The sequence below is a fragment of the Schistocerca serialis genome, chromosome 1 (assembly GCF_023864345.2).
Source record: "Schistocerca serialis cubense isolate TAMUIC-IGC-003099 chromosome 1, iqSchSeri2.2, whole genome shotgun sequence".
Classification (NCBI taxonomy): Eukaryota; Metazoa; Arthropoda; class Insecta; order Orthoptera; family Acrididae; genus Schistocerca; species Schistocerca serialis.
The window spans coordinates 1,045,403,009-1,046,556,441 of NC_064638.1; the positions used below are offsets into that span (position 1 = coordinate 1,045,403,009).

The 1,153,433-nt window shown below is 41.6% G+C and overlaps 4 protein-coding genes and 1 pseudogene across 6 annotated transcripts; 2 read left to right on the top strand and 3 right to left on the bottom strand.

Moving 5' to 3' along the window:
- Positions 1-2,140: 2,140 nt before the first annotated feature.
- On the bottom strand, positions 2,141-509,213 carry LOC126414704 (beta-arrestin-1). 2 transcript variants are annotated; one of them, XM_050083370.1, is made up of 13 exons: positions 509,041-509,213; positions 346,403-346,530; positions 123,003-123,033; positions 69,642-69,702; positions 58,942-59,135; positions 58,676-58,854; positions 42,244-42,379; positions 37,135-37,219; positions 32,633-32,705; positions 18,187-18,327; positions 5,247-5,333; positions 4,040-4,192; positions 2,141-3,179 (listed from the first exon to the last, which is right to left on the bottom strand). In XM_050083370.1, the coding sequence occupies exons 2-13, from the start codon at positions 346,435-346,437 to the stop codon at positions 3,092-3,094; spliced, it is 1,263 nt and encodes a 420-aa protein (XP_049939327.1). In that variant the 5' UTR covers positions 346,438-346,530; positions 509,041-509,213; the 3' UTR covers positions 2,141-3,091. The 2 variants fall into 2 exon arrangements, with proteins under 2 accessions (XP_049939327.1, XP_049939326.1); XM_050083369.1 differs by lacking the exon at positions 18,187-18,327 and adding an exon at positions 17,755-17,898 and having other exon boundaries at positions 2,143-3,179.
- Positions 509,214-564,319: 55,106 nt separating this feature from the next.
- On the bottom strand, positions 564,320-642,768 carry LOC126414730 (ras-related protein Rab6). Of its 2 annotated transcripts, none has more exons than XM_050083372.1 (7): positions 642,545-642,768; positions 640,130-640,188; positions 623,284-623,337; positions 620,378-620,483; positions 614,946-615,151; positions 586,128-586,194; positions 564,320-565,761 (listed from the first exon to the last, which is right to left on the bottom strand). In XM_050083372.1, exons 1-7 carry the CDS (start codon positions 642,612-642,614, stop codon positions 565,691-565,693), a joined length of 633 nt encoding a protein of 210 aa, XP_049939329.1. In that variant the 5' UTR covers positions 642,615-642,768; the 3' UTR covers positions 564,320-565,690. The 2 variants fall into 2 exon arrangements, with proteins under 2 accessions (XP_049939329.1, XP_049939328.1); XM_050083371.1 differs by lacking the exon at positions 564,320-565,761 and adding an exon at positions 568,269-569,504.
- A 13,924-nt stretch (positions 642,769-656,692) lies between these two features.
- Positions 656,693-657,449, top strand: LOC126458826 (RNA-binding protein squid-like; annotated as a pseudogene).
- A 173,805-nt stretch (positions 657,450-831,254) lies between these two features.
- Positions 831,255-915,908, top strand: LOC126458842 (E3 ubiquitin-protein ligase RMND5A). The gene is made up of 9 exons (XM_050095820.1): positions 831,255-831,480; positions 831,599-831,744; positions 858,363-858,500; positions 860,492-860,629; positions 871,461-871,593; positions 889,460-889,625; positions 896,150-896,252; positions 903,924-904,078; positions 914,908-915,908. Exons 1-9 carry the CDS (start codon positions 831,345-831,347, stop codon positions 914,969-914,971), a joined length of 1,179 nt encoding a protein of 392 aa, XP_049951777.1. The 5' UTR covers positions 831,255-831,344; the 3' UTR covers positions 914,972-915,908.
- A 43,296-nt stretch (positions 915,909-959,204) lies between these two features.
- On the bottom strand, positions 959,205-1,081,744 carry LOC126414756 (NEDD8 ultimate buster 1-like). Its single transcript, XM_050083375.1, has 11 exons — positions 1,081,367-1,081,744; positions 1,075,159-1,075,409; positions 1,056,526-1,056,646; positions 1,047,335-1,047,430; positions 1,020,625-1,020,782; positions 991,208-991,404; positions 990,595-990,756; positions 982,052-982,190; positions 979,055-979,259; positions 973,925-974,048; positions 959,205-959,977 (listed from the first exon to the last, which is right to left on the bottom strand). The coding sequence occupies exons 1-11, from the start codon at positions 1,081,520-1,081,522 to the stop codon at positions 959,751-959,753; spliced, it is 1,836 nt and encodes a 611-aa protein (XP_049939332.1). The 5' UTR covers positions 1,081,523-1,081,744; the 3' UTR covers positions 959,205-959,750.
- Positions 1,081,745-1,153,433: the final 71,689 nt, after the last annotated feature.

Genomic DNA, 1,153,433 nt, shown 5'->3' on the forward strand with positions numbered 1-1,153,433 from the left:
GCTTTCAGCAACCAAACAGAAAAGTCACCACACTTTCACAGCATTGTATTTGTGAACCTAGAGAAATCTTCAGCAGTGTAAGTTGAAGTATGATATTTGAAATCATAGGGATCACTTACACCACCTGACTAACAATCTTTAACAACCACAAAAACCCAGTGATGAATAAAAATGTGCAAATCCTGCAAAGAAAATTTGACGTTATAGAAGATAGGAAATGCAGGATTGCAACTATCCAATGAAAGAGATTCAAGAGAAACTGACTATTTGAATAGGCAGGGAGACATAGGAGAATTACTGCACAAATAGACAGTCAGCCACACGATAACCAGCAAAAAAGAAACAAAGCATTTGATATGTGATCATCTAAAATGAACATGTAGTAGACAGTGTGTGTGCGAAAAGAATATATCAAAAATTCCTACCAGAGTAAGAAATAGGCTAGTGGGACATCCAGGAACAACCGTCTTAAACAGTAGGAGTGGATGGGGAAGGCTTAGTGCCCTACATCTGGGGAAAACACACACACACACACACACACACACACACACACACACACACACCACAAGACAATTAGTCTAAAACAGTGGAACAAAGTACAGCCTACTTTTCTTTGATAGCCTCACAGTGTATCACTTTTTGGGTATTGTGCGAAACTACTTCTACATTCCATATATACGAAGTTTCCATGGTATTTGTGCTACAAATATTTCATAACACTGTGCTCATATTTCAGTGTATACAACTAGAACTAATTTCACCCTCTCACATACTGTAGTAGTAACCATTTTTTCCAAAACATTCTAAGTTGATCATGGAGTGTGAAGTCTCTCCTTGCATGTTTTACAAATATAACCCAGTCATGGTACAAACATTAACCACAATGGATTATATTAATTTTTTTCCTTCTTTGTTTCTTTAATTAAACCAAACCTCACTGAACAATTGGTTTTCCTTTGTTTGAAATCAGAAGCTATTTCACATGTTATCAACAGATATCCACAGGTCTCCAATAAAACCCTGTCCTGGCACAGAGGGGTGTTTATAATATATTAACTTGTGAGTTTAGTATTGCCTGTGATGACCCTGGAAGGTTTTATCTGCACTTAAAGGATTTTCTCAGTTGCAGCTGGCTTGCTCTTATCTCATTTATTTAGGTGTTACATTTACATGAACAATGTATAAATGGTTACATTTTTTTTCTGTTCAGCAAAAATGTTGCAGCTCTGTTATGGTGAAAGCAGTTCACAAGGATGACACTTCGGGAAAGACTGATGAGCACATTGTTTTCACAAGTCACAAATGTTTACATGTTAATGGATGACAAGTCATGTTCTGGAAATTTGTTAACTACCAAAAGAGACAAAAACATTGATTCAGTTTGTTAATTTTCTCGAGAACCAATGACTGACCACTGAAAATAAGACAGCATTAACTAGACTGTGTTGGGGCTCAGGTCAGTGAATTTTAAAAAAACTCTGGGAATGAGGATGATTGTTACCAAAATTGTCCATTGACTTTGAATGACCAGCCAAAAATGACAATTTTCTTGCCACACCTATCTGACCTAGTTTTGAGCACTTACTTGTTGTTTCCATGTATGAAAAAGCAACACTATGATGACGTAATTGAGTCAAAGTTCATCATCATCATCATCATCATCATCATCAGAGAACAAATAATATAATTCTTGTGAGATTATGGACTGCTATACATAGTTCCAGAAGAAATGCGCTAAAATGTATCGAACAGGAAAGTCATAAATATTGAAAGAAGAAAGTGATTAATTAAGATATTTACTGCGATATAAATTTAGGAAACATACGAATATGCCAACTGGGAGAGAGAATTTTTGTGCCTCAACGAAGAGAGCTGACCACGAAAAACCGCATTTTCCAGGTGAAAAATAAGCTTTTTTTTATATAGAAGTCACAAATATTCTTTAAAATAAACACTTCCTCACACCATGGTGGTACTACACTATTACAGTGTAACATAAGCTTACGCATGTAAGTGAGGGGGTTTTTTTCTTTAGTTTTTGGAAAAAAAGATAATGTCTCTAAATACTATATCAAATGGTTTTCTCATGATTCCAATATTTTGATCTAGTTATACTCTAGTAAAAAAAAAAAAAAGGAAAAACAACAACTACAACAACAACAAAAACAACAACAATGTCTCACCTAACAGATTTGATTTAAAAAGTTTAACGCAGGGTGTTTACATTTGGTGCATACCATGAATACTGGCAAAATTTAAGGAACCAATATTCAATAACAACTGATAAACATTTCTGCAGTTTCTTTTACACTCAAAAGTACATACAGCAACAAAAAGAAATTGATCTCTGGTGACTGGATTAAAGAGGAACACAATCTATAGCAATACACAATCACCTCTATAGACTATCATGTACTGGCCTATGTGCACAGGCAAACAAGGTGTTACATTATTGCAGGCTACAGCAACTGGATTATTATTCCAGTTTAAATTAAGTCATTACCTACAGGATAAGAAACAACAACAGAATCTTGTCTATGGTTAAAAACTTTACAAACGGCAAGTATCTTACAGTCCTTATCTCCTGACTAGGTCAACATATGAGAAAGAAAGAAAGAGAGAGAGAGAGAGAGCGAGAGCGAGAGCGAGAGAGTGTGTTCACTAAAAATACCAATTAAAATGCTCAGACTGATGACACGTAACTAAAATAATGTGTAGCAATGTAAGGTAACAGTAGAATATGGTGAAGGGACTGTTGTATTATTATGCAATACAAAAAATATCAAAATGAAAATGGCTATGTTGTTATTCAGTACTAATCACTTAACACCAGAAAATGCCACCCCACCTTCCACATATGCCATTATCACTTCCTCTATTGTCTGAAACCTCTGGTTACTTCAAGAAGCACATAAATTACAAGTTAAACCCCAGAGCTTCAAATGGAAGTTGCAACCTTCAAGTTAAAAGTATTCACTGCTGTGATTATTGCAGTGTCACTTATTACTCCACACAAAGTAATTTCTGTGCACAATGAAGAAGCGAAGTGTTTTTTTTTTTTGTTCCCCCCCCCCCCCAACGATGACCATTTTTAAGCATCTGTTTCTGCACCTTTCAATCGCAGTCTTGCAAAATCTTCGAAGATTATATCATCATCTTGATCAGGGCATATTCCTTCCCTGTGAAAATAATGAGCAAACAACAGTTCAAATCATAACTATTTAACAATACAAGCAGTCAATTATAAAGTAAAACTCAAGTTATGTAAGTTTTCGTTTAGATTTATGACAAAGCAGTTTGCTGCTACAAGGACCACATTATTATTTTTATCCATTCAGTAATTCATAATTTCTAATTTCATCTCATAATCTAATATAAAGAAGGAACTGAATTTGATATACAGTGTAAGACTCTCAGCAACATATTTAAGATAGTAATGGGAGAAAGGACAGAAAATGACAGGACAGATGCAGGAGAATTGAAGCTCTCTATTAAAAGCAAAAATATAACAGTGACACACAACTAGAATGTTACTGCTTAGTATCCCTATTCAAAATTAATACTAATACACATACAAGGTTTAATCAATACCCACCACATAAATAACGAATATTCTCACTGACACAGCAGCCAGGAGGCACAAGAGGTTTTGTGTGTGTGTGTGTGTGTGCGCGTGTGTGAGGGAGGGAGGGCACGCACACACGCACATGCATGCATCCATTTGGAAAGCATTTCCACTGATCAGCATAGCTACCATATGCCTCAATATTTCTCCCGTAGTTCAATAAACAATAACAATGTTCTCTTTCAGGTTGTTAAAAAATATGATGTTTATGAGGACTACAAAAAAGAAAGAAGGGGGTGCATTTTCGAGCTGACCAAGTCCGCATTTGCCTTAATAGATTCAAGCAAACCACAGAAAATCTAAATCTGTATAATGGGTGGACATAAGAATGATATAAAAGAAAAAAAAAAACTTCTTTTTCTGGCTCGTTGGTGTAATTGTGCAATAAAACAAAGACCATTAGGAAATACTTACGTATCAAGTTGGATAAGGTTTGTGTCAACAGGCACAACATCTTCACCATCTTCCTTTACTGCATGTGATGGAGATGGCCGGGCTGTAGATGGTGCTGGCTCTTCTTCAGGTTTAGGATGCATCAGAATAAACGGCAGCTCGGCAATCAAGTCTCTGAAATTGAAATTTACAAAGTATATCCCATAACTGTAATGCTGTCACCCTCCCACCTGACACACACACACACACACACACACACACACACACACACACACACACACACACACACACACACACACCAACAACAACAACAACAACAACGGCTGTTTAAAAATTGGTACTGCCTCAGTTTTGTGATTCACTGTAAGCATTAATCTCCATTTCATCATTGCCTCAGAGTGTCACCTGTTTATCTCTCCCACAACTAACAACTCCTCGTTGCCCAATCCCTCTTTTTGTCCCTCATCTGGCTGCAGCAGTGAGAGTGCACTTACAGAAAAGCAAATCCTCTTAACCTGCAGCAAAAATCTGTTACCAGTAATAAAATAAATTACTTATATTTCAGCAGCAAACTAAGTATACCATAAGAGGAAGAGCTATTACATGAAATTTATTTAAGCAGATATCAGACCAGGGTCTTTGGAGAATTATTTGAATTAAAATAAAACTCCAGACATAAAAAAAATCTTGCATTTTTTCATTAAGAAAATGTAAATCTAGTCTGAACAGCAATATCCACTCTTATTTTAATACACTGTAACAACAACCAAATGTTGACTATGTTAGTTTTAGATTACTATAATTTTCTGTAGATCTGAGGAATTTAAGGAACAAATGATCAGCACAAATAACAGTGATAAGAGGTTATTAACAATCTGTTTATTACATTAAAACAATACATCTGAAATTTATAAAATAAATCTGCATAGTAATGGAAAGTTTAAAAAAGATGCTTAAAAATTTTAAGAATTACAAAAAATGGAAAAGTGTAAAGAAAATCAAGAAAGGGAAAGCAGTTAATATCTTATTATAAACACTCGAAAATTCAGTACTTCAGTATTACAATGACAAATTACAGGTACAGGAAACAGCACAGACTTAAGACGCATTGCTACTAACAAAATGAATTTTGGATTATATACAAACAGCTAAGAACATAAGGGTGAGAATAAGAAGTGGAAGGAAGGAATAAATGAAATTTGGGACTGTAAATTAACATTCTACGTACCCTCCAAGTGCACCCAGACAGAGCTTCACTTTGACCTTGTACTGCACAATTATTCCAAGATTCTCTCTTTGGGAAGGATCTGCAACTCTGCAATTAATGAAGGATCTTCTATTAATGATACTACCGAAACAATCTTAGTGTAGTACATAACTGTAGTAAAATAACCCAGCACCCCATCTTTTACATTTTCTTTTAGTTCCACATCTAATCACTGAATAATATAGTGAGGAACACTGAAATTATGTGACCAGATATGAACTGGACAACAATTGAGGTTTATGAAAGATTAACATTTTTAAAAAAATAATCTCTGTCCTCAATCATTACCATGGATAATAGAGTCTTTCTAAAATATTTACAATGCTCACCACATCTTTAGCAATTTTCAGCATTAACTGTTAAAAAACCAAATTAATTTTTGCTACAAGGTCCATTGAGCAGACTAGCTTCATTCTTATTGCATTCAAAAACTCCATGCATCACAAAAACATGGAAAATTAGCAAAACAATTTTAATACCAAGCAGTGACATGCAAGAAAAGCAGCAGCAATCCAAAACAAAATGATTTCAAAAACAACAGTTGCAACTCAGTTTTAATGAGAACAACCTAATAAGAATTATACAGTCTATACAGGCAATGACATTCCTATATTACTGAGCCAACATGGTTGCAGATTCATTGGAAGACTGTGTCAAAAGTAATGACATTCCTGTAAATGTACATTACTTTGAAAATTTAACAGCAATGTCCATAATTAAATCTTTCTTAAAAATGTCCTGAAGTCCGTTGTAAATTGTTTCTTTTGATAGTACATCTTCAGTGATGGACACATTTGATTTTTACTAACTTTATCAAAGTGAATTTCAAACTGGCAACAATACTGGAAGATTTCTCACAGATTGGTGCGTTTTCACACAGTAACAATAAATGCTGACACTTAAAAAACACTCAAGCAACCAACACACCCATATGGACACATACCTAATCTGATAGTGAAAATGGAACTTCTTTTGTACAAGAACTGTTCTCCAATTCTTTTCTGTAGTCTAAATGAAAGTCTTACAGAGAAAATCCTTCACTTTTTTTTTAATGCAATCAGATGAACAATGTTCTTCAATCACATTCATTACTTTGTTTCATAGAATTATTTATGCCTAGTCAGCTTATGTGGAGTACAGCTCTGAACTACGCAGGTGCTGAATATAATACTGTCCAAAACAATAGGGTTAGTTCATTTTGTTTTAGGCACAAAAACAAATAAGGTCATAGATGCCAACGTTAGAACCTTAGACCTCTACAACAAAAAAGGAGTTAAAAGCGACTACATGTTGCGCCCAACTGACAGAAAGAAAGAGAGCTAAGAACAAGGACTTCCTCTTGGAGAAGAGTACACAAAAAACGCTGCATAGAAATGGATATCCCAAACTAAAGATTAAATGTCCTTTGCCATATTGCTACTCTACTGTACTCTTACTCTTCTGACCCCACAAACTGCAGTTTATTTTTGGCCTCGTCAAGGAGCCTCTTGCACAGTATTCCGCCTTCGGCATCATTCTTTCTTACTCCCAGTACCTAGAGATCCTTGGCGACCTAGTCTCCCGATCTAATTTTCAGCCTGCCTAAAGTTCTTCAGCCTTCCGTTTTATTCCACGAGTCATCTCTCAGTAAAGATCCCTGCTCTCTTCTATAGATGTGGCTGGTCCATCTTAGTCTTCTTCTTTTGGCTCCCACAACTAAATCCGGTTCACTGTACAGCTCCCTGTTCTTTCTATCTTCACCATTCTCCTCCCTCATACATTAGTCCAAATATCTTTCGCAGGACTTAATTTTCAAAAACTTATCTTTCTGTCCCTGTATTTATCTTTCTCTCCCTGCATTTATCTACTTTCCATATTTTACACCATATTGTAATACTAGTCTGACTACAGTTTTATATATTTTTACTTCGGTTCCTCCTTAAAAAATTTTAAATGACGGTAGTTTGTTGAGTATGTATGATGCAGAGTGTGAATGCAGCTTTTGATCCTCGCCTCGGTCTCTTGCTTCTCATTGTTTTCGTTGTTAACTACTACACCCAGATATTTAAACTCGCCAACTTCTTCAAACGTATGGTTATCCATCTACAGTGTTTCCCATCTGTTTGTTCTGTAATTTCATTCTAACCTCATGAATATTTTTCTCATCATTTACTTCTAATCCAGCTTCCTTTCCTTTTTGAAAGTCTTTTTGCTAGTATTTTAAGGTCACCAAGATACTCAGAGATTACCCGCTACGCAATATGAAAAGACCAGTAAATATATTTTTGTTCCCACTTTAATTTACTCTTCTGCTTCACTTGTTGCGTGTAACACTTCCTGTATTACAATGATGAATGAGAGGGGTGATATTCCATCTCCTTGCCTGATTCCTGTTTTTATGTCAAAGGCCTTGAAATATTCTCCATTTTCTCTCACAACTTATCTCTGCATATAGTATCACGGCTTTCTTAAAATCAACAACCTGTATTGCCATTGTTTTGTTGTACTTCCAATATTTGGATATGCCCTCTTTCAGTATTAATATATGGTCAGTGGTTGAATGATTCTTCATAAATCCCATTTGTTTCTCATTTATTATCTCTTTTAAATATGGATCTAATTTTGTCTCGAGCATATTTGAGAACACTTTATGGGTATTGCTAATTAATGAGACGCCTCTGTAGTTCCTGCACCGTTTTTTTGTCATCCTTTTTATGAACTGGTATTATTACTGCTTCTGTCCACTCCTCTGGCATTCTTTCTTCATTCCAGATGTTTGTAAGAACATTGTGTATTTGTTTTGCAATTTTTATTCCTCCTTTCCTAAACAATTCAGCTGTTATATGCCATCTCTTCCTGGAGCACTATTGTCTTTCAGTATTTTGATTGAGTCTACTGTCTCTTTCATTGTCGATCGTTCCACAAAGGGATCTACCCTCTGATGATCATGTTGTTGCTCCATTTCTTCACTTCCATATTCAAAATTTAGAAGCTCCTTAAAATATTCCCTCCAAATTTCTATACCTTGGATCTTTCCAGTTCTGTATTGCCACTTTTATCTCTGATGCCACACATCTGTGGTATATATCTTTTTCTGAAAAATGTAACTGATCTGTAAAAACCTCTTTTATTCCCAGCCCTTTTATTCTTCTTTGGTCTTTTGATTACACTACCCACATGTTCTCTCTTATTCCTTCTGAGAAGATTTTTAGTTTCTCTATTAACGTTTTCAGATGCTTCTTTACTTTCACTGGAATCCTCTTGTAGGTGTTCTCCTTTGCCGCTCTTCTTTCTTTCACTTTTTGCTCACATTCTTCTGAAAATCTCGGATTTTTCTTCCTTCGTTTTCTTTATCCACCTACTTCTAGTACCACTTCTTCCACATTAATTTTTCATCATTTCCCAGGGGGTCTTCAATGGAAGGTTGCCTTCCCTTGTTAGAACATCAAATTTGTTTATGTCAATGCTGTGGTCTTTTATGCTGTGTTGCCCAGTATACTGCATGGCCTGAAATGAGGTGAGAGCTCTGCTGTAAATACTGAGCAGATACCAAAAATGCCAATGATGAATGCATAGCTGACACCATGGCCAGGCTGAGAGACATGAGTGTACACAAAGGTACTATCACTAAGTTCTGTGTGAAGGTTGAGAAACTTGACCAATAGATCGAATATGGAGTAGTTTCCTCAGGAACAGTGAGTCCAAGGCAATCGAGTGCTTGGCATTGTTCCCACCATGATGTGTCTATGGTTAACAGGGGATATCATGTATATATACATGGCAAATAAGAACGAAGCCTTCACAAATCAGAAACCACAGCTCAACTGACACCAAGCAGAAAACTCCTATGGATGAGCTTATTCATGCTTTGGCTGCCAATGGTTGCATCACAGCAGTGTATAGACAGTTTGGAGCTTGACATCATCTGTCTCATAGTAAATGGGCCTTGGTGAACAAGTTCAGACTCACCACAAGTAGGTCACTTCTTGGAAAAATGAGACCCACTTTCAAGTCAAGACAATGGCATTTTCTCCTTATGTTTCTTCCTTTCTTTCCTTCCTTTATTCTTTTTCTCTCTTGAAAATGCAATAGCAATGGGGTGAATGTTTTGGGCAAAGCACATAGTATCCTAGTCCTGAAGGAGATACTGATTGCAGATGTGTATCCTAGTCCTGAAGGAGATACTGATTGCAGATGTGCAGAGTTCACCTGACTATTTAGGGGTCTAGTCTCTGTAGAGGCTTAATAGTCCTGCTGCGCAACTCTAAAGCGGAAGCCCTAGGAGTTGGGCTACACAATGGTAGTCATATTTATGTCTATCAGACAACCATGCCCAAATGGCCAGTTGATTCCACAATTCAAAAACAAGTGACAACTGAAACATGGGTTCTCAACATTATTAAACAGGTCAAAAAGAACAACAGACCACATAATTTATGAGCTGGCACTCCTTAACACTGATGATGCTGCCCTGGGCAAAACTATGTTACTGTATAAAGAAAATATTGTTGAGTGCAGTACAAATAATTGAAGGGGAAGGTAGAAGGAAGGTGGAGATGATGGTGTTGATTTTTCCTTTGAATAGCACTCACTTGCAGTTCATGAACATGTAACAGTCTTTCATGCACCTCTCTCAGAAAACAACTGCAAGACATTTCTTTTCTTGTATGCCCTCCTTACATGACGACGACTTAAGATTCGTAATTATAACATCATGATAGAGGACCTGAGGCCAGTTGGTGAAGAAAGGGGCATTTTTTGAGTGATGAGATAAATAAATGTAATGTAATCATGAAACAAGAAAACCAATCACAGAAGACAATTACACCAACGACACTGCTGTCCTACCAACAGACTCAGTCTTTTGCACAAATAAAAAGCATTCCACTAGACCTCTGTGATACCAAAGATAACTACCAGACAAAACAATACCAAAGAAGTTTTACATTATTAAATAATTTAGGCAGTAATTAAATGGTGCTTCATTCTGAATTGAGTCTGAACCCATTTGGAAATTCTTAAAGACTTTTCATCCTAAACAAGACTGTGAGACAGAATGCCCTCAGAACTGAAAGAGAGTAATTCAACTCACAACTAACATTTCTCACTGATATAAAAATGTGGCACAGAAAAATATTGCTATATAAACACACACACTAAAGCAAAAACAAAATGAGGAGGAAATATTACATCCATTGAAAACACAAGGAGAGAAGTGCATTTATTATTAAGATTGGCAGTAACATCAACGTAGCATTCCAAAATGATAATATTCATTACCAATTTTATGTACTGGTCGCACACTTACTTTGCCCCTCTATGGTCATTGGAAGTTGCCCAACTTTGTGCTGCTCGGGAATGTTCATGGTCATTGCCAACCACGGCAAAAATGTGCAAAAAGACTGTACCTGGACCTTCTAGCACCTCACTAACCATTCTCTGTCAATTCTGCGAAGTATTAATCCATTACATCTTCAATGCTTTTATAACCTATAAGCTGGCTATGCTGCGAGAAGTGGGTGGGGCCTGTCTCAGCAACCAGTGAGTTATGAACCAATCACAAGCTTCCACTCGCAGCATCTTTCACTCAGGTGCAAAGTAAAAGTGTGCCATCAGTATAACTACCTACTGAAAATTTGTCAGTAGAAGGTGGTGAGGAAGCCACAGATCAAAACAACAATAATGTAAAATCCTGGATGGAACAATACTAAAACAAGGCAAAGCTAACCACTAATGTAAGGTGCATAGACACACAACAGAAATAGAGCTCACAATAGCTTTCGAGTTCTTACCCTTTCTCTAGCAAAAGTACACACATTCAAATAACCAACTGCACGGGCACTCAAATAAACACTACCTTGGTTGCAGTGAGACTGACTACTAATTATCAATTATTGAGAGCAGATGCCTGGATGATGTACTTGGGGAAAGTGTTACAAGGAGAGTAGAGCAGGATATTGCGAGACATGTCTTCCAACAGACAATTCAGCAGTTGTGTACCAGGACGAAAACAGTTGAAAGGGTAGAACATGTGAGGGGAAATGGCAAGGTAGAGGAGGTGCGGCGGGAGGTGTATAGAGAGAGAGAGAGAGAGAGAGAGAGAGAGAGGGGTGTGGCGAGAGAGAGAGAGAGAGAGAGAGAGAGAGAGAGAGAGAGGGGTGTGGCGAGAGAGAGAGAGAGAGAGAGAGAGAGAGGGGTGTGGCGAGAGAGAGAGAGAGAGAGAGAGAGAGAGAGAGGGGTGTGGCGAGAGAGAGAGAGAGAGAGAGAGAGAGAGAGAGAGAGAGAGAGGGGTGTGGCGAGAGAGAGAGAGAGAGAGAGAGAGAGAGAGAGAGAGAGAGGGGTGTGGCGAGAGAGAGAGAGAGAGAGAGAGAGAGAGAGAGAGAGAGAGAGAGAGAGAGAGGGGGGGGTGGCGAGAGAGAGAGAGAGAGAGAGAGAGAGAGAGAGAGAGAGAGAGAGAGAGAGAGAGAGAGAGAGAGAGAGAGAGAGAGAGAGAGAGAGGGGGGGGGGGTGGCGAGAGAGAGAGAGGGGTGTGGCGAGAGAGAGAGAGAGAGAGAGAGAGAGAGAGAGGGGTGTGGCGAGAGAGAGAGAGAGAGAGAGAGAGAGAGAGAGAGAGAGAGGGGTGTGGCGAGAGAGAGAGAGAGAGAGAGAGAGAGAGAGAGAGAGAGAGAGAGAGAGAGAGGGGGGGGGGAGGGGTGTGGCGAGAGAGAGAGAGAGGGGGGGGGTGTGGCGAGAGAGAGAGAGAGAGGGGGGGGAGGGGTGTGGCGAGAGAGAGAGAGGGGGGGGGAGGGGTGTGGCGAGAGAGAGAGAGAGAGGGGGGGGGAGGGGTGTGGCGAGAGAGAGAGAGAGAGAGAGAGAGAGAGAGAGAGAGAGAGAGAGAGAGAGAGGTCGAGGGGGCGGGGCCAGAGGGCTGGGGCCAGAGGGCTGGGGCCAGAGGGCTGGGGCCAGAGGGCTGGGGCCAGAGGGCTGGGGCCAGAGGGCTGGGGCCAGAGGGCAGGGCCAGAGGGCAGGGTCAGGGGTGGGCGAGAGGGCGAGGGTGGGAGAGAGGGCGAGGGGTGGGAGAGAGGGCGAGGGGTGGGAGAGAGGGCGAGGGGTGGGAGAGAGGGCGAGGGGTGGGAGAGAGGGCGAGGGGTGGGAGAGAGGGCGAGGGGTGGGAGAGAGGGCGAGGGGTGGGAGAGAGGGCGAGGGGTGGGAGAGAGGGCGAGGGGTGGGAGAGAGGGCGAGGGGTGGGAGAGAGGGCGAGGGGTGGGAGAGAGGGCGAGGGGTGGGAGAGAGGGCGAGGGGTGGGAGAGAGGGCGAGGGGTGGGAGAGAGGGCGAGGGGTGGGAGAGAGGGCGAGGGGTGGGAGAGAGGGCGAGGGGTGGGTGAGAGGGCGAGGGGTGGGTGAGAGGGCGAGGGGTGGGTGAGAGGGCGAGGGGTGGGTGAGAGGGCGAGGGGTGGGAGAGAGGGCGAGGGGTGGGAGAGAGGGCGAGGGGTGGGAGAGAGGGCGAGGGGTGGGAGAGAGGGCGAGGGGTGGGAGAGAGGGCGAGGGGTGGGAGAGAGGGCGAGGGGTGGGAGAGAGGGCGAGGGGTGGGAGAGAGGGCGAGGGGGTGGGAGAGAGGGCGAGGGGTGGGAGAGAGGGCGAGGGGTGGGAGAGAGGGCGAGGGGTGGGAGAGAGGGCGAGGGGTGGGAGAGAGGGCGAGGGGTGGGAGAGAGGGCGAGGGGTGGGAGAGAGGGCGAGGGGTGGGAGAGAGGGCGAGGGGTGGGAGAGAGGGCGAGAGGGCGAGGGGTGGGAGAGAGGGCGAGAGGGCGAGGGGTGGGAGAGAGGGCGAGAGGGCGAGGGGTGGGAGAGAGGGCGAGGGGTGGGAGAGAGGGCGAGGGGTGGGAGAGAGGGCGAGGGGTGGGAGAGAGGGCGAGAGGGCGAGGGGTGGGAGAGAGGGCGCGGGGTGGGAGAGAGGGCGAGAGGGCGCGGGGTGGGAGAGAGGGCGAGAGGGCGCGGGGTGGGAGAGAGGGCGAGAGGGCGCGGGGTGGGAGAGAGGGCGAGAGGGCGCGGGGTGGGAGAGAGGGCGAGAGGGCGCGGGGTGGGAGAGAGGGCGAGAGGGCGCGGGGTGGGAGAGAGGGCGAGAGGGTGCGGGGTGGGAGAGGGTGCGGGGTGGGAGAGAGGGCGAGAGGGTGCGGGGTGGGAGAGAGGGCGAGAGGGTGCGGGGTGGGAGAGAGGGCGAGAGGGTGCGGGGTGGGAGAGAGGGCGAGAGGGTGCGGGGTGGGAGAGAGGGCGAGAGGGTGCGGGGTGGGAGAGAGGGCGAGAGGGTGCGGGGTGGGAGAGAGGGCGAGAGGGTGCGGGGTGGGAGAGAGGGCGAGAGGGTGCGGGGTGGGAGAGAGGGCGAGAGGGTGCGGGGTGGGAGAGAGGGCGAGAGGGTGCGGGGTGGGAGAGAGGGCGAGAGGGTGCGGGGTGGGAGAGAGGGCGAGAGGGTGCGGGGTGGGAGAGAGGGCGAGAGGGTGCGGGGTGGGAGAGAGGGCGAGAGGGTGCGGGGTGGGAGAGAGGGCGAGAGGGCGCGGGGTGGGAGAGAGGGCGAGGCGAGGAAGAGAGGGTGAGGGGGGAGAGAGGATGAGGGGTGGGAGAGAGGGCAGGAGTGGGGAAGGAGGTGGGAGAGAGGGCAGGAGTGGGGAAGGAGGTGGGAGAGAGGGCGGGAGTGGGGGAGGAGGTGGGAAAGATGGCGGGAGGTGGGGTGGGAAAGATGGCGGGAGGGGGGTGGGAAAGATGGCGGGAGGGAGGGTGGGAAAGATGGCGGGAGGGGGGGCGGGAAAGATGGCGGGAGGTGGGGGTGGGAAAAATGGTAGGAGGGGGAGGGAGAGATGATGGGAGGGGGGAAGAGTTGGCGGGAGGGTCCCACAGGCACTTTCACTAGAAAAACACCTTCACTAGAAGAAGACCAAGAGCTCGAAAGGTACTGTGAATAGCCTTTTCTTTTACGCATTAATATGCTTCACACACTAGTTCGCTACAGGCGAGTGGCTTCGTTTCCTTAATTTACTTACTGGTTAGTAACACAGTTGCTACTAGACAACGAACAAACAACAGCCATCTATAGCAAGGGAAACAGTCTCCTAAATGAGTTCTAAACTATTGTGAATGGCATAAAACTGAATTTATGGAACAATTAGTCAAAATTTTAGTAATATTTCTATGTCGTGGAAGGTCACTCAAACAGCTAGGAACCGAAAACTTGTGAACAAAGAAATAAAATCGTAGTTGTGAATATGGGACACCATCAGTCGTATAATGGAAAGACGACAATGAAAATTTGTGCTGGTTAAAACTCGTACTCTGATTTCTCACTTATTGTGATCAGTTACATTGCCATTAGGCTATTCAAGTTAAGTTTAAAGTTTGACATTTGAGAGCTTTTTGAAAGATGTAGTGACCTCCAGGACTTCACCAATAAAGGGGAAAGTTATACTGACCAAAGTTAATGTAGTCAACTTACACTCTCTCTCATTTTAGCGGGTAGATCATACATAACAACCTAATTCTGATACAGCTCTCATGCTTAATAGATTTTAATGTATCTTGTATTTTGGGACATAAAATTTTCATTAATATGTACATTTCCCGTATTACCAGATAAAAATTTCATGAATTTGAGGGCAGCAGTTTATTAATACTGCCATTACACTTTAAGCTAACTGACAGTCATTGCTTCTCATAATGTGCTACAAAATGTGTTTAGATGAGTAAACTTTAATATTAAGTATGCCTGCTGTTTTTCCATAGTATTTTCAATTTGCCAATGCGCACTTTCAATCACAGTATTCATCCTCTGGGCTTCAGTTATTACCAAAGTAGCATCATTTCAGTGTCAATGTGGCTTAAGCACTCACTTCAGGAGTTTTGGGACATTCATTATTGAAATCTTCAAATTTGTGGTGGAATACATTCTAAATATTTTCCATACAACTTCACGGGTTTCAGTTCAGAATACACTGCATATAACTTTCACAGATACTGTGTGCATTTCTGGCATTTTTATGAAGGTTCTTGACGATGTACCTTGGCAAACAGAAACGGAAAAGATAGCAGATGGACTTCATTATAAAATATTACAGTCCTTTCATTGTCTCACTTTTGCCATGAATAGTTGCTATGGTTAACGTGACAAAAGAATTTAACTTCCTTAGTATGTAATGTTAGGAAAGTCAATAATTTCAACTAAACTGTTCATATTGGAGAAAAACTTGTCAGTGTCATTATTTCAGAATCAAAATATTTCATTTTTAAATCATTTTGTAAGCTATGGAAGTCTGTTATCTTGCTTTAATACTAATCACAGTCCATACAAAGTGTCGTCAAGATTGCTTCAGGGTAGACACAATCAACACAGTGGAATCTCAGAATCAAACTATTCTTCCACACAGTTCAAATGCTGACATTTCAAATCACTGTTAATATAATGAAGCGTCAATGTGAAGTATTCTCAGAGAGGCACTGAAAATTGTTTGGCAGTCAATTAGTAGTCACATGACCCTTAGGCTCTGTCTCGAGTTTTCCTCAGCCATGCTAACACTACTGTTCAATCATATATATCACTTCCAGAATGAATTTTGACTCTGTAGCAGTGTGTGTGTGCTATATGGAACTTCCTAGAAGACAAACTGTTTGCCACACCAGAACTTGAAGCTGGGGCCATTGCCTATCACACACTGTGAGAGCTGGCCATTAGTAATGCTTGGATAGCTCAGCCAGTAGATCACTTTTACAAAAAAAGGCAAAGCTCAAACCCCAGTCCAGCACACAGTTTTAATCTGACAAGAAGTTTCAAATCAAAGTACACTCTGTTGCTTAGTGGAAATTCATTCTGGAAGCAATCGCACAGGCTGAGGCTTCACCATGTCTATGCAATATTCTTTCTTCCAGGATCACTAGTCCTACAACATATACACAAGAACTTCATGAAGTTTGAATGATAGGAGATAAGGTACTCAAAGAAAGTAAATCCATGAGGGTGGGTCATAAGCTGTGCCTGCGTAGCTCAATTGGTAGAGCACTTGCCCGTGAAAGTAAAATGTCCCAATTTCAAGTGTCAGACCAGCACATAGTTTTAATCTGGCAGACATTTTCATTTAAATCACTATCCTTCCACAATTTCTGCTGTATCACATACAACTGTTTTGCAACATTTTGTTAATATTATCTAGTCAATTTTTCTCAATAATTGCTTTGGCAAAAATACAGAATCGAAAAAGGTTGTCAGAAAAGGAAACAAACATGGAGATATAACACTGATATTTGTCTTAAAACGATTTCTCCATTTCTGTTCATATATATATATAATAGAGGGAAACATTCCACGCGGGAAAAATATATTTAAAAACCAAGAATGTGTGACTTACCATACGAAAGCGCTGGCAGGTCGATAGAAACACAGACAGACACATACATACACACAAAATTCAAGCTTTCGCAACAAACTGTTGCCTCATCAGTACGTGCGGATGGGTGTGTGTGTGTGTGTGTGTGTGTGTGCGTGTGCGTGTGCGTGTGCGTGTGCGTGTGCGTGTGCGTGTGCGTGTGCGTGTGCGTGTGCGTGTGCGTGTGCGTGTGCGTGTGCGTGTGCGCGCGCGAGTGTATACCCCTTTTTTCCCCCTAAGGTAAGTCTTTCCGCTCCCAGGATTGGAATGACTCCTTACCCTCTTCCTTAAAACCCACATCCTTTCGTCTTTCCCTCTCCTTCCCTCTTTTCTGATGAGGCAACAGTTTGTTGTGAAAGCTTCATGTGTATGTTTGTGTGTCTATCGACCCGCCAGCACTTTCGTTCAGTAAGTCATATCACACAGAGATATATGTTAGTGGTACCTTCAACATAACTAAATGAAGATTTACATGAAATCGATGTCAATTATTTTTGCGTACTGCATCTCTACCCGCTACACATTATCCTGCTGAGCAGAAGTGACAAAGTAAGCTTTATCATGCTCTAAAGTTTATATTATTTACTGACAAGACAATGACTCTAGGCACCTTTCCCTCAATTTTAAACATGCGAAGCATGCTCAAATAAGACTTGGGAGGATCACAAATGTAACAAAAGCAAACTAATATGTCTAAAACGCCACAGTAATGATGTAGTTCTTGCCTTTCAGATGCATTAGCCAGCATTACAATACAGTGTAGCAAAATGCAAGAAATGAAGCACATTAACATTAGAACCAAGCAGAGAAAACATCACAGAGGGTCTGAGGAGGCTTCAGTGTGTCTCTTATCATTCTGTTTCATTAAGAACTATTAAGGGATAGTTTCTCACTAGTTATATTCATATTCAACAGTGTGACAGTCTTTTCCAATCAATGAAGTCTACTTGAATCAACTCTTGCCATTTTTAAAGAGATTTCAGTTATGTGGAGAATCCATAGAAGCTTTCCCCGTGCAGGACGATAAACGTGATGACAAATAGCTAAGCAAAACAAAGAAAATTAAATATATGAAAGTCACATCAGACCCTGTTCAAATATTGACTTACAAAGTGCTGGAGGCAAGATTCGTGTCTTCATGTTTTAACTGTCCGTCAAGAGCTAAGCCCCACTTGTCCTTGTTATTGGCTAGGAGGGGCGTCAGCACAAACACTTTGCTCAAGGTGAACCCTGGTCCGATGGGACAGCCCTCTCTAGGCACACAGAATACAACCCATGATAAAACAATATATTTCAATCTCGGTGGGGCAGTCATGGGCATGTCAATGGGTGCAAAGAAAATAAATTTCCCCGCCTGTCATTTACAGCATAAACTGAAACAGCCAACGGACATATCTTGTGGCTTACAGTTTATATTTCAAAGTCTTCAAATACAACTCAGTATTTTCCCAGTCCACTAGAAACAAAAATAAACAACTAATGAATAAATTCAACTCAAGAGCACCCATAAGTCATGCCCTTTCCTGCCACATCAAACTCACATGGTGGATGAGGCGAGGTTCGTGCCCTCATGCTTCAACTGTCCATCCAGCGCCAGACCACGTTTATCTTTGTTGTTGGCCAGTAATGGCTTCACCAAGAACACTTTCGACAGGGTGAAGCCTGGCCCCACCACGCATGCTCTGTAACGTCAACAAGGTCAGACCACTGTCCCCATTGAACAGATTCCAGTAACAACCATTTAGAGCATAACAGAGGGGAAAAAAATACATGCTTACCAATATAAAAAAGTGTTTAATACAATTAATGTACAGCATATCCTTAAGTGAGGTGTTCAGAAAATAAGAACCACTTTTTATCAGTTACATTTCATTTCAACAATTTACTCAAAAGTGAGCAGAACTGCAGAAGCAAAGGAGAGTAACCTAAAAAGTAAATTTTATCACCAGATATTCAAATTTTATTTTCCAGCTTAACAAGATTATGAAATTTTGTGTATAATTTGTTTTCTCACTCCATCTGAGAAACAGCTGATGAATAAATCCTACAAATAAAGTAATAAATAGATCGAAGTTAGTGTTCACCATGGGGATTAGGTACAGTATTAATCGATGACAAACAACTTGTCTCTCCAGCAAGAAGACATCAGATTTCTTCCCTAAATAAGACTTTACCACCAGGAAGTAACTGTTTCAGAAGCAAGCAAATTTAGAAACTTTATACTTAAAAAAGAAAGAACCATCACACCCCCAGTATATATAAACACACACAGTCTAGTTCCTGCACACTCCACCAGAATCCATTATCTCTGTCCGCACCTGTACACTACTCTTCCTTCCCCTTCCCCTTCCCCTTCCCCTTCCCCTTCCCCTTCCCCTTCCCCTTCCCCTTCCCCTTCCACTCTTACCATTTTTAAAGAGATTTCAGTTATGTGGAGAATCCACAGAAGCTTTCCCCATGCAGAACGATAAATGTGATGACAAATACACTATGTGATCAAAAGTATCCGGACATCCCCAAAATATGTTTTTAATGTTAGGTGCATTGTGCTGTCACCTACTGCCAGGTACTCCATACCAGCAACCTCAGTAGTCATTAGACATCATGAGAGAACAGAATGGGGTGTTCCGCAGAGCTCAAGGACTTTGAACATGGTCAGGTGATTGCGTGTCACTTGTATCATATGTCTGTATGTGAAATTTCCACACTCCTAAACATTCCTAGGTCCACTGTTTCTGATGTGAAAGTGAAGTGGAAATGTGAAAGTGAAGTGGAAATGTGAAAGTGAAGTGGAAATGTGAAGGGGGATACACACAGCACAAAAGCATACAGGCTGACCTTATCTGTTGACTGACAGACTGCCGACAGTAGAAGAGGGTTGTAATGTGTAATAGGCAGACATCTATTCAGACCATCAGACAGGAATTAAAAACTGCATCATGATCCACTGCAAGTACTCTGACAGTTAGGCAGGAGATGTGAAAACTTGGATTTCATGGTCGAGCGGCTGCTCATAAGCCACACAGCACACCGGTAAATGCCAAACGATGCCTCGCTTGGTGTAAGGAGTGTAAACATTCGACAATTGAACAATGGAAAAACATTGTGTGGAGCAACGAATCACGCTACACGATGTGGCAATCCGATGGCAGTGTGCGGGTATGGTGAATGCATGGTGAACGTCATCTCCCAGCATGTGTAGTGCCAACAGTGAAATTCGGAGGGGTAGTGTTATGGCGTGGTCATGTTTATCATGGAGGAGGCTTGCACCCATTGTTATTTTACGTGCCACTATCAGAGAACAGGCCTACATTGATGTTTTAAGCATCTTCTTGCTTTCCACTGTCGAAGAGCAATTCGGGGATGGCGATTGCATCTTTCAACATGAATGAGCACCTGTTCATAATGCATGGCCTGTGGCGGAGCGGTTAAACGGCAATAACATCCTTGTAATGGACTGGCCTGCATAGAATCCTGACCTGAATCCTATAGATCACCTTTGGGATGTTTTGGAACGCCAACTTCGTGCCAGGCCCCACTGACAGACACCAATACCTCTCCTCAATGCAGCACTCCGTGAAGAATGGGCTGCCATTTCCCAAGAAATCTTCCAGCACCTGATTGAATGTATGTCTGCAAGAGTGGAAGCTGTCGTCAAGGCTAAGGATGGACCAACACGATATTTAATTCCAGCATTACCAAAGGAGGGCAGCACAAACTTAAACGTCATTTTTAGCTATGTATCTGGATACTTCCAATCACATAATGTAGCTAAGCAAAACAAAGAAAATTAAATATATGGAAGTCATAAATGAAAAACACCAGTTTGCTTTTGTTCTACAATATTACTTTTATTGCTAACCGGTTTTCGGCTTACAAGGCCATCTTCAGACATTCAGTAAATGTGTGAAGATTGCCCTGTAAGCCGAAAACCGGTTAGCAATAAAAGTAATATTGTAGACCAAAAGCAAACTGGTGTTTTTCATTTATTATTATAATGTTGTTCTACCAAGAACCGACAGAAGATTCTGTTAATATGATATGGAAGTCACATCAGCCCCTGTTCAAATATTGACTTAAAAAGTGCTGGAGGCAAGATTGCTGCTTACATCCCATGCGATGCATTCCTGGCCTGAGGTGCAGGAGTTGGCGGTCGTGTGTGCGTGCGGTGTGCTTGCTTGCTCTCTCTCTCTCTCTCTCTCTCTCTCTCTCTCTCTCGTGTCTCTGTCTGCAACTTGACATGTCTCATTCAATGTAAATAGCGATACGTCTTCTCCTACACTGTTGATATTCCTATCTGGTGTTTCCATTCTTTGATTTTTTTTCTGAACAGCATTCTTCCACCCTCCAACCCTGTGATTTTTTTTTCCTTTGTTGCTCTAGTCTATAGCAATCCTCTTCTCAGGGTCCAATTCTTTCTCTACTTTATTGTTGATGCTGCACCTAATGCCTCAGATTCTTTCCTCTGAAATTATAACCACATTTATTCCTATTGATCCCACTTAATCCCTCATCCTGGCGTACTTAAGACTTTTGTTTTCCACACCTGCCCATGCCACATGAACTTTTGATCCTTGACCTAACCCCCCCCCCCCCCCCCTCCTCTCTTGGATTACCGGTCATCGTTCCTTTTCACCCATGTTTCTGCACGTTTTTAACGTATTTGTGCACAGTTTTACATGGTTTCCCACAATTTCATGTATTTTTGCATATTTGTATGTATTTTTACATATCTGTGCATATTTTTGCGTATCTGTGTGTGTTTCTGAACGTCTTTATGTATTATTATGCACCTACATGCATCTTTTCACTTAGCCAGATCCTCTCACAATCAGAAACACCTATTTTGCCCATTTCTGCATCATTTCGATTTTTCTTTACACCATTCCTGCTACAATGGACCCTTGCTCCATCTTTCTGCACCAATTCAGAAAAGTATCCCTTTCCCTAGCTGAAACGCAGTCCCACATCCTGTTTCTCAAATGCTGCCTAAACCACGAACCCCCCCCCCCCCCCCCCCAAATAACCTAACTATAAAGATTCCTTTCTCTGGATCCCACCCCTACTTTCACAATGCAACTTTTCAGATGCCACCAATCCCTGGTCATCACAAACCTGGTACTGCAAAAAACACATCTCCATGGCACAGGCATCCCACAACCACCTCTGCTCCCTCCACAAGATACTACATTCTGCAATCCTCACTCCATATGTCGCATCTCCAAAATTGAATCCCTTGTTCTCCAGCAGCCTGAGGGGTATTCCAGACACCACCTCCATAAATTATCCAATTTGCTGACAGCCTACTACCATCTCAGGGCACACTATCTGACGTCTATTGTATCCACAGTGTTCCTCCTCGTCCACCCCTCATAGCAGCTAAACCCTACCTCACTGACCTTTTCAACTTGCCACATCCCCCAAACTCCCTACCAATTCCCCACCAAATCCAGACACAAAACATACCCATAACACTGTTGTTAACCTTCCCACCAACACCCTCAACTCCACAGATGTTTCAGTACTATCCAAAGGCCTCAACTTTAGTCCTACACCAAAATTTAACCATGATGGACTTGTCAAAAACCTACTCTCCTCCTCCCAGTTCCTGCAATGAAAGCACTTCTTTGCCACCAATCCCTCCAACCAAAATCACTGTAATTCCAACACTGAACCCTGCCTCTTCCTATTCGTACCACCATCCAACCGTGATAAACCCCCCCCCCCCCCCCCCCCTCATAACCACCTGCTGGACACCTTCCAGGAATTCCTTATCTCCAACTTAATCTCACCATCCTTCCCAAGGTCCCTTCCTCAAAACACCAACATTTCAGTAGAAGAAAAAACAGTCAAGTACAATCTCAAAACAAATCATGATCACCTCACCTCACCTGCAGACAAGGATTCCACCAATGTTGTTGTTAATCAATGTGATAACCTGGCAGAAGGCCTTCGCCAATTATCTGACTCTTCCAGCAACAAACTTTGCCAGAGTGATCTCATCCCAGAAGTCCAACACAAACTCCAATTTCTGTGTAAAACCATAGGCCCTCCCCTTAAACCATTTCCCCCCTCACTCCTATGACACCATGCACATCCACCTTCTACATGCTCCCCAAAAACCACAAACTCAACAATCATGGACTACCCATTGTGGCTCGCTATTGCGCCCACTGAAAGAATTTCGGCTCTCACTGACCAATACCTCCTCCCAATTGCCCGTAATCTAGCCTCCACATTAAAGGCCCAACCAATTCCTTCATAAACTCCCCACCAACCCCACCCATTTACTTCCTTGGCCTCTAATAGTCAGTGCTGATGCCACCGCCTCATACAACAACATCCCTCATGCCCATGGTATTACCGCTGTTGAACACTACCTTTCCCATCGTCCTTCAGAATCCAGCCCCACTACCTAATTCCCCACACACTTTACTAACTTTATCCTAACTCACAACTACTTCTTATTTGAAGGGAGGGAAGTATGGGCACCTGCATGGCACCCACCGTCGCCAAACTCTTTGTGCACTATCTCCAGGAGACCTTCCTAGCCAAACCCTTAGTTTCGTTCAGGTTCATTGATGATATCTTCATGATGTCACCCTATCTTTCTTCCTTCATAACCTGAAGACGTTCTCTCCCACCTGCTACACATTCTCCTCCTCAATCAAGTTTGCCACCTTCCTAGATGTTGACCACCTCCTCTCTGATGGCTCCACCCACATCTCTACCAACCTTAAACCTACCAACCACAAACAGTACCTGCATTTTAACAGGTATCATCCCTTCCACACCAAAAAATCCCTCCCATATAGCTTGGCTACTTGGGGACAGTGTACCTACAGCGACAACTACCTTGTTCAGTGTACTGAAGGCCTCACCAAGGCCTTCACTGACAGGCACTATCCCCCTAATGTAATTTGCAAAAAAATCTCCTGTGCCATTTCCCCTCACCCTCCACCCATCACATCCAAAAACTAGTGACAAATGAGTGCTCCTTCAACACCCAGTACCACACATACTAGAATAACTGAACCACATCCTTCACCAGGGCTTTGATTACCTATCATTGTGCCCTGAAATAAGGACATCCTACCCAAGATACTGTCCACCACTCCTAAAGTGTTGTTCTGTCACCCATCCACCCAACCTCCACAACATCCTAGTCCATCCCTATACCATTCCCAATCCCAACCCCTTGCCACATGGATCATATCCCTGTGGAAGACGCAGGTGCAAAACCTGTCCAATCCACTCACCAAGCACTTCCTATTCCAGTCCTGTCATAAGTTCATCCTACCCCATCAGGGGCCAGGCCACCTGTGAAAGTAGCCATGTCATTTACCAGCTCTGCTGCAATCACTGCACAGCTTTGTACACTGATATGACTACCAACCAGCTGTCCACCAGATGGATGGTCACCGCCAATCAGTGGCCAAGAGCAAAGTAGACCACTCTGTGGCACAATATGCAACTGAACGAACATCCTCCATTTAAATGGCTGCTTCACTACCCGAGCCATCTGGATCCTTCCTCCACCACCAGCTTTCGTGAAGTGAGCAGATGGGAGTTATGCTTGCAACACATTCTCCACTCCTGTATTATCCCCACCTCAACCTATGGTACATACTGTCCCCACATTCTCCACCCATTAGTTTCCACCCCCTCTGTCCTATGATCTCTTCCTCATTCTCATCTCCCACCCTGCTTATTTGTCACCCTCTGCCAATGCACCCACCTGGCTTTCCACACTCCTCTCCTTTTTTGCTCCTTTTTCCCCACCCCCCTGCCCCATAACCTCCTGATGCTGCACCTGTTGGCGGTCTAGTCTCTGCACAGTCCACCAGACAGTGTTTGTCTCTCTCTCTCCACCAATAAACTATTACCCCTTCACCCTCCCCCCCCCCCCCCCCTCCAGATTGCTATTTGCATCCCAAGTGATGCTGCATTCTGGCCCAAGGAGTTGGCAATCTTGTGTGCTTGAGTGGTGTGCATATGTGTGTGTCCCTTTTACTGATGAAGGTTGTGGTCAAAAGCTGTGAGTGAGTGTCTTAATTGTGTCTGTCTGCAACTTGACGTGTCTTCTTTACAGTAAGTAGCAATCTATCTTTTTCTACATTGCTGAACACACACAGTGTGTTTCACAGTTGATGTTATACACTTCTAGAGGTTGTGGAGGGGACTTAGTGGAACAAGTTTTACACAGAAACCTATGTGCGGAAATGTCATCCAATGACACTACGGAGCATCAGAGTTATAGGCGCCAGCACCATTAAATGTATGTACGTACAGGATTATTCCGTGATGTCACGAACTTTCTAGGACAATGGAGAGGGATAAATGTGTCAATCTGAGGTAAGAGTCCCTTTACAAGAAATGAACTACTCAAAAGTTATACACAAAAACTGTTCCAATACTTCTGACAGTGGAATACATGTAGTGGTAATGTTGCTAAGATTGTAGGATGGGCAACTTTCAGGTGTGGTAATATGGACCAACACAAGAAAAAAAATATCTAGTAAACATCGGGTCTAAAACGCATATCTTAAGAGTTATGAATACTTGTTCAACAGAGGAGATGTTTTCAAGCTAATGTTTACTGGATATTTTTACTTGTTTTGGTCCATATACTACAATCTTAGCAATAACAGTCCAAGTAATGTAATCCAATGTCAGAGGTATCTGAACAGTTTTTACAAGTAACTTTCTACTCTTTTGTTTCCAGTACAGGCACCCTTGCCTCAAACTGATACATTTATTCTTCTCAGTAATCCTAGAAAGTTTGTAACAATATCATCAAGGAATCAACACTCGCATATGTACATTTACAGGTCCTGGCTCCTATAACTTTGAAGCTCTTTAGTATTGTCATTAGATGACATTTTCGGACATGGTTTTTTTTTTAATGGGGTTAAAGGGCGCTCAACTACTGAGGTCACAAGCGCCCAGTCACCAGTCACAATTGTTAGAGCACATAGAATTTAGTAAAACTCAAGGGGGGGGGGGGCGGGGGGGGGGGGGCACCAGAAAGTTCTTACAAAGATGCAGATAAAATAAGTGAAAGAGTTAGATGTCTTTGGACAAGCCAGTCAAAGTAATGAAACGAAGAACACGAGCAGCTGCTCGAGCGTCATCAGCTAAAATATCCTGTAAAGTAGATGGCAGAGACAGGACAACACGAGATTGACTAAAACGGGGACACGACAATAAAACATGGTGCACTGTTAATGCATGACCACAAGGGCACTGCGGGGCTGGGTCACCGGAGAGCAGGTAGCGGTGGCTGAACCGGTATTGCCCAATCCGCAACCTGGTCAGAAGGACCTCTTCTCACTGAGATGGTCGGGAGGAGGTTGTCCAAGCAGTTGGGAACGGTTTTACTGCCCGGAGCTTGTTTCCTTGAAGTGATGAGCAAATATCCCACCACAACGACACAAGCCTCTTACAAACAACCCCACTAACATCAGATGACGGGACACAATGGGAGGCTGGCCGAGGCAGGAGGACTGCAGCCTTGGCTGCAGCATCAGCAGCCTCATTCCCAGGCACTCCTACATGGCCGGGAACCCACAGAAAGCTGACAGGAGAGCCATCATCAGCAAAAGAATGGAGGGACTGCTGGATCAGTTGCACCAAGGGATGGACCGGATATGGAGCTCCAAGGCTCTGAAGAGCACTGAGTCAATCAGAGCAGAGTACATACGATGAATGGCGGTGGCGCCGGGCATACTGAACAGCCTAATGGAGAGCATAAAGCTCGGCTGTAAATCTGGAACACTGGTCGAGGAGCCGGTATTTAAAGGTGATGGCCCCGACGACAAAGGCACAGCCGACACCATCGTCAGTTTTGGAGCCATCAGTGTAAATAAAGGTGTGACCGGCAAGTCGAGCACGAAGTTCAACAAACCGTGAGCAATACACTGCAGCCGGAGTACCCTCCTTCGGGAGCGAGCTGAGGTCGAGATAAATATGAACCGGAGCCTGGAGCCAAGGTGGTGTCGGGCTCTCACCCTCTCTGAAGGTGGTAGGGAGGACAAAATCCAATTGTCGAAGCAGGCAATGAAAGCGGACTCCAGGGGGCAGCAGGGCAGACACATACAACCCATACTGACGGTCGAGAGCATCGGAAAAGAAGGACTGATAAGAGGGGTGGTCGGGCATTGACAACAGCCGGCAGGCATACCAACAAAGCAGTACGTCGCACCAGTAGGTCGATGGTAATTCGGCAGCTTCAGCACAAAGACTCTCGACGGGACTAGTGTAGAATGCTCCGGTCGCAAGACGTAACCCCCTATGGTGGATGGAGTTGAGACGGCGTAAGAGGGATGGCCGAGCAGACGAGGCTCCCATAATACAGCTTTGACCGGACTATGGACCGATACAAGCGAAGCAGGACAGTGCGATCCGCTCCCCAAGATGAACCACTAAGAACTCTGAGGACATTAAGGGAACGCGTACAACGGGCAGCCAAATAAGAGACGTGCAGAGACCAACAAAGTTTCCTGTCCAGTGTGAGCCCTAGAAACTTAGTTGTTTCCACGAGAGGGAGAACAACGGCACCGAGATGTAAGGATGGCGGAAGGAACGCTTTATATCGCCAAAAGTTGATGCAAACCGTCTTCTCTTCAGAGAACCGGAAGCCATTTGCCACACTCCACGAGTATAGGCTGTCTAGACAACGCTGAAGGCAGCGCTCCAGGAGGTATGTTCTCTGGGTACTGCAGTAGATCGCAAAGTCATCGACAAAAAGAGAGCCTGAGACATTAGGTGGAATGCAATCCATAATTAGATTGATCGCTATGGCAAAAAGGGCTACGCTCAAGACGAAGCCCTGAGGCACTCCGTTCTCCTGGAGGAAAACGTCGGACAATACAGAACCCACACGTACCCTAAACTTTCGATCTGTTAAAAATGAATCAATAAAAAGGGGCAGGCGACCGCGTAGACCCCACCGGTGCGTAGTGCGGAGGATACCTCCTCTCCAACAGGTGTCACAAGCCTTCTCCAAATCGAAGAACACGGCTACCGTTTGGCGCTTTCGCAAAAAGTTGGTCATGATGAATGTCGACAAGGTCACAAGGTGGTCAACAGCGGAGCGGCGGCGACGAAAGCAGCATTGAACATTGGTAAGTAGCCGTCAAGATTCAAGAATTCAAACTAACCGAGCGTTAACCATGCGCTCCATCACCTTACAGACACAGCTTGTAAGAGAAATGGGGCGGTAACTAGAAGGAAGGTGTCTATCCTTCCCGGGTTTGGGTATAGGAACAACGACGGCGCCACGCCAACGCATGGAGACTTGACCTTCGGTCCAGACGCGATTGTAGGTACGAAGAAGGAAGCTTTTGCCTGCCGGAGAAAGGTGTGCCAGCATCTGAACGTGAATGGCATCTGGCCCCGAAGCAGAGGACCGGGACAGCACAAGTGCACGTTTGAGTTCCCGCATAGTAAAGGGGGCATTATAATTTTCCAGATTCAGCGAGTGGAAGGAAGGTCGCCGAGCCTCTTCTGTCTCTTTCCTGGGAAGGAAGGCAGGGTGGTAATGGGCGGAGCTTGAAACCTCCGCGAAAAAGCGGCCGAAGGCGTTGGAGACAGCCACAGGATCAACAAGGACCTCATTACCTGAAGTCAGGCCAGGTACCGAGGAGTGGGCCTTAATGCCCGACAGCCGGCGCAGGCCACCCCAGACGACAGAAGAGGGAGTAAAACTGTTAAAAGAGCTGGTGAAAGAGGCCCAACAAGCTTTTTTGCTGTCTTTGATGACTCTACGGCATTGCGCTTGGAGTCTTTTGTATCCAATACAATTTGCCAATGTAGGATGGCGGCGAAAGATGCGTAAAGCACGTCGTCAAGCACGGATAGTGTGTCTACAAGCCTCATTCCACCAGGGGACGGAAACGCGATGTGAAGAAGAGGTAGTATGAGGAATGGAACGTTCGGCAGCATTGATGATAACAGCCCTGAGGTATTCGACCTAACTGTCACAACTGAGAAAAATGTGGTCCGGAAAGATCGCCAGGAAGGAGTAAAGTCTCCAGTCCAGCTCGAAGGACGTGGGGATGGGGTGTGGTGCAGGAGACGAATGACACAGGGGAAGTGGTCGCTCGAATAGGTGTCAGAAAGGACATACCACTCGAACCGACGGGCAAGAGTGGTAGAACAGATCGAGAGGTCCAAGTGGGAGTAGGTATGAGTAGAGTCCGAGAGGAATGTCGGGGCGCCAGTATTGAGGCAGACAAGATTGAGATGGTTGAAGACATCCGCCAAGAGGGAGCCTCTCTGACAGGATGCAGGAGAGCCCCAAAGGGGATGATGGGCATTGAAGTCGCCAAACAATAAGAACAGCGGAGGAAGCTGAACAATCAGATGCATCAAGTCAGCCTGACTAACTGCGGATGACGATGGAGTGTAGACGGTACAAACAGAAAAAGTAAAGGCAGAAAGAGTAATACTGACAGCTATGGCTTGGAGTGGGGTGGTCAATGGGATGGGATGGTAATAGACATCGTCCCGAACGAGCAACATGACCCCACCACGAGCTGGAATACCATCCACAGGGGTGAGGTCAGACCGCTCCGAGATATAGTGGGTAAAAGCAATACGGTCAGTTGGGCACAACTTGGTTTCCTGGAGACCAAGGACGAGCGGACAGTGCAGGCGGAGGAGCAGTTGTAATTCCTCCCGATTAGATAGAATACCTCTTATGTTCCAATGTAACAAAGCAATCGCTAGTCAGAAAAAAGGGGGAATGAAACGGGGGAAGAGCTGGTCACCTCGACTGCCGCGGAGGGCCAGGTTTCGAGGGAACAATGCTACAACAGGCAGGAGGTGGATCCTGTTCCATCGAGTCGTCACCAGCTGCGGCCGCTTTCCTGGGTTGCGTAGGAGGGGCAGCATCATTCACAGACGAGAGGCCAGCTGAGTGCCTGGCAGCAGAGCGTCCCGGCGAAACTGAGGACGGCCGGGAGCAGCGACTCACGGATGGAGCGTCAGACGAAACGCACCAGGGTGGAGAGGGGGATAAAGACTACTTCTTGGAGGCCTTCTTGGAAGTCCGTTGAGGCACGGGGATGGTGGGCTGGACCCGAAGAAGGTCCTCACGCGCGGGGTCTGTTTTGGAACGCCGGACCTCGGAAGCCGGGATCCGGAACGTTTCCCCGATGGACGCCTGAGAAGAGGATCGCTTCTCAGGCGGCGGAGGGGAAGGAGGAGGAAGGGTGGCCCCTGGGGCAGAGGGGGCAGGGCCGCGAGGGAGGAGGATTTGGGAGGCGGAGGCATAGACCCCGGATGGGGTGAGGAAGTGGAGGGGGGACAGGATAGGGGTGAGGATACTGTGGAAGGAGTGGACACGACTGAGGCAAACGAAATTGTCAACGTCACGGGATGGAGGCGGTCATACTTCTTCCTGGCCTCAGAATAAGAGAGACGATCCAAAGTTTTTAATTCTTGAATCTTCTTCTCCATCTGATACGCGGGGCAGTCTAAAGATCTAGGCGAGTGGATGCCAGGACAATTGACGCACCGAGGTGGTGGGGTGCATGTACGTTCCTCACGAAGAGGACGTCCACGATCGCCACAAAGGGGCTCAGCCTCACACCGTGACGACATGTGCCCAAAGCGCAAACACCGAAAGGAGCGCATGGGAGGTCGCACCGGTAGCACATCACCTTTACCTTCTCCGGGAGGACGTCCGCCTCGAAGGTGAGGATAAAGGCCCCGGTGTCGATGCGACGGTCTTTGGGGCTGCGCTGGACTCGCCAGACGAAATGCACGCCTCGGCGCTCCAGGTTGGCCCCGAGCTCCTCATCAGATTGCAGCAGGAGGTCCCGATGAAAAATAACCCCCTGTGTCCTATTCAGGGCCAGATGCGGGACAATGGACACTGGGATGTCCCCTAGTCGGTCGCATGCCTGAAGCGCCGCCGACTGTGTGGCGGAGGTGGTCTTTATAAGAACGGACCCCGAACGCATTTTACTGAGAGCTTCGATTTCCCCGAAGATGTACTCGATGTGCTGGACAAAGAACATGGGCTTGGGGGTGGCGAACGTCCCCCCATCGGTCCGAGAACAGAATAAATAGCGGGGGAAGTACTTCGCCCCAAGCTGGCGGGCCTGTCCTTCCTCCCAGGGAGTGGCCAAGTGGGAAAGGGCAGGAGAACCACAACCAGAGACAGTACCTTTCTTTTTAAAAGACTCGGCCGCAGATCAACCTGATACATGTTGACGTTTCATCTGCGAAACGTCCGCACCGATACCACCCACTCCGACCAGGGGCTCTCCCCATGGGCGCCACCCAGCCTCAGCAAGGGCCACCTGGCAGGATGACCGTTGCCGGGAGTCCTGATGCCCCAAGGAGACGGGAATCTACTCCTTGGCCGATGTGGGGATGGTGCAGCTCAGGTATCAGCAGTACAATCCCTGTGATGTCAGGGGGCTACAACCTAGAGGGTACATGACGACCCCACCACAACGGGCTGGCTACCGTGCTGGATTTCGGGTGCCACGGAAAGTCCATCATGATCGTAGGCACAGATGGGGATGCACTATGGGCGTAACTTGTGCAACCCATCAGGCGTTTAGGCCCAATTTGAGGAATAGTGGGTGTGGTTACAATGCTGTTACAATGCTGAGTGCCAAGGTCTTAGTGCACTGCGGACCAGTGATACACCACGTAAGGCGTCCTTCCCCAAAAGGCTCGTACTTCTGTAGACTTTTGAAAAATGGAGGTCAAACCCCAGGGGGGACCTACTACTAGGAGGCCAAAACGGTTGAAACTCCTTTTAGTCGCCTCTTACGACAGGCAGGAATACCTCGGGCCTATTCTTACCCCGGACCCGCAGGGGGACATGTGTTCCTTGTAAAATTCAATCTATTAAATCCCTTCTAAGGCCTCAAAAAGTGCCTAATATTAATTCTGATAGGGTGTTTCACAACCTCCAGAAGACTGTAACGTGAATTTTGAAATACATTGAGTCTCCTATAAAAAACAAATTGGAGAGGAGTGTGTGTGTGTGTGTGTGTGTGTGTGTGTGTGTGTGTGTGTGTGTGTGTTTTCAATCTCGTTCATGAAGCTGTGAGGCACTCTGCATCTCTTCAGCTACACAGAGAGTGCTTATCTTCAATCCTTCCATTACAACTGAGACTTCCTTACGATAATCTAATATATAAAGGCTGTTGAAAACAAATTGAATTCCCCAGTATGTAAATGGGAGTTATTTTCTGAACACCTCTAGAGGAAGTAACTAATTATTTTCAATTTAGTTAATACTAAGTGCAATTTAACTTACGTAACTAACAGATGATACATAAAAAATGGGAACATTTACAGAGTCACTTTCGAAGTTGAGCTAACTATGGTGATTGTTTTGTCATCAAACCTGGAACTTAAACATGTCGGTCACTTATAAGAAGATGAAATCATGCTTAATGTTTAGCAGCATTGAGTCACTCATTTCTTTAAAGAGGTGATGTGTAAAACTATGATGCATTCTTTATGATAATGTAGACCTATAAATTTCAGGAGGAAAAATATTTAAAACTGGCATAAAAAATATGTAGATGCATGCAACACTATCATAATTTTCAAAACTGCTATTTCAAAGTGAGTGTGTGTGTGTGTGTGTGTGTGTGTGTGTGTGTGTGTGTGTGTTTACTGTTTCTCCTAGCTAACTGTTACACATATTTGAACTGTATTTCTTATTACAAAACACTTAAATGTTGAGTAAGGTGATAAATAATACTCAAAATTAACTGTAATTAAAGCATTATTTCCACCTTAAATGCCGGCACTTAGAATCAGATTCAGCATTCTGGAATTCTGAAAAAGAAATTATCTTTTATTTAAAAAAGTATTTTGTTTTAGCAAAAATAATTAGTCAATGTGTCCTCTGACTGCAGAGAAATGTCTCTCCATTGTAAATGCTAAATATTACATTCTACATCTTCACCTAACAGTACTGTTAAGCGTAAACAAACTGTAATCACTTACTCGCTTTCTGCTTCTGCTACAGTGCATTTGTACTGTGCCGTTGAAAATAGACAGATATCTGCAAACTGCCGCACTGCAAAACAGAGACATAACTCATTTTAAAATTATGTTACTAAAATTGAAGGCCTGTGCAGGAGTATTAAAGAGGAATTTAAAATACAAGGAATTAAGCATAAAAATAAGTTGTGCATTCCATTCAAAATATTCAGTTAGTAATTTCCAAACCAAAAATGACAACAAGCAGTAAATGTTGCCAGAAGTCTAACTTTTGACACCAGAGATTTATCCTCTCAAAACACTATGTAATTCATCGCAAAAATATTCAATTCTTGATGTTGTGAGTTAATGGGCGAGTTGTGACGCCCTGAAAATATTCCAAGTTCGGAGTTGGCGTGGCTGCACGGACCACTCGGCAAGCTGGGGCTCGTCAGCAACCACTTGGTACCAAAAATTTGCCGGAGCAAGAAGGGTAGGCCAGCATGTTGTCCAGGCCGACCGCGAGGCTGGGAATTCCATGTTGATGCTGTGTCGAGGTCTGTGCTTTGTGTCAATGAAGGGGATTTGTATGCCAGGAGTGCCAAAGATGGCAGACTTTGGAAAACCATAATGGCAGACATTTCATTTCACAGTTCATGTAAAAATTAATAATAGCAAGAGGAATAATGATATCTAAAAAAGAAACATGTATGTTACCATTATTAGCACGACGATTCTGATGGTATAATCAGATTTTCAATACCTTTATTAGTTTAAAGTTTACTATCTGACTGTAAATTAAAAAGTAACACCCAGACAGAAGTTCCCAAAATCTAAACAGTTCATCCGATTTTGTTGATCGGCATGTCTTTAGAAAGCTACTAGTGTAAACCTGAATTGCTATGAATTACAAGCATGTAACTTTAATAGTACACGAGTTATTGGTGGTCAAAGTGGCCGATTACTATTGATTGCGTCAGGCCATAAGTACTCTACAGTTACACAAAAAAACAGTAGCAGGATGCTTATAAATATGTTTATTCGTCTATGTCTTTGTTTATATCTGATATATACTATTCATGAAGAAATTGGTCAAATATTTACTGTGTTTTAGAAAGCACAGACACATTAGGCTACTGGCCTACTTTTGTTACTATTCCTTTCATATATGTTTATTTGTTTGTTTATGCATTTAATAATGTGTGTTAGAGCATGTTTATGGCCCAGCCATAGGAATATTTATTTAATTTCAAGCTATTTAAATGTAAATCCAGTATTTTGTATGTGTTTCAGTATGTTTAAGAGAGTGCATTGGCTTGGAGACATGGTGGGAGCACTCTGGCCAATCACAGTGCTCGTCACTATGGTAGGCGACTACTGAAGTCAATGGAAAGACTTTATGGAAGTGGGGGAGGAGCATCGGGTCACAGAGGACATGAGAGGGGTGCTGGACGGGAAGGTGCGATGGACGGTCACAGGAAATACTTGGAGAGTGTTGAGCAGTTTGCGCATACTCGCGGGAGATAGATATATTTCGTAGTGCCAACTTGTGCACTTTTGAGATTTCTGTGGCTTCTGCAGTGAAGACGTAGAATGCATTTAGGAGTGAATATCTTGCAAGCTATGTTGTTGCTCATAACTAATTACGTGAAGTAGGAATCTATTGTTTCCCTGTTACTCAACTTATATTTTATTTAATTGCTGGGCCATCAACACAATTGGTGTTTTGCAGTAATAAATGGCATTCTTAAAGGTACTGCTGCTATCATACTCATCATTTAAAGTTATTTCAACTCTGCGTCTGAGTGCATATAGTTGAGGACCACCACATTCTCCCCCCCCCCCCCCCCCCCCCCTCAAGCCTGCAAAGTATACCATGTTTCGTGTCAATTCACAAGCATACACCACTGAATATTCAGCACATACCATTGAATAATCCTGTTGTCTTTAAGAAAAGAAAAAAAATTGGAAGATCACTACATCCCACTGCAAGAAAAATTGTGGGCAACAATAAGTCTGCATGAGTCAGAAAGCTTTAAAATTGTGAATATGTATTACATGACATGACTGATGCAACATTCTGAACACTCTTATGATCTCTTCCTGCAACTTCTTTTTTATTTCAGATATTCCCCCTTAGCTTTCTACCCTTGTTTCTTAAATTACTCTCATTAGTAATATGTCTTCTATTTCTATCCATAAATTCCTCTGTGCAGTCCACAAAATGATCTTTGCACTGGTTGCCACTTCTTCATCTTAGGTCATATTTATTCTGTCACTTATCTGATGCAGTGAAACACTGTCATGAAGTAGGCTAGATGCTGTATATCAATCAGCATAATGTTGTTGAAAATCAATCTGACAAAGCATTTGCTGCATCAAGATTTGGATTAAATTGTGCCAATCCAGTTTAATTACTGACACGTTATTGCACATTATGAAAGCAGGCGGGATTTCTCTTGGCAACAGTAGCTGATACTTGCAAATCTGTAGCAAATATTCAACAAAAATTTATGCTTTTTTTCAAAACCAATTCAGATTAATTACATTGCCAAGAGAGGAAAGACAACAGCAGTAGTATCAACAGCAGCAGAAACAACCACAACGAAGTATCTGCATCTCATATCAATACCGACAGACAGTTTTAGATGTTAGAGAAACATGAAAAAGTCCTGTAAGCCCCACACTGGCTATTAACTGATCATCATAAGTTACCTAACACCCAAACCTCTTTTGACATACAATGTTTGGTACCAATCTGAGTGTCTGATATCTGGAGGTTTGTGTGTAACTAAAATGTGGGCAGACTTTAAAGAAGTGTAGCACACTGATAATGACTATCTGACACCCCACTCTGTCATCAGGTTCTACATATCAGATGTACCAGGCTCAAACTACCTCCAAATTCACTGGTTAACAATGTAAGTTAAGACAATAGCTCTTAACAATATTAGTAATAACCATTTCATTAGTGTAACCTTTACCTATCACAAAACACTTTGTTATCCAGCTGGATGTAATGTGTGATTAAGTGACAAAAGTCGTTGGATAGCTGGATGCAAATACACTGATAGAGGTAGTATCATGTACAAAAGGTATGAAAGGACAGAGCATTCACAGAGCTGTCCCTTCAACACAGGCAATTCATATGAAATGGTTTCCAATGTGATTATGGTTGCACGGTGGCAATTAACAGACTATGAACACAGAATGGTAGTTGGAGCTGGACACATAGGACATTCCATTTCGGAAATCATTAAGGAATTCAATATTCTGAGATTCATAATGTCAAGAGCATGCCAAGAATATCACATTTCAGGTATTGCCTCTCGCCACGGGCAATGTAGTGGCCATATCTGTTTCGAAAGTGCAGCAAAATTTGGTTTTAATGAGCTATGGCAGCAGACAGCCAACATGAGTGCTTTTGATAACAGCACAGTAATGACCTGCAGTGGCTCTCCCAGGGGCAGGGGCAGAGGCAGAGGCAGAGGCAGAGGGATGTTTTCCTCAGCCACTAATAAGAAAACCACGTGATTCCAGTGCTAGGTGTCTTGATTCTGACCTCCATTGCAGTGGTGTTAAAAGAAGGGGTGAACTGTGAGTAAGAGGGGGGTGGGTATGACAACCTTCTGGTCATGCAACATGTACACAATGACGTTGACAGAATTGTGGTGGAATGTGGTACCAACGTGACATCATCATTAACTTATTTACATCTCACATGAACTTCTGAGTTATAGCCTTTTTTTCGCATGTATCAACATCTTACTGCTTGAGGTGTCGCAAAGCAGGGTGTCATACTTTTGAACCATTACAGAGAATGTTGTAGGCATCTTCAAGCCAAATTTAGCAGTGTGTATTGTTTTAGTTTTCATGTGTCCTCACTGAGTCTCTCTTTAACTTACTTGCTACCTGAAGTAGAGATTTTCTGTTTTATTTTTCTCACACCTTATTTCTTATTCTTGATGTTGTTGTTGTTGTTGTTGTTTGGCAGCACTGTCTGATCTTTTCCTATCAAGAAAAATACTCATTTTGGCAAACGGAGGTATGCAATGACACCACTTCCTTCAACTGCTATTTGAAAACACTTTTGTGCATTAAGACAATAATAATAATAATAATAATAAACAATGAAAAGGTACTGTCTCACAAGATGATGTATGACTATGAGGAGATTATGGTTTAACGTCCCATCAATAACAAGGTCATTAGAACTGCTGCTTAATCTTAGATTGCACAAGGATGGGAAACGAAGTTGGGCATGTCCTTCTCAAAGCAAGCATCCTAACAGAATAATGAAGATGATCCAGACATGTTTCCTTATACTGCTGAATAAATAAGGAATAGTTCAGTTGTTCAATAGGCAACTGCAGTTCACAATTTTTATTTTTATACTTTGATTGAACTACAGAATATCTGATTTTGATAGTTTAAACCAATCTGATATTTCTGAACCAATACAACATAAGTGGTGCACTTAAAAATACAAGAGAAAAAACAACAACAACAAAAACCATGTACATTACCTGAAACCTTTATTTTCTTGACTGTTCTATTTGAGTTGTTGGCTATATGAACGTTCACGGCTATGTTTTCTCCATGATGATATAACTGAAAGAAAAGGCAAGACAACAAATAAATCAGTAATTATAGGCAGCAAAGAATAATTACACACACACTGTGCAAATATTAGCATAAATAACACAAAACATTAGATAAATAGCAAATTGCTGACTAATGATTTTGTATATTTTAAATCAACTTCTGTCAAACTTTTCCCTGTTGAGAACATGTTGCATCATACCTTCCCCAGAAGCTGTGGACATGTGTGACCATGCCAGCATGCCTTTCACAAAATGATTTAAGTGTGTTTACTTGTGCACTGCCTAGTTCCTGTGGAAACAAGTGATGTTTTAACAAGTACTGTCATATTTCTGATGCAATCTAACATTTTCCAGCTGTTCAGATAGAATATCGACAAGCATTTGCTTTTGCTGTCTTGTGTTGATGTTACAACTTCAATTTTTTCAATATTGACATGATGAGAAGGATCATTGTCCTCTTTTTCACAGGACAACACAATTTTGCTAAGAAAATGACATTTAGTTGTGGCTTGTCCCATTGGGTAAAACGGTGCACGCAAAAAGTTCCCCATTCAGATCTCCAGGTGGAAACTATTCAGAAGAATGTCATCAGGAAAAATAAAACTGGCATTTTATGGGTCAGGGATGGAACATTTGATCCCTTAATGAGGCAGGTAGATCAGAAAATTTAAAATGGGAAATGGATTGGTTGAAATTAAATGTAGTGGGAATTAGCGAAGTTCAGTGGCAGGAGGAAAAGGACTTCTGATCAGGTGAGTATATGTTTATAAATCAACATAAATATATTAAATCAAATTGGGTCAATGCAGGAGTAAGTCTAGGAAATAGGAACGCAGGCAAGCTACTATGAACAGCACAGAGAACACATTGTCACAGTCAAGACAGACATGAAGTCAACATCCACAACAACAGTACAAGTTTATATACCAACTAGCTCTACAGATGAAGAGATTAAAGAAATGTACGATAAGATAAAAGAAATTATTCAGATAGCTAACAGAGACAAAAATTTGATTGGGATAGAGGATTGGTATTTGATAGCAGCAAAAGGAAGAAAAGAAAAAAAATAGTAGGTGAATATGGACTGGAAAAAATGAACAAAAGAGTAAGCCGGCTGGTAGGATTTTGCACAGAGCAAATTTAATCATTGCTAACAACTATTTTAAGAATGATGAAACAAGGCTGTACATATGGAAGACACAGGGACACACCAGAAGTTTTCAGATCGATTATCTGATGATGAGGCAGATTTTGGAACCAGATTGCAAACTGTAAGCTATTCCCAGGAGCAGATGTGGGCTCTGAGCACAATTTTCTGGATGTGAACTGTAGATTAAAACTGAAGAAATTACAAAATTGTATAAATAAAGGAGATAGGGCCCAGGTAAGTTTAAAGGACTCAATATTGTGTGAGTTACAGAGGGAGCATTAGGCAACAGTTGACAAGAATAAGGGAAAGGAGTAGAGTATCAGATGAATGGGTAGCTTTGATAGATGAAAACAGTGAAGACAGCTGAGGATCAAATAGGTAAAAAGACAAGGTCTAGCAGAAATTCTCAAATATCGCATGATATACCAAATTAATTGATGAAAATAAATTATAAAAATCCAGCATACGAAGCAGGCTTAGGGAATGCAAAGGTCTAAAAAAACTTACACTGACAGGAAGTGCAAAATTGCTAAGCAGGAATGGCTAGAGCACAAATTTAAGGATATAGAGGCAGGGGAAGGTAGATACCATCCACAGGAAAATTTAAAGAGGTCTTTGGAAAAAGGAGAAGCTGTGGGAATATCATGGGCTCAAACGGAAAACCAATACTAAGCAAAGAACAGAAAGCGCAAAAGTGGAAGGCATATATAGAGGTGTCACACAAAGAAAATGCACTTTAAGGCAATAATAGTTAAAAGGAAGTGGACACACACACACACACACACACACACACACACACACACACACACACACACCAAATGACCTAATTCGAAAAAAGGCTCCAGGAGTAGACAACATTCCCTCACAGCTACTGATACTGCTGGGAGACCTAGCCATAACAAAACTATTCCACCAGGTATACAAGATGTATGAGATAGGCGAAATACACTCGGGCTTCAAGGAGGACGTAATAATTCCAATTCCAATTCACATGTGTGAATATTACAGATCTATCAGTTTAATATGTCATGGATGCAAAATACTGACATAAGAAGAATGGAAAAACTGGTACAAGCTGATCTTGGGGGAAGATCAGTTTAGATTTCAGAGAAACTTAGAAACATGTTAGGCAATACTGCCTTTACAACTTCTCTGAGAAGATAGGTTACGGAAGGTAAACCAACATTTATAGCAATTGTATACTTGGGGAAAGTTTTTGACATAGTTGATTGGGATACTCTCTCTGAAATTTTGAAGGTAACGGGGAAAAAATACAGGGCGTGGAATGTCATTTATAACTTGTACAGAAACCAGACTGCAGTTATAAGAGCCTAAGGACATGAAAGGTAAACAGTAATTGAGAAGGATGAGAGACAGGGTTGTAGAATATAGCTGATGTTATTCAATCTGTACATTCAGCAAGCTGTGGAAGACACGAAGTAGAAATTTGGAAAGAGAATTAAAGTTCTGGCAGAAGAGCTTTGTGGTCTTCCGATGACACTGTAATTCTGGTTGAAGCAGCAAAGGTGTTGGATGAGGAGATGAATGGACTAGATAGTGTCTGGAAAGGAGGATACAAGACGAACATCAACAAAATCAATACGATGTTAATGGAATGTAGTCCACCTAAATAAGGCAATGCTAAAAGAAGTGGGATTAGGATATGAGAACCTAGAAGTAGATGAATTTTGCTATTTTGGCAGTAAAGTAACTAATGATGACTGAAGTAGAGAGGATACAAAATGTAGACTGGCAATTGCAAGAGAAGTTGTTCTCACGAATGGATATTTGTTAACATTGGTTATACATTTAACTGTTTAGGTACCGGGTGATCAAAAAGTCAGTATAAATTTGAAAACTGAATAACTCATGGAATAAGGTAGATAGAGAGGTAAAAATTGACACACGTGCTTGGAATGAAATGGGGTTTTATTAGAACCAAAAAAATACAAAAGTTCAATAAATGTCCAACAGATGGCGCTTCATCTGATCAGAATAGCAATAATTGGTATAACAAAGTAAGAAAAAGCAAAGATGATGATCTTTACAGGAAATGCTCAATATGTCCACCATCATTCCTCAACAATAGCTGTAGTCGAGGAATAATGTTGTGAACAGCACTGTAAAGCATGTCCGGAGTTATGGTGAGGCATTGGCATCGGATGTTGTCTTTCAGCGTCCCTAGAGATGTCGGTCGATCATGATACACTTACGACTTCAGGTAACCCCAAAGCCAATAACTGCACAGACTGAGGTCTGGGGACATGGGAGGCCAAGCATGACAATTGTCATGCACAGTCACTGATGTTTTGTTGTCCTGTGCCATCTGTTGAACATTTTTTTGAACTTCTTTGTTGTTGTTGGTCCCCCCCCCCACCACCCAATAAAACCCCATGTCATTCCAAGCATGTGTCTCAATTTTTACCTCTCTACCTACATTATTCCATAATTTATTCAGTTTTCAAATTTATACCGACTTTTTGATTACCCGGTATTTGTCTGGGATGTAGTCTAGTAGGAAAGTGAAACAGGGACTATCAACAGTTTGTCCAAGAAGAAATAGAAGCTTTTAAAATGTGGTGCTATAGAAGAATGCTGACGACTGGTTGGTTAGCTAACATAACTAATACAGAGGTACTCATTAGAATTGAGTAGAAAAGAAATTTGTGGCACAATTTGACAAAAAGAGGGAATTGGTTTATAGGACACATTCTGAGACATCTAAGGATCACCAGTCTAGTAATAGAGGGTAGAGTGAGTGACTGTGTTTGTGTTTGTGTGTGTGTGTGTGTGTGTGTGTGTGTGTGTGTGTGTGTGTGTGTGGGAGAGGGGGGGGGGGGGGGGGTGAAAACTGTAGAGTGAGACCAAGATGCAAATGCGGTAAGCAGGTTGAAAAGAATGCAAGTTGTAGCAGTTATTCAGAGATGAAGAAGTTTGCAAGGGACAGAGCACCATAGAGAGCTGCATCAAAGAATTCTTTGGACTGAAAACTGCAACAACAAAGGAGAAACAAATTCCAAAGAGTAATTGATTTTCCAATATCAATAACTGTGACGACCCTTCTACATAAACTCGAAGTACCAACTTATACTGTCACTCACTCAATTTTAGTGTGGCAAATATACGAGTGAAGTCTTCAACCATAAGCATCTCATCCTATCATTCCACCAAAGGAAATCAATTACATGAGCAGCTTGTTTTAAAATTGTGTCTTGTTACTATATACAGTACAGCAATCATGACGATATAAAAGTGATCTCTCACAAATTTAGTAAACCTGGTTCTCCATTAGCTGGCCAGGAGAAAGGTAAGTGTGACTGTGGGCAAAACGTCCATTTTATGCATCTTTTGAAGGCTAATTTCAAGGATGTTGTGACTTTACACCCAAACAACTTTTATGTTAACTAAAGATAGTTGCAGAACGTTATGAATTTACATTGTTGACAATTCGCAGGCAATGTTTGTCAAACAACGCATAGGATCTTTCTGGGGAACATAGTAAGGAATGAGGTTTTCCGATGTACGTAATTTTTTAGTTGGTGGAAGCTGCTGGACTGGACGTCTGCATTGGGTTCCCAGTGGTAAAACTTGTAAGTTGAGGTACTGAGCCACATAGTGTGGAGTGTGGCTGCACTGATATGAGATCCTACCAGTGGGAAGAAGGCAATGTCAGTACAGTCTCCCGCAACTTCTCTAGTCTCGTCCTTTCTCCCATGTCCCTTCCCTTGTCCCAGAAGCTACAGACATCACATCACATCACATCACATCACATCACATCACATCACATCGACACTAATTTCATTGGCTGTAACAAAATTGTTTAACAATTTATAATAATAAAAGTGATTTTAAGTGCTTCAGTAATTAGGAGCAGCAATTACCTCTTTGTCCAATGATGCTTCTAAGTGCAGTTTATTTGGGCTCATCATAAATTCTTTACTAACTTCTACAGATGGTTGTTCACCCTGTTTGCTTGGTGCGTACATAATCTTCCGAATGGCGAGCCGTACTGAATTCCTGCCCAACAAAAAACACACACTTTGTTAACAGCAAATCTTAATGATTCACATACTCCTGTTACTACTTTCAGTAACTGGAGTTGTTGTTATTATTATTATTATTATTATTATTATTATTAATATTTCCTCTTTCTCTCTCCCAAACTTAACACCAAGTAATTTCAACTGGAACATACAGGATACTCACTTCTGGGTGGCATGCCTTGCATATGGGAGAGGGTAGTACTACTGATATTTGTCTGAATCACTAATTAACTAAACCACCACACACACACACACACACACACACACACACACACACACACACACACACACACACCACCACCACCACCACCACCACCACCAGTAATGACAAGTCTGTTTCATATTTTTACCTATACTAACATTTTGTTCAACACATGTCCGATACTGTGAAGCCAGTTTTTTTCCCCAAATGAACTGTATATAATGCTCACACCTAGATCGTCACACAGTTTTCTATAAATGTTTGTAATTTCTCAGTTTCCTTCAATTATTCTCGAGGAACAGGTAGTCGATGACCAAGCGTGTGGCCCATACCATGGAGTGTCAAAAACTTTCTACAATCTGCAGAGGAACAACAGTTCGTGATGATTCTTGTTTTTATTTTTTTCAGTATCTACAATTTCATTTTTTTCTGCAATATCACACACAAATGGAAAGAAATTCACCATCCTCTGATGCAACGGACCACAACAAGATGTGCCAAAGCCAGTCTCTGAACTTTGTGAACAAACTTTATCACTTCTGCTGTTTAATTCTGTATTGTCATTTTTTCCCCGAATCAAATAACACCTTACTTCAGACTGCATCTTTTACCACAACAGAAATCCACCCATGTAAGCTATAATTTGAAGCGCCCACACAGTGAGTTATCCAACTGACAATGACCACTTTTTAGCCAGTAGTCATGAAAAACTGAAGGAAACTTTATGACAAGTAACAAAAGGAATGGTGCAGTTGTTAAGTCAGAAAAATCATTCAGCAGTAGGAGGTTACAAATTCATATCCAAATGTAAAATTTCAATGTCTGGCTTAAACCATTCCAAGCAAAAGGAACAGCTCCTTGCACTCTTTCTTTCCCCAGTCCTTACCAAAGCTCAGCTAATTCACTGCTCTAATGACTTCATTGTCAATTAGTCACTACCATCTACCTACCTTCTCTTTTGACAACCTACATATGTGAAAATTGAAACTAATAAATAGATAATCTAGAACAGTTGAAAATAGGCATCTCTGAATGGTCGTCTCAACAGAAGCACTAAACACAAAACCTTCCATACAGGAAATTAATGTTAAGAGTCCTCAAGCAGCCCATACACTGAAATACTGACTACACAGATAAAAGCAATGACTCCCTGAAAGGAAGAAGTGCTGCATTGGCAATAGCTACACAATCAAAAGGTACAGAGCTTGGCTAGCTTTTGCAATGCACTTCCTTTATCAAGCTTGTTGGAAAAACGTGCTTGAAAAAGGAAGTGCATTCTGTAAGCTAGCCAAGCTCTGTATCTTTTGTCTGTGTACCTATCGACGACACAGCGCTTCTGCCTTTCTGTGAGTCGTCTCCTTTATTCCTACATAATTTGTAATTGTGACTACACAGGTATGTAGAAGTTGGCCAATTTGTTTTGGTTCTGATTCATCAATGTTCACAATACATTATAATTCTTTATGTCTCATCTTCTTTTTTTAAAATTTTGTCTTTCATCCAACAACACAGGTAATTTTAAAATAGCATCATAATCGGAGAACTTTAGCACCAGGAAATGACATCAGTATCATTAATCTATCAGTAATGAACAGTAATGTCTTTTCCTTTCAAGCCATATTTATGCCTTATGAACTGCATGAGACTACCTAGAATTAGGGTTTAACATCCTGTTGGCAAATCATCATTACATTACATTATCTAGGTACCAGTTAGTATATCCGACAGAAAGTTAAGATTTGTCTCTCCATCCACAGCCCACCTGATGGAGTGTGGCAGAGATTACTTTGGGTATTATTATTCGAAAATTCCTTCCCCATTCCGTACATGAATGGCATGCATAAATATGTCTGTCAGTAAGTCTCTTTGTGAGCTACAATGTATCTCTAATTTTACTACCATGGTCATTTCTTCTCAGGAGATGTATGTGAGAGGAAACAGCATGTATATTGTGTCATCTTTGAACAGAATACTCAAGTGGAGGATTTGTCATGAATTACACTTCCTTAGTAGTTTTCAACTGTATCTCTGGTTTCTGCTGTCCTAAGACAAATTCTATGTGGTCATGTCACTATAGATGTTGCATGTACCACACATGTAACACTTAACAATGGCACTTCCAGAAACCACCCATCATACAGTTAAACAATATTGGGTCTTCCCCATGTTTATGCACAAACCTTAATTCTTTTCTCTTCCATTGATGTTAACCTGGTAGTCCTTGCATCAAGTGCCAATCCTTTGAAGATGTTCCTACAATTTTTTGGCATTGCCACTACCCTGTATACAACTACAGCCAGCCTCATGCACAGGGCCCCTGTTAGTAGACACCCAAATCTGCAACTACAATGGATTTACTTATTTTAGTTCATGGAGTTTTGTCCAGGATCATAGGCCCATGGCTACATTTGTTTTTGGGGAGATACAGAGATTTTAAAGAATCAAAATTTTATAAAATGTTTGTTTAACAACAATAATCAGCAGCAACAAAAGCTTCTACAATCTGATGCCCTCCAGTACAGTTTCTATCTGAGTACCATTTCTCAAAAACGAAAATACAGTGACATCTGCAGAAATTCACAGTTGCAGCTGTCAGACTAATCACCACCATCACTCTGCTAATATTCTCTGGAACAGCTTTTTTATAATGTTGTCCCTTAATGACATTCTTATGACATCAACAAAGCCATAAGTCAGAACTACTAAATGTCTTCAATTATGTTTTACACAATTTCAAATTATGCTGAAGGCCAATTTAATGCAATATTTAGTGCATCAAAATAAAAATCAGAGCACTTCACAGATTGTCGGTTCTAGTTCATGCGAATCATGCACAATATATTGACTGAATGGTGTTGACAGAGAGATACAAGGGCTAAAAACATACAAAAACAAAAATCACTATAAAAATAACAAAATAAAAATTGAACAGAATGTTGCTGAAGATTGAGCACAAATGTGAAACTTTTTTTTTTTTTTTGTTTTTGTTAAGGCAACGTACACTGAAAGTTACTTTTATCAATACTTTAATATTAATTAAAAAGTGTCTTTAAATAAAGCTTGTTATCTGAATCTATGTATTTTGACTCTCTCTCTCTCTCTCTCTCTCTCTCTCTCTCTCTCTCTCTCTCTCTGCCTCCCACCTCCACTAAACAGAGCCAACTACTGTGTTAGTTGATAATGGAAACAAACTACTCACAATACCTATTATGTCACTGTGAATAAGGCTGGTTCTGATTTACAATAAATGTTAGTAATGATGGTTATAATTTCTAAAAAGGAAACCAAAAGCAAAAACTTGAATTAGAAGATGAAATCTGATGGAATAAATGTGGGTTAAAAGACTGATATGAAAACACACAGATGAAGTGTGAAATGTTAAGGTGGCAAGGCCTTCCCACCTGGTAAACTGGTCATCTCGTCCAAGTCTTTTTAGTTGATGCCAGTTTGACAACTTGCATCTTAATGATGATGGAACATTGAAGACAACACAACACCCAGTCCCCGAGTGGAGGAAATCTCTGAACCAGCCGCGAATTGAACCTGAGCCCCCCCACAAGGCATTCTGCCATTCTGACCAATCAGCTATGGAGACAGACAAGAGAGAGATAATTTCAAGCAATGTTATATTGCAGATGAACGCAACTGTTATGTTAGTTCTACCACATGAAAAGAGCACTCCAAACTGAAGCAAGTAATTAAACTGATCAAGTGCTTACAACCGATCTTAGGTTGACAAGAAGTGCGAAAAACTGAATAGAATTATACCTGTAGCTCCAGTTGCCTTTCCTCTGCCATGGGATATTACTTTTTTGTACTTATTTCAACAATTATATGCCACTTTGGCGTCTGTAAACCAGTTTAGAGAGAAGGAACCATAGTACAAGGGTGAGTCAACTATAAACAGGGAAAATTTTTTATAATTTTAAATTTAAGCTTCAGAAAAATTCGTACACATGGATTTATTTTTCTACATAATCTTCTAAATGAGAAATATTTTTTTCCCAGAGAATAGGCTGTTTCTTGATCCCGTTTTTGTAAAATGAACGTGGCTGCGACAGCAGCCAGTTGGGCATGAACACTCTGACAGCACCCGCGTTGTAAAATCTGTGTTGTCCTCTGACTGCTTCCTTTCATGGTTGAAACAAATGAAAATCTCAGGGCGATAAGTCCAGATTATGAAGCACGTGGTCTGGAACAGTCCCTGAATTTTTTGTCAAGTTTGGGCAGCTGTGTGGTATTGAGTGTTGGCATCCATCTTGCGGACACTTTCTGAAATCTGTTGTCAGTAATGATTATCTGAGCCCTACTATAGTTTATGTCAACCTCAGTAGCAATTTTTACAATTGTTATTCAATGATCATCTTCAATAAGCTGGCTAACAATGCAAATATACTTTGTCATGTTGATCCACAGGTGACGTGTTAGTTGTCAAATGTTTCTCATCCTTGTAAAAACTGTGTCTCGTGCACACACCCTAGTCTTGGACAGGGTGGTGTCCCTGAACCGTGCCAAGAGTCTATCCAAAATTTTGGAGAATTTTACACCCTATTTTTTTGAGAAACTTTATTACAATGTGCTGCACAACAGATGACAGTACCTCTTACTCTGACACTGTGATTCTGACTAAAGAAATGGTATGACAACATTCCAGTTGTGGAGTAAGTTATTGGAAACAAGGAGCAGAGATTGCACTGCTCTCCGTAAACAAAAATGGTGCTTAAAATAAAAATTCCATTTTATATTTTATTCGCCTTGTACATTCTTCTTCAGTGAAATAATTTTGGAAGATTTAATTATGGATTTTGGTCTTCCTTGTGGCATTCTCCATTCTGGTATAACTAATGAGTGAGTGTACAAACAATTTATCTCCATACTGACTTTGAGTAAGACCAAACCTTCTCTGGAGTTTTCTTCAGACTGGCAGATGTAATTTTACTTTCCAATTCAATTAACACGTCTCAAATTGTTCGCCTTACATACATGTGAGATCAGTTCTACTTTTATTTATCAACTAGGTTTTAGCTTTACTTAAATCTGTGAATAAGCTCTTCATTTCAGTACCAACTTTATAACATGTCTAACCCATCACTTACATCTGCCTTAAGCATATTTGTACAATAATAGTTAATTTTATCCATTGATATTCTACATTTCTCTGCTACACACAGGAAATCTGACGTTGAACCTGCAGGTAATATGTAATTCACTCCTTGTCACACTTGCTGATCAGAATTACCTTCCTCATTTCTTGATATTCTTTTTTGCACCTGTAGTTACCAATGTTACATAATAACATTCAGTGATTCCCTCTTCTGTGTCTGTTTGTCATCAGGATATCCAAGACATTACTGTTCCGAGTCCATTCTCCGTCTGCTGAAGGTAGTATTGAAGCAAGTACAAGATCACTTCATTCTCTGTCCCTGCCATTTGTTATAGTATTTTGCACTCAGTGATGGGAAGAAAATGATGCTAAAAAACAAAGTTCGTACAACGGAAAGACAGAAGCTCACTTGAATTCTTTTCACTCTTATTTAAATTCATCTTCACTTCACATTTAAATTCATAAAATTATTAATGCAGGAATTGTATAACAGATTCTGTTAAAACACTACTAATAGAATAGAATGAAGGTTTAATTATTAGAGACAAAATTGGAGCTGGCTGGTCACCAATACATGGATGAGCAAGCTATTCATAACACGTTAAAAACCCCTCTCCAACAATTTAACACCCATTAACAATAAGGCAATGAGTCACAGAGTGTAAGCTGGAGTGGACAAGGAGTAAGACATTACACTGAACATGTATTACACATGTCTACTGAATGCGAGTCTAGTGTATTACACAATTCACTGACTCACTTGGTTTAATAAAGGAGTCGGGGGGCGGGGGGGGGGGCATTGCTCTCCCCCCCCCCCCCTTCAAAGCACACACACACACACACACACACACACACACACACACACACACACACACACACACACACACCAGTAAGAGAATTTTTTCAACAGCTCTGATATCAGAGTGTAAAATGAGAAATACTTAAATTTAAATAACATGCACGTCTTACTGAGGAGATATACAACACACAATATATGATTTTCTATCAGGCATCAAATAGTAAATGGAGATTCACCAAACATGGACTGAAGAGCAACAATCTTTACATTTTCCTACTGCAAGGCTTATTTGCTTACATTGTACATTGGTATATCATAACCCCAATAAGTCCAAATCCAAAAGCATGGTCGTAAATGAAGAACAACACATAACACTGAAATTATGTTTATTACGAATGCCAAAGGATGGACAGAACTGATTTCCTATTTGGAGAGTGCTGCTATTTATACAAACACTGAACTTCCAGATTAAGCAAACATTACAAACATTGTAAATTTTGAGAACTAAACAACAAATAATTCATTATGGTCACGTTTGAATTGGTGTCCCACAGCAGTCTAGCCAGCAATGCTAATGGCTATGCCAAGCTGCATGCAGCCCATGTCATGGCACTGCTCCCTCTCCTGGAGAAATATCAAGATGCTGTTTCAGAAGCCCTCATTGGAGCCGACTACAGCACCCTTTATCCAGATCTTGTCAACGGTCCTCTGTACAGCAGTGTTGGCAGATCCTCTTCGCTATGGAGAAAAAGATACGGTAGCCTCTTCTGTTGTTTCGCAATCATCTTTAGTTTCCTTGAATGAGAAGCCCTCATCATCAGTCTGCATTTCACAATCTTAGTAGGAATTCCTCTGGAGGTCATGGATGATGTCTGTGTGATCTTGTCTTCTTGATGAAAGGTCATAATCTTTGACTTCATTTGTCACGACCGATAAACCACAAACAACAATATATGGTTCAAAGTTGCACAGTATTAAGTTTTCTGATAGTCTCACTTTCCAAACTGGCATACAAGTCCATACCAAGTCTCCCAGGTTTTATCTCACTGTCCTGTGATTCACATCACAGTGCTATCAGTCCTCCTCCTGGGCATCCAGGGTCCATATGTGAGCTAGCTTAGCTGTCTTGCTTCATCAGTCTTGGTGATGGGGTGCTTCAAGTAGTCAACCTGCTTACAATACAGTTGAAACGAGAACAGTGTATCCACTTTCATTTTGGCCTCACAGTCATGGAGAAGAAAAATGGAGTTACGTCTGTAGTGCCTCGCTCTTCTGCGCCATATGAGAATGTCATGATGGGCAGCACTGCATCCTAATCTCTCTTTTGACATCAACGTGCATCAAGAGCATATCCAACGATGTCTTATTAAAGCATTGTATGAGGACATTTGCCTGTTGGTTGTAGGCAATTGTTATCTTGCAGGTGATCTCACAATGTGAAATTACTTCTGTTACTAGTCTTGATAGGAAATTTGTTACAAGATCGGAGATGGTCAAACGTGGTTCTCCGTGCTTCAAAATAATGTCTTCTGCCATGACCCTTACAATTTCCAGAGCTTCAGCAGTGAGCACAGATTTGTTGACAATATGGAGAGTGAGGTAGTAATTGCTGACTATTATCCATTGATTACTGTTCTCGACTTCAAGAACATCCCCAAGAGATTGATTACAGTTCAGTGAAATGGTGCTGCTGCAAACTGGTACCCGAGGTCCTGGAGGTAAGAGTGGCACATGTTTCTGTCGCTTCCATCCTTTCAATGACTCTGTGTATAATGGTTTGGTAGAGCCCTGGCCAGTGATACCTGTGTCTGGCTCTATCTTGAGTTTTCATGAATTCCGTGTCGTCAGATGTTGTGGAAAAACTCCAGGATAGCTGGCTGTAAGTGAGCTGGGATGGCAAGCAACCATTTCTGCATCACTGGATCATAGTTCCTTTTATACAATCTTCCATTTATTAATTGGATGGGTTATCTTCCTGCAAATTTTCTACAGTTTTCAGCTACTAGATTTTCCCTGCATTCAGCAGCAATGCCATTTAATGCAGTGATGATAGATTTTGTCTATGTTGCTGTGGTCCACTGAAAAATTCCATGAAAGACAGTTTGTGTTCTTGTGTTTGCATCCATTTTTGTACATCACTGTGACATCATGCTCCTAAAGTCTTAGCGCCCATCTCACCAGTTGACCCAATGGATCCTTCAGGCTAGACATTCAGCACAGGGAACAGTGCTCCATTATAATGGTGAATTGTTTGCTTGTTGATGGTCCACACAACAGCAAGGCACACTTTCTCGGTTACAGAACAGTCCCTCTTGGATTTGGAGAGTATTCTGGAAGCATAAGTTATTGCCTTCTGAGCACTTTCCTGAATTTATACCATACTTGCCTCCTATCCCAAAACCACTAGTGTCAGTGTACAGTTTCGTCTTGGTATTCTTGTCCTGGAACCAAAGAATATTTTATAACTTACTTAAGGAGAAGGAACGGTCTCTCTATCACTTCAAGAGAAAATTTGTCATCACCCTGCAGTAATTTTTACAATTCCTTTATAAATCACCGTAGTATGAGCATCTTCCGACAAAACTTCTCACATCATGAATGTACTGAGGATGTCTGACAATCCATGACTGCTGTCAGTTTCTGTGGGATGTGATAGATTCCATCACCATTCATCCATTATGTGCCCCTAGCTTTTCATTTTATGGATGGCAAAGGGGTACTTTTTTGGATTCAGTCAGAGGCCTGTAGTCTTAAGACACATCAACACGATTGTCAGGTGGCTTAGATGTTCTTCAAGTATCTTTTAAAAAATGACAATATCACCCAGATAGCAAAGGCATGTCATCCATTTAATGTGTTGGAGCAGGTTGTCCATGCTATGCTTGGAGGTTGCTGGAGTAATACATAAGCCAAACCACATAAATTAAGTCCCACTGGCCGTCAGGATTTATGAAGCCAATCCTTTTCTGGCCAGCTTCAATTTGCCAGTAGCTTGTCTGCATGTCCATAGTTGAGAATACTTTGCTTCCTTCAAGCAGTCTAGGACGTCATCAATATGCAGCTACAGGCACGCATCATTTTTCACGATTTTGTTCAGCTGTCAGTAGTTGAGGAACAAATGCCATGTGCCATACTCCATCTCCATGGAGACCACAGAAGCAGACAGAGGACACTTTGAAGGTCCTCTGTCATCATCTTGCAGCATCTTCTCCACTTCCTCCCAAATTATCCATCTGCCTGCTAACGCCACCTCGTACGAGTGCTACTAATAAGTGGATGATCCCAGTGTTGATAAGGTGTTTTACCCTGGGCTGTTTGGCCCATCTTCACTCCATTCTGGATTCATAATCATCAGAAAACTGATGCATAATGGCTAGCAGTCACCAACGTTGCTCCTCTGTGATGCCAGATCCCACTGGCAGTTCAAAAGTACCTTCCTCTAATGCGTTGTTCACAGTGGTAGCAGAGCCCAATTCTTTGTCGATGGCACTAAACTGCCTTTCTTGCACCGATTCAGATGTTACCACACAAGTACCTTTAGAGATGAGTTGTGGCTGCTCATAATAATTAGTGATTGAATGTTGCCCTTGACCACTCTGCACTGCTGACAATAGTCACTGGCATGTAGATATCTTTTTTGAGTTCTGTAGATTTTTGCTATTGACAAAAGCTTTACAGTTTAACTGAACACTTCAAATGACAATTGGAACTCTTCTCATTTACAGTGGCTGGATAACAATGTCTCCAATGGCATAAAACTGCCCAAAGCAGTCATTGTTATGTGTGCTTGCTGGAACAGCTCCGTCAATCTGGAACCATTATTTTGCACACTCTATGACTGCTTGTGAAGCCTGAAGAAGTCTCATCAGAGAATAACATTATGACTACATTAGACTACAACAACAAATTCGAAAGGCTGTGTTCTGTTTTTGATAGTTATTCTTGAAATGCATGTTTGTGTTGGCTGGGCGTATTTACCATTACCAGCCATCAGTACAGTCACTTTCATATCACAAACATAAGCCGCTGTGTCAAGTAGCACCCGGACAGGTTGGCCATCATTAGTACATCAATTAGTTTTCTTGACATCTGCATGACTGTTGTCCATGCAGGATTTTCTTCTGGGGTGGTTTCACATCCATAGCTGGTTACCTTGTTTAGTTTTCTCAATTCAGCAGCTAAGCATTAGTGGTACCTCTGTACGTCAAAGGCGAACAGCTTCAGCATGTTGAAGAGTGACCTTGCCAGGGCACGGCAATGAGTGTTGTCTCATAGGTTAACTATAATCATCTGCAGTTGACTAGAGTGTAAAGAACAGTTGTGATGATTCAATGTCTAGTGATATAGCAGTCATCAAACATTCATTTTTCTCTGCAGTAGCATACAATGTGTCAACAGTGAGAACATATTGGCATATTGTGCTCCATCCTCAAAATGTTTCCTCCTGCATGGCATTATACTTGGTGGAGGAGATGGATGTATATGCACTCGTCAGATGCTGCATTGTGTGGATGCAGCACGTGCCCAAGTTGGCCAAGTTCATTCTTACTGGTGCATTTGATTGTTGGCAGAGATTGGTCCTAAAGACTGATATATTACTTCTTCAACATTCTCTATTGCCTCCTGACATATGAGATTGACATTCATGGCTGCTATCTCTCGTTTACCAGTTACTATAGTTCTGACTGCCATAAACTTCTCCATCTCTTCTCTTAGTGATCTCACACAATTACCACAAGGACCTCATTCCTGAGACAGTCATACTTTTTTTGTATGACTTTTTTTGTTGGATTTCCTTGACATGCTGGCAACACTTGATGAATTCTTCGGTTCTTGTGACAGCGTCTACCAGAAGAGCTTAGTAAACATCTTTGATGACTCCTTTCATCAAGAGAGATTATCGTCTTCTGTCATATTTAGATTCGCAATGTGGCTTACAGCCAAAACATTCTGTATATAAGACTATTGTTTTCCTGTGACATTAGGCCCTATTCTCCAATTGTTGTTCTGCTAAGCAGACTTGCTGCTGTTTGTTACCACATGTTTTCTTCAGATCAGCCTGAGATTTGTCCAAGCTATTGACTATCTCTTCATTATTCTCAGACCAATGCTGGGCTGTGTCATCCAGCTGAAAGCAAACATTTGCCAAACACTCAGGATCTCCAGTAAACTGTGCCACATTGTAAACACGCAAAGTTCAGTTCTGAAAGCAGGGTCCTCAACTGAGTGCAACAATTAGCACTGAGAGCACATTTATTACAAACACCAATGTACAACCAGAACTGAATTCATGGACACAGAATGTTGCTGTTTATACAAAATCTGAATATCCCAGAATATGCAAACATTACAATCTTAATAAATTTCAAGACACTTCCAAGAAATTATAAATAGTAAATAAACACTCCTATATTTCTGGAAGAATAAATCGACAGTAGCACAGATTACAGAAGTAAGGAAAGATCTAGAAAGAAACAACATCAAAGAATCAGAAATAGCAGAAAGAAACCATTTTTAAAATAAAATACTAAATTTGGAAGGCTTTCAAAGCAGAAGAAATAAAAAAAATCGGGAGCAACATGGACAGAAGAAAGGAAGCGACTTCATGGGGAGAAAATGAGGGAATACCAGAAAAATGAAACAACAACAACAAAGGAAGATGAGGAACTGAAGTTGTTAATGTGATCCCAGTTGGTCAATATGACTGTAAAAAAACTGGTGATGGTCAAGTTTGATGTGGAGACGGCAGCACAGCAGCCAGCGACACTAACTGTTACACAGCAATGCATGCAGCACAGCTTGTGGCAGTGTCGTCGTGATCCTTGAACTATGACCTTCCTGTGCATCCACAGATAATAGCGACCTCACGTACTGGCAGTCTGTGGTTGAGGAATTTTAAATTTTTCAAACACTTTCATCTTTTCCTTTTTTGCCTTCAGGTGTATGAAACATGTTAATTCAACTCTCAACTGAACAGGGCCCAAAAAGTGCATCAGAGTTTTGGAATTAAGTTTAGTCTATTTCATTAACAATGCAGATCAGCAGATCTCACATATGACTAGCATACTGCCAAATGGGGTGACGTTGACTGAAAAGTTCAAAAAAAATTTGTATTAAATGACAAGGAAACACTTATTTCTGTTATGATATTTACTGTTCAAAAGTTAATTTGTGGAATGGCTAAATGTGTAATACTCCTAAGCTCTATCTTCAAGGAGCATTTTTTTCTCCAATTTTATAATGAGGTAAAACATTTCCTTGTGTGACCAGAATAAAACAGCTTGTATGCACTGGTCCTTCACAATGACAGATAAATCAATAACAAAAGATAATCTATTATACTTACTATTTATAGAACCATAAATTAAAATTTGCAAATTCTTGGTGAAATCAGGATGAAGCAGACAGTCTTGTCTCGAGCAGTTTTTTTTATGAACTAATGTCCAAAACTCATCTCGGTTCTTAAGTTAAAGGTGTGTTGTAGTATGTAACCCCTAAAATTGGTGGAATTATAGCTCTGTATGCAGTGTGCAACATATGTCTCAAAGGGGGTTAAAAGACAGAGATAGCTGATTTATAATTCAATGGAAGTTTCCTGAACAACATGGAAACTAAACTGAGCTCATTACAAGTACAAATGGCATGCACTGTAATAGTGATTGCCTTAAATTGGTGGCTAAAGGAAGATTATGGTTCAACATCTCATCAACACTGAGGTCATTAGAGACAAACTCTGATTTTTATAGATCTTGATCATGCCTATTCAAAGGAACCATGCCAGCCAATAACTTAAGTGGACCGCCAGACTGACATCTGATGGCTGTCCCCCTGAATACAAGTGCAGGATCTCAACACTGCACAACCTTTCTTGGTCCTTAATTGGTGGCAAATAAGTGGGAGGTAGAATTTGTCACATACAAATACTGCCACTCACTGATCATTACCCCTGGCAACACTACAGCTGCCATTTCAATGATGGGCCCAACTTCTCAGCAGAGGTGGATGAAGTAGTTATGAAATAATTTCCTTGTGGAGATGGTCTAAGTGCAGAGAGATAGCTCTTGGCTAAGCCCAGATAAGAAATGAGTTAGAATGAGGCTGGGAGTACTTTCATATGGTGGTGAAAGTAATATCTTAGTGCTGGTTTATCCATAGGTGATGGAACAGTGCAGTGCCATTGTACTCCCAACAAATTTAATATATCATATTAGTTGTAAAAATCGTAACTTGTGCCACAAAAATTATAGGTATCATCAATACCGAACTAAGTGTACTGTTCAGATGAATACTCGTGCTACAAAAATTATAGGTATCATCAATACCGAACTAAGTGTACTGTTCAGATGAATAACATGAACGTATCGGACAACTGATAGGATACAGTCAATAAAAATTATAGCTGTTTAAGTAAGGCATTATTTCAACAACACACATTACTTTACTCAAACAATCAAATACATAAGGCTAAGAGGTTAAACAGAAGGTCCTTCACACATTATGCCCGGTGTATTTCTTGAGCTGATCGAAGAAGTAGCTTGATTATGGCAGTGGAAATTAATGAAAAATATGCAAATTACTCCAGTATGCTCAAAATATAATATGCACACTTATTGCGGGACCAGTACGATGTATCCATCAATGACTCTTATTACCCCACTTATCCAAAACTTAGATCTATAATTTTTTAGTTAGCAAATAGATAACAATAAATGATGACTGATGTCATTCTGAAGTGGTGCACCTTATGTAAATTTTCAGAGCAGTACAACAGAAAGCATAATGAGTTGACTCTAAATCACTGGCTTGAGTATGTATATATGTCCATAAATTATTTGGAACATCAATATTTGTCACAATTAAGTCCTTTGTCATTTTTAATTTTGGAGAGCCACAACTGATTTAGGACCAGTAGTGGGCAGAGCATGTGCTTGAAGTTCAACCGATAATGTCATGTGGGTAAATTTTTGCAGCTGAATTCTCAAGCAGTGCATGGTGTGACTACTTCACTTCTGCTCAAATTCTATGCTTGTTTCTGGGCACAAGTAAGCTAAGCCATTGTGGTAATTAGAAAATTTTGTAGACTGTGTTTTCATGAATCTTCAATACTTTTTGGGCTTGTATGGGGTATCAGCAATTAAAAAATTTGGCAGTACTTTAACATTCTTGTGGACTTTTGCATATGGAACATTCTGGTACAATGTTGCATATGAAATACGATCCGCAGGTTGTAAGGATGTGTGTGCCCCTCCCATATCTCATCATGGTGTGAAATTTCCTGGCAGATTAAAACTGTGCGACCGACCGAGACTCGAGCTCGGGACCTTTGCCTTTCGCGGGCAAGTGCTCTACCATCTGAGCTACCGAAGCACGACTCACGGCCGGTACTCACAGCTTTACTTCTGCCAGTATCTCGTCTCCTACCTTCCAAACTTTACAGAAGCTCTTCTGCGAAACTTGCAGAACTAGCACTCCTGAAAGAAAGGATACTGCGGAGACATGGCTTAGCCACAGCCTGGGGGATGTTTCCAGAATGAGATTCTCACTCTGCAGCAGAGTGTGCGCTGATATGAAACTTCCTGGCAGATTAAAACTGTGTGCCCGACCGAGACTCAAACTCGGGACCTTTGCCTTTCGCGGGCAAGTGCTCCTTTCTTTCAGGAGTGCTAGTTCTGCAAGTTTCGCAGAAGAGCTTCTGTAAAGTTTGGAAGGTAGGAGACGAGATACTGGCAGAAGTAAAGCTGTGAGTACCGGCCGTGAGTCGTGCTTCGGTAGCTCAGATGGTAGAGCACTTGCCCGCGAATGGCAAAGGTCCCGAGTTCGAGTCTCGGTCGGGCACACAGTTTTAATCTACCAGGAAGTTTCATATCAGCGCACACTCCGCTGCAGAGTGAGAATCTCATTCTCATCATGGTGAATTGTGAATGCAGATCCTAGAGTGGGAGGTCAACTTATTTTACCACAATTTCTACAATGTGATCGGTTGATTAGATAATTAATATGAAAACCCTGAACAGAGAGGGTCACAAATAATAACCTCAGTTTTTCCCCCACAAATACAAACCAATGTGGGCCAACTCAATTAGGTCAGAATGCAGTTCTAAACAAAGGTCCTACTGTCTATTACGATCAAGTTATAATTCATAACCAACCAGTAAGTCCTTTATATCTCCCAGCATATAATCATTTTCTTATTTAATTACATGTCCCATACATCACAATAGCATGAACTGAGATGCATATGGGAAAGGAGAATTAGAACCTAAGAAGTCGTCAAGAGTAGTGTTTTATGAGCATACAATTGAAGAAACTTTTCAAATTCGCAGGAATTTAATGTATGTTAACCTTTCAGTATCACATTTTATGGACATCAGAAAATGAATATACTTCAGAATCACAAACAGATGGAAAATATCAGTACAGCTGCATCAAAGCTAGTTTCATGGGATTTAGAAATTAAGAATTAAAAAAGGTTTTTATCCCAATAGTTGCTGCTGCGCAATTTTACTTCATGTACATATATTAACATTTCCCATACTTAATGCAAATAGTTTCACCATCATATTCAACCTTAATTCATCCTGCCACCCTGTTCCCCCACCCCTCTTTTGTTGTTTAAAAAATCAAAGATAGGTGATAATTTACTATTTACTTTCTTCTGCAGGATATCATCACACACAGCATTCCACCTGAAATCATGCAGCTATGAAATTTCAAATAGCTACTTACTGAGGGCTGAGACTGAGTATTACAACAAGAAGAAAAGGATAAGAAGCTTCCCAAATGAATTTGAAACAAATCACTGTAAAAGAGTCAACCCATCATTTACTACCAAGGAAAAAGTTCTTGTTTTTATACATTGCATTCATTTTATCACATTTGTTTCATAACATGCAGACAAAATAAAAATCCACATAAACAGTAATATTAATAAACAGGAACTTAACATCACAGGAAATACAAGGCAGAGTTTCTAAATGTTGGAGACTAGATAGGTTTAAAATACAGTTTTCCATCACTGCACTCACCACAGATGAAAATGACTGTACATCCCCTCAACAGTTGTCCGACTTCCAAGGAAACTTCAGTAAGAGCGAGAAAGTTCATTAAATGAAATACTACTAGAAAAAATTTAATACAGAATATAATTTCATTTTATACAACTTACCGCTTATGTGGCTTATCATCTTGAGACTCTCCGACAAAAGCTTTCAGTTCATAGTCCACACCACAAGGTTTTCCTGTATCACCTGGTGCTGGCTGGAGAGTTACTGAAGCAGGACAGTGGGGAGGTAGTTCAAAATAAAACGGATATGCATTTGGTCCTAGTTTCTTGATTAAACGCTCCTGTAAAAGTGTAATTCTGAAGTAAGATAAGTAGCTCTTTAAAAAAGTAATTCATATAAAATCCTAAATACAGATCCATAACAATACCTGCAGTCTTGTAAGTGGCCTCTTTGATGTGCTGCTATCCTGGGGATAAATCTGTTCTGATGCAAGGTACAAATCTTTCCTGAAAGTAAGTCCTAGGACATCCAGATCCTCACGACCATACCGAAAAGCAGCAAGAACATGACCAAACACCTTCCGGTCTTTAACGTAATCTGGGTCGATAAGTACCACTCCATCTAAAATTAAGATAGACATTACCAATATAAAGAGCATGAACATTGGGGACAAGAATCAGCATGTGAGAAACACAGTAAATGAAAATACACTAAAAACGCCAAACTGTTAAAAGTATATGTAAGAAAGTTTAGTCTTAATAACTAGTCACAAAACACAAAAAATACAGAACAAGCATTCTATCCCAGAAAAAATCCCACAATATTTGAAATCTTACACAGTGTCAATTACATACAATACTTTCAACGTACTATGTGATATTTACCTAAAATATTACAACATTTGAAAGCAAATAGTGTGAAAAGAACACCGCCACTGTAATGTGACAAAAGAATTCAACAAGTGGCGAACTGAAGCCCTCAGAATTTAGTAATAGAGACACACTAATTTTAATTTATTTTCCTTTAAAAATATAAAACCTAAGTACATAAGAGTTACACCTGCAATATATTCCACTAATGAGAATGCAAGAAATTTATTTTAATTTATGGATGTCCATCTTATTGCATGGATAAGGGACTTCAGCTGGTGATGTATATAAGAAAGAGTACCACCACAGCTACATCTTCAGCACGTCTTTATTCTACCACATGACTAGTTTCGGTGGCACATTACCACCATCCTCAGGGCTTGTTTACCAAAGGACAATAACAAAATGCCAATATTTGAAAACTAAACAACTATAAAACAACTAACATGCAATATTATGGTACGCTATTGTACTAGTTGAAGTAACCTTAAAGTAATATTCTACAAAGCACCAAAAGAGCACATATTTCAATACCTGCATTTTCTTTCTTACACTAGTCCAGAAGTGTATAAAACACAAGAACAGAATAAGCCTGAACCACAGTCACAAAATACAGGGCTGTTGTCATATGCAAAAACAATGGACATCTGAAAAGGCAACTTTCGCTCATTTCAAACCGAATCATTAAAACAACACAGTATAAATTTAACTGAGCATTCCGAATATCAGACATAATCCAATGAAAAATATCCACTGATGTTTAAAGACATATGCCAAAGATGTATACATGATGTAAGAACCTAACGGTAAAAGCTAACCACAGACCCGTAGCAGCTGCACATGAACCACACAATTTTGTGACAACCTGTCTCCACGAACTATAAAATTCCTCCTCTCAAAACTCTTGATAACTGTGTACCCTTAAATAACCAAATACACTGGGCCGCAAATATTATGTTCACTATTACAACCTTGTGTGATAAACACGAACACCTAACCCCATGAAACAAAACTAAAATATCCACTTGAAACAGTATATTCCTCCATAATAATGCCCTCCTGGAGATAAAACCTGGTGCAATTCCTCTCATCCCCCCCCCCCTCCTCCTCCTCCTCCTCCTCCTCCTCCTCCAACACCATACCCCTACCCTCTGCACTGTAATGTTGATGTATTTTTTGTTTGGTGTAGAGCAGATTTTTAATTATAGGGTATACTAAGCCTGACATCATATGATGATTGGTGTTTTGCTGGTAGTAGTCTAGATTTATGCAGAGATAAGATATGGAGTGCTCATAGCTAATCCTGGTGCTGGTATGGTTTGATTTTATTTCAATAGTGGTGTTTCTTCTATGGTTAGCATTATGGTTCTTATGATCACACAGGCCCAAGTGTTTACTGGTCATGGAACTAGTACTTTGGTACATTCCAGATATATACCTTTTCGGCTTGTGCTGTTATTTGGGTTAGCTTTTGTTTTATTACAACATGAAATTTTAACAGCGATGTCATTCTTCCACCAACCTCTTCAATATCTGTAGTTTTTGTCATTGGTTCGAGTATATAGTGTTATAAATATGGATCTTGGTTTTAGACTCCAGGATGTTTTGACATAACATATTGGTTCATTTGGTATTGCATCATTCTATCCCTCCACGTCTATTCCAACTTCCCTTCACTCCTGCCTTCTAACCCCTTAGTTCGTCAACATTACTTTCCCCCCTCAGGTCTGCCTAGTTTTTTGTGCATAGAATTTTGTTGATATTTGATGGTTAGGACATGGGTAGGATTGGCAGTTAAGGTGATAACCTACCATGATGCTGGCATGTGGTGAAGATGGAGGCCTGTTGATGGTGAGAGGCCGCCTACTTTATGTAAGGAATGTTTGATATCACTACACAAAGGTACAAGCCGGTCACTGTCAAATAGCTTCTGTGGTTTTAGTGTTTTTTCTTGTTTTTATGCCCTTTAGGTAGGGTCATCATGTGTTTTGATAATTGTATAAGTTAGTGTAATGTGGCATCACAACTTCTATACTAGTCCTTAGGCCTTTCTACCTATGGTTGTTGCATTCTTGTGATTAGTTTTGGAAATGAAATGATTGTTGTCATAGCAGTTCATTTTCATTATGACTATATTCGTATGGTCTTATTTCTTCTAAAGCGTTGTTTATTTGTACAACAATGTTCCTTAGTCTACTTACCGTACATAAAATTTTGGGTTCTTTATCATAATCCTAAGCTATGATTTTAGTATGCCTTTGGTGTAGTATTTACATGTTTACAGATATTTGATTTATTCTTTAATCATCTGTGGGCAATTATGCGTAAACCATGGGGTAATGCTTTGCTTTACTAGGTTTCTGTAAGTTTTTGACTGTATGGCGTTTCAACTGGTTATAGCCTGTTGGCTATTGTAGGGATATGTGCTTAGGCCGACCCTCCCACATACTCATTTTTGGATATATGTATTAGCTTGCCTAATTTATTCATACTGGTCTCTGTAGTTCATAGTGTTTGGCTGTAGTAATTAAACCTGTCACATTGATACACAGGTCCATGAGTTTTTAGCAACCATGATCAATGGTGGGTTACCCACTGTTATTCCTGCTAGTGCTAATATGTCCTGCTATGTGGTTTTTCTAGATGTGTTTTTCTTTTGAAGTTATGGTATCTTCATATATAAAACTTCCTTCTAGAAACATCTTCCTATACAGTTAGACATTTTAGTAACATTTGCAAGTACCAGCTGATAGGGATAATGGACTGTTTTGTCATATATTTTGGATTTATGTTTCTTACTGACAACCCTGATTGGTTCTGGCTAGTATTTGGTTCTTATTTATCTACAAAAAAATCCTGTTGGAGGAACATCTGCAACTAAGCATTATACCAGAGGTTGAAAAACAATGCTACAATTTTAAGGTTCTTTTATTTAGAACACGACCGATTTCAGGCTCAGGCATCACATCACGTGTTATACTGAAAATAGCAGGAGACCGGAGATGATGATAGCTTTTACATGCAGTAACACACATAAAAAAGCAAAAAAGTTCCATAAACATTTTAGAAGCCACAGGTCGGGCTAGATGCTTTAAAACCTAATTCAATGACAAAATGACACCAGGCAGTACTACAGACGGCTGCCTTGGTAAAGAAATATGCAATGAGTACCAGGATACTTACACTTAGTGCTGTGACCCCCAGCACCATGGTCAACGAGTACAGGACACTGTGTATGATCAGTGAACGCAGAGTAAGGAGAAAGCGTATGTGAAGAGGGAAGTAAACTGGTAAACCAGAGTGGCGAAATACAGCCGTCTGTTAATATTTTCCTTTAGTGCTGTTGCTGCTAGCTATTAATTGGCATAATAGTTTCTGACAGTGTGGACAGTAAGGTTTTGCTACCTTCCATTTTGTTCAGTACCGAGATGCCTTTAAATAGGAGCAGCACATGTGTATGTTCTTTTAACCGATGACTGTGGCGACATGGAGGGAAAACCACACCGACACACAAACCTACTAAATTATAAACTCGCATGCCCATTGTGGAAAGGGAAAATTTTGGCTGTGTTTTACAATTTATACATAAATTTGATGTCACCGACTTACACCCAGTTTTACTACAGTCCTGTGCCCTGTTCAATACGTTCCTTTACCACTAGCAATGCACTTTTAATGTTTTTCATGTAACTTTCTGTGTAATGGTCTTTTTTTGATTTTCAATGTGGATCACTAATTCAAATTGTGAACGGCTGGGCTAGTGGCTCCGCATTCTTCCCGTCAACAGATGGCAGTACTTTTGACACTCTGGTTTAACAGTTTGCTTCCCCCTTCGCGTACACTACTCCGTACTCTGCATTTGCTGGTAATACACCATGTCCTGTACTCATCTACTGCGGCACTTGCAGTCACAGCATGAAGTATAAGCATCCTGGTATTCATTGCATATTTCTTTACCCAAGCAGTCGTCCATAATACTGTCTAGTGTCACTTTGGCACTGACTTAGGTTTTACAGAACTTAGCCCAACCTGTGGTTTTTAAAAATTTTATGTATATTACAGCATGTAATAACTATTATCACCACTCACTTGCTGTTTGCAATATAACGCTTGATGACGGGCATATAAGAGCCCGAAACCGGTTGTGTTCTAAATAGAAGAAACTTACAACTGTAGCGGCATTTTCAACCTCGGAACCATGTTCTTGAGTATTTTATTGATGTGTCATGTCGCATTCTGCTGGTTCTTAGTCTTACTATCATGGTGTAATTTTGATAATGAGTTCAGCTGTGATTTCTATTTTACCAATCGTCGTATAATAATTACTAAGAATACTCATCCTGTGTTCCCGAGTTCGAAAAGGAAATTTTAGGGTTAGCAGTTCTTATCAGGACATGCTGCACATTTACTACAATAATGGGTTTGAACTCCCGTCGAGTTGTTTGTGTCTACTTAGGCCGTAGATTTTCATTATGGGTTAGTCTTCCCATATGTTACTTCTTACGGCGTGATACTTTGTTATTTGGTATTATGGAGGTAAAGGTCCAGTTTCCATTTCTTCTTTTTCCAGCACTGCACACATTATATCAATATGTCAAGGCATGTAACGTTGCACATATTGTACTCTACAGTTTTCATAATAAGTAATGGGTGTTTCAGAAGGGAATGTACCGAATTTTTTATTCTTGTTACGCCCAGCCCCAGATCTACAATATTTCCAAACTGGAAACTCCCTCACCCATTGAGCGCTTGAGATTTTTCAAACATATATTCATTTTGTTGCGCACATCATTCTGAAGAAATTGATATATAAAACATATATGTTCGAGGAAATGTAAGACATGTTATTACCAGTGGTCAAAAGTGTACCAAAATGCAATGCCACCCCTCTTCACACAGCATCCTTCTATCACACTGCACTGTAGAACTCAAATGTGTATATTTTGTAATGGAAGCCATCAAACCTATATCCAGGACAGTGGAAATTAAAAAGGTCCTGTGGTACCTCTCCGGCTAACAGTGGACCAGTTTTGACATGCTATCCCCCTAAATAAAAAAATTTAAAAAACCACAACTGATACTGGGTGGGATTATTTGTGACCAGGACAATAAGAACTCTTCAGAAAGTTTGTACTCTTTGGGCTGGCCAATGTGGCTGAGCGGTTCTAGGCGCTTCAGCCTGGAACCACGCAACCGCTATGGTCGCAGGTTCGAATCCAGGCATAGATGTGTGTGATGTCCTTAGGTTAGGTAGGTTTAAGTAGTTCTAGGGGACTGATGACCTCAGATGTTAAGTCCCATAGTGCTCAGAGCCATTTTTTTGCACTCTTTATTGCCTGAGAGCTAATAACTCTCTCTTGCGTATGAGTTAAAATTAAATATAGGAAACACTAAACTAGTAAAGACAAGATAAGCAAGACAGTAGACATTTCTTCACGGAAAGCGATAAATGTAACGTAATGCAAGGTAATCATTAAGTCCCAGCATTTTTTTTCTCTCTAATCTTGCCACAGCTTTACACTTGTGCTTTCCTTTACGTGAAAGAATCTATTATCTCATAAAAGTTCGTCAAACATTTTGCTACATGAAAAATTTAGATGACATTGTCTAATACTGATAAAACTGTTCTTATTAACAGTAACCAAGACTGGTGTGGCTTCTCGATTTGATTACATCTATTTTGTCACTGTCTGGTAGATAAAATGAAATAGGCCTTTCTAATATTTCAGCAATTTCAACACACGCCACATAAGCGAGACTGACTTGGAAAAAAATGGTCATTTTTATCTACCTCATTTACAAAAATAACACGACAGAACAGAATTCAGGAAGTACCATTATCAAATGCCTATTAGACCTACTAAAAGCAAAAAGTTTTTTTGTTATGAAACAGTTTCATATTTCATTCGTATGCCCCAGTTTCTCAAGCATGAGATCGAAAAGTAGGAGTAGGAGTAGGAGTAGTAGTAGTAGTAGTAGTAGTACTAAACTTTTATATAACTCTGGAATCATAATATCCTTCCATACAATTTGCGTGATGTACTCGTTTCTTCTTGTTACCCATTCTAACAAACAATCCTGTTATCACTAATTCTGCAAATATTCATGACGTGGTCAAAACTTAAAACTTATTCTCCGGTTAACTTCACTAACCCTGCCAGAATCACCGGTTCAGTTATCCCGCCTTTATTCTCAGGTTAGGTGTTATTATGTGTTCGTACAATCCATTTTCCGCGCTACTCCGAGAATAGATTTAAGCGGCTGCTGACCGGAAACTGTACAATTGGCCTTCAGTAGCGTAGCGATCTAGCAAAAATTCTGTCAAAATTTCCTTGCATACACCGAGAATATACGATGTAATCTTTCTTACCTGTTTTTCTTGTTAGTGTCATTTATTTCCACTCTGGTAGTCTGAATCTATGGATTTGGCTAATAACTATGCTTACAATTCCCACACACAATCAACCACGTGAAACAAACAACGAGTGGCATTCAGCCGTTCATGTTTATTCAGCTCAGGATTTAACAGCCCCGTCCCCTTTTGTCTGCGGGGAAGTTTTTTCATTTCTAGATGTGACGGGGATTCCCCCGGCAGAGACATCACGTACACTATGCTAGCATTCGCATGTCAACTCATGATTCGTTCAGAAAGCAACTTGGAATGTGTTCAAAAAGGTTCAAAAACCAACAGTGATCCATTTCAATATCATATGAACAACCGATACACCAACGTGTGCTGGATGCTACTTGATTTGTAAATCACCGTTTTTTCTTCAAGAATATGAATTTGGTGCCCCCTTAATTTGAAGCCCAAGGCAGATATCCTGGTTTGTCTCCCCTCCCCCGATCCGGTCCTGGTTACAGCTCATCTGATGGTCTACTGGCCTACATATTTATGTATTATGTACGATTAGAGATCAGAGAGTACCAGATTGTCTTAGGCACCCATGCCCAATCCTGAAACGATGAAGCTGTAGCAGTTAGGTTATAGGTATTTAAATCTATTTTCGGGTTCCTCGGTTTTATTTCTAGGAGGGCTTTGTTATAGAGGAATGTACTGTTTAAAGTGGGTATTTTAGTTTTGCTTCTTGCAATTAGGGATCAGTGTTTATCACAGAAGAGTGTAATAGTGAAAACAATACTTGAGGTCTGGTATATCTCGTTATTGAAGGGTACATAGTTATCAAGAGTTTTCAGAGGAGGGACTTTTCAGTTTTTGGAGCTAGGTTGCCACGAAATTGTGTGGTTCATATACAGTTGCAGTGGGTCTGTGGTTAGGCTGTACCATGTTGGTTTCACTTTCACCATTAGGTTCTTACAACACGTATACATCTTTGGCACACGTCTTAAACATTATTGGACTTTTTCGTTGGATCATGTCTGCCATTTGGGACCTTTTGTTAAATTTATACCATGATACATTGGGTTATTTTAATGATTTAGTTATAAAGGAGCGAAAGTTGCCATTTTAGATGTCCACTGTTTTTACGTATGATAGAGCCATGCGTTTTGTGACTTTATTCAGGTTTATTCTGTGTTTACGTTTTATACATTAATGCAGGAAAAAAATGGGGGTATTGACATGTGTGCTCTATTGGTACTTCATGGATTATTACCTTACGGTTACATCAACTAATACATTAGAGTACCACAATTTTTTGTGCTCATTGTTTCATAGTTGTTTAATTTTCAAATATTGGCATTGTGTTATTTTTTGTTTGTTGGTTGGTTGGTTGGTTGGTTGGTTGGTTGGTTCGGGGCAGGGGACCAACCAATGAGATCAGTCATTGTGTTATTGTTCTTTGGCAAACATGGCCTGAGGATGGCGGTAATGTGCTGCCAAAACTTGTTGTGTGATAGAATGAAGACATTTCAAGGTACAGCTGTGGTGGTACTTTTCCCATATGTAACATTATTCTAGATCGAGGAGACTATCTCTAACTTACAGTTATCTGACAAATACATGGGTTGGATAAAAAGTGGTGACAACACTGCTACAATTCATACCAGAAATTTATTGACAGATATCCCCTATATTACACGCCCTCAATATAATCGCTCAACATCTCTATCACCTTCTCCAACACAAATGGAAAGCATTTTACACTGTCAGCGTGTCCATATCTGTCAATGTGTAACGCCGGAAATGCATATCCTCCTATTTCCATCTATTGTACTATACATTTTTTTCCATATTTTGTTACCTGAAGACATGACATTTCTGTGTGTATATATATATATATATATATATATATATATATAAAAAATTGGTTTGTTTTGTAAATATTATTTGTATTTTTATGCTGGGTCTGGCCTAGAGAAAACTATGCTATCGAACGATTACATCGAAAGGTCGTGTGGAGAACCAAAGTGTTTAGGATCTCTGGCAGTGAACTCTGCCGCGTGGGGCATGGGCAGAGCAGAGTCTGGCTAGAGTAGTGCAGTGGAGCAGGTGTGTTGTGTGACGCTCCCGCGAGTTGCCGCGCTTTCGGGGTTTGGCAGCATGTAATTGCACTCTACTTGATATGATAGTTTCTGACACAGTGTCACGGACGGGAAGCGTTAGCTGGCACACATCACGAGCCCGTTTCGGCTGGAGACCGTGTCGAGAAGAAGTTGCGCCAACAACCAGTTTCTGCAACAGCGAAGGCCGACAATGAGAGACTGTCGCCACCTCCTCGATCGACGACTTCAAACCTTCAATCAACCAACAAGGAAGACTGGTAGCACGTAAAGTTTTAGAACTGTATGGCAGACCTCAGCTTTTCAAACTGTTAAATTTTTCTCACTAAATTACAGCAACGTAGCATGAACCTTTGTTGCTCATTGTCCCAATTGCATTACCAAGCAGGGTCCCTTCCTTTTCCGGAATGAACCCGAGTGTCGTTGAAATTCAAACGCCAGCATCATTCGATTTCACTGCGTTGATTTCAAAGTTCAGTTAAGGTATTCATAGCTGGCTACAATATTTAGATTACACAAGCACAAATTAAGAGTGCAAGTTTTGTTACTGTATTTTAGCTTACCTGTGACTGCAGCTCAGCTTGGTACGTACTAAATTTTACTATTGTTAATTGTTCACAATCATTTAATTCAAGTTCAAAGCTAAATCTCTTATTTCTAAATTGCGTAGATTCAAGTAGCTTTTGAAATGATTGTTGAGGTAGCCTCAGACTAACCGTATTTTACTGAATTTCGATGTGCTTCAGAAACAAAGCTCACTATTAATTTCAGTCACTAAATTAACTTTCAATTTTCCAGTTTTATTAATTCTTTTGCTAAATTAAGTCAGAGTGTAGCGAAATTTATTACTTCCGGCAAACTTTCAGTTTTCACACTACACGTGTCAACCTTCAGTTGCCATGCTTCTAGTGCTAATTATATGTGTAATAACCTTTTCTCTTTCAGTTACTATAGTAATTGTCCATAGGACTGGCGACCATAATTTCCCCCAAATCTCAAATATCTAATTACCGCTAGTTAATTGTTAACGTAACGGCCGCACATTTACTTTCTTTATTAACTTTACCCCTTTTCAAAATTAATTTCCACCAATTTCATTTGCATTTTTCCTTTCATTTAGATGTAACCCTTCCTCCCTCTTTACCGACAGATTAACTTCGGTGACGATTGCTTTTACCAAATTTCCATTAGGTACACGCGGTTTAATTTTTCACTGTCATTAAGGTCGATAAGTGAGAAGGAGGTTACAAATGCCTCACAAAGACTGTCCTGTGCCATGGATGATGTCTTCTCTTGTGTTGTAGCACATGTCACAAGGAGGTTCCTTCATTTTGACGAACAGCTCATAGTCTTAAGGAGTCACATTGGGTGAATATGGTGGATGTTCCAGTATTTCTCGCTCCCATGTATGCAGGCACAGGGTTTGTCATGTGGCATCATGTATTGGCATGAAGGATGATGGGATGCAGTGCCAGAAGGTGCAGTCACTTTCCTCTTAGTATGAGATGTGGGGCATGTCTCAACAAATTTCAGTAGTAGGCTTCCAAAATATAATGTTATGGTGCTTGAACTGGCCTCCATTACTATCAGACAGTATACACTGCAACTGACAAACACAGCCATCACACTCACTGCACTACTTCAAATGATCTGCTGCTATCAGCTACAGACAGCACGAATGTCATTTGACACACATCCTTTGTGTTACGGCAGTGTTGCCACCACTTTTCATCCAACCCTTGTATATTTAATATACACATATTTAATAATATTTAATATACAAATATTTTCTCACCTATGGGATCCACATGTGTTATATGATCAACAAAATCCCTTTTTCCCAAATATACAGTAATCTGAAAGACAAGAAAACATAACATTAGAAGAATCACATATACAATGTACACTGCAGCAACAAAATGAAATACCTATTACTAATAAATTAAAAATATAAAGCCTAAAAATGGTGCAAACCACAGCATTTACAATGACTACTTATAACTTTGGTTAAGCCTACTGTGACTATAAAAATATTGAGGACACAGTATCACTTTCACTTACAATATGGTTGCCATTTGTTTTCCTTTAATGGCCAGAGAGATATATATGAGAACATAACTGCATAAGTTGTCTTAATAAACTTTTGATTGTAATTACTATCATGTTGATACTGGTATATGTGGGTAAAGACATAGTGGTGTACCAGAGCTAAATGACAACCAACTATTAACTATTAATAAATCTGATATGAAAGCAAGGGCACATGAAAATGATTAAACCAATTGTATGGGAAAACAGAAGCCGAAACTAACACTGTTACAAATTACTTAAAGTATTAGCAGCCAATTTTTTCTTTAAATCCTTGTATCATTTTAAAAATCAGCTTTATTAGATGAGCAACTTTCCCAATGATTTTCTCAACTGTAATAATCTTATTCTGACTAGTACATCATCTTTAACCACTCACTTTTTTGTGATACTTGTATGTCAGTCATGGCAGTTTATTTCCTGTTCCCTCCAGTAAGCAATAAATAATATTTTTCTAAAATATGCATTTGTCTAGTTTTAAAACGACTAACCTTGTCAAATCATTATCAAAGGATGTCAACAAACATGCTAAAAATTACAGTGAATAAGCCATGGTAATGATTTCAGTTGCATTACTTTGTTATTTTTAATTGTATTGACATAATGCTATTTGCACACTGTTCCTAGACATCAATTTGTCATTTAGATTTCTTCCTTCAACAAAGAATTTACGTTGACAAATATCTATCTATTTGTTTGTTTATTTATTGAAGTCAGAAACAATACAAAACATGGCAATTGTCATTAAAACCAAACAAAAGAAACGTTTATCAAGATACACTACTGATGACCAAAATTTTGCAACTTCAATTGCTCTTGGAGCTGCATGCAAATATTCTGTGCAAGCTGCAGCACATATTTGACATTCCAGTAGGTGTTACATAGTGTGTGTTTCTATGCAGTAACAGTTTGCAGTATCCACAGGTAAGTGCCATTTCTGTAGAGTACTCTGGATCTTCCAATGCCAGAGCAAGCGAGTGACCTCCACATGATCAATTTCTACTCATGCCCAGGTTGGAGGGTTTCCAAAGGGAGAAGTCAAGTAGACTTACCCTCAAGTCAAAAGAATTACTATCATTTACTCACAACAGCTGCTGCTGTTTGCAGAACTGAAGTAGTGTTGAGGAAACTACTTCTGAACCTCAAGCACTGCTGGAATGTGTCCATGTAACTGACGATTCTCCTGATGATCCTGATTTGCTATCTCCGCACTAGCAGCTACTTGATGATAAACATATGGTGGCACTATGCCTGCTAGCTGGTTCCAAACAACTTGTCAGAAGTCTTCATGTTTCATTCAGTGCCTTGTCAACTACGTTTATGTGCATACATTTGTACTGGATTGGTGCACACACACACACACACACACACACACACACACACACACACACACACACACACACACACACACACACTGTAGCACTTTAAGATATCGCTTGTGACTTTTTTTCTCAGGGTTAGTGATTGAGAGCCCATTGTGCTACAACCAGTGATCTGGTGAAGGATATAATTTCTCGCTTCCACCTTCATTCTTGTATTCTCACAGTGCTACTTGTATGTCACATTACGACCCAGAGTGCTTCCACTTATTTTCGTTGATTGGTTGGTTGGATGTGAAGGGACTAAACAGCAAAGTCAACAGTCCTTTGATTCAGGGGTGGTTAATAAAGAATTTGTGATGTTCACAAAGCACAAAGCAAGGGGAATCCTCGAACTGAAACTGACCACAGCTGTGCAGACCATGGTGGCCCTGACAGAATGCACAATAACCATGGAGGATTGCGGAATGATCATTACCGAAGTGCATTCCTAGTAGAGTAATGCTGACTGCAGAAGAGAGGGAAATAAGGTGTCATAGTCCCAGCAGGTGGTAGAAATGTCCATTACAGTTGCACTGACTGATATTGTTAGTTGTTTCAAGGTTAGATGTAAAAGGCTAAGAGGAGCGTTCTTGCCCCAGGATCTCTGCATAGCACTGATGGTGATCAATCTAAATATTGGTTCAGAATCTGATGGCGTGGGGGGATCTGGTGTCTCAGGGGTGGCCAGAGTAGAGACGTCCTCTTCAGCCTCCTTCGCCTTTTGTGGCTGGGTTTCTTGCAAGGGTCTAACCTCAATGAGTGCAGGGGGACGGGAGGGGAGCTGGGGGGGGGGGGGGGGGGTTGGTGAATAGTGGGCAACCCTGGGACCCACACGTCGCAGTTCCTTCGGCCATCGGCTGGTGTTGGGCCCTTTATCTGTGGCTTTCCAAGCAAAAGCGTCCCAAGAGGGAGCCCTGTAACTAGTAGATGCCAGAGGAGGAAGCCACTCCTCCAGATGGGTGTGGGAAGTGGCTACCAAAGATGATGACACAATGGAAGCGTAGTATCAAAGAAATTGAAGTATTGGGATTGATGGCTGTGACTATTACATATCTGGACATCATATCAACAGGATGTATGTCTTTAAATTTTTTTTCTTATGCATCAGTATGACAGTCAGTCAACAGATTTACATTGTTGTATTTTCCTTTCTTACTTGAAGACAGGGCAAACTGGTGACAGAGGAGGATAGTGTTGCAACTGACATGCAAAGGTGGTCGTTTACAGTGACTAGCTTTGTGGAGTGATCATCTGCATTTACTACATTTTGGGTCCACCTGTGCAGTGGGATGAAGTATGACCACAGCAGAAGCACTGAAAGCAACTAATGAATGGTGGGATCTAGGGTTTCAAATCACACCTGTACATCATGACTAAATTTTTCCACATGGACATCCCCTTCAAAACCTACGATGAAGACTTATGTGTCTATCTAGCATAACTGGGACATTTTTGGACGTGTCAAGGAAATATATACCCTACCAATCAAGATTAGCCCTTAGTCCCTCTTCCGCCTGGAGCATAAGGTCTCAATAAAAGTTGATTCCTTGGACCATATTCAAAATCTTGTGTGGACCATGGTCACTGATATGTCACCAAGATTTCACATGCCTGAAGAGCTGTAGATTGTGCAAAAGTAGAGACTTTAATCAAAAGCTATCCACTGTGCATTTTTCCTCACATTCCCTACTAGACCTCTGGCTTGTCCCTCTTACCCATGGGTAGGCAGAGTAGGAAAACCAGTAGGGTTGAAACTTGCGAGTGCAGGCTTTCTCGGCGAATTTCATATATGAAGTCTTCACGGCTTGTCAGCCGAGTAGCATCGTCATCTCGTAGCAACGTTTCGATGGAATGCGTCTCCATCATCTTCAGGCGAAGATGATGGAGACGCATTCCATCGAAACGTTGCTACGAGACGACGATGCTACTCGGCTGACAACCCGTAAAGACTTCATATAGGATTGTAACTGTCTGTCGAACTGAAGCTTCTATTCCTGTCTGAAAAGACAGCCAGATCAGAACAGCCATTGCTCTGCTGTAATTTAATATGTTTCATGTGCAAAAGTCAGCTCTGATGCAAACTACTCCAAACAAGGGCTCTCCCCATGGGCGCCACACAGCTACAGCAACGGCCATCCGGCACAATGGCTGTTGCAGGGAATCCTGATGCCCAAGGAAAATAAGCACCTGCTCCTTGAAAAGTGTGGGGAGCTAGCAGCTCAGGCATCAGCAGTGTGATCCCTGTCTTGTTATGGGGCTGCACTGAAAGGCCACATAATGACCTCACCGTACTGGACTGGCTACCATCCTTGCTTTGAAGCAAAAGTAAGAACCAATGTAGGTACTATATGCAGATGATCAATACTGCATGCAGTAGGCATCATTTAAGATGTTTCCCCCAATTCAGTCCACACTACAGAAAAATGCGGAACATGAAGGTCAAACCCAGAAGGGGACCACAAATTATTTCAGCCAAAAGGTTGTGAATGAAAGAAAATCCAAAGAAAGGAAGGCAGAACCTATTGAATAGGCAGGCTGACATCAAAATCTGCCAACACGAGAAAGAGAGCAAGAAGAGGGAGGATAGTCAGAGATTGCAGCACAGGATAGGAAGTAGGTGCTGCAACAGCTTGGAGCCTGTGATAGTCACCACGTACCCACACACGTCGTAAGCTCTATGAGAGGCCCAGATATTTAGAGTGCGGTGTGTTTACTAACTGTATCCCTTGTCTGGTTGGTTGGTTTGTGGGATTGAAGGGACCAGATTACTAGGGCCATCGGTCCATTTTTCCATGAACTTTAAACCCCCACAAGGAATAAAAACAAACAATGGAGATGACAAGAGACGACCCAGGACAAGAAAGACACAGAGAGAGACCAGACAAAAGGAATTAAAATCACACCGAGTGTGACAGTGGTTGGCCGACCATAGAAACAAAAAAGGAAAAGCCAACCACCAAGGAATGCACTAAAACCCCAGTCTAAAATCATAGGCCAAAGGCCAGACTCAACACAAAAAAGGGACAAACACTTAGATCAAGTGATAAAAACCCCCTGCACGAATAAAACAAAACTAAATCCTCCATCCCAACGTCATCCGATAAAAGTGCAGGAAGCGTATCAGGCAGCACAAACGTCTGCCTGAGCAGAGTTAAAAGTGAGCAGTCCAACAAGATATGGACCACCGTCGAAGCTGACCTGCAGCCACATAAGGTGAGCCCTTGCGGCGCAATAAATAGCTGTGTGTTAGCCAGGTGTGACCAATGCATAGGCAGCAGAGGACAACAGAGTCCTTGCGAGAGACCCACGCACCAGTAGCCTCCTTGATGGCTCGAAGTTTGTTGGGTGAAGGAAGGGTGCACCATTCTTCACCCTAGGTGTGAAGTACCTTCTGCCGCAAAACTGAGCTGAGGTCAATCTCCAAGGCTGGTGCACCAACAGCCTGTTTGGCCAGTGTGTCAACACGTTCATTTCCCGGGATGCCAACATGACCAGGGGTCCACACAAAGACCACAGAGCGGCCGCAACGGGCAACAGTATGGAGGGATTCCTTGATAGCCATCACCAGACGAGAGCGAGGGAAACACTGGCCGATAGCTCATAAACCGCTCAGGGAGTCACTACAGATAACGAAGGAATCACCTGAGCAGGAGCGGATATACTCTAGGGCGCGAGAGATGGTGACCAGCTTGGCAGTGAAAACACTGCAACCAGCCGGCAACGAGTTGTTCATAATGATCGCCTAGAGTAAGAGCACATGTCTTCCTGCTGCACTTTCAACCTGACGTGTCGAGATTGTGGGCGCCCATCACATCCTAATACTCCATGTGCCCCGCCTGACACGACCAGCAACCATCGAACCATCAGTATAAACAACGTCAGAGACTTGAAACGCGCGAAGGATTAAAAGAAAGTGGCTGCAGAGGGCCTCAGGAGGGACTGAGTCCTTCGGGCCCTGTGCCAAATAGAGCCGAAGGCATGGGCGGGGCACACACCACAGGGGTATACGCACAGGGGCCCGCAAAAGAGGTGGAAGACAGAAAACCTCAAGCCCAGATAGAAGAGCTCTGTTGTGAACCGCAATCTTACACCCTGACCGGGGTCGCCATTCCAGAAGATGGACAACCGACTGAGGGAACAGGATACGATAATTGGGATGTCTGGGCAAGCTACAAACGTGTGTAGCATAAGCGGCCAGTAATTGTTGGCGCCAGAACCGCAATGGTGGGACACCTGTCTCCACAAGTATGCTGTTGACAGGGCTTGTCCGGAAAGCTCCAGTGGTGAGTTGGACCCCGCTGTGAAGAATGGGGTCCAGCAACCGCAATGTGGAAATGGATGCCAAACTGTAAGCTAGGCTCCCATAATCTAGACGGGACTGAATTAATGCCTGGTACAGCTGTAGAAGGTTAGACCAACTGGCACCCCAGCTGGTGTGCCTCAAGAAACAAAGAGCATTAAGATGCCGCCAGCACATTTGTTTAAGCTGCCGGATATGAGGCAGCCAAGTCAACCAAGTATCGAAAACCAATCCCAAAAATCGATGCGTCTCCACCACAGCAAGAGGTTCACCATTAAGATATAGCCGGCAGAAATGCATAACGCAGGTCTTGGCAGCCGAAAACTGGAAGCCATGTACTACAGCCCAAGACTGCGCCTTTCGGATAGCGCCATTCAGCAGCTGTAATGCCAGTGGAGCTATAGTATAGGAAGAAGTCGTCAACATACAAGGAAGATGAGGCAGATGGTCCCACCACCACAGCAAGCCCATTAATTGCAGTCAAAAAGAGGCAGACTCTTAAGACAGATAACTGCAGTACCCCTTTCTCCTGAACTATGGGAGGCCGCAACTTGCACATGGAAGGGATGAAGTGACAGAATATTTTGTATGAAAATCTGGAGTGGACCCCAAAGACCCCAACCATGAAGCGTAGAGAGGAAGTGATGTCGCTATGTCATAACATATGCCTTCCGCATGTCAAAAAAAGATGGCGACCAGATGCTGACGGCGGGCGAAGGCTGTACAGATGGCAGACTCCAAGCACACCAGATTATCAGTGGCAGAGCAGCCCTTACCGAACCCACCATGAGACGGGGCCAGAAGGCCCCGAGACAAGTAGCCAACTCAACCTCTGGCTCACCATGCGTGCGAGCAACTTGCAAAGAATGTTGGTGAGGCTAATGGGGCGGTAGCTGTCCACCTCCAGTGGGTTCTTGGCAGGTTCCAACATGGGGATAACGACGCTTTCTGCCATTGTGACGGGAACTCACCCTCAACCCAGATATGGTTGAAAAGATCTAGGAGGTGCCGCTGGCAGCCACCGAGAGGTGTTTGAGCATCTGACAGTGGATGCGATCTGGCCCGGGAGCCGTATCAGGGCAAGCAGCTAGGGCACTTTGGAATTCCCACTCACTGAACAGAGTATTGTAAGATTCAAGGTGGCTTGTGTGAAACGAAAGGCTACGACGTTCCAACTGCTCTTTTAGGGAGCGGAAGGCCAATGGGTAATTCGCAAAAGCGGAACTCTGAGCAAAATGCTCCGCTAAGCGGTTTGCAATTGTGTAGGAGTCGGCACAGACTGCTCCATACAGTGAAAGCGCAGGTACGCTGACGATGTTGTGACAGCCATAGAGTCGCCTAATCTTGGCCAAAACCTGCGATGGAGGTACAGAGGCCAATGGTTGGCAAATGAGGCGGCGGGCTCGGACACAGAGCCGTTTAAAGGCGATGAGGTGTGCCAATGAGGGATGCTGCTTGTGATGCTGGAGTGCCCGCCTGTGATTTTTAATAGCCTCAGCGATCTTGGGCGACCACCAAGGCACAGTCCTCCGCCGAGGGCACCAGAAGAACAGGGAGTGGCAGATTCAGCGGCAGTAACGATGCCAGTGGTGACCGAGTGAACCACCGCATCAATGGCGTCATTGGAAAGAGGCTCAATAGTGGCAGTGGAAGTGAGAAGAGTGACGCTGTGACAGTGACAGAAAGATCGGAAAGTGGTCACTACCGCACAAGTCGTCATGCACACTCCATTGGACAGATGGTAATAGGCTAGGGCTGCAGATCGCAAGGTCGATGGCTGAGTATGTGCCATACACCACACTGAAATGTGTGAAGGCACCATTATTTAAAAGAGAAAGGTCGAGCTGTGCCAATACTTGCTGAACGATGCTGCCTCAGCCTGTTGCCACTGATCCACCCCACAAAGGGTCATGGGCATCGAAGTCACCCAGTAACAGAAAAGGTGGCGGCAATTGGGCTATCAGTGCAGCCAGGGCATGCTGCGGGTAATCACCATCCGGTGGAAGATAGAGACTGATGCCAGTAACAGGCTGAGGCATCCACACCCGAAGAGAGAAAGCCTTTAAAGGCGTTTGTAGAGGGACAAACTCGCTGTTAATGGAGTGAAGGACGTAGATGCAGACACCACCAGATACCCTCTCATAAACTGCCCGGTACCTATAATAACCCTGATAGCCACGGAGGGCGGGGGTTCGCATCGCCGGAAACCAAGTTTCCTGAAGAGCAATGCAGAGGAAAGGGTGAAAGCTGAGAAGTTGTCGGAGCTCAGCAAGATGGTGGAAAAAACCACTGCAGTTCCACTGGAGGATGACATTGTCCATGGCCAAGAAAGGAGTGAAAGGACTGAGGAGGCAGATTTTGCTGCTGCGTCACCTGCTGCCACCGAATGAGTACCTGTGTGAGTGACATCCATTGTGTCTGAGAGTCCAGCGAAATCTAGGTCCTCAGTGTACGCCAGAATCTCTACCTCGCCCTCAGACATAGAGCTTGTAGGTTGCAGTGGGCTGGGTGCCACCGTAAGTTCCTTCGTCTTGGACACCATCTTCTTGGACTTTTCTCGCTGCTCCTTGGGTTTCACTGGCTGGGAGGGCTTCACCGATTCAGTCTCCAGGACAGAGGAAGATCGCAAAGCCCTACGACCAGCTGCTTGTGGGCTCTTATGCCACTGCCGGGCGTCATCCTTCCCACTTGTGGAAACCTGGGAAGGGAGGGACCCAAGGAACCCCTTGGGAGTGAGATGAGCCGAAGAAGTTGGATGCTTCTCCGACTTAGAACAAGGGACAGACGTCCCCAATGGGTGGGGGGTGTTGCCCCCCAGGTAGGTGGCGCAGGAGCAACAGGGTGGGTAGTGCCCCCCATGGGCAAGGGGGCATGTGGAGTTGCATGCCTCAGTAAGCCGACTGGAATTCGCTTAACTGATGGGGCTATCAAGGTGGTTGTAGCGCCGGCATATGAGGAAGTCATTCGCACAGGATGAAGTCGTTAATATTTCCTCTGAGCCTCAGTATAGGTCATTCGGTCCAGGGTCTTATATTCCATGATTTTCCGCTCTTTCTGTAAGATCCTACAGTCTAGCGAGCAAGGTGAATGATGCTCTCCGCAGTTGACACAGATGGGAGGCGGGGCACATGGAGTATTAGGATGTGATGGGCGCCCACAATCTCGACACGTCAGGTTGAAAGTGCAGCAGGAAGACATGTGGCCGAATTTCCAGCACTTAAAGCACTGCATCGGGGGAGGAATATAGGGCTTGACATCAGAGCAGTAGACCATCACCTTGACCTTCTCCAGTAATTTATCACCCTCGAAGGCCAAGATGAAGGCACCGGCAACAATCTGATTATCCTTTGAACCCCGATGAACAAACCGGACGAAATGAACACCTTGACGCTCTAAACTGGCGTGCAGCTCGTCATCAGACTGCAAAAAAAGGTCCCTATGGAAAATAATACCCTGGACCATATTTAAACTCTTATGGGGTGTGATGGTAACTGAAACATCCCCCAACTTGTCACAAGCAAGTAACCTTTGTGACTGGGCAGAGGATGCCGTTTTTATCAATACTGACCCAGAGCGCATTTTGGACAAGCCCTCCACCTCCCCAAACTTGTCCTCTAAATTCTCTATGAAGAATTGAGGCTTTGTTGACACGAAAGGCTCCCCATCAGCTCTCATACAAACTAGGAACTCGGATGAATAGGTGTCACTGCCATCCTGAGCCTTACGCTTCTCCCACTATGTGGCCAAGGAGGGGAACAATTTGGGATCTTATTTCTGAGCGTTGAATTGAGCCCGAGAACGCTTAGAGACTGCTGGCAGCTGGCCACCAGCAAGAGATGATGTACCACACTTCATTGTGGGTCATCCGCCCTGATGCCACCCACTCCAACTAAGGGCCCTCCCCACCTGGCAGGATGGCCATTTCCGGGAATCCAGATGCCCCAGGGAGATAGGCAACTACTCCTTGGGATATGTGACATCAGCAGAGCGATCCGTGTGTTGTCAGGGGGCTACAACCAATGGGGTACATGGCGGCCCCACCACAACGGACTGGCTACCATGCTGGATATTAGGTGCAAGGAAGTCCATGGTCGTCGTCTCCGCAAAAAGCAACACTGGACAGTGCATGGTGGAAATTGCACCCAGGAATGTATCCTCGCCCAAGAGATGGAGAACGAGTGGGACAGCAATGCGACAACGAGGAATGTGGCTAAAGGTCTCAATGCACGATGGACACAAAACACCATATAAGGCGCCCTTCCCCAATTGGCTTGATCTTCGGAAGAATTTGGAAATATGGAGGTCAAACCCAATAGGGGACCATCACCTATAAGCCAAAACGTTTGAGACTCCTTTTAGTCGCCTCTTACAGTGCACACAGGCAGGACTGCCGCGGGCCTATTCTAACCCCTGAAACCGCAGGGGGGGCCTTGTCTGGTAATGTTAAGTTTATGACATGTCTGAACACGCCTAAGATGAAAGACACACAGTCGAAGTGGACTTCAGCATCTCTAAATGATTTGACTCGCTTATGCCAGATCACTGTCATAAAGGCAACTCCTAGTGTTTGACGGATGTGGTTCGTCACTGGTATAGATGTTAAATAACATTGGGGGGGGGGGAACTTCCTTCTGGTACATCATTTCTGTGACATCTCTATCGACTATGCTGACTTGTAAATCGTGAGGGTTCATTTACATTTTACGTTACCCAATGGGAGGCCCTCGTCACACGCCATTATTATTATACCTTGTGATCTTCTTCAGCTCTAAGTCTGCAAAACCCCCAACTTGTTAAATATTCTTTTTATCTGTAGAATAAGTTATTTTTTACTAAAAACCAAGACTTAGCAATTCCGATATTTTAAGGCATTTATTGTGCCTTTAAATACAATACATATTAGATGGTAGGTATCTTTTTACAGGGCACCATCTTATGGAAGGTATCTTTTTACAGGACAGCTTCTGATCGTAGGTATCTTGTTACATACCTTCCGTGTAACAAAACAAAGAGTTTTTTTTTTAATACATACATATATACATTATTGATATAAACTTCCTTGATAGTGTGGCTGGCGCAGAAGACTCTTTGCCGTCTTTGACAACTGTGCCCATCAAAGTTCCAAAGAGGTGTTCAACTATCTTGTAACGGCACTGAGACAGGTGGAATACCTCATACAAATAATAAAATACACAAAACAGGATGTATCCCCTAATGAATCTTCTTATATAACAATTAAAACTTTAAAATCTAAACAATTATCCTGGATAACAAAAATGCATATAATTCTACTAATAAAGCTTGTCCATTTATATTCAAAATGAGTATGAGATTTCACTTCCACTCAACGAGATTATTTACTTCCAAACCTTGGCTACAAAATGTCTAGAAAATGTCTTACCCTCACACCTCCTGTCCCTTACAACTGAACAAGTGTTTGACTACTAAGAAGTTTTCACATTTTTTTAAGGTATGTATGTTACACATACAACTATATGCATCTCAGTCTAAGTCCATCTACCATCACATGTTGAGATTACACAGCAGGTAAGTAATTAATGAAACAGAGAAGAATGCTTGTTTTTCCCATGAAAAATTACAATCCATATACTGTTATGTTTGGTAAATACTGTTCAAATCATCACTGTGCACAATAAATGAAAATATGTCTTTCAAATCTTATTGCAGTACTGAATAATACACAATAGTTATCAACTAGCATTTGTACTACTATGGTTGGTAAACCTCTAGGGCTGCATTACCTTGGGCTAATCTTGTTATAAGAAGATTTATACACCACATGTAAAGAAGGGTTCACGTGATGGAACTACTGCATGTGGAAGACCTAAGACTGCAAGGACCAAGACAGACCCTCAATGATTGTTATCCTTCTCAAACAATAACTCATACAACCCATACCAATTGAGTAAGAAAAAATTATCTATATACGTTTCCCTAAAATAATCACTTACATCTACTTTCCTGTAAAAAAAGTAGAAATTCACCCCAGCATTCGAGAAAGAGTAAAACAATCTCTTATAAATCAAAGGATTTTACAACCCTCAAAATGACACTAAATTTTATCTTTTCTTTTGACCCAGTAATGGGTCTAGTTTAATATTCCATATTGTCTGGCCCTTTAGGATAAAACTTCTATGGATCAGAGACCAAAGAAAGGTTCAATTTTTATCCACCCACAAATCTTATAATCACTTTGGCATTCCGTGTAACCACGATCTATACTACATACATCCTTCGTACTCTTCCCAGAAGAGTGACAGATTCAAACATTTTCTACACCACAGACAGCCTCTTACTTACAAATTGCTGTCTCCATATACACTTTAACCTACACCCAAACAATACCTTTTGGATTCACCTACCCTTTTAAACCAGACTTTAAACTCAATTCGATTTGTTCACTCCCCAACGCAACACAACACAACAAAACATCTAGAAGTCGCATTGTCTCTTGATTAACAAACTTTTGATGTTATAAAGTCTGCTACTTACACTAGACAATTTTGAGACCATTCTTACTGTTATTATCCTTTTATTCACTGATGAATGGTTTTAAGTCTTGAACACTGTATATAACTTTATCCTTCCCTTTCAAGGGGTCAATTAAAATAGCTGTTTTTTGCGTGTGGCATCATAGTTATTAAGAACTGCCCCTGATATAAAGGGTGAAATTTGGTTATAATCTTCTCACATTTTTCAGGCTACTTGTGACTCCTAACAAAAAACCAAATCACCCACTTTGTACTGTATGGGTGTACCTTTCTCCCATTTCTTTTTTCTTCTCTCACCCTCTCATTAGCAATTGCTCCGCAATTCCTCTGCAACTTGTGTGTGACCCTTCCTGCTGGATTATTTTGTGGACGATATTTAGAAATTAATATACAGTTCACACTTCCCACACCAAATATTCTCTAATCTGCCTGGCTGGAAACTGTGTTCCATTATCTGACAGGAAGTTTTTTGGTTTACTCACATTTCTTAAATCATCTCTTAGTTTCATTATAATATGATGAGATGTTGCCTTCCTTAATAATTTTATTAGTTTAGCCCCGCATTCCAGCACCACACATATACACATCATTTCTCCCTACCTCTAAGCAGTGGATCGTAGAAGTCCACAGTCGAGAAGTCCCACAAATTATATGGAATGATGGGATACAGTGCAGTGTGGCTACTAATAGTTACTACCTTAACTTTCTGACATATCTCACATGATCAAGATTTTCCTAACCAGGTGATTCATATTCTTAAAGTTGCAAAATGTGTTCATATTAATTATAAACTTTTTTGGGCCAAAATGGGCATGTATCCCATGTGTGCATACCAAGGTATGTTATTTTGTGGGATGCATAGTAACCATCTATGTGAGTTGTGCTTCCTGTGAAACAGTATTCCTTTGAACAATTTCCAATTGTCCTTTGTATCAGTATGACTTTCGTGTAAGGCAATATATAACTGAGTGGCTGTCCTTGCACGGCTCACTTCCTAAGTTTTTACAAAAATGTTTTGTCTTTTTTGTATGTATTTACTTTTAGAAAATAAACTGCAAATTTAAACGTTTATGCACTATGATCTGCATGTATTGCTATCTCATATCCCATTAGCAGTTATTTAAATTGCTTGAATGCCCACACTACTTATAATGTTTCCTTTTCTGTACTGATATAATTTTGTTCATGTTGTGTGAGTACTCCACTGGCAAAAACTCTTGGTTTTTGCTCTGATGCCTGATCAGTCACATATTCTTGGAATACGTGACGCCCCAATCCATAATTTGGTGCATCCACTGCCATATGGAAATGGCAAAATTCAAGTGAACCAATAGTTGACATGTTGCCAAGCCTGCTTTTATTTTTGAAAGTTCTTATGACAAATTAGATCCCATCTTCACACTGTGTTGTATTTTAATAAACTTCTAAAATTTGGTGCATTAAGCACTGAACTGGCTATGAATTGTCTGTAGAATCCTGCCATACCTAAAAATGATTTGAGTTGTTTTTTATTAGTAGGTTCTGGGGACTTTGTAATCGCATCTCTGTGTAGACCTCGCTGAAAATCAATAGTATTTACAATGTGTCCCAGGAATTTCACCTCTTTTCTATCAAACTGCGATTTTGGCAATTAAGTAGTGACACCTTGGCAACCTAATCTGATAAAAAATTCATCCAATGTTTGCAGCTGTTATTCCCATGTTGTGTACATTACAACTATGTTGTCAACATATACAAACACTTTATTTTTTTAAGTAACTTCCCAATCCTTTATCCAAATCCCCTACGAAAACTGATACCTACATTTAGGCCAAATGGTATCACCTTGAATTGATATGACCTTCCTTCAAACACAAATGGCATTCACTTCCCTGACCCTTCATGCAGGGCAATCTGCTAGTAACCTACTGTGCTTATGTATTTTACTCCTTCAAACTTTGCAAGCAGTTCCTCTATTATAGGGGGTCTATCTCTCTCTGTCTCTATTATTCTATTTACAGTTCATGCTACCAACACTATATGTAGATTACCACTTGGCTTTTTAACAATAACTAATGGATTGTTATGACAGCCACTGGACATTTCTATAACATTCCATTCTAACATTCTATCAATTTCTTTTTGTACTATTGACTTTGTTGATACAGGTATGGAGTAGGGTTTGTCACAAAATGGATTGTGCTGTTTAATCTTCAAACTACAAAGTCTTTAATAAGACCTGGGCATGTTGAAAATGCTTTTATATGTCTACATGATAAAGAAATCATATCTCCCTTTTCCTTAATGCATTGATTCTTAGATTTTTTTAATGTTATCAATTATGTCTGCCTCATTCAATTGTACCATGTCTGCCACCCCTAACTGGTGCCTGTCTCACTGTTCTAATGTAGCTTCTGCAAATAAAGCGAGTCCTAATTTGCCTGCACTGGTTTGCTCAAAATAAATGACAGCCAAGTTATCTTGTTGTCTGCATGGGGATGGTGCAGTCCCCTGTTGGAAGTTCAACAATATGTTGTCCAACTACCAGTCTGTGGCTAAAATTATTGGTAAATTTAAACCCTCCATTGCAAACATCACTTGTTGAAATGTATGTGTGTTTAATGTACATTCAATAAACAACATATCTGTTACACTATCTAGCTGTAAAAAATAGTGATCTTCTACTGATATGTCAATACCAGAGTCTAAAATAACTTCCAGTTATTTTACTTACAATGCACGTCAGTTTTGGTTTCATATATTCTTTTGTTTGTTTGTTTGCTTCCTGTAGTACGACATCTGTTAAACTCTGCTCATAATTCTACCTAATTAATCTAGAAAAGACTTGTTGAGGCTTGTTTTCTACTGCTTCAGAGGACTGAACCTCTCCCTGGAAGAGTATTAGTTTATTGTCTCTGTATTGTTAAATGCATTATTGTAATAATTTCTATTATTGATCACATTTCTGTGTCTATTCCCTGAATGGTTATAATAATGTCCATTGTGTTCCTGGTTTCATCCATTCATAGTATTTCTAGTTGGGTGAGGTCCTCTGTTAACATCACTCTGTTGATTATTATTGTTGGTGTTGCTGCCTGTGTGTCAACTTTCTCACTGCCTTTCCAGAGTGCCCACTTGTTCTAGATATTCCCATAAGTTTTTCACTTTCTCTCATCTCTTGGCAGGTTCATGGTTAGTGTGCTGACACCCAAGTTTTCAGATAATCTGCATATCCAGTTATGCTGGCCACTCATGTGATGTGTATGTTTGGATTGATTATGTCAACCTCTTCTGCATCAACTTCAGCCTGACAATGGCGCATTGAAGCGCCAAAACTGGTTCCAACAAAACAAACAACACCTTAAAAACTATTGCAGGTATTTTATTTTATCATAAAAGTAAATGTCCGTCATCCCAGATACCTCCTGCCAAAAGGATGGACACACAAATAGATTTCAGAGTCCTTCCCTAACAATTTGTCCCCTATATGCCATGGTAATCAGCTAATGTCAACTTCTAATAAATGTTGCTCTGCTATCAGGTCATCTAGATATTTAGTTTTGTTAAGATCCCATTCTACACAATCTCGATACCCGCTCCATGAACTACTGTTGTATGGCTTCGATCCTAAAAGTTCCAATCTCAACTTCTTTTGGGCTCCCTCACTCAAATATTTAGACTTGAATGCTGTTTCGAAAGCGTTGTATACGTTGCGCAGGATATGGTGCCGATATACAGTGACCAGTTTTCATCCAAAGCGCTTGAGGAGTTCATTCATTTGTTCAGAAGAGGCGGTTTGCCACCTTTCGGCCGATCGGCGTGCACGCCCTGCAGTCCCTCTCAAATGATTTAACAGAAACTATTCGGCAAAAAATTTCACTTCTGCTATACTTGTAGCTTTATGTGTCAGGTTCATTACTGTGCGCCCATCATTTCATTAATGATCATAGCTATTTTGATATTTAGGTGGAAATAAGACACTACGCAAAATCTGAAAAAGTTTTCAATGAAAAATTGGGGTCGTTATGATTTTACGTATGGTGCACATTATATAATACTTCGCTGCTTATGAAACCTGGATAACGTATTTAATTTTTCTTTAGATTTGGATGATCTGTCATAAATCTCGAGAAAATTGATCTGACATAGTGCACTCATTTGCGATCGCACTGCACCAACGATAAAGCCAGAGTGAAATATCCATAACATTCCTTATACGAGGGCGGTTCAGAAAGTAACCTCCGATTGGTCACAGTGCGGGTTGTGGAGGGAGTAGCGACGCCATCTGTGCGTTCACGCACTCAACAGGTCAGTCGGCATCAAGCCGTGGTCGAGTGAACGTCGTACATGCGCTAGTTTAGTTTTTGTGGCAGTTTGAAATGTGTGCTGCAATAGAAAACCCCGCCAAATGTGAAGTACGTGCTGTCATAAGGTTTTTTACAGCCAAAGGATATTCTGCAGCAGCTATTCATCGTGAGCTTTGTGCCGTGTACGGACCAAGAGTTATGAGTGAAGGAGTTGTCCGTGAATGGGTACGTTTATTTAAAAGTGGACGAGAAAACGTTCATGATGAAGAGAGGATTGGTAGACCATCATTGGTGACTGACGAACTCGTTCAGACAGTTGATGCAAAAGTTCGTGAAAATCGACGTTTCCCAATGTCGGAGTTGTCTACTGGTTTTCCACAGATTTCTAAGACTCTCTTGTACGAGATAGTGACAGCAAGATTGGGTTACCATAAGTTCTGTGCACGATGGGTGCCCAAAATTCTTACCGACCACCACAAAACTCGAAGAATGGCCTCTGCATTAGACTTTCTGTCATGTTATGAGGACGAAGGAGAACCATTGTTAAACAGAATCGTGACCGGTGACGAAACCTGGATTAAGTACATGAACCCTGAGACAAAAGAACAATCAAAGATGTGGGCACATTCAAATTCGCCTACCAAACCAAGAAAAGCCTCGCAAGATTTTTCTGCCAGAAAACTGATGGCAACGGTGTTTTGGGATGCCAAAGGGGTGTTGTTGGTTGAATTCATGGAACGTGGTATGACCATTAATCAAGACGTGTACTGTGAAACAATAAAAAAGTTACAACGGGCTATACAGAACAAACGCCGTGGTATGCTGACTTCCAGTATCGTTTTTTTGCACAATAACGCCCGTCCTCACTCTGCTCGCAGAACAACGGCCCTTCTTGAGTCCTTCAAGTGGGACGTTATCAACCATCCACCTTACAGCCCAGACCTGGCGCCAAGTGATTATCACCTCTTCATGCATTTGAAGAAATGGCTCGGGTCACAGCGGTTTGATGACGACGAAGAGCTCAAAGATGCGGTCACAGGCTGGCTCCAGGCACAAGCGGGTGATTTTTATGCAGAAGGAATTTCAAAGCTTGTGAAGAGATACGATAAATGCCTCAATCGCTACGGAGACTATGTAGAAAAATAGTGCAAAGATGTAGTTGTAAGATGTATATATTAAAATATTTTTATTTAACTTGGTGTATTTTTTTAAATCAACCGGAGGTTACTTTCTGAACGGCCCTCGTATTTCATAAACAGTTTGAGATATCAAAATGAGATTTTGGCAAATGATAGCACACAAAAATGAATGTATTTTGCCGTATGGTTATTATGCAACAATTCATTATCTACCATGTTATTCCACTATCTATCTTTTTCGATGAAAGAACGTAATTTTTAAGGGCCATAGATAGCTCGTAGAAGACAAACCTACGGTTCTAGCACTTGTAGACTTAGCGACAGCTTTTGACAATGTTGACTGGAACACTCTCTTTCAAATTCTGAAGGTGGCAAAGGTAAAATACAGGGAGCGAAAGGCTACTTACAATTTGTGCAGAAACCAAATGGCAATTATAAGAGTCGAGGGGCATGAAAGGGAAGCAGTGGTTGGGAAGGGAGTGAGACAGGGTTGTAGCCTATCCACGAGTTATTCAATCTGTATATTAAGCAAGCAGTAAAGGAAACAAAAGAAAAATTCGGAGTAGGAATTAAAATCCATGGGAAAGAAATAAAAACTTCGAGGTTTGCCGATGACATTGTAACTCTGTCGGGGACAGCAAAGGACCTGGAAGAGCAGTTGAACAGAATGGACAGCGGTTCGCATGGAGTATATAAGATGAACATCAAAAAAGCAAAACGAGGATAATGGAACATAGTCGAATGAACTGAGGGACTGATGCTGAGGGAATTAGATTAAGAAATGAGACACTTGAAGTAGTAAATGAGTTTTGCTATTTGGGGAGCAAAATAACTGATGATGGTCGAAGTACAGAGGATATAAAATGTAGACTAGCAATGGCAAGGAAACCGTTTCTGAAGAAGAGAAATTTGTTAACATCGAGTATAGATTTAAGTGTCAGGAAGTCGTTTCTGAAAGTATTTGTATGGAGTGTAGCCATGTATGGAAGTGAAACGTGGACGATAAATAGTTTGGACAAGAAGAGAATAGAAGCTTTCGAAATGTGGTGCTACAGAACAAAGCTGAAGATTGGATGGGTAGATCACATAACTAATGAGGAGGTATTTAACAGAATTGGGGAGACGAGAAACTTGTGGCACAACTTGACTAGAATAAGGGATTGGTTGGTAGGATATGTTCTGAGACATCAAGGGATCACCATTTTAGTACTGGAGGGCAGTGTGGAGGATAAAAATCATAGAGGGAGACCACGAGGAGAATACACTAAGCAGATTCAGAAGGATGTAGGTTGCAGTAGGTACTGGGAGATGAAGAAGCTTGCACAGGATAGAGTAGCATGGAGAGCTGCATCAAACCTGTCTCAGGACTGAAGACCACCACCACCACTACCACCACCACCACCACCACCACCACCACCACCAACAACAACAACAACAGATAGCTAGTGACAAGATATGCTATAGGTTTTTGAAGAACAGAAGTGAAGTCGTTACATGTTTATTTTGTACCGAAGATGCGCTTTTTTGTAAGATGCAGACCTTACTTTACATCGCTTCCTCACTTAATAAAACACTGTTTCAGAAGTGTCTCGCAATTCCTTCTGCACAACATGTTAGCGGGGCCAAACTGTGTAAAATCCGCTGCGTTTTGATAAAGATGCAAATTTTAAAATGTCAACAAAAGAAATGTGTACGTTTTACTCAAAATTCCACACACGTGACATCTCTCTGACAGTTACAAATCGAATTCTCTGAGCATCACCTGATTTAATGCGATTACATTCAATGATCCTAGTTTTGCTTTTGTTGATGGTCTTCTTCTACCCTCCTTTCAACTGCTCTTCCAGGTCCTTTGCTGTCTCTTGACAGAATTACAATGTCGTCGGCAAACTTCAAAGCTTTTATTTCTTCTCCATGGATTTTAATTCCTACTCTCTCTCTTTTTTTACTGCCTGCTCAAAATAAAGACTGAATAACGTCAGGGATAGGCCTCACTCCTTTCTGAGCAACTGCTTCCCTTTTGTGCTAATTGGTTTCAGTACAAATTACAGCCTTTCGCTCCCTGTATTTTTCTCTTGACACCTTCATAATTTGAAGGAGTATTCAAGTCAACATTGTCAAAAGCTTTTTCTAAGTCTACAAATGCTAGAAATGTTGTTTTTCCTTTCCTTAACCGATCTTCTAAGATAAGTTGTAGGATCAGTATTGCCTCGCGTGTTCCAATATTTCTGCGGAATCCAAGCAGATCTTCCTCGAGGTCGGCTTCTACCAGTTTTTCCACTTGTGTGTACAGATTCTGTGTTAGTAATTTGCAACCGTGACTTATGAAACTGATAGTTCGGTAATTTTCACACCTGTCAACACCTGCTTTCTTTGGAATTGGAATTAGTGTATTATTCTTGAAGTCTAAGGGTATTTCGCCTGTCACATACATCTTGCTCAACAAATGGAAGAGATTTGTCATGGCTGGCTCACCCAAGGCTATCAGTAGTTCTAATTGAATGCTGTCTACTCCCGGAGCCTTGTTTCGACTTACGTCTTTCAGTATTCTTTCCCATTTCACTTTCATCTACGTCCTCTTCCATTTCCATAATACTGCTTGAGTACACTACCCTTGTGTAGACCCTATATATATACTCTGTCCACCTTTCTGCTTTCCCTTCTTTGCTTAGGAGTGTTTTCCATCTGAGCTCTTGATGTTCATAAAGATGGTTCTCTTTTCTCCAAAAGTCTCCCTAATTTTCCTGTAAGCAGTATCGATCTTACTCCTAGTGACATATGCTTCTCCATCCTTACATTTGTCTTCTAGCCATCCCTGCTTAGTCATTTTGCACTTTCTGTCGATCTTATTGTTTAGACCTTTATATTACTTTTCGACTGCTTCATTTACTGCATTTTTATAATTTCTCCTTTCATCAATTAAATTAAATATCTCTTTTGTTACCCTAGGATTTCTACTACCCTTGTCTTTTTACCTACTTGATCCTCTGCTGCCGTCACTATTTCATCTCTCAAAGCTACCCATTCTTCTTCTATTGTGTTTCTTTCCCCTGGTCTTGTCAATCGTTCCCTCTGAAAATCGCGCTCTTTGAAACTCTCTACAACCTATGGTTCTTTCAGTCCCATCTCCTTGAATTCCTACCTTTTTGCAGTTTCTTCAGTTTTAATCTACAGTTCATAACCAATAGATTGTGGTTCGTTGGTTATTTGAGGTTTAAGGGACCAAACAGCAAGGTCATCAGTCCCTTGTTTCAAATTTGGTCCATTCCGCTAATGTGACATCTCAAGAAAGTCAGAAAATTAAAAGGGAAAAGGCTAAAAATGTAAAGCGGCAGTCATGTTGTCAATGGTAAAAATAAAACGAGGGAAGTCAGCAAGAGAACGAACCCAACGCTATGCTGAAGCAGCATAGGCAAGACCACCTGTGACTTGAAAGGTACAACCGCTAGAATGTAGAAAGTACGTATGGGAATAAGATACTAACCAAGCCTTAAAAAAAGGGTAAAAACTGAGTAAAAGGGGAAGAAAAGAGGATTTCGGACAGGGAGGTGAATTGGAAATCTCCGAACACTGCTTACAGTGGGAGACACCCAAACACTCACCACCCTGCTTCAATACCAGAGAGAGATTAAAAACCTTAAAACTGAGAATAAAAACCACTTTCCCAGAGGAAACCGAGAACCAGATACCATCCGGGAATCGTCAGCCAACATCAAAGGTAAAGTGTGGGGGAGTCTGTACTTAACACGCAGAGAGCCAAAAGCAGGGGGCATTCTACCAAAATGTGGGCTACCGACTGGAAGGCTCCACCACCACAAAGTGGGGGTGGCTCATCACGCAAAAGAGAGCCATGGGTCAGCCTGCTATAGCCAATGCAGAGACGACACAGTGTGGTCGAGTTCTTTCGGGAGAGGCGAAAGAAAGAACGCCACAGGCCTGGTGTCACCTTAATCGCACGAAGTTTATTAGACTGGGGAGTAGCCTCCCAAGAATTGGCCCACGACTGTGCGAAGTGGGATTTGATGTGAAGCTGTAAATCCGCTGCAAGGGGGTTACAGAAAACGGGGGGGGGGGGGGGGGGGGGGGGGGTAAGTAACTGCTCCTGCTCCCCCAGTCAAACGATCAGCGAGCTCATTACCCGGGATACCCACATGGCCAGGGACCCAAAGGAAGTCAATGAAACAAGCAGCACGGTGAATATCAGCGAGATGGTCATGGATGGCAGAGATCAAGGGATGGCGCGAAAAACACCGGTCAATAGCAAGAAGGCCACTCATCGAGTCAATACATAACTAAATTCGGTTGTGTTGGGACTGTTTAATAATGGTAAGAGCCTGGGAAATTGCTATCAATTCCGCAGTAAACACCCCACATGTAGGTGGCAGCAGATGATTTTCCATTCCGACAGAGGACATGAAGGCATACCCCACATGATCATCAGATTTAGAGCCATCAGTGTTAAAAACAACAGCATCCCGAAACTCCCATAAAATTTGGCAGAAAAAGGAACGGAACACCACCGGGGGGATGGAATCTTTTGGACCTCGGCGAAGATCCATCCGAATTCGAGGCCTAGGAACTAACCAAGGGGGGGGGGGGGGGGTGGATGGGAGGGAGCGAGGAAAGCAGGACAAAGAAGGAAGCTGACAATCACGGGAAAGAGACGCAAGGCGGAGCCCAACCGGTAAACCCGCCCGAGGGCGGGAGTCGGGTGGGCGACGTCCATGGTCTGGGAACAGGATAGAATAGGAAGGATGAGTGGGAGGAACGGATAGTGAGTGCATAAGACACCAGAAGCTGGGACCACCGAACAGGAAGGGGGGGGGGATTCCAGCTCCAACCAGGAGACTATCAACAGAGCTAGTAGGGAAGGCACTGGTGGCCAAACGGATACCACAATGGTGGACTGGATCCAGCACGTGCAGTGTGGAAGGAGCAGCTGAACCATAAACTTGACAACCATAGTCCAAGCGAGACAGAATTAGAGCACGATGAAGACGGAGAAGGACGGAACGGTCCGCACCCCAAGAGGTGTGGGCAAGGAAGTGAAGGACATTGAGTTTACGGAAACATCCTACCTTCAGATGTCTGATAGGGGGCAGCCAAGTGAGCTTGTTGTCAAAAAGAAGACCCAGGAAACGAAACTGTGGGACCACAGGCAATCGGTGGGCATCGAGATAGAGCTCTGGATCAGGGTGGATCGTAGTACGGCGACAAGTGGACCACCCGCGATTTTCGAGGAGAGAATTGGAACCCATGTGAGAGGGTCCATGCAGAGGCACGCCATATAGCTCCCTGGAGCTGCCGCTCTGCAGATGCCATCGAAGAGGAACTAACCCAAATGCAGAAATCATCCACATACAGGGCAGGGGCAACCAAAGGACCGACAGAGGCCACAAGTCCATCGATAGCAATGAGGAAAAGAAGGACACTCAAGACAGAACCCTTTGGGATGCCCGTCTCCTGGGTCTGTGGAGAACTAAAAACAGTACCAACTTGAACTCTGAGTGACCGATGGAACAGGAACTGGCGGATAAAAATCGGGAGTGGGCCCTGAAGACCCCATTGATGAAGGGTAAGTAAGCCATGATGGCGCCAGGCCGTGTCATAAGCCTTGCGAAGGTCAAAAAACACTGCAACCAAATGGCGGCCCTGGGAAAAAGCCTGCCGAACTGTGGATTCCAAGCGAAGTAAATGATCGATTGGAGACCGTCCCTCTCGAAAGCCACACTGGTAAGGGGACAATAGATCCCGAGATTCGAGGACCCAATTGAGCCGACGGGCTACCATCCGTTCAAGTAACTTACAAACAACATTGGTCACACTAATGGGCCGATAGCTGTCAACAGATAGGGCTTTCTTACCAGGCTTAAGGACAGGAACCACGATTCTATCCCTCCACTGAGAACGAAGTCACCCTGGAGCCAGATATGGTTAAACACCTGAAGAATATGTTGCTGTTGTGGAGCACTGAGATGTTTAAGCAGTTGGTTATGAATGGAATCTGGGCCGGGGGCCGTATCATGAGAAGAAGAAAGTGCAGAAAGAAATTCCCATTCAGTAAAAGGTTCATTGTAAGATTCTGACTCACAAGGGGTAAAACATAAGGTGGAAGCTTCAGCCCGCTGTTTCAGGTGAAGGAAAGCAGCTGGATAGGAGGCTGATGCTGAGGCCACTGCAAAATGGGTCGCAAGATGTTCTGCAAGAACTAATGGGTCCATACAAAGGCCATCTGGAAGGTGAAGGCCTGGGAGGGTGGACAGCCGATGGCAACCTTGGAGAGAGCAAAGTGTAGCCCATACCCGTGATGGAGGGACAGTAGAACCAAGGGAAGAAACGAATCGTTCCCAACATATCTGCTTGCTCTGTTTGATTAAATAACGGGCTTTAGTGTGGAGGCGTTTAAAGGTAGTACGGCTGGCTACGGATGGGTGCCTCTCAAGGTGTTGCAGAGCTCAACGGCGATCACGGATGGCAATGGCAATGGCCGTACTCCACCATGGGACTTGCCGGCGACGAAATGGTCCAGATGACCGCGGGACGGCAAGGTTAGCAGCGCAAACAATCGCGTCAGACACTTCACGTAGGACTTCATCAATACAACCCGACAAAGAGGGAGAAAACACGACCTGTGTAGTGTATAGAGGCCAATCAGCGCATTGGAAAGACCAACGAGGTAACCTGTCCATCGGGGAGCGGGAAGGGAGCGAGATAATCAACGGGAAATGGTCACTATCACAAAGGTCGTTGTGTGGCGACCAGTGTAATGAAGGGAGGAGAGAGGGAGAAGAAAGAGAAAGATCAATGGCAGAAAAGGTACCATGACCGGCATTGAAATGAGTAGGGGAGCCATCATTAAGAAGGCACAAGTCGTGGTCTGTAATAAACTGGTCTATAAGAAGACCTCGTCTAGATGGAAAGGCACTGCCTTACAAGGGATGATGAGCATTAAAATCCCCAAGGAGGAGGAATGGAGGAGGAAGTTGCTGAAGAAGGGCAGTTAAGGCAGCAGGTGTAAGAGACCTGTCAGGAGGGAGATAAAGATTGCAAACTGTGACCGCAGAGTCTAGGTGGACCCTAACAGCAATCGCTTCCAATGTAGTTTGAAGAGGAATCCATGTGCTAGCAATGTCTGTACGGACCAATGTACAAACACCACCAGAAGCCTGCAGGGGTCCGACCCGATTTCGACAGAAAACTCAGAACCCACTGAGGGTCGGTGAGTGAGAATCAGTAAAATGAGATTCCTGGAGAACCACACAAGCTGCAGAGTAAGACGAAAGAAGGGATTTCAATTACGGAAGGTGACGATAGTATCCATTACAATTCCATTGCAGAACCCCAGAACGATGATTTAAATGGAGGCTGAACACGCTAAAGCCAGTCATACCGCCGGGTCCCCACCCGTCACCGCCAAGGAGGGGGCGACATCCATGAACGACAGGTCAGAATCCGGTTGTGAAGTCGGGGAAGGGACCTCTGGTGAAACCAGAGGCTCTTTGTCCCGGGACTTATGTTTCTTCTTCTTTTCAGGCTGAGATCGAGGAGGGCTGTGTGGCATAAAGGAGCCAGCTGCAGCAAGATCAGGAACAGAAAGAGACCGGGCGACCTGGGGGCCGACAGACCGCAGCTCTCGCGGTCGTCGTGCGGCAGCAGACCTTTGGCCTGGAAGGTGCCGGGAAGGGGCATCCCGGGAGAGGCGCCCTTGAGCGGCAGACGCTGAAGGAGTGGGACACTTCTCCGGCTGGGGAGGGGGAGCAGCGCCCAGAGGAGAAGGTGCGGGAGCTGCAGGGGAGGGGGGGGGGGGAGGAGAGGGGTCCGGGATGGGGGTAAGGAAGGGGCAGGAAGGGGTGAAGATGTAACCAAGGCGTAACTAGATGTCATGGACACAGGGTGAAGACGTGTATATTTCTTACGGGCCTCTGTGTAGGTTAAACGATTGAGGGACTTATACTCCTGCATCTTCTTTTCCTTCTTATATACTGGGCAATCTGGTGAACGTGGAGAATGACTACCATGACAATTTACACACACAGGAGGGGGAACACAGGGACTCCCATCATGGAGTGGACATCCACAGTCACCACAGAGAGGGGCCTGTGAACAGCGGGAAGACATGTGTCCAAAACGCAATCACTTAAAACACCTCATAGGAGGTGGGATGTACGGCTTCACATCACATTGATAAATCATAATCTTAACTTTCTCAGGGAGGGTATCCCCTTCAAAGGCCAGGCTAAAGGCACCAGTATCAATGCGATTGTCTTTAGGACCCTTCTGGACACGCCGAACAAAGTGAACACCCCGCCGTCCGAGATTGTCCCAAAGTTCCTCATCAGTTTGAAGGATGAGGTCCCTGTGAAAAATCACACCTTGTACCGTATTTAGAGACTGGTGGGGGGGGTAACGGACACAGGAATTGTGCCAAGATGGGTACAGTCACGAAGGGCCGCAGATTGGGCAGCTGAAGCAGTTATGATCAGCAACAAACCCGACCGCATCTTGCTCAGGGAGTCCACTTCGCCAAACTTGTCTTCAATGTGTTCCACAAAGAATAAAGGTTAGGTATTGGTGAAAGTGTCTCAATCAGTCATGGTGCAAACTAGAAAACGGGGGAAAGGTTTCGCCCCTAGCCGATGGGCCTGACCCTCTTCCCAGGGGGTAGCCATGGAAGGGAAGGCCGAAGGGGCAAGAGAAGAAGCACTTGAAGAATCAGTTCCACGCAGAGAGACGACGACACAAGAACGGCCAGAGTTCTGGACCTGTATGCGTTTCATTTGCATAGCGTCCGCCCTGATACCACCCACTCCGATCAGGGGCTCTCCTCACGGGCGCCACCCAGCCACAGCAAGGGCCATCTGGCACGGCGGCCATTGCCGGGAGTTCCGATGCTCCAGGATGACGAGCAACCACTCCAAGGCGTGCATGAGGAAGTCACAGCTCAGGTATCAGAAGTGTGATCCCTGTGTGTTCAGGTGGCTCAACCAAAAGGGTACATAACGACCCCACCACATGGGCTGGCTACCGTGCTGGCTATGCACCCTAGCATCAGACAATGACGTGGAAGAAAAAGTGGAATGTACTAGAAGGGCGCACGTCGGAGACACTAGGTAAGGTGCTCTTCCCCAAATGGCTCACACTACGGAGGAGAAATTTTGTAATGGAGGTCAAACCCCAGAGGGGGACCAAGGAATGCCAAAAGGAGGAGATGATTACGCAAGAAAGCCGGATTGTAAAACCAACAGAACCAGGAGGATAGCGGGGGCCAACATAAGCAAGGACACCAAGAGACGGAGAGGAGAGGGCGGCGGGAAAGGGAAAGGAGGGGAAGGGGAAGGAAATGCAGCCCTGGAGAGAAAAAAGGCTGCAATAGCTCGGGGCCCCGTGCTCGCCATGCACATATCCACAAAAGAGTTGTGGAACCCCTGGGGGGAATAGATTGGGGTCAGAGTCTCCACCTGGGCCTGGAAATGTCTTACAACTTAAATCCTGGTTCCTAAATCTCTGTCTTACCATTATATAATTTACTGAAACCTTTCCATGTCTCCAGGCCTCTTCCACGTATACAGCCTTCTTTCATGATTCTTATGTTGGTTGGTTGGTTGGTTGGTTTGTGGTATAAAGGGTCCGAACTACAGGGTCATCAGTCCCTTTTTCCTGGCGCAAGCAAGGCTCAAGGTACAAAAACACCCAAAGTACGTCTGAGAAAGAAGAAGGGAGAAAATGAATGGGAAATCACACCTAAAAAGAAAACTAATGGAAAGAACAAAAAACAGCGAAAACATACAACACAAGGAGAAGTAGAAGGATGTATTAAAACCATAGAGCAGATAGTCTGGGCTGGCTGAACACAATAATAAAAGAGGATGAGCCAGCCACTCTGCAACACATTAAAACGTCCACCTCAAAAAGACAAGGCGAGATGAACAAGTGTAGGGAAAAGACGACCACCATGACAAACAAATGCAAAGCAAGTGCGACGGAGTTAAAATGGAGGGAGGATGACGACCTCTGAGAGAAGGCTAAATGCCCACCCTTAGATGGTACGATAAAAAAAAACCTCACGAATAAAACGCAAAACTAAATCTGCTGTTGAGGCATTGTCGACCAACACCGAAGGTAGGGTGCTGGGAAGGTGATAAATCCGCTGCAGTGGGGCTAGAAAAGGGCAGTCCAGCAAGATGTGGACGGTAGTCATATGTGAGCCACAGTGACACGGAGGTGGATCCTCGCGACGGAGGAGGTCGCCATGTGCTAGCCATGTATGCCCAATGTGGAGCCGGTAGAGAACCACAGAGTCCCTGCGAGAGGCCTGCATGGAGAACTTCCACACATTCGTAGTCTCCTTAACGGCACGCAGTTTGTTGTGCACACTGAGATTATGCCATTCCGTTCTCACAAAGCTGAAAAACCTTGTGGCATAATAATGATCGCAGGTCAGTTACGGGGATGCCGATCTCCAGAAAAGGTTTCCGTTTAGTCTGTCGGCAAGTTCATTTCCTGGAATTCCGACGTGGCCTGGGGTCCACACAAACACCACGGAACGACTGGACCGTTCCAGGGCATAGATGGACTCCTGCATGGTCGCTACCAAAGGATGGCGGGGGTAGCACTGATTGATAGCTTATAGGCTGTTCAAGGAGTCAGTACACAGAAGAAAAGACTCCCCAGGGCATGAGTGGAGGCATTCAAGAGCACGAGAAATGGCTGCCAGCTCTGCAGCGAAATCAGGAGTGCTGTTCAATATGTCCTCCATGAACATACGCGAAGCCAACGTGACCATCAGCCATCGAGCCGTCGGTGTAAATCACTTCATGGTCCCGGTATATGTCAAGAATCGAGAGGAAGTGACAGCAGAGAACCGCAAGGTTAACTGAGTCATTATTACAATATGAAAGGTCCAGGCGAAGCTTCGGCCTAGGTGCACACCATGGAGGTGTACGTGAATGGGCCTCGAGTATAGACGGTAAAGGCAAGGAAGTGCTCTGACGCGAACCGCAATCGTAAGCCCTGACCTGGGCCGCCGATGCAGGAGACGGACAGCCATGGGTGGAAAAAAAAAAGGAGACAGTAATTTGAGATCTTCAGGACAACTACGAATGTGTGCAATGTAACTGGCCAGCAGTTGTGCATGCCTAACCTTCAATGGAGGGACTTCCGCCTTCACCAGGATGATGGTCACCGGACTCTTCAGAAAAGCTCCCGTTGCCAGTCGAATGCCACATTGGTAAACTGGGTCGAGTAAACACAAAGCTCAGGCCGCCGCCGAACCATAAACCAGACTGCCATAGTGAAGGCGGGATTGAACAAGGGCTCTGTAGCGCTGCAGCAGCATAGAGCGATCTGCAACCCAGTTGGTGTTGCTCAGGCAGTGGACAGCACAGAGGTGCTGCCAGCACTCCCGCTTCAGCTGACGAAGATGAGGAAGCGACGTCAATTAGGTGTCGAAAATCAGTCCTAAGAATCGATATGTCTCCACTGTAGTGAGTGGATAGCCATTAAGGTAAAGTTCTGGTTCCAGATGAACGGTACGACGACGACAGAAGTGCGTGACACACAACTTCGCGGCTGAAAACTGGAAGCTGTGAAGCAGTACGAAATGGAGAAGTCGTCTGCGTACAGAGAAGGTGAAACAGACGGCGCAACAGCTGCTGCAAGACTGTTTAATGGTCACTAAAAATAGAGATACACTCAGTACAGAGTCCTGCGGGACCCCGTTCTCCTGGATTTGGGGGAGAACTATGGGAGGCACCAACTTGGACACCGAAAGTACGGAGCGATGGGAAATTTTGGATAAAAATCGGGAGCAGGCCCTGGAGAACCCACTCATATAATGTGGCAAGGATACGATGTCGCCAGGTCGTGTCGTAAATTTTTCGCAAATCAAAAAAGACGGCAACCTGGTGTTGGCGTCCGGAATAGGTTGTTTGGATGCCAGACTCGAGGGACACAAGATTATCAGTGGTAGAGCGACCCTGTCGGAAAGCACCCTGGTATGGAGCCAGTAGGCCACGTGACCCCAGGACCTAACACAACCGCCGACTTACCATACGTTCGAATAGCTTACAAAGAATGTTGGTGAGGCTGATGGGCCGATAGCTATCCACATCAAGCAGGTATTTGCTGGGTAGCACTGGAATGATTGCGCTCTCTCGCCATTGCGATGGAAAGACGCCATCGCACCACATCCGGTTAAAGACGACGAGGAGATGCCGCTTGTAGTCGCATGAGAGAAGTTTGATCATCTGACTGTGAATCTGATCTGGCCCAGGAGCAATGATTGAGACGTACCTCTCCCAACATTCCTTCAATAAAATCCCGTACCGAGCAACTGAGCGTCTCTCTTGCAGAGTCTTCCACTGAAGTTTATCTGTCATCTCCGTAACGCTTCCGCGATTACTAAATGATCCTGTAACGAAGCACGCTGCTCTCCGCTGCATCTTCTCTATCTCGTTTATCAACACTATCTGGTACGGATACCACACCGGTGAGCAGTATTCAAGCAGTGGGCGAACAAGTGTATTGTAACCTACTTTCTTTGTTTTCGGATTGCATTTCCTTAGGATTCTTCCAATGAATCTCAGTCTGGCATCTGCTTTACCAACGATCACCTTTATTGATTGGCAACTCCATGGAGTGTCCTGTGCACCACGACCAGATAATGGATATACTTAGAAGGAGAGACAGCATTGGTCGTATTTTTTTGTTTTATTAACTGCAAAATCTATTTTAGTGCTAGAAGTTAAATTTTTCACATAACGATCAGAGAGTATAAAACAGAAAATCACAACTACATCTACATATGAACATAACAGTTGGTAGGAACATACCTGTAATATACAATTTAAATTGGTAGGCACTGGTGTCAACAAGCTTAGAGCGATCACACTGAGGCCGCAGTTTACATGCACTTGTTCAGCAGACCTCGGTGTGACAGGGTTTGGAACGCCCTCTATGTGACATGTGTCACGTGAAGACTTAATATTACTGGTTTTGCGAGATATTAACACTAAATAACTCTTGTGCATTTGTGAATCATGAAGTAATTCAAATTTAAAATGTACGTAAAACACACAGACGAAGGGGGAAGGAAACATCTAAAATACATTGGCGTATTGTTTTTAAAAACAAACTTACAAAACATAAAACAGATCGATAATAAGCTGTCAGAGTGCAGGACAGGCAAAAGAGAAAAAGACAATAAAAAAGAATAATATATGAATAACATGAAATGAGGTATAACACAGGTTTTTTAAAAAACATAATACCCACCATTTGGCGTGCGAAGTTAGAAGTATAACGTTCGTGATTTACGTAAAATGTTACGTTAAGACTAAGGAGTCAAATATATAAAAAAATAGTAATAGTACGAAACTGCCATTACGTAATAATTAAAATGCTGTGAAACACAATGTTCATTACAAAAAAGTTTACAGGTGTGGATAAACGCCGGCCGCGGTGGCCGTGCGGTTCCGCTGCTGCAGTCCGGAACCGCGGGACTGCTACAGTCGCAGGTTCGAATCCTGCCTCGGGCATGGGTGTGTGTGATGTCCTTAGGTTAGTTAGGTTTAAGTAGTTCTAAGTTCTAGGGGACTTATGACCTAAGATGTTGAGTCCCATAGCGCTCAGAGCCATTTGAACCATTTTTGTGGATAAACAATTTTGTTATCACATTTAACCGACATGCTGATGTAAGTCTCGTTTATCCCTTTGGACAAGCTAGCATTGTTGTAACAGTGGTTATAGGCTTCCGCATAAGCACTGGGTGAAAACCCATACATACATGACATCAAATATACACGGTTGCTTACTGTAAAACATAGCACCCACCATTTGGCGTGGGAAGTTAGAAGTATATCGTTCTTGATTTACGTAAATATAACATTAAAACTGAGAAGTCAAATATATAAAAAATATAAAAATAGTAATAGTACGAAAATGCCACTAAGTAACAATTCAAATGCCATTAAACAATATTCATTACAACAACAAAAAAGGTTTGAGGGTGTAGAGTAACAATTTTGTTATATTCAACGACGTGATAATGTACATATCATTTGTCCCATCACTGGTTGTACGCTTCCGCATAAGCACTGGGTCAGAACCTATACGTACATTCACAGGTTGATAGAACAGTAATAAAATTGCCAAGATTAGATTAGATTAGATTAGATTAATACTAGTTCCATGGATCATGAATACGATATTTCGTAATAATGTGGAACGAGGCGAATTTTCTAATACATGACATAATTAGGTTAATTTAACAACATACTTAAGTTAATATAACAACTTTATTTTTTTGTGTTTTTTGTTTTTCTTTATTTTTTATTTTTATTTTTTAAATATTTTTTTTCTTTTTTTTTCTTAATTTATATCTAAAAATTCCTCTATGCAGTAGAAGGAGTTGTCATTCAGAAATTCTTTTAATTTCTTCTTAAATACTTGTTGGTTATCTGTCAGACTTTTGATACTATTTGGTAAGTGACCAAAGACTTTAGTGCCAGTATAATTCACCCCTTTCTGAGCCAAAGTTAGATTTAATCTTGAATAGTGAAGATCATCCTTTCTCCTAGTATTGTAGTTATGCACACTATTACTTTTGAATTGGGTTTGGTTGTTAATAACAAATTTCATAAGAGAGTATATATACTGAGAAGCTACTGTGAATATCCCTAGATCCTTAAATAAATGTCTGCAGGATGATCTTGGGTGGACTCCAGCTATTATTCTGATTACACGCTTTTGTGCAATAAATACTTTATTCCTCAGTGATGAATTCCCCCAAAATATGATGCCATATGAAAGCAATGAGTGAAAATAGGCGTAGTAAGCTAATTTACTAAGATGTTTATCACCAAAATTTGCAATGACCCTTATTGCATAAGTAGCTGAACTCAAACGTTTCAGCAGATCATCAATGTGTTTCTTCCAATTTAATCTCTCATCAATGGACACACCTAAAAATTTGGAATATTCTACCTTAGCTATATGCTTCTGATTAAGGTCTATATTTATTAAAGGCGTCATACCATTCCCTGTATGGAACTGTATGTACTGTGTCTTATCAAAATTCAGTGAGAGTCCGTTTACAAGGAACCACTTAGTAATTTTCTGAAAGACACTATTGACAATTTCATCAGTTAATTCTTGTTTGTCAGGTGTGATTACTATACTTGTATCATCAGCAAAGAGAACTAACTTTGCCTCTTTATGAATATAGAATGGCAAGTCATTAATATATAATAAGAACAACAAAGGACCCAAGACTGACCCTTGTGGAACCCCATTCTTGATAGTTCCCCAGTTTGGGGAATGTGCTGATCTTTGCATGTTACGAGAACTACTTATTTCAACTTTCTGCACTCTTCCAGTTAGGTACGAATTAAACCATTCGTGCACTGTCCCACTCATGCCACAATACTTGAGCTTGTCTAGCAGAATTTCATGATTTACACAATCAAAAGCCTTTGAGAGATCACAAAAAATCCCAATGGGTGGTGTTCGGTTATTCAGATCATTCAAAATTTGACTGGTGAAAGCATATATGGCATTTTCTGTTGAAAAACCTTTCTGGAAACCAAACTGACATTTTGTTAGTACTTCACTTTTACAGATATGTGAAGCTACTCTTGAATACATTACTTTCTCAAAAATTTTGGATAAAGTTGTTAGAAGGGAGATTGGACGGTAATTGTTGACATCAGATCTATCCCCCTATGCAAAGGTATAACAACAGCATATTTCAGTCTATCAGGGAAAATGCCCTGTTCCAGAGAGCTATTACACAGGTGGCTGAGAATCTTACTTATCTGTTGAGAACAAGCTATTAGTATTTTGCTGGAAATGCCATCAATTCCATGTGAGTTTTTGCTTTTAAGCAAGTTTATTATTTTCCTAATTTCAGAGGGAGAAGTGGGTGAGATTTCAATTGTATCAAATTGCATAGGTATGGCCTCTTCCATTAACAGCCTAGCATCTTCTAATGAACACCTGGATCCTACTATATCCACAACATTTAGAAAATGATTATTAAAAATATTTTCAACTTCTGACTTTTTGTTCGTAAAGTTTTCATTCAATTTGATGGTAATACTGTCTTCCTCTGTTCTTGGTTGACCTGTTTCTCTTTTAATAATATTCCAAATTGTTTTAATTTTATTATCAGAATTGCTGATTTCAGACATGGTACACATACTCCTGGATTTAATAACTTTTCTTAATATAACACAGTAGTTTTTATAATTTTTGATAGTTTCTGGGTCACTACTCTTTCTTGCTGTCAGATACATTTCCCTTTTCCGGCTACAAGATATTTTTGTACCCTTAGTAAGCCATGGTTTGTTACAAGGTTTCTTACGAGTATATTTAACTATTTTCTTGGGGAAGCAGTTTTCAAATGCATTTACAAAAATGTCATGAAATAAATTATATTTTAAATTGGCATCAGGTTCACGGTACACCTCATCCCAGTCTAACTGCTATAGGCTTTCCCTGAAATTTGCAATTGTTAAATCGTTGACTGAACGTACTACTTTGGAGGACTGTTTAGTATTGCTGAATATTAATAAAATAATTTGATTTTACATTACTTATAGTAGCAGTGGGACCTATATGAAATAAAAGCAGACTTAAGAAGTACCTATAATTCTAATTGCGTTATTGAAATAAATTTAAAAATATAAGGTGCGAACAAGTAGTATGCATCAAACATCGAGAAGCCATCATGAGGATGGACAAGTAATAGTGCCACTTATATCAGAAATATACATCGTACTTTGGAGAAGTTAAACATAGGCTATGCACGATATCCAGCACTTATTCAAACACAAAAGGAATTGTTAACATACATTACAAATAATTACGTAAAGTGATAACCGGTTCATATTACTTTGTGTCAACACCTAAGAGATGTCGACTGTAGTAAAATTATGTTCAGTAGGCGTCCAAAAGTTCTGAAAATTACGGAACAAAAGGGAGCATACTTTTTAAAAACCGAAATTAGTGATGTTATTAGAACAAACCGAAACATGTATGTCTATGTGTTGAGATAGTTGGAATAGCGGCCATTGTAAGTGTTCTCGTGGCAACTATGGCTGAGGCGTTGTACAGGGCTATTATAAATGATTGAAGCGATTTCATAAATTCACTGTAGCTCCATTCATTGACATATGGTCATGAGACACTACAGATACGTAGAAAAACTCAAAGTTTTGTTCGGCTGAAGCCGCACTTCAGGTTTCTGCCGTCAGAGCGCTCGAGAGCGCAGTGAGACAAAATGGCGACAGGAGCCGAGAAAGCGTATGTCGTCCTTGAAATGCACTAACATCAGTCAGTCATAACAGTGCAACGACACTTCAGGACGAAGTTCAACAAAGATCCACCAACTGCTAACTCCATTCGGCGATGGTATGCGCAGTTTAAAGCTTCTGGATGCCTCTGTAAGGGGAAATCAACGGGTCGGCCTGCAGTGAGCGAAGAAACGGTTGAACGCGTGCGGGCAAGTTTCACGCGTAGCCCGCGGAAGTTGACGAATAAAGCAAGCAGGGAGCTAAACGTACCACAGCCGACGGTTTGGAAAATCTTACGTAAAAGGCTAAAGCACCGTTTACAATTGCTACAAGCCCTGACACCCGATGACAAAATCAAACGCTTTGAATTTTCGGCGCGGTTGCAACAGCTCATGGAAGAGGATGCGTTCAGTGCGAAACTTGTTTTCAGTGATGAAGCAACATTTTTTCTTAATGGTGAAGTGAACAGACACAATGTGCGAATCTGGGCGGTAGAGAATCCTCACGCATTCGTGCAGCAAATTCGCAATTCACCAAAAGTTAACGTGTTTTATGCAATCTCACGGTTTAAAGTTTACGGCCCCTTTTTCTTCTGCGAAAAAAAGGTGTATCTGTACATGCTGGAAAATTGGCTCATGCCACAACTGGAGACCGACAGCGCCGACTTCATCTTTCAACAGGATGGTGCTCCACCACACTTCCATCATGATGTTCGGCATTTCTTAAAATTGGAAAACCGATGGAAAACCGATGGATCGGTCGTGGTGGAGATCATGATCAGCAATTCATGTCATGGCCTCCACGCTCTCCCGACTTAACCCCATGCGATTTCTTTCTGTGGGGTTATGTGAAAGATTCAGTTTTTAAACCTCCTCTACCAAGAAACATGCCACAACTGCAAGCTCGCATCAACGATGCTTTCGAACTCATTGATGGGGACATGCTGCGCCGAGTGTGGGAGGATCTTGATTATCAGTTTGATGTCTGCTGAATCACTAAAGGGGCACATATCGAACATTTGTGAATGCCTAAAAAAACTTTTTGAGTTTTTGTATGTGTGTGCAAAGCATTGTGAAAATATCTCAAATAATAAAGTTATTGTAGAGCTATGAAATCGCTTCAATCATTTGTAATAACCCTGCATATAAGGGATAACAAGCAACTGACTACGAATTGCTAATTATGATAATTGGCAACAAGTTGTTGACTTTTTTCATAGGAAATCGGAGAAGCATTCCCAAAAATGTGTGCTTCTCGATAGCGTTTGCTCGTTAAGTAGCGCGATATCTGGAGATTTATGATGGCAAAAGGTCTCCATCTCCTCCATAAGGTCGAGAAAGCGTCCTTTTTAACCCTTGTGCAACAACTTCAATTGCGATTGTAATTATCACAATTAGCAATTCGTAGTTAGTTGCTTGTTATCCCTTATATACAACGCCTCAGTCATAGTTGCTGCGAGAACACTTACAATGGCCGCTATTCCAACTATCTCAACAACACAGACATACATGTTTCGGTTTGTTCTAAAACATCACTAATTTCGGTTTTTAAAAAGTATGCTCCCTTTTGTTCCGTAATTTTCAGAACTTATGGACGCCTACTGAACATAATTTTACTACAGTCGACATCTCTTAGGCGTTGACACAAAGTAATATGAACCGGTTATCACTTTACGTAATTATTTGTAATGTATGTTAACAATTCCTTTTCTGTTTCTTCTTCTCCAAAGTACGATGTATATTTCTGATATAAGTGGCACTATTACTTGTCCATCCTCATGATGGCTTCTCGATGTTTGATGCATACTACTTGTTCGCACCTTATATTTTTAAATTTATTTCAATAACGCAATTAGAATTATAGGTAATTCTTAAGTCTGCTTTTATTTCATATAGGTCCCACTGCTACTATAAGTAATGTAAAATCAAATTATTTTATTAATATTCAAAACCGGTTTCTTGGCAATTTTATTACTGTTCTATCAACCTGTGAATGTACGTATAGGTTCTGACCCAGTGCTTATGCGGAAGCGTACAACCAGTGATGGGACGAATGATATGTACATTATCACGTCGTTAAATATAACAAAATTGTTACTCTACACCCTCAAACCTTTTTGGTTGTTGTAATGAATATTGTTTAATGGCATTTGAATTGTTACTTAGTGGCATTTTCGTACTATTACTATTTTTATATTTTTTATATATTTGACTTCTCAGTTTTAACGTTATATTTACGTAAATCAAGAACGATATACTTCTAACTTCCCACGCCAAATGGTGGGTATTATGTTTTTTAAAAAACCTGTATTATACCTCATTTTATGTTATTCATATATTATTCTTTTTTATTGTCTTTTTCTCTTTTGCCTGTCCTGCACTCTGACAGCTTATTATCGATCTGTTTTATGTTTTGTAAGTTTGTTTTTAAAAACAATACGCCAATGTATTTTAGATGTTTCCTTCCCCCTTCGTCTGCTATGTGTGTTACGTACATTTTAAATTTGAATTACTTCATGATTCACAAATGCACAAGAGTTATTTAGTTTTAATATCTCGCAAAACCAGTAATATTAAGTCTTCACGTGACACATGTCACATAGAGGGCGTTCCAAACCCTATCACACCGAGGTCTGCTGAACAAGTGCATGTAAACAGCGGCCTCAGTTTGTGATCGCTCTAAGCTTGTTGACACCAGTGCCTACCAATTTAAATTGTATATTACAGGTATATACCTACCAAATGTTATGTTCATATGTAGATGTAGTTGTGATTTTCTGTTTTATACTCTCTGATCGTTATGTGAAAAAATTTTTAACTTCTAGCACTGAGGATGGTCACCAAGTGACCGAAAATAGATTTTGCGGTTAATAAAACAAAAAAATACGACCAATGCTGTCTCTCCTTCTAAGTAGATCACCTTTATATTATAATTCCATTTTAAATCACTCCTAATGCCTACTCCCAGATAATTTATGGAATTAAGTGCTTGCAGCTGCTGACCTGCTACATTGTAGCTAAATGATAAGGGATCTATCTTTCTATGTATTCGCAGCACATTACACTTATCTACATTGAGATTCAATTGTCATTCCCTGCACCATGCGTCAATTCGTTGCATACCTCCGGCATTTCTCCTCCTGCATTTTAGTACAATTTTCCATTGTTACAACCTTTCGATATACTACATCATCATCCGCAAAAAGCTTCAGTGAACTTCCGATGTTATCCACGAGGTCATTTATATATATTGTGAATAGCAACGGTCCTACGATACTCCCCTGCGGCACGCCTGAAATCACTCTTACTTCGGAAGACTTCTCTCCATTGAGAATGACATGCTGCGTTCTGTTATCTAGGAACTCTTCAATCCAATCACACAATTGGTCTGATAGTCCATATGCTCTTACTTTGTTCATTAAACGACTGTGGGGAACTGTATCGAACGCCTTGCGGAAGTCAAGAAACACGGCATCTATCTGGAAACCCGCGTCTATGGCCCTCCGAGTCTCGTGGACGAATAGCGCGAGCTGGGTTTCACACGATCGTCTTTTTCGAAACCCATGCTGATTCCTACAGAGTAGATTTCTAGTCTCCATAAAAGTCATTATACTCGAATGTAATATGTGTTCCAAAATTCTACAACTGATCCACGTTACAGATATAGGTCTATAGTTCTGCGCATCTGTTAGACGTCCCTTCTTGAAAACGGGGATGACCTGTGCCCTTTTCCAATCCTTTGGAACGCTACGCTCTTCTAGACTTGCGGTACACCGCTGCTAGAAGGGGGCAAGTTACTTCGCGTACTCTGTGTAAAATCGAACTGCTATCTCATCAGGTCCAGCTGCCTTTCCTCTTTTGAGCGATTTTAACCGTTTTTCTATCCCTCTGTCATCTGTTTCTATATCTACCATTTTTTCATCTGTGCGACAATCTAGAGAAGGAATTAGAATGCAGTCTTCATCTGTGAAACAGCTTTGGAGAAAGACATTTAGTATTTCGACCTTCACTCTGTATCCTCTTTTTCAGTACCATTTTGGCCACAGAGTGTCTGGACATTTTGTTTTGATCTACCTATCACTTTGACATAAGACCAAAATTTCTTAGGATGTTCTGCCAAGTCAGCACATAGAACATACTTCCGAATTCGTTGAACGCTTCTCGCATGGCCCTCCTCTCACTGCATTTCGCTTCGGGTAATTTTTGTTTGTCTACACGCCTCTGGCTATGTGTGTGTCTGCTGTGAAGTTCCCTTTGCTTCCGTAGCAGTTTTCTAACTCGGTTGTTGTACCATGGTGGCTCTTCTCCACTCTCACGACCTTGCTTGGCACATACTCATCGAATGCATATTGTACGATGATTTTGAACTTTGTCCACTGATCCTCAACACTATCTGTACTTGAGATAAAACTTTTGTGTTGAGCCGTGAAGCACTCTGAAATCAGCTTTTTGTCACTTTTGCTAAACAGAAAAATTTTCCTACCTTTTCTAATATTTCTATTTACGGCTTAAATCATCGATGCTGTAACCGCTTTATGATCGCTGATTCCCTGTTCTACGTTAACTGTTTCAAATAGATCGGGTCTGTTTGTCACCAGAAGGTGTAATATGTTATCGCCGCGAGCCGGTTCTCTGTTTAACTGCTCAAGGTAGTTTTCAGATAATGCACTTCAAAAATTTCACTCTACTCTTTGTCCCTGCCATCCTTTATAAACGTTTGAGTCTCTCAGTCTACATCCGGTAAATTAAAATCTCCACACAAAACTATAACATGGTCGGGAAATCTACTCGAAATATTTTCCAAATTTTCCTTCAGGTGTTCTGCCACAACAGCTGCTGAGCCAGGGGGCCTATAGAGACATTCAATTACCATGTTTGAGGCTGTTTTAATAATGACCTTCACCCAAATTATTTGTCATTTCATATCTCCAACAATTTCCTTCGGTACTATTGCACTTTTTATCGCTATAAACACCTTCACTGTCCAACCTGTCTCTGTGGTATACATTCCAATCTGAGTTTAGAATTTCATTACTGTTTACGTCTAGTTTCAGCCAACTTTCCGTCCCTAGTACTATGTGGGCATTGTGACCGTTTATTAATGAGAACAATTCTGGGACCTTTCTATAGACGCTCATGCAGTTTACTATTATCACATTAATTTTGTCATTCCCTGTTGCGTTTTGCCTACTGCTACCTTGTCGGGTCTCAGGAGGCGTCTTGTCGGGCCTAGGGAGGGAATTCTCTAACCTAAAAAACCCTTATGTGCACTCCACACTTACTCCACTACCTCCGTAGCCGCTTCCTGCGTGTAGTGCACGCCTGACCTAGTCAGGGGGACCCTACATTTCTCCACCCGATAGCGGAGGTTATTTCCTGTGTCGTCCTTATCCTAACAGCCACAGCTTCAAGAGGGATTTGAAGGGGCACAGGTTCACGGCATACTGAGTTCAGGACATAGACATGAACGCCACTTGACACTCTTATTATAGTCACTACGGTTCTTTTAATATCCCCTACAGCCGTGGAGGGCACGGGTCCGCATTGCCGGGAACCAGGTTTCCTGGAGGGCAACGCAGAAAGCAGGTGTAAAGCTTAACAGCTGCCGTAGCTCAGCCAGGTGGTGGAGAAAACCGCAGCGATTCCACTGGAGGATGTCGTTATCATGAGGCTAGGAAGGCATGAAGCACTTAAGGAGGCAGGTGACGCCTCAGGGGCACCTGTTGCCACCAATTGAGTATTTGTATCCATTCCTATTGTGGATGAGGCATTAGTGAGACCCAGGTCCTAAAGGGACGCTAAGATCTCCACCTCATCCTCAGGTGCCGAACTGGTGGGGAATGGTGGTGTTGGGGCCACCGCAGGGTCCTTTTTCTTAGCAGACGTCTTGTCCTCGCGCTTCTCTTTAGGGGCTTGCTGGGAAGACTTATCAAAAGGAGCTTCAGACACAGAGGATGACCGTGATGCTCTTCATCCAGCAGCTTTTGGCTCCTTTAGCCACTGGCGAGTGTCTGCCATGGCATTAGTGGAGAGCTTGGGAGGGAGGGTGCGAAAGGACCACTTCTGAACGAGAGGAGCCGGATGAGGCTGTTGTTTCTCGAGCTGGGGGGAGGGGACCTATGTCCCCTGCATTTGGAAGTATTGTCATGGGGGCGAAAGAGGACAGGAGGCAACAGAAGAAGATGACATACCCTGGAGAGTGTCCTTGCCCAGATAGTTTAATTGCAGGTGGAGATGCAAAGCCATGACAAGATGTTCAGAAGATGGGATCTAAGGGCACAATGGAGGACTCATGCACCATCTAAGGCGTTCTTCCCGATATGGCCTGCTCTTCTGTAGAATTTGCAAAATGGCAGGTCGAACCATAAAATCGTACCTGAACTTACAGGGCCGAAAAGTATGAGACTCCTTTTAGTCGCCTCTTACGACAGGCAGGGACACCTCGGGGCTATTCTAACCCCCGGACCCGCAGGGGGGTTCACGATTCTTAAACCACGTGTTAGCTATGATTAAGTTATTCTCTGTGCAAAATTCTACCAAGCGGCTCTCTCTTACATCCCTTACCGAAGTCCAGATTCACTTAATAGTTTCCCTTCTCTTCCTTTTTACTATCAAATTCCAATTCCCCACGACTATTAAATTTTCGTCTCCCGTAACTATCTCAATAATTTCTTTTATCGTATCATACATTTCTTCAATCTCTTCATCATCTGCGGAACTAGTTCGCATATCAACTTTTAATACTATGGTAGGTGTGGGCTTTGTGTCTATCTTGGCTACAATAATGCGTTTACTATGCTGTTCACAGTAGCTTATCGCGTTTTTTTTATTCATTATTAAATCTACTATATCTGATTTTGTATTTATAGCCCTGTATTCACCTGTCTTCTTCCTCTTGCCACCAAACTTCACTAATTCCCACTATAACTTTATCCTATGTATTTCCCTTTTTGAATTTTCTAACCTACATGTCCGATTAAGGGATCTGACATTCCACACTCCGATCCATACAACGCCAGCTATGTTTCTCCTGGTAACGACGTCGCCCTGAGTAGTCCCCGCCCGGAGATCCGAATTTTACTTCCGGAATATTTTACCCAAGAGGACGCCATCATCATTTAACCATACACTGAAGCTGCATGCCATCGCGAAAAATTACGCCTGCAGTTTCCCCTTGCTCTCAGCCGTTTGCAGTACCAATTTCTCGGTTTTATTGTGAGAATTTCTATGTCGTCTTTCATTAATACTGGCGTGGAGAGAAGCTGAATATTAGGCGTGACAAAGATGGCACTGCCATAGAGTAGGTGAGGATGTTCGATCACTAGGCTCATCCCTTTGAGAATGGAGTGGAAAAGGTAAAATAAAATATTATATATAATTCTGGACATGGCACATCTGACTTAGTAATTCTCCTTTTCTACGTGTACGACACTGAATAAAGATTGAGATGATGATGAGTTTGGGGTCTGAATATAGCAGTTTTCTTTTAACCAATTTCAATTACGTGCCATTCTATGTAACACGATGTGTGATACGTCGACTTGAAAACCAAATTATGGTTCTACTCAGCTGACGGTTTCTTTCAACTGCTGGTTTACAATTTTAATATTATGCAACAACGTAAAGACTTCTTTATTCCAGCCTCATAATTATTCCATGTTTTCTCGACTGTTTGCAGCTACTACTGCAACAAGTGAGATGTTTGAAATCAGATGTAGGGGCAGGTCTGTAGTACTCGTACGAACACTATTCTCAGTCATCCTCTGCTTCCTGACCAATTTTCTTATAACAAAATAACTACACGGGATGTAGTGAAGACAGACAGGTGGGGCCAAAAAGGAAGAGGAACAGATGGCTCTAAAATAAATGAGACTTTGGCAACAAATGCATGTAGTGTTGCAAGTCGCTTAAACAGGTACTTCATTTCTGTTACTGACAGCTTGGGGTTATCAGGTTTGGTGATCAGTGCAATGGAGTATCTGAGCCCAGTCTTTAAAATTAACTTCAGTAAAATGGAAATGACACGTCTCTCAAAGAAGTTGCATCCATCATAAAATCCTTGAAATCTAAGTATTCTAGTGGTTATGACAATATATCAACAGAGTTAATCAAAGAGTGCTCATGCGAGTTGAGTTCTGTCTTAAGTTATCTGTCATCAATCTCTTGTCAGCGGAAGATTTCCAGATGGGCTAAAATACGCTGAATTTAAAAGATAGGGGATAGAGATACCATCAAACAATGTATCAACTTCACTTTTGCCAGCTTTTTCAAAAATATCTGAAAAGGTTGTGTAAGTATCTCCTTATGCGTATAACTGCAAAAAATATACTGTCCACGTCACAGTTTGGGTTTCTTAAGGACTCTGATGTAGATATAGAGCTATTTACACGTTCAGTGAGAAAGCACTTAATTCATTAGATAGTAAATTAGAGGTTACTGCCATTTTGAGTGACCTGTCAAAAGGCTTCAACTATGTGAATCACAGCATTCTCTTAAGCAAATTAGAATATTATGGTGTCACCAGCAGTGCTGCATAATGGTTTGAGTCTTATCTAACAGGAAATAAAGGGTGTCATTGCAAAATACCTGTGCAGTAAACAGTCAGTCTTCATATGATTGGGAATTAATTATATGTGGTGTTCCTCAAGGTTCCATCTTGGGTCCATTCCTTTTTCTTGTGTACGTTAATGACCTCCCGTCTTGTTACATTGCCAGATGCTAAGATTGTTTTGTTTGCAGATCATACGGACAATGCAATAAGTAGCAAGTCAAGTACAGATTTAGAAATGGCTGCTAATCAAATTTTCACTGACATTAATTAATCTTTTAAAGCTAATTCACTGTCATTAAACTTTGAAAAGAGTCATTATATACACTTCACAACCTGTAAGAGATTTCCTTCCAGTATGTGCGTAACATATGAAAACACACAGAGCAAAGAGGCTGACTGCGTTAAATTTCTGGGATCACAACTCGATAATAAATTCAGAAGGAAGGGCATACTGTAAAATTGCTGAAGGGGCCTAAGTAAGTCTGTATTCGGGGAGAGAATGATGTCAGATGTAGGAAATATAAATATAAAAGAAACTTGCATATTTTGCTTACTTTCATTCTATTATGTCATATGGGATCATATTTTGGGTAACTCGCCAAACTGTGCAGAAGTTTTTAGCATGCAAAAGCGTATAATAAGACACATTTGTGGTTTAAATTTAAGAGCATCATGTAGAAACCTGTTGAAGGAACTTTGTATTCTAACCGCTGCTTCTCAGTATATTTATTTCAAAATGAAATTTGTTGCGAGTAATAGGTCTCTGCTTCCAACCAACAGCTCAATAAATAAAACCAATCGTTCGAATAAGAACTATCTTTGTAAAGACCTAAAAAATCACTTACCTTGGTCCAAAAAGGGGTCCAATATTCAGGAACACACGTTTTCAATAAATTGCCAGCAGTCATAAAAAAAACAGTATCAGATAAAGCACTGTTTAAACAGAGTTTGAAAGAGTTTTTGATATGTAACTTCTCTTACTCTACCGGTATATATAAATATCGTAACAGAAACTGTTAGACGAGCTTATGTAAAAACGTCTTTTAGATTTCAACTTTGACAGCATTTGGTCACAACAGTGAACACTAGGTATTCTGTGTACGATTAATTTATTAAAAGTGGAAAACTATCTTTCATTCTCACAGAGAATCCTGTAAATATTAGCAGTTCCATTTCATAGTAATGTACTAGCCTATTTTGACAATCTCTCGACAAATGATCACGGTAGTGGGTATTATATTCAGATGTTTTATGTTTTTTACGTTAAACTTTCTGAAGTTTTCCACACCCACGAGAATCCTCGCGTTTTTGGATCTATGGAACGAAAGCTGAATCTAATCTAATCGAATAACCAATGAGCAGGCACTCAATCGGAGTGGGGAAGAAAGAAATTTACATCACAACTTGACTAAAAGAAGGGATCGGTAGGTAAGACACATTCTGATACACTAAGGAAAAGTAAATTTAGTAATGGAAGGAAGTGGAAGGAAAGTGCAAAAATTGCAGTAGTTATTCATGGAAGGAAATGCGTGTACTGGATAAACTACACCTGAAAGCTGCATCGATCCGATCTTCGGACTGAAGTCAGAAACAACAATAATGCACTCTTAGACATCTTTACAACCTATTGCCCTAAGTAGTAAAAAATGCCAGGAAATCTGTCACAGATGTGCATAAATGGTTCACACATGACCCGAAAAGCTTAGAACTCTAGCGATGGTCTTTTTAATGTAAGTCGAGTAATTTTGAAGCTGAGAAAATCAATTATATTACACTGAAAAGAACACTCCACATGAACGAAGCCACAAATTTGATAACATCCTGAATTTAAGTTATACTAACAGCTTTCTGGAGCAACCTCTTTCAATGGAAGGAGGTTTAAATAAGTGATATCATCGCATCAGTAGCAAAGTCACGTCACTCAAAATCATAGTACCGCTACATTTATGGTCTCTCCGATTTTGTTATAATTTTTTTGGATATAAAAGCATATCAGTTACGTCCACTGATTTGTTGGATATTTAACAGTGGCTTTTCCCTTCATCTTCAAAAAGTTACTCGTCATATCCTAATAATTATCACCCAGTCTCCCTTGTACTCATCCCTACTAAACCAATACAGTACTGTGTGCAGCTAAAAATCTGTGAACTATCTATAAAAAACTTTCTGAGAGACTTACAGTATGGTTTCAGATATCGTTTGTTCGACAGAAAAGGAACTTATATTGTTTCATTTGTACTATCCTCATTTGAATCTCTGTTCTATGTTGATCCCACGGTTATTGATCTCGACAAAACATTTGACCGTCGGCCAAATGCTTCTGATTTAAAAGCATTTATTTATTTATTTATTTATTTATTTATTTATTTATTTGTAGTATAGCATTACATATGAACAGCGACTAGCAATCGTGGATTACATAGTTTTACAAAATTTTACAAAAATATATTAATTTCATAGTTTATAATTCGAAAAATAAGTCGATTTGAAAGAAGCTCTACAGCTATGGATTTAGAAGCTCAGAGCGCTCTCTGATCAGTTCGTAAGTAATAGAAAACAAACAGTGCGGCTCAACAAAAGGAGATTAAATATCTCTAATGTCACGCGAGGTGTGCCACACGATTCTGTGTTTGAAGCTTTACTATTCATAATCCACATTAATGACTTGCTTTTGTTAAATCCACATTATATGCAGATGACACTATACTTGATACAACTGACAAAGACTTACAGTTAGCACCACTAAAGCACCAAGGTAAGAATCACCTTACAGGGAGACCATATGGCAATCGGATTTCTACAATTTTTTTATGTCCACAGTGGACCACTTTAATCCATAATGGGAAATGACTAGGGATATAAATGAGCTACAGCAAAATGTTTTGGACGAAAGATGTAGGCGGCAATGAGGGTCAGCATCATTCTCAAGGTTATTTGGAGGCTAATTTACATATAAAAAGATACATTGATCAAGGTCATGGCAACGATCAATGAGAGTCAAATAAGCAAGTTTTTTTTTTTTTTTTTTTTAGTTCTAGTAGGGATTAACTCGAAATAGAGTAGGGACACAGCAAAATACAATCTATAATTGAGGAAACGCGTCTTATGACCTGTTGGGACTATTTTGATGTCTGGACCGTCCATTTGGTGTTACAGGCAAAGTTAAGCAACTGCCTTTTAGATGTCCGATGTGCTGTCATATTGACTTAAGTCCACACGTTTTGGTCACTTACAATTGTTTGCAGATCGCAGTCTTATTGTCCGCAGTGTCTCTCTACCTGCAAAAAGGGCATCTAAGAACATGATCAGTGGAACCTTCGTCTTCACATTCACGGACTGTTGTGTTACTACATCCCACTAGATGCAGATGTTTGGGATATGGACCGTGACTTGTTAACAGCTGCACCACACTTCGAGTAGGGGCAATGTCGCGCAGTTTTGAACCTGTCCCTCATGCTTGGGAATATACTGCAAATCCGCCTTGAAGTGCTTCTTGTGTCCCAGGCAGACTGCCATTCATCTAACTTCCAATCTCTTATATGTCTTACCAGTAACATGTGTTTCTGTGATGTCTTACACACGATCATATTGCTCACGCCCCAGCCGTATAATACAGCGCCGCCCTGCAGCGTGCCGCGATATTCACTGGACACATCCCGAGGATTATCGGTAAACCCTCTATAGGTGTATTGCGAAAGACACCGGTGATCGCTGAATTCGTCGCAGTATTCTTTTGTAGGTGCCTAGCCTATGGCGATGCATCCAGGAGCTGGCAACAAAGCCCACAATGGCGTTGAAGGTATCTTTGAAGTATGACCGCACCACATGCAACGGTAATTTATAGTCAGTAGTGCCAGTACGGGCAGTCTTGTACATAACTTCGGATGCTTTCTGAGCAACAGATTTTACGTGTTCTAGGAAGTTTCTTTTCTCGTCTAGAAGAATGCCTAAATCCATACGAACAGTGCTCCGTTTGACAGGCATTCCGTCAAGCTTCAGGAAATGCTTTCCGGTAAGAGAAGTTCTTCCTTTCAGAAGTATGTATGTGGTTTTACAAACAGCTAGAGTCAGTCAGTTGGTCTTGCACAACTGCTGAATATGAGGTAGCAAATTATTTGCCTTTTCCTCCAGTATCCCTGGAGTATACAGACGCAACTACTAGGGTGCCATCTCCGTATGCGACAACACCTTGAATAGCATACTCCCCGTGTAACAGATGTAATAGGGGGTCTCTACTAAGGTCCCAGAACAGTGGACCATTTATGGAGCCTTGAGGACAGCGCTTGGTGACCTTTTTGATTACCTTGCTCATCCCCGCTACCCACTGGACGCTATATCCACTACAATAATCTACAAAGCACTCATACAGACCTTTGGGGACCCTGACATATCGAAGGCGTGCGAACAATGCAGGCCACCAAAGATTGTCGAATGCGTCAGCGGTATCAATCATGAGCGCGACTGCGTACGTCGTTGTCGTATCTTCTACAATCTGAAGAGCTCTATTAACCTCATCATGTACAGAGTTCCCTTTCTGAATTCCTGTTGACACTGGTTTAGACCCAATATCTCCTTGTGTGTCTGCAACCGATCACAGAGCAGGCGTTAAACAACTTAGGCCAAGACGTTTAATATGCAAATAGGTCTGTAGCTCTTCAGTGATGTCTGGTCTTTATCTTTTCCCTTTTTAATTCCTATTGTTCTAGCTGTTTTCCATATCGGCGGATCCTACCTATTCCCAACGCCTCTTTTAGTAACGCTGTCAAATATTGCACTACCAGTGCATGACCTCTTGATAGAGGCCATCCAGACCAGCTGCCTTTCCAGTTTTGAGCTTGGAAATTGCGACAGGTACTACTCCTTGAACGACAGATATCACCAACGTCTGTCGATCTTTTGTATTCGTTATCTAGTTCATTTATAAGTTGTGGATATATTTCCGTAACTGTGTGTTTTATAACCAGGAAGTAGGACGGTTAGAAGATTTCTGCTGATTCACTCTATCCATCCTTCTTACAAATTGTGGACATAGTAGTAGGTCCCTTAACCTTTTCAGTCAATAATTTATAAGGTCTTCCCCAAATACCAAATTGCAGTTGCCTTTGTAGAAATTTCTCCCAGTGTGTTCTTTTAGTTTCCTGAAGCAACATTTTGGAGCACATCTTAACTGCCCTGCATTCATGGAGCCTAGAAATGCGCTCTGATTGTCCTAGAGCATATTGATAAGCTCTTCTTCTCTATCCTACCCTTCGTCTCAGCGTGGAAAGTTCTGGGCTCCAAAAGATTGTAGCCTGACTGTTTAACTTTTCTTAGGCGTGTAAATGTACGATACTGTTAGCGAGATTTCAGTTACTAGCTGCGCACCCAAGTCTACATAACTGGAAGCGATTCCTTTGGAAATCGTGCAAGGTAGCCAGCTAAGCCATCCCAAACTGCTTTCCTGATGTCCAACCCAATCCTGCTTTCCTCTGCTTGTCTCCCTGTATTATTTTCATTTCCCCCTACGACGAAAATTGCCTTACGGTCACTGGATGTTAGGTACTGCAGCACTTGCCAACTATTAATCATAGCTGCTGCCATGTTAGTGGCTACACCTGCTCGTCCCTCGAATGTACCACAGTGACAGAACAAAAGTTACAAATCTGTTACTTCAAGGACAGCTCCAAGCCACTGAACCCAAACCACCCACATTTGCGACTTCAGTGTTGTCAAGCCAGAGCTCACTGAAGGTGGTGGGGGCGGGGGGGGGGGGGGGGGGTGAGGTCTGTTTTGTTTCCTAATGAAGGCTGGTTCTGTCTCGGTGTCAGTAGAGGGCCTGCAACCAACCCGTCTGCGTAGTAGACACACTACTGGACCTAAATCTGGAGTTATGGTCTGAAGTGTGATTTCGCGTAACAGCAGGAACACAGTCGTTGTTATCCTATGCACCCTGACTGCAAATTTGCACATTAATCTGGTGATTATCTGTTATGCCGCCATTCAAGAACAGCATTCCAGGGGGTGTTTTCCAAGAGGATAACGCGCGCGCCCACGTAAAACTGTCGTAACCCAGCCTTCTATACTGTGTGTCGACATGTTGCCGTGGCGTGCTATATCACTAGATCTGACTCGAATTGAGCACATTTGGGACTTCATCGGACAACAATTCCAGCCCCTCCACAAACAGCATTAACCGTCCCTGTACTGGCCGACCGAGTGCAACAGGCATGGAACTCCATCCCACAAACTGACATCCGGCACCTGTACAGCACAATGCATGCTGCACATTTGCATGCTTGCATTCAAAATTCTGTGGGTCGCACTGGTTATTAATGCACCACCATTTCACATTTACAATGGTTTATCTCGCGCTTACATTAACCTGTCATCGTGCAATGTTAATCACTTAAATACCTTACCTGGACAAATGTGTTCCCGAAATTTCTTTACTCTACGTTAACTGTTTTTGGTGTTGCGATTTATTCCGCCACTGTATGTACTGCACACAAACTCCCGTTTTAATTTGCGAATATAAATTCTTTATTACCTATCTTCTGTAAAAGATTGGTAACAAAGAGGGTTACATTTTAAAAAATTACAAATTATTTTTATCTTTATGTATTTTTACTCTTCACGGAAATGCTAGTTAAGCATACACCTTTGTTTAAAAATCCACAGCTTTGGATCAAACACGGGTTGTCCACCTAGCAGGTCATGATAGAAGTGAAACTTCCTGGCAGATTAAAACTGTGTGCCGGACCGAGACTTGAACTCGGGACAACTTGCCCGCGAAAGGCAAAGGTCCCGAGTTCGAGTCTCGGTCCGGCACACAGTTCGTTAACAGTCTGCGATGCGGCACCATTTAAAATGATTTCCGGAAATCTAGAATACAGAATGTGCCTGTTGCCCTTCCTTCATTGTTCGAAGTATGTTAGATGAGAAAAAGGCAAGCTGAGTTGGCACAAGCGATGATTTCTGAAACTATGGTGATGCGTGGACTAAGCTTCTTGGTCTTGAGAAAATTTATTATCTTCGAACTGACAATACCTTTAAGGATTCTGCAGCAAACCGCTGTTAGGGATATTTCGGTCGCTCAGAAGTCTCGTTTTCAGAATTTCTGGGAAAAAGAGAGCTGTGGGAGCCGTTTTTTGAATAAACACCCACTCAGAAAAAATATGAACCGCCGACACTGACCTATAGTCAGGCCAGAAGCGTAGTCGCGGGCTTTGCGGAATATAACCTGAATAAAAGTATATCATGTGAGTCTTCATTGTGTCACTAATCAGTACCCTCGCTTTATTTCCACGATCAGTTACTTCTGAGATTATGGCGGCTGCCAGACTAGTGAGATTCTACTGTAATGTCTGAACACAAGTGAAGATAAAAATCTTGAATGCTTGGTCCTCCGTAGCTTTAACATATTTATTGTACGACATCATCTAGACACAATGAGCCGCACTTTAACTGTTTGTTTGTCAAACCGGTATTCGGAGTATAACTCTTCGTCAGAGGTGTAGTATGTATCCCTATAGCAATCACACGCTCGCGCCATTTAAAACAGTACGATGTGGTGTGAAATTCTTCCTACAACATAGTACAATGGTTGTCGAGTATGTTACTAGGCAGTGACAACTCTGGATCACATCTGACGTAATTGTTATATAGTGTTAACATTGAACTGACAGCTCAAAGAGTCGCTTCTCTCGCAAACGTCATTTTTCTGCAATGTGTCCAACATTCGGACCAATCGTTTTCAGAATTGTTCTTGTCTTGTCCCTGTCAGGTTCAACAATTTCTGCTTCTTTCGGCTTCATTTTTTTACTTAATCCGCGTAAAGAAACTACTAGTTTTACCCATTTTGAAGAATGACTGCACTTATTTCAACTAGATTGACTCAAAACTGACGCGAACAGCTCCTAAAGACCTGCTTGTAACAGTGGGAACTCCACCTGACAAGAAACATTGATTTAGCAAGTGAGCTTAGCGCAATTCCGATGACAACATGTTAAAGAATAGAGGTGCCAAGTTATACGGAATAAAACTGGAAATTTCATTCGCGAAGACAGCGCTACGTAACGGGATATTTATATTACATCTTGCTCTCAATAAATGGCACACTTTTTAAAACGTAAGAAAATTTTTGCCGGTACAGTGTACCGTTGCGTACCGCCAGCAGAAAGCACTTTTCTACACTCCAGATAAATATAGTCTAAGAAACTTCTACACACTTCATTGTACAGTTCATGTTGAAATTTCTCTTTTTCAGAAAAGATTTTCTTGCTATTTCTACTCTGTGCATGACATGCTCTATACATCAGGCATGGTCAGCTATTTTGCTACCGAAACAGCAGAACTCTTCTATTTTTAGTGTTTCATTTCCTAATCTAATTCTCTCAGCATCGCCTGATTAAATTTGACTACAGTCCAGGACCCTTGTTTTACTTTTGTTGGTATTCTTGTTATAATCTCTTTTCAAGGTACTACTCCGTTCCACTGATCTTCCAAGTCCTTCGTCATCTCTGATAGAATTATATCAGCGTCAAAAATTGAACTTTTTATTTCTTCCTCCTGAACATCACTTCCTTTTTACAACCTACTTGATCTAAGTACAGACTTAACAACACAGGGGTCAGGCTGCAATTCTGTCTCACTCCCTTATCGATTATCGCCTTCCTTTTGTTTCACAGGAGTAGTAACGGCAGTCTGGTTTCTCTTCAAATTGGAGATACCTTCGTTTCACTGAGTATTAACGGCAGTCTGATTTCTCTTCGAATTGGAGATACCTTTCGCTCTCTCTATGGCTTCCACGTGTGGCAGCATCACTGCAACATGTTCAGGACACTAAACGAAACAGGGGGGGGGGGGGGGGCGCCAAATATATTTTTACAAAACAATGATTCCATGTTCTACACCATTTTTTAAAGACAACGAAGCTCATATGACGGCCATTACTGATGTGCTTTTTGGGAGGAGGTCATCATGGAGCTCCTTTAAATCTCCACTAGTTCTGTGGAGATATTACATTTCAGATAGGTCAAGAGTGAAACGAAAACATGAACAGAATTGAATCAAATGAACTATCGAGCCATCATCACCACTTAATAGGAGCTGCCAATCAATGTAACATGTACCTATACAGTTACGCAGTTTAATGAAAAACTTTGGCATATCTAGTTTCATTAACCCTTTTAGTGCCTGAACCGTTAAGTAATGAACTTCACTTTCAGCCCGATGAAAATAGTTAGTGAAAAAGAAGCTAGCTTCCTTTTACCCTCTACTCTGGTTCTGAAAGAAATAAATTATGAGATCAATTTAATAAAAGAGGTATTAGAAATGTATTAATTATATAAGATTCTGAACTGTTTCCACAGAAAATAAATCAGCCATTAAAGACATTTTACAATTGTGACGAACTAAAGAACAATGCTGATTCCCCTCAGTTGCCAGAGGACACGGTTTCTTGTTTTAGAAAAGGAAACGTTCTATGGCTTTCGAATCTTTTGACTTGCCAAGAATCGTACCAGTAACACGACTTCTCCATGTAAGGCAATCTCACTTTACGAAATATAAATGGTTTTCATGGAACTAGTATTAAGGAGTGTTTGTTAATTACAGTTAATTCGGTGCTAATGGAAGTGAATTCTACTTACCTTCCCATTCGGCGAACTCTTCTTGAAAACTCTGAAACAGGAAAGAACTGCATTTCAGAACAATCTTTAAGATATGTAACTAGTTTTACACACACACACACACACACACACACACACACACACACACACACACACACTCACTCACTCACTCACTCACTCTTTTCAAACTTTTTTTTTTCTTGGGAGCTCGGGTCTCGAGTACTGAACCGGCTTGTCTACGGACTGGTATTTTGGATCCGCCTGAAGCCAACTTTGGAGCTCACACGTAACGTTTGCAATAGCGCTTTACCACTGTTGAATACAGTGTTCCATTTCGTTGCGCTTTATTCTGATTGACTGTTTAGAATGTGTGATGCAGCTGTTCCTGGTCCATCGCGAAAGCTATCTGTGATTTTTGGAAACTATAGCTCACTATCGACGTCATATAGCAGTACAATGTCCGCCCCGATAGCTGAATGGTCAGCGTAACGGACTGACGTCTGAGGGGGCCCTGGTTCGATTCACGGCTGGGTACACTCATGAGATGTTGTCAGTCACTCTTCTGCATAAGCAAGAGTTTTGTCGTCTACGGACGGTATCGTAAGTCGTGAAAAGACAACTCAATACAGAGAACGGTCGTGAGACAACCAAGTCTCGGCCTACATAATTTATGTCAGTAAAACAGAAGAATACTGAAGATTAGGTGGGTAGATCACGTAAATAATGAGGAGGTTCTGAACAGAACTGGGGAGAAGAGGAATTTGTGGCACAACTTGACTAGAAGAAGAGATCGATTGGTATGACACGTTCTGAGAAATCGGGGATCACAAGCTGAGTACTGGAGGAAGCGTGGAGGGTAAAAATCGCAGAGGGAGCCCGAGAGATGAATTTACTACGCAGATTCAGAAGTATGTAGGTTGCAGTAGTTATTCGGAGATGAAGAGGCTTGCACAGGATAGAATAGCATGGAGAGCTGCATCGAAGCAGTCTCTGGACTGAAAACAACTACAACAATGAGTTTTGTAACATTTCTTTTGCCGAATATAGTGATAGCTCTTAATTATAAAGCACAGATGTCTATAGATTTTAATTCGGTGCTGTACCAGGATTTAACTAACGAAATATGTTCTAAAGAAATTTCCGCCGAAATTAGTGAGCCTAGTACGACGGCGTCGACGAGAGAGAGAGAGAGGGGGGGGGGGGGGGGGGGGGGGGGGGGGAGGGGCGCTCCGTGGGATCAATATCTAAATCACTCATCTAAGCGTTTCCATCTGACTCTCGGTGGGCGGTAGGAAAACACTGCAAGCGTCGCACCGACTACACATCAGCGTTCATCGCAGGTTTTAGTTGTATGAAAGAAACAAGAAGCGTAGTTGCTTTTCAACACTTTCGGAACATGCAGAACATACAGCGTCGAAAATAACGATGATATGCCGTTGTCGTAGTTGAGTGGTTCTGAAAACAGTTTTTCATTTATTGCGTGAAGTAGTACCAATTACACCAGCAACAAAGAATATTCATTGAACTATAGACCGGGACAAGCTGCTCATAACTTAGCTCTACTTTCTTTTGTTAATTTGTTGTGTCTTTCCAATCATTTCATGTAATTTTCAGATATTTCTTCAGTAAAACCTAAAGCATTTCTTTTTACCATTCCTTTTCTGCGCTAACGTACTCTGGTCTTTTCAGATTGTTAAGTAAGGTTAAGCTGTGCCATTTTTGTTTGCTGCGTATTTGTCGGTCTAAAACGATTTTGAAATCTTTGACGGGTTTTCAAGTTAAATATTTCGTTGTTACACAAGACATACGAGACTTTTAAAATTATTCATTAGGTGTTTTCCGAAACAATGTTACGTTAACGGTGAACCAAGCGTTTGTAAATGCCAGTATGTCCCATTAACGCGCCTCATGACATAGCTTTGAGAATGTTCGACTGCGAGCACTCACGATACACGGTAGAACAGCCAAGGATTTTTACATGTCGGATGGACTGGAACACTATCCACCCAATAAAGGGTGACAATTTGTACTTATTCAAACTTAAAGTAATGGCCCCATTACTACAACTAATATTAACATTCTATCACCACCGTCAGCTTATGACCCGTTTAGGCGCACGATGCAGGTGTCTATCAAAAGGTGAAATGTTATACAGGACGATAGGGCCACCGTAATTAGCACTGTTTTACAATTTGTGGTCGCCTCCAGCTAGGAGTTAAATCGCGAAGACATAATTGTTTTCCTGAATATTTCACAACGTAAAATCATGCAAATCCGTTGTCGTCGTCGTCGTCCCCCCCCCCCCTCTCTCTCTCTCTCTCTCTCTCTCTCTCTCTCTCTCACACACACACACACACACACACACACACACACACACACAGTGGAACCCATCACCTCTACATCGTACCAATTATGCTCTGCCGTCACGACAGTCAGAACAAGTGAATCCTGTTGGAAAGCTCTAAAATCATTGTATATTTCGGCGAACGCATTTAAGTCTGAATAAGGAACGAGTATTCATGTCGCCGATAAAATCTTTAGCGGAGGAGCACAATCTGGAACGGGGAAAGGAATCGACCGTGTTGGTCTCGGTGGAACTACTCCAGCATTTGGATTTCAGCTATCGTATTTTACAAAGGGAGTCTTATTTACACGACACTGCGCTACCTCTTTCGGTTTTGTGGCGGCGTCTTTGGTCTCGACCCACGAACATACACTGATGAGCGGAAGACCTAAGCACACATGCGGAGCGGGGACAAATGATGAATTATTATAGCGACGATACGTACTGCAAAAAAGGTAAATCCACTGAAATACGCGACATGATGTCCGCGCTTCATCACAGAATCTAGAGGTAAGTCACAGCAGAAAAGACTGATGTGTTTGTATTTTGCGCCACGAAATCGTTGATTGCAGTGAAACAACACATACGGGAAACTACTACTACTACTACTACTACTACTACTACTACTACTACTACTACTACTTCTACTTCAATTTCCTTACGCTCTCAAGCGTCAGGGTAGCCGCAATCTAGCCATTTCTTCCATTCCGCTATATTCTGACACAATCTCTTCTTTTCCACGATTGTTTTTTTCCATACCTTTGTCCCAGTTTCTCGACCCCGCCGTCCCACGTGATACAGGGTCTTCCACGCCCAGCTCCTCCCTGCATACGCATTTCAAATATGGTACTTGTTTAGCTCTTCTTTCCTCTCCCATCTCTCTTAACGTGCCCATACTACCTCAACTGACGCTTCTTAACCACCCCACTCACTGCGTTTTCTGTCCAGCCTCTTCTCGTATTCTTCCATTTCTAACTCGCTCTCTCCTGGTCTTTCCTACTGCTCTCCTCATGAACTTCAGTAAAGCTACTTAGGTGTTTCTCTCGTAGTACCAAACTCTTCATACCAGACGCTATAATTGGTGCTATAATTGCATAGTAAATTTGCATTTTGCCATTCCTGCTGATCTCTTTCTACCCTACGACTGTGTTATTTATCTGACAGTATGCTGCGATTGTTTTCTTAGGTCTGTTTGGACCTCTTAGAATGTCTTGGCTACTGATGCAAGAATATGTAATCTGTCCACTCTTCCACGGGGCTTTTCATTAGAGTATACTGGGTTGTTGTTCGTGTGTGTTTTGAAACACATATTAATTTGCTTTTACCTGCATTCATATCATTCCTCTTTAGTTTTTCATGCCATTCCATTACAGCTTGCTGAAGTCTTTCTGGTGTGTCAGCCACCAATATAATATCTGCGTACAGCCATGTTTGCAGGTAAACTGGTCATAGTCTCCACATTCGAACATTTGTTCTTTGGGTTCGCGTCTTCTACGTTTGTTACTTCATCTAGAACGCTGTGAAGAGCTAGGGACTGAGGCTATCATCTTGCTCGAGTCCTTTCTCCAATGGGATTCTCTTAATTTTTCACGATCAGTAAGAACCACTTCCACTGATTGTTCATACGCATTCTTCACAGTATTTATCAGTTTCATCGGTATCTTCTTGGCTGTCAGAGTTTCCCGCCCATACTCCCTTGGCACGGAGTGAACTGTAGCTTTAAGATTGAGAAACGCGGGATAAAGATCCCTGTGCTTGGCTATGTTGTTCTCCATAAGCGTTTTTATAATTTTTAAATGTGGTCCCGCATCTGCCGCCCTGCCGTAAAACAGCCAGCTTCTCCTCCGCATCCTCTTCCACCGCCCTTCTCAGGCGCCTCTCCAGTACAGGAGTATAGACTTTATAAACTACTGACGATAGACAGATAGCCCCGTAGTAATCAAAGTCATGTATTTTCCCCTTTTTATGCAACTATATGATTAAATTGTTCTTCCATTCATTTGAGATGCTATTATCCTCCCACAGTTACTGGAACAACTTAGTAATTCCTTTAACACCTCTGCATCACCATACTTCATTATATCTGGAGCTACCCCACGGGTCCGCAGTCTCGCCTTTTCTAACTTGGTCAACCGCAGTTTCTGCCTCCTATTCTTATATCTCTCCTTCCATTTCTTTGTTTTGCATAGTTTCATATTGTCCGACAACAATTCCTTCTTCGTATACTATATTTCTTTTAACTGTTCTTCACAGTGTCTCCATCACAGCTCAAGCACTGCTGCAAACTGACATTTATTTTTCCTTGTTTGCTTCCCATCTTTCCCTCTCAGTTATTTAACGGTTTACCAGACGTTCTTTATCCTTTTCTCTCGTGTCCTACCCTCCATGTCCCCAAATTCCCTAAGATTTCCTTTTAGGTTTCTTCACTATTCTTTTACTTCATTCCTTCTTTCCCTACTCCATCCTGTCTTCTTCCGTATTATATGCCATGTATCTTTAACAGGTTTCCTTCCTATCCATCATCCGCTTTAGTTCCTCATTCCACAAACTACTCCTTGTCTTCCTTGTATCTGCTACTACATTCCAACAAACTATTTCTGCTCACTGCAGTGATAATGATTTCAATCTAATCCACATGACACAAATACCCTCATCGTCACTAGTTCTACCTTGCAACTTTTTTTCCTCTTTCTCCTGAAACTATTTCAGCTTGATGAATTTAATAGTTTGTTTTTAGGTTAACTGGTTTCCTGAACCTAGTGTCCGTCGCCAATTGTTCTGGTCCTTGTATAACCTTCAGATATATAGAAAACATGAATTACGTTTACAGACCAATATCGCAAGCTATTCTAAAGTGCCAGATATGTACTTATGTTGAAACATAGTACGAGGTGCATCCTCCATGAACGGCAATGATGGCATTTTGGCATGAAGTCGATACATGGCGAATACGAGGTCTGTTCAGATAATTCCGGAACTTTGCCACGCAAAATTTTTGTGCGCCCACCTTTTGCTTATTGTGCGTGGTCTCCGAAATACCGCTCCCAGCGCCGTTTCCACTTATGGAAGCAGTTTTGGTAGGCCTCTTGATGGATAGCGCGAAACGACGTCTGCGAATTTTCTTTTATCTCGTCTAAGTTTCATATCTTCGTCTTTTCAACGGGGTTTTCAACCTTGGAAATATAGAAGGTCCACAGGGGCCTGGTCTGGAGAGAACGGAGGATAAGACATCACAGTGGTTTCTTTTTTGTGCAGCAGTCGCGTACAAATAGGGATGAACGTGCGGGTGAGTTATCGTGATGCAAGAGCCATGAATTGCTTCGCCACGTTTCAGGCCGTTTCCTTCTCACATTTTCTCGCAGGCGTCGCAACACGTCGCACCCTCTAACATTTTGTCCCTGTGGCACGAATTCATGATGAACTTATACATCAAGTCAAAGAAAACTATCAGCATGTCTTTGAGATTTGACCTGACCTGACGTGCTTTCTTTGGTCTTTGAGAACCTCTCTCAACCTACTGTGGAGATTGTATCTTGGTCTCAACATCGTAACTGGAGCCGCACGTCTCATCAACAGTTGTGATTCTCTTAAGGAATATTTCATTCTCATTTGCCTGATCCAGAAGCTCTTCACAGATTGCGAGGCGAAAGTCTTTCTGGTTGCGATTCGTGAGCCGTGGGACGAACGTGGCGGCAACATGATGCATTCCAAGATGCTGTGTCAGTATTTCATGACATGATCCAACTGAAATGTTACATTCTTCTGCAATCTCTCTGACAGTCAGTCTTCGATTGACTCGCACAATTTCGTTGACGTTCCTAACATGAGCGCCGTCGGTGGACATCGAGGGCGTCTTGAATGAGGGTCATCTTTTACTTCTATCTAGCCATTTTTAATCAGTGTGAACCATTCGTAACACCGAATACGGATTAAGCACTCAACACCAAAGGCTTCCGGCATCATTTGGTGTCTCTCTGTAAAGGTTTCCTTGAGTTTCACACAACAGCATTTCGCTCCAACACACCATTGTTGTTGTTGTTGTTGTTGTTGTTGTTGTGGTCTTCAGTCCTGAGACTGGTTTGATGCAGCTCTCCATGCTACCCTATCCTGTGCGAGCTTCTTCATCTCCCAGTACTTACTGCAACCCACATCCTTCTGAATCTGCTTAGTGTATTCATCTCTTGGTCTCCCTCTACGATTTTTACCCTCCACGCTGCCCTCCAATGCTAAATTGGTGGTCCCTTGATGCCTCAGAACACGTCCTACCAACCGATCGCTTCTTCTAGTCAAGTTGTGCAACAAACGTCTCTTCTCCCCAATCCTATTCAATACCTCCTCATTAGTTATGTGATCTACCTATCTAATCTTCAGCATTTTTCTGTAGCACCACATTTCGAAAGCTTCTATTCTCTTCTTGTCCAAACTAGTTATCGTCCATGCTTCACTTCCATACATGGCTACACTCCATAGAAATACTTTCAGAAACGTCTTCTTGACACTTAAATCTATACTCGATGTTGCAACACACCATTGGCGCAAAATTACGAATGTTCTGGAATTTTTGGAACGGACTTCGTGCTCCATCACGTCATGTCACTCTACGTTTGTTCGACATGTTCCCGTCGTTCTGTAAGAGTTGTGGGCAGAAAGGCTGCACATGTCACTTGTCTCTAAACGAGCATACGAGTATGTAGGATTAAATGGGGCAACACACAATCGCCGGCCAAGAAGGTCGACGCACAACTTGCAAAGGATTTGGAGTTACACACACACACACACACACACACACACACACACACACACACACACACACACACACACACACAGAGAGAGAGAGAGAGAGAGAGAGAGAGAGAGAGAGAGAGAGAGAGAGAGAGAATTCTAAGCAGTGTACCGATTCACGAGTATGGCCGTTATGGTTCTTAATACACAGTCCATTTTAGCATAGATGAAGTTTGCACTAAGATGAGCGGCATTAGCCTTAGAAAGCGATAATCCTGTGCAGGTCTGACTTACCAAACAACTCTTTACCGAGTACAATCCGATTTAGGTCCATTCGTTGGATGCAATACGAGGTATCGACTAAGAGTCGACGCCACTTTGCTCTAATCTGCCTTTAACGATCGTGGCGGCAGTTACCTGTCAAACCGCATCTGCACGCACTTCCATGTCAATTCCCAAGGGCGTAGCTCTTAATAGACTGTAGGCAGACATGGCAATATAGCATCGAACGCTCCCGTGGCGGAAGGCAATCTGGCGATACCCGTCTGGGGCGTCTCAGTAAATGGACTTGTTAGCTTGGGCGGAAAATCAAAACACACACACACACACACACACACACACACACACACACACACGCACACACGGTTGACACATGGATACTATGTGGGGTAATTAACATGTGGCTTTGGCAATAGAACGCGTCACCTCACACTCTAAGCTATTAACTTCTGTAATACATTTGGTCGGGTAATAAGCGAACAAATAATCCATGCTGACACGAGTTCACGGAGTTCTGCAGCTCATAAGGTTTTTGAACTTGCATGTTTTACTCCCACTAAGCTATTTGTATATTGCGAATTTTTAGGACCTATGTGAGATGGAAAATCTGCGTAAGACTTCCGTTGCCTTCTACGACGTTTTAAATATTTTATTACAACTTCTTTTAGCCCTTTAAAGAGCAAGTGGAAACACTTGTTAGCTTTAGTCGTCTTCTTGCTCTATCTCCTGAGACCAAACAACAAGCTAAACAATGTTTTACCAAGGGAGAATCTACACCTACAAAGGTGAAGACCACTCCTTCGGCCGGAAAGGTTATGGCGCTGTCTTTTGCGATTCGCGAGGGATAATCCTCATCGACTATCTGGAAAAGGGTAAAACTATTACAGGTGCACGTTATTCATAGTTATTGGACCGTTTGAAAACCGAGCTTTAAGAAAAGCGCCGGCGATTGGACCGCAAGAAAGTCCTTTTCCATCAAGACAATGCACCAGCACACACCTCAGCAGTTTTAGTCACAAAATTAATGGAAATAAGATTCTAACTCTTTTCACATCCCCCCCTATTTTCCAGACTTGGCTCCCTCGGACTACTATTTGTTCCCCAATTTGAAGAAATGGCTGGTGGGCAAAGATTTTATTCAAACGAGGTGGTGATTGCAGCAACTAATAGCTATTTTGCATACTTTGATATTTCCTATTATTCGGAAGGGATCAACAAATTAGAACAGCGTTGGACGAAATGCATAAGTCTAAAAGGAGACAATGTCGAAAAAGAAAAGAGGTTTACCCCAAACACGGGTAGTTTTTATTTTTTCACGGACTTTTCAAACGCCCCTCGTACAACCGCCATCTGTGCATGCGCACATCGCTATCCCATGATTTGTGTCACCTCAATGGTTAATTAATATATTAAATTAATAATAGTGTCACAACAGAAACCGCGATAACTTCACACCCCTCAATCAGGCAGAAACACTGGTAGCAGTTGCGACCTCTAAAAACACAAATATCTGACGACAAGATTACAAGAGGAAATAGAAAATAACTCTACAAGCGTTAGAACATCCTCAGCCATTATCATACCGATCTGGAAGACTTTTAACACTGGTCGAACACACGTGTTTCCAGACTGAAACACACTAATTTGCGACAGCAATACATGATTAGGTCATTGCAACGAAGAGCTACCGGAATTATATGTTGGGAGAGCAAGAAATAGTTGATAAATGCAGAACGTGTGGGGATAAGAAAGAATTATCACACGTGGCATCTGGGTATAAAACCCTGGAACCCACACAATAGTTTGGAAGTCGTGAAGAAATCGCCACACCTCACACTAACGATTGTGGTTGTGGTGGTGGTGGACATTAGTTCCAAGTCGAACGAAAGTTGTCATTTAAAATCCGTTGTGTGGTGAATACCTCCACACAATTTGATAAACCTCGAACTGGTAATTCTTAGTTTAACATTTTTCATTTCCGTCAATGTAATATGCCAACCATCTGCATTGAAAAGACTGGCAAATACTGGATTCTGTCGTACTGAATCAGAAGTTGTGCTCATCGTCCCTGTTGTAATGTGACACACTGGAGTTAACCAAAGGCAAACTGAACGCCCCACATGGCATAAAATGCACCTTTAAGACTTTGGCAACTGCTGAATGCCTGGAGAAATGTTCGTCGGGTTCTCTGAGAGTAAAACATAAGCTCATCCGTCAAAAATTTCGTCGCTTTTTAAAGGAGCACAATAGTCAGTTTTCTGGTGCGACGTAGAATTAGCGCAAGTCGGTGGTGTCACCATTCACCAATGACGTAAATTATCGCAATCAATTGGTGAGTATGTTGTGAACCACAGACTTTTCCAATTGTTACACACACGTGAACAGGTCCCAAAGACCGTTTCATCCAGCCCTTAGTAAGAGGGAGTAACGAAATATTTCATTAATATAAAATCTAATCACAGATTGGAAATGTACAAGAGATTACGAACCAAATGACAGCGCGCGCGCACACACACACACACACACACACACACACACACACACGTAATTTTGCCCAACATTCCGAATCGATCGATCGAGGCGCGCCACCAAAAATGACCGCAAGATTAGATGGTTCAGATAATTTTGAGATTACTGGAAATCAATATATTACAGTAGTCCGAAGTTCGCACATTCGTTAAGAAGAAAGAAAGGGGCTGTTGCGTTCGAACTTGCTTCCTGACTACGTCATCACGGAATATTTTTTTTTTTCTTCTCCTTCCTCTGAGTATCGGGATTAGCGCTACTCTGACCTAGCCAACGTAAGAAACCGAAGTCCCCCTGCCGCTCAGCAGTAAAACGGCAGGTCAGGCCTGCCTCCCCGATGAGGTTGGCGAAACGGATAATATTTTGCAGAGGAGGCATACTGAATAAGGAAATAAAATAGACAGACACGTTCTCCAGCCCACGCTGTGGGTACAGTTCATAGTGCAGATGGAAGTGCAACTCTACCGCCATCTTAGTTGCAACAAATGCTGAACTTCGTTACTTGGGAGTCAGACACTCACTCTAAACTGGCGATGATAATCCGGTCGTATTTCGAGAAGACGCATGCGACTTCCGCAATCGCTGTAACACGCAATCATAGCCGGTTCTGCAAGCAGTATGACACCAACATGCTGATGCTTCCGTGATAAGCAACGCTCACATGCCCTCGCGACTTCTATCTGGTCTCTATTACTGCCAAGGCTCATTACCTTCTTACTTACTTACTTAAGGTTAGTTCTGTTTCAATATGTCAAGGAATTTTCCCTGAGAGATGGAACGACCTCCTGCCGTTATTTTTTGCGAACTTTTATGTATTCTTCTCCCGTTGTGGTGCCGCTACCCTGTCTTTGAGCAAACGTTGTGAAGTCTTTTGAAAAAGTAATAAGAAGAGTAAGAAAGCACACATGGATCGTTGGGTTAACAGTCACCAGTGAGACGGCAGGTAGGTCACAGTAACACACTGCGAGGCGAGAATATCCGTGTGCAGCAGTAAACTGCAGCGCAGAGCGGTAACTGCGTAGTGAGTGGGGCGATGTCACCACACCAGGGGAAGTGTTGTTGTGGGCGACTTTACTAGCTGCTGGGATTTAGTGGAACAAATGGGCGCCAGAGGTACGGAAGTACCGCACTGGACACCGCCAGCAGCAGCAATGGATTCGAGACCGGGCTGCGCCTGCCGCCAGCAGCAAGCCCTTCATGAGACTAGGTGCCACACCCCGGCCGACCTGTTATCCATGCTGCCGTAAGACTCCTGCCAGTAGTAGCAACCTGTAACCCACACACAGCCGTCTCAACGTGCTGCTGCTGTGACGCATGCGGAGCAAGGGCTGCCAGGGTTCACGCTACCCTGCCGTCGGCATAGCAGGGTGCAAGTTGTTGCCCTTACGTCAGCGTCGGCCAGGGACAATAGAAAAGTCTGTGTTTGCCTCATTGAGCTGTGACACACCATACATTATAGTTACAGCCAGTTAAGCCCATCATTCACCCCCACACAACCCATCAACGTGGATAGCGTGCTGGTACCAACATTAGCACAGAATTTTGGATTCTCGGTTTTTACCACACTGTGAAGGCTGCCTGGGTTCCCAGCAGAAGGCCCTACACGACACACAAATCTGCTCTTCTTCAATGGTCCAGATTTGGACAGTAAGAGATGAAGGCGTGTAATGCCATACGAGAAGTAGCGATGTTGCCTGTATTCAACAGTGCAAGGAGTCGAGTACACCGACGGATTAAAAGGGTATTTAGCCTGGAGTGTTTGGACAGTGTGGTTCAGGCCAGAGTTGACTCTGTGATGTTTTTCGTACCATGATTTGAACCCACTCATTCAGATTACTGGAAACGTAAACCAGGATATGCATTTTAAATTTGTCTGTGACCAAGCTTAACTTTTGTCCCACATTTTCATGGTGGGTAAGCTGTGGACAGTCCCGAATTCCAAGACGATAACGTCCATGTTTTAAAAGTGCTGCAGATGGATGGTTTTGGCATCTTGATATAATCAACAAATATAAAATATGTGGTTTTCTTCATAATGGATTACTGTATAATATACTTTTTTAAAAAAAAGCAACTAAAACCACAGGAGTTTCCATTAAAAAATTGATCTGAGTATTCATTTGGGTTTTTCAACTATAAACATAACAAAAATTAAAAATGAGATTAAAATAAAGATAAGTATGCATTCTAACTAGTACTGATTAAAATAACGTCGAAACTGCTAATCATAAGAAAGTGCCAACGCAATCAGTGACAAAATAATTATAATAATAATGCCCTTGTACTTAGCAGGTTATGTATCGCACCTCGACTGGCCCTCTAAAGCAACTGATCTTAATCCCATAGCAACTATCTAGGGCTGTTTGGGACAGGGGGTGAAAAGCAACAATCAACACCCCCGCAACTCTGTAGTTGTAGGAAATCTAATGGTCAGTAAGCGGCTTCAGCTGTATATGGCATAGCTTGATAAACTTATGGATTCTCTTCCTCGCCGAATTGAGGCCATTATCAAAGCTAGAGCTGGTGTTATACGGTGTTAGCGTGACGTTCCCAGTTGTGACAAAGTTTTTGTCCGATGTGCTTAGTTAACTTCGTGACAAAAAATTTGGGGGGGGGGGGGGGGGGTAAATCTGGACAGTCCCTTAGATTGGACTGAACACACAACTGCAGCCCGAGAGAAAGTGTCAGCATTACTTCATTCCCTGCATAGATATAAAATTATTTCGTTTAGAGCTTAAAAAGAAGCTCGGAGAGTCACTAATGCTCCCCATTACTTGACTATGGTGACGCTATTCTCTAAGGACTTTCGCACGAAACACTCTTACACCACCTTCTGAAAAGCATAGCAGAAATACTGTTTCTCAAAATAGTAAAATCCCCTGTACCATCACAAACACAGCCATGTTCTCTAAATCATTTTCCGTGTAGGGAACCCGACTGAAGACAACCTTCTTCAAAATCTCACACAAATTAAATTCCTTAAAAACTTCGAAAGACAGCAAATGGGCTTTGTATAACAACAGCCATCTCTCCCACGTAACAGCCTGCAGCTCACTCTCACCTATCCCTTCCCCATAGCTTTTTCCATCTTCTTGTCGGCAGACTTCTACATTTAAATTCTATTCTTTCCTAACAGCCAGTCACTGTCACTTAAATCATTTCCTCTTTCTATCCCTTCCGATTACGATAATACTAAACATGCTCTCAAATGTGCTAAAATAATGTGTACCACTCTTAATGCCTATTACTACAATGAAGAGCCAAACTGGTACACATGCCTAATATCGTGAAGGTCCCCGGCGAGCACGCAGAAGTGCCGCAACACGACGTAGGATGGACTCTACTAATGTCTGAAGTGGTGCTGGAGGGAACTGACACCATGATTCCTGCAGGGCTGTCCATAAATCCGTAGGAGTGCGAAGGGGTAGAGATCTCTTCTGAACAGCGCGTTGCAAGGCATCCCAAATATGCTCAATAATATTCATGTCTGGAGAGTTCGGTGGCAAGCAGAAGTGTTGAAGCTCAGAAGAGTGTTCCTGAAAGCACACTGTAGCAATTCTGAACGTGTGGGGTTAGGCACTGTCCTGCTGGAATTTCCCAAGTCTATCGGAATGCACAATGGACATGAATGGGTGCAGATAATCACAAGATGCTTACATTCCACATCACTCCAACTGCACACGCCCCACACCATTACAGAGCCTCCACCAGCTTGAACAGTCCCCAGCTGACATGCAAGGCCCATTGACTTATGAAGTTGTTTCTACACCCGTAAACGTCCATCCGCTCGATGCGATCTGCAACGAGACGTACTCGACCAGGCAACATGTTTCCAGTCGTCAACAGCCCTATGTCAGTGCTAACGGGCCCAGGCGAGACGTAAAGCCTTGTGTCGTGCAGTCATCAAGGGTACATCAGTGGGCCTTTGGCTCCGAAAGCCCATATCGATGATATTTCGTTGAATGGTTCGCGCGCTGACACTTGTTGATGGCCCAGCATTGAAATCTGCAGCAATTTGCGGAATGGTTGCATTTCTGTCACGTTGAACGATTATCTTCAGTCGTCGTTGATTCCGTTCTTGCAGGAACTTTTTCCGGCAGCAGCAATGTCTAAAATCTGATGTTTTATCGGATTCCTGATATTCACGGTACACTCGTGAAATGGTCATATGGGAAAATCCTCACTTCATTGCTACCTCGGAGACGCTGTGTCCCATTGCACGTGCGCCGACTATCACACCGCGTTCGAACACACTTAAATCTTGATAACCCGTCACTGTAGCATCAGTAACCGATCTAACAACTACACCAGACACTTTTTCTCCTATATAGGGGGAGGAGGACGACAGTTCAATCCCACGTCCGTGATTTCCCTAAATCGCTCGAAGCAAATGCCGGGATGGTTCTTTGAAAGGTCACGGCCGACTTCCTTCCCCGTCCTGCCCTAATCCGATGAGACTGATGACCTCGCTGTCTGGTCTTTCCCCAAACAACCCACCCACTCCTCTTATATAGGCTCCTAACCACACCGCCGTATTCTGCCTGCTTAAATATATCTGTATTTGAATCAACATGCCTATACCAGTTTCTTCGACGCTTCAGTGTATTGTGGTACTACTATTATTATTTTTTCCTCTTTGCATTTTGTCCATCGAGGGACCACATTAATTTGTGTCAGCTACATTTCTTCTGGTTATTCCAGGTGTCCAATATTCCTTCAAAATGGTTCAAATGGCTCTCAGCACTATGGGACTTAACATCTTAGGTCATCAGTCCCCTAGAACTTAGAACTACTTAAACCTAACTAACCTAAGGAAATCACACACATCCATGCCCGAGGCAGGATTCGAACCTGCGACCGTAGCAGTCCCGCGGTTCCGGACTGCAGCGCCAGAACCACACGGCCACCGCGGCCGGCAATATTCTTTCATTCTCATACTTCACAACCTTGTTCACTATTCTGTCGAGAAATATTTTGTTCTGGTCTAGTTCTGTGCTCGAAGACTGAACGCTTGATTTCTTAAATTAAAAAATCACCCTGTTGTATATATCTGATTCCTGTATTCCTATTATCATTATTTCTTTACTTTCTCAGACGTTAAGTCTGGTTAAAAATTGAAAGTGACGCGGACCTTGATCAAGCGTCACTTCCTTTTAACTGTACGGTATATGTTATATTGCATTTAGGAACTTTCGGGTAATTGAACATGTATCAATAATTACGGATTTCTGTAGTTGTATATATAAGTTTGGATGTAGCTGTATTGCATTCATGTACTGGTGGATATTGTGTGGTATGACTCCTGTAGTTGATAGTATAATTGGTATAATGTCAACTTTATCCTGATGCCACATGTCATTGACTTCCTCAGCCAGTTGGATGTATTTTTCAATTTTTTCTCCTGTTTTCTTTTGTATATTTGTTGTATTGGGTATGGATATTTCGATTAGTTGTGTTAATTTCTTCTTTTTATTGGTGAGTATGATGTCAGGTTTGTTACGTGGTGTTGTTTTATCTGTTATAATGGTTGTGTTCCAGTATAATTTGTATTCATCATTCTCCAGTACACTTTGTGGTGCATACTTGTATGTGGGAACGTGTTGTTTTATAAGTTTATGTTGTAAGGCAAGCTGTGATGTATTATTTTTGCTACATTGTCATGTCTTCTGGGGTATTCTGTATTTGCTAGTATTGTACACCCGCTTGTGATGTGATCTACTGTTTCTATTTGTTGTTTGCAAAATCTGCATTTATCTGTTATGGTATTGGGATCTTCAATAATATGCTTTCTGTAATATCTGGTGTTTATTGTTTGATCCCTTATCGCAATCATGAATCCTTCCGTCTCACTGTATATATTGCCTTTTCTTAGCCATGTGTTGGATGCGTCTTGATCGATGTGTGGCTGTGTTAGATGATATGGGTGCTTGAATGTAGTGTTTTCTTTTCCCAATTTACTTTCTTCGTATCTGTTGATGTTATGTGATCTAAAGGGTTGTAGAAGTGGTTATGAAATTGCAGTGGTGTAGCCGATGTATTTATATGAGCGATTGCTTTGTGTATTTTGCTAGTTTCTGCTCGTTCTAGAAAGAATTTTCTTAAATTGTCTACCTGTCCATAATGTAGGTTTTTTATGTCGATAAATCCCCTTCCTCCTTCCTCTCTGCTTAATGTGAATCTTTCAGTTGCTGAATGTATGTGATGTATTCTATATTTGTGGCATTGTGATCGTGTAAGTGTATTGAGTGCTTCTAGGTCTGTGTTACTCCATTTCACTACTCCAAATGAGTAGGTCAATATTGGTATAGCATAAGTATTTATAGCTTTTGTCTTGTTTCTTGCTGTCAATTCTGTTTTCAGTATTTTTGTTAGTCTTTGTCTATATTTTTCTTTTAGTTCTTCTTTAATATTTGTATTATCTATTCCTATCTTTTGTCTGTATCCTAGATATTTAAAGGCATCTGTTTTTTCCATCGCTTCTATGCAGTCGCTGTGGTTATCCAATATATGATCTTCCTGTTCAGTGTATTTTCCCTTGACTATGCTATTTTTCTTACATTTGTCTGTTCCAAAAGCCATACTTATATCATTGCTGAATACTTCTGTTATCTTTAGTAATTGGTTGAGTTGTTGATTTGTTGCTGCTAGTAGTTTCAGATCATCCATGTATAGGAAATGTGTGATTTGTGTGGGTATGTTCCAGTAATATTGTATCCATAATTTGTATTATTTAGCATGTTGGATAGTGGCTTCAGAGCAAGGCAGAACCAGAAAGGACTTAATGAGTCTCCTTGGTATATTCCACGCTTAATCTGTATTGGCTGTGATGTGACATCATTTGAATTTGTTTGGATATTAAGTGTGGTTTTCCAATTTTTCATTACTATGTTTAGGAACTGTATCAATTTAGGATCTACTTTGTATATTTCCAATATTTGTAGTAACCATGAGTGGGGTACACTATCAAAAGCTTTTTGGTAATCAATGTATGCATAGTGTAGCGACTTTTCTTTAGTTTTAGCTTGATATGTCACCTCTGCATCTATTATCAGTTGCTCTTTACATCCTCGTGCTCCTTTGCAACAGCCTTTTTGTTCTTCATTTATAATTTTGTTCTGTGATGTATGTGTTATTAATTTCTGTGTAATGACTGAAGTTAATATTTTGTATATTGTTGGTAGGCATGTTATGGCATATTTAGCTGGGTTTGCTGTGTCTGCTTGATCTTTAGGTTTCAGATAAGTTATTCCATGTGTAAGTGTATCAGGGAATGTGTATGGGTTTGCAATGTAACTGTTAAATAATTTAGTTAGATGTGAATGTGTTGAGGTGAACTTCTTTAGCCAGAAATTTGCTATTTTATCTTTTCCAGGGGCTTTCCAATTGTGAGTAGAATTAACTGCTTGGGTTACTTCATGTTGCAAAATTATCACTTCAGGCATCCGCGGTATCATCTTGTATGTGTCTGTATCCACCATGCATGCCTGTTATGTTGTACCGGGTTTGACCATATGTTGCTCCAGAAGTGTTCCAAGTCTGTTATGCTTGGTGGATTGTGTATTTTAATGTGTGTGTTATCTATTGTCTGGTAAAATTTCTTTTGGTTTGTGTTGAATGTTTGGTTTTGTTTCCTTCTATTTTCACTTGTTTTGTATCTTCTAAGTCGTTTGGCCAATGCTTGTAATTTCTGCTTCTTTTCATCTAATTGCTCTATCGCTTCTTGTTGTGAGATTTTATCTAACCTTTTTCGTTTTTTTTCTGACATTTCATTTCTTATAAATTGTGTTAGCTGTCCGATGTCTTTTCTCAGTTTTTCTATTCTGATCTGTAGCCTGTGTTGCCATGTTGGTTGTGTGGGTTTCTTCTTTGTGTTGGTTGGTTCTGATCTCTGCCTAGTGTCTATATTTAGTGTAGTGAGTGCTCCTATATAAACCAGTAGTTGGAACTCTTCCCTAGTTGTGTTTTCATTTATTTTGTTGTGTACGATTGTGCTGATTGTTTTTGTTGTTGTTTCGACTTGTGGGTTATTTGCCGGTCTATGCAAGAATGGTCTAATGTCTGTATTTGTGTCTTTGTATTCTATATATGTCAGCTGAAATTTTTCTTCTATATCTAACATGTGTGTCACTTCGTGTTCCATTTGTGCTTGTTCTGGTGGCTGTCTTAAGATTTCGTTTTCCTCTGACTGTTTAATTGATGCGTGTTGTTCTTTGTTTGTTTGCTCTGGGATGTTTGAGCCCATTACTGTATTTTCTTCTTCTTCTGATTGCACATTATTTTGTTCCAGTATTTGTTGTACTTGTTGTTTGATGTTTTCTAATTCTGACTGGGGCATCCTGTTATTTTTTATTATTACACGGATCTGATCAGCTAGTCGTTGTTCTGTTAAAAATTTTAATTCTGGGTATCTGGTAATAAATGTTGTGTATACTTGTGATCTGTATCCAGTTGTGTTGGTTCCTAGCTTTGTTGCTTGGTAATAACAGAACATTAGGTGTCGATTAACTTCATCTGACCATCTCATCCTCTGTCTTTGTTTTCCTTCTAAGGTGGTTGCAGGAAACATATCCTGCAAAACACCTCTATTTTGATTTAAATCATTTTCCAGTTGGCTAGCAGTGTCGTTACAATTGTGGGCGGGCATAGGGTTCAAGCGTCGTCCCCGACCATGACGGCGCTTGTCCGAGGCTTCTTTAGTTCTGTCCTGAACCACGTAATCACACTAAAAGGGGAGTTAGCCCTATTAGTGGTTTGTTCTTTTCGTCGCCTTTTACGAGTGGCAGAACATACCGGAGGCCTATTCTTTTCCCGAGCCTCCACGGGGTTTATTATTATTATTATTATTATTATTATTATTATTATTATTATTACCACCACCACCACCACCACCACCACCACCACCGTCGTCGTCATTACGATATATCTCTTGATTCTCTGACTGCGTTTATGTTTCCTTTACTCTGTCCACATTTTCTCGTTTTCTTCGTTTCTTCTACATCAAATTTCGTGCTCATAATTTTGTTTCTGAATTTGTCTCTTTCATTTATGATTTCTGTCTGATTCCTGCTTGTGTTAGGTCTTCTTCCATTTCTTGAAACCCTTCTTTCTTTTTATTAAGCGTTTACTACATCACAAATCCTCTTCGTGGCTATGTTGTTGTTATTCTATGTATTTGCCGATAAAGTGTTAGTCGGCGTTTACTGTTCACGTTTGAGTTCGTACAATTCTTTCTTTGGTCTGTTCATCCATATACCATCCCTGTGTACTGCTCCAAAAAATTTTCTTAGGATTTTACCTTCTGTTTTTTTTTTTCTGCGCCTGTGAAGCCTAATGCTTTGATTTATTATTATTATCATCATCATCATCGAAAATTCTTTGGCATGTGTTGTTCCTGGTCAGATGTAAGATAGGGCCGTAAGGCCTTAATGTGGTCTGGGGAGACTGTCTTAATGTGTTAACAGGAGACTGACTCACCCACTTGTTTTGCATGTAATCAGCTGGTCACATTTGCTTGAGCCGTTTTTTAGCTGCTCTGTCATTTATGTTTTAATGCCTGGTATGGTAGCCCTCACCCTTCCTCCGTTGTCTGAAGGCGCGTGAGATAGAGCGATTGTGTGAGTCAGTGCGAGTACGGTGGGACTGAGCACGTGAGGTAGTGTTGTATGTTTCTGCCCCTCACTGTGTGGACCACCACACACACACACACACACACACACACACACACACACACACCGATTTGGTAAGGTTAAATAAGCAATAAACAATCGTTATTTAAACGAATATTACTACATCACTATCACGTACGCGTGGCTAAGCTAATGCACAGCAATTAAAATGCACTTTGGGCGAGTCGCGCAACAGGCGTGACGCGTGCACCGGGCTGTGCCGGGCGGCGCGGTAGAGGGGTACAGGAGTGCGTGTACAGCGTCCGCTTATCGATCAGCGGCGCGGCGTCCGCGGCCGGGCGGACTGTCTGCGGCCGACGCGTAGACCAGTCAGCCGCACATCCGGCGCCCGCTACCGCTGCTACCGCCGCTGCCACTCCTACAGGGGGGCGGCTGCTGGCCTTCTGTTATTAGCCGCACAGACCGCCATGGAAGCCACAGCAGCTTTTGGGCACGTTACCTGGTTCCGACGCTACCGCCTGTACTACCAACACTGACCCACTTAACACTCTTAACAATGAGACTGTTGATGTCCGCCGCAAAGATTTAGCTGTTCGTCATGCTTATGGTTACAGGACACTCCCCTCTTAACTCGTTAACCTACAATTTCTGTTTCAATGGCCCGCGCCCAAACTGTAAACACGGTCGCCCAGCATTCAAGGCATTCCACGGTTCGGAATATCGGACCGACGTTGTACCGATCGAGCACGACTTAAGTTATGTAAGTACGTGAGTAAGATCCAGCTGGTTTAATTTTATAAAATACTTCGTAAATAATCACTAGCTGATGTAATAATTGTGTTAGATTTATCGTCAATCAACACAATTTAATACACTACTGGCCATTAAAATTGCTACACAAACAAGAAATGCAGATGATAAACGGGTATTCATTGGACAAATATATTATACTAGAACTGACATGTGATTACATTTTCACGCAATTTGGGTGCATAGACCCTAAGAAATCAGTACCCAGAACAACCACCTCTGGCCGTAATAACGGCACTGATACGCCTGGGCATTGAGTCAAACAGAGCTTGGATGGCGTGTACAGGTACAGCTGCCCATGCAGCTTCAACACGATACCACAGTTCATCAGGAGTAGTGACGCGTATTGTGACGAGCCAGTTGCTCGGTCACCATTGACCAGACGTTTTCTATTGGTGAGAGATCTGGAGAATGTGCTGGCCAGGGCAGTAGTCGAACATTTTCTGTATCCAGGAAGGCCCGTACAGGACCTGCAACATGCGGTTGTCTATTATCCTGCTGAAATGTAGGGTTTCACAGGGATGGAATGAAGGGTAGAGCCACGGGTCGTAACACATCTGAAATGTAACGTCCACTGTTCGAAGTGCCGTCAATGCGAACAAGAAGTGACCAGACGTGTAGCAAATCGCACCCCATACCATCACGCCGGCTGATACGCCAGTATGGCGATGACGAATACACGCTTCTAATGTGCGTTCACCGCAGTGTCGCCAAACACGGATGCGAGCATCATGATGCTGTAAACAGAACCTAGATTCATCCGAAAAAATGACGTTTTGCCATTCGTGCAACCAGGTTCGTCGTTGAGTACACCATCGCAGGTGCTCCTGTCTGTGATGCAGCGTCAAGGATAACCGCAGCCATGGTTTCCGAGCTGATAGTCCATGCTGCTGCAAACGTCGTCGAACTGTTCGTGCATATGGTTGTAGTCTTGCAAACGTCCCCATCTGTTGACTCAGGGATCGAGACGTGGCTGCACGATCCGTTACATCCATGTGGATAAGATGCCTGTCATCTCGACTGCTAGTGATACGAGGCCGTTGGGATCCGGCGTTCCGCATTACCCTCCGGCAACCACCGATTCCATATTCTGCTAACAGTCATTGGATCTCGACCAACGCGAGCAGCAATGTCGCGATACGATAAACCGCAATCGCGATAGGCTACAATTTGACCTTTATCAAAGTCGGAAACGTGATGGTACGCATTTCTCCTCGCCGGTCAACTGCTGTTTGTGTATGAGAAATCGGTTGGAAACTTTCCTCATGCCAGCACGTTGTAGGTGTCGTCACCGGCGCCAACCTTGTGTGAATGCTCTGAAAATCTAATCATTTGCATATCACAGCATCTACTTCCTGTCTGTTAAATTTCGGATCTGTAACACGTCATCTTCGTGGTGTAGCAATTTTAATGGCCTGTAGTGTATAAATCAATATCATTTATCCTGAATTTCTGGTACCACTGACAATTCACTTGATTAGCAATCTTACAATAGCAACAACACAAATCAGTAATCTTCAGGGGGTGTGTTATCGTTTGGAACGTACGGGTACACTACTTTTTTCCGTGCAAACTACACTCGACCGACGTTCCACCATCCAGGACCGTGACAATCACATTTGGGTCAAATACCGGACCACGAGGCTTACAAGTCAGTGTACGTTAAGAAAGGCCCTGGTAATGGTCTAACTTGTTTATCAAAGCCGCTGTTTCCTACCCACGGCTTTGTCAAACAAGCGCAAAGACGTATCAACAGATCTTGTCAAATTTAAGCTCACTTTTGAAGCAGCCGCCGCGAAATTACTTTGACACTAGAGGGAATGGCTATTAATGCAGAAAAGCGTTTGTTGCACTCGCTTTAACGATTCGTATAAAGCGAACAAAGAATACAAGACGCTGATGGTGGAAGTGGTTGACATCGGGAGATGAATATACCCATGAAAATCTAACGAAACGTCATGAAAATAACATAACGAGGGGAAAATTCACACGCGTCGACGAACCGGTCCGTTTTGCTGTTTTATTTTGTTGCGCTCCAGCTTGCATGTAGTGCCAAAATATTATCTTCCTCTGTCTTTCTGCATAATATATGGCTGGGAAAGAGAGAACACTTCTACCATTTTGGTCATTTCCAGTGTTCTTTCGCTTTTATCCATGTACTACACATGGTAGTTTCCAAAATTGTGGAAACACGTTGTACAATGTAAAAAAAAAAGTAAATGCTCAGTAATATTCATGCCTGGGGAGTTCGGTGGCCAGCCGATGTATTTAAACTCAGAAGAGTGTTCCTGAAGGCACTCTGTAGCAATTCTGGACTAGTGGGGTGTCGCATTGTCCTGCTGGAATTGGCCAAGTCTATCGCAATGCACAATGGACATGAATGGATGCAGCAGGTGATTAAGCAGGATGCTGAAGTACATGTCGCCTGTCAGAGTCGTATCTAGACCTATCACGGGTCCCATATCACTCCAACAGCGCGCGCCCCACACCATTACAGAGCCTCACAAGCTTTAACAGTACCCTCTGACGTGCAGGGTCCTTTGATTCATGAGGTTGTCTCCATTCCCGTATAAGTCCATCCGCACGATACAATTTAAAACGAGACACGTCCGACGAGGCAACATGCTTCCAGTGATCAGCAGTCCAATATCGGTGCTAACTGGTCCAGATGAGGCGCAAAGCTTCTTGTGGTGCAGTCATCAAGGGTACACGAGCTGGCCTCGGCTCCCAAAGCCTATATTGATCATGTTTCGTTGAATGGTTCGCACACTCACACTTGCTGATGGTACACCATTGAAATCTATAGCAATTTCCGGAAGGCTTGTACTTCTCTCACGTTGGGTGATTCTCTTGAGTCGTCGTTGGTCCCGGTCTTGCAGAATCATTTTCAGGCCGCAGCGATGTTTAAGACTTTATGTTTTCCCGCATTCCTGCTATTCAAGGTACATTCGTGAAATGTGAAATGGTCGTATGGGAAAAACCCACTTCATCACTACCTCGGAGATGCTGTGTCCCATCGGTCGTGCGCCGACTATATCATCATGTTCAAACTCCCCTATATCTTGATAACCTGCCATTGTAACAGTAGTAACCAACCTAAGAACAGCTGCAGGCACTTTTTGTCTTATGTAGGTGTTGCCGACCGCAGCGCCGTATTCTGCCTGTTTGCACATCTCTGATTACGAAAGCCTATACCAGTTTCTTTGGCGCTTCTGTGCATACAGAGTGCCGGGCGACGCGGAAAACAGTGCAGTCGATGTCATAATGAAGAAACGGAGCTATTTATCTGACGTCCAGAAGAGCACGATCATGGACTTTCGCGCCAATGGTGGAACCATTTGTGAAACTGTTCGTGTCCCGCAGTGGTTGAAATATATCGTGCGTGGCAAAATTGAGCTATCCAAAATCGCTGCCGAGGTAATGGTGGTGCACTACGGGCCATAGATGACAGTGGTTAACGACGGCTGCAGAGATGTATACGGGCTAATACACATTGAACTGTTCAGAAACTGACCACTCTGTTGAATCAAATGTCTACTAAAGTTGCTCCTCACGACCGTTCAGCGAACGTTGCTGCTCATGGGTCTCTGCAGCTAGCGCCTGGTTCATGGGCCCATGCTGATTGCTTTCCATCGCTGGTTTAACCAACTGTGCAGTCTAACGTACAGAGTGGACAAGGGAATTTCAGAGAAGGAAAATGGATAGTGCCTCATCAGCTGTGCGACAGATTACACACGAAACGAGATGACGCACTGTTTAATGATGAGAACTCGAAATCAGGAAGGTGACGGTTCAAGCCCCTGTTCAGCCATCCAGGCTTGGGCTTTTCGTAATTTCACCAATATCACTGAATGTCAATGGCGGGATGGGTATTTGACGCCGACAAGGTTCATTTTTGTCCCCATCCTTCTCCAATACCACCTTGTATTCCCATATCTAACTACCTCGCTGCCATGTATAAGTGCAGCCCATAACTAACTTTCTTACCGAGCGAGGTGGCACAGTGGTTAAACACTGGACTCGCATTCGGGAGGACGACGGTTCAATCCCGCGTCCGGCCGTCCTGATTTAGGTTTTCCGTGATTTCCCTAAATAGCTCCAGGCAAATGCCGGGATGATTCCTTTCAAAGGGCACGGCCGACCTCCTTCCCTAATCCGATGAGACCGATGACCTCGCTGTCTGGTCTCCTTCCCAAAACAACCCAACCCAACTAACTTTCTTATAAAGAACAAAACACGAACGCATAGAAGAAATTGAAAGATCTTACCGCTTCTTTTATCTCTCTTCGGACCCCACACACTTCTCATGTAACATTCCTAATGTCTGTCTCTCCATTTGAGACTATGTCACTTTTTAAAAATCCCTGCAAGAAAGCTGAAAATAACTCCAGATTACTTCAACAAACTGCAAGTATTTTACTAGTAGGATTAGCCATCATTAGCACATGACCGTATCTGACTCCATATGAATAGTAATCGCTGTAGTTTTCCTACATTTGTGACGTCCTATGACTGTTAATAAACGGCGTGCTGTTCGTCTTCTTCCAACGTAGGCGACGGTCCGAAGCGTCTGTTACGACAGGCGTCGCACAAACAAGCAATATGGTTAGATGATGTCTTACTGCAATGCTAATCAGATTTCAAGCTGGTATCGGAAGGGGTTGCGCAACGCTAGCAGTAGCAACACGTTCGCGATAAATTTCACATTAATTAAGCGACTGAAGAGGTACAAAGGGCATACCGATAAGGCTGCAGCCTATTTTCCTCCGCCTTCGCTATCGTTTGCCGGCGGAAATACTTGGATGCAGTAATTGCCAGCAGTGAAGTGGCTGTGTCACCTCGTGACAGGCCGCGAAGGACATTCACAGTAGCAGAGGCCGTTCTTTGTCTAATCCTACTACGAAAACAGTTGCAGTTTGTTGAAGTAATTTGTAGTTATTTGCCAGCTCTCTTGCAGAGATTTTTAAAAAGTGACATAGTCCCAAATGGAGAGAGACACTAGGTATGTGACGACATAACGTACAATTCACCGATATAATTTAGAAATCATGTTGTTCAGAAGGCATAAGCGAAATTGTTATTTATCATGACGAAACTGTTAGTGGATTAATCAAATCTGAAGATGGAAGTCAACTGACAAAACCAGAAACGTGAACACTAATTATTAAGTGATCTTGACATAATAAATTATCATTCCTGAAAGGGAGTTCACCTATTTATTATAACAAATTTTGGAAAAATTTATAGATTTCTCCAAGATTTACGACAACGCCCTACGGCAGAGCATGAACAACACTCATAGAGAAGGGTGGTGCCATGTAAGTTAATGGACATAGTGAAAAAGGAACAAAAGCAACAGCGTTATAGCAGGTAGATTCATGTAGCTTGAGTAACATATGCACAGGTTTGCACTACGGTAATTCGCCTATTACGCTCAACATAATTCTTGAGAAAGCAACGAATGGAAAAATGCCAATGTGAATAGGAACGCACTCTTCGAAGCTCATGCGGATGACATCAAGCTCCGCTTTAGTTGGACACCAAGATAGGGAAATAGGAAAAAGCCTAACCCTCAGTGCTGTCGAAGTAAATCTGAAAGTCAATGTTGATGAGACGGTAGTGTTGGCGCTCTCGAGAAGAAAGACACAGAGTGCCCCACAACAAGTTGGGATTTGACACTGGCTAGACAACTGGACACCTTTTTCGAGAACAGCGGCGGCGGCTGGTTACCGCGTGCTAATAGGCTACAGCACACTGCAAATATTGCATTAAAATTAAGCCATAGCTCTCAGAAAGCGAGTCGGTTAATCTCACTAAAATTATGTCATTTCTATTTGAATGTATGAATGTAAGCTAATATGCAAATAAAAAGGACGAAAACATTTTCTTTTCGCGCTCTCTCCGCGATAACTAGAAACCAGTGTTTGGAACTGAAATTAAGGTCAGACGCACTACGATGAACTCAAGAGGAGGGACGCAGTTGTCCTGTTTTCTACTGCGCATACACTAACGCGATTTCATCCCATCTGACGCTACGAGTACTACGTTGCTCATGCTACCAGGTCAATATTTTTCTTTGAAATTGAATGTAACATTGTGTAAGCGTTAAGAGTATGAAAGGTTTATAATAAGAGGTGGTTGTAACGACTCCGTGGGTGAGTGGTTAACAGCACTTACTCTTAACTGGTTCCCCAGGTTAGATTTTTCTTCATTTTATTCTATTCCTAGCAATGTTAAACAAATGATTACAAAGTTTAAATATATTTAAATAGATCAATTTATATATGTAAAATTATTATATTCAATGCAGTCACGATTACTAACCTTGCAAGTTAAAAGGCTGGCCAGCACAATGTAACACATTGGTGAAATGTTGCACGACCCGCCACTGTTCAACAATCAGCTTACAACTGGAGATAAAACCACACTTCATTCAAACGTGCAGAACATACGTCAACATGGGGTAGACTATGACCCCACACTCCATAGGTCTTCAAAGAGTCTTTAAAAGACGTAACAGCGGAATAGTGTTACACAGAATGGAGGAAGTGGAGGCGGCGAATGGTTGAGGCTGTGCAGAAAATATTGACTTTATTGCCCTTGAATGTAACGACGACGCCCAAGCGTACATATTTATCTGGTAACGTTTACCAAGTGTTTTTATATACGAATAGGACCGGATCACTAAAAAAGACTGTAACTAAAAGATCAACCCTTACAACGGACACCCGCACTGCATAAGATGCAGAGAGAAACTAATAAATCGTTACTGCCTTATCTTCAGGAACAACCCTTATTACTTTATAGGTTCCCATCGATAAAGAAGCGTACCCATGGGCGAGAATAACGCCATCCACAGACAACACATTTTCCTGTCACCACGTGCGAAATAGCACAATTTAACGACATGCGAGTCTTACTTCGCTTTTGTGTGGTTATGGTAGTGTCACAAAATGTGGACTAGGACATTCATTTTTTCCGATTCAGCAACACCCGGTAATGAGAACAAATGACATGTATTTTCTGTTTATTGATTTCTTTGAGCAGTAAGAACCGATGTTTCTCTTTGTTTCCTTATGTTTCAGTCCACAGATCGACACTGCGGTCGAGAGAAGTTCATCTTGCGCAACTGAAAGACAGTCTGCAAGTCTGTATTGTAATCTCTGAGTAAGGATAAAAAAGCGCATTGCACATTGTTTGTTATACTACTACTAATTATTACGAGGCTGATACAAGATCACTGCTACGACGGAGTGCTGAAATTAATACATTAAGTCTACAGCAAGGTAGTATACCAAGAGAGCTTAAGCACCGTAATATCCTTAACTCCCGTTAAGTGAATGTTGGGATGTTACTCTTTAGCTTCTCCCAGCGTACCTCATGTCTGAATAGTTCACAGGTGAACGGCCGCATGCCGGAGTCCAACGAGAACAATATTTCGGCCAGCGACTACTTCCCACCGTCAGTTTCTTTCATGAACTCATTGACAGAGCACCTGATGATCGCAGCGTGGTCGCGTGCCGAAATATTGCGCTCATCCGGCCGTTCATCCTTTAACTATTCCGACACTGTTGGGATGGTTTCATAAAAAAAGGTTCACTAAAATAGCTTTCATCCCCTCTTTCTGTAACGACGCCAGTCCTTTGTGTTTCCTCTCGTTTGTTTTCCGTTTGCAAATTCTGCACTCATCTAACGTTTAGTTCCAGATTTAGCTTTCGCCCGCAACGACAGGGTATCACAGCCGAACACTAGACAGAACATACTCAGGTCAGAAAGAATAGTCATTTTTTTTCGTTTTCCGTCGTTCCTTTGTTGCTTCAAAATTCATTGACGTATGTTCCTTCTTTGCAGATAAATGAATGCAATTTTTGATATTTCGATTACTTTATTTATGAAGCACCTTCAGTGGCGCATACACACACACACACACACACACACACACACACACACACACACACACACACAGACTACTGGCCATTGAAATTGCTACACCACGAAGATGACGTGCTACGGACGCGAAATTTAACCCACAGGAAGAAGATGCTGTGATATGCAAATGATTAGCTATTCAGAGCATTCACACAAGGTTGGCACCTACAACGTGCTGACATGAGGAAAGTTTCCAACCGATTTCTCATACACAAACAGCAGATGACCGGCATTGCCTGGTTAAACGTCGTTGTGATGCCTCGTGTAAGCAGGAGAAATGCGTACCGTCACGTTTCCGACTTTGATAAAGGTCAAATTGTAGCCTATCGCGATTGCGGTTTATCGTATTGCGACATTGCTGCTCGCGTTGGTCGAGATCCTCGTATCACTAGCAGTCGAGATGACAGGCATCTTATCCCATGGATGTAACGGATCGTGCAGCCACGTCTCGATCCCTGAGTCAACAGATGGGGACGTTTGCAAGACTACAACCATATGCACGAACAGTTCGACGACGTTTGCAGCAGCATGGACTATCAGCTCGGAGACCATGGCTGCGGTTATCCTTGACGCTGCATCACAGACAGGGGCACCTGCGATGGTGTACTCAACGATGAACCTGGGTGCACGAATGGCAAAACGTCATTTTTTCGGACGAATCTAGGTTCTGTTTACAGCATCATGATGCTCGCATCCGTGTTTGGCGACACTGCGGTGAACGCACATTAGAAGCGTGTATTCGTCATCGCCATACTGGCGTATCAGCCGGCGTGTTGGTATGGGGTGCGATTGGTTACACGTCTGGTCACCTCTTGTTCGCATTGACGGCACTTTGAACAGTGGACGTTACATTTCAGATGTGTTACGACCCGTGGCTCTACCCTTCATTCCATCCCTGTGAAACCATACATTTCAGCAGGATAATAGACGACCGCATGTTGCAGGTCCTGTACGGGCCTTCCTGGATACAGAAAATGTTCGACTACTGCCCTGGCCAGTACATTCTCCAGATCTCTCACCAATTGAAAACGTCTGGCCAATGGTGGCCGAGCAACTGGCTCGTCACAATACACCAGTCGCTACTCATGATGAACTGAGGTATTGTGTTGAAGCTGCATGGGTAGGTGTACCTGTACACGCCATCCAAGCTCTGTTTGACTCAATGCCCAGGCGTATCAAGGCCGTTATTACAGCCAGAGGTGGTTGTTCTGGACACTGATTTCTCAGGATCTATGATCCCATATTGCGTGAAAATGTAATCACATGTCAGTTCTAGTATAATACGTATATTTGTCCAATGAATACCCGTTTATCGTCTGCATTTCTTCTTGGTGTAGCAATTTTAATGGCCAGTAGTGTATATGTATGATGAATCTCGAGGCCAATCGTACCATCTGGATACCCCACTCTGCGTTCCTCAGATGCCTGGCGCAGGGTCTCGTGTGGCTTCGTGCTTCGTTCGATATTTTTCTCGAATATTGTGTTCTATTAAATGGAACACCAAACAAACAACGAGAGCGCTTAGGACTCAAAATTTGACGTTAACCGCACGCCTCGAAAAGAGGTAGCCCGCGGCCGTTCCTTTGATGCCGCACGGCAGTTTGGCAGCCGCCGACTTCATTTTGGGCTGACAACAGCCGCGCTAACACCGCCGACCTTTGAACGGCGCGCCGCCGCAGCCTCTCCACAGCATACGCTCCGGACACAGTGTTCTTTCTGGTTTTCATCTCCGCACCCAGGTCGTCCGTGCGGACAAACTTAATAGCACTACATGGAGAAAGTATATGCAACTGCATTGACGAAACGTGGCAAGCATCGCAACCTACTTTCCGGTCGAAAGTTAGTGAATGTATTCACCGAAAAAGTACTTTCAGAGAACTCCCAATTTTGCAACGTCTAGAATGAGACGGTTTTGTTATATGAGCATTGCAGAAATGAGCAACGATTTCGAGTTCAAACTATTTTGTGATAGCAGGCCCGGGAGCACATCGCTATTGCAGTAATTAGGAAACACACAGATGCACAGGGGGGAGAGGGAGAGGGAGAGACCCGTTGCCCTTGCCTCATTTTTAGAAACCTTGTGGATGGCCAAACGATGACTCTGAAGATAGTGAAGCTTTATATGAGCAATTATTGCAATGCTTTGCTACCAAGTAAGAAGAAAAAAATCATAGCTGCGTATTAAATTAAAGAGAATCCTCTCCATTTGACGAGCGCTGTTCAGTGCTATGGAATTCAAAACAGGGAATCTCACTTTCAATGTGGCTTACGCGATTTGCAAAAGCAGTCATCACAAATTGATAACAAGTACTTGGTGCACAGAAAATTCTGATCAAGTGAACTAAACACAATCAAACCTAATAGAGGGATTTTGCACAAAGAACATAATTTTGGAAATTAACTGTGTCATGTCGCTTATTCCAAATGTTAACGATGTAATGTGGCGTTAGGAAAAAATATGTATTAGTTTCTTATCACGTGATGCAGTGTCGCCTATCATCTGAGGATGACACGGCGGTCAATCGGTACCGTTGGGTCTTCCGAGGCCTATTCTGAAGGAGATGAGTTTAGTTTTTAGTAGTTTTCTTATAGCGGCTTTACTAACCAGTAGCCTGGTATTTGCAATAACTATCAGTTAACTAACGCTAATGACGGAGATTTCAGTATGATTAAGGGGTCCTAAGATCCAATTGGTTTTATGTCAATATACCGAGAACACGTGTGGACCGTGTCCCGCAAAACGCAGCTACTTTGCGTGACTGGCGCCTGCCATCCCAGCTTAGGTTAGCCAAATAACCCGGCTACAACGCAAGTAACTGCCGCATTGTCCATTCTAACAATTTTTGATGCAACAATTAGACCCTCCTTTTGCTATAAGAATCGACAGATGACGGCTCTGCTTCATTTAATAGCTCTCCAGTGGCCAGAGCAGGTAAATTATTACTTATTTCCTCCTACGCCGGCCGCTGTGGTCGAGCGGTTCTAGGCGCTTCAGTCCGGAACCACGCGGCTGCTACGGTCGCAGAATCGAATCCTGCCTCGGGCATGGATGTGTGTGATGTCCTTAGGTTAGTTAGGTTTAAGTACTTTTAAGTCTAGGGGACTGATGACCTCAGATGTTGAGTCCCATAGTGCTTAGAGCCATTTGAACCATTTTTTACTCCTACAGGGCATAATCTTCCGAGTCGTAAAAGTGTTACGGGAGGTAAAGTTTTAAACAAAACTCGGCCGTAATGATCGTCTCATGTTGCTTATAACGAACTTGCTCTTATTAAGAGACTTCTGTTCAACACAGGAGCAATGGTAAAATATGAAGGGGTATTGGGGCTGGACGGAATCTTTTCTTACCGATCGCGCATCTGCTACTGTTCTTTCGATACTGAGACAACCCTGAAATCGAACGCTGCCTTCAGAGAAGAGAGGTGTAACAAAAGCAAAGCGGAAAATCAATAAAAACATTACGTCAGTTGACAGTACACTCATTGGTGACCAAATTACACTGCTGCAAATTAAAATTGCAACACCAGTATGCATAGGAAATAACAAAATGTTTCTTACTGTGCGTATGAAGTGTGTGCAGCTCATGCAATAGCAACTTGGGTGATGCTGGAGCCGTTGCTAAAACGCCCGTAGAATGATTTTGATTTGTGATTCCATACATAGCCTACTCCTCTCGATTATCGCCCAAGCGGGCCGGTGAGCTTAACGTCCCCATCCGACGGAGGGATTAACATCAAGAGTGTCACACGACCTCGCTTCACGAGACACTGAGGAGAGGTTTAATACTGAAACCAGGACACTGGAGCAAAGTCTGATGATCAGGAACTTCACGCTTCCACCTCTCCATCCCTTTGTGTCCACTGTTGTTCGACATACCAATGTCGGTGCGCCTGTCTGCTGCAGCGTCTATGGAAGCCGCAACAGTAGTCGCCGTGCAGCCAGTTCTTGGTGCGCCACACGTCTCATTGTTCGTGTGGGTCCTTATCTTGCTGCAACCAAGTCCATTTCCAAATTCGATGTACGTGACTTGGCCGTACTACCTCACACGGCCAAGCGAATGTTGTGTGGGTAAGTTAAACGTGTACCTTAAATTTTTTAATTGAACGAAAGTGGAACATAAGTTTATCAGTTATCGACAATCTCACTGTCGTTCAACACACTTCCTTCAGCGCGTAGGCAGTGCACGACGTATTACTCTGGAAAAAAATTGATTTCTCGTGCGTGCAGCCACTGGTGTACCACCTGCTGCACCTCTTCATCTGAACGTTATTTCTTTCCTCCCATCACATCTTAGAGAGTGGTCCAAAACATGTGTTAATCATTCGGTGCGTGACCTGGCGAGTACGGAGGTTTCGACAGAGTAGTCCGGTGCGAGATCTGTTGAGTATGGAGGTTTCGACAGAGTATCAAAGTGCAAGTCTCTGATGGTTGAACGGGCAGTACGAAGCCAAACACTGTCATGTTGCAAATTACGCATGTAGGCAGAAGTCCACGTCACTTATCTTATTGCACGATGAAGTTGATTTTTTTAACATGTTGGAATATGACGCGCTGGTAATAGTGTTCCTCTAGTTGTGTAGAGTTGCAGGACAACGTCTCGTTAATCCCACAAGAGTCAGTAAGCCTTCCCTACAGATGGCTGCGTCCGAAACTACTTCAGTTTTGGTGATTAGGAATAGTGCTATTCCTTGATTGCTGTCTTTATTTTGTGTTTCAGTGTACTCAGTTTTCATCGTCCGTAACGATTTTTACAGAGAAGCCACCACCTTCTGCTTCAAAGTGCCGCAAATTTCTTCACAGACGTCCACGTGTGTCTCTTTCAGCTCTGGAGCGAGCGAGTTCTTACAGACACTACGCGAAACTTTAGGACTTCATGAATGAGGTAATGTGCTGAGCGTGCTGAGCCATGATCGATGTTCAGATTAACGGCTATTTCATTCACAGTCACACGACGATTTTCCACCACAATGGCTTTCACTCCAGCAGTAGACATTGGTGTCAGGACGCGGTATACTTGACCCGGGCGCTGATTGTCTGTTACAAAGCCACGCCATTTTCGAACTTCCTACTCCACTTATACACCTATTGTACTGATAGTCACGCATCAGCAAAGCATCACCATGTGTCACCAGTGCACCACCATCCTACCTCAGCCCATGTATTTCGACAGGTTTCGTACGTTCAATGCTCAGGAAACTCTTGACAGAACGCTGTTCTTCCTTGGTGCATGTCGCCAAGTGGAGCAGCCATTTTGAACTGGTAATGTGGGCGCGTTTCGCTTGCCTGTAGTACGCTGCCGCCTGGAAGGCACTGCTTACATTACTGGTAACAGTACTGCCAACTTACAGAACAATGGTGCAAATGTGTATTTTTAATTGCCATTTAAAGGTTTTCGTTTCGCTTCTCCCTTGTATTTGTCCTACCGGCGCTGGGGTCATATGGGACTGTTGAGGTCTTGAATGGGTGGTGTACGGGGATTTTTAACCCATCGATTCCATACTCTCATGACAGTCGGATGATGCCAACAAACGGAGTAGCAACATCGCGGCATGGTAAACCACGGTCTCGACAAGCGACAATTCTTTCGTGTCTAATTCCGACACGTGGTCTTCCTTAGACGAGGCATAACACTAACTTCTCGCGAACAATTCACATTCAAACGCGACTTCTGAATAAGAAACCCGGTGCGTAATTTTTCCTTAAATCCAGAATTTGGGTGGCATAACTCTTACACACTTTTTGCTGCTGCAGTGAAATGCTAATCCTTTGCTTATTAAACATGCTGTACACTTCACGTCAATTTGGCGTTTGTTGTACGCAGACTTCACGGTGTTCTAATTTTAATGGCTAGCAGTTTACAGAGATGGGGATGGTAATGAAGGGGCCACGCCTCTGTAAACAGAATCGTTCCAACCTCTAATCTGACAACATGACAACATAGCCGACATTTGGCCCCATTCTCGCCGAAAACCCCAAGATCCTTCGTTTCCGAAAGCATATTGGAACCTTGCATCAACTAACAACTGCGTTCCAACAAATATTTATATAAGCAAAACTATCATAATAATGCATGTATCTTAGGGCACCATACTATGGGTGGTGGAGAGTACTCAGAGTAACGATATCATAGTCCACCGGTCCAAAATCGCCCCCCCCCCCCCTTTTTGCAAGCACATGGTAAGAGGGAAGAGAGCCTCTTAATACCTGTCCGTTTAAGACAAAACTTGCCTAGTTTTCGAATCGTGCTCATCTCGCTTAATTTATCTAGGAGGAAATACCATGTTTCCCGACTCGTTCTGGGACATACAATGTCTGTTCAATTAGAAGCCATTAATATGGATGTGTCCTACCTTCGGCTTTTTGACGGCTTGAACTCTGCTGGGAAAATCTTCACAGAGGTGTATGTCTGTGGAGGAATGGCAGTCCAATCTTCCTCAAGAGCCGAAACCAGGGAAGGTAGTGTCTTGGCCGCGGGGGTCTGGAGCGAAGTCGACGTTCTAACGCTTTCCAAAGATGTTGTATTGGGTCAGGTCAAGAATCTGTAGAGATCAGCCCATTTTAGAAATGTTATTGCCGACAAAAATTGCCTCACAGATGCTGTTTTATGACAGGTGCATTTCCATGCTGATATGATGATCGTCTTCGAACTGAGCTTCAACTGTAAGCTGTACACAATGCTGTGAAATATGTTCCTTCCGCATTTAGCGTTTTCTTAAGCACAATACGGGACCACACCCCAGCCACGAAAAACATCCATATACCGTATCACGACCTCCTCCGAAAATCATCGTTATTACTCATGATGGCAAGTAGCGTTCTAGAGGCATCTGCAAAAACCAAACCCTCCCATCGGATTGCCACAGGGTATAGCGTCAGTCGTCACTCCAAATCACTCGCATCCCTTCATCCACCTTCTGGTGGCGGCGCTCTTTAGATCACCTCAAGCTCCGACCAAAGAAATATGTGCCTTATCACCACCTTCTCGACCACTGCATCCCGATATTTTCAACTCTTTAAGCATGGTCACTGTGCAAGCTGGACTGCCGGCAGCACTATGGAATCCATGAGGGGTTTCTTTCGACTTCACAATCACAACACCAACGGCCGACTTAAGCAGCTTTAGGAGAGTTGAAATGTCCCTTATTGATTCGTTACTTAGGTGACATTAATGACTAGTCCACGTTCCCCTAACCGACCAGTCCTGATGTTATGCTTTTCTAACGACAACAGAATACTCCCCTCCTTTCTTCTGTACTAGCGGGTTCGCCTCTCGGTGGTATGCAGGGGTCAATTCTGCGATATACAGGGGTATCTGGATACTTATGATCAGATAATGTATGTTCAACGAGTTTCAGAATAAGGTTCTCCGCGATGCAGAACATCTCTTTCAGAGCCGGCCGCGGTGGTCTCGCGGTTCTAGGCGCGCAGTCCGGAACCGTGCGACTGCTACGGTCGCAGGTTCGAATCCTGCCTCGGGCATGGATGTGTGTGTTGTCCTTAGGTTAGTTAGGTTTAAGTAGTTCTAAGTTCTAGGGGACTGATGACCACAGCAGTTGAGTCCCATAGTGCTCAGAGCCCTTTGAACCATCTCTTTCAGAGTTTCCCTCTGCAGTCCGCTGGACATTTCTGTTACAAAGAAGAACTGCGCGCTTTGTCACGGGTTCATTTCATCAGCGAGAGAATGTATGTCCTCCAACTCTTCCGTTAATTCATCCTGGTAAAGTTCCTATGCTGCCTAATGACACTAAATAATTACTACGCTATCATTACTCACACCGTGGAAAGTCCATTACTCCCTGGACCATTCGCAATTAAAGGCAGATTAAAATTTTGTCATTTTCCTGCTTGGCAGCTTTGCCTTACCGCCTGCTGTGAACCAAGTTATCTCTCACTGTATGGAGTCAAATGCAGCGCATGAAAAGAGAAGGGAGACTCGGGTGTAAAAATAAATATCAAAGGGTCGTCGCCGGGAGGCAAGGTAAACACCTTACAAAAGAGGGCGAGAGCTTTAACGCGACAAAAAAGTACTGTGTCACGTTGAGAACGCACTTACTTCGCAATGTCGGGATAGAAGATCTCTTTCTGCTGCACGTCTGAATAACGGAAAAAAGCCACGCTACCAATCTACAGTCAGTGTCTGGCAAGCTTATAACGTTAAATTAAAACCCTATTACCAGTGAATGATATACTCTTGTGACTCACCAATGCCTTCGATACAACGCTAGGGGAATCATTACACAGATTGCAGTACAGTACGCATCTACACTGCTTTGATGCGTGGAGGAAATACGGATATGGTACAAAGAATTTTCGCCCAGACGAATGCTATAAAATTTAGTAAAATACCGTTCAACTGCAGCGTAGACGCTTAGCATCTGGAGTGGGACATAAGTAATAAGGATCAGTGACTGTACATATTCTTCCCCCCACATTCGACAGCGATTAATAGCGCATCCTGCCAAAGCATGATAACGTGACATCACTTGACGTGGTTCCTATCCAACTCATCTGCTGTGCATTCAGAAAAAAAGGAGACATTTGTGAATAACGCCTGTAGCTTTATACATTTAAATTGGTCCCAGGTGGCATTGTCAGAGCTCACGTGACAGAAACTTCTCCATCTCCCTACGAAACATCTTTTGTAGGATCCCAACAACTCGGAGCACGTCGGCAAGGTAGCAAACGTTACGTCGAGGCCAACACAGAAAATGTTTATAAAAACACCATAGTGAGGTCAATTATGTATGTGCTGGTGCTCCTACGATCATTTGGAGTTCCGAATACGCATCGCGACAAGGTATGTGGTTCCTGTAAGAACACGACCGTTACGTGCGTCACTTCACTTCAGCGAGGGGCAATAACGCAAACGGCACCCTTTAAACACCCCTCACGTTGCTGGCAAGAAAAATGAAGATCTCCCGTCTGGATGCAAGAGCATAAACTACACACCCCACTAGTTGGTCATCTACAGTCAATTCCACCATAAAGGAAGAACTTTCCTCACATGTATCGGCAGTTTTTCGTCATCCAAAGAATGGTTTTCTGCACATCTCTTATTTAGCAAATATTTGCCATATAAGATCATCAGTAAAGCTAATAGTGACCTCCTTTAAAACATCACACTACTCGCTTTTGAGCGCCGTACACTGTGAAGAACCAGCACCTGGCAGTCGTGTGCCCTACCACCGTTGATCTTGCATGCAAGTCATGGAAGTGAAGTGGTGTGTTGACAACGCACGTGAATGAGGAGCTGGTGACGTCACAGGATGGAAATCCACGTTACACTATGTTGCGGAGCTTAATATAAAGAATTAGGATGTCAGACTTCCGCCTCGTGGAGAGGAACGTGGTCAATGAGATGCGACTTTGTTTAATTTTGGTGGATTTTCTCTCTCACAGAATACGTGGTATGAGTATACGCTGTTTCAAAGCATCAGCAAATTGGGCATCTCTCGAAAACGCGTTGTTTTAGCTGCGATTTTTTATTATAAAATGACAGGAAATTACATACTGGTAGGTAAAGGTTTCCGGTAGTTGATGTTTCAAGTGTTATAACTTGGGTGCTACGAAACGATACCGGTTCAACGCTGCATTATAACGATGATCTATCAAAAGCAAGTTTTTTAATACAATATGCATATTAAATAGCACCTAATGACATTTGTAGGTAAAGTCTTTAGACAGCGTATACCACATACGGAGAGCTGGTTGCTCTGTCGAAACTATAGCGCAGTTGATAGCGTCATGAGTTGTTGAGCCGTTAAGTGACAGGTAGCAGGTTCGTGGTCATCTCCTCCTTAGTTTCTATTTCACGTTTTGTTTTCTGAAAAATCCTGGTTCTTTCTTATTCATTTAATAGAAGTATTATCTTAAAATTCGAATAATTTATTATAAATAACATATTTGCTGCAACTCTTATTGCAGAGACCAGTGACTGGAGTGGCAGGTTTTTACAGTGACCAGGAATCTTAACGGGACTGCCGGTCTACATAAGAAAGAAAACACTGGATGAGTTCATTGACTGACTGATGTTTCTAACTTGTCCGTAAATATCTTTTTCAATGATGGTGTGCAGCTTCGATAAAAAGCTCTTCTTCCATCTGAATTAAGAAAGGAATCTTGATCTTTAAATCTATATGATGCAGTAAATGATTTCAGAATGATGGTAGTCATCATTGAGAATGTGGATACTATGCATGCGCAAACTGAAATTAACCGCTATACCTTAAACTTTTTTAGTTTCAAACCGAAAATGAGATTAAAATTCTTCGCTCTTCAAAGCCATCGACGAGTCCGGAATCTTCTTCGCGATTTTCTCCGCTCTTCTTCGACAGTCAAAGTTAATGCAGCTATTTTACGCGAATCCATTTTCGAAAAGAAATTGTGGTTTGCAAGTCAAATAAAGCGGTCACCGCTTGAGAGCGCTGAAAGCTCATATGACGTTAAGCAGCTTGTTCCGTGTGCCGACAGCGCTCGCGCTCTTAAGGTCGGGTGTATCGTCCGCGTTCACGTCAACGGTAGCTACCTCGTCTCGTGTGAGATCGGCTTAAAACAGAAGAGAGATATCGTATTTGGACATTTCCATAACCAAACCGTGAATAAAGTTATTCGGTTAGTTATTGCATCAACGCGGAAACGTGTCTACAAGGAATGATGCACCACTCGCAGCCATATAACACTGGTAAGACCAGTGGACGTAAAAAGATCATAACCGAAACGGACCGCAGACGATGATCACGCCTTGTTAAACACAAACTGTTGCACACCCGACAGTAATTCTGCTGTCCGTGAAGGCGGGTGCATCTCAGTCAATTTCTGAGCGAGCTTTGCGAAGGTACCTGCATGCAATGGACTCTTCCAGTCTACAGCGCAGAGGCACGAACATGGCGCATCTCAGTGGGCTTAAGAACACAGCAACTGGAAACAGCTGACGGGAGTTTTGTAGTGCGGTTGGATGAGTCGCGGTTTTGCCTCTTGTTCAAAAGCTGGGACGCGTCGAGTGCACCACTGCCTAATGTGGCGCTTAACCCGCTGCGTGTATATGCTGGAGTTCAGGCTGGAGGTGTTTTCTGAAATGTTTTCGAGGGTGTTTTTCCTACCATGAATTGGAACCACTCATTCAAGTTAACGTGATCAGGAGCCAGGATGTATATTTCAACATTCTCGGTGACAAATGGTTCTCTCTTCTGTATCTGAGGGAAATCCCGTATTCCTAGATTACAGTTGTGTTAAGAGGGCTGCACATGTAAGTTCTTAGTTTGAATTTTCAGTTCAATTCAGTTCGAATTTATTGCCACGAACTTTTGACCTGTTATCAGAAAAACGCTAAGCGGGTAGTATATACTCAACGATCATAGTGACGGACAATGATTTATTTTTGTATACCGTAAAAATTATGTAACCGTTAACATAAAAATAAAACAGAAAACTGTACATCAGATCAATCAATAGAAATAGAAGGAATTAATTCGAGCTCGAAATGAGTAACTCCCAGCTTATGATACGTTACTAGTGACCTCGGAATAAGTAGAGGTTTGCAGACCAACTGTAGGTATACCTGCTTCTAAAAAAAATTGTTGCTATATTATTCTATTAGATTGCCCACACTGGTATGTGCGTGCCTCGGTAATTCTGGACGCCACTTTACATATACATTGTGTGTGTGTGTGTGGGGGGGGGGGGGGGGGGGGGCGCCCGCCCGCGCGCGAGCGCTGATTGATATTCAGAGCATCCACTTGATCTTGGAGACTGAAAGCTAAGCGGCTGCTTATTACATTACATGTGCAATCATATTAACTGTACTTCACAAGTTTTCTTCTCTCACAATTGTTTGCATATTGCAGTCAAATTATGTGCAGTAGAGATACCTGAAAAGGGGGCATCTGACAAACCACATGATCAGCGGAAACTACTTCTCCACATTCACAGATTGGTATGTTACTACATCCCACTCGATGCACATGTTTGAGATATGGACTGTGATCTGCTAAAAGTGCACCATACCCCGAGTGGCAGCAAAGTCGCGCAGTTTGAGCCTGATCGTGATATTTGGGAATATATTGCAACTCCGCCTTGCAGTGCTTCTAGTGTCCCGGTCAGACTACCATTCAAACCCAGTCAAACTGCCATTCATCTAACTTCCAGACTCTTAATTGTCTAATCAGTGATATGAGTTCCTGTAATCTCGTACACACGGTCATATCATCCAAGCCCCACGCAATACAGCGCTGTCCTATAACGTACCACGATATCCATCGGACATATGCCAAGAATCTCCAGTAATCCCTCGACAGGTGTAGTGTGAGAGGCACCTGTGAACCCTAGAAGTACGCTTCGCTAAATTCATTGTAGTATTATTTCGTAGCTGCGTAGTAGAAGGCGATGCACCCAGACATTGAGAGCGGCGTTGAAGTAAGCTTCGCGATATGACCGCACCACATGCAACGGTAGTTTATAGTTTGACTAACTGGCGTGCTAAATCACACTACCTGAACCCCGAATAAAATGTCGGACAGTTTGCAACAGCGGGTGAAACGAGTAATTACCAGCCCCGTAATTTGCTAGCTCTGCGGAGTCCAATTACCGATGAATGAGGCGTCTGGATACTCCATACCTGAAGAAACTTGTTGAGCCTCTTCCACGCCCGTATTGAGGCCATTATCAGGCTGAGGCGGTGCTAAACGGAATTAGTGTCATGTCTCCTGGGGTGACTAATTTTATATCCGGTATTAGACACACTTCTACACGACAGTATTTCAGTAACGGAAGTGTAACAGTTATATGAATTGCTGTGGGCAGCGTGGATCTGCAGGTATTGTACGGAGTCGAGTCTTACAGAACCTTTGAGGAAACCCGCCACAACCAATAGTGCTTTGTTATTACCTGAACCCCCCCATGAACCATGGACCTTGCCGTTGGTGGGGAGGCTTGCGTGCCTCAGCGATACAGATAGCAACCACAACGGAGGGGTATCTGTTGAGAGGCCAGACAAACGCGTGGTTCCTGAAGAGGGGCAGCAGCCTTTTCAGTAGTTGCAGGGGCAACAGTCTGGATGATTGACTGATCTGGCCTTGCAACACTAACCAAAACGGCCTTGCTGTGCTGGTACTGCGAACGGCTGAAAGCAAGGGGAAACTATAGCCGTAATTTTTCCCGAGGGCATGCAGCTTTACTGTATCGTTAATGATGATGGCGTCCTCTTGGGTAAAATATTCCGGAGGTAAAATAGTCCCCCATTCGGATCTCCGGGCGGGGACTACTCAAGAGGACGTCGTTATCAGGAGAAAGAAAACTGGCGTTCTACGGATCGGAGAGTGGAATGTCAGGTCCCTCAATCGGGCAGGTAGGTTAGAAAATTTAAAAAGGGAAATGGATAGGTTAAAGTTAGATATAGTGGGAATTAGTGAAGTTCGGTGGCAGGAGGAACAAGAATTTTGGTCAGGCGAATACAGGGTTATAAATACAAAGTCAAATAGGGGTAATGCAGGAGTAGGTTTAATAATGAATAGGAAAATAGGAATGCGGGTAAGCTACTACAAACAGCATAGTGAACGCATTATTGTGGCCAAGATAGACACGAAGCCCACGCCTACTACAGTAGTACAAGTTTATATGCCAACTAGCTCTGCAGATGACGAAGAAATTGAAGAAATGTATGACGAAATAAAAGAAATTATTCCGATAGTGAAGGGAGACGAAAATTTAATAGTCATGGGTGACTGGAATTCGGTACTAGGAAAAGGGAGAGAAGGAAACTTAGTAGGTGAATATGGATTGGGGTTAAGAAATGAAAGAGGATGCCGCCTGGTAGAATTTTTCACAGAGCATAACTTAATCATAGCTAACACTTGGTTCAGGAATCATAAAAGAAGGTTGTATACATGGAAGAACCCTGGAGATACTAAAAGGTATCAGATAGATTATATAATGGTAAGACAGAGATTTAGGAACCAGGTTTTAAATTGTAAGACATTTCCAGGGGCAGATGTGGACACTGACCACAATCTATTGTTTATGAACTGTAGATTAAAACTGAAGAAACTGCAAAAAAGTGGGAATTTATGGAGATGGGACCTGCATAAACTGACTAAACCAGACGTTGTAGAGTGTGTCAGAGAGGGCATAAGGGAACAACTGACAGTAATGGAGGAAAGAAATACAGTAGAAGAAGAATGGGTAGCTTTGAGGGATGAAGTAATGAAGGCAGCAGAGGAGCAAGTAGGTAAAAAGACGAGGGCTAGTAGAAATCCTTGAGCAACAGAAGAAATATTGAATTTAATTGATGAAAGGAGAAAATATAAAAATGCAGTAAATGAAGCAGGCAAAAAGGAATACAAACGTCTCAAAAATGAGATCGACAGGAAGTGCAAAATGGCTAAGCAGGGATGGCTAGAGGACAAATGTAAAGATGTAGAGGCTTACCTCACTAGGGGTAAGATAGATACAGCCTACAGGAAAATTGAAGAGACCTTTGGAGATAAGAGAACCACTTGTATGAACATCAAGAGCTCAGATGGAAACCCAGTTCTAAGCAAAGAAGGGAAAGCAGAAAGGTGGAAGGAGTATATAGAGGGTCTATACAAGGGCGATGTACTTGAGGACAATATTATGGAAATGGAAGAAGATGTAGATGAAGATGAAATGGGAGATATGATACTGTGTGAAGAGTTTGACAGATCACAGAAAGACCTGAGTCGAAACAAGGCCCCGGGAGTAGACAACATTCCATTGGAACTACTGACGGCCGTGGGAGAGCCAGTCCTGACAAAACTCTACCATCTGGTGAGCAAGATGTATGAGACAGGTGAAATACCCTCAGACTTCAAGAAGAATATAGTAATTCCAATCCCAAAGAAAGCAGGTGTTGACAGATATTTAACTGATAGTTCGGTAATTTTCACAAGTCACGGCTGCAAAACACTAACGCGAATTCTTTGCAGACGAATGGAAAAACTAGTAGAAGCCGACCTAGGGGAAGATCAGTTTGGATTCCGTAGAAATATTGGAACACGTGAGGCAATACTCACCTTACGACTAATCTTAGAAGAAAGATTAAGGAAAGGAAAACCTACGTTTCTAGCATTTGTAGACTTAGAGAAAGCTTTTGACAATGTTGACTGGAATACTCTCTTTCAAATTCTAAAGGTGGCAGGGGTAAAATACAGGGAGCGAAAGGCTATTTACAATTTGTACAGAAATCAGATGGCAGTTATAAGAGTCGAGGGGCATGAAAGGGAAGCAGTGGTTGGGAAAGGAGTGAGACAGGGTTGTAGCCTCTCCTCGAAGTTATTCAATCTGTATATTGAGCAAGCAGTGAAGGAAACAAAAGAAAAATTCGGAGTAGGTATTAAACTCCATGGAGAAGTAATAAAAACTTTAGGGTTCACCGACGACATTGTAATTCTGTCACAGACAGCAAATGACTTGGAAGAGCAGTTGAACGGGATGGATAGTGTCTTGAAAGGAGGATATAAGATGAACATCAACAAAAGCAAAACGAGGATAATGGAATGTAGTAGAATTAAGTCAGGTGATGCTGAGGGAATTAGATTAGGAAATGAGACACTTAAAGTAGTAAAGGAGTTTTGCTATTTGGGGAGCAAAATAACTGATGATGGTCGAAGTAGATAGGATATAAAATGTAGACAGGCAATGGGAAGGAAAGCGTTTCTGAAGAAGAGAAATTTGTTAACATCGAGTATAGATTTAAGTGTCAGGTAGTCGTTTCTGAAAGTATTTGTATGGAGTGTAGCCATGTATGGAAGTGAAACATGGACGATAAATAGTTTGGACAAGAAGAGAATAGAAGCTTTCGAAATGTGGTACTACAGAAGAATGCTGAAGATTAGATGGGTAGATCACATAACTAATGAGGAGGTATTGAATAGGATTGGGGAGAAGAGATGTTTGTGGTACAAATCGACTAGAAGAAGGAATCAGTTTGTAGGACATGTTCTGAGGCATCAAGGGATCACCAATTTAGTATTGGAGGGCAGCGTGGAGGGAAAAAATTGTAGAGGGAGAACAAGAGATGAATACACCAAGCCGATTCAGAAGGATGTAGGTTGCAGTAGGTACTGGGAGATGAAGAAGCTTGCACAGGATAGAGTAGCATGGAGAGCTGCATCAAACCAGTCTCAGGACTGAAGACCACAACAAGAACAACAACAACAACAACAATTATTATTTGAAGAGTGATAACTCGAGAGGTGAGGGCAAGACAATGTTCTTTCCGAGTCAGTTAATTATCGAACATACAATTAGTATCTGCTCTTTCTCCATCTTTCACAACATGTATTATTTTAGCAGTTCTTCATAATACCGCAATATCAATTAATTCAGGATTGTTTTTGTTTTGGTAGGTATTTTGCTATGTAGCATATTCTGATAGTGCTGTCGGCATTGTAGTATTAGGTCACTGTAGTAGTTGTCCCCTGAAGAGCAGTGCAAGCAGTAGTCTTACCACTTTTTCTTTTTAACCAAGATATCAAACAAAAGATAATACATGGCGCGTATAATTCAGAAGGAATGGAATTATAGGGACTGCCACTCTAATTTTGATTGCTAAGTTCTACTGCGTTACGGCTAATCCAACTGATTCTGAGTAAGGGTGGTCTGGTGCACACAGGCGCCAGATTTCCAGCAACGAGGGGACAGTGTGGTAACTCCGACGATGACCAACTCCGTCGCCAGGACGGAACTTGGCCGCTTTGAGGCGGAACAAGTTCAGCTACGGGTGAGTATCGATCGTGGACTGAGCAGTTTTATTAAAGAAAAAGCCGCTGGGAACACACAGCCCTTGATGAGGCGTTCACAGGCGACCAACTGCCAGGCTAACTGGCCTTCTGGGGAAGCTCTAGGCGGGCGTACACACTCCGTCTGTGTCCTTCCCCCTTGGAATTACGGTAATTAGAGCACGTATCCTATAAATATCAATGACGTAAGCAGAACCATTTCGTACGTAATATGAGCACTAGTAACATGACAGACATCTGACTTCGTTTCTGCTCTAATGAAGATTTTTGCGTACTTTCGTTCTAGCGACTACATAATTTTCATTGTATGCCAATCCTGAGTGTTCCAAATTGTGTGGCTCCCGTATTACCGTCTTGAGCGAGAATGAAGTGTACGTTATTCTGTACGAATTTTGTTTGAACTGCTGGTGATGTGCTACCATTGAAGGGATGGCTAATGACTGACTGCATTATTACATTGGTAAGTAAGTCATGCTTGAATTGTTATGGTGAACAGCGAGGGGAGAAGGGAGGGACAAGGAACCCGTGGCAGAACCTAAGTCTCTGTACCAGCATATGTAACTAAGAAAAAAGCCTGACTTCGCATTTACAGTCTTTCACGTCTTGGAAAATTAACTGCTGGGAGTACACACGAAACTGATACTGTGAGTATACTGCGAATGTTTTCCACTAAGGTTTCCGGAATTACGTAGCGAAATCTATTTCTTTCTTTCAATGGCCTCTTGACAGCCTGTAAAAATGTACATAGCTCCACTAAAAAGCTCTGACTTGAAAATATCAGTAGATCGAGTTCAGATTATTAACAATGCAAAATAACCCTTTACACGTGCGATTTTCAATTTCTTAAGTGATTAGTGGACAGTTACCCATTTCCGCTCTATTTTGGACACTGATCTTTACTGATGGTTATCGTCACGACCGGAGAAGCCGTGGCAGGCCGGTGTTGATGAAGGCGCCCAAAAGACAGTAAGAAAGGCAGAAGCTGGTTGCGTCCTCCGAGTATGGCACACAATAAGACCAGGAAAAGCGAAAGGGCGAGAAAAGTCTGACCATCACATTAAGTGGTTTCTCTGCGCTGACCGAATGGTGGTGTCGGTCCTACCATACGAAGTCTAACTCAAGATTTAAGGTAGCATCCGCTGTGGTCTACGTCACATGTCTGCCTTTTCTCATACAATACTGTTTCTCCGTTATGTTCGCAGTCATTTGTTGGTGGAAGTTTGTCAGCCATATGCTGAAATATTGAAAACTCTTCCTCCGCCCAATTACACCTCCCTTAGTCGCCAAACGATTCTTTGCCCAGAGGTAATATTTATGTACTTAACCTGATCAGATTATAGCCTTCAGGCCCTCTTACGTCAGACTTGGGTATCACAAATACAGTACCTTTTTTTTTTTACATCGTAGTTACCTAAGAAATAAGATAACTTTAAAACGACAAACAGTGATAAAATTATTTGAGTGTCTGTAGAGACGATGTGAATACGAGGTGTGCTACAAAAGTAAGTTTTTATTTTTTTCGAACATCAATATTGTTTCCTTCAAATAGTTCCCTTTGGCAGCTATACACCGGCAGGTAGTCGTTCCGTCTTGGTAACAATGGTGAAAGGCTTCAACTGGAAGGGCTTTCACACGTCTGTCACATTCTTTTGAATGTTCTACCGGATACCTTTTAGGATATTTTTCAACTTCGAGAAAAGAAAAAAGAAACAAGGACTCAGATCAGGTGAACGGCTTGTTGAACAAAAGGAATGCTTCTTGAAGTAAAAAATTCTGTGATGGAAGTTGCGGTGTGGCATGTGGCGCTGTCGTGATGCAGCATCCACTTCTCTGCAATGTCCGGGCTTACTCGATTTACCATTTCCTGAGTCTTTCAAGGACATCTTTGTAAACAGCCTGGTTGACGGGTTGTTCTGGAGGAACAAATTCTTTATACACGGTGCTCCTACTTTCAAAAAAGCAATCAGCATTATTTTGATCTTTGATCTGCACATTCGAGCTTTTTCAAAAATGTGTGTGAAATCTTATGGGACTTTACTGCTAAGGTCATCAGTCCCTAAGCTTTCACACTACTTAACCTAAATTATCCTAAAGACAAACACACACACACCCATGCCCGAGGGAAGATTCGAACCGCCGCCGGGATCAGTCGCACAGTCCATGACTGCAGCGCCTGAGACCGCTCGACTAATCCCGCGCGGCCGAGCTTTGTCGGTCGAGGTAGTATCACAGTGCGACAGTCTCATTTGGCCACTTTGTCTCAACATTGTACTAAAAAATCCAGGATTCATTATCTGTGATCACACAACAGAACCATTCGTGGTAATTGGCAGTACTCTCAAGAAGATCAACGCATACGTTTCTTCGATTGTCTTTCTGCTCGATTGTGGGGTCTTTCGGCACCATTGTGACACAAACCTTTCGCATGTGCAAATTTTCAGTCAAAATTTGATGTACGATGGAAGTGTTTAACAGGTCACCCATCATTATTGTTAAATGTCGGTCAAATCTCACAAGAGCACGCCTAAGTCCGACGTTTTGGTCGGTTTTTGAAGTTGATGATCCCCTTGTGCGAGGTTCATGTTCAACGTCTTTTCAGCCTTCCAAAAATTATCTGTACCAGTAAAAAACTTGTGTTATTGATAATGAATGTTCGCCACAGGCCTATTTCAACTTTACAAATGTCACACTCACGGATTCACCAGATTTAACACAAAACTTGGTTGCATAACGTTGTTCTAAATTCCGCTGTTCCACTTTCGTAACACAGAACAAAATCAACCTTTAATTACGGGGCTCTCAAATCAGTGACGGATGTACGGGGCTGAAACTATGAGCATCTGGAAGGGATGAAAACACCAGTCTATGCAAGTAGAACAAATCAGCGTTGTCAGATCGCTCGCAGTGTTTGTCAGTTTCATTATTTTTCTCACACACCTCGTAGATAATATTGACTAAGATCTGATAAGTTAATACTAGCAGTACTTCTACTGCTTATTCCAATATAATAATAATGATAATAATAATAATAATAATAATATGTCAAATATAAAATAATTTCTAAAATCATCATAAAGACTTCCGAAGAGTATCTCTTAAATCACCAATTGGGAATTTGTAATATTCATTGACTGCCAAAATTCGAGTGCGATGAAAACGCAAATGACCAGCGCATATTTTCTATTTCCCTGTGCTATTACGAAGGATATGCATACCTAAGTGTCAGTCCCCCAAAGGCCAGAATAGTGGGCACTGCGTTGTGTAGCATTGAAGACTGAGCGACATCAAAGAGCAACCATTTCAGAAAAACCCCTTCACCTGCCGACGTGTTTTGAGTCAACATGAATCCAAACGCATCCAAAGAGACTAACGTCATCATCTGCACGATCATGTTCCAGACTACAACCGAGTGAGGTAACAGTTTCACTGTATCTATAGCATCTCCAAGCAACAGTTCTTGCGCAGTGCGTGGTAACACAGAGAAAAATTTGCTCAGTGAGCATATTAGTGCTGAATTTGGCCGTCGCTACGTCAGTCTGCTGAAGTGGAGATCAGAAAAAAATGTACTACTACTATTGCGTTTCCTTTGGCACGCGTGAACTGCTTCCCCGCAATGTAAAAGCAACTCAGCAGACCAACCACTTATAATGATCTATTAGGATGGACTCTAAAGAATATTAAGAATCTGATTGGAGTACAGTGTTTTAGGGATTACACACAGGCGTATATGTCCCCTTATCAGGTAGCCCTCGTCGGATTAAGTTTTTCCATCAAAGACCAAAGTGGTCCGCGTCATCAAGAAGTTTAGCACTACACACATGCAAATGTCGAACATATGTACCACATCTTATGAATGTTTGCTATATCACCATTGCACGAGTACACCACATTCAATTCTGCTGCTCACTCAGCTGTTGTGTCAGCTGTCTGTGATAACCGTCAGGACGTAAGCTCAGTCTGGTATTTAGTCAACAAACAGCAGCTTAGAACGGCAGTACTGGAGACTCAAACACAAATATACTCTCACCGAGCTATAAGGAGCAATCAAAACCGCTACCGAAACTACAGGTTGGCTACCTAATTTGTTAATGTTGGTGTTCATTCACGAGGGCGTTCGATAGCTCAGGATCAAGTAGAGTGCGCTGTTTTCAGAAACAATTTACGGGAAGACGACGGTTCAAACACGCGTCCGGCCATCCTCACTTAGGTTTTCAGTGATTACTTAAATCTCTTCAGGTGAATCCGAGATGGTTCCTTTGAAAGCGCATGGGGCCGACTTCCTTCCCCATCCTTCCCTAATCCGATGGGACCGATGACCTGGCTGTTTGGTCCCCAACACGAAATCAACCAACCAATAATTTATGTCCGACTTGTGCCACTTTCCGTGGGCATGGTGGCTAGCGAAGGAGACCCCTAGACTCTGGTCCTGGAGGTGCCGTGTTAAGTTCCATATAGGGACGGGGATTGTTCCTCGTCCCAGTCCCTCCAGGGTGACACAGGTCCACTCAGCCTGCTATTAATGAGTACCGACGATCTTTGCTTGGTGTAAAAGGCAGTCGGGACGATGGACACACCACCGTCCCCCAACCACTCCTAGTGCCTCAACGAGGAAAGGCTACATGTCTAAGAAAGGCTACACTCTACAACGGTTGTTTGTCAAGTCTGGAAAATTTCCATGAAGGGATGGAATGTGTTTGTTGTGCCTTCGTAGTTGTTGAGTTTGATTATTCCAAGGACCGCATAGAGAATTTCCACAACGTACGGTGCACAGTTCATTCTTGACAGTCGTCTGAATTGATCAGTGTGACGATTGCGACTGATAATCGAGGAAACCGAGTTTCATGCTCTTGTGAAACATTTTCATTTGAAGGGTTGGACTGCCGCACAAATCAAAACAGAATTGGATGCAGTTCAAGCGGACACTGTACTATCTCTGAAGACTGTTTACTTCTGGATTAATGAATTTAAACGTGGTCGAACAAGCACCGGAAGCGAAGCGCGTTCCGGACGCCCAGTTGAGGTCACCACAAAGGAAACCACTGACTGAATCCTTTATACGGTAATGCAAGACCGCAGAAAAAAAAAAGAATCATAAGATTGCTGAGACTCGAGGCAACTCAATAGAGAGAGTGCATAATATCCTGCACGGAGAACTAGCTACGAAACTGTGTGCGAGGTCACCTCTAGTCCTCACAGTCGACCAAAAGCGCATCCTGCACATATCGACACTATGGCGATGTTTAATCGCAATCCGCAAGACTTTTTGCGCTGATTTGTGGCTCTTGATGAAACCTGAATCTACCATTACACGCCGAGTCAACGCGACAGACGCAACAATAGACAAAGGCTGGTGAAAGTGCACCGAAGAAGGCGAAGACCATTTTTTTCGCTGGTGATAGCCACTGTTTTTTGGGATTCCCAAGGAATAATCCTCATAGATTAGTAGGAAAAAGCCAGAACCATAACTGGACCCTATTATGCTTCATTGCTGGATCGTTTGAAACTTGCTTTGGCTTAAAAATGACCAAGGTTCGCACGCAAAAAAGTTCTCTTCGCCAGGTTAATGCAGTATCTCTCACACCAGCGATAACAAGTTTCTTCATCTATCCTACACACCAGACTTAACCTAAGTGACTTCTACCTGTTCCCTAACTTGAAATTTTGGCTTCCTGGGAAGAAACTTTCATCAAATGTGAAACTGATAGCTGCAGTCAACGAGTATTTTGCAAAGTTTGACAGAACCTATTTTTCCGATGAGACGGAAAAGCTGGAGATTCGCTGGACCACGTGCATGTCCTTCAAAGGAAACTGTCGAGAAGTAAGGTGAACTATTTACGAACAAACTTTTTTTCCTTGCTTTTTTACCAGACTTATCAAACCACCCTCGTATCTGGAGTCAGGCTAGCAATCTGCTCACGTACTTGCACAAAAGATTTTACCTTTTTAGTGCCACGTTTCAGCCAGCAAAGTAATTCCGAAATGGCCAGGTTTCAAGTTATTCATTTTGCTTTGCGTGGCCACGGGTATCTTAGTCAAAGTGTGAAGGAATGTGAAGAGTGGGACGAAGTTAAAAACTACATATTCTGACACTTCAACAGGAGAAAAATCAGACTAAACATCGAGTGACAAATGTGCAGGGGACGAATATTCCGCTTGCCAATCTACGAAAAGAGAATACCGATACAACGGCTAGGCTTGTATCACGTGCAACAGAATGTTACAAACTGTCGATATCATCCCACTGATTCGAGGGAGTTCAGCTGTCATTTATTGAAATTTGTTGCCTCTCTCTCTTGTGGCTGTTTTCTGCCCATCCTCATAGCATTTAATTGGCTGTCCCAGAGATCACCTTGTTTCCCAACGAAGCTGTACGTCGGATTTAATGGAATTACGCCTAAATCCGCCCTCGGACAGCTGCTGATTAACAGACCAAGCGTGTTCTGCGAGTCTCCCGCTTTCGTTTTCGTCGAGACCGTACCGTACAGTACTTTCTATTGACAGGCCTGTCATCGAACGACGCCTCTGCCTGTATGGCACACAATGCACAGCAACTCTTCGATACGTTCTTCTAAAATGTATACACTGAGTGCAGCTGACAACACAATTGTTCGCCACGTTAGTCGATGGCAAGTATCTATTCAGAAGTAATGCAGCGAACTTTTGTTCATTGTGACTCTTGGAAGCGATAAACAGCATCCGTGGCAAAAGGTGTGATACTGTAGCATGAACTATTATTTCTGTGTGCAATAATTCATTAATATGCAGCCAGTTTTCTTAAAATTTTATTCCTCCTGACTTTCTCAAACAAGTCGTCTGCTTCCAGCAGGAATAGGTACTGGAAGTAAATAGCATTCTGTTTATCTCACACTACCCAAAATTTTATTTACTACGCCCTGAATATTTTTTAACTATGACTATCAGATGCCCGTAATTTAGGCACAGATAATCGTATCGGCAATACCAGCTAATTTAGATACACGCACTGCAGATTAGTACCTAACACGTACCCTCTTTCGTTTTTTAACCGAGAGCTATCACTCCGAAGTAGTAGACATACTAACAACGGAAGAAGCATCACCCTTTTTTCCACCCTTTTGCACAGCTCCGTGGACTCCAGAGCTAAGGTCGAGGGAATGAAACCATCAGGAATGCGCTTACTGTTTGCTAATAGATCAATACTTGATCTACACCCAATATACTTCATGTAGCATGGTAGTAGGTTAGCAAGACCTGACCAAACATGATCGCACCCATGCCTGACTCTCAGAAGGCTGTTTCAAAAACTTCATATCGAAATATGGAAAAACTTCTCCAAAATCCACTAATTTAGTAAGTCACCTAGGAATAACATTTAATTTTCTGCATTTCCTATGTGTGTCTTCCTTGGAGGTCGCAAAAAGTAGACCAGTTAAAGCTGACATGTTCCCCTCTTCCCACGCTCTGCTTGTTAACGATAGGATGGGAATAATTTTCTACCGCGTACTTGACAGCTTTAAATGTAGACGCAGGCTGTTAAGCGGGACGACACTGCATGAGAAACGTGACGGACATAGCAAAGATTATCGAACTTGCTCTCATCAGTGTTTTGAATTCAGAAAGATTTGAGTACATGTATGATAAGAAAGACTTCTGATGTGTTAACGTTTTCTGTCGTTCCTTAGTTGCTTCACCACCACCACCACCACCACCACGATCTTGGTACGCCAATACACTGGCCCCTTGGTATGTGTCTGGTTTATCTATTGCGGTGTGGAAATTTTGTGGGAATTTTACTGATGTCTCGAGTTTACACTAGTGATCTGACCTCACCAGCTCCCCTCGTTCCGGAGCCACTCTTCATTAACTGCTTCCCATGTTATCGCTGCTCAGCAAACTGTATAAAAATGATTGAAAGGTGTGTAAGTAGGCTGTTTATGTTTTCTTATTGGCAACGTTACGTAGCGCTCAATATGAAAATCACTGGCTGTGCTGCGTGCAGTCTGTGGCTAGTTTGCATTGTTGTCTGCCATTGTAGTGTTGGGCAGCGGCAGCTGGATGTGAACAGCGCGTAGCGTTGCGCAGTTGGAGGTGAGCCGCCAGCAGTGGTGGATGTGGGGAGAGAGATGGCGGAGATTTGTAATTTGTCATGAACTGCTATATTTATATATGATGATATCAAGGTAAATACATTGTTTGTTCTCTATTAATATCTTTCATTTGCTAACTATCCCTATCAGTAGTTAGTGCCTTCCATAGTTTGAATCTTTTATTTAGCTGGCAGTAGTGGCGTGTACTGTAAATGACGTAAAATTTACGGCAGTACTTGACTCTGGCAGTCCCATTTCAGTAATCAGTGAAACAGCCTTTAGCAAATGCAACAAATCGAACGATTGCCCCACACTTCCGTTACGTAAGATTAAATTACAAGGTGCAATATTTGGAAAAAGTGTAGATGTACGCCAACAAACCAATTTAGAATGCTTTTGTCAAAGCCACAGCTTCTCTATGAACTTTCTCATTGTTCCATTATTGTCGACGGAAATTATATTGGGAGTAGACTTTTTGAATGAATACAAAGCAATCTTAAACTTTCACGATGCTGAAATAAGTTTAGAGAAAGAAGGTAAGTCAATAGCTTTGAAATTTGAAGATTGGCTCTCAAACCATGACGAGGAAATTAATCGGCTTTACCTTCTGTTAGACAACAGTTCGGACTTTTCTACGGAACTAGACACTAACAATCACTCTGCAAGTACTGACAGGGATGATATCGACGGCGCATTTGACACTAATAAGTTAATTCAGAATAAAATTCAAACAATTGAGAATTGTAATGACACTGATAGGCAGGACCTTTTTGAGATTTTACAAGCACATTCCACAGTTTTTACTCACAAAACAGGAACAATCAAGGGATTTCAATACCAATTTCGTGTTCGTGAGCATACTAAATTTTGTGTTAGACCATACGTAATTCCGGCGCATTATAGGGACCGTGTTAGAACAGAAATACAATCTATGCTTGACGAGGGCATTATTGAGCCTGCAGTAAGCTCATACAACAATCCGTTACATGTTGTTGAGAAGAAAAATGGATCGATCAGGCTTGTCTTAGATTCGAGACAAATCAATACTATCATTATTCCTGAAACAGACAGGCCGCAGACGATGGAAGAACTACTTCAAAATTTTAATGGTGTAAAAGTGTTGTCTTCCATTGATCTCAGATCCAGCTTTTATCAGATCGAACTTCATCCAGAATGTAGAAAATACACAGCTTTCCTTTGTTTCGGCGTTTGTTATCAGTTTCGGAAACTTCCCTTTGGTTTGAACATTTCTTCAGCAGCATTCATTCGCGGGCTAAATTCGATATTACCTGAGTTCTTAAAACGTCACATCACCTTATATGTGGACGATATTCTAATAGCAGAAGCTTCGTGGGAACTACATAATCGCATTCTCAACAGTTTGTTACGTATTTTTGCAGAATCTGGAATTACAGTTAACTTGGAAAAGTCTGAATTCGGTAGGACAAAGGTGAAGTTTTTGGGACATATTATTTCTTCTGAAGGCATTCAGCCGGATCCTGAAAAGTTAGAAGCAATCAGAGCCATTCCAGTTCCATCCACAAAAAGACAAGTCCGCAGTTTTCTAGGTCTCGTAAATTTTTACCGTCGTTTTCTGAATATGCAAATTCTTGTTACACCAAAACTTTGTTCTCTCACTGGAAAAAATACTATTTGGAACTGGGACGAACAAGCACAGTTGGAATTCAATTCTTTGAAAGAAGCGTTACTTCACGCGCCAATCTTAGCTCATCCAGATCTGTCACAAGATTTCTGCCTTAGCACGGATTCTTCTAAAGTCGGTCTTGGTGCCCATTTATTTCAAGAAGCCATAGAAAATGACACTACCATTCAGAAAGCCATTGCTTTTGCTAGCCGAGTGCTAACAAAATCTGAAAAAAATTATTCCGTTACTGAATTAGAAGCTTTAGCTATCGTTTGGGCATTTAACAAATTCCGTTTCTTTCTTTCTGGTAAGCACGTAAAAGTATACAGTGATCATCGTGCATTACAATTTCTTATGTCTTCAAAATTAAATCATGACAGGTTAAAACGTTGGGCATTGTTTCTGCAAGAATTCCGCTTCACAATAGTCTACATTCCCGGCAAGGAGAACATTGTTGCGGACGCACTGTCACGCGCACCGGCTGGGCTTGAGAAAAGTACCACAGAAGGCAACCTCGAGAAAAATTTCAGTATTCTTTACATTCAGAAAGTCGCCTTTGAAAACTTCATCACCACATCCTTAAAGGACATTGCTCATGAACAAGATAAAGATCCGATTTGGAAAGACATCAAGAGCAAATGGCATGAAAAGACACACACACAGATTCGGCATTATTATCTGGTTAGAAACAACATACTGTTCAAACGCTGCACTGTTGATGACAAGCTATGGGTACTTTGCATTCCTGACGATTTTGTTAATAAGCTCATTTGATACATTCATTTCAGCTACGCACATTTTGGTCCACGAAAATGTTATCATATTCTTCGAACGACTTGTTATTTTAACAATATGGAAAAGAGAATTCGAAGAGTCTTGTCTATTTGTAAACTTTGTCAAAAGGCGAAACCATCTACTGTCTCACATCGTGCTCCGTTGTTTCCTATCATTCCTTCTAAATTAAAAGAATTTGCTGCTGTTGATCTCTTGGGACCGCTTGTCAGAACATCTAATGGATTTTCGTACGATCTAGTCGCTGTTGAACTTACTTCAAAATTTGTTTCTTTCACACCGTTACGTAAAGCCACTGGACGGTCTGTATCCAACGCCTTTGTTAAAAATTTCTTACGTGAAGTTGGCCACGTTGCTAAAGTCATTTCAGATAACGGACCGCAATTTAGATCTGCTGTTTGGTCACGCATGCTTCGCAACCATAAAATCAAACCTGTTTTTATTTCATTGTACTCACCACATTGTAACCCCTCCGAACGGATTATGAAAGAAATCAATAAGCTTTGCAGGCTTTATTGTCACAGAAAGCATCAGCATTGGGACAGATACAGTATTTACACTTATTTCAAAATGTGCTGAATGAAATGCCTCATGATTCCACTGCTTTACCACCTACTCTTGTACTAAAGAATGAAGAACCACCGAACAGAATCAGAGAGCTTGTACCTTTCCCAAATACACGTAAACTTCGACACAAAGACATAATTGATTTGGCTCTTAAAAATATAAAATCTGCAGCAGACAAAAGGAGAAAACTACACGGTAAAGCAAATGCAAAGAAATTGTATATTGGTCAGAAGGTTCTCATTAAAGCTCATTCATTGTCACATAAGAAGAAACACTTGAGTCACAAATTCTTTCTAGTTTACAATGGACCTTACAGAATCCGACGTATACCACATGATAATTGCGTTGAAGTTGAAACTCTGCGTACTAGGAAGAGTAAAGGTTTACACCACATTTCACATGTAAAACCGTTTATTGAAAGATAATCTGCTTTTTAACTTAGTCTTTGTCATAAAATTTTTCGCTTCACATTACTAATATGCTTTGTCAGATTTAGAATCTGTTAACATGTGACAATGTTTGAAGTGAAATATCCAGTCAAGAACCAAGAGAACTTATTTAAACAGAAATGACGAATGCATTGTTATAGTGAACAGACGTCACAGTGTTATTGTGTGTGTACATTCTTGCTTGTTTGTTGCACGATTACGTAACGACTATAAGGCTCACATACTTAGAACATTTACCAGTACTGCTAATGAGATTTTAATGCAACATTTTGGTTTATTTGAAAATACATTCTGAATTTAAAGTGCTTTCTGAGAGATACCAGATGACACAGAGGTTAGTTTATGTGACAGCTACACGATTTTTATCACGACGCTACTAATGAGTGACAATTTACAATGTTGCTTTTGCGGTGTATCTGTTTTATATCTGCACAGTTTTCTGAATTCTTCTGGAAAGAAAAACATGTTTTAGTAGTAACTTTTGTGGTATAGCAACAATGAGACAGCCTTTTTCGTGGCACAACATTACGTTACAGTACAGTACTTTCTTCATCACGGCAATAAGCGTAATAACTAAGACTATTATACGCAAAGCATTTCACTTTTGTGTATTATGAGGTAAGTACATTGACTTCTGCAGAACTTAGCTTTCGGAGGACGATAACTACGACACTTCCACAGAGATTATGTTGCAACAAGACGCACATTTAGCGCTACAGGACACGCATTTGAGTGATTAATTTTGTACTTTAAAAATTTATTTTTTAAGATATTTGAAGTACAATGATACGAAGTTTTTCCATGATACATTTCATTCCATTGCTGTAATCTGTAACACCTGAGGGTATAATTACATTAATCCTCAGGGGGGTACACGCTTACTTTGTGTACCATGTGTGTGGCAACCACAAGGAACCCTAGCTAATATGGTATTTGCTTATACAACTTTACACATCGGTACCATATTTCTCTAACACACAAATTACACAGCTATCTGATCATTTAACTGAGAGATAAACATTTTTTTACTACATCAGTGACACATGTTTACGCAATTACACAGTTGGATAACTTCACACTTATGAAATTGTATTTTGTCTGTACTTTGTAAACTGTTCATATTTTTTCGGAACCATTGTGATACTATGAGAGCTTTGAATGATGTATTTGGTATGGATTCATGATTTTTAAAGTACGTTTGAGGCAGATGACACTTTTGACATGAGCAGAGAACTTTTTTTAATTATTGGAGGAAGCTACGACGATTTTGAGATTTGACTGAGGTGTTATGATGTTATTTTTACGACGACGATGTGTATTATGCTGCTGAGGTATGTTTATGATTAATAGGCTGAGGCTATATGAGTTATTTGATTATGCTTCATATTTATAATGACGAAATATTGACGAGTGTCGATGGATACGTATATGTGTAATAAGGTAAGGAGTAATGAATAGTGGGTAGGGACTCTTGACTTGTGAAACAGGATGTTGGAAACCAAGAATCGTACTTTAAGAGTTATGAAATGTGTGTGTATATTCGTGAATCTATTACAATGCAGACGAAAATTTTTTTGGACACTGTTATATCAATAGCATTTTGTTTCTACAGATTTGTAACGCAAATTCTTGACCTTTGAAATATTTTTATGTGAGACTGTCACTGTAGCGGAAACTGCTGTCGTAAACATTTCCGTAAGAAAGTTAAGTGACCACCTGCACGTAATGCGTCGCGGGCACCCAGCTGGGCGACAGCCGCCCGAAAAAAAGCCATTAGCCTTACAGCGGCACAGGTTAAAAGAAAAAAAAAAAAAAAAAGAAAAAAAGAAAAGAAAAAAAAAGGGGGGGGCCATTATACTCTCTATTGACATTTCCTTGTCGAAAGCATACTGTGGAGCTCGTAATTTATGATATTTACTGAAATGCTTATAAACTGATGGGAAATATTCTTACATCTGCAAACCTGATTATGACAAGTGTCTTTCTACGAGAGTTGAGAGCTACTGACTTACGAAATGCCACATGACTATTGAATGATATTTTTATGCTTTGGTTTGCGTAATTGCTTATTTCATTTGACATCTGTTTTCCAGCTGTGTTGCAGCATTGGTTTCATAAAATAAAATTAAATGCATTTGCTAATGTGAACACTTTCTGTCAACAGATCTATTAAATAATTATTTTATGATCCACATTCTTTAAAAAAGGAGCACTTGGAAAGGAAAGAACAATAAGAAGGAACTAGTAACAGTAACACATAATTTTCTTTTCAAGTACATGGTAATATTTTTTTTACAATAAGTTGTTGTGGTGCACCACTTTAATTACTTAGACATTAAGATGTGATTATACATTTGCCTTATCTGCATTGTTATCTTTAGTGTACTATTTTTTCTGCTTGAGCTATGTCATGTTTCGATATAAGCTGCTGTTTGCCAGGCATAGTGCTACTGAACTTTAATTTGTGTTACTCTGCTAAGCCAGATTTATTTTTTTTTTTTTGCTGCACAGTGCCCTATATTAGTTGTAATATTGCAATTGCTTTGGCATTTGTATTTTTGTCATTGATGTTTGTGTTAATTGTTTTGTGCTGCTGCATTGCCTCGTCCCTTAGTTTAGCATCTGAGCTCAGTAGATTTAAGTTAGATTAAGAGGGGGTAGACTATAGAAGAGAATGAGTTGCGATGAATTGGAAGAAATGCATTGAAAAGTTATACAAAAAAAAGGTACAGAAAACAGGTTTAGGTAGGATTTTCTTGGAAATAAATGTTGAGGTAAGAAATGTGTGAACATACAAATACAGAAAGCATGCTTAGATAGAATTTTTTTGGTGGAAACAAAGGATGAAATAAGAGGAAAGATATATGAAGTTTTGGGTTGGACTGCAGTACCACATGTTACACTGAAAACGAACCCTGTCCTTTCCTATTGGTGTTATCCCACTATGTGTTTGTGTACCCTTGTGTATTTGTTTTCTTCCTGTCTCTGTGTACTGTTTCATAGAACTTTTTTCTCTTCTAATACTAAGTTACATTTACTATGATGAGGAATACTGTTATCCTCAAATATAATTGGCATTAATAATATGTTATTTACCTTGTAAATATGCTTAGACATTATTTATTCTGTTTTGTTTTAATGCTCATGTGTAAAGTTGATGTTTCGAAAGTTATTCTGATCTTTTATGTATGTACTCATGTCATAATTCCTGTAACACTGACGTATATGTCTATTTCTATTCTTTTGTAAAGCCTGTACTACAAATGTTATCTGTATTGTTATGTTTTTAATGATGTATTTTGTACCTTTGTAATTGTATTCTTATGTTATAAAATTGTAATTGTCACCAGTTCATGATATTATTAACTTGTAAGTTACATTTCACTGCACACGTTTCTGTTGGTCATAGTATATGGACAATATGTGAGAAGTAGGGACTGTTAGTGTTTGCACGTGTGTTAATAATTCAGCAAGGGACTGGATAACAGCATTGCTGGTTCTAAGGACAATTCCAAAAACTTTGTGAGTGCACAAGTGGTGGTTTCTGGACTTGCTATATTCTCCGCAAGACTCTTTGATGGTGAATGTGCACCTGCACAATCGCAATAGATGGCTGCTGGCCATCTCTACAAGGACTACAGTGGGTCTGCATCTTTGATGACCCACCATTACCATTATCTCTACAAGGACTACAGTGGGTCTGCACCTCTGGTGGCCCACCAATACCGTAATCTCTACCAGGACTACAGTGGGTCTGCTCTGTGATGACCTACCTACCAATATTCTTCCAAACTTCGAATGACTCTGCTGTGGGTTTGCTCTGTTGTGGCCCATTACCTGTATGCATGTCAAGAGTCAGCACTGTCTTTCCGTTGGAAGGACAACACTACTTCTTCAAGACAGTATGGAAATCCACTACTTCCGTGTGCATTTTCTTCTACTGCTCAGACTTTGAGAAAAACACTATATTTTACCGTAATGAATGATCAGGACTGTCTTTATGGACTGTGACAAAATTTTAGCTTTTGACCAACGTTGTATCAATAAGTGTGTGCATTTGATTTCTTTGTTATTGTAATTATGAAAAATTTTATCAAATCATTATTGGCCACTGCCCAAAAAAAAATTTGTAAAATTTTTTGTGGGGAGCATGGGGGCTATGTAAGTAGGCTGTTTATGTTTTCTTATTGGCAACGTTACGTAGCGCTCAATATGAAAATCACTGGCTGTGCTGTGTGCAGTCTGTGGCTAGTTTGCATTGTTGTCTGCCATTGTAGTGTTGGGCAGCGGCAGCTGGATGTGAACAGCGCGTAGCGTTGCGCAGTTGGAGGTGAGCTGCCAGCAGTGGTGGATGTGGGGAGAGAGATGGCGGAGATTTGTAATTTGTCATGAACTGCTATATTTATATATGATGATATCAAGGTAAATACATTGTTTGTTCTCTATTAATATCTTTCATTTGCTAACTATCCCTATCAGTAGTTAGTGCCTTCCATAGTTTGAATCTTTTATTTAGCTGGCAGTAGTGGCGCTCGCTGTATTGCAGTAGCTTGAGTAGCGAAGATTTTTGTGAGGTAAGTGATTTGTGAAAGGTATAGTTTAATGTTAGTCAGGGCCATTCTTTTGTAGGGAATTTTGAAAGTCAGATTGCGTTGCGCTAACAAAATATTGTGTGTCAGGTTAAGCACAGCCATATATAAATTGTTCAAAGGGGACGTTTCAGGTAATCTATATTTTAGTAATTAGAGGTTGCACGCATCCCTTCGCACATTAACACAACCCCCTTTTCATATTACAGTAAAGAAGATCTATTAGCCTCATATGATACATTAACACGCAGGAAGCACAGAGATTGCGAGATACGCGAAATTTTTACATAATTCAATAATTTATCATTGTGAATGACATCATGATCGAAGAGATACGAGATTGGTAGCTCAAACAGTGCACTGAACGAAAACTTATCTGTCGTAATCCAGAGGTTATGAGAAATAGGGCGACAGTGTTCGTTATTTTCCTTTTATGGATAAGCCTATAAAGTCTTATTCGAAGGAGGTAGTGTACAGTGGCTGCAAAATAGTGCACCGAATGGCTCTTTCTGGGTTATTAAAAGTTTGAAATAAACACTAATGTTGCCTGAATGAATGCTAGCGATTTTCTGAAAACATTCCTAAGGTGTGCCCAGCAGCGTTTATGAATTTTACGAACCTTACACTTAACAATGCAACGAGTTTCGGCTAAACGCTTTCTACTGTTTGACGTCAGCCATACTATTGTGTTTTGCTGCAGATTCAGTTATACACACAGATTGTTTTTGGACTGGATCCAGTCCAGCGTCTGGCAATGGTAGTACTGACTGCGAAGAAGCAAAGTGGCGCGATATTTAGACATCAAGCCATTCAGATCATCAGCTGATGTTTCCATTTGACGTCAAAATACCGTGCTATTTTGAAACATGTCCGACGTTGCGACTCTGGGAGTTTCACTTTTTTTTTTCAATCTATCTTGTGGAGGCACGCTATACCATCTTTGTTTTAATGATGACTGTTTTGAAACCATGTTGCCAATCAAAGCCTGCTTGAACTTTTTTAATCTATCTTGTGGAGGCACGCTATACCATCTTTGTTTTAATGATGACTGTTTTGAAACCATGTTGCCAATCAAAGCCTGCTTGAACTTGGTGCGGCCTCAGTACTTGAAAAGTAACCGAACAGGTATTGTGTTTCACATTTCTTCGAATGGCCTTTTGTGCAGGATTCTGCCTTGTCATTGACTTATATTACTAACTCTAAGACCACAGTGCTCCAATTCCAGATATGGAGGGGGGGGCGGTGGGGAGTCGTCTTCTGGCGACACACTATTATCTTTTCAAGATTTCTGGACAGCAGTCACTAGTAGCTTAACACGACTTATTCACAGCAATTGCGTCTCTTCTCTGACTTTGTGCAGTCCGCATTTGTTCTTTTCTTCCTCATCACGACTACTTTTTTTCGTTAATTCGTTATTACGATTATTAATATTGAGCAGAGTATCAAAATGGTTCAAATGGCTCTGAGCACTATGGGACTTAACAGCTATGGTTATCAGTCCACTAGAACTTAGAACTACTTAAACCTAACTAACGTAAGGACAGCGCACAACACCCAGTCATCACGAGGCAGAGAAAATCCCTGACGCCGCCGGGAATCGAACCCGGGAACCCGGGCGCGGGAAGCGAGAACGCTACCGCACGACCACGAGCTGCGGACGGCAGAGTATCAGCAGTGCCATTCATTTTCATGTCAACCGATTACTTCATACCCAAATTAATAACAATACTCATTAACATTCACATAACAGTTTATCACTAATAATTAGTTATTGGCATTAAAGTAAAATAAAACACAGCACGTTCTTCTTTAATACCGATGGCATATTCACTGTTCAACACCTTTACATTCATGTAGAATATTTTGTCAAGGGTACTTGCTAATTTCACAGTACAGACGTGAATAAGCAGGAAGTACACATTCAAACGATCACCTGAATGATGAACGGTGGATTGTGGGGCGGTGGGCGTGTTGCATTTCCCACCTGCGCCCCTTTCATTTAATTATATTCGTGCCACTGTGTTACACGCAGAAACTTAAGTTTGTTCACGGAAAAAGGTTACTACATCGTCATCTGTCTGTTTCGTTAGACATTGCGAATCCACGTCAGTCACTTTGAAGGTATCGTGATACAAGTGCGGAATCTGGCAAGAAAGCGCTTCGTTAAAATTGTGTGTTAGGCAACTGTTGATTTCGATTTGCTTCCCGCTATGAAAGCATCTATTCAGTCGCTACATGATCATTTTGGCACGGATTGGACGATGGCTGAGAGAAGGCCGAAATACTGAATTTCGTTTCTCCCAAATTCTTTCACTGCCAGAGGTTGCAATACGATTACCCATTTCAATAATCACACGAAAGATTAAATCGCAGATATTAGATAAGTGATAGCGGAACAGAAAATTGACTGAAGTTGCTGATCAATGGAAAAGCATCTGACCGGATGAGATACCTAAAAGATTGTACATGCTCCCATTCTAGCAATAGTCCATCGTAGGTCACTAGAAAAACGAAGGGTGCCAAACGACTGGAATGAAATGCACGTCATTCCCGTTTTCAAGAAGAGTCGTCTGACAAATGTACTTGACATGTCTACATCGCTGACATCAATGAGTAGAAGAATTATGGAACTTATTTTACGCTCACGTGTTATGACGCCTTCCAAAAACTAAAATCTCCTCTATAAAAATCAGCACGGGTTCAAGAAATGGAGATCCTATGGAACTCCGCTCACCCTCTTCGTCCATGAAATCCAGACCGCCGTGGACCAGGGCGCCGAGGTAGTTGCCTTGACCCTTGACTTCGGGAGGTAAGTTCATATGAGGAGGAGGAACTATTACTGTTATCGACGGACTACGTAGGAGATTTTTTCGAGCTCAAGAAAGATACGGCATACGGGAACTCTGATGACATTAGTAAGCAGCAAAAGAGCGCAAAGTATCACTTGTACCAACCGGAGAAGCACCTTGAAACAGTCAAAAAAAGAACTCTATAAACTGAACCACGTGATCTAATCTAGACACCAGTGTGATCGTTTATGTGCATGATTTACAATCAGCACCGAAAGAGGACGTCTCGGTTTTCTGTTAAATGCGTAAACAGTCTATTAAATCCGACAGTATTTAATTACAATACGAAACAAGGAACTTTTGAGAGTCACGAGGGAAACAGAAGTTAAGGCGGCGTCGAAATCGCCACCTGCATCTACACATGAAATCACAATATTATGGTTGTACACTGCAAAGACAACCATTACATAACTGTATGTAAAAAAATAGTTTTTATTCGTAACTTCATTGCTTAACAATTACTGAAAGCTACAACTGAAAACCAGGTTCCTGAAACCCACTTGAGCAACGGGATAACTCCATATCTTTTTGATGATTAATAAAAACCATACATAAGTAAATTCTGAAATGATTTTGTTTTCAGCAAATCCTTGGATACGTAGTTAAACCGCACATAGTAACGATGAAAATATTGGTATATTCATCTTATTAGAAAACTCAACTGCTATTCAAATTTTCAAGCACGATTTCCCCACAGATGAGGCTTTTTCCGCTAGAAACATTGTCGGACACAGACTCTGTTGTCTACAGGAAGATTGCAATGTCGTAAGAACGGCAATTTGCGCTTGGGCTGTCATTTGACCCTGAACGTAAATACTTGTAAATAAATATCCGAAGACGCCCATTATAGTTTTATTACGTTACTGGCTATTGAACACTAGAAATAACCCATTAACAGTCGTAAAATACGTAGGAGTAACCGGCTGGAGAGAAAGTGAGGAAATGAAATTACTCCACTAAACAAATTGTAGGAAAACACGTATCAGATTGAAACTTATACGAAGAATCGTAAGTAAACGTAACCATCCACGAGAGGAATCGTTTATATAACATTTGTGAAGCCGATTTTTGGGTACTGCTTATCCGTCTGCAACCCTCATCAGGATGGACTAATAACAAAGATACTTAAGATTGTTTTATTTATTTACTAATTTATTTATTTACTAATTTATTTATTCGTTATCGTGTGTAATGATAGCCGTCTGGTGATTATGATCAACCTGCCAACTACTACAGATAGAGAAGACTCAAAGGAAAGTGGCACGTTTCGTCTAGTGGATAACTGTTGGAAGTCCGAGGTCATACGCTCCAATAAAACTCGAGCAACACATTACTTCGTCGCACATTTGTCTAGCAAAATGACTACGAAGAGTAAATTAGAGAATTTAGAGCTCATATGAAGGTTTGTCGCCAGCCGTTCTTCTCTCACACCATTCGTGAATGCAACAGGGAAGGGAGAAGTGGTACCTGCACCAGAAGTACTCTTCGCCACACGCCGCATAGTGACTCGCGTAGTACGTTACATGTAAATACGCAGCATCTCAGCTTTAAGTAATGGTTTCGACATGCGTAACAAGTTACTAATTGTAAGGGACACTGTTTTACAAGCTGCAACAGGTAAACAGCACGGATTCAGAAAATACCTTTCTTGTAAAATAGAACTGGCTCTTCATTCACACAAATGAGTAGAGTGCTATTGATGGAGGTACCTCAAGTTGATTCCGTATTTTTACATTTCCAAAACGCTTTCGACACGGTTCTTCACAGGTGGCTTCTAATGAAATTACTCGCTTTTGTAATATCGATTCGGCTATGCTATTGCTATCGCGATTTCCTCTCATAAAGGTCATACTTTGCAGTAAATGATGAGTTGTCCTCTTGTGAAATCCATTTTACATCAGGGATTCCCCGGCGGACCTCTGCTATATAAGCGATTTAAGAGATAATCTGAGCATCCATATTCGATTATTTGTAAATGACGATGCCGTTTACTGTCTAGTACAGCCATCATAACACCAAAATGATTTGCAAAATGATTTCGACAAGGTATCTGCATGGTGTGAAAAGTAACAATTGATTGTAAGTTATAAAATGTGAGGTCCTCCACTCCAGTACTAAAAACTGCGTTAGATTTCGGTTCTACGATAAATTACATGAATTTAAAGGTTCCAGATTTAACTAAATACCAAGAGACTACAATTATGGACAACTTAAATCGAAACCACGTCATTGAAAATGATGTAGGGAAGGTGAACGTTTATTAGCAGAACACTTCGAAAGTGCACCTAAAGAGACTGCCTTCACAGTGTTTATTTGCCATCTTCTGGAGTACTGCTGTGCTGTACGGAATTCTTACCAGATAGAACTGACAGAGAGCATCGAAGAACGGCAGCTCGTTTGTTATCACGAAATATTGGAGACACGGCATGGTTATGAGACGCGAGCTGAGATGTCAATCATTAAAACAAAGGCGTTTTTCGTTGTTGGAAAATTTTTTTCATAATATTTCGAACAACAACATTCTTCTCCGAATGTGAAAATACACTGAAAAAAAAAAAAAAAAAAAATCCCAACACCAAGGAGGAGTTGTGCGGCAAGAACGAAAGTTGGTAGGCGTCTTATTACATCTGAAAGCCGTCTATTTGAATTTCGCGTTAGTCGCATTTAAGTGGCGCTAGTAGCGTTAGTTATCTGTGAGATTGGACGTGGTGGGTTGATGTTAAGCAAGAATGCCTTTAAAGCGATAAAGACGCTATTATCAAAACCACACCGAGTTTGAACAGCGTTGTGTAATAGGGCAACAAAAGGCTGTATGTTCTTTCTGTGAAATGGCAGAAAGAACTTGGCAAAAATGCAGTCACTGTATGTGACTGCTGGCAGCGGTGGTGACGAGAGTGCGGTCGCAAGAAGGCCGGGCTTCGGACGGCCACGTGGCACTGCCGAGAGGGGAGTTCGTGTTCGGCGTATGGCTCTGGCGTATCGTGCATCTGCAGCAGCAACTTTAGCAGCAGTTGGCACCCCAGTGACACAACGAATTGTTAAAAATCTGTTACTTCACGGATAGGTCCGGGGAAGACTCCCTCTAGCGTGCATTCCACTGACCCCAAACCACCGACATCTGCTTCTTCAGGGGTTTCATGCGAGAGCTCACTGAAAGGCAGGGAGGAAGTGTGTTGCTTTTTCTGATGTAAGTTTATTCTGCCTCGGTGCCAATGATGGTTATGTGTTTTTTAGGAGGAGGCCATTTGAGGATCTGCCACCAACCTGTCTGCATGCTAGACAGAGTGAGCCTACACCTGGAATTATGATCTGGGGTGCGATTTTGTATGAGAGCACGAATACACTCTTCGTTATTCCACATACCCTGACTGCAAATCTGTACGTCGATCCGATAGTCCGACCTGCTGTGCTGCCATTCATCAACAGCATTCGGGTGGGTGTTTTCCAATAGGATAACGCTCGCCCACATACGGCTGTTGTAATCCAACATGCTCTACAGGCTGTCGACATGTTGTCCTGGTCTGCTCGATCACCTGATCTGTCTTCAATCGAGCACGTTTTGGGACATCGTCGGTCAACTCCAGCGTCATCCAGAACCAGCACTAACCGTCCCTTTATTGAGCGACCAAGTGCAACAGGCACGGAACACCATCGCACAGACAGACATTTGACATGTGTTCAAATGGCTCTGAGCACTATGGGACTTAACTTCTGAGATCATTAGTCCCCTAGAACTTAAACCTAACTAACCTAAGGACATCAAACACATCCATGACCGAGGCAGGATTCGAACCTGCGACCGTGGGGGTCGCGCGGTTCCAGACTGTAGCGCCTAGAACCGCTCGGCTACTATGGCCGGGTCGACATGAGTAAACACAATTCATATACATTTGGATTTTTGCATTCAACATCCTGGCGGTTACCAAAGGCTTATCTCGCGCTTACATAAACCTGTGATCTTGCAATATTAATCACTTACATATGATACTTACACAAATGTATTTCAGACATTTCATTACTCTACATTAATTATTTTTTGGTGTTGCGATTTTTTTCCATCAGCGTATTTAGTTGACTGGCACCTGCATAGGGGGAATTATCGTGAAAAAGTAGAAGAAATCCGAGCTGGCAGCGAAAGGTTTAGGGCGCTAAATCGCACTTACGGAGTCTACGGCTCTGTCGTCGTGTGCTGCTGTTGGCAGTTTGTTATCATTGGTCGTAGCCAACGCGGGGTGATAGAACACGGCAGCCAACAAAAACACGCTATCTTATAATCTCTGTAGTCACGCATATAGAGCTTTTTTTCGAGTACGTTGCAATTCCCAAGGTGATGGTTACAATTCTACCTAACCGTTCACATTACATTGTTAGGAATGAAAAAACGAAGTATCAGATAGTTTGGTTTAGGAACCACAGGAAAATACGAATGAGCACTGTGATCGGCTATTCATCACATCCGATTCATGAATCATCGTGCTCACGCCCATCATTTATCACACGAATCGCTAGTAACAGCAAATCAGAAAATTCAAGCTTGACACCTGGAGTGCACTTTTACCGATTTAGGTGCTCATTTATAACCATGTGCTATTCGAGACTGGAACGATAGAAAAATAGTCTGAAAGTGGTTTTATGAACACTCCGCTGAGCACGTGAGTGCGAATTTGGTGGGTAATCATGTAGGCGTTAATCTCTAACGTATTTCCAGAATAAATTCTCACTCTTAAACGGAATATTCGCCGATTTGAAGTTTCCTGTCAGATTAAAATTGTGTGCCGGATTAGCTGATTAAACTGGGACCTTTGCCTCGAACATGTTGCCAAATTTCAAAACTAAGCGCAGCAACCAAGTTAACGCTGGACCAAGTAGTGCGACGACGAAGAAAATTCTGTCAAGGAAGAGGGCACCGGGCTAGAAAACGACGCAGTGGAGAGACGCGTGGGTGGCTATTGCGACACAGCGCTGCTGTGTGCGGCCGTTTCCGGGAACGAATGAGCGGCCTGGAAGATGGCCGACGACTCTGCGAGCTGGGGCGCCTTGACAGTCCGACATCCAGTACTGTTTATCCCGGAGCACGAAACGCCTCGTTTCCAACGGCAACCACGCATGCGCAAGTCCACGCGTGCGCGGCCGCCTTCCAACGACCGTAAAGAAGCCAGCCCACCACGAGATAAGCTCTCACTACCAACGAACAAGCGAACAAATTAAATACAGCGTATGGTATGACCAGAAGTCTCTCGTACGCATTAAAGAACGCACTCTTTGCGACATCACACACACGTGAGTAATTACATGCAGGAAGGTTGCCAACTAAAAATTTTATGACACAGGACAACTATTTTTAGTTTTTTTATGTGCCCGATTTTAGAATACAGTCGAAGTTTTACTCTTTCGTCAGAAAAGGTACCGTACATGTTGCTAGGATAGACATACATTTTGAATTGCGTATTAAGGATATTTCTGCTGTAACTTATCATAAAATTTACACTCCCATTTTCCTTCCTCACTAAGTCTCATGGAAAAAAGTGTCATTTAATTGGGTGTCAAGCGATTAATAACCAAATTACCAGAATTGATTTTCACTGCGGCCAAGGTTGTGCGCCGGTTTTAAACTTTTTAAGGGTGCCATTACCGACACCGTTACGGAAGATCGCCAGCAACACCTAACTGCCTGCGATATCGCTGATGTACTAGTTGATTCTGGGCGTCAATGTTTCACGCCAACGGTCGCGCAATCGTCTGTAGACTGCAAGCGCTTTTTAAGATTGAGTCAATGGGCGGCTAGTGGTCGAGTGTTACGGCCGAACTGCGGCCCGGAAGTGCGGACGAAAGATTAAAGAATAAGTTGCTTGAAAGTGATAGGAAATATCTGAACCGCTATACTGTAAGGTTGGTGCATAAATTCGTAGCTATTTTCTTTTGTGTGTTGGTATCCCGGTTGATATGAGTTAATTTACCGATTGTCTTTTTATTTGTAGATCACTGTTGCTATTTGATTTTACATATCATTTTGTCATCTGGAAATTGTGAGTGTGGCAGTGGGCGCTAGAAAATGGAGTGTCTAGTGGAAGAGATCTGAACATTTCCGTAATATTCTTCCGTTAGAGTCAAGTATAGGGACGACAGAAACGGAGACAGCCAGAAACATTTGCGCCGTGTATGAGGATAAGGACACTGGAGAAAGCATGGCAAGAAAATGGTTTTCTTGTTTTGAGGAGGTTCGTTTTGATATTAGTGACTCTCCACATTCAGGAAGACTTTCGGTGTTTGATGAAGATCAAATGTCCAAATGTGTGTGAATTCCTAAGGGACCAAGTGGCTGAGGTCATCGGTCCCTAGGCTTACACACTACGTAAACTAACTTATAATAAGAACAACACAAACACCAATGCCCGAGGGAGGACTCGAACCTCCGCCGGGAGAGGTCGCGCAATCCCTGACATCGTAACTCTAACCACACAGCCACTCCGCGCGGCTGTTTTAGATCGTTTAAACGCATTAATCCACAATTATCCACGTCATTGTAATCGATAACTGGCAAATGTGATGAACTGTGATCATTCCATCATCGTGCGACATTTGCGTGCAATGTGGAAGGTTCAAACATCGGGTGTGTGGGTAAAGCAATGTTTTAAGCCAAAATCACAAAAATCAAGCCAAAATCACAAAAATCAGCGGGTGGCCAAACGTTCATCTCTGTCTGCTCGTCTTCAATTGGCTCTTGAACAACACTGACCATTCTTTTACTGTATCGTTATTGGTGACGTGAAATGGTGTGTGCGTGGACGCGCGTGGACGTGCGCGCGCGCGCTAATATCAGGAAAAGAAAGGACTGGCTCTGTCCAAACAAAGCAACAACTTCCCATACAAAAAGCTGCGCGCATCCACAAAAGATAATATTATGCATCTGGTGGAACAGTGACGGCGTGGTGTAGTACGAATTGCTTCCCCCAGTTGTTAAAAGTCACTGCTGACATTCACTGTCAACAGCTGAGACGTTTTGTGGACGCAGTCCAAGAACAACGACCAAGGAGACTGCGTTGAAGTAATGCTACTTCACGATAACGCCCGCTCGCATTCTGCTGGACTGACAAAACGCTATGCAGCAGTTGGGTTGGAAAGTTATTCCGCACCCACCTTATTCACCTGATCTTCCGCCTTCAGATTTTCAACTTTTCCGCTCTATCAAAAAATCTTCAAGGAACTTCCTTTCCGGATAAAAATGCGGTCTGGACATGGCTCGACGAGTTCTTCGCGCCTCAAAACCACGTGATTTCTGCAGTCGCGGAATCGAAAAGTTACACCAGCGTTGGCAGACTGATGTAACAGTGATGGAGAAAATACTGTTGATGACTGCTTACATGTTTTGTTTATTAAACTTACTGAAACCTGCTAAGAACTTATGCAACAACCCAGTAACTGAACAATCATGGGAAATAATTTCATGAAGCTAATTGAAATGCTCAGCAGTCTGAAGATCGCTGAATGATACGTGTAGGGGCATATGGCAGCAATTAGTAGCATATGACGAACTAATATTTCTTTATAGCCACCCGTCTAGTGAAAGACGGATATCTGGAACCATTTCGGGTAAAATAACTAAATAAATGACATTATCTTAACGTCATCAAGAGGAAAGAAACCAAGCAGGATGAGTGCTGTTGGACCAGAAACTTGCTCTATGTGAAATAAAACTGTTAAAATTGAGTGACTCCTTTCAGAAAAGGATGCAGTGGACAGGTTGGTTTTAGACACACAGTTCAATGCGATAGCCACTTGCTTGTCTGAAACGAACGTGTTTTCAATCGCCTGACTGCCGCAAACCAGAGTGAACATTATCATTCTAGAAGACGTTGGGACGGGGAAGTTTACAAACTTTCTGGCAGATTAAACCTGAGCCAACCAGGACGGGAGCCCGTAAATATTGGCATTTGCCCGTAAAAGGAAGTTTCAATGATTAATTTAAATAAACAAGGTTTCTACGCTACTGCATTACTCGAAACTAAGTGCTATCTTGTTTCATCAAAACCACTAAAGGCTATGCCAATTTCCTTATCGAAAATACGTCGCAACTAATAACTACCGATTACAAACACAGAACCAAGTAGAACTTTTGCAAGTAAAATTAGTGACAATGAGACGTTCCTGGACATTTCTTGAAAAATATAAATTGCCATTCGCACTTACATTAAAATGCTGATCTTGTCACGAAAATTCCGGACGTATGGCACCCAGAAGTGTAGCGGCAGAGAGTCAGCGTGACAGAGATAAATAAAGCTAGTTGTATAGGATGATGATCGTTTGTGTCCAAGTTTGGACGTTGAGTCAAGGATTTCACGTTAATTGCATGATTACCGTATTCCTGAGAAGTGGACATTCTGGGCATGTATAAATTCAGTCGTTACACTCAGGTAGAAATAATAAACTTAATGTTTTTTCGTCCCTGTTGATCTTGTGAACTCCGCGGCCGTTAATGACAGTCGGTGAATGACGCAACCAGCCACAAATTTGTGGCTAGCTGCGTCACTCACCGACAATAGATATAATGATAGGTATTACCGACGTCGTACTCTACGGATCAAACCTCAGGTGACCTTGTCACCTACTGCAGAGGTCTTTCGCTGCAGTTCTGATGCAGAAACCAGTACGACTAAGTGAAATATCCGCCGAAAAGTGATGCGACTCTGACCGTGGTTGTGCCACTGATCACAAGAAAGAATGCTGTTAGAGCGGTGGAACAAGAAGTGTCCTTGATCTATGGAACACAGGACGAAGGTTCTCAGGCTATGGTAAACGCGATTAGCAAGTAGATGGGCACCATCCTGCCGGAAGAGCCCATGTCCATGACATCATCGACACTATAACACAATAGACTTGACTGGATGAGCTATGTGTATCCTGCGTTTTCTAACGTTCTATCATTTAAAACCGGAGCTGGAGGCATGCTTACTGTAGGCTGCGGCTTTTCACATAATAATTCCCAGTGTTGGGTCCGCAAGAATCACATTTGAACCATTTAATATTGGTACGCGTATTGATACAACACACAAAATTGTATCTCAAATTAAATCTGCCAAATTTTCCACTACAGTCCTCATGTATAAACGACGGAAGGATCTATTTCCCACAGTAACTTACTCCAAAGACTGCCAAGATATGAGCACACCGTTCATTTAATTTTTTGTGATTATATATGAAAAGCGTAATATTGTTCATGTTCTACAGTATGGTTTATTTTTGCTAACCGGTTTTCGTCTTACAAAATCAAAAATGAAGTTAGTACGAGACAACAGTACTGAAGACTATCTTGAAGAGGCACATCTGGAAGATGGTGTAGAAACAACGTAAAAGAATTAAAAATACAGACTATATGAAATACAGTCACAATAAAATAAATAAATACATGTAAAGTGGAACAGACGCTGTGAGAAGCAATGGAAAACTGTGAGAATTAAGTTAAGTTTAGAAGAGGGAAAGGGCTGAGCTGTATTTGGTCATTTAATATGTAAACAAGACTATGGGTTTAGTTTGTGATTTCCAGGTCTCCTAACAGGTTAAGGTTTTGGTCTTTGTTTGTTGGATGGAGTATACGGGACTGTAGACGCTGTGGCCCTCACTCAGTGTATACTCAACAAATGTGGAGTCATAATTCCGCAGCCTCCAGCTGTGTTCATGTTCAGTCACCCTAGTTGCTATGTCTGTACCTAACTGACCAGTATAAAACTTATCACAATCAGAAGAAGTAATTTTATATATACTACTGACAGCTAGTAAATGTGGTGGTCCTCACATGGAAATCCTATAGTTGTAAGATTTCAGTGTTTTGGCTACATTCTGTGATACATGCCATTTGTGTAGGATTGTACACCACAGGCATTGGAAGGAGTAGCAGAGAGAGCAGAGAGAGCAGAGAGAGCACAGAGAAAGTAGATAATTTTCAATTTTTGTTTCCTATGCAAGATGTGGTCAGTTAGGACACGGTTATAGTTACTGGCAGAGGGAATAAATTTTACTGTATTTTACTCTCCTATGAAATCTTCCTTGTCTATGGGAACAGATAATGACTGAGTGGAAAGTTGCATATTTGTCTATTACTGGGTGCCTGCACTTTCGGTTTTTTTCCCCTATAAGTACTGAAACAATGTGTTTGTATACTGATGTCAATGGTTAAATCTGAAAGGTTCAATGAGTTGTCACCAGTCATCGTCGTGAACATTGACTGTTTTTATGCTGATGTACGAAAAAGCTATAAAAAATGTGAAACGTTTATTATCACTCCCCCACCACCACCACCATTATTATTTTGTACCGATATTTTGCTCAGTCTCGTTCTGGTAAGTGTAATATGCAATATCGTAACTGAAAATATTTATTGTTTGTTAAGAGAATGGAAGCTTTTGAAATATGGTGCTACAGAAGAGTGCTGAAGATCAGGTGAGTAGATGGAATAAGTAATGAAGAGCTACTAAATCGAATTACAGTGAAAAGTTATTTATGATATAACTTGACTAAAAGAATGGGTAGTTTGATAGGACAAACATCCTGAGACATCAGAGAATAGTTGGTTTGATAATGGAGGGACGCATGTGTGTGAGCGAGGCGGGGGGGTGGGGGGGGGGGGGCGTCAGATTGTAGGGGGAGCCCAAATTACGAATAAAGTAAGCAGGTTTAAACTGGTGTAGGCTGCAGCATGTAGATAGAGGGTTTACAGACGTATAGGCAATACACCGACGGAAAGAAACCACATCACCACAAACCCAATTAATGTAGAGTAATGAAATTTCGGGAATACATTTGTGTAGGTAACACATTTAAGCGATTGACATTGCAAGATCACGGGTTAATGTAAGCTCAAGATAAGTCACTGCAAATGTGAAATGCTGGTACATTAATAACTGGTGCCACAATGTTGAATGCAAGCATGCAAACAAGTGTGCATTGTGTTGCACAGGTGCCGGATGACAGTTTGTGGGATGGAGTTCCACGTCTGTTGCACTTGGGCGGTCAATACAGGGACTGTTAAAGCTGTTTGTGGTTGACGCTAGAGTTATTGTCCAATGGCGTCCAATACACTTCAGATTAAAGACAAATCTGGTGATCAAGCGGCCCAAGGCAACGTGTCGACACGCTGTAGATCTTGTTGGTTGGAACAGCACTATGTGGGCGAATCCTGTTGGAAAACACCTCTAGAATGCTGTGCTTGAATGGCAGCACAACAGGTCGAATCAAATGACTGACATACAAAACTGCAATCAGGGTGCGTGGGACAACCACGGGAGTGTTCCTGCTGTCATACGAAATCTCCAACCAGACCAGAATACCAGGTGTAGGTCCACTATGTCTAGCATGCAGACAGGTTGCTTGCAGGCTCTCAACCAGCCGCCTCCTAACAACCGCACTGCCATCACTGGCACCGAAGCAGAATCAGCTTTAATCACAAACACAACAGTCCTCCACTCTGCCCCCCAATGAGCTCTCGCTCGACACCACTGAAGTCGCAAACGTCTGTGAGTTGGGGTTAGTGGAATGCACGCTACAGGGCATCTTGCTCGGAGTTGTCCTCCAAGTAACAGACTTTTAACAGTTTGTTACACCACTCTGGTGCCAAGTACTGATCAAGTTGCTGCAGCAAATGAAGTACGATAGGCCAGAGCCACATGCCGAACACGGTGATTTCCCTCTCGGCAGTGCCGCGTGGCCGTCTGGAGCCTGGACTTCTTGCGACCGTACATTCACGTGACCACCGTTGCCAGCAGTCATGTATAGCGGCTACATTCTTACCAAGTCTTTCTGCAGTATCTACATTTACATATATACTCCGCTAGCCACCAAGCGCTGTGTGGCGGAGGGCACAATTCGCGCCAGTCATATTTCCCTACCACTGTTCCACTCGCGGATCGCGCGAGGGAAAAACGACTGTCTGAACGCCTCAGTACGAGCTCTAATTTCCCTTATCTTTGAATGATGATCATTGCGCGATTTGAAAGTTGGTGGTAATAATATATGCTCTACATACTCGGTGAAGATTGGATTTCGGAGTTTAGTGAGCAGCCCCTTCTGTTTAGCGCGTCGTCTATCTGCAAGTGTGTGCCACTTCAAACTTTCTGTGACATTTGTAACGCTCTCACGATGGCTAAATGTACCAGTCACGAATCTTGCCGCTCTTCTTTGGACCTTCTCAATCTCTTGAATCAGACCCAACTGGTGTCCCATACAGATGAACAATACTCCAAGACTGGACGAACTAACGAATTGTAAGCTACTTCCTTTGTTGAAGGACTGCATCGCTTCAGGATTCTACCAATAAACCGCAGTCTAGAGTTTGACTTACCCGTTACCTGTGTAATCTGATCATTCCATTTGAGATCATTTCGAATAGTCACACTCAGACACTTGACGGATGTTACCGCTTCCAAAGACTGGGCATTTATTTTGTACTCTTACATTAATGGCGATTTTCGCCTTGTTATACGCAGTAGGTTACGCTTACTAATATTGAGAGATAGCCAGTCATCGCAGGAGTAACATAAAGCTACTCGTAAACCTATTACATTCGTTCAAACTCTGTGAGGTGTTAAAAACATCTTTGTCGCCTTAAAGGCATTCTTACTTAACATCAACTCACCATGTCCAGTCTCTCAGGTAACTAACGCTCACGATCGTTATAGCGTGTACTTTGCATCTTGATAGTGGCGCTAGTAGTGCCACTCTTAAGCGACTGGCACGGAATTTGGATGGACATCATCTTCCACATGTAGAAACACGTCTACCAACTTTCGTTTATGTAGCACAACTGCTCCTCGGGTGTTGAATTTTTTTTCGTCAGTGTATTTTAGCTCGTGAAATGGCTTTTACAGTCAAAACTAAACAAATTATAGTATAAAAAGATCGGCTGGCTACTGACGTGGAGGGGACAGTCATGGATCCCTGCAAGACACTCGGCTTCTGTGACGTACTCGGCGCCACGCCGCCTGGTCGTGTCCGCCGTTAGGAAAGGATGGGTGTGGAGGCGTCCTCTCGTCGGCACAGACCGCGTCTCTTCCCAATCTGGCTAAGAGCTGGCCGGCTATTTGTGTAGAGGCAGTAGGGAGCGAGGAGCTCGTTTCCGCTCTCGTAACGGGCCAACGGCGTGCGGAAATACGCCGCGAGGAGAACCGGAGGGCGTGGGCCGACCATCTACCAGGCGGCAGACGCCGCGCCTACAACGCGACAAGGCGCAGACCCACTACCAGGCCGTGCGTCTACCTTCTGACAACGCCAACGAGTGAAACTGAGCACCAGGACGTGTTCATTGTCCTCTGAAACGGGCTCTGCAGGTGTTTACATTTGTCAAAGACAGATCTCTTGTCAGGGTTGTAGGGTATGGAATGACGAGTTTCTCGTAATCAAGTGCACACGAGTACAATCCATTTCTGTACCATTCACATATTTCAATGTTCATTCGCTCCTTGTTATGCCTAGTTATGGACTGTACAGCTATCACTATCAATGTATCCGTTAAAGTCATGACGATATAAACACCATTACATGGTACAAAGTTGCATATGCTAGCCATGAAATACATATACACATTGCCCACATGTGACTTCATAATCGTTTAAAGACTGACATGGGCAATACCAATAAAAACGTATTAACACCGATATATTGCGATTTCTGTTTCTGTTTTCTATGTAAAAATATATTTTATAATGAAAATCGTAATAAAATCTTATCGTCAGCGACTTTTGCTAAAGAGGCCAAATGGAAACAAACTCTGTGTATCTTTTGCTGTAAGACGAATGATATACCATTTAATATCGTCTCGCCATTCTATGGCGTCTCTGCTCGTCTGGCTGTTGGAGAATAAGCACATGTTTCAATGAACCGTGTCTTTAGGTAAAATTATGTTTTTTTTCTTTTTTTTTTTTTTTTCAATGTGTAAGTGGAATTTAATTATACTGTCAAACCTGATACTACCCCACCATAATAACATTAACTTTGTGTAAAATTTAAGTGCTCTTTCGTTACCTATTCAATATCGCTAAGCAGAACCACCCTGAGATCCTGATGGCCCTCTTATGTTTCCATTCCTTACGTATATCTTTTTACGTAAGAATTATATTACATTAATCGGCCAATTACCTTCGACAATGACGTCGGCAGTCGCTTCAGTGGCTTTATGTATCGAGTGCCTCACAATATTAATAGACGGTAAACTCATAATTACGTGAATAAGTGATTGACATCTGTTGACAGTAATTTATAATTTCATTTATCTACGCTTTTTGCTCAGATTTGCCGTCTTTGAACGTTTCTCTCGCCCGTCATAGAACTACGTAATAGTTTTCATAATAGTAACATCTCACACCTTTCTCTTCACTCCAGAGAGAAACGCGTGTCGAAGCGAGGGCCATGGAAGAGTAAGCTGCTAGAGATAGACCCAAGGGGCCAATGACGTCACTTACAGACAGGAAGTCTAGGCATACGACAATGAGTTGGGGTTCGTTACATTCCAGCCACGGAAAATGTGAATGAACAATCAACGATGACAAATATTCAATAAATAAATAAATAAATAAAGTACTGGAGGTATCGTGTTGCGAAGAAAAAATTGAAAACTATTGTTGGGAAAGTCATTATTACAATTTTCCTTCATCTTCGCACCTTCACATACTAAACTGAGGACGCAAAACATTATGACCACTGCCAAACGCGAGCTTGAATACCGCCATGTGACGTTGCAGGCACTTGACGTGGCACGAGCAGTATACCGTATGAGCAGAGCAGAGATGAATGGGGAATCGTTCTGCCCACAATCTAGCACGAAAATGGGGAACTCCTGACTTAAGCGCAGATTGTTAGGGCCTGGAGCCTACGAACGAGCATTTCGGGAAGGAGAAAACTGATCGCCTGCTCGCTTGTTACTGTCGTGAGCATCTATGCTAAGCCGTTGAAGGACCGTGAAACTACGAGTAAGCGACGAAGTGTTTGACGTCCGACCCACATCGAAGAACGTGGATGTCAATGGTATCTCTCAGCAGGATAACAGACTCTACAACACAATTTGAGAAGCATGATGGTGAACTGACGACCATGTGCCCACGAAATTCGCCTGTGAACTCGATGGAACACACATATGACGCTGTCGGGCGCTAGCTCCGATCCCATAAACCATCCGGCACCAATTTACCGGAATTGTGTTATCTTGGCGCAGGCATTTGATACCAGACACCTACCAACACAACTTGACAAATTCATGTCACGCAAAATCGCTACTGCACTTCGTTCCAAAGGCGGATCAATACGCTATTAAGCATGTTATCACAATGTTTTGGCAAATCACTGTATACTGCAACCACCTCACTCGCCTGGAGTACGATTAAGCTAGTCGTTTGAAATGGGTGACTTAAATGTCTGACATCAGGTTTTTATCTACCGTTTGCTACATACAACTATTACCAACGGCGACAGTGCGAAAGTTGCAATCTCTGTAACAACTCTGGACTAGAAATCTTAACATCACGTCTCTCAAATCACTCCTGAGACGTCGCCTACAACAGATGGTATTTACAGCAAAATGAAGCTGTTTTAGAGAAGAAAATTAAGGTGGAGTGAGAGGGGTATTCCTGCGTCAGTGCTCTCATAGGAACACGCGGTTTCGCAAATATTAAAAGTAACAATCAGCTACTATTTCCGGGGTGCCGAGAGATTAACACTAACTCAGCGTCTACTCCCAATGAGTTCAAATATACGAACTTCAGTTCAAATTCACGATTCAAGAACTGTTTGTATACAAACTACGCAGAAACATATCTCACCATGGTGAAAGCAATAACGGCTAACGGTCTCGACCGTGAACTCTCAATCTTATGGGACTTGGTAGACAGGACTGACCTTTCTGAATGAGCACGCAACTAGCAAGAACTCAACCCGTAGAAAGCGAGGTTACTACAATGATAAGCCGACTACATTTTCCTGGAGATACTGTAAATGTCCTGGTTAGTGTACAGAATGTTAAGAGAAATACGATTCCGTGAAGTACCGTGTAAGTACAGGAATACGTTCAGGTTTTGTTGTTGTGTTAAAGTAATAGTCAAATGTCCAACAGTTGCTGAAATTTTAACCCACTTTTTTTTTTACATTACGCGTTGCCAGATCTGCTTCAATTGGCCTGTGCTTTTTTTTTTCCTCGTTTTTTAGGAAAGCACTGCAGGGCAAGAAATAACGAAAAAATATTTCTGTCGAGGTGGAGCCTACAGGAACTGATTGTTTTGAGACCAATTATCCGGCACAATCGCCATTTCTAATGATCTTATAGGTTGTGGCAGGCATTGTTCGTCCTCGGATCATACAATATACGCCGTATCCTGGAGCAAAATCGCGGTTTACAGTGACGGGAATGAACAACGACCTGCATTTTTATGATCTGAGTAATCGGTATTTTCATTAGAAATAACTGTGACTGTGAAGAATAACTGTTCCGAAACGCCGCGCGCAAAAATGCGATTTTTCAGGGGGTCATGTGTCGGGTTCCATTGAACACAGAGATAGGAGACCAAGTGTTTTGGATAGCCCTTGGCCTAGCAATCGCTAGCATACCTATCAGAAGATCGGTCATGCTGCAATATCCTACAATACAGGGTCAAAATTTTCAGCGTTACACACTTCATCCAGCCCAGCCAAATTCAAGTAAATTGATTGGTTCTTTCGCATTAGTTGTGGTCTAGTGTGGATCTTAGGCAGCTTATAAAAGAACTACTTGATAAGGCGTGCTTCCTGAGGAACCCCGAAAAAACCAAGATTTTCGGGTACGAAAAGTACTAATTGTCGGAATGACCACTTCCATAATTTTTATCCATGGCACATCTTCGAAACTTTTACTATATATTCTTGCGTTGATATCCTCGGGGAGCCTTCTTCGTTACCGTTAACTGTTAACTAGATCCAGAGGTTCAAAGTTATCGTACTTGGCCTCGTAAATGTAATTTTAAATGTAGTAGTGAACGCATGACAATGGTTTTAGGGTCATCGCAAGGGTTCTGATGTTACCAAACTATGTTTTAAGTAGCGTTTTTCACCAATACAACTAGATGATGCGTTGTCTCTCTGTAATGGGCCTGTAGAAATATTTATAAAGTGGTACTGCAGTGACAAAAAATGGGCTAGAGGGAGTCCCAACATGCCTGGAAAGAACTCTAAATAACTGCAAAAAATGTGAAACTGAGAAGACTACAAACTCACTAACATATTTCTAACAACATTTTTACCTCCTTAAGATACGAATCATACGCCGGGTGTTCGAAGACATGCGATCGATGAGCAAAGTATCCAGAAAAAATGAAAAGCAAACGATTGTGTGTTAACCTTATATTATGCGTACTTACTTTTTGTTTGTATATATCTAAGTATATATATAAATTATCGAAACACTACGATGTGAGAGTTTCCAGAAATTCGACGCTAAAGTCTGAATCTGATTTTATTTAATCGTCGCTCAAGCAGGTGTAATTCGACACACAAAATATATTGTGTTGAAATATTTCACAAAAGTAATTCTGTGTCTGCTTGCAATCATCCAGTAACGTGCCTAAGCAGTATTGGTTGTGTTCACTGTGCTTCCCCAAGCCCTGGGTAGTCACTACTGTTACACAAAAACCATAGTTTTGAACAGGCGATCCTTGCCTGCAGTAACTTAAGGGCACTGGCAACATGCTTTAACTTCACCGCCGGTCTTCACATTTGCACATCTCATCACTGTCTCACTGCCGAATTTCGGAGTCTCTGTTGGAAACTTTCAGGCATTTAAATACAGGGCCTGTCCGTTGCCTACGTGTCGCATTCATACACGAAATGCCTCAAAGAGTTTGAAAGTTATTTGGTAGGACGGGGCTGGGCAAACACACAAACACCAGTGTCATGAGAGACAGAGCACAAGCACTGGTTGGGTATCAGTGTTCTAGAGGATCACTAGCACAAATAGACTGTATTAACTTAACAACTTTACCTCCCATTCTGAAGAGTAATCATTTATAAAGGAGGTGTACTCTTAACTTAGCGTTCTGTTGTAAAGTACGCAAGAAGGAAGCATAGGGACGCCCTGAACCCTCAGATTCTTTTGCATTCACAGTTATATACGCATATCTGCTGGACAGTTAGTGAGTACCTGCAACGCTATTCGAATTCTGTAAAACCGTGTCAGCTAATAATCTTAAAATTTTATTTGTGTTGGGTCTACGGCCTCTCAATACTATACAACATTAACTGCTGCCATACCACACTTAACTAATGTATTGAACAGTATGTAACCAGTGGCAGAGGGCTAAGTACGGTAATATAAAACGTACTGAAATTTTATACAGTACAGTAATCCATAAAAGTATATAACTTCATCAAATATTTCAAGTTTGAAACACCCATGCATTATTATTCATGTCGGTATGATCCAACATACACTGAAGCGCCAAAGAAACTGGTATAAGCATGGGTATTCAAATACAGATTTATTTACACAGGTGGAATACGACGCTGCGATCGGCAACGCCTATATGAGACAAGTGTCTGGAGCAGTTGTTAAGACTGGATACTGCTGCTACAATGGCAGGTTATCAAGATTTAAGTGAGCTTGAACATGACGCTAAAGTCTGGGCCCGAGCGATGGGACACAGTATCTCCGAGGTACCGATGAAGTGGGGATTTTCCCGTACGACCAATTCTCGAGTGCACCGTGCGGCCAGAAAAAGATCCTACAAGAACGGGACCAACGATGACTGAAGAGAATCGTTCAACATGACAGAAGTGCAACCCTTCCGCAAATTCAAAGCTGGGCCACCAGTAAGTGCAACGTGCGATCCACTTAAAGAAAAATCATCGATATGGGCTTTCGGAGCAGAAGGCCTACTCATGTACCCTTGATGACTGCACGACACAAAGCTTTACGCCTCGCCTGGGCCCGTCAACACTGACATTGGACTGCTGATGACTGGAAACATGTTGGCTCGTCGGACGAGTCTCGTTTCAAATTGTATCGAGCGGATGGACGTATACAAATATGGTTATGGAAACAACCTCACGAATCCATGGACCCTGCATGTCAGCAGGGGACTGTTCAAGCTGGTGGAGGCTCTGTAATGGTGTGGTGCGCGTGCAGTTGAAGTGATATGGGACCACCCCTGATACGACTCTGACAGGTGACAGGTACGTAGGCTTACAAAACACTCGTTCGGCCTATACTTGAGTATTGCTGATCAGTGTGGGATCCGTACCAGGTCGGGTTGACAGAGGAGATAGAGAAGATCCAAAGAAGAGGGGCGCGTTTCCTCACAGGGTTATTTGGTAAGCGTGATAGCGTTACGGAGATGTTTAGCAAACTCAAGTGGCAGACTCTGGCTGCCCAGGTTTCGAGAGGGTGCGTTTCTGGATGAGGTATCTAATATATTGCTTCCCCCCACTTATACCTCCCGAGATGATCACGAATGTAAAATTAGAGAGATTCGAGCGCGCACGAAGGCTTTCCGGCAGTCGTTCTTCCTGCGAACCATACGCGAGTGGAACAGGAAAGGAAGGTAATGACAGTGGCACGTAACGCACCCTCCGCCACACACCATGGGTAGCTTGCGGAGTATAAATGTAGATGTAGATCCTGTCTGATCACCTGCATTCATTCAATGAAATGATAATCAAATCAAGACCCTAAGCTGTCGACAGGGGTTGATATACATCAACGGGGACAGTTGAATCTCCTGTTTACATGGCAGACGCTGTATCCATCTGAGCCACCGAGGGCACAGAGGATAGTGCGACTGCAGGGATTTATCCCTTGCACGCTCCCTGTGAGACCCACTTTCCCAACTTAATGTCCACACACTACAGTCTAAGTGCTCCTGCCCACTACACTCATTACTCGCGGCAGACAATCTTACTGAGTCCCGTAAGAGTTCAGGCAATGCGTGTGCATCCGCACAGAAGGTCAATGGCCGGTTAGCCTTAACTACAGAATATGGCATGTCCGAAAGAACAGATACCATCTTCACATATGCATCCATTCATGTCCATTGTGCATTCCGACGGACTTGCGCAGTTCCAGCAGGACAATGCGACGCCCCATACGTCCAGAATTTCTACAGAGTGGCTCCAGGAACACACTTTAGAGTTTAAACATTAAAGATTTCCACGCCCTCTTAATCTTACAAATTTATGGACAGCCCTGCAGGACTCAGTGTCACTCCGTCAAGCACTACTACTTATCGTGTTGCGGCGCATCTGCGTGCTAGGGCGGGGGGGGGGGGGGGGCTACACGATATTAGACAAGTGTGCCACTTTCTTTGGCTCTTCAGTGTATTTATTACATACTGTATTAGTTCCAGGTCTGAGTTATAACAAACATAAAAGTATATTACCCACGAAGAATATGCAGAATCTTACAGTTTTGGCGGAAAACAGACCCGTTTTTTAAACAAAACGTTGTAGGCATACTTTAACTAATAAATGATAAATACGTTTGAACATGCCGACATTAATTGTAATATATTTGCCTTTGATCACAAAATACGTTATGAAATTACGTATTTTTAACAATTATTGTACCGTATAAAATTTCAATAGGTTTCATTAATTTCCATATATAGTCCTCCGACACTGTTTACGTACTGTTGAATACACCAGTTAAGTAGGATACTGGAGTACACCTCGTAAATATTTTATGTACTGCATCAAAATTTTATGTGACTGACTATATCCTTCCGTCACCCATTGCTAAGTATACAATACATGAGCCAAATCTAGTACGCCAGCAAATTATCTAACTTATCTTCTTCTATGTCGCTATTGGTTTTTCTACGATGTTAGATGTAAGTGTGTCTTTGACAATTTCGCAACAGTTTTTTGTAGTTGGCAGGCTTCAGTACTCTTAGTTACATTACTATTACGTGACTTGTGATGGAGTACTGATGGAGTATGAAACGCGTACGTTTCATATGTTTTCATTACCAGCGATGGCGAGGCATGACAGAATCTCTGACCAGAGAGTTATTTATCGTGTCTAGTCTGCGCTTGACTGCGCGAGAGTTCAGTTACGAGTAGGAAGTTGTGTGTGAGGAGTCGGTGGGCGTCGACATGGGTCTCTGGTCAAGGTTCGGGACGAGGTATATTGTTAAATAAGGTAATGAAGCAGCATTGCGCACATATGATTATGTAATGTATCTTAATTGTAATTAATTTGTTCAAGGAATGCCTCAATAATAATTTTGTTTTCAAAGCAATCTTTTTTAAGAAAAGAATCATTCCAATTGAAACAATATTTCCTATGCTTTTCCTCCCAGAATCAATTTATCAGATTAATTATTGCACAGGGCCTAAGGTCAGCGATGCTGCCCTATTATTGTGGGTTTAATGATTAATGTTCATTTCTTAATTTTTGTGTCGAGTTTACATTGCGCCATTATTTTTCAATATTTTTGTAGCGAAGGTACAGTTGCTTTTATTTCAATTTAACGATGTTTTGTGGGAGCTCAACAACATTTGGCTCTATTTCGATTAACATTCAATTATAGTCATTTACATTATTTGCGGAGAAATTATTGTCATTTATAACATCTGCGGGGAGGTTACACTTGAGGTCCATATCGGATTCGCAGCATTCCTCACCCCAATGTTGTACACGACGAAACTTTGAGAACCAGAAAAACCACCATTGGTCAAACATCAAACCTTTTATTGAATGAAGACACTTTGTGATTTAACATGCTAAAATGCCATTTGCTAATTTTTATGATCACTTATGCAATTATATTCACATGACTAATTACTGATGATTATCGTATTTTTTCTTGGCAAGTGTCCGGCAAGGTAAGGTTAGCAGGTCGCTCTTCTTGTCGTTACATATCAGCCTGTGCACATTTTTTTCAGAGAAACTTACGTATCTTATGAATAATTATGCAATGTTATCTAGTGACATATTAATTTTATTAAATTTTCTCTCCATTAAAGTCTTTAATTCTCGCCTCTATTAACTACACAACATACAAGCTGAACACAAAGAAGGTCACATTTCTTGTCATTTTTTTTATGTTTGTACGATTGTTTTCATATTTTGTTTGTATGCACTATGAAATAGTTAAAATATAGCAAACACCAGTTGACTTTGACATTTTGCCTTATGATATCTCAACATCGTGACTACTTTACTGCTACATTGTGATACACTGGGTACATTTTTGCCTCTGAACACTATGTTTTTTCACATATTACGTTTTTTGTCATGTTATGCTGTATGCTTAATTATGTTACCATAAACCAGTCATTATTTAGTGAGTATATTATGTAAATGCAAGATATTAATCTTTGTTCATCAATTTCAGAAAGAAATGATGCGTGAAAGAAATAAACAGAAATGGGAATTTCACCTTCGGAATGATCGAAAGAAGATGCAAACCTCGTGAGGAAGAGTAAATGGATCAGAATTAACAAGCATTAACAAGAATATACTATACACATCGTAGAATAGCAGTCTTAACTAATTTTTTCTTTCAGAATACAAGGCGATTGATGCAGGCTGTCAGAACTACACATCTTAGTTTTAGTGATGGAATATGCTAGAGATAAGGAATAGTTATGTAATGAGTAATGAAGTGATTTTTTTGCAGATGATAATGAATGCTGATGAATAATGATGAAGAATATGCTACTATGGATAATGAAGTTTTTCTTTACAGGTGATGATAATAATGGAGTTATGATAATGTAGATAATGAAGTGATGGATAATGAAGTTTTTTCTTTACAGATGAGGATAATGTGGAAGTTATGTATTCATGCTATGTAGTTATTTAAGTATTTGTTGCAGTTCGCTTTGACAGCAGGTGTTATATTGCATAGTATAATGACTGAAGGTTTTGGAAAGGACAGCTATGGAACACATTTTTATACACATTTCACTACCTGTTAATTCGAAGTTCACTACTTTTCAGCATAAAATGCGTTTCTTCTTTCAGCTTAATAATCCATTTTTTAATATATTTTTGCAGGAGAAATTATTTATGAAATTAATATGCTATAAGCAGTTGTTCATTAAATCTATGTCATTTATGAATTTGATTACATATACTCTATTTGTTTCATAACCTTGCTACAGCTGACTCATGACGAATGACGTTACACATTTTCATTTACAGGAACAACCCAGAAGCAATTTTTTTTTCTTCTTGCTTTCCCCTATAATTACCCAAAGCAATGCATTGCTAACAAAAAAATGTATTACCAGTCCCAAATAATGATACCAGTTTAAGAGAGTTCTGAGTAATACTGATTAGCTCTGAATAGTATGTCACTTGAATAATGAATGCATAAATACTATGCGCATAATTTCATTACTGTATTGAGAGGACCAATGATTAATTAATAATGCTTTGTAACTGAGAAATGAATGCTAATGCTACTGATTACTGTATTGAGATGACCAATGATTAATTAATAATGCTTTGTAACTGGGAAATGAATGCCAATGTTCTCTGTAAAACGAGTGACTTCTGATGATTTGTAATTAGGCAATGAATTTCAATGTTCTCTGTAAAACGAGTGACTTCTGACGATTTGTAATTAGGCAATGAATTTCAATGTTCTCTGTAAAACGAGTGACTTCTGATGATTTGTAATTAGGCAACGAATTTCAATGTTCTCTGTAAAACGAATGACTTCTGATGATTTGTAATTAGAGAATGAGTGCCGATATTCTCTGTAAAACAATTAATGAACATTTTTCTGCAATACTACATACATGGTACAGAAATGTTCAATAACTGGGCTATGAATGCTGCAAACTACTGATGTAATTCCCAATGAAGACTAGTATGTGACTTAATGTCCTTCACCTTCTTACCTAACTACCCTGAATTACTGCAATATCCATTTGTCCTGTATATCCTCTTGATCATGGAGCACTATATTTGGTTTTTGCACTAATTCTACGTTGGTGTGCCTTGTAAGAGCGTGGTGTTGACACGACATGCTGTCCACCACCGTGAGAGATGGAGACGTTATTATGGTCCCACTGTTTGATGTACCTGATGTACTGCCAAAATGATAACATGGAATATTACTACGACATTTCAGTGTCTTGGCTAGGCTGATAAACACTTCTGGGAAAAGAACTTCAGATTGTCTCACTTGGTGGTGTACTTCTGTGGAAAGATATGGACTCTCAGTGCAGCTGCGTGCAACCTAAAGTGCTACAACCATGATGCAATCCTTCCCTTTCCTATCCTAATGCTTGTAACATAGTGAAAATCATTTTTTAACATCATTTATATTCATGGCCTATACATTTTTTTCGATTTGCTGAACTACAGTGCAAGTGCACTTTTATCATTTTTCTAACATGATTTCTACTTATTGATTTGCTGATATATTCTGAACTACAGTGCATGTGCACGTATGTCACTTGTCAACATGATTTTTTGCCATTACGTTTATTTGTTGTGAAAATGCTAAAGAGTTTTTCAGTGCGTGTGCACTTATGTCTTTTGTTAATATGTTTTGTACTCACATTTTGTTGTTGTCTAATATGTTTTGTACTCGGTGCACGTGCACCACATTTACTTTATGTTCTACATCTGTATATTCTGTGGTTGTAAAGTTAATTAGTCAAAAAAAATTTGTTGCTCATGGCAAGTCCAAATGACTCACCATCGCTGCCAAATTTTTGCCCCCCGCCCCAGTGGAGGGTTATGAAACGCGTACGTTTCATATGTTTTCATTACCAGCGATGGCGAAGCGTGACAGAATCTCTGACCAGAGAGTTATTTATCGTGTCTAGTCTGCGCTTGACTGCGCGAGAGTTCAGTTGCGAGTAGGAAGTTGTGTGTGAGGAGTCGGCGGACGTCGACATGGGTCTCTGGTCAAGGTTCGAGACGAGGTATATTGTTAAATAAGGTAATGAAGCAGCATTGCGCACATCTGATTATGTAATGTATCTTAATTGTAATTAATTTGTTCAAGGAATGCCTCAATAATAATTTTGTTTTCAAAGCAATCTTTTTTAAGAAAAGAATCATTCCAATTGAAACAATATTTCCTATGCTTTTCCTCCCAGAATCAAGTTATCAGATTAATTATTGCACAGGCCCTAAGGTCAGCAATGCTGCCCTATTATTGTGGGTTTAATGATTAATGTTCATTTCTTAATTTTTGTGTCGAGTTTACATTGCGCCATTATTTTTCAATATTTTTGTAGCGAAGGTACAGTTGCTTTTATTTCAATTTAACGATGTTTTGTGGGAGCTCAACAACATTTGGCTCTATTTCGATTAACATTCAATTATAGTCATTGACATTATTTGCGGAGAAATTATTGTCATTTATAACATCTGCGGGGAGGTTACAAGTACTATTATGATCTAGAATATAGCCATATTTATTTATGGATTAAGGGCTGTGACGATGCATGAGTAAAATGAATCCGATACTTACACGATGTAAAACGTGTTTTACGTAAGCTGTCACGCTTGTAAGTAGAGCTATCTCACTATAATGTGCGTATGTTACTCCGGTTTGTGTAATGTTTCATATCTACATAGCGATGTATGCAGACAATGTCATTCTCTTCTGCGTTGGTTTATGTCATTTTCAAGTGCTTGCAAATGACACAAAGTCAAAATTAGCTAATGGCACAAATTAAATAACTGTTACATAGAGCTTACAGCAGTCCATGTTTTCATTTGTATAATGATCTTTCCGTAATAGTTATCTGCGCAACATCTTCACTGAAACGTTGCGCAAACAATACGTAAAAAGAACGGAAGCAATTTACAAGAACTGCAACACTTCACCGACAGAGAGAAGCATTTTCAGATTAATGCTTAAGTAAGTGTATATTCCAAAGCCTCGGCCTCCTGCAAAATTAATTTTTTTTCCCCCTCGGTCGAGTACAGGGTATTAGAAAAGGAAGTTGGGGCAAGGTTAAGCCTCGGTACTTTTTCTAACTTTCGCCCCTAGCTTGCTCTGTAACACAAGTTAAATACAATTTCTTATTCCATTTTTAAATGATGACATTCATGTTTTATGTCCTACAGTGTTTTTCCAAAATTACAATAATTACTCCGGAAAAGTATAGTTTTTCAAAAGGTGGACACATGTTCCAAGGTACAACATGGTCATGTACCTAGAAACAAATATTCGATTGAAATTTAGAAGCTTTGCAGTCGAAAAAATGTTATCAACGCTGCCTTTAATGGTCTGTTACATTATTACTCCACTACAAAGCAAAAATCAGATAATAATAATTGAAAATACACTACAAAACACCACCTCATATCTAGCAACAACAAAAACTATAGAAAATGGTGGAAACTGCATATGATAGATCTCTAGGGTGCATTCCTTCATGTGATTGTAAATCTGTCACTTGGCTGAAGTACCGAATAAAAAACGCGTGTTCCAAAAAATGAGCGGGAAATATACAGTAAGCAAAATGAGAATAAGCAAACATTTGCAATGCAGTGATTATTACTTTAACAATTTACACCAAATACTGTAATGTCGTTAATACCCAGAAGTATGTGTTGATATCTCGTAGCTCTGGTGGCAATACAACTTTTTCTTTTAGAAAAAAACCGACAATAGTCATTCCGTCTTGCTTATACAAAAAAAAAAATGATTACATAAATATCAGAGATAACAATCAGACAGATTATTCAGGATTGCTGTATTGTTGGAGAACTAAACGAGTCCGCTTACGTGCAAAACTGCTGATCAGTCGAACTGGGGTCATTAAAGCCACGCAGCCATATCGCTTCCCTGTAAACAATTCTGCGTAGAGAAGCGGTGATGTAACGACTACAAGGGAAACAGGTCAGCCGGGCGAACGAATATAGCGGTCAATACGAAACAGCTCGAGATCTCAATCAACACGTGGGCACGTGTTACGGAAGTGTCTACGGCGTCAATCGCATTTAAAATCTACTTATAGGAAGCTATTAAGAGAGAAAGAAAAAAGTGATTACCCACAGAACATAAAACTTTGTACTTTCCTCTTACCTTATTGCAGCTGGAAATAAGGACGATCCAACACTCAACTTGCGAGAGGCGAATACCAAGAATGCGGACGACTGAATATTTAGCAATAGGAGAAAGAACTGTGCTAGGAAACATAATTAAAGCTTGGCCATTTTTGTTTCAAGAATTCGCAGAGGTCTAATATACTTATTCATGAAACTGCAGTTTAACTTTACATTCCAGTTACAACAGTTTGATTTAATTCATAACACAGGCGAATCTACTAGTACCACACCATGAGGGCCTAACAGAAATATGAACGACGTTGTGTAATCGAGTAATACTAGGAAGGTTTATAGTAATTCTCGAAACCTCTACATAAATGAGAAACGATGACTGGACGGATGTAGTAAAAACTGCTAAAAAAGTTATTTTAGGTGACCGTGACTCAATATTAAGATTTCGTATCTACACAGTCAGTTGAAAAATCTGGAACAACACGGAAAAAAGTCATTTAGGGAAGGGGCAAAGTGGCTGCAAATATAGTAGAGGGTAATATTGGGGTGGAGGTTATCCATCACCACTGAACTCTGACATCTATCTCTACCGGTTTCAGTTGCAGTTGTTGAGCACAACGAACTGTATACAATGAGAAGAACAGTAACAGAACAGAACGACGAAAAAAAAAGCGGTTTTATTACCTTTCATTTCTCCAAGCCCACATCCTTTCTTCAAATACTTTTAAAAGCTTGATCAGGGAAATGACGCCATGCCAGCACCAATGAACAAGATGACGACAATTCCTAGCAATGCAGTCTCTCATTCGAGTGTGATGAGAAACTTTGACGCATTGTCATACTTAGTACAGAATCATTTCAAGTTCAGTTAATTTTGATGCTTTGTAATAATTCCATAATAACTATCTAGAATTCCCGACTTTCAGTATCAAAATATGTGACTTACTTTTGCAAGCAAGTATCTCACAAATAAAACTGTAGTTCACAGACAATTCTTTTTCATTTTCTAAAAATTATACGTTTCTTCAAACTACGTTTTTGGACTTCAACTTCTCTGCACATCTCACCTGGTGTAGAGATACGCGACTTTATGCAAAGGAATAGAGGCTACTGGAACTAGATCTGGACTTTACGAGAAGTTTAGGAATTTTGTTAAAGGAGCAATTGAAGAATGACAAAGCAAGACTGTAATCGATACAACAGAAACAAAATTTTCACCGTGGTTCGCCCATCTGGAAAGGATGAATGACGGTAGGTGGACAAAATGAATTTGGAAATGGGCTCTGTAAGGCAAGAGGAAAGCAAGACACCCGCCACGAAGAGTGAAGGAAGACGTCTAAAAGACAATGACGGCCAGTGGCAGGCTGGAGATTACACACAGTATGTTGACTGCTACTCAATACTGAGAAACCGAGTTTCTTGCTCTTACTAAACATTTTAGTTTGAAGGGTTGGAGTGCCGCACTAATAAAAAAAGAACTGGACGAATTTCGCGCTACTTCTACGCCATCACTGAAGAGCATTTACTTTCGGCCACAACCAGCTTCCACAGTGTCTTGTTGACAACTTGAGTCCATAGCTCCGCCACACTCTCGCTATACCATCAGCCCTTACCAAATCAAATCGGGACTCAACTGATCAGCCACAGTTTTCCAATAGTCTAAGAGTTCTACCGATATGGTCACAAGCCCAATACAGGCGCTGCAGGCGATGTCGTCTTGTTAGCAAAGGCACTCGTGTCGGTCGTCTGCTGCCATGGCACAGTAACGTTAAATTTCGTCACCCTATCCTAATGGATACATTCGTCGTAAGTCCAACATTGATTTCTGCAGTTATTTCATTCAGTGTTGCTTGTCTGTTAGCAGTGACAAGTTGCGGAAACGACGCTGTTCTCGGTCGTTAAGTGAAGATCTTCGGCCACTCCGTTATCCGTGGCGAGAGGTAATTTCTGAAATTTAGTATTCTCGACATCCTCTTGGTACAGTGGATCTCGGAATATTGAATTCCCAAACGAGTTCCGAAATAGAATATCCCATGTGTCTAGCCGCAACTACCACTGCGCGTTCGAAGTCTTAATTATTCCTGTCGTGCGCCCAGAATCACGTCGGACACTTTTTCACATGCATCACCTGAGTACAAATAGAACTCCCCCAATGCACTGCCTTTTTATACCGTATTTACGCAACACTACCGCCATCTGTAAATGTGCACATCGCTATCACATGACTTGTCACCTCAGTGTACGTGTGTCTGATAGCAAAGGTGTTCTGTGACGTACCCGACACCAAATGCCCATGCCACGTGGTTCCCTACATAATGTGCGCTCGGTTGGAAAGAACTGCATTCAGTGATAGCTACAGTTCATCTCGGATTTCAAGCAGACTGCCACTGAAAGGGCTTGACACTAGCCTCTGGTCGCTGTCTCTTAGTTGTTACGCTGTCTTACATTGCTGTGAGTGACACTTCATTCCTCGTAGACATGTTGGACAGCCCGCGCTGATACACAGCCCGCGCTGATACACCAACAAAGCGGGAAACTTCATTCAAAACGTGTTCATGGGCAGGTCCTAATACGATGACTCCACGTCGACCCATCTTAATACGCTGATTCCACAGAAACTACTGGCACACACGCAACATTTGACTGCGATGACTTCGTCAAGAGTGGCGGATCACAAGACCACATCCTAACATTTCTAGGCCATATTCAACACTCCAAAGCGAAAGATGTGCTCTAATAACTGATCTTACACCCCCCAATGGCTAAACTATGAAACGGATCTGTGTATGTTACATATGTGAAACATATGCATAACAGAATTGTTGAGATGCTGAAATTCACCACCAAATATATTAAATATTCGTCCTGGAACACCATCACATGTACATTTAGCAATGTAGAACAGGTAAGAGAAAAATCCTATGACTGACTAAACTTCAAATTTTTAGGTCTGTAGTGCCAATTACTTATATCGCAACGGTATAATAATGGGAAATCCAGAATGGAATAATGACAATATTATGGAAAGAGCAGAGTGCTACTCATCACGGGTGGTAGACATGCACAAAAAAGCTGCTAAACAGGTAAGTCTTTGGCCAAAATGCCTCCTACTGGGTTAAAAAAAAACACACACACACACAAAATAATTCTGAAGGAGGCCTTTTGGCCGGAAGCTTACTTGTTTGGCAACCTTTTTGTAAGGTGTGTCCACTACTCAACATCTTCACTATGTCATGTTCGAGCGGTTTGTCACATGAAACAATCTTACCGATCCTCGCAGATCGACGCAGAAGTACATTTACGTTCGTCACGAACGCTTTAATACAAGCTTGTTCACTGAGAATAAGAAATTAGCATTACTTACGATTGCTTTTTAGCAACATCGTTCTCCGAAAGCTGCCTATGTGCCCACTAACACGACAAATTGATCGTTAAACGCACAGTACTGTAACTAAGACGTGCGTTTGAACGAATCTTTACTCACCAGTACTCTCACGGACTGTGGTTGCTGTAGTGGAAAGCCAACTGGATTCAAGCACGCCATGACTATTTAAAAACCAAACCGTGGAACGGGGTCACGTCAGACGTGGGGACTGAGTGCCCTGTCGCCATCACATTAATTACACAGAGCGCTGGGATGCTAACAGCTAACCCGCGATTTCAGTCGCATGGCAGTAGCTACAATTTTCCATGGACCGCTGAACTGCATATACGTTTTGTGTGTACTCACTGTTCTTCAATTTATCCACAGCATATTGACCGACGTGTAAATTTAACAGAACGGGGTGAGACTACTGCTGTGGGATAGCGACGACAACGTTTGAATATTAGGCTGATTAATAATTTAAGAACGGCCTTAACATCGTAACCGTCTGTTTTAAAATCTAATATCTACAGGTAACATCATTGCAATGGGGATAATTCTGACCTCTGTCACGAGCCTGTTTGTTAAATTCTGGAGTAGGCCGATAACATATGTATAGGGTCAAATATGGAAGCTGCAATAAGCTGCTACCATTCTTCTGCAACATTCCAGAGAGGAAAATTTCAATACGACTGTGACGTTGTGGATATTGTACAGAAATTATTTTCTCTGGTACTGTTTAGCAAGCCCATACCCCACATACACTCCTGGAAATTGAAATAAGAACACCGTGAATTCATTGTCCCAGGAAGGGGAAACTTTATTGACACATTCCTGGGGTCAGATACATCACATGATCACACTGACAGAACCACAGGCACATAGACACAGGCAACAGAGCATGCACAATGTCGGCACTAGTACAGTGTATATCCACCTTTCGCAGCAATGCAGGTTGCTATTCTCCCATGGAGACGATCGTAGAGATGCTGGATGTAGTCCTGTGGAACGGCTTGCCATGCCATTTCCACCTGGCGCCTCAGTTGAACCAGCGTTCGTGCTGGACGTGCAGACCGCGCGAGACGACGCTTCATCCAGTCCCAAACATGCTCAATGGGGGACAGATCCGGAGATCTTGCTGGCCAGGGTAGTTGACTTACACCTTCTAGAGCACGTTGGGTGGCACGGGATACATGCGGACGTGCATTGTCCTGTTGGAACAGCAAGTTCCCTTGCCGGTCTAGGAATGGTAGAACGATGGGTTCGATGACGGTTTGGATGTACCGTGCACTATTCAGTGTCCCCTCGACGATCACCAGTGGTGTACGGCCAGTGTAGGAGATCGCTCCCCACACCATGATGCCGGGTGTTGGCCCTGTGTGCCTCGGTCGTATGCAGTCCTGATTGTGGCGCTCACCTGCACGGCGCCAAACACGCATACGACCATTATTGGCACCAAGGCAGAAGCGACTCTCATCGCTGAAGACGACACGTCTCCATTCGTCCCTCCATTCACGCCTGTCGCGACACCACTGGAGGCGGGCTGCACGATGTTGGGGCGTGAGCGGAAGACGGCCTAACGGTGTGCGGGACCGTAGCCCAGCTTCATGGAGACGGTTGCGAATGGTCCTCGCCGATACCCGAGGAGCAACAGTGTCCCTAATTTGCTGGGAAGTGGCGGTGCGGTCTCCTACGGCACTGCGTAGGATCCTACGGTCTTGGCGTGCATCCGTGCGTCGCTGCGGTCCGGTCCCAGGTCGACGGGCACGTGCACCTTCCGCCGACCACTGGCGACAACATCGATGTACTGTGGAGACCTCACGCCCCACGTGTTGAGCAATTCGGCGGTACGTCCACCTGGCCTCCCGCATGCCCACTATACGCCCTCGCTCAAAGTCCGTCAACTGCACATACGGTTCACGTCCACGCTGTCGCGGCATGCTACCAGTGTTAAAGACTGCGATGGAGCTCCGTATGCCACGGCAAACTGGCTGACACTGACGGCGGCGGTGCACAAATGCTGCGCAGCTAGCGCCATTCGACGGCCAACACCGCGGTTCCTGGTGTGTCCGCTGTGCCGTGCGTGTGATCATTGCTTGTACAGCCCTCTCGCAGTGTCCGGAGCAAGTATGGTGGGTCTGACACACTGGTGTCAATGTGTTCTTTTTTCCATTTCCAGGAGTGTATAATGTGCGTGTGCGTGCGTGCGTGCGCGCGCGCGCGCGGTAAGGTCTTATGGGACCAAACTGCTGAGGTCATCGGTCCCTAAGTTTGCACACTACTTAATCTAACTTAATCTAACTTAAACTAACTTACGTTAAGGACAACACACACATACACACACACACGCCCGAGAGAGGATTCGAACATCCGACAGGGGGGGGGAGGGGGGGGGGAGGGGGGGGGGGGGGGGGGGAAGCCGCGCGGACCGTGACAAGACGCCTGAGACCGCGCGGCCCACATAATAAATGCCAAAGTTTGTATGATTGTTATCCCTTCACGTTGAAACGGCTGGACGGATTTGGAAGAAATATGGAATAGAATTTGCTCATAGCCTCAGTTAACAAGCAGGCTACTTTTAAAAGTGTGTAGTGGACGATGTTCATTGCTTTGAAAAACGTAATGCGAAATGTGGATGAATAATTACTCTAGGAAAAAATATTTGTTCTTCGACTTTTGAACTGTATCGTGTTTGTGAAAATGTTTTTACTGTTTAATACGTCCTACATAACGTTTCGACTTAATGAATATAATGCTTATACAATCGTCAAAGTGTGTAATCCATACTTCCAAACAAGTCCGTTGCATTTCAGCCGTTGATCAGCAGACGTATCTTATAGCTTCTGAGACGCTTGGAATGCTGTACGACGGAGAGACGTCATGCCTTTACCTGGTAGGTTTTGAATGATGGTGGATTTGATGATGATACGCGAGCATATCCAGTAGTAACAGGCGCACACGTGAGGGCAGATGATGTTGCAAGCACAAATATGATGAAATATGCGCTGCACCCAAATACAAATTTATTTTCTTTCTTCGTCGAGTTATTTTGTCATTCCTTCACGATGAAGCGGCTGGACGGATTTGAATGAACTTTGGAATGGAGACAACAGTCAATACACCGAATTAACACGTAGACTAGCTTTTATTCCGAAAAAACCGCTGTTCCCGTTGGATGGTCAACGTGACTACTGTTCCCGTGGGATGGGAACCGTGACCAAAAAGACATCCGTGAAAGTTAACTATGAAATGAATGCATGAAGTTTAGAGTAGAGATTAGTTTTTAACTGTTTTGACAAATGAAGTAAGGACATAAATATAAGACAACAGAAATATAAGATAACAGAAATATTCCTGTAGGATAAAATCATCACTTAACTCCGTAACAATGTAACGTATGCGCACTAGATTGAAGCCTGCAAGACAATCGCCGTAACCGAACGCTGATGGGTGGAGTGGTTGACCTGCTCCCGGGTGATTTCCGACAGATGGAGACACTGCGGCCGACTAGATCATCGCGTGGCTCAAGTCTTCGCCACTGTGGATAAAAGTAGGAAGATTACGCCTCACAACTACTATTAGAGTCCAACTCTACAACAACCTAGAGTCTACGCTCTTCGCACAGAACCACCTCAAGATCGGCGACGCCCTCATGGCAATTGATGCTTAACATATTTTGAAAGCCGCCTCTGCAATGTTGTAAACTCGAAACCTGATTAATGAGGTTTTTATGAAGTTACAGCAAAACTTGAGCAACGAGGCGTGATTATATGAAAGAACAACATTGGCGCCAGAGGATGGATCGGTGGGAAACAGCAATAAAGAAAATTATTTATCAAGTAACTTATGTGGTGACCACCTACAAGTCAATCGATACAGTGCTGTTCATTAGAGTTGTCGGGGAGGGAAGGGGAGGAGGAAGCTACCGTCCCACCCACTAGTTAGATTTGAAGCTGGGTGGTGCTGTCATACTGATACGTAAACCTGGATGTACTAAGACTCTGCAATGGCAGCAGCTTACCCATCACGTAGCTGAGAAAGCACATCGTGCGGGTCATCATCGTCATCACCGGAGGAGCCAAAGGAGAGGCGGTATTTCATACTATGAATTCCTGTCATCCCAACAAACTTGTCTTTTCAGTTCAAACGCTTGCAGTTCCCTTCGAAAAGTTACCTTGTCGATCACTATAAGTAAGAGTCAAGGGCAAATGGATACTTAAGCCAGTTCGCAACAAGGATTAATATGATTATTAAAAGTACCTTCTTCCCACACGAAACTATTAAACTGGGTACTTTGAAATTTGCAGTCAATAGATTAGTCAATCAGACTGACAATATTTTACTGACTGCAAGCCACTCCACGTCAATTATAGATGTTCGGAGGTGAAGAGGACCAAACTGTGATAAAATCAGTTTTGAGAGAGAAACTGTCATTAACAAATGGCAACATAGCAGAAAGAGAGATGAATTGGAATACTGAAACTATCCAGTGATGCTAGTGAGGCAAGGAAGTCAACACTGCAAGAGATTTGCCAGGCTGTGCACAAGACTAAAAAACAATAGAGCCTCCTGGGGAGACAGCACAATCTCTGAATTAATAAAAATTGTAATAAACTGCTCACATCAATATAAGATACATGGGAAACGGAAACTATGCTAGATAATTGGAAAACTGGAATAATGGTCACCACTTATAACAAAGGGGATAGAACAGCAGGTGAAAATTACAGAGGTGAAGACCTTACAAGCTGTTCTTAGGAGTGTTACACAAATATATTGACGAGAAGGATACAGAAGTGCGCGGAAGACATACCAGGGGAATATCAGCGTGGCTTTCGACCAGGCAAAGGAACAACTGATCAAGTATTTGTGATAAGACAAGTGATGGGAAAGTTCTATGAATATGATACACAACTGCATTTCCCATTCATCGACTTCAAACAAGCCTCTTACAGCGTAAACGGGCAAGAATTATACAGAGTACTGGAAGAAGATGGCATATATGCTAAACTAGTAAGACTAATCAGAATGACGACGACAGAGGCAAGAGCAAAAGTAAAAGTAAAGGTCTTTAGTAGAACAAGTGAAAGCTTTGACTTTAATAGAGACATAAAGCACAGTGATGGTCTCTACACTGTCGTATTCAATACAGCTCTGCATAGTATCGTAAATAAAATCAACAGAAGAGGCATGATATGTATGAAAAATATGCAGATATGTGTATACGCTGATGTTACTGCTATAGTAGGAAGAAATATCAATGCACTCCAAGAAAAATATCTGTCCGGGGATGGAAAAGAGCAGCAAACAACCGAGAAATGTGGAGGAAAACCGCTGAAGAAGCCAAGAATCACCAAGACAGTAGCGCTACCGATGATGAAGAAGAAAAACAATTTTTTTAACACAATGATTTCATCATCTTGATGTACGACGTGTTGAGGGAGAGATCTTACAACGTAATGTATGCACGTTAGTGACGTTAGGAGTCTGAGCACAGCACATAATTTTCTCTGCAACTACACTGAGGTGACAAGTATGGGATATCGATATATAGGGTGTTACAAAAAGGTACGGCCAAACTTTCAGGAAACATTCCTCACACACAAATAAAGAAAATATGTTATGTGGACATGTGTCCGGAAACGTTTAATTTCCATGTTAGAGCTCATTTTAGTTTCTTCCACCTACGCTCAATGGAGCACGTTATCATGATTTCATACGAGATACTCTACCTGTGCTGCTAGAACATGTGTCTTTACAAGTACGACACAACATGTGGTTCATGCACGATGGAGCTCCTGCACATTTCAGTCGAAGTGTTCGTACGCTTCTCAACAACAGATTCGGTGACCGATGGATTGGTAGAGGCGGTCCAATGCCATGGCCTCCAAGCTCTCCTGACCTCAACCCTCTTGACTTTCATTTATGGGAGCATTTGAGAGCTCTTGTCTACGCCACCCCGGTACCAAATGTGCTCGTATTGTGGACGGCTGTGATACACTACGCCATTCTTCAGGGCTGCATCAGCGGATCAGGGATTCCATGCGACGGAGGGTGGATGTATCCTCGCTAACGGAGGACATTTTGAACATTTCCTGTAACAAAGTGTTTGAAGTCACGCTGATACGTTCTGTTGCTGTGTGTTTCCATTCCATGATTAATGTGATTTGAAGAGAAGTAATAAAATGAGCTCCAACATGGAAAGTAAGCGTTTCCGGACACATGTCCACATAACATATTTTCTTTCTTTGTGCGTGAAGAATGTTTCCTGAAAGTCTGGCCGTACCTTTTTGTAACAACCTGTACACATGTACAGATGGCGGTAGTATCGCGTACACACGGTTTAAGGGGCAGTACATTGGCGTTGGCGCAGCTGTCATTTGCACTCAGGTGATTCACGGGAAAAGGTTTCCGACGTGCCTATGGCCGCACGAGAAATTAACAGACTTTGAACGCGGAATGGTAGTTTGAGCTGGATAGATGGGACACACTATTTCGTAAATCGTTGGCGAATTCAGTATTCCGATATCTACAGTGTCAGGAGAGTGCTGAGAATACCAATTTTCAAGCTTTACTTCCCCCCACGGACAACGCACTGGGGCAAACCGAGGTATCTTCCCCGGGTAGCAATTTCAGGGGGCGCCGAAGTCATATTCTTGAAGACAAAACCGCGTTTCACAAAGCGCCTAGCATCCAGCGCACGTTGGTCTATCGATTGTTCATATCATTTTGAAACGCATCACTCAGTTTTTGAACATTTTTGAACACATTCTACGCTTATTTCTGAACGAATCGTAAGTTGATTTTTGAATGCGTGCATAGTGTACGTGATGTGTGTGCCAGGGGAACCCTCGCCCCTCCTAGAAACAGAAAACTTTTCCGCAGACAAAAGGGGACGGGGTTATACGACCTGAGCTAAATAAACCCGAACGGGTGAATGCCAATCGCTGCTTGTTTATGTGGTTGACTGGCTGTGGGAATAATAAGCGTTGTTCTAATTATTAGCGAAATCCATAGATTGAGACTACCAGAATGGAAATAAGAGACACTAACAAGAATAACAGGTAAGAAAGATCATATAGTATCTTCTCGGTGTATCCAAGAAAATGAAACTGACATAAAATTTTTGCCAGATCGCTACACTACTAAGGGCCAGGTGTGCAGGCCCCGGTTAGCAGCCTTTTAGCCGGATTGCGGTCGGCATCCAACGATGGAGTTTTTATCTCGTGGTGACAGCTGCGTTGCTTCCGCCGCAAGCCTGTCACTGACAGGTCACGGGATCAGGAAAGAGCGTCCTGTCGTCGCCTGCTAACGATCATTGTCTTTTTCCTCTCTCTTTTTTTGCTTCGAAGCTTTGCATGAGAGAGAGAGAGAGAGAGAGAGAGAGAGAGAGAGAGAGAGAGAGGTAGGTAGGTAGGTATGTATTGGGAGGGACAGGCTGTCGGGACGCTATCGATTGCCGTCCGGATGGCCTCCGCGCGCCTCTCGCCGAACATCAGCTGCGCCGAACGACGGCTGGCGGGTCGACAAAGTGTCAAAGGTGGCTGGTCGGCGTGGCCAGCAATGTTAACACGCACGCCCACCGCAGGGTTACGGAATCCGAGAACGTGGCGATGCCAACGTGTTTTTGGTGCTCTGGATATCTGATGCTTCGGAAGTGGTATTTGAATGCTGGAGAAGTGTCCGCATTTCACGCTGTCGATAAGCTCGTGCCAGCAACACTCGAGACCAGAACTATGACGCTGGTTAGGGTTTATCGTCACGTTGACATCGAGGTCATTAGAGTAAACAACTGTTCTTTAAAACTGCAGCGTTAGAAAGGATTACAAATAACGAAATTCTACTTATTGTGAGTACACAGTGTAGTAGGACGGAGGACCGCACCGGGGCCAAGATGACGTAGGCCAGCACCAAGTGCACAGGCACGGATGATGCTCTAAGACTAGCCGCAGCAACACCAAGGAGGAGTTGTGCGACATAAACGAAAGATCGTAGGCGTGTTTCTACATCTGAAAGATGCTATCTATTCAGGTTTCGCGCCAGTCGCTAGTAGTGCCACTATGAGAATGCAAATCACGTTTGGTTTAAATGCACACTGTAACGGCCATAAACGTTTGTTACCTTTCAGGTCGGACGTGGTGAGTCGATGTTAGTCAAGAATGCCTTTAAAGCGGCGAAGACGCCATTATCAACACAATGAGTTTGGACGAGGCGTCGGCGTATGCCTCTGGTGCATCATCGTACTCCAACAACTGTGGTGGGCGTATGGCTCTGGCGCATCGAACTCCGTCTACAGCAGCAATCTGAGTAGCAGGTAGCAGCACAGTGACACAACGAACTGCTACAAATTTGTTATTTGAAGGGCAGATCCGTGTCGGACGCCCTGTAGCGTGCATTTCACCGACCCCAACCAACATGTCAGCGTGCTATACATATTGAACCTAAATCTGGAATTATGGTCTGGAGTGCAATTTCTTATGACAGCAGGAGCACTCTCACGTTCATCCCACGCATGCTGACTGCAAACTGGTACGTCAATCTGGTGACTCGAGGGTCTGTTTTCCATTCATGAACACTGTTCCAGGCGGTGTTTCCTTACAGAATAAAGCTCACGCACACACCGCAGTTGTAACCCAACACTCTCTATAGAGTGTCGACTTTTCGCCTGTTTGCAGGATTGCATGATTGCATTCAAAATTCTGGCGGTTACACCGGTTAGTAATGTAATAGCACTTCACATTAGCACTGGCTTATCTCGCACTTATATTACCCTGTGGTCTTGCAATTCACTTAGGCATGTTACTTAGACAAATGTATTCCCGAAATGTCATTACTCTACATTAATTATATTTTGGTGTTGCAATTTTTTCTAACCATTAAAAAAAGAGAAAGGCGATTTAAGAATTAACCGGTAGAAGCACGTGATTTCTCTTGCCCCACGTGTTCGTATCTTCTGTCTGCGAGAAGAAGCCTTTCTCTCGGCGCGAAACTGGAAACGCACGTTGTTCTCACAGTTGCATTTCGTCCGTGTAACATGATAAAGAACGATCTAAAGAAACCTAGCTAGACAACTAGACCATGTTGAAGTATGAACCATTTGCGTGATACAGTACAGAATTATACGTTGATGAAAAATGGTAACTGGGTAGAGGAGCAAATAATGAGCTGTGTAAACTGAGGCTTCCTGCTTTTACGGATTTTAGTCGACTGAAGACAGGAATGAAATTATTTAGGCTACATTGCTTCAAAATATGTGGTAATAAGTAAAATGGGAAACATTTCACATACGACATACCGTTTCACCTCACTTTCATTTCTTGTCAGGAATATGTTAAAAGCGAACTTTGCCGCAGATGTTGGTGCCAAATATAATAAAAATATCGATATGCACTGATCCACATTCGCATTGGGATGTTTTGAATTCTTCCCCGCATTATGGGTTACAAGATGTTTATGCAAACATCGAAATAGCTTTGAGGATATTTATGACAATTTTAATACATTACAGATGATAAACTACGTAAGGTCGACTATAGGTGAAGTAGACTGTAAAATTCAGCCATCTTGTCGACAGAATGCGACATGGCTGCTAAATTTGACTTCAACGACATGGTCAACGGATTTCCTACGCTCAAAGCAAAGATACGAAAAGTAAAATTATAATAAGAACCTAATTATTGGAAAGGAATGTGTTTTAGACAATGAATTAAAGCTTTTTTATTTCCTATTAATGATAAAATCAATATACAGTAGCTACCACGAAACAGTAACATACAGATTTTGTTTTACTTTCAATGATCTTAGAAAGTTTGTACAATTTGTACTTTATTTACTAAACTCATACAGTTATCTTGTGTGCAAACAATTTTCTTCTATGTAGCTTATTTAACCAATATTTTTCAACAGCATGAATTTTTATTAAATCTACCTTACAAATTACAAAATTTCCTATTGCCGTGAAGAAAAAACTGGTAGAAAAGTAGCTTTTCTAATTATACATTTCTCATTTATTTACCTCTTTATAACTTATACTCGTACTTCTCATTAAACTTCTCTTCAAATACAGGTGAATGCAATTATTATGGTCGAAAGTTAGAAATCACTAGCAGGGTGACAGTAAAATGTTGTCATGAGCGTTAAATCACATTTCTTTACTTTTGTGCTCGTATTTGGTCACCAATTATTAAGTTTTGTCAACAACGAGGTGATGTAAATACTACCGTCATAAACAATTCGTAACAAGTTTATGATGCTTAGGAAAAGAACATTAGAACCTGTCAGCGAGAAGCGTCGCCATTAGAGGGGTGGCTCCAGCCGCAACACCTGTTCAGAAAGAAAGGTGGCATTCCCGGAACTACAAATACTGCAACGACTATGCTTCTTCCAAATACTGTCGTTATTTGAAACTATGAAAGTGCAGGGGTCCACCGGCACCGGATTAAATTTTTAGGTGATTTGGGGATACGGATGATACAAAATGTAATGCAGAAGCAGAAGCAGCAGCAGGAGCGGTTCTAACTCGGCTGGAACTGGTGTGGTGGACGACAGATACACCCGTCATACGTAACAAGTTTATGATGCTTAGGAAAAGAACATTAGAACGTCGGTAGGTGGATCTAAACAAAATGTCCAGACACTCTGTGACCCAAATGGTACTGAAACAGAGGATGACAGACTAAAGGCCGAAAGACTAAATGTCTTTTTTCAAAGCTGTTTCACAGAGGAAGACTGCATTGTAGTTCCTTCTCTAGGTTGTCGCACAGATGACAAAATGGTAGATATCGAAATAGACGACAGAGGGATAGAGAAACAATTAAAATCGCTCAAAAGAGGAAAGGCCGCCGGACCTGATGGGATACCAGTACGATTTTACACAGAGTACGCGAAGGAATTTGCCCTTCTTGTTGCAGCGGTGTACCGTCTTTAAAAGAGCGTAGCGTTCCAAAGGATTGGAAAAGGGCACAGGTCATCCCCGTTTTCAAGAAGGGACGTCGAACTATAGACCTATATCTCTAACGTCGATCAGTTGTAGAATTTTTGAACACGTATTATGTTCGAGTATAATGACTTTTCTGGAGACTAGAAATCTACTCTGTAGAAATCAGCATGGGTTTCGAAAAAGACGGTCGTGTGAAACCCAGCTCGCGCTATTCGTCCGCGAGACTCGGAGGGCCATAGACGCGGGTTCACAGGTAGATGCCGTGTTTCTTGACTTCCGCAAGGCGTTCGATACAGTTCCCCACAGTCGTTTAATGAACAAAGTAAGAGCATATGGACTATCAGACCAATTGTGTGATTGGATTGAAGAGTTCCTAGATAAGAGAACTCACCATGTCATTCTCAATGGAGAGAAGTCTTCCGAAGTAAGAGTGACTTCAGGCGTGCCGCAGGGGAGTGTCGTAGGACCGTTGCTATTCACAATATACCTAAATGACCTTGTGGATAACATCGGAAGTTCACTAAGGATTTTTGCGGATGATGATGTGGTATATCGAAAGGTTGTAACAATGGAAAATTGAACTGAAATGCAGGAGGATCTGAAACGAATTGACGCATGATGCAGGGAATGGCAATTGAATGTCAATGTAGACAAGTGTTATGTGCTGCGAATACATAGAAAGAAAGATCCTTTATCATTTAGCTGCAATATAGCAGGTCAGCAACTGGAAGCAGTTAATTCTGTGAATTATCTGGGAGTAGGCATTAGGAGTGATTTAAAATGGAATGATCATATAAAGTTGATCGTCGGTAAAGCGGCTGCCAGACAGATTCATTGGAATAATCCTAAGGAAATGCAATCCGAAAACAAAGGAAGTACGTTACAGTACGCTTGTTCGCCCACTGCTTGAATATTGCTCACCAATGTGGGATCCGTACCAGATAGGGTTGATAGAAGAGACAGAGAAGATCCAACGGAGAGCGTTACGGAGATGATAGATAAACTCCAGTGGAAGACTCTGCAGGAGAGACGCCAGTAGCTCGGTATGGGCTTTTGTTGAAGTTTCGAGAAGATACCTTAACCGAAGAGTCAAGCAGTATATTGCTCCCTCCTACGTATATCTTGCGGAGAGACCATGAGGATAAAATCAGAGAGATTAGAGCCCACACAGAAGCATATTGACAATCCTTCTTTCCACTAGCAATACGAGACTGGAATAGATGGGAGAACCGATAGAGGTACTCAAGGTACCCTCCGCCACACACCGTCAGGTGGCTTGCGGAGTATGGATGAAGATTTCATGCTTATTTAACTATCAGAGTTCATCAATCGTAGTGACTGGCGACTGGTGCTGCGCCAGTCTCTCGGCAGCCCATGCCAGTTACTAGCAAAGGGGGGGGGGGGGGGGGGGCAGGATGTGGAGAACATGCTAACGTGCTCGCCAGGGTAAGGGTCCCAACCCTCTGTATGGAAGTAGGTCTTGCGATTCCCTATTCAAAAGCAACGTCACAGACACCTCGAAGATAAGACACATCCATCGACCATGACACGTCAGAAATTCAACGTCTGATGTCCAATAGCGACTCTGCAAACCACAGAGTTGCTCGTGTTGGTTGCCTAATGGCCCCTCATTCCATCTGCTTGATGTTGAGCCCATATGACAATGTTGAAAGCCATCTGGCAACTTTCGTTCACCTCAGATTTCCACTCACATATGCGTATATCTGGACGCTGTACGCAAAAGCGGTACTCGTCTGAGTCCGGTGCTGGGCGACCGCAGTTGACGCGCCTCTCCCTCTGCTGCGTCAGGGGAAGCCACAACGATGGTCACGTTGCTGACCCAACTTGTCGCTCCAAACGTTGTCGAAAAATGCGGTGCGAAAAGAAAAATTTGTATACCTGGAAAAACTACGTCAATTTTGATCCGAAGACGGATGGTTGGTTGTTTTGGGGGAAGAGACCAAACTGCGAGGTCATCGGTCTCACCGGATTAGGGAAGGACGGGGAAGGAAGTCGGCCGTGCCCTTTCCGAGGAACCATCCCGGCATTTGCCTGGAGTGATTTAGGGAAATCACGGAAAACCTAAATCAGGATGGCTGGACGCGGGATTGAACCGTCGTCCTCCCGAATGCGAGTCCAGTGTGCTAACCACTGCGCCACCTCGCTCGGTACGATCCGAAGACGGCATATGCCACCTGGGAGATAGCAGATGTACTGATAATCGTTTCATGTTTCAACGTTGTCCGCCAACACAGCGTCGTGGCATTGCTACCAGAGCGCCACCTGTGTCTCTCCTTTAATAGTGAATGCTCACTGCCAGAAGACTCAGTATGGTGTACACGTCTGAAGCAGGCAGGTAACCATGCCACGGACACACACTCGTGCTTCCCACAGCCAAGGGGTCAAATTATGGTCTTCCGAATGGCGGGATAGTCCTTTCGGAGGATTGCCACACAATCTGGACGTACTACTTCAGTTGTGCAACGATACTAGTATCAGTAGTCAAGTGAAAATTCTCACACCCGTAGAAGAGGTTCTGCACGTCCGCGCAGCACAGACGACCGGCTGGAACGTCGTATTGGAAGGGCAGCTGTGGCAGATCGCACAGTCACCACAGCACAGATTAGAGGACTTGTGAATCGAGACATGTCAACAAGAACTGTCGCGAACCTGTTATTAGCAATGTGAGTATGGGCACGCACACCTCTAGCCACAACATTTACGCGCATGGCTCGATTGGTGCTGTCAGAGGATCACTTTAAGAATGGAATGGCACGCCATGGTCTTCAGCGATAAAACAGATTCTGCCTGCACGCAGAAAGTATGGTCGTTTGCGTGTACGACGTAAGCCTGGTGAGCACTGTTTTGTAGAATGCATTCGTCCAAGACACACTGGCCTCATTCCAGGCCTTATGGTCTGGGGTGCGATAAGCTACAACTGTCGTTATCTTTGTCGATTCGGGACGTGATACTAACAAACAATAGATACGTGCAGAATGTAGTTAGACTCATTCTCTGCCGTTCTTGCAACAGGAAGGTGGTGTGTTCCAACAGGATAATGCTCGCCCACATACTGCCCGTGAAAGTCAACATCCTTTGCAAGACGTGCAGCAATTTCGCTGGCCAGCACGATCTCTGGACTTCTCTCCAATCGAGCACATGAGGGATATAATGGCACGAGAAGTGACTCGTGTGGTTCATCAATCAACAACTCATACACAACTACGTGAACAGGCCGAGCAGGTGTGACAACGTATCACACGACAGTATTCGCCATCGGAAAGATCGCCTGGATTCCAGAGTCAGTGCCTGCATTCCCTCCTGTGGAGGCTACACCACCCACTAATACGTGTGATTCAGCGTGGATCGATACTGCTTTTGCTATTGATCTGTAAATGTGATCACTTCACCTAATCACATGCACTGCTGCAACAATACATCTGGAGTGAATTGGAAACCTCTAAGAGGGTATACTAATTTTTTTCCGACAGTGTACTCACTTGTCTTGCTGCAAATAATTCCATTTCTGAGTCTATGTAAGTGACAGGGCAGTACGATCCAGCATGGGCATTTGAACAATACGCAGTGTGCCCCAGTTCCTTTAGGAGAGTGACGATGGAAAGTAAGTCATAAATTATGTTCAAAAAATCACTGGATTTGTTCCAAATAGACTTCCCGTGGACGTAGCTGAAGTGGTTTTAAAAGTGTTTTGATACACGCACTGTAGCCCTTTCTGGAACTTCATTTAGTACTGCAGTAAAGTTTTCTTGAATGTCCGGAATTATGTCGAGCGCCGGGTGATCCAGGACTGATCCGTTTGGTGGTCAAAATCTCGCCCACGATTTTCGCTTTGTGGGTTGGGGTGTTTTCGCGGAAGACGTATCAGGAGCTTGTCTCTCGGCATTAGAATTTGACGAATTCTCGCCCACAAGCATAAAACTCCATGTTGCTTCGCTGCTCCACCGCCATTTACAGACGAGTGTCAGAACATATTCCCGGACAGGGCGCCCCCTGCAGCGACCTTCTACACGGCTGCTGTTGCCACTTCAAGGAGCGTAATGCTGCAACTAGCCCTAAGATAGCATGGTAGTTTCGGAACTACACACCAGAAGCCCTAACGGAACTGTGACAACCGTGTATATCGGTCGTCAACGGCTCTAGTCGGGCAGGACCGCTGGTGTCCTGCAAGGCGTTGAGTATGTTCCCCCATGAAACCATTTGGTCAATACTCGCGTGACCAACACACTATTCACTGTGTCAGTTTGTGGGTTTGAATGCATACAGAGACCATAGAATCTCAACGCGAAGATACAAACGATTAATTTGAAACATTAAACACAAATTTCCAACTAACTGAGTGTAATTCCTTAATTATTTTCTTACTTTCGTATTTAACACCTGTACTACAGGTTCGTCATGCTTTCCACTTGAAGACGAAGACGAAGGCGACAACGAGGAGTAACGTTCGAGAACTCAGCTTTTGGGGTGCCTTCAAAAGCCGCAATTCAGCTATATTCGACGGCTCGTCGCAAAAAGGGCAGGATACTAACTGAATCGACAGGATATATTAACAGTAACGCGTTCAGCACTGAAACATATCTCACTCTGCTGTGCTACTAATTAATGACATCTCGAAATAGACAAGCTATTTCAGCATAACAAGTCTTGTCAACGAAGAACAAGACTGCTCGCCATAGGGTGGAACACTCACTAACTTTTACATTAGGACATCAAAGTTATGACGATTTTACTAAACGCTGCAAGAATTAATTTTCTGTGTGTGTATTTGCTACACGTCCTCATGTCAACTCGCTAAGCTTATGAGGCTATTTACTACATCAGGCAGATAAATACCAAATATCATTTACAAGTTAACTTGTCCGCACCTAAGACGGCGTTTATACTACATTAAAGACGTATTTTTCGTGATGTTTATTGATTAGTAAATTAGTAGCTAATGCGAAGGACGCTACACATGGACAAGAAACGTATTTCGAAATGGGGTTCCTTTTAGTCTCTCTACATATTGAGTAATAAATTTTATTACTCTTGAGAACATCTCAGATCCTTCGTAAGTATGTTGCAGAATTTTAAGAGCCTTTGCATATAGACCAGTTTCCCGAAAACAATACTTAGTACTTACTTTTCGCCATACAAATATATGTAAGTTTCGTTGATGTCTGCATCGTAATCACGGTTGCGTTGTTTATTCTTCGGCCTTCTCGTAAAGGCAGCTATTGTTTTAACTTTAAAATGTTGCAAATGTGACAACATTCTTCAGTAAATCAGCGTTCTTCCTGTAGCGGAAATTGCAGTCAGCGCGGGAGGGTCCTGGCATGCTGGAATGAAAGGCGCACACATTTTCAAAAACTGTCTGTAGAATTCCAGTCTGCGAATGTTATGTCTTTAGCAATTAGAATCCACCAGTTTATACCCAAGAAAACAAGTCTTACGAAACGACGTAGTTTTTTTGGGACCAAAAAACTCATCTCAGAAGCTTGTTCGTACCATCTTTCATGTCACCATTTGACGCTAATATACAGGAAAAATGAAAATCTGGTGGAAATGAAAAACATTATGAATGACAAGAAAACAATTACTTGGGGAAGTAATGACTGCCGGAAAGGTGGGAAAATTAAATAAGGAAATTGTTTTGTCTTAACCTGTGTGTCTGCGCACTCTGCAGTTACATAATTATGGGAAAGAGTAGTTGATTTGGCCGAAAGATAACCCGGCAAAAAATTGCATGATGTAAGAACGTTCTTACACGTTACGCCAACTGACAACATGAAATTCACTGCCGTATCACATCAATAGCATTTCTAACTGTCGCTTGGGGTCCACTTCAGCACACAAGATATCGTGGAACAATGATCACGCATGTTTACGACTTGGTATACAGTCGTTTCTCACACAAAGATTATACACAACACCGAATTTGTTGCTTTCTTAGATAATAAATAATTTTTGACTCACGCTTCAACGGTAACAATCGCAGTGGCGGCCTCAAACTAAGAAGGTTTTGGTGCGCCAAGATGACTATCGTTTATACAGACAAATATTTAATTATAGAAATACATACAATCTCCGATGTCAGAATAACTTTTACTGCGTCGCGGTGCTGTCTCCGGACAGATCCTTGTTGACACATTTCTCGCTTAACGACGAATATTTAACACATTAACTCATTTGTAAAGTAATCATATGTTTGAATCTGTTTTATACATGAAAGTTGGATTCTATATAGAATTGGAGGTTGACAGACTATGTTTGACATTCGCCGTCATTCCTCTAACATAGCGAGTAGCACGGCTTCAGTGGAAAACCAACCTCTCCAGACATTCCTAACTAATTCCACAAAAAAAATCAGTTTACTATAGTAAATTTTATTTAAAAACTAAAGATTCAATTTGCGATGTGTCACAATATGTTCGTATAAAAAGGCTTATTTAGCCGAAACTAAGTCTACCGCCTTCAGAAAGAAGGTAACCAGTAACCAAATCTTACGTTCTATGACATTGCGTCTGTTATCACAATTCTCTCACTACTATTCCAAAACAGTCTTAAGAGTGGCAATTTACTTGGTAATAAATATGCAACCAGTCGCTTTTTTACGATTTATTCAACTTTGAACATGTTTTCGAGCCACTGCAGGCTTATCATCAGATGGAGGTGTTACACGAACATTATGTTGTGGACCAACTGTAGCTGGACGCAGTGTTGGTGTTGAGTGCACTGCCTTGTGCACAACATGATGTTCTTTTAACACCTCCATCTGATGATGAGCCTGCACTGGCTCGAAAGCATGTTCATGGTCAAATAAATCGTATTAAAGAGAGAGAGAGAGAGAGAGAGAGAGAGAGAGAGAGAGAGAGAGAGAGAGGTTGTATATTTATTACCGGATAAATCGCCAGTTCAAATCGCAGTCCCAGTTCTTCATCCACAAAGGATATACTGATATTTCTTTAAGAGTTATCCAGACGACTTGGATTAAATAATTTGAAGCTTTATTTCGTTATTTCAGAACGATTTTGTACTTTTCCTGATTAAGCTGTTCTGATTAGGTTTATATACGTTCTTCTCCTTATTCCTATAGTTCGTCGCTGACAAACTGCACTGTGTGTCCAGAATGAGATTTTCACTCTGCAGCGGAGTGTGCGCTGATATGAAACTTCCTGGCAGATTAAAACTGTGTGCCCGACCGAGACTGGAACTCGGGACCTTTGCCTTTCGCGGGCAATTGCTCTACCAACTGAGCTACCGAAGCACGACTCACGCCCGGTACTCACAGCTTTCTTCTGCCAGTACTGTGAGTACCGGGCGTGAGTCGTGCTTCGGTAGCTCAGTTGGTAGAGCACTTGCCCGCGAAAGGCAAAGGTCCCGAGTTCGAGTCTCGGTCGGGCACACAGTTTTAATCTGCCAGGAAGTTGCACTGTGTGTGTTCCGCACTCTGTATTGCTATTTAAAACTACACTGAGAGAGGGTCAAACACTGAACTAACGCTGATATAAATACTCCGATTCTCTTTGGCGGTAGCATGGTGTTGTCGACAAAACTAAGGTAGCGCAAGGCCACATACAACGTTTTCTTAGTCACCGATAAGCCCGACATTGCATCCATGAGCGCGGTTTTACTAGTACAGGAAGTATCTGGGATCTTTAGCCTCAAAAGTATACAGATAATAATAAATTCTAACTATGTACTTTTGGACCAGCAACCAATGCTCGGAAAAGAACGTGTAGTTTTTATTAACACCTTATAGTGACATCTTACGCTGACAGTTGCCCAAAGTTGCCATATCTCTTTTTAATGCATTCTTTGAGTTTCTTTTAGGGTTTTATAAGCCTGAAGAATCCATTGAGACCCACAAGGAAAAAATCTTTTAAAAGTGTCATCCAGCGATCGTGCAGGTCACAGGGTAATACTCCGCAGCCAATGAAATGATGAGGGTATCTGTTGTTTAGTGGCGCATGCCCACGAACGTTAGTATCAAAGTTGGAGGGTGTGCCGTAGTGTTCAAGAGGTACTGTCTCCTGCAAGTGTCTCGGTATAACTCGATTGAGAACCAAAAAACTTACACCATTCAAACAATGTGGTAGCAAACAAGATCCTACATTATTTATCTCGCACAATTCGAGACCAGAAGTTCACAGAGAAACACTTCTGGTGATCTGAAACGAGCGACGCGTTCACATTTTTATCAGCCCAGAAATGCATGTTGCGGCAGCTGGAAACATAATCATGGTTCAAAGAAGCCTTATGTGTGAAACATACAAACTGTGTTACATTTCGGAGTATTCTGGATAACCCATTAAAAAAACTCAATTTGGGGCTAGAAATCATTTCGACCCTACCACTTGCACACTTTATGTTTTTTATTCGATTAGTACTCTCCAAGTTGTATTATTCTTAGTGCAATTGCTTGTCAAGAATCTTGGCCTGATCTATGTAATTTGAACGTCCCAACTTTCCTCGATTTTTTTATCCGTACCAATAACTTTCTTCGAATTAAGAAGACATCTCTTGTGAAACTTTTCTGTACATTCGTACCGCTTTCCGGGATTATATTCTGCAACGCCATACACTATCCAATTGGAAGTATCCTATACCTCTAGGTAATGCGGAAGTGACGATTAGATGTCATGAGAAGCTGACCCGCCAGTATAGGAGGAGGAGGAGGATGATGATGATGATTGGTTTGTGGGGCGCTCAACTGCGCGGTTATCAGCGCCCGTACAAATTCTCAATCTTTACTCCGTCCAGTCTCGCCACTTCCATGAATGATGATGACAACACAAACACCCAGTAACCGACCGGAGAAAATCCCCAAACCGGCCGGGAATCGAACCGGGACCCCGTGATCCAGCGGTAGCAACGCTAGCCACTAGACCACGTCTGCCGACAGTATAGAACGAGGCGGGGAGTACTGTGTTGTTAGTAGAGAAGCAGTAACAGCATGCATAATGCGTCTGCCACGAGACCTTCAGTGACTGCGAACATGGAGGAATTCTGGATGTCACTTGAGTAACAAATCCAACAGTGACATTACAATCCTCCTAAAGCTGCCCAAGCAGACTGTTGGTAATGTGATATGATTGTGAAGCGAAAACGGAAAAGCACGACCAAAGCTAAACCAAGGCCAGGCAGACCTCATGTAGTGACGGACAGGAGCCGTCGAGCACTGTGGACGGCGACTGTACAAAGCTGCATAAAATCAGTAGGAAAAAAAAATCGCTCTTTAGGTCCAAACTGCTAACAACTAGCACAATGACTTTGTGCATGAACTTAAAAATAATAGGGTACAGTGGTCGAGAAGCACCTTATAAGGCACACATTTCTGTAGTCCATACTAAGCGACGGTTGGAGTGATGTACACTGAAGTGACAGAAGTAATCATCCAAATATAGGTCGGAGCTCCTTTTGTAGTGCAGCAACTCTACGTGGCATGGAATCAACAAATTGTTGGATGTCCCCTGCAGAAATATTGAGCCGTCCTGTCGTTATAGCCATCCATAATTGCGAAAGTGTTGCTGGTGCGCGATTTTGTGCACGAACCGATCTCTCGATTACGTCTCATAAATGTTCGATGGCATTCGTGTCTGGCGATCCGGGTGGCCAAATCAACCATTTCCCATCAATGATCGCTTCAGTTAGACCATAGGACCCAGTTCATTCCATGTAAGTACAGCCCACACCATTATTGAGCGACCACCAGCTTCCACAGTGCCGTGTTGACAACTTGGGTCCGTGACTCCGTGGGGTCTCCGCCACACACTAACCTTACCATCAGCTCTTACCCACTGAAATCGGGACTCATCCGACCAGGCCACAGTTTCCCGATCGTGTAGGGTCTAACGCAGAAGCTCATGACCGCAGGAGAGTGGCGCTGCAGGTGATGTGCTGTCAGCAAAGGCTATCGCCTCGGTCGTCTACTGCCATAGCCCATTACCGCCAAATTTCGCCGCACTGCTCAAGCGAATAAGTTCGTCGTACGTGGCACATTGATTTCTGCAGTTATTTCACACAGTGTTGCTTGTCTGGTAGCAGTGACTACGCAAACGCTACCGTTCTCCGTCGTTAAGTGAAGAAAATGGCTCTGAGCACTATGGGACTTAACTGCTGTCGTCATCAGTCCCCTAGAACTTAGAACTACTTAAACCTAACTAACCTAAGGACATCACACACATCCATGCCACAGGCAGGATTCGAACCTGCGACCGTAGCGATCGCGCGGTTCCAGACTGTAGCGCCTAGAACCGCTCGGCCACTCTGGCCGGCCGTTAAGTGAAGATCGTCGGCCTGTGCGCTGTCCGTGGGGGGAGGTAACGCTCAAATTTTTATCTCCTCACACTCTTGACACTTGTAACACTGAATTCTCCAACGATTTCCGAAATGGAGTGTCCCGTCCATCCAGCAGTATATGTACATGTTGTTATTCCCTGGCTTTTGTTACCTCTGTGTTAAGAGTGATGCCACTGGACAGTGGAGAACTTGGAACGACTGATTTAGAGTGAAAAATCACGCCATACCATGTGCCAATCCGATGGAAGGGTTTGGGTTTGGCGAATACCTAGAGAACGTTACCGGCCATAATGTGTAAACAGTTATGCACGAAGGAGGTGCTATTTCGGTACGGGATTGTTTTCGGTGGCTAACGTTTTAAAGCACTTTGTACTGTGTGTAGTAGAGAAACCTTTCGAAGACTGATCTATTATATTAGCATGACAATGCCCCTGTGATAAGGCAGCATCTGTGAGGCAATGGTTTGTGGACAATAACATTCCTGAAATGGGCTGGCATGTCCACAGCCCTCTCCTGAATGCAATGGGATGCCTCTGGGATGAATTGGAATGTCGTTTCACTCCACTCCCCAGCTTCCAACATCACTAAGTTTTCTGGTTTCGGGTTTTAAGGAAGGATGGATAGTCATTCCTTCGCAGACATTCAGCCACTTAACTGAACGTGTCCCCAGCAGATTTCAAGCTGTCGAAGTCGAGAGGTGGACACAACCTGTATTAATTTTCAGTAATAGTCGCCCTGATATATTTGATCGGGTAATATATATATATTTATTAGTGTGTGTGTGTGTGTGTGTGTAGATTCCTGTATCGAGTAATGCTCCACCCTCGAGAGCTGATCATTAGGTGTGGACGTCTTAGATACTTTGATTAGCTTCATCAAGAGATACCACAGACCTTGCTGCGACTAGCAGTCGTTTGTTTTGAAACGTAAACAGTTTAAAAATAAACGCACTGCTCATCAATGATGATGTCCCGCAGTAAATACTCGTCCTCAATCTCCGCTTACATAGTTCTGACCCGGAAGGTTTGGAAACCGTGGGTCTTTATCCCGACGCTGTCGTAAGAGTTCTGGTGGCAACGCACCCTGGTTACCATGTTAATTTCAAGTGGATGATGTTATATGAAACACGTTCTCGCAGCAGCGCTCGCTACACGAGGATTTTCATTAGTGCCTGTTACTGACGCATTTCAGACATGGCTCTCGCTCTGATAAAAAAAAGGCAATAAAAAAGCCCATTCTGACCTTAATTATCCTACTAAAGCTGCTTTACAGTAAAAGTAACTGTATTCAAGGAGGAAATGTACTTACTCTGGACTGCCCATGGAAATCTCAATACACAATCCAATTCTAACTGAACGTCAAAATTAAGAACCAGCGTCGTCCTTGTTTTGGAAGCAATTATCTACAGACCGCATTAGAGGTCGTTGCTGATAAATTCAGGCCCCTCCAACCGTGTCATAAACTGTTACTCCGGAATGAGTGGCATATCAGTGCTAAAAACCAGCTAATGACGCAGATGTGTTTAAAAGGAAATATTTTACGATATCTGTGACTGCGCTACAGTTGCCAAATTGGGAGCTTCCTTATTATGCGTTGGCCAAGGCCTTGGAATCATCCCTGCAATGTTTTACTGCTGAATAACTGATCTACATGTTTCTTCTGGAGTCCTTAATTCGAAGAAAATGGGGCTCAGTACATGCTAGGCTCACTCATTACAATCCTTACTAACTGGCATTCGAAATTTTAAACTGACTATATGGCGCCAGCACCAAATGTTCCCCACCAAGCTATCGACGGAAGTGAGATGTTTTGAACTAACATAGTCCAAGATAACAATAGGGCACAATTCACCTGTTTGTTGGCTTACTATGATTGACTTATGGGCGCTCAATATCGCGGCTATTTGAACTCTTAAACAATCCCAGACAAACATGGTTCAAATATCTGAAACGCATCTATCTCCAGCTAAACATTCCCTCACATGGCCACTCGCCCCTTCTAGCAAATCATCCATAATTACACGAACATTCATCCTCAGCAACTGAAATTCCAAAATTTTTAAGTAGTTTGTAGCACATTCTAGCCATCGTCTTGTAAATTAGAGAAATGATCAGTCCGAACATTAACTGCAATAAAAATACCATCAGTTAAAATGTTGCGCGTAGATTTCTGTATCCCACCAAAATAAGGAAATTATAAAAATCAAGAAGACTATTAGCGACAACCTTTCTTTGAACAGGACAGAGTTAAAAACCTATTGGAAGGACGGAAGATTAGGGTTCAACGTGCTGTCAAAAGCAGTGTCATTAGAGACGGACGACAAGCCCAGATTGGGGAAGGAAATTGAGCACGCTCTTTTGAAACGAACCATCCCAGCACTTGGCTTAGTGATTTAATTAAATGAAAGCGAATATAAAGCTGTATGTCCGGTCGGAGATCTGAACTGCAACTCTCCAGAATACGAGTCGTATACGGTGTGCTACCACTGCGCCACTTCGCTCCGTTGTGTCCAACATAGCCAAAACATAACACCACTGGCAATCACCATAAAAAAGTTCCTTACGACCCGCGATGATTTTGGGAACTTAATAACCTTAATGAACTTGTTGATAATGAATTAACTACAACGTGAGATAACGCCCTGGAAGTGCGCGTTTGACCCCTCCGTTAGGGGGAGGGAGGGGGCGGGGGCGGCGGCGGAGGTACTTTTTTTTTTCCTGCGGTGTTGTCACCTTAATATCATGCCCAATCTGTCTGTGGCTAATGGATAATTCTGGAGTGCATTCCGTCTCCCTAAACCTGATGTTACTTTCCGGTAACGGACTGATTGTATCTGTTTGTGTTTCCTTTCAATATTGAGGCGTCCTATGTGTTTAGAAGTTCAAGCTGCCAGATGAAGGCAGTATGTAGAGTTAGGTGACATCTGCAACTGTAAGCAAAGCAATAACGATATTACATGAAAACCCTCCCCGCGGTGAACTACATCGATTCACCTGCAGCATGGTAATGGTACTCTGTACATTTTAGTTCTAATGCTAGCATAGATGTCTTCCCATATAAAATCGCACTAAGGGTTTGCAGCCACGTAATTTCTGGACAGGTCAGCGTGCGACACTTAACCCCATCAGTTGAGTTCTTTTTCAAATCTGCGAAGAGGTGAACGTCACTAATTGTCAAGATCGAAAAGAGAATAGCTCAGAACAGGAGGAAAATTTCGGTAACGCATTGATCCTCATTCCTTTCAACCTTTTAAGAATCACTTAGCTGGGTGGCATCGAACAGATGCAGTACGATTCCTTTACGATAGAGATTTTGTTAAGTTGTTGACTTCCTTGTAGGCACCAATGCCTTTGTGAAAAACTACAGCAATCGTTGGAACAAGCTTGATGAAGCCTCCTGAAATATTAAACCTGTGAGGCGGATCAGGACTAACGCAGAAACATACAAGGATCCGGGTCCGGGTCCCAGTCCGACGCACTGTTCCAATCCAACGACCAGTTCAGAAACAGCGGACACACTGCTGCACAAAGATTGATTATGGTTGACAATGTTTAGAAGTGCTGAGTACCCATGCCATATTTCAGTGTAACTGCTTAATTAACCCTGGAAGTGAGGGCTCTTGTTGCATTACCGTCTGTAGTAAACCTACATTCTTTACTGCAATGAATTTTTTACGACTTTACTCAGTACGAACCGCAGCGAACTTACTCTATCCGCAAAACTTGTCGCCATCTGATTCCGCGTGCAGTTGCATATTTTTTGATACAGGGCGGAGTGCTTCGTAATAATAGCACCTGCTGAAGTTGCAAAGGTGCTACTTCAGTCTCGAAGTTTTCACACTCGGGATCGTGTAGGAACAAACCGAATGATGCCTACTATTAACTGAAGTGCCTTTTAAGGAGGCGTCACGGTTTGACGTTTCACATATACGGTATATTTAGACATACCAAGAACTCCGTTAGAATTTAGGGATATTTTTCATCTACCTAGCAATCACCAGTCGCGCCCCCTTAACCCGCTGTGACGCGGGTTAACTACGTCAGCTAACGAGTTCCTTCTCTTTGACGAGTTTCTATTCCAGGCAACAGCTAATGTCTTGCCGCGAGTGTTGGAATAACGCGCTATGTCACAACAGAACGACGTCAACAGGAAGTACTTTCCTCCAGTGTTAGCTATGAAAAACTGTAAATCAATGCAGTGTTTTGGTGGCGACAACTTCTGGCTACAAGTCTATTTTTTATTTTTTTTCGAATTATTCAAAGGCCGTCTCAAAATCATGGCCGCCAGGACAGAAGAAATTATAAGGCATTACGGCAAAATGTATTATAAGATTCCTATAAATGCAGCTCCTGTTCATTAAAGTATAGTCACCATAAATTTCTATGCTTTTCTGCTACCGAGAAACACGCTTTTTTATGTTGCACTGCTTTCAACTGCCTTGGCTTTCATCTAGCCCTGAGCATACCATTTAACTGTTCTCAAAATATTGGGACGCAAGTTATTTCTTGAGCTACAGAATGCGGATTCCACTGTAAGACATTCATGTTCAGCATCAGTAAAGATACCGAAAAAAAGGAAAATTCGCGACAAGCCTCCAATTCTGGAAGTCACACGCGACATGATTGTTTATCTTCAGTCTGAATTTTGTCACAGGCAGCTGGAACAATATTACGAATTTTGCAAGAAAGGGATACCAGGGTTTGACGTAATTTGGAGGGCGATGTCATTAGAAAACTACCACCTCGGATCAGCCGCGGATGAGGAAGGAAGTCTGTCACGTCCTTTTTCACAGGACCCACCCCAGCATTTCCCTTCTGCGATTTTGGGGAAAAAGGCGGACTCAGAGTACAAATTTGATCGCGAACAGTAGTTCTTTCATCTAAAATGGCAACCGTATTTCTGCATTCGATCAAACAAATCGGCGCCCCCAACAGATAGCTTAGTAATTTACCATAAAGAATTAACCCTTTCGGTCACTGCGTCCTTACATAAGGATATACTAAATAAATGCTTAGAATATTAAAATTCGTTAAATATATCATTCGTGATTGTTGTCCTTATATTTTCATAAGCAGAGAGAGTATTTGAGAACAGTGTCGACCTATCCTGTCAATCTGTGGTACCACAAAACAAAACAGAATGTGCACAGCCACATGGACGTTTCCCAGTAATCTTTGTACGTCCCGTCAGCCGGTTAATATCTTCTGAGTTTAGGTAAAAATTTGTTCTTAAAAAGGTGCATTCTTAAAGGTGAAAACTGAAGGTGTCTTTCAGAACGAAAGGAAACCGACATGTTTATAACTTTATACATATCTCCAAATGATGACACTGTGATTGAAAGGCTGTAATAGCATAGAAATTTAGGACATCATATCGCTGTCTTTTCCACGTGCTTTGCATCCGGGCATGGAAGGGCGATAACCATGCCTATTGGGCCTTTAGCGGGCTTTGGACCCGAAGACAACATGCAGTTAGCTGCTATTGAAACCGAACACGATTTTCGAAAGCCATTTTCGCCGGTTTACAGCTGATTTTGCAACCTGAAACATACTCTATCTATTAGGTGCCGAAGAAAATCTGTACGGCCGTGTGATCACCTCAAAATCGACATAAAATTAATTTAGCGGCTTTTTCATCTGGGCTACTCAGATGTACGTCTTTTTAGGTGTTCTCTTTTCTAATAGCATTTTTTATTTAGGTTCTGGAGAGACCCTTATCATAGGAGCACAAAACATTGATGATAATGAACAAGACCATCCTAAAATAGGTACTGTGCCAGAAAGTGATGTGGTGGACTTGTCGATCTACAGTGGTATCATAATTTTGGATAATTAACACCTAAAAAAAATATACGGTGCAGGAAAAGAGGACTGACTTATATATCTCTCCTTTTATCGAATGGTACAAATGTTACTCTTGAGCCATTGGACAACCTTGAGGAGTCCCTACCAATTTTTTTAAAACTATTTCACTTACGTTCTTGTGCAGAAATGTGTGGAATGCAAAAATATTTCGCAGCTAGGTATCTCCCAAATAGCAGACATTACGTGAATTAACCGTTTCTTAAAACTGAGACAGAACTTCCACTGCGTTGACATAACAAGTGATCCTGACGAAAATGACAGAATTTGGAAAGTCAGACCAATATACAATTCCATAAGAGAACGGTTGCTGAGTTTACCAACAGAAGAACACTTTGGTGTCGATGAGCAAATGATGCCTTTCAAGCGATCATTGAATGTACAACAATATGTGAAGGGTAAACCGAAACCATGGGGAATAAAAATATTTGCAGTCTGTGGAACAAGCGGTCAAATGTTTGATTTTAAATGTATCAAGACTCGACGACAGAACTTGATCCAGCAATGTCAAAAATTTTTGGTCTTGGTGCATCTGTAGTGGCGAAACTAGCAGAAAGAATCAATGAAACAAATGTGCTTCTCATTTTCGATAACTATTTCTTAAATCATAGTCTCCCGGAGTACCTGAGAAATAAGAATGTGTACGCAATATGTACGGTGCGTCAACAACGTTTCAAGAACCCACTATTTTCGAGGGACAAAGACCTGGAGAAACGTGTAGAGGCTCTGCTGAGGGACGGATAAGTGAAGGTGGAGAAGTTATAGTAACAAAGTGGTATGACGATAAGCCAGTGGCAATGGCGTCGAATCTTGTGGGAATTGGAAATAAGGCTGTGTATGGAAGAAGGGATAAAACTGAAAAGAAATATGTTGATATCGACCGACCAGACGTTACTCAAGTTCACAATCAACATATGGGAGGGGTCGACAGGATGGATTTTCTGATCACAATTTATCGCACATGCATCAGATTGCGGAAGTGAACGATTCGCATGTTTGCTCATGCAGTTGATATTGCATGTGTAAATGGATGGATTGAGTACAAGAAAAAAAATATCAGAATTAGGAGTTCCTAAAAATAAGACCCTTGATTTGCTTCACTTTAGGGCAAGTGTGGTCAAAGTACTGACAAAAACAGATAAGTCATCTGCCAGGAAACGGGGAGGTCCCACTAGTGAGAGTCCAATGCTATCTCCAAATACTTCAAAACGAGCCAATGCGGAAGCTCGTCCAGAAGCTATGTTCGTTTGCACAACGTTGGGCATTTTCCACTGATTAGTAACAAAAAACTCATTTCACAAATACAAGAAACGGGGTTGCTAAGGAAAAACCAAATTTCATTGTGTAAAATGTAAATTCGCTTATGCCTAAATAGAAAATAAAAATTGTTTGTTTGATTATCATTCTTCACAAGTGTAAAACCATAGTAACGTACATAATCATATAAAATCATGGTCTTGTTGATGTTATTACTCTGCAAATATAGGGAACCAAACTGTATGTTACACTGGAGTGTTAATGCCGAGTGTTAAGCCTAATAATTATGACATGTGTCCTTTTCTAGGGTACCAACTATACTGCCATCATCGGTAAGTAGTTTACAGGAATCTCAGAAAACCTCAATCTCAATATCATGACGGGGATTTTGACCTCTGCGCATTATCATCCGCTTGCTGTTTTATGGAGCCAGTCGTTAGATGAAGACCATGTTCAACGTTTCTTTCACTCCCTTTCCACGTGAGGAACACTTCAGTCAAGAAAATAATATCGACAAAAATCTGAAGTTCCCAAGAGAAAAATGTACACACATGCAGTTTAAATAGACATTCTTCCAAGAAGATAAGCAATTATGTTGGTGGCAAGCTATTCAATCAAAATGAATGAATTCTACAACAAAACAAAATATTAACTAATGTAAAGCAAGAACTACAAGAACATCTACGCTTTCTTAGATTAATGTTTCGTTATTACTATCACTATTTCAATCGTTTTTGACATTTCTGTCGTGCAACAAAATGGAGGTTGGCGCGGGCGTGCGGGAACATGTTTGGCTAAATAATACGAGAAGAACGTCGTTTTCTTTTCTTTATTCCAAAAAGAGGCTGTGTGCATGCGTATCATTACTTCATCCACCGTCACTATAGAAAAAAAAAGCACTTGACAGGAGCTAGTAGTACAGATACTTGGCGCATGCTCGCTCTGTGTTTATACGCGACGTGACACGTCACCTAACATCCTGCTGCTCCTAACGGCAGGGGATAACAAATCACGTCGCTAATTCCCGCTCTTCAAGGCGCAAATATTTGCATATTCAAGCTGTGTCAACAAACTTCCCAACTGGTTTTCGGAAGCCTTTGAGCTGAGCTTCTGTTCACAGTTCTGACCAACAAGTCAAGCCACAAACCAAGCAGTCACAGCACCACGACATCTCTAAAGTCTTTCAGATCGCAAGAAGGAAGGAAGATTCGAGTTTAACGTCACGAAGGAGGCACCGCGGCATTCGCCAGAAATGATTTATGGAAATCAGGGAAAACCTAAATCTGGATGACCAGGCGGGGATTTCAACCGTCGTCCTCCCGAATGCGAGTCTAATGTCCTAACCACTGCGCCACCTCGCTCGGTAAGCTGAACAGGCCCGTAATACGAGAATCTCAGATAAATTTTAAGTACCAGTGCAGCATGTGACTGCTTCGTAAAATATCACAATACACTTAAGGGCGAATGAGCTTTGAAGTAATGTGTAGCATATAAAACATCTTAGTCTAACCAGTAAGTGTCTACACCACACAGCCGGTACCGGCTACGCAATCGAATAGTAGAGTCAGAGTTATTTGTTGTAACTGAGCGATTGATACTATATTTTGTCTTTAAAACCATGTGGGTAACCTTTACGTCCGAAGTATCCAAAGACCCTTCGAGAACGTCACCCACTACCACGAAGTAGCTGTAGCAGACGTAGTGCAACAGCTATATAGAACTGGATTAGGAGGAAACTTGCAATGACAAATCGAACTTCCAAGGAAACAAACATTAAGGATTTGCTACAACCAGGCAAGAAGCTACATCCAAACACCAGCTGATATTCCGTGCACTACATAACATTGAACGAAAGTCCAACACTGACTGGACTTCCTGACCATCTTAGGGATATGCATTAAAAACTTTATAACCATCCAAAAGACGTGGTTTCAGAATTATCTTTGTGATGTTTTATCTCGAGGAGAAGCATTAATTTCAAGATAGAATTTCGGTCTGCCACCGTAATTTATCTACCGCTACAGATCTCACGCCTTTCACGCCAGGCAAAAACCTTGACGTAGCTTTACTTCAGGAAACTGATCAGCTTTACGTCTTTGATTAGTAACAACAACTTCTGTTAATTTTTATCTTCCAATGTAAAAAAGTTTTAAATGAATTAGAGTAAGGCCGGCCGGGGTGGCCAAGCGGTTCTAGGCGCTACAGTCTGGAACCGCGCGACCGCTACGGTCGCTGGTTCGAATCATGCCTCGGGCATGGATGTGTGTGATGTCCTTACGTTAGTTAGGTTTAAATAGTTCTAAGTTCTAGGGGACTGATGACCTTAGAAGTTAAGTCCCACAGTGCTCAGAGCCATTTGAACCATTTGAATTAGAACAAAGAAAAAAAGGCCGAAATTCCCTATAGAAGAAAATGTTGCGTGGCTGCTCGTTCGGACGACCTATGACATTAAACAGTTCAAGCTATCAGGTTTTTGGTAGTATGGGTCTTTAAGTATCCATAAACGAATCTAGTTTCGTCCGCTTGCACTTCACAAAAGAGCATCAATACAACTTGGTGTTTGAACACTTCTACGCATACTTGATTCGCATTACTGTTTTAAAAATTTGGCAATTAACGCAGCCGATCTAAAAACCATTTCTTTATATTAGCAGTAGTAAAGTGGTGGCGAAACGTTCCAGATCATCAGTCTTTGCGTCAGTTCGATTAAAATCCGAAACTATAAGCAGTGTCTCATCAAGTGAGGACATTTGACAGTGTTGACAGTGACTCGTTCGCCTGTTGAGACGTTAATCTGGGGCACCCTCTTGGTGCTGTTCGGGGACGTAAGCAATGTGCCGGCCGGGAATTCCACCCTCTCCCATCATCATCATCATCATCATCATCATCATCATCATCGTCTAAAATACAAACATATATTTACACTATACACGCATCTATTACACCACCTACACTCTCCTATTACACATGCGACAAGTCTCACATATCCTCAAGGAAAGGGGGCCAATACCGAGCGAGATGGCCAGTAGTTAGCACCCTGGACTCGGAAGGACAACGGTTCAAACCCGCGTCCGGCCATCCTCCTTTAGGCTTTTCGTGATTTCCCTAAATCGTTTCGAATGCCGGGATGGTTCCTTTGAAAGGGCACGACCGACTTCTTTACCCATCCTTCCCTAACCTGATGACACTGATGACACCAATGACCTCGCTGCTCGGTACCCTCCCCAAACCAACCAACGAAAGAGGCCAGTGTCACAGAGGACGGGCAATGTTTCCGACAGGCGGCTGAATCCACCCCTTGGGACCAACAGCGCCATTCGACATTTACATTTATTTAAATTATAGTAGCAGCAAAAGCTATCAGCATGTCATGAAACATCGACATAAATATTCTCCATTCTATTTTCAAAAATCACGTTAATTGTCTATGTTTATATCTTTTAGGGATCCATAATCTCTGTTGCCCACTATTACTGTTTTTATGTATCTACTGTGAGCTAATTACACCCTTCTTCCTACAGCCAAATGAGTATTCGGGAAATAAAACATAAATGAAGTACCAATAGACGGTTTGTTCACTTTACTGGTACTACTTCGGGGTAAATATTTTTTTCCTCTTGCAGTGTCAAATTTGAGCAAGAACTTAACTTTTTGACGTCATCAGGAAGTATTCTAAGGCTCAAGTGCTTACTCAAATTAGACGCTGCCAAGTGACCGCAATTTTTTTTTTTTTTTTTTTTTTTTTAGTCGTGAGCAATACTACTTTCATTTTTTCATGTTTCTTTGTGACATGTTAAACTAAATTTTATGTGGGTACAAATTACATAAAACTTACAAGTCATCATACAACTACGTAATCTAAAATACGTGGAATTTTTTATGGGATGCGGCCGAGGAGTGTCCGGGAGAAGGGAGCGAAAGATGGACAGAGTACAAGTTGGTCACCACTTAGGACTGCGTGCTACCGCTATTCACTGTAACTAAGAAAAGATTAGTGTACAGCAAACGTTTCTATTTCGTACTTGTTAACTTATGTCACCTCCCCCCATGAACCATGGACCTTGCCGTTGGTGGGGAGGCTTGCGTGCCTCAGCGATACAGATGGCCGTACCGTAGGTGCAACAACGGTGGGGTATCTGTTGAGAGGCCAGACAAACGTGTGGTTCCTGAAGAGGGGCAGCAGCCTTTTCAGTAATTGCAGGAGCAACAGTCTGGATGATTGACTGATCTTGCCTTGTAACAATAACCAAAACGGCCTTGATGTGCTGGTACTGCGAACGGCTGAAAGCAAGGGGAAACTACAGCCGTAATTTTTCCAGAGGGCATGCAGCTTTACTGTATGATTAAATGATGATGGCGTCCTCTTGGGTAAAATTTTCCGGAGGTAAAATAGTCCCCCATTCGGATCTCCGGGCGGGGACTACTCAAGAGGATGTCGTTATCAGGAGAAAGAAAACTGGCGTTCTACGGATCGGAGCGTGGAATGTCAGATCACTTAATCGGGCAGGTAGGTTAGAAAATTTAAAAAGGGAAATGGATAGGTTAAGGTTTGATATAGTGGGAATTAGTGACGTTCGGTGGCAGGAGGAACAAGACTTTTGGTCAGGTGAATACAGGATTATAAATACAAAATCAAATAGGGGTAGTGCAGGAGTAGGTTTAATAATGAATAGGAAAATAGGAATGCGGGTAAGCTACTACAAACAGCATAGTGAACGCATTATTTTGGCCAAGATAGATACCAAGCCCACACCTACTACAGTAGTACAAGTTTATATGCCAACTAGCTCTGCAGATGACGAAGAAATTGAAGAAATGTATGATGAAATAAAAGAAATTATTCAGATAGTGAAGGGAGACGAAAATTTAATAGTCATGGGTGACTGGAATTCGGTACTAGGAAAAGGGAGAGAAGGAAACTCAGTAGGTGAATATGGATTGGGGCTAAGAAATGAAAGAGGAAGCCGCCTGGTAGAATTTTGCACAGAGCATAACGTAATCATAGCTAACACTTGGTTCAAGAATCATAAAAGAAGGCTGTATACATGGAAGAAGCCTAGAGATACTGACAGGTTTCAGATAGATTATATAATGGTAAGACAGAGATTTAGGAACCAGGTCTTAAATTGTAAGACATTTCCAGGGGCAGATGTGGACTGACCACAATCTATTGGTTATGAACTGTAGATTAAAACTGAAGAAACTGCAAAAAGGTGGGAATTTAAGGAGATGGGACCTGGATAAACTGAAAGAACCAGAGGTTGTACAGAGTTTCAGGGAGAGCATAAGGGAACAATTGACAGGAATGGGGGAAAGAAATACGGTAGAAGAAGAATGGGTAGCTTTGAGGGATGAAGTAGTGAAGGCAGCAGACGATCAAGTAGGTAAAAAGACGAGGGCTAGTAGAAATCCTTGGGTAACAGAAGAAATATTGAATTTAATTGATGAAAGGAGAAAATATAAAAATGCAGTAAATGAAGCAGGCAAAAAGGAATACAAACGTCTCAAAAATGAGATCGACAGGAAGTGCAAAATGGCTAAGCAGGGATGGCTACAGGGTAAATGTAAGGAAGTAGAGGCTTATCTCACTAGGGGTAAGATAGATACAGCCTACAGGAAAATTAAAGAGACCTTTGGAGATAAGAGAACCACTTGTATGAACATCAAGAGCTCAGATGGAAACCCAGTTCTAAGCAAAGAAGGGAAAGCAGAAAGGTGGAAGGAGTATATAGAGAGTCTATACAAGGGCGATGTACTTGAGGACAATATTATGGAAATGGAAGAGGATGTAGATGAAGATGAAATGGGAGATACGATACTGCGTGAAGAGTTTGACAGAGCACTGAAAGACCTGAGTCGAAACAAGGCCCCCGGGGTAGACAACATTCCATTGGAACTACTGACGACCTTGGGAGAGCCAGTCCTGACAAAACTCTACCATCTGGTGAGCAAGATGTATGAGGCAGGCGAAATACCCTCAGACTTCAAGAAGAATATAATAATTCCAATCCCAAAGAAAGCAGGTGTTGACAGATGTGAAAATTACCGAACTATCAGTTTAATAAGTCACAGCTGCAAAATACTAACGCAAATTCTTTACAGACGAATGGAAAAACTAGTAGAAGCCAACCTCGGGGAAGATCAGTTTGGATTCCGTAGAAATGTTGGAACACGTGAGGCAATACTGACCCTACGACTTATCTTAGAAGCTAGATTAAGGAAGGGCAAACCTACGTTTCTAGCATTTGTAGACTTAGAGAAAGCTTTTGACAATGTTAACTGGAATACTCTTTCAAATTCTGAAGGTGGCAGGGGTAAAATACAGGGAGTGAAAGGCTATATACAATTTGTATAGAAACCAAATGGCAGTTATAAGAGTTGAGGGGCATGAAAGGGAAGCAGTGGTTAGGAAGGGAGTGAGACAGGGTTGTAGCCTCTCCCCGATGTTATTCAATCTGTATATTGATCAAGCAGTAAAGGAAACAAAAGAAAAATTCGGAGCAGGTATTAAAATACAAAGAAATAAAAACTTTGAGGTTCGCCGATGACATCGTAATTCTGTCAGAGACAGCAAAGGACTTGGAAGAGCAGTTGAACGGAATGGATAGTGTCTTGAATGGAGGATATAAGATGAACATCAACAAAAGCAAAACGAGGATAATGGAATGTAGTCGAATTAAGTCAGGTGATGCTGAGGGAATTAGATTAGGAAATGAGACACTTAAAGTAGTAAAGGAGTTTTGCTATTTGGGGAGCAAAGTAACTGATGACGGTCGAAGTAGAGAGGATATAAAATGTAGACTGGCAATGGCAAGGAAAGTGTTTCTGAAGAAGAGAAATTTGTTAACATCGAGTATAGATTTAAGTGTCAGGAAGCCGTTTCTGAAAGTATTTGTATGGAGTGTAGCCATGTATGGAAGTGAAACATGGACGATAAATAGTTTGGACAGGAAGAGAATAGAAGCTTTCGAAATGTGGTGCTACAGAAGAATGCTGAAGATTAGATGGGTAAATCACATAACTAATGAGGAAGTATTGAATAGGATTGGGGAGAAGAGCAGTTTGTGGCACCACTTGATCAGAAGAAGGGATCGGGTGGTAGGACATGTTCTGAGGCATAAAGGGATCACCAATTTAGTATTGGATGGCAGCGTGGAGGGTAAAAATCGTAGAGGGAGGCCAAGAGATGAATACACTAAGCAGATTCAGAAGGATGTAGGTTGCAGTAGGTACTGGGAGATGAAGAAGCTTGCACAGGATAGAGTAGCATGGAGAGCTGCATCAAACCAGTCTCAGGACTGAAGACCACAACAACAATAACACAACTTATGTCATGTTGACAGCTGTTCACCGTTTGAGAAGGTATTTGCACCGTACATTAGCACTATGAAATATGACGACTTGGTTTCTCATTGGAGAAAGGATTTCGGTGTTCACATCTGTCTCATCAGTTATCTCCACCGTTTGCTCGCAATGTTCTTATGAAGTTCGTTACGTAAGATTTGGTAACTCTTAAGTTACAATGAATTCCGGCAGTTTGTAACAAACGTGTTTAAATGTTGTGTCCATGGTTATGAAAACGTGCTTAAATTGCAAGCTGCATTTATACGAATTTTCGTATCGATACGGCCAAAGGAGTGGCTAAATGGATAGTGTCTTGAAAACATTACAAGATATACGTCAGAAAAAATACATTTCATTAATGTACTCAAATCAGATATCCTGGGGGGCGGGGGTACATTAGGAGATGAGACACTAAATGTGAAGTAGCAGATAAGTTTGGGCAACAGAATAACTAATGATGATCGAAGTAGTGACGGCAAAACACGGACCGACTAAAGTAAGGAAATTATTTCTGAAAAAGGGGAATTTGGTGACAATTTAAGTCTTGGGAAGTCTCTTCTGAATTTATTCGCCTTGAGTCAACTCTCGCTGGGAAGTAGGCCTAAACCGTAGAGGATAAGCAGTTCAGACAAGAAAAGAAGCTATGCCATTTATGCCCCCACGTCGCCCACCATTTTTAAACTAGGTTTCATCGTACAGTATAGTAAGGTTCACGCCGCTGTAAGTCAGCAGTCAGTTACGAATGGTAGCACTCCCTGTCCCATAAAACGGTAGACGGTCAAGGAGCGTGAGAACGGAGGTGCGAGTTGAGTCTAGTCGTATTGGAGCTACAGAGAAAGTTGTGATTCACATTGTGAGGCTTGGAGGGAAACGCATAACTTTGTTTATTAATATTAATTGTTTAAATACGACTCACACTAGACTGTTGACATCATCTAAAATCGCAGCTACTTAAACGCGTTGTCAGTAATTTCAAAATCAAGTTCACGTATTAATTAGAGTTTTATATAATGTTGTCGGACAGTGGCTGAAGAAGCCGGCCAGTCGGAAACGCGCTCTGCGTATGCACGCGAGATACACTAAAGTTAACTCGCTACTCAGCTATAGACTAGTATTCAGGCCGACACTATGCATTTACTACGGCTGCATATTTTGTGTAATTAAACTTAAATGAAGATATTATTCTGCCTCAGAGTACGTTTCTGTGTGATCTCGTGCGATCGTTGAAGTCGTGTAGAGATTCTTTTACAAACTTGCAAGCTCCATTAAGCTAAGCGAAGATTTGGCTCCGCTAACCTCGATTCAAGTCTTTCCTTTACATTGGCTCTAAAGCCTGATTTTCCCCTTATTTTTAGTAAAATTAGGTGGTATCCTATTTCTAGACTATCATTCAGTTAGTGTTGAGACTTTCCCCACTTGCCACTCCATCATCGACAGCCGATTGCATGCATATTCGGGCCCACGACCGGCGGGGAAGAACAAAGGGGACATCGCGACAGCTTTGAACGACACGAGGTAAGCCAACCTCCTCTTAGGGAACTTGAAGGTGTGCTGGGCCTTCTCTTTACGAGTTGGTCAACGTAGCCTTCCACATGCAACAATTTGTGAGGAACAACTTGCGCAGTTAGTATGTCCGACCCAGCAATGTGTCAAGCCAGTAACACTCTATACCTCAATCTAGTTAATTAGTTAGGCATTGGGGAGTTCGAAAGGAACCACTACAAAGCTTTTGAAGTATGGTGCTATACAAGAAATGCTGAATATTATATGTGTAGGCCGCGTAAATAATGAGGTGGTACTGAATCTAATTCAGAAGAGGAAATTTATGGCAAATAAACTTGACTAAAAAGAAGGATCAGCCGACAGCGCACATTCTGGAGCGTAACAATTGCAGAGGGGGGACCAAGAGATGATCATTGTAACCAGGTTGAAATGGACGTAAGTTGTTGTAGTTATTCTCAGATGAACTGGCTTCCTCAGTATATGCTAGCGCGGAGGGCTACATCAAACCAGACTAACTGTAGATAACAATTACAGGTGATTTAAATATATAGAGGTTTTATAATAGTGAAACATACTCTTTAAATAAATTATGTTAAATGTGATACCGCTCTCCACAGAATGACTATTTTCACTGTGTAGCGGAGTGCGCGTTGCACTGAAACTTTATGAGAAATTAAAACTGTGTGTCGTGCCGGGACTCGAAGCTGGAGTTTTCTTTCATTGCCTTTACACGTAGGAGAAAAGTAAAGGCACAAGTGGAGCTGTGTAGGATGGTCATGTGTCACTGTGCATAGCTCAGTCGGTAAGGACACTGCTCGTTGAAACGATGGTTCCAGGTTCGAGACCTGGCCCGGCAAGTAGTTACAAATTTGCCAGAAAGTTTCTATTAAAACTTATTAAAAATATTTCCACTTTCAATCGTTCAAGTAATTTCCTCTTAATTTCCTTCTGTTGTGTACTCAACTTTCCATTTCTTCCAGGGTATCATTATGTGTCATACTTTGACTGTTGCCTGTTTTCTGGATTCAGTAACACACTCTAAAATAAAGTCTAACTACCCACCGCTAAGGAATTATCCGAATGGGACGAAAATCTGCAGATGCGATGTACTTGTACTGACGAATAAATGATTACGATTTCAGAAAAATCAGACGATTTTATTCAAGAGAATCACAAATTGAGTAACTCAATAACGCGATAATCCACCTCTGGCCCTTGACATCGATTGAGAGAGCTGTTGGATGTGCTCCTGAGGGATATCGTGCCAAATTCTAACCAACTGCCAATTGGCGTGTTAGGTCGTCAAAATCCCAAGCTGTTTGGACGACTATGAATCAATGCTGAGCCGAATATCTGCTAGCGTGAGGGCCACAGGTGGATCAAAGCGTTATTGACTTGCTCAACTTGTGAAGCTCTTTCGCTTGAATAATTCATCCAATTTTACTGAAATTTTATTGTTTGTCCATACACGTACATAACACCTAGTTACGATCATTTCATTTTTCGGCGGCCGAACACCCCGCATGGGGTCTCCCGGCCAACAATGCCGTACGATCATTTCATTTCACACCTAGCGATTTCCGTCCCACTCAAGCAATTCCATCGTGGTGTCAGAGTGTATACCCGCAATACTTTAAGTGATATTAACTGTATACATTGTAAAACAAAATAACCGTGAACAGGACGCAGCGCTGAATTTTCCGAGCTTCCTACTCGGATATTTTGCACGTAAGTTAGTACTCACGGGAAGTGAAAACAAATCTGTGGCAGAATGTGTAACGACTAAAAGAATATGATCTTATTATTAGTGTTGCGCCCCCCCCCCCCCCCCTCCCTCTCCCTCGTTTGCTTTTGTCTGTTGTTCAGTTCAAAAGCAGACATATACCAGAGTACCTCATCTTCTGTTTTTCGTGGCTCACAGGACGCTCCCCTGCCCTCTGCAACTCTCCTACACAAGTGCACTAAGCGCGGGGGATTTTCCAACCGAGTTGGACGGGCGCTCACGGACAGACGGCAATTACGTCTTCAGCTGAGGGTTGCCTTTGTTTGTATGAAGCGCACTGCAAAACGCCGCCATCTCATTTCCCTGGAGAGCAGCTGTTGCTGCTGCTGAAGTGCCCACTGCTCCGTCTCTGAATGGTCTTGTGTGATGTATCTTCAGTGTGCACAGAAGCACGAAGAGAAAACTTCAAAGTGAATTTCACAAAGGATTGCCTACGACCTTTAAAGCCACTTTAATAGTTGTTGTCGCTACATGAAAAGCCTAGTACGAGAGCAAGTCACTGGAAAGTCGCGTGTGCTGCGCCTTCATCCATGGAAGTAATTTCACTGCTAAGGTTTGACTGTAGGGTAATTGTGATCGTTTGTTGAAGGGGTCGATGGTTGTGGTGTCTAAGATCGGCCAGATGTTAACCAACAGCTGTAGTAGATTTCATTAGCAGCCAACAATTAACACCAAGCAAGTAAATTGCCGCTTCTTTTGCCTCTATTTGCTTTAAACTTCGTTAGAAGGTAAGTATAATGACTCCCTTCTACTATCCAACAGAACAAAAGTTATCGAAATGAGACGTGAAATATTCAAGTATGTGTGGACTAATGGTCCTAAAACTATGTCGCGCGCGGTAGCCGTGCGATTCCCCCGTTGGAGGGTCGACTCCTCCCTCGGGCATGAGAGGGTGTGTGTGTGTTGTCCTGGTTAAGTTAGATTAAGTAGTGTGTAAGCCTAGGGACCCATGACCTCAGCAGTTTGGTCTCATAGGAGCTTACCACAAATTAAATCCTAAAACTATCTCCTCGGTGGCGTATGCACCGTTGAGACAGGGTCCACTTGAACTAATCTAAACCAATGTCTGTCTCTGATTTCCTGGACGCCCTGTAGCTGAGTCGTGTTAAGCCTCTAAGGATGAGCAATCATACCGACGTGTTAACGTATTTATGATTTATTTGTTATAGAAAAGTGTTTGTGCCACGTGCCTAACTAGCTACACATACTTCTCTGGCAGATCAGCGTAGTATGAAGACATTATTGTTGTTTTGTGATTTTAGCGAAGGGGAGAAGAAAAATCCGTAGTTATAGTTGTGATACAAAATGGATTTTGTGCATACTTAAGGAAAACCGTGAAAGAATCCTATGTGGCAGGTACGCTCGGCATAGCTATAGTGTCTAGAACTTAAGCGCGAGCGTAGGCTTCCGCTGTCGTCTCAATAGAACATTTCTGGGTATGTGACTGCATCTTCCCGTTACCAACGTTTTGGTCACTGTTTGAAGTGACTTTCATCAGGGTGCTGTATGTACTATTGGATCAGTGCCACGTTCACGTCTAATATGGTGTACTTTAGTCCTACTTGTTGTAGCAGCTTTTCCGGATCTTCATTCAACTCCATTTTGGCTGGCTGGCAGAAGTGGGAAGCCAGGGACTAACAACGATTATTGACAGTTTCCACTGTAATTCCTATTAGGTAATATCGGACCTCTATTACAACACATCAAACCAGACAAGAGCCTAACATGTAAAGATCACGTCATGACATTAGCAATATAGGCTCAGACATAATTTTTAGACCATCTTCTAATAAATGAAAATAGGTTAAACATCAGCACACAAAAACGAGACTTTTCAAACCCATTCTACCAGTGATTACATACGGTTCCGAGATATGGTCGATGGCCTCTGACGTTATCACCACCAAGGTTCGGCGATTCCGAAACAGATTTATCAAAATTGCCACGGATGCTATTCAGTACCAACCAAACAGGAACTGTATGCAAATTTACACACTGCCAAAATCCCAAAATCCTCCGGACCATTCAGACCAAGCTACAAAAAATTGTTAACCCAACATCATTACTGCCCTACACCCTCATGCGAATCACAGAAACAAATCAACCTGATCCTAAAGTAACGAAAGCCAGAATCGTTCATATTCCGCAAATCACCCAACCAACTATAGAACAAGTAATACGACTGACCCTTTCATGACAAAGGCACATTCCCAGTTATTAGACAGAAGGCACGGATCTAAATAAAGTCGATCCTTCGAGACAAACGGAGGATCCAGGCCCACCAGACGAGCCGCCTTGTGCGAGGAGCTGGTCGAGTCTTGCGACGGCACGACGTGGAATTTAATGTTCCAGAGGATTCTGCAACTACACTCCTGGAAATGGAAAAAAGAACACATTGACACCGGTGTGTCAGAACCACCATACTTGCTCAGGACACTGCGAGAGGGCTGTACAAGCAATGATCACACGCACGGCGCAGCGGACACACCAGGAACCGCGGTGTTGGCCGTCGAATGGCGCTAGCTGCGCAGCATTTGTGCACCGCCGCCGTCAGTGTCAGCCAGTTTGCCGTGGCATACGGAGCTCCATCGCAGTCTTTAACACTGGTAGCATGCCGCGACAGCGTGGACGTGAACCGTATGTGCAGTTGACGGACTTTGAGCGAGGGCGTATAGTGGGCATGCGGGAGGCCGGGTGGACGTACCGCCGAATTGCTCAACACGTGGGGCGTGAGGTCTCCACAGTACATCGATATTGTCGCCAGTGGTCGGCGGAAGATGCACGTGCCCGTCGACCTGGGACCGGACCGCAGCGACGCACGGATGCACGCCAAGACCGTAGGATCTTACGCAGTGCCGTAGGGGACCGCACCGCCACTTCCCAGCAAATTAGGGACACTGTTGCTCCTGGGGTATCGGCGAGGACCATTCGCAACCGTCTCCATGAAGCTGGGCTACGGTCCCGAACACCGTTAGGCCGTCTTCCGCTCACGCCCCAACATCGTGCAGCCCGCCTCCAGTGGTGTCGCGACAGGCGTGAATGGAGGGACGAATGGAGACGTGTCGTCTTCAGCGATGAGAGTCGCTTCTGCCTTGGTGCCAATGATGGTCGTATGCGTGTTTGGCGCCGTGCAGGTGAGCGCCACAATCAGGACTGCATACGACCGAGGCACACAGGGCCAACACCCGGCATCATGGTGTGGGGAGCGATCTCCTACACTGGCCGTACACCACTGGTGATCGTCGAGGGGACACTGAATAGTGCACGGTACATCCAAACCGTCATCGAACCCATCGTTCTACCATTCCTAGACCGGCAAGGGAACTTGCTGTTCCAACAGGACAATGCACGTCCGTGTGTATCCCGTGCCACCCAACGTGCTCTAGAAGGTGTAAGTCAACTACCCTGGCCAGCAAGATCTCCGGATCTGTCCCCCATTGAGCATGTTTGGGACTGGATGAAGCGTCGTCTCGCGCGGTCTGCACGTCCAGCACGAACGCTGGTTCAACTGAGGCGCCAGGTGGAAATGGCATGGCAAGCCGTTCCACAGGACTACATCCAGCATCTCTACGATCGTCTCCATGGGAGAATAGCAGCCTGCATTGCTGCGAAAGGTGGATATACACTGTACTAGTGCTGACATTGTGCATGCTCTGTTGCCTGTGCCTATGTGCCTGTGGTTCTGTCAGTGTGATCATGTGATGTATCTGACCCCAGGAATGTGTCAATAAAGTTTCCCCTTCCTGGGACAATGAATTCACGGTGTTCTTATTTCAATTTCCAGGAGTGTAGAAACAACAAATGGACACATCCGATTTTTTGCTTCGTGGAAAGGAACGTCGTCATTGAGGTGTAAAATCGCGTTGTACATCAGAAGCACACTGCTTGGGAGACGCCATATTGGTTTTCATCGTGTTTAGTTGAAGCACATTTTCGGCGGGCTTTGTATTACAACGGTAGTCCTATGAACACATTCCGTTTCAGATCACTTGCGCTTCAGATCTCTCGAAAAAATTTCGTTTTCAGACGATTTGTTGTAATAAAACATTAGTGGTAATAAATTTCGTATTTAGTGGTTTTGGTATTATGACTTGCGTATAATGAAAGTATGCCGCTTCAAGGCAACGGTGCATATAACAAATATGAGTCTTTGTTGTCAGTTAATGACAACGACCGTTGAAGCCAACAGCTGTTGCGTAGCAGGTAGAGGCGCGGTGTTGCGAAGACAAATGTAGTTGGTTCGTTTTGTGATACAATTTTTTTTATTCGCCTTAGCGTTTTCTGAAAGGATTCTAGGAGTTTCTTGTTAATTTAGTGGAAGTATGCTCGTATTTGATTTTATGTATATAGAAGAGCGCTGTTTTATCTACAAGAGTGTCTGCACTACTTCTGTATTTTGCACCTTCTCGTTTCAAGTCTTCTTTCACATGTACTAAAATATATGCCTTTGAATAGAAGCAGTGATCCAGAAAGAGTGACCTTAGAGTTTCGCTAAAAACGAGAATGATGAAATAATTTTTACGTTATGCGGAAGGCTTAATATAAATTTGCATGGTGCTATTTGCAATGTAGGTTTTAAAACTTCTACTTTCTCGTTCCCTTTATTGTTCTCCCACTGGCGGTGTCTCCTTCACTCTTTCCTTAGCACTGTTCTGTCACTCACTGATTGGACGTGGAACTTCATTTTTTTTCCTTGTATCACGTTCCTGGACGTTTACGTTTTTATTTATATATACCATGGACAGAACAACAGGATTAGCATTATGTGGAAGGGAGGAAACGAGCGTTTCCATGGAGCTGCGGAAGCAACTTTGCTTGAGTCCATTTTCGTGGTTTGTGAGCCAGACACGTCGATACCTGATCTGTCTATTGGTTGGTACTTTTTGCAATATGACGCTGTTTATTTCTCTTTAACGATAGCCTGATCCTTGTTTGACCTCCACTTACCTGTGATTTAAGTCTATATCACACTTTTTAAGATGACAGACTCATCTTTTGAACGAAGTAAAGTTAAATAAATAACTTTTGTTCAGCTGGCGATTGATTTACTAGTTTTCATTTTGGAGAAAAGCTTACACAATGCCATTACGTATAAGTCTTTTTCCAGTGGACCCTTCACTGACTGAGTATGTTTGTTGACACGAATCACATTTTGACCTATTTTTTGGGTCTTTTGGAAGGAGAAAGCACGCCTCTGCTTCTTTTCTGCTACACGATAACTGCACTACGCAATGAGAAAATGTTCTAGACTACCCTTAACGTGAACTCCTGCGAGTAATATACCAAGTCGTCGTAAAACATATCTAATAACCAATCAGCTCATATCAGGAAAGTAGAAAAATGCTTCTATCGGAGCACAAAAAAGCAAATATACTCCAGTTTAAAAGACTGACTGCGAAATGGGGCACCAGTTGTCTCACTCTACCTTCCTTAGTACCTTTCAAAATTTTCCCCTAAAGTTTTCGCATGCGAACATATTCGTGCTCCTTTTAATATGCAGCTCACCTCTCACTCCCACGAGCTCCCGTAATTGCAGCTTATTCACACCCACTAGGCTATCCCTGTAAGGCGCTCACACCCATCCACTCCCATTTGGCCGTTCTCGCTTATTCATTCCAAGTCATTTTGTCATTACATCTTTGTCTCTCTGTCTCCTGTCTCACAGAGACAGTCTCCTTCGTTCTATTACTAATGTCTCCTCTCTTTGTCACTGTCTTCCCTCTTGCTCTCTCTTACTGCTGCTATATCATTCATTCCTGCTGTTGCTGACTTTTCTCACGGTCACTATCCCTCTGTCTTCCTTGTTGTCTCTTTTTATCGCTGGCTCTAAACCACTTCCACTTTCTCGTTCTCTTTATTGTTCTCCCACTGGCAGTGTCTCCTTCACTCTTTCCTTAGCACTGTTCTGTCACTGACGACTACGTACCACTGCCACTGTGTCCTCTTTCTCTCTCGCTGCCACTGTCTCTATCGCTCTTACTAAGAATCACTGTCTAATGTCGTCCCGTCCAGTATTTATCACTTTTCCGCCTCTTTCCCAGTCCCACTGTCTCCTTCGCTCTCAGCATAAAAAAGCGCAAATATGTTCGTACACCAAATTTTTTGGGATTTTTTTTATTAAAGGTGCTAATGAAGGTAGAATGAGGCAGCTGCTACTCAAATTTTCAGCCAGTCTTTTAAACAGGAGTGTATCTGCCTTTTTGTGCTCCGAGAGGAGCATTTTTCCGCTGTTCTTTTCGTTGCCACAGCAGGGCATGCCACTTACATGAAAAGAATTTTATATGTTAGTAGAATTTGATAGTTTACCTACCTGAAACTGAAATAATGCAAAACTAATTCTATACCTAACATCGGAATTCACGAACACAAAAGTAGTGTTGGAAGAGAGCAGGACCTTAGGAACACATAGTAATACTTTCAGCCATCTGCTGTGCATAGCTGTCGTGCAATCCGATGCTTGGCTTTGGTACGAAAAAATGGTAAAAAACGCGTTTGTCAGTTTTTCTAAGGAAACACCCATGAATTAACGATGCCTCCAAGAGCCCTTTAAACTCTGCCGTCGGCCGCATCAAATGCAACAAGAACAACCGATTTGTTCCATTCGCCTAAGCAGGAAGAAGTGGGTAATATTCTCACTTTGACCCTGTACTGTAGAACAGTGACATTAAAACGGTCCTCCTGTTGGGTATACAGAGGGTCCATAGCCCAAGGGCTATCCAAAACAATTGACCCTACCTTTCCATCACGAACAGAACACAAGATATGATCCCCAGGGAAAAATCAGGTTTGTAAGCGTACCGATTTAACTTTACCATTAAAACTGAGCACTTTAGAAGAAACATATGTAGGAGGAACTAATTTACCGACGACACGCAGTTACCGTACAAGTCACTCACGGCACCTATTGCTCGGGCGCATCCTTTGAATTTTCAGGACACTGACTCCTATTAGCCTAGTACTATACAGTTGCTGTGTTCCAACCACTTCCTGCAGCATGTGAAAACCGTGATTTAATGTCGTAAGTAACGAAAAGTCGAAGGTCTGTTGCACGGCGAAAGCCGTAGTGCATGATAGAACGAAGCATGTGAATCGTGTTTGGTAGAAAGGAAATGGAGGCTTACAAATTTTGCCGACTCGGCAGTCGGACACGAACTGCATGCGGGAAAGAAATATGGCGGCCGATATAATGTAGGCGGTATCTCTGTGACGCTACCAACTTGGCCTGCTTAGAATAAGGCACTGGAGGAATTAGATACCTACCGAGTCGGCACGAACTGTATTTGGGAAAGAAGACACGCCAGCAACTAAACGGTTCCGAGTCTACCGAGGGTACCCAATTGGAGCGACACCCAGTGAATGCTGCGAAGGAAGCTTGCGAGTACCGAAATTATACTTCGAGCCATGTAGGATATTCGTTGCTCAGTTAAACGCACGTACGATATTTTGGACTGTCTATATTAAATTACCGAATTATCTACACAGACGGAAGAGAGTCGTAGCACCAAGAAATAATTAATGTACAGGAATGAAATTTCGAGAAAATGATTGCCTACGTAACATATTTAAATGATAAATATTGCAAGATCTTAAGTTAACTGTTGAATGCAACCAAGCAAACGTGTATGCATTGTGTTGTACAGGTGCCGGATGTCAGTCTGTGGTTCAAATGGCTCTGAGCACTATGGGACTCGACTGCTGAGGTCATAAGTCCCCTAGAACTTAGAACTACTTAAACCTAACTAACCTAAGGACAACACACACATCCATGCCCGAGGCAGGATTCGAACCTGCGACCGTAGCGGTCGCGCGGTTCCAGACTGAAGCGTCAGAACCGCTCGGCCAGCGGCCGGCTGTCAGTCTGTGGGATGGAGCTCCATGCCTGTTGGACTTGGTCGGTCAATACAGCGGACGGTTATGCTAGTTGAGACGGACGTTGGAGTTATCGTTTGATGCGCTCGATTGGAGACAGACCTGGTCATCGAACAGGCCAAGGCAACATGTGTACACTCTGTAGAGTATGCTAGTTTACAGCAGCAATAAGTGGACGAGCGTTATCCTGTTAGAAAACACTTCCTGTAATTTTTTCATGAATGGCGGCATAACAGGTCGAATTACCACACTGACGTACAAATTTCCTGTCCTGGTGCTATGGATAACCACGGGCGTGTGCCTGCTGTCATACGAAATCGCACCCCAGATCAGCACTCGGAGTAGGTGTAGTACGTCTAGGACGCTGACAGGTTGGGTGCAGGCTCTCAATTAGCCTTCTCCTAAACAGCACACGGGCATCCATGACACAGAGAGAGACCCAGCTTCCATCTGAAAACAAAACAGACCTCCGCCTTGTCCTCTCATGAGTTCTCGCTTGACACCACTGAACTCGCAATCGGCCATTATTTGGGGTCAGTGCAATGCACGCTACAGGGCGTCTGGCTCGGAGCTGTTCTTGATGTATCCAATATGTAACAGTTCGATGTGTCACTGTTGTGCGAACTGCTGCTCAAATCGATCTTGCAGATGCAGTACGATGCGCCAGAGCCATACGCCGAACACGGTCTTTCCTCTCGTTAATGCCACGTGACAATCCAGAGCCCGGTCTTGCTAACGTACATATTCTTGAGTACAGTGGCTACACTCCTGTCAGGATTTTCTGCAGTAACGCAGAAGGAACATACGCCTTCTCGCAGCCCTACTACACGACCTCGTGCAAACTCAGTGAGGTGTGATAATGGTGTTTCTGTCCCCTTGAAAGCATTCTTGATGAATATCCACTCACCACGTCCAATCTCAAAGGTAACTAACGATCACGACCGTTACAGCGTGTATTTTAAGCAAACACTATTTGCATCCTCTTAGTGGCGCTACTAGTGCCACTCTTGCGAGTAGCAAGAAATTAAAAGACATCATCTTTCAAATGCAGAATCAAGCCTGCCAATTTTCGTTTATGTCGCACAACTCCTCCTTGCTCTTGCCATTTTTGCTTCAGTGTATTTGCATATCAATATTTATAATGCCAGAGCAACATTTTCAGTATATGAAAAACAATGCTTTAGAATCTTGCAAACGACAAGCGTTCGGAGTTGCACCAGAGAGCGAGTGAGCTGGGCCTCAAGAGATAAGGGAGCTTATACATTTAGCCGACGGCGGGACTCTCGCCAGTGTTTGTGCGGCGGCGCAGTAAATTAACGCAGCGCTGCGCTGCAGGCAGTAAACAGGTTTTGCGGCGCCCATCCTCCCGACTTTTAAAAGTCTACAGGCCCCAGGTGTCTGCTGGCTGTGGCCTCCAGCGGCCAACAGCTGCCGCCGCGCCAGCCGACGAGTTGTCGCGGCGTGTCGACAGCACACCAACTACGCCCGCCCCCGGCCTCCCAGCGAAACTTCGCGCTCGCTGCCCTTTAATGAAGCGACACCCAAGGCAACAAATATTCGTGGGTGTCAGCCGACGCCCAATGGACGGAGTAAGCACGTCAGGAACAAGAACAAAGCTTAGCTTTATTCATGTGTGGAATTCGTTGAGGTCAGCGACTGTATTACAAATTTATGAAATAATTTTTACTGCTTCAGTCACTTTTTACTAACATTTCTCACCACGACGCGTTTAGTCGGTATACAACCATCGTAACGTGCCTTACAGTTTTCAATAGAGAAATGTTCGAAATGGAAATGAAAATCAAATACGTAATCCAGCGAACGAAGGAAAATTTATAGACAAAATTCTTGTAGTCTGAGGGTATTTGCAATTTGGTAGAGGAGTGGGGCGGATAGGACGGGGAATGTAATGAATAACATACTAAAAACCCCGACCGGGGGGGAGGAGGGAGGGGGGTGCGTGTGAGCGGGCCTTTAAAGGTAACTTTTTTTTAGATTTTGTCTAACTATCTCGGAAACAGTGGTATCAAGCGAAAATATTTCTTACTACACGGCATTCCTGCAAGAAAGGTCCCGTTTACTTTTCCTATAAAGACCTGAAGTGTCCGATAAATCGTTCGTGGAGGTAAGGAAAGACATCAACACCATGGGACTGAATCAAGATGACGCCTCTAATCGTCAACAATGCTGAAACTTACTGACAGATTGAAACTGTGTGCTGGACCGAGACTCCACCTCGGGAACTTTGCCTTTCACGGGCAAGTGCCCTACCAACTGACCTACGCAAGTACGACTCACGACCCGACCTCACAGCTTTACTCACGCTATTACTTCGTCTCTTACATTCCAAACTTCACACAATCACTCTTGCAAAGCTTGCAAGACTACCGCTCCTCTTCGAGGAGCACTCTCTAATGGGCCTAAACGATAATAAATAAAGCGTCGTATCTTAAGTGCGCTGGTCAATAAGAATGAGAGGGTTACGAATGTGTGTTTTTTCTTATGGATTTCCCGAAATTTGATATAGAGAACGACACAATAAGAGTAGCACCTAGGCCATCACATTGTTTAAATATGTAGGTATAATACTAAGAAGCGATATGAAATGGGAAGTACACGTAAGAACTGTATAAGGAAGTCTAAAGCAGGACAGCTTTTTTTGGTAGAGTTCTGGTCAAGTGCAGTGCACCCGTAAAGGCAACTGCGTACAAAACGCTGCTACGGTCGTAGCAGATCGATGTAACCCCTACAGATATACTAAGGGAACTGAAAGGGGAATCCTGCGAAGCCGGGTCGAGTGAATTCTGAGAGCCTAAGAGCGACAGACTGTGCGACATTTTTGCTGTCACCAACGTTACAGTCTTAAGTAAGAGATTGGTCGCCATTACACACAGATGGTAAAAGATATCGCCTTAGTTCTTTCGCAACCCAACAGAGGGAACCTTTGTACTTCCTGCATTGTCCATAAGGCATTAGTTTACGTTAAATTTTTGACTGAGATATACAGGAAGAGACATGAATGCAGGCTGCGCGTTGCGTTTATCAAAGATGTTTGATGCCGACTGCTAAACGTTGGTTCATCGACAAAAATGCAGATTCGATACTGTTGGAGGACAATAATCCGGAGCACCGCAGTAGGCTTTGTAGTGACTGGAAAAAGGAGAAAGGTGTGCAGGTACTTGATTCGCCTTCATAGTCGCCTGATGCTAATCCTGTTGAAAAAGTATGGTCTTACGTCAAAAAAGTTGCAAAGAAAAAATATATTCACTTTGAAACAGCTATCAACGGAATTTCGACGCGTTTGGATGTGTCTTCCAAGTGAATAAGCGGAAACACGGTTTCAAGCATGCCTCTGAGACGCCAAGCAATTATCAGGGCTGCGCGCGACTGGACCCATAATTAACTGTAACAGTGTTTTTCTTTTGTTCATATATGGAGCACGCGTATGTTTTAGTTTGCTGTCATATAAATTTTTCTACTGATTAACTAGACCACGATCTTACTTAACAGACTATAAATCTAGCGTACTGACAGACACGAGATTATTGCGCGCACAGAGGTACACGCAAGGTCATTTCCTGAATTGAGACGAACTGCGGGAAATGATCCCTGAGAGGATCATGTGGACACACCTTACAGCAGGGTAGACAGTGTCACCCACAGGTAGTGCAGGTTTGCCTCGCCTGTGCGGCGTTGTGGAAGGATGCCTGGTCCCGCGAGGCGTCCGCCAATAATCCCCGCCCACACACTGAGGCTGAACCGGTACTGACGATTCGATTCAACCACGCCGTGGCGACTCATCGCAGCCATAGATGGGTGTTGTGAAGGTTGACGATGCTGTCCTTCGCTAAGGTGGCCCCACTTGTGAATAGGAAGGATGACAGTAATCCCAGCACTGTGGTGGCCTGTGCGACGAACCAACGATAACACCGTCGCCGCGGAGACACGTCCTTGGTAATAAGGCTTGCACGCGTTGTGACACGGATAAAGGCAGTCGTCGTGCAGAATGTTCCACACGATCGACTTACTTGCTTGCTTACTTCAGGCTGGTGAGCCACTTGGCTGGTACTGATACCCGAGTCACTGTCAAAGATCTTTCATTTCCACCATCAAGTGGGTCCCCCTCCTTTGTAAAGAATTTCCGCCCATACGTCCACACGGCTATTTTGTTCCTCATTCTCTGAAGGACCGTTTACTGAAATTTTTCCCCATTTAGCACAATCACCGTGTATACAGTTAAGTTTTTCCTCGCTCAATGCCAGTACGGAATACGATAGAAACACACTAATACTGGAACGAAGTACCTTCCGATATCCACTGTCCGGTGTACAAAAGAAGATCGAATTTTTCAGAATGAGATTTTCACTCTGCAGCGGAGTGTGCGCTGATATGAAACTTTCTGGCAGATTAAAACTGTGTGCCGGGCCGAGATTCGAAATCGGGACCTTTGCCTTCGGAAGGAAGTTTGGAAGGTAGGAGACGAGGTACTGGCAGAAGTAAAGCTGTGAGGACGGGGCGTGAGTCGTGCTTGGGTAGCTCAGTTGATAGAGCACTTGCCCGCGAAAGGCAAAGGTCCCGAGTTCGAGTCTCGGCCCGGCACACAGTTTTAATCTGCCAGAAAGTTTCAAGATCGGATTTGACAGCTCACTCAACGAAGTACTCTTTCCATCTCCTTTCAAAAACAGTAAGCTATTATCCGAGTACCGAAGATGATCATTGCTTGGAACTCATGAAATCTCGCTTCGCCATGACTCCTGCTGGAGTCTTTCACGACTGGCCCTTAACAGGTGAATATGGTGAGGCACTCTGACGAAATCGTGCATAGTTTCACCGATGACACTAATCGCAATGCACGAGATCGTCCAAAGAAAGTTATAAATCATTTTGACGTCGCACACTAGTGCGTAGAAATGGCGTTTCATTCTGTGTTACGATCGAACACATTTTTCGCTACTGATGAACGAATAAGGCTAGAGGCAATTGCTGATGGTACATGTCGCCGAGATTAGTCACAAAGACCTGTAATCCGGCAGAACGGAAGGACCGACACGAGCAAAAGCACAATAGCCCCAAGGGCTTTGGGGCTGCGCTGGTCAGCGTCATCGCCAGAAATGTCGGCGACAGGGCAACGTGCTGGAGGCAGCGCAGCGACCGTGTCGGCGCGGCGCGGCGCGGCCTCTGCACAGGAAGCGGCCGATACGCTGCGTGCGTGCGCTACGAGAGCGGCGCGGATGGCTGGCTGCACCAGCTGTGTAGCTACCTCGTGTACCTGCGGCGCACACCGCGGCCTCTACCTTGCGCTCTGATCGTCTCGGCCAACACTTTCACTACACACTGCTTTAAGGTCGGTTCACATTGGACGCCACGGGACGGAATATCTGCACCTACATACAGGCTTTGCAAACCACTCTGAAGGGCATAGGCGAGGGATACGAGTACTTGGTATAGTACACACGTCACGTTTACTTTCTATTCCAACAGCGTATGCGGCGCGGTAGGCGCGACTGCTAAAAACGCCTCTGTATGTTGCGATACAAGGCAAATTACTCTAAACAATAAAAACTGTGAGAACTTCCACATGAATAAATGAAGTTTCGGTTACACGATAATTCACACAAATTTCAAGGTAATCGATTTAACAAAATACATGAACATTACAATTCTATACAACTTTAATTGGAACCAACACGCAGAAAGGTTATTACAAAGGTGAAACAAGGACTTCGTTTTGATGGCAGAATATTTAGAAGATGCAACAAATCCATTAAAGAGGCTGCCTACACTACGCTTGTTCATCATCGTTTTTGGTGTTGCTCCGCCATATGCGACCTAAACCCAGATAGGACAAAATTCGAAGAAGGGTCGCTCGTTTTCTATTGCCGCGAAGGAGTGCTGATGCGATACGCGCGAATTCATGTGACAAGGAAACCAAAACGCTTTTCGTTGCGGCGAGATATTTTCACAAAATTTCTATCGTCAACTTTCTCCTCCGAATGCGAAAACATTGTCGACTCCCACGTGTATACTGAGAAATCAACATTGTAATAAAAATTTAAAAAATAGAAATGAGATCTTGCAACGAAATATTTGGGTGTTCATTTTTGCCCAGGTGCTATTTGGTAGTGAAACGGTCAAAAACTTGTCAAAGTGGTTCTATGAACCATCTGCCAAACAATTGTTAAATGCAGACTAGTCATGTAGATTGTAAGGTTAGGTGTTCCTTCCGTTCCAAGAGCGTATGGAGCACGGGCTGTTTAAAATGGCTCTATGCGTGCTTTTCTAGTCTTCATGATCTCTAAAGGGGCGATGCAGAGGAGGATGAGGAATATCTTTACATTCTTCACTTAATACTGGTCCCTGAAACTTCGTAAGTAACCTTTAATGGAAAAATTTGGGTCTATACTCAATAGCCCCACCTATTCAGGTTTTTACATAATTTTTTTGGTGCCCTCTCTGAATTCAAATCTGTGACCATTCGTTCCGCCCTTATTTGTATACGTTTAATATCCCCCGTTAGTCTTATTTGGCATAGGTCCCACACACTGAAGTAATATTCTAAGATGGAATACGCATGTGTTTCATAAGGAGTCCTTTGTGGACTGACTGTATTTTCCCAGCACCCTGCACGTGAACCGAAGTCTGAAATTTCTCTTACCTACGATTGTGCCTGTGTGATCGATCCATTTCATATCCTTACAATCGGAATTTGTACGAGTCAACTCACTTCAATTTTGACTCACTGATGTTTTTGTCACAGGGTATCACTTACCTGCGTTTTGGTAAGTGCGCACACACACACACACACACACACACACACACACACACACACACACACACACCAGAATTCTAGAATCCTCAGTATGCTGAAGAACGCGCAGGCGCAGTAACAGAGGAGGGTGTCGTCATCTGCTATCATCTAAATTTAATCCAAATCTCCGATTTCCTACTTCTGTTACAGCAGTGGATTTTGCGCTTTTGTATCTCTTTAAACTTTGTGTTGTTAAGTATTGTTTCAAATGCTTCGACGAAAGTTTTTCTTTCAATTTTCAGCAGTAAGGAGAATTTACCGTACAACCTATCGCAAGAACACCCATTACGAATTTTGCTTTTGTCACTAACACACATTTATTACTGATGTTTTATAATATTGTAACTATATGTTAACTACTGTAACAACGGCGATCCCACAGAACCACTTTCTCACCATTGAGGTGCATAAATGTGCAGAAGACAGTACTCGCAAAATACGCAATTTTGGCGCCAACGTACAAACGAAAACCAAGCGCTCGTGTCAGTAGAATCTCAGTGCAGAAATAACACGCCAGGAGCGCTGCAATAGATGCACTTGTCACGACCAGTCAACTGCGGTAAAACAGGTGCTCGTGTAAAATGTGTCTTACAAAGGAGACTGAAATTAATCCGTCCTCACCGCTATCACCTGTGTTATAGAAGTGGATTTTGTGCTTTTTGTCTCTTGAATCATTATTGCATCACTATCACTGCCTGTGAGACCCGTTACGTAGGATGCATTCGAACTTCGTTTTTGTAAGCGTTTTCCCACAAAGAAAAACCAAAAAAACTCAAGAAAGTGTGAACTGATTAAACTTTTAAAATGTCTGCCCAAATAAATAACCTGCTTGTATGTAATTAAGACCACAGATAGGAAAAAGATTTTTAACGAGAACTGTTTCAACAGCAAAAACGTCAAATTTTTAAGTCTACTAACGGGGGCAATTTACAATACTTTCGCAATTAAAATGGGAACAAGGTCTCGTAGGATGAAGTAAAAATGCTGAATAAAACTAAACTGCTAGATTTTCCGACAGAACCTGGCGGAAACATTCATGGATTTTTTGTTTTCTCCGCCTATGAAAGACGGTTGTAATAGCAATCTCAGAAAACTTACCAAGGTTACAGAGCGACTAGAGTTACCAAGGCAGGTCGCCGTGACGCAAATAAAAATCATGAACGAACATGACATGGCCATCGATGCACACCGTAACAGCTTTCTGGAATACGTGCCATATAGTGCAGATCTCTGTTGCCACTCCAAGTCCAAAGCAATAAACTTTAGATCTAAATGCTCCTTTGTGTTAAGATGGCTAATTCGTTCCTGGTATTACAGGTTCCTGGTACCCGCACTACGCAGCTCGACAGGTGTGCCAGGAATACGTGACAGCAGGATGTTCTGTGGGCAGGACTGATCGATGGCGGCCGCAGTTCCATCGAGCCACAACAACACATGAACAATTCTTGCTGTTCTCTATTCGTGAGTGTTGCAGAACCATTCGTCTCATAATAAAAGCCAAGGACGCATTCCGCAAAGATCAGGCGAAACTGCACAACCAACTCTTCAGTTAACGGTGGATGCATTTGTGTAGGTGTGTTCAAAGATCCGTTCTTCGTCTATTACATTCGAGTTCAGTGCCGGTTTTTAAGTATCCACTGCTATCTCCCTACCCTGTCAACATATGCAGATAGCTTGAAAAGCCTTATTTTCACAAGAGATGGCGACTCAAATACCAAGTTTCGTTTGGTCTTACACTTTCACCACTTTTGCTGGATCGATAGATTAGAAATTCGGAAGGACACATTCTTTCAACCCCGTGACGAAACGTGCCGCTCTTCGCTATATGATCTTTGTCTTTTCCATTAATCTAACGTTGTAAAAGTCCCAGACTGATGCGCAATACTCAACAATCGGTCGAACAAGTGTTTTGTAAGCCACTACTTTCGTGGATGAATTAAATTTCCTTACGGTTCTTCCAAGGAGTTTCAGTCTGTCATCCGCTTTTCCTACTACGTGTTTCATGTCGACACTCCACTTACAGTCGCTCCGGATGGTTACTTCTAGATATTTTGCTGTAAATACTGTTCCCAGCAATTTGTCATCAATAGTGTAACAGACAGTAATGGATTTCTTCTCCTTTCATTTATTTACGCTCAGCCTCAGCTGTCGGTCCTCGTATTAGTTATCACACCTCTGCAGGTCTTACTGCAGTTCGCCACTCTCTTCTGACGTTGCTACTCCCTTACCGACAACCGCATCATCTGCAAACAGCCTCGTGAGTTTCGACGTTTTCTACTCGATCATTTATACAAGTGAACACTAACGGCTTTACCATACTCTCTTGGGGTACTCCGGAAATTAACTTTAGACCTTTCGATTTTCTTTCGTAGAGAGCGGAGTGTTGGGTTCTATTTGCTAGGCAGTCTTGTCCCCAGTCGTAAATCTGGTTCAAAATGGCTCTGAGCACTATGGAACTTAACTTCTAAGGTCATCAGTACCCCTAGAACTTAGAACTACTTAAATCTAACTAATCTAAGGAGATCACACACATCCATGCCCGAGGCAGGATTCGAACCTGCGACCGTAGCGGTCGTGCGGTTACAGACTGTAGCGCCTAGAACCGCTCGGCCACCTCAGCCGGCCGTAAATCTGGTATGATATTCTGTAGGCTTCCTTTTTTCCACTACGCGGTACCGCAGGACTGCATCAAATGGCTTCCTGAAGTTCAGGGACACAGCATGAGCCTGAGCGCCGTTGTCTTCAGCGTTATGAATCCCATGGAGAAACAAAGCGAGCTGAGTTTCGCAAATCTGTTTCAGGAATCCATGAAGATTTTATAAAGGAGATTTTAGTTATCCAAAAAATATCACATGTGAGCATAAAACATATTCCATAATTCTAAAACCGTTTGGACGCAACGACATAAGCATGTAATTATGTGCATCTGCCCTACGACCCTTCTTGCAAACTGTAATGACGTGTGCTTTTTTCCAGATGCTGGGTACCGTCAATTGCTCCAGCGTCCTAAGATAAACTGATTCTAGAAAGGAGTCTTTCGCATAATCTCTGTAGGAACTTAGGATATCTCATTTGATACAGATGCCTTTCAGCTACTAAGTGACTAGTTGCTTTTCTATTTCGCGATCACTTATCTCAATGTATGTCACTTCGACGTTCGTCCGATGATTGAGAAGTCGTGTTACAATCTTCCATAGCAGAAGAATTTCGGAAGACCGAATTCACCATTTCGGTATGCTCTTTGTCACATCTGCTACGGTCCGACTGCAATGTATTTCCTGTCAGAAAGCTAACAGTTCGTAGTAACCGAGGGAATTCATCGAGTAAAACAGAAGCGATATCTGGTGCTTCCCAAGGAAGCGTTATACGGCCTTTACTGTACCTATTCTACGTAGGTTGGAACTTAAATAGTGGCAACTATTTATTCACAACCGATACAGAAGAGTTACATGTTTTCACCTTTTACTGTCCTTCAAAGTAGTCACGAGCGTTGTGTAGAACCCGTCGCCAGCGATGTGGAAGGCGTAGTATTCCGTTAGCAGAGCCTGTTCTGTTGATGGTGCGAATGGAGCGGTCTACTGCCTGCCGAATCTCTGGAACAGTTCTGAAGTCAATGTCACGAAGTGGTTCCTTCATCTTCGGAATCAAATCAAAGTCACAAGGGCGTAAATCTGGAAAGTATGATGGATAGTACAGTACTTCTTAGCCCCATCGACTGAACAGAGCAGCCACAGCTTGTGCTGTGTGCGCCCGCACATTGTTGTGCAAAATGATGGGTGGGTTGCGCAGAAACTGTCGCCGCTTCTTTCGCAAAGCTGGTCGCAGGTGATTCTCCAAAAACGAACAGTAATACTGTGCACTGACGGTCTTTGCGAAAGAAGCGGCGAAACTTTCTGCGCAACCCACCCATCATTTTGCACGACACTGCGCGGGCGCATACAGCGCAAGCTGTGGCTGTTCTGTTCTGTCGATGGGACGGGGAAGTACTGTCCCATCCACCATACTCCGCGGACTTACATCCTTGTCACTTTGATTTGATTCCCAAGATGAAGGAACCACTTCGTGGCATTCACTTCAGAACTGTTCCAGAGATTCGACAGGCAGTAGACCGCTCCATTCGCACCATCAACTGAACAGGCTCTGCTAACGATATACTACGCCTTCCATATCGCTGGCAACGGGTTCTACACAACGCTGGTGACTACTTTGAAGGACAGTAACAAGTGCAACACGCAAATCTTTTGTATCGGTTGTGAATAAATAGTTGCCACTATTTAAGTTCCAACCCTCGTATACAAACGACTTAGGAGACAATCTGAGCAGCCCTCTTCGTCATTTGCTGTCTCGCAAAGTCGTCGGATGATCAAAACCAACGGAAAAATTATTTAAGAGAGGTATCTGTATGGTGCAAAATGTGGCAATTGACTCTAAATAATGAAAAGTGACATGTCGGTCATATGGGTAGTGAAAGGAATATCCTACATTTCGAAGACGACAGAGTGCGCCGGCGGCCGAGGCAAACAGCAACGCAGAGGACGACTGAGTTCCGCCATTCCATCAGCGAGGGCGCTGCCGGCGGGCAGTGTGGTCCATCTATCAAGTTTACGACGAATGCGCAGAATAGTAACAGCGTGCTATATATTGCGGAACCGAGGACGTTTTCGCCAGTCTGCGACGGCTCACCTGAAGAGATAACTGGCAGTTGTCCAGTTGAAATATCGTGAGAGATATTGAACGACGACCGGCTGCAAGCCCGATATTTATTTGAACAGTCAATTCGCCGGGAAAATTTTACAATTCAGGGTTAGTTACCTTTGAGATTGGACGTGGTCAGTTGATGTTAGTCAAGAATGCCATTGAAGTGGCAAAGACGTAACATTATCAACACTTCAGTGAGTTTGAACGAGGTCGTGTAATAGGGACACAGGAAGCTGGATGTTCCTTCAGCGACACTGCAGAACGACTTGGCAGGAATGTATCCACTTTACATGACTGCTAGCGTAAGTGGTCACTAATATGTACGGTTGCAAGAAGGCCAGGATTTGGACGGCCACGTGGCACTACAGAGAGGAAAGACCATCATCTTCAGCGTATGGCTCTGGAGCATCTTACTGCAATAGTATCGAAGGAAATTGACGGAGATCCGAAATGTGAAATAACTTGGGTGAAGGTCACGGTTAAAGCAGGCTCAGACATGGTAACTGGATGTTTCTATAGGCCCCCTGGTTCAGCAGCTGTTGTGGCTGCGCACCTGAAGGATAATTTGGAAAATATTTCGAGTAGATTTCCCCACCATGTTGTAGTTCTGGGTGGAGATTTTAATTTGCCGGATATAGACTGGGAGACTCAGACTTTCATAACCCGTGGCAGGGACAAAGAATCCAGTAAAATTTTTTCAAGTGCTTTATCTGAAAACTACCTTGAGCAGTTAAACAGAGAACCGACTCGTGGCGATAACATATTAGACCTTCTGGTGACAAACAGACCCGAACTATTTGAAACAGTTGACGCAGAACAAGGAATCAGCGATCATAAAGCGGTTATTGCACCGATGATTTCAGCCGTAAATAGAAATATTAAAAAAGGTAGGAAGATTTTTCTGTTTAGCAAAAGTGACAAAAAGCAGATTACAGAGTACCTGACGGCTCAACACGAAAGTTTTGTCTCAAGTACAGATAGTGTTGAGGATCAGTGGACTAAGTTCAAAACCATCGTACAATATGTGTTAGATGAGTATGTGCCAAGCAAGATCGTAAGAGATGGAAAAGAGCGACCGTGGTACAACAACCGAGTTAGAAAACTGCTGCGGAGGCAAAGGGAACTTCACAGCAAACAAACATAGCCAAAGCCTTGCAGACAAACAAAAATTAAGCGAAGCGAAATGTAGTGTGAGGAGGGCTATGCGAGAGGCGTTCAATGAATTCGAAAGTGAAGTTATATGTACTGACTTGGCAGAAAATCCTAAGAAATTTTGGTCTTATGTCAAAGCGGTAGGTGGATCAAAAACAAAATGTCCAGACACTGTGTGACCAAAATGGTACTGAAACAGAAGATGACAGACTAAAAGTCAAAATACTAAATGTCTTTTTCCAAAGCTGTTTCACAGAGGAACTGTAGTTCCTTCTCTAGATTGTCGCACAGATGACAAAATGGTAGATATTGAAATAGACGACAGAGGGAGAGAGAAACAATTAAAATCGCTCAAAAGAGGGAAGGCCGCCGGACCTGATGGGATACCAGTTCGATTTTACACGGAGTACGCGAAGGAATTTGCCCCTCTTCTTGCAGCGGTGTACCGTAGGTCTCTAAAAGAGCGTAGCGTTCCAAAGGATTGGAAAAGGGCACAGGTCATAACCGTTTTCAAGAAGGGACGTCGAACTATAGACCTATATCTCTAACGTCGATCAGTTGTAAAATTTTGGAACACGTATTATGTTCGAGTATAATGACTTTTCTGGAGACTAGAAATCTACTCTGTAGGAAACAGCATGGGTTTCGAAAAAGACGGTCGTGTGAAATCCAGCTCGCGCTATTCGTCCGCGAGACTCGGAGGGCCATAGACGCGGGTTCACAGGTAGATGCCGTGTTTCTTGACTTCCGCAAGGCGTTCGATACAGTTCCCCACAGTCGTTTAATGAACAAAGTAAGAGCATATGGACTATCAGACCAATTGTGTGATTGGATTGAAGAGTTCTAGATAACAGAACGCAGCATGTCATTCTCAATGGAGAGAAGTCTTCCGAAGTAAGAGTGATTTCAGGCGTGCCGCAGGGGAGTGTCGTAGGACCGTTGCTATTCACAATATACATAAATGACCTTGTGGATGACATCGGAAGTTCACTGAGGCTTTTTGCGGATGATGTTGAGGTATATCGAGAGGTTGTAACAATGGAAAATTGTACTGAAATGCAGGAGGATCTGCAGCGAATGGCAATTGAATCTCAATGTAGACAAGTGTAATGTGCTGCGAATACATAGAAAGATAGATACCTTATCATTTAGCTACAACATAGCAGGTCAGCTACTGGAAGCAGTTAATTCCATAAATTATCTGGGAGTACGCATTAGGAGTGATTTAAAATGGAATGATCATATAAAGTTGATTGTCGGTAAAGCGGCTGCCAGACTGAGATTCATTGGAATAATCCTAAGGAAATGCAATCCGAAAACAAAGGAAGTACGTTACAGTACGCTTGTTCGCCCACTGCTTTAATACTGCTCACCAGTGTGGGATCCGTACCAGATAGGGTTGATAGAAGAGATAGAGAAGATCCAACGGAGAGCAGCGCGCTTCGTTACAGGATCATTTAGTAATCGCGAAAGCGTTACGGAGATGATAGGTAAACTCCAGTGGAAGACTCTGCAGGAGAGATGCTCAGTAGCTCGGTACGGGCTTTTGTTGAAGTTTCGAGAACATACCTTCACCGAGGAGTCAAGAAGTATATTGCTTCCTCCTACGTGTATCTCGCGAAGAGACCATGAGGATAAAATCAGAGATTAGAGCCCACACAGAGGCATACCGACAATCCTTCTTTCCACGAACAATACGAGACTGGAATAGAAGGGAGAACCGATAGAGGTACTCACGGTACCCTCCGCCACACACCGTCAGGTGGTTTGCAGAGTATGGATGTAGATGTAGATCTGCAGCAGTAGGCACGACAGTGAGACAACTGTTAGAAATCTATTACCTCAAGGGCATCTCCAAGCCAGAAGCCATGTAGCGTTCCTCCAGTGACCCCACCGCCATTTGCGACTTCAGTAGTGTCAAGCGAAAGCTCATTGGAAGGCAGAGTGGAGGTCAGTTGAGTTTTCTGGTGGCAGCTGGTTCTGCCTCGATGCCAGTGATGGCCGCGTGTTGGTTAGTAGGATGTCAATTGAGGGCCTGCAACCAACCTGTCTGCGTGCTAGACACACTGGACTTACACCTGGAGTTATGGCCTATGGTGCGATTTCGTGTGACGGCAGGAGCACTCTCGTAGTTACCCCACGCACCCTGACTGAAAATGTGCACATCAGTCTCATGATTCGACCTTTGTTCTGCCATTCATAAACAGCTCCGCTGCAGAGTGGAAATCTCATTCCAGCTCTGCATAGTGTGTTTTCCAACAGGATAACGCTCGCTCATATACCGCTGCTGTAAATCAACATGCTCTACAGAGTGTCGACATGTTACCCTGGTCTGCTAGATCATCAGATGTGTTTCCAATCAAGCATATATGGGACATAATCGGACGAATACTTTCACGTCATCCACAAGCATTACCCGTCCCGCATCGAACTCTATCCCACAAACCGACATCCGGCACCTGGCAACACAATGGACGCACTTTTGCATACTTGCAGTCAACATTCTTGCGGTTACATTGGTTGTTAATGTACGAGCATGTCACATTTACAGTGTCTTCTCACGCTTTGCACTTGACATATTGCAATGCTTTTTAAATATATTATTATGACGAATGTATTCCCGAAATTTCATTAATCAACAATAATTATTTTTTGGTGTTAAGATTTTTTCCCGTCATTGCATTTAATGCAGGACCAAAACTTTTCAGGGTTGGGAAAATTTTACTTTCAAAGTCAGTGAACGCAACTTTCATTGCTCACCTTACGTTCATTTTCGCGTCATTCAGCTTTTGTTCGTAGGCTATACCGTATTTTCTATCTCCACATTCGCAGTTCGTGAACAGAAAAGCGGCATGACTTGACCGTACAAATCACTTACGGTTGCAACCTTAAAGACGTGACGGCCTTAGCGTATCAGCAGGCGACCGTTAACAGTGCGTCACCTGCTAGGAGCGTAGGCGGGAGACGCACGCCCTCTGTCGTCACCACGAACGCTTCTAACGTACGACGAATGATTTCGTCGGGAAAACCTCGCTTCTTACTCAGCCCGTTCCCGAGGACTCAACGCGTCATTCGTTGCGTCAAGGCTCGGTGCGCCGCTCCGGGAATTTCTACGACCGAAGCTACACTGAGGAATTCGCGTGCAAACGGACCGACATGCAAAAACACTGGACAGTAAGATGCTCACTCCGTAAACCGCGATGCTACTGATTTTTCTCAGCATGACCGTGAAAAGAACTAAATTTGTATTAAAAGCTCAATTTTCCCTCTTCAGTGTGCCACGACAACTTCAAGCACGACTTCGTCGGTATTTCGCTAACTGTCTCTGCGAACGTCGGCTGCATTTTAAAGCAACCCATTTCAGTGTTTGGCCTAGGTTTCTACTCTAAATATAAGAAACTCAGATCTATCACAGCAAATGTATCAGCTGATATTGCCGTGAGCTGTGTGCTGTAGGTGTTAGCAATGGTGGCTGGCGTGCTGCGGACCACCAGTTCATACCAGAACACCAGCATATTTTTGTTATTTAGTATTTATCATTGCCGGAAGGTTCTAGACATCTCTTATGTTTAAATATTTTTATATTCTGGAATATTTAATTCTTGTATAAAAAGTCGTTCTCTCCTTCCAGGAGTTCAGTTCTGCCTGTATGCTGGTGTCTGTAACAAATGTGTTTTCGGTGCAAAGTGTTATACTTCACTGACGATCTTGCTTTAGGATTTGGACTTTAAGGCAGTTACGATGTGACACTGTTTAGCGTATATGCCGCGAACTTCAGAACATCTACATCACCGTTGCTCCAATTAGGTAACGTAAAAGCCGTCGCCGACACGGGCAGGAACGGAAATACAAGCAGAACGTAGATTCGAAGGTCCGTATATTCAGAGAACAATGGATTCCGGAACAGTAATTCAGCTGCCCATCAGGTATCCACCAATGTTTTCCGAAGGCGCTGGTCAGGATCGACGAAATGGCTGAAAGGATTCGACCGACTTGCGAAGTACAACAGGTGGGATAACATTATGTTTTTGTCAAATGTTTACTTTTACTTCGACGGCACACCTCAGCAGATATGCTGATAACGTTAGGTGACAATCAGCAGCACGCACTTTTAGCGGAAGAGTGACTGACGAACAGAGCTCAGCGTCACGGCGAAACGACACAGTCCAACATATATTATGTTTTGACCCTATGCCATATTGGGAATCGGAATGTGACCGAAGCAAACAAAATCGGTCACTTGATGAAAGAGGTCTCAGAAGAGGTGGACCAAATTCTTCTGGCAAAGGATGTCACAGTTACAGGGAAAATGATCAAGCGGCGTCATCGAATCAAGGGAATCAACACAAAACAGTCTTACGAAATAAATATGATAGAACACCAGATGTGCTTTCTGTGGCAGTCGTCGAAAACCACTATGACCTACCCTCTCTCATACGCCAGGTAGTACGAGAAGAGGGAGCATTTATGCCATTCAGAACTGTCGGACTAAGTAAGAGACAGCAGCCATGAATGTCCAACCCATACATCAGGAGGTAACAGATAATGCTAAAGAAGTATTGTATCGATACTTAGCTCCAGTCTCCGCCAACAGTCGATAGCACCACGAAGAATGGACTCTGTTATTTCGGGCTTATGCTGCGCCGTCTAACGACAACCCAGCATCCGACCAATGCAGGTACAACCAATCCCTCTCCCAAATGTAACGCCCCGCAGACGAACAGAAATTTTGAAGACAGAGGACAACACATAGGTGTCTTTCCATTGTGGACGTCCTGGGCACGTTGTACACTATTGCAGATATGTTTGGTTTGTGGGGCGCTCAACTGTGCAGTCATCAGCGGCCGTACCAAGTCCCAGTTTTTACACAGTCCAGTCTAGCCACTATCACGAATGATGATGATGAAATGATGAGGACAACTCAAACACTAAGTCCCCGGGCAGACTATTGCAGAGAGAAGACGAGTGTTCGACGATTATCATGCCACTGCAAGATATCAACCAGCTGAACAGTTCTCTTCACGTTGAATGGAACTTGAGGAAACGGTCGCACACGGGGGCTATAATCAGAACCACAACGTTTACGCGTAAATGATACTCTGGAACTTCCTCAAGAATATTGTATGCCTTGACGAAAAATTGGTGGGAGCATAAGCCAAGAAAAGCAGTCGACAATGATCAATAGAGATCGGATTACATGCATCATAAAAACCCTAAAATATGCATGAAAAGTGTCGAAATATGCAATATCAAATAATGAAAAACATGGTAGTTAGTGCGTGCATTATATGGACGCATACCGTGTTTCAAAAATTCTTCCTTCTTTGCTATTGTTGTCGGTAACACGCGGATAAGATGCGAGTGAGTCGCGGCGAAACAATGGACATATACAGGACCAACTTCGAGATATATTGCGCGCAGAGGGGCACGCTCAAAAACTCCGTAATATTTTATTTAAAAAACATACAATCACGGATTTTTTTGAACAGCATTAACTTTTAATTAATACTATTGCACCAAAGCATCATTTACAATTTATTTTACATTTTTCTACTATTGTAAATAAAAACGACCAAGTACTATTCCAAACGTTCGGTAGTGAGATTGTGTATTCCATCACTCAAAGCATTTTTATAAGCAGAAAAGGACCGTTCTACATGAACTGAGGGAACGGGGCAGTATTTGAATTTGGGTGCTATGTTGGCATACTTGCAGGTATATGGGAAATACTTGCAGCTATATGGGAAAAATGAATGCTAATCACAGCAATGTCTTTTTTAACACCGGAATCGTTAAATGCTTCCTTGCACTGGCACTGCACTGCACTGCACTGCACTGCACTGCACTATATAAGTCGTTTACTACTCCTCTAATGGCCTCGAAATGTTTATTGTAAAACAACACAGCTTCGACCCACGCACCACAACGAGTTACCACTGGTACGGGAGGTAAAGGAACATTTGGTAGTTCTTCTTTGTAGGTCTAGATGCGATCAGGAGCCTTTAGAAACACTTTGTGGGCGAAATCAGTTTATTTACATTCACAAACGTGGAACGTAGTTTTTCAGCAAGCCGACGTACTTCACGAGCAAAGCACGTCACATAAATCGAATTGGCATAAAATATTCGGAGCGCTTTTCCTGTTTTGATCATATAGGAAGCAGCATCTGAAATAAGCACAAACACCCTTTCACCTGCAAAAGATCCGGTAAATATTTTTCTAATACCCTCATTTACAAATCTGGCGATCGTAGCGTGATATACTTTAACAAGTTCTTTGAAGGCTGCTAAATAGGAAGAGGAAGGCTGCTCTTTTAAGGCACCAACAATTAAATTTGCAATTTAACGGCCACAAGTGTGTGTAGTTTCGCCAACTGAAATCCAGATAATGCTGCCCTTGAGTTCATTGCGTATTTCTTGCAGAACATTTACGTAAATTGTCGGTACGTAATTTTTACGCAAAATTGATTCATCTAGTATATATTTTGATTTAAGCAATATTTGCGCAGGAAGCCTTTGACGATAGGGTTTGTAAGTTTGTGAAGAGGAATACTGGCTTGCATGAATGCTTCACATAGATCCATGTTAAACTGATTTTTTTGGTTATCTTTGGACAAATCCCCGCTACTGCAACTTGCTGTTGTCACAGAAGTTGTTGTCGTGGTCCTTTCTTCTGCATTCCTGCGCTATGAAGACTTGTCTTGATCTGCTGGTCTATTTGAAACTTCCCCCCCCCCCCCCCAAACGTTTTTCTCGCAAACTCGACAATATACAACTCCGTCATATGTAAATGTTCAGGATGGTCAGCTATACACGAAATGAAGTTTCCTTTTTCCAGCGGCATGGCGCACAACACGTTACACACTACACGTCGTAAACACGTTCAACTGTGTATAAGTAAACACAAAGCTAAACTGAAACAATGGACATGCGACTAAAAGCTTGCGTAGTTTAACTGATGCCGACGCGTACGGTACGACATCGGAGGGAATTAACCGAGGCATTGACTCTGCCTGCCTGTTCCTCTTCCTCTTCTGTAATGATTTCGCCAGCCAGTGGCCTCTCGGTTAGCGACGGCACGCAGGTCTAGGTCGCGGTCAATCTGTGAGACATCAAAACTAGATCGAGCCAGAGACCGCCCGTTTAAATTTGTAAAATATTGTAAGGAGAGGGAAAATATGCATAGTCACTAGTTTTTAGTTAAAATATGGAATAATCGGTGAAATGGAGCCAAATACGCAAATGCATATAATCTGGTCTCTAGTCATTAGAACTACTGAGCAGTGTCTCTGGAACAAAGAACTCAGACATGACTTGTGAAGAAAAAGACATCGCTATTTGAGGCGAGAGAAGACTCTGAACAGCAGCTGGAAAAGTTTACATGAAACTAACTCCGCAGCTATGGTATAATGCAGTAAAAGGAGTTTCAATTGTTCCTGGCACAGTGGGTGCAGTGCGGAGAGACCTCAATGAGAGCTTTAAAATCATTTGCATCGCTAAAATGGTTATCTGCCAACCAGAGAAAGCTACGTTACTGAGATTTGCGCGGATTATCAGTCGATACTTCACGCAGTCCTAGGTTCTTCGGCAGTGTAACACTGGCGACGGGACACGAAATCCAGCAAAAATGATCTCAACTGCTGTCTGGTGTTCTCTTTAGTTCTTTAATGTAGATTAATAATAATACTGGTAGTATCAATCTCACTTTACTGCGTACGCACGCTGAAGCTACAGAGTTGTGTGTTCTCCAGTCGTCATTATCACATAGTGCCCGACGCCGGGCCTATCGCTGTCTGGACTGTCCCTCGATAACGGACAGCAACAACGTGTCAGAGTTAACGTCCCTGTTTTTTTTTTTTTTTTTGGTAGGGTTTAAGGGCGCTCAACTGCTGAGGTCATTAGCGCCCAGTCACTGGTGTCAGAGCACAAGGAACCTGCTAAAACTCAAGGGGATGGGGGGACATCAAAAGGACCGGACAAAGATGCAGATGAAATAAGTAAAAGGTTAAATGTCTTTGGTCAAGCCAGTTAAAGTTATAAAACGCAGAAGACGAGCAGCTGCTCGAGCGTCATCAGCTAAAACATCCGGTAAGGTAGATGGCAGGGACAGGACAACACGAAATTGACTAAAACGGGGACACGACAATAAAACATGGCGCACCGTTAATGCCTGACCACAAGGGCACTGTGGGGCTGGGTCACCAGAGAGCAGGTAGCGGTGGCTAAACCGGCAATGCCCAATCCGCAACCTGGTCAGAAGGACCTCCTCGCGCCGAGATGGTCGGGAGGAAGTTGACCAAGCAGTTGGGAGCGGTTTGACTGCCCGGAGCTTGTTTCCTTGGAGGGATGACCAAGCATCCCACCACAAGGACACAAGCCTCTTACAGACATCCCCACAAACGTCAGATGACAGGACACAATGGGAGGCTGGGCGAGGCTGGAGGACTGCAGCCTTGGCTGCAGCATCCGCAGCCTCATTCCCAGGCACTCCCACATGTCCGGGGACCCACAGAAGGCTGACAGAACCGCCATTATCAGCGAAACAATGGAGGGACTGCTGTATTCGGTGAATCAAGGGATGGACCGGATAGGGAGCCCCAAGGCTCTGAAGAGCACTGAGTGAGTCAGTGCAGAGGACATACGATGAATGGCGGTGGCGGCGGGCATACTGAATGGCCTGATGGAGAGCAAAAAGCTCGGCCGTAAAGCTGGAACATTGGTCAAGGAGCCGGTATTTAAAGGTGGCGGTCCCGACGACAAAGGCACAGCCGACACCATCGTCAGTTTTGGAGCCATCGGTGTAAATAAAGGTGTGACCAGCAAGTCGAGCACGAAGTTCGACAAACCGTGAGCAATACACAGCAGCCGGAGTACCCTCCTTCGGGAGTGAGCTGAGGTCGAGATAAATACGAACCGGAGCCTGGAGCCAAGGTGGTGTCGGGCTCTCACCCTCTCTGAAGGTGGTAGGGAGGGCAAAATCCAATTGTCGAAGCAGGCGACGGAAGCGGACTCCGGGGGGCAGCAGAGCAGACACATATAACCCGTACTGACGGTCGAGAGAATCAGCGAAGAAGGACTTGTAAGAGGGGTGGTCGGGCATAGACAACAGCCGGCAGGCATACCGACACAGCAGTATGTCGCGCCGGTAGGTCAACGGTAACTCGGCAGCTTCAGCGTAAAGACTCTCGACAGGACTAGTGTAGAAGGCTCCGGTCGCAAGACGTATCCCCCGATGGTGGATGGAGTTGAGCCGGCGTAAGAGGGATGGCCGAGCGGACGAGTAGACGAAGCTCCCATAATCCAGCTTCGATCGGACTATGGACCGATACAAGCGAAGCAGGACAGTGCGATCCGCTCCCCAAGATGAACCGCTAAGAACTCTGAGGACATTAAGGGAACGTGTACAACGGGCCGCCAAATAAGAGACATGTGGAGACCAACACAGTTTCCGGTCCAACGTGAGCCCTAGAAACTTAGTTGTGTCCACGAATGGGAGAACAACGGGACCAAGATGTAAGGATGGCGGAAGGAACGCTTTATATCGCCAAAAGTTGATACAAACCGTCTTCTCTTCAGAGAACCGGAAGCCATTTGCCACGCTCCATGAGTAGAGGCTGTCTAGACAATGCTGGAGGCAGCGCTCCAGGAGGCATGTTCTCTGGGCACTGCAGTAGATCGCGAAGTCATCGACAAAGAGAGAGCCTGAGACATTAGGTGGAATGCAATCCATAATTGGATTGATCGCGATGGCAAAAAGGGCTACGCTCAAGACGGAGCCCTGAGGCACTCCGTTCTCCTGGAGGAAGACGTCGGACAATACGGAACCCACACGTACCCTAAACTTTCGATCCGTTAAAAAGGAATCAATAAAAAGGGGCAGACGACCGCGTAGGCCCCACTTGTGCATAGTGCGGAGGATACCTCCTCTCCAACAGGTATCATAAGCCTTCTCCAAGTCGAAGAACACGGCGACCGTTTGGCGCCTTCGCAAAAAGTTGTTCATGATGAATGTCGACAAGGTCACAAGGTGGTCAACAGCGGAGCGGCGGCGACGAAAGCCGCATTGGACATTAGTAAGTAGTCGTCGAGATTCAAGAATCCAAACTAACCGAGCATTAACCATGCGCTCCATCACCTTACAGACACAGCTTGTAAGAGAAATGGGGCGGTAACTAGAAGGAAGGTGTCTATCCTTCCCGGGTTTGGGTATAGGAACAACAACGGCGTCACGCCAACGCATGGGGACCTGACCTTCGGTCCAGACGCGATTGTAGGTACGAAGAAGGAAGCTTTTGCCCGCCGGAGAAAGGTGTGCCAGCATCTGAACGTGAATGGCATCTGGCCCCGGAGCAGAGGACCGGGACAGTGCAAGCGCACGTTCGAGTTCCCGCATGGTAAAGGGGGCATTGTAAGTCTCCAGATTCAGCGAGTGGAAGGAAGGTCGCCGAGCCTCGTCTGCCTCTTTCCTGGGAAGGAAGGCAGGATGGTAATGGGCGGAGCTTGAAACCTCCGCGAAAAAGCGGCCAAAGGCGTTGGAGACAGCCACAGGATCAACAAGGACCTCATTACCTGAGGTCAGGCCAGGTACTGAGGAGTGGGCCTTAATGCCCGACAGCCGGCGCAGGCTACCCCAAACTACGGAAGAGGGAGTAAAACTGGTAAAGGAGCTCGTGAAAGAGGCCCAGCAAGCTTTTTTGCTGTCTTTGATGACTCTACGGCATTGCGCTCGGAGTCGTTTGTATTCAATACAATTCGCCAACGTAGGATGGCGGCGAAAGGTGCGTAAAGCACGTCGTCGAGCACGGATAGCGTCCCTACAAGCCTCGTTCCACCAGGGGACGGAAACGCGACGGGAAGAAGAAGTAGTACGAGGTATGGAACGTTCGGCAGCATTGATGATAACAGCCGTGAGGTATTCGACCTGACTGTCACAACTGGAAAAATCGCGGTCCGGAAAGGTCGCCAGGGAGGAGTAAAGTCCCCAGTCAGCTTTCAGTATGTTCCAGCGCGAAGGACGTGGGGATGGGGTGTGGTGCAGGAGACGAACGACACAGGGGAAGTGGTCGCTCGAATAGGTGTCAGAAAGGACATACCACTCGAACCGACGGGCAAGAGTGGTAGAACAGATCGAGAGGTCCAAGTGGGAGTAGGTATGAGTAGAGTCCGAGAGGAAAGTCGGGGCGCCGGTATTGAGGCAGACAAGATTGAGATGGTTGAGGACATCCGCCAAGAGTGAGCCTCTTTGACAGGATGCAGGAGAGCCCCAAAGGGGATGATGGGCATTGAAGTCGCCAAACAATAAGAACGGCGGGGGAAGCTGATCGATCAGGTGCATCAGGTCAGCCCGACTAACAGCAGATGACGGTGGAGTGTAGACGGTACAAACGGAAAAAGTAAAAGCAGAAAGAGTAATGCGGATAGCTATTGCTTGGAGTGGGGTGGTCAATGGGATGGGATGGTAATATACATCGTCCCGAACGAGCAACATGACCCCACCATGAGCTGGGATACCGTCCACAGGGGCGAGGTCATACCGCTCCGAGGTATAGTGGGAAAAGGCAATACGGTCAGTCGGGCGCAACTTGGTTTCCTGGAGACCAAGGACGAGCGGACAGTGCAGGCGGAGGAGCAGTTGTAATTCCTCCCGATTAGATCGAATACCCCTTATGTTCCAATGAAACAACGCCATTGCCAGTCAAAAAGTTGGGGGAACGAGACGGGGAAGAGCTGGTCACCTCGATGGCCGCGGAGGGCCAGGTTGCGAGGCAACAACGCTACAACTGACGGCAGGCGGATCCGGTTCCATCGACTCGTCGCCAGCTGCGGCCGCTGTCCCTGATTGTGTAGGAGGGGCCGCATCATTTGCCGACAAAAGGCCGGCGGAACGCCTGGCAGCAGAGCGTCCCGGCGAAACTGAGGACGGCCGGGAGCAGCGACTCACGGATGAAGCGTCAGATGAAACGCGCCAGGGTGGAGAGGGGGATAGAGATTTCTTCTTGGAGGCCTTCTTGGAAGGCCGAGGAGGTACAGGGATGGTGGGCTGGACCCGAAGAAGGTCCTCACGCGCGGGGTCCGTTTTGGAACGCCGGACCTCGGAAGCCGGGATCCGGAACGTTTCCCCGATGGACGCCTGAGAAGAGGATCGCTTCTCAGGTGGCGTGGGGGGAGGAGGAGGAGGAAGGGTGGCCCCTGGGGCAGGGGGGGTGGGGGCCGCGGGGGAGGAGGATTTGGAAGGGAGGGATTTGGGAGGCGGAGGCAGAGCCCCCTGACGGGCAGAGGAGGCGGAGGGGGGACAGGATAGAGGTGAGGATACAGCGGAAGGAGTGGACACAACGGAGGCAAACGAAGTGGCCAGTGACACGGGATGAAGGCGGTCATACTTCTTCCTGGCCTCAGAATAAGAGAGCCGATCCAAAGTTTTGAGTTCCTGTATCTTTTTCTCCTTCTGATAGGCGGGGCAGTCCGGGGACCTAGGCGAGTGGACGCCAGGACAATTAGGGCACCGAGGTGGTGGGGTGCAAGTATGTTCCTCACGAAGAGGACGTCCACAGTCGCCACAAAGGGGCTCAGCCTCACACCGGGACGACATGTGCCCAAAGCGCAAACACCTAAAACAGCGCATAGGAGGCGGGACGTAAGGTCGCACGTCGCACCGGTAGCACATCACCTTTACCTTCTCCGGGAGAACGTCCCCCTCGAAGGCGAGGATAAAGGCCCCGGTGTCGATGCGACGGTCCTTGGGGCCGCGCTGGACTCGCCGGACGAAATGCACGCCGCGGCGCTCCAGGTTGGCCCTGAGCTCCTCATCAGATTGTAGCAGGAGGTCACGATGAAAAATGACCCCCTGCGTCCTATTGAGTGCCAGATGTGGGACAATGGAGACTGGGATGTCCCCTAGGCGGTCGCACGCCTGGAGTGCCGCCGATTGTGTGGCAGAGGTGGTCTTGATAAGAACGGACCCCGATCTCATCTTGCTGAGAGCCTCGATTTCCCCGAAGACGTCCTCAATGTGTTGAACAAAGAACATGGGCTTGGAGGTGGCGAACGTCCCCCCATCTGTTCGAGAACAGACCAAATAGCGGGGGAAGTACTTCGCCCCAAGCCGGCGGGCCTGTCCCTCCTCCCATGGAGTGGCCAAGGGGGAAAGGGCAGGAGAACCAGAACTAGAAACCGTACCTTTTCTTTTGGAAGACTCGGCCGCAGAGCGACCTGATACATGCTGACGTTTCATGTGCGAAACGTCCGCCCCGATACCACCCACTCCGACCAGGGGCTCTCCCCACGGGCGCCACCCAGCCGCAGCAAGGGCCACCTGGCAGGATGACCATTGCCGGGAGTCCTGATGCCCCAAGGAGACGGGCATCTACTCCTTGGCCAACGTGGGGAGGGTGCAGCTCAGGTATCGGCAGTACGATCCCTGTGTTGTCAGGGGGCTACAACCTAGAGGGTACATGACGACCCCACCACAACGGGCTGGCTACCGTGCTGGATTTCTGGTGCCATGGAAAGTCCATCATGATCGCTGGTGCAGATGGAGAGGCACTATGGGCGTAACGTGGACAACCCATCAGGCGTTTAGGCCCAATTTGAGGAATAATGGGTATGGTGACAACGCCGGTGCAATGCTGAGTGCCAAGGTCTTAGTGCACTTAGGACCAGTGGTACACCATGTAAGGTGTCCTTCCCCAAAAGGCTCGTACTTCTGTAAAATTTTGAAAAATGGAGGTCAAACCCCAAGGGGGACCATCACATTAAGGCCAAAACATTTGAGACTCCTTTTAGTCGCCTCTTACGACAGGCAGGAATACCGCGGGCCTATTCTAATCCCCGGACCCGCAGGGGGGAACGTCCCTGTTGAAGCCTGCATCGTCCTGAGTCGATATTCTACTCCCTACCACTGTTTGCAAGAGTCTCGCGCCAGTTCAGTTCAGTTGCTTTCTGCTATTTGCTTTGACGGGATATGATTCGTTTCACCCTATTGTAGCTTGGGGATGAAATGCCATCATCTTCGGCTGTCTCTGTCTGAGAACAACTGCTCCGTCTTGAATTTATGGTCTTGTATACCCAGCGCAATTTGGTTTCTTCCGCTCACTGTGTCTATTCTGACCATCGACCGCAATCTTAATATCTCAGTTACACTGCGCTAACTGAAAAGCCTCCTATCCTATCAGCTACGTTTTACTAGAGCGCTGCTTAGAGGTTCTGAGTTTGCAGACAACAGGAAATCATCACATTTGTGAAGATCTCTATTGTGCTGGCAAGTTAAGAGACTTGGTGAACTAATGGCTTATAACATGTAACGCCATTCCTAACATTGCCGGGAGAAGAACTGGTCTTGTTCCCGCCATAAATTTAAGACGAGGAAAATGGCATTTGTACTTACGAGTGTTCACACAAATTCAGCACTAGACGAATGCCTTGAGGACGTAGATTAACGTCCCTTCACAAGTATTCTACTCATACGACAACTTATTTCCCGATTTGATATTTGTCGGGAAATCTGAACTATTCTGTCGTTTAACAAACATAAATTATGTAAACTGCCAAAGGGAGTATGAGCATCACTTATCATCACAAACTAGTAAAGGCAAAAATTATGGACAAACATAGCGGGGTATTTCTTCGACACCCTGGTTCTACACATCTAAGGCGAAAATCAAAAAATGAGTACTATTGGACTTAACATCTGAGGTCATCAGTCCCCTAGAACTTAGAACTACTTGAACCTAACTAACCTAAGGACATCACACACATCCATGCCCGAGGCAGGATTCGAACCTGCGACCGTAGCGGTCCCGCGGTTCCAGACAAGCGCCTAGAACCGCTCGGCCACACCGGCCGGCAGGCGAAAATCCAATAGACAGTGTGAGACCTGAGTTTCTCCTGGCGTATACAACTTTCAAATAACTGGCTGAATTCCCGGAAGTTATTTGAAATCCAATAGACATTTAATCACCGATCAACCAGAACCTATCTTCACAGATTAAATGTACGGAGTAGTCATACTGTGAATGTGAGGGATTAACAGTACGTGATACACATTACATGTTGTTCTCCTGTAGCTTGGATAAGCGGCAAATTTATTTCTACCAACAGTTAATGAGGTATCATTAACTACTACCCTCTTATGCGGCAATTCACCTTCAAGAAAATAAATTTTTAAAATTATGAAATTTTTCGCGTACATATAAGACCCAGGAAATTCCTAAACCACTTAAATGCGAATGTATTGCCTGCACGCAAAAAGCCTCTCCTGTGGATCAGCAATAACTTTTTGCGAAAAAGCCACTGAAGTGGCAGTTCCACATGCCCCAGACATATTTCTCAGAAGCTCTCGACCGCTGATAAGTACATCACATTCGATAGCTGGAAACAGCATTATATTCAACAACTTCATAGATACAATGGGAAATATTGATTATTATGAAAAATTCTTATCCTTTGCCTGCTATAGCGTACTGCAAAGGATAGCTCTAACCGCGTTTAGTATACCAGTGGTGCCTGTGGCACCTTCTTCCTGAAGTTTAAGAGATTTTACGTAGTTTTTATGGTTTCTTAGTTACGTATAAGTAATAATAGTTAACGTTCAATCACAGTGGCTTGGATTATGTACGAACAAGGAGAAATTAAATCGTAGAAATAAGTCATACCGTAATGCGAGTGTCTTTTTCCCCTCAAAGTTGACGTTAAGCGACGAAGCAATGTAGAATGTGGAGTTAGCATTCTCATCCACATTACATTCCTTTGCGGACTTTGTTCTGATTGCTGTTCATTGTTGAATTAATGCAAGTGAATATTGAAAATATAATCCGGGAGTAACTGTTGTCCAAATTCGTGTATATTAGTTACGGAATCCCAGCCACAACTTTATTTCAAAAATATAATGAGACAAGTGCCATATGTTAAAGACGGGGTTTTTGTAAGAGCTCTGAGTCGGCTTCACCGACATTTAACCACACGCTACATGTCAAAAAGCAATCCGCAGTTTTCGACATTACGTTAAAAAAGTTCGATGATCTCCGTGACAGGCGACATGGTGAAATATTTTCGGCGATCTTATTCAAATCCTACAAGCGGAAATCAAAGACAGCTTTGGCTCTCAGTGGACCTCTTAAGACAGACATTTATTATGAAGGCCATTTACTAACAAATTATGAAAAAATAGTGTTTTATCTCATTTGCATTTCATACGAAAGAAAAATTTCTCGAGAATTTATGAACCAAGTATACGAAGTCTGTTCAAAAAATTCGTAATTTCGTGCAAATGGTGTGCTGGGGCGAATTGCGTTTGGCATCCCTGCACACGTCTGTGTTTAATGTGTAACTGCTGATAATTTCACTGTTTTATGTCTGTTAGTTATTGCTCAGTGCTGTATTGAGTAGAACGTTGTGGCGCACGGTTTGCGAATTTCGAGAGGCAGAGTTAGCGGAGAAACATGTCTGCATTAAATTTTGCGTGAAACTCACGAAAACCTTTACAGAGACACACCAAATGATGCAGGAAGCCTACAGTGATGAGTGCTTAATCTGTACCCAGTGTTATGAATGGTTCACATGGTTTAAAAATGCAGGACGGAAGTTAAAAATGACCCTCTTTCAGGACGACCTTCGACGTTTACTGACGACACTCATGTCAGTAATATCAACGAAACTGTACGTGCCAATCTAAGAATGACTGTCCGAGAGTCTGCAAAAGAACATTTGAGTTGGATCATGTCAAGAAATCCTGACATCATCTTGGAATGCACCGTATTGCCGCCAAGTTCGTCCCATGGCTCATGATTCAAGATCACAAAGACCTACGCCTCGCAATCTGCTTTTGGATCGCGCAAATGAGAACGAGATGTTCCTTAACAGAATAGTAACTGGTGATGAGACGTGGGTCTTCGGTTATGATATTGAGACCAAGGTTCAATGTTAACAACGGGTCGGGAAAGGTTCTCCAAGGCCAAAAAAAGCTCGTTCCTTAGGTCAAGACAATGTCGAAGCCATGTTTATAGTTATCTTTGACTTTGAAGGATTAGTTCATCAGGAATTCGTGCCACAGGAACAAGGTGTTCATAGATGGTTCTATCGGGACATGTTGCGACGCCTACGAGAAAATATGAGAAGGAAACGGCCTGGAATGTGGAGAGAGAATTCATGGCTCTTGGATCACGATAACGCTCCTGTACATTCATCCCTGTTGGTGCGTGACTATTGCAGAAAAAAGAAATCACTGTGCTCTCTCATCCTCCGTACTCTCCAGACCTTTTTTACTTCCACAGTTGAAAACCCCATTGAAAGGACGAAGACATGAAATGACAGACGAGATGAAAGAAAACTCGCAACCGGCGCTACGCGCGATCCAGCAAGAGACTACGAAGACTGCTTCCGGAAGTGGAAATGGCGTTGGGAGCGGTGTATGAATTGTGGAGAAGAGTACAGGGTGTTTATAAATGAATATCGGGGTTTTAACGCTTTATAATATTTATTACATTAAACTTAGTTACAAATGGTATGTCAAATGAAAGAGCAACTGAAACAATTTTACCAAGAACTTTATAATGTTCATTGTGAGCACCATTTGTCACACGGCACACATCAAGTCTATAGCAGAGTTCTTCTCAAGTGCTGGATAGGCCGCATGGGGCCCAATGACAGGGTTTGTTTTGCAAGGTCTCCACGTTCACCCGACCTAACGCCATGCACTTTTTTCCTTTGGGGCTTCATCAACGATCGTGTTTACGTGCCTCCGCTACCGGCAGACCTCCCTGAATTAAGAAACCGGATTGAAGCAGCTGTTGCTACAATCACTGAAGACACACTTAACGTTTGGGAAGAACTCTGTTATAGACTTTATGTTTGCTGTGTGACAAATGGTGCTCACAATGAACATTTATAGAGTTCTTGGTAAAACTGAGTTGCTTTTTCATTTGACATATCATTTATAACTAAGTTTAATATAATAAATGTTATAAAGCGTTAAAACCAGGAAATTCCTTTATTAACACCCCGTATTTCGAAGGAGACCACGTACAATAAGTAAAAGGCAAGTGTAGATAAATTTTATGGGCAAAGTTCCGGAATTTTGTGAACAGACCTCGTATAACACAATCGCATTCCAGCTTCGTGTAGGATTTCATTGTTGTAGCTAATTAAAAGTAGTCACAATCTCCCGACACGTATAACATTTATGCGTGAATAACTTAAAAATATAACTTATGTTTTTTATTTAGTTGGAGGCCCATGTTACGGTGTATTATCGTGTATACCCTTATGGCTTGGTTCAGAGGGGTCCTCTCCGCTAAAGCGTGTGCCACTATTCAGCAATTCTAGTTATCCACGTGTCACACGGTACATTCAATGGTTAGTAGTTTCTTGAAAACCTACACTACTGGCTATTAAAATTGCTACACCAAGAAGAAATGCAGATGATAAACGGGTATTCATTGCACAACTATATTATACTAGAATTGACATGTGATTACATTTTCACGCAATTTGGGGTGCATAGAGCCTGAGAAATCAGTACCCAGAACAACCAACTCTGGCCGTAATAACGGCCTGGATACGCCTGGGCATTTAGTCAAACAGAGCTTGGATGGCGTGTACAGGTACAGCTGCCCATGCAGCTTCAACACGATACCACAATTCATCAAGAGTAGTGACGGCATATTGTGAGGAGCCAGTTGCTCGACCACCATTGACCAGACGTTTTCAATTGGTGAGAGATCTGGAGAATGTGCTGGCCAGGGCAGCAGTCGAACATTTTCTGTATCCAGAAAGGCCCGTACAGGACCTGCAACATGCGGTCGTGTATTATCCTGCTGAAATTTAGGGTTTCACAGGGATCGAATGAAGGATAGATATACAGGTCGTAACACATCTGAAATGTAGCGTCCACTGCTCAAAGTGCCGTCAATGCGAACAAGAGGTGACCGAGACATGTAACCAATGGCACCCCATACCATCACGCCGGGTGATACGCCAGTATGGCGATGACGAATACACGCTTCCAATGTGCGTTCATCGCGATGTCGTCAAACACGGATGCGACCATCATGATGCTGTAAAGAAAAACTGGATTCATCCGAAAAAGTGGCGTTTTGCCATTCGCGCACCCAGGTTCGTCGTCGAGTACACCATCGCAGGCGCTCCTGTCTGTGATGCAGCATCAACGGTAACCGCAGCCATGGTCTCCGAGCTGATAGTCCATGCTGCTGCAAACGACGTCGAACTGTTCGTGCAGATGCTTGTTGTCTTGCAAACGTCCCCATCTGTTGACTCAGAGATCGGGACGTGGCTGCACGATCCGTTACAGCCATGCGGATAAGATGCCTGTCGTCTCGACTGCTAGTAATACGAGGCCGTTGGGATCCAGCACGGCATTCCGTATCACCCTCCTGAACCCACCGATTCCATATTCTGCTAACAGTCATTGGATCTCGACCAACGCGAGCAGCAATGTCGCGATACGATAAACCGCAATCGCGATAGGCTACAATCCGACCTTTATCAAAGTCGGAAACGTGATGGTACGCATTTCTCCTCCTTACACGAGGCATCACAACAACGTTTCACCAGGCAACGCCGGTCAACTGCTGTTTGCGTATGAGAAATCGGTTGGAAACTTTGTAGGTGTCGCCACCGGCGCCAACCTTGTGTGAATGCTCCGAAAAGCTAATCTTGCATATCATAGCATCTTCTTCCTGTCGGTTAAATTTCGCGTCTGTAGCACGTCATCTTCGTGGTGTAGCAATTTTAATGGCCAGAAGTGTAGTTTTCATGAACAGTTCGAACGGAACCGATGATCAGGCGTCACGAAAGAATCAGAGGAATATGTTCCCTCGTTCTCAGCGTGAGAATCGACGCTCTGTCCCTCCCTCCACGTCAGCAAGCATGTCAATAAAGCTTTATCAGCTGGTGCGGCGATGCTATCAGCGCGGTTTTACGTAGCCTCAGTAGCTGGCTGCATGTGACACAGCGACAGCAGAACAAAGCGGAGAATTTGCGAGGTGCAACGCTGTACGAGCTCCGGGCGCCACTGTAACAAGATCCGAGCGAGCGTCGGTAATGGCTGCAGCAACGCGTGGGCAAGTGGTGGATGGCGTGGGGGGCAGCGCACGGCACGGCAGAGGGCAAATTAATCCGCTTATCGGCCGCGGCCAGGGGGCGGCCAATCACGGCTCCGGCGCTTCAAAACGAGCAGGCCCACTGCGGGCAGCTCGCCCTGAAAACTACCTGTGCCCACGCACGTCCTCTTGCATGCATTGCCTCAGCGCCACCCCCGGTACCAGGATCAAATGAGAACCCACAATATTATTTCTTTTTCTGTACATAACAACATCGAACGCTAAGTGTCAATAAAAGGCGTGAGGAAACGTAGATGGTAAATATAGACAATTTTATTTCATAAGAGCAGGAAACAGTGTCACAATTCCCTCAAAAGATACTATTGTTTCTCGTTCCTCTTTTGGTTCCAAGACTTTTTTGATGCAGCTCTCTACGCTGGTCTATCCTTTGTAATCCTCTCCACTCTACGTACCTATTGCAACCTACATTCACCCGATTCTGTTTGCTGTATTCATGCCTTTATCTCCTCCCCCCCCCCCCCCCCCTTACACGCACACGCGCACTTCCCTCCATTATGAAAGTTATGATTCCTGGATATCACACAACCGATCTCTTCTTTTTGCCCCAGTTCTATTCACTATCTCCTCAGTTATTCGATCCATCCGTCTAATCCTCAGAATTTCACTGTAGCACCATATTTCAAAAGCTTCTATTCTCTTCTTGTCTAAACTGGTTATTCTCCACGTGTCACTTCACGATTAGGCTATACTTCAGACAAATACCTTCTGAAAAGGTTTCCCAACATTTAAATTTATTAGGTTGGTTACACGTTCGTAGCTTTCGTCCAGAAGTTCTATAAACACAACAGATACACATAAGATAGACTTTAGTCATCAATGATATGTCTCCGTTCACTATTTACAACAGTCTGTCAACGTTATCAATTTTTCGATTCCGCGACTGTAGAAATCACGTGGTTTTGAGGCAAAGAATTCGCCGAGCCATGCTCGGAGCACATTTTCATCCGGAAAGAAAGTTCTTGAAGAGTGTTCGATGAAGAGCGGAAAAGGTGAAAAACTGAAGGCGCAAGATCAGGTAAGGTGGCTGTGGAACGACATCCCAACCCAAGTTCTGTATAGTGTTGTCAGTCTAGCAGAATGCGAGCGGGTGTTATCGTGGAGTAGCATCACTTCACTTGGTCGTCGTTCTTGGATTGTGTCTTCAAGACACCTCAGTTGTTGACAAATGTCAGCAGTGATGGTTACACCTCGAGGAAGCAATTCGTAGTACACCACGCGTCGCTGTTCCATCAGATGCGTATTATCTTTTTTGGAAGCGCGCAGGTCTTTGTACGCCGAGTTACGACTTTGTTTGGCCTCAAAAATTCCTTAATTTTCTTCATGTTAGCGTAAATACACCAGTAACGATATAGGGCAGGAATAGTCGCTGTTTTTCAAGAGCCAATTGATGACGAGCAAGCAAACAAGCACATATGGCCATCCTCCGACTTTTTTTTATTTTATTTTGTCACAGAGCACGCGGTACCCAAACAACCGATTTCTGAACCTTCCTCATTCCATGCAAATGTCGCACAATGGTGGAATGATCACATTTCATCCCATACTGATAATTCTTAAGTACACTGATGTGGATCATTGTGGATTAATGCGTTGAAACGCTCTTCAGCAAACCCCAAACGTCTTCCTGAATGTGGAAGTCACTAATGTTAAAACAACCCTCCTCAAAACAAGAGAACCATTTTTTTGACGTGCTCTGCCCAATAGCATTATCCCCATACACGGCGCTAATTTTTTCTGGGTGCCTCCGTTGCTGTCATCCCTCTACTGAACTCTAACAGAAGAATATATCCGAAATGTTCCGATTTCTCCAATTGGCACTCCATTCTCTAGTGTACACAGCTCCGCTCACTATCTCCCGATAACATAATGACAATAAGTAAACTAATAGCAACAGTGAACTACAAATAAAAAATAGAAAAAAACTCCGCCCGAACAGGGCATGAGGACCCAACGGTACTGACAGCCCGCCGTGTCATCCTCAGCCAAAAGGCGGCACTGGATGCGGATATGGATGGATAAATAAACCCATAGCTACTGGGATACCAACATGCGAAACAAAAACTCTATGACCTTACACACCAACTGAATATGTTCGATGTGAACACATTCATCTGTTTCACAGAGGCATTTATTGTCGTTGTCAAGCTGTTTTTTTTTATTTCCTCTCTACTTCGGCCATCATCAGTTATTGTTTTTTCCAAATAGCTAAACCAGCCTACTACCATTAGTGTCATTTCCTAATCTAACTCCCTCCCTCAGCATCACCTGATTTAATTCGACTACATTCCACTACCCTTGTTTTCTTTTTGTTTATTTTCGTCTTATAATCCCCCTCCTTCGAAGGCCCCAATTACTCACAAGTAGTCAAAGGGAGCGAAAGGTTATTTGCAATGTATACAGAAACCAGACTGCAGTTCTAAGAGGCGAAGGACATGACGTGGAAGCAGTGATTTAACTGGGACCAGTAAAGGAAACCGAGGTAATAGTTGAAACAACAATTAAAGTTCAGGGTGACGAAATAAAAATTTTGAAGTTTCGTGATGTCGGTTACTCCGTCAGAGACGGCACATGACTTGGAAGAGCATCTGCATGGGATGAATAGTGGAATGTATTGTGCCAAAGAGGCTACTGTACCAATGTCAACGAAAGCAAAACCAAGGTAACGGAGCGTAGTGGCATTTAATTAGGCGATGCTGACAGAATAAAATTAGGAAGTGAGACGAAAGTAGTATACGAGTTCTGGCATTTGGTCAGCAAAATAATTAACTATGGTCGAAGCTCGAGGCAGACTGAATATAAAATGCAGATTTGCCACAGCAATAAAAGCTTTTCTGAAAAAAGAGTAAGTACTCAAATGTTACCTGAGTGTGTGTGTGGAGAGATAGAGATAGAGAGAGAGAGAGAGAGAGAGAGAGAGAGAGAGGGGGGGGGGGCGTAGAATTGTAGAGGGGAAACCAAGGCTTGTCCACAGTGAGTAGGTTCAAAAAGATATACTCAGCTTGCAATAGTTACGCAGAGATGTAGGGGCTTGCACAAGGTAAGTGTAGCGTAGTGAGCTGCACCCAACCCATCTTAGGAGAATGTAGACCACAACAGTTTGCTAGCGTTAGCCTATCTTCAAACGGCGGCAAAATTTCGCGTGCAAATGAATTACTGTTTCTCGTGCACACGAAGTTACGTTTTGAGGAAGTGACACAGAACAAACAACGGCTGTTACGCGCCATATTACAGTAAGTACTGAACTGTTCAGTAAGCACCTTCACAGAAGGAAATAAAGCCACGCTACCGGATTATCTTACACACGGTATCTCTTCGATCTGATCGCTTAAGGCTTCTAGAGTCACAACAGTACACCGATCACCATCCTAAATCGGAACTGATTATCGTAACAGCATGGAATTCCAATGCCCAAAACATCACACAGAAAGAAGACTTCCTCCTTTCACGCAGAATACTTCGAATTTTTTCGACTTTACCCGAGTTACAACTTTCACTCTAGGAGTCCTTTAACTGCGGCTACGGCTGTAAAGATAAGGGAGATGCTGTTCGAAGACAGACACTACAACGAACAAATAAAGATTCTTATTTTCCACGGAAAGCTTTCGCCGTTATTCACCGTTCTAGTGAAGAAAAGACTTATAACCGTAAGTAAGAATCAGTGGGCCTGTATTACCCTTGCTGCAAACATCGTGTAAGTACCACATCAATAGCACTCAGTGAACATCAAAGGTCTGGTCGCACTACTAAACCTAAATATACTACTGATAATCGACTTTAATTCATAGCTACTTACGGTTGATGTATCTCTCTCTCCTAATAGATATTGAAATGAAAGTCATAAATTAAAAGCAGAATTATTCAGATAGAAGTGATCACACTGGAGGCAGAGTCATTTCTGACACAAATGGATTTTCGTAACAGAAAGCGACTTTGTGCTGTGCCTAATGACACCATTAAGGTGACGCATGTCCTATTTACGTGTGTCACAGAACGGAGGATACAACAGTTTCCCGGAAGAGCTAATAGGAGTCGGCAAAATTTTACCTAAACAAGAATTAAGAATCGTTTCTAAAAGCAAACAAGAATCCCTGAAAATACTGACAAACGAAAGAACTAGTGATGACTAAATACAGTATCCAATTTTAAAACTGTTGGGCCTGGATGAATGGTTTGTCAGTGTCAATGATTTAAAAGCTGTACTGTTTGCGGAGTCATACTGAAAATTTTAGACGCGGTGGACTCAATACCATCTTAAGCTTAACATCCAGATTTGATTTTATTCAATGAACACGGTGTTCATGTGCTGAAAGAAGCCGCTGCAATTCGATGCCATGAAAACAGTTTCAACGGAAATTTGGGAGAGCTTCCAAAAACAAGTGACTGAATTCAGTCTTAGCGTGACGCCTCGATAGCTACAGGAGGCGGATATGACGGAGACCGCACATACACCCGTTTTTATCTACTGTCAGTAAAATATAAAGAGAAAACTTGGGAAATTAGCATATTTCCTATTAAAAAATATATATGTGATGGAGAAATACCAATTAATATTCTCACAGATAACCACTTTATCGAAAAAATAACAAATCTGGACACCACTTAGAAATGGGGAACTACATATTCATCAATCGCTCATACATTACGAAGCCACTTCGACAACTACGACGACCTGAGTGAATAAAATACACTCCTGGAAACGGAAAAAAGAACACATTGACACCGGTGTGTCAGACCCACCATACTTGCTCCGGACACTGCGAGAGGGCTGTACAAGCAATGATCACACGCACGGCACAGCGGACACACCAGGAACCGCGGTGTTGGCCGTCGAATGGCGATAGCTGCGCAGCATTTGTGCACCGCCGCCGTCAGTGTCAGCCAGTTTGCCGTGGCATACGGAGCTCCATCGCAGTCTTTAACACTGGTAGCATGCCGCGACAGCGTGGACGTGAATCGTATGTGCAGTTGACGGACTTTGAGCGAGGGCGTATAGTGGGCATGCGGGAGGCCGGGTGGACGTACCGCCGAAATGCTCAACACGTGGGGCGTGAGGTCTCCACAGTACATCGATGTTGTCGCCAGTGGTCGGCGGAAGGTGCACGTGCCCGTCGACCTGGGACCGGACCGCAGCGACGCACGGATGCACGCCAAGACCGTAGGATCCTACGCAGTGCCGTAGGGGACCGAACCGCCACTTCCCAGCAAATTAGGGACACTGTTGCTCCTAGGGTATCGGCGAGGACCATTCGCAACCGTCTCCATGAAGCTGGGCTACAGTCCCGCACACCGTTAGGCCGTCTTCCGCTCACGCCCCAACATCGTGCAGCCCGCCTCCAGTGGTGTCGCGACAGGCGTGAATGGAGGGACGAATGGAGACGTGTCGTCTTCAGCGATGAGAGTCGCTTCTGCCTTGGTGCCAATGATGGTCGTATGCGTGTTTGGCGCCGTGCAGGTGAGCGCCACAATCAGGACTGCATACGACCGAGGCACACAGGGCCAACACCCGGCATCATGGTGTGGGGAGCGATCTCCTACACTGGCCGTACACCACTGGTGATCGTCGAGGGGACACTGAATAGTGCACGGTACATCCAAACCGTCATCGAACCCATCGTTCTACCATTCCTAGACCGGCAAGGGAACTTGCTGTTCCAACAGGACAATGCACGTCCGCATGTACCCCGTGCCACCCAACGTGCTGTAGAAGGTGTAAGTCAACTACCCTGGCCAGCAAGATCTCCGGATCTGTCCCCTATTGAGCATGTTTGGGACTGGATGAAGCGTCGTCTCACGCGGTCTGCACGTCCAGCACGAACGCTGGTCCAACTGAGGCGCCAGGTGGAAATGGCATGGCAAGCCGTTCCACAGGACTACATCCAGCATCTCTACGATCGTCTCCATGGGAGAATAGCAGCCTGCATTGCTGCGAAAGGTGGATATACACTGTACTAGTGCCAACATTGTGCATGCTCTGTTGCCTGTGTCTATGTGCCTGTGGTTCTGTCAGTGTGATCATGTGGTGTATCTGACCCCAGGAATGTGTCAATAAAGTTTCCCCTTCCTGGGACAATGAATTCACGGTGTTCTTATTTCAATTTCCAGGAGTGTATTTTGGAAAAATGCCGAGCTTTAAAATTTATGACGACAATGCTCCTATAGAAGTGATCAACAGTGATTAACTTTATTCAGATTTCTGTACGTCCATCTTTATACAATTTAGTTGCAGTACCTCGGCTGTTCAATATAAAATGTCGAATCAAGTTTGCAAGTGAAGATCGAAGGGATTGCTTTATTAAAAAGAAGTCTACGGATAGCAGTGACTGTATGCTGGCTCTTATTTCGATTGTACAAGAGGTAGGATCCTTCCTACACGTAGATCATCAGGGCCTGAAGATGGCGTAATGAAAAGCGGAAACTGGTAGCACAAATAAAATAAAACTTGGAATTAGGCGGCTGAATGTGTCTTGATTTGACATTTTACTAAGTTTTCTTCCTGTTATTTATTATGGCCAGAAAAAAATTACATACACTGCATAAACAGCTCCACCTGTCCGCCTGACTCGTCCACTGGCAAACACCTGATTTTTCTCTCTCTGCATTTGCAGCAACGAAATAGGATGGGCGCTTTATCCAGCCGACACCAAAAATCAGTCAACTTGTCAACATATTTTCTACTAGTAAAAGCACTTAATTTTTGTTTTCGTACCACCGCTGTTTGTGGTTAATCTTCTAGAACGCAGTATCCAAGGTGCTGCACAGATAATTTACACAGCAGCATGAAATCTTTGTTTTACCACTGTAGACCTCCTAGAAGTACACGAAAACTGTGGAAATTAATGAGAACACTACTTTTGTCATCTAATTTTACTGATGGAGTATTTTCGGGTAATCAGCTTTTTAACCGAGTCTTAATGGTTTTCTGCGTGAGTTTCAAACGTTTTCGCAAGATCATGCTGTTGCTCCGCTGATAATCAATGAAAATAGAGTGTCATCTTCTGTAATAACACCAACACTCACTTTGTTGTACTGGAGATACGTTGAGAATATTTAGTAGCTGCTGTACTTTTAACACTGACTTGCCGTGGAACAAGCTAATGTTACCCTGTGGGAGGACTTTTAAGATTGACCGCGCGTCTGGCTAATGGACAAAGGTATCCGACTATAATTTTGAATTTGGTGAAATTAACAGAAAAAACCGAACGGACTTTAACCTTGGGAGTTAATGGAAGTCATAAAATCATAAGCGAATGAAAAAAATGAACTGTCGCCATCCCAATTAGGCACATCAATTTGGAAATACACGTCTAAGAAAACTGAATATTTGTTACTGAAGTTACTTGCGTTTGGATTTCCCTTTGAATAGCAAACAGGATACAAACTGACACAGTGTACTCTGAACTGTGTGTAGCAGCAATTACCAATGACGCACACATCAGAAAATTGTAAGTAGTAATTTTGTACGAAGCTTATCCCAATAACAGCTACACTCAAGAGCATTACTTAATCAAATACTGAAATGTTGGTGCATGAAGTGCAGAACTAAATTTGGATATGAGGAGCTTTTATCTTAACTGGCATAAAAAATCAATGAAGATGAATAATCTCATAAATAACTTGTTTAAGCTGCTCTACATAAATCAGTTTTCCTCAGCAACAGTAATAGTTCATTTTTTTCCTAATAAGTGGAGAATATGATGGGGACCCATAAACTAATATAGTTTCTCTAGTCAACTCTGACTATTACAGTAAAAAAAAGGACTAATTCAAAAAGATAATCATTCACTTCACTTGGAGTAGTTCATAATTTACTTTGTAAGAGAATAAAACAAAACACTCGGCTTAATTACCTTCAAAAAAGGAACCATTCATGATAGAAATCAAAACGACACTATTTTTGAAAATGAGCTTAGACAGTAATATTTACAAAATCTAGCACTGTATTCCTACAAAACTATACTTTGTAATAAACTAAGGATACTTTAGCAAAATCCTATGTAATTTCACTTTTTTGGTTTTAACTTTTACTTCTCCTTTTACATTAGGCAAAGAATCACTTTAAAACATTTGAATGCATGAATTGTTCATTTAAATCAGGATGCTCGGTTTTAGTAGAACTTAGGTGAGGACCCTGTATGGAAAATATGGTTCTGGACACAAATTTGTTGTTGTGATTATTATTCAAACCACAAACAAATTAACTGGTCCATGCCCATATACATTACTGGATGTATGAAGTTAGTGATGCAGTTACGAAGATTGGTGGCAAGCGACATGACGGCTAACTGTAGTCACGGATCTTGATGTTCCAATGCTCTATAAAATCACTTCTTAGCGTCGGATTTTCACCATTTTCATCCCCATCGACGCCCAGTACGCCGAATAGGCGTCAAATTGAAAGACTTGCATCCGGCGGACGGTCTACCCGACGGGAGGCCCTAGTCACACGACATTTACATTTTTACCATTTTAGAGCCATTCCTTTTTGCCGAGAATACCAAATAATAGCCAGATCCACATCCGAGGCAAATCCATTGTAAAGTAGCTTCCAATTGCCTCTGTTAGCACCGTCGAAGTGTACCGTGCTACGGCTAGCCACATACTGCGTACCGTTCACACCAAGGAGCCGCCCAGTTCGACCGACAAAAACACCTTTTACATCGCGCCATGTCACTTCCGTTGCGGGGGGACTTCCCTACATCTTTTATGTATTACAAATACACGTGCCCTGAGCATGAACCAGCTTTCAATAAACATTTGCTTTTTATGAACACATATTACAATTTATCGTTTTAACAAATTATTTTGCTTTTTTCATATATACATTACAAAACTAATTTTCCTGTCACAAATCAAGGACTTCAAATAACAAAAGCACACTCCATAATTGCAGATAAACAGTTATACAATATAAACCTACTTCTAATCGATATAAGTGTTACATACTGCAAAGTTGGTGAATGTATATCACTAAACATTATGTTGTTCCATAATGTTAAAGGCTGACACTCTTGAACAAGTAAATCCACAACCAGGACCAAGATGAACTGCGTAACTGGTAACGGCACGAATTACTTTAGGCAAGTGGTTCTTATGTTTAGCTATTTATTCACACACTGAAGAGCGTCATGTAATATCAATTATTACACATATTACAAATTGGTACGTAGCAACAACGTAACGGCAGGAATTACTTTAAAAGTAATTTTACTAAGTAGATTCTTATTTTGGTACAATATTACGAAAGCGCTCATCGCAAAACTAATCCTGCATAATGGAAGTACCTTTCCCTGTCGATACGGATGCGACTTCCACCCGAGATTTCATTTGGCGTAGCAGACGTTACCTATGACCTTTTGAAGAGCAGCTGAACGAAAATTCAGTTCAGGATCGATGTCGCCCGCGGTCGTACGTTTCACTGTACAAGCCAACGATCTCGTACATAGAGTTAGTGCGAGAAGATGAAATTTACTTTATAAAATTATTAATCTACACTTTTTTTGCAGCCTTAAAGTTTTCAATTTGGAAAACATGATCGCACGTGATTTGTATTACTCGGAAAATCATTCCGTTATAATTTAATTCTATAACTGTAACTAACTTTGAGAACAGTCCCTGCGAAATCTGTAGAATCTGTCCCTGCCAAATACCTAGATAACCACTACTAAGCATTCGAACTGTAAATTTTGCTCTTTCCAAAGAATATAGGGAATATTTGAAGTATAGTGTCCCGTCGACAATGAGGTTACAGACCGAACATAATCTCGAATTTGAAAGCATGAGAAAGGAAATCGGTCGTTTCCTTTTGAAAAGGAATCATCCCGGCATTTACCTTAAAAGATTTAGGCAAATCACGGGAAAGCCCAAATCTGGATGGCCACATGGGTATTTGAATCACTGTCCTCTCGAATTCGAGTTCAGTCGCTCACTACTGCCACATTTTAATACGAGGTGCATTCAAGTTCTAAGGCCTCCGACTTTTTTCTCCGGACTGGAAAGAGATAGAAACATGCGCATTGTTTTAAAATGAGGCTGCGTTCATTGTCAATATGTCCCAGAGATGGCAGCACCGTATGGCAGATGGAATTTTACCGCCAGCGGCGAGAATGAGAACTGTTTTAAATACTTAAAATGGCGACGTTTTCCTTACTTGAACAGCGTCCAATCATTAGTTTTCTGAATTTGCCTGGTTTGAAACCAATTGAAATTCATCGACAGTTGAAGGAGACATGTGGTGATAGAGTTATGGATGTGTCGAAAGTGCGTTTGTGGGTGCGACAGTTTAATGAAGGCAGAACATTGTGTGACAACAAACCGAAATAACCTCGGGCTCGCACAAGCCGGTCTGACGACATGATCGAGAAAGTGGAGAGAATTGTTTTGGGGAATCGCCGAATGACTGTTGAACAGGTCGCCTCCAGAGTTGGCATTTCTGTGGGTTCTGTGCACACAATCCTGCATGACGACCTGAAAATGCGGAAAGTGTCATCCAGGTGGGTGCCACGAATGCTGACGGACGACCACATGGCTGCCCGTGTGGCATGATATCAAGCAATGTTGACGCGCATGAATGGGACTTTCTTTTCGTCGGTTGTGACAATGGATGAGACGTGGATGCCATTTTTCAATCCAGAAACAAAGCGCCAGTCAGCTCAATGGAAGCACACAGATTCACCGCCACCAAAAAAAATTTCGGGTAACAGCCAGTGCTGAAAAAATGATGGTATCCATGTTCTGGGACAGCGAGGGCGTAATCCTTACCCATTGCGTTCCAAAGGGCACTATGGTAACAGGTGCATCCTACGAAAATGTTTTGAAGAACAATTTCCTACCTGCACTGCAACAAAAACGTCCGGGAAGGGCTGCGCGCGTGCTGTTTCACCAAGACAACGCACCCGAACATCGAGCTAACGTTACGCAACAGTTTCTTCGTGATAACAACTTTGAAGTGATTCCTCATGCTCCCTACTCACCTGAACTGGCTCCTAGTGACTTTTGGCTTTTTCCAACAATGAAAGACACTCTCCGTGGCCGCACATTCACCAGCAGTGCTGCTATTGCCTAAGCGATTTTCCAGTGGTCAAAATAGACTCCTAAAGAAGCCTTCGCCGCTGCCATGGAATCATGGCGTCAGCGTTGTGAAAAATGTGTGCGTCTGCAGGGCCAGTTTCATCGATTTCGGGTGAGTAGTAAATTAGAAAAAAAAATCGGAGGCTTTAGAACTTGAATGCACCTCGTATATACAGTCACGACACTCGCTGTTACGGAAGTTGTTACCGTTTGACAGAGGGAGCGACACAAACGCTCCAAGCTCTGCGGAAGCAGACAGCCACATGTGTCGTAAGGATGTCTGTTTTTAATTATGTTCTACTTAATTAACGAAATAGTTATTGGCTCAGGCCCGAAACTAGTAATGGTAACATAAAATCATTTCTAGAAAACTTATGGCTCGTTGCAGTATTTCCTACAGAGTAATTACAGAATTAGAAGTATTTCGCGTAATGCTCACATCTCTTATCAAAATAGAGGAATGCTGCCTTCAGGCTGGAGATAAGGGTAACTTGAATGTTTCATTTTGTACAGTTTGTTTTGGCAATTGCACTTTCAGGTGCAGTTTTTTTTCTTGTTATCTAGAATGGCAGGTGATTGTTAGGGTTAGGACACAAATGGCTAGTAAATGTTTTCAAGTGACAAACCATGAAACGCGTTTTTCAGTGTGCAGGTCACATAATTTATCTTTCTTTATCTCCTTGTAAGTCCTAAATATGCAACTGCGGTCTGCGTATGTACAGCCGTACAGCGCTGTATTATCGATTAAAGTCAGGAAAATTAGCACACACGGACTACGAACTGTTCTGAATACATGAAAATAAACGTTATATATACATAAATACCTAATTTAACAACTCAGTTGTGCACATGTCAATATTCTGGTGCACCCATTCATATTTTTTAAGAAAGAAAGACATTTCTGTAGAAACCATTTAATCTATTATCTTTGAATCCAATGTGAACAAGCTTATCTGTAAGATACACAACATCTCTGACGTAACAGTGCAAACGTAATGTGCAGTGGCGAGGACGTATATCAGCACCAGCGCGCAGATTTTTTTACGACTCTGCCGTCCCTGTAAGTACAATTCAATGTCAAAGATGCATGTTTTTAACCTCAAAAGTGCCTCCTCTAAATAAACAGTTTTTATCATTAGCAAAAGGCGCAACAAAACTACACTGCCCTTGGTCAGCTACTGGAAAAAGACGTCTGTACTCTTCAACACCAGTTCTTGTCTTTCTTTCCGTGTCTGCAGTTAAATTATTGGATATAGGTCCGCCGTTTATGCAAACACACAATTTTTTCTCGTTACCCAAACAGGTTTCGGCACCATTCTAGTGGATTTTGTTTATTTAAATCTGTAAAAAGTGAAAATATTTTAGGTTATAACTGATCTATACCACAAACTGACAACAGAAGAGAACTTCCATATACAGAAAGCAACAGCAGAAGGCAAACAGGTTTTGGTGAAATGAAAACACTATACTCTGTAAGGGCATATTATTTAATACATTAAAGGAACTTTACAGGAAAGGAAACACACACACACACACACACACACACACACACACACACACACACACAAGACAAAAAGGAAACAAAATTCGACACCAAACTCTCTCGGCAACAAATGAATGCCGACGGGGTTAGGAAGAACAACATAGCGCTCACATCGTTTTACGAAGCGAAAAGGCGTTTGCAATAACGAAATTACCCATAGTACTTCAACATTTGTGTGCACTACCCTCAGAACGCAGAGCACTGGTAATGCAGCAATTACTTCCTCATAATACACTAAGTGCAAAGCAAATGGGACTAAATGGCTCTCAACCCCGAGTTTAATCGTGTCAATGTATGATGTTATAACGCACGCCCTGAAAATGGGAATCGTCGTTTCGAGCAGCCGCTATGAACTTGCATCTTTCACTATACGGTGTAGCTGTTTATGTCAATAAAAACCATAATATTCATTTCCCACCATCAGTTCCTTAAGTCGAAGTCTTTGATTTACTGTCATCTACAATCTATATGATTTAGAACGTAAAGGTTTGGGAGACGAATTAAAAAAATCATTAGAGACAGTCGTTTCCAAACTATCATGACACGTCGTGTGACTAGGGCCACGCGTCGGGTAGACCGTTCGCCTGGTGCAGGTCTTTCGATTTGACGCCACTTCGGCGACTTGTGCGTCGATGAGTATGAAATGATGATGATTAGGATAACACAACACCCAGTCCCTGAGCGGAGAAAATCTCCGATCCAGCCGGGAATCGAACCCGGGCCCTTAGGATTGACATTCTGTCCCGCTGACCACTTAGCTACCGAGGGCGGACGTTTCCAAATTAACTCCACTCCCATTACTAGAAAATTAATTCAAATGAAGATAAAAATCAGAAGGATAAACAGACTTGATGTCAAATCACGTCATTTCGGACGCAGCCAGAGAGATGAGAATCATGACTGCATATTTCAAGACGTCATTACTGTAAACTAACTAAAAAAAAGATGAAATAATGGGGGAAGGCATGTTGACATGAATCAAAATGAAGGGGAAAATTATGCGAAAAAGAGAAAGAAAGAAAGAGAGAGAGAGAGAGAACCTGAAAAGGCAGTCTCTGTGTCCCTTAAATCTCTACAGAGTATTGGTACACTGCTGGTCATTAAAATTTTAACACCAGAAATGACACAAAGTAATGAAAATTTACTTATTGTGCACAGGCAGTATAGCAGGAAGAATACACTGTTCAATTTGTAAGAGATTCTGGGGTATACAGTGTGTGATGTTTAATACACAGAGCTGTCACCTCAGGCAGCAGCAACGGCTCTAACGCGGCTGGCATCGAGTCTCAACTGAGGTTGGATGAGATACATGTACATCATTCCACGTTGCTTCAACTCTGTTTCAGACTTCACCAATCGTAATGGCTGTCGACGGTGCTGGGGCACTCTCAGCAACCAGTGACTAGACGTTTCCAATGGGTGAGAGATCTGGAGAACGTGATGGCCAGGGCTATAGTCCAACACACTCTAAAATGTGGTATGTCAGGACAGTACGGGCAACATGCGCTACATTGCTGAAACATAACGCAACGGAGTTCTTTAAGAAAATGCACAGCATCCGGCATTAAGATGTGAAAAACATAATGGCTGCTCTGCAAATGACCGGCTATGTAAACAACGGATGATCGTGTTGTATATCCATTGGCCCCCATTTATCATCTCGCCATATGCTTGGCCCATATGACGATGAAGACTGCAATATGCAGTGGATATAAGTAAGAAATAAAATTTCGTTTAATAGGGCTCTCCTGAACTGGCTGATTCTACATTTTCTCTAGACAGTCGGGGGATCCGAATCGTCTCTAGCAGCAATATTATGGAACTATAAACCCCAGCCTGTAAAGGCTACCGTCTTGCCGTCGTCAAATTCCTACAGGCGCTGGTGCACGCTTCATCTCCTTATTCGAGGCATAACAGCATTATCTCAGAAACAACCTACGTTGAAATGCGACTTCCGGGTTAGGTGGCGACACAGGTCATTCGGAACATCGAAAATTCGGAAAGTGAGAAAAAAATATAAAGACATGGCATATAGATTATAAAAACAGAAGTTATATTTATTTTCACGAATTACGCATTATTTTCTGGTAACTGTCCACCAGATACTGGAAAAACCGCGAATTTCTTATTTTAAGATAGCGACTAATTTTGTTTTGAGCCAAATTCGTACGTCGTTTGTGATCTGTAAGTAAATCTTTGTACAGGGGGATTACGGGACCACCTCTGTTCAATATAGAAAGTCAAATCAAAATCCATGCAGCCGTCTAAATTTACAGTTTCATTTTATTTTTGTTGTAAGTTTCAGCGATACACTACGCCATCTTCAGGGCCACTGGCCGACGTGCAGGATGAATACCACCTCTTACACAATCAAAACAGGGGCCACCATACGGTCACTGCAAGAGATGATCGAAAGGATCGCTTGGTTAAAAGGAAGTCTACGGATACCAGTGACTGCATGCTGGCCCCTATTTCAACTGTATAAGAGGTAGGATTCTTACTGCATGTCTGACAGTAGCCCTTAAGATGGCGTACTGTAACGCTGAAACTGGTAGCAAAAATAAAACTGGAAACTTATACGGCTGAAGGCGCTTTTGCTTTGGCATTTGATGTTTATATGTGTTGCGCTATCACGTAGACTTTTCACCAGCAATAGTTAGGCCGACGTTGTTTCCGCCTGGCATTCTATACAAACTATTAATTTGTCCGACTGCGTTTGTGACTGTGCAGGTGTCAACGTCTTCAAACTGAGCGCCAATTTTGTCAGCTACTCCAACACCACTAGCACAATTTTCTGCAGATGAACAAACGGCAAAAATATCATCAACAGAAAGCCAACAGCAGGCAGAGGCACTGTCGTTTCGTACACAATCATTTATGTCTATAATACCTATGTCTGAACATCCACGATTGTTTGACAATATTTGAACACCAAATTTGGGAGCACTGCTTTAAAAGAATCCTGCTTTATCCATCCAACGCATTCTTCTCCATGGAGACTGCGACCTCTTTTCTGTTTCATGTCATTTTACAATCGCAGCAAACGTGGGCAATGCAGCACTGTACACCGAGACGACGAAAGTCACCACCTCGTAACATATCGGGCCTTTTGCCCGGCGTAGTGCAGCAACTCCATGTGGCATGAACTCAAAAAGTCGGTGGAAGTTCCCTGCAAAAATTTTCAGCCATGTTGCCTCTGCAGCCACCCGTAATTGTGAAAGACTTGCCAGTGCAGGATTTGGTGCACGAACTGACTTCTCGATTATGTCCCATAAATGTTCGATGGGATTCATTTCGGGCGATCTGGGACGCCAAGTCATTTGCTCGCATTGTGCAAAATGTTCTTCAAACCAATCGCGGACAACTGTGGTCCCGTGACACGGCGCATTATCGTCCATAATAATTTCATAGTTGTTTGCCAACATGTAATCCATCAATGGCTGCAAATGGTCTCCAAGTGGCCGAACACACAATTTCCGGTCAATGATCGGTTCTGTCGGACCAGGGAATCCAGTCCATTCCATTCCATGTAAACACAGCCCACACCATTATGGAGCCGCCACCACCAGCTTGCAAAGCGTCTTGTTGACAACGTCGGTTCGTGGTTTCGTGGGGTCTGCGCCACACACTGACTCTACCGTCAGCTGTTACCAACTGAGATCGGAACCGATCTGACCAGGCCACGGTTTTCCAGTCGTCTGCGGTCCAACTGATATGACCAAAAGTCCAGGAGAGGCGATGGAGGCGAAGTCGTGTGTTAGAGAAGGCACTCGCGTCGGTCTCCTGCAGCGATAGCCCATCAACGCAAAATTTCGCCGCACTGTCCTAACGGAAACGTTCATCGTACGTGCCACATTTATTTCTGCAGTGCTGTTTGTCTTTTAGCACTAACTACTCTATGCAGACGTCGCTGTTCTCCGTCGTTAAGTCAAGGCAGTCGGCCATTGCGTTGTCCACGGGGTAGATGCCTGAAAATCGGTGTGCTCGGCGCACTCTCGACGCTGTGTATCTCTGAATATCGAATTCTCTAACGATTTCCGAAATGGAATGTTCCATGCGTCTGGCTCCAGCTCCCATTCCGCGTTCGAGATCTGTTAGTTTCCGTCGTGCGGCTATAATCATGTCGGAAACCTTTTCCCATGGATCATCCGAGTACAAATGACTGTTCTGTTAATACAGTGCCCTTTTATACCTTGTGTACGTGATACTATCTCCATCGGTATATGAGCATTTCGCTATCCCATTACTTTTGTGACCTCAGTATATCGCTCGATGACGAATTTTTAGGTGATATCTTGCCAAGATTTGTTTAAATTAAAATGTAATGATTTTCTTTTTCAACTGTTGCCAGTGTACGAATACGGAATCAAATAATGTGAAACTATACAGTACTAAAAAAATTCAAAAATTTTAAAGGATCCGGATTAATGAGGTCCGGCTAAACAAGGTTCCACTGTATAACACACAGCGAGATCATCTCAAGTACAATACCAGAGAGCAAAGACGCTTATTTTGGTTTTCTTATAAACCTGTAATTACTTTTCACAATGTGTCAGTTGTAGACAAACCGCTGGGGTATTAGCGGCTGTGAGTCGACGGTTTATTATTTTAAATTTAATGGTTTTTAGCATGAACCATTTCATTTAGCCACAGAAGTTAGTATCTACAGATCTGGTACACAGTATGACTTATGCAGCATAGACATTACAAATTACATTAATTCCAGTCAGATTTCATGGTTCACTTTCGCACACTCAATACAGTACATATGTCCCAACTTTTTAAGATGGAACCTTTGTGTCTGGCTTATACCTGGATATCTGCTTCTTGCAGAAACCGTGAGATAGTGACATTGTAGGTTGTGGTCAGCTGTTGAAACAGGTCCGCCACAGATGTAGGTTGCGGAATTCCTGTTCTGATCAAAGTCTTAAGAAACTTGCGGCGTTGTCTGTCACAGCATAAACATCCCAGTATCACATGGTTGAGGTCCGCAATCTCAGTTGGGTGGACTCCACAGTATGGAGATGTCTCAACTTCCGTCCTACAAATATGTGAAGGGTACGAGCCCTGAGCTAGTCTGATGCGCGTTATAGTGTGGAAGTGAAACATGGACGATAAATAGTTTGGACAAGAAGAGAATAGAAGCTTTCGAAATGTGGTGGTACAGAAAAATGCTGAAGATTAGATGGGTAGATCACATAACTAATGAGGAGGTATTGAATAGAATTGGGGAGGAGTTTGTGGCAGAACTTTACTAGAAAAAGCGATCGGTTGGCAGGACATGTTCTGAGGCATCAAGGGATCACCAATTTAGTATTAGAGGGCAGCGTGGAAGGTAAAAATCGTAGAGGGAGACCTAGAGATGAATACACTAAGCAGATTCAGAAGGATGTAGGCTGCAGTATGTACTGGGAGATGAAGAAGCTTGCACAGGATAGAGTAACATGGAGAGCTGCATCAAACCAGTCTCAGGACTGAAGACCACAACAACAGCTTGATTTGGGAGAACCAAATTTTCGGCCCGTCTTTTGCATAACTGCAGTGCCGGCTGCTGGTCTGTCGCTTGCAAGAGCCTGCAACTGCAGCGCGCCACTTGTGATCGGGTGACGGGCAAAGGGGGCACCGCCCGCAGCGGACACGCTGTGCGCCGCCAGCGCGAGGCGAGGCGAGACGATGCTCCGGCGAGGGCGGGGTCCCGCCGTCCTGCCCCGCCCCGGGTATCGATCTGCGGGCTGTTATTATTTGGTGCTGCGCTGCTCGGCGCTACCTGGTCCGGCCTCGCCAGGCCAGGCGGGCCCGGAACGGCGCGTGCCGCACCCTCCAGTGCGGGTCCAATTAGGAGACGGCCTGTTTAGCCTCGCTTAACGAGCATGCGGCGCACAGGCACCGCAACACGCGCCGCTGTCCCCTGAACGCCCACCATGCATCCGTGCTTCAAACGTCTGCAAAAGGCCTTACACTCTTATGTATGCGAAAACTTCAGGACTAAAGAGAATACAACGTAATGTGACTCCACAAACGCCAACGACTTCCGCCCAGGCTCACATCTACGTAGACACTCCGCAATCCACCGCAAGGTGCGTGGAGGAATGTACCACTACTAGCTATTTCCTTTCCTGTTCCACCCGCAAACAGAGAGGGGAAAAACGACTGTCTATATGCCTCCGTATGAGCCCTAATGTCTCGTATCTTATCTTCGTGGTCCTAATGAGTAATGTATGTTGGAGGCAGCAGAATCGTTCTGCAGTCAGCTTCAAATGCCGGTTCCCCAAATTTTATCAGTAGTGTTCCTCGAAAAGAATGTCATCTTCCTTCCAGAGATTCCCATCTGAGTTCCTCAAACATGTCCGTAACACTTGCGTTTTGTTCGAGGCTACCAATAACAAATCCAGCAGCCCGCGTCTGATTTGGTTCGATGTCTTCATTTAATCCGAGCTGGTACGGATCCCAGACATTAACAGTACTCGACAATAGGTCGCCTTAGCGTCTTATATGCGGTCTCTTACAGATTAATCACACTTTCCTCGAATTCTCCTAATAAACCAAAGTCTACCACCCGCCTTCTCTGCCACAAGCTTCACATGCCCGTTCCATTCTATATCGCTTTGCAACGTTGAGGCTAGATATTTAAACGACGCGACTGTGTCAAGCCGGGCAGAACTAATAGTGTATCCCAACATTACGGGTGTGTTTTACATACTCATCCATATTTACTTACATTTTTTCCACCTTTAGATCTACGGAAGAAAGCAGACCAAAGAGCTCCATGAACTGCACCAAATTTACAAAGGTACCGGTTCAGCTATACATATAGTTATATAAAACTCTTTACCTGTAACTATTGTACAATTCCTAGCAAAAATTAAACTTACTTTTTTTCTGTAAACTTATGAAAACATTAACACCATCCTGTTTCTTGCCACTTTATTTTACGGTGTTCCACGCGCGTGTTTCACTATGGAACAGAAAGCAGCGTCAGCCATTTTCACACTGCATATTAAAACCGCGACAATCTAATCACAACAGCACAGTGATTGCGGCTGTACACGATTTTTTAAATAAAAACTACAGAACTCAATCATATTAAGAAAAATGTTGAAGGCCATTAAATGCATTACAATATCTTAAAATTTCATGCCGTGACTTAATAACAGGATATCTGACACGTAAATAGGACCTTCTTTCAAGAATGTAACACCCCAGTAAACGTGTGCTACGGCGGCTGGCCAGTCACTGCGCTTGTGTTTGTTCACATCAGGTTTATTTTTGATGAATAAATTACAGCTGCTGCATATAAAGTGTCTCAACGAGAATCTGACTGGTCGTCCACTGGCACAGTATTGTTCCGTACAACTCATCTGCTGAAGATTGATCCATATAAAAGGAAATGCATTACCGCATTAGTAAGCACAACTCAGCCGATACGGCTGATTGATCTGATTGATCCGTAAATGGCACTGATAGCAGACGGCCCAAGAGATTGCCTATGCTGCATTTTCTGTAGTTCAAATCGAATTATGTGTTATGGATGCGAAGAGCCTTCCCGTAAAAAAGAAGTTTAAAAGCCACTCTCAATTTCGAATCAATATCTGTAAGATTGACTGATTTCACCCGTTTTCTTGAAATCTTATAAAATTATTTCAGCCTACAAAGACAATAAAAAAAAAACACGTTGCCAGTTACTTTCAGTGCATTCTTATCCATGAACAATGTCCTACCACACTGGTAGATTCTTCAACAAGTATTTCTTCATATTTTTCTTACTTCTCGCTAACCACCTATTTCTTACAGTTTTTATTATTGGTTGACTCAAATTTGGTTCAGGTATTGGGGGAAACATCTAATAGGAAAGACTTTCAAATCTTGCTTAAGTGATGTAAGATATAAAGTATCCGGACACCCCCAAAAACATATGTCCTTCATATTAGGTGCGTTGTGCTGCCACCTACTGTCAGGTACTCCATATCAGCGACCTCAGTAGTCATTAGCCATCGTGAGGGAGCAGACTGGGGCGCTCCGCAGAACTCACGTTGTCAAGTGATTGGGTATCACGTCTGTGCGTGAGATTTCCACACTCCTAAACATCCCTAGGTCCACTGTTTCCGATGTGATAGTGAAGTGTAAACGTGAAGGGACACGTACAGCACAAAAGTGTACAGGCCGACCTTGTCTGTCGACTGACAGAGACCGCCGACAACTGAAGAGGTTCGTAATGTGTAATAGGCAGACATCTATCCAGACCGTCACACAGGAATCCGATGGCAATGTGTGGGTATGGCGAATGCCATAAAATTCGGAGTCGGTGGTGTTACGGTGTGGTCGTGTTTTACATGGAGGGAGCTTGGACCCCTTGTTTTGTGTGGCACTGTCACAACACAGGCTTACATTGAATTTTAAGCACCTTTTTGCTTCCCACTACTGAAGAGCAATTCGGGCGTGGCGATTGCATCTTTCAACACGATCGAGCACCTGTTCATAATGCACGGCCTGTGGCGGAGTAGTTACACGACAGTAACATCCCTGTAGTGGACTGGCCTGCACAGAGTCCTGACGTGAATCCTATAGAACACCTTTTGGATGTTTTGGAACCCAGACTTCTTGCAAGGCCTCACCGACCGACATCAATACCTCTTCTCAGTGCAGCACTGCTTGAAAAACGGGCTGCCATTCCCCAAGAAACCTTCCAGCACCTGATTGAACGTATGCCTGCGAGAGTGGAAGCTGTCATGAAGGCTAAGGGTGGGCGAACACCGTATTGAATTCCAGCATTACCGATGGAGGGCGCCACGAACTTTTAAGTCATGTGTCCGGACACTTTTGATCACATAGTGTATGTATCGGCGCAATGAAACAGTTTCTAGCACAATCGGTGTGATGAAAGTAATTTACAAAGAAACAAGTGGAAGAGTGTGTAGTTATTTATGTGGTGTCACCGTCAGACACCACACTTGCTAGGTGGTAGCTTTAAATCGGCCGCGGTCCATTAGTACATGTCGGACCCGCGCCACTGTCAGTGATCGCAGACCGAGCGTCACCACACGGCAGGTCTCTAGAGACGGACTAGCACTCGCCTCAGTTGTACGGACGACTTTGCTAGCGACTACACTGACGAAGCCTCGCTCCTTTGCCAAGCAGATAGAATAGCCTTCAGCTAAGTCCATGGCTACGACCTAGCAAGGCGCCATTAGCCTTACATAGCAATTGATACTTATCGTATAAAGCATGTCTCATCAAGAACGACGTATACAACAAGGATGGATTAAAGTTAAGTATTCCAAAAGCTACGTACTTTTCTTTATAGCATTCATTACGTATCCTGTTTCAGACCTCACGCCATCCTTCGTGTGTTTATAGCGTGCATTGCGGTCCCCTCAAATCACACTGTGTCGGCACTTCTGTCGACACATCAATTTATACTGTAAATTTTGGTACAGCCTCGTAACTACGGGGGCAACGAAGAGTTCTGACGTGATTTTCTACAGAGCTGACATCTATGGGTCACAGGATTTCTTCCCTCCCACTCACACAAAAGGTCAATGGATAAAATAGCGAGAAATTCAAATTTTGGCGGGAAATTAAGAAAAAACAGCTCAACTGCGCTAGCGCGTTTCCTATGGAAAAATAAGAGTCACTTAACAACTGCAAATAAGTAGTCATTTAATAAACGGAAAATAACTCCACTATATAAACAGGAGTCCAGTAAAGTTACTTTGTCTACTTACATAAGGGAAATTGACAGGAAATGGGGGAGAGGTATAACCTATGAATCACAGAAAACATCAGATCAAACTTCGGACTGAAGACCACAATGACAAACTGAAACAGCGTTCGTGGTGGAGGAAGTCTCCTTTCCCGGAAGAAAGCTTACGTCTGCCATAGGAGAAGACTATCAATCAATGTCTCCTCTAGCAATGCCGAACAACAGTGTATAGATTTATGTACAATCTGTCCATAATAGTTTCTGGCATTAGTATAATTAGTAACTCATTTACATGGTGGTCAAAACAGTCCGGAAAGCTTGTAATGGTGTTGGAGGGGAGGTTATGCTGAGAAATAATTGTTACGAATAAAGTTCCGTACGTTGCACCGTTTCAGAGTAACGGATTTAGCATGCTAGTTCGGCAATCAGTTCCTTGCGTGGGCAAATTCAGGCACTTGGACGCGCTAAAACGCGGTAATGCAAAGACGTCTATGGGCCCATGAGTTACCACTTGTTGAAATGCTCATTACTAGTTAAAACGTGCCTTTTTCGGAAGTGATTCATTTAAGCTACGGAAGCAAAACCTACGTTTTATCGGTTTGAGGAAACCAAACGAGGAACACGTTTGGCGACACCGTCTCTGGCAGGCTTCTTGAATTCGCGGGCGCGATGACCTTATTGCCTAAATTCTTTGTTGAATAACATGGAAACGCCGTAACATATAGAATTTTTTTCTTTACTTATTTATCAGCACAACCCCCCTGCAGTAATTCCCTTACAAGGTTTTCAGACCGTTTATGACCACTCTATGTTCTGCTTGCATTGTTAATGCACTTTATGGAAAATAAACACAGTCCGGGCATTTCTGCGCACTGCATCGCCAGTGGTTCGTAGGGTGTGCAGCGGTTGGTCGGTATAAGTTTAGGAAACACCCTGTAGTTGCTTCTTACGATGTAGTGGGGTACAGAGGGGGTATCGCCCGCTCGTTTTTCAGTTTGCGGTCACACGAAGGACGACCCTTCCTCTCGCGTCTACGTCCTGCCCCTGCCCCCCCTCCCCCCTCTTGCACCTTTTACACTCTCAGAACAGAATTTATCAATGCATAAGGTTCTATTTCATTTAAACGTGGTAAACACATATCTGTTCTTAAGCTATTTCTTTTAACAACAGACATTAATTGTATACCATGAAATCCCTATGTTTTTCTTCCATTCTTTGCAATGCGGAAACTATTAGTCTAGAGGAAAATGGATGGATCCTTTTTTATAGGAAATTTGTAGTATGAGCATTTTCACTAGAAGCCTTTGTTCTTGAGTTTAAGAAAAACACGAAGTTATCTTCAAACGCGCCCCCACCCCCACGCTCATTGCCCACCAGCAGGATTTTTAGCATGTTGTTCATGGCACATTCTCTTACCACCGAACGAAAGTTTGGGACTACTGAATTTTTCCCTTAATCGATCATTCTTGGTCTTAGTTGAGGGGTATTACCTGCGATTCATTTTATGTGGTCGTCCCACTTGAAATAGCTCCGTGCGCGTACTCCTCGATGTTTTACGTATGTGACTGCTTCCAGCGATTGTTTAAATAATGATTTTTTTTCTGTCTTCTTATGCGCAGTACACTACCTATGCTTACACCGAGGCTCAACTGCCAATCTCTGTACGAAGTGTGTATTCTCTACAGATGTTCATGCATTTCGCAACAGTTTTCTATGTTTGCGACTTCTCTAGTTAAATCACGATCAATCCGCGAAAAACCTCATGGAATTTCAGACTTAATCCGCTACGTCATTTACACGAGCGGCGATCAATAAGTAATGCAACACGTTTTTTTCTGCAAACAGGTTGGTTCTACTCAGGATTTCAATACACCAAACTGTTCCCCCACTTTTGGCTACAAAACTATTTTTCAACATTATCTCCGTTCAATACGACGGTCTTTAACCACCTTGTTGGGAGGGCCTGAAAGTCCGCATGGAACCACTCTAGTGGTCGACGTCGGGGACAACGGCTTGCTGCACCAGTAACCTCCCCAAAACCCACGTGCTGCTGCCCGCTGAGTGCATCCTTTATTCGGCCAGAGACGGAAGTAGCAAGATGCGAGATCCGAGCTGCGGGGCAGTTGAAGAAGAGTCCAATTAAGACTTGTGTGAGGCGTTGCGTTATCGTGGAGGAGGAGAGGTTCGTTCGCATTTTCGTAACGACGAACACGCTGAAGTAGTTTCTTGAATTTTCTGTTGATAGCACAATACAATTCAGAGTTGATCGTTGCACCATCAGGGAGAACATCAAACAGAACAAACCCTTCCGAAAACCAGAGGACCGTCAGCATGACTTTACCGGCTGAGAATGCGGCTTTGAACTTTTTCCTCGGAGGACAGGTGCCGTGGCGCCACTTCACAGACTGCCGTTTTGTTTTCGGATCGAAGTGATGAACTCATGCGTCATCCGCCTGTGACGATGTTGGACAAAAGATTGTCGCCATCAGCTTCGTAACGCGCAAGCAATTCCGCACAGATGGTTCTTCGTTGGTCTTTATGCTCTTCTGTTCGGCAGCGAGAAACCCAGCGGGCACACACTTGAGTACCCCAACTGGTGGACGAGTGTGTCAGCACTACCAACAGAGACGTCAAGACGTGTAACGAGGTGTTTGTTCGTGATTCGTCGATCACCTAGAATGTGTGTGTTCGTTCGTTCCAACATTGCAGTCATAGCTGTGTGTGGCCGGCCGGCACGCACGAAATTGGACAGGTTGGTGCGACCTTGTTGCTGTGATGACAGATGTCTCGCCCAACGGCTCACAGTGATTTTGTTCACTGCCGAGTCTCCGTAGACCTTCTTCAAGCGCCTAGAATACCTGCGATGCTCAATTGGAACGGAACGCATCTCCGTTACAGACAACATTTTGAAGACTGCGTATAACGCCGCCATCTACAGGAAATTCAGGAAACTGTAAGGGCTGAATTGTGAATATTCCTTTATGTCTCACAACAAATTCCACATTTTTCAACCGAAATTGGCCAAGAAAAAATAATAATATTGCATTACTTACTGAACGCCCCTCTTACGTAGTCTGAAAAGTAACAGTCCTGTAACACTTCCTTGGGGTATACCCAAGGTTACTGGAACATCTGAAGATTCCTCTCCTTTAAGAATGACGTGCTGTGTTTCTTCTTTTTCTAGTAACTATTCAATCCAGTAAAACAGCTACTCTGATATTCAGTACATTCGTATTGTGTTCATTAGGTGGAAGTGCCGAACTGTCCGTTGGTCTACTTCAAGCTATCAGAAGATCAGGAAAGTCGCGCTCTGTAACTAGCTGAAAACTTTGCGCAATTAACACGACCAATTAACGTTGAGACGACCTACCTTAGTTAGAAAATTTATAACAACGGCCTCGACTACCGTAACACTGGAAATCCATTTCACCCTGACGCAGGTCACAGAAATTTACGATGTTCTTAGAGAGCGGCGATAGCGGAGACGCGTACTGAACAAGAATTACTGAGCTTTCGATTCGACACTCCGAAAGGCAGATGCTTCCTCGAAGCGCGAGCTGTTGCAGTAAGAAAGAAGGCGCTGCCTTGCATAGACGCCAACAGTAGGCCACGGAGCAGGCGCCTGCACCGCCGCTCTCGGGTTATAGGAATTTCCGCGAGTCGCCCGCCGCAAGCGCGTAACATGATCGGCGTGAGGAGCCCGGCTCTCCGCCTTCCGTGCGGTGCGTCCCGTTTCGCTCCGCCAAGTCCTGCCCTATACAGTGTCGCGCGGAATGCATTGTGTTTCACAGTTTCTCAGTACCCTTGACGCTCCTTATCAGATTACCGTTTCACGCTCCGTGAACAGGTTGCTCCGTTTCCTCTCCGGATGCACCTTGATCCTCTCTGTCCCGTGTTCACCTCCCCACTCACGTCTCTCCTGCGTTCACTGAAACACTACTCACACAAGTCGTCCTCCGCGTCCTTTGAGAAAATCATTCAAAAGCTATGTAGTTGTATGTGTCAATATCGTGTAGCCTGATGCCTCCAAACTGACACTATACAGAGTCGATCAGCCTCCAACCTGCAACCCTTTTATTTCGCGATCAGTTCAAGATAATGAAAAACAGTTTTCGGCATATGATAGTACGCAAAGGGCATTCTATTTTGTTATATGTTTAATCCTCTTAACTCTCGTATCATCAGAAATATTTGAGCAGGTATTTTTTAATGTAACGATACATTTTAACGGTGACTACAGTGATACCACTTGTTAAGCGATAAACAAGCTACAATTTAAAGGCACGACGGCCGGAATCTGCTACTGCGGTATGGCTCTCACGCCAGGCTGCGTTACATGCAGCAAAAGGGCAAGTCTACGCTGAAAACCTTAAATATAATTTCTTTTGTTTCTACTTTATGCATCAAGGAGACAAGATCAGATACGTTCTTGATGAAATATGACAATCACAGCGAAGTGCGCAGCGATCGATTGTTTAAAATGTGCTATTTAAAATCCTGACTTAATACATGGTTTCGATCTATAGGCCCGTCATCAGATAGATCTCGTGTTGCAGTCGCTGAAGATTAACGGTATCTCAGACCTCTTGCCGGCAGTTCTATAATTACTAGCTGCTATTGTGATTTTTATCAAATTTACTGAAGCTCGCTGCACTTGTCTCTGGTCATACACACAGATTCGTCTTCTCTGATAAACGCCTTTGTCGCTCTCTGATTGTCGATGCGTTGTCTGACAATGTTATTCGGCACCATGTATCTAGTAGGACCACTGCGCACAAACCGTCTCCACACAAATTTCACTCTCCTATGTAAGTTTCACAGCTAGTCTTTGAAACAAACGAATCAATTTCCCGACATATTTCGCGTATTTTGTTGTGTCGGTAGCTGGGCCGACACCGTGAAGTTTAGATGGCTGAAAATGCAAGCTACACTAACGCTGTTGCCGATAGGGCACGCACGGCTAAAGCAGACGGGCGTGAAGTCTGGAACATGAGAACTTATAAATGAATAAGAAGAAAAGTATGTAGATGCTTATTACTTATCTTTTTATTAGTCCTTGGAATACATCTCTCTTGAATACTCGTAAGCTATAGGCACTGATACAAATGGCGCCTTGCTAGTTCGTAGCCATTAACTTAGCTGATGGCTATTCTGTCTCTCGGCTAATGAGAGAGAAAGGCTTCGTACATCTGGTCGGTAGCTAGGTTCTCGTACAACTGGGGCGAGTCCACTCTCGTATCACGAGACCTGCCTTGGTGGTGGCGCTAGGTCTGCGATCACAGTGGCGACACGCGGGTCCGACATGTACTACATGGACCGCGGCCGATTTAAGCTACCACCTAGCAAGTGTGGTGTCTGGCGGTGACACCACATATTTCCTCTCAAATAATGTGTTATGTATTAATTTTCTGGGGTATCTCACCACTTGGAAGGAAAATAGCCTATAGGCTGCACAGAAGTACCTCTTCAAGAACTTAGAATTTAACTGCACCTTCACAATACATAAATGTTAGCTAAAGAAATTCGTCATACATAACCAATCACAATGTGAGAACAGTGACGTCAATACCTACAGGAAAAAAATGACCTTTATTATCCACTATTGAAGCTGTCAGTGGCTCAGAAAGGTGTTCAAAACCGAGCAACAAAAATTTTTGATAATTTGTCCAACAACATAAATTGTCTGACAGATAATAAATCAAGTTTTAGATCACCTAAAATCATTTTTTCTGGACAACTCCTATTACAGGGGCGATTTTTTTGTTTACAAATGGTATACTGTAAACATAACATAAACAACCCCTACTTTTTAAGTGTATTTGCATGAGTAGCACAGAAACGCAACGTGTTCATCAATGTTGTCATGTATACACAGCCTGTAAATTAACTCTATCATCATTTCGAGAAAAGAATGATCTACGAAAGATGCAACAAACTTACTTCTGCCTGTACACTTACATCACAAATTTTAAACTGCAAAACCACAGTTCCATGATAATTTCACAGCAGCTGATGACAACCACGCTTATTCCTCGCAACCAATAGTTTGTTTGCTACGAGGAACAAGCAATCCGTGTATCAACGAGAAGCTCAAAAATCTTAATACAAAGGAAAGTCAAATGAAAACGAGACAGAGGAAAAAATTATGTGAACTGTGTATTATTTCAAAAGTAATGGCCGTAATTGTCAATGCCTACAACGAAAAATGTTTGCAGTTGCGTACAGAACTAGGACTGTACCCAGGCGTGCACCTATTCGTTCGTAGCAAATAGAAAGCTCCTAATGTCTTTCTTCAGGGCACAAGAAATATGGAAACCGCATGGGGAGAGATCGGGACTGTTTGGAGGATGTGTAAGGGGTTCTCACTGAAACTTTTGCAGTGTAGTCGAAACCGGCACGCCAACTCCGAGAAAGTCATTATAACCTTTTTCACTCACTGCAAGAGCCCGCTGCTTATTGACTTTCTGGAACACGGCGCCACAATTAAGGCACAGCGTTAGGTGGACACTTTGCAGAAATATAAGTGCGCCTCAAGTCCGAAAGTCCAGGAATGTTGACGGACGGCACCACTGTGTTGCGGGATAATGCCCCCTCCCTGACATTACAACGGTGGACTTCTTTCTATGTATGTGCGTCAAGGACGGAGAGTATCAAACCATTTGCAGAACCGAAGCGTTGCTGCCATTGCCACATCTGACGCAGATATGTACGGCAGAGTCTGGATACAGCTTTAATACAGGCTGGATGTTGTGCGAGCCACCAAAGGAGCACATGCTGATACCGATTGAATGGCACAAAAACCTCGAGAGATAGTGTTCACATAAGCCAGGCGTGTGTAAATATCTTAATTAGTTTGGATGCTGCAACTAAGTTCAGCGAACCTTTTTGAGACATCCTGTACAGAAGAGGTGTGTTACGGTACAGTGTTGTTATTCATATTGAGGGCGTGGTTCCCTTATTGTGCTTAAGTAAACGCTAAATGCGAAAGGATATGAACACATTTTGCCGCTTTATGTACTGAGTACTATAAAGAAACAGTTTGGATTGTATCAGGATGATACTGCACCCTGTCAAAAGCAGAATCTGTGACGCAATAGTTTAGGCAAGCCAGCCCGTTTCCACATAAACTCGAGCTGAACCCAGCTGGACACCTTTGGCAGGAGTTAGAACGTCATTTCGCTACAGACCCCAGCATCCAACATCTCTACCCTCTCTGATTTCGGCTCTTGAGGGAGAAAGGACAGCCATTCTACCACAGACATTCAGACACCTCACTGAAACTGTCCCCGGAATAGTTCAAGCCGCCAAAACGGTGACAGGTGGACACACGCCATATTAACGTCGCGCGACTACAATTGATCAGTTGAATTATGTAGGAGGAGGCAATATGCTGCTCGATTCTTCCTACAACGTGAGCGCTCAGAATTTAAACAGTAAATCATTTCGTGCCACACACATTTCTTGCAGCGTCGGTCACTGGTATCTGAGGAACACCTTTGATTCCCAGTAAGCGAACACGCGACGAAATGCTCTGGTCTTTTTAGATCCCCCTTCTATATCCTCTATCAGTTCTACCAGATGAGGTCCCATGAATCACAGCCTGACATTTTCTTTTCCAACTATCAGTTTCATGTGATCGTTCCACTTTAAATCGCTCCGAACGCAGATTCCCAACTACCTAAGAGACTCTACTTTTTAGAATGATTGTGCAGCAATCGTTTAAACAAAAATAACGGCCCTTCCACCTACTTATCGCAATCCATTACATTTGTTTATGTTCAGGATCAACTGCCAATTCCTGCACCAAGCGTCGATCCTCTACAGGTCTTCCTGCATTTCGCTACAATTTTCTTACAGTGCGATTTATCGATACGCAGTATTTTCATCTCGGAATACCCTCATGGATTTTCGAACGTTATCCGCAAGATTAATTACCTATGACGCCAAGAGTAATGGTTATGTAGCGCTCCCAAAGAGGGAGTTGAACTTCTGCAATATTGGTCTGTTTCTATGAACCTATTGTTCCGCGACATAGATTTGTGGATGCAGAGTGGGCGGCTTGATATGCTTTCCGATAGTGGTGTTTCAGACTCCTTTGTAGGTGTCACAGTTACCGCGGGACTTCCCACCAAGCGCTTTTCTTCTAGGGTTTTCGACCAGAGCCTCCACCACTGCTGATTTAGCCAGTCGTTCACATGCAGCGGTTGTGTTGTCACCGTCAGTCAAGCAGTGCTCGCGCCGACATCCTTTGCTTCCGTATATTGTAGTTTCATAGGCCTAAACTGCTCGAGTTGTATACACTGTGAGTGATGAAAGTAATTGCAACAACGAAAGGGAAGCCGTATCTTCTAAAGGATAGTTATCGTAGCCGTGTGCATAGAAAATACGGTGAGTATAACAAATGGATGGGCCTGATTTCCGAACGGCATGGCAAAATTACTGGTGAACAGTAACGTTATTGTCCTCCTGACGAAGCAGGTGTGCAGGTTAAGAAACCAATGCTTAACTGCAGGAAAAATGTCCACGCAGGAAAGAGTGCTGTTTTACACATTTTTTAGAAGAGATTTCGAGATCTGAAAGATAAAGGTTCAGATTTCGGAAATGCCACATTATGAAAACTCCAAGATCGCACTGTGAAAAGTTAGTAGGAAAGGTTTTGGGACGACACCCATCCCCTGCACTAGTTCAAAGATTCAGCTGAACATAGACATTTTGAAATTAACTGAATGCAATAGCTTTCTAAAGACTGACGATGGTTCTCCTGACCAAAGAAACCTGTTGTCCGGTTATTAAGAAGCAGAGAAAACCCTGTGTGAAAATGAAACTTATTAAGGACGGGACATCTGACAGTTGTCGAAACAATTCTAAGACTGTACACCATTCACATTGACAACGAAAATAGAACAGAAGTGTATGCTTGCTGCCAGAGAAAAGTCAAAATATATTTTCTGTATCGAAAAATAAGATACCTGGGTGGTCACCACAAAATGCAGTGTTAAGACTTCAAAATGGCTGCAATTAAAGCTATGAAAACTGTGTTCCCCGAAACATCCTTTTCCGGTCGCAATTTTCACTTCAATTAATATCTGTGGAAGAAACTACAATTACTGGGAGCAACGGAGAAATACACCGTTAGAGAAGAAGAACGACTGTTTCGCCTCCTTTGCGCTGCATTGACACACTTCCACCAAAGTTCTGATGAAACTTTAATGGAAATAATGGTGGAAATATCCAGTGAAGAAAAGGTCAGGAAAATCGCAATTATATGGTCAATCAGTGGATGGAATGTCGTAGTATACCAACTGAAATGTGGAATGTTTTTAACCAGGAGAACCAGCCACGAATGCTGTCGAAGGTTGCCAAAGGAAATTACGTTCGTGGATGAATCAAAAACATCTGAACGTGTACTTTCTGATAAATAAGCTGAAGGAGGACGTAAAAAACTCTACACTTTAAATTAAAGAGGATTACCTTGGCCTCCATCTTCAAAAAAGAAGACAAAGACACACTGATCTTGACAGAAGTTTACTAGGCATTCAAAGACCACAATGATGAGCCGAAGCATTATGACCACCTGGTTGTCCGTCTTTGGAACGAAATATCAATTGTTCTGCGTATCAGTGATCCGACAGTTTGTTGGTAGGTTTTGTGGAGGTATGTGGCATTAGATGTCTACGCACAGATCATGTAATGCACGCAAATAACGGGGCCGCTGATTTGCGTACAAGGTGATAACGCGACCCAGATGGGTTCCACAGAATTCACATCACGCGAATTTGGTCGTCGAGACATCAAACTGACTTCATTATAATGCTCCTCAAAGCACTGTAGCACTGTTCAGGCTTCGAGACACGGACAGTTAAACTGCTCAAAAATGACATCGCCTTCGAGGAAGAAATTACGCATGAAGCGATGCACGTGGTTTGCAGCTGTCAGCGTGTCTTCGAATACTACCACAGGTCCCATGCACGCGCAGAAGAATGTCTGTCCTAGAATAATACTGCTCCTATCAGCCTGCATCGGTGGCGCGCTGCAAGTTTCGAGCCGCAGTTCACCCCGATAACGGCGTTTGTGCAAATGATCAGCGATCTAGTGCAGCAAGAATGCGATTCACCTGAGAGCTGACATTTCCATTGATCGACGATCGAATTCCGATGGTCCAGTGCCCACTGCAGTCATAACTGATGATGATGTTTGGTCAACAAGTGAACACGATGGGGTGGTTTATTGCGGACTCCATGTTCAACAATGTACGATGAAGGGTGTGGTCCGAAATCTTTGTACGTGTACCAGCACTGTGCTCTTTCCGCAGATATGCCACAAATCAGCCCGTAGCAGAGAACCCGCCTCCGAACCCCACGTTCTGTGAAGGGTCGCGAATGCCCAATAATTTAGCGCCCGGAGGTAGTTTCACCGTCCTACGCCTTGCCGTGGATCTTTGTCAAAGAAGCTGATCGTAATAGATATCTACATTTGCAGCCCATATCTTCGCTAAGGTCATCCCCCATCCACGTTTGCTCCGCTTACATACTTATGTACATACCAGGCGGCATCTAGCGTCGCGGTAGGCAGTAGTCATAATGTTTTGGCTTCTCGGTGTACACAAGGACACGGGAGATTAAAGATGTTTAAAATCTCTTACTTCCTTGCAAAAAATTGACTAAGAAACTAAATTCATAACGTAAGACAAGAAGTTACACCGTTTACTGCAGTAATGATGTAGAAAGTAAGAGGCGAAAATACTAACAAAAGAGACAAAAACGTAAAAATAAAAGAAACTTATAAACATGCCTATGTACTAGGTGCATAGCCAGTCCTAAGCCTGAATAAAAAGTGAAGCGGTATTCTTATTACAAAACTGTTGGCAGAGCCTCCCGAATGTTGCAGTTGCCTTTGACTGTCGGCAAACCTAGCGCTAAAATATTTGTGGTTGGAAACACAAAGTTTTTTGACGTCACGGGTCGGAAATTCAACGGTCGGAAACCCCATCACACCGAGTAGGTCCTGTGGAATAGGTCCAGCAGGGCGCTTGATATCTCTACACACTTCAGATGCGCGTAAGTAAACGTGCGCGGAGGACGAGAGGTCATAAAACGCGTTGATGGAAGGTTTCCGACCCAAACAGGCGTATTTTCGGCCTTGCTGTTCCTGATTTATGATGCTTACAGAGCTCGTGCTATTTCCAACGAAGCACAGCGCTATTTATAGGCTAGAAAGAAGAACGAATTAAGGTGGAGGTGTGTTATAGTTGCGACATTTCTGAAATTGAGTTAGAAGGCGTGATACAGAGAAACGGTCAGGCGGCTATGGAAGACTCATGACCGGGTACACACGCATCTTAGGCGCTTGAAAAAAAACACACACACACACACACACACACACACACACACACACACACACACACACACACACTTGCCAGACCTGGTAAAGATGATGAAAATACACCTCGAGGGTAACTGTAAGAAACGCAGCAAATAAATACAACTTCACCATGAAGGACGACAACATCGGCTGATCATACCTTCCTCACGCATCAGGAAAAAAAAGAAAAAAAAAAGCAGGGAAAAAAGAAGATTACCCCTATTATGTTCCGGTGTGAGAAATCAATAACAGAAATGTACATTATTCAAATCATGCTTCATGCAGGTAGAAGGATATGCCCAGTACGATGGCTGCAGTGGGGAAGAGCACCACCATCTACTTGTATTAATGTACATGTCACACGCTGATCTACCATACCGATTACTTCTGCCACATTTAAAGCTAACACCACTTTCTATATGAAAGTCTGAAATAACACCAATGAAAAAAACCTCCCTTTAGAACGGAATGTTTTTTGACACAGACTTTTCTCAATAACCAATACAGGGCGCCATAGCATAAGTTAACTGAACTGTCCTCTTCCATGTACACAAAGTTTTATGAAAATGTAAGTGTAAAGGTGCTCATCGAGTTCCAAGCTGTGCAAATCAGCGTAACAATGATTTACAGATTCTCAATTTTGACAAATCCCTCCATGTACTGCTATTAAAACGGCCAGAGTCTAGCGGATACGAAAACCCCGTAGTATCAAGGGTATCTCTGGCGAAGTTTAAACGTACATTGTCCCACAAAAGAGAAAAATAACACCAGTTTCAAAGCTCAGACAGCGAAGTTTGTCTATAGCTAATTTAGCAGACTTGACACCTTTAGGTACCCTCCTAGAACTTCCGTAGTCCACGAAAAGTTTTAATGTTCCCGGTAGACCGCTGGCTGCCTTGCCGTCCCGAAGTAACATGCAATAACTATACTGCGCAATAAAATTAAGCGATCACTTTTTCGAAACCCTGTAATTGTCTCCCATTGGAACGTGTAAGTTTGAAATTTGGCTCTAAGGTGCCTACAAGCTCCCTTTGTAATGAAGCGCAAGTGTGGCGTCCTACGACTTCTAAGGTGGGCTAATGATATTGGCACCACAGTGCACCACAATTCTGCGCAACTCGACCGTGGACGTGTCAGGCAATGAGAAGGTCATCACAGCCCCTCTTACCCACATTTCATCCCTTCTTTTGACGTCTCTGCGATGAAGTTCAGAACCGCGACGCTCAGCGTCGAATTCAGGCGGTTTTCTTACGGGTGGCTGAGGAATCGTCACGAAAAGGCCTCATGGCGTAGCACAATAGGCGTCATTGAAAACACCTCTTTCCCTGGAGCGTAAATTCCCACACACTTCGCGGTTGAAAACAACAGTTCGCAGGGCGATGAGCAACAGGAAGCAGTTGGTGACAACCTGTCACACTGCTGACGCCCTCTGACGTTTCAACAGTTCTCTAAGGACAATGTGTGGCTGCATCCACACTGGATGTCATGGCAACTCTTTGGAGTGCAGTGCAACCACAATTTTTACTCTCGTGTACAGGATAGAATCACTGAGTACCATTCAAAAACGTCAACGAAATTTGAACGTTATCCGAAGCAGCACATGGTACTAACGCTTTTTCAGCCCTCCTGTGGCGTGAGCTCATGGAAGTGCAGCAAGCGTGCGTGAACAAAACGGCAAAGGGTCCTTCTACAACCCACGTTCAGCAACACCCTCAGTGCCACCCACGCAACTTCAATACGCAAGTCACAAATGTACCCGTCAGAAACTGACACCAATTCAGTCTGGCGGATGTTCTGCCGGCTGAAGGAAGGCAAATCCCACCCAAGGGGTGTCTAAGGTGTTGCCTAAGCCCTAGACGCTGGAGCAGCCGGTGCGCACCAAAGTTGCGTGGGTGGCACCGAAAGTGTTTTGAACGGCCCCTAGTAGTTCGAACCTGTAGATGACAGCAAGAATTGCGGTCGTTCCGCACTCCAGATGGGTGCGACCACGTTGAGTCGGCATGCAGCCACACACTGTTCTTACAAAAAGGCTGAGACGTCCGAAGGTACGACCAATGTCAAAGGTTGAAATTACAATGAAATCAGACCTTTAGCTGCTTAGAGGCGTTGATAAATATTAACGGGGACAGATACTATCTTCATATACGTAAGGCTTACCGGCCAATGATCTTCAGTGCGGATGCACTCACATTGCCCAAACTCTTACAGGACTAGATAGATTGACTGCCGCGAGCAATGAGTATAGTTGACAGGGGCACTACAAATGTAGTGTGCGGAAACTAAGTTTGAAATGTGGGTCTTATGGGGAGCGTGCCAGAGATAAGTCCCTGCAGTCGCAGTATCCACTATGCCCTCGGTGGCTCAGACGGATAGAGCGTCTGCGATGTAAGCAAGAGATCCCTGGTTCGAGTCCCGGTCAGGGCACATGTTTTCATCTGTCCCCGTTGATATTTAGCAACGGCTGTAAGCAGCTAAAGGTCTGATTTTATTGTAATTTCATTCTTCGAGAGCTGCAAGATCACCAACGTTACCATCTTCATATATTCATAATGTCAAAGGATGTCAAGAGCATCTTCCTCTTGATAATAGTACTGCGAACTGTCTTTTTCAACCAAGAAACGTGTGGAAATTTACGCCCAAGGGAAAGGTGTGGTTCATTGACGCCCTTTATGCCACTCCCCCGAAGCCTGTGTGTCGATTCGAGCGGCGGTGTGTCGAAAATATTGTCCTCGGCCACCCATGAGAAAACTGCGTTTTTTTAACGCGAAGTGTCGCGGTTCGTGTGTCCATCGCAGAGATGTCGAAAAGAAGGGGTGAAATGCGGGTAAGAGGGTCTGTGACGAACTTCTCACCGTCTGACATGTCCACGGTGGCGTTGGGCTGAACTGTGTTGAAATTGGTGCCAATATGAACCCACCTTACAGCTCACATGAACTACCGAACTGTGGACTTTTCTCACATGTGTCGGCACCGAGCCCGAGGACGCCGTCGCAATGCACCACGCTTTTGCACCAAAACAGAAGAAGTAAGTAGGCACTTTTGTGTCCAATTTCAAACTTATGCGTCGCAATGGAGGGGGGGGGGGGGGGGGGGGAAGGCATTTTCGGGGTTTGGAAAATTTATCCTTTATCTTCCACAGTACACTTCTCGCAAAAATTTCAATTTCATGACATCGCGCGCGCAGCAATGACAGCGATCTCTTTCCAAGTACGCCAGCCAAAATACACGCGACTGAAATGCTCACACCAGAGTTAAAACGTTTTACCGTCTGATTCGATTTTGTTTGCGTGACAGCAATAAGAGAGAGAGAGAGAGAGAGAGAGAGAGAGAGAGAGAGAGAGAGAGAGTTCCCGAGAACATACCAAAATCATACGCTGGGAAAGCCAACAATCACACATGCCACATAAGTAATTTCACCAATGTGCTTATAAATTTAGACCCAGATGTAAACTAGGACCCATACTGAACTCACAACAATTTTAGAGTTAACTGAAATATGAAGAGGATTGGCTGCCTGCAGCAGAAACGCACTTTTAATAAGTAACCAGCGTACGGCTGAAGATGAGGTTGTTAGAAACAGGAAACAACGATTTTACTTGGTTTAGTGCATGATTGAATGTGCAGTAATGTACTATCTCAACGAACAGTTTTTATATCACTCATGACGAAGCCGTCATCGTTTAGGGCAGATACCTCTTTTACAAAAAATACTCATTTGTTTTTACGTGATGACCCGCTATTGAAGCTATTTTATAAGCTCTGGCAATGGTGCAACTGGGACAAAGGAGTATTAACTAACAGATGAGGTGACGCTAATACACAAATTAACACAATCATTGCCCGTGAAATGCGGGCGTCGACAGATCGGTCTGAATGATGGATCATACATTGTAGAAGAAAGTTTTTTAAGCAAAGGAATATTTTACAAATCACAGAAAACATAAAACGCAGACTATATTTCTCTTACCTTACATCCATCCAGGGCGATTTCTGCATCGACAACGGTCTACAACGGGCTGCCGTCAGACCTGTTGTTAAACCCGTCCCGTCAATGCCACTGAAGAGTAACTCTGCTGAAGATATTCTATGGCTCGAAGAATATAGATGCGGCATATTGTTCTGGCTGTCACAGGCTCACACCCATCTACAATTGCGTCGCTGTAAGTCAATATTAGGTCAGTCATTCAACCGCAAATGGTGAGCATGTAACTACCGGGCATCTCTCTCTCTCTCTCTCTCTCTCTCTCTCTCTCTCTCTCTCTCTCTCTCCCCCCCCCCCTCCCTCCACCTCTCCACGCCCCCCCCCCCCCTCCCCTACAAGCGCACGCCCCTTTTTCCAAGAGCAACAGGTAACACTACTGCTGAGTGTGCGCTGCTATGAATCACGCAGGAGAAGCTTTCTCAGTTCCGAGAAAGAGCGATGATGGGGGCGCTATGAGTCTACTTCATCGATACCACACATACCGAGTGTTACTGACGACGGACTCTCCCACTAAACTAGCGTAAGGCTGACCAACAGAAAGACTGATCTGGACTTTCAGCAGGTTTGGTGCCGACTTGATCATTTTCACTGCGAACATCAATTTATGGAGCATCGTGCTATCAGAATTTTACACAATTTGCCTGATGCATTTACGCGGAAAAGTAAAGTAAGGTGAACTGTACACACAGAACTTTATGATTACTCAAGATATACCATCTACTCATTTACAAATGAATTACTTTATTTTCAAATAAAAATATGTTTCCAAGTACACAATTAGTACGTTTCAACGTGTCACTAGCAACAACAATAACGTTCACTAATGCGTATCGCATGCGGACGTATCTTTCCGAATGTAATGCGTCAAAGCTCCGTAAATATGATGCGCAGATACAGCTGCAAATTATTTAGAAATTTTTTCATTAGACTACATTGCCGCGGAAAAGTACTGGTGTCACAATTTTAGAGCTCATAATGAAACAAGCACTTGCATGCAAGATAAAAACTAACGAGAGGAGTGACTTAATGAATCTCTTCCACCAGTGGGACGCAGTTTTAGCGAAGCTATTCTGGAATCTCCAAGAGACTTCCACGCAATCTGCGGGAAACTTTTTAAGTGATCACTCAGGAGACTAACGTAATTGATAATCCTGCTCTCTTCCCATTGTGAAGGATGTTGGAACTGCTTAGAAATTACACAAAGGCTTTGTAAAGATGATTAGCAATATTTGTTCAGATGGTGTATATGTTATGGGAAATAGCGTTTCAAACTTGGGAATAAATTGTAGGTACTGAAATAGTCACCAAGTAACATTCATTACGTATTACTATAACTGATGCAACCCCACTTACAACGCAGTAACGCTGTGGCCGAACATTTCCAATAGGTTATCCACAAATTCCATAAACAATAATATTTCATGACTGAATTTCGAATTTGTTTTCAGTTCTGTGCAAACATCTTGGGGATTACGAAGCTGCTTCTGTTCTATTTAATCTTTTTATTATACGATCATACTCTGTTTCGTAGCACTTGTAAAACCAATTCAGTCACGCCGTGACGAATATAGCTTACAGGCTGATGGAAAATGAGTGCCTGCCCGGCATTACTCCATAAAAGGCAACGAATAGGGGCTTCCTCTTACGCCTTGGCCTGGCGCCTTTTATTTCACGAAAGTTTTTGAACAGAAGAAATACAACTGTGACAAAGTGACAGGCTTCATAGCTGTCAACCTGTTTATATTAGGAAGTGAAATTTGTTGGTGGGAACGTGCCTTACGAGGCCGTATCATATCTAAACAACTTTGCCTGTGCCATGAACGAATACTTTGTTGCTCGCTTCTAAGGGCGAAGAGAGGGCAACAGAATTAACCGTGCAACCAATCATGGGCGAACTCCCCCCCCTTCCGACACACACACACACACACACACACACACACACACACACACACACACACACACACACACACACACACACACACACACCCCTAGTGGGGAACTGCAGGAACACTTTAAAGAGAAACGTATTAGATTCTGCAAACTTCAATTCTCAATAGCATCTCACACATGTTACATATAAATTCCCGCAACAACATAGGTGCAACTAAATTTTATTTCTTGATTTTGTTGTGGTTTCTGTACGACTTGTCAACGCCCACAAATACTCCAATAAATTTTAGCCGTTACTTGACCATATCAGAACGATTAAGTGGCCACATGTTCAGTTCCATCGTTAGAACTTGACTGCTGTACACGTACAGCAGTGAAAGAGAGAGAGAGAGAGAGAGAGAGAGAGAGAGAGAGAGAGAGAGAGAGAGAGAGAGAGGGGGGGGGGGGCAGCGTGCGCAACCAAACCTTGGTCTTTCTCTGACCTTTGAACGATCCGATCAGTTATAGGGTGATACGAGTACACAGAATAAAACAGCGCACTCGAACTCGTGTAAGTTAACTTCCCGACTGCATTAAACTAAATCGAAGAGTTAGTAGTAATTAGAAATCACATATTTTAATCTGATTTAGTTTGCCAGTCACCAATTTTTTGTTCTTTACAACAATATTTTCGTCCTTGTGCACATACAAAAAATTAAAGAAATCACAAATTAGAAGCAGACTGCGCGCTCTGAATCGCGTAACATCGGAACATGTTCTGCGGAACCGGGAAGTACCGCCGGAAGAGGAAAAGCAGGGTAACGACGTCAGAGATACGTGTTGACGACTGACGGTCGGAGGAGATACAGGACTCGAAGAAGTAACAGGAGTAGAGTTAAACCGAAGAGAGTTCACAAATAAGAATAAAGCGAGACTGAAGTATTAAGAAGAGCGGATTTCTTCCATTTTACTGGAACTGTCACATTCATCACGGTAAAACCAGAATTCTTAAAAAATTTCGTTCGTATTTTCTGCAAATCACACGAAATAGAATTCAATAAGACGCTTATCACGAATTAAAACAACCGCAAGACACAAACGGATTGTCTTGTTTGCGCTTTCATACAGCCCAGTTGCTTGATGTTCACAAATATACATTATAATTATGTAGTCACACATGCGTCGGCATTGCAACGGAATTTCTTTAAAATACTCTTGCGACATTATACGTAAGGCATTATACATAAGAGATGGGTGCAGCTAAAGACATCTGTACAAACTTGTGAAGTTTGACTGCCTCTAATTAGCTCACGACGACATTGTGATGGAAAAAATTACGTTCTCTCATCCGGACAAAATTATTAAGGAACAAAGTTACTCATCCACTGCCCACGATGCAATCGCTTTCAGATTAACATGATCTTCATACATTCCTAGAGTCGCAGAAACTCCTCGGGACATTGCACAACTAGACGTCTATCGACAAATAAGAGTAATACCGTTCCCAAAACTAACACCACGTTGAATATATTTACTTGATTCGTGCATACACTATCAATATTAATTAGAGGAATGGAAATGGCATTTCCGACATCAGTATTAAATACATAAAATGCATTCAACACCCGTGGTCGGCAGCTGGCCCCTGGGACTGGAATTCGAACCGAGCGGCGTTGCGCACTGCATCCTAAATGCGCACAGCTAACTGGCAACTTTAATATTTATGAAGTAGTTTTTTTTTTTTTTCGAGCTACGTAACCCTGGAACAATTCTGCGCACCGCATAAACTCAGCGCAAACGCATTTAAAGTATCATATGCGTACTGTTGAATCCTAACGACTATGGGCAGCTGACAGTAATATCCATACAGATGGCGTCTAATACTCTTGCTTTCCCAACAAAGAATATGAGACTAGCGTAACGACGGTACAAAGTCAGCATACTCTTATTACGAGACAGTGGTTTATAAACATATTATTTATTTGTAAATAAATGTTACGTTATAATGGGCTGCTGAAACGGAAAAAATAGTTGCAGAAAAAGCGAAGGCTTCACCGACTAAATGCATCTGTTTCCCAAACAGTTTAAACTTCTGTGTGAAAGTCTACTGCGATTTACAAACTTCTGTAGCTCATCTATTTCGGACTGGTAGTTGCCGTACCACGCACGTTCACGTTCTTTCCAGCTATTTGTAAGTAAGTGGAAACCTTTCACTCAACAAGTAAAATATTCGCTGTAACGAAACTCAAAGAGAGAAATTTATCCATTATTGTGGTGTGCATCGGTTTCCAGACCCGTATAACGCCGCCGAATGGTATCCATTACATACAATAAATTAATCTACAAGCTATGTCCAGTGCGAGGATAAACCCTCTTGTATTATGTAAGAAACAGCCGCCGCTGATTCCCAACTGCGTGTCGAGGAGTGCTCATAACCGGGTGTCGAGTGTTCCACAATGGCCGCAAAGGAACAGTAAGTATTCTACGTCTCTAACAAAGATCACAAAGTCGTTATTACAGGCAACTCACTGACGTATACAATGTTGTCTTCAGTCCTGAGACTGGTTTGATGCAGCTCTCCATGCTACTCTATCCTGTGCAAGCTTCTTCATCTCCCAGTACCTACTGCAACCTGCATCCTTCTGAATCGGCTTAGTGTATTCATCTCTTGGTCTCCCTATACGATTTTTACCCTTCACGCTGCCCTCCAGTACTAAATTTGTGATCCCTTGATGCCTCAAAACATGTCCTACCAACCGGTCCCTTCTTCTTGTCAAGTTGTGCCACAAACTCCTCTTCTCCCCAACCCTATACAATACTTCATCATTAGTTATGTGATCTACCCATCTAATCTTCAGCATTCTTCTGTAGCACCACATTTCGAAAGCTTCTATTCTCTTCTTGTCCAAACTATTTATCGTCCATGTTTCACTCCCATACATGGCTACACTCCATACAAATACTTTAAGAAACGACTTCCTGACACTTAAATCAATACTCGATGTTAACAAATTTCTGTTCTTCAGAAACGCTTTCCTTGCCATTGCCGTCTACATTTTATATCTTCTCTACTTCGACCATCATCAGTTATTTTGCTCCCCAAATAGCAAAACTCCTTTACTACTTTAAGTGTCTCATTTCCTAATCTAATTCCCTCAGCATCATCCGACTTAATTCGACTACATTCCATTGTCCTCGGTTTGCATTTGTTGATGCTCATCTTATATCCTCTTTTCAAGACACTGTCCATTCCGTCCAACTGCTCTTCTAAGTACTTTGCTGTTTCTGACAGAATTACAATGTCATCCGCGAACGTCAAAGTTTTTATTTCTTATCCCTGGATTGTAATACCCACTCCAAATTTTTCTTTTGTTTCCTTCACTGCTTGCTCAATATACAGATTGAATAACATCGGGGAGAGGCTACAGCCCTGTTTCACTCTCTTCCCAACCACTGCTTCCCTTTCATGCCCCTCGACTCTTGGAACTGCCATCTGGTTTCTATACAAATTGTAAATAGCCTTTCGCTCCCTGTATTTTACCCCTGCCACCTTTAGAATTTGAAAGAGAGTATTCCAGTTAACATTGCCAAAAGCTTTCTCTAAGTCTACAAATGCTAGAAACGTAGGTTTTCCTTTCCTTAATCTTTCTTCTAAGATAAGTCGTACAGTCAGTATTGCCTCACATGTTCCAATATTTCTACGGAATTCAAACTGATCTTACTCGAGGTCGGCTTCTACCAGTTTTTCCATTCGTCTGTAAAGAACTCGCGTTAGTATTTTGCAGCTGTGACTTATTAAACTGATAGTTCGGTAATTTTCACTTCTGTCAACACCTGCTTTCTTTGGAATTGGAATTATTATATTCTTCTTGAAGTCTGAGGGTATTTCGCCTGTCTCGTACATCTTGCTCACCAGATGGTAGAGTTTTGTCATGACTGGCTCTCCCAAGGCCATCAGTAGTTCTAATGGAATGTTGTCAACTCCGGGGGCCTTGTTTCGACTCAGGTCTTTCAGTGCTCTGTCAAACTCTTCACGCAGTATCTTATCTCCCATTTCATCTTCATCTACATCCTCTTCCATTTCCATAATATTGTCCTCAAGTACATCGCCCTTGTATAGACCCTCTATATACTCCTTCCACCTTTCTGCTTTTCCTTCTTTGATTAGAACTGGGTTTCCATCTGAGCTCTTGATATTCATGCAAGTGGTTCTCTTTTCTCCAAAGGTCTCTCTAATTTTCCTGTAGGCAGTATATCTTACCCCTAGTGAGATAAGCCTCTACATTCTTATATTTGTCCTGTAGCCATTCCTGCTTAGCCATTTTGCACTTCCTGTCGATCTCATTTTTGAGACGTTGTTATTCCTTTTTGCCTGCTTCATCTACTGCATTTTTATATTTTCTCCTTTCATCAATTAAATTCAATATTTCTTCTGTAACCCAAGGATTTCTACTAGCCCTCGTCTTTTCACCTACTTGATCCTCTGCTGCCTTCACTACTTCATCCCTCAGAGAAGACCATGAAAATCAGCGTTGACTTCATACACGAGTTCGGCGTTTCATTTGGCACTGCACACTATCCTGTACACCGTATCCTGAAGTACAGGAAAGTTTGATGTCAGCGGATATTCAGCTCTCTGACTAAACGCTGCTGTATACCTATGGGGTGCCCTTTAACAATCAGATTGAGTTTTGTTACTGTCTGATTTCCGTCCTTTGGGGTAACTGAAAAAATAAATGGGGAGAGGGAGGTGGGGGCGGGCTCAAGATTCCACTCAATCAAATATGAAACATTATGGATGAACACAGCAACCGGTTGAAGTAGCAACCAATAATCTCTTTCGTGGATGATACTTATATCTTCCATCGGACAGTGGAATGCCCGTTTCCACGCTGTACTGAAATCTGAAGGATAAGAGTAAGCTTTGTGAATTTCCTTTCTTTTTTTTTTTAATACATCTCTGAAACTTGTTTCATTTTAGGCTGCACATGGAGTAGGTTCCATAGCGTCCCCATTAATACTTCCTAGGAAACAGTTATCGTAACACAGCATTCACTCTCTCAAGAGTGGTACCTGCTATCACTGCACTTTCAAACTTAGAACAGAATGCTGTTCCACAGCGAAAACATCAGACGATCGGCATTCATTCGGAGGTAATATATTAATTCTGTGCAAAACACCACTACATAATGTGTGCAATGGTAACCATCAAGACCACTTCAAGCGAGTGTCCAGAAACTTTCTGTAACCTAGTACACAATGAAGTACACTCGTGTTCAAAGCTTATCACTTCTTACAAACTGGACGCTTGAAGCGTTATAGAACGAGGATACGATGAACCACAATACAGTTGGCATACAATGCAGTCCAAAATATGTACTTACACAAGTTCGGAAACCAAAAATACACATTTCAGAAAAAAAGCTTTAAAATCCCTCGTAAAACACAATAAAATATTAGGGGATATGTTTATTCGCAGCTGTCACACGTACTTGGCAATGACGTGATATGTTCCGTGATGCGAATTAAGAAAGTAGTTCAAATGGCTCTGAGCACTATGGGACTTCACATCTGTGGTCATCAGTCCCCTAGAACTTAGTGCTGAAACCTAACTAACCTAAGGACATCACACACATCCATGCCCGAGGCAGGATTCGAACCTGCGACCGTAGCAGTCGCGCGGTTCCGGACTGAGCGCCTAGAACCGCTAGACCACCGCGGCCGGCGCGAGTTAAGACCTCCCATTTCAGAGAAAAGCTATGTGGAGAGCTTTAAAATGTCTTTATGCTTTACGGCGACCGAAGGGCTGTAGTTTATTTTCCTGAAGCGTCCTAAGCAGGACACAGGATTCAGATAGGGAGACATCGATGGCCATTCCATGCGGTGGTTATCTTCATCTACGAAAGTCCATACACCAGTACACTCGATGCGGACGGGTGTTATCGTTGATGAATAGTACACCTCGACCAATTAAACCTCTTGAAAATCTTACGTGTGGTTGGAGTGCCACATCTATACGTGAACACTAATGAGAGTTTTACCTGTAAAAAGTTCATTCCTCCATTCATTCACGGTTCACTACTGAGGAGTCGACAACATCGATGTTTGTGTATTCAATGCCGTGCGTGTTTGACGTCTGGCAGATCCCAACTGCTCTGAGGCTTCGACACTTTTACTTAAAACTGCTACTTTTGAGGTAGCTGTATACTCTATGGACGTTTATCTTGCAGATATCGTTGAACTTCGTCACGCAGCAGTAGTCGATCTTTCACCTATCCACAATAAACACAACCACAAAACGTCACTTTGCAGCCAGAAGTGTGTGTATGATCTACAGAGCCCTAGGCTGAACCGGTGGAACGGGCTCTACCACAGGAAATTATGTGACAACTCTTAACAATAGCATTTTAGAGAAATTTCGAATCAAAATCCTTAATGCTGCATTTAAAATTTTATTTCACTGATTAAAAAGATTAGTTTGTCACTTTCGTTTTTAAATTCCCCTGCTTTACAGCGATTAGTTTGTATTTTAAGGTGGTCCATAATAAAAGATCACATGACCAAGTATATAAAAGCATCTAATTACAGTGTTAGCTTTAATTCGTTGTTATACTGCTGTTATTCACCTACCACGACGGATACAGCCGTTATAATGCTGCAGACCGGATATAGGAAAATTTGTTATTTCCAATTGAAGCTTAATTTCGCGCTGCAACGCTTATGGAAGCCGCGTTACCTTGCTATGACGTCATGTGTCTGTAATCTGTCAGCCGCTGTGGATCTGAAGACACCTTGTTCGAATCCTGCACTGTTTCGTTAACGAATATAGATATCTGAAAATGGTTTCTCGCAGCTTTAAGACTCAAGAATCGGCGTCTGGTGACAGCAGGGAAAATATTTGTATACCGGACTGGATAAAGCGAGGATTTTAATAAATCAGCATTCCGCGAAATATAACTCTCTTCGAACTGCCACAGTTTCGTTACCCTTCTGTTATACGTTTTAACGACTTTTCCCTTTGACCCAACGCTACTGGGAATTTGATGCGTGGGAGTGCTTGCTTTGAGAAGTGAATGCTGACTTCATTCGTGTTAGCTGTCAGCTGAATAATTCAGCCGAATAATCCCGCATAAAATAACGCCGCCTTCGTATTTTATGATTAGGGGGCACGCAAGATATTGTTGAAGCAAAGAACATTTTTTATTTCGAATTTTTGTGGTTCCGGCTCCTGGACTGGAGCCTGAACGGCCCGCAGGTGAATATGGCCCTGTTTGTAGCACATCCATCGCGGCTGAGGGTGCGACCCGAGCTGGCCCGCTTGAGCGCCCCCGACGATTCTTAATCAGCAAAATAGTTCCCAATAGCATTTTTGTGGCGATACGTTGCATCAACAACAGAAGACAACATTCCGGAGACAGTCAAACTATAGGGTCATTCCGAACTATTTCCACAGGTTTCAGAAGATGACTGCGCGAAAATTGTGTGACGTAGATGAAAATTACACATATCAGTGGATCTCTCTACGTTTCGATTCGTAACACACATTGTGGTTTACTTGCTCTGTGGGCAGGCTGTCATAAGATGTAGATAATCGTTCGTTACGTACTGTCATATCGAATTAGTTCGCGCCTAGATATAGGCAACCCAATGAACAGATATGCAAAGCGGGCTAGTGTCGCGTCATACCGGGCAATTAGTGTCAGCAATTCCAATGAATTTAAACACATATAGGTTTGGTGCATCATTAACGGTGCCCATACTGCGCACCTTTGAATTACAACTTGAAGCAATGATGTAATCACTGATACGTGTGTTTTAGTTTTCACGCAGTCTCCTCCTGACACTCTGGAGGTGGTGGTTATTGTGGTCTTCAGTCCAGAGACCGGTTTTATACAGCTGTGCATGCTACTCTATCCTGTGCAAGCTTCATCTCCCAGAACCTACTGCAACCTACATCCTTCTGAATCTGCTTAGTGTATTCATCTCTTGGTCTCTCTCTACGATTTTTACCCTCCACGCTGTCAACTGCTAAAATTTGTGATCCCTTGATGCCTCAGAACATGTCCTACCAACAGGTCCCTTCTTCTTGTCAAGTTGTGCCACAAACTCCTCCCCAATTCTATTCAATACCTTCTCATTAGTTATGTGATCTACCCATCTAATCTTCAGCATTCTTCTGTAGCACCACATTTCAAAAGCTTCTATTCTCTTCTTGTCCAAACTATTTATCGTCCATGTTTCACTTCCATACATGGCTACACTCCATACAAATACTTTCAGAAACGACTTCCTGACACTTAAATCTATACTCGATGTTAACAAATTTCTCTTCTTCAGAAACGCTTTCCTTGCCATTGCCAGTCTACATTTTATATCCTCTCTACTTCGACCATCATCAGTTATTTTGCCCCCCAAATAGCAAAACTCCTTTACTACTTTAAGTGTCTCATTTCCTAATCTAATTCCCTCAGCATCATCCGACTTAATTCGACTGCATTCCATTATCCTCGTTTTGCTTTTGTTGATGTTCATCTTATATCCTCCTTTCAGACACTGTCCATTCCGTTCAGCTGCTCTTCCAAGTCCTTTGCTGTCTCTAACAGAATTACGATGTCATCGGCGAACGTCAAAGTTTTAATTCCTTCTCCATGGCTTTTAATACCTACTCCGAATTTTTCTTTTGTTTACTTTACTGCTTGCTCAATATACAGATTGAATAACATCGGGGACAGGCTACAACCCTGTCTCACTCCCTTCCCAACCACTGCTTCCCCTTCATGCACCTCGACTCTTAAAACTGCCATCTGGTTTCTGTACAAATTGTAAATAGCCTTTCGCTCCCTGTATTTTACCCCTGCCACCTTCAGAATTTGAAAGAGAGTATTCCAGTCAACATTGTCAAAAGCTTTCTCGAAGTCTACAAATGCTAGAAACGTAGGTTTGCCTTTCCGTAATCTTTCTTCTAAGATAAGTCGCAGGGTCAGTATTGCCTCACGTGTTCCAACATTTCTACAGAATCCAAACTGATCTTCCCCGAGGTCAGCTTCTACCAGTTTTTCCATTCGTCTGTAAAGAATTCGTGTTAGTATTTTGCAGCCGTGGCTTACTAAACTGATAGTTCGGTAATTTTCATATCTGTCAACACCTGCTTTCTTTGGGATTGGAATTATTATATTCTTCTTGAAGTCTGAGGGTATTTATAGAGGTACTTGTGAATAATGCTCTACTATAATCACTGAAGTATGACGGGTATTATTTATGACCTTTCGCAATCACATACTTTTCACAATGAGGGGAATACCTTTTCACATATGAAACTTCCGGGCAGATTAAAACTGTGTGCCCGACCGAGACTCGAACTCGGAACCTTTGCCTTTCGCGGGCAAGTGCTCTACCAACTGAGCTACCGAAGCACGACTCACGCCCGGTACTCACAGCTTTACTTCTGCCAGTACCTCGTCTCCTACCTTCCAAACTTTACAGAAGCTCTCCTACGAACCTCAGCGCACACTCAGGTGCAGAGTGAAAATCTCATTCCGGAAACATCCCCCAGGCTGTGGCTAAGCCATGTCTCAGCAATATCCTTTCTTTCAGGAGCGCTAGTTCTGCAAGGTTCGCAGGAGAGCTTCTGTAAAGTTTGGAAGGTAGGAGACGAGGTACTGGCAGAAGTAAAGCTGTGAGTACCGGGCGTGAGTCGTGCTTCGGTAGCTCAGTTGGTAGAGCACTTGCCCGCGAAAGGCAAAGGTCCCGAATTCGAGTCTCGGTCGGGCACACAGTTTTAATCTGCCAGGAAGTTTCATATCAGTGCACACTGCGCTGCAGAGTGAAAATCTCAACCTTTTTACATAGTTTGCGCAAAGCTAGATTGCAGGGTAGGTCTTTATCGTTTAGAATGGCTGTTCTTTTGCTCCCCAAGGTCGTGAATTTTTGGACACTGCCGTGCCTCGGCACTTACCTGGTGGCCTGCCTTTTGCTGGAAGGGTCGTCCATGTCCGGACTGCCGGACGGCGCGTGCTGCGAGCGCGCGGGCGCCGTGGGAGACCGGGGGAGTCCCGGGGCTGTGGGCTGCCCCTCCACAACGACCTGCAACACGCAGCACATCGCCACCAAGTGTCAACCCGCGCTCCGCTCGGCTGTATCTATACTAGGTGGAAGGGGGATAGGTACAGATATTGTGGTAACTAGTACTTTACTATGTACCCATTCCAATGCGTCAGTTGCTTTTATCTGCGTCTAACAATCTTCCCACAAATACATCTCATAATTTGTTACCTGTCATAACTGCGCCACGAAATGGATTACGCAAGCCAGTTGAGGCATAGCGCCGTATACCGATCCTGCCTTGGAGGCGGTTAAGTGGGAGATGTGTCTCAGAGCTGGATAGTGACAGATAGTGAAGCGAGACTGCACGCGCACGTAGTTTATGTATCAGCCGATAGAGGACAATATTTGATAGGAGGACTGTGATTTTAGTTTCGATTGTGCCCACTAGAGTGCACTAAAGTAATAGAATGTTTTTCATAAACTGTTCCAGTATTTTCATAAAGTATTATTATGTATTTTTGTGTATGTAAAATGTTATAAATGTGTTTTAGCAGTATGAATGATGCGCGAGTGTGGATTAATGTTAATATGAAGATAATTGTTTAACGAGTTATGTAGTAGGATTTAGTGTGGGAACATTTCGAAGAAGTACGGATATGGACAAAGGGGATTTTTGTAGAATAAATTTGTAAAGCAAGTTTATGGCAAAGGGAAAGTTAATTCAGGTATAAATAACAATAGTAAATAACTTTATGCATAAACAAAACTTCATATTAGATAATTATGTCGGGAAAAAGTGCAGTCGTTAGGTTTACTATTTTGCGATTGGTTATTTATGAAAAGCGCGGATTGACGCGGGAGAGTGTTGTTTTGCTATTGGCTGCTGCGTAAACAGACCAATGATAGAGCAATATTCTTCGCGCGCCTCTCTTAGCTGGTAGAGAAGACAAGAGTATTATAGAGGAGAGTGGGAGCCTAGCCATGAAACAGTTCGGACGTGTGTAGTAGTAGTTCCGATGGAAACGATAAGTTGCCCGATCTAGCAGTGTTTCATACATCAGAAGTGTGGTAAAGTGACGGCATAATTATTCCTATGGGCGTGTAGAAATTTCGGAATTTTAAGTGAATTTTGTGACAAGAAAGATGTATATTCCGCGTGGCGTATTGAGCAGGGCGGTGGCTAAAAACTGTGACTGCATTAGGTACCGACAGACTTATTATTTGGCGAGCATTCTCAATCAAAAACAATCCGTATTTTTGTAGCTAATACGTTTTCGGGAAATGCAACACCATAAACTTGCTAACGTGAGTGAAAGGGATTGTGAGTGACTGTCAAGACTAGCACGGGCTTGGCAGTGATACTTGTTCAACTATGTTTCAGAATATATTAATTGAGGACAAAATTTCCAACCTTTCATTTCGTGTGAAAAATTTCTCCCGAAACGTAGATTAGTGACTTTAATTGCAGCCTGGTTCACGTCGAAGTACAGTACGTTTCGCACGGCTTCCCTACTGATGATATGCTGAGACAATGTTCACAAGTAAGTGCAGGTCCGTCGTAAAGGGACGGAAACAACCGCGCCGCCGCACAGTTTAGACTATTCGTTTTCCTTCCACGCGTCCACACTTCAGTACCTGACATACTGCTCAGAGGAAAATGAACATCAATGGCTTGTGCGAGTCACGCGTACTTGGAGGCACTACAAAGAAATACTATAAGTAATAGCTACAATTATTTGTCTACAAGTAAAATAAACACTGTTACAACCATGTTCAGTACACTGTCCTTAGTCTTCAACAAAAGTAACTAAACTTATATCCATAACACCCTGCATATGCGACACAACTTCCGGAAGTAGAAAAATCGAGTTACGGAAACCAAAAACCTGAACCGGTTTTCTTCTCAGACCATAGATTACATAGACTACGGCATAACATTAGATTGAAACTATCATGTCGATCAGCTGACTAACGGCGGCCATCGTTTGCGGTGACTTCTGGAATACTGTTCGATTTATCTTAATAGTATTTTCTTTATACGTTTATTACAATTGTGGAAATTTGTGCGGCGCTCGGCTGCATCGAAAGATATGTGAAAACAAGTAATATTTTGTTCCACGGGTAAATTTGCTTTAAAAACACAATGAACTTCTGAACATATTTTTCAAGAGTAAGTCAATGAATTTACAGTCCGAAGCTGAGGAAAGATATCGCTACTAAGCAGATGGGGGTACTCTTATTTGAGAAAATTTTATTTCTATCTCAATACTACGAAATGAATCATGATAATTAGATATATTACAGAAATACATTGCCCTTCAGATAGAAAACTGAATGACGAAGTTATAGAGGCGAAAGAATTTTAATAACCCGTGTTTTCTCTATAATCAACGTTTTATAGTATGTTATGCTTCTGATCTGTATGTGGTTTTGGTATCCATATTGGACTAAGCAAATGTCATAAAACAAACGCTTATTTTCTTATGGATAGAAACTAATGTTTCTTAAAAATATAACGAACTTTTCACATGTACTTTTGAGAAATTATCAGAAAACTTCCCTGCTAAATTGATGTCTTGTCTTCTACTCTTGTGGAAGCAGTGAAATGACTCTCAATGCAACCAATGTAGTAAGTCACTGAATAGCAACCATTCGCTTGTCGCTTGTAAAGAGAAAGAGCCGTCAATACGAAGTATCAAACTGTTTTGTTTCAACTGGGCAAATGTAAAAACTGCAGCCATCACTTTAGAAGAATCAAGAACTGCGAAGAAATTGTGTTAACTAAACTAGTACATGTTTAATAACAATACAAGTCCTTCAACTGTTAAAATCAGTGCTTGATTTCAGCTGTAAATGAGAAAAGCTCTCGGTCGCACTTCTCCTAGTGCATAATGACGAACTATTTTTTACCCTCCTTCATGTGACTTAGACGTTTGTTTCAAACCATAACACGGCAGAGAGAGAGAGAGAGAGAGAGAGAGAGAGAGAGAGAGAGAGAGAGGGGGGGGGGGCAGTTTACCTTCCATTAAATATAGGAGGCAGGCAACTTCTAATTCAGAGTAAAGTTTCTACTTTTGCGGTGCAAAAAAGTCATTCCGTTCTCAGTAACAGAAAACCAAGACGAAACCTGACAACCCATGCACGTTACAAACGCGGTTCAGCGTTTACAAGGCAGCGAAAATCTGCTATACAACAATAAATCCGGTAGTTGTAACCTGACTTCCAAAATCAGTATTGGTATGTCTCTGAGCAATCACAGTGGTATTGCGAAATTTGTTTCGAAAAGAGTATTTGGGAGCCCCATGCCAGTGTAGCGGTAGTGTACTCCACTAGCTAAGGGCCCTCAAAGAACATGGATATCCTGCTTACCAAGCAAAGCTGTCCTAAACCCAAAGGTTGATTTGAGCAACGCAATTCTCTGCTAGGTGCAGTCCAATTGGCAGCGGTGTGTTCCTTCCTTACTCCAAATAGGGAATTTGAAGTCCAGATAGTTATTGAGAACCAAACGTTACACTGAAGAGCCGAAGAAACTGGTACACCTGCCTAATATTGTGTAGGGCCCCCGTGAGCACGCAGAAGTTCTGCAACACAACATGGCGAGGACTCGACCAACGTCTGAAGTAGTGCTAGAGGGAAATGACATCATGTATCCTGCAGGGCTGTCCATAAATCCGTAGAATTACGAGGTGGTGGAGCTCTCTCCTGAACAGCACATTGCAAATCATCCCAGATACGTCACTAATGTTCATGTCTGTGTCGTTTGGTGGCTAGCGGAAGTGTTTAAACTTAGAAGAATGTTCCTTGAGCCACTCTGTAATAATTCTGGACGTGTGAGGTGTCGCATTGTCCTGCTGAAATTGCCCAAGACCGTCGGAATGCACAATGGACATGAAAGGATGCAGGTGATCAGACAAGATGCTGACGTACGTGTCACCTGTCAGAGTCGTATCTAGAGGTATCAGCGGTCCCATATCACTCCAACTACACACGCCCCACGCCATAACAGAGCCTTCACCAGCTTGAACAGTCCCCTGCTGACACGCAGAGCCCATGGATTCATGACGTTGTCTCCACACCCCACACGTCCATCCTCTCTATACAATTCGAAGCGAGACTCGTCCGATCGGGCATCATGTTTCCAGTCACCAACAGTCGAATGTCGCTGTTGACGGGCCCAGGCGAGGCGTAAAGCTGTGTGTGGTACAGTCATCAGGGGTACATTAGTGGGCCTTCGGCTCCGAAAGCCCATACAAATGGTGTCGTTGAATGATTCGCACGCTGACACTTGTTAATGGCCCAGCATCGAAATCTGCAGCTATTTGTGGAAGGATTGCACTTCTGCCATGTTGAACGATTCTCTCCAGTCGTCTTTGGTCCCGTTCTTGCAGAAGCTTTTTTCGGCCGCAGCGATGTTGGAGATTTGATGGCTTACCGAATTCCTGATGTTCACGGTACACTCGTGAAATGGTCGTACGGGGAAATCCCCACTTCATCGCTACCTCGGAGTTGCTGTGTCCCATCGCTGGTGCGCCGACTATAACACCACGTTCAAAGTCACTTAAATCTTGATAACCTGCCACTAAAGCAGCAGTAACTGATCTAACAAATGCGCCAGACACTCGTTATCTTATATAAGCGTTGCCGACCAGAGCGCCGCATTCTACCTGTTTACATATCTGTATTTGAATACGCATGCCTATACCAGTTCCTTTGGCACTTCATTGTGAAGGTACACTGATGGAAACAATCTAAATCCAAAAATGATGTCAACTGAAATTTCGCGCCAGTTGCCTAAGAGTGGCGCTAGTAGCGTCTGTATGAGGATGCAAATCAGGTTCGCTCTATGTACACGCTGGAACGTTCGTGAGCGTTAGTTACTTTTGAGCCTGGACTGGGTGAGTTTATGGCAAACAGAGTGCATTTAAGGCGACGAAGACGCCATTATCAACACCGCATTCAGTTTGAATTATTTCTGGCAGCAGCGGTCACGAGAAAGTACAGTCGCAAAAAAGACCGGGCTCCGGACGGCCAGGTGGCACTACCGAGAGTGACGACCGTCGTGTTCCGTGCATGGCTCTGGCGCATCGTATTGCATCTGCAGCAGCAATTGGCACCACAATAAAAACGAGCTGTTACAAATCCATTACTTGAGAGATAGCTCCAAGCCAGAGGCCCTGTAGCACGCATTTCACTGACCGCAAACCACCGTCGTTTTCGACTTCGGTCGTGTCATGCGAAGCTCCTTGGAGAGCAGGGTGGAGGTTTACTGTGTTTTTTGATGAAATCTTGTTCTGCCTCGGTGGCAGTGATGGCGGTGTGTTGATTAGGAGGAGGCCAGTTGAGGGCCTGTGAACAAACTGTCTACGTGCTAGACGTACTCGACCTATGCCTGGAGTTATGGCCTGGGGTGCGGTTTCGTATGACAGCAGGATCACATTCGTGGTTATCCCCCGCACTGACTCCAAATTTGTAAGTCAATTTGGTGATTCGACCTGTTACGCTGCCATTCATGAACATCATCCCACGGGCTGTTTTCCAACATGATAACGCTCGCCCGCATACTGTTGTTGCAACCCAAACTCCTCTACACAGTTTCGACATACTACCCTGGCCTGTTCGATCACCACATCTGTCTCCAGTCTTCATCTGACAACTCCAGAGTCATCCACAAACAGGATGAACTGTCCTTGTAGTGACCGACCAAGTGGAAGAGGCGTTCAACTCAATCCCACAAGCAGATACCTGGCATCTACACAAAAACACGGGCACGTTTGACTGCTTGCAGTGAACATTCTGGCGGTTTCACCGGTTATTAATGTACCAACATTTCACATTTGCAATGACTTATCTCGCGCTTACCTTGATCTGTGATCTTGCAGTGTTAATCACTTAGAAATGTTTCCCCGAAATTTCGTTATTCGACTTTTTGTGATGTTGCGATTTTTTCCGCCAGTGTTTTTTCGGTCCCATGGTGCACGTTATTTTCCACATATCGTCGTTGACGAGAGAATACCACCTGACGGACAGCCTCCATCTGCCACATAAACGCAGAAGCGCGCGTCCACAGCACATTGTCACTGCTTGTTACGCTTTTCCTCGTGTTCGGCAGTAGTATTTCATGTTTTACTTTCCACCATTATTCTCTAGTGGAAACGAAGGGAAGGATAATTAATCTGAACAATCAATGACCATTGGTAGATGCGAAGGTTGGAACTTTGATAGTGGCAACTATTCACTTACAGCTCGTTCAAAATAGATGCGTGTTTCAAAGTTTTACTGACCTTCAAAGTAGTCACCAGCATTGTGTATAACCCGTTGTCAGCGGTGTGGAAGTCGTAGGATACTCTTAGCAGTGCCAGTTGTGTTGACCATGTTGACAATGCTGAAGCATGTACAGTGCAAGCTGTTACTGATTTGTTTGACTGATGGAGCTGCTAAGTGCTATACCACCTACTGCACTCCTCTGACTTAAGCTCTCTTAAGTTCAACTCTACTTCTAAGCTGTAGGAAACCACTTCACGGCATTCGCTTTAGAACTACTACAAATTCATCGGGCAATAGACCGCGCCGTACGAACTGACAACACAATTGGCACTGCTAAGAGTATCCTACGACTTCCACATCGCTGGCACCAAGTTATACACAATGCTGGGGACTACGTTGAAGGTCAGTAAAACTTTGAAACAAGTATCTATTTTGTTCGAGCTCTAAATAAATAGTTGCCACTATTAAAGTTCCAACCCTCGTATTTTACTACCGTTTGTGCGAAGTTTCGTGACTGGTAAATGCCCTCCGATACGCACAATACGCATGTGATGCGCTTTACATTCTGTTGGTTTCCCTTCGGCAACAATCAGTTTTAGCAGGCAACGAAGTTTGAGGGAATGGATGTCGGTACTGGGGGTTGCGCCATTGAGGACGGCAAGCTAACCACGGCGGCTAGTAAACTCATCCCAAGGAGTTACGTTGCATCCGGGAATTTTATATATAGCGCGAAGGGGAACGACGATATTATCTGGTGAGCGGGGCTTTTAAGGATGCATGTGAGCCAGTTATTTTCGTAGATGGCGGAGAAAGCTCGTGCCGCGGCTTTGTCTACTGGTTATCTTAACATTCGGCAGCGCGGAACAGCTGGATTGCGATAAGCGTGTTGGCATCTCCAGAACGCCGGCTCCGCTCGCTTTTTATGTTCCCGAGGAACTGTTTCGACGATAAGTAAAAATGGAACCTCCTCCCTCGGCTCGTGCGAGCAAACCGTCTCGAAGTTGAGACGGAAAATAAACCCAGCCTCCACAGCGAACCAAGGTTATGAAGTACACGTTACGCACTTTAAATCTTCCTTGGGTACATCGGACTATTGTTAACGCCTTCGATAATTCTACAAAGGAAAGAACTTTGTTTCCTCCTAACAACAGACGCTGCCAAAGAATATTCATGTGCTCCATGTTCAATGGATGTAAACGGCAAACAGCATTAGTAGCTAAATCCGTATGACATTGGTACTTGACTCCTACTGTAAATGAGTTTAAATCCTTTTAGATAGGTGGCAGAATAAGTTTTCTGCCGCTGGAAAAAGAAATTTTTTTGCCTAAGTCAGGTTGAAAAAATTACTGCAGAACATACTGTAGGTCGGTTCACCTAATACTGGATGACTACCTGTGGAAGTGTAGCTACTTTATTATTGTATGCTGGCAGATCGGAAGTATTAATTTCGTATAATTGGCAGTAACAGCTATTCATTTCATACTGGAGCCAACGCATGCTGCTGCTGCTGCTGATGATACAGACCATCGCCTTTATTCCTCATAGGTATCGGGAAAACCTATTACAACAACGTTTTCAGCATTCGAGAGTTACGCAGTATTTCCCACTGTTTATTTAGAGTTCCACCATAAATTTCAGAAGGTATCGAATCGCACTCTGCCTACCACTGTCTTTGACAGCACCGCCTAACTGCAGCGTATTTCGAATAACACCGGAATAGAAATTCCGGAATGCGGAGAATTGTGCGCTCAGTTCAATATTACTGAACGACTGGAATTGCATGTCGGAATCTTAGCTTGTGGTGTGTGTGTGTGTGTGTGTGTGTGTGTGTGTGTGTGTGTGTGTTTGTTTGTTTTGACTGATGATTTACCATACGAGCAAGGAACGCAGTGAGATCGTTTCATCTGGAAGAGAAAAAAGCTGACGAGACCTACAGGCTGTTATCGAATGATTCTGGCGCCAGAAAAATCCACGCTGAAGATAATGACGGAGTTTCAAGTCCACGCGACGAGTACACAAACAGAAAGGTTTTGACTTACGGTGCATAGAGAGAAAAGTAATATTTGGATCGTTATAGCTTTGTAGCGTTGAGCAGCTATAACGATTTTAAGTAACACTGTAAAACGGATCATAACATTAAACCATTAAACACTGTTGTTTCCGCTTATTGCGGTCAAATGATTTATTTTTATTTATAGTAATTACTGCTTCGATTACTACAACTGAACATCAGGAAGAAGTCTCAGATACATATTTCTACACAGGCATAAATACGGCTCCTAATCCAAATATCAAGGTGTCCATGTCTTAACGTACACAAATAATCATAAGACCAGATAAAAAACTCGATAGTAATGTTTCGTATATTCGTATGGTCCCACTTGACGAATGGGTAACAAGTGACAGATGTGTAGGTTATGAGACACCATTCGTCCTCTATGTCTGGGCTAGCACCTATATTTCTAAGTGTGTGAATATTTGAATTTGAGACTTCTACCTGATAGTAAGTACTAATACTCGGAAACTGTAATCGCAGTAAATAATCAATACATTATTTGACAGCAATAAGAGGAAACAACCACGTTTCGTAATTACATTAAGGCTATGGACCCACCTAGCAACAGAATACTGTAGTTATTGAGTTTGTACAGATTTGAAATCTATTTTATCCCTTGGTTACTCTAATTTCAACACTAACAAACAACCAAAGGAATGGTATTGCTCCAGAAAAATACGTCTCTCTCTTTGCCGGCTCTCACCACATGGCAGACGTAAAATTCTACATTCGTTTGGCGTTCCATTAACACAGCAGTACAGAACGTGAGAGGAGACAGTAGCTACGACGACACGTGTCATCAAATTCGGTTAGTACACTTGGAAGAACCTCAACTTAGTTACTAATTGGAAACCTTAGCTGCACACACATGTAACGGGATTTCACCAAAGTGATGATACGCATACGTTCGCATCAATCTATTCCCAAAGAACCTGCGTATTTGGAAGGAGCAAATTTTCAATAGTGTCGCTACGTCGCTTTTTTTTAAGTGAGACCACGGCTAACCTTTCATAATACCATCCAGACCGAAATTTTGTACAGTCTGTAGTGACCTCGACATAAATGAGTTGCTGTTCCTTCCCCGAATGAATCACTCACTCTGAAGCCGAGTGAGCTATGTTTCGCAACCTTGCTGGCAGATTAAAACAGTGTGCTGGATTTGGTCTCTAGTCCGGAACTTTATTTTTCGCAGGCAATGGAACAGCGCTGACAGCGGGAGGCGAATTTCTAGGTCCGTGTCCTGGTCGGACACAGTTTTAATCTGTCACACTTTCTTATTTTCAATTATTTCCAACGATCTTGCAGGTTACGCGCGGCTGGAAGAAAGAAAAACGAGTCCTGGACAGACAGATACAACCTTGATTACGGGAAACCCGCCGGCCGGTGTGGCCGAGCTGTTCTAGGCGCTTCAGTTTGGAACCGCGCGACCGTAGCGGTCGTAGGTTCGAATCCTGCCTCGGGCATGGATGTGTGTGATGTCCTTAGGTTAGTTAGGTTTAAGTAGTTGTTAGTTCTAGGGGACTGATGATCTCAGATGTTAAGTCCCATAGTGCTCAGAGCCATTTGAACCATCTGAACGGGAAACCCCACGCTGAAGAACAATATCCAAATTAGTGAAAGAGGTTTGTAATGGCCTCTTTTCTTATCAGTGGTGTTGGTATAAGTATGTGCTAAAAATGACAAAATATGTACATATATTATGGGCTTAAAAATATAATATATATGGAAAACTATGGAGTCAAAAAATATTTCCAAACGAACCAAATTTTATTATGCCAAAAACAAAAAGTTTTATGCTTCTTCAGCCTCACTGGCATTATCTGTATTGTTACAATATACTATCACATGTCTCTTTTTAAATTTTCAAAAAAACTATTTCTACTTGAACGTCACAACGCTTTGTACTGACAAAGATCTTTCAACGTCGCAGGATGTGACTTGAGAAAACTTAGATTTGCAGAATTCTGGAAGTGAGTATGGGACGTCAAGTTTGTAATCTATCCTTCTGCACAGCAAACAATTTTTGTCAGCAGATTAAAACCTTTATTTTCCTCAAGTACATAGTCCAATTTTTGCTTTAACAACTCATTCTGCTTCGCTAGATTTCATTTTTGTGCCTTCGATAACCTTAACATTGTCTTTCACTTATGTTTAATGGTTTTTCAGTACCTTAATCTGATGCGACAAAAAACAGTAATTGCTTTTGATGTACACTAAATCACTCTGTAGAGCATCATTTTCAAAAAGTTGTTTTGCGTTCAAAATACAGACAGACTCATCTTCAAACTGAAATATAATTCTCTTAATATCAGTGAAACGATCAGCGTAATATTCAACTGCTTCTAGCCATGTAGCACAACGTGTCAGTACTGGTTCTGGTAATGTGTCGGGCTACGTCTCCTTAAATTTTGAGATTCTACTGGAAGCGTTCAAAAATATTTTTTTTCATTTTTGATATTAAACTATCAACGCTTTTGTAATTTATCCTTATGCATTCAGCTAATCTATTTATACAGTGCGGCAAGCACATTAAATGGATCAATTTAGGATACAAAACATTCAGGACATCCGCAGATTTAACCATATACGGAGCAGCGTCGCTAACTAACAAGAAAACTTGTTCGTGTTTTACGCCAATAGGCCATAAAACACTCACAACATCCTTAAAGAGCTTTGCTGATGTTTGGTGGTTACATTTAGAAAGTTCTTCACACGCCAACACAGAGGATTTGCTCGATTTATCTTCAAATAGCGGTCCAATTACTACACTGTCAATGCACCAGCTCTGGGTGTCCGTAGTCTCGTCCATTGCGACCCATATAGGACGATCCTGAATTACGTCTCGAATCGATGCCAAACAATCCTTGTAAATGCTGCTGACAGTTGTGAAGTGTAGGTTCGTTAGGAATATGTCTGACTGAATACTTCTCTTGGAAGCTTTTAAACACTGGGTTATTTAATTTCCATAATGGCATATTCGCAAAAACATGGCATACAACACATCTTTCGAAAAGGTAAAACTTTGGGAGCCACTGACTGTTACATCAGGAACAAATTGTTATTTGAATTTATTCTTCTTTTTAATATTTACCTTACGTTTCGTGGTACATTGTGCTATGATAATAGAATCCGATGCTCAGTAGACAACGATTTTTCACAAGCTTAACAGTACTTTTTCATCTGTACTCTAAGACTGGTTTGGGAAATCTTCAATATATTTTCGCTGTTTGAAGCAACGGTTGCTTATCTTTCGGCATATTTATGTATATATAAAAAAAACCACACCACAGACTGAGATACGCAACTTTTATACTTGGAAGAACGTAGATGCGTAAGTAGCACAATGACGCGTACAGGTAAATCTCGTCGTTATCAACAGTGACACGGACGCGAAGTTATACATACGGCTAGCAGATTGCTTGAGAAGGTTCGCGTCGGACGTTGCGCGTTGAACGAAACATTCGAGTGCAAGAATGAGGAAACGCTTAATGCTGCAGCCTTATTGTTCGCATCCTGGTATGAACTAGCCCGCTTGATTGTATGGCCTAATTGTTTTGCGTTCCATGCGAAAGACAACAAATGACGAAACAGAAAAACTGGAGGAACAGAAATCATGTAACTTGTCTACGACGAAGACTGGATATAAGGTACCGTCTGTAAACTTCTTAGTGAGCCCTTGCACCCTAGTTTCGACTGGTACATTTCACGGACGCCAACCGACAATCTTTGCCATCAAAAGAAATTGCGTTTTAGCTTTCTCAATCTAATATCAAGTTCATTACTACAAAAAAAGTACCACATTTGATAATGGCTTGTTTATAAATTTGCTTTCAAAGAAGCTTGTAACTTTAGTGCGACATTTCCACTACAGGAGATGAGTGACAGGGAAGGGTTTGTTGACAAAACTGGACGACATGTCGAAAACTGTTCCCCCTCCCCGCCACTCCGAAATCATCATTTCAATGGTTCACTCCCCGGAAGCGATTTTGTTACTCTCTCTCTCTTCCCATAACGCCTGGGAAGCAACACTAAAGGGCTTGCCGGCAGTCTGAAAGACTAGGCTGCTTCAGATGGTGCGATTTGTGTTTTCGGCTCGTCCATTCCGAAGCTAGAAATCGCGCTTTTAAGTGTCATTTAATGAAATTTTTTAATGCTGTTACGCTTTAGAAAGATCAGTTTCATATAACGTAGCGTTGAAAATATGGATTTAAGCGATTTTGATATACACTACTGGCCATTAAAATAGCTACACCAAGAAGAAATGCAGGTGATAAACGGGTATTCATTTGACAAATATATTATACTAGAACTGACATGTGATTACATTTTCACGCAATTTGGGTGCATAGATCCTGAGAAATCGGAACCCAGAACAACCAACTCTGGCCGTAATAACGGCACTGATACGCCTGGGCATTGAGTCAAACAGAGCTTGGATGGCGTGTACAGGTACAGCTGCCCATGCAACTTCAACACGAAACCACAGTTCATCAAGAGTAGTGACTGACGTATTGTGACGAGCCAGTTGCTCGGCCACCATTGACCAGACGTTTTCAATTGGTGCAGGCCAGGGCAGCAGTCTAACATTTTCTATATCCAGAAAGGCCCGTACATGACCTGCAATATGCGGTCGTGCATAATCCTGCTGAAATGTAGGGTTTCGCAGGGATCGAATGAACACATCTGAAATGTAACGTGCACTGTTCAAAGTGCCGTCAGTGCGAACAAGAGGTGACCGAGACGTGTAACCAATGGCACCCCATACCATCACACCGGGTGATACGCCAGTATGGCGATGACGAATACACGCTTCCAATGTGAGTTCACCGCGATGTCGCCAACACGGATGCGAGCATCATGATGCTGTAAACAGAACCTGGATTCATCCGAAAAAATGACGGTTTGCCATTCGCGCACCCAGGGTCGTCGTTGAGCACACCATCGCAGGCGCTCCTGTCTGTGATGCAGCGTCAAGGGTAACCGCAGCCATGGTCTCCGAGCTGACAATCCATGCTGCTGAAAACGTCATCGAACTGTTCGTGCAGATGGTTATTGTCTTGCAAATGTCCCCATCTGTTGACTCAGGGATCGAGATGTGGCTGCACAATCCGTTACAGCCATGCGGATAAGATGCCTGTCAGCTTGACTGCTAGTGATACGAGGTCGTTGGGATCCAGCACGGCGTTCCGTACTACCCTCCTGAACCCACCGATTCCATATTCTGCTAACAGTCATTGGATCTCGACCAACGCGATCAGCAATGTCGCCATACGATAAACCGCAAACGCGATAGGCTACAATCCGACCTTTATCAAAGTCGGGAACGTGATGGTACGCATTTCTCCTCCTTACACGAGGCATCGCAACAACGTTTCACCAGGCAACACCGGTCAACTGCTGTTTGTGTATGAGAAATCGGTTGAAAACTTTCCTCATGTCAGCACGTTGTAGGTGTCGCCACCGGCGCCAACCTTGTGTGAATGCTCTGAAAAGCTAATGATTTGCATATCACAGCATCTTCTTCCTGTCGGTTAAATTTCGTGTCTGTAGCCCGTTATCTTCGTGGTGTAGCAATTTTAATGGCCAGTAGTGTAAAAATATGGACAAATCCTTGAAATATGGAAATATATGGAAAATTAAAGTTACATTTTCAAACTCCAAATATGTTACATGTAGTAAACTAAAAAAATGAAAATCACTTAAAGCGAAGATATTATTTACATATTATCCCGGGCCCTATGTATCAAGTACCTGATAGCGCATGACGCCTATTGCAGAAACAATGTACAATAAATCTGTGAATCCGTTCTATCAACACGAGGAGGAATGGACAGAAGCTGCCTTAGTTACTGATGACCAGTAACATCATGTGGACAGTTTCCTAGTTTAGATCATCTTCACTGACGTAGCACGTTGTTTGTTTGTGAACCTCAAGTTGTTGTGCCTACTTTCAAAGCCAATGGAGTATGGTGGGGGTCGCGTTTCAGAAGTTCTATAATGACGGTTAATTGACGTCAACCACAAATTATTAAAAGGGTAGCCCGTTGCTTTTTGCTAGGATGACCCTTGAGGAACTTCCCTTATAAGGATAAACTCAAAGGAAACGTATCTGACGATGGAAATTTATGGATGTCCCTCTTGTTTTGTTAAAATTTATAGGATTTGGAGGTCAGTGCTCGGATATTAATGTCCTAAAGCAACTCTACACACTTCTCAAAAAAAATTGAAAAATCGTCTAAGATTTTGGAGTGCCGCAAAGTACAAACAATTTGGGGAATTTTTAATATTGCCTGCTTGTGTGTAGTGCTCTTGCCCTGTGATCAGATGCTTGCTGACTAGATTCTCACATGATGTTTTCTGTAATTTATTTTTATCTGAATTAAATATTTATTATCAAATCCCGATGTTAAGCGACATAATTTTTAAAAAATATGTTTACTTTCGATTACTAACCGAACTAAAATATTAGTATTCAGAATGAATTAAAATTTGATACGAAGAAGTGAAACGTCTTTGTTAAATGGAAAATGAAGATTTGCAGGATGTTTCAAAGTTTTTGCATAAAATGTCTAGGGGTGATGGATGACGTCACAGGTAACAACTTTTGTTAGAGGCAAAATGTTCGCCAACGCTATCCGGCCGCTGGAAGTCATTTTGTGTTCGTTATGCACCCGAGAAGCAGCAGAGCCACGGTGGAGCAGGTGTGCACTGCGCGCTGCCTATAATGCAGTCATACACCCTGCGTGAAAGAGGCTGGGCTTCGCAAAATTGATGTTTCTGATTCGCTTCCAAAACATATTTCTCTGCTTAAAAGCACTCGTTCCTATAGATTTCTTGATGAAAATCACTATCAGTTTACTAGAGTAGGTAGTACGCAGCCCACATGGTTAGCAGACCTTGCTAGTTAGGTGATAGATATCTCATTGTCCCACGACCGGCAAATACTGAAGGACGTCTAGCTTTGCCGAGAAACGTTAGCGAAAGTTTTATTTCTTAGATAACATCATGGAGAACAAACTTTTCTATCATCTATACGCGTTTGATGTAAAGATTTCAAATCATCCTGTGCGTATATCGCTATTGCTGTTACTGTTCAGTTTATAGAAGTAACTAACTTATTTATTTTCTATTTGAGTTGTCGCACTTTATAACGAATTTTAATTCACTGTGAATTTTCAAGCTAATAGTAATTGAAAACAGAAACATGCCATTGCTATTAAAAAATTATGACAAACTTTGTTAATTATTATTGCCATTTGATAAATATGTACTTTTATCTAAAACACAAAATCAAAGTTCTTACCAGCGAGAATGTAGCCGGTGATTTCACGATTAAAAGACATACTACACACACTCAATTAATGGCGGCTCTGTTAGATAAGCCCCCGTGACGACCTGTCTCCTTAAAGCTCTATCTTGGGCATGGTGACCCGCCCAGTCAAGTTCTTAAGCAGATCCATCCATCACAATGGTGTCCTCTAGCTCTTCGGCAGTCGACTTTTCCCTCTATCACTATTCTTTCAATCGCCTCTTTCCTTCCGACAATGCGACCAAAATATTTCAACTGATTTTGACTGGAAAGTGTCGACAGTCTTGTTCTGATGCCGAGATGCCTCAAGATCGATTCATTAGTCCGATGAGCTGTCCATGGTATTCAAAGTAATTTTCTGTATCAACACCTTTCCAGAGCATCAATCTTCCAGCGATCGTCCAAGTTTCTGCTGCATAGGTCGCGACAGGGAAGATTAGAGTATGGAATAGGGTGAGCTTTCTCTTGGCAGTGATGAACATGTCCTTCCAGATGCGATGAAGCTCTGATGCAGAATTGCCATTTGGGCCGTGAATACTTTGGTATTTGTATTGTCGATTTCAAGATCATATTCTGTGCCTCGTTCGGCCCACCTTCGCATGACAGTTTCCAGTTGACGTTTGTCTCTTGCGATTATCAGAGAGTCAACTGCTTTCCTGATATTGTTAATTTTTCTGCCACCTGCAATGATGCCGTCACGTAAGTCTTCAAGATCCTCCCTCACAATGTGTTCACCCTATGTACTGAACATATTATATTCCATTGCCTTCTCTATGCGTTGCCGCGTATTAGGATCTGCTCACGAGTTCCCTTGTGTGGAATAACAAAGTTTGTTCAGATTATATTTGAGGAAGTAAAAAGGTCCTCAGTCTCCCATTCAGTATAGTAAACATGCCTTTACTGGCATTATAAATAAGGACTATCATTCGATAGTTCACATAGTCAAATGAAGAGCCCTTCTTTACCAGTGGTATGAAACAAAGAGGCACAGTTGGTCTGGCCAGAAATGTCCATGTTTTTAAGACTTCAGTAATAATTCCATCCTGGCCTGGTATCTTCTGATTTCGCAGCGTTTTCAGTGGATGTTCCACCTCTTCTCTAAGGATCGCTGATTGGGTGCGTGTTGTGTTTTGGTGCCTTGACATTGGTCGAGAGTCCTCCGCGTACAGCTTGATGCAGTGATCTCTCCATACTTTAGCGATTCTTTTTGCGTCTGTGATTATATTCCCCTGGTCATCTGTAACAATCCGAGTCCTGGGTGAAAACTCCGTGCCAAGTATTTCACCTTGTCGTATAGTTCTGAGATGTGGTTCTCAGTCACATTTGCCTCTAGTTCTGTGCACGTTTTCGTCATATGGTCATTCTTGTCTTTCCTGCAAGCGTGTTTAATATCATAAGTTGTTCTAGTTGTTCTGAATCTCTGAGTCTGATAAGTTGTCTTTCAAACAAAGCCGAAGTTTCGGTAGACGTTCAGTGTGCTTCGTACTGCTTTAGAAAATTGGAAATTGATGGTCCAGCAAATATGAAGAAAATGCGAGAGGGCAGAGCAGTCCGTTAGACGTCTCCTTATCCGATCTTCCCGGTTCTCATTTACCAGCGCAGTAGTGGTATTCTACTGCGACAACTTACCTCTGGTCTTCAACTTCCGCAGGCTTTGCTCTATGTTTTAATTAAATGCGCAGGAAGAGCAGTGCAGAATACGGAAAAGTAGCAGAGCGCTCCTGGGACAATGAAGTCTAAGAGACGTGGGCCTGACAGCTTATTCGGATGAGTATAGTTACAATAAGATCTTGCATATATTTTAACACCAAGGTGGTTCCCTAACAATTTCCTCTCACATTTAACAACACATTACACTTTATAAGTAGTCATCAGGTCTCTTACACTAACAAATGATAATCGTGCCGCTCTAATGTCGTGAGACGCACGAAGAAAATAAATGTCATTGATCACTCAGCTGCAGATTGGGAAATCTTAGTGGATTGTGCTTTATTTAGTACGCGTCTGCCCAAGAAATCCCACTCACAATGCGACCCGACTTTATTTAAATATTGTTGTACTGCCTTTCACATGCGTGTTGCTCTGGCCGGGTCTGTCTGCGCCCTGAAGCCATTCAAGCTCAACACATGTAACGATTCACTAAATATCTCCTGTGCTTCCTCTAATCCAACAAAATAATATTTCGTCACAAAATTACATAGAAATAACCTATACAGTTGATCAGGATGGAATTTCCTTTGCAAAATGTAGCCAATGCAAATGACTTATCGTTAGGGACGACTATTTTCAGGTAAAAAAAAAAAGATCAAAGAGGAGGACAGAGGATTGACCGGAACTGTTCATCAGCATAAACTGTCAGGTACCGCTACCAGCCATATGCAAATAAAGCTCTTGTCTCTGAGAGAGGGCAATTTCCGCCTGTTATCCAGCATGAAATTCAAAATCTTAACGCGCGACCGTATTCAGTTACATTCGTGCAATACATTATGTATGGCCCTGATAGAAGGATGCATGCGATCTTTCATTTTCTGTACTACCGTTAACTCTTTGAACTATGACAGCCTTTAAAATTCAGCTGCTTAGATTAACAACAGAATATATCACGCTGCTTTCTACAAGACAACATCTTCGAATAAGGTCAAATTTACTTCTACTAATACTACCAATAATAATTAATTTCATGGACAGTAATAATAATTTATTGGTTCAGGTTTTTAACATGGTTTTGACATAATTGCAACAGTTTGAACAACAAGTTCACCAGGTTATTATTATTATTATTATTATTATTATTATTATTATTATTATGAACAAAAAAAGAAACAGTGCGAATCGCCAAAGTTAGTCACAATGTAATCTACTGAGCACCAAAATAGATACCTGAGGTACTTCCAAGTCCAGCAGTAACTCCTATATGATGAAAAAATTAGTATAACTTCTTGCAATTAAGAATCGTAAAGTCACGTTTATGCAACAAGATTCGTTTGAGGCACAACTTTTGTAGAATTTGGAATCTAGCTTAAGTGAACTTGCCCCGTAACAAGATAATGTTTCACTCTGAAATAATGGCCCTGGCGGAGAAAGAAGGGATCTGTTCATATGCGCACATTTAACATCATTATCCATCTCCTTTGGAGGATGAATTATTAATTCTGCACAAGTAACATAGTTGCACTTAATGAAACAATTCGTACGATGCACTCAGAAAGCGCAAAAAAGGGAAGAAGGGTAAAGTGACTGTTCACGTGTCAGATACTTAATATGATGACACATCAAGGAAAAAGTATTCTTTGTTTCTTTACAAATCACAGCTTTCGTTTTACTGCACGGAGTGGAGTTATACAATGGTTACTTCAGTCTATTCCCCTCGTAAGGAACCTGGTTCAAATCCCCAACCAGCCCACCTTGCAGAGGCGTTCTCTGTTTCCTCAAAATCTCTTCAGGTGAATACCGGGGCTGTTCTTTTGGCTAGGCCATGGCGAATTTTCTTCCTCGTTTTGGTTCGCGGCGGCTCGTGCTCCGTCTCTAACGACATAAATGTAGACGGGTGGTGCACTATGCAACCGTCCATGGAATTTGTTGTACTTAATGTTACATCCAACACTGCCTAATGATGCAACAGTTTTGAAAGCACCGACCCAACAACGAGATGTTACGGTTACATAGCATCGAACACATTCAAGATGTAACAGTTTAGAGCTACAAAAAGTTAAAATGGCTGCTTATCCACACTGAGGTTCCAATACCTTAGCACCGTTCCTACAGTCCTGAAACAATTGGAAGAGTGACTTCTTCGCTTGAAAGGACGCACTAAGTATTCCTGCGGGCGCAGACTGAATGTGCTCAGTTCCCATAGGACGAATACCAAAAATGAAAGAAGGCACACTGAGTGTAGTGGATATTACCTTAAAAAGTATACTGTCGTGTAAACATTTCGTAGAACGTTTTGTAAAATGCAGCCCGTTACTCGGAAGTATTTTACAACTCCGTGACGGAACTTCAAAGTCCAAAGAAACATACTTGTCTGTCATGGGGTATCCCCTAATATTGTGTCAGACCTCTTTTGCGTGGCATAGTGCAGCAACTCGACGTGGCATGAACTAAGGAAGTCGTTGAAGTCCACTGCATAAATACCGTGCTATGCTGCCTCTATAGCCGTCCATAATTGCGGAAGTGTTGCCTGTGGATGATATTGGACACGAACTGACCTCTCCATTATGTCGATAAATTTTCGATGGGATTCATGTCGGGCGACACGGGTGGTCAAATCATTCCCTCGAACTGTCCAGAATGTTCTTCAATCCAATAGCGAACAACTGTGGCTCTGTAACACGGCGTATTGTCATCCATAAAACTACTTCGTTGTTTGGAAACATGGCGTCCATGAATGGCTGCAAATGGCCTCCAAGTCCAGTCAATGATCGGTTCAGATGGACCAGAGGACCCAGACCATGGAAACACAGCCCACACCAATATGGAGCCACCATCAGCTTACACAGTGCTTTATTCACAACTTGGGTCCATGGCTTCTTTGCGTCTGCGTCACACTCGAATCCTACCATCCGCTGTTACCAAATGAAATCCAAATTCATCTGACCAGGTCATGGTTTTCCAGTTGTCCAGGATCCAACCGATATGGCAACGAACCTAGAAGAGGAGTTGCAGGCGCTGTCGTTCTGTTAGCAATGGAATTCGCGACGGTCGTCTGCTGCCACAGTCCATTAACGCCATATGTTCCGCACTGTCTTAAAGGATACGTTCGTCATACGTCTCACATTGATTTCTGTGTCACGTTACCCGGCCACAATTGTTCGCGACTGGTTTAAAGAACATTCTGGACAATTAGTACGAATGATTTGGCCATCCATCTAATATTTATGGGACATAATCGAGAGGTCAGTTCGTGCACAAAATCCTGCACCGACAGCACTTCCGCAATTATCGACAGCCGTAGAGGCAGCAAGGTTCTATATTTCTGCAGGGGACTTCCATCGACTTGATGAGCCCATGCTACGTCAAGCTGCAGCACTTGGCCAGGTAAAAGTAGGTCCGACACGATATTAGAACGTATCCCACGACTTCTGTCACTTTCGCGTAATGAAACAACTAAAAGCCCGTTTGGCGCCCACGACGCAATAACAAGTTTTCAGGTGGCGAATCAAGACGCTGCATACGACAGTGAAAAGAAAGCGCACTTGTCTTGCTGCAAATGAGCCCCCTTCCTAGCTGAATGTACGCGACGTGGTCATACTACCCGCATGCGTTGACTGGGTTCCTCTTCAACAATATGACAGTCTTGGTATCACGATGAATGCAACTACCTTCACTCTACAACACAGTTCTGTAAGTATATAATAGTCACTTTTTGGATCACTGAAGTCTATTCCTCTTTATGAAGATAATGATTTCCCGATTTCTCCGTTATAAACGACAAAAATAAATGTTGGAACTTTTGTATAGCAGACGCAATGGATATGTTAGGGATATGGATGAGCCAAATCATCATGACCACTTGCTTAATAGCGTGTTTCCTCATCTTTGGAAAGAAATACTTCACTGACTGTGTATCACGCATCCGAAAATTTGTTGGTAGGTTTGTGGCATTAGATGTCACAGGTCATGCAATTCGCATAAATAACGAGCCGCTGAATTATGTACGCTGTGATGGCGCCCGATAGCGATCCAAAATTGTTCCATGGGATCTGGTTGCTGAAACATCAACAGGACTTCATTATAATGCTCCTCAAACCACTATAGCACGGTTCTGGCTCGGAGACACGGACAATTATACTGTGAAGACATCAAGAATGAAGGGATGCACGTGGTTCGCAGCTGTCAGTGTATCTTCGATTATTACCACAGGTCCCATGCAAGCGCAGAAGAGTGTCTCCCATAGCGTAGTACTGCTCCTACCAGCCTGCGTCTGTGGGGCGCTGCACTTTACGAGGCGCCGTTCACCTCGATGACGGCGTTTGTATAGACGACCAGCGATCTAGTGTAGCAAAAATGTGATTTACCAGAAGAGCCGACACGTTTCCATTATCTATGGACCAATCCCGATGGTCCCGTGCCCGTTGCTATCATAATTGACGATATCGTTGTATCAACATGTGAACATGTAGGGGTATAGTCTGCCGCGGAGCTCCATGTTCATGAATGTACGTTGACCGGCGGGTTCAGAAACAACTGTGCGTGCACCAGCATTGTGCTCTTCCGACAGCGATGCCACCGATCGCTATCTATCCTACTTTATAGAGCAGACAAGCCTCCGAACCCCATTTTCTGTGAAGAGGCGTGGACCTCCAAACATTTAGCGGCTAGAGGTGGTTTCACTGCCCTACCTCTTTCCGTAGATGATCACGACAGTAACACGTGAATATTCGACAAGCTTCGCCGTCTTCAAGGTACTCGTTCACAGACTCAGCGTAATAATAATATTTTGTCGAAGTCGCTGATCTCGATGGATTTCCCCACTTGCAGCCAATATCTTCGCTGGGGTGATCCCCCGTCCGCGTCTGCTCCGCTTACATACTTTTTTATTACTGCGTCACGTGCCCGCAACGCCACCAGCGCCATCAAACGTCGCGGTGGGCAGTGGTTATAATGTTTTGGCTAATCAGTGTTGATTTGTATGAAGTCTATATCGTATGAATGATAAGAGAGACTCTTTGGAACACACGCGGAGAGTAGCGAGCAGTAGTAGACGTGATTTAGTTGCGACTGAAAGAGGACGCAATAGTGTGTGGTGCTGGCGTTGTGGCTACGCCAGCAGCAGTGCCTTGTGGCTGTGAGTCGCTATTCCCGTTGGCCGCACTACAATGACTGATGAGGAGGCTTCGAGAGGATTATAAAAGAGTAGTACTGCTTGACCTAGACAAATGGAAGATGAGAATTGCCGGCCGGAGTGGCCGAGCGGTTCTACGCGCTACAGTCTGGAACCGCGCGACCGCTACGGTCGCAGGTTCGAAACCTGCCTCGGGCACGGATGTGTGTGATGTCCTTAGGTTAGTTAGGTTTAAGTAGTTCTAGGGGACTGATGACCTCAGAAGTTACGTCCCATAGTGCCCAGAGCCATTTGAACCATTTTTGATGAGAATTACTGTTACTGTTGTCTAGCGCCAGCAGTTTCGCAGAAGGTAAGGCTAAACCATTTCAGACATCTAGCTCTGGAAAGCACTTGCCAGTGTCTTGGAATTTTCTTTGGACTATGCCTTGTTTGTGTGAACTGGAACAATAATTCTATGGTGGTCATTAACCCAAGTCAATGTGACCAATAATAGGGTCAATATCCTATTACCTGAAGTACCGTGAATCATAACACGAATGAAAAATATTAATGTAACAGATGGCAATTTTTCCCATTAGTAAAATTCTCTCTTTAGTCACTAGTTTATTTCTTGTTGATTAATCAAAGTCAGTACGAATTTTTTGTAGTACAACAGACGTAATTAACTTTTGTAAGTAATATGTTATAACTGTTTATATTACTGAACCTCGCAAACGACAGTTAATTTTAAGTTTTATTTACTGTACTAGTTACTTTCGTAAGTTTTGGTAAATTTGTGTATCCCTGTCTTGGCTACGTATAATGCGTTGTTTTGGTACTGTGTTGTGTTGTTCTAGCTGTTGTTGTTTGTAAGTCCTTCACATGTAATCGGTGTGAATGTGACAGCATGCGTACCTAATCCGTTATAAAACGCCGCGCGTAAGATCAGGATTTTTCAGTGACCATACTTCGGGCTCTACTGTTGATAATAAGGTAGGGGTCAAGAGTTTTGGATGGGCCTTGGACTAGGGACGATTTGTACACTCAACAGAAGGATCGTCTTAGTGTCAGTATCCTATAGTAAAGTGTCGAAGTATGAGTATTACACACATCCTCCTGGTTAGGCAAATAGGGCAAACCAGTTGCTTCTTTTTGCATTTGATGCGGTCTACAGGGGGTCTTATGGGGCATATGGAGGCAACATTAGTTCCTCGGAAAACCTCAGAAAAAGTTTTTTTACTATATTTTCGACATCAGCGGACCAAAACCCAGCATAAGATTTCAAGACCGCTTTGCACAGCAAATGGCTGAAATTTTTACGATATATTCATAAGATGCCTGATCTCTAACAACCTTGAAAATTTTACTCACATCTTTATCTGTTTCCGAGATACGGATGTGCAAGGTTAACCAACTTTTACAGTAAAATACGTACGTAAAATCATGTATGAGGCGGAAACGTAGTTTATAAAGTGATATAGCACAAAGAAATATGCTGTGTATGTCTCCGTTATCATTTGGAAACCTCGTGTTATAGAACTGAAGCATATGCAAAATTTTTCTGTACGTAAAATCCCGTCTGGGGTGTAAAATTAGCTTTGCGTTATTTCAATTTCACGTAAGTAAACTGCATTTTATTGACCAATACATTTCTTTCGAATCAGTTAGATGCCCTGCTGTAGCAAGGAAAAGAAGGGAACCAGCGGAAAAATGCTCCTACAGGAGCACAAGTAATACGAATTTGTTTCTATTTATTTATTGAATGACGAATTGAAACGTGGGGTACCAGTTGTCTCATTCTACCTTCTTCAGCACCCTTCAAAAAAATCTTGGCATGCGAACATATTCGTAATTTTTTAAGTGAGGGAGAAGTAAGTGGCACTGACATAGGGAGGAAAAACTAATAAATATTTGAAGATAGTTGAATGTGGTGGTATTATAGAAAGAGCTAAGGAGACGATAACAATGGAAGGTAAAGAGAATGACACAGTGGCAGAAAAATACAAGGAAAACAGTGAAGGAAACTCTCTCTCTCTCTCTGTGTGTGTGTGTGTGTGTGTGTGTGTGTGTGTGTGTGTGTGTGTGGTGACGGTAATAAGAGAGTATATGATAGAGATAGAGAGAGAGAGAGAGAGAGAGAGAGAGAGAGAGAGAGAGAGAGAGAGAGAGAGAGAGCAGCAGCAGCAGCAGCAGGACGGAAGGAAGGAGATATTAGCTGTAACAGAGGGCAAGAGGGAAACAAGTGACCGTAAGAGATGACTGTTTTAGTAGGATAGAACACAGGAGAAAATGACAGACACAAAGGGACAGCGACAATGAGTTGGGCTGGCAGAGTTATTGACAAAGGGCAACTGGGACTGCATGTGTAGTGAGTGATTTACAGCGATGGACTAGAGTGTGTGGGTGAGTTACATTTAGAGGAACTTGTGGGAGTTAGTGATGAGTTGAATGTTTAAAAAAGCGCGAATATGTTTGCATGCCAAAATGTTTGGGAAAATATTTGAAGGTGCTGAGAAAGGCAGAATGAGCCAGCTGGTACGCTACTTTTCAGTTAGAGACTTTAAGAAAGAAAAACATTAGCACTGTGCTCCGCCAGTCGCATTTTTCTGCTGGTTATTATATTCTTGAGAATAAATTATAATCATTTGGAGGGGTTGGTCAATCAAAATTACCTGCACCGAAGGATACCACGGGGATACGCTGCATATTTTTTACCGTGTCGCGTCATTCAATAATTTATTCAGTTTATATTCTCTCCGTAAGCTTTTTAGAAAGCTTTGATGTTTTTAATGTACACTTGGATTTGACGAATTTTGTCATCACCTGCCAATAAAGATTAGCTCCCGCATGAATGACGATCGCTGTCACTCATACGCGCATTACTAACCGCGACATAAGCTTAAACTCTATTCGTTCCAAATCGTTTCAAGATAAAATTGTCCACTTTAGGACTCGTGACCGACTTATTTCATTACACCATTAAAATTTCATTAATGTGCATTTTTGCATCGGTGATAAATTCGAGTAATCACTCAAAACCGACCTTTGTAATTACATATAAAGTACTACCATTCAGTCGTTATCAAGGCAGTGTATCGTGTAATATTAATGTTTAGTTGTACGCTTTTCCACATCATTTTCGTTTATTTTCTTCGAAATCGTTTCCTTTCCGATAACTTAGGTGCATATAATGACTGCTTAACAGTAGCAATATCGTAGAACGACAAACCGCAGCACCGGTAGGCCACGACCTTACCGCTGTCTAATTGCGACACATGCTAACAGACTGTTCTCCTTCTACCACGGAGCATAACACGATTTTCTCACAAAACGAACAACATTCAAATGCGATTTCTGAATGAGAGACGCGCTACACAATCTTTCCTTATTTATTTATTTAATTTGCTTTGATAAGGCCCTCTCTTACACAGGACCAGGGTTACGCACATACAGTGCCCTATATACGAGAGCTACTCGGAAAGTGTGGTCTGACTGGGCACGAAATGAAACCACAGAGAAAATCCAACACACACGTGTTGGACAGTGCGTCTAGTACGCCCGCCGATTGCGCCAGGTTGGCTTTTTTTGAGTTCTGAGCGCACAGTGAGCACCTAAAGACGCCTAGGTAAATAGTGTCTCCCACGAAGTATGAGGGCCTGGTGCGAGATGTCGCCATCTCATGCAGCCCACATAAATTAATTATCGTGCGTTTCCTTCTTCATGGGAACTCTCGGCCGCACTCTGCAAGGACAATGAAGACGCTCCAGCAGCGTTTTCAATGGGAAGTGTTTGACCATCCACAATACAGCCCCGAACTGGCTCCCCCTGAGCATATCTACTCACAAGAACCGCTGGCTGTAAAGGTAAGATTTTGGCATCGACCACGAGCTGCAGACCATCTCAGAGAATTGGCGAAAAGCACAGGCGGCTGCCTTCTAAGACGAGGGTATTGGAAGGATGTTGAAACGCTAAGACAAATGGTCTACAAGGAGCCCCTTGAGTGCGAGGTTGCAAGTGCAGTCTTTACTAAAGCTCATGTGAAAGTGTTTTGTTAATAATTACGACAGGATAAATATTAGCTGCTAATGACTCACCATGCGGATCAGGAGAACGGCAGATGATGGGTGTCCGGGAGGTCAACCTACTATGGGATGGATGGACAACGTCGGCATTCAAGGAATGTGCAAAATAAACCATTAACTTGCACCATGAACACCGAATGAAAAATGGCACGCCACAATGATCACAAAAGTTCGCACCATTACGATTGAAAACGGAGTCTCTGGTAGTTACAAACCGTGCAGGACGTTCAGCTACGTATCTCTCAATGAATGCATATACTGTAGAATCATATTGGTGTAACGGAGTGATGAGAACTGAAGGAATGTGACGGCATGCAACCGAAAGGGAAACAGCCTGTCCAGGAGGTTACTGTGAAACTGGCTATCTTTTAAGGCGTAGCTGCAAACAGTGCAATAATACGTTTTATAGGCCAGGAAAAAATGAACATTCGGAGGCTGAATATGTCCATCGGTTCCAGGTGGTATGAACTGCAATGTCATACACTTTTCAGGAGGGATAGTTTGCTCTAAAGGGGTATGATTTTTATAAACAAACTATGGATCAAGCACAAGCAAGTTCTTTTGACGAGCTACTGGCCAAAAGCAGTGCTCATACCATAGTTTTAGCTCTCTTATGCCCATTTTCCTACTCTTGCTTGCTGTGACGTAAATATTCCCTGCTGCCCTTGCACGACCACGCACATGAGAAAGAATCGTAGGGAGGCACAGAACCTCTAACTTCTAGCAGCACAATAAATAACTTTCCAGCCAATTCACCATCCAGACTAACAGGTAGCATAACTGTTTACGAATGCGTTACTTGGTCTTGATACATCTTTTGGTACCTCTAATTTCCAGGGATTCCTTTCATATGCATTCTCTCTTCAAAGCCCCATTGTTCGGAGCTGAAAAAAAATTCTTTATTGAACGATGGGATAAGTTTATCTCATCAACAAATTTTCGGGCCGCAGTTCGCAGAACATCAAGTTGACGCTTTGTTTGAAATTTGATGAGCTTACGTCATCCAATTCTATAGCACTATTTGAAGTTATGCTACCTGTTTCCCTTGAAATCACCGAAATCTACGTCGCGCGAAATTAGATGTGCATAACGTAGTAGGTCACTATCATTCACATCCTGTAAATTCTATCTAGTGTCCTTGAAACGCTCAACACCAGTTTCTGTAACATGTGCACCTCGTCTTCCCTTGAATAGCCGTAGTTTTTCTTACGCACTACACGGTTGTATTGCTGTGTACTTATTCAAAATCTGTTCGTAATTTTTATAACTATGCTGCGGATGATCTAGGTACGTAATTACGTTTAGTATCCGCTCCTTCGACAACGATTGTAATCCACTATATTTCACTGGAGACGGGATTTGTGGCTCCCTGTCAGACAAGGAGGATAAACTACACGGCTCGACACCTTTTTCAATATCACTTTCAGTTTTTAAGCACGTATCAACAATGTACGCCTCATGTACATTGTCAGGACAGTCGAGCTTGTACGACACGACACACACTGACTCATCTCGCAGAAACGCTAATATTTCATCTGCCACTTCTTTCTCACTCTGCGAAATTCCTTGGGTTCCTTTCTTACGAAGTGCCAACTTCGGCAACTACTGTTGTGGACATTATCCAATGTTTGGTTTGTTTATCGTTGTCACTGCTCTGCTTTGTATCAAATTACTAGCACTGTAGCACTTCTGAGTTATTCGTCGACTAAACAGTTCAATTACGCTCCGTAGCCTCATGCTATGTTCCCCATTTGATACCTCCGGTCCCGGCCCCTGTTGCCATTGGCAGCCAGTACTGTGGTTGCATGATGGACAATCCGGGGTATAGAATGGCGTGATCATAATTGGCGTTTCGCGACCTCGCGCTCACGGGGTTCCTCGTAAGTCGGGGTAGCGATTACGTAGAGAAGTAGCTGGAAGGTGTAGCTAGCTGTAGATAACAAAACACTTGATTTTCACAGTGGTTTCCATTTCGTGACCGATCGGACCTTAATTTCCGAACAGCCCTCGTATACAGAACGAAGATGACGTGATTCCTATGTTGTGCTGAAATGCTGAAAATTGCATATGCAGTAAATAGCACAAAAAAATGGTTCAAATGGCTCTGAGCACTATTGGACTTAACATCTGAGGTCATCGGTCCCCTAGAACTTAGAACTACTTAAACCTAACTAACCTAAGGACATCACACACATCCATGCCCCAGGCAGGATTCGAACCTGCGACCGTAGCAGTCACGCGGTTCCAGACTGAAGCGCCTAGAACCGCTCGGCCAGACCGGCCGGCCAATCTAGCACATCTCATGTCAAAATGACGTTTGTTGCACAGTCTTCTTGGCGCTGCAATCTTAATTGCCAGCAACGTATTATGCGTCCTTGGAGTAACTTCGTTCTGTTGACAAGAGAATCACACGAAGAAAATTCCAGGAGCGTGCTGGTTAGTGGCCAGTTTACCTGCGGTTTCACGCGCCACTGGAGTAGAACAACGGAAGAGGGCTCGCTTGGCCCCACGGCCCACTATCGAGAGAGAACTGTGACTGTTCCTGCGAACACCTTAAACCCGCTCCGGCCACCTGTCTGGCACGGAAGCGGCGTTGCACTTGCGCAGTAGCCGCTAGCCCTCAGAATTCCGTCCGAGCGCCGACTCTTGACTACTAGGGCGGGTAATTGCTGCGGCGCGACCGGGGTGAAGGAACGCGGAATGCAGCTGGCTGGCGCGAGCCGGCCGCGTGAGCTCACGAAACCAGCCGAGGCCGCGCGCGTGACGCCAGGCACGCAGCCAACTCTCAGCTCTCCTCTCTCTCTCTCTCTCTCTCTCTCTCTCTCAGTAGTACGAACACCTGCCTGGACCAAATGTTACCTCAGCGTCTGCCGCCACAAACGTCATACCGTATGAACCTGACCACCAAGGACAAGGTTCCGCAGGTTTTATACAGACATTTTCAGAACATTTTGATGTAAGAGGCTGGTAGCCACCGGTTGCTCGTTACAGAACAGTAATTTACAAGGGCTGTCCGGAAAGTAATAGATGTTTTGGTCCATCGCGGCGATGGGTGGGGCTACAGCCGCCATCTTGGTGCCACTCAGTACTCTGTGGTAGCATGTTGTCTGTATCTTTGCTACTTTGCTTTCTGTGACGTGCTAAAATGTGCGCTGCAACGGAAAATCCCGCCACTTTTGAGATTTTCCTAAATGCTTTCTCCGAAAATTATTTCGAGCAGTTAGTCCGCGAACCCACGCGAATTGTAAATGGTTGTGAAAACACACTTGACCTCTTAACCACAAATAATCCAGAGCTAACAGAGAGCATCATGACTGATACAGGGATTAGTGATCACAAGGTCGTTGCAGCTAGGCTCAATACCGTTTCTTCCAAATCCACCAGAAACAAACGCAAAATAATTTTATTTAAAAAAGCGGATAAAGTGTCACTAGAAGCCTTCCTAAGAGACAATCTCCATTTCTTCCGAACTGACTATGCAAATGTAGACGAGATGTGGCTCAAATTCAAAGATATAGTAGCAACAACAATTGAGAGCTTCATACCACATAAATTGGTAAGAGATGGAACTGATCCCCCATGGTACACAAAACAGGTCCGAACGCTATTGCAGAGGCAACGGAAAAAGCATGCGAAGTTCAGAAGAACGCGAAATCCCGAAGATGGGCTAAAATTTACAGACGCGCGAAATTTGGCACGGACTTCAATGCGAGACGCCTTTAATAGGTTCCACAACAAAACATTGTCTCGAAATTTGGAAGAAAATCCGAAGAAATTCTGGTCGTATGTGAAGTACACAAGCGGCAAGACGCAGTCAATACCTTCGCTGCGCAGTGCCGATGATACTGTTACCGACGACTGTGCCGTTAAAGTGGAGTTATTTAACGCAGTTTTCCGAAATTCCTTCACCAGGGAAGACGAATGGAATATTCCAGAATTTGAAACACGAACAGCTGCTAGCGTGAGTTTCTTAGAAGTAGATACCTTAGGGGTCGCGAAGCAACTCAAATCGCTTGATACGGGCAAGTCTTCAGGTCCAGATTGTTTACCGATTAGGTTCCTTTCAGATTACGCTGATACAATAGCTCCCTACCTGGCAATAACATACAACCGCTCGCTCACCGATAGATCTGTAGCTACAGATTGGAAAATTGCGCAGGCCGCACCAGTATTTAAGAAGGGTAGTAGGAGTAATCCATCGAACTACAGACCTATATCTTTGACGTCGGTTTGCAGTAGGGTTCTGGAGCATATACTGTATTCAAACATTATGAATCACCTCGAAGGGAACGATCTATTGATACGTAATCAGCATGGTTTCAGAAAACATCGTTATTGTGCAACGCGGCTAGCTCTTTATTCACACGAAGTAATGGCCGCTATCGACAGGGGATCTCAAGTTGATTCCGTATTTCTAGATTTCCGGACTGGATTCGTGATTTCCTGTCAGGAAGGTCGCAGTTCGTAGTAATACACGGCAAATCATCGAGTAATACTGAAGTGAGATCAGGTGTTCCCCAAGGAAACGTCCTGGGACCTCTGCTGTTCCTGATCTATATAAATGACCTGGGTAACAATCTGAGCAGTTCTCTTAGGTTGTTCGCAGATGATGCTGTAATTTACCGCCTAGTAAGGTCATCCGAAGACCAGTATCAGTTGCAAAGCGATTTAGAAAAGGTTGCTGTATGGTGTGGCAGTTGACGCTGAGTAACGAAAAGTGTGCGGTGATCCACATGAGTTCCAAAAGAAATCCGTTCGAATTCGATTACTCGATAAATAGTACAATTCTCAAGGCTGTCTATTCAATTAAATACCTGGGTGTTAAAATTACGAACAACTTCAGTTGGAAAGACCACAAAAATAATATTGTGGGGAAGGCGAGCCAAAGGTTGCGTTTCATTGGCAGGACACTTCGAAGATGCAACAAGTCCACTAAAGAGACGGCTTACACTACACTCGTTCGTCCTCTGTTAGAATGTTGCTGCGCGGTGTGGGATCCTTACCAGGTGGGACTGACGGAGGACATCGAAAGGGTGCAAAAAAAAAGGGCAGCTCGTTTTGTATTATCACGTAATAGGGGAAAGAGTGTGGCAGATATGATACGCGAGTTGGGATGGAAGTCATTAAAGACGTTTTTCCTCGAGGCGAGAGATCTATTTAGGAAATTTCAGTCACCAACTTTCTCTTCCGAATGCGAAAATATTTTGTTGAGCCCAACCTACATAGGTAGGAATGATCATCAAAATAAAATAAGATAAATCAGAGCTCGAACAGAAAGGTTTAGGTGTTCGTTTTTCCCGCGCGCTGTTCGGGAGTGGAATGGTAGAGATATAGTATGATTGTGGTTCGATGAACCCTCTGCCAAGCAATTAAATGTGAATTGCAGAGTAATCATGTAGATGTAGAGTTCTGTGACTGGATTTTTGTAGGCAAAGAACTGTAAACCAAATGAAATTTACCGCGATCTTTGTAATGTGTACGGCAAAGTGCTAAGGAGTGGAAACCGAGTGAGGCAATGGTGCACTGATTTCAGTAATGGCCGTACATTCACGATGAGGTAGGCCTAGCCTTGCGACTGACAAATGTTGGTAATAACCAACTTCAAAATTCGTGAAAATTGTCGTTCCACGATTACGGAACTTTCGCAACGTTTACCCCAAATTTCACGGAGTATGGTGCACAAAACTGCGGCGCAGAAGCTTAGTTAACACGAATTTTGTGCTAGGTGGGTTCCCAAATTCTAATTGAACACCACAAGAAACAGAAGATGGCTTCAGCACTGACCTTCCCCGAAGATTACGAGAAATGGTGAAAGTTATCGATCATAACGTAACTGTGAACAACACTTGGGTGAAAGAAGTCTACTGTGAAGCAAAAGTTCAGTCGATACAATTGGGACACACAAATTCCCCAAGGAAGTGAAACTTCCTGGCAGATTAAAAATGTGTGCCGGACAGACTCGAACTCGGGACCTTTGCCTTTCGCGGGCAAGTGCTCTACCAACTGAGCTACCCAAGCACGACTCACGCCCCGTCCACACAGCTTTACTTCTGCCAGTACCTCGTCTCCTACCTTCCAAACTTTACAGAAGCTCACAGGAGAGCTTCTGTAAAGGAGACTCATTAAGTCCTTTCTGGTTCTGCCTTGCTCTGAACCCACTATCCAACATGCTAAATAATACAAATTATGGATACAATATTACTGGAACATACCAACACAAAATCACACATTTGCTATACATGGATGATCTAAAACTACTGGCAGCAACAAATCAACAACTCAACCAATTACTAAAGATAACAGAAGTATTCAGCAATGATATAAATATGGCTTTTGGAACAGACAAATGTAAGAAAAATAGCATAGTCAAGGGAAAACACAGTAAACAAGAAGATTACATATTGGATAACCACAGCGACTGCATAGAAGCGATGGAAAAAACAGATGCCTATAAATATCTAGGATACAGACAAAAAATAGGAATAGATAATACAAATATTAAAGAAGAAGTAAAAGAAAAATATAGACAAAGAGTAACAAAAATACTGAAAACAGAATTGACAGCAAGAAACAAGACAAAAGCAATAAATACTTATGCTATACCAATATTGCCCTACTCATTTGGAGTAGTGAAATGGAGTAACAGACATAGAAGCACTCAATACACTTACACGATCACAATGAAAAAAAAAAAAAAAAAAAAAAAAAAAAAAAAAAAAAAAAAAAGGGAATACATCACATATATTCAGCAACAAAGATTCACATTAAGCAGAAAGGAAGGAGGAAAGGGATTTATCGACGTAAAAAACCTACATTATGGACAGGTAGACAATTTAAGAAAATTCTTTCTAGAACGAGCAGAAACTAGCAAAATACACAAAGCAATCACTCATATGAATACATCGGCTACACCACTGCAATTTCATAATCATCATCATTTCATCCCCATCGACGCGCAGGTCGCCGAAGTGGCGTCAAATCGAAAGACCTGCACCAGGCGAACGGTCTACCCGACGGGAGGCCCCAGCCACACGACATTTCCATTATAACCACTTCTACAACCCTTTAGATCACATAACATCAACAGATACGAAGAAAGTAAATTGGAAAAAGAAAACACTACATGGCAAGCACCCGTATCATCTAACACAGCCACACATTGATCAAGACGCATCCAACACATGGCTAAGAAAAGGCAATATATACAGTGAGACGGAAGTATTCATGATTGCAATACAGGATCAAACAATGAACACCAGATATTACAGCAAGCATATTGTTGAAGATCCCAATACCACAACAGATAAATGCAGACTATGTAAACAACAGATAGAAAGAGTAGATCACATCACAAGCGGATGTACAACACTAGCAAATACAGAATACCCCAGAAGATGCGACAATGTAGCAAAAATAATACATCAACAACTTGCCATACAACATAAACTAATAAAACAACACGTTCCAACATACAAGTATGCACCACAAAATGTACTGGAGAATGATGAATACAAATTATACTGGAACACAACCATTATAACAGATAAAACACCACCACATAACAAACCTGACATCATACTCACCAATAAAAAGAAGAAATTAACACAACTAATCGAAATATCCATACCCAATACAACAAATATACAGAAGAAAACAGGAGAAAAAATTGAAAAATACATCCAACTGGCTGAGGAAGTCAAGGACATGTGACATCAGGATAAAGTTGACATTGTACCAATTATAGTATCAACTACAGGAGTCATACCACACGATATCCACCAGTACATCAACGCAATTCAGCTACATCCAAACATATACATACAACTACAGAAATCTGTAATTATTGACACATGTTCAATTACCTCAAAGTTCCTAAATGCAATGTAGCATGTACCGCACAGTTAAAACGAAGTCATGCTTGATCAAGGTCCACGTCACTTTCCATTTTTGGCCAGACATTACGTCCGAGAAATGAAACAATAATGATAATAACGAAGTGCACACGGGCGCTGCACACGATTTAAACATTATGTTAATGAATATATCGCCCACGAACAGGACGAAACTTAATGTATTTACTATTCAATCTTCGTCGTTCCGTACACACACTGTGGTGAGCAAAGTTATAGGATACCTCCCATATCGTGTCGAACCATCTCCTGCACGGCGTAGTGTACCAACTGTACGTGGCATGAACTGAACAAGTCGTCGGAAGACCCCTGCAAAAATACTGAGCCATGCTGTTTCTACAGCCGTACATAATTGCAAGAGTCTTCCCGGCGCAGGATGTTTTACACCAACTGACCTCTCGACTAGGCCCCATACAAGTTCGATGGGATTCATGTAGGGCTATCTGGGAGGCCAAATCATTCGCTCGAATTTTCCAGAAAGATCTTTAAATAATTGCGGACCAGTGACATGGCGCATTGTCATTCAAAAAGATTCCATCGTTGTTTGGGAACACTAGGTCCATGAATGGCTGCAAATGGTCACTGATCTGTTCAGTTGCACCAAAGGATCCAGTCAGTCCCATGTAGAAACACCCATACCCTCATTAAGAAGCCACCAGCAGCTTTCACAGTGCCTTGTCGACAACTTGAGTTCATGGCTTCGTGGGGTCTGCGCCATACTCAAACCTGCCATCAGCACTTACCATCTAACATCGGGACTCATCCGACCAGGCCATGGTGGTTTTCCAGTCGTCTAGCGTCCAACCGATATGGTCACGAGCGCAGAAGAGTTGCTGCAAGCTATGTCGTGCTGTTAGCAAAGGCACTAGCGTCGGTCGTCTGCTGTCATAGCCCTTTGGCGTCAAAATTCGCCGCACTGACCTAACGTACACGTTAGTCGGACGACTGTCCGGCGAACGACTGTCAATTCCTGGCGTGCGGCCATAGTCACGTCGGATACCTTGTGAGTACAAATGATGGCTCTGTCAATGCACTGTCCTTTTATACTTCGTATACGCGGTACTACCGCCATCTGTTTATGTTCATATCGCTATCCCATGACTTGTCACATCAGTCTACACGGTGTATCATAATAGGGAAAACTGTCTCAGAGGAAATATACTATAACAGAGGCAAAATCGTTCCAGCAAGTATAGGCCCGCTGGGGAGCTGTTTATACGTAGGTTGGAACTTAAACAGTGCCAACACTGCTGTGGAGACACTATGCAATGAAATCTGCTACGGTCGCTGATAGCAAACGTTGTTGACAAACCTACCTTACCTCCGAGCAAATGGACTCGCCTGTCCCACGTGTCACCCACAGGCGCACAATCGAGGGAAACACAATCACTTGTGAGCGAGCGGTCTAACGTAACGCTGTCACTATGTTTTCGAAACAGGAACAACGGAGTTGGATCAAGATTGAATGTGCAGAGGTCGTACAGCACGACAGTGTCATCAAGGTCTTCAAGAGGCGCGCGGGGAATCAGCATTGCCGTACAGAACAGTGGCACGTTGGGTAAAAGCCTTCAACGAAGGTCGGCAAACTGTGGCAGACATGCAGCGGGCAGGTTGTCCTAGCGTCTCTGAAGAAGTGCATGCTGTTGCCACGTTAGTGGACAGTGATCGACGCCATACGATTCGTGAGCTCGCCCACGAAAACGGATTAGGGCATACAAATGTGCTTCGCATCCTGAAGGAACGCCTGGGCATGCGAAAAATTCGATCACGATGGGTTCCGCATGACTTGACGGAAATGCAGAAATGGATGCGTTACGACGCTGCTAAGACGCACTTGGAGCTCTGTGAGCACGGATGAGAGGCATTTTTACGCCATATCGTAACACTGGGTGAGACATGGGCCACGTCGTACGAGCTAAAACTGAAGCGCCACTCCAACGAATGGCGTCATTATGGGTCGCCGTGAAAGTCTAAAGTGCGTCAGAGTCCCTGTATGGTCAAAGTTATGGTGATTCTCGTCTACGACTGTGATGGTGTTATCCTAACGCATTACGTTCCTCCACGGCAGACCGTCAACGCACAGTATTACTGTTTTTTTTTTAGCATCACCTGCGACCAGCTTTGCGAAAGAAACGGCGACACTTTCTGCGCAACCCACCCACCATTTTGCAAGACAATGTGCGGGCGCATACAGCGCCAGCTGTGGTTGCTCCGTTCGGTCGATGGGACTGGGAAGTACTGTACTATCCACCATACTCCCCGGACCTAAATCCTTGTGACTGATCTGATTCCGATGATGAACGAACCACTTCGTGGCATTCGCTTCAGAACTGTTCCAGAGATTCGACAGGCAGTAGACCGCTCCATTCGCACCATCAACTGAACAGGCTCTGCTGACCTTATACTACGCCTTCCACATCGCTGGCAACGGGTTCTACACAACGCTGATGACTACTTTGAACGACAGTAACAGGTGGAACATGTAACTCTTTTGTATCGGTTGTGAATAAATAGTTGCCACTATTTAAGTTCCAACCCTCTTACTATAATCGAGAATGCGTGGTTGGAAGCCGCCGCTGATTTCAGTGTGTAATATTGTCCAAGTTACCAAGAAATGTATTTTAAATGTAAGCTTCTCCATGTAAATTGACTCAAATTTCGCCAACGGCCCGCATCACTACTATGGCACATAACATGTTGAAATTTATTGTGCACTCATATTTGTTAAAGGATGAGTTCCATGTGTCATCCTCTCATTTCAGTGGAATACTGGACTCGCCTCTGCACTGAATTAAGAATTCCTTCAAACTCGTCTCATATCGTAAATCTTGCGAAGGCTGTATAATTCGCAGCTCTAGCTCCGCAACCGTATCAAAGAGAGTGCTGTACACTTCACTTCTGAGATGACTCGTGTAAGGATAGGTATAGAGATATCGATACGTTTCCTACGTACCGAATCCTGCCCTTACTCTTGTACGATCAGGCTCGACTACAGCCCACCGATGGAGCGGCGATGAACCATCTGACGACCATAGGGAGTGGTTTTGGCGAATGCCGATTTGACACGTGACAGACTGGTGGTCTGCAGACAGTAGCAGACGAACAGTGTGTGCACAATCACAGAGAATGCGCAAAGTAGGTGCGATAAGTGACATTTGTTGATTCACTTCAGTTTTGTATGGAATGAGGCAACGTGAACTATTTTGTGGTGATCGGACTGAATCAGCATTGCAACGGCTAACTAGAGTGAAAGCTAATGTACTGTGAATGAACTTACGGACGTTTTGTAGTAAGTACAGATTCTAGTACAAACTCCCCCTCATCTTTTCTCTCTTACACCTTCAACGTTATTTCTGATCGAGCAAGGTGGCGCAGTGGTCAGCAGAATGGACTCGCATTCGGGAGGACGACGGTTCGAACGCGCATCCGGCCATCCTGAATTAGGTTTTCCGTGATTTCCCTAAATCGCTTCAGGCAAATGTCGGGATAGTTCCTTGCAAAGGGCACGGCCGACTTCTTTCCCCATCCTTCCCTAATCCGATGAGATCGATGACCCCTCTGTCTGGTCTCTTCCCCCATATCAACCAACCATGCCATTTTTTGCTACTAACTGTAACAAGCGCACACGACAAATCTCGCACTCGGGCGCTCCTGCCGCCCGCTCAGCTTGGCACCCCCAAGTGGTATTACTATTGTGATACGTCTTGTACAGAAATGATATGTGTGGCGCCTACCAGTGCCCCCTCTAAGTTTAACGTCCCAAGCGACAGCTTGGGGCACTTCGGCTTAAACCGGTCCTTAATTCTTTAACGCCGAAAGTCGCGAATTCGCATCAAAGCAATGGTCTGCTAAAAACTGGAAGGCTAACTGTTTTTGAGCGCCTGTGCCGGTAGGTCCTGCTTCTGCATGAATCTATCAACACTTCTGACAAGTGCTGCATTCTCTTGAGTGATTCTGGTCTGTAAAACACCGCGATTTTTTATTTCTATCTTTCATCGAGGAAGCCATTTAGGTATTAAGGGGTTGACAGCAGACTAAAGAATCCAGAAAGAACTTTTAATGGTTCCACGTTGTGTGACGTTTACATGTATTTACTTCATTTAATTTCGCACGACTGGCCAAATTGCAGGCTGTCCTTAAGTGTTCTAGGTTCCAACATGCCGTAATGTATCGTACTATTTAGCAACGGACCGGGCAGTTCTTAAAGAGAGCAAATATACGTCCAAGCGTCAAATTTATAACAATGTTTAATGAATACAGAATTAGTCGTTGTAGAAACTACTGTCACTACGAAAGCGAGCATATATGGTGACTAATAACGTGTCAACAGTTTCTAAGATGACTATTACTGCATTCAGTGAACATTCCATTTTGAATTTGACGCTTGCACGTGTATGTGCTCGCTTTCAGAACTACCATGTCCGGTGCTAAATGACGGGATATAATTCTATGGAATTGGAGAATGGCCTGAAGTCCGGAATAGGCCAATCGTGCGAAGGGAGTAAATACGCCTAAACAATAGCAGAGGTGTAACAATTACAATGTCAGCGAGGCTTCCGCAGCTGTTGTCACTGTCAATGCAATTCTTAAGGGTATGTAACCGCACCGTGTACGTAAGACCACCATCGCGCGCGGGAGACCCCAGCGGCCAAAGATAAAAGTACTGGCACGCCTCAGCCGACATTCATAACTGCCGTCCGTTTCCTGTTAGCCTGTTTACACGAATGGCAAGAAATACAGCGAACATCAATCAAGGACGTTTATTTCTAGCAATGACAATCCATTCAAATGGCTCTGAGCACTATGGGACTTAACATCTGAGGTCGTCAGTCCATAGACTTAGAACTACTTAAACCTAACTAACCTAGGGAGTGCCCGAGGCAGGATTCGAACCAGCGACCGTAGCAGTCACGCGATTCCGGACTGAGGCGCCTAGAACCGCTCGGTCACCGCGGCCTCCACCAATGACAAGAAACAAAACAAGTGCCAATAAAGGACGACTCACTCCCCTCCTCCTCATCCTCAATACCGTATCAGACTACGAAAACAATTTCTATTAGTATATAAGAACTTAAGTTTTTCCCATTCGGCACCCTGAGGAAGCCATGGCGTCACATCGGGTAAACCATGCAAAACAAGCTCTGTCATCCGGCCCCTTAGGGCAAAAATCAAAGTTTATGTAAATACTGCACTGTTGTCCGAACGACAATCTATGAGATGGTACAGACGCGCTCTGTGGAAATGCACATTTAATTACATGAGCAGTCTAGAATCTCTTAAATTTCATGATGATTCTGCAAAATTTGCATTTTCTGATGTGACAATATTGGGTGACATTGGTGCCTCAATTCACTTAGTCTCCTGCAGTAAGTGGCGTGATGGCTTCGATACTCTTCAAACAAAAGGAATAAGTTATCTAAAATCACGTAGTGAAGCTGTAGCACGAGCAGCAAGGTGAGTGTATGACGCCTATCCTGTTGAACTGGACGGGAAGTTGCGGTGACGATAGCGCATCCTTGTCACTGAAGTCAGACAGCGGCCACCGCAAGTCCACTCTGAATCACAGTGTTCTGTTAGGTGAAGGTTGTAGATTGCACTTCCGTCAGCCTAAATTTTATCGTTTTTGTTCCTATTCTTCTTTCTATGCATCATCTATTAGATATCGGCGCACGAAATATGCAGATGATGATAGTTTACAATTTTATGTGGCGTAGACTGTTGGAAGTTGATAAATTTCAATTAATATTGTGGGATATTGCCTACCACCACAACTGATATAAATGTAGTGAGCAGGCATTGCTCGCAGGGAAACAGCGACTGTTGAAGTTTTTCAGAACAGCAACAATTCGCACTCGATACGTTTTACTGACCGGTTTCTCTCTGTATTACGAATATTACAAGAGCGTCAGCAGAATCTCTGGAATTTACGCTGTGAAATATATAAAGTGTGGCAACATGCAATCTTACATTGACATTAATGAACTTTCCATTTACATACACTTAAGGATATCGCGCTGAATAAGAATACTACTGCTGTACAGCTGGCGCCGACAACGTAATCAGCCAACTACTGTACTTCAAGCATAAGTTACCACACTGTAAATGGAAAATGTTCATTGATGTCAATGGAAGACTTCGCTGTATATTTCGCACTGTAAATTCCAGAGATTCTGATGATGCACTTTTAATATTATACTGGGACACCAGTCAATAAAATATACTGAGTGCGACTTGTGGCTGTCTTGAAAAACTTTATGTAAATGAATTCACACGTTCCATCAGAAGGTCAGCCAAGATTATGACGTAAAACATGTTGGTTTACCGCATTCAAAAATATTCACCACGCAATACGTCGTATCAAAAACTAGCACAGGGAATCTCAAGGCGCAACGTTTGTCAAGTTCATTGCGTCTACAACACCGCAATCTGCAGAACAGCTAAATTGCAAGCAGTCATGAGAACCGCAGTTGTTAAACGCAGTCAGGACGAAACTGCACGACAATGCGTGATCCCACACATCATATCCACACCGTTACTGTAATACATGTAGAGCATTAAGCATTATCTAGATCTGACTGCATTTGATCTATTCAAGAATTTATCGCGAAGAAAAGGATTCGAAGTCTAAATTAGACTCGAAAAGCCCCGAAGTATCACCAATTTCTGAATGGAGGATGTGCCATAAATGAAGATCATACTTTTGATGGTGTGCACGTGAAAGTACTATAATTTCATGTACTATGAAAGAAACAGAGCACCTAAACCTCAGTCCAGCTTTTATATAAAAAGCCACTTTATGGAATGTGGTGGAATGTAATTTGTGTACCAATGTCACTCTGCCCTTCACCGCTTAGTTACTGTTCCTCAATTCTTGCCGATTGGTGCGCAGCGAGAATGATTTTTGGTCACCATTTGAGCACCAATTACCGTAGCCAGAAGCGGAAGAAGGTACTACCCATACGCGACTCAACTGCGCATGCACAAGAGCACGCCCGCAACTGCTCAAACGAATCTAACGACAGCAGCTGTCACGTCACGCTCATCGGAGGCAATTTGTCGTTATGAATCATTGCATAGTCTTTCCAAAGCCTTTGACACACTTTGCTGTTGGCAGACGCTTGTATGAGCACTATGTTTTGTTGTTGTATATGGCGGATTTCCATTGCGACTTAAGTTTTATTTTCGTTTTTTCTCCCTCTTGTTAATGTTTTGTTGCTGCAGTATTATCCTGCAGACGCGGGATACAGTAATATCCTTTGTTGGAGTATTGGCTCTTACCAATTAAAATCACAAAAATTTAACTGGAAACTAAAACAACGAAACATTCCTGGAATTCTAAAAAATTCCCGGATTTTTCCCGGTTTTCTCACGGATGAAAAATTCCCGGGTTTTTCCCGGATCTCCCGGTTGTCCCGGGTCGTATACACCCTGAGAAGGTACTAGAAGCATCAACACAAGGGATTATTTGGATTTTATTACGTTAATGCGTCGCTGTACGTTACTTGAGTCAGTTCTGACTCAGACTTCTACGAGTATGTTTGTAATTGGGACAGAAATGTCTTCTCATCCGAAAGGCGGTCATGAGTCTAAAGAACGCCGCAGTAGGTTGGGTTGGGTTATTTGGGGGGAAGAGACCAAACAGCGAGGTCATCGATCTCATCGGATTAGGGAAGGATGGGGAAGAAAGTCGGCCCTGCCCTTTCAAAGGAACCATCCCGGGATTTGCCTGGAGCCATTTAGGGAAATCACGGAAAACCTAAATCAGGATGGCCGGACGCGGGATTGAACCGTCGTCCTCCCGAATGCGAATCCAGTGTGCCGCAGTTCCACGGGAACCAGCACGACGATAAACAGAGTGATGATAACGAACCTGGAAGTGCTATGAGGAAGAAGGATTACTATATGCTGCTGGAATCGCAGATTAATCGGTGAGCATTTTCCATTATTGTTAACTTCATTGAATTTCTAGTTTCCGAGAACTTATTTTTCAAACGCATTTATCTCGAAATGACTTTCACATCTGAGTGCTGTCCAACTCGAAAAGTATAAAACCGATCATTACGAAAATTGATAGTACGATTCTTTATAAAATTACGAATTATATGAACCAACTCGTGAAATGGTATCATGATTTTTAACGGTATTTTCTTTGCACAATTAAGAGACAATATCATGAAAATCTAAATAAATTATTCCAATGCCTGCATTTTTTTATTTTCATTATTTTCACCTGCATTGAGGTTCATATTCTTAGAAAATAAGTTGTCAATGTAAAATCAAAACCTTTTTCATTTCAGATGAAAATTGGAGTGGCTACACCGCACACAATTGGTGAACTATACTCTCAACCTTCAGTGGACATTACACCGTAACTTTGTTATTTTTGGCTGAAATTATTCAAAAAAGTTCACAAAAAGTGTTCGAAATATGAATGAAATATCAAAATTTGTTTGAATTCTAATTAATTTTTCCCACCCAAAAAAATCCCAAAAAATCAGCCTCCTATCGCGGTTTCCTCCCTTGAGAAGTTCTGAGATTATGGTTATTTTACATGGGAATCTTTTATTACGTGATGAGAGTCCCTGTAATGTAAATAATGGTCACACTGTAACTAAATGTTATCGCACAGTTCGTTTTGTGAAAGCACATCCTTTTTAACTATGTATACGCTGTCACCAGATCAACCGCAGTTCCCAATATTCACAGCTAAAATGGAACACACTAAAGAACGATTTACGCCTCTTCTAGTGTTACATAAAGTACTTTAAACAGCTCTGACGTTATTCGTAAGAGTACGTTGCCGCAAGCGAAGTATCTGCTTACAAAACCTCCCACACTATTTCATTCCATGCAATCTCTCGCGTACAAAGTATCCCGAGGTTGGAAAAAAATGAAGCGAGAAAGGGTGCAGTAATAACGAGACAGAGCTGTAAAACCGTCTGACTAAAAGAAACACGCTGAAAAGCCAGAGTAACAGTATCTTTAAAAAAAACTTTATTCTTCTCTCCCTCCCCAATACTTTCTATTCACTGGTGTGGATTATAGAAAGCAGAATAACAAACTAAATCCTTTACTTATTCAGAAATTTTAATTCAACTTGCAGCCTTCTAAGCCGAAAGTATCGCTTCACAACGATGTGGCTACATGGATAAGAAGTCCATTTATTTCAGCGTACCAGTCCGGCTATTACGAACCCACTTAAAGGAGACATAAGCCATCATTAATGATCAGGATAGCGACGTGCTCAGCTCTCTCGACTTCTATAGGTATGCGCAATAATCCTAACGTAAAAGGTGAAGCAGCAGTCGTTCGCAGGCAATGGCCCAACAAACTACCACAAATAGGAAGTTTAATGTGTGACGTAAGTGACATGTTGTTGTTGCTGTTGTGGTCTTCAGTCCTGAGACCGGTTTGGTGCAGCTCTCCACGCCACTCTACACTGTTCAAGCTTCTTCATCTTCCAGTACCTACTGCAACCTACATCCTTCTGAATCTGCTTGGTGTATTCATCTCTTGGTCTCCCTCTACGATTTTTACCCTCCACGCTGCCCTCCAATACTAAATTGGTGATCCCTTGATGCCTCAGAACATGTCCTACTTACCGGTCCCTTCTTTTTGTCAAGTTGCGCCAGAAATTCCTCTTCTCCCCAATTTTATTCAACACTTCATCATTAGTTATGTGATCTACCCATCTAATCTTCAGCATTCTTCTGTAGCACCACATTTCGAAAGCTTCTATTCTCTTCTTGTCCAAACTATTCATCGTCCATGTTTCACTTCCATACAAAAGCTTTCTCTAAGTCTACAAATGCTAGAAACGTAGATTTGCCTTTCCTTAATCTTTCCTCTAAGATAAGTCGTAAGGTCAATATTGCCTCACGTGTTCCAATATTTCTACGGAATCCAAATTGATCTTCCATGAGGTCGGCTTCTACCCGTTTTTCCATTCGTCTGTAAAGAATTCGTGTTAGTATTTTGCAGCTGTGACTTATTAAACTGATAGTTCGGTAATTTTCACATCTGTCAACACATTCTTTCTTTGGGATTGGAATTATTATATTCTTCTTGAAGTCTGAGAGTATTTCGCCTGTCTCATACATTTTGCTCACCAGAAGGTAGAGTTTTGTCAGGACTGGCTCTCCCAAGGCTATCAGTAGTTCTTATGGAATGTTGTCTACTCCTGGGGCCTTGTTTCGACTTAGGTCTTTCAGTGCTTTGTGAAACTCTTCACGCAGTATCATATCTCCCATTTCATCTTCATCTCCATCCTCTTCTATTTCCATAATATTGTCCTCAAGTACATCGCCCTTGTATAGACCCTCTATATACTCCTTCCACCTTTCTGCTTTCCCTTCTTTGCTTAGAGCTGGGTTTCCATCTGAGCTCTTGATATTCATACAAGTGGTTCTCTTTTCTCCAAAGGTCTCTCTAATTTTCCTGTAGGCAGTATCCATCTTACCCCTAGTGAGATAAGCCTTACATCCTTACATTTGTCCTCTATCCATCCCTGCTTAGCCATTTTGCACTTCCTGTCGATCTCATTTTTGAGACGTTTGTATTCCTTTTTGCCTGCTCCATTTACTGCATTTTTATATTTTCTCCTTTCATCAATTAAATTCAATATTTCTTCTGTAACCCAAGGATTTCTACTAGCCCTCGTCTTTTTACCTATTTGATCCTCTGCTGCCATCGTTTGGCATTCTTTGTCTACGTTTTGTCTTTAGCGTTTTGAACGGAATATAGTAAGTAAAATTTGGCGTTACATAGAAACAAAACTGAAGCTTTGTTGAGAAATTGTAAGGCCTTTTCTAATTTAAATAGTGAATCAACGTTTCAATCTTTTACAGAAGCACAAAGATCCTGGGATCAAACACTCGCTCTCACTAACTGAAAATGCCACCCATAAGGAATACTGTCCTTTCTCCTACCCTGCTCTCTTCCCTCCCCCCCTCTCCTCCTTTTACATTGACAGTTAAAGTGGAGTTCATCTGAGTAGGAGGGTGGTGGGGAGATGCACAGTAGCAAGGGACAGTGTGAATCATGCGACACTCCAGCCAATAACGTTATTAGGCCGAATCTGTCTGTCGCGTGCATTTCGTGGTACACATATAATATTCGGCGCTTATTTTCATGTTAGTTTTGGTATAGTGTAGGTACTCAGCCCCTGTAGTGTGCACTAGGGTTGGAATAATGCAAACACGAGGAGTATTACGTTAAGAAGCGACAGCGACAGTTTTCCGGGTATGTAAACTTTTCCAGCGAGCGTCAGAAGCATGGGCAGTGGTCAGCGCTGCAAATTACTAGGCTAGGCACGACTGAGCGTGTGACGTGGGACGGAGACTGACCACACTGGCGTCGCCCAGTCCCTGTCTGCGCAGATCGCATCACCCGTCTTCTTACTCGCTCACCACTTGTAACTGAGAACTATGTGCGACGACAGCAGCCCTAATGTGGAAACACTCTTACGGTAACACTCACTCTGATTTGTGGAGGAGTTGTAACTGTGTGACAATATGAATAGACAAAGTTTTGAAGCTTGATCATCTAACTCGGTTTCTTCACGGAGCATTTCACGTCTGTCACGAACTTGGCGCTATCCTGCGGCCTGTAACTGAGATATTGCACCAGCAGCAGTAGACGCGTTAAACGCCAAAGGCAGCGCGAAGTAAGATTTGTTCCGTTTGGTAACTACTTGCACGCCACACCTCTGGGGAATATTTCAGGAGGCAATAAAGCTTCATTACAGTTTTCAGCGTTTCTCAAGAGACAATTTTTTGCTATGACATAAGACTAACCTCCGCTCGAGGAATAAATTTCCATTGTCTTACACAATGCTTCTCACGGGAATTAAGGTCTTAATTTTGTCAGATAAAAGTGATGCGAACTGTTGTGCAACACACATGTTCTACAAAGATAGTTAAGTTTAACCTTCAGGTACTAACAGTTTGACGTATACAATTTCACGTTGTTACACAAAGGTGCCGCTGACCTAAATTGTGACACAGACGGAAGACCGAGGACAGAGAGAGCCGAGCATTAGAAAAGTAGAGGAAATTGCTATGCAACCCACTGAATAAAAATCTGAGGAAGAGGTTGGCGAAACGTTTATATCGAGTATAGTTTAAGTGTTGAAGATGGGAACAGCACCCATAATCTACGTAGGAAGAAGCATAAATACCTGTCCAACTTCTTTCGCTATCGGACAATAAAAAGGATAATGAATTTTTAAGGACTCGCTGTCATCGGAGTACTCTTTCTAAATCATGAAATAGGGTGTGACAGAAAAAAAGAGCTAAGAACATCTGAGGTTAATTAAAAGTGAGTAAAACAAGAATGACCCCGGCAACTGGCAGAGGAGGCAAAATAGACGGTACCCAAACCTCAACCATTCTGTCCCTACCCCAATAGTAGTTTAATACGTTATAACCGAGAACAAAAACCACTTTCTCCGAGAGAACAAACAACCTGTTAAACAGTCCGTACGCTGACCGCCAATATTACAGGCAAATAATCTTGAAGAGCATGGTTAACATGGAGAGGCAGTAGGAGGGGATATTCCACTTGGGCATGAGGTACGGTCTGTGAGGCTCCGCAATCACAACGTGGTTCAAATGGCTCTGAGCACTATGGGACTTAACATCTCAGGTCATCAGTCCCCTAGAACTTAGACCTACTTAAACCTAACCTAACCTAAGGACGTCACACACATCCATGCCCGAGGCAGGATTCGAACCTGCGACCGTAGCGGTCGCGCGGTTCCAGACTGAAGCGCCTAGAACCGCTCGGCCACCTCGGCCAGCAATCACAACGTAGGTGCGGCTCATTACATAAAACTATGGATTAATCTGGTATAACCGACACGGGGGTGACACAGGAAGATGGATCTCTTCCGGGAGAAACGGAAGGAGCAACGTCATACACCAATACTGTACTCGATAACGAGGGTTTATCAGCGGAAGTTGGGGGGGGGGGGGGGGGGGGGGAGTGAGGGGAGGGAATGACAGTAGCCCATTAGACCTTCCATCTCCGAGTGAAGAGAGATATTTGACGTCGCAAATCCGCACCTGGGATGATCAAGGAGAATGTTGGGTGACTAATCGCTTCTCTAGTCTGCTAGTTCATATCCCGAGATATCCACATTACTTGGGACCCAGAGAACGATAACCGAGCAGGCATTACAAGAAAGATAAGAGAGAACATCGTGAACTACAGGTATCACAGGGTGATGTTTCACAGGAAACAGCCTAAAATTTGCATGTAGGATTTAGGGAAATCACGGAAAACATAAATCTTGATGGCTAGACGCGGATTTCAACCGTCGTCCTCTCGAATTAGAGTGCAATGTGTTAACCACTGCGTCGCTTCGCTCAGTACGTCCTCGCCTCCCTACTCAAGTGCTTGCATTGTTCGTCTGTCCGCAGCGTTAGGTTCTGGTTGAAAATTAAACCCTGCACTATGTTTAGGTTCTTGTGGGGTGTTGTGATAACAGGTACACCACCACGTTGTTTACGAGAGAGTAAAGTTCGGAGCTGGGCAGGACTTGTCGTAAGATGATACCACTTCATAGTTCACTAAGGGAAGAGTCTGCCAAATAGTTTTGTATTCTTCCCATGGCGTGGCCAAGATGGGAAGGTCTGAGGAGACGGCTGAGGACTCGCGACTGGTAACTAAGGTCAGATATCCGCCACGATGCCGCCTATTCTGAACGAGGGCTCTCCCCATGCTTGCCACACAGCCAGGGCATAGGCCACTTGGTGCGATAGTCAGTGTACGGAATCCCGATGTTCCCAACGGACAGGCGCCTAGTTCTCGGCATCCACGAGGGACTACAGCTCCGATGCCTGCATGGTCAGGCGGGCTATCACTGCACGGGATACCTGACGATCTTTGAGATTTTGCTGGCTAAAGCAGTACCTCAACTGCACGCAGACTGTTCAGAAAGACACATACCATGGAAGGACGAGCACTGTCTTGTTGAAAAAGTCACCACGATCCTGCCGCATGAGAGGTGATACAAGGACGCTGGATGTCCATGACCTACCGTTGTGGAGCCAGAGTTCCCTCAATCACTATCAGTTGTTACCTGAAGCCATACCTGATGGTTCCACACACCATGACGGCAGCAGATTTTCCGTGATTTCCCTAAATCCTACATGGGATCTCTCCCCAGATCGCCGCCATACTCCACGGCGATCGTCATTCGGAGTAAAGCAGAACCGTGATTCATCGCTTAACACAATAGGTTGCCATTGATGTGTAGTCCATGCTTCCCAGTCACGGCACCACTACAAACGCAGCCCTCGCGTTATGTTGTGTACACGGCAGCCTTCTCAGGGTAATTCCGTAGTCCAGCTGCTGCTAGTCTCCGGCGGATGGTGGGGATGACAATGTTGCAGGCATTGATTTTTCTAAGATGACAGACGATACGCTTGGTGCACAATTCGGCGAGCCTCCCTTGTGATGGTCAGCAGTGGATCGAACCTTGACTACGAGTATGTTCGCCGTCACCTCCCATGCAGTCCAACGTCGGGCCAGTGTCGAATACCCCACCAATCTGGACAATGCCGGACGAATGTAGACCCTCAAGATGTCTATTTCGAACTATGTGATGCGCTGATAAGTGTGTCTCTCACGAGCGCGCGATATCCCCATGTTCTTCACAGTTATCACTCAACTTCTGACGCTGTTCATGCCCCTTATATACCATACCAAGTCTAGTAACAACATTAAACACCAACAACATTAATGCACTCTGGTGGCCATTCTAATCGTTATTGAGAATTGCAGTTATTTACGTACCCACCACATGTGTGAACGGGTACAAAGCTACAGTGACATCTGACCGTGTTTTCCGAATGATTCAATTTTGTTGTTATGCAGTGGATATGTGGCAGAAAAAAAAAGAACTAGTCAAGATTTTAAATTAGTAATTCCAGTTTTCTCGGAATGCCTATTGCAACATATAGGCTACGATGACATTCTTCGCTAAATCGAGGAGCGTGATGTCTGCCTGATTCCGTAATCAGGAATGTGGTCTGTGGGTATGTGAGCTGACGTTGGCACGGTGGTGGTCTGCGCGACCGCTGGTTGTGGCATACCTGAATACAGACACCAGTGCCATGCTCGATGCTCAACCTGCTGCAGGTAATAATCTTCGTTTGTTCGACCGTAACCTACACTCTTAACATACCAATAAGCCCCCGATTCTGTAAATGAGTCCCATGTACGACGACACAATTTCAATTTTATGATTATTTTACAAATGAGTTGATATGTTAAATATCTGGAAAAAAATTAGGAAAGGCTTGAAATTACGTTAAAGCGTTTACAGGCCACTGCTGTCACTATCAAACTCTCGATGCATAGGAGTATGGGTAACCCGTGCTCCGTCTAAACCGAAAGCTAATTTTTCACTCGTCTCAAATCTTTATGACGTCATATCTCGTGAACTGTGTGTAGTACAATGATATAATTTTGCAGGTACAGTCAGTAGTATACATAAATACTGGAAAATTTATTGCGATTCAAGTTAGCTGTGAAGGTCTAACAAATTAAAACGTCATGTCGATGCTGAAGTTTTACAACATGAAAAGTGAAAATTTAGTAAGCCATAGACTTCTTTCCTTCCTATAGTTCGTGCGGAGTGCCGGAGAAGAAAAAAAAGTTTCCAAAAGGGTTGAAATTATCCGTAAAGTTTGCGCAAGTCGCCCAGTGCTCCCCCATTCTCTAATACTGGATGAATACAATCTGAGTAATTGCATCCCGTGAGTTACGCTGACTCCAGACAATTTCTAACTAATAGCTGGCTTCCTGTGTCAAACTTTTAACATAAGATTATATCTCTTAATGAGTACATTACGACAACATTTTAAATTTTTAAATTCAGTTAATAATCATGTAAAGTACTGAAACTTTTGCTCCTGGAAGCAGTGATAGATAGGCAACCTGCAAGTGGGAGTTTGTTCCATTTTTGCTGTTAGTACGACTGATTGCTTCAATATTTATTTTTTTATTACTGCCACCGTTTGCATTTTTCCCACAATACGATCAGTTTTGTACTGTCCTACAGCTTTGTCTTCTTTTATTACATGTAGGGGTCCGTGGATGATTGCACACCCACGTGACAAAAGTCTTAGGATAACGATATGCTCATTCAGATATGGCGCTAGTATCCCGTACACGAGGTATAATAGGGCACTTCAATGCCGGTGCTGTTATCTGTGCTCAAGTGGTTCACCTGAAAAGATTTCCGACATGATTATTGGCGCACGACGGGAATTAACAGATTTTGAACGTGGAATGCTAGTTGTTGCTAGATGTGTGAGACATTCCATTTCGGAAATCGTTAGGGAATTCAATCTTTGCGATCCGCAGTGTAAAGAGTGTGCCGAGAATACAAAATTTCAGGTGTTACCTCTCACCACGGACAAAACAGTTGCCGACGGACTTCACGTAACGACAGACGGCAGCGGCGTTTGCCTACAGTTGTCAGTGCTGACAGATAAGCAACACCTCATGAAATGCCCGCAGAGATCAATATGAGACGCACAACGAACGTACACGTTAGGACACTGCGTCGAAATCTGGCGTTAAAGGGCTATGGCAGCAGACGACAACGCGAGTGCCTTTGCTAACAGCACGACATCGCCTGCAGCGCCGCTCCTGGGCTCGTGATCACATCGGCTGGACCCTAGACGACTGGAAAACCGTGAAATCGTCAGATGAATCCCGGTTTCAGTTGGTAATAGCTGATGGTCTAGAGTGGCGCGGACTCTACGAAGCCATGGATCCAAGTTGCCGACAAAGCACTTTGCAAGCTGGTGGCGGCTCCATTAGGGTGTGGGCTGAGTTTACATGGAATGGACTGGGTCCTCTGTTCTATTCGACTACTTTGAGACCATTTTCAGCCATTCATCGACTTTCATGTTCCCAACGACGATGGAATTTTTATGGATGACAATGTGCCAAGTCATCGGGCCACAACTGTTCTGGGCAATTCGAAAGAATGATCTGGCCACCCAGATGACCCGACATTAATCCCATTCAACACTTATGGGACATAATTGAGATATCAGTTCGTCCACAAAATCCTGCACCGGCAACACTTTCGCGATTATGGGCGGGTATAGAGGCAACATGGCTCCATATTTCTGCAGGGGACTTCCAGCGACTTGGTGAGTCCATGCCACGTCGAGTAGCTGCACTATGCCAGGCAAAAGGAAGTCCGACACGATATGATGTAACCCATGCCTTGCCACCGCCGTATACCGAAGGCCGAAACCGGCAATACAAATAAATGATGCTAAGTAGCCCAGGCTATATCTTATAGCATTACACTGTAATAAATAAGTTGAAGTTGTGTGTTATGGTACGTAGCTAGTCACGAGCGTCATATTGTGTCAGCCATACTGCGCCAGCCTCGCTGAAGAAAAACACTGTCTCAGCTTTTCACTGCAAGCTACATTTGCTACAAATAACTGACGGACTGGCAGGAAGGAAGTCAGAAAGAGCTCTAAATGGCAGATGGTAAGGTGAACAACGTACAGAGATTCCCGAGGTAGAGTAGGCCCGGCAGCGATTGGGCGTACAGGTAATTGGTGAGGGACGGGAGAGCTGCGATGGGAGTCGAGCGGGGGGAGGGAGGGGGGTGCAGGGAAAGGGGGGGGGGGGGGTACCCGAGCTACAGCGCAGGCCCTGATTCCATTTCCTCGGCAGCCCCTCTCCGCGCGCCCCGTGTGATTGAATAAATGACCAGATGGAAAAGCTTCCTTCGCTGCCAATTACGAACTTGCGCTGCCTCTCGGCGTCCCGCCGCTGTGGCTCGCAATTTGGTGCTCACCTGCGCAGCTTCCGCAGACGAATATAAATAGATTCGCGTTTCATATCCACAGATATTTGTTTCTTTACTCTCGACCCGATTTCATTTCTGCATTTCACTGGAAGTACAGACAACACTGTATTTTAAATGATTAAAACATCGCATCTGCCGAGACTCTGCTAGCCTTCGAAATTTCAAAACCATGAAGACAGTGTGCAACAGATATCAAAACGGCACTGAGTACATTACATGCTTGGATACACAGACTATAAGCATTTCAGCGCAACTGCGCAAAGGAGACACGAGTACCCTATCTCCATCCTGTATATAAGGGAAGATCACGAAGTGGGTTTCTAATTCAGGAATCGCATGTGTATGTATATTTGTGAGAAGATCTTATGTCTTGCGTAAGAAGAAAGCAATTCGACGAGTATCAGGCGAATGCGAAATGGACTAGTTCAGGACGGCCACATTCAACGCCATGAAGGATTTCAGTGGCCCCGCGTGATATGCACCCAAGAGAACAGGCCATATAGGATCATTTCTGGCCAAGGAAAGTCTACCAGTATCAGGCACAGGTCTTAACTTGAAGTAATTTCTGAGAACTTACGTTCGGAGCACCGAATTTTTCCGCATGGCAGTGTGGAATGGACTATGGGAAAACTGGAATATAAGAGAACAGGAGTATTTGAGATGTGGTGCTACAGACGAATGTTGAAAATTAGGTGGACTGATAAGAAATAAGGAGGTTTTTCACAGATTCATCGAGAAAAGAACACTTGGAAAAGACAGACCAGTAAGTATAGTGCACATATTTTTACTTGGATGATTTTAAATGGGGTTGCAGCAGAGTGCAAGTTAAGCAAGTGCCACAATGGAGAGGAGTAATGCAGCCGAAGTAAATTTCTGTTAGGAAATTCTTATGTGAGAACGAATTGTGGGTAGCACTTCCGATGCACGACGAATTCCTTCGTCATTCATTCTCAAAACACACATACAAACTATACGTCGTTCATCTTTCATCATTTTAAAAATAAACGTGTTCCTAGAAAGGTCTTTCATTCTACAGTTAAGTTAGATATTAAAGTCTGTGATAATGTGGCGGACGGTGTGGGCAACAGACGACAGCGGGGGGTGGGAATGGGAGGTTGGATGGGGGAGTGAGGGCGGGGGTACTACCTAATATCTACTTGCATTCAGGGTACTGGTCTAACGAAGGTTGGCAACCACTGCCGTACAGGAAGACAGAGATTGGGATGCATCTAGCAAATTACTAAGGACGAAGGTTGCGAAAGTGCAATCTGAGATGGAAAGGTTAGCACGGGAGAGGAATTCGTGGAGGGCAGCATCAAACCAGTGAGAAGATGATAACTCAAAAAAAGGATGACGACACATCACGTACCTTGCCCCAGGAAACGTACTTGGACAATCCGCCGTCTGGATCACTAATAGATTATCAAGCAAGGCAACCATTTTGCGGCTTCCTTTGGCGTGGCTGGTACAGCGTACGACAGTAGTGGACACACAAATGGCACCACGTCGTTCAGACTAGCCATGGTTCTGCGCACAGCATCACCATGGACGCATCAATGTGGAGTCTCGAAGGAGGATGAACGTTACCATACTACACCACCCTACAAGAAGCAGCAAGTTCTCCATAACACTCAACCCACAGAAAATTAGTCATGGGTTACAGAGAGACTGGCACATTGTTTACCACCCACTACGAGTATCTCTGGCATGGGGTTCAAGCAGGAACGAAAGCTCAATAGCGTTAGAGCCGCTGTCGCCGCCAGAGGTGGCAGCTCTGTGTCCTGAAACTCGCACCCTCTACACTCCATATCAACGACAAATTTAACCCTGAACCCTTCCTACTATACTGTGTACGCACAGTACGTAAAATTTTCTAATTTGCTGTCGTTCTGGTGTTGCTATTTTAATGACCAGGAGTGTAGATTGTTTATCAAATTGGGATTTTCACTTTGTTGTGTCCCCCTTTCTTCTATAGCATTCTAATGATTAGACTGCTGTTCGAAAGGTAACGGGAGAAGAACACCCTGTCCAGTCAAGCACGCCAATTTTCATTCTGTTGGACGGCTTCGTTTTCTCCCCGCATACCAGCTATCCGGAGTCTCAACCGCTACATATAGCAGCCATTAGGGAGCTAACTAGAACGGTTCGGGGAGCGCCTTAGGCTCAAAAATGTCTTTTGTGCGATTGGTAAGAGACAAACAGGGAGCTCCGGCGCCTTAAAAGTCCGTACCGGTTCAAAAAAGTAGATTCATCAACTTCTGAATATGGAGCTGGAATTACGATTTACAATAATCTACATACGGTGGCTCTCGATGTTCGCGCGCTCAAATGACTCTGACCACTATGGGACTTAACATCTGAGGTCATCAGTCCCCTAGAACTTAGAACTATTAAACTAACCTAAGGACATCAAACCCATCTATGCCCGAGGCAGGATTCGAACCTGTGACCGTAGCAGTCGCGCGGTTCCAGACTGAAGAGCCTAGAACCGCTCGGCCACAGAGGACGGCTTTTCGCGCGCTCACCAGATCTTACACACACATTAAAAAAAGTTTTGCATCACTCCGGTTCCCAGAACTCGGGAAGGCAGACGTTGACTGTGGATACTGTATCACAGACACAGTCCCTTTGACTGCTCAGAGACGTCAGTAAACCCGCCCAAAGATGTAAACAACCATGCATGAGCAGCGCCTATTAGACGGAGGAGGTCCGACGGGCGATCAGTTCCAGTCATTGCACCAGGAAGGAGGTACACGGCACGTGTTGTCTGTAATTCAACCATGCCCAGACGGACAGTACCGCTGTTCCATCGCGTCCGCATTGTTACTTTGCGCCAGGAATGGCTCTCAACTACGGAACTGTCCAGGCGTCTCTGAGTGAACCAAAGCGATGTTTTTTTCTGGCAGAGGAGATACAGAGAGACAGGAACTGTTGATGACATGCCTCGCCCAGGCCGCCCAAGGGCTACTACTGCAGTGGATGATCGCTAGCCCGCAGCTCGTGGTCGTGCGGTAGCGTTCTCGCTTCCCGCGCCCGGGTTCCCGGGTTCGATTCCCGGCGGGGTCAGGGATTTTCTCTGCCTCGTGATGACTGGGTGTTGTGTGATGTCCTTAGGTTAGTTATGTTTAAGTTGTTCTAAGTTCTAGCGGACTGATGACCATAGATGTTGTCCCATAGTGCTCAGAGCCATTTGAACCATTTTTTGATGACCGCTACCTACTGATCATAGCTCAGAGAAACCCCGACAGCAACGCCACCTTGTTGAATAATGCTCTTCATACAGCCACAGGACGTCGTGTTACGACTCAAACTGTGCGCAATAGGCTGCACGATGCGCAACTTCACTCCCGACGTCCATCTTTGCAACCACGACACCATGCAGCGCGGTACAGATGGGCGCAAAAACATGCCGAATGGACCGCTCAGGATGGCATCACGTTCTCTTCACCGATGAGTGTAGCATGTGCCCATGTGCCTTCAACCAGCTAATCGTCGGAGACGTGTTTGGAGGCAACTCCGTTAGGCTGAACGCCTTAGACGCACTGTTCAGCGAGTGCAGCAAGGTGGAGGCTCCCTGCTGTTTTGGGGTGGCATTATGTGGGGCCGACGTACGCCGCTAGTGGTCATGGAAGGCACCGTAACGGCTGTACGATACGTGAATGCCACCCTCCGACCAATAGTGCAACCATAGCGGCAGCATATTGGCGAGGCATTCGTCTTCATGGACGACAATTCGCGCCCTCATCGTGCACATCTCGTAAATGACTTCCTTCAGGATAACGACATCGCTCGACAAGAGTGGCCAGCACGTCCTCCAGACATGAACACTATCAGACATGCCTGGGATAGACTGAAAAGAGCTGTTTATGGACGACGTGATCCACCAGCCACTCCGAGGGATCTACGCCGAATCGCCGTTGAGGAGTGGGACAATCTGAACTAATAGTGCCTTGATGAACTTGTAGAAAAAAAATCTCAAGGAGTGAAGTCTGGTGACAAGGGAGGCCAAATCTTCCAACGGAACGATGTGGGATCGTTGTATTAAGACAACGCCGCACCTCAAGGCAAAAGTGAGGCGCGGCGCCGTCATGCATAAAAGTGAAATGACTGGAATCTTCGTGAAGCTGAGAAAACACTAGTTTTTAAGCATGTCCAGGCACGACATTCCTTTCAGTTTCCTGAGCAAAAACGAAATGTTCATAAACTTTGTAAACGGAAACAACACAAAACACTTTCAGTTTCGTTGAGTCATGTTCGACGCCAAGATTTACGGCATTTCACTTTACCCGATAGATGAAACGTCGATTAGTCAGAAAACATGAGTCGTTTGGAAGAACTGTCCTCTACCATGTACTGGATAAATGAAATGCGAAGTTCGTACCTTCTGTTGTGGTCGCCGGTACGCAATTACTGCAATAACTGCAACTTTGCTTTTATATGCAGGCGCCGTTTCAGAACGCGTCACACCGTTGTTTGAGGAAGTTTAATTTCCTGGCCTGCCTGTCTTGTGAACTTCGAAGGGCTCCGTGTTAACGCATGTCGACATTTTCATCAGATGTGCGTGGCCGACCAGTCCTCTTCCGATGCAACCAGCTTCCAAGAATTTTGTATGACACTTATAAATCTCTTTGTACACAGGCGGCTTCTTGCTGAATCGACGGCGGAAAGCACGTAGCATTTGAATAATGGATTGACTTCGAGCAAACTGCAACACACACAATGATTTCTCTTTCTTTTAAAATCACCCGGTATATGCTCCTAAATAAGCTATTTGATTTGCAATTTATCTAAAAAAGTTTAACCGATTCGCCCGACGAACACTCCTATCATCGACAAACGAATTCTCAAGACCGATCCGTAGAGTCATTCACTACGACCACTTATGACGTACTCTCCTACGTGTCGTGGGGGCAGAACAAAGATTACGAAGTGTTTTCCCATTCAAGTGACAGTAAGTGGTCTATTTTTTGTGATGTCAGTATCTAACACCTTTTCACACTTCTTAGACGAGATACATACTTCCGAAGAGGTAGCTACGCACACAAAAGGCATCTTGCAAAGGGACATTGCGGAGAGGCCTCCTTCGATTTTCTTCCACTACGGGATTTAAGTGTCAGTGCACAGGAATCAATTTCTTAAAGCAATACAACACAGTTCTCTAAATTTGAAAAAATGGCTTTCGAATAATTATTAATCACAAAACATTTCGACTACATTAAAACAGCCTCTTTTAGCTGAGTGTGTCGCTTATATTTCATGTAATCGCGAGGTCTCGTGTTCTAACCTCGTTAGTAGTGCTGTTTTCATCATTATTCGAAATAGGTGTGTATTATAACTGCGCAGGCCTCCGCGGCCTGAGTCAGTTGACATGAAAGTCATTACGTTAAAACCATTCTTGAGAAATCAACCTTCCGGTCACGGTCACAGTGGTCTTTTTCTGGGCGTACTCAGAAAACTTGTTTGTTGATCATCACATGTAAATGTTAATTAACAAACACTGAATCTTTTTCGATTTGTGATTACTAATTTCAAGAACATGAAAGTACTCAGAATAAATAGAAAACAAAATATTTCTAGAGATTTGATGGTATTGTTCTTGTATCCAAATTTTCTTCACTTAATAAAGCATTTTCATGTTTATCAAATTTTAATTTAGTCTCATGTGACTGGAAATTAAAAACTAGAATGTTTTTTGTTTACAAATATGCTTCAATATTTGTTAATTAAGAACTGCATTTTACAACAAATACATAATTTTAATAAAACGACGAAATGTCTGTTACCAGTGCAAATCGAATCAACATGACTTTGTGATTACGGGACTTGTGAGATACACACTCAACCACCCGCGAATATTGTAAAATGGTGGAAATGCCTTCTACAAAACAGTACTCAAAATTCTAATAATCTTCTAAAGTGATTTTTTCCCTGCGTTAGGTCGCCTTGCCAGTACTACTGGCTTAAGCAGTCGTGAGTGACTACGAATTTAACGCGCTTAGCTGCCGAGTCAGAGTTATCTGTCAAAATTTTCCACAATACTGTCCGCGCCAGGTCTGCCGATTACAAATTACCGCTTCATGTTTCAGGGTCACATAATAAATCATCTTCAGTGTAATTGTGGGCTTTGCTATTGCGATCTGGACGCAACGCCTTTGTCAGGGTCGCTATAGCAAAATCATGTGACTTAGACCAAGGGGGGGGGGGGGGGGGGGTTCCACATCGCGCCTCTCGAGAGCTCACTGGCGACCCTCGGGACACATCCACTGGGTATCACGGTACGTTACACGGCAATTCCACACTGGTTGGGCCACGACTGGAGATCCGAGATCACGGGAACTCAAATAAGCTACTAAAAAAAGACTTCTCCAAATCTGACGGCTGCATCAATGGTAGTCAGGGATCACTGCGATGCGCGTGTAAAGCATTTTCCTTAGCATTAAAAGTAGACTTAGCACGAACAACATTCCTCTACTCGAGGCGTGACGAATCTGTTCAAAGCTCATGGACCATCTACCAAGAAAAATCTCAATGAAGGATGTTTACGAACACCAGTTTTTAAATGCGAAAATACGAAAGTGCTCATCACATGTTACCTCATTTTCAGGAATGTTGATAATTTGATTGTAATCTGGGAACTATCTTACATAAACCAGATACATGGACTGAAGTCAATATTACTGCTCCTCTTTCAGTTCTTAAGAACAAGTAAACGCACTGAACAGCCACCAAAAATGAGTCCTGTCACTTCAATTTTGATGAAGGATAACGCGAAGACTTACTTCCACAACAATAATATAAAACTGGTACCAGCAATACATAATCTAGGAGCGAAGTTTTAAAATGTGATATAGATTAGAACCTCCGGTTATGTGTACAAAATTTGCATTCCCATTGGAATACTTCTATTGGATATTCGCCTGGGCGTGCACCTACCAGCGGGGAAAATGTGGAACAGATATAACTCAATAGGTTAATGTTTAAGATACGTACAGTTACATTCTGTACGGGCTTGGGAAAACAGTGGCACTTCTGAGGTAGCCTACAGCCATTTATACCTGCAAATTTGAGGTTATGGCATGTGCAATGGTGTGCAAATCTTAAAGACGAAAATAATTTTCGAATGACGTGCCACCGCCGAGTAACATAGCTTGATGAAACTTTCACCTTACGCCTAACTACTACAGTTCAGTACAGTACAGAATGTAACTGAAATAAGAAAGTAATGAGAAACATAAGTGACACTTTTATTGAAAGATAAAAATTACACTGAAGTCCATGCGATTTACGATGGTCCCCTGAACATTACAAAAGGCAGGACGTGGTCCTTAATAGAGCGTGTGATCACCATGGACAGCAACGCATTCTGTGTTGTGTGCCCCCACCTTACCACAAGGCTGGTAAGGAGATCTTGTGGTAGGACGTTCTGTTCCTCCTCTAGCTTGGTTCATAAGTTCTGGACGGTCGTTGGTGTATGTGGACGTGTTGTAACACGACTCCCCGACGCATTCCACACGTGCTCGATGGGGTTTAAGCCCGGGGAACGGGCAAGTCTATCTATTCGCCGAATATCCTCTCGTTCCAAGAGCTCGTCCAGCTCCGCAGTTCTATCTGATCGTGCACTGTCATGCACAAAGATGAAGTAAGGGCCACTGTAAAGACGCACATGGGGATGGCGTACAATGTCATAATACTGTTGGCCACAAAGTGTACCGAGTTCAAAGATAGGGTGGTTGGTTGGTTTGTGGGGGTTGAAGGGACAAAACTGCAAAGGTCATCAGTCCCTTTTTTCCACGACCATGAAGCACCCACAAGAGATTTTTTTTTAAAGCAACACAGTGACATGGGGCGACACAGAACAAGAAAGACACAAAGACCCGACAAAAGGAATTAAAAGCATACAGAGTGCAACAGTGGTTGGCCGACCATGGAAACAAAAAAAGAAAACCCAACCACCAACAGACTCATTAAAAACCCCAATCTAAAACCGTAAGAGAAAGGCCAGACTCAACACAAAAAAGACAAACCCTTAGATCGAGCGATAAGAGCCCCCTGCACGAATAAAACTCAAAACTACGTCTGCTACTGCAGTGTCATCCGTTAAAAGTGCAGGGAGCGTATCAGGCAGCGCAAACGTCTGCCTGAGAGCAGTTAAAAGCGGACAGGCCAACAAGATGTGGACCACTGACAACAGTGATCCACAGCGACATAGAGGTGGGTCCTTAAGGCGTAAGAGATGACTCTGCATCAGCCAGGCGTGGCCAATGCGTAACCGGCAGAGAACAACTGAGTCCTTGCGGGAGGCTCGCAAGGAGCAGCGCCAAACACCTGTAGTCTCCTTGACGACCCGAAGTTTGTTGGGTGAAGGCAGAGTGCGTCATTCATCGCCCCAGGTGCCAAGGTGGTCAGTACGCCCATAATAGCTGGACCACAGAAATGATCGCCGATGTCCCTGGGTGCATTACGCGTTCCCGTCTCTCGCCATATGGGGGTATATAACGCACTGTCGAAGATGCCCGTTTTAGTGGTCCAAGTGTTATGACATGCGTACGCATACTGTTGCATAGGCGTACTAACGTCCAGATCTTTGAACACAGTACAATCACCGGTCAACGTTACTGAGACACTTGTTATTCTTCCCTATGTTCATCCTTTCAGGGGGTGCATTCGACCCTGACTTCATTTTTGTGGATGACAATGCACGACCACACCGAACAACGCAGGTGGAGAAGTCCTGAAGCAAGAGGATATTCGGCGAATGGCCCGACCTGTTTCCCCGAATTAATTCCCACCGACCACGTATAGGATGTGTTGGGGAGACGCACAGCAGCACGTCCACGTGCGCCAACGGCCATCCGAAGCAGTCCCGTCTTTTTAATGTCCAGAGGACCATCGGACACCGCGATCGCTTCAGTAACAAAAGCGTCAGTTCTGTTTGTCTCATTGCGTCTTTCTTTTAGTTACCTTTTGTACTTTACTGTAGCTGTTATTTCTATGATGGTCCAAGTTTCATGGAGCTGGCTTGGCTGTCACCAATCACGCAAAAGTTAAGTTTTGCACAGTATGACAGGGGTTTTCCCCAAATATTTCGTTTCCTTATTAGAAATTAATAATCTCTGCTACATACGTAAGTGAATTTAATTAATGTAATGCAGTGATCATCAAACAAAACGTTTTCATCGCCACGTTGCTTTGACGGGCATCGTCCTCCAGCAGCTCGCGCTTACTATACTGCATGCCTAGCTCACTGTGTGTATGGCTGGGACAAGACATGCCAGCGAAGAATCTAAACACGTTGAAATTCTGAAATTTTTACCTACACCATGCTTTCCGTAAAGTGTAAGTCGTGTTTAGATATCAGTCAAAATTATCTGACTGTCGACATTCTTAAGCCTGGATATCCACTGAGCGTACAAGGCACATTAAGAATACCACTATAGAGAAAGAATTAATCCACTTCTGAACGAAGCATGTCATGTACTGATTACGTATGATGGCAGTTTGGCGGACCGAGGCTACAACGTTTTAGTGGGAAGTAGTTACTACCGTGCCTCCCGCGCATCATTCGCAACTCAAACAGAAAAGGAGAGGACGACAGAATGGTACACAAAGTACTCATCGCTACATGCCATAAAATTGCTTGCAAATCACCGGTGAAGATAGCGTGTATGTCCAACGACACAGCACAATACCAGGTCGGCTCCAAAATTTATCACTCGTTTCATATGGCGACATGGGTATTTTTGTGGCCCAAAGTCAATTAGAAAGAGTGCTCTTGGGCACACTTAGGGTGCTATCGAAAGTGTGTTTTTTACTCTAATGAACATTATGGTGATAATCTGCAACAGCATCGCAATGACACGCTTGTCATGAACTTCTGCTAAAACCATACATTAACTGCCTCTTAGTCTGGCGATATGAAATGAACATTATCTTTCCTGACAGATTCAGTACTACGGGTAACAGATAATGCTACTTTAAACGGCCGGCAGGACGCTTCCAGGTGTAAGATGAGTAACCATCCCAGCAATTCGACTGTGATCGCTGTGACTGCGAGTCTTCTGTTTATCTACTTATTAATAAAACAATTTCATTCTGTCCTATCTTTCTGTTATGTACAAGCTCTATTTGGGAACCTGACAGTAATATACTTTATTACTTCATGCCGAAGTAGATTTACAAAGTGGCGTCGCCAAATGGTATTACACAAGACAAAAATGTCAAATCTATAACGTTATCTGAACACACACGTAAATCTACATGGATGGTAAGTTCCGCGTGGATTTAGCAGATGGAAGCTTGCCTGCCTCTCTAGCAGCTATGAGAATGGGACTCTGTGTGTTTACTAAAGTAGTCACAGAGCTCGTTGTTTCACTACGTCTTAAAAGTTAATAGTTGTTGCATCGAAAACTGACAGTCTTTTGACACGCAGCTGTCTTAACAACAGAAATCACAGTATATCTGTTACGATACGTCGGTCCCACTGACAGCGGATGCCGAGAATTTTTTAACCATGGTTCGAAGCACGGAGATTCACTTCAATCTGCATGTCCAATGAATTTTTTAAGCGCAGCTGCCAGTAAAGCTCCGCCTGTGTATAGGTGTCTAGTGTGTATCATATCAAATAAAACTAGGAAGTAAAAAGGCATCAGATGAATATTCTCCGACAGCTCAGTTGCCTCTATGGCTTGCGCGGCCATCTATTCTAGCTTCTCAGGAGTAACTTGAAATGGCCTCTGTTGAAAGGTATTATACGCAGTAAAGTACTGAGCGGGGTAGTCTCCGTAGCTTACTACGTCCGTTATTTGGCAGCTTTATATAGCTCTTTCGACATAAACTTCTCTGCCTCGAAAATTAATCTCAACTACGGATACATTTACAGTTGAAATTATTGCCTTCCTCGTAATAAATGTGCGCCCCTACTCATTACGTTGCGAAAAACTGAACTCATCTCTAAAACGGAAGAAAGGATACAAATCACGACTTTTTAATACCTTTTTCTCTTATGTTGGGCACAAGTGCGTTGTTTATAATGCTTCTAAGGCTGCGAAGAAGAAAGGGCACGAGTTCTCACCAGTAACGAATTTTCTGTATCAACGCGATATTGTGTAGACTACTATTAAACTTTAAATCCCCCCCCCCCCTTCTCTCTCTCTCTCTCTCTCTCTCTCTCTCTCTCTCTCTCTCTCTCTCTGCTAATACTGAAGTCTTACACCAGTTCTGGGTATGCGCAATATAACATTTAAGTTCCTCCTCCATACTGGACAGTCATTTTCTACCCGCCACGTTAGCCGAGAGCGCTAATGCGCTGCTTCGTGGACTCGGGTAGGCGCGCCGGCCCCGGATCGAATCCGCCCGGCGGATTAACGACGACGGTCGGAGTGCCGGCCAGCCTGGATGTGGTTTTTAGGCGGTTTCCCACATCCCCCTAGGTTAATTTCGGACTGGTCCCCACGTCCCGCCTCAGTTACATGGCTCGCAGACATCTGAACACTTTCGCGTTATTCCATGGATTACACTAGTCGCAGACAATTGGGGTGCACTAATTCCGTCTTGGGGGAGGGGGGGGGGGGGGTACAGGGTGGCGGCAGGAAGGGCATCCGGCAACCCCTTAATCTAACATTGCCAAATCCGATTAACCACGTTGACCCTGCATACCTGAGGGACAAAGGCACGAGCGAAACTGGACAGAGTCACTTTCTCAGGAGGGTGGGGGGGGGGGGGGGGGGTGTACAATGGTTTTATGGCAACTTTCCCAACCGTATCAATACATGCTTCCAGGAGGTGAAGAGACAATGGAATTAAAGACATTACCTGCCATTGAGCGCTGATTCATATCAATGGGGCAAGCTGAAAATTTGTGCCGGACTGGAATTCGAACCCGGGCCTCCTGCTTACTTGGCAGGTGCGCTGACAACTAAGCCACCCATACAGTGGTCACCACAACCGTACAGACTACCTTAACTACAGTCGTAATTCGAGGCCTGGGCAAATATGAGCAAATCAATTCGTATAGTTAAGGTTCTTTCACTCGGGTTGTCCCCGAAATATCTGAATAGATTCCCGAAGACTTAATGCTCGTTTTACGACTGCGAGACCAAGCAGAGCGATAATGTTAAAAGCCAAGTGTATTAGGAAACCGCTGAGTGCGGCTGCTGTTAGACGAGGCGATAAACAGCACAGGAAATACGCCAAGTTCCATATGGGGGTAAAGGCGCTGGCTCGTCGTCCTCCGGCAGCCATTCGGAGCGAACGAGCAACGGAGAACAGTCGGCGGGCAGTTAGTGCGCGCGCGCCCCAGAGGGTCGGTCCGCGAATGACGTCGCAGGGAGCGTCGTTACCGGCACGAGCAACGCGAGCCGCGTTTTATTGAGGCGGGGGCGCGCCGGCAGAGGAAGCAGCGCGCCGGATTTCCCGGTCACAGGCCAGTTGCGGCCGCCGCGCCGCGCTTCCCACTGCCCTGCCACGGCGCCATGCAGCCTGTCCGCTGCAGGATCACACATTCCCCAAAAGCGGAGACCTCGTCTTCGCCTTTGGTTTCAACTTTTCAGAACCGGTACAGAAACCAGACTGCAGTTATAGCAGGTCAAGAACATGAAAGGGGACCAGACCTATATCACTGACGTCGGTTTGCAGTAGGGTTCTAGAGCATATACTGTATTCAAACATTATGAATCACCTCGAAGGGAACGATACGTAATCAGGATAGGATACGTAATCAGGATAGGATACGTAATCAGGATAGGATACGTAATCAGGATAGGATACGTAATCAGGATAGGATACGTAATCAGGATAGGTTACGTAATCAGGATAGGTTACGTAATCAGGATAGGTTACGTAATCAGGATAGGTTACGTAATCAGGATAGGTTACGTAATCAGGATAGGTTACGTAATCAGGATAGGTTACGTAATCAGGATAGGTTACGTAATCAGGATAGGTTACGTAATCAGGATAGGATACGTAATCAGGATAGGATACGTAATCAGGATAGGATACGTAATCAGGATAGGATACGTAATCAGGATAGGATACGTAATCAGGATAGGATACGTAATCAGGATAGGATACGTAATCAGGATAGGATACGTAATCAGGATAGGATACGTAATCAGGATAGGATACGTAATCAGGATAGGATACGTAATCAGGATAGGATACGTAATCAGGATAGGATACGTAATCAGGATAGGATACGTAATCAGGATAGGATACGTAATCAGGATAGGATACGTAATCAGGATAGGATACGTAATCAGGATAGGATACGTAATCAGGATAGGATACGTAATCAGGATAGGATACGTAATCAGGATAGGATACGTAATCAGGATAGGATACGTAATCAGGATAGGATACGTAATCAGGATAGGATACGTAATCAGGATAGGATACGTAATCAGGATAGGATACGTAATCAGGATAGGATACGTAATCAGGATAGGATACGTAATCAGGATAGGATACGTAATCAGGATAGGATACGTAATCAGGATAGGATACGTAATCAGGATAGGATACGTAATCAGGATAGGATACGTAATCAGGAAGGATACGTAATCAGCATGGTTTCAGAAAACACCGTTCTTGTGCAACGCAGCTAGCTGTTTATTCGCACGAAGTAATGGCCGCTATCGATAGGGGATCTCAAGTTGATTCCGTATTTCTAGATTTCTGGAAAGCTTTTGACACCGTTCCTCACAAGCGACTTCTAATCAAGCTGCGGGCCTATGGGGTATCGTCTCAGTTGTGCGACTGGATTCGTGATTTCCTGTCAGGAAGGTCGCAGTTCGTAGTAATAGACGGCAAATCATCGAGTAAAACTGAAGTGATATCAGGTGTTCCCCAGGGAAGCGTCCTGGGACCTCTGCTGTTACTGATCTATATAAATGACCTGGGTGACAATCGGAGTAGTTCTCTTAGGTTGTTCGCAGATGATTCTGTAATTTACCGCCTAGTAAGGTCATCCGAAGACCAGTATCAGTTGCAAAGCGATTTAGAAAAGGTTGCTGTATGGTGTGGCAGTTGACGCTGAATAACGAAAAGTGTGAGGTGATCCACATGAGTTCCAAAAGAAATCCGTTGGAATTCGATTACTTGATAAATAGTACAATTCTCAAGGCTGTCTATTCAATTAAGTACCTGGGTGTTAAAATTACGAACAACTTCAGTTGGAAAGACCACATAGGTAATATTGTGGGGAAGGCGAGCCAAAGGTTGCGTTTCATTGGCAGGACACTTCGAAGAAGCAGCAAGTCCACTAAAGAGACGGCTTACACTACACTCGTTCGTCCTCTGTTAGAATATTGCTGCGCGGTGTGGGATCCTTACCAGGTGGGATTGACGGAGGACATCGAAAGGGTGCAAAAAAGGGCAGCTCGTTTTGTATTATCACGTAATAGGGGAGAGACTGTGGCAGATATGATACGCGAGTTGGGATGGAAGTCATTAAAGCAAAGACGTTTTTCGTCGCGGCGAGATCTATTTACGAAATTTCAGTCACCAACTTTCTCTTCCGAATGCGAAAATATTTTGTTGAGCCCAACCTACATAGGTAGGAATGATCATCAAAATAAAATAAGATAAATCAGAGCTCGAACAGAAAGGTTTAGGTGTTCGTTTTTCCCGCGCGCTGTTCGGGAGTGGGATGGTAGAGAGATAGTATGATTGTGGTTCGATGAACCCTCTGCCAAGCACTTAAATGTGAATTGCAGAGTAATCATGTAGATGTAGTCGAGGAGGGAGTGAGACAGGGTTTTAGTCCATCCCCCAAGTTATTCAAAACTGAAACCGAGTGTGCCGTGAATGAAACCGAAGGAATTTTGTTATACGCCAGTTGCAGCCTAAAATACCGTTGTCCCGTTGGCTTACTGAGTAACACGAGCAGATTATTCATAACAACGATTACGCGCCATCGGTTAAACCATGGGTTGTTTTGGGGGAGGAGACCAGACAGCGAGGTCATCGGTCTCATGGGATTAGGGGATTGGGGAAGGACGGGGAAGGAAGTCGGCCGTGCCCTTTCAAAGTAACCATCCCAGCATTTAGGGAAATCACGCAAAATCTGAATCAGGATGACGGGACACGGGATTGAACCGTCGTCCTCCCGAATGCCAGTCCAGTGTGCTAGCCACTGCGCCATCTCGCTCGGTGCATTGGTTAACACAAAGATTCCTCTTCTAACGTCAGCTCCAGTGACCTCGTCAACACAAATAGTGCATTACTTTTAAATGTCATGTTCAACCACTTACATATGTGTGACCATATTATCTAGACACACACATAATTTTGTGTCGATGTTTGTATATTGTTTTGTTTTTCATTATTGTGGTATAATCACTTGGGTAGTTTATAGCGATGATTTGCATCAATCATTTATTCATATCCTAATTAATTTTGTAAACAGCAAGTCGCAAAATGTATAGTAGAATAACCATTGAGAAGAATGCTTTGTAAATGTGGTGGATGGCTGTGCAGCGATGGCCAATCGCTAATAACAAAGAAAGCACACAAAAAAATGGAATGGGAATTTATGTTCTGCGAGAAGAAATAGAAACTGAGATTTGCTGAAGTCACTGTAATTGTCAGATGGCAAAGGACCTTTAAGAGCAGCTGAATGGAATGTAGAGACTCTTGATGAGAGATAGAAACAACAAGAAAATTAAAACGAGGGTAACTGAATATAGTCGAATCAAATTTAGCTATGCTTAGGGAATTAGATGAGGGGATGAGACAATAGACTAGTATATGAATTTTGCTTTATGGGGAGTTACGTAACCGACGATTGCCGAAGTATTGAGTATTTAAATGCAGACTGGAAATAGCAAGAAAATAGTTTCTGAAAAAAAAGAACAGTTTTTAATTTGAAAAAGCATACAGCTCCAAGTATGGGTCCAAAAAGATCATTTAAATTAAACTAACCGGTTCCGGATTTATTAAAAAGCCATCTCTAGATGCCTCCTACAAACTTTTTGCTTTCGTGCTGGAGCTCCGTTTTGTAGTCGTTATTGATTTTGTGCAGTACGATAAAAATGTTTCGTTCAAAATTCGGTTAACTTGCCCACAGATTTTTTTTTTCTTTTTGCCTTCTTAAAAACATACAGGACATTATTTTAAACTTAATAAAATATGAAATATGGCGAAAACGAACGTGGTATATACACTCCTGGAAATTGAAATAAGAACACCGTGAATTCATTGTCCCAGGAAGGGGAAACTTTATTGACACATTCCTGGGGTCAGATACATCACCTGATCACACTGACAGAACCACAGGCACATAGACACAGGCAACAGAGCATGCACAATGTCGGCACTAGTACAGTGTATATCCACCTTTCGCAGCAATGCAGGCTGCTATTCTCCCATGGAGACGATCGTAGAGATGCTGGATGTAGTCCTGTGGAACGGCTTGCCATGCCATTTCCACCTGGCGCCTCAGTTGGACCAGCGTTCGTGCTGGACGTGCAGACCGCGTGAGACGACGCTTCATCCAGTCCCAAACATGCTCAATGGGGGACAGATCCGGAAATCTTACTGGCCAGGGTAGTTGACTTACACCTTCTAGAGCACGTTGGGTGGCACGGGATACATGCGGACGTGCATTGTCCTGTTGGAACAGCAAGTTCCCTTGCCGGTCTAGGAATGGTAGAACGATGGGTTCGATGACGGTTTGGATGTACCGTGCACTATTCAGTGTCCCCTCGACGATCACCAGTGGTGTACGGCCAGTGTAGGAGATCGCTCCCCACACCATGATGCCGGGTGTTGGCCCTGTGTGCCTCGGTCGTATGCAGTCCTGATTGTGGCGCTCACTTGCACGGCGCCAAACACGAATACGACCATCATTGGCACCAAGGCAGAAGCGACTCTCATCGCTGAAGACGACACGTCTCCATTCGTCCCTCCATTCACGCCTGTCGCGACACCACTGGAGGCGGGCTGCACGATGTTGGGGCGTGAGCGGAAGACGGCCTAACGGTGTGCGGGACCGTAGCCCAGCTTCATGGAGACGGTTGCGAATGGTCCTCGCCGATACCCCAGGAGCAACAGCGTCCCTAATTTGCTGGGAAGTGGCGGTGCGGTCCCCTACGGCACTGCGTAGGATCCTACGGTCTTGGCGTGCATCCGTGCGTCGCTGCGGTCCGGTCCCAGGTCGACGGGCACGTGCACCTTCCGCCGACCACTGGCGACAACATCGATGTACTGTGGAGACCTCACGCCCCACGTGTTGAGCAATTCGGCGGTACGTCCACCCGGCCTCCCGCATGCCCACTATACGCCCTCGCTCAAAGTCCATCAACTGCACATACGGTTCACGTCCACGCTGTCGCGGCATGCTACCAGTGTTAAAGACTGCGATGCAGCTCCGTATGCCACGGCAAACTGGCTGACACTGACGGCGGCGGTGCACAAATGCTGCGCAGCTAGCGCCATTCGACGGCCAACACCGCGGTTCCTGGTGTGTCCGCTGTGCCGTGCGTGTGATCATTGCTTGTACAGCCCTCTCGCAGTGTCCGGAGCAAGTATGGTGGGTCTGACACACCGGTGTCAATGTGTTCTTTTTTCCATTTCCAGGAGTGTATTTTCGTGCGACGAATTCGTCATGCACTTGTGTTACCCATTTTAAAGTTTCCACATCGTGGCACGTACACTATCCGAGTGCTCTTAAATTCTCGGGAAACTCTTTGACCACACATCTTTCTACGTTTTATGGCAGGACACACACTCCACGTTTACAAAACGTGGACCAGCTTCACGTAAGTAACCAAACATCGCTTTCAAAGACGTTGTAATAGTAAATATATACAGCGTCTGTAACTTGTTTACTACTCTAACGTCTTTGAAAATAATATTTTCGTTACTCGTTTGAAGCTGGGCCACGTTTTGCATACCGAAGTACTTGTACTGCCATAAAACGTAGGATGAGTGATCAAGCAGTTTCCAGAGAATTTAACAACTGTCACATAGTACACGGGCCAAAATGTGGCAACTTTAAAATACGTAACACAAACACGCGACGAATTGGTCGCACAGAAACATACACCACGTACAATTTAGCCATATTTCATGTTTTTTAACTTCAAAATAGTTTCATTTATCTTTCTGTGAAGATCACAAGGGAATAAATGGCCACATGCGAAATGGACTCGCGCACCGAGAGTTCTGCACAAACTTAATTATTTATTAACAGACTGTTCACCCATTATGGGACTCTTATGATCTCTACGATTTTTGCCTGTTATCGACACTGGTACTGACAAGACATCGGTTCCAGAGATTGCAAGACTTCCAAGAATGTTTCAATTTCAACTCCGCAGCTGGATAACAAGTGACAAAAGAAATATTTTTCGTGTGATATAATTACAAATTAACGATTTTCTAATTTATTCCTTCACTTGTACTGTGAAACCCATCTTCTTGGCAACTTTCATGATTCTACGTCAAGGGGAAGTACCCTTTGGGTTTTAATGAGTGAGTTTGCAAGTATCAAAATATATGACATAAATGGTCGTATCTTTTGATTGCGTTGACTTAGAAGATTCACTTATTTACATCGCCGAAGGACCGTAGACCTCAATATGTAACAAATTTCAACTCTATACATTTACTCGTTCCTGGGAAATAGGGTTCTGAACAGACGGACAAGAAGACAAAGTGGTCCTATAAGGGTTCAGTTTTTACCGAATGAAAAATCTTTGATAAGTAAACTGAGTTTTCAACGAAACACTTTTTGTTTATCTTGGTGTACAAAATCAGCGAAGACTACAAAACGAGTCCCCAGCAGTAAATACTTACGCCTGGGTAATACTACACTACAGTCATGATTCTTCTAATGTCTACTTTACACAAGAAATTTGCTAACATCGAATATAAATTTAAGCTTTCTGAAATATTTTCTCAAGATGTCTTGAGATTAGCCTTTTGCTGAAGTGAAACGTGGACAACGAACAGTTCCGACTAGAGGAGAATCGAAGATTTTGGAATGTGCTACAGACGACTCCTGGGGATTAGAAGGATAGATCAGATGACTAATGATGAGGTACTGTTTCGAATTGTGGAGGAAAAATTTATTACACAAGGAACTGATGCAAAGGCTTTCAATGCAAACGCTTTCGCTAGTTTCCTTGTTACAGAAATAATGTTTACTGAATTAAGTCATTTATTAAAAAAAACATTGGATCGTTCAAACACTACTATACATTTAATGCCATTAACATAACCAAACAGCATTTACTTAAAAACTGTTCCATTAGTTTTCAAAAATTAAGAAAAAAGCGAAAATATTTTGCGAAGAAGTTCTAAAGGAAATACTAAAGATCTTCATTTTCAACTTAAGTCTAGACTGTTTTCAAACCGAGACCGATCACTTTAGGAATACAGCCGGCTGAATGGTCGAAGCATATGCCCCAGCTGTCAAGCTGTGCCCATGAAGGTTTCTAGTTTCCCCATCATTATTAGATTTCTTTTGTATGATTTTTTTTCTTCGCTTAGGCTGTTACTTATTTTCACTGCCGGTTTCGGCTTATGAAACCACCGTCTAATGAACATCTTTAAATTTTCCAAATGCCTGAACTGTCAGCGCCTTCACAATCTGTCTCTCAATTCGTATTGGTTTACACAAACTGTCCTCTAGGCGTTTTTATTTTGTGCATGTAAGGCACATTTCCCGCCTTAGCTGTGGTGCCCTCCATGGGGAAGATAAAGATTCTTATTGGTTATGTAGAACAGGGTACTCTAAAAGTTCTCGATTCTGTCCATTACTAAACTACATTCTGCATGCCAGACTACGATATTTGGCAGTGCGTACTTGTGGAACCACAATCATTTCGCACTGACTGTCCCAACTGGGAGCTCTTGAGACGATTTAAAAACTTGTTTGTAATTTTGTATTTTCTTTTCGATGTGTTGTCCATTATTTTAAGTGTAATTCATTTTCAGGCCTTCTTCCAAACTTTCTCTATTACGTTCTTTCATTCGTGGCTGAAGTTTATCTACAATATTGTCTAGGATGCGCCAGACAATTTCACAGCTTAAAATAATAAATTCGAATCCAATGCAACTTGTTAAACCTTACATTCTCACCAGGCTCTTTCTAATACTGAGAAAAATCCCAAAGAGCCCGCACAACGCAGTACATTTTGGCGTTACGCATTATACAGTCCAAGCTCAGGTAATACGGAACAGTACAATCGCAGCGCTTACGTACTGCACTGACGTTTACGCGAACTGTGAGAGAGTATTTTCAGTGGTGCATAACCGAAACACGTGGAACCAGCTACACACATCGAAACGTTGGGTTATACTGGCAGTGGAGTGCGACCACGTGTCGATGATGACTACCGCGTCCGCGTGGGTGGCTCTAAGAAACATTCGCGCCACATCAAAACAAGTGCGTGCGTCACTGGCTGACCTGAATCTGCCAGCACGGTTCGCAGGCGCCTCCGCGAAGGTGGTCTGTATGCCACGAGACCTTTGCCATCTGTTCTGCTTGCCCAGCTCCACAGGAGAGAGCAATTAGACCGAGCTAGAGCGCACGATACGGACCACTAGCAGTGGCTGGGTGTGCGCTCCAGTCTGTATAGGTTTTCTACACTTCGAGACTTCGGTAGTACTGAAGGTGATCGAATTACTGTTGAATGACTGAGTTGGAGAAATCAGAAGAAAACAATATTCCAGTGTTTCAGTGGTTTTGAAGTATCCTATAAGCAATCGCCCCCCTGTTACATATTCGTACAACCCATTTTGCAAACAAGACTGGAAACACTACAGCAAAAAGATTTCCAGCCAGGGTTTCGGGTTTAGTTTTCCTCGTTCCTCTAACAATCGTTTCATATGAATAATTTCTTTCGAGTCTTCTCTATAACAACCTTGTTGTCTAAGAAGTTCAAAAATGGTTCAAATGGCTCTGAGGACTATGGGACTTAACTTCTAAGGTCATCTGTCCCCTAGAACTTAGAACTACTTAAACGGCCGGCCGAAGTGGCCGCGCGGTTCTGGCGCTGCAGTCTGGAACCGCGAGACCGCTACGGTCGCAGGTTCGAATCCTGCCTCGGGCATGGATGTGTTTGATGTCCTTAGGTTAGTTAGGTTTAACTAGTTCTAAGTTCTAGGGGACTAATGACCTGAGCAGTTGCGTCCCATAGTGCTCAGAGCCATTTGAACTACTTAAACCTAACTAACCTAAGGACGTCACACACATCCATGCCCGAGGCAGGATTCGAACCTGCGACCGTAGCGGTCGCGCGGTTCCAGACTGTAGCGCCTAGAACCGTTCGGACACCCCGGCCGGCTGTCTACGAAGTATTCACTTATTTCGAAGAACACTGATCCTACTAATATGCAAGCCCTGCACAAGTATCCACACAACAGTGCTCTTTTTATAACAAATTTGATACCTCCGAAAAAAATACTGATGTTAAAAATTCATAAACACAAAAAGTTTAAAGAAGTGATGCCCTATTCAAACCCCACAATAGACCACGTTAAATACATTGCTTAAACACCCTCGAAAAATTTTAATCGTTCTTGCGTTCAGCGAAGAATTAACGGTAAGGCATGGTACATTCTGTACCTTCAGACACATTCCATGTAGGCTTTCTTTGTGAAAAATTATCTAGGATCAACGATAAAGCCGATGATCTGTCGAATATGAAAATTACGTGAAGGACAAAACTCGTAAGTCGAGATGACTATCTGTGAAAGCAATGAGTAGTTGTGAGCGCGTGACAAAAATGGTCCAGAGCATACGCCCTAAAATACGAGACCAATATGGATACATACTTTTGACATAAGATTATCAACGGAGGAAACAACAATTTCTTACAGACATTGTATTTCTGCGTAAGAAATATCACTCCATTACTGAAGCCGAAGACCGCAAAATAAGAGCAGCAAAGATATAAATTGTCTGTAGAACGGCATTTGATTGCTGGAACTATATTAATAATTTGTTTTCCTATCTATCACTAAACCAAGGGAAAGGCAAGTGGTGTTTGGTCTGAAATTCATATGTATATTCCATTCTGAGAAATAGTATGTGGCAACATTGAGAACGGCAATATTGAAGAGGAGCAAATACATGTTTTATTTTGGGCTGGAGGCAAATTATAATAAACCCTCGAACTTTATGGAAACGATCACGACCTAAGTATAACCGCTGAAGTTGTGGATTCCACAAGATACTGAATGAGGGCCCTAAATTATATATAGGCTAAATAGCAGACAGGATGATCTCAATATAAGAGTAGTGTAGAAGCGCCACGAAGCGCCCAACGTACCGAACTACGTGTGATTTGTCTACTGCCACCAGTTAGACGAAATGAAAGTGAGGTTCCTCGTAACAGCGCACTGGAGCAATGCATCAATAAGTTTCATTAGCAAAATTAAGATAGGGGCGCATGCGACGGTGTCAAGTGTGCATTACAGCATACGCCGACAGACAGTGTGTTTACAGTTTATTCAAACGCTTTCACAATACGGAATGTAAAGGGCTGTTGCGTTATTTTCAGATGACCAGTCAATAAGCGTAAGACAGAAAACAAAGAAAATGCTACAGGTCGCGGGTTCAGCAAGGACAGTTAACGTGACCACTGACATACCTGGATGAAAAGTACGTAGCTACAAGCCTATAAGGATGAAACAACTTCGGAGTTCGACACTTGCGATAGCGTTCTACCTTTTCTTGGAGGTTATCAGAGTAAGGGATGGGAACTTGATCGAAAGTAGGGTGGGTAACCATAATGATCGCTTCACGTTTCAACGGATTAAAATGATGTGTGAATTAAGTTTCGACTGCTAGTTTGTCGTCTCTAGACCCCAATGGAGATTAGTTTGTCGTCTAATACAAGTATTTTGTTTACGTCTTTTATTGTATCGGTAGCCAAATATTAATAGCGCAAATTTTATATACGAAACACGTTAATTTTACTAGCGCGCTGGAACAGCAACGCATTACGCCACAGGCTGTCACGTAATTTACATGCACAAGAAGCTGAGCAATTGTACAAAAGTAATTGTATCAGGGAAATTTATGAATGTGGCCACGATTCCGCGAACACGCAAAGTAAAACCTTACTGTTCCGAAACACCTAATACAGGAATCTTATTGTCGCACCGGCCATGCCTTAAATGCTTGATTATTCTGAAAACCTAATTTTACCATTATTCAGATTGTAATCGGACAACGCTAGCTAGTAAGAGGAAAATCTCTCTCTCTCTCTCTCTCTCTCTCTCTCTCTCTCTCTCTCTCTCTCTCTCTCTCTTGAGCCAAAGCACTCATGGCTGACGGGCAACGGGTAATTAGGGAGCTCGACTCAAATTGCAGATCGGCAGGCACCGACTATCTCCCTCATGCAACTTGATACGATCAGCAACAACGTGGTGAGAGGCAAAGCTAATGTCATAAAAACAGCAATTATACCAGGGCCTAAATAAGATTAAGCTTCAGGCCAATTACTCCTACAGTTATTCATATAAACTACCCTATCTTACATGTGCTGACTGCTATTTCGGACAGGATATTATGTTTTATTACTGTGGCTGGTACTATAAAGTTCGTTATAAATTTATCACCAGAGTATTTTGTCTTATTCTGGTTGAAAAGAAACGGAAAGTATGTAAAGTTAAGAGTTCAGCATCTGGCCGACAGAAGTCACTAGGGACTCAACACTTGCTAAAATTGAACCCAGATGGGGTTTGGTTTTGTTTTGCTTTGCTTTGCTTTGCTTTGGAGCGCAAAAAACAACTGGGGTCACACGCGCCCAAGTCAAAACTACAGAACACGAAGCCAGAGAGGAGTTAAAAAACGACTCTACATCACTCCCAATTGACATAATAGAAGACAGCTAAAAACAGGCACGTGGAAAAAGGGCTAAAAAAGACACCATACAGAAACGGAGGTCCAAAACTAAAAATTAAATGGCCTTCGCCATATTGCTTTGGCGGAGAAAAAGTAAAACGCGGTCGACAGCCCGCGCGTCATTTGCTAAAACGGCCGATAACTCAGACGGCAAATCCAAGCAGCAACGTAAACGGTTAAAAAATGAACACTCCATCAGGAGGTGGCGCCATGTGTACGAAGTGGTGGGGTGGCGCCACTTATCAAATGACGATGGCTAAAAAGGCACTGCCCAATACGCAGCCTAGATAAAATGACCACGTCGCGGCGGGAGGGCCGAGAGAAGATCGTCCAAGCCGCTGGCAGAGGCTTAATAATCCTGAGCTTGTTCCCATGAAGGGAGGACCAAGGGCGATGGCAAAGGGACACCACCTACTGACAGAGGGCAACACAGAGATCACTGGAGGGAATACGGGAACTAGTGGGCTGAGGTAAGAGGACTGCAGCCTTGGCAGCAGCCTCGTTTCCTGGCAGACCAACATGGCCAGTAACCCACAGAAACATCACATTGGCTCCAAAGAGTGAGCAAGTGACAGTTTTCCTGGATCCACTGCACTAAGGAATGGGCGGTGTACAGCGAACATAGACTTTGAAGGGCGCTGAGTGAGTCTGAGCAGAGGGCACAACTGAAAAGGCTGTGTCACCAGATGTACTCCGTGGCCTGATAAAGGCCGAAGAGCTAGGCTGTAAACACTGAGCAGTGTGCCGGAAGCAGATATCGAAAGACACGGGTGCCAATGATGAAGGCGCAACCGACCCCAGGGGCAGTCCGAGAGCCGTCAGTGCATACAAAGGTACTATCGCGAAGTTCCATGAGTTGCACCACCGTACCAAGTGCCGAAAACAGATTCCAGGAGGTAACAGAAGAGGAACGCGTCTCATACTGGCGATCAAGGGAATCATCAAAGGAGGAGGCATTGGATGGGTGGCCACGCATGGCAGACAAACGGCATGCATACCTGCTGAGGAGAGAGTCACGGCAGTAGACAGCAGCTTCAGCATACAGACTGTCAACCAGGCTAGTGTAAAAGGTGCCCGTGGCCAAACGGATGCCACGATGGTGGATAGTGTTTAGACGGCGCACAAGGGATGGACGTGCAGAAACATAAACAAAGTACCCATAGTCGAGTTTCGAATGGACAAGGGACCGGTACAAGAAGGGTGGTTCGATGGGCACCCCTGAAGTATCACTGAGGACAGTACGACATTGAAGGACCGCTTAGAGTGGGCTGCCAGGTAAGATACATGGGAGGACCATGAGAGTTTCCTATCGAACATGAGCCCCAGGAATTTCGTAGTTTCAACGAACGGAAGCGTAACAGGCCTAAGATTTGAAGATGGGAGAAACCAACTGCGTCGCCAGGAATTCATACAGACGGTTTTGTCTTGGAAAAGAGAAATCCATTGTCGATGCTCCAGGAGTAAAGACGATCAAGGCATAGCTGAAGACGCCGCACAGTGAGACAGGTCCGAGGAGAACTGCAACACGTGGCAAAATCGTCAACAAAAAGGAAGCTGGAGATGCCCAGCGGGAGACAGGCCATTATAGGGTTAATGGCGATAGCAAAGAGGACGACACGCAGGAAGTAATCCTGAGGCACACCGTTTTCCTCGATAATGGTGTCCAATAAGGCAGAACCCTTATACCCCTTGAAAACTTGGTCTTTTAAAAATCCCTGACGGAAACAAGGCAGGCAGCCACAGAAGCCTCACGTGTAAAAGAGTGAGGAGGATACTAGTTATCCGGCAGGTGTCATAGGCCTTCTCCAAATCGAAAAACACGGCCACAGTCTGGGGTTTCCGCAGAAAACCATTCATGACATGGGTGGACAAAGTAACGAGATGATCAACTGCAAGAACGCCCTGCTCGAAATCCACACTGTACATTCGTCTGCTCGAAATCTACACTTTACATTCGTCAGTAAATTGCGAGACTCGAGCCACCATACCAGCTGGGCATGAATCATACGTTTCATCACCTTGCAAAAGCAGCTGGTAAGAGATCTGGCGGTCGTTAGAAGGAAGGCTTTGTTCCTTACCGGGCTTAGGTACGGGTATGGCGGTGGCTTCACGCCACCGTCCTGGAAATGTGCCCTCTGCTCAGATGAGGTTGTACGTGTTAAGCAGAAAGTGCTTGCCCGCAAGAGAAAGGTGCCGCAACATCTGAATGTGAATGGCGTCTGGCCCTGGGGCGGAGGATCGGGATGAACTGAGAGCTCCCCATAGTAAAAGCGGCATTGTAGCACTCACGATTTGAAGAAGAGAAGGGTATCGCCCGAGCCGTCTCCGCTCGTTTCCGATGGAGGAAGGCCTGGTGATAGTGGGAAGAGCTCGAAATTTCCGCAAAATGGTGGCCCAAGGTGTTAGAGGGAGCAATAGGGTCCACGATGACATCGTCTTCTACTGACAGACCGGAAATTGGGGAATGGATCTTCGTCTCAGAGAGCCGTCGGAGGTTGGCCCACATGACGGAGGAAGGGGTGGAACTGTTGTAGAAGAACTAGTGAATGAAATCCAACTAGCTCTTTTGCTATCTCTAAGAAGGCGACGACACGTTGCGCACATCTGTTTATAATGAATGCAGTTTGTCATCGAATGATGACGGTTAAAAACAGAGAGAACACGTCTGTGCGCGAATTGCGTAGCGGCATGCCTCAGTCCATCAAGGGACTGGGACACGGCGTAGTAAGCAGGAAGTGCAAGGAATTTAATGTTCTGCAAAGTGTAACGTTTTTGAGATATTCCACCTGGTCATCACAACTGAGGAAATCTTGTTCTTTAAAGGTCGCCAGGGAGGAGTAAAGCTGCTAGTCAGCCTTGTAAGCTGTCATTTGGGCATGCAGGCGGATGGGGGAGGAATCAGCAAACGAATAGCACACGGGAAATGGTCGCTCAAGTAGGTGTCAGAAAGAACAGACCACTCAACATGATGGGCAAGCTGGGCAGTGAAGGACAGGTCCAAATGAGAATAGGTGTGTGAGGAGTCGGAAAGGAAAGTGGGTGCTCCAGTGCTAAGGCAAAAGAGGTTAAGTTGGTTAAATTCAGCCAAGAGGACACCAATCTGACAGGTACTGGCAGAACCTCAAAGGTGATGATGCACATTAAAGTCACCGAATAGCAAAAATGGAGAAGGTAGCTGCCCAATAAGCTGAATGAAGTCTGTCCTGGTGTCATCGAATGACGCCGGGACATAAATGGTACAGAGGGCAAGAGTCTGCGGGTGGGTGGGGGGTGGGGAGGGGGGGGGGGGGGGGGAAGGAAAAGCTGTACTTCAACAGCTTGAAGATGGGTAGTCAGGGAGAGGGGTTGACTATGAATGTCATCCCGTATGAGCAGCATGACGCCCCCATGAGATGAAATGCCGACAGGGGGAAGGTCAAAACCAATCGGTAAAAAATGTGAAATCTCAAAGCAGCCGTGAGGGCGCAATTTCGTTTCCTGAAGGCAGCGTACAAGGGGACGCTGCAATGCTAAAAGCAGCCATAAATCCTCTTTGTGGTACCAAAGGCCGCGAACCTTCCATTGGAGGAGAGTCATGATGAAGATATGTACGGGTGTCATCTCGGCAGCTGCCAATTGACAGCTGGTGAAGAGTCACTACTACAGGGCACAGAACCAGGAGGGTTCTGCTCCATGGGGTCCACAAAAGCACTGGCTTGCTTTTGCGGTCGGTCTGTGGAGTCCAATGCTGAAAAACGGTTGGTGGTGCACACCAGCGACATGGAGGCCGGCTGGGCTAAGGTATCATGTGGCGACACCATCGAAGATGATCTTCGAGTTGGTGGAGGAGAAGACCGCTTGCCTTTGGTGGAATTCTTCAAGCCTTTCCAGTTAGAAGAAAATTTGGGTGTTGTTTGGCTGGAGGGATGGAGGAAGTCTTCAGAGGAGTACTACTTCTGTCCTTTCCGGCCTATCAGTTGTGTAGCTGGTGGCTTCGCCCATTAAGGCGAGAGTTTGACGGCTTGTTGCACAGCTGGACGGGGTATAGGGATGCTACCTTGACACTGGGCGATTTCACAACCTCAGGACTTTTTGGAGGTCGCGTATCTGCGTGACCATGTCCTTCATGGAGCAAGGGGTAACACGAACAGAACTATAGGTGCCAGATGGGAGAATGCAGGGTGTGTGACTAGCCAGTAACTTGGAGCGACTGGGTAAGGCTCTTTTTCCTTTACCCGGATCTCTTGGACAGCCCGCTCGCTCATCAAGATACAAGGGCCAATCTCGAGAGGAGGCGGCATGGCCACCATTGCAGTTGATACAACAGAAAGAAGGACACAGACAATCGCCGTCGTGTGCATCCCTACCATAGGTTATATATTTGGCTGGGTGTCGGCAAGATGTTCTAGTGTGGTTGAAATGATGACACTGGTAGCAGTGCATCGGGTTCCGAATGTACGGTCGGACTGTGATAAATTCATAGCCTGCTTTTATCTTGGACAGAAGCATCACTCTATCAAATATGAGAGAAAGAGTGTGGGTGGGCACTAAAGAGGAATCAACCTTTTTCATTACACGATGGACGGCAATGACACCTTGATTAGAGAGGTAAGATTGGATTTCGGCCTCGGTTAGATGATCAAGCAGCCTGGTGTAAATTACACCACGGTAAGAATACAAAGTTCTATGGGCCTCGATACAAACAGGGTAGCCATGGAGAAGTGAGGCAGCAAGCAGTTTTTGTGCTTGAGAATCAGAAGTAGTCTCCAAGACCAAAGTGCCATTCCGTAAACGAGAGCAAGATTTCACAGCGCCAGTAATTGTGTAACACCTTTCTGAATAATAAACGGATTTACTGTGGCGAAGGACTGACAGTCTTCAGTACGTGATACCACGAGGAACTGTGGTGATGCGTGAAAGGGCCTTGAATCATTAGCCTCATTATGTTTACATTTTGTAGACGTTGATTGAGAAGATGATTGACTCATTGTGAGAAAATCCCCACTGATCGCCAGCGTCTCCGATGGCGCATTCCTTCCAACTGGGGGTCCACTTCACTTCATAAGGGGGCACACCTGCCTTAGGTGACTGTTCACACCTCAGGTCACATCTCCCGAACACCTGACAGAGGGACCAATTGGCAATTTGGAGAGGTTGCAGCTCAGCCAATCACACCTCCCTGGACCTGGTCTGTACCAGGTGCTGCGTGTGAACACTACCTTTCGACCTGGGACTGGGAATTACGCGTTACCCAGTCAACTGTTATGCGGCAGACGCGTGGGCTGGACTTCAGAAGCGCACAGGAGAAAGGAGAAAAAGAGAAACCTCAAACGCCAAAGCGGAGGATCGAGAGAAGAGGGGAAACACAGAAAGGGAAAAAAGCGAAAAACAAATGTGAGACTGTTCTTACATCAGCGACAGACAACGCAGAACATTCCCAATAACATCCCAGACATGTTTCCCAAGGGAGGGGAAAAAGAATAACAAGAGGATATACATGCAGAACAGAAGGGAAAAAATGCTGCAAAGGCTAGGGCACCGTGGTAGCCAGGCATGAACAGATGGGGGAAGGAGACAATCACCGTTTTGCCGATGTAAGAATCATTCCAGAATTCACCTGGAGTGAAACAGATAAATCAGAATAGCAAAACAGTGTTTTTCAATCCCCTTCCTAGGAAAATATTTACAGAATAGTCCTTTAGTCACTGAAAATATTAATTTGAAATAAATTAAATGGAGCAAAGTACATTGCAAACATTCATCAATAACTTCACAGCCGCATGTTTAAAAATGAACATTAATTTGTTATAGGAGTTTTACTCATTTAAAATCTACACCAATAAATGGAGTCAACAGCAACTCACTGATCTCAAAACTGATCATATAAAACATTTCTGCTCTGTGGGGAATCCGGAAGATGTTTGTACTTACTGAAGACGCATTCCAAACAGTCTTGAATAGTAAGATAAGCAAGGTCGCAACCATTCTTTTATCTGCAATGGGCACTATGATCATTTCCGTAATAACGTATTGGTCCACCTTTGGAACGCAATGGAACGGCGATTCTGAGTCGCACGGATACAAGTCCTTGGTAGGTTTTCGGAGATATTTGGCTCCAGATGTCAACACAGATGTCACTGAGTTCCGTAGCTCAAGGGCTGGTGGTTTATGGATATGGAGATGGCGAGCGATTACGTCCCTTGGGTGTTCCTTCGGTTTAAGCTCAGGTGAATTTAGCGGGCAACACATTAACGGAAGTTCACTTTCATGCTCCCCAAATCACTGTAGCACGATTCTGACCTTGTGACATGAACAGCTATTCAACTGGAAGACGTCGTTGTCGTTGGGGAAGAAATTAAGCATGAAGGGATGCAGACCAGCCTGCATCTATGATGCTGGGCATCTTCTTGAAAGTCGTTCTCCTGGATGACGGCGTATCCGCACACAATCATCGCTCTCGTACAGCAAGAAACCTGATTCATCCGATCAGGCGACACATTTCCATTGATCCACAGTTGGATCCGTATGATTCCATGCCCATTGCGATCTTAACTGATGAGGATTTCAAGCCACTGTGGTAACACGAGGAAGTCGCTGCTGCAGAGACCTATGTTAAACCACGTTTGCTGAGCGGTGCATTCCGAAAAAAACCTTGTGTCTGCACCAGTATTGTACTCTGTCGTCAGATCGTCAACTATCCCGCTTTACAGAATGGGCAAGCCTCCGACCTCTAGGTTCTGTGATGTGACATGGACCTCGAACACTTCGTTGGAAACCTACTCATGGTTTCACTGTCTTTCAACTAATTCCCGATGATATGACTGTAGTACGCGAGCAGCGGCCAGGTTCGACGTTTCCTTGATGAGCGTTCTCAGGCGCCGTGCCACAACAATAAAATCACAATACTGTGTATGTTGTATAGGATTAATTCACTTACAACAGTTTTCGGTTTACAAAGCCAGCATCAGAGTAACTGACTATCGTCGTCGAAGTAGTTATAATATTTGAAAAAAACATTGGAAAGATGTTGCTGATCTGTACTGAGACAAGAGCACCAAGTAAATGTCATCTTTCACACTGCTGTAGTAATGCAAAAAGCAACAACACTTCAAAGTTGAACAGTAAAAAAATATAAAGAGAGCGAACAGGAAAAATGTTAACACCGAACTCTAAAAACAGTGTCTTACAATAAATTAAATTAACAAACCCAATCAAATAAAATAATTATGTGGCAGCAGTACTAAAGAAAACTAAAGAAACACTTTAACAGGTGTTACAGATGGAAACCCATTAAATGCTGCCACTAACAATATTTTAACACTAGAATATATTGAGTACATAGGCTATCACAATAAAATAAACACACGAAAAATTGTGCAACGGAATGCAACAGACTGCGTGGAAGCGCTGGAAAACTGAGGATCAAGTTAAGATTAGAGGAGAGGAAGTATTGATCTGTGGTTCGTCATTTAAGATTACATTAAAACAGTAGGCAAGATTTTTGTTGATTTGATATGCTTTCAACAGGTTAAGTTTCTCGTTTATGTTTGTTAAGTGGACATGAGACCGTGGAAGGTAGCTGTGACACTCACTTAGTAAATGATCAACAAATGTTGGGTCATTATTCTGCAACCTCCGGCTGTGTTCATGTTCAGCCAACCTGGATGCTATGTCTGTGGCCGATTAACCAATATAAAAAAAACATATCAGAAGCTGGACAAATAATTTTGTTTACGCCACTGTAGGCTAAAAACTTGAGTCTTATTCCTTACTACTGAAAGTACACTGGGCTGTTCTTCATGCAGTAGGGAACTATACAGTTGAAGAATTTCAGTGTTTTGGCCGAACTCTGTCATACCTGTCCTACGTATGGGATTGTACGTCACTCGCTGCAGACATCTGAAGGAACAGCAGAGGGAGCATAGGGGAGGGGATAATTTTCAATTTTTGTGTCCTATACGCGATGTGATCAATCAGGACAGGCTTTTAGCCATTAGTTGCAGCAATAAATTTTATTGCGTCTAACTCTGCTTTGAACCTTCTTTGGACATGAGAGTAGATATGAGATGCCACACGCTTACCTGGGAGCAATAATTCAACAAAATTGATTCCCACGAAATATTTATTGGTTGCTGACCATCTGTTGCGCTGCAATACCCCAGCGTGCTCTTAGTTATCACACTGTTTAGGTGTTTATGTCCTACAGATAACGCACGCATTGCACTCACTGATTACGTTCTGTTCCACGGAAGACAAGAGTGTTGTGTAGGCACGTTACCATAGTTCGCACTTGCGAAGAGTCTTCGCCGCTATAATTGAAGTAGGCCATCTTTGCCCGGTATAAATCAGAGTTTTGCAACGAACGTGGCTGGAATACGACGTGGAGTCTGTACTATGTCTCCTCGGGATTAAGTTATGCCTGTAGTATTGGATAAGATCAAAAGACCATCTCTGCTACCCCACTGCCAGAGAGAAGCACAACTGTTAGTTTTTACCTATAGCTTTCCTATTTTACGTCAACACAGGACGTAATATACCGAGCGCTTTAAGGACACACTAGGATTACCAGAATGGTCTCAATCCGTTTACATTCCTTAAGAACATCCATGCGCCGTCGGCAAAGAGGCTTTTAAAAACGTAGTCGAAGTTTGGACTTTCCCAGGATTGGGGCGGAAAACCTGCCACCATATATTTCGAAAGAATCACCTGGACATTCAAGACAACTCATTTAGAGAAACCCTCGAAAACTTAAACCTGTCTGTGCGGACGGGGATCTGAGCGCCAATCTTTCAGAGTACGAGTCAAGAGGGTTAACCACAGCACCACGTCACTCCGTTTTTATATTTTAGGGAAAAACCCCTAATTTGATTTACTTTTTGTTCCACAGAACTCTAGTGAAGAAATTCTGAGGGTTGTAGAGCATAACATGACTATGTAACAGTGTTTCATAAAGAGATACGCTAATGTTTCGTCCACAGGCCGTAAGTGGAATGATCCTCATGGATGTGGAATACATCGAAAACTTAAAAAATCTTCATTTACGATGTAATGATAAATTTTTCACAATCAAAGTGAAAATTATGTTTATAACCCTTACATTTACTGGTCACATTTTTATAAATAAACTTTCCTTAAATCAGATTTTAACTAACACGTTATTTGATACTATTAGCAATATACAGACACTCATCTGTTCTAATACGTACATTTGTCTATTCTACTAAGAAATGCGCCAATCGAGTGAAAGGAAATGTTCAGCAAATCCTGTAGGTTCCTCTTAAATCGAACTTTAGTAGCAAATAAACTTTTTAAGGCAACCGTCAGGTTAGTGAGGACGTGTGTTACTGAATAAGCGACACGTTTGTGGACCAAATTGAGCGACTTTTGATCTTTATCAAGATTATTCTTATTTCTAGCATGCTTCCGTGAATTGAGCTGTTGATCTGGAATAGAAATATTATTTGTGACAAATTATATTAATGAACTAGCATATTGCGAAGCCGTAGTTAGTATCTCCCGTTTTTTCGACCTCTGGAAGACGTTCTTGAGGTAACAACAAATAATTTGTACTACACCTTTGTGGACACGCGAAGTTCAGTTTGGCTTGATGAGTACTAAAAAACCGGATATGTGGTAGTAGGACTCGTGCTCTAAAACCTCCGCACAAAATTACGTCCATACATAGTTCGTCTATAGGTTTTAATGGGTGAGTTTGCGCTTATCAAAATATGGGACATGAATGGCCTATCTTTTTATTGCATTGATTTACAAGCTTCAAATTTTTACACCGCAATAGAACAGAACTTAGTATTTGACAAATTTGAACTTTATATCTCTAACAATTCTCGAAGGAAAAAAAAAGAGGGTCTTAACATACGAACAGACAAGCAGATAGACACCAAAAAACGATTCCACATGAGTTTCATTTTTACAGAATGAGATGCGGAACCCTAAAAATGATCCCGTATGGCATATGGAATGGAAGTACCTGAAATATGCCAGCTTTTTAAATCGTTATATTTCTTATCGCGCCTCGATTCTTCACAACCGAAGTACTATTCGCATTCCTTTGAATGTGCCAGTTCTTTGAACCAGCTTGTGGAGTACAGGGGTGAAAAATTTACATCCTCGTGTGTGGCCATATGGCGCATATTGCTGGAGGACAGGCGAGCAACACGCTCGAGTGCTGATAACTCTGTGTAAACGCCGCCGCTGGCGCTATAGGTCGCTGACGGCCCCGTGAGCTGATAACATGCAAACGATAGCCGTCGCCTTGGATCACAGGAGAGGAAGCTTCAAAGACCTCCGTTAAGTTCTGGTATTTTTCCTTACAAGCGCCGAGTGTAACTTCGGGAATACACCATCAATCTCTGCTGGTATTCTGTGCGTTTACTTGCCCATCTTATCTCGTTCCCAGCGTACCTACCGGGAAAGAGAATCAAACGTACATATTACCCAGAGCAAGTCCGAATTAGAAACCTGGCGAAATTACTTTAAACCAATACGTGGAATGTAGAACGGTATAGCCTCTGAGATTTTATTGATACTGGAATGTAGGAAACTAACAAGGATATACTCACTGAGTGGACAAGACAAATGAAATGCAACACTAATTTATACGTCTGTGACTCAAATTATCACTCATGACCTATCCGATATAGTGCGGTGCTACACGCCCCGGAGATAGCTCGTTCACATTAAGGGGGTAAGAAATTTCATCACTAGTTTATCATCAACAAGGAAACCAGCGTTGGCGAACGTTACTAATTTGAAACATACGAGTTTTTCTTTAAATTACAAACCTATCCACAGTATTATCTGATGGATTGCCGCCGTGTGACACTGTCATCCGCCTCGCAAGCTGTGAGGACATTCCGAACACCTCTCCATCTTAGTCAACACTTGTGCACAAGGGACAGTGGGCTGAAAACGTTGAAATGTATCGCGATCAGCGTCACAGTCTGTGTGACTATGTACGAAGCTACAAACAGGCTTTATCAGCGGCGTCACGATAGGGACCGAGATTAGTGACCATGACCTAGCGACTATGGTTACTAAAGTTAATAGACCAATCAAAAAGGTTACGAGAGTATTTCTGCTAGAAAGAGCAGACAAGCAGTTGTTAGCATCCCACTTAGACAATGAATTGACATTTAGCTCTAGTATGATGGAATTACAAGAATTATGGGCAAAGTGTAAACTGATTGAAAATCGTGCTATGGCGAATTATGTACTGAGTAAATGGATTAAAGACGGTACAGACCCACCGTGGTTTAAAACTAAATTCACAAAATGCTGAGGAAGCAAAACCTGTTGCACTCTTGGTTCACAAGTAAACAAGCACCCGAGCGGGTCTAAGAGTTTTATCCAGTCTGTCGTCGACAGTCTGGCTAGTAAAATACAGAAAAACTGAGGATAAATTATTAAATCTCGTATTAACACATCGTTCACACAACCCAGGAGGATGGTGCAAACATACCGTCGTTTCGCAGAGACTCCCGTGTGGACATAGTAAAAAGGACCCCTTGCATAGGGAAGCAACCGGAAGAGTTTAAAGCAAATAAGTCACCAGGTCCACATGAAATTCCAGTTTCGTTTTATAAAGAGAATCCTACGGCTTCAGCCCCTTTCATAGCTTGGATTTATCGCGAATCTCTCGCCCAGTGCGAAGTCTCAAGCGACTGGAAAAAAGCGCAATTGGCGCATTTATATCACAAGGGTAAAATAAAGGAGCCGCAAAATCACAAATCATAGTCCTTGCCATCGGTTGGCTGCAGAATTCTTGAACATATTCTCAGTTCGAATGTAATAAATTCCTTGAGACGGAGAAGCTTCTGTCCACAAATCAATACGATTTTAGAAAGCATCACTGGTGCGAAAGTCAGCTCGCCATTTTTTCCACATGATATCTTGGGAAACCATAAATGAAGGACAACAGCCAGATTCCATCTTGATTTCCGAAGAGCACTGGACACGCTGTCCCACTGTAGACTATTAACGAAGGTACTAGCATATGGAATAGATTCCCATGTGTGTGAGTGGCTTAAAGACTTCGTAAATAACAAAAGCCAGTACTCTGTCCTCGATGGCGAGTGCTCATTAGAGAGAAGAGTATCATCAAGACCGTCCCAGGAAAGTTTGATAGAATCGCTCTTATTCTATATACACACAAATAATCTGGCAACCAGGATCAGCAGCAGTCTGCGGTTGTTTTCTGATGATGATGTGATGTACGGGAAGGTGTCGTCGTTGAGTGACGGTAAGAGGAGACAAGATGACAGAGAATTTCTAGCTAATATGATGAATGGCAGTTAGCTCCAAATGTAGAAAAATTAAGTTCTTGCGAATCAGTAGAAAAACAAACTTGCAACGTTCGAATATAGCATCAGTAGTGTGCTCCTTGACACAGTTACTTCGTTTAAATATATGGGCGTAGCGTTTTAAAGCGATATGAAATGGTAGGACATGTAAGTAGGGAAGCGATAGGTCGCCTTCGGTTCATCGGGAGAACTCTAAGGAAGTATGGTTCACCTGTAAAGGAGACTGCATATAGGACATTAGTACGATCCATTCTTGAGGACTGCTCCAGTTATGGGATCCACTTCAGGTCGGATTGAAAGAAGACATCGAAGCTACTCGGAGGCGGGCTGCTAAATTTGTTAGCGGTACTTTCGAACAACATGCAAGTAAAACGGAGGTACACTTCGGGAACTCAAACTGAAATACTGGAAGGGAGGCGACGTTCTTCTTGAGGAATACATCTGAGAAAATTTAGAGAACCGGCATTGAAACTGACGGTAGAACGATCTTACTGCTGCCAAGTACCTTTCCCGTACTGACCACGAAGATGAGAGAAACTGGGATTCGTATCACAGGCATTTCGTAAATTGTCTGCCACCAAGCGTTTACATACAAGCGTATGGTGATTACATCCTATGTTTAACAATGCCGATTACATTGCTTTGTTTGCTTCGGATCCAGAAGGAATTCCGCAATGGATGGAGGAACTGCACGTGACAAGAATGGCAGTATTCCTGAATATTCAATACAGCATGAACAAAATAACCTACGATCAGTGAGACGATAGAACACAGTTAAGATTGATGATGGAGTAATTATTAGGAAACGTGAAGAATTTTTTAAATTAGGGCAACTGCAAATAACCTGCAGGTGGGGAAGAAATGAACGTTCAAGTTTGGGAAAATCAATGCTGGACTTAGAGCATGGGAAAAAAGTCTACAACAATTGTATACTGCCAATAATAACTTACGAAAGTGATATATAATGACGTCAAATGTGCATACAAGAGAAAAGCTGAGCGTTGTCAAACTTGGAACGGAATGATACATGTTGGGCAACCGAGCGAGGCGGCACAGTGGTAAAATACCGGACTCTTGTGGGGTCTGGCAATCCAGATCAAGGTTTTCCGTGATTTCCCTAAATCACAGATGACGCATACCGAGATGGTTCCTTTCCCATTCTTGACAGTGACAATGAAAAGCGTGAGATCTTTAATATAAAAAAAATCCGTTTAATTTTGGTTGCACGATAAATCACACAAATTTTAGTACCTATTACGAACAACAAACTGGAACCATCACAAATAAAATGTTGTAGGGAATGTGCACGAAAGGCTGCATTTTATTGGCACACCACTTAGAAAGTGCAACAAAAGTGATGAAGAGACTGCCTCTGGAATACTGCTGTGAGGTATGGTATCCTTACTAGAGGATTCAAGGAGGGCATCGAAAAAGTTTAACGACGGGCAGTTCTGTTTGTATTGTCACGAAATAGGGGTGAGAGTGTCACGGATATGGAAAGCGAGTTGGAATAACAATCATTAAAAAAAGGCGGCTTTCGTTACGGCGGGATCTCTGCACGAAATTCGAATCCCCAACTTTCTCCTCCAAATGCAAATGCTTTTAGACTCTCATCCACAGAGAGAGAATTGACCATAATAATAATAATATAAGTAATCTGAGCTCGTGCGGAAAGATTTAGATGTTCATATTTCCCACGCACTACGTGAGAGGAACGGTAGAGAAATAATCTGTAAGTGGTTCTAAGAATCCTATGACAAACAAGTGCGAAATGTAGAGCAATCACGTAGATGTAGGCTCTTCCCCATTCAGAGTTTGTGCTCCTGTCTAATGACCTCGTCGTCGCGAGACGCTGAGAGAGTTTTCCTTCCATGTCGGGCGTAACAAGAATGGGAAGAGAAACCATCACATGGTTAATAGAAAGACAAAGAGTTGACAGCGTAATGATGACATTTAAGTAAAATATAATGGAGATGGGCCGGGTACATAGCGAGACGAAATGATGTGAGATAGACGAAGGAGATTCTGTGATCGTCACAAGAAAGAAAGCCAAGGACGACGTAACTGAAGCAACGGCGATACGACCTTTTATGTGAAAAACTGAAGACCGCAATGTATTGAGGTAAGTCTGGAAGGAGTATGTAACCAGCAGTCGTGACTTGTATTTACTTAAAACCGTCCGCAAATCCGATGCCGTATTTCATGACTGCTGCTGTCATTCGCAAGAAAAACTTTTACCAATGAGCTGATTTTTACACAATACCGATTGCAACAGTGGGGAAAAATTCATACTCGTCGGTGTTTTGCACCTGCACATGTAGAAACCACAGCTGTGGAGCGGAGTATGGGCAATAGAGTTTGGTACGCCAAGCTGCATATGAATTGGAACTGGCTACTGTTTTCCTCGAACAACTCCATCACAAATCTGGCCTTGTCACATGGCAAAAGCTAAGTTTATTTTCCGGGTTACACTTGAGAGAGGGGTCGTTAACACTGACAAAATACGTGAAAGTAAATTTTCTCTGCTCATCATTTCATATGTTCGCTACAGAAGGGACTTAAATATGCAGCGACCAAAACTTCTGCGTCGTTACGCAGAGTGGAATTAATAACCAAACGTTTGCGCCATCGACTGAAGCGACAGCATTCCAATGACAGAATCCTTGATAAGAAATCTTACAGCAATACGAAGTTCTGGAATCATTCTGACAACTGAATAGGATGTCTTAAAATCAACCAGTTACACTTCTCCAGCTATAGAAAGAAAAAACATCATAAAGACTAATACGCAACTAAGGATAATGGTTATGAAGATAACGGCGATGACAGTAAAAATAATACCACACACGGCCTGGAAAACTTACATTTTGACAAAGATCATACACACCTGTAACTTGTAAGAGTCAGACGCTCTAATAGTGCCTGCCCAAGATCAGGCCTCAAGGACGAAGAATAAGAAAAGTATGTAATGGAAACGTCTCAAGACGATAGAGGTTGACTTCTATGAGTATACTCTGCGACCGCTGTATCAGGCTGTTCCATCTTGGCGAAGAATTAATACCTCAACAGACAAAATACGTTGTGCTCCTGCCTTCCTTAGCAACTATACAAAGCTTTGGGACTACCAGATCTCTAACAAACTTTAGTACGCCAATGCACCTAACCTATCACGACAGTTCGGCGAAACAGTAATCTATGCGACCAAAAATACATATAGGTTGATTGGATGCAAGTAACAAGCATGATATAAATGTATGTCAGCCGGTAACAGATGGGTTCCTTTTCAAAACTTCATCCACTTGGTCCCCTCTTCATCCCTTGGATGCCCGTAACAAATAATTCCCTCAGCGCAATTCAGTTCCACTATATTCCATTACCTTAGTTCGAATACCCCATATTATTACCCATTTTTCAACATAATCTCCGTCCAATGCGACGGCCTACTGGGAGCGCCTGTATGCCCCATAGTGCCACTCTACTGGTCGACATCGAAGCCACGGTCTTGCAGCATAAATAACCTCCCATCATCAACGTACCGCTACTCGCAGCGTGCAACCTACACTGGGCCAAACAGATGGTAGTCGGAAGTTGCTGGATCCGGGCTGTAGGATGGATGAGAAAGAACAGTCTAATGGAGCTTGAGCTCCTCTCGGGTGCGCAGATTCTGTGACGCCTTGCGTTGTCATGGAGAAGGCGAAGTTGGTTGGCATTTTTGAGGCGATGAACACCCCGAAGTCGTTTCCTCAATTTCCTGAGAGTAGCACAACACACTTCTGAGTTGATCGTTGCACCATGAGGGAGGACATCAAACAGAATAACCCCTTCATTGTCCCCGAAGACCATCGCCATGAATTTACCGGCTGACGATGCGGTTTTGAACTTTTTCTTCGGAGGAGAGGTGATGTGGCGGCACTCGACGTATTACAGTTTTCTTTCCGGAGCGAAGGTGATGAATCAATGTTTCATCGCCTGTGACTAGGTTCGTCAAAAAGCTGTCACGATTAGCCTCGCAACGCGAAAGCAATTCCGTACAGATGGTCCTTCATTGCTATCTATAGTCTTCTGTTAGGCAGTGAGGAACTCAGCGGGCACATACCTTTGAGTAGGACCCCTAACTGTTGCGCTAGTGAGTCAGCCCTACTAACAGAGACGTCCACTTTAGCTGTGAAATGTTTGATTATGATGCATCGATCACCTCGAATGAGAGTGTCCGCACGTTCCAGCGTTGCAGGAGTCACAACCATGTGTGGCCGGCCAGCACGCGGAAAGTCTGACAGGTTTGCGCGACCCTGTTGCGATGAGAAACGACTCACCGTGCTTTTTTTTTTCACTGTCAAGTCTCCGTAGACAATCTTCAAGCGCCTATGAACATCTGCGACGTTCTGGTTTTCTGCAAAAAGCATCTCAATGACAGCTCCCAGCTTGGAACTCACCTCCGTAGACGCCATTTTGAAGGCTATGAATAGCGCAGCCACCTATCGGAACTACATGGGCTGAAACCGGAATATTCCACGACATCCCACAACAAATTCGGCATTTTATCAACCGAAATTGCTAGAGAAAAAAAATTTGTCGCATTACTTATTGAACGCCCCCCCCACACGTATATGCTTCAATTTGTTAGGGGTGGGGCTGATGGGTGCCTCCGAAGCACATTTTTCACTGGAAGAGGAGGTATCCGTGGAAGGGAGACGGTGCCCTAGTTCGCCGAGTACCAAAATAGCGAATGCGAAGGGAGGGACGCGACGTGGAGCGGCTGCCATTAGGGCGCCGTGTCCGGCCGCCCGCGGCATTTATATTTCAGACCGGCTCCTGCTGCCGCCGCCCACGGCACTGCGTGGTGCTCTGCTCTGCTCTCCACAGCGGAAGCCTGGCTGCCGGCCCGCATCTCCGGAACCCGCCGCTAGCTCGCGAATGGCACGACTTAACGTGTTCTTCACGTAGGGGGAAAGCCCTCCCCGTCGACTGCCACACTCCATCGTACCACAATGCAGTCATTCTCTCTGGAGACGCGCACTCAGCGTGGCACACGTAGAGGTAAATAGCACCTACGGAACTGTGCACTACAGCGGAGTTCGTGCACGATGAGATACCAGTATGTCCTCCACTTGTTCCAGCATCTTCTACAATATTTTGAGCGCAAAGATAATGAGGGATCTATATATATATATATATATATATATATATATATATATATAAACTGATTTCATCCGGAGTCCCGCAAACATCGGCCATGCGAAACCCAACGCGCGCTTTTGTCACGTGATATGAAATCCATGGTTTGAGGCAACCAGGAGGACGCTATATTTCTTTACTTCTAACAAGCTTCGATCCAGTACTGCACCAACGATAATTAACAAACGTTTGTTTAAAATTCATACATACTTACAGTTTTATTCCGATCTGGATGAAATTTTACACACTTTACCTTCAAGACACTGTATACATAAGATTTCGTAATACGACTTTAAACATATTTGTATCTAATATATAAAGGGGAACGGGTTGTTACCAACATTTGGCCGATTTGTTTAAAATTTCTACGCGATTCCCTAACGAACATTTGGACGGCCATAGGGTGTATATATAAAACACACACACACACACACACACACACACACACACACACACACACACACCTTTGACGGATTTACTTCAAACTTCTTTCTACAGTCATATCGTGATAAACTGACTACCGTCTATCGAGAGAAGTTATAGCGACAGTACCTATCTTGGAGATGTACCATCAGACATCACTAGATCGCGGGACAAGCGAAAGCTCGAGAATTGGCAGAAAAATGATTGCAAACACTTGTTAGATAGGACATATCCCTTTGAAGATAATTTAGTGCGTGTTTCATAGTTACTTTTATTATTAAAATCCACAGTGCCGTACAAACGTTACGGCGGGTCATGCATGTAGAACCAACAAAAGTCACTAGATAGCGGGCCGATCAAAAGATTGAACACAATCCGAGATTTCCGGAATTGTGACGGAAAGTGTTCGAACAGTTCGAGCGTGCTCAAACACACCCCTAATTTATGCAGTAAAAATTGAGCTGAAACAATATAAGACGAATTCGCCGGAAACACAACGAGGTACTTATCGCAGCCGGCCGGTGTGGCCGTGCGGTTCTAGGCGCTTCAGTCTGGAACCGCGTGACCGCTACGGTCGCAGGTTCGAATCCTGCCTCGGGCATGGATGTGTGTGATGTCGTTAGGTTAGTTAGGTTTAAGTAGCTCTAAGTTCTAGGGAACTGATGACCTCAGAAGTTAAGTCCCATAGTGCTCAGAGCCATTTGAACCATTCTGATACTTATCGCAAAATGTAACAGCATATTTTTAGAGTCAAAATATTTCTTGCACAAAATCAAGTGTACTGAAATGATAAAAATATGTATTTTACTGTTAGATTTTGAACACATGATGCACTACAGACATATTACTTTAATTTTTAATTTGTAGAGCAATCAAAACGTCATGTATGGTACAATTATTATTAACCTTTTGGTTTGAAATTTGTGTGTATTTGCAAAAATCATAACAGGAAGGCTAGAACTTTTTTTAATGAATATTGAAGGTGAAGACTTATTCATTCGTCGCGTTCTATTGACACCCAGTATTTCAAACATGTCCTTCGATTTAAAGCAACTCCTTTTGCCATGCGGCTTGCATTCGCTATGATTATCAACAAGGCACAGGGCCAATTACTTTGTACGGCAGGCATTAGACATCCCACGCAACGCCAGGCGCTACAGCTAGTAACGTATTAGGAAACGTGTGGCTGGGTGGAGGGCATCTTGATAGGAAGCGCACAGCATGCTTCTCTTGGATGGAAAGTCATCGACAGATCAAATGACTTCATGCGTGCCCCAGGGAAGCGTGTACGGCCCCTTGCAGTTCGTGTTCTATATTAATGACTCAGCAGATAATCAGTAAATCCTCTTCTCCTACCCGCAGTTTTTCCCGACCGAACTCCCATGTATAAAACAACAGTTTCACTCATCCCATTACACAATTATATAACTTTGGCGGTACATTGGATGGTAAATGTAAATGTCTGCAGATTTATTGCCATATATTTAGCAGTAAGATGTCCTGAATTAAAATGTCATGTCTGATGCTGAAGTTTCACAGTATGAACAGCTAAAACGAGGAAGTGATGAAGTTTTTTTTCATTATTTTTTGTGGAATGCCGGCGAGAAGAAATATGAGAAGGATTGAAATTATCCATGAAGTTTGTTGGAAGGCCCAGTGTTCTCATTCTCAAATACTGCATTAGTATAACCTGGGTAATTTGGGGGTCGTGAGCTACACTGCCCCAAGACACAATTTCTAAATGTAATAGTCTCACCGTGTTAAAATTTCAACATTATATGATACCTCTTAATGAGTTGATTATGAAAGCATTTTAAATTGTTAAATTCTGTGAATATCTCTATGAAATGCCAAAATAAAATTTTGCTGCCGCTGGGGCCGTCAGATAGGCAACCTTCAACAGGGATTCTGCCCAGGATTAGTCCTTTAGTGACGCAGGCATTAACTAAAACCCGAGATGTCAGCAGATAATGCCGTTATCTACATGAGATATCCGAAAAAAGCTGCATAAATATCCAGTCAAGTCTTGATAAATTTCAAAATGGTTCTGCGATTACCAACTTGCTTTAAATGCCGATAAATACCGACTTTATCAAAAGCAGTACAGTAGTATATTTTAACGACATATGAGCCACAGCTGATATCATTCAACTCATATGAATACCTGGGCGTAACAGTTTGTAGGGATACGCAACGGAAAGATTATACAGACTTAGTAACTGGTAAGAAAGTAGCGGACTACAGTTTATAGGACACTGGAAACATCAGTGAGTCTACGCATGAGATTCCATATATTCTAGAATATTGCTGATGTGTTTGGAGCCCACACTGGCGGAGGATATTGAACTTTTACAAGGTAGGAGACAACACAAATGGTGACCGGTTTCTTTTATCGATGCGAGAGTGGTATGTCATGAAGATGCTGAAAACTTCAAGCGGCAGACACAAGAAGGTGGATGCCAATATACCGCTGAAGCCGATTTACGAAATTTCAACAACCAGTACTCTGTAAAAATGTAGCAAAATACTTCACCCTCCTACGTTTCAGGGACCGCGAATACAAGGCACTGACGTAAACGACTTTGACGAAAGGCATTTCGTTATGGACCGCCGTCTGGAAACCAGTATCTCAAACGGAGAAGCTAGTCGGCTGTTAGTGTATTACTATCGTGAGTATCTGTAGAAACTGGTTGAAGGACGATGGAACCACGAGTAGGCGACAAAAGTGTTGCGCGTCCAGGCCTCATAACAAAACGTGAAGGTCGCAGTCTTGCCCGGACAGGAGGCGAGCTGTGGCAGAACGGACGACAGGGTACAATGCTGGTGTAGGCACAAGTGTTTCTGAGCACACCGTTCAGCGCACATTGTTATAAATATGGCGCTAAACAGCAGACGATCCCACGTGTCACCATGTAGACTCAACGACACCGTCAGTTAAAACTGCAGCGGGCTCGGGATAATAAAAACTGGACTGTGGATGAATAGATAGTTGTCGCCTACTCGGGTGAATTACGCGGGTCACTCCAAAAGAAATGCACACTATTTTCGTAAAAATACAGTTTTCATTCTGCATGTGTGAAAGTTTTACAGTGTGTAGATACATCCTTCCCGCTTGTTTTCAAACTTAGTTCAACCTGTTCCCGTGAGTGGCACCGTCACAGCATGTCTTCAAGATGGCTGCTACACTTGACGTTTGTCAGAAGCAACGTGCTGTCATGGAATTCCCGTGCTGTGAAAACGAGACAGTGGGAAACATCCTCAAGAAGTGTATGGAGATGCTGCTGTCGATCGCAGTACAGTTAGTCGGTGGGCAAGCAGGTTACGTGATGAAAGCGGGCACGGCAATATTGAGGACTGTCCTCGCAGCGGCCGGCCTCGTATTGCACACACTCCAGACAATGTGCAGAGAGTTAACGAATTGTCACGTTACCTTGGGATAGGGGAAGGAAGTGTCTGCAGAATAATGAAAGTGTTTGCGTTACAAAAAGTTTGAGCCAGATGGGTTCCCAGGATGTTGACAGTGGCTCACAAAGAAACAAGAAAAATTGTATGCAGCGAACTTTCGGAACAGTACGAGAATGGTGGAGATGAATTTCTTGGAAGAATTGTGACAGGTGATGAAACATGGCTCCATCATTTTTCACCAGAGACGAAAAGGCAATCAATGGAGTGGCATCATGCAAATTCACCCAAGGAAAAAAATTCAAAACCAGACCTTCTGCTGGAAAAGTTATGGCTACGATGTTTTCCGATTCCGAAGGACTCTTGCTTGTGGACATCACGCCAAGTGGAACCACCATAATTTCTGATGCATATGTGACGACACTGAAGAAACTTCAAGCTCGACTGAGTCGTGTTCGACCACATCGGCAAAAGCAGGATGTTTTGCTGTTGCCGACAATGCACGGCCATATGTCAGTCAAAAATCATGGAAGCGATCACAAAACTGGACAACACTGAAACACCCGCCTTACAGTCCTGACCTGGCTCGATGTGATTATGATCTCTCTGAAAAACTGAAAGACTCTCTTTGTGGAACAAGGTTTGAAGATGATGACTCCATTGTGCATGCTGCCAAACAGTGGCTCCAACAGGTTGGTCCGGAATTTTACCGTGCGGGTATACAGGCGCTGGTTCCAAGGTGGCGTAAGGCAGTTGAGTGGGATGGAAATTATGTGGAGAAATGAAATATTGTTCCTAAAGTATGTATCGAACACTGTAAAACTGTCAAACATGTAGAATAAAAGATGGATTTAAAAAAAATTGTGTGCATTTCTTTTGGAGTGACCCTCGTATGTTTTCTGTTACACCAGGTCGATGGTCGTGTGCGGATACGCCTTCTCCAGGAAAATGTGTGCTGGAAACATGCTCCACACCACGGTCGCAGGCCAGTGAGGGCAATGTTATCTATGGAGGACATTCACGTGGGCGTCCACGGGTTCTTATAGTAGTAATCGAAGGCGCCATGACAGCTGCGGAATGCAGGAGTATTATTGGAGACCACATACATCCGTTCATGCTTGATGTCTTCCCCGCAACTTCATCTTCCAGCAGAATAACTGTCCGCGTCAGTAGGCCCGTATCGTGGTACCGCGGTTTAAGGAACATGACAGTAACCACTCGTCGAAGCCTTGTCCACCAATTTCACATGATCTTGACACGTTGCAATATATGTGGGACGCCATCGGACGTCAGCTCTGCGCCCTCTGAACACCGGCCTGTAATTTTTCGGGAACTACTCGAGTTATGCGTTGTCTTCTGATGACATATTCGGAAACGTAACCAGTATTTTTCAAAACCATGCCACACAGAATACTGTATTGTGTTCCAAATGTGGACAAACATATTATGGAGTTATGTTCTGGCTGATCGATGTGTAAGGGCCGAATAATTCGGTCTGAATGCCCACTGAATGTGCCAGCTCGTTGACTGTATGGTGACACCCAAACCTCCAGATGTCAGAAACTCAGATTGGTATCAAACATTACGTGTCGATAGAGTCTCAACCAAAACACCTATTTAGTTTGTGCTGCGTGCTGTCGTCCAGAAGATGCATAAACGCTAATTAAAAGTGAGACCAGAACTACGGATTATAGGCAAACCGTATTTGTGAGCTCTCAATGTGAAGATCTCTGGTAAGGTGGTGGAGCGTCAGGTAGTCGTGCTAAAGGTCACGAGTTCGAAACCCACAGAAGGCGATTTTTTCAACAGATTACGCGTGAAATCGTTATATGGGAGAATATTTTTTTGCTATGTAAAAGGATGTTTCAGAGTTTGTAGCAATGTTCTTTTGGAGGTCTGCTTTCGCTTTGTTAGTTGAAAGTAGCATATCTATAGAGTACATTCGTATAGATAGGTGTAACGTTATCTATACCAATATGTGCTATAGGTTGCCTCCTTTCAACTAACGAAGTGAAAGCAGACCACCAAAAGAACATTGCTACATACTCCGAAACATGCGTTTACATCGCAGAAAAATGTTCTCCCATATAACAATGTCACGCATAGCCTGTTTATATATACATAAAGAAAACAGTGGGTTTCAAACTCTGGACCTTTCGTACGAACTCTACCAACTTACCAGAAATCTTCACATTGGGAACTCACAAACACGGGCCTAAAATTTTTTCTTTGACAAAAGTGGAACGGAAGTGAGTCATTTTTCGAGTCTCCCTGTCGTTCAACACACTTCTTCCAGCACGTAGGAAGTGCACGGATCCCTTTTTAAAAAAACATACATTGTTTTCGTCTTGTGCACAGCCACACGTGCACACTCTGCTGCACCTATTCATCTGAACGAAATTTCTTTCCCCCCATCGCCTCTCTGGGTGGTCCAAACACGTGGTAATCTCTCGGTGCGAGGTCTACTGAGTATTGCGGATGTGGTCAAGTATAAATGCTTCATTTATGGAGTGAACTGCTGTGGCACCCATTTTGCAGACACTTTGCGTAATTGAAGCACTTCAGAACAGATGTGATGCGCTGAGCCGTGACTAATGTTTAGATTTTCGGCTATTTCTCCCACCATCTTGGACTTTTTCCATCACAATGGTTTTAACTGCTGTAGCAGACTCTGGCGTCACAACGGGGTGCACCTGAGCCGGCCACTAAGCGTCTGTCATGGAAGTCAGGCCATTTACGAACTTCCTGCTCCGCTCATACACTTGCTGCAGTGAGAGACATGGATCACCATAACGGACCTACATTCGCCGACGGATTTCAACAAGTTTCGTACCTTCACTGCTCGAAAAACGTAAAACAGAACACTGTTCTTCCTTGGTGCACGTCGCAATCGGGGCAGCCATTTTGAACTGGTATGGCGTCCACGTTTCGCTTGTCTGTAATATCCTGCCGCCTTTAGAGTATTCTTTACATCATTAGTAACAGTACTGCCACCTTACAGAGCATTGACACGAAATGTCTATTTTTAATCACACTTTTAAGGTTTCCGTTTGACTCCTGGTATTTTTCGGTGCGATCCCAATTAACTGTTATACTTAAGTACCGATCCGAAGACCTCCCCCCCCCCCCCCCCCCTACCCCAGCACCTGGAGAAAAATTTGCAGCAGTAGACTAGGTGTCTAATATATACAATACAAACTATTCGGAAATTTAAGGGCAACGGAAAGCATAAAAGATAACTCGAGCACTCAAATTCGTGGGAATACCTGAAATACCTTTTCACATTATAAACCGTTTACACTCTAATGCACCACACACCTAATTCGTATGAGTGAAAATAGTCTGAAGTTCCAGTTACCACAAACAACCAATAATTCCAAGAAGTAGCGCCGGAATGCAGACACGCATACTTACGCGTGCGTCCTACACAATTAGCACTTTACACGCGTTAAAATTTTGTACTGTTACAGAAGTGTCTTTCAATGTGGAGAACGACTGTGCCGGTTTTAAGGCCTAAAAAATTTAAGTCAAAATAATTTTTCTCTGATCACCCTAATCAGTACGACGTTGCGAAAGCGCCTCCGTGTATCAGTCCACACGCGGAAGTCTTTTGCGAAATGTGCGCTCCCGTTACGCCACTGAATGTCCATTGTTAACCGGATGGCGTGGATCACGCCTCTGCACTGCCATATCAGTTTAACAGTTTTTGGCAAGTGTCACTAGACTCGCATTAACAGCTCCAACAACCTACCCCTACTTTATAGCAAACATTCTCCACTTGCTTTTCAAGATCCAACCACTGGACTGGAAACATACAAAGCTGACGTCTCAGCTTGATTTCCAATCGGCTGTTGTTGACTTGCTCGGGTAACTTAGCAAACAAAAATATCTCAGAATAAACAGTTCAAAAACAGGGAGATGGGAACGTGTCGCTAGAATCCAACTCCACAGTTTCCGCTAAAGCAATCCGATTTATTCGCTCTTTAATTATCTCTACGAAGTCAGTCATTCTGATGAGCTTGTCTTCCAGCTAATTATTAGGTTCCTAATCTAACAGAAAACTGCCGCTAAATAATGACACCAATTTGGGCTTAAAAGGCGGAGCTGTCCATCTGCTATCCCTACAGCACTGCTGGAACTTTGAAATCAAGCGGCCTGCGCTCAAATGATTACGCCTATACACAAATTCTGAAATGGAGGTAACATTCCGCGTCCAAGTGCCGCTGGTCCCGCTTGTTTCCGTTGATCAGAGTCCGTGACAGACATCCCATAGTCTAGAGTTCGGTACAAAAATATGTTAAACGTTTAAACGTTTCTGCGCTAAAGCTGTAGAATGCTTCGTTTGTATCTCGCTCACCGGCATTCTCCTTCGTACAGCCCTTTCTACGACAAGCAACAACAGACGTGAACAAATGTGGCACGCTAACGACCGGCGAAGTACCGGGACTAACACGGGCAACACTCAGTACCACGTCGTGAACAGAATGCATTCTCGAGTGCCATGCCATACGCGGTTTTGGATAATTCCCCCTCCCATGGCTCTCAGGCCACCAATAAAGAAGTACCCAATCTGCCCTGCCGTTTGGAGCGCCGTCCGAAACCACACTACAGCTCACACCCGGCTCAGTGACTCCGACCATGTGCTGCATCGCAATTTGAGGACGCAAAATTACTCAACGGATTTAAAATCCGGATCGAATAACAACTCGTCCGACAACCAATTCCCATCCAATGGAAAAAATATTACAATACTTCTGATCATGTCATTACGAAGCAGCGAAAATCGAACAAATAGTAGCGAATAATGTTTCCGGTTTCTCCAATTTTAAATTCGTACAAAAAAAAAAATTTAGAATGTATGGTAACAACTTGGTATTTACACTGCTAGATATACAACAACTTTATAATTCTGTCTGAGCACCCTGCTCTGAACGGTAGGGCAATTCTGATTTGACTACATTGTCTGACATTTGACTCTTAGGATTCGTAGGGAATACCGCGTGTGTGACAGAATCGCACAAACCAATGAAGCTCAACATATAACAACTGCAAACCTTGAAGATCGGACTCCCAACTTCGTAACTGTATTAGGTACCTGGCTTTATATGCCCTCCGCGTAACATATGTTTGTCAGTAACTGAAACCAGTGTTATAAATATGCAGAGCATAACTCGACACCTTTTATGCGTCTGTACAGCCCACATTTTTTGGAGACAAAGTATTTAAGGTGCAGTAGTTACTGTGATATACAAATTGGGCTGAAGTGGACCGACGGTGTCCGCGGCTCTCCCGTTGCGTACTGCTGTTGACAGTTCGTTATTGCTTTTCGAAGCCAATGACGCGATGACATACGGAAACCGACGACACTCGCTCAATCTTATCTTGGTTATTACAAGTGTTTGGCTAAGGTTGTGCTTAGGTTGGTATCTAATAGTACAGCTTAAGTTGTTGCGTGTCAAACACAGGAAGCTGTGAACGATCAATGTAATTGGCAAACCACATCTAACTCACGATTCGTCGTGTCTACTTCCCAGTGTTCAACAGGCGAATCGTTACCAACCGCAGCACGCAGCGCAAAAGCTGTGGACATCGTACATGCATTTCTACCAGAAGGGACAGAGACGAGCTCAAATCTTAACACGTTTTTGTGAAGTCAGCTGCTGGCTGAAAATGTGTAGGTATCCTAGGCAGTTTTATGAGAATTCGGGCGTGGGGGCGGCGGCTTGGGGGAAGGTCGGCGGAGAAGAACTGCTAACCCCCAGCTAAACACGGATTTCACTGTCCACTTTATCCGTTGTATTTTTGAATGCACTACAGCTGCTGCCAGGTAGTTTTACACGTAACGCTTGAATGCACTGCCGATTATATAAATTGTCTAACTGCCTCTATGTCCTTCTGTCTTTAAATTTTGCCAAACATAAATATAATATGCAGTATCTCAAAATATCCCACTGCGGATTAGCACTTTCTTCCGCTGACCTCATCGGTATGTTAGAAAGCCCGAGTGATTTAAAATTCGAGTCACCATTTTCTTGGGTTCGCTTTGAGTGACGTATCCAGGTTTAACAGGTTCCGCCAGAATTCGCAACACGTTGGAAACCGGTGCGACTTCGACAGCAGAAATGATGGATGGAGTACTAAAATTCAAGACTGTCAAGATACAGATAACCGTGCCAATACCTTCTTTTTTCTTTTTTTTCGTTTTTTGTGACACTGCCGAGCTTGGCATAGAATGCCCTCGTAGCACTGGGAACGACTGTTGCAACAAAAGTGTAGGTCATCAGTATTAAGCATTAATTATTATTATTTATTATTATTATTATTATTATTATTATTATTATTTATTTTATGGCCTTCATTGGACCACTGTAGTCAAATATACAAAGTTCTAAACAAGTTGTTACACATGGATACAATTTGGTTCGACAATAACTTAATATATTTAGGTAATATATAATTATTAGAGGCTATTCTTACAGGGTGTTTCAAAAATGACCGGTATATTTGAAACGGCAATAAAAACTAAATGAGCAGCGATAGAAATACACCGTTTGTTGCAATATGCTTGGGACAACAGTACATTTTCAGGCGGACAAACTTTCGAAATTATAGTAGTTACAATTTTCAACAACAGATGGCGCTGCAAGTGATGTGAAAGATATAGAAGACAACGCAGTCTGTGGGTGCGCCATTCTGTACGTCGTCTTTCTGTTGTAAGCGTGTGCTGTTCACAATGTGCAAGTGTGCTGTAGACAACATGGTTTATTCCTTAGAACAGAGGATTTTTCTGGTGTTGGAATTCCACCGCCTAGAACACAGTATTGTTGCGACAAGACGAAGTTTTCAACGGAGGTTTAATGTAACCAAAGGACCGAAAAGCGATACAATAAAGGATCTGTTTGAAAATTTCAACAGACTGGGAACGTGACGGATGAACGTGCTGGAAAGGTAGGGCGACCGCGTACGGCAACCACAGAGGGCAACGCGCAGCTAGTGCAGCAGGTGATCCAACAGCGACCTCGGGTTTCCGTTCGCCGTGTTGCAGCTGCGGTCCAAATGACGCCAACGTCCACGTATCGTCTCATGCGCCAGAGTTTACACCTCTATCCATACAAAATTCAAACGCGGCAACCCCTCTGCGCCACTACCATTGCTGCACGAGGGACATTCGCTAACGATATAGTGCACAGGATTGATGACGGCGATATGCATGTGGGCAGCATTTGGTTTACTGACGAAGCTTATTTTTACCTGGACGGCTTCGTCAATAAACAGAACTGGCGCATATGGGGAACCGAAAAGCCCCATGTTGCAGTCCCATCGTCCCTGCATCCTCAAAAAGTACTGGTCTGGGCCGCCATTTCTTCCAAAGGAATCATTGGCCCATATTTCAGATCCGAAACGATTACTGCATCACGCTATCTGGACATTCTTCGTGAATTTGTGGCGGTACAAACTGCCTTAGACGACACTGCGAACACCTCGTGGTTTATGCAAGATGGTGCCCGGCCACATCGCACGGCCAACGTCTTTAATTTCCTGAAGGAATATTTCGATGATCGTGTGATTGCTTTGAGCTTTCCGAAACATACAGGAGGCGGCGTGGATTGGCCTCCCTATTCGCAAGACATGAACCCCTGTGACTTCTTTCTGTGGGGACACTTGAAAGACCAGGTGTACCGCCAGAATCCAGAAACAATTGAACAGCTGAAGCAGTACATCTCATCTGCATGTGAAGCCATTCCGCCAGACACGTTGTCAAAGGTTTCGGGTAATTTCATTCAGAGACTACGCCCGCCATATTATTGCTACGCATGGTGGATATGTGGAAAATATCGTACTATAGGGTTTCCCAGACCGCAGCGCCATCTGTTGTTGAAAATTGTAACTACTGTAATTTCGAAAGTTTGTCTGCCTGAAAATTTACTGTTGTCCCAAGCATATTGCAACAAACGGTTTATTTCTACCGCTGCTCGTTTAGTTTTTATTGCCGTTTCAAATATACTGGTCATTTTTGAAAACCCTGTATATGAAAGGTGTTTTGCTCTTCTGTCTGCCCAATATTTCTTCATTCTTTCAGATATTTTCTTTCTTTCTTCATCTGAGACAACTCTTCCTGTACTCCTTTTATTGATTTTCATTTGTAGTCTGGTTTGCGGGTCTTGCAGTATTCTGGTTTTCTCTGTCTTGCTTTTTAGGTCATCTACTGTAATTTGAAGTTCTTTTATATCTTCCTTAATTTCTGTGATCCATTTAATGTCGCTCTTGCTATTCCACAATTTTTGTATTATTTTTTTACTAATTCTGTTTTCTGGAGTTCTCATCAGATGTCTAAAGAATGAGATGCGTTTCTTCCTGATTGTGCTCATGACTGGTTCTATTTTCTTATATACTGTTTCATTTGATGCTATTCTCCAATGTCCATTTATTTTATACTGTTTATTTATACATGTCCTAATTATTCTTCTTTCTATTTTTAGTATTCTGTCAATTTCTGCTGTATTAGTTGTTTTGAAGATAGTTTCAGCTGCATACGTTATTTCTGGTTGTGTAACTGTTTTACAGTGTTTTAATTTTGCATCTATAGATAGGCTTTTTTTGTTGTATGTAGTTTTGGTAATGTAATTTGCATAGTTCAGTTTTTTTATTCTATTTTGCCATGATGGCTTCTCATTTAGATTGTATGTTATTATTTCGCCTAAATATTTAAATTTATCAACAATTTTGATTTCCTGTTCCCCTATTGTAATTTTGTTTGCAAGTGGTGGATCAGTTAGCATAATCTCCGTTTTTTCAAATGATATTCTAAGGCCTACTTTCTCTGCTATTTCTTGTAGTGATTTCACTCGTTGTCTGGCTTCTTGAACGGTGTTGGCTAGGAGGGCAAAATCATCAGCGAATCCCAAGCAGTTTAAGCTAATATCATTTTTTCCACTTCCAATTCTTATCCTCTTTGGATTGTCCTTGTACCATTCTCTCATTATGTATTCCAGTGCACAGTTTAAAAGTAATGGTGATAGGCAGTCACCTTGTCTTAAGCCTGTTTTTATGAGGAATGGTTCCGAAATTTCTCCTCTAAACTTCACTTTTGATTTGGTGTTGGTTAGAGTGAGTTGTATTATTTTAATTAGTTTTGGATGGAGTCCTAGATTTCTTAAAATTTTTAATACTGAAGGTCTGTGGAGACAGTCATATGCCTTCTTAAAATCTACAAATGTTATTGCCAGAGGTTTGTTCCGTTTCTTGTAGTATGCCATAATCAATTTTAAACTAATTATCTGCTCTGTACAGCTTCTCCATGGTCTGAAACCTCCCTGATATTCCCCTAACTCCTGTTCTAATTGCTCCTTGATTCTTTCATATAGGATCTTGGATAGAATTTTATATGTGCAATCTAGGAGAGAGATTCCTCTGTAGTTGTCTGGGTTGCTCTTATCTACCTTTTTGTGTAGTGGGTGGATGATAGCTGTGGTTCAATGTTCGGGAAATTGCTCTGTTACCCAAATTTTTGTTAGAGCCATGTGTAAGGAGGTCTTGACTGTGTCACTTGCATATTTCCACATTTCAACAAAAACCTGATCTTCTCCACATGCCTTATAATTTTTTTGTTCTTTAAGAATTTCTTCTACTTCTTGGAAAGTTAAGCATTAATATTAACACTCTTAGCACATTATTACAAAAGCGCAGATCATCCCCGTTTTTAAGGAGAGACACCGAACCAGATGCACAAAACGATAGGCCTATTTCTAACCTCAGGATGTTGACTTTTGGAACATGTTTTATGCTCCCGTATTGTAACATCCCGGACACCGGAAATCTCCTCTGAATGAATCATCAAGGATTCTGCGAAAACCCCAGCTCGTAATGTTCGTCCACGAGACTCAGAAAGCACTAGATAACGACGACCGGGTTAGTGACGTACTCCTTTACTTCCGAAAAGCGTTCGATATTGTTCCGTATTGTTGCATAATGAACAAAATACGAGAGTACGAAATATCAGAACAGCTGTGTCACTGGACTGAAGATTGGTTAGTTGGTTGGTTGGCTTGTGGGACTGAAGGGATCAGACTACTAGGGCCATCGGTCCCTTTTTCCATGAAGTTGAAACCCCCACAAGGAATAAAAACAAACAATGGAGATGACAAGAGACGTCACAGGGCAAGAAAGACACAGACCAGACAAAAGGAATTAAAATCACATCGAGTGTGACAGTGGTTGGCCGACACTAGACTGAAGAATTTCAAACAAACAGAACATAGTATATCATAATTAACGAAGAAAAATATCCAGACGAAGGGCCTACATATAACTTCGCACATACCCTAAGGGAATGTTATAGGACTATTACTTATCAGAATACGTATAAATGATACAGCGGGCAAAGTCTCTAGTTCCACGAGTTTTTTCACGGATGACGATAATGTAAACAGAAAAGTCGCGAAGCTAGAAAACTAATGCATGAAGATCTGCAGAGAATCTACGCCTGTTCCAGGGAGTGGCAGTTGACCCACAGCGTAAACATAAATCGATACGAAGATCCTTTTACTGTACGATTACACGATTGTAGAACGATCACTGGAAACGGTCAACATCATTAAATATCTAGGAGTATGCGTATGGAGCGACTTTAAGTGGATCGACCACATGAAACTAATCTTAGTACGGCACATGCCAGACATTCATCGGAAGGATCCTCAGCAAGAGTAGTCCATCCCCGAAGGAAGCATCTTAGAAAACTTCAATATTGCTTGTCAGTCTGGGCTCCGTACTACATAGGACTGGTAAAGGAAATAGGAAAGATCCAAAGAGCAGCGCGTTTCTTTACAGGTTCATTTAGTAAGCGCGAAAGTGTCACGTAGATGTTCAGCCAGCTCCTCTTGTCCTGCACCACAGTGTGGTTTACTGTTAATATTCTGAGAGTGTTATCTTCCTAGAAGATTCAACCACCATATTGCTTCCTTTTACGTATATCTCGCGAAAAGAGCTTCGAGACCATACAGAGGCTTACCAGCAATCATTCTTCCCGTGAACCATTTGTGACTAACAGGAAAAGGGGAAAGTGGTTAGGTGTACACAAAGCAGCCACCGTCACAAACCATCGGGTGGTTTGCGGAGTATATATGTAGATTATGAATCTGAAACGTAAAATAATGACCAGATTGTTCATTGCACTTGCTCTATGGCCATTACATGCTGCATCTAAATACACAGGTTGATCCAAAACTTTAAGGGTAAAACTACACTGACGGTACAAGTTTTAAATAAGGAGCATACGGGCGGAAATGAGTATTTCAGTCGGTACGAGGTCACGACTGAGCGATGAGTGCTAGATACTTCTGTGTGACGTACATTAATCATGCTGCATGAAACCCCAGACGAAGCCTGCCTGTCTCATTCGACGAAAGATAGCAGTGGTTATAATGCATGCACTGATGCACTGGGACTGCCGGTCTTTACTATAAACAATTGCTATATGCTTCAGTTGTTGCTTAAAGTTTTTATATGAGTAAAGAAACTATACGCTCTTTTGCAGCCGTTAATTCCTTACCTAAAATTACTCAGCTTTGAACCCTCTTATTTGGAAGGTCTATCACCCCCTTTTAAAAGCACCATCCTCTTCATTCCCCCCCTCCCCGGTATGTGACTAACACTACCGCGAGCCATCCGACAATAGGTAGGAGGAACATTATTTATATCATAAGCACTGCCCACAAAATCAAAGATCCTCTTTTATAAGCAGGGAGAAAACAAAATAAACATTCTTCCACAAATAAAATGTCAGAGAGCGGGAGAAACGGAATACGAAGGATATCGCAGTGTTTTTGTATCCATACTCTTCCGGCGTCAGAAGGGCATACCATGGCTTCTGCATCAAATTATCTCCAGAGATTACTCTGAATACAGTTCTACTTTCCCACCCTAGTTTTTACCGCTTAATTATCGTGATATTTCCTACTTACATTTCCGATATTTGACGAGCTTAATTAAAAATATAAAAAAGACACAGGCAACAGAACAAACAGGCATTGCCAAAAGTACAGCTTCAACTCACACAATAAATGCAAATAAATATTTAAAGTTGCGATACCTGGCCGCAAACTTACGACATAAAACGTAAAGACTGTCAGCGGCAAACAGTCTGATACTTAGGCCCAGTTACAGAGCTGTTTAAGTCAAAATAACTGAAACAGCCTTGAGTTTTAATATGAATGGATGATGTATACATGTGGAGCAACTTTGTGAGTTACCGAAATTTAACTGTTCCTTTTCCAGTCATTTGGAGATATGCACGTAATTACGCGAAAATTGTAACACCAAGAAAGACACCTGTAACAAAAATAACTTTTTTTTACTTCAAATTAGTTACAATATAGGGCAAACGAGCATTGGCGAGTCGTGTATGTTCTGAAATAATTCAGTACAGAGCGAAACCCTCGTGTGCAGCAAACACTACCTCCAAATATAAAGGGTGATTTGGACAGTCACCTTCCTTGTAGTTTTACTGATACTCCACCAAGCAACTACAGCGGTGGCTGGTGAATTGTACTAAACAATTTGCCGAACAATCATATCCTGCACAGTTTCAATGAGCCGCAAGTCTGGCGAACGTGCTGGCCAAGTACCTTAGGGTAACGATCGCGTTTTGCATATAATGGCGCACCAAACAATCATCACAACTGGCGATTTTACGTTCCGCCGCTCAACAATATTGGCTGCCGGACTGGTCCCCACCTTAGCGTCCAACAAATGTGCTGCCATCACCGTAGGACATTAAGTGACACCGATACGAGAACACTAGTAGGAAACTTCGATAGTTTGCACATACGCGTTATAGTTAAGGTCGCTTGCGTTTACTGGAAAATGCCGACGCAAGGGTAAGTGCGCTGGGTCCAGCTTTTGACGAACACAGGCTGCACTTCTCCACTGTCGAGCCGACTTTATCAACGAAAGAGTGCGGCCCGTTTCTGCTATACAGACAGGATAGTGGACATATCAAGCTGTGTGGTCCAGCACATGTTCGACGCTGCGTACAACTTGCATATGTTTTGCATACATTCAATATCAGTCTACGAGCCCATTTCACGCAGACCAATCATTCTGCCCTGTTTCAACTAGCACATTCATATTGCACCCTAAGCTAGACACGTGCGATAGAAAAAGGGCGTTACTCTGTGACAGACTGGTTGAAAAGTCCAGTGTATCTCGCACTACACAATCCTGTGACCGACATCGTCGGATTTTAATAGCAATGAAAGGAGAACTGGCGTTGTACGACAAGCGTTAACAATTCCAGTTACCACGACTGCTGTTATTCAAACAGCATTCAGTGAGTGTCCTTACCTCAAGTGAACGGCCACGCAATGAAGGACCAGCTAGATACAGACTTAAAACGACTGCTACTGTAACAGTGGTATCATCGCACATTAATGGTGGACGTGAACGACTGTGATGGAGACTTGCAGAATGGCGGTGGGTGACCTTTAGTGATGAGTCACGATTTTGTCTGTGTGGCAACGGGTAACATGCCCTCTACGAAGGCAATATGGCCAATGCCGAAATGAGCGGCTTGTTGTCACATGTCCTAAATCCCGACAGCTTAGGGTCGCAGTAGAGGACGCAATATGCCCATCACCGCCGTTTACCACGGGCGCTAACAACTGAAAGCGCCCGATAGAGGAAAGGGAACAACCAGCCAGCTGTAGATGTCCGTTAAATTACATATCAAATTTGTAAAAGACCTGTCGCTATTCTGACAACAGCATATCCCAAATCGCTGGGATAAAGTACTATGTGAATGGAGAGACACGATCGTCGTTCAGTACTTTAAGCAGAATCGGAGGACAGATGCGCAGGAAACAGATTTCTTACAGGCGTCGATCTGGAAAATCTTTAGTGTTAACCTGTGATAAATTTTTCGATTCTAAAAAAAATAAATAACAGTTTCTAAAGGAATAACTGGATACATGAACACCATAGGTATGAAACAGATTGCTCTGCTCATTTGCGAAATTCAAAATACTGTGGGTTGCGAAATCCAACTGTTCGCCCCCTTGCCATTGTACAAAAAACTTCCTACTCTACAAAACTTGGTACACCGGAGACATCGTCAGAAGAGAAAATTACGTCTGGTGAAACTCAGCTAAGTATCAGAATCTTCACTACGTACCGGGTTACTCTCCAAATAGCCCTAAAACACATTTCCTCTGGTTTTTCGGCAAATATTTCCAACGCGGCTTTGCAGATGAGTAGATTGAGTCAGCCCAAATCAGCAGCGCGTACCATGTGTTTCAGGTGAAATTCAATTTCCACAAAAAACGTTGGTTCGTGTCTCGTTAATGACATCATGTGAGCAGCGGGTCTGCCATTAGATTAAATCCGCGCTACTGCTCTTATTTCGTATCCCGCCCCTCCAGATTTAGCACTGCAGCTGCGGATACACACTGTCAGAGCAACCCGCATCAACACCTAACCATCCCCCTCTCCCCCAAAAAAAATCGACTGTGTAGTGCTATTGTCTCTGGCGTGAGAAATGCAGCCCTGCTCGAATTTGTAGCAGCTAGGCGCGAAAATTCAAGCGGCGTGTCACGGAGTATTCCAGGGTAACATTCATAACGTCCTGGAGAACCACCACATCACTATTGAAGTATTCTGAAATCAAGAGAAATTTGCGGTACTGTCGGCTCTGACCAGTGACGTAATGGTAATCGCTACTTCGACGTCACATTTCGATTTGCAATTCTGTACAGCACTACACGTCATATTTTCTTTAGTTACGAAATAAATTATATTTTTAATCTTTGCTGCGTATAAAAAAAATACTGCCCCTTCTGTTTCGGAGGGAATAATATTTAGGCGATTTTCCAGTCTTCTTCTTTATGACAATTTTTAAAATTCGTACTGTTTATCGTTGTCCATACGACTGCTGAAGTGTTTTCTTACGATACTCGGTGCGTTTTCATTCCGATAAATGAAGTTTTACGTGATAACCGATTCGGTTTGCTACTCGTACATGCATGTTATTGTAGCTCCACATCTTAGTCTACACCTGAGGTGCAGAACTGAAACGTATTTTCGATACCAGCGTCGATTTATTTACGTTAAATTTTTTTTTTACTGTATATTGTAATTTTCGTTACAGCTATAAAGCTGTTTTGCAATATTCGATTCTTTTCTTCCCATTGTACAGATGAAAAATGGCTCTGAGCACTATGCGACTTAACTTCTGAGGTCATCAGTCACCTAGAACTTAGAACTACTTAAGCCAATAACTAACCTAAGGACAGCACACACATCCATGCCCGAGGCAGGATTCGAACCTGCGACCGTAGCAGCAGCGCGGTTCCAGACCGAAGCGCCTAGAACCGCTCGACCACAAGGCCGGCGTACTTTTTGTCACCAATGTTTCGAATTACTCCTCAAAAGTACATATATTCGTAACTACGCAACGCAATCGCATATACATAGATATATAGGTAAACTGCATTTTCCGGTATCAGCAACCACTTGTTGTTGTTGTTGTTGTTGTGGTCTTCAGTCCTGAGACTGGTTTGATGCAGCTCTCCATGCTACTCTATCCTGTGCAAGTTCTTCATCTCCCAGTACCTACTGCAACCTACATCCTTCTGAATCTGCTTCGTGTATTTATCTCTTGGTCTCCCTCTACGATTTTTACCCTCCACGCTGCCCTCCAATGCTAAATTTGTGATCCCTTGATGCCTCAAAACATGTCCTACCAACCGACCCCTTCTTCTAGTCAAGTTGTGCCACAAACTTCTCTTCTCCCCAATCCTATTCAATACCTCCTCATTAGTTACGTGATCTACCCACCTTATCTTCAGCATTCTTCTGTAGCACCACATTTCGAAAGCTTCTATTCTCTTCTTGTCCAAACTGGTTATCGTCCATGTTTCACTTCCATACATGGCTACACTCCATACAAATACTTTCAGAAACGACTTCCTGACACTTAAATCTATACTCGATGTAAACAAATTTCTCTTCTTCAGAAACGATTTCGTTGCCATTGCCAGTCTACATTTTATATCCTCTCTACTTCGACCGTATCAGTTATTTTACTCCCTAAATAACAAAACTCCTTTACTACTTTAAGTGTCTCATTTCCTAATCTAATCCCCTCAGCATCACCCGATTTAATTTGACTACATTCCATTACGAGAAATATTTCTTTTTAGTTCGTTCGTGGTTGGGTGATGTCCATTATAGCTGTAGACCTTGTTTTTGCGTTACTTGATTCGTTTCGTTTCTAAGAATGGTTTGTTGTCGTAACACGTAGTTCGCAGTATTTGTTTCGCGATGTAGTAAATTCTCGTAACGAAAACAGTGCATCTTATGTTTGAAAATAATCGCCGCTGGTTTGAGTTTATAGTCGCCATATTGTTTACAAGCTTTGTAGCATGTTTACGGTCACTGGTCAAAACCGACGTCCAGCATCGCAAATTCTCTTTATCCGTACAGTGTGCAGTCTAATGTCAAATCGTCGTCAACAATCAGAGCGCAAAAATATGCAGTTTCTGAGCTCCTCTCTGAGCCTGTTTAGTTGATTAGTTACTATGTAAGGCATTCAGCCATGTTCGTTAGTGCAGAGAAGTTAATTTGTGTTCCTCGTATTTTACTATCCCCTTTTCATTCTTTTCAAACATATCATTCGATGATGGCCAGGCAGTAAGTCGAAATCGACAGTGATTCGAGGCGCCAAGGGCCGTAAGGGCATGAAGCACATCATCGTCGATTGTGAGATTGCAGCATTTATTCAAGCTTCCGGAATCTCTTGATCTTATCGTGATTCAGGTTTACCTGTGCTGTAGGCCCGCACTGTATTTATGAACATTCATGAAAAGCTGTCTCACCGATTTCTGATATCGACTTCAATGCGGTCTCGACGGCGGTTTGCGCCTTTATCGTTCGGAACGACGCACATCATTTGTGTGATACGTGAGCGAAAATATATAATAAAAAATTTTTCCAAGATCGTCACTGTGTTACGAGAATTTTCTCGACTGTACTGAGAAGTCCGGCGTATTCGCTATAACCTGTCGTTAAATATGTGGTTTGAATGCTTAGTAGTGTGCCTGAAAATTTCTGGTGTTCTAGAAGATTCAGCTTTCGGCTACTGGTTTGTGTTTGCGTGATATATAGGGTAATTTAGCTGCCCCTAAAGCTGTCGATTTATGCAACGCGCCGTGTTACAGATGATGTTCATTAAGGCATGCGAGATATTATCGTATTCTCTCGCTCGCTACGTGCAAACTGTTTGTCCTGCAGAAAAATGAACAGGACCTTTTGTAGGAAATTTACTGCAATTAAATGTCTTACTCGGACTCATTTTCGATAGCGGCCGTAATTTTTCGAGTTATTCACGAAAAACTAACAAAAATGACCTTCAGACACACCCCCTCTGCCGCACTCAGGTCCCACCAGTCAGGATTTCTAGTGTGTTATTCATGGCACTCCTCCCTACCATTGTACAAATATGTGCGACTATATTCGACCCTTTTTTAGTCTTTAAGTGGCTGGCCTTACTATGCGCCCGGCTTAGTCGAGAACTTACAAACTGTAAAATTTACCTAAGTGTTTTGTAAATGTTTAGAGCACAAAATAAACAGTTTCATCGCTGTATTCGTCAGGCTTAAAATTAGCAATGTTAAATAAATAGCCGACTATACTCCGTGCACAATAGCCCAGTCAATAGAGACCGAAAACGGTAGACAATCGGGAGTAGTTCGTATAGTGCGAAATGTTAGTCAATTGATAGGAGGGAATGCCACGAACAACATACTACAAATCCTGACTGCTGAGGGATGAGTGTGAGGTGAAGATGAATCTGAAGACCAGTTTTGTAAGCTTTTCTTGAAGAACTCTGAAATCGTGGCCTCCAGTGAAAATGCATCCCTACAAAATTTTACTATATTACATTTCATACAAAAGGGCCACGCAGATTTTTTTTCTGTAGAACTAATAATTAGCGCGTAGCGAGCGAGAAAATATGAAGATCTTGCTCTTGGTTTATGAAGAACAGCTTTCAGGTTGCGGGCTGCATAAAACGACAGTGATGGGCTAAATGGTTCAAATGGCTCTGAGCACTATGGGACTTCACTTCTGAGGTCATCAGTTCCCTAGAACTTAGAACTATTTAAACCTAACTAACCTAAGGACATCACACACATCCATGCCCGAGGCAGGATTCAAACGTGCGACCGTAACGGTCGCACGGCTCTAGACTGTAGCGCCTAGAACCGCTCGGCCACTCCGGCCGGCGACAGCGGTGGGTATAGGTAGTTATCAATACTGTGAACTGCGTGTCCAGTTTCAAGTAAATGGGCAACTACTGTTGATTTACAAAGCTGCTGGAGGCTTATTTATGTTGAGTGCTGGTGCGAACACAGCTTGATGAAGTATTACTAAAACAATGCGCTGCCCGCTCCTGCTACCAATCGGGACGTTTCGGAAGCAGCAATACGCAGCGGCGCCAGCGCGCAGCGGAAGCTGCGGCGGACATTAAGCGAGGACTTGAGTAAGCGCCGCACGAGCCGCTCCATCTCTTAATTAGACGACGCGAGGAATGACTCCAGCAATTAGGAACTGAAGTGAGAAAGCGATTAAGCGCTGGCTAGCTCGGCGAAACCAATTTCGGACGCGCCTCTTCCCGCGGGGCCCACTTTTTCACGACCGCTATCGACCCTTTAAAAGCGACTTGACACACACACACACACACACACACACACACACACACACACACACACACACACCCACACCCACACACGTACGTGCGCCTGCCGACGACTGACCGCTCGCGCTCGTCTGTCGCACAATGCCGCCGTTCTGCCGTTTTTAATTGGCGAACACAGACTGCCGCCGCGCAGCCGAGCACAATGCCCGTCACGCAATATGACAGCAATCTATAGCGGCCGCTGCAAAACGGGGGTGGGCCCCGTGAAGGGGCGTTTGGTTTTAATCTGTGCACGCAGTCGAACGCGGAGGGGGCAGAACGAGCGAGGCCGTAAGCAGGGGTTTTGTGAGTCAAGGGGGAAAGCGCCGCTCGCACTCACGCTACGCCACGAGGGCGCGCTTTCGCAGACAACCCGACAGCCGCGCCTCGGCAAGGGCGCGCGATCGATAGCGCAAGGGCGGCGCCCGGCCGCGCTGGCTGGATGGCGTTCACTCAGCGCGCCGACGGCCGCTGCTCTGCCTCCCTGGCCCTACCCCGACCGGTCGCCCAATTGCGCCGGCCGGCTACTGTCTGCTGCGTCCAGCTGGCGACGGGCGCGCTCCGCACCGCCGGTTCCCCACAAAAGGCTCCGCTCATACAACTGCTACTACCTGCCTGGACAATCTGAGAGGAAATATTTAAATGTCGGCAAGCATTCTCTGACGCTTCCCCACAAATATCAAACTACTGCCCTACACCGCACTCAAAGCACACAACAGGTACGTTAAAAAATTCTTCGGGCCGTCTGGTGTATTACATCCGAATAAAATGAATATCCTCAGGAAACACATCAAATTCTACAATACACAATTTTGTTTTGGGATTACAGTCTTCTTTTTTATAATGACCACACTGCAGCTATAAGATTCGATGGAGATGAAAGGGAAGTCATAGTCGAGAAGGGAACGAGAAAGTAGTACTGTTAACCCTTTCGTGAGCCGTGCGAACATGCTTCCCACTACAATGAACTCGCTCCTAGTCCCGTGGGATTCACAGTTCCCACCTCTGTACGGTGCTACCACCTAGTGAACAATATAGGGTACTACTTGCAATCGGATGTTTCCGCCGTTTTTGCTGTACCTTCGCGCAGAGGCATTGTATAGCTAAGTGTTGCTCTGTACAGGAGCCTATCAGTGCCGTTTGCATGACATCTTGTGATTTTTTCCTCAAAGCTGTAGTATAAGGTAAATACTTTTGATTTACCCAAATTTATGAAGGAAAACGTAAAATTGGAACGAGGAGAATTCCAGTTTGAAACAAAAGGAGCCATTTCTGCAGTAAAATGGATGGATAACCGTTCAGTAACTTTCCTGTCCTCAATTCATGACCCATGAGAAACAGCCACAGTGAAAAGGAAAAACAAGGATGGTACTAGTACAGAGATTTATTGTCCTGAAGTTGTGGCAGAATAAAACAAAATAATGGGTGGTGTCGATAAGTTTGATCAATTACGAGAATGGTATGCTATTAGCAGACGTTCTGTAAAATGGTGGCACAGAATATTTTATTTCCTGGTGGACATTGCTGCAGTGAGCAGTTTTATCCCGTAGAAAATAAGTAAAAGAGAAAGTGGACAGCATGATCAGCTCACACGCGGGATCCATCTAGCCAGACAATTGAATCACTGTCTTGTCATCCCAAAAAAGGCGTGGACAAAAACCTGTCTTTCTGGCAGAAAGGGGTAAAGTACCTGAAGATTTTAGTCATGTGGCTGTAGGGGAGCATCAACCCATTTTAGGAGAAACCTACTGGACGTGCCGTCATTGTCGTACCAAAGCTGCGGAAAAGACTACTCGCTGTGTTTGTACATATTGTCAAATACCACTTTGCAAAGACCCATGTTTCAGAAAATTTCATGGCAAATAATTGTGAACAATCATTGTAACAAGAGAAGTAAATTTATCAAATAAATATGACATATATTGAAAAAGTTGTTTTTGTCATTTAACTCCAAGGAAGGGCAGTGGGAAGAATACTTCCCACCTTGTTGTGTGACCTCACTTTCACAGTTGGAGCAAATTTGATATTCTGTATAATAAATATACCTATCTGTTAACTACTATCTGCTCTTCATTCATTAAAAAAGCTGCTGAATAATTTTGCCCACGAAAGGGTTAAGGAAACCACGAAAATACGCGGAAACAGAATTAAAGTTCAGGCACAAGAAATAGAAACCTCATCGTCTGCCGATGACATTGAAATTCTGTCAGAGAAGGCGAAGGTTTAGCAAGAGCTGCTGAACGTAATGGACTATGCTTTCGAAACAGATAAGGTGACCATCAATAAACCCAAAACAAGATTAATGTAACGTAGTCTAAGAAAATCAGACAGTTCTTAGGGAACTTGATTGGAAAATGAGACTAAGTAGTACAGGGTGTTCAAATGGTTCAAATGACTTTGAGCACTATGGAACTTAACATCTGAGGTCATCAGTCCCCTAGAACTTAGAACTACTTAAACCTAACCAACCTAAGGACATCACACACATCCATGCCCGACGCAGGATTCGAACCTGCGACCGTAGCGGTCGCGCGGTTCCGGACTGAAGCGCCTAGAACCGCTCGGCCACAGCGACCGGCAGTACAGGGTGTTCAGACTGTCTGGGTACATAGGGAATTCTAACACTTTGTAATAAATACTCTATATCCTATAAATATTAATAAATAAATGGCAACAAGAATTCAACTAATTCTCAAATTTTGTTTTTTCCAGATTGAATTACGGCTCTGTCTAAAGACGAACGACTGGAGCTGGAATAATTAAGCGGTCGAGAAAGATGGTCGTATCGAAAAATTGCTCATCGTCAAACTATTTGTTTTACTGCTGTCGGGTAATTAATCAAATGTTCAAATGTGTGTGAAATCTTATGGCACTTAACTGCTAAGGTCATCAGCCCCTAAGCTTGTTGTTGTTGTGATCTTCAGTCCTGAGACTGGTCTGATGCAGCTCTCCATGCTACTTTATCCTGTGCAAGCTGCTTCATCAAATGGTTCAAATGGCTCTGAGCACTATGGGACTCAACTGCTTAGGTCATAAGTCCCCTAGAACTTAGAACTACTTAAATCGAACTAACCTAAGGACAACACACACATCCATGCCCGAGGCAGGATTCGAACCTGCGACCGTAGCGGTCGCGCGGTTCCAGACTGTAGCGCCAGAACCGCTCGGCCACCAGCGGCCGGCGCTGCTTCATCTCCCAGAACTTACTGCAACCTACATCCTTCTACTTAACGTAAATTATCCTAAGGACAAACACACACACCCACGCCCGAGGGAGGACTCAAATCTCCGCCGGGACGAGCCGCACAGTCCATGAGTGCAGCGCCTTAGACCGCTCGGCTAACTGTAATTAATCACCAAGTTTAAAGAAACAGGCGATGTGTTGGAAAAGTCCCACTCTGGGCGACCAAAGGCTTCTGACGAAACGAAAGAGGTTCTCTCGGCCGATATTCATACTAGTCCAAAGAAATCGCTTCGTCGGACATCCACGGAGTTGGGCGTTCCAAAAAATCCTGGCTGAGGAGAGGTTTCATCCGTACACGTCACAGATACTGCATCACTTAAATGAAGATGATCTTAATAGACGCATGCAGATGTGTGAATGATCTGCAGATAAACTGGATGAAAATATCAATTTTACTGAAGACTGTGTGTTCTTCACTGATTAAGCTGTGTTTTATGTCAATGGTGAAGTGAACAGATAAAATGATCAATACTGGTCTCAAGGCAGTCCACATTAGTTGAGTCCATCCAAAAGCAGGGATGCCATAAGGTGAAGGTGTGGTTTGTGGAAAGCTCATGTGCTAGAACCTTTCTTCTTTGATGAACATGTAATGGATGAAACTTATCTGACCATGTTGAGAGACAAATTGATGCCTCAAACTGAGCGTTTGGATGAGGGACTTCTAGACTGGTTTCAGCGGGATGGAGGGGGGGGGGCTGCCTATTTTGCTGCAGCTGCTAGAGATACGTTGAATGACAGTTTCTCTCACGGGATCGGGAGAAGAGTTCATGTGGAGTGATTCCTTCGTTCGCCAGACCTTCCTCCCACTACTCCTTTTCCTAGAGTATGCCGAAAGAGAAAGTTTAGCCGAAGATTATAGATCTAAACCAAATGACAGACGTATCACCAGTCAGCGTGCTACAATCGACGGCAATTCCGACCTGTTCCATCGAGTTCTAAATCTTGCAAAACGCTTTAAATTATGCATTGAAATTCACGGAGATCATGTTGAAAATATTATTCATTAACAATAAAGTGACTAAAATGTGCTTTGTATTATTGATTAGATTTCTCTACATACCCATACTTTATAGACACCCTTAGATGAGTTGTTATTTGGGCAACTAAGTAACTGATGACCGAAGTAGAGAGGATACACAGTGAAATGCGATATGCACATGTACAGATGGAGGTAGTATGGCGTACAAACGGTATAAAACGGCAGTGCATTGGCGGAGCTGTCATTTATACTCATATGATTCTTGTGACAAGGTCTCCGACGTTATTACGGCTGCACGACGGGAATTAACTGACGTAGAACACGGAATGACAGTTGGAGCTAGAAGCATGGGACATTCGATTTCGGAAATCGTTAGGGAATTCAGTATTCCGAAATCCACAGGGTCAAGAACGTGCCGAGAATACCAAATTCCATGCATTACCTCTCTCAACGGACAATGCAGTGGCCGTAGGCCTACACATAACGACCGATAGCTGTGGCGTTTGGGTAGAGTTGTCAGTGCTAACGGACAAGCAACATTGCGTGAAATAACAGCAGAAATCAATGTGGGACGTACAAAGAACACATCCGTTAAGACACTGCAGCGAAATTTGGCGTTAATGGGCTATGGAAGCACACAACCGACGTGACTGCCTTTGCTACCAGCACCTCATTGCCTGCAGCACCTCTCCTGGACCGTAGACGATTGAAAAAAGTGGCCTGGTCATATCAATCCCGATTTCAGCTGTTAAGAGCTGACAGTAGGATTCGAATGTGACGCAGACTCCACGAGGTCATAGACTCAATCTATCAACAAGGCATAGAGCAAGCTGGTGGTGGCTCCTTAACGGTGTGGGCAGTGTTTATGTGGAATGGACTGGGTTCTCTGGATGTTCGGCTACTTTGAGACCATTTTGAGCCATTCATGGTACTTTGTTTCGAAACGACGAAGCAACTTTTATGGATGACAACGTGCCATGTCACCGGACCACTACTATTCACAACTGGTTTGAAGAACACTCTGGACAATTTGAGCGAATGACTTGACCACCCAGATCGTCCGACATGAATCTCGTCTAATATGTATGGGGCATAATCGAGAGGTCAGTCAGTGCACAATCCTGCACCGAAAAAACTTTTGCAATTATGAACAGCCATACAGGCAGCATGGCTCAGTATTTCTGCAGGGGCCTCCAACAACTTGTTGAGTCCATGCTGCACCATGCAGGGCAAACGGAGACGCGACACGATTTTAGGAAGTATCCCATAACCTTCGTCACCTCAGTGTAAATGCAGACTATCAACAACAAGAAAAACATTTCTGAAAACGAGGATTCTGATTTCATCTAGCATCAATTTCAGTGTACGGGAGTCCTATCTGAAAGTACCCGCAGGATTGTAGCTTTGTACAGAAATGAAACTGTGGGGGTATCAGAGGTTGACGACAGTAAGCAGGTTCAAAGGGATGTAGGCTGCGGTAATTATTCACGGGTCAAGAAGAATGCACAGGATAGGGCTGAAGAAAACAACAACGTTCGCCATCGACAATACTATTTCTCATAATTCCCACAATCCAAATTTCGACTTGAAGCAGAGCTTCAGGCGCTGAAAACACATCAATTGACAATATCAATTAAATGAATAAAAAGGATGTGAGCCTGTAATACCTCAAGTCAGCATTCGCCACACACACTAACGGTTTGCAATAGATGGAAATAAAATTCACGAAACTGTACTCGTTGTTTCTACACATGTCTACATCGCATGCTACGTATCGCCGAATGAGTATGACGAATGGTGACACGAACCTTATAGGCCCACACGCATTTAATCATTTTATTAATGTTGACAACTGCCGTCTTTTCATCACGTTAACCACTTGGAAGTGATTTACGGTCGTAATTGCTATGGTGTACATCACAATAGTACACAGTCGATGGCGGACATGGCATTTAAAAGAATTTACAATAAAGCTATTGCTGGACTGCTCATATAGTGGATCCTCGTTTATCCGGCTCTCATTAATCCGGATCTGTGTTAATCCGCATCGCACATTTTTGTTTTTGTACTTAACACAATAACTATACAGTATTCCGGATGTAAAAGCGCAAATAATCGACGACTACGGCTAATTTTAAATTCGGCCAACCGCCATAAACAGATCCTGGCGCAGTGTCATAAGTTAACTTTAAGTAGTACAGTATTCTACTGTTCCTGTTTGTTGCGAGGGTTAAATTACAATGGAGGTGGGAAGGAGTGGGTGCGGCGGTAATGTCCATGAACAGAAAGTTAGATGCACTGCATAGAATTGTTGAAAAACATTCCTGCTGAATTTGATAATTTTCTTCTTTTTTACGGGTTTTCCATGATCAGTATGAACTGCAGTTCCACCTACCACGGACCGCCACTACTTCGACAAGAAACCATCAGTTATTTTTAAAGCACAAATAAAATGAGAGATCATGGAAGTTAGCATGCACCACGAACACTCGTTTCATTTGTACCTTGAGAATGATTGGATGCTAACCTGGCGAAATTCTCTGCGACTGTCGAGGATGTTATTCGGCTGCAATCCCGTACGAATTACTACAGTTTCACCAGCTGCGACATAGTCGCATATACGCATATATGAACAGTGATCCAATACTGTCAAATGTTTTTTTGTTCCAATCTTTGATCACAATACCAATTCTTTTGACGATGACCGGTTTCAGTCAGTAATGACCATTACGGCCTTATCACTTTAGGACATTGTGTATGTAAGATCTGAGGATGGTCATTACTGACTGAAACCGGTCATCGTCAACAGAATTAATATTGTGATCAAAGACTGGAATAAAAAACATTTAATCACTATAGTTTTTACAAAATCGAGATTATTAAACTGTTTTGACTTCACACCAAGTAGCATCGCAGAGATACGAGGGCAGTTCAATAAGTAATGCAACACTTTTTTTTTCTGAAACAGGGGTTGTTTTATTCAGTATTGAAATACACCAGGTTATTCCCCAATCTTTTAGCTACACAACACTATTTTTCAACGTAATCTCCATTCAATGCTACGGCCTTACGCCACCTTGAAATGAGGGCCTGTATGCCTGCACGGTACCATTCCACTGGTCGATGTCGGAGCCAACGTCGTACTGCATCAATAACTACTTCATCATAAAGTGCCTCCCACGGATTGCGTCCTTCATTGGGCCAAACATATGGAAATCCGACGGTGCGAGATCGGGGCTGTAGGGTGCATGAGGAAGAACAGTCCACTGAAGTTTTGTGAGCTCCTCTCGGGTGCGAAGACTTGTGTGAGGTCTTGCGTTGTCATGAAGAAGGAGAAGTTCGTTCAGATTTTTGTGCCTACGAACACACTGAAGTCGTTTCTTCAATTTCTGAAGAGTAGCACAATACACTTCAGAGTTGATCGTTTGACCATGGGGAAGGACATCGAACAGAATAACCCCTTCAGCGTCCCAGAAGACTGTAACCATGACTTTACCAGCTGAGGGTATGGCTTTAAACTTTTTCTTGGTAGGGGAGTGGGTGTGGCACCACTCCATTGATTGCCATTTTGTTTCAGGTTCGAAGTGATGAACCCATGTATCATCGCCTGTAACACTCTTTGACAAGAAATTGTCACCCTCAGCCACATGACGAGCAAGCAATTCCGCACAGATGGTTCTCCTTTGCTCTTTATGGTGTTCGGTTAGACAACGAGGGACCCAGCGGGAACAAACCTTTGAATATCCCAACTGGTGAACAATTGTGACAGCACTACCAACAGAGATGTCAAGTTGAGCACTGAGTTGTTTGATGGTGATCCGTCGATCATCTCGAACGAGTGTGTTCGCACGCTCCGCCATTGCAGGAGTCACAGCTGTGCACGGCCGGCCCGCACGCGGGAGATCAGACAGTCTTCTTGACCTTGTGGCGATGATGACACACGCTTTGCCCAACGACTCACCGTGCTTTTGTCCACTGCCAGATCACCGTAGACATTCTGCAAGCGCCTATGAATATCTGAGATGCCCTGGTTTTCCGCCAAAAGAAACTCGATCACTGCCCGTTGTTTGCAATGCACATCCGTTACAGACGCCATTTTAACAGCTCCGTACAGCGCTGCCACCTGTCGGAAGTCAATGAAACTATACGAGACGAAGCGGGAATGTTTGAAAATATTCCACAAGAAATTTCCGGTTTTTTCAACCAAAATTGGCCGAGAAAAAAAATGTGTTGCATTACTTATTGAACTGCCCTCGTATACACATATAAAATTTATAAAAAAGGCGACAGTGTTCGTAGTGCTCGGCCATAGTCTATTAAAACATCTGCCCAGCGTGGCTCGGCGTCTTGTTTCTTATTTCAGAAGTACAGAGCAGAGACGGGTAGAATTTTCTTTCACATTCTATTACAAATCGCCCTAAGCCATATGCCCCATGTCAGAAATTCCTGAATAACGCTGAATATGTAACTTTTTTGCTAAAAAAATTTTTACAGGGAAAATTATGTAGAACAATCTTTGACATTTACTTATAACACACAGTAGTGTAAATTAATGTAAACATTACGTACGCTAATATTCTACACCCCTTCCTTAATACCCTCCATCAAACAGAGCTGAAATAGGACACTCGAGAAGAAAGTGACACTTTCAATAACTGTGATATTTCGGAGCTGTTACACATCTTGAACGCTATGCCGAGAGGAGTAACTTTGAACTAACGTAGCATCTCGGGTGTCAAAGATATCCGGCTTTCCTTTCGCAGTTACACGCATCAATGCTTCCTCCGTGGCCTTCTCTACAAGATTCTTTAGTAGTCAACTTATTCTGTAACTATCTCTTTTTCGATTTTTGTTCACCTTTTTTGGGACAAAGACCACTAGGCGACGGAAGGATTCAATCCGGAACCAGCGCACCGCCCCCCCCCCCCCCCCCCCCCGTCCAGAATGCGACGCGTTAACACAAACGGCTATCAGGGTGGTTTCTTTATGTTGAGAGATTGCACAATAATACTGAGTTACCCATTTTTTCATGTAACAGTAAGGCATTTTGCATGTCTGCAAAGAATTTTAATTTATCTTCACACGATCGGTAATCAAAAACGTAATTTATTTTGATTAAACACGGTGATACATTATATGCTATTTAACATTTCTATTAGTTAAGAAGTATGAAAGTAAACAATGTTGCTACTAGCGAGATTCGAGCCAGTGACTTCACTACCCCAAGAACGCTATGCACTCCGCGACCGACAAGTGTTTTAATAAGTTCAAAATAAGTTATACTTACGTCGTACTGCTTTAGGAAATTCACATCCACTCATTGAGCGCGCTCGCTTCGGCGGATATTGGCAACAATTTTGTTTTTACAATGTGTCGATGGAGTCGCGCAAACAAATACCACTCTTGTGTTCCAAGCGGAGCCCAGTATCAATGGAAACATCTGTTTATAGTCACAAAAAATGCTTTTTAATTGAAATGTTATGCACCCATTCGAAATAGCGGTCCTAGACTGCTCTATTGCGATGTTCGTTTTGACGTGCGTATTGACAGAGCCAGCAACAGATGAAAAGTAACCAGTACCCTTGTTATTGTCCATTTGTGAATCACAACAACTGTTAATCATGAATTTCTAGGAGACTTAAGTAAGTTATAGAGGGACGTGTGCTGAGTAACTGGCTAGTGGCCTTTCATGCGACGGACCCCAGTTTCCGAGAAAATCGATGTTGATGTTTCGTATGTACCTCCTACACTTGTAACGTTAGACATGTTTCGATCAAGGGAGCGTAGTGCAACGCCTGCGGTTCACGGACACCAAGTGGCGGTACCGGTTTAAATCATGCCTTTGTCTTATTTTACACTGTTGATTTGTTTGGAGGACAGACTGATCAGATTATACGTAAATAATATATGCACCTACACAGTAAAAATTCTCTTACCCGAATGTACTCTGCCGTCCTTGTGACGTTTATTTGTACAGGCAGGTTAAAATTTTCACGGAAAAAAAAAAATCAATGCTCCCGACTTGGTGAAGGCTAACAGAGAAATAGCTTCGAGGAAAGATTCAATAAAAATACATTCCTTAATTCTGCATCCATTTAGTGCAACCGCTTCCACAGGAATGATCAAACACGCATGGTTCGCATCGAAGTTGATGGAATAAATAACAATCTTTTTGAATATAAAAGAATAATGTTTTTCAGTGTCGGTTCTGGAAACTCCATGTGTCTGCGAGACTTTCATTAAATGTTCGTAGTGTTCTATGAATTTGTGTTTCGGTTGCTTCTGCGACGAATACCACACGGAATTCTGTTCTAGGACAGAAAGCGATGCAAGCAATAGCGATTACGTCGATTCTGTAATCTCTGTAACAAATGAAGTACGCATTTGAAGAACGTTTGCTGTAACGATGGATTTATAAATGAAGTTACTAGGACGAAACTGACTACTTTATATAATTTTGCACGACATATACTATTAAATGACACACTGTAAATCAAATTGGAAGAGAATTACACGGTCAAGATTTCACGCCGTACCATTTGCTAGCTTGGTCGAAACATTAACAACGTTACGAGTACAGAAGATAGTCTAAAACTTCAACCTCGATATTCTCGGAAACTAGCGCCCTTCGCACGAAAAGCTGCCAGCCATGTACTCGACACAGTTCCACTACAACACGCCCGCGACTCTTCGAAATCCGTGATTAACAGATCTGATGGTCCCATTGTCCATAGTGTTACCGCATGGCCGCCGTATTCAGGACAGCGCAGCGCACAGGACGGGCCAAAGAGAGACGAGGCGAGCAATGCTTACCGATCCACAGGCATTTGTTTTGTTACAGTCAGCACTCGAGACGGATCGAGAGTTAAGTCATGTGGGCGCAGTATTAACACAGCCCGGTACAGTGTCACTATCAACAAATTTCAGCAAAACTAGCCTCTTGTTTCAGTTTCCGTTTATTCTTCGTGTTTCGCCGTTTCTCCTAATACACATCGTTAAATCGAATATTGGTACGGAGTAACTGAATTCACATACAAAATTCCACCAAAAAACATCTTGTCTGTAACGAGAAAAACTGACTTTTTCGGCGAGACTAGTCTTCGCATGGAAGACGTGATGAGCTATATTTGTTTGATAGCTCTTGGATGCCTGCAGAAATTTCAATCGAACACTGTACACACACGGCTTATTCTAAACGAAAAAATGCTGAGAAGGTGAGACACCCCTAGCACCACTAGGGGTGAGGATCAAGGGAAGAAGGAGACTTTTAAAAATTATCGAGAACGACAGATACTAGCGATAAATCCATGGTTTTCGGTGTTGTTATGTGGACAGGTGTGAGTCCCGACGGCGCTTTCACACCTGGGAGTATGAGGAGGAGAGGACATAACGACAATAATGAGACCAACAGAACGTGAAATTCACCACTTTGGGAGTAGCTAAGCAGACTGACGACAGTGTTACATTTCTGGCTTGAGTAACTTCGGGATTTAGTAACTTGGCAACGGCGGGAAATCCTAGAATTACAATGTGTGTACTGCTACAGTTACCATGTACGAGTATAACTGTTGAAAATGATCAGTACATTTTGAGGCACAATGTACTCAAGCATCATGTCAGCGGGTAACTTCATATCCTGAGTCTATCATTGGTAGTCTTTTTAGGGCCAGCTCCTTCATTTCTGCCTGAGTGCAGCCTTCATTTATTGAGTCTATAGAACAACAATTTTGGTTGCTCTTCCTTGGTTTTCCCTGATCTTTCCATCCATCAGATTCGTGCACCATACTGAATGTCTCGCCAACTGTTCCGTTACTCTACTTTTTATTTCCTCTACCACCGCTTTCAACTGATCTGTTTATTCTGCTCTTCATAGCACATCTTCACTGATTACTTTTTCAGTCCATAACATTCATAGCATGTTTCACAAGCATCACATTTTGAATGAGTTCATTTCATTTCTTCAGCTTTTGCGAGGGTCAGGCTACGAGACGCATGTGTTTCCGTATGCCGGAGTCATGTTTCAAACGTGCTTTTCCGCCTACTTCTAAATACTTTTTGACGTTAGAAACCATAACTTGTTTACGAATGATGCTTCCTCTAATATCTTACTAACTCGTTTCATTTGACTTACTGAGACTTCCTAGGTAGCAGACGACCAAAGAAATTAATATTACTTAACAGGGTGGTATACTCTGATACGCATTATGGTCTGAGAGTATCTTTTTGCTGGCTATTCTGTGATGTATTCGAGAGCTTATCTTTTTGCTCGTTATACTGTGGTGTATTCATTACTATTTTCTTAGTACTGCTATAAACAAAAGAATTTAAGTACTTAAATGTAGCAAAGACTCACTGCTTTCCTAAAATTCTGAACATGATATATATAACGTTCATGGCTTTCATAAATACAAACATACAACGTCGAAAAACGTTTTTCAAGTTTTTAATATTTCCTCTCATAAAAAGCTCACATAATTGTGTCACTGAGAAAAATGCCAGGAAAGCTCGTCGTCTTGGCGCCGATCTGTAAACAGCTACGTCTTGTGGGCTGGATGCGCCCTGGGAGAGAGATTGTCACCATCAATACTTCAGGGCTGCGGTACGAGGCGCTGCAGTTTTCAATTTCTCACACGATACTTTCATTATTTTGGGTGGTTTTCTCCTTACGCGAGGCGCTAGAAACTATTGAAAAGTTGATAATTCATAGAAACTTCTTATGAATTAAATACTATCAGCAAATTATACTCTCGTCACGTTCCTTTTTGTATTTAACCACAATCAGCTGTCATGCTACGTGCCGCACGATCTTATAATGTATGCCATCAGCGTAAAATTGTGTCTATTGTTGATATACAAATATTAAACTCCGAAAATTTTCGATGTAGTGTACGCGTTTCATGATCCGTCAGTGTTGGGCGAATAGCTCATTGTTATCTTAATATAGTGGATTTTTTTGGAATGAATGAAGAGTGAACTTCATTCCAAACTTCAAAGTTCAAATCAGCGACCACTCCGCTGCAGAGTGGAAATTCATTCTGAAAACTGTCCCTTAGGCTGTTGCTAAACTATTATCTGCGCAGTGTCTTAGAAGTGCCAATCCTGCGAGGTATGCAGAAAACTTCGATGAAGTCTGGAAGTTAGGAAAAATAGGTACTGGCGGAAGTGAAGCTGTGAAACGGGTCGTGAACCGTGTTTGAATAGCTCAGTCGACAGTACACTTGCTTGCGAAAGGCCAAGGTCCCAAGTTCGACTTTTGGTACAACACACAGTTTTATTCTGCAAGAACAACCTTTGTAGTACCTCAGTTGCGCTCAGGAACTTTATTTTCAGTTGTTTTTTTTTTTCTAGTTCACTGCAGCGGAAACTACGTAAGTAGTGTAACAGGTTAATCGCTTGCTTGTCAAACAGGGAGCTTAAAAGAAAAACTGTACGATTCATCAGTGATCGATAGTCACGAACGATGGCTATTCCACAGAAATTTAAAGCGGTTTTACATACGTCTTTGGGTGAAAGACGGCTTGGAACGCATTACCGCCATTGAAGAATTCAATGCAAATTCGAAGCAGCGGAGCCGCAAGTACATTTTCGATGACATATCCAGATCAAACTCAGTAGTTTCCAGCTGATATGATTGCGGATGAGTTGCTAACCCATCGCCGCAATGCGCATTCTGCACCTCAGTGACGTAATGTAAGACCCTCAGGTGGAGACACTGGATTGGTTCCTCCCAGTCTGTCACAGGAACATAATGTGTAGAAGTATTAGCTACGAGTTAACTTGAAGCGTTCCAATGTTATCGTTTAGGATAAAAGAAAAAGTCATCGGATGTAGATGGCGTAGTGCGAAAGTTCTTAAGTTTGTATACATTATCTAATATTATTAGATCTATGATGACATGTGACATCTCTTAATTCAAGAAAGTGGTAGAGGCGAGCCAGCTACTACATTGGCGATTACAGTCTATGTATCTCTGTTTCATCCTGAAAATGCCTGTTTTATGAAAAACTGAAGTCTCTGAAACGCCATTGCAAATGGCTGATACTGATGAGTAATGTAAAGTTCTCGGAGCTAGTAAAACTTTTTTTTCTTTTTGTAAGAGTCATCTGGTGCCTTTCACTAAGTTTTTGTCTTGTCATTGATGACCAGCTTCGTAAATACATTTCCGTAAAACTGTAACATCTGGTCTCCAGTGAGCCGTGGCTATAGCTTTTCTTCCCCACGCTCGGGTCGTTCCGTAAGCTTGTTCACAAACCGCATAAGATGGATGGTCCTGCCTTACAAAGGGTCAGTTTCCAGTGCACCTCCTACCATACGCTATGCCTAACGACGCAACAGATTATATTAAAAGACAGTTTAGAACACACTATCGAATGCACGTGGGCATTATCTTCACAATAAAAGCTGAAATAGACGATTTTCTAAGAAAAGATGCTCTCCATAAGATGGGACCACTACAGTCTGTAATGACAAATGGATAGTGTGAGCAAGTGTTAAGTAAATACATCTTATCGTAACTGTGTTACATGCTTTAACACCTCTGACAGCATCCAGAGATTTACGGACAATACACTTTACGAAAGTCGCAAATTTGGAACTCACGATCTTCTTATTGTGACGCTTGTAGTTCGTTTAGGAATGCTCAGACTATGTTGGGGTTATACGGGGACAGTCTACGAGGCAACTCGGTAATATGGAGACATATCCATGGTAGGCATATGTATTTTCTTATTTATACTTGTGTAAACAGTAACATGCTAATGATAAGCCATATGCGCTTCAGGCAGTACGAAAAAATGGAAGATTTCAGTACAGTAAAGGATGGCATACATTCTTAATGTTACTAAAGATCGTAGAAGACTGGCCAAGTACCTCAGATTTATGCGAAGAATGCTTTCGAAATAACGCGTATTCAGTTTTGATCGATGGTGATGTTTGAGAACCCCATTCGTGGTTAAGTGTAACCGTTCGTCAGATTCAGGCAAAGTAAGTTATCTGTAATCGGCAAATCTACGAAACCAAGAGCCTTCAAAAACAAACACTTTCCGTTCATTACAAAGTTAAAAGCAGTGCTTGGATGAATGGTACTTTGTTTAAACAATAGTGTTTTGATGCATTTGTTTTGACGGTTAAAAAGTACTTGAAATCAATAAACCTACAACTCCGTGAATTGTTATTGCTAGACAATGCCCCAAGCCACCCCTGAGTGTCTGAACTTCAATAAGATGACAGGAAAGCTGCTTTTGTGCCCCCACATGACTGCAATAAATCCAACCAATGTACCAAGGTCTTACTGACTGGTTAAAATCATGTTACAGGAGGAAATAGAAGAGGCCTGTGATCTCTATGAAACAACGAAAAGCCTCAACATAAAAGACGCAATTTACACAGTCAGTCCATCTTGGGAAAAACTTAAGAAAATCACTCTACAAAAATCATGGAATAAAGTTTATCGCTGCCTAAACTACGAGCAAGAACTTCCAGAATCTAATGAGTCAGACGCTGCAGCTTCAGTCGCTGATTTGCAAACTCTTCGGAGTGACATCTAGCATACTGATTTAGAGGAATAGGTAACAGAGGGCGTGTTGCTGCTGTTACCAATGAAGACCTTTAAGATGATCTTGCTGTGCAACAGTATAGTGTTGACCAAGAGGAGTCAGATGATTGTGATAAGGAAGAAGATGACTGCACTCTCATATTTGGAACAGCAGCAAACCGCTACAGCTACGGAATACTGTAGGCAAAGAACTGGTGTGATGTAGTGCCAAAGTAATGGTTTACGAAACTGAAACACAAAATTAAGCCTTTTAAAACGATTTTCAATTTATAAAACTGTCTTCCTTCCTCTTTATTTGAAACGTAACTGTTTTTAATTTTTTTTACTACGTCTTTTTGAGCTCTGTAGATGACTTGTTTTTTCATTCTCCTCTAACTGATCTTTTTAGCGTTCCGACCACAGCCTTGTCCCAAAATTGGACACAACCGGTATACCGGTACATATCCTCATGCGGCTGTGTGTGTGTGTGTGTGTGTGTGTGTGTGTGTGTGTGTGTGTGTGTGTGTGTTTCGCTTGGGGCTAAAACCAGCCTTAGTACGAGATTGCATATATACCTAGATCTCTTTTTTAGTAAATAGTCCGGTCAACAGCAGCGTTTTGACCTAGGGCTTGGACGCACTGTATATGTACTTAAGATTAGTACAGTGATTGGTTTCTTCAAGCAAAATAGATGTTCGTGGAATGCTATGGTGTTACTACTACAGAAAAAGTGATGCATCCTGTTAATTGCGACTGGAGCAGCCTGGCGGCTGGTGCCTCGCCAGTAGCCCATGCCCAGTAGCTGAAGCCGTACCGTGGGAAGCAGCTGGCAACCCCTGGGAACGGCCGCTGCATCCGGCGCCGGCCTTTTCTGACTACCTGCTCGCCGTTCTCTACTCTCAATCGCTGTGCCTCATATTCAGTACCCAGCGGCGTCACCGGTGATCTTACGTTACACAGGGTGTTACAGGAGGAAGAGTACATTTTAGGTGCTGCTGTTATGGGTTAATTCGAATAAAATATCCCATATAACAAGTGCCTTATTTATCTTAGGGACTGAAAACCCATGAAGCCAAGATAGCACAGGAAATCATCTTTTCTAGACTGATTAGTTTCAGCTAACAATCTAGCCATCTTCAGATCTAAGGTATAAATTTTTTTTTTTCATGTTAGCTACATACAACTGCTTACGGAACTTCGTATAATGCAGTGCAGTTATGTAACCTGTTGCGTGCAAATTTTCTGTCAACACAAAATGATTGCGATTTACTCCACAATTATTAAAATAACTGGCCAGGTGCGAGCAGGACTCGCGCAGATTAGTCTGCGAATGCTTACTTCATATACAACTTGAAACGCCATATGTAAGTGCAGTAATCGCTCCTGGATGTCTGATGTTGGACACATTCCGAAACGCGTCGTATGAGCAATAAAGTCATTCTTTGCGTGATGTTTGACTTTCACCACTACAACCAAATCAGCGAGAATGCAGAAATACTAATTGTTGTAATTTAGAATTTGACATCGGATGATAAATGACAAAAAAATTTGTGTGATATAATTACAAAGTAACCCCTTTCAGATTTTTTCCCTTTACTTGTAACATGAAACCTTGCTTCTTTCCAAATTTCACGATTCAATGTCTGCAGGAGGCACCTTATAAGTTTTCTATGAGTGAATAAGCGAGTATCAAATATGTGACTCAAATAGCCGCGTGTATTGGTTGCATTGAGTCACATTTATTACACTGCCGGGGGTCAATAGACCTTAGAATGCAACATAAATTTCAACATGAAACGTCTACCCGTCGCAGAGAAAAAGCATTTTTAACAGTCGGACAGACAGACAGACAAAGTGATTCTAATAAGTGTTTCGTTTTTAAAGGTTCAAATACAGAACCCTAAAAACATTCCATGGAAGTATTTGCAAAATCTTCAACAACATGTATGAAATAATTCTTTTTCATTACCGCATCATACACAAACCAAGCTTACGAAAATTAACTTTAATGCAGACTTCCCCAGAAAAGAAACTGACTGCCCTGGATCCAGGTAGGAACAGAATCTATTCAACTATTTTTCGTTGGTAAGAAACACCCACTATACTCAATTCTCATTTTGTTGATCATTTTTGGTCTCCATTGGAGTTAAACATCTATCGTATGGAACTTCAAGAAACGTCTGCGGAAACCACAGCAAAAACACTATCATCACTGCACAATAATTCCCATTCCTATTCCCCTCAATAAGTTATGCTCAAAAGATAGGCTACTTCTCCGTAGCACCAAATGTGCTCTTGAAGCAGCAATACAGAAGTCACCCATGGCGCAGAACGTTAACTGTTGCAACAAAGAATGCAAAATACTCAATGTTAACGTTCACAGTTTCAGGCGACTATCTTGTTCATTTTTTATTATTTAACAATAAATACTCTCTTAATAGCCGCTGCCAGTATCATTTTGTTTTTAACTTTCTGTCAAATCCTCACGCTTATGGGACATTCTCACTGGATGTCATGTCACACCGAAACATTAGACAATTTGTTTCAAAAGTCGGGACTTAAGATCACCAGTAAGCACTAAGACCATTTTTGTCACTAAGGATTCTGTGGATTAAGTTTTGACGCTGAGGGACGGTCGTATCACGACTGATCTCGCGCAGCTTCATCGTCTTGAGATCTTCAGTTAACCTGTTCTGGTTCACGTTCGTCAGTTTGTGCTTTTGTGGCTTCTTAAACTCTTACTGCTTGCCGCATTTTCGTGACAAATTCCGAAGGCTTCATGAGAACATGTTTCCTACGAGTATTCCTCACACGGAGGACACCGAATATCTGGAAGTGAAATTTAATTTAGATTTTCCAGCACACGGACACAAAATCCTACTCCGATAATTTATAAGAACGTAGATACGTTTAGAGAAGTCTCCACGAAAATTGCTTCAGCAGTGGAATAACTGCTATTTCGAGGGGAAAATATAGCTGTTTGACGTGATTCTCCAACTGGAAAGGAAACAAGATGCACAGGATAAAGCAAAGAGCGTACTATTAATCCGTTGCAGAGTAAACGTTCGAGCTATCAGATGAATGGAGCGACGTCTTTATAAGCAACGTCTTAACAAGGTGCCTAATTAGTCATCTTCAGGCAAAGCAACAGGTTCCAGTGTAATGCGATCTTTTATAATTACTGACTGCAGCCTCCTCTGCCGAGTAAGTATCGGGCGAAGCATTAAGACGACCCGCACCCCTTCCTAATCAATATCGAACATGTACACTACGTTGATGCTGTGTTCTACCCTACGAACTTTTCTGCCTGGCGAGACGATGGCCGTTTTCAACCAAGTACCGCAAACATGCTACGTTAGCGGAAATTCGACAAAAACAGTGTAGCCTGTGAGCGGCGCAGGCAACAGATAGAACGTATAGGCAGCACCAGCACTCTGCCGGAGCCCACCACCACCGGCGCGCGATCGCTATGGTCGCAGTTTCGAATCCTGCCTCGGGCATGGATGTGTGTGATGTCCTTAGGTTCGTTAGGTTTAAGTAGTTTTAAGTTCTAGGGGACTGATGACCTCAGAAGTTAAGTCCCATAGTGCTCACAGCCATTTGAACCATTTTTGAACCACCACCGGCCGGGACGCTCCCGGAGGTACGCAATGGGACCTTTCGGTGCATAGCCTGCTCCGTTACACTAGCTATCAAAGATCACATCCCACAACGACCCACACTTCACCCGAAGATGGGGAGTAAGAAACTCGTTGAAACGCTACTTCAAGTCGACGCTGCTACTCGGTTCAGCGCCCGACTAGATGTCATCCGTGAAATTCCCAACAAAATCTATATTCCCATCTATTAAAATGTTTGTACGACACTTCTTTTGCTTTCACTTCAGCCCAGTGTGAACAACTTACCATCTGACCTATGACATGGACACCGCTTAAGGGTTTCATTCTGGTTGCTCGTAAGCTCAATGCTACTCCATAAACACTTTCACCGCGGAGTACATTAACATCTACACATACAACGCAAGCCGCTGCACAGTGCGTGGCGTAGGATACCTTGTACCACAACTCGACATTTCCTTTCCTGTCCCATTCGCAAATACAGCAAGGGAAAAACTATTATTTATATGCTTCTGTAAGAGTCCTAATACCTCTCACCTTCGAGGTCCTTACGAGAAATGAACAATGACAATAGAATCGGTTAGCAATAAGCCTGAAATTCCGGTTACCTAAATTTCCTCAGTAGTAGTGCTCGCAAAGAACGTCTTCCCTCCAGGGATTCTCATTTGAGTCCTTGGAGGACCTCTGTAATACTCACGTGATGATCGAATCTAGCATCCCGCCTCTGAATTGCTTCGATGTCTTGCCTTAATCCAACACTGTGCGAATCTCAAACACACTAGCAGTACTCAAGGAGGATTTTTACTGGTATTCTATACGTCCTGTCCTTTATTGATGAGCTACACTTCCCTAAAGGTTTCCCAATACACAGAAGTCAACCATTCGCCTTTCCTACCACTACCCTTACGTGTTCACACAATTCCATATCGCTTTGCAACGTTACAAAATGGCTCTGAGCACTATGGGACATAAGTCCCCTAGAACTTAGAACTACTTAAACCTAACTAACCTAAAAACACCACACACATCTATGCCCGACGCAGGATTCGAACCTGCGACCGTAGCGGTCGCGCGGTTCCAGACTGAAGCGCCTAGAACCGCACGGCCACACCGGCGGGCTGCAACGTTACACCTAGATATTTAATCACCGTGACTGTGTTAGGCAGCACACTACTAATGTTGTATTCGAATATTATGGGACTGATTTTCCTACACACCTGCATGAACTTACATTTTTCTACATTTAGAGCTAGCTACCATTCATCTGACCAACTAGAACTTGTCCAAGTCACCCAGTATTCTCCTACAGTCAGAGACAACTTCGACACCTTACCATACGCCACAGCGTCATCAGCAAACTCCCGCAAATTGCTGCCTAGCCAGTCCGCCAAATCATTTATGTATATAGATAATAATAGCGGTGCTATTACACTTCCCTTGGGCACTCCTGACAATGTCCTTGTCTCTGGATTCTGTTACTTGCGAAGTTTCCGTGCTACTCACACATATAGGAGCCTCTTCTGTGTGCTCGTACTTCCGTTAACATGCTGCAACGAGGCACCGTGTCAAACGCTTTTCGGAACTCTAGAATTACGGCGTCTGCCCGTTCCCCTTCATCCACAGCTCACAGGTACCTTGTGAGAAAAAGAGGACGCTGAGTTTCGCAAGAGCGATGCTTTCTACATCAGTGTTAATTTGTGGATAGAAGGTTTTCTGTCTAAAACAAATTTATTACATTCGAAATGAGAATATGCTCAAGACTTCTGCAGCAAATCGATGGTAAGTATACTGGTCTGTAATTTTGCGGATCCTTTTTTTCCGTTCTTATATAAATAAGTTACCTGCGCTTTTTTCCAGTCGCTTGGGACTGCGCTGGGAGAGAGATTCGGGATGTATGCACGCTAAGGATGGGGTTAACGCAATGCAGCAGACTGTAAAACGGAATTGGGATTCCATCCTGACCGGGTGACTTATTTTTAACTCTTTCAGGTGCTTCTCTGCGCCCGGGGTGCCTATTATTACGCCTTCCATATGGGACAGTGTGGAGTAATGTGACGCTTGCACTATGTGTAGTGAGCCAACAAATGGTTCAAATGGCTCTGAGCACTATGGGACTCAACTGCTGAGGTCATTAGTCCCCTAGAACTTAGAACTAGTTAAACCTAACTAACCTAAGGACATCACAAACATCCATGCCCGAGGCAGGATTCGAACCTGCGACCGTAGCGGTCTTGCGGTTCCAGACTGCAGCGCCTTTAACCGCACGGCCACTTCGGCCGGCCAGTGAGCCAACATTGTTTAACGGAACGTTGCCTTGACGAGACGACACGTTGGCGGCGGTTTTAACGGACATTTATTACTCTCAAAAACAGTGATTTTCAGACCAGCATTAAGAATAATAAAAGGAGAAAGTATACTTTCTATTTTTACAGTGGATTACCCTGAAGCAATGTAAGGAAATTGAAGGTGTTATCATAATTACGCACCATACAAAAAATAGTGCGCCATATGGTGTTAATGACGCAGCTCCCGGCAGAAAACGCTCTGTATAGGAAAAATAAATGAAGTTTTAGGTAAGCGGCGGGCCGGAAGAGCGCTAAGGAGGTGCTACGCCCAGCCCAGCGTGCAACCCCGAAGTATCGATCACGTCGCACCTCCACCTCAGACTGCGAAGACAGGTCGCCCACCTACACACTTGGCACCCCGTGTTCTCTACACAGCCGATGACAATTGGTACCGAACGCGCCTTTTTTCCTGCCCCCAATGACCTGCAGATGAAAAGGCGCTGCCCCAGTAGTTTAACAATCTGAACCACTTTCATAAATAGCGCGGTGTAAGAAACTGTGCCCCTTAAAATTCTCTCTTGAATACGGCTCGTCTCCAACAGTCTTAGACAGCAGCGGGGATATACATAAAAAAATTTTGTTAGATTATTTGAACGACGCCAACACAATATAAAATGGAAGCCACGGCTTCGAAGTGCCGAAGGTTTCACAAAGTGGAGATACCAGACTACTCCTTTCTTAATTTTTTAGTGTTCTGCACTTCAATAGGTAGAAACGGAACACACACAGGATCACTTTGTTGTTCATCCATTCGTGTGTGTGTGTGTGTGTGTGTGTGTGTGTGTGTGTGTGTGTGTGTGTGTGTGAAGAATCCTTTTACTCAGGAACGGGTAGATGAATCAAGTTGAAGTTTATGTCACGTACTAAGGTATAAATACGTTAAGCTTCTAAAACAATGCAATCAACAGATACAGTCATTCATGTCACATTTTGATACAAACTCACCAATTGAAGCCTACAGGGTGCTTCCCGTTGGTCCAGAATCATGAAATTTGGCAAGAAGCAAAGGTTTCAAAGTAAAAGTGAAGGGGAAAAAAAATCATAAAATTGTTAATTTGTAATATCACACGAAAAAATATATTTCTCTTGCCATTTGTTACCCGTCTTAAAACATTCTCGAAAGTCTTGGAATTTCTGGGACCGATTATTTCACTCCCTTAGAGGGTAAAATGTCCAAAACCAAAGAAAAACTTTTTTTAAATTTTTAACAGAGAAGTCAAATACCAATTTTCACAGACGTAGCTTTAAAATGCTTCAATAGTTCCTTACTAATGATTTATTTAAAAAAATACTTTCAGCCACTATTCCCCTTAGTAGCTGAATTTCCAGTAATGCTGAAACTTTTTTTTTTTTTTTTGTTTTTACTTCTGACTGACTCCATATGAAATACTAATTTTCATATGGATTAGACATCAACCTCAGCAAATCCAAACTCATGATAATTGATCGAGAAGAACAGATCTAGCTCACAGGTCGACTGAAGGAACTGCAAGCCGTGCATTCCTTCATCTATCTTGGGTCAACCATTTGCAGCACGGGAAGTTGTGAAGATGAGATAAGAAGACGGATCACGCTAGGGCGAATGGCTATGAAGAAGCTCACCAAGATCCGGCAGAACAAAGCAATAACAAATAGCACGAAGGTCCGGCTAGTTGAAACACTCGTGTTTTCTGTTTTCTTTTACGGTTGCGAAACATGGACACTCAAGACCAGAGACAAAAGCGCATTGATGCGTTTGAGATTTGGTGCTGGCGTAGGATGGTACGCATAAATTGGACCAAAAGAAGAACAAATGTGTCCATTATTGAGCAACTCGATATCTCCAGACGCATTTCTTCTCGAGTCAACGAAAAAAAGATCAGTCCTTTGGCCATGAGAGAGAAAATTTAGAGAAAATAATCTTGCAAGGAAAGATCGAGGGCACGAGACCAAGAGGAAGAGCAGCGAGCAGATGGATAGATCAAATCAAGAAGAAACTTATGATGATGAGCTTCTAAATTGTCTTCAGAGCGACATATTTTCAAAAAGACTTTCATCCCCTATTTCATTCTCTGAGGAGTGGAATTTCGAACAATCCCTTCTTAAAAGATGTCTTCAATGTAAGATCAACACCCGCTGTAAATTTCAAGCTTGTATCTTTATTGTTTTGGGCTGGGAGGTGATGAGTCAGTCGGTCAGTCAGTCAGTCAGTCCGACACTGACTCCTATATAGACATTAACTTTGCACGGAGCCCTCAAATCGCGAGTCCTACTAGCAAGTGGTCAATTCCTTTTTTAGCACGTGGTTAATTCCTTTTTTAATCTAACTTCACAAAGTGATGTGCCCATACATTATGACCTCTGCCCACCGAGAGACTGAATGCTGCCTTGTTGCGTGGCAAGCACGTGACGCGGTAAGTGAAGTATGTAAGCGGAGCAGTAACGAAAGAACAAGCATTTTAATGACGATACGAACCGCTAATAAGGAAATCCACTGATCTAAGCATCTTGACATAAGGTAGAATGTCATGTCCCAACGCATGTGAACCAACATCTCGGAAACGCAAGGATGGTCGGCTGTTTTGAGTGCTGCTGTCGTGACCATCTATGGTCATCGTGGTTGACGAATGGTGAACCCACTAGTAGGCAACAGCTGCACTTCTGCGCTTCATTACAGATCGTGGAGGTCGGAGGCTTGCCCGCTCTGCAATAAAAGAAAGGAGCGATAGGCGGCGATCTGTACGAGATCTGACGACAGATTAAAATTCTGGGTGCATGCACACGTTCCGGAGGACGCTGTTCAGTGCACATTGATCTAGGACTCCGCAGAAAACAACCTCTACGTGGTGTCATGTTGACCCAACGATTTCGTCTGTTAGGATTGCAGTGAATACGGGATCACGATACTGGACCGTCGATCACTGGAAACGTGTCGCTTGGTTGGATCAGTCATGTGTCTAGATACACCAGGTCCACATCATGTCCGGATACGTCGACATCTTCCGAACGGCTACTCATGGCAGTATTATGCTTCGGAGGCACATTCACCTGGGCTTCTATGCCATCTGTGGTATAATCGAAGGCACCATGACCTCTGTGCACTACGTGAACATTACTGAGTACCACCTACGTCCCTTCATGATTCATGTCTTCCCCGACGGCGATGCCAGCAGTATAAGTGACTGTGTCGCGAATCGTGCTACCGTGTTTTGAGCAGCATCAGAGTATTGGTCACAGAATTATACTATTAGGTAGCTCGAGAACCGGCAGTGGCTATAAGAGGTTGATATGGTCATTTCCAATATACATGGTGATTCAAAAAGGAAGAACAGATTTCGATTGTTTATTACGAAATATGAAAGATAGGAACACATCGCGAATATCGCTGGATAGAGGAAGGTTCAAAGTTTTATGTTCTCGCAAACACTGTATCATACACACTTCATGAGCGCCATGCGTTGCTCGAGAAACATGGAAACAGCAGTCTCTTTCATTCCACGTACGAATCAACAGAACACTTTATTGAGTCGACAGCTTCAACAATTCGGTTTCTCAGATCTTTAAAAGTACCTGCCATAGGTAGGACAAGGACTCTTACGTGCCCCCTCACAAAAAGTTTCAAGGTGTGATTTCTGGTGACTTGGGAGGCTAAATGGAATGAACACGATCTTGTTGTCCAGTTGTGGTGTAGTTGCCTTCTTGCTACAAACAAAGAACAGCGCAGAAGTGCCAAAATTCTGAACATCTATCCAGTGACATGCGCAATGTGTTTCTATCTTTCATAATTTGTCTGTGATAAATATTGAAATCTATTCTTTCCCTTTGAATCTCCTGGTAGTTGGATATCCAAAGACTCGAGCCAGTTGATTGCTGCAGGTGTTATGTCTGCAAAACCTTTCCGGGTACCCATGAATTTTCTTTTTAGGCAGTCGTGTATAATGGTCGGATCTATTTTACTATCTTCTCCTGATCATGGGGACACACACACTGGTTTCTCCGTTCTCTTCTTAGATCACAGCTTTCTGGAGCTAGTTGCCCATTCTTTACCGAGATCTGTTCTCTAGATTTTAGCCTGTGGAGCGGTCAATTGTTCAGTGTTTCATGAACTGGAAATTCTAGAATTTTTGAGTTCCGCCTATTGAAGCGTTATTGCTTTTTGTAGTCGGAGGTTTGGTGGGTCAGTATTGGCGAGAACTGACAGCCATGATAATGGTGTGGATTGAACAGTTCTTTGCCCGATCCTCACTGCATAGTGTAGATGTATGTTTTGTTGATATGGCTACTTCTTTTCCAAAAAGATGTAACTCTCGACAGCTCCCTGACATCTGGGAAACACTGAGAACTAACATGTGCATGATAGTGGACACACACATCTTGTTCACCAACTGCATGTGATCTGAACCCGATTCAACGCATCTGAAATCCTATTGGTCCGCGATTTTGGGTAATTTCATGACCTGTGCAACGACATCTGGAGCCACATACCTATCATGACCTTGTCGAAGAATCGCTATTGTATGGCATTTCAATGATAGACCAACATGCTATCAACCCCTTAATGTCATGCGTCGCGAATACGCATCATGCCAGAGCCTCGTTAATAAAGGGAAGGTTGATTGTTTCTGAGTGCCAGTGAAGATAGATGCAGATTTTACACGAAGCTACCAATGCCTATGACAGGTGTTTCCGCCTCCCGAATGTTTAGGATACTTCTAGAGCGACTTGCTGTTCGCATTTTTGTTCATGGCACACGCACGACAAAAGAAATGGTTCAAATGGCTCTGAACACTATGGGACTTAACTTCTGAGGTCATCAGTCCCCTAGAACTTAGAACTACTTAAACCTAAGTAACCTAAGGACATCACACACATCCATGCTCGAGGCAGGATTCGAACCTGCGACCGTAGCGGTCGCGCGGTTCCACACTGTAGCGCCTAGAACCACGCACGAGAAGTTAGTGTCCTTGTTTGCACAATTACAGCTACATACAAAGGTGAGTACAGTTCTGAAAATGGTGTGTTTGCTCTATAGTACCAGTGACGTGACGTAAATCACATTTCGATGTAGCAAACTAGTTGCACGTGCAAGTGAAGTCAAAAATACTGTTCGTGAAAATACGCATCATTAGGCGTTTGAGTACCTTTATGGGTGCTTGTATGAAAATTAAGCGAACAGAGCAAATACCCCGTTGATTTATAGCACCAGAGTTCTTCACTGACCAACTGTGCTCACTGTTTACGTTTTATACTTCAATTTATTGCTAAATTACCAATAATTCACATGAACATCCGACCTGAACATCGTTTTGACTAATTACATTTCACTTTTATTATAATGTGGAATTTCTAATGGAACTGCCGGTTTTATTTTATAGGCAATTCATCCGTGGGGTTTTATGCTCCACGAAATGTAAATGAACATTTCGAAGATCGTGTAAGGAACTGTGACAGTTTCAAAAATCCCCGTAATTACCAAAATGCTCTCATTCAGATTCAGAATAGAAGACCCACTCCGCAAAAAGGGGAAGGACGTTACAAATAAAAAGAGAGGCCTTCAGCTATTATAGAGGCAGAACTACTGTGCAAGAAGCATCAGGGTCCAACAAAACAGGTTCAAGTTAAGCTTGCCCGAAACGATGTAGTAGGTCACTGGCCTCGCGTTTAAGACACAAGGCAAAGCTGTAAAAGACCAAATTGTAAAAACAAGAGAAAATGTTTCCAAGGATTTCATGAATAAGGGTAATTTTATTACATATAATTATTTAAAATTTATGCCGCCACGTGGTTCTTATTTTTAATCACGTAAACCTACTAACGTATCATTAAAATATTAAATAAAAATCTTTTACTAAATGAAATGTTGACAGTGTTCAATTTCTAAAATTGCCTGTTATCGCAAATATGCGACATAGACAATTATACCTGACAGCCGTAACAGATTTGTCTATTTACTCAAACGTTATTATTGTCACAAAATATAACTTTATTTTTATTTCTGGTAGAAATTTGTTCAGTTATTAAGGGGTTGAGCATGTGAACATAATGTTTTGGCTCATTAATGTATACGGAGTTCGCATCGTTACGAAATTGTTGAGAAACTGACAACGACCAGATGGTGACCACCGCTAAATGCTAAGACTGGCAGCTGATTCACACAGTAAGACTGTTAATGTAATGCAATTAAGTAGTCGGAAAAAACACATACTGCCTGTGCAAAAAACAGCTAGTTTTTCTATTTTCCTTGAGACGCAATATACTGCAAGGCATAGACGCAATTGAAGAAGGAAGTCCACTTTTCTAGATTTCTGTTCGGCGGTCGACACTATATCGTACTGTTGCGTGATATACAAGAAGTATCCTCACACATTGTAGAACCCTGAACGTTACAACAGATGGCGAATATTCAACAGAGGCTCTAGTACCGTTGGGTGCCCCATAAATACTCGTAAAAGTCGCAGAAATGCCAATATTTTCGACATACGTAAACGACTTAGCAACTAAAGACCGCAACACCTTTAGACTGTTCGGTTGTGATACTGCTTTCAACAGGAAATTATAGTCACTGGATGATCGTTAGAAAGTACAGGACGATCTGACATTTCTACTTTGTGAACAGAGTGCAAGTTCTGGTTAGATGTGGACCAAAGTGTGACAGCAGGTACCCAATTCATTCAAAAAACCATAGTCAGAATCTTAAAAGACAGAAGCCTAAACGAAAAATCTAGCGGAGATGTGTTTAGAGAGTTTGAGCACGCATATTTGAAAGAAAGGTGGCGTGGTGTAAAATGAGAAAAATCATTATTTCAGAAAAAATGGTGCAAGAGCAGATTGCATTGTATTAGAAGCGTCGATATCATGTAAATAAGATTAGAAATTAGGACGAGAACAGAGATACACAAAGACTTTTCTGCTCCCGCCATACGTGAATGGAATAACGACGGAGCCGTTAACGTTGATACGGAATAACCTCCGCCGTGCATTGTATAGCTATTTGCAGAATATAGAAGATTATTTAGCTACAAGGGTATGAAAGAGCCACAGTAGCAGCTTTTGTCTGTTGCGTCGTAACAGCGGCGGTAGCGAGATGATTTGTCTCTGTGGGATAATAAGGTAGGATAACGTTGATGGATCGAACGTATTCTTTTACTTGGTGAATGTATTCAGCTCACATAATTCGTCCTGTGCGCGATACGAACGTATTAACCATGCCCCTTTCCTGCTCGGGTGCGCAACAGCACCTCGCGCGGCACCTCGAAGGCGCACGGGGTACTCCAGCAGTTGCATAAGAAGAGTCACGAAGCTAACATCAAGGGTAGTCACAAGTCGAAAGAAGATATGTCGGGCATGGTCTTTCTACCACACATCCTCACAGTAACGGACAGATATTGTCGTATACTGCGAGAAGTCGGCGTAAAGAATGTTTCAAAACGGACCAAAGAAATCAGAGTGTCTCAGAACGGCAAAGGGCAAATAGAACACACACGCAATGTTGAGTGTATACCGTCTGTGTGTGGAAAAGTATGTTAGAATGACCGGAAGACCTGTCATCAGCATTATCGAACAGCCGGCCGGTGTGGCCGTGCGGTTCTAGGCGCTTCAGTCTGGAACCGCGTGACCGCTACGGTCGCAGGTTCGAATCCTGCCTCGGGCTTGGATGTGTGTGATGTCCTTAGGTTAGTTAGGTTTAAGTAGTTCTAAGTTCTAGGGGACTGATGACCACAGATGTTAAGTCCCATTGTGCTCACAGCCATTTGAACCATTATCGAACAAATGTTATTGCAGGTACGTGGAGCACAGACGAGTGGAAGAGACTCTGCCGACAGTTTTGTAATAACGTCCCTTCACATATTATGCAGGTTTAGTACGGGCTATGCTCATAGTACGTACTCAAGTTCCTTGTTTTTGCCTTTTCCTTTCTAGATCATTACTGCAGAAAATGATACTTCCTCAGAGTCATTATTCTTATGTCTTAACCTTTTGTCAAGGCCTACGTATCTCTTTCTTCTTTTCTAAAAAGACAACCCAATGGCGTCTTTTTTAGTTTCAAATATGGCATTTACTTCTTTCTCCTCCTGCTTATTTTTTAAAAATTATACGTCATTCAGGGTGCAGCGTGAATCATCACTTCAAAGCACTGGTTTCCTGTCATCCCCTGTCCTGTGGCGTCGCTCTTTGCCCCACATCAAGCGTCACTTACAAATGACTGCAAAAATGTGTGGCTTATTAGGATCTGTTTGACCAGCGCATCCCCTTAACTCCCTGCACACACGCATTGTGCTAGCTGAACTGCTGCTAGCAATTTGGAACTCGCGACTGATTTCTTCTATCGATTTCATGCGATTTTTTTTAACAACCGCCCTCCGCAATGCGCGACAATCCTTATCCGTCAGTACATCAGGATTGCCCGGTTTTATTTTAGCTGTGGTTGGTCCCTCGCGTTTCCACTTCTCAATCAAACCGACAGTCGACTCGGGCAGTTGTAGGAGGGTTGAAATGTCTCTGATGCATCCGTTACTGAGGTGATATCCAATAACTAGTCCACGTCATTGAGCTCTGCTGACCGATCCATTCTGATTTACTGCCTCTTTACTGACAAAACCGTATTCCCTGCCTCCTTTTAAATTGGTGGATCCGGCTCTCGTGACATGTAATGGTCAATTCCGCCTTACATAGGCGTGTCCAGATACTTTTGATCAGACATTCGATACCACCCATTTGTCTTCTCTACTAATGACAAGTGCATACTGAAGCATACAGACATTTTTCCTGGCTCCGTGGGACAATGACTGCCTAAAGCCGCTAATGTTGTTGTGAATTATCCGACACTGAACGTACAGTGGCTTCATTACAGAGTCTGTCTGCTAATATTTAACTGTCGTTTAACACTCCTCAACCATCTCTTACACCGGACGTACTTATTTAAAACAAAATCTAATAAAAAAGTAACGATACACGACTGACCAACTTCTTGTTCAAACCGCAGGTCGCTTGCATCAGTAATTCCAATTAGTTGTTAAATAACAACTGCGAATATGTATGCATTTGCGGACAGCGGGGATTTCACAACAATGAGTCCGGACGTAGATTTGCCCATGCTGGTCGCTCAGTAAAAACGAAAATACTAGGCAGCCACGACAGTACTCATATTCTCACCCACCAAATCTACATCTGTGCTCCGCAAGCCGCCTTGCGGTGTGTATCGGAGGGTACTTTGTGTACCACTGTCATTTCTCTTCTGTTCCAGTCGCGAATAGTTCACCGGAAAAACGATTGCCGGTAAGCCTCCGGGTGAGCTCGAGTCTCTCTAATTTTATCTTCATGATCTTTTCGCGGGATATACGTAAGAGGACTCAATATACTGGTTGACTCTTCTAGGAACATAACGCTCTCTGAAGACCATACTGTGATGCAGACCGCCTGCCACTGCAGTTAGCTGAGAATCTGTGACGCTTTCGCGCTTACTAATTGAACCTGTAACGAAAAACACTGCTCTTTGGATCTTCTCAAATTTCCTCTATCAATCATGTCTGGTACGGTTCCCAGACTGACGAGAAATATTCAAATATTGGTCGAACGAGGGTTTTGTACGCTTATTTCCTTTTCTGGTGGACAACGTTTTCTGAAGATTCTTCCAATGAGCATCTGGCTTTTCCCCGTTTCATTTTATGTAGTCGTTTCCCCCTCAAATCGCTCCGCACCCTTACTCCTAGTATTTTATAGAAGTAATTGCTTCTAGTGTTAGTTCTGAAATTTTATAAACATACAATAAAGAGCCTTGCCGTCTATGTATACGGGATACGCCAAATCTGTTAATGTCCAGAGTCAACTGCCAGTCCATGCACCAAGCGTTGATCCTCTATAGGTCGTCCTGCATTTCGCTACAATTTTCTAACGTCGCGACTTCCCTGTATATAACAGCAACTCCCGCGAAATGCCTTATGGAACTTCTGACGTTATCTACTAATTCACTTAGACACGTATTGTGAAAATTATTGGTCATCTAACACTGCGCTGGGGCACACCCGAAGTTAATTGTAGGTCTGAAGACTTCTCTCCGTCAGAATAACATGCGTTCTTTCTGCTAGAAACTCTTCAGTCCGATCGTACAGTTGCTCTGTTATTTTGCACTCTCGCATTTTGTTCACTAGGCGGCAGTGCAGAACTGTATCGAACGCCTTCCGGAAGTCACGGAACACGGCATCTACCTGGGCGCCTTTATCTACTGCTCTCTGGGTCTTGTGGATTAATAGAGCGAACTGGGTTTCACACGATCGTTGTATTCGGAAACCAAGCTGATTCTTATAAAGATCTTTGGTCTCCTGAAGTGTAACAGTAAGAGCTTAAAACATGTTCCAAAATTCAGTCAGACGTCAGAGATATACAATCATATTTTTGTGCGTATGTTCGACGACCCTTCTTAGAAACGGCACTAACCTGTGCATTTTCCCAACCATTAAGAACGCTTCGTTCCTCAACAGGCCTACAGTAAACTGCTGTTAGAAGAAGCGCAAGTTCTTTCGCATACTCTGTGCAGAATGTAACTGGTATCCCGTCAGGTCCAGTGGCCTTTCGTCTGTTGAACGATATCGGCTGCTTTTCTATCCCTTATTCACTTAGTATGTCATCGTTAGCGCGACGTTTTGGAGGAGGAACTACGGTACCATATTCCTCAGTGAAACACGTTTGGAAAAAGACTTACTATGCCATCGTGTTTCAATGCCATTATGGCTGCAGAGAGTGTGCCAAATAGCCTGAATTCGTTTACTGATTTAACGTAAGCCAAGAACTACCTTGGATAGGTAGTCGATAGAAAGAATTTTACTTTCGAATCCATTGAACGCTAACGGATTGAAGCTTTCTTTGCTTCTGTAGCGAATTTCTAACAAGGTTGTTAGTAAAGGTAGACTCAAATTACCACAGATGTTCAACAAAGTCTATTTTAGGATTCATTAAATGGCTTAAATCTTGGCAACAATCAGCAACTATCCTCCGAGTAATTGCAACGTGGCAGGGTAATATTTCTTGTCGCTGATTCGACAGTCACCTCAGTTCAAGAGGCAACTGGAGAAATTCACGACACCCTTGACATGTCCGCAAAAGAAAAAAGAGAGGAAGAAAGGGTCGACTGTCAGAGGGATGCCCCAGCTCCGCAACAGGTTCTCCTCCAGCCGTTCGCCTTACCGAAAGGTGGACACACAGGTGTGTTCGCCGTCAACAGTCTGAAATATATTGCGGTTATATTATGATAAACATTCAGGGATGTGGCCAGGGTTCGAATCCCTTCCTGCAAACCATATTTATCCGCCGTTTACCCCAAATTTCTGGAAGTAAATGCCGGGATAATTTGTCTGAAAAGAACACTGCTGATTCCCTCCCCCCTTTTTTTCATACCCTTTAGCGCGCGGAACTACTGCAGCGCTAATGGCCCACGGTCACCGATTTTGTGAAAGAGCTTTACCAGAAGTGCGCGATCCTTCTTGGAGACGGTCATGTTGGGCGTATCTGGCGCAAACCGAGAAACAGCCGCGAGCAGCGCGTCGGGCGGTGTGCATATTCTGACGCTTACAGCGCCATTTATTGGTCAAAATTTCGTTAATTTTCTTGTTTTTTCATTACTCCTCTCCTCCCTCCCTCCCCCATGTCATCATAATTGCCTAAATTTGACGTTTTCCTGAGCTGTGGTTGTTTCTACAGCGTTTTGAAACTGGAACTTTAATTATGGACACCCCGTATATTCCTTGTCCCTTCACTTAATACTGTTTCTTGGAACTTTGTAAGTAGTGTTTCGCGGAACCGCTGGCGTCTGTCTCCAAGTGTCTGCCAGTTCTCGCTCTCCAGCATTCCACTGGCTCTCTCTCATGGGGCAAACAAACCTGTCACCATTTGTGCTGTCCTTCTGGTTGGTTGGTTGGTTTTGGGATTTGATGGGGGCTAAGCATCGAGGTCATCAGTCCCCAGTTCCAAACACACAAACTTGTAAAAGGCCTATACAGTAATAGCGTAACCTCTGCACCCAGAGGGAGGGAACACCAAGGGGTAGAGAGTTAAAATGAACACCTCAGTAACACAAAATGGAGAACACTTAAAAGGAGCAGAGCAAATAGTTGACTAGAGTAAAACAGACTACAGTGGTTGATGGATCAGGTGAAAGGTCAACCACTCAACTACAAATGAAGAACCTCCAGCTGGAAAGCGTTGACAGAGGTACCAACACAACTTGTTACCATAGAAGACACTATTTTGGTCTCCACGTCACAATTAAAAGTCACTGGAGTGGGTGTAGCTGGAGAAATCATGCGAGATGTCCTCTTCTGGACTCTCTCAGTATCCATCGTCACAATTATTTCTTATAGGTCTCACACACTTCAGTAATATTCTAGGACGCGTCCCTCGAGTGTTTAGTACGCAGTCTCCTTTGCAGATTTAATTATTTCCAGTGTCCTGCCAATGAACCGAAGTCTATCTGCTTTACCTACGACTTCAACTTCACATCCGCACAAACTGCTACGCCCAGGTATTTGTATGGATTTGTTGTTGTTGTTGTCGTCTTCAGTCCTGAGACTGGTTTGATGCAGCTCTCCATGCTAATCTATCCTGTGCAAGCTCCATCTCCCAGTACCTACTGCAACCTACATCCTTCTGAATCTGCTTAATGTATTCATCTCTTGGTCTCCCTCTACGATTTTTACCCTCCACACTGCCCTCCAATGCTAACTTTGTGATCCCTTGATGCCTCAGGACATCTCCAACCAACCGATCCCTTCTTCTAGTCAAGTTGTGCCACAAACTTCTCTTCTCCCCAATCCTATTAACTACCTCATTAGTTACGTGATCTACCCACCTAATCTTCAACATTCTTCTGTAGCACCACATTTCGAAAGCTTCTATTCTCTTCTTGTCCAAACTATTTATTTTCCATGCTTCATTTCCATACATGGCTACACTCCATACAAATACTTGTCAGAGCGTACAATGTTTTTGCGTCTCGTAAGTTATACGAGAACCTTGTCTATCCGGTCTGGGTAGGACCGGATGCAATACGGTTTACAGAAAATTCGGAAATATTCTACTACATACAAAAACTCTAGTAAGTGCAACACTACATAAAATTCTTTTTGGGACAAACGAGAAACATTTTTGACACTTTATATTTACTGTAGTATATTCACTTTTATTCAGTGAAATAGCGTGTAAGTTTCTTTTGTTTCGATCCTGTGTGGCGTTCGAGAGCATCGCGATCGCTTAGACGTTTGACTAACATCAGTTCGGTTGGAGTTTCAACTTTTCCTGCAGGTTTGGACAGGATATCTTAACACCATCCTCTCTTCTCACTGATCCAAACGAATACTGCTTCGTCTAGCGTAATTTTTTGCTTTCTTTATTGTACTGCAGTTCTGCAAACTGTCTTTAGTCAGTGGTCTTCAGTGCCTTTCCGATTCTTCTACCAGTCTGCCACAGCCGATTAGTAGTTTTCTTGTCTATTCTGTATAGAGCTTCCAACTATTTTGTTAACAGAAACAGCCACTTTCTTTCACAGCGAAGCCATTTTCACTCACGGACACTCAACACACTGGAACAAAAGAATACCGGTACTGCTTCTTAACTCTGAACGGAACATCCACACTGAGGCAGCTGGAGGGTTGGGACCGAGAAACTGGAAACGGGATTACGACGTCCTGATAAACGAGGTTCTACGCAAATCTTTGCACCGCTTTGAAATTTTTTCTAGACAGGCTGAATATCTGTGCAGTTTCTTTTTCACAATACTTCATTACAGATAACAGCATCATCTGGAAAAAGATATGAGATTACTATTAACAGTGTATGCTAAGTGATTAACATGAAACATGTCCAAAATTGGCCTCAACACACTTCGCTGGGATACGCCTTCAGTTATGTACAACAAAAGATTATCTGTTTGTAGCTAATTTTATCGTACGTTAGCCTCGAGTTCCCGAGACAACATGTAGAAGAAAATCGACAAAAATCAAAACACAGCTGGCATATGTAAAATGATATTTGACGTAGTCTAAAGACTTAAATCATCTAAAAAAATCGCAAGTTGATGTCACATTACGTTAATTAATATGGCCAAATGTCTCTTCGAAAATAATTCGACAGAGGGGACGTAGTCGTTCAACAACAATAAAAAGAAAAAAAAACTATCTTGGGTTTTCGTATCGTCGAATCTAATCCCTAATCTGAGTCAAGTAATCAGTATAAGAGACGTAACTACCACAGAAAAATACTATGGTAGACCTAAAGGAAAGAACATTGACGGATTAACGTCCAGTAGACGAAGAAGTCATTGGTGACCGTTGTTACAACAGGAGTCCACTTTCGACTGAGACCTGGGAAGAGGCGCTCGTCTCCTATGCCTGGCAGGGTTGTGGGAGAGCGGAGGGGAAGGAACCAGGCTCGCTTCGCATTGAATGGCTCTTGTGTAAAGAAGCCGAACGTTGCCGGAACGGCTGAAAGGGCTCGTTCGCGGGAAACATACTGGCCCTATGGGAAGGGTCTGCCCTCGGCAGCCGATTCACACGGTGCGGGAACGAATGTTCAGCGCTACCACTCTTGTCTTTCGGAACCGCTGCATATTGCTCTTCATTCACCATTACTCTCTTATTCATGCTAGGGATAACAATGACAATACGCAAACACCTCGGCCGTCCACTTAACTTGCCAAATGGTGTCAAACTTTTATAGCTCTACTTACCACGCGGTCACCCAAAACGACGTGAAAAAATTCTATGGGGATATGGATGCGTGCAGTTTATACGTGGCAACAAATTTGATGAAGTTTTTCGCAGGAAAAGAATTCTTGGAACAAAAGCAACAGATCTCTTTGAAATACTTCTGGAAGAAAACGATGTTAACTGCGAAAACTGTGTAGGTGTACGCGGTACGGCTGGCTGTTACGCCGGATTGCAGGCTCTGATCCGTAAAAGGGCTCCCATGCTATTTCGACACACTCTTTTATTCACCGAGAAATATTAGCATCAAAAAGCATGACCCTTGTCCTTCATGATGGTGTACAAACTCCATTAAAAGTCGGCCTGTAACGTCGAGATGTTTTCAAAAAACGTGCGGTGATATGGGAATGAGTGTATTTCCCTATTTTATTTCAGTAACTCTCGCTGGCTTTCACGTGGGAGTGTCTTGAAAAAGACGCATGAAATCAGGAATGAACTTTACTCATTATCTTGTTCAGGAGAAACATTTGAGTTCAGAGAAGTACTTTGACAGCGTCTGTTTCGATGTCTGCGTATCTTTGTGGCGCCTTTGAAAAACTCTTTCATTGAAAATGTTCTTTCATGGTAACGAGGCCAACATCCTGCAATTGTTAGACAAAACTTCAGTCTTCAGATAGAACCTACCATTATGGAAGTAAACGTTGGATGTCAATATATGAACCTTATTACGTTTTACCTGCTCTTCATGGGGTTTTAGAAGACAATGACTTTCTCTTGAATGAAGACACCTATGGATTATTTAACTGTGCTTGGTGATTGCTTTCTGAAGTATTTACCAGACACGTTAATCAAGAAACAGATCAAAGATCCTTTCAGTATAGAACTTCCATCATGCTGCACTGGGAAATGGTTATACATTGGGAAGAAGGAAGTGTAGCTGAAAGGACAACATTTGGTCATCTCTAACATTGAAATAAACATCCTTGTTCATAGATTTTTGGACAACATGGTTGTGGAGAGAAGCAGCGATTAGTATGATTAATCAATCATTCAAGAACAATCTTAATCGCATTTATTATTGTTATAATACCGCCAACCGGCTTCAACCCGACGTAGGGGTCATCGTCTGGGCGTTTACACCATTGGTCGACTGCTGGTGATGTCACTACCATAGTTTCCTGCCGTTATGTAGACAGGAGTGACACCACCAGCAGTCGACCAATGGTGTAGATGCACAGAACATGACCCCTACGTCGGGTTGAAACCGGTTGGCGGTATTATAACAATAATAAATGCGATTAAGACTGTTCTTGAATTATTGATCCTTGTTCATGTCTACCGCAGTCTCATTGAGTGGACCAAAGTTATGCTTCGAGAAACCTACAAAACATCACAGAACCACCTCTGGCTTTAACGACACCCTCCACATACTATATGTTAATCACTTCATTAGTTCATCCGTGTGCTCAACACCTTGCGTCATTTGAAAAGCGGCAATGCCGCAACTCGTCGGAACACACTACACGTCCGTAGTCAGCTCTGTCAAGTTGCTGTACTGTTTGATCCGTTGAAGACGTGCAGCTTCATGAGATACGAGTGCAGCGAGCAGTAGCATTCTGCGAGGTGCTCGACTTCGATATTGTCCAGTTCATGCAGTTCTCTTCGTAAAGTTTGCTCGGAAACTGAATGATGTGGACCTGCTGTCACCGAATGCATGAGCTATCATGTTTGAAACTATCCTTACTGCTTAGTATCTTATGTCCACTGTCACTACGTGGTATTCCACTGCTGCGAGTTGTACATCACTCACTGTGGAGAGTCGACTGGTATGCGTTGACAAACAAATCAGGTAACTTCATTCGAAATGTGGTGATGGGATGTGCACACACTATAGCTACTTTCTGCACTCTGTCACTTCTTCACGACGACCCATCTTACTGAGTTAATTCCATGGAATCGACAGGCACCTACACACCACTGACATGACTTGGGTCAGCAGTTTACGATCACGTGACCACGTGGTACCACCTATACACCATCTATAGTGCTCCAGAGAGATCACTGTTTTCTTGTACGGAAATGACTAACAACTTAACAATGAGTTTTCAGACAAGACTGTGCCAAGGGCTTTTGCCACAGCCACTGGCACAATGTTCCCGACCGTCACAATAGCAGCCTCGTGAAACAAGTTGGCTTCCCATCAGCCCCTTTGTATAGTTTTGTTCCCTTATGATAGAATCTGGAATGTCATTTTTTCACAACGAAAGTCAGTATGTCTGCAGAACAGCGTGCATATCTGTTAGGATTAGCACGGTAATTCAGTGGTACATGTTGTAAGGTTATAAACTACCCAGACAGTAATGTGACCACCTGTCACAATGCCCGAATAATTACCTATAGCAGCACGGATACTGTCAGAAGTGCAGAAAGAGAGTCAATAAAGTCCTAGAACGTACTGCAGGGATGTCAAGCCATGCCATGGTCATCCACGCTAGGTTTCTCAGTTGAGGATCCATGGTGCGAACAGCCTCATCAAGGTGGCCCAACAGATTGTCGATTGGGTTTTAATCTCATGAGTTTGGAGGCCAGGGAAGAACGATAAACTCATCCTGGGGCTCTTCAAACCACGCACGTACGCTCTGAGCTGTGTGGCATTTTGCACTGTCCTGCTAGTAGATACCATTGTGGCGAGAAAAGAAACTACATTTAGGGGAGAAAATGGTCCCAACATAGATGTATACATGTGTTGATTTAGTGTACCTTTGAAAAAGATAAGATCACTCAGGGAATGCCACAAAAACATTCCCCAAACCATAACGAATGCATGATGTTTGGTTTCAGACGTTTCACGCTGCACACGCAGCATCTGATGGAGCATTAAACGTCGAACACAGGCGGTGGTCACATTGACTGGACCGTGCGAGAAGTGTGACTGAAAACGTCCAATTAGTAGTATCAGCATACTGTCTGTTTCAGTCGGCCGGCCGCGGTGGCCGTGCGGTTCTAGGCGCTGCAGTCCGGAACCGCGGGAATGGATGTGTGTGATGTCCTTAGGTTAGTTAGGTTTAAGTAGTTCTAAGTTCTAGGGGACTGATGACCTAAGATGTTAAGTCTCATAGTGCTCAGAGCCATTTGAACCATTTGAGCCTGTTTCAGTCGTGTCGCTCATGGCATGGACTGCAAGCTATTCCAATTGACACCACCTGAGCGGTTGCGTGTCTAGTGTCTCCATTGTAAATACTCTTATACGCAACTGATGAGTGCGTAGTATTTTTTTGTATTAATGTTGTTGAGAGGAGGAACACACCATTTGCTGGCACACACCCCATCTCCCTCGAAAAGCAACAAAGACCTGCTGAGCTTAATATACAGATCACCCGGACGGATCACTATCAGCATTTTCACATACTCTCGCCATTTTTTTTTTAATTTAACACGGAGCTTCGGCGTAAAATCTGACGGATCAAGCGGTTTCCACCTCCACCACTCCTCCGCTTGCCGTTAAGCAACATTTGACGAAAAATTTTCCACAGCCATGACTCGATTAGGCCACTGACATGAGTGCCATCGCGCAAGTGTGCGCAATAGCGACCTCTGTTACAGGGATATAATGCTGATATTTTTAAATTTATTCTTGCTGTTCATATGCCATCCATCCAACCAGTCTTTGATACAAGAACATAGGAAAAAAACACTGCATAACACAAATTATTATAGTTAATACAATTATTATATAATTTAATATGTAAGCCCCCTTCCTGCTCGCATGTCCCAACAACTCACTGCGTACCATTATTTGCCCAGAGGCGAAAAGTTGAATATACCATATAATAATAAATTATTAAGTTTTCACACTGATTACTGTCCAAGTTTCAATAGACAGCCGCAAACAAGTTCGTGACTGCAGAGGATAGCCAATCATATTGTTTAATGTCTTCTGTTACGTAATGGCACAGGGATGATCCAATCCACTGTAATCGACGAAGGTGCTGTCTACATCTTCAGTGGTTGAAGCAGAGGCAGAGTATTGTCATGAGAAACTTTTATGACACGCGTTAGGTACGCAACGATCGTGACGGAATATTCAGGTCTATTTTCGCATAGTGCTTTTCCTTGTGTTTGTATTAAACAGTTTGCTGTTCCAACATGATGGAGACAGTGTACGAGGTGTGATCAAAAAGGAACAGGAATTCAATTTTGCGGAGTTTATATATCCGATTTCTAATTTTTTTATTTTGTTGGTACACATTTTCCTGATCTATGTTTGCATTTTCAGCTGTTTTGAATACCTAGTTTATTGTTGAGAGTTACACGTGTTTTCGAGTGCTCGCCGAATTTTTTCCTTTCAAAGAAGATGGATATAAAGAATCTGCATTAAACTTTGCTTGAAAAATTGGAATGAAGTGCAGCACCGCATTCGAAATGTTGACTGTGGCTTTTAGCGAAGCTACTATGAGTAAGACAAGAGTTTACATGTGATATAAACGTTTCAAAGAGGGTCGAGAAGACGCTGAAAACGACTACCGCCCTGGATGCCCTAGCAAATCAATTACTGGCGACAATGTGGAAGACGTAAAGAAAATGGCTCTGGAAAATGACCGAATCACCATCAGCGAGGTTGCTGATTATGTCGGCATATCCTTTGGCTCACGCCAAGCAATTTTTTTCGGGTGTTTTGGGCATGAAACATGTAGCAGCAAGAATTGTTCCGAAATTGTTAAATTTCAACCAAAAGCGATGTCATGTAGATATCCCTCAGGAATTGACGAATGAAATCGACAACGATTCAGAACTTTTAAAGAATGTTATAACAGGTGAGGAAACATGGGTACACCGATATGACGTCGAAACCAATGACCAATCGTCCCAATGAAAACTGTCTGAAGAGCCAAGACCAAAAGAAAAATTCGTCGTGTTCGATCACATGTGAAGGTTTTTCACTGTTTTCTTCGATTACAATGGGACAGTGCATCATGAGTTCCTGCCTTAACGACGCACGATCAATAAGGAATACTATCTGGAATTTGTGTGTCGTCTGCGTGAAGTAATCCGAAGAAAACGATCAGAAATGTGGCAAAATCACCCGTGCAAATTGCATCACGATAATGCTCCAGCTCACACCTCAATGCTTGTTCGTGACTTTTTGGTAAAAAAGAAAACCCTTATGTTGCCTTAGCCACCGTATTCGCCGGACATAGCCCCCTACGAGTTCTTTCTATTCCGGAGGCTGAAGAGAACCATGAAAGGACCTCGTTTTGCCCCCACTGATGAGAAAAACAGAATCACTGAAGGAGCTGAACACTAACGAAAAGTAGTTTCCAGAATTGCTTGCAAAATTGGAAAAAGCGCTGGCGCTAGAATAAAATATACACGAGGATTACTTCTATGGGGACAAAGGTGGTGGTGAATAAATAGAAAGTCTTTAATAAAAAGAAAAATTTCCATTACTTTCTGCTCACACCTCGTACACATGGCATCTGATCCTATCCATTGTGCACTGCCTCCTTCACAAACGTCTTGACAACTATTTCCTCTTACGATGGGGTGCCTCTTCAGCCATACGAGGAAGTTATTTTTCTACAACGATGTAATTATGTCATTTCTTGCACTGTTTGACGTACCAGATAATTACTGATATTACTTTTTTTATCAACGCAGTCGTCAAGTCTGACGGAATTGTAATTACGTTCCCGTTCAAGTCTCCAGCGAATTTTAAGACTTAGCGTAATAGCGCCATAGCAACAGCTATAGTCGCAGAGGCTTTTGCCGCCAGTCTGTATCATCCACTCTGCTGTGTGTTATGCACGGGCCAGTTATATTAATGTGACCACCGCCTGTTTGACCTCAGCATGCAATAATCACTCACAGGCGGCAGCACTAGAAGTGGACGGTATATAAAGCGTCTCGTGGTACTGAACAGTGCAGTCGTTATCATAAAGCGGAAACGGAACGATTTATCTGACGTCCAAAAGGGCATGATCAGTGGCTTCCAGGCCACGGGTAGAAGCATTTCAGAAACGGCTATGTTTATAAATAGTTCGCGTGCCGCGGTGTTAAAGTACACAGTGCATGGCAAAACGGTGCTACCCAAAACCGCCAGCACCGAGGCAACTGTGGACAATGGACAATAGATAACAGGAGTAGTTGTGGAGATGCGTCTGGGCGAACATACGTGCAGCTTTTGAGAAAACTGACCGTCAAGATGAACGAAGGGGCTACCAACAATGCCTCCTCAACGTCCGTTCAATGAACGTTGCGGCATATGGAAATCTGTAGCAGGCGCCTGGTTCATGCACTCATGCTGACTGGTGATCACTGCCGACTAAGGCTGCAATTTGCAAGCTAATACCGCAACTGGACGTCCACCGAGGCCTTTTTAGATTAATCACGTTTAATGCTCCATCGTACATGTGGCCGTTTGCGTATACTGCGTCAAAACGTCTGAAAGCAAACAGGTTACATCAATCGGCGAAAGAGTACAGGCCGGGGAAGAGAGCGTTATTGTCTAGGAATGTTTTCGCGGCATTCCCCAGATGATTCCGTCATTTTCGAAGGCACAATGGATCAACTCAAGTACGCAACTATCCTTGACGACCACGTCCACCCGTACACGCAGTTTGTCTTTCCTCGGCAAGATGGCATCTACCAACAGGGCAATGAAACGTAACACACAGCTCCATTGTAAGTGTATGGTTCGAAGAGCACAAGGATAAGTTTGCCATACTCCCCTTGGCGCCAAACTCTCCGGATTTAAATCCCATCAACAATCTGCGGGGCCACTCGATCGGGCTGTCTGCGCCATGGGTCCTCAACCGAGAAACCTACCACAGGTAGCCACGGCACTGCAATCGGCAAGGCTGCACATTCTTGTCGGTACCTTCCAGAATCTCACACACACTCTTCCAGCACGTCTCGAAGCTGTCTGTGCTGTAAACGGTGGTTAATCTGGCTTCTGACAGGTGGCCACAATGTGACTGGACAGTGCAATATGCACTACCCACGCCTTCTGCCATACGCGAGCGACCTGCAGAGAGATGCCGAGCGTTTTTCCACCCTATAATTAATTGCTTGAACAGCACCTGTATTAGCTTCCCGCATACAGCGTTTCCCGAACGTAGCTACTTCATACGAGGCAAGACTACTCGTTATGTTTTCCAATGTTACCTTCTCCTGAGGAAAGGGTGTCCTCTGGTATCGCAAATGACCCTCTATGCGCTGTAGATTTTCATATTCGACAAAGGTGTTAATTATCCGGAAGCTGTCTTTATGCAATTGTGGAAAACAGTATGACCTAGCCTTGTGCTGCAGGCACTCTACATTCAGCAGCTTCTGACTGAGAACAAATGCCAATTAAAGATTCGGTTTGTACAGTTTACAATATGGAGGTGCCGAACTGGTATGTCGAATAATATAGAGAATTTGGTTTGCTTTTTCAGTGAACAGATCTGAAAGTGACTATTCAAACCTAATGTCAACAAAGGCTGACTTCGCTTCAATAAAAATGAGCCTGAGTTATGTATTTCATAAACGGTAACTAGCAAAAGCCACAGGTTCGAAGAGTTAGCTTTCAGTAAGTTTCTAAATCATCGAAACTAAATGCTGTGATAAGCAGTGTCAATGGGATCAGTATGCAGTAAACTGAACTTTATCTTAAACCATACCTTCTTGACTCTTGGGGGAGGTGGTTAGTTCAAATTTCAAACTCTGGAAAAGGTGTGCAGTGTTGAGATGGACAGGACCATCTAAGAAATAAAGACCGAAGGCCAGTGACGTGTGACAATGTAGAAAGCGCATACGTGTTTCACGTATACGCATCCGAGACTTAAGAACAATAGCAGAAACAAAAGGGAAGCGTGTTTCTTTGCACGAAAGACTATGAGTCTTCAAACACTACATACAGTGATGTTTGCAAACAAACAAACACAAACACACCACGGAAGTAATAAGAACGGCAATGAGAGCGAGGCTGATAACCAGCACCCTCCTGCCGTAGAACAATCGGAAGTTCACATTCAATGAAACCATAACAGACTAGTCGATGGAACACCCTAAACACTGGGCGTAGTGACTGGTTTCTTGGGGATTATAATTGCGGTCTGGGGCATGATAAACAGAATAATTTTATTTATTGCTTGATACGACACTTTTATGATTGTCACTTCAGAGATTAGGTCGTTTCATCGCCATTTCAATGGACGCATTACGGCCTTTGATTTTACATAAATTTGAAAACCATGAAAAAGTTAAATATGAATAGCCAGGCAGGATTTGAACTCCGCCCCTCCCGAATGAGAATCAACCTCGCCGGAAAGACAGCCATACACACAACGCAAAGAGAGCCATCAGCACTGTGATCGTTATTCTTGTTGAACCACTGATTACCTGGTAATGGCAGTGGCACAGAATATTCGTCTGCTCTTGAGTACTGCTTATTCACCTAAAATTAACACATTAACCTGCCAATACAGGGTGCAATTAACAGGCGTTTTAAGTGCAAATGAAATAGAAGTTCCACCGACATACTCTTTCGATTCACTTTAAGGCCAGTCTATCACTGTTACATAATGTTACTGGGCAAGGTACTAACCACACCAACACTAGATCTCTAGATCTTTACAGCATCAAGGGAGCGTGTATCCCGGCACGTGGTTCGGTGTGACATGACAGCTATGATAAGGCAATCACTGCAGTCTTCTTGGAGAGACACAAAATGCGTCAGAGTTGTAAAATTCATGTTGTGTCGGATGCAGATTTCTTCATATTTCATCAAGCAGTTAGTACAAGAATCTGATTACAGCATACGTGATATAAATCGTATGCTGTTTGGGTTGGGTAATATTCGTAATATAGATATTTCAAAATCGGGATTATATCTGTGTCATAAAATTTTAGAACCCCTCTGGGAAAAGCACTGATGCTTAGATGTGGAAATGTATGTCCATTGCCTACTTTTGACACTAGGTTTCGTGATAACTTCTATGTAAAAACAACACATATACTACCGGTATTTAGAAACAAGCATTTCGCAGGTTACAATGAAACAGTAAGAATGAAAAATCACGTCGTGTCGTCTTTAGTTCAAAGTAAACCTGACAGATACATTCTGAACACCTATGGACCACCAAATACCCTATCAAAAAGATTACCGCCGCCGCCGCCGCCGCCCCCCCCCCCCCCCCCCCCCCCCGCGGCTTTGCCTCATACCTGACAAAGTACTTACACAGCAGTGTCATAAATTCAGCTTCAGTATCCAAACAAGCCCCCTTCTTACTTCTCCCCAGAATTTTCAGCTCTCCTACCCATAAAGTACCGACATTATTAGGGCTAAGGAAGACTGTACCAAGCCTTACTGAGGGCTTGCGAATTGTGGAAAAAGCTAAGCATACTGCGAATTTTCAATTTTGTACGCAGTTAGTATCAAAGTAAATATAAAGATGCCACTAAACATTTAAGTTGGCTCAGATACACTTTAAGTAGAAGTAAACTAACACGGAAATCAACATGCTTGTTGAATATTATAGAGAGCTTAGATTAATAAACTTCACTGAAGTTCAGTGTCTGAAGCAAAATGTTCACGGAAAACACAGTGACTCCAAATTGAATAACCAAGTAATAGGAATAGCTCAAATCAAAACGTTGCCATACAATATTATTAGAGGTTTATTTTGAAATTAAATCACAGAGCAAGTTTACGTTTTATCTGTGCGCATATATTTATGAAGATGTTTAACGGTACACGTCTGTACATGGGAATAAATCACTGTCAATACCGGTGGGTAAAAAGCTGTCACTAAACGACAACTACCGTATGTACATGACGTTTTCCTTACGTAAACAATACACAAATTGAGCATACAAAATATGTAAACAAAACGACCACCTGCGGAAAAGTGCAGCGATTAATACTGTTGTGCGACGCCAAGCACCATTAATGTTACAATAAACAAACTACCATCGATAATAAACAAATAATTATGATATTTAAATATTATGAACATCTCCCATCTTATCTATTTTATGAGAGGTATTACTCACCTTTAAATTTAATGCACGGAGTTCACAAAGTTAAAAGCGCACAACGTAATTCGACAGTTTCATACTACGCTCCACGATACGTAATCACTGTGTACGCAATACGACACAGACGTCACACACCATAGCACCCACACAGCGTTGAACACTATCTGACATACACACCTCTCTGCTTCTTGGCCGATCTCCAAATGTAAGCACAAATTAGTTCTTTGACATCATTTCCTGTTCCTGCGTTCACAGCCTTCTCGATGTATCCTGAATTTGTTCAGCAATCTAAAAGTAATCCTGAGAATCTCGCGTCAGTCGATAACTGACAGTACAATCGTAGTAACAATGAAAAAACGAGAAGAATTTTAAAAATAAGGTCACTGCAGGAAAAAATAAGCCGTGCAAAACAGTTTTTCTCCGATTTAGTTACATTTGTAGACTTTGCAAGAAAATCATACTACATGTATAGGTTTTCAGAACGTAGAAATAGATATTCTTAAATAGGCGATACTGGTAAGGTATATTTCTGGCGTCAATAATTTCCATGATATTTGCTATGATTCGGTTGTATAGCTTGTATCCAAATGAACGCTTTGGAAATTAAATAATGCTGTTCTAATCTTAATTTTGGAGAAACACTAATAGAATACCAAAGAAAAACGTTAAAGTGAAGTACGTAACTACAAGAAGAGAACACCTTCGCCATTTCCCATGCTTTTCTCAGTTATTCTTTCATGAAGTACTGGTACGTTAAATCCACGTTATTATTTAATGATTTCATATTTGGCGCGAAGTACTAGAAAAAATGGCGAAAGATGACTTTCCTCAGTCAATACATTTATCGATATCGTACTTTGCTCCACATATGGACAGATTTTTCAAACCAAATCATATAATACATAGTAGTTTTGCAGAAAGATTTTTGAAACGATGTTATATAAGCAATGTATAGATAGCCTAGTGCTATAAACAGATACATCTGTGAAATTTAATTATGTTTTATAAACTGGTGCAAAGTAGCCCTTAGGAGAGGGTTGCCGGTATTTATATATTTATTTTCCATCAGTAAGCATAAAAATACAATATATATATATATATATATTTAGAAATTAAAGGGAGGAAATAATAAAAGTTGATCGTACAACTTTATTATTTTACATGAAAGAAAATAACAAATATGAAATAAATTTTGTATTGTTCTGTCAACAAAGAAAAGACCAGTTCATCAGTACACATGGTGGTGTGTCAAAATGGCAGTGGCTACACCAGAAAAATATTTTAACATGCTGGTAGTCAAACCCATCAAGCAATTCTGGGACTGAGAAAATGCCTCATTCCCTTATTACTTTTTTTTTTTCTTGGGGGGCATGGGGACAGGGGGTGAGGGTTTGTATTCCAATTATATCCTCAGACTTGGAAAATGTATAATTTTAGTTTATTTAGAACTCATTTCATGATATTTACTGCTTCACTTCAAATTGAGTAATGGTTGGGGTGATATTCATAATTTAGACTTGCTGCTCTTGTATTTTCCATCTTTGTAGTAAAAGTTATTGGATGTGGGATCTACATGTCAAGCAAAACTTTTTTTTTTATCCTAACACGTTTCAACACTTCTGTGCCCTCAACAGTTAGTTTTCTTTATTGAAATATGTGAAATGTGAACATATTTTAAGTGATAAGTGGCCTACAAAATAATGCCTAAAGCACAGTTTTTGTTTATCATTATCGTAATTTTACATTATACACTTGTACATTATCGTGTAGGTCTTGTTGTTGCTTTTTTCAGTGATTTTGGATTTGTCAGCTTAATACAAGGAAAAAGCGTAATCAATATAATGTGTTTAATTAGAACATGACAGGTAGCAAACCATGACATAGTTGAAAGAACCATCAGAGCATAATTACATGGAGAAAAGTAGGAACGTCAGTCCCCTCACATCTGAAGTCAGTGTCTTCACAGATTCACTAAGGCGCCATCGCATTTGCTTTATAAATAGTGTGCAATGCTCCTATGTTTACACATACTTGGAACAAGGTATCTTGATACACTGTTCACTGCTTCTCTCGACACTTATCGCTACGCAAACGCTTGAATACATACAAAAATAAACATGTGACAATAAACTTACACCACTATGAATTGTATTAAAATGATGACACACATAAACAAATATGTGTTTATTTTGATGGAAACAAAACACTGAAAGAAAATCAGTATGGTTTTGCTTACAGAGATCAGCATTAGAGGTAAGTGTAATCTTGATAAAAACATGTGTGGAATGAAAAGAAGGCTCATTCTATTTGTTTCATTAATAGATCTCAGTTAATTATATGCAGCACAATATGAGATTGTGATAAAGAAGCTGACAAATTATGAAAGTCTGCTACGTACTTTACCACTGACTGCACCAGTGTGGTTCTTTAATTTCATAGCCCACAAACTGTTATATCCAGGTATTTGTACAAGTCTGCTGATTTCAGTTGTAATTCATTGGTATTTTAGCAAGGGAACCCATACAATAGTTTGTTGGGGATATGGAATATTTTTAATATTTTGTAAGATGACTGGCAACTTGTTAGTAGCCATAAAAAAGTTACATTTCTGACCCTGTTAAAAACCTGCGTAAACTTTTAAATAATTTTCTTGAAAGAAAAACACCTGATTTCACTATATTTTTTGCTTTCCTTGAGGGGGTAGGGGTGGGGGAGAAGAGGCTGCAGTTGCCCTCTTGCCCCTGAGAATGGGTGCCCTTGCATTGTGGTACTAGAAACTACACTTCTGAACATTTAGAACAAGTTTCCAGTATTTGCAACGCTTTGAAATCTTATCAAGATGTGACTCGATATCGGTGCATCACTACAGAAAACTGCATCATCTTAAAAAAGTCTGATGTTACTATCAATATTCTGCCACATCATTAATATAAGAAACTATGTATATAGGATTTTAGAGTGTTTAGAAGAGACAAAAAAGAAATACTTTATGTAAAAAAAAAAAGTGTCATAGTGCACAGTTTCACTGCTAGGGGTCCACGAGGTTTTTGATGCTACTGATCTTCAGAGGTGGTGTTCAAGCTGCCATCTGATGAACATTGTTTTAGAGAGATTGCTAAAAATGTCTTCTGCATACATTAATGCACAATCGGCATCTACATGCTAATTATTGTCTAACACACTCAAAACAAAAAGTTGTTTCACAAATAATGGCAGCAGCTTCAGCTGAACAGGCAGTCATCTCTTCTGGTGTGTCCATCGATATTTTGTACATTATCAAAAGCTCCAGCGTCTCCCATAAAAAGAAATTCATAGGAGGTTAACCACCTCTCTAAATCAATATTTGTCGCACAGTAGTTTGAACACCATCTCTGGATATCACTAGCATCTAAACATCCATTGATCCCTATGGGGAAACAATGCATCCATGACATTAATGTATAAAAAAAAAGTGTTGCTTTCTATCTCCTCCAAACACTCTAAAGGTTTTGTGTGTGTAGCTCCGTTTCCACTCTATATAATATGAACAAGAAGAGTTCCAACACACTTTCCTACGCCACGCCTAAAATGATTTAGGAAAATCTTAATTGTTGATGACTTACCATTCAAGATGATATGCTCCATTCTCTCTCCCAGTAAATCCTGAATCCAATCAAATTTTGTTTCATACTACACATCATTGTTATTTTGTTAATAATTGTTGGTTTGGTATCAAGTCAAACACTTTTTGGAATTCAAAAAGTATTGCATCTACCTGATTGCTTTGATTCATGGCTTTCTGATGTTGCACAGAAAAATCCTATGACCAACTTAGCAGGAAATATCACAGCAGGCTGACACAAGAAACCACAGTACAGGAGCTGGTTAAGGTTTTTTGTGTAATAAATTGTAAGTGGATTATACTGAAATCACAGAAACTGCTTCCAAAAGTCAAGATTGCTACACTGACACACCACAGCCAGGGCTGTAAAACTGCCAACACAACATAAAGGCTAGGGCAGTGAAGTCATGGTTGCCCAACAGACACCTGGGTTCTGTTGTGACTTACGGGAGAGAAGTGCTACTGTTTAAGAAACAATAGCAGACCCATTTCAGATAAATATTATCCATTTTATACAGGGAGAATACGTTGCCACCAGCAGCCAGATATGAGGGAAGATTTATGCCAGTCTCCTTCAAGAAATGTATGAGCAGGCTGCCAAAACCAGCTGCTGTCTCCTCTAGCTGTGGGCAGCTGTTTGCACTAAAACCAAATGTCGCTGACTTGGTGCATTCCAATTAACAGGCTACGCGCTGGCTAACTTCCATCCATTGCTGACTACCTAACTTTGGGTCCCAGGTTCATGTGAGGCTAGCCACCCAGCTGCCATCACCTGTGCAAGAAGATTAAATTAGATTAGATTAGTTTTCTGTACCATAGATCCATGCTGAGGAGATCCTCGTGGATGTGGAACATGTATTTTTTTTTTTTTTTTAAACTGAAATAACAATACTAATAGTATGAGAATATTGGCCACTAGTAAGTCTTTCAGGCTCCTTTTAAACTGATCTTTATTTGTAACTAAATTTTTTATGTTTGCTGGCAAATTATTGAAGATGAGTGTTCCTGAGTATTGGACCCCTTTTTGAACTAAAGTAAGTGCTTTCAAGTCCTTGTGCAGATCATTTTTGTTCCTGGTATTGTATGTATGAATGGAGCTGTTTGTTGGAAAAAGAGATATATTATTTAGGACAAATTTCATTAAGGAGTAAATATACTGAGAGGCAGTAGTTAGTATACCCAGTTCTTTGAAGAGGTTTCTACAGGACATCCGTGAATTTACTCCACAAATAATACGTATTACAGGCTTTTGGACTTTTGTTTGACTTGAAGAGTTACCCCAAAATATTATACCATATGACATTATGGAATGAAAGTAGGCAAAGTATGCAAACTTTTTCATTTTTATGTCGCCTATGTCTGCTAACACTCAAATTGCAAATACAGATTTGTTAAGACGTTTCTGCAGTTCTGTGGTGTGCTCCTCCCAACTGAATTTATTATCAAGTTGTAATCCCAGGAATTTAAGACTGTCAACCTCTTCTATCTGCTCTTCTTCGTACTTTATTCATATGCTGGGTGGAAACCTCTTACAGGTTCTGAATTGCATATAGTGAGTCTTTTCAAAGTTTAATGTCAATGAGTTGGCTTTAAACCATTTATTAATATCCATGAATATATCATTAGCAGATCTTTCTAGAACTACATTTGACATACTATTTATTGCAATACTTGTGTCATCTGCAAACAAAATGAACTCTGCTTCTGGCAGTGTATCTGATTAGAGATCATTAATGTACACAAAAAAAGCAATGGCCTTAAGATAGATCCTTGTGGGACACCGCATGTAATTTCTTCTCATTCTGATGATGACTGATGACTTAATTCACTAGTCCCTTGCACTGACACCCTTTGTTTCCTGTTAGCGAGATATGACTTGAACCATTTTGCAGCACTGCCCGTGACACCATAGAATTCTAATTTATTTAAAAGGATGTTGTGGTTGATATAATCAAATGCCTTTGACAAATCACAGAAAATACATGCTGCTTGTAATTTGTTATTTAATGAATTAAGTACATTTTCACTGTAGGTGTAAATAGCCTTCTTGATATCAGAACCCTTCAGAAATCCAAACTGTGTTCTTGATAATATGTTATTTGTGGTCAGATGGTTGAGAAGGTGCCTGTACATTACTTTTTCTAAAATTTTTGAGAATGCTGCCAAAAGTGTAGTTTGATGGTAACTCTTTATCCCCTTTCTTTAATAGAAGCTTAACATCTGCATATTTTAGCCAGTCAGGAAATGTCCCAGTTATAATTGACTGGTTACTCAAGTAACTTAGAATTGTACTAAATTCACAAAAACATGTCTTAATTAACTTTGTTGATATTTCATTGTAACCACTATAATGCTTTGTTTTTAAAGATTTTATTATGGAAGTTATTTCTTTTGGTGAAGTGAGTGACATATTCATGTACCTGAAGCTATTTGTAAAGGCTAGCTTCAGATGTTCAGGGGCATTATGTACTGATTCTGACAATCCCATTCTATCAGTAACGGATATAAAGTACTTGTTCAATAGATTTGCCACACTATGCCCATCGGTTACTAATGTGTCATCTACCCTTAATGCTATTTGCTCCTGTTCCTTTCTGGTTCTACCAGTCTCCTCTTTCACTATATCCCATATTGTTTTTATTTTGTTCCCTGACATTGCTATCTTCTTCTCATAGTGCATTAGTTTAGATGTCTGAATTACTTTTTTTAATATTTTACAGTATTCCTTGTATTTAGCTAAATCATCAGCATTGGAGCTATTCTTGGTCGACAGATACATTTTCCTTTTTGTCTTACAGGTTATCTTTTTTCCTTGTGCAATCCATGGTTTTATTATAGACTTCTGTTTAATTTGAGTAACTTTTAGAGGAAAACAGTTAGCATGGTACTGACATTGTTCATGAATGTGTTATATTTTTCATTCATGTCATGAGCACTATAAACATCTTTCCAGTTCATGTCTTGATAATCTGCTTAGAATTTACGTCTAACACAAGGGGCTGCATGTCATGATCTGATAGTCCATTTATTACAGGTTTTATGATATGATTTTGTTCCTTTGATTTGTCTATAAAAATGTTATCAATGGCTGTCCTTGAGGATTTAGTGATCCTAGTTGGAAAGTTTACAGTGTGAGTTAGATTGAAAGACAACATTACTAACTGCAGTAAATGTTTACTGGAAGATTGCATTAGAAAATCTGTATTAAAGTCACCAGCAGTCAAAATTTCTTTGTTTCTTCCTGTTAAATAACCCAAAAGAGCTTCTAGATGATTTATGAATAGATTATAATTTACTGCAGGTGCTCCGTAAATAGTTACTATTATCTAGGGTATGTTGGCTGTTCATCGTCTGGTGCGAGCAAACTTTGTTGCTGTCCATCATCACTTGTGCGGACACAAGTCACTGCTGTGAACCACCTTCCATTTGCGCTGGGATCTATGGTTTGATTCTGGACACTCCAGTGCATCCTGCACTGAGCTGTGTGGCTGACTACTCCTGTTGCTGCATACCATTCTGCTTTGAGGTCTGAGTCATTGTCACACAGCTGGAGTGATGGCTGTGTCACCCAGCTCGGAGGCTACTTGCTATGCGATGCCAACTGCTGCTCACAGCTATGTTGCCCAGTGGCCATGACATGAGGCTGCTTGCTGATCCAAGCATGTTTCAGCCAACTAGTCTGGCCTGTGGCTTGAGGGCATTGAGTGCCACCTAGCACCACCACAACTGAAGCATTTTGGTGTGGGATAAAATATTACATGTAAATGCTGTTTTTATGATGGGATTTTGGACATCCACCTGGTATCTGCTCGCCATACTGCTGTAGCTACAGCCAGAGTGGTGAACTACAGGCTTTTATGACCACTAGTAGCTCCACTACCCACTGTAGAGGTTATTCACCTGTGGGCTTTGCAAGTGGTGTCAGAGTTGGTCTTGCCGTAGATAGCTGCATCGAGGGTGACATCGGCAGCCGCAGCAGGCTGCATCAAGAATGCAGTGGGCTGAGTGGACTGACTGCTTTCTCTCTCCCTCTCATGTTTCATGTGCAAGAGTTATGATTGGGAGATGGGACTGCCATAGGAACTTGAGGATGGAATTTATTAGGCTTGAGGAACCTGTTGACCTGTTCACAGTTTTTTTGGAAATGTAACTATCTGTCATCGTATTGTGTATGGTATAACCACTAGTGGAGAATGATGAATTGGATGTGTAGGTCTATCACAATGTTTTACATGTAGGAGTGTCATTTGCATACAGAAAGTGGATCATGAGTGAGTGGTTTTCATCAAGTGTGGATAATTTCAGTGCTGATATAGACAGTTCAAGTGTGGACTTCAGCCAAAAATAAACTGCCAGAATAACTACATTGAGAAGTGGCGCATTTGAAGAGAGCAGAGTGTGTAGGCATGGAAAAGCTATGTCACATGTGTATCGGAAACCATATAGGATACCCCACTGTTTATAACCAATGATGGAAGAATTTATTAACCAGCAACTGAACAACGGCATAACTGAGGAAAGTACAAGTTCCTGGTGACGATCAGTTGTTGCAGTACCAAAAAAATCATCATACAGTACAAAGAAATATAGATTCTGTTGTACCTACCACTACTTGAATAGTGGAATGAGTACAAATGTGTATCCATTAGCAGATATTATGGAGAGCATGGATAACTTTGGTCAATTTAAATTCTTTCCCACAACAGCCCTGAAAAGTTGATACTAGCAATTGGAAGTAGTGCCAAAGAACTGATCATAGACTACATTTACAATTCCGTGGTTTCATTATCAGTATCAATGAGTGCCATTAGGTTTAAAAAAATGCACCAGCAATGTTTCATCGGTTGATGAATAGACTCTTAAGGTGTATGTAGGTGAGACAATGTTCTTAAGCAACAAGAAGTGTCACTTTGCATTAAGAGAAGTAATCTATTTAGGGCAGGTAATTAGTCAAGATGCAGTAAAAATGAATCCAACATTGATACATGCAATGCAAAGTTTTCTGGCACAAGTAAGCTTTGTCCAATTATCATCTGTTTGCACCACTGGAACACGCTCTCACTTAACAGCGCTTCAATAGCATGAAAATGTATGAAAATGGCTCACTGACTGGTTAGCAAGTCATAAGAAGAAGTGTTTTTTTTTGGCATGGGATTCATAGCATATCAGAGAGGTGGGAGAAATGTATAAATAGCAATGGAGATTAGTTTGAATAAAATATTGTTTATCAGTTTCAAACAACACATGTGTAATTATTGCCGCCAAATTCTGGTTTCATACTTCTTCACCTAGTACCTTACCTGCAGTTAGTTTTATTTCGTCATTTCACTTTAAAATGCTCTATACACATACTCCTACATATTTTATGTAAGTAACTGCTCCAGTGATTGTTCTGCAATCATGTGATCGTACAATAAAGGCTTTTTATGTGTATTTGTAAGCAACTCATTACATTTGTTTATGTTCAGGATCAGTAGCCACTCCCTGCACCAAACGTCAATCCTAAGCAGGTTATCCTGTATTTTGCTACAATTTTCTGGTCTTGTCACTTCCCTGCATATAACAGCTTCATCCGCAAAAAGTCACCTAGAATTTCTGGCATTGTCTGCTAGGTCCTTTACGTATATAATGTGAAAAGTAATGATCCTGCAACTCTCCCTTGGGGCATGCCAAAGTTATTTTTATGTCTGAAGTCTTCTTTCCACCAAGAATGAGAAGCTGTGTTCTGTTTACTAGAAACTCATCAATACAGTCATGCAGTTGGTCTGACATTCTATATGCTCATAGTTTGTTCATTAGGTGGCAGTGCAGAACTCTAATGAACGCCTTCCAGAAATCAAGGGAGACAGAATTTAATATGGGTTATGGGTCACAGCCTTGTGGAATGGCAGAAGGCACAAGTTGCAAGCTATTAACAACACAGTTGCAGTTAGCAGTTCACAGTGGTATGCTCGGTAGGACAAGGAGGTTTGGGCCATGTGTGGTAGTGCCTGCTGCATTGCAGGAATAACTATTAAAGGAAGCACATGATCATGTTTTATCTGGTCATAGAAGGCATATGACAACAAAATGGAGAGCAGTTGAGCATTTTTGGTGGAGAACACAGAAACAAGATGTAAATCAGTATGAGTGCAACCTGTAGATTTAATTCATCAAGTGCTGCTACAGAGTTTGCCAGAGGTACCTAAATCCTTTGAGATGATTGGACCTTTTAACCAGACACCAGTAGGAGACCACTACATTCTGACTACTACAGATCAAATTTAAGTTTTTCAGGAAGCCATAAGTTGCACTCAGTATTTTTTATTGACCAGTTTTGCTCAGTTTAACAAGAGCGCCATCAGAAACTGTGGAATTTACTGTTCAGAGTAAACAGTCAACTACTTTGAACTGTAAATTCCATGGTTCAAGATGATGCTCATGTTAAATTGAGTGAAACAGGTCAGTAAAAAACGAGTGACACTTGTGGCTGTTCTGAAAAACTTAACTTTAACTGTTGCAATTTCCCATTGGACAAACCTGCTGTTGCTACATTATAGATCATTTCTCACAGTATGTTAGGATCCAAATCAACAGGCAGACACATATGCGTATGCAATGGTAAATAACTTCTTTTCCCCAGGTAGCATCACTACCAAGGATGATACTCTGGGACAGGTGAAAGAAATATTGGATGGTAATAAAGCTTTAACTGTGTGGTACACTACACAGTTGACTAACCTGTAACATGGCATACTGAACAAAAATGAAATGCTGTGAAAGCTAACAGATTCCACTGAGTATGTGAAAATGGCCATTGGTCTGGTGAATGGGGACCTGAATGTTGTATACACCCATTTAGATTTCTTGATGTTGGGAATAGCTGCAGCAAGACTACTGTGATAACTAGCTGACAATACAGGGCTGCTCAGCTAGAGGTAATGGGGTTGCAGGAGGCCATACTGGATGCAGTGCATAGGCAGTTGAGATATACACTGCTGCCTCCTCAATGATTCCTGGTCGCCTATGGAAGGTCCTGGAGGTACTGTCAGCTGAGCTAGAGCTCATTGCCACACTAACCAAACAAACCTTGTCATTATTTTACCATGTTGCAATGGCAAGAGCACTCTTGACTCAATGTACTGGTCCGATTTCTGGTAGAGAGAACCAGCACATGATATGAATGTTTCACAGTCCACCCCTGCCCAGTAAAATGTTTAGCATTAGGATAGTACATACAAATAAAAATGAAAGAGTTAATTCCAAGAAAAGGAAGAATTATGTGCTCATGCTAGCAGATAAACTCCATTGCTGTCAGAGAAAGTGGATTGTGATATGCCCATCCCAAGTTGCCCAGACCAACACAGAGGCATGCAAGGCGCAATTATTTATAATCAAAACAATAGCAGAAGGTTGCTCATCAGATATCCTGTCACCACAATCTTATTTTCAAAGGGGACGTGTACATTGAATATATTCTACGTGTGAATCTGAAGTGAATGTTGACAATTGCTTTGAGCTAGGCCAACCTAGGTGTGTGATATGAGTGGAGCAGCAAGGTAGACATTTGCTAAGTAACTGCATAATTTGTAACATATCAGGACTAACTTTTTATCTCCCAGCTACCATATCTGGTACTACCATTGTGAATGTGACACAGTGTTTGTTATACTGGCCAGATATACCACTGAAAATATTCCCAGCCTGGAACCTAACTTACCTCAATGAAGCCTTGGAATCCAACCCTCTCCATTCACTGCATGAGCAAATAACATCTCAAGAAGGCTGCATTACTGAAGAGCAGATGCTCTGGCAATAATAACTAATGAAGTAAGCAGTCAACGAACATTGTGTTTCATGCTGGATTAGTATAAGGAGAATCAAAATATATTGTACATACTTGCCAAGCTATGAGATGTGTTGTTGAGACCTTTTACAAAGTTATAGATGGTCTACAGTCTGGTGGAACAGATTTTCCGAAGAAGGGAGACATGTTGTGCCATTGTTCTGTCTCTCCCAGCAGAAAAATCCCATGGCCAACCTAGCAGGAGACGCTGTAGCAGGCTGATGTAAGAAACCACACTACAGGGACTGGGTAAGTCTTTCTGCATAAGATGCTGTAAGTAGATTATGCTGACACCACAGAAACCGCTCCTGAAAGACAAAGGAAAGGCTGACACTACAGAAAGGCTGGGACAATGATGTCATGGTTGCCCAATGGCCATGCCTTGCAGCATAGTTCTGTCGTGGCTTAGAGAGAGAAGCAGTACCATTTATTAAATAATAGTGAACTGGGTGTATAAATATTACCCATTCTAGACAGACAGTATCAATTGCCCCCAGTAGCCAGCTATGATGGGAGGTGAATGCTAGTCTGCATTCAGAAATGGGTCAGGAAGTTGTCACTGCCAGATGCTGTAACTACTAGCTGCAGGACTGCTATTCACACTAAGTCTGAACACCATTGATTTGGTGCCTTCCAACCGGTGGGCCACCTGCTGGCTAACTTCCATCCACTGCTGGCTGTCTACCCTGGAAGTTTACTGTTTGCGCCTGAGCCATCCTAGCCGCCCAGCTGGCATCACCTGTTTGGGCAAAATTTATTGATGTCCAACATTGCCCATGCAGGCACATGTTACTGCTGTGAGTCACTGCCATCTGCACTGGGGTCATAGTTTCATTCTTTATGCAACAGTGCATCCCACACTGACCTGTGTAGTCATACTATGTGGTGTGGCTGACTGTCCGCTCATCACTTTGGGGCCTGAGTCAGTGCAATGCTGCTGGAGTGCTTACCATGTCACCTGTGTGATGCTGCCCACTGCCCACAAGAAAAGGCTGCTTGCTGATCAAAGCACAATTCACAAACTGAGTGTGACCTGCACCACGAGAGCGTTGACCACTTTCTAACACAACTGTGAATGATATGTTTTGGCATGGAATAAAAGATCATATATAAATGCTGTTTTTATGATAGGACTTCAGACACCCAACTGGATCTACCCACCACACTGCTGCAGTCACATCTGGCCTGATGAACTGCAGGCCTCCCTGACCACTAGCACCTTGCTCCACCACCAAAAATGCAGCAAGTTCAAACCTAATCCATTTGTCATGTTTTCTGGTCCCAAGACTAAATTTTTTTGCTTTTCATTCTAAATCTAATACTGGCTGCTTTACTTTACCATGTCGATCATCTCTCTGATTTTCCTCTTAATGGTTAGTGGCTGTCTGGCTAATATGTGGTTTTGTGTAACACACTTGTCTTCATATGTGACCACCAGAGATTCAGTATGCTGACTAAGCTATATAAGCACAACAAAAAAAAGAAGAAAAGAAATAGTTGCCTCCAGGAGACATCATACTAACACTGTGTAACATTAGATCCCATACAGCTATACAATTACAGGGCTGTTGATCACTATGTTTTGCCTACTCTTTCAAATAGTCACACACAGTTCCCAGGCAATTAAGATTGGGTGATGAAATGGGCCATCCAAGACATAATTTAGTTTAGGTAGTTTTTGTCCATATATCATATTTTATAATGATATTACAGGTGTCACATTGCAAGTTTAATACTGAGTAAACAAAATTGCCTACAAATTTCTCACTGATTGTAACTAATAATATTGATAAAAGACGAGCAATAGTAACCAGATATTGAAGCTACAGCAGAAACGCAGACGTAACAAGTATGCACTGCAGGGAACAGAGGGCATGCTGTTGCATAGTGGTTATGCAGCATCTTAAATAATCCAGTGGAAGGAATACCAAGAGGTGTCACACGATGTGGGGACACACATCATGTGATATGTGGATGAAACATAGTGCCATACTCGCAGCACCACAATCAGACATGTGTGCTGCTGGCATGAGATGCTGGTGCCTCTTAAGGGACCCATTGGAGTCTGGCATGTACATAGAGTGACTTGTTGCTCTTGTCATATGACATGAATAAAGATCAGCAGGTTACTGTCATGGTCTGCCAACATTATTAAGCACATGGTATTTGGCTGCATGTGTCTGTCTTCGACAGTCAGTGCCTGGATTCTAGCAGCCAGTCAACTGTAGCTGTACTTGCAGTCAGCATTAGTGGCCAGCAACTGGCTTGGCTACTGTTAATTTAGAGGTAGTTGGGTACTGCAGCTCCTGTCAGGTAACCAGTCCCATGGGTTAAGTAGCATGATGGATTATTAATATTTTGGGCCAAATTTTGGGTGTCCATCAAAGGCTGTACAATGTCAGGATAGGATCCTGCAACTTATTTTAAGATGGTAATGCATGAGAAACCAGATTCACCCTTACAAAATAACTTTGCCTTAAGAAGCAGGCATTAACTCAATGGACCCGTGATGTTGTCAGACATCTCTGATTGCGCATGCTTGAGGCCAGTTGAAACTCACACACTGCATGGCCTCAGGAAGGCTGCTGCTGAAGGGAGAGACAGCCTTGAGAATTGTAACACTTTTTGCGTGGTATTTATGGGGACTCAAAGATTGACACTTGTAATTGGAATAATAACTTTCTTTATGCTATCCAGGATGCAAACACATACCTACTGACATAAAAGATGAATTAATCTCTCCCAGTTAGCGACACCTGATAACAAACTAAAATTCTAACATGTTTGAAACTATATTACAAAATGGTACTAATTAATAACAAAGAAATTTAATGTGCTTTGATTCTCAGCCTAGACCGTTACAAACCAAAAATCATAAACAGTCTTCAAAATTACCAAAATGTGGAAAAATGTAATTTACAAAATTTCACCTTACGAAACTGTTTTACCTTTTTTTAGGTTATATCTCACCAGAAAGCTCAGGTGAAGCATAATCCACAAACCTACTTTCCACCAAACTTGCTAGGTTGAGTATTATTTGAAATAAGTGGGAATTGTACCATGTTCCATCCCTCTATCTTTAACTAATTGTTCCCCTGGAGTCTGTCGTACTAGTCACAAAGTGACCTCGATTTCACATTTGGTTTTCCGAGGAGCTGTCGCAGTGATGTGTATGAAGTCATATCTATCTACTTCCATACTCTCCAAAGCACCATGAAGTGCCTCGCAAAGGATATTTCTGACTATATAACATATTATGGTTTTTGCTGTTCCATGCCTGTATGAAGTGTAGGAGTAGTGGCTGCTTCAGTGCCTCTGTGTATTGTATTTAGTCCAATTCATTTCTACAATCCCTACAGGAACAGTACACAGGAGGTTGTTGTGGTTATTGCGTATTCCTAAATCCCTCAGTTAATACTATTTCTTGAAACTCTTGTGAGTAGGCTTTCATGGATATCAAATGTAACAACAAGTTTACTGTTGCCACGCACAATTTCTTTACGTTTTAAATGAACACGTTGCCATTTGACCGCATTGTTGTTTATTAAATTACAACTCAGGTTTTGACCTTTTATGCCATTTTCAAGTGACTGAGTTTATGTCCTGCAATGTACCTGGTTAATGACATAAATTCAATCACTTGAAAATGGCATAAAAGGCCAAAACCTGGGTTGTAATTAAATAAAAAACAATTCAGTCAAATGGCACTGTGTGCAATAAAAATTATTGTATGACTGTTGCTCAGCAACATCAAAAACAATTTATTTATTTCTACAACACATTTCAGAAGTTTAAAACACCTTCATTGGGTGGATTTATGTGAATTAAAATGACTTATCTGTTTTGTTGTGGCTTTGGAATACCTGTTGCACTGTCTAATAGAGGACAAAAACAAAGCACTATTTCAATACATGGTTCAGAGTTTTGTGCAGGTCTGTGATTGAAAGGATGAATAGAAACGTATATGCAAAAGTAGAAATATCTCCATTGGTTGCCACCATTGAAGCTTTTTTTACTTTTACTTTTATATTTTTGTTCATCCTTTCAAAGGCCTCCAGCAAACTAGAACCATAAACTGACATATCGTTTTCAAACTATGGAAACTTCAGGTAGCAATGACCGAATGACAATAATGTAGGAAAAGACAGATTGCTACTTACCGTAAAGATGAAATGTTATGTTTCAGACAGGTTCAACTAAAAGATGTTATTTATAAGCTTTTGGCCACAGCATTCATCAGAAAAAGAGAAACATACACCATTTCATTCACACAAGCAAGCACATCTCACACACACATGACTGCCAACTCCAGCAGCTTGGGTCAGACTGCAACTATCAATTGGGATGGGAGCAGCAGTTTGGGGGGGGGGGGGGGGCAGGGAAGGGGAAGGGGAAGGGATAGCAGTGTAGGGTTGGGGAAAAAGAGGAGTGCTGTCTGGGGAAGTGTGCAGGGACTACAATGCCAACAGGTGCAGGGTCTGCAGGTTGTGGGCCAGGGGAATGAGGAAAATGGAGCAGAAAAGGAGAGGAGCAGGGAAAGATGGGTGAGTGCGTGGGTAGAGGCTGGTAAACAAAGAGGGTGGGAGACGAGAATGGGTAGGGGCTAACAGGAGAGACACGGTGGAAACTGTTGGATGGAGACTATGGGGACAGTATGTTACTGTAGGTTGAGATAGGGATTATTATGGGAGCATAGAATGTTTTGTAAGGAAAACTACCATTTGTGCAGTTCAGGTAGTTGGTGATCGAGTGGAGGATCCAGATGGCTCCTGCAGCGAAGCAGCCATTTAAATCAAGCACGTTATGCTCAGCTGCATGTTGTGCCGCAGGGTGGTCTACTTTGCTATTGGCCACAGTTTGGTGGTTTCTGTTCATCCTGGTGATCAGCTGGTTGGTAGTCATACCAATATAAAAAGCTGTGCAATGATTGCAGCAGTGCTGGTAAATGACATGGCTCCTGTCAAAGGTGGGCTAGCCACTAGTGGGGTAGGATAAACCTGTGACAGGACAGGAATAGGAACTGGTGGATGGGTGGATTGGGCAGATCTTGCACCTGGGTCTTTCACAGGAATATGGTCCTTGTGATAAGGGGTTGGGATTAGGAGTGGTATAGGGATCATCCAGGATGTTGTGGAGGTTAGGGGGCAATGGAACATCACTTTAGGAGGGATGGGAAAAATCTCAGGTGGGGTGTCCTTCATTTCAGGGCATGATGAAAGGTAATCAAAACCTTGGTGAAGATTGTGGTTCAGTGGTTCCAGGCTGCAGTGTATTGGGTGATGAAGGGGACACTCCTTTGTGGTTAGCTCTTAGGAGTGGTGTGAGAATTGAGGGTGTGAGGGAAAATGGCATGGGAGATCAGTTTGTGGACTAGGTAGGGGGGATAGTGTCTGACTGTGAAGGCCTTGGTGAGACCTTCAGCATACTGGGCAATGGCGGTCTTGTCAATGCAGATACATTATCCCATGGTTGTCTGGTCTGTATGCGAGAGACTTTTTGGTGTGAAATGGATGACAGCTGTCAAAATGCTGGTACTGTTGGTGGTTGGTAGGTTTAACCCTTTTAGTGCCAAATACGATCTGATCGTGATCCAGATTTTCGGCGAAAAATGCCAGTAACGATCTGATCGTGATGCCTTTCTCATTCATTTTTTCCGCGCTTGAAGGCAAAGTTGTTAGTATTTCATAGCGAATGAGAAAGGCATCACGATCAGATCGTTACTGGCATTTTTCGCCGAAACTCTGGATCACGATCAGATCGTATTTGGCACTAAAAGGGTTAATTTGGACAGAGGTGTGTATGGAGCCATTAGAGAGGACAAGGTTGATGTCTAGGAAGGTGTCACACTGGATGGAGGAGAACCAGGTGAAGTGGATGGGAGAGAAGGTGGTGAGGTTGAGAGGGAATGAAGATAGAGTGTCTTGGCTCTGAGTCTAGATCATGAAGAAATCATCAATGAACCAGAACCAGGCTAGGGGTTTGGTGTTTTGGGTGGCATGGAAGATCGTCTCCTCTAGATGGTCCATAAACAGTTTGACATAGAAGGGTGCCCATGGGGCAACCACGGCTGTGCTGTGGATTTGTTTGTGTACCTCACCTTCAAAGGAGAAGTAGTTGTGGGTTAGGACAAAGTTAGTTAAGAGCATGAGGAATGGGGTAGTTGGTTTGCAGTCTGAAGGATTTGGAAAAGAGAGAGTTCAACAGTAGTGGTGTATAGGGAGGTGGCAACAACAGTGACAATTAGGGATCCACAAAGTAAAGGGGTGAGAATAGTGGAGAGTCGGTGAAGGAACTGGTTGATGTTTTTGACCTGGGAGGCTCGATTACAGGCATTTGGTTGGAGGTGTCACTCAATGAGGTTCAAAATTCTTTCAGTGGGAGCGCAATAACTAGCCTCAGTGGGTTGGGTTTGTGGATTTTGGGGAGCATGTAGTGGTGTACATGGTGTCATAAGGGTGAGGTGGGAAATGGATTCAGGGGAGAGGTTCTGGGAAGGGCCTAAGGCTTTAAGTGGGGACATTGGAGGTTATGCTGGACTTCTGGGATGGGATGACAATGGCAGAGTTTATTGGCAGAGGAGTCAGATAATTGGCAGACGCCTTCCACCAGGTTGTCACTGCAATTCATAACAACAGTGATGTAACCTTTGTCTGCAGGTAGGATGGTCAGGTCAGGATTTGTTTTGAGGTTTTGTATGACTGCTCTTCCTTCTACTGAAAGGTTGGTGCTCTGAGGAAGGGGCCTGGGGAAGGAACATGAGGCTAAGTTGGAGGTAAGGAAGTCCTGGAAGGTGATCAACAGGTAGTTGGCTTTGAATTAGGTGGAGTTGTAATAGAGTTTTGGGGTATGTGACAAGTTCAAAAGTTCAACTACACAGGGTTTAGATGCTATAAGCAGAGGATGAGGAGGAACACTATGGGTAGGGTTTGGATTGGGTAGTGGTGCCCTGAGTTGGCAGTAGGATGTCAGCAGGTTGGATAACATATGGAGGTGGTGTCTTGAATGCTCCTCCAGGTGCTGGAGAGTGAGGAATTCAATTTCAGAGATGTGATGTATGAAGCAGGGATTGCATAGTATCAGTATCTTGCTTAGAGAACAGAGTGGTTCTGAAATGCTTGTGACATGGCGATGTGTTTTGGCAGTACTAGGTTTGTGAGGGCCAGGGACTGGCAGAATCTGAAAATGTGAAGGTCATTATAAAAGGCGGGGTGGTGCCCAGAAAAAGGAATTTTTATGGTTAGGCCATTTTGGAGGATTTCATGGTTTAGGTGACATTTGAGAAATAGGATATGGGTTTAGCCAGGGAAAGGGATACTCTTCTGAGCTGGTACAGAAAGATGGGGCATGGGTCCATTCTGGCAGGAATTATGTAAAGAAAATGGGAGTGATGGTTGTGAGAGGAGTTGGATAAGAGCAAAGACGAGTAAAAAATAATGTAAAAAGACGCAAAAACAAGCACAATTATCCAAAAATATGCACAGATACTTAAAAATACATGAAACAGAGTGAAACTACGTAAATAAATGCACAAATATGTTTAAAACATACATAAAGGTAGGAGAAAAGGAATAGATGAGGTATAGGAGTGTGTGCATATTGCAATAAGGGAAGAGAGGGAGAAGGGGAATGAGCTAGGTCGAGGATCCAAGTGTGTGTGGCATGGGCAGGTGTGGAAAGTAAAACACTGAAGTATGAGAGGATGAGGGATGAAGTGGGATCAGCAGGAATAAATACAGGTTTAACTATCAGAGGAAGTAATCTGAGGCATCAGATGCTGCATCAACAATCTGCATGGTCATGAAGCCCTTGTTGTGCATGGAAGTCGTTGGTACAGTGTGGCACATAAGTAGATGCCGTTTGGAGGGCAGTGACAGAGACACCAACAATACCTGGGTTTTGACAGCTGTCATTCCTTTCATGCCAAGCAATCCCTCCAACCAGGGATGGCATATTTGCAGTGACAAGAACTTTCTTGTCCAGTATGCTGAGGGTCTCACCAAGACCTTCACAGATAGGCACTATCCCCCAGACCTAGTCCGCAAACAGATCTTCTGTGCCATTTCCCTCTCACATCCCCAATCCTCCGATCACCCCAAAAAATCAGCCACAAAGGAGTGTCCCCTTCATCACCAAATACCACCCTGAACTGTAACAACAGAATCACATCCTTCACCAGGGTTTTGATTACCTACATCATGCCCTGAAGTGAAGGACATCCTACCTGAGATCCTTGCCACCCATCCTAAAGTGGTGTTCCATTGCCCAGTCAACCTCCAAAACATCCTAGTCCATCCATATACCATTCCCAATACCAACCCCTTGCTGCAAGGATCATATCACTGTGAAAGACCCAGGTGCAAGAGCTGCCGAATCCACCCACCCACGACTCACTATTCCAGTCCTGTCAGAGGTTTATCATACCCCATCAGGGACCAAGCCACCTATCAAAGCAACCATGTCATTTATCAGCTCTGCTGCTGTCATTGCACAGCTTTTATATTGGTATCCTGTCCACAAGGCTGGATGGCCACCATCAAACTGTAGCCAAGAGCAAAGTGGTACAACAATGCAGCTGAACATAATGTAGCGGCACTACTGTTTGGGTTAGGAAATGTCAGTTTTGGTGCAATATTTCTGAGTGTGCAAGTCTCAGCCAGGCACTGGCCTGTTTACAGTGAGTTACACTCACCAGCAGTTCCAAAGTAAAAAAGAGGCCACAGGAGTGTAGTAGTGCCAGAAAAAGAAACAGCGGTTTGCATGGCGCAAGTCACAGGCAGAAGGGGCCCATTGGCCAACCTAAGTGTTATGAGTACGTGACGTGGAGCAGCATGTTTAGCAAAAGAGACACACACAGCCGCCTATAAATAGGTGCCGGTTCACTAACAAAGCATTCAAGTGTGACAGCTCTCCTGGATGGCGGGGCATGTCACACCACCGGCTACTCACAGCAGCAGATGGGGCGCCAGCGTTCCAGTCCACGGTGGGTCACTGGTTCGACCCTCTGAGGCCAACATGGGATCCGTAGCCAGCCAGCAGTGGGCCACACCACGGCTCGCTACCGTGGGCAGTCAGCTTGTCTCCCAACACACACCAGAGGCATCCCGAGGCAAGAGCCACAGATTTGGACGTCGGAGCACAGGCACTTGTCACCCGCAATCTGAACCACGGCGGTGAAGAAGCTTGCAGCAGGCTGCCTGCGGCTCCTGGCGATTGGCACTGTGGCAGTAGGGGCAAAGACCACTGAGTCGACTGTCGGTGCATCCTGACGTTGTGGCCGTACAAGGCCGACACACAGCAGTGCGGGCACGGGTCGCTGAGGCAGCCATTCTGTGCCAAGCAGTTTCACAGTCAGTGAAGTGGTGTCCTCAGCATTGCGGGACCCGGTGACGCAGACTGAGGGGTATGCGGCACTGTAGTTGGAAACAATAAATCACTTGGAAAGCTTGGACGAGTCTCAATACAGTGCCTTCTACATCTTCTCGCTACATTTGGTGTTGCTGTTACATTCGGTGTCAGAAGTTGCCACTGCATTTGGTGTCAAAATAGTGGAAGTCATCTGTACAGTACGATGTTCGAGCCCACTGCCTGCATTACAGTCACAAGATGTGGTGAGTTTTGAAAAGTTTTCTTTTGAGTGTTGGATGTTTTCTTTCTTTTTTGTGTTTTTGAGTATGGCCCATGGCAGGCCATTTTAGATGTTTTGCATAGGCATATTGTTTTTGACAGAATAAATGTTATTGTGTTTGGGGCAGTAAGATCTATTATTTTTTTTCGTGGCATCTAATTACTTTTTTATTGGTTTCAGTATTATGTTACTGAGTATGAAGATACTGAGGTGTAGAGAGTTGGCTTATTTTTGAACTTGATTGTTTTGTTTTGGGATTAATGGGGAATGAAAGCAACACAATGACAGAGTTGTGGATAAAAGGTTTCAGTACCAGAAACGGTACAGATTTTATTGGAAAAGGTAGCACAATTGACAACAGACAGTATGCAGTTGAGAAGTGAATTGACATCTAGAAGTGAGTGGGAAACCACATCGGAACAGTTGTTTTTGCCTAGGGTGCCACAGCAGGAGATTGATCCAGCTGCCACAAGTTTGATTATTCTGTTTTCTGACAAGGCATCTGAGGATGTGTGTTTGTTTGTGGAGGACTTGGAAACTTCAGCTGTGATGAATGGTTGGTCGGATGAACAGTTGTTACATGTAGCCAAGATTAGATTAATGGGTGAAGCAAAGACATATGTAAGGTGTTCTGAGGCCTTAAGGAAGGCAGAGCAGTTTAAGCAACTGAAGGAGGGGCTTTTACAAAGGTACAAGAAACAGAATAGCGTTCGGTACTTTAGGGAGAGGTTGATTACAATGACAAAGAGACAGGAGGAGATAGTAGAGAAATTTGTGGACAGAATAAGAGACATTATTGAGTACACTTACAATTTGGGTCAGAGTGATAAGGCGAATGGTATTCTGTTACAGGAGACTGAGCAAAGGGCACTCGATGTATTATTGAGGGGGTTACCGGCACATATGTCGCGCAATGTGCGTGAAGGGACTCCAAAAGATTTGTATTCGGCCATTCAACTGGCAATCCAATGTGAGGAAACAGACGTAGCAACAGGGGTACGTGATGGACAAACAGTGTTTCAAGCAGGAATAAAATGTTACAAATGTGGTCATATGGGGCATGTGCAGAGGCAATGTACCCAGTCACCGAGGAATAAAGGAAGAGGTGGAAATCAGCAGTGTGGAGGATGAAGAAGTGGAGTTAGTAGAGGTGGACAATGGTTAAACGGCATAGGGGGCCTAAGACCCACCTAAGGGAGCTCCCGTTTAATTTAAATGCTACAAATACGTATGCAGAGGTGGAATGTTCAGTGGTAGGATCCATGGGAACTAAAACACTTAAAATTTTGTTGGACACAGGGTTGCAAGTGTCAGTAGCTACTAAGAGTTTAATGGGATGAAGGAAGTTAGATCCACCACGTTATAGGTTGCGTGGAATGGGGGATAGGGAGGTCACACCTTTTGGGTCAGTGACAGTTGACTTTTGCATAGGGAAAGTCCAATTTGATGCATGCATGGAGGTAGTACCATGGGCAAGTGAGGGCTATGACATGATCCTAGGAGTAGATTTCTTGCATCAACATCATGCCAAAATTGACCTTGGTCAATGAACTATGGAACTTCGTGGAATGTTATTTCAGCTAGGGGAAGCTGTTGTCAATGTAGAGTGTCACAAGTAGTGTTCAAAGTAATGAACAAACCAATTGAACTGCTTACATTAGCATTAAGGCTTAATTCACATGAGTGTGTGTCTGGTGGCACCGGGAAGTCAGTTTCGGTAAATGTGGAGTCGAATCTACCTGTGGGTACAGTATACATTATTGAACCATTGGAGGATAATAAAGTTTTGGGTCCATTGGGTTGTTTTGTGAAATGTAGTGTTGTACGCGTACAGGAGGGGAACAGCAGGTAGTAGTTCCCGTGAACATGGATAATTTTAGCGCTGTAGATGTGAATTTGAGAAAAGGGGTTTTAGTAGCAAATTTGGATGTACCAGATGATGAAAACTGATGTTCAAGAGGTAGGCGAAGTGATTAACCACTAACTGCTGATAGAACTGCATTGTGTAGCAAAATTAAGCATTTGAAAGGAGGAGAAAGAGAGCATATGGAAGAATTATTGTGGGAATTTAAGGATTTGTTTTTTCTGCAAGGGCCTTTGCCAGCAATTCCATTAGTTCAACATAGGATATGAACAGGGAGTGAAGCACCTGTTTACTGTAAACCATACAGAATATCGAGGTGTTTGCAGCTGATTGTGGAGGATTTCATTGATCAGCAGCTTGTAAACGGTATTATAGAGCATAGTAATAATTTATGGGGAGCGGGCATTGTCATTGTGCCTAAAATATCTACGGATGGAACTGAGAAATACCGGTTCTGTAGTGACTACTGATACCTCAGTAATAAGACAGTAATGATCGCATACCCCATTTCAGACATAATGGAGACTCTGGATCACTTAGGACAATGCCTGTAATTTTCTGTGATGGGTTTCACAAGTGATTATCATCAGTTAGAGGTGGCTCGAGAGGATCGTCCAAAAACTGCTTACTCTACTCCTGGAGGCCATTAACTGTACATCAGAATGCCATTCAGTTTGAAAAACGCTCTGGCAATGTTTCAGAGGTTGCTAGACAGTGTGTTGAGAGGTTTGAAACCACGTCAGTGTCTTGTCTATTTGAATGACGTTATAGTGTTTTCAAGTAGTATGGAGCAACATAGAAAGCAATTAAGGGAAGTCTTTATGAGGTTAAGAGTGGCTCATTTGACATTGAGCTTGGAAAAGTGTCATTTTGCATTAAAAGAAGTAATATATTTGGGTCATATTATCAGTGAGGATGGAGTGCGAACAGATCTGAGATTGGTACAGGCTGTAAGGGATTTTTGGAAGCCGAAAACAGTTAAGGAAGTGCAGTCATTCACTGGAATTTGCAATTTCTATCAAAAGTTCGTGAAGGGTTTTGCAAATTTAGCACAGCCATTGACATGATTGTTATGGAAGGGTGTGAAATGTGAGTGGACAGAAGACTGTCAGAAAGCATTTGACAAACTGAAAGAAGTGTTAACATGAAGTCCAGTTCTTGTGTTTCCAGATTTTGAAAAGGAGTTTATACTAGCATGTGATGCACCAAATCAAGCATTAGGGTGTGTTCTAAGTCAGGAAATTGATGGGAAAGAACATCCTGTAGTCTATGCGTCTAGGCAGTTGAGTGCAACAGAGAGGAATTACTCAACAACAGAGAGGAATTACTCAACAACAGAGAGGGAGATGCTTAGCAAAATCTATGGAATCACATAATTTAAACGTTATTTATATGGGAGAAGATTTTGGGTAGTGACAGATGCTGCATTGAAGTGGTTGTTGGGGATGAAGGATCTGTCCATTAGACCCACTAGATGGGCTGTGAGGCTTAGTGAATTCGACTATGAGGCGGTGCACAAGCCTGGGAAGAAGCATGGTAATGCAGATGCACTAAGTAGGAAAGTGTCAAAATTAGAAGTCATAGATTATGACATAGCGGTATGGCAAGAATTACAGGATGTGGACAACAATTGTAAATTGTATCAGACACAGCCACATTTTAATGTGTACGATGGTCTTCTGTGCAGGGAAATGAAGTTAGGACCAAGGGTAGTAGTGCCAGTGAAGCTGGGGATGAGGTTTTAAAGTAAGCACATGATCATGTGTTATCTGGTCATGGAGGGTGTAGAGCAACGAATAGAAGAGTGGTGGAGAGGTAGGAAAGTAGATGTGGATCAGTATGTCAAGAATTGTATCCCATGTGTGCAGAGAGCAGATTAGAGTCAGAAATAGATACAGGCACAATGATTGCCAAAAGTGACATGTCCATTTTCTTTGTTAGGGATTGATGTCTTAGGACCTGTCAGGTGAACACCATCAGGGAACAGATTCGTTCTGACAATAATAGACCATTTCTTGAGGTATGTGGAGATGGTGGCTATGCCAAATCAACAGGCAGCAATGGTCGCACAAGCGTTAGTAAACAACTGAATTTTGAAGTTTGGTGTACCGGAGACAATAATTACTGACCAAGGGACCAACTTCATGTCAGAATTAATGAAGGAACTGCGTAAATTGTTGAATGTAAAGAAGTTTAGGATGAGCGCATTGCATCCACAGGTGAACGGAAGCATGGAACGGCTACACAGAACAATCGCGAAGACGCTGAGGTTTTATGTGGATTCTCATCAGCGTCAGTGGGGCAAGTATTTGAAGCATATTGTATGCGCATACAATGCAAAAGTCCACACCAATACCGGTTTGTCTCCATATGAGGTAGTGTATGGGCAAAAAATGCCATACCATTTGATTTGGTGAGGCTACAGAAAGGAAGTATAGAGTGGTGCAATGGGCAATGCTGTCCAGTCCCTATGTAAATAGGGAAAATGAAGAAGTTCCTCATGAGGTATCAAGAGCCATACCAAGTAGTTGAAACCACATCCCCCGTTAAAGTTAAGCTTTAGCTGCCAAATAGAACAACAATAGTACACATTGGGCAGTTGCGGCCGTTTAAGGGTTGTCCCAATGTTGTTCCAGGCATGTTACAGGAAGGGAGGAGGAAGAGAGAGACAGTGAAGAGAAGTGTTCAGTGCAGAGAAAACCAGGAAGATAGAGTACAACATGAGGTACCATACGCTTTGCGATCCAGAAAGTAGTGAAGTCTTTGTAGTTTTTTTGTTTGTTTTCGTGTTATGTGTCATTGGGTTTGCATAGATTAATTAGGCGTTGTATTTTCATATGTTGTATGCGTTTTTGAGTATTGTGAGCCTACTGGGGACGCAGTCTTTTGGAAGAGGGAGGAAGGGTGATGGTGATCACTGTCCTCAGGTCACTGAAAAGGGGAGCATTGAGCAAACTGGTAGAAGTAAAAAACTGAGGAGGTATTGCTGATCTTGGCAGTTAACAGCCGGTACGCCGAGATGATAAGGGAGGAATTAGGGAGCTGCCATAGAGGGAAGGTAACAGTATGTCCAGCCAGGATGATAAGCACCAATCTGGACACATGCATGGTGGAGCTATTTTTAGCTAGGGGGAAAGGAATAAACTGTCCAAGAGACATTGTGGAGCCAAAATTGAGCTTGCAATGGGTCGGGATGCATTGGATCTTCTCCACCTACAGGAGTTTGGTAATAGTAGCAAGTTCTTTTGTGCAGGGAGTATTTGCCAAAGTGAAATGCATAGAGCTCGAGGGGAGCGGAATTTTAATCAATGGAACTGCGTGTAACATTATAGGACCACCCTTCCACCTGCCAGCATCAATTTCAGGTGTCTCACAATTGAATGTTACACAGCCACAGATGTATTGGCCAGAAGCCACTTTAGAGTTTCGCCAAGGCAGAATCTGACCTTGTTAAATCAAACTCTGGAGCCATGTCTGTTGACATCCATAAATCAGTCATTTTAGGGCAAGAGGGGTTCATATCAGTCAAACAGCTTGTGCAGCATGTCACTTAGTATAGGGAAAGGCAACAGCAAATAATGATCATTTTGAGCACCTCTGTGCCAAGTGTCTTCTCAGCCTTAACTTTGTTATGTGTTGTTTTCAATCTGATCAGGCAGAGAGCCAATTCCAAGAGGGAACCAAGGGTAGTCCAAGTCCTAGTGGATTGGATACCGAGGGCGTGAGATGAGTAGGCAAGGGGTTGATCGAGCAGTGGTTGTCTAGTAATGAATTTTTACGTTTTGTTTCATGTCATGTGTTTTAAGGGGCACTAGACCACATTTAAGTTTTCTAAAAGGAAGGAAATATGTCATAGGTGTCGACCCAAACAAGCTAAGAGTTAGTTAAAGGTTGACCTGGGGACTGGGTCTTTCCATATGGGGGAATAATGTAGCAGTACTACCGTTTGGGATAGGAAAAGTCAGTTTTGGTGCAATATGTCTGAGCGCACAAGTTACAGCCAGGTCTGTGCCTGTTTACAGTGAGTTACACTCACCAGCAGTTGCAAAGTAAAAAAGAGGCCACAGGGGCATAGAACCGCTGGAAAAAATACACGCAGAGGTTTGCACGGCACAAGTCACAGGCAGAAGGGGCCCACTGGCCAACCCAAGTGTTAGGAGTATGTGACACAGAGCGGCATGTTTAGCAAAACAGAGGCGCACAGCCACATATAAATAGGTGCTGGTTCAATAACAAAGCATTCAAGTGTGACAGCTCTCCTGGATGGCGGGGCATGTTGCACCACCAGCTACTCGCAGCAGCAGATGGGGCGCCAGTGTTCCAGTCCACGGTGTTGCGCTGGTTCGACCCTCTGAGGCCAACACAGGGCGTTCAAGTGTCACAGCTCTCCTTAATGGTGGTGCGTGTCACACCACCGGCTACACACAGCAGCAGATGGGGTGCCAGCATTCCAGTCCGCGGCAGGTTGCTGGTTAGACCCCCTGAGGCCAACATAGGGTCCGTAGCCAGCCAGCAGTGGGTCACTCCATGGCTCGCTACCATGGACAGTTGTCTTGGCTCCCAACACACACCACTACAATAACAAGCTTGATCTCAATGGCTGCTTCACTACAAGTGCCATGTGGATCCTTCACTCCACCAGCAGATGGGAGTGATCCTTATATGACATTCTCCACTCCCGAAAGTATCCCAGCGTCAACGTATGGTAACATTGTGTCCCCACACCCTCTGCTCAACAGTTTCCACCCCAACTGTTGTACCACTTCCTCCCCATTCTTGTCTCCCACTCTCTTTGTTTTCCACCCTTTGGCAGTGCACCCCATCCATGCTTTCCTGCTCCTCTCCTTTTTCGTTCCATTTTCCCCGTCTCGCTGTCCCACAACCTCCTCATTCTGCACCTGTTAGTACTCTAGTCCCTGCACACACTGCCAGATAGGGCTCTTTTCTTCCCCCCTCTCCCCCCCCCCCCCCCCCCAATCCAATGCACAGCTATCCCTTCCCCTTCCCCTTCCTTGCCTCCTCCAGGCTGCTGGATCCATACCACATGATGGTGATATTCTGGCCCAAGCTGTCGGATTTGGCGGTCATGTGTGCATGAGATGTGCTTGCTTGGATGTATGAATGGTGTGTGTTTCTCTTTTTCCGATGAAGGCTGTGGCCAAAAGGTTACGTGTAGTAGTAGTATCCGGATCCCACTCCAGCTACTTCCGGGTCTGGGTGCTGACGAGTCCTCTCCATTTGGCTCAGTACTCCCACCACTTTTCTTCCTCCACTTGCTGCCATGTCACACCTCTCCTTTCCACAGATATTCTCACTCCCATTTTCCACAGTGTTCTTGGGTGCCCTCTAGGTCTTTTTCCATCCGTCTTTAGTTCTTCCATAATTTTGGGAAGTCTCTGCCCACGCATCCTCTAAACATGCCCATACCATCTTTATCTCTTTTTTTTTTTTTAATTTCTTCTCTCATACTTTCTTGTTTTCGTTCCCTTCTAATATCTACATTCCTTACTCTGTCCATTCTTGTTTTTCCCCTAACTGCTCTGGGAAATTTCATTTCCCCTGCTTGCAGTCTGCTCCAGTCTCTTTCTGTCATTGTCCATGTTTCTCCTCCATAGGTGACAATAGGGAAGTAATAACTCTTATATAAAAGGACTTTTGCTTTTTCTGAAACTCCTTATTCCAAATCAGGTGTTCTATTGTTTGGTAGAAATTGCCTCCCTTCTGTAACCTCCTATTAATTTCATTGGTTATTCTTCCATCACTACATATTTCACTGCCTAAACAGGTGAAAATGTCTACCACTTTGAGGGGTTCTCCACTCAAAGTAATAGTCCTGTTGATCACTTTGTCTTTTCCAAATACCATTTCTTCACTCTTATCTTTATTTATTTTTAATCCATACCTTTTAATTATTTCCTTCCATGCATCAAGCTGTAACTTCACATCTACCTCTTTGTCATCCCATATTACCATATCATCTTCAAAAATAATCTTTTTGTCTTTTTCTTTTACTATATCTTTAACTGCCTTATTCATTCCCTCCACCACAACATTAAAAAGTGCAGGAAACAGAATACTTCCTTGTTTAAGTCTTAGTCTTATTTCGAAGTATTCAGAGTTCCCCAGTGGTTTTCTAATTCTACAATTGTGTCCTCTGTACATTGTCTTTATTACATTAATGTATCCATCTTCTATACCTACCTTCTTAATTTCTCCCCAGAGTCTTTCCCTGTTAACTGAGTCATATGCCTTTTCTACATCTATAAAAACCATTATCACCCGTTTGTTATACTTCTAACTTTTTTCCATCATTTGACAGATAGAAAATATCAGGTCAATTGAGCTTCTTCCTTTCTTAAAACCATGCTGTTCTTCACTCAGGTCCTTTTCTATCTTTTCACTTGTTTGATTTAGTAAAATTCTTTCAAACATTTTGGCTGTATGACTCATAAGATTTATTCCTCTGTAGTTTTTACAGAGTCTTTTATTGCCTTTTTTGAAGATGGGAACAGTGTCTCCTCTTCTCCGATCATCAGGTATTGTACTATTTCTCCACACACCTGACAGTACTCTATACAGCCACTGCATTCCCACTGGACTTGCTGCTCTTATCATGTCCACTGATACTTCATCGGGTCCTGGGGCTTTCCCCCCATTCACCTCCTTCACAGCTATTTCCATTTCTTCCCATGTAATTTGTCCTAACTTATGTAACAGCTCACAGACGTGGCAATATGGTTGAGGAAATAAAAGCCCTGAAAGTTTTTATGAGATATCACAGGGGATCAGATAGGTCATGCCCAGAATAGGCTAAAGTTTGATACAGAGGTTTGTGGAGAAGTCGTGGAGAGGAATCTGTGACAGTTGGTCTTGCTGTCATGCTTCCATGTACTAGACATAGTAGAAGTGGAATGACATGACATTGAAGCGTGAGAAGTTATCTGGCATGACATTTACTGTGCGCTTCATATCATAGCTGTTGATGGTGGACAATGCGACATAAGCTAAGTGCCGAAATGGTCAGTGGCAGATGTCCTTCGATGAATTTATAGAGTCTGCGTGTGGTTGATGGTCTGTATAAATAATCAGAGGCTGTCCTTAATGTCTTTCCAGAAGAAACATACTGCTTCATAAACCGTTAGTAGCTCTTGATCCGACACTGATCACTTGCACTGTGAATGCAAGATCTTGCGCAAGAAAAATGATGTGGTTATTGAACATCCCCACCTATTGTTGCATCACAGCACCAAAAGTAGAGCTGCATGTGTCTGCCATTATGATGAGTTGGATATCAGGGAGAGGGTACACCAAAGTAATGGGTCAGACAAGGCAGTCTTTAATACATTTGAAAGCGGATTGCATCTCTGAAGTCCATGTAAGTCTACCATTCTTCCTGATGAGGGCTTGAGTGAGTGATGCCTGAAGAGAAGCTGCCTGCGGAATGTGCCAGTGGTAAAAATTAACCATGCCTGAAAAGTGATACTGTTCACAGTAGTCCTGCAGTGGTAGCAGTTGTTGAATGATCTCTATCCACTGTGTTTTAGGGCAAATGCTGGAGGCATTTACTATGTTTGCTGAGGAAAACTTCTTTCTTTTTCAGAGTTGGCATTTTTCTTTCTTGATCACAACTCCACTGTCAGAGAATGTGTTGCAAACTTGTTTCACCTGTATGTTGTGGGAGACTTCATCTAGTGAGGAAATAAGAGTATCATCAGGGTAAGCATAACAGAATGGGAACTTGAATAGTACACTGCAAATAAACAGCTGCCATGTTTGAGGGGCATTCTTGAATCTGCAAGGCATAAACATAAACTCAAGCAAGCTCAAAGGTGCAATGCAGCCATTTTGTGGATATCTTTTGGGTGTCTAGGGCTTTGCAGGTATGATTTCTTGCAGTGAGTGACCCTAAACACAGAGGCGTCTGCCAGACAGTGATTGAAGTCCTGGATGTTTGGAATTGGATAGCAGTTCAATATATGGCAGCAATGAGATCTCTACAGGATGGTCCAAAAGTCCGTAAACACCCTCATAAAATTCAAATGGAGTAGCAAACAAGGAAACAGAGTCCCTACACACGAGGAACGGGAAGGGGGAAACTTTATAGGCTATGCCACCAACATGGCGGGCATCTTGAAAGCCGCCATCTTGGATTCAACTCCAAAATTTCAAATGGGAATGTGTTCATGCGCAATATCAAACAGATAGAGAATTCCACCAGAAAAAACAATGCCGTTGTTATTTTAAACATAGCTTCATTCATTCTCGGGCTATAGCCAGTTACATGTGGCAGTGGTGGGACGCTCAGCAGCATGTGTGTTATGTGCCGAAGAGACATTATGGCGATGTTACACAGTCCTGAGAGACCACCAACAGTCATAGGAATGGCTCGATATGTTGTCCGTTATGTTGGATTGTTAATGCTATCCTCCGAACCCAGTCCTGATGAACTTTGACCAACACATATTCCTGAATTTGACCACACAAATCAACAATACGCTGCTTTAGATGATGCAAATCCTGTATTTTCACAGAATAAACCAGTGCCTTGACATGACCCCAAAGATAAAAATCCAAAGGAGTCAAATCTGGTGAACGTGGTGGCCACTCCACAGCACCCCTATGACCAATCCACTTTTGAGGGAACTGCACTTCCATGTATGCTCACGCATTGTGCCCATAATGTGGTGAGGCTCCATCATGCTGGAAGAATTCCGGAAATGTCCTGTCCTCCATTAACAAAGAGGGAAACACTTCTTCATCCAATAACCTCAGATAACCGTTGGCTGTTAACGTACCATCAATAAAAAAAAGGTCCAATGACTTTGGTACCCCACACACCACACCGGACCATCACTTTTTGTGAGTCAACCGTTTTGGAAGCATCAATCCAGTGCGGATTTGTGTCGGGCCAGTATCTGTGATTCTGCTTGTTCACTTCACCATTGATAAAGAAATTGGCTTCATCACTGAACAGCACCTGATAGGCGAAACGTGGGTTTATCTGCAGCTGCTGTGTCACCCAATCTGCGAACTGTACCTGACGGTCTGGGTCATCCTCTTTCAGGTGTTGGAGAAGCTGAATTTTTTACAGGTGCCATTTGTGCTGCGATAAAATTCGCAGTATGGAGGTACGGCTAACCCCACATTCTTGTGACAGGCGATGAGTACTCCGTTGCAGACTCTTGCTAAATGATGCCAACACGCTTACTGTTGTTGCTTCATCAGTGGTGTATTTTGGTCTTCCAGCCTTAGGTTTATCTGCGACAGAACGTGTTGCTCGGAATTAGGCCAAAAGCGTGGCAACTGCGCTGCGAGTGATGGGCTGTCTGGTCGGGGGACAACTGTTGAAATCATCAGCAATGACCCGTGTGATTCTTTCTCCTGATATCAAGATGATTTCAATGCGTTCTTCATGTGTTAAGGACATTTTGAAACCTGAAAATAAGGAAACAATGATTAAAACGTTGGCATGAGTAAATGATACCTAACACTTAAAAACATGTAACATATCAGGCATGGGATAGTCACTTTGCACTATTTCAGACTCCATTTTATGACCTCTCAGTACGTAACACTCATGCTGCCGAGCGTCCCACTGCTGCCGCAAGTAATTGGCTATAGCCCGAGAATGAATAAAGCTATGTTTAGAATAACAACGGCATTGTTTTTCTGGTGAAATTCTCTATCTGTTTGATATGTCACATGACCACATTCCCATTTGAAATTTTGGAGTTGAATCCAAGCTGGCGGCTTTCAAGAAGCCCGCCATGTTGGTGGCATAGCCTATAAAGTTTCCCCCTTCCTGTTCCTCGCGTGTAGGGACTCTGTTTCCTTGTTTGCTACTCCATTTGGAATTTACCAGGGTGTTTCCGGACTTTTGGACCACCCTGTATAATCACCACACAGCCTAAGAGATCCATCTTTTTTGGGAACTAATTTGGTGGGTGAAGCCCAGAAACTGTCAGGGGGATCTCTATAATCATCACACAATCTAAGAGATCTATTTTTTTTGGGAACTAATTTGATGGGTGAAGCCCAGAAACTATCACGGGGTTGCACGATGGCAACCTATAGGAGTTTGTCAACTGGTACCTTAGCAACCCCGAGTAGCTCCAGCTGTAGTCTACAGGGTCTGTGATGTACTGAGGGGCCAGGCTTAGACCTAATTTTAAGAATCATTCTGTTTTTAATGCCACACTGCACAAACCAGTCTTGTGGGGAAGAGCACGGAAGCACATCAGCAGGAGGACAATTGAAAAGCACAGTATTGACCTTTGTGTCTGCAGGTGGTGACAATGCTGTAGGTAAATCCACAGATGGTGAAAGAGCTTCAAGGTCAGATCTGTGCAGGGAGACAGCGGGTATGTACGAATCAGGCAGAGGGGTTCGATGAAGCTGGTCGAGATGGTGCATTGCCACATGGAGTTACTCCTCAACTTCGTCAATTCTGTGCTGGATGGCATCATTTTCATGTTGCAAATGGATATTTATTGCATGTGAGTCAAAATAGAGCTACTGTAGTTTCTGAATCCTATCAGTGGTGTATAGGCAGTCTGAAGGTACCACTGGCTGTTGGGCATTCGGGTAAGGTGGTGGAAGCTGTTGCATATAGTGGATGACTCCATTGTTCTGGGCCGCTGTGGGAGCATGGCTGATGACAACTGTGACAGAGCACTTTGAGTCAAACCACCACTGCACAGACCAGGAACCAAATGAAATCTTCGAACGAAGTCTACACCGAGTACTGTCTTACTAATATCCCTAACAGTGAATGTCCAGTTGAAAATGTCATCAAAACTCAGTTCAAGCATCCATACCTGAGATCCACCATCTCAGGCTTTTGAATCATTTGCTGTGCAAAGCTGTAGGGCTAAAAAGCCAGGCATCAGGAGTTGGAGAAGAAGTCAGTTATGTACTAAGTTCTGAAGTGGAGTCAACAAGGAAGCATCCGCTCCTGATGCAGCCAAGAATGAAGAGCCTGTTGTCATGATGAGGGCGAGGTAGGTGAGAGCTGGCATCATTGTTGTGAGTGACTAGGTGATATAGATATCCTGCATGGTTTGGTGCACCTCCTGCAAGCCATGCATCGAATTTGGGTAGTCATGTGGGTGATGACAACGGCAAGCAGAGTCACAGAATCATGTATGGTGCCAGATGAAGCGGTTCTGTGCAGGTGCAGGTGCAACGTGACTGTTGAATAGATGGTTTTTTTTTATGGTACATAGGTCATCACTATGGCTATGAAATCTTCGAACGAAGTCTACACCGAGTACTGTCTTACTAATATCCCTAACAGTGAATGTCCAGTTGAAAATGTCATCAAAACTCAGTTCAAGCATCCATACCTGAGATCCATCATCTCAGGCTTTTGAATCATTTGCTGTGCAAAGCTGTAGGGCTAAAAAGCCAGGCATCAGGAGTTGGAGAAGAAGTCAGTTATGTACTAAGTTCCATCATCTCAGGCTTTTGAATCATTTGCTGTGCAAAGCTGTAGGGCTAAAAAGCCAGGCATCAGGAGTTGGAGAAGAAGTCAGTTATGTACTAAGTTCTGAAGTGGAGTCAACAAGGAAGCATCCGCTCCTGATGCAGCCAAGAATGAAGAGCCTGTTGTCATGATGAGGGCGAGGTAGGTGAGAGCTGGCATCATTGTTGTGAGTGACTAGGTGATATAGATATCCTGCATGGTTTGGTGCACCTCCTGCAAGCCATGCATCGAATTTGGGTAGTCATGTGGGTGATGACAACGGCAAGCAGAGTCACAGAATCATGTATGGTGCCAGATGAAGCGGTTCTGTGCAGGTGCAGGTGCAACGTGACTGTTGAATAGATGGTTTTTTTTTATGGTACATAGGTCATCACTATGGCTGGTGGTGGTGACATTAGATTTGGTAGAGGCCAAGTAAGATCAGCTCAGGTTGTGGTAGGTGAGAGGTGTGCTCTCACTGTGGTTGCGAGTCATATCCAGTGCCACTGTTGTCTGTGTCACGCAATTAATATAGTGTCAGTGGTGGATGATAGAAAATATTCTGTCCACAGTTTTGAAGCAGGCATGTAGAGGCTCTTGCTCATGGGCAGCCATGGTCAGTTGACCTTGCGGAGGAATTTTGATGACCCTTAATGTCGATAGTGTATGGTTGGGAATAATGTCCAAATCTATTTCAGTGCATAACTGATGCCCTAGTTGGGATGGTGTCCTGTTCTTTTAAATCTTCACCATAGATAGTGTGATGTAACGGCTCTTCTGGCGAATGGGAGAGGGAGCAGATTAGTTCTGTTTTAGCAGCCTCCTATTTATTTGCCGATGGGAGGTGAGGATGATATCGCTGATTGTATTTGCGTGCTTACCAAGTGTCTAAGCAGAGTGAGGAATTTTGTGCTGCCACTGATGATGCCACTCAAAGCAAAAATGCTCTCCATGATGGTGAAACACAGGCTTGGTTGATCGTCCAAAAAGGTGGCAACAGAAGATGAGTCCTCAGTCCAGTAGGTTGCTATGGTGACATCCATAGAGAAAAAAACAGCTGTCCAGTTTGACTCCATATGTGGCACAATTTGATGTGCAGTGGACAGGTCAGTAAACAGTGCAGCCGCTTGCATGAGACCCAGAACAAATGAATTCATGCATGGCATGGGTGACACATTGGCTAAAGCGAGTGAACACCAAGTTGGTTTAGTATGGCTCAAAAGTAGCCCAGTTTGTGAGTGGAGCAGAGTCCATTCCAAAACCACAGATTAGGTTATCTGACACACTCCATTGCTCAGCAACATTGTTCATTGTTGAAGCAGCGTTATGAAGAAATTCACTATCATTTTTAATAACCTGAGGTGTGTGAATGATGTTATCTGTAACCCTGGATATCATAGCAGGAGAAGTGCTGTCTCAATGCATGAAATGCTCAGCACAGTGGAGGCAAGATGGCAGTTCTGTAGCTGTAGAATAACCATAGATGTCCTGAAATGAACGCAAACACAGTTGTCGTAGGTCACTAATCTAGTACTATACTATAGGTTAGATGTAACACAACTCATATCTTAATAAGCACAAGTTTTATTATAATGGAGTTGATACAATCAAGTGATGTCTGCACTGTTTGAAGCCATTCATCACACTATTTCTCTGGTATCACTCACACATGGTCTCAATTGACTGCCACTAATATTGTTTATTGCCATGGAGTACACAAAGCCATAACACAGCGCTTAATATCATTCTAATCCACAAAAATTCATCTGATGAAGGAGGTTTAAACTTCCAAAATGCATTGTGAAAATAAATTCTGGTTGGTAACAGTAAATATGTTGTTTCATTTGACTTTAATCACAGTGATGGCAAAGCCTAACTAAAAATGTTCATATTTAAAGTTTCATGGGATAGTCAACATCTGTCTTCAAGCATATGCCAGGGCAGGTTTTTTGAGTTTCTGGTATGTGCTCTCAAGGGCAAACAAACCTGTGATCATTTGTTCTGCTCTTTTCTAAATGTATTCAGTATCCTCTGGGAAACCTATTTGGTTAGCGTTTCACAAACTAAAGCAATATTCTAGTATGAATCACAAGAGTTTCTGTAAGCAACCACCTTTGTAGACTCTACATTCCAGTGTCCTGCCAATGAATCAAAGTCTGTCACCTGCTTAGCCTATGACTGAGCTTATGTGACCATTCCATTTCACATCCTCACAAGTGTTACTCCCAGGTATTTGTATGAGCTGACTAGCTCTATTTGTGACTCATTGATATTATTCTCACATGATAGGTCTGATTACGTTTTTTCTTGTTTTGTCATGAGCACAAATTAACATGTACACTAAAGTAACAAAAGTCATGGAATAGCAGATGCAGATATACAGATGGCAGTAGTATCTGTACACAAGGTATAAAAGGCAGTACATTGCAGTGCAGTCAGTTGTACACAATGATTCATGGAGAAAGGTTTCCAACATGAGTATGACTCATGGTGGGATTTAACAGAGTTTGAAAGCAGAATGGTAGTTGGAGCTAAACACAAAGGACATTCCATTTCAGAAGTTGTTGTGTGATTCAATTTCCTGAGAGACACATTGTCAAGAGTGTGCCAAGAATACCAAATTTCAGGCATTATCTCTCACCATGGACAACACAGTGGCTGGCAGCCTTTACTCAATGACTGAGAGGAGTGGCTTTTGTGTAGAGTTATCATTGCTAACAGATAAGAAACACTGCGTGAAATAACCACTGAAATCAATGTGGGAGGTATGATGAATGTATCCGTTAGGACAGTGTGGTGAAATTTGGCATTAATGGTATATAGCAGCAAACAGTCAACACAAGTGCTTTTGGTAACAGTGTGACATTGCCTGCAGCACCACTCATGGACCTTAGAATGGCTGTAAAACTGTGACTTGGTCAGATGATCCTGATTTCAATTGGTAAGAGCTGATAGTAGTATTTGAGCATGGTGTAAACCCCACGAAGTTATGGATGCAAGTTGCCGACAACACACTATGCAAGCTGGTAGCGGCTCCATAAAGGTGTAGGCAGTGTTTACATTGAATTGACTGGGGCTTCAGTTATGTTCAGCTACTTGAAGACCATTTTCAGTCATTCATGGACTTCATGTTCCTAAACAACGGTGGATTTTTTATGGATAATGATGAGCCATGTCTCTGGTCTACAATTGTTTGAGGTTGGTTTGAAGAACGTTCTGGACAGTTCAAGCAAACGATATGGCCACCCAGACTGCTTGACATTAATCCCATTGTACATTTATGAGACACAATGGAAAGATCACTTTGGTCACAAAATCTTGCACCAGTAACACTTTTGCAATTATGGACAGCTATAAAGGCACCATGGTTCAATATTTCTGCAGGGGACTTCCAGTGACTGTGGCCCTCACGGCATGTTCAGGCAGAGTTCAGTTTAGTTTTAGTTGAGTCCATGCAACGTCAAGTTGCTGCACTACGGTAAGCAAAAGGAGGTCCAACATGATATCAGCAAGTATCCCATGACTTTTGTCATGCCAGTGTACATTTTTGAACTTTTAAAACAACGCTAGAAAAGAGAAAAACCCATACCAAACAAGATGATACCGCCACTCTGCAATTCTACCACACTGAGACCCATAACAGTAAAGAACAACATATTCTAATCAAACCTCGTCCTGCCTATAATTGACATATTGTCAAATAACTCATAAAATAAAGTTCAGATACAATTCTGCCAACACCTTTTTCAGAGAGGGCAAGAGAGCACTCTCTTGCCCTTAATGCGGGAAACGGGAAACTGTCCGTGCCGCATCGTGTGTTCTGTCTGCGGTCCGTGCCTGCCAGACGCGGCTACATTGGCCCCCTCCGGTTGCCATTGTTCCGACCGCTGTCCGCACCCAGCCTGGCCGTCTTCTGAAGTCGAGTTCATGATCTGGGGTGTGTCAATCTGGTCTCTAATGTCCGACACCTTGTCTCACGGCTGTTCTCTCAGTCTCCACTTCTATTTCTTGTAGAATCCCGGAGTGTCCTGCATTGAGTTTTCATAAGCTCAAGTGCTGGATTCCAGGCAGTGCTGATTTGGTACCCGAGTCACGGTTGATTAGATTATCTGTGACCTTAATCTCAATGGCTTCTTTAATGACACTGTCCCAAAATCTTGAGGTCTGTGTCACAATCTTGGTGTCATTGTAATCCATTGAATGACCAAGTTCCAGACAATGCTCTGCAATGGCTGATTTAGTTGCCTGTCTGAGTCTGGTGTGTCTCTGGTGTTCTTTACACCTGATGTCCACAGTTCTGGTGATCTGGCCAATGTATGACATCCCACACTAGCATGGTATGTTGTAAATACCTGGCTCGCTTAGCCCCAGGTCATCTTTTACATTTCCCAGCATAGCCCCAATTTTGGTGGGTGGGCAAAATATGCTCTTGATGTCATATTTCTGGAGAATCCTGATGATTTTGGCAGAGATAGGTGTGGCGTATGGCAGGTATGCCATCTTCTTTGTCTCTTCTGGTTCTTCTTCTGAATCCTTTGGCTGACTGGCAGGTTGAAGTGTCTTCTGGATATCTCTAGAGGAATATTCATTCATGCTGAACACTGATCGTAAGTGTTCTATTTCTGTGGCCCAACTATCAGGATCTGACAGAGTTTGTGCCCTGTGGACCAGTGTTTTGAGCACTCCATTCTGTGTTGGATGGTGGCAACTGCTGGCTTGTAGGTATAAGTCAGTGTGCGCAGGTTTGCGGTACACACTGTGTCCAAATGTCTAGTGAAGAGAGGCAAAATCAGCAAGATACTCCAGAAATATGACATCAAGAGCACATTTTGCCCACCCAGCAAAATTGGGGTTGCTGGTGCAGGGACAGTAGTTACTGTAGGTTGAGGCTGAGATAATTATAGGAGCAGAGAATGTGTCGCAAGTATAACTCCCATCTGCACAGTTCAGTAAAGATGGTGGTGTAGGGGAGGATCCAGGTGGCTCAGGTAATGAAGCAACCATAGAAATCAAGTGTGTTATGTTCAGCTGCATGTTGTGCCACAGGGTGGCCTATTTTGCTCTTTGCCACAGTTTGGTGGTGGCCGTTCATCCTCGTCAAAGGCTGGTTGGTAGTCATACCAATATACTCATAAAAAAACTGAGCAATGATTGCAGCAGAGCTGGTAGATAACATGGCTGCTTTCACATGTGGCCCGGTCCCTGATGGGGTAGGATAAACCTGTGGCAGGCCTGGAATAGGAAGTGGTAGGTGGGGCGGATTGAGCAGGGTTTGCACCTGGCTCTTCCACAGGGATATGATCCTTGCAGCAAATGGTTGGGATTGGGAGTGGGATAGGGATGGACTAGGATGTTGTGGACGTTGGATGGGTGGTGGAACACCACTTGAGGAGGGGTGGGAAGTATCTCAGGTAGGATGTCTCCTTTCATGGCATGGTGGTAGGTAATCAAATAATCAAACCCCTGGTGTAGGATGTGGTTCAATTGTTCTAGTCTAGGGTAGCACTGGGTGACAAAGGGGCCACTCCTTTGTGGCTGGTTCTTGGAGGTGGAGGGAGGATTGGTAATGTGAGGGGAAATGTCACAGGACATCTGTTTACAGACTTGGTTTGGGGGATAGTGCCTATCTGTGAAGGCCTTGGTGAGAACCTCAGCATACTGAGCATGGGAGCTTTTGTCACTGCAGATAAGCCATCCCTGTGTGGCCAGGCTATATGGGAGGATTTTTTGGTGTGAAAGGGATGACAGCTGTCAAAATACAGGTACTGTTGGTGGATTTAATGTGGATGGAGCCATCAGCGAGGAGGAGGTCAACATCTAGGAAGGTGGCACGTTGGGTTGAGGAGGACCACGTGAGGTGGATTTGAGAGGTGTTGAGGTTGTGAAGGAACAAAGACAGGGTGTCTTGGCCCAGATTATGAAGATATCATCAATGACCCTGAACCCGACTAGTGGTTTGGTGTTTCAGGAGGCTAGGAAGGTCTCCTTCTGTATGGTCCACAAAAACGTTGACATAAGAGAGTGCCGGCAGGTGCCCATGGCTGTGCTGCAGATTTGTTTATATACCTTCCCTTCAAAGCAGAGGTAGCTGTGGGTTAGGATGAAGTTAGGAATGTGCTAGTGGGTTTAGAGTCTGAGGGACGTTGGGAAAGGTAAGGTTCAACAGTAGTAAGACTAGGGCATGAGGGATGTTGGTATATAAGGAGGTGGCATCAACAGTGAGAAAAGGAATCCAAGAGGTAAAGGAGTGGGGATGATGGACAGTCATTGAAGGAAGTGGTTGGTGTCTTTTATGAGGCTAGATTACAGGCAATTGGTTGGAGGTGTTGATCAATGAGGGCTGAAATTCTTTCAGTAGAGGCACAATAACCAGCCAGAATAGGGTGTCCAGGATTGTTAGGTTTGGGGAGCATGTAGAAGATGAGTGTGCAGGGTTGCGGAGGGATATGGATTCAGGGAAGATGTTCTGGGAAGGACCTAAGGCGTAAGCAGGGATTGGAGGTTGTGTTGGACTTCTGACATGGGATTACTCTGGCAGAGTTAATTGGTAGAGTAGTCAGGTAACTGGCGGAGGCCTTATGCCAGATAGTCATTGTGATTCATAACAACAGTGATGGAACTTTTGTCTGCAGGTAGGATGGTTAGGTCATGGTTTGTTTTGAGGTTGTGTATGGCTGTTCTTTCTTCAACTGAAAGGTTGGTGTTCTGAGGAAGAGACCTGGGGAAGGAAAGTGAGGCTAAGTTGGAGGTAAGGAATTCCTAGGAGATGACCAGTGGGTGGTTAGGAGGTTGAAAGGGGGGGGGGGGGGGATCATGCTTGGAGGTGGGTGAACTGGAAGAGGCAGGTTCAGTGTTGAAATTAGGATGGTTTTGGTTGGAGGAATTGGCGGCAGGAGATTAGGTCTTTGACAAGTACAGCAAGTGTTACAGGAATGTTTTGGCTCCGGATTTGGTGCAGAGAGTTTTGGGGGATGTGGCAAGCTGAAGAGGCTCAGGTAGACAGAGCTTAGCTGTTATGAGGGGTGGATGAGGAAGAACACAGTGGGTACGATAAGGGATGGATAGTGGTGTCCTGAGGTAGCAGTAGGATGTCAGCAGATTGGATAACATATGGAAGTGGTGTCCGAAATGTTCCTCCAGGTGCTGAAGAGTGAGGGATTCAGTGCCAGAGATTTGATGTATGAAGCAGGGATTGCACAGTATCAGTACCTTGCATAGGGAGCAGAGTGCTGCCCTCTGCCAGTGCATCCGCCTGTCTTTCCCTGCCTCTCTCCTTTTTTGCTCCAGTTTTCCCCACCTCCCTGCCACACCTCCTCCTGACGGTGCACCTATTGGCATTCTAGTCCCTGCACACTCCAAAGGACAGCGTTCGTCTCTCTCCCCACCCATACACTACTAACCCTTTTCCTTCCCTGCCCCCTCCAGATTGCTGTTTGCATTCCACGAGATAGTTTCATTCTGGCCAAAGATGCTTGTGTATAAAGGCAGCGACTGAATGCTTTATGTAAGTGTCTTTTACCTGTGCTTGTCTGCAATGTAAAGTGTCTTCTTTACTGTAAGCAGCTTTCCCTACATTGTTTATTTTCCTACCTGGAGTTTTTGTTATTTGATGTCATACAATAGGGCACAAGAGTAGCTGCCTCCCACAAGATTAGAGTGAAATGAGAGATCATGAAACAAAAAGGGGAAACAAGGACCAGTCACAGTCACCCCCCCCCCCCCCCCCCCAGAACAATCCCAGACAAGCCCCACCAGGTTATGTATGCTTTCCATAAAAACAAGAATAACCATAAAGTTACTGTCCAGCAAAAGCAGACAGGAAATAAAATGGTGACAGTGCCTGTTCACAGCTGAGCTGCCAAACAGTAAAATACACTTTATTGAGGATACAGCCAATCCACCCTGTTCCTACTCATGGCATACAAATGGAAAATATAGTTCAATGAGGCAGCTGAGATCATTAGCATCAGTGAAAAAATGTTCTGACAAAGTGGAGTTCCACAAGATGACAAAATAATGAAAACTGTAGAGTCCAATGGTGACTTTATGAAATATGAAGCACAAGCTGAATCCTCCAGGCCAGGATTTGGATGTGGACACGATGATGGCATGGCGATTCCAAAAACGACACAACTGCTGTCCTTAGCAAGATCCCAACCTATGCCCCGTAATGCATTTGATATTATTCTTGTTAGAAGTACATAAATATTTCTTATGCAATATTACGTAAAAACAAAAAGAAGCAATATCCATAATTACCAGTGGGAGTAGGTTGGTACTAGTCGTAACTGGTTACCAATATAATTTACAGAAGTAGTCTGCAGTGGGTACTCCCATCAGTTAATGCATAACTTACCTCATTCCACATCCCTGAGGGCTCTCTTTCATGAGGGGATTTACAGAAAATCTGTGTGTGGGATAATGAAAATGATGCCTCCCTGTCTACGTCTGTACTATATAAGTCATTGTATGGTATGTGGCAAAAGGTACATGATATACCAGAACTATCCCACTCCTCCATCCTATTCCATGAAAGAATGATGCACAGGGGGGGAACAACTGTTGGTTTAATGAAGTGACTTTTCTATCATCTTCCCTGCATCATCCTTGAACAGCCTTAGTTGGCTTAAAAACATGTCTGCCAGGATTTTTAAATAAAATCACAAGGAGACTTAATGGTTGACCAGTACTTACCTTCAGGATACTGCTGACTTAGACACATATAAAAGTAAAAACAACTTTTTTAGCTATTGAAACTTGAAGTTCCTTCCTCTGGGAGAAAGAAGGGATAGCGTATAGTATAGTATGGCAAAGGTAGAAAAGGAGGGCAGGACATTCACATCTTAGGCTGAGATGCGAGGGCAAGGGGAGACAAAGATGAAGGGAGGGGCATCAGAGAGAGAGAGAAAGAGAGAGAGAGAGAGAGAGAGAGAGAGAGAGAGAGAGAGAGAGAGTAGGTCACAGAAAGTACATTGATATTGAGGGGTAAAGACGGGGTAAGAGAAAGAGGGAAAGGAGATGGGAATAAACCATAGAGGGAGTTGGGTTGGGTTGCTTGGGGAAGGAGACCAGACAGCAAGGTCATCGGTCTCATTGGATTAGGGAAGGACGGGGAAGGAAGTCAGCTGTGCCCTTTCAAAGGAACCATCCCGGCATTTGCCTGGAGCGATTTAGGGAAATCACAGAAGACCTAAATCAAGATGGCCGGATGCGAGATTGAACCATCGTCCTCCCAAATGCGAGTCCAGTGTGCTAGCCCATGCACCACCTCGCTCGGTCATAGAGGGAGAAAAGGTGTGGGGTGGAAGAGGAAACAAGAAGGTAAAAACGTAAAAAGTAGCAGACTTACTTATTGTGTAAATAAATAAACAAATACTACCAAGAAAAAGAAACAAAGGGGTATATTGATGAGGGTTAAGCCCAGGAGGATTGCAGGATACAAGGATATCCTGGAGAGAAACTTGTTACGAAAAGAACTTTATAAAAAGTGTGAAAGAGATAACATTGACAATTACTGGCCAATTTCCTTGCTAGCAGTTTTTTCAAAACTTTGTAAGAAAGCAATGTATAGAACAATATTGGCATATCCTTGAAGTCATAACTCTGGTTCAGGGAAGCTGATAGCACATAAGTGGATCCAATTGGTCTCTGTGGTATCACTGGCACTTATGGTCCTTTGAACCATCTTGAATCAGCAACTGAATATAAGATGTCCCCAAAGTGGACAGTTCTTCAATATCCAATTATGTCCTAAGCAAGTTTAGTGGCAGCCATTCCTGTATGAAAAGCAGTGCATTGAATACATGTCAGCTGGTGCTGAGGAATGTCATAAGGCTAAAACACTGTATTACACAGAGAGATTACAAAGTCTCTGAACAGAGCGAAAATTGCATGGCCAATTGTGAAAGAGGTATCAGGGCAGAATGTGGGTGCGCAACATATTACAACTCTCTTGCGTGAGAGTGAAACTGGGTGAATCATTTCTTCTCAATAACTGGCTACTTAAATCAAAATGTTATCAGTGTGTAGGTAAATATACATAATTCTTGAAAGTATGTTCTGAGACAACACATCACATGCAGCAATAGGGAACAACCAAAGATGAAACTCAATTAATTACTACATCATTAAAGAGCAATGACTCAGATGGGTATGTCAAAATGCCAGTTAGAATTATGATCAGTGGACCACGATTTAATTTTGCACTCACTCACCTGTGAAACATGTGGTTAATTTGCTAGCAGGTTGAAAATTTGTTGGTAAAACCACTTTATAAAAAATGTGAAAGAGATTAAACTGACAATTACTGGCCAATTTCTTTGCTACCAGTGTTTTCAAAGGTTTATAAGTAAGCAATTTATAGGAAATGGAAATGAGTATTTGGCATCATTGGCTGGGAGGCCCCTTCCAGGGCAGGTCCGGCCGTCTTGGCGCAGGTCTTATTACATTCGACACCACATTGGGCGACCTGCGCACTGGATGATGATGAAGACAGCACAACACCCAATTCCTGAGCGGAGAAAACCCCGACCTAGCTGGGAATCGAACCCGGGACCATAGGACGGCAATCCGTCACGCTGACCACTCAGCTATCGGGGCGGACAATTTATAGGAGAGTATTGGCTTGTCTCAGTTCACATAACTTCTGTCAACTCTCAATCTGGGGTAAGGAATGGAGTATCCACAAAATATGTCATTAATTCTTTTGTGTGTGAGGAACTTGCAGGTCTACACAATAAGCTGAGGCCAGCAGGTATTTTCTTTGATTTAACGGAGGCATTTGATTGTGTGAATCATACAATACTTTTGCATAAGTTGGAACACCGCGAGAGAAAAGAGCTCAACAATGTTTCACTTAATATCTGGAAAGTAGAGTGGTTGGTCGTTCTAGTGTCAACAAACAGGGAGGCGGCTTCAATCTGACAACAGTGATGAAAAGTGTTGGTTACCACATGATTCTGTTCTGGGTCGACACATAATGTTCGGACATATACGCGGCCTCCTATATTTTTTCTTATTCTTCCTTTCCTTTTTATTCGTTTGATTCCACTTGGTATAATCCTACATAATTGTATAGGACTTATACGTAGGGAGATAGACATTTTTTGATATACAGATATTGAGAATCTTCTTTGTAGCTATGCTACTGTCATTGCATTAATCCACTAAGCACAGTGTGAGGTGGTCTTACATAGGGGTTCTAATAAAGTGCCTACGATGACCAGGAGTTTGATGATTTTTATAGTATGATTGCCTTTGTTTAATTCGTGAATGCAATTGGGTTATAAGACAAACTCTTTTATGCTTTTTATCGTTAATATTGCGGCAGCTATTTGCTGTAGCACACACATTACGACCTAGGCTACACATACGTAACTTATATATTCTGACATGATTATGTCACATTTTCTTTTATTTTAATTTATTTTGTATATAATAGAGGGAAATATTCCACGTGGGAAAAATATGTATAAAAAACAAAGATGCTGTGACTTACCAAACGAGAAAGTGCTGGTAGATAGACACAATAAAAAACACACAAATTTCAAGCTTTTGCAACCCAAGGTTGCTTCCTCAGGAAAGAGGGAAGGAGAGGGAAAGACGAAAGGATGTGGGTTTTAAGGGGGAGGGTAAGGAGTCATTCCAATCTCAGGAGTGGAAAGACTTACCTTGCGGGGGAAAGGAGGACAGGTACACACTCGCGCGCACACACACACGTATCCATCTGCACATATACAGGCACAGGCAGACATTTGTAAATTCAAAGAGGTTGAGCAGAGATGTCAATCGAGGCGGAAGTACAGAGGCAAAGATGATGTTGAATGACAGGTGATGTACGAGGGGTGTGTGTGTGTGTGTGTGTGTGTGTGTGTGTGTGTGTGTGTGTGTGTGTGTGTGTGTGTACACCTGTCCTTTTTTCGCCCTAAGGTAAGTTTTTCCGCTCCCAGGATTGGAATGACTCCTTACCCTCTCCCTTAAAACCCACATCCTTTCGTCTTTCCCTCTTTCCTGATGAAGCAACCTTGGGTTGCGAAAGCTTGAAATTTGTGTGTGTGTTTGTGAGTTTTTTTATTGTGTCTATCTACCAGCACTTTCTCGTTTGGTAAGTCACAGCATCTTATGGAAGGAAACATTCCACGTGGGAAAAATTTATATATAAAAACAAAGATGAGGTGACTTACCGAACAAAAGCGCTGGCAGGTCGATAGACACACAAACAAACACAAACATACACACAAAATTCAAGCTTTCGCAACAAACTGTTGCCTCATCAGGAAAGAGGGAAGGAGAGGGGAAGACGAAAGGAAGTGGGTTTTAAGGGAGAGGGTAAGGAGTCATTCCAATCCCGGGAGCGGAAAGACTTACCTTAGGGGGAAAAAAGGACAGGTATACACTCGTACACACGCACATATCCATCCACACATACAGACACAAGCAGACATATTTAAAGACCTGGGCTTTAAATATGTCTGCTTGTGTCTGTATGTGTGGATGGATATGTGCGTGTGTACAAGTGTATACCTGTCCTTTTTTCCCCCTAAGGTAAGTCTTTCCGCTCCCGGGATTGGAATGACTCCTTACCCTCTCCCTTAAAACCCACTTCCTTTCGTCTTCCCCTCTCCTTCCCTCTTTCCTGATGAGGCAACAGTTTGTTGCGAAAGCTTGAATTTTGTGTGTATGTTTGTGTGTCTATCGACCTGCCAGCGCTTTTGTTCGGTAAGTCACCTCATCTTTGTTTTATATATATATATATATATATATATATATAGAGAGAGAGAGAGAGAGAGAGAGCGGGGGGGGGGGGGGGGGGGAGATATTCTTCCACTGGACATATGATTGTATGCAGTACATTTGATATGTTGCATGGCCTATTAGAACTGTGGCACTTCTGTTCATTTACCCTGCTTATGAACGATTACTTCCTTGCTGTTCTACTTTCAAATCCATGATTGTGCAGCAGTCTTTGTACTGTTGTGGGATGAACATTATTTCCACTAGTATTTGCAACATCTAATGTCAACTCTCTAGCTGTAATTCTGGGATCTGCATTCACTTTTCTAATGATGTGTCAGCACTCCCTGTTAGATAATTTTGGTGCTTGTCCACATCTGGCTTTGTTTTCTACACGTCCTTGATCCCTGTATTTTCTTATTATGGTTTGGACACTTGCATGGCTCCTAACAATTTCCACAATTTTCTGCAGTGAAAAGCCCTCTCCACTGAGCTCAATAATATTTTTCCTCACCTCCATTGGTATTTCAGTTCTTTTTGAATCCATGTCACATGATTGAATTATGTATTCCAATACACGTCTTTTATATCAACAATCCTCACCACTTGCACTGTGTTCACTGCAATATCTCTTGCAACTAACAACAGACTCAAAGTGTATGTTGACTTCTGTACCGCTGTAAGCAAACACTGTTGCATCTACCATGCTTTCAGTGCATGATACCGATCTGAAGACCGTGGTTTATGTTATTGTGGATATGGACACAGGCACAGAGTTGCACGTCTACCTCTGTGCATCCAGGCTGTATGCAGCATGCTACAAAATGGGGGTGTAAGTAGACTTCAGTGTCTGACTGTATAACACAATGAAATAACAAAAATCTTTTTATAGGGATGTGGAGCAAAATGAGAAGGTCCAACCTGATGAAATGAACGTAACACAGACAGAGAGAATTTTTTTCCCTTGATGCAATAATTTATAATTTACCAACAGCCGCATGTATTGTAGAAATTTATTTTATGAACTTGTATGTGCTACCAGTTTCGGCATTACATTGATGCCATATTCAGGCCCCTATACAGTAAGTAGAACAAATGTACTATTATAAAAAATATAGAACATACGTTAACTATTGACAGGTATCATGTTAACTCTGTGAGTGGCTCAAAAAGACATATTGTATATCATTAAAACTATACGTAACATTAGGGCAAATATGGTTCTGCCTATGTCATGCTGTTAATAGTTTATACTTGAATACAGCATGATAGCTGGACATATGTATACGCTATACGCTGGAATATGGAATACAGTATTTTTCACGGATGAGAGTAACTTTCACCTCTTCCAGTGTGACTGAGAACAAAAGGTGTGGAGAAAAAGGAATGAAAGAGAAATCTTGTCCCATCAGTGAAGTATGGTGGTGGAAATATTCTTGTTTGGGGTTGCATGGCATGGAGTTGGGAATTTAGCATTTATTGAAGGTATTATGAATAAATGGAAGTTATCACCATCTTAAAGGAGAATCTGAAGCTATTTGCGGAGAAACTGGGACTAAAAACAGACTGGGTGTTTTAGCAAGACAATGACCACAAGCATATGGCCATTGTTGTAAAAGAATGGCTACTTTACAATGCACCAAAACAGTTGCATTCACCTCCCCAGTCAACAGATATTAACCCAATTGAACAGCTTTGGGGAGAACTGAAGTGTAGGATAAAAGAATACAACATCAAAAGCAAAGATGATTCAAAAGCAGCCTTAGTGAAAGAGTGGAGTAACTTTACACCTGTGTACACTATGCCTTGACGTTTGGAAGCTGTGATTGAAGCAGAGTGGCAATACAAAATATTAAATTTGGCCTGAAAGTGAAGATCATCACAGTATATTTTTATTTTTGTATCCGACTGCTGTTCCATTTATATGCTCAAGATGTCAGTATATGGAATTATTATTAATTATGTGATGTATATGTTGTTTTTCAATTCCTAACATGTCTGTTTATGTCACAGAAAGTGAATACATAATATTTTCTTGATTGATTTTAACTTAAAGTGTTATTTTTAGGGTGTATGTAGACTTTAGTATCGAACTGTAGTTTGCTACTTTACCCCCCAGCCAGCCCATCTCCATTTTTTAAATTCTTTAGCGCCACTCGTAGCCAGTCATTTCTTCCAAATTTAGTTTCTATCTTTGTACTATTATCGCAAACCCATTATTATTACAACTCTGAAATGCAAATTTCAGTTGCCAGTTTATTGCTACTCCCATTAACGTACATTTATTATATTTAAAAGTGATGATACATTAATATGGCCAAAAATCTTACAAGTTTTTACGATGAGAGATCTCTGTCAAGAGTGAGAGGTGTTGCGGGAAGAAGAAATATGATTAATGAAAATATATAAAGCAATGATCTGTATCTGTACTTAGAAAGGAATTCATCTCTGCACAGTCAAAGGGAGACAATGGGCCCAATGAACTGAAATTTGAACATTTCCCAGATTTTTGTTTTTTTTTTTTTTTTTTTTTTTTTAGTCTTCAACTCATTTGTCTACGTTGTCGCCACTGCCAATCTGCATCTTGTGTTTCTACAATTGTCCTCACTTGCATTTTCCACAATTACATGGAAATTATTCTTACTATAAATCAGTGTATTTTCATCTTTAAGCTAGAATTACAGGATACAAAAACATTGTGTGGCTCACTAGTTACAAAATTAGCAGCTTTAAAAGGATTACTACTGACTGATAAGTATTGAAAAGTAACTAACAATATGAGTAAAATAATTAGATGAAGACTATATGTCCACAAAACTTAGGGTCGATAAAATAGTGTAGCAAAGCAATTTCATAGTGTGCGTGAAAAAACCTTAAAAATACAAGATTTTGAAATGTCTCAAAGAATAAAATATCTAGCTTCCAACTATGACTAAAAAGTAGTCTACATTTCCTTGTAGCTCAAATGACAGGCATCACACATTTTCCCTTTTGCATAATGGGTCATAAACTACCTTCTGAGCAACATCAAAACAGTACAATTCATACTAAAAAAATCATCCAGGCATTTTCACGAGAAATGCCCTGTGCAATTATAATTATTCACTATTTCAAATATGTCTTACATCTATCTAACAATGCAGTAGGAAAACTCCTTATATTCTTGTAACTATTCCACTGAAGAGTGATACAAAACATAATATCAAGTGATAAAACTTTAGTCTATTTATTTCTATTACTGTCACTTTCTGGAGGGTACATGGGAGTTATATTTCGTGAGTTTTAGGTGTCTATGGCTGGAAAAGATGACTACTTAGAACTGGGAGTGAATGCCATTAATTACATCTTGGTGAACCCAGCAGGGTGGACCCAAATGTCCAGTCCAGATAATCACACTGTGCAGTTGTTAGCACCAGTAAGGTGTTGCATCACTCTATGTAGAACAAATATAGATGAGCTATTCACCAATCAACCAACCCACAGTAGCTCACCAATATCTGCTACAATCTCAACTAAATGCATTATTTCTGACACAAAAACTAACTATTCATCCCTGTTTGCAAGCGATTTGCAAACATACTGGTATTCATGATATGCTTCAATATTTATAGGCACTTAGGCCCAATATGAGACTGCTCTGCCAAAATTTAATGTAATTTGCACATCATACTGAACTCTTCACTCCCTGGTATGCAGGTGTAACATTGGTAGGGTTGTTGGAGGCCCTACTACATATTCTAGTTTCAGGGTTGTTTGCATTCCAAGATAAATGGACTGAGGGAAGTTGGCATGGCTCCAGGCCATGAGGCATGCCTAGCTACTATTTTAACTGTACTTTGCTATAGGATGGTGGGCCAAATAGGTACAGCATTGGCCTTGGAACCACAACTGTAACAACTTTTTTTGTTCAGGGACAAAAACTTCAGAAGCCTTACATCTGAGGAGAGGTTTGTGATGTTGAAAGGAGTTATACAACATCAAACTGTATAAATCTTTGGATTAATGGTCTGCCACTTAACCAAATAGCCTCTGATGCACACAAATGATAATGTATCCCACTACAAGGTGATAACAGATTTTAATATGGACATAGAACAAGAACTAAAGACTAATTTCTCAGTGAGAAACTCTAGATACATTAACAGAAAGTATTTTCTTGCAGAAAAAAAAAAACAACAAAAAATGGACTTCACAAGTACCAAACAAAAGTAAACATTAACCTGACCACATTTTATCAAATAGTAGAGAGATGTACAGCATGCAACAGTCTTAAATCATTTCCACATTTCAAGTGGCCTTTGAATCATAAGCTAGAAAGAAACAGACTAGTCAAGCCCAAAGACAGAAACATCATCATGAGAACTGTTTCAAATAATATGGTGGTACATAAGGAAACAAAAGAAAAATTTGGAATAGGAATTAAAATCCATGGAGAAGAAACAAAAACTATGAGGTTTGCCAATGACATTGTAATTCTGTCAGACAGCAAAGGACCTGGAAGAATAGTTGAACAGAATGGAACAGGGCCTTAAAAGGAGGATATAAGATGAACATCAACAAAAGAAAAAAACTATAATGGAACATAGTTGAATTAAATCAGATGATGCTGAGGGAATTAGATTAGGAAATGAGACACTTAAAGTAGTAAATGACTTTTGTTATTTGTTGAGCAAAATCACTGATGGTGGTTGATGTAGAGGGGGTATGAAATGTAGACTGGCTTTGACAAGGAATGCATTTCTAAAGAAGAGAAATCTGTTAACATCGAGTATAGATTTAAGTGTCAGGAAGTCACTTCTGAAAGTATCTGTATGGAGTGTAGCCATGTATGGAAGTGAAACGTGGAAGATAAATAGTTTAGACAAGAAGAGAATAGAAGTTTTCGAAATGTGGTGCTACAGAAGAATGCTAAAGATTAGATGGGTAGATCATGTAACTAATGAGGGAGTACTGTATGGAGTGGGGGAGATGAGGAATCTGTGGCACAACTTCACAAGATGAAGGAATTGGTTGGTAGGACATGTTCTGTGGCATCAACGGATCGCCAGTTTAGTATTGGAGGGAAGCGTGGATGGTAAAAATTGTAGAGGGAGACCAAGAGATGAATACACTAAGTAGACTCAGAAGGATGTAGGTTGCAGTAGGTACTGGGAGATGAAGCTTGCACAGGATAGAGTAGTGTGGGGAGCTGCATCACACCAGTCTCTGGACTTCAGACCACCCAACAACAACAACAACAACAACAACAACGTTCAATTAAGCTACTTGTTTGGCATTTCAGAAAATGAAGATTATTCGAAGTTGAAGGCAATTACTGCAGGTGGGGAAAAAAACCGAAATAGAATGAGAACCTACATACAATTTTATGAGTTAAATGAAATTACTGCTAATTACACTTGAGGATGTCAGAGGAGTTACAATGTAAACATGGCAAAAGAAACAGTGGAAAACAACATGTATGAGGCATAAAACACAGGAATTAAAAAACAGGAAGATACTACATTTTGTTAGTTAAGATATCAGATGATAGAATACCAACAGACAGAAACTTCCTTAAATGTTTGTAGAGTTAAAGAGTGACTCATCGGGCATTTGATCTGCTGGACTACAATTAAAAAACTAAGTTTCAATCGCCCGCTGGTCCTTGGATTTTTTGTCACTTATTACTTCTTTCACCTATGGTGGTGTGAAAAATATGAAGTGCACTGTGGTTGGGAGTCTACAAATTGTAGGTCCCCCAATAAATGGCTAAGCCAGTTGAACGGTTGGAGAATGGCAACTGTATACCAGTGGCACTGTGATGTTCAGTTCAAACTATGCTGATAACAGCTTCAGGTAACAAACTTCGAGAGATGAATCGTAAGCACAGATACATAATAATAAAACAAGACATTCTGCAAGTAATTAGTAATACCAGATGGTGATTACTAAGCCATCAGGGTGAACGACAGTAAGGTGCCTAGAGACAATGGTGTTTCAATGCAAAAGGTTTAAAGCCAGAGGACAAGAATTGTTTACAGAACTGGAAGAATGTAGTAATTAATATCATTCTCAAGAACGTACAGAAGAAAACTACAGAATAGACAAGACATTCATTAAACTTATCACATAGGAGAAAAAATAAATTTTATTCAGGCAAAGGAACAGCATGTCTTTAGTAGTTGTTACAGCACAATGGACCTTTAGCATGTGTTGGGCAGAATTATAGAATGGAGCAATAATTATGGGTTACTGCTTGTCTGGGATTGGCAGATTTAAAGAGATCTTTTGACTAACTTTAAAACATCTGATCCAGTGCCACTTGAGAAAAGCTTTGTTCTGCATATGTTAGTATGCTTAAGAATATGTATGTCAGTACTACAGCTTCCATTAAACTGAAGGTGAAAAGTTAGGAATTGGAAGAAGAGTTGTGCAGGATGATTCTGTGTCACCAAAACTACTCTCGGCAGTACTACAGGTAAGTTTCCATGTCCTTAAATGGGGGGAATGAGAATGGAATACATATTAAAGGAATACAGCTGAATCATCATCTTTTGTTATGAACTATGAAATTCACAACCAAGCAGCATATAAAATTTTCTGTAGAATATGCATCCTTGTCTAAGGTTTACAATAGAGTTGCAGAAGTTTAACAGCTTATTGGTGACAACAGGCAGGAAACTGGAAAACCTGAATTAAAAAAAGTATACAAATACCTTTCCAGCCAATCTTCCTATAATTTATCACAATATTTCAACTGTGTGATGTAAATTCTGATCAGCAGTAATGTTTATATCACATAAGTACTGAACTTTTCTGGTATAGACAGCTTGAAGTTTTATCTACAATGGCTAACAATCTCCACGTACTCAACAGAAGTTGCCTGCAGTGGCTGCTAATGTATAACCTGACTCATTCCACATCCCTGGTGGCCTCCTCCTCAACCTGGAATTCGCAGAGCATTAAGCCTGTACGAGTTGCTAATAACATTGTACTGTTTGTTTTTAGTATAGATAAACTTCAACAACTAATAGAACTCAATAGAGTGAAACTGATGGATAAAATGAAAATCAATTCTAACACCACTTAACTGATGTACAATATAACAAATATTAAAAAGAAAATAGTGTACAAATTACCAAGCAAGTTGTAGAAGTTGACAAGCTTCTAAATTAGCGGCAGCTGAAAACACTAGACAGAGTATAAACAAAAGTGTTAAATGCCATGGGGTGCTTTTGAGAATCTAAACAGGGTTTATCAATCTTGACTTGTGGCAGGAAATACAGACTTTCAACATAAAAATTATTAAAAAACTGAGGGTTTAGTGTAATGGAAATACAAAAATGTTAAAACAAAACCTAAATAATTTGTTATAGCTGAATGTATGTTCTGCAACAAAGTTCAGAGTGAAACCTCAGCAACTACCATTTTCTTTTAATGTTCTTTACAGTATCAATAGAATCAACTCGGACAAAGCTGCTAGCCATCAGAACCAGGCGCTCTTATTGGTAGACGAGATGTAATAGTTGAAGAATAAGACTGGTGAAGCTTCAGGATATAGGAGACAATGGATTCTGGGTCAAGGGAGATTTTATGACTGGAAAGAAAGGGACATTGAATAAGCCCTCAATGACAAATTCTGGCACAAGGGGGCTGCTGGTTCTATAAGCACTTTACATCTTCCTCGTGTTTTCCACTTCAAATATTTAAAAAGTTACCAATTATAAATCGGTAACTTTTTAAATATTTGAAGTTAATGGGTGTTCGCAAATATCTTACAACCTTCTACTCTGGACACAGTCTTAAGTATTCAAAATGAGTTTCCAACAAAATCAAATACCAGCTTATTGTTGATAACTCCACAATCAAAATTTTGGGTGCAGGTTAACTGAAAAATTGCAAACTCAGTTACAAAATGTGGTAGTTCTCGGTTTTCATATTGACATCTAACAAATTATGTGACAATCTCAGAACTGGCAAAAATTACTAAATTCACAAACACCCCCAGTGAAATGAAGCTGCTACTACTATTATTCCTTCTTATTACATGGCATGATATGTAATACTTACTTGAAACTTACAGTATAAAATAAATTAGTAATTCTAGATTGTTATTTACAGAATCACAATTACAAAATTTGTTAATACTGTTTCAAATGTGCATTTCAAGCAACATGCTGCTACATATTTATAAAGACAAACCATTTAACATGTTCAATGATTTTTATTTTTAAATAAGCATTCCACTATGGAATTCATAATAAATTAATCTCACCAACTTTGAGCCAATAATGCACAGGGAAGCTGCACAAAAGCCAAACACAGTTTAACTGGTGCAAAAACATTCAACCAGTAAACATTAAAGCATCTCACTTAATACATCACTTTTCAACAGACAGATTTATTTATCTTATATAAACCAAACAATTACACAAATAAAAGTATCGAGATTCACAAAGTGCTCACAATTTAAAATAAAGAGCGACTTTGATACCACACGAGATAAGTTAGCCATCTGAGGTGACAGTGATTCCTTTTGCAAGACTTCAGTTTCTCTCCATAATGAATTGTTATGAACTGCATAAATAAATCCTGATGTCTGCTATAACTTAACACCTTAAATATTTATACGATTTGTAACGGATATAATTATTTTTTTGCAAGTTCCCACAGAAATTCATGAACAACATCTCCAAAATTCAACCCTATACTTTAATTTTCATATGTTAATAGAATTATATTGCAGCATCCCATCTTAAAAGTTATTTTCTGATTAAATTCTATCTTATATGCAGAATTGCTTTATAGAACTCTCACAAAATGATGCAACTAGAACTCTGGATGATAGTGCACTAACAGGTATTAGCTTTAACTTTTTACTGATGGGTACAAGCCTTTACTCTCTGAACAATGCTTGGGTTTTTTTTTTTTCAAGCTGAATTTAGGACTGTTGTAATGAAAGCAAAGGAACACAAGAAGTGAACATGAAAACAGGACACTTCTATGTACACATTCTGAAACACATGATGTCTATTACAAATTAGACAAAATTGAGCTAACTTTAAAAACTGAATTTTACAGAATTGTGTGGGCATTACAACACAGTACAATTCTTGCCTCACAATAACAAAATTAAAACAAGTTATCCAACGACTACTCAGAACTACTTATTTTATGGGATATTAACAGTTTGTGTTCAGTTTCTGTTTTTATGTTAACATTGTGCTTTTTATGTTAACATTGTGCTCTTTATGTAAATATCTTATACGTAAAGCATAAATATAAGTAACATGTGAATCCGAAGTCCTAGATCCAAGTTGATGAATGACAGTTTCAGTAACAGCATTTTTAAAAAGGTAAGTATGATTATGAAATACAATGAAGACCTTATCAACTGACGGTGTTCAATAAAAAAATTTAGGCATCTTACAGCAACTCAATATCCTACATTACTTCGTTTGAAATAAGCAAGAATTAACCTCAGTCTTTGCAACAATCACAATGACAACGAGCTTGTTCCCAGATTTGTTGCAAATATAACTGATTTTCTTCCATTTTTCATTCACTTTCAAGTTTTAACACATACAGCCACCTTCAGAATCCTGTTGGTCATTTTGCTGGGGTGTCTGTGTCTGAAGATCAACAGCTACAGAAAAGTGGTTAAGGGAAAATATGAGTAACTAGATTAAACAAATTACAGTAGAAAAATCCCATCAACAAATCAACTCATTTATATCAACCATAAGTAAAAGTTATTCAGAGAAACCTAACATTTTTGTGAACTGAAGAGCAATTAGAAAAAGTTATTTTTAAGACATGCATTACATTATTAATATGTAACCATATAAGCTTGCTGATTAGTCCACGAAGAATTAGATTCATATGTTTTAACGTCACAAACAGCTTACACACTACAATTTTCCTTTCATCATCCTCTTGGTCCATGTTTGATCATAGTTTAAGACACTTAATTCTGACAGAATAACCTTTTCCAATCTAAAGCACAAAATGCATGCATGCAGCACAAATTCTTTTCATTAGTCATTCACCAGCCATAAACTGTGATGCAGCATTGAATGACAGTTCCACAGATAAGTTATATCAGTATGGATTGCTATTTAATTTTTTAAAAGAATTTTCTCTTTATTGCTACACTATGTTCTGAAGGCAAGGCAACTGATGATTCCTGCAATTAAAATACATTTTTGAACCAATACAATTCTATGTTTATTCATTTACCACTGGCATCCTTACTCAGGAATCAACCAAAAATTAAAGGGCAGTTTTGCAATTTATTTCTTGTTAGGATTGAAGAAAATGTAGAAACTGTATGAATTCTGTTGCAACTGTGGGTGTAATAGGTCTTATAGCATTGGGGAAGGAACATACACGTTTTGAGTCCAGTACCTGGATTCCTTTAAAAGTTTGTAGCTATTTTTGATCAGTTAGAACAGGTACATGAAACTATTCAATCAGCAATCACACTTCTGTATGAATAATATGCTAGAGTTCCACGCAGCTGAATCAAATGGTACACCTGCTTCCGCGACGTTCACAAGACTTTCAGATTATGTGACAGGCCAAATTTTGCACATCGAACAGTGAATTTATGTGCCTCTATATTGTGTAATACAGGTAGTCTACAAAAATTTCATTATGCAAATTAAGCATTGCCTATACCACTAAGTATTTCCTGAGCAGGGTGAAAGTGAAAATTTGCAACAGAGGTACCAAAACCGAATACTGTGGCTTCCCATAATCCCGCCCCCTTTGGCACTCTTACCATTGACACTAATTGCTTATTTTTACTTACTAGTTTATCTTTCAGAAGGAATAATCAGGAACGTGAACAACTTAAGGGAAGTAGAAGCATACCGACTGATTTCATTTCAGAAAGTCTCCCAAAAATGACTCACATTTTACCTTCATTCTAGACAGTTAAATTTGTTGATAAGACTGATATTTTAACTTAAATCACTTTGAAGTTCATATCAATGCAGCAGAATACTGCACTGGGGGAGGGGGGGGGGGGGGAGGGGGGGAAGTACCAATAGATGAAATGCTGTATCAGGTTGATTTGCTTCATTCAAAGTCACATAATAGGCAGAGTTTACCAATTTGCTGTGACCACTGAATTTTTTTTGTTTCATTCTAGCTGGGACACTTAATATTTAAAAATGACAATGCTTAACTTGTGAATGGATAATAAATAATTTTCCAATTTATATTTTCAGAGATGATCACTCACCTGTCTCATGAAGCAGGAACCAATTGACAGAAAAACAACTAACAGATGCAAATTCATGGTCTCTTAATATATCATATCATAGTTCTTTGGATACAAAATCAGAAGAAAAATACATTACGATTGAGAAGTGACTGATCTAATTCTTTTGCATTGCAGTCATGGAGTTGCTGGGCACATACCTGGTGCAATTACTGCAATGGAATTTCTATATGAAATTAATGTGCTCTCCACTTTTCTTTAATGTACTCCAGAATGTAGCAGCAGAATTTGTGCAATAGGTTTGTAACTCAGTCATGAGGTCTCTTAGTACATTAGCATTTCAATATAAGAACTAATACTTACAGAAAAATAGTTGTAAACATAATAGATATTGAAAATGTTTTAATTATTCAATTCGCAGATGACATTTAAATGCTTTTAGCTTCTGCAGCAGACAATCTCAAAGTAACGAAACTTCCATTGGAGGAACAAAGCAAAGCCAAATATTACCCAGTAGGTATTATTGTCACTAACAGGAGTTAAATTACTGACTATGCAGTGTATGTGACACTTGACACATTTTGTACCACAAACATCTCAATGGCACGGACAGAGAGGGAGAGTAAGTACGAATAGAGTAGGGAAGAGGGAAAAAAGGATATATCTTGAGTTGACTTTCTCAATATTTTCATCTCTTACGTGGATGTATAACTAGCACGAAAATATGTAGTTTTCAAAGCCCAAAGGAACATTAGATATTTGTATAACATCAAATCTTCTGCAACTGATTTCATACAGCAGGTTCAAATTAATCATAGCCACATTTGGTATTGTAACGAAGTCTATTTGATGAGCCATGATATGATAAAAATTTCATTGTAAAATATTGAAATAAGGACACTGACACATGAACAAAAACACAAATATAAAAATAAATTAAGTCTCACATTTTTATTTCCATCTACCTTTACAATTTTTTTTAGTTTTCAATTCTGAAAAACTATATACAGACATCTCCAAACATCATTAATCTATCTACCTACTGTTTAAATTGTTTTAGACAGTCAGGTAAGATTGAAATGCTCAATGCATTAATAGAATTGCTTTGTAAAATTGGGTAAAAAGTAAAAATTACATTAATTGAACTACTATAAACAGTAGTCACAAAATTCATGCAGATTTCTACATATGAAGCATAAAATTTCCAGAAGTGAAATCAATTCTGCAATGAAGATTCATCTTAAAATGCACTTCACAAGACATTCTATGGCAACATACTGTTCTCTGCAGGTACTATATAAATAAAAATATCTCAGCTCTCAAATGAAGCCAAGTCAGATTAGGTAACACTGAGTTATTAAGCAAAACTTTTAGTTTATTATAATGGAATGATCTGTATACTACTGAAGGCTTCACAGATTTACTATTTTTATTTACACATGAAATAATTACTACAATTAGAGCTGAAGACTAAAAATAACTTATGTACAATGCGCATTCATATTAATAAATGGCAAGTCATATACAAAACAAATGATGAGAGCCATTGATAATGACAGGTTACTGTTTTTAATGAAGACACAATACAGTTTGATAAACTGACATCAACGTACAAGTTCTGCAACATACCCAAATGAAATGTGAGGCTTGTATATTGTCTGCATAGAATTTCTTTTCCTAAAGAAATTTTTCTACGCCATTTACGCACAAATTATGCGGATATGCACAGATGCCACTGCACACAATTTTATTTGTCTGCATCTTTCCAATATTTTTATGGAAGTACTTGCCGTTGATCACTAAAAAACCTGCATGACAATCAGCTTTAACCCTCAGTGGATAAGAAAACACAACCTTACTTAATTCCACAGTTCCTCAAGCTGCCAATGCCCACGAACAAATTAGTTCTGAAAGCATTTTTCTGCTGGCACACAGCAAAACAATTACACACAATTCATGTAAATCTCATTTGAGGAGCACTGACTTTAATACCTGATCACGTTGTGTTAATGTACTGCAACCATGTGTTTTTGCTCCCATGTAAATTATAACAAACCAGTCTTCCAGCAAAAGGAGACTTCAGTAACCTTTCCTTAAGCATGAGCACCCTCCCTCTTGGTTTTTCACTTCATTGGGTGTATCCTTTAACACAACCTCTTGCACTAAAAAAATATTAAGGAAAATAATACAAAACTACACAAAATAATTATGAAGTCACAAAAATTAACATAAAGAAATGAAACTGAACAATGAGAAGAATAAACTAAAGTTTTTCAACAGGCAGCGTGACATATGAAGCTTTCTTTTCAAAGTGCATTAAAACAAATCAATAAAAAATCAAAGTTTTACTGGCCAACTTCAGGGCCACTTTGAGATTGAAGCACAGATGTGTTTACAAACTGAGAATTTAACAAAGTATCTACTGCTATTATATTATTAAAAATGTTGCCATTGAAAACAAACACACACACACACGAGAGAGAGAGAGAGAGAGAGAGATCCCACACATGACAGTGACAGGCATCATCGTTGTTGGCAAGGCAAGAGAGTCTCTTTCAATATATGATACTGTAACTAAACTGCAACTTACATCTTTACAAGCCAATATGAAAATTAATGGCACTTGTAACCTGAACCAAGTATGTACTATTACAAAAACAACTGTTGTTCATTTCCTTCTTCACACAAACGGACGTTCACAAACCGCAAACAGATGGATTAGCCTGAATGTCATACAAGTATAGCAGAATGCTCAAAACTGCCATTTTCGTCTGGAATCTACATCAAATCTGTTATTTCTGCATTATTAACAGTTGTGTGAAACATACAGGTTTCTTACATTCTGCGTGATAGAATGGCCACCAGGCCATTCTGTATGCAGGCAGGGACATACGTACAAGAAGAAAATTATACTGCATATAATACTGTCTCAGTTGTTTTAAGAATACTGCTGTAGGAAAGAGGACATCCATAATCCGGAAATAAGGAATTTGTATATAGCATGCAAATAAATGAAACATTTGAACACATTCAAAATCAAGGAATTATTGCCACTTAAATATTTAAATGTTGACTAATATAATGCTGCAACTATTGGAATTATTATGATGAAAAATGAATTACAATTATACAGCCAAAACATATAACTTGTTACAGAAATTTGAATAGCACACAAAATTCTGAACTAAAACTACACATAACAAACAAACCAAATAAAGTTGAATATGTACTCGGGTAATAATACAGTTATCCTACAGTTGTAAGACCTCTGCTCATCTCATAACACCTACACAAACTTTGACTACAAGGAAAGGATTTTCTGAAAGTGAAGTATCATCTAAAACAAAGTCATTTACTTTTGAGTTTCAAATTTGTCAGGATGATATTAAGAAAGACAAGATTCATAACAATTAAGATGGGGGGAGGGGGGGGGGGAGAGAGAGAGAGAGAGAGAGAGAGAGAGAGAGAGAGAGAGAGAGAGAGAGAGAGAGAGATTCACAGTCTTCCACAGTGATCAGACACAGAAACTTCTCATGTTATGGCTCACCACTTTGATATTTCATTTCATCAGGGAAAAAAAGGATCTGTGAAGACAATGATGTTCTCTCCATATATAAGGGAGTAAACAGCTTTTGGATGTTGAAAAGGTGAGCTGGTAATTTTAATATTTGTGAAAAGAGCTGCTGAAAGACTGTGCCACACCTACCGTATGTTCTGTCAAACAAGAGCCAAATGATGTGGGCACTGACAACAGTGCCACTGCTGTTGCATTTGCTGCCACACGCTAGTCAATTCTATTTGTCTATCCATGCATATCACCACCTTGCATGCTTTGACTAGTAAGTTATCCTGTCTCTGATAAAACAGCTGTAGCAAAGTTTTAACACTTTTTCCTCTCGTATTTCTATTCAGACTTACCTGCTGTAAGTGACATTAGTTTATAACAACATAATGCATTTGAAAAGCTCTCAGCACTAGATCATGGAAACTTCTTGTGTTTACCTGCAAGCTCTTTAGTGTATTTTTCCAATGCAGAGAATATAAAAAGGGTACTTCCGTGTCTCTCTCTGCCTCCACAGTACATAAATTTTTATATGGCCACTGTATGATCTAGAAACTTTTATACTATTACTTCACCAAGGATACATATTACTGAAGTATTGGCCATGAACTGGTAGGAGTATGTCAGTTTGACGCCAACTGACTGCAGCCTTATTCAGGGTGTATACGTGGACAACAACAACAAAAATTCCCGGATATTTCGTTTAAAAAATATACTTTTTCCCGGGCGAAAATACACTTTTTCCGTGCTAAGTGACATTAGGTTTTCTGTAGAGTTTTCCTTTGGAACTGCAAAACTTATCACTCCTCTGAATGATTAACATTTTATACACTAGCGTAGAACTTCTCGGGAAAAAAACGGGGGAGAGAAGTTTTGGAAAGACTTTTGGTGTGTGTGTGTGTGTGTGTGTGTGTGTGTGTGTGTGTGTGTGTGTGTGTGTGTGTGTGTGTGTGTGTGTGTGTGTGTGTGTGGGGGGGGGGGGGGGGGGGAGGGGGGGGGGGAGAGACGTTTTGAAAAGACCTTTGACGTGCACCAATACATATTTTCGTATTACGAAAGTATAAATTCGAATTGCACCAAACACAGCACATTAGTTTCCGGAGCGTTGAAACAGTAATTGCGTTGTCCTTTTGTAAGCCAATCATATCTCATGCCACGTCTCATGCCACGTATTCTTGCCAGCTGCCGACAACAGATATTCAGAGCATAGGACATGTGATGTCGTCAGGCAATAGCAGCAAGATCACTGTTACGTAGCGCTAACACACAAGGAGGAAAAGTTAATGGTTTACATTAATATACATAGTATAGCTACAAGAAAAGCTAAGCTTTCACATATAATATTGACCTATTTTGCGAGTGTTATACTTTAAGATACATCACACAAATGTGCCAGTACATTTAAAATAATGACATAAATGTCTGGTCTTCTGGGCTCGAAATTCTTGTAAGTGGCTGGTCCACAAAGAGTTTAGTTTCAAACACTCTGTGATTCAAGAAATTCATCCCACTTTCTCATACATAACATAATTTATCTTGAGTAAAAAGAAATTTACTTTGAAAGTAACGCTTTTTGAATCACCGTTCGCAATACTATCCCGAGACTGATAGAATTATGTTCAATTTAGCAGTTGCCAGAGAGCACCAGAAAACAGGTATTATTGCGCGTGCGCAGCTGCAGTGGTGTAGGAAGTCTCCATGTATAAAGCACTACGAGAGCTTACATTATGCCATAAAAGATACAGGACATCAGGGGATACTCCAAATGCATCGGAATTTCGTGAACCATACTAAAATGCATAATTCGGCTTTAAGTGCACATGGTTGTTTTCCAGATTCACAATGAAGCAGGTCCCATTTGATATTAACTTTTCAGTGTGGTTTTTGGGATGTAAATTTTCTTGGAGTTCCAATACTGTATTATCTCATATTTGGTTCTTTATTATGGCATAATGCTTGCTGTATATGGCACAAGATGAAAACGTGCACCTGAAATTCAGTGAACAGTTGAACAATCCAATACTGTGGAACTAAACACTGTTTCAAATAAATTGATTGCCTCAGCAGAAAGATTGATATAGCCAAATTTCTTTGGCAAACTGACAAAAATAACTTCATTGTTCTGCAAGGCGATTAATGCGTGACTGCTAATAATTTCGAAATAAAATCAGAAAACTGAAATTAATAATATATTTTTGCCCTCCATAATTATGTGAATTTATTATAATTCACTTGATAGCTCCCGGCCACAGAAATCCGTTTTGTTTTCATTTGACCTGGGAGCTGTAAACGATGAGGAAATAACAATTACTTTATGCAAACAGGGGTCAGGTGGGGAAAACCCCCTCCCCACTAATTTTTCTCGTTAGCATCTTGCTGCTTGCTGCCAACACAACTAACAGCCACACTTCCAAGTAGCGGGAAGCGGGAGAAGGTACTGACTGATACCTGAGCCAACTGTGCATGTGCATGTGCATGAGGCCGCTGGCAACGGGTCAAACAAACCTAATGTAAACAGTTGTGATGTCACGCTCATAGAAAATAGTTTATTGGTACGAAGTATTACATAGTCTTCGCCCTAAGGCCTTTGACATATTTTTGCTGTTTGTAGACGCTTGTGCGTGCACGGTGGTTTTATTGTTGTAAATGGCGCATTCCCTTTGCCAGTAAAGTTTTATTTTTTCCCTCTTGTTTATATTTTATTGCTGCAGTATCATCCTCCAGTAGCAGGACACAGTAACATTCTTTGCTAGAGAATCAATTCTTACCAGTCAAAATTACAAAAATTTAACTGAAAGCTAGAACAATGAAAAATTCCCGGAATTCCGAAAAATTCCCGGAATTCCGAAAAATTCCCGGAATTCCGAAAAATTCCCGGAATTCCGAAAAATTCCCGGAATTCCGAAAAATTCCCGGAATTCCGAAAAATTCCCGGAATTCCGCAAAATTCCCGGAATTCCGCAAAATTCCCAGAATTCCGCAAAATTCCCAGAATTCCGCAAAATTCCCGGAATTCCGAAAAATTCCCGGAATTCCGAAAAATTCCCGGAATTCCGAAAAATTCCCGGAATTCCGAAAAATTCCCGGAATTCCGAAAAATTCCCGGAATTCCGAAAAATTCCCGGAATTCCGAAAAATTCCCGGAATTCCGAAAAATTCCCGGAATTCCGAAAAATTCCCGGAATTCCGAAAAATTCCCGGAATTCCGAAAAATTCCCGGAATTCCGAAAAATTCCCGGAATTCCGAAAAATTCCCGGAATTCCGAAAAATTCCCGGAATTCCGAAAAATTCCCGGAATTCCGAAAAATTCCCGGAATTCCGAAAAATTCTCAGGTTTTTACCCGTTTTCTCCCTGATGAAAAAATTCCCAGGTTTTTCCTGGATTTCCCGGTTGTCCCTGGTCGTACACACCCTGTTAGTCTTTAAAAATATTGCATACACAAATTTTTCCGTACTGGCAATAGTCAGTAATACATTGCTGTGCCACGTATCAGTTCATACGATTCACTGCCATATAGAGATTACACATTCTTAAGGCTCAGGTAAAACTGACTACTAGAAGTACAGAGTGTAAATTTTTCATGTAACAGAATTTCAGTCTTTCTTAATTCGTACCTCCATGAGTAGAGAGACAACTGAGTTACATAACAGTTATAAAATAAGTGTCTATGAAGTCCCTGAAGTAACAAGAGTCCCTCATATTGACTGGACATATAGCAAGGTGCAGATTATGACATTTGTTAATTAAAACTCAGTTAACTTACAAGACAATTACCATCACAGTCAAACAGCACCGACTACAAACGAACACACTGCGATTGCACCCGAGACAACCCATGTAATGGCATGAAATGTTCATATTTACTTATTGCAGAATCCGATACTTTTCAAAGTTCACCTGCAACAGTGACGGTGTTGTCACTTTGGTTGTTGTTGTTGTTATGGTTTTAGGACACAAAATTGCTACAGTCATTAGCACCCGGTCTGTGGCTTAGGAGAAGGTAAAAAAACCAACTGGAAATCAGCAGCAATGGGAGCGAAACTCAAAAAAGTGGGGGAAACTAAAAACAGAAGGAAAGCTTAAAAAACCACTATGGAAGGGGGGTGGTTTGTTCCCAAAAAGAGCTTCAAATGACTGACATCTCACTGGCACTAATAAATTCGAGAACGCGATCGGCTGAGCGTGTGTCATCTGCTAAAATGGAAGATATATCAGGCAACAGTTGTAGACAGGCACATAACGGAGTAAAATAGGGGCACTCAAGTAAAAGGTGTCTCATCGTCCACAGTTGAGAGCAGTGGGGACAAAGCGGGGGAGGATTGACACTTAAAAATGTCAATGACTAAAAAGACAGTGCCCTATCCGGAGTCTAGTTAAAATTAGCTCCTCCCAACGACAAGGTCGAGAGAAAGAGGTCCAAGCACAGGGAAGAGCTTTCACGTCCCGCAATTTATTATTGGGAAGTGTAGACCGATGTGCGTGTCATAAAAGAGCAACACAACGACATAAAACACACTGTAGATCGGCAAAGAGAACCACGTTAACAGCAGGCTGAAGAAGAGAGACTGCAGCCTTGGCAGCTATATCAGCTGCCTCATTTCCAAGGATACAAACATGTTCTGGGATCCAGAGGAACGCCACAGAGACGCCCCCCGCCCCCCCCCCCCCCCTCCCAAGTGGAGAAATTGGAGGCAGTCCTGACTCCGGTGGACCAGAGGGTGGGCAGAGTAGAGAGCTTGGAGACTGAGGAGAGAGCTGAGCGAATCTGAGCATATTATATACTGTATCCACTGATGGCGACAGATGAATTGGACAGCCTGGAGAACAGAGTAAAGCTCTGCAGTAAACACCGAACACTGGTCGGGAAGTCGAAATCTATTAGGTGTGTCACCAACAATACAGGCACTCCCCACTCCCTACATCCTTCATTTGTGCACGTAGAGCAGCAAATGCCTGATGATAAACGAGAGAAGGGGTACCATCCTTGGGAAACTGACAAAGTTCACGGAGCAGGTAGGTCTGGGGGCGGAGCCAAGGTGGTGCTGTATCCCAAGTTGCCAAGAAAGTTATAGGAAAGTGGAAGGAAAGAGAATGTAGCAATTGACGGAAGCGGACTCCTGGTCATAGGAGAGAGGAATGGCTGCCTGCGTATCCTAAATCCAAGGAGGTGTCGAAAAAAATGTCATGAGCTGGATTAGCAGGCATGCAAGACAGATGGCTAGCATAACGACTCAGGACAGCTCGCTGATTGGATGGTGGAGATTCAGCAGTCTCAGCATAAAGGCTTTCAACAGGGCTGGTGTAAAAAGCTCTAGATGCTAAACTATGCTTCCATAGTCCAATTTCAAGCGCACTAAAGTGCGATAGAGGCAGAGAAGCACCACTCAGTCCGCTCCCCAGGAGGTACCATTCAGGACACGAAGGTGGTTGAGGGAACACAGACAGCGAGCTGAAAGATAGGAGACGTGGGTGGAGCAGCACAGTTTTCTGTCAAACGTAAGTCCCAAGAATTTAGCGACATCTATGAATGGAAGGTTGACAGGGCCTAGATGTAGGGAAGGCAGAAGAAACTCCGTACGATGCCAAAAATTGACACAAACGGTCTTACTGGGAGAAAAGCGGAAGCCAGTTTCGATGAACCAAGGGCGGAGGCAATCAAGACATCCTTGAAGACATCGTTCAAGAAGGCTGGTCTGTTGAGAGCTGTAGTAGATCGCAAAATCATCCACAAAGAGGGAGCTCGAGACATCAGGAAGGACACAATCCATAATCGGATTTATGGCAATGGCAAATAGTACAACACTTAGCACGGAGCCCTGGGGTACCCTGTTTTCTTGGGAGAAAGTACGGGAGAGTAGTGTTCACCCGCACTTTAAATGTGCGCTCTGCCATAAATTCATGAATAAAAAGGAGCAGCCGACCTCGAAAGCCCCAAGAGAACAGTGTGCGGAGGACGCCTGTCCTCCAACAGGTATTGTATGCTCTCTCCAGATCAAAAAATATTGCTACTGTTTGGCGTTTCCTGAGAAAATTGTTCACGATACAAATGGAGACAGCAACAAGATGGTCAAATGCAGAATGATGCTTTCGGAAACCACATTGGGCAGGCGTTAAAAGGCTTCGGGACTCCACTCACCAGGCTAAACGGCAATTTACCATACGCTCCAAAACCTTACATACACTACTCTTGAGAGAAATGGGGCGATAGCTGGAGGGTTTCAGGACAGGAACAACTTCCCGCCATCTTCTGGGAAAAGTACTGTCGGTCCATATTCGATTATACAGGCAAAGGAGGTAGCGCAGACTATGGTATGATAAATGCAGCAACATTTGGATGTGGATACCATCTGATCCTGGGACAGAAGAGCGAAAAGAAGAGAGTGTGTGCTGGAGTTCCCACATGGAGAAAACAGTATTATAGCTTTCGCTATTTTGAGAGAAGGAAGCAAGAGGTTGCACTTCCACTGCACGTTTCTTCGGAAGAAAGGCTGGTGGGTAATTTGAAGAGCTCGAAATCTCAGCAAAATGTTGACCCAATGAGTTAATAATTGCGACAGGGTATCACGCGTGACAGTGAGCCCAGAGATCGGGGAGAAACTAGGCGCTCCAGATAACCATCTAATTCGACTCCAAACTTCTGAGGAGGGAGTGAAGGTGTTAAAAGAGCTAGTAAAGAAGTCCCAGCTTGCCTTCTTGCTATCGCGGATGATGCACCGGCATTGCGCACGTAACTGCTTATAGCGGATACAGTTGGCCAAAGTAGGATGGTGGCAGAAAACATGAAGAGCACGTCGCTGCTCACGTATTGCGTCATGGTATGCCTCGTTCCACCAAGGAATTGGGGGGCGCCGGGGTAAAATGGAGGTGCGAGGTATTGAACATTCCACAGCTGTAAGAATAACTTCTGTAATATGAGTGACATGATCATCGACGCTAGGAAAGTGACTGTCATCGAATGTCGCTAGAGACGAAAAAAGTGTCCAATCGGCTTGGGCAAACTTCCAGCATCTCGGGCGCATAGATGGCAGTTATGGCTGCAATCTAAGGACACATGGAAAATGGTCACGCATTTGTGTATCAGCAAGAGTGAACCATTCAAAGCGCCGAGCTAGTGGAACAGTACCGACCGAAAGGTCCAAATGAGAAAAATTTGTCGTAGAGGCAGACAAAAATGTAGGGTCCCCAGTGTTGAGGCAAACAAGATCCACTTGGTGGAAGACCTCAATCAATAGGGTGCCTCACGGACAGGGACACTGAGATCACCAAAGCAGGTGGTGGGCATTGAAGTCCCCAACCAGCAAGTAGGGGGAAACAGGGGGCAGGAGCTGACCAAGGAGATGAAGGAGATCAGCTCTTGCCATCGGTGTGGACAACGGAATGTATACAGTACAAAGAGAGAAGGTGTATCCAGAGAGGGAAAGATGGAAAGCAACTGCTTGGAAGGAACTGTTTAAGGGGATTGGGCGATAATGGACAGTATCACGAAGAAGAATCACGAGTCCTCCGTGTGCTGGAGTGCCATCAACAGAGGGGAGATCAAACTGGACTGACTGAAAATGAGGGAAAATGAAGCGGTCGTGGGGACGCAGCTTTGTTTCCTGAAGACAAAAGATGACTGGCGAGTAGGATCGTAAAAGGCTCAACAATTCATCCCGATTGGCTCTAATGCCACGGATATTCCAATGGATAATTGACATAGGGTGGACAGGAAAGGGAAGAATCTTACCATGGTTGCCCTCGACTCAACAACTGCTGAGAGCCAGCGGCCGACAGCATGGAACGGCATTCAGCCAAAGGCAGAAGATCCTGATCCATAGGCTGTTCGGGAGCAGCTCCTGCCACCAGCGATCTGCCGCCAGCAGTGCGCCTTGGCGACACAGAAGACGGTCGAGGGCGGTTACCGCCAGGTGGTGCTGTAGATGAGATACGCCATGGCAGAGGAGGAGAGGAATTGGGTTTCTTATGAGCCTTCTTGGAAACAGGTCGTTGAGATGAGGGAGAAATTGATGGTTGAGAAGTCAGGGTAGATAAAAAATCTTCGCGATTATGCTCTTTTTTGGAAGTCCAGGTGTCTGATTTTGGGGCTTGTGATTTAGCAGAAGCCGAAGAAGGGTGAGCCGTAGAGTGAGAAGGTGATAGTGGGGAGGTTGAATGGGTGGTCTTCGCACTGGCCGATCTGATGACCGTGGCACTAAAGGTGAGATCACAAGTCTGCTTGGCTGCCTGCTTAGTAGGCCGAGAAGATGCCAGGACAGTGCTATATTTACCTGCAGGAGGCACAGAGGGCTTTTGACTGGTGACTAACTTACGAGCAGCAAATGTCGACATCTTTTCCTTCACTCTTATTTGATTTCCTGAATAAGCCGTTCATCTTTGAAAATGGGGAAATCTCGAGAGGAAGCAGCGTGGTCACCAATACAGTTGATGCAACGAAGGGATGGAGGTGGACAAGCACCTTCATGGGCATCCTTGCCACACGTAACACATTTGGCCGGATTGGAACACGACTGGCTGGTGTGATTGAACCGCTGACACCGATAGCAATGTTTAGGATTGGGGATGTAAGGGTGAACTGAAATTATCTCATAGCCCACTTTTATGTTCGATGGAAGTTGAACTCTGAAATGTCAAGAAGACAGTACGGGTTTGAACCAAGTTCTTGTCAACCCTTTTCATGACTCAATGAACAGCCGTTACGTCCTGGTCAGACAGGTAATTTTGAATATCCTCATCGGGCAATCCCTCAAAGGAGTGTGTATAAATCACCCCGCATGATGAATTTAAAGTGCAGTGCACTTCCATCCAGACAGGGGAGGTGTGTAGTAGTGAAGTTCGCAGCAATTTTTGTGCCTGTAGGGCACTGACTGCTTCTAACAACAAGGTGCCATTTCGTAATCGGGAACAAGAATTTATAGGACCTTGAACTGTTTCAACACCTTTCTGAATAATTAAAGGGTTGACTGTGGAGAAGTTGTGACCTTCGTCCGACGGAGAAACATCAAGGAACTGTGGTACTGATGGAAAAATTGTCCGTCGCTGAGACTCATTTAACTTTCGCTTGTGAGCAGACATACTAGATCATGAGGAAACCATTGCAGAAGTATCACCCACAATTACTAGCGTCTCCGATGGTGCACTCCTTCCTTGTGTGGGCCCTCTGAGGGCATGCCTGCCTTAGGTGATTGTTCAAACCTCAAGTGACACCTTCCGAGAAACGGATGGAGGGACCAATCGGCACATTCAGAAGGTACCAGCTTGGGCAATCACCCCTGCCTGCCCTGCCTGGGCATAGCCACTACCAGGGGGTAGTATGTGACCTACCTGTCTACCCGGAGCAGGGAATTGTGTGTTACCCCGTCACCGTCTACACATGGGAATGCGTGGGTCGGCCTTCAGACACACACAGGAAGGAAAAAAAGACAGAGGGAGAAACAAAGAAAAGGAAAGAAGAGAGGTCTCAAATGCCACAGCGGAGAAGAGGATAAAGAGAAGAGGCAAGGAAAAGAGAAGGACAAAGGAAGGACAGAGACTTTCCAGCAGAGAAAGCGAAGATGAGAAACTGTCTTACAGTTACAGGCGTCCTTATCCAGATGTAGGCACAAAACATACTCCCAGAGGGGGAGAAGGGGAAGGGAAGAGGCGGAGGTGGGGGGTGGGGGATGGGAGGAGGATGGGGGATGGGGAAGGATGTGGAAAAGGAAGGTATGCAACCCGGAAAGGTAAGAGGGCCGCACTAGCTTGGGGTCCCGTGCTTGCCATGCAAGTATCCGCAAAAGATTTATGGACTCCCTGGGGGTTGTCACTTTGATGATGGCAACTAGCCATCTCTATGCCTGGATGCCACCTTCCACTGACTCATGGCAGTTTCTAGGCCTTAATGTTTCGTGCCTCTATCCTGTGACCTCATAAGTTTTCACATGGTTGTAGGAGACTGTCTGCAGCTCTACCCTACAGTGACAATATCCATCAAAATAGGATACATACCAGGAAAGCACGGGATGGAACTAGTTTCCTGGCTGTTATGAAGGTCACTCTTAACCAACAGCAAGCGAAACAGAATCTCTATCTCAACACACCTGGAGTGCAATAAATTTTGTGTGCTTTACCATCATTCAGGACAGATAGTTACATACTCCATAATTATGTCGAGAAATACGTACAATATTCTAGATTTGCTACCAGCACCATTTCACATGAAATACCAAGTTACGCTGTACGTCTAGCAGAAATGCTGGCATGGTGGACATGCCACTCTTCTGGTCAATCGAACCATCATTCCAAAACATTTTTGTGCGAGAAAATAAGCCAATGGGGTCAATAAGTATGTTCTCTTATGTTTGGTAAGTAAAGGAGTTCCACAGAGAAATGAACTGTCACACACAGACTGTAGCCCAGTGCACACACTCTACATTTGCAAGAATATGGCACATCTTTTGAGATTTGAGTGAGGGAATGCCTCTGCTGCCAGTCAATGAACACATTGTTTTATGTTGGCAGCAAGGTTGCCTTTTCTGGGTTTAGAAGTTACCTTCAGCTTGTTGACACCAGGCTCATGGGGTGAAGACTATCAGCATTGCATGCAGGCTGTAGGTGTGACTTCTTGTTTGTAGCCTTCTACCCAGAAGTGATCATGGCACTATGGTTGAAAAAAAAAAAAAAAAACCCTGTGTAGATGTCTAACAACAGTTCTTGATGTGAACTGCTAGTAAAGGGGATAGAGAGGGAAAAAAGGAGAGACAGCGTGTTAAATAATTCTGAAGTTCGTTTCCACTGAATGCTGTGTGTTTCTTTGCAAGTCAATTTGGTCATTATTAGCCAAGAGATGTACAACCAACTAAAACAGCACACACTATCTGAGAGGTACAGTATATCGCACAGATGTTTAATGTTAAAAATCATAGCATGCACATTACACGAGGAGTCAAACAACACATTACTTCACTTCATATGTTGTTCACAAAATGTCTGTGTAAGTTAAAATTTCTCTGATTTTACAACAAAGGCTAACAATTTGTAACTGGAGTGGAAGAGAAGGAGAAACGGGGAAAGATAATTAAAAAATGTACACACTACAATGTAATATATGGCCACACTCTGAAATGGGTCATCATCATCACCTTACAGAGAGCTCTCCCTTTGCTGAAATATGACTTAGTAGCCTGTATTGTTAAGTGCATGTTGTTGTTGTGGTCTTCAGTCCTGAGACTCGTTTGATGCAGCTCTCCAGGCTACTCTATCCTGTGCAAGCTTCTTCATCTCCCAGTACCTACTGCAACCTACGTCCTTCTGAATCTGCTTAATGTATTCATCTCTTGGTCTCCCTCTACGATTTTTACCCTCCACACTGCCCTCCAATGCTAACTTTGTGATCCCTTTATGCCTCAGAACGTGTCCAACCAACCGGTCCCTTCTTCTTGTCAGGTTGTGCCACAAACTCCTCTTCTCCTCAATTCTGTTCAATACTTCCTCATTAGTTATGTGGTCTACCCATATAATCTTCAGCTTTCTTCTGTAGCACCACATTTCGAAAGCTTCTATTCTCTTCTTGTCCAAACTATTTATCATCCACGTTTCACTTCCATACATGGCTACACTCCATACAAGTACTTTCAGAAACGACTTCCTGACACTTAAATCAATACTCGATGTTAACAAATTTCTCTTCTTCAGAAACACTTTCCTTGCCATTGCCAGTCTACATTTTATATCCTCTCTATTTCGACCACCATCAGTTATTTTGCTCCCCAAATAGCAAAACTCCTTTACTCCTTTAAGTGCCTCATTTCCTAATCTAATTCCCTCAGCATCACCCGACTTAATTCGACTACATTCCATTATCCTTGTTTTGCTTTTGTTGATGTTCATCTTATATCCTCCTTTCAAGACACTGTCCATTCCATTCAACTGCTCTTCCAAGTCCTTTGCTGTCTCTGACAGAATTACAATGTCATCGGCGAACCTCAAAGTTTTTATTTCTTCTCCATAGATTTTAATACCTACTCCAATTTTTTCCTTTGTTTCCTTTACTGCTTGCTCAATATACAGATTGAATAACATCGGGGAGAGGTCTCCCTTCCCAACCACTCCCTTCCCAACCACTGCTTCCCTTTCATGTCCCTCGACTCTCATAACTGCCATCTGGTTTCTGTACAAATTGTAAATAGCCTTTCGCTCCCTGTATTTTACCCCTGCCACCTTTAGAATTTGAAAGAGTATTCCAGTAAACATTGTCAAAAGCTTTCTCTAAGTCTACAAATGCCAGAAACGTAGGTTTGCCTTTCCTTAATCTTTCTTCTAAGGTAAGTCATAAGGTCAGTATTGCCTCAAGTGTTCCAATATTTCTACGGAATCCAAACTGATCTTCCCCGAGATCGGCTTCTACTAGTTTTTCCATTCGTCTGTAAAGAATTCATGTTAGTATTTTGCAGCTGTGGCTTATTAAACTGATAGTTCGGTAATTTTCTCATCTGTCAACACCTGCTTTCTTTGGGACTGGAATTATTATATTCTTCTTGAAGTCTGAGGGTATTTCGCCTGTCTCATACATCTTGCTCACCAGACAGTAGAGTTTTGTCAGGACTGGCTCTCCCAAGGCCATCAGTAGTTCTAATGGAATGTTGTCTACTCCCGGGGTCTTGTTTCGACTCAGGTCTTTCAGTGCTCTGTCAAACTCTTCACGCAGTATCATATCTCCCATTTCGTCTTCATCTACATCCTCTTCCATTTCCATAATATTGTCCTCGAGTACATCGCCCTTGTATAGACCCTATATATACTCCTTCCACCTTTCTGCTTTTCCTTCTTTGCTTAGAACTGGGTTTCCATCTGAGCTCTTGGATATTCATACAAGTGGCTCTTTTTTCTCCAAAGGTCTCTTTAATTTTCCTGTAGGCAGTATCTATATTACCTCTAGTGAGATAAGCCTCTACATCCTTACATTTGTCCTCTAGCCATCCCTGCTTACTTTCAATAACTGTTTTCAATGATTTTCCTTTCTTATCCACTAGTCACATTTCAGAAGTTCCCATATATATTCTGAGCTGCTTGTTTCCAGTATCCCATCCACAGCCAACTGTACTGATCACTGCACAGGTTTATGGGCACAATCTGTTTCTACCATTTCAATATTAATTTCCCTTTTGTGCTGCTCAGTTATTTTTCCATTGATCCAATATCCTCTGTGTATTTCCTAATTAATATACAAATACTAACAAAGAGATAGAGGGGCTGGCCAGTACTTACCTCAGCTCAGTATAGCCGATAGATACACAAAATCTATCGGCTGAACTGAGCTGAGGTAAGTACTGGCCAGCCCATCTATCTCTTTGTTAGTATTTGTTTCACATCTTTATATGAGATTTTCCATTAATCATTCTAATTAATATACAATTCAGTCTGTTTCCCATACCCCTTTTTTGCCAGATAATTAACCTTCAGCTACAGAAGCAAGCACACATTCTTGATTATAAGTAAACTAAGCTATCCTGTGCCCCCCCCCCCCCCCCCCAAGTAGAAATTTCTACCTATATTCATTTAAAATCTTGCTATTTTATCTTTGATTTCTGAAGAATCTTTTATTCCTTACCCTATTTACCTAACATTTCTGTTTTGCTTTAATGTAATTATTTTCACTTCAACTTTTAGTGATCTATTCTCAGCCCCACTGCTGGTATTTCCATGTTCATTTCAGTTGAAAACTTCGGGTTCACCAATCAATTCGGTACCCATTTTAAATACTTGCATCTTCAATTTACCCAGTGATGTGTAACAAACGAGTGTACCATATCTACTGTGGCTAACTTCTTTGACAGCCAGGTGGACATTCATTAGGTACCACTGTTTCTGACGTTGAGTTTTTCATTCAGGTGTACATGCATTTTTTGTAGGGAGCTGAGCTATCATTTGTGTTGGGTGGGGTCAGAGTTACAGTAGCAGCATTATGTGCGAGTGTAATCCACGATGTATGAGATTAATGGTTACATTCGTAAAGCAGGGAAAACATGGTGGAGAGAACATTCATTAGTAGTACAGGTGAAGAGATGTGAACTCTTAAAATAGCGTGATAGTGACTCGATGAGTTAATAATCATGCACAAATAAAATCATGGGCAAAGCTACTAATGATTGTGAAAGTGAAGAGTGGAAGTGTAAAATTTAACTATCCAGGATGAGGTGTTAGTGAAACTGATTTCTTCACATATTTTGCTTCTTTTGAACTATTGAATAAATGCTATTCTACTTTCAATGAATGGGAGGGGTACTAAGTCAATAGTCACATGTTTCAAAATTTACTTGTATGTGAGCTCTAACCTACAAAACAAATTCCAATTGCCTTAATTTGTAACTAATAATATCCCTGAAACAAGGAAAAAAGTGAGGGTTAGTAGCTAACACTCCTAAGCACCTCTCTCAACCCTTCACTTCAGGTTACTTTTCACTAATAGTCCTATGCATAAGTTACTATTTCTGCTGCAAATATACATAAAGAATAATATTAACATAAATAAGCAATGTTTAGATAATGCATATTTTTGAAAGCATGTACCTAAAATTTAGAAAAATTACATGTAATAAAGAAAACATGAATACGAAGGAGAGTGATTGTGGAATCATATCACTACTATATGCACACCGAAACTTGACATTTTACATATGGGAAATGCCAGGAGTGGAGTTACACATAGTGTCTTACATTCACCTACAGAAACTTTCGTATGAAAAGCCAAGTTACATTTAAATACAGTGCACTACTTCCATTATAAGACTGGATAATGCTTCATTCAATTATGTAATGGGAAAACCAGGAAATATTCACAACAAACTGAGATTTTTCTTAAAGTGCATTTACAAATACTGCAATATTCCACTGTCACTGTGGAAAACATATAAGCTACCATATTACCTATGCGGCTGTCTTAGTTATAATAATAATAACTCTCAGATAATTTAAAATACCTTAATGAACAAAAGCAAAAAACTCAGAACTGTCAAAATATGTCACATTAATCACTGAAAACTAGTGTCTTAAAAAGGAGGGTGGTGGGTAGTAAATGAAGTTAACTTTCCACTGACCTATTAGGAACTACTACAACCTTGACACACACACACACACACACACACACACACACACACACACACACACACACACACACACACACACAATTTAAAATATATAGAGAACCAAAATTATTTAAAAAATATATTTCTTGTATTTAAGGATACTGTCTTCTGGTGGTTTGTTTTCAGTAGAGTCCATGCCCGGAAGGGCTGCAGCGACACGTCGGAAAAGCTACAAAACATTGGAAATATTTTGCATTATTTTCAAAAATACAACATCCAGCATAAGTGATGCTTTTAATGTCTTTCCAATTTATATTTTTAAGCAAATCAGTGCAACAGTAAATGCCGCAATGGCTTACTGAGGAACTTAGAACTATAAATAAAATGTATGCTTCTCTTTATTGTGATCATGGTAAAGAGCTTCTACAAAATTCCTTACAGCAGTGAAAATGAGAAAGTACTTGAATCAATGATGCTACATGAATGAAGTACTGCACTGCATATAAGTACATCACGATGGTCCCAATGGTTACAGATTGTTCTGTATGACAATTTCAGTATCTTTCACCACATGATGCTCTGTAATCCTGCACTGACTCATCTTCAGAGGTGATATATGAAACCTTGGTTAGGTGCCTATACTATGTGACATTAAAACTGGTTGAAGTCAGAACATGGTAACTCAAACCAAATCTGACGATACATCCAGTCACACTTCTGTAAATAACATTGGCAACAGAAATTTGAGTGTGTACTGGAACCAGAGTGGTCATCAAACCTTAATTTTCAAATTCAAGGTTTTTTCCCTGGTTTTCCAGGATGTCACATAACTTATTTTTATCCACATGAGGTTAGCAAACACTATGTGCTGGAAATAACAAGTAACATTTTTAAAGTGTGTGTCATACAAACTAAACCAAGTCATGTTATGACGTGCAACACACAGTCTACAATATAATGGACCAAGAGCTACGTTCATTTATATAACACTGTCTGTTCATTTAAGCTACATGTCTTATAATCATTTGATGGGTTGAACAGCCAGTGCGTTACAGGAGCAACAAAGGGTAAACTCACTAAAATACAGAATTATTTCCCACAAACTAATGGCTGTAGAATGTTGCATTGCATTCTGAAAGAATACTTTAGTTTCTTCTAGAACTTTCTCGTTGAAGTTTATAGAGGCAACAATAACTTAAAATTGGTTTCTTTACCACAAAAATTTCTTGTATTAGAGGTGGCAAAAAATAATGTAACTGATATAAATAACAGGTTACTAAGAAGTAAAGGTTACTGTGATAACTGCTCATCTTATACTGGCAGTTATTTCAATAACTGCCAACAGTGCCTTGCGCCATGTGTTGACCGAAGATCGTATTACGCTTTTGCGTCAACTCATTGGAGATCTGGCTACGGAGGAGAGGAATAGACCATTTGGAGGGCATTCTATTGGTCGTGGAAATAAGAGACTGTGTGCCATCTGTTGATAGAACTGTGTACTATTTCATATGCCTTCGCTACTTTCAGCACAAACGATTAAATAAAATTAATATCAGAGTGGTGGCTGATAGGAGATGCAGTACAGGCATTGACATGTATTGTCATTCCCTTGAGCCACCGCCTTATTTGTCAATTTAGTTTATGCGGGTAGTACAAATAGAGTTATCACAAGAAAGTCGAGCGACTATGGAAGTACTGTCAGAGGTCAGTATTTTTCTCTGGCAGTTATCGTTATTTGCTCACAGTTCTTGTTCCCTGCCAGCTAATGGGCAACCACAACAGGTAACCTGGAAGTTGGTAACTGAGTAACTATGTTCCTGATTCCAGTTAAAGGTCGTAGACCCCAGTGATATTTCCAGAGTATAGTTACCGGAGTGAACAAATATTTTTCGTACTGCTACGGAAATAGCCTCTGGCCATCGGGGAGGAAGGGGTGGGGGGAGGAATGACAATGGGTCAGAAAGCATAACATAAAACGTTTGAATATAATACTTATTACCCTCATCATCTGTCAGGAGACTGTCAGAATATGTGAATATATTACAGTAAATTGGAGCTGCTAATACGAGGGTTGTTTTTTAAGTAAGGGCCGTTTTTATATTTATAAACAAATACAAATACTTTTGTAAAAAACTTTTTATTTTCTGATTCTACACTCTTTTACCTATTTTTCTACATAGTTGCCTTGTTTATTTAAGCACTTGTCATACCGTACAACTAAGTTTTTAATTCCCTCTTCAAAGAATTCGGCCGCCTGCTCCAACAGCCAAGAGTTCACGGCTGCTTTCACTTCATTGTCGTCGTTGAAGCGCTGCCCGCCAAGATGGTGTTTCAGGTACCGGGAAAGGTGAAAATCGCTAGGAGCAAGGTTGGGGCTGCATGGTGCATGGTCCAAAACTTCCCAGCCAAAAGAATAAATCAAATCCCGAGTCTTGAGAGGTGTGAGGCCAAGCGTTATCGTGCAGGAGCAAAACTCCTTTTGTCAGCATGCCGCGCCTTTTGTTTTGAATTGCTCTGCGGAGCTTCTTTAAAGCTGCACAGTAGGCATCTGAGTTGATTGTCATTCCTCGTGGCATAAAGTCCACTAGCAAAACACCGCGCTGGTCCCAGAACACAGTTGCCATAATCTTGTGCTTTGACAGCGTCTGTTTGGCTTTGACCTTGACGGGTGAGGTTGTGTGTCGCCATTCCATCGATTGTCGCTTGCATTCGGGAGTGATATGGGATACCAATGTTTCATCTCCAGTGACAATTTGACTCAACATGTCATCCCCTTCTTCCTCGCAACGAATCAAAAAGTCCAATGAAGTGGCAAATCTCTTCCCGTTGCGGTCCTCTGTGAGGAGTCTGGGTACCCACCGAGAACACAGTTTCTTAAAGTTTAGGTTTTCAGACACAATTTTGTACAAAACCGATCTTGAAACTTGTGGAAATTCCAAAGAAAGGGTGGAAATTGTGAATCTTCTGTCCTCATGAATCTGTTTCGACTGCAGCCACCAAATCATCAGTGGTCACAGAGGGCCGGCCTGAGCGTTCTTCATCATGGATGTTTTGACAGCCATTTTTAAACTCTCTAACCCATTGACGCTCTTTACCTTCACTCAGTGCATTCAAGCCATAAACTTCTGTTAACTGACGAATTTCTGCAGCTGATAGGCTTCTCGTGGTCAAAAAACGTATCACTGACCGTGTCTCACACACGGCGGGCGATTCAATAATCTTAAACATTATAAAGTAGCACAGCAATGTGTACACGTCAGCTACAGAGCTGCAACTTGCATCAGTGTGAACGGGAAGGATGCCGGCAAGTGGTGCGGTGGCTTGTTGCGGCATCCGTGCGAACTATGGGACTATACGCGCGAACAGCCCTTACTTAAAAAAAACAACCCTCGTATTTACAGGATTAATACACTGCCAGAATAAAACATAGTTATGCACTTTTAATAAATGTATCATACACAGAATATCTGATCTTGACTGTTGTGACCAAGTGCTCAAAACTGGAATATAGCAGAATTTTTACTTAAGCTGGTCTAACAGTCCCTGTTAAAATTTTCATCTACAGAGTAGAAGGAGTTGCCCATCAAAAGTCCCTGTAAACCGTCCTTTATCTGAAACTTAAGTTTTTAATGGCTGATGACTTGCTGGCAATTTATTGAAAATGTGTGTTCCTGAATATTGGACCCCTTCCTGGACCAAGGTAAGTGATTTTAGGTCTTTATGTAGATTATTGTTCTTATTCCTAGTATTTATATTATGTATTGAGCTACCGGTTGAAAATAATTGCAACAAATTTCATGAAGGAATAAAATATACTGGGAAGCAGTGGTTAGAATACAAGTTCTTTGAACAGGTTTCTACATGATGATCTTGAATTTATACCACAAATGATTTTTTATTACACACTTTTACATACTAAAAACTCTTGCTTGGTTGGATGAGTTACTCCAGAATATGATCCCTTATGATTTAATACAGTAAAAGTATGTAAGCTTTTTTATATTTACGTCTCCTACATCTGACATCATTCTCACTGCAAATACAGACTTGTTTAGGCGCTTCAGCAATTCTGTGGTATGCCCTTCCCAACTGGATTTATTATCAAGTTGTAATCCCACGAATGTCAATCTTTTCGATCTGCATGTCTTCATGTTATACACATGCTGTTTCTGGAGAAACCTAGCAGTTTTCCAAATCTCAAATAAAACTTGGATTGGCGTACTCACACTTTCCCCAATAGGAATATCTTGTACAAGAGTAAACAAATCTATCACATGATGTATATTTACAAGGCCATACACTTATTCTATTAAGTGAACAGCACAAGAAATTAAGCTTCGAATTTGACCTGCAGTTTTCAGCTTACATAGTACTTCATACTTAAAAACACATGTTGTTAACATTTTACTTAAACAATGCCATGGCGAAGTTCTGAGTACTTTCTGTTACAGCTGTGAGGATAATATTTCTCATAGCGACCGATAACCTATGTACATGTAATATGAAACACTAATAATCATTCGAACATCCACTGAAATGTACCCGCAGTTAATTAGCCAAGGTTATGGCACGATTCATATGACATACCTGCCATTTCACACTACTAGCAGTTATACTGGTAACTAAAATGATGAATTCCACCTACGTCGTTATTGAACTGTAAGCCCGTCAGAGTATTCAATATTCGGCACTGAAAAATAACTTGACTGTTATTTATAACTGTTAAAAGTAACAGTTATAAAAAAACTGGAACCACAATAACGATTCCTTCAGAATAACCATTTAGCCCATCTCTAACTTGTCTGATTCTCTAACAAATACTTTGCAATATGAAGTGACGGATCAGTGCAAGTCCTATTTCTGAGGAAACATTGTGGGGGGGCCTCAATTATCTATCTATCTATCTCACCCCCCCCCCCTCTCTCTCTCACACACACACACACACACACACACACACACACAGACAGACAGACAGACAGACGACTGACTATTTCCAAAATAATATTTGAAAACCTAATACATTTTGTATGACATACTCTTTCAGGAAATGAACAGCTATTTTTTCTGTTTCAGTTTTTCATTCATATTTTTCACAACAATGGTTTTAAAACATCTATGTAGTCAAACAAGTTTTGTTCTCCAAAACTAGCACCACATCAACGAATATTGATGCCTCAGTGTGTGTAATAACACACAGGCCTCATGCAGAATGTTGGAAGTTTAAGAGTTTTTTTAAAAAAAAAAAACAACAACAACAACACATTTCAGTAACAAAGGACATGTAGGATTCAGTCTCGCCGAGAGCCTAACAGTAACATAAGCATTACTGGTACATGCTCAATAATGCATTCTAAATGAAAATATTAGTTTGTTCTAACTAAGATGCTTCATTTTTTGTTCTTATGGTTCTAAAAAGACACTGACATACATACAGATGATCTGCAGACTACATAAACGCGAGTTTGCTATCCTTATGTAACATAATTTATATTGTTTTCTTATCAACTTTAATAATATTTTTTGAAATCACATGACGGATATACACATCCCCTATATTTCACAAACCTAAGCAAATTCTGGTTTTGATTTATAAATAGCAAGTCTGACATACAATTTGGAACATTTATACAGTATTATAATGTATACTATATTATGAACAATTGACTGGAAACAAACAAAAAAACTGTTTGATGAAAATGACAGGTTTCTCAAGGAAATTCAAGGTATTTTCCAAGTTTTTTCAAAATTCAAGGCTTTTTCCCAGTTTCAGGGTTTGGTGGCCACACTGTGGAATGCACAATATGTAAATCAGAACATATGTATGGGCATTGTACAGTTCAAAGAGCACCTCTCCCTGAAATTACAGAAATGCCACCACAATGGACTGGATGATCTTGAGGTATCATACGCTTTTACTACTTCCCCAGCAAACACCTAGCATAGGCAGTTGTCTTAAGTTTTGGCTCTACAACCCATTGCATGCTAACACCAGGTAGCGAGTCAGGAATTAAGAGTCCATCACAGAGGCTAGGTTAGGACTGTCCAGCAAACTGCGAACGAATGTCAAACAGGCACCACAATGACAGTGGGGCATATCCTTGCAATGGAGGAGATGACCATGAGTTAGCGAAGTATAGCTGATGTGGAGCTGGCCAAGGATAATGGAGTCCTTGCAAAAGGGCTGCACAGGACCTCCACAAACTTGTGGTCTCCTTTATCATGTGTAGTTTGTTCAGCAAAGTCAGTGTACGCTATTCCGTATTTCAAATCCTCGTAAGTTGACATCGTAATATCATCAAAGGTCTGATTACAGAATACTGATCTCAAGAGGTAGCTTATTGGTAGCCAATTCAGTCAGCTTGTCAGCAGGTTTATTCCTCTGGAGCACAATGTGTCCAGGGTCCAGATTAGAACCACGAAGACTCCATATTGTTCAAGAGCAAAAAGGGAATCCTGAACAGTTAGGTCCAAGAGAGGGTGATGGTAACATGGGTCAAGACCTGGTAAACTGCTCACAGAGTCTCTTCAGATGAGGGAGGACTCACAAATGAAGGAACAGATATGGTCAAGAGCACAAGAGATGGCTACCAATTCTGCAGCAAAAACATTGCAGCCTTCTGGCAAGGAGCCGATTTCATTACATCCTGCATGAACGTAAGCAAAGCCAACATGACTGACAACCATTGAGCCACCAGTATAGGCTACTTCTGAACACCAAAACATGCCGAGATTGGAGAAGAATTGGCAGCGGAGGGCCTCAGGATGAGCTGAGTCTTTCGGACCATGTGATAGCTCAAGACAGAGTTGTGGATAGGGGTTGCACTAGGCCAGGAGAAGAGGAGGTAGAGGGGTACAGAAAAAAAAGGGACCGAATGTGGATGGCAGGGACTGGATGTGGATGGCAATCATAGTCCCCAGGCCACCATTGCGAGAGGTGAATCTCTGTATCTGGAAAAAGGAAACAGAAGTTCGGGAGGTCCAGCGAGCAATGGATATGCAACGCATAAGCTGTCACTGTTGTTGGCGCAGAACCGACAGTGGTGTAATCCCTGCCTTGGCTAGGAGGCTTGCCATGGGCTAGTCCAAAAGGTGGCAGTTGCCAGCCTTATCCCACAATGGTGTATCTGGTCTAGAACCTGTATCACTGAAGGTGCTGCTGAGCTATATGCGAGACTCCTGAAATCTAGACAGGATTGGACCAATGCTGTGTAGTGCCATATCAGAGCAGAGAAGTCCACACCCCAATTGGTGTTGCTGAGGCATCTAAGACCAGCCCCAGAAAACAGAGTTAACGAAATTGAGTGACTGGCCATAAGGATACAGGTCTGGATGGGGATGGACTGTACGGGGCAACAGAAATGCTTAATGCAGGTCTTGGCAGCCAAAAAATGGAAGCCATGAGTAAGAGCCTAACGTGCTCCTGTCCAGCAGCTACCTGCAGCCTGCATTGATCAATGCCCATTGTGGATAAACAAAATGAAATGCAAAAATAATCAGCACACAAAGATGGGGACACCATCAGACTATTGATAGCCACTAAAAAAAAAAAGAGGGGCACTCGAAACAGAACCTGGAGAACCCCATTCTCTTGCAGATGGGAGGGGCTATAGGAGGCACCAACCTTTATCTGAAAAGTGGGATATAAAAAGTTCCAGATAAAAGTCGGGAGCAGACCACGGAGGCCTCATTTATGACATCTTTATAATGTTACGATTTATCATAGCATCTTTGACACTCTTATGTTTGTAAGCACTTTGTATGTATCAAAAGATGTGGTGCATGTTATAAATCTATTCTGTGACAAATCTCAAGTGTTTAGTGAGAAAAATTTACACACGCAACGATAAGAATACAGTGGGATGGTATTCACATCTGTTGGACGAAAACTATGAAAACAAATACTCCAAACCGACACTTCATGTAAGTCACATCCAATGCAAATCCATTCACTCAACTATCTGCGTGGCGTGCTTATAATAATGTATTATTTATATTTTAGGACAATTAATCTGTAAAAAACGCACCACATGTTCTAATGAAAGCACGAAAACCGTCTGAAGATGAATCATAATGAATCGAAACCAGTAACGATACCTTTTGAATATAGGAACTGAAAATAATTTGTGGCTGGTTGCTGTCTCACCACCATCACCATTTGTCTAGAGAGAGCAGTGCTGACAGTACAAGGGAAGCTGATCAAACAGGTAATTTAGACGTAGCAGGGCGCCAACACATTTCCAACACACACGCACGCACATGCGCGCACACACACACACACACACACACGCACGCACGCACACACACACACACACACACACACACACACACACACACAGGAAATGTGTTGGCACCCTGCAACGTCTAAATTACCTGTTTGATCAGCTTTGTGATGTGTGCCACTTTCCAACCCATCTGCCTTTCAATGTGTGTTACAATTACCTCTGTATGAGAAGAGAATGTCCTTTGTATCCCGTTTTAAGACACACTGCCCACTGGCACCTGAATGTGCATGTGCACGACACTGTGTTCATACAATGCATGGGGCTAGCTCGGACTGAGGTGACGTTTACCGGCCCAGCCCGGGCCTAGCTGGCTCAAACCGCCGTCCTGGGTGTTCACATTGCACGCCAGGCCGGAAGGAAGGAAAAGGGGAAAATCTACTGAGGTGACGTTTACCGGCCCAGCTGGCTCAAACCGCCATCCTGGGTGTTCACATTGCGCACCAGGCCAGAAGGAAGGAAAAGGGGAAAATCTACTTCCTGATTTTCATGTTGTAAAAACTTTTGGCAGTGTGTAAGACGGCACCACACTGTTTTATGAACTACTTTTTTCCTTAGAAGCTTTACTTTCCTTGTGGTAAAACACCTTTCACTTCATGTGGGTTTTTAGTTCAGTTACATTTCTCAATCGATTACGGAAAGTGCGTAGTTAAAAAATTTGGGTTTTACACATCTGGTAGGGCAGCATCTTAGTTTCTTAAGAAATCATTACCTTTTCATGATTTGTAACAGTCACTAAGAAATGACGCTATCTCTCAACCAAGTGTACTTGATTCACAAATCTGGCATGAAAAAGTTTCATAGCCGGTAGCTCACTGTTACACACATTTTAATCCATCCATTACTATAAGTGAAATATAGCTACCAATACAAAAAAGTTTTTGAATTGGTAGTGATTGTGATACCTGTCTTCATTCTCAAAGAAATGCCAGTTACTACGAGGCGTTAATGCTGCATCGCAATCCCATGTTCACGCAGGTGTAGCATAGTGTGTCACACTGCTGAAGGGAAGGGGGGGGGGGGGCCGGGGACCACATCATCTTTTTTTAATGATCCCTGTCTAGGGAAGCCAAAATATACAGAAATTTTTCCTTTGGTAACATCCGATTATACTGGACAACCATCTGCTATTGTTTTATAATGGACCACTCTTTACATTATGAAAGACAAAGAATTATTTGTTGTCCCCACACTAAAATTGGTATAATGTACATTTTGTATTTGGAAGTAGAGGGGAAGAAAAAAATCATCTGAGATGAGACTGACGTGGATGGGCTATAATAAAAGCTTGCAACACTCTACTTAATTCCTTCCTAGCTGGAGATGGAAAACAGCAGATGCTAAAAACCTATTTCTATGTCTAAGTATGACTCATAAACAAGATGTTCATTTTCAGTATTTTTGCTTTTTTAGTACTGGGAAAGTGTAGCACTGCAAAGCGTAAATAATTACATGCTTTACGGCAACCCTACCCCCATTTTCAAATAACTGTGCACAGCTCTTATGGATAATATTTATTTTAGGAAATTAATCTAATGAAATCATGACTAAGTGAAACTGCATTTCAATGAATCTTTCGATGACAAAATTAAGTTCTCTTTGTCTACAAGGTGCTTCCTTTTCGATTTTCCTACTTCAAGTGACAGAAAAATGCGCAACTTCAGTGTAGCCCCAAACACTGCAGAACAAGTAAATGAATTACTATTGATGGATGTGTTGAATACTCACCACATTTCAAACCAGTTTAAAGGATAGATGTGTTTCCTCTTACTTTTTCCTCCCTTTGTGGGTTTGTCCTCAGCAGCAAGGGATCCTCACTCTACTAGCTGAAGGTCAAAGACAACACGGGTGCAGCCAGAAGCGTTTCACTGCTATCTAATTAGAGCCACCTTACATAACAATTATTTCATTCTACCAGTGATTTTGTTTTCACATCATATCAACTCATCTAAATTTGAAGCACATAAGAAATGGATGGTTATCAACTCACCCTACGAATATTGACTGACATTTAGAAGAGTTTTCCTCACATGAAAATACAAATCATCCCTCAAAAACTTTTACTATTGTTGCAGAATGAGCAATAATACATTTCATTATCTGATGAACACTCAAAAAATTTGAAATAGAACTAATTTTGAATTAGTGCACAGCCCTTGTTTTGAAGATGAACTCTGTACTGAGCTCACTGCCTGCAACTCATTGTACACAGGGTCTTGCATTTTAAGTTTTACAAACATTTGTCTATGAAGAGGAAGGATGTTTATTGCACTGCTTACACTCATCCAGACGTGATAAGTAACAGCATTTTTAGTGCCTTCACCACAGACAATCTGTCACTATTGAGCTTTAAAAATTCTTAAATATTTTGCCCACCACTATTCTTTTTTCTTAGTGATGATGTACTTAAACACATTGCCATCTGGCGGGGATGCTTTACCCTCCCTCACGTATGCCATAATGCATAGCAGGCAAGAATGCTTTACAATGCGTGTGTGCATGCATGCGTGCGCGTGTGTGTGTGTGTGTGTGTGTGTGTGTGTGTGTGTGTGTGTGTGTGTGTGTAATTATTGGGGGGGGGGGGGGGAGTCAGTGGTGAGTAAACAGCACGTGTAGGAAGAGTAATTATGCAAGAACACTACACACAGCAGTTCATGTAACATGGCCTGCAGTAATAAATAAAATCAGTTCAAGATACCAGAGAAAGCTCTACTAAATGATAGCACACAAAGGAATTTGCTCCACCAATGGGACACGCACATGAATACGCGCACATGAACACACGCCCGCACACAAAAAGGGATTTCCATGCACAACAAGAGCTATCAACAAAAACAGTACAGTGACAGATGCTGATTAACATCTACTGTGACACTGCTGATAAAAACAGATGGGAGATATATGTTTACTGCAGAAGCTGAAATACAGCTCCACCAGTTTAAGCCAGCCACTGGCAATATTAAACATTTCTTATGTCGCCAATGCAGCATAGGCTGGTTGCCAATATGAATTCTGACCCAGCTCAGCACATCTCGATCTGGCACGCAGTGTGAACACACCCTTACTCTCTACCCTGGCCTGCCAGCACTCAATTTCCAGATTTGGAATAGTTAGCATTTTGTCTAGGCAAGCATGTGAAAAGATTTTACCCTTGTAACCACCACTCTCCCTGACTACTACCAGCAAGGACTTCAGCATCACTTGACCAGGCTCCAGGCACACAGCCAAGCATCTCTTCACCCTGTCCCTTGCTGCACGAGACTTCCCTTGGTGCCCCTTTTTGTTAACTCTCATACTAAAAAACAGAATCACAATGCTTTTGCTCTCTTGTGAAGTTTTTTGTGAATAACTGTGCACACTGTCGAAACAGCATCTTTCATAAACATAACACTAGGAACTAAAGTAGCCTCCACTAACTACAACTTACTGTTACTCTTGCACAGGATCAGCAGAGTATGCAGCCATAAAAATTATTTGACCAATTTCCTTGTTAATTAGAAGTGCTGGCACAAGGTATAAAAACAAATCATTTATGCTTCACAACTCTTACTTCATAGATGAATGTGAACTGATTGTATCAGTGTGTGTGGGACATTTATCAAATTATGTGGATTAAAAAAAAAGTTATGAGTTTCTAAGAACTTTCCCACACAAAATGTATCTTACTTGTAAATATACTGACATACTCCAAATCTTAGGGAGTCATCACAGATCTGATCTTCAGGACATTAAAAGAAGCTGTGCTTACTAGAAAGTTTCTAATGTGTAAGAGAGATGAAGTGTGGGCGCAACTTACTTAATCCTATTTTGTATGTATGAACAGTTTTTGGAAAGTAAATGATGCTCCCATATGCATTTACGTAAGAACTCTCAAATCCTCACATCTAATCGCTGGACTAATTTCGTTTGATATTTTTGAACTTCGGATATTCTGTTATCTCTTGAGAGTTTTGTCATTCACTGTCTCACTCTCTTAAGGTGCAGATGCCATTCCGCTGTGCTCATTCTAAAGATTATTATGTAAATGATATTTAGGTTTTCTTAATATAGTATGAAGTTAAAAGTTATTCTGCCTTTTATTTCTAATAAAACCACATCACTTTTACATTATTTTTAATTTGTACGATGTGTTTTCATAGGATCGTGACTGGAACAGAGGCGTCGACAGCACACTGTTAGTGGATGTTAATGACCAAACACTTTTCGTGTTCATTACTTTTCATTGCGTCTTACACTATACGTCCCCGAGATACTTGGACTGGTTACTTTATTTGTATCTTGCAGGATTTTCAAGCAAGCTATGTAAAGAATGATTCAGTCATTAATCTAACAATGACATCGTCATGCAGCCTACACCAGTTGGGCACAGGCCCCACGAACTTTTGCAAGTTTTTGATGTTGGTTAATTTCCCTTACATGTTGCATTCTCAGCTTCGCATCAAACTCAATATTAAGCATTGGCTGTATTTCACAGTGAGCCGTATGTATTATGGACGACTAAGTGGATCCACCATCCGGTGACACCTAACCCCTTTCTTAATTTATATTAATCACTGAAATTACTGTTTTTGAATCTATTTACGGCTAGATATGTGTCAATGATTATATGTTAATTGTGATTTATTGAAAAAAGTTTAACCTTTGATAAACCTTGGATATTTCTTATAAACAGACTGTGTCTAATGGTTTTGAATTGCAAACAGAAGATTACCACAGTAACTGTGAATCAATTCTGCCCATTTTCACTTCAGTGAAACTAAAATGGAGTCTCTGTGAAAGGAACAAACTATTGTGATAGCTTTTGATCAATACTGTCTACTTTCTTAAATAGTCGAAGCCACAAATAAGTAGATAGCAGATTATCACTCTTTTGGAGTGAAGTTTGTACACGATAGACAAGAACACCGTTTTTCATTATTGTAAGCTTTAATTTGGAAATAACTGCCAAATTAAAATTCTGCTAAGTGCATCTCTCAGAGTTAAGACCAACACACTTCTCTGCAGAAAACATAAAACCTGAACTGCCTGAACAACTGATACCCCAGAAGGAAGCTGAAGAGTATCTGTGTTCCGAATTGGGGGAAAAATGTGTGTGTGTGTGTGTGTGTGGGGGGGGGGGGGGGGGGGGGGGGGGGGGAGACAGTCAGTCAAGGGCTTCAAGCAGGGGCCAGGAGCAGGGGAAGTGAGGAGTGTAATGGCACAAATACAAAAACCTATCTGTTCACTAATCTTTTTACATGGAAGATGTAGCCCATCCACACTGTAAGGATTTCAGTGAATTTAGTGGAACTAAATACAGTGAAACCCCGCTTTTACACATTTCAAGGAACTTCAAAAAAATAGTGTAAAAGGCGGAAAATGTAAAATGTGGGAAATAACGTTTTACGCTGTAAAAGTTATGTATAGGATACCCCCTTGCACTTTATGTATGACGTACGTACATAGCAGGCATCAAAAGACTAGTCAGTAACTTTTTTATTATCTAATAAAGGTCTATTAGCTAATAAAAACTGCTGATTTAACTGGGATTGATAACTATCTGGGCAGTTTTACTCAATATCAAATGTCATAATCGATGTTTTTCAAAGCCTGCAGCTGTCATTCATTTTTTAAATAATGAAATACTGCACTAGTTACTTATTTTTCATGCTTAGCAAGACGCGCTTCAAGAATTTTTTCTCATTGTCAAGTGCAAATATGTAAGTATTTTGTATGGTGTTTGAACGTGTGTTATTCTGCGTCTTTTTGAGGTTATCAGGTACTATGCCTCATCAGTTATGCAGAACCCCCCCCTCCACACACACACACACACACACACACACACACACACACACACACACACACACACACACACACACAAAAAAAAAAAAAAAAATCACTGACTGTTTGTGTAACATCACAAAAAATACATACGTAAACACTGCACTTGACAATGAGAATAAATTCTCGGAACACATTGCTCAGCCTAAATACAATACATAACCAGCGCTGTGTTTGCACTAAAAATGTTTGAGTAACAAAAAAATGAATGATGGTGTCAACTAGCGCTCCATGTGGTCATACGCCGAAACACGCTAAATATGTTTCGACAAAGGTGTCACGATCACAACAATCACGAATCTGCATTTGCACAGTAGACACAGTTTGGAAATGCTTGTGATTGGTAATGATATCTTCATTCGAACGAACATAAGTTATATACTCTCATCAGCCACCATGCCACGTAGAGCTGAGCAGTGGCGGGAGATATGGCACGAATTGTTTCAATCTTTACTCGTTTACCCGTTCAAATCCACTGAATAGAGTGCCATGGTGTCAAGAAACTTAACCACTTAATATTTGTAAACACTAATGGATGGCCAACATTATGCCAGCATCACATTTTCTTCACAAACATTTTTTCATAATGCGTAAATCGCAGGAAAATTATAAATATATTGATGCAAAATGAGGTGCAAATTAATATTGTGGGCATAGGAAATATGATGGGACCAATAAAAAAAAAATGTCGTAAACAGAGCGAAAAAGTTAATTCCGCGAACGTATAAGCGGAGTTATACTGTAAAGAAAGGCTTGCCTTGAGGTATGCTTGTAAGTTCCTTCACATGTCTAAGCTGTCTTCTACTGCAGTGGGAATGTTATTCCAATAAGGATTTTTTTCTTTCTTGCCTTTTTCTATCCACTGCAGGAGAAGATGGAACAGGGTTTAGCCTCCTATCAATTACTAAGTGTTTTGAGACGGAACACTGGCTCAGGTGGGATGAGGGGACAGAAGAAAAACAGTGTCCTTTCCAAAAGGATGATCTCAGCATTTGGCTTCTGAAATTTAGGGAAACTATGGAACACCCACATCTGGAATGCTGAATGAAGATTTGAAACATTTCTTGCAAAAGCAAGTGCTATGTCAAACTGCTACAACACCTCACTTAATCAATATTGTGGAAGAAAACCTGCAACAGATGAGCCTATAATAGACAGTCAGTGGTAAACTGATCTGAGAGCACAGCAGCTAGATATTTAGTGTCCTTATAAACGATAGGCTGTTTGTTGAAGGTCTATGAAGAACTCCTGAGCATTCTCTAAGACCATACACTCTTCAAGTGTGTCAGCTGATCCTTAAAATGCGAGTCATAAAGCATAATTAGAACACTTCAATAATGTCTTTATTTATGTCAGTAGATTGCAACAATCCAAGGATGATAAACACTGTTCTAAATCTGATCTAGCAATGCTGAGTTTCTTTACCAATGTTTCTGATATTGTTTTTGTTCATAATTTCAAAATTTCTGGGTTTGTGTAGGGAGTTTGGTGTATTATCCCAAAACTGAACTATTACTATTTTTTTTATCATTTTTGAAGCTGTTGGGGATGTGTCATACTCAGAATGCAAGTGTACGAAAACTATGGAAAGCTAGTCATCCTGCTACTTCTATGGTTAAATTCAACAGAGTATAAAAAAATGTAAGTATAATAATTAACGTAAATTATGTGATTCTTCAGTTTCTCCTGGCATATTATTTGATTAAACAGTCTGTGGGTGTACTGCCAGTTCATAGTACCTGTTGGGCATTATGAACCAGCAGTACACTCATTGACAGTACATTAAACAAATTATATTTTACAATAATGAATCTCTCCATTGTGCACAATGCACATTACTATTAATATTTAAACCTATGTATCTTTTTTAACACTTAACCTTTGAGTATTATTATTCTTGGGGTTGAAACGGCACCAAGTGAGGTGATCAGTCTGTTCAGGAGTCATGACATAAGAACAGTTATGTATGCGGCTTGATGTAACTGCTGTGAAACTGAGTGAACTGAAGTGCAGTATATGTGAACTATTTTCACTTTCATCAAAAAACTGTTTTATCAATGTGTTAATACAAGAAATGATTATAATAAATCAACAAGAACAAATAATTCGTTTTCAGTTATTTCAAGAAACATATCTGGACTTGTACAGAGTGTCCCAGGAGGAATGATAAATATTTCAGGCTTTAACAATAACAATCATTCGAAGCAAGAAACTATAATAAACAGGGGCTGTAAAAAGCATACCTCAACAGCTATGAGCACTACATCTTCGATATTGTGAAACAAGTATCTTCTTCTGCAAGCTCTTTGCTTTCCCTATTTTGAGACGTGGTAGTACGGATCAAAACGAGAAAAAGTCCAGTTAACATGGGCTTTAATATGTGCACGTAAAGAGCCTATTTTACACTCCAAACTGTGTATACCAGCACTATTATTTTAGTTTTGTTGTTTTATAGTGAGTGGATTCAAAACTTGCTATTGTCATTGTTTTGACGTATTATTACTTCGATGTCTTTTTTTTAACAAACTCAATTTCTCTTTCATTTTCGTAGCTATGGTGTGTGTGTGTGTGTGTGTGTGTGTGTGTGTGTGTGTGTGTGTGTGTGTGTTTTGAGCACTATGGGACTTAACAGCTGTGGTCATCAGTCCCCTAGAACTTAGAACTACTTAAACCTAACTAACCTAAGGACATCACACACATCCATGCCCGAGGCAGGATTCGAACCTGCGACCATAGCAGTCGCGCGGTTCCGGATGCGCAGTGGTTATGTCAGGCAATTTTATGTATTTAAATGCTGTATGTGGTAAACTGCTTGGCCTGTGCATCTTCCACTACTTTCCGGGCTCTGACCAACAGCAATAAATGAAGTATTTCTCACTGGTGCAAGTTGCAGATACAGTGGACACTCCGAGTCTGCCAGCTGTACAACTAAAGGAACTATGATTTCATTCTGAAGATTTTCATATTACAGCATTCTCATAGCTAAGAGTTATCTTTCTTTCTTGTGTCGATACATGTGACACTGATCGTCTGACCCTTTTTCTTGTTTACAAGTTTTCATGACTTTTTTGTCATTTCTATTCTTCTAGGGTTTTGCTTTTTAATTTCTATGGTGGTAACTACAGCAACTTTAGTTGTAAATTGAATTCTGAATCTAGAATCGTTACATTTCACTTCCTTATGTTGCAGTTTACATATTTAGACAATTCACAATCAAAATTTGATATTTAAATCTTTTCAGAGATGGTTTCGTTATACAATCCCTGAGAACAATTTACCAGGGAATTTTCAAATTAAAACTAAATATCTCTCTCTCTCTCTCTCTCTCTCTCTCTCTCTCTCTCTCTCCCCCCGTCTTATAAAAGCCTGTATTCACTCAAATTTTAAAGCGGCAAATGTAATATGAGCTGAATACACAAAATCTGCCAATGATAGTAAAATCCACCAATACCACATGACACTTGAAAGTGTATAGGGCTTCGGAGAGACCATCTATATCCCTTGGCTTAGATTGGAACACAGAGCTCACAATTACCACAAACTTTTCAGAGTGCCCTTCTGGTTTAAGATAGTTAATAACAGATGCATAGTTAGACATGGGAAAGACATTCATTCATTGATTAGTCAGCCTTGCAATATAGGTGATTAAGCCTTAATGCTGAAGTGTACATACAGTCAGTATGTCTTTCTGGGGGAATGCGGTGGGATGCGTACCTCTAAACTTTTGTACCTGCAAAGTGGCATCTTTACAATGATGGAGAACTCAAAAGTTTACCGATGATGGATTTTTATGGACATAAATCCGATTCCTCATTTTTCATATCGGTAATTAAACAAAGCCAGTGCAGTAAGTGGTTGGAAAAAACATACATTCAACGGTTTAGAATATTCTGATGCAGCATGCAACTGTTCTCGACAATGGAGTTGCTGGAAGCCACTACTATTTTCTTCCATGAATGCACCAACACACAGGACACAGCGAACTTTGTTATTCACTTATTGCTCCCTTCTTGTTGGTTGTTTGCTCAATTGCATGGTGTGTCCTACCTTTTTTTGCAAGTTATCTTACAGGTTAAGGTAAGATGAGCAGTGAAACAGCAAACTATTTTATCTGGTATCATCCACTAAGACATGCCAGTAATTCTTGTGTGAATGGAGAGTCAAGAATTTTGACTCTGCCGGTGGGAGCTGCACCATATGAAAAATTGTTGATATACAGCACTGGGCTAACCAGAGGACCAACAAAGGTTACAAGCCCATTGACAGCTATGAGGAAGAGAGTGACACTTAACAGAGAACCCTCTGGAATTGTTCTCCTGGATCAGAGGGGTGTGGGGATCTATCCTGGAAGAGCTTGTGGGATAAAAACATGTGGATAAAAATTGGAAGGCCACCACGAAAGCCACAGTCATGTAAGGTAACTAACATTGACAGTGCCAAGCCATGTCGTATGCCTTATATAGGCCAAAGAAGACCAAACAAGGTGTCTGCATTCAGGAAAAGCCTGTCAGTCTTCTGTTTCCAATCTGAGTATATGATCAGTTGTAGACTGTCCTTCCCAGAAGCCACAGTGATACAGGGATGACAGGCCCCGAGATTCGAATACCCAACAATCTGAAGCTAAACATCCTCTCAAGTAATTTGCAAAGTATGTTGGTCCGGTTAAACAGTCAATAGCTATCGAGAGACGTTGGGTTCCTCCCGGGCCTAAGTATGGGGATAACAATGCTGTCTTTCCTTTGCGAGGGGAAGACACCTACGAGAAAAATGCATTTGAAGATCCAGAGTAGATGTTACCTCTGGGTAATGTCCAAATGTTGGATCATCTGGTTGTGAATGGAATCTAGGTCTGGGGCAGCATCATATGAAGAAGTAAGAGCATGCAAGAATTCAGTGAAAAGCATCATTACAGGCTTCAGCTTGGTGGGGGGTTGAAAAACAGGAGGGGGGGGGGGGGCAGGGGGTGGTTTGTTCAACTTATTGTTTCTGCCAGAGAAAGGGCGCCAGGATAGTAAGGTGATGCCTATGCTGTCACAAAGTGTGTTGTGAGGTTTTGCAAGGACCAATGGATCAGTACACAGAGCACCCTTTAGGATAATACCCTGGACAGTTGATTGTCACTGAGTGCCCAGAAGGCTCTGGAGCTTAGACCAACCCTGAGATCATGAGGCATAGGTACCCATGGAGGAAACATAGCACTCCCAGAATTCCTTTTTACTCTGCTTATTAAGATACTAAGCTTTAGCATGGAGATGCTTAAAAGCAGTAAGGCTGGTCTGTAAAGGGTGTTGTTTAAATTTTTGTAGTGCCCTGTTGTGCCCATCGGCAGTCCCGCACAGCGACTGCTACATCCGTGGTCCACCATGGTACTGGTTAATGTGACGGGGATCTGTGGATAGGGGGATAGCAGCATGAAGAATAGCATCAGTGATGTTTTGCAAAACTGCATCAATGCAATCCGAGAGGTGTCCAAGTGCAGAGCTAACGTATATAAAGGCCAACTGCGGGATGTCCCATGTGGGGGCTTGCCTGCATGGCAGCGGCTGGGGCACAATAAAATCTCCGGAAAGTGATCAGAAAGATCATAATGGGGTGGCCAATGTAATGAAGCTGTGAGAACAGGGGAGGGGATAAGGAGATCGATATCAGTAAAGGTGCCACGAGTGGCACTGAAGTGGTAAGAGGACCTTCATTGAGGAGACAAATCAAAGTCTCTTATAAACTGGTCAATTAGAAGACCCCCGTCACACTGAAGTGGCACTCCCCTACAGGGGTAGTGTGCATTGAAGTCCCTGAGGAGGAGATATGCGAGTGGGAGTTGCTGTATTAATGTAGGCAGTTCAACATAAGGAAGTGGCCTACCTGGTGGGAGGTAGACATAGCAAATGGTGACTGCTGGGGTCGTTCACATTTTTACTGCTACTGCTTCCACATTGGTATGGAGGAAGATCCAGTCACTAATGACAATGGTGGGCCCTCCAGATGCTACCTCAGGGCCAGCACGGTTCTGACAGAATGACCGATAACAACAAAATGTTGGAAAGTGGTCATCACAGAAATGCTTTTCTTGAAGAGCAAGAACACAGAATAAGAGGAAACAAGCTGTTGTGTTTCCGGTAGTTGGCTGTAACATCCATTGCAATTCCACTGGATTACTGTGTGACAAGAGTCCAACTTAAACATAAAGAAGCAGAGGGGAGGTCACGTCACGGGGTTAGTGGTCATTACCAAAGATGATGGGGGGTGACATCCATAAAAACTGAGGCTAATTTGGAGTGAGGAGAAGGGGTCGAAGCCCCCTCCCCCCCTTTTATATCGCATTAAGTGCCTTTGGACAGTTACAGCATGTGGTGAAGGGGGGGGGGGGGGGGGGTTGGAACAGGTCTTGCAGCAGGGCCAACTGCAAGGGAAAGATCCATGAAGTGCAGGATTGGAACTGGATGGACTAGGATATTCTGTAGGTGGGGGATGACGGTTTGGAGTGGAACACTACTTTGGGTGATGTGGGTAGAATTACTCGTAGGATATCCCTCATCTCAACTTGAGGCATGACAAGAGGTAATGAAAGACCTGGTGAATGACATGGTTGAGCTTTTCAAGGCCAGGCGTGATCAGAAGAATGTTGTCCAGAGGCTAGCTAAAGGGGTTTACTGGTGTTGGAGGAGATAGCTTGGGAGATCTGTTCACGGATGAGATGGCTAGCATACTGCCTGTGAATAATGTCTCAGGCAAGGTTATCAGTCCTTTCGACAATGTCCATGGATGGTGAGGCTGGAAAGAACATACTTTTTGACATGGAATGGATGACAGCTGTCAAAGTGGAGGTACTGTTGGTGCACTTGATGTGAACAGATGTATTTAAGGAGCCATCAGAGATGTCAAGATCAAGATCTCTGACTATGACATGTTGAGACGTTCCACGTTAATCATACTTTGGGTAAGTTTTGATAGTAGTAACAATGATGGATTACTCAGACCATGCTGGAAATGCTGTTCCAACTGTTTAAGGGTAACAATGTATACGGCAGTGATATCAAGTTGACTGCATCGGAAGGTTTCCTGCAGATGGCATATAAGTATGTTTTCACAAGATGGTGATATGCAAGTACCTATGACAGTACCACATTTGTTTATAGATCTGCCCTTCAGAAATGAAGTAACTGTGGATCAGGATAAGGTATAAGGTTGGCTAGGAGGACTAGGAAACAGTTGGTGGGTTTGGTATCAGTGTTTAATTGCTGCAAAGCCATGGGCATGGGGCACGACATTTGTATACAGGGTGGTCCATTGATAGTGACTGGGCCAAATATACCACAAAATAAGCATCAAACGAAAAAACCACAAAGAACGAAACTCGTCTAGCTTGAAGGGGGAAACCAGATGGTGCTCTGTTTGGCCCGCCAGATGACACTGCCACAGGTCAAACGGATATGAACTGTGTTTTCTTAAAAATGAACCCTCATTTTTTATAACATATTCATGTAGTATGTAAAGGAATATGAATGTTTTAGTTTGATCACTTTTTTCGCTTTGTGAAAGATGGTGCTGTAATAGTCACGAACGTATAAGTACATGGTATCACGTAACACACTGCCGGTGTGGACAGTATTTGCTATGTGATACATTACCCGTGTTAAAATGGACCACTTACCAATTGGGGAAAAGGCCGATATCATAGAATGATATTTTCACTCTGCAGCAGAGTGTGCACTGACATGAAACTTCCTGGCAGATTAAAACTGTGTGCTGGACCGAGACTCGAACTCAGAACCTTTGCCTTTTGCGGGCAAGTGCTCTACATTGAGCTACCCAAGCACGACTCACGCCCCGTCCTCACAACTTTACTTCTGCCAGTACCTCGTCTCCTACCTTCCAAACTTTACAGAAGCTCTCCTGCGAACCTTGCAGAACTAGCCCTCCTGAAAGAAAGGATAAGAGTACTTGCCCGCAAAAGGCAAAGGTCCCGAGTTCGAGTCTCGGTCCGGCACACAGTTTTAATCTGCCAGGAAGTTTCAAGGTCGATATCATGTTGTATGGCTATTGTGATCAAAACGCCCAACGGGTGTGTGCTATGTATGCTGCTCAGTATCCTGGACGACATCATCCAAGTGTCCGGACCGTCCGCCGGATAGTTACGTTATTTATGGAACGTCAACCACAACCTGCAACAAATGATGATGCCCAAGTAGGTGTTTTAGCTGCTATCGCGGCTAATCCACACATCAGTAGCAGACAAATTGCGTGAGAATCGGGAATCTCAAAAAGTCGGTGTTGAGAATGCTACATCAACATCGATTGCACCTGTACCATACTTTCTCTGCACCAGGAATTGCATGGCGACGACTTTGAACGTCGTGTACAGTTCTGCCACTGGGCATAAGGGAAATTACGGGACGATGACAGATTTTTTGCACGCATTCTATTTAGCGACAAAGCGTCATTCACCAACAGCGGTAATGTAAACCGGCATAATATGCACTATTGGGCAATGGAAAATCCACGATGACTGCGACAAGTGGAACATCAGCGACCTGGGTGGGTTAATGTATGATGTGGCATTACGGGAGGAAAGATAATTGGCCCCCATTTTATCGATGGCAATCTAAATGGTGCAATGTATACTGATTTCCTACATAATGTTCTGCCGATGTTACTACAAGATGTTTCACTGCATGACAGAATGGCGATGTACTTCCAACATGATGGATGTCCAGCACATAGCTCGCGTGCGGCTGAAGCGGTATTGAGTAGCATATTTCATGACAGGTGGATTGGTCGTCGAAGCACCATACCAAGGCCCGCACATTTACCGGATCTGACGTCCCCGGATTTCTTTCTATGGGAAAAGTTGAAGGATACTTGCTAATGTGATCCACCGAAAATGCCGGACAACATGCGTGTGCGAATATTACGGAAGGCGAACTACTCGCTGTTGAGAGGAATGTCGTTACACGTATTGCCAAATGCAATGAGGTTGACGGACATCATTTTGAGCATTTATTGCATTAATGTGGTATTTACAGGTAATCACACTGTAACACCAGACGTTCTCAGAAATGATAAGTTCACAAAGGTACATGTATCACACTGGAACAACCGAAATAAAATGTTCAAACGTACCTACGTTCTGTATTTTAATTTTAAAAACCGGTTACCAACTGTTCATCTAAAATTGTGACCAATATGTTTGTGACTATTACAGCAACATCTATCACAAAGCAAAAAAAAAAAAAAAAAAATGGTCCAACTAAAACATTCATATTTCTTTACATACTACATGAATATGCAATAAAAAATGGGGGTTCCTATTAAAAAAACGCAGTTGATATCCGTTTGACCTATGGCAGCACTATCTAGCGGGCCAACCATAGCACCATCTGGTTTCCCCCTTCAAGCTAGCAAGTTTCGTTCTTTGTAGTTTTTTCGTTTGACGCCTATTTCATGAGGCATTTGGCCCGGTCACGATCAATGGACCACCCTGTATATGGAAGTCGCATACACAGTGACCAGCAGGGCATCTAGGGTAATTGCACAGGAACTGTGGAATGGTGGTGAAGGAAGTGAGTGGTATCTTGAATGTACGATGGGAGGTTATAAATAGTAGTTTGGAGGTGTTGGCCAACAAAAGCAGAGGTTCGTTCAGTGGGAGCAATGTACCCAGCCACAAAGGACAATCAGCATGGAAATCTGTGAGTGTGGTTGTGAGATTAGGTAAAAGGTAGGAGTGTGTGGAGCGGCTAGTATGAGGAGGGAGATGTCAGATTCTGGGATGGACCGAAGGCCTTGAGGAGCTGCTGGACGTTATGTTGGACTTCTGGGACGTGATCATGGCTGTAAGGCTTGTACAGAGAGGTGTCAAACTTGGTGGACGACCTTCAGCAACATAGTCACTACGTTTCATGACCACTGTGGTGGAGCCTTTGTCTGCAGGAAGGATGATAAAGGCTGGATTGGTTTTCAGGTTACGGATAGCTGTCTATTCCATAAGAATGAAGTTGGACTCACTCAAGAGGAATTTAGGAGAGCAAGAAGAGGCCAGATTATAAGTGAGGCATTCCTGTAAAGTTTCCTGGAGATGAATACGGAAGTGGAGGAAGATCATAGTTGCAAGAATGCAACTGTTAAGCAAGATTCTACATGTGGTTTTGGTTGGCTGTTGTCAGTGGAGTGTGTGGCTGAGAAATGTTTCTACTGAAGAGAATGAGTAAAATAAAGAAGATCCTTTACCAATCCACTATGGATGAACTTGGGATTTGGTCTAAAGGTGAGGCCTTTAGAAAGTACTGATACTTCTGCAGGGACCGGAATTTTGGAAAACAGGTTGATGACAGTGTTACACGATGGGTGTTCAGGAGCACTGTGTGATGGAGGAGGGAGGAAATTTTTGGTATGTGGAAGGTAGAAAGTCAGCCAGGCATGGTTGGGGAGTTATGAAGGGTTCACAGAAGTTAGAACAGAATGACAGGCTCTCTCTTGGCTGTAGGTAATCCTGTGCAAGCATATAACAGGAGTAACAGGGATACGCTTCCTCAGATGGCACTGGAAATACTGTTGTAACTGTTTAAAGGCAAGAGTTTCTATAGCAGTGATAGCACCCATGAAGTTTTGGTCACAGAGCAAAAGGATATAGCAAAATTAGTAGAGGCTGTCAAGATTGGTTTGAGCTTGAATTTTATGATTATGATGGACCAGAATGATGAAGGTGAGGGACTGATGGAATTGGAGAAGGTTGACATTCTTGCGATAGGACGGGTGACAGGCTGAGATACCAATTCTAATGGTAAGCCCATGTCCTAAAGCCCACATCACCTAGGCCGGCACTTCTGCTAAAACGCGGAGCGAAAAGGAAGCATGGGAGGATGAGAACTGCGCATGCGCGCCAACAGAGTGGGCAAACAAAGACCACGTTGCCGAACTGCATCGCTGCGGATAACAGTCAAGCTCGTTTGCCTACGGTACATTGTATTATATGCTCAAATCTATGAGTGGAATAATAAATATTAAAACCAATTTCGATCAGTCGTCGTCGTCAGTCCTGAGACTGGTTTGATGCAGCTCTGCATGCCCTCGGGAAAAATTACGGCCGTAGTTTCCCCTTGCTTTCAGCCGTTCGCAGTACCAGCACAGCAAGGCCGTTTTGGTTAATGTTACAAGGCCAGATCAGTCAATCATCCAGCCTGTTGCCCCTGCAACTACTGAAAAGGCTGCTGCCCCTCTTCAGGAACCATATGTTTGTCTGACCTCTCAACAGATACCCCTTCTCATGAGAGAAATATTAATTCACGTCCACTGCTCCACAGATTTACTCTGCATGATGTCAGGTGGTGAGAACAGCTGATACACTTTGTGAAGTCGTGAAGAACAATTTTTCTCAAAAGATATTGAAACTGCTTGCAATAATTACTGTTTATTTGTATTTGAACTGCATTATAAGTAAAAATTTAATATACAACAAAATTAACTTCAAGCACAAACTGAAATAATTACATTTGCTTGACAACTGCTTCTGCTCAATATAATTTTTAAAAATGTGTGAGGTGTGGGTATGTGTGACCATAGTTAAGTGTAATCACTGTGTGTAAGAAAGAATTAGTGGTGGAGAAGACATGTAAAAGACTATCGTAAGAATGGTCAGTAAGTTGTCATTTTTCATTGTTAAAGGGCATTATGAGTGTAAACTAACATGTTCGATATTACAGTGAAAGACTGTATTTATAATCCATTGAACAAGCAAATAATTAACCATCATCTGTAAATAACTCCAGGGTATCTGACTGACAACATCGAAAACCACCAATATCTCGACAAGTAACAGTTACTGTCATTTTAGGGCCTTCTCCAGTTCGTGCCTTGAAAATAACAGAGGTTTACAACATAGTGGAAGAAGCTTAACTTCTCCTTGGGCAATATGTTGAACATTATAGTCACATCATCAAAAGGATACAAAGTCCTAATAAAAAACACTAGGAAGTTCTCATTATTATGCATGCAACTGATATGTTGACAAACATTTAAGCCACGAGTATTTAAAACTAAGAAATATTATTATTTTGTTCCGAAGTCTACATTGTAATACCACTGTCACTTCTATGAGTCTGTATCCAAACAATCTGATTTTAGATTTACGATGATAGGTTCGAGGCTTATATCCATCATCACTTCCCTGTCAAATTCTTCTTTCTGAAGCTTTTCAGCATGCCACACAGATTGTGCCCACAGTAGAGGTGGGATGTTGTCTGTTGCCTCATGCACAAGCGATTCACTGTATGTCATCTTGAATGTTTTGTTTCTTCTCCCACATAGCCTTAAAACTTTTTACCCAAATTAATTCCATGGGGCTACAATGACTGACACAGGGCTATGATGACAGCGACACAGGGGTAAATACAAACTGTGTGATCCCATTCACGTGCAAGGAAGTCAAGTTTATACGTTTTGTTACGTGACTTTTACAGTATAAATTAACGACCTGCAGCAGATCGGTACGAGTCAGGTTCATATGGTGTTTAATGTTTTTATTTTTAAGCCAGAGAAATATATCAGCTTTTCTGGTGTTTGTACTTGATATTTTCTCTATAACAGTTGAATTATAACTGGCGATGACCGACTTTGAAGCAAGGTATGACAAGAATTTTGAATCACGTCACGAAACTGACAGTGTTAATTGTCGAATGGTTATCACTGCTGTTTTTCTTGCACGTAAATACAAGTTTATTCTCAGAAATAAAACCGAAGAAGAGTCAGCAAGCAGAATAATTATCTGAGAACTTATCCCTATGAGAACATTAAAACCGCTAGTACCATCACTCATTTTCCAACAGATCATCTTGGAATGATTATAATTGACCCATGTTTAATGAACCTAATACACTGTTGAACTACCTCCTCCTCTTGAATCATGATTCTTTATACGGGATATAGTTCATACTGCACCTAGGTCACTTCTTTGAACTAAAAACTCTTAACATATCTGGAACCAACATCATTTAAAATTCTTTACCTTGATGAAGCGCTTACCACTGAAGCCTGCATAACTAACACGTTTTTGTTATGTTGGGCATTCATCATTCACGTGAAGCACTTTAAAACTTCAATCTTAAAACTATATATTTGTGTTACAGGTTCCTTGCGATTTCGACGCTTTCCAGGCAACATGAAACCAACTGTTTCTACGGTTCCTACAGCTCCAACACATTTACATATGAATATATGATACCATTAGTGATCTTGCAGCTCTCTAAGAATGAAATTACAATGAAATCCAGACCATTAGCTACTTACAGGTATTGATAAATATCAAGGGTGACAGTTGAAAATGTGTGCCCCCACTGGGACTTGAACCCGAGATCTCCTGCTTACATGGCAGACACACTGTTTGACAACCATCGAGGATACAGACGATAGTACGACTGTAGGGATTTATCTTTGGCACGCTCCCCGTGAGACCCACATTTCCAACTTACTGTCCACAAACTACATTTGGAGTGCCCCTGCCCACTGTACTCATTACTCGCGGCAGTCACTCTACTGATTCCCGTAAGAGTCTGAGCAATCTGAGTGCATCCGCACCGCAGATCATTGGCCGGTAAGGCTTGTACATATGAAGATGGTATCTGTTCTTTCATACAAATTCACAGCTATACTGCTGCAAGAAAATGCAGCAACAGTACAGCATGTAGGAGCGAGATTCTCAATTCTAGCTGTAACTCTCTGCTAGCTGCTCAGAAAGAGAACGAATATTATTGGCCACCAGTGACTAGCAGAGGGGGATGCGCAGAACAGCTGAAAATTTGGCTGCCTTCTTACATTATGCGAACAACAGTGTAAATACTGTTTTTTCTGTGTCCTATGTACCACAAACCAGTCAGCTACATATTAGTGAGTGCTTTTCCTTTATTTTACATATTATTCCATACAGGAATTTCCATTTCTCATATGAAATGGAATGTGACCATTTGTCTGTCCCTACTTCTTGAATTATGTTTGTGCTAACAATAACTAGACATCGAATGTGTTTACAGGAAAATTTAGTGCACTGCTTTGATAAACATAGTTATTGCAACACTTTTATCAAGGCTGCTTCTCACATACCGCCCAACTTCCATTGAAATAAACCAATGAAAACACAGAAGAATAACAAACAAGTGCCTTTTATGATTCAACAATGTCTTTTCAAGTATTATACTGTCATCTTCAGATGGAGTGAATTATTTTTAGAATAATAATTCAATTGAATTGACGGAGATTTAGTACAAACTGCATACACGAGTTCTAAAATAAAAATGTGTACATTTCTGTGTTTCAGGTGATATTCATAGATGATACATATATCAAACAAAAACGATTTACATTCTTAGTAAGTAGTGTGTAGTTGAAAAAGGGCTTAGCACTACCACTGTCTATTTCGAAGGAACACCTTGAAAGCTCATGAAGGCTTAAGTATGCACGAGAAACCATTTTACTTCCAATTTTCTTTCACATTTTGCGAAAATTTGTTGCTTTTTAATTGTAGTTACTTTGATATGGTGCTACATAACTTTAACATCATGATGAGCCTCGAGTTTCAATGCACTTTTAGCACAGATAAAAACATCAGCAGCCACCAAATCCAGCAGATGCTACAGTATATTACTTAGCAACAATGGACATTGCTTAAGTACGTTTCTGTAAATTACAAAGGTACTAAAGATGGAAGTAGCAATTTTACAGTTTATACAAATAACTGGTAACAGGTATTTTCAACAATACTCCTTCATTCATGCAAGACAAAATTTTAAGCTTGCTTCCAAGCGTAAATTAATTTAACAAAATGTTAATTTATATGCTACCTATTGCAAACTTACTATAAGCCATGTCAAGACAAAAATTAAGTTTACTCTACCTGCTTAACATTGTAGCCAGCTTTTGCACTAGTTTCTATAAACATGACGTTTAGTTCCTTGGCTTTCCGTTCTCCTTCTTCAGTGGAGACCTGTCGTTTATCTGAGAGATCAGTCTTGTTGCCAACAAGCATAATTATTACGTCACTACCACGTTCTGTCCGAACATCGTCAATCCATTTAGATGTCTGATGAAAGGAATTCGCATCTGCAAATAGAATCAATTAGATGTAATAGTGCTAATGACAACACACTAACAAATATGCCTAATGTGTGGTTTGGATTTTATTTAACTCTCAATACCAAAGAGAAAATTTTCTTCCATTAAAAAAGGCCTTTTCTTCTGCATAATCTTAAAAATTTAAAACATATTTTATACTTTTTCCAATGTTCATTTTTAATGCTTTTAAGTATCATTGGTCAGGTAAACTATACATTTACAAACAATTATTTGACAGGTAGTACTCAGCATCCAAATGAACAGTAACTAGAACTGAATAGGTTTCCTTATTAACTCTACACAAAAATGTTACATAAATGAAATTTTCACTCTGCAGCAGAGTGTGAGCTGATATGCAACTTCCTGGCAGATTAAAACTGTGTGCCGGACCAAGACTTGAATTTGGGACCTTTGCCTTTCGCAGGCAATTGCTCTACCAACTGAGCTACCCAAGCACATCACATGACCCGTTCATAGGAGAGCTTCTGTGGAGTTTGGAAGGTAGGAGACATTGTACTGGCAGAACTGAAGCTGTGAGGACTGGATAAATTGAAAAATCAGAGGTTGCTGAATGTTTCAAAGGTAACATTAGGCAATGGTTGACTGACACATGAAAAAGAAATACAATAAAAGAGGAATGGGTGGCTTTGATATATGAAAGAAGGCAGCAGAGGATCAAGTACGCAAAATAAAACAAGATACAGTAAAAATCTGAGTAACTTGTGAGGGACTGAATTTATTTGACAAAGGAGAAAGTACAACCACCCAGAAAATTAAGTAGGGAAAGGGAATACAGGCTTATAAAAATTAGTGAGGAAGTGTAAAACAGCAAAGCAGGAGTGATCCAAAGAAAAACTGGAAGTCTGTGAAAGCATGCTTGACTAGGGGAAAGATGCCATCCATAGGAATATCAAGGAGACCTGCTGAGTGTGGAGAAGTACATACTCCAACTTTAAGAGCTGAGCTCATAGTAAAGAAAGGAGAGATGAAAGGTAGAAGGAATACACAGAAGCTCTAAACAAGAGAAACATTTTACGACCTATTATAGAAAGAACAGAGGAAGAAGATGAGATGGGTGAGCACAGTGAGAACAATCCAACAGAGCACAAAGACTTACTCAAAATACAGCTCCTGCATTGAATGACATTTCCTCAAATCCTTGGGAGAACTGGCAATGACAGAACTATTCCACCTAGTGTGCAGAATTTATGAGACAGGAAATACCCTTAGACTTTAAGAAGAATGTATAAAACGAGCTAGATGTTGACAAGTATGAATGTTAGAGAACTATCACTTTACTAAGTCATAGTTGCAAAATCTAGACAAACTACTTACAGAAGAATAGAAAAAATAGTTGAAGCTGATCTCCGGGAGGATCAGTTTGAGTTCCACTGGAATGTAGGTGCAGATGATGCAATACTGACCCAACAATGTATCTTAGATGATGGACTGAAGAAAGGCAAACTTAAAACATCTGTAGATTTTGAGAGCGGTTTTGGCACTCTCGATTGGAATACACTCGCAAAAATTCTGAAGATAGCAGGGATAAGATACAGACAGCAAAAAGTTATCTGCAACTTTAACGGAAACGAGACTGACGTTATAGGAGTCAAAGGACATGAAGGGGAAGCAGAGTTGAGAAAGGAGTGAAATAGGATTGCAGCCTACCTCCGACATTATTCAATCTGTATATTGAACAAGCAGTAAATGAAACCCAGGAAAAATTAGTAGGGTGAAGTGGGGTAAGCGTAACCACGTTTTGGCATAGTTCAACTTTGACACCAAATTACCAACTTGTTATTGAAGATATGATTTTGAAATTTCTCATGCTTAAAGTTTAACTTACTGACGTTAAACAATCTACATTTCGTTTTTGAAAAAAGAAATTATATGGTCAATTAATTGTTTTCAAAATTTTGTTTGTGAGGTTACACTTGCCTCATGGTTCGGGGCAAGTGTAACCCCGCATTGTTGTACCCATACAGAGCACTGTAGAAGAGACTTGGGGTAAGTGACCTGATTACCCAATTTTTACTGAATTTGAGCATTTTTGAATTATTAAAATATCTTAAATTTTACTCAAGATATGAACTTTTTTGCACACGCCTCTTTGTATATTATGAAATACACAGAAAATGTTAGCTAAACTAAAAAATAAGTGTTAGCCTAAACCATAAAACACTGAAACAGAATGCTTCATAGATGATTGATTTTTGTTTTAGGCCAGTAATTTATTAGTTTAAATTCTACCAAAGTAATATTTTTTCTTTGGTAGGCAATTTAACAAAAATAATAAAATATCTAGTATCAAGAGAAAAGAAAAATTTACTTTATAAGTTCACTTTCTATTATTTTTCATGGTAATTGAACTAAAGTTGTTGGCAGTTTGTGCTTAACGCTAAACTGCCCTAATTCAACTTATTATATTCACACTTAGGCCCTAACTATTATTTAGTCACTGAATGTTGTATGAATCAAATGTAACACCAAATGTCAGGTCTCCCCTGCAACTCAAAGTAGGCTCAGGCAGCACTGAAATGACATCAGAGGATGGAACTTCCTTCTCATCTTTTCTATCAGGCCAGTAGAATGTGGTGCCATGCTTTGTCTTATTTTTGCATCTGAGGAAAATCACTTCTGGATCTCCTAAATCACTAATTTTGGTAACTTGGCCAATAAAATGAACTTTCTTACATTTTGTTGCAAAAGCTACCAGAACATAGTTTCCAACTGTAATTTTATCTTTGGCTTCAAAAAAGTTTGCCCCTCTTTCTTCTTCACAGTTTATCATTTCTTTCCCGAGATCGTCCAGTGTTATTATGGTCCCATTTTCTTCATCACCACTTATTAAAGATAGGCCTCCTTCAGTTTCACTTTCTTCACTTGTTGATTCAACTTCCAGTCTTTTTTTCTTGTTACCCATATGAGTAATCAGGGATTTTTCTCCACAACATTCCGAAATGCCATTTCGGATAAAGTAAGAGCACTTTGTTTGGAAGATTTACTTTTCATTACCAAGCCCTTTTTTATGTCGATAATGCTTTTTCATTTTGCTTTCGTCTTATTATTCTTGTTTCCTTTGAAATCTTTTTCTTTATAGATGGCATCTTGAAAAGTGATAACTTCAGCTCCTGGTGCAATCCTTTTCTTCTTTGTTTTACCAGTGGGACTACACTGTCGGACTGTGTCATATTTTATAAACGGAAACGTGGTTTAAAACTATAGTAGACTTAAATAAAAAATAAAATATATCTCACACAAACTCAGTAGGCCTACAAATCCAGCACATCAGTTATTCTGGTACCCATATGTACAGGAAGGCCAGTTTAGTTGATCTAGTGTGATAGCGCAAACAAGGTTACGGCTTAAATAAATAAATCTGTTCTGGTAAGTTTGTTTGGGGCAAGTTTCACTTCCATACATGGCTACACTCCATACAAATACTTTCAGAAACGACTTCCTGACACTTAAATCTATACTCGATGTTAACAAATTTCTCTTCTTCAGAAACGCTTTCCTTCCCATTGCCAGTCTACATTTTATATCCCCTCTACTTCGACCATCATCAGTTATTTTGCCCCCCAAATAGCAAAACTCCTTTACTACTTTAAGTGTCTCATTTCCTAATCTAATTCCCTCAGCATCATCCATCTTAATTCAACTACATTCCATTATCCTCGTTTTGCTTTTGTTGATGTTCATCTTATATCCTCCTTTCAAGACACTGCCCATTCCATTCAACTGCTCTTCCAAGTCCTTTACTGTCCCTGACAGAATTACAATGTCATCGGCGAACCTCAAAGTTTTTATTTTTTCTCCATGGATTTTAATACCTACTCCGAATTTTTCTTTTGTTTCCTTTACTGCTTGCTCAATATACAGATTGAATAACATTGGGGAGAGGCTACAACCCTGTCTCACTCCCTTCCCAACCACTGCTTCCCTTTCATGCCCCTCGACTCTTGTAACTGCCATCTGGTTTCTGTACAAATTGTAAAAACAACTATCACTCTTCAATTGTTCATTATGCCCCATTGGTGCGTCATTTAGTCCATGGCTCTGATTCAGGCACTTGCTGCACCATGGCAAAAATGACTCCCAGATGACCAGTGGTTGTAATATTTTTACTGGTACCCTTCTTGCTGACTCCACCACTGCTCCACATTCACTGCATGCAAGAAAGGAAAACACACAGTTTCCCTTTCCCACTACATTTATCCTTATTCAATTTACTTATGAGCACCTCTTGTCAACAGCTTTCCAACGGTGTGTTGGGATGTTCACAAATACCCCGAAACATTACATTGCTTAGCAAGCAAATATCTGAAAACATGATCAAGACTGTTTTTATTTGATTTTTGAAGAGATGAGTTGCAGAAGTTATCTAGACAGGAAGGAGCTTGCGCAGTGTAAAACTAGCATGGAGACCTGCATCAAACCATTCATTAGGCTGAAGAGAACAGCAACAGTTAAAGGAAATTTTTAAATATAAACTGCTTACGATAGGTGAGGAACATTTTTAAGTCACTTCTTTGCACAGATATACAGGTGACAAACTTAGCAGTACTTTATTTCGAGTTTTTTTACTCAACCCACATTTTTCATTATTCAGAACTGTGACATACGTCAAGCGGTGTATCAGAAGCCCAGAAAACAAATTTTATTCTTACAATTGTCTATTGGTAATACTAATGCAAAAATGTACCTAATTCGATATCACAGTGATAAAAATCAACTCCATAAAACACAAGACATCCATGGCGAGTGGAAAGAAAGTGCTGTCTCACAGTGCCACCACAAGAAATGCAATAGGTGCTTTGAGGTTTGTGCCACACACACATGTGGCAAAATGTAACACGCAGTGGTTAACTTTTGTACTGAAATCAATGCATAGGAGTTATTGATTGTACCCATGGTAAAGCAACACCAACCTCAGTCATTTCAACATCAAACACTTCAAGTCTGGAAAATAAATGCACTGAGCACCATTATGGCTGCTATGAGGTAGCAATAAACTTTTATAAAAGTTGTTTGTCAGCAAGCTACTAGTTCACAGTCTTATCAGTACTTCTTATTCAAACACAGAGTCCAGAAGAAAAAAAATAATTTAAAAAGCAATTTTTATTTTTTTTGTTAATATTAAGTTAATCAATGAATGATCAAAAACTCATGCAACATATTTAAAAGATAGTATAATTAAGTGATTGTACTTACTTGTGATATCGTAAACTACCACAGCAACTGTTGAGTCACGTATATATGAAGGAATCAGACTCCGGAACCTTTCCTGTCCTGCAGTATCCCAAAGTTGCAGGCGTACCTAAACATGCAAGTTCCATTAATTTCTAGACTGTAGAATGAAATTGTGGCCATGTGTGCTCAGAGAATGCAGCACTCTAATTTATGAGATTTCTGTAAGGAAGAGGAGTTTGTCCAAAGTTGAACAGATTCCAGTCCAAGATCTTTAGCTTTGTTACATTTTCAGCCTACCACACATAGCCCTAGTGAAGGTTCTGGCTGAGCTTTAAAATTATTTTTGTTTCATGGAAAGGCAAATATATGGTGGCAGCTTCTGGAGAATATGTAATTCAAGATAAGTTATCAGTAATTTCAAGATCCAATGGAAGCAATATATATCTAGCACACAATTGCCATGGCAAGAGAGATCAATTTTGTTTGCAGCATTGTTGACAACACAGCTTCTTCTAATGTCAGTAGTGTTATAGAGATGAATGAAGCCTGTGCAGTTTTGACTTGGACTACTCTTACCTAATGAGAATTAATTCTGAGAGTGTGTACTAGGGAAAGTAGCTTTGGAGCTCTGTAGTATCATTTATTGCCAAATCACAATTTTAGGAAATGCGTGGATTGCCATGGTGAGATGCATGTGAAACCTGGAAAAAACAGCAGCACTGTTGACTTCCCATTCCAATTATATTGCACAAAATATTGCAAAATAATTGCAATCTGGGAAAACGCTTCGTTCGAGCCATGTAAATTACCGATACAGCAGGGTACTATTTTAGTGCTTTGACAGGTTCAAGAATATATGTCAGAAACCACTGATTCAGAAATTGGGTTATCTAAAAACACTGTTTATGATTACTATTGTTTTTGTTGGAAGGTGTGTTATTTGATTGTGGCAAATGACAGTCTTGCTGTAGGTGGTGAAAACAAGGTTGTTGAAGTAGACATTATATGTCAACTCACAAGCACTTGTTGCTAAGATAACATTTAAGTAAATCATTACATCCATCTTTTGATGTCAGTAACACTGGAAAATAAAATAAAAAAATTATACAGCATGTACATAGAGTCCTGGAACACTTTCAATTATTTATTGCACAAGAACCAAACACTGTACAGATATAATACATATGTCATTTTGAAGAGAAAACCTGAGAGTTTTTTTCATGTATACTGCCACAGGGTAGTTTGGTAATCTGCTGATAATTGCACACATGGAGAGTTCAGGTGCAGAGCAAGCTTTCTGTGTGTTGGAGTTGGACAAAAACAAGTGTGCTACAGCTGTTCAATAGATGTTTAGAACCAAGTACAGTAAGAAGCCACTAATAAGGAATGCCATTTACCACTGGCACAACAAATTCATTACAGCAGATTGCTTGTGACCAGCAAAGAGAAGCGGACATCCCAATGTGAGTGAAATGAATGTGGAGTGCGTACGAGAAACATTCATAAGGAGTCCAAAGAAACCAAAACGTCATGCGTCCCATGAGCTCGAAATGGCTCCAATGACTATCTGGAAAGTCCTGCGACAGAAGCTGTCTATCAACCCATTAAAATTGGAGCTAGTGCAGAAGCTCAATGATGACAACAAAGACAAGCATTTTGAGTTTTGTTCACAGTTGCAACAATTAAATGAGGATGGGGATGGCATTTGTGATCACTTAATTTTTAGTGATGAAGCCAGTTTTCACACTAATGGGAAAGTGAACAGGCATAATTGTTGAATCTGGAGTACAAAGCATCCACATGAATGGATTGAATTTGAGCTCGATTCTCCAAAGCTGTTTCATGAAATGGCCTCCCTGATCACCAGATCTCACTCCATGTGACTTTTCTGTGGGGACACATTAGAGATCAGGTGTACATACAACCTCTACCACGTGATGTAGCAGAGCTCCGGAAGAATACGGGAAGTGACTGCCACAGTCGACAATGGCATCCTGGGACAGGTATGGCAAGAATTCAATTACCGTATTGACATCTGCCGGGTCACTCACGGTTCGCATATCAAATGTTCGTAAAAAAACTTTCAGATTTTCTCTTCAAAATGCAGTATGTATGACATCTGTACAATGTTTAGTTCTTAAGCAATAAATGAAAGTGTTCCCGAACTTTATGTACACCCTGTATATTGATTGCAACGCATCTTGGAAACTACCGAGTTATCTTTGAGGGGAACAAGAGAGTGGTAGGGAAAGGGGGGTGGGGGTGGGGGGGATGGGGAATTACAGAAAGAAATATGTTATAGAAAAATCAGGTAATACATCACTAGTTTCTGTTCCTAAGTTCAAGCACATCAGTACAGATGAGACTTTTTATCAATTATTTATGCGCTCTTTTTAAGACAGTGTCCCTGATGCAGTGTGCACAGAAATACAACTCGCAGCTCGAGGTTAAAACCATAGGTTGAAATTTTCTAATATAAAGAACAGTTGGTACAGAGGTTCTGGGAATCTATGACATTTTTGTGTGTGAAAACAGACCATTATGACTATTCCAGACTGGGACTTTACCCTGAAACCTTTACCTTTCACAGCCAAGTTATCTAATTTAGTTACCCAGGCATTACTCACAACCCATACTCATACACATTCACTTCCCCAGTACCATCTCTTCTACATTCTAAACTTCATAGAAATTACCCTGCATACCTTGTGACACTAGAGAAACAGCACGCATACTAGTGCCAAGTGAAAAGTCATTGTGGATAACTAAGTACATGGTGTGGCCAAGAGTATTGTTTTAAAGGGATCCAATGAGTCCTGTGCAATCCTCAGTTTCATTTTCCTATTTAAGAAGTAGCTCCTTAACTGCAGCTTTAAGTTTTAAATTAAACTTAAGGAAGGTAAACACAGATCTGTTGCTTTACTTACCGTTCTGTCTTCTAAATACATAGTCTTCGACAGGAAATCAATTCCAATCGTAGCCTATAAAGAAAGAAAAAACAAGTGTAATAAAATCAGGAAAATACTACATTTAAATTCTGTCCATTTTGTAACTGGCCTCCATGTGTACACATCTGCTAATGTTATAAAGAAATACTGTGTTAACTGAGTTTCTTATGTTTTTCCAACTCTATCAGCTCACCTTGCCTGTGTGTGTGTGTGTGTGTGTGTGTGTGTGTGTGTGTGTGTGTACTCCATGTAAAATACGTGTTGAAATATTTGCTCACTGTATTTTATAAATTTTATTCTTGGTTGAAGCTGCTGTTCTGATGACAACCATTGAAAGCTTGACAGTAGGGAAATTGTTATTGGTAAGATATTTTTAGTTTTTTATATCAGTACCTTTAATATCTGCTTCCCTTGTTCAAGAATATATACTGATCATCTCTGTCTTACTTTCAGTAATTCAATTATTTCTCAAATATGTTTGATAAACATTTATTCCCTTTTACTTTTTCAACCAAAGACATGGATTGGAAATGTATGTATTTTACAACAGTGTTAAACAGATAAGTCTCCCCACAACTTCAAATAATAAACATATTTTAAATTTCTCTCATCTCAACTGAGACTGATGAAACTGAAAATATCGAAATCAAACCCGATGTATTATCACTGTCCAATGTATCTGCACAATAATAAAAATGTTTGCTTTCCACAAAGTATGGTTCAAATACAAGTTCAATGTTGTAGATTTCAGTCAAGCTACAGATATTATTCACACACTAATGTGTACGCAAAATTATTAGAAATAAAATATTAAAATTAAACTGAATTATTAGTCTTGCAGACATTACAGTCACATCCATAAACTGAAACAGACAAAACTGATGTACACACGCTTCAGTAGCCCAACAAAGTTTATAGAGTAACCAGAAGGCATTTCAAGATGGGGAAAAAACACTGAAGTTCACACATATATTTTGTGAAAATTGCTGCCTAGCGGGCGAAGTATGTAATACTGCACTGAAGTTCAGCAGTCATCAATTCAATGATTTGAACACCACAGTGCTCGAGAACACATGGTTCTGTTGGACATGGTATGCTGTTGGCTTGCTACATCCTTTGAACTGACTTATCCAGCTATTGGGGGGAGGCCTAAAGTTTAACACTGATTCCGAACCACACGGAACTCAGCATTTTTTGTACCAACAATCATTTGCACAGATGAAGGAGGAGGTAAGTGGCAGATAAAAATCCTAAGATCGACTGGGGATTGAACCTAAGACCTCTCCTCTCATATTCTAGCACACTTTACTAACACTCCCCCCCCCCCCCCCCCCCCCCCACACACACACACACACACACACACACACACACACACACACACACACACACACACACACACACACACACACACCCCATTACCAACATGCACACACAAAAATGAAAACAACAAACTTAATAGATATTTTGAAACCTCAGGGAGGAGAGAGGGATTCACTGGGGAAGATTCAAAGGGAAGGAATTGCCACAAAGATCCCAGAATTAGAGGGTTCCCAGCCCTGGGATCCTCTCTTCCTGGGGCCTCAGTAACCAATGCCTTAATGCCTTACAGATCTTCCGTCTGTTGCAGAAAGCAAATCAATAAGAATATTCTGCAGTCAAACATTATGATATACCTCAAGGAATGGAAGCACCTTTCAAAGAACCAGCATGGGTTCGGAAAGAAACCACTCTTGTGAAAAGCAGCTTGCTTTACTGATACACAATATTTTGTGAAAAGTCAATGGGCATTGAATGGTAGTTTTATTCTTCAAGATTTATGAAAAGCATATGACAGCACCACACTGTCAACTAATAACCAAAATACAATCAGTCATTTGAGTATCTTTGCAGATATGCGATTTTCCAGCTGCATTTTGACTAACTGAAACCAGATGTGATACTGGGTAGTGGATGTTCAAAAGAAAAAAGTAGCATTGGGAGTGTTTCTAAGAAACAGAACAGGACCTCTGATGGTCTCTATACGAATAATCAGAACTACAAGACTGTTTGATAACAATGCAATGACCAGAAAATATTGTTGTTTGGCTATTTTAAGAAACTCCAACCAAACTTTGATGAATGTCCGTAACAAACAGAAAGAACCCAATAGTACATAATTATAAAATCAATAGCGAACATTTGGGTTGTATGTCGTCATTTAAATATTTACAGGTAATAGAAACAATTAGTACAAAAAGGGGATAAGCTTGATTTTACCATCAGGATTACAGAAGGTGAATGGAAGACATTTGCTGGAAAGGTTCCAGAGAAGTGCAAGGGACTCCAGCATCTGGAGTCCTTATCAGTGTGGCAATGGCAGCAGACATCAAATAAATTCAGAAACATGAAGCTAAGAATGAAAGATCGATATGCCCCATACAAAATATGACAGAGGTGCTCAGTGTAAGGTCACAAAAATGAAGTTCAGCACTCATTTCTCCCACTTCAGCAACACCCAGTAATGAGAATCTATTTATTGTATTTTGTTACGTGAAAGAGCAGTGTGATCATGAGAGTCAAATTCAACCAACTGTACCACCACTGGAAATTATTCAATAACTGAAAAATTAATAGAAATTGCTGATATGTTTACAATATTATGAAAAGAAAAGTTGCTACTCACTACATAGCAGAGATGCTGAGTCGCAGATAGTCACAACAAAAAGAACGTCACAAATAAGCTTTCGGCCAACTGTTGTCAAAAACAGACTGTGCGTGCACGCACACACGCATGACTGCAGTCTCTGGCAGCTGAAGACACACTGAACAGCAGCAGCAGCAGCAGCAGCAGCAGCAGCAGCAGCAGTTCAATTGGGTGGGGTAAGGGTAGCAGGGTGGCAGTGGGGGATAGTGACTTGCTGCTGGGGAGCACACAGGGACAAGGTGGAGAGGGGTAGAGCAACTAGGTGCAGTCGGGAGGTTAGATGGAGAGCAGGAAAGAGGTGGGGGTAGCGGATAAGTGGCAAAGTAAAAAGACTGGGTGCATTGGTGGAACAGAGGGCTTTGTAGTGCTGGAATGGGAATAGGGAAGGGGCTGGATGGGTGAGGACAATGACTAACAAAGGATGAGGCCAGGAGGGTTACAGGAACGTAGGATATATTGCAGGGAGAGTTCCCACATGCCCAATTCAGGAAAGCTGGTGTTAGTGGGAAGGATCCAAATGGCACAGGCTGTAACACAGTCATTGAAATGAAGGATGTCGTGTTGGGCAGCATGCTCAGCAACAGGGTGGTCCACTTGTTTCTTGGCCACAGTTTGTCAGTAGCCATTCGTGAGGACAGACAGCATGTCTGTTGTCATGCCACATACGATGCAGCACATTGGTTGCAGTTTAGCTTGTAGATCACATGACAGGTTTCATAGGCAGCCCTGCCTCTGATAGGATAGGTGATGTTTGTGACCGGACTGGAGTAGATGGTGGGAGGTTGTGTGGGACAGGTCTTGCATCTAGGTCTTTTACAGGGACATGAGCCACAAGTTAAGGGGGTGGGAGGAGCGTGAGTGGTTAGGCATGTACGAGTATATTGTGTAGGTTCGGTGGATGGCAGAATATCACTGTGGAAGGGGTGGGAAAGCACTCACTGCTTTATGTTTATATCATCCAAGCCATCACAAAGTTCATGTCACTTGACACAGATGCATCAACCTTTCCACAATGAATACTGTTGTTGGACATTTTTTCACTTGGCATTCCAATTTCAAGCATCCACAGCACCATTCACTACCTCCAAATGACAAAACGTAAACTCATGTGGAACAGTCAACTACAAGTAAGAAAATGACCCATTAATAAATCCTTAGCAATGGGAATATCAGCATGCAAAATGAAAAATGCTACAAACTTAGGTGCCAAACTAAAACACGGGAGTTCGATTCTTTAAAGAATCAGGGATGGAACTTTACTGATTACGAAAAAAATGTGATTACAGTAGGTCTACAATCTTTAACAGGGCCAAAATCAAATCATAATAAAATAGACATTTACTTTAGGCTAGTGTATCAGCATTACGTGTGTGGTTTATGGTCACTTTGTAAGAAGAAAACTGCGGTGCAACTTTTGCAGAAAAAGCAACTTCAATAATTTTAAAAGTACTTAGTATCTCTATTGATGCCACAATGTACTGAACAAGTAACAATTTTGGAGGAATTTGGTGAGGAAACATTGTTGAATACTGCAACTCTGTAATATTATTCAGCATTTTAACACCTGAATTAGGATGCAACAAAGGCATTGCTTATTGCTTGTTAATGACATCAAGTATTATGATGCTGACCCAGGACCAACTGTTTGACAAACTGCAGAAGTTAATACATTATACCAAAATAGTACATTCTGAGGAGGAGCATGTATCATCACATCTGGAATTTAAATGGGAAAGTTTGAAATAAAGATGGTGACATTAAAAATAAAGATGGTGACATTCTTGCAAAACCCTGTTGGTAAATGTAGGGAATCATTTTCATTACACTAAGTGACAATTCAGCCGCCACCCCTGATTATCTCACTTAAGGATCACGAGAATAGGGTAAGAAACAAGAATTTTGATGACAAGAATAATTTTAAGTGTGCTCTTTGGAATTGTTATAACTCCAAACTGAGTCATACTAACAGATTATATTAGATGTAATCTCAGTACATGATGTGGTTGTGTGTGATGCTTAAGAGAAAGAATATGTAGTCAGTCTTTAACAAGCATACCGTTTATATTGCCAACTGGTGTTAAAGAATTCGTGTACTTAACTAATATACTCAGTTGATTGGTTTCTCAGATTCAAATTCCTGTTGCTATTACTTGGGCAATACTTTGTGGAACAGGCTTCAGCCCACTGTTTATTGGGAATCCCCAGGAGACATTACTTACAAAATGCTTGTGGCTTCTAAACAAATGTGTGGTAGCAATATTCGGTTAGACTACATGAATACAACAATGTGCAAACAGCAACACAACTGGTCACAAATTTGACTTGTGTAATAAAAAAAGGCAGGAAGATTTTTAAATATGCCCAATTTCATGCAAATTCTATGAAGAAAAACTTAGGAAAGTCATTCTGATACCCACATAGAGCATGCATGGACACAGTAGTAACAACACCCAAGAAACAGCTCGTACAGAGATATTCCCCAACACACGATTCACAAAACAAATTTAGAAGTAATAGTACTAATCTACCTGTGAAACTGTTACAACAGGGAAAAAAGTTTTTAAAAATTTCATTTTTTGCTGGAACAATACAACCCTTATATTTGATAATTAAGGTACATTAAGTTTTAAGTATACAGCTGTTTATGTGTATATAAATTTACGAATGCCAGTATTTGATATGTCAGGGATTTATATCTGCTTCTTGCTGGTAAGGTGCTCTGATAATTTTGTGGCTGCTCTGACACACTGTTTTCATATTTTTTCCATCACATTGATGACAAAAACGGCAATTAACAAGAATGGTTTCGAGGGGACCGGAATGTTATTGTTTGATTCATGCAGCTGCCAAATTTTCTGACAATGTTAAATTTACTGATAATGCACAAATGGAGCCAAGTTCTAAGGTGTAGTACTTGGATCACAGAATGCATGCTTATTCCGGTCATTAAAAAATGTCAGAGCACTGCACTTCAATGCATTCAAGGCCTAGTTTCCCAGGCACCAAGAATGTGTTTGTAGCTGTTTAACCAGTTTACAGTCGGCTGTCAACAGTCACAAGGTTAGCTTTACAGTTCCAATTATGCACCTACGAATATTTGTTGATTTCTAAGCCACTACACGTTTGACAACAATGAAGCCCTTGTCTACTCTGTACCACAGATCTCAGATTGCCTCTTTTAAAAGAGCTTTAGTTTTCAACCTATTAAAAAGTTTGCCGAAAGTTCTCACATACAGAAGACACTTCTCTAAGGCTGGATTCACATTGGCACCAACCATTGTAGTCAGACACCATTGGCAGACGTCGCCCAATAACATCGGCTGATAGCATGGTCAGTCCAGGAGGTTAGGCTATGTTAGAATCTCTTATGTATGTAGTAGGTTAGATTTTAACCTACTAATGTGGGGTGGATACCACGATGCCTCTGCACTTTGATGCCAGTGCTGCATAGCCGCTTCTGCTAGTTAAAGAGACTGAATTCATGTGAATGAGCTTTCTTGTCTTGTAAACAAAATGGTGAGTACTATACACTGTTATCAGAATAAGCAGACAAATTTTACAAATGAGATGATGAGAGGAACGTTCTGTTATATACTTGAGATAATTTGTAGTGATCTGGAAAAGCAAGCTATAAACTTCGTTTTGATTTATTTATGTAAAATTGTGCAGACTTACGTCAATTAACATTCAATGACTGTCATTTAGCATTCGAGTGAAAGACAAGCATAAATTGTAGCATAAAATATTCTGAAAATCTAAAGCACTTAAAAGTGAAGATACATACTATACACAACATTTCCAAACCACTTCATACTAAATCAGTACCCTATTGGCATAAAACACCAGTAAGAAGTAATAAATTTGTGGACAACTAATGACAACCTATCACAAAAAAGATCCAGTACAGTAGCTATAAGCATGTAAGATACACCCTTTTCATTTGAACAAATTATTTTTGTGGTTATAATCTACGGCTAAAATCTCCAATAAAGATTTTGCCTATTTGAAGTTTCGACTAAACCTGCGATTTCAGTCCACAGATTCTGACCTATATCCTGATTATAATACTTTCATCCTCTGGATACCACAAGCTCAGTCTTTCTTGAACTAATCTTGTCAGTTTCTCACACTCCATATTTTGTGTGCGAGAACGTGGGTCGATTCGACCGAAGAAAAACTGATTTTAATTTCACTGATCGTCGTCCGAGGTCTGTACTTTCGGGCGATAAGATCGGCTGTAGTGCGACCGCGGACGTAGTGATTGGATAAGATCGGTCGTCCCCGCCCACGCGGGCCGTCGGCGAAATCCACTGATATCAGAGCCACTGTGGCCGCAGCCGAAGGCTTCATCCGCCGTCTTCGGCCGATGTCGGTCGTCGGCGGTATCCACGGATATCAGTGCCACTTCGACCGCGCTCATCGGCCAATGACAGCAGATCTTTTCGAATAATTACGCCACCACATGCGCGGTCTCAATGCAGCATATCTCATCGCCTGAACGTAAGGATTTCTGACGAAGATAGGTGAAATTCAAATCAGCTTATTTTTGGGTCATAATGCCCAATACGACACTAAAAATGGACTGTTGGAAACTTAAGTGCAGTCAGAGAAGTCTGTGGCGTCCCGGGGGATGAAAAATATAATAGGGATTCAGTGCGGGGTTAATGGACTGAAATCAAAATTTATTGGAAACAACAAGTTGGCAAAGTCTTTATTGGAAATTTAAGGAACAGATTATAACCTTTAAAAAAAATTAGTTAACGTGACAAGTATGGCGTATCTTATGCTTAAAGTTACTGCACGAGATCTTTTTGGGCAGTGATGGGTGGACGTCAGCTGCCTACAATTTATTATTACTGCTTACTGCCGTTTTTACTCCAGTAGAATTGTGATTCTGTCACATGAAGTGGTTTGCAAATTTTATGTACGTACATGTTTCCACTTTTCAGTACTTTAGGTGTTCAGAATATCTTATTCTAAACGTTGTCATTCACATGTAATCCGAATGACAGCCATTGAAGGTTAGTTGGCGTATGTCTGCCCATAATCAAATTCATCAAAGCAGATTTCGAGTACTTGTAGAGGTGTGATTCGAATTCTATTAAACAATCCGATACTCACATTAAAAGATTCAGTTCTGGCTCAAGTAAAACTAGAAGTGTCACTTTGTTATTGGACGTCCAACTATCACATCTTTCCAATCATTCGGCATACCAGTATACTAACTTCTGAAAAGTAAAGTTTCAAAGTTCTGTGTGATATGTTTGACGCTATTTACGATGCCCTAAATTGCTAATCTAAAGGATAATATTTTCGTTCTTGCATCCCAAATACTACGATTTTTTAAATTATTCCATACCGAATTTTGGAGCTTCGTGGAAGTCTATTAAAAAAAAACGCTGTAATATGGATGATTTTCTTTATTAAAAGCTATACTCAATCTGAAATAACACTGGCACCAGCAATCTTGTTACCTCCTTTCTCTAATCCACTTGGCAAGTTTTTACAGTGCAGTGAAGTTTACAGTACTCATGTTCTTTTCGTGACAGTCCTATAGCTCGTTTACATGCATTCGGCATCATCTTAACAGCAAACGCCGCGTTGCAGTACTCGTATCCAAGTATAGAAGTGTCATGTTATCCACCTTGAGGTTAAAATCTAAACTGCTTCATACACAGAATAGATTCTAACCTAACCACCACTACCCCACCAAAAACTGAGGAATCAGATGGGGAACACTGACCACGATGTCAGCTGATGTTACTGACTTCTGGTTACAGAGTTTGACGACCGTTGTCGGTGCCACTGTGAACGTAACCCAAAATTCTGAAAATCTTTTTTTTTTTAAACTCTGCTATCAGAAACTGAGATTAACTGTACTTCAGAGAGCAGCCTCACTTAGTCTCAGGCAATACGTCTCCTACAAAATTCCCACATTAACGCGTTCAGTACTTTCTTACGTCTGCAAGTCTGCCCAAAACTAGTACCTGTACTTGTCGCTCTGAATGCTATTTTACCACGCAAAATACTTTTCTTCTCAGTAAAATAGTTAACACGCAAGATGTGAAGCTACTCTGCAGAGTATGAGAATCAGCACCAACCACGATGTACTTGTCGCTCTGAATGCTATTTTACCACGCAAAATACTTTTCTTCTCAGTAAAATAGTTAACACGCAAGATGTGAAGCTACTCTGCAGAGTATGAGAATCAGCACCAACCACGATTTCATTTGTACCAATCGTTTTCGACTGGGTCAAACAGGCCTTTCTAACAAAGAGCCAAGAAAAATATCTAAACAATGTGTACTGACGCGCACACTGCAGCATGTCCCGCCGCTGAGGCGCTTGGTTCAACATAGCCAGCCCGGCGCCTGTTAACAGCGACACGGGGGAAAAAATCAATACTCCCTCCTAAGACGATCGTTCTCCTACCTTCCACTGTGGTACCGAGCAGGTCGGTGACACTGCTCTATGCCGACATTTACCTAGAAAAACAAATCGTAGCTGCGTCTACTTTTGAAAGAGGTTACTGTTCACACCTGTGACTAACGAAAAATGACGAACTCTAACTACGAATAACAGGAAGGCGAACAAAGAAGAGTAGGCCTAACAATAGAAATTAAATATGTAATCTGGGAATTTTCATTTATTTTACGTCAAAAATTTTAATGATACCTCTCCAGACCCAAAGTCAATCTTCTACCGATACTTGAGTTCATTTTCGACAAATGCAAAATATTTACATAATTAACAGATCTGTCTGTGGATGGTTATTTCTTTATGGTTAACGTAATAATAATAAATTATATCCGTAAATTAAACACATTCACGGAAACCTGGCGTGTTTCTAACGTAAAATGTACGTCTCCGTCCATATTCGACGCAAGTGTTTCTCTAAACCCTATAAAAAGACATCGAAATTTGAGTTTGGTAACAAAACGCACCAGACACAGAGAAACTAGTAAATACGCTATTTCAATGGGCTCTGTTACTAAATGCTTTATCAAAATATTAAATTCTTCATGGCTTCATACCAAACAACAATAACGCACTGAATGGTCCTAAACGTGCCAGATCAAATAATACTGTCATCGCGTAACAGCAGTTAAAAATAAGCTAGAGATCAGAGACTTATTATCTTCCTTTAACTTTTTTAAGACAATGTATATATTTTGGAAACCTTCTTTATTTTCTCAAAACCTACAAGTGCCGTCTTTTCGTGCATTATTAAAACGAATGCCTTTTACTTCTATAGTAACAACCATGACAGCACAGTACCTCAAATCAATGTGATGTCACATGAAACTTTAGAATAGTGACATAATGGGTTTCAATTATATTATCTCCCATTTTATCTACTACTGTTTCATATAAACGAACTCTTGTGATGCACCTACTTACAACTGTTGGGCAGCCAGACAGACACTAAATGATGTCATAACTACCAAATGGCTTCAGGTATAATACAGTTTATACAAACAAAAGTAAATATTAGAATTTGGTATGTTAAAAAACAAAAATTTAGGGCTTTATGTTGTGCACAGAAGAGGATTCTGCAGGGTTGAAGTCCAACATGTCTGGTTTCAAACAATTTGCAACTTTTGGGTAGTGGAACCAATTACTGGAAGTACACGTGGATAAACTGGTGACTTTATGTGGGAAACAAGCAATGAGCCTTGGCAGAATATGAGATTTTTATAAGCAACGGTGTAAAAACAATCTCCCATGTAGCAATTTAACAATAACTGAGAAGTACATGCCTTATGACAAAGTACAGAAAGCATGGAGATCAATATTCTTCATATGCATACCCCCTAATTTGTGTTCATTTTTTTTATTTTTTCAGATGAAAATATTATTAAACTAACTTCCTGGGCATGGTGCAAAAAATCTCTACTCTTCTATTCATTTCACATTTCCTACTTCTAAACTTTAACTCCTCTCAAACCACTTCTGTCCTGACCATTCCTAACCACTACCTGCCTAGTACCAGTTTGCTTCCTCCGCATCAAATCATTGTGCTTGCTGTCTATATTTTTCATTGCTATAACATGGCCATACCAGTTTCCAGCCGCTGATTTCTTATACAGCAGGTAGTTCACCATCAACTTGTTCCTGTTTTGAGTAATATTATAGTTGCTGCTCCACTGGTTAACAGTACTGCCTACTTTTATTCCTGGTACTTAGATTTTACTCCGTCTTTCTAGTTTGTAAATACCAACTGGCAAGACAGGTAATTATTTAAGCATTTCTTGGTATTATGTAATTCCATATGAATGATAAGCTTCACTGTTTTTGAGTTCTACTGAGCCTCTTCTGCCTCTTAAAGCTGTCTTCAATATGACAGTAATTATTCAAAGTGTGGGTCAATCTAGCTTAATTCCTTCCAGGAAGATATTCATATCTGTTCATAGTCATTCGATTTGCTAATTTATAGGAAACAGTTTTGAAGTTGTCACACACAAGTTTATGAACTTTTATTCCTCCTCTCCTATTAAATTTTTGTAGATGAATTGCTGTGTACTGCATAGTTATAGGTTATATCTTTCTTTTCTGGAACAATTCTAATCTGACATTTTTTTTGATTCTTGTTACTTCAAACTTTTTTTTAACTCCATTTGTTCCAAAGTTTTCTGCTTGAAATACTCTTAACAAGCTTTTTCAATGCCTCCTTCATTGTGAGGCACTTCCAAAGTCACTAATAGTATTTTGTCAGTAACACTGCAGTAAATTTGAGGTCTGTAGACCTTATGTGTTACTAAAAATATAATACTCAGGCTCAGTAACTTGTTTCTCTACCTTTACCATTTCTGGCACCTTAACCTTCACTTTATTGTTGCTCATGTAAAACTGTACCCTTCTGCTTATCCTCTTTATAATCCTTGAGCAGGCACACCAATTTTCATAACGGGAGTGGGTGCATGGCGTACTTTACATACATGTAGAGCATAACTATATTTGTTACCAAGGTAAACATGTATGAGTAGAATCACTGTTTAATCTCAGTTTAATTAAACAATGAAATGAACTTTCATCATATGACAGTTGCCACATTCAAGTGTTACTGCACAGTAATAATCCACTCGGAACATTGAACAGTACAGTTCCATCAGATCCCTGCCAAACACTTATTCGATTACTAATTATTTCGCGGGCAACTGCCTCATTATGGGGTCATTCTGCTAGCATGGAATGTAAATTTTTTTCTCACTTTGCTTGCTGTTTATTTTATATTACTGTTGCTTACTTGGGTGCATAGCAACACACCTTATCACTGTTAGCTGAAGCAATAATAAAGGAATAAAAGAGGGTTTGCAATTGAAAACAATGGAACAGTACAAAACAATGTTATTTGTGGCTGGCACAATTTATACATAGGCACACTTGCTCAAGGGTTGAGAGAGAGAGAGAGAGAGAGAGAGAGAGAGAGAGAGAGAGAGAGAGAGAGAGAGAGAGAGAGAGACTCCTTTTTAGGTACATGGAATATTGTTTTCACCATAAATAACAGTTTGTGCAACTGGTTCAGCCTTCATCCACAAACTTGCTTGTTATGTTATTGGTTTTTGTTCCATCTCTTCTACTCTTCAGTTCTCTTTCTACTTCCAGCCAAGTCTGACGCTGATGTTCTCCAGGTTTTTAAGACACGTTTTCCTTCAAAAATAGGCCCGAAAACTGGGTGTATCATACACTGGTAGCAGGTTAAGGTATGTACCTAAAAGCTCAAAATTTCTATGTTTGGGCTTGAAGCAATTCACTGTTAGCTTCCTTGGAAATTTTGAACATTGTTCAGAGTTTAGTAGATGCACATGCGCAGCTGTTAACAGTTTATATATTGTTCGTTCAAGCTTCAGTTACTGTGTCTCGTGCAGAGACCCACTTGAGCCATATCTTTATTGTGGTTTTGCTTGCAAGCTATGGTGGCTGGAAAATGGTATTGCTATACTATTGCATTTAAGGTGCAAGTGATTGCATATACTTAAGAACATGAAAACAGGGCTGTAGAAACCCATTTCGGGCCACCTCCAATTGAAAAAAATCTTAAGACATTGGCGGAATCAGGTAGACATTTTAAAGAAAGTACCTTACAGTAAACATAATATGAGAAGTGGAACTGTTAAATGGCCAAAACTTGAAGCAGAGCTCAATACTTGGATTTTAGAGAACAGACAAGCAGGAATTTCCGTTTTTACAAAGTTTATCCTCGAGCAAAAGCAACGCCAAGCTTCACAACATCAACATCATAGTGTTCAAGATTTGTATGCAGACCAAGGCAAAAATATCACAGATGATGAGTATGAAGAACAAATTGTTGAATTTCATTGATTTGTCATTAATGCAAGGAAAAGAGGAAAGTTTGAACTTCTGCAAATTTGATAGAGGGGCAAGACTCTGCTAACTTTCAATGTAACTTCAAAAAGAACTTAATTCCAAGGGCACAAAAGACATTACTGTTAGAATAGGGTGCATCCCAGGCAAACACTTACTGTTAAGACTTCACATCATGACAAGACCCATTGCACAGTCACCTGCCAATTACATTTGGAATAGTCAATGTGGAGACCAATTGAAGAAGTCTGCCCTTTTAGTAAGGGATCAGACTTGGTCTCTCACAACAAGACAATAAAAAAAGATGAATTTAATTTAAGACATGTTATCTGTAATTCCAGGTGGGCTACTAGTTTACATCAGTTGTTAGATGCATGTATCAACACACTAGTTAAGGGACGAATGTAGGAGGTTTGAAACTACACCATCAGAAAGAAGGAAGATACTGCATTTCTCATGTGAGTCAGAGCTTCATGAGACTCAGAAACCGAAACAGTGATTAACCCATCTTTGAAGTTTGGAATCAATATTGGAGTGGAATGTACAGAGGATAATTTATGGTATGAGGATCCACACACTGACATAACAGCTTCAAGTATTTCTTCCTTTGTTTCTGAGAATAAAAATTAAAAGGTGAGCAATCTTTCCTACTTACACTGCCTAGACATTTGACATACATTCAAATACATGTTATAGTTGTTTTACCGTAGATGTATTAGGTGAGAAATTTTTTTTCCCTAAGAAAGATCTTAAAAAGAAGAGCGAGTCTTTTACACTGATGCGTCTTTTACACCGACAAATATGAACAGAACAGGTGTTTGTGTGTCCTTAACATGTTGCAATATATGTCAAATAATATTGTGTGTGTGTGTGTGTGTGTGTGTGTGTGTGTGTGTGTGTGTGTGTGTGTGTGTGTGTGTGTGGTGTGTGTGAATCAGCTGGTTCTACATTTGTCACATAATTGTCTGCATGATGTAAGTAAATGCGTGAAAATGTACTTAAGATATTTGCAGATTTTCTGTTGTTAGTAATGGTTTGCTTAACAAATGATGAGAAGTGATCACGCTGAATTGTTTTGGATGTGGAGTCAGTCAAATTGTTCATCCATAATTTTCTTTCCCTCAAATCAAATTGGCTGTTATTCTGTTTCACTCTGAAACAGCCAAATATTTGTGATAATCCAGATTAGAAATGTTATTTCATTTGGAGCAATGTAAACTGTACTATTAGGTCTCAGCCTAACCACAACCTCAGAAATCTTGCAAAATCTTGTACAAAATAGCCACTTATACAGGTCGAAAAAGATTGCAAATTTCATTGCTGCTCATTTCATTAGCAGCAATTTAAGCTGCATTACTAGGAACCAACCTGGCCACAACACCATAAATTGGGACACGTTTGGAAATATCAGCCAAATATTTGTGATGACCAAGACTTGACAAGTGAGTGATTCTCATTGAAGGCTCAGAACTGGAAATGCAGAAAGTGTCAAAATTGGATACTTTCATTTGTTTCCTGTAAACCACTGAATGTGCCAAGGCTAATAACTTGAGATACGTTGAAAGTACCCAAATGACTTCCCTGGCACTTCAAAACATTACACTAGATTATGCAGTGTCTAAGTTCCTATGTCTGAGGCACAAGGAATACTGAATGCCCCAAATGTATGTGACCGTGGTGGTAAGCACGATATAACCTTTTTATCACTAATTTTGCTGCAAGCAACAAGCAACAGCGTATGTTACTTAATTTCAGTGTCCTGTGCTTTATGATGGAAAGGAACAACAAGATTAGAAATGAAGAAGAATACTCAGCAAAGTGTTCAAGGAAAGTGTCTGAAGCAAAGTGGCAGCTGTTGTCCAGTAAAAAGAACTACTGAGACGTAAGTTGAAATCACTAGAATTTAGCTGTGCATTGTACAGCATAATAAAACAAAACAAAACTCGCAGTAATTTTGGGGTTCAAAATGCATGATCTACTCGTCCAAGGAAATGTTCACTACCTCCCATTGATCAATATATTAAGTGCTGAAAACGAAAGAGACAGGGTCCACTGTCTTTAAGTGAAACACAGGGAATTTTATTTCCTGTAGTACCAGTGATTTCAGTTACTGTATTCTTTGTAACTGATCTGAAATAAGAGCTTTACATATTCAGTGACTCCTCAGAAGTCAACCATGGCACTTACATTTTTACCTAAATTTCGTTTTCATAAATTTTTTAATTCTGATCTTTTTACACTTCTGTAAAATTTTTTCTGTTAGGCACTGCAAATGATATGAAATTATAATTTGCATCCTTTCAAATAATATGATTTTTAATGTAAATATATCTTTGTTACTTTCTGTTTTCTTAGTTTGACATTTGGCACTATCAGCATTTCCCATATCAGTCTACAATTGGCTACGCTATATTACCACCAGGTTGGCTATGGCCAATGATAATGTCATGTCAACAGCAGCACAAAATGGAAGAACTGTGGACACTATGCTTACTTTAGCCAGTAAATTTTCAGAATTTGTTGAGCAATTTCTTTTACACAATGTTACATTGCTGGCTTGTACTACAACGAAGTAATGAGGTTTGAAAAAGGGCAGGTTAATTTCAATTTTAAGTGTTAACACTGCATTCTAGCAGAATCTTTCAGGTAAGAAGTCTGGGATTTGACCAATCTTCTGCTAGGCAGATGCACAACCCCTAAGCCACCCTTGCATAGTAGCTTTGCACAACTGCATAGAGTACACCAGCACACCACCTTTTACATTACCACAACATGCACCTGCAAACATTACAATGCTACAATAGCCATTGTAATTTATAGATCTATATTACCTACCTCAAACCTTTTAATTATAGTGTGATACTACTTCCCTTCATCCCAGGGTAAAAGAATAATGGATAATAATGTAAGAAGGAATGAATGTAACTATGTGTAAGGAATAATCATATTCATGACCTAATAAATATACAATGAAGTAAAGTCACAGAAATTACATGTTGAAAAATTGAGTGTTTATATTTGATAGTAAACAAATTCCAAAACATTGAGACTAGGGTGTATAATTTTCATTTACAAATACTGTTATAACTAATCAGTTTTTCACTTTAAGCACTGCACTAATACAACTGCCCTGCAATATTTTTGTGTTTATATTGGACGAGTAATAACAAAAACGAAAATAGATCAACAGTGACACATTGTTGATGTGCAACAATTCACTGACACAACAGTACACTGACAACCCTTATTCAGTGTGAGAGAACTTAAAAAAGAAAAACACTGATGGATCAGAAACTAGTTAAGTGTTTATGTCCCAAAACATCAATCCACAGTAAGTGACATTCATTTTCTCCATTTTATTTACTATTTTTATCGTGAAATTTTTGTCCCTGTAATGTGAGTAGGGCAATATATTTTTTTGACAAATGTGATTCATATGATATTTCAAACATAGGCAACTTCAATTTAACAAGCTGTCCACAGAATGCAGAAAATATATAGGGAAATTCATATTAATAACCAAACATACCCCCGTTTAACAATTAACCATGCTTAACACGCATTAACAACTGCAACGACTAATACCTTACAACTGCAGTAACCATTTTCAACCATCAAAGTGGAACTCAGTTTCTGGCACATAAAATGCTAGTCTGAATAGTTATTGTAACCAATGCAGAAATTCATCAAGTGTGAGCGAGCGAGCAAATTAATGTCATCTACGCCATGTGGATTTAGGCTACATCAGACATTATTGTAAAATGTCTGAAGTAGGTTGAAATATTTCACATACCAAAATAAGGATGAGGTCATTACCTGATATGTGTTGTCGAAGCTGTCATACATAAACCTTGTGATGAGAGACGTTTTCCCAACTGCAAAAAGAAAATTGTTAATTACAAGCATTTTTGATAAAATGATTTAACAATGCGTGTTATATTATGCCATCAAGTTCTTAAATTGTTTTAGGCAGCTTTCAAAATTCAGCACCAGAAAGCAACAAGCAAACTAGGTCTTACCAACATGTAAAAGAAACACTCCATAAATATTAACCAAGATTAGAGTGTGACACTGGATCCCCCCTCCCTCCAAAGTTTTTATTGTCTTAACACTGATCTGTAGCATAACCCAAAGTGTAGGTTACATTGGAAGGTAATAATTTGGTTGAGAGTTGGCAAAGCCAACAAATGTGAGTGCCAAACGAAGGTTGTGGTACTAAAGTTATCTGCTGCACACCCTACTGTTTATGCTCGTGCCCTATTTAATGCACTCCTCACCATGAAAGCTAAAACTCAAAGATGAATTTAGAAAACCTACATCAGATAATGGATGAGTATTTTGATTCACATTATGTACATAGATCATACATAAACTACAAAAATACAAGCACAGTCCACTATGCAACTTTTACCCTAGTCACCTGTATGTGCAATGTATGTCCTACTTAGTTGGCAACTGTAATTATTAATTCATTTGATATACTTGTTCTTTCTACTTGCTATCTTATTCTGATTTTCTGTTCCTATCACGTTCATAGATGAAACTGCAAGAACATCTGGCAGGAAAAAGGAGTTTAATATCCTGTGAAAACTGCTATGATCAGAGACCAAGCAAAAGCTCTGATTACGAAAGGATGGCAAAGGAAATTGGCCATACTCTTTTCAAAGAAACCATCTTGGCTTTTACCTGGAGTGATTTGAAAAAAACAAAAAAACAGAAAACCTAAATCTGGATGGCCAGATGAGAATTTGATCATCATTCCTCTGAATAAGAGTCCAGTGTTCTAACTACGGCATCACTTCACTTGGTATGAACTGATTGTATCAGTGCCAGATGTAAGGAAGAATTTAGGGTACAACATTCCACCAATGACAAGGCCATTACAGATGGAGCACAATCTCATGTAGGGCAACAATGGGGGACAAAACCAATGGAACTGTTTAAATATTTGCTTTAAACTACTTAGGAAAACCACAAGACAGACCTAAATCAGGATGTTTTGAAGGGAATGTGAAGCCCACTATTTCCTAATGGGATCAAATCAATAGGTGTCTAATGCAGGACATAGTAGTGACCATGTAATACTGTGCTGCTCGCAGTTGTCAATTTGACTTTCAAAGATGTACATATATGAGCCAGATTTACTCATGATATCAATGGAGCAGAAGGTTCTATACAGCAGCAGCACCACTGAAACATGTCACTGAAGATTTACATGCACCTACAACCATATGACTGACAACTGCCTACTTCTCCACTTCACGTACATTATAAGAGAAAGCAATTAATTTCCATCACTTCTAATTCTTAACCATTTGTGAGTGATGTTATTTACACATTATTAAGAAATAATTGAAAAGATCAATACCAATAGCAGTGAATGAGAAAAGTAATGAAGAAACAGCACGAGGATTGCAGTACAGTGACAAGACAGAGGGATGTTTTGCTATTATTACATACCGCTCAATATTCAGGCTGACAAACCGAAGTATTATTAAATATTACATTCTAAGTTTCAACTACCCACATTCTGAGCCTGACTGTCTCCTTAATCGTGAAAAACGTACGTTGCTGATACATAAAAACGACGTTGCTGATATATAAAAACGTCACGTACATTATGGAAATTGCTGAAAGTTCCTAACATAAAAAACAATGACATTTAATACAGGGCATGTACTATTTACAGAAAAACAACAAATTACATCTATCTTCAGTGAACTTTGCATCAACATATTACGAGAACAGAAGAATTTAAAAATAGTCATTCGGATTTTCGCACTTTTGTCTCATTTAGAAAATTGGTAATTTTTATGAGCAAACTTAGTATGTCGTTTCCGCAATATTTTATAATACAATTTATGAGTAAAATACGGAATTATATTTGCTGAATTTTATGGGTTAAATGGTAATACGCAAAAACATCGATGAAAGTTTGTTCTCTATTAAGTAAAGGAACCCGTCACTACCGCAGAAAGCAAATATGTTGTATGACGCCCGTTATTTACATCTAGGCAAAGCAACAGCAATGTAAAAATAGGTACACAATAGTACTAACAAACTTAAATTACGGTATGACAGTAGTTGACAGGCGGATATGAACAATGCACGTCATGTTTCGAAAGTACATAGTCTAGTTGCCAATAAAATAATCAGAGCATGATCACGATATATTGCTCGTAATATTTAAAGAGAATACTTTTATGCTGAAAACAGTAAAGCACAACTTACCGCTTTGCTCTCCTAAGAAAACTAATTTAAACTTGCGTAATGGGTTGCCGAAATCGCCCGAGGATGACATTTTTCGGCTCGTTTATATAAATTAGTACGTATATTAGATGTAACTTTTATGCAAACCGTTTCACAGAAACCATTAAACCACGAAAATTGACAGCCCCTCCTATTAATCACTAATCCGCCACGTTACGACGTTACAGGCCGTGACGTCACTACAATCCCACTTCTGTCATAGATAACAATAGGTGGACTATTCCAGAGACGTACAATATAGTTCGATAACTATGGTCCGATAAAACAGGCGATCAATGATTATTTTTGGAATGATCATATAAGAGGTAGTACACGGCTCTCAAATTAGTTATAATAATATATATAATCAGAGTTTTTAGGATATCAATAAAAGCGTTAATCCACTTCAAAGCTTTTCATGTGTTATATAATTACATCGTTATTGCCAATAAGTTGTACCTTTTTTCGTATAAATAGAAAAAGAGCTTAGCAAATTATCACAACAAAATCTTAAATGTTCGATCACACAAAATATCAGCAAGCATCTCCGCCTTTTATCAGACGCCGTCAGAAATTTCAGATAATATGTGAAGCTTTATCAAAGTGCTTGCATTTGTGCTTCTTTTTTCTACTTTTACTTTTCGTTCTTTCTACTCCCCAAAATTAATTCAATGTCTTCATCATATATGATGATATGATGGACAACACAGAGTTCAACAGTCACTTACAGTGTGCATAGCGTAAAGCCACGTATTCCTAACTAAGGTTGTAGTTGTGTTTACACTTCCCTGATAAAATAAAACGAGGTAGCTTAGTTTACGTTAAAATTTGCAGGAAATGAGAAAACAATGGTTCTCACGACAAATGTAATTTTCTTGCAGTCAGATTTCACTTGTAATATCAGACAGTGTCGGAATATTGGGAGAAGTTTTTAGTTTGATATGGATATTATCTGCCAACGCTGACAGCCCTTTTTAGTAACGCAGAGGACTCAGAGACATGTAATTTTGATACAGCACATTTCGGTTGCATATATCGAGGAAAAATTTGAAACAGATCACCAAGAAATCGAGTCTTAGAAATCCAGTCCGTCTGTACTGGTACTAGTGAGTGGCAATAACAGGTCCAAAAGAGAAACATTGTAGTGAACATTTCTTCGAAAAATTGTACAATATAGAACAGTTTTATTGAAAAATACATAAACCAAAATACTCTTCCTATGGAGAAAATTTAGTCACTACAATAGCTTGTAAAAATACGGGATTATCACTGAATTTACACAAATCCGAACTTTAGAATGAAGTCTGTAATGGAGAGACATTCATGCTTTAATATCCACTCAGATATAGAGCGAAATAACCTAGTGAAGGTCAGCGGCTGATAGCAAGCTCCTAATTGACTCCAATGAGTAGAGTTGAATATAGTTTTATTGGTCCTGGTAATCATATTGTACACAAATAGTACATTTTTATGTAGGACAAGTCGATGTATAACAAAATATAATGTTAAATTTGCATTAATTTCATTATTTCTACATTAAATGAGCTCTGAGTTACAATATACAGAGCAAATATTGTACAAAAATAAAGAGTAGATATTTTAAAGCAGAAAGAGCATATACTGTACTGACATATTAATATTTGTATTACAGGAACATTTACATGGTAAATCATTAAAGTTCTAGTAACATTTATATGATATGTCATTAAGGCAAAGAGACAAATTGTTACTGAGCTTCCTGAAGGATCTCGTGGAGGCGATAGAAGCAGTGATGAGTCATATATGCCTTAGCAGTTGACCTGAAATTTGCCTGCTCATTTATTGATTTAATTTGTGGGGGACGTTTATTATAAATAACTTTCCCATAATAAAGAGTTCCTTTTTTATTCAAGGTGGTATTGGAGTGGTCTAAATGAAAGTTTGCTTTTTGGCTGGTGCTATAGGAGTGGATATTTTCATTTTTCTGGAAGAGAGTGGGATTTTCCGTTGAATATTTTTTCACAAAAATGGTTGTCTTATACACATATATACATGGAAGTGGGAGGATTACTAGCTTTTTAATGAGTGGTCTACAGGTTTTGTTCCATTTTACACCTTCCATTATTCTTATAGTTCTTTTTTGTAGGCTAAAGAGCTTTTGGCTAGGAGAAGAGTTACCCCAGAAAATAATTAGATATTTCAATTATGCGTATATAAAGCCATAATACACAGGTTTCAGCGATCTTTGTTGCAACATCCTTCTAATATTCTCATTAAGTAGCATGTAGTGATTAGTTTCTTACAGACTTTTTCAATATGCATCCCTCATTTCAGATTATCTTGGAGCCATACTCCCAAGAACTTAATGTTGTCTACATACTGAAGGTCTTTGTCAAATAACTGAATCTGAAGAGTTTTCTCGCCTTTTTTCACATTATAGAAATTTAGTACCACTGTTTTTCTCGCATTTATTACAAATTTGTTGTGACTGAACCAGTTTTCAATATTGTTCAGTGTCAGTGTGGCCCTCCATATTTAATGGTTTCATAGTTTGAATAGTGTTGAGTGAGTTTGGTGAAATTTTGAAGTAGCAGTTCAACCACTTGTTTTCGATCACTTAGGTATGACTTTATCCAGTTGTTAGATGTTCCTCTAATCCCTATGTTGTCAAGCCTAGGCAATAGTTTTGTGTGATCTATGATACAAAAAGCCTTAGAGAGATCTGAACATATTCCAAGTCTACAAGACTTCTGAAGCATTTCCATTTCTTTCCCACTCACAACACACTTGTATCGTCAGCAAACTGGATGTTGTTCTCACAGATTTGGTTTAGGTCATTCACATATAACAGAAATAAAAGAGATCACAAAACTGAACCTTGTGGCCCTCCATATTTAATGGTTTCATAGTTTGAATAGTGTTGAGTGAGTTTGGTGAAATTTTGAAGTAGCAGTTCAACCACTTGTTTTCGATCACTTAGGTATGACTTTATCCAGTTGTTAGATGTTCCTCTAATCCCTATGTTGTCAAGCCTAGGCAAAGTTTTGTGTGATCTATGATACAAAAAGCCTTAGAGAGATCTGAACATATTCCAATGACATTTTCGCCATTATTTAGTTTCTGTAGTACTTCGCTTAATAGTTCAAGAACTTCTGTATCAGCTGATCAGCCGTTCCTGAAACCATGTTGTGCTGTGGATGGTATTTTGTGCTCTTCCAGAAAATCTACTACTCTTTTTTGAAAAATTTTTTCACTGATTTTTGAGAATCTGGATAGTAGAGCAATGGGGCTGTAGTTAGACACTTCATCCTTTTTATCTTTTCTGAATAGTGGTTTGAGCTTAGATGCTTTTAGGCATGGTGGGAAAATTCCGGTTTGAAAGGAGCTATTATAAAGGTGAGCTAATAGTTCAGTAATGAGATCTCCACATTTTTTAATATGGCTGTTTGGAATGCTATCTATTCCAGTGGAATGATTCACTTTTAAAGTTCTGATAACTGACAGGACTTCTTTCTGGGTTGCTGGAAACAGAAATGGTGAAGCAGAATTTATGTTGGTATTTACAGAGGATACTGGGTAGTTTATATTGCAAGATTTGATTTCAGCAGTTAATTGCTCACTTATATTGCTAAATAAGTATTGAACATATTTGCTATTTCTTTAGAATCATTAATTTCGTTGCCATTACAATTCAATTTAATATTGGAATTTTGTGGAGAAACAATGCCAGTTTGCTGTTGCATTATACTCCATACAGCTTTCATTTTGTTATTGGTGTTATTTATATAACACTCATTTGCCATTATGTTACCTTCTTTGATCACTTTTTTAAGTATCATTTTATGATTCTTGGAATATGCGAGGAATTCATTGGATACCATGGAAGACTTGGAGATCTCATATAATCTTCGTTTTTCAGCACATGATTGTTTTATACCTGTTGTCAACCAGCAATTTTTTCTTTTAAGTGTACTACACGTGATTTTCTGATTTTTAATTGGAAATGACATGGTAAAATAGTGTGTAAATATATCCATAAATATGCTGAACTTCTCATCTGTGTTTTCATATCTACATTTCAGTCCATGTTTCCTTCTTTAGTAAATTCCTAAAGTATTCAATGTTTTAGTAGCTGAAGGTTCTTCCTATTTTTTTTGTTTCTATTTTTTTATTAAGTTTGGCATTGAAGGTATTTCAAGAAGCTGTGCATAGTGGTCACTGAAACCTGTGCTGAAGTTTGTAGCTGCATTTTCATGGCTTTCCTTGTTTATCAGTATCATATCAATAGTGGTGCTGGATACACTTGTAACTCAGGTAGGGGAATTTATAATTGAGAGCAGGTTGTATGTTGGACAAATAACCATAAGATCATCTCTATTTTTTGAAACTTTGTTAAAGTCAGTGTTACAGTCTCCACATATTATAATTGTTTTGTTTAGGCCCCTGATACTGTCAAGACTACCTTCAAGGTGGTTAAAGAATATTTTTAATTTTGAGACCAGAGGCCATGTCCCAGTGATGGTGAAGGCAGACACTAGCAGCTCCCTTAGTCGTTGGTGCTGATGTGACATGGCATCGAACATTGTGAAGGTTCTGATTGAGACTCTTGTTGAACTGCAAATGCAGTCGGTATTTGGCCCAAAGCATTAATGGAAGATGTGATAGAGAGGTTTTGCTCTGCCCTCTGCTCTAAATACCTAGGCCAAGTAGAGATGCTGGCGGAACTACTTGTGATCATGTGGCCAGTGAATGGAAACAGCACCACATGGCCAGGGATCTCTAGTGATGCTTGATCTGTTACCTGCAGGCCGAGGCAGTGTGCATTATTCATGCACTGTCATCTGCTGATGTAGCTCCTTCGATGTTAGGCCGCCACCACACCACTGCTGTGAGAAGGGTTGCCTGTCTGTATGGCATACAGCTCATACACAGCATTTCTCCTCCACTCAAAGGACGAGAGGGTGCAGCACATCTCAATGTCCTAGGAACCTGGTGCCTCTTCATTAGCTGCCAATGGAACTGGTGACCCCACAGGTCTGAGGATGATGTCCATCAAAGCTGGTGTCCATATTTGGGGGGAGGGGGGGGGGGAATGTTCTCATCATAGGCTTAATCCACCTTAGTAGCTGTGGCGTTAGCATGACTGAATGCCAGCCAAAAGGGCACAGGTTCGATTCCCAGCTGGCTCAGAGATTTTCTCCACTTGGGAACTGGGTGTTGTATTGCCCTCATCGTCAATGACGTACAAGTCGCCTAAATGGCATCACATAAAAAGACTTGCACCTGGCAGCGAGCTGCCACATGACAAAGAGAGACAGAAAGAGACAAGTGGCCGAAGAATGTGGACCCTTTGGCTGCTGTGATTGTGCTGCTGTCCAAGATTCTGGGAGGAGAGATGTCCAACTCTGGGACGAAAGATTGTGTTAGTTCACAGCTAGGAGGCATCTCTGTTTGCCGAGAGTGCAAGTGGTTGACATGGCATCGAATCTTGTGAAGGTTCCGACTGAGACTCTTGTTGAACTGCAAATGCAGTCGGCATTTGGGTCAAAGCATTAATGGAAGATGCAACAGAGAGGTTTTGCTCCGCCCTCTGCTCTAAATACCTAGACCAAATAGAGATGCTGGCGGAACTATTTGTGATCATGTGGCCAGTGAAGGGAAACAGCACCACATGGCCAGGGATCTCTAGTGATGCTTGATCTGTCACATGCCGGCTGAGGCAGTGTGAAAAATGGAACCATCGTGCAGTCGTACTTGCACCATGATCTACTCCAGCTAATGGGTGATCACTGCTGGTGGCCACTGGCGACGAATTTCGGAGAAAATAATGCCTAGACATCATCTTTTTTCGTACTAACAGTGGCGTCGACACCTCAGTTGGGACAGAGTTCTCATAGTATAGTGGATGACATGTTTGAACTGGTACTGCCATCCAGGGAGATCTCCATCTGAGCTGACGCCATCCTGATGGGTGACGCGATAAGACGCCAAAACTAGAGTGAGGGCTTCATTTAAGTCATAACAACAGTGCAACTTTGCCTAGTGTGACTTGAAATGTGGACAAAACATTCCGATAATCCATTGGATAAGTGTTGGAAAGATGCTATGTATACCAGGGTGATTCTGTTGGTGATGTAAAGGTAATTTTGGAAAATGTGAACTGAGACCCATTGTTAGTTACCATGGTTTCCAGGAATTCTTCTACGGTGAAGATCCATACCAGTGTCTGGATAGTCTGTGCTGAGAAAGCTGAAGACATCCGAGAAACATGGGGAATTTGGTCCCTGGACCACCCATAATAACTCATGACTAGCCAATGAAGGGGCCTGCAAAATCTAAATGGCGTCATGAGCAGAGTGCTGAATCATATGCCCAAGGAAAGTATTTGTGAGCATGTGCTGCCTGTTTGCTTTGGTAGGTCTCACATGAAACCACTTTGTTGGAAATATTTGCATTGATCTCTCACCAATACACATGTTAACAGACCAGCCTGTTTGTGCACACAATTCCCAAGTGGCCCTGATGTAGGAGGGATAGGGTATGGTGTTATAAAGTGGAAGCCGGAAGGGATCATGATGCATTTTCTACTTGCAACAAGAGGACTCTGTGGAGGGTGGAAATGTGGGTGTTCGAGAATGCTTTGACTTATGGGTGATCCAGTTTCGAATCCGTGAGTCACCCTTGGTGAACCAGATAGAGTGTTTCCCAGATAACTGGGTCCACCAAGGAGTGGCATGTGATGACCCTTGCATTCAAGGATAGGGTTGCTACAGCTTCATCAGCTTCCATGTTGTAACAGACTTCTTGTTACAAATCAGAATGCATGTCCTGTCCTAATGGTAACTTAGAGAGAATGTTATGTAGAGCTGTTGAGCATATCTGACATCATATGGTTAGCTAGACAAAAACAGTAGCTAGACAAAAACAGTGGCCACCTCCAGAGACCATATGTTGATTTGATCAGAACACTGGATTCTGCCTATAATAATAGCAAAAGAGTTTTTCTAGCCAGTTAATAACATAAAACGTCGACTGTATATATAATCGCGGAATTTCTTTATTGCAAACACGATAGCCAGGGCCTCCTTTCCTGTTTGGCTGTAGTTGCGTTACATCTGTGTAAGAGTCGATATGAATGCAATAGGACGTTCCACACCATTTATCTCATGAGATAACACCAAAGTCAAATCATAATCAGAGGCATCAGCTGCTATGACTAAAGGTTTTAATGGTTCACAGGCCATAGGGCATGTCAGGCTGAGTAGGGCTCACTTGAGATCTTGGATGACTCTGTCACAGACACGATTGTAACTCTATATTTTTCCATGACAACTAATGGAGCAGTTGTGCTATGGCCACAGGATATGAGATGAACTTGCGGTAATAATTGAATTGGCAGACGACAAATTACAGTTGCTTAATGTCCTTTGCGACTGGGAGTTGATGAAGGGTTGAATATATTGTGGTGTGGGTCGTATTCCTGAAGCACTGAGAACACGTTCAAGACATTCCACCTGAGGGACAAATGAGCGGCATTTGTCTGTGTTAAACTTGAGATTGGCTTCTTCAAGAACAGCAAAAAGACTGTCAAGGTTGGCACCAACTCCTGGACGTTGTTACCAGTGGGCAGAATGTCATCCAGATAGTTTGTTGCACCAGGTACGTCCCACATCAATTGTTCCAAGTACCACTGAAAAAACAGGCAAATCACAGAGAGTATTTAAAGCAATCCTGTTGTAGCAGAATAGTCCAAACAGAGTGTTAATGGCCAGAATGCTCTGTGAAGCCTTGTCCAGAGGGAGCTGAACATAAACATCTCGCAAAGCATTTTTGGTAAAAACATTGCCTCTTGCAAGTCGTGATATAATGTAGGCCACTTTTGGAAATGGGTAGGCTTCAATGACGGACTGTGGGTTAGTTGTGACCTTGAAGTCATCATAGATTCGAAGTGACTCATTGAGCTTTTCCACAATAACGATGTGGTAGCCCACTGACTGCTGGTGGCTAAGTGAAAATGCCTTTCTCTTGCAGGTGCTGTAGTTCTGATTGTAGCTTGCCCCCAGAGTGAATAGAACATTCTATACTTTGATGAAGGGGGGGAGTGGCTGTCGGAAGGAGGATGACATGCCCCTCAAAACCAGTGACACCAGTTGTAGGATGAGAAAAAACTGACTTGTACCTGCAGCATAGGTCATATAAGTAGCAGCTAATCACTGACAGTTGAATGCTACTGGTGGAGTCATGTACATGTAAGCCCAAAGTATTAAAAAGCTTCAAACCAAGGATGTTTGTGGCTTCATCAGTATAAACTGCCAAGATGCATGCTATGAACATAGTAGAATGAAACCAAATGCAAGCCATGAAATGTCGTTTCACTTCGATAGTATCACTGCCATAGCTATGCAGACATCTGCAGAATCCCTGTAGCGGAGGTGAGCCCAAACGTTGATAAGTCTCCAAATCTCAGTAGCTATTGAAGAATCCATATCAGTCTTAACTCCAGTGGGGCTGTACTGACTTCCACCATTAGCTTTCAGAGTTTATCAGATACTGGGAGCACAGCATGGACATTTAAAACCTCTGGAACACAGGTGTTACCCACCTCTTCAACTCCAGTGGAAGAGGGGTCCATGTGGACACAGTCTACATTCATCTTGAGGGAAGATTGGCAGACTTCTGCCTTGCATCCTGTCTTGCCACATGAAAATAATATAGCCAGTGGTAATAACACTGTTGCTGTGGATGAGTGACAAAATAGATGCTGCATGAGGATAACTGCTGTGGGCGCTGCACATTGGCTGAGGGCTTGCCGGCCAGAGGTGAATCAGAGTGTTGTAAAGACCATGTCTGAGATTGGGGTCAGTGAGTCGGGCTGGCTGCAAACACTTGCAGAGTGTTACATAATGTTGCTGATGACAATAGAGACTGTTCAAAAGCCCTAAGGATGGGGAGGCAATTTTCTAACTTGGGTTCCTTGAGTTTGAGGGAGTCGTTACGAATTCCTTCCCCCGGTGAATGCACAAGAATCATGTCTCTGACAGAAGAAGTCACGTGGAACTATTTACATTGAGGCTTATACCAATGGCACCGACAATCACCAGTTAAATCAGTCAGGTCTATTCAATCTCTGTAAAACTGCCCAATATGCTTGTGGCAGTTAAAATTCCTATGGAAGGCCACTTCAAGCTCCACGAAAGTCGAAATACTCTAATAAACAAGTGGTAGTAGTACGTTTCTATGGGACCAAACTGCTGAGGTCATCAGTCTAATAAACAATTCTTCAAGGGATTGTATGGGAGGGCATTGGGTTCCACTTCAGGGTGAGTTGCTGCAGTAAATGATAAATTTCCAGGACTGCATAGGTCAAGAAGAAGATGTGCTGCTGGGTATCACTGACACTGTCTACCTGCAGTGCTGGATTAGCCACATAGAAAGAGTTAACAAGTGCTACAAACTCCATGCATTAAGGGGGCCGCGCATCTGGGTGTAAAAAAAGTCCACCAAGTTAAATATGAATGGTATTTTATCTACTGTCCAATGGGAAGACGACGGTGTCCAAATCTACAATGAGAAGTAACAATTTTAGCTCATTTCCAAAAGTGAATGCTGGTCACACTGCACATTGTCTGCAAAACTTATAGAGGAATTCCCTAGTGTTTTCCGAGAAACTCATAGTAACTCAATCAATTACCAATAAAAAGTAATTAATGGATACTGTATTAATTTTTGTAAGTCTGCTATTACATGCGATCATTCCTCATATAGTGAATTTACTTTTGTTACAGTACTTTTGATATGAGTCATCTAGAATGGTGGTTTCATCTAGCTAGTGGATTGTTGTACAATATCTGCAACTCGACCAAAGTTTACTAAATTTTTAAATGAGAATAGCATTGACATCAAAGACTGTCATGGGCAAAGCTATTACAATGCCAGAAACATGAGAGGAAAGTACAGTGGCTTATAAGAACGAATAAACAAGATAAATAAATATGCAGAATACAATCCCTGCCTTGCACATCCATTATATTTGGTTCGAAGTGCGCTGCAGAATGATGTGTGGAAACATCTCTTTTATTGAAAGAAACTAGTTGAAAAATTCCGGTTTTGAAAAGGTTGTGTCGACACTGGATGGTCGGCCTGAGCAGATACTATGAAGGCACTTGTATGTAGTTTTACCACTATCAAGCACATCTTGGATGACATATCTAATAACAAAAATCGAAAGATAATGTCATAATCAGGATTATGGACTAGCTTCGAAGATAGAAAAGCTAGAAATGGCAATAATGACTATCGGTTGTAACGAATTCCTGGAATGCATGCAAACGACTAGTGCTTCTCTGCAATCAGCCGATCAAGACCTTAATACAGGATAAATCGTTACACGAGTACGTCCAAGCAATGTGGTCCATATTTTCAAATATTGAAGCAAAAGCCAAAGTGCTGACCAGCTGTGAAAAATATAAGCGATACATTTCAAGACGACGCAAGTAAAATGCAAAGTGAGACAATTTCAGCGGCTCTGCTACACTCTATGAAGTTGAGAAAGTCAAACACCTGGACAACATTTCGAAATTCAGGAGTTTATTGTCCTACTTGATAATGTGCTCTATGCATTAGCTAAACACATTGAAAAGTACTATGAAGCGGCAAGTGTATTTGGAGTACATCGACAGTTAAAGTCTTTAAAAGCAAAATAGATCCTAAAAAAAAAATCCAGTTATTATCGTCGAAGTTTACCAGGACGCTTTGGAAGAAAGTCTAGGTGACGAACTGGTGCAGTTTGCAAAGCTGTTCAAAACAGATGTGGCTGCTGCTATTCACAGCAAAAAGCATGAACCCCTTGAACTGGAGTTTTACAAAATTTTAATGGAAAATTCATTAGAATCGTGTTTCCCAAATGTAGAAACAGTTATATTTGTTTACCAATGTTTTATGATCACTAGCTACAGTGGATAACATTCTTTTGCAACATTAAAGTGCATTAAAATGAGTTAAGGAACGCCATGAAACATCTAAACGACCTCGTCTTAATCAACATAAAATGTGATTTGCTTAGAGGCTGAGGGCTGGCTGGGCTGTTTTGAGGGAAGAGACCAAACTGCTAGGTCATCGGTCTCATCGGTTTTTAGGGAAGGACGGGGAAGGAAGTCGGCCGTGCCCTTTCAAAGGAACCATCCCAGCAATTGCCTGGAGCGATTTAGGGAAATCACGGAAAACCTAAATCAGGATGGCCAGACGCGGGATTGAACCGTCGTCCTCCCGAATGCGAGTCCAGTGTGCTAACTACTGCGCCACCTCGCTCGGTGCTTAGAGGCACTGATTTGTATAGTGTTGTCCTAAATTTTGAAGCCTAAAGCAAACAAGGACATCTTCTTAGAAATTGCTAATGTGGCAATATCTACCCAGGCGTAAAACACAAAGGACAATATTGGGTCAGAGAAAAATTCCTCATTGCCTCTTGCCAAGTCTTGCGTCGGTTGAGAACACTGCCCAGGTAGACAATGTAGAACACTTTAAGCGAAAAGTACACAAACCAGAAACTCCTTCTTTGGAGGAAAGTTAGTTACTACAATAGTTTGTGAAAATTATGGATTAGCACAGCATTTACGCAAGTCCAAACTTAGGCTGAAGGCCATAATGAAGAAACAGGCGAATTTAATATCCACTCAGAGGTACGAAACAATGTAGTGAAGATCATTGTCCGATACCAAGTTCCTGATCGTCTTGGACACAGAGTCCAAGTACTGGTGATGGTAAAGGCCGACACTGGCGGCTCCCTCAGTCTGAAGTGGCTGGTGCAGCATCGCGTCATACATAGCAAAGGTTCTGATCGAGACTCTGATTGAAGAATTGCAAGTGCAGTCGGCGGCTGGCCCAGAACTTGATCAAGATGACTTGGAGTGGCTCTGTTCCGCTCTGAATAACCACATCGCAAAGAGATACTAGAGGAACTGTTTGTAACCACGTGGCCCACGAAGGGAAACAGGGCCGCACGGCCAGCGACCTCTGGCGGCGCTCGCTGTGCCGCCTGATGGCCAAGGCAGCGTGCATGATTGAACCTCTGTCATCTGATGGTGGAACCCCTTCAAGGTTAGGCTACTGCTACACAACTGCTGTAGGAAGGGTAGCTAGTCTGTAGAGAGTACAGTACGTACACAGCAGAAACCTTTCATGAAATTATTATATCCTCCATGCTAATTATAAATTCTGCTGATAAGCACATTTTGTTGCCATGGTCCTCAGTCTGAAGACTTGTTTCATGCATCTCTCCAGGGTGGTCTAGCCTGTGCAAGCCTCTGCATAAATACTGTAACTGATATCCACTTGAAGTTGCTTACTGCAGTCAGGCCTTGATATCCCTCTAGAATTTTAGCCCACCCCTCCCTCCCTACCTCCAACCCACCACACACTTTCCTCCATTACCAATTTGAGCACCTGTGTTCTTCAATGCCTAAGCATCTCTTCTTATACTCAAGTTGTGCCCTTAAGTTATTTTCTCTCCATTTGATACAGTATCCCTTCATTGGTTGTGTTATCTACGTACCTAACCTTCAATATTTCTCTGAAACGTCACATTATGAAATCTTCTACTCTCTCTTTATCCTTAGTGTATATTCTCTACATTTCAATTCCATATGAGTCAACACTCCTAACGAATTCGTTAAGGAAAGACTTCCTGACACTTAACTTTATTCTCGGTTGTAACATATTTACCTTTTTGCTATTGTTAGTCTTCATTCGATATCATCCGCAATTTTATCATCAGGTATTTTCCTACAGAAATAGTAAAACTCATTTTTGTGTCTTATCTCCTGATCTAATTCCCTCAACATGGCACACACAACAAATTTTGTCTGTTCTTCAATGACTTTCTATTCATACAACTTTTTGGTCATTCTACAGGGTGTAGTTTTAGATCCTTTGTTAGTGGTGCCTAAGGGGGAAGAGTTTCCCACTTACATTGAGCTCTAATTGTGAAAGATGATGAACTTAAATTGGCAGTCTTTGTGAACACTTTCTCTTTTATGGATGAGTTTCAATGCACTACTAAATCCTTCCGCCAGACAGCACAATTATGCACGATTAATCCATAAAAGTGCTGTAACCTACTTCTGATATGTTAAAAATAACTTCGGGGAGGGGGGGAGGGAGACACTTACACTTTCATAGCTGTGGTTTCTGAGACATCTATTGTAACAAAAAAGAGTTAATTTCAGATGTCACATTTGTTGATTAATCTTCAAAAGTAAACAACAAAGTGTAGGGATGACTACTCGAATTTTCCCGTGAGGATAGTCATAAACTAAACATGCAAAAAAATTATAATATCAGATTATAATATCAGTTGACATGCACTATAATTACATAAGAAAAAGTCTACTTTCTGTGATGTCATTGACTGTGTAGATTATCTGTGTGATGTGTATCGAAAGAGGCGATGAGGTTGCAACTGGCGTATGCATAATTTCCTTTCTTGTGTCCAAATGAAGTTATAGTGGGTATAATTTAATTTTCTTTTGTCAGTAAATTTAGGTTTCGTAAGGAGGACTCATTGGCAAATTTACTCTGCAGTGAAGCAAGACAGGTTTCTGCTTAGTAAGTTGATGAACTAGAAGGATCACATGAATCGTCATTATTATCACAAACTGCAGGCGCATCAGTATATACACCAGCTGCCTTACCATGGCGCTTTTACAAATGTGTGGTGTCCAGGAAGAGTGGTATGTGCCAGGAAATGATTGAAATGTAATTAATTGCACCACCAGTCAGCTACATCTCAATAAACGAAAAAGAATTTATTGTATCTTGGTTTCAATTATTATAATTCAGTTACAGAACAGGATATACATTACAGTGTGATAGGAAAATTTTGGGCAAAGGAGGCTATGCAGCTTCTAGCCATGGGGTCAAAACTGACGTTTATCTCTTTACTCTAGGGCCACATTCTCTGTGTTTCAGTTACTATGTGTGGCTTGCTACCTTTTTGGGGCACGTTGGATGGGATATTGCATGCGAAAGGGAGATCTGGGAAGCTTCTGTATCAGATGTGCTGATAGTAATGGCAACTGAGAACAATACAGTCAAAGCTACCAACTCATCAACAGCAGTTAGAGTTAAGTCGTGTGAGAGAATAGGAGATAAATTATGGTTGAAAATCGCGACTATGAGGTTGGATACGGCGAGTATCAGCAGGACAGTAGTGAAAAGAAAAGCCAATCTGACGAACAGCAACAGCAGCAGCAACAGTAAGTTAATGCTGAAGGGAAAGAAACAAATGAAGCTGATGGTGGAGGTGATGGTGATGTGCCAACAGATTGCACTAGAGCAGAAGCATAAGGAGGGACAGTGACAGGAAACTGTTTGTTGGTGGCATCAGCTGAAAAACGACAGTCAAGGAAGGGAACACTTCCAAACATCTGGCGAGATGAATCCATTACTGTCAAGATTGACTTAAATACTGGCAGGTCAACGGGGTTTGCCTTGGTTTTTTCTCACAGTGAGACTCAATTGACAAGGTGATGAGTGCAGGGGACCACATAATAAACGACAGAAAGGTTGAGGCAAAGATAGAGAAGGCCAGGTATGGGAAGACTCTGGTTCAGGCCTGTCAGTTGATGACATAAAGAACTACTTTTCACAATGAGGAACAATACTGGAGGTAGAAATGACAGTTGTCAAGTCGAAGAATGAGTGGAAAAGTGTCTGATGTATCACATTTGAACCTGAACATGTAGTACAGGAGTTTCTGTGATCGGCAAAACGAAGCATCAATGGAAAAGCAATGCAAAAGCTAGAGGAATGGCTGGATCTATAATAGCAGAGGCAGGAGTGGAAGAGGAGGTTATGGTAGTCAAGACACGGGTAACGAGGGAGGTTATGGAGGTTATGGTGGTATGACTAAGGAGACTGTGGAGACAGTTCAGGCGATGGTCACGGTGGCAGAAAGCAGAGAGGTGAGAGCTGCCAGGCACATACGCCTTTGCCCCATTAAATTTCTTGCTCACACTCGCATTTTGTGTTTGTCTTGCTGCAGATTAGTCCTGTGTGTGATCTCATCTTCATTTTATGTTATTCCACGAGAAGTTCTGTAGCTGTGCATTGAAAGTATGTGTGAAGGTGAATGGACTCGTGAATGTAAGTGCAGTTTTTAAATAAAGGTACAGAAGATGTGTTAATGTATTTAATTTGAATTTTGGAAGACAAAAATCATAACCATGTCCTCATAATGTCACTGTCATCTGCATTTAAAATGGGACAAATTTTAATTCATTACGTGGTGTATTTGATATGTCAGCCTGTCCTTTGATGGGACTACTTTTTTTAGTGTGGACAGCAACTGTTTGGATAAAGCGTCACATACAAACTTATGAATAAAGAGTGCCCTGCTTCCTCAGCCTTCTCCTTATCGTCTTCTATTATGAGTTGGACAAGGATCACATACGGTGATATAATATATCAAGCTTTGACTCTACTTGACATATTACATTTTTAATCACTTCCTGCTGTGAGGAAAGAATGTGTATAGTGATCACCCGTATCACTACTGTTCTGCTCCCATTGACATGTATTCCCCCATGCAGTTAATCAACTGAATATTACTATCTATCATCCCAATGGTAATCATAATTATTTGTACTATATCCTGGTTTTCTCTACACAGCCAATACAAAGTGTAAGCTATCATCCCTCTAATTTTAAGCTTTCTGCCCTTGACTCCTAATGGTTAGCAGTCGAGTTATGAGAAGAAAGACTTACTTCAGCCACGATTGCATAAAAAAGATACTGCGTATGTACTGTGTATGTACTGTAAATGAGCTCGTGCCAGGAAGGGGGGGATATAATTGTTACAAACCCACTTCTGAAACCAATTGTAAAAAGAGTGTGTGGTTTGGGGATGGTGAGAGAAACTTCTGACACCAGTGTTAATGTATAAAATGGCAGGGAAGGGGGAAGAAGGTTGTTAAATATGCCTCGTGGCGGCAGTGTGCAGGAGGTCGAGCAGTCAGGATTTGATAATGAGCATCCAGGGCTGCCGTTAAATGACAAAACAGGGAATTAAGTACAATAAAGAGGATGTATTTCGATATACGGTGTACAAAAGGCGCGCGTAGGGTCGGAAGTTAGCAGGTTTAGGCCAGTCTAGGAGGTCGAACAATTAAATGAAATGGGCAACGGAAAGGGAAGCGGTCCATGTTGACTTATGTTGGTGGCCGGTCGCGAAGAGCAGAGCCAGAAGCTCTGCCTTCCAAAAAGACGTCTGTTCTGCTTGAGATCTGGATTACAAGGGGGAGAAGCAACTGTGTTCGACACCGCAGAAGACTCCAGCGTCCACACACGTCATCGGTATCCCGAGCACGCTATTGGCTACAACCAATGGCGTGAATTCGCTAGCAGTTTCAGCAGAGGGCTCAGGGCGTCTCCTGTCAGCAGCTTTAACTGGACAGAACCGCCTCGGTTTTGAAAGACAAGCGATTTGTGTCACGTAGACACGGCGTGAATTACTGTGGGAGAAAACTTGTAAAGATTCCACTGGGCCTTTGAAACAAATTTTTTAAACTATTTCCCGAAAATATTCCTTGACTGGCAGCCATCCTGTACAGTACATCACATCTACCGATTTCCGAAAATTGTAAACATTTGTTTGTCTGTAGATGTACATCACAACTACTTATTTCCATCCCATTCGGATAATTCCTTCGTGGTGCGTCTCTCTCTCTCTCTCTCTCTCTCTCTTTTTTTTTTTTTTTTTGGCTTAAAGTATAGTTCACTGGAAAGGATATGATTAGGGTATCGTTATAAAAGGAGCTGTATAGCCTATTAAAATGAGATGGTTAATCAAAACATCCGAAAGTGATTTCACTGGGGTTGCTTGGAAAGTATCAACGACTCACAGCAGTTCACCTGTTTGTTCTCTCTTCAGGATTCCCCTTAAATGGACAACAGAGAGCTGAAAACGTCGACGTGCTAGTTACGACGTTTATAATCCCCGTAAATGTGGCATTATAGTATTTCCTTAAGGCTGCATGTATTGGTGCCTGCCTGTGTAATTTCATGTATGAGTTGGGTTGCTTTCACTGCTGCAATGTCTAGGAAGACTCTTAGGTAGGCACAGACTGTACATCTGTTCATCGTTAAATTCCAAGTCTTACCACCGAGCTACTGCTGAACTGATGATTACTCTTCAGATATTGAGACAGAAGATGTAGCAGTAATCTGTGCCGCAAAGAACTTCCATACTTCTTCTTGGATCCAAATTTCATCTAATCGAAGACGAGAAACCATTGATTTCCGCATTTGGATTTGATTCCTAACTGTTCTGTAAAATGTCGCTACAATTACGGCACAAACAAACTGCAGCCCGTTCACAGTTACCCACGTAGCCCGCTCCAACATCGGCGACCAGATTGTTTCCACATCAGTGAGGACCGGGACCGTACCACACACTCTTTTCCTACTACGTCTCATCACATCGCAAAAGCATTCTATATAGATCCTACAGTAAAGAATGTAGGTTATGACAATAAACAGGGCTGACGTAATCTTGCGAACAGAATCCAATATTTTCACACAGATTTCTCTACTCCGTTGACTATCAGTGAGCCACAAAGGCTCTCCTAGAGGACACAAAACCGCAAACGCTGCGTTGTCATTCCTCTTACTTTGAGATTCCCTGTATTTCTTATTCTCTTCAAGGCCATTGAAGGATCAATCATATGAAGGCAATGACATATCAAAATGCATACTGCTCAAAGACTGACAATACTGAGCAATTGGTATGCAAATGCGACCATTGTGTCTCATGGAATCCATTACATTTCTTAGTGCCGAATTACCTTGTGACAATATTCAGCTCAATTTATTAATTATTCCTTACACATTATGATGCTAAAAGTAGTCAGTGTTGTGCTGTACATCAGTATTCATCATGGACCAAACTACAGTTAACGGTTAAGGTTCGCAGCAAGATATTAGCCATTCAGGGACTTCTTAAATCAGTGTAAGAAAATTATGCCTAATTTTCATGTAACTGTGTCATAGAATTTTGCTGAAAAACAGCAGCAAGCACCTACTCTCCTGGACGTTCGGTCTACAATCTGCAGGTGATGTCTGTATAATGATTCACAACTTTCAGAAACAGATATAAAAAGAAGTGGAAGAGCCGTTCACCAGTCCAACACTAACCCCCTTTCTCAACTACCTATTGGACTACGCCATTTAATCGGCATTGTTCACCCAAGGTAGGTGATACATGGCCGGCTGCCTTATGTGCTGCTGCAACACCTACATTCGGCACTGCAGGCTGTCTCCTTAAGAGGTCTTTGCAACATTATCTCGTCTGCACATTCATTCACCATGCATGCCAGACATGAGCAATAAACATTCTATCCCTCCCCCACCCCTAGGGTCTAGCATGATATAAGTACATAATGACCAGGAAACCCATCATCTGAACCAGCTATGTCTGTAATTGGTGAACCACTATCAATGGTTGCAAATTGGCGAACTCATTTCTATTCCTGTTCTCTGGTTCAAAATAAATGATGGTGTGCCCCACTATGCGCACTAAGTGGATACATTATAGCCCTCAGCTCTCAAGGAACGACCTCATTCCCACAACAGTGTTCTGACGCCATCCCCTCGGGCCTCTCACAAAGATGATTGGCAGCTGAACGCAGACTTCATATACAAATGGATGACGTCACTGCCACCATCTCACACAATGGAGCACAGGAAATGTATTCACAGTTTCAAAAATGGGCAACCTCTAACTGTAGAATGGAATGATACACTGAAAACCTGGCCAAGAATTGAACCTGGATTTCCCAAGCATCGCGAGTGGTCACCTTGACCACCGTCCACCCCGGTCAGCATGACGGAATGTCATGCCCAGGAGTCCGTGTTTGATTCCTGACTGGGTTGGAGATTTTCTCCGCTCAGAGACTGGGTATTGTGTTGTCTTCATCATCATCATCTCATCCCCATCGACACGCAAGTCACCGAAGTGGCGTCAACTCAAAAGACTTCCACCAGACGAATGGTCTACCGGACGGGAGGCCCTAGCCACACGACATTTCATTTTCACCTTGACCATTAAGGCTATCTGACCATGTCATGGCCAGATCCAAACTTCCATATGTCTTCATCCGTTGTCATTAACCTGCACCCGTATACTTCCCATCATTCTCATATGGGGGATACATTTAATCGAAAGTCGCTAGCCTGGTATCGGGAGGTAAATACGATATTGCAGTGCCTGTGTTTGTAAGAAGTACGATGCAATGTTCCTTCGCACTGACACTGTAATACCGTGTTACACAATGGAGATTAACATGCAGACTATCCTATGGGTGCCTCACAAGTTTCCAGAAGATTCAACTAATGTTTCCCTGATGTCGACCTCAAGAACACTACCTGCTTCTAATTGTATGTGCCAGTTTGAAGAATAGGAGCGCCGTGGTCTCGTGGTATCGTGAGCAGCTGCGAAACGAAAGGTTCTTGGTTCAAATCTTCCATCCAGTGAAAACTTTAATTTTTTATTTTCAGTTCATGTGACAAACTCTTATGTTTTCATCACTTTTTTGGGAGTGATTATCACATCCACAAGAAAACCTAAATCGGGCAAGGTACAAGAATCTTTTTATCCATTCGCCAAGTGTACAAGTTAGGTGGGTCGACAACATATTCCTGTCATATGACGCACATGCCGTCACCAGTGTCGTATAGAATATATCAGACGTGTTTTCCTGTGGAGGAATCGGTTGACCTATGACCTTGCGATCAAATGTTTTCGGTTCAGATTGGAGAGGCACGTCCTTTCGTCTACTAATCGCACGGTTTTGCGATGCGGTCGCAAAATACAGACACTAAACTTATTACAGTGAACAGAGACGTCAATGAACGAACGGACAGATAATAACTATGCAAAAATAAAGAAAGTAAAATTTTCTCCCTTGGGAAGACTTGAACCAAGGACCTCTCCTTCTGCAGCTGCTCACTCTACCACAGGACCACGGCGCTCCTGAGCACATTTTTTCCTTGATGTTGCCTATGTGGCCCATGAACTACTCAGTTTGTATATTTTGCTTATTTTTTCACAGTTCCACACAACTTCTTCCTGTTTTCTCAATTGATCTGTGTTCAGTTTATCAAGGCCTATCCACTGTGCCAAGTTATAACTAAATCTGAGGGGGGTGCGATGGGGAGGTTCCCTTGTAAGCAGCTGAGGCCTCAGCCAGCCATCGGTCATTTCTGTGTCTGTAACTTTAGACCGTTGGCTAAGCGTCGTGTAGCAACACCATTGTCAGAAAAAGAAACAGCGAACCAAGTCATCAGTGCATTCCCCCAACAAGCTCTTCTGTCGTGTCCATACTGCTTTTATGTCAGTGAATGGTACGATTGTCCTTTCTTCCATGTTCCTGTAGGATTTGTAACAAATGCGACCACATTGGGAACGTAGTGGTAGAGAGTCTAAAGCAGTGAACCAGGACTTTAGCCCATTCAACTCATATCATCTCCGAGGGACGTAAACGATTTAGAAATACAGTGTTTTCCGGGCTGAAGCAGACCGTGAAAAATATCCGTTAACACTGACCATAGATCAGCAACGTTTCTTCCATGCCACTTTTGTAATTTGGAAATCTTTCAGCAAATTGGTGTCGCGCCATTGTCTTACGCATTCCATCAATTAGTATCTGATAGCAAGCGGTATTTTCTCGCCAAAAGAACGTTCAGTGCTGAAGCAATGAACAAACAAGTCGCTTGTGAAATTCGCGTTGTAGCAGTGGTTATTGTAATACATTTAGCACTGAAATTCCGTTTATTGCGTACACCAATGTACGGCCTTAACAGAACTAAATACCTAGATAGAGAGTGCACCTGTTCATACAAACATAAAATATTCTAGAACATACAAACCTTACAAATACAAAAAGTTTCGAGAACCTCCGAGGCCGGCCGCAGTGGCCGAGCGGTTCTAGGGGCTTCAGTCTGGAACCGCTACGGTCGCAGGTTCGAATCTTGCCTCGGGCATGGATGTGTGTAATGTCCTTGGGTTTACCTAAGTTTAAGTAGTTCTAAGTTCTAGGGGACTGATGACCTCAGCTGTTAAGTCCCATAGTGCTCAGAGCCATTTGAACCTCCCAGCAACGATAAACACTGTGTGTCAAATATTTACTGCTGCCGGAGTTTGACGGACGACCAGCAACTCGCCAGCCAGCAACGCTAACCGTTACTCCACGAGGCACGTCGCACAGCCGGTGGCGTTGCTCCCTCTCTTGAAGAAACGTACACCTGCGGTTTCGGAGGTCCTCATTGGGACCGACTAAAGCACCTGGATCTACGTACATCTTGTCTGTATGGCAGCAGGGGAGGATCTTTGCGTTCTCGTCGCATTGTCCCATCCTCTTCACCATGGTGAGCATCGAATCCTTGCGACCACCGAGTGGGTCTACAGTTTCTTTGAACGAGAAGGCCCTACTGTTGATCTGCGACTCAGGACTGCTGTAGGGCTTTATATGGAGGACAAGGACGACGTCTTTGCGCTTTTGTCTTCGTGACGAAGGGTTATGATCCTCGACTTTGCATGTGACGTGCGACAAGCGACGAAGTGTACAGTAGGTCCCAAAGTATCACTTCAGTAACTTCTCCGATAGTCCCACATTCCGCAAAGGCATAAAAAACCATATATCCTCGGGCTGTATCTCACTATCCGGTTCTTGGCATTGTTCCACTCTCGGTCCATATGTGAGCCAGCTGTGTTGCTTCTTTGATCCTGGTGATGAGATGTTTCACGTACTCATCTGCAGTACCATCTGGCTGAAAAGAGAACGTTGTATCAATTATCTTTTCGACCTCACATCAATGGAACAGGAAAAACGGTGCGGAGGTTGTAGTCTTACTTGGTTGTGTTGCACACTAACAAAACAAAACGACGCACGCTGAAGAAATTATCCGAATGGGACGGAAATCGGTAGATGTGATGTAATGTACAGAGAAACAAATAATTACATACACATCTACATCTGCGTGGCTACTCTGGAAATCACACTTAAGTGCCTGGTAGAGGGTTCATCGAACGACTTTCACAATAATACTCGGTTATTCCACTCCCCAACAGCGCGCGGAGAAAACGAGCACCTATACCTTTCCGTGCGAGCTCTGATTTCCCTTATTTTATTATGATAATCGTTTCTCCCCATGTAGATTGGCGTCAACAAAATACTTTTCCCATGCGGAGGAGAAAGTTGGCGATTGGAATTTCGTGGGAAGATACCGCCGCAACGTGAAACGCCTTTGTTTCAATGATGTCAGTCTTTATATCTCGATAATACAGGACGTGTTCGCTTCTTTGAACTTTCTCGACGTACCCCGTTAATCCTATCTACTCTGTTAACCCTATCTGGTAAGGATCCCACACTTCGCAGCAGTACTCCAAAATAGGACAGACAAGTGTAGTGCAGGCAGTCTCTTTAGTAGATCTTCTAAGTATTCTACTAATAAAATGCAGTCATTCGTTCGCCTTCTCCACAACGTTTTCTATGTGTTCTTTCCAATCTAAGTTGTTCGTAATTGTAATTCCTAGGTATTTAGTTGAATTTGCGGACTTTAGATGTGATTGATTTTTCGTGTAACCGAAGTTTAACGGATTTCTTGTAGCACTAATGTAGATGATGTCACACTTTTCATTATTTAGGGTCAATTGTCAATTTTAGCACCATACAGATATCTTATCTAAATCATTTGCAATTGGTTTTGATCTTCTAATGACATTACTAGATGATAAACAACAGCATCATCTACAAACAACCTATGAATGGCTGCTCAGATTGTCTCCTAAACCGTGTATATAGATAAGGAGCAACAGAGGGCCTATAACTACCTTGTGGAACGCCAGAAATCACTCCTGTTTTTTCTCGATGACTTTCCGTCAGTTACTAAGAACTGTAACCTCTCTGACAAGAAAGCACGAATCTAGTAGCATAACTTGAGACCCTATTCCATAAACCCGCAATTTAGTTACAAGGCACTTGTGAGTTACGTGTCAAGAGCAGTCTGCAAATCTAGAAATACGGAGTTAGTCTGAAATCATTTGTCGATATAACTCAGTACTTCATGTGAGTAAAGAACTAGTTGTGTTTCACAAGAACGATGTTCCATAAATCCGTGTTGACTATATGTCAGTAGACTGTTCTCTTCGAGGTAATTCATAATGTTCGAACACAACATATGTTCCAAAATCCTGCTGCATATCGACGTTGATAAGGGCTTGTAATTTAGTGGATTAGTCCTGTTGCTTTTTTTCAGTATTAGTATTACCTTTGCAACTTTCCAGTCTTTGGGTATGGATCTTCGTCGAGCGAGCGGTTGTACATGATTGTTAAGTATGGAGCTATTGCACCAAAATACTCTAAAAGGAACCTAATTGGTATACAATCCAGACTGGAACACTTAAGTAATTTAAGTTGCTTCACTACAGCGAGGATAACTGCTTTGAAGTTAGCCACGTTGGCAGTTGTCCGTGATTCAAATTCTGGAATATCTGCTTCGTCTTCTTTGATGAAGAAATTTCGGAAGGCTGTGTTTAGTAACTGCTTTCCCAGCACTGTCATCGATAGTACTTCCATTGTTATCGCGCATAGAAGGCATTGTTTGTGCCTTTCCGCTAGCATAATTTACCTACGACCAGAATCTCTTTGGACTTTCTGCCAGGTTTTGAGACAAAGTTTTGATGTGGAAACTATTATAAACATCTCGCATTGAAGTCCGGGCTAAAGTTCGAGCTTGTGTAAAGATCATAAATCTTGGAGGTTGTGCTTTTGTTTAAGTTTGTCCTCCTTTTTTCGTTGTTGCTGCAACAGTGTTCTGACCTGTTTTGTATAATGTGGGGGATAGCTTCGTCGTTTGTTAACTTATTTGGTACAAATCTCTCACTTGCTAACGATACTATTTCTTTGAATTCAAGCAACATCTGGTCTACATTTACTTTGTTAGTTTGTAAGGATTGGAGATTCTCTCTCAGGAAGGCGTCAAGCAATTTTTTATCTGCTTTCTTGAATAGATATAATTTTTATTTATTTTAGGAGATTTTGGAGTTACGGTATTCAGTCTCGCTACGACAACCTTGAGTTCAATAATCCCTGTATCCACTTTGATGCTCGCTATTAGCTTAGGATTATTTGTTGCTAAGAGGTCAAGTGTGTTTTCACAATCATTTACTACTCGAGCACGCTCGTGAACTACTTGCTCGAAAAAATTTTCAGAGAATGCGTTTAGTACAACTTCGGAGGATTTTTCATGCGTACCTCCGGATTTAAACACGTATTTTCGCCAACATATCGAGGATAAATTGAAGGCATCGCCAATTACAATTGCATGAGTCGGATACGTGTTTAAAATTAGAATAGAGTTTTCTTTGAATCTCTCAGCGACTATATCATCTGAGTTGGGAGATAGGTAAAGGGATCCAATCGTTATTCCGGTTGCCAAGAATGACCTCTATCCTTAATAACCCACAGGAACTATCTACTTCAATTTCGGTAAAAGATAAATTACTTCTAACAGCATCAAACACTCCACCGCCGACTGTGTTTAGCCTATCCTTTCTGAACACCGTTAGGTCATTTGCAAACATTTTGACTGAACGTATCTTCGGCTTTAACCAATTTTCAGTACTCACAACGATTTGAACATCTGTTGCCGCTTGGAGTCCTGGTACTTTCGCAACACAGCTACGACGGTTTACAACTGTTATACTGATAGTTCCTAGATCTAGATTCTTCCTAGGTTCGACCTGCACTCTTTGAGACTGAAGCCCTTTTTGTGTTTGCCCAAGGCCCTCTAATCTAAAAAATCTCACGGTCCACGCTACACAGTCCCCGCTACCTGTGTAGCAGCCTCCTGTGTGTAATGGACTCCTGAACTATTTAGCGGAACCCGAAAACACACCACCCTATAGCGCAAGTCGAGGGATCTGCAACCTACACTGTTGCAGAACAATCGGAGCCTCTGGTTCACTGTTCTAGGTTCTGTACCAGAGGTCAGCAATCAGTCCTGTCAACTATACTGCAAATGGTGAGATCTTCTTCATCTCGCAAACAAGACTGGCAGCCTTTACCAATTCTGGTAGCCACTCGAAACCAGAGAGAATCTCTTCCGGTCCAAAGCGACAAACGTCATTGGTACGCAGCTGCTGCACCTGTGCTCTTCATGGCATCTGGAAAGACGCATTCCACGTCTGGAATGACTCCACCCAGTGTGCACACGGACTGCACATTGACTTTCTTCTTCCCCTCCTTGGCAGCCATGTCCCTAATGGGCCCCATAGCGCTCCTAGCATTGAAGCTCCCAACTACCAGTAATCCCACCCTCTGTGACTATTTGGATCTTGTAGGCTGAGAGGTTTCCTCTGAAACAGGACAAGTGATTGCACCTGGCTGAGCGACAATGTCAGCCACAGACAGCAGCTGGAACCTGTTTGTCAGACTAACTGGGGACGCCTTATGTTCGCCCTCCGCCCCCTGGGAGGTTTTTCGCAGTCTGCCACACCCTGAGACGACATCCCCCTCGACCACAGGTGAGAGGATGAACCCAATGCGAGCAGTAACTGGACTGACCACCGGCATAGGGCGATCGGCGAACTCGTGGGTCGTGTTGGACGTCCGTTGGATCCCCATCGCCGGTCCACAACAGTGGTGCCCATCCACTGCATCCTCAAGCTATGTGACCAAAACCAACACAGCCTGGATCTGAGAGCGAAGTGTCATCAACTCAGCTCGCGTCTGCACACAGCAATCACAATCTGTATCCATTCTAAAGATGGTGGAAAACTGCACTATACCGACAAACAAGCGACTGTAGACACACGCTACAAATCTCAACTGTTAGACACTCTGCAAGAGCTGTATCTAATGAATTTGGTTAACATACAGACGTTCAAAACTAAACTACCAAAGCACACAGGTGAGACAAAATAATTCGCTCCTGGTCAGGTTACAATTTCAGAAAAATTGGATCATTTATTCAAGAGAAAGAGCGTCAGAAGCTGTGTAAGTTAATAATATATTTGTCCACCTCTGGCCCTTAAGCAAGTAGGTACTCAGCTATGTCCTGACAAACAGTATTGTGTCCTAATTTCTCTATTCAACATCAACATACATTGGAATCATATCTGCCAGCTTATTGATGAAGAGTCCGTTTGTCTGTGGGTGATAGCAGTTGTCATCCTGTGAGTGTGGTTGCCCCTCCCAACTCGGATATCATGTCTGTGGCAGTCTTTCCCCTATTTCGCGATAATGCAAAACCAGCCACCCTTCTTTCAACTTTTTCGGTGTCCTGCGTCAGTTGTATTCGGTAAGGACCTCATTCCTCGCAACAGTACTTCAGAAGATGTTGGACAAGGTTGGCATTCTCTTTAGTAGACCTGTTGCATCATCCCAGTGACGTGTCAATATAACTCTGTCTTCAGTTAGTTTTTTCCGCAACATTATCTATGTAATCGTTCCAGTTTAAGTTGTTCGTAATTGTAATTCCTAAGTATTTAGTTGAACTGACAACCCTTAAATTTGTGTGATTTATCCTGTAAACGATATGTAACGGATTCTTTTTAGTACTCATGTGGATGACCTCACACTCTCCATTACTTAGTGGGAATTGTTAATTATCTCACCACAGAGATATCTTGTCTAAATCGTTTTGCAATTTCTGTTGATGTTATGATTACCTTACGAGACGATAAATGAAACGTCATCTGCAAACAGTCCAAAGGGACTGCTCGGATTATCTCCTAAATCATTTATATAGATTAGTAACAGCAGAGGTCCTATAATACTTTCTTGGCGAACGCCAGAAATCGCTTCTGTTTTACTCGATGGCTTTCCGTCAGTTACTACGAACTGTGATCTTCTTGAAGGCAAATCACGAATCCAGTTGCACAACTGAGCCGATACTCCATAGGCACGCAATTTGATTAGAAGTCGCTTGTGAGATACGGTGTCAAAAGCTAACTGGAACTATAGATATGTGGAATCAATCTGAGGACCCCTGTAGACAGTACTCAGCACTTCGTGTGAATAAAGAGCTAGTTGTCTTTCGCAAGAACGACTTTTTCTGAATTCGTGGTGACTGTGTGTCAATAGATCGTTTTCTTCGAGGTAAATCTTGATGTCCAGACAGTATATGTTCCAAAATCATACTACAGAGCGACGTCAGTGATAATTCAGCGGGTTACTATTATTTCCTGTGCAACTTTCCAGTCTTCAAGAATGGATCTTTCGTCGAGCGAGTGGTTGTATATGAGTGCTAAGTATGCAGCCATTGTATCAGCATACTCTGAAAGGAACCTAATTGGTACCAATCTTGACCGGAAGATCTGTCTTTCTTAAGTAATTTAAATTGTTTCGCTACACTGAGGACACTTACTTTTATGTTTCTCTTATTGCTGGTTCAGGTTCAGGTTCAGGTGGTTTGGGGAAGGAGACCAGACAGCGAGGTCATCGGTCTCATCGGATTAGGGAAGGATGGGGAAGGAAGTCGGCCGTGCCCTTTCAAAGGAACCATCCCGGCATTTGCCTGGGGCGATTTAGGGAAATCACGGAAAACGTAAATGAGGATGGCCGGAGGCGGGATTGAACCGTCGTCCTCCCGAATGCGAGTCCAGTGTCTAACCACTGTATTGCTAGTTGTTATTGATTCGAATTCTGAAATATTTTCTTCGCGTTCTTTGATGAAGGGATTTAGGAAATCCGTGTTTAGTACCGGTAATTCCGCTTGGTTGTCACCGTCATCGACAACGCTACGATTGCTATCGCACAGTGAAGGTATTGAGTGTGTCTTGTTGGTGGGCTACTGTGCATACGACTAGAATGTATTAGGATTTTCTGCCGTAATTTGAGACAGAATTTCTTTGTGGAAACTATTAAAAGCAACTCGCATTGACGTTCGCGCTAAGTTTTGAACTTCTGTGAAATATTGCCCTAGGCGCTAGAGTCTGGAACCGCACGACCACTATGGTCGCAGGTTGGAATCCTGCCTCGGGCATGGATGTGTGTGCTGTCCTTAGGTTAGTTAGGTTTAAGTCGTTCTAAGTTCTAGGGGACTGATGACCTTAGAAGTTAAGTCCCATAGTGCTCACAGCCATTTGAACCATTTTTTGAAACATTGCCACTCTTGGAAATTCTATGTTCCTTTAAATATGGCATGCTTTTTTCGTCGCTTCTGCAGCAGTGATCTGACATCCTTTGTGTATCATGGTGGATCAGTTCAATTTCTTATTAATTTATTTGGTACAAATATCTCAGTTGTCATTGATCCTATTCTTCAAATTTATGCTTCCTTAGATTTGAAGGAGTGGAGACTGACTCTTACGAAGGGACCAAGCGAATTTTTATCTGCTTTTTGAAATAGATATATTTCGTATTTATTCCCTACAGTGGTTCACATAGTGTCTAACGGATCGTTGGAGAGCTTACCAGTGATATCTGCGTTTGGTACTATTTCAAGACTTCACGAATCCGAGGAGACCAGATGTTGGAGCGTCGTGGAAGTACTTCATGACAGCTGGCTGTAGATGAGCTGCGATTAAGAGCAATCATTTCTGCCCCGTCGAATCACAGTTCATGTTATATAATGTACCGTTTATTAATTTGAGTTCTTTGGTCTGTTCCTCCTTCAACGCCTCTATGGCTTACAGCAATGCTGGATCTTCCATCTGTTCAGTAGCAACGTCATTTAATGCAGCGACAACTAAGATTTCGTCCATGCTGCTGCGTTCTGTCGAATGATTCCTTGAAAAACAGTCGCCGTCCTTGTGTCTCCGTCCATTTTTGTATACCACTGTGACTTGTACTATTGAAGCCTCAGCGCCTATCACATCAGTTGACCTGACGGATTGTTCAGGCTGGTCTGACAATACAGAGATTGGTGGTCTGTCACAGCGGTGAAAGGTTTGTCAAATAAAGACGTCTGGAACTTTTTAATGGCCCAAACAACTGCAAGGCACTCTTTCTCGGCTGTAGAGCATTCATCTCGGATTTCGAGAGTACTCTGGTAGCATGAGCTATCAAATTTTCTACACCTTCCTGAATTTGTACTAGAACTACACCTTGACATTCTCATCATATAATGCTAGGAGTGCGGAAGATGTTAGCGTCTCCTTACGGACAAGGAAAGATTTTTTTCGCCTCGTTCCAGGCAAATTTCGCGTTTCTCTGCAGTCGTTCTTGCGATGGACGGCGTAGGTACAGAAGGCATTTACATGAATCGTCAGTAGTACAACCGCATTCCGGCAAAACTTCTGCGTGCCAAGAAGTCGGAAAGCAGGTGACAGCTCTAATTTTCTCTGGATCGAGACTGACTCTATCATCATTAACTAGAAGTCCCGAGATTTTCATTTTTTGGGTGATAAAGAGGCCCTTTTTTGGATCAGGCGGAAACCTGCGGTGTGAACAAACTTCAGCACGTTTATCAGGAGACTTATATATTCTTCAAATGCATTCGGGAAAAAGGACAATGTCACCACAAATCCAAGGTACGTCATCCAATTAAGGCGTCAGAGAAGGTTGTCCATGATATACTCGAAGGTGGGTGGAGCATTAACTAGTCCAAACGCCGTAACTTTGGACTCATAGACGCCGTCAGGTATTATGAAGGCAATCTTTTCCCGATCAGCTTCATCAGCCTCGATTTCTCAGTAATCTGTCTGCATGTCCATAGCTGACAAACACTTTGCCCCTTTCAAACAGTCTAGGATGTCATCCTCGTGTGGCAAGTGGTATACATATTTTTTTCGTAATTTTGTTCAGTTGTCGGTAGTCGATGCAGTAATACCGGCTTTCTTGCTCACAAGCACTACTGAAAGGGAGTCTCTGAAGCTTAAATGATGTCGTTTTGCAGTATCTTCTACCATTCCTCCCGAAATATGCTTCGTTTAGACAGTGACACTCCAAACGAACACTGGCTGATTGGTGGATGGTCCAAGGGGGAATAGCGAGAGTGGAAGGTGAAGAACGAAGTGCATGGATTAAAAAGAATGTAAAACAAGGATGTAGTCTTTCTCTCCTACTATTCAATCTATACATTGAAGAAGCAGTTACGAAAATAAAAGAAACGTTCAAGAGTGGGATTAAAACATAAGGTGAAAGGATATCAACGAAAAGATTCGATTATGACATTCCTATACTGGATGAAAGTGGAGGAGAATTAAAGGATTTGCTGAATGGAATGAACATTCTAATGAGTACACAATATGGATTCAGAGTAGATCCAAGAAAGACAAAAGTAATTAGAAGGAGCAGAAATGAGAACAGCGAGAAACTTAACATCAGGATAGGTGATCACGAAATAGATGAAGTTAAGGAATTCTTCTACCTAGACAGCAAAACAACCCATGAGGGCATAAAAAGCAGAGTATTCATGACCCGAGATGTCTACTAATATCAGACATAAACCTTAATTTGAGGAAGAAATTTCTGAGCTGTACGTTCGGTGCGCAGCATTGTATGGTAGTGAAACGTGGACTGTGAAAAAACCGGAACATAAAAGAACAGAAGCATTTGAGATATGGTGCTACAAACGAATGTTGAAGATTAAGTGGACTGATGAGGTAAGGAATGAGAAGGTTCTGCGCAGAATCGGAGAGGAAAGGAATACATGGAAAACACTGACAAGAAGAAGGGCAGGATAATAAGATATCAGTTAAGACATCAGGGAATAAGGGTATTAGAGGGAGCTGTAGAGGGTAAAAACTGTAGAGGAAAACAGAGATTGGAATACATCCTGCAAGTAATTGAGGACGTACATTACAAGTGCTACTCTGAGATGAAAATATCGGCACGGTAGTGGAATTTGTGGCAGGCCGCATTAAACTAGTCATAAGAAAAATGGTTCAAATGGCTCTGAGCACTATGGGACTTAACATCTGTGGTCATCAGTCCCCTAGAACTTAGAACTACTTAAACCTAACTAACCTAAGGACATCACACACATCCATGCCCGAGGCAGGATTCGAACCTGCGACCGCAGCAGTCGCGCGGTTCCGGACTGCGCGTCTAGACCAGTCATAAGACTCATGGCTTAAAAAAAAGTTCTCCTCGACCTTCTGTTGCACATATGAGTATTGCTGGTATGTGAAGTATTTTTGTGAGTTTGGGTACCTTTTAGCTATCGACAAAAATTTTACAGTTCAACTGAGCGTCTAGATTGACTACTGGAATTCGTCTCGTTGCTAACAGCAGGATAACAATGTCTTCACCGGCAAATAACTGCCAAGAGCAAGCTTCCTTATATGTATCACGTAGTTTTTTTAGCTGGGAACGACAAGTATTCGAAATTACAGAAAAAGAAGCCCTCAAGGTATGCAGCACAGCCTGTAGCAATGTTGACAGATGCCTGTACCACATTCGGACTCACTGTCAAAGATTTTCCATATCTGATCAGGTATGATATTCTCTTTCAAATGTTGGAAGACATATGCCAAGAATTTTCGTCGTTGTTCACACTTGGCCTACGATGTGCCAGCGATTTTGGGGCGCATCAGATGTTGAGACTTTTGCAGTTACAAAATTTTGTGGAGCTAAACCATTACATACTCCACACTACAACCAAAGAAACTGAGTGAACTACATTCCGAAATGTTTACACCATAAAGGAGCCTGTTTACTTGGCTTGAAGGAGGCAAAAACGTCCTACAGACATTAACACGCAAACCGAATACTGTATGCTGCCGGGCTAGCTATACTTCAGTAGCGGATGCCTCCCATATTGGTTTAGGCGCACTGTCAGCCCAAAGAAACCCAGACGGTCGGGAAAAGGCAATGGCTCTTGTGTACACTGGTGTAGAAGGGAGCAAACGAGCATTCACAGAATGTTGTTGTCGTGGTCTTTAGTTCGAAGACTGCTTTGATGCAGCTGCCGATGCTACGTCTACATCTACATCGATACTCCGCAAGCCACAAAACCGTGCATTGTGGATGGTGCCCTGTACCCTATTGGTCATTTCCTTTCCTGTTCCACTCGCAAATAGAGCTCCGTATGAGCCCTAATTTCTCGTATTTTATCTTCTACTATATTCTCCCAGAACGTTATAAACAACTATAACGGTTTACATTGAAACTTCAGGTTCTCGTTTGATTTTTGTCTTCTTTATTGTCCTCTGACATTCCTCTTAAAAGCTATGAAAGTGAATTCTTTTATGTCCCCTTACATATAATCAATGCTTCGTTCTGAAAATATTCCTTCCTTTTCTCTCCGTCCTAAGATAACACGAACTATGCCACACGTCTAAGTAAGGAATACTTTGCAAGTTTTCACTCTTTTATTTTGCACATCTGCACTCCTATCCATTCCTAGGTACCTCCCTCATTCCTGCTTATCCTCCACTGACATCTGCAATTCGCAATGAAGTGCTTGGCAGGGGGTCTTTGAACCATTCTCACATTATTTCTCTACCGTTCCACTCTCAAAAAGCGCGTCGAAATAATGAACAACTAAACTTTAACGTGCAAGCAGTGATGTCTCTTATCAAAATGATCATGTCTGCTACGTATGTTGAGGCAAACAAAATATGGCAGCATTCAGGGGAGGTGGCTGGCGTTTGGAATTTACTGAAAACACCTCGCTGCAATGTAAAACGCCTACGCTTCAATGACATCCAACCTAACTCGTTTACTATATACGTGACACACTCTCCCCTGCTTCACGATATCCAAAACAACCTACCCTTCTTTGAACTTTTCCCACCTCGCAGAGAGCCCATACCACACAGGAACGCTCAGAAAGTGGAGGGATAAGTGCGTTGTAGGCGGTCGCATTAATTGATTTTATGCATGTTCTATGTATTCTACCAATGAAACGTGGTCTTTGGGTTTCTTTCCTCACAATATTTTCCATATGGCGGTACCAATTTAAGTTGCTCATGACTGTAGCTCCTAGATATTTAGTTCAATCGACATTCTTTAAATGGGACTGATTTATCGTGTAAGCGAACATTAACGAAACAGTTTTGGTGTTCATGCGGAGCACCTCATACATTTTATTGTTTAGAGTCAATTGTCACGTTTTCCACTATGAAGATATATTTTCAACATAATTTTGTAATTCACATTACTCTTCTGAGGAGTTTGCTTTACAGCAGCATTACCTGCCGCAAATCTAAGAGAAATGTTCTATAAGTTGGCTTAATAGTATATACATGTATTAGAAGTAGCAGAGGGCCTACATCACTTTACTTGTGGAATCACTTCCGTTTCACTAGATGACGTTCCGTCAGTTACTGCGAACTGTGATCTTTCAGACAGAAAATCACGAATCCAGTAGCACAACTAAGATGATAGTGCGTAGGAAAGCAATGTGGTTGTAAGTCGCTTATCAGAAATGATATCAAAAGCCTTTTAGGAGCTCTGTAAATACGAATCAATCTGCGAGCCTCTGTAGGCAGTACGTCGTGAGAATTAAGTGCCAGCTGTGTGTCACAAGAGTGATGCTTTCCAAATCCATGCTGGTTTGATGTCAATAGGTACAAAGTATTTGTCCACACGTCCTGCTACATGTCGATATCAATTAAATGGATCTGTAACTCAGTGGATTACGTTTATTTTCTTTCATATGTATTGCGGTGATCTATGCAACTTTCCATTTCTCTCCCTCACCATAAATACTAGAATACTCCTCATGACGTCGTAGGAAAGTAATTAATTTGCTGCGTCGTTGATGCACAAGAAGCGCTCCCAAACTGTTAGCCCAATCGAGAAAGACATTGCCTGTAAAAACATAATCGTCCTGCTACGACTATGATAGGACCATGACAACATTGTGGAACATGTCTGGTGACGCTGTGATAGTTTTGTTACTTACTAGTATGATAGAGAATTGTCTTGCAAGATTCGCTTGACATATTCGTGGTACGCCAATCAAAGATTCTAAATGAATTCAATTTTGTTGTGTCATCGACTTACCAAATATATGTTTACAGACCAGAGGAGACTACTTTCACGCAGCAGCTGCAACTAGTCTCGTTGTCTACATTGCGAATTATCTGTATCAGCCACCACAAGGGGAATGAGGAGGCGATGAACCCTGCAAGTGGTCGCTTGCTCCATATAAATCTCGACGCACTGTAACGAGTAAGAGGCAGTAGCTCTCAGTTCCAAACTGACGCGAGAGTAACACTTCACCTCCTCTATGACAGAGCTACAAACAACTATGTCGAATTCAGAACGACATCGTTAGAAACTTTATCATCATAAGACGTCTCGCCAAGTTCTGTAACCAGTAGATCTGGAGGTAAGAAACAAAATACTACGGAACTGCTACTTATAATATCCAAATCTGTTACTGAAATCATATCACTGAGTACTCTGTTAACTGTGTTTCATTCAGCAAGTGCTCTCACACCCACATTGTCGTATTTACGTCACAGTCTGGTGTAGCTTCTTGAGTGTGACTAAAGACTTCAGCTTTAATTAAGATAACCATTCGTTGTGTGATATTATGACGTGACACCAGCTGTGCCAGTGTACTGCATATTAACAGCGTTTCCCGTTAGGTTACTGAACAAAGCAGACATAAATTTCGGAGAAATTGTCAACAATATTTTCCACCTCGTTATCGAAAACCGTCCGATGATGCGCAGGTAATTGTTCGACCCCAAGCATGTAGCGACTTGCTGATTCTGAGTTAAGCCAGGTTTAAAGTGAAATCGCGAAAACAAAACAAACCAAAGAAAACAAAAACTAACTTCCTTGTTGGCTGGTATGGGGGCGAGAAAGGTAAACACATGAATGTGCCAGATAACAAGACGTGCAGTTGGCGTGTTTGCTAACCCAGAGCCTTGGTGCTGTCTTCCAGGTCGCATCTCATTTTTCTTAACAATGAATGTCAGTTGCTAAGGAGACATCCCTGTGGAGCAGTTAGTAACACAAAACACATTCTTGTGCCACCAGACATATATCAATAACATTACAGTTTGTGGACGTATACAGGCCGTCGTTTGCGATAATGTTTGTCATGGTTTACCCACTATTTTCTCCTTGTGAAGTTACCATACTGTACTTGAAATCGCCATCAGGCTGTGCTGATTTAGGTTTACGGGGACCTCCTTAAATCTGTTATGGAAAATGCCAGGATCAATCCTTTGAAACTGCGCAGACGGCTTCCTTCGTCATTCTTCCCAGTCTGAGATTCTGCCACGCATGTAATCTCGTTTTCGAAGAGATGTTGTACCATAATCCTCCTTCCTTCCTTTTAACCTCAATGTGACTACTGAAGGCAAGTGTGCCAAATTACCAGATACTCTCTCATTGACCGTAGTAGTAAATTGTAGAAACTTCCTTAACCAAAGACTGTTTGTCTTCCTGAATGTGGTGAGTAATTTATCTCAAGACAATCGTATCTGAAACGATACAACTTGACTTTATCGACAACACTCACTCCACACAGGACACAGGTGTTTCGAATCGTTTCCACTGCTTTCACTCTTCCATTAAACAAACAGAACACAATGCCACAAATGTTAGAATTTACTCCATTTTAAACTTCGTTTTCTAATGCACAAACTATGCTCCTCAAACTTTAAAAAGTGAAACATTTAAGTTGTCAAAGCATGAGCTATATTACAAATTTGAACAAAACAGGACCACAGTTAAGGATGCTTATAGCAACTAGTCAGACAGAATCGTCATGGAACATGATGCGTCGTGATCACTTGGGTGGCTGCCGGTCTATATCAAGCGGCTGCTGGCTGATGGACCCGAAATTGGTCTTACCGTGAGAGATGCCCATGAGCTCTTTCACAAACATGTTTCCGCAAGACTGGCTGGCTAGAAAATGAACGAAACTGTCTCCGCCCTTCTGTCAGACTGATAGAATACGGCTTCTAACAGAAAGGAAAAGAATGGGTTTGATATCACAGCTTTGTGTTAGCACTGCATGACGTTGACCACTAGACTGCGAACAGGTTACTCACAACAACTACACATGTGGAAGTCAACACTTCTGGTACTGTATATTGCGTATCCCCTTATGACAAAAAACATGATGCTAGTACATATAAAATTCGCTAGTTTGTTGGACTGAGGCTATCTTGTGACGCCTAAGATGTGCATTCGGTTCCCGCTGGGATTACCAGACTGCAAACATACCCTGTTCACCTCCAGTAACTCCAAGTGAAGAACGCAGGGCTGTGCCATGGTTCCAAATCAACACTGAACATGTCCATTCGCTACTGACTGGAACAGAGTTGGATTAGTTTTGGTTGTCAGGGATGGAAATCGCTGCTTGCAGAAACTCTGTAAGCTTTCTTACACTAGAAACGTTATTTTAGTTCACGAACCAATCGTCATCTATGATCATAGGATCTTCATTTCTTATTGTAAGTGACCTCGAGGTTCTTAAAATTTTGGCACTGGACTGGGATTCGAGGTACGATTCCAAATGTTCTTTGGATTGGAACCCTTCGAGATGATATTATCCCATCATTTCGTTCTTTCCCCACGATCCCAGACTCCTCCAGATCTCTACGACTGGCGCAATGCTAACTGCTAGAGAATTTGATAGTTGACACCTCTTTGTGGGGTCAACAACGACAATATGCGCAGGGTTGGAGTATCAGGCAGCATTAACTAGTTGCGTTACCTCTAGCCGAACGAGTGCACATCTCGCTAATGGTGAAGAAACAATAAATATGTCATGTCTGTTAGTAGACACAGGAGAATAGCGAAAATTGACGAGTTCTAATTCTTGCAAAAATCATTTGTATCGTCGTTTCACTTTCCAGTATCACGCTATTGGTAAACACATTTAATATCTATGCATCTGCTTAGTTAATTATTCGCATGGGTACTAGGTTCTACTGCCCATCCACCACTAAAACATTACTTCATGGGATTTCACACTTATGCATTGCAGTTTACTACATAAATTTCGTGGTTACCACAGAGGGGCAATACAATCTTCGTGGGGTTGCCGGTGCTGTACTAAACGTATCATCATTTATTTCCAGGTTCGGACATTTGGCCTTGTAAACTAATACTGGTGAACACTTCGATGTGGTGTGTCCTTTTATGCCTAGTCGAGTCTCGATCAGACATGTAAGCTTTCGCAGTGTCAGTGAGTGTTAAGGACTGTCTCATCTGTAATAATGTGTTTTATAAAATTGTTGTACGATGGTATTAGTTTACATCTGAATTGACTGCCACAATGAGCAATGTTCTCTAGTGATCACTTGTTGTATCCATTACTTATAGTCAAACGACAGTACTCCACAGGGCTTCATTGTTAAGAGGACCGTCGACACAGCTACATTATGTTGGTTGCATTTAGCAGTACCCCACTTTTTTTCCTGACAAGCGTACCGTTAACCGAATGAAATATTTTTTTCACACAAATGGAGTATTGTTTATGTCACCTGCACGTCTTATACATTATATGTATTCACAGTTCCGAATATGGGCAACCATCAGCTGTGTAGGGGATGATGACAATGAAAATTTGTGTCTGACCGGGACGTCATTCTTGTATAAAATACTCTCAGACTTATTGTCGCGTCAGTATAGGCTAAAATCTCGAGCTTTCGACCATTACCACCATCGCCTTCGGCAGTTTTGGGTTTGGTTTTGAAAGTGAAGCTCCTCCACGCCCGCACTTGCGCGGTGTCCAACACAAAAAGCTCTACTCTCACCTCTGATAAAAATAAGGGATTAGTATGCTAATCAAGGAGTCACACGATGCGGTTCTGAGATGTCGTCAGTACGTCTGGGTACGACTATCCCCCAATATGGCCCTACCGAGAAGATAGTAGACAGAAAGCGATTGAAGGGTAGAGGTTTTTAAGGGCCGTGGATATAGAAAGTGCTTAAGCAAACACCGAGGAGAAAAAAACAAACCTGCGGCAGTGGTGATGGGTAGTAGAACTGCTGGTCCAGAGACGATTCATGCTTGGGTGTAGAGAAATGAGGGGGCTACAACTGTAGCTGGGTACCGACGACATCTCCCAGACCGGCTGCAGCGCCAGCGTAGGCCTACCTATAAAAGGCCCAAAGTCGTCATCAGAGAGGTAAACTTGATTTAAAAATCGTCCGCTCGTTATGTTGAGTCGTGTGGAGTTTCTGTTTCGGTGTTCAGCTTCCTTGTTTTCTCTGGTTAGTAGGCTGTATGAGTGCAGCGGCCAGTGCCACTCAAATTTGCTGTAGTACAGGCACTCGCTGATATTTCGTTGTTGGTGTGCTCAATAAAGGTTTAACATAGCTCGTTAATTGTTCCAAACGAAAATGGGCATTCCTGGCCAATAGAAGTGTGCTAGTATCAAACATAGACCGTAATTTGAAGAAAAACCATCTGACAATGTACGTTTCGAGCACAGCATTGTATGGTAGTGAAACACGGACTGTGGGGAAAACTGGTAAAGAATAGAATATAGTCAGTTGAGATATGGCGCTAAAGGAGAAAACTGATATGGTAAGAAACGAGGAGGGTCTCCGGAGAATTGCCGAGCAAAGGAATATATGGAAAACACTGACAAGAAGAAGGGACAGAATGGCAGAACATCTGTTAAGATTTCACGGAATAACTACCATTGTTCTAGATGGAGCTGTAGAGGCTAAGAACTGTAGAGAAAAACAGAGATCGGAATATATGCAGCAAGTAATTGAGGACGTAGCTTGCAAGTGCTGCTCTGAGATGACGAGGTTGGCACTGGAAAGGAATTCGTGGCAGGCCACATTAAACCAGTCAGAAGACTGAGAACTCAAGAAAAAAAGAAGGAGAAGTGTTTTTGGATCACTAAGCTTGCACCTATGGTTGTGGTCTTAGTTCCCCAGACTTAGGTTGAAGGGGTTGTTTGAATGTCTTGAGTTCTTGTGCAGTCGTGTGGCGAGTTTTTTGAATACCTCCACGAGAGTCTCGAGGTGTGATTCATTGTATACGTCTGCGGTGCATATGTATCTTGACGCATTGCTTGTGATTCGTACGAGGGATATTCAGAAAGTAGGGAACGCTTCCGCCTGACGCCGCTAGGCGCGCTCCGATAACGTATGTTTTGGTATGTGCGTGCTCGGCAGGTCAGTCGGTATCCATCCGTGACAGCAGAAACATCTCTGCACGTCTAGTTTTTTCGATATTCGAATTTGTAATGTGCACTACAATCGAAAATCCCGCCAATTGTGAGGTGCGGTCTGTGATACGGTTTTCGTTGGCAAAAAACCTACAACCTATGCAAATTTATCGTGAACTACGCGAAGTGTACGGAACCAATGTAATGAGTGAATGTTCCGTCCGGAAATGGTGCATTAGGTTTAAAAATGACCGAACCAACGTTCATGATAAAGAGAAGAGTGGGCGCCCGAGCATTGTGACTGACGATCTTGTCTCTAAAATTGATGAAACGATTTGTGAAAACCGTCGCTTCACAATAACAGAGCTTTCGCTTTCTTTTGTCACAAGTTTCACGGAATTTGTAGTTTGAAATTGTCTCTCAAAAGCTAGGCTACCCCAAACTTTGTGCATGATGGGTGCACAGAATGCTTACAGAGCACCATAGATTACAGTGAATGGGGGCAACGTTGACATTTCTGGAGGCCTACCACACACATGGTGATTCATTACTGGATCGAATCGTAACCAGTGATGAGACTTGGGTCAAACACGTCAATTGCGAGACAAAATTACAGTCAATGGAGTGGGGGCACACAAGGTCCCACCAAAAACCAAGAAAATGTTTGCAAACCTTGTCAGCAAGGAAGTTTATGGCAACAGTGTTTTGGGATAGGCAAGGTGTGCTTCTTATTGATTTACTCTAACGTGGAGAAACCATAAATTCTGCCCGGTCCCGTCAAATTTTGCACAGCCTTAGAAGAGCATTTCAAAACAAACGCCGAGGAAAGCTGACGTCCAAAATTTTGTTTTTGCATGACAATGCTCGACCTCACATGGCAAACCGCACTAAAGAACTCCTTAACTCATTCAAATGGGAAATTTTCCCTCATCCGCCCTGCAGACCCGATCTTGCGCCAAGCGACTTGCACTTGTTTCCCAAGATGAAGAACTGGCTTGCAGTGCAGAGCCTTGGTGATGACGCGGAACTCCAGGCGGGCGTGACTCACTGGCTGAAGTCTCAGGCGGCAAAATTTTACGACGAAGGTCTTTCAAAGCTTGTCCACCGCTGTGATAAGAACCTCAATGTGTTTGGTGACTATGTGGGAAAGCAGTATGTCAGTCGCTCTTTCAGATGTATATAATAAAATGTATTTCTTGTACTTTAATTTTTTTAATGCCAAAACGTTCCTTACTTCGTGAATAGCCCTCATAATAACTTCGTATGTTCCGTCTGCAGGCCGTGCAGATATGGTGGAGCTGTGTAACCCCAGACTGGGGCTGTATATGACATCAGCTGGCCTAATAAATGTCATGTACATGGACAATGAAATTCTGCTACTCAGTGTGATTTACCCATTAAGCACAGCACAAATTTGTTGAAGCCTCACGTGTGCTTTATTGGTGATGTTTTGTATATGGTTCCCCCCACGAGAGTTTTCAATACAGCCACACACCAAGTATCCTACTTTCTCACAGAAATGTATTCATACCTCTCACCACATGGGGGTACGCACCCAGGAATTTTGTCGAACAAGACCATTTTGGTGGTCCAGCTGTTACAGTATGGGGAAGCATAATGTTGCGTGGATGTACTGACCTCCAAATCTTTGAACACTCTTCAGTCAATGTTATTGTTTTCCCCATATTCATCATTTCAAGTGTGCATTCGGTTCTGCTTTCATCTTTATGGATGACAATCCACGACCAATTGAACTGCACGGTTAGAGGAGCTCTTGGAATGGGGGATATTCAGCGAATGGACAGGCCTGCCCATTCCCCGACTTCAATCCCATCGAGCCCATATGTGATGCTTTGGGGAGACATATTGTAGAACGTCCATGTACACTAACGACAATCAAGCTGTTGCCATTTGCGATAGTGGGGGAATGGAACGCCCTACTATAAGAACTCCTTACCATCCTTCTGGCTAGCATGGGAACACGTTTCAGAGCAGGCCCTGCTGTCAGTGGGGATCACACACCCTATTAAGAACCATGTCCTGCCTTCAGGGGACCATCACAGATCGTTGTGACTTTAGTGTATTGGGAATAAAAGTGCCATTTTTGTGAGTCCTGTTGAGTATTTCTCTCAGTTACCTTCTCTACTGCATTGCAGCAGTTCTTCATATGTATGGTACAGGTTTTATCGAGCAGTATTACTTGGCAGTGATACACAATACGAAACTTACTTTCGTGTGTAAGTTATGCACACCAGTGTTTTATCATTTCTTGTTCTTACATTCTGTTATCATATTTCTATTATTGTGTAAAAAGAATAATTCCTCATAAGATCACTTTCACCGTTCAGGTGCCAAACTGTGCAGCTGACATTCTCACAACACACAAAGTTTAGGCGCTGACTTGTGTACAAAAACGACCGCTCGTGACAGATGAGATTCGGTACAGGAATAAAACGTCACAGGCGCTGCAGTAGACTTAATTGTCACTAGTAGTCAGTTGAGGTAAGAAAGTCAACGTTGTAAAATGGGTTTAAAGGAAACACAAGTGGCGATTCGAGCAAAATTTTACCAGTGTGCTACAATATGGTGGCTGTAGCCTTTTGGCTTACTACATTATATACAATTATGCCTAAAAAGAAAGAATTGATATTTTACACTGTACAGAATCATGTTCTTCCACATATCACTGTTGTGCAAATGATTTATATTTAACAGAAAAACCTACATTCTTCTTTTACAACCCTATATCCTGTTCCTTAATCTTTTTCTTTGGTTACATAGTATGGTGTGTTGTAATCAATGAACAATATTAATACAAACTTGTGACTGCAGAATGCACAAAAAAAACATAACTTAAAATTCATTCTTATGTAAAATATTCTATTCCAAATTTCGTTTGCATCTGTTTCAACCAAATTCAGTTCTTGCATATGTCAATATATCCAAACATACATTTCACTTGGAGAATAATCATTAAATATCACTTAACATTAAGATCCTCAGAAACAAATGGTGGATAACCACAATTTACTTCTGCCAGATTTAATCTTCTTCATTACCATAGCTGTTCTCATACTCCTCTTTTAATTTGTTAAGATAAGCATCTTTTTTTGAATCTCCAAGCAACGCTGATGTTGTTGGATTGTAGGAAATTGGGTTGTAAAAGCAGTATACGCCACACCAAGTGATCACTTCATGACAACAACCTGGTCAACTTTCCATGCTATCAAGACATGTGTGCAAACAATTATAGAATTTGGATCTTCTTCAACTGTGCTGTTTCTGGTATCATTGTCACCCATGAGAAGTACTAGATTAGCCTCCAGAAAATCCTAATTTATCTCCACCTGTGTATAAATAGTAAGATGGAGTTATCATAGCTGTCATGACCACTGGGTTACCCCGCCAATACGCAATCTGTTCTTCAAAAATCCCTCAAATTCTACGTGCAAATCCTTAGCATTTTACCTTTGCTTACGGTCCATATTCGGGGAACTTGAAGGGAGCATCTACCTTCTTCTGTTCATATAGTTTGAGCCAAACAATGAGCCTCATACATGGCCATCCTGTTGTTAGATTTTCAATTGGAGTAGACCTGCCTAGCAGGTACCAGGCTGAGATTCATTGGGAGAGTCCTTACAAAATGTAGTCCATCAACAAAGAAGGTGGCTTACAAAACACTCGTTCGACCTATACTTGAGTATTGCTCATCAGTGTGGGATCCGTACCAGATCGGGTTGATGGAGGAGATAGAGAAGATCCAAAGAAGAGAGGCGCGTTTCGTCACAGGGTTATTTGGTAAGCGTGATAGCGTTAGGGAGATGCTTAGCAAACTCAAGTGGCAGACTCTGCAAGAGAGGCGCTCTGCATCGCGGTGTAGCTTGCTGTCCACGTTTCGAGAGGGTGCGTTTCTGGATGAGGTATCGAATATATTGCTTCCCCCTACTTATACCTCCCGAGGAGATCACGAATGTAAAATTAGAGAGATTTGAGCGCGCACGGAGGCTTTCCGGCAGTCGTTCTTCCTGCTAGCCATACGCGACTGGAACAGAAAAGGGAGCTAATGACAGTGGCACGTAAAGTGCCCTCCACCTCACACCGTTTGGTGGCTTGCAGAGTATAAATGTAGATGTAGATGTAGAAATCTCAGTTTTTCCTCCATAGACCTAACAGAAAAGGGCCTGAAACTTCCTGGCAGATTAAAACTGTGTGCCGGACCGAGACTCGAACTCGGGACCTTTGCCTTTCACGGGCAAGCGCTACCCAAGCATGACTCACGCCCTGTCCTCACAGCTTTACTTCTGCCAGTACCTCGTCTCCTACCTTCCAAACTTTACAGAAACTCTCCTGCGAACCTTGCAGGACTAGCACTCCTGAAAGAAAGGATATTGTGGAGACATGGCTTAGCAACAGCCCTGGGGATGTTTCCAGAATGAGATTTTTACTCTGCAGTGGAGTGTGCGCTGATATGAAACTTAATGGCAGATTAAAACTGTGTGCCGGACCGAGACTCGAACTCGGGACCTTTGCCTTTTCGGGCAAGTGCTACCCAAGCACGACTCACGCCCCGTTCTCACAGCTTTACTTCTGCCACTACTAGTAATACAACCAATCTAAGCATACATACAGAAGAAATGGTAAACAAAGTTCTTAAAAGTATCATTGACTGGTTTTCTATGAATGGTCTCATTCTCAGTCATAAAAAGACCCAATATATTCAGTTCTGCACATCTAGAGGTACCACATCAATGATACATATAACACATGATGAGGAAATAATAAATAGGATGGAAACTTCAAAATTCTGAGGGGTCCATATTGATGAGAATTTAAATTGCAAAAAAACATATTTTTGAACTCCTGAAATAACTTAGTCCATCATTGCAAATCTTGGGGAGAGATAAATCAATAAGTTGACATATTTTGTATATTTTCAACCAATAATGTGGTGCAGAATAATGTTCTGGGTTAAGTTATCTCTAAGAAAGGAAGTCCTCATTGGGCGAAAATGTGCTACGACAATAATATGTGGCGCTCACCCACGATTATATTGTAGACATCCGTTTAAGGAGCTTGGAATTCTGACTACTGCTTCACAGTATATTTATTTACTCATGAAGTTTGCTGTAAATAATCTACTACAGTTCAAGAGGAGCACTGAGATACGTAATTATAATACCAGAAGGAAAAATTAACCCATAAATGGTGAACATCGCTCTTGACGGTACATTTTTACAGCATCAATAGTAACTGGTAATGGCGCTTTGCTAGGTCGTAGCAAATGACGTAGCTGAAGGCTATGCTAACTATCGTCTCGGCAAATGAGAGCGTAATTTGTCAGTGAACCATCGCTAGCAAAGTCAGCTGTACAACTGGGGCGAGTGCTAGGGAGTCTCTCTAGACCTGCTGTGTGGCGGCGCTCGGTCTGCAATCACTGATAGTGGCGACACGCAGGTCCGACGTATACTAACGGATCGCGGCCGATTTAAAGGCTACCACCTAGCAAGTGTGGTGTCTGGCGGTGACACCACAAAAATGACATTCATTAGTCCATATTTCTGATCATTTACCCAGTGATATAAAATGTCTGACAGGCAGCAAAGAAAAATTTGATAACGAACTGAGAAAGTTTCTCCTTGACAACTCCTTCTAGTCTGTAGAAGAATTTCGATTATTGTAATGTGAAAAAAGTGGTGGGTAGGAATTTCTATCCCACATCTGTTTATCTTTTCTTTCTTTTTGAAAAAAAAAAAAACAGAAGTTTTCAGAATGTAACCGTGTGAACAAATTAATTTGCGCTGTGAATGTGTAATCGCTCATTCTACATCATTATGATCTATTGTGCAAAATGATCAATGGAAAATGTTATTAACTAACTAACTAACGACAGTGCTTATGCTTTACTGTATATGTCAGTAAGACTTAAACTTCCATTGTCTGTTGACAATTTCAGTGTTTCATATTTCACTTTAAATATACGTCTGCAGCTAACATAGTGACCGATAGCAGATGAAATTCTTTTGACCACATCTTTCGGCAATGGCAGAACTTGTGCCAAATAATTTATTTTGGATGTTATGTTGATGTTTACCACATCCACGCTTTGTATGTATATAGACAAGAATTCTTTAGTTGTGTTGACATATAATGGCCCATACATTAGTAAATATTTTTCTATAGTTTACAGCAATTAAGTGCCTTATATTATAAATGAAATCTATCCCGAAACATTTCATATGGGTAATTTCTTTAATTTGTCCTTGGATGAGAGCTTCTAATCCACGACCAATATTCACCATTCCAGACTTATTTCTGTTACGTTCTGTGCCTGATGCAAGTTTGTAATTCCTCATTATTTGTAATGCTTCTTCCATTTCGTTGGCATCCATTACCAGAAACCCAACGTCATCGGCATATGCCTTGCGTACTACCTGCCGATCGTGTACTATTAACCACTGGGAGTTATTTAAGCTAAAAAGCAAAAGCTCGATTCCAATTGCAAAGAGTGTCATGAACATTGGGCATCCTTGCCTTACGAGCTACTGATTTCGACAGGACTGCTGAGTTGACCATTTACGATAATTCCTGATGTGGCTTTTTTGGGCTGTTTCTTTATGACATCAACAAAAGGTCTTGGAAACCTCATGGCTCGCAAAGTGTAAAAGAGGTAGGAGTGGTTTAGTGTATCGAAAGCTTTTTCGAAATCTAGTGATACCAGTTTACAAGCTGTGGTGGTTGATTTGGTATCCTGTTGTCACATAGTGTCTGGTAGATGGTTCTGTCTTTGCCCACGCTCGATTGATATGATGCTGTTATGTTGCCCATTACTAATTTTAGTCTTTCATTTATAGTCACAGTTTAGGAGTGTTGTAGGTCTTAAACTTGCTATTGTTTTGCTACCGGATGTTTCGACATTAAAATCATTGTTTCTTCGTGGAATTCATTTGATATGTTCTTTTCGGTGTTGACAATTCATAACAGACGCATATTAGCTTGGCTGTCATTTGATCTTCTAAATGTTTGCTATAGGTCTACCTGGATAACGTCAGGTCCTGGTGACTTATTTTTGGGGCTTTTTTGTATAGACCTACTTTTTCTTTCGATATCTGCATTAAGAGGCTGTTGGATTCTTCGGGATCAAGTCTTCCTGTCACTTCAGATGCGAAGAAATTTTGCTCTGTTAAATCAGTTATTTTATTCGCAAATAATTCTTTAAAGTGGTTATGCATTTCTTATTTGATGTCATGCTGCTCTGTCTGTGACCTGCAGTCGGTAGTTCTTATCTCGTTTATAGTTGTTCTATTCTTGCTCTTGCTTTCGTGTATCACATGGTATATTGCAGTTTGTTCTCTTGTCACTGCATTTTGAAATCCGGTTTTAATTTTCCAGTCTTCCAGCTGTTACCGCTTTAATGCCAAGATTTTGGCTTACATTCGTTTGATTTTCACGTAATTTTAATTACCGCCATGTTAAGTTTGTATAGATCTCTTAAGCATTGACAATAAAAGAGAGTTGTCCGTTTTTGACAAATATTTTTCTCATTTGAATAATTTATCATCGATCTTCTTATCGCTGGCTTGGCACATTTTAACCACCATGTGACTGCCAAATTGTATAAGGAGAAGTTTTTCCTGCACTCTTTCTGTATATTGTTAAAAGCTTCATGAGATCTGGGGTCCTTTAAATATTCTATGTGCAGCTTGTACTGTCATCTGCTTCTGTAAGTTTCTTACTTTTCAAAGTTTATGGTGCATGTATACACTGCGTGATCTGAAAATATGGTCAGCCATATTTCAGTTTGAAGGTCATGGTTTTTCAGGTTTGCTGTTGTGTATATTCGATCAGTACGAATCGCCGAGTGATGAGAGTACATCCAGGCAGTGCATCATTCTTGTTCTCCTACGAGTCAATCAAGTTTAGGTCTTTAACTGTGTACTCGAGTTCTGTACAATTACTAAAATGTGATGTTTGATCTTTAAGGGGGCACACACATCGCCAAAATTATTTCTTCGTAACTTGAGCCGAAAAGAGGGACTCTTTCGTCATTAAAGAATTCACCTCTTCGTCTCCTACTGTCCGCATCAGAAGGAGCGTGTGGCGTCTCTGGCGTGAAATGCCGTATCTTTGGACTCTAGCATCTTTGTGTTATCTTTGTTCTATGCTCTCTCGGGCACAACTATTGTGCTGCCACGTTGTTCTCGCTTACTTCATTGCTAAATAAATGTATAAACGACATCTAAAGTGTGTTATTACGGCCATATGATACGTGATAACCACAAGGGTATATATGAAGTGGGTACTGTGACTGGTGCCTCCTGTGTCATTGGCTGCCAATTTATCTACATCCTTTATAAGTATCTCATCTTTTGTAAGTATCGCCACTCCGAATCCATTGTTCATTGCCGTTTCCTGGATTTCTAATCGCATTGTTTCCTGTTATCATATCTAGTCTGTTCTAGTTCTAACCAAACTGCATGCCTATGGAGTATCGCCTCAATTATACGACTAATTCGTGATTTCCTGTCAGAAAGGTCACAGTTCGTAGTAACAGACGGAAAGTCATTGAGTAAAACAGAAGTAATATCCGGCGTTCCCCAAGGAAGTGTTATAGCCCCTCTGTTGTTCCAAATCTATGTTAACGACATAGGAGACAATCTGAGTAGGCGTCTTAGATTGTTTGCAGATGATGCTGTCATCAGATGATCAAAACAACTTGCAAAATGATTTAGATAAAATATCTGTATGGTGCGAAAAGTGGCAATTGACCCTGAACAAGGAAAAGTATGAAGTTATTCACATGAGTAGTAAAAGAAATCAGCTAAATTTCGATTACGCGATAAGTCAGACAAATCTGAAGGCTGTAAATTCAGCTAAATACTTAGGGATTACAATTACAAATAACCTAAATTAGAACGATCACATAGATCATATTGTGGGTAGAGCAAACCAAAGACTGCGATTCATTGGGAGAACACTTAGAAGGTGCAACAGGTCTGCTAAAGAGACTGCTTACACTACACTTGTCCGCCCTATTCTGGAATATTGCTGTGCGGTGTGCGATCCGCATCAGGTGGGACTGACAGATGACATCGAAAAAGTACAAAGAAGGGCAGCTCGTTTTGTATTATCGCGAAATAAAGGTGATAGTGTCACAGACATGATATGTGAATTGGAGTGGCAATCATTAAAACAAAGGCGTTTTTCGTTGCGACAGGATCTTCTCAAGAAATTTCAATCACCAGTTTTCTTCTATTGCGAAAACATTCTGTTGGCACCCACCTACATAGGGAGAAATGATCATCACGATAAAATAAGAGAAACCAGGGCTCGCACAGAAAAATTTAAGTGCTCGTTTTCCCCGCGTGTCGTTCGAGAGTGGAACAATAGAGAAACAGCTCGAAGGTGTTTCATTGAAACCTCTGCCAGGCACTTTATCGTGAATAGCAGAGTAATCACGTAGATGGAGATGGGGATGAACTTCTTGTAGCGGGTTTGCTGCCGGGTGACGTCGTCGAACACCGCCGATATTTCGTCAGGAGCACACCCTGCCATTCTCAAGGCACAAATGCAAGGAAGAAGAAATGTGCAAGCAAATTTGCTTGCAGCAAACCCGAAGTTATTTGAACATTCGATTCGCCGGGAAAAGTTAAGGTCTCACATTGTTTACCTCTACGGGGAGGAAATGTATCGTTGCCTGCGGAGGTTGGATAAACTTCGCAGCAGTAGAGTAAGGTTGGAATGTGCATTATCGTTTTTATTGAAGTGTCGAAATCATAGTGTGGTTCCAACGTTTGCTAAGGTTGTGCATCATATTAATTCTCCTGCCGCCAATGGCATCAATCAACGTGCGGGTTTAGCTCTTGTTCGTGAAAGAGTCCACTATACTCGCCGTCAATTAGATTTTGTTTCTAAGGAATTATTTCAGCTTCATTTAATGATGGCGTCTAACGTTTCTGAATTTTCTTGGGACTGGGTGGACAGTGCCTCTCGGTCGCAGTGTGACTGGAAATTTCAGTCTGTAACAGCTCGTCATTCGGCGAAGTTTGAACGTTTCCTTGGCTCAGTGTCTAATTCTAATTCTCGGCGTTTTGTGATCAATCTCACGGAGAAAACGTTTGATGACGCAGCTTTGTCTGTGCTGGGGAAAGGTTTGAACTTCGCACCGACGCCTAAGAGTTTGCCAGTCGTTGATTTTATTAGTTCTATCGAACAGGCTGTTTACAAACTACCTTCCGAGGCTGCGGAAGAGGTTAGGAGGGAAGCTTGTCGTGTGTTGACTGGGGCCCGTCCACCCAAGTGTAACATTACAGCAGCTGAGGCGGCTCCTTTACGTTCACTTAGAATGGATCCTGATATTGTTATTTTACCTGCGGACAAGGGAAACGCCACCGTTTTGTTGAACAAGCACGATTACATTCAAAAGATGCAGTGTCTACTTTCAGATTCGGCGTATCGCAAAATCGGTGCTAACCCTACTAAGAGTGTTGAGAGAAAGACAAATAACCTCCTGAAGAAACATTCTTTGTCACAGGAGACTATCAAGAGTCTTAATTCTTACTGTGCTGTACCACCTAGATTATATGGCCTCCCTAAAGTCCATAAAGAGGCTGTCCCAGTGATGCCTATTGTTTCTAATATTGGTGCTCCGACATATCATGTAGCTAAACATCTTGCTAGTTTGTTGAGCCCACTAGTAGGTAGGTGTGAACACCACATTAAGAACTCTGCAGATTTCTTGCGTCGATTGCAGGGATTGCGTTTGAATGACTCTGAATTTTAGTCAGTTTTGATGTGGTCTCTCTTTTCACTCGCGCTCCTCTCTCTGATTCGTTGCAGCTAATTGAGGTTAATTTGGTGTCGAGTTAACAAATTTGTTTCGACATTTGCTGACTTCCACTTACTTTTTATTCAATGGTCAGTACTACGAACAGACTGATGGAGTTGCAATGGGAAGCCCGTTGACACCTATTGTCGCCAATTTGTTTATGGAGGACTTTGAGGAACGTGCTCTGGAGTCAGCGACCTTGAAACCTGCGTGTTTTTTCAGATATGTAGACGATACTTTTGTTGTTTGGCCTCATGGTAGTGAGAATTTAAACCGGTTTTTGGAACATCTGAATTCAATCCACCCGAATATTCAGTTCACTATGGAGGTGGAAAAGAATGGATGCCTTCCCTTCCTTGATGTGCTGGCCAAAAGGAAGACTGATGGTACGTTGGGACATTCTGTTTATAGGAAGCTTACCCACACTGACTTGCATCTGCGAGCTGATAGTTGTCACCATCCAGCTCAGAGTGAAGGAGTACTTCGCACCTTGGTTCACAGGGCCCACGTTATCTCAGACCCTAAAAGTTTGGCAGCTGAGCTATCACATCTCAAAGTCACCTTTCGTCAGAATGGCTATAGTGAGAGGCAGATCAAATGTGCGTTGCGCCATCAGCCTTCTGTGCAACGGGTGAGTGACGATAGCAACGAAGTGGCACCTAAGTCTACGGCCTTTTTGCCTTACGCAGGAAGCATTTCCAACAGGATTGGCCGTATTTTGCGGAAATATGGTGTTAAATGTGTTTTTCGACCACCTTCTAAGATTAAGGCCCTGTTGGCGTCCGTAAAAGATGATCTTGGTTTGCGTAAGGCTGGGGTCTATCGTATTCCTTGCAGTTGTGGCATGTCATATATTGGTCAGACAATCAGGACTGTGGAAGACCGGTGTATTGAACGTAAGCGTCACACACGCTTACAACAGCCGAGCAAATCCGCTATTGCAGATCATTGCCTTGACACCGGTAATCCTATGGAATACAACACGGAGTTTCTGGCTTGCACGTCAGCTATTGGGACAGTGTTATTAAGGAAGCTGTTGAAATCAGACTATCAAGCAACCTTATTAACAGAGATGGGGATTTAGTTTAAATGCTGCTTGGATTCCGTCTCTGTCTCTCATCAAAAAACAGAGGGACAGAATTAGTGCTACCTCACCTGTTGATTAATAGTAACTATCGATATTTCTGATGTTGGTTATCTTTGTTTGTGTTGACAGTTGTTCTGTGTGTGGTGTCTTCCTTGTTTCTCCTCTGTGAACCGAGGTATCAAATTTGCTTGCACATTTCTTCTTCCTTGCATTTGTGCTTTGAGAACGGCAGGGTGTGCTCCTGTCGAAATATCGGCGGTGTTCGATGACGTCACCCGGCAGCAAACCCGTAAGTTATTCGAACATACATGTAGCATGTCTTGCATGTTTTTCAAGTATAGTTGACTGAGGATCTTGTTTATATTTAATGTAACGATTCTATAAGCTTGCAGTGAATCATGATCAGTTATGTATGTTCACTCTTTCAGTTGTTCTAGTACGTTCATTGTTACAGTTTGTTCACAATTTATTAGATGTGGACGACGTCTCACCTTCAATGTTTTCGTCCCTCGGAGCCAATGATAAGTCTTTTATAAGATTTGTAGTCTCCTTCATCTGGGCATCTGTTGGGGATTCGTTGAGATCATCTGCGTAGTTTCTTGGAGGACTGTGTTCGGACATCTCTTTGTCCTGTCTGTCTTGTCTTTTTTGGAAGTCTTTTTACTTTAATATTTCTGTTGGTTAATCATTTATGCATCAGACAAATTCCATACGATGCTCGCTCTATGACGGATCCTATGAATCAAGTCCTCTTTCTCAGGCACTTTGTAGCTTATTTTGCTTCACGCATTGTTTGCGTTTCACGTCGGCAGCCAAAGGAACTATCCTTTTTTATTGTGCTTTTTTAAAGACAGTCCGCCTTGTTTATATTCCTCATTTTCTGAAGCTGTACTTGAATCTTGTACAAAAGTTTCTTCCTCATCGCATCATATGGTATTTGCACTAGGTTGTTCATGTTCTGTGTCGCTGTTTATTTCTAGACTTTTTGGGGGGAGCTGGACTGATATTTCCCACATTGATGATTTCAGTTACTGTGCCATGATCACTACCATTTATCTCACTGTCTATGTTTATCGCAACACTTGATTCCATGACCATGTTCGTGGGAGTTACCGCTGCATGTGTCACTGGCACCATTGTCATCTGCATTGGAATGACTGCTTCTTCTACTGGTAGCTGTGTCACCCTTCGCTGTATACACTTTGAGCATACAAGTCTAGTTAACCAACAGCCTAAGCACATACACAGCTGTTTGTCATACATTACTATAGCCCTGTACCCCCCCTCCCCCCATATAACACCATTTAGGACAGGGTACTCTGCAATGTTACTTAATGCTTTCCCATGTCCTTTTGTAGCTGAATTAATTTCAGCGGCTGAAATTTCAAATGGTATTTCAAAAGTCCTGACGGTTCTAATCCCAAGACCTGTGCGAGTAACCTTAACCTCTCCTCTATTTCCGTCACAATGTTTAAACTTAAATGTTCCCCCACATGATTCGATGACTGTCTCACAACATTCTGAGTTCGTCATTTCTGTGTTCACCGTACTATTTTCAGTCGACAGATGGATTCGAACTGCATCTTCAGTATTTAGCTTTACTACTTCCTCTATGAAAGTTTCTACTTCGTATGGGTTAGGTTAGGGTGTGCAAAATTTCCATAAAATTCTAACTTTAAGGTATCTTTCGGGTTGGTTGTGTCATCTTTATAATCGATACATTTCGACGCAACAAAAACGAGTATTCTGAAGCGCTGCAGTGGCATCTAACTCACCATACACTGCTCAGTGTGGAACAATTCGCAGTGGCGGTGTAGACATGGCTGGTACACAGAAGGACTGGAACGCATCTCGGAAACAGCGTTATTTAGACGTACTGCAAGCCAGTAACACAATTTTCACTGATCTCTAACTAGATGTTTTGTATTTTTCAATATTACTGCAGAAAGATCAGAAGTTAGGTGATTATTTACCTTGCTATCCAGAGATATTTCACCACTTGGTCACAGTGCATTTACAACTCCCCCCCAAAAATCCCTCAGGCTCTGCACTTGTACAGTACGTTACACGCAGTTCCAAGGAAAATACTGACTTGATGCTTGAGCAACGTAGCATTTGTAGTGCCAGAAGCGATGACGTCACATCAAAGCAAGAGCAGTCGACAATTGCGTTCCTTCTCTGAGTCGACAGTAGCGCGTCCGACCTTCATTTCAGTGCCTGACCCTGACTTCTTGTCATCGCTGAGAGGGCGCAACAAAACATGTTTTCGTCCATTTTTTTTTCATTACAGCACGCATTTGAAGAGAACTGGCGTAATTTTAGTGCGGTTTCCAGGTCTCATTCAAAGAGAAGTGGTGTAATTTTAGTGAAATTTCTGTCTTGCATTCAAAGAGAAATGGCTTAATTTGAGTGCGATATTTACATTATCCTGTACCACGTTATCAGATAATAACCAGGCGCGTTCCACCTGAAATTCACGCCCGAGCTCTCTATTTCCTCTACTGCAAGAAATACCTCTGTTGACCGTGAAGGATCACGCCCTTCCAACTTCCAGAATTAAAAAAAACTCCACCCCTAACCCACGAGGGCCTCAAGTCGACTACTCGGTTTCGCGAGCTGCAGACTGGTCTAAGAAATTAATTAACTTTTAGGCCTTTCAGCCAATTCAAGAGTAGGATATAGGCATTTTCATTGGCCATTTTCCGCTGCCACATATAGCGCTTCTGTAAGGTGCTGCTTGCTGGCAGCATTTTTAGATATTTGTCTGCCACATATTTTGGAAAAGAATTGGATGTCATGGGGAAAATCTGTCTGTGATCTACCCCTACGCGAATGTGTAGTGGCATCACGTGGTTAAGCTCCTTGACGACCTGTCTCCACGAAGCATGATGACTTGCTTACTGCAAGCACATCCCAGTCACGTTCTTAATCTGGTATATCCACTGCAATGGCACTCGTCCTCTAGATCTTCGGCTGTCGACATTTTCCCCTCTATCATTATACTTTCCATTGCCTCTAGCCTTCTGGCATGTGACTAAAATATTTCAACTGATATTGATCGACATGTGTCGACAGTTTTGTTCCGATGCCGAGTAGCCTCTGGATCGATTTCTTAGCTTGATGTGCTGTCCATGGCATTCGAAGCTATCTTCTGTAGCACTATGTTTCCAGAGTATCAATCCTGCGACAACCAGCCATCTTCAGCGTCAAAGTTTCTATTGCATATGTCGTGATAGAGAAAGTTAGAGTTCGGACGACAGCGAGCTTTGTCTTGGCATTGATGGAGGTGTCCTTCCACATGCGAGCAAGTTTTTCTGTAGAATTTCTCGCAATAGAAATGCGCCTACGGATCTCAGGCTCGCAAATCCCAGTATCAGTGACAATAGAACCCAAATACTCGAAGAGGCTGACGTCCTCATAGACAGCAATAGTTGTAATGTCAGGTCCGGTCTCATAAGGACGATCTACAATCATCCCATTGATCTTTGTATTGTTGATTTCAAGACCATAGTCTCTGCTTCGTTCGGCCAACCTTTGCATGATGGCTTCCAGTTGCTGCTAGTCATTGTCGGCTGCATAGCTGAGATTGTTAATTTGTCTGCCACCTACAATATCAGTCTTCAGGAACACTATATGCATTGAACAATGCTGAAGAGAGAATGCAATCTTGTCTCATGCCGGCATTAGTAGAAAACATGTCTGAGAAGGTGTTATCGATTCTTACAGTAGTTGTGTTCGAAAAATACAGTAACTGGGTCAGATATACCAGCTATCTCTGCGTGCTCATCTCGATAAGGGCAGTCCACCTTGTCGAAAGCTTTCTTGTAATCCACGAAGCACATGAACATCTTGATATTGTATTCTCTTGCCTTCTCTGTGAGCTACAGGATGTTTAGGATCTGGTCAAGCATTTCCTTTCTTGGAATAACCCAGTTTGCTCATCTGATTTTTGTTGAAATAATGTCTTCAGCCTCTCAGTCACTACAGTGAGCATGATTTTCCTGGGATGGGAGATAAGGGCTGTCGTTTGATAGTTCGCACAGTCAAGCCTAGTCAGCTCCGGCCACAATCCATTATGGAGGATCTGGGGGAGACCAGCCCATCGTCTACAGCTACAACAAAATCCCTTTTCTCCCTAGCATTATAAACTGGCAGAGGCGAGCACAACAGCAAAAAGATTAGGAAACGGTACGTTACAACACATCTGCCCTGGTAGCTACCGCTCACTTTCTGTAATAATGTGAACTGAACAAGCAACGCGGATGATATAGTGGAACAATGGTATGGTGACAAAAAATATAATTCGTCAAAAAAAAAAAAAAGCCATAAGACATTAGCTCGCCAGTACCGCAAGCACAGCGTCTGTTACACGGTGTGCACTTACTTTTTAACTAATGGAACTCAGGATGTTTTCTTCGACGGTGAATGTTCATCAGAGACAAGAGTATCGCCAGGAGTGCGCCAGGAAAGAGTAATAGGACCACTACTATTCTCTATACACATAAATGGCCTGACGGACAGGGTGAGCAGAAGTCTGCGACTGTTTGTTAATGATGCAGTGATATGGGAAGGTATCATCGTTGAGTGACTGTAGGAGGACAAGGTGACTTAGACAAAATTTTTAGTAGATTTAGCAGTCAGGGCCAACAGGCTTAGATGGTGGGGTCATGTTACACGCATGGGAGAAGCAAGGTTACCCAAGAGACTCATGGGTTCAGCAGTAGAGGGTAGGAGGAGTCGGGGTAGACCAAGGAGAAGGTATCTGGACTCGGTTAAGAATGATTTTGAAGTAATAGGCTTAACATCAGAAGAGGCACCAATGTTACCACTGAATAGGGGACCATGGAGGAATTTTATAAGGGGGATTATGCTCCAGACTGATCGCTGAAAGGCATAATCAGTCTTAAATGATGATGATGATGTGATGGATGTCAACTTGCTCTGCATGTAGAAAAAAGCCACGTCAATTAAATGTGTAGGCATAATGTTGAAAAGCAGTATGGAATGGATAATGCACATAAGGATCGTAGCAGGAAAGGCGAGTGGTCGACATCGATTTATTGGGACAATTTTAGCAAAGTGTGGTTTATCTGTAAAGGAGGTCGCGTATAGAACACTAGTGCGACCCGTTTTTGAGTGGAGCGAGAGTGTAAGGGATCCCATTAAAGGAAGACATCGAAGCAATACAGAAGAATGTTGGTAGATTTGCTAGCGGTAGATACGATCATCACGACAATGTTACAGAGACACTTGATGAACTCAAACGGAAATCCCTGGAGGGATAGACGACGTTCCTGTCACGAGGTACTATTGAGAGAAAATTTAGAGCTTCAAAAGGTGACTGCGGAACAATTCTATTGTCGCTAGCGTACAATTCGCGGAATGACCACGAAGATAAGAGAAGAGATGTCAGAGTTCGTGTGGAGGAATATAGAGAGTCGTTTTTCCCTCGCTTTGTTCGTGAGTGCAACAGTAAAGGAAATAATTAGTAGTTCAAAATGGTTCAAATGGCTCCAAGCACTATGGGACTTAACATCTGAAATCATCAGTCCCCTAGACTTAGAACTACTTAAACCTAACTAACCTAAGGACATCACACACATTCATGCCCGAGGCAGGATTCGAACCTGCGACCGTAGCAACCGCGTGGCTCCGGACTTAAGCGCCTAGAACCTCTCGACCACCGCGGCCGACTAATTAGTAGTGGTAGTAGGTTTCCTCCACCATGCACCATATGGAGGCCTGCGGATTTTGTACATTGAAGTATATTTCCGTTGGTATCTCTCATCAACATAAATCTAGTCTATTACGCTGTAAAACTTCTTGGCACATTGTAAATCTGTGGCGAACCGAGACTCGAACTCGGGACCTTTGTAATTTGCGTACAAGTGCTCTAACGACTGAGATATCCAAACGCAACTCAGAACCCGTCCTCGAAGCTTCACGTCTACTAGTATCTTATCCTCTACATTCGAGACTTCAAAGGAGTTGTCCTGGGAAACTTACGGAACTAGCACTCCTGGAAGAGAGAGTATAGACGAGACATGGCTTAGCCACAACGTGGAGGGTGTTTCCAAAACGAATATTTCACTCTGCAGCGGAGTGTGCGCTGATATGAAACTTCTTGTTAGGTCACGAGTTCGACTCCCGGTTCGTCATACAGCTTTAATCTGCCAGGAAGTTTCATATCAACGTACGCCATGGTGCAAAGCGAAAAATTCGTTCTGGAACCATACCCCAGGCTGTGACTAAGTCAGGACACTGCAGTATCGTTTCTCCCAGGAGTGCTAGTCCCACAAGTTTCACAGGAGAATTGTGTAGACCTGAGATGAGATACTAGCGGAAGTGAAACTGTGAAGACGGGTTGTTGGTCGTGCTTGGGTAGCTCAGTTGTTAAGCACTTGCCTGCGAAAGCCAAATGTCCCGAGTTCGATTCTCGGTCCGCCACAGAGATTTAATCTTCCAATAAGTTTCCTATCAGCACACACTCCGCTGCGGAATGAAAAATTCATTCTGGTATCATGCTGTATGTTGGACTAGCAGCCAATACTACTAATTTATCAGATTACAATTTTTTTCATTTTTTCTTCTGCTTGAATGAAAATCAACGATAGAGATTCGACGTGCTGCCTTTTCGGAGCTGCATCGTGAGTGGGGAGAACAACTGGTGTGTTTTGTATCGGGGTGCGAACAATGCAGCGTGAGGTGCTGTGCGGTAGCGTCGCATTCACCAGCTCTGTCTTTTGTGTAGTGCCAACTAGCTGGCTGCCTGCTACCGACTGTTGCTCAAGAGAAACCGTGTGTCAGTGGAATAGTCAGGCTAGCACATTGCAGGCAAGCAGATCCCGTCTCCATCATGTACATTTTCAGCAACAGCTTCACCACCCAAAAGACGTGGACTTCCGAAAGCCAGTTCTGGCGTTTAGGAGGACAGTGCATACACTACGCAAATGATACTTTTCACTCTTGAAGTGACAATTCCAGAACTTACAAAGTATCACGAAATAACAATACGCTTATCAAAACGGTAATGCAGAAATATGTGGTAACAGCGTGATAAGTGCCATCTAGGCAAAAGGTCATTCCATTTACTTGTCTCGACGATATTTACTAATACAGCTAACGAGTCTGAAGCAAATTAAGCAATTAAGCCAAGATCCACATTTCTTGTGATAATTAATGTTTGACGCCGCACCGCACTGTACGCCGCACCGCACTGTGGTCACTGAACTACACACACAGCTTACGTTTATATCCAACTGGCAGTGCTCAACAGCACTCAGCTCAGATATCCAGCCAAAAGCACCGTTTCGTTCCACCCTTTGGAATGCTTATTGAACGCCAGTTGCGGCGATTCCATATAATTGCGAGCATGATGGCCAGCACATGCAAAAAATTAAGTAGGAAAATTAATATAGCGAACCGAAAACACCTAGTATTCAGCGAAGTAAAAACGAGAACATTTTTGTGTAAAGGTAACACGTCAAAATCAAACCTAGTCGATTCCACCATTCTTGCTCGTCATGTCGACAAAAATCGCAACTTATAAATTCCTTGTGCCTATGGAAGCTTTCATTTATGGAACTCGGAACCCCTGAGCATCGCGCAAGACAAGCATACAGGGTGGAGGTTCACAACCCGATGATAAGGTCAGAGTAGGACGGGAGACATTAAATGAAGCAAAATTTTCTACAGCATTGTGATGGAGCTAGGACCAAAAAATGACAACCAAGCAGCGATGAGCACACAGAAGAGTGTGCATTTAACTACCTTTCTACAGATAACACAAGTTAAATTAGCTGAAAATAATAGCTTCATCTAAACAGTCGAAACTAGGCAAACTTTATATTTATTGCTGGTTACGTTAATCGTGAATTTTGCGATATGTTTCCCGGATAAAGCTTGACTATTAAATCACAAATCAACTACACGCTAATCTGCACAGACCGTGAAGGAGCTTTTTTTCTACTGTAGATTAGCAGGTGTGAACTAAGACGCTGATGAACAAATAAAACAGAAATTCAATTTTAAAAACTCATTTTCTTGTCAAATAATATTTTTGAAGCAAATTCCCATAATTCCTGCCTCCAAATTCACTTCAAAATTGTGGAAAAATTATTGGTGCAATCTCACGAGAAGGTATGACCTGTTGCGAATGACTGTCGCAGCGTCAAAAATGGAAGTTTGCTCTATTCGACATCCTCTATGCTACTCTACCAATATTATCAAGCAAATTTTAAGTTAAAGAACAGGTTGGTCGAGATGCAACAAATTTCAGAACCACGAGGATTGTGCTAGGATGAAGTATTGAATGTAATTGTTCAAAAGAAGGATGGAGTGTGTTAATGAAGAGAGTAATTAGGAACGAAAGACAAAAGGGAAAACGTTTGTATTGATAAATGAGGCACTGCAGTATAAAGCGAAAGGTCCAGTCTAGGTAAACAAGGAGCGAATGTAACTCACACTGACTACAGAAAAACAAGAACAAGCGAACACATATATAAATCATTTGGTGCGAGGGAGTTACGCAGATTTCGAAATAATTGAGTAAGATTATTGGGAAGTGTGCTTTCTGCTGTTGATCTCACAGTTGGAAAATTGTTGGAGTTTCTTCCAAAAACTTCTATGTTTACTTTCTTTATTATAATTCCAGTCTTAGATCACTAAGTTTATTTGCAATCAGGTGTTTAATTTCGGTCGGTAATGACCATTTCGGAAAAGTAGAAACGCGTTGCATTCTATGTATACAGGCGAAAGCGTTGCCATAAGAGAGGCATTGAAGTTTATGAGAATTCCAAAACAAACAAATTGCTGTTAACATGCTCGATGTGTGCAGTGAAAGCCCTGGAAACCAAGAGCTGGTTTAAGAAAAAGATTACTTCATTATTAAGAAAAATAGCGGAACTCGTACAGCAGTCTGTGGCAACTGCAACCTGTCTGGATTAAAATTTACAGTGAAACATTCGATAATGAGAAGGGTAACCAGTTGGCAAAAGAAGTAATGTCTAAACGGTTAAGTCTTGATACTAAACTTTCACAGAAAGAGTTTTAAAATTTCCTAGCATCGAGAATTGCTACCGAGTGGAAAAAAGAATGGAGCACGTCAAAACTAAGTCAGGGAAGACACTGCTCGGTGATACAACCCACCCTCACGGCCTGTAGTTCTCTTGCAGAAGGTATTAAGTTGTGTCGAAAACGTTCATGCAGCAGTTTAGTTCATTACATATCCAGTTCTCACAAATAATTATTTCAATTTTCAACGAGAAGTTTTGTTGTGAGTTATTATGGACAATTTTAAAGTAAAAATAAATAAATAAAAATAAAATATTGTTACATAGTAAGCATTAAATACGTATACGCATATGTTTGTACCCTTTCCTCGATTAGGTGAAAAACGATGCATACTAAAATCCTGACGTGCTAGACCAGCCGTGTCGCCAAACATAGTAGGGCGACGGATCGGGCCGCAAGGAAGGAAGGTGTTTTGGGGATGGGGAGTGGGGGGTGGGGGTTGCGCGGGGTGGTGGGGTGGGGGGGAGGGGAATAGGTACTCAAAGAGAAATTTTCACCAAACCATAGTTATTCACAGAAGCTGACCACTTAAGCATATCGCAAGGCGCCACACCAATTATTTTTAAGTGAAAAAGAAAACGATGTATTGGAACGATATGCATTTCTCTGGAGCCTCACATAGTGACCAATTGTTCGCACCTAAGCGGATATTGCGGCCAGTGTCATCGCAACAGGATCCAATGTTTATTTTTCAAATTACCAGCTACATTTTCTAGGCATCTTCAAGGCCTAGTATATGAAAGAACACCAGACGGCTGCAGCAGACATTTTACAGTCACATTTTGTATTAGGCCAAATAGAACAGCGACGGTTTTAAATATTGTAACTTAATTCATTCAAAATTATTTCAAATGGATAGAATGTTGGGTGGTAGCTGTATATATAAAAGGGATGAGAAGTCGGTTTTATCTGTTGTATATTATGCGTGTTTTTTGGGAATAAGTAACTCTTGCTGGGCTGAACACCTTGGCCACTTTTCCCGATGTGTAGTGTGGTCACGTTTCACGACTGGATGCCATGTCGGCATTAGCGATCGAGAAAAAGCTATCAGACTGAAAGAAATAATGAAGAACTACATTTGTAGGCCAAAAGCGTTGTCTGAACAAAAAATGGCTCTGAGCACTATGGGACTCAACTGCTGTGGTCATAAGTCCCCTAGAACTTAGAACTACTTAAACCTAACTAACCTAAGGACAGCACACAACACCCAGCCATCACGAGGCAGAGAAAATCCCTGACCCCGCCGGGAATCGAACCCGGGAACCCGGGTGTGGGAAGCGAGAACGCTACCGCACGACCACGAGATGCGGGCGTTGTCTGAACATTGATGATTTAAAGAAAGATATTACTCTCCATACAAGTGAAGTGACAAGAATAATATAATGAGTTGACCCAAAACAAAAATAAAAAAAAACAACAAGCTTCCTCTGTAATCTCACTAACGAAAATGGCGATGTACGTATATTAGAACTAATGTGACCACTTTCCGGCGTGCAGCAGCACTGTTCAGGGCAAAAAAACATGCAATGACCACTTTTCCCAGCCGGCCGGAGAGGCCGTGCGGTTCTAGGCGCTACAATCTGGAACCGCGTGACCGCTACGGTCGCAGGTTCGCATCCTGCCTCGGGCATTGATTTGTGTGGTGTCCTTAGGTTAGTTAGGTTTAAGTAGTTCTAAGTTCTAGGGGACTGATGACCACAGCAGTTAAGTCTGAAAGGTCTCTGTTGGATTCCTTTCATGTTTGATTTCTTAAATCTGTTGTCATTTATGGAATAAATTCCTCTTCTAAATTTACTGTGGCGTTTCTGACTATCTGGGAGGAGACTGAGTAGTGGAACGTGTTACCTTTACACGTAAACAAGAACGATCTGTCACACTACTACACTTTAAAACACAGTTTATATGTAATTCATGTCACACAGTCTCATACGGAACCTACATCCGCTTTCTGTTATATACTGTATATGATAAGATACTGTCATCCCCCTTCCCTTCTGTGTGAGAGGATGAATGATCAAATGTGTTTGTAGTTGCATGCTTGAGGGTAGCAGACAAGCCTGTCTGCTAGAGAACAGTAGGACCAACGTCGGAACAGGTAGCTACGCTTCCTAAAAGCAAAGAGGTTTCTATCCTTAGTATGGTTCTGTCCGTCCGTTGTCATGTTGGTATAGGAAGCTGCCCCTCTGGCCACTTCCGTTTGTCTTTGTGAGCCACCCTCAGGAAGCACGCTTGGCAGTAGGGCAGTTGCAGTCTGGCGGTGGCGAGCGGCTGAAGTGGTAAGATCTCCGGCTAAGCGCGTGTCTGCTAAGTCCATAGAACAATGGATTTGTTAAGTTCAGCCTAACTGAAAATTTAATCATCTTTATTTCGGGTTTAACTCTAAAATATCTAAGGTTATCTTAAATTGCAGCGTAGTGTAATTCTCGTGTGAAGTTCATAGTATTTTCCAGTTGTTGCTTTGTTACTACTTTGTGAGTAAAGTGGAACCACGTGTTGATCAGTAACTCTAACTAAGATCAATCTTAAATGCAAATGCTTGTGTGATTATAACGTCTCGTCTTGACAATATTTTACAATATAGCAACTTTTCTTTATGCTTTTCTTTATGTTCAACCCACGTGGAGTGTACTTTGCGAGACCAGTACCACGTGCTTATATAACTGTTTGACCCATCAGGTTAATAGTAAGACTTTAGTAACCAGTTCAAGGTTTTTCTTTTGTCAATTGCTTTTCGATCTAATTTATTTTAATTATCAAAATTATTGTGGAGTTATACGCTTTGTGTAAACCAAGTTGACCACGTGAAGCATGTGGTGTAATCATCAAAGTAGCCCTCAGCTATTCTTTTCGGGAAGATTTCACAAAGTGTTAATATGAATTTAGTATACCAGAGTGTGGTAATTACATGACGGACAGGATTGTGCTACGAACGTAATTTCTTTGGGTGAAAATTTGAATCTGTTGGTAGTGGTTAATTTTCTCTTGGATATGTTTCAATGTTCTTTGTGTGTTGTTTTATGAATGCAGTGTTGTATGCAGACTCCCAATCTTGGCTCCATATTTGATGTGTTCCGTAAGATTTTCACAATCCTAAATAAGGCACCAGCTTGTTATGAGTAGAATTTAATATGCTGAAATTTCAGTGACCAATCTTAAAAATAAATTTCCAAATATAAACTGATTTCTTTCTTGTTATTTAAATTCTCCTTTTTATTTATATATTACCGGTTGTGGTATGACTATTAAAAGATTATCATTAATGTTAGTCTGTTTGGGAATTTGGTAAACTTAGACTAGATACCTGATGAAACAGTTGCTTAGTAATACAAGATTAACCTCCCCAGACAGCTCACAGCTTTTAACCCGCTTTTATTCTACTATTAGCTCCCGATTTCAGCATAGCAAAATTCATGTAGCAATATTACACATGGCGACCCTGTTCTGTGATTCCGCTAGACTCTGGAATCTCTGAGACGTTAGATTGCAAGCGTTGTATAATCTTAATTTTTTTCCCTACAGCGCTCAAACAACTTCTGCGTTGTTTCAGAGGAGACTTTCTAAAGATTCACTGCGTTGTTGAGCGGCGTTGTGTTGTTTGTCTTGTTGTCTTGTTTTCGATATTTGTGTGTTTTATATGTGTGTGTTTTATATGTGGGTTTTTTTTTTCGCTTGTAAATTCCACTGTTTCGATCAAAGATAAAAATTTGTTTTGCGTGTGAAAAAGTGCGTACTAGGTTGGGTATCTTTCGTGTGACTGTCGTAATTTTTGTGGGATACATTTATTGTGATTAGTGTGTTGCGTACTGGGTATGAAAGTGCACTAATGCAGACACGTAACCAAGCTAAAAGTAAGTGGTCCGACAACTTAAGCAACATGGACAAAGGGGATAATTTGATTTCCAATATTAACGCGTCGGGCGGTTCCGAAAATGCAATGGGGAATACTTCAGACGAAATGCAAAACAGGACGAACGGGCTCACAGCAGAGCCAGAAATAAATTTGCCTCCTACTAACCAAATTGATTTGGCAGAACTCATGAAAGCCTTATTGCAACAAAATAAAGAATCATCCGAAAAATCGATCCGCGAGCTAGGCGAACAAATGACGCAGAAATCAGAAAAATCGTTCCGAGAACAAAAAGAATCATCCGAAAAATCGATCCGCGAGCTAGGCGAACAAATAGACGAAAAACTAATCCAGCAGACAAATAAAGTCGACAAGTCGATGCAGAGAGTGTCCGATGATATCTCACAAAGAATAAACAATCTGGCAAGTGAAATAAAAAGTGATATTATGAAAGAATTAGGCCGTACATTTGAACAAATCGATGATCGTCTGCAAGCCTTAAAACAGAGCAAGCGGAGTCGCGATGCCGAATCTAAAGAAAGCGAAAAACGGCTACTTAGGAATTTCCAAGAGCTGAGGGAAGAATGCCAAAGGGAACATCAGCAGGTACTCTCGAGGGTCCAAGAGGCAGAAACGCATTGTCCCACGTCCGTTAGCAACACAATAGCGGACAACAGTTTAGCGATCCACGCGTTGGAACAGCAAGTAGAACAATTGAAGCAGACTGGGGCGGAGGACAAGAGACAAATAGATGATAAGATTGCGGCATTAGCGGACATGGTAGGCACGATGAAGCTGACGGAAAGCGAGAACAATACTACACCGGTAGCGGCCGCAGAGACCGAAGAAGTGCGTTCGCTTCTGAGATTTCAGAAGGGACAATTCGAAGTGAACAGGCAACACAAGGCTGTAACAGGCGAATTACAAGAACGCGTGGCGCATCTGGAAAACCGCATGGCGTGTGATTCCGAACTCGCCAATAGCACTAAAAATAGCCGTACGAACAGTGCAGAGAGGGACTCCGGCCACGAGGGAGATTTTGACGAGAGGGAAGAATGTAATTTGAGGGGCAGACATGAGAAAAATAGAAACATTCAAGGGCCTCGACAGGAGGAAATGCGGGGATTTGATTTCAAACATTTCCTTACGGTAAGAAAGTTTGAGATATTCCGAAATTCGCAAAAAGGAATACATCCACGAGCATGGCTCGAGCAATTTGAGTTCTGTCTTCCTCCCGACTGGGCAAGTTCACATAAGATAGAATATATGTGTGACTATTTGGAAGGCGAACCGGCGATTCGCATGAGGTCGGCAGCGCGTCACTGCAACTCCACTCGGGAGTTTCGACAAGCCTTTCTCTCCGCCTATTGGTCGGAAGCGGCACAAGATAGGGTCAAACATGGCATAATTATGCTGCCAAATTTGAACCAGTCTGGTTTCGGCAGCCCTGCATGCCTATTCGACCACATGCTGCAGGCAAATCAATTTTTATACGATCCATACGGGCCTGCGGAACTAATTAGGATATGCATCACCAAATTGCCGATGCACTTGCGGCACGTCATTCTTGCGGGACGATGCAAAGAGGACGTGGAAACGTTTAAAACACTTCTCCAAGAGTTGGAATATAATACAGCAGAATGCCCGCCTAATCAGGCACAAAGTTATTACGGGGCACAGCAGCGCGGCCGCAGTCGTGGCCGTATTACTAATCAACGGCGTGACTGGTCGTCGCGACGCGAACGGAACAACAATCGGGACAGGCCGTATAGAAACTGGGGTAACAGTCGCGAACACAGGTGGAACAGCGGAAATGATCGAGGACGTGGACAGAATCCTGAACGGAACAGTTACGGCAACCAGAATCGATACTACGGTGAACACGGTGGGAATAGGACTATAGGCGGAGCACCTCATGATGTTGAAATTCGGCCAGCTAACCCTAGACATAATCCAGCAAATGGAAATGAACAAAACCGGCAATGACAAACGATCAGCGCAGAAGGCGCCCAATCGGAACCAATGAACGACATGGCAAAGGAGTGCATACGGTATATAGAGAGGGAAGATATTAGAGAGGATTTGTTGCAAGAAACTACGAGTGCTAAAATTTCGGGAATAAATCCAGTCGTGACAGTTGCAGTAAACGAAATATGTTTTAAGTGTGTCATTGACACTGGAAGCCCTTTCTCGATAGTAAGCGAGGCAGCATTTCAAAAATGCGAAGGGACTGGGACTTGGCCCGTTTTTCAAGTGCGAGGAATAAAGGTGAAGGGCGCAATCTACGGTAAGAGCATAGAAATCCGAAGGCAAACTCGGCTTAATTTTACCTGCCAGGGAAGAGAGTTTGAGTACAACTTCTTTGTGCTCCCAATGCTGAATGTGGCAATGATTTTAGGAAATGACTTCATGAATGCCCACCATGCAGTAATTGACATGGGTGGAGGAGTAATGACAGTTCAAGTTGGGGATCAGCCAATGAATTTAGTATTTGATGAATGCATATTACGTGCAGAGTCAGAAATTAGTTGCCTAAAATTTCAAGCTCAAACCGAGTCGCAACCCAGACTGGAGCTACTCGTGAACTATGTGAGTCGTGCTCTACGTCTGGTGAGCAGGGGAAAGATGTTGCTTTTGCTGATGCACTGAGAAAGAGCATCGCGGGTGTCAGAACCACGGACAGGGAAAAGGAGAAATTGTATTGCCTACTTAGGAATCATGAACGGGTATTTTCTGAGACTCCGGGGGCTATTAAGGGTTTTACGTACCAATTCAGAGTACGTGACCATCAGAAGTTTTCTGTTAGACCATACCCTATTCCCGTGGCGTATAAAGCCCAGGTGGAGAAGGAAATAAACAAGATGTTAGAACAAGGAATAATTGAGCGGGCAGTAAGCTCGTACAACTCACCCTTGCTTGTCGTGCCAAAACGCGACAACTCAGTTCGTTTGGTGCTAGACTCGAGACAGATAAACACAATTATTATGTCGGAAACGGACAGGCCTGAGAGCCTTGAGGAACTCTTATAACGTTTCCACGGGGTAAAGGTACTATCATCTGTCGACCTCCGTTCGAGTTTTTGGCAAATCGTGCTACACCCATCTTGCATATTATATACAGCGTTCCTGTGTTACGGAAATTGTTTCCAATTCCGGCGTCTCCCGTTCGGACTAAACGTCTCATCAGCTGCTTTTATAAGAGGATTAAATAGCATTTTACCTGATGATTTGAAACAGCGAGTGACAATTTACGTGGATGACATATTAATTGCGGAAAAGTCGTGGGAGGACCATAATGACGTTCTGAACAGACTACTGGATGTTTTTGAGAAGGCAGGTGTAACAGTCAACTTAGATAAGTCACAGTTCGGACGAGAGAACATAAAATTCTTAGGCCATATTGTCTCAGCAAATGGAATACAACCTGACCCGGAGAAAATTGCGGCGATAGCGGAGTGTGCAATGCCGACAAATAAAAAACAGTTGCGAGCATTCTTAGGCCTGTGTAATTTTTATAAGCGATTTATAAATTTTAGTGTACTTGGTACACCCCGTCTATGTGGTCTAACAGGGAAGAACGCTTTGTGGGTCTGGGATCAAGAGGCACAGGATGAATTTTATAAATTGAAAAAGGCATTGGTAGAGGCTCCCATCCTCGTGCATCCCGACCTGACACAAGAATTCTGTTTAATGACGGACAGTTCCTTGTCAGGATTAGGTGCGGTACTGTTTCAAACGGAAGGAAATGATGATATTACAACTTGGAAAACAATCTCGTTTGGGAGCAGGGTGCTCTCTCGATGTGAAAAAAATTATTCCGTGACGGAACTCGAAGCACTCGCGATAGTTTGGGCATTCTCAAAATTTAGGTATTTTTTATTTGGGAGGACCACCAAGGTGTACACTGACCATCGTGCACTCCAATTTCTGATGAGCACAAAAATCACGCATGGGAGACTAGGACGCTGGGCACTATACCTACAGGAATATAACTTCACTGTAGAATACATTCCTGGACAGAAAAATGTATTTGCTGACGCTTTATCGCGCATTCCTATAGGTTTGGTTCACACAGAAGAAAGGGAACTCGGCGAAAATAATTTTAGCATCCTATACTTACAGAATGTAGCGTTCGAGAATTTTGTTACCACCTCTTTAGGAAGTATAGCGGACGAACAGGATAAGGACGCAGTATTGAAAGATATAAAGAAGAAGTGGGAGGACAAGGAGAATGTAGGAATACGCCAGTACTACTTAGTGCGCAATAGAATATTATTCAAGAAACGAGCCCCGGACGACTCCAGATGGGTGTTGGTGATTCCGGAGGAACTCGTAAACAAAATTATATGGTACATACATTTGAGTTATGGTCACTTTGGAGCACAGAAATGTTGTGAAAAACTGAAAGAGACATGCTATTTTAATAACATGCTACGGCGTATTCGTGGTTTACTTAGAGTGTGCGGACCTTGTCAGCGAGCAAAGGCGGCCACAGTGACTTATGCTGCATCATTGCACCCGATAATACCAAGCAAACTTTGTGACCTCGCGGCCGTGGATCTATTTGGGCCACTAATACGATCTAAAGCAGGTTTTGCATATGTTTTCGTAGCGGTAGAGCTAACCTCCAAGTTTGTGTGTCTGACTCCGTTGAAGCGAGCCACAGGAAGGGCAGTGGCAACTGCATTTGCAAAGCAGTTTCTGCATGAAGTTGGGAGCGTGAAAAGGGTTATCTCGGATAATGGACCACAATTTAGATCGCAATACTGGCAGCGGATGCTTCGAAGAAAAAGAATTAAACCTATATATATATATATCTCTTTCACCCCAGCTCGAACCCCAGTGAGCGTATTATGCGTGAATTAGGAAAATTATGTAGGTTATACTGCAGTCGTGATCACCGATCGTGGGACATACACCTAAAAGGATTTGAGAACATAATTAATGAGTTGCCCAATACGTCAACAAAGCTTCCGCCAATCACTGTGCTAAAAAACAAGGAGCCCCCAAGCAAAATCAAAGAGGTGGTGCCTCGGCCACTAGAGCCGAGACTACGCCGGAACGCAATTGTTGACTTAGCTTTACGCAACATCAAGCGTGCAGCAGAAGCCAGAGTCAAGGCGTATAAGAAACACGTGAGAAAAACAGTGTTTCATGTAGGACAAAAAGTTCTTATCAGATCACACAAGCTGTCTAACAAACGGTCAGGTGTCTGCAAGAAATTTTTTAATCTCTTTAACGGCCCGTATCGGATAAGGAAGATTCCCCATGAAAACGCCATAGAAGTGGACACTCTTCGATCGAAGAAATCAAAAGGGCTACACCATGTGTCAAACGTAAAACCATACATTGAGTAGAAAGGGCAGTGGGGAGTAGAGAGGACGGTGCAGAGAATGGATTGATTAGTTTAAATTTGTGACATGCAATGGAAATGGAAAAAAGAACACATTGACACCGGTGTGTCAGACCCACCATACTTGCTCCGGACACTGCGAGAGGGCTGTACAAGCAATGATCACACACACGGCACAGCGGACACACCAGGAACCGCGGTGTTGGCCGTCGAATGGCGCTAGCTGCGCAGCATTTGTGCACCGCCGCCGTCAGTGTCAGCCAGTTTGCCGTGGCATACGGAGCTCCATCGCAGTCTTTAACACTGGTAGCATGCCGCGACAGCGTGGACGTGAACCGTATGTGCAGTTGACGGACTTTGAGCGAGGGCGTATAGTGGGCATGCGGGAGGCCGGGTGGACGTACCGCCGAATTGCTCAACACGTGGGGCGTGAGGTCTCCACAGTACATCGATGTTGTCGCCAGTGGTCGGCGGAAGGTGCAAGTGCCCGTCGACCTGGGACCGGACCGCAGCGACGCACGGATGCACGCCAAGACCGTAGGATCGTACGCAGTGCCGTAGGGGACCGCACCGCCACTTCCCAGCAAATTAGGGACACTGTTGCTCCTGGGGTATCGGCGAGGACCATTCGCAACCGTCTCCATGAAGCTGGGCTACGGTCCCGCACACCGTTAGGCCGTCTTCCGCTCACGCCCCAACATCGTGCAGCCCGCCTCCAGTGGTGTCGCGACAGGCGTGAATGGAGGGACGAATGGAGACGTGTCGTCTTCAGCGATGAGAGTCGCTTCTGCCTTGGTGCCAATGATGGTCGTATGCGTGTTTGGCGCCGTGCAGGTGAGCGCCACAATCAGGACTGCATACGACCGAGGCACACAGGGCCAACACCCGGCATCATGGTGTGGGGAGCGATCTCCTACACTGGCCGTACACCACTGGTGATCGTCGAGGGGACACTGAATAGTGCACGGTACATCCAAACCGTCATCGAACCCATCGTTCAACCATTCCTAGACCGGCAAGGGAACTTGCTGTTCCAACAGGACAATGCACGTCCGCATGTATCCCGTGCCACCCAACGTGCTCTAGAAGGTGTAAGTCAACTACCCTGGCCAGCAAGATCTCCGGATCTGTCCCCCATTGAGCACGTTTGGGACTGGATGAAGCGTCGTCTCACGCGGTCTGCACGTCCAGCACGAACGCTGGTCCAACTGAGGCGCCAGGTGGAAATGGCATGGCAAGTCGTTCCACAGGACTACATCCAGCATCTCTACGATCGTCTCCATGGGAGAATAGCAGCCTGCAATGCTGCGAAAGGTGGATATACACTGTACTAGTGCCGACATTGTGCATGCTCTGTTGCCTGTGTCGATGTGCCTGTGGTTCTGTCAGTGTGATCATGTGATGTATCTGACCCCAGGAATGTGTCAATAAAGTTTCCCCTTCCTGGGACAATGAATTCACGGTGTTCTTATTTCAATTTCCAGGAGTGTATGTTGGTAAAAATTCATGATAAAGATGTTTTTATGTGATTGATTGAAGTGATGTTGTTAATTTGTTTTCTTTCCTTGTGCAATTAGGATTTACGTTGGTTCAAATGTGAAGATGAAAGGTTTCTTTGTGAACGAGTGAAATGTTGTTTATGTTTTTTTTTGTTTTTGTGTAAATTGAAAAGAGTCGCTCCTGAGGGAAGCAAGATCTGTGCTGAATTATTGCAAAACTCAGGGGAATATCCGATCTGTGGGTATTATGGGTCTGGCAAACCCAGTTCCCCAGCTGTTAGTAGCCTTGTTTCCGATTTTCTGCTTTCAGTGCTACTATCTATCTATTACTATTCTATATCTGTCAGTATAAATGAGGATCTCTTACTATAGTATGCGTGCTGTATGAATATTTTAAGACAGGAGAACTCTGAGAAAGGAATGAGTAAATCTGGAATCTTGAAAACAGGACGCGATAATACGATTGTTTAACCATTGGCTTCCCAATATGCGATGATATGTTAATATTGATGATATATGTCTTTTTTGTTCTTTATAGCTGAGTACGTAAAGTGCTGTCTGTGGATTTCGTAAGTATATTGATTCCCTTCAAGGTGAAAGAAGAATTGTGGTTTGTGTAATTTACGTGGCCCTGAAATATTATTGTGGTAGTCAAATACGAGCAGTTTTTCAGCAAATGGAGAATGGAACAGAAATATGGATCCTTTCTGTACTCTTGACTGATGTTGAGCCAAAGCCTAAAAAAATTATTCTGCGTTAATACTTGTCCTAGAAAAGCGACGTTTATGTATTTTTGCTGATGCTGTGAGCATTACAGCTTACCGTTTTCGCTGGTGCGGGATGCACTGCAGCCTATATGATTTGTACTGAGGAAATTGCCCTCTTGAAGGTAGAGGATGATTAAATAATTTTGATTATGGGAACGAAGGAAAGCTTGGTTTAAGGTAATAAGGATGAAGCAAAACATTTGTCATTTAAACTACAGGAGGATTCGGATCTTTTGTGTCTGTTGTGAGTTCAACATGTTAAGATGAAACTGTTTTACAGAATAGAGGTGACCACAATTTTGCCATTCATGAGAAATGAGTCCAGTATAACCACCACAGGCGAAATAACTGATTTGGAAGCGAAAGGTAACTTAAAGAAGGGACGAAATGGGTAAGAAAATGTAGTATAACCTGTATAATTAAAATATTTGTACCCTTCTCAGAGCCATCTGTGTGATTAATTCTTGTGATAATGTAATTTTAGATGAAATTTTCTTACTGTTTTATGTGTGAATATATGAGTATGATAAATGTATAATTGCGAGTCTCTTTTCAGGTGTGCGAACTGATATAAATGTTTTGGTGTGTAAATAACCATTGTTCTTTTTACTGTGTATGTTTAAGGAAAGTTTCTCCATATTTATCATGTGACAAGACGTATGCCGCGAGCGTCAAGAAGAGGACGAATTAGAACAATGTTGTAGTGGTATATACACGGTGTTGAAATAGCATTGAAGTAGCTTATTGGCTTAACTAGTAGTGGATAGAAGTAGAATATTGAGTAATGCTCGTTTATGGGTAGTTAGTTTGTAGAATAGACAACAGGTGTGCATGTATGTGTGTGTAAATAACATGTGAACCCTATGCTGTCCTGACCTATACTTGCACAAGGCATAATCCTATTCATTTTAGTGAATTAATAAGTAGCATTTGATTTATTAAAACGTAAGTGAACCACATTAGTGATGTGGATTTAAATATTATATTGTCAGTTCATTTAATTCTTATTTTTTTTACATTGTAAAGTCATTTCATTTTTATTCTTTTACATTGTCAAGTCATTTAAATTTTATTTTATATTGTCGATTCATCTAATTTAAAAAAAAAAAATTAAGTCTCACGTTTGTTCTTAAAAATTGTGAAAGACAATACTAAGTGGTATTATGTATGACATTGTGTAATCACATAACTACGATAAAAAAAAAATTCTGTGAATGCAGTTGAGAACGTGAAAGCGAACCGGCTAAACTCTTACGAGACAGCGGGAGCAGCCGGACTAGTTGTAAACTGGCGGGTTTCCCAGCGGGGGACGCTGTCAACCGGGCCACTTCGGGAGCGCGGTCGACCACAAAAGAAGGGCATGCGGCAAACACTTTCCCTTGCACCTGGAGCTAATGGGCGGCCGCCCCGTGCGACCCTTCCTGAAGGCGACGACCTGAGATGGGCGAGCGGTCCACCGCGCGGAAATCCATCTGCTGGCAACGCACCACACGCACGCGACCGTGACGAGACGGCCGCGGAGAAACAACACAAGGGGCGTGGAGCCTTTTGACAGGTACTGTCCAGAGAAACTGGCAGACTTCAACGACGCCTATCAACATTTCCTGATGGATGCCTACTGTCAAGCGACAGTAAATCATGGTTCGATGTTCTCTGGTCGCTAAGGGTGGCACAAAAGAAGAGCCACTAAGTGCCATCCTTGCCCAGGAATATCAACCTGGCGTGTCAATCGAGGATACCGCACGAATTTGATAACACAAACATGGAACCAAATCGAGATGTACATGACACAGACCACCAAGAGAAACTTCATGAGAGTGCAGAGACGGCGGGATTGCACGCAACAGATGGACAAAAAAAATCCCTACTGACAGCTGCGGCGACGCACCCCCTTCCCCTCCCCTTATATTGTGCCTCGGAACAGTGGAACTAGTGAGTGTATCAGTGAACAGTGATTATACGGTTCTTAGTTCAATGCATATACGTGTGTTTCTGTCACAGAAACTTTGACTCGTGTGTTTTGCAGGGATTCGATTTATTGGTGTTTACTAGACTGACTCTTGTATTTTGCAGGTGTTCTATTTATTATTTTTTTTAGACTTTGACGCTCGTATTTTGCAGGTGTTCTATTTATTGTTCTTTTTAGACTTAGACTCTTGTATTTTGCAAGGTGTTTTATTTATTGGTGTTTTTTTTTAGATGTTGACTAGTATACTGTTTTATTGATCAATGTTTGTTCTTGTGTGATGTATTAGATTTGTGTTATTTTGTTTCGTAAATTCATTCATGTGGCATTGCTTCGTTTATCAGTCAGATTGCTATTCATTCTCATTGGACTATGATCGATTAGCCTTTGCATGGGGCATATTTATAGTGAGGAACCCCTTAAGGGTAACAATCACATAATTAATTGTATTTTCAGTATAATGACACAGTGCTCATTGTTTGCTAACTAACTGAAATATAGTAGAGTGATTAAATTAATGCCACATAGTTATGTTAATTCTACAAATTATTAGTTTTATAAGATATAGAATTTTTTTTGATAACCACTTTGTAAAACATGTTTTTTTTCTTATCAATTTTTGCTTTTGCGGATTGTGCATTGTAATGTTCTGCTTTATAATACTGATGTTATTTCATGTTCTTTTTTAATTGCTGTGGCACCTTTGCTATTTTCATAAATTTTGCTTGTTAATAAACAGTCATAAATTTGCCTGTGATCAGTTGGCTCTTGCAATGAGCAAATACTGGTGAACTCCATAAGGGTAACAACCAGAAATTGTTTTCATATTAATGACACAGGAACCATTGTTTTTACTTGCTGACCGAATTAGGTCTACACTATCTTTTAAATAGGTGTCACAGATTGTGTTTTTTTTTTGTTTGAAATTAGTAGATTTTAAAGATTTGTTGAAATTATTGTGTTTTAGCAAGTAGCTGGTGACCTTTTGCCTTTTCTTTACACTTTTGGTTTAAGTAGGGTGTGAGAAGCCTGCTTGGGAATGTCCTAGCATGGCCAGAAAATTCCCTGCACAGTCTTTTCCCGGAGCGTTGGAGTTATGAAAGGTCTCTGTTGGATTCCTTTCATGTTTGATTTCTTAAATCTGTTGTCATTTATGGAATAAATTCCTCTTCTAAATTTACTGTGGCGTTTCTGACTATCTGGGAGGAGACTGAGTAGTGGAACGTGTTACCTTTACACGTAAACAAGAACGATCTGTCACACTACTACACTTTAAAACACAGTTTATATGTAATTCATGTCACACAGTCTCATACGGAACCTACATCCGCTTTCTGTTATATACTGTATATGATAAGATACTGTCATCCCCCTTCCCTTCTGTGTGAGAGGATGAATGATCAAATGTGTTTGTAGTTGCATGCTTGAGGGTAGCAGACAAGCCTGTCTGCTAGAGAACAGTAGACCAACGTTGGAACAGGTAGCTACGCTTCCTAAAAGCAAAGAGGTTTCTATCCTTAGTATGGTTCTGTCCGTCCGTTGTCATGTTGGTATAGGAAGCTGCCCCTCTGGCCACTTCCGTTTGTCTTTGTGAGCCACCCTCAGGAAGCACGCTCGGCAGTAGGGCAGTTGCAGTCTGGCGGTGGCGAGCGGCTGAAGTGGTAAGATCTCCGGCTAAGCACGTGTCTGCTAAGTCCATAGGACAATGGATTTGTTAAGTTCAGCCTAACTGAAAATTTAATCATCTTTATTTCGGGTTTAACTCTAAAATATCTAAGGTTATCTTAAATTGCAGCGTAGTGTAATTCTCGTGTGAAGTTCATAGTTTTTTCCGGTTGTTGCTTTGTTACTACTTTGTGAGTAAAGTGGAACCACGTGTTGATCAGTAACTCTAACTAAGATCAATCTTAAATGCAAATGCTTGTGTGATTATAACGTCTCGTCTTGACAATATTTTACAATATAGCAACTTTTCTTTATGCTTTTCTTTATGTTCAACCCACGTGGAGTGTACTTTGCGAGACCAGTACCACGTGCTTATATAACTGTTTGACCCATCAGGTTAATAGTAAGACTTTAGTAACCAGTTCAAGGTTTTTCTTTTGTCAATTGCTTTTCGATCTAATTTATTTTAATTATCAAAATTATTGTGGAGTTATACGCTTTGTGTAAACCAAGTTGACCACGTGAAGCATGTGGTGTAATCATCAAAGTAGCCCTCAGCTATTCTTTCCGGGAAGATTTCACAAAGAGTTAATATGAATTTAGTATACCAGTGTGTGGTAATTACATGACGGACAGGATTGTGCTACGAACGTAATTTCTTTGGGTGAAAATTTGAATCTGTTGGTAGTGGTTAATTTTCTCTTGGATATGTTTCAATGTTCTTTGTGTGTTGTTTTATGAATGCAGTGTTGTATGCAGACTCCCAATCTTGGCTCCATATTTGATGTGTTCCATAAGATTTTCACAATCCTAAATAAGGCACCAGCTTGTTACGAGTAGAATTTAATATGCTGAAATTTCAGTGACCAATCTTAAAAATAAATTTCCAAATATAAACTGATTTCTTTCTTGTTATTTAAATTCTCCTTTTTATATATATATATATTACCGGTTGTGGTATGACTATTAAAAGATTATCATTAATGTTAGTCTGTTTGGGAATTTGGTAAACTTAGACTAGATACCTGATGAAACAGTTGCTTAGTAATACAAGATTAACCTCCCCAGACAGCTCACAGCTTTTAACCCGCTTTTATTCTACTATTAGCTCCCGATTTCAGCATAGCAAAATTCATGTAGCAATATTACAAGTCCCATAGTGCTCAGAGCCATTTGAACCACTTTTCCCGTCCTGGCCACTTTATCACACTTCATCACACCGTTCTTACTATTAATTGGCTGTCCACTTAAATTAGTATGTTGTATTAAGTAATAACAGTGGGCCTAATTTCAATAGGAAACACGATCACAAATGGTCTCTAAATGTTGGGATGTCATTTTTATTGCAGTCACTGTATTTTATCACCACAGCCTTAATTTAATTTCATAGTACTGACAGGTTTCAGATAGATTGTATAATGGTAAGACAGAGATTTAGGAACCAGGTTTTAAATTGTAAGACTTTTCCAGGGGCAGATGTGGACTCTAACCACAATCTATTGGTTATGAACTGTGGATTAAAACTAAAGAAACTGCAAAAAGGTGGGAATTTGAGGAGATGGGACCTGGATAGACTGAAAGAACCAGAGGTTGTAGAGAAATCCAGGGAGAGCATTAGGGAACGATTGACAAGAATGGGGGAAATAAATACAGTAGAAGAAGAATGGGTAGCTTTGAGAGACGAAATAGTGAAGGTAGCAGAGGATCAAATAGGTAAAAAGACGAGGGCTAATAGAAATCCTTGGGTAACAGGAGATATATTGAATTTAATTGATGAAAGGAGAAAATATAAAAATGCAGTAAATGAAGCAGGCAAAAAGGAATACAAACGTCTCAAAAATGAGATCGACAGGAAGTGCAAAATGGCTAAGCAGGGATGGCTCGAGGACAAAAGTAAAGATGTAGAGGCTTATCTCACTAGGGGTAAGATAGATACTGCCTACAGGAAAATTTAAGAGACCTTTGGAGAAAAGAGAACCACTTGCATGAATATCAAGAGCTCAGATGGAAATCCAGTTCTAAGCAAAGAAGGGAAAGCAGAAAGGTGAATGGAGTATATAGAGGGTCTATACAAGGGCGATGTTCTTGAGGACAGTATTATAGAAATGGAAGAGAATGTAGATGAAGATGAAATGGGAGATATGATACTGTGTGAAAAGTTTGACAGAGCACTGAAAGACCTCAGTCGAAACAAGGCCCCGGGAGTAGACAACATTCCATTAGAACTACTGACAGCCTTGGGAGAGCCAGGCCTAACAAAACTCTACTATCTGATGAGCAATATGTATGAGACAGGCGAAATATCCTCAGACTTCAAGAAGAATATAATAATTCCAATCCCAAAGAAAGCAGGTGCTGAGAGATATGAAAATTACCGAACTATCAGTTTAATAAGCCACTGCTGCAAAATACTGACACGAACTCTTTACAGACGAATGGATAACTGGTAGAAGCCGACCTCTGCGAAGATCAGTTTGGATCCCGTAGAGATGTTGGAACAAGTGAGGCAATAATGATCCTACGCTTTTTTTTAGAAAATAGATTAAGGAAAGGCAAACCTAGGTTTCTAGCATTTGTAGACTTAGAGAAAGCTTTTGACAACGTTGACTGGAATACTCTCTTTCAAATTCTGAAGGTGGCAGGAGTAAAATACAGGGAGCGAAATGCTATTTACAATTTGTATAGAAACCAGATGGCAGTTATAAGAGTCGAAAGACATGAAAGGGAAGCAGTGGTAGGCAATGGAGTGAGACAGGGTTGTAGCCTCTCCCCAATGTTATTCAATCTGTATATTGAGCCAGCAGTAAAGGAAACAAAAGAAAAATTCGGAGTAGGAATTAAAATCCATGGAGAAAAAATAAAAACTTTGAGGTTCGCCGATGACATTGTAATTCTGTCAGAGACAACAAAGGACCTGGAAGAGCAGCTGAACGGAATGGACATGGTCTTGAAAGGAGGATATAAGCTGGACATCAGCAAAAGCAAAACGAGAATAATGGAATGCAGTCGAATTAAATCGGGTGATGCTGCGGGAATTAGATTAGGAAATGAGACGCTTAAAGTAGTAAATGAGTTTTGCTATTTGGGGAGCAAAATAACTGATGATGGTCGAAGTAGAGAGGATATAAAATGTAGACTGGCAATGGCAAGGAAAGCGTTTCTGAAGAAGAGAAATTTGTTAAAATCGAGTATAGATTTAAGTGTCAGGAAGTGGTTTCTGAAAGTATTTGTATGGAGTATGGCCATGTATGGAAGTGAAACATGGACGATAAATAGTTTGGACAAGAAGATAATAGAAGCGTTCGAAATGTGGTGCTACAGAAGAATGCTGAATATTAGATGGGTAGATCACATAACTAATGAAGTATTGAATAGGGTTGGGGAGAAGAGGAGTTTGTGGCACAACTTGACAAAAAGAAGGGACCGGTTAGTAGGACACGTTCTGAGGCATCAAGGGATCACAAATTTAGTACTGGAGGGCAGCGTGGAGGGTAAAAATCGTATAGGGAGACCAAGAGATGAATACACTAAGCAGATTCAGAAGGATGTAGGTTTCAGTAGGTACTGGGAGATGAATAACCTTGCACAGGATAGAGTAGCATGGAGAGCTGCATCAAACCAGTCTCAGGACTGAAGACAACAAGTACCCGCTACAAACATGTACTACCATATTTGAACATGACGATCTCCCCAATGCGCACTCAGGAATCCAAGTAACTTCCGTTTGGTACTTTTTTTTAAAAAAAAGAATAAATTCTTTAAAAAAAAACCATAGCAGCTGATCCGTGGTATAGTGCGCGCAAAAATACCGCGGCGGCTAGATGTGCAGTCGGCTCCGGGGTATAGGACGGGCGAAAATACCGTGGCCGCTAGATGCCTAGTAGGCTGTGGAAGCGTGCGGGGAGCGGCAATGGTGGTGGGTCGCTCCGAGCGATGGATGGGAAGTATCTTCCTAAACTGAAGCCAGCGCTCACATTTTTTGTATATATTAAGTGGGGTCCCTCCACGTCCACACTTGCATTGGGACCATTCAGAAAGATCTACTGTCACCTCTGCTTTCATTAGTATCTAAAAAGAATTCCACCGAAAATGCAGCGATTTATTTTCACCTGGCTTGTTACCCATTTGTAACTTCCAGAGAAGCGTTATGAGTGGCGAATTTTGTGTAAAACCTACTCATTTATCTTGGTGCCGTATCAAAATTTGCTTCTTTTGCCAAAACACAGCGGAGTTTACATTGCCTCACCTCATTAGCTTGTTATGCAGACAGGTTGCGAGAGAATACTGAAACAGTGTTTTATTGAGTGAGGACTGAGGAAAAGTAAAGTCAGTAGCTTACGAAAAAGCACATCCTCGGCAAAAAAATTCTAATATCTTCAGATATGTTGTTCCAAAACCTATAGCACCTCTCGTTTCACCAGCCATCGATGCCCCTTAAAAATTACATTCTTTCACCGAAAAAGTCTGTAGTTATTGGAATAACACGGTAGATAATGAAGTTTTACATAATAACGATGTGGTAAAATACTCTCCTCTTTGCATGCTCTCATTTGCCAAAATCTCACTTCGATATATGAAACCATTCATGAAATATGAGGAATGTTGTGAATATTTCACTCTGGCTTTATCGCTGGCGAGGCGTGATCGTAGATGAGTGTGCTACTTCAGATAAATGTTCTCGAGGTTGGTGACAGGTAGATACCTTTACCCAAGTCTAAAGAAAAATGCAATATGTTACCTACATTTCATAAGCAACAATATATTATATAATATGCACCAAACGCAAAATAATAGCGACCTTTATTTTTCATTGCAGACTTTTCCGAGTTTCGCGCATCGATATGGGCTTTCGGAGCCGAAGTCCCACTCGCGCACCCTTGAAGACTGCACGACACAAAGCCTTACGCTTCCCATGGGCCCGTCAACACGGACATTGGACTGTTGATGACTGGAAACATGTTGCCTGATCGGACAATTCTCATTTCAAATCGTATTGAACGGATGGACGTGTACGGTATTGAGACAACCACATTGATCCATGATCCCTGCAGGTCAGCAGGGGACTGTTCAAGATGATGGAGGCTCTGTAATGGTATGGGGCATTTGCAGGTGGAGTGATATGGGACACCTGATACGTCTAGATACGACTCTGACAGGTGACACGTACGTAAGCATCCTGTATGATCACCTGCATCAATTCATGTCCATTGTGCATGCTGACGGGGTTGGGTAATTCTAGCAGGGAAATGCGACACCCCACACATCCAGAATTGCCACAGAGTGGCTCCAGAAACACTCTTCTGAGTTTAAACACTTTCATTGGCCACCAAACTCCCCATCATGAACATTATTGAGCATATCTGGAATGTCTTGCAATGTGCTGTTTAGAAGAGATCTCCACCCCTTCGTACTCTTGCGGATTTATGGACAGCTCTGCAGGATACATGGTGTCAGTTTCCACCAGTACCATTTCAGACATTAATCGAGTCCATGCCACACTGTGTTGCAGCACTTCTGTGTGCTCTTTGGGGACCTACACGATATTACGCAGGTGTACCAGTTTCTTTGGTTCTTCAATGTATAACAATAGATACGACCATTAACGAAACAATGGGCACATAGTAATGAATCTGACATATAAAGCTAAAAGCAAAACAAAGATGAAATTTTTTATTGAATAGTTTTTGTGAAAACGTTTGAGAAACGTTGCAGGTTGGACGCCTCGATTCTGTTTTCGCTGACTGGCCGAAAGGTGGAAAACACTTATCGGCCTCCTCTTCCAAATAAACGAATGAACTCGGCCAGCGCTTTGGACGAAAACTGGTCACTGCACATGGACCACCGTATTATGAGTGAGCTATAGTTGCGCACGCTCGCCAGTCGTGAGCACTGGAAGACAAATAATAAAATCTGCCCCCTTTCACTTCTATTAATCCTGCAACGGCCACGCTAAATATCACTCTGTCCCTGACGTCAACGACAAACTTTATTTAGTTCACGGCCGAATTCACCACTGTCAATTAAAATTAAGCACATCTTAATATATTACCGACTCTGTTATTCTCGTTTATTCAAAATTCAAATGACTCCAAGCACTATGGGACTTAACGTCTGAGGTCATCAGTCCCCTAGATTTAGAACTACTTAAACCTAACTAACCTAAGGACATCACACACATCCATGCCCGAGGCAGGATTCGAATCTGCGACGGTAGCAGCAGCGCGGTTCCGGACTGAAACACCTAGAACCACTCTGCCACAGCGGCCGGTTTCTCGTTTATTATTGAGCAAGAAAAATGCACTCTTCAGAAGCTTTTAACGTTAGTTCTGCTGTTAGTTGCCAGCGGCAAGTTTTATAAAAAACAGTTTGAGAACATCAGGCCACATGAGCACCTGATTTGGGCCACATGTGTCCAGCAGGCCACAGTTTGACAACCACTGTGCCAGACTCTCAGGTGCAAAAACTGGCATATTGATGGTGTTCCAGAATTTTTTAGTTTTTTACTAAGATGGCAGAAAGCATATTAAATGATTTTTCTACTCAGATTGGTATTCACCTTCGTCAGACGCTGGTATAGACAAGAAATCTTTTTCTGGTCGTCATGCGCCTCTATAAAGCTCCAGAATCATTTGATCACCACAAAAGGAAAGGTCATTGGCATTTACACTGGGTCCAAGTAATGATGGGATCACACTATATCTTTATCTGAAAAAAAAAAACCGCAATGCACTGGCTGAAAGGTGGCTGTCCTGGTTGCTACGATAATTCTGAGTACATGGACCACAAATATGAATTAATTTGTAAATTTGATAAAGGTTCTCAAGCCTTGTAAGATCACTTTAACAGTGCCTTCATGATTATATACTTTGGAACTATGTTCGAGACAGGGAGGTTAGAATGAGGGGAGATGGCTATACCAGTGCCGAGCACAGCCGTCAACCGAAGCCAGGGGCACCATCTTGGTCAGCCCAGGAAACAAGTTTCTCAGGTTAAATACTGTGTGAAGCTTGCCCTCTTAGCTTTTGTATGGCTGATTGGTTCAAATGGCTCTGAGCACTATGCGACTTAACTTCTGAGGTCGGCAGTCGCCTAGAACTTAGAACTAATTAAACCTAACTAACCTAAGGACATCACACACATCCATGCCCGAGGCAGGATTCGAACCTGCGACCGTAGTGGTCGCTCGGCTCCAGACTGTAGCGCCTAGAACCGCACGGCCACTTCGGTCGCCAAATGCGCTTTTGTATGTTTAATTGCCAGGCATTTCTAAGTATGCATTTTGATACAGTATAAAGTATCACTCTAATGCAGTATGAATGCAAGTAGTAGGGCAAGGGCGGCGTCAACCCACGTTGCATTATTGCCAAGTTTATTCAAGACGGCAGATCCAAAATGGCGGCGATAGATGTGGCGACGTCACAATGACCTCATGACAGGAAGTTCAAATTTTGGAGGAAAAAAGTCACTTGAGCTACCTCCACCAATGTAAGTAATCCAACCACAACCTCTTCGTTAGAATTGGCAGGAAAAGGACTCAATCTGTGCTGCGCTGCTCGATAGGATGGACGTAAGTATTTTGCATGCAGTCTTTATTTAAGCAATTAGAGTTGTCATAGGCAGTAGCTCTATCCAGTGTGTTCACCATGAGGTCTGGAGTCCAACTAACGTAATACACAGTATCGCTACCAGAAGCTGCTGTCGTCCCATAGGGGTCTAGGTGGAAAATGGTGGGAACAGGACTCAGTCTGTGTCCAGCTGCTATAGAGAGGAAGAAGTGTACTTTATTTGTTTTCAGTGGGAAATTGGAACAATTTATTAAGGAACGGATTTGATATCTACATCTACATATATACTCCGCTAACAACCAAGCGGTGTGTGGCGGAGGGAACAATTCGCGCCAAAGTCATATTTGCCCCCTCTGTCTGAACGCCTCAATACGAGCTCTAATCTCCCTTCTCTTTGAATGGTGATCATCGCGCGATTTTAAAGTAGATAGTAAAAATAAATGCTCTAGGTCCTCGACGAAGATCGGATTTCGGAATTTAGTGAGCAGCCCCTTCTGTTTAGCGCTTCGTCTATATGCAAGTGTGTCCCACTTCAAACTTTCTATGAGATTTGTAACGCTCTCACGATGGCTAAATGTACCAGTCACGAATCTTGCCGCTCTTCTTTGGATCCTCTCAATCTCTTGAATCAGACCCAACTGGTAAGGGTCCCATACAAACGAACAATCCTCCAAGATTGGACGAACTAACGTATTGTAAGCAATTTCCTTTGTTGAAGGACTGCATCGCTTCAGGATTTTACCAATAAGACGCAATCTAGATTTCGCTTTGCCCGTTACTTGTGTAATCTGATCATTCCATTTGAGATCATTTCGAATCATCACACCCAGATGCTTGACGGATGTTACCGCTTTCAAAGACTGGGCATTTATTTTGTACTCGTACATTAATGGGGATTTTCGCCTTGTTATACGCAGTAGGTTACACTTACTAATATTGAGAGATAACTGCCAGTCATTACAACACGCATTTATTTTATGCAAATCCTCATTGAGTTGTTCACAACTTTCGTGTGATACTACTTTCTTGTAGACTACAGCATCATCGGCAAACAGTCTAATGCAGCTGTCAATACCATCGATCATATTGCTTATGTAAATCGTAAGAAGCAGCGGAGCTATTACGCTTCCCTGGGGCACACCTGAAGTTACGCTTATTTCTGCTGAAGTCACCCCATTCAGGACGACATACTGTTCTCTGCTCGCTAGAAAACTTTCTGTCCAACCGCATATGTCATCGGATAGAGCGTAAGCGCGCACTTTTTGGAGCAAGTGGCAGTGCAGAACTGAGTCGAACGCCTTTCGAAAGTCGAGAAATATGGCATCAACCTGGGAGCCGGTATCTAGAGTCTGTTGTATATCATACACAAAGAGGGCCAGCTGTGTCTCGCACGACCGCTGTTTTTATAAAACCATGCTGGTGTCTGCAGACGTGCTTCTCAGAGTCTAGAAAGGTCATTATTTCTGAACACAAGATATGTTCCATGATTCTACAACAAATCGATGTCAGTGAAATTGGCCGGTAATGGTGTGCATCCGACTTTCTACCCTTTTTATGGATTGCTGTGACCTGGGCCTTCTTTCAGTCCCGTGGAACTTTGCGCTGTTCCAATGATCTCTGATAGATGATGGATAAGAATAGTGCTATATTTGTAGCATAGTCAACATATAATACTACGGGGATACCGTCTGGGCCAGATGCCTTCCTTTTACAATCCCAGATACACTGAACACTATATCAGCCATCTTTGTGTTTGTTCGATAAACGAGAGAGGGAATGGTGCTGCAGTACCCTACCATAAATGAGCTTTTGAAAGCTAGGTTTAGAATTCCAGCCTTCTGTTTATCATCATCCGTTACATTACCCATACTGTCAGCAAGAGAAGGTATTGAATTATTTGTAGCGTTCATAGATTTAACGTACGACCAAAATTTTTTGGGGTTTAAAATCTGCAGATACAATATTGCTCTCAAATACGTTAAAAGAATCTCTCATTGACCTTTTGACAGCTGCTTTCATTTCGCATAATTTCTGTTTGTCAGCAGGGCAGTGACTACATTTAAAACGACTATGCAAAATTCTCTGCTTTCTCAGCAACTTCCTAATATGTTTGTTCTACCTAGGTGGATCCTTTCCCTCCCCTATATTTTTGGTAGGCACGTACTTCTCTAGCACATGGTGGACAATACCTTTAAACTCCGACCAAATATGCTCAATATCTTTGTGTCCCACGGTGAATGCTTGGGGCTGACTATGAAGATATTCATTAATGACTTTTTTTTTGTTTTCCTAAACAAGAAAACTCTACGCCATTTCTTTGGTTTTTTTGCAATTTCCACTGACAAGGAAGCCACAACGACATTATGGTCGCTAATACCTTCTTCTAGATTTACTTCCTCAAAAAGATCAGGTCTGTTTGTCGCCAAGATATCTAATATGTTCCCATCTCGTAGTTTATTTGTTACACTGATACAAAACACTCGCCCTGACGTGCTTGAGGTCACAATAAATAGCCTACAGGCCTACAAACTACTCGTAAATTACCGAAATAATGCAGTACACCAATGTACAGACACATAAGCAACTCGTAAATAATAAAAATAATGCATGTAAAACGCTCTGCAAACACGATCACTAATGTAAACTGTCGAAATAATGCATTGCAAAGCCCACAAACTTGTTCACAAAATAATGCAGTACACTGATGCACAGACATGTTAATTGGATGTAAACCTGGCAACGTAATGCATGTATAATGCTCTACAAACACGCTCACAATGCTTAAACAGCCAAAATAATGCAATGCACAAACACTCATTGCATGTAAAAACACTTTCAGACTATCATTAAGAAACTCGATGGAGATGTATCAGTGAACTGTTCCCTACACAGTTCCAAGGTGGTATGCTGACTGGATGTATTCTTCCTAGCCGGGCGAGATGTTTGCATAGCGGCTCACCCTTGCAGGCGCAGCTAAAAGGTTGTCAGTGTTATATTGACGACACATGTCTATGTAAATAAGAGCGAAGTCTCCCTCTCGGAAATAATTAACGGTCGCCTTTGTTGTTGTAGGAGCTTTCGTGATGTCTCAGCTTGTCTGAATGGAAATTCTTGTCCTAACAGGACCTGCTCACGAAAATAGCCCAGAATAACAAAATGGTTCAAATGGCTCTGAGCACTATGGGACTTAACTGCTGTGGTCATCAGTCCCCTAGAACTTAGAACTACTTAAACCTAACTAACCTAAGGACATCACACACATCCACGCCCGAGGCAGGATTCGAACCTGCGACCGTAGCGGTCGTGCGGTTCCAGACTGTAGCGCCTTTAGCCGCTCGGCCACTCCGGCCGGCACCAGAATAACACCGAAATCACTCATCCTGATGTTCCTAACGAGGCATCCCGTGTTACCCTTTAAGGATATCATGACGTCCTGCTTTCAACAAACGTCTCAGAAACGCTAAACGTTCTCATCGCTAAAAGCCTTCATCATGTATGTGCACACTTGCGAAAACACCATTAATCATAAAAGCATTCTTGTTGTTTGGAAAGCGAGCACTGTCTAAGCACAGACGTGAAAATCAGAACAATTATGCAAGCTGAATTCGATGAACTGTCACACAGAAGAGAAAAGTGGTTGGAATTTTCGGTGTTCTACAGCTACTGGCCTGGAGATGTCCTAATGCCACAATGGCGGATGAGGAACAGCTTCCTACTAGAGATGGATGGTCTGCTTCAAATTGTCTTTCAGCACGTGAGCAAAGAACTTACTTTCAGAACTTTCCATAAATACCTAATCCGCATCATGTTTGAACCAGTCTGTAGTGGCTCCTGTGCCACAGCACAAAGGGTGTCATGTGAATGAATGGAACATTCTGATTGGCTCTTACTGAATTTACGCATCTGCTGACATTCAGCACTGTAGCTGATGGGAGTGATCGTAAAGACATTACTTATGCTGCCAGTGTGGGAGCACTGTTCGCCATTTTTCTCTGCAGACGAGAATTTCAGCGGCAAAACTCTTTTAAACAGATCGCCATATCGCACTGACAGTTAAACCTTGCAAAAGTGGTTTATAGACCATGAAATACGGAAAAACGGTCCCTCAATTACATTGCTCTGCAACTATCGAGGAAAACTTGAATATTTCAGCATGAAACCGCTCTCCAACATGGCTATATATCACCACATACCATATCGATGTAGTAAACACAAAATTAGAATTCTGCGCCATACAAAATTCACTTTTGCATCCTGAATATAGCTATCAACCTTGAGTCACTCGTACATATACCACAAAGACAGACAGGATAAGTGCATGCACCTGTATACATGCACAAACGAAGTTGACACTCAGCGATCATAAAGACATTTCCGATTTACAGTCGCTCACATCAGCCACCACACTGAGTGTCAACTTTGTCTGCACGAATATTATAGTCTTCGCAGCACTAGATATTTCCTGTGAGCTTGGTAGGTCATCCACCGTAGTCGACAGTTATAAGACGTCTACCTCTGCACACATACTGGCCCAACACGTGACCAGCCGGCCGAAGTGGCCGTGCGGTTAAAGGCGCTGCAGTCTGGAACCGCAAGACCGCTACGGTCGCAGGTTCGAATCCTGCCTCAGGCATGGATGTTTGTGATGTCCTTAGGTTAGTTAGGTTTAACTAGTTCTAAGTTCTAGGGGACTAATGACCTCAGCAGTTGAGTCCCATAGTGCTCAGAGCCATTTGAACCATTTTTGAACACGTGACCAGAGCGCTCTCAGTGGACCGAGGTCACTCTCCAAACTGTTGTACAAAGGCTGGGTTGGTTCCCCTCGGCACAAAGGCGTTACTGTTTCTGGTCCCGACCAACTTGCTTGCTTTCTACATCCATCTCCAGACTCTTGGATTACAAGAACACATGTATTTTCACATAGTTTGACAGAATATCATACCAATTACGCGATACTTCTCGATATCAAGCACATAGCAATATCACTTGCATAGCAGTATCTGCACAGTATAATTCTGAAGTTATAGACTGGAAATTGTTACTCCAGAAACGCGAATCTTTAGCGAGGTGAAGCTTGCTGTAAACCACTAACTAGAAACTTATTTTGTCTGCGAAGACCTTTACGTGAGAACTCGAAACAAATACAGGAAATTGATATTTCCACTCGCAGACACTGATGTCGGTGATGTAACAAATTTCAAATCATCCCTATAATTTACAAAGTCATCTGAGGTGCTTCTCGTGTCTATAAAACCAGCAAACGTGTCTTCCACCCGTCTTTCACCTGCTAGATGCAAACAACACAAACCACAATCGATGGTCTCTCAACTAAATAAGGCCAGGAAATGTGCAGAAGCAGTAAACTGGACAATTTACGTGGGCGGGACTAATGGTACAGCGCAAACACACGTCCATATTGAATCTTCTCAAATTTCCACGGAGAACACATGTGATCACAAAGGTTGTCCAACACATAGTGAGTATTAGTTCACTATTCAGCTGTCTAGAGGGCAACATGGTCAGGTCAGCTACATTCCTGTACCTCAACCAGTCTTTCCATTCGGACAACTCTTGCCGTTAGCGGGAAATGTGAATCATTCCCGTCACAGGCCACCGCCGCCACGTACTCCTCGCACACCAGGCAGAATCGTCCTAAGAAACCGGCCACATATACATGGTGATTCAAAAAGAATACCACAACTTTAAAAATGTGTATTTAATGAAAGAAACATAATATAACCTTCTGTTATACATCATTACAAAGAGTATTTAAAAAGGTTTTTTTTCACTCAAAAACAAGTTCAGAGATGTTCAATATGGCCCCCTCCAGGCACACGAGCAACATCAACCCGATACTCCAACTCGTTCCACACTCTCTGTAGCATATCAGGCGTAACAGTTTGGGTAGCTGCCGTTATTTCTCGTTTCAAATCATCAATGGTGGCTGGGAGAGGTGGCCGAAACACCATATCCTTAACATACCCCCATAAGAAAAAATCGCAGGGGGTAAGATCAGGGCTTCTTGGAGGCCAGTGATGAAGTGCTCTGTCACGGGCTGTCTGGCGGCCGATCCATCTCCTCGGGTAGTTGACGTTCAGGTAGTTACGGACAGATAAGTGCCAATGTGGTGGCGCTCCATCCTGCTGAAATATGAATTGTTGTGCTTCTTGTTCGAGCTGAGGGAACAGCCAATTCTCTAACATCTCCAGATACTGTAGTCCAGTTACAGTAGCACCTTCGAAGAAAAAGGGACCAAAAACTTTATTGGCTGAAATGGCGAACAAATGAACAACTAAATGAAACTTTATAGCTCCCTTAATTCGCCGACAGATAGTGCTTAGCTCTGCCTTTTGTCGTTGCAGAGTTTTAAATTCCTAAAGTTGTGGTATTCTTTTTGAATCACCCTGTATTTTATCAGTGTACTGACAATTAAATATTACGATCGCAGTCTCAATTGGACAACATTCGACAATGAGCAAAGTACCGGAAAAACCATCTGCTGACAGAAGTGGCTCTGGAAATAGAAATATCTAAACCATTCTTATGACTTCATGTACCTTTCCAATTAAAAAAAAAATCTTTCATTTCCTTTGCAGCTATCGCAGTGTTCCATGTCAAATCCATACCTTAATTACGTTTGGACACAGTCATTTTCTTTGCACTTGTCGGATCATACACATGCACATGCTTTATAAACCTGATGTCATGGCAAACCTATCACGCATCCCCAACTACTAAGTATAATACCTCACCAATAACTGATTGCTGGCGATACGAAACAACAATGATCAAAAATCAGCGGTGGGTGGATGTGTCTCATAATTTTTTCTTGTGAGTGGTACCACAGTGTCTTAAAAAGAGAAACGTAGCCATCTTACAAGACGCCAGATGTTAAAAACACGTTTGCAAAGACTATGTTACTGTCAGAATCGGTCTTGGTTCTACAGCTGCTAAAAAGTATCGCTAACGATATCCATATTAAAATCTATATAAGCCTTATAAATCGAGGTATGGAATTATCTCCAAATGAAGTGGTTTTTCGAGACAAATGCTGCGACACTGAATATACATGGTGATCATCAGAGTGTATATTATCAGACCAACAGTGCGGTTACACGTCGCCGATGGTGTAAGCTCGTAAAATAAATGACCGAATTTAGAAAGTGATTCGGCTAAGCAACATGGTATGAAGCCGGTATTTGTAACTCTCTCATGCCGCCGCTGAATATTTCTCCAGTATTTGTAAAGCATTCTGTCTCGATGTCACGTCAGAGGTCCTGGGATATATCCACTGGGTTATAGGTGATGATTGATTGGGAATGAACAGAAACAGTAGATGGTGTGCTGATTGAGGTCATAAGAAATGTGCACAAGATTTCAGATCTCTGGTGCTACACATTCCTGTAGAACTGTTGTCTGTGATTGGAATCAAGTCTATCCATTCAAACACATACCTGCATTAGATACTATGGAGGAGTCTTTTAATGATTACAGCCTCTAATGAATCATTCTCATATCTCGAAGTGAGTCACCTTTTCCAAACCTATCGGCTACGGTAAAGTTCCAATGCGGTTTTAGATGGTCCCTATGCCTTTTGCAACTGCTCCTCATACTCTGCGCTGCCACCCCTGCAGCTTTGTGCATGTGATCATTCCAATTTAAGTGGGAACTGAGCAGAAGTCGGAGAGAGCTATATCTATGACATTTTGCAGTCCGTGTAGAAACAGGTAAAGGTGACTTAGTGTTACAGGACCATGTTTTGACCATTCGATGGAAATAGGAACACGTTGTCAGAGAGTGACGTCAGTCCACTGAGGGCGCTCTGGTTACATGTCAGGCCAGTGTGTGTGCGGAAGCAGATGACTTGTGACTAGTGCTGCGAGGACTATAATATTTGTGCAGACAAAGTTGACACTTGGCGTGGTGGCTGATGGGAGCGATTGTAAATGGAAAATGCCTCTACAGTCGCTCCGATCAGCCACTGCGCCGAGTGTCAACTTCATTTGTGGGTGTAGTATACAGGTCATGCCCTTATGCTGTCTGCCTTCATGGTATGCGTATGAGGGTCTGATGGTTGATAGCTATATTCAGGATGCAGAAGTGATGATTTTGTATGGCACAGGGTATGAATTGTATGTTTAATACATCAGTATGGTATGTGGTGTATGTGGTGATATATAGCCGTGTTGGAGAGCCGTTTCATGCTGAAACATTCAAGATTTCCTCGACATTGGCAGAGCAGTGTAATTGAGGGAGTCGACCACTTTTGCAAGGTTTAACTATCAGTGCGATAGGGCGATCTGTACAAAGAGTACTGCTGCTGACAGTCTCGTCAGCAGAGAAAAATGGCGGACAGTGCTCCCACACCTGCAGCATCAGTAATTTGGTGGATAAATACATTAAGAGCCAATCAGAATGCTCCATTCATTCACAATACATCCTTTGTGCTGGGCTATAGGAGCCTCTAAAGACTGGTTGAAACATGATGGGGACAAGGTATCTATGGAAAGTTCTGAGAGCAAGTTCTTTGTTCAAGTGTTCAAAGACAATTTGAAGCACACCGTCCATCTCTGGCGGGGTGCTGACACTCATCCGCCATTGTGGCATTAGAACATCTTCAGACCAACAGCTGTAGGACACCAAAAATTCCAGCCATTTTTCTCTTCTGTTGGATTGTGCATCGAATTCAGTTTGCATAATTATTCTTATTTTCCCGTTTGTGCTTAGACAGTGCTCGCTTTCCAACAACAAGAATGCTTTTATGATTAACAGTGTTTTCGACAGAGTGCACAGACATGATTAAGGCTTTTAGCGATGAGAACGTGCCGGCCGAAGTGGCCGTGCGGTTAAAGGCGCTGCAGTCTGGAGCCGCAAGACCGCTACGGTCGCAGGTTCGAATCCTGCCTCGGGCATGGATGTTTGTGATGTCCTTAGGTTAGTTAGGTTTAACTAGTTGTAAGTTCTAGGGGACTAATGACCTCAGCAGTTGAGTCCCATAGTGCTCAGAGCCATTTGAACCATTTTTGATGAGAACGTTTAGTATTTCTGAGACGTTTGTTGAAAGCAGGACGACACGATTTTCAGGAAGGTTAACAACGGATGCCTGTTGGGACCATCACAAAGAATGCATTCGTTGTTATTCTGGGCTATTTTCGTAAACAGGTCCTGTTAGGACAAGAATTTCCCTGCGGACAAGCTAAGACATCACAAAAGAACAAAAGTGACCGTTTACTTTTTTCTGCAACAGTTTACGATTTCCCAGAGGGAGTCTTGACTCTTATTTACAAGGACAAGTGACGGCAGTATAACTCTGACAACCTTTTAGCTGTGCCTGCGAGGATGAACCAATATGTAAACATCTCACTTGGCACTGGACCCACAGCTTTTAAAGGTGAGCATCAACCACAATGGCTAAGTAAACACGTCCACGGCCAGAGGCATCTTGCATATGGGAAGGGCTGCCCAGTAGAATCACTAGGAAGAATGCATCCGGTCATCATTCCATCTTGGAACTCTATAGGGAACAGTTCGTTGATATGTCGCCGTCGAATTTCTTAACTATAGTCTGAAAGCATGTTTACATGCAATGAGTGTTTGTTCACTGCATTATTCTGACGGTTTAAGTATTGTGCATTATTCTACCAGCTTTGCATGTAGTTAATGTGTCTGTTCATCAGTGTACAGCATTATTTTGTGAACATGCCTGTGGGCTTTGCAATTACAATTAGTGATCGTGTTTGCAGAGCGTTTTGCATGCATTATTTTGATAATTTACGAGTTGTTTGCATGTCTGTACATTGGTGTACAGCATTATTTCGTTAATTTACGAGTAGTTTGCAGGTCTGTAGGCTATTTATTGTGACCTCAAGCATATCAGGGCAAGTATTTTGTATCAGTGTAATAAATAAACTACGTCAAATCCATTCATAAATAAATTTTTCCACACTTCCCACTGAACATAAGTAAAGTACATTCCTTTCTCTCTCCAGCAACTGGCCACACACTGACTTCTTTTCCCACAATTTTTCCCCCAGACCACTATGGGACGACACCACCCTTTGGTAGCAGTATTGTGCTATGTCAGTTGGACTCCAGGCCTCATGGTGAACACAGTGGATTGAGTTACTGCCTATGACAACTCAAATTGTATAAATAAACACTGAATGCAAAATAAATACTTATGTCCATCCTATCCAGCAGCCCAGCACAGGCTAAGTCCTTTTCCCACCAATTCCAAGGAAGAGGGGGTGGTTGGATGACTTATGTTAGTGGAGGTACCCCATGTGACCTTTTCTCCTGTCAAAATTTTCCCTCCGTTTTGTAAGGTTAGTGGAGGTAGCCCAAGTGACCTTTTTTCTGCCAAAATTTGAACCTACTGTCATATTCTTGGGGATGGGTGGAGGTTCAAATGGCTCTAAGCACTATGGGACTTAACATCTGAGGTCATTAGTCCCCTACACTTAGAACTACTTAAATCTAACTAACCTAAAGACATCACACACATCCATGCCTGAGGCAGCATTCGAACCTGTGACTGTAGCAGCAGTGTGGTTCCCAACTGAAGTGCCTAGAACCGCTCGGCCACAGCAGCCTGCATGGGGTGGAGGGGAGGCGCGGGAAGGGGGGTGGGGGAGGGGCGGAGAGGGGAGGGAAGGGTTAGTTTAATCGAGCTAGCCCAATTGACCTATTTTCCCTTCAAAATTTTAACTTCTCGCCATGTGGTCATTGTGATGTTGCCACATCTATCGCCGCCATCTTGGATCCGCCATCTTGAAAAAATTTGGCTACAGTGCAATGTGGAGTTCAAATGGTTCAAATGGCTCTGAGCACTATGGGACTTAACATCTTAGGTCATCAGTCCCCTAGAACCTAGAACTACTTAAACCTAACTAACCTAAGGACATCACACACATCCATGCCCGAGGCAGGATTCGAACCTGCGACCGTAGTGGTCGCGCGGTTCCAGACTATAGCGCCTAGAACCGCTCGGCCACCCCGGACGGCCAATGTGGAGTGATGTCGCCCTTGCCCTACTATTAATACACACTCGACACCAAATGTTATGGACACATCAATATGGTGGCATCTCCCGTTTGGTTCGAGACCAGAGATGTTGGTCAGAGAAGTTAGCTTTACTCTGTCTGAGCAGTGTCAAGGTGTGCCAGTAGCAACTGTGTGGTAATTAGGTTTGCCGTCTATCGTGATACATCAGGACTGTCATCGTTATGGACCTTCTTGTCTGGACATACCAACAAGACCGAATTTTGTCCGATTTTGCAAAACTATTAATTTGATTTCGAAATTTGAGGAAGAGTCAATGGCTTTCTATAACATAGCATTTGATTATGTAGAGAAATGGGTTATTTCTTTTAATAAATATCAAGTATTTGATTGGATGACGCTATCTGAAGCCCCAGATTGGGTAATGATTGAAAACGCTATTATATACCTGACTAAAAATGGTGCGAAGGTTTCAGGCGACGGTTGTTTTCAGGAATATATGTATCTGAAGAGCTTTTTAGAAATTAAGCGTGACTCAGAAGAACTGAAGTCTAAACACTCCGTGTAAGAAAAGTGGATTTACTTTCTTAAGGAACGGAAAATCCTGAACGCAAATGCCATCTGCTAAAATTATGCGAGTATTTGTTTTCTATTCTCGCACACAAAGCCAGTGTGGAAAGAGTAGTTTCGCTGATGTCGGCCCAGTGGACTAATGAAAGAAATCGACTGCTGCCAGGGACTGTGAAATCAATCTTAGGGTGTCAGTTCAACTACAAGTTCTCTCGCATGGAATTTTATAAATATGTAAAAGGGAAAAAGACTTGCTGAAAAAGGTGAAATCTTCCGAAAAATATTGTGTAGCAACTACGTCTTCCGCAACAAGTTCCATGTAATTGTGTTCTAAATAAAAAATAATTATGTTAAATAAATTTTTACTTCATTTCTACACCCCCACCTACGAGGTCTCAGCTAGATGTGGCAACCCTAGAGGTAATACACTTGGTTCGAAATGGACGGAAGCTGTCCTGCACCGGAGTGGAGCCAACATTGTTTGGAGTATTTTTTGTAATATGAAGAGATATTAAGTAGAAGGATTATATTGTTGTATGAATGAGAAAAATTAGCATTTAAAGGTAAAGCAGTTTGTTAGATTTATAATTACGTAGTGTACTGATTGTTACAACAGTGGTTTAGATTTTCTGTAAGGTTTGTGTAATGAAGTTATGTGGTTCTCTCTTTCACTGCAGTGATAAAGGCTAAAGAGACGTTTTGCGAATTCGTTCATGAGTATGAAGTGCGAAAAATTGTATTGTTGCTATGATCGAATGAAGCTCAGTGAATACCTAAAATGCCGATTCAATTATTTCTTTGTTGTTGAGATTAGTACCCGATTTTTCATTTGCATTCATGGTTTCTTTTGACTGGACGATCGCAGTGCCCATCACGAGTTGTGTGTTGCGTAAAATTTTTGAGTGCTGAAGAAATCTCGTCTCGCATTGCACATGGCGAGTACGGCGAGACAAACTCAATTTTGACAGTCAGATAACTATTTTATTAAAAAAAGGTTACAGAGCAAACGAGCGGTCCACTGCGCACAAGTAAGCCATAAAGTTCATTATCATTGTAGTTTACATTCAGGATCAGGCACAGTGACTGTCAGACTACATTTACAAGGGAAATATCTGTATAAATTCAGAGGTTTAGTCCGAGTGAGATATTTTTATGAAAGAGGCACAGGATAGAGTAGCATGGGGAGCTGCATCAAACCAGTCTCAGGACTGAAGACCACAACAACAACAACATTTTCAGTCAACATTTTTCGCTTACGCACCTTCGCATATTTTACCATCTGACTTCACTATTACAAGAGTGGTAAGATATTTTAAAGGATACTTGCTAGGTTATAGTCCGATGGTTTTATTCAGTGCTCATCTGTTGTGTAATTATGATAATAGTTCCTGTACGGCAACTGTTTTCTAAACCAACAAAGATTCGTAACATTCAGGGCCAACATTTATCAGAAAGTCGTTCTGTCACGGAGTCAGATAGTGAACGTAAATTTTATTGAGACCAGATTTCTTTCTCGCAGTTGTATTGTTTGATCGACTGTTTACTCTGGATTTCACGTCGTGTAGCGCGAGATTCAGACATTTCCATCGCAAATAAGCTTCGGATATTTTCAGTCACAACTTGACAAGAAGAAGGGATCGGTTGGTAGGACATGTTCTGAGGCATCAAGGGATCACCAATTTAGTATTGGAGGGCAGCGTGGAGGGTAAAAATCGTAGGGGGAGACCAAGAGATAAATACACTAAGCAGATTCAGAAGGATGTAGGTTGCAGCCAGTACTGGGAGATGAAGAAGCTTGCACAGGATAGAGTAGCATGGGGAGCTGCATCAAACCGGACTCAGGACTGAAGACCACAACAACAACAACATTTTCAGACAACATTTTTCGCTTACGCACCTTCGCATATTTTACCATCAGACTTCACTATTACAAGAGTGGTAAGATATTTTAAAGGATACTTGCTAGGTTATAGCCTTTAAACAGTTCGTAGCTGCACCCTCGGCATTCCATTGTCTTTATTCAGTTGAGTTTTACATAGTCTGTCGCGTGCCAGAAGTTAACCTCTGCAACACGTGGAAGAAGCTTTCATGATTTAAAAGGTAAGCCAGCTACCGCTGAATCTCCCGTCTCAGTCATCAGATCGTATCCATCCTAGCTCCTGCAGCTTTCTTCCACGATATTAACTGAGTTTCCTTTATGTCTGACCATCTGGTGGCAGAGGACATAGACCTACTGCCTGTTTCGTATGTGTCCACTTACGGTTAGTAGCATTGACTCAACAGTGCAGTAAGTGAATTCGAAATTTAATTATTTTTATTCGAGGTACTTTCTGCAACAGTTTTTATGGTGGAGTTCCGTTATTTCATTCATGGCCATACATAGAGATTATCGTGGCCATTTTATGTAAAATATAGTGAATGTATTAATACAATAAAGAAGTATCATTCTTTGAATAATTTCTCGAGTGCAGTATTAAGGGGGGTAGGACGTCAAACGGGCCGACTTGGAGCAGGAGAGGCACCACAGGACAATTTAGTTTCCACTGTCTATACTTTTACAAATAAATTCATAAAACTTTGTCAGCATGACCAGGAAGGATTCAGAATTCACACTCATAGGAGTGGAAGTTCGAAAACATAACGAAATGACTTTTTTTACATGTGAAATTTCATCATTTTTTTCACTTACTAATGGCAGTATTTGTTGCTATAGGTACACTTTTCTTCATAAGTAAGAGAGATTGTTCGATGAATTTTGCACAGCATACAAACCATACTTAAAGGTGTATGAAACTCTAGAATTTTCCAAATCTATTTAAAACTGTGGTAAAAATTGAGGTAATTAACTATAAAATTTGTGTTTTTGTAAACATGAAGTTTAAAATATAACAGCTCATTCGTTTTTTTCATAAATTAAATAAATTCTAGAGTTTCATACACCTGTGAGTATGGTATGTATGCTGTGCAAAATTCATCGAAGAATATCTCTAACTTATGAAGAAAAGTGTACCTATAGCAACAAATGCAGCCATTAGTAAGTGAAAAAATGATGAAATTTCGCACGTAAAAAAAAAATTATTTTGTTATGTTTTTGAACTCCCACTGCAATGAGTGTGAATCCTGAATCCTTCCTGGTGTTGCTCACCAAGTTCTATGAATTTATTTGTAAAATTATAGACACTGGAAATTAAAATGTCCTGTGATGCCTCTCCTGCTCCAAGTCGGACCGTTTGACGTCGTACCCCCCTTAAGAAGCTGGGAGTAACGGTCCCTGGTAGCAAAGGCGAAATATGTCACATAATCTATCGGAATGTGAATTTAATGGCTTACCACTCCTCTGGTTTGTTAAGCGTAAAAAAGAGGTGCTATAATGTTGGTGTACAGGAAACACAAGTGGTAGATTATAAACGTTAGCAAGAAATTTGCATGAACCAAACTAGCATATATAGAAAGGGAATATTGCTCCATACCAGATAGGTTTGATATATTAAATACAGGAGATCCAAAAAATAGCAGCTCGTTTTGTTACAGGCTTATTTAGTAGGGGCGAAAAAGTCACGGTGATGCTCGGGCAACTCCAGTGGCAGACGTTACAAGAGGGGCTTTCTGAATCTTGCTGTGGGTGGTTTACTGTTGAAATTCCGAGTGCGCACGTTCCTAGAACAGTCAACTGAGATAATGCTTCCACCTCCATAGATCTCGGGAGAAGAAAATGCAGGCAAATTTAGAGGATTTCGAGCTCACACCGAGTCCTACCAGCAAGTTTCTCCCGTGGACCGTCCGCCTGGTTAGCTGAGCGGTAACGGTCTTGCCTATCATGCAGCGGGGCGGGGTTCGATTCCTAGCTCCGCCTGTGGGGTGGGTGTTGTGTTGTCATCATCACCGACGCCCAAGTCGCCCAATGTGACGCCACCTGAAATAAGACGCATTCGGCGGCCGAATTTCCCCGGATGGGACCTCCCGTCCAACACGATCATTTCATTTCATTTTTCACCTGTGGATCACTCGTCACTGGATCAGGAAAAGCGGGAGTAACAGTTTTGCACAAAGTGCCCTCCGCCACACACAAGAAGGTAGCTTGTGAATTATAGCTGTAGACATAGTTTTTTGCTACAACAGGAATAAGTTCCAAATGTCAGTTTAGGCTGTATCAGTACTGAAAAGATTCTTGAATTATGTCCTTCTACCGTACTCGTAAGTGAATAAAAGCAAGAGAAGAAAAGACATAGTACAGGGCTCCAGACGTATCTGAAATTGTTATGCTGTCGAAGGGTGTAAGAAGTAATACAGTTTCCGAAAAAGTAGTTTTCAGTATATTTCACAAGAATAATCGCATCGTGCAAATTATGCATCTCAAGATACATCATGTTATTTGATTTCGTGATGGAGTGTAACTATTCTTGAAGACAAAGAGCAAAACTAATTACCACCGAAAGAGTCGACACAATTGTTAAAACACCGTGATGTGACAAAAGTCGCGGGACAACTATATGCACATACACAGATAGGGGTAGTACCGCACACACAAGGGTAGAAAAACGGCAGTGCGTTGGCGGAGCTGTCATTTGTTCTCAGGTGATTCATGTGAAAAGGTTTCCGACGTGACGATTGGAATTAACAGACTTTGGACGCGGAATGGTAGTTGGAGTTAGACAGAAGGGACATTCCATTTCAGAAATCGTTAGGGAATTTCATATTCCGAGATCCACAGTGTCAAAAGAGTGCCGAAAATACCAAATTTCAGGCATTACTTCTCACCACAGACAACGCAGTGGCCGACGGCCTTCACTTCACGACTGATGGTTCAAATGGCTCTGAGCATTATGGTACTTAACATCTGAGGTCATCAGACCCCTAGAACTTAGAACTACATAAACCTAACTAACCTAAGGACATCACACACATCCACGCCCGAGGCAGGATTCGAACCTGCGACCGTAGCGGTCGCGCTGTTCCAGACTGAAGCGCCTATAACCGCACGGCCACACCAGTCGGCTTCACGACTGAGAGCAGCAGCATTTGCAAAGAGTTGTCAGTGCTAACAGACAAGCAAAATTGCGTGAAATAACCGCAGAAATCAATGTGAAACGTACGACGAACGTATCTCTTAGGACTGTGCAATGAAATTTGACTTTAAAGGTCTATGACAGCAGACAATCGATCATTGACTAGAAATGATTATGTTCGGCTACTTGGAGACCATTTGCAGCCGTTCTTGGACTTTGTTCCCAATCAGCGATGGAATATTTGTGGATGACAATGTACCATGTCACTGGACCACTATTGTTTGCGACTGGTTTGAAGAACATTCTCGACAATTTGAGCTAATGATTTGGCCACCCAGATCGCCAGACATGAATCCCATCAAACATTTATGGGACATAATCGAGAGGTCACTTCATGAATAAAATCCTGCACCGGCAACACTTTCGCAGTTATGAGCGGCTATAGAGGCGTCACGGCTCAGTGTTGCTTCAGACGACTTCCAACGACTTGTTCCGTCCATTCCTCCTTGAGTTGCTGCTCAATGCCGGGCAAAAGGAAGTCCAACAGGATATTAGGAGGTGTCACATGACTTTTGTCACCTCGGTGCATTGCATTCGTGAAGAGCTGAACTTGAACCTCCATTGTGATTTACGTAAATCGTTTTGGCCAAATGTCAGGATGGTATACAGAAAATGGTATAGTCAATACCATCAGTCATTTCTTGCATTCCGAGTTTGTACCCTGTCCCCAATATCCTGGCTGCCGTTACAGCGTTCAGCTCTGACTTGCCCATCATAACTCAACATTAGGACATTCAGGACACATAGTTAAAGACACGACCGCAAAAAGAAAAAGAATCATTTGCAATTGATCGTAGCGCTTTTGAGCACGTCATCAATTTATCCAGCTACAAAATAACTTTAAATATTGTAAGAAAATCAAACAGGAAGTAGATGACTGTTTTATCTGCAATATCAGACGATACGCTGCTGAAAACTAAGTATAAAAAAGCCCAAAGTGAATGTTACATCCAGGAGAACTGCTGTTGAAACAGGTATAGCTTAATAAGTCTAGTAAAAAATACAAGTGGCTGATATCGTTGTTCTAGTTTTGTAAAACTACATGGTGTGTGAGAAAAGCAATGAGACTGATTTATCCACCAAAGTTTTCATTTTTTTCAGACAATGGTACTGTCCCCTTCAAAGTAGTTCCCTTCGGTAGCTAGACACCAGGGAAGTCATTGATCCCAGTCTTCAACTTTTCAAGGGTCAGACTCGTAGATTCCCGAAGTTTACAACAAAACTTGATGGCATAACGTTGATCTAAATTCCGCTGTTCCAGTTTCGTTAACACATAACAAAAGCACAACTTCACAGATGGAGCTCTCAAAAAGCGCGTCAGTTGAAACTCAGACTGAGAATCTTGAAGGGATGAATACGCCTGTCTACGCAAGTAAAACAACACAGCGTTGCCAGATCGCTCGCAACGTTGTCAGTCTTATTAATCTTCTCACGCACCTCGTATCTGCAGTCATTTCATTGTAATTGCGCATGTTTTAAGTTTTCAAATAACTGAACCCGGTTCAGCAGGTAACCGAAAATAAACCAGAGACGTTGAAATGCTAGTCTATAGCCGCGCAAAATACGAAGAAAGTCCATCTTAGGAGTACTGTTGTTTCCAGTGTATCCATGCTTGGAAGTGAAACGTGAACGGTAATCAGTTCAGACAAGAACAGAAAAGAGGATTTGGAAATGTGGTGCTACAGAATGTTGCATGGCTAAATCGAATAACTATTGAAACTCAGAGTGTGAACATCTATGCCCTTCATGTATTTAATTGTCATACACTTAGTATCCAATAGCTATTTTAATAGGTTCACCTAAGGCAACACTATAAGATTGCAAATTTAATCATTCTCTGTAATGGGCCAAATAAATATTTTTGTAGATCATTTACAGCTCATACCGTCGACAAATGAAGCATAACCAAAACAATAATTTTATATCTGATTTAGGCTTGTATTGGACTTTTCCTCAATCTTTCCGCATTAAGTACTTTATAAATTTCTTGATGATGATGATGAAGTCCCATTCTTCTTTACAGAGCGTAGGGGAACGACGCGGGAGATCCGCGCCGCCTTACTAGGTAAGGTCCTAGTGGAGGTGGTTTGCCATAGCCTTCCTCCGATCGTAATGGGGATGAATGATGATGATGAAGACGACACAACACCCAGTCATCTCGAGGCAGAAAAAATCCCTGACCCTGCTGGGAATCGAACCTGGGACCCCGTGCTCGGGAAGCGTGAACGCTAAAGCGAGACCACGAGCGGCGGACATAACTGTCTTACCAAACGATATTACTACCACAGAGAAAATCTTGACATAGTAATTACCTCATTACTTAATTTTCCTCTTTCATGTACAAAGGGCGTTCAAAAAGTTTTACACAGTCGTCTCTCATTTTTTATTTTTTGCAGGAGGAGAATGACATTTTTTGTGAGCATACTTGGAACATTTAGCTATATATTGAGCCTACTCAATATAGTCTCCATCTGCTATGACGCATCTGGCCCAACGTTATTTCCATGACGTAAGTGCACTTTGGTAAAATTCTGGGGACTGACTTTTACACCATCGCTTGACACAGAAAATAAGGTCTTTCTCACTATCAAATGTTTTACCGCGCAGGTGGGCCTTCAGACGACCAAAGAGGCAAAAATCAGACGGAGCCAAGTCCTGACTGTAGGGAGGATGAGGAACAATTTTACAACCCATTTTCCTGATTTTCTCCTTTGTCATAAGGGCTGTTTCGGGTTGGCATTGTCATGGTGTAGTCTGATGAGCTGACCAGAACTGTGGTCTGTGGGTCTTGATGGCACGTCGCAGCTTGTCCAATGACAAACAGTTAATGTCCCCGTTAATTGTGGAACCAGGTTCCAAAAAGTCAATGAAAAAGACACCACACTGATCCCAGAAGAAGGAGGCCATCACCTTTCGGCCTGCTTTTAGTGAAAGTCTTGGTTTCTTCTTCCAAGGGGAACCCGGATGACGCCACTCCATGAATTGGGTTTTGCTCTCAGTTTCGGACAAAAACAACCATGTTTTCATCCTAGGTAATGACGCCATCAAAACACTGTTTCCACTCCTCTGTAAAGGTCCTCATGAGACCCTCGCACACATTCTTCCTCATCTTTTCATTTCTTTTGTCAATAATATAGGCACACAGCGTGCACAGATTTTTCTCTACTCTAGTGATTACCAGTGATACCACACTACACAATTACAAACGAGTTATTTCAGCAAGCTGTCGTGTCGTCACACATACCTCATTTTGGATGATTTGATCAATGGTCTCCTTATCCACATCACTCATTGCCATCGATGGTCTACCGCATCGTGGATTGTCCAGTAGAGAGAAGTCACCTTCTTTAAACCTCTGCAAACCGCGCTGGATACTGCTGCGGTCCACTGTGTCCTCCACATAAACAGGGAGCGACTTCCTGTGAATCGATGTGGCAGAGTCATCGCCGGTCTTGAAGAGGAGCTCCATCACCGACCGTTGTCGCAACCTGACATCTACTTCACGGTCCATTATGGCTCACCTGTAAATAAAAGAAAATAGTTTTACACACCAACTTATAGCTTAATGTTCTAAGTATGTTCACAAAAAAATTCATTCTCCTCCTGTAAAAAATAAATAAATTAGATACGTCTGTGGAAAACTTTTTTAACGCCCTTTGTACATTTTGTTCCACGATTTTGCTATAAAAAAAGCAAAGATCAATCTACTTGCAACGTCAGCGATATGATTTCTGCAAACCATTAATATTACAAAATATGATAAATATATTTTTATATCCTCTTTTTTCTCATGCTTCATTATATTTGATAATTATTTCTATTATAGAGAAAGTATCAAATTATTCAATGTATTTCTTTCTTAGCATTGCTTTGAAAGACAACTACCTCAGTATTTCCTGACTTGACTATAAAAATAATTCCTATCTTTGAAACATTCTTTACTGAAGTGAGTCTCTACAGAAATTTCTAATACTTTTCACTTTAACTCTTCAGGCAGAAAACTTCAAAGAAAAGATTTTTTAAATTTTTTTCTTTCAACGTTCGTTGGCATTTCCTTTGTTAGAGATGGTAAGAAATTAATTTGGTCAAAGCAAAATAACGAGAGTCAGGATCTTAAAGTTTCATTTTAAGGAAGAAGGTTTATTCACAAAGGTTTTAATACACGTCCAGGCGCCGCTGTGAACGAGTGCCCATGTAGCCCGACCTACCAAAAATCTATCCTACAACAGAAATAGCTGTTGACATCACCACTTTTATGCTACCATTTAAATTTGTAAATAAAACTCTTCCACTTCAGGCTTTGGCGGCTAATTCTCGCTTTATCACAATATGTGTTAGACACTTGGCGCTGTCATCCATTAAGTGAGTAATAGCATTGAACCTAATTCAAATTAATGGTTCGTTTTGGCGAGTAAACTATCTAGAATTCGAATAAGGGATCCTGCCATAATAGGGCAAACAACACTGTATCACAAATCTCAGATTCCAGAATTCACTACAAGTGTCTGTTATTGCAGTATTCCGTACTTGGTTCGTACCTACAAACTCAGTGCAACTCAACAATCAATTACACACAAAGATAGAAACCACTCTTCCTCACGAGATGGATCTGTACTAATACAATAAACCGAAGCAAAATCGGAGCCAACGCCTATCCCAGATAATGGTCAAATCAAAATGCTATTCAACAAACGTGTAAATTTTCTAAAACATCAAAATGAACAAACTAACATCCACGAACCACCACTTTTAATAATTAACATATTTTGCTCACTGTTCGTTCTATATCTTCTTAGCAGAAGGCTGTGGCGTGATGTGTTCCCTGTGTCACTCAGGCCGCAGTCTGGCTGGAACACCAGACACACAACAACTTGCAGCATCTTTCAGTTCTCCTTGTGTCTACAACGTGTTTGCATAACAATTTAGGAAAAATAATCACAGGTAGGCTACATAACAAAATAAAGGTTTTCATTAATTTTTAACGTACAGTTGATGCGTGAATAAGTTAAGGCAAACACCACATATTTTGACACGTCACAGATGCTTAACTTTTCATTCCCTACCCAAAGATAGACAGACTATTTTAGATCAAGTTCCACTAAAACAATCAGACCATTTCAGCCAAATCCCACTTTGGGATTACACTGGAACAGAAGTGTAGAATGTCTGAGATCTCTTCTTTTGAGTACAGACCTTGCACTCATGGCAGAAACGCCAAAAATTAGGTTCAAATGGCTCTGAGCACTATGCGACTTAACTTCTGAGCTCATCAGTCGCCTAGAACTTAGAACTAATTAAACCTAACTAACCTAAGGACATCACATACATCCATGCCCGAGGCAGGATTCGAACCTGCGCCGTAGCGGTCCCTCGGTTCCAGATTGCAGCGCCTAGAACCGCACGGCCACTCCGGCCGGCAAATTAGGTTCAAATTTGACAAAGAAGACGGAGTTATTGAAAGTCTCGGGGCTCCTGTAAAATCGACCTACCAGGAAATATAGCACAGACATCTTATTCTTCTGACAAGGGAAAGGCCTCAGACACGGCCAACCGATTCGGCTCAAATTTGGCAGGTCGCTTGTGTACAACCTAAAACGAAGGACTCTTAGATATTTTGGGTCAACACCCCCGCAATTTTGAGAAAATCGCTCCTAAAGGTTATGACGAGCAATCGACTCAAAAGTGGAGGGATCGCTAGATAATTGTAAATAGAGCATTTTTCATCATCAGGTATGGGGTCCGCAAACGCAAACTTTTCCAGAAATCGAGGAAAGAAACTTCTACAACTGCCGCTTCTGTACCCATATGGTAAACGCTTTTCGCCGACACTTCGGAAGCAATGTAGCTATTGAAAGATTGCATTCATTACATGTTCTTGGTGCCGTGAGTATATTTGTTTCGAATGTTTATATGACAGGTACCACCCACCTAGTTTATCGAAGAAAAGTGAGGACACGTAACAGTAACTGGAAGAGTCATTGTAAAGTGACCTGGAGTAACATTTTAGTTGTTGACTATCTCAAGAGGATTGAGAAATTTATTTGCCTACCTTATTATTATCGTTCCTTATTGATTTACTTACCTTATTAACCCTCCTATCCCTATCAATTGAGATATGGAAATATACAAACGAAAAGAATAACATCCGCTAGGTTTCTTCGAGATTCGAGCGCGGGTTCTCCGATTTCCAGCCACTTACCTTGGCCGTTGCGCTATCTTTCCTTCTAATCTCATTTTGTTCGCTTTCGTTCGTTGCATCTGCTCGGGGCGGACGTCGTAAGACATCGGTTTAAGTTCGTTGTTGATCGATTAACTCAGTTTTTTATTACAGAGGGCAGCTGACCTCTGACCGAACACGCTGAGCTACCGTGCCGGTGATATCGATGCTGTCGATGAGAAGCGTTTACCATGTGGTTACAGAACGGCAGTTGTTAAAGTTTCTTACCTCGATTTCTGGAAAAGTATGCGTTTGCGGACCCATTACTGGTGATGAAAAATGCTCTATTTAAAATTATCTATCGATCCCTCCAATTTTGAGTCGATTGCTCGTCGTAACCTTTAGGGGAGATTTTCTCAAAAACGCAGGGGTGTTGACCCAAAATATCTTAGAATCCTTCGTTTTAGGTTGTATACAAGCGACCTGCCTAATCTGAGCCGAATCGGTTGGCCGTGTCTGAGGCCGTCCCTTTGTGAGAGGAGCGTGTCTACGTTAGTAACTGGGTTGGCAACCTTTGCGGAGCCAGTGAAGCATATTGCATGAAACCGACAGTCGAAGAGAGGGCAACGGTTTTTAAGTTGGAACAGGAGCTCACTTAGATAGGAGACGTGTCTCCATGAAGGGTGAGTCTCTGTTTCCGACATCAAGACTGTGCGGCATGGAGGCCTTTGTCGCCGCAGCAACACACTGCAATTTGAAGGTAAGCTCTTCGTGAACAGCAAAACCATGACGTAGTTGTTCCTCTGATTGCTCGCACGCTCATGGAATTTCTGTGCGTTTTTAGCGTGCATTAAAATGCATTAAGAATATATGCGTTTCTTACCAGCTCACAACTTCTTTGCAAGACCAGTTCAAATAATAGATTGAGTGTTGCTGTCCCAACCTACCTCCCAGCTCTGGAACTGATCTATTGTCGCCAATATTTCAGTTAAACCTAGCAAATAGGGTCAGAACGATGGTATTTGATCCAGAGAATTTCCATTTCAATTAATGTACGCAGTTACTCTTTCAGAGGAATCGTTGAGTAACATGAAAGTGGGATTCAGCTAGTCACACTTAAAGTTAGTAGAAGGAATAAACAGGTTATGGACAATTAATTAATCTCAGATGGAGACTGACTGAGGCTGGCTTTTGCCTTTCAGAGTATCAGTTTATCGCAAGTCTGGTGACTTCACATACGACAGAAACTCTCTCGAAGACGACGAGGCTATGATTGTTTTGGTTGCGTGTGAAGAACCACTGGGCTGTGCCCGTCTGACTTCAGAATGCGCTAGGGGTTTATATGAAGATGATGTCCGCCCCGGTAGCTGAGTGGTCAGCGTGACAGACTGTCAATCCTAAGTGCCCGGGTTCGATTCCCGGCTGGGTCGGAAATTTTCTCCGCTCAGGGACTGGGTGTTGTGTTGTCCTAATCATCATCATTTCATCCCCATCGACACGCAGGTCGCCGAAGTGGCGTCAAATCGAAAGACCTGCACCAGGCGAACGGTCTACCCGACGGGAGGCCCTAGCCACACGACATTTCCATTTTATGAAGATGATAGACTGAGTTTGAGTGCACGTTTGCTGCGTGTAAGTTTGTGTGATGTTTTATGTGTGTTGTATTGATCCCTAAAGAGGCGTATAAGCGTTAATTTTGGGCGTTTGTGGGAAGCTTCTGGTGTTCGTTTCCTAAATTATAAATGAGAAAGTGCGGTGAAGTTTTGTTGTTTCGTAAAATTTTGTGGATTTGTCTTGAATAAGTGTGTAAATGGTGGGTTGGCCTAGGTAGTCTCTTATGTGTGTATTGGGGACGTATCTGCCAGCGCCGGAGATAACACGGAAAACTTTGATCTAAGACGAAAGTCAGTTGGGACGTTTGTTCATGGCCGCTATCGAGGGAAACAAGGTTCAAAACAGGATGATGATTGAAGACGATACCTGTTGCACCTATCAACAAAATGAGTATGCTCTTGGGATCAGATCGATAGCAGAAGTTTTATTTTTATTTTTTTAAAGACACTACATGAAAATTATCGGGTAATAAGGACATTCAGTCGTTGGATACCTCAATCCACAACCGTTGCTTGAGATACAGGCACTTCCTCATTCTCACTACAGCCCTGATTCAACCCTTTACACTTATTTTCAGTTACTCAGCACGAAATAAACTATGCCCACTTGTTGACCTGATTCTCGGAGCGTCAAGTAGAAAGACTTGCAGCAGCCAGTCGAACAATGCCAGATGGGTTGGGATCTTTAGCCATAATGCCATACAATGATTTCATTTTCAATTTTCTTCATATGTATCTAAAGGACCATCCAAAGGAAGCCTACTGCGAAGCCTTTGTCAACGGACTCATACGGGTGCACCATTGTGTAGACTATCAGGCTTAACGTTAAATGCATGAAGATGTGAAGCTACGAGTTTCGAAAGGTGGTAATCAAGATAAAAATGTCAAAGCTTTCAAAGTGTGCCTCATACAATACACCATACGGTACTAAACTACTGCCAGAAACTCAGCCACAGAGTGAAAGAAGTGTGTCTTTCGTGTTAGACCTGACGTGTGTCACACTCTTCCTCCCTCGAGCAAAAACAGAGACGAACCTTTGCCTTTTTACGAAAAGTCGATAGAGATGGATTTATTGTATCTTTTGAATGTCTGTTGAAAATAGAAAATGAAGATTTGTGGTTACCTCTCTGCAGAATAGTTACGGAGTATTAACCCCGTGCATATTGTTTTTTGTCTGGTCTTCATTGCGTGAATAATGCGATACCATTACAAACCACAAGTCTCACGATTGACATGGTGACCGGACCTAAAATTTCGAGGTGCTTGGCGTAGTCCCTAAACTGACTTCCTAGAGGAGCAAAATTTACGATTTTTTCCCTAGCTACTATTCTGAGGCTACTCTGAAAATCAGACTCTCCTATGAATCCGTTCTCCCGGTGGTAGTGATATAGTGAGTGAGTGAGTGTATGTGTGTGTGTGTGTGTGTGTGTGTGTGTGAGAGAGAGAGAGAGAGAGAGAGAGAGAGAAGAATCAAAAATAGCACAAGCGGAAGAACTGCCATTTGACAGAGATAGATGTCCATCTTCAACTGCTGATCGACGTACAGTTTTAACTTGTACGAATGACCAATTCAGCGAACTGAACGTGTTTCATAAAATGAAGAGGAATTTCTACGAAAGCCAGTAGGCACTCACCGTGTCAGCGTTTCCAGTGCGTTTCAGTATTTTTAGGGAAGTAACGCGATGCAACAAAGACTTTCCAGTCCTTGCAGGCAAATCAGTTGCAGACAGGCATCCGTTCTATCAGCTAGATATAACTTAGAGAGGTGACAGGTAAAAAATTTCAGTCTCGCGGCAACGACTACTTCGTAGTATTTGTCTTAATCGTGTCATAGACATTTTAATCATTAGCAAACCTTTTTTACGCATAAGCGGTACTGTTTTCAGTTGTGGGCCATACAAATGTTTTATGTACATGCAGTGTAGGGAGATATTTTCGTGCTTGCTGGGTTTGGTTACATGGGCATTAAGCCGAGGTTTGAAGCCTGGTTTTGTGTCTACCGTTTCGTCTCCTAACCCAGAAAGTAGAGACAGGCCACAAAAATTCAGAAGCGCAAGAACAACTTAAACAGAAAAGAAAAAGGGCTGAAATGAGACGAACTGTGGCGTTAGTGCTAAACAAAGCAGACTGTGCCAACCCTTCAGCAGTACAAGCTCCACAAAACACGTCGACTCCACGAACGGAAGCGGCTGGATGACATCACGATCCAACCATTGTGCCACATAATATGAGCAGTTCGATCTGATGAACTTATTTACTTTAGAAAGCACTACCTGCGTCTTTATAGCCTCTGGTGAGGTCTCCAACACTAGTGGACGAGACGTTACTCACAGAAACGTGCCTCAGACCACAGCCGAATGGCCATATAAAAAATACCGCCAAGTATGTTTTGTATACAGTCTCTTTTGCAGATAAACTGCCGCTTCATGGAACCTTTAGAATGAATCTTGCCTGCCATTTGCGTTGCCTACAACTGTCCCTAGCAAGGAAAACTGACAGGGAAATGTGACAAGCGGCATTCATGCTACTGAAGACATGACGGAGCTGAACAAGATCTATCACGGCTTATCAGTCATTAGCACACTTCCTTGTCTGTTTTCCTTTAATCGTCCGTCCATCAATCTGTAGTGTGTACTCCTAATGGGCAGTGGAGGCACCGTTCTTTTCTCTGTTATGCTCTAAATCGACGATGTATCAGCCAAAAAAGATATAACACCGGTATTAGTCATGCGGCTGGTACTTAAGCTGAAGTTCTGTAGCCACTAAAATCTGTTGAATGCGCTATATTTCAATGATAGAAAACGGTTTCCAGTATTACCTATTTGTAGATGAAGACACATAGATGCAAATACGAAAAACGCCCCCATTTTTAGAGAAACAAGATATGAAGTTAAGGTAAATCGTAAGTTGTCATGAAAAACAAAGTGCTCCGGTTTTTACCTGGAGCAAGTAGTAAAGAAAGCTTCAGATATTTTTGTGTTATTTTACCTCAAGATCTTGGCCGCATAATGCCTACTGAATGGACGATGGTCATCTAAGACAAAAAGAGTACTGTTTGGTGGCAAAAATGCGAACGGAGGAGCTCAAATTCGACAAATGCAGAACAATTGTGGTTGTAGCACAAAGACATCATAAACCGCAGTTACGTTAAAGAAAATGCCACGTAATATCAACAAGATCAATAGGCTATCAGAAATTGCTGAAAAAGTTGGACTCCAGATCTCTATTCAAAAGAAAAAATATGACGAACATCTGTGAAGAACGTGAATGGATGATCACCAATCTGGGAAAAATCGTACGAGTTAAGAGTTTCAGGTATCTAGGTGAAGTCATCCAGGAGAATGGATTAGAAGAAGAAGCAATTAATGTCAGAATGAGGAAGTTAGACCAAGCATACGAACTGTCCATGAGTATAGGGGCCAAGTTGTAAAACCTGAGGGCTTATATGTGTCCGAAACTCTGACCATGAATAGACAAGGTCAAGCTGAGTGGCTGGAAAGCGAGAGCGTAGGATAGTAAGAAAAATCCTAGGTCAAAATTTTAGACATGGCTGAAGCAGCAACTGTTTAAAATCTTTACGGTAAACGATAATAGCCAAACAGTTGCAGAATAAAGATTTATTGAAATCCTTGACCACGGTTTCGGTATATCTAAATATACCTTCATCAGAAGCAAAAATTCACTAAAATCATACCCTGCAGTGGTGATACATAAAACAACCGTGCCAAAGGCGTCATCAGTAGTTAAAATTAAAAAGTGTGTTCGCGTCGACCATCTCTTCATAATTATGCTGTGCAGATGGAGGTGATATTTTAATTTTAACTACTGACGACGCCTTTGGCACGATTGTTTTATGTATCTCCACTGCAGGATGTGATTTTAGTGTATTTTCTGATGAAGGTATATTTAGATATACCGAAACCGCGGTCAAGGATTTCAATAAATCTTTATCCTGCAACTGTTTGGCTGTTATCACTTACCGTGAAAATCCGGGGTTGATGGACAATGGCGAATGAGAGCAAATGAGGACTTGTACAGCAACACAGAAACTATCACAGCATCCATTAAGAAGAGACGATTGTTATTTTACGGTCATCTCATGAGGATGGACGGTGATCGACTAACAAAAAGAATATGTCATCCAATCTAAGAAAGCAAGGCCAAGATGGTTCGAAGAATGTGAAAAGAGCTTAGGCAGATTGGTATCTCAGAGGGAGAAATTCCTGACAGGAACAAATTTAGAAGATTGGTGAACAACTACCAAGGTTTTAAAATGGCATCAACGTCCAAAAGACGGAGAGGATCATTACCCGAAGAGCATAAACAGGCTCGCAGGATCAAGAACAAGATCTAGACACTAAAATGAAATTGGTTGTTACCACGCAGTCCATAGAGGCTCAACTCGATAGCAAAAAAAAAAAAAAAAAAAAAAAAAAAAAAAAAAAAAAAAAAAAAAAAAAAAAAAAAAAAAAGTAAAGGCCCACCTTCATTTATTAGTACCACTCGCAGAATGTTGCGAAAGCAGACATTGTAATAGCCTCATTAGAAAATAAATACAAAGAAACTGGCAGGGAACCATAAGGGTCTAAAGCACATCGTCGTCGATTTTGGGATTGTAGTGTGTATACGTCCTCTTGACATTTGTTGGTCTTAGGATAAATCAGCTTTACCAGTGCTGTACCCCTACACTGTCTACATGAACATTCGTGAAAATCTGTCTCACCCATTTCTCTGACATTCACTTCCATATGGCCCCAAAGCACAAATCTGCATTGTTGGATACAGACAAACCCATTTCTTCATAAAAATGGGAAGTTCTTGAAGGAATGCCTCACCATAGCGCCACGTTCCATGGTTTCAGCATGCAAGTCTGCAAAATGGATGCTGAGGATTCCAGAATGTTAAGAGTGTTACCGACCTCACTGCCAAACCGAAAGTGGATGCATATAATAACAACATACATTTAAGAGATTTTACACTGATAAAGTTTTCAACAGGTTGCTACGAACTGCTATTTATAATAACACATTAGTCATTGGAGCCCTGGGGAGCCACAGTTGTCTCCAAGTCACATCGAGGGAGACCACAGTTTGTTATTTCTCCACATTTTATAGATGCCTTGCAAAATCTAATACCCAAATACTTAAATGGAAGGCAAATATCAACCTTGAAACACAAAGACTTAACAAAACTACTAGAACAAATATGAACCACGCAGACTTAACAAAACTACCAGATTTCCTGCCTGCAGTGAACTGATAGTTTTAGCTGAACGTTGAGTCAGAGAAGGTGCGTAGTGAAAATGATGATAACAAGGATCATCAAATATTGATATAGGTTGTAATTGTGCGGGTGGTGCATTTGGTATCTGTTCTTCATGTTCTGATTCTAGTTTCACATTGATTAGAAACAATACAACAGTCAAAGGGAAACTATTTCCACTAGCCTAAAGATGAAAATTTTGTGGATTAACATTAATAATAATAATCTTAAATACTAATTAAAATTTCATAATATGAAGTAGGTACACGTTTTTTTGTAGGAAATATGTGACGTTGAGACATGGTTAGAAACGAATCAAACCTATGAAACTGACAGTTTGCATACAAATTTCATTTACACAAATATCTATTTTTCTCAAAACATTGTACCTGTGCTTTGGGCGCTTTTGGTTCACAATGTCTCATTTCCATTATTCGAGGCTTGCAAGGAAATTACTGGAGACTCAATGAGAAGTTGCTGGAGCCCTGTCATGTCTTTAAAGCCACAAGAAAAACTATAAGTGAGTGCCCCCTTTAGGTCTGTCGACTGCAGTTATTCATGCTTTGGACTGTATGACTTGCTGTGACTCATGTGATGTTCTTGACACGAAGCCTTTGCGCTCCAGCCTTCCTCTCTCCGATCTGAATCTCATCATAACAGATCTTCAGCGGCTTCTACGTTCGGACCACATGTCCCATCCATCTAAATTCATTTTTCAGAAGGGAGATTAAACATTAATAGTCTATCTTTCTTTGTACATTTAAATTCTTCACATGGTCACCCAGCTTTATGTCAATTATCGCCCAGAGACGTTTCAGGTTGAAAGGTTCCAGTTTTTGACATGAGTTCTGTTTGTATACCAGGATTCTCAGACTATCCCATGGGCAAGGAGAGCAATAGATTTCTGCAAAGAGAGCTGTATATGTAAATATAAATCATGAGAGAATATTCGTGTTAACGAACGCAACAGGTGCTTGTCCAGTGTGACGAATATCAAGCTTCTTTTTGACATCGAAATTCTCCTTAGGTACTGAAATGCACCCATACATTTTAATTTTTATTTAATTTGAACAGGGATACAAAACAAATACTACCTTACTCCCTGTTGCCCGCACCGAAATTAAGTTTATTATGAGGTTCCTCTTCCTGTCATTCTAGTAAAGCCAGCCAGTACCCCTGAAGAATAGTCTAGCAGTTGAAACTTTACTAGGTCTTTGTTACATGCAATCCTTTTACAAATTATTGACCCACATATATAGTGACTTTTGGCCTCCAGCGCCTCGCATTGGAATGCAATTTTTTTTTCTCGCCGTCAATGTGGGCGTCTACAGGCTAATGATTTTCAGGGAAAGCTTCAAAATTCAACACTCCAGTTTTTATCAATTTCAGTCGAGTCCAAACCACATGGTTTGCTGAGTCTGGTCAAACTATCCTGATACGTCGTTCTCGCACCTGTTGCTATTGCCAAGTAATAGGAAACACTTCCTTCCCTGCAAACGTCGAGAAGCACGTAATATGGAGGAATAGGTAACATAATTGCAAATACAGACCCACTTAGCAAGAGAAAGCTTTATGGTTAGCGCTAGCAACTAAGCGAAAACTGACCTCACTTCGTTAAAAATGTTTAGAATAAACTACACGACAGTGAGCCTGTCTTGCTATACAGCAGAGAATTTAAAATATCTTGAGCCATAATTTATTTACAGACAAGCTGATGAAATATTCTTGTTTAACAAAGAAAGTGATCAATTCCGAGAGCTCTAGTTTTAAGATTTAGTTTTACATATAATATTTATGAGAGAAAAATGAAATATAAAGAGAAGGATGTGCCTAACAAGCGGGCTTCTGCGATATGAAATGGTAAAGAAATGAAAATAAAACGTAGTATGTAAGAAATTTTTTTTGTTCAAGGAGCAATGATCGAAAAAGGAAATTTATTTTCGTCAAGGACAAGGGTCGCTTGACAATTAATGGTACATGATGCCACTAAAAAGGAAAATAGGTAACTATTTTCTAAGTCAGCGATGTCTAGATGCCGGCCGGAGTGGTCGAACGGTTCTAGGCGCTACAGTCTGGAACCGCTACGGTCGCAGGTTCGAATCCTGCCTTGGGCATGAATGTATGTGATGTCCTTAGGTTAGCTAGGTTTAATTAGTTCTAAGTTCTAAGCGACTGATGACCTCAGAAGTTAAGTCGCATAGTGCTCAGAGCCATATATATATATATATATATCCCGTGAATACCTAACGTGCGAGCGAGACTCGGCCATCAGAGCTGATGAAAAGTTTACCTCTCGGAGAACGCAAAGTAGCGATCCAACTTCTCAAGGGATAAGCTTCATCTGAAGAAGGATCAATTTTAACTTACCTGTCAAATACACAAATAATGAAAGCGTAAAAATCACGACAACTAGTGACCAATGGAAGATGGACACGTGTGAGAAATTCCATGTGTGGGAATTATATGTGTATAAAAAGATGAATGTCTATGTGTTTTCTTTCAGGAGCGGACAATAACTTGAGGCCACAAAGATGGTCCTTATGAACTCTGTAGAAAGGAATACAATGAGGATAATGTATAATCTCGACTGTAAACTTTGTAGATTTACTGTCTTCGTTTTTAAATTTTTTCTGTGTATCTTTACCTTAAGAATTGTCTTTTGTCTCAGAATGAGAGCTCACCATATTTGTGTAATCCTAATAATCAAATGACAGAAATACTATTTTTGATCCATGTAAATCCGTAAAGTACTCGATCATATAATGTTAACGGCGACATGTGAATCTTGGTAATCTCCATGATTTCCAAGATTCCCATGGAAGGCAATGTAACATTATGTGATTGCCCTACCATTTTAAATCATTCACTAACCGAGCAGTCGCTCGGCAACAGCTACAGTTAACAAGTAACGTTGCGAGAATGTAAAAAACGAACGGCCTGTGACGTGACGTGTTTATTGTGGAAGCGCCGTCAGAGATGCAGTGAGCTATTGACTTTGAAAGCCGCTGCGCGAAAGATGGACAAAAGAAGAAAATTTTAAATTTTTTTTATGTACGAGGGAGTGCAGACTCTGGAGAAGATTTCCGCCTCCCTCGTCACTACAGGCGTTAGAAGAGGCTCTGAGCGAAGTGTGGCATAACGTTCCACTGTAGACTACACATTCATTCTTTGTCAGTATTCCAAGAAGAATCGCACCTGTATTACGGGCAAATGGAGGTCCAACCCCTTATTAATAAACCATTCCCAAATAAGTACAAGTGTTCACTTTATTTTGCCTACACCTGTATGTGCTGAGTGAAGCTGTGAAGGATGGAAAGGAACCGCCGTGCTTCGACCTCTTAGAAAGCTGCTACAAAAGCTTCACTGCAAAGTTAAAAGTAGGCAAGGCCTCACAGACAAACAAAAACCAAAAGAAACTAAAATTAGTGTAAGGAGGGCCATGTATAAAGCGTTCGACGAATTCGAGAGTAAAATTCTAACTACCGACTTGGCACAAAATCTTAAGAAGTTGTGGTCTTACATTAAATCATTAACGGATCGAATCCATATGTCCAGATACTGTGGCCATAAGGGCTCTGAAATGGAGAATGAGAGGAAAGGCTGAAATACTAACGTCTTGATCCAAAACTGTTTCACAAGGGAAGCTCTCATTGCAATTTCTCCTTTAAATAGCCGCACAAACGACAAAATCACAGATATCGAAATAAGTGACCAAGTTATAGAAAATCGAGTGAAATCGCTCGACAGAGGAAAGGCCACTTGACCAGTTGGGAAACCAATTCGATTCTACTTTCAATATATGAAAGAACTTCTCTGTCTTCTCGCAGCAGCGTACCGTAGGTCTTTGGAGGAGCGAAGTGTTTCTTTCTAGTGATTAAAAAAAAAAAAAAACCGCGGGTAATTCCCGACTTAATAAAGGGTAGTCGAACAGACGTGCAAAACTATAGATCTATATTACTGACGTCGGCCTGTTGTCGAATTTTGGAACATGTTCTTTCCTCGCGTGTTATGGCATTTATAGAGACCAAAAATCTCTGTAGGAACAAAATGCGTTCCGAAAACAATGATCGAGTGAAACCCAGCTCGCTCTGTTCGTCCACGAGAGCTAGAACACAGTAGATACAGACACTCAGGTAGATGCCATGTACTTTGACTTCCGGAAGGCGTTCGATACAGTTCCGCACTGGTCTCTGAGGAACAAAACACAAACGAATGGAATATCAGTCCAACTGTAAGATTGAAGTGTTCAGTTGCTAGCAAACAGAACACGGAGAGAAGTCTTCAGACTAAAAGTAACTTTGGCCACGCCCCAAGGGAGTGTTATAGGACCATTACTATTCATAATACAGGGTGTACATGAAGTCCAGGAACACATTCAATTATTTATTGCACAAGAACAAAAATTGCACAGTTTACAGATATTATACATACGTCATTTGAAGAGAAACACTGAAAGTTTTTTTGTTCATGTATACCAGCACACTGTGGTTTGGTAATTTACCGATAGTCAGCGCTAGTCGTAAACATGGCAAGTTCAGGTGCGGAGCGAGCTTTCTGGGTGTTGGAGTAGAACAAAAACGAGTGTGCTACAACTGTTCAACGGATGTTTAAAACCAAGTACGGTAAGAAGCCACCAACAAGGAAGGCCATTTACCACTGGCACAACAAATTCGTTACGACGGGTTGCTTGTGCCCGGCAAAGAGAAGCGGACGTCACAGTGTGAGTGAAGTGAATGTGGAGCGCGTACGAGAGACATTCATAAGGAGTCCAAAGAAATCGGTGCGTCGTGCATCCTGTGAACTCTAAATGGCTCCAGTGAAAGTGTGGAAAGTTCTGCGACAGAACCTGTCTATGAAACCATTCAAATTGGAGCTAGTGCAGAAGCTCAATGACGACGACAAAGTCAGGCGGCCATGTTAGAGAAAGGGACAGCTGTTTCATGTAATGGTCTCCCCGATCACTACGTAAGACGTTTTTCTGTGGGGACACATTAAAGATCTGGTGTATGTAGCGCCTCTACCACGTGATGTAGCAGAGCTCCAGGAGAGAATGCGAGAAGTGACTGCCACAGTCGATGATATGCTGGGACTGGGACGGGTATGGCAAGAATACGATTACCGTATTGACGTCTGCCAGATCACTCATGGTTCGCATATCGAATGTTCTTCAAAATGTAATATGTATGACATCCGTACAATGTTAATTTCTTGTGCAATAAATAATTGAAAGTGTTCCCGGACTTTATGTACACAGTGTATATGTACATGCCAAGTAGATAAGGTCGGAAGCTCACTGAGGCTTTTCGCGGATGGTGCTATTGTATACAAAGAAGTCACAATGCTAGAAAATCTTAGCGAAATACAGGAAGACCTGCAGATGATAAAGTCATGGAGCAGGGAGTGTTAATTGATGCTCAACATAAACAACTATGACGTACTGCGAATACATCGACAAAAAGGAGTTACTTTCGTAACATCCGGCCGCTGTGGCCAAGTGGTTCTAGGCGCTTCAGTCCGGAATGGTGCTGCTGCTACGGTCGCAGGTTCGAATCCTGCCTCGGGCATGAATTAGTTCTAAGTCTAGGGTACTTACGACCTCAGATGTTAAGTCCCATAGTGCTTAGATCCATCTGAACCATTTGAGCTTTCGTAACATATCTAGGAGTAAGCGTGGGGACCGTTTTAAAGTGGAACGACGACATAAATTTAATCGCTGGTATGGCAGATGCCACAATGAGATTCATTGGAAGAATCCTCACGGAAAAAAAAAACCAGATAGGACTGACAGAGGAAATAGAGAAGATCCAAAGAAGAGCAACAAGTTTCGTTACAGGTTCATTTAGCAAGCAAGAAGGTGTCATGGAGATGCCCAGCCAACTCCAGTGGCAGACACTGAAAGAGAGGCGTTCAGCATCGCAGTGTGGTTTACTGTTAAAGTTGCGAAAGTGTAAGTTCTTAGAAGAGTCATCCAATACATTACTTCCTCCTCCGTGTATCTCACGAAAAGACTATAAAATTAGAGAGCTACGAGCCCGCCCGAAAGCCTGCCAGCAATCGTTCTCCCTGCAGTCCATTCGAGACTGGAACGAGAAACGGGGAAGTGCCACTGGTACACAAAGTGCCATCCGCCAGACTCCTTAAGGTGGCTTATGCAGCGTGTATGTAGCTGTATTAATGGACAAAGTAATATTCTTAACGGATATTCGTGAAAAAGTTTATGTGGTATTATAATTGAATAGTTGAGAGTTGCGATTCTGTGAGATAGGTTAAACGGATAGCAGAGTGCGTTAGAGTACTTCTTGCTAAGACTTGTTACCAGCCCTGGTAGGTTGGGTAAGGGACATGAACAGCTCCTGATGTCGAGTAAGCACTGTGAAGGACATGGGGATGCTCCATACTCGTGTGAGACAGCGTTATCAGCATCTGACAGATTCTGAAAAGGTAAGCATTGTGGGATTCGTTTCGTCGAATGATCGAATTGTGCAGAATAAGTATTTGTGGGGAGTTCGGACCTGACAATGGCCCTGAGGAAAGGCATACTCATTGTCAAGGTACTGTTCAAACACGTCTGCCCACTACAAGTTGTAAGAGGTCCGAGCAGATGTAATTTCGATGTATTGCTCATGCGCTGCCTGCAATAGGCAAGGTATAAGAAAGTCTCTGACCAGAGAGCAGTGTTGATTGCAGTAGGAACTGTGTAGCTGTAGCAGTAAGTTGTTGCTAGTCTGGAGTCTGCTCTGGTCTGGTATGGTGTATCATGTTGGCTGGCCCGGTCGCGGTGCAGCGATGTCGAAGCCTGAGTATTATTGTATAAGGTAAAAAGCAGCCTCGCGCATATGTAGTAATGTTATCTCAAGTCCCATGTAAATGTTTTAAAAATCTCGTAATAATAATCTTGCTCATAAAAAGTAACTTTTAACAACCATTCATTTCAATTTAAAGAACTTACTAATTTCTCCCATCCATGATCATCCCGATCGTTGCAATAGAAAAATCAGTTGCTTCCTTTCATAAATGAGAGATATATCGGCCAGCATTGCACAGAGCTGTGCCGGAAAAATTTATTGTAAGAGCGGATATATCCGGCGACTTCATTGAGGTAAGAATTTTTCCTTTTTTATTCAGAATGATCTTTCAGGGCCATGAAGCAGCACTGCTGTCGTCCAAAATTTACCAGGTTAAATTCACAGTGAATTATTGAAAAGCTATAAGTGAGCGACAATTTAATTGAGAGGTTAGTTATATTGTATTATTACCAGGTTACTAAATTTATTTTTTTATTGGGACGTTACACTGAATGTGAACGACATAATTATAATTTTTACTGTTGAGAGGTTTAGGAATTTTTCTATTTTGAGGTTACGCTAAATGTGAATGAATTTTGAGCTTAGATTAAATCAGAAAGAATTTATGTGTGTAGGTTAATGAGAAAGAGTTTTGTAGTGAGGTTACAAATGAGAAAGAATTTTGTGGGCAGGTCACACTGAATGAGGACATTTATTTATATTATTTATTTTAAATTATTGTGGGGAGGTTACACTTGGCAACAACCAGCCAGGATCGTATTTTCTTTGTGAATTTCTGAGAAGTAGTCATATATCTGCTCTTATTTACTTAAATGTAGTTTGCATCTGGCGCCACGCATTTACTAATTTGTTACTCTTTCTTTCACAGATCATCGGCAATTTATTGCTCTTTGTTGTAATTGTGTTAGTTCCATTTTTGCTTCGTCTTTGTTTCATTTTGTGCTTAATTTTGATTTGTGAAAAATGCCGTGAAAAACTGTTAACAGTACATCGCGATATGCAATGAGTGAAATAGCCGACTCGAATAATTTGACGGATAATACTTGCGACACTCAGTGTAATAGTGATAATCCCCTAATTACAGATAATCAGTGCGTGCCAATCACTAGTAATGATTTTGATCCTAATGATGAACAAACAAATTCAATTATGTCCACAATAAATGTAACAATTGATGACGCGGCACGTTCCGACACAATGAATGCTGCCCAGTTTGACACACCCGTTTTGCAAAATTTAAATTGTGAACAGATAAATTTTTCTCACGAAGATGAACAATGTAGTCAGAATACGTCAGATTTATTTGATTCCGATGTAGTGACCAACAGTGAACGTCCGATTGGCTAACCTTTTCAAGAATCAGACAATGACCAAATGGTTATACAAAACGCGACAAATGCAGATACACCAACACACAGCATAGAAAATAGAGTCGCTAATTTTGGCATGGATCAAGTTGTAGCATTATTACTACAATTCAAGAAAGAACAAGACGACAATTTTAAACGAATTAATCAATCGAACAAACAACTTAATGAAAAACTAGACAGCAATTCCAAACAACTAACTGATAAACAAGACAACAATTTCAAACAACTTAATGAACAGAATAAACAACTTACTGAACAGATTACAGCTGTTGCCGCGCAATGTCATGATACTAAAGAACAATTACGTGAGGAAATTAAGGCTTGTGCTAGGAACAGTAGCGAAGAAATTAGATCTGTGGCACAAGAATTAAGTAATACACATGCAGCCACAATTAAATTACTTAGAGACGAAATTAGTGCAGTCGCTAAACAATGTTCTGAAAACGCTACACAGTTACGCGACGAGTTTAAATTAATGTCAGCAGAACTTTCACGCACACTGGATGCAAAAGTATACGCGAAATTTGACCAACAGAACAGTCAAATTGACAAGCGTTTTAATCACCACCTACAAAACAGAGAAACGCGTTACAGTAAATTTATACAGGAACAGAATAAAGTAAAGCAACAAGTCATGGAAACAATTACTGCACAGAGACAGGAAGATAAGTGTAAATTGTTTACGAAAGCAAAAACATACGTAGACAACAATATTGCTACAGTATCAAACGAAATCAAACAGTTGAACACCGAATTGCATGATGAAATCTCCGATCTTAAAACAAAAACAGACACACACACATTAAACCTTCAGACAATGACCAACAGACTTGAAAAGTTGGAATTAATACAGGATCCCGATGCCATCAAAGCAGATGTTAAGAAATTGAACAAAACCACACGTAAAATACAAAAACAAATCAATGCTTGTGATACTAAAAACGATGATCAGGTAAAAGCACTGACTGAAAAATAAGATGAATTGGCCAGTCGTATTGATGTTATTGAAAATAATAATGACACCAAATCATACGATACTTCACCAGTTTCGTTTAATCAAATACCCGAATTCCAAAATTTACAGCAGACGATCAGTGAGATAGGTTCGTCCAATAGTACATTACGTAGAAATTTGTCATCTTTACAGCACGAAGTGACGGAGATGAAAAATATTTCAGCCTTTAACACATCACAGCATACGCCACTTTCCGAACATTTGTCAGATTCACACAGCCAGTATAACTTAGGTAATTTACAGAGAGTACGTGAGTTAGATTCCGAACACTCACAGACAAACAGATTATCATGCAATCCTGAACCTACTCAGACACTCAGAGACGATAATTTTGATTACAAACAGTTACTATCCGTGAGAAAATTAAAGGTATTTAATAATGAGAGAACACAGATTCACGCTTTGGACTGGATACAATAATTTTCTTTCGCATATCCACCAGCTTGGCCTGTAATGCAGAAACTAAAATTGGACTGGATACGACAATTTACTTGTGAATTTTCACCGCCATTGCCTGTAACGCAGAAACGAAAATTTATTTGCAGCGCGTAAGAGACATCAGGGGATTCATTACACTTCAATGAATATGTGCCGTAGTGTGCACAGGGCCCCGAGCTGTAGTAGTGCTATTTCATCTTTAGTTTTCTGCACTGCTGCCTTCTCTTTTACTATCCTTTATATCTGTCAGAACAGCTCTTCAACTATCGGTCTCTCTAGGATTACGTGTGAGTAAAGAAAACCTGATACGACAAGTTTTACCTGAAAGTGAGTTATTATACGCTCCAGAAATGACAACCACGAGAACTTTGATACCAGACAAAAGTTTAATTATCAGTATGTACAAAATTTTCAGCAATCGCAGAAGTATTTTTGGTAACAATACAGGTTTTTCCCCACAACAACAACAAAACCAGCCGGTTAGCTTACCTAACCAACAATGTAATGTGCAAGGTCAACCAAGTTTTAATGTTTCGCCACTTACACGTATAGCGTCGGCCACACCAAATAGTAACGCACAGCAGCAAGGAAATCACTACATACAGAAAACACACCATTTCAATTCCTATTGCAATGTACCGTATAGAAATGACTATCATGACGGACGTAAAAGTAATGAGCACAATTTTCAGTGTACGTTTAATAACAGTCGGTCTTACCAGCAGCAAAATCATCCGCAACAACAGATTATCATGAATGAATCAGACAGTAGATATCATCCCGAACGTAATACGTCAGGACGAAATAACAGAACAGTACAAATAGTTGAAATACCACAGGATCCTCCCGCGAATAACAGCATGTCAGAAAGAATTTGACTATATACAGTGCAGAATGAATCTTCCAGTAACGCAAGCAATACTTTTGACACAGAGAATCTTGTTCACGAAAATGTTATTACTTTTGACGACATCTGAGACACACTTTTATATGAAAAACCAATAGTCTGAATTTGCTAATTTGAAACAAGCTTTGTTGAATGCACCACTTTTATCACATACAGATCTTACTAGAAATTTTTCCATTGCCACCGACAGTTCCAACTCCGCTTTAGGCGTACACATTTTTCAGGAAATTGAAGAAGATGGTTCTACAGTAATTAAAAACATCGCCTTTGCGAGTCGCATTCTGCCACCTGCTGAACGCAATTATTCTGTTACAGAACTTGAAACATTATGTGTTGTATGGGCATTTACGGGATTTCGGCATTTTCTTTATGGAAGACATACGACCGTTTACACAGATCATAGAGCTATACAGTTTTTACTTTCCGCAAAATTTACACATGACAGATTAAGCAAATGGAAACTTTATTTACAGGAATTTAATTTTACAATTGTACACATTCCCGGTACACAAAATATTGTAGCAGACGCACTATCCCGTTCTCTCAGCAACAATCAGCAAGACATCGCAACCAACTTCTGCCAAGCAAATTTTAGCGTCATGTATATTCAACAAGTTGCATTCGAAAATTTTATTTCGTCATTATTACGAGACATAGCACAGGAGCGGAGCAAAGACAACGTATGGAAAGAAATTAAACACCTTTGGCAAGATAGGAATAATGTTACCATCAGAAACCATTACACTGTACGCAATAACATTCTGTTTCGCCGCTCTCACCCTGACAGCAACAATTGGTTATTATGTATTCCTGACGAACTTGTTAACGAATTAATTTGGTATACTCATTTACGTTACGCACATTATGGAGCCAGAAAATGTTTTCTTATACTGAGACAGAACTGTTATTTTGCCAACATGGAGAAACGTATTCGAATAGTTTTAGCGTCATGTAAAATCTGCCAGAAAGCTAAGTCAGACACGACTTCACATATTCCTCCGTTACATCCCATTGTACCTGTTAAATTGAGACAAATGGCCGCTGTAGACATTTTGGTTTGATTCCCAGAACTAATAGAGGTTTTTGTTACATCTTTGTCGCTGTTGAACTCACTTCGAAATGTGTAACCTTCACTCCGTTACGCAAAGATACTGCAAAATCTGTTTCGAAAGCATTTGTATTTCTTGTCGTTATATATCAGACCGTGCACATTTTCCATTTTTCGTGTATGTATGATTGTTTTCCTGTTTTGTTTGTATGCACTATGAAATCTTTAAGATATAACAAACACCAGTTGACTTTGACAATTTTCCTGATGATATCTCAATATCTTGACTATTCTACAGTTTTTGCCACTACATTATGATACTGCGTGTTCATTTTTTGCACTTGAACACTCTCTATGTTTTTGACATAATACGTTTTTGTCATGCTATGCTGTATGCTTAATTATATCACTAGAAACAAGTTTTTATTTAATGGGTATATGATTTAAATGCAAGATATTAATCCTTATTCATTATTTTCAGAAAGCAATAACGTGTAAAAGAAATAAATTAAACAAACCACAGTGGATTACTATGAAATGGGAATTTCACTTTCGGAATGAACGAAAGAAAATGGAATACCGTGTGATGAAGAGTAAATGGATCAGAATTAACAAGCATTAACGAGAATATACTATACACATCGTATGATAGCAGTCTTAACTAATTTTTTTCTTTCAGAATACGAGGCGATTGATGCAGGCTGTCAGACAGAACTACACATCCTAGTTTTAGTGATGAAATATGCTAGAAATAAGAAACTCTATACTATGAATAGTTGTATGAAGCAAATGGTAATATGAATAATGAATAATGAAGTGTCTTTTTTGCAGATGACATTGAATGATGATGAATAGTTATATGAAGAATATGCTAATATGAATAATGAGGTTTTTCTTTGCAGCTGATGATAGTGATGAAGTTATGATAATATAAATAATGAAGTTATTCTTTGCAGATGAGGATAATGATGAAGTTTTTATATTTACTGTTAGTAGTTATTTAAGTATTTGTTGCAGTTCGTCTTGACAGTATGTCTTATATCGCATGGTATAATGACTGAATGTTTTGGAAAGGACAGCTAGAGTACATACATATTGAGTACACGTTTCATTACCTGTTAATTCGAGGTTCACTACTTTTCAGCATAATATGCATTTCTTCTTTCAGCTTAATAATCCATTTTTAATTTTTTACAGGAGAAGCTATTCATGAAATTAATGTGCTATAAGCAGTTAGTTATTAAACCTGTTCTAGTACTTGCATTTTTATTACCCATTTGTGTGTGTCATTCATGAATGTGATCACATGTACTCTACTTGTTTCATAACCTTGCTACAGCTGACTCATGATGAATGACATTATTAATCGTTATTTACAGCAATAAGTCAAAAGCAAATATTTTCATGCCCCAGCAATTAATTATCGATCCCAACACAATGCATTGCTAGCACAAAAAATGTATTACCGGTCCCAAATAATGCTACTAGTTTAAGAGATATTTCTAGTACTAAATATAATGCAAATTTCTCAGATGTATTAAATCCATTGTATCTATGTATTATTGGACCACAGACCTTGAGTAATAGTTATAGTGTGTTACATTTTAAATATGGCTTATGTCACTTGAATGATGAGTTCTGAGTAATACTGAATGACGTTTTGTGATAATGCATAAATGCTATGCCAATAATTTCTGTGAATAATATTTTTGTTATACTCTATAAATGCCATGCCAAAAATTAACTCTCATTTTGAATGATGACTTCTGAATAATACTGAATAATGTTTTATAAAACTATATGAATACTTTGTAACTGGCCAATGAATGCCACTGTTTCTTATAGTTTAAATTTGTCTTTTGTCACTTATATGATAAAACTATATGAATATTTTGTAACTGGCCAATGAATGCCACTGTTTCTTATATTTTAAATTTATCTTATGTCACTTACATGCTATTATATATAGCGTGATGCTACACTCATTAACTCTTGTTTTGAATCATGACTTCTGAACAATGGATAAAAATGGTTTGTAACTGGCCAATGAGTGCAAATGATTACTATAACTAGATGAGTTATGTTAATGCTATGCCATTAATTAACTCCTGTTTTGAATGATGACTTATGAATAATGCACGTTTCATTACCTGTTAATTCGAGGTTCACTACTTTTCAGCATAATATGCGTTTCTTCTTTCAGCTTAATAATGAGTGTTGGTGTACCTGACAAGAATGTGGTGTTGACACATCATGCTGTCCACCACCTTGAATGATGGAGATGTTATTATGGTCCCACTGTTTGGTGTACCTAATGTACTACCAAAATGATAACATTGAATATTAATACGACATTTCAGTGTCTTGGCTACACTGTTTAATACTTCAGGGAAGAGAACTTCAGATTGTCTCACTTGGTGTTGTGCTTCTGTAGAAAGATATGGACTTTCAGTGCAGCTACGTGCAACCTACTGTGCTACAACCATTGATGCAATCCTTCCCTTTCCTTTCCTAGTTCCTATAAAATGGTATATATATATATATATATATATATATATATATATATATATATATATATATATATATACGCACACAGTGCGTGTGCACTTTATGTCATTTATTAATATGTTTTGTACTCATTATGTATCCTAGTTCTTGTAAAATGGTAAAAAATATATACAGTGCGTGTGCACTTTATGTCAATTTTTAATGTGTTTTGTACTCATTGCATATACATTTTGTCATTTCTTGATATGATCTGCACTCAGTGCATGTGCGCTCTATTTCATTTCATGTTCTGCACTTATATATATATGTATATACTCTGTGACTGTAAACATAGTTAATTAAGTAGATTTTAGAAAAATTTGTTGCTCATGGCAAGTCCAGTTGACTCACCATCGCTGCCAAATTTTTGCCCCCCCCAGTGGAGGGTTATGTAAGAGGTCCGAGCAGATGTAATTTCGATGTATTACTCATGCGCTGCCTGCAATAGGCAAGGTATAAGAAAGTCTCTGACCAGAGAGCAGTGTTGATTGCAGTAGGAACTGTGTAGCTGTAGCAGTAAGTTGTTGCTAGTCTGGAGTCTGCTCTGGTCTGGTATGGTGTATCGTGTTGGCTGGCCCGGTCGCGGTGCAGCGATGTCGAAGCCTGAGTATTATTGTATAAGGTAAAAAGCAGCCTCACGCATATGTAGTAATGTTATCTCAAGTCCCATGTAAATGTTTTAAAAATCTGTAATAATAATCTTGCTCATAAAAAGTAACTTTTAACAACCATTCATTTCAATTTAAAGAATTTACTAATTTCTCCCATCCATGATCATCCCGATTGTTGCAATAGAAAAATCAGTTGCTTCCTTTCATAAATGAGAGATATATCGGCCAGCATTGCACAGAGCTGTGCCGGAAAAATTTATTGTAAGAGCAGATATATCTGGCGACTTCATTGAGGTAAGAATTTTTCCTTTTTTATTCAGAATGATCTTTCAGGGCCATGAAGCAGCACTGCTGTCGTCCAAAATTTACCAGGTTAAATTCACAGTGAATTATTGAAAAGTTATAAGTGAGCGACAATTTAATTGAGAGGTTAGTTACATTGTATTATTACGAGGTTACTGAATTTATTCTTTTATTGGGACGTTACACTGAATGTGAACGACATAATTATAATTTTTACTGTTGAGAGGTTTAGGAATTTTTCTATTTTGAGGTTACGCTAAATGTGAATGAATTTTGAGCTTAGATTAAATCAGAAAGAATTTATGTGTGTAGGTTAATGAGAAAGAATTTTGTAGTGAGGTTACAAATGAGAAAGAATTTTGTGGGCAGGTTACACTGAATGAGGATATTTATTTATATTATTTATTTTAAATTATTGTGGGGAGGTTACAAAGTGAAGATCGTTGTATTGAAAAAAATGGTTCAAATGGCTCTGAGCACTATGGGACTTAACTTCTGAGGTCATCAGTCCCCTAGAACTTAGAACTACTTAAACCTAACTAACCTAAGGACATCACACACATCCATGCCCGAGGCAGGATTCGAACCTGCGACCGTAGCTGTCGCGCGGTTCCAGACTGTAGCGCCTAGAACCGCTCGGCCACTCCGGCCGGCCGTTGTATTGAGTACCAAGCATATCATGGCCCCTTCAAATCTGCGGCCATCACCTGCGAACAAGTAATGGACCGTGAAACTTGAGTAACTGACTCCCTATAAGATTCTCTATCATCCGTTACAATTGCAGCCGGACTAGAACATCATATAGTCACAGGTATGGAAATGGTAAATGTAAGTGGATATAAGCTTTCAGCACATGTAAGTAGAGACACTGTGGAGAGAGGAGGAATTGCCATATATGTTAAAATCTGCCACAGTGTGAAAAATTTGGAAACTAAAAAATTTTGTGTTGAGCAACATACAGAAGCATGTGTGTGTGAGCTTATACTAAATAATAGCAATTTTATAATTGTCTGCATCTACATCTACATTTATACTCCGCAAGCCACCAAACGCTGTGTGGCGGAGGGTACATTACGTGCTTCTGTCATTACCTCCCTTTCCAGTTACAGTCGCGTAAGGTTCGCGGGAAGAACAACTGCTGGAAAGCCTCCATGCGCGCTCATATCTCTCTAATTTTACATTAGAGTTCTCCTCGGGAGGTATAAGTAGGGGGAAGCAATATATTCGATACCTCATCCAGGAACGCACCCTCTCGAAAACTGGACAGCAAGCTACACAGCGATACAGAGCGCCTCTCTTGCAGAGTCTGCCACTTGAGTTTGCTAAACATCTCCATAACGCTATCATGCTTAGCAAAAAACCCTGTGATGACACGCGCCGCTCTTCTTTGGATCTTCTCTATCTCCTCTGTCAACCTCACCTGGTACGGATCCCACACTGATGAGCAATACTCATCCTCCTTTGTTCATGGACTACATTTTCTAAGGACTCTCCCAATGGTTCTCAACCTGGCACCCGCCTTACCAACAAGTAATTTTATATGTTCATTCCACTTCAAATCGTTCCGTACGCATACTCCCAGATATTTTACGGAAGTTACTGCTACCAGTGTTTGTTCCGCTATCATACACTACTGGCCATTAAAATTACTTCACCACGAAGATGACGTGCTACAGGTGCGAAATTTAACCGACAGGAAGAAGATGCTGTGATATGCAAATGATTAACTTTTCAGAGCATTCACACAAGGTTGGCGCCGGTGGCGACACCTACAACGTACTGACAGGAGGAAAGTATCCAACCGATTTCTCACACACAAACAGCAGCTGACCGGCGTTGCCTGGTGAAACGTTGTTGTGATGCCTCGTGTAAGGAGGAGAAATGCGTACCATCACGTTTCCAACTTTGATAAAGGTCGGATTGTAGCCTATCGCGATTGCGGTTTATCGTATCGCGACATTGCTGCTCGCTTTGGTCGAGATCCAATGACTTAGCAGAATAAGGAATCGGTGGGTTCAGGAGGGTAAAAAGGAACGCCGTGATAGATCCCAACGGCCTCGTATCACTAGTAGTCGAGATGATAGGCATCTTATCCGCATGGCTGTAACGGATCGTGCAGCCACGTCTCGATCCCTGAGTCAACAGATGGGGATGTTTGCAAGACAACAACAATCAGCTCGAACAGTTCGACGACGTTTGCAGCAGCATGGACTATCAGCTCGGAGACCATGGCTCCGGTTTCTCTTGACGCTGCGTCACAGACAGGAGCGCCTGCGATGGTGTACTCAACGATTAACCTGGGTGTACGAATGGCAAAACGTCATTTTTTCGGATGAATCCAGGTTCTGTTTACAGCATCATGATGGTCGCATCCGTGTCTGGCGACATCGCGGTGAATGCACATTGGAAGCGTGTATTCGTCATCGCCATACTGGTGTATCACCCGTCGTGATGGTATGGGGTGCCATTGGTTACACGTCTCGGTCACCTCTTGTTCGCATTGACGGCACTTTGAACAGCGGACGTTACATTTCAGATGTGTTACAACCCATGGCTCTATCCTTCATTCGACCCGTGCAAAACCCTACATTTCAGCAGGGTAATAGAAGACCGCATGTCGCTGGTCCTGTACGGGCCTTTCTGGATACAGAAAATGTTAGACTGCTGCCCTGGCCAGCACAAGTCCAGATCTCTCACCAATTGAAAACGTCTGGTCAATGGTGGCCGAGCAAGTGGCTCGTCACAATACACCAGTTACTACTCTTGATGAACTGTGGTATTGTGCTGAAGGTGCATGGGCAACTGTACTTGTACACGCCATCCAAGCTCTGTTTGACTCAATTCCCAGGCGTATCAAGACCGTTATTACGGCCAGAGGTGGTTGTTCTGGGTACTGATTTCTCACGATCTATGCACCCAAATTGCGTGAAAATGTAATCACATGTCAATTCTAGTATAATATATTTGTCCGATGGATACCCGTTTATCATCTGCATTTCTTCTTGGTGTAGCAATTTTAATGGCCGATAGTGTATAATCATACAATAAAGGATCCTTCTTTCTATGTATTCGCAATACATTACATTTGTCTATGTTAAGGGTCAGTTGCCACTCCCTGCACCAAGTGCCTATCCGCTGCAGATCTTCCTGCATTTCGCTGCAGTTTTCTAATGTTGCAACTTCTGTGTATACTACAGCATCATCCGCGAAAAGCCGCATGGAACTTTCGACACTATCTACTAGGTCATTTATATATATTGTGAAAAGCAGTGGTCCCATAACACTCCCCTGTGACACGCCAGAGGTTACTTTAACGTCTGTAGATATCTATCCATGCTGTGTTCTGTTTGCTAAAAACTCTTCAATCCAGCCACACAGCTGGTCTGATATTCCGTAGGCTCTTACATTGTTTATCAGGCGACAGTGCGGAACTGTATCGAACGCCTTCCGGAAGTCAAGGAAAATGGCATCGACCTGGGAGCCGGTATCTAATATTTTCTGGGTCTCATAAACAAATAAAGCGAGTTGGGTCTCAAACGTTTCCCGTAATCCATGTTGATTCCTACAGAGTAGATTCTGGGTTTCCAGAAATGACATGATACGCTAGCAGAAAACATGTTCTAAAATTCTACAATAGATCGATGTCAGAGATATAGGCCTATAGTTTTATGCATCTGCTCGACGACCCTTCTTGAAAACTGGAACTACCTGAGCTCTTTTCCAATCATGTGGAACCTTCAGTTCCTCTAGAGACTTGCGGTACATGGCTGTTAGAAGGGGCCAAGTTCTTTCGCGTAATCTGTGTAAAATCGAACTGGTATCCCGTCAGGTCCAGTGGACTTTCCTCTGTTGAGTGATTTCAATTGCTTTTCTATTCCTTGGACACTTATTTCGATGTCAGCCGTTTTTTCGTTCGTGCAAGGATTTAGAGAAGGAACAGCTTTGGAAAAAGGTGTTTAGTATTTTAGCTTTACGCGTGTCATCCTCTGTTTCAATGCCATTATCATCCCAGAGTGTCTGGATATGCTGTTTCGATCCACTTACTGATTTAACGTAAGACCAGAACTTCCTAGGATTTTCTGTCAAGTCGGCACATAGAATTTTACTTTCGAATTCACTGAACGCTTCACGCATTGCCCTCCTTTCGCTAACTTTGACATCGTTTAGCTTCTGTTTGTCTGATAGGTTCTTGGCTGCGTTTAAATTTGCAGTGAAGCTCTCTTTTCTTTCGCAGTAGTTTCCTAACTTTGTTGTTGAACCACGGTGGGTTTTTCCTGTCCTTCACAGTTTTACTCGGCACGTACCTGTCTAAAACGCATTTTACGATTGCCTTGAAGTTTTTCCATAAACAGTCAACATTGTCAGTGCCGGAACAGAAATTTTCGTTTTGATCTGTTAGGTAGTCTGAAATCTGCCTCCTATTGTTCTTGTAACTGTGTATAAGTCCCCATTGGGAAACTTTCAACTATTTTTGAAAAACCTGGATTCTTTGTTGTGCCATCTGTCAGACAGAGGAAAGCAAATTATTGTTTGTGGGGATTTCAATGTAGATTTTCTGAAAGAGTCGGGTAGGAAGCTTGACCTGTAAGTATTACTTGGTTCTTTAAATTAAAAATCAGTTATTGATTTTCCTACATGGGTGGTACGGGAAAGCAACATACTGATAGATAACTTTTTCATAGACCACGATAAATTTAATCAAATAAAAACTTTTCCTGTAGAGAATGGTCTGTCTGATCATGATGGACAGCTAGTCACAGTATATGTTATAGCTCCATATAGTAAAGCAAAACAGTCCTCCAAAATAGTGCGTTCAATTAACGATTTAACAATTCAAAACTTTAGTGAAAGCTTAGAACGGTTAGATTGGGATGTGGTGTACAGGGAACATGATGCTAATTTAAAATCTGACCTATTTCATGATATCTTTGTAAGTATATTTGAAAACAGTTTCCCTAAGAAAGCAGTGAAATATAATTGTCAGAAACTATGTGGAAAGCCATGGATTACTAAAGGGATAATAATATCTTGTAAACAGAAAAGGGAAACGTATCTTACAGCTAGGAGGAGTAATGATCCCAAAACAGTGAAACATTATAAAAATTACTGCACTGTATTAAGAAAAGTTATTAAAAAGTCGAGAAGTATGTGCATTATGTCTGAGATTAGCACCTCTGATAATAAAATTAAAATAATTTGGAATTGTTAAAAGGAAAACAGGGCAACCGAGAGCACAGGAAGACTGTATTTCTCTCAAACACAATGAAAAGTTTGTTAACAAGAAGTCAGAAGCAGAAAACATTTTTTAAGTGTTGTAGACAAAATAGGATACAGATATTCATTAGAAAATGCAAGTCAGTATATGGAAGAGGCAGTACCTATGCAATTTGATAAAATTGAAATTCAGCCCATCTCTCCTACTGAAATTAGGAAAATAGTAAATTTACTCAAAGCAAAAGCTCACGTGGAATGTATGGCATTTCCAACAGAGTACTAAAAGCTTGTTCCCAACAAATAAGTAGGATTCTCAGCCACATATGTAGTAGCTCACTGAAACAGGGCATTCTTCCAGGTAGACTAAAATATGCTATTGGTAAACCATTGCATAAAAAAGGGGATAGGTCTGATGCTAATAACTACCACTAAATCTCACTTCTGACAGATTTTTCCAAAATTCTTGAAAAAGTAATGTATTCAACAGCTGCATCACATATTTGTAAAAATGAAGTACTAAAAAAATGTCAATTTGGTTTTCAGAAAGGCTTTTCAACAGAAAAGAATTATGCTTTCAATGATCAAATATTAAATGCATTGAATAACCGAACATTACCCATTGGGATATTTTGTGATCTCTCAAGGGCTTTTGACTGTGTGAATCATGAAGTTCTTATAGCTAAGCTTAAGTATTGTGGCATGAGTAGGACAGTGCACAAATGGTTTAATTCATATTTAACTGGAAGATTGCAGAAGGTTGAAATTAACAGTCAGATACCCTGCAAAAATCATCAGAGTCCTCTAACTGGGGAGGTATCAAGAATGGTGTCCCACAGGGTTCAGTCTTGGGTCCCTTATTGTTCTTAATATATATTAACGACTTGCCACTCTATATTCATGAAGATGCAAAGCTAGTTCTTTTGCTGATGATACAAGTATAGTAATCACACCCAACAAGCAATAATCAGTTGAGGAAGCTATAAATAACGTCTTTCAGAAAATTATTAAGTGGTTCTATGCAAATGGACCTTCACTAAATTTTGAGAATACACAGATTATACAATTCTCTACAGCAAATGGCATTTCACCATTGATAGATATAGACTACGAACAGAAGTCTGTTGCTAAGGCAGAATACTCAAAATTTCTGGGTGTGTCCATTGATGAGAAACTGAATTGGAAGAAACAAATTGATGATCAGCTGAATCGGTTAGGTTCAGCTACTTATGCTATTAGGGTTATTGCAAATTTTGGTGAAAAACATATCAGTAAATTAGCCTACTATGCCTATTTTCATTCACTGCTTTCAATAGCATCATATTTTGGGGCAATTCGTCCTTAAGAGAGAAAGTATTCATTGCACAAAAGCCTGGAATAGCTGAATCCCACCCAAGATCACCTTGCAGACATTTATTTAAGGAATTCGGTTTATTCACAGTACCTTCGCAATTCATATATTCTCTTATGAAATTTGTCATTAATAATCGATCCCAATTCAAAAATAACAGCCAAGTGCATAGCTACAACACTAGAAGAAAGTATGATCTTCACTATTCTGGATTAAACTCACTTTTCACAGAAAGGGGTGAATTATGCTGCCATAACATTTTTTTATCATTTGCCAAATAGTATTAAAAGTGTGACAGATAGCCAACCAATATTTAAAAGCAAATTGAAAGAATCTCTGAATGACAATTCCTTCTACTCAATAGATGAATTCTTAGATATGAAGTAGCAACTATAAAACAAATATTAATTAATTAATTATTTTGTGCATAGAAAACTTATGTTCAAGTGACACGTTTCACATTATTACGAAATGTCGCATTCATGATTTATGGAACAAGGATTAATGTATGTATGTATGTATGACTAGAGAATTAACGTTCCTTGCATAGGGTGCTCTTAGCACTAGAATACAAATGGCTGAGTATGGAGTATTGTCAGATCTGGGAAACGTGGACTACTGATGAATGGGTTGATTTTGTTCAACAATTAATCGTGGCACTGTACTACCCTGGATGTTTATTGTTGGCCAGTATAGCGGTGACCTTACGAGAGGTTCCAATCTTCCAATGTATCGGAAAGGCATAGTCATGTTACTTGCAGGGTCATAGTGACAGAAGTCAGCAATTACGACTTCGTGGCTGTTGGTGATAGAGAGAACTCTGACTGTACAATGATATGTCAGACTTCCTCTGTCCTTATGTGCTACCTCCCATGTGACAGTATCGTGGTGCCATTTTTTAACAGGACAATGCCCGTAGACATGTGGCACATATCTCTAAGAATTGTCTGTGAGATGTTGAGGTACTACTGTGGCCAGCAAGATCCCCAGAACTGTTCCAGTAGAACATGTATGTGACCAGGTCGGATGCCAACTCCATCCCAGTGCCAATATCAAGGATGTCAAAGATCAGTTACAGCACATGTCGACCAGCTTGCCTCAGGATGGGGATACTACATCTTTACGACACCCTTCCCAACCGAATAAGTGAATGCCAGGCCACATACAGTGTAGTGCCGTAGTGATAAATGGGCTCATATTGCCAAGTTCTTTATAAATTTGATTCGATTTTGTAATCACTGTTTCAACATCACATACTCTCTCAGGATGTGGAATTTCATTTCGTTTCCTCGCCCCCTTCTGGGTAACATACTGTTTTTGTCTGACAGTGTGGTAATAAAGTCGAAAACAACTGTATTTTTCTTCTTTAATGAAGCTGACATTTCAGTGTTATTTAATGAAAATTGTTGTATTAATTTACGTTCTTATTTGTGCATGCTTTTTCTTTGTCTGGACATAGTGAAATATAAATCTTTTTCACTGCAATAAATAAGGCCGCTTCTGTAGTAGAATACTTGTAGGAGCCTTAGGAAACTTATGATGGTTCGGATTCCACGTTAAACTGTAGATCTAACTACACTATCAGATAAAAAGAATCCGGACAATTGACCACCATATATCACGAGAGGGTGAGTCGCCAGTATAAAAGAACGTGAGGAGTATTGTGTTGTCTGTAGAGAAGTACAGTGTGTAAACTTTTAGATGGCAGACCTCTCCCTAGTCCTGAATCGGTAGAAGTCGGTAAACGTCGGGAGGCTTCGGTAGGCACACAGCTTCGACTGCTGCCAACATCACGCAGCTGACTGTGTTGTACAAGGTAGCCATTGTTGTCTGCTTCGTTATTGTTTTGCGCTGTACTGTTCTACGTGTTTTTATTGTGCAGTTGTGCTAAACATTATCAAAATGAGTGAAGAGGCAGTTGCTGGCCCATCTTAGGAGTCGCGAACAACCCCTATTGGTAGGCTTACGGTTAGAAGGAAACCGGTATTACGTAGCGATGCTCGCAAAATTATATTGCGTGTGATTGAATGCTGCGAAAGGGAAAGGGAGCGGAAAAAATTGTTTCACCCCATTTACAAATCTTCAGTGAGAGCTACTACATACACAGTACAAAGCATGCATAGCATTGGAAGATTCAAACAGTTTTCCAAGAATCATCCTGGTGCGTCACCACAAACGCCTGGCAAGAAAAGGTGAGTTTCCATTTCAGATATTTTGTTGGCGATCACTTTGAAGGAGCCCCCTATTTCGTCCGAATTACCTTATATTTCATTTTTCCTTCCTACCGTATTGCTTTGTATGGAAACACCACTGGTTACTGTGTTATTTCGTAACACATTCATATTACAGTACATTTCCAAATTCAAAAAAATACATGCAGTGCAGAAGACATTTTCTTATAAATCTTTCTCTTTCTTTAAACTTAGGAAAAGAAGTGGAGAAATCGAAGTAATGATCGATGATTTCAACCAGCGTGTCATTCGCGACGCGATGGCTGAGTTTTATTCAGTGCGGAAGATTGTGCCGAGCCAGCGAACACTGCTTCCAGTTTTGCACCACAAAATAGGCTGGAAGTGGAGTATTGTCTCGCAGAGAAAAGTACTTTTGTCTATGGGATTCATATGGCGTAAGGTGGAGAACAAGAGGAATGTGTTGTTAGAACGTCCAGACATTGTGCACTGGCGGTCTCGTTTCATTGTTCACATGAAGAACTTCAGGGAAGCAGGCAGAGAAATATTTTATCTCGATGAATCGTGGATCGATAATAACTTAACGTTTAGTAAATGTTGGCAGAGGAAGGGTGACTTACGTGAAGAGAGTGTCGTTGGTGTCACTGCATGGGGGAGCTCATCGAGAAGACTGATAGTTGCAAGTGTCGGATCCAAGAATGGGTTCGTCAAGGAAGAGCAACTCATGTTCTGGGCAAAGTCGACAAAGGGCGATTATAACGGTCAGATGAATTCGGCAAACTTTGAGAAGTGGTTCGGAGAGAAGGTACTGCCAAATCTCCCGCCTAATTCAGTAATAGTTATGGATAACGCTCCTTACAGGCAAACAGAGAGAACTCCAACAAAGTTTGACACGAAAGTGCGAATGCTGGAGTGGCTGCAACGCAGAAATATCCCCAGTGATGAGAGTATGAGGAAGGACGAGCTGTATGCAAAAGTACGAGCGAATAAGCCAGCTGAGAAGTCTTTTGCTGTAAACATGTTGGCTGAAAGCAAAGGCCACCAGGCCGTTCGCTCGCCACCTTACAACTGCGATTTAAACGCAATAGAATTAGCATGGGCGAAGATAAAAGGCATGTTAGGGAGCACAACGTATCAGGGGACTTGGCTGCCACAAACATGCTGAATCTTATGGACGCAGCTTTCCAGTCGGTTTCTGCCAATAATTGGAAGGGATATTGCAAGAAAGTTAAAGAAACAGAAGAAGAATATTGGGCACGTGATGGTGTCGTCGAAATTGCTGTGGGCAAAATTATCATTAACACAGCCACATCCGATGTAAGTGAGGAAGACTCAGACACACAAACGGAAGACAGAGACAGTGAAAGCGATTGATCACAAGGCGTGAAATGTTTTTACAAAAGATCACAGCTTGAATAAATAACAAAAACAATCTCCTATTAGTTTGTTGTAAATTGTATTTCTGTTCTATTTTAATCAAACACAGAAACGGAACATAGTGACAGTGAAAACGGTGGACCACATGGCTTTAAATGTTTTTACAAAAGTATGACATCCTGAATAAATACTAACAACAATCTGCCATTCATTGCGTCGTAAATTTTATTTCTATTTCAGACTGTTTCATTTCCTTTGGGTAAGCGTACTTCATCACTGTAGTTAAGATATTTATGAAACACTAGCTGTACGCGCGTGCTTCGCAACGGAAGAAATCTCGGACACTTGTTGACCGATTGATTTAAAATTTTGGTACAACTTTTTTTAGGAATACGCCCGTGGTTTTATATACTTTTTTCAACGCGTTTGCGAAACGTGTTGCGAATAGTGTTAGTAGTGAAGAAATAATAGAACAAAACGTCATGCCTGACGCGGCACTTTTTCACGCATCTCGATGTTTACCACGTCATATCTCCTGAATTATATGTCGTAAAGAGACACAAAATTTGCCGGCGCATTACTGATATGTGTGGATACTGTATGCGAAATATGTTGCGATTAGAGTTAATAGTAACGAAATAATACATTAAAACGTCGTGCCTACTGCGGTGGATTTACGGTATGTACTGAGGAACTGTAGTAAGCGACAACCTTTTTTCCTTTCATTATTTTGTGGGGGATGTCAGCGAGAAAAAATTTCTTAAAGGTTTGAAATTGTATGTAACGTTTGTTGCTAGTCGCTAAGTGCTCTCATTCTCAAATAGTGGATGCATAAATCTGGGTATTTTCCCGCGGTGGCATCTCATTGTTTATGACGTCATATCTCCTCAAGAATGTGTTTCTTTTTTTTCGGCTAGGAACCTTCGTGGGCATACGGAGAACAAATCACCAAAATTTCATCGCAATTGGATGAATGGTTTGGGGGCGCACAGAGGGCAGACATACATACAGGGTTATTACAAATGATTGAAGCGATTTCACAGCTCTACAATAACTTTATTATTTGAGATATTTTCACAATGCTTTGCACTCACATACAAAAACTCAAAAAGTTTTTTTAGGCATTCACAAATGTTCGATATGTGCCCCTTTAGTGATTCGGCAGACATCAAGCTGATAATCAAGTTCCTCCCACACTCGCCGCAGCATGTCCCCATCAATGAGTTCGAAAGCATCGTTGATGCGAGCTCGCAGTTCTGGCACGTTTCTGGGTAGAGGAGGTTCAAACACTAAATCTTTCACATAACCCCACAGAAAGAAATCGTATGGGGTTAAGTCGGGAGAGCGTGGAGGCCATGACATGAATTGCTGATCATGATCTCCACCACGACCGATCCATCGGTTTTCCAATCTCCTGTTTAAGAAATGCCGAACATCATGATGGAAGTGCGGTGGAGCACCATCCTGTTGAAAGATGAAGTCGGCGCTGTCGGTCTCCAGTTGTGGCATGAGGTCTCCAGTTGTGGCATGAGCCAATTTTCCAGCATGTGAATTGCGAATTTGCTGCACGAATGCGTGAAGATTTTCTACCGCCCAGATTCGCACATTGTGTCTGTTCACTTCATCATTAAGAAAAAAATGTTGCTTCATCACTGAAAACAAGTTTCGCACTGAACGCATCCTCTTCCATGAGCTGTTGCAACCGCGCCGAAAATTCAAAGCGTTTGACTTTGTCACCGGGTGTCAGGGCTTGTAGCAATTGTAAACGGTAAGGCTTCTGCTTTAGCCTTTTCTGTAAGATTTTCCAAACCGCCGGCTGTGGTATGTTTAGCTCCCTGCTTGCTTTATTCGTCGACTTCCGGGGGCTACGCGTGAAACTTGCCCGCACGCGTTCAACCGTTTCTTCGCTCACTGCAGGCCGATCCGTTGATTTCCCCTTACAGAGGCATCCAGAAGCTTTAAACTGCGCATACCATCGCTAAATGGAGTTAGCAGTTGGTGGATCTTTGTTGAACTTCGTCCTGAAGTGTCGTTGCACTGTTATGACTGACTGATGTGAGTGCATTTCAAGCACGACATACGCTTTCTCGGCTCCTGTCGCCATTTTGTCTCACTGCGCTCTCGAGCGCTCTGGCGGCAGAAACCTGAAGTGCGGCTTCAGCTGCACAAAACTTTATGAGTTTTTCTACGTATCTGTAGTGTGTCGTGACCATATGTCAATGAATGGAGCTACAGTGAATTTATGAAATCGCTTCAGTCATTTGTAATAGCCCTGTATATTCATTTTTATATATAGAGATTGACAGTTACGTTATACTATATGACCTGTTTAAGTATATTTAAATTTTATAATTAATAATTTAACATTGCGGGGAATGAAATAAAAATTGCGAGCAGTGGGAACCGAACCTGGGTACGCTGTAGGACAAGCCTTTACCTAATCAATTTCGTTACGCATGCTACAGTTACATAACTGTTGAAACATTGTTGATTACTCTTTTTGGGCATTCGGAGAACAACTCACCAAAGTTTCATTGCAATCGGATGAATGGTTTGTGAGCGCATAGTAGACAAACCTACATACATTCATTTATATGTATATATATATATATATATATATATATATATATATATATATATATAGATAGATAGATTTTAATGTACATGACGATTTCAGTTTCGTTTACGAACAACATTTAAAGCGAGTTTTACTTCCAAGCCTTTTGTCTGCTTCCGTGTAAGCATGACGCGCAATTTGTAGTGCCAGCACTGCAACTGGTAGGCGTGCCTTGTCTCCACCCTCTCCCCCCAAAGGCTCCTCTCCCCTCGCCAGCCAATGTTTGCTTCCTCCTCTCCCCGCACTCCCCTCGCAAATGGTGTTGGTCAGGTGAGCGCACTGGCTTCGAACGTGTGGCGGTCACAGGATGTTATCTGAGTAAAACACGGATCAGGGATGTTTTCGCCCTTCTACAGCTGTCCAAGTGGACTGTCGGTGAAGTGACTGTGAAGTGGAAACGCGAAGAAACAATCACAGTAAAAAATCGCATGAAATCAACGGAAAGAATCTCTCATCAGTTCGAAATGGCTACCATCAATCAAGCTAACGTAATGACTGTGCACAGTGAGTCAAAAAGAGTGGTGTACCGTAGGCGAGCTGCTTCTCATAAACCACTCACTTCTGTAGTCAATACTAAGCGATAACTGAATTGGGACAGTGATTTGGAGTGATGAACCACTCTTGGTGAATCCCTCGAGTATGTTAACTGCCATCGTGTGTAGTTCCGACAGTGAAGTACAGAGGGGGTGGAGTTATGGTGTGGAAGCGTTTTTCGTGGTTAGGTCCCCTTATTGCGTTTAAGAAAACTCTAAATGCGGTAGGATATGAATACACTTTACAGTCATTGTGTACTGCATACAGTAGAGGAACAATACAAAGGCGATGATTCTTTGCGTCAGTATAATAATGCAGCCAGTGCTACAGCAGCTTCTGTGAGGCAATGGTTTGGGGACAACATTCCTGAAATGGACTAGCCTGCCTGGTGTCTCATCCGAACATCATGATATACCTCTGCGAAGTGTTAGAACATCAGCTTGGCTCCACACCCCAGCATCCAATATCACTATCTTCTCTGGTTTAGGATCTTGAGTAATAACAAACTGCCACTCCTCCACAGACGTTCAGACGCCTCACTGAAAGTATCCCAGGAGAGTTCAATTCGTCATAAACGCTGAGGGTGCACACACTTCATATTAATGTCCACCAAACTGTTGTCGGGATACTTGTGATCCTATAGTGTACGCAACAGGCTGTGTGATCCAGCTTTCATATTGTGGTATGGCAGGTGCGTGCCATTTACAATAGGAAGGAAGGAAGAAAGAAAGAGTGTTAAAGCCTCTTCGACGTTGAAATTATCAGAGACAGAGCAACCTAACAAGGTGGCGCACCAATGAGACGCCTGACTCGCATTTGAGAGGGCGGTCATTCAACTCGGCTTCTGGCCAACCAGATTTAGGTTTTCCACTGTTTCTATAAACTGCTTAAGACAAATGCTGGGGCGGTTTCTTTGAAATGACTGTAGTTTTCTATCCCCATTCTTTCCCCTATCCTAGCTTGTGCTGCGTGCCTAGACACCTCCTCATGGAAGGGGCGTCAATCCCCGATCTTGATCCTTTCTAGAATTTGTGCACAAACTCGTACTGGACAAACACGAAGAAGTAAATTGGTCTTTCGAAAGGAATTATTCGCCTCAATTGCTTCAGGAAAACCACAGAATAACCTAAATCTGCATGCCAGATGGGAATTATCCAAAGATTTCCACGCCTTCTAAAGCTCTGCGGTTTCTTTTCTCCGAAGAAGGCCATGCCTTTTAAAGCAATACGGTCTCTTACCAAACAATGGACTAATAATTTGTTTAATTTTAACACGTTTTTATTAGGTCGTTGTCTTGTCTGTCTGGTATACACTTTGCAACGTATTTTAAACTAACTGACCAATGAGCTACAGACTTGAAACTTTAAACATGAACTGGATGGCAATGAAATATTAACTCACCTTCTTGTCTTGTATGTGGCGGAGGGTACTTCATTTTTCTGACTGGACCCCAAACGCATAGTCTTGAAAATTTGTTGCCGGCCGGAGTGGCCGTGCGGTTCCAGGCACTGCAGTCTGGTGCCGGGCGACCGCTACGGTCGCAGGTTCGAATCCTGCCTCGGGCATGGATGTGTGTGATGTCCTTAGGTTAGTTAGGTTCAATTAGTTCTAAGCGACTGATGACCTCAGAAGTTAAGTCGCATAGTGCTCAGAGCCATTTGAAAATTTATTCATATGGATTTTTAATAGCTATGACAATACTAGTAAAATCTAAAATGAATAACATGGGGTGCATGCAACAGTTAATAATAAAGAGTGTAGAGAGTAGCTGGCTTTGAGAAAAATCACACCTCAGTTGATATCTTTTGCAGTGCAATGCATTTTTTTATAACTTATGTGAACTATTTATGCAGCAGCTATCTATTGCATGCATTCAACGCTCTTCGTTTTAAATGTTACAGCAAGAACTCCCAAGCACAAGTTTTCTATAGGGCTCTGAATCTGTGTGTGGTAGCAGAAAGTATTTTATACTTTTTAATCAATTTTAAAAACTTGTTACATTACAAAGCTTTTTTATTCAAACAGATATTAATGTCTGTTTAAGCTTGTTCAGTCTGAATTCATTGTAGAAATCTTCTGCGTGAACATTTTGTGAATTGCCATATTTTTCTGGATACACCAGTGAATATGACAACTACTTTCGTGCATGCTTATTGTGCGGAAGATAGAAAAGAAAGTGCTCGGATTAGGAAGAGTATAGGATAGGGATGCAGTCCTTTATCCCTACTGTTCAATATGTGTATTAATGAAGCAAGGACAGAAATAAAGGAAAGTTTCAGATGTGTAATTAAAATTCAGGGTTAAAGGATATCAGCGATAAGATTCATTGATGACATTGCTATCCCGAATGAAAGTGAGAATGATCTGCAGATCTATTGAATGGAAGATCAGTGTAATAAGCACATCCTATGGAATGGGAGCAATTCGAAGAAAGATGAAAGTAATGAGTAGCGATGAACTGAATAACAAAACTGGGGACAACGAAACTGACGAGTTGTTGGAGTTCAGCCTCTTTCGAAACAAAATAACACATGACAGCCGAATGAAGGAGGACATAAAATGCAGACAAGCACATTTAAAGAGGGCATCCATGCCCAAAACATTTCTACTAGTATCTACATCTACATACATACTCCGCAATCCACCATACGGTGTGTGGCGGAGGGTACCTCGTACCACAACTAACGTCATCTCTCCCTGTTCCACTTCAGCCGGCCGTGGTGGCCGAGTGGTTCTAGGTGCTTCAGTCCGGAACGGCGTGACTGCTACGATCGCAGGTTCGAATCCTGCGTCGGGCATGGATGTGTGTGATGTCCTTAGGTTAGTTAGGTTTAAGTAGTTCTAAGTTCTAGGGGACTGATGACCTCAGATGTTAAGTCCCATAGTGCTCAGAGCCATTTGAACCATTTTTGAACCTGTTCCACTTCCAAACAGAACGAGGAAAAATGACTGTCTATATGCCTCTGTACGAGCCCTAATCTCTCTTATCTTATCTTTGTGGTCTTTCCGCGAAATATAAATTGGGGGCAGTAAAATTGTGCTGCAGTCAGCCTCAAATGCTGGTTCTCTAAATTTACTCAGTAGCGATTCACGAAAAGAACGCCTCCTTTCCTCTAGAGACTCCCGCCCGAGTTCCTGAAGCATTTCCGTAACACTCGCGTGATGATCAAACCTACCAGTAACAAATCTAGCAGCCCGCCTCTGAATGGCTTCTACGTCCTCCCTCAATCCGATCTGATAGGGATCCCAAACGCTCGAGCAGTACTCAAGAATAGGTCGTATTAGTGTTTTATAAGCGGTCTCCTTTACAGATGAACCACATGTTCCCAAAATTCTTCCAGTGAACCGAAGACGACTATGCACCTTCCCCACAACCGCCATTACATGCTTGTCCCACTTCATATCGCTCTGTAATGTTACGCCCAAATATTTAATCGACGTGACTGTGTCAAGCGCTACACTACTAATGCAGTATTCAAACATTACGGGATTCTTTTTCCTATTCATCTGCATTAATTTATATTTTTCTATATTTAGAGTTAGCTACCAATCTTTACACCAATCACAAATCCTGTCCAAGTCATCTTGTATCCTCCTACAGTCACTCAACGACGACACCTTCCCGTACACCACAGCATCATCAGCAAACAGCCGCACATTGCTATCCTCCCTATCCAAAAGATCATTTATGTAGATAGAAAACAATAGCGGACCTACCACACTTCCCTGGGGCACTCCAGATGATACCCTCACCTCCGATGCACACTCACCATCGAGGACAACGTACTGGGTTCTATTACTTAAGAAGTCTTCGAACCACTCACATACTTGGGAACCAATCCCATATGCTCGTACCTTAGTTAGGAGTCTGCAGTGGGGCACCGGGTCAAACGTTTTCCGGAAGTCAAGGAATATGGCATCCGTCTGATACCATTCATCCATGGTTCGCAAGATATCATGCGAAAAAAGGGCGAGTTGCGTTTCGCAGGAGCGATGCTTTCTAAAGCCGTGCTGATGCATGGGCAGCAACTTCTCTGTCTCAAGGAAATTCATTATATTCGAACTGAGAATATGTTCGAGAATCCTGCAACAAACCGATGTTAAGGATACTGGTCTGTAATTTTGAGGATCCGTCCTTCTACCCTTCTTATATACAGGCGTCACCTGCACTTTTTCCCAGTCACTCGGGACTTTACGTTGGGCAAGAGATTCGCGATAAATACAAGCTAAGTAAGGAAACAACATTGGCATTAATTTGAAGAAGAAATTTTTGAGAATGTACGTTAGGAGTACAGCATTGTGTGGTAGTGAATCGTAGACTCTGGAAAAACTGGAGAAAAGATAATCGAAGGGTTTGGGATGTGATGTTACAGAGGGATGTTGAAAACTATGTGGACAGATAAGATAAATGAAGAAGTCTCCATAAAATCGTCACGGAGAGGAATATGTGGTAAACATTAACAGAAAGTAAAGACAGAATGGAAAATGTGTTAAGACGTAAAGGAATAATTTCCATGGTACTTGAAGGAGCTGTAGAGGATAAAACTAGAGGAGACAAATCAATCACCACTCAGGGTGCAAGTACTAATCTGAAACGAAGAGGTTGGCACAGAATAGGAATTCGTGGAGCGCTGCCTCAAACCATGATAAAAAAAAAAGATGTACTGCTGCTACATATTATGAGATTAAAGTTTTCGTGTTGTATACGATTTCAAAACATAATCGTACATGTTGTGACACATCAAATAGTGTGTGCCAAAGACAGGAGGAAGTCACGAATGGCTGATACCTCACTCTCTGTAGTCAAAAGAAGGATTTAGGGGGCAAAATCAGCTATATATTACCAAAATTTGATAGCTGTAGTTCCTAAGTTACTGAACAAACGAAGCAACCAGTACGAGGGTTGAGCGTGAAGGCCCTATAACCCGCGAAGTTCCAGGCGTTCTGAAACCAGTTGGGAGGGATCACCGAAAACATAAAGTTTACTTTCTCGGCTGCTGGCCTGGCCGTGAGAAGTTATGCTGAAGAGGCTTAACGGAGATGTCAGCCATTGTGAGAACCGGAGCGGAGCCGTGAGCCGTGCAAATGTTGGGAAACATTCCCAAGAGAATGACTGTGCGAGTCCGAGCCGTCTTTCTTCCAGACGTAGAAGTATCGAAACCTAGACAAAGTTGGGTACACTAATACGAAATAAAGAATTCACTGAACTTTGAAAACTTTTAATTCGGGTTAATGTAAATAATATTACTGCTTGCACATATACATCTACATATATACTCCGCAAACCACTGTAAAGTGCATGGCGGAGCGTACATCGTACTAGTATTCTCGATTTTCTGTTTTGTGCTATGTCGGTATAAAGCGAGAGAAAAATCTATGACTATTTGCACGTTAATCCTTCTCCTGCTCTCATAAACCATACGTGATATACGAGCCGGTGTAAAAAAAAATCGTCTTCATTTAGTAGGGGTTCTCTAAATTTACTCAGCAGGGCTTCGCAAGAACTCGATGGCTTTCTCCCAAAGATTCCCGTACAAGTTTTTCGAGTATTTCTGTTATACTTTCTTATGGGCTATAGCGACATGTTGCAATCCTAACAATGCGTTCGATGTTTGTTTGCGATGTCTACTTGATGAGGACAACAAATCACCGGAAGAATACTCTAAAATAGGTCGCATTAGGTTCAAATGGATGTAGGTTACAGCGGTTACGCCGAGATTAAAAGGCTTGGTTGGGATAGACTAGTGTGGACACTTTCATCTAGCAGTCTTCGTACCGAAGATCACAACAACGACAACATCGTCTTTCTCTTACAGGTGCAATGAATTTTCCCAAACACCTTCGAACAAATCAAAGTCTTATATAATACTGACATTACTTGATGGTCCTATTTCATACCGGTTCATAGTATTACCCCAAACACCCGTGAAACATGACGTTCTCAAGATGTTCACCAGTAGTCTTGTAATTAGATAGTATACAATTTTTTCCCTTTCTTACAGGCACTATCCTACATTTACCCACATTTAAAAAGAACTGACGATCATTACATCAAGTGTAAATGCTGTCCAGATGTTCCATCATTTCCTTACGATCGTCCAAAGTCGATAGTTTCTTGTGGCAACAGGATCGCCAGCGAAATGTCTTACATTGTTGTACATCTTATCTGATAAATTGTTTATAAATATTAGTAACTTATGTACATTCGTGATCCTATCAAGTTTAGTTTACTTGGGATTCACTCGCTGACATTTTCATTTCTACTGAACCTTCGGCTTCCAGTATAACGTACTGAGTTCTATTGACCAAATGTCCATCGATCGCATTAAACGTCTGGTAAAAGAATCCTCTCGGTAGTAGGACGTTGTTCTTGTTGTGGTCTTCAGTCCTGAGACTGGTTTGATGCAGCTCTCCATGCTACTCTATCCTGTGCAAGCTCTTTCATTTCCCAGTACCTACTGCAACCTACATGCTTCTGAATCAGCTTAGTGTATTCATCTCCTGGTCTCCCTCTACGATTTTTACCCTCCACGCTGCCATCCAATACTAAATTGATGATCCGTTGATGCCACAGAACATGTCCTACCAACCGATTCCTTCATCTTGTCAAGTTGTGCCACAGATTCCTCTTATCCCCAATTCTATTCAATACCTCCTCATTAGTTATGTGATCTACCCATCTAATCTTCAGCATTCTTCTGTAGCACTACATTTCGAGAGCTTCGATTCACTTCTTGTCCAAACTATTTATCGTCCATGTTTCACTTCCATACACGGCTACATTTCATACAAATACTTTCACAAACGACTTCCTGACACCTAAATCTATACTCGATGTTATCAAATTTCTCTTCTTCAGAAACGCTTTCCTTGCCATTGCCAGTCTACATTTTGTATCCTCTCTACTTCAACCATCATCAGTTATTTTGCTCCTCAAATAGCAAAGTTCCTTTACTACTTTAAGTGTCTCATTTCCCAATCTAATTCCCTCAGCATCACCCGATTTAATTCGACTACATTCCATTATCCTCGTTTTGCTTTTGTTGATGTTCATCTTATATCCTCCTTTCAAGACACTGTCCATTCCATTCAACTGCTCTTCCAAGTCCTTTGCTGTCTCTGACAGAATTACAATGTCATCGGCGAACCTCAAAGTTTTTATTTCTTCTCCTTGGATTTTAATACCTACTCCGATTTTTTTTCCTTTACTGTTTGCTCACTATACAAATTGAATAACAGCGGGGATAGGCTACAACACTGTCTCACTCCCTTCCCAACCATTGCTTCCCTTTCATGCCCCTCGACTCTTATAACTGCCATCTGGTTTCTATACAAATTGTAAATAGCCTTTCGCTCCCTGTATTTTACCCCTGCCACCTTTAGAATTTGAAAGAGAGTATTCCAGTCAACATTGTCAAAAGCTTTCTCTAAGTCTACAAATGCTAGAAACGTACGTTTGCCTTTCCTTAATCTATTTTCTAAGATAAGTCGTAGGGTCAGTATTGCCTCATGTGTTCCAGCATTTCTACGGAATCCAAACTGATCTTCCCCGAGGTCCGCTTCTACCAGTTTGTCCATACGTCTGTAAAGAATTCGTGTTAGTGTTTTGACATCTGTCAACTCCTGCTTTCTTTGTGATTGGAATTATTATATTCTTCTTGAAGTCTGACGGTATTCCGCCTGTCTCATACATCTTGCTCACCAGATGGTAGAGTTTTATCATGACTGGCTCTCCCAAGGCTGTCAGTAGTTCTAATGGAATGTTGTCTACTCCCGGGGCCTTGTTTCGACTCAGGTCTTTCAGTGCTCTGTCAAACTCTTCATGCAATATCATCCATCCTTGTATAGACCCTCTATATACTCCTTCCACCTTTCTGCTTTCCCTTCTTTGCTTAGAACTGGGTTTCCATCTGAGCTCTTGATATTCATGCAAGTGATTCTCTTTTCTTCAAAGGTCTCTTTAATTTTCCTGTAGGCAGTATCTATCTTACCCCTATGTAGATAAGCCTCTATATCCTTACATTTGTCCTCGAGCCATGCCTTCTTAGCCATTTTGCACTTCCTGTCGATCTCATTTTTGAGACGTTTGTATTCCTTTTTGCCTGCTTCATTTACTGCATTTTTATATTTTCTCCTTTCATCGATTAAATTCAATATTTCTTCTGTTACCCAAGGATTTCTAAAGGCCCTCGTCTTTTTATATACTTGATCCTCTGCTGCCTTCACTACTTCATCTCTCAAAGCTACCCATTCTTCTTCTACAGTATTTCTTTCCCCTATTCCTGTCAATTGTTCCCTTGTGCTCTTCCTGAAACTCTGTACAACCTCTGGTTTAGTCAGTTTATCCAGGTCCTATCTCCTTAAATTCCCACCTTTTTGCAGTTTCTTCAGTTTTAATCTACAATTCATAACCAATAGATTGTGGTCAGAGTCCACATCTGACCCCGGAAATGTCTTACAATTTAAAACCTGTTTCCTAAATCTCTGTCTTACCATTATATAATCTATCTGATTCCTTCCAGTATCTCCATGTATACAACCTCCTTTCATGATTCTTGAACCAATAGTTAGCTATGATTAAGTTATGCTCTGTGCAAAATTCTACCAGGCGGCTTCCTCTTTCATTTCTTACCCCCAATCCATATTCACCTACTACGTTTCCTTCCCTTCCTTTTCCTACTATCGAATTCCAGTCACCCATGACTATTAAATTTTCGTCTCCCTTCACTATCTGAATAATTTAGTTACCTCATCATACATTTCTTCAATTTCTTCGTCATCTGCAGAGTTAGTTGGCATATAAACTTGTACTACTGTAGTAGGCGTGGGCTTCGTGTCTATCTTGGCCACAATAATGCGTTCACTATGCTGTTTGTAGTAGCTTACCCGTATTCCTATTTTTTTTTTCATTATTAAACCTACTCCTGCATTACCCCTATTTGATTTTGTATTTATAACCCTGTATTAACCTGACCAAAAGTCTTGTTTCTCCTGCCACCGAACTTCACTAATTCCCACTATATCTAATTTTAATCTACAGTACAGCTGTAGTTTCCCATTCGCAGTACCAGCACAGCAAGGCCGTTTTGGTTAGTGTTACAAGGCCAGATTGGTCAATCATCCAGACTGTTGCGCCTGCAACTACTGAAAGGGCTGCTGCCCCTCTTCAGGAACCACACGTTTGTCTGGCCTCTCAGCAGGTACGCCTCCCTTGTGGTTGTACCGTAGGCTATCTGTATGGCTGAGGCACACAAGCCTCCCCATCAACGCCAAGATCCATGGTTCATATGTATATAAAGTCAGAAATAAATTAGTACGTCTGTAAAGACGATGTCGATTTGATCCGATGATGACATATACCACCTGGGAGATAGTAGATGTACTGATAATGGTTTCAGTGTCGTCCTCCAACACATAGTGTAGTAGCATAGCTATCTGAGCACCTTCTGTGTTTACCCTTTAATCGGGAATGCTCAGAACCGGAAGTCTCAGTGTGATGGAAATATGTGAAGCAAGCAGGCAGCCGTGCCACAGAAACGCTTCCAAGTGGCGGGATGCTCCTTCAGAGAATTGCCACACAAGTTGGATATGCTATATCAGTTGTGCAACGATACTGATATCAGTTTTCAAGTGAACATTCTCTACAGACGAGGCTCCAGATATCCACACAGCTCAGGCACCCACCAGGATCATCTTATCGTAAGGGCAGCAGTGGCAGATCGTACAGCTACCAAAGCACAGGTAAGAGGGCTTGTTAGCCCACACATGTCAACTCGAATTGTTACAAACTAATTATTAGCTAATCAAAATATCCACGGGTGTACTGCCGATCTACAGTGCCCAACGGGCACAATATTTCGGCGATCATACATGTCGCCATCATCAGGTGAACTGACGGAATGAGCTCCTGTGAACGTGCCGGTACGGAGATCCGTACGCTATGGCTGCTCAGGGGGAAATCGGTTCGGGGAACAGATTGCGACGGCGTCTGAGATGACGTCGGTGTGATGGCTCTGTCAGCTTTGGTCGTCACAACTATACGTTTGCTCGATTTACTCTTGATTAACCCAATCTTTGGTTCCCAAGCCTTGCTAAGACTATAGCCACAGTCACGGTTTATGAGGTCGTCATTGGTGCGAATTTCGATGGCCTCTCTAACAGCGCTGTCCCAGTATCTCGACGTCTGTACCAGAATCCTCGTGCGTTCATACTTCATAGCGTGATTTTCTGACAAACAATGTTCAGCGACCGCCGACTTGCTCGGATACATCAGTCGAGTGTGCCTCTGGTGTTCACGGCATCGATCCTCGACGGTACGCATCGTCTGACCAATATACGACTTGCCACATTGACACGAAATCTGGTACACGCCGGCCTTCCTCAAACCGAGGTCATCTTTGGCGCTCCCCACCAGTGCACGAGTTTTATTCGGAGGACAAAACACAATTCCGACCCGGTGTTTCTTCAAAATGCGGGAGATTTTCTCAGAGAGTCCGCCTGTATATGGAATAAACGCAGTGCCTACCTCCTCCCTCGCGATTTCATCCATCTCAACAGGTTGTGCTGTAGTGGTTGGGCGGAGAGCACGTTGAATCTGCCACTCTGAGTACCCATTTTTTCGAAATACAGTTCTCAGATGTTCCAATTCGTGGGGTAGACTCTCTGCGTCAGAGATGGTGCGCGCCATATGTACTAGAGTTTTTAGTGCCCCATTCCTCTGTGAAGGGTGGTGGCAGCTGTCTGCGTGCAAATACAGATCAGTGTGCGTATTAGCTGTGTGACTATGGGCACGCACACCTGAAGTCTGTCTTCACTCACGCCATAGCATCCACATGCACATCTCGACTGGTGCCGTCAGAGGATCATTTGGAAGATGGAATGGCGCATGGTGGTCTTGAGTGATGAAAGCAGAGTCTGCTCGTACACTGAGTCGACAAAAATCAGGGTACAGGGATAAGCACAGATGTAGATGGCGGTAGTATCTCGTACACAAGGTATAAAAGGGCAGTGTTTTATGAGAGCTGTCATTTTGTATTCAGGTGAGTCTTGTGAAACGGTTTCTGACGTGATTACAGATGCAAGACAGGAATTAACAGACTCTGAACGCGGAATGGTAGTTGGAGCTAAACGCATGGGACATTCCATTTTGGAAATCGTTAGGAAATTTAATATTCCGAGATCCATAGCGTCAAGAGTGTGCTAAGACTACCATATTTCAGGCATTATTTCTCACTGCAGTGGCTGACTGGTTTCATTTAACGTCCAAGAGCAGCAGCAATTACGTAGAGCTATGTGTGCAGACGGACAAGCAACACTGCGTAAAATAACCGCAGAAATAAAATGTGGGACGTAGAATGAACGTTTCTGTTGTGTCTAGACAAGACAGCCTAGACACAATGAGAGGAAGCCGAAAGGCACGCGCTTAAACTCACGCAGGCTGGCGTGAGGTCTGAAACAGGATACGTAATGAATGCTATAAAGAAAAGTACGTAGCTTCTGGAATACTTAACTTTAATCCATAATTGTAGAACATCGCTCTTGATGAGACATGCTTCATATAATAAATATCAATTGAATACGGCGCCTTGCTAGGTCGTAGCAATTGACTTAGCTGAAGGCTATGCTAACTATCTTCTCGGCAAATGAGAGAGTCTTCGTCAGTGTAGCATCGCTAGCAAAGTCGGCTGTACAACTGGGGCGAGTGCTAGTAAGTCTCTCTAGACCTGCCGTATGGTGGCGCTCGGTCTGCTATCACTGACAGTGGTGACACGCGGGTCCGGCGTATACTAATGGACCGCGGCCGATTTAAAGGCTACCACCTAGCAAGTGTGGTGTCTGGCGGTGACACCACAGTTTCTGTTAGTACAATGTGGTGAAATCTGGCGTTAAGAGGCTATGGCAGCAGACGCGAGTGCCTTTGCTAGCAGCACGACATCTCATGCAACACCTCTCTCGGGTTTGTGTGCATTTCAGTTGGACCCTAGACGACTAGAAAACCATGGCCTGGTAAGATGAGTCCCAATTGCTGTTCGTAAGCATTAATGGTAGGTTTCGAATGAGGTGCTGACTCCATGAAGCCATGGACCCAAATCGTGAACAAGATGCTGTGCAAGATGGTGGTGGCTCTATAATGGTGTGGGCTGTGTTTACATGGGATGGACTGGGTTCTCTGGTCTAAATGAACCTATCATTGACTGGAAATGGTTATTCACGGACTTTATGTTCCCAAACAACTACAGAATTTTTATGGATGAGAATGTGCCATTCACCAGGCCACAGTTGTTTGCAGTTGGTTTGAAGAACATTCTAGACAGTTGGAGCAAATGATTTGGCCACCCAGATCATCTGACATGAATCTCACCAAAGTTTTATGAGACATAATCGAGAGGTCAGCTCGTGCACCAAATCCTGCACTGACAACACTTCCGCTTTTGGGTATGGCTGTAGAGGCAGCATGGCTCAATATTTCTAGGTGAAACCAGGCCACATCGAGTTGCTGCACTATGTCCAGCAAAATAAGGTCTGGCATGAGGTATGTCTATTCTATCAAGCCTACCAGTTTAAGTCACGACAGTAGCATGTACCAGTGGTGATGTAAATACTGTTTGCTAAAGCGAATTTCGAAATAATCTGAACGTCTAAACGTTGCTGTAAAGGAGTCAGAAAATCACTACTAACAGAATTGTTTAACACTTCATAAAGTTCTTGGGTGAGGTTGTGAATTGCATATAGCTGTATATGTGAACTTGCATACAGAAAAGACATTTATTGTGCTTCAGAACATACGTGTATATATATTAATTTGTGAACTATGGAGTTTTACATGTTTCAGAGGCAAAAATACACAGTTTTTCTGATACTGTCTTAATTAAGTCGAATGAAAAGTCTAACTGTAGATGCTACAGGCTCCCAACATGCAACTCATGAGGAAATGGAGGGTGCACATTTAATAGAGGTAATACTGTGTCCAAATAGATGGAACATTGCACCCACCGTTCTAGAAGCAAACTTTACACAGATGAGTACCCTCAACCAATGCTGTTCAGATGACACTGTTTTATTCAGAACATCTGCCTCAGGTTTAATATTTGACACATTGTTGCTGTAATTATCGCGTTTTTATTTTGACAGAGCGTATCCAGAAAATCAGTGCCCTTTGCACGAATCAGAAACATAAATTTGGAGAACCACAGAGGCTGTGCTGTTCATGGATCATCCTTTGCATACCAGTGCTTCAAATTACCATCCCAATGAAAACACACTGTTTCAACACCAATACTAGTGTATAAGTATTCCAGTTCACTTTGCTCATCTGTCGCTGCTTACACATGTTAGCAGCAAAAGGCCACTCATTGAATGATTCTAATGTAGCTTCCTGCGACCTGTATTTGGGCCTCAATGGTCCCGGCATGATTTCAACTGAACTGTACAAATGTATTGGGGCATCGGTATTAGAAAGGAGCCGGCCGTTACGACCGAGCGGTTCCTGGCGCTTCAGTCTGGAACCGCACGACCGCTAATGTCGCAGGTTCGAATGTTGCCTCGGGAATGGATGTGTGTGATGTCCTTAGGTTAGTTAGGTTTAAGTAGTTCTAAGTTCTAGGGAACTGATGACCTCAGATGTTAAGTCCCATAGTGCCCAGAGCCATTTGAACTAGAAAGGAATTTGAACATAATTCCATTCTACTCAGGTCTGCCTCCTGCACACACACACACACACACACACACACATTCTATGTGATCAAAAGTAACCGGACACCCCCAAAACCATAAGTTTTTCATATTAAGTGCATTGTGTTGCCACCTAGTGCCAGGTACTTCATATCAGCGACCTCAGTAGTCATTAGACATCGTGAGAGAGCAGAATGGGGCACTCCGCAGAACTCACGGATTTCAAACGTAGTCAGGTGATTGGGTGTCACCTGTGTCATACGTCTGTACGCGAGATTTCCATACTCCTAAACATCCCTAGGTCCACTGTTTCCGATGTGATAGTGAAGTGGAAATGTGAAGGAACACGTTCAGCACAAAATCGTACAGACCGACCTCGTCTGTTGACTGACAGAGACTGCCGACAGTTGAAGAGGGTCGTAATGTGTAATAGGCAGACATCTATCCAGACCATCAAACAGCAATTCCAAACTGCATCAGGATCCACTGTAAATACTGTGACAGTTAGGCAGGAGGTGAGAAAACTTGGATTTCATGGTCGTGCGGCTGTTCATAAGCCACACATCACACCAGTAAATGCCAAACGACGCTTTGCTTGGTGTAAGGAGCGTAAATAAATGACGATTGAACAGTGGAAAAACTTTGTGTGGAGTGACGAATCACGGTACGCGATGTGGCGATCCAATGGCAAGGTATGAGTATGGCGAATGCCCAGTGAACGTCTTCTGCCAGTGTGTGTAGTGCCAACAGTAAAATTCGGAGGCGATGGTGTTATGTTGTGGTCGTGATTTTCATGGAGGGCGCTTGCACCCCTTGTTGTTTTGCATGTCACTATCACAGCACAGGCCTACATTGTGGTTTTAAGCACTTTCTTGCCTCCCACTGTGGAAGAGCAATTCGGGGATGGCGATTGCATCTTTCAACACGATCGAGCACCTGTTGATAAATCACAGCCTGTGGCAGAGTGGTTACACGACAATAACATCGCTGTAATAGACTGGCCTACACAGAGTCCTGATCTGAATCGTATAGGACACCTTTGGGATGTTTTGGAACACCGATTTCGTGCCAGGCCTCACCGACCGACATCGATACCTCTCCTCAGTGTTTCACTCCGCGAAGAATGGGCTGCCATTCCCCAAACAACCTTCCAGCACCTGACTGAACGTATGCCTGCGAGAGTGGAAGCTGTCATCAAGGCTAAGGATGGGCCAACACCATATTGAATTGCAGCATTACCGATGGAGTGCGCCGCGAACTTGTAAGTCGTTTTCAGGAAAGTGTCCGGATACTTTTGATCACATAGTATATATGGTTACATGACCATTATCAATCTGCAGCTGCCATGAACTGGAATCACAGCGCACTCTCTGTACCATGTGGAGCTGCGTGGCATAGGAGAACGGAAAACTGACGATTCAACACAGCAATACCATGCTTGTTGGTGCAATTTGAGAGTCAGGTCGGGTCTGCAAGGACGATCTTGGTCTCAACCAAGGTTGTACAGCTGATAACCGACGACTCAGCACCATGCCTGCCTGTTGGAACTTGCAGGTGCAGCTAGAAAACAAACGGGTCTCCAGGTTAGCAGCAACAGCTGTGTCGCATCTGCTGGAGAGGTGAACGTCAGGAAGCAAGTTCACTTTCTGGACCCTGTGTGCACATCAGCTTACGTACTGTACGATTTGGGATTTTACCATATACAGAGGGGCTTGCTTGGATGAAAGCTGCAATCGATCACTGCTGCTTGATTTTCGTATTGATGATGTCTCCAAAATTATTTCTCCAATTCTACAAGAGGAGCACAGATGACGTATTTTTAATACTTAACTAAAGCCCAAAGGTGGGGAGTTGGAAAGTAGGAAGTGAATGAATAAATAAATACAAAGTTCTGATTATAAAAAAATTTTTTTCTTCGTCGGTGAACTACGTGACGCTATGAAACTTCCTGGCAGATTAAAACTGTGTGGCGGACCAAGACTCGAACTCGGGACCTTTGCCGTTCGCGGGCAAGTGCTCTACCAACTGAGCTACCCAAGCACGACTCACGCCCCGTCCTCACAGCTTTACTTCCGCCAGTACATGTTGGTAGAGCACTTGCCCGAGCAAGGAAAAGGTCCCGAGTTCGAGTCTCGATCCGGCACACAGTTTTAATCTGCCAGGAAGTTTCATATCAGTGCACACTCCGCTCTCATTCTGGAGACGTAATGGTATTTTTGTGGAAGCAACCAGCCTAGAGTATACGCTCTCGCCACAGCCAGCGACATCCATTTTCAGACGATAGCGGTCCCGAGATAGAGAGCCTGTATGCACAGTGTGTGGCCATAGGTGAAGTTGCCCGTGATTGGTTGATTAGCTTTGGCGCCACTTTTCTGCCAAACGTCTCTCGCGCTTCCTATGTTCGCCGCGCTTCTGAGTTGAATTGAAGTTCAGAGGACTTTTGGAAACGATTAAAAGGTATTTGAATTATTGAGAGACTTGTTATGCTTTGTGTATACATGTCCGATTTAGTTGTATATCGTTTTAGTACATAATTAGCGTTTGCGATCTTAAATACGAGTTGAAATAATGAAGCGTTTTGTGATGAAGTCGGTAAGCCTACATGTTTGAAGTAAACACGTTAGTAATTGTACAGTATTGTTTTTGACATCTGTAATTTGTTCTGCAGACGTTCGTAAACTACTCCAGGTTGTGCTGCATTTGGTTGTTCAAATCGAGGCGAAGATATATATCGCATGTTAGCATTTCCAAGCAATGAAATCTTTAGCGTTACGCACTTCGATACAAAACAAATGCTATACACTATTTTTTTTTAAATTTACGTTACTTTCGTTGCAATATGTCTAGTAAACGAACTTTAAAGGAGATAAATGCAAGAAACGAATAATTTTTACAGCCACTGTATCAAATTTTCTTGTGCTGTACGTAGTAGCCTACTATGAGTATATTATAGCTGTAAAGAAAGGCATTTAACGAATGATTTCGCAATATTGTCTTGTGCTTTTGATTCGGTGAGTGTGTACTCCACTACTCCACTACCGCCCATTCAAAAGTCGCGCCCACAGTTTGGCAGAAAAATGGCCGCCGTATCGTCCGATTGGCCACTCTCTCCCTATACAGGCTCTCTACCCCGAGACAGCCCTCAGCTCTCACGCTAAGCACAATGCAAGAATGCCTCACAACTCACACATGATAGCTGACACCTGTCACCTCATACCTAACACCTGATGTCCAACCCCTGACATCCCTGTGTGACATTGACACACTTGCACACACGGTAGTGCAGTTGATCCAGGAGTTTCCAGTTAGACTGCAAGTGTACGCAAATTCAGAAGGAATGAGCGGAAGATCTCATGATCAGAAGTACCACCATGTTTGACCGTTAGAGAGTAAAAGCAGTCTTCTATGGTAGTAGAAGGTATCACTAAGTCTTTCTTCAATGTGCTAAACATCCCTCAGCTATAAGTGAGGAAGAGGAGGAGGAGGAGGATATTAGTGTTTAACGTCCCGTCGACAACGAGGTCATTAGAGACGGAGCGCAAGCTCGGGTGAGGGAAGGATGGGGAAGGAAATCGGCCGTGCCCTTTCAAAGGAACCATCCCGGCATTTGCCTGAAGCGATTTAGGGAAATCACGGAAAACCTAAATCAGGATGGCCGGAGACGGGATTGAACCGTCGTCCTCCCGAATGCGAGTCCAGTGTGCTAACCACTGCGCCACCTCGCTCGGTATAGTGAGGAAGAGGACACCTACCTATGAACGCACTGGTTTGTGGTTATTGCTGGAGAACCTGGACAATCCGGTTACTGATATTTGTGGTGTAAATTACAGTAAAAATAGCACGCTCTTTGGCAGTAAGAATTGAAATGTGCTTGCACCAATTGCAGAACCGTTTTACGATAACATGATGATTGTTAAAATCTGTAGTCAAGTGGACTGTCAGGAATAATTAGAGAAGGGGCAGTCTGTAACGTTAAAGAAACAGATGTATGGATCATTTAACTATTATCTACATATTAAATTCTCCGAGTTCGTCGCTATGAGATATGGTGTCTCCTGTATGGGAACAACAGTATGACTGCAAAAGGAATAGTGGAAAAAATCGGCAAGCAAGCACTGGAATCCGTTTCGAGGAAATGTAAACATCCTGCGGCTATAACATATAAAGTGGAATTAACTGATGTTCAATTCGATGCTGTAATTAAAAAGCTGCGTGATATACACTATTGTAGCAACTTTGTCCGGATGACTATTGCTTTTTGGGTTTGGACGAATGGCAAGAGTCTGTCGTAATTTTTAATGAAGTGCAGATGTGTGACTGCCTAATTTCAGACAACGACTTCTGGATGGTAGAAGAGTGACAGGAAAATAACAACGCGACTGTGGACAGTGATAAGATGTTGGCATTGACTATTTAACGTTGATGATCTCCCATTTTAGAGAAATAACATGTGATAAATTTATATGTCAAATTACAAGCTCAGTCATGAACAAAATTATCAGTAACCACCTTACTGATTTTATAACACATCCAGATAAGCAACTACGAAAAGCTTTTACGTCACTTTGGCTAAAGAACATGGGATTACCAGGCTGGAGGCTACAATATACCATCACTTACGTGCAGGCAGATTCTGATTTCATCGCTCAAGACCACGGCGCGTCATTCCATCTTCCAAATGATCCTCTGACAGCACCAGGCGCGGCGTGCACGTCGGTGAGTGAAAGACGGGCTAGAGGTGTGTGTGCCCATAGATACATTGCTAATAACTGGTTCGCAACAGTTTGTGTTGAAGTATGTGGGCACAGAAGCATTCTTACCTGTGCTGTGGTAGCTGTATGATATGCCACTGCTGCCCTTACAATACGATGATGCTGGAGCCATCTGTGCTGTGTAGATGTCCGGAACGTCATCTACGGGTGTGAGAATGCTCGAGTGGCCACTGATAACCAGCATCGATGCACAACTGTCACAGCACGTCCAACTTATGTGGCAGTTCTCTGAATGGACCATTCCGTTACTCGGAAGGCCACAATTTGACCTCTTTCAAACTCGGACAGTTGGCTGTAGGAAGCACATGTACACCTCCATGGCATGATTGCCTGCTTGCTTCACAAGTTTCCATCACATTGAGCCTTATGGCTGTGAGCATTAACTAGCGAAGCGTAGACACAGAAGGCGCTCTATGTAATACCTAAACAACTAGACCCCGAAATTAATTTCTATGAATGCGCGTGGGCGCAATAATGAAAGAGACTTGACCAGGCGTTGTTGAATACGCATAGTATTTGATATTTGCACGCATTTTAATAACTTGTTTTTTTTAATTATCTGTATCAGTATATTTAGATATAATAAGGTAAAGCTGACATCTCCACTTAAAATGACGTAAGTCTGTCCAAAAGATCGAGAAATAAAGAGCTTTGACCGGCTCACATGGGTAATAGGTAGCAACTGATTAATCACATGATACTGTCTAACACTGTACAAATAATAGCACAGATACACAGACAAATTATGACGATACCATGATGACTATCGATGAGACTGTTTCACGCATCACTTGAAGTGATACATCACTGCTGAACGAAACAGAAGAACGTGAAACAGCAATGTACGTGTTTTGACAACATAGGACGGAAACTGATATTTGGTAATTCGAATATTAACATGCAAAGTACAGCTGATAGCAACCATAATAGTACCACCAATGCGCTGTTACAGCAATTACTGATGACTGTGAACACTAAATTTCGTGATATGAACATGAAATTCAATACAGTTACACAACAGCTTTGTAACTTGAATACAAAATGTAGCGATTTGTCACAAGGTTTTCACATTTCAAAACAGAACAAAAACAGATGTGGAAAGATTTCGAAAACAGGTGTCACACAAAAGTTCAATTATCTGAGAGAAAATCTACGCACATAGATATCTGAAAATTTAAAAGAAATGAAAAAACAGTTAAGAAAAGGAAGTTATTTCTGACATAAAAGGAAGTATTTATTGTTATTTTATGTATTTATTTATTTAACCTGATCAGATTAGGGCCATCAGGCCCTCTCTTACATCGGACCGGTGTTCCACACATGCAGCATTTCACACATCAGATTTCATCATGACAATAGTTTAAATAAGAAAATTAGATTACTCTAGTGACAATATGAATAAAGAGTAGTGACTAAGACCTAATAAAGTAAATGCTGGCAGTATTTTTACAACAGGTGCTATACATAACAGATTATGATAAAAGCAATTAAAATAACAGTAAAAAATCAAATAATAATGATAAAGATGAGAAAAATTGGCAATAGTAATGAAGATTTGTGCAGATGTACATTAATATCTTGGTGTGTAAAGTAGATGTTTACTAGTATAGCGAGGTTTGGGGAAGGGAGATTTAAGGAGGGGGAAAGAGGGAAGTAATGAGGTGAAGTGCATTCGTGTACAGAGGAAATCATGGACATGATAATAGTATAAGGGCAAATCAAAACAAAGTGTGTAATACTATAAATAAAGTGACCACTACTGTCAAAAAGCTACACAAGGACTATGAAGGTCTACCATTGGCTGTAGAGGAGCTATCATTAAGAGTAGAACGCTTGGGATTAGACTCTGAATGCACTAAAGGAGAAATAACTCAAATGAGGAAAAATTTAGACGATATAACCAAAAGAGCAGAAGCAGGTACCTTAGATCAAAGTAGTACATCAGCGCAGAAGGTACTATCTGAATGCAAAGTATATGTAGGCGCGATAGAAGAGGCCATGAAGAAAAGGGAAACCGAATCATCAAATGAAGTATGTCAGGTTGCTAATATTCAACTACTTGTGACCAAGACGGATGCGAGTAATAATTATCCACATCTTGTCACGATCCCGATAGCGAGTGCTAGTGTAGATTGTAAAATTCGTAGTTTACCTGCAGCAGTACCTACAACAAATACGCAATTGCCACACAGTGCTCCACACACTTGTAAAAACACACCGATGTCTGATATGCCGAATGTTTAACATCCAGCTTCGCTGTTGAAGGGTTGCGTGGACATAGGCAATTTTCCACGTATTCGACAGATGGAAGGCGGATGAACCCGGTATTTTTTATCAGTGTGTTCCGCAACGTATTTCTGCGTAACAAGACAGAGGCTCAAAAGATAAGATTTGTTGTTGGTTACACACAAGGTGACGTTCTGTTGTGGGCCACTGAAATGGCAGAACGTTGTCACAGTTATGAGCAATTTGAACATGCTTTCGTAGACACATACCGGTCGGAAGCAGTTGAAGGGAGATTAAGACGTGAGGTCTTCAACGCAGCTTCGTTTAACAACAAGCATAGAAGCTTGCGGGATTATTTCGAAAAGTATTTAAATAAGACCAGATATTGGACTAATCGCTTATCACAGGTGGATGTATGCACATTATTAAAAAGCCGACTTCCGCCACACATAAGGGAAAACTTGGTAAACACCAGAATGCGACACTGACAAGGGAACCTCCCCATCGCACCCCCCTCAGATTTAGTTATAAGTTGGCACAGTGGATAGGCCTTGAAAAACTGAACACTGATCAATTGAGAAAACAGGAAGAAGTTGTGTGGAACTGAGAAAAAATAAGCAAAATATACAAACTGAGTAGTTCATGGAAAGATAGGTAACATCAAGGACACTGGGACAGCAGGAGCTCCGTGGTCTCGTGGTAACGTGAGCAGCTGCGGAACGAAAGGTCCTTGGTTCAACTCTTCAGCCGAGTGATAATTTTAATTTTTTATTTCCAGTTTATGTGACGAACTCTTATGTTTTCATCACTTTTTTGGGAGTAATTATCACATCCACAAGAAAACCTAAATCGGGCAAGGTAGAAGAGTCTTTTTACCCATTCGCCAAGTGTACAAGTTAGGTCGGTCGACAACATATTCCTGTCATGTGACGCACATGCCGTCACCAGTGTCGTATAGAATATATCAGATGTGTTTTCCTGTGGAGGAATCGGTTGACCTATGACCTTGCGATCAAATGTTTTCCGTTCCCATTGGAGAGGCACGTCCTTTCGTCTACTAATCGCACGGTTTTGCGATGCGGTCGCAAAACACAGACACTAAACTTATTACAGTGAACAGAGACGTCAATGAACGAACGGACAGATAATAACTATGCAAAAATAAAGAAAGTAAAATTTTCACTCGTGGGAAGACTAGAGCCAAGGACCTCTGACCTCTTCATCTGCAGCTGCTCACGCTACCACGAGACCACGGCACTCCTGAACCCACGAACTCCGTGATGTTGCATATGTGTCCCATGGACTACTCAGTTTGTATATTTTGCTTATTTTTTCACAGTTCCACACAACTTCTTCCTGTTTTCTCAGTTGATCTGTGTTCGGTTTATCAAGGCCTATCCACTGTGCCAAGTTATAACTAAATCTGAGGGGGGTGCGATGGGGAGGTTCCCTTGTGAGTACTTTTTGTCAGTTTTGGATTCCATTGACCTGATTTATGAAGAGGCACAATGGCAACATAAGGCAGCAGGTGAACAAACACCTCAGCCCGTCTTTGCAAACCAACCTGTAAATAACAGTGTTACTACACAACAAGCATGGCAACCATATCCAACACAGTATATACACAAAAAAAAAAAAAAAAAAAGAAACACGAATGGATATGTTAAAGGCAATGTGAAAAACAAAAGATTTAAGCGAGGTTATCAGAACAACAGGAACAATTACAACGGACAAGTGAACTACGGTCCGCCAGTACACGGCTATCCGCCGCCCGTAAGCGCAAGCAGTGGCAAGCGGTCGGCAACAATCAAATGCCGCGCTCTGTGCCGCAGCCAACGGAAAACTCCAACCGGTCGCAGTGAGGTTTCCGACCAGGTAGGGAGTGGGGGCAGTACACTTATAAACACATATTTTGTGAGACATGACAAACAAGGTGACATGAAAGACGATTTATACTGACGTGAGGAGGAAGTTCAGGAAAACTTATACGAAGAGCAGGTACAGGCAGTTATAAAGACAACGATATTTGACATGGTAGTACCCTTAGTTCTAGACACAGGTGCAACAAGTAACTTAATTTCAACTGAATTTTTACAAGAGTTAAAGAAAAGAGGTAAAATTCCCACGTTCCCAGTGCAGAATTGTAGAATACAGACGACCACTGGAAACAAATCAAAAGTAGTGTAGTTACAAGCAATTATTCCATTGAAAATAGGCCACTTTAGTGTCCTCATCATTGACAAAGTAATAGTACATTTTTTGACTGGTATGGACATATTTAGACCTTATAAGACGCAAATTCACATAGGAAGTGGCAAGTGCTACTTCAGTGTAAACGAACAGGTATTTTCTGTCGATTTAAAAAAAAAAAAAACATCAGACAAGGTCACACAGAATGAGGAGTCTGATGTGACAGTTCAATTTGTACTCTCTACTGTATTACTTGTAAACACTCACTATAATGAACAAGTGCCAGAATCAGCTGTAAACTATGAAATGCTAGAGCAAAACGTATGTGAGTCCAGCACCTTAATTGAACAGGAAATTACAGATCTGTTATTTACGTATGCGCATGTATTTGGAAGTCAACCCGAAGTTATCAAGGATTATCAGTACGAAATGGATGTTTACCCGCTCGAATATCCCATTCCTTGGACGAAAAAAGAGGCATTAGTGATGAAAATATGCTTAGTCACACCGATATGGAGAAGGACTTCCGTCTGCGCACGGACGCCTCCTCGCAGGGTCTGGGGGCATGTCTGTTCCAGATGAGAGAGGAAATGACTGTACATAGTGTACATAATAGCAATTTAATTTCTGTTTTCTTTTGAATACTAGTGTTAAGGAAACATGTTTAGATATAGGAGATTTTACTTTTATTTTGAGATATGAGTATAAATTAACAGGTAAGTGAAATTGAGAGTGATATCAAACGATGCAGCACTTCGCTTGACGCAAAGAGCGGTAAAGCAGAGCAAAACTTGGGACGGACACTGGTGTAATCGCAACGGTCAACTATGTCAGCAGATGAGGTAAAGGCAACAACTCACGCGCATGCGCCTGAAAACACGGCTGCAGGAGATTTAATTATTAGACAGCGGATATGATAAACGACCGCCAGCTAACGCAATTAAACGAAACTCACCCACACACATATTTATAAAAATCATATACATTTACGAAGAAAGAAGGAGTAACTATATTATAACTAAAAACTTAAAGCGAACTACATGTAATATACATATATTCAATGTTGAACTAAGGAAATGTACAAGAGACTACGAGTAATAGCTACATAAAATGATTATGTTAAGCCTACTACATACAGATGTGTACAGGCTTTTACAGAAAGTGAACTACAGGACGTGTAACGTACATTTAAGGATATGAACGATGGCAGCTAAATTGAAAGTAGGATGCAGGGATGAGGAGCATAAGTATCTCACTCTTCATAGAATATTGTAGATACATTTCTTTGCAGGGTAAAGGTAAGTGAAGCTGGTGATATACTGCGCAGAACAGGTGAATAAAACTGCAGCATACTGACGTAAAAGAGTGACTGAATCAGTGGCCACTGAGCTACTAAACATTTAGTTTTAAGTTAGTTTTAACTTTCCTTTTTTCAGCGACCAGTGTGTCTACACGGCATGAAAGAAGAAATGATAAGCTTCGGGAGTGGTATGGTACCATGCAAATTTAACAGGCCACACCTCAAGCGAATAAAATATAGTTGTAAGAAATAATCTGCGTGGCCGAGCGGTTCTAGGCGCTTCAGTCTGGAACCGCGCGACCGCTACGATCGCAGGTTCGAATCCTGCCTGCAATGGCACCGGCCGTTACACTTGCTCCATGCCCACCTCCGAGGCTGCAGTTCAAACCCATTGCACCATCGGTTACACCGACTCCTCCACATCATGCGAGCTTGCAGCCGCCCCCCACGCAGACCTCGGGCGACGTACCGTCATCGCTACTGCACTTCTGGCGTCGGGGGCTCCGTCCACCGCCGACACAGATCTTCGCTTACCAGTGCTACGTCAACATGAGTTACCCAGCAGATTTCCTAAGCTGCCTGTGTTGCAAAAGGACGACCCTAGGACTTGGTTCGCACTGGCGGACCATCTGCTGGATATCCACGGAATTTCGGAAGACGACGCACGTTTTGTCTGCCTGGTGAGCCACCTCCAAGCCCATCCAGACCTCATCAGTGACCTCTTACCCTCGCCACCAGCCTCGCCCTAGTATTTAAAGACAAAAACATTACATATCGAACGCCTTTCTCACTCTCTGGCAGAGGCTATCCACCACATCATCCATGATGAGCACCTCAACAACCGCACACCTTCGCAGCTTTGGTGGCACATTCGTGCATTAATTGATGATCAAACACTTCCAGATGCTGTGCTTTGGACTTTGTGGTTGGTCAAACTGCCATTGGACCTGCAGCTTCACCTGTTATCTCACTTCACCGACCCTCTTAAGGTTTGCCTATGCATGGCCGATCGGTCATATGCAGTCATTCATCACTGACACTGACTGTCATAGACGACATCCCCATCACCACCCTTTGGCATGCCTGCATCTTCGGTACTGCGCTCTGCCAACAGAGGCCAGCGCGCTCACCTCAGCACCTTAGCTGCCTGTCAGGAGCTGCCACCTAGCGGCCTACAGGAGGTACTGCCTGCACTCCCACAACATCCGCCAACCTGGCCCGAGCAGCAACCCAATCAGCTTCCTGCCCCAATGCAGTCAGCTGCACTGTGCTAGTTCCAATCTACTTACAGGGATGCCTCTCGCAACTGTTGCGCACCTTGTGCCTTTCCCAACAGAGACTGGCAGACACACTTAGGCACCATGTCCTGCCATGATTCTTCACTGTGCCTACCGTCTGATGCTGCACAACTTGCTCTAGCGGTGCGACACCTCTACGTCACTGACTTATCATCAGGCCCCCGCTTTCTCGTCGACACTGGCGCTGATGTCAGCGTTATTCTGGCCAAGCACAGGGTCAACATGCTTTCTCCTGCTAACCTCGACTTGATCGCTGCAAATCACTCTCCTATCATGGTCCTTGGCCCCATCAAGATGTCACTTTGTCTATCACCAAGCACGACGTTTCCTTGGACTTTCCATGTCGCCGACATGGACTAATCTGTGCTTGGGTTAGACTTTCTACACCATTACAAACTTTCGCCAGACCTGCAGACCGCTACACTCTGCCGTGCATCTGGTTCTACCAATCCGTACTTGAATGAACTTGACACATCTCTGCTCTCCACCTCCATGGCTACACTTTCCACACGTGCATCTCTGCTCGAAGGTATTATGGCACATCTCTCCGATTTACTGGACGTCCGCAAACAGATCGACAGGCTCTGCCTACATAACATGGAGTTACACTCCCAAATTGCTACTGCCTCCACTGAATTGGCTCACGCATGGGGTACTTTACTCAGTCTCGCTGCAGAGCTGCTTCTTTTGATGCTGCCTCCCTTTCCTGCTGTGTCTGCACTCTGCTTCACGCCTGTGTCAAGCTGCACTTTCCCTGCTGCCGGTTCCATGTCGACGTAATTGGACTGGCAGGCCGCTCTTGTTCTCGCTTCACAGGACCCTTTGCATCACGTGGCTGCTGCGCCATGCCCTCTGTCGCCGTCTGCCGCCGATGCCCTGCCCACTTCACTCCAGGCCGGCATGGACACTCATGTTCTCGCTCTGCGGGATCCCTCGCATTTTGTGGCTACCATGGCGCATCCTCAGTCATCGCCTGCTGCCGATACTCCACACACGCCATTCTGGCACTCCAATGTGGCCGCTGCTCGTGCCCCCCCCTCTCGCCCCTCCACGCGTGCCTCCATTCGCGGGTCTCAGCAGTCAGCAACAGTACTGGTCACCGAATCCACACTACGGATGGTCTGCCCATACGTCACAAAGCTCGATGTCTTAACCCGTCGAAATTGCTACGAGCAAATATGGTTTCTGTTCAATGAGTAAAGCCTGTGTGGTTCCTCCCAGAGCCACTCCACACCGCTCCCTGCCGGCCTGCCTCCGTCGACCCTCGCCCGCCGCCGCAGCCACTGAGACCCACTTTGACTGTCCGCCGTGCGGGACCCTGATGACAACACGCCCGAGATGCATACTCGCGTGCCAGATGTCCCCACACCTAGCACATTGGCACGAGGATTTTGTTGTGGACGTGTGGTAGCTCCGACCTACCGTGCTCCGAACTGCCAGGGGAGGGGGGAGGGGTGCATGTGGCGTGACAGTTCATTGCTTTTGCTCTTTGGTTTTGTCTTTAGTTCTTTGTGTTCTCGCGCCAATATGACATCCATTTCTGCATTTATTCTGTTCAGTGCCGAAATAAATGTTCATCTTGACTCTGAAAGTGTGTTATTACGGTTCTACACCGCGTAAAACCCACATGTGTATATGTACGTGATCATTATAAACAGGCTTATTATTCCTACATGTCGAATGACAACAACATTTATGGCAATTAAACACATGTGATAAATACTTAAGTTACATGTCGTCTGAAGTTAACAATGTCTATTTCATGTGGTATGAACATTAGAAGAATCTACCATGAATAATGCTGATTGAGAGTCTCCTTGTAACATGATATATGAGTTATACGTCCTTTCCTTAGTAATCTGATGGCCTGTAGCCAAATAGATTCCTTCCTTCATTCTTGGAGCCGACGCTAAGCGTAGTTCGGCAAGCAGCGCTTAATGTACTTCCAGTAGATGCCGATGGGTTCCCACCTGCTCCATAAATAAATAACAAGCTCCCATTAATAATGTGGAAGGAATTATGTGTAATATTTCTTATGTAAATATTTTTGATACCCATTATATGTTTAAAATGGCTACTCTGCAACAGAAATCATTTTGTGTCTCGAATTCGCGAAGTGCAATTCCGTGATAACAGTGAAAAGACATATCAGGTTGAGGCACCAAATTGATCCTCTAAATGGGTGGAAGATTCGCAGATGGTATCGACAATTTCTAGGTACAGAATGTGTATATAAAAGAAAGAGTCCTGGCTGCCCTCGTGTTCCTGATGAAAATGTTGCACAACTTCAAACTGCTTTCCAATGTAGTCCTTCAAAATCAACTCTTCGTGCCACTTGGGAGTTACAACTGTCTACAACAACAATTTGGCGTGTTTTGAGACGTCGGTTGGTTTTGAAGCCGTAGAAGTTACAGCTGTTACAAGCTCTGTGTCCTGATGACAAACGCAAACGTGTGGCATTTTGCAACGAGATTCTTGACGCTATTGACAATGACAGCACTTTCGCTGAACGCATCTTTTCAGTGATGAAGCGACTTTCCATATTAGTGATGAGGTAAACAAACACAATATTCGAATTTGGGGCCTACAGAACCCACATGCAGCCATTGAACATGTACGAGATTCGCCCAAAGTCAAGGTGTTTTGTGCAATATCCTGATCATCTGTTTACAGCCCATTCTTCTTTGATCGAAACACGGTTAACGATCAGCAGTATCTCAATATGTTACAAAACTAGTTGCTTCCGAGGCTGCATGAAGACAGCTTCATTTTTCAACAGGACGGAGGACCCCCTCAATGGAGTTGCCAAGTATGTGAATATCTAAATGAAACTCCACTGAACAGTTAGACTGGTCGTCAAGGAGCTGGCGACGTATCATGTCTCAGCTGGGCTCCATGGTCACTGGATTTGACACCCTCTGACTTCTTCCTGTGGGGTTTCGTTAAAGACAACGTTCATGTACCACCACTCCCACAAAACCTGGAAGAGTTGAAGAACCAGATCTGTACTGCCATAACGTCAGTGATGAAGGACATGGTTGCCCGAGTATGGTAGGAATTTGAGTATCGATGTGACATTGTTTGTGTCGTTGATGGAGGACACATTGAACATATGTAATCTGAGATTCAGAGGTTCAAAAATATGAGTGTAAAGTTTCATATTCGTATTTCTCAAAGTTTAATAAATATATGCATTTGAAATATGTATATTATTTTCGAAACACACCATATATATATGTGTGTACAAGGATGATCGATGTAACTGGGGGTACACATGTTTATTCTACAATATGAATGTAAATGAATCTATTATTTACAAACGAAAGTGATATGACTTTTATAAAAATAATAAAATTGAAATTCAATATGATGTAAGTGCGAGTGGAATGTCAGCAATAATGTGTAATATATGAATATATTAAGATTGTAACTATGTAAGTAACAGTTTGTTTAACGAGTAATCGCATACAAAAGCAGACATTTTATGCAAAATAAGTGATTAATAGAGTTGGATGGCAAGGAACCTATGTAAAGTGATTTTTTTTCAAACATGAAGTGTGTTCACGCTTAGTACACATGTGCAAACCTACAAAAAATTTTACTGAACTACATTTAACTCTGAATAATGGAGAAGTGTTTTATAAGGAACTTGCCTTATCAGTAGGTGCTGATTGACAGATTTCCGCTCCGTTGAATAAGCGCGTTACGACAGGTAAAAAATGGGCCCCAGACTGAAAAATTGGAGGACTTCTGTCACAGTATCGAAATTACCACAAGCACGCACACCATTTACGTGAAATGAACAAATATTTGTGGAGGAATCCACGGTGCAACACATGACGACTTCGCTGTTTCACTCCACTTGAAACGGACATGCACGAGTTAAATGTATTCTACAAAGATGCAACTGTTGAAGTCCCACTGCCAGGCTGCCAACTACTTGCCATGGCGTGGGCGCAATAATGAAAGAGACTTGACCAGGTGTTGTTGAATACGCATAGTATTTGATATTTGTACCCCTTTCTTATAACTTGTTTTTCTTTTAATTATCTGTATTAGTATATTTAGATGTAATACGGAAAAGCTGACATCTCCATTTAACATAAAAAAAGTCTGTCTAAAAGATGGGGAAATAAAGGGCTTTGAACCACTCACATGGGTAATAGGTAGCAACTGACTAATAATATGTTACTGCCTAACACTGTACAACACCATACAGTGTCAGTGTGTAGTGGGAGGCAATTGTGTAATACCTAAAATATTAGCTCCCAATATTAATTTTTATGAATGTTTTCTTCTCCTCATTAGTAATAAGAAATTTATACATTGCTGCAGATAGGCTTTTAAGTTTATCTTTTTAACAAAAGAGCATTTTCAGGAGAACATTCAATTTTTAACTACTTTGGTTTCAATCCCTCTTGAGAGTAGTTATGTTTTAGATCTTACACAAGAAGGACGTGTAATTTTTACTCGTGCATCAACAATATGTGCAGTAAATGATATGTATGAAACAAAAAAGGAAGAAACTATATATATTAAGAGTTATACTAAATGCAAGAATATTTTTATTTATTACGCCAATGTTCCTTCACAAGCATGACTTTCGCCTGCAATCAAAAGAAGAGATAGTAATTTCTTCCATCCTGCAAGACATCTTACAATTTATATGTGCTAATTATCAAGATTCGATGGATGGACTGTATGATCAGCCACCACAGAAAATTAGAGGTAATTTAATGATGTCAGCTTAACTCAATAGTGACTTCAATTAAATATATATATGTGTAATAGTCGAACTATTTACTTTTTGCTTAGCACCAAGTTTTCTGCAAAATACGGTCTGTGTGACTTCAGTATTGGTACGTTGCATTGTATTTTTCTTACCCTGCGAGTAAGACTGTTCATAGCACCAGTTTAGTTAGAACAGGAATTCATGCTTTAATTCTAATACTGCAAATAGTAATAATCTCTCATTACATAAATTTCATGCCGATTCATACTATTTGTGTTAGCTGTTGGACTGCCTCCCCCCCAGCATGGTGATTCCAAAAATCGACCAACAGAACTAACACAGCTCTTGTAGCTGTGCCATTACGGTATCTGTTTGTGAAATACTTTTAATTCTTTATCATTACATTTATTATCCCCCAGGTGGCACATGTCATTGGATTAAAATCGACGTCATCTTTCCATATGTACTATTTTTTTCTGGCATTCTGCCCATATACATGTATACATACGGGGTGTAAATGACATAAGCTACCAAAAAATCCTGTTAATAGAATACAAGTAACTGATTTGAAACGTCTAATAACAAGTCTGTCCATTTCCGACGATTGTTCAAAAAAGCAGTTTGTCTCGGGACAATGTTTTTGGAAAGGTAGACGTTACCAGTTCGCGTTTTGACGTCGCGAGAGTGAGTCGTAAATACGCAGGTCACAACGGCTTGCTTGGTTAAGTCCCTGTAATACGCCGGTCGTCAATAGTCGTCGAGTAACCTGCGCAGACGTTATTCCGACACCTTTAAACGTTAGGATGGAAAGGAGACATACTATCGCTGAACTACGCAGTATTTATTTTATTTATGATGAGGCAAAAGGTGTTGCGACAGCAGTTGTACGAATTTACCGAGAACCCTTCCCACAACGAAGACCTCCTGCACGATCGACATTTGTTTCTGTTCACCAAAGGTATGTATCATCACAACTCTCTACTTGTACTCTGTTATGTTGCGATTCATTCATAACAAAGTACAGTAGTTATCTTTACCTTTAATTCTGGATGCGAAACGCAATCTATTCTGATATGCTTTCGTTTTATTATTAAATAAGTCACGACAGAACACAGCTTGCGACTACATATTCAGTTTGCATAGATTGAGAGATACTGGCTCTTTAATACCCTGCACGGAAGGCAGAAGTTCACAACATGAATAACGTACGTCGGAAGCTGAGGAACAAATTCTGGACCACATCCACGAAGCTCCTACTCAGAGTAGTAGAAGCATCAGCCGTCAAGTGTGTCTATCGCACATTGCCGTTCATCGCACTTTGAAAGAGGAGCTTCTGCAGCCTTGCCACATTCAACCATGCAAACGTTGGAAGAACGAGATTTCCTTCTGGGACGAGGATTCCCAGAGTGGTTTTCATTACAAAGTGTACAGCATGATTTCGTAAACAAAACACTCGTCACTCGAGACAGAATAACCAATTTCGATAACACACATGTGGAGTGTACAAAATCCTCTCCAAGTAGTAGCAACATATTTTCAGCGCCGCTTTTCCGTAAATGTATGGGCGGTTATAATCGATGACTACAGTATTGGGCCTTACGTTTTACCTGCACGAATGACTGTAACAATTACCCACCCTTTCTAGAGGAAATATTGGTACCAACTTTATTAGAAAATATTCTGTTAGCCGTACGTCATGACATGTGCTTGCTCCACGATGGTGCTCCACCCCACATTAATCACAGAGACCGAAGATCTTTGAATAGACGATTTACAGGATGGGGATAGGACGTTTTGGTCCATGTCGATGGCGAGTCCTGATTTAAATCAACTGGATTTTTACTTTTGGAGCCATATGAAGGAACTTTTTTATGCTCAGTAAGTGAATAATGTGGACGAACTTACAGAGAGGACTTTCGATGCTGCCAATACCAAAAGGCAAATATGCGTGTGTGTGAACGAGTGCGACGAAACTGGGTAGCCATAATGAAGCATATCAAATTGAGTGGTAACCATTTCCAACAGTTACTATAGTACTGGTGTAACAAGAAACAAAGCAATGTTGGTTTCATTTTTGTTACTGTACTGTTGTAAAAAAGGAAAATAATCTAAATTTAATTTTCGTTATGGTATTGTTGTAATAAGAGGAAACAGATGATTGTAATTAAGCACAACAAAGTACGTGTTAGTTGATTTATTTTGTGCTGCGAGAAACACGTTTTATTTGATGTTAATTTCTCTTTATTTCCACGGCCTTCGTTATGGTAATGTTGAAAAAATGAAAACGTCTGGTTGTACTTAATTCACTGTTTACGTAAAACGAATTAGGCGTTCTTGACAGTCCAGTGACTGTTTACATTGTATATGTCGGTAGTACCTAGCCAACACACCACGTCGTTGTAATGTTTACATTTCTCTGGTTCGTCCGTTGCCTTTCTCTGACCGCCGCGTCGATATCGGTAATACACAAGCAAGGTTGTGTGCCATCAGCTGACAGTGTAAACAGAAATGCTTCTACTATCAAACCTACAAATATCTGTCTTTTAGGAACACAAAAATAAAGAACGTGATTCAACGACATTTCATCAGACTTTTTTTGTAAAGCACACCGAGATGTACCATCTGTATAATTTTGGCAGGTTACACCGTTTACACCCTGTGTATTACATATGGAATGGCATAGACTGAGAGCACTCGTCAGCAAATTTCGTGTTGTTGTGGATCATTAGCACTACTGCAAATCCACCTTCCTTCTACAGTTCCTCCTACAGTCAAGATTAGATTAGGTTAGATTAGTACTTGTTCCATAGATCATGAATACAACACTTTGTAATGACGTGGAATGTGTCAGGTTAATAAAAGGTGTCTATACAACATATTACATTACACAAAATATTACATGACACTTAATATTTTTTTTTTGGTGGGGGTGGGGAAATTACCCACTTATTATATCCAAAAATTCATCTCATGAGTACAAGGAGTTGCCATTCAGAAATTCTTTTAATTTCCTTTTAAATGCTATATGGCTATCTGTCAGACTTATAGCGTATGAGAACAAGATGACAGATGACAATTTACTATCACTCTATTATAGTAGCTTGTAATCACTCTATTCGAGTACTCAATCCGGTAAAGTCTCGCCTACAGCTGTATATTGTGACTCCATCGGTTCTGCTAGGAAATGGATCAGAAGCCCCTTCCTCTATGGTGGTTAAGGCAATACTATATTAGAACGTGATAGGGCGAGTACTCAATAGGAGTACTACTACTCTGTGCCAATTGTTTCCCTGTGGTGTCAATCAACGAATAACTTACTGAACGATCGCTGTATGATGTTTAACAACATCTGATGCTTGTCTACTACGACTCTAATGAGCTAAATACGGCCCAGAAGTGCTATATTACAACAGGGGAAGCATTGTTCTCCATAGTACAGTCAGCAGTACAGTCTCTAAATCGCGATTTGGTGCTCTATTGCCAACAAATCGCGAAATTTGCCATTAAATTACAATTATATGCTAGGACATCACTGTTTTATACACAGCTCACGTGGGATTCAAGTACGACTCTTCCTCAAGAAGCTACACTAAAAATCTACATTAACAGAATCAGCTGCTGTGGTAGTTCTATGAAGTTTCTCCTAGGTGGAGCTTAAAGCTCGCTTTGAGGTAACATTCCGCATACACAACGACACTTCGGTTACGGTATACTGTACGATACGACAGTTGGGGTTGACTGGTTAACGTGGATGACCTCTAATTGTAAAGTAAAACCTATACGACATATTATACACTGATGAGCCAAAACATTATGTAAGAGAAGTATGTGATCAGAGCAGAGACGAATGGGGAATCATTCTAGTGACGATAAACGGCACAAACGCCGACTTAAATGACTCTGACAAAAGCCAGATTGTTGTGAAACAGCGTCTCGGAGCGAGCACTTTGGAAACGGCGAAGCTGGTCGCCCGTTCACATGCTACTGTCGTGAGCATCTATGGAAAGAGGTTGAAGAATGCTGAGACCACGAGTAGTCTACAAAAAGTTGGATATCCATACCTCATCACAGAACGTAGGGATTGGTGGCTTGCCCGATTTCTCAAGCAGGATAGCCGGCGACCTGTGGCAGATCTGACGATATAAGCTATGTGAACAAAAGTATCCACACACACCCCAAAACATAAGTTTTTCATATTAGGTGCAGTGTGCTGCCACCTACTGCCAGTTACTCCATATCAGCGACCTCAGTAGTCACTAGACATCGTGAGAGTGCAGAATGGGGCACTCCGCAGAACTCACAGACTTCGAACGCGATCAAGTGATTGGGTGTCACTTGTGTCTTATGACTGTACGCGAGATTTCCACACTCCTAAAAATCCCTTGGTCCACTGTTTCCGACTTGATAGTGAAGTGTAAACGTGAAGGAACACATACAGCACAAAAGCGTACAGCCCGACCTCGTCTGTTGACTGACAGAGACCGCCGACAGTTGAAGAGGTTCGTAATGTGAATAGGCAGACATCTATCTAGACCATCACACAGGAATTCCAAATTGGATCAGGATCCACTGTAAGTATTATGACAGTTAGGCGGGAGGTGAGAAAACTTGGATTTCATTGTCCAGCGGCTGCTCATAAGCCACATATCATGCCAGTAAATGCCAAACGACGCCTCGCTTGGTGTAAGGAGCGTAGACATTGGATAATTGAACAGTGGAAAAACGTTGTGTGGAGTGACGATCACGGTACACAATGTAGCGATCCGATGACAGGGTGTGTGGTGTGGCGAATGCCCAGTGGACGTCATCTGCCAGCGTGTGTAGTGTCAACAATAAAATTCGGAGGTGGTGGCGTTATGTTGTGGTCTGGTTTTTCATAGAAGGGGCTTGCGCCCCTTGTTGTTTTGCATGGGACTATCACAGCACAGGCCTAAATTGTTGTTTTAAGCACTTTCTTGCCTCCCACTGTGGAAGAGCAATTCGGGGATGGCGATTGCATCTTTCAACACGATCGAGCACCTGTTGATAAATCACAGCCTGTGGCAGAGTGGTTACACGGCAATGACATCCCTGTAATGGACTGGCCTGCACAGGGTCCTGATCTGAATCCTATAGAACACTTTTGGGATGTTTTGGAACACCGATTTCGTGCCAGGCCTCACTGACCAACATCGACACCTCCCCTCAGTGCAGCACTCCGTGAAGAATGGGCTGCCATTCCCCAAGAAACCTTCCAGCAGCTGATTGAAGGTATGCCTGCGAGGGTGGAAGCTGTCGTTAACGATAAGTGTGGACCTACACCATATTGAATTGCAGCATTACCGATGGATGGCGCCACTAACTTGTAAGTCATTTTCCGCCAGGTGTCTGGCTGCTTTTGATCACATAGTGTAGCATAGTGCTGGCGCAGGCACTAATGCTTTTGAGCACACCGTTCAGCACAGTGTTGAACATAGTGTTCCACAGCAAAAGACCCCTATGTGTCCCCTTCCTGACCCAACAGAATCATCAATTATTATTACAGTGGGCTCAAGATCATCGACATTGGACCACAGATCAATGAAATGGTGTCGCCTGGTCGGATGAATCTCGTTTATTGTTAAACCAGGTTGATGGTCGTGTACATGCCATCATAACAGACGAATGGCTGCTCGCATCATGCAGTGCGCCAAGGACGCATGCCGATGGAGCAGTATTATGTTATGGGGGACATTCATCTGGGCTTATGTGGGACCTGCAGTAGTAGTTGAAGGCATCGTGACAGCTGTGGTCTACGTGAACATTACTAGGGACCGCCTATAACACGTTATGCTTGTTGTCTTTCTCAACAGCAGGATGACTGTCCATGCCACAAGGCCAGAATCGTGCGGCAGTGGTTTGAGAAGCATGATAGTGAAATCCCGTTAATGTCTTGGCCACCGAATTAGGCTCATTGTATCCGATGAAACCCAACTGTTACGATATCGTGCGCCAGCACATCGCCCACAAACCAACCGCCCATAAATTGCGTAAAGTGTGTGATCTGTGCTCAGGTATCTGGTGCCACAAACCTCTGGAAACCTATCAAGTGCTTGTCGAATCCATGACACGAAAAATCGCTGCTGAATTTCGTTCCAGAAGTGGTCCAACGCGCTTTTAAGTAGGTGGTCATGAAGTTTTGGCTCAGTGGTGTATATGTCAAATCACAAGGCCAAGAGTGGGCAAAGTTATTGGTAACCACCTTATAGATATTATAGAGTATCCAGACATGTAATTACTGGAAACTCTTTATGTCTTCCTTAGCTAAATAGTATTACTCGCCTAGAGGTCATCAGATAATAGATCGTGTGTATGCTACCTGTGCAAGAATGTTTTTGGTATGTACACAAAGATTCGTGTCTTTCTTATCAACTATTCCGTTATTGAATGCAATTACGTCACTTAGCAATAGCTGGCAATTTCTCACCGCTATTGCTGCTGTAATCACACTATTCCGTCACCATTTTCCGTACATTATGACGTCGATGTTTTCGCTCTGTAAACCAGCACTATCATGCTGTCACACTGCAGTGTTGACGTATCATACCTCGTAATATTTACAGTCATTTTCTGTAAGTCTTGCTTGCTGCAGGTCGGAAAATGAACGATGTGGCTGAGGACTTGATGTTAAGCGAATATTTCAGGTGAGGCAGCATAATGGGTTGGTAGAATCTCTCCCGTCATTTCCTGTGGTGACACACTGAACTTTATACCACAACTAGTTCCATATCTACACCTACATTTCTGTATTCTGTCTCTGATTTTCCGTGTATTACGACGTCGATATATTCGCCGCTGTAAACCGGCGCTGTCATTCTGTCACACTGCAATGTTGAGGTAACCTCGTAATATACAGTCATTTCGTTTAAGCTTTGCTTATTGGAAATCCTTCTCCAACTGCCTCTAATACATGGAAGTTACTTCCCAATGTCCTATCACCCTGTTACTCCTTCTGGTAAGTGTTGTCCTTTGTTCATTTCTTCGATAATTCTGCGAATACCCTCCTCATTCCTTACCTTAGCTATCCATCTAATTTTCAGCGTTCTTCTGTAGCTCCACATCTCTAACTCTTCGATTCTCTTCTGTTCCGGTTTTCCCACAGTCCGTCTCATTACCATACAGTGCTCTGCTCGAAGCGTTCATGCTCAGGAATTTCTTCCTCGCATTAAGTACTACGTTTGATAATTAGCCGACTTCCCTTGTCTAGGAAAGCCCTATTTGACAGTGCTCGAATGTTTTTATGTCCTCCTTGCTCTGTCCATCATGCGTTATTTTGGTCCTTAAGTAGCAGAACTCGTTAATTTCATCTACTTTGTGATCTCGAATTCTGATGTTAAGTTTCTCACTGCCCTCATTTCTGATACTTCTCATTACCTTCACCTTTCTTCGACTGACTCTCAGTCCATATTCTGTACTCATTAGACTGTTCATTCCATTCAACACAGCCTGTAATTGTTCTTCATTTTCAATGAGAATTAGATGACGTCAGCGAATCTTTTCATTGATATTCTTTTGCCCTTAATTTGAAACACGCACATGAACGTTTCTCTTATTTCTCTCAATGCTTCTTCGATGTGTAGACTGAACAGTAGGGGCAAAAAATTACAACCCTCGCTTACTCTTAAGGTTTATTGATAATTTTTACTTGTGGATCGTCTGACAGCAACTGAATAAAACACAATTTTAGTGCCATACGCTTTTCGACTTTATTTTCTGCAAGGCATCATCAGTGGCAGGTTTATTGATAATTTTTACTTGTGGACCGTCTGACAGCAACTGAATAAAACACAATTTTAGTGCCATACGCTTTTCGCCTTTATTTTCTGCAAGGCATCATGAGTGGCAGGTTGCGTGGCCAATTTATTACATATTACGCTCCTGTTGCATTTTATGTGTTGTTCTTCTTCTTATGAACGCCAATTTACGGTTTTTTTCACATTTGACAGCACTGTGGACTGAACGCTTGTTTTAATGTATGTTTTGGTTTGAACAGAAACCAAAACATACATTAAAACAAGCGTGATATGTAAGAAATTGGCCACGCAACCTGCCACTGATGATGCCTTGCAGAAAATAAAGGCGAAACGCGTATGACACTAAAATTGTGTTTTATTCAGTTGCTGTCAGACGGTCCACAAGTAAAAATTATCAATATACCGTAATATTACATGCAACTGAGGAAGACAGGACTACAAAAAGTTGAAGATGTCTCCCTTACACTTCTTTTAATCTGAGCTTTTCGTTCTTGGTCTCCTGTTTTATTGTTCTTTCTTGGCTCTTTTATGTATTGTATATTACCAGCCATTCTCTATGACTTACAACAGTTTTTCTCAGGATTTTGTGTATCTTGCACCATATTACTTTGTCGCCGCTTTTTAAGTTCGACAAAGCCAATGAATGTGTCTTGATTTTCCTTCGGTCTTGCTTCCATTATCAACTGCAACTTCCAAACTTCCTCTCTGGAGCTTTTATCTTTCTGAAAGGAGTTGAGCCATCTATTGGTGTGTTACAAAGCTCGAACTACACTCGATTTTTCAGTGCAGCCATCTGCTGGTTGTATGAGGAGCTGGAATGTGAAGCATGACTTGCTTTTATTTCACACACTCCTGCTCAACAAATATAGATGCCTATAAAGTTATTTATATTTTATGAGTAAATGTTGGTTTTTAATTATTTTAGAGAAATACGGAGTTTTCAGTGTAGCCATCTACTGGTGACAGGAGAACCTGGGATGTGAAGCAGGACTTCATTTTATTACTCATTTTCAGGGCTTGTAGGATAGTATTTAAGGTATAACTCATTTTCAACAAATATGAATTCCCATTTCATTATTTACAAGCATATTTTATAAGCATATGTTGGTGTTTAATCATTTATAGAGAAATATGCTGTCTACTTGTTCCAGTATTCTATGGCAAGTGATTTATAGGTTAAAATCAAAGTTACCAATGTGACTGGCGAGGCAGTCCTCAACAGAATTTTTTGAAGTCAGTCATACAAACATAGGTGTCAAATTTTTGGACAATTCAGATACTTTACTGCATTTGCCTGCAAATTGGGGGCACTCAGTGCCAGGGCTGCTTCATGCAAATTACAGAATGCAGGGGATGTGGGGAAGGGCCCTGCTCTTCCCTCCTCTCCCCTCCTTTGGCATATGGTAAGATGTCATGATTTCTGGAATGGCCTTGGAACTAAGGAAGTTCTGATGCTTATGCCAGCAGAATGTGACAAGCACAGTTGCCTCAGCATGGTAGTTGAAAGCTGTGCTTTAATATGAACTGAAATGTCATTCAAAGGTCATCTATAGTGCCCACTGTCCTACTACTGAGGTAGTCTATAAACATGCTTGGTAGTCACCCTGTGAGTCTCTATGTGTAGCACTGCCTCCCACTATTAAAAAATATTCCATTAAAAACTGCAGTCTTCTATGAGTCACACAACCTATCCCAATTTTGAATTGCTAATTGCTTACATAAATTGCCAACACTCCAGCAGATCAATGGAGTTGGATGTGTAACATAGATTTTCACACAGTTTACACAAAATAATGAAAATTATAGGTGCAACGAGTGTTGCCTATAGCCTTTCATTGGTCCTGACCATCTGGAGGGTATACTTCTACACATGTGTCATCCCAGTAGCAAAACTGCAGAATGACAGTAGTGCTTCATATATGTTTTATGCTAGAAACCAGACAACCGTAATTTGGTTACATCCAAATATTTGATAGTATTGTTCCAGGCAGTCAAACCGCTAGAATACACTTTTTTAAAAATTTTGGACAGTTCCACTTTGTCTAAATAAGACTCCAAATTGAAATACCGCCTTTTCTCTAAAATTCATTTTATGATACATATATTATCCCTGCATGAATGGCCTTTCCAGAATCCACATTGTTCTTCTAATCAGAGTCTGTTATAGTTTGGAAAAATAATTTTGCAAATATTATCTAGGCTGAGTTTAGAATGCTAATTTCTTTGCAATTTTCACAATTGTTTCTTTGACCTTTTTAAAAAATTGAAATAAGTTTTGATATTTTTAAGAGTTTGGATTTTAAACCAGTGCCATCATTCGTTAAATAAATGTAATAATCTAAAACCACAAAAGTGACCAGCATATTTTAAAAGTTATGTGTTAATGTCACATGGTCCACACACGTTCCTCGTTTTTGTACTTTGTAAAACTAATTGCAGTTCTTCCGTTGTGTTAGTATCTACTGTACTATTATGTAATGTGATCCCCGCTTCCTTCTTCAATTCTGAACTTTCTATTTGCCACAACTTTTTATAAAATTCTTTCCAGTGATCTTCGCCAGTTATATTTAGTTATACAGTATCTTTCTCCATTTTATTTAAGTGTTTAATAGTTTATAAGGGAAGGTTTGCCTTCTGAGTATATCTTGTTCTACTTTAGTTATAAAATGATCCCAAGACTCTTATACTTCTCTTCAGTTTCTGGTGTTTTATTCTGCAGGAGTTTTCTGTGAGCTCTATCTTTTTCTTCATAGCCTTCACGATATTTTCATTCCAAACCCTTCATCCTTTCTTTTTCCTTAATTTCTTCTTTTTTCCAGTGCCTCATGTGCCGCTCTTTCCATGTGTTCTTTAATATCTTGCCATTCTTGTTGTGAATCCTGAGCAGCTGGAGTGCCTAGCAGGTACACTCCTGGAAATGGAAAAAAGAACACATTGACACCGGTGTGTCAGACCCACCATACTTGCTCCGGACACTGCGAGAGGGCTGTACAAGCAATGATCACACGCACGGCACAGCGGACACACCAGGAACTGCGGTGTTGGCCGTCGAATGGCGCTAGCTGCACAGCATTTGTGCACCGCCGCCATCAGTGTCAGCCAGTTTGCCGTGGCATACGGAGCTCCATCGCAGTCTTTAACACTGGTAGCATGCCGCGACAGCGTGGACGTGAACCGTATGTGGAGTTGACGGACTTTGAGCGAGGGCGTATAGTGGGCATGCGGGAGGCCGGGTGGACGTACCGCCGAATTGCTCAACACGTGGGACGTGAGGTCTCCACAGTACATCGATGTTGTCGCCAGTGGTCGGCGGAAGGTGCACGTGCCCATCGACCTGGGACCGGACCGCAGCGATGCACGGATGCACGCCAAGACCGTAGGATCCTACGCAGTGCCGTAGGGGACCGCACCGCCACTTCCCAGCAAATTAGGGACACTGTTGCTCCTGGGGTATCGGCAAGGACCATTCGCAACCGTCTCCATGAAGCTGGGCTACGGTCCCGCACACCGTTAGGCCGTCTTCCGCTCACGCCCCAACATCGTGCAGCCCGCCTCCAGTGGTGTCGCGACAGGCGTGAATGGAGGGACGAATGGAGACGTGTCGTCTTCAGCGATGAGAGTCGCTTCTGCCTTGGTGCCAATGATGGTCGTATGCGTGTTTGGCGCCGTGCAGGTGAGCGCCACAATCAGGACTGCATACGACCGAGGCACACAGGGCCAACACCCGGCATCATGGTGTGGGGAGCGATCTCCTACACTGGCCGTACACCACTGGTGATCGTCGAGGGGACACTGAATAGTGCACGGTACATCCAAACCGTCATCGAACCCATCATTCTACCATTCCTAGACCGGCAAGGGAACTTGCTGTTCCAACAGAACAATGCACGTCCGCATGTATCCCGTGCCACCCAACGTGCTCTAGAAGGTGTAAGTCAACTACCATGGCCAGCAAGATCTCCGGATCTGTCCCCCATTGAGCATGTTTGGGACTGGATGAAGCGTCGTCTCACGCGGTCTGCACGTCCAGCACGAACGCTGGTCCAACTGAGGCGCCAGGTGGAAATGGCATGGCAAGCCGTTCCACAGGACTACATCCAGCATCTCTACGATCGTCTCCATGGGAGAATAGCAGCCTGCATTGCTGCGAAAGGTGGATATACACTGTACTAGTGCCGACATTGTGAATGCTCTGTTGCCTGTGTCTATGTGCCTGTGGTTCTGTCAGTGTGATCATGTGATGTATCTGACCTCAGGAATGTGTCAATAAAGTTTCCCCTTCCTGGGACAATGAATTCACGGTGTTCTTATTTCAATTTCCAGGAGTGTATTTCTGTGGCCAGCTTTGATAAAATTTCCGAATACTTCTTTGTTAGAGGAAGTATACCTTAAAGACATCCTCAAGCTTTGTTTGTCTTCTTGGCCTAAATTTTTTCCACTTAGCTGTCAGTGTAACTGTGGCAATGACTAAATAATGATCACAACAAATATCACTTCCTCAGTGTCAGTGTACATCTAGAAGTTGATTGTATATCCCGTTGTTTGTAATTATGTAGTCTATTAAAGATCTATAGCCCTAGCAGTCCATAAAAACTTATATATTTCGTTTTTTCTGAAAAAAAAGTATTGGTGATCTTTCGCTTGTTGAAAGTTGCAGAAATCTGTGTTATGCTCCTGATTCCATTGCTCTGCTGAAGTACTAATTATACTTCATAAACAAATTGTGTTTCCATATCAGGAGGAGATGTATACACTGTAGAAAGGTGTCGTTGCATAATATTTGATAATGGTGGGATTTAGTACCAAGTGTAGCAATATTCTATTTAAATATAGAAAGGTGACTGACAGTTGTACATAATATAACTTATACTTCACTAAAAAAATATGGCTGACAGGTGTATTGCAGATGATCTTTGTTAACATTGACTCAAGAACAGATGATATATGTATTATATGTAACTGTTATACTAAAGTTGGGGCAAACATATTTTTCTCAATCCTGGACTTCGTTAAATTGATATAATACACATCCAAAATCTATATTGAGAGGGAAAACACCTAAAATGCATTTTAAGGGAGACAAATTCAAAATGCACAGAACCCTTCTGTGGTCCACTGCAAAAAGAAAAAAATGGATGTCTGAAGATGAAAGATGTGGCTGAGAGCAACTAACTATTATGTGTACTCATTACATGTATTTTCGGCAGTAGCAACATCAAGACTTGATACAATCTATACCTGAATGAGAACTAATGTCCAAGGTTATGATGTCATTCCTATCAGCTTCTTTGACCATCTCGCCATAATCAATAAAGTAAAATTATTACCTCATCGAAAAATAACTGGTATAGGATTCCAAAAATTAAATGGTAATATGCTACAGATAGCATTGATGGATGTGGCACATAAAACTAACCACAGGTAAACCAGATGCCAGACTGTGGTTCATTGGAAGAATTCCCAGGGAAAATAATACACCCACATAGGGGGTGGCTTACAAACCCTCATTTGACCAGTAATGGAAAACTGTTTGTCAGTCTGGGATCTGTACCAGATAGGATTGACAGAGGAAGTAGAGAAGATCCAAAGAAGTCCAGTGCATTTGGTTATAGGTTCATTTAGTAACTATGAAAGTGGCATAGATGTAGATGCTGTGAGAGAAGCTTTCTGCAACATGGTGTGGTGATCCAAAGAAGTCCAGTGCATTTGGTTATAGGTTCATTTAGTAACTATTATAATGTCGTGTGATGAGGGCCTCCCGTCGGGTAGACCACTCTGCTGGTGCAAGTCTTTCGATTTGACACCACTTCGGCGACTTGCGCGTCGATGGGGATGAAATGATGATGATTAGGACAACACAACACCCAGTCCCTGCATGGAGAAAATCTCTGACCCAGCCGGGAATCGAACCCGGGCCCTTAGGATTGACAGTCCTATGAAAGTGGCATAGATGTAGATGCTGTGATAGAAGTATTCTGCAGCATGGTGTGGTTTATTGTTTAAATTCCTAGAGTGTACACTCATAGAAGAGTCAACCAAAATATTGCTTCTTCCCATGTAAGTCTCGTGAAAAGACCATGAAGGTTTAATTAGATTCATTCGAGTCTAGATGGAGACTTACTAACAATCGTTCTTCTCGTGAACCATTCGCGACTGGAACGGGAAAGAGGAATTGACATTGGTACATAAAGTACACTCTGCTACACATCGCAAGGTGGTTTGCGAAATATAAATGTAAATGTAGATGTAGACGATGGTACCAAAGCAGTAGTGTGGATTAACAAAATCACTCGTGATAATCCATGTGTGTCAAGCCACAAGACGTGAGCAGCCTAACTCATTCACTTCTAAGACAAGAAGAATTGACTCTCATTATTATGAATAGTGCTCAAGATGAGATGCGGAAAAAGTGTCGGAGTAACTGTATTTGCATTGATAAAACCAATGTTTATGGTTTTGAATTAATTAAGATTCTTGTGCTTGACAACATGAGACAATGTTTTCCTTGCAAAAAATTAACTTAAATGGTCTGAGTGCCAGTGATATGCAATAAGGAGGGACTTCGCGTAGCATAATTTCGGAAGCAGCTCCTGCCATTAGTAGAGAATGAGTAGAGGAGAGGGTTGTACTTAGATGGTAGTACACCTAGGAATACATGTTTTTTGGTCGATACTTCAGTCTAGTGATCGTTTTTAGAATTACATGAACGAATGCACCCTGGAAATCACCATAAGCATTTTCCGCCATTTTCTATAGTTTTCGTTGTTGTTGGACATCAGGTTGTGTTTTGCACAGTATTTGTAGATATTTTGTATCCTACATGTTTAAGTGCTGTATAATATATTAAAGCTATTTGGAATATATTGTTAATTCTTCAGGTACAGAATTTTGTGGTGAGTAAAATGCTATATGCAGTATTTTACCACTATTCACGTAAAAAGTGGTCAGTTAAGCTATAGTTTGTCAGTCATACACTACCTTGTACCTTGAGACAGAAGAATTTCTCTTACAATGGAACACATAATACTTGCAAATGGACTGAGCTTCTTTAACATCTTAACAATTTTACTTGTCTTTAAAATATGAATTTTTGGTAGTTTCTGATAGCTTATGTTTCATAATGTATTTAACTATTAACTGGTTTTTGACAATACTTCTGCTTAATTTGTTTTCTCTTACTGATTACTGGTGTGAAGTAGAGGGATAATATAACAGGCGGAGTATTAAATACAATATTGAAACTCTTTCTCAATGCTTTCAAATTTCAGTCCAATACTTGGTTCTGAGTACATGCTCATGTTGTAGCTTAAAACATATTTTCACATTTGTAATATCTTAATTTTGTAGAATAATTTTCGTAATTTTGGTAGAGTCCGCAGCAAATAAAAAGCAAACCATTATTTGGGAATGAAATAAGAAAATATATTAAACTTCTATAAAAGGGCTTGATAGAGACAAAAGTCTGAAAAGTGTACCTAGGTACTGCACTCTCCTATATCCAATATAATATGCATACTTTATTTATTTATTTATTGAGTCCTTTGATCATATGTAGTACAGTGTACAGGATGATATTGGACTTATTACTAAGTTCAAAATGATACATATTTAAATAATCATTTTTCAACATGCTACCAATTTCAATAGTTGTAGCTCTTACAGTGATACAATGTTACAAATTACAGTAGCTTTAGTTCTTAACAGTTTTTCTAAAAGAACTTCCCTTTGCAACTTCAGTGTACTTAGATATTCATTCAGTGATAAAACAGTATGGTCGCAGGATGTAATGGTTAAGCTGATTTCGTGGTGTGCACCATGTAAGAATCACTGATATTGGCATTCCTCGCCTGAACTCGGCTTGCCTTGTAAACTTGGACCCATTATTGCAGGTCAGGAGCTCGACAAAATTTATGCTTGGTGGGTAGTCTATCGCCACTGGAAGCTGTATTGATAGTGGCAGTCGAAATCATCTAGGTGATGAAGCAGCTGCACTAGTTAAAATGTCTATCTTTATTTAAATTCTGAGCCTCTTTAGAACTGTTTTGGTGAGAGTAGGCCCATACTTATTTTCACTGGAACTGAAATATTTGATTGTTGTTTTGGTGACTGCATTTGATTGCCCGTAGAAACTTCAACTTCATTAGTGAGGCTTGAGACAGCTAGGAACTGTATTGCTGCAGGTAATATTGAGACTTTCATGTGATGTATTTGTGCTTGTTTTTGCAGTGATTGTTTAGGATAATGAACACAGTTTTTTGTGACAGTTAATAGTAGAAACTGTACTATAGGAAATTGTATATTTGCCTTCGAATTTGGTAATTAATCATCTGTTAAAAGTACTTCGCATACATATGTTCTGTTGAGGTTACTCTGATGCATTCATTAATTATTTTTATCATTGTTTTAATTTGAATTCACTGTTGTATAAGGCCACCATTTACAAATTTTTGAAATGTTTCGAATAAACATTCATTGGGTTTAAGCAAAAGGTATTCTCTTTCGACAAACGCCACATGATTAATCCATGCAGTTTATTTATTTCTAAGTTATTTCACTAACCAGTCTACAACATTATAAGGATACAAGGGTCAGTTCTTTATAAGATGCATGGACTTCAAAGTGCCAGCATACAATAGACCCCTATGATACTGACGTGAGCCAAGCTAATAGTCTAGGTCATACATTGCTCACATCAAGAGCAGATTACAAAAACAGCTGGAGTAATTGTAAGTTTCAAGTTTCTGAAAAAGTCTGTTCCTTTCTATCTTGAAGGCGAGATTCCATAAGACGCCTACTACTAATGCCACAAAATTTTCGATCTCAAGTAGAATCATATTTTCCACACCATCCTCATTATCTCTATCTCATTTATAAGGTTCTGTAATGTGTTGTCTGTGGAGAAACCTTAATGAAAGTCAAACTGGGAAGAAGTTAACAAGTTCTGCTGGGTTAAGTGAGTCAATATTCTATCATAGGCCACTTTCGCAAACAATTTTGAAAAGATGGAAGGAAATAGGTCTGTAATTAGAGGAGGTGGCTTATTAATAGATATTACTGCAGCATATTTAAATCTGGCTGGAAATATCCTATAAATCACTGATTGATTACAAAAATATGTTAGGGTAATCGTATTAAATCAGTACAAGATTTTAGTATTATGCCAGAAGTATCACCCACTTCTTTTTGGTGATCTGATGAATTCTATTTATTTCTTAGAGCTGTATTTTTGAAGCTAACTGCTGTATTCGGTCGTTTATAGAGGTGCGACATCTGCTGCCACTGTAAGGAAGTACTCACTAAATTTGATGCTCATTGTTTCCGTTGTAGGTCTACCCAGGTGTATTGAGTTACTCTCTACTTGGAAACTGCAGGCAGCAAAGTTGCATGGCTGAATCCCACATTCACAGTGGCGCTGCCCTCCTTGGATTTTCATGATTTTTACCACTCGGCGGTACTATACACAACGAGCTTGGTTGCTTACCTTCCTGCCTCCAGCAGTACATCTATGCGATAATTAATACAAACTGCTAATGTTATTTATGGTGTTAAAGTAACATAACATTATATACTAGATGAATAATTAGTCATTCGTCTTAACTACGAGTAGATTTTTTCATAGCACCAGAAGAGAAATTACGACTTTCATTTGTTGTAACCTCACACCAAGGCCTCGAGGCCTGCAGTCGTCTCACTGCGGCACCTGCTGAGCTTAGGCAGCAGGTAGCCACCGCTTTCTTGAACGCCAGCTGCCGTTTGTAGTGTACTGCCCGTTCAGAGAACTCCGGTCCTTGCCCGAATTGTGACGCCTTGTGAGTGCAAAGTTGCCAATTTTGCGGAGAATCCTGAAAATTCGGCAGCGCTTATCCAAAAACATTTTATAATATAGCCTTTGCCAACCCATGTTTCCATTAAATTCGCTGTTGTTTCCAGTTTGTGCTGGATAAGAAGTGAATACTTTGCGTCCATTCGACACTCGCCACTGTGGTAAAGATATTTACCTTTGTATACGGTCAAAATTTTTGGAATCCCTTTTCTTCGCCTTCTAGTAGTTCCAGCGATTCCAAAGATGTAATACCTATGTGTCCTCGGTAGCTTTGTTTTGTCGAATGTTTTTATTTATCTTAGCTTAGTTGCAGAAAACAAGTTGAGTATTTGACAATGGATGCATGTAATGCGGTTGAAAGAGAAGTTGACAAAGTATTATCGAAGTTTGGAGGAATCAATGAGCATGCTGATCGTGTTTTGAGAGAAATAACAGACAACTTAGAAGACCTAAAGAAAGAGTTTGCTGAAGGTAAATGAACTTTTAAAAGTTTGTGTCAATTTTTCTGTGTACGCATTGTGTCACAGTGGCCGCATTAGTGCTACGTTTGAACGGTTTGTCAGTTTTGAGTGCAGTTCCTTATTTTCAGGACCCGTAGATTATGAACTGACAACTGCGCAAATTGTCATTCTAAAGCAAACTCTGGATAAAGTCCGAGAAACAGTTCAGCGACTGGCTACGGATCACCGCGACCTGCACAGTACCGTCTCGAAAGTAGGGAAAGCAATTGACAGAGTAAGTGAGAACTTGATTTATCATCAGATTTGCCAGTATAGATCTTTAATGTAAATCATTTAGAGTAGACATAAATGCTTCGCTTGTGCTATTTTTTTTTTTTTTTTTTTTTTTTTTTTTTGTTTTTTTTTTTTACGAATTCGACTGGGGATGACGGAATACATATAACCGTGTCAATGTGTTTGATGTTATAAAATCGAAACTTGTTTATTGTATTACTCAAGCTTCGAGTAAAGCTGCACGCTGATGAACGTATCATAGTAGAATGTATTATTAATTATTTCTCTACCCGGATGGAATTTTGTAGTGTTTTCTTTGTCATGTCAGGGACGTAAATTTCAACCTTTGTCTGGAGTCATTGCCAAATTCATAAAGAACTTATTCTGTCGTTGAATAAAGTGCATTTGTGCAATGCATCTAATATTGACATATGGATTGACTTACAGATATATGTTTGTAGGGAATCCTAGAGTGCCTTACACACATTTGTGTTTCAGTTTTAATTGAAATTTTATCACACTGATAATTTGTATGCTCATGTTGTATACAAATCTAATAAGTTGACGTATGTGTGTCTGAAACTCATATCAGGTAAAAGCATATGAATGGGATTGTGTAGAGCTGTAATATTAAAAATTAGTTTTAACTGCTTTGCCAACTCACAACCAAACTGTCACCTCCCAATCTAAATTAGATTTCAGGCTACACTGCAGATCCTAAAAAACTAATAAAAACTCAAGAAATACTGTTGGTGGTCTGTTCCCTTTCTGTTTGCACCCACATGACTTCACATGCTACATCACCATTATTTTATAGGACAGAGCTAACAACCAGTATCAGTAAGTACAGTTGATTCGCAGTTATACTGAAATGTCTGCTATCAACACAAAAACTAAACATCGTGGCAACTAATTTCACATATCACACACATAAGTTACGTAACTAAATAAATTGGTGACACAATAACATAAAGCAAACCATCCACAATCAAGCACAAATATTCTACCAACACTAATACCCCCAAATAACTGTAAAAACAGTTTTTACATAACACAGAGGACTTCAACAAAACGGCAGAGCTAAACTTGCCATACACATGTTTCGCTGTAAAACAGAGATTGTAACTCAGAAATAGAATATAACTGAAAGATAAAAAAAAATCATCAAAACAAAAGAAAGCTTAATTAAAAAACAAAAAAATAATATTTGAAGCCCACTATAATGACAAAAAGCTGGTACCATACATCAAACAAACCCATCCCAAATCTCCCCTAGGTGTAGGAGTAGCATGTTTGACTAGTAATCAAGATGACTCTGGTTCAGTCCCAGACATTACCGAAATTCTGAATCAAAATGGTCGGGAGTGGTGGCCAAAGACTTCTGGTACAAGTAGCCACTCCTTTGTCAAAGGGGACTGAGGAGTAGACAAAGGCTCAGGTCTTATTCATACAGTTGAAGTGGGAATGCTGCACCTAATAGGTAGAAGAATCAGCAATAATCTAGAGCATGACTGTGCAGAAGGTAATACAAATCACTGTACTGAACACTCTTAAGGTGTAGCCACATGACGTATGATCTGTAATGAAAAAAGTGTCATGATGATTTCTCCATTAGCAAAAGATTGCATCTTAAGCCATCATTTAGATCTATGGGAGGAATATGCCAAGGAAGGGGTGACCTAATAACCAATAAAAAGTTAACATTCTATGACTAAGAGCATATAGACTTGAGGTCTGAATGAGACAGGGAAGTTTTGAGTATGGTAGAGGAACTAAAAAATATGGAAGGGGAAATGCAAAGGGTCAATTTAGTTATTAAAAAAAAATATATGTTAAGGGTTTACAGTCAGACAAAAGTAAAGTAATATCAGTAGCACCAGAAAATGGTGTAATGGGAGTAGGAAGATACAGCATAGAGTGAGTTACTATAAACAGTTCAATTATAGGATTTTCTTATCAGACTCGGTGTCAAACCAGCACCAAGAACAATAATTCAGTTATACATGGGCAACACCACAAACAGCAGATGAACTACGGAAAGTGTACGAGGATATAGAATGTGCAGTTGAGTATGTAAAGTATTATGTAAACTAAGGGGGGGGGGGAGAAAGGAGAATAACTAATAGTATCAGCTACATCTGAACTTTTTGCAGAATCAGCAGTGATGAGTGAAAATGCATGCCGGACAGGACCTGGAGTTAGGATGTCCTGCTTACTGGTTGCATTCACCACTGCACCACCTGGTCATAGTGTTTATTGCAAGTGTGCCGACTATCTCGGCACGCTCCATGGCTGATTCTCACTCCCACCCAGTGCCACCGATCCACAGTCCCTGTCTATGTTCTTTGTGCTCACTAATTTTAGATCCCCGCTGAGATGGAATGTAAATTTGCGTCTGCACTGAGGGTTGTGGATTCAGTGCCTCTTTCCTTTTTACCCCACCCACCTTCAGTGTACATAATATTTATGACAGCTGTGGATTTTGCATGGTATCTGTTCTTTTGGACATGTCCGGGTCTGGCACGCATTTTCACTCTCTGTCACAGATTTTGCAAAACATTTCTGTGCAGCTGATATCATTAGTTCACTTCCTTTCCTTTCTCCCCCCCCCCCCCCCCTCCCCCACACATTTAATTTACAAAATATTCATCACAGCTGCGCATTTCATGTTGTGTCCGTTCCTTTTGACATGTTGATGCACTCATATCACAGTATGCAAAGGGCGATGAAAATCTAATAATTGGGAGTGGTTGGAACCCTGTAATAGGGGCAGGCTCGTCAGACAGAACTACGGACAAATATCATCCCGGTGGTAAGAATGAGAGATTGAAAGACTGGTCGAGTTTTGCATTAATTTTCACTTAGTAATAGTGAATACACTGTCCAAAAATCACAGGAATACACTGTTCAGAAATCACAAAAGGAGGAGGAATACACGGAAGGGGCCTTACTAAATGCTGTTTCAATATTTGACGTATAGTGTATAGCTAAAAATAGTCCAGTTACGATTTGAGTCATGGGATGATTCTAGCTGAGTTACATAATGGTCAGACAGATATTCTGAAATTAGATATTGGATTGTAAGGCATGCCCTGGAGGAGATATAGACCCAGATCACAATTTAGTAATGATGAAGAGTAGGATGAAATTTTAAGAGACTCTTCCTGATGAATCAGTGTGGAAAGAAGTGGGATAGTGAATTTATTGAGATGTGTTTGAAGTTCTCTAAGGCTCTAGATCAGCGGTCAGCAACGGGCGGACCGTGGTCCAGGTCCGGACTGTGGCAGGTCAAAAACTGGCCCGCCAAATATATTTTGGAAGTATAAATTATGTATTCATTTATTTTTTATAAAAAATATTTTTCTTTAGGTAGCAGTTTAATGATTGCACCCTTACAATTTTTTCTAGTACAATTAACTGCTGAATAATTAGAACTCTTAATAGGTACATATAGGTGGATTAAATACGTAGTTGCTATGCTGTGCAGTGCAGGGGAGTACACTGAAGATTGGGGATGAAAGGGAGCAAGCTGGCCCATCAGCGCAGCATGTTGTGTCAATCCACTTAAAAGCTCTGGACACACGAATGCAACACAAGAATTTTATTTAATGAACAAGAAAATTTTATAAATCGATTTCATACTCTGGCAACCTCTGAAACGTCTGTTACATGTGAGTAGGCATATTCATTTAAACACCATTTTTTGTGCTCGTAACTGGAACAATAGCTTAAAGCTACTTTAAATGGAACTTTGGACTAGTTCAGTGTGTGGTGGCAATCTTTGACAACAAAGCACAGTGCAGCTCCTTTGGTGTGCGGCAGCATACACTTTGACAAGGAAGTAGCTCCTTTGCAGTTCGTTGTGCTGGGCACCAGTATTTTTGTGAAGAATGACTCTAAATACAGTACACAAATTTTATTTCCACTTCATCAGTAGTTGTTGCTATCTTGTACAAAGCGTTTTGTTATTATTGAAGCTTACAACATTTCTTTTGCATCGATATGGTTCCTAGTAAATAGTGAACAGTGAAAATGGAAAGGTTTTGACTCAGTGGACTGAACAATATTGTTTTACACCCCCACCTCCCTGATAGGCCTGGAGCTGTTCCAGTTTGTCTCATATGCAACAGAACTGTCAGTATTGTTAAAAGTGCCAATTTAGAGCGACACTACAAAACAACTCGTCAGCAGTTCCATAACAATTTTCCTCTGGGCAGTGAAGCACATCAAGGAAATCCCCAGCCATATCTAGCTTCTTACAAAAAAGGCACAACTTTCCTAGTTTGCTCTGTGAGCTAGCAAGAAAAATCTGCAGAAGCAGCGATGCATGTGTGTTGGATGCTTAATTAACACCAGAAGCTGTTTTCAGGCTCTGAGATGGTAAAAAAATGTAGTTTGGATGTGGTTGTGGCACTTTTTGAAGAGAAGTATTATGTTGTTGCCATGGTTCAAGGTATTCCATTATTGACAAGAAGTAATAAAAGAAGAACCAAAATTTGGCTGCTGTTTCCTTGAACTTCTGCAGAAGGCACCTTGTTACCCCAAGCACTAGATGAATCATGCAATGTTGTTGATGAAGAACAAATGTCCAGTTTCTTGCAGTTTTTCGATGTTGAAAGTGATGGATTTAGGAAAGAATTGCTAACGATATTGCTGTTGAAAGACAAGACTCCCAGAGAAGATTTAGTTAAGACTTTTCATGGCTGTGTGACAAAATCAAACGATGTCTGTTTGATAAAACTGTGTCTGTTTCAACTGACAGGGCCACAGCCGTGATAGGCAAAGAAAAAAGACTAATAAAGAGAATCAAAGATATCTTATCAGTGAATAACTCACCAGGCAGCTATTTGTGGAAAACTTAGTGTGACTCTGAAAGAAGTAATGGACAAGTCAATGAATTTTATGAGGTCTCGATCTGCTCTTCAGCACAGACAGTTCTGGAGTTTCTTTATGAGTGTGATTTGGTGCATTCTGACCTACTGCAGTACCACAACATACGTTGGCTAAGGTAAGGTCAAGTTATCGAACATTTTAGCAAATAAAAGGCGAAGTAACATCCTTCTTAGAAAACCTGGATTCACAAGAAGCAAGAAACTGTTGAGAGTTCCTAGCAGACCAACGCAGTATGCTAGCTGCAGCTTTCTAGAAAGATGTTCTGAAACATTTAAATGCAGTCAATACCCATGCTACAAGGAAATGGGAAATTAATATGTGATTTGATACAAAGTGTGTGTTCTTTCGGTCGCAAGCTGGAGACCTTTGAAACAGGCATTGCACATTAAGAATATTATCACTTTCCAACAGTTTTTGTATATAAAAATACACTCATGCTCATAAATTAAGGATAATTGCAGAATGTGGTGCCACACAGCATGGCACTACACAAAACTGGTGCTAATAGCATAAGCACATAGGGAACATGCATGGCACAGATCTATAAGTCCACAGTATTGGCGATAAGTTGAGAAAACCATCCCGAAACACATGTGCTACAAAACACCACTGTTTCCTGCGCATGTACCCTGACATCAATATGGGATATGATCACCACACACACATACACAGGCCGTACAACGGGTTGGCATACTCTGGATCAGGTGGTTGAGCAGCAGTATAGCCTCTCATTCTTGCACCAGTACCTGTTGGAGCTCCTGAAGTGTCATAGGGGTTTGAAGACATGCAGCGATACGTCGACCGAGAGCATCCCAGATGTGCTTGATGGGGTTTAGGTCTGGAGAACAGGCAGGCCGCTCCATTCGCCTGATATCTTCTGTTTCAAGGTATTCCTCCATGATGGCAGCTCGTTGGGGCCATGTGTTATCATCCATTAGGAGGAAGGTGGGGCCCACTGCACCCCTGAAAAGGTGAACATACTGGTGCAAAATGATGTCCCGATACACCTGACCTGTTATAGTTCCTCTGCAGGGTTGTACATGCACCGATCATAATCCCACTCCACACCATCAAACCACGACCTCCATACAGGTCCCATTCGAGGACATTAAAGGGTTGGTATCTGGTTCCTGGTACACGCCAGATGAAAATCCGGCGAGAATCACTGTTCAGACTATACCTGGACTTGTCCGTGATCATAACCTGGACCCACTGTTCTGATGACCATGTACTGTGTTCTTGACACCAGGCTTTAAGGGCTCTCCTGTGACCAGGGATCAGTGGAATGCACCTTACAGATCTCCGGGTGAATAAACCATGTTTGTTGAGTCGTCTGTGGACTGTATGACTGGAGACAACTGTTCCAGTGGCTGCGGTAGGGTCCCGAGCAAGGCTACCTGCAATACTCCGTGGCCATCTGCAGGCACTGATGGTGAGATATCAGTCTTCTTGTGGTGTTGTACACTGTGGATACCCCTTACTGTAGTGCCTGGACACGTTTCCTGTCTGCTGCAATTGTTGCCATAATCTTGAGCTCTCACTTTGTGGTACACGGAGGGCCTGTGCTACAACATCTACATCTACATCCATACTCCGCAAGCCACCTGACGGTGTGTGGCGGAGGGTACCTCGAGTACCTCTATCGGTTCTCCCTTCTATTCCAGTCTCGTATTATTCGTGGAAAGAAGGATTGTCGGTATGCCTCTGTGTGGCCCCTAATCTCTCTGATTTTATCCTCATGGTCTCTTCCCGAGATATACGTAGGAGGGAGCAATATACTGCTTGACTCCTCGATGAAGGTATGTTCTCGAAACTTTAACAAAAGCCTGTACCGAGCGTCTCTCCTGCAGAGTCTTCCACTGGAGTTTATCTATCATCTCCGTAACGCTTTCGCGATTACTAAATGCTCCTGTAACGAAGCACGCTGCTCTCTGTTGGATCTTCTCTATCTCTTCTATTAACCCTATCTGGTACGGATCCCACACTGCTGAGCTGTATTCAAGCAGTGCTGTGTTTGACCAGCCTCCAGTCGTTACCCCTCATAATGTCATCAGTATGTGTTCTTTGAGCCATTTTCAACACACAGTCACCATTAGCACTTCTGAAAACGTCTGCACATTTACTCGCTGCACCATACTCTGACATGTGCCAACACACCTCTGCCTATGTGGACTGCTGCCAGCGCCACCGTGTGACAACCGCAGGTCAAATGCGCTGCGTGGTCATACCCCAAGGTGATTTAAACCTGCAGACTACCCACCAGAGCGTTGTTTCACCATGCATCAGCATTATCCTTAATTTATGAGCATGAGTGTAGTTCTGGAATAAACATTTCAGTATTCTCAAGTTTTTTTTTTGTCAGATATTGAGAAGGAATTTGAAGTTAGATCCAAGACTTTTCTGAGATATAGAAGCTGCTGCAGTTCTTAAAATCGCCTTTTGAAGTTTCTCCAGGATCAGAATGGATGGATGTGGCTGCAACGTTGTTGTGCCTTTTAAAGTCTGTACTCCAAATGGAGATAACAGACTTGCAGGAAGGCATTTCCTTACAAACATATAAAACTGCATCCACTGAAGTATTTTGGAGTGGACATGTCCCAGAAAAATATGAAAATTTCGGAAAAGTTGCCATATACTGTACCTTATGTTTGGCTCCACATACAGTTGTGAAATTTCATTTTCAAAATTTTTTTGACGAACAGGTATTGCTCAAGACTAATGGCTGCCCACCTAGAAGATACTATTTGCTTAATTTGCTCCCCACATGAACCTAACTTTGAGAAACTGGCTCTAAAAAAAAGACTGAGGATATAATTTCACCCACTGATTTTAATACAAATTTGCATATCTATTGTATTTCATATTTTGTGAGTGAAAATTAAAATAAAAAATTAGTAAGAAATATTGAGGATTTTTCTCCTTTACCTTAATAAAAAAATTTTCAAAAGCATCTGGACCTCATCAAAAATTACCTTCTTGACCCCCTTCTGTAGATCATGCTATAATGAATGCCACAACAGGTATTCTGTTGAAGAAGAATGGACATGTCTAAAATGAGCACTTCAAATTTTTGTGCCTGATGATAAAGGTTTTCCAGCCCAAAATTGCTGTACTTTCAATATCTCCTTTCTTCTCAAATTGTTGAGGGTAAATTTACTGTGGCATTTAGGACAGGTCAAGAGATGTTCTGTATCCTGATATCCATATCTTGTCATAATCATTTATGAGGCCCAACTTGAGCAGGTTCGCCTTCACTAGTGTTTCACCCATTCTGATGTATTTGAGGCTATCACAAGTCTTGCATCCCAAGTTCTCACCACTGGGCACTTCTAGTAGGGGAGAGCAATCATCAGGAGGTTTGGTAAGTTCAATATACAAGAATCTATTGCAGATTCAAATCTTCTAGGTTGAATCAAATAAGGAATGGTATGCATCAGGGGTACACATAAACTTCCCATTGTATTCTGATCAGGCTCTTCAGGAGTTGGGTTCCGTAAATCTGGCTGCCTTCTGTAATTTATGAAGCAGCATTGATTTTTGTGCAACTGGTTATTAGTGAGTATGTTTCATTTAGGCTTAAGTCGATCTTCTCAGCATGTACCAGGCATGCATATTTTGTTGTTACGAAGCACAGTGCCTGGGTTGTGGTTCTCAGTACCTTTGGTCTAGTTCCCATTTGCTGTTAGCTGATTTTTCTCAGTATGTTTTTTGCAAGTTTATGACAGGTCGTCTTGCAGTGGTGCTAAAAACGGACAGTCACAGAAGTTGGACCAACAAATACTGGTAGAAGGAATGTAACTGCAAAGAAACCTTGGGTAATGGAAGAAATACTTCAGTTAATCTACAAAAAACAGCAAGTACACAAATGCTCAGGAAAAGACAGGCTTACAGCAAGAATGAAATAAGTACGAAGTACAGGGAAACCAAGGTGAAATGTTTGCTGGAAAAATATGAAGGTATTGAGAAAGGAATGGTCATATGAAGGACTGGTTCAGTGTATAGAAAAGTGAAAACCCATGGCGAAACTAAAAGCAAAGGCTTCAACATCAAGTGCAAGAGGAGTTCCACTGCAACGTGCAGAAGAGGTAGTGGGTTGTTGGAGGGGGTACATTCAGGACCTCTGTGAGAGGGCTGAACTGTCTGATGTAAGGAGTCAATATGAATGACAATGTTCTGGTATTATAGTTCAACAGAGCTGTCAAAGACTTGTGATCCAATAAAGTGGAAACAATAAAAAACATTCTCTCAAATTTCTAAAATCATTTGGGGAGTTAAAACTAAGGGACTATTGAAGTTGCTTTGCAGAGTCAGTCAGTATGGATAGATACCAACAGACAATCTCGAAGACAGCAAAGGCAGGTACATGTTTTCAGTGTTCGGACAATCAGCTTTAAACCTCATGCACTCAAGAGGCAGTACTGATGACACACTAGATAATGGAAGCAAGACTTAGGAAAACTCGAGACACATTTATATGGTTTGTTGACCTAGAAAAAATGTTTGGCAATATAAAATGGAAAATAGATGTAAGCTTTGGAGGAAGATGCGTAACATACAGCGTGTTCAATAACAAGGATGGAAAGTAAAGAATGGAAGACCAGAACCAAAAGGTGTAAGACGGGGATGTAGTCTTGCACCCCTGTTCATCGAAGAAGCATTGATGGAAATAAAAAAAAAAAAAGGATCAGTAGTGGATTTGAAATTCATTGTGAAAGGACATCAGTGACAAGAATTGCTGATGACATTGGTATCTTTGGTGAAATTGAGGGAGTATTGGAGGACTTGCTGAACAGAGTGATTAGTCTAATGATCACGCTGTCAATTTAGAGTAAACCAAAGGAAGAATAAAGTAACTGAGAGTAGCAAGAATGACATTAACTATAAATGTAACATCAAAATTGGGGACCATGAAATGAAAGAATTCTGTTATTTTGGGAGCAAAATAATACCTAATAGATGAAGCAAGGTAGATGTAAAAAGCAAACTAGCACAGTCAAAGAAGTTGACAACCATCAAACATTGGCATTAATTTGCAGAATAATGCACATTTGGAGCACGGAATTGTGTGGGAGTGAGTTATGGACTGTATGAAAATGAGAACAGAAGAGAATTGAGGCATTTCAAATGTAGTGTTATTGGATGTTGAAAATTAAGTGGACTGATAAGGTAGGCAGAATCGGGGCGGAAAGGAAGATGTGGGAAAAAACTGACAAAAAAAGGGGGGGGGGCAGGATGATAGCATGTGTGCTAAGATATCAGGGAATAACTTCCATGGTACTTGATGGAACTGTAAAGAATAAAAACTGTAGGGGAAGACAGAGATTGGGCTATATCTAGCTGACAACTTGGAACATCTGTTGCACGTGCTACTCTGACATGAAGAGGTTGAAATGGTAGAGGAGTTTATAGTGGGCTGCTGCAAACCAGTCAGAAGTCTGAACCCCAATAAACAAACAACAAAAATCAATAAAGTAACAACTAAACTACATTTAAATTATAAAAAACCAAATATGGTTAAAATAATAATCATTATTATTATTATAAACAGGTAAGTGGAAAGAGATTGCAACTAAAATGCACCTACTCCGACGTAGCTAACGAACAGGGGCCTATTCGTGCCTGTAGAATGGAAGAGTGCCTTTTACCCTTCCACACAACAGATATGTGCCCCCCCTCTCCCCAAACAACCTCCCTTTTTTCCCAGTATCCCTCGCTATCATTAGTACAGATCATAATTTTTTTAACTCCACTCTATGATAAATCACAAGATGGTTGTAACTCGCCTCCTCCACCCCACTTAAAAAGCAATGCCATCCAAAAATATTTAACAGCCCTCTGCATGAATTCCTCCGTAAGTGATACCAAAATCCTTGTAGACTTATTTTCCAGCCACTGATGTACATCATCTGAACAACCCCCACCTGAAACTACAGACCCTCCCCCAATCTGCTTACCAAAACAAAACTCGTTAGTTTCTGCTCCTACCCCCAAAAGATCCATCTATTTAATAATTCCCCACATACTTCACGACAAAACAAAAACCTAACAACCACTGATACATTTGCTAACACCCATTTCTTGTATAGGACACGTAATATGAAATTAATACAAATAAAAGTAAGTCAACAAATTGAACCTTAATCTCTCAAACCAGATCCTGCAGTGGACTGAGCCCTCCCAACTCATCCACATATCTGAACAATGACTAGCAGACGGCGCGCTGGACTAGCCGAGTGGTCTAAGGCACTGCAGTCATGGACTGTGTGGCTGGCCCTGGTGGAGGTTCGAGTCCTCCCTCAGGCATAGGTGTGTGTGTTTGTCCTTAGGATAATTTAGGTTAAGTAGTGTGTAAGCTTAGGGACTGATGACCTTAGCAGTTAAGTCCCATAAGATTTCACGCACATTTGAAGATTTTTGTTTAACTAGCAGACATTTCAGTCAGATGTGTATTTTCACCACACATGACATTTGTAGTAATCGTGAATAATACCCTCCTTTTGAAGATATCTAACAGTTGACTGCAAATCTTCCATTCTTCACAACAACATACAGCTAGTGAATGTAACTGATGGATCCATTAGGCTACAGCTGACCCATACATTCTGTTATTGTCACCACAGACGAATGTCTTTGAGGATTTGGGGATGCTCCTGGGAAATATTCCCTCTCCTTACTGCTTTCCACTTTGTGGCTGCCAGTGATCTTTGTTACTGACCATCCAAAAAATAATACATTACTAGTAGATTTACTTGCTAGTCGGTGGTTGCTAATACAGCACCACAGTTTTATAACGCAAATGATTTTATAGTATGCATTTCTCTTAGGATTTACTTACTTTTAGACTTCCAGACTGTAATGTTCACTTGGTTACATAGTGTACACTGAAATTAACCTTCCTGCTTAATCTTTGTGCAGGACTGGCAACTGAAACTTAAACATATAACTTCAGCAATGTATCCTGTCTACCAGGGGCTGCAAAGTGAAGTGGTACAATGGTTAAAGATATTGAACTCGTGTTTGGGTTCAGTGGTTTTCAGATGAATGTTCATCTCCTCAGATTGAGGTTTCTGTGATTTCCTTTTACCACTTATGTCAAGTGTCAGTATGATTTCCTTTAAAATGACATTCGCAGTTTCCTGCCATCCTTTTCCTTGCCATCTCCCCACCCCTTCCTCTCTGCAGTTAGAACTCATTACCAGTATTTAATGTTGTTGCTTCTAATATAATAAGCCTTTAAATGCAAATCTGCTTCACTTCTCAGGTGCACTTGTTCATGTGGATACACAAGCCTTTTTTTTTTGTTAAAAACAAATGCAAGAGGGAGGTGGTTCTGGAATTTTTGCTGCGCGGAAAAGCCGTGCGGTCTGAGGCGTCCTGTCACAGTTCGCGGGTCTCCTCCCCATCGGAGGCTCGAGTCCTCCCTCAAGCATGAGTGTGTGTGTTGTCCTTAGTGTAAGTTAGTTTAAGTTAGATTAATAAGGGACCGATGACCTCAGCAGTTTGGTCCCATAAGATCTTATCACAAATTTCCAATTTCTAGAATTTTCAGCCTATCGAGTTGAATTACAGGATATATTTATAGCACTGAGATAGATGAGACATCGTGTTGCTCTGAATTGCCTCTCATCTTCCAATTCGTTCAGTACTTTGTAGATGATTCAGCAAATGAAATAGTCTATAGTGCCCAGAAAATTGTTCCCCTGCCTTGGTGCAGGGGAAGATGGAATGCTATCGGGTAGCTACACTCAAGCCCCCAAGTTTCGAGTTTGCAGAACAACGTGACACTATGATCATGTGTGCCCTAAGAAGTGCATTGGCAGTGAATTGTTGCCATGTGGCGGCACAGTCATGCAGACACAAGGTGCACTGGAAAACTGGCCATGAGCTGCAGGTGGAAGTTACTTTCTGTGTTGCGTTCCGCAGGTGGCATATGGAATATTGATAGGAGAATGATGCTCTTCTGTGGCAATACAGTATTCACATAACTCTCCCCCCCTTTCCCCACTCCTGCAGTGTCGGAGGCTAGAATAGACTCACAGCAATTCCTTGCCTGTCGTAAGAGACAACTATTATGAGTTTTTTTGTTTGGTCATGCTTTTACCTTTAAATTTTGACTATTCTTTGGGCTTCTCAAGATGTTTGCTCTTTTCACTTTTTTAATGCCCCCCTCCCTCACTTCTTGGCTTTTTAAATTCTGTCCCCATTTTGGGTTTGACCTCCACTTTCCAAATTTTTACAGAAATGCGGGCCATTTGGGGAAGGATGCCTTACTGTGGTGTGTTAAATGTCAACTATCAACTGTACACTGTTATCTTTTGCACCTACCAATCAAGTGGATTTATTTTTCCACCTGAAATCCAGCATGCTAGCCAGTCCGTTGTTTTGAGGTCTTCATGTACCTTCTCGGTGGTAGCCCCCTGACAATGCAGGGATCGCACTGTGGATGCCTGAGCCGTAACCTACCCGTGTCAGCCAAGGAGTAGGTGTCTATCCACTTCTGGGTACCAGAACTCCTGGCAAAGGCTACTATGCCAGGTGGCCTTTGCCTGGTGGGATGATGCCCATGGGGAGGACCTCCAATTGGAGTGATTTGTATAGGGGTGGATGATCTGCAATGAAACAGTTCAAACTTAATGGTGGTCGTGCCAACATGGCTGTCTCAGCAGTCAGGAACAGCGATTTTAATGTAAAGGTTGACAATGCTATGGCATTTCTATCTTTGATCATGCCACAAGATAAAGCCAGGTAAGGAGAAATGGAACTGGACAGTTTTCTGAGTTCTTGGTTTGTTCCCGATCTGACAGCACATATTTCACCGTAACAGAGCCACTGTTTTTCGTTGAAAATATTGAACATTGGTTGGGGGAGGTTGGTGCAGTAGAGATGATGAGAAGTGGATCTTTGTTGATTAAAAGTAAGCCAACTAATCACGGGCACTTCAGGCCTGAGTCAAGATAAGAGAGATATGTCACCATTTCTGCTCATAACAAGCTCATTAGAATTCAAGGCATTATCTTCGATCAGGACCTAATGCTACAAACTGATGAAGAGCTGCATACTAATCTGCCAACACATGGAGTCCATTTTGTTCTCCACATGCAGAGGGGTTCAAAGATAATATAGTGGACACTGAAGCTTTTGTCCTAGCCTTCAAAGGCAACATTTTGTCATGGAAGGTTAAGATCATGGTTTATAGGTGTCATGTCAGTCCTTATTTTCCTCTTCTGATGAGATATTTTAGGTGCCGAAGGTTCGGACACATGTCCTCCTACTGTTCTAATATGTAGGGCATATGGACGGGCATCCCATGAGAGCAGCCTTCTTAAGCAACCCCCTCAAACAGTCAGCTGTCCAGAACCGCACCCTCTTCTTTCACCACAATGCTCAGACTTCAGGAGGGAGAAAAAAAATTCAAGGGTACAAAATGCTTGACCACATGTCTTATCAAGATGCAAAGAAAAAGTTTGAAAGACTTCATCTGACTGATGTGGTCTCAGGTTATGTGACTGTTATGTCACAGCCGTGTCGGCAAGACTGCCATTAAGTTTGATCCATTTCATTGTGGATCATCCACCCCCTGTGCTAATCACTCCTATTGGAGGTGCTCCCCATGGGTGCCACCTCACCAGGCAAAGGCCACCTGGCACAGAAGTTGTTGCCAGGAGTTCTAGTACCCTGAAGTGGATAGACACCTACTCCGTGGCTGACATGGGGAAGTTATAGCTCAGGCATTCACAGTGCGTTCCCTGCATTGTCAGGGGGCTACCACCGAGAAGGTACATGATGACCCCAAAACAACGGACTGGCTAACACACTGGATTTCAGGTGGAAAGATAAATCCACATGATTGGTAGGTACAAAAGATAACAGTGCACAGTGAACAGCTGACAGTTAACACACCACAGTAAGGTACCCTTCCCCAAATGGCCCGCAGTTCTGTAAAATTTTGTGAGTGGAGACCTAACCCAAAATGGGGACAGAATTTAAAAAGTCAAAAAAGGTGAGGGGGGGGGGATGTATTAAAAAAGTGAAAAGAGCAAAAATCTTGAGAAGTCCAAAGAATAGTCAAAACACCAATGTAAAAACATGGTCAAATAAAAAAAACTCATATTAGTTGTCTCTTATGACAGGAAAGGAATTGCTGTGGGTCTATTCTAGCCCCTGACACTGCAGGGGAAAGGAAACTTCAGTCTGAGGTTTCACACAATAAGGTCTTGCAAGACACCTCCTGGCCCTGGTCGTATTTCAGGGTTGTGCTGCAATTGGGGAGGGAGTGTCAGCTTCCTTGCCCCCAAAACGTATAGCACCAGTTGTTCCCACATCATGAGTGCAGCCACAGATGTCTAGTCATCCTCTGGCGTCGTCAGGGAGGGGTACACCTGTCAGAGTGCCGCCTCTCAAGACAAGGACCAGCCCCCACAAGGCTGTGGGCCGAAGAATGGTATGCTCCTCTTCACTTCCAGAAGATAGAATGGGGAAATCACAGAAACCAAAGACTAACAAGGATAAACAGAAAAATAAACGAAACACAAAATTGGATGTTCTATGACGTGGTAGCGAAGTAATCACACTTATTTTTTTGCATTCACCACTGTCTCTCTCAGACCTGACTCCAACACTCCTTCAATGGATCTGTAACAGCTACTATCGCCATCTAACAAAACTCCGTCATCTAATGGCAACACACCTCCCTGCTCTGAAAAACTACAAACCATACTGTACCATTCGTGTTAATGTTGAGAGATCATCCACTAGGGTCTGTACCCTCATATGCTCTGATATTTCCAGTGAGCAGGTGCCCGTTACCACTGCACTAGAAGCTGTGGCCATTAGTATCTAGCTGTCAGTTTGGATAACGATATGTAATGTTTATCTACCCTAGATGGACCTCACCAAAGTCATGATCTATTTGAGTTAGTAGAACAGCTACCTCACCCCTTCCTTTTACTGGGGGACTAGAAAGCTCATACTCCTCTTTGGGTCAGCGACACTACGTCTCGCAGGGGCTGAGTACAAGAACACATCCTTTCGGAATTGGACGTCTGCCATTCTCATCACTGGAACTGCAGCACATTTCAGTGCGGTCCTTGGAACATACTCAGCTATTGATCTCACAATTTGCAGCCTGAGTATCTTGCCCCTGATTAAGTGGCGTGTCCATGGTGATCTTTGTGATGGTGACCATTTTCCAACGTTCTCTCCCTCTCCACTCACAGCCGTCTGGAACATACTCCAAGTTGGTCACTTCAGAAAGCTGACTGGCAGCCTTTCTCCTCTACAGCCAGTTTTGCAGTCAGTCCTGCGATGGATATCAACAGTGTGGTAAAAGATACTAGTTGTACTATTATTCATGCTGCAGTAGCAATGATACCCTACACCTCCGGCTCATCTCGACGACCGTCAATGCCATGGTGATCAGAAGACATAGCCACAGCTATCAGAGAACACCCATGGCGCTTCAATGGCACAAGCACCATCCCTCTATGGATAATTTAATATCATTCAAGAGACTCTAGGCCAATATACGCTTTTTGTTAAAGAAAAGTAAGCAGGAGTGTGGGAGCAATACGTATCATCATGCGATCCCACACATCATTGTCCTAAGTATGGACTAAACTCTGCCACATTTGCGGCCATCCATCACCCACGGCAGTTCATGCCATCCTTATCAATGGTAACATCTGCAATGATCCTGTGGTACTTGTCAAATGTTTTGCAGCACACTTTACAGAAGTGTCTCCTTGCAGTAATTATCATCCTCATTTCCTGACCCAGAAACGCCTTATTGAGTGCCGCCCGCTATCCTTCCATGCACATGGCTCTCTATCATACAGCATCCATTTTAGTGAATGTGAGCTCACAGTGCTTTGGCAGAGTGTCAAGATACTGCCTCTGGACCGAACAAAAACCACAACCAAATGCACAAACTTCTTCATGCTGATGTCATGAGGCATATCCTTGGGCTTTTTAATCGTATTTGGCAGGAAGGGGAATTTCCCTCTCAGTGGTGGGAAGATGGTACTAGGTCTACAACTTTGCTTCCACCATTTTTTCTCGAAGTTCAGGACTTTATTGTGAAAAATTTACAAAAAAAAAAAAAAAAAAATTATGTTTCATAGTATTGCCCATCGCTGGCTACTACATTCAACCATCTTTCGGATAGCATATGAATCCTTTTGCAGAAGAACTGGGCGACTTTTGTGGGGATCCATGAATTGATTCAGTTTTGCACTTGTTCATATGATCGGAAGTGCTGGTCAGCCAGACTGTATGCCACTGATCGAAAAATGTGGTAGTCGGAGAAAGCAACATATGGAGAATACGGCGGGAGGGATAGGATGTTTCCATGTATATTTTGACGGGTTTTGCGACATGGGGTTGAGCACTGATCCGCTGCAAAATTACCTTTACGTGTCTTTATCACTGTATTGTGGCCATTTGTGTTTCAGTGCTGGGCTCAAATGCATCAATTGCTTTCAATAATGATGTCCTATGACTGTCTTCGTCTGTTTCAGTAGCTCTGAAAAGTTCTGTCTTCCCTCACCATGCTGGACTTCGACATCAAAATCATCGTTCTTAAGGCGTTGAAAACATTCTCTGCACGTTCTTCCACTCATAGTTCCCTCACCAGCGGTCTTACCCAGCATTTTAAGAGCCACAGCCGCAGATTTCTTCATGTTAAAGCAGAAAACTGAAACTTCCCACAAATGGCGAGAAATGGATGCATAATTTGATGTACTTAATCAAGAATAACCTTAGGATGCAATCACAAATCAACTAATATTTTTGTGGCATTATGTTCACAGATGCCTAAGCTTATTGTATTAACACCTATGACCAACCACCTGAACCCCACTTGCCGCTACTGTGCCTTCTATTGCAAAACGGCGGAAGCAAAGTTGTAGACCTAATATTATTCCTGTCTAGAAACTGGTGAAGGACCCACATCTTTTAACTCACTACCAGCCATTCTCTGTGACAAATGGGCTATCTAAGCTATTTGAATGAATGGTTAACCCCTGTCTTTGTTGGTGCCTTGAAGCCAGAGGGCATATGCCATGATTCCAAAGTGACTTTTGGGCATTGTGGTCCACCACAGACCATCTGGTTTGTCTGGAAACTGCAGTGCACAATGCTTTTGTGCGTCCCAACATCTGACTGCTGTGTTCTTTGACCTACAGAAGGCATACGACACCACCTGGTGACATCACATCCTATCAACACTGCATGAGTGGGATTTCCAGGGCAGTTTACCCACTTTTATCCAGAATTTCCTATCTCTCCATCTTTTTCGGGTCAGGATAGGTGTGACCCTCAGGAACCAATATGTACAAGAAACTGGAGTCCCTCAGGGATTGGTTATGAGTCTAATCCTGTAGGCCATCAGCTTCAGTGGTATTGTAACTGCAGTGGGCCCCACAGTCTCTCTGTTCTCTCAGTCACTGTATGTGGATGATCTTTGTCTGTACTGTGCCTCTGCATCATTGTGCGCCACTGAGCACCAACTTCAGGGGACTGTCTGGAGAGTATATTATTGGCTCCTGAATCATGGCTATCAGTTTTCTCCTGCAAAAAAAAATCATGAGTTGTGCATTTTTTGATGACCCTGGACTGTGCATTCGCACACAGAAATTCATCTTTTTGACTAGTTACTTGAAGTTGTTCAAACTTTCCAATTCTATATATATATATACTAAGATGGTATCTGTTCTTTCGGACGTGTCCGAAAGAACAGATACCATTGGTGACCATGCAGCTCGGTAGAATGAAATTACAATGAAATGAACACCCTTAGCTGCTTACAGGTGTTGACATACATCAATGGGGACAGATGAAAATGTGTGCCCCGACTGGGACTCGAACCCGGGATCTCCTGCTTACATGGCAGACGCTCTATCCATCTGAGCCACCGAGGACACAGAGGATAGTGCACTGCAGGGATTTATCTCTGGCACGCCTCCCGCGAAATCCACATTCTCAACGAATTGTCCCACACTACATTCATAGTGCCCCCGCCCATTATACTCTTTACGCGTGGTGCGTTGCCGATTCCCGTAAGAGTTCAGGCACTGTTTGTGCATTCGCACAGAAGAAGAAGATGGTCAAGTGGCCGGTGAGCCTTAACTATATATATATACTAAGATGGTATCTGCTCTTTCGGACATGTTCGAAGCTAGATGTTGCTCGATCTGCAGCTCCTATGGAAGTTGATCAGGCTACTTCGCAATCGGTGGCGGCGAGCGCTTCTAAGGCATAACCTATCCCCCCCCCCCCCCCCCCAAGGTTCTATCATGTCTTCACATTCGAATACCATCATCCTTCAATGGAATTGCCGTGGTTTCTTCCACCACCTTGCTGAGTTGAAACAGCTTTTGTGCCGCTTCCCTGCCACTTGTCTGGCCCTATGGGAAACCTGGTTTCCTGTTCGGCGGACCTGCTCCCTCTGTGGCTACCGGGGCTACTATAAGAACTGCGTAGAATACGACAGGGTGTCTGGCGGTGTCTGTGTTTATGTTCTTGCCACTCTTCCTAGTGCCCCAGTGCCACTTCACATGGCTCTCGAGGCTGTGGCTGTTAGAATCTGGGCAAGAATGGAGCTTACCATCTGTTCCCTCTACCTTCCCCCGAATGAGGTTGTCCCTCTTGCCGACCTAGCTGCCTTGTTCACCCAGCTACTTACCATCTGTTCCCTCTACCTTCCCCCAAATGAGGTTGTCCCTCTTGCCGACCTAGCTGCCTTGTTCACCCAGCTACCCCCGCCATTCCTCCTTTTGGGGGACTTTAATGCCCACCATCCTTTATGGGGTGGGGCCCAGATCTCGGGGTCAGGGCAGGAACGTTGAGGCTCTCTTGGCACAGCAGGACATTTGCCTCCTTAACACTGGTGCTTCCACATATTTTAGCTTGACTCATGGCACATACTCAGCCATTGACCTCTCTCTCAGTAGCCCAGGTCTTCTTCTATACCTCAGTTGGAGGGTCCACGACAACCTTTGTGGTAGCGATCACTTTCCTATCCTGGTTTCTCTTCTTCAATCCCAACCCCCTGACCAGCTGCCACGGTGGTCTCTTCGTAGAGCTGATTGGGCAGCCTACACCTCAGCGACTACGGCCATTGCTCCGCTTTCTGGTGACATTGATTTGGCAGTGGACGAGGTGACTATGGCCATTGTTTCTACTCCCGAGGCAACTGTCCTCTGCTCTTCAAGTACCCTAAGGTGTAAGTCAGTCCCTTGGTGGACACCAGAGATTGCAGAAGCTATCTGGGACTGCCGGCGAGCCCTGCAACGACACCAGCTTCATCCTTCCCTAGAGAATCTGGTTGCCTTTAAACGGCTGCGAGCCCGGGCTCGGTGGTTAATCCGGCAGAGCAAACAGGACTGCTGGGAACGATATGTTGCCACCATAGGTTCTCGCACCTCCCCACCTCAGGTGTGGTCGCGGGTTCGGCGCATTTTGGCGTTTGCACTCATGCGTCTGTCCCTTGCCTTTCTCTTCGGGGTACACTTTACACAGACCCAATCGCCATCGCCGAAGATCTGGCAGAGTACTTCGCTCGTATTTCCATGACAGCCGGCTACAGCGCAGAATTCTGCGCCATTAAAGAGCAGGCTGAGCGTACGCAGTTGTCGTTTCGCACACACCGTTGAGAGTGATGCAACGCCCCGTTTAGTGAATGGGAGTTCCAAAGTGCCCTTACAGCTTGCCCCGATACCTCTCCAGGTCCAGACCGAATTCACAACCAGTTTCTTTGCCATCTCTCGGCGCACTGTCAGGGTGAACTACTTGCCCTGTTTAACCACATCTGGACGGAGGGCATTTTCACAACTCGTTGGCAGGATAGCGTTACCATCCCGGTGCTGAAACCTGGTGCAGATCCGCTGGTGATTGATAGCTATTGCCCTATCAGCCTTACCAATATTATGTGCAAACTCCTGGAACGGATGGTGAGTCAGTGGTTCATATGGATCCTCGAAGCTCGGGGCCTCCTAGCCCAGCAACAGGGGGCTTCCGTCAGGGCCGCCCAGCGATCGACAATTTAGTCTCGCTAGAGTCAGCTATTCGTACAGCTTTTACTCAGCGAGACCATCTAGTAGCTGTTTTTTTTATCTTCGGAAGGCGTACGATACCACCTGGCACCATCATGTCCTTGCTACGCTGCACGAATGAGGCTTACGGGGTCCACCACTTCCGATTTTTCTACAGAATTTTCTCTCCAATTGCTCCTATCGCGTTAGAGTGGGCACATATTTTAGCTCTGCTCATATTCAGGAGAACGGTGTCCCACAGGCCTCGGTTCTCAGTGCTCCCCTCTTTTTTGGTGGCAATTAATGGTCTTGTGGCTGCGGTGGGCTCAACGGTCTGTTCCTCTCTATATGCCGATGACTTCTGTCTTTATTACAGTTCCCCAAGCATCAGTGTCGCTGAACGGCGGCTGAGGGAGCTATCTGTAAGGCACATTTTTGGCCATCCAACCATGGTTTTCATTTCTCAGCCTCTAAGACCCGAGTGGTGCATTTCTGCCGTCGTCAAATGTTCCACCTCCATCCAGAGCTCTACCTTGCCAATGAACTCCTTCATATTGAGGAGACGCATCGCTTCCTTGGCATGCTGTTTGACGCTCAGCTCACTTGGACACCTCATCTTCGCGAGCTTAAACAGTGGTGCTGGCGGCACCTCAACATCCTTCGCTGCCTCAGCCACACTGTTTGGGGGGCTGCACGAACAACACTCCAACAGCTCTATAAGGCCTTAGTCCAGTCCCGTCTCGACTACGGGAGCATGGTGTACGACTCAGCAGCACTTTCAACGTTGCAGATCCTCGACCCGATTCTCCATTGTGGTGTCAGGCTGGCAACAGGTGCCTTCCGCACTAGTCCGGTGACTAGCCTTCTTGTAGACGCTGGAATCCCTCCCCTATGATTCCACTGACAACAGTTGCTTGTGTCATACATCGCTCGCGTCCATGCCTCGCCCGACCATCCAAACCGCAGGCTCCTTTTTCCATCTTCTGCACTCCCCTCCACACGACGGCGGCCTAGGTCAGGTCTCCCGATCGCGGTCCGCGTTCGTTCCCTTCTCTCGTCACTCGAGTCCTTTCCCCTTCCTTCATCTTTCCGGCCCTCTTCTACCCCCTCCTTGGTCCCTCCCTCGCTTGTGGCTTTGCTTGGATTTGTCCTGCGACTCCAAGTCCTTCGTTCCACCTGCCAGTCTTCGTCAACAATTCCTGGCTCTTCTTGCATCGTTTCGCAATGCAGATGTAGTCTACACCGATGGTTCTGTGGTCGATGGACACACTAGGTTTGCTTTCATCCACGGCGACTACGTTGAGCAGCATTCTCTGCCTTGTGGGAGCAGTGTTTTCACTGCGGAGCTGGTTGCTCTTTATCGTGCATTCGCTCACCTTTCCTCCTGCCCTGGGGAGTCATTTGTCATATGCAGTGTCTCCCTGAGTGGATTGCAAGCACTCGACCAGTGTTTTTCTCGGGACCTTTTGGTGCACGGTATTCAAGATGCTGTTTTTGGTCTCGCCGAGTGTGGTCATTCAGCAATGTTTGTGTGGACCCCGGGCCACATCGGCATTCCAGGAAACGAACGTGTTGATCGGTTGGCCGGTTCGCCACCCCTGGAGCTTGGTCCCGTGGAAAGAGACCTCCGGTCAGCCCTACATCGCAAGGTCCGCGATGTCTGGAGCTCTGAATGGTCTGTCTTGAACATGCCAAATAAGCTCCGCTTGGTCAAGTCATCCACGGCAGTATGGAACTCATCCTTGAGAGGCACGCGTAGGGACTCAGTTGTTCTCTGCCGTCTCCGAATTGGACATACGCGGTTGACCCACAGCTATCTCCTTTGTCGTGAGAACCCATCCAAGTTTCGCTATGATGCAGGGCTGACAGTGGTCCATCTTCTGATGGACTGCCCCCTTTTAGCCCCCTTGCGGCAGTCCTTTAATTTACCAGCTGCACTTCCTTTAATTCTCGGTGATGATGCCTCTATAGCTGACTCAGTTTTATGTTTTATCCGTGCAACTGGTGTGGGCACTCTCGCATGATTTCTCAGGCTACACCCACTCCAGTGACTTTTAATTGTGACGTGGATACCAAAATAGTGTCTTTTATGGTAACAAGTTGTGTTGGTACCTCTATCAACGCTTTCCAGCTGGAGTTTCTTCGTTTAGTAGTTGAGTGGTTGACCTTTTACCTGATCCATCAACTACTGTAGTCTGTTTTACTCTAGTCAACTATTTGCTCTGCTCCTCTTAAGTGTCCTCTATTTTGTGTTACTGCGGTGTTCATTTTAGCTGTGTACCCCTTGGTGTTCCCTCCCTCTGGGTGCATAGGTTACGCTTTTACTGTATAGGCCTTTTACAAGTATGTCTGTTTGGAACTGGGGACTGATGACCTCGATGTTTAGCCCCCATTAAACCCCAAAACCAACCAACCACTTATTTTCCCAAGCATGGACAGAGCACTTTACTCATCCACTCAAATCAGGAAAGAAAAGCCTCATAAGAAACCAATTCTGTTACTTTATTTTAAAACATATACAATGCAGAATATATCTATAGATGCTGTTTCCGACAAAACTCAACAATGCAATTTGTCTGCCGATTGTAATATTACCATCAGTTTGTAGGGTTATAGTCCTTGGGGAGTACACTGCTTAGGTGCCACGGAAATGCATAAACTCATAGTCTCATATTATAATGTACATGTTGATGCCATAAAAAGCTTTCTCCAGTAAGTGGCAGTGTGGTTGTGTCGTGTTTCTTATTCAAATAAACATAATGATCATTTATTATCATTGAGAAAAAAATACACAGCTAAATAATGTTAAGGTGTATTTCAGCATTACCTGAATTTTTCATGCTATATTTCATGTCCTCCTTCTCTCATTTCAAATCCATAAAAGATCTGTTGTTAATATTGATGAAAAATTTGCAATTAGAATGAAAGAATACATGGCTGCTTTGTAAATTCAGCCTACATCAGTTGTAGGACCTGAGCAGGCAGTCTCTGTTGCCATTCCATCACAGTGTATGGCATTGTCTGGGTACCATTAGTTACGTAATGTAGTATCTCTTTGTTCTCTCTGTTTCATAGGGACACTGTAGACTGGATACCCCATTAAACAGTTTGGTCGATTCCATGTTAACTGGGGTCCACAATATTCAAGGATTCATTTTGTATAGTTTTGCATCAGCTCTGAATTCCTACCCCTTCCCCATTCATCAACAAAATTAAATTCAAACACAATGTTGATAGTCTTTGCATTTCATTATTTAAAAGAATGGGCTCTACTATCTCCTGTTTTTTCCTCTCCTTATAGACAGGGCTCCTTTTAAGATCTTGGGAAACAGCATGAGACATACAGTAAGGCAGTTATTGACAGTATTAAGATCGACATCAACTTCATAGCTACGAGCACAGATTAGTCTAAAAAAAAAGCAGCATAGTCTGTCTTATGAAAGGCAGTGTACCATTTCAGGGCACAAGAGCTATGTGCTGCCTAACTCGCAGCCTAGCCTTTTTCTCAGAACCTAAAATGCTCCATTTGATCGAGTGGACATCTTCACTGTTTAGTTCTCTAGAGAAATGGGTGTCTGATACTCAGTCAGTGCAAAACCATTAAACAAACTGGAAATGTGACAGCAAACTGTGGTATGCCTTGTCAGCATTAAAGTGAGCAATGTTAGTGTGCAAGTGAGTTTGAATTGGGCAGAATGATTGATCTCTGGGAAGCAAGCTAGTTGTAGCATGACATTGCAGCTTGAACAGGACTTGCTGCTTTGACTGTGAGGCATGTGTGGAACTACTGGATAGAAAATGGTCATACACAGCAGTGAGCAGGTACTGGACCTTGCAATGTGACGACAGTGTGAGATGACCACCAGCTTGTCCATTTGGCCTTAACCGACAGAACAACTTCATCTACATTGTTGGTGTGGTGTTAGAGCACTGCAATAGGCATATACATATCTGCCTTGTTGGTTTGATGATGTGTACTGAAGGCTGGACTGTGGTACATGTGCCATTGCATCGTCTTTCAGTGACGAGGAACCACCAATATCTCGGACTACAACAGGCATGTGAATGCCTTCACTGGTGTGCTAAATAGCGAAATGCTGTGTTTTTGGACAAGTCCAAACTTGTCCTGCAGTGATGGCTATGTGCATGTTAGATTCTATCATGGTGGATGCAATCGCACTGCATTGTTGAACAGCACAGAGGGGACAAATGCTGCGTGTGATGGTTTGTAGTGCTGTTGGCTATAACATGTGATCTTGCTTTCTATGTATTGAAGGCAATCTGAATAGCAACCACTACATCTGAGATATTTTATAATTGAGGCACTGTCCCTCCTGCGGGCTGTTCCATATGTCATATTTCACTAGCACAATGCACGGCAACATGTAGCAAGGACTTTGCAAGCCTTCTTCTAAGAATGATGGGTACCACTGCTTCCCTGGCCTGCACATTTGCTGGACACGTCGTGCTTTGAACATACCTGGGATATGGTCAGTCAGCAACTAGTTCCTCCTAGTCTTCCTGTAACTATTGTTGATGCTTTGTGGGCGTGCCTACAAACCTCGTGACTGTGTGTTCTCCACAGCGAATCCAGCATCTCTTCAGTTCCACACTGTGATGTCCAGAGGCACTGATTGCAGCACGTGGCAACTGCACAGCTTGCTGTATTCTCGTGGTCAAATTTCATGTACAGTTCTGTAATTCTATTAATGTGTGTATTTTTGTCTCCATAACCTAGGGAATAAAATTCATGAGTAATAAATCACAAGTGTCCTTCTGGTTATTGGAATTTTCACAAACTGGATTGTAGGGAGGAAGAACTCTGAACAAGGTGTCGTCTTCCCACATTTAAAAGTTCAAGAATGTGTAACTACACACCTAAAATTAGTTAGAGAACTTCAAAATAAGGTGTTATTTATTTAAATGGCAACTGCTAAGCAAGTAGACTGGCTTCTTAAATGACAAAAGTTAACTTCAGCCAAAGTTCAATTCCCTGACCCTCAGGAAAGGTTTGGTCTATTGCCATCCTATTATTAATATTGATGTGAAGGGGTTGCAGATGGAATGATGTGATGCAACAGTGATAGATGTCAGAAGGATTGTAAAGTGAGTCATGGTGAGCTTGAAAATACTGCAATCTTTATTGTAACATGTTAAGACCCTTGTTTACTGTTGTCCTCCATACATGTTGGTCCTTAGGTGCTTCTCATCTTAGGGCCTGGGTAACTCCTCCCTCTCTCCCTTTGTAAGCTTCTCCAAGCTATCCCTATATCCTCTCCCAGGAAGGAACTGTTAATTCCAAAAGCTAGAAAGGTGTGTAACTTTTACTTTTATGCATGTCTATCGGCAGTCCTACATGTGTCCCTCCTGAAGGTAAGTGTTGCCCAGTAATTCTGTTTCATAACTTATTGCTAGGAGGCCGTCCAGCAATGCTCCTGATTCCATCATGTGTTCCTTGTAAAGGACTATGAGAATAAGTTAAAACATGATAAAGGCTGTATCAGATCATACATATTATCATTTTTCTCTCATTCCATGTGTTGTATGGATATTTGTAAAGCATATATGTAGATGTACATCTACATCCTGAACCTCCAAAGTAATACGGTCATGCTGGTGTGTTATTGCACTGAATGATTGTAAGATTTTAGTCAGTAGGCTATTGAGTGTCACCTAATAAGTTTTCTTTTTGTTTCAGAACTTTGTTTCTGATTTTGCTTCAACAAGCAGAGATGATGTGTTTAGCGGATCGGATAAAGTGCAGTTATTAAATCAAGTAATTTGTCAGCATTTCTATCGACAAGGAATGCTAGACATTGCTGAAGAGCTGGCTAAGGTCAGTATGCAGTGAGTAATAATTAAACTTCTTGTGATGCATGTTTAAGGTATTAACTAATTTTATAGGACAAGAATAGCAGTAGTTTTGAATGTTACTTGTGCAGGATTTTGGTAATAACTGCATAACTATGGTAGCCTAAATCTGATTGACAGTGTCTTTATAAGTGTGTTCTCTGGTAGACGTGACTAATGTCACAATCTCTGATGTGATATTTTGAGTATGTTGTGAGAATGGTGTTCATGTGTGTACGAACTTATAAATACCTCAAAAATTCTGAAATAATGAGTATCATACATTTGGAAAATCAGTTCAGCCATTAGAGAGAGAGATTCAAAACATTTGATACAACGAGCAGTCTAGAAAGAGAAATGATCAGAATTTTGTTACATTGAGTGATTGTGGGATGGCGATTCGTTATAGTGTTGTCATTCCAGAAAAATAGAGGAGGAAGGTTAGATTAGATACATGCTTCTTTTTTTCAGAAGAAATGATATGTTAAAGTTCTTCCAACAGATCATAAGGGGGATTGTTCTCAAGGCTGTGAAAAAATATAAAAAATAAATATTTTGTCTTTTTACCCATTGATGAAAAATGTTACTACAAGCATTTAAATGTATACATGCTGAATTAAAATTTATTAAATATTCCTAGGCTGTTTTAACAAAGCATAATCAAAATAAGAACAGTTTATCTTGGTTACATACACAGATTTCAGTACTGCTCTGAAGCTGTGCCAGTGTCTGGTATTGTATAGCATTCATGGTATGTGCTATAGCTATCCTTGAGTCAGAACGGCACTGTCAGTCAGAATAGTAAAGTGATTGACAAGTGAGCATGGAAAGAATGGATGTTGACAGTTTGCTAAAGCGCAATATGACTCCGATGGCAGCAGCTGTGCAGTTCCGTACTGCGTACATTTATACTTTCCCAGTTAACATGTGGTATTTAGTTTGTTTGCAGGATGTTAATAGTCTTATCACTTTCTGTAGCTATTTCACAGTTAGCTTCACAATTCTGTAAAAGAAACATACTGCAAACAGAAACAAAATGTATAAGAGCAAATCAGCAATAATGTTACAGATACACAATTGTTCTCAACAGCTGATTGGTTTTTGGTAACCCACACTGAGGTAGAAGAGTGATAGGACAACTGTTTATGGCACAGGTTGTGTGATGAAACTCGTGCTCTGATTGGTTATTGTTACAGTAGTTGCCCTCTAAACAAGTGACTGTCCGTCGCTTTGTTATTCTAATCCAGATGTAACAATATATTCATTAATTAATTCTGTGGACTTCGCTGTTGGTTTGAAAGAGGGTAACACATTTAATTGGGGAATGAACACAGTGATAAACAGTTATTTGAACAGACTCGCACAAGGAATTATTGAATTTCATCCACAGATACTTTATATGAGAGACTGTAGTGCTCTCCCAGTGTTGTCCAGTCTTCAAAGTTGTGCCTGCAGACCATGAGAACTGTATGTACTCCTTCAGATGGTTGCATTGACAAAAGCATAAGCAATGGCTTTTTTTACTGAGCAAAATATTCATGCTTGTTCAACAGATAATGTGACAAAACAACAGAATTTAAGTGTAAAATATCTTTCATCCTTAGCCATTATGATAGGAAAAGAGTGTACACAAAATATTTTTCACTTCTTTGTATGACTTTCGATAAGGATGTAGCATATTATGCTGGAAAGGGGGGGGGGGGAGGGAGAGGGAGAGGAAGGGGGGGGGGGGGAGAGAGAGAGAGAGAGAGAGAGAGAGAGAGAGAGAGAGGAGGGGAGATTAGTTCATGATTCAGTAATAGTTTGATGGGGTAATGTGTAAAACATTTACATTGCAGTTAGGTATTTACTTTATTTCATGTATTCCAGTGCAGCCAAATGCTTTCTTAAACTATCAGTTATTTTAAAATATTTATTATTCACGAGCAAAAAGGCTAACATGACAGTATTTTTAACTTCTGTGTTTTCATTTTGTAGGAAGCTGGCTTAAAAGCTGAAGATGGAGGCAAAGAACCATTTTCAGAATTGAACAGAATATTAGATTCTTTAAAGGGTCAGGATCTTCAACCTGCTTTAGAATGGGCCCAAGCGCATAGAGAAAGTTTGGATGCACAGGTAATTTCTTAAAGCACAGCAAAAATGGAATATTGGAAGCAATTTTGAGCTTACCAGATTTACCTGAGTACAAGATGACCCTGAATATAGCACAACTCTCTTCCTTTTTTTCCCCCCCCTAAGTGTCTCTTTCAGAAGATTTTGTTTTTAACATATTCTGACTAATCAAAATTACAAACTACATTGATATGATGTGTGTGTGTGTGTGTAAAAATGTAACATTATACCTCATCTAAAAGTAATGCTGTTTATAGATTGTCTACATTCCGATAATACAAAGAGAAATAACACACACAAAAAGAAACAGTTTACATTCATTTCTATCTTCACTGCTTTTTTGTTTACCTGCTAGGCCAGTCATCTGTTGTATCATTATTTCTTGTCATCATCATCACTGGAATCATCATTTGGGATGATAGTTTCATCTAATTAACAAGAGGTGAGAAAAGAGGCAATGAATTTCTGTATATAAGCAGCAATGAAATTTATAATCTTGGCTGTCACAAATATTTGGCTGTTTCTTCTGAATATTTTATGATTTCTGAGGTTGTGGTTACAGCGGAATCTGAGAATACAGCTGCTTTTTTGCAAATATGTAGTGGATTTTGCATTTATATTGACATGGAAATGCGACAGTATTCATTTATCGTTTGCTTCCAAACACATTGTCTGCTCATTCCTCTGTCAAGGGCTGCATAGAACCAGTAGCTGACATGGCCCCTTTAGTTTCCATGATGCCTCATTGTGAAAATTGACACCATCTTGCTATGAAATGCATACTATTTTTGAGTATGTGTCCTATTTTAAAGTCAGTTCGGTTCTGACTATAAATGGATACAGGAAAACTGCAATTTAAACATGGTAGATGGTCATAAAAAAAACTTTGGTACACTGTATACATTCCCATGTTGCCAGCATGACAAAATTTGCCATCCTCTCACTATTCTCCTCCTCAGGTTCATTATAGTTACCAGCCAACTAGTATCACTGTTCCCCCATCCAACCCTTCCAAATTCTTCAAAATAAGTCTGCATGTGACCTCAGTTGTCAAAGCTTCAAATCTGTAAATGTAAGACAATGCCCATATTAATCTACAGGGGATAAGCAAAATCATGTGAACAGTGTTAGTAATAGGATGGTTGTGTTTGACAGTCAACAACACAGGTAAGGCACGTGTCACGCTGGACTGTGCATGTTCAGTATGGACTAGGCATAAGTGCAGGTTGTTTGTGAGTAGTGCACACCTTGTATTTGCATTCAGAGGCTAAGATCGATGTGCAATGAAAGACCCAACAGGGTTCCAGAGATTGTGGGGGCCTGACTAGCTGGAGCATCAGTAACCAAGAGAGCCAACTGATTGAATGTTTCAAGAGCAACTGTGTCAATAGTCATGGCAGTATATAAAAACATGGAGAGACATCATTGTGTAAACATAATAGTCGGCACAAATCAAAACTAAATGACAGAGATTGTAGTACACTAACTTGAATTGTTTAAAAAGAACACAAAACTACGGCAGCTAAAGTGATTGCAGAGCTCAGTAGCCATCTTCGAGACCCTGTATCTATTGACACTGTCTGCTGAGAACTCCATAAAGCGAATATTCGTGGATGAGCTGCTATATTGAAACCATTAGTCATGACAACCAATGCAAAGAAGTGTAAAACGTGATGTCAGGAGCATAAATCCTGGATGGCTGTTCAGAGGAAACATGTCACATGGTCTGACGAGTCACCATTTTTGTTATTTCCAACGTCGGGCCAGGTTTACACCTGGAGAACGCCAAAAGAAGCCTACAATCCTCATTGCTTGATTCCAACGGTTAAGCATGGCGGTGGAAGTATGATGGTGTGGGCAGCCATATCATGGTATTCTGCTGGTCCTATAATTACTGTGAAAGGCCTTGTTACAGCCAACGATTATGTGAACATTTTAGGTGACCTAGGTGCACCCCATCCCAAATGTTGTTCCCCAACAATGATGCCTCATTTCAGGATGATAATGCACCTATTCATGCAGCCAGCACAGTACAATCATGGTATGAGGAACATGCAACTGAACTACAGCGTCTTCCCTGGCCCGCACAGTCCCCGGACTTGAACATTATCAAACCCTTGTGGGTGGTATTGGAGCACATATTCTGGAGCAGATTTCCGCCTCCCTCATCACTACAGGAGTTAGGAGAGGTTCTTATTGAAGAGTGGCATAACATTCCAGTGGAGACTATAGAATCATTATATGCCAGAATTCCATGGAGAATCACAGCTGTATTACAGGCAAATGGGGGTCTAACCCCTTATTAGTAAACCATTCCCATATGAGTTCAGGTGTTCACATTATTTTGCCTATCCCCTGTGTTAAACAATGTAAATATTTTGGTCACAACATCAATATTTTATATTATTCTTGAAGAATCAAGTTTGCAAAGATCGCTAGCATTTTTTTTTTATTACTATGGCTGGTTTTGACACGTATACGGTGTGATCATCAGATCTTGTAACTCTGTTAATTGTACAAGCTGATTACAGTGATGAAAGTCATATAGTGATGTTGCGTCCAATAAAATATGGTAGGGAGCAGCATCATGTCACAAATAAAATAACATACGAGGGCAGTTCAATAAAGAATGATCATAATTCTTTTATGGTCTTAATTTCTCATGCTAAAATTTGATATGATATTCTGTTAGCTTAATGTGCAACAAACACGCTGTAGTAGTTTCATTGTTGGGACTCCTGGTTAAGCCGCCTGTGAGCGGCAGGCAAGGTCAGACATGTTCAGTATCGCGTACCGCTGCAATGGAGGTAACGTGCGAGGAACAATATGCGGCTTTGAAATTCTGCTTACATCTCAACAAAACTTCAGCTCAGGCCTATACAGTGTTACAGGTGGCCTATGGAGAGTCTGTTCTTCCCTACAGCCCAGCTTGAAGGTGGTTTAAAATATTTAAAGAGGGGAGGCAATCAATTTTAAAGGAAGGTGGACCTGGGGCTCCAGTTACTGCTCTTATGGAAGAAAACATCAACACTGCTGCTGCCATTGTGAGAGAGGATCAACAAATTACCTTAATATCACTTTCTGAAATACTGAACATTTCATTGGGTGCCAACCACACAGGTGACAGAAAAATTACACGACACTTGTTTGTGCACGATAGGTCCTAAGACTGTTGATTCCTGAACAAAAGGACATTCACCTGCAGGTCTGCATGCAGTTCAAGTTGATGTTAGCGGAAGATTTGTAATTTCTTTCAAATGTAACCACTGCTGATGAAACTTGGCTACATCATTTTGACCCTGAGAGCAAACAGCAAAGCTCAGTGTGGAAATCTCCTTCAACCCCAGAAAAGCAATAGTGGTTGCTCTGCTGGGATAGTTATAGTCATCTCATTCTTTGATATTCTTGGAATGGTTTATCAGCATGCTGTACCTGCACACACATCAGTAACTGGATAATACTACAGGGATGTCCTGAAAACATTGCAAGTCCATATCAGGCGCAAAAGACCACATTTCTGTGAAGCAGGCTGGATGCTGCACCACAATATCGCGGCCATTATCAATCATCAGAAGCAGTGGTGAAGGCTGCGGAGGCGACTTTGAAGGACCTCTAAAAAATGATTTCCAGCATGTATTTGAAGACTGGCAGAAACACTGGGACAAGTGCATTGCATTCATGGGAGACTACTTTTTGAGAAGGACCATCAAAATTATGAGGATGAGTAAAGGTATGATGTCAAAAAAAAAAAAAAAACAAAAAAAAAAAAATTATGATCATTCTTTATTGAACAGCCCTCGTACACCATGTTGTGCTGATGTCCCAGCACACACTAATTGCTTGACACCTCAGTAGCGAATTAGCTAGTATAATATTATGCCAACGACCTAGTGGCCAGGGAGCACTGCCTTTCCAGTACCCTCCTTACCAAACCCACCACCTCTTTTCTAATCTTCCTAGCCAGCCACAACCTGACTCACAATTATTTCACTTTCGAAGACTAAATCTACAAACAAATCCATGGTATTGCCGTGGGTACTCACATGGCACAGTCCTATGCCCTTACTTATGGACCATCTGGAGGAATGCTTCCTACCCAGTTAACACCTAAAACTTCATCTTGTGCAAATTCATTGATGACATTTTCATGATCTGGACTGATAGGTCAACCTTTGCTCTTTCCTCCATAACCTCAATACCTATTCTTACAGCTATTTCACCTGATTCTTCTGAACTCATCGAGGAATCTTCTTAGGAGTCGATCTCTGCCTCTTAAATGGCTCTATAAATATGTCTGTCCATATCAAGCCCACCAACCAGCAACTGTACCTCCAGTTTGACAGCTGTCACCCATTCCAAGTCAGAAAGTCTCTCCCTTACAGCCTCGCCAACTGTAGATGTCATCTCAAGTGGAAAATAGGAGTTGTCAAAGTATACCAATAACCTTACCCGAGTTGTTACCCTGTCCAGTTCAGACGAAAACAAGTCTCCTGTGTCAACTGCTCCTCTTACACCAATAAACCTGTTAACCATACACTGGCCAGCACTCCTCTGATCACTCGGTATCATTCTGGCATTGAAAAGCTCAACCACATCTTCCACCACGGCCCTGCCTACCTCTCATCTTTCCCCGAGATGAGGGATATTGTACCCAAAATCCTACCCACATCCCACAAAGTAGTGTCTCACTGCCCACTTAACCTACAGAATGTCATTGTCCATCCCTATTCCAATCCTACTCCCAATCCTGCAGTCAGTGATCCATTCGTTAGTGGTCTGCCCAGAAGCAGAAACTGCCGCACACCCGCCCACTGTCTCTTACTGCAGTCCAATCACAAGCATTTCATACCCAATAGAAGGCAAGGTCATTTGTAAAAGCAGCCATGTTACTTATCAGCTTTGCTGCAGTTAGTATACAGCATTGTTTGTGGGCATGATAAGTTAACCAGTTGTCCAGTTGCATGAATGGCCACCACAAACCGTGAACTTGACTACCTAATTGTCAAACATGCTGCACACAATAGAATGACTTCAACAGCTGCTTCACTACATGAGTCATTTGGATACTTCCTTCTAGCACATGTTTCTCTGAACTACACAAATGGAAACCTCTCCAGCACATTCTGTGCTCTCGAAATCCCCCTGGTTCAAATTTCTGCTGATCTCTTCTCGCTGCCTCACCTTGTCTTTTCCCTATTCTCTTCTGCTGACACCACTCCTTCTCCATCCAGATTGTGCACACTGCTTTCTCACACCACACTTCCTTCCTACTCCCCCACCCCCCTCCCTTGCAGGTATTCTGTCTGTTGTCTCTGTCTCCCCCTCAGTCCCTTTCCCTTCTCTCCCCCCTCCCCTTCTCTCTCTTAATCGTCCCCTCTTCTCCATTTCCCCAGTTCCACTTTTATCCCCCTCAGTTCACCCCCTCTTCCTCTTCTTATATCTCCTTTGGTTGTACCTTCTCTACTCTTTTTATTGTGGTGTGCAGCCGTGATGTCGTCTGTCCGAAGACCTGCCTTTTTCCACTTGCCCTTCTTGCACCCTTCCCTATCGCCTTCCCACATCCTTCAGTTCAAGCAACTGCTTTCAGTAATTGAGTATCAACACTTAGTTTTGCTGTGGCCACGGGAGTGTACAATTTGGTGTCTGTGTGTGTGAATTTGTGTATGTGTGTACTGTTGGTAGAAAATGCTAATGCTAATGCTCGATAGAAAGTGTGAATGCTGTTTTCTATTACGTGTTTCTGTCCTCCATGCATTGATCTGCTATAGGTGACTGATTGCCTTTCTTGTATTCCATGTATAACTGTTGACTTTTAAACTATATTACTGTTGTAGCATGTAGGTCACCTAAAACTGCCAAATCCAACCTAACGGTTTTTGCAAAACATTATGTAATTTCTGAAATATTGACAAGTTCATATGCCAGTCTTTATAAGGCCAACTCCATCCAAAGTCTTCAGCCTGATGCAGGTCACAGTGTTCATGACTTTCTTTAATCAAGATCCAGTTAATGGATATCCATCAACCATATATTGGTTGTCGTGAAGCTTCCTGTGTCCTCTATGTAATTTAACACCAACTTCATAATGTTCATCTGTCAGACTTAAAGCACAAACATGCATGCTATCTCTCACTGTCATACTGTTTTGCAGGTTTGTGAATGTGTCTACCTGTAAACAGTGTGATGAGAACTGGAACTGATCACTGTACTGGCTATACACTGTGATGAAAAAAGTCATGGGATACCTCCTATTATAGTGTCAGACCTCCTTTTGCCCGGAGTATAGTGCAGCAACGCGATGTTGCATGGACTCAAAACATCATTGGATGTCCCTTGCAGCAAAATATTGAGCCATGCATCCTCTATGGCCGTCTATAATTGCAAAAGTGTTGCTGGTGCATGATTTTGTGCACAAACTGACCTCTCGATTATGTCTCATAAATCTTCGATGGGATTCATATTGGGCAATCTGGGTAGCCAAATCATTCACTTGAATTGTTCAAGATGTTCTTCAAAACAGTTGCGAACAGTTGTGGCCTGGTGACAATTGCATTGTTGTTTGGGAACATGAAGTCCATGAATGGCTGCAAATAGTCTCCAAGTAGCTGCAAATAACTATTTCCAGCCAGTGATCAATTCAGTTGGACCAGAGGACCAAGTCCATTCCATGTAAACACAGGCCACACCAGTGTGGAGCCACTACCAGCTTGCACAGTGCCTTGTTCACAACTTGGGTCCATGGCTTTGTGGGGTCTGTGCCAAACTTAAATCCTGCCATTAGCTCGTATCAACTGAATTTGGGACTCCTCTGGTCCAGCCACAGTTTTCCAGTCATCTAGGGTCCGACCAATATGGTCAGGGGCCCGGGAGAGGCACTGCAGACAATGTCTTGCTCTTAGTGGAAAGGCATTCGCATTGGTCATCTGCTGCCATAGTCCATTAATGCGAAATTTCACTGCACTGCCCTAACTGATGCATTTTTCGTACATCCTACATTGATTTGTGGGGTTATTTCACATAATGTTGCTTGTCTGTTAGCACTGATAACTCTTTGCAAATGCCGCTGCTATCGGTCACTAAGTGATGGTCGTCGGCCACTGCATTGTCCGTGGCGAGAGGTAAAGCCTGAAATGTGGTAATCTAGGCACATTCTCTACACTTGTAGAACTTGTGATATTGAATTCCCTAACAATTTCCAAAATGGAATGATCGATGAGTCTAGCTCAAACTAACATTCCATATTCAAAGTCTTAATTCCTGTTGTGTAGCCATAATTACATTGGAAACTGTTTCACATGAATCACCTGAGTATAAATAATAGTTCCACCAGTGTGCTCCCTATTATAACATGTGTACATGATATTGTTGCTATCACCCAAAATTTTGTCACCTCAGTGTAGTGATGATAAATATAGGAATAGTCACATTAATTAAAAAATTTATGGTGTACATAATTGGAATATTTCCTATATTATCAGATTTACAACACGTCAATGAATTTTCTTTAGTGATATACCTAGGATAGAATAAGGGTTTGCATGTAGGTCATCTCACAATGGAAACACATTAACCAGCTACATTGTGGCATCAATGGTGGTTAGATTTGTAGATTTTAAGAATCACAAAGGTAGATGTACTGAAGAAGTGACAGATTTGCTGGAGATGTTGTGGGATAGATATTCCTAATACTCCAGCCACACTCACTAACTAGCTGTAAAGAAACGTCCCCTTACTACCCAGTACTGACATAGTCTGAATCAGCTTGACCACATCTTCTGCCATGTCTTCCTGAACTTTTAAACGTATTCTGAAATATTGAGCATCTGTCCCACCTCTTCCAAAGCTGAATACAGCTGCCTACCCAATCCACAAAATATTATGCTTCATCTTTATGCTGTGCGTAATTCCAACCTGTTGCCGTATGGATATTTTCAGGATGTGAAAAATGCAGGTGAAATACTATCACGGAGACAAACAATGTATATGACACTGTTGGCTATTAAAAGCTGCAAACTGTGAAGACACCATGCAACAAAAGTAAATTGCCCTGAATTGTACTACATACTTGGTCACACAAATGATTCGCATCTCAGCACAGAAGAGGTATAGGGGTAACAACATTTTGTATATGAAGAGAGCTTATGCATAAGGTTTCTAATTCAAAGATTGCATTTGAGTATTATTTATGAGAAGGTCACTTTTCTGGTATTCCAGTGCGATGAATTTGAATGCACACTGGTAAATAGATGTGGAGGAAAGATACATGGTGACTACCTGTGAGGCACTGCAGTCACCAAGATAGTGCCATCCATTAATGCCACGTGCATACTCCAGCGAATAACTCTTGTCATGGCCAGTATAAATATGGCCCCATGATCAGTGACATCATATTGTATTCGCATCTGTTGTGTATAGTCACCATCATGCCTAACTATGAATTGTCTTTACTATGTTATTGCAGCATCTTGGTTTTTCACTTGGTCACTTTTTAGGATTTGTTTGCTTGTTGTTCACATGTCCACTTCATGTTGCCATTGTGAACATCTCACCAAGGACACTTGTCGTTTGTCTTTCGTCAACCTCTGTGCCTGCTCAACTTCTCCCCAACTTTTGTCTCAAGATGGTTCTTTCCATTCTTTCTCAGAAACTGCCAAATTGGGTTACAACTTTGTTATGTCTCATGTAATACGGAGAAACACCTAGCAACACTTGTTTAATTACTAGAACATGATTGTGGACTATCAATACCCAGATTTATCTTTCTCTGATATTTCTGTTTGTATTGGTTTGGACCTCACAACTATCATACAGAGTGAAATCTGTGCGTTCGGGAGGGTCATACTCAATTCCTTGCAGTGTCTCTCTGGTCCCGTGTGATGAGTGACTGAGAAGGCAAATAGATCATTTGCTCAGCTTTGATGGATTCTATCTTGAATCAGGAAATGGGCCTTTATGCAGTAAGAGAAGAATCCCCTTGGATAATGTGATGGTATCTAGAGCACCACAGACTGTCAGCGTGGTTACCAGTGTTGTGCTTCCCTTGATGTGGCAACAAGGGAGGCACGCTGACAGTGACACACCCGATGACAAACACTGGACACAGAAGTGGCATCACACTGTCTTTTCAGATGAATCTCAGTTCTGTGTACATTATCACAAGGGTTTTATCATGTCCTATATGAATGAATGTTGCCAGATTGTATTTCTCATCGTCATATGGGCCTAGCACCTTGCATGATGGTATGGCGTGCCATTGGATACACAACACAATCACCTCTGGTTCACATTCTCCAAATATCTCAACTATTGAATTCGTCTTGTCATAGGTTGCCGAAAGAATGCGTCACCACTCGCCAGCCAGTATGGTTGGTGAACTGTGGCATAAAGTTAAAGCAGTGTGGAATGATGTACCTGTATCTGTCATCCAAGCTCACTTTGATTCAGTGCTCAGTCAAATTAGAACCATTATTGTTACACAGGTAGGCGCAAAATTTTGCACCCTGTATTTCCCAAAATTGCCTACATATTAATCATGTTATGGTATTTACGCAAATAAATAAAATTTCATTATTTGTTATCCTTCCTGGTGCTGCGGTTTTAATGGCCAGCATTCTATTTCTGTCCCATAACAAGTATACCCCATACCTTAGAAACTAGCTGTGTCATGTATCAAATTATCTGCATCATCTGCAGCCTTTCACATGCTACCTGTCCACCCAAATGAGTAGCCTCTGCTGAAGTATGACCAACGTTATGACCCAGTAGTAGAGCACACCACTGAGTGCAACGTGCCAAATTTCTTGCACTGGCTTCACAATCCATGCCATTTGGATTTTACTATTACCAATACAACCTTCTCTGAATTGCATACATCAGAATTGTCCTTACTTATCCCTCATCCACATCAGCCTCAAACTCCGTTAGGTCCTACCTCACACGCACCAGAGCACCTATTTGTGTGTGTTTTAGATTTGTGCCCCCCCAACCCCCCCGTCCCTCAGCTCAACATCTTCCACACATAACTTTTGTTAGGTTCATCCATCTCTTAATCTAAACCCAGACTGTCGTTCCACATTCTCGATCTACTTCTGTTCTGTCCCCTACTTAACTCTCCTCTGTATTTAATCTGTCAATATAATCAACTACTGGTGCTAAATGTGTAACCTTTCTCTTCCATTGCCCCTCTCTGCCCTGTCTTTGCCCTCCTTTCCGTACTCTTCCCCCCCCCCCCCCCCCCCCCCTCCCCTGCGTCATCCTCCTTTTGTTCTTCTCCATCTTATTTAGCTTCTCACCCCATTGGGACTGCTACACTCAGACAATGATATGTGTGCATGTTTCTTTGTTTGCTCTAGGAGCACATTGGCTGCTTCAGATTTTGCAGATCTTTCTTACGTGTTTGTCTACTGCTCATTGCTGGTGACTGGCTATCTTTTCTCTTTCCGGAGTATGACGTGCAGTTGGTCTTACAAGAAGGCCATGATAAATGCCTTTTTCCATCTCTCTCAGATTTTAACCAGTGCTCTTTCTCTGATTTACATGGTTAAAAACAGAATGATTTATCAGAATAAGGTTACTCTATTTTATTTAAAAAAAGGGCTGTTTTAAAACTGTCATATTCTATTTTAGTTCCTACAGAGCCTTCGTCCATAACCTTATGTTTTGTGATAGTACTTATAATATCCTATAATTTTGTATTATCACTATGAGTCTTATACATCAACCGGTATGGAAATTGTGGGATGACTGCAATGGGGAGAGATATGCAAAAGAAGAAAGAAAGTTTTGTGTATTTTACATAAATCAAACTCTTTTTCACATTTTCTTCTGATTTCAGAATTCATCATTGGAATTCAAGTTACATCGCCTCCGGTTTATTGATTTAATCCAGAGGGGTCCAGGTGGACAGAAAGATGCTATACGATATGCAAGAACTCATTTCCAACAATTTGTAAATCGACATGAAAAAGGTATGCAGTTTAAGTTCATATACCTTCTGTATTCTTACAACCTTGTTTATATGCCATAATTCTACTTTCACAAAAAAGTTTATGTCATTGATAATTTTGTACCATTGTTGATATGAAACATGGCCAAAGTTTATGCTTGTAGCCCTGTGTTATATCAATATTAAATACATAATTTTATTTAAAGTTTTTCATGTTTTCATTTTATTATCTATTTCAGGGCAAATATGAAATTCACGTTTCCTTGCATTATGGGTTTAATGCCATGTCCTCACACTTGATCAACTGTGTTTTACAGTACTAGATTGAAGTGTGTCCTCAAAAAGGCAAATGTAATGATCCGTGTAGATACTTTAGAATTAAAGGAGACCATTCACCGAAAAGCAGAAGTGTTGAGTTGTTGATAGGCACACACAAAAGAAAAATGAATTGCTAGTGTTCAGAGTTATCCTTTGATGAGCTAGGGTAAATTATACACACAGTGATAGTGGCAAAGCTATTTTTCATCTGGTGGACCGTTATGATGTGGATAATGTCAGGTGCAGTGGTTAGAGGGAGAGAGATGTGGGGAGAGGGTTTGGAGGGGGGGAGGGGGTGGATGGCTGGTGGCTCAGAGGGAGGCAGCTCGTTTGTTGGCCAGGAATGCAGGAGGGAGAGGTTGCAGGTATAAGGGGTGGCACAGTTGTAGCAGATGCTGGGAAGTGGCACATGTGGGGACATGAATTAGGAGGGAGTGACAGGACAGAGGAAGGAGAAATTGTTGGGTGGAGGTGCGGGGACAATGGGTCACCTGAAATGAGAACAGGACGATTATGGGAATGGAAGAGGTGTTGTAAGGGTAACTCCTATGCGTGAAGTTCAAAGAAGTTGGTGGAGGGAAGGATTCAGATGTCTCAGGTCATGAAGGATCCATTGAAATTGAGCATATTGTGCCCATCTGTTTGTTTTGCCACCGGATGGTGAACTTTGTTCTTGACAGCAGTTTGGAGGTGGCCATTCATCCTGGTGGACAGCTGGTTGCTAGTCATACCAGTATAAAACACTGTGCAGTGTTTGCAGCAGAGTTTGTACATGACATGGCTGCTTTCACAGGTGGCCTGGCCTCTGATTGGGTAGGATAAGCCTATGACAGGACTGGAATACAGGAGTTGCTGGGTGGGTGGGTTGGGCAGATCTTGCACCTTGGTCTGCCACAGGGATATGATCCCTGTGGCATGGGGTTAGAGGTGGGAGCAGCATAGGGATGGACTGTGATGATGTGTAGGTTTGATGGACAATGGAACACCACTTTACACAATCCATCCACCCAACACCACCTACTCCAATCCCCTCACAGGCTTATCCTACTCCATCACCGGCCTTCCGTCCACCATCAGCACCTCTAAACTATGCAGATGGGAGTTATCCTTACAACAACACCTCCACTTTCTTAATAATTTTGGCCTAGTCTACATGTACATGATTACTCTGAAGTTCACAATTAAGTGTCTGGTAGAGGGTTCATCAAACCACCTTTAAGCTATTTCTCTACTATTCCACTTCAGTGTGCAGGAAAAATGAACACATTAATATTTCTGTGCAAGCTCTGATTTGTCTTATTTTATTATGATGATAATTTCTCACTATGTAGGTGGGTGCCAACAGAATATTTTCGTGCTTTAAATGATTGATTGCTCTAAGTTATTGATTAAAATTTCATGAGCAGGCCCTGCTGCAGTGAAAAATACCTTTGTTTTAATGACTGCCATCCCAGTTCGTGTATCATACCTGTAGTACTCTCTCCCTTATTTCATGTTAAGCTGTCAATCTTTGAACTTTTCTGCTGTCCTCTATCAGTTCTATCTGATGCGGATCCCACACCGCACTGCAGTACTCCAGAAGATGGCAGACAAGAGAGTAAGCAGTCTCTGGTAAAACACTGTGCCAACATCCGCCACCCAACAGTTTCCCTTTCCTTCGTCTTGTCAGACCCTCCCAATTTACGTCCCCAAGTCCCATTTGCTGCTACCCACTGTCCCCTACAGTCGTGCCAGGCCTTATACCTGCCACCCCTCCCTCCCCACATTCCAGGCCTACAATCCAGCTTCCTCCCTCCTGCATTCCAGTCCTACAAACAGGCTTCCTCCCTCTCGCATTCCAGGCCTACAAACTAGCTTCCTCCCTCCCACATTCCAGGCCTACTGACCAGCTCCCTCTCTCCGAGCAGCTAGGCAGACCCCCCCCCCCTGTCACCCTCTCTCTCTCTCGCTCCCCCCCCCCCCCTCCCTCTCTCTCTCTCGCTCCCCCTGTCTCCCTCCCTCCCTCCCTCCCTCCCTCTCTCTCTCTCTCTCTCTCTCTCTCTCTCTCTCTCTCTCTCTCTCTCTCTCTCCCTCCTGTCTCTCCCTCTCTCCCTGCCTCTCTCTCCCTCTCTCCTCCTGTCTCTCCCTCTCTCCCTGCCTCTCTCTCCCTCTCTCCCTGCCTCTCTCTCCCTCTCTCCCTGCCTCCCTCTCTCCCTGCCTCCCTCTCTCCCTGCCTCCCTCTCTCCCTGCCTCCCTCTCCCCACTCCGGCTGACACTACCCCCACCACAACGAGTCCCCTTGCCCAAAAATTGCATTGGCACAGTCAATCTAGCTAGCAGCAGTAGGGGCATAGGTAGGTGTGTGTGTGTGTGTGTGTGTGTGTGTGTGTGTGTGTGTGTGTGTGTGTGTTTGTCTGTCTAGCTCATCAAAAGATAACTCTGAAAGATAGCAAGTCTTCTTTCTTTCATGTGTGCTTGTTGACAACAATGCTTCTGCTTCTTAGTAAGTGATTTCCTTTCATACTAAGGTATTTACATTTTTCAAAAACTTTCCTCGCTACGGTCGCAGGTTCGAATCCTGCCTCGGGCATGGATGTGTGTGATGTCCTTAGGTTAGTTAGGTTTAATTAGTTCTAAGTTCTAGGCGACTGATGACCTCGGAAGTTGAGTCGCATAGTGCTCAGAGCCAAAAACTTTCCTACAACTTCTAATGATCCAGACAAATTCTGTCAACAGTAGTCATGGGCTCCTCAAGGAATGTTTTCAGTTATCATCTTTCTTTGTTGCTAATCAAAATACATTTCTCATGTGTTACAAAAATGGAATGCTTTGACAAAATCTGTAACATGTTTGGCTAAGGAATAAGAAAATTGCAAAAAAGAACTAAAGCATTGTCATCTGGGCAAAGAGTTTAACTTGTGACTGAAAGGAATGTCCAGAAATATTTTTAAAAAAACTATATTTCACTTAACACTTAATATTTTGCATCGTGTGTTACATGTATTTGATGGCACTTTACTTTTTCTCATTCTTATTTGGCATTGTTATAATTTGTTAACAGTTTCCATAAAGTGTAAATGGATAATGGAACCTATTTTTTATGATTAACCATTGTTCATATTCACTGTAACTGTTTTTGTTTTATAGTGCTTCTCAATGTTGTACTTGTATCAAGGTTAAAAAGCAAGTTTCAAAGCAATTCTGAGATTGTCTCTACCTTAACAAGATTTGTCCTCATTCTTATTTCAGTGGCTTACTTCAGCAACTTTTTTTCAAATTCTCAGCTTAATTTATGATTGAAAGTGTACTATATTTTATTGTTTGATTATTTCTATTTCTGGTTGAGCACTGCAATCTGCAAATCAAATGTAAATTGTGTTATATAAATTATATTGACAGAAAATCCAAGATGTAATATAACATGCATATGAGAATAGATTGCTGTTCATCAGATAGTAAAGACGCTGACCAGCTGAGTTGTATGTAGAAAGTCCTTTGTTGGAGATAACAATGCCAGATAGGAGTTGCAAGCACATAGCCACTTTTGTCTCCTGGTGTAACCATCATAACTCTCTAGGTTCATATAACTTTGTGTCCATATGTGGCATTGTGCCTTCACTTGAGATATGTGTGTGATGGAGGCATGGCTGCCATGAAATTGTCAATGTGTTTGCACCTGGCACCACATTCAGTGATTCCCAGTATTGTGGCATTTGCTTTTACACAGCTGCTAGTTTATGTTGGCTTAACATCTTATTTCCCACTCTTTTGTGGCAATGTTGTGATGGCAGTGGCCAGTCTGCAGACAGACCATGCACTGTGGCCATGAAATTCTTGTGCAGTATTTGAAGACATCTCTGAAGATATGGTGGCAGCTGGTGTCTGTCATCTCGCATTGCGTTGTTCAACAGAATGCTGCTGTGTATTGTGTATGTTTACTTTTTGTATGTCGTGCACAAATAAAAGCAGTTCTTTATTTCAGCCACAGTATCTGCTGACTGCTATGTGCAATAACACCCATTATTGTTCAGTGTTTGATCACGGCAGCCTTATATTGGTGCATACACAGCCAGTTATCACTGTCTTCATTTGATGACCTCCTGGCATTTCTTCCAAGGTGGATTTCTTCAGCTTGTCAACATGTTCCTTGCCATGTGATGCTTCTTGTTGATAATTTTATATTGTCTTTATCTCGGCACCTACCTTCTGAAATTTCATATATCTTATCTTTTGCAGTTTCACATGATTGTTTATCCACACCATGTCCCCTGCATTACAAACTTTAGAGTGCACCATTCTGTTGTATGATGCCTAGCATAACTAAGCTCTTTGTGCTAAGTTGGATTGTCTTTATTGGGTCACCACTTCCCAGGTTGTCACATGCTGGCAAGAAGGTGCTGTTGGGTACTATTGAAGCATATTACCACAAGTGCACATTTTGTGTTATTTAAGCTACAGCATGATATTAACACTTTGTAGGTATAATGCGCTCATTCCTGTGTATATTTGATTTGATGTTTCAAGGGAAATGTCCCCACATAAAAAATATTTTACCATTGTTGTGATACAGTCTATTACAGTCTGTTAATCACCATCATGGAGCATTCTGTGGGATAAGAATTAGGTCATTGTAATGAGATTAATAGTAGCTATGTATCACTTCAGATTAGAATTTCTATTCATGCATTGTTGGTAAATAGCCCATCATTCTTGATGAGAATTTTAGTTGGGATACTCTTTGTTTTGAAGTAATTCTTCTGCATTCTGTAGGGTGTAATCTTACCCTTTGCCTCTTGGAATGTGTAAATATTGAGACAAATTCCAGTGCGAGCAACACCAGCATAGCTCTTTTTTTTCCCTTGATACTGTTGCTAACAAATCAACCACTACCATTTCCTTTGTTTCTTTGATAATACCTGATACATGAAATCATTATTTTACTTTGGCATCTTAGACATTTGATAGAACTGGCTTTCTTATGGTAAGCACCCCTCACCTTATTTAAGTATTCTTTATCTCAAAATTTGGTTTGCTGTGGTAAAATACACCAAATTGGCTTTTGTGTGGATTGTTCTCGAATACGTAACTTCCATTCTGCTACTTGTATGTTAGTTCTTCTTTATAGAAATCTGTTGTACAAAAAATAATACTTCCTTAACCACTTCTCTGCAGTACACTCACACATTCAATTAACCAAATGTAGAAATTTATGACTCTTCTGATCTCCAAGTATTTCGTAACATTTATTTTTAAATATTCTTTGTGTGCTGCTCCATCTATCACCTGTATGTTTAATTCTGTAACCTTGAGTTCCGTTGTACTTTAATCCCATGGGCTCCTGTAGTAGCTCATTTACAGTGATACTCTGATTGCTGGTCATGTATTCCTCTTCAAAACCAAATTCTACTTTGTTAGCTTGCCATTGTGAAACTTGCTGCTCACTAATAAGAGTGAATGTGAGCTTGTCTCTGAGCAGTTGCGACTCGTAGGTATACATCCTGGGCATTCACAAATTTTTAAATTCAGATAAATATGAGAGTGCAAAATTAATAGCGTCTGCTGTATAACAATTATGCGTAATAACATATTTATACAACTTCAGCTGTTGTCAACAGTAATAATGATAAATAATATGCATAATTTGTCTGAAAAAAAGGAGAAATTTTTTTGGCATTTTCTTGTTTTATTCATAATTAAGAACAGTTTACAGCAAGAACGGTAATGTTTAAGCTTTTGCTGCTATACGTTCCACATTTTTGTGTAAGTGGGAATTTTTGTGCTGTTTTGTTTTTTTGGGCAAATGTACAAGATCCCTGATTGATGTGTTAGTTAATGAATTAACTTTTGGGCTGAAAACCAGGCATTCTTCTGTTGCATCCACATAACAGCTTACACTTATTATATGTGTCTTTGTTAAATTTTTGCTTGTAGTCACACTTATTTGATTTCGTCACTTTCTCACAACTAGATCTGATCTGGGAGCCCCTACTTCCTTTGCAGCTAACTTTTCCTGGTAATTTTCTTTTCCATTAGCGGTTAATACAAATTCAACAGAGTTCATGTTGACATTGCACAGGAAAGCTGATTCCTTCACAGTAGACAGCCAACTCCAAACACAAACTGCTGTTTGTGGAAATTATTAAATTCAGGTAGTACCATCTACCAACAAGGTCACTTGACTAGAATACAAATGAGGTGCTGAGAACGGTAAGGACCAAAAGCACATTGTCTTCGACCCCACATTTAAGTGAATATCAGGGAAACCAGTGAAACAGCTTTCCCTGAATGTTCATGTATACATACAATGTGAACATACAGTACAGATAAACATGACCCACTGTAAGATCAACAGATGTAAGAAGTTTGAATAATTGCTACAGTCTCACAATTTGTGATGATATGCTTTATGGTTCTCGCAGCTCAAATGGATTAATGTATGATAATATCCAAAACTTAATGTACTACATCTCATTCAGAACCCCACAAAATAGGTTTTTCTATCAGTATAAGTATAAAATATACTGATGTCCAATATAATTTAGTGTATAGTGAATTGCTTATCGGTGGAGTGTGCTACCGCCTAGTGGGATTTATGCCAAGTGAACATAGATCAAAGTCTGCTGCAGCGTGCTACCGCCTGATGGCATTGACGTGAACTTGTAGTTGAGTGGCAAGGGCTAGCAGTGCACGCTGTGGACTGTGCACATTGCTTATCCAATTCTCATGTATTTGGCTCGTAAGGCAATTATGTCGTGCCATTGCCCACGTCAGAAGCGCCTTAAAATGTGAACAAGTGAAGGTGTGCTCATGACCCTGATGCCAAGTTTCACTGAGTCTAGAACAGCAATTTAGTACATTGCGGTAGATTCAGTGCCGTGTATTTCAGATTACTGCGTCTACAATACATTGAACAGCATTCAAAGAAAGTTAACCAATAAATTCGCTAGGTGTCAAAAGTTAGGGTGTTCACATGCTCTTGTGCTCTTACACAACAGCTGCCATTGTCTGTCAGTACCTTGGTTTACATATAGTCCCAATTTAAAATATACTGGCCGATATCTTTGGCGTGGCACAATTCTGCAAAAAAGATCTCTAGTAAAAGTTGTAAGGTTTGAACGGGGTCGTGGAATGATTACCTCAAAATGACCTTGAGCCATGTTTTCAAGGTCAAACCAAGGTCAAGTTCATTTTTTCAAAAGGTAACCCCAATTTTTTATTCTATGTTCATATTCTACCTTAAAAAAAAAAAATAAACACATTGTTTGTAGGGAACGTTTTTTAGAAAAACCAATGTTTTGTCGCCAGGGGGCACTTCATTGTAACTTTCCGAGGTTACCAGTATCTTGAGAATGAAGCGAGATCGGGATAACATTTGAATGAAAATTTTGTACGGTTTCTGAACTCCGCCCACTGGTGAAATTTTCGTGAACTTGAAATTTCCTTGAAATTCTTCAGTAGGAATTAACCTGAAAGCAAATACCGTCAGCATTAGTGGAACCCAGTGTGCACCACTTGGGGAGTGCCAAATCAGAGACCAGCATTGTACTTGTGCCAGCACAATCAGAGAAGAGAAGGGTGGAGCTTTGAGGCTAACTAATAAGCATCATTGTTGGGGATTTTGAAATCATATCTTTGAGGTTCAGAGAAATTTTACCCTTGGAGACTCTGAAAATTTCTTGGCTTTGCTGACTTAGAATGATTCTAGACTGGCATGACTTTCATAAATTTTTCTTTTATGTTCTTAGAAAAAAATGTGTGTTACGGGATTTAGAAAAATTCCACCTCGTTGAACTCTGATTAATTTTGACTCGTGGGACTCAGAACAATCTCGTCACGTGAGACTCTAATGAGTTCCAAAGTGAAAATTTTCCAAACCCATACAAGCAAAATTATTCTCAACATCAGTGTTTGGAGCCCATAAGAGAAAAATTTATCTGAGTCACTTTGTCTTGCAGTCGACTTTCTCGGGCCCGTCTTTCATTTCTGCCTTCTCTCCATATTTCAAAAGGACGGATTACCATGTGGTATTTCATTATTTTATTATCTATGTCAATATTTTCTTGCAGGGAGTTTGTGCTATTGTCGCTGAAGATCCACACCTTTTGACTTGATTCAGCAAATGCATGGTGTGCCTCGATCAGCGGTATCTCGTGTTTTAAGATTCTTTAAATTCCACCCATATCGCTTACGTATCATCCAAGCAATTGGGGCTGGGAATCCTGAGAGATTCCTGGCATTTTGTTGATGGGCCGATACACAAATACGTCGTGATCCCTTTCTCTTCGCACACTCTCTTTACGTTCGAGACAAACGCCAACAACATGGGGGGAGTCAATCTCCATAATGCACACTTTTGGCAGAAGCTAATCCTCACTGGCAATGAGATCACCAAATACAGAGGCAGTGGTCAATCAATGTCTGGGTGGGCATAGTTGGTGATTACGTGTTAGGTCCTGTTTTTTATGGCAAAATGTTGAATGGCTTGTGCTATCTTCATATTCTCCAGAATCTGGTGCTTCCTTTATTAGAAAATATCCCCCTAGACATACGAGCACGTATGTGATTTCAGCACGACAGCGCCCCTGCGCATCAGGCCTTATCTGTCAGAAGGTACCATAATGCAACTTACCCAAATTGATGGATTGGTATCGGCAGTGCAGTTCATGAGTTCCCGCCAGGATCACCAGACTTAATGCCATTTTTCTTCTTCTTAAGGGGAGCTCACCCGACATTGCCAGAAGATTTGAGAGAAAGGGTTGTGGCGGCTTTCCAGGCATTCACCCATCAGACATTGAATGATGTTGAGACCATTTTCTGACAGCGCGCAAATGTGCATTAGGCATAATAGACAGTTGATTGAGCATCTGAGCTCCTACATTTCCAATGAGAACCATGTTAATCAACCCCTTTCCGGGTTAACGATGTGCGAAGTCCGCTGGCAACCTCCACGTGGTGCACATTGGGTTCCACTAATGCCGATGGTATTTGATTTCAGGTTAATCCTTACTGTAGAATTTCAAGGCCGTTTCAAGGTCACAAAAATTTCACCAGTGGACGGAGTTCAGAAACCGTACAAGATTTCCACTGAAAATTTTTCCCGGTCTCGCTTCATTCTTGAGCTACTGGTAACCTGGGAAAGTTACAATGATGTGCCCTCTGGCAACAAACCATTGGTTTTTCGTAAAAAATGTTCCCTTCAAACAATGCGTATTTTTTCCCGTAGAATATGAATATAAAAATAGGGGTTACCACTTGCAAAAATGAACTTGACCTTGGTTTGACCTTGAAAAACTTTTCTGTGGGGTCCTCATTCCATTAATGCAGAGGAACTATTATTCCAAATTTCAAACTTTCAGACTCCTTACAGAATACCGTTGACCAATCAGAGTGTGAGAGGTTTTTTTTTATTTTATTATTATTATTTTTTTATATAGCTTATTTTATCTTTTATACACTAGAAAGCCTTTTTGCATCCTTTCATTCTATTCCATGTATTCCTATTCAGAAGATTATGTAGTGCTTTGTTGTGCTCATTTGTGAATTGTTTGTGGGAATCCTAGAATCCTGGGAATATGCACATCTGTTTCCTGGAAACAATTATGGGGAAATTACTAATTGTTTCTAGTCTATCACACCCAAAGGAATCAAAACTGTATCTGCACAATGTTGCTCTTCCCTCCTCTCCAGGAGTGCTAGTCCTGCAAGTTTTGCAGGGGAGATTCTGTGAAGTTCGGAAGGTAGGAGATGAGGTGCTGGTAGAAGTAAATCTGTGAGGACAGGGCATGAGCTGTACTTGGGTAGCTCAGACGGTCGAGTACTTGCTACGGAAGGTAAAGATCCCAAATTTGAGTCTCTGTCTGACATACAGTTTTAATCTCCCATGAAGTTTCAAGTAGTACTCTTCACCAAGGCAAAATTTCCAAATCTGTCAGGACGTTTCATGCAGTACATTTTGCCAAGACAAAATTTCTTCCCCTGCCAGTACACAGGATCAGAACTGTGCCCCTTAGTCAAACCATACTCTGCTACCGTTGAACTGGTAGGGAGCTAGGGTCTGGGTGTAGTATGGTGCAGAGCATTAAAAAAAACCCACAAAGGCCTATCTTACAAGTATCAAAACAAGTAAAATTGATTCACCACAGTAACAGATACCTGACACTTCGAGTGCTATACACATCTGTGAAGCAGATGCAACCATAAATGCAAAATAATTTTAAGGGCAACAAATTGCATCTTTCTGTGAAGCACACCCAACAGTACATTCAAAACTTATCAAAATGTGTGTGTGAAACCATTAATACACAAAATTTGCAAAGAACAGCAAATTACACATGTCTGTGAAGCAGACATAGTAGAATGTTTTACGATCTATACTAAAGCAGGTAAAAAATCAGGCATTTAAAAAAGAAACAAACTGTACTCGTCTTAGTAGAAGTAGAAAAAACAGAGTTTTAATAAAAGTATTTCAATGTAAATAAATTACGCAAGTCTGTGAACCAGATGGAGCAGAATGCAGTAATAGAACTAACTTTTCAGGTATTATCAAGAGCTTTACTTTTAGAAGCCCAGGTGATTGCTTGTTTGTGCAGCTTCTAGAACATACAGAATACAAATTAGATTACATAGCAAGTGAATGACAAACTGTACAAAGACCTGTTAAACAGAACGGTGAATTGTGAAAATGTAACAGAAGTTGTTTTTGCACCAGAAATAATAAAGCAAAGGAAATATTTAAATTCAGTGAAGCTGATTTGTAGATTAGCAAATACATACACCAATAGTGCAAATAACTTTTGACTTGCTGTAAATAGACAGAATAGACCATTACACTATACTACAAAATTGCAAACAACAAAAAGGCATTATTGCCAGCTTTCTTGAACACAGTGCACAACCGGTATGTATTCTAAAACATACACTCAGATAGCAAGTGAAAGACTGCACAGGCATCCCCCAAACACCATGGAAATAAAGCACCAGCAGTGCAAAGTGAGAATTACAATCACATGAGCATTAGGCTTAATGATTTCAGAATGATCCACCTTTAATGCATTACCCAAACTACGGCCAGTACAATGACTGGAGAAGAACAATAAAAGACACCTAGTGGCAACAGAGTGGAAGTTTGTCCAACAATAGGTCGAAGTCTCTCAAGGACAGTGTAGGTTGCCACGACCGTCAACCAAAGCAGCAGGGAACTCGCCAAAATGAACTGCAGCATGTGGCCTTGTCTCTTTGCACACAGAGTAAGACCTTAACTCTTCAGTAGCCAAAGGTGTGGACCACTATGTACACACCAGTAATTCAGACACAAGGAGCAACCCATGACTACACCTCAGTACAAGGCCTGATTCTAAGCATAGCTCCGTCCAGCGGGCAACTCCCTGCCGACCTCCAGCCGACAGCCCCCTGAACTGATTGCCAAGCTGCAAGCTGTCCACACTCTTAAATCGTCCTTGAATTGCTGCAAAATTGCCATCAGTGAGGATGCATGAGAAGCCGTAGCATAACAACACAACCAAAGAGATTCAACAACTACCAGAACTGATACTGGGGCATGCATGCATCTCAAGTACTTTTTCAATAAAAGCTATGAGAAATCTCTAACTTTCTCTGCTGTACCAGTAGCACATTGAGTTCAGACTTTGATCTTACTTGTTTTTAAACTAGAATTGCACAAAAACACAGCCTGTTGCTCAGTTTTATCTATTCTACTCGAGATTTCTAGCTGGACTCTTGATAAAGATTCATTACAAAATCAAATTTTTGTGCTTCTACTTACGTATTGTTAGATACCTTCAAAATTCCTCAGTAATACTTCTTGAATTGACATCCATTAATAAATTTGACTTAACTAATCACACTATATTTCCTTTGTCACTTCCTTGTTGACTTTGGTACTTCCTGGAAACATTTGTATTCATATGATATGTTTAATGTCTTTGTGATTCATTTATATTTTGTTCTCAACAGTATCAATTTTGACATGAAGATTTGGTTCTACCTTTTTTTATGCTGTCTTCACTATCTAGCTATGCATGGGAAATTTTTCATTCTGTAGCTTCTTTTCATCAGCATATTTTCACTTGGTCTGTGATTTCTACTGCTGTTTGTGATACTTCTTGACTCACTGTTCTAGCTGTGCTATCTCCTCCATTTAGTCATAGCTTAATTTTGTTTTTAATTTTACAGTACATTCTTGTAGTTTTGCATTGTCTTTCCCCACCTTTGTAATTATTCCTTCTGTTTCGTTTCCTAGCCCTATTTTAATGTGACTATTAACTGGCCCTCCTGTTGTTATATGTCACATATCATTTGATTTACTCTGTGCAGCATTTTCCTTACTGTGTATTCATTCTAGTGTCAACTTTCTTCTCACACTTCCTTATTTTTTGCTAACTTTTCCAGCACATTCTTGTTTGCTGTTTGCTTCCACCATTTCCATGAATTACATTAATCTGTTTGGTTTACCTTACAGGGTCTGTTCTTGATCTTCTGATGCATTTATTCCTTAGCCTCCCATTTTTCTTTTTCTGAATCCTTTCGCTCTGCTTTATGAATCCAACAAACTAACTCAGCATATTTTGGCTGTTAGATTAATCCTTCCTTTTTGCGCTTAACAGAAACACATAATCGTTCTGCTTGTAATCAGTTTCTTCTATATGCCCTTCTTTGGTGATCACCATATTATATACTTTCTCTAATTACATTTACTGGTGAGGCAAAACATTATGACCACTGCCTACCAGGAGTTAAATGCCACCTGTTGTTGTGGATATACCACCTGGTGGCATTGTGGGCATGTGACATTGTAAGGAAAGTATATAAGTGGTGCCGAGGCAAATGCAGAATCATTCTAGCAATGATAGTGCTGCAAATCCGGAAATCCAATAAAATAAATGGCTTGCCGAAAAGGCAGATTTTTTGGACCAGCATCTGGGAAAGCGCATCTCAGAAGTGATGAAACTGTTCACGTTCTAGATTCATGAGCATCTATGGAAAGTGGTTGAAGGATGGTGGAACCATGAGTAGGTGATACAATCTTCAACATACATGGCACGTCACAGAACGTTGAGGACGGAGGTATGTACACTCAGTAAAAGAGGACAGATGGTGGTCTGCTGACTGAGTGCACTGCTGTTACAGGCACAAATGTTTTGGAACACACTGTTCAGTGCACATTGTTGAACATATGGCTCTGCAGCTGGCGACCCCTGTGTGTTCCCAGTTTTACTCAGTGACATCATTGATTATGATTGTAGTGATCGTGGGATCACTGGATTGGACTGTGGGTCAGTGAAAATGTTTCATGACTCATGTTTCTAATCATACTAGGTTGGTGGTGATTACCAGGTGAACTGCTGCTTGAAACATTCTCTGTAGCACAGGTGCAGGCTGGTGGGGCCACATTGTGCTTTGGGGGGGGGGGCAGGGGGGGGGGGCGAGCATTCATTTGTGTTTTTGTGGGACCTGTGGTGCTGATCAAAGGCACCATGACAACTATGAACTGGATGAACATTATTGCAGATCTTTATGCTGGATGTCTTTCCTGACAGCACTGGCATTTTGCAGTAGGCTAACTGTGTATGCTACAGTGGTTAGAGGAGCATCATTGTGAACTGATGTTGATATATTGGTCTCTAAATTCATATGATCTGAACTCAACTGAATGTATTTGGGGTGCTACAGGGTGTCAGCTCTGTGCCCACGAACCTGCAGCTCACAATTTATGGGAATTTCATGACCTGTGTGTAGACATCTGGTGCCATGTGTCTTCTGAACCTACCAAGGACTGAAATAGCCGTGCCACACAGAATCACTGTTGTACTGCATTCCCGAGTTGGACCAGCATGCTGTTAAGCAGATGGTCATAATGTTTTGACTCATCTGTGTATCTTCTGAACTGTATAGTTAATGAGCTCGTATAGTGGTTTGCACGTAAGAAGGCTGCAGCATGATGCGCTCTGTGCAGAGAGAGATGGAGAATATTTTGTGGCATGGCCAGAGTGCTCTCTGTCTGTCCCACGCACCACACTCCAGCCATCACCTATCCTGGTGACTGGTAATGATGGGGCAAGCACTACTCCAGATGACTGATTCTGCTTCTGACTCTACCTAGTAGAAATTATATGTTCAGCAAAATAGCACTGTCACTTCTTAACATAATACTTGTGTTTGCTTTATGCCTCCTATAATGAACTTTATAGTAATTAAGTAACCTCACCGTACCTAAACTAACATGAAAATCAACACTAAGTTTTCTATGCACACCCTGAATTGCATGCTACTGACAGGATTTGCTGAATGACACAGTTGGCTGGAGTGTCAAATGGAACATTGCTCCTTGCCACTGCACATCATCCCATGCCTGTCTTCTTACGTTCGTGCTGTTACAACAATGTACCCTAATACTATGTACATTCTTCTGACCAAGTTCTTCCTTTCTTGAATTTATTGACCTCTTGGCTCACTTTCCACTTGAGTACTTTGTTGTTAAATATTTGTCTGTCTTGTATAGCAAAGTCTGTTAAGACAGCATCATTGAGATCTTTTCTGATTTCAGTGGTTCACTTCATGTTCTCAATGTTTTCTGTGTACTCCAAGATCAATTTAGTTTGTCGAGTGTCCAGCATTCTCTTGAAAGCCCATAAAATTTCAGTCTGTTTCTTCGTGTCGTGTACTATGTTAGGTATCCAGTCAGTCACTTGTCTACTGCACAGTCTGTGGCCTTCTTCTGTCTTATTGAGAAGAAGGATATTTGTGATGATTCTTCTGTCTAGATTGATATTTTTAGTGCACCTTTTCAATCCATGGCCAATGTTTCTGATGTGTTTAAGGTTTCTAGTTTTCTGACAATGTTGTACTAAGGTTGACTGAAAAGTAATGTCTCCACCTTTGTAACTCTTCAACATTTTGCAGCATTGGTATGTGGCAGGTACTGACTTGTTCCGTAGCCTCTTCTGTACAGCTCCAGTTGGCAGGAAGTTTTAGCATTGAACAGTTGTGTTGTTCCAGTATAAAGTATGGAACTCTGCGCAGACGGTCGGTCAATGTGATTTAAGTAACATGCTATCATTGAATTCTTGTCAGCAGAAGGTGTCACCACAAAGGAGATTCATCAGAGAATGAAAGCAGTTTATGGTGATTGTGTTGATGTGAGTACTGTGCATCGTTGGGGGAGTAAGTTTAAAGATGTTGAGGCGGAAACATCTGATCTGCATGACAAACAAAGAGTTGCACGTCCTGTGACAGCAACCAACAAGTTTCACAAGCAAAGTGTTGATAGATTGATTCAGGACAATCGTCGTATCACTCACAGAGAAATTGATAGCACAATCAGCATTTCACAAGAATGCGTGCCTCTCATTATTGTATTGCTTGGCTATCAGAAGATCTGTGCATGATGGGTACCCTGGATGCTGCCTCCTGAAATGAAATCGCACAGACTTGAAATTTGCCAGGAACTCCTCTCACGTTACGACAATGAAGGTGACACCTTTCTCCATTCAATTGTGACAGGAGACGAAACGTGGGTACACCATTATGACCCAGAGGCGAAACTTCAGTCTATGGAATATCGACATGAAGACTTGCCCCACAAAAAGAAATTCGAGATGCAGCTTTCAACTGGAAAAATCATGGCCACAGTGTTCTGGGACACAGATGGTGTTATCCATGTTGATTTCCTTGATTGTGGAACAACAATAAATTCAGAGCGTTAAATCACAACGCTACAAACTCTGAAACGATGGCTAACAAGGGTCCGAAAGGAAAAGGGAAATGTTTTCCTGCAGCATGACAATGCCAAACCACACACTTCACGTGCCTCTACAGCAGAACTTTAGAGACTGAATCTCACCACCATACGGCATCCTCCATACAGTCCAGATTTAGCACTGTCTGACTTCCATCTGTTCCCGATAATGAAAGACGATCTGCGGGGACATCATTATGCTTCTGATCAAGATGTTGAGAGAACTGTGAGATTGTGGTTGCGGAAACTGTGTCGACTTCTTCCATGACTGCTTCAGAAGGCTTGTTCATCGTTGGCAGAAAAGTATCCAATTGGCTGGTGATTATGTGGAAAAGTGAATATTGGTAATTAAAGATCAAATTCTAAGGATTATTTCTGCATTTGATGTATTAAAATATTCCCATCCAAACCCAGTTAACGAAGGTGGAGCATTACTTTTAGTTCAACCCTTGTAATAACTCACTTCATCATGTGACAGTTGTGGATTTATGGAAGATGTTTCCAGTCTTCTAGGATGTTCTGGTCATCTTTTGATTTCTCTATTCATGACCTCCTTACTCTATCCCATTGGTCTGTATCATCTCTGCGAGAAATTGAATTTATGAATTCTCTTGATCTCTCAATATTTTGTAGTGATCATTTTTGGTGCATCTTTTTGGTTTGACACATATTTCATTTTCTCAAAAATGATATGTAATCTGACTTTTTCAGCTTTCTCTTTCAAGACCTAGATTTGCTTTACCTTGTTTTCTATGTCATATTATTGAGAGATCATCAGCAAACAGCAAATGCCAGACACCCAGTATCTAGTGCTTCGATTGCACTTCGTAGCCTGTGCATGCTTGAGAATGTGCCTGCTTGCATGCACACACACATGCACATGCACATGCACAAACAGAATTTGACAGAAGGGTAAATTACAATACATATATAATTTATGAAATTGTGCACCCGATAACAGAGATGGAGCTGTTCTTTCTGATCTAAAGCCTGTTAATCAATGCGCAACAGATTGTATCATGAAAGACATCAATTCAGAATTACATTCTATTTATTGGTTGTCTCTTCTAACAGTTCCCATTACAGTTACACTATTTGTAGTGATAAAGTTTTGCTTTATTTCTGGGATTAGCAGTGTGCAAATGTACTTGAATGAATTAATGTTCTCAATAAAAACTGTTGTACATGGTTACTGTGTCACTGTTTGTTAATGTCAGTGTGATGGAAACACACATTAATAATGACTGCTTGTTCATTCCCCTTGTGATTCTTTTTGCAATAATTTAGTTTCCACTTAGCAGACATTAGCTTTGATATTGCTGCACTCTTCTTTCTTTACCCTTCATAATGTAGCTTTTCTCTGACAGTAAATATTGGTGTTTCAAAGTGTCACGGTTGTGCATTCACATGACATAATCAACTATACCATGGAACTAAAAAAAACCTGCAGAACTCACAGGAAACTCTAGAGGTAAATCAGCAAAGTGTGGGAGTCCACTCGACTGTAGAGTACTAATGGCAAACCTGTGTTATGTTTGCAACATGTATTCAACATGTATTAATTTACAGCAAACCTGTAAAGAAGAAAAGAGAAAATAAAAGGTGTGGTGTTACGTTCATGAATTATTAATTATCTTCCTGTTGGTGATCTCAATTGTTACTAAAGCAAAACCAAAAATCATTAAATCCGTGCGCCTCATATTGGTGGGATTATTAATACTAGTGTAAAAGACATTTTAGTGGTGGTGTGTGAATATATGTTGATTATTGTGCACTTGTTTCTAAGAGAGACATACCATTTGCTCCTAAGGCTGATTCACACTTTTCTCTTTAACAGAAATCCAAAGCTTAATGGGAATGCTTCTGTATCTGCCTCATGGTATTGATAAATCTCCATATAGCCATCTGTTAGACCCAAATATGTGGGTCGAAATAGCAGATGTTTTCACAAGAGATGCGTGTTCCCTGCTTGGTTTAAGTGTTGATAGTCCATTGACAGTATGGTAAGTAATTTTCAGAGGACACAACTCTTTCTAGTTTCCTTGTAGATGGATTTTTTTGTTGGGCAGTGGAGGACATGCATGCTCCACTTGTGCACCTTTGTTTTACATGACGTTTTTCTAGTTTGATAAATTCTTAATAGGAATAACAGGCTACTAAACAGGGAGTATTTCAAAACTTGCTTCAGTCACAAATAATGTTTATCACATTAAAGCATTCATTCTGCACAATGTTGGTCAAGATTATTTGATTTGTTCTTGAGTGAGTTCAGTTGATGGACAGGTCACATTTCAGAAAAGACAAAACATTTTTGAATGTATATTGTGAAATACAGCTGGCATTTGTAAAACTGCAACATCAAGAGAGAATTAGTGCCTGAAGTAATTGACCTGTCTTGGATTGGGTTCATGATAATACACTAATGATTAGCATTATAGAACCGTACATAATTTTTGACACTGACAATTAGTATGATGTCCAGACTCCACATGGAATCGGATGGCTTGTTCGTAAGCCTGGCTATATTTCTGTCTACATAGTTTGTTCGAGTGTCTACTAACCATTGGTGATTGCTGAAGGATGAGAATGAACAAGCTTCTTATCGACCGTAGGCCAGACATGCTTAATTGGCAACAAGTATAGTGATTACGAAGGCGGTGAAAACTGTCATACCTATTGTTCTTTGAAAGTGACTTGCACAGTCTGTCATGTCATCATGCATTGTTGTGTTGAAATATGACTTGCAAAATCACATGAAGGAAAGACAGTTCCTCAGGCTCAAAAATTGCCCTGGCGTAGCAGTCGCAACTCGGATTATTCTCATTACATAGGAATTATGATTACTTGTATCCAGTGACACCAAAACCCATTACAATCTGGACTTATACATTGTGCTGCGCAATAATGCAGACAGTTTGATTGTGAATACTGTGATAGCATCCAGGACACGTGTCGCTATTACTGCAGGTAAAATGCAGGACTCATTCAGAACAACATTTTGCCTTATGAGTGTTGGCATTCATTTGACAGTTGGAATTGGATGTGTTTGTAGTTTCTGGGCAAAGGCTTTATGCCACCCATCAAACCTCTACTGAACAGCACAAATCCACTGTTGTGCTTCAACATTGAATCAGCAAAGTGGTGAAATCTGTACACTTTATTAAGGCTGCACAGACAAGATGGCAGTTATTCCATGCTGTAATCACATTCCCTGCTTCAGTACCTGCTCATCATCCCATGTGACCTCCTTCTACAACTAGTTCCACATACTCGTCACTATAATAGCAGCATTCTGTGCATGTACCAAAATGTTATGGAATGAATTAAATTTCAGTGTATTTAATTCATATCACATGTACTCCTTGTGGTAGGGTAAGCCACGATGCTCCACTTTCACCTTTCCCCCATTCGAGCTCTTCCCATATACCTTGTGGGAGAACATCTTATTATTGTGCTCAGAAATCAGACGTGGAGGAAACATTAGTGACAGTGAAACTTTAAGCTGGATCTGGTGGCCTGCTCAGATAGTCTAATGGTTAAGGTAACTGTAATAAGCAAAATATCCAGGTTCAAATGATAGTCTGACACATATTGTTGTCTCTACATATTCAAATTGTCACATTGTGACAAGCCCATTTCTCAAAGACTGATAGCTTCCATGTTTTTACTTTTAACACTGTCCATTAACTGAGCTTGATGATGATGATGATGATGATGATGATGATGATGATGATGGGTTTGACATTGATCGTCCTTATCATTCAAGAGAGAGCACTGCTACAGCCACATGTATTCCATCATTCTGCAATCTTCAATTGCTTGGTACACTGTTTAGATTCATTGGGGCAGTTCTTTCTAGACGATGCAGGTTTCACAAGTGTTAGTGTTGTTTGAAACACTGCTCCAAATGATGAATGTTGTGATAATGTACAAAATACACTGCTCAACAATAGTTTGGAATACTGTCGTAAAATGTAGTCTATGATACTAGAGATCTAATAAACCTAGGCACTTCATGTTTTATCCAGTTAGAGCCCATGTACTGGATGATATTTACTACTGACATGCGTGTGGCCATTTTCCAGTCATGTAAACATACCACTACCACAGTGGCACACCACAAGAAGTCCAGTATCAAGAACTGCTTCATTCAATTTGTATACGGCACTGCAGTAACATTCCACGTAGAGGCATACAACGCTTTTATAGGGTCAGGATAGTGGCTTTACTTTCAGCAGGTCATACACAGTAAGATGTTGCTGATCAGTTACTTGTCACTCAAAGTGGTTTGTCTAGGGTGTGAAGAAAGTACAGAGAGATGGGAAATGTGAACAATAGACCTCATATGACAACACCAATGCAGGATCGTTGCCTCCAACTGTCAGCTCGCAGGCACCTGACACCAACTGCTAGAAATATTGGAAATTATGTCTCCTCCGCAACAGGGATTTGTATCTCAGACCAAATAATGTGAAGAAGATTGCATCAGGGTGGTCTTCATTCCAGAAGATCAGTGAGAAGTTGTGCACTGAACCAATGGAACCAATGCAGTCAAAGGCGTGGAGTCTGACACATCAACAGTGAACCATTGTAGAGTGGAGTAATGTCATGTTTGCTGATGAGAACAGGATTGGTTTTCGACTGGACATTAGACGTGTTGAGGTTTGAAGAAGAACTAGATGACACTAGGAATGCTGATAAGTTCAGGAAGTCCGACTGTTTGCAGGTGGAAGTGTAATGTTCTGGATGACAATAACGATGGGACGGCAGACCCCTCATTTCCGATCTACAGCGATTTGACTGTTTCCAAATACCTGCAGGAGGTACTACAAACAATTGTGAGGCCCTACAGATGTAAAGCCAGTGACAGCTTCATCCTAGTCAATGACAATGCAAGACCTGCACTGTACTTTAGCAGTTCAAATGGTTCAAATGGCTCTGAGCACTATGGGACTTAACATCTATGGTCATCAGTCCCCTAGAACTTAGAACTACTTAAACCTAACTAACCTAAGGACATCACACACATCAATGCCCGAGGCAGGATTCGAACCTGCGACCGTAGCAGTCGCGCGGCTCCGGACTGAGCGCCTAGAACCGCTATACCACTGCGGCTGGCACTTTAGCAGTGTCTCGGTATCTTCAAAGATGCAACATCAGCCTAATGCGGTGGCCAGCAAAGTCCCCAGACATGATGCAGTTGAGCATGCATGGGACCTGTTGAAGGTGGCCATTGCACCGCATCCAAATCCCCTTGGCAATCTTCAGGACCTTATACCTCAAGATCGATGGTCTCATCCAGAGTATATGCACATAGTGGATGAACTCTGACGACTTCAAGTGTGAGTGTGGATCTGGGTTATATGTGCTTATTCTCCCAAACCACCTTCCACTTCTTTATGAGATGACTTACTTGGAATTTGCAGCCACTCTTCTGTACTGAATAGCCGGCAGCTGTAAACCCTCTTGTCTTCTTCACCGTCGAATAATGCTTGCTACAGGAATTATTAGACTCTCTCTACTTATGAAATAAGTAGACATACAAACTTTACTTTTCGTCAACTAACAATGTATTTGACCTCCATACACACTAAAAATTTCACTTTCCACATGAATATGTAACTTCCTGCAAGTCTCTCGTACAGCTGAACATTAAAAACAAATTGAGTTACTGTTAAAAGAAAGTTGGCTTGGATACCATGATCTTTCTTCACATGAATCGTAAAATGAGTCTTGCCTCTAACAAGGTTGCATCAAGAGTTCGGAAGAGTACTTTTTCAGCTATTCTTGTTTTAATAACAGTAGTCAATGACACAATAAGCACAGAGTTGCATATAAACTCCATGATTCGTCCTTACAGACTCACTAAAACATCTTTGAATTGCCTGACAGGTACTTGTTGGTGCCGTCTGACCACCACTACTGTCTTGCCCCGACTGATTTTAAACCTGCACACACAAACATGTAACGTGCAGTAGGTAGGATTGCACCATCCCACACTCATATCCAGAATATCGTGTGTTCGAGATGGTAGAAGGCTGAGCGGTTCTAGAATTTACACAGAAATTCTCAAATCACTACACTCTCTACTAAAGAATGATAATCATCAACATGAGATAAAAATTTCACTATTTTTGTTTTTAAGGTGTACACATAGGAGAGGGCCTGCTTTGTTTTGTAATGATGTTTTGTAACTAACCAAAATTGTTCTTGTTTTCAGAAGGAATTATGTTTATTTTGTTAATAAAGTACTGTACAAACCTCGGTGGGTGTACTATGAGAAGTCATTGTAGTAAACTCTGTGACATTCCACACTTTTGTTTAGATGTGTAATGTTGACCCTAAATAACGAAAAGTGAGAGGTCATCCACATGAGTGCTAAAAGGAACTCGTTAAACTTTGGTTACACGATAAATCAGTCTAATCTAAAAGCCATTAATTCAACTAAATACCTAGGTATTACAATTACGAACAACTTAAATTGGAAAGAACACATAGAAAATGTTGTTGGAAGGCTAACCAAAGGCTGCGTTTTATTGGCAGGACACTTAGAAAGTGTAACAGACCTACTAAGGAGACTGCCTAAAAGGTTCACAGAAAGGCAGCACGTTTTGTATTATCGCGAAATGTGGGAGAGCGTGTCACAGAAATGATACAGGATTTGAGCTGGAAATCATTAAAAGAAAGGCGTTTGTCATTGCGATGGAATCTTCTCAGGAAATTCCAATCACCAGCTTTCTCCTCCGAATGCGAAAATATTTTGTTGACACCGACCTACATAGGGCGGAACAATCACCACAATAAAATAAGGGAAATCAGAGCTCGTACGGAAAGATATAGGAGTTCATTCTTTCCGTGCGCTACACGAGATTAGAATAACAGAGAATTGTGAAGGTGGTTCAATGAACCCTCTGCAAGGCACTTAAATGTGATTTGCAGAGTATCCATGTAGATGTAGATGTAGATACACAATTATGAATTCTAACTTGCACAAAAATAGAAAAAAATTACAGTTTTGACAATAATAGACAACTGCATTGTTTTTGAGGAACACACAGTCAGCAACCATAACAAAACAGTATTGTCTGCAAAAAGTATCTCAAAGTAAGGGATTTTGTGCTTACACCAAAACAAGGAATAAACAGTATTTTTTATTTGTTATTGTTCTAGTGGTATTTACTAAAACTCTTATTAAATGTGGATGATGAATATTTCCTCCAGTTTTATTATGACATTAACAGTTCAAAACTCAGTACTTTTTCTTCACTAATGCTGTTGCTTTTGTGTTTTTCTCATGTATTTACATGTGTGATGTTAAACAAATATTGAATATAATAGAGGGAAACATTCCACGTGGGAAAAATATATATAAAAAAACAAATATTGAAAATGATGAAAACAGATGAGACTGTTAATTGTCTGGCAGCAACTGATTGAATGGCTGCTTCAGAGTCTTACACCTGTACACGAAATTGAAAATATTTTACTTTGGTATAAAACCGGAAAAGTGAGATAACTGACAAAACAAAATTAAAGTTTTTGTATTGCATACATTTACAGTAGTATTTCAAGCATTCAATGTTTACATTATAACAACAGTGTAGACTCAGTTTTTAGTATAATGATTCTTTCCTGGTGACAAATTCTCCTTCCATACACAGTTTCATTGTAGAATGGGTTACCTATTTGTGCATTTTGTTTACATGTATGATGCTGTGACCACATTTAGTGTCATAGAGATCAGATGATGTGTTTGCTTCTGCTGTGTGCTGTACTGAATTGTTTCCGAATAAACTAGTGATTAGTGCAAAATCTGTTTCAAGCAGAGCTGGAGGCTCCTATAAATGTTACAATCAAGCAATAGAATGAGTGCGTCCAAGCAGTGCTTGATTTGTAATTTTTTTTAAGGGTTCTATTACTGTGACCTTCTGGGAGGGGGGTTGGGTTTGAAATTTAGTCTTCTTAAAATGTAGTTTTAACACTTTCCTGGGTATTTTAAAAGGGTGAATACAACATTTGTACTGGTAAAAAGTAAAATTTTATCACGCCACACCTCAAACGCTGCAGTTCTGAATTTTTTTATTCATCAGAGGTACTGGTACGGGTGCATACTGTCACAAATCAAGCAATGCTTGGAAAGTATGTATTTCTAAAAATGAAAACTAAGGCAGGGATGGTGTCATGTCACTTGGCTGTTCTTAATCTGTGTGGTGAGTTAAATGTTGATGAAATGCATACAGTGTTTCTGAATTATAGTTAAATTTTACATTTGCATAAAAAATTAGAGGATACCACAAAATCAGAAAGAGAGGTACATAGTTTGCAGTTAATTTTCACACAAGGTGTTTGCCTTTAGAATAACACTTTTGTATTAAAACTTTCTTTCCAAGTCTCTTGTTTTTCAGTTCAGTCATTTTTATTGCCAATTTTGATGTAAAATATTTGTTGACAACCTAAAGAAAGCTTTATGCACATGGCTGAATTGTGATAGTGATGCTAACAACTATTTAATGTTGCTTCTTAACAGTGTGAATGCTGGATGTACAGCACTGCCAGCTCTACTCAACATAAAGCAAGTTATGCAGCAGAGACAGGTCACTGGGATTTGGAATGGAAAAGATGAATTACCTGTAAGTTTATGAAATTCATGTATCATTTGTGAATCAGAGTCACATTTAAGTGACATAAATTTCCATACACCTTTGTGTAGAGTTTTTAATTCTTTACATTGCATTTCAGGCCTCTCTGATAAAATACATTCATTATAATTTCTATATCTTTCAACATCTCTCTTGCATTTCATTGTTTCTGTGGCTGATGAATGATTTGACAGGAAATTCTATCCAAACACTGTGTTGGGGTTAAATTGAAAGTGAGGTGCATACAGGAAACTGAAAAGATACCCAGTTTCAAACAATGGAAAATCCAGGATGGGATAAAGACGATATTATGAAGGGGATAAATTACTACTCACCATATAGTGGATAAGCTGAGCTGCAGACAGCCACAACAAAATGACTGCTAAACAAGTAAGCTTTCAGCCAAAAGACCTTTTGAATTGGACAAAACACACACACACACACACACACACACACACACACACACCAGACCACTCTGTCAGGCTGCCGAGGTCAGACTGCGAGCAACAGTGCATGATGGGAGAAGCAATCTGGATGGTGGGGTTTTGGAGGACACTGGGGAGGGAAGGGATAGCAGGATACAGGTAGGAGATGGTAAAGTGCTTGATGTTGATCTCCACCTCAAAAATGGCTACATCAGTATCTCCATCCATATTAAACCTCCTAACCGCCAGCAATACCTTCACTTCCACAACTGCCACCCATTCCATACATGAAGTCCCTCCTAGACAGCCTAGCTACCCATGGCCGTCACATTTATAGCGACGAGCAGTCCCTCTTGAAATATAGCAAGATTCTCACTGAGACCTTCACGGACCATCTTAACCTTTCCAACTTGTTCAAAAACAGACCTCCCATGCCTTATCTTTCCAGTCACCCACCAGCTACCAAAGTCTCACCATATGACTTGTGACTCAGTAGCACCCAGGACTGGAGCAACTGAATCACATTCTCTGCCAGGGTTTTGTCTACCTCTTGTCGTGCCCTGGAATGAGGAGTGTCCTTCCAACTATTCTTCGTACCCCTCCCACAGTGGTATTCTGCTGCCACCGAACCTATATAATATTCTCATCCATCCCTATACAACCCCTGCTCCCAAACCACTTGCCTCATGGTTCATATCCTTTTAATAGACTTAATGCAAGACCTGTCCTGTACATCCTCCCACCACCACTTAGTCCAGTTCTGTCACAAGCATCTCATATCTCATCAAAGGCAGGGCTGTCTCTGAAACCAGTCTACAAAATCTACAAGCTAAGTTGCTACCACTGTGCTTTCTTCTATGTAAGCATGACAACTAACAAGCTGTTAGTCTTTGTGAATGGACACTGAAAAACTGTAACTAAGAAACAGCTGGACCACCCAGTTGCTGAGCATGCTGTCCGACACAAGAACTTCCTTTCAATGACTGCTTCACAGTCTGTGCCATCTAGACCCTTTCTATCAACACCAGCTTTTTTGAACTGTGTAGTGGGAGCTCTCCCCACAATATATCCTTCAACATTTGTTAGTCACTGTCCTTCACCCACCTGTCCCCTTTCCTATTCCCACACTAGCGTTACACAGCCTTCTATTCCACCAATGCACCCACAGTTTCAATACTTCTCTCTTTTGCCTCTCCCCCCCCCCCCCCCCCCCCCCATTTCCCACCATCTAATCTCCTGATTGTACCTAGCTGCCCTACCCTCTCTCCAGCACCCCCATGATGTTCTCACGAGAAGCACTTTACTGTCCCCCACCCCTCACCTGTTGTCCCTCCACCTTCCTGCCCCAGCCTCCTCCTTACCCCCCACCACCTGGTTACTTCTCCCATCATGTACTGCTGCTTGCAGTATGGCCACAGCAGCCAGAGACAGCAGTCGCGCGCGCGCGTGTGTGTGTGTGTGTGTGTGTGTGTGTGTGTGTGTGTGTGTGTGTGTGTGTGCGTGTGCGTGTGTGCGTGTGTTTAATTCAGAAGAAGGCCTCATGGGTGAAAGCTTACTTGTTTAGAAGTCTTTTTGTTGTGCCTGTCTGTGACTCAACATCTCCACCATATGGTGAGTACCAATTTATCCTTTTCATAGTATTGTCAACATCTCTTATTTTATAGACAGGTTGAAATAAAGGTTATATGGAATCGATGAAATAATTTTCGTGTAACAAGTGATGTGAGATTCAGTATTAACTGGGTCATTGCATGCCAAGTGGTCCAAAGGTTCCTGTATGACCATCACAGATTTTGATAAAATTGTGTATTAACAATGGCACATGTTCCCAGCGAACATTGGTAAAGTTTCATAATCATTAATTCAATACTACTGGAGATACTGTATAGTCATTTGTGGTAATATTTACTTGAGAGAAGCAAAACTAGATAATCAGAAAACTAGGTCAGTGTGTGCAACTTTTTGCACTTCCTTAAGTGAAATAATAAAAGATGATTTCTTGGAGGATTTGTTTAAGGATAATTTGAAGCAAAGTCGGCCACAAAAATAGGCAGTTGGAAAAAAAATGGAGTTTTGTCATTTTTTATATCTCTGGAAGTAACTGTATGATAAACCTGAAATATTTTGCATAATAACTTATCAATACAAGGTCTGCGAATATAAAATTTCATTTTCCTACTACTGATAAATTGAGGGCAAAGTTGGCAATTTTTTAAAAAAATGGCTGTTTTTTGCCCACTTTCACAAAAAGTCACTCTGAAAACTAACCATTTTCATTAGAAAGAACCTTTAAACCACCTAAAAACTATATTTGGTTTTGAAAAGTGAGCACAAAAAGCCCTGAAAAACAATGAAAAGGTGGAGATGCATTGAAAATGGTCCCATATTCTGCTGGTACTCAAATCTGACATCTTTTATTGTGTTGTACAATTGTTGGGTTCTGTCTGGAGAAGCCAACAGCAAAAGTCTTCATCACTAGGAAGTGAGATAAAGTTCAAATAACTCGAAAAACTTGAAAAAAAGGGTGTCTTTTGTCATGTCTCTTTGTCAAATATTTTAGTCTCTTTTTCTGCTATAAATACAGAATCAAACTGGTTATAAACTTCGCAATTTAACTGTGTGTTACCAAGGCAGCAGGGATCATGGTATGATAGTAAAATTGTTGCATAACAGTTGCAGCACACGTCGTATAAATAGCCTGCTGGTTTTACATCACTGTCGCATTGTGAAAATTTTTGTAAAGTGCACAGCAGTCTTCCTGACATTTTTTGGAATGTATTCATATTGTAGAGAATTATTAGTATGTCTTTTTATTGTGTAATCCTACTAATGTGCTAGTAGCTCTGGTTTAAGGTATAGCACACTTTTGTGTTAGCATAGTTTGTCGTTAATGTGGAACCTTAGTGTACACATGAAAAATTGAATACATGTGCTGGTATGATTTATGGTGCTGTACTGCTGTATCCTTTTGAAGTGAGAAAACAAGCATCCCCATCACCAAAGGGATCACACCTGTGATAGTTGTGCCACAGGATCCCAAACCCAATAAGGGTTTCTTTACACAGGATCGCAAGCTGCTGATATGATATGTTTCTGCAAGTGTCAGAGGCCAAAGCTAGAAGGGATTTCCTTTAGGATCCTAACCTTATGTTTATGTCAAGCTGCTTGAATTTTCTGTAGGTTCTGTTAATTCACTGTAGAATGTCATGAGGAAAACTATACTGCCAGCCAGATGATATCACTGATGGGTTTGGGAAGAAATTTTGATAAGACAGAACCCAAAAACATTACAATTTTTAGATCTGATTATCTCAAATTATCAGAGCCACAAAAGAAAACTATTCTTTTTATTGGATTCCATATCTTATTTCATGTTTTATAAAAAGAATTTTATATAGCTGAATGCTGTAGAGATGTCTTTTTTTTAAAAAAAGAGACAATGGTAGTTACTTGGAGTTTTTCTGACTCAAGCTCATTTCCTTGCTATCAGGACTTTTGATATCATCTTCCACAGAGAGTATTAAACAGTTATTGTAGAACATAGTAAAAGGTGTCATATGTAATAAGGGCCAGCTGAATATCGGTCCATTTTCAGTACACGTCCACCTTTTCGTTATTTTTTTAGAAATCCATATGCTCACATTGCAAAATCAAATATAGTTTTTAGGTGGTTTAGAACATGGTCTTTCTAATGAAAACTGTTTAAAAGAGTTCTTTGTAAATGTGGGCCAAAAATAGTCATTGTTGGCATATTTAGAAATATTGTTAACTTTGCCCTCAATCTGTAAACTGTTGGAAAACAATAGGAGAATAAAATTTTATTTTATATTACTTTATATTGCTAAGTTATTACATGCAAAGTTTTAGGTTTATCCCACAGTTACTTTCGACGATATATAAAGCTAAACTTCACATTTTTTCAGGTGTCAGATTTTTTTTTGCTGACTTTGCTTCAAATTATATTTATGAGAATTACCCAGGAAACCCTTTCTTACTATTTTGCTTAAGAGACTACTGAAGTTGGTACAAGATAACCTAGTTTTGTTTCTTTCTGGAAAATATTACCGGAGATATTGTCTCAAAGTTGTTGAAAACTCATGGGCACACATTGGATAGCTGCACTGTGGGCTGAAACAAAGGACTGTATTTCTGGAAGTATTAAACTGGTCAAAGTAAAACTTTACCAATTCAGTGGGAACCCATAGGAAAGTTCACAGAAAATTACAGCAAAATCCACGACGATCACGCAGGGATTTGTTCCGAAATAGACCACTTGGCATGGAATGGCCAAGCATGGTATAATACATATTCGTGTGTAAAATATGTTTTTATAGGTTGTTCCTCCTCTTCCTCCTCGTCCTCCTCCTCCTCTTCCTCCTGCTGCAGCTGCTGCCGCTGTGGCAGTGGTGTTGTTGTTGTTGGTGGTGGTGGTGGTATAATGGCAACATATTTGTGGTTCCCAAATGTGTGGTTGAATCTGTTTGTGTCATGGATACTTGAGAATGACTCTGATAGTTTTTGCTTAAAAATAACTATTGTTGTTGTTGTTGTGGTCTTCAGTCCTGAGACTGGTTTGATGCACCTCTCCATGCTACTTTATCCTGTGCAAGCTTCATCATCTCCCAGTACCTACTGCAACCTACATCCTTCTGAGTCTGTTTAGTATATTCATCTCTTGGTCTCCCTCTACAATTTTTACCCTCCACACTGCCCTCCAATGCTAAACTGGTGATCCCTTGATGCCTCAGAATATGCCCCACCAACCGAACCCTTCTCCTAGTCAAGTGGTGCCAGAAATTTATCTTCTCTCCAATTCTTTTTAACACCTCCTCATTAGTTATGTGATAGCGGAATAAAATATGTAGAGGATGTTACAATAAACTGACATTGAATGTGGATAGCATAAATGGCTAATATAAGTAATTAACAAAGTGACCACGCAATTTGTCACCACTTGCCAAACTCGTTGGATTTGTGCCACTATTTGAACAGTTTTATTCACAATTCTAACAGTGGAAAGTCCAGGGTAGAATAACTATAATATGAAAAGGATAGATTGCTAGTTGTCACAAAGGTGAGGCACTGAGTTGGAGACAGGCACAATGAAAAAGAATGCTGAATAGTTAAACTTTCAGGCAAAGTCCTCCTCCTGAAGTAGAAAATGCACATTGTGTGTGTGTGTGTGTGTGTGTGTGTGTGTGTGTGGACTTTGTCTTAAAGCTAAAAATATTGAGCATGTGCCTCCTCTGTGGTGTGCAGCAATCTATCCTTTCCGTATTGTCATTCACAATTCCCCACTTTGAAACACAAAGAGAGTGTGTAGTTTAAGGCATTTACAATGAGGGGGGAGGGATTTTTTGATAATCTGGTAGAAGAAGAAATGATTCAAATGGAAGACATTGGGGATCTAGTATTAGAGCCAGAGTTCAATACAGCTTTGGAAGACTCGCAGTCAAATTAAGTGGCAGACATAGATAACATTCATTTGGAATATCTAAAATCATTGGGGAACTGACAATCAAATGACTATTCAAGTTGGTTTGTATAATCTGTCAGTGGAGACATTCCATTGGACTTTTGGAAAAATATGATCCATACTATCCCAAAAATAGGAAGGGCAGATAAATGTGATAACTATTGTTTAGTCGGTTTAACAGCTTATGCACTGAAGAAAATCAGGCATGACAGACAAAGTGAGGAGGATATAAGAAGCAGACTTATCATAGGCAAAGAAGACATTCCTGGCAAAAAGAAGTTACTAGTGTTAAACACATGACTAAATAAGAGAGAGACATTTTTGAGAATGTTTGTTTGGAACACAGCATTGCCTGGAAGGGAACTTTGAGAAAGTTGGAAAAGTAGATAATTGAAGTGTTGAGATATGGTTTTATCGAAGGATTTTGAAAATTAGTTGAACAGATAAGATAAATGAAGTAGTTCTCCATAAAATCAGCAAGGAGAGGAACGTGGTGGAAAAAATTAACAGGATAAAGGGTTCAGATGATAGAACATGTGTCAAGACATAAAGCAATAACTTCCAAGGGACTTGAGGAACCTGTAGAAGGTGAAACTGTAGGGGAAGACAGGTATTGGAATATATCCAACAAATAATTGTGGGCATTGGGTGCAAGTGCTACTCTGACATAAAGAGGTTGGCACAGGAGAGGAAGTTGTGGTGGGCTGATCCAAGTAGTCAGAATGATGTATTTCCTTTAAACACACACACACACACACACACACACACACACACACACACACACACACACACACACACACACACAGAGAGAGAGAGAGAGAGAGAGAGAGAGAGAGAGAAAGAGAGAGAGAGAGAGAGAGAGAGAGAGAGAGAATGTGTGTTTCTGCCAAGTAGTAATTATTTTCTGAAAGAATAGATTGCACTGTGGAGTAATTACCAGTGTAAAGGTGCTTGCAGAATGTTAATAGGTTAATGCAGTTTGCTGTTCTGTTTTAGATGTAAGGATGTTACATATGTAAAAGCATTCTGTAATACTACTCACTAAGGGATTAGTAAATAAAAATAGAGTAGCTCTGCGTACTTACAATATCAGTTCTACACATTACTGAATGACATAATGTTCAAATATGTGTAATACATTCTTTTGGAATAATTTCTCGTAAAAACATATTTTGATCTCTCTACAAATCAGCCATGTACTGTAACATCTGCACTTCTAGAATTTTGGCTAAAAATCAATTGAATATGTTTTCGAACAAAGAATCCCCAAGTTCTTAAAAGTGTGGGTGGTTCCTGTCAGCTTCAGTTGACAGCAAAACTCTCACAATGCAATCATGCAAAATTCCATATTGGGCTAGTTTTTACAATGGCTTTGTCCAAGTTTTGTACATTGTATTTAGTGTATACAGTGGAGTGTATATGACAAGTGTATGTTAAACATAACATAATTGGTGTATTGTTATATGTGAGTTTTTTAATGAGATGAACAAAACTGGAGAAACTTGATGTCATCAGATGGGGCTTAGTTCCTTGGCGAAAAGTCCACCATCGAATGAATTTCTTCTACTTGAAGTGTGATATATTTCAAACCAGTGTTGTTTGTTAGAGGAGATTGTTTAATTTTGCATACAATATTTAAAAAAGGATACCTGAAATTCCCCAAAACATTTGAGTAATATGCAGTACCAATTTAAAATTTTAGTAAATATGTTTGAGAAACAAAAGTAATATTTATTACTTTTTAATTATTTTTTCCAACAGATAGAGATAGACTTGGGGCAAGAGAGTCGATACCATTCTGTGTTTGCGTGCCCTATCTTAAGGCAACAGAGTACAGAATCAAATCCACCAATGAGACTGATATGTGGACATGTTATTTCTCGTGATGCCCTCAACAAGCTCAGCAATGGAAACAAGTGAGTATTGAGTTTTAGCTGTTCAGCTGAGGAAAAGAAATGGACATCTAATTTGAAAATGAGGACAATATCTGCATATTACAGAAACTTTACAATCCATGTATCTATTTCTTGCTAAAGTAACATTGCATGTATATTAAGAGAGGCAATTGATATTGTAAATTTCTTCTGTTTGGCTTACCCATTGCTTACTTTTGTGACTTCCCATTTCTATAATACTTCAGAAAATGCATTTAGCTTGGTGGACTTCACATTTCTTTGAGGTTACTTGCACTTTCTTGGACTCTTGCTTTTATTTTTTCCATACTTCACAGTTTACTCTTGCTTTATACCCTCTGTGCTTCACATCACTGACATAATTTCCCCTTCAGGCCCTGGTTTCTTATCCATTGCAATAATCGCTGAAGTGATGGAACTGCAGCTTTACATGTAGACACAAAAGAGGATAATTAATTTGTATTTTTACTTCTGTTGTCTTTTACAAATTTTCCTTTCCAGCGTTACTATTACTATAAGTTAATAGCATTCTCATTTGAGAAGGCTATTCATTACTACACCTTAAACTTCCCAGTTATTCCCTGTGGAATACATAGAGTTGGGAAGTATTCTATAGAGGTCTCATTTTAATCATTCTGATATTTGCGGTACTAAGTTCTTTGTGGTACAGTTATAAATTGTCCAGCATCATGTCTCTGCCATATTGCAGTATCAATTGGCTTACTCTGCTGTATATAAGCCACTCTTATGTCTGCTTGGTACTGAAATCAAAATAAGTGTTAACTACATGATGATCTATATTATTTTTTTAAAAAATCTCAGTGCTGACATTTCTGTCAAGATGTAAGACAAACCTTGGAAAAATAGACTTCCATTGGACATAAGAAATTTGTTGCAATGTATCATCATTTGATGGAAACAATGTCTTAGGTCATTAAAGTTGTTATTCATAGCACCTCCAATGAGTTTTGTTCTGCTTCTTCTGCATTCTGAAAACACTGACCTTTTAGGTCCATTCTAAGAAATACATCCAGTGCGTAGGGTGGATGTGAAACTGTTATCATTTCATTTTTGAGTGAAAAATTACATGACACTGTGACGATGAGTATTGTCTGGATGATGAAGCAGAAAGCTACATGCTCTCTCGCTGCCAAAGCAACAAACAGTTTTCTTAACAGAAAACAGAACATGATCTTCTCTCACAGCCACAATGACAACAAGTTGAATATGTGAAACAGTGTCTAGCTTCCTGATCCAATTTATGCCACCTCATAGATTAAAGTTAGTTAGGTGATTGAAAACCACCACTTGAGATGGCTTTAAAAATGTCGAGAAACTATATGTACCCGATTATAAGATGAACAATGTATGAAAAGACAGATTGCTACTTACTGTAAAGAAGACATATCAAGTTGCAGACAGGTACAATTAAGACACTCTCATACATTTTTCGGGCATAGCCTTTGTTTACTCAGTAAACACACACACACACACACACACACACACACACACACACACACACACACACACACACACAAGCCTGCGCCTGCAACCACGACTGCAAACTCCAGCATCTCGGAACAGAATGCAGCATCACTTGGGATGCAAGCAGCAATCTGGAGGGGATGGAAAAGGAGAAGGGGAAGGTACAGTAGTGCACAGATGGGGAGAGAGACAAATGCTGTGTGGTGGAGTGTGCAGGGACTAGACTGCCAATAGGCACAGTGTGAGGATGTTGTGGGGCAGAGAGATGGGGGGAAAAAAGGAGCAGAGTGGGGAAAGATGGGTGTATGTGTTGGCAGAGGGATGCAAATAAACGGGGTGAGAGAGAGAATGGAGAGAAGGTGATAGGACGGAGAGGGTGGAAAGGTGGAGGATGTGGGGACAGTATGTTACCATAGGTTGAGGCCGGGGTAATTAAGGGAGAGGAGAATATGTTTCAAGGATAACTCCTGTCTGCGCAGTTCAGAAAAGTTGGTGGTGGAGGGAAGGATCCTAGTGGCTCAAGTAGTGAAGCAGCCATTGAAATCAAGTTTGTTATGTTCAGCTGCTTTCTGTGCCGCAAGGGTGGTTTACTTTGCTCTTGGCCACAATTTGGCGATGGCTGTTCATGCTGAAGGATAGCTGGTTGATAGTCATACCAATATAAAAACTGTGCAGTGATTGCAACAGAGCTGGTAAATGACGTGGCTGCTTTCACAGGTGGCCCAGCCCCTGATGGGTTGAGATAAACCTTTGACAGGACTGGAATAGGAAGTGCTGGGTGGTTGGATTGGGCAGGTTTTGCACCTGGGTCTTTCCATAGGGATAGGATCCTTGTGGCAAGAGGCTGGGATTGGGAGAGGCATAGGGATGGACTAGGATGTTGTGGAATTTGGGTGGTTGATGGAACACCACTTGTAGGAGGATTGGAAAGTATCTTGGATAGGATGTCGCTCACATCAGGGCACAATGATAGGTAATTGAAGCCCTTGCGAAAGAAGTAGTTAAGTTGTTCCAGTCTGGGATGGTACTGGGTGATAAAGGAAACACTCCTTTGTGGCAGGTACTTGTAGGTTCTCCACTCCCATAACTTATCCCAGCCTCAACCTACGGTAACATACTATCCTCACATCCTCCATCCAACAGTTTCCACCCCCTCTGTCCTATCATTTCCAACACATTCTCATCTCCCACCCTGTTTATTTGCAACCCTCCGCCAACCCATCTGCCCCCCCCCCCCCCTCTCTCTCTCTCTCTCTCTCTCTCTCTCTCTCTCTCTCTCTCTCTCTATATATATATATATATATATATATATATATATATATATATATATATATATATATATATATATATATATATACACCCCCCCCCCATGCCCCACAACCTCCTGACACTGCGCCTGTTGGCAATCTAGTCCCTGCACTCTCCACTACACAGCATTCGTCTCTCTCTCTCTCTCTCTCTCTCTCCCTCTCTCTCTCCCTCTCCCTCTCTCTCCCTCTCCCCCCACCCCCATGGTGTTGCATTCTGGCCGGAGATGCTGGAGTTGGCAGTCATGGTTTGTGTGTGTGTTGATATTCCTACCTGGAGTTCCCATTGTTCGGTTATAAAATGAGGTTTTTCCTACATAAGTCATTCAAAAAATACAGGGTCGTCTTACATTCGCAGATTAAAGCGCTGTTTCTAAGGTCAACATTTGTATGTTGTGTAATAGAATAATATAGGGAACATCTTGCATTTTTAGTTAAAGCCGTGACTGTTACGGTTACGTGAAGATTTATTTTGGAGACTTCAGATAGGTTGTATAGCATCACAAAAGTGCTGACACTAGTGTCTGTACTTCTGCTTCTGATGTACTCACAGGCAATGTCCATTTTGGCTGCGATATGTTTCAGTAGACTGTTATTTGATACATTTAATTCCTTCTTTCACAAGGATTTCATTTTATTTATTTATTTGTATATTTATTTAACTTCATGTGGGACATGCAGGAGAAAGAAAACTGGCGTTCTACGGATCGGAGCGTGGATGTCAGATCCCTTAATCGGGCAGGTAGGTTAGAAAATTTAAAAAGGGAAATGGATAGGTTGAAGTTAGATATAGTGGGAATTAGTGAAGTTCGGTGGCAGGAGGAACAAGACTTCTGGTCAGGTGACTACAGGGTTATAAACACAAAATCAAATAGGGGTAATGCAGGAGTAGGTTTAATAATGAATAGGAAAATAGGAATGCGGGTAAGCTACTACAAACAGCATAGTGAACGCATTATTGTGGCCAAGATAGATACGAAGCCCACACCTACTACAGTAGTACAAGTTTATATGCCAACTAGCTCTGCAGATGACGAAGAAATTGAAGAAATTTATGATGAAATAAAAGAAATTATTCAGATTGTGAAGGGAGACGAAAATTTAATAGTCATGGGTGACTGGAATTCGAGTGTAGGAAATGGGAGAGAAGGAAACATAGTAGGTGAATATGGATTGGGGGACAGAAATGAAAGAGGAAGCCGCCTGGTAGAATTTTGCACAGAGCACAACATAATCATAACTAACACTTGGTTTAAGAATCATGAAAGAAGGTTGTATACATGGAAGAACCCTGGAGATACTAAAAGGTATCAGATAGATTATATAATGGTAAGACAGAGATTTAGGAACCAGGTTTTAAATTGTAAGACATTTCCAGGGGCAGATGTGGACTCTGACCGCAATCTATTGGTTATGACCTGTAGATTAAAACTGAAGAAACTGCAAAAAGGTGGGAATTTAAGGAGATGGGACCTGGATAAACTAAAAGAACCAGAGGTTGTACAGAGATTCAGGGAGAGCATAAGGGAGCAATTGACAGGAATGGGGGAAATAAATACAGTAGAAGAAGAATGGGTAGCTTTGAGGGATGAAGTAGTGAAGGCAGCAGAGGATCAAGTAGGTAAAAAGACGAGGGCTAGTAGAAATCCTTGGGTAACAGAAGAAATATTGAATTTAATTGATGAAAGGAGAAAATATAAAAATGCAGTAAGTGAAACAGGCAAAAAGGAATACAAACGTCTCAAAAATGAGATCGACAGGAAGTGCAAAATGGCTAAGCAGGGATGGTTAGAGGACAAATGTAAGGATGTAGAGGCCTATCTCACTAGGGGTAAGATAGATACCGCCTACAGGAAAATTAAAGAGACCTTTGGAGATAAGAGAACGACTTGTATGAATATCAAGAGCTCAGATGGAAACCCAGTTCTAAGCAAAGAAGGGAAAGCAGAAAGGTGGAAGGAGTATATAGAGGGTCTATACAAGGGCGATGTACTTGAGGACAATATTATGGAAATGGAAGAGGATGTAGATGAAGATGAAATGGGAGATATGATACTGCGTGAAGAGTTTGACAGAGCACTGAAAGACCTGAGTCGAAACAAAGCCCCCGGAGTAGACAATATTCCATTGGAACTACTGACGGCCGTGGGAGAGCCAGTCCTGACAAAACTCTACCATCTGGTGAGGAAGATGTATGAGACAGGCGAAATACCCACAGACTTCAAGAAGAATATAATAATTCCAATCCCAAAGAAAGCAGGTGTTGACAGATGTGAAAATTACCGAACTATCAGCTTAATAAGCCACAGCTGCAAAATACTAACACGAATTCTTTACAGACGAATGGAAAAACTAGTAGAAGCCAACCTCGGGGAAGATCAGTTTGGATACCGTAGCAACACTGGAACACGTGAGGCAATACTGACCTTACGACTTATCTTAGAAGAAAGATTAAGGAAAGGCAAACCTACGTTTCTAGCATTTGTAGACTTAGAGAAAGCTTTTGACAATGTTGACTGGAATACTCTCTTTCAAATTCTAAAGGTGGCAGGGGTAAAATACACGGAGCGAAAGGCTATTTACAATTTGTACAGAAACCAGATGGCAGTTATAAGAGTCGAGGGGCATGAAAGGGAAGCAGTGGTTGGGAAGGGAGTAAGACAGGGTTGTAGCCTCTCCCCGATGTTGTTCAATCTGTATATTGAGCAAGCAGTAAAGGAAACAAAAGAAAAATTCGGAGTAGGTATTAAAATTCATGGAGAAGAAATAAAAACTTTGAGGTTCGCCGATGACATCGTAATTCTGTCAGAGACAGCAAAGGACTTGGAAGAGCAGTTGAATGGAATGGACAGTGTCTTGAAAGGAGGATATAAGATGAACATCAACAAAAGCAAAACAAGGATAATGGAATGTAGTCTAATTAAGTCGGATGATGCTGAGGGAATTAGATTAGGAAATGAGGCACTTAAAGTAGTAAAGGAGTTTTGCTATTTGGGGAGCAAAATAACTGATGATGGTCGAAGTAGAGAGGATATAAAATGTAGGCTGGCAATGGCAAGGAAAGCGTTTCTGAAGAAGAGAAATTTGTTAACATCCAGTATTGATTTAAGTGTCAGGAAGTCATTTCTGAAAGTATTTGTATGGAAGTGAAACATGGACGATAAATAGTTTGGACAAGAAGAGAATAGGAGCTTTCGAAATGTGGTGCTACAGAAGAATGCTGAAGATTAGATGGGTAGATCACATAACTAATGAGGAAGTATTGAATAGGATTGGGGAGAAGAGAAGTTTGTGGCACAACTTGACCAGAAGAAGGGATCGGTTGGTAGGACATGTTCTGAGGCATCAAGGGATCACCAATTTAGTATTGGAGGGCAGCGTGGAGGGTAAAAATCGTAGAGGGAGACCAAGAGGTGAATACACTAAGCAGATTCAGAAGGATGTAGGTTGCAGTAGGTACTGGGAGATGGAAAAGCTTGCACAGGATAGAGTAGCATGGAGAGCTGCATCAAACCAGTCTCAGGACTGAAGACCACAACAACAACAACAATGGGACATGCAAGCACCACAGCCAACTGTTATTCATCCACTGCGTAACGTGGATTGACCACTGCTACACCTGCCACATAGCACAAAGATGTTGAGAGGACGAGCTCCATGGCACTGCATCTTTGCCTGCATAGATGCTGTTATTTTTTTAAACAATGTATCGTTGTTAACTATTTTTTCTGGGTTTCATCAGAGAAAGTTGCCACAGAAGTAATAATACCTTTTAATTAGCTCCATTGAGCATAATGTAACATTGATTTTAGCAAAAAATATTATAGATTAACAAAAGAACAAACTTGCCTTACTTGTAGCAGTGATAAAAAAAGAGCTCACTTTTCATTTGTAGTCAGAGCTGGATTGATGTAGAAATTGGACAAATACGCAACATTATTATATACATCTGCTGGAGATGGCAAAAGTCTAGTTAGAGGGCAGTGGCATCGTAACATGTTTCGTGTAGCAGTGTGGTCAATGCTCACCATGGGATATGATAGGAATGAAAGTGGGGGTGGCAGCTGCTGGTTCTAAACAGCCAGTGAATGAGCAGCGGGTAAATGATACATTTGGAAGCAAGAGATGAAAGAAATTATTGGCACATTCTTACATCAATACAGATGTGAAATCTGCTGCGTATTCAGAAAGAACAACTTTGTTTTCAGGTCCCACCATAACCGCACCCTTGGACATTCGGAAGAAACAGAAAACTATGACAGCAAAGATTATAACTTTCATTGCTACTCTTCACTCACAACAATTTCAGCTGTGTCGTGGGGTCCCACACTAACCATCACATTGGAAATGATGACAAGTTTGTGACAGCCAAGATTACATGTTTCATTGCTGCTCTTTTCTCGCTTCTCTTCAGTTAGGTGAAAGTATCGTCCCAGGTATTGATACCATTGACGATGATAATGATTAAAAATAGTAGTATGACAGACAACAGGCTTAGATGGTAAGCAAAAAAGGAAGTAAAGATAAAAATTAATGCAAACCATTTCTTTTTGTTCATCTTATTTTCCCTTGTTTGCCAGAATGTAGACAGTTAATAAATGGCATAAGTTTAGAATAGATATCATGTTAACTTCCCTATGCAGATACAGTTGACACTTTATAATTTCAAATAGTTCAATTAACTCAGAGGGACAGAGTGAAAAAAATCAAACTAATGAGAGTTTTATTGAAAGTAAATTGTAGCACCTACAGTTTACATATGAACATAAAATAATATAAACATAAATATTTTAGTAGTCACTAGTATTATCCAATGATTTTTTGATGGTGAAGAGAGCTGAGAAGAAATAATCACTCTCTATTCTTAGGGTATGGGAGAGCGGGCTATGGAATATGACTACCCTCTCTCAATCTGACGAGTTCTTGTTGTTCTTTGTTACTTCCTGGTACTCGTCTTCAAAGGCCTATAGTTGAACATCAGTTATAACATCAAGGACACCCAACATGAATGAAATCCTCAAAAGTTAATGCACCACAGCTAGGCAGAAGTTCCCACCCTCAGTCTGGTGGGATTGAATTTGTTAATTCTCATGACTATGATGGCTGTTCCACATTTTCTCTTTGCATTACAAACCCTACAGTTTATGAAGCAGGTCTAAAGTGGTAGAGCTGATGTTTTTTCCAGGACTTATCAATCATAGTTATAGCAGTAAAAACTGTCACATTCACGTTATTACCGTTTTCATTGCTATCCAGCACAAGTAAAACAAGTTCTCTGCAATAGAGAGTTTAAATCTTTTTTTGGTAAGGTCTTATGGGACCAAACTGCTGAGATCATCGGTCCCTTTAAAATTTTGTATTATGCCTTGGTCCAATGGTAGCAACCTTGACATTACGTTGTATGGGGAAAAAAATCAATATTACATTACCTAATGGTGGTGGGTAGTTATATACAGTGCAGTTGTTCAACAACAGTAAAATTTTGCGTTTTGCCTTTTTCATATTATTATTAACTAAGTCAGATGTTCATTAAACAATTCTGTCATCATTTAGGATTTTTTTTTGTTTGAGCTATAATTTGTGAGAAGTGATTTTATTCCCTTGGAAAAGTGTGGTTTTGTGGATTTCCCTACTATGATTGGTTTGAACTTCTGAGGTCTATCATGTTACAGGCTAGAAGGACAATTATTCTGTCCTTGTTCAATTTTTGTCCTTGACACTTTTTGTCTTTGAATGCTAGGGTGCGATTAAGATTAGATTTGTAAAAAAGCAGCACAGATTGTGTGTGTTGAATATGTTGCATGTGTCTTAGCCATTCAGAAGTTGCTTAGTTCATGAATCCATTCAGTGCAAAGGGAATTGTTGATGTTGAACTCTCTCCACAGAATTTTAAAAAACATTTTTAAAAATTTTAGAACCACCCATCACTTGCTGCAAATCCTTCAATCCCAAGAGACTGAGCAAAGTACTTTGGGTTTTTTCTTCAACACAAAACCATCCATGGGAACATTTTGTTCTCTAAACTGATTTATCCATATGAATAAGCACTCCTCAAGCTGGAGAAATTGCCCTGATGTGACATGTTTCTTCCTGTGACCAAGACACATCTGGTGATACAATCTTAATGTAGATGGTAGTGTAGTGAACCGCATCTATGCCATTTAATAGTTTCAAGAAACATGGGTTGACCACAACACAGTCTGAAAGCAGACTGCAGATTGAATGGGGATGAGAATGGCAATGGTAATGGGAACGTTGGAGAAACAATCGATAGGGAGTCTGTGCCTGTACTGGGAATCACAAAAATAGCGAACTTCAAATTATAGAAAATGTTGGAGCTCTAACTGCAAATTATAAAGTGTTGGTGAGATGCCTTTACCCCTACAACTTGAAATTACTGAGCAGACCAAAACGCATTGATTTTTTTCAATTTATCAACCACTCTTCAGGGGACCAGGAAAACATTTCAAATTTTGAGTGTTTCACATTATCAGTTGTCAAATTATCCAAAGTCAACTTTACTTGGTATCAGTGAAATGATTTGTAATTTTGATTAGCCTGAATATGTTAGAAATAAAATTTCCTGAAAGAGTCTTTTTATATTCACGATTGTCCTATACTTGGCTAAATTTGATAGGTTTATGTACTCTGAGTGTGACTTGGTGACTAAGTTCGTAAAAGTCTAACTACAAATCCAATGTTTAGTCCTCAGTCTGAAAATTTTTTATCATTTGGTGCTTCTTTTGCCTTTGGCTGTTTTATGTGAATGAGAAAATTAACTATTTGCGGTGTGTTCAGAGTCCACATTAAACTGTAAGCCAAGTTAAGTGTCAAGGGAAGGCAAGAATGTACCACCTGTGATAGGACCATGCCTAGTAAAGTATTGTGATATTCAAACCAACCTTTGAATGGGAACAAATTTTTGTACCTTACCGAATCAGAATAGTCTGTCCAAATTGTTATCTTCCTCTTGCCGTCCAAATATCTGCATTCATGGCTGTTAATCTTTATGATGAGATTTCAGGGTTGAGCAGATTGATTATCTTGCAAATGCTGTTAGAAAGTAAGTATGTAATAGAGAAGTTTGTTAAGTCTCTATAAATTTGAATTTGTCAAGATTTCAACTGGTATATTACTTGGCCATAATGTATTGCTCTTGTTCTGACAAGATCATGAATACATCCATTTGAAATTCCAGAAACACACACAGCCAGTAGTTGTTCTGAACTTGTCATGTAAACAATAATTGTACAGTAGTTCAGAAAGATCCTAAAATGGTGAATGGAGTGCTTCTGAATATGCAGAAGTGGTTGAGATTCCACAGACAGGTGGTTAAGAGTTCGTAAAGGGGGTCCATCCATGCTCTGAGAACAGCAGAGCTTTAGCACATAAATTGATAGACTGATTTCACGGTGACAGTATTACGTAATGAGAAAAAGTCTTATCTGGTATTCAATAGAAGATAATTTTAAATTATTGAGGTTTTTAAAAAGTAGTGAGAGGAGGAGGGGGGCTATACCCACAGTGGAAAGATACTCGAAACAGAAGTGATTGGAATCAACACTCTTAGGTTTGTGAGTCAGAGAAAAAACGCTATGAAAATCATAAGGTAAGGGGAACTAGGTAAATTGCTAAAGTAAAGTGATTGCAATAATATTCAGGACAGTCTACGTAATGTTTATCTTTCATGACTTCTCCTGTTTAAAATAAAGCATACATTTCTTGCCATACACTATCCTTGATAGTCAATGAGAAATTGGTTAGAATGGTTCGTACCTGCAATTGTGTTTCATGTGTGACAATCTTTCTTCTTCTGTAATTACTGTTCTAAAATTATATGGAATTACATAATGGAAGTAGTGGTGATCATGAAAATGAGGACTAGCAATTATTCTTCCTTGACAGTAAAAATCTCTCTAAGTTGTTTTGCACTCAGTACAGTAAGGATCACAGTTTTTAAAGTGACATGAATGTTGACAAATTGCATTTAGTAGTTAAATTTATTTATCTTGTTTTTTTGGTTTTTTTTTTCCTTTCTAGATTGAAGTGTCCATACTGTCCAGTGGAGCAGAATCCGTCTGATGCTCGACTTATATACTTTTAGATATTTTTGTGTGCAGTGCATTGCAGCTGCCGAGTTTTGTATCCCTTCTGAAGTGCAGTGCTGTTCAGAACAGCTTTGTATTTTATCAAGACAAAAATAAGAACAAGTAACTGATATGTTCAAATGTAGATTTTATATTTTAACGCTGCACTGATTATTGTTTCTGAAAATGTGAATGTAGTGTATGTATAATGTAAATAATAGAAATGCATATAATTTATATTTGTCCAAATATTAGTGTTGTGCAATTGTGAAACCAAGCTATCATTGGACTTGGCAGTACCTCTTACTTCCTGTGATATGGAATGTCATAGTGTGAAAGGAAATAAGCAAAAAATAAGGGAAAAATATAAAAAAAATTTGTGTGAAAAGATTGATTTACTGAACTGAATGTATGTCTATGAATAGTGTTGTGAAAACTATGAGACTGTGGATGGATACCAAGATTTTAGAGCACAAATTATGTTAGAAATGTGGTTTGTGAGAGAAAAATGGGCATAAGCCATTCATTGTATAGGTGAAATGTATATATTTTCATTATGTGACTTGCAAACTATTACTCTTGAAATGTGATTGTGACCAGACACCTGTTAAATCTGTGACATACAAAATGTTATACAGGTTTTAGTTCTAAGAATGTGTCAAACATTATTATAATTAAAGGCTTGATTCCATCCTAAATGTATCAATACAAGCAGTGGAAAAAGCAATTAAATACATTTGTCTGGAAGTAATATTCATTGCTACACTGTTTGTACTTAATGTTGTGTAGTGACAGATCTCATAAAATATTTTATTTCGGAAATCAAATTGAAAGTGTTTCTTGATGTCATTACCAGAGGTGCAGAATTATGGAGTCATTTTTCTACTTCTGCTTTTACATTTAACCATTGTTATTTTGTATGGACATAATTTTTGTATGATTAAACCATAAACTCCTGCATAAATTACAAAAAAAAAAAAACTGTATATATCATTTCTTTTTTCAGATATCCATTTTGATTTATTTTTAGGAACTTGGGTTAAAGAAGAATCTAAATTTTGCTTGGAACAAGAGAATCTTGGGAGTTGGTGCATGTTTGTCATCTTATATTCCCATAAAAAAAGTCCTCCAGGATTTTTATAATTATATCACAAGTATCTTCTAAACTGTACCCATAGGGTCATTTTTTTCTTTTGTACATAATGTAGATATCATGAATGCCTAGAACACAGATTTATGTAATAATATTGTTAGATGTCTTCCTGTTATTGCTTTTCTTTTTCCAGTGGCAACACTCACAAACTCCTTATTCTGTACCTCACTGCGCTAAATAGCCAGACTTACATGATTTTTTTTCATCATTTTAGTGTTGGGCCTGATGGTCTAGCAGCAAAGCACGTATCTAGAAACCAAAAGGATTCAGGATTGAATCCTGGTCAGACAACAGGTTTTTTTTTTTTTTTTTTTTTTTTTTTTTTTTTTTTTTTTTTTTTTTTTTTTTTTTCAGTCTGCCTGTAACCTAAGGATTCAGGATTGAATCCTGGTCAGACAACAGTTTTTTTTTTTTTTTTTTTTTTTTTTTTTTTTTTTTTTTTTTTTTCAGTCTGCCTGTAACCTAGCCTTCATCTCTCAAGATTTGCCATAAATGGCACATTGTTCAGATTCCTCTTTAAAATGTAAGTCTTCTTTTCCCAGTTGGATAACTGGGGTAGCATGCACATCACCTAAATGATGTCCAAATGAAAGGTTTGCATCAGGCCATTGAGCCACACAAAATTAGTATAGTCATTTCAGTGGTCTTTCTCTTTATCAGGTGTATTACTATAGCATGAGGATGGGTTGACACGTTAAATTTTCTGTTTTCGTTTTGAGAGTTGAAATGGGTCTCCCTCTATCTGCCATCTATGTCTTAGAAAAATCCTTGGATACATCTCCACAAGGAGAAGAAATGGAAGTAAATAACCTGGAGAACAAGTTACTGTCAGCCCTAGGAGAACAGGATGTAGCCATGAAATTATCCTAATATATATTAAATGCACTTGTCTTCTCATGAATTATTCACATTCCACATACCAATTATACTAATTGCTTCATTACTCAAAGTGTCCTAATTTCTTTACTAGAAAATTCTGTAATATATACTAAAGATTAGTTTGTGATCGCATTTTGTTGTGTTAGTGCTTCAGAGGTTTGATCTTAGGATCATGTCAAACTGCAGCCCTTCCTGCTGAAAGCTGGAGAGTGAGCTGTTTCTTTGGTTGTTGGAAGATTAATATCTCCCATATGACCGTGTTTTGTGAAGCCTTTTGATGTTCATATCATCTTACTTACTGATGAATGTTTAGTATCGGACAGTGATTTGGATTCCCCACCTAGCCCAAGTGTTGACAGAGAGAACACACACAGATTCTCGGGCTCCAGGTGACAGCTGCAGTTTGCAACCACATGAGAACCAGCAGCTGCAGCAGGCACATCAGGTGGTCACAAGTGTTTACTGCTAAGTACTGCACCCAGCTGTTGCTAGCAAGCTCTCACTAGTCATTGAAGTGTTCAGTTCCATGCCATTGCATAGTATAGTTTTCATCTTGCCTGATTTATGTTTGTGTTTGAGTTGCTCCCTAGATTGTTCTATAGGCTTAAGACAAATTTGTCACACTTTGATTTTGTTTTGGTTATTTGTTCAGTTTGTTATCTGTGCTGTCATTTACCTCGAGAACCACCTGTTTCATTCCACTGGTTACCACCAGTATGTGTTATCGTAAACTGTGTTCTACCTATTCAGAGTGAGATAAAAGAGTGACAACCAGAACTTTTGCAACGTACAACTATTCCTGTGAGGCATGGATCTCAAGTTTGGCCAGCAGCAGTTGCATCAAAAACGTAACTGCAACAACAGCAGACAGCTGTTACAACTTCTTCAAAACCAACAACAGTCAGCGTCTTTGGTTTGCTCGCTTACCTCTGCGCCATTCATTTGTTTCAATGAGGAAAATGAGAGTTGGGAGATCTGTCTACATTGTTTTATACTTCACTGCAAGGCCAGAGAATAACTGACCTGGAACTTTAGTATCCTCTTACTATCTTCTAGTAGTAAACTGCACAAAGTGGTGCAAAATTATGTCCACTCTCAGATGTTAGTAGTTTGACTTTTTCTGACGTATGCAGTTTGCTGACAGTATATTGCAGCTGGGCTCAAGTTTAATCAATGTATTAAGCAACATAAGCAATTCTATGCTGTGTGGGCTGCTGTCTTACAAAGTCTGGCAATCGAGTACGATTTTTCCTGTGAACATTGTGACACTTGGTATGCAGACCCCTTAATCCTTGAAGTTATTATCTGTCTCACCCCTAATAGAGAAATTAGTGTGAAGTTTTAAGAGACATCTGATCCCACCTTCATTTATGTGTTAAAAAGTTGCCAAAGCTCAAAAAGTGACTGCGTCAGCACAAGCTACATTTCGCTATCGATTTGCTGTCAACATTGTTAGTATATTAGCCACTCCACGATCAACTTATGACTTCAAATCAATGTCGGCATCCAATTTACAGAGCACCCATTCATCCCGCAGTACTTAGTGCAATAGTTAGTGATCGTCTGCTCTCATCCTTTTTTGGAAGAACACAAATGAAAGTACTTAGTTCTCCATCAGCGTGTCTACAAGCAAGCGGAGGCTAATGCAACATTTTCTTCCCTGTCATTGAAAGAACCCACAAAGTTTGTGTCATCAAATGTTATCGAGATTGCGGGGCACAGCATCAACAGCTTCACTGCCCTTTCTGTGACATCATGTGTTTTGCATGCCACAAGCTGCGCCACCTCACAAGTGTTTGGGTCAGCCCATGTGTGCCAACAACTTTGGCTGTTTTACACACTATCTCATCGGTGTCCATGGTGACAGCAGGCAGGATCCCATGTCTTGTGGTGCAACTAAACATTAATGGAATGTGATGGCTTTCCAGCTGGAGACATACACAGCCATGTCTGCAGTTAATGAGGACGTGTACTAGTGCATTGTCTCCCTGCAGTTGTGGTTTCCTCAGTGCAAAGTGGTGACATACAGTGGCCAGTAGATCCTGTTGCAGGGTCAGATCACGGTTCAAACCAAGTGTAAGAATATAGCTTGGCAACTACCTTGCAAGTAGCCACCTCTTCAATGATAACGAACACTGTTGGTTTAGATGCTTTAGTGCGTTTCAGTATTAAAGTCATCTGTGATCAAATTCAGACTTAATACATTGTGTGCACAATTTAAACAGCTGTTTGAACATACATTATGTTGTGCTGTTAGGGTCAAGGCCCATGTATCCCTAAAGTAACTGGCAGTGCTTGAGTTTTGTAGAGTGGAAACAAGTTAAAGCAGAATTAGATAGGTTGCAAAGTGTGGGTGTCATATACCCAGTATCATCTAACCACTGGGAAACCTAATGCATCATTTTGCATTTGTAGTGATTTTAAGTATATTGTTAATGCCCAAGTAAATATCCACTACTTTGGATAAAGGAATGGTTGGCTATATTGACTGGGGAGAGGGGGCTAGGCTATTGTTTTTCAAAAGACATATTTCACTGCGACTTTAGTTGCTTGTCAGCATGTGTAATTAGGACAGTTTGCTATTTGGGGTTACATGCGCTTCTGCAGTACTTCATAGAGACCTTGAACAACTCAGCCAAGGTATGGTCAATTGTGTAAATTATTTAGATGACTCGTTAGTTACAAGGACCACAAGGGAGCAGTACCTGCACAATCTAAAGATGCTGTTTGAGAGGCTCTAAGCCCACGGTCTGCATTGTCACCTCAAAAAATGTAATTTCTTTGAGCTGCATGTCAGGTACTTGGGACATATACTAAGTAGAGATGTGCTTATAGCCACACAGAAGCATGTGTATGCAATCATTAACTTACCAGCTCCTAAGAATTTTGAAGAACTACAGTTGTTCCTTCTCAAAGTAAATTAAGAACCACAGTTGTTCCTTGGCAAAGTAAATTATTAAGCCAAATTTATTCCTAACACAGCCCACATTTCCCATCCACTGAATCAATTGCGTAAAAAGGTGTTAAATTTGTTTGGTCAGAGGTATGCCAACAGGCTTTCATGCAACTTAAAAAGTGCGTCAAGTCAGGCACTTTTTAGCAATGTTTTGCCTTGGCATATGTTTAACGCTTGTCACTGATGCATCTGATTGTGGTGTTAGTTCTGTGCTGTCCCACAAACGAGCCAATGGCACAGAATATCCCATTGCATTTGCATCAAAAGCGTTAAATGGGGACAGAGGAATTATTCCCAAATTGAGAAGGAAGCATGGTCAATCGTATATGGTGTCTGGAAGTTTCATGTGTATTTCCGTGTTGTTAAGTTTCATCTCATCACCAGTCACAAGCCTCATATTTTGCTGTTTGACCCCCATTTGAAACTCCCTGATAAAATGACTCAGTGGTTGCAACGGTGGGCTTTGTTCCTAAATAATTACGTGTATGAGATCTATTATCGACTCCCAAGCAGCACTTCAATGCTGTGCACTTTCCCGCTTGCCATGCAACACAGATGCTGAATTTGATACGCATGAGGTGCTGTGTTTTGCCTTAGAAGCAAGTCAGTGACACACCCTTGAAGAATTTCTTATTATGATGCACGAAGTAGCAGCAGAAATGTCCTATGAGCTGCTCCTCTGTGAGTGTTGTCTGCTTATGAGAGGGTTGGTCAGAGCACTTGCCTAAGGACACCGACCTGCAATGACACCCACATTGTTTCTTACAGCACAGGATTTATCTCACTGAGGAGATCATTTTGTTGGCTATGGATGATGCTTAATGCTGGTGGTAGTTCCTCCCATGCTCTGTCCTCGCATACTGAAGCTCTTCCACACTGTGCACTTGGGAATGTGCAGAATGAAAGCAATAACATCTCATCATGAGTATTGGCCTGTGGTTGATGCCGCCATTGAATGCATTGTCCAGGGAACTGTCATGCCTGAGCCCAAAACCAGTCATCCCTAGCACAGCGTTTCAACCCTTGACCATGTCCTGACCACCCCTCTCAAAGAGTGCATGTTGATTTTATCACTCCATTCTGGGGAGCAATATGGTTACTAGTTGCCAATGCCCTCTCTGACTTCTCATATGTTGCACAAATGGCTGCAACTAATACAGCAGTTACTATTCATGCTCTGTCCATCATATTTGCAATAGAGGGGGCACCTTCCATCCTGGTTTCCAACAAGACCTCAGTTCACAGCATCTACTTTTCATGATTTTTGTGAGTGCTGTATCATTGAGCACCTAACCTCTGCTTCTTTCCATCTTCAGTCCAGTTCAGAAGCGGAGTGGATGGTTAGAAAATTCATGGTGCAGATGTACGAACTACCGACAGCAGCCGACTCCAGGGATGCTCTCATCAGCTTCCATGCCACCTACCAATCCGATCCCGTAAATGGATGTACCCTGATCTGCTGCATCCAACTTCGCAAGCCCACTGATGATGATATAGATGTATTACTGCATGGGCTCCCAAGTCTAGGCTCATATCTTTGCCCATAACCCTCAGTGGACCCAAATTGTTGTCTTTGGCAATTGGGGAAAGTGGATGTTTGAGGTTGCGACTGGCAAGAAGCAGCTGGTCTGACACCGGAATCAGCTCCATCAGCAACATAATATACTCTCCCCCCCCCCCCCCTCCAACTCCCCCCCTCACTCTTCCCCTCCATTGCTGACTGAGTATGCTGTGTACAACCACTGCAGGGACAAGGCAGCCCACCAGCCTCCCTCTTACCACTATAACCTTCGCCGTCATGTTGGGCGTTGATAGGAGGTCAACAATGACCAGCGATGGGTGCTATTGGAGATAAAACCCCCTTCTCACTGTATGCAGCTTCTGGCTCCCACCAGTGGCCCCTCCCCTCACCGTCAACAGATGCTGAGCGTTATCAGCACATGATGCCCATGGAGACCGACCTGTTGTTATGTCTCTGCCATATCTGGTACCCTCCCCTGCAGGCTAGCGCTAGCATTGTCCTAGACTCTAGTCAAGTGGGTGCGACTTCTGTAGATGGTACCGCCTTCCAACCCAGCTGATCATCATGGGTCCTACTATGGGAGCCTTTGGCAGGAATTACTGTATCTCTCCCTCCCCCCACCCTTTGTAAGTGAAGTTGGCACAGGCTGGGCCATTTTCAGCCATACATGCCGATTAAACAGAGAACGGTTCAGTACCCAATGGTGATTCGGATTCTCCACCTAGTCCAAGTATCGATAGGGAGAGTACATCAGAAATACTCGGGCGCCAGGCAACAGCCGCAGCTTGTGCCAGTGTGAGGTGCAGCAGCTGTTGCAAACGTGTCAGGTGCCTGTATGAGTTGCAGCAGCTGTGGCAAATATGTCAGGTGGCGTGCCGTCTGACAGATGTTTACTGCAAAATACTGCAGCCCATCTATTGCTAACCAATCTCTCACTACTTGCTGAAGCCTTTAGTTACACAGCACTGGGTGTGGAGTTTTAACATAACCTGGTTTATGTTTGTGATTTGGATTGCTCCCTGGACTGCTGTGAACGCTTAAGATGACTTTGCTACTCTCTGGACTTGTTTTGATTATTCATTCTGCTAATGATCTCCACTGTCATTTACCTCTGGGTTGCCTGTTTCAGTCTACCGATCTGTATTACCCCCAGTACAAGTAATCATGAACTGTGCTCTACATACACAGAGTAGGATAGAAGAGAATGTTTATTGAGAAAGGTTGCTCTGGTTAGGGAAGATGTTTCACTATCTTCCTTCCATGTATGGCACTGGTTATGGGTACCATGAGAAATATTAATATTTTTGTTTGATCATTCTTTTTTTCAAAATGCCCGAAAATCTGTAGACTACTCTGTTAGTAACCATTAAGCATGCTGTAATTTTGATTGTGCCTCAGGTCTCTTTGTTAATGACTTACTAAATATTTGAAGCACACAGTTCTGTTGAAGGTGACGTTATCAATGACTAACAATGGAGTATTTGTTTGGTCTGTTTAGCTAATGACAAAGTATTCCGTTTATTCTTCACTCACCATTTTTGTGAAGTTTTCGCTTGAATAGCTTATTGGGCCCGCATCATCAATATAAACCAAACCAGTAATTATAACTTCATTGGTCTGTACTCTGTGCGATTCATTTTCATAAATATTTTGGCAATTTTGTTTAAGATGCCTCCATCCAAATTTCTCAAGTTTTTCCTACAGATGTCTTGATAATGACTAGGGACTGATGACCTCAGATTTTAAGTCCCATAGTGCTTAGAGCCATTTGATAATGATTGACATTGAAACTTTGTTGTAATTGTGGTCTTCAGTTTGAAGACTAGTTTGACAGAATGCTGCACACCAGTTATCCCATGCAAGCATCTTTCTCTCTCCATGACTACTGCAACCTGCATCCATTTAAACTTGATTATTGATTTCAAGCCTTTGTCTCCCCCCTACATTTTTACCTACCACTCTTCTCTCCATTATTAAATGTACAATTTCTTGACACCTTCAGCACCATATTATTTCAGAAGTTTCTGTTTTCCTCTCATCTCAACTGTTTATCATCCACATTTCACATTTGTATGAGGTTACATTCAAGACAAATACTTTCCAAAAAAGGCTTTGTGACACTTAATTTTATATTTGATGATAACAAATTTCTCTTTTTTTAGAAATGCTTTTCTTGCTACTGTTGTCTGCATTTTATATCTTGCCAACTTTTCCCATTGTCCATTATTTTGCCCCCCCCCCCCCCCCCCCACAATACAGCAAAACTCTAATATTATTTTCAGATTCTTAATTCAGTGGTCTCCTTTAATCCAAAAATATTTACACTAGTACTAGTACTTACTTGTTAGAGTAGTGCTTAGACTTAACAGTGCATGCTTGTTTTACTTTTGTTGGTATACATCTTATAACCTCTTTTCAAGTTGCATTCATCAAAGTGCCCTGTTTGGACTGAGCAAAGGTAGGGAATTTGTATGGGCGCTGATAACTGTGCAGTTGATTGCCCCACAAACCAAACATCAGCATCATCGTCATTGTCATCATCATCATTATTTCAAGTCACTACCCATTCTATTCCATTCAGCTACTTCCACAAGTCCTTTGTATTGTGTTACAAAATACAAATATCATTGGCAGAACTGAATGTTTTGATTTCTTCTCCCTGGACTTTAATTACCCTTCCAAATTTCCTCTTGGTTTCTTTTACTGATAGCTCAATGCAGAGATAGAATGTCACTGAGGATATGCTGCAACCCTGTCTCACTCCCTTCCCAACTACTGCTTTCCTTTCATGTCCTTGTAACTGCAATCTGGTTTCTGTAAACAGCTGTGGATAACCTCATGCTCCCTTTATTTTGTTCCTGCTACCTTCAAAATATCAGCGTTTATTCCAATCAGCATTGCCAAATGGTTTCACTAAATCTTATAGATGCAATTTGCCTTTCATGAACCTGTCACCTAAGAGAAGCCTTACGGTCGATTTTGTCTCACATGCTTGTCCATTTCTCAAAACCCAAACTGGCCCTCCTGGAGATTGGTTTTTACCAATTTCTTCATTCCTCTGTATACAGTTTTTGTCAATATCTTGCATCCATGTCATACTGATAACCTGAAACATAAACAAATCTACTCAACTAAGTTGTGACATGAGAAAACACAGATAAAAGTTAAAGAAATGTGCACGCTTTTGGAGTCAGTGGCTCTTCCTCCTCACAGGTGGACTGAATGAGGAGGAAGAGGGATGAAGGAAAAGGACTGGGCAAGGTGCAGGAAATATGGAGAGTTCAGAAAAGTTGCCCAGAACCTTGGGTCAGTGGAAACTAATAGGATAGGATGAGAAGAAAGGACTCCTCATCCTTCTCTTCATGTTTCTTTAACCTGTGTATGTATTTTGTCCTGCTGTCTCTTAGTGAGTAGATTTTTTTATGTATCCAATTATATTTTCAAAAAGTTATTTTGTTGATTTACTGATACTTTGGTAATATTCATAGCTGCCAGCACATGCCCTCTTTGGAGTTGAGATTATTATTATATTAGTCTCAAAATCTGCCACATATATATTGCACACAAGGTGAAAAATTTTTTTCATGGCTAATTTCAATAATTTTGAGGAAATTCCATCTACTCCAGGGGCCTGTTTCAATTTAGGTCTTCCAGTGCTCTTATGAAATTCTTCTCACAGTGTCATACTCCCACATCATCTTCATGGACTACTTCTTCTCATTCTAAAACATTATTTAAAAGTTCACTTCGCTCATATAGTCCCTCTATACATCCCCCACACCCCACCCCATGAACCATGGACCTTGCCATTGGTGGGGAGACGTGCATGCCACAGCGATACAGATAGCCATACCGTAGGTGCAACCACAATGGAGGGGTATCTGTTGAGAGGCCAGACAAATGTGTAGTTCCTGAAGAGGAACAGCAGCCTTTTCAGTAGTTGCAGGGGCAACAGTCTGGATGATTGACTGATCTGGCCTTGTAACATCAAACGAAACGGCCTTGCTGCGCTGGTACTGCCAGTGGTTGAAAGCAAGGGGTAACTACAGCCATAATTTTTCCCAAGGCATGCAGCTCTATTGTATAGTTAAATGATGATGGGTAAAATATTCCAGAGGTAAATAGTCCCTCATTCAGATCTCCAGGTGGAGACTACTCAGGAGGACATCAGTATCAGGAGGAACAAAACTGGCATTCTACAGATTGGAGCATGGAATGTCAGATCCCTTAATTGTGCAGGTAGATTAGAAAATTTAAAAAGGAAAATGGATAGGTTAAGGTTAGATATAGTGGGAATTAGCGAAGTTTGGTGGCAGGGGGGACAAGACTTCTGGTCAGGTGAATACAGGGTTATAAATACAAAATCAAACGGGGGTAATGCAGGAATAGGTTTAATAACAAATAAAAAAAATAGGGACATGGGTAAGCTATTATGAGCAGCATAGTGAAAGCATTATTTTAGTCAAGATAGACACAAAGCCCACACCCAACACAGTAGTACAAGTTTATACGTCAACTAGCTCCGCAGATGAGAAAGACATAGAAGAAACTTATTATGGGATGAGAGAAATTATTTAGATACTTAAGGGAGATGAAAATTTAATAGTCCTGGGGGACTGGACTTTGATAGTAGGAAAAGAAAGAGAAGGAAAAATAGTAGGCGAATATGAATTGGGAGAAAGCAATGAAAGAGGAAGCCGCGTGGCAGAATTTTGCACAGAGCATAATTTAATCATAGCTAACACTTGGTTTAAGAATCATGGAAAAAGATTGTATATGTGGAAGAGACCTGGAGACACCAGAAGGTTTCAGATTGTTTATATAATCGTAAAACAAAGATTTTGGAACTAGTTATAAATTGTAAGATATTTCCAGGGGCACTTGTGGATTCTGACAACAATTTCTTGGTTATTAACTGTAGATTAAAACTGCAAGAGTTTAAGGATATGGGACCTGGATAAACTGAAAGAACCAGAGGTTGCAAAGAGTTCCAGAGGGAGCATTAGGGAATGATTGACAAGAACAGAGGAAAGAAATACAGTAGAAGAAGAATGGGTAGCTTTGAGCGATGTAGTGAAGGCAGCAGAGGATCAAGTAGATAAAAAGATGAGTGCTAGTACAAATCTAGGGTAACACAAGAAATATTGAATTTAATTGATGAAACGAGAAAATATAAAAATGCAATACATGAAGCAGACGAATGTGAATACAAATGTCTAAAAAATTAGATCAATAGGAAGGACAAAATGGTTAAGCAGGAATGGCTAGAGGGCAAATGTAAGGATATAGAGGCATATATTACAAGGTGTAAGATAGCTGCTGCCTACAGAAAAATTAGAGAGACCTTTGGAGAAAAAAGAACCACCTGTATGAACATCAAGAGCTCAGATGGAAAACCAGTCCTACGCAAAGAAGGGACAGCAGAAAGGTGGAAGCAGTATATAGAGTGTGTATAAAATGGAGATGTACTTGAGGGCAATATTCTGGAAATGGATGGAGATGAATATGAGATGGGAGGTGTGATACTGCATGAAAATTTGACAAAGCACTGAAAGACCTAAGTCGAAACAAGATCCTCAGAGTAGACATCATCCCATTAGAACTACTGATAGCCTTTGGAGAACCAGTCAAGACAAAACTCTTCCATCTGCTGACCAAGATGTATGAGACAGACTAAATACCCTTAGACTTGAAGAAGAATGTAATAATGCCAATTGCAAAGAAAGCATGTGCTGACAGGTGTGAAAATTACCGATCTATGAGTTTAATAAGTCACAGTTACAAAATACTAACATGAATTATTTACCCGAAGAATGGAAAAACTGGTAGGAGCCAACCTCGAGTAAGATCAGTTTGGATTCTGAAGAAATGTAGGAACACTTGAAGAAATACTGACCTTACAACTTCTCACAGAATACAGGTTACAGAAAGACAAACCTACATTTATAGCATTTGTAGACTGAGAGAAAGTGTTTGACTTTGCTGACTGGAATATTCTTTCTCATATTCTAAAAATGGCAGGGGTAAAATACCGGGAGCGAAAGGTATTTACAATTTGTACATAAACCAGATGGCAGTTATAAGAGTCAAGGGGCACGAAAGGGAAGCAGTGGTTGAGAAGGGAGTGAGACAGGGTTGTAGCCTATTTCCAATGTTATACAGTCTGTGTATTGAGCAAGCAGTAAAGGGAAACAAAAATAAAAATTTGGAGTAGGAGTTAAAGCACAAAGAGAAGAAATAAAAATTTTGAGATTTGCCAGTGACATTGTAACTCTGTCAGACAGAGCAAAGGATTTGGAACAGCAGCTGAACGGAATGGACAGTGTCATGAAAAGAGGTTATAAGTTGAACATCAACAAGAGCAAAATGAGAGTAATGGAATGTCATTGAATTAAATGAGGTGTTGCTGAGAAAATTAGGTTAGGAAATGAGACACTCAGAGTAGTACATGAGTTCTGCTATTTGGGCAGCAAAATAACTAATGATGGTCGAAGTAGAGAGGGTATAAAATGTAGACTGGCAATGTCAAGAAAAGCATTTTTGAGGAAGAGATATTTTTTAACATCCAATGTGTCAGGAAGTCTTTTCTGAAAGTTTTTGTATGGTGTGTGGCCATGTGTGGAAGTGAAACAAGGATGGTAAACAGTTTAGACAAAAAGAGAAAGGAGCTTTCGAAATGTGGCACTACAGAAGAATGCTGAAGGTTGCAGGGGTATATCATGTAACTAATGAGGAGGTATTGAACAGAATTGGGGAGAAGAGAAATTTGTGGCACAACTTGAATAGAAGAAGGGATCATTTAGAAGGACACATTCAGAAGCATCAAGGGACCACCAATTTAGAAATGGAGGGGAACATGGGCAGTAAAAATTGTGAAGGCAGACCAAGAGAAGAATGCAATAAGCATATTCAGAAGGACGCAGGTTGCATAGTTACTCGGAGATGAAGAGGCTTGCACAGGGTAGAGTAGCATGGAAAGCTGTATCAAACATCTTTGAACTGAAGAGAACAACAGCAACATGTATTCCTTCCACCCTTCAGCTCTCCCTTAGGTGCTCAGTGCTTTCTTTCTATCTGGTTCTTGATATACATGCAGCTGCTCCTCTCTTCTCCATAGGTCTCTCTAATTTTCGTATAGATGGCATTTATCGGTCCCCTAACTATACATGCCTATACAGCCTTGCATTTTTTTTCTTGTTGTACCTGTGTAGCCATTTTGCACTTTCTGTTAATCTCATTTTTTTTTAGATGTAAGTGTTGCCTATAGTTGGACATTTTTATACTGTCTTCTTCCATTTTTAAATTCAATATCTAGTGTCTTATACAACAATTTCTAGTGGCCATTGTCTTTTTGCCTGTCTGATCCTCTGCTGCTTTCTCCATTTCATCTCTCAAACCTACCCATTCATCTTCTATTGCATTTCTGTATCCTGTTTCAGTCATTCACTGCCCAATATTCCATGTGAAACCCTCAGCTGGTTCTTTCAATTTATACAGATACCATATACCTCCGTAAATTTTTCATTTTAATCTGCAGCTCATAAGCAATAAATTATGGTCTGAGTCTATCTCTGCCAACTATACAATATCTTAATTCTTGAACTGAACCTTAGCAATAATTAACTTGTGCTTTTAGCAAAATTCTATCAGGCAGCTTATCCTTTTGTTCCTCTCCCCAGTCCATGTTCTCCCACTTTTCATTTCCTGGTTTTCTACTGTCAAAACGCTGTTCCTCATCAGGATTAAATTTTTGTATTTCTTAACAGACTGAATAATTTATCATCATTCTTTCTTTTAGGTCTTTGTCTGCAAGAGCTAGTAGGAATCCAAACTTGTACTACTTAAGTGAGTGTGTCATGCATTCAGAATGTTGTTGATAGTTTCTCCAGTACACTTCCCTTACAAATAACCCAACATTAATCTGTCATAACAGCACGACAGACAATCCTCCTGAAATATGTCCGGTACTGTGGTGTATAGAAGCTCCAGATGCAGTATTTGGTGACCTAGTGGTATTTTCTCTTTCAAGCAGAAATGCTTGTAGGCAGGGTTCTGCCCCACAAAGATAGAATATTGTCGCAGAAGAAACTGAGTAACACCATGATGTAGTGGTTGTGATACTAAACTGTTGCATGGAGGGTTGTGAGTTCAAAACTCACCTGGACTGCATAATTTTAATTTCTACAGTCGGTTTGAGTACATTCTAGAAGTATCCACAAATGTAAAGAAGCATTGTGTTGGAATGTTCTGTAGCTGTATATGTATCGTATGTGTTCCGGCCGGAGGCAGTTCACTCTGCGCTCTTGTAGGTGAAGTTAGTGTTCATCATTCATCTACTTACACCTTCTTCTACGTAACATTATTCTGGTGGAGGCGCTGGGTATTGGACCTTGTGATAGCGCACATTATCGATGACACAGTGGCTCCCATCAAGCCACAACAGAGCCGCCATTTAAGTGGCGAGAAACCTGAGTTTGAGCCATATTCAACAGATTGCATTCTATTGGAGACAGAAGAAGAAGAGAATGTTATGATGATAGCAACTGTGTGCCACCACATGAGACATCCTTCCGGGTTCTCTGGTGATGACGGCCAAGACTCAAACACGTGGCTGAAGGTATATGAGCATATAGCCAAATTTAACTAATGGGATGACACCGTGTGTTTGGCTAACGTATTTTTCTACTTAGAGGGCACTGCCAAGCAATGGTATGAGAACAATGAGAAGAAGTTCACAAGCTGGGAAGTATTCCAGGCGGAACTGCGCAATTATTTCGGCGACACACAACAACAAAAGTGCAAGGCTGAAGATAAATTACAGTGCAGGGCACAGCGTCCAGGAGAAACTGCAGAATCATAAATTCAAGATGTCTTGGAGTTGTGTAAAATAGTGGATCCTAGAATGAAGGAGAAAGATAAGGTTGCACATCTCATGAAGGATGTTGCTGAGGACATGTACCAAGCCCTACTCCTGAAGGAGGTTTCGACAGCAGACAACTTCATAAAATGGTGCCAGTATATTGAGACAATTCTTCAAAAAAGAATTACATGCAAGAAGTTTGAATGGCTTCCAAACATCATATGGATGTCTGTGATGCAGGAAGCAACTGATTTCACAAGTGTGCTTTGTCAGATAGCGAGAGAGGAAGTTCAGAAGGCACTTACATTGCAGGGCGAGCAAACAATCGAGATGCTTCAAGAGGTCATAAGGGAGGAAGTGGAACAGACATTGAACCCAATCTCTCGTCCTTCATTTCCCTTTAAAATGGTGAAAAAGTCGAGACCCAGGCTGAGTTACATTCCTACAATGCCGCATGAGGAACCTGTTTGGGCACCAAGGAAGACTGATGTCTGGAGTTCCCAGGATAACCAGTCAGTATGTTTCCACTGTGGACGACTGGGACATGTGGTGCACTTTTGTCGAGAAAGGCAGTGGATATTTGATGACGCCCACACCAGAAGACAGCAGACCGATCTTAGTCAATGCCAACTCTGCGATGACGAAGAACAAGAAGAAGATGTGGGTGCAGGACGATGTAGGTCACCATCACTGCAAGCTAGTCGCTGGAGAGGATGCTCCCCAACACGCCGATCAAGGTTGCCATCACCGTTTAGAAGCTCCAGCTGATCACCTAGCTGCTGTAACCTAGAAAACTAAATGGTGCAACCTTCCTTGGAGGTGAGGCTGCCGAAGAGAAAAATCCTCTGCCATCGATCACTACAAAAATGATAGGAAACCACGTCAATATCCTCATGGATGGCCGACCAGCCCAAGCTCTTGAGGGCTCTGGAGCAACATATTCAGTCATTTCGGAGTACTGTCACCAGTTGCAGAAAACCGTATTGGTTGACAACAAAACATCTCTGCTGAAGGTGGCTAAAAGGAAATATGTAAACCTACAGGAAGGTGTACCATTTGTGTGGGTATAAATGGCCATACAGAGCCCTTAGAATTCACCTTCTTACAAGAGTGTAGTCATGACGTCATTCTCAGATGGGACTTTCTGAATGCTTCTCAGGCAATTATAGATTGTGGTCACTCGAAGATTATGCTAGACAGGAAGATGTGCACCCGAGTGTGTGGAAACTGTGTGCTGGATGAAGTAATCATTCCTGCAGTCAGCACTAGAAAGGTAACTGTCACGTGTCATGCCATGCATCAACCATTGAATCTTATAGTGGAATGTGAGAGAAGCATACCACAGAAGAATAACTTGGTCATCCCAGCCTCTGTCATCTGATTTAAGAATGGATTTGGTGAATTGCTGATAGTTAACTGTCACCGAGAACTGCAGATCCTTCCAAGATGCATGTTCATAGAAAATGCTGAACCATTAATTGTAGAACAGCTGAGCATCATAGAAACCTCCCATGCCGTGTCTGTGGGTGAAATTAGCGCTACCACTACAAGACAAGATCGTCTAGCTCGACTATCACCAGATCTCACTAAGGAACAACAGGAGAAGCTACTTGCCATTCTCCAAGAGTTCTCTGAATGCTTCAATCAACAGGTGAAGAGCAAATTAGACAAATCAACGGTGAAGCACCAGATTAGCACTGGAGACCATCAACCAATAAGCCAGAGAGCATACCATGTGTCAGCAACAGAACGTCGAATAATTTGCAACGAGGTAGAGAAAATGATGATGAATGACATCATTCAGACTTCGCAGAGCCTATGGTCGTCACCAGTGGTTCTTGCCAGGAAGAACGATGGCAGTTGGTGCTTTTATGTTGATTACAGGAAGCTTAATAAGATAACTAAAAAGGATGTTTACCCTCCCCCACGAATTGAGGATACACTAGATTGTCTGAACCATGGACATGTACTCAGGATACTGGCAAATCAAAGTAGATGAGTCTGATCGTGAGAAAACAGCTTTCATCACCCCTGAGGGCCTCTATGAGTTTAAGGTAATGCCGTTTGGTTTGTGTAATGCACCAGCAACTTTTGAACACATGATTGATTATCTTGTAAGTCACCTGAAGTGGATGATGTGTCTTTGTTATTTAGATGACATTATAGTGTTCTCAGAGACATTTGATGAAAACATAAAAAGACTGAGGGCCATTCTTAAATGTCTCCAACAAGGCAGACTGAAACTTAATCCAAGAAAGGGTCTCTTTGATGCAAAAGAAATCAAAAAACTTGGACACCTTGTGTCAAATGAAGGTGTGTGGCCAGACCCAAAAAAGGTGAGATCTATAACGGAATTTCCTATTCCTAAAAGTATTAGAGATGTGAGAAACTTCCTTGGATTATGTTTGTATTACCGTTGTTTTATCAAAGACTTTTGTTCAAAGCCAGGCCACTCCAAGAGTTGCTAGAAGCTGATGCTAAATTTATCTGTGGTGGTGCTCAACAAGATACTTTCAATGTGCTGTGAAAAGCTCTGATGAGTAACCCTATACTTGGTCTGTATGATGAGAGAGCACCTGCAGAACTACACACAGATGCCAGTGGGTATGGGATCGGTGCTGTTCTGGTGCAAATTTCGGATGGAAAAGAGAAGGTTATAGCCTATGCTTCTAGGACTCTTACAAAAGCCGAGAGAAACTACTCAACTACAGAAAGAAAATGCCTTGCTGTGATCTGGACCATGTGCAAATTTTGACAGTATCTCTATGGAAGGCCATTCACAGTTGTTACAGACCATCATTCACTTTGTTGGTTGACAGGTCTTGAGGATCCAACAGGACGACTCGCCAGGTGGGCACTACGTCTTCAAGGGTATGACATTACCATAGTGTACAAAAGTAGAAGAAAACACCAAGATGCCGACTGTCTCTCAAGAAACCCTGTGCAAGACCATCAAAATTTTGATGAAGATAGTGACTGTCTAGCTGCACTCCAGAATCTCTCTGCTGAGCAGAAGTACTACACCAAGATATCTCAAATTATGCTTGCCTTAAATCAGTCAGAGGAAGTGAAAGGACAATTTAAGGTAGTTAATGGATTACTTTGCAAGAAAAACTTTGATCCATTTGGAAAGAGGTGGCTACCAGTGATTCCTAAACACATGCACTTAGATGTTCTACAGAAAGTTTTTCAATTGAATCTTGTGACAGAGATAAATATTCAGTGCAACATTACTCATCACATGATGACTGCCTACAATCCCCAAACTAACGGGCTTACTGAATATTTTAATATGACCTTGGGTAACATGCTGTCAGTGACATTTGCCTACAACACTGCCAAACAGGACGCCACAGGATTTACTCCACTTTTCCTGGTGCATGGGCATAAGGCGACTACGACGATGGACACTGTGTTTCCGTTACATCCTGATGACGTGTACGACGACTACATTGGCCATGTGTTAACCAGAGCTAAGGAAGCTCAGCAGTTAGCTCGACTCCACACGCTGCAGCCTTAAGAAAACGATCGCCAAAGGTATGGCGCAAGCCACCGCCTGTTGTCTACCAGCCTGGTGACCTCATCTGGATCTTCACTCCTGTTCGTAAGGTTGGTCTCTTTGAGAAGCTCCTCATATGCTACTTTGGACCTTATAAGGTTGTAAGACAGTTGTCTGATGTTACTTATGAAGATGAAGATTTTGACCCCAACACAAGACGACAAAAGATCAGAGATACGGCCCACAAAGCCCTATAAGGATCCTGCAACCCAGGGTAAATTCGAAGCTCCAGTGACAAGCAACAAGCGGAAAGGTGACAAAGAGCATTGCGGCAAAAGAAGTTCTAAGAAGATCACTGCCAGGGTGAGAATCAGTCCTCGGGAGTTTGAGTATGCAGGACTGATGACTCATTCCCAGCCTAGGAGGACGTAACAATGAGATGCTGTTCTCTTAAGGAGGGAGCATTGTCGCAGAAGAAGCTGAGTAGCATGGTTATGATACTAAACTGTTGCATGGAGGGTCATGTGTTCAAAACTCACCTAGACTGTACAATTTTAATTTCTATATTTGTTTCGAGTACATTCTAGTAGTATGCACAAATGTCAAGAATCATTGTATTGGAATGTTCTGTAGTTGTATATATACTGTATGTATTCTGGCCGGAGGCAGTTCGCTCCGCGCTCTTGTATGTGCAAGTGTTGAAGAAACCTTCGTTAAGTGAAGTTAGTGATTGTCATTCATCTATTTACACCTCCTTCTACATGACAATATGTGTAGTGAATAATGAGTGAACAAAACATTTCATTAGTTAGAATTGTGCCAAAACTATTCAACAATGACTAGGATCAATAAATTGTAATAAATTACGTAACATGACAATGAAGATAAAAAACATCATCTACTGAAGAAACATCTCATGCATCCTGACATCACATTGTGCAAGTGGATGAAAAAGTATCATTGCCATGCAGCCCTCCCCCCCCCCCCCCCCCCCCCCCCCTCCGTTAAAGTGCAGAGCCCCTGGGATGCTTTGATACTTGAATTTAATCTGTCGGCTGCCTCTTGAGTGCATCTGCTGATTGTGGTGTTGGTGCATCTGTCAGTTGTGGAGCTGTCTCAGATGATGTGCTAGGCCTCCTTTCAGTTGGTTCTGTGTTTTCTGTGTCAAGATGCACAAGTGTGGCATCTAAGGTCAGTGCTGGCAAAACCCACGCTGGCTTGACGCATTCAATCAATGCCTTTGCTGAAATGCCATTGTACAATATGTCCACAATGTGCTTGTCCCTATCTAGCAGTGGAAAAGGTGGTTGTAAGGATGATTGCCATGTCTGTTCGTAACATTATGTGAGAGCAATTGTATAAGTCCTTCTGTACCTTACAGGTTTGATGGCAGGAAGGTGACGGGCAATGTATATTCGTGCAGTGACATTATCATATGCAGAATCCGTTGACATCATTGCCGTTGTTGCAGTTGTCTCATGTGTCTCGTAGATTCTGTCCACAGCAAGTAGTAGGTTGTCAGCTGATCTCTCCTCATATGTGGCTAGCACAGTCCTTGTTTGTACTGGAAGTTACATGGTAATCCATGTAACAGGAACCTGTCAGAGACCATTGAGCTTTCTACCAGGCTGTGTATATGTCACCAGTATTCTGTCACCATTACCTGGCTGACTCTGATGTCGACTAACTTCACAGACTGAGAATGTAGTATTGCTTTCAAGTCTGTTGTATGCTTCTTTTGTACTTGGGTTCATTAGAACAGGTGATATGAATGTTGAGACCTGGTGGTCCAGATTACTTATCACCAAAGTGAACTTCTCGTCATTGTTGATTACCCTCTGTTGGTGAAACATATTTTCCATTACTGCCAGCCATGTATGTGGCTGGGAAGGCATGAATGAAGGTGTCCTTAATTGTAATTGTTGAGTGCTGAATTGCTGAAACCAGTGGGTAGATCCATTTCTGTTTCTTTCTGTCATTGTTCTATAACAATCATAACAATTTCTGATGATGTTACCTTACTGGGTTGTGCTGGCATCATAGAATCAACATCATTTCCTGCAAGGTTGCCATTTCACTCTGAAGTATGTAAATTTCTTCTGTTATTGGACAGTACTGATTGCCATCTTCATGCGTTGTTGTAACTCTTAGGTTTGCCGTAGCCTTAAGCTGATCGACAAAAAGTCTGAAAGTCCTTAGCTGGAGGTCACCAGTTACGTAGGCATGGAACTACATCACAAAGATACAATAATAAAATGAGTGAGCAAAACTCCTTATTACTTAGAATCAAATGAAAACTATTCAATGACAACTAGAATCAATAAATCCTAAGACATTATATAATGGCAATTTATCCACCAATGAAACACCTCACACACCCTGACATCATGTAGTGCAAGTGCATGAAAAAGTATCACTGCCTCATGCTCATAAAAGTGCAGAAAAATGTCTGTTCTGTGGCTTTTATGTGCTGTGATCGTACAGTGTTGAAGTTAGTGTGTTTGATATGCTTGGTAGTGTGCTACATGTTTGTATGTGTAACTGGGCTGTACAGCTGAGGGCAGATTCAACACCTGTCTGAATTTAAACAAAGTAAAAGTGGATGGCATTGTTTCTCTAATATGGTAACGGTGCTCATCACTCATTATTATTCCCAAGCGCATCTGAAGAGGATTATACCAACTGATGTCATTGTCAATAAGAATTTCAAACCTGATTTCTGACATTCTCTCTCTCTCTCTCTCTCTCTCTCTCTCTCTCTCACACACACACACACACACACACACACACACACACACACACACACACACACACACCTTATTGATCATTATTACAAGTAAATAGCCATCCTTTTTGTCTTCATCAGCATATTATATATGGTATAGACCCAAACCAGCAGAAGCATTAGAATATGCTTACGCTGCAGCCTCGCTGCTGGCACATTATTGCTTGCTGTTCGCACCACGTCTTGCTTTCCCACCAGGATTCTTTACCATGTCACTTCTCACATCACTGTTTGAGTGGATTACTTGCTGTGTGAAGCAAAAACTTTGTTCTATGCTTTGTCTGATGACAATAATAGTTGTTTGTTCACGCCAAATTGTTGTTATTGACAAGGTACAGATGCGCCCTTTGAATGCAGACCGTCCACAACGACAGGTCATAAATTGTCCAGAGCACTTTTTCAAACAGTTATGAATGTCATAACAAATTTTCCAGTTTATTGTAAGGAATACTAAACCAGAATAGCTTAAGATATAAAGATTCGAATCAGAATTATAAGCTTTTTGTTGAGCGACTGTTGTGGTACATGCTGCTTCAAAGCATAGCAACATGTTTCACTTTCCTTTTAGTAGACTGATGAAAGATGTGCATGTGAAAAATGTGACTTTAATTAGTAGTAGCATAAAGAGCACTTACTGTGCCCAGGTTTGTTGGAATTTATGTGCAGATACGTGAAAGAAAAATGCGGACACAGCGGAGAAAGAGACGACGGATGCGTAATTTGGTTCGATTTTATGTATGTTTTATATGGGAGGTTAACTCCTGGAATGAGTACTATATTTTTCTAAGTACAGTGATACCCATCACATGTTGGGTGTATACAGCAAGAACAAGTACCCACGTTGTTGTTAAGATCCCCATCAGTCTTCTCCAGTAAGTTGAATGGTTGTAACTTATATTAGTGATTTCATCTGAATGAGGGGAAGGGGGGAGGAGAATGGGGAAGGTAGGACAGGAGGTGGTACAAATTAGGATTACAAAGTGATGTACTAATAATACAAGCTAAGGTATTCAGAGGTACTGATACAACACATAAATAATAACAAACTGAGGAACAGAAGTGATAAGAGAAAAGAAGGAATTTAGAAATTAATATTTTATATAAATTTTTGGTAAGAACACTATGCTGAGGAGAAATCTTCAACATTAGAAATGCTAAAAGCTGTATGGGCAGAGACTGGGTATATGATAGTAAGCATGAAGGTGGAGTGTATCCAGATTTGTAGTGAGGTAGGAGAACGAGAAGGTAAGTTTACCTAGGAAAAAGGGAGAAGGCAGGTTCACCTATGAAGGGAACATATACCTGATCCAAGGAAGGAAGGAGCGCCCCCCCCCCCCCCCCTCCAAACACACACACACACACACACACACACACACACACACACACACACACAATGAAGGTGCACTTACCTTGAAAAGGCAATACAGATGTTCAAGGTATCTGTCCAGAGACTTAGATGAGAATGCAGTGAATGTAAAAATACAAAGCTAGGAAAGTAAACTAAATGAAGATAGGGAATTATTATTAAAAAAAAATCAAATGTGTGTGAAATCTTATGGGACTTAACTGCTAAGGTCATCAGTCCTTAAGCTTACACACTACTTAACCTAAATTATCCTAAGAACAAACACACACACCCATGCCCAAGGGAGAACTCGAACCTCCGCCAGGACCAGCCACACAGCCCATGACTGCAGCACCTTAGGAATTATTCTTGAAAATGGTTAAAGCATCTGGACTTAATAGGACTCAAACAATTCCTTAGGCTTTTCCTTCTTGAATACACACTGAATGAGAACAATTCTGAGATTTGTCAATGTGGAAAGTAAGATTAGATAAAATGTCAACATGTAACTCCTTAAGGTAAATGGCAAGGTAAATTTAGCATCTCATGGCAATTAAACATATAAAAGCATGGTCAGAAACCAAATGGATTTTAAGCCACGGTGACTAATTGATGACAATTGTATGTATCAATTTCCTGTTGAAAGGAATGTGTTGAATTTAGGTCACATGAAACTTCAATATAAAATTGAAATTAATTTAGGGATTGCTTGTAAGATAAGCCACCTGTCTTTAGTCATATAAGTTATTTCACATGACATCTTTCATCTTAGTGGGGCAATCTGTGGTGGTACATGTTGCTATGAAGCATAGCAACATGTTTCACTTTCCTTCTGCTAGAATGATGAAAGATGTGCCTGTGAAAAACATGACTTTAATTAGCAGTAGCATAAACAGCATATACTGTGCCCAGATTTGTCGGTATGTGCAGATATGAGAAAGAAAAATGTGGGCACAGTGCAGAAAGCAACGACTGATGCGTAATTTGGACCGGCCAGGAAGGATTCACTTTTATTTTGCAGCCTTGCTTTAGGGGTGCTGTGGACTCCAAAGAGGAAAGTAGCTTGGCGACAATTGTTGAGCACTTAGAAAAATGAATGTTTTTATATAGCCTCTGTGCCATGATATCTTGAGTTAAGTATGAATGTATGGTTTTGGTCAAGTTGAAGCATCATGCATCAACATGTCTGAAAAACTTCATTAATTATCAGTTGTTGTGAGTTGAGAACTTATTTGAATATAGAAGCATTATGGAAACTGTGGTTTGTTATTGGCTGGTTGGTCGATTTGGGGGAGGGGACCAACAATGAGGTCATTCGCCCCATCGGATTAGGGAAAGATGGGGAAGGAAGTTGGCCATGCCCTTTCAAAAGAACCATTTACCTGAAACAATTTAGGTAAATCCTGGAAAACCAAAATTAGAATGACCAGACACGGGTTTGAACCGTCATCCTCCTGAATGCAAGTCCAGTGTGCTAACCATTGCGCCACCTCGTTTGGTCACTTTATGATTTCATAGTGAGATGTTTAAATGTAGAAGTCCTCTTGCAACCCTCAACCCTCTGCGATTGGAAAGGAAGTCAGTGATCATGTACATGGCACTCCATAGCAGGACCACAACATAAAGAGAAAACAAAACAGCGACTGGGAAATTCAGGAAAGACGGTAACAGTTATTACAGGGAACGAGTAAAGACTTCGCATCTCACAATATATTGGTCACTTAAAACTCAACTCACAAATCCACTCACAACAAGAACAACACCTCATGATTCACTCTGAGGTAATATTTTATCAGTTTTTAACAATATCTGCTCCATACATTGCATCTGCCACCTTCAGATTTTCTTGCTGATATTCTAATAAAACAAGAAAACTATAAATTAGGTGATACAGAGAGACTGACTTGTAAAAATTATTACACCTAATATTATCTATCATGAAGCAGTTATGGTCTGTAGGCCTCTGGTTCCAGGTAGCTTTGCAGCCAGAATAAGTGCCTATTTAAAAATTGTCACATAGTACTTGAAACATTACTGGCTGCATATGGTCATGTCATTGGTAGGATACTGGGAGGTTACACACAAATGAAGTCTAGGATTATACCATAGATCTTGCAGTGATCCCTAAGATAGGGTTAATTTAATTGCAGCTTGCACAGTGGTCTTATGAAGTCATTTTTCCCATGCTCCATACCTTAATACATGGTACGATGGGAAATACCCTCTGCCCTGCACTTCAAAGTAGTTCACAGAGTATGGATGAGATGGGGATATCACAATAGATATACGCTGTGCAGAAAACTGTGTAATGAGGAGCAGTCAGATATGGCATGCTAGCGCAACCTTGAAGCTACCAATCACGGCAGAAGTTTCTGGATGGTCATCAATGGTTGCAGCATGAAACACACGAAAACCAGCTTGATATCATTGCCTGGCTAGGATCATAGTGAGCAGTAATGATACAGGTCAAATGCACTGGTAAGACTAGGTGGGCTTGTTTCATCACTGCCAGACCATGCCAGCAAGCACTGAGGTGGCAACATAAACACACCATTAGACTGCCTACACACTGACATGAGCCCCTGTTCAGTGTATTCCGTAAGTGCAATTTCGATGCTTCAAGAACGAGAATTAAGTGTGTGACAAAGCGCATCCTAGGAAACATTGTTCCACAATGACATATCGAAGACAATAATGTCCCTATTCAGCTTGTCATCTCAAAGTGTGTTGTAACAAACCTACTCTTAAAACTCAATTTCTGCTTTGGTATCCCCAGTCACTCACTTTAAGGGGATCAACATTTGTTTGCTGGGTATGGGTTTGGTGACCTTTGGGTTACTGAGCTGAGGATTGGTAAACACCACCAGGCCTCTTTCATTGTGAGCTCTGGGTATGCTTCAGTGACCAACATGCAGTGCAGTAGTAGAATGTTTCATGTCACAGGGAATGAGGGTATTAGCTTGACTACCCAGATCTTGAGGATGGTAAAAATCTGTATTAAAAATAAAAGTCAATCTCAAGATGTGCTGTGCACTGATGAGATGAATAGCTGTTGAGGTGGAGCAGCCTTTATGGAGCAACCTCTGAGAAACCTGCCACACCTTTGTTGTATGAGGCATACCTAGGCACATGGGGCTCTGCCTAGGTGGACTTTAAATTCCCTAGCTGCTCATGGGACTGGGATGGATCCCTCAAAATTTTCTCTTCTTCCACACAGTGGAAAGAGTGAGCCACTGGTAGGTACCAACAATAAAACAAGAGGGCTCGTATAACCAGTCCTCCTGATTCAGGTCTTACTGAGAGTGGTGCTGTTTGCAGTAACAGAACACATGCTGCTGGCCAGAATGTGTTTTTAATAGTCAAGTGGAATGAGCGTAGTTTTGAGAAGGTTTCCCCTTTCTATATCCAAAAGGGTTTAAAGGGAATCTGTGGCTCTTTAAAGTCAGTCAAGCGCTTGCACAATGGGATATTGTTAGTCACTAAATACAGGGAGTGAAAGGCTATTTACAATTCGTACAGAAAGCAGATGGCAGTTATAAGAGTTGAGCGACGTGAAAGGGAAGCAGTGGTTGGGAAGGGAGAGAGATAGGGTTGTAGCCTCTCCCCGATGCTATTCAATCTGTATATTGAGCAAGCAGTAAAGGAAACAAAAGAAAAGTTCAGAGTAGCTATTAAAATCCATGGGAGAAGAAATAAAAACTTTGAGGTTCGCCTATGACATTGTAAATCTGTCAGAGACAGCAAAGGACTTGGAAGAGCAGTTGAATGGAAGGGACAGTGTCTTGAAAGGAGGTATAAGATGAACATCAACAAAAGCAAAACAAAGATAATGGAATGTAGTCGAATTAAGTCGGGTGATGCTGAGGGAATTAGATTGGGAAATGAGACACTTAAAGTAGTAGAGGAGTTTTGCTATTTGGGGAGCAAAATAAGTGATGATGGTCGAAGTAGAGAGGATATAAAATGTAGACTGGCAATGGCAAGGAAAGTGTTTCTGAAGAAGAGAAATTTGTTAACATCGAGTATAGATTTAAGTGTCAGGATGTCGTTTCTGAAAGTATTTGTATGGAGTGTAGCCGTGTATGGAAGTGAAACATGGACGATAAATAGTTTGGACAAGAAGAGAATAGAAGCTTTTGAAATGTGATGCTACGAAAGAATGCTGAAGATTAGATGGGTAGATCACATAACTAATGAGGAGGTATTGAATAGAATTGGGGAGAAGAGGAGTTTGTGGCACAACTTGACCAGAAGAAGGGACCGGTTGGTAGGGCATGTTCTGAGGCATCAAGGGATCACAAATGAAGTATTGGAGGGCAGTGTGGAGGGTAAAAATCATAGAGGGAGACCAAGAGATGAATACACTAAGCAGATTCAGAAGGATGTAGGTTGCAGTAGGTACTGGGAGATGAAGAAGCTTGCACAGGATAGAGTAGCATGGAGAGCTGCATCAAACCAGTCTCAGGACCGAAGACCACAACAACAACAACAACAACAACAACAACATGAAATGTGGACCCATAGATATCTTCAATTTTGAATTTAGTCTCTTTAGAGTTCCACAAGAAGTCTTGATGCCAACTGTGATCTAAGAACTCGGCTTTGTATTGTGATGCGATGTGATTCTTGACAGCTTCTTTGGAAAGCACATTACAAAATATCCCATGGAAATTGAAGCAAAGATGTTATATGCATCATTCATATTTGTTAGGGACAACACTTCTGCCCAGGAATCACTAGTTAGAATATTTGTAAATTCTACACAGTTTTCAGTGGAAAATTTTCTTTTATACATGAATCACATTATTTTTTTTTCAGTGGCATTGAAGAAATTTTGAGGACAAGAGCATTTGATCTGATAATCACAAATCAGTATTTGTTACTTCTACTTCTGTGGATCATACATTTGAAAATATATTATCCATAAGACTGTTTGTATTATATATTATTATTGTGGGTTCGTGTATGTGTGGAAACAGATTGAAATTACATAATATACTTAGGAATTGATTTTTAGCCTACTTTCATTCATAAGATTTATGTTGAAATCCCCACAGACAACTACAGTGGCTCTTTCAGTAAAAAGAATGCTAAGCAGTGTTCCTAATTGATTAATGAATATGTCTGTATCCCCAGTAAGGTGGTCTGTATATTGCTATGACTATGGTATTTCCCTGTATTTCATGCAACTGTATAGCTGCTGCTTCAAAATGATTTTCCACACTCAACTTCACACCTTCTTTTGTACCTGATACTTGATTTAGTAAAGATACATACACCTCCATTTTTGGCATTTTTTCTACAATACGATTTGCCAACTTCTATGGATGAATATTAATGCTACTTACTTCAAAACTTCTGCACCAATGCTCCATGATACACATGCAGTCAATGTTTGCACCATTAATTGCTGTCTCAAGTTCTAGTGATTTATTTCTAATGCACTAAATATTTAGGCTTAAAATCTGCAGGTGACTAGGATGAGAACTGGTTACAGTTTTATTTACATTTTGTGCTGTCCTATTTGTTCCCATGTTCTGGTGAGATACCAAAAATTCTTGAGAAGCACAGGTTTCCTGCACCTCTCAGGTCATACCTGTACAATGGGCTGTGGTGAGTTGCACGTTGCTGTCACTAATACACTTAATACTGCCATTTCTGTTGTTGTTGTTGATGATGTTGATGCTATTTCTGGCACTTCAAATGTTGGTTCTGCCACTACTGCTGTGCTTTCTTGTGAACTTAGAGTCTTCTCTTTTTTTGTCTAAAACATATTTGGATGATGAGGAACTCTAGTTCTCTAGTCATTCAAATGGCTGTCCACTATTCTTTCTGTTAACACTTCATCTTTTTTTACATGGTTTGCTGGTGCTGATGGTGGTTCTAATGCTTTTACCTCTATTTGCAGTGCTTTCATTATGGATTCTGGCGATGGTGATGTGGTTATCATTTTGGTTTTGAATTTATTTTGGTGGTTTTTCATTTCCTTGGTTATCAGATTTGCCAGATATTCTTTCCCCAAGCCATTCAGATGAAGTCCATGTTGTGTGTGGTATCTACATCCAATATTGCTTATATCAACACATTTCACGTTTTTAAAATTTCTGCAAATTTTTACATACTGGCACCTTTTATTTCCATATTAACATATGACCAGCTAACAAGATCAAAGCAATGTGGAATATAGAGCATACCACATTTGTATGAGTGAGGTTTCTCAGATACTGTTTAAGATTACACATAGCACTCACTGTTTCATTTTTGTAGACGTCATTGTTTAGTTACAGAGCCATGCATCAATGGGAAGATGAGTGCTGGAAGTGACAGATAGTAAGGTGCATCTAGTAAAGCCCACTATGTGGCTGTGCCATATCTCCTTTCAGCCCCAGACAGGACAAGGTCCTCTTTGTTCATCTTTGCAAAGGCAACAGTTCTCTAACACATGGCTTCTTGCTCCGGTACAACAACCATCCAATGTATGGTGTTTGTAGTGTACAGATCACTGTGCACCACATTTTACTAAACTGTGTGTCATTTTTGGACCAAAGGTCAGTAGCAGATCTGCTTTCAGAACTGCCCTCTATTTTAAGGAATGTTCAGAAAAATGTGGTGAAATTTTTAAGGTTTTTGTGATTACCCAACCTGTTCCCGAATATTTTAGGGAGATGTTCTTAATGGGTTAACAGGGTGAGTGGCTGACCCATGCTTTTTTTTTAAGTGGCTATCCAGTCACATATCCCTGTGCCGTTTTCACACTTTCTCTGTTGTCTTAAGGCCTGTGAGAGAAACTGAATGTGTGAGTGACTATGAGTGAGGTGGAAGTGAGTGCATGAGTAATGTTTTGTGGGTTTCAGTCTCACTGTGTGCAACAACTTTAGTGATTTTATCTACATTCATTCTGTTGAGTGTCCATAAAGTCAGAAAACACCCACCCACTCACCACTCACACATCCACCCACACACACACACACACACACACACACACACACACACACACACACACACAGTCACTCAGTGAGATTAGCATCCTGCATCATCAGATGTTGGTTTAGAGCAGATAATTTGGTACTAGTTCCCTCCTAAATCATCGCTCATATAATAAAGTTATGTACAGCTTGACAAATGGAACAAAATTTCATGGGAAGCAATTCAACTATTAATGAACCTCTTGGGCATTGCAAGAAAGGTGATGTATCTGCAGGTTTTAGACAAAGTAATGTTGCATCAGAATACTGTAATTTCAGCAACATGTCAGAAAAACCTTAAACAGATCAAGGTATATGTAAGTATTCTACAATGAGGGAAATGTGTTTCAATGCTGTAGTTATCATCTTTATTCATGTTCCTATTAGTACAGCCTCTCTGGGTTGTAACCACTCTATGTACAGCATTGAAGTGTGTTTGACTCTTGTGAATATGTTAAATGGACTGCATCATTCTCCAGGCACTGTAGACATGCTTAAGCATGTTCTGATACATTTCCTCCAGTACTACAGACATGTTTATTAACAAGTCAGACCTCTGTTCAAGAAAGGTTTGAAGGAAGACATAGAAAGTAGAAGTGTTAGAGAAAGTAGGTGCAAACCAGATCCAAAATTTTATTGTAAAAAATAATGCTATTATAAATAACTAGTTTGGATTCCAACAGGGAAAAAACACTCAAGATGCAGTGCAAAACTTTACTGAAAAGATATGCAAAGCATTGGACAGAGAAGTAAAGTTGCAAGGATTTTCTGTGATCATACAAAAGCCTTTGATCCATAAACCAGGCCTTGCTTGTCTGCAAATTAGATAAATATGGGTTTAAGGGCAATGCTTTTAAATGGCTTGCACTGTACTTGCAGATCAGGCAACAAAGGTTAACTGTCACTTCAAATGCAGTGAATTATTATTCTAAATGGAGTACAGTATCACAAAGTTTGCTTTAAGGCTCCATTTTAGAGCCACTCCTGTTCCTATGCTACGAAAATGACTTACCTATCAATATAATTCCTTGTCAGTTTTCTGTTTGCAGATGGTACTTCCAGTTTAATTGAAGATGATGCAGAAAAGATTCCAAGCTCTATCATGAATATATTGAATACCCCGAAAAACTGGTTCCAGTTAAAGGGGTTGAAACTGAACATTTCAAAACCAAACATTTGAAGGGTGTGGAACTTATAATACAACTTAATAATCGACTTATGGAAGAAATTGACACCATCAAATTCCTTGGACTAAATGTGGACAAGAATTTAAGCTGGAATACATACATTGACTTCCTGTCAAATAAACTAAGCAGTTTTGAATTTGCAGTGCAAATACAGGTAAATTCTACTGACACCAGTACACAGACAGTAGCATATCATAATTATTTTGAATCTCATTAGGTACAGTATAATTTTTGTGTGAAGTTCAAATAGTGTATCTCAAACACTGAAACTGCAGAATAAAATTATCAGTTACATGTGTACTGTACAGTGAAAAAAATTTTTTTTTTGAGGAGAACCAATTTAACTACAGAGACAATGTGAGAAAACAGAACTTATGTTACCCACACACAAATTGAAGTTATATGCATGGACTTCACAGTATATGAGGTTGACAATATATAACAAATTAATACACAAGAACATTCTAAAAATACAGCAGATTCTGTGGGAGGAATACTTCTGCTTGGTAGAATAATTCATAGAGGATGAAATGATAGTTTTTGCAATTTTTTTTATTGTATGTATGCATATAAAACAAAATTGTATTATTGTTAGGATGCTATTATTATTATCATCAGCCAAGTGATTTCATCTCAAATCGTACAGGTCATATAAACTCATGGACATGAATTTCTCTCCAAAAATATATATATTAGACCTCTATGATGTAAGTGTTAAGAAATATAGTATTTCGTTTTATCTTAAATTTTGTAAATGGTATGGCCCTTTGAAAAATATACATTTTGTAAATAACTCTTAAAACAGTAGAGAACAACAACAATAACAAAAAAATACTAATAAACCAAAAGTACTGAAGACCTGGCAGATGTTTTGCGTTAAGGCTCCCTCTTAGTTTGCTGAAATTTTGTTGACTCCCGTACTGTTATGGGCTTCCTTTAACATACAAATTTACGGCAAAAATACGAAATTTAAGTTACTTTTTCCTCTTAATTTCTTTTCTAATTTAGAAAGTCACAGAATGCTATCTTTTCTGTCATATTACCAGATGCCAGTATCTTCTCTGCTCCAGCTATCTGTATTATGTAAATCTTTATTACTAAAAATGTAAAATTTTTTTACACGTTTTTACAAATTATTTACTCAAAAACTCCCATCCAAAAACTTTTAAGAATTAAACAAAATATTATTTGTTTAATATGTTGGTAGCAGTGCAAACACTTTGGGCAGTATTTTTCCGTGTAAAGCATTAAAAATTTTTCAACATACTGCATATTTCACATCACTGGACTTCTGGTGTAAAATATGCATATTGGCAACACTATTTCCAGTGCTCTTCTGTTTATAAGTGAGAACTTGCACATAAACTATTCTGCATTGAGTTTTGTTTGAACTTTTTGTTAGATACAATTTCAGCTAGGAAATACAGTGGTGAAAGAGTGAGGCGTGTGGACTATGAAAAAAGACACAAAAAGGAGGTGTTTAAGAAAAGTGAAAAACACTTCACAGTTGTTGGAAATCTGTCAGATGTATTGAAGAAATATCTTCATACTCAAGTAATGGTATTAGCACCATATCCATTGTGCAGGAATTGCAACACTCACTGCAAGAAGAAATTTAGTGACAACTCACCTGAATGATCACCATCAACTGAATGTGAAACTGAAGAAGACAGTGCAGATATTTACATTCTTGTGTGTTAAGCTGTTGATGCATTGAATGTTACTATTTCTGCTGTAGCCCCTATGATATCCCCCTTAAATATCCAGGAAAGGTAAGAAGCAGAAGATAAAAGCAGTACGCAAAAAGAAAAATGGAAGAAATTGAAAAACTTTTACACAAGCAACATCTCCAAAACTTTGTGAAGTGTATAATGTAGATGCACTTGGTGCAGAACCTGAGGATAGTGATATGTGCATGAAATGTGATGTGTGGTTTCAAAACCTAAATACTGCTATCTCAGCAGCCACCTATACTGTGAAGGTGCAGTTACTGACACTGATATCAGGTAGCTACTCTAAGCATCAGATATGGAAATACATACCCACTTCCTCACATTATTTGATTTCAAGAGCTCGTTAAATGAAGAATGAGAAAGTTATTTGGGCATACCCAGATTATTACTGTGGGCATTCTTTGCAAGACGATACGCTTACAGTTGCTCTGGAATATTAGCTAAGTAATGACAAAGATTGCAGCAGGCAAAGTCCTAACCAGGCTGATGTTATCTCTATTAGTGAAAATGGCAAAAAAATTTAAAAGGTAAAAAAGATATATGACAAGATTAATGAGAGAAGCATATCTCCTAATGAAAAAGGAGAACCCGAGTTTAAAAACTGGGCTCATAAAATTCTACTCCTTACGACCAAAACGGGTAAAACGCCAGCCAGTGAAGGAAGTATGCACATGTATTTACTGCATTAATTTGAAACTTGTTTTTGCCATACGCAGTGTCATAGGAAAATAGTATGCAGAGATGGACCTGATTCTTTTGTGTATATGTCAAGAGTCACAAGATAAATGTTGGTTGCAGGAGTGTGCAATGTGTTCTGGTGCTTAAGTGATGACTACTGAAGCAGTAAAGCTTCAGGATACTGACAATGATGTAACCTACGCATTGTGGGAGGGAGGAGAGTTGGTGAAGAAGACAGTAGAGCCAGAGAAATTTGTTACAGATGTTAGACATTGGGTCATGAAAGGAATAGCTCACCATCATATAGAGACCAGCAATAGCAGAAGTAAAATCAGCCACATCTCAGAATGAAATGGCTCTGAGCACTATGGGACTCAACTGCTGAGGTCATTAGTCCCCTAGAACTTAGAACTAGTTAAACCTAACTAACCTAAGGACATCACAAACATCCATGCCTGAGGCAGGATTCGAACCTGCGACCGTAGCGGTCTTGCGGTTCCAGACTGCAGCGCCTTTAACCGCACGGCCACTTCGGCTGGCCGACATCTCAGAATAGTGACACATCAGTTCTTATTTTGGCTTTCTGAGAGCTAGTCTGCTTCTTTGCAGAACGAAATTCAAAGTTACGACTGGCACACAGCACTGATATCAATATTCACATGTGTTGCTCACTTCCTTGGAACATCACACTGTTTTGCTATTGTGAGAGATGATTTCACTCATGACAGTGCACATGCATGCTACACTGTCACCATGATAATTGATGACATAGCATCTATAGGCCACACATTTCCTGAACAGGCGTATGTGACTGAAGTGCAGCATCTCATTTTAAAAACTGCTTTCAGCCTTATGAGCTTGGTCAGCACTGTAGTACAGGAATTATGACAAAAAAGAGATATTTTCAGCAACAGGTCATGGAAAAATGAATGTGATGGGAGTTCTCTTTAAACATCTTGCAACAAGATATAATGTCCAGAATGAAGTTGTTGATGCTATAAGAGATACTACTGGATTTGTACACACCATATCAACATTAGTAACAAACATGAAACACTTAATTCTAAATGAAAATACATTAAGGGACTTCCATTTAAAAAAGAGATAAGAGTGGTCTGCTATGAAGCCTGTGGTAGAAATTCAATTAAGTCACTACTGGGTTGCATCCCAGAGTGGCACATACGTTGCAAGAACAGTTCTCCATGAAATGCAGCCTGTTACTGTGTGTGAAATGCAGAGACCACATTATACATCAGAGGACTTTATAGTAAGCCACTCCTTTATGACACCTCACGGTCCTGCTAATGCTTTCAAATGGCCGTCATCATAAGATCAGTGTACAGTTCCCATTTCCCAAGTACTGCTCTTTTTGGGTCATCCCTGTCCGTGTGCAAATTCAGCTCGGCTATACAAGTTCAATGAGAAGCAGATGGGGAAAAAAAAAACTCTTTTCAAAAGTGCAGTGTTGATTGTTATGTTTTAGGCAATTTTTATTCATGGAAAGTCATGAAGAAGTAAAATCATAACAGAAGACAATAATAACTTGTGTTAATTTTTGAATAATATCATAAAAAGAAAAATGGGTATAAATATTATATGTCTCTTTCTGTTATAAAATGCTTTCGAAAAAATTATGAACTGTTTTCCCACTCACTTATAATGTTGTAAAGTAATTATTTTGATTCAGAAATACCAGTTTTGCATGACATTCATTTAAAACCAGCGTTCAGTTTAAATATTTAAGTGTCCATTATTTTTTGACTTTGAGAGTAGAGCTAGATCAATCCAAAAAATTTCCCACATTTTGTACAGACAAGTATTGCCCACTCTGATTGTATATTCCCTAAGTACAATGACCAACAAACATACCATGAAATTTTTATAACATTCAGAATGGGGGTTTTGGGGGAAAATAATTTCTAAATAACCAAAAAATTTCAGATTCTTCCACTTTTACATATAAATATTTTGACAGTTTAAGGATTTAATGCATTAACATCATAGCAATCCTACCACTTCATCATTTCTCAAGTCAATTAACATCCTGTGACTATTCATATTTTCAAAACATAATTCTGAAATTCACAAAAAGTTACAAATTTTCATAGTTTACTAAAAAAAAAAAAAAAAAAAAAAAAAAAAAAAAAAAAAAAAAAAAAAAAAAAAAAAAAAAAATACAACTCAGAAGTGTGTATGTATTAATCATGTCTCACAGTATTGGGAACAAAGTATTTATTGAAAATAAATTCAGATCTCTTTTTCAATTTTTATGAGTTATTGTCAGTGAGAAGCCTTGGGTAAATGACTAAAATCTACTTTTTGTTTAAATGTCAGAACTTCTGGTAATACTAATAAAAAAGTTTGTTCAGTGTCTAAAATATGGTAGGAATTCTCTACCCAGTTTATTTATTGTGTAATTATCAAAACCGTAAAAAGCATTGTTTGTGTTGCATATTTGATGTAAGTTCCTGTCATAACTTGTTATTCACACTGAATTGTATGTACTGATAGAATGATATAAGATGATTTTTAATTTAACATGTAAAACCAACGCTATCGACAATGTTACAATTGTCATGAAATGTATATAACCAATCAAGTTATGAAAGGTGGGACTCACTGTTGTTCTAACTTCCACAATGTTGAACTGTGTCGTATTGTGAAATAAAATGTTTTTAAAGATTTCTTGACACATCCTGACGTTATTTAACATTACACGTAGTACAAACCTAAAATGTGAATTCAGTTCTTGGCAAGATCTCCAGGACCATGAGCACATTTAAGCTAAGTGTTATTTATTACTGACTTACACTACCGATATAAACGTTTACCTTTATCAATCACATTACATTTCAAAGTGAATGGAATATGTAAGTGCCATCCAAAATGCAAAAAGAAATGTAAAAATGTGGTGGAGGAGCTGTGACCTGTGGTAACACTGGACAAAGGGCTAATGTTTTAGCTTTCAGGTACTATGAATGTGCAAAAATTAGAATATGAAATTACAAATAGAATCCAACTAACACAAATTAAGTCTGTGGAATGAAATGCAGAAGCCAAACTGCATGGACAGAAATTGAATTTTTGGATCCGAAACCAGATGTGTGATGATCAAAAATGTGGACATCACAGCAAACAAGATAAGTAGTCTTCAAATTCAATTTTATTTATGAGGGACATTTCATGAATAATGCACACAAATTTTTTTACTTACTTGTTTTTTTTTTTTTTTTTTTTTTTTTTTTTTTTTTTCAATATCTCTTTACAGTCCTTCAATATAATCTCCCTGATTCTCTATGACTGAATCCCAACATACTGGAAGCTGTAGTATTCATTCCAGGACATCACTTCTGTTCATCTTTGAATCCATAGGGTAACAGTGCAAGAAAGCTCTTCTAGAGGAAGATAATGATGTCCAAACATAGTTTTTTTCAACTTTGGAAACAGATCAATGTCTGGCGGACACATGTCCGGGCTATAAGGAGAATATGGCTACACTTCCTGTCCATATTCGTGGAGTTTTTGGGTTGTAACATTGCTGATATGCAGGTGAGCACTGTCATGGAGAATGTGTGGCCCAGCATTGGGCAACTGAGGCTGGGTTTTGCGCATTTTTCAGCTGTGACACTTGTTCCACATGGGACTCTTTCTCGTTAAGATTCCTTGGTTATAGTTATTCGCTCAAGTGTTGATTGTGTCGAAATTTTTATTTGGAAGCGAAGAATCTAAACTCTCCACTCACTGAACTGTGATTTCAACTCCATTTGTAATCTATGTTTAATCAATAGTGACAATTCGACACAAGAATCCTTGACTTCACGGTTTAATTATTGTTTCAGCAAGATTGCAACGCCCAAGCATTTCTGCTTCTCTTCAGCAATCATACAATGTTAGACCCATCTTGCAGAAATTTTTCTCTTTTTAAATCATTTGTCAGAATACGGAAAACTGTTATGGGAATTCCTGTGGCTTCAAAGAGTTTGTCACAAATTGCACTGCAATCCTCTTCAACAACATCTGCGACAAGTTTCACACTTCCTTCATCTATTGACAGTTTTGGCCTTCTGGGTCCTGGATTATCATCATCATCAAAAATGATTAACCCAGTGTGAAACTGTACTAAGGTCCACTGTAAACTCACCTTAGGCTTCACTTAATGCACCGTGGATTTCTGTCAGGTTTTTTCCACATAAAGTTTTGGTCTTGATGTATGACCCTTGGTCTTCAGCAGTCACATTACCCGAGTCTGCAGTGTCCATTTCTATCTCTTGCCAATTTTGTATTAGAGTAAACACCAAAAAAACAAAAACACATCTTTCTCAATCTCCCAACAACATCTGTTTATGTTGCATCAAACAATCCTCAGTAATACCAATATGTGCATTATTTATTAAATGTACCTGGTACTCTGCTCAGCGTAGGGTGTTTAGGTTGTGTGATAACCTTTTTGTTCAGGTTTGTTGTAACTTACTGAAAATTAAGTTAAGAGTGAAAAGCTAAGTGCACTGTATGTAACAGAGGTGAGAGGGGGACAGTGAAAAATAGACAAGTCACAAAATGAAAGATGTAGAAAACTGAAATGGAGTGAAGAAATGAGCAGTTATTGTGAATAAATGCTGAGACAGAAGGAATTAACGAAAATTGAGGCCAGGTGGGTGGCGAGAACCAAGAACATGTTGTAGTGCTAGTTCCCACCTCCGGAGTTCTGAGAAACTGGTGTCTGGGGGAAGAATCCAGATGGTGCATGTAGAGAAACAGGCACCGAGGTCCTGACTGTCATGTTGTACAGCATGCTCTGCAACAGGATATTGTGTGTTGCCCATATATGCCCTCTGTCTATGCCCATCCATCCTGACTGATAACTGGGTGGTAGTCATGCTGATGTAAAGGGCTGAACAGTGTTTACATAACAGCTGGTATATGATGCGTCATTTCACAGGTGGCTCTCCCATTGATAGTATGTATTTTGCCAATTACAAAGCTGGAATAGATGGTTGTAGAAGGGTGCACATGATGGGTCTTGCACTGAAGTTGGTCGCAGGGGTAGGAGCCATAGGGCAGGGAGATGGGTGCAGAAGGAGCATAGGGTCTGACAAGGATATTGTGGATACTGGGAGGGTGAAGAAAAGCTATTTTAAGTATGGTGGGCACAGTTTAGTAAGTCATAGTTGCAAAATACTAACAAGAATTCTTTACAGAAGAATGGAAAAGGTAGTAGAAGGTGACCTCGAGGAAGATTCATTTGGATTCCGGAGAAATGTAGGAAGACCCGAGGCAATACTGACTTTAATGACTTCTCGTAGAATATAAGTTAAGGAAAGGTAAAACTACATTTGTAGATGCAAAACTACAACTATAACATTTGTCGACTTAGAAAAAGCTTTTTACAATGTTGACTGGAATACCCTCTCTGAAATTCTACAGTTGGCAGGGGTAAAATACAGGTAGTGAAAGGCTATTTACAATTTGTACGGAAACCAGATGGCAGTTATGAGTTGAGGGGCACGAAAGTGAGGCTGTTGTTGAGAATTGAGTGAGATAGGGTTGTTGCTTATCCCCTGTGTTATTCAATCTGTCTACTGGGCAAGCAGTAAAGGAAACAAAAGAAAAATTTGGAGTAGGAACTGAAGTCCAGGGAGAAGAAGTAAAAACTCTGAGGTTTGCCACTGACATTGTAATTCTGTCAGAGACAGCAAAGGACTTGGAAAAGCAATTGAACGGAATGGACGGTGTCTTGGAAGGAGGCTATAAGATGAACATCAGCGAAAGCAAAACAAGGATAATGGAATGTAGTTAAATTAAATCAGTGATGCAGAGAGAATTAGGTTAGGAAATGATACACTCAAAGTAGTAGATGAGTTTTGCTATTTGGGCAGCAAAATAACTGATGATGGTCGAAGTAGAGGGTATAAATTTTGGACTGGCAAAGTCAAGAAAAGAATTTCTGAAGAAATTTGTTAACATCCAGTGTGTCAGGAAGCCTTTTCTGAAAGTATTTGTATGGAGTGTAGCCATGTATGGAAGTGAAACACAGATGACAAACAGTTTAGACAAGAAGATAATAGAAATGTGGTGCAGAAGACTGCTGAAGATTATACGAGCAGATCACATAACTAATGGGGAAGTACTAAATAGAACTGGGGAGAAGAGGAATTTGTGGCACAATCTGACTAGAAGAAGGGATTGGTTGGTAGGACACATTCTGAGGCAACAAGGGATTACCAATTTAGTACTGGAGGGAAGCATGAGGGGTAAAAGTCTTTAGAGGCAGACCAAGAGAAGAATACAGTAAGCAGATTCAGAGGAATGTAGGTTGCAATAGTTACTCATGGATGAAGAGACTCATGTACGATAGAGTACCATGGAGAGCTGCATCAAACCAGTCTTTGGACTGAAAACAACAACAACAACAACAACAACTGACAATATACTTTCCATCGGAGCTCGGAGTGGTAAAAGTTTTACACACCGATGCAGAACTTCCCGGCACTTTAGGAAACAAAATCCAGCAAAAAACAAGGCATTTTAGAAAGATCTCTGGTACATGGAAACATGTAAATGCATACTTTGGTATTACAAAAGTAGAACTATGGATTCCACTACATCAGCATGGGGACTCCTGGAGCACTGCAATCGAGATTGCATTGCACAATGTGCTTTTGGCAGCCAACCGTAGCTCATATCACGTGATCTCGACAGCCAATGACAGCAGATATTCAGAAGATAGGGCACAAAAGGCATTCAGTCAATAACATCATGATGTTAAGTAGTGCGAACACACAAATACAAAGGGTCAATTGTTTATACATACTGTATGGCTACATGAAAAGGTAAGCTTCCACATAGAATACTGGTCGTCAAAAATTTCTGCTTTTCTTTTTACTGTCACAAATGTGACAGTAAAATTTTAAATAATGACATAAATGGCTCGTCTTCTAGGTCCAAAATTTTTGTAAGTGGCTAGTCCTGAAAGTGTTAAGTTTAGAATAAGAGTCAATTGCACCACAACTTAAAAAATTCATCACGCATTCTCAGATGTAACATAACTCATCTTGTGTAAAATAAAATTTATTTTAATGATATGAATATAATAGAGGGAAACATTCCATGTGGGAAAAATATATCCAATCACCTGCCACCCTACCTAAAACCCCTTTCCTCATTACCTTAGCCAGCTTCATCCTGACCCACAACTTCTTCACTTTCGAAGGCCATACATACCAACAATTAAATGGAACAGCCATGGGTGCCAGGATGCCCGCCTCGTACGCCAACCTATTCATGGGTCGTCTAGAGGAGGCCTTCTTGGTTACCCAGGCCTGCCAACCCAAAGTTTGGTACAGATTTATTGATGACATCTTCACGATCTGGACTCACAGTGAAGAAGAACTCCAGAATTTCCTCTCCAACCTCAACTCCTTTGGTTCCATCAGATTCACCTGGTCCTACTCCAGATCCCATGCTACTTTCCTTGACGTTGACCTCCACCTGTCCAATGGCCAGCTTCACACGTCCGTCCACATCAAACCAACCAACAAGCAACAGTACCTCCATTATGACAGCTGCCACCCATTCCACATCAAACGGTCCCTTCCCTACAGCCTAGGTCTTCGTGGCAAACGAATCTGCTCCAGTCCGGAATCCCTGAAGCATTACACCAACAACCTGAAAACAGCTTTTGCATCCCGCAACTACCCTCCCGACCTGTTACAGAAGCAAATAACCAGAGCCACTTGCTCATCTCCTCAAACCCAGAACCTCCCACAGAAGAACCCCAAAAGTGCCCCACTTGTGACAGGATACTTTCCGGGACTGGATCAGACTCTGAATGTGACACTCCTGCAGGGATACGACTTCCTCAAATCCTGCCCCGAAATGACATCCATCCTTCATGAAATCCTCCCCACTCCACCAAGAGTGTCTTTCCACTGTCCACCTAACCTTCGTAACCTCTTAGTTCATCCCTATGAAATTCCCAAACCACCTTCCCTACCCTCTGGCCCCTACCCTTGTAACGGCCCCCAGTGTAAAACCTGTCCCATGCACCCTCCCACCACCACCTACTCCAGTCCTGTAACCCGGAAGGTGTACAAGATCAGAGGCAGAGCCACATGTGAAAGCACCCACGTGATTTACCAACTGACCTGCCTACACTATGAAGCTTTCTATGTGGGAATGACCAGCAACAAACTGTCCATTCGCATGAATGGACACAGGCAGACAGTGTTTGTTGGTAATGAGGATCACCCTGTGGCTAAACATGCCTTGGTGCACGGCCAGCACATCTTGGCACAGTGTTACACCGTCCGGGTTATCTGGATACTTCCCACTTACACCAACCTGTCAGAACTCCGGAGATGGGAACTTGCCCTTCAGTATATCCTCTCTTCTCGTTATCCGCCAGGCCTCAGTCTCCGCTACTTTCAATTTGCCGCCGCTCATACCTCACCTGTCTTTTAACAACATCTTTGCCTCTGTACTTCCGCCTTGACTGACAACTCTGCCCAAACTCTTTGCCTTTACAAATGTCTGCTTGTGTCTGTGTATGTGCGGATGGTTAAGTATGTGTGTGCGCGAGTGTATACCTGTTCTTTTTTCCCCCTAAGGTAAGTCTTTCCGCTCTCGGGATTGGAATGACTCCTTACCCTCTCCCTTAATACCCATATCCTTTCGTCTTTCCCTCTCCTTCCCTCTTTCCTGATGAAGCAACCGTTTGTTGCGAAAGCTTGAATTTTGTGTGTCTATCGACCTGCCAGCACTTTTGTTTGGTAAGTCACATCATCTTTGTTTTTAGATAAAATTTGTTTTGAAAGAAATGCTTCTCAAACCACCAATATTTTCCCGTGACCCGTTAGAACTGTTAACAGTTGTAACGTTATGGTCAGTGAAAGCAGCTTGTTGTTACCAAGTACTGAACAGTCTTCTTCCTATTAACATTGTTCTCTTGTTTATGTTTTACTACTGCAGTATTATTCTGCAGTAGTGGGCTGAAGTAAAATTTTTTGTTAGAATATCAATTCTTACCAGTCAAAATTACAAAAATTTAACTTAAAATTAAAATAATGAAAAATTCCGAGAATTCAAAAAATTCCAGAGTTTATCTTGGATTTTTCCTGGATTCCCCAGTTGTCCTGAGGTGTATACCCTCTGGTTTTAGTACCAGAGATTTGCTCTAGAGTGGAAATGTTTCTTCTACGTGAGGACTATAATGGCGTAGTCAGTATACAACAAGCAGAATTAGTTCTTTTTGCAGATGACATTAGTATTATAAAGCACACATACAGAAAAAGAGGAAACAGTAAACAGTGTTCTTATGACCGATTCTGTGAATGGTCTCACTTTATATTTTAAGAAGAAACAACATATTCAGTTCTGCACATCAAGCGATACTACACCAATGATAAATGTAACAAGTGTTGAGGAAATAATAAATTGCGTTGAAACTTCAAAAATTTTAGGTATCCATAATGGTGAGCATTTAAACTGGAAAAAGCACATTATGGAACACCTATAACAACTTAGTTCATCTACATTTGTACTTAGAATCATTGCAAATCTGACGAGAGACATTCAATAATGTCATATGGAATTATGTTTTGGGATAACTCATCTTTAAGAAGGAAAGTCTTCATACCTCCAAAACATGTTGTAAGAATAATTTGTGGTGCTCACCCAGATTCATGTTGTAGATATCTGTTTAAGGATATGGGCCTTCTGACTACTGCTTCACAGTATATTTATTCCCTCATGGAGCTTGTTGTAAATAATCCACCACAGTTCAAAAGGAACAGTGATGTACTTAATTACAATACTAGCAGAAAAAGTAAATCAACCAATGGAAAATCCAGTGTGAAATTTAACAATATTATGAAAAGGAAAGTTGTTACTTGCCATATAGTGGAGATGCTAAGTCGCAGGTAGGCACAACAAAAGACTGACACAAATAAAGCTTTTGATCAGTAAAGCTTTCGTCAAAAACAGATGAGACTGCAGTTGCGTGCGTGTGTGTGTGTGTGTGTGTGTGTGTGTGTGTGTGTGTGTGTATTTTTGACAAAGGCCTTACTGGCCGAAAGCTTTATTTGTGACAGTCTTTCTGTTGTGCCTACCTGCGACTCAGCATTTCCGCTATATGGTGAGAAGGAAAAGTGAGATTGATTACTCCACATTAAGGTTGTCTTTAGCACAAAAAGGGGTGCACAATGCTGCAATTAAAATTTTTGATCACTTACCTTGGGATATAAAATGTCTAATGGGTAGCAAAGCAAAATTTGGAAACAAGCTAAAAAAATTCTTCTTGAAAACTTCTCCTATTCCATGGAAGTATTTCTATTACTGAAATGCGTAAAAGTTTGATTTGTTTTAAACACAATCTAAAGGTTGTATGAAAATATGTTATTACATGTAGCAATGTTTTACCTCTGAATACTAGATTGTTGTATATGCAATCCTAAGGTTATAAAAATATTACGCTGAAGTTGGTAAGTGTTTCCTCTACAACTCAATGAATGTGTTGCCAATTTTAAATATCTTTCCCATCATAGCATCTCTTATTGTCAATTTGTGATAAATACCATTTTCTGGGAAATTCATAATGCATCAAATGCATACAAAAGACAGCTAAAAAGCGTTAAGGAAATCAGAAATAAAGGTGTTTGTATTTCGTTGGCAGAAAACATTAAACATGAAAATATTAAAACCCTTGTAATCTTTTATTACAAATACAAATTATAATAAAAGACAGTTATTTAAGTCTATTCATAAGCATGAAGGTTCTTTTGTCTATGATTACTAATCACTGCAGAAGGAGCTTCTCGCTGTCAGGCTTATTTATGAGACAAAAATAACTAATTCCAGGTAACTGCCTTTTCTTTGTCAAGTTGCCAACATAATTAAACTTTTATGCCAGCTGTGTTATTCACATAAATAGTTGTATACCAAATGTTTATAACTTCCTACTCTTTCACCTATTCTCTAGTTTGCACCACCAATCTTCCAGGACTTTTTAAAGCAATAGCACAGTCTTACAGACAATGAAAGAGTATAAAATAAAGGCAGCTGCAATACAATTTCTCAGCAGTTATTATCTAAAACAAAAATCACATGATTTCAGCTACAAAAGTATATGTGTATCACAGGTAGTTAAAAAGGAATTCAGCAATATCACTCAAGATAATGGCTAGATTTAAGTACAAAAATATCTTCAGAGGCCAAAGATACAAACACACACATTTTGTTCAGCTGTCATCTGACAAAAGTGCTTTATACTGTCTGAGGAAAGCTTCTTCCTGTTCCAGAGTGCTGTCAAGGTATTCATCATGTTCCTGGGATGAAATTCCTTCAGACAGGCGTTCATATGCTTTTAATTCTTCCTCACGCTGAAGGCTTTGAGAGCTGCTACTTGTGCTAGGGTTGCTGCTACTGTTATTGCTGCTGCTGCTTTCATCCGAACTATCTGAAACACCTGGGAAATGCCAATGTATTAAAATAATCTGTCACACAGTACACACATTCCTTCTCTTTACAAGCACATTTTAATGCAAATACTGTACAATCATGTCACCAGTGCACTTGCACACTCTAAATAGCGTCTGGAAACAAGAGTCATCATACTCTGTTCAGCAATAAGAATAAACCTGGTGTAAACATTATGCCATGTATTCTTCTGCGTTTGCTTGCCTCTCATTCGATTTCGTTTCACGTGGAGTGGAAGCCAAGTTGTGACCAGTACAGTCACGTACGATCATAAGGATACGTTTTATGCTGTGTTACACGCACACAGATTGAGTGATAATGTGTGGGACAACAGCTTTAATAGCACATTAAACCTGGACAGCAATGGCCAACCAGCATTCCAACTAGCCTGCAATGATGTGAGCAGTTGCAGTTCAGGTCTAAAAAGAGATGGGCAAAGAAGCACAATAGCTTCAAATGTCATTTAATTTTTAAAGAGAATGAAATAATATTCAGCAAAACTCTAGCACTACTGCGGGCTTCTTAGGTGACCAGACGGGAAGCATAAAATGCTCTCATTCTCATTTGACATAGTATTATAATCAGAAACAAAAGTGACGGAAATTCCTAACTTGAAGACAGCGCAATTTTTCTGAGAAAGCCATGTGTGATGCAAAAGAACACTGCAGGGATTTCACCGTACTGCTGAATACTGAAGCCACTAAAGGTATTAATTACAGTCAGTTGCCTGGTAATCTCTTAACTCCTTCCTTATCCGAATTTGAGAAATACATTTCGGTACTGCAACTGTCATCTGTTACATTAATAACCGCATTTTCTCCTCTTCTTTTATGACGTGTTGTTCTATAACCCACCAACGTTCGGCAGTAACAAGAAAAAGCTGCATGTGTTTGGTGCAGTAGGTCTGGCAGCTTAATAATCTTGTTATTTCTTGGGACAAATACCTTAACTTGGCTCCAGATCAGTTCTGTTGAGTTCATATTGGACTGGTACAGAGGCAAACATAAAAATGCAGCATGTGTATGGTGCACTCAATGCTGTGAAAATGATTGTTTTTCATGTTCCTACAACATGTCTGTGGTATAAGACAATAGACATAGTCCGAATAAAGAGTACTTAGTTCCTCATTTTTGTCTTAAAAAATTAAATTGTTATGTCTTCATAATTTAAGCAACCTTTGTTAACTGACTTTCATAAAATATCGATAATTGAGAATTTATATTTCAAATGAAAAAAGGAATTTCACATGCAATATGTAATTAAAAACAAAAAGATGTGCATTACTCATTAAATTGATGATGAATTTTACAATGTAGATGTAGGTAATTCAAACTGAATGAGGGGAGGAGGGGGGGGGGGGGGGGGACTCAGGCGAGACTTGAACCAGGGAACCATGTGCTACAATAAGTTACTGAGCTCTTACGCTATCGATTCTGCTGTACATCAACTTGCATTTATGTTGCAACTGTACCTAATACAGTCCCCCAGAAAACTTCAATGCTGATTTTACCTCTAAATTTATGAGAAACATTATGAACAATCTATTTCTTAGCACTTTTACACCGTGTTCCACACACGTGTTTTACTACAGGACAGGAACACTGTGACAATCAGAGAGCAACAGTGAAGAGGCTGTGACTATACACAATTTTTGAAATAAAAACTACATAACCAAAGAGTAATTAAGAAAAATGTTGATTGCTGTTAATACATTTGAATATCTTAAAGTTTCATTTAACGCAACTTAGTAATAATATACCTAACACACAAGTAGGACCTACTCCAAGAGCGTAACACCACCTATGTATGTATGCCATGGCTCCTGACCAATCATCACATTTGTGTTTGTTTACATCAGGTTTATTCTTATGGTGAACGGAGTATAGTTGTTGAAATTTAACAGGATCAAAATGATTTTGATAAACATGGTGAGAGAAGTTTTTAAAAACTGGAGCTCTCTCTATAGCAGAATTTTTATTAGAAATTATGATTATTAAACCCTTCCAGTACCACCTCTAAATTTATAAGGCCTCATACATCTTAGTCAAATGTCCTCAAATCAAATAGTGGTACACGGCAAAGAGTACTTCTTACTACAATGTATAATGTTATTCCCTTACCGTTCACAAATGTGGGAGAGGTAATAAAAGTGACTACTTCTGTGTCCCTTTAAATTATTTCTATTTTCACATTACCTACAGAAGTGGGTTCCAAGGAACTGCACACCATTCCTAACAGTTTCACTGAATGCAGGTTCACACAATTATACAAACAGATCAATGTCTCTCCCTGAAACTGCCAATTCGATTTTTCAGCATACCTCTAATATGGTCTCTTACATGTCATCACCAGGCACTCCTCCCTATCACGCAGCAAAAGATGAATGACACAAAGTTGTGATTAATAAAGACAGCTACTCCTGTTCAGCGTCAGTGACTGTCACATTGAAAGTTTGCACAATTAAGAGAGTTTCAACAATTGGAGTTCAACAGTGACCTACAAAACCAACTCTGGCATCATACTGTGGTGACCACACAACTATGCTATTTGTTTAGCCTAGGCTACAGCCAGAAGAAATTCATCATCCCATACTGTTGCCATCCCTACAGTGTCAGGAAAGTGTGGATTTCCAGCAGGATGCTCACATTTATTACATTAGCGTATGTGAATACTGTCTTTCAAATTACATCTGATAGCTCTACATTCACATCCCAGAATAATCGCAGGCTGTCCAGTATAGTAAAAGAGCTGTCCCAAGACAACTCATTCTGATGTGTATGACCCTGTGGTTATGATAGTATACAATTTACTATGACTAAAACTTTATTCCCCCCCATGAACCATGGACCTTGCCATTGGTGGGGAGGCTTGCGTGCCTCGGCAATACGGGTGGCCGTACCGTAGGTGCAACCACAACGGAGGGGTATCTATTGAGAGGCCAGACAAACGTGTGGTTCCTGAAGAGGGGCAGCAGCCTTTTTAGTAATTGCAAGAGCAACAGTCTGGATGATTGACTGATCTGGCCTTGTAACACTAAACAAAGCGGCCTTGCTGTGCTGGTACTGCGAACGGCTGAAAACAAGGGGAAACTACAGCTGTAATTATTCCCAAGGCCATGCAGCTTTACTGTATGATTAAATGATGATGGCGTCCTCTTGGGTAAAATATTCCGGAGGTAAAATAGTCCCCCATTTGGATCTCCGGTCGGGGACTACTCAGGAGGACGTCGTTATCAGGAGAAATAAAACTGACGTTTTACGGATCGGAGCGTGGAATGTCAGATCCCTTAATCGGGCAGGTAGATTAGAAAATTTAAAAAGGGAAATGGATAGGTTAAGGTTTGATATAGTGGGAATTAGTGAAGTTCGGTGGCAGGAGGAACAAGACTGTTGGTCAGGTGAATACAGGGTTATAAATACAAAATCAAATAGGGGTAATGCAGGAGTAGGTTTAATAATGAATAAAAAAATAGGAGTGCGGGTAAGCTACTACAAACAGGATAGTGAACACATTATTGTGGCCAAGATAGACACGAAGCCCACACCTACTACAGTAGTACAAGTTTATATGCCAACTAGCTCTGCAGATGATGAAGAAATTGATGAAATGTATGATGAGAGAAAAGAAATTATTCAGGTAGTGAAGGGAGACGAAAATTTAATAGTCATGGGTGACTGGAATTTGAGAGCAGGAAAAGGGAGAGAAGGAAACATAGTAGGTGAATACGGATTGGGGATAAGAAATGAAAGAGAAACCGTCTGGTAGAATTTTGCACAGAGCATAACTTAATCATAGCTAACACTTGGTTCAAAAATCATGAAAGAAGGTTGTATACATGGAAGAAGCCTAGAGACACTAAAAGGTATCAGATAGATTATATAATGGTAAGACAGAGAGTTAGGAACCAGGTTTTAAACTGTAAGACATTTTCAGGGGCAGATGTGGACTGACCACAATCTATTGGTTATGAACTGTAGATTAAAACTGAAGAAACTTCAAAAAGGTGGGAATTTATGGAGATGGGACCTGGATAAACTGACTAAACCAGAGGTTGTAGAGAGTTTCAGGGAGAGCATAAGGGAACAATTGACAGGAATGGGGGAAAGAAATACAGTAGAAGAAGAATGGGTAGCTTTGAGGGATTAAGTAGTGAAGGCAGCATACAATCAAGTAGGTAAAAAGATGAGGGCTGGTAGAAATCCCTGGGTAACAGAAGAAATATTGAATTTAATTGATGAAAGGAGAAAATATAAAAATGCAGTAAATGAAGCAGGCAAAAAGGAATACAAACGTCTCAAAAATGAGATTGACAGGAAGTGCAAAACTGCTAAGCAGAGATGGCTAGAGGAAAACTGTAAGGATGTAGAGGGTTATCTCACTAGGGGTAAGATAGATACTGCCTACAGGAAAATTAAAGAGACCTTTGGAGAAAAGAGAACCACTTGTATGAATATCAAGAGCTCAGATGGAAAGCAGGTGTTGACAGATGTGAAAATTACCGAACTATCAGTTTAATAAGTCACAGCTGCAAAATACTAACGTGAATGGAAAAACTGGTAGAAGTTGACCTCGGGGAAGATCAGTTTGGATTCCGTAGATATGTTGGAACACGTGAGGCAATACTGACCTTACACCCTATCTTAGAAGAAAGATTAAGGAAAGGCAAACCTACGTTTTTAGCATTTGTAGACTTAGAGAAAGCTTTTGACAGTGTTGACTGGAATATTCTCTTTCAAATTCTAAAGGTGGCAGGGGTAAAATACAGGGAGTGAAAGGCTATTTGCAATTTGTACAGAAACCAGATGGCAGTTATAAGAGTCGAGGGGCACGAAAGGGAAGCAGTGGTTGGGAAGGGAGTGAGACAGGGTTGTAGCCTCTCCCCGATGATATTCAATCTGTATATTGAGCAAGCAGTAAAGTAAACAAAAGAAAAATTCGGAGTAGGTATTAAAATCCATGGAAAAGAAATAAAAACTTTAAGGTTCGCCGATGACATTGTAAATCTGTCAGAGACAGCAAAGGACTTGGAAGAGCAGTTGAATGGAATGGACAGTGTCTTGAAAGGAAGATGTAAGATGAACATCAACAAAAGCAAATGAGGATCATGGAATGTAGTCGAATTAAGTCAGGTGATGCTGAGATAATTAGATTAGGAAATGAGACACTTAATGTAGCAAAGGAGTTTTGCTATTTGGGGAGCAAAATAACTGATGATCGTCAAAGTAGAGAGGGTATAAAATGTAGACTAGCAATGGCAAGGAAAGCGTTTCTGAAGAAGAGAAATTTGTTAACATCGAGTATAGATTTAAGTGTCAGGAAGTCGTTTCTGAAAGTATTTGTATGGAGTGTAGCCGCCATGTGTGGAAGTGAAACATGGACGATAAATAGTTTGGACAAGAAGAGAACAGAAGCTTTCGAAAAGTGGTGCCACAGAAGAATGCTGAAGATTAGATGGGTAGATCACGTAACTAATCAGGAGGTATTGAATAGAATTGGGGAGAAGAGGAGTTTGTGGCACAACTTGACAAGAAGAAGGGACCGGTTGGTAGGGCATGTTCTGAGGCATCAAGGGATCACAAATGAAGCATTGGAGGGCAGTGTGGAGGGTAAAAATCGTAGAGGGAGACCAAGAGATGAATACACTAAGCAGATTCAGAAGGATGTAGGTTGCAGTAAGTACTGGGAGATGAAGAAGCTTGCACAGGATAGAGTAGCATGGAGAGCTGCATCAAACCAGTCTCAGGACTGAAGACAACAACGACAAAACTTTATTCATGTGAGCCCACTTTTTTAGAATGTTTAGCTTTCATATTCAATCAGGATATTACAGAGCTAGTATTATTTTACATGGGCCATCAAACCAAGAGCAAATTTGCAAGCAGCAGAAATTGGTTAGCCTTAATATACAAGTCTAGAAAACTATTAAATAAAAACAGTACAATAAATTGCTGGCAGATTCAAACAAATGGTATAAAGATGGACAAAAAACAAAAATAATACAATAATAATGCCTCTGTACAAAATACACACAAATAATGCATATCTAGTGTCAACCAGCAAACAATTGGACTGCTAGTGTTACAGGTATTGAAAGGAATATGGAATCGTTTATCATGACACATTATCATAGCAAGAAAATTTTCTATATCCCATTGCATAGGAATAATTTTATCCCATTTTAATCGCTACTGTTCCTTTGAATAATTACTGCAATGAGTCATATGTAGTGAAGCAGGGCACTTTGACTGACATTCAAGTGTTGGCAGAATCAAAACCTTCAAATAATGCAACCACTTGTGACTGCTTTCTAACTGCAGCATTTGTACTAGTCTCTACAATAATATTTTGCTGATTTATAAGAAATGTTAGGTAATGTCTTATTCCTTTCCTGTAATTCAACATTTTCCGTATACTTTCATTACATCAGATACCTCAAAATAGACATTTTCCCTCCAATTTCTTCTTAATCCACTCTTTTATCTTTCTCTTGCATAGTCTGTTAGCTGTTCTCCTTAATTCTCTATATTATGCCACATTATTTCTGGTTTCTCTCTGTAGCACTTTTATTCTTGCCCTGTTCTTTTTCTCTGATGCTGACCTGCAGTCTTCGTCAAACCATTTCTGGCTTCTTATGTTTGTTCTTATACCTACTATTTCTTCTGCAGCATCTGTAATGGTTTTTTAAATCTTGCTCCATCTTTTGTCTATTCCTACTGCAGTCTGTTTACTGCTCAATTTTTTGCTTATTGTTACTTGGAAATTTTTTACTTCCGGTGGGATTTCAGTTTGTCCGTATACCAGTTCATCTTCCATTTGTTAATCTCCTCTCTCATGACTGATTTTATCATAAAGTGGTCTGAGTCACAGTTTAGTCCTCTGCAGCTCCAAACATCTATAACTGGTGTGGAGTGGCATGCAACCACTAAAATACGGCCAATCTGATTGACTACTGTATTTACTCGAATCTAAGCCGCACTTTTTTTTCCGGTTTTTGTAATCCAAAAAACCGCCTGCGGCTTAGAATCGAGTGCAAAGCGGAAGTTCTGAAAAATGTTGGTAGGTGCTGCCACAACTAACTTCTGTCGTCGAATATATGTAGTGCTTTGCAGGCACAAAGATGAATACTGGCACCAAAACCTTTGCGTCAGTAAATAAATTAAAAAAAAAAAAAAGAAGGGTGGAAGACGAGCTTTTTTTTCTCCGCCCTGAGTTTCGACCACTGCATTTTCATACATTATCCAACGAAGTAAATACAAATTCCTATTGTTCATCTTCGAATGTAGCAGCATTTCAATGTACTACGAAAATCCGACTGGCAAGACTGTTTGGGATGTCTTTCATATGGCCAACTCTGCATTATGAAATTTTTCCTACCTGTGAGAAGAGATGGTTGCTAATGGGAACTTTTATGAATTGTGAATCACATGCAGTATTCTCTTCACCATAATAATAATAATAATAATAATAATAATAATAATATGAATATAAACATTTTGCCATGTATTCTTTCGTGTTTGCTGCTATCTCATTTAAATCCTGTCTGCCTAATAAACTACGAAACTAGAGTGAGACAACAACAAACGCGGAAGAATATACATATCATGTCATGTTTACATTCGTATTATTCTTATGCCGAATAGTGATACAGTCAGAAATGAAGCACGACAATTGATTAGATTTTTAAATCTAAGATGACTAATTTCTGTACAGAATGTAATGTACTAAAGAGGTGCCTGCAAAGATTGTCAAATGAAGAAAAATTTTCGCTAAACTCTCGTTCAGAACATCTTCTATCACACGCAGTCTATTATTTGGTTCTTGTTGATCATTATCAAAGAATGCAGCAGTGTAAGTAACAACAAATATCAGTCTCTTGCCATTGTTTCGCTAAAGCGTCGGTAGCATGCACAAAAGCAAGCCATGCCGCGAGCGGCGACAGGTCGTAAACACTCATTATCTAAATGCGACAAACAATGCATGACACAGTACAGTAATGCATTTTCAGCTATGAAGGACGTAAACACCTATAACAAAGAGAACGGCACTTATCAGATCAAAGAAAAATAAGAAATCAATTCAAACCAGACGAAGCACATGAAAAAGTAAGGGTACCCCTATAAATACGAACGGAGCACCTGACGCACAGCAACGGCTACCTGGTAAAGCTTAACTGCTAAGCTTACGACTCGAACCAAACTACTGTAGCTGTATCGTCATTCTCTCAACCTAAATTGTGTCTCATATTACAATGGGCCAACTTTGTTTCGATTTGGAGGTGCGGCCTAAATCTTTTCTCTCACCTTGAATTTCGAGTCTCAGATTTCAGGTGCGGCTTAGATTTGGGAAAATTTTTTTTCCTCGATTTTGAGTCTCATTTTTCAGGTGCGGCTTAGATTCGAGTGTGGCTTAAATTCGAGTAAATACGGTACACCATCGACTGTGAACTTCCAAGTGCCCAGATGGATCCTTTTGTGTGGGAAGCAGGTACTTTTAATAATCATATTATTCCTTGCTGTGAACTGGCATAGTCAGTTTCCATTTTCCATTGTTGTTATTTTCTTCATGTAGTGAATATTTCCCAGAAAATCCATATTGATGTTGACTCTTCCCTATTATTGCATTACAATTTCTTACTACTAGCAACAGGAAATATTTATGTACTGCGTAACATACTTTTTCCAAGTCTTCTTACACTTTTCTTTTATTATATCCCCTCTTTCCTCTGTTGGTGCATGTGCATTTACTATCGATACATTTCCAAATTTCCCTCTTAGCCTGAGTCTACACATCCTTTCATTTATAGGTTCAAATTCTAGTAGTCTTTTCATAACTTCCCTTGTTATTATAAATCCTGGTCTGAATTGGCCTGTTCTTTCTTCTGGTCCACTATACACTAATGAGTACTTAGGTTTATCTATCTGCCTATTACCTAGCCATCTTTTTCCTGTAGTCCTATGACATCATATTTAACTTTTAAAATTTTATTGGCTGTTTCTTCCATTTTTCCAGGCTGAAGCACTGTCCTCACATTGCAAGATGCTACTGGGAGGCCCTTCATCTGTTTTCTTTGCTGGGATCATGATACATGTTTTCCATGCAGTTTCCAAGACTTCTGTTGAATTTCCGGACTATTCTTTTCTTTAACAGTATGGGCTTATTAGCCCCATGCCCAGCCCCCAACCTGGAGGACCAGTATTTGTATTACGCTTACTCCTCTAGGGAAGCTAACTTCCTGCCCTATGTTGTGGGAAACATTTTGTCTGGCTCCTCAGTTGAGACCAATCCAGCTCAGATAACCCTACCAATAGCCATGCTACCACAGGCACAACTCTCGATTTCAACAACCCCTCCCCCCTCCCCTCCCCTCCCTCCCAGGCACTGAAGGTGCCTACTAGAAGGCGGTGGCCACTGGGAGGGCAGGTCCTCAAATGGCCTCCTCCTAACCAATACACGCCCATCACTGGTACCGAGGCAGAACCATCTTTCATCAGAAAGAACAAAACACCTCCACCCTGCCCTCCAGCGAGCTATTGTTTGATACAATACACACCTCCACTCTGACCTCCAGTGAGCAATCACTTGATACCACTGAAGTCAAAACCAGTGGTGGTTTGGGATCAGTGGAATGCATGCTACAGGGCATCTGGCTTGGAGCTGCCCTTGAAGTAACCAATTAGTAACAGTTCATTGTGTCACTGTGGTGTCAACTAATGTTCAAACTGCTGCTGCAGATGCAGTACAATGCGCCAGAGCCATATACCAAACACAATGGTCTTCACTCTCGGTAGTGCCATGGGGCAGAAAAGAAGAAAAGTAAGAAAACTGGTTGGATTGGTGGAAGAGAGGGCTGTGTATAGTGCCGGAGTGGGAACAGGGCAGGGAATAGGTGGGTGTGGGTAGATTAGCCGCCCCCCCCCCCCCCCCCCCCCCACCTCTGCAGCTCCAAAACCACTCCATTAACTTTCCTGAATTTCTTAACCTTGAACCTTGCCTCACCATCATTCCCCAAATCCCTCAACATGCAAGCTAACCTTACATCCACAGAAAGAAATACAACCCACAACCTAAAAACTGATCCCCACCTTATAAACCTGCCTGCTGACAAACGCTCCACCGACATTGAAATGCAAGGATTACCTGGCAGAAGGACTCCACCCGCTGTCAGATGCATCCACCTACAAACCCTCCTCACCCCTATCATTCCCCGCACTGCTACCTTCTACATGCTTCCTGAAGTCTATAAACCCAGCCATCCATGGCACCCCATTGTGGCCAGTTACTGTGCCCCCACTGAGAGAATTTCTGCTCTCATAGACCAACACCTTCAGCCTCTTAGCACCAACCTACCCTCTTATATACAAGATACCAACCATTCCCACCACTGACTCTTCACAGTTCCTGTTTCTTTACCACATGGTGCTCTGCTCGTCACTATTGATGTCACCTCCCTTTACACTAACATTCCTAATGCCCTGTCCTTGCCGCTGTTGAACACTACCTTTCACAACGCCTGACTGATTCCAAACCTACAACCTTCTTCCTAGTGACCATGACCAACTACATTCTCACACGCAACTATTTTTCCTTTAGAGGCATCACCTAAAAATACAAAGCAGCAATGGGCACCCACACGGCACCATTCTGTCAACCTATACGTGGGCCATCTAGAGGAATCCTTTCTAAGTACCTGGTTCAGATTCAACGATGACATCTGTGTGATATGGATTGAGATGAGGGCACCCTGTACTCCATAACCTCAACACCTTCTCCCCCATTTGCTTTAACTGGTCCTCCTCAACCCAACAAGACATCTTCCTCGATGTTCACATCCACCTCAAAGGTGGCTGCAGCAATACCTCCATCCATATCAAACCTACCAGCAATACCTCCACTTTGACAGCTGCCGTCCATCCCATATGAAGAAGTCCCTTCCATGCAGCCTAGCCATTCATGGCCATCGCATCAGTGGTGACGAGCAGTCCCTCGCAAAATATGCCAAGGGTCTCATTGAGGCTTTCTCAGACTGTAATTACCCTCCCAATCTTGTACAGAAACTGATTTTTCATGCCTTACCTCTCCAGTCACCCACTACTTCCAAAATTCACACTGTCCGGCCAGAGAGGAGCATTCCCCTCATAACTCAGTACCAGCCAGACCTGGAGCAACTGAATTGTATTCTCTGCCAGGGTTTCAACTACCTCTAATTGTGCCCTGAAATGAGGAATGTTCTAGCCACTATCCTTTCCATGCCTTCCACAGTGATAATCTGCTGCCCACTAAACCTATACAATATCCTTGCCCATCCCTACACAATGCCTGCTCCCAACCCCTTGCCTCAAAGCTCATATCCCTGTAACAGACCTAGGTGCAAGACCTGTGCCATACATCTTCCAAATACCATCACAACAACCACCAGCCACTCCAGTCCAGTCACATGCATCATCTAAGCCACCAAAGGCAGGACTACCTGCGAAACCAGTCGTGATTTACAAGCTAAGCTGCAACCAACGTGCTGCATTCTGTGCACATATGACAACCAAAAAGCTGTTCTACATATGAATAGCCACCGACAAACTGTGGCCAAGAAACAGTTGGAGCATCCAGTTGCTTAGCATGCTGCCCAACACAATGTTCTTCATTTTCATAATTGCTTCATAGCCTATGCCATCTGGATCCTTCCTAGCAACACTAGCTTTTCTTTCTTACACAGGTGGCAACTCTCCCTGCAATGTAGCCTATGTTCCTGTAACCCTCCAGGCCTCAACCTTCATTAGTCATTGTCCTACACCCAGTCTTTTTACTTCTCTCCTTTTCCACTGCCCTCCCCTTGCCCTCTGTCTAACCTTCCGATTGAACCTCGCTGCCCTACCCTCTCTCTACATTGTCCCTGTATGTTCCTACAAGCAGCACTTCACTGTTCCCCACTCCTACCCTGTTTTCCCTCCCACTCTCCATCCCAGACTGCTTTTCCCATCACACACTGCTGCTCACAGTCTGGCCTTGGCAGCCAGAGGCTGTGATCGTGTGTGTGTGTTTTGTCCAATTCAGACGATGATCTTTCTGCCCAAGCTTACTTGTTTCACCATCTTTTGTTGTGCCTATCTGTGATCCATATCTCTGCAATATGGTGAGTAGCAATCCAACCTTTTCATAAAATAGGTTCACTGTAACATTTGAGGTTGGTGGTGGTGGTGGTGGTGGTGGTGGTGGTGGTGGGGGGTGGGGGGGGGTGACCTGGGTCTCTAAAACCATAGAATTTAAAGTCATAATCACATTTCCCTTCATTTGAAAAGAAAACCAGTATTGACTTTACAGTCAACATAGCATAAAAAAAGAGAGAACAGCAAGGCAGATGACACACAGTGATAAACTAAACTTTACGACAGAACTATACATGGTTGGGATCAAGTTACTTTGAATATTGGATCAAAGCAAGGCAATTATATATAATTATGTATATGAAGGAAATCACCACTCGCCAATGTGAAAAAGCACTGAGCAGCAGACAGGCACACAGGAAATGGTAACTGCAGATCAGGTTTCTAACAAATACACACACACACACACACACACACACACACACACACACACACACAAGTTTAATCCTTTATTACTTTAATGTTGCAATTTCATGTACTGACATGTCTGATGACCTTTGCTATTTGCTCCTCAATGTGGTCCTATGGAACCTGACTTGTAAATAACAATATATATTATATATATTTATTTATTTTGTAGTCCCTTGGCACTGCAGCCCAACTATATAGGATAGTGGCTCTATGGTGTGTGTGTGTGTGTGTGTGTGTGTGTGTGTGTGTGTGTGTGTGTGTGTGTGCACGCGCGTATGTGTCATCCAAAGAATGCCATGCCTTTATGTTTCTTAGTATTTTCTTTTATTGTGCGAGTAGGTGATTTATTCTCACAGACATAATCATCTTCCATTTTAAATTTCCCACAGACAAGAACTGACAGTAACTCATTTCTCATGCACTGTTCATAATAAAGGAACCTATGGTTTTAGAAGCTTAGATAGAAGTATAAACCCACCAACCTGCCCCTCTATTCTGAGGCCAGACTCTGTCTGTCGGAAGTATGATGGAGGAGTTACATCTTAAAAAAACCTTTGCCTGACTAGCATGGCTAGTAGTACATCACAGGGGCCTTTGCCGCTGTTACAATGAAGACTGCAATGGACTGTGAAGAAAATGTCAATAAGGCTCACAGAGCAGAAGCAGCAGCCCTTTCCGTTGGGATTGGTACAGAGAGAAGCTTCATGAGAGAAGCTTCATCCTGGAAGGAGCAGCAGTTCCTCCAATTGTCATATTTGGCAGAAATCATGAAGATTTGTACGGCAACTGTTATGCTGTCTGCAGGTGTTGTCAAAATGACTAACTGCTGCAGTACTGATATGTGGAAGGCAATATGATACAGCTGCACTAATCTGCTAATAATGTCATCATAGGTTCCTTCTGTGCAAAATAGTCCCCTATTCAGATCTCTGAGGAGCTGTCAGAGAAAATGAGAATGCTAACAAAATAAGAAAATGAAGTGAACAGAGAGAAGGGTTGTAAACATATTACAACATGAGTTGCTGCTTAACACTGGAGTTGAAGGGATGGTGAAAGGAAAGAATTGCTGGTGCTGGTCTAGATATGAGCATATATTTGATGTGGGATGCAGTGGTAATGTTGAAATTGAAAGGGTAGCTGACAAGTGACTGGAATGAAGAAATGCACCAGACCAACCTTAGGAAGAAGAAAGATTAGGGTTTCACATCTCACTGATGATGAGGCACTAGAGTTGGAGCACAAGCTTTCATGTACATCAGTTTGTCACTATCTGCCTCACTGCATTTTATTCATCACTGTTTTTAACGATATTTAATTTATACATAAATTTTCCTTACATATTATGCAAAACATGCTCTAACACTTACTATTTGTGGAACTGTTCACTGTTGCATCAGATGAGACTAATGTTGCCACAGCTTTTTCTACATCTCCTTGATGTTTTTTAAGAGCAAGTTTTGCTCTTTTAGCATCAAAGCCCATTGAAACAATCTGAAACAATTTGTGTGGTTATAATGTTTCTAATACCATCTGGGCACATTATGTCTACTATCAAAAGTAAATATCACCAGCCTGCACAATGATTGCCTGAAGTAATGGCTTCTAGACTTTTCAAAACTTTATTTAAAATCTGCATTACAGTTCAAACTATATGTTTATGTAAGTAATGAATAATGACAATGTTACAAGTCAAGTGACTAAATGATAATGATATGCAAAACAGCTTCAAATAATGATTAATCAGTGATGTACAAAAAAATTGTGTTGATTAGAATACATATAATAAAGGGGAGGGGAAACTATTGTTTAACATACCATCAACAATGAGGTTATTAGACATAGAAGTACAATCTCAGATGGATAAAGGTTGGGGAAAGAAATTGATAATGCCCCTCTGAAGCCACCCCAACATTTGCCTCGCTCAATTTCAAGAAATCTGACTCAGAGTGGTTAGACCAAGATCTGAACTATACTCCTACCCAGTTGCTACTTGAATGTACTAACTACTGAGCAGCCTAGTTCGGTATTGTGACAAAGAGGAAATATTAAAAAATGAAGAAATATTAGATTTTAATGTCCAATCACTGTCATAATAGAGCACAAACTCAGAGTACGTAATAATTGATCATGAAAATGGTTGCATACTTAGGCATCTCAGCATTAAGGATATTTCAGACTACCTATATCAGGATGACTGGAGAGGGTTTGGAACCTGTTCCCCATGAAAACGAGTCAACTGTCTTAATCACACTGTCTCACTTGGTCAAAGAAGTAACAGGATGTTAAGTAAGAAATTTTCTAAATATCATTTATAGGGCACCTTTATATGAAGCCAAAAACATTCATAGGCATGAAGCATTATAAACTGTGTAACTAGAAATAAAACAATGAGAAGTCCAGGAGGGAGTAACAACAATGTGAAAAATATCGATTGCTGCTCACTACAAAGAGGAGGTGCTGTGTTGTAGACCGGCACTGATAAATATTTAAGCTTTCAGACAAAAAAGTTCTTCATCTGAAAAAGAAAACATTCAGAAGAAGGACTTTTTGTTCAAAAGCTTCCAGTCCTTTCACTGTGTCTGCCTACAACTCAATGCCTCTTCTACAAGCTGAGTAGTCATCTATCCTTTTCATATGTTGTAACAAGAAATAATGTACAGTATTGTTAAAATTAAAATTATTACCAGTTAAGTAAAAGACATCTATTTTAAAAAAGGGGAATCTTTATCTATTCCAAAGAGGAAGATGGTAACATTTACCAACCTTGCATACAACAGTTCGAATATGAGCAGGCTACATAATTTTCATATTTCTGAAATCAGAGTGACTGGTTTATCCATTTCAAGTGGAAAAGATATGAACTGAGGACACTCTTAGTTTTGTGGAATTTCAAGGGGGTGAAAATCAAAGTCTGAGGATTCGTCTTCTGCATTATTGGAGGTATAAAAGAAACAAGATTATACATTTTCTTTCTTATATATAAGCGCTGGCATGTCGATAGACACACAAACAAACACAAACAGACACACAAAATTCAAGCTTTCGCAACCAACGGTTGCTTCATCAGGAAAGAGGGAAGGAGAGGGAAAGATGAAAGGATGTGGGTTTTAAGGGAGAGGGTAAGGAGTCATTCCAATCCCGGGAGCGGAAAGACTTACCTTAGGGGGAAAGAAGGACAGGTATACACTCGCGCGCGCGCGCACACACACGCACACACACACACACACACACACACACACACACACACACATATCCATCTGCACATACACAGACACAAGCAGACTTGTGCTTGTTTCTGTGTAGGGCAGCCCTACTCCCAAATTCAACCAAACAGCCCTTGTCAAACATTTACTGTCTTACACTCTTACTCTCTGCTGGAAAAATCACTTTGCCACGAAGAAAAATAATCCTAATCCTACTCCTAATGATCCAACTCCCCAAGACACTATCCAAATTGAACCCTGCCTGGAACAGTTCCGTCCTCCGTCACAGCGGGACCCACCTCCTCTTCCTCAAAATCCCCCTCTCCAAACCTTCCAGGGTTTTCTCACTTCTAGCCTTGCCTCTCAATCCTTCTTAAAAAACCTTAATCCTACTCCCAACATCACCACTGCTGAAGCCCAGGCTATCCGTGATCTGAAGGCTGACCGAACCATCGTCATTCTTCCGGCGGACAAGGGTTCCACGACCGTGGTACTTGATCGTCGGGAGTATGTGGCTGAGGGACTGCGTCAGCTTTCAGACAACAACACATACAAAGTTTGACAAGGTAATCCCATTCCTAATGTCCAGGCAGAGCTTCAAGGAATCCTCAGAACCTTAGGCCCCCTACAAAACCTTTCACCTGACTCCATCAACCTCCTGACCCCACCGACACCTCGCACCCCTACCTTCTACCTACTTCCTAAAATTCACAAACCCAATCATCCCGGCCGCCCCGTTGTAGCTGGTTACCAAGCCCCCACAGAACGTATCTCTGCCTACGTAGATCAACTCCTTCAACCCATTACATGCAGTCTCCCATCCTTCATCAAAGACACCAACCACTTTCTCGAACGCCTGGAATCCTTACCCAATCTGTTACCCCTGGAAACCATCCTTGCAACCATTGATGCCACTTCCTTATACATAAATATTCCGCATGTCCAGGGCCTTGCTGCGATGGAGCACTTCCTTTCACACTGATCACCTGCCACCCTACCTAAAACCTCTTTCCTCATTACCTTAGCCAGCTTCATCCTGACTCACAACTTCTTCACTTTCGAAGGCCAGACATACCAACAATTAAAGGGAACAGCCATGGGTGCCAGGATGGCTGCCTCGTACGCCAACCTATTCATGGGTCATATAGAGGAGGCCTTCTTGGTTACCCAGGCCTGCCAACCCAAAGTTTGGTACAGATTTATTGATGACATCTTCATGATCTGGACTCACAGTGAAGAAGAACTCCAGAATTTCCTCTCCAACCTCAACTCCTTTGGTTCCATCACATTCACCTGGTCCTACTCCAAATCCCATGCCACTTTCCTTGACGTTGACCTCCATCTGTCCAATGGCCAGCTTCACACATCCGTCCACATCAAACCCACCAACAAGCAACAGTACCTCCATTATGACAGCTGCCACCCATTCCACATCAAACGGTCCCTTCCCTACAGCCTAGGTCTTCATGGCAAATGAATCTGCTCCAGTCGGGAATCCCTGCACCGTTACACCAACAACCTGAAAACAGCTTTCGCATCCCGCAACTATCCTCTTGACCTGGTACAGAACCAAATAACCAGAGCCACTTCCTCATCTCCTCAAACCCAGAACCTCCCACAGAAGAACCCCAAAAGTGCCCCACTCGTGACAGGATACTTTCCGGGACTGGATCAGACTCTGAATGTGGCTCTCCAGCAGGGATACGACTACCTCAAATCTTGCCCTGAAATGAGATCCATCCTTCATGAAATCCTCCCCACTCCACCAAGAGTGTCTTTCCGCCATCCACCTAACCTTCGTAACTTCTTGGTTCATCCCTATGAAATCCCCAAACCACCTACCCTACCCTCTGGCTCCTGCCCTTGTAACCGCCCCCAGTGTAAAACCTGTCCCATGCACCCTCCCACCACCACCTACTCCAGTCCTGTAACCCAGAAGGTGTACACGATCAAAGGCAGAGCCACGTGTGAAAGCACCCACATGATTTACCAACTGACCTGCCTACACTGTGAAGCTTTCTATGTGGGAATGACCAGCAACAAACTGTCCATTCGCATGAATGGACACAGGCAGACAGTGTTTGTTGGTAATGAGGATCACCCCGTGGCTAAACATGCCTTGGTGCATGGCAAGCACATCTTGGCACAGTGTTACACCGTCCGGGTTATCTGGATACTTCCCACTTACACCAACCTGTCAGAACTCCGGAGATGGGAACTCGCCCTTCAGTATATCCTCTCTCCGCGTTACCCACCAGGCCTCAACCTCCGCTAATTTCAAGTTGCCGCCGCTCATACCTCACCTGTCATTCAACAACACCTTTGCCTCTGTACTTCCGCCTCGACTGACATCTCTGCCCAAACTCTTTGCCTTTACAAATGTCTGCTTGTGTCTGTATATGTGCGGATGGATATGTATGTGTGTGCGTGAGTGTATACCTGTCCTTTTTTACCCCTAAGGTAAGTCTTTCCGCTCCCGGGATTGGAATGACTCCTTACCCTCTCCCTTAAAACCCACATCCTTTCGTCTTTCCCTCTCCTTCCCTCTTTCCTGACGAAGCAACCGTTGGTTGCGAAAGCTTGAATTTTGTGTGTGTGTGTGTGTGTGTGTGTGTGTGTGTGTGTGTGTGTGTGTGTGTGTCTGTCTATCAACATGCCAACGCTTTCACTTGGTAAGTTACATAATTCATGCTTTCGCAACCAAGGGTTGCTTCGTCAGGAAAGAGGGAAGGAGAGGGAAAGACGAAAGGATGTGGGTTTTAATGGAGAGGGTAAGGAGTCATTCCAATCCCGGGAGCGGAATGACTTACCTTAGGGGGAAAAAAGGACAGGTATACACTCGCGCGCACACACACACATATCCATCCGCACATACACAGACACAAGCAGACATTTGTAAAGGCAAAGAATGACTCCTTACCCTCTCCCTTGAAACCCACATCCTTTCGTCTTTCCCTCTCCTTCCCTCTTTCCTGATGAAGCAACCGTTGGTTGCGAACGCTTGAATTTTGTGTGTGTGTTTGTGTGTCTATTGACGTGCCAGCTCTTTCCCACATGTGGGAACGACCAGCAACAAACTGTCCATTCGCATGAATGGACACAGGCAGACAGTGTTTGTTGGTAATGAGGGTCACCCTGAGAGAGAGAAAGAAGGGGGGTGGAAGGCAGCAGCAACAGGGAGAAAGAGATATACTCCATTTATACACTTCATAGAAAGGTAAACTATAATTACATATATTACAATGAGTAAAGGTAAGTAACAATACAACAGGGCACCCCTTAAAGGATATTTACCTGTTGTATATCTTCTTGAGAAGGAGTCATAAACAAATGAGGCTTTTCTCTTATCAGGTCAAGGCTTTGTGTTAAGTTGTTATTTGTTTGACGTAAAGCCTCCCGTGCAGTTGATCTTGCAAATCCCATGCTCATCAGACTTTTGTGAAGCTGAGGATCTACAAATTGTTCTCCATCAATACACTTGCCCAATTTTCGTCGCTCTCTGTTGTGTTAAACAAAGGTGTCAATAGTTTTAAGAACAATGGAATGAAAATAAATAACATATAAATCTTACATTGGTTTATCAAAGAAGAACCAGGAAACTCTGATACACATATCCTCCTGTTAAAAACATGAAACATAATATGCTATTAAAGCTGGCTGTTTGCTTCTTACAATGATGAGAAAATGAGACAGCAAAAATGCAACAAAAATTATACAGGGTGACAATCATTGAATTACATGAAAAAAAAAGAAAAAAAACCTAGTTACAAACTACAGCATGCACACATTTTATTCAACATGTAAACATTACTAGAGATATTCAGATTTAGGTTATGACATGTTTGATATGCTTGCCATCATTGGGTATGATGTGGCGCAGACAAATAGTGAAATTCTGCATGACCCACTAAAGTGTCGGAAAATTGATGCTGTCAATGACCTCCAGAATGGCTGTTTTCATCTCAGCAATAGTTCTGGAGTTATTGCTGTACATCTTGTATTTAATGTAGCCCCACAAAATAGAGTCACAAGACTTCAGATTTGGAGAATGTGGTGGCCAACTGAGGCCCATGTCAGTGGCCTCTGGGTACCCGAGCCAGAATGCGGTCCCCAAAGTGCTCCACCAGGACATCAAACACTCTCCTGCTTCAATACAATCGAGATCCACTTTGCACGAACCATAACTTTGTCAACATTAGGGTCACTCTGGATGATGTGGATGAAATCATCTTTCAAAACCTTCACATACCATTTGGTAGTCACCATGCCGTCAACAAATATCGCACTAGTTATTCTGTGACTGGAACTGCACACCACACAGTTGCCCACTGAGGGTGAAGAGACTTCTCGATCATGAAATGCAGATTCTCAGTCACCTCAAATGCACCAATTTTGCTTATTGATGAACCCATCGAAATGAAAGTGGGCTTTGTTGCTAATCCAAACCATACACAATTTCCACCACATCCCGCAGCCAACCATGCAGTCTGAACATCCCAACAGAAACTGTTCAGAAGTTATGACAATTTTATTTCAAATAGTTCAATAATTGTAAACTGACCTCAGTTACATACAAAAACTTTAAACTGAATATAAAATACTGCACAGGCTTGGAGTTATCAGTTATTTTAATATTTATGGTGAGAGTAGTGATTACATATCTAGTATCATAATCAAGCATTAAATTAACAAACATGTCCTCAAATTTCATGGTTGTGTGCAGACTGAGATTTAAGTTCAAACATTTGCCTTTCATGGCCACTTCTCTACAAGTGACCCATCTGAATACGCTGCATGATTCAGTTAAAAAATCTTATGTCACCTATGATAGCATACACCGACAGACACTCCGAAATATAATGAAGGAATTTAAAATACCATCAAAATTAATCAGATTAGTTAAAATGTGTATAGACGAAACTTTATGCTGCTTAAGGACACCGGTAGGAGAAACTGAAGATTTTAAGGTGTACACTGGACTGAGACAAGGGGGTGCCATTTCACCTATCTTATTTAACCTTGTCCTAGAGAAGATCGACAGAGAATTTTCCAAACCCAGTCCACAAGGGATCCAGCTACAGGATGTGAACATTACAAGACTTGCCTATGCAGATGATGTAGCACTAATAAGTAGTTCCAAAAGAGAGTTAATCACAATGATGCAAAATTACTACAAAATTGCTGAGAAAACAGGATTACATGTTAATGAAGAAAGGACAGAATACCTGCCCATGTGTAAGAAAACCAGAAAAGATGTACCTCTGACTGTAGATGGATTCAATTTCAAGACTGTTGACCACTTCAAGTACCTAGGAAGTCTTTTTAGTAATAACAACAGAACAGATATAGAAATAGATGCCCGTTTATCAACAGCAAACAAGACACTTTTTAGTGTCATCAAAATTCTAAGAAAAAGATCACTTAGCAGTAAGTTCAAAATCTGCTTATATCAATCGACCATTACACCTGTGATATTATAAGGATGTGAAACATTATTATTTAGAAAGAAAGATGAAGAAAAACTGTTAATATTCGAAAGAAAAGTACTAAGGAAAATTTTTGGACCTGTATACAACGAAAATAAGGTGGAATGGAGAATAAGAAGAAATGAAGAATTAAGAGGGCTGTAACATTGTCGAAGTGCTCAAGAGAAGAAGGCTGAATTGGGCAGGACATATAGCAAGAATGACAGAGAATAGACTACTTAGAATGGCATTCAGCAGAACAATAGATGGAACGAGAGGAAGAGGGAGACCCAGAATCAGATGGCAGGATAACATTCGGGGGGACACAACTAGGATGAACAACAACAGCAACTGGACAAACAGCGCATTGGACAGGCAGAAGTGGAAGAGGCTCATAGAGCAGGTGTATGGTTGATAAGGACCTTGCCACATGTAAAGTAAAGTAAAAAGTATATCACCCAATATCTCTCTCCTAGTTTTCAAAACTCCAGTCCTTGCCATAACAGCATTCCTGAGAGAATGGAGAAACACAGTCACAGCCTAGGTGTCACCATTATAGCCTAGGTGTCACCACAATAAAATCTGAAGATTAGTGTACACTAAAATGAAGCTTCCCCACAGATTCAAACTGTGTTCAGCTTCCAGGGAGGTTCATTTCGGTGTACATTACTGCAGAATTTAAATTTAATTCTGCAAAACCATATCATACTTTACCTACAAGAAGGCGACAAAAATATCTGATAACATATTAAAGCTGGGGAAAAGGCAAATACAAATTCTTCACACTCGATGAAAATTGACGTGAAATGCACAACACATAACTGACCTGTTTAACTGTCTCTCGGCAGCTTCTTTCTTTTTTACCTCTTCCTTCTGAGTTCTACGATTACTAAGAAACTCCACTGCAGCAGCAACATTACCACACGTGGCTCGCAACCCAAGGCGAGCCTCATAGTTTGTATAACCTGTCACAAAAAATAAATAAATATGAAATGTCATTAAGAAAAGTGACATGAATAACATTCACCCAGAAACTGATATCATCACTCCACATAACTACATACAGTTCTAATGCAGAAGAATATTTTGTCATGATTTTTCTCTCTCATGTCTTTCTCAAAAGTCTGTGAGTGCAACCAGTGACAATTTCTTTCCATTCAAGTTTCACATCAGCTTTTTAAGCTGATGTAATAAACCAATGCCTGTATCTCCCACTTACAAAAGCACAAAACAATGTACTCCCAGCTGGGGAAAGTACACTCCTGGAAATGGAAAAAAGAACACATTGACACCGGTGTGTCAGACCCACCATACTTGCTCCGGACACTGCGAGAGGGCTGTACAAGCAATGATCACACGCACGGCACAGCGGACACACCAGGAACCGCGGTGTTGGCCGTCGAATGGCGCTAGCTGCGCAGCATTTGTGAACCGCCGCCGTCAGTGTCAGCCAGTTTGCCGTGGCATACGGAGCTCCATCGCAGTCTTTAACACTGGTAGCATGCCGCGACAGCGTGGACGTGAACCGTATGTGCAGTTGACGGACTTTGAGCGAGGGCGTATAGTGGGCATACGGGAGGCCGGGTGGACGTACTGCCGAATTGCTCAACACGTGGGGCGTGAGGTCTCCACAGTACATCGATGTTGTCGCCAGTGGTCGGCGGAAGGTGCACGTGCCCGTCGACCTGGGACCGGACCGCAGCGACGCACGGATGCACGCCAAGACCGTAGGATCCTACGCAGTGCCGTAGGGGACCGCACCGCCACTTCCCAGCAAATTAGGGACACTGTTGCTCCTGGGGTATCGGCGAGGACCATTCGCAACCGTCTCCATGAAGCTGGGCTACGGTCCCGCACACCGTTAGGCCGTCTTCCGCTCATGCCCCAACATCGTGCAGCCCGCCTCCAGTGGTGTCGCGACAGGCGTGAATGGAGGGACGAATGGAGACGTGTCGTCTTCAGCGATGAGAGTCGCTTCTGCCTTGGTGCCAATGATGGTCGTATGCATGTTTGGCGCCGTGCAGGTGAGCGCCACAATCAGGACTGCATACGACCGAGGCACACAGGGCCAACACCCGGCATCATGGTGTGGGGAGCGATCTCCTACACTGGCCGTACACCACTGGTGATCGTCGAGGGGACACTGAATAGTGCACGGTACATCCAAACCGTCATCGAACCCATCCTTCTACCATTCCTAGACCGGCAAGGGAACTTGCTGTTCCAACAGGACAATGCACGTCCGCATGTATCCCGTGCCACCCAACGTGCTCTAGAAGGTGTAAGTCAACTACCCTGGCCAGCAAGATCTCCGGATCTGTCCCCCATTGAGCATGTTTGGGACTGGATGAAGCGTCGTCTCACGCGGTCTGCACGTCCAGCACGAACGCTGGTCCAACTGAGGCGCCAGGTGGAAATGGCATGGCAAGCCGTTCCACAGGACTACATCCAGCATCTCTACGATCGTCTCCATAGGAGAATAGCAGCCTGCATTGCTGCGAAAGGTGGATATACACTGTACTAGTGCCAACATTGTGCATGCTCTGTTGCCTGTGTCTATGTGCCTGTGGTTCTGTCAGTGTGATCATGTGATGTATCTGACCCCAGGAATGTGTCAATAAAGTTTCCCCTTCCTGGGACAATGAATTCATGGTGTTCTTATTTCAATTTCCAGGAGTGTATTTTGTAAGTATGTCCTATATACAAAGTATTAATATGAAAGGGGAGTGACACAGTACCCTGTGTCTCAGTAAAACAAAAGCAATACTACAATCTTATACAAGATTAAATGGCTGAAGTGATATGGCCAATGTAAAAATGGAGACTGTATAGCCATCTGGAAACGCCCACAGCTTAGTGTGATCATGTAAGCAGCAAGAAGAAGAAGAAGAAGAAGAAGAAGAAGAAGTATGACAGTACCAATAAGAAAAGCATAATAATCTATCAATTCATTCAATATGTCATAAACTGGTTTAATTAATAAGAATAAAATATGTAAAAGTTGTAGCTGGAAAAATGAAACTTATTTAAACCTAGATTACTATATCTTCATAAAATTTTCGATTGCGACTGGTATCTCTTTGCTGCTCCCACCAATCCGGAATCATGCGCAACATGTGCACATGAGTACCTTAATAGCAAACATTGTTAACAATGGCTGTATTACTTATTGCCTAATTCCAGCAATTTTCTGACACTGGTACTCTTGTTGTAAGTATTACGAATGTTTAGTAATGGTGCTTTTTCTCTAATAGTTGGCATATTTGTTTTCTCTCTTTGAAATTATCTTAGCATGGCATCTTAGGTGAAATATCAAACAGTCACCATTACACGAGAGTTAGTTTGCATCACACTGGCACTCTTCAGTACTAATCGTGTCTTTTGCTACCCAAATCAGCACAATATGGTTGGTGCTGAGTTTGATTTTGACACTAATGTATCTACATCTATACTCTGCAAACCACCATGAAGTGCATGGCTGAGGGTTTGTGCCACTGTACCAGTTATTAGCGTTTCTTCCTGTTCCATTCACATATGGAGTGTGGGAAGAATGCTTGTCTGAATGCCTCTGTGCATGTAGTAATTATTCCAACCTTATCCTCATGACCCGTATGTGAGTGACATGTAGGGGGTTGTAGTATATTCCCAAAGTAAATACTTAAAGCCAGTTCTTGAAACTTTGTTAATAGACTTTCTCGGGATAGTGCTCGACTATCTTCAAGAGTCTGCCAGTTCAGTTCCTTCAGTATCTCTGTGACACTCTCTATGGAACAAGCAAACGTGTGACCATTTGTGCCGCCCTTCTGTGTTTGTATTCAGCACCTCCTGTTACTCCTATTTGAAATAAGTTCCACACACTTGAGCAATATTCTAGCATCGGTCACAAAAGTGATTAGAAAGCAATCTCTTTCATATGCTTAATGCACTTCTCCAATATTCTACCAATAAACCAAAGTCTGCCAACTACTTTACCCAAGACTGAAACTGTGTGATCATTCCATTTCATATCCCCACAAAGTGTTACAACCAGGTACTTGTATGAGTTGACAGATTTCGCCAATGATTTGTTGATATTATAGTCATAGGGATACCATGCTTTTTTGTTTTGTGAATTGCAAAATTTTCGATTTCACAACATTTACAGCAAGTTGCCAATCTCTGCAACATACTGAAATTTCATCAAAAGCTGACTGAATATTTATGCAGCTTCTTTAAGATAGTACTTAATCATAAATAACTGAGTCATCTTCAGAAAGTCTGAGGTTACTACTAATATCTACAACTACACACAATGTGTGATTTGCTTGAAGAAGCCGATAAAGACAAGACAATGGTGAATTTAGTGGAGAGGCAGGTTTTCCTGAAGAAGATAATGGTTGTGTGTACAGATGACAGTGATGTAGACCCCAGACTTTGAAGCAGAAAATAAGGAGAACGAGGAATCTGAAAGAAAAAATCCCTAGTTGACCATGAAAGATCAAGCTAGGTCTTGCTAAGATTGTAATAATAGTATCTACAGCAGAATAATCTACTCATTTTGTGCTTACATTACTCTTGGAGTTTTAATAATTACAATAATTTGTAAATAGTGCATAACATAAATTATGTCTTTCTCCAGTAACATTTTGATCAGTAAAATAGTCATTATAGGATATAAAACAGGACATTTAATACCTATTTGTGTGTCAAATTCCATTAGGAGATATAGTAATTATAATTTACTAGTGAGTAACCTATAAATTATGGCTTCTTTTGAATAAAATTTGTAGTAGTACAATTTAGGATGGTTTAGTAGCAATACAACACTTTCCCCTATTCAAATATGTTGGCGGGAATAACATACACAGCAATAATTATAACAATATGGAAGGATAGACTACTGCTCACCACATAGAGGCAGAACTGAGTCACAGACAGGCACAATGAAAATGGAAACTAAAAATGCTTAAGCTTTAGGACAAAGTCCTTCCTCATAATTCATAAGTAGGAGGGGGGAAAAAAACCACACACACACACAACTCACACACATGGCTACTGTTCCTGGGCACAAAGACCCAACTCTGACTGTGTCTAATGTCAGTGCAATCAGCTGGGGTGGGGGATTGGGATAAGGAGCAGGCATGCAGCAAGGAGGGGGAGTGACAGCATTGGTGGGGAAGATGGCAATACTGCCTGTGGGAGCATGCAATGAGGTATTGGGAGCATGCCAGTGCTGCTAGGTTCAGCATTGGGTGGCTGTTCAGTGGGAGTGAGGGGAGGTGGGAAAGGAAGAGAAGTACAGTAGAAGAAAGGACTTGAAGGTGCACTGGCAGGCTAGAAGGAATATTTGTGCTGAAGTGCAAGCAGGGAAGGGGATAGACATGTGGAGGACAGGGATTAGTGAAGGTTGAGGCGAGGGGGGAAACAGGAAATGAAGGATATATTGTAGGGAGAATTACCACCCATGCAATTCAGAAAATCTGGTGTTTGTGCACAGAATCCAGATGGCACTGGCTCTCACGTAATCATTAAAGTGAAGCACATCTTGCTGTTTGGCATGTTCAGAAGCTGGGTGGTCCAGCTGTCTCTTGGCCACAGTTTAGTGGTGGCCATTCATTTGCACAGGCAGTTTGTTAGTTGTCACGCCCACACATAATCCAGTAAAGTGGTTGCAGCTGAGTATGAAGGTGACATGCTTGCTTTCACAACTGGCCCTGCCTTTGATGGGGTAGGAGATGCCAGTAAGGGGTAGGAGTAGGTGGTAACAGGACAGGAGTAAGGGGTAGCAGGACGACGTGAGGCATAGAGTAGAGGCAGACAAGAATATTGCTCAAGTTGGGTGAATGATGGAATACCATTCTGAGAGGGGTGGGGAGGATATTTCTCATTTCAGGGCAGGACGAGAGTAGATGAAACCCTGACGGAGAATGTATCCTGATTGGTACTGAGTCATGAGGAGAGTGTTGAGTGTTGCTTTGTGGCCAGATGATGGGCACTTGGGAGATAGGAGGTGAATGGTGGGAAAGGATAGGGAGATTTGTTTCTGGACAAGGTTGGGAGGGTAATTTTGGTCTTAGAAGGCCTCACTGAGACCCTTGGCATATTTGAAGGAGGACTGCTCATCACTGCAGATGTGATGACAATGGGTAGCTAGGCCCTATGAAGAGACTTCTTGGTGTGAAATGGGTGGCAGCTTTCAAAGTGGAGGTATTGTTGGTGGTTAGTAGGTTTGATGTGGATGCAGGTACTGATGTAGCCATCCGTAGGTGGATGTCGACATCGAGATAGGTGGATTGTTGGGCTGACTGGCAAAGTAAGAAGTGAAAAAGTGTTTCCACTGTAGGGATCGGGAGAAGGAGAGGAGGTCTTTAATACACCCATCATACTCGATTAGGGGTGCGGCACAAGGTAAGGTCTTTGTAAAGGACTGATATTTCTGTGGAACTCAGCATTTTGGAGGACAGGTTAATTACTGTGTTGCAGGTCTGTTTAGGCTCTGGGTTCTGTACAGTGGTGGGTTGTTGTAATTGCAGTAGTTCTGCAAGGCAGGTTTTGGCAGTTATGAGGGGATGTGTGAGAGGCTTCATGGCACTTTGGTGGTGGTGGTGGTTGTGGTTAGTGGAAGTCCACGAAGAGAGTGTGGTATTGTGGCATGGTGCATGCTGCTCTAGTTCCTGGAGGAGAAGGGTTTGTATCTGGGAGATGGGGTACAGGAATTTGGAACAGCAGAGCAGAAGAATTTTATGGATGGAGAGAAAGTAGTGTAAAGAGGTTGGGGCATGATTGACATGATTTTGCAGAATTAGACTTGTGAGGACTATGGACAGAAGGAATATTTCTAGTTTACAAATTTCTCTTTTGCAGAAATGCTTTTCTTGCTATTGCCAGTCTACCTTTTATATTAACTTAATTTGGCCATTATGAAATATTTTGTTTCCCAAATAACAAAACTCATCTCCTACTTTTAGTGTTTCACTTCCTAATCTAATTCACTCAGTGCCACTTCATAGAATTCAACTACATTCCACTCCCCTTGTTTTACTTTTGCCAGTATTAGTAAAGATCTCTTTTCAAGGCATTATCCATTCCATTCAGCTGATCTTCGAAGTCCTTTGTTGTCTCTGATAGTATATCAATGTTGTCGGCAAAACTCAAAGCTTTTCTATTTCTTCTCCCTGAATTTTAATCCTCTCTCCAAATTTCTCCTTGGTTTGCTTCACACCTTGCTCAGTGTGCAGATTAAACAACAAAATGGATACACTAGAACCCAGTTTCACTCCTTTGTCAACCACTGCTATCCTTTCATATCCTTTAACTCCTACCTGCAATTTGGTTTCTGTAGATAACCTAAGCTGCCTATATTTTATATCTGGTACTTTCATAATATCAAAGTGTGTATTCCAGTCAACATAATCATAAACTTTTATCCAAATCTACAAATGCTATAAACATGGATTTATCTCATTTCTGTCTAGCTTGCAAGGTAAGTCGTAGGGTCAGTACTGCCTGGTCTTCCCCAAGGTCACTTTCTACCATTCTTTTCACAAATAATTTGCCTCAGTATTTTACAACCATGGCTTCATAAACTGGTGGTTTGATAATATTCACATTTGTCAGCAAGTATCCCCTTTGATATTGTGATTATTACATCCCTCCTGAAGTCTGAGGGTAATTAGCCTGTCTCATATCGAGCATATCAGATGGAATAGTTTTGTTATGATATGTTCTGCCAAGGATCTCAATAATTTGGGAGTAAAGTCTTTCAGTATTCTGTCAAATTCTACTCTCAGCAATTGTATCTCCAATCCTATATTCATTCAGTTTCTCTCCTCTTTTCATAATATTCTCTTCAAATTTGTATCCGTTATAGGGTACTCCAGCATATTTCTTCATTTTTCAGCTTTCCCTTCTTTGCTTAGTACTGGTTTGCCATCTGTGTTCTTGAAATTCATAGAGCCACTTTCCTTTCCTGTGAATGTTTCTTTAATTTTCCTACAGTTCATATCCATATTTCCTACAATGATGTAAGCTTCTACAGTTTAGCTCTTTTCACTCTTCTCTTTTAGCCACGGCTGCTTTGACATTTTGCACTTCCTGTGCATCAATTTTTTTTTTAGATGTCTTTGTTATCCTTTCACCTGTTTCACATACTGTGTTTTCACATTTTATCCATTCATCAGTTAAATTCAATAGCTTTTATGTTATCCATAGATTTTAACTGTCTCTCTCCCCCCCCCCCCCTGCCGCCCCCCCCCCCCCCCCCCCCCCCCGTTCTGCTGCCTTCAGCATAGCATCACTCAAAGTTGTGTCTTCTATTGTGTTCCTTTGCCCTGTTGAAGTACATTGTTGCCTGATGTCCCCTTTGAAACTCTTCTCAACAGCCACTGGTTCTTCCAGTTTATTCAGGTCTCACTTCCTCAATTTCTCGCCTTTCTGCAATTTCATCAGCTATTGATCTGTAGTTCAAAACCAACAAATTACGGTTAGAGTCTACACTGAGCACTGGAAATATTCTGCAATTGTGTTTTGAAATCTGTCATAGCATTATACAATCTATTTGGAACCCATGTTCTGCCATTGTTTTACCCCCCCCCCCCCCCCCCCCCCAGCTCACTGAATTCCTCATTCCCAACAGAATTAAAATTCACCTCCATTAACAACAACAACTCGAATGATTTCTTTTACCTCATCATACATTCTTTCAATCTCTTCACCATCTACATACTTTTAAAGCACATAAACCTGTAGTACAGTGCGGCTGGGTGCTGACTACCTCAACTATGATAAGGCGTTCACTATGCTGATCATTGAAAAATAGATAAATTACAAATAGGGAACAAAACCATTTCTAGCTTTTGGAACTGCTAATTCCTTCCTCTGGAAGGAAAGTTGGACATGTTGCGGAGCGCTGGAAGGGAAAGATACTTTTCCATGGGAGACAGCCTTATTGAAGTAAGTAACCACTCACCGGTAGTTCACTGACTGATGGAGCATAAAAATACATGTAACAGCTCAGAAATTGCACTATAGATTGAGTGAGCTACCTTTCACCAGTGAAAATGTACAAACAGGCCTCCCCCCCTCCCCACGAATACATGTGAATACACAAATGTACACCATCATGGCTATGGTGATTAGCAGTTACCAAGACAGGTGGTAGTGCGGAAAGAGAATTCAGTCTCATTCCGCCATTTCTTCTTAGATTATCAGTGCTGGGCTCCCAACAAAACAGAACATAACTGTAAGATAGTTATTTTCTAGGGTATAGGCTCTAAACCATCATTACAATTTCCAACACACATTCAGGGAACATTCAGCAAATTAAACATAAGGCACACTTCCTTACTAAATTCTTTGATAGAAATTTATGTAAAAACCATGATTTCATACCCAATTCAAGTAGGGTGCCAAGACTGGCATCATCGATTTTTAAATTTGAGACCTCATTTTCAACTCTCTTCAGAAGGGCAGCTGCTGCTGTTCGTTTATTTTTATGATACAAAACAATTGCCTGAAGCAAATGTAAACGCATGAAGAGAACAGCTTCAGTTCCTGCAAAATTATAGATTCAAAAATAAAATTAATGTTTCTCGCATCCACTAATAGCCAGATATTTCTATTCCTAAGCATGAGCAATTAAAATAGCAAACTTGCTACATAACACAGCATGAAAATACTGTTACTTTAAAGCAGCTGTTATGTTTCAGGCAGTATGGCTATCTTCATTCATGCATGGAACAGGACACATGTTCTGCGAAAAAGCTTCGTGTCAGAATGTAACTTTTCATACTATTATTATTCCTTTTGATTTTAAACATTTCTTTATTATGAACATGCAAATAACCAGCTTTGTTGTAGCATTTGTAACTACAGTTTGGATGTTAAATATACGTTTTGAAAGTCTGAATGTAAATTTTAGAGACATTCAGGTTTTCAAAAAATAAAAAGGAAGTGTGGGAGTGGGATGAGAGGGAGAATAAAAAGGTATAGAAAAACTGCTTACCTGTTGTTCCCTTCAACAACATTAAGCGTTCAAGATTTGGACCGTAACTTTTATGGAAGCTTTGTTCACATTTTTTCAGTCTTTCTTCAGCATCAGGAATTTGAGTGACATTTTGCAAGCATAAATAGCACCAAGCTATGTCGAGATTCAGCAGTGCATAATTATCTACAGACTGTAAAATCTGTGAATGGCAATTGCTGTAAACAACAGAAGGTTGATAAAGTGAAAGCAAAAATGTGAATTTACAATACTCTGGAAAATAAATGAATAAATAAAATCAAAAGACACACAAAGCTCATGGCAGCTCAGATGATATCACAGTAATACAACTAAATTATGAAAATTACATTATACAAGCTTTGATAGCTGCAACAAAGAGCAACATAAATATGTGACTAAATATCAACATGCAAGAACCCAGGAAATGAAATCTGATATATCAGATACTTGTCATTACAGTGAGCTAGAAATTGTGCAATGATAAATTACTGCACAATGAAGAATGCCTGTTCATCAGGTACATATGGGATATGTAAGGAAGAAATATTTTGAACTGTTCCATATTAATCCATGGGATTGACTTTCTTGGTACTTTCAGCAACTAACAACTTCCACCAAACAAGGAAAATGTAACGCTATGTATTAATTTCAAAATGCTTCCTGTTGTACTCAGTATGAGGATATTTTGTGTGGTCATAATATACGTATACTCATTGTTTCCATTTTTAGGGAAGCCTTATAGGATCCCTTTGCTCCCCAGTTGTCTTGTGGTCCCTTGGCATTTGCCCGATAAGAACACTTTTCTTCAGTAGATCGTTCATGTGCCAAGTTCAAATTTATGTCACATACTAAAGTTTATGGTCTTTTGGCAGTGTAAAAATTGTAAGCTTCTAAAACAATGGGCAGTCAAAAGATAGTACTGCCATTTATGTCACATATTTTCATACTTGAAAACTCTCTCATCAAAATATGTGGGATATTTCCCATTGACCTCCAATGATGAAATTTGGCAAGAAGCAACTTTTCGCACTATAACCAAAGGAAAAAATCCAAAAATTCTTAATTTGTAATTACATAAAATACAAAAATATTGGTTGCTTTTTAAACAACCTGTCTGTCCATCTGTCAAAAACCCTTTTTCTCAGCAACAGATAGAAGTATCAAGTTTAAATTTAAGTTACATATTGAGGTCTATGGTCCCTTGGTGGTGCAAACATTTTAAGCTTCGAAGTCAATGCAATCAAAAGATGTGACCATTTATTTCACATATTTTCAAACTAAAAAAAACTCACACATCAAACCCTATAAGGAGCACTTCCAACTGACCTAGAACCATGAAATTTGGCAGGCAGCAAATTTTCAAAAAAAAAAAAAAAAAACTGTTAATTTGTGATTATATAACACGAAAACCTATTTTTTGTCCTTTTTTTATCTATCTGTCTATTAAGACCCTTTTTATCTGGAACAGGTTGGTGCATCAAGTTCAAATTTATGTCACATACTACGATCTATGGTCCCTTGGCAGTGTCAAAATTGTAAGCTTCTAGATCAATGTAATCAAAAGATATCACCAGAAGTCATATTTTGATGCTAAAGAACTCACTCATTAAAACCTTTAAGGTACTTTCCCTGATGTAGAATCATGAAATTTGGCAAGAAGAAAGGTTTCACAGTACACAAAAAATACTTTGTCATTTTTTATCTGTCTGTCTCTTTCACAACAACTTTTTCTCTGGAACGATTTATCATATCAAGCTCAAATTTATGTACATACTAAAGTCTACGGTCACTAGGGCAGTGTAAAAAATTTAAGCTTCTAAGTCAATGCAATCAAAATATTTGGGTCACTGTGTCACATATTTTGATAGTTGCAAACTCACTCATCAAAATCTAAAGGGGACTCCATGTTGATATAAAATCATGAAATTCGGGCAGGGAGCAAGGTTTCACACTACACGTAAAGTAAAAAATTGGAAACTCATTAAACTGTAAATATACGCATAAAAAATATTTTTGCTATTTGAACTTCAAAACAGTGCATTCATCATCTGTCCAAAGCATTACAGACAAACTTTGCTGCATGTAGACATAAAACAAAAGCTGTAGTCATGTTTCAGTAAGGAAGGAACCACTGTTGAGATTTTGAATATATATATATATATATATATATATATATATATATATATATATAGAGAGAGAGAGAGAGAGAGAGAGAGAGAGAGAGAGAGACAGACACACACACACACACACACACACACACACACACAATCATCTTTGTTTTTAGATATATTGGTGTAGATCCCTCAGAGTGGTTGGTGGGTCACGTCGTCCATAAACAGCCCTTTTCAATCCACCCCAGGCATGTTCGTTAGGGTTCATGTCTGGAGAACAAGCTGGCCACTCTAGTTGAGCGATGTCGTTATCCTGAAGGAAGTCATTGACAAGATGTGCACGATGGGAGCACGAATTGTCATCCATGAAGACTAATACCTCACCAATATGCTGCTGATATGGTTGCACTATCGTTCGGAGGATAGCATTCATTCATTCATGTATCGTACAGCTGTTACGACACCTTCCATGACCAACAGCGGTGTACATAGGCCCCACATAATGCCACCCCAAAACAGCAGGGAACCTCCACCTTGCTGCAATTGCTGGACAGTGTGTCTACGGCATTCAGCCTGACCGGATTGCCTCCAAACACGTCTCCGACGACTTGTGATAGAAGGCATATGCGACACTCATCGGTGAAGAGAATGTGATGCCAATCCTGAGCGGTCCATTCAGCATGTTATTGGGCCCATCTGTACTGCACTGCAGGGGGTCGTGGTTGCAAATATGGACCTCTCTATGGACATCGGGAGAAGTTGCGCATCATGCAGCCTATTGCACACAGTTTGAGTCATGACACAACATCCTGTGGCTGCATGAAAAGCATTATTCAACATGGTGGCGTTGCTGTCAGGGTTCCTCCGAGCCATAATCTGTAGGTAGCAGTCATCCACTGCAGTAGTAGCCCTCAGGCGGCATGTCATCGACAGTTCCTGTCTCCCTGTATCTTCTCCATGTCTGAACAACATCGCTTTGGTTCACTCCAAGACGCCTGGACACTTCCCTTGTTGAGAGCCCTTCCTGGCACAAAGTACGAATGTGGTCGCAATAGAACCATGGTATTGACTATCTATGCATGGCTGAACTACAGACAACATGAGCCATGTACCTCCTACCCGCATGGTAAAATTCTGGACTAACCTGTTGGAGCCACTGTTTGGCAGCGTGCACAAGGGAATTATCACCTTCAAACCTTGTTCCACGAAGGGAGTCTTTCAGTTTCCCAAAGACATGATAGTCACATAGAGCCAGGTCAGGACTGTAAGGCGGGTGTTTCAGTGTTGTCCATCCGAGTTTTGTGATCGCTTCCATGGTTTTTTGACTGACATGTGGCAGTGCATTGTTGTGCAACAGCAAAACATCCTGCTTTTGCCAATGTGGTCGAACATGACTCAGTCGAGCTTGAAGTTTCTTCAGTGTCGTCACATATGCATCAGAATTTATGGTGGTTCCAATTGGCATGATGTCCACAAGCAAGAGTCCTTCGGAATTGAAAAACACCGTAGCCATAACTTTTCCAGCAGAAGGTGTGGTTTGGAATTTTTTTTCTCTTGGGTGAATTTGCATGATGCCACTCCACTGATTGCCTCTTCGTCTCTGGTGAAAAATTATGGAGCCATGTTTCATCACCTGTTAAATTCTTCCAAGAAATTCATCTCCACCATTCTCGTACTGTTCCAAAAGTTTGCTGCATACCGTTTTTCTTGTTTCTCTGTGAGCCACTGTCAACATCCTGGGAACCAACCTGGCACAAACCTTTTTTTAACGCCAACACTTTCAGTATTCTGCAAACACTTCCTTCCCCTATCCCAACGTAGCGTGACAATTTGTTCACTGTGATGTGTCTGTCAGCAGTCACCAATTCATTAACTCTCTGCACATTGACAGGAGAGTGTGCAGTACGAGGCCTGCCGCTGCGAGGACAATCCTCAATATTGTCATGCCCACTGACTTACTGTACTGTGATGGACAGCAGTATCTCCATACACCTTTTTCAACCTCACGTGGATGTTTCCCACTGTCTCATTTTCACAGCACTGTAATTCTATGACAGCACGTTGCATCTGACGAACGTCAAGTGTAGCAGCCATCTTTAAGAAATGCTGTGACGGCGCCACTCACGGGAACATGTTGAACTAAGTTTGATACCAAGCGGGAAGGATGTATCTACACACTGTAAAACTTTCACACATGCAGACTGAAAACTGTATTTTTACAAAAATTGTGTGCATTTCTTTTGGAGTGACCCTCGTATTTCATGTTTCCTTGGGCCAAAGTCCATTTCACTAGAGGAACACCCAGTACATTTTTTTTCCCTTACTAAGAACGTACTTTTTAATATTTATATTACTCTTCAACTTCAGTGGACTGTTGGAAAAAAAAAGAAGGGAAAAAAAGCATCAGTGAATAAATTTTTAAATAATACTAGAAGGCTGTGGTTAACATTCCCAAATGCTCTGCTTAAACAAATGCCTGCACAATGTATGTGGGGACCCATACAAAATTTCAAGTAGTGTATTATCTTGTATGTCGTACGTCCACAAAGTAGGCATTTATTCTTATAACAAAACTAGCTTGCCCTAAATGTTTTACCTGGTGTCCACTACGGGACAGATTTGCGTACTGGCTAATACTGTAGCACATAGCACTGGAGGATACACACCAAAACTCACTTCAGTTGATCCTGTTCTATTGAATCTCCTCCTCCTCCTCCTACTTTCCACTCCTCTTACCATCTTGAATATTCCTGCACAATTCCTCATATTGTTCAGACTGTTTCTATGAGTATATCATTTCTTCATTTAGATTCCTTTCTTTTGTCTTAAACTTATTTACTTTTCATTTCACATACACACTATCCACCAAATTTTACAGTTTTTCTATTTATTACTTTTCTTTTAATGCATGTAGGAATGGGAAGTGATGGCACTTGTCTGGAGGCATTCAAGCATTTTTCATTGCACTTCTTGTAAAGCATGCCTTGCGAGGCTCTCAGGAATATAATGATTCCACTGCACTCCACCTGAAGGAAACAGACTCATACTCTTGTGGAGTAGGCCAGTACACTTAGTCATAAACAGGTGTGAGCCTCTATTCACAGTGAATATAACACTTATTTGATATGCCCACAATGCCAAACATCACAAGATGAACGTTAAGTCATTTTATCTGAGCTTTATTGTTTGTTTGATGTGAGTAGGAAAGAACTGTGTTGAACAGTATTATGAGTGAATACTAATGGCAACAAAGATGAAATCATGAGCTTATTTCGCATGCATCACAGAAAACTGTAATATCACATTTGTTCCTAACATACTAGAAATACAAGGGGCACATTTTGCTATTTGAAGAATCGTGAAATATTTCTAGGCAGTTGGGCATCGGCTAGTAGCTCTTTTTCTTCATAGGTTACAACTGCTGTATGATAATTTTCTGGGAGTGAAATCTTTTTGTATGTACACTATGGTTAAAAGCTTTCGATTGTGTGGTCATAACTGTGGTACATATTAAACAGTTTTCTTTGCAATACTCTCATGGAATTACTTCCTTCCTTACCTACCTCTGCTGTTATCTTCCATGCAAAGAGCATAAAATGAGTTCAGACATCTTGATATTTCAGCTTTGGACTTATTTAGGAAAAAGTCACTGTTAACAAGAACTTGTGCCACTGATTAAAGATGCTTTAGCATTTTGCATGCAGACCATAAAAAATAATTAAAAATGAAACATCGTATAGGATTCAATAAAACTTCAAGCAGTCATCCATTGCAGACATGCAACATTTATATGAACAGTTAAAAGTTTTCTTTTTTCTTTTAAGATCTTTACCTACATATATAGTCTACCAGCTACTGTACAATACATGGCATAAATCCTAGGTCATCTCTGAAATTGTTCGTTGCCTCTTGCCAGGCCTGAGCCATTGAGTGGCTCTTCGATTGTGGCGGCATTCAAAGGTATTTGCTATCGTCGCTGCATGTATGTTTTCCCCGGCTCACAAGAGAGCACTTGGGTCACAGTAGCAAGTGAGTATTTAACTCCAGCTGCACCTACATGCAGACATCCTCAACTGCCTTTAGCACACAGAGCCTGTTTTTGAGTACACTGACATGACTGAGGCAGCAGATGACTTGCAGCATCACTCCTTCATGTGGGGGTGAACAATTAGCTGTGGGACTGGATGGAACTTTTCGCACCAAATCACTCCTAAGTGTGGTGCATGCTATGCTACTGTTCACGCACGGTCGCTGCCAAGAAAGGGCTTCGAACAATTACACATTGGACTTGTGACATCATTAATTAAATCTGGTGAGCAACTGTTCCCGAGGAAACCTTGTAACTGTGTTCCGACCTGTGTGTTCTTGTAATGCTCCTGCCCATGCTCTAATTATTAAATTTCTGATGCAAATCTCTATCTCAGTAAAGTATTGTATACACCTGATGGCTAGCCAAGTAACTAGTTTCCTCTGTTTTGAGTATAATGTTACTGTACTCCAAGCAGGCAGTTTCCGAACATGTGTTCAGCATCAGATAATCCTTTCTTATATCAATTTGTACAGAACACAGGTAAAATTGTGATTATCTGTTGGGCTCCCACAATTGTGCAGCATCTGTAGTGAGCTGTGATTGGTATTTTGATAACTTTGGTTGTTTGCATGATTTGTTGTCTGTATTAAGCTGGCTCCCATTAAAGGCTGGACAAGTTTTTAAGGTGCATGCAGCAGGAGGCCATTCAGATCTCTTGTATGGAAGCCAGTTCTTATGCCATGTTGTAGATTTCTTTTACAGTCTTTCTGATTGTATCAGAAGTTTGTAATTTTTTTTGTTTTGTTTTCAACATTCAAGTGAAAGAAATTTTTAAATTTTATCTGGTCACTTAAGTTTTATGTAAGATTAAAGTTTGAATGTATAAAATTCAACACAGTCCATTTCCATTAAGGGCACCAGATTTTTCTTAATTCAATTACTTAAGCTGGAAACATTACGAAGGTTTGCTTTAATGCAAAATTTAGCATCACGGCAAATTTTCTTTGCAAACAAAAGAAAAAATGACTCTAGGAAATAAACTGTGTAATATGCATGAAAGATAGATAGATTTGGCTAACCAGCCCTCACCACATTCGAGCCCATGTCTTTGCTATCCCTTGTCCTGCTTCATGTCAATGCCTATTCGATAAGGACTCCAGACACTAGACCTGGACCTGGTCATACTAGTGTACAGTATGTAATTTCCTTTATAGATGCATTGAATTTTCCCAAGAATCATTTAAGTCATGTTCCCAACACTGATTTTACATTATCATCCCACTTCATTTCACTTACTCCTAAATACGAGGGGCGCTCTATACTGATTTACACTGTCTTTCCACAACTTGACCAGAAGAAGGGATCGGTTGGTAGGACATGTTCTGAGGCATCAAGGGATCACGAATTTAGTATTGGAGGGCAGCGTGGAGGCTAAAAATCGTAGAGGGAGACCAAGAGATGAATACACTAAGCAGATTCAGAAGGATGTAGGCTGCAGTAGGTACTGGGAGATGAAGACGCTTGCACAGGATAGAGTAGCATGGAGAGCTGCATCAAACCAGTCTCAGGACTGAGGACCACAACAACAACAACAACAACAACAACAACACTTTTCCCATCATTCGTAGTGTGCCATTTGGCTAATCATTACAGCTTCAAGGATGCAACACTTTTGGTTGAACTGTAGGTGGTAGGAAAATCACTAGAATTGTAATCCCTGCATATTACAGCCCAATTTTCCAACTGCTCTCATTACATGAGTGGACAACATAGAGTGTGATCATCCAGGATAGCACAGGATAGAGTGGTTTCTGTGCTAGAACAGAGTAAACACTGTGGTTATTCACTGGTGATCAATGGTGGTGTGCGAAGCGTGCACATCATGACAAAAAGTCCTCTTGCAACACGACAAAGCTCATACCCGTACGAGTCAGAGAAACCACAAGTGCTATTGCTGAAATGCCTCACCCACTGTATTCCAATTTGGCCTTTATCTTCTGCAGGCCTTCCTTGAACCACTTCTCTGGAGCCTGTTACTCTCACCACAGGTCAGCTACTCATAGTTCCTGGAAGTCTGTGAAATGGTCTGCACACAGGTTTTTTCGTAGCCCCCAATAGGTGATAATCAGAAGGGACAAGTCAGGAGAATACGGTGGGCGTGGCAGTACATGCAACACAATTTCAGTGATGACAACCATGGTTTTCCGACTCTTATGGGGGATGAGCACTTTTGTCTTGCAAGAGCATTTTTCATGACAGTGCACACCCTCCACACTCTGCCACCAACATTCTGAATATTTGCAGTGTTCACACTGTTCCTTCCACAGAAACCATGTCATCCTGCATTGTTCTTGATGACCACACTCCATTTTGTCTGCTCTTGTGATGATACCAGTTGGGAAATTGGGCATTATTGGACAGAGATCACGCTTTTAGTGACTATTACTGCCATCTACAGTTAGACCAAAGTGCTACATACTTGCACCTGTAATGAGAAGTCACATGGTGCAACATGAATGAGGGGGGAAAAATAAAGTAAATCAATATGGAATATCCCTCATACTTAGATGTGATGAGATCTGCTCAAGACATTCACCACTAATCCCTCAATCAGATACTACCAGATTCTCTCCCTTTGTTACAGGCATTATTTTGCATTTACCCACATGAAGAGGGCTCCCATTCATGCCACAAAGCGGAAAATTTGTTGTAGTCTTTCAGCAGTTTTTTTACAATAATCGAATGACAATATTTTCCAGTACGCAAATATATCATCAGCGAAGAATCAAAGTGCTACTGATTCTGTCTGATAAATCGTTTATATGTACTGAAAACATTAGAGGTATATTATGCTTCCTCAGGGCACATCTGATGTCACTTTCTTATCTGTGGAATATTTTCTACCTACTAACACACTAGGCTGTTTTAGCCAAATGTTTCCTGAACGAATTAAATACTGGCTGAGGTATTCTATAATACAACTATATCTTGGTTAGTAGCTGACAATGTGGTACAATGTCTCATGCGTTTTAGAAATCTACAAAGATGGAATCTACTTGTCAACTTCCATCTATTGTTTACAAGATGATGTGTACAAATAATGCATGCTGGTTTTCACCAGAGTGGTTTTGGTTGAATTTGTGCTGATATTCTGAGAGAAGCTTATTTTCCTCCAACACCCTGTTTGATTAAAATATTCTCTTGCCAGCAGTTGGATATTGGTGTGTAATTCCGTACATCTGATCTTTTACCATTTTTTGAAGAGTGGTGACCTCTACTCTGTTCCCGTCACATGGGACAAAAAGTTGTGCGGGATATTCTCAATAGATATGAGTTACGAAATGAGTTAATTCTGTATCATTTTCAATGTAAAATCTAACAAATTCCATCAGGGCTAGAGGACTTATTTGCTTTAAGTAGTCTTAATTCGCTTTCAACACCCAGGGTGCTAATATCGATATCTCATTTACGAGTCAGTGCAGTGGATGAAAAGTGGTATCCTTTTGCGCAAATACATTTTTAAATCAGAATTTAAAATTCCTGCTATTTCTCTGTTGGCTTCAGTTTCAACATCAGATGGATCCATGAGAGATGGAATGGAAAGTTTGGATCTGTACATTACTTTACATATGACCAGTACTTCTTAAGACTTTATGATAGATCTTTCATCAGGATCTGACTGAAAACTCATTGTACACATCCCATATGGCCCTTCTTGTAGATGCTCGAGTTGATATTAACTTTTTTCTCTCAGTTTTCCAGCACTTTTGTAGTGAGGGAGTAGTAGTCTCTGTATCCGCAACATTCTCGAAAGGTACTATTAAATCAAGATGTCCTCTCATATTGCATTTGGCTTTGATTACACCTTGACTGTGGAACTAGGATGAGCATTCCCGAACTCCATAAACAAGATCCTTGATTTGTGCTTAAGACTTAAAGTTCCACTTTGGGCTGTGGGAGCAAGCATGAAGGTGAGTGTGTGCTCTGTATTCTCATATTTGAATTAACTGTTGAAATTTTGAAAGACACCGATCTGACTGGGAGCTTCTATGTCGAGTTCAGTGTCATTTGTTAATTTCATCTTGTGGCAATAGGGTGATGTAACTTATGCTGAGATAATTGCATTTCTCTGTCATAGTATTGTGCACGATTTGGCTATTTCCTGAAATTACCTTTACAGTGTGCAGGGGCACTGGCAGTTGCAAAAGTTACATTATAATGGCGCCATTTACTGTGCACAAGCTGACAGACAGTTTGGCGTGTCATGTACGAGTACTGCTGGGTAACTGTATGAAAAGCTCATCTGTCTTTTCTGGAGGTTGTTCTATATTATAGAGACTGTTGTCACTTGCTTAAATATAATTCAAGCCTTACATTTAACTGTGTTGCTCTTTGTTTTCCCTTGGTTGTTCAAGGCTGTGTTCTTGAAGAAAAGTGACTAACTGGTTTTGAACTCCCTTGATTTATTACCAGCCACTCATATTTATGATTGTAAAAGATTTGTATTTAACTGTAATAGTAAATGTTTCATCAAGCCTAATCATTCAGAAAGTAAACTGTACCCGACATTTCCTGATTTGTCTAACCGATAGTTTGTTCCTACCATTGCGATCACTGTTGCTTAAAGCTTCAGTCTTATGTCGCTCAAATTATTGTGTTTTTGGCAATGGCTGGTCAGAGCCGTTTTACCCAAGAAGTTTAATTTACTTAGCTACTCGACACTAACAGTGGCTTGCTTAATGCTATCTTATACTTCCCTTTTAAATATTTAATCTTACTGTAATCTTTTTACTTCAGTCACAGCCATCCTTGCTTATTGAAAAATTTGCATAATTATAAGCTGATACCACCAGTTGGCCACAGTCATTCTCTCAGAAAAATTTCGCCTTGTATTCTGTTGAAATTACCGGTCTGTTTCTGTGTCCCGGCCTTTTTCTAAAGAAATTTCTGTTACTTACAGTTCCGACTGTTGCTCTCATAAAGGTGAGTAAGATTTTTGTGTTTTGAAACTAATGAGATTTTCTTAACAGAATCTGAGTTGACTGTGGCTATCTTGGCTACTAATGACTACTTTAATTTATCTTGTTCCGTTTACTGCTGGTCAGCCATGGCTGTTTGGGAAAATGAAAAGTTTGGAGTGTCTGTTTAAAGATATAATTGAGACTGCTCTCTGGAATTAATTAACTTAAATCTTTAAGGAAAGAGTAATTGCTCTGAATTTGCTTGAGGTGAATTCAATGTAAGAACAAAATTTAATTGAAACTGTATTTTCTAATACAAGAGCTTTAATTCTAGCTGTTGTCTGGTATTAATAGTGTTTATTCTGCGTTCTCTTTTAGGATGGAAACGCTTTACTTATGTATAAATCTTCTGGTACTGCTCTAGTATCAGTATATGTACTGTTAGCTTTGTGTTAAAACAAATTTTGACAAGGAAGAGCTCAGTGGCTTACCACTCAGGGATCACAGTGTCCAATCAAATCAGCTCCAAGGTGAAGTATCCCTCTCCTGGGTGTATTTCACAATACTGAGGTTAGTGGAAACATTCGATTATTAATTTAATCCCACCAAACATGGTTACTCTTGCCAACTTCACATTTGGATTCATTTTGGATCTCGCTAGACCCAATGCTTATGCTTATCAGTACGAACACTCCTCCTCCTCCCGGAGAGTCCAATCTAACTTTCCAATACATGCTCCAAGTTTTGTCTAATATTGCTCTACTCATTATGTCCTGTTTCAACTAACTCTCATGTATGGTATATGAACATAACAGGAATCAAAAAACTTGTCAGGGACTTGTTTATTATCTAATAAAGGTTTATTAAATAACAAAAACCGCTGATGTAAGTGGAACTGATAACTATCTGGGAAGTAGGAACGTCTGACTCAATTTCACATGTCATAAGCAATGTTTTCGAAAGCCTGTGCTGTCATTCAGTATTTAAATAATGAAATACTTCAATAGTTACATATTTTTTCATGCTTAGCATGGTGCGTTTCAAGTGCAAATATATAAGTAAGTATTTTGTGTGTCAGTATGTGTTATTCTGCATCTCTTGCATAGGAGTTGTCTCTGAGTTGATCAGGTACTGTGCCTCCTCAGTTATGTGTAAAACCACACACATTCAAACTATCACTCACATTGATTGTTTGTGTAACATTACAAAAAAAAATACATACGTATATACTGCACTTGACAACAATAATAAAGTCTTGAAACACGTTTTGCACAGCATGAAAAAAAAAAAACTTAAATGGCACTGTGTGTAAACTAGAAGTATCTGAGCAATGCAAAGGGAATGATGGTGTCAAGTAGTGCTACAAGTGGCCAAATGACGAAACACACTAAATCTACCTTGACAAAGGTGTCACGATGATCACAACAAATACGAAACGGCTTTTCCTCAGTAGATACAGTTTGGAAATGGTTGTGATTGGTCATGATACCTTTGTTCGAATGAACCTAGTTACTCCCATCAGCCACCGTGCCAAGTAGAGCTTGGCAGTGTTGGGAGATATGGCACAAAATGATGCAACTTTTACATGTTTACCGGTTCAAATCCACTGAGTAGAATGCCCTGGCAATGCCAGCATCATTTTTTTCTCCACAAACATTTTTTTGCCATGGGTGAATCGTGGGAAAATTATAAATATGTTAATGCAAAATTAGGTGCAAATTAACACTGTGGACATAGGAAATTTTGACAGGAATGATAAAAATGTCGTAAATGGTGGGAAAATGTTAATTCCAGGAATGTAAAAGCGGGATTGTACAGTAAATGCAAATGTGTATGAGTGTATCAATACACCATGTTGCCCATTATTATGTCAATGTAATGCAGGGTTCCAAATCAACACCCCCAAACAAGCACCGACTCACCTCCATACCTTAAGATTGGAATTACTACACATGTTTTGCATACAGCTCAGTAAGTGCTAGATGTAATGTTAAAAATTAGAGAAATCAACAAATTAAACTGTATCTCTGAAGAAGAAAAAATTATGTTGTTTTCATCAAGATCTGAATCTTAATGACTGTCCAGCAGAACTTATTTTCATTTTTCCAAACTAAGCAATCTATTATAAAGGTAAATCATAGGCTAATTCAATGGAAGGAAAAAAATACAACTTTATACTTTAGGAAACAATAAAATATGTGTGTTTCTGAATACCATCCATAATGCATTTGGTCCTACACCACATCATTTTGTAAATAAACTGTTGTTTTTATATAATCTTAGAGCAAATGTTGCAGCAAATTAACAAAACATACAGCTGTCTAAAAGCATGTATCAATACACACACCTGTATTGTGTTCATTTTGAATGCTCCATGAGGACATTCAAGACTGGCAGTAGTGGAGTTAGTTGTGGCTTAAAATGAGAACTTCACACCTCGGGAATATTTCTTATATTAATGGTATGTCAATTTGTGTACTAGTAACGAGCAAGGGCAGTAAAGTTCAAGTTTTACAAAATTCTTAGGAACTTAGTTGTTATTCTCTAGATTCTTTAGCAAGACAAATTCCCAAGCCTACAAGTACGAGGTTTCGTTCTTCTCTTGTCCATACCTATTAGCGGTTATCTTTAATCTACTTATTTCCTTTTGCTAGTGATGAAATACTGATGACATTGAGATGGAGGAGGAAAACTTACTAATTAGTTGCTGAAACTGGAAAATCAGACCACACAGGCAGTCGTACAAATGAGGAAAACACCAAAATGACATGAAATCCAGATCTACAGTAAATTAATGAATGACACCTTTGCACATAGGAAAATAAATGCAAGTAATGTGAAAAGGTAAAGCAAACCTGCAAATGAAGGATGGGGAAGAAGTGCCTTCATATAAGCTGCCTCAGTAAATGCTACAAGTGAGGATTTAGGAACAATACTCTGTTCTATAGTTGCATAGCCTCCTCTTCTCAACTTAACAAAACTTCTTCTACGTGTCTAGACATGAAATTTAACACAAATGCAGAGATTCCATGTTTTAGAAAGTCACACTATTGTAAAAAAAAACTGCCAGCACACAGGGAAAGTTTTGTCAAATTATCTTTAAATAGCAATTTTACACTGACAGAAGTATATTACAACCACAAATAGAGCTACATCACCGGTCAGTGTCCACTGCAGACTGTGTAAAGAGTTTGCTAAAATTTGTATTTTATTGGGCAGAGTAATTTGACAAAGCTAAAATACATTTTTCCACTGGCTAGCAATAAGCATGAGGGTTGAAACTAGTGTTACTTTTAATCTTGCCTGTTATATGTCAAACTAATTATTACTGTCGGATGGTAATTTTATTGGAATAATTCTGTAAGGCATTATTTTCTTGCTCGAGACAAGTCTCGTCACATAGATTGTAGGGCTTAGTGGAAATCAAAATATAATAAGAGTGAATAAGCAAGCATCAGCAAAAATAAATAAATAAAATCCATCAACAATAAATAAAAAAGGATAGTTGCTACTCACCACATAGTGGAGATGCTGACACACAAAAGTCCACAACACAAAGAATGTCAGAAAGTCTGCTTTTGACCAGCAACACCTTTGTCAACAGTAGACATCACATCACATCACACACAATGGCCACAGTCTTTGGCAGCTAGAGCCAAACTGCAAGTCAAAAGCCTTTTTTGTTGGGCCTTTCTGTGACTCAGCATCTCCGCTACGATACAGTGAGTAGCCTCTATGCTTTTTGTATATTGTTACATTCCATCCTGGATTTTCCATTGTTTGATTATTTAAATAAAATCTGATTATAGATGCAGAATACAAGTCTTTGGTTCCCATAGTCATTAATTTTATTTTAAGTTCTCTCTCTGTATCTGTTCTACAGAAGTTAAGTGTCGAAGTACAGTAATTGCCAAAATACAATTTTTGATGGGAATATGTGCTACCAGTAATTACACATGATATATGACTACATTACCAGTTAGTAACACCCAACAAAGAGATTTTTATTACAACAAAAAAAAAAAAAAAAAAAAAAAAAAAAAAAAAAAAAAAAAAAACCTGAGAGAAAAGTTACTGATTCTCTAAAAAAATCTGGAAATTTTTTTTAAAAAAATTTATGGGAACTAAAAACTTGTATAAAAACTCAAAACTACCAAAAAAATTATGAAAATGCGGTGAATACAAATTTTGGTTGAAAGTTATAATACACACTAGAGTAAATGTTACTCACAAATGCCCATTTACTACAAAAAATAATGTTTGAAAATATAATACTATGGACATATAAAAAAAAACCTACTCACCATGTGGTGGCAGGAGGAAACACACATACAAGATATGGAAATGTGCAACATTTTAGAGCCAGTGGCTCCTCCTCCTGGCAGAAGAGCTGAATGTGAAGGAATAGGAATGAAGGAAATGGACTGGCAAGGTTTAGGAAATGGGGGGAGAGAGATGGAAAATTTGCCCAGAACCCCAAGTAATGGGAGACTTACTGGACAGGATGAGATTTGAAACCCAGAGATCTTAAAGGTGGAAGATACAGTAATAAGCATGACAGAAATCACTGACAAAACATTGTGCAGGAGTCTGTAAGAGCAGAAAGCAAACTGCATTATACTTGGCAGACAGCTGACTTCAGGTTTTGGGCAACTACCCCACTATTCTCCACATTTCCCAAACCTTTCCAGTCCTTTTCATTCATCTCTCTTCCTTTCCTGCACTACTTCTGGAAAAACGTTTTGCATTGCCATAACTTTTACATCTCTTTTCTCTTGCCACCACTTGGTAAGTAGATCATCTTATATAGCCATACTATGTTATATTTACTACATAATATGTTATACGCAACACTCAACTTCCACAGCTCGTGGCTTACAAAAATTTTAAAAGTATGTTTATTCACGTAAATATACACAAAAGTTTGGCGTGAATTTTTTGCTTCCTTGAGGACTGTTCCTACATAAAAGGATTATTAGAATGATAGCAGGGACAGATCACAAATTTCATCTAGGGCATTGTTCAAGGAAGCGGACATAAAAAACTTGCACTTCACTAATACTTTCATAACCATCAAGCGTAAATACTGGTAGCACAAACTCCTAGTAAAAATTGTCTTTTGGAGATTACTGTATTCTGACAGTTAACCCTTCCACAGCTATGGGCATACATGTATGCCCTGCAGGTAGACCACCTACACAGCTCAGGTCGTACATATTCACAGCGTGTAGAACATCCACATGGTTACAATCACTCATTTACTCCCAGCAGGTAGGAAGGTCTGACAGCCAAGTGCATTCATGTACACCTGGTTGCAGGAGCAGGTAAGTGTGCACTACAGAATGGCAACGCACTTTGCTCACATTGCAACATTCCTGCCAATGCTGTCATTATTTGCTGCTCTTGTTGGAAAGCGCTACTGCTTTCACCTGCTCATGGTTCATTTTGGGTTATGAGTGTATCTATTACATGAAATTTGATTTCCAAGCCTACATAAGACAAAAGACACAAACATATATGTAATCTGAAGGTCACAAATTATCCTAATGAACTGATGTATCAGATGTTACAAAAGAAGATCAGTGCAGCAGGTATGTAGTTTCACAGTACACATGCTGGCACCCGGGACATAAAATGACAAGAGGCCAAACAAATTAAATCTGGTTTTCTAAACTACAAAATAGACACAATAGAAACACACGTAATCTGGAAAAACATGAATTGTCCTATGTAACTGACATATCAGATGTAGCAATGAAGCTAAAGTGCAAGCAGTTTCCCAACAATATTCACTGCTGTCCAGGACAGAATATGGCACGTGTGGCCAAGTAAATGTAATTTATTCTATTTTATTTTACATGTCTACCTCCATAGGATAAAACTGAGGAGCAAAAATCCATGGCCACAGAACATGTCAGTACATGAAATTACAACATAAAAGTAATAACAGCTAAAAGATGATGTTTATGAATCCTAAAAAGACATTAAGCTATAAGTTTATATAAATTCAATGAACAATATAACACAGGAATTATCTTAAATTTTCAAGGAAATCCTTGACAGAATAGAATGAGTGACCCAAGGGAAAGTCTTCCTGTTTAGATTTGAAAGCACTCTGATTACCGGTAAGATTTTTCATTTCTTGTGGCAGCTTACTGAAAATGGCTGCAGCGGAGTACTGCACGCCTTTCTGTAAAAGAGTCCGGGAAGTGTGATCTAAATGCAGATTGGGAGCGAGAGAGAGAGAGAGAGAGAGAGAGAGAGAGAGGGAGAGAGAGAGAGAGATAGAGGAGGAGGAGGCCAATGTCAGAATACCCACAGTAATGAACTGAAGTCAACAAGAGGTTCACGAACTTGCACCACTTACTGTCCAAACTGCCTGTTTCTCGCCCAAAAATACCCTTTGAATATAGAAAGTGTTACCCCAAAATATAATACCACACATCATAGGTGAAGCAAAATAAGTAAAGCAGATTACTTATGACAAACTAATCACTTACTTCTGATATTTTCTAATAGTAAAAACAGCAGCATTAAGTTTTTGAACAAGATCTTGATCATGGTCTTTCCATGACAGTTTACTATCTACTTGAACACCAAGAAATTTGAACTGTTGAGTCTCACTAATCATATTCCCATTCTGTCTAATTAAAACATCAGGTTTGTTGAATTGTTTGTTAGAAACTTTAAAAACTGAGTCTTACTGTGATTTAGCATTAGGTTATTTTCTATAAGACATGAACTGATAGCCGGCCGAAGTGGCTGTGCGGTTAAAGGCGCTGCAGTCTGGAACCGCAAGACCGCTATGGTCGCAGGTTCGAATCCTGCCTCGGGCATGGATGTTTGTGATGTCCTTAGGTTAGTTAGGTTTAACTAGTTCTAAGTTCTAGGGGACTAATGACCTCAGCAGTTGAGTCCCATAGTGCTCAGAGCCATTTGAACCATAAACTGATGTCAGCAAACAGAAATTTTATAATCACCTGTAATACTAGAAAACATATCATCTATATAAATAAGGAAGAGGAGTGGCCCCAGCACTGATCCCTGGGGCACCCTCCATTTGATCATGCCCCACTCAGACCCCACATCATAGCCATTCTCAATATTGTGGCGAATGACCTTTGATGTCTGTTCTTAAAGTAAAAGGTAAACCAATTGTAAGCTACTCCTCGTATTTCCTAATGGTCCAATATCTGGAGCAATATTTTGTGATCAACTCAAATGCCTCAGCTAAATAAAAAAAGATGCCATCATTCGAAACCATTGGTTTCATTCACCCAATAACAAAAAGAGAATATAGCATTTTCAGCTGTTAAATCACTTCTAAAACCAAACTGTCCATCTGGCAGAAAATTATGAGAAATGGAATGATCAATTATGCTTACATAGACAGCCCTTTCAATAACTTGAGCAAACACTGATGGGACAGAAATAGGTCTAAAATTATTTATATTACCACTTTCTCCCTTTTTATAAAGTGGCTTTACGACTGAGTACTTTAATCATTCAGGAAACTGATCATTCCTAAAGGAAAAATTACAATTACAGCTAAGTACACAGCTAACAGGTGCAGCACAGTACTCTAGTATTCTGTTAGGTACTCCATCATATCCATGAGAGCTCCTAGTCGTTGGTGACTACTATCGACTCAATCTCCCCCTTGTCAGTATCACAGAGGAGTATTTCAAATATCAGTTTAGGAAAGACATTTTCCAAGAGAGTTGTACAATTACCTGTAGAAACTAAGTTTTTATTTAATTCACCAGCTATATTCAGAAAGTGACTTAAATAATGTACATATATCTGACTTTCCAATAAAAGAAACATTTTTACTAGATACTGACTTTACTCCCTTGACCTTGTGCTGCTGACCAGACACTTCTTTCATGGTTTTAATTTTTTTCCTGTGTATTACCTATTTTAGTGGCATACCACATACTTCTTGCCATCCTAATAACATTTTAAGGACCTTACAGTACTGTCTCTAATGGGCTACCGTAGCTTGACTGTGACTACTTCTAACATTATGATTCAATTCCCACTCACTTTCTTCTACACAATAACCTTATCCCACCAGTCAGCCACTCAGTCTGCCTTTTACTGTTACTATCTTGTTTAGAATGTTCTAACGGAACGCAACTTTCAAAGAGCATGAGAGTCGTGTTAAGGATAGCGTTATATTTGTCACTTATGTTATCAGCACTATGAACATCCTGCCACTCTTGTTCCTTAACGAGGTTTAAAAAACTCTAATTCTGTTGGATTAGCTTTTCTACATAGATTGTAATTATTTAGTGAATGTGGGTGGAGCTGGAAACAGTCTTGATAGGGATGGGGAGCATGATGTAGGTGATGCCAAAGAGAAGATAACTACTCAAACTGGTGACACAAATGTGCACCATGTGCAACTGTTTCAGTGTCATGATCGGTCTCACCTTTAGTGTTAAAATTTGTGCATCATGGTCTGAAGGGGCATTCACCCTTTTGCTAACAGAATGCCCATATGGCAATGGAGAATGAATAAAAATATTGTCTATGGCTGTGCTACTGTTCTGCTGCATCCTGGTTGGAAAAAACACTATCTGCATCAGACATATGAATTTAAGAAATCTTCCAACACACTTTTTCTTGCACAATAACATACAGAAATTAATATTGAAGTCACTAATTTTTGGTACTTTCTTAAAGTGAACCAAGAACCCCCTCTGGACTGAACAGAAATACTCTGAAATTAGAGTTCATGGACGTATAAATAACAACAATTAGAAGTTTAGTTTCACTAAATTCAACTGCCTCTGCACAACATTCAAATACCTGTTCAGTACAGGGCTTTGATACATCTACAGAGTGAAACGGAATACTGTTTTTTTTTTTTTTTTTTTTTTTTTTTTTTTTTTTTTTTAACATACAAGGCCATTCCCCTATTCCGCAAAGAACTCCTTGAAAAACAGCCAGCTAGTCTGTATACTAGTAAAGGAAGATCCGAATTGTCACATTAAGTGGTGCTCTGCTATACCAACAATATCAGTGTCGACATCTATAAGCTGCTCACCAACTGTATTTCTAACACCTCCTATATTTTGATAAAATATGCTAATTCCTTCACTACTTAGATACCTGGCCTCCTTTGAACATGGTTCCTTTGTTAGAGAGACTTCCTTTAAGCAGGGACACCTATCAGCTGACTTCAGTCTAAAAAATGGTGCAGCTCTAACACCAACTACTACAGGAATTTTCCCATGAGTTATCCCACCACCGCCCACTACACTGTCACATACAACATTTATCAACCTTCCCTTCCCATACGCTTGGTGAAAGCCGACTCAACTGGCATCACTAAAATGTGAGCCATGCCCTCTGCCATCTATGCCTTCTAAAGACCCACATTAACACCTCAAGCCCCACGTTAACACACCTAATAGCAGCATCAAAGCATCAAGATGAAATCTATTATGACGCTGAAACAGTTACATGAAGTGCACATTTGTGCCACCAGTTTGAGTAGCTATCTACTCCAATGCACCACCTACAACATTCTCTCCAGCCCTATCAAGACTATTCCCAGCTCCAACCACAGTCACTATCTGATCCTCTTTTATAAAATTGCTATATAGCTCTCCTAAGTTAACAGTCACCTGCGCAACCCTGCTCTAGGCTTCACAACTCTCGTGAGCCGATACTCACTCCCAACACTTCCTGCAACTGCTGGCCAACACCTTTGCCATGCAAACCACCAAACAGCAGAACCTCCTCCTTTTTATCTGAAACTGCAACTGTCTTAGGGTCCTCAACTACTGAGGTCTGCTGCATTTTTCCTACACTTATAGCTACAAGATGCTCCTAGTCACTAAACTCTTGACAGTTGATCAAATCTATTGGTGATACACGAAGTACAACTGTCTGAATATCTCCTCATTCTAGCTGTGTTCTTACCAACTGATAGTTCCCATTCCTCAGCCCCCTTCTCCCTCCCCATCCTACCTAGATCATCCTTTGCATTTTGCAACTGCAACTGAAGGGTGCAGATCTTATGCTCCTGCTCCTCTATTAACTAATTTCTGTTAAAAAATTTGCATTTCTTGGAGAGTATCTTGCTAGAATGCTCACTGGTTTCCCCACTGCACCCCCCCCCCCCCCCCCCCCCTCAATGAAAATACTTTGAACAAATCTCATACTGCAACTCACTAGTAACAAACTTAACAATTACCGAAAAAACTAAATGTCTACATTACGTAAGTTCAATTACTATAATAGAATGATTTAAAGCACTAACAATAGTGATCTCAAATTTCACTCTCTACTAAGAGAGCAACTACTATTATTAATACTACTAAACCACGACAAATACCAACACCACAAAAACTTTAAACAATTTCTTATCTAAAACAAAAAATTCAAGTCTCCACTGGAACACTTAACAAAATTGAACACAGTGAGCAAAAGCTTTTACTGAAATAATTCACCAGAAACAATAAGAAATCCTGACTGGAAACTACCATACTAAATAAATTAAACTGTTATTTCACCAGAAACAGCATGAGACACTGTTGAAAACTACTAATATTAATAACCAAATGACAGTGCACAAACAACTTTGTCAGTACCTTAGAACTGCTACAGCTGCGACTGCACCTGTTAATATTTGGATGAATGATTTAAAATGACCAAATTTAATAACTGAATACAGTGCATAAAATCTTTGTCAGTACTTTAGAACCACTACAGCTGCAAGTGCACACCGCGAAAATAACCACATTGCTGAGACTTCGATGAACGACGTAAGCACACACACAAACAACACACCACTCAAATCAATAACACAAAAAGAAAGACTGTGATGAATGAAAATCCACAAACAAATTACTTTTACAGAAAATATTAACACCAATAATCATTAAAATAACTTCATAAAAATGTCGGCAAGCAATTTGAACAGCAGTCCAGCACGACATCACACCAACGATAAATTTCCTAATCCACAAAGCACACACAATACAATACATATAATCTGAAAGGGCATGAATTATCCAACTGATTTATCAGATATTGCAAACAATGCAGCAAAATACATGCAGTTTCTCAGCAGCACTCACTGCCGTGCAGAACACAAGGCGATCTGAGTTTTGGGCATCTTTAGCAAGTTATAAGCACATATTTGGTAGTGTGAATCTCAAGCTACAGAAATTTTCTATCATCAATAGTTCTTATTTTTCTATTTTTTTCTCACTCCAGAATAAACTTATAATAGAAAGCTTGGATTATTTCTGAAGTCCTCTTTTGTAATTATCATAAACTGCAATCACTGTAACTGCACAGTAGACCACATAGTATGATACTGATTTTATAAAGAAGTTTCATAGAATAATGATTCTATGTGCACTGAAATGTACAATTTTCTTACAATGACTGCAGCCTACAGCAGTCACTGGGCTGGTTCAGCAGCCCACCAGCCAGGTGTGCAATACATTCACCACTGTTGTCAGGCCTGGGACGCAGGGCTCTCAGCCCTAACAGCCAATAAATGGTTAACTGCCCAACAGCAATACAAGTTGCATCAACAGAGATATTAGAAAATAAGTGAACAGCTACATGTTTCACTCACTTACAATCTTTTTGACATATATATATAAAACACACACACACACACACACACACACACACACACACACACCACCACCACCACCACTACCACCAGCAAGCACATAAATAAATAGAATTTTAATTCTCTGTGACAGGTGGAACGGCCACCAGAGTGCATTAGTATTGTTCACGTTTAATGTTGTTAGCAGGTTGGATAGGATACATGAGTGGGCTGAACAGCATCAGACATTGAGCGATCACTGAAAGAGGACATGTCATTTACTCATGTAAGACATCACTATTAGCATAGGACAGATTTTGAAAGGGGCATTATTGTGGATCTCCGTTTGTCCGGATGGTCAAATCATGCAATATCCAGATTCATGTTGCATTTGGTTGTGACGGTGGCCCAATGTTGGACTGCATGGAAGCATGATGGCAGACATACTTCTCACAAAGGCTCTTGTCAATCACTTCTGACCACTTCAAGGGAGAATCACCATACTGTGCACAAGACACATCATAATCGCTTCACATCTGTGCCACTCATCTGAAAACTAGTAATGGACTCCTAGCAATATTCTGTGTCATTCTGCACACTGGCCAGGGACTAGCAGCAGATGGCTTAGGGAATTATGGTACTTACCTGAATATAAGACTACTCTGGATATACAACAACCCACTTATTTTCTGAAGAGGCTCCTTGAGAGAAATTTATTTTTAACATATTCTGACTAATCAAAATTACATACTATATTACTGACAAAATATCTGTCTAAAATGTTAGTATTATGATGTTCTAAACTTTGCCCATTTACTGACTGTCTAAATTTTGTTGATATGAGGAGAAATATAGTAAACAAAAAGCAATGGTTTATTAATTTTTATCTTCACTAACTTTTTTGTGTATTAAGTCTGTGGTATCACTGTTTTTAATCACCACCATCATCCTAATAGCACAGTTGTGAAATTTATATCTTTGTTGTCACAAATATTTGCCTGTCTCTTCCAAATATGTTGCGATTTCTGGAGTAGTTACAATAGGACCTGAGAATATACGAGGGCTATCCACAAAGTACATTATGTTTTGGAATTAAAAATAAATAAAGAATTGGAAATTTTTTTTATTATATACAGATGAAAGCCACACTTAAATACTACTTTTCTACATAGTTACCATTTAAATTAAGGCACTTATAGTAGCGATGGACGAGCTTGGAAATTCCTTTGTCGTAAAATTCGGCCGCCTGCGCCTTCAACCACGTGGTTACCTCTTCTTGAAGCTGTGCGTCGTCATCAAAACGCTGCATAGCCAACCACTTCTTCATTGTTGGGAATAAGTGGAAGTCGCTCGGTGCCAGGTCGGGACTGTACGGCAGATGGGGAAACAACTCCCACTTAAAAGATTCGAGAACTTCACGGGTGCGTTTGCCGTGTGGGCCCGGGTTTTGTCGTGAATCAGCAAGATCTTTGAGCCCAACTTTCCCATGCGCTTGTTTTGTATTGCTCTTCTGAGGTTGTGCAGAGTTTGGCAATACCTTTGAGACATTATTGTAGTGCCTCTTTCCAGGAAATCCACAAAAATCACACCTTTTCTGTCCCAAAAGACAGTCGCCACGTGGTTGAAGGCGCAGGCGGCTGAATTTTACGACAAAGGAATTTCCAAGCTAGTCCATCGCTACGACAAGTGCCTTAATTTAAATGGCAACTATGTAGAAAAGTAGTATTTAAGTGTGGCTTTCATCTGTATATAATAAAAAAAATTTCCAATACTTTATTTATTTTTAATTCCAAAACGTAATGTACTTTGTGGATAGCCCTCGTAGTTCAAATACATAGTGGATTTCACTACTAAACTGACGTGACAATGTTACACTGTTTCTTGCTTCCAAACATTTCGTTTACTTGCTGCTCGCTCATTGGCTGTGTAGAACCAGCAGTTGATGCACCAGCTTTCGTTCCTGTCATACCTCGTGGTGAGTGTCGACAGCACTGCTGCAGAAAACATGTAAGTACACCATTGGCCTCTATCTAGACTTTTACCGTCTCCTGCAGAAATGGATTCAGGCAAACTTGTTTAAACATGGTAGATGTTCATATAAAGCCAAAGTATGTGATACAGATTCCCTTTGTTGGCAGCACGATGAAATATGCCACGCACTCATTATTCCCCTCCCAACTCATCCCACTTCTCAGCCAAGCTAGTGTCACTGTTCTCCTCTAACCCTTCTGTAGTGCTGTGCTTGAGTAACTGAAATATTAGCTGCAGTATGTTCTATGGTGCAGGTCATATGTAACACCAGCTAACACACAAATAAAGGACTGCTATCATGCTTTATTTCAATTCTGAAACTTCCACTTGTGATCTAGTGATGTATTACTGGTACTACTTCCACAAAGGGTCTTGCCACTGTAATTTATTCTCTCGGTATCAGTTACAGTCAATTTATTATGATTTATTTCATTTTTTAGACATTTAATTCTATTTTTTTTTCTTTTTTCATGTGTCACCATCTTGCTCTAAGGCTGGTCAAAAACTGGTAACATTTTTACTCTGTATCCTAACACATGAACAGTAACTGAATTTCTCATTTACAATCCCAATTTGGTAAATCATAACAGTATCCCATAATAAAATAAAATACTAACTTGGGCTAAGAATCTAGTAATGTTTTGGGGGGACAACATTTTTGCCTTTCAATGTTACCTTTATTTAAAAGGCAGCATAAATGTTTGCATACAGTAGCCATATATGTATGGAACTTTCATTGCACACCTGTTAAAATACAACTATAGTTGGTAAGATGATAGAATTTAATGCTGTGTCCTCCTGTGTTTCAAAAAACTGTCAAATTTTAATCAGAGCAATACAATGTTGTAGTAGCTGGTTCAGAGTTCCTTGCACATCCCTTGCACTAGACTGTGCAAATCAAATGTCACTCGATTGTTCAAAAAAAGGTCAATACTGTATTAAGTACTTCAGATACTGGGAAATCTGAAGCCTGTTCGAGTGTGTGTATTGTCTGCCCAACCTACCCTTACAAATTCTTCAGAATAAATCTGCATGTGACCCAAATAGCCAAAGCTTAATCTGTAAATACAAGACAGTCATATATCAATCTATTAAACAATGTAAAAATTAATGATATCAATATAATAGAGGGAAACATTCCACACGGGAAAAATATATTTAAAAACAAAGATAATGTGACTTACCATACGAAAGCGCTGGCAGGTCGATAGAAACACAAACAGACACATACATACACACAAAATTCAAGCTTTCGCAACAAACTGGTGCCTCATCAGGAAAGAGGGAAGGAGAGGGAAAGACGAAAGGAAGTGGGTTTTAAGGGAGAGGGTAAGGGTAAGGAGTCATTCCAATCCCGGGAGCGGAAAGACTTACCTTAGGGGGAAAAAAGGACGGGTATACACTCGCGCGCGCGCACACACACACACACACACACACACACACACACACACACACACACACACACATCCATCCACACATATACAGACACAAGTAGACATCTGCTTGTGTCTGTATGTGTGTGGATGGATGTGTGTGTGTGTGTGTGTGTGTGTGTGTGTGTGTGTGTGTGTGTGTGCGCGCGCGCGCGAGTGTATACCCGTCCTTTTTTCCCCCTAAGGTAAGTCTTTCCGCTCCCGGGATTGGAATGACTCCGTACCCTCTCCCTTAAAACCCACTTCCTTTCGTCTTTCCCTCTCCTGCCCTCTTTCCTGATGAGGCAACAGTTTGTTGCGAAAGCTTGAATTTTGTGTGTGTGTAATTGTCTGTTTATGTTTCTATCGACCTGCCAGCGCTTTCGTATGGTAAGTCACATCATATTTGTTTTTAAATACAAACAATGCAAAAATGTTGACATAAGCTGCAATAGTTTAATCTCTGAATAAAAGATGGCCCTGCATTTTTCAAATGACAAATTTTGGAAAAAACTAACCTTATAGACTAAAACAGCGAAAACAATCAATTTTTGATAAAATTATTTAATTGGATAGATAAAAAAAGCTACACACCAAGCGGTGCCAGAACACACACACTTTTTCGGGCAGAAGGATTGAAGGGGAAGGAAGAGGGGTGAAGGAAAAGGAATGGCGAGGTCTAGGAAAAGGGTAGATTTCGGAAAAGTCACCCAGAACCACAGGTCAGACTCATCCAGTACGGTAAGTCTACCTTGACCCACGGTTCTGGGTGTCTTTCCCGAAATCTACCCTTTTTCATGGACCTTTCCAGCCCTTTTCCTTCACCCTTGTTCCTTCCCCTTCAACCTTTCTGCCTGAAAAAGGATCCACTGGCTCCAAAAGCTTGCTAATCACAACAGCCCTTTATGTGTGTGTTCTGCTGCCACTTATGGAGTAGATTTTTTATCTACCAGTTAAATAACCTTATAGTCTGGTAAATACGGTACTATCCCAGACTGAGGTTGATTGGCGTTGTATTGTGTTTCGTGATGAATGCTGATTTCGCATTATCCTAGATGACCTTCATGGGGTGACCTGGGGAACCTCTCCAACATTTTGGAGAGGCACAGGGTTGTTACTCCTAGTGTCATGACGTGAACAGATACAGGGTATGACCTACGGTCATGGGTGGGTGGTAGTGACTGAGGGACCTCTGACGGCACAACAGTACATCCTAGATATCCTATGTCCTCATGTGTTACCTCTCTTGAATAAACTTTTGTCGTGCAACTGGTATGATTTCCACTGTATCCATGTATAAGTGAATCCTATTGAGTAAAATCACCCTCAGATGTATGCGAAAATTTAAGAGAAAACCTTAGTTCATTAGCACATTTCTCAATCATACAGTCATCATTGAGGGACACTTGAATCACTCACAATCAATTAGGATAATTACATTTTTGCAACTGTTGGACATGATGAGACATCTTGCGAAACATTAATAAATACCTTCTCTGAGAACTAAAAAGAAGGGTGAGTTCGTGAGCCCTCTCATCATGGAACTGTATTAGACCAAATGGCATCAAACAGACTCTATGAGGAGGCCCATACTGAAACTGGTTCCTACATCTACACAACTACCCTGCACTTAAGTTCCTGGCAGATGGTTCACAGAACCACTTTCAGACTATTTCTCAAACGTTCCACTCTTTAACAGCATGTGGGGAAAATCTTTCCATGCAAGCTCGGATTTATTTTATCGCAATTGTCATTTCTCCCTATGTCAGTGGGAGCCAAAAAAATATTTTCGCATTCTGATTAGAAAGTTGGTGACTAAAATTATGAAAAAAGATCTCGTCACAATGATAAACATCTATGTTTTAATGACTGCCATTGTAACTTGCTTACAACACACCAATAATATTATGAAAAGGATAGATCCATACCCACCATATGGTGGAGATGCTGAGTCAAAGACAGGCACAACAAAAATACTACTAAACAAGTAAGCTTTTGGCCAACAGTGGTCATATATTTGAATGTCGTGCTTGCATGAATGTGTGTGTGTGTGTGTGTGTGTGTGTGTGTGTGTTTAGAAGATGCCTTTTAGCCAAAAGTTTACTAGTTTAGCAGCCTATTTTCTATGGCAGACTGCCTCACTTATTTCCAATTATATGAAACAAGTTGCCGTTTGTTGAACTTTTTCAATGTTCTTCATCAATCCTAAATGGTAAGGCACAGCAGTACTTCAGAACACCACAGACAAGTGTAATAGATTTGTTGCATCTGTTAAGCATTCTGTCAATAAAACACAGTCTTTAGTTTGCCTTCTCCAAACACTTATATACGTGATCATTCCAGTAATTGTAATCCATAGGTATTTAGTTGAGTCAGCAACCTTTAAATTTGTTTGATTATCACCTGAACTGTGCTAATATATACTGGGATGCAGCTGCCCTGCCTCAGAGACACATTTACGAAGTAAGCAGCATTCATTCTATAAATATTACTGACTGACTGAGAAACCCAGCAATTCTGACTGAGAAACCCAGCAATTCTTGGCTATTTATCTATAACTATGCACAAGACTTCAAATGTGTGGAATTTGTTTTTGATTTCTAAAGCTTCTCTGTATATAGTGTTTGAAACAGGATGATTGGGAACACAAAAGAAGAGCTCATCTCCTTCACTAACACAGGAGAGCGTGTGGAGCTGGTTGTGCGAAAAGCAGCTGACACTAAGGCCCATACCCATAACACGCACTGTCTGCCCTTGTGTTTTGTTTATGGTTATGGCACAATGTAAGCTCACTGGGAATTATACACATTTAAAGTGATATGGCAAATTGTTAGAAATAAGCAGGGTTTGGAGTACAAAACCACTCTTGCCTGCACCATTTACCATCACAATTTATGCTTCTGTGATGTTATGTTGGAGAGAAGTAACTTCAAGCCTCTGAGCAAAAGGCTCTGAAGAGTCAGATAATGTTTGATGCTTTCTCGATCAGAGTTATGTAGCCCCTTGCTTTCGGAAGGAGCTTCAAAGAGTGAGCTAAAGCCTAATGTTCTCGAGCCTGGAAGCATGCGTGAAAATAAGCAAACATGCAAGCAGGTAAGCAAACACAGACTGCTGGAAAGAAAATAACTTTTAAGCTATGTACAAAGACGACTGGCATGTTCCAAAGCATTAGCTTAAGTTAATGAAGCAGTACTTATAATATTACCTTATTATTGTGAGAGTTATCACACAAATATCATTCATTTTTACAGCAGTTGCATGATAAAAAATTTAAAATAGGTGCAATATTACCTAAATTCCCTGTCAGCCTCTAGCAGTAACAACAATGCCAATGAATAATTTGACTCTTTCATTGCAGCTCTACCTTTCTCATGTAGAGACATTGCTACAATCAAAGCTTTTTGTTCTGAAGCTGGCAATTTAAGCATGTTGCCTGACTGATCAGCTATCTGAAATTACAGATAAATTAACAATGGGACATTTTAATAGTAGCAATGAAATATTATGAAAAACAATCAAAAGCAGAAGTCATTTCAAAAAAGAACAAGGAATACTAGGCATACAGAGAACCACTCAACTGTAATAGCTAAGATAGTATTTGATGAAACAAAAACTAAGTGTTACTGAAATTACATACAGAAAACAATAACAGGTTACAATATAATGCAAAATAACAGTGGGTAAAGAATATATTATAAGTATGCGCAAGATTATACTGGTGTCAAAGTGAAAAACTGTTACCAGGAGATGAAACAAATTAAACAGAATGACAGTTGCAGAATTTTCTTTACCTTTATCGTGTTTTCCAGTAGGTATATTGCTTACACTTGCCCATCAATTTATTCAAGACAGAGGTAAGAATGTTTACTACTAAAGTTAAACTGTTTTATCCCCCTCAATGACATTATTCATTATTCATACGATTACATACCCAATGTATCAAACAATACACATTGTTGCATACCATCATTGACAAGTTGTAACTCTTCAGTCTTTCCCACCACATTTGTACAATATATGGTTCTTGGGTCTACAGCTGTACCATGTTCTGTAAATCTCACATAATTTCTTCAAGAAAACTGCTCAACGCAATCAGCAAAGCACTGGCTGAATCCCAGAATGATGAAAGTGAGGATGTAATCTGTCCTCTCATAATTCACGAGGTGTAGTGTACTAAGGCAAAGCTCTAGTATTTCAGATTAAATTTATCCAAATAAATCTACAATAACAGAGCACTGGCATAGTACATGACACTGCATGATACATAAGATAAAGATTATGACCTCAGTTTTGTCTTATCCACACAGAAGATAATCTAATAAACATGGACTAATGTTTCCAATTAAATGCAGTTGGGAACTTCCTACCATGTGATATACAGCAAAATAAGAATTTCTGCCAATAGTTCCACTGCAACATAGCAGAACTTCCATCTAGATATCAATTTTGGTTTGGCTCCCGGCCATAGTGACACTAGGCAGCAGCAGCAGCAGCACCACCACCACCAATGACTGGGTCTGTACGTGCAAGTCCACAGCTCGACTCCCAGTAAGAACCTCAGGACATGCTACCATCATCAGTGTCAAAGCAGTTTGATTACACGTATGCAACTTTTGTATGAGGCTAACATATGAAGACCATCGCAGTGCAGATAGTAACAGTTGTTTGGCCACAAATAATCAGCACCCACTACCTGTCAATATCAGGCAGCTGCCCCGAAGAAATATTAAGGGATTTACAGGACGTGATCCAGTGGCAGACTGGACTGTCATGGACTAAAATATCAAGTTTCTTAATGAAATACTTAAATTTTCGACAGAAGAGGAAATCTACTTACCACTATATTACAGAAAAGGAGTAATAGAATAGGACTGACATCGCTACAGCTTAAAATCTATTTTGAATCAGAACTTTTAATGATCAATTGACCAGACAAATGAAACAGGAAAATAAAAGGGAAACCATTTAAATTTGTTATGAATGGGAACATACAGGGAGTAAGAATGTGTCAAGCTTTAACAGGCATAAACAGCCACAATTTATGACATGTGCTAAATTATTTACACTGACAATTATGGAAATTATTTCTATGTTTGCATGTAATATCAAGTGAAGACTGATGTTCCTCTTACAACACTCAGTTGCTGTATGGAGCAGTAGTTACTACTGCTCCATACTAAGTGTGTGTGTGTGTGTGTGTGTGTGTGTGTGTGCGTGCGTGCGTGCGTGCGTGCGTGCGTGCGCGCGCGCGCGCGCGCGCGCACATGCACGTCATTACTGATTTCAGGAACTGTTATCAGTTACCTGTAGGTAGGATAAGTTTAATACCTGTTTAATATGAACATAATTGTTAACCAAAACTTGTAGTATTACTTTTTAATTAGTAGTATTTATTTTGCTTTTATAATTGTTTCCGACATTTACAGAGTCAGAGATTCCATATTACATCCTGTCTTATAGTTTCATCTGTGTGTACTTATCGATGTACCTGCTGACGTACACCCTCTGTTTAATTTCGTTAGTCATTTTTATGTCTAATTCTTTTGTCTAGCATCCGATAGCTTTTGTTCTGTTCTGTTCCCGCTCTGATTAGGTACGGGCACATTGCCATGACTTTCTGTATGAATTTATGTTAAAATGTACCTTAATAATATACTCAAAGTTAACTTTACTATGATTTTCATTTCTAAATTTCAACCCTCCATGTCACTTTGTTATTAATATTTTATGATTTGTGTTTTTCAGATGATCGTGGCTGGAAAAGAGGCGCCTGATCATTAAAACTGCAACAAAATGATAATGACGAGCAAAAAATGTCAAGTTGGCAAGAAGTTTACTACGTGCTTGAAAATGCAGAAGATTAGCACTCCATGAGCCCCATACTGACACGAAATGTCTACCAGTACATATCAAAATTTGACATATTGCTTCTTGAGACTTTTTTTATCATTCTGCAACACTGCTACGCATGTTCCTCGGGATCTCTGAACTGTCATGTGAACATAGAACTGATGAGTTCAGGAGGGCATACTCAGTGTCATGCAGGATCATAATGGCCCCACAGTACTAGCATCTTTGAGGACAGGCACATTACTCGGTCGACCATCTAGGTTTGTACAGCCATGTCAGGTAACCCCAGTAAAATAAATAAATAAATAAATAAATAAATGGCTTATTTGGAGAATGACAAGTATTCACATGGAAAGTTCAACAGTGTTGAGTACCACTGGGTACATAATATGATCTTGTCTGGTTCAAACAGCCAGCAGACATTACATTTCTGATGTGTTAAAGGTGGTGGCCAATCTCTGCCTTTTAGGTCTCCATGACGTTCTCCTTCAACAGCATAATGCAAGACTGCATGCTACCCATGCAGCCCTGATTTACCTCAGTACAGAGCATGTTCAACCAATGTCCTGGCTATCATCATCTCCACATCCCTAACCCATTGAAAACAACTTATCATGGGTTGCTGAGAGACTGGCACACCACCTCTCATAAGCCATTACGACTACCAAACTTTGAAAGAGTGGAAGCAGCATGGAATGATGTACCCATACCTATCACCCTAGCTCATTTCAACTCTGTACCCAGCCAGATCAGACTCTCTGCTGCTGGCAGACATAGCAACTTGATATACTAAATTTCACTTCCTATACAGACTAAGTCACCTAAAAGCGTTATGTATTCTTCCTAACATATGCACAATATCTAACATACCATTATTTGCTTTCCTGTTATAATTTTAATGCCAGTTGTATAGGAGTGACTAATAACGTACTTTTTACTTCTTTTTTAATGTCCAGGGATTTCTAATTTCCTACCTATTGTCTTCCAATGCCTTGCAATAGACTTCTGCACCACAATATAAAACAATTCTGAACCCCAGCCAGACACGCACAACCTATAAGGAAATTACTCTCACTTCCAGAACTGCGGTTGTGAATTTCACATTTCATCCCAAATTCATATTATTGTTAGCCATAAATATCATTTGGAGGTAAATATATTGTCACATACGTAATAAGAATGGTAAAAAAAAATTCCCAGATTTTTCCAGGACTTCCCGGTTAAAAATACACTTTCTCCCAGATGAAAACACACCTTTTCCATGTTATTAACTGACAGTATATTTTCCCTAGGAACCATAAAACTTATCAATCCGTTGAATGGTTATGTTTTTATACACGGGAGTAGAATTTCCCGGCCCTTTAGAAAACGAAACTCAGGGAAGAAAACTCATTTTGGAAAGATTTTTGATATGCAGCAACATGTACGCTGCATATTTTCATTTACCAAAGTATAAATTCGAATTCCACCAAACACCTCATGTTGCTTTCCGAACCATTGTAATCAAGATTGCGATGCGCTTTTGTAAGCCAGTCATAGCTCATGTCACGTGATCCTGCTAGTCAAAGACAGCGGATATTCAGACCACAGGACACGTGATGATGTCAGCTAATAGCAACATCACTGTTAAGTAGTGCAGATACACAAACAGGAAAAGTTAATGTTTTAAATTAATATAAATAGTGTTGCTACAAGAAAAGCACAGCTTTCATTTATAATATTGGTCTCTAAGGTTAATAAGCTGCAAGAGAAGCTAAGCTTTCACATATAATGTTGAAATTTTTTGCACGTGTTACACTTTAGGACATATCACACAAATGTGCCAGCAAAACTTTTAGCCGAGTCCAGTGACTTGTCCTCCAAGTTTTCCACAAATAAATTAGCTACCGCAGAGGAGAGAGAGCTTCCCGTAGCACTACATCAATTTGCTCATAATAGCGAGATGAATGTATGATGATCTGGGCTCGAAATACTTCTAAATGGCTCTTCATCAAACACTCTGTGATTTACGAAATTCATCGTACATTCTCGCACATAATTCAACTTGTGTAAAAGGAAATTTACTTTGAAAGTAACGCTTTTCAAACCACCATTCGCAATATTTTCCCGTGACCTGTTAGAAATAGGTTCGTTTCAGTAGTCGTCAGAGAGTGCCAGATAACAGGTGCCTCCGCACTTTGGCAGCTGCTACGACGCAGGCAGCCTGTATGTTCGTACGTGTAAAACATTAAAAGATCTTACATTATGTCATAAAAGAAAAAAAGACATCAGAGGATACTCCAAGAGCATTGGAATTTCGCGAACCATACTAAAATGGCACATTTAAGGTGCATACTTTAAAAGAACATTTGTATGTCCAGATTCCCAATGAAGTAGGCCTTGACCTGATATTAAGCTTTTGAGTGTTGGTTTTGGGATGTAAATTTTCTTGGAGTACCAGTGCTGTATTAACTCATTTTTGATTCTTTATTATGGCATAATGCCATATGTGCTATAAGATGAAAACGTGCACTTGAAATGCAACAAGCAGTTGAAATTAGCAAATAGTGTGGAACTAAACACTTTGTTTCAAACACATTGACTGCCTCAGCATAAAAGATTAATAAAAACCAAATTTCTTTAGCAAACTGACAAAAATAACTTCATTGTTCTACAAGGCGATTAATGCATGACTGTCAGAAAAGTGGAAATAAAATAAAATTTGAAACTAATAACATATATTAGCCTTCCGTAATTATGTGAATGTATTTTAATTCACTTGATAGCTCTCGGCCACAGAAATCCATTTTGTTTTCATTTGACGTAAGAGCAGTAAACCAAGAGGAAACAGCAAAATCACTAAATGTAAACACGGGTCACCTGGAGACTACACACTTCCCCACTATCACAATAACTCAGACTGCTCTGCGCATCAGCCTCGGATCTATGATATTTACGAACCAGGGCAATACTAAGACAGTGCCCCCCACCGAACCCCCTCCCTCGAGCATTTGAGATACAAGGTAAAAATTTTAAAAAAATCGAATTTTCAAAAATACGTTCATTTTGTAGTGCACAGCTGTCTGAATAGTGAGTCTGTTACATAAAACGTGTGTTCGAGGAAATGTAAGACATGTTATTTGGTCTTAAGTGTGCCAGAGTGCAGCGCCACCCCTTTTCACACAGCATTCTTCTATTGCACGTCACTGCATTTCACTCCGTGGAATTGAAACGTGTATGTTTTGTACCGGATGCCATCAAACTATATATTCAGGACAGTGGAAATTAAAATGTCCTGTGGTGCCTCTCCTGCTCCCTTGTAATCAAGAGAACAAGAACTCTTCAGAAAATTTTCACTCTTTTTGCCAGTTAGCTAATAACTTTCTGTTTTGGGTGACATAAAATTAAATATAGGATACATAAAACCAGTAAAGACAAGAGACAAACAATACAGTACACATTTCTTCAGTCCTCAGCTCCTAGCATTGTTTTTTCTCTGATCTTGCTATAGCTTTACATGGCGTGCTTTCCTTTCTGCGAAAGAATCTATTACCTCATCAAAGTTCGTCAAACGTTTTGCTACATGAAAAATCAAAATATCGTTGTCTAATACTGTGTGAGCAGTTAATACGAATAGTACCCAAGACTGGTGTGGTTTCTCGATCTGATTACGTCTATTTTGTCACTGTCTGCTAGATAAAACAAAATAGGCCTTTCTAACACCTCAGAAATTGTAACACACACCAAATAAACGAGACTGTTTTGGCACAAATGGTCATTTTTATAACATGACAGAATATAATTCACGAAAACCAACATAAAATGCCTATTAGGCCTATCACAAGCAAAAAGCTTTATGTTAGAATATAGTTTCATATTTCATTCACAAGCTCCAGTTCCTAGAACATGAGATCGAAAAGCAGTCGTACGAGATTTTTATATAAATTTGAAATCGTCATATTCTTCCCTAATTTGTGTGATGTCCTCGTTTCTTCTTCCTCGACCTAACAAACAATCTTGTCATGACTAATTCTGGAACTATTCCTGCCTTTGTCAAAACTTATTTGCCAGTTAACTTTACTAACCCTGCCAGAATCACCGGTTTAGTTATCCCTGATTATTATCCAGCTAGGTGTTGTTATGTTCCTACAAACCATTTTTCGTGCTACTTCCAGAATAGAACTTTAGGAACTGCTACAAGGGGACTGTACAACTGGCCCTTACTAGTGTAGCGATCTGGCCAAAAATTTTCTGTCAAAATTTCATTTTCCTGGATACACCGAGAAGATAATAAGTAATCTTTCTTACCTGTTGTTCCTCTTAGTCGTTTATTTCCACTCTTGTAGTCTGAATCTATGGATTTCCCTAGTAATTATAACAACGCTGATAATTTGCAAACCCAAAGAACAACATAATCAGACAGCGATCGGAATTCACTTGTTCGGCTTTACTCCGCTCAGCTTGTATAGCCCGGTCCCCTTTTGCCCGCAGGAAAGTTTATTTCTAGATGCAACGAGGATTCCCCTGACAGAGACATCAAGTACACTATGCATGCATACAAAAATCAACTTATGATTTTTTTTTTAATCAACTTACAGAGTGTGTTCAAAAACCAACAGGGATGCGCATCAAAATCATACGAGTAATCGATAGACCAATGTGTGCTGGATGCTAGACGCTTCGTGAAACAAGGTTTTTTTCTCCTCAAGAATATGAATTTGGCACCCCCCCCCCCCCCCCCCCCCCAATAGATCCAGGCCCATTGCGCATGCGTGAATCTGGCAGCCCAGGCGCGGCAGTAAAATCTTTCCCGGTTGCATCTAGCTGCTTGCTGCAACTGCTTACATAGTCAACAGCCACATTTATACAGCCAGAAACGGGAGAAGGTACCACTCGTATGTCACTCAACTACGCATGTGCATGAGCCTGCTTGTAACTTTTAAAACGAATCTAGTAAACATTTGTGATGTCACGCTCATCGGAGGCAGTTTGTTGTTAGGAAGCATTGCATAGTCTTCCTAAAGCCTTTGACACATTTTGCTGTTGGCAAACGCTTGTATGAGCAATGTGTTTTGTTGTTGTATACGGCACATTTCCTTTGCAATTGATGTTTTATTTTCGTTTTTATTGTTGCAGTATTATTCTGCAGTAACAGGATACAGTAATATCTTTTGTTAGAGTATTGATTCTTACCAGCCAAAACTACAAAATTTAACTGAAAACTAAAACAACGAAAAATTCCCAGGTTTTTCCCGGTTTTCTCCCAGATGAAAAAATTCCAGGGTTTTTGCCGGATCTCCCAGTTGTCCCAGGTTGTATACACCCTGTAGTAGGTGTGTATTAAAGGTGCCTGTCTGCTGGTCTGATATGGTCCTACTCAAGTCTGGATTTATCATTAAGTACGAAGGTCACTCCAAAAGAAATGCACACATTTTTGTAAAAATACAGTTTTCATTCTGCACATGTGAAAGTTTTACAGTGTATAGATACACCCTTCCCACTTTTTTCAAACTTAGTTCAACCTGTACCCGTGAATGGCGCCATCACAGCATGTCTTCAAGATGGCTGCTACATTTGACATTTATCAGAAGCAATGTGCTGTCATAGAATTCCTGTGCTGTGAAAACGAGACAGTGTGAAACATCCACAAGAGGTTGGAAAAGGTGTATGGAGATGCTGCTGTCGATTGCAGTACAGTTAGTCGGTGGGCAAGCAGGTTACGTGATGAAAGTGGGCACAGCAATATTGAGGACTGTCCTCGCAGCGGCAGGTTCGTACTGCACACACTCCAGACAATGTGCAGAGAGTTAATGAATTGGTGACTGCTGACAGATGCATCACAGTGAACAAATTGTCACGCTACATTGGGATAGGGGAAGGAAGTGCCTACAGAATACAGAAAGTGTTGGTGTTAAAAAAGGTGTGCACCAGGTGGGTTCCCAGGATGTTGACAGTGGCTCACATAGAAACAAGAAAAACAGTATGCAGCAAACTTTTGGAACAGTACGAGAAAGGTGGAGATGAATTTCATCGAAGAATTGTGACTGGTGATGAAACATGGCAACATCATTTCACCAGAGACGAAGAGGTAATCAACTGAGTGGCATCATGCAAATTCACCCAAGGGGAAAAAAAAAACAAAATTCAAAACCACACCTTCTGCTGGAAAAGTTATGGCTACAGTGTTTTTCGATTCCAAAGGACTCTTGCTTGTGGACATCATGCCAAGTGGAACCACCATAAATTCTGATGCATATGTGACGACACTGAAGAAACTTCAAGCTCAACTGAGTCGTGTTCAACCACATTGGCAAAAGCAGGATGTTTTGCTGTTGCACGACAATGCAGAGCCACATGTCAGTCGAAAAACCATGGGAGCGATCACAAAACTCTGATGGACAACACTGAAACACCCACCTTACAATCCTGACCTGGCTCCATGTGACTATCATCTCTTTGGAAAACTGAAAGACTCTCTTTGTGGAACAAGGTTTGAAGATGTCTACTCCCTTGTGCACACTGCCGAACAGTGGCTCCAACAGGTGGGTCCAGAATTTTACCGTGCGGGTACACAGGCGCTTGTTCCAAGATGGCGTAAGGCAGATGAGAGGGATGGAAATTATGTGGAGAAATGAAAATATTGTTCCTAAAGGATGTATCTACACACTGTAAAACTTTCAAACATGTAGAATAAAATATGGATTAAAAAAAAAATAGTGTGCATTTCTTTTGGAGTGACCCTTGTAGTAATGAGAGTGGGAGGGTTAGGCCAAGTTCCGGGGGATCGAGCAATGCAGGTTCCAACACAGATAGCGAGTGGCACGCCTCGGAATAGGCAACTCTCTCAACCCAAATACGCACCCAAGGTACAGGGTACAAGATTATGGTTGGGTGCGGAACATCGGAAACCAATGTCGGCCCTTCAATGATCATAAATAGCAACGTTTCTTGTCTTGCCAAACCTTACGTCGGAAGAATGTACATAAAAGGATACACCAAAATTATGGTCACTACCCAATGAAACCAACAACTGGAAGCACAATTCGCAATAATGATAGGCTGTTGCTCAGGCCTGTTGCGACCAAACATATAAAAGACTTAAACAGTACGTATGTACATAAAACTGAAAAAAAAAAAAAAGGAAAGGTTGTCAACCATGCAACAAGCCCAGAATAGTACCACTGATGGCCGTAAGCTACCAGGTAAATCTGCTGTGGGTAAGACTCTTAAAAGCCCAGAATTATTTTACCTTTTAAATATTAACAGACATAGATTAAGGACTACGACAAGATAATCATTGAAGCAACAAGTAGCAGGTGTTGCTAACAACAGTAATACTTAGTTGCCAGACCTGCTGCAACCCAGCGTACACATCAATTAAAAATCAGGGTGTATATATATATATATATATATATATATCAATATAATAGAGAGAAACATTCCACACGGGAAAAATATATCTAAAAACAAAGATGGTGTGACTTACCGAATGAAAGCGCTGGTAGGTCGATAGACACACAAACAAACACAAACATACACACAAAATTCTAGCTTTCGCAACAAACGGTTGCTTCGTCAGGAAAGAGGGAAGGAGAGGGAAAGACGAAAGGAAGTGGGTTTTAAGGGAGAGGGTAAGGGTAAGGAGTCATTCCAATCCCGGGAGCGGAAAGACTTACCTTAGGGGGAAAAAAGGACGGGTATACACTCGCGCGCACACACACAAACATATCCATTCACACATATACAGACACAAGCAGACATATTTAAAGACCAAATATGTCTGCTTGTGTCTGTATATGTGTGGATGGATATGTGTGTGTGTGCGCGCGCGCGCGAGTGTATACCCGTCCTTTTTTTCCCCTAAGGTAAGTCTTTCCTCTCCCGGGATCGGAATGACTCCTTACCCTCTCCCTTAAAACCCACTTCCTTTCGTCTTTCCCTCTCCTTCCCTCTTTCTTGACGAAGCAACCGTTTGTTGCGAAAGCTAGAATTTTGTGTGTTTGTTTGTGTGTCTATCGACCTGCCAGCACTTTCGTTTGGTAAGTCAATTCATCTTTGTTTTTTGTATGTATAATAGAGGGAAACATTCCACGCGGGAAAAATATATTTAAAAACAAAGATGATGTGACTTACCATACGAAAGCGCTGGCAGGTCGATAGAAACACAAACAGACACATACATACACACAAAATTCAAGCTTTCGCAACAAACTGTTGCCTCATCAGGAAAGAGGGAAGGAGAGGGAAAGACGAAAGGAAGTGGGTTTTAGAAGCCTACGTCGAAAAATCTGACTTTTTACTGTTTTTCAGCTCAAGTAACTCTTGTGAAGTTCACAATATAGTAACAGCATTTCCAGTAATAAAACCCACTTCCTTTCGTCTTTCCCTCTCCTTCCCTCTTTCCTGATGAGGCAACAGTTTGTTGCGAGAACTTGAATTTTGTGTGTATGTATGTGTCTGTTTGTGTTTCTATCGACCTGCCAGCGCTTTCGTATGGTAAGTCACATCATCTTTGTTTTTATATATATATATATATATAGGGTTATAATAGAGGGAAACATTCCACGTAGGAAATATATATCTAAAAACAAGATGATGTGACTTACCAAATGAAAGTGCTGGCAGGTCGACAGACACACAAACAAACGCAAACATACACACAAAATTCAAGCTTTCGCAACAAACTGTTGCCTCATCAGGAAAGAGGGAAGGAGAGGGAAAGACGAAAGGATGTGGGTTTTAAGGGAGAGGGTAAGGAGTCATTCCAATCCCGGGAGCGGAAAGACTTACCTTAGGGGGAAAAAAGGACGGGTATACACTCGCGCGCACACACACACATATCCATCCACACATATACAGCACCAGGTGCCTGTATATGTGTGGATGGATATGTGTGTGTGTGCGCGCGAGTGTATACCCGTCCTTTTTTCCCCCTAAGGTAAGTCTTTCCGCTCCCGGGATTGGAATGACTCCTTACCCTCTCCCGTAAAGCCCACATCCTTTCGTCTTTCCCTCTCCTTCCGTCTTTCCTGATGAGGCAACAGTTTGTTGCGAAAGCTTGAATTTTGTGTGTATGTTTGCGTTTGTTTGTGTGTCTGTGGACCTCCCAGCACTTTCATTTGGTAAGTCACATCATCAAACTATGCAATCAACCAAGTGGCTGTAAAACATTTGGTAATAACAGTATTTTCAACTGTACGCTGATTGAACACTCAACGGCACTCTGTCGAAAGGCTCTTCTTGCGGCTTGCTGTTAAACAAATTGTGATTCAACATGCATCATGGTGATACAGGTAACTGTGACAAAAATTATTTTAAATTAAACGTTTAACTGATGAGGAAGTATTAAAATGTCTGGTATACATTATGCCACAAGGACCCGTTTACAGTGGATTACAAAATTAACTGTTTTAAGGATAGTGCACAAACTACGGACTACACAAAGGGCCCTGATCTGCCAAGACCTTTCATTGTTCATAATGTGATCAAAAAGGCAATTCTTATTCTGCTCCTATGGATCCTCAGGATGCTGGATCAATGAGACAAGAAAGTTTCCTTTCCAAGAAACTCAGGACTACTGCTTGTGAATTGTAAATAAATGTAAGCTCATATTATAAAGCTCTCCAAACCTGCATACAACTCAATTTTTTTCCAGAAGTCAAATGTTTTGGATCCTGAGCTATAACAGAAGCCTACGTCGAAAAATCTGACGTTTTACTGTTTTTTCAGCTCAAGTAACTCTTGTGAAGTTCACAATATAGTAACAGCATTTCCAGTAATAAAAATTTACTTTCTAATTTAAATTGATGCATAAAACTTCACTCTTTAATTAGTATCTACTTCCAGAAGCAATTTTTTAAATAATAAAGCTTTTTAAAGAAGAAGAAGAATTGGTCAAGGATACATGCACACTACTTTTAAGAAAGTTATATGCTTATTTACATGGAAGTGCTCCTTAATGGTGAACACAGCTTGTCTTGAGTACACTGCTCATTTTTGAGGAACTTTCATGAAACAGTTTTCTGCTTAAACTTTGTAGCTCCATAATTTACAAGGTGCAACTTTGCAATCCCTAAACTGGCTGTTTGTGGCTGTGTGTCACAATTTTCAAACAACTTTCATGCTCCTCTAAGAGCATATTGCGCTTGTGAGCAAGGAGAAGGGAACTTGTGCTTTTTGTTTGGAAACATGTAACCACAATGAGGTACACTACTCTCATTTGTACTTCAATTGCACTGGATTGTCTTGAAAATATAGCAGTAGCTGGAACATGATCGGTGCCTGTCCCGCTTTCCTCATAGTCGGCCCTAACCTTTGTCTTCTATACTCTTCAAGAATGATATCCAGATGAATAACGCCACTCCTTGCCCTTTAAGTGAGTTGATGTTCACTTTCCTCTTCCGATTCTATCACAAAAGGCCATATTTGAAAATAAAAGTACTTTGGAATTGCATACTAAAACATTTTCAACTGAAATATCAATAAAAACATCAAGCATTACCTTCCCAATATTATTCACCAAAATCTCCAAAAATTTAATTTTGAGCATAGTCAACACAGAGTTGTCTCCAACATCTTCTGAAAATCAGTATCACTGTCTTTGGAATCATGAGACAACAGGCAATTTTATCTTCAGTTATACCTCAGGCTCATCGTGCTAATCTGTGCACCCAACCCATCTAGCAGTCAATAAAAACATCTTGACTTGAGTATCTAGTGAGAAGCCCAGACTCTCAGACAAAAATAAGAACACACACAGGAGTAAAGGGAAACATCAATAAAGCATATCCATAAAATTATGAGAGTCAAATTTTCAGGCAGGCCATCAGCATCCTTATTTTTACAAGCACTAGCATCAAAGTGTTAAAATCTTTGTCTCTTACTGTCATTTGCCCCACTTCTTGTGCTACTGATAAACACGCAACTTCATTCTATCTTACTAGGCCATACTCCCAAGCATCTTTGAAATAATGATACACTATGTTATATGTTTTATGGTTTATGCATATCTACATAAACTGAAAATAACTGAGGTTACCATAATGTCAAAATAAATAAATAAATAAATCAGGGACTGCTTCCATGTTGCTGAAAGAAGTGAATACAACGTGTTGTATCTCATCTGATCCGTGAGCGTCCTTCACCAAACCTACATTGAAGAGCCAAAGAAACTGGTAGACCTACCTAATATCGTGTAGGGGGCCGTGAGCACGCAAAAGCGCCGCAACATGACGTGGCATGGATTCTACTAATGTCCGAAGTAGTGCCGGAGGGAACTGACACCATGAATCCCGCAGGGCTGTCCATAAATCCATAAGAGCATGAGGGGGTGGAGATCTCTTCTGAACAGCACACTGCAAGGCACCCCAGATATGCTCAATAATGCTTGTGTCTGGGGAGTTTGGTGGCAAGCGGAAGTCTTTAAACTTATAAGAGTGTTCCTGGAGCCACTCTGTAGTAATTCTGGACATGTGCGGTGTTACATTGTCCTGCTGGAATTGCCCATGTCCGTCTGAATGCACAATGGACATGAATGGATGCAGGTGATCAGAGAGGACACTTACATACGTGTCACCTGCCAACGTCATATCTAAATGTATCAGGGGTTCCATATCACTAACTGCAAATGAACCGCACCATTACAGAGCCTCCACCAGCTTGAATAGTCCCATGCTGACATGCAGGATCCATTGACTCACAAGGTGGTCTCCATAGCTGTAAATGTCCATCTGCTTGATACAATTTGAAATGAGACTTGTCCGACCAGGCAACATGTTTCCAGTCATCAACAGTCCAATGTCTGTGTTGACTGGCTCATGTGAGGCATAAAACTTTGTGTTGCGCAGTCATCAAGGGAAAACAAGTGGGCCTTCAACTCCGAAAGCCCGTGTCCATGATGTTTCGTTCAATGGTTTTCACGCTGACCCTTGTTGATGGCCCAGAACTAAAATCTGCAGCACTTTGTGGAAGGGTTGCACTTCTGTCACGCTGAACGATTCTCTTCAGTTGTCGTTGGTTCTGTTCTTGCAGGATCTTTTCCAGCTACAGTAATGTTGGAGATTTGATTCATGCTCCACTCATGAAATGGTATGGGAAAAATCCCCATTTTATCCCTACCTCAGAGATGCTGCGACCCATCACTCATGCATCGACTATGACACCATGTTCAAACTTGCTTAAATCTTGATAACCTGCCATTGTAGCAGCAGTAACCAATCAAACAACAGCGCCAGACACTTGTCTTATACAGGTTTTGCCGAACACAGTGCCATATTCTGCCTGTTCACATATCTGTATTTGAATACGCATGCCTATAACAGTTTCTTTGGCACTTCAGTGTATAAATGACTAGCATAAAGACAAACCTGCAAGATTCGTTTGTACAATGACCCTTGTACTATTCAGATTCAAGAGCCTATAGTAAATATGAATGACAGCAGAAATTAAACCTGAAAGCAATGGCCAGTGACATTCTTCAGTTGTCATCTGGAGACATCACAAGAGGGCTGTGTAACTGGTGACCATCTAAGTAGTAGTTTCTGTTCTCTTCAGAATTGGAGTACTGACATCAGCACAGCCATTGGGTGCAGAAACACTGTATATAAGTTCCTGAAATGCAATGGTATGAAGAAATGTGAGTAGTTTGTGGCCAGCATGAATTGTGTGGGACGAAGCCAAGCATGTGATACAAATTTAACAAAACGTTGAAGATGCTTTTGCATATTAGATGAAGAAGACTTAAATAAACATATATAAGGCAGTAATAAAGCTCAGCAAGTTTGCTGTAGATGAAATTGTGTTTTTCATTTCTGTCAAATACTACTAATAAAGTGCTTGAATAATGTAATATCTGTTGCAAAAGATGGACATTTACCACAGCTTATGCTGGGAAATTAGAATCTTATCAGTATCTGGAATCATTAATAGGAGGAAAGCGGCAACAATGTGAACAATTATTCAAAAAAAGGAAAAAGTCTGGAGAAGACGTGGACAGACAGACTGAAACAAACATCATCTCAGTTTTAAAAACAAACATAGGATAACCATAAGAACTGGAAGATTATTGTTAGATTGTACATTCTTTTTATGCAGCAAAAGAAAACCAAGAAAATTTGTCAGTTATGTCAAACTTCAGATACAACAAAGGTGCTATTTTCTGAATATAAACAAAATAAGAAAAATGATATGAGCTTTTGGTTCATTAAGGAGAGCCACTGTTTGAGAATGTTGTGGGGGGGGGGGGGGGGGGGGGCGGCTGAAGAAAATAAGAAGGCAAAGTTGTGAGAATGTTAGAATGGAAAACTGGATAATGGTTACACGTTCACAAAACTACTCAATTTTTTTTTTTAAATAGTATATGATACAGTTTCAATGTATTATCTAAAATATTAAGTCAAGATGCAGATAAATTTATCTATGCAAACCATGTATTGATGATTATTTTTATGGATAATAAATAAATCTGTTTAAAAGATGTAAGATGAAATTATTAGTTATTGCTTTTTGATGAATAACAAATGCAATTGTGCATCTCATAACTTCAACACTTCTATGCAACGGTGACATAAAGCAAACCCATCAGGAAAATTCTAATTATTGATTTAACAAATTTCTTAAGTGTAACAACAAAAATAATCAATTATTGATAGTAAAATGTAAATGGACAGGTAAAAAATCTATTCTCCAAGAAACAGCAGAAAACACACACACACACACACACACACACACACACACACACACACACACACACACAAAAGGATTTAACTTTCACATGCTTTCTGAGCCAGTCTCTCCTCCTCCTGGTGGGAGAGTTGCAGGGGAAGGAAGAGGCATGAAGGGAAAGAACTGGAGAAGCTTAGAGAAAGCAGTACAGTTAAGAAAAGTCACCCAGAACCCTGGGTCGGGGGACTCTTACCGGGTGGGATTAGAAGGAAGGACTGATTGTTGGGGACTGCACCACACGAGATTTGAAAACCTGCGAGCTTAACGGTAGAATACAGGGTAATATGCAAGACAGAGATAATTACTAAAACACAGTGCATGAGTTAATAAGAGTGAAAAGCTAGGTGCACTTTATGTAACAGAGGTAGGAGGGGGGACAGCAAAAAATAGACAAGTCAGGAAATGAAAGATGTAGAAAACTGAAATGGAGTGAAGACAGGAGTAGTTACTGAGAATAAATACTTAGACAGAAGGAATTAACATAAATTAAGGCCAGGTAGGTGGTGAGAACTAAGAACATGTTGTAGTACCAGTTCCCACCTGAGGAATTCCGAGAAACTGGTGTCTGGGGGAAGAATACAGATGGTGCATGTGGTGAAACAGGCACTGAGGTGATGACTGTCATGTTGTATAGCATGCTCCGCAACAGGATTTTGTGTGTTTCCTGTTTGCACCCTCTGCCCATGCCCATTCAGCCTGACAGTTAAAGGGGTGGTAGTCATGCTGATGTAAAAGGCTGAACAGTGTTTACATAACAGCTGGTATATTTATTTTTTTTTATTTATTTATTGTTCCGTGGGACCACATTTAGGAGAAGTCTCCAAGGTCATGGAACGAGTCAATACATGAAATTATAACACGATTGTAGAAACAGATAAAATGAAATATAAGAAACATATTCAGGCGACAAGTCGTTAGTTTAAATAAAGAAAATCAAGAATGTAACACTGGAATTTGCTTAATTTTTTAGCTCTTCCAGGAGCTCCTTGACAGAATAGAAGGAGTGAGCCATGAGGAAACACTTCAGTTTAGACTTAAAAGTGTTTGGGCTACTGCTAAGATTTTTGAGTTCTTGTGGTAGCTTATTGAAAATGGATGCAGCAGAATACTGCACTCCTTTCTGCACAAGAGTCAAGGAAGTGCATTCCACATGCAGATTTGATTTCTGCCTAGTATTAACTGAGTGAAAGCTGCTAACTCTTGGGAATAAGCTAATATTGCTAACAACAAACGACATTAAAGAAAATACATACTGTGAGGGCAATGTCAAAATTCCCAGACTATTGAATAGGGGTCGACAAGAGGTTTTCGAACTTACACCATACATAGCTCGAACAGCCTGTTTTTGAGCCAAAAATACCCTTTTTGAATCAGAAGAATTACCCCAAAAAATAATACCATATGACATAAGCGTATGAAAATATGCGAAGTATACTACTTTTTGTGTTGAAATGTCACTTATTTCAGATACTGTTCTATTGGTAAATAAAGCGGCATTTAGTTTCTGAACAAGATCCTGAACATGGGCTTTCCACAACAGCTTACTACCTATCCGTACGCCTAGGAACTTGAACTGTTCCGTCTCGCTTATAACATGCCCATTCTGTCTGATTAAAATGTCAGTTCTTGTTGAATTGTGGGTTAGAAACTGTAAAAACTGAGTCTTACTGTGATTTAGCATCAAATTATTTTCCACAAGCCACGAACTTATATCATGAACTACATTTTTGATAATGTTTCAATATTACACACAAGATCCTTCACTACCAAGGTGGTGTCATCAGCAAACAGAAATATTTTTGAATCACCTGTAATACTAGAAGGCATATCATTTACATAAATAAGAAACAGCAGTGGCCCCAGCACCGACCCTTGGGGAACGCCCCACTTAACAGTGCCCCATTGGGACTGAACTTCATTACCACTCTCAATATTGCGGAGGATTACCTTCTGCTTTCTGTTTTTAAAGTAGGAGGCGAACCAATTGTAAGCTACTCCCCTTACTCCATAATGTTCCAACTTCTGCAGTAATATTTTGTGGTCAACACAGTCAAAAGCCTTCGTTAAATCAAAGAAAACACCTAACGTTCGCAACCTTTTATTTAATCTGTCCAAAACCTCACAGAGAAAAGAGACTATAGCATTTTCAGTTGTTAAGCCATTTCTAAAACCAAACTGTACATTTGACAGCAAATTATGTGAATTTAAATGATGCAGTAACCTTGTATATACAACCCTCTCGATAACTTTAGCAAACACCGATGGCATAGAAATAGGTCTATAATTGTCAACATTATCCCTGTCTCCCTTTTTATAAAGTGGCTTCACTACCGAGTACTTTAATCGGTCAGGAAACCGACCACTCCTAAAGGAAAAGTTACAGATATGGCTAAGTACTGAGCTAACATACGTGGAACAATACTTCAGTATTCTGCTAGATACCCCGTCATATCCATGAGAGTTCTTGGTCTTTAGTGATTTAATTATTAACTCAATCTCCCTCTTGTCAGTATCATGGAGGAGCATTTCATTTCAGGTAACAGTCTCGGAACACTTTTTTCTAAGAGCGCTATATGATTCCCTGTTGGGACTAGGTTTCTATTTAGTTCATATGACGTGTCGTTTCCCAAGTGGCTATCCCTTTGATAGTACATGTCTTGCCTGTTCTCTGGGATAGGTGGTGGTTGGCAGGAGAGTGCATAGGGCAAGTCTCATACCAGGAATGGTCACAAGGGTAGGAGCCATACGGTTGGGAGATGAGTACAGGAGGAGGATAGGGTCTGACAAGGATATTGCGGAGATTGAGAGGGAAACGAAAAGCTATTCTAGGTGTGGTGGGCAAAATCTCAGACAGAATGGATCTCATTTCAGGGCAAGATTTTAGCAAGTCATGGCCTTGTTGAAGTAGCTGATTAATACATTCCAGACGAGGATAATAGTGAGTGACCAGTGGTGTGCTGCAAAGTTGGTTTTTGGAGGGACCAGCAGTACCAGGATTGGATGTGATGACCTGGGAAATCTGCTGTTGGACCAGGCTTGTGACGTCGCAAGTTATTATGGGATAACATTTACTGCAGTAAGATAAGTAGATGTGGAGCCGGTAGCTGTGAGGAAGCTGCAGGAAGACACCTCAGCTATGAATCACCGCGCAGCTGACACTATGTGGCCATGCGAACTGGCTACCGTGTCACCTAGCACAACCGTATATTCATACCCCCTACAAATCTAAATAAATCATAGTAAATATTAACCAATTGTTTTCAAACTTGTTATACTACTTTTTGTTATTCAGTACAAGACCTCATAAAAATTACAGCTTGTTTTGGAGATTGAGAAAATTACCTAAAAACCATAAAACCGACACTTAGGGTGTAAAATTCAGTTAGGAACAATAACTGTGTCTTTTGCTATCAACTGAAATCGTACCAAAGTTCTGAATGTGTCGAATTATTTAATTGGGATTTTTATTTCGTAGTATGAAATTTATGAAAAATTAATATTTGTTTACTATGTTGTTGTGGGAATAAATGGGAATGAATGAGTGTGTGTATGTGGGACATACGTAAAATCTGATATTACTTTCTGTAAAACATTATGCGATCAGATCATGGGAAAGTTGTATTGTACCCACATTGATGATGACGTATTTCAAGGTGTGATTGCTTTTGTAAGAAGGCAGCCAGAATATCAGTTTGAAGTGCAATCGATTTCTAAATTAATCTTGAAATTATTTTTCTTTTTGGTCTTTTTATTAAACATTATATTAATATTTGCATTTTAGAATGACGCAAATTATTTTCTGAAGAGTGATTGGCTTAGGCAAGTTTTGCCATGAGAATGATCTAGAAGGATCGTTCTGATTGGTCAGTCAGACTGATCAACCAATCAGAATTAAGAGGGTCCTGCATACTGAAAGTAAATGGCAGAGAGTGGGGTAGCATCGAAATAGTCACTCACTATCCATCGGACGTGAAAGGTCATGTTAGATGTCATGGTGAAAATTATGTGTAAAATAAACAATTGTTGAGTTCGTTGCGTTTAGGACTAGTCGTAACGGGGGAGATTTCAGTTACAAACAATTTGAGTAAAGTTTGACGTGTTTGAGTCTATCGATTGAATAGTTGAGCGTGTGTGAGATTTTGGCCTCTATTGAAAAAGAGTTGTATTTCACTAAATAAGGACTTTATAGTCATTTCCCTGTTTTCTAAGCAATAAAAATACTGGTCTTGGAATTTTCGGATGCTTATTTCAGTCAAATACCCCGTATTACTGCCCAAAATCTTGATAAATATGAACTTGCAGGAACAGTTTTTCACTACTAGAGTTACGTGGCCTCAGCAGTGTAGGTATTAGGTGGCCTTTTTCTTCAACACTGCTTTTTCGTTGCCTATTAAGTACCTACGATTGACGAGTGAAGGGACATTAAGCAGAAGCCGTACTGAGGTAGGTGAACATTTTAATACGTGAAATACGAGGGACGAACCGATCTGTCCTGCCGCAGGCTGTTGGGATAGTTACAGCCAGTGAATGCTGAAGTGAGAATGGTGGTGTATTGCTGTAAAGAGGCTGCATCTCAACATATATATATGCCTCGAATGCCAAGGCTGTTTGGGAGATCACGTTTGACATGGAAAGGATGGAAACTGTCGAAATGGAAGTACTGTTGTTTGTTAGTGGGCTTGATGTGGACAGAAGTGTGTAACTGGCATTCAATGAAGACGAGATTAACATCTCCTTCTGCTCCCATCTTTCTACCCTATTGGCTCCTACCCCTACGACCATCCCCCTTTCTAATATACAAACTACTTTCAAAGTGCTAAAATGTACTAGAATAAATAAAATGTCAATAAAACGACACACTGTACAATGTACTTGCAGTGATAAGGTCGCAATTCCTGAAATCCCTCGCCTGTGGCCTCTGGCCTGCTGAGGAGCACCACAGTCCTGGGTCCATGGATAAACCGTGAAAATCTGCCGCATTACGCCACACACAGACAGATGCTGCATGCCGACAGATCAGTGAGACTAGATCCAACAGGTAGGGCCTGCACATTAGTGGAAAACTATGGGCTTCAGATCGCAAGGCCCGATTCGTTAGAGATACCCCACAGAAATGGCCTGTGGTTTTGGCCCGTCATGGAAGTCTGCTCATGTGGTCAGTTATTCCTGTGTCATAGACACCATGTTGTTGAAATGAGACCGCGGTGATCGCCCATAGATAACTTGCACAAATACTCTGAGAATCAATACTAATGAGGATAGGTTGCAACTCACCATAAAGATGATCGCTGAGCCACAGACAGGCACACAGAAATGACAATCACACTCTCACAACTAAATTTTTGGCCATAGCCTTTGTCAGAAAACGAGAGCATCCTCACGCCGCCCTGCCTCTCATTGGCAGCTGCTAGGTTAGCAGCAAGTAGTGGTGGCAGCACTGGCTCCAAGTTGAGGAGAGGGTTGGTAAGGGGAGAAGCAATAAGAATGAGAGAGTCAGAAAGCAGCGCACATACTCAGCTGTGACCAGCCAGCGACAAAGCACGACATCTCAATAAACAAACAATTTCATGCTACTGAGACAAAAAACCAGATTTTTCCACAGGTTTTTTTTCTTCAAATTTCCCTGATATGTTTGAAATTTCCTGATTTCCAGAACTTGTGGCAACCCTGTTTAAGTTTTAAATGAGAGTCAAATGCTCTGTGAAGTAATAAATTCATTGCACGTTCACACTCTTAACGTAATTCATCTTGCAACAAGGAAATTTACTTCGAAACTAACACTTTTCAAAGCATCATTCGCAATATTTTCCTGAGACCTGTTAGAAATAGCTTTGTTTCAGCAGTTGCCAGAGGTGCCGGAAAACAGGCGTTACTACGCGTTGGCAGCTACAATAATGTGGGAAGCCCACAGGTTCCTACGAACATAGTATTAAGAGATCTTATCTAACACCATAAAAGAAATAGGATACGCCAACAAGAGCAGAGGAATTTCGTGCACCATACTAAAATGTATAATTCAGCTTAAAGTACTAATTCATATGCCCAGATTCACAGCGAAGAAGGCCCCAATCTGATATTAAGATTTCAGTGTGGTTTTCGGGATGCAAATTTTCTTCGAGTACCCGTACTGTATTATCTCATGTTTGGTTCTTTATTATGGCATACATCTACATCTGTGTGATTACTCTGCGCTTCACAATAAAGTGCCCAGCAGAGAGTTCAATGAACCACTTTCAAGCTGTCTCTCTACTGTTCCACTCTCTAACGATGTGCGGGAAAAAAGAGCACTTAAGTTTTTACATGCGAGCCCCGATTTCTCTCATTTTATAGAGACGATCATTTCTCCATATGTAGGTGGGTACCAACAGAATGTTTTTGCAATCTGAGGAGAAAACTGGTGATTGAAATTTCATAAGAAGATGATGCTGCAATGAAAAACACCTTCGTTTTAATGATTGCCACTCCAAACCACGTACCAGATCTGTGACACTATCTCCCGCTTTCACAAAAATACAAAACGGACTGCCCTTCTTTGAACTTTTTCGATATCATCCATCAGTCCCACCTGATGCAGATCCCACACCGCACAGCAATACTCCAGGATAGGGCAGACAAGTGTGATGTAAATAGTCTCTTTAGTAGACCTGTTGCACCTTCTAAGTGTTCTGCCAATGAATCACAGTCTTTGGTTTGCTCTACCCACAATTGCTCATCCCAATTTAGGTTATTTGTTATTGTAATCTCTAAGTATTTAGCTGAATTTACAGCCTTCAGATTTGTGTGACTTATCGCATAATCGAAATTTAGCAGATTTCTTTTAGTATTCATGTGAATAACTTCACACTTTTCGTTATTCAGTGTCAATTGCCACTTTTCGCACCATATAGATATCTTATCTAAATTGTTTTGCAATTCATTTTGGTCATCTGATGACTTTAAAAGCCACAGTAAATGACAGCATCATCTGCAAACAATCTAAGATGGCTACTCAGATTGTCTCCTATGTTGTTAATATATATCAGGAACAACAGAGGGCCTATAACACTTCCTTGGGGAATGTCGGATATTACTTCTGTTTTCCGTCTATTACTATGAACTGTGACCATTCTGACTGGAAATCATGAATCCAGTCATACAACTGAGGCAATATTCCATAGGCATGTAGTTTGGTTAGAAGATGCTTGTGAGGAATGGTGTCGAAAGCCTCCTGGAAATCTAAAATTATCGACTCAATTTGACATCCCCTGTTGATAGGACTCATTGCTTCATTAGTATGAAGTGCTAGTTGTGTTTCACAAGAACAATGTTGTCTGAATCTGTGCTGACTATGTGTCTACAAATCGTTTTCTTCAAGGTAATTATTAATGTTCAAACATTGTATATGTTCCAAAACCCTTCTGCAAATCGATGTTGGTAATATAAACCTGTAATTCAGTGGATTACTCCTACTTCCCTTTCTGGATATCTGTGGGATTTGGGAAATTTTCCAGTTTTTAGGTACGGATCTTTCTATGAAAGAGTGGTTGTATATAGTTGCTAAATATGGAGCTATTGTATCAGCATGCTCTGAAAGGAACCTGACTGGTACACAATCTGGACCAGAGGCCTTGCCTTTATTAAGTGATTTAAGCTGCTTTGCTACATCGAGGATATCTACTTCTATGTTTCTCATCTTGGCAGTAATTTTTGACTGGAATTCAGGAATTTTTACTTCACAACACTGTGTTTAATAACTCTGCTTTAGCGGCACTCTCATCAGTGTGTTCACCGTTGTTATTCCGCAGTGAAGGTATTGGTCGCTTCTTGCCACTGGTGTGCTTTATGTATGACCAGGATTTCTTTGGGTTTCCTGCCAGATTCCGAGACAGACTTTTGTAGAGGAAATTATTAAAAGGATCTTGCATTGAAGCATGTGCTATATTTCAAACTTTTGCGAAACTTTGCCAATCTTGGGGATTTTGTGGTCTTTTAAATTTGGTATGCTTTTTTCACTGCTTCTGCAACAGCAATCTGACCCATTTTGTGTATGAGGTGTATCTATATCTCAACTGCCGTCAATACTATCTCTTGGAAATCATTCCACATCTTTTTTGCGCTTAGATGATAAGATCAGGAGTGGAGACTGTCTCTTAAAAAGGTGTTAAGAGCATTTTTATCACCTTTTTTTAAAAAATAGATGTACTTCAAATTTCTTTTTGATGGTTGTGGGTGTTATGGTATTCAGTGTAGCAGCAACTGCCTTGTGGTTGCTAATCCCTGTATTCATCATGATACTCCCTATTTGTCCAGGATTATTTGTTGCTAAGAAGTCAAGTATGTTTTCGCAACAATTTACGCTTCGAGTGGGCTCATGAACTAATTGTTCAAAATAATTTTCTGAGAAAGCATCAGTACAATTTCAGATGACGTTTTATGCCTGCCGCTGGCTTTAAACGAATAATTTTTCCAGCACATCAAGGGTAGATTGCCACTTGTACCAGAAGATGAAAATGTGCACTTGAAATTCAGTGAATGTTGAAACTAGCCAATAGGGCAGAATGAAACACTTTGTTTCAAATAAATTGGCTACCTCTGGGGAAACGATTAATAAAAGCCACAGTTATTTAGCAAACCAACCAGAAGAACTTCATTGTTCTGAAAGGCAATTGACTGTCAAAACTGTGGAAATAAAATAAAATCAGAAAATTGAAACTAATAATATATGTTAGCCTCCCATAATTATGTGAATCTATTATAATACATTTACTAGCTCCCAACTACAGAAATCTATTTTGTTTTCATTTGATGTGAGAAGCATAAAAATGAGGAATCAGCAAAATCACTAAACAAACATGGCTTACGTGGAGACTACCCTTGATATGCTGAAAAAATTAGTCGTTTAAAGCCGGCGGCAGGCAGCTTTGCACATGCAGCAACCTGGCAGCTTGGGTGCGCCAGAAAAATTTTTCAGGTAGCATCTGGCTGCTTGTTGCTACTGCTGATACAGCTAACAGCCACACCTCAAGTAGCCAGAAGTGGGAGAAGGTACTGCCCATACACAGCTCTCAACTGCGCATGAGCCCAGAGGCAACTGCTCTAACAAACTTAATGTAAACAATAGTTACGACATGCTCATCGGCAGCAATTTATTGGTGTGAAGTATTCCATAGTCTTCATCCTAAAGCCTTTGACACATTTTGCTGTTTATCAGTTCTTACCAGTCATAACTACAAAAATTTAAAGTCTAAAACAATGAAAGTTTCCTGGAATTCTAAAAAATTCCCCGGTTTTCTCCCTGGAGAAAAAATTCTTGAGTTTTTCCTGGATTTCCTGCTGCATATACACCCTGCTCAAATAAGAGTTCCACCTTGCCACCATCTCCTCTTCATTTGTTGTAGTCACTACGAAGACTTTCCAATGATTCTGTGGAATTAACACCACCAAGAAAAAAAGGATACAGTGAAGGAATAGAATCTCAAGAATCAGGAGTATCACACTGAATGTTTTCTAATCATATACTAAATTTGATCACAATATCCCCCTCTGTTACTTTCATAACAGTAGGAATCAAATAACCCCTAATCATCTTCAGATCAAAGTCTGCATTTATTACACATATAACATATCAAAAACATCTCTGATAACTTGTATCGTACAAAGTACTGCCCAGTATTATTTATGACAACACAAGATAGTGAAGACTTAAATGGATAACAGGTCTGACAATTACGAAAATGATTGGAAAACGTGTAATGAGAAATTAGTAATAACAATTATGAGCTATTGTGATGGAAACTGAGTAAATTTCACACACAAGTTGAAACTTTCCACAAATGTTCAAAGTGACCAGGACATAAAACATTTTATTTCGATAACAACTAGCATATGATAGCAAAGCTAAGCTCCCCACTATATCCTTTCTCACACATCTTCATGGGAGAGCCTCAATAAAGTTAGGACTGGAACAGATGTGATGACAAGCTGAAGAATAGGAAGGATGGAATGAAGATTAAGAGTTTAATGTGATGTTAATAGCGAGGTTATTACAAAAGGAACACAAGCTCAGATTAAAAAAGAATGGGAAGGAAATTGGGCATACTCTTTTCAAAGAGACCACCCTGGCATTTGCCTGCAACAATTTATGGAAATGAAATAAAACCTAAATATCTGGATGGCCAGAGGGGAACTAACTATTGTCCCCCCTCCCCTCCCGAACTTAGTGTGCTAACCACTATGCCACCTCACTTGTTTGAAGAACAAAGCTGATGTCCACGTGGCTCAGTAGGGTTATCACTGTCTGTAGCAGAAGTCCACTGTCTAACCCAATCTGGCACAAAGTTTTAAGATGTCACAAGCTTCTGAAGCAGTATATGTATTAATACAATAAAATGTTATCTCAAGCCACCATTAGAAACAAAACTGTACAATGATTTGTTGATCTCAAACCTGATAAATTGTCCTGAAGAATTACCTGAACATAGTAGTCGTCCTCATCGTTACTTCTGCCAGCAAGGAGCTGTGCATCCGCTTTTGTTGTTTCCAGTAATGTGTGTCTTGATTCCAGTTCCTAAGAATGAAAAGTAATCATTAAAACAATTGAGAATACCATAAAAATTATCTGAGAGAATCATTGCAAATCAAAGAGTTGGTTTGACACTCACATTTGAGGTAATATTTCACTAAAGCATAAAACTATGGCTAATACAGAAAAATAAAATTGTCTTCATTACCGGGAAATCAACATTACAGATAAAATGAAAGAATGATTGAAGTTTTTGAGTACTTTGTAAGTACAAGTAATTGGATATCACACTCATAGTGTAAGTGATATTAGTTGGGTAGGCATTTGCATACTCCATGGATCATAATTATAACCTCTTTTGTGATATGGAACAATTTGGTTCTACAATAAAAAAAAGGACAGCTGTCATCAATCCAAAGATTGTTTTGAACACCACAGTGCTTTACTAAGTATGGTCCTGTTCGAGGTGATAAGCTGTTGCCTTTCTCTGAAATTTGAACTGATTTATCCACCCAATTATAGAGGAATTTACAGTTTTACACAGATTCCAAACCACAGTGCAACTTTGTATTTTTCACATCAAGAAACATTGGCAGAGGTGAAATAAGTGATAAGTGACACAGAAATCCTAGGATTGACTGGGGATCAAACATGAGACCTTTAGATTTGTAGTCTGCCACCTTATCATTTACCCACTTATTCACCAAACCACACAGTCTTACAATAATGGTACATATTTTCAGAGGAAAAAAATACATCTACTACATCTACATCCATACTCCACAAGCCACCTGACAGTGTGTAGTGGAGGGTACTTTGAGTACCTCTAACGGTTCTCCCTTTTATTACAGTCTCGTTACAACAGACACACAGACAATACATCTACTACATCTACATCCACACTCCACAAGCCACCTGACGGTGTGTGGCGGAGGGTACTTTGAGTACCTCTAACGGTTCTCCCTTCTATTACAGTCTCGTTACAACAGACACACAGACAATTTATATGATTTTTTATGGAATTTTTTTACATGCACATAGAATACAGTTAACTATTATGTTTAATCACTTATTGCTGTATGGGCAATTATATAACTCTGCATACTTGGTCAAGAATAAATCTGACATCCTTTTATGGGTAACATTAAATACATAATCATGAAATATACTTCTCAATTTGAAATACACTTAAAGACTTGACAACCATATCTCAAGAACTTCTTTCTTCCCATTCACTTCAAATTCTTTCCAGTATTTTAACAGGTTAGATTTAATTTCCTTAGTGTCAAGATATTGCTGAAGACCTGTGTATTACATTCATGGCTGGCCTGTATCGCATTCCAAGTGGTTTCCACAATTCTGCTGGGTAAGTGACCATTATCTTTAATTTTGCCTGTGATGCACAGAAGCAGTACAGACACATGGCTCAGGAAAACAAATAACTTTCAGTTTCTTGTAGGCACAGAGTAGGAAACAGTCATCACCAATGAGTAGGGATACAGGGAAGAAAGAATGGAGTCATAAAGAATGTTGATGCAGGAGTATTCACATTACGTTCTGCTCCAGTCTCTCGATTTGTGCCTCCTGAAATTGCACATTTAGATGAAAAATCAGATTAAGGAGTCTGAAGGTGAAATAAATGTTTGGTACCCAAATAGTTTACCAGCATTGGTGATGGTTGTTCTTACAAAAGATGCCAACAACAATACAAGACCAGCACTAAATAACATGAGAACAGCAATTGTGGTGGCACTGTACACAGTAGCTCTTTTTTGTTAAGGGCATCCAAAATACAAGTGGCCCAAAAAGCATTTCTGACATTTGATAACACAATTCCAATAGCAAATAAATAGAGATGAGTTCAAGTACAGAAAACACTGCGCAAATGAAATACATGCCGAAGAAAAGTCTAATAAAATCTCAAGGCTAGTTAGCCGTGCTGAATCTGAATTATAAATGTTTGCAAGGCCAGTTTTATTTTGGCTGCCTTGTAAAACCCTACAATTCATCAGAGAAACTACAAGCACTGATCAGAAATGAAGCAAATTATGCTTGTGAATTTTCAGTGACTGAAGAGAAAACAGTCACATAAAATGAGAAGGCATAGAAATTTCAGCTGTATATTGAAAGTTTTCATAGTCTTGGGGAAAAATTATGGTCTTACTGAGTTGTCACAGGATATGTCATGAAATAATCACTATGGCTCAAGAATTCAGGTTTTAAGCTTTTGGTTGGTTGTTGGTTTTGGGGGAGGGGTCAAACAGCGAGGTCATTGGTCCCACTGGATTAGGGAACCGTCCCAGCATTTAGGGAAATCACAGAAAACCTAAATCAGGTTAGCCAGAAGCGGGTTCGAAACGTCATCCTCTCGAATGTGAGTCCAGTGTGCTCACCACTGCGCCACCTAGCTCGGTACATGAAGCTTTTGTTGGTTGGAAAAATTTATGTTACAGACAAATTTGCAAGAGAAAGCATTATGACACAAAGAAAGAAAACATATGATATTGATTGAAATTCTGAAAAGAACAAGCATTATGATGGTTGGTAGTGAAATGAAAGAACATTAAGAAGAAAAAAATAGTCAAGATGTGAGTGCATGAGCGCATTACAGCATGAAATTAATTAGACAAATACAATCTTATAATCCTTGAGCTATGACCTTTACAAGGAAAATTGGGCTTTTTAGTTTGTGAAGTGTGATACTTTGAAACAATGTGAAAGCAGTATATCAGTTTGACGTTTATCTTAACATATTAGTTCTGCTTCTGGATACATCGGTTACGAGGCAAAGTACCCTGTCACGTGGAGATAATCAGGCACTATGCTACCTTACAGTCACCCAATGGAAAATGGGATATTTCCTGATATACCGACACATACACAACTAATGTCAATTCACAAAAGTGAACAGGAGGCATTTTGATGTCAATTCACAAAAGTGAACAGGAGGCATTTTGTTAATCTATTGGCTGCCAGTTCTTTCAAAAAAGTCTGAGAGAACAATGTATGGAACAATTTATAAATCTGTAAAAATAAAAATGTAAATGTTCATTGCTTCAAAATTGTTACTGAAAGATTGCTTTGAAATTTTGACAAAACGTTGAATTCTAATACAGGCATGTTTTTAGGTGTGTGTATAGAAGACATTGATACAAAAAAATCTCAAAATGTACCTTTCTGATTTCTTTCAAATGTTTGCACTTTACTGTACTAAAAATACATTGCCTACTCGCGTCTAAATGTTTATTACAGTACCGGAAAGGTACGTTTTGAGATCTTTGGTAACAATGATTTCCCGCTCCCGCCAACACACACACACACACACACACACGCACACGCACACGCACACGCACACGCACACGCACACGCACACGCACACGCACACGCACACGCACACGCACACGCACACGCACACGCACACGCACACGCACACGCACACGCACACGCACACGCGCTCTGTTAGTTGAGAGACCATGTCACTTGTTTTGCCAACCTCTTCTTGAAGTAACTGTGGCTGTCACCGTTCAATCCAGCCACCAACTACCCAGCAGAAAGCTGGATATTGCCACCCTGCCAAAGCACCTACAACTCAACCACAACACATCACATCACACTTGCAGCAGCCACTGGTGGCACCACATCTGCCAAATACAGCACTGCTACCACTGGCCTTAGCTCACCTCCTTGACCCGTATGACATCATCATGATTTCCTGGCAGTCTTCTTCTGGACTGCTTCATAGGATGCTGCACAGACGCTCACCATTCAATCGACAGCAGAATGTCACAGCTATGGCACTCTGAGCCAGGAGCCAACCATGTCCTACAATCAGTGTCCCATTTGCCACAGCACGGAGTACACCAGTGGGAGCTTACAGCCTCCCATATCACTTGCAAACCATCATTCCTCCACAAATGCTTCAACTGCAGACTACACACACTTATGGAAATTTCTGGTTAAATCAGTGCTAGCCTAATAGGATGGACAGTGTACATAACCCTGGGGCTCAGTTAGCATAGTCATGCAGTTCTTACATTAAGGAAACTGTCACTGTGTTTGGTGTCAACCCTTATCAGATAAAGACAAACTTTTAGTTGTATTACTCTGGAAGTTGTTTTCTGTTGTACTTCCTTAAGGTACTGTGCAGTAAAGTTCTATTGTTCTTTTCAGTGCCTGGACACATCTCGTCCTGTAGTGTGCACGTCCCACAACTGGATTCAACATCTCAGTTTTCTTAATGGCTCATAGTAGGCTTCAAAAGTTGACTGCCCTCCTCATTCCATAAAATTCATATGTAAAATTCATTTAATGTTACAAAGAAACGGTAGCCATAACATTATAGCTCACAGAATATGGCACACTGTTTTGGTCTGTTGTGCAAAGCAGGATGACTTCACACCACTGATTGCTGTTCTGTTGGTATCAGCCCAGAATCCCGTGTCTTATAACTGTTCATTATTCTGCCTTTGGTAGACCATCTTTCATATCCTAACGCAAAATATCCAGTACTCTAATCAGTTGAGTTTTGTGGTTCTCAGAAAAGAACTTTAGAATCCCATGAACACAGAACATGATATGATACTGGAAAGTCCTGGGCAGTATACAAATAATGGAAGCTGTGAAGGCAACATTTCATCATATAGTTAAAAGCATTTAGTAGAGACACATAAACGAGATAAAACCACCTCCGCCCTCTCCCACACACAAATGGCTATGGAATGTAGTGTATCTATTGATTGCACAATGCCTCAACTATGCCCTGTGCAGTGAGTCATTGCCTTTACCCCTGGCATTACTTGAACACAGAACTTATTATATTCTAGTTGTTTAATCTCAATCTTATCAAAAAAATTCACAGTCTTATGGGGGGGGGGGGGATAGATCATGAGAAATCTCCAGAAAGTTTTCCTATAGCTGAGATATTGTGAAGCACTGGCTTTCAAGAATTTTATCATCAGTTTTCTGAACCAATTAGTTGCTGACTACAGATGGACATCCATCATCAGGATTCACCTTTGCTTTTTAAAGAAATAGCATCGATGACAAAAAAGATTTTCACTCATGATATTTAGTCTGCATACAGCAGCACAAATTTCAAAAAATGTCAACAATTACAAAAATTTTGTGAGTAAAATCCTGTTACAGGGAGGATTTCACATTTTGAAGGATTTTCAATTGCAGTACTCATTTTGAACAGCTACTTGAGTTGAACAAGATGGAATGTGGCTGTCTCACTTGTGCAGCTCTAAGTGCACTGACCTACTGTGTGTGGCTGTTCCCTTACAGCTATTACATCTCCTGTATGTATAAACTAAGGTTTTTTTTCCACATGTCCATATGATTTCCATATTCTATAAAGGAAGCCACACAGGCACATAACATGTAATTTTGTTTTCTTGTGGCACAAACAAATTTAGGAAACCAACTGCTCAAATCAGTGGGCAACTCATACCTTTCACAACAAATTGTATTTAAGTATGTTATTTCATTCAATATGGATAACAATATATTTTAGACTTTGATTGTACTTTATCAGACTAGACACCAGTCTGAAATATAACATTTCTTTCATGTTCCTTTCACTAGATCTGATGACTGATGATTGACTTAAATTGGTGATTTGAAACTGTATTGAGGGTTTCAACAGAAATAATAAAAAGCAAAGTTCACAAATGGTTCACGGTCAATTGTTTCACTTTCAATCTTTCTTTGGAAGACTTAGCTAGTTTCCAACAATAAATAGCAGACCAAAATTTCCTTAAAACTTTAATACCATGGGGTTTCTAGTGATTCCAGAGCATAATTTTCTCTACAATAAACCTTGTCCTACATTCCTCAAGATGATTGAAGACGGACTTTTCATTGAATAAGTAATAATTTCATAATGCAGTAACACAATTTTTGAATATATTTAATTTTGCAGGAAAATTATGATGGAACCACTGAATACCACTGGGGTTATGTGCGACTCCACTTCTCTCTTGGGGTTTTATAATACTTTGATGGTGTTTTATCATCTATAATTGTTGCCATATTTGCTTTGTTACATTCTTGGAAATTACAATTGCTGATATCGCTTCACATGCAATCAGTTATTCATTTCATGCTTGTGGAGTCTATTACTGTGTCTGTTGCATTTAACTGAAAATGGCTGTACCTCTCCAAAAAGGAAGTGCTCAAAATATTATTACAGGATAATTCTCTCCCTGGAATATAAAACAGTGATATCAGCTACATAGATTCTGAAGTCTCGTGTAGTGACACAGAAATAGACATCTTAGAAGAGAATATTTCTGAATCAGATGGAAGTTCAGAAGAAGATTTGGGTAGTACAAATGTTCAGCCTGTAAAGGAAGTGGCACATACTGACTTTAAAGGTAAGTACTTATCATAAGTTACTATACAAAAGTGGTAGTATGTGTTGCTAAATATGTACTTTTTATCTGTTTGGTATAGGACAAAAAAAACAAAGACACACAGAAGTTGAGAAGAAATTGAAGAGAGGAAAGATGCAACATAATGTACCATAATCTGAGTTAAGTCAGGCCCAACAAAATTCACAGTAAAAAATGTGGACACCATAGAATCAACTTTTACATTCTTTCTTAGGAAGAACATGGTTGATGACATACTAAAGAGGACTAACAAAGAGGAAAGTCCTGTTTACAGTAGTAGATGGAATCCAATAGATGCTGCAGCAAACTGAAGCACTTTATCGGTGCCATGATCCTAGCAGGTGCTTACAAGGCCCATAATGAAGCAATTGTGCATCCACGGAATAAAGATGATGGTAGATCCATTTTCAGTGAAGAAATGGCTGAAAATATTTTTACCTAAATTTAAAGATGTATGCGATTTGAGAACATGGACGCAAGATGTCACAACCATGCTCCTAACAAGCTGGCTCCCATCAAATAAATATCTGAAATGTGGGTAATGACATTCCAGATGCTTATGTTCCTTACAACAATGTAACAACTGATGAACAACTTATGACATTTGGTGGTAGATGCCCATTTCAGCAATATAGTCCTTCAAAACCAGGACTGAAGTTATTGCTGTATGTGATAGTGCAACATTTTACATTCTCAATCTTCACTTTTACATTGGTTGACAATAAAATGAATCATATGAAGTTGGTCAAGGCAAGAGAGTTGCTTTAGATACGGTGGAAGGCTTAGAAAACAGTTGCAAAAATTTAATAGCTGACAATTCTTTCACAAACCTTACTTTGGCAGGAGCACTTTTGAAAATCGATCTTAAACTTTTAGCAATAATTAGAAGAAATAAAGGAGATCTACCAGAAGTTTTCACTGAGACCAAAGGTCAAGTCAAATATTCATTCGTGTTCGGTTTCCAAGAGCATGCATCAATGGTTTCATATTGTTCAAAAGAGGGCGAAGTTTTAACTCTATGCAGTACAAACGCATTCAATGAAGTGAGAGGTCATGAAGAAACCAAGCCAATGATGAATCTAGATTACAATAAAGTAAAGAGCAGATGAAAAAAACATAGTATCCCTAAACTATAATACTTATCAGTCGTAGTTGGAATCAGCCAACTCGTGCAAATACCTGGGTGTAAGACTTTGTAGGGATGTGAAATGGAATGATCACACAGGCTTAGTCGTGGGTAAAACAGGTGGTAGGCTTCAGTTTATTGGTAGAATACTGGGGAAGTGCAATCAGTCTACAAAGAGACTACTTACAAATTAATCATCTTGCTCATTCTAGAATACTGCTCAGGTGTGTGGGACCTATACCAAATAGAACTCACAGGGGATATTTAACATATACAGAGAAGGGCAGCACGAATGGTCACTCCGTGAGAGTGTCATAGAGATGCTGAATAAACTGAACTGGCAGATTTGAAGGTAGCTGTAAACCATACTGAGAAAGTCTGCTAACAAAATTTCAAGAACCAGCTTAAAACAATGACTCTAGGAATATACTACAATCTCCTATGTAAGGCTAACAAAGGGATTGTCAGGACAAGATTCTAATCACAGCACACGCAGAGGCATTCAAACAATCATTCTTCCCATGCTCCATGCGTGAATGGAACAGGAAGAAAACTTAATAACTGGTACAATGGGATGTACCCTTTGCCATGCACATCATGGTGATTTGCAGAGTATAGATGCAGATGTAGACATTGATGTTGAAAGCAACTCACTGGTAGAAAATTACACAACATTAATAAAATATTAAATAGAACACTCTTGACCATATAAAAACACTGTTATTTAAAACCATTAATGAATAAAAGTGTGATGAAGAATGTTCTATATAATATTTTATTACTGTTGTCATCACCACTATGTCCCATATGTTTATAAAAATTAGACAATACTAGTTCCCTAGTACTTCCATCTACCCCACAGACGAAAATAGGAGGCCAGTGTCCATTCTGCAAAAGATCTGTGGATAGAAATACACCGTAAGTGTTCAAAATGTGTATGTATGTGTGTAAAAGCCACTCAGCAATTTCTTGCCTTAAATGCAAGGCCTTATAACTGTCACTTTGGGATGTGACCACAAACTTCTGTAATGTCATCAGAACTGTATATACCTTTTACTGAAATAAATTATAAAAAGCAATTTTGAATTTTCATTTGCATTCATGCCGCTATCACCAAGTTCTTGAAGAAGGAAAATGGAATGTGATTACTTTCAACACTTATTAAAAATTATGCTTAATAGAAAACGTATTGTATTGAGGTCACCACAGATTCCAGCAGTACTCAGTGTAACAAAAAATACTTGGTGTTAGGAGGGTTGTATGGCTACTGGTTAAGAGATTAACTAAGATATATTTACACAAGATTTTTACGTGGATGGTTCCAAATTCACAATACAAGGACTCACTTTCAACCAGAGCAACCATTCAAGGTCTGTGGCTTGGTTTTATAGCATTAAGTGCCATTAGCAGATCCAACTATGCTTACTGCTGTCACAGAATAATAAACACTGTTGAACTCTACCTAAGTTTTGCTATCCTCATACAGTCATGCATGCATAGCTGTTCAGAAAATATCTGCTTCAACATCTTCCAAATTTCGTATCAACACATATTCAGTTCATGTTGCAAATTTTACTAAAAGGAGTGTAAATATTATTTATAAATATCTTTTGTCATACCTTGATCTCTGCAGGAGTCCGTTCAAGCAGCAGGCACAATAACATGGATCCATTCTGAAGGCTTTGTTCACTCAGTACACGATTTTCTTGTATGATACGACCATTGGATATAAGCTTCAATCTAAAAAAAATTTAATAAAAAAGATAAGTTAGTGCAGGGCTTCTGCAGGTTCTTATAGATATAATTATTTACTCCCAATTGCCTGACAAATTGAATATCACAGAATACAAGTTTTTGATATTAAGAGTTTTTCTGTATTATAATGTTTCACAATAACATTAACAAAAACCTGCCATAACATCAAATGTAGGGGAAAGTTAAACAACCAGGGCCTAGTACAGTGAGCTCCAATGACAGAAATCTAAATGCAATTATATCTGATATCATCATCTTCATCAGGAAAGAACCTCAAAACAACGAACAGTGATGTTCAATATTGAAAGATTAAATGATCTTGTTATCAATACCTAGCACAGGATGGTGACAAACTTCAGGACACCCAACATTCTGCCTACAATAAAAGACACAGAAACAAAAGTGATTAAAATGGTAAACTTTAGGTAAAGTAAATATTAAACTTATTCGAGAACACACACACACACACACACACACACACACACACACGCACGCACGCACGCACGCACGCACGCACGCGCGCGCGCATGCATGCATGCATGCATGCATGCATGTACACACAAACAAACAGCAACAAATGAAAACTTACTTCTGCCAGTTCTCAGAATCTATGATAAAACAAGAAAAATGGCAACACAGGAAAGAACTATGCTATGCTCAAGAACTATGCTATGCTGAAGAAAATACATATGAGTGGTTGACTGCTAAAAATAGATGAGATAGTTGCCTTAAAACAGATTAAAATCGTCAACCTAAAAGCCTCGGGCCTAGTCAACACTCAAAATTTTAAATGCATGTGATACTAGACTCACTGCCAGTTAAAACAGAGGGCACGTTCCACTGAAAAATGCTGTTTTCTCTCATCGTAATGTGAAAGAGTCTGCTAACAACTGGTTTACTGAAATACACAGATTACAGGCACCACAGACAAACAAGTCATCCTGCCTGAGTAAAAAGCCACATATATGGCGGCTATGCCCAACATGGAGGTATACGACTTTAAAGCACTTTGACTGGAAGGAGAATCCCTGCTGGATTACTGTTTTTACTATCCTCAACTTGCTGTCCATCACTTGCAGTCACTCTTCCTTCCAATCTTTTATGACCTTCTGATCCAGCTATGAGATGGAAGCGCGCATGGAAATGGCAGACTGTTAAACTCCCATCATCTCAATAGTCCTTCTTGAGTGCTTTATCAGCTTCCTTACTTCCCCAAACAACCATTTGTCTCAGTACCCAGCAAATTGTCACCTAATTTCTCCCCTTCTCTTGTCACAACAGAATGGAGCACTCCACATTCCAGACCATTTTCTGGCCTGAGTACACTTGAAGAAGCACTGGATCTCATAAAATGATTCAGAAAATGTGCGAAATTTCTTACTTGGTTACATCACTTCATAAGCAGTGCTATCAACATTGCCAATGACTAAGAATTGTACACAGTGAATAAACCTGGTAAATGGATCCTGTAGGCTACACCAAGGAAAACAACTGAAAAGCCCAATCGGGACACCATTGTCTTAACTTGTGGAAGTACATGATGTTGAAACGTTGGTGCCCATCTGGTGTTAGTAAACAAAAATATCAGCAAACAACATAATGGGGCACTTTATTTTCTAAATTTCATCAAGCCTAAAATTTTAAGTTCCCTAACAAGACAAGATTGTTATTTATATCAAACTTGGTGTGAAGCAATAACAACAGTCAGTAACACCAATAGGGGTTGTTGCCCGCAAACTGGGAGAAGTGAAATAATATATGATATGAAATGCAGACACTTCGTGTACAGCATAAATTTTAAATGCTTATCACACTATAAGGTGCTGTAACCCATGGCATCTCATCATATGCAACACAGAGAATGTGAAGAAAGGTGGTCCTAAAATATCTTGCAGCCAATCTCACTTCTTGCTGACTGCACTCAGGTATATCGCATGGAAGATCTATATAATGTGCAACCAACATATATATCTCTATATCTCTCTCTCTCTCTCTCTCTCTCTCTCTCTCTCTCTCTCTCTCTCTCTCTCTCTATTTTGACATACAGACCTATTTTGCATTCTTTCACTCAACATTGTTCAACAGGTTAATTTTTTGGGGCACTGCTGTAGGGTCAGAGAGTCTTTATTCTCCGAAAGTATATAGTATGAATTTAATGAAAGTCGATAACCAAACTTCTGTAAGAAGTATCTTCCAAGGCCATGGAATTCTTATCCTCACATGCCAATATGTTTCCTCCCTCATAGTATATGTGGTAACTGATAAAGGTCAATTTAGGATGAACTGTGGCATTCACAACAGCAATATGTGAAACAATTTCAACTTAGACTGTGTGTTCCTAGCTAAGATTCAGAAAGATGTTTTATAGTCTGATGCAAAAGGTAATTGGTTAGTGGTACAAACTGGAAATCTTGCATGTAATGTAGCATGAAATGTAGCATTTCCCAAAGTAAAGAGACAAGAAAGGCTGCAAGATCAAACACAGTGGGATTACCAGCGAAATACTAGAACAGTGAAGCAAGCTGCAGGATCTGAGACGGGTGGGTGAAGCTGAAAACTATAAAATGTTAAAAAAGAAGTATAGAAAAACACTTAGAGAAGCAAAAGCAAGAGCAATTGACACCACCATAACAAACTCAAAAAACAAGGCAAAGGCAGCTTGGAATGTAATTAATGGTGGAAGAAAGGGAAAAGATGGGTCAAACAAAGAAGAAGGTATTAGGTCAATTAAAATAGATCTTTCACAGATGGTATGGAACTAGCAAACATACTGAATAATAACTATATCACTGTAGTAGAAAACTTAAAATTGGAAAGAAATAGTCAAAAACAGAAGAGCGTTAAGGTACCAAAAAGATCATTTAGTACTATGTTCTTAAGACCAGTCACGGAAGATGAACTACAGAAAACTATACAGAAACTAAAGTCCAAGAAATCAGCTGGTGGTGATGAAATATCAAATCATGTAATAAAGCTAGTAAGTGAGCATATAACACCACCACTGCTGAACATAGCAAACTGTTCTTTCAGAAATAGAATTTTTCCAGAAAAACTGAAGATAACGAAGGTGGTGTCAATGTACAAGAAAGGGGATAAGGATGACCCCAACAACTACATACCAGTTTCACTTATATCCGGTTTCTAGAAAATCCTAGAAGTGCTTATGTATACCAGATCAGTTAATTATTTGGACAAACATAACATTCTCATACCCTCACAACATGGTTTCAGAAAGAGTAAATCTACAGAATAAGCAATTGCCAGTCTAACAGAATACATTTTACAGTCCTTAGATGAAAAAAAGTTTGTCTCTGCAATGTTTCTGGATCTTTCAAAAGCATTTTACATCATTGACCATGAAATACTGATACAAAAATTAGGCAACTATGGCATTCGAGGGCACCCAGGTGAATGGGTAAAATCACACTTGTGCAACAGCAAGCAATATGTATCATTAGGAAACTCGTACCAATCAGAAACCAAACCCATCAAATATGGAGTGCTGCAGGGTTCGGTAATGGGGCCATTGTTATTTAATGTGTTTGTTAATGATATAGGTGTTGAGGAGGAAGAAGAAAAAATATTGTACGCTGATGACATGACAATACTAAATAGTGACCAAAATATGGAACAGCTTGAGAGAAGAGCATACATATCTGCAAATGTCACAGCTCAATGGCTGTTGGAAAATGAACTGGTTGTAAATCTAAAGAAGACTATGTATGTAGTGTTTAAAAATAAGGAGAGGGCTGTAGACATGGATTTAGAGGTTGATGGAACAAGGCTGGAAGAAGTATAATCTGCTAGAGTCTTACACATTCTTGTAGATAATGAACTGAAATGGAAAAAAAACATTAACAATGTCTGTAAGAAACTGAGCTCTGTCACAGTCTTAATGATGCAGCTATCACAGTATTCAGACAAGAACCTCCTGTGTACAGTGTATCATGGACTTTTCGAACCATACAGTATTGAGTGACTGTGTGGGTAAACTCAAACAAACAAGACACAAAACGAGTGTTCACATTACACACACACACACACACACACACACACACACACACACACACACGGGGGGGGGGAGGGGGGGGGGGGGCAATTACGACCATTTTAAGAAGAAAGACCTCTGAAACGTGCAGAAACTGTTTCAAGAAGTTAGGTATCTTAACTTTTTCATCGTTGTATATATACAAAACAATAATGTACATCACAAAAGGTAGTGAGGACTGGATTACAAATGCTAGTGTACACACCTACAATACAAGAAGGAAGAATGAAGTACTGAGCAGACCCCATCGACTGGCAATGCTAGAAAAAGGACCCCAGTACTCTGGTATCAGACTACTAAGAAGTTTGCCCAAAAGCCTGCAAGGTAGTGTACTTGACAATGACTTTTCAAAGAAACTTAAAGACTATCTCATTGAAAAAGAGTTTTACAGTGTTGCAGAATACTTGGCCATTAAATTTGTATTTATTGTTATTCGTTATACATTTACTGTACACAATGCAATCTTACAGGATCAAATAAAATTCAATTCAATTCAAGACAAAGATGATATGACTTACCAAACGAAAGCGCTGGCAGGTCGATAGACACACGAACAAAAACAAACATACACACAAAATTCTAGCTTTCGCAACCAACGGTTGCTTTGTCAGGAAAGGGGGGAAGGAGAGGGAAAGACGAAAGGATGTGGGTTTTAAGGGAGAGGGTAAGGAGTCATTCCAATCTTGGGAGTGAAAAGACTTACCTTAGGGGGGAAAAAAGGACAGGTATACACTCGCTGCGCGCGCAGCGCGCGCGCACGCGCACACACACACACACACACACACACACACACACACACACACACACACACACACACACATCAATCCACACATATACAGACACAAGAAGACATATTCAGAGGCAAAGAGTTTGGGCAAAGATCTCTGCCCAAACTCTTTGCCTTTGAATGTGTGTGTGTGTGTGTGTGTGTGTGTGTGTGTGTGTGTGTGTGGGCGCGCGCGCGCTCGCTCGCAGGTAAGTCTTTCCGCTCCCAGGATTGGAATGACTCCTTACCCTCTCCCTTAAAACCCACATCCTTTCGTCTTTCCCTCTCCTTCCCTCTTTCCTGACGAAGCAACTGTTGCTTGCCAAAGCTAGAATTTTGTGTGTATGTTTGTTTTTGTTTGTGTGTCTATCGACCTGCCAGTGCTTTCGTTTGGTAAGTCACATCATCTTTGTTTTTAGATATATTTTTCCCACATGGAATGTTTCTCTCTCTCTCTCTCTCTCTCTCTCTCTCTCTCTCTCTCATATATATATATATATATATATATATATATATATGTCTAAAAAGAAAGATGATGAAACTTACCAAACAAAAGCGCTGGCAGGTCGATAGACACACAAACAAACACAAACATACACACAAAATTCAAGCTTTCGCAACAAACTGTTGCCTCATCAGGAAAGAGGGAAGGAGAGGGCTGTTTGGTTGAATCTGGGAGTTTTTTTTTATAATTTTTTTTTATAATTAATTAAATTTCCCTAAGGTAAGTCCTTCCGCTCCCGGGACTGGAACGACTCCCCACTCTCTCCCCCAAAACCCACATCCCTTCGTCCCTCCCTCTCCTTCCCTCTTTCCTGATGAGGCAACAGTTTGTTGCGAAAGCTTGAATTTTGTGTGCATGCATGTGCCTGCCCGTGCGTCCATCGACGTGCCAGCGCCTTCGTTTGGCAAGTCACATCATCTTTGTTTTTATATATATATATATATATATATATATATATATATATATATATATATATATATATATATATGAATATAATAGAGGGAAACATTCCACGTGGGAAAAATATGTCTAAAAAGAAAGATGATGAAACTCACCAAACAAAAGCGCCGGCAGGTCGACAGACACACAAACAAACACAAACACACACACAAAATTCTAGCTTTCGCAACCAATGGTTGCCTCGTCAGGAAAGAGGGAAGGAGAAGGAAAGACAAAAGGATATGGGTTCTAAGGGAGAGGGCAAGGAGTCACTCCAATCCCGGGAGCGGAAAGACTTACCTTAGGGGGAAAAAAGGACAGGTATACACTCGCACACACACACATATCCATCCACACATACACAGACACAAGCAGATTTATAAAAAAAAAAAAAAAAAAACTCCCAGATTCAACCAAACAGCCCTCTCCTTCCCTCTTTCCTGATGAGGCAACAGTTTGTTGCGAAAGCTTGAATTTTGTGTGTATGTTTGTGTTTGTTTGTGTGTCTATCGACCTGCCAGCGCTTTTGTTTGGTAAGTTTCATCATCTTTCTTTTTAGACATATTTTTCCCACGTGGAATGTTTCCCTCTATTATATATATATATATATATATATATATATATATATATATATATATATATATATATATATATATATATATATATAGCATTAATTTAAATTATTGTTAATATGCTGTATAGAAGTAGCTGGTAATGGCTGCTTCAGCTTGCTAATGTGTAACCTGACTTGTTTCCCATCCCTGTAGGTTCTCGTTCATGATGGTATTAACAGGGCGCAACACGTGAATGCATGATAAAAGAATATATTTACGGAAAACATTCATTCAATATCAAGTATGTATGTCCCTGAATGAACTGTTATTAAGCATTAAATGGAAAAGCTTTACTGTAATAATCATGAAGTTAAGGTATATTACAAGTTTCTATAACAAAGTTAAAAAATAATTTATAGTTGGTGTCTTAATATTTTTAAAATTTGCAGGTTTTCCTTCATAAAGGAAATTACGGAATGATGTGTGTGAGTGAATGAATGAATGAATGTACAAACCGATCACTGCAATTATGTACCTCCTTCAAGCAGTTATGGCAGCTTTGTACTGTCGTCTAAGAAGCAATACTGCTTAACTGACTACTATAATTTTTCGAATTTCTGCCAGCTGGCATACTTGATTCAGCACACCTATTGTTGTAATGAAAATCATGAATTTTCAGTTCTTTATAATGAAAGTGATGCTGAAAGAATATTGTAAAGTTCAAAGACAACATGAATTATATATAATTACAAAATAATGAAATACCGCACAACAGGAGTATCAGATGCCACCTGAGGCTGATTGCAGACTACGCTGATAGCTGTAGGTAGGTAGCAATGCCAGAAGATTAGTAAAATGTAGGAAAAGCTGTAGAGGATCTACAATTAGTGCAGTGGTTGAAAGCTGTCAATCACTTTCAAAAACAAATCTGCACTTCAAAACACTACTTTTAAATGGGTAATGATAATCTTCTTAGTGATGTGATCATTCTACGAAAGACTGCCCATTTCCACCAGCTGAATCTCTAATTCAAAACAGCTTTCCAATATGGAAAGGGAAACATGATAAAATACCATGACTCTGAACACTTTTGCATTTATGTAGTAAATTGACAGACACTAAGTATTGTTTCTTCAATGATACACTGTGCCTGTTAATTGTTTGGGTAGTTACAACAGGGCCAGAGTGATCAATATCGAACCATTATCTTCAATGTCAGAACCACAAACATTTTCATCCGTGTTACCAGGCTTGAAAGTCTTATCTCTGATTTCAGGTATCATATGCTGCTCCACTTGCTATTAGCTTCCCCAACATCTGATGTTTGACCACTTGCTCGTGCGGCAAATTTGTCAGGGCCAGTGTATACTACTGCCCACTCATCTAGCTACTGACAGCTACTCTGCTTGTGTATAGGTTCGTTTGCTGGTAGGATGGATGATTAAAGGGAGCAAATTAATACATCATCAGTCCCTTTCTCCTCAATCAGACAGATCTATATGACCGTACATCGAAGACGGCCTACTGCGCAAAACCCAGAGTAAGAAAACATAAGGTCTACCAAATGTCAACAAAGGCTAGATAAGGGGGAAAAAAAGAGGATAGGGAGACATAGGAAGAAAGGCAGACGAGGTGTCCCATTTAGGGAGCAGCCAGATGCTCCTGAAAGCAGAATGCAATGAGGGAATATATAACCCCCCTCCCACGCTACTTACCACATGCAACACAGTCAGATATTGCCTAGGAAAGACTAGCAACAAAGACAGGGCGAGAGAAGCACAGACAGATAACAGACGAACAAGTCAAAAAGACCATGCGAGAGCTGGAAGGAAGTGCAAAAGAGTAGGTAGGGTGAGGGTCTGGGATGGATCACCAAATCCAGACTGCCGCAGCCTGGTCTGGGCAGAGGAGGCAACAGTGTGTTCTGTCAACTGCTCAAGGGGTCAATGAGGTTAAGTGCCCCCCCCCCCCCCCTTAAAGAGTGGTGAAAGCCCCCTTCACGCATAAAATGTAAAACTAAGTTAGCCGCTGACACCCGTCATTTAACACCAGGGATAGCGAGTCCGGGATATTAACAGTCCACTGCAGGTCTTCCATAAGCTGATGTGTTGGTTTAGGTCAGTGCTAGTTCACTTTAGACCTGTCACATTGGTCTGTAATTGGTCTGGAGATTGCAGGTTAGCTGTGAATGTCTTTCTGGTTGAATTTCCTAACTGCGCTGGATTTTTCTGATGCTTTCTCATCCTCCCTTTATCCTGCTTCGCAAGTGGTTACAAAAGAAATTACAGTGAGCTACTTCACCATTATGTAGACCACTACAGCTAGCAGACAAAAGCAGTGCATAATTTTTGTAGCAAATCTAGAGGGAGTACCGGTACTTGCTAGCAGATCTTGGTTCGCATTGGCACTTTTTGCAATGTGATTTGGCTCCTGGCATTTGTTATACTGTAGTAAAAGTTGGGACTTTTTTGGGGATGTTCTCACTACTGAGATGACTTGATGTTTCTGCAGCCAAGAGATTTCACATCAATCTAGAGTGTGAAAGCCACTATCCACTGTCTCTTAATCAGGGTGAAGAGGACGGCTTTATCTGGTCATCTGCTGCTCTCAAAACCATGAGTGATACACCTTTCCTGACTGTCTTTACACTGATGATCCACAGAGACCCCTATATATGACCCTCATTGTTGTTGCTTGTAGTGATGTTGCTAACAGCTCTGGAGAGGGGACTAGATAGAAAGGTAGACAGCAACAAACCTGCGAGAGATTTGCATCCATAAATGCTTGCTGCATTTTGTGGAAAGAAGACTGCCAATGTCCGAGGAGTCAATGCCTAACTCGATGGTGGCACTATCACCCAGATCCTTGAATAATTCTGATCAGCAGAAAAACCATTCTAATGGTTCTGGATGATTTGTTGTGGAACAATGACTACATGCAGCTGATCCTTGGTCTGGAAATAGTTTGCTAATTTGTCTTCACCCACAGGGAAATCATACAAGTTATATTCATGTCCAGCAACAGTCTACTTCAAACTGTGCACACTTAAGCCCTCAATTACTCTTTCTCAACATTTCTCATATCAGACAATCGAACAAGCCTCGCTGCAGATACAGAATATTTTAATTACAAAGCTTGCAAAGCAAGAAGTCTGCTGTATAACAATAGAGAGAAAAATTTTGCAAAAATCTCAGCTACATGGATTGTTTGTTTAATGACATTTTTTAAATCTCATTTTACAATTCTAGTTCTGTAGGACAAACTGAAGAGTAAATCTACATGGCCATGAAACGCATCTGTACGTGAAATTAACACAAATAGGCAAAACAAAATGCAGAAAAATCCTATGAAGATGACAAGCTGCAACTGTATATTATCATAATCAACAAAATATCACAGTAATTACCTTAAATTCTTTCTCTGCACTCCCTGACACAATAGGAGTGATTCAAAAGAAAATTTTTCAATTTACACTTGAATGTGTAAGGATTACCGCTACATTTTTTTAATTTTTGTAGAGCCAACTGAAAATGGATGCAGTAGAATACTGCAACCCTTTCTGTAAAAGTGTCTAGATGATGTAATCCACATGCAGATTGAATTTCTACATAGCATTACCACAGTAAAAGCTGCCAATTCTTGGAAAAAAGCTCATACTTTTAACAAACAACAATATTAAAGAAAACAATCAATTACTGATAAGATTATTTAACTAGATAGATAAAAAATCTACTTACCAAGTGGTGGCAGAACACAGAAATAGAAAGGGAGACTTACTGTGTAGGATGAGAAGCAAGTCTTTCCCTCTCAACCCGTAACATAAGCCTCCCCTGACCCTCGGTTCTGGGTGACTTTCCCAAAATCTGCTCCTTTTCCTAGACCTCTCCAGTCCTTTTTCTTCACCCTTCTTCTTTCCCCTTCAACCCTTCTGTCTGAAGGAGGAGCCACCGGCTCCGAAAGCTTGTGGCTCACAACAGTCGGTTATGTGTGTGTTCTGCTGCCGCTTGGTGAATAGATTTTTTTAACTATCCAGTTAAATAATACTAAAGAAAATATATACTGAGAGGCCAATTTCAGAATTCCCAGACTCCTCAAAGAGATTAACAAGAGTTTCGCAAACTTATACCACCTACTGCTCGAGCTGTCCATTTCTGAGCCAAAAATATATCATAAGCAAAGCAGACTAACTTTGTGTTGGACCCCCACTTATTACAGATACAGTTCCAATGGTAAATAGAGCAGCATTCAGTTTTTGAACACGATACTGAACATGGGCTTTCCATTACAATTTATCATCTATCTGAACAACGAGAAATCTGAATTATTCAGACTCACTAATCATATGCCCTTTCTATACAATCAAAATATCGTTCTTAGTTGAACTGTGTGTTAGAAACTGAATCTTACTGTGATGTAGCATCAATTTATTTTCTACAAGACATGAACTTAGGTCTCTAACTGCGGTGCATGATACAACGCCCACGTCGCACTAAACATCCTTCACTACCAACCTAGTGATATCAGCAAACAGAAGTATTTTAGAATCTTTATCCTCCCCCCCCCCCCCCCCCCACACACACACACACACACACACACACATTGTGTCTCCTAAGATTTGTCAGGGACGTTTTCTCTGGTGTTCCAGGAGGTATTTGGAATTTCATTTTTGCATTGTAAAGTTGGAGCCAGCCCAAACAAATAGCGCACATCATGTCTTTCATGAGATGCCTAGTGTTGTTGGAAAACATTGGTTTGTTTCCCCATTGCAAACAAAATTATTTTTAAAGTGTAATTTTACGTGCCCAATCAACAGAGCAGTCCCCAATTAGTCTAGTGCAATACTTGTTTTATCGATATGTATTAACAGGGACTGTAAAACAAAGAATAAACAGCAATCCAGCAGCAACTCTGCAGCACCACATGCTTGGCGACAGCAGTGAGCACTGGCCAGGACTGTGCTGTCACTGTTGGAGTACTGGTTATTCTTCGTGTTTCACTGGCCCTGTTAATACATATCAATAAAACAAGCACTGCACTAGACTACTCTGAAAAGACTATTGAAAGGGCATGTAAAATTTCACTTTAAAAATCATTTTGTTCATAATGGGAAACAAACCAATGTTTTACAATGACTGTGTGTTACATGAAAGATGTGATGAGCACCATTTGTTTGGGCTGACTCGAGCTACATGGTGCAAAGACTAAATTGCAAATATCTAATGAAAGACAAGAGAAAATGCACCTGACAATTCTTGGGAGAGACACCACATATATATGCCCCAATCAGATGGCACCTCATGCCATTCTTATTGCTGTGGAGAATAACCTTTGGCTGCCTGTTCTTGAAGTATGACAGGAAGCAGCTGTGAGCAACTCCTCTTATACCATAATGATCCAACTTCTGATAGTGTTTTCAGTTGTTAAGCCTCTTCTGAATCCAAAGTATGTTTGATAGCAAATTATATAAACTGAAATCGTTAATTACCTTTATACATACAGCCTTTTCAATAACGTTTGCAAACACTGATGATAAAGAAATAGGTCTAAAAATTGTCTACATTGTCCCTTTCTTCTTTTTTATAATGAAGTTTTACTACGGAGTATTTTCATTATTTGAAATCTGACCATTCCTAAAGGAAAAACCCCGTGGGTAAGTAGTGGGCTAACATTTACAGCACAGTTCTTTAGTCTCCTACTAGACACATTATCCAGTCCGTGAGAGTTCTTAGCCTTCAGCTATTTAATTATCGAGTCAATCTGTCCCCTTGTCAGCACCATAGAGGTGAGTTTCAGATGGAAACCTTGAAAAGCCACTTTCTAAGAGTGTTATCTCATCCCCTGTAGAAACTACATTTTTATTTAATTCATCTGCTATATTCATAAAGTGATTGTCAAATACTGTAGCCTACATACATTTGACTTATCAGTAAAGAAAACATCTTTACTATGTATTGACTTTATATCCTCGATCTTGTGCTGTTGGCCATGTTTGGATGGTCATAAGTAACACTTTATGTAACTTATAGATACATCAAGTCAGAAGCAAAACATGTTTTTCACTCCATAGTAATCAACACCGAGGAAGCCTTATCAATAATGTGAAATGCAAGTGGTAAAAAGCTTTCTTGATTTGCAGAACAATTACAATGGGGAAAATGGAACAATTAATTTGTTTCATGTGTAATTGTAAGTGGTTAACAGAGGATCAATTTGAAAATAAGTGAAAAGATATTTAATGCTCAAGCGGACACTTTTATATACAATATGTGGCAATCATAAATAACACCATCTTTTACTGTTCCATTGACATTTAACAGTTCCGAACCTGTATGTATTCCTTCATTAACACAGTAATTAGTTCTGTTGTCATATAGCCAAGTGAGCAGCAGTAATACAAAACAGACAGCACGCTAACTGAAGAAAATTTATGATCCATACAAGAAAATTATGGAGATTCCGAGCTAGCAGCACACACTCACAATGAGGCAGTTATCTATGGGATAATTAGTAATCAAACAAACGGTTGGCAAGAAACTGATGCAGCTGTGTTGTTTAACACTTTGAGTGTGTCATTATCATGGGGTAACACTTGTATGCAGCAACAGATTGATAGTGAAAAGTTTATTTTATTACTGGCTAATTTGACAGTGATTTGGTCCATGTAATGTATGTTTATTATTTAGTTAAACTAAGATTGAACATTCTGTGATTTTGCAATCATAAATGTTCACCTTGGTAACAAAGACAGCTATTATTTACATGTGTACAAAGTGTGCTGCACTCTATAGAGTTAAGAGCTGCATCTGATTTAATGTAATAAGAAGGTACAGACTGATTCTTACGTACAGATATTTTACAGTAAAGGCTGATCCTTGCATTACCCTGAAGTTATATAGTGAAGCCATGGCAAACCTCAGTTTTATATTCTAAGAGGGAATCTTAACTGCACACCTTCAGGAAAGTAAGAAAGAACATTAAGGCTTAATATTCCATACACAATGAGTTCATTAGAGATGGAGCACACACTCAGATTAGGAAGGATATGTGAGGAAAGAGGCTATGTCCTTTTCAAAGGAACCACCCTGATATTAGTCTTAAATGATTAAGAGAAGCCACAGAAAATCTAAATCTGGATGGCTGAACAGGACTTGGATCTGTCAGCCTTCTAAACTCAAGTACAGTTTTTTACTAATGCACCACTGTGCTTGGTCACGTATTCACATTCACACACATTATTCCACTGTGCCATTTCATTTAGTCATTAATTGATGGCACTGTGATGACAAGTATAGAAGTTTCAGATTCAAGTAAAAGAAGAAATTATTTTATGAAATGAGGACACGTGGCATTTTTGGTTGTAAAACAAGGCTCATATGAGGGTAACAAATTCAGGAGACCCTACGACACATTTTTATAGCAATGTTTTGTGCATCAGCACTGAATTTGACAGTGTCTCTTTCTCAAATTCAGTATTCATTTCGTAAAATGAAAAAGAATATATACAGCATGGGTGTCATTAATTCATTCACACAATGTGTTCAGCAGATTCCATCACGAGAGGTATATTTCACAGATTAATAGGTACACTCATTAGTCACTGACACGTTCCTCCTGCTGATTCGCAAATCACTGACAAATCAGGGAATGGTACACTATTTCCATTATGTTCTTCTAAGAATGATTTGATATCACTTTGCATCCGAAGTACTTATTGAGTGTGGAACTTCCCATTCATATACTATGTATTACTTTTGTGGAGTGAAAGTATATTTTAAATTTTATATCTGATTCTACAGATCGATCTAATGGAGGGCTCTGGTCTTTGTTAATGCACATCAGTATTAGCTCCAATACAGATTATATGGTATTAGTGATCCTGGCAATGTAATATGTGCTACAGCACAGAATAGTAAAGAGTAGAAATTAGAAAAAAAGGTTATTAAAACTCTCTCACATTGCATCAGGCAAATTCAAATCATGACAGAGGCACAAGCAGGAAGCAAGCCATTATGTCACAAAATGATCAGGTTGATGACACTGTCTGCCAAGTAAGGAATAAGAATTCAGCAGAAAAGAGGATGGAAAACCAAAGGAAGTGACAAGCATGTTCATCAGCTCGTAAGGCATGTTGCAAGAAACTATTTCATAAGAGCACATAGGGGGAGACAGACACAGCTGCTACCAGCCTGTAAGGGAATGTGGCAGAATAAAGAGGACGCATTTGGTCATTAAAAATTGAGCTTTGCATCACAGCCTCATGCTAGCTCCCTTTAAACACTCCCGCCCTTGTTCTGTATTGATCGTTGGGACTGATGATATTCACAGTAATAGCACTTGAATCCATGATTACAAAACTGTAATGAATCTACGTCCTACATGCTCCAACACAGCCTATGAACTAGCCGAAAATGTACACAAGATGATGGCCTTCACTGGATGAACTTCATGCTGCTCCCAACCTAACATCTATTGATCTAGAAACTGACTGTCTTCCAACAACGCCAATTGCAGAGTGTTGCCAACACCAGCCTTCAATGCTGAAGCCAGCAACAGGGCCTCTTGTCTACCACATTTATGTTCAACACTCAGGTGCCCTCATGTGCTGAAACCTACCCAGGGGCACAGGGAGGAGATCAACCAACCACAGGACAACCAACACCAGGCAAATCGCAGATGGGTCATAGTAAAATATGGAGTGAGACCAAGAACACCCTGCAGCCGGTCCAAGAACCGCTTAGAGCTAGGCAGTCGCCGTGCTGCCGGAGTTGGTGACATTTCCTGGGCATTCAAGTGCTGAGCTGACTCAATGGAAGTCAGCTAGAATCTAACACACAGCTGAATTAGCTGTTGCCTCCTGTAAGACATTCCTTACATCAGTGGTAATAGTGCTGCCAATTAACAGATCAATGAAGCAAAATGTCGATTTTTAATTACATTTTTAAAGTTTTCCTTTGATTCTCCCTCATAATATTTCAAATACGGTCTTTATTTTATATTCAGAAACTAAATATTTTTCTTATCTAGTTAGTAGTTAAGACATACAATCCAGTAACTTTTGGTGTAATACATTTATTCAATATTTCATTTCCCTTTGACAGCCACCCTTTTCTCTTAAAATTGTTATTAACAGCATACGGAGTTTATTCCCCAAAAACAAAACCGTTATGCATATTTATGAAGAAGTAACACTTTTGCTTTCTCTCTCTACACACAGCTATACTGTCTACCAAATAGCCTAGAACACTATTATATGTTTCTGCTTTTCCTCATACTTACGTATTACACTGTCTTCATATTTGGGAGGATGGCGTTACTCTGTCTGACCACCCTGATTTTGTTTATCTGAAGTTTTTATATATAACACTAAGACAAATGCCAGGACGAGTCCTTAGTCAATGCCACAGACAACCACCTATCCTATCCTCAAAGCAAGTTATGTATGCTGGGTGTCGCATATTTCGCCCTAATGATTAGGACTGTGTTATCTTGACAAATCCCATATCATTGTGCAATAATCAGCAGATGAATAAAGATAGACAGACAGATACCAACAATGTGGAAAAAGACAGATTGCTACTTACCATAAAGAAGACACATCAAGTTGCAGACAGGTGTACTTAAAAGACACTCACATATACCTTTTGGTCACAGCCTTCATCAGTTAAAAAAAAACAACACACACACACACACAGGCGCGCGCGCCTGCCAACTCCAGCATCTTGGCTCAATATGCTAGAGTTGGCATCCATGAGGTGTGCTTGCTGTGTGTGTGTGTGTGTGTGTGTGTGTGTGTGTGTGTGTGTGTGTGTGTGTGTGTGTGTGTTTTACTTAGGCTGTGGCTGATAGCTGCAAGTGAGGATCTTAATTGTGCCTGTCTGCCACTTGACGTGTCTTCATTTCTGTAAGCAGCAATCTGTCTTTTTCCTATATTCCTACCTGGAGTTTCCATTGTTAGATAGACAGACTGACAGATAAAGTAAATGCAGGATTTTCCACTGTTGTACTTGAACAGGGGAATGATTGCTATACATTGAATCCCCATCAGCAGCATTTAAAATTATTCAATAATCCATGTCATCAAATCAAGATATTTTACTCAATAGCAATTTTATCCCTACATTCAAAGAAACTACAGCACTCGTGCCACAATGATAGACTGAAATGTGTACAAATAAAAAAAGGAAATGAAATTCCTATTCCCCACAATTTATCTTCCATTTTGGCTTAGTGCAACTTAGCTTTCCACAATACAAGTTTTTATTTGAGTTAAATAGTAACAGTGCTAAGTAACTGGTTATTTTTCTAGCAAATTTGTAATTTAAATTATTCTTGGATGATTTGCCATGCTGAGGATTAGTTTGGTATAAATGTTGTCATACACAAGCAAGTATTGCTATTTCTTTATGGACGATAATCAAAATGTTATTCTGTATGCAGATGAAGATAGTTTTAGATTGTTGCAAGAAATACTTTAAATTACATCCAAATTTAAGACCTCAATATTTTACAGGCAATGCCACTAGACACCACAGTAGTAATGTCTCAGAAAAGAATCTGCCTTCTTAAATTAGAAAAATTACAATAGCACAATGACACTTCTCACATGCCATGCCCCCCACCACTGCTGTCAATTCTGCATAAGTATTGACAATTGCATAGATTAAGAAAGTGAAGTTCAACAGAAGAATAAAGGGAAATACTGAATCTACCAATACCATCCATCCACGTAGACATAAACTACTCTTTGAAATTCGATGTGCATAAAATATATTCCACAACGGGAGTTCTAGTAATTGTCATAGTATCACATATGTTGACTTTTCCAACTCTTAACTGTCACAATCAACCTTGTCTAGACCTTGGCCAACAGTACAGATCTAACTGTCACCACAACCAACATTCCAAACAATAGTCTACTTCGAACAGCAGTTATTCCTCAAGCACCATGTGCTCCCTGTGTTGCATGTTTTGAAGAGACACCCAGAACCTCGCCAAGCATGTTGTGATCATATCTCTGTGGAAGCCCCATGTGCAAGACCTGCCTAATCCACCCACTCAGCACTTCCTATTCCAAACTTCCTGACAGATTAAAACTGTGTGATGGACCGAGACTCGAACTCGGGACCTTTGCCTTTCATGGGCAAGTCTTGTTAGAGCACTTGCCCGTGAAAGGCAAAGGTCCCAAGTTCAAGTCTCGGTCCGGCACACAGTTTTAATCTGCCAGGAAGTTTCATATCAGGGCACACTCCACTGCAGAGTGAAAATCTCATTCTACTTCCTATTCCAGTCCTGTCCCAGGCTCATGCTACCTCATCAAAAACAGGTCATCAGTGAAAGGGGTCAAGTCATTTACCAGCTCTGCTACAATAATTGCACAGTTTTTTTATACTGGTATGACCACCAACCAACAGTCCACCAGGATGAACACCCACCACCAAACTGTGGCCAAGAGCAAAGTAGATCACCCTGTGGCACAACATGCAGCTGAACAGAACACGCTCAATTTAAATGGTTGCTTCACAACCCGGGCCACCTGGATCCTCCCCTCCACCATCAGCTTTTCTGAACTGTGCAGATGGGAGTTACCCTTACAACATACTGTATACTCCACTCCTGAAATTATACCAGACTAAACATACAGTAACCCACGGTCCCCACATCCTCCATGCAACAGTTTCTGCCCCCTCTGTCGTATCACCACTACCCTATTCTCACCCCTTCATGCTCACTGTGTTCCATCCTCTGCCAATACACCCACCCATTCTTTCCCTTGCCTGCTCCTCTCCTTTTCCACTGCTCCCTCCTCCTCTCTCTCCCACACAGACTCGTGCCACTGTGCCTGGTGGCACACGTGTGTGTGTGTGTGTGTGTGTGTGTGTGTGTGTGTGTGTGTGTGTGTGAGAGAGAGAGAGAGAGAGAGAGAGAGAGAGAGAGAGAGAGAGAGAGAGAGAGTGTTTTTTACCTTTCGTGAAGACGGTTTTGCCCAAAAGCTAAATGTGTAACAATCTTTTCGTTGTGCCTGTCTGCAACTCAATGTGTCATCTTTATGGTGAGTAGCTATCTATTCTTTACCTTATATTATTTATATTTCAATCTGAAGTTTCCATTGTTTGAAGGAAAATAAATATTAGCTGACATCTTGTCAGTCAACCAATAAGAATAAAGTATAGCAGTATCACAGAATACCTTTCCAATGGCTGCTGTAGTTCACTTGCAACAGCTTCCAAAAGCTGGTGCCCAGTGTCTGTCAATCGGATTTTAACAGAATGGATTTTTCTATTTTTTGAAACACGTACTTTCAATGTGGCTATACCACTTTCTTGAAATTGAGTTCTCTCTTGTAATTTCTGCAATGCATGGGATTGTAGTTCTTTTATCACACTTAAGCAAGTATTTTGATCCAAACCAGTGGATTTGCTGTACTTCTCAGCCAGTCTCTGCAACAAAACAAAAATCTAAATAAAGAAAACATCTACAGACTATGTACCTTTATTTTTAATTATCTCTTTTCCTTTTTTATAATGTGAAACATCAACCAGGTATGTCCATAAAGATATTAAGTCAGTTTAACTAACACCAAGAAACATGAGAGTATTCCTTTACACATCATGCTACGTAAATCACATCATATGAGGATGAGCCTTTAGGGATGTGAAATATGTCGGGATCTACATTTCCAAAAGACAAACAAACTACAGAAATTTCTCCTGTATTATGTATTAACAATAAAGTTAAGATTAGGGGACTGACCAGGCCTTACATGCAAGTCACACCATGAGGAACTTACGTCGGATGGTTAGCCAGCCTAATCAAAATGGTTTGGTGTGGGGCTTAATGCCCTTCATTATGATGATGACATATGTTTCAGGCCACTCAATGCCATAGTTATCAGTGGCCTTGCAGAATACGAGCTAAAAAATTGAGACGAACGATGTCTTTCCTCTTATACAATATCCTAAAGGCACACAAAGACTTTAAAGACTGTCTGGCTATGACAACACAGACAGTGACTACTTATCAATATATTCAAAAGGTTAATAAAACTCACATATTACAGTGTGCATGCCTACGTGCACATTCTCACCCTTTCCTCAAACTTTAACAATCTAGTCATAAAAATAAAATACTAACAAGGGAACCTCCCCATTGCACCCCCCCCCCCCCCCCCCTCAGATGTAGCGGTAAGATGGTCCAGTGGTTAGCCTGTCAAAAATTGAACATAGATCAAGCTAGAAAACACAAAAAGGTTGTGATGAACTGTGAAAAAAGAAGCAAAATAGAAACAGTGAATGACCTAAGTTCTAAATGCTTTACATCGAGCGTGATTGGACAGCTGGTGTTGAACTCTGACAGGGGAGATTCATGTTCGAATCTTCCTTGTGATTTTCTCACTATTCATCACATTTACTTGCGACAGTAATATATTCTTGCCACATGACTTATATTGTATAACCATTGTATGGTGTGACAATTGCCACACCTGATTTTAAAATAGAAATGGACACACTGTCAAAATTTTAAAACTATGATGCAGAAACAATTGTGTGAAGCATTTAGGGAATCACAACCTTTGTCTCACTACTAACCAGGGACAATATTAACTCCAGTCCTGTGTTAAGACACTCAGATCCACCACATTGCAAGTTGCTCCTTTACTCTAATCCCAAACTACATTGGTGTTGTTCTACATCTTACATACATGTTCTGTTGATTGTCGGACAAGAAGATTAAAGTATCAAGACTGTGGGATTGACCAGAACTTATGTGCATATCACACTATGAGGAACTTTCTTCATATGGTTAGATGTGGTTCCCCAGCCTCAGCATACAAGTTGGCTGTAAGGCTGATCTTGAAGGCTCCCATCACCAGTCTAATGTCCTTACAATGAATAGAGACCATGGTCTTTAAATAGAATGTTTGGGCAGAAACATAGACTACACAGCCCTAATCCAGCTATGGTTGAACAAAGGCCTTGTAAAATAACATGTAAGTTATCTCCCTCCCCCTTTCCCAGTATCTGCTGCTAAGGCACTTCAAGGTGTTTAGAGTCTTTAGAGATCCTGCATCACGATGTGGCAACCAAGGGAGCACCTCAACAAAGATGAGGCCCAGGAACTTTTATGATCCCTTGAAATTAAGAATGGTGTCCTCTAGTTACAGTTTGGGTTGGTTACACATGACAGAACAACTGAAATTGATGCACATGCATTCACCTGAGAAAAAATTGAGGCTTGTGATTTTAGACTACAATTGTAGCCTTTTTTTGTGTTTGTTGCAATTGTCAAGCATAGGGCCCAAGAGTAGAAGGCGAAAAAAAGACAGCTTTCACAAAAGGAGAGCATTTGGGAGGGCTTCTGACTGTGGACCCTGTACTGCTAATAACTACTGCCATAGGAGCAAAATTCACCAAACTCCCATAAAGAAACAATTCTCTTGGGTATGTCAGTCTGGTAGTGCACTGCCAACTTTTGATGCTAAAATACTGCACTATGATGGAAAGACAATCCCAGAAGCCTGATTCATACACAGTAGTCATATAATGACATACCTCTTGCACTACTGCTTCCAGAAGTAATACTGTCCATTGTGGTTCCAATGTCCTCATCCTCATAGAAATGCTAAGTGCTACAATGTGATAACTACTTAGGCTGGTTGAACGTTCCTGGGCTTGAAGAAGAGCATCATGATTGCTTTCCTCCAAGAAATCTAGCCATGCCCTCTTAGCTAATTTCCATCTGCATTGGAATGGAGGATCTCAAATGGCATGACAATTTGTTTGAAGTACTTCGCCATTATCTGGCCTATAGCTTTTGGTGCAATTATTAAAATAGCACTGTCCTATGTGGTACTGTGTCGCATGAATTGCCTTTCCCAGAGATCTTTATTCACCTACATACCTTAGCTGATGGTGTGAACAGATTGTAAAAATTCCCTCTGACTATTTTTTGCTATTGACATAGAAAGTCTGAAGTGCTTGGCACAGGGTTAATGCACCAACATTTACGCAAGCAATGTGAAATGCTGCAAGATAGTTAGCAAATGAATTATCAGTATGATGGAACTTTCACAGAGGTGTCCCCCCCTCCAAAATGGCACTCCTTGCTCTACCATGGGACGAGCTATCTGACAGGATTAACACATGATTTAAGATAGAGATTTCAGCAGCCCTGGTAGTGACATTCTGTCACATCCTGAATGCTGAACTGATGCTTAAATATAGATAAGTTGTTGTAAAAGCGTCAGCTAATTTTCTTTTACATCAGTTTTGGTGGTTTGGTGGCATGTATTGATGTAACTGTCAGGTAGATCCATGTGCGGAATAAGTCACTACAGTGCAAGTAATCCACCACTTCCCAGAAGACAGCATCCATTAGCAGTGTGAAGTCAATGGCTGTGGACGATTCACTTGCAATGCTGAAATGTGCTGTTTTCTCCGTATAGAGGAGACAGACTGCAACTGATATGAGAAATCTCTCCACTACTCAATTCTGGGACAAGTGTAGTAGAGCCCCACTACAAGTGAAAACATCTTTGAGGAGGCAAAATGTATTCACAGATATGAAATAGAACTACTTCAGGTTACATGAAACCTACATATTCATCGAATAAATAAGAACTCCTGGATAAATTTCACAGGTATCAAGAGGTTACATGCATGCCACAGGACATGCATTTCTAGAACACCTATAAGATTAAATCAGACAACAGAAAGTCCAGGCTGGAATATCAATAATATTAGATAAGGTCAGATTACTACTCACTAGAAAGATGACATGTTGAGTGGCATACAGGTGCAACGAAAAAAATGTTACACACTGAGCTTTAGGCCAAAGGCTCTAATTGTATTTGACATTAGAACAGAAGAAGAGTTAATATGGGTGACACTGTTATAACAAAGAAAATAATGCAGGCACTTTTCAGACAAGAAAGGACTTGATATAAGCTACGTGGGAAAGTTTGGAAGAAGTGGGAAATTGCACACTAAAGAAAAATTCTTTAGTACATGAACGTAGCAAATAATCAGAAAGGTACACCTCTGCAGTTGAATGACAGCATATCAGAATCAAATTCATCTTAGTTGGATGTTAATGGTAGGCTGAGTAAAAAGAATTAAATAGTTTTTAACAACTATTTTTCCTGCTGAGATTTGTTTATTATTATGATTAGTTTTCGTACGTGCTAACTTTCGTTTCTAAGCTAATGCTTAACAGTTATTGCTATATATTTCTGTACAAAGCTGACTTACAAAATCAATAATCAGATCATTAATTTCCAGTCCAAATATGAGACAGTCACACAAGGTGTACCCCAGGGCTCAATTTTGGGCCCTTTCCTTTTCCTAGTGTACATAAATGTTATAGAGCAACCTTTCAACTCCCAATTGGTAACCTAAGCAGACGATACCTCACTGTTATTTCTTGGTAAACAAAATGATGAGGTAACGTTGGTAGCAACTGAGGGACTACAGCAAATAACTACTTATTTCCAAGATCAAGGTTTGAAAGTTAATATCAGTAAAGCTCAGTTATTGCCATTTAAACTTACAAACTCACACCAAACCTCTATCAGTAACATAGGTGGAATTGAAGTAGTGGACTCAGAAGGCTGCAGATTTCTAGGTATTCACCTATATGAAAATCTAAGATGGGTAAACCATATCAAATTTTTATGCATTAAAATCAGCAGTTCATTACATCTAATCAGCCAGTTATCAAAAGTAGTTCCACATCAGACATTAAAAACAATTTATTATGGAACCATTTTTGCACAGATTAATTACAGGATAGAGATATGGGGTTGTGCTGCCGACATACATATGAACAGAATATTAACCCTACAGAAAAGAGCAATCAGAATTATCCATGGATTAGGGTATAGAGATTCATGCAGGGAAATTTTTGTTCATCATAAATACCTCACAGTCTACTCACTGTATCTTTACAAATTAATTATATTTTTTGTGACACATCAAAACAAAGAAACAAAGTGCTCTGATATGCATGCCTATAATACAAGAAATAAAGACTGCTACTACAGACAAAGAACAAAATTAAAAACAACAGACCATAGTCCATGCATTAGTGGTCAAATATGGTACAATAGATTACCGAGCTCTATAAGGTGCCACAAAGGGAACTTATTCAAATTGAAACTGAAACATTTCTTGATTGACAAGTGTTTATACTCTTTAAGTGAATATTAATATTAAACTAAAATAAATTATTGTATATATATAATAGAGGGAAACATTCCATGTACGAAAAATATATCTAAAAACAAAGATGATGTGATTTACCAAATGAAAGTGCTGGCAGGCCGACAGACACACAAACAAACACAAACATACACACAAAATTCTAGCTTTCGCAACCAACGGTTGCTTCGTCAGGAAAGAGGGAAGGAGGAGGAAAGATGAAAGGATGTGGGTTTTAAGGGAGAGGGTAAGGAGTCATTCCAATCCCGGGAGCGGAAAGACTTACCTTGGGGGAAAAAAGGACAGGTATACACTCGCACACACACATATCTATCCGCACATACACAGACATAAGCAATATATATATATATATATATATATATATATATATATATATATATATATATATATATATATTACTAAACTTGTAAAACATTGCTATGACGTTTGCAAAAGACACTAGTTGGTGTCTCCATGCAAAAAAATACAATAAATAAATAAATAAAAATAAATAAATAAATACTTTATCCAATAAAGCAAACTTTTGGGAGACTGGCACATAATCTCTCCTTTGAGTACACATTCAGCCACGTATGGAGCCTCAGTAACATTATCCCAGAACCGAAAAGTTATGTATTAACAAAGCACTCGCAATGTGGGCAAAAGTTACCCGAATTACAGTGGAAATTTTTTCATAAATTTCTTTCAATCTCAAAACATTTTGTTTGAAAAAATGGCATGTCATTTCAACGTGTTTGGAAAAATACAACTTAATGGCAATTTTATTCACATTTAACTTAAATGAGCAGTACAGAACCGAAACACACAAGAATCCTGGGAAACTGACTAAACTCATTGCGTTGTAGAGCTTATGGAATTAAATCCATATCCAAAATTAAAACTTATGTCGGTAATTAATTTTACACCTCTAACCGTACTAAATTAATACCAACTTCAAGAAGACACCAAAATTCTACGTAAAGCACGTACAGAGACTTTAAACAGTGTCTTCTCAAAGAATCCATGACGCAGCCAAATATTACTAGTATTTGGACGTTACGACATAGTTATATAAAATTAACATTTGAAATTAAGGATGTCTTTCCCTCGTCGCACTTTTTCTTCTTTATCCTGGACAACCGCTGAAAACAGCGCAAAACCACAAGGATAAGAAATAGTACACAATAACAAAACTTTACCTGCACTTCAGCTTCAACACATCCCTGGTCTTCCCTATAAAATGGAGTTAACCATAATTTTATCTTGTCCTCATTCAGTTTTTCTCTAATTTGTAACACAATGCCTTCTTTCCGCAATTCAGAATCCATTGTCAATTTACTGTCAAACTCTGTCATCGAACCAAACAACACGCGGAGCAAAGATGTATGTCACCACACACAAAGTTTCTCCCAATAATACCGACGCGTCAGGTAAGCACATCAACATATTAAATTAAAATGGTACGAAATTAGAAAGGTTTAAAAATATTTAGATAACAAACTGTTTGGCTTCCAAGCTCCGTCAGGAAACGAATCAGAGCGCAAACAAGGCAGCCAGTTTGAAATAAAATAAGCACACAGAATATAGGAATGAAAAATTTGTTTAAAAAATCTGCCTTCTATTCTGTACATAGAATTCTTGATGGAAAGAAAACCGAAGAGTAAAAAGTGTTCATCAAGTCTATTTTCATTCTCTTTTCAAATATGGAGTCACACTGCGTAAACTCAAACCATGGCCTTCTCTAAAAAAAGCTATAGAGCCATAAATTGACTATGCTGGAGCCGTCAATACGATAACATACGTTGCACAACTGTCAAAGGGACACGTGGACTTTCAGATTCGACGTTTCGCTGCACGTCAGAACAAAGCTTCTGAATATTTATCAGGTATTCTGCTGGATGGCATAGTTCAAAAGGGGTGATACAGTGTTTCGGCAAGCCTACTCCTTGCAGTGTGATCAGGAGTTTTTCTTTCAAGAAAATGATTTAAAAGTCCGCATTATGCAGCGTTATAACAGAGTTGGAACTGGAAATTTTTTTTGGGTACTTAAAGTCGCCATTCATCTTCTAACTTACTGAAAATACCTATAGAACATACTATGGGCCCTCTTGAGTGAAACGCATATACGGTGGCTCATACAGAATAACTTAATTATAAATCTAGAAAAGACACCATTCATGATGTTCACAACTACAAAATAGGAAGATAACATAAATATATTCACAGATGAAACTAGAGTCGAAGAAGTTACCTCTAAAAAGTTTTTTGTGAATTACAGCTCCAATGGAGACAACAAGTAGACAATTATTCGTCGGTGCCTCAATAGAGGGCATCACACACGTCTGACATAACATTTTCTTCCTGCTGAACCATGTAAGCATTGGCTTCCGTCCATGTTAGAAACCTGAATGTTCTATATCAAACAATATTGTTTGCTATGTGACAGTATGGGCTAATTTCACCTGTTATATTACACCCGTCATTAACACCCATCATTAACCTGTTATTATATGGTATGTAACTGTGTAGAGCTTATGTTTGCACTTATAATTCGTTGTTAACTATGTTCTATTTGTTCCTGGTTTACCTGTTTTCACTCTTAAATCAAGCGATTCACACATGGATTCGTAGGAAGAAAAAAAAGAAAAAGAAAACGTCCACAGACCATTTTATGACGAAGCCACCTCCTGTTTTATATGAAACAAATACAAATGTTTAATCATTTACTCACATAGTATTGAAGACAAATGGAAAAATAATGGAGTGCACAGACAGTACAACTCAATGAGTGCAGTACACACAAAGAGTCGTCATCAGGCACACAATATGATCTAACCAGGCTTTGTGACATTTCATGTCAAATGATATTAAGTTTTGACTTGTGATAAGGCACAATTATTTCCATTTGATAATAGCCACATGGTTGAAACTGCAATATTGGGTTTTACAAATAAATATTTTTACAATCAAAAGACGATCACCATGTCATTTACAAAATTTTGACTGTGAACTCCAGCTAAGAAAATTAGTCCTTATTTTTGATTGAGATTTCTTGAACACATTACTTTGGAAGGTCACAAAAACCTTTCAATTTCCAGATATGCACTTAACTGCTGGACTACGGTGTCCACCCACCTCATGCAAATGAAAAATAGGGCCAGCTAAATAGCGTATTTCGAATTAAAAACTCAGATTTTTGCGCCACATTTCCTGATATTCAAAGTTCATTGCCAGGCCACTATGAGCACTGTGGTTGTTCCCCATTCGGAAATTCGAGGTAAGGTCCTATAGGACCAAACTTCTGAGGTCATCGGTCCCTAGGCTTGCACTACTTAATCTAACTTAAAATAACTTACACGAAGGACAATACACTCACCCAAGCCCAAGGAAGGACTCGAACCTCTGAGGGGGCGAGCCACGAGGCGCCTCAGAGTGCGTGGTTACTGCGCGCAGCCTATCGTTCCCTATTTCCATATTGTAGTGAGGGCCTTGCTCTTCTTATATTTTGATGTTCTGTCTGCTGATGACTGTCTTCTGTGTGTCTCATCAGCATGAACTCTGTGTTTCCCCTGACTAGGTGATGGGAGTTTAAGCCCATAGGGCTGTGCCTCTGGAAGAACTTCTTTGGTTTTCATCGATGTTTCTATGGGCAGTTTACTCCAAAACAATGTGCATGTTAAAAGCACCAGATATTTAAAATACTTAGGATTGAATCAACATTGGGGTGTAAAACATTATGCCCAGTGACGAGTGAACATATGTTGCTTGGCACTAGAAGGAAGCATAGACACTGGATGGAGAGATATAGCACTGGGTACAAATACTGGATAATAGGTTTTTTTTAATTAAGTGAGAAGACATTACTGCTTAGTAATGAGTTAATAAAAGTCATATGTCCAAAGTCACAGGACTTTGTAATTAATGATTAAATATTTAAATCGTAAGACAACATTCTGTGTGGCATGGGTTTTCCAGGAAAGGAAGGAAAAAGGGAATTTATGTGGGAAAATGCTTTAGGTAACATAATGGAAGACTTTATTTTAATGTGAACATTCAGTTTTTTGACGAATTTGTTTTTACACAGGACACTCACGGTCACTCCGTAACGGATCCCAGACCCATATCATGTGTAACCAATGTACACAGGTCCCTAGGGCCCTGATATTCAGTTTACTGATCTTTATATCTTGTGATAGAAAGTGTCGATCCTGCACATGTAGAAAGGGGACATAAGCCAGTTGGTGCAGAAGAGTAGTTGCAAATTCTCACAGCAAATGTAGGGCAAGGCCTAGTGACCTGTTCCACACCACTTGCAGTAGTCAAGCTGTGCTCTGACTAGCACTTTGTGCTGACGTCTGGTGACAGTGTTGTTGTCGGGTTTAACAGAGGGTACATGGGGCGGATTCACTCAGTGCTTTCCCCACTGATGTCTTCTACATGCTGAGGTACTTTGCCATTCTGCCACATGGGAAAGGTTCACCTCGAACAGGGACTGGTACTAGGGCAGCTGATAGATGCCTTCTGCATACTGCCAGTACTGTCGTTTTACTGGCTTTGAATGCCAGCTTCCATTTGCTTGTCCATTCTTTTAGTTCATGGACTGCAGCTTGGAGGCGGCGCTGTAATACAGAAGGTTTCCTGTTGAAGCTGTGCAGGGCAGTATCATCTGCTTATAAGGTGATCTGTTCTAGGGGAATCTTATGCAAGTCCGATGTGTAGACTGGATACAGGATTGGACGAAACACCAATCCCTGAGCAGCTCCTGCTTCTATGCTTCGGATTGTTGAGTTTCCTTCCTGGGCTCCCATACGGAAGGTCATTTCCTCCAGGTAGGTTTCCAGGAGCCTTACATGTGGCATGAGGACACCTGGTACAAGAAGATTGTACAGGAACCATTTATGCCACATAAAATCGAAAACTCAGAAGATGTCCAGCAGCACTGCTCCAAAGAACTCTACTGCTTCTTGTGCTTCTTCAACCAGTCAAAGGAGTTGTTGGGTTGCGGCACGTCCCTTGCAGAACGCAAACTGCTCTTCTAGGTGAAACCTTCCGTCTACACATGGTGCAAGAGGTAGAGGAGGTAGAGCCTCTCAAATACTTTTGATATTGCAGATAGGCAGCTGACGGGACTGTAGGTTGTAGGGATATGAAAGTCTTTTCTGGTCTTTGGTATGGCGACCTCCAGTCCTATGGGAAGGTCCTGGTGGTCAGAACCTTATTGAAAACCCTGGCCAGGGGTTCCATGGTTTCAGGAAGAAGCTGTTTCAATAGTTTCTTTTTTACTGGGTTTGAGCCCTCTGTCGTCTGACTGTTTAGTAAGTGGAGATGTGCAGCAACTTCTTCAGAGGTCACTGGTTCAATTTTATCGTCTGGATCTTCTGCTTGCCGGTAGACTGGGAGTTGAGTGGTTACAGTGGCATATTGCGTTGGGTCCAATGGATTCTATATGGGGCAGAAGTTTCTTGAAAAGGCATCTTCTTTCACATCTGGTTCCACTATGGTATGAGGTCCTGCTTTGCGGGGTGGGATACGTTGGTATTTTAGTGTTATTGATTTTGTTATGGGCCACACTGTTCCATCTTCTGTTCATAGTGAGGGTATACTCCCAGCCTATTGTGCATTTAGGTAGGTCTCTACTACAGACTTTAATTATTTTCTTTACCTGTTGAGGAAGCGCTTGCTGGCAGGCTATCTTGTGACCTGCCATCCACTGAACGCTCTGCGCTCTGTTTTCAGTTATTATAGCAACCAGAATATCAGGTGGGGGTTGGTAGCCGCGTTGCTCGTTGATTGCTGTGAATACGATACTGCCCACCAATGTTTCGATTGCTAAACCATCGCCTCTACCATCGCAAGTGCTGGCAGTGGGACCTTGTTGTGACACATAGAGGTGTGCAAGTAGACCACTGTGCTACCTTTTGCAGTTTCATGGCCCACCATGTGGCACGTGTAGTTTGGTATGCGAACAAGCACACCTTGCTTGAGGTGTGCCTTGCAGATGAGATACATGACAGTAGTGTTTTGTTGCAGAAACAGCCTGAACTCCCTTGTCTGTTGCCATATGCTATTTGTGTTCCAGATGTTGACTATTAGACTTGGTTGGTTTTCAGCCATGGGGGGGGGGGGGGGGTCGTCTGTGCATGATTACTAAAATTTTGACCAACTATTGCATAATGACAGTGGTCTCATGGGCTAGCGCCAGCGATTGTCGATCTTGTGGCCTGGTCTCGTTGGTGGCGTGGGAAATGTGTCTGTTGGGCGTTTTTAATGATGGTGGTGGCGATAGTGGGGTCAGCCTCTGCTACTGTTGGGGGTTTTGGAGTGTATGGAAAGACAGGAGTGTTATCTCTGTTTGTTAGCACATTAGCAAAGCTAACATCTAGTCGCTCTGAGGCGAAAGTCTGTGGCCTTAGTGGGGCAGAAGTAGAATTTTGACACGTAGCGGTGGAAGACTGGTGCCTCAGTGCTGCCTGTTGTCGACCACACTGTCTTGCATCAGCGTTTTTAAGGAGAGGGCAGTCCTGTAATTTCCCGGGTAGGGTCATCACAGTAGTAGCATTTGGCTTTGGTCAGTCCAGCCACAACGCTGGACATGTTCGCCTGTACATGATGTGGTTCAACTCCAGGCAGCAGAAACACTGGACTGGACCACGTTTTCTATGAAGGGGTAGAGTTTTTTTTTACTACTAGTCAGCAAATGTGAGTCATCTGAAACACCTCGCGATCGTTGTGGTTGCCTGCTGCGATAACTAAGAGCTGAGGGACTTCACTCTCGTCACTGATAGCGCTAGAACACCTCTACTTCCTAGTTCGTTTGAAGGCTAGCTGGTCAGAAGATCAAGGTTAGGTTGTGGAAGTCTACTTTGAACGATCTGTCACTTGGACTAGGGTACATGTAATATGGTATGCTCTTATCCATAATGGCGTTCATGATGCTGCTACATCTTTTACTGCACACAGGCTGACCTTGAAGAGATCCTTCTGTAGTGGCTGGTGCCACGAAATGTAGTGGATGGAGGTAGAAGGCACCGTATTAAAACTCAACTAGGACATTCCAAGTGATTTATTGTTTTTCGGCTACAGTGCCCTCGTTCCTCTTGGTCTGCATCACAGGGCCCTGCAATGCCGAGGAAGCACCCCTGCGGCCCATGTAATGCAATGCCATGTCGAGCCAGCCTTGTATGCCAGTGGAGTTGCATTGTCGTCAGGATGCCGGGAGTTGGCTCAGCAGTCTGTGTCCCTGCCGACTCAGCACTCCTCAGTGCGAGCTGCAGGTGGCCAGCTGCTACTTCTTCTCCCCAGTGTGCCTGAGATCACAGCATCCGAATCTGCGGCCCTCGCCTCAGGTTGCCTCCAGCGTGTGTTAGAAGCCAGGATGGCTGCCCACGTTAGCGAGCCATGGAGTGGCCCGCCGCTGGCTGGCTGCGGACCTGCGTCAGCCTCAGAGGGACAAACCAAATACCTGCTGTCGACTGGGATGCTGGCGCCCCATCTGTTGCTGCGAGCAGCCCAGTGGTGTGACACGCTCTGCCGTCCAGGAGAGCTGCCACACTGGGATGAACCTCGTTAGAAAACGGCACCTATTTATACTTGGCTGTGCGCCTCTGTTTTGCCAAGGGTGCCGTTTCGTGTCACGTGCTCATAACATGCTAGGTTGGCCAGTGGCCCTCTTCTGCCTGTGACTTGCGCCATGTAAACTAGTGTGTGTGCCCTCTCTGGCAGTTCTACTTTCTTGTGGCCTCTATTTGCCTTTGAAACTGCTGGTATGCGTAACTCACTGCAATCCGGCTCGCACCTGGTGGTAACTTGTGCTCAGAATATCGCACAGAACTAACTTTCCCTATCCTAAACGGTGGTGCCGCTACATTATTCCCCTCTTTGGAAAGACCCGGTCCCCGGGTTGACCTTTAACTAGCTCTTAACTTGTTTGGGTCGGCACCTATGCCGTATTTCCTTCTTACTAGAAAACTTAAATGTGGTCTACTGCTCTCGTCAAACCATGACATAAAACAAAACGTAAAAATTCCTCACTGGACGACCACTGCTTGATCAACATCTTACCTACTCGTCTCACACCCTCGATATCCAATCTACTGGGACTTGGACTACCCTTGGTTCCCTTTTGGAATTAGCTCTCCACCTGATCAGAAAGAAAAACAACACAAAGTTAAGGCTGCGATGACACTTGGCACAGAGGTGCTCAAAATGATCGTTATTTGCCGTTGCCTTTCCCTATACTGAGCGATAAGTTGCACAAGTTGTTCAGCTGATATGCGCCACTCTTGCTCTAAAATGGTTTATGGATCTCAATAGACCTGGCTCCAGAGTTTGCCTTGGCAAAACTCCAAAGTGGCATCTGGCCAGTAGTGCTGTGGCTGCGTAACATTCAATTACATAACTCCTGAAATTGATGCTGGTAGGTGGAAGGTTGGCCCTATTATGTTACACTTAGTTCCATTGACTAAATTTCCATTCCCTTTGTGCTCTTTACGTTTCGCTTCTGCAAATATTCTCCGCTCAAAACAACTTGCTACTACTACCAAATTCTCGTAGGTGGAGAAGATCCAATGCATCCCGACCCCTTGCAAGCTCAATTTTGGCTCCACAATGTCCCTTGGACACTCTATTCCTTTCCCCCTGGATAAAAATAACTAAACCGTGCAGGTGTCCAATTTTTGAAGCTTCACAGATTTTCCTCCAACATTCACTATTTTTTATCCAAATTCAACACCGATTGTGTGACTTCTTTCATCCTTAAATTTGAATGATATGAACTGGTACAATAAACACGACATTCCTGACCCAGCACTGTCGACAACTAAATATTTAAACAGGAAATCGTACAACTCTGACATCGTTCAACACATACTTATTATGGCTTTGCTGCAAAACTTACTCCGACGCATTTATTTCTCCAGAACTGCGTTTGATTTCTCCCCCAACAACGCTCCACATACGTCAGATGCTACACTTCCCCTTTCAGTGACCTGACGGCAGGGATCACCATCACCCGTCCTACCCCTTTAAAAGGACTGCTGTCCCTAGCAGGCTCACAATACTCGAAAACACATATAAAATACAATGCCTAATTACTCTACACAAACTCAATGATACATGACATGAAAATAAAATAAAAAACCACAAATATTCTATTACTTTCTAGATCGCAAAGCATATGGTACTTCATGCTGTACTCTATCTTCCTGGTTCTTTCTGTGCCTAGCGTCTCTCTTCACTCCTGGAATCACATCCGAGCAACCCTTAAATGGCCATAACCTCCCAATGTGTACTATCGTTGTTCTAGTTGGCAGCTGAAGCTTAACATTAACGTGGGATGTTGTTTCAACAACTTGGTATGGTCCTTGATACCTCGTGAGGAACTTTTTCGTTTTCCCTTTTTGCGTATAGGGACTGGACAGCATTACCCATTGCCCCACTCAACACTGCAGTAAACTTCCTTTCCGCTTTACTGCGTCTTTCTGCCTTTCCAAAGCCTTTGCATTCGTCTTTTGTACCCGTTTCCAAACACCCCGAATCGTTCTCGCTAATTGAAGTACCGATCCACTGGTCCTTCCTTTCTGTAGCCTCACCAAATCAAACGGTGACGGCATTTTTCGCCTGTACACTACCTCATATGGAGACAAACCTGTATTTGTATGGACTTTTGCATTGTATGCGCATACAATATGCTTCAAATACTCGTCCCAGTGATGGTGATGAGAATCCTCACAAAAACTCAGCATCTTCCCGATGTTCTGTGTACCCGTTCTGTCCTTCCATTGGCCTGTGGATGCAACACACTCGTTCTCAACTTCTTTATGTTCAACAATTTATACAGCTCCTTCACTAAATCCGACATGATGTTGGTCCCTTGCTCAATAATTATTGTCTCTGGTACACGAAACTTCTAAATCCAGTTATTGATTAACGCTTGTACGACCATTGCTGCCTGTTAATTTGGCATAGCCACCATCTCCACATACCTTGAAAATTGGTCTATTATTGTCAGGACGAATCTGTTCCCCGATGGTGTTTGCCTAAAAGGTCCTAGGACATCAATCCCCAGCAAAGAGAATGGACATGTTGCTTCTGGTAATCGTTGTAGCTGTATCTGTTTCCGACTCAAATCTGCTTTCTTGCGCACATGGTATACAATTCTTGACATACTGATCCACCTCCACTTTCCTACCTCTCCACCAATACCTCTCTGTCACTCTCCTATTCGTCGTTCTACACCCTCCATGACCAGATAACACATGACCATGAGCTTCCTTTAAAACCTCATCTCTCAGCTTCGCTGGCACTACTACCCTTGGTCCTAACTTCGTTTCCCTGCACAGAAGACCGTCGTACATATTAAATTGCGGCTGTGTCCGATACAATTTACAATCATTTTCCGCATCCTGTAATTCTTGCCATACCGCTAGGTCAGAACCTATGACTTCTACTTTTGCTACCTTCCTACTTAGTGAATACACATTACCGTGCTTCTTCCCAAGCTTGTGCACCACCTCGTAGTCGAATTCACTAAGCCTCAAAGCCCATCGAGCGAGTCTAGTGGACGGATCCTTCAGCCCCAACAACCACTTCAATGCAGCATGATCTCTCACAACTCGGAATCTTATCCCAGATAAGTAACATTTAAAATAAGTGATTCCATAGATTATGCTAAGCATCTCCCTCTCTGTTGTTGAGTAATTCCTCTCTGCTGCATTCAACTGCCTAGACGCATAGGCTACAGGATGTCCTTTCCCATCAATTTCCTGACTAAGAACCGTAGCGGTCGCACGGTTCCAGACTGTAGCGTCTAGAACCGCTTGGCCACCCCGGCCGGCCCTAATGCTTGATTCGACGCATCGTATGCTAGTATAAACTCCTTTTGAAAATCTGGAAACACAAGAACCGGACTTGATGTTAACACTTCTTTCAGTTTATAAAACGTTTTCTGACACTCTTCTGTCCACTCAAATTTCACACCTTTCCGTAACAATTGCGTCAACGGCTGTGTTAAATCTGCAGAACCCTTCATGAACCTTCGATAGAAATTGCAAATTCCGATGGATGACTGCACTTCCTTAACTGTTTTCGATTCTCGAAAATCTCTTACAGCTTGTACCAACCTCGGATCTGTTCGCACTCCGTCCTTACTATAAGACCCAAATATTTTACTTCTTCTAATGCAAAAGGACACTTCTCCAGGGTCAACGTCAAACGAGCTGCTCTTAACCTCATAAAGGCTTCCCTTGACCGCTGTCTATGTTGCTCCATACTACTTGAAAACACTATAATGTCATCCAAATAGACAAGACACTGCCTTGGTTTCAAGCCCCTCAAGACACTGTATAGCAACCTCTGAAACGTTGCCGGAGCGCTTTTCAACCCGAATGACACTCTAATGTACTGGTAATGATCTACTGGTGCAGAAAAAGCAGTTTTTGGACGATCCTCTGGAGCCACCTCTAACTGAAATCCATTGTAGAAAAGTACTGGCACTGTCCTAAGTGACCCAAAGTCTCCGACATGTATGGAATGGGGTATGCGTCCGTTACTATCTTATTATTGAGGTATCGGTAGTCACAACAGAGCCTGTATTTCTTAGTTCCATCCATATATTTTTTAGGCACAACGACAATGCCCGCTCACCAGCAACTATTACTCCTACTATGCTCTATAATACCATACGCAAGCTGCTGATCAATGAAATCCTCCACAATCGGCTGCAGATACTTTGGTATTCTGTGTGGTTTACGGTAAACAGGTGCTTCATTCCCTGATGGTATCCTATGTTGAACTAATGGAGTTGCTGGTAACGGCCCTTGTGGGAAAAACAAGTACTTAAATTTCCACAATTCCAAATGCTCTCTTTCTTCTCCTTTCAAATGTTTAATTTTGTCACGCAATGCAGTTCTATCGGCAGTTAGTGGTTGATCGCTTCGCTTACCTCTCGAACACCAGCCTCTGTCATCTGGCACAAATTCACGTCCACAGAGGTAAAATTACCACGTTCATGGGAACTACTCGCCTGTCGTTCCCCTCCTGTACGCGTACAACAATATGTTTCACAAAACAACCCAGTGAACCCAAAACTTTATTATCCTCGAATGGTTCAATAACACATACCGTACCCAGAGGTAGATTTGACTCCACACTTACCCAAAGCGACTTCCCGATGCCACTAGACACACACTCATGCGAATTAAGCCTTAATGCTACTGTACGCTATTCAGCTGGTTTGTTCATTCCGTTGAACGCCCCTCGCGACAGCTCTGCATTGACAACAGTTTCCCCTAGCTGAAATAACATTCCACTAAGTTCTACAGTTCGTTGTCTAAGGTTAATTTTGGCATGATGTTGATGCAAGAAAACTACTCCAAGGATCATGTCTTAGCCGTCGCTTACCCATGGTACTACCTCCATGCATGCATTAAATCGGACTTTCTCTATTCGAAAGTGAACTGTCACCGACCCCAAAGGTGTGACCTCCTTATCCCCCACTCCACGCAACCTATAACGTGGTGGGTCTAGCTTCCTTCCTCCCATTATATTCCTAGTAGCCACTGACATTTGCACCCCTGTGTCCAACAAAATCTTAAACTTTTTGGGTCCTATGGATCCTACCACTGAACATTCCATCTCTGCATACGTATTTGTAGCATTGAAATTAAACAAGATCTGCCTTAGGTGGGTCTTGACCTCCCCTCTGCTGTTTAACGATTGTCCACCTCTCCTATCCCCACTTCTCCATCCTCCATGCTGCTGATTTCCACTCCTTCCTCTATTCCTTGGTGACTGGGTACATTGAATCTGTACATGTTCTGTACGACCACATTTATAACATTTTATACCCGCTGTAAACACTGTTTGCCTCTCGTGTACCCCTGTTGCCACACCTATTTCCTCACATTGAATCGCCAGCTGAATGGCCGAATACAAATTTTTAGGAGTCCCTTCACTCACTTTCCGCGACAAATGCGCCGGTAACCCCCTCAAAAATACATCAAGATCCCTTTGCTAGGCCTCTTGCAACAGAACAACATTCGCCTCATCGCTCTGACTGATCCAACAAGTATATTCGATAATTTCTCTTATCCTGTCCGCAAATTTCTCTACCGTCTCTCCCTGTCTCTTTGTCATTCTACTTAACCTCTCCCTAGAGTACTGAGCGCTATTCTGTTTCTTGTACCTTTTTAAAAGCCCTTCCTTTAACTACTTAAACTGTCCTGCCTTCCTTAAGGCCTCAGCACACCTTACATATGTCTTCACCCGTTAATCTAATCTTGGCTATATGTAACAACTGCTCATCAGACCAACCATTCATCACCGCTGAAGTCTCCAAGTCCTCCACAAACGAACGCACATCCTCAGATGCCTTGCCAGAAAACGGAATAATCAAACTCACGTCAACTGGATCAATATCCTGCACCCTAGGCAACAGCGACTGATCAGATGTTTTTTCCCGCTCACTTCTAAATGTTAATTCATTTCTCAACTGCGTATTGTGTGCTATCAATTGTGTTACCTTTTCCATTAAAACCCACACTGCTTCTGGTTCATACACACCTTTCGTCCTTGACTCTGCCAGTGTGTTGCTTTCGTTCCCAGTTAGTCCTGAAATAAAACATTTAAGTACAAGAATAACCTGACATCCTACAGCTCAATATCATCATACTCATTAACATCATACACAAACCAACACAAAAGCAATTAAATGTTACAAAAAAAATAATAAATTTTACTGCCCCAAACACACTGACACTTACTCTGACAACAAAAATACTATGCCCGCTAATGTGGCTTGCCAGGAGCCATGCTCGAAAAAACAAAAAAAGGCAAGAAAACGTCAAATACTCAAAAGAAAACTGGTAAAAACTCACCACATCTTGTGAGCGTAATGCAGGCAGTGGGCTCAAACATTGTACTGTACAGACGATGTCCGCTATTTTGACACCAAATGTAGTGGGTTGTTGCTGGGAGGTGCTGTATTAAAACTCAGCGAGGACTTTCCAAGTGATTTATTATTTTTTCAGCTACAGTGCCCTTGTTCCTCTTGGTCTGTGTCACAGGGCCCCGCAATGCTGAGGAAGCACCCCAGTGGCCCATGTAATGCAATGCTGTGTCGAGCCAGCCTTGTATGCCAGCGGAGTTGCATCGTCGTCAGGATGCCGGGAGTTGGCTCGGCAGTCTGCGTCCCTGCCGACTCTGGGCCCCTCTGTGTGAGCTGCAGGTGCACAGCTGCAGCTTCTTCTCGCCGGCATGGCGAGATTGCGGCGTCCGAATCTGCAGACCTCGCCTCAGGTTGCCTCTGGCGTGTGTTGGAAGCCAGGATGGCTGCCTGTGGTAGCGAGCCGTGGAGTGGCGCGCCACTTGCTGGCTGCGGACCATGTGTCGGCCTCAGAGGGTCGAACCAATGACCACCATGAATTGGGGTGCTGGCGCCCCATCTGTTGCTTCATGTAGCCCGGTGGTGTGACACGTCCCGCTGTCCAGGAGAGCTGCCACACTTGAATGAATCTCGTTAGAAAATGGCATCTATTTATACTCAGCTGTGCACTTCTGTTTTGCCAAATGTGCCGCTTTGCATCACGTAGCTCATGGTCGTGTGGTAACATTCTCGCTTCGCACGCCCGGGTTCCTGGGTTCGATTCCCGGCGGGATCAGGGATTTTCTCTGCCTCGTGATGACTGGGTGTTGTGTGATGTCCTTAGGTTAGTTAGGTTTAAGTAGTTCTAAGTTCTAGGGGACTGATGACCATAGATGTTAAGTCCCATAGTGCTCAGAGCCATTTGAACCATTTTTTGCGTCACGTACCCATTACACGCTAGGTTGGCCAGTGGCCCCCTTCTGCCTGTTACTTGTGCTGTGAAAACTGCAGTGTGTGCCCTCTCAGGCAGTACTACATCCCTGTTTGCCTTTGCAAGTGCTGGTATGCATAAGTCACTGCAATTCAGCCTGCACCTGGCTTTAACTTGTGCTCAGAATATCGCAGAAAACTAATTTTCCCTATTCTAAATGGTGGTTCTGCTACACTTCACTATGGTCCTAATGGTTACTACTTCTTTCCCTGCTGTTTTCAGTACCTCATGCACATTGAGATACGCCTCTTTGTACATGGTGACAAGGCGTGGCGACTTTTTGGAATCCCATGTAGATGGTTTAGTACCTTCAGCAAGAAGTTGCTTGATGGACTTCGGAACCTTCACTGTAGCATAGGTCTGTAGTTGGCACACCCGCACCATCTTCTTTTGCTGCTGCCAGCGATCTGCGTCAAGAGCCGTGCTGTTACAGTTCTTCCTCATCCTGCATTTTAATGACATCTTGGAATTGGTGACATAGGTGACGATCTTTGCTGCAGGAGGGGAGCTGCTGCAATGGCTCTGATTCTGATGCTGATTGACCCAGTAGTGGTGGCAGTGGTATTGCTGAAATGTCCTGTAGATGCAGTGACAGTGGCAATATTTACCTCTGTAATGGGGGCATTCTGTGGTGCTGGTAAGTTACCTGTCACGATTTCTGCCTCAGTAACAAGGATATTCAGGTTGATGCAGAGGCCTTGCTAGTATCTCACTTCGTATGGTGTCAGGGATGCCTCATTAGCTTCAGTAAGAGCTTTATGTATTTCTCTGATATAATGTATTATGCAATACAAGAGAAAGCAGCGTGACTTGATGTGACGGTGCTAAAGAGAGAGGCAAAGATATTCTTTATTACTCTGTGGCGGTTAGCGCTGAGATAATTATTCTTAGTGTAGGAAGTCTTTTTTTTTTTTTTTGTTAAGAAGTAATTCGTTAGGAGCTTTCATTCTTGTGAAGCAGAAATTGACGCCATTGCAAGATTTTGAAGGAAATTGTATTACATATCTGTATATAAGCCAATGAACAGATAATTCGTGTTACAAGAAGAATTTCATTGACACAAAAGTCAATAAAAGATTGTTCATTTCAAGAAGGTACATGTTTATTCCACAATTGACATATACATCCATTTTGATCTACTAATGAATACCAGCTTGAGAACTTTTCTGACGGGAGCAGTCACTTCTAATTAAATAGTTTGATGCTTTCTTCAGAAGAGGAGTAATTTCATGGATCAGTTACATCCACCAATGTTGAGCATTTCTAAGACCTGATAGCAAATCTGATTGCTATGCAACAGAGCCCAGACGAATATTTCTCCACAACATTGATTAATACTTTCAGCTTCAATACAGCGTCTGCAGCAGCTGGAGCAGATAGCTACAACAACAGAAGCGTGTACTGTGAAAGCAGTTTCACACATCGCCCTGGACTGGTGACCTCAGATGTTAAGTCCCATAGAGATCAGAGCCATTTGAACATCGCCCTGTATCAAACCAACGGTGTAGGTATTCAACACAACAGAGCACACACAGTTACTCAAGACAAACACAAGGTGGTGTGGGAAACATATAGAGAGAGAGACACTCACTCAATGTAAGTGCTCATCAGAGAAACTTTATAAATGGCGACCGTGACAGGACTCGATCCTGCTGTAACAACACTTTAAGAGCACTTCAATGGTGACAGACATGACACTAACAGTCAAACATATTTGTGATTACAGATACCTGTAACATACTTTGTGACAGATATAGTTATAATTTTTATCTGAATTAGTTACCTTAATAATTAAGTAATTAATGTTTCATTTTTGTGCATGTATGTATAGCCAGAAGGTACAACTACATTATGGTTCCTTGTATGTTTCATGTTAACTGAACATGCGGGAGTATCTTATAAGGAGAACGTGTATGCCGTTTTAGCAGCCAGGCTGAAACTTCAGAAACGCCAGACATTTGAATTACTAGCTTTTTGAGCATTTATGTGTTGTAATGACCTTTTACTTATTGATTTTAATGCATAATTGAGTAGTTTGTGTATTACTTTTACTGGAATTTCATTATTTCAGTAGATATCTTAAGACAGTATTTTATGTGTTATCTATGTACTGTGTTCTTGTTACATTGTAAACTGTGCATTAACAGTATTAGGACATTTACATTTGTTGTGTGTGTAGAGATTGATATTATCTCTTGTGGGAAGTATTTAGTAGAGAAATTGTCTGTTGCTTATTTTCATGGTGATAATTAGGTCTATGTTCAGAGCCAATAATCAAGCACACAACATCACAATGGCCCAAAATCATTGAGTAATGTAAATATATCGTCAACTAGTGCCACGGAATTTCATACAGGCATAGTTAGTGAAATGTCGAGCAACCAGCAGTAATTACTGCGCTCACGCCATCGACACAAACTGTTGCAACTTCCGACATTCATATATCGAGTGAAATCCAAAGAAATACGCAGCAACCAACAAATAACTGGAATTGACCTCTGATACAAATGTACTCGCTAGGGGAGCATTGCCCGCAACTAACGTAATTGCTGTGCCGAAAAATGTGTCGGTACAATCTTCAACAAACCCAGTGCAAACGTCAATTGCTGAGAATACTGATTTGTTATCCCAGCTGATGTCAAATTTGACAAGGGAATGACGCAGTAACGAATGAGATTCAAGCATTGGAGACAGCACAATCTAATTCTGCAGCAGCACAATCAACTTTTGCAAATGATATCAATCATAAATTCCAAGCATTGGAAACCAAACAATCTAATTTTGCAATGGCACAATTCACTTTCACTCAGGAGCAGTCCAATAAACTTAAAGCAATAAATGCTAATATTACTGAAAAATTCCAAAGTTTGGAATCGAAACAGAGTCACGTGATTGCCAGTCAAGCACAACTCATCATTACGCAAGAACAGTAATACAAAGAATTAACAACCAAATACAATGATATATCGTCAAGACAAGCTAAATAATCAAGTGCAAGGAGTTGTCCATGTACAGAACACCACTGCACAGGACCTGAATACAATTAAGCATGACAACGAGCAAGCAATCTTTTGGGACAGCTCCCAAACCCAAGGTCCTTGGCGGTACTTTTGGGGCAGCCACCACAAATTGTATAAAGCGTGGGTAGTGACCAGGATGTAGCTATGTCTGATGGCCAAAAAATAGTGGCAAGAATTACGCCAGCTAGAATGAAGAGATAACTTATCTTTATTTCTGACGTAACATGCAGCAGCAATACAAGTCCAAGTAATATCCAAAAGTAATCCGTGTACTGAGCCTAGTCGAACACAATAGCAAATATCACACTGCAATGGCTCTGCTATAAACTCCACGAAAGGCTAGCAATAGACAATCGACAATAGACATTCCGTCTCAGGGCCAGCGCTCCTCCTTATATGCAAAAGGCAGAGGGCGCTGCGGACCCGAGCTCAGCCATGGCGCGACCTCTTCCGTCAGCGGTAACACCCCACGACGCCGATGGCCGCGACAGGAACTGCGGCCAGCGATATCGCGGTCAGGGCGCGCGTGCGCGAGTTGGGAGTTGGTTGGTTGGTTGGTTGGGTTCGTGGATACAACACAATCATTGATCTTACTCGAAGGACGGACAATCTTAGTCTCAAAGGTGAGATACATATACAGAAACTTCTCAACGAACATAAGATAGCATTTTATAAAGACGTAGAGGATTGGACGAAAGAGCAAAACGAGACAGTGCGAAATTATGTTGACAAAACCTTGACAGAAACGGTTGCTAATGTGCAAGTTAACAATGAAACTGCACAAGGACAACTTAAATTAGAAATTCTAGAGGTTAAGTAGAATATAGGAGAAGAATTTCCTGCTTGGAAGGAAAAGATTGAAAATACACTCAAAGCATGACAGCAAGGTTTAGTTATCGCTAGAGGGGCACTTTTTACCAGCAGTTTATCAAAAGCAGAGATTATTCCTGGCGAAACAAGTGAAACCGAATCCATGCAACAATATCCATGTATTGGTGCATATTCACGTAATCAACAGGAGCCAGTTATCAGGAATATCATCCACCACGAAATTTTCACCAGAATACACTTGTGATTAAGATTGAAGAGAAAATGCTTAAATATCGTCAATTTCACATATTTAACCCCGAAAGGAAGTTGATCAAGATGCTCTCACTCCAAGAGTTTCAATTTGAAATTAAATAAAAAAGCAGACAGGATAATTTCATCGCCAATGCACTGTCAAGAATGCCAGACGGTGATTTGTCAACAATCAACATCACAAACAATCAGTCAAAATTCAAAGTTCTGTTAATAACTGATAAAATATATAGGAAACATTTCCCTAAAATGTGTAAGAACATGGGAAACTATAAAATGAAGATCCTCATTCGCTTTCAGTAACGGAAGTTTTAGGAAAACGCGGAAACGAAGATCTGAAGTGATTGTACAAAGTTGAGGACGACGTCTTATTTAGATATCGGATGGTGTGTAGTCCCGAGAAGAATGAGGATGACTTAATTTTATACATGCACATCACTTGGGGACATTTTGGAGTATTAAAATGTGCTCAGAAGATTCAAGCATATTGCTGCTCCCCCAATATTCGCAGGAAAATGCACTGACAGTTAAGGAAACGTAAACTTTGTCAGTTAATCAAACCAGTGAATTTTTGTGTGATGGATTTCTTACATCCTATTATACCTACTAAACCGCTATCCATCATTTTGGTCGATGTCTGTGGTCCTCTACCGTCATCAAGAGGAGGGCACAAATATATTGTAGACTTTCTCGATATATTCACCAAATATGTCAAACTTTATCTGTTCGAATCAGCTACTGGTGCATTAATAAACAAGAAACTGGTCAAAGATTATATAGTCAGTGTAGGCAAACCAGAGACTATTCTTTCTGACAATGGGTCAACATTCACTGGATTTCGTTGGAGGCAAACACTAAGCAGCTGTGGTATAAAACAAGTTCTAACACCAGTGTACCACCCTTCTGCAAATCCTGTGGAATGAATCTTTTGTGAATTAAACCAGTTATGAGAACATATTGCCACAACCAGCAAACCAAATGGATCTATTACCATGAAGATTTTAAAGAAATTATGAACAATATGACACACACTACAACAAATTGCATTCCATACGAATTGATGTTTGGAAAACAGGAACAGAATGACTGAATTCGACCAATCCCTAAAATAGCAATTGACAGAAGGTCTCTACACCACGCCTTACTCAATATAATGGACAAGGTGAAGAAATGAAAATTCTATTTTGACAATTGATTGGGAAGAATAAAAACATATAAAGTGAAAGACCATGTTTTAGTAAAAACTCATCCTAAGGCTTCACCTATAGAGAGGAGGAACAAAAATGGCAATTATTGTATCAAGGACCATTTGTGATTACAAAAATACCTCATCCATGCGCCTATGTTTTGAAGGATGTAAAGAATGAAAAGGTGAAAGGAATGTATCCTCATCACTTGTTGAAGGAATTTGAAGATGACTGAAAATTCTGAAGACTGAAGATACCATTCATATCAAATAACATTGATTAGACAGTTTTCCTTGGAAACTATGAACCATACTTAGGATATTTTGTTTCTTTTTGCAATTTAGTAGTTAGTTTTTCTTTTCAGGCGTAATGTTCGAGATGTAGGCAGACATTATGTATTTATTTTTCAATGTAGAGATAAGTTTTCTTTCCAGAATGCAGAGAATTTAGCTGTAGTATGACTGATTTCTTTTAATTTTCATTTAATTAATTGATAATAACTTCAATCAGGTCTCAAAATGCATAATGACCACGGGTTAGTGATTCAAATGCATCTGGTCTATGGCAAGATATTTTTTGCTTATGCCAAATTTGACAATATCAGTGTATGTTTGTATCTTTTTTAACTCGCTGAGCTGAAGTCATGCTGTTTGGAAGGGGTAAACTGTTCTCAGCTAACAACCCGCTTATACTTTGTTTCAATCCATTGTAATGGATATTTTCTTTGTAATTGTATTATTGTTGCAGCACACTTGTGTATGTGAATTTTGTCATCTAACTGTTACTCGCGAAGTTGCGAACTAAGCGAATGCTGAGCAGTTACAAGCACATCAACAACTGTTAAGGTGCATCTGAATGATGATGAGATTAAGTTGGGATGGAATCACCAGTTGGATTAGTGTATAGTGCATCTTATGTTTGTTGAAAGAGTCAAGAACATCTTACAACTTCTGAATATTTAGAATTCAGGACAGAGAATTAGAAAGGACTTTAGAGTAGACTCTACTTGAGCTCAGCACAGATCAAACACCTTTTTCATGGAACTTACACTGACTCTTATTTTCATGTAAACCCTACGCCAAAAAATTAATACCCATGAGCATACGGTGAAATGGGAATAGAATCCAAATCAGTTACCTGGAGATGACAAATAGAAAGGAATCGTGGATGGACATAACCCAATACATCGACTGTTCTTCTCAAGACACAGAAGATTAATAGTGTTGTGTTTCTTTTCTGAAATGTGTTTAAATTCATTTCAAAAAATATTCATATTGTAAATGTTCTATTATCCATTGTTATTCAGTCTTTTTTTTTTTTTTTACAAATGAGAAATACGAGGATGGTGAATCTACCCCGAGTTTTCCTTGGTTTCCCTTTGTGGGGCTTGGCTGAATGGCTACATTGCAAGTTTGAGACATCCCAAGGCATGTGAAAGAATCTTTGAGTGATGATGAAAAAAATTCTGATCACATCTCATGCTTTCCTCGACAAACGAAATAAAGCTATGCATATAAGCTGCATTTCAGTAATTTTCAAGCAACACTGATTTGTCAGCACAATATTGTACTTCTTTATAGTATATGCACCCCAATGTATAATTTAGATTCAATTTTCCATTGATAGTATGTGGACTAACAAGAAAGAATAATAATCGACATAGTGTTGTGTGAATGCTCATGTTTGTTTTTGCCCAAAAACTTTCGTCCACAAGAGGGGCATATATGATGTATCACGCAATACGAGAGAAAACAGTATGACTTGACATGACGGTGCTAGAAAGAGAGGTAAAGATATTCTTTATTACTCTGTGGCAGTTAGCGCCCAGATAACTATTCTTGGTGTAGGAAGTCTTTGTTCTTATTAAGAAGTAATTCATTAGGAGTTTTCATTCTTGTGAAGTAGAAATCGAAACCACTGCAAGATTTTGAAGGAAATTGTATTATATATCCATATATAAGCCAGTGAACAGATAATTCATGTTACAAGAAGAATTTCATTGACACAAAAGTCAATAAAAGATTGTTCATTTCAAGAAGACATGTGTTCATTCCACAATTGACGTATAATTCAATTATGATCTATTAATTAATACCAGCTTGAGAACATTTCCGACGGGAGCACTCAGTTCTAATTAAATAGTTTGATGCTTTCTTCAGGAAAGGAGTAATTTCATGGATCAGGTAAATCCACCAATGTTGGACATTTCTAAGAACTGAAGGCCAATATAAAAAATGAATATTTCCCTGCAACTTTGATTAACTCTTTCAGCTTCAGTACAGCATCTGCAGCAGCTGGAGCAGATCGCTACGACAATGGAAGCATGTTGTGTGAAAGCAGTTTCACACACTGCCCTGTATCAAACCAAATGGTGTAGGCATTCAACACAACAGAGTCACTCATACATATAAAGACAAACACAAGGTGGTGTGGGAAACATATAGAGAGAGACACTCACTCAATATAAATGCTGATCAGAGAGACTTTATACAGATCGATGGCTCTGGTTCTGATGGTTCAGCATCCACTGCTATGGTGGACTGGAGGGGAGGAGGGGGCTACTTTCACAGCAGTGGAGAAAAGTGAAAGTGGATCAAAAAAGACAGCACGAAAACGACGAAAGCTATAGTGACCTCTGTGAGTGCTGGCTGGTACAACGTGAATGTGGCCCTGGCTCACAAATACCCTAGCTAACAAGGTCCCTAGGTCTTTTATTTATTCTTCCTGAACAATAAAAAACACTGGAAGGAAAATACCGAAACGTCGCAGAGATGCCCAACTCTGGGGAGTTTTGCCGAAAGCAACAAGAAAATTGATCACTAGATATAGCAAGAGGCCACCAAGGTTCATTGTATGAAGTTGTTAAACATATGACAATTCTGCTGTGTATTTTGCTTGCACAAAAATAGATCACCACACTCTCTCAACCTTCTGACGATCATATGCAGTGTGGGAGTTTCAACAATCTTTCAGAGTTCTGAAGACCACAATGTCAGTGATCTACAGTAGCTGTGGTAACTCCTTCAGTATCAGCAGAACTTCTTTGCTCTCATAACTGCAGGAGCACTGGGAGCAGGTGACCTCTTGCTGCTGCTGCCCAGCTCAGAATGTGTTTGTCTTTGCTTACGAAGAATATGTGGAGCCCCATCCATGCCAGCACTACCGTGGAGACCAACACAATATATTGTACAATCACCTCTGCAAAATGTTTAGTACTCGAACAGCGGGGTCACAGGATATGGGTCTGTGATGTCTGTGGGTATGGGTGCGATCACGCTCTAACACAGTCTCATCAAGGAGATAGTAGACAGATAGGCGATTGAATGATAGCAGTTATAAGAGCAACATCAGTGTAGCTGTAACATACCAAGTCATCGCCTGAGAGGTCAAATTGATTATAAAATCAGCCGCTCATTGAGTAGGTCGTGAGGGGTTTGTTTGTTTCTTGTGTGTTTGACTTCCCTGTGTGTGTCAACTAGTTGGCTGCATGAATACACGTGTAATGCAGGGTATCGCTGATACGTCATTGTTTTTGTAGTTAGTGTAAACCTAGCATACAAAGCTGACTTTCTCTATGGAAGGTGTTTTTGGGCGTTTATGCTTCCATGTGTGGTTTTGTTCTAGTTCCCCAGATTCAGGGTGAAGCGGTTTTTCGAGTGTCCCCAGATCTTGTATTGTCATTAGACTATTTTTTTGAATACCTCCATGAAAGTATCGAGGTGGAATTCAATACGTATGTCCATGGTGCTTGTGTTCTTGGAGGATTGTTTATGAGCCATAATACCTTGCTCTGTATAACCCTTTAGTGACAAAATTATTTCCAGGAGTTGTAGACTTTTTATGAACACTTTATTGGGCTAAGAAACACACAAAGGTACACGACAGTTGCTACACATTACTTTGGTTCTTGGTGCTACGTTGGTGGCATCTTCTGTTTGTTGTACCTTTTGTAGGCAAATGAGTTCCAACTTTCTCCTGACGAAATTCATCTGGTACTCCAGGCATGCCTCTTTTTGGTGTTTGAAAATGAACAGGCCTTGCTCTTCACTTATGACTTGAGAAGCCAGAGATAAGCTGCCTTACCAAGTGCAATCTAAAGTTTAGCTGGTCTGCTTCTGTCTTCTGTAGCTTCCACATAATGTAGGAATTGACAACTGCCAAATATACAAGAAAAAAAATAGTCTGTGCCACCACTTCCATGAACAATGGCCTACAGCATTTGATATTACACTGATGACAGGTCGAATTTTGTGTAACTTGTCATAACCTGGTTTTCCTTTTTTGACACACATGCTGTTGTCATTGCAATGCAGATTCTCAACAATTTTTTTTGTATCAAAGCTTTGTCATGACTGGTGAGATAGTAGTTACTCCAAGAATAAGATCAGTGCTCCAATAATTTCCGAGTTGTGGAAGCTGATGAACACCCATCACAATAAGCATTCCCAAAAAAGATGTTAGCTCAGAAACAGTAATGTCCTGCCTGTTGGAAGATACTTTAGTTGTTTTCTTCCCTGACTTCACAACACATCTTTCCTGCCTTGCATAGAAATTCGTCTGATTGCAAACATGAAGCAACAGCTCTTCTGTAAGTACAGACTCGAAATATTTTATTTCTTTATCAGACTTTGAGAAATTTGCAATATTTTCTGCGCTTTCTTCTAATTTCAGTGGAAGATTTTCAAAATAAGAAATATTCTCATTCCACATTTTAACACTAGAAGAAAATGTTGCAGCAGCTGTTTCTGGGTTTGAATCAGATACACTTGCCTGACAAGGAGACTTCACTAGTGTCTATTGTCAAATTGAAACAGTTGTCTGCATTTCAAACAATAAAGTTATCACTATTTCCGTTCAAAATCTGTGAAGTATTTGGTGACTCAAAATCAAAATCAGAGTCAGCATCGATATCTGAATCTTCTACATCTTCTGGTAATGCGTACAAAATTCTGAAAACCTCTTCTGGCGTCACTCCAGACACTTAAAACAAGCAATAACTACGATGCCGATTGCGCAGCCATATGCATTGCACTTCACATATGTTCAGTGGGAAGAAGTTTCCACTAACTTAACTTGTAATATTTACGTAATTTTCAGTCAAATCCAGCAAATATACACGAATACTATCTCCCTCATAAATATAAAAGTAGATAAATACAACACAAGTCACTTCACACGCAAAAGGAAAGCACAGTATACAAAAAACGCTGAAGCGGTCGAAACAGTGGCTCGTATCCACGCGGGAACTGCGCTTCTCCATTGACTGACTAACAAGGTAGAAATACAACCACTTTCGCGCACCCGTTGACAGTCTTTATGTAGTTAGCACAATCTAACAGAGACAGCAGCACAAATTAGAAGTGGGAACCCAGATTACATAATTTTTAACATATTTATGCGGCGACAGCAACTGATATTGTTTTACCCAACCCCAAGTGCATAAAATGGCGTTTTTCTATTCTAGTATCCATCGGGCGATTTCTATTCAGTTGTCAGATGTCAACCTCGAAAAAGAATTACAAATTCTCGAGAGTACTGCACAGAATAATGGCTATGATCCAAAGATAGTGAGGCATTTATATCATAAGAAAACGCGAAAAAGGACAACGACTTTAGTAAACACAAATACTCAAACCCAAGATCAGACCAAGAAATGGTTCCTTATATAGGTAATGTCTCCTACAAGATAGGGCACCTGTTGAAAAATTCAGGTTTTAAAATTTCCTTCTCGATGAGTAATAGTTTAAAGCAAAATTTGGTCCATTCCCTTGAGAAAGACTGTGATAAGTCAGCGAAATCAGGCGTATATAAGATTATGTTTGATGATTGCCCATGTTATTACATAGGTCAAACAGGCAGAGCTATAGCAGTAAGGTTCAAAGAACATCTTCCAATAAAGGGCGTAGGAACACGGGGGTCAGCCTTTGCGGAACATCTGGTGCAAATGGCTCATACACCTAAACCTTTACGTGCCATAGAGCTACTACGTCATGAAGTTAAGGGATATAGACTCGACACGCTTGAGGAACTACAAATTTATGCACACCTAATTACAAATAGAGGCAATTTACTGAACGATCAACTGTATCTAAAAAATAGTGCATACTTCGAAGGCTTCCAGCCTATATTAGGTTTACAATAATTCATAATGCATGTGACCATTACAGTTTCTGTAATAACAGAACCTTTCCTACAGATGTTCATATGAGATTTGCTGGTCAGTTTATAAGGCTCTGTGGTAGAATGTAAAACGTAGTCATGCTGGACACTGTAATTAACTTACAATGGCAAAGTATAAAATTATTTCATAGCAAAAATGTTATCTGATGGGTGCGTAGTAAGAGCTTGATTCTATACGTCTTGTGCATGCACACCGCCCTCTGTGAGGCAGACCGCAAAGCCCTCGCGGTCCGCAGTCTCTAGTCACACGACGAGGCCCATACAACGGGCTTAAAGTGAATGTGCTACAGCTTGTTTAATAGAAGTGACAAAACCTTATGGTTATGCATTAAGTTTTATAAAGTTGACTTAGGACATGGCTTGTTTTAGGCAAACATTTAAATAATATTTTATGTAACTACTACACGTTGCATCCTGTAGAATGACCATATCTAATATAACTTACTAGCACACTATAATATTAACTTTTTGCAGATTCTGAAGAAGATGTTATTACTAACATTGAAACCTAGGTAAACCATAAAGTTAACTTGCAGCTGTAGGCTGTATATTCTTATATAAACACAGATTACCACTGAACGCACAGCGAAGACACTGGTCACTAAAGGTTGTAAACGTGTTGGAGCTGCATAAACCCTGTCTGGAGCTGCATAAACCCAGACTGGAGCTATGAATGTCATCAAAGGTCTGATATGTGGACATCGACACTTTCCTATTCAGTCTGATTTGCATGTTAAGCATAGAGTACAGTTGTTTGAGCCTTGTGTGTGCTTTGTTGGTGATGTATGTGGTCCGACCCATGAGAGTTTGTGATTCATCCAGATACCAACGTGCCTGAGATTTTCACAGAAAGTTTTGGGCGTGTGTGTAGAGTAATTTGTCTACAGTGTTGGTATTTGTACAGAAGTTTCGGTCTGCATGTAAAAAGAATTGCCTCGCCCCTGTCGACATGCACCTTGACACATCTTTTGTCCAGTCTAGTATGTCTGTAGTCGTAAGTTAATGTTTGATACTTTCCAATCTTACGTTATAACGGCAGTGTCATCTTCATAGCTGGCAATCACTGTGTTATGTATGACTGGATTATCGTTAATGTAGAGGTTAACCAAGAGGGGCTCCAGCTTAGATACCATGTTGTGTTGAATGTTTGCCCTGTATGTCAGTGTTGAAACTTCTGTTTGTGAGATATGTGTGTATGAGACATACGAGTCCGTCAGGGAAGCCAGCATCGCTATGTATGCGGAGAAGGCTGTTGTGCCACAAATGTTTGAAGGTTCTTTTGACGTCGAGAACACTGTCCACATTACTTTGCTAGCGTTATAGCCCTGCATTATGTGTTTCACTATGTGGAGGAGTTGTTGTGCTGCAAAGTGGTGATGGCCTTAGAGTACTTTTGTTGATGCTGTGCCTAGTGAGTCGATTTAGAAACACCTTCTCAACAATTTTACTAAGCGAGCTTAGCGGGCTGATGGGTTGGTAATTACTTGAGAAAGAATGAATGGTTTTTCTCTGGATTCCTGAACATCAGGACCTTGGCCATCTTCCAAAAGGCAGGGAAATTTTGATGTTACAGGATGGCATTTGTGGTTTGTGTAAAGTACGCGACTGAAATTTCTCATAGTTAGAGATTGGAAAGAGCCATCTGTATTTTCTTTGAAGAAACTTTTAATAGTCAAGATCACATTCGATGCTGTTTGTTCCTGATGACTAATTTCAACAGTTAAGACTGTCATCTTCCGATCTTTAAAAACCTTGTTGTTATACATCCTGTTCCTTCACAACCTTTTTACACATGCCATTGTTGTTGTTGTTTTTTGGGGAAGACCAGACAGCGAGGTCATCGGTCTCATCGGATTAGGGAAGGACAGGTAGGGAATTCGGCCGTGCCCTTTGAAAGGAACCATCTCGGCATTTGCCTGGAGCGACTTAGGGAAATCACGGAAAACCTAAATCAGGATGGCCGGACGCGGGATTGAACCGTCGTCCTCCCGAATGCGAGTCCAGTGTCGAACCACTGAGCCACCTCGCTCGGTACACATGCCATTTTGACCTTATAGCATGTTGAAAACTTGTGCTTGTTTTTAACAAATCTGTGTGGAATATGCTACGTAGTATCCGCTATAATGTCAACATGGCATATGTGATGCAGTCATAAGACAGAAGGGCTTAACAAAACGTATTTTGAAGATCAGAAGATGACAGTCTTAACTGTTGATACTGTTCACCAGGAATTAATAGTATTGAAGGCGATCTTCGCTGTTAAAAGTTTCTTCAAATGTTTTTTTTTATCTGCGAGCTCTATAAGGATACAGAACTTTCCTATCTGAGATGTGCTTGGTAGCTCACGTAATTTAGTGTGTGTTAGCATGTCTAGTTTCGTCGTGTGCAAGCGGAGCTACAAGAGGAAATTTGGTCTGAATGACATTGCTACTGTTCTGGCAATTAGTTCTGCCTTCTCCTCCAGAGAATAGGTAGATCTGTCTAATCCTTGCAGAGTGGATGTATAGTGTCGTTTCCTACTGTATGGATGATTTAGATTCCACACACATAATCGCGTAGTATCCATCTCAGCGAATTTCTGGTCCTACTGTGCGCTTTTAAGTCGTTTCGTTTTTCCTGTATAATATCCTGGAGCGTCAGCCACTGCATCCTGGACTGCTGGGGTAAGTGCTTTGACAGCTTCATCAATTTATGCTGTGTGAGTAATTTCATGTGTTTCTGGAATATAACTATTGTTTCCTTGAACAGGGCCCAATTCACACGCCTGTAGTTTAATTCTGGTATAGTTCTGTGTTCTGCAGTGTCTCTTCCATGTATACTTCCATGTATAGTATACATGGCATACGGAAGGAAGCCTTATCGTTTTCAGTTGCAATGTTGAGTGTTCTTGTAATGCCCTTGACGGGCGCTGTGTCTGTCACATCTGACCTCTGTCGCCTATGGATAGGCATGAGCGAGGTTATGTCCAGCTCTAGTATGATGCAGTCTCGGCCTAGTGAACGTTTGTACAGTTTTTTCTAGTTGGAATCTCGTATTTGTGAGTTGCAGTCGAGGCGTTTTGCGTTAAGATCTCCAGCGGCGATGTCTTGCGGTGTTATGTTGAGTACAGTGCTGTTATTGCTTATTATAATGTTATTTGGAGGTTTGTACAGCGATATCAGTGTGATGTAGGCACCATTGAACTTCATCCTGATGGCTGTGGCCTTTAACCTTTCAAGTTCAGGGACGTTGTCGTTTGCGTGTTCTGTGTCTTTGTGTACGGCGATTGCTGTCCCGCCTCCAACTTATTCGTCTGGTCGACCAGCGTGTGGTTTGAGCAGTATCTGAATATCCTTCTGCTCCATGAACGCAACTGTTTCAGTCACACTTCCAACGTGATCTTGGGGAATAGTGTTGCCACTAGTCAACCAAACAGATAGTATTTTGTTTGTGACAGCCTGAGAATCGCTGCATGCTTGTTGTTTGGACATTGTTTCTTTTGCGAGTGCAATGTGTGGCCAGGCTTGCATGTTTGGTGTCATGTGGTGGATCCCATGCAAGTTCCAGAACACAATCTGCGTAAGTGTTGTACTGATTGCATAGGGAACCAGGTGTGTTGTGTTAACCATTGACGACTGGTATATGTGTTCTGAAGAAACTCTTTGTGGTAGCCCACTTCTGACTATGTTTGGCCTTGAGCTGGTGTATGACGAAGATAGTTACCTTGAAATTAAGCACTTCCAATATAGGGTTGGAGAACAGTGTTGTCTCTAATCCCTCAAAAGGTAGCGTTTTGCTTGCGTTGGCCTGTATGTCACTGGATGTGTGTCATTCGGCAGTAGTTTCTTGTATGGGGGTGGCAGAGTGTGGCTGGCTTGCACTTTTTAGCGTAAGAGTTGCATGTGTTAGCATCTGTGAGATAGTCGTAGTGTGTGTGTGTGTGTGTGTTTTAGGAGTAGTAATTTCGTTGTACAAATTATGTGCCCGTCTTTGGTTATTCTGTTCTTGGTTTGGTTGTAATGGTGTGGGAGTGTTCCCCTTTTTGCTCACTGCGTCTCTCCTCCTTCTCTGGGGCTTCTCCTGAGTGCCTTCAAGCTGGCTCTGTGCATGGCGGACCTGGTGTGATGGTGGCATAGTGACACGGCATCCTCTTCCTCTTCAGCTGCCATGACAGGAGTGGCTCATAAGTTGCTAGTGTGCTTTGACCATGCTCAAGGTTAAGTCTCAGACTTTGATTAATTGAAAGCCACTGTCTTTATTTATTAGTTTGTCATACAGTCAGATTACTACAGCGTTTCTTAGTGCACACTCCCAGAAGGTGTTGGTCTGTTGCAACAACTTGGTGCCATCGTAATTGATGTAATGTCTGTGACAGATGCAGTGATCTGCAATCTTTGTTGGCTATTCGTTGTCTGTGTAGCGTTTATGCTCAATGCATCTTTCCTGTACTGCCCAGATAGTCTGCTCCCACACTGGCAAGGGAAACAGTAAGTAGCATAGCATGGTTCTTTCTGGCACATGCCTTAAATAAGATAAGAAGGTATCAGTTTATGCATCCAGTGTCAAGCTACCCACTTGGGTAACTTGTATTAAGGCCATCCCCCACTCCCTCCCTTGAGAACTGCTGGGAACTGACCGAGGTTACCGAGGGGAACCCCACCTAAAAAGTCACAGGTAATTAAGCGACAGTAGTCACATGATATAAAACTGGCAGAAACCCCTATCAGCCAATGGGAGCACAATAAAATTCAATGGAGAAATAGGATTCGAGCTCTCCCTTTCCCCTTATTGTCCTTTATAACTAGGTCAACTGTGTGTAGACCTCTTCAGTCAAGGTTTAAGCGCCGTGGTGGAGAGTTTTAGGTTTGCTGTAAACGACAGCAAATTAAGTTATTAACAATAATTTTGGGTGAAGGGTTTGTAAATAATAACAATGATATAAACAGTACATAACTTATGGTTTATTGGCAATAATTTTTTGTTAATATTTTTTATTTATGAAACTATTTGTTTCTGATGACATATCTCACGTTTTTACAAGGCTCTTTTTCGTGTATAGTATGATTTGCAATTTATGATTGAAGTCTTTACACAACTATATATATATATAATGATTTTATTTGCAAATTTATTTTTTCTGATGGCTTATTATTACCAGACACATTTGTTGTTGTTGTTGTGGTCTTCAGTCCAGAGACTGGTTTGATGAAGCTCTCCATGCTACTCTATCCTGTGCAAGCTTCTTCATCTCCCAGTACCTACTGCAGCCTACATCCTTCTGAATCTGCTTAGTGTATTCATCTCTTGGTCTCCCTCTACGATTTTTACCCTCCACGCTGCCCTCCAGTACTAAATTGGTGATCCCTTGATGCCTCAGAACATGTCCTACCGACCGATCCCTTCTTCTGGTCAAGTGATAACGACGTCCTCTTGAGTAGTTCCTGCCCGGAGATCCGAATGGGGGACTATTTTACCTCCGGAATATTTTACCCAAGAGGACACCATCATCATTTTATCATACAGTAAAGGTGTATGCCCTCGGGAAAAATTACGGCTGTAGTTTCCCCTTGCTTTCAGCCGTTCGCAGTACCAGCACAGCAAGGCTGTTTTGGTTAGTGTTACAAGGCCAGGTCAGTCAATCATCCAGACTGTTGCCCCTGCAACTACTGACAAGGCTGCTGCCCCTCTTCAGGAACCACACGTTTGTCTGGCCTCTCAACAGATACCCCTCCGTTGTGGTTGCCGTACAGTACGGGCAGACACATTTATTTACACTAAAGCTAGTATAAAGGAGAGAAGTATTTAAGCTTTCCCATTTTACTTCTATATATACGAGGGGCATTTGAAAAGTCCATGCAAAGTCCGAGAGGTGGCACCACCGGCCTGAATCGAGGTAATGTTTAGTTTTAGAAAGAGCACACACCAAGCTTCAGCCATATTAATCTATTTCTTTTTGTTTGGCATTTGTGTGAATCAAGGAAGTCGACTGATTGTCAAAAATTGGACGAAAAAGAATTTCGTGTGGTGATTAAACATTACTTTATGAAAGGCAAAACGCCTCAGGAGACTAAAGAGAAGCTTGATAAACATTACGCTGACTCTGCACCTTCGAATAGAGCGGTTTATATGTGGTTTCAAAATTTCCAGAGTGGCCATATGGGCACAACTGATGCTGAACATTCTGGACGCCCTGTGCAGGTTACGACTCCAGAAATCATTGATAAAATCCAAGATATATTGATGGATGACAGAAGAGTTAAGGTGAGTGAGAATACTAGTGCTGTGGGCATCTCGAATGAATGGGTGCATAATAGTTTGCATAAAAATTTGTATATGAGAAAGCTATCCACGATTGCTCACGCTTGACCAAAAACGGAATTCTGTGTAGTGTTACAATGATGGTTTACAGCTGTTCAGGAAGAATCTGCAGGACATTAAGTGTCGTTTCGTCACTATGGATGAAACATGGACACATTACTATACTCCTGAGACCAAACAACAATCTAAACAATGGGTTACCATGGGAGAATCTGCACCAAAATAGGCGAAGTCTATTCGTTCGGCCGGAAAGTTTATGGCGACTGTCTTTTGGGATTCGCAAGGGCTAATCCTCATCGACTATCTGGAAAAGGGTAAAATTATTACAGATGAATATTATTTATCGTTATTGGACCGTTTGAAAACCGAGATGCAAGAAAAACGCCAGCGATTGGCCAGTAAAAAGTCCTTTTCCATCACAACAATGCACCAGCACACACCTCAGCAGTTTTGGTCGCAAAATTAATGGAAATATGATTCCAACTCGTTTCACATCCCCCCTATTGTCCAGACTTTTCTCCCTCGGACTACTATTTGTTCCCCAATTTGAAGAAATGGCTGGCGGGACAAAGATTTTATCCAAACAAGGGGTTGATTGCAGCAACTAATAGCTATTTTGCAGATTTGGACAATTTCTATTATTCAGAAGGGATCAACAAATTAGAACAGCATTGGATGAAGTCTAGAAGTCTAAAAGGAGAATATGTCGAAAAATAAAAAAGTTTTACTCCAAACACGTAATTAGTTCTTATTTTTGGACTTTTCAGATCCCCTCATACTTATTATTCTTTTGTACAATTTTTATATTTCGTTTCAGTTTGGTTTCATCATCATTTAAGACACACAATATTCACATGTTTCCTTTCTGATTGTACTAAGTGCCCTTTTTTGTTTTCTTTCACTATATCAATGATTTCTGTTCTATTTACAATATATACTTGGGGAACAGGGATTAGCAGCAGCAGGTGAAAAAATACACACACAAACATAAATACAATATTGACAAGCGCCCATTGAGTGCACACATGTATTTGGCACATATAAAAAGAAAATGAAATGATCATATGGCATTGTTGGCCGGGAGGCCACCGTATTGCAAGTCCTTCTTAGTGGACACCACTTCGGCGACTTGCAGGTGAATGATGATGAAAACGATGATGAAGGACACACAACACCCAGGGAATCAAATCCGGGCCCCCTGCGTGGTATGCGGAAATGCTACCGCTACAATATGGAGGCGGACTGGCACATATAATATACAGTATATAGATACATAGTGTGTAATGACACATTCTTACTCATGCACACAGAACTATGAAAAAACAGTTCATCAAACTATTCTGCACACAGTTGCACATGCATAAGACTATTTACAAATAAATACACAGCCACATCAGCCACATACTCAATCACTGCAATGAATAGTGTGAGTAAGAGAGAATCCCTGTCCCATCACCACAGATGAACCACGTGTTGTCATGATGGGACTGCCCTACTTTCAGCTGCAGTGCAGTATATGCCTCATGGGCTCTTGGTCAATAGGTTACCTAGTGCACCATGCATAGAGGTGCATTAATGCCATCAAGGAGGCACCTCTTGTAATATTCAAACGTGAGAGCCTTTGAGACCAGATGAAGCACACCCTTAGTCCACCTCTGGATGGCACCTGCATACCTACGGCATGTGTACATCTCAGTAGTAGTAGTAGTAGTAGTAGTAGTAGTAGTAGTAGTAGTAGCTTTATTCATCCGTAGATCTCTTTTTACGCGGATATAGGACATGCCAAAGTATTTACAAGTTCAGACCAATTTAAAATAAGCTAATTCATATATACATACATTTAGAGACTTCTAGTTAGGGACAATCATTAGATTTACTCCTGGTATAAAATACTTTTTTTTTTTACAAATAACTTATTAAATAAGGTAATGTTGCACTGTTCACTCATGTCTCACTATCAGTCACTGCACACACTACACACACAACGTTTCATAACAATTCACTCATTATACACACAAACTCACACACACGCTGGCGATCTCTGGGCCATTTTCTGTACTGCAACTTCCCATTTGCTATCCTGAAAAACTGAGTCAGCATACCTCTATAATGAGTGAGGTGTTGAGTTCAGAAAGAGGAAGAGGTGTTAGTATTGTGCTATGTATTGCTTGGGGATACGTTTTTCTAGAAAAGGAAAAAAGAAGGAAAAAGCATAGTGTGAAGGTGTTATGGGGAATGTTGGATCTTTTATAATCATTATTATTATTATTATTTATTTGTATAATATATTTTTACCAAACTCCTACTCTGTTTTATCCAAATAATCCTTGAATGTATAAAATGTATTGCATAACAGGTACTTTTTAGCTGCCTTCCTAAATAATTTATTGTTCCAATTTCTTTAATCTCTTTCGATAATTTATTTCACAGTTTTATTCCTTGGTAGAAAATGTTGTTTTGTATTTTATGTTTATTTTTTAGATCTTAGATCTGAGCCCTACAAACTTCACAATCTGCAAAAATTCACTTCGTCTTTCATCAGGCTGATAACCTTTTCGTTTTGAGGTGTTACTCCAAAAGGATTATTGGTTGCATATCCAGACATGTCGAATTTTTCGTGAGGTACCTGATTACTTGATATGGGTCACAGTCTTTCATCCAGTAGGTGAAACCATCTGTATAAATATAAAGTAACTTCAGGGTAGCTAAACTAGGCTTAGCAAAATTATATTGAAAGCAGTACATGTAAAGTTTGGAAGCTCCAGAACACATATGCCAATATCGAAAGCGGTCTGCAGCTCGTGGTCTCGCGGTCGCTTTCTCGCTTCTCGAGCATGGGGTCCCGGGTTCAATTCCCGACAGGGTTAGGGATTTTCACCTGCCTTGAGATGACTGGGTGTTTATGTTGTCCTCATCATTTTATCATCATTCATGAAAGTGGCGAGATTGGACTGAGCAAAGGTTGAACATTTCTACGGGCGCTGATAACCGCGCAGTTGAGCGCCCCACAAACCAAACATCATCATCATCATCATCATCACAGTGACTAATCCTTCATAGAAGATAATGGCTCATTTGAAATTTGGCTGGTGATGGAATCTCTTGCGCCGTAACACCCATCCTATTGGTAAAATAAATTAATTTCACAGTATTCTTTAAAATTTATCATGGTTTCACCGAAAACTGTAGGCTTCTTTAACTTGCAAATGTCTTTTTCAAATTCGCATGCCATGAGAGCCTCTTCGCTCCTTAAATCAATGTACTCCTTAAAACAGGCGTGCGGGTCAAAGGAGATTCCGCTGGTGATACTAACAAGTTCCATCCTCAACCTGAGACATTGCTGGAGGTTACTGTAGTGGACAATATAACGTTTTTTTGTTCCCCAGTCTTGTCGATAGCTTTGGGATGGAACCATTTCACGGGACTAAGCACTCTGGACATAGCGGAAAGTCGCTGTGCTCATTGTGCAAATGAGTGGGATATTCCAGCTCTACCTCCAGGTCATATCCCTCACTGGCATCCTCAGCCATATGTTTGATCTTCTCCTTCAAATGGGCGATTTTCTTCTCATACAGCCATTGGGACCCTCCAAATACTAGACTTTGTTACATGGCTCAGCTGTAGAGTTTGTTTACATCCAAGTAAAGGATGTAGCTTAAATCACCAGACAGTCTGTGCTCCTTATTCAACATGGTGTACCAGTATCTGCACTGGCAAAGCCCCCATTAATCCCACATTCTAAGAAGAGCACCATTCAACATCAGTCAACAGTTCAATGTTGACATGTTGTCTTATTTAACACTGCATCCCGCAAGGCAAGGTGAAATAGAATGCAAGATCGAGAATGTATGTGGCTAGGTAAACATTTAGGAACTTCAAGAAGATGTCCGCAAGCAGGTGTCCATCAGTGTTCATGTATAATCTGGCATACTTGCATAAATTACTGATACTGAACTCCTGTCAAATATTCACCACATGGTCATACTCTACATACGTTACCGCAGTGCCTGTAACTTTAATGGAGAAAGTGGCTATGTCAGATAGTGTGGTTTTGTGGAGTCTATTCATCAAGTCGAGGTATTCGTATAGATAGACCCCATCTTAGTCACAAATGGTCCAAATGGCTCTAAGTACTGTGGGACTTAACATGTGAGGTCATCAGTCCCCTAGACTTAGAACTACTTTAAATCTAACTAACCTAAGGATATCACACACATCCATGCCTGAGGCAGGATTCGAACCTGTGACCGTAGCAGCAGTGCAGTTCCTGACTGAAGCGCCTAGAACCGCTCGACCACAACGGCCGGCTTTTAGACACAACCTGAAACTTTGCACCATTGGGATATGTGGCTCTTTTGATGTGCATATCACTCTGATGCATTGTTTCAACACGTTTCGGAAGAGTTGTGCCCTTGAAGTGAAGTGAATCCAGGAAATGGAGAGTTATTCTTGCCATGATTCTCTTTGAAAACGAGATGTACTTTTCAACGGTGTCTGGAAGACACTGACCTTATCACCCTTCAACGCAAAATCACCCTACTGTTGAACTAGAAGGTGGGCATCAGACCCACTCAAATTGTGGAAAAAGATGGGCAGTGCCATGGCAGTTGGTACTTCAAGTTGCATGCATTGTGAGCTGCACCATAGCATTTCCCCATTATATAACAGTAGTCTTTATGAGGAGCCCACAAATATGACAATCAACCAGCTGCTCGTATAATGCATCATTCTCCTTCAAGTTGCTCATGGAGACATTGTCAGTATAAACATGATCAGCTTGCTACGCAAGTTTTTCAAGCTCAGTGAACAACCATCTCACAGGATTATCCCTGACATAAGGTTCGAATTTGTTTTGGTTAGAGTGATACAGACAGACAACTTTATACGCAGCTGCATACAATACATGACATTTTGTGAAGGTAGGTTGCCTTCACAATGAGCCACAGGGGCAAGGAAGTACTCGAATTCAGTATAAACAATGAAGGAACATCACTCCTGGTGGTGGGCGTTCTTAAACTTTAAGAACTTTTTACGCTCAATAGGCATTTCCACACATACCGGTTGCTGACTTGAGGAGAGTGAGGTGCCTTTCAAGATACTCTCTCCAGGTAAAACAGTTTAGACATGTCTTTTACAGTATTTTATACTCAACTGGGTGGAAAGTAGGTGGGACATTTTGATCAACTCATAGTGTTGTTACACCCCACCTGTTGCTTGTCTAGATTTTCCGTGTGTTCGCCTCTGGCAAACAACTTACAGAGAAATCAGGAGTGGAAATGTACGCAAGAATGGATAACGCTAGATTTAAATGTCTCCCTGTCACCCCTAATTAATCTGCAGTAGTAGAGTTGACGATAAATCACACCTATCTTTAATTCCAAACACGAACCATAACGAGCACTTAGGGGGTTCAATGATATCAGACAATTACACAGAAATAAAATAAAGCAAAAGGGTGAATTCAGGATCAAATTACTGAAAGTAAAAGCTCTACTGAATCACAATAAATTTATTATCAACTTCAGACCAATGCTGAATAATCAAAACAAATCAACCATTTACACACAACCCTCCTAGCTGAGATTGGCAGTGAACTGTGTCAAAATCGGTACAAAAAGCGATCTCTAATAAATTGGCTGACCGACTGACATCGACACAAAACGTAAAATAAGAAGAATCACTACACACCAAAGTATTGTGAAACCTCAGTGGAAACAGCAATTGCACGTTATCCAGCTATTTAACGCTACTCCTAACACAGGCCGAAGTGGGAGCGATCTCATCGTAATTCTGCTGCTGTGGCTGCGGTCTCCGGCGGGCGACGGCGCGGCCGTCCGGGTGCGGCACCTCGGAAATTACACTCCTACAATACCTGGACAACAGACTGCTGTCCGTAAACTTCTCAAACTGCGACAATCTTCCCATCAGCAAAGAGCTGACACAGCTAACGTTCTCTCAGAACGGAAGCCCAAGACGGAAGACCACTACAGAGTGTCGGGCAAGATCGCTCTTAGCCTCTGTTTTCCCCACAAAAACTTCACATGTATGGCCTGGGAATCGAACTACGCTACTGGCCATTAGAATTGCTACACCAAGAAGAAATGCAGATGATAAACGGGTATTCATTGGAGAAATATATTATACTAGAACTGACATGTGATGACATTTTCACGCAATCTGTGTGCATAGACCCTGAGAAATCAGTACCCAGATAAACCCCCTCTGGCCGTAATAACGGCCTTGATACGCCTGGGCATTGAGTCAAACAGAGCTTGGATGGCGTGTACAGGTACAGCTGTCCATGCAGCTTCAACACGATACCACAGTTCATCAAGAGTAGTGACTGGCGTATTGTGAAGAGCCAGTTGCTCGGCCACCATTGACCAGACGTTTTCAATTGGTGAGAGATCTGGAGAATGTGCTGGCCAGGGCAGCAGTCGAACATTTTCTGAATCCAGAAAGGCCCGTACAGGACCTGCAACATGCGGACGTGCATTATCCTGCTGAAATGTAGGGTTTCGCAGGGATCGAATGAAGGGTAGAGCCACGGGTCGTAACACATCTGAAATGTAACGTCCACTGTTCAATGTGCCGAGACGTGTAACCAATGGCACCCATACCATCACGCCGGGTGATACGCCAGTATGGCGATGACGAATACACGTTTCCAATGTGCGTTCCCCACGATGTCACCAAACACGGATGCGACCATCATGATGCTGTAAACAGAACCTGGATTCATCCGTTTTGCCTTCGTGCACCCAGGTTCGTCGTTGAGTACACCAACGCAGGTGCCCCTGTCTGTGATGCAGCGTCACGGGTAACCGCAGCCACAGTCTCCGAGCTGATAGTTCATGCTGCTGCAAACGTTGTCGAACTGTTCGTGCAGATGGTTGTTGTCTTGCAAACGTCCCCATCTGTCGACACAGGGATCGAGACGTGGCTGCACGATCCGTTACAGCCATGCGGATAAGATGCCTGTCATCTCGACTGCTAGTGATACGAGGCCGTTGGGATCCAGCACGGCGTTCCGTATTACCCTCGTGAAGCCACCGATTCCATATTTTGCTAACAGTCAGTGGATCTAGACCAACGCTAGCAGCAATGTCGCGATACGATAAACCGCAATCGCAATAGGCTACAATCCGACCTTTATCAGGCTACACACCTGGAGACGCGCGTGCTTGAGGGGCTAGCGGCCGCCGCTGTCATGTGACTGAGCGGATTACAGGGCTTCCCAGCCCGTTCCTTTCATAGCGTCCAGCTGCAGTCTCCGGTGCTGCAGCCTCCGGCCGCTGGCCGAACGCTGTCCTCGATGCCTCGCACACAATGCATTTACGCAAAATCAGATAGTTACAAAATCGCGTAATTCTTCCTGTGTTACATAGCCAGCGTGCCGACGAGTTTCCACAAACATTTCATACACCGTAATCGAGAGTATTACTCCAACAAACAACAACTAATTATCTACAAAGCGATTGTGCTGCTGTCAGTCGTTGTTATTGACCTAAAGTGATCGCAAAGTGATTATCGTCACGTTAAATGGACTCATGCCACCTTACAGTGTTTCTCATCGCCCTTGGAGATAAAAAATAAGTGTACAAGTTTGGGGTATTTACTGGCTACTTTTGAAAAGTAGAGAGTCCAACTACTTTATGCTTGACATCTTCTTCTACACAGTGAGCTCATAATCGTCTTCATCTTCTGGCTCATCAGCTTCCAGGGTGTAAACATAAATTGAATAATCGGTGTTCTGCCTCTCAAATTTTGGAATGTCTTGGAGTTTTACAGGGAATATGATGCCTCGGAAATTATAATGCCTGCAGACATCAGATGTGTGTTATCGTCTCAGATCACAAATATTTTTAGAGTAATTTCCATCACTAGCCATAAGCAACCATGCAAAGCAGTATTTATCCATAAGATTCTGGATATTAATGTACGCATGTTTTAACAATATATCTTCCAAAATAGGGATTAAACTGGATCCCCCCCCCCTTTCCTTAAGTGGATCAAAGACATGCAAGTACAGATCAAGGTGGAGTACACAGTTGAGTTCCTTTCCAGACCCCTTTCCTGCATTCCTGAAAAACTGCCTAGTATGATGCTCTTGAAAAATAAAAAAAAATGGCTCCAAGCAATATGGGACTCAAAATCTGAGGTCATCAGTCCCCTAGGCTTAGAACTATTTAAACCTAACTAACCTAAGGACATCACACACATCCATACCCAAGGCAGGATTCTAACCTGCAACCGTAGCAGCAGCAGCACAGTTCCGGACAGAAGCGCCTAGAACCGCTCGGCCACAGCGGCTGGCAGTATGACGCTCTTGGTGAAAGTTCCAAAACACTCTGCAATCGACTCACACCTCAATATCATGCCATTTCTCCCCCAAATTTGGATGATGCTCTTCTCCTCAAACGAGCTGTCATCTTTGTCAGGTATATTTAATGGCAGTACATTGCTTTATTGATGTATCTGGGGTCTCCCTTTCCGGAACTGCTTCACAAGCATAAGAAAAGTGGAACGATCTTGGTAGCCAATGTTCGAGTTGGATATGCAAGAAAGTGAGATTCTATATATGAAGATAGTAACTGTTCTCGAAAGAACAGATACCATTGATGGCCGTGCAGCTTCTCTAGAATAAATAATAATTAATTGAAACCCTCAGTTGCCGACAGGTGTTGTAGACATACCTTGATGGGGACAGCTGAAAATGTGTCCTACGACCAGGACTCGAACCCGGGATCTCCTGCTTGCATGAAGGACGCTTTATCCATATGAGACACCGAGGACACAGATGAATAGCGCGACTGCAGGGACTTATCCCTTGCACGCTTCCCGTGAGACCCACATTTCCAACCGTCCACAATCTACATACGTGATGTTCCTAATAGATGCTTTGCCCATCCACTCGTTACTCGAGCCCACTTAAATTGATGATTCCCGTAAGAGTTCAGGCAACCTGTGTGCACTTGCACAGACGAAGGTCAATGGCCGGTTGGAAATGTGGGTCTTACGGGAAGCATGCGAGGGATACGTCCCTGCTGTCGCGCTATTCATCTCTGTCCTCGGTGGCTCAGATGGATAGAGCGTCTGCCATGTAAGTAGGAGATCCCGGGTTCGAGTCCCATCGGGGCACGCATTTTCAGCTGTCCCCATCAAGGTATGTCAACAACACCTGTTGGCAGCTGAGGGTTTCAATTAATTATCATTTAAGTGAGATTCTGTCCCCAAATGCGTTAGTGATGACTGAGTAGTCCATTGTGGCCACTGGACTTACTTGGTGACGTGTAACAGCGCCAGTAGAGATGCTGCTGCTGCTAGACCCAACACAATGTCACAGTGATCTCCAATGATGCTTGTGAGATGGGCTAGGATGTAAAGAGAGGTGCCTAGACCTCTAAAAATGGGACTGAGTCACGATGCTGTGCCGTGGACCAACCTGGGATGTCGACAGCCTCAGCTGCACTGCAGATGTCAATGGGCCCGGCTGCTGCTGGTACTTTGCAGCTGGCTACAGATACATAATGGGCAGCAGTAATCCAGACTGCTGTTGTGCAGCTGGCTGCAGGTATGTCATTGGTGGTGGTGGACTGGATGGCTGTTGCTGCTGCATGGCCGGCTTCAGGCACATCACTGGTGGCAGCAGACTGAACTGCTGCTGCACAGTCAGATGTGGGTACATCCAAGAACCAAGGTGCTGCTGCTGCATGGCTGCATGTGGATACATCTATTTGCTTGTCTACTGCTGCATGGCCAGGTGAGAGTACATCCACAGAGGTGGCTGTATTGTCGTCATCATCATCATCATTATGGAATACAGAGTGGGCTGCATCATCATAGGTTATGGTCATTGACCGGACTGTATCATCATCATCCTCGTCATCATGGGCAGTATCATCATCATGGGCAGCAGAGCGGGCTGCTGCTGCACACTGCCGCAGGTCAGCTGCTGCTCGACATCCAAGTCAACCACACAGTATCTCCTCCATATCACATGAACAGACAGAAAGAGGGGCAATATTAAGTATTATGCATAATAAAAAAACAGAGGTATAAGTATGTGTCAACAGCTTTTCTACTAACGTTAAAAATTAACCACTTCTGAATCAGTCAATGGAATCTTATAGGCCGCTATCCCCAGCAGTAGTCAGTGTGTGCTTGACCTGAGCACTGAGTGCATCTAGAAACACACAAGGACACATCACGTTATTAATTCTTGCATCTAAATGTGTGTGTTAGTTTTGTTCAAAGAAGTAGGAGAATAACTACTATTATTGACATATTCTCCCCTTGATAACTGGAGTCATGTCCCATGTACTAATTCTGGAGAAAAGGGTCAGCAGATTGTACCAGGATTCGTTACTGGGTTCATCTGCCCCCCTCCCAAGCCCCCAAATTCACAATTTTTACTCGTTCGCCGTCACTTTTATATCTGATTGAATGCTATACGAGTTTCGGATATATTTCACGAGAAACGATTACTTCTTCATGATAAATTAGTTGACTACCTTATATAGACAGGTTGTTTATATCTATTACCTTATCTGAATGTGATCTCAGAGCGCATCACGTTAGTTGGGTTATACGACATGCCAGTAACCCCAAGCCAAGCAAAAAGAGCCCAGGACAAGCTGAACATAATCTGTTTACCATCAGTTGCGGACATATCAAAGGGTCATTCACTTTTGGGGAAAGCTCGTAGTTGTAGCAAGTATAAGTCTTGGTTTTCACTTCATTTACAGAAAATTACATGCATATTTGTGTTGGCATTTCTTGCATGAGGTGACTGGAAGTAAACTATAATCTGTCAAACCAATACTAATAGTTTTCTGTTATAATCTGCGTATGTGTAAATTAACTATGCATCAAAGTGTTGTACTGTGTGGGAAGTGAAGATTTATTTGGAAAATTAACGATTTCCGACACACGAGCTGCAAACTGCACACTGAAATTAGAAAGTTTGTATTAGCAATGGCGGCAGCTACATAAATGTTCTGGGACATCGCCGAAACTTAACAAGTGAAAAGAAACGAGACATTTTTTTTTCCAAATCGTGACATAATACCACAAATCATTGCTTTGTAGATCTTTACAATCGAAAATAGTAATCAGTTTCTGATCAGTCATCTATTGAAAAGCCCCTGTCTCTCCCAAGGTACATGTATGGAATCAGTCAATTACTTGAGAAACAGAACTCCTGAGCAAGCATAGCAACCCTTAACTGATGAGAGTGAAACGAATATGAAAATCGACAAATCAATAAGTTATGTATTAATGTACTTAAAAGATAAATATGAGTTACAAATATACACTCCTGGAAATTGAAATAAGAACACCGTGAATTCATTGTCCCAGGAAGGGGAAACTTTATTGACACATTCCTGGGGTCAGATACATCACATGATCACACTGACAGAACCACAGGCACATAGACACAGGCAACAGAGCATGCACAATGTCGGCACTAGTACAGTGTATATCCACCTTTCGCAGCAATGCAGGCTGCTATTCTCCCATGGAGGCGATCGTAGAGATGCTGGATGTAGTCCTGTGGAACGGCTTGCCATGCCATTTCCACCTGGCGCCTCAGTTGGACCAGCGTTCGTGCTGGACGTGCAGACCGCGTGAGACGACGCTTCATCCAGTCCCAAACATGCTCAATGGGGGACAGATCCGGAGATCTTGCTGGCCAGGGTAGTTGACTTACACCTTCTAGAGCACGTTGGGTGGCACGGGATACATGCGGACGTGCATTGTCCTGTTGGAACAGCAAGTTCCCTTGCCGGTCTAGGAATGGTAGAACGATGGGTTCGATGACGGTTTGGATGTACCGTGCACTATTCAGTGTCCCCTCGACGATCACCAGTGGTGTACGGCCAGTGTAGGAGATCGCTCCCCACACCATGATGCCGGGTGTTGGCCCTGTGTGCCTCGGTCGTATGCAGTCCTGATTGTGGCGCTCACCTGCACGGCGCCAAACACGCATACGACCATCATTGGCACCAAGGCAGAAGCGACTCTCATCGCTGAAGACGACACGTCTCCATTCGTCCCTCCATTCACGCCTGTCGCGACACCACTGGAGGCGGGCTGCACGATGTTGGGGCGTGAGCGGAAGACGGCCTAACGGTGTGCGGGACCGTAGCCCAGCTTCATGGAGACGGTTGCGAATGGTCCTCGCCGATACCCCAGGAGCAACAGTGTCCCTAATTTGCTGGGAAGTGGCGGTGCGGTCCCCTACGGCACTGCGTAGGATCCTACGGTCTTGGCGTGCATCCGTGCGTCGCTGCGGTCCGGTCCCAGGTCGACGGGCACGTGCACCATCCGCCGACCACTGGCGACAACATCGATGTACTGTGGAGACCTCACGCCCCACGTGTTGAGCAATTCGGCGGTACGTCCACCCGGCCTCCCGCATGCCCACTATACGCCCTCGCTCAAAGTCCGTCAGCTGCACATACGGTTCACGTCCACGCTGTCGCGGCATGCTACCAGTGTTAAAGACTGCGATGGAGCTCCGTATGCCACGGCAAACTGGCTGACACTGACGGCGGCGGTGCACAAATGCTGCGCAGCTAGCGCCATTCGACGGCCAACACCGCGGCTCCTGGTGTGTCCGCTGTGCCGTGCGTGTGATCATTGCTTGTACAGCCCTCTCGCAGTGTCCGGAGCAAGTATGGTGGGTCTGACACACCGGTGTCAATGTGTTCTTTTTTCCATTTCCAGGAGTGTATTTGAAAATAAAATAAAAGAAAAATTCATTATTAGTTTAATGAATGCTGATTATTTTATGCATGTGTGTCTTTTAACTTATTACAGAAAAGGCAGCAAAAATTTGTCCATGAAACTCGCACTAAATAGCTTTTCTGTTCAGTTATTAGTTTGTGTCACAACTGCATAAAGTATGACCTGCTTTAGAGGTGCGTGTATTTTGATTGAAAACATATTGCAAAAAGGTCTCTTGTATTTATCTTGTAGGCATAAGACAATGAGAAGATTATATTGATGGTTTTTGAATCAACTGCTAATTGTCTTCTTGAAGAACAATCTCAGGGAGTATCTCTCCATGGTCCAAAGCCATCCATCATGCAAGGTGGAGATCGAAAACCATTTTTGTATTGAAAACAATTATGTTCCTTGATTAAGCTGAGCTGTGACCACAAGTACAGACTCCAGTTTGTTCTGTTTGTATTTGCCTTAACGCTGGGTATGTCAATGTACGCCCCCGTATTACTTCAGAAACCAAAGCTCCTTATATTTATTCCAGAAGTCTTTAAGAACTTCATGTGTATATATCAGCTTGTCGATAGTGATATCCCGCAAAATATCATTTATGGTCCCTGGGCCATGTTGTGTCACCTTAGTCTTCTGAACCAAAACTTAAAAGAGTCACTACACTGAACCGTGAAGCAGGACCAACAGACGAACGCACTTAGGGGTTCAAGAAGAAACATAGGGATTCAAGTAGGAATCAAATCCCAGAAATTAAAAATAATGGGACTGAACTGCTCGTTTCTTACAAAATAAAAGTTTATTTAAGCAAATGAATTTGAGCGAAAATTTCCTTGAAACAAACGCTTCACAGTGGCATATAAATGAAAATGTCAACATTCTACAGTTAGTTACTAAACTAAACACTGTAAATTATCTGAGTGACACATGTGTCAAATTCATTGAATACTGTAACAAATAATTGAGAAAAAAAGGAAAACATACATATACTTCAGGCTGTGTCCTAATATTCTCATGTTTCCAGGACAAAAAAAGACACTTCATTGAAAAATATGTATTTGTAAAAGTAAATGTGACATTCTCATCATATTTGCCTCACAGTCTAAGTAAATAGTCGGTTTATAGTTTGTATTATTAAAGTTAATGTAGCAACATAGTATTAACAATGAAACTGAAGTAGTAAAGTTTCTCACTAAAAGAGGAAGTGTGTGTGTGTGTGTGTGTGAATTTCTATGGGGTCATACTGCTGAGGTCATTGGTCCCTAGACTTACACACTACTTAAACTACACTCATGCTCATAAATTAAGGATAATTGCAGAATGTGTTGCCAGACAACGTGGCACTATACAAAACTGGTGCTAATAGCATAGGCACATAGGGAACACACACAACACAGATCTGATAGTCCACGGTATTGGAGACAACCATCCCGAAACACATCTGCAACAAAACGCCACTGTTTCCTGCGCATGTACCCCGACATCAATTTGGCTATGATCACCATGCATACATACACGGGCCGCACATTGTGTTGGCATACTCTGGATCAGGTGGTCAAGCAACTGCTGGGGTATAGCCTCCCATTCTTGCACCAGTGCCTGTCGGAGCTCCTGAAGTGTCCTAGGGGTTAGAAGACGTGCAGCAATACGTCGACCGAGAGCATCCAAGACGTGCTCGATGGGGTTAGGTCTGGAGAACAGGCAGGCCACTCTATTCGCCTGATATCTTCTGTTTCAAGGTACTCCTCTACAATGGCATCTCGGTAGGGCCATGCATTATCACCCACCAGGAGGAAGGTGGAACCCATTGCACACCTAAAAAGGTGGACATACTGGTGCAAACTGATGTCCCAATATACCTGACCTGTTACAGTTGCTCTGTCAGAGACATGCAGGGGTGTACGTGCACCAATCCTAATCCCGCCCCACATCATCAAATCATGACCTGCATACAGGTCCCTTTCAAGGACGTTGTTGTTGTTGTAGTGGTCTTCAGTCCTGAGACTGGTTTGATGCAGCTTTCCATGCTACTCTATCCTGTGCAAGCTTCTTCATCTCCCAGTACCTACTGCAACCTACATCCTTCTGAATCTGCTTAGTGTATTCATCTCTTGGTCTCCCTCTATGATTTTTACCCTCCACGCTTCCCTCCAATGCTAAATTTGTGATCCCTTGATGCCTCAAAACATGTCCTACCAACCGATCCCTTCTTCTGGTCAAGTTGTGCCACAAACTTCTCTTCTCCCCAATCCTATTCAATACCTCCTCAGTAGTTACGTGATCTATCCACCTTATCTTCAGCATTCTTCTGTAGCACCACATTTCGAAAGCTTCTATTCTCTTCTTGTACAAACTAGTTATCGTCCATGTATTGCTTCCATACATGGCTACACTCCATACAAATACTTTCAGAAACGGCTTCCTGACACTTAAATCTATTCTCGATGTTAACAAATTTCTCTTCTTCAGAAACGATTTCCTTGCCATTGCCAGTCTACATTTCATATCCTCTCTACTTCGACCATCATCAGTTATTTTACTCCCTAAATAGCAAAACTCCTTTACTACTGTAAGTGTCTCATTTGCTAATCTAATTCCCTCAGCATCACCCAATTTAATTTGACTACATTCCATAATCCTGGTTTTGCTTTTGTTGATGTTCATCTTATATCCTCCTTTCAAGACACTGTCCATTCCGTTCAACTGCTCTTCCAAGTCCTTTGCTGTCTCTGACAGAATTACAATGTCATCGGCAAACCTCAAAGTTTTTACTTCTTCTCCATGAATTTTAATACCTACTCCGAATTTTTTTTTTGTCTCCTTTACTGCTTGCTCAATATACAGATTGAATAACATCGGGGAGAGGCTACAACCCTGTCTCACTCCTTTCCCAACCACTGCTTCCCTTTCATGCCCCTCGACTCTTATAATTGCCATCTGGTTTCTATACAAATTGTAAATAGCCTTTCGCTCCCTGTATTTTACCCCTGCCACCTTCAGAATTTGAAAGAGAGTATTCCAGTTAACATTGTCAAAAGCTTTTTCTAAGTCTACAAATGCTAGAAACGTAGGTTTGCCTTTCCTTAATCTTTCTTCTAAGATAAGTCGTAAGGTCAGTATTGCCTCATGTGTTCCAGTGTTTCTACGGAATCCAAACTGATCTTCCCCGAGGTTGGCTTCTACTAGTTTTTCCATTCGTCTGTAAAGAATTCGTGTTAGTATTTTGCAGCTGTGACTTATTAAGCTGATAGTTCGGTAATTTTCACATCTGTCAACACCTGCTTTCTTTGGGATTGGAATTATTATATTCTTCTTGAAGTCTGAGGGTATTTCGCCTGTTTCATACATCTTGCTCACCAGAAGGTAGAGTTTTGTCAGGACTGGCTCTCCCACGGCCGTCAGTAGTTCCAATGGAATATTGTCTACTCCGGGGGCCTTGTTTCGACTCAGGTCTTTCAGTGCTCTGTCAAACTCTTCACGCAGTATCTTATCTCCCATTTCGTTTTCATCTACATCCTCTTCCATTTCCATAATATTGTCCTCAAGTACATCGCCCTTGTATAAAACCTCTATATACTCCTTCCACCTTTCTGCCTTCCCTTCTTTGTTTAGAACTGGGTTTCCATCTGAGCTCTTGATATTCATACAAGTGGTTCTCTTCTCTCCAAAGGTCTCTTTAATTTTCCTGTAGGCAGTATCTATCTTACCCCTAGTGAGACAAGCTTCTACATCCTTACATTTGTCCTCTAGCCATCCCTGCTTAGCCATTTTGCACTTCCTGTCGATCTCATTTTTGAGATGTTTGTATTCCTTTTTGCCTGTTTCATTCACTGCATTTTTATATTTTCTCCTTTCATCAATTAAATTCAATATTTCTTCTGTTACCCAAGGATTTCTATTAGCCCTCGTCTTTTTACCTACTTGATCGTCTGCTGCCTTCACTACTTCATCCCTCGGAGCTACCCATTCTTCTTCTACTGTATTTCTTTCCCCCATTCCTGTCAATTGTTCCCTTATGCTCTCCCTGAAACTCTGTACAACCTCTGGTTCTTTCAGTCTATCCAGGTCCCATCTCCTTAAATTCCCACCTTTTTTCAGTTTCTTCAGTTTCAATCTGCAGTTCATAACCAATAGATTGTGGTCAGAAACCACATCTGCCCCTGGAAATGTCTTACAATTTAAAACCTGGTTACTAAATCTCTGTCTTACCATTATATAATCTATCTGATACCTTTTAGTATCGCCAGGATTCTTCGAGGTTTATGATTCTTGAACCAAGTGTTAGCTATGATTAAGTTATGCTCTGTGCAAAATTCTACAAGGCGGCTTCCTCTTTCATTTCTTCCCCCCAATCCATATTCACCTACTATGTTTCCTTCTCTCCCTTTTCCTACTGACGAATTCCAGTCACCCATGACTATTAAATTTTCGTCTCCCTTCACTACCTGAATAATTTCTTTTATCTCGTCATACATTTCATCAATTTCTTCATCATCTGCAGAGCTAGTTGGCATATAAACTTGTACTACTTTAGTAGGCATAGGCTTTGTGTCTATCTTGGCCACAATAATGTGTTCACTGTGCTGTTTGTAGTAGCTAACCCGCACTCCTATTTTTTTATTCATTATTAAACCTACTCCTGCATTACCCCTATTTGATTTTGTATTTATAAGCCTGTAATCACCTGACCAGAAGTCTTGTTCCTCCTGGCACTGAACTTCACTAATTCCCACTATATCTAACTTTAACCTATCCATTTCCCTTTTTAAATTTTCTAACCTACCTGCCCGATTAAGGGATCTGACATTCCACGCTCCGATCCGTAGAACGCCGGTTTTCTTTCTCCTGATAACGACGTCCTCTTGAGTAGTTCCCGCCCGGAGATCCGAATGGGGGACTATTTTACCTCTGGAATATTTTACCCAAGAGGATGCCATCATCATTTAATCATACAGTAAAGCTGCATGTCCTCGGGAAAAATTACGGTTGTAGTTTCCCCTTGCTTTCAGCCGTTCGCAGTACCAGCACAGCAAGGCTGTTTTGGTTAATGTTACAAGGCCAGATCATCCAGATCGTCCAGACTGTTGCCCCCACAACTACTGAATAGGCTGCTGCCCCTCTTCAGGAACCACATGTTTGTCTGGCCTCTCAACAGATATCCCTCCATTGTGGTTGCACCTACGGTACGGCCATCCGTATCGCTGAGGCACGCAAGCCTCCCTACCAACGGCAAGGTCCATTGTCCATGGGGGGTCAAGGACATTAAGGGGTTGGTATCTCGTTCCTGGTTCACGCCAAATGAAAAGCCGGCGAGAAGCACTGTTCAGACTATACCTGGACTCGTCCATGAACATAACCTGGGACCATTGTTCGAATGATCATGTACTGTGTTCTCGACACCAGGCTTTACAGGCTCTCCTGTGACCAGGGGTCAGTGGAATGCACCTTGCAGGTCTCTTTACAAATAAACCATGTCTGTTCAGTCGTCTGTAGACTATGTGTCTGGAGACAACTGTTCCAGTGGCTGTGGTAAGGTCCTGAGCAAGGCTACCTGCAGTACTCCATGGCTATCTGCAGGCACTGATAGTGAGATATCGGTCTTCTTGTGGTGTTGTACACTGTGAACATCCCGTACTGTAGAGCCTGGACACATTTACTGTCTGCTGGAATCGTTGCCATAATCTTGGGTTCACACTTTGTGACACACGGAGGGCCCATGCTACTACCTGCTGTGTTTGACCACCCTCCAGTCTCCCTAGTATCCTACCCCTCATAACGTTATCAATGTATATTCTTTGAGCCATTTTCAACACACAGTCACGATTAGCACCTCTGAAAACGTCTGCACACTTACTCGCTGCACCATATTCTGACATGCACCAACTCACCTCTGCGTATGTGGACTGGTGCCAGCACCACCGTGTCAATGACTGCAGGTCAAATGCTCCGCATGGTCATACCCCAAGGTGATTTAAACCCGCAAACCGCCCACCACAGCGTTGTTTCACCATGTATCAGCATTATCCTTAATTTATGAGCATGAGCAGGCGCGGCTCGTAATTAAAGGCTCTGAGGCGGAGCCGCCCCAAAATATATGTTAAAGTAAATTTCGGAAGAACGTATTACATAATTTAAATTATCAAGACGAATTTCACATATTTCCCATTCCGATTAAAATAACGACGGTCAACGTTTTTGGAACTGTTTGTATCGATAGATGTTTTCCGAACGGTTAGTAATGTTTAGGCTGCGCCTTGGAAAGTCCGTAAGCTGCATGTAGTAGCGGTTTGGGGGCGTGGCTTCTACATAGTACTGCTCTTTATGGGCGACCCGAAGGCTCAGAGCTAGCAGCCTAAGGGTGTCATACCAACCACCACACGTTTTTCAAGTTCCTCTATCTATGTAATAAAGGAATGTAGAGTGGCCGAACCTTCGCTATCCAATCTCTCTCTCTGCACATCTCTACTACGCTTCGATGTGTCATTAATCGACGTTTGGTATTATTGTTTTGATAATGTTTTACATAGTTGTTTTGTTTCTGCCATTGGCTATTTTATCCACGTTTAGAATTAGTTTGCAAATATCCCGCCAGAGTGCACTAGACTACAGTAACATAACCGTACTGCCATCTAGCGAGAGTTTCATAAGTGATTAGAGGACAAAGCGCGCGAAATTTGTCCCATTACTTTACTTTCCTTGCTTGCTTGCTGGTGCTGACTGCTTTTGTTGATATCGTGTGATATTAGCAAGTTTCTTTTTCGGAGTGTATTTTGCAAGATTTTAGTGAGTTTTACTTGCACAAGACCTGCGACGTCACCAAAACATCACAGTATCGTCATGCGAACTCGTAAACTTCGAGCTCTGGAGGTAAACCACAATAAACGCCTTAAGTTTAGAACTGAAAACATCTAAAATATTAAGCAGCCGCAAAGTTAAGATTCGTCGCATTAAAGATCTCCCCGAAACGCGTCTTTTCATATGATTTGCTGCAAAGTGTCAGAAAATGTAATGACGATGTATAAAAACACTAACCAAAGATTTTAACTCGAAGTTAGCTTCTAATGATATTTAATACCTGATTATAGAAGATACAGTACGTAAAATTATGGGTAGAGAGTGATATGACCAACCCCTCCCCCTGAATCCTTAGATGTTTATGTCAGACTAATCTGTAGCGTAACCCGAGATCTATGTTGGCTCCGATCGATAAATACCGCAGCCTTCCCCAGTATAGAAACCACGAGCCGCGCCTGAGCATGAGTGTAACTTAAACTAACTTATGCTAAGAACAATACACACACACCAATGCCCATGGGACGACTCAAACCTCCGGCGGGAGAGGTCGTGCAATCTGTGACAGGGCGCCTGAGAACGCACGGCCACTCTACGCGGCTGCTAAAACAGCACTTCTGATAATATTTTTTTAGATAGAAAATAAATACGGTTGTATACCATTCTCTAAATGTTCAAATGGAGAGGCACACCTTCCCCTTTTCCTATGGAGCGGAAATCGCGAACAGCTCTTTTTTTGTGCAAAGAAACAATACTAGGGGGTAGCTCAGGAAACAACCAAACGTTAACAGTAAGAGGCTCCATAGGCATCGTGTTCCAGTTTTGGAAGAAATGCAACAAATGCCAGTTTTATGTGAACTTTCTTACACTACACTCAAAAAAGTGATTCAAAGTAATCTTAAAATTTAGTTTTAAATCAAGCAGATGGAACCAGAAAATCTATAAATCAGAAACAAAACTTGCCTTGTGATAGCTGTGTGTTCTACAGCAGATAAAAAGAATAAGGAGAGAATTAGATTTCTTTGTTTGCTACCTGAAAAAATGTATATATTACATGTAACTTCATTTCTATACAAATTACATAATTACAAAAATGTTGAAATGGAGAGTGGAACGAGTGACTACTCGAAAATGTATAACACAGAGTCGGCGACGAGACACGCTGCTACCGGGCCTGGAAAAATGACCTACCATTCCTGGAACTAAGATCGACCACGACTATTCATGGAACATGGACCCAATGTTCCGGAACAAGGACAAGCCACGACCAATCCAGGAATGAGGACTGCCTGAAACCTCTCTCAGAGAGAGACCGGCTGTGACCAAAGTGAATGGTGAATATCCGTTCTTAGAAGACCTTCCCGAGTCCTTCTGTTCATTTCAGTGAACTGCTCCTCTGAAACAGTTCGTCTGCTAATGACCCACATCTAACAGGTACCCCAAATTTTTCTACTAAACTATTTTCTTTCCCATTCACTCACATCACAATTTTGTGTACAGCAAATTGTGTTCCAATTCTAAATGTTAAAACAGTTTGTGACAGTTCGGCTACTAATATTTTGGGCTACTGATAAGAATGAAAATTTTGTATTTGATGAGAAATGAACACCTCACCCCCAGAAAAAAAAAATTCCCGGCTCCAGGGATAGGTTGTGGTAATGGCATGACCCACACTGTGTAAGCAAGCGAACGACGACAAATGTCCCGACCGCCAATCGATCGCCGTTGTAGATTCATCGTATTAAGCCCCCCCCCCCCCAGTCAGTCAAGAACATTGCATAACAATATTGCACAATGGTATTGACGATCTACCCAGACTGCTCAATAATATTGTGGCAATAATACTGTGGTTGCTGGATGTTGGACGATAAAAACGCTGCTACTGTGATAATTGCTCTTTTTATGTGTTTGTGGTGGAACATTTGATACATCACTGGAAATGGCTCTCACTATACACTGGCGTTACCACACATAATCACTTATCCCCACCCCCACCCATCATCACGGATAAAGTTTTGCAGACACCCGTAACACCAGCATCAAAAAACAAAAAATGCAATGAGAGGCACATTTTCACCAAGTCAACGCTTACCTATTACTGTACACTATCTTGCTACTGGAAATTCTTTTGAAGACTTGACATTTACGAGTGGAATTTCACCCAGCAGTATTTGAGACATAGTTATGGAAATGTGTCAAGCAATAATATGTGCACACTAAATGAGTATGTAAATGTAAGCCAGAGATTAATATTTATACTGGTAGTTACTTTTATTCATGTTGTTGTTGTCTTCAGACCTGAGACTGGTTTGATGCAGCTCTCCATGCTACTCTATCCTGTGCAAGCTTCTTCATCTCCCAGTACTTACTGCAACCTACAGCCTTCTGAATCTGCTTAGTGTATTCATCCCTTGGTCTCCCTCTACGATTTTTACCCTCCACGCTGCCCTCCAATGCTAAATTTGTGATCCCTTGATGCCTCAGAACATGTCCTACCAACCGGTCCCTTCTTCTTATCAAGTTGTGCCACAAACTCCTCTTTTCCCCAATTCTATTCAATACCTCCTCATTAGTTATGTGATCTACCCATTTAATCTTCAGCATTCTTCTGTAGCACCACATTTCGAAAGCTTCTATTCTCTTTTTGTCCAAACTATTTATTGTCCATGTTTCACTTCCATACATGGCTACACTCCATACAAATACTTTCAGAAACGACTTCCTGACACTTAATCTATACTCGATGTTAACAAATTTCTCTTCTTCAGAAACGCTTTCCTTGCCATTGCCAGTCTACATTTTATATCCTCTCTACTTCGACCATCATCAGTTATTTTGTTCCCCAAATAGCAAAACTCCTTTACTACTTTAAGTGTCTCATTTCCTAATCTAATTCCCTCAGCATCACCCGACTTAATTCGACTACGTTCCATTATCCTCGTCTTGCTTTTGTTGATGTTCATCTTATATCCTCCTTTCAAGACACTGTCCATTCCGTTCAACTGCTCTTCCAAGTCCTTTGCTGCCTCTGACAGAATTACAATGTCATCGGCGAACCACAACGTTTTTATTTCTTCTCCATGGACTTAAATACCTACTCCGAATTTTTCTTTTGTTTCCTTTACTGCTTGCTCAATATACAGATTGAATAACATCGGGGACAGGCTACAACCCTGTCTCACTCCCTTCCCCTTTATTCATAACTTTGCATTAATTATTTATTTTAAATCTTCCTTCATGGCAGTTCCCTGTATTTTGTGTCATATGATTCTTCATTGTTAACAGTTCTGTTTTTGTACTCATCTGCCTTAAAATGCCACAGTTCCGAAAATGATTCATACCTTTTTATGCAGTCTAATAACTATGTTCTTTTGTCTTTTTTTGAACTCATTTACTGCACAACTACAACACCAAATCTAACCTGAGATAACCTCCTTGGTCTGTGTGGCATGAGAGAGACATCACATTTCATGATGACTGCAACATATCAGTTTGCAAATTTTCTTTACATGATACAATCCTTTTTATTACTATTTCATACCTAAAAATTCATCTATTGAGTAGGAGGAGATGACATTCAGAAATTCTTTTAATTTGTTTTTAATTGCTAGTCAGCTATCTCTCAGACTTTTAATGCTATTTGGTAAATGACCAAAGATTTTTATGGCAGCATGATTGACCCCTTTCTGTGCCAAAGTCAGATTTAACCCAGTATAGTGAAGTCATTCTTTCTTCTAGACTTGTAGCAACACACTTTGCTATTATTTTTGAATTGGGATGAGTTTTTAATAACAAATTTCATAACTGAATATATATATATATATAGTGATGGTACTGTTAATATTCCAAGTTGCTTAAGCTTCCGTCGGACGTGGCTGTTCAGACCGATACATGTCGATATTTGCTGTAAATTATTTATCAGCCATTGGCAACACTGGCGTCTTCTCGTTAGTAGCTTCCCTTCTCCAAACGCTTTCTAATGTTGTGTGCTTCTGTATCAACACAACTGCTCTGATGTCGAGATATTTGATGATTGCTCAGTTTGAAACACCGTGCCCATTCCCATTACATTTCAACAGATAATTACTGTGATTATCAACATAACTTAGTAAGTAGTAGAAACCTAATTTAGAATGTAAAATACACTTATATTCTTTTTGGAGCGTTTAGTCGTCTTTTACAGTTGTCTGAATATCAAGTATCAAATTAATACACCGCGCCCGATTGCGTTTTTTATAGGCATTTGTAAGGGTCTACGGGTTGCACACAGCCGCACGGTACTTAACACGCGCGCGCCAGCCGACCTATCTGGAATGCTGACAATTTGCTTGGTCAGTACACGTGCGTCCAGCCGCAGTGCAATGCAGGGAGTAAGCCACTGGCTACCGTCCGCAGCGCACCATATTAACTAGCGTGGCAACGGGCGCGAATATGTCTCTTTTCTTAGTTCACTATGGAGACTTTCGATATGACCATAATTAGGATGTCACACACAGTGATGATGGGTGCACGTAGCATGCCTGTTTCATAATCAGCATTTGTTAACTAAACTGTTTAAACTTATCTCTCTGTGTTCGCATATTGCTGTACCTCAAGGACCCACCGCTTACAAATCCTGACTAATACTTCGTGTAATTATCATCTGGGGCAACAACACAAACAATCCCCTTATAGAAGTGGTGTCAGCATGGACATAATTATGGAAAATCTACAGTCCTGAAGACGTGCAGCACGACGTGAAATTCGAGCAGCAGCAGCAGCATGAACATCTTCCGTCTACGCGGGGACATCCAACGCTGGAATTCAGGTTGGTCTGCTCCAGTTTGGCTAGAATACGAAAGGCAGTGATGGAGTTTTATTTTACATTTGAGTGACTCATTGGCGTTAAATTAGACGAAATGTCACAATCCAGTCAGAGTAACGTTGTCGATCTAAAAACTGTTATTAATGAACTGCAAGAAGAGATTCGGCAGTTAAAAGCAGAAAGAAGCAAGTGTAACATTCAGAAAGACTTGTCAAATGACAGTTCATGCAGTACAAGCACAATTACAATAAAGAATTTTTCCTTATGCCATCAGTACCAGTGTTTAGCGGAAACCCGAAGATGACGTGAAAGTGTTTTTTCGTAAACTTGAAGATGGTCCCCTGTTAGGATCCTGGACAGATTCCGGTCAGCTAGTGGTTGCCAAATTAAGAATTCAGGGATCAGCGCAAGATTTCATAGCGCGGAGCCTACTTGCATGAAAACAGAAGATTACAATGAGTTTAGAACGGTTGTTTTTCAGAGATTTAAACGCAAAAACGCCATCAGATTTTACATAGAGCAGCTTCACAGTTTGCGAATGCGACGAGACGAATCTATCGAGCAGTTTGCCGACAGAATTCGCAACATCAACGCTCAAACGTACGAGTTAGTAGAAGATGAAAATGAAAATCGCATTCAGTTGTTCGAAGTCTACCAGAGAGCTTTGGACACATTAATAATTTATGGGTTGCACGGAGAGGAAGCAAGCAAAGCTGTTCGATTAGCATGATGTAAAACGTTTCAGGAAGCAGTAGAATCAGCTGTTGGTTTAGTTGAAGCATTAAGACGACCAAGCAGCAACAAGAACGCAGAGTTTTCAACACAACAGTACAATGCTACAGATGCAGCAAGCTGGGTCACAAGCGTAAGGATTGTAAAGAGAATCGAATCTGCTATTAGTGCGGGATGCAGGGTCATTTTCGAGAGATTGTCACTACAAGAAGAAAGGTCATGCGATCTACAGACAATCTGCCAGATCTTTAAACGAGTACGGGAACGTATGGGCCACCAATCCGCAGGCCCACTGCCAGAGACAGTGATTCCTGTTAGTCCCAGCGAAAATCAGACCGAAAATGAAAAAGTGATAGGTGCTGTATATCGTGGGAGAAACATCAAACTACGTATTGACACAGGAGCACATACCTCATTAATGTGGTGTTTCATAGATAAACGGGATAAATTGAAAACGCCGCTATTAAAAGTGCGAGGGTTAAACGGAGGAAAACTACGTAACTATGGAGCAGTTGACGTAGAATTAATTCTTGGCGAAGGCCAAGATGAAGGTGAAAATAAAGATAAAGATAAATACACAGCAAGGGTGCAAGTGGTTTCAAACATCTAAAAGCGTAACGACGGTGTACTTGGATTTGATTTCTTATCTGCTAACGAGGCAGAGATATTTGTCCCAGGAAAAAAGATGAGACTAGGCCGTAGCAACTACAACCTAGGAAATCGTTTTCAGATCGTACTCAAAGGAACAGCAATACTGTCGTCGTGGGAATGGACCGCTCAAATGATGCATCAGTACAAACCGCCTGAGTCGGTGTTCAAATTGATCATCCTCAGCAAATTCCCAAGGGAGCAGGAAACACAATCTACTATGAAGTTGAGTCACCCCAATGCAAGGATGAAACTTTGTTATTAATTGAGCGATCTGAGAAAAGTTGTTGCTGGAAGTTTAGGTGTCGCTACAATGGTGAGACAGAATGTCGGAAAAGTCCCGGTTACAATAACGAATATGAGCAATGAGGATGTTGTTTAACCACGAGGAACGAAAGTTGCTGAAGTGTCGAGCGTAAGTAAAAGTGATGTAATACAGATTCCAGATGAGGTAACAAATGCTGCAGTTATAAACACAGATTTTTGTAAGAGTACTGCAAAATTACAGCGAGGAGACGAAGTTAATAATGAACTGAAGCGCAAGATTTGGAAGAAGAACATTTGACAGCTGGTGAACGGAAGATTTTAGAGTCTCTTTTGTTGGAGTATGCAGATTTTTTCCGAGAACGTGCAAATGTACCTGTCACTCATATAGTTCAGCATCGTATTCATACTGGGGAAGCAGACCCAAACACAGAAACTTTACCAAATACCATTTAGTCGAAGAGAGTTGGTAGAAGAAATGATTAAAGAACAATTAGAAGCCGAAATTATAAAACCAAGAGATCCTTCAGACCTACCATGGTGTTTGCCTGTTGCAATTGTAAAGAAGAAATCAATTTCTCGAGAACCACAGTTCCGTTTTTGTGTTCATTACCGACCTCTGATTGCTATGACCACACCCGACATTTACCCCTTACCATATTTGGTGGAAGCCTTGGATTACTTGGGCAGATGTCAAATTTTTTCAGTATGTGATTGAACCTTTGGTTATTACCAGTTGACAGTGCATTCAGATGATCAAGTAAAAACTTCATTTGCAACAGCAACAGGAGTATACAAGTATCTTCATATTTCGTTTGGACTTCGTAATGCTCCAGCTACATTTCAATGCCTGATAGATTCAGTTTTACGAGGGCTCACCCCAACACAAACACTTGTTTACCTTGATGATGTTATAATTTTTGGTGAAAACATGAAGCAGCATACTGAGAGACTACAAGCTGTTTTTGAGAGTATAAGAAGCATAAACCTGTCTTTATCAGTAGATAAATGTCATTTTGCACAAAGTTTAAGTTAACTACCTTGATCATGTTATAACCAGTGAAGGTGTTCAACCTGATCCAAAATTAATTGCAGATGTAAAGAATATTCCTGAACCACAGAATTCGAAAGAACTACAATCATTATTGGGATTTTCAAATGTCTACAGGCGATTTATAGCCGGCTTTGCGAATATAGCACGTCCAATGACACATCTGCTGAAGAAAGGAGCCACATTTAATTGGTCGACAGAGTACAAAAAGGCAATGGAAGAACTTAAAACTGTTCTAACCACAGCCCAGTGTTAGCGTATCCAGATTTCAGTAAACCGTTTATTCTTTCAACAGTTGCATCCAATTTTGCCATAGATGCAATCTGGTATCAAGAAGTTGATGGTCATGAACATTCAGTCTCATTTGCTTTCAGACAATTAAACGAAGCACAATGTAATTACACTGCTACTGAGAAGGAGTTTCGTGCTTTGGGTTTTGGTATAACATCTAACAGATGTGTCTTAACAGGAAGAGAATTTACGGTTATTACAGATCATGCCACACTTAAATGGTTATTGAGCTTAAAGGATCCAAGTTGCAGATAAATTCATAGGCATTAAGACTGAGTGAATACCAATTTAAGGTTATTCACTGACCTGGTAAGCAACATGTGAATGCTGATGCAATGAATCGAAAAGTCAATGATTGTGTTACAATAAGTCAAGAAGAAGAGTTAAAGGCAGCTCAGGAAGAAGATCCATAATGCAAATTATGGAAAAATGATCAACGTTTTGTCGAAATAGATGGATTATTGTACAAAATCACTAGTAAAGAAAACCTCCTAGTTATTCCAGAAAGCATGAAAGAGCAAATCAAGAGAGAACAACACGATTCTTTATTATCTGGACATTGTGGTAAAAAAAGCAACAAAATTTAAAATAACTCAAATGTTTTGGTGGCCGAGCCGCGACGCTGACATTTGTTTCACAATGTGGTTCCTGTAACAGACAGAATAATGTAGCAAAAAGTAGAGCACCATTGCAAGAACTGCCAGAAACAAGTGAACCATTTGAACGAGTAGCACTAGATGCCGTAGGACCGTTGCCTAAGACAAAAGATGGAAACAAATACATATTGACAGTGTTAGATCATTTCTCTAGATACCTTCTAATGATACCAATACCTGATCAGAGTGCTGAGACTATAGCTAAAGTTTTTTTAAAAGAATGGATTCTTATGTTTGGATCATCATTAAGTATAATTAGTGACAAAGGAACGAATTTTAACAGTGAATTACTTAAACAGACTTGTAAGCTCATGCAAATAACTCAGTTAAGGATTACACCAGCGCACCCTGAAGGAAATGGAAGACTCGAGCGAGTCCACAGAACAATTATGAAAATGGTTAGCCATTATGTGAGTAGCAAAAATGACAATTGGGATGTCTGTTGACTGTACTTGGTAAATTGTTACAATGCCAAAATGCACAGCACAACTGGCCTAAGTCCATATGAGATCGTCTATGGAAGAAGACTGCATTCATCCTTGCACGATCGACTGCCGGAATCAGCAATGAACACGTAAGGGATCTAGTACACCAGCTAAGCTTGCTGAAGAAAGGATTGTCTTTCTTCAGCAAGCAAGACAACACGACCATCAAGCAGCAGTGCCACAGTATCGAGTTGGAGATCTTGTGTATCTGAGCAACACGGTGTTAAAGAAGAGTCAAGTCAAAAAGTTTAAGAAGTTTTGGAAGGGACCATATCCACTCTAGGAAGTGTTGTCGCCAGTCACCCTTAAGCTCCAACTGCCCTTTCGTTCAATTGTCATTCATGTCAATCGTGTAAAGCCATTTCTGGGTAGATTTCCTGTAGTATCGCAAGACGACGAGGACCAACCTTGAGTCGGACCTGCTGTTCTCAAATCCAGGAAGCGAGAATCGCGAGGTCTAATTTCAGACATTGAGGCCAAGGCATCGCCACTTTCTGAGCGATCCTGTTGGAGACACCCCTACAATCTACATACCCGTGTGTAATGTGTGAGACTGCAATGTGTGTGTGTGTATTTCAGCCATGTGCTTATGTGAATGTGTTGTGAAAATTTAGTATTGACGCTATGGCATGAGCGCACAAGTGAAACTAAACCTTTTATTCCACAGGTTGCCACAAAAACTCATTTATTTCATTTGCATTCTTAACTCTATTATTTGGAACTAATTAACAATGTTCTTTTTTATTCTAATGATTGCTATGATAGCGTATTCTACTAATGCTGTAATAATAATACCATAGAGTACAAGTATTTTATTTGAACCACGATCAGACATGGTAGTTTCAACAAGTAATGCAAAACTTGTGATCAAGTACAATCTGAGTGAAATACAGCAACAGTTCAATTCTGGAAAGAAGCAAATTGATATAATTCGTTCTGATAGGGTTGTCATTGTTGTGGTCTTCAGTCCAGAGACTGGTTTGATGCAGCTCTCCATGCTACTCTATACTGTGCAAGCTTCTTCATCTCCCAGTACCTACTACAACCTACATCCTTCTGATTTTGTTTAGTGTATTCATCTCTTGGTCTCCCTCTACGATTTTTCTACGATTTTTACCCTCCACACTGCTTTCCAATACGAAATTGGTGATCCCTCGATGCCTCAGAATATGCTCTACCAACCGATCCCTTCTTCTAGTCAAGTTGTGCCACAAATGTCTCTTCTCCTCAATTCTACTCAATACCACCTCATTAGTTATGTGATCTACCCATCTAATCTTCAGCATTCTTAGCACGACATTTCAAAAGCTTCTATTCTCTTCTTGTCCAAACTATTTATCGTCAATGTTTCACTTCCATACATGGCTACACTCCATACAAATACTACCAGAAACGACTTCCTGCCACTTAAATCTTCACTCGATGTTAACAAATTTCTCTTCTTCAAAAGCGCTTTCGTTGTCATTGCCAGTCTACATTTTATATCCTCTCTACTTCGACCATCATCAGTTATTTTGCTCCCCAGGTAGCAAAACTCATTTACTACTTTAAGCGTCTCATTTCCTGATCTAATTCCCGCAACATCACCCGATTTAATTCTATTACATGTTGTCTACTCCGGGGGCCTTGTTTCGACTCAGGTCTTTCAGTGCTCTGTCAAACTCTTCACGCAGTATAATATCTCCCATTTCATCTTCATCTACATCCTCTTCCATTTCCATGATATTGTCCTCAAGCACATCACCCATGTATAGACCCTCTATATTCTCCTTCCACCTTCCTGCTTTCCCATCTTTGCTTAGAACTGGGTTTCCATCTGAACTCCTGATATTCATACAAGTGGTTCTCTTTTCTCCAAAGGTCTCTTCAATTTTCCTGTAGGCAGTATCTATCTTACCCCTAGTGAGATAAGCCTCTACATCCTTACATTTGTCCTCTAGCTATCCCTGCTTAGCCATTTTGCACTTCCTGTCGATATAATTTTTGAGACGTTTGTATTTCTTTTTGCCCGCTTCATTTACTGCATTTTTGTATTTTCTCCTTTCATCAATTAAATTCAATATTTCTTCTGATACCCAAAGGTTTCTACTAGCCCTCGTCTTTTTACCTATTTGATCCTCTGCTGCCTTCACTATTTCATCCCTCAAAGCTACCCATTCTTCTTCTTCTGTATATCTTTCCCCCATTCCTGTCAATTGTTTCCTTATGCTCTCCCTGAAACTCTATACAACCTCTGGTTCTTTCAGTTTATCCAGGTTCCATCTCCTTAAATTCCCACCTTTTTGCAGTTTCTTCAGTTTTAATCTACAGTTCATAACCAATAGATTGTGGTCAGAGTCCACATCTGCCCCTGGAAATGTCTTACAATTTAGAAACTGGTTCCTAAATCTCTGTCTTACCATTATATAATCTATCTGATACCTTTTAGTATCTCCAGTGTTCTTCCACGTATACAACCTTCTTTCATGATTTTTAAACCAAGTGTTAGCTATGATTAAGTTATGCTCTGCGCAAAATTCTACCAGGCGCCTTCCTCTTTCATTTCTTACGCCACAATCCATATTCACCTACTATGTTTCGTTCTCTCCCTTTTCCAACTCTTTAATTCCAGTCACCCATGACTATTAAATTTTTGTCTCCCTTCACTGCCTGAATAATTTCTTTTATCTCATCATAAATTTCATCAATTTCTTCATCATCTGCAGAGCTAGTTGGCATATAGACTTGGACTACTGTAGTAGGCATGGGCTTCGTGTCTATCTTGACCACAATAATGCGTTCACTATGCTGTTTGTAGTAGCTTACCCGCACTCCTATTTTTTTTATTAATTATTAAACCTACTCCTGCATACCTCTATTTGATTTTGTATTTATAACCCTGTATTCACCTGACCAAATGTCTTGTTCCTCCTGGCACTGAACTTCACTAATTCCCACTATATCTGACTTTAACCTATCCATTTCCCTTTTTTAATTTTCTAACCTACCTGCCCGATTAAGGGATCTGACATTCCACACTCCGATCCGTAGAACGCCTGTTTTCTTTCTCCTGATAGCGACGTCATATTGAGTAGTCCCCGCCCGGAGATCCGAATGGGGGACGATTTTATCTCCGGAATATTTTACCCAAGAGGACACCATCATCATTTAACCATACAGTAAAGCTACATGCCCTAGGGAAAAATTACGGCTGCAGTTTCCCCTTAATTTTAACGGTTCGCAATACCAGAACAGCAAGGCCATTTTGGTTAGTGTTATAAGGCCAGATCAGTCTATCATCCAGACTGTTGCCCCTGCAACTACTGAAAAGGCTGCTGCCCCGCTTCAGGAACCACACGTTTGTCTGGCCTCTCAACAGGTACCCCTTTGTTGTGGTTGCACCTACGGTACGGCTATCTGTATTGCTGAGGCACACAAGCCTCCCCACCAACGGCAAGGTCCATGGTTCTTGGAGGGGGGGGGGGGGGGGGTAATGATACAATTTTGGAAATGGGTACATCTTGGTATAATAACTCGATCTCAGCCAAAATGCAGGTAGAGTCTACATTTGCTAATTATGAACAAGAGATTCACTGTTTTTTAAAGCTTTTGCCATACCGAACTTTAATTAGACATAAACGTACCTGGTTTGATTTTGGAGGGAGTATCCTTCGTACTGTATTTGTTACTTTAACTAGTTCAGTTCTACTGGAAGTTAAATGCAAAATATTAGCTCTTCAACTACAGTCCAGTACAGATTCAACTAAGCTTTTTAATGAAGTTATTGTATTACAGAATATGCAAATAACCATTACCAACCACACAGCTTTCATTGAACAGATTGTAAAGCAATTTATCTCACATTTCCACGTAATTAGTAATGAAATGAACGCAAATATCTAAGAACTATTCCAAGGATTAAATGCTGTGAGTGCACACTTAGATTTAAACACTCTTTCGTTAAGGATTACTGATAATTTATGAAATGCTAGAATTGATGCCTTTAACCTAAGGACAGCCTTAGAAAGTTGTTCAAATGACCGTTTGAGGAGTGTACTACTACATCCAGAACAATTTTTGCAGATCCTGCTATCAATTGAGCAAAAGCTAGATGCAATCTGTACTATGATTTACCCTGTTAACTCCTACAATTTATACAATTACTGTAAGTTAGCCACCACACACCCTTTAATGATTGAAGATGAATTAACTGTTATTGTTTCTATACCCTTTGCTAGATCAAAGCATAATTTTGAAATGTATACGATTTATGCTTACCCTGTGAAATGGAGACAGGCAGGTATTCATGTAAAGTATATACTGAATGATTATCTACTGATAAGAAAGGATCGAAGATATTTTGTGTCCCTGAATGAAAATGATTTGCATATGTGTAAATGTAGTCATAAGTTAACTTGCCCTGAATCAGCGGTATTCTTAGACAGTAGAGTGTACAGCTGTGAGAAAGAATCGCTTATGCATCATTCCCCAAGAGATGATTGCCCTAGAATTTTAACTCATCTTTATCATCCATTTCTTAAACGATGTTCTGAAGTTATAATTTTCTCATGTAACTCCAACCTTGGTGTCACATTTACATGTAAAAATTGTGATACACCTGAGCTACCCTTTACACTCAAACTGAGTAATAGTGGATTAATCTTGAATGCCACACATTGTGATAGATCATGTGATCTATTTGATATGCCTAGTGTATTGCCAAATACATTTCATGCAACTGGACATTTGTCATTAATGAGAATGTTATCCGTTTATCATAATGATTCATACATATTAACATATGGAAAGCATTCCTTATCAAGCTTTTCTGAAGACAATAATTTAATTAAGGATATCCATGAAAATTTGATTTCTTCCAATAATGAGTTAAACTTCATTGAAGCAGCAAATAGAATCAAGTTCAAATAGTTCAAATGGATCTGAGTACTATGGGACTTAACTTCTGAGGTCATCAGTCCCCTAGAACTTAGAACTACTTAAATCTAACTAACCAAAGGACATCACACACAACCATGCCCGAGGCAGGATTTGAACCTGTGACTGTAGCAGCAGCTCGGTTCTGGACTGAAGCACCTAGAAAAGCTCAGTCACAGCAGCTGGCTAGAATTAAGTCCTTCGATTCATCCAGTAATGTTAATGCATACTTGATTGTCAGTATTGTGTTTTTATCTCTTTTATTGATTTGTCTTTTATCAACAGTATTTGTCATGTACGAAATTGTCATCCTGAATGCACGGTTCTCTATAGTGTATGTTACTGTGTCTGCAAGTGAAATACATGTTGCAATGACTTCTGATGCCACAAATGGCGAAATAGATTCATAACGTCCAGGGGGCCGTTTTGAGCCACCTATGGTTGCTCTTTTTCTTTGGGGAGAGTGATGTAACGGTCTACGGGTTGCACCCAGCCGTACGGTATGTAACACGCGCTCGCTAACCAACCTATCAGGAATGCTGACAGTTTGCTTGGTCAGTTCATGTGCGTCCGGCCGCAGTGCGACGCAGGGAGTAAGCCACTGGCCACCATCCACAGTGCGCCATATTAACTAGGGTGGCAACGGGCGTGAATATGTCTCTTTTCTTAGCTCACCATGGAGCCTTTCGATATGACCATAATTAGGATGTCACACACAGTGATGATGGGTGCACTTAGCATGTGTGTTTCATAATCAGCCTTTGTTAACTAAACTGTTTAAACTTATCTCTCGGTGTTTGCATATTGTTGTACCTCAAGGACCCACCGCTTACAAATCATCTGGGGCAACAACACAAACAACCCCCTTACAGATTTTATGATTTTAGGTGGGATATACATGATGATGGCAGGTTATCTTGTCAACCCAAATCATATTCCAGAAATCCGGAAGATGTTATTCGGAGAGGGTAATAATGAATTTCAAGGGGATTTTGAGATGAAGTGGACACATATGGCGATGATGTAGTAGAAGTCTGGCCGCCAGAATATTCAGAAACAGAGGTAGACGACAGTGAAGATGACAAGGAAGTACTTGAGGAAAACGGTCATTGCTGTATTGGAAGGGACAAAGAGACAAAATGGAATGAACCACCATCGCAGAGAGTACGATTCAGGGATCTCAATATTATTTGGAAGTTACCTGGACCTATAAGTGCGGCAAAGGTTCCGAGAACGCCTTTGGAATGCTGGAATTGCCTCATAGATGACCAAATTTTATCTATTACAGTTTTGTGTACAAATCAGTATACTGAGAGCGTCAAAGCTTTATTCCAGCGTGAGAGAGACGTAAAACAAATAGACATTATTGAATTGAAGCCCTTCATCGGTCTCTTGTTTTTAGTTGGAGTAAACAAATGTAACAGACAAAGCTTAGACGATCCGTGGAAAACTGATGGGGATGGCATTGAGAAATTTCGCCTTGTAATGAACATAGAACGTTTCAGATTCGTTTACAGTCTCTTAGATTTGACAATCGTGCAACTTGCGATGAAAGGAGTCAATTAGACAAGATAACAGCGATTCGGGAAATATTTTCTATATTCAACAGAACTACCAGAAATCGTATACCCTAGGAGAAATCTTTACTGTAGATGAGAAACTGAAAGGATTCTGTGGAAGGTGCAGTTTTCGCCAATATATACCTAGCAAACCAAACAAATATGGAATTAAGATATACGCTCTTGTAGATTCCCAAATATTTTACCTGATAATTTGGAAATATACGCTGGGATGCAACTAGAAGGATTATATCATGTAAGCAATAAACCTGCAACAATGTGAACCTATTTATCAGTCAGGTCGAAATGTCACTGCAGACAACTAGTTTACTAGTATTGGCTTGATAGAGGAATTACAAAGGAAAAATCTTTTTTTGTTGGAGCTGTGAGGAACAACAAGCATGAGATTCCTCCAGAGTTTGCTACCAGTAAAGGAAGGGCTGCAAACAGTTCATTTTTTTTTGGCTTCAAGAAAGGATGTACTCTTGTTTCCTATGTTCCTAGAAAGGGGAACTCTGTGACCCTAGCATAAATTTTGCATGACGACAATTCAGTAAATGCTGACATTTGAGATAAACTACAGCCATCGATTGTAACATTTTATAGTAGTACCAAAGGTGGAGTCGACACTATGGATAAGTTAACCTTTTCGTACAATGTTGCAGGAAATGTGAGCCGTTGGCCCATGGTTATACTTTTTGCAGTGATCAATATGAGTGGAATCAATGCACAAGTAATCTATACAATGAGAGTTGTATCAGAAGAAAAGGATTCCTGAAACAATTATCTCATGCATTAGTTCTGCCTCACTTGGTTCAAAGAAGTTTGGACATGACAGGAGTTCACAGGGTTCTTCTACAGAGGCTACAACATTACAGGCCAACATGCGAAGATGAAGCAAAAGACGAAAGCAGAAAAGGAGAATAAACAACTGCAAGCAAGAGGAAAAGGTATAATACCTGCATAGTAAGGAAAAACCTGACAAAATAATATTGCAAAATGTGTCAAAAGCCAATCTGTTTGATGCGCTTTGAACCTGTTTGTCTGACTGTGGTAAAATTCCTCATATGTTACTGCAGTCCAAAAGTAATGATGATACAACTGAATAAGTAATGTTACCATTGTTATTGTGCCATAATGTCATCTTTGACTTTCTGTAAACATATTTGTCATTTATAATGAGTTTAATAATTGAAATGTAATAAAGAAACAAGTGAAAAAAGGCATTATTATCATTTGTTACCGCAATCAAACACTGACAAAAATAAATCTGAATGAATAATATTTCTATTGCTGTTGTATTCTTATGTCTTCTTTGTCTTTCTTTAACGATATTATTAATTTATTGTGTGTTTTGTTAATGAAATTTAATAAATATTCACGTGACTAAGCGATATGATCAATTTGATAAAATATGCATAGTAGGCTAATTTACTGATATGTTTATCATCAAATTTTGCAATAACCCTAATAGCATAAGTAGCTGAACCTAAACGTTTCGCCAGATCAACAATGCGTTTCTTCCAGTTAAATTTCTCATCAATGTACACTTCCAGAAATTTTGAATATTCTGCCTTAGCAACAGACTTCTATTCAAAGTCTGTTTACTGTACAGAACTGTATATAATGTGCTTGCTCAAAACTTAATGAGAGTCCCTTTGCAGAGAACCACTTAATAATTTTCTGAAAGACATTATTCACAATTTCCTCAGCTAATTCTTGTATGTTGGGTGTGATTACTTGCATCATCAGCAAAAAGAAGTATCTTTGCATCTTCATTAACATAGAGTGACAAGTCATTATTATATACATAAAGAACAATAAGGTACTCAAGACTGAATCCTGTAGGACACAATTCTTGATATCTCCCCATACCAAAATACATAAGCTTATCTAGAAGAATTTCATGATTCACATAGTCAAAAACTATTGAGAGATCACAAAATACCCCAATGGAGGATGTTCGGTTATTCAGAGCATTTCATATTTAATCAGTGAAAGCATATAAAGCATTTACTACTGAAAAGCCTTTCTGAAAACCAAACTGATATTTTGTTGATACTTCATTTTTACAAATATACGACACTACTCTTGAATACATTACTTTTTCAAGAATCTTTGATAAAGCTGTCACAAGTGGTTGTTAGCAATTTTATCAAATTGCATAGTTATTGCCTCTTCTGTATACAGCCTTGCATTTTCTAATGAACAGCTGGATCCTATTTTCACTACAACACTTAAAAATGATTATTAAATTTTTTCTGCTTCTCATTTTTTGTTATCAAACTTTTCACTGAGTTTGATAGAAATACAGCCTTCCTGTGCTGTCAATGGCCTGTTCACCTTTTAACAATATTCCACATTTTATTATCAGATGTACTAATCTCAGACATAATGCACATAACAACTTTTCTCAATTCAGTGTAGTAGTTTTTATAATGTTTGACTGTTTCTGGATCATTACTCCTTCCTTCTCGCTATAAGATATATTTCCATTTTCTTTTTACAGTACATTTTTATCCATTTAGTAAGCTAAGGCTTTTTAGGTGGTGTCTTACAATTATGTTTCAGTGTTTTCTTAGGGAAACTGTTCTCAAATATACTCACAAAGATATCATGAAATAGGTTAAATTTTAAATTAGTATCAGGTTCCTTGTGCACCCCATCCCAGTCTAACTGCTGCAAGCTTCCACTAAAATTTTCAATTGTTAAATCATTTATTGAACATACTATTTTGGATGACTATTTTGCATTACTCTATACAGCTATGTCGTATGCTGTAACTAGCTGTGCATCATGATCAGAAAGACCATTCCTAACACATAAACTTTTATTTGATTAAATTTATCATGGTCTATAAAAAAATTATCTATCAGTCTGCTGCTTTCTTGTACTACCCAAGTAGGAAAATCAATAACTGATATCAGACTGAAAAAACTAAGTAATACTTCAATATCATGCTTTCTATCAGACTCTTACAGAAAATCTACATTGAAATGCCCACAAAGAATAATATACATCCTTCTGTCTGACAGATAGCATATCAAAGGATCCAAGTTTTTCAGAAATAGCAGTGGGGGTCTGTACACAGTGGCAATTATAAAAGTACCATTATTTTGATTAAACTCATGGGTACATGCCTCTACATGTTGCCCAATACAATTTTTTTTTTCGTTTCTAAATTTTTCACACTTTGATAAATTTTAACATATATGGGCACTCCTCCTCTCCCCATGGTGTCTCCACCTACATCTGCTGAAAGCTTATATCCACCTACATTTAGCTTTTCCATATCTGTGACTATATGATGTTCAGATATGCATTGTACATCTATTGCACCCTCGGTTTCTAAATTTTCTAAACAAACGAGAAGCTCATCTACTTTGTTCCTTGGTCTGATGCTGTATAATAACTTTATTTTTCACTGACTTTTATGAGAGTATTGTGATATACTAACATTATTTTTCACTGTAGTTTTATGAGAATCTTGTGATATTTTTACTTCTCTAGCACCTACCTGTCAGAGCTTCTCATAAAGCTTCACTTCATTCAATGTCGAATCATTGGACACTCATCTAAAAAAGAGGGACTCCCATTAGCGTCGATGCCCCCCTCCTCCCCCACCTTTAAGATTTTGCTGTCATCCCACCCAATTTACCCTTCCCTTTCCTACTGAGATGCAGGCTGTGCATTGTGAAGCCCCACATACCAATAGCATCAACAGGAACCAAACCTACAAACCTATGCCTGACAAAGTAGCCGCCTATAGTAGCTGATCTAACTCGATACTGACTCTCCTGCCAGTGTTAAATTAGTGCTGACCATACCACACGAAAGCAGGCACCAAGCCAACATTTGTATGGTTCATTGCAGATGCTATATTTACCAGGTCATACTCAATATTGTAGCCCTGATCCTTATCAATATTGTTTCCTGCTCCACCCACTATCACAACAGGATCCTGCTTTGTAAAACCATTGCACAAGGATCCTACATCCACTATCACTTGGATAAGACATGTACTGGGCTTGAAAAAACTTGTGATTGGTACCTATCACGTAATCTTTCCTGCAAGATCTGGCCCACACGTCTTCCATGGCTACTACCTAACAACTGGACATTCCTTCTACTTTCTACTTTTTTGAAACACATAGCCCGCATCTCGTGGTCGTGCGGTAGCGTTCTCGCTTCCCATGCCCGGGTTCCCGGGTTCGATTCCCGGCGGGGTCAGGGATTTTCTCTGCCTCATGATGGCTGGGTGTTGTGTGCTGTCCTTAGGTTAGTTAGGTTTAAGTAGTTCTAAGTTCTAGGGGACTTATGACCACAGCAGTTGAGTCCTATAGTGCTCAGAGCCATTTGAACCATTTTGAAACATATAGTTGGTGAAAGTCTGTTGAGTATTAACTACACTTACATCTACATGACCATCTTTCTTAGTTAACTGTGGTAACAAGGCAAATCTATTGTTGGTACCAATGATGAAACTGTCAGATACTGTTCTTTATTTGTACTGTACCTTGCTACCACTTCCCATGTGTCTTCGCCCTTCTCCCCTTAATCTCATCAGTTGCTCCTTAGCACTATCCAGTTCACTCTTAAGAGCTCTAGTCTTCCCTGTCAACACAGATGGTTACATGTCTATATCACCAAGATGGCCGCCAAGTGAGATCACAGGTATTTTCTTTGTCTGCTAAAAGAAGTTATTTAAGAGGAAATAGTGTCAAATTTAAATTTTCTTTTTGTATACTTGCTGTACTGTTCGTTTTTGTCACACAACCGAATAATTGGCGTCCCAGCAGCGCTTGTTCTTGAAAAAACTTGTTCTTTAGCTGAAGTCTCGATAATCGCGAATAGCCCGAAATTTTTCGTGACAAACAAAAAAAATTCTATTCATGTTTTCTTGATAGTGCAAAATTCGTTTAAAAAAAGATGCTACTAGTTTCATCAGTGTATATTGTCGCAATAAAAGTCTAATTAAACATTTCCACACATTTCGTATTGTTTACTAGTTAGATAGACGCGATCTAGGCCTAAATTTTTCAAGTTATAAACCTTTTAAAAACCTGGCCAAACACACCTGATTACATAAATTCTGTAAAAGCAAATGAATTACAGATACATTCTTCTGTCATTGTATCTCTAAATCTGTACAAAAAAAAAAAAAAAAAACACCGCACATAAGACCTTTGTGTGGTTTTTTTGTTTACACACAGCCAATCTCGCGTCCTTGACAAACTTAATTATTCTTTCGGAACTGACCATGAATGAGAAATGTGGGAGCTGTTATAGGGTAGTGAGTAGAGGGATTTGTTGCCAATCTCGTAGGAACTATTTTTGCTGGGGGGGGGGGGGGGGATGCAGTGTGGAGAATGTTGGGAGAATAGAAGAGGCTCTCTCCTGGAACTGCAGAGTATGCAGTAGGAACATTTTGATTGGTGAACAGGAAAGGAAAATCTGTGCCCTTCAGGCACAGTTGGAGGAAGCAAGGAAGGAACTCATAAGGATCAAGGGAGATAGGGGGCAGGAGGGTGGCTGGGGACTGGCAGCTGGTAGGAGGATAGGAAGAAAGAGTATGCGATCTGACAGTCTTATCATCAACACCAAAAACATCTATCTACCACTGCCAGAGTTAAGTGGAGAAGAGCCTCAGATAGAATAAGGAGCAGGAAATGTGCAGCACACTTCAACCGAGGCCAAGAAGCCTAGGAATGTACAA

Excerpts from the sequence above, each read along its gene's own strand:
- LOC126414730 (XM_050083371.1), bottom strand. The coding sequence starts at position 642,614 with ATGTCATCCTCGGGCGATTTCGGCAACCCATTACGCAAGTTTAAATTA. Across the intron at positions 620,484-623,283 it reads TGTATTTAGAAGACAGAACG|GTACGCCTGCAACTTTGGGA; the intron begins GTAAGTAAAGCA and ends TTGCATGTTTAG. Across the intron at positions 615,152-620,377 it reads GGTAGTTTACGATATCACAA|ATGCGAATTCCTTTCATCAG; the intron begins GTAAGTACAATC and ends TTCTATTTGCAG.
- LOC126414756 (XM_050083375.1), bottom strand. The coding sequence starts at position 1,081,522 with ATGACAGAGTTTGACAGTAAATTGACAATGGATTCTGAATTGCGGAAA. Across the intron at positions 990,757-991,207 it reads GTTGTTGAAGGGAACAACAG|GAACTGAAGCTGTTCTCTTC; the intron begins GTAAGCAGTTTT and ends ATAATTTTGCAG. Across the intron at positions 959,978-973,924 it reads AGTGAACAGTTCCACAAATA|GTGTTTCAGATAGTTCGGAT; the intron begins GTAAGTGTTAGA and ends GGCATTTCCCAG.
- LOC126414704 (XM_050083369.1), bottom strand. The coding sequence starts at position 346,437 with ATGGACGACCCTTCCAGCAAAAGGCAGGCCACCAG. Across the intron at positions 4,193-5,246 it reads TGTCTGGGTGCACTTGGAGG|AGACTTGATTGCCGAGCTGC; the intron begins GTACGTAGAATG and ends TTTCAATTTCAG. Across the intron at positions 3,180-4,039 it reads AACCTTATCCAACTTGATAC|GGAAGGAATATGCCCTGATC; the intron begins GTAAGTATTTCC and ends TTATTTTCACAG.
- LOC126458842 (XM_050095820.1), top strand. The coding sequence starts at position 831,345 with ATGGATGCATGTAATGCGGTTGAAAGAGAAGTTGACAAAGTATTATCG. Across the intron at positions 831,481-831,598 it reads AAAGAAAGAGTTTGCTGAAG|GACCCGTAGATTATGAACTG; the intron begins GTAAATGAACTT and ends CCTTATTTTCAG. Across the intron at positions 871,594-889,459 it reads TGTAAATCGACATGAAAAAG|AAATCCAAAGCTTAATGGGA; the intron begins GTATGCAGTTTA and ends TCTCTTTAACAG.